This window comes from Rhinatrema bivittatum, chromosome 1, assembly GCF_901001135.1.
Source record: "Rhinatrema bivittatum chromosome 1, aRhiBiv1.1, whole genome shotgun sequence".
Lineage (NCBI taxonomy): Eukaryota > Metazoa > Chordata > Amphibia > Gymnophiona > Rhinatrematidae > Rhinatrema > Rhinatrema bivittatum.
In genome coordinates, this window is record NC_042615.1 from 723,909,524 (window position 1) to 724,990,613 (window position 1,081,090).

General features: G+C 44.0%; 5 protein-coding genes, 2 long non-coding RNA genes and 1 pseudogene across 8 annotated transcripts; 5 read left to right on the forward strand and 3 right to left on the reverse strand.

The window, feature by feature from the left end:
- Positions 1 to 9,627: 9,627 nt before the first annotated feature.
- On the reverse strand, positions 9,628 to 44,806 carry LOC115076118. The gene is made up of 4 exons (XR_003852689.1): positions 44,614 to 44,806; positions 16,507 to 16,588; positions 10,647 to 10,696; positions 9,628 to 10,554 (listed from the first exon to the last, which is right to left on the reverse strand). It is a non-coding gene; the product is annotated as an uncharacterized LOC115076118 (long non-coding RNA).
- A 189-nt stretch (positions 44,807 to 44,995) lies between these two features.
- Positions 44,996 to 233,703, forward strand: PLPP1 (phospholipid phosphatase 1). 2 transcript variants are annotated; one of them, XM_029577223.1, is made up of 6 exons: positions 44,996 to 45,539; positions 93,505 to 93,659; positions 146,016 to 146,296; positions 202,124 to 202,181; positions 224,809 to 224,985; positions 233,229 to 233,703. In XM_029577223.1, the coding sequence occupies exons 1-6, from the start codon at positions 45,482 to 45,484 to the stop codon at positions 233,352 to 233,354; spliced, it is 855 nt and encodes a 284-aa protein (XP_029433083.1). In that variant the 5' UTR covers positions 44,996 to 45,481; the 3' UTR covers positions 233,355 to 233,703. The 2 variants fall into 2 exon arrangements, with proteins under 2 accessions (XP_029433083.1, XP_029433090.1); XM_029577230.1 differs by lacking the exon at positions 93,505 to 93,659 and adding an exon at positions 142,680 to 142,831 and having other exon boundaries at positions 44,998 to 45,539.
- On the reverse strand, positions 233,588 to 559,570 carry MTREX (Mtr4 exosome RNA helicase). Its single transcript, XM_029577212.1, has 27 exons — positions 559,334 to 559,570; positions 553,233 to 553,367; positions 536,976 to 537,042; positions 523,208 to 523,270; positions 521,919 to 522,031; positions 518,535 to 518,709; positions 511,136 to 511,226; positions 505,897 to 506,021; positions 496,060 to 496,158; positions 491,351 to 491,453; positions 490,315 to 490,446; positions 480,954 to 481,033; positions 466,382 to 466,492; positions 465,254 to 465,355; positions 455,551 to 455,676; positions 413,602 to 413,752; positions 402,723 to 402,895; positions 399,993 to 400,061; positions 381,978 to 382,106; positions 344,945 to 345,055; positions 327,332 to 327,520; positions 307,802 to 307,965; positions 299,803 to 299,908; positions 285,218 to 285,274; positions 280,636 to 280,798; positions 235,112 to 235,216; positions 233,588 to 233,902 (listed from the first exon to the last, which is right to left on the reverse strand). The coding sequence occupies exons 1-27, from the start codon at positions 559,465 to 559,467 to the stop codon at positions 233,850 to 233,852; spliced, it is 3,126 nt and encodes a 1,041-aa protein (XP_029433072.1). The 5' UTR covers positions 559,468 to 559,570; the 3' UTR covers positions 233,588 to 233,849.
- On the forward strand, positions 559,566 to 786,378 carry DHX29 (DExH-box helicase 29). Its single transcript, XM_029577204.1, has 27 exons — positions 559,566 to 559,975; positions 569,463 to 569,533; positions 571,371 to 571,484; positions 584,575 to 584,704; positions 605,547 to 605,686; positions 614,247 to 614,369; positions 618,281 to 618,407; positions 619,924 to 620,079; positions 634,160 to 634,325; positions 636,963 to 637,086; positions 645,800 to 646,408; positions 654,760 to 654,903; positions 664,019 to 664,195; positions 676,147 to 676,287; positions 678,890 to 679,034; positions 698,646 to 698,766; positions 702,540 to 702,624; positions 711,215 to 711,303; positions 722,643 to 722,771; positions 722,859 to 722,934; positions 724,169 to 724,393; positions 725,877 to 726,013; positions 727,225 to 727,315; positions 755,144 to 755,458; positions 761,274 to 761,405; positions 765,966 to 766,062; positions 786,125 to 786,378. The coding sequence occupies exons 1-27, from the start codon at positions 559,591 to 559,593 to the stop codon at positions 786,178 to 786,180; spliced, it is 4,305 nt and encodes a 1,434-aa protein (XP_029433064.1). The 5' UTR covers positions 559,566 to 559,590; the 3' UTR covers positions 786,181 to 786,378.
- A 50,149-nt stretch (positions 786,379 to 836,527) lies between these two features.
- Positions 836,528 to 839,819, forward strand: CCNO (cyclin O). Its single transcript, XM_029577251.1, has 3 exons — positions 836,528 to 837,598; positions 837,834 to 838,019; positions 838,923 to 839,819. The coding sequence occupies exons 1-3, from the start codon at positions 837,242 to 837,244 to the stop codon at positions 839,409 to 839,411; spliced, it is 1,032 nt and encodes a 343-aa protein (XP_029433111.1). The 5' UTR covers positions 836,528 to 837,241; the 3' UTR covers positions 839,412 to 839,819.
- A 2,276-nt stretch (positions 839,820 to 842,095) lies between these two features.
- On the forward strand, positions 842,096 to 850,801 carry MCIDAS (multiciliate differentiation and DNA synthesis associated cell cycle protein). Its single transcript, XM_029577259.1, has 7 exons — positions 842,096 to 842,352; positions 842,462 to 842,540; positions 842,802 to 842,887; positions 847,297 to 847,369; positions 847,753 to 847,979; positions 848,293 to 848,403; positions 850,026 to 850,801. The coding sequence occupies exons 1-7, from the start codon at positions 842,254 to 842,256 to the stop codon at positions 850,491 to 850,493; spliced, it is 1,143 nt and encodes a 380-aa protein (XP_029433119.1). The 5' UTR covers positions 842,096 to 842,253; the 3' UTR covers positions 850,494 to 850,801.
- A 132,922-nt stretch (positions 850,802 to 983,723) lies between these two features.
- LOC115082126 lies at positions 983,724 to 1,064,987 on the reverse strand. Its single transcript, XR_003854083.1, has 3 exons — positions 1,064,904 to 1,064,987; positions 984,264 to 984,368; positions 983,724 to 983,925 (listed from the first exon to the last, which is right to left on the reverse strand). It is a non-coding gene; the product is annotated as an uncharacterized LOC115082126 (long non-coding RNA).
- Positions 1,064,988 to 1,067,426: 2,439 nt separating this feature from the next.
- Positions 1,067,427 to 1,073,463, forward strand: LOC115100781 (annotated as a pseudogene).
- Positions 1,073,464 to 1,081,090: the final 7,627 nt, after the last annotated feature.

The window sequence follows — 1,081,090 nt, forward strand, 5'->3', positions numbered from 1 at the left end:
TGAGATTTAAGGATCTAAGTATGTATTCCCTAGTAGAAGGGTGAATATGATAGACACATTCAAATGTATTTATAATACATGAAAAGGAAGCACTGTTCACTGAACAAAGGGTCATGATATGAGGCTCCAAGGGAGTGACCTAAAGGTGGTTGCATGCAATGACCTCCAAGTGGAGGTGGAGGCCAAAACAGTAACATAATTCAGTGAAACCTGGGATCAGCAGAGATGATTCTAGTTATGAGAATGAGAGAGCAAAGGCTGAGGGGCGCTGCAATATTGCATCAGGGATGGTCCTTGTGGTCTTTATCAGCCATCATTTTGTTTGTTTCTCTGTTTCTTATAGAGTTGCCTTGTCTTGTATTATTGTTGAAATGGAACGCAATCAAGTGAAAGCATACTGAAAAATTCCACAATCTTTAATCTCACAAAGCATTGACATAGATAAAAAATATTATTTCACCACTAGGAACAATTCAAATCTATATTCAATATCAACACGCAGGAGATAAAATTAGCTTTGTATCGTGCTTTTCATGCGCTTATAAAACTGGACAGTATTTTGAGAATGTTTTGTTTATGATAGGAGGAAAGCAAATCCATAGATTGTTTCCACAAATGATTGCTGGTTCCTTGAATTTGGCAGCAATGTGAAACATAGGGATATCCTGTGGGAAGGGAGGTGTTACAGGAAACAGATGAGTCAAAAGGCTGCACACCCTGTTTGTGCCTTGCCTGCACATAATTCTTTAATGCACATTATTTCCATAATCAGAACGATCAACGGTAACCAATTGTTTTTAGAAAACTCAGGGTGCTTAAAGTTTAGAACAGAGCTCACCCATACTAAAAAGGCAAAAATAATTACCCTGTCCTCAAAATTAAATAGGAGGTAGGACAAACTCTGACCTGTTGATTCTCAGTTTCTCCATAACGCTTCTCCATCCCAGATATATTGTAAGTGATTTCCAAATATAACAATAAATGGCATACCTAGGATTTCAAAGGCTTTTGGACAATATCATAAAAATGGATTAAAGTAGGGGCCAAGGGTTTGTTATATTTAAAATTATTGTAATTGAATCCAGATGATGACTAAAGAAATAGGAGAAAAGATCACAGTAAAAATATCTTTAAAACTATTTCAAAACAATATAACTAGATTGTTGCACTGGAGGTAGATCCTTGGCCTGGCGCAGGATTGGTATGGCCCTCTGAGGGATCCCAGAGAACGCCTGCCGCCAGGAGGCGGAGCACACAAGGAGATAGAGGCTAGCTGGAGCTTCACCAATAACAGTCAGTGGGCTCCGTGGGTTGAGCCCTTGGATTCCCGGACCGCCTGGGCTTTGGTGGGCCTCTGAGGATCTCCTGGAGAGGTAGCACAGAAGTGTGCCCACCAAGAGCAAGGGTGCACGGCTAGTGGAGAACAGATGAGCTAGACCGAAATAGAGTGTATCGGAGACCACTGGAACGAGACAGGAACTGAAGGTCCTCCAGTCAGGATAGGCAGCGCCTAGTGGTCTAGCTTGTGGAAGGCCGCGGGCAACGTCAGAGCAGGCAGACCTGGTGGTCTAAGGAGAAGCAAAGAGAATGTCCGAATGGAGCGCAAGGGTCAAAGCCAGGGTATCCGTCTAAGGGTGGTCAGTCAAAGCAAAGGTCATTTCCAGGTATCAGTCCGAGCGTGGTCAGTAGCAGGCAGAGGTCAGTTCCAGGTATCAGTCTGAGTGTGGTCAGTAGCAGGCAGAGGTCAGTTCCAGGTATCAGTCCGAGCGTGGTCAGTAGCAAGCAGAGGTCAGTTCCAGGCAGTGGTCCAAACATGGTCAAAGGCAAGCCAAGGTCAGTACCGTGTATCAGTCCGAGAAGGTACAACCTGGAACGTGGAACAGGAAACAGGAACAGACACTGGAACACAAGAAGGACCACAGGGACACAGGAACGCAGGAGTACTGGAAGACACAGGAACATTGGAACAAGCACTGGAACAAGGAACGCAGGAACACTGGAACAAGCACAGAAACAAGGACCACAGGAACACAGGATGGCAACTAGCTTCACACAAGTGTGATGACCTGTTTGCCAAGGCGAGGGACTGAGGGAAGGCCCTTGCCTTATATAGGATGCTATGTGATGTCATCAGGAGGCATCCGGCCTGAGGTTCTCGCCCTGGGCCCTTTAAAAGAGGGAGCACCAGCAGCACGCACGTCTACGGGCGGGGCTGAGGACGCGGAGTCCCTGCGGGAGCTCCGTTGAGAGGCCTGTGAAGCTGGAGGCGTTCGGGGCAGGCGCTGGGGACGCCAAGAGCTGGCTGCAGCAGCTAGGGAGGACAGAACGGAGCCCATGGAGGGAAGCCTGAGGTGAGCAGGCCCGGTTGTGGCACCAGCGCGGCCGGGACACGCAACAGTACCTCCCCTTCTAGGCCACCCCCTTACCGATCTGGGCCTCTCTGGGTGCTGTTGATGGAAGGCACGCAGGAGGTTCTTGTCAAAGATGTGGTGGGAGGGCTCCTATGAGTTCTCCTCTGGTCCGAAGCCCTCCCACGCCAGGAGGTTCTCCCAACGTCCTCTTCGGCGGCGAACATCCAGGACCTCCCGGACCTGGAGGGTGGCCTCAGGTTCTGCAGAGAGCTGCGTGGGTGATGGCGGTCTCTGTGAAGGCCAGGATAAGACTAGAGGCTTGAGCAGGGATACATGGAATGTATTGTGAATCCCAAGGCTTTCAGGCAGCTTTAGCTGGTACGTAACAGCCCCCAATCGGCGTAGGATGGGAAAAGGTCCCACATACTTTGGAGCCAATTGTTGAAGGGCAGCTGGAGGCGGATGTGCTGCTTACTGAGCCAGACCTTCTGTCCCGGCAAAAATATTGGGGCGGCCCAATGGTGGGCGTCCGTCACCCATTTGACATGATCGGCCGCTTGACAGAGGCATTCCTTAACCTGGTCCCATAGCCGGCGGATGGTCTGGGCCGTGGACTGTGCTGCAAGAGATGGCACGCTGAGTGGGACTGAAAGAGGCAGGCGGGGCTGCCGACCAAAGATCACCGCAAACGGGGAGGTCCCAGGGGAGGCTGTGACATGGGTGTTGTGTGACAACTCTGCCCACAGGAGAAGATCGACCCAGTTGTCTTGTTGGTCATTAACGTAGAACCGGAGGAAGGCCTTCAGGGAGCGATTGGTTCTCTCAGCCTGACCGTTAGCCTGCGGGTGGTAGGCGGAGGTTAGGCTCAAGGTAATGTTGAATTTTCTGCAGAGGGATCTCCAGTACTTTGCCACGAACTGAGGGCCATGGTCCGAGATGATCTCTTGTGGTAATCCGTGGAGACAGAAGACATGATTCAGGAAGTCGGGCGAGTTCAGGAGCCGACGGTAGGCCAGGCAAAGGCACAAAATGGGCCATTTTGGAGAAACGGTCTATTATGACCCAGATTACAGTGTGTCCCTTGGAGGGGGGCAACTCCACAATGAAGTCTGTCAAAAGACCAGTCCAGGGTTCTGAGGGTGCTGGAAAGGGCTGAAGAAGCCCCCACGGATGTCCAGTAGGTGGTTTTTGTTGGGCGCAGACAGGACCAGAGTCTAAGTAGTTTCGGGAGACCTTTGACATAGTAGCCCACCAGTTGTATCTGCGGAGCATCTTGAGGGTTCAGGCCCGGCCGGGATGGCCAGCAAGATGGGAGTCATGGGCCCAATGGAGTACTCGCTCTCGGAGGCGGCGAGGCACCACCATCTTACCAGCAGGCACGGTGGTAGTAACTGCAATGGAGATACAAGTGGGATCAATGATATGAGCTGGATTTTTGGGAGTATCCTCCGGCTCTACAGAGCGTGTGAGTGCGTCGGCGTGGAGATTCTTCCCAGCCGAGAGGTAGCATAGTTCAAAGTTGAACCGTGTGAAGAAGAGAGCCCAGCGGGCCTGACTTGTGTTCAGTAATTGAGCCTCTTTCAGATGTTCTAAATTCTTATGATCAGTGTAGATAGTGAACTTGTGCTGGGTCCCCTCGAGCCAGGGACACCACTCCTGGAGAGCCAACTTCTCAGCCAGGAGTTCGCGGTCCCCAATTGTGTAGTTGCATTCTGCAGGTGAAAACTTGTGGGAGTAAAAAGAGCATGGAACAAGGGCTCCCTTAGTAGAGTATTGACTGAGAACCGCCCCGGCGCCAATGGTGGACATGTCAACTTAAACAATGAAGGGGCGGTTCGAGTCTGGATGGCGGAGACATGGGCCAGTAAAGAAGGCCTCCTTGAGTGCCTGGAATGCAGACTGGGCTTTAGGACTCCATTCCCGGAGATCACATCCTTTCTTAGTCATGGCGGTGAATGGAGCGGCCAGTGTGGAGTAGTCTGCGATAAAATGACGCTAGTAGTTCGTGAATCCTAAGAACCTTTGTAGGACCCGCAGACCAACTGGCTGAGGCCAGTCACTACCTTGGAGCTTGTCCGGATCCATAGTGAATCCTTGGCTGGAAAGGATGTAACCCAGGAATGGGAGACTAGACTGTTCAAAAAGGCATTTTTCAAGTTTGGAGTAGAGATGGTGGTCCCTAAGTCACTGAAGAATGGTCTGGACATGAGACTGATGGGATTCCAGGTCTTTGGAAAAGATCAAGATGTCATCCAAATAGACTATGATGAAGGAGTATAGGAGGTCTCGGAAGATCTCATTCATCATCCTCTGGAAGGTGGCAGGGGTGTCGCATAGCCCAAAGGGCTTTAGTACGTACTCGTAGTGTCCATCCCGCATATTAAACGTGGTTTTCCATATATCCTCGGGTTGAATGCAGACCAAGTTATAGGCCCCATGTAGGTCTAACTTGGTAAAGATTCCAGCCCCCTGGAGCCGGTCAAACAGCTTACTGATGAGCGGGAGAGGGTACCGATCTTTGAGGGTGATGGCATTCAGGCCTCGGTAGTCAATACATGGCCTTATGGTACCGTCCTTCTTCACAAAAAAGAACCCAGCACCCGCCGGGGATGTAGAAGGTCTAATGAAACCTTTGGTTAGGTTTTCCTTAATATATGCGGACATAACTTGGGTCTCTGAAAGTGAGAGCGGGTAAGTTCTGCCCTTGGGAGGTGTGCTGCCAGATAGTAGTTTGATAGGGCAGTTGAACCTCCGGAGAGGGGGGTAGGATGTCGGCTTGTTGCTTGGAGAAGACATCTTGGTAGTCAGTGTAGGGTGTAGGTAGCCCAGGAAGGGGCGTAGATGTTAGCACCGGAACGGATGGGGACACCCACCGTAGACAATGGGTTTGGCACCTGGGACTCCACTAGGTAAGCTGGAGCGACTCCCAATCGAAATGGGGGGAGTGCAATTGTAGCCATGGTAGGCCGAGGACAATGGGGTTTACTGACCGCTTGAGGATCAGGAGGGTTATCTCTTCTTTGTGGAGAGCCCTAGTCGGATGGGTGATGCGATCAGGTAAAGGTTCTCCATGGATGGAGGCAATTTGCAAAGGCACCTCAAGGGGTTAAGTAGGAATTTGGAGTAGTGTAACTAGTTCCTCGAGAATGAAATTTCCACCAGCCCCAGTATCCACGAGGGCGGTGGTAGAGAAGGAGTGCGCCTCCCTGAGGAGGGAGACAGGCAGCAGAAGTTGAGGGCCAGTGACTGTAGTGCCCAAGCTCAGGACCCCTGCCGGGCTTAGGCTCTGAAGTTTCTCGGAAGCACCGGACAGGTCTGGATAAGGTGACCAGGACACCCACAGTAGAGGCAAAGACCGGACTTCTGTCTTTGGAGGGGTTCCTCGGGAGTAAGATGACCGTGATTTATTAGCATCGGTTCTTCCTTTGGCGGGGAAGCCACCGATGATGCCCTTGGTCTGGAGCTAATGGATCGAGGTTGTTCCAGGGCCGGTCGTCGGCTGGCTTTTACTTCCCAGAGCCATTCCCAGAGCGATGAGACCCTCCCATGACGTAGGAATTTCTCGGGCTGCCAATTCGTCTTTTAGAGTGGATGACAGGCCCTCGAGATAGAGTGCCCACAGGCAGTCTTCCTGCCATCCCAATTCCATAGCCAGGGTTCGGAACTCCATGGTGTATTCTGAAAGGGAATGGGACCCCTAGCAGAGGTGGAGGAGATGGTGGCCAGGATCATCGAAAGTGCATCGGAACGTGTAAATGAATTGAGGGAGCTGCTGGAGTATGGAGTCAGAATGCTTCCAAAGCGGGGAGGCCCATACCAGGGCTTTCCCTTCCAAACGAGATAAGATAAAAGTGATCTTCGTCACTTCATCTGGGAATAAAGAAGGCTGTAGTGCAAGCTGCATATAACACTGGTTGATAAAACATTGGCAGAGACGAGAATCCCCATTGAAACGGGAAGGAGCTGGGAGGGTCAGCAGTGCCCGTGAGGGCGATGAGGCAGTGGAAGTGTTGATGCAAGAGTCCCTGGGTTGGCCAGAGCGGACTCTTCGAGTTGTGATCATAGTCTCTCTACCGAGGTGGCAATGCCTCAAAGAATTGCTGCTGCTCCCAAACACAAGTAACTAGGCCCGGAATGACCTTCAAAGCGGGGAACTCCGCCGAGTCCCTGGCCTTGGCAACCTGTTGCACTGGAGATGGACCCTTGGCCTGGCGCAGGATTGGTACGGCCCTCTGAGGGTTCCCAGAGGGCGCCTGCTGCCAGGAGGTGGAGCAAACAAGGAGGTAGAGACTAGCTGGAGCTTCACCAATAACAGTCCGGGGGCTCCGTGGGTTGAGCCCTTGGATTCCTGGACAGCCTGGGCTTAGGTGGGCCTCTAAGGGTCTCCTGGAGAGGTAGCGGAGAGGTGTGCCCACCAACAGCAAGGGTGCGTGGCTAGTGGAGAACAGATGAGCTAGACCGGAACAGAGTGTACCACTGAAATGAGACAGGAAATGAAGGTCCTCCAGACAGGATAGGCAGCGCCTAGTGGTCTAGCTTGTGGAAGGCTGCGGGCAACATCAGAGCAGGCAGACCTGGTGGTCTCAGGAGAAGCAAAGAGAATGTCTGAATGGAGCGCACGGGTCAAAGCCAGGGTATCCGTCCAAGGGTGATCAGTCAAAGCAAAGGTCAGTTCCAGGTACCAGTCCGAGCGTGGTCAGTAGCAAGCAGAATCAGTTCCAGGTATCAGTCTGAGCGTGGTCAGTAGCAGGCAGAGGTCAGTTCCAGGTATCAGTCCAAGCATGGTCAGTAGCAAGCAGAGGTCAGTTCTGGGTATCAGTCCGAGCGTGGTCAGTAGCTGTTATGCCAGTCAGCCGGGGAGACCGAGGCTGACCGAGCTTACCCCTTCCGGCCATGGACCGCTGTGCTCCAGATCCTCGAGGCTGGGTTCGTGGGCGCATCCTCAGGCTCTGAAGTCTACCGCTACACCGAGAGGCTTACCCCTGCGGCCGGGACACTATCGCAGCAGAAGCCCCGCCCCCGACGTCCTCTAGACGCACGCGGCAAAGCCGGCCCCTTCCTTAAAGGGGTCAGTGCGGGAATGCCGTCCACACCCGGGAGGTCTCCGCCCTCTTCCTGGGGATATTTAAATGCTCAGCTCACTCTTTCAGGTGAGTTAGCAAGGATTGGAATCGCACCGGTCTAAGCTGCTCTGCCATTTCCCAGCAGCCACCAGCCACTGGAAGCTTTCTCTCTTCCCTTCGGGGTCATTCATCTCTAACCTGGATACCCGCTCCTCGGGGGCCCTTATGCTTCTTTCAGGTACCTATCTGGGATACCGGGTACTCGCTCCTCGAGGGCCTGCTCTCCCTACCTTGGTGCCTACAGTTCATCTACTTCTGCCTGCCAGGATCTTCATCAATACAGTGATCTACGTCAGTGAGTAACTAACCTTGTCAGTCTGTCTCACCTTCAGCTTCAGCGCATCCGGGACTTCTCTACTATCTTATTCAGCCTACCATCTACCTGAGCATGGGACTGGTCTCCTCTGCTGAGGACCCCTGGACTCTTCTACTGGGTTACCTCACTGCTGCCATCCCTGAGCAGTACCACCAGGCTGTATAATAAATACGAATTCTCTATGTCTGTGTGTATAGAGTCTAGCTTAGTATGGCGGTTCCTCACGGGGCTCCTCCCTGTGGGAGTGGCCATCGCTGCAGTACCCAAGAATCCACTTCAACACTTCAAAACCATAACAGTAGCAAGCAGAGGTCAGTTCCAGGCAGCGGTCCAAACATGGTCAAAGGCAAGCCGAGGTCAGTACCTTGTATCAGTCCGAGAAGGTACAACCTGGTTAGCAGAACGTGGAACAGGAAACAGGAACAGACGCTGGAACACAGGAAGGACCACGGGGACACAGGAACGCAGGAGTACTGGAAGACACAGGAATGCAGGAACACTTGAACAAGCACTAGAACAAGGAACGCAGGAACACTGGAACAAGCACTGGAACAAGGAACGCAGGAACACTGGATTAAGCACAGGAACAAGGAACGCCGGAACACAGGACGGCAACTAGCTTCACACAAGTGTGACGACCCGTTTGCCAAGGCGAGGGACTGAGGGAAGACCCTTGCCTTATATAAGACGCTATGTGATGTCATCAGGAGGCGCCTGGCCCGAGGTTCCTGCCCTGGGCCCTTTAAAAGAGGGAGTGCCGGCCACGCGCGCCTAGGGCAGGGCTGAGGATGTGGAGCCCCTGCGGGAGCTCCGTTGAGAGGCCTGTGAAGCCAGAGGTGTTCAGAGCAGGCGCTGGGGACACCAAGAGCTGGCTGCAGCAGCTAAGGAGGACGGAACGGAGCCCGTGGAGGGAAGCCCGAGGTGAGCAGGCCCAGTCGCGGCACCAGCATGGCAGGGATGCGCAACATAGATAAGTGTGTGTGTGTTGGGGGAGGGAGGGCAGCTAATCTCACTGAGGTCTACACTGGAGGCTTCCTGGGGGGCTTATCCCATATAAACGCACAGTTACTGGGATTATACCTGGGGGCTTGAACCCAGGAGCTTATTCCCAACACAAATAGCCACACACAAACTTTGATTCAGTACATCACGGTTCCAGGTATTTAGGAAAGTGAATTTATTTGAGCAATAGGAGGATAGAACAAATAAAGTCAGATTACACAGAAGAAGTAATAGTAGATACTAATAATTGCTACATAGATATAAAAAATTACGTTTCCAAAGGATCAGCCTGTACCATCATGTCCAGAGCTCTCTCTCTCCTCTCTTTTTCTCTCTCGCTGTCTCTCCTTATACACTACAAAAGCTTGTGGAAAACAGTGCTGTTCCCTTCCTCTGATTTCTTATCAAATTTCAGGCACAGCTGTGTGTCCTTCATTCTCTCTTTCAGGCTTTTTCATCATAGACCTAGTGGAATAACTAAGTAAACAAACTCTTGCCTGTTCTTAAACATTTCACAGTGCAAGACAGTAAATAGGAGTTCACTCAGAGGTTGGCCTGTGGCCTTCAAACTATTCTGTGTCTGGGTGAAAACTCTGAATCTATATGGCATACCCTCTATATACATCCTCAGCAAAAGTAACAAAAAATGACTCCAACACACGGCCAGAAGAGATGGCAGCATCCTTGCCACGGGAGGAGCTGGACAGTGTCCGGCAGCGTCTGATGACAGTGTGGGAGTCACGAAGCATTATTTTGGCATCCTGGGATGAGTTGGCTGATTGTAGAGCTGCCCCACGACTAGTCCATCGGTACACTAAAGCCATTCTTGATCCACTTCAGTCTGGCTTTTGCCCTCTACATTCAACTGAAATTCATTGTCAAAGTTTCTAATGAGCTGCTTATGGCTAAAGCCAAAGATTTTTATTCTGTCCTTTTCCTCTTTGCCTATCTGCTGCTTTTGTTACTGTTGATCACCACCTTCTCCTTGATACTGTGTCCTCAACTGAAGTTCAGGATTCTGTTCTGTCTTGGTTCTCTTCTTATCTTTCCCATTGTACTTTTAACATTTCCTATGGTGGTTCATCCTCTACTGCCATTCCACTATCAATTGATGTGCCTCTGGGTTTTCTTCTCACCATATACTAATTCCCTTGGTACTCTGATTTCCTCTTAAGACTTTCAATACCATTTTTATGCTGATGACTCCCAGATCTACCTTTCTACATCAGAAATTTCACCAGAAATCCAGTCTCAGATCTTGGTCTATTTGTCTGATAATGCTGCCTGGATGTCTTGCTGTCTCCTTAAACTCAAAGATAATAATAGTAGTATCACAAAAAAACGCAGAAAAACTGAATAAAGTCAAAATTAAAGGTATTCTGCTATGTGAAAAAGGTCCATATTAATGATGAAGAGTGACTGTCATACAGCGCCCTTGCAACTGTTGGCTTATATGTGAAAAAGCCTTTACGAACGCTGGGGCTTTATAATCATTGGTCACTTCTTATTGTGCTCTATAAAGTCTTGTATTCCCCTTCAAGGGCTATACCAAAATGGATTGTACTTATCTTGGTTTAGATAATGCAGCATATGCTTGTGCTTATAGTTGTGGTTGGAGTCTTCTGCACATGTCAATGAATAAACAATCAATGATGCAGCGATAATTGTGGCTTCCTTTGTGTCTTCCTTCCGACACTGCAATGTTTTGAAGCAAAAATTGCTTCTTCTTCAGGAACAGGAGCTGAAAGCTGTGCAAGCATATCTATGCAATAAGAGACAAGTGAAAAAACCTTTTTTTACCAGCAAATAAACTTAAGAAGACAACGAGGCTGTGAAAAATGTTGGAACACTTACATTTTGTAGAATTGTGGTCAATATAACATCGGGAGAAATTTTAAGCTGTGCTAAAAAAATGCAACGTGAAAAAATGAGAAAGAGCACAGTGAGCAATTTAACAATTGAATATGAAAAAGTCTAAAGTAGCTATCCACAAGGCAAATCTGTTACTTACTTTGGGTGCTAAAAAGCTACCTGTCAGCGTTGCTTCCCAGTTGTGACAATGAACTCTGGGGGAAAGGCCATTTTTAAAGGGAACCCCATCGAGCGGGGTGAATGACAACCGGATATGACAGAGCTAATCTTGCCATATACGGAGTGTGACGTTTGAAGTGGCAGCCATCTTGAAAAACGATCTCTGTATATCAGGGGAATACCTCATCAAATAAGGGAAATGATGCAGCCATGTGCTTTGCATAGGCTTCCTGAACTGGTACATCATGCTCCCTTTCTCGCTGTGTTTAAATCCCATCTAAAGGCCCACCTTTTTGAGGCTGCTTTCAAATTTTAGGCCTGATTGTCTGCTTATAGCCTCATTAACTAACTTTCTTTTTTTTTTAACCATTGTCTTGCTTTATGAAATGCTCCAAGTCTCTTATTCTGAATGTTTGTCTTATTAGATTGTAAGCTCTATTGAGCAGGGACTGTCTTTTTTGTATATGTTTGTACAGCCATGCGTATGTCATGTACCACTATAGAAATGTTAAGTAATAGTAGTAGTAGTAGAGGGCCCAAGTGATCAGTAGCACACCAGGAATTATAGCAAACATGTGCAAGGTGGTTTTGTTGTTTTCAGTTGTGGCATGCAATTCTGATGAACTTGCTAAGTAAATGCTCACTTCATGCATTCCCTCACAATGCTGACAAGCCAATGCAGCAGATGGATGAACCAGGCCGTAGCAGTCCCATCAATAGGGTAGTTGTATCATCAGATTTTCGCTCAGTGCACTAGCTCCAACTGTTTGCTACTAATACTGTAGAGCCATAGGAGCAGGGGGGAAGATGCAAATTCCTGTACAGCTGCCAAAACTCTGTCCCAGACTAATGTTGCTACTCACACTGGCTGCGTGATACAACTTATTTCTGAGGTCCCTGACCTCTACCACTACCTGATCTGCAATCCTTTCCTTTAGCACAGCGCTAAAATTCACAGCAGATCTCCAGGGGGTGAAGCACAGCAACAGAGCTGAATAGGGACTCACACTGCGTTTGCATGTGTGTGGCAAACTGATTGTAAACCCTCACTCTATATAGGAGGGATCCATAAGTAACTTCACCTTTCAGCTGTGTGTTTGTTTACCTATTGTGGTGCTGTCCCTCCTGATGCAGCCGGAAGGAAAAACACAGCCAGTAGCGGGGGTGGGACGGTGGGTGGGATAGGAACTGTATTTTGTTTTAAAGATTGGATTGTTTAAGATTCAGAAATAAAAGAAGAGTTTAAGGAGATTTTTTTAGGACTGTGTCTAAGGATTTTACTCTCACAATTTTTACATTCTCCTAAATAGAAAATGATTGGTTATTTTAAATGTCAGTAATAACAAAACTTTGTAACCTTTAAATTTTGTGTTTGGCGTAGAATTTCATTTTTTTATGATAAAATGGTAACAGAAAGGTGGCTCTATTCTGGCCAGTCCTGTACAAGTTCAGGAACTGTGAAAAATCTTTAAATGTACGGTATATTTGCTTTAAAATTTTAGTCAATTGGAACCCACCACTCGATAAGGAAGGACGTGTGACAAATTGCTGGAGCTTGTTTTGTAACAGGAAGGATGTAGGGAAATTTGGCTGGCCACAGGAACTCCTGGAAGGAAGCGAGACCTCTGTAAGTACAATTTAAAAGGGAGTAAAACTGGAGCTTGATTTGGAACTGTGAGGTCTATTTTTAGTACTTATATGAACACTCCAACACTTTTCACTATACCAGGTGTTGCATAACCTTTGCCTCCTCGCCGACTGGATTATGTCACTAATATCATTTTTTTGTTCCATTTTGTAGGCCATTTAATTTGGAATTTAACAGTAACTTACACATTACTTAAATTTATAATTTATGGACAGAATGTAAGATAGCGAAAAACAGCGTCAGATTGATCGTATTAAAGGCCGAATTTTCAAAAGGCCCCGCGTGTAAAAATCGTGACTTACATGCGTGGACGGGCCCTGCACGCGCCGTGCACATTTTCCAAAGGGCCCAGCCACGCACATAAGTCCCAATATGCGCACAAGCGCCGGGCCCTGAAAAAGGGGTGGGGCGGGGCAGGACAGAGGCCGGCTGGGACAGTGGCCATTAGCCGCTGTCCCAGGGAAGCGCATGCCGGCAGCCAGCACCTGCAGATTACTTCTGCTCCAGAGGAGCAATAAGTAATAAAACAAGAAGAACGTAAGTTCAAGGATAGGGTTTAGGGGGTGGGGAGGAGAGGGGAAGAGGGGAGGGAGTTTAGGTATGGGGGTAGGGAAGTTCTCTCTCAGTCCGCTCCTTAATTGGAGCGGACTGAGAGGGAACTGGGGGAGGCTTGATTGCATCGCCGCGTGTATTAATTGAAAATTGGCCTCCCTGCGTGCACTGCCCGCACATGCGTGCGAAGATTTTAAAATCCGGCATGCATGTGAGCACGGCTATTATATTTTATAACATGCGCGCGCCAGCGCATCCATGTGCACACGCCGGGAACCGTGCACACAGGGACGCACGCGCGCAGCATTTAAAATCTACCCCTCAGTGTACTGCATTTCATGAGGTGCGTGATGCTGGAGCAACCTTTATGACAAAAAAAATGGATTGCCAAAAAATTAGGTTAAAGTGGAAGCTGGGTTCAGAGGACATGGGGCAAGACTGCAGACAAGTGTTTTACGGAATTTGGTGATGGTCGACCACTAAAATTGTCTCAAGAAAGGCAAAAAATGATTGAAAATTCCAGCAACAAACAGAAAAAAAGCTGTTTCCCCTTTCGTTTTAAAACCGTTTTGCAAGCTAATAGTGGCCATACAAACCATTAGTTATATGTTGTTTAATTCAGTTTTGAATGCTGATTAGAAAGGTATATTGCATGTTCTATCATATTTCTGATTGCTGCTGCAATAGGGGAGGCAAAGGTTATGCAACACCTGGTTCCTACAGGACCAATCTTCATTATTTAGGGGCTGATTTACTAAAGTGCACTACTGCATTACTACAAGAGGATCTTGTGACACTGGGAGAGTGGGCATTGAAATGACAGATGGCATTTAATGTGGACAAGTGCAAACTTAGTTTTCGGGTACTTGCCAGGTTCTTATGACCTGGATTGGCCACTGTTGGAAACAGGATGCTGGGCTTGATGGACCCTTGGTCTGACCCAGTATGGCATTTTCTTATGTTCTTATGTTCTTATTGTATGTAGGGTAGAACAACCCAAAATATAGCTACAAAAAGCAAGGTTCTATATTGGGGTCACCACCAAGAAAAAGGATCTAAGCATCACTGTGGATATGTTGAAATCCTCTGCTCAGAATGCTAGGAATTATTAGGAAAGGAACAGAGGATAAAACAGAGAGTGTTGTAATGCCTCTGTATCACTCCATGCTTCTATCACATCTTGAGTATTGTGAGCAGTTTTGGTCACCGCATCTCAAAAAAGATATAGCAGAATTAGAAAATAGAGAAGTGCAACCAAAATGATAAAGGGATGGAAAATGTCCCATTTGAGGAAAGGCCAAAGAGGTTAGGGCTCTTCAGCTTGGAGAAGAGATGGCCAATGGGAAATATAACAGAGATCTATAAAATAATGAGTGGAGTGGAACAGGTAAACGCTAATTGGTTGATTACACTTTCAAAAAGTACAAAGACTAGGAGACATTCAATAAAGTTATTAGACATTTAAGACAAATAGGAGAGAATATATTTTTTCCTCACTGTATAATTAAACTCTGGAATTTGTTGCTGGAGGATGTGGTAAAAACTGTTCGTATAGCTGAATTTAGAAAAGGTTTAGACAAGTTCCTTGAAGAAAAGTCCATAAACCATTATTAAGGTGGGCTTGGGAAAATTCACTGTTTATCCCAGTGATAAGCAGCATGGAATCTATCAACCTTTTGGGATCCTGCCAGGTATTTGTGACTTGGATTGGCCAGTGTTGGAAACAGAATACTGGTCTTGATGAACTTTTGGTCTGACCCAGTATGGCAAAATCTTATGTTCTTATGTAAGTGTCTCACACCTCCCACAACTACTTCCAAAATAGTGATGAGCACCATCTGTTCTACTGTAGAAAAAGTGATTAAGCTGTCAGCTCTAATCCTGGCCTGCTTCTGCTTCACCAAAAGTTGGAGGTCCCACCCCTTGTAGCTCAGATCTTTCACAATATGGTGGTTGTGAAAGATCGCAATGAGTCTGTGGTGGATCTTCTTTGTTTTCTCCTTCCTGTATGAGCTCATTCTCCTGGATTTGGGGTCATGTAGGACAAGCTGGACCTTCATGACTTCTTGGACAAGGAAGTTCACCTACTTATGTAAGAAGCTAGGCTTCCTCAATAGTGTTCCACTCCTTCCAGCCATGGTGCAAGTAGGCAGACAAGCAATGGGAGCAAACCTTTTATTCTACATATGCATGTAAATGGCATGTATTTGCGCATATATATATGGGTGTGATTTACATGAGTAATTATAAAGAGTACATTTTTTAAATTAATAGCAAATATACACGTTTGTTATTACATTACATATATTGGTGTAATATACATGTGCATAGCCACTGTAATGTGGTGGTATATGCATACTTTCCACTTGGGAGTGCACAGAGTTTGTTTAGAAACGGGATAGTAGCAGGATCCATCTTATCTGGGACTTTCAGAGCCAGTTCAATGTTTATCCCTATAGCTATTAATGTGGGTAAGACCTGGACTAACTCTGTGTGTCCCAGGTGACATGCAGCCTGCAACTATCCCACCAGCAGAACTTATATCTTGGATAGGAAAGAAGGCATGTGTGGATAATGACCACATCCTCAGAAGCCTACATAATATATATTTAGTACTAGAACTTTATTCTTTAAACCTGCTTTTTTCTCAATAAGGAATTAAACTTACATCAGCAACAATCTATCTCTTAGGAATGTTTATGTGCCCTGTGTATTACTATATATAAGGCTAATAGTTTGTACTGGGTGTTTTAGCTTTATCTGCACTATTATCTCTTCATGGTGTACTTATTGTTGGGATGAGAAGCAGCTGATGAAAATTATAGTGGTGACCCAGCTTCAGGAGCTAGGCAAACTCTGATAACTAGCAGCAATTAGTGCAACGTGAGGGTTCTTACAGGTTACTGGTGGTGGAGGTGGGTGAGGGGGCGTGGTGAGTGGTCCTTGGAAACACCAAGGACCACTCACAGTTGGGAGCTTTTGTATGAGAGTCCTCAAAACACATTATCAGCAGTCTTCTTGTAGGACTTTCGTAGGTCTAACAGGGTCATTCATCAAAATGCGTTATGGCATTAATGCACGCGATAATACATTAACACATGCGATAAGAACAGTAAAGCATGGCATGAATGCAAATTTTTGTGAGGAGCGGGATCAGGGACAGGTTTCCCAAGAGGGTGGGATTTAGTCAAAAGAGGGGCAATATCACAATTTTAATGCCATAAATAACTACACCTTTTTTCCAGGCATTAAAAGCTGTATGATATGCCCGAAATGGCCATAACGCAATACACAATACATTTTTTGAATTGCATTTTGACCATTTCTGAGAGAGAGAGAACCTCTGGAGAGGGCCTCACGGTGTGCAATTATTTATATTTCTATAAGAGGGCCATCTAATAGGTCGAGGTGAGGTGTTGGTGGTGGTTTAGGGTATGGGGTCAGTTCTCATGTAGAGTGAGACGTACGAACTGCACAGTATACCTTGGTGGCAGTGGTGGTCGTCTGCTGCAGGAGGGGGTCAGGTGCTCCACTGTCTCTTTCTCCTCCTCTGAGCTGGTCAACTCTGTGAAGAAAGCAGAGCATATATGTCATTCATCAGTTTTATGCTCCAGGGTATGATGTGTAGCTTCATACGAGCAGTCAGATGGCACTGCATTGGTGGGAGAGGTGGAGACACCCATGTCCATAGGGTGTCTCCCTATGGACATGGGTGTCCATAGATAGGTTTCCAGAAGCTTCAAAACTGTAATTTATTTTTTTTTAAACTATAGTGCTTGGCTATTAAAAGGGGCCTGAAAGTTGGCTCAGTTTTTGGGTAGTTATGTAGGGTGGTAGTTTAGATAGCAAGCCATCAAGCACAAAAATGCAGCACTTAGCCGGTAATTTTAAATGAGCGTGCGTGTGACTATTTATTTATTTATTTAAATGATTTATATACCGGAGGTTCCTGTATAATATACATATCACCCTGGTTCACAAGGAACAATAACTGTCGCTACATTTAGCGGTTTACATAGAACAGAATAAGAATAAAACAGGAGTTTTTACAATTGAACATTGAAAATTAAGTAAACAAGTTTTAACATTGTACAGATTAATCGAAGTAGGTTACATTTTCTTCAACGTGTTCTTAGCTCTAGGGGAAAGCTTGTTTGAACAGCCAAGTCTTAAGTTTCTTTTTAAATGTAGGGTGGCATGGTTCAAGACGAAGGTCTGGAGGTAGCGAGTTCCAAAGTGAAGGACCTGCTGTGGATAATGCACGTTTCCTCAGAACGGATTTCGCCGGTTGAGTGATTAGTCTGTTCTGATAGGCGCTTCTGGTTGGTTTCACGGATGTGTGTAGTTGAATTTGAAATGTTAGGTTGAGAGGTGCGATGTTGTGTAAGGCCTTATGTATCATCATTAAAGACTTGAACTGGATCCTGAATTTAATCGGAAGCCAGTGGAGATGGTGGAGGATTGGGGTGATATGATCTCTTTTTTTGGCATTTGATAGAATTCTTGCAGAGGCGTTCAGGACCATCTGAAGTGGTTTGATGGTGCATGCTGGTAGGCCTAGGAGGAGAGAATTACAGTAATCCAGCTTAGTGAGAATGATGGCTTGTAGAACCATGCGGAAGTCTCTGTATAGGAGGAGTGGTTTAAGTTTCTTTAATGTTTGAAGTTTAAAGAAACATTCTTTTGTTGTGTTGTTGACGAATTTGTTGAAATTGAGTCTGCTGTCTATGATGACTCCCAGGTCTCTAACTTGTTGCGTGGTGGAGAGCCCTGCAGTGTCCGGATGTTGATTAGTGTTATAATGTGAGGAGGGGGTATAGTTTTCCGGTGCTATAATGAGGATTTCAGTTTTGTTTTTGTTTAGAACCAGGTTGATGCTGGCGAGTAGATTGTTGATAGCTGATAGACATTTATTCCAGTATGATAAAGCTTTGTGTAGGGAATCTTCTATATTTATTTATTTATTTATTTATTTAAAATTTTTTATATACCGACATTCATCCAGGATATCACATCGGTTCACAGTGTAACGCAAATATACGCCATGCATGGCGCTTTACATGGAACAGATAAAACATGTTAACAAGGGAATAACGGGATAAGAGAACATGGGATAAATTGCATTAAATATTAAACAAGAATTGCAATTATATACATATGTACAATGTTGAGAGAACTGAGAGAAAAGGGATTTGGGAATATTAGGGGGGGAGGGGGGAGTGGAGAGCAGAGGGGGGAGAAGAGGGGAGAAGGGGGCGGAAAGAAGAAGGATGGGGCAAAAGCGGGGTACCGAAAGGGGGGCCGTGGAAAGGCAGAGTGGAGATTAGGTGTATGCTTTGGCAAATAGCCAGGTCTTAAGCTTCCGCTTGAAGGATTTCAGGCATTCCTCTTGCCGTAGTTCAACTGGCATTGTGTTCCAAAGGGTCGGCCCGGCGATGGATAGTGCACGGGCTCTTGTGGAGGTTAGTTTGTGGAGTTTGGGAGAGGGGATAGGCATGGTTGCGAGATGTGCATGTCTGGTAGGTTTATTGGACTGGTGTAAGCGGAAGGATTCATTGAACCAGTTCATTTCAGGATTGTATAAAGCCTTGTGGATGAGAGAGAGTGCCTTATATTGTATACGGGATGCTATTGGGAGCCAATGTAGATCTTTTAGAACAGGTGTAATATGGTCATGTTTGCGTAGGTTGGTCAGGATTCGGGCTGTTGTGTTTTGCAGAATTTGAATGGGATGAATGGCGTTGTTAGGAAGGCCGAGGAGCAGGGAGTTGCAGTAGTCTGTTTTGGCAAAGATAGTGGTTTGAAGCACTGTCCGGAATTTGAATATCATCCGCGTATAGGTAATGTCTTAGCTTAAGGTTGGTGAGAAGTTGACAGAGTGGGAGCAGATAAATGTTGAAAAGAGTCGGGGAGAGGGATGATCCTTGTGGTACCCCCCTCTTGGATTCGATGGTATGAGACTCTTTGTTATTTATCTTGACCTTGTATGATCTGTTCTCCAAAAACGATTTGAACCAGTTAAAAGCTACTCCTGTAATGCCGATGTCTATTAGGCGTTGCAGGAGGCATGAGTGGTTTACGGTATCAAACGCTGATGAGAGATCCAAGAGAGCGAGGAGGCAAGGTTGGCCCTTTTCTAGGTTGAAAATGATAGTGTCGGATAGTGATGTTAATAATGATTCGGTGTTCATAGTTTTACGAAAGCCAAATTGGTTTGAGGCGAGGATATTGTTTTCGTTAAGGTATTCAGTAAGTTGTTTGTTTACAACTTTCTCCATGACTTTGGAAATGAAAGGGAGGTTTGCTATGGGTCTAAAGTTAGCTGGGTCTGTGGTAGGTAAGTTAGGTGTTTTGAGGATCGGCTTGAGCTTGACTATACACGTGCGTGTTGGTATGTGAGCGAAGACACGCTGGAATTTTAAATCATGTGCGCATTTTGGGGTAGATTTTCAAAGGGATACGCGCGTACCCCAGAAAACCTACCCCCAAAACCTCCCCTGCGCGTGCAGAGCCTATTTTGCATAGGCTCAGCGGCGCGTGCAAGCCCCGGGATGCGCGTAAGTCCCGGGGCTTACAAAAAGGGGTGGTCAGGGGCATGGCCAGGGGGCGCAGTTAGGGATCGGGGCGTGTCCGGGGGCATGTGGGCGGTCCAGGTGCATGGCCAAGTGCCCCGACACAGTGGACTGTGTCGGGGCCTGCCGCACCGGCGCACGTAAGTTACTACTGCCCGGAGGCAGTAGTAATTTCTCCGATAAAGGTAGGGGGGGTCTAGATAGGGCCGGAGGGGTGGGTTAGGTAGGGGAAGGGAAGGTGCGGGGGGTAGAAAAAAAGTTCCCTCCGAAGGAATGGGCAGCGCGCGCAGGGCTCGGCACGTGCAAGTTGCACAAATGTGCACCCCCTTGCACGCGCCGACCCCGGATTTTATAAGATACGCGCGTATCTTATAAAATCCAGCGTACTTTTGTACGCGCGCGCGTATGTTTTTAAAATCTACCTCAGAGGTTTTAAAATAGAATTACAGTTGTACATGTTGGCCTTGCCCCAGAACGCCAATAACATGCCCCTTTTCCTCCCCCTTATATTTCATGCATGCACGGGTACATAAGTGCATAATTTGTGGCTTTTTAAAATCTGCCTTGCTTCTGGGCATTTTTGCGCAAGTAACGCTTTAAAATCAACCTCTTAGTGTATGGGTATTTCTAGAATGGGGGGGGGGGTGCATTTACTTTCCAAGGTAATATTTGTAAGAGTAGGTTCTCATGCCTTCTTGAATTAGATACTAGACCTGTAGGTGTTTTACATGTTGTGCTTCATGATAATACTGGCTGTGGCTCAGGGAATAAATAAGGACAAAGGCGCCGATGCAATATTATTTTTAACGCAGGCATTGTGCCTGCTCCAGGCAGGTGTTAATAGCTGAGATGCACATTTTTTTTTTTGCATTTGGAGTGAATGAGTAATAGCCTCATTCACATGCATTTGCATGTGATGAGTGTGAACTCATTCACTCCGCGTCGGACGCCCGTTAAATAGGCGCTAATTCCCCTATTGCATTAGGGGTGGATCAGTGCCTATTTAACTCGTGTCCGACAGCGGGTTAAACAGTGTGCTTGCATCGGCCCCAAAGTTATTGTGTCTGAGGGTTTCTGGATGTTGTAGGCACTGACAGGGTCCTGCAGAGTGGCAGGGTAATAGTGGGGCTGGTGACGGAAACAGGAAATAGACAAACCAAGTTGACATCTCTCTGAAGGCCAATTGATTAAGAAGAAGCTGCCCATTTTGACTGATATTTTAAAGTGTCAACAACAAGATTTATTTTGCATCACAGAAACCTGGCTGCTACAGTTTGATGTGGTTTTATTTAATCAGTTACGTGTCTCTTCTTATAAATTTTCTTAATCATGTTCAGATAAATGAGATGGAGGATTATTGATTCTTGCTAAAGATGATCTGTATTTATCACAAGTAATGGCTGATTTGGTTCCATAGCTTGAGATATTGGTAGTTTCTGCCAATGGCTGGGGTGTCTGTTTGATTTATGCCCCTTCATTTTTTTAAAATGTACATCATGCTTTATTAACTGATCTTCTGTTTGCCTTGAAATTGGATCAAAAGGTGATTTATCATTTTAGGTGATTTTAACTTACATGTGGATAGTGATCCATTATCACCTAGTTATGATGATTTTTTAAATACCATGCTAGTTCTAGGTTGGGTTCAACATGTTCACATGCCCACTCAAATTGGGACACACCTAAGATCGAATGCTCCTTAGAGAAAATTATCTGTTAGATGACTACTTTTCTATTAAAGCTTAGAGGATCCCTGGTGAAATCATTATCTTCTGCAATTAAAATTTCCAGTTTACAACGCAGGTTTTAAAGTTACTATGCCATCAAAAATGTACAAGTGGGCATATATTGAGACTGATGTCTTGAAAGACAAATTGATTTCACTATTAGAAAATGCCGCTGTTTCTGATGTGAACTCTGCAGTTCAAATATGGCAGTCTTCCATAACTATTGCTTTAGATCATATTGCCCCTTGAACTTTAAGAGCTGCTTGCGTTAATAGGCCCATATACATGAGTATAGGGGCTGAGCGTGAGCAACTCATATTTTAAAAACTGCAAAATAGGTGCACATATGCATGTGCATGAGTAAAAAAAAAAAAGGGGGTGGGGTTGGAGCATTCTAGGGAGGGGTCAAAATGTATGCACATAAATCTGTATGTTAAATCCAGCGGCCACAGTGTGCAGTGGGCTGTTAGCAGCACATGTTTACTTCTGCTTTTAAAAAATTGTAAGTCTGCATAAATCTCTGTTTAGGCCTACAATGATGGGGGTGAGGGATCTGGGTCAACCGGGGGGAGGAATGTCCTTCACGTGAGCATGTTTTAAAATCCGCTTACCTGTGTACATTAAAGCCGGCAAAGTCCCAAGGAAGATACGTGAAATACATTTGCTTGAGTAACTGCTTAAAATAAGGAGCACACATACGTGCAGTAAGCATATTTTAAATCATATGCGTGCATCTGTGCGCACGATATAAAATTCCAGTCTAGGTGCACTCGCATGCCCATATGTGCGTGTATGGGTGCCTGCGCACTTGTTTTAAAGTTACCTTCTTAGAGAACTTAAATGAAATCTAAAGAGAGCAAAGCACGTGTGGCAAAAAACAAAATCTGCTGACACTTTGAACATCTATAGGCTACGATTATTTGAATATAAATCTTGCTAATGACACTGCTTAAAAAGATTTTTATACTAAATGGATTCATGAATTGGAAAATCACGAAAAAAAATTGTCATATTGTAAAATCGATTCTTGCCATCCTGTAAGCACAACTCCTGATAACAGAGACGAGAACTGTGAGAAGATGGCATGCTTTTTTAAGGAAAAGGTTGTGAATTTAGTAAAAGATCTGCCACAGTTTACTTGACCTACCTTGGATTCTCCTCTTAATGAAGAGCAAATACAGGAATCTCTCTAATGCTGTCTTTTCAAAAAGCATTATTGACATTATGGCCAATCTAAATAATGCTTTGTGCTCAATGCATCAATGCTCTACTGCACTTATGAAAATTCTGAGAAACAATTTAAGTGATTTTTTTAACATCATTAGTCAATACTTCCTTGTCTGAGGGATTTTTACCACCTGTTTTGAAGTCTGCCTCCATTTGGCCAATTCTGAAAAAACAGGCTCTTATCCATGGGACTTTAATAATTATCAACTTATATCATCATTGTCTTTTTTTTTTTTTTTAATCAAAAATAGAGTCAGCCGCATTGTCACAATTACAGGATTTTATTGAAGATCAAAATCTTTTAGATATTTATCAGTTTGGATTTAGGAAAGTTTGCAATAATACTGAGACACTTTTATTATCCACTTTTTATGTTTTTAGATACAATTTTGATAATGGTACTCGTTTTAGTTTAGTATTGTTAGATGTATCTCAGCATTTGATACCTTAAATCATGATATCTTGCTGTCTTGCTTGCAAAATATGGGTATGAAATCAATGGTTTCCACATGGTTTATATGGTTTTATTATTTTTTATATACAGTCACAACGGTTTACAATTGAATAAAATTGAATTACAATTGAATAAAATAGAGAAATATAATAAATACTGTCAATAAATAGTAATAACAGCTAAAATAATTTTTAAAAGATTACAGAGATTTTATAGTTTAGCTGTTAAAATAGAAATTAAAAATCTAAAACATACTGCATTACTATTCCTAAAAGCAGTTGCTAAGAACACATAAAACATTAGGTTTCAATATTAGTATAAAAAATAAGAATTAAAAGATATGACAATAAAAAGAAAGCAAGGGTTATGTGTGTTACTCGTTTTCTGTATAAGCACATTTAAAAGGGCCTTGTTTTAAGCTCTGCCTTAAATTTCTTATCTACTTGTAATCTTAATTGCATTGTTTGTGATAATACATGGAGAGAGAGAGAGAGAGAGAGAGAGAGAGAGAAGCCATAATGCCCTCACATTAGATAGGTATTTATATCTCTAAGGGAGGCCCACCTAGTAACGCGAAGTCAGGTTTCGGTATTAATGTAGGGGCCACTTTGACATTCGTACGTCTCACTTTGAATGTCAAAGTGGCCCCTAACCCCTACACTAATACCTAAACCTCACCTCGAGTTACTAGGTGGGCCTCCCATAGAGATATAAATACCTATCTAGTGTGAGGGCATTACGGCTAATCTCTCTGTCTCTCTCTCTCTCCTTCAAGACTACTAAAAATGGTCCACCCTCACTCCTTTTCCTATCTCATGCAATATTTTTCGCATTTTGATAAATCCAGGCCTAAGTCTGGCGGATTTTATTGTCAGAATTGTCAAAAGTCCTTTGTTTGTTGATCTCAAATTTTTTTGTGGGATGTGCAATTGAAAAATTGAGTTTAACCATTCGGTTCTTTCACCATGGATTATATTATGTATTATGCATGCTGTTTTATATTGTATCCGGTAATTTATTGGAAGCCAGTGTAAAGAGATTAAGGGGCGGATTTTAAAAGGGTTACGCGCTTAACCCTTTTAAACCTGCTCCTGCGCGCGCCGAGCCTATTTTGCATAGGCCCGGTGATGTGGGGGCTTGAAAAAAGGGGCGGGGAGTGGGGCGGGGCGGTCCGGGGGCAGGGCGGGGGCAGTGGCAGAGGCAGGCGCAACTTATAAAATAAAGGTAGGGAGTGATTTAGGTAGGGCTGGGGGTCGGGTTAGATAGGGGAAGGGAGGGGAAGGTGGGGGGGGGGGGGCGGAAGGAAAGTTCCCTCAGAGGCCGCTCCGATTTCAGAATGGCCTCGGAGGGAACGGGGAAAGCCATCAGGGCTCCCCTAGGGCTCGGAGCGTGCAAGGTGGACAAGTGTGCACCCCCTTGTGCGCGCTGACCCCGGATTTTATAACGTGCGTGGCTGCGTGCACATGTTATAAAATCGAGCATAGATTTGTGTGCTCCGGGTTGCACGTTCAAATCTACGCCCGTGCGTAGCTACTAAAATCTGGCCCTAAGATTGGTGTGATATGATCACATTTTTTTGTCCCAGTCAGGATTCTGGCAGCGGAATTTTGTAAAACCTGGAGGGGTCTGATAGTAGATTGCGGTAAGCCTAAAAGCAGAGTATTGCAATAATCGATATTTGCAAATATTAGAGCTTGGAGGACAATTCTATAATCATATTGTTCTAAAAATGGTTTCAATCTTCTTAGAGTTAGTAATTTAAAGTATCCGACTTTTAATTTAGTGGCAATATGTTTCTTCAGACTCAATTCTGTGTCTATGATGACCCCAAGATCTTGTTCAAAAAAGGATAGTGTTATTTTAACATTATTTTCAAAAATCAAATCTGGAATGCTATTTTGACTGCATTTTCTTTCAAGTAAAATTATTTCAGTTTTTTCCATATTTAAGATCAATTTCATGTGCTGTAATAATTGTTTTATGGCAGTTATGTAAACTTTAATAATTTAAAAATGTGTGTTCAATTGAATCTTCAATAGGGACCAAGAATTGTATGTCATCTGCGTATATGTAAAATTTTAAGCCTAGTCCGGTAAGAAGGTGACAGATTGGTAGAACATAAATATTAAAAAGAGTAGCTGACAAAGTTGACCCTTCCGGTACTCCCATTTGTAGTGGAATTTTATCTGAAATGGAGTTCTTTATTTTTACTTGAAACGAGTGATTATTAAGGAAAGAGGTGAACCACTTTAGAGTTAAATCTGTGATTCCTATTTCTCTTAGACGATTGATTAAAATTTTGTGGTCGACGGTATCAAATGCTGCCGACAAATCTAGAAGAATTAAAAAATAACTTTGCCCTTGTTGCATCTGTCGGTCTTCGACGGCTTCGCCCCACCTACTTCTCTCTACTTGCGGCTCCTCCCACTCACCTTGGACTGATGGCCACCGCGGCATCTGTTTGCCGACCTCTCCAGTGTTCCCAAACCGGCTTTGGTGCTGCCTCCCGCTATGCTCCTTCAAGGTACTTCTAGGCGCGCACATGCACACCACCCTCATCTTTATTTCCAGGTTGGCGGGAACCTCAGGGGCGTCCCCCTGTTCTGACATCACGACTCCAGGGTATATCTACCTACTGCATTTGCTAGCTCATTGAGTTAGCAACCGGAACTTACGGATGGGATTCGCTCTCCGTTTCTAAGCTACTCTGCCACTCCAGCTCTACTGGAACTCTTACTATTCTTCGGGGTTCACTAATGGGGTACCTGCTCCTCAGGGGCCTCTCTGCTTCTTTCAGGTGCTTGCTCCTCGAGGGCCCATGTTCCCTGGGTCGCTGCCTGCAACTTCTACCTTCTACTTGGAAGAACTAACTACAGTCATCATCTGTGAGTACAAGAAACATCTCTCTCTACAGTACCGTTTCGCCGGAATCAGGTACTCGCTCGACGGCCTGCCCTCTGCTCCGGTGCCAGACCTCTCGTCTAGTGGAATCTTGGCTACTGCTAGTGAGTACAACGCTACCGAGTCTCTCTGCTCTAAGGGATCAGGTACTTGCTCCTTGAGGGCCTGCTCTCCCTGTCTTGGAGCTCTCCTATTCTACTTGGGACTCTGAATGCTAATTCTATTGTGTGCTCATAACTCTCAGTCTCTTTCCACTACAGCACTGCTTACAGAGGAACTGTTCCAGCGTTCTGTGAGAGATGTGCCCAGCCGGGCTCTACAACTACTACTCACTTCTGCCATCTCTGGTGGTTCCAAATACTGTTTAATAAAAGATTCAAATCTGTGTTTGTCTGTCCGGAGTTTAGCCTGACACTGTGGACCCTCACGGGACTGCCCCCCGTGGGCGTGGTCAGCTGCCACATTGTCCAAACACCAATAACCATAACAGCCCTGTATCAAAACCTCTTAAAACCGTATTTGTCAATGCAATTAAAAGTATTTCAGTATTAAAATTCTTCCTAAAACCAAAATTATCAAGTTGTTTATGAATAACTTTTTCTAAAATTTTTGCTATAAAAGATAAACTTGAAATGGGTCTAAAATTATTTAATTGTGTAAAATCCAGGTTGGGTTTTTTAGGGATAGGTTTAATTATCGTATTTTTTAAGATGTCCGGAAAAATGCCTTCTCTTAAAGACAGGTTAACTATTTCAGCGATAGGAGATGCAATCGTGTCAGCGATAGTCTTGAGAGCAGTAACTGGAGTAGCATCAATTGGATGTTTTGCTGGATTTCATTTTTTAATAAGAGATTCAATTTATAATACTGAGGTGGATTCAAAACTGCTCCAGTTTATACCTGTTTTGGTGGGCATCTTAAGTTCCTGGTTAGAATTTACCTTGCTGTTAGAGTTTAATGTATCTATTTTCTTTTTGAAGAATAAAGCAGTAGAGGAGGACCGGAAGGCTCATCTGCATACTGCTCCCAGCATCCCCTGGGAGAGGAGTCCAGAGGTCACTGCAAGCGATCCAGGGATTGACTTCCACAGCCCCAGCTTCCAGAGGCCCCACATCCTTTGCAGTAGAGGAGGACCGGAAGCGCGCGCCATTAGGCGAGCGAATCTCAAACCCTTCCATTAACTGAGTGAAGATTAATTTAAGAGTGGTTAAAGAGGATTGGTAAGTATAGCTTTCAGAAATTTTGGGCTTATAAAAGTTTGGTGAAAGGTGAAATTAAGAGATATATTCTTTAGAGTTTGTATGTGTCTGTGGTAATAAGCAAGCCAGAGATAGTTAAGTCTAGTGTCTCTTTCCCACCCACTCAACCCTTGATTTTTAGGCACGAGACACTTTCTCATTAAAAATAAATCAGGGTCTTATCTAAATCATACTATCGTACCAGCCCTTATTGAAAGTTTAATCATCCCCTTGTAGACTAGCTGATTAATTACTAAATTCACCTGTAAATTTAAAGTACTCTCATTCCAACTCCCTTAGTATCCTAAACTTAACGAGGAACTCAATAAAACTAAGATGAAGGCAGCAGTCTAGCAGCAAGAGGGGGCCTTTCCAGTCTTTTGCATTGAGTCTCACATGTATGATTTTTTACCTGCCGGTGAGAGATTGTATGTGTGCACTCGGTGCGAAGAGCTCCTGGCTCTCATGGAATTAGTCCTATCTCTGGAGGCTAGAGTAGCAGACTTGGAGGAGCTGAGGGAGACAGAGAGCTACATTGATGAGACCTTCAGGGACATAGTAGCCAAGTCTCAAATCCAGTCTGGCAGCCCCAGGGCTGCCTTGGATCATAAAGGTCTCCCAGTAGGAGAACATCACCCTGGTGTAGCAGGAAGTGATCCTGTAGCAAGGACCTACTCTCCAGGTGATGTATTGTCCTCTCGCACTGAGGACAAGTCTTCCAGGGCTGCTGCCCAAGAGGGAAGGGTTAGGCCGGCCATCATAGTTGGTGATTCGATTATTAGAAATGTAGATAGCAAGGTGGCTGGTGGACGTGAGGACCACTTGGTAACTTGCCTGCCTGGTGCGAAGGTGGCAGACCTCACGCATCACCTAGATAGGATTATAGACAGTGCTGGGGAGGAGCCAGCTGTCGTGGTACATGTGGGCACCAACGACATAAGAAAATGTGGGAGAGAGGTTCTGGAAGCCAAATTTAGGATTTTAGGTAGGAAGCTGAAATCCAGAACCTCCAGAGTGGCATTCTCTGAAATGCTTCCTGTTCCACGTGCAGGTCCCCAGAGGCAGGCAGAGCTCCAGAGTTTCAATGCGTGGATGAGGCGATGGTGCAGGGAAGAGGGATTCAGCTTTTGTTAGCGATCACCCCGCCAGGAGGGCGGAGTTAGCAATCTGTTAGACTCCGAAAGCGGAGTTATCAATCTGTTAGAGTCTCTGCTAGGAGTTGGCAGTCTGTTAGGGTATGCTCCTCCCAAGGGAAGGAGCTAGCAATCCTGTTGAGCTTTGCTCCCCCAGAGGAGAGGGGCTAGCAATCTGTTAACGACTCCACTAGGGTTAGCAATCTGTATAGGTTAGGACTGCAGAGTAGCAATCTGTTGTAGGAGCTGTTATGGAGTTGCTCCCCAGAGGGGAGAGGACAGCAACAGTTGAGAGTAGACTGCAAGGTAGCAGTATGTTGTACTCAACTCTTGAAGAGAGAGATGATGAGTACTCTAATGTAGAATGGTGAATCCTTGGGCTGATGGCAGATGACAGCGCCCCCAGGAGGACATCATGAGAGGGACCACCGACTAGGCTGGAGTATGGAGACAGACACAGATAGTTCTTTATTAGACAGGTAGTAGAACCACCAGAGGTGGCAGTAATGAGCTGATGTGCCCGGCAGGGCTGAAGTCCTTCAGATCCTGGAACTGCTATCTCCGGGTTTGCTGAGCTGTAGAGAGAGACTCAGAGATAGTGAGTAGACAGGGTATGCTGGATACATAACCAGAAGTAGATGATACACTCACATAGATTAATAAGAAGGCTCAGTAGCTGGAGAGTTAAGCCCTTGAGGAGCGAGTACCTGGTTCCAGGGACAGCTCTGAGAGAGCGATGGTGACTCACAGTTATCTATCTCTGTAATGGTTTCTAGGCAATAGAGAATAGTTTGTATATTCAGGAACAGGAGCCTCTAGGTGAGTACTGGTTCCTAGATGCAAACTGAAATAAGAATTCACAATATCTGTATATGAAATAACTTCTGAAATAGAAGAGAGTCTTTGGAGGATTTTAGGAACATTGGCCCTTGAGGAGCAAGTACCGGTTCCTATCTGCAATCTGTAATAACTCACGATCTCCATACCTGTGATAGCGTCTTAAACAGAAGAGAATCTTCAGAGTTCTAGGAACATGGGCCCTCGAGGAACGAGTACCGGTTCCTATATGCAAACTGAAATAGAAACTCACAATGTTCACGTCTGCGATCGCTTCCAGGCAATAGGGAGTCTTCTGAGCGTTCAGGGACGTAGGCCCTCGAGGAGCAAGTACCGGATCCCGTCTTAGCAATCTGAAAACAAGAGGAGAGAGCGGGGCCCCAAGGAGCGGGTACCCGAGGGTAAGTTTGAGGAGGCAGAGCAGCAGAGAATGAAGCGGGTCCAGATGATCCCCGCAATCAATCCCTTGCTAACTCGATTCGTAAGCGTAAGCAAAGACCTTTTATGCTGGAAGCGGATGACGTCACTACGGGGGGACGCCCCCGAGGTTCGCGCCCTTGCTGGTACAAACTTCGGAGCGCGTGCACGCCCTACGTCATCAGGAACATGGCGGATCCGCAGCATCATGCCAGCCCAGGGGACTCCGGGAAGAAATGGCGAGGAGAAGCCGTGGCAGCAACTGTCCATCAGACCCGAAGGGAGACGCCTCAGAGGTAGAGAGGGTGGAGCGAGGGCAAGAGCAGGCACGAACGCAACAGCTTTGTAAGGAACTGGGGAAACCTTTGGGGAAAGGGGAGACTTTTCCGAAAGGATGGGCTCCACCTTAACCAGAGTGGAACCAAACTGCTGGCAAAGAGCAGCTTTTAAACTAGAACAAGGGGGAAAGCCGACAGTCACTCAGTTAGGTTCCATATTAGGAGCTACCACCCAGGAAAAAGATCTAGGCATCATAGTGGATAATATTTTAAAATCGTCGGCTCAGTGTGCTGCAGCAGTCAAAAAAGCAAACAGAATGTTAGGAATTATTAGGAAGGGAATGGTTAATAGAACGGAAAATGTCATAATGCCTTTATATCGCTCCATGGTGAGACTGCACCTTGAATACTGTGTACAATTCTGGTCGCCGCATCTCAAAAAAGATATAATTGCGATGGAGAAGGTACAGAGAAGGGCAACCAAAATGATAAAGGGGATGGAACAGCTCCCCTATGAGGAAAGGTTGAAGAGGTTAGGGCTGTTCAGCTTGGAGAAGAGTCGGCTGAGGGGGGATATGATAGAGGTCTTTAAGATCATGAGAGGTCTTGAACGGGTAGATGTGACTCAGTTATTTACACTTTTGAATAATAGAAGGACTAGGGGGCATTCCATGAAGTTAGCAAGTAGCACATTTAAGACTAATCGGAGAAAATTCTTTTTCACTCAACGCACAATAAAGCTCTGGAATTTGTTGCCAGAGGATGTGGTTAGTGCAGTTAGTGTAGCTGAGTTCAAAAAAGGTTTGGATAAGTTCTTGGAGAAGAAGTCCATTAATGGCTATTAATCAAGTTTACTTAGGGAATAGCCACTGCTATTAATTGCATCAGTAGCATGGGATCTTCTTAGTGTTTGGGTAATTGCCAGGTTCTTGTGGCCTGGTTTGGCCTCTGTTGGAAACAGGATGCTGGGCTTGATGGACCCTTGGTCTGACCCAGCATGGCAATTTCTTATGTTCTTATCTTCATTGCATATCTTTCTTGAAGATCCATACACAAGCTGTCTGAATGGGAAATGCTCATTTTATTATGAAACTACTATCTACTAGGGTTCCAGAAGTCTCAGCACTATCGGCAAAGCTTTTTAACATTTATCTATTTCCACGTTGTCAATTTTTGGCAAATTTAGGGATAAGTTACCATCTATATGCTGATGATATTCAGTTTTTCATTCCATTTCAATCGATAGTGAATGAGGTCTTGGTTGAGCTTCTCGTTGTCTAAAAGCCACAAGGGATCAGATGTCTTCAAACAATATGATATTGAATATGGAGAAAACACAAGACAACTGTTTTTATTTTTTATTAGAAAATTTCCAAATTACAATTGTAAAACAAGTCTAGTGTCTGGATGTTCAAATAGCTCCGGGAACCAGATTAATAGCACAATCAAAGTCTCGATGCGAGGGCAAGGTGTCTGTGGCTTTCTTGGAGAACACATCGGCGAACTGGTTGTATTGCGTTGGCAGCCCTCCAAGAGCAATGTGCAGAGACAACTGGAGGAAAGGGGTAACCCCTTAAGGCAGGTTTCATGGCATACGGAACCCCAGCAGATTAGTTGTAAAGTTGTAAAGATGTCCAATCAAACTGCGGGTTATGACGTTACAACCAAGGTATGCCAAGTACAACAGGGTGGATGGCTTTCGGGATGACGTATAGGGTGATGATGTGTTCCGTACGGCCCGGTGCAATGCGGCACTCCAGGGGAACCATGCAGTGTGTTATTCTCCCCAGAAGGGGGTCTCCGCGGATGGAAGAGAAAGTTAAGGGTCTCAGGCACGGACAGGTAGGGATAAGCAGTTGTTCTACAATGTCCCGCAGGATAAAGTTTCCTCTGGCTCCAGAATCCACCAGGGCCAGTGTGGGGAATTTGTGACCTCCCAGGAAGAGGGTCACAGGCAAGGTAAGTGGGGAAACAGGTGAGGTTATGCCTAGGGTCACTCCGCCAGTGTATCCTAGGCCTTGGAGTTTCCTGGATGAATTGGGCAGAGAGCAATGAGGTGGCCGGATCTTCCACAATAGAGACAGAGGCCCGTCTTATGGCGCCTTTGCTGTTCTTCCAGGGATAGAGGTCCTCGTCCTAACTGCATCGGTTCTTCGACTGTCCCCTTGGTGGTTGGAGAAAGCCGGGAGGTGGGGGAAAATGGCCGTGGAGGAGTAGAAACCGCCATACGTCTTCTCAAGCCCTGAAATTCACGAGCCCTTTCCTGCTGGCGGCGGTCAATCCTGGTTGCCAGCTCAATGAGGGAGTCAAACGAGAGTGGGAGCTCCCGGGCCACCAGCTCATCCTTGATCTTGGCGGACAGTCCATCGAGGAATATGGTCCGAAGACAGCTCTCCTCCCAATGGAGTTCCGAAGCTAGGGTTCTGAACTCTATTGTGTAGTCAGAAGAGAATTTCCTCCTTGGCAGATATGCAGAAGGTTGGAACCGGCAGCTACCTGTTTTCCCGGGTCCTCAAACACCATCCAGAATAGCTTTAAGAAGCGAGGAAGATCTTGCAGTACCGGATCGGAATGCTCCCACAGCCGGGAGGCCCAGGCCAGGGCCTTGCCTTCCAGCAAGGATAGTATGTACATGGTTTTAGTCACACTGTCTGGAAATAGGGAGGATTGAAGGCGAAAGTGCATACTGCACTGATTAAGGAACCCCGGCAAAGGCGGGGTTTTGCCGGCATAGCGTGGAGGGGCTGGCAGCGGGATTGCCTGGCAAGTGGGTTCCTGCATCACGGGAGGAGTCAGTGCTGGTGGAGGGATTGAGGGAGCCAGGACCACCGAATCCAAATGGGCATTGAGCCACTACATGGAGGACGCCAAGGACTCTAATACTCGCTGTTGCTCCAGAATTTTCTGGACCAAGCTTGGAATGGCTTGCAGAGCTGTCGCCTCCGCCGGATCCATGGCCTTGGTTTACTGTTATGATTCTGAAAGGTGGATCCCTGGTCCGAGGTGAAGTTGGCACCACCTGTGAAGGAACCCCGACAGGTCCCCACCGTCAGAAGGCGAGGCTGGGATGAAGCAGAGACCCCCATAGGAGTTTCACCACTACCAGCCACGTTCCCCTTGGGTTGAGCCCTAGGGTGCCAGGGCCGACTGGACTTATGTGGGATCTCTGAATGTGGATGAAGAGCTTGAAGGAATTCCCCGATCTGGGACCAGAGGGCGACAGTCTGAAGAGAAGAGCGAGGGCCGCAGCCGACCTGGACCTGACAGTGAAGGACCCGACAAGGGTCAGGACCCGAGGGCGGACTCCCAGGCATTGGGTGGGACCAGGCGGCAGAAAGCAGAGTCGATTCCAGGCGGAAGATCAGAACAGGCGGCAATCTACAAAGTCGAGTTCCAGGCGAAGGGTCAACAGCCAGAAGAGTCAAGGAATGCGCAGAATTCAGGAGTGATCCTCCGAGAAGGAACAGGAAACACGGTCCAGGAGCCAAGAAACAAAGGCAAGGTCTGAGGGGTAGACCTTGCCTTAAATGGAACCAAGCCAAGAGGGGCCCGAGGGAGGGACCGTGACAATTTCCTGACGTGGTCCCTTTAAATGAGAGAGAGAGACCGCGCGCGCGGCTCTAGGGAGGCCCGGTGAGGGAGGAGCCAGCATCAGGAAGGGAAGGCAGGCCAGAGATGAGGCCTAGCCCGGCAGCAGCCGGAACTGCCAAGAGGAGCAACACCGGGGACGGCTGCCTGTCGCAGCCAGCGCCCCCGGAGCAGCAAGCCTGTGCCGGTAAGTGGTGGGTGCCGGTTGCGGGCTGCCGCAGCCGGCAGCCATAACAGCCTACAATCTTGCACTACTGAATTTTGCAATTGTTAAAGGAAGGAAAGAGAGGATGGCCATTTTGGGAAGATCAAAGGTCTCTTGTGGGTGGTAGGGGAATAAAACTGGGAGAGATACTCAGGGACCAATTTGTTCACATACTTGAAGGCCAGGCAGAGAGTTTCGAATTGTATCCTGTATTCGACTAGGAGCTAATACAGCTTTATCAGAATCAGCCTTATGTGGTATGTTGCTTTGGTTCCAAAGCTCTGTACAAGCTGGAGGCATTTGAGGTTGTATTGTGAAGGGCCGGCAAAAAGAGAATTACATTAGTCCATGCGGCTGGTGATTAATGCATGTATAATAGTAGCAAGGTTGTATTTCTCAAAGAAGTTTCGCAGTTGGTGGATCTGGTGTAGGTACATCAAGGAGGTTCTCACCACCTTTGATGTGGGACTCCACTATAAGGTTGTGGTCTAAGTGAACTCCTGTACTCTGTACTGAGTCTTTGGGTTGTAAGGGGGTTCCTGAGAGAGAGGGAAGCACTATGAAGGGGTGGTTTTGTCAGCTTAACTAGAGGAGTTCAGATTTGGTGGGGTTTAGTGTAATGCTTGTTGGAAGAGTGGACCCTTAGTGCTGTAGTGTGGTTGGTGCTACTACTAGGCCCACACCAACAGCTGGCGCAGTGCCCTGTGGTGGGACCAGCTGAAACTTTGCCTATACCACCTGCCTCCCCCACAAGTTGAGCCCTTGGATTCTGGTGGCCAGCAAGTCTTAGGTGGGTTTCTAGGGCGGTCCAGAGGCAAGTCCAAGATTGAGCATGGGTTGGGGCAGATGGTAGATAGCAGAAACGGGTGACAGGCCAGGGGTTGAAGCAGACATTAAAACAGCAAGTACGGAGAACAGGCCAGAGGACAGGGCAGGTGGCGGACAGAGCAGGGTTGGATCCAAAGTGAAGGGTCATATTCAGGCAGCAATCAAAGAAGATCTGAATCCAGGCCAGGATCAGTATCGAAAAAGTCAAGCCGAAGAGGACATGAAGCAAGAACAAGGCAGGTGAAACAAGGCAGGGCACAAGCAGGTAAGGGGAACAAGGAACAGATAAGGCAAGGGGAACAAGGCAAGGATGGACAAAGTGAAAAGAAGCAAGTCAGGAAGAGAGGTAAAACAGACTTGCAATATGCATGGTACACAAGGTAGATCAGGGGACCTGTTCCTGAGGCAAGGTGAGCCGTCAGGAGAGCCCTTATATAGGGCAATGCTGGTGATCTAATCAGTGGATGCTGTGGCTCATTTCCTGCTGCAGACCTTTAAATAGGCAGAGATTGGGTATGCACGCGCCTAGGAGCAGCCATGAGCAGCAATGATGTTGGTGTCCCGCTGTGAGGTTTGGAGGCGTCCCACTGCTGGAGTAAAGAAGGTTGTCTGTTAGCATTGGAGGTGAGAGTGGAGACTTACAGGGCTTCCTGCAAGATGCCAAACATAACAGTTCCCCCTCCCCAAAGTCTCCTCCCTGTCCTCTGGGTCTGGGTTCCTGGGGAGCTTCCAGTGGAACACAGGAATCAACTGGGGGGCTTGGAGGTTGGAGGCTGGCTCCCATGAGTTCTCTTCTGGTCCATATCCCTTCCCTGATATAAAGTACTGGAGGCTGTTTCGAATTTTTCTAGCATCCAGTATTTCATCACATCATACTGAGTGTCCTCTTCTGCCAATATCCAGGAAATGGACTGATTAGATGAAATTCCGAGACCAAGGATGGAACAGTACGCAGTTGTAACGCCCCTGGAGTCACCCGAAGGAATGGCTCCCGGTAAGACAAGGCCTGCAGCTCAGAAATTCAATGCGCAGAACATATAGCTACCAGGAACATTGTCTTCAAGGTCAATAACCACAAGGAAAAGCTACTCAGGGGTTGGAACGTAGGGCCTGCCAGAATTCTGATACCAAATTAAGACTCCACGATGGAACTGGTAACCTCAAGGGAGGCCGAAGATGCTTCATCCCTTCAAAAAATGGGCCACATCAGGATGAGACGATAAGGAATCACCATTTACCGGGCTCCTGAAACAGGCAAGAGCCACAACCTGTACCATCAAGGAATTATGGGCCAATCCTTTATTCAACCCATCCTGCAAAAAATTCCAGAATGAGCGGGATCTTAACAAAATGGGGAAGAATACCTTGATCCTCACACCAGGCCTCAAACACTCTCCAAACCCGCACATAGGCCAAGGAAGTGGAGAAGTTCAGAGCGTGGAGCAAGGTAGCAATCACCGCAGAAGAATATCTATATTTCAACAAGCGAGCCCTCTCAAAGGCCAAACCGTAAGACAAAACATAGTTGGATCTTCGTGAAGGACAGGTCCCTGCTGCAACAGTTTCTTGTGCGGTGGAAGACGAAGAGGGTTTTCCACCAGGAGTCTTCGCAGATCTTTATACCACTGTCATCTGGCCCAATCCAGTGCCACCAGGAGAACCGTCCCCTTGTGGCATTCGATCCTGCAAACTATCCTGCCCAACAAGGGCCATGGAGGAAAGGCATAAAACAACTTGTCTTCCAGCCAGACCTGTATGACAGTATGTATGCCCAGGGGCCACAGATCTCTTCTGTGACTGAAGAATTGTGAGAAGTCGCCAGCAGGTCTAAGAAAGGAAGGCCCCAGCAATCCACTATCAACTGAAATGCCTTATTCAACAACACACGTTCTCCTGGGTCAAGACTCTCTCTGCTGAGAAAATCTACTCTTATGTTGTTTTTTCCCGCAATGTGAGAGGCTGAAATCATCTGTAGATGTCATTCTGCCCATTCCATAAGTTGGTCTATTTCCTGCGACACTTTCTGGTTCTTGGGTTCTTCCTGTCAATTGATGTAGGCCATTGTCGTTGCGTTGTCTGACATCACTTGGAATGCTTGACTCTGCAGTCTGTGGCTGAACTGCAAGCATGCCAACCAGACCGCCTGGGCTTCCAGGCGATTGATATTCCAGAGGGACTCTTCAGCATTCCAACGTCCATGAGCCATCAGCTCCTGAAAGTGAGCCCCCAAACCTTGGAGAATCATAGCTGTTGTAAGTATCAACCAGTTCGGGGGGTCAAGGAAACACCCTTTCTCAGATGAGTCTCCTGCAACCATCACTGGAGGCGAGAGCAGATTTCCATCAAGTGGAGCCGAACCGAATAGTCCTGAGACTGCCGGTTCCAATGAGACAGTAGTGAGCGCTGAAGAGGATGCATATGCGCCCTCGCCCCCGGCACCACTTCCAGGATTGCCGCCATCAAACCGAGCATCTGTAGATAGGACCACACTGTCAGGCGTATAATGTTTACCAACTGACACACCTGTGACATCAATTTCTGACTCCGAACTTCTAGCACAAAAACTTTGTCCTGCCTCATGTCAAACCAAACACCCAGATACTCCAATGACTGAGATGGCTGAAGACTGCTGGCCAGGTTCACCAACCATCTGTGCTCCTGCAACAAGGAGATCATCTTGCGGGTCACCAGGAGGTTCTCTTCCTGAAGCTTGGCTCGAATCAGCCAGTCATCCAAATACGGGTGTACCAGGATCCCATATCTTCTCAATGCCACTGCTACTATTACCATAACCTTGGAAAGCATTCTGGGAACAGTGGCTAGACCAAAAGGCAGCGCCCAAAACTGATAATGGCGCCCCCAACACTGCAAAAGGCAGAAAATGTTGGTTCTCCAAACCGATAGGAATATGAAGGTAAACCTTGGACAGTCCAGGGAGGTCATAAATTCCGACTGCATGGCCATTATCACTGAGCATAAGGTTTCCATGCAAAAATAAGTCACCCTCAAATGACGTTTGACTCTTTTGAGATCCAGGATGGGATGAAAGAAGCCCTCCTTCTTGGGCACAACAAAATAAATGGAATATCACCCCACACTTTCTTGAGACATAGGCAAGGAACCACAGCCCTTAGCCAGAGGAGCCTTAGAAGCATAGATTCCACTACCTGCTTCTTCTGCAGGGAGTGGCAAGGAGATACCATGAACGCGTCCCGAGAAATACTGCAAAATTCCAGCGCATATCCTTCTTATATCACCTTTAGGATCCATTGATCTGATGTGATATTGATCCACCTCCGATAAAAGAGAGAGAGGTGTCCTCCTATCTCCGGTTCCTGGAAGTGGGCCGACAAACCTTCAATGGGAAGCTCGGGAGGATCCGTTGCCCTAGCCTGCTCCTCTCTTGGGCTGTCTGGGACAAAAAGACTGATACCACCAAAAGGCCGTGTCCTCTGAAAGGTAGACCCTCTGTAGTGCCAAAAATGCTTGGAATCCCGGAGATGATCCCTCATACCAGAGGGATGCTGCAACTGCTTCCTATCCTCCGGCAACCGAGGGACTGGCTAATTTCTCCAACTTGTTCCCAAATAAGAGTGAGCCTTTAAAAGGCATTTTCATAAGATTAGCTTTGTAGGCTGCATCAGCCGACCAATTTCGGAACCATAATTGATGGCTGGCTGCTACTAGCAAAGCCACTCCTCTGGCTGAGGTATGGACCAAATCGCAGCCCACATCTGCTAAAAAGGTAGCAGTGGGTTCCATAACTGCGCTGGAATTCACTCCAGAATCATCAACTTCCTGAGAGAGAAGCAGAGAAGATTGTGTTACTAGGGTGCAACAGGAAGCTATCTGTATAGTCATCGCCAGGCTTCAAAGGCTTGCTTAAATCAGGGCACACATCTGAAGGACTAAGAAATCTCAGGAATTCTCAACTGGAAGAGGGACTATCTTGTAACACCACAGCAGAGCGGGGCTTTTCTTTTTCTACTTTTCAAATTCTCCTTCCAAAATCTGAAGCAATCCCCATAGGAAAATGCACTTCCACCATCTGCTGGAGATGGAGAATACTGGCAGGCTGGTGTCATTGCAGGAGTATATATACTGTGACGTCAGCTTGCTCCAGCTCCATCTGCTGGCAGGGGAGCATAACCCATCTGTCTACACACTAGGAAAACGAAAGATGTACTGTACAAATAGTTTGACCAATTCAGGTGCAGACGGAAGGCCAGAAAGAGGGATGAAGTGTTCCATCTTTGAGAATCTGTCCATGTCCCACATATGGTGCTGTTGCCACTAGAAAGGACAAGGATGATGTCCATGGCCACATAGGTTCAGGGTTCATGGGAGCTGGCTGAGACTGTAACAGCCCCCATGGTCATGCTTTAACACTCTTGTATTCGGCACATGTAGGGCAAGACCCTACTTAGCGTTGAACGTCAGTCCTTAACTAGGATCAACAATAGTATTGCACAATGTCTGGGTGATACCAGGATGACCAGAGAGAAGGGAGTCATGAGCCCATTCAAGAACTTTTTATCATAGGCATCGAGGCACCACTGTCTTCCCAGAAGGGGTTATGTAAGTGGCTGCAGCCACAATCTTGGCTGGGGTCAATGATGTGTTGTGGCAGCTCCTGGATTCCCTCCGTATTGAAGGAGTGGGAGAGGGCATCTTCCCAGCAGTTTCTGTCAGCAGGCCGGTAGTGCAAGGAATCCTCCATGCTGTGCTCTCCACGTTACTAGATGCTCCCGCTCTGTGTACTCTCGCTCCAGGACGACTTAGGTACCTGCTTCACAGGGGCCTTGCCTCGCTCCTCCTTACCCTCCTCTTACCAACTAGGACGCCTAAGGTACCCGCTCCTCAAGGGCCTTGCTGTGCTCCTACCTACCCTTCAGGGTTGCCTACTCAATACCAGGATGTCTATGGTACCCACTGCTCGGGGGCCTTGTTCGTCTGGGACCTCCGCTCCTCGGGGTTTCCTTTCTACTACAACTACCAGCATCAGAGTGAGTACTGCCGCTCCTGTTCCGTCTCTGCATTGTCTCATCTCTCGCTCCATAGATCCTCGGCCTACCCCGCACCGTGGACTACTACCGGATCTATTGGCTTCTTGATCTAAGCTTGGGTTCTCGGCCTACCCGCTTCGCGGACCACTGCCGGACCCATCTCCCTCTTGGGACCTGGTGAGACTGTGGAACGGCCTTTTCCACCCTGCAACCTACTGACGGAACATTACCATCTGGTTCCTCCTCTCCTGGCTAGAGTCATCACCCGTTCCTCGGGTTACCATCTACGTTGCAGTACAATAAAAGCTAATTCTCTGTGTCCATCTCTGCCTTGAGCTAGCCTATCGCTGCAAGTCCCCACAGGGCCCCGCCCTGTGCGAGGTGCCATCTCTTACAGCGACCAAGGGCCCACGTTTCAATGTCCAAAACACAACACCACCCATATGTTAACTTGTAAACCACATACATCTAACATACACTGCCCCAACCACCAATACCCATTCAGCCTCCCTTTACACCCCTCCCTCCCCAGCTCCCTCCCTGCTCGCCGAGGAATACTGTCACCCATCATATAGCCACGTGAAGCCCCCATGTGAAGCCCCCCAATATGTATTAATAATATTAAACAGAACATCCCCCTTTCTACCAATACCAAAGTCAGACCAGTCTCTTCAGAAACAATAAGAAATTACATCAGGATACTAGTGACTGAACGGAGCCATTGGATTTCCACTACCAGTCGGAAGGATAAGTCAGCATCAAGAACTTGCGTTCCTGCTGCAGCATCACTTTCAGGAAGTCCAAACTGCCAGGATCCATTAAACGATTATCACATAGTCTCAAGTATCAGCTCTTCTTGTTCCCATTTCTCTGCCAGAATGACATCTCAAGCGCTTGCCACCATGTGGTACTCTCTGCCATCGTTGGTGAGCTGCTTGGGAAAGACTAGGCTGTGCTAACTGTTTGGGCTGATGGGTCGTGCCCTTCAAAATCCCAGCTTCTTACATGATGATTGTTGCCGCCTCCACAGTCTGAGCTTGCGATGTAGTGCCGTTGATGGTGAATTGCAAGCCAAACGGATACAGCCATTTATATCTATATTCCCTAGCTCTCAGCACCTGGAGCAACTCACGAAACTCCCGCCTTTTCCGAATTGTAACGAGAGAAAGATCTTGAAAAATTTCAACTCGGGTGCCATGCCACTGTAAGTCAGGTATGCGCCTTGCACTTCTTATTATTTTTTCTTTAAGTTGAAATTCATGAAAACTAACTACAATGTCTCTAGGGACATTACCCCTTGGTTTGGCCAGTGACCTATGTGTACGGTCCAGATTGATTTTTGGTTCTTTCTGTACGTCATCTGCATTATTTTCATGAAGAATCAACAGGCAAATATCCTTAACAACTTTTGCACAGTCTGCATTGGCTTCCCCCTTGGGAATCCTGCGAAAACGCAGATTTCCACACTGTGACCTATTCTCAAGGTCATCAAGCCAGGTATTCTGGTCTTCCTGATTTTGTTTAAGCAGAGCAATTTCGGATCGAGCTGTATCCAAGGCCGTCTCCTGCGCTGTCATCTGATTTTCCACTGCAGCCACCCGCTCTCCTAGCTCCTCGTGCTCGCGCTGTAGATCTGCTGCTAATTGCTGAAATTCGGATTTAAGCGCTCCCATTCCATCCCTTATTTCTTTAAACCATGCCTGAAAGTCTGCTCTCGATATCTCAGGGTCTACCGCGCCTCCTCCCACTGCTAGGGAGCCTGCTCTCTGCTGCTCGGAGCACTCTGCGACCGCGGTCTCCTCAGGCCCGGAATCTACTAGGCCTTCCTTTCTTCTGTCGGACTCGCCATCAAAAGAAAACTGGCATAGGTCCACGATTTTTTTCCTTACCGACATCTCGTGAAGTGCTCTTGTAATACTGGCGAGTTGTCTGACGAAAGTCCCGCGGATGGCAAACTTATAGGGGGATTTATTCACTTCTGAGCGGGGAGCTCTAGACTCACGTTGCCATTTGGTCGGATGACGTCACTTCCTCCCTACTGAGACAAGTTTAGCTGTCAGGAGAGCCCTTGTAGAGGGCAATGCTGGTGATGTAATCAGTGGGTCCTGTGGCTCATTTCCCACCCGGGCCCTTTAAATATGCAGATGGGCGCGCACATGACTGAGGTTAACTGGGAGCGGCAATAATGGCGGTGTCTCACTGCAAGGCTTGGCAGAATACTGCTGCTGAAAGGAGGAAAGCAGTCTATCAGCGTTGGAGGTGAAAACAGCGGCTCGCGGAGGCATCCCGCGAGCCTCCAAACATAACATTTAGTTTGTTTTTGGTTGTTGAGCCATTGTGCTACTGCTGTTAGATGCTGAGATTAGCAACTGAAGAGGTTTGGTCTGGACCTAGTTTTGTGTTTTGTTGGATATCATCAGTAAAATGGTGATAGTCGATATTGAAGACTGGATGAGCTCACAGATTGTGTGACTATATATATTGAATAGGATGGAAGGGAGATACTCCCCAGGTTAGTTTTGCAGGAAGGATTTAAACTATTGGAGGGCTATGCCTTCAGTGCCAATATCCCTTAGTTGTTGTACCGGGAGCTGGTAGTCAACTATATCAAAGGCAGCAGACAGATCTAGTAGAACAGGAGGGACTTTCCACCTTGGTCAGCATTTAGATGAATATTTTTGGTTAAGGCAAGTAGTCTAGATTCTGTTTAGTGTGCTAAGGATGGAGGATGTTGTTTTCTTCAAGGAAATCTAGTTGTTGAAGGTAGTCCACTTTTCCATTAGGTTAGATAAAAAAAAGGTAAACTAGAGACTGAGCAATAATGATTGAAGATTTTTGGGTTTGAGCCTGGTGTCTTCAGGACTGGTTTGATTATGTTTTTTTAGTTAAGAACATAAGAAGCTGCCATATTGGGTCAGACCAAGGGTCCATTAATCCCAGCATCCTGTTTCCAACAGTGGCCAATCCAGGTTACAAGTACCTGGAAAGTACCCAAATATTAAGTAGATCCCATGCTACTAATGCCAGTAATAGCAGTGACTATTCCCTAAGTCAACTTGATTAATAGCAGTTAATGAACTTCTCCTCCAAAAACTATCCAAATATTTTTAAAACCCAGCTACACTAACTGCACTAACCACATCCTCTGGCAACAAATTCCAGACCTTAATCATGTGTTGTGTAAAAAGATTTTTCTCTGATTTGTTATAAAAGTGCTACTTACTAACTTCATGGAGTGCTCCCTAGTTCTTCTATTATCCGAAAGAGTAAATAACCAATTCACATTTACCCATTCTAGACTTCTGATGATTTTATAGACCTCTTATCATGTCTCCCCCTCAGCCGTCTCTTCTTCAAGCTGAAAAGCCCTAACCTCTTTAGCCTTTCCTTATATGGGAGCCATTCCATTCCCTTTATCATTTTGGTCACCCTTCTCTGTACCTTCTCCAGTGCAACTATATCTTTTTTGAGATGCGGCAACCAGAATTGTACATAGTACTCATGATATGGTCTCACCATGGCGTGAAACAGAGGCATTATGACATTTTACGTTTTATTCACCATTCCCTTCCTAATAATTCCTAATATTCTGTTTGCTTTTTTGACTGCCGCAGCACATTGAGCCGAAGATTTCAATGTATTATCCACTATGACGCCTGGATCTCTTTCTTGGGTGGTAGCTCCTAATAGGGAACCTAACATCCTGTAACTACAGCATGGGTTATTTTTCCCTATATGCATCACCTTGCACTTGACTGCATTAAATTTCAGCTGATATTTGGATGCTCAATCTTCCAGTATTGTAAGGTCCTCAGCTTGGGATTTAACTATTCTGAATAATTTTGTATCATCTGCAAATTTAATTACCTCATTTGTCATATTCCTTTCCAGATCATTTATAAATATATTGAAAAGCACCGGTCCAAGTACAGATCCCTGAGGCATTCTACTGTTTACCCTTTTCCACTGAGAAAATTGACCATTTAATCCTACTCTGTTTCCTGTCTTTTAACCAGTTTCTAATCCACAAAAGGACATTGCCTCCTATCCCATGACTTTTTAGTTTTCTTAGAAGCCTCTCATGAGGGACTTTGTCAAATGCCTTTTGAAAATCCAAATACATTACATCTACCGGTTCACCTTTATCCATGTTTATTAACCCCTTCAACAAAATGAAGCAGATTTGTTAGGCAAGACCTCCCTTGGGTAAATCCATCCTGTGTTTCATTAAACCATGTCTTTCTATATGCTCTGTTATTTTGATCTTTAGAATAGTTTCCACTATTTTTCCCGGCACTTAAGTCATGCTTACCGGTCTATAGTTTCCCAGATCACCTCTGGAGCCCTTTTTAAATTTTGGGGTTACATTGGCCACCATCCAGTCTTTACATACAATGGATGATTTTAATGATAGTTTACAAATTTTAACTAATAGATCAGAAATTTCATTTTTGGGTTCCTTCAGTACCCTGGGCTGTATACCATCCGGTCCAGTTGATTTGCTACTCTTTAGTTTGTCAATCTGGCCTACTACATTTTACAGGTTCACAGTGATTTGGTTCAGTTCATCTGAGTCATCACCCTTCAAAACCATCTCTCGAACCAGTATTTCCCCAACATCTTCATTAGTAAACACAAAAAGAAAGAATTAATTTAGTCTTTCTGCAATGGCCTTATCTTTCCTAAGAGCCCCTTTAACCCCTCTGTCATCTAACGGTCCAACAGACTCCTTCATTGGTTTCTTGCTTTGGATATATTTTAAAACGTTTTTATTATGACTTTTTGCCTCTATGGCCAACTTCATTTTAAAGTCTCTCTTAACCTGTCTTTCCTCACAGCTTTCCCAAATAAAAAAAAACCCCGATTATAAATCACAAACAAATCTAAAAATTGTAAATGCTTTATAAATTAGTGGTTACAGTTGGGGTGGGCGAAGGCAAAACTGCTAGTGTGTCATCACCCTTCACAATGGCTCTTATCTTTTAACCAAAAAAAACCCCAAAACATTAAAATTTTCATTTTAGTGGCTTTCTTCCTTTGTTGTAATAAAAGTCAAATGGAAAAAAAAAAAAAAAAGCAGGTGCGTTTTAATTTGAGATAGTCCCTGCCTACAAGCTGCTCTCCTTATAGGCAGAGCCAGACCTGCACTCAGTAACCAGCAGCAACACTATTGTCTTACGTTGCAGCCTAGTCACCGCTGCAGCAAGCAGCACGTACATCTGCCTCCGCGGGACATTCGGCATTCCCCAAACCTGCCTGCACTGGCTCCATGCTGGGGTCGGTTATTTCCAGCCAAAAGCAAAGTCCGTAGTAATTACGAGCACCCTACCGCTCCCCTCTCCCACCCCCGTTACGTCACACGTGGCAGAGCCTTCCAGGCAGGAGTGGACCACGTCATGTGACAGAGCTCAGCCCACCACCCCTCGTCTCTTGGGAGGAGAGGCGGAGCCTAAAGGTGTCCGAGTCACCCGGAAGCCTATTGGTCCTGGCGGTTGTAGGCTTTTGTGGCGCGCGCACTCTCCGCCCCGCTGTGTGCGCTGACTTGGGGCAGGGCGAGTGCGGCCGTGCGGGGGTTGAGAGAGAGGGGGGGGGTGGTGTTCCTACGGCATCTCGTCCTCTTCTCTCCTGCTCCGCCCCTCCCGGCTGGAACAAAACATGCTCTGAGCTCTTTAATCCTGACCAGTGGCCGGTGACAGCAGTTGCAGTAGCGCTCTGGGTGGGCTCTCACGCTCGGTGCTGGTATTCCGCTTGTTCCGTGGGACTTTGACAAGAGGCTGCAGCTGGAGTTTTTATTTCAGGCTCGGGCTGGCATGGTCGAGTCGCCATTGCTTGGACTTGGATACGGGATAGTCTAAAGCAGATTATAACCAACTGCTGTCACCTTACTTTATCCCTGATTTTTTTTCCTTTTAATTGAGATTGTAAGCTTGCCTGGTGGTTTGTGACCTTTTTTTGGAAGGGAGGTCTGGTTGGCAACGTTTTCAACTTTAGGAAGTCCCGCAAGATTCTTCGTTCCCCAGAATTCTCTCTGAAGACAAGGCAGCAGAATGTTTGACAAGAGCAGGCTGCCCTTCGTGGCCCTGGATATAGCCTGCGTCCTGCTGGGTATGTAGACTTTGTAGTATCTCTGGTGCCGGGTTCGTGAGCCTCGGACTCTGCTCCAATCCTCTCCTTGCTCTTTCTGAGCAACAGAGCCAAGCAGTCCTTAAAATCATTTTTACAGTCCAGCCACGGGTGAACTTTGCTTGCATTGCATGAAGTTCTTGCTTGAGCTCTTTAGAATGCTGCCAGCTGCTAAATCAAAGTGGCTTTATAAATAATATTTTCCATGAAAGCTTTTTTCTTTTAATTTCTTTTTTCCGTATGAAAGAAACCCATCAATTTTTCATGCTTGTGAGATCTGGCTTTTGCTAAATGATTTTATTAAAAGTGCTCTGAATAGTTATGTGCATGACCCTTTTATCTGTTTGTGATAAGCAGTGCTCTCTCCATTTCGATTAACAATAGATAGAGAATTTTAAAAAGCTTGTCATCAAGGCTGGTTTAAGCAGATGTGTTGAGTCGTTATAATAGATTACCCTTATTTGGCAGTGTGGGCTCTGATGAGGACAGAGTTTTATATTCATGCAAGAAGGGTGATCAGACCTGTTTTTTCTTTCTCCCACTTTTTTTTTTTTTTTTTAATGGGCTTTGCCCTGGTTCATCTTTCTTTCTAGTTTGACAGCTGGGGCATGACAAAATTAGTCTGTATTACAGGGTGTGGAACCTGCTGTAGATCCTTCCCTGTGATGCAGAGCCACACCTCAGTGCGATTCTGCCCATCAGGGTGTCTTGGTGGTGATCATCTGTTGTAGGAGGACTGCCTAAGGCATGGGCAGTGTTTTCATAGTGTTTAGGTCTGTCTTTCTTTGACTGTTTTGTTTACCATCCTAGTATTTAGATTATGTCTGTTTGTCGATCCATTTTTAAAAGGAGTTTAGGTTTGAGTCCCAAAGAAATTCACATTAACTTCTCTTTTAGGAGAAAAAGATTACATGAACTGACTGGCATTTCAAATTGACAGGTCCATCACTTTAAATCTTGAATTATTATTATTTCTTTGGCAATTACATAACACCCTCAGCCAGGGCACTTTTATTTTTTATCTGCTTTTTATACTCTTTTAGGCATTTCAAAGCGGATTTACAACAAATTACCGTACATATAGGCACAAAGAGTCCCTGCCTCAGGGAACTTAAAGGCTAAGACTGTAACTTTTAAACCGATGCACAAGTGTGCCCATTTGGGATATGGCCATTTTATAACATGCACAGGTTATAAAATAGCTTGACCGTGCACATGTGTGTGCAATTTTAGTGGACGTGTGCAAATGCTGCTTTTATCATGTAAGTGGGTGGATTTTAAAAGACATGTGCACTGATGTCATTACCAGTTTTCCCAGTTCACTCCCCCCCCCCCTCCCTCCCCCCGTAGTTTAATAGCCTCCCTTTTCCCTGTTAGACCCAACCTCTAAAACCTAACTTATCTGCCTAGAATTTTTTTGTTTTACAATTTACATGTAATCTGTAACAGAAGTAAAGTTACACAGCTGGGGACCCTGGCGTGCCCCTGTGCGCATAAGTATTTATGTGCTAATTTCAAGTTAAAATCCAGGAACGCCCACGTCCCACCTAGACCACACCCATACCCCGCCCCTTTTTTGAACTCTTCATTTGTGCTCATAGGAGCAAGTACGCACAAATCCTAATGGCTTTTAAAATCCCCTCGGTGTGATTATCTCTGGTTTTGGCATGTGACAGGCTTTTAAATTTCACCTTTAAGGAGGGTACCTGAGTCCATTTTTTAAAAAGTAGAACAAAATAGAATGGTTGCCGGATTAGTTCCCTTAGATAGAAAGCAATTTGTTCAGAGTGCGTTTCTGGAAAGCCAGTGGCCTCTTAGACCAAATTAATGTATCATATTATCCACAGCTTACTTGTATACCACCTCTTTTCTACTTTTTTTGATGAGCAAAAATAGTGTTGTATTCATCTAGGAAAAGTAAAAATGCAGCTCCAGTCCTGGAGTGCCTCAAACAGGTCTGGCTTTCAGGATATCCAACGTGAATATACATGAGAGAGATTGGCATGCACTGCCTCCATTATATGCAAATATGTCATGCATATTCATTGCAGACATTCTGAACACTTCCGTACTGTTGTGGCATTCCAGTTCTATAGTTGCCTGCCCCCGTTTTAGACTAAGAAGTTTTAAGATGCAAGCATTCCTAAAATTTCTCATCCCTTTACATTGTTTAAAATGTGCCGAAAGAAAACCAGATCTTCTTATTTTAACTTTATTTTTATTGAAGTTTGACTTTTAATTCAAATATGATTTGTATTTGGATTAAAGAAAAACCGAGGATACAATGCTTGAAAAGGAAAGAAGAAACAATCTAGACATTAAACAAATGCGTAAATTTAACAGCGATGTCCTCATGGTAAACAAAAATACGTTGGGGGGGAAAAGAAAATGGCTTTAGGACAAATCGGCCATATAATGGCTCTCCTCCTACCTCACACACAGAGAGTATCTAGTAAAAATCGACAAGCACGAATCCTCACACATACCTATCACGCAGGGCGTACCCCAGGGATCATCCTTATCCTCCACCCTGTTTAATATTTATCTCATACCCCTATGCCACCTTCTCTCCAAACTGGGCCTGAAATTCTTCCTGTATGCAGATGACGTACAGATTCTCATCCCGTTTCAGGGATCCATAAAAGAACCTCTGCAACGCTGGGAATCCTGCCTTGCCACCATAAGCGCCTCACTATCCGAACTCCATCTAGCTCTAAACTCGTCAAAAACAGAATTACTCGTCATTTCTAAGCAGCCTGAATGTTTCACTCTCCCCATGCGACAGAACACTCCCCAAAATACAACCACAGCCACCCCTCAGACCCAGGTTGTAAGAGATCTGGGCGTCTACATAGACCAACACCTAAGTTTCAAACCCCACATCAAAAACCTATTAAAGGGGGGTTTCTATAAACTTAACATCTTAAAAAAACTCAAACCCCTCCTCCACACCCACGATTTCCGCACAGTCGTACAGACCACAATGCTCACAAAACTAGACTATTGCAATTCCCTATTGCTAGGACTCCCCGCCACCACCATCAAACCCCTCCAAATTCTGCAAAACTCCATGGCTAGAATCATAACAGGCACACAAAAAAGGGAACACATCACCCCCATACTAAAAGACCTACATTGGTTACCCATCTCCTTCCGCTCACAATACAAAACCCTCACCATCCTTCACAATTCCCTACACAAACATAATCACACCTGGCTCGACGAAATGCCTCGTTACCGGTCATCCGACCGACCCACAAGAACAACCCATGCAGGTACTCTACACACCCCATCCCTAAAGGCAGCACATTCTACTCACACCAGAGAGAGAGCCTTCTCCATCGCTGCCCCCACCCTCTGGAACTCCCTCCCCACCCTCCTACGCCAAGAGACATCCCTGCAAATTTTCAAGAAAGGAGTCAAAACATGGCTATTCCGACAGGCCTATCCCGACACAAACCAAACTTAATTTCTCCCCAGCCCCCCCTGTTCGAATTTCCCCCTCCCCATCCTAAGTTTCCCCCCGCCCCTCCCATGGATACCCTAGAAGAAACAACATTCCCCTACGGCTTAATTTAATTTATTTTTTGATCATGATCGGTTAATGTGTACTTTTGTAAGAAATAGTATGTTGTTCCAAGGTTACATTGTTATGGTTTTACTTTATTTTATTCTTTATACATCGTTTTGTTTTAATGTTTTATTGTATCGCCCATCTGAGTTCTTTGTAAACCGGCATGATGTGCTGCACGAATGTCGGTAAATAAAAGTTAATAAATAAATAAATAAATATAATACAAGTAAATAACTATCTAAAATCAACGCTGCCCCGTTTTATAATAAACACATCAAAAGCAGGCTCATAAGATGCAGGATGTCTGGCCCAGATGAAGTCTCTCAGTTGCCCAGGGTAAAAAAAAAGTTATATTTAGTAGCATTTAACATTACAATACATTTGTATGGGTGTCTTAAAATACAAGAGGTTCCTAAAGCCAACATCTCAGGTCTTATAACAAGGAATTTTTTCCTGCGCTCTTGAGTGACTCAAGCAAGGTCAGGAAAAATCCAAATCTTTTCCCCTTTAAACAAAACTTCACGATTTCGAAAAAAACAAGCGTAAAGTATCTCGATCCTACAGAAACATAAAGGAAATTAGCAAGATAGCCCTGTTATGAGATTGCAAAGAAGAGTTCCCTAAGAACTCAGTTAAGTTCAATGAAACATCTTGCTGTGTTGTATCTGTCTTCTTATTAGATGGCAGATAGAAAATATTTTGAATAGGGGGATAAACATACTCTTGAATAAGCCAAACTTCCTTCATCTTTAATTTGAAGAAAGCCAGATCTTATGCATGAATGCATCAGGACCATCATTTAGAATTGCACCACTGAAAATAAAATTATGTAAGATTTATGTTTGATGACATATTTAAGTGCAAACGATCTTTCTTGTAGGTAGAATGCACCCGATACAACTTTCTTGACTTGTGGTTTGTGACTGTCAAGCTTGGGGACTACCCAGTCCAGTTCTTTGAGGTGTATTGAAGCAGCAGTTGCTCGTTGGGTAGGAGAAATTAAATTGACTGAAGACTAAGGTGGTGTTTGTAAATATGGGTACGGTCATCTGCAAGCCAAGCTTGAAAGTTAAATTCTGTGTTGCTTACCAGTTTCCCGGGCCTGTTTGTCATGTTTCTCAGTTAAATGTGTTGGTAACATCAGAACGTTGCACTTTGAGAGTTACTCAACAGGCTTAAAGCATCCATTTAAGTCAGGAGAACATTTTTATTTCTTTTTGACTGCTTTATACTGCTACCTGAGGTCCTTTAAGCCCTCTGTAAGAATATAAAATATTTACAACTGTCAGAAGGATGTTATGTGTTCTGGATCAGATGTCCAGGCTTCTCCACAGCAGCTCATGTGCAGTTTGGCTCTGGGCAGGTGTGATAGTATTTGCAGCTTCTTGTTTTAATCAAAGTTAAAGCAGCCTGGCTGCCTCTCCTCTGCTGATTGTTAATGTTTTTTTTTTTTCCAGTGAGTGGAAGGCACTGCTCCTGAAGAAATTGCTTATTAAATGACAGGGAATTATTATCCACCTGTGAATTCTGGCTTATGGGGCTTAAGGACTGCTATTTCAAACTTTTTAGGGCATCTCAACGCTGCTGAAGGCCCCTCTGTAAAAATGGAAGACTAGATTTCTGCCTGTATGCCTTGACTTCCAGGTCATAGCTGCTCAGATTTCTATTTCAAATGCCTTTGGCTTTGGGTTTTGTCAGTTAGAATATGATCAGACAGGCTTCAGCTTTAGTGTTCAATGATAGCGCGAGTCGGGAGAGTGAAGGGCTTTACGGTCCAGTGACTGAGAGGGTAAAAAACCTGGGCACTTATGACATCAGAATAACGGCAGGGACATTGCATTGCCGAGTACCCTATTCCATCTAAGTAACTTTCAAGCGTTCTGGAACAGGTTTTTAAATATCAAAGCATAGAACAAGAGTAGACAACCCCAATTCTCAAATTCAGCAAGCTGACTGGGTTTTCAGGATATTCACGCCAATTACGGATGCAAATACATCTCTTAAATATTCAGTGTGGATTTCTTGAAAACCCAACCAGTTTGCGGCACCAAAGTTGCCTGTCCATGAGTTCAAAGGCAAATCTTATAAAATCCTCCAAACGTCAGTATAGCTCTTGGTACTGGGTAGCTGTTTTGTAAGATTATTATATTTAATAATTTTAGAGCTAGTTTGAAAAAATTATTTCAAACAATTGTAACATCTAGTACATGTTTCATCAGTTTATTGGATTTAAATTCAAATTTTCTTTGTGGGGCCAGCTTGCTAGTCCGTAGCAAGTGATGTGCACTTTTCTATGGAAAATTCTTATTTTGATTTCCGGATAGGGCCTTCTGCACATCGGAGTTGGCTGGGGATGCTGTGGAGAGAGGGAGTCCTGGTCATTGAGGACACGATCCCTCGTGGCCTGCTTGAGAGCCTGTGATTCAGGAGCCCTAGTGTATGTCTTCTGTCCTCAGAACCAAGGCTGCTCCTAGGAACAGGTGGGTGGAAGGGTCTGTTAAAACAGGAGAAAAAAATTATCTGCGTAGCTTGTGAAAACTCTTGGTGTCAGGATCCAGCAGGGGTTTTAACTGAGCTGGAAGGGAAAAGCTGGAAGGGAAAAGAAGAACTACAAGGCCAAAGTCAAAATTATTTGTATTTGACTGTACCGCAAATTATGTCCCTTGCTGTCAGGTACTCGGAATATTGAATATAGTTTGACCTTTCTTCTTGTCAATGAAAGGCACATAATTGAGTGTGAGGCTTTACTGGCTAATTTAAGCTCTGAAATAATTTTTAGACAACTACTGGTATTGAAGTTGACATTCAGTCTGCATTGTACGGCTCCTATTTCAGTTTTCCTCTTACGGCAGGCATTGAGCTCCTGTGAGCTGCTTGTTGAAATCTGGGAAACAAATGTACTACATTCCAGTTAGGACGTACTTTCCATAATAACCGCCATCTGGAAAACATAACACCAGTGGATAAACTGAGCAGCAGATGAGTATATCAAGAACTGAAACATTTTTAATTGTCACTATGTGTTTATCATTGACGACTGATCTTCTACTAAGCAATTATCAATTATACTGATGATGTTCCCCCTCCCTACCTCAGTTGTCCCAAGCTTATTTGTCTTTCTTCCTTGGCCCCATTCAGTCCTGTGCATTTTCTCCTGCAGTCCCTGTAGTCCCTAATGTCCTCCTGGCCTTCTCTTTGCTCTGATGTGAGCAGTCTACTTCTGCCTGTAATTGCATGCAACAATTTTTTAGATGATTGATTGATTTTACAAGTTTATGAATGCTTAGTGCTATATGTGGATGTTTGAAATTAAATTGTTAGAGAACGATTTGTTCTGCTGTTGCAGAGAAGGCTGCTATAACTGCATGCCGTGTAATCTGGTGGTTGAAGATGAGGGAGTTGGTTGGTGTCCTTTTAAAGTAACTGTACCACTACTCTTTTAAAGTTGGTGAAATTGGAGCGAGGCAGCCCGTGAATTTGTAGTCCCCTGGTTGGGTAAAACAGTTGGTTTCTTTCATCTTTTGCAGATTGGGTGAAAAGACACACATCTTGTTTAAGAAATAGATTTCTCCTCTGTTTTTGACCTGGCAGTTTCCTTCTGTTCCTTTTGGGCTTCCAGTTCAACTGGGTCAATGAGTGTTCAAGTGCATTTGCACAGGGGTTTTGTTCTTATTTTATATCTCCGCCCACTTCCATTAGCTTAGCCACTGCACTGATGGTTATTGGCTGGCTGGGAGCAATGCATTGTGATGTAATTCTGGGCCCTGATGGTGACCTGTAGGTGTTGCCAAAGAGCAATCGCTGAACTTCTTTTCCTTCGGGGGACTATGAAGGCTGCTTTCTCAGTGAGTTCTAGCCCCTAAACATTTATTTTGGAGACTCCTCCACATCCTCTTTATTTGCATTATGGAACGTGAGTTCTGCTGGTCCGACAGCAAGGATGAGGAAAGGGGCCTCATGATGGCTTAGGTGTCTTGGGCAGAGATAACAAGCATGACAGCCCTAGCCCTGGAAAAGACAGCTGTTTTAAAACGAATGGAAATATAGAGAGTGTCCGGATGGGCAAGAAAACCAATTTTTATGAAGTTTTTAGATAAACTTGTAAGGGTTTATTTTTTTTTTTCCCCAAACCAAGCAGTACATTTTCAGTTATATCATTACTCATTTCGCTTGCTTTCTATTCCTCACTTGAGTGGGGGAGTGGCCTAGTGCTTAGAGCAGCAGACTGAAAGCCAGGGTTTAAGTCCTTCTGATGTGCCTTGTGACATCTGTCATGTCACTTCACCCTCCATTGCTTCAGGTACAAACGTAGGGTCAGATTTATTAAGGCTTTTCTCCCCTTTTAGGTCTATGGGAAAATCCCTTAGTGAATCAGGTACTTAGATTGTAAGCTCTCTGGGCATGGAAATATCCACTGTTCCTGAATGTAATACACTTTGAACTTTGCTTTGAAAAAAGCAAGTCACTTAAATTAAAAAATCTGGATTTTCCAAGTGTAACTTCAGGAGAGAAATCTTTTAATTTTAATCACCAGCATCTACTCCAGAAGTTATTTTTCTGTGACTTGCATTTACAGGAGAAAAACCTTTTTAGGCAGGAATTTTCTTAAAGACTTCAGGGTGGTTTTTCTGTTTAAAGATATTCTTGCCCAGAATAGTGTCATCTTATTTTGAAAATTTCAATAGTAATTTGAATGTGTATGGTGCATTGGTACATCACCCAGTTAGGATCCTAAAGTGCTTTATAATTTATGAAATATGCAAGTATCCATATCCAGGTCTGCAGTTGTGGAAGCTTGCTCAGTCGATGTATGTAGCACAGCAGATTTTTGAGGAGACTTAAGTTGCAGCATCAGTGGAATAAAATGAGTAGGGGTCCTTTCGTTTTCAGTTTAAACTGATTTTCATCCATAAATTTCCAGATTTTTCTAGAAGTAACTATTGGTTTAATCCAATTTTAATCCTAATTTTAGGCTGATTAAAGAACAGCTTGCAGTGTCTCAAGGCCTCGAGCAACTGCCCTGTGTGGGCCAAAGCACCTGCAGCGTTTCAAATCCTACCTGCCCTATCAGCGAAAGCACTTGTTCTCCATGGCTGCTGATGTGCCGTTTCACGATCAGTCTCCCCCTTCCCCTGAGCAGACAAAATGCCTCTGACTTGGTACCACCAATGCAGCATTTGAAGTGGGCCTAGCCGCCAGAGGCGCTTCCGGCAAACTACCTGGCCTCTGCAGAAAAGCAGTGCTGCGGAGTGCGGGAGCCTCAGTAAGTATGCCCACGAAGGCAAGAAGAGAAGCCACTGCTAGTAAGGATGAACGGGGCGGGAAGATGGAGATTCTCGAGAGTGTGGGGGGAGAAAGAGACATGCTAGGCAGGGGATGGGGGTAGAGGTAGAGATGCTGCAGCCTGAGAGAATCTGTTTAATATTGTTTTATTGTCCTGGCTTCCGTCCACCAAAGCAAACTCTCTGATATTTTCCTGGAAAAATAAGTCGCGTTTTCCTACTGATTTTTCTCCTGTTTTTGTTCTTGTCATAATAAACCCTGATAAATTCCCAGGAAAAAAAACCCATGAAGGTCCCTAAAAATGAGTCAGGGAAGTTGTCATGCTCCTAAGTTACTGTTCCCTAGATCTAAGCACTTCCCACTAGATCACACCACCTTATATAATAGTAAGAGGCTGTGGACATCTCAGCTCATCAGGAACTAAGTAATCCCTGATGACTTTACTTGCGGTATAGGAGAAGGCTAGATTTCTAAGTTATTATTTTATGCAGGAGCTGTAGAGTAGAATTTGGGGGGAGTGAGTTGCTCTACAAAAAAAATTAAACTGTCTGTATACAACTGCTTCTCTTCTCCTCTATTGGAAAGGACTAGTGGGGGAGGAATGCAGGGAAATGCAGCTCTATTCTGCCTGCAATATGTAGTGCAGAGGGATATCTGAAATGCACATGCTATATTTTTATTTGTGGGTGGATCTTTGGGCCGGTGGCAGATGACCACACCCACGGGGGAAGATCCCGAGAGGGGCCATCGGACAGGCTCAGAGTTGGGAGACACACACACTAGATCTTTTATTAAATTGTATAGTGAACCACCAGAGGTGGCAGTAGTGAGCTGGAAGAGCCCTGCTGGGCTGTAGTCCCTCAGGCACTGGAACAGCGATCCCAGGATGGCTGAGCTGAGAGAAACTAAATATAGTGAGTAGGCAGAGTATGCAGAGTTCAGGAACAGAACCTGGATGGTAACTCTCACACAATAGTCTCTTGAGGCAGCCCAGAGGCTGGAATGAAGAAGGCCCTCAAGGAGCGAGTACCTGAGCTCTGAGAGAGAGAGAGAGATGGTAACTCCCTGGTGTTGAAGGCAGCGGTGACTTCCTGGCAGAAGTAGTATTCGGTAGCAGGGCCGGGAACATGGGCCCTCAAGGAGCGAGTACCGGTTCCAGACTGCGACCTGAAAAGTAAGCGACAGAGCGAGGCCCCTGAGGAGCGGGTACCCCTGGTAAAGTCCGAGGAGGCAGAGTAGCAAGGTATGCAGAGAGCGAATCCCATCCGCAGCCATACCTGGAGGAAGCTCTTGGTAACTCGAATAGCTAGCAAAAACGAAGACCTTAAGTATCCGGTGAGGATGACGTCATCTCAGGGGGACACCCCTGAGGTTCACGCCACAGCTGGTACTTGAGTCGGGGCCGCGCCGCGCGCACGCCCTTAGGCCTCAGGAGAACATGGCGGAAGGCAGCGTCTAGCCGGTCCGGGGATGCCGGAGGAGGCTGGCAAGATGACGCAGTGGCAGCCAAACTTCCATCAATCAAAGAGGGAGTCGCAAAAGAGGTAAGGTGGGCAGAGTGGAGACGTCAGGCAGTGACGGTCGCAACAATTTTCTCAGCCTAAAGTAAGGATTTGTGTAGTATTTTAGAAACCACTTTTCTTCAGCAAAATGTATGTTATTAAATGTTTAGTTCCTTCCAGGCTTCACATTTCCAGGTAGTTTCGAACAATTCTGAGTGCAGGTGAAGTTGAAAGACCAGTGAGGAAGCATGCCAGACAATGGTGCTAGACGATTAGCTGAAAGTTTCTTGGTGCTTTGGAGCCTGGTGCATGGAGCAGCACTACAGAGAAATTACTTTTGGTCTCCACCCATCCTTGCAGACCTTTTGTCTGTGGAGCACGGTGCTCGACATGCCTCACATTCTCTTCTCTGTTTTACTGTTCTGAACTTCCTTGGGAAGAAGCAGGGCCAGCGTGGCCATTAGGCGGGACTAGGCAGTTGTGGGTGGGGTGCCATTTTCGAAATGGCAAAGGAGATAATGAGAGCGGTCACGGAGCACGAACCAGACGGAGGTGTGGCATGGCAGTATACAAAGAGAGAGAGAAATGTTGGTGTTATGAGACTTTGGGATACTATATATCTGAAGAAGCTTTGATATTATTAGCCTCTGTGATCAAACTCCTCTGGAGAATTTATACATTAGTGAAAGTTATTTGTTTCAAAAACATTGTAGGCAGAAGAGTGGGTTACTTCTTGGATATTATTCCATAGAAAATGGCTTGTATTTTTGGGTTCCTACAATAGTGATAGATATCTATCTGCCACTGTCAGGGGGGGCAGGAGCAGTGTTACATTGGTCTGCCTAGAGTGCTACAGACTGTTGCACCGGCCCTGGGTAGAAGCAAGCAGGAATTTGTATGATAGTCTTTTTTTTGCAGTCATGTTTCTATGTCTCATCCAGTCTGCCCATTTGTCCAATTAATTTAGCATCACTTCCTTAGAGATCCCCTGTATTTATCCCATGCTTTCTTGAATTCAGATACTGTTTTTGTCTCCACCACCTCCACTTGGAGGCTGTTCCAAGCATCCACCACCCTCTCTGTAAAGAAATATTTCCTAAGATTACTCCTGAATCTACCCCCTTTCACCCTCCGTTGTAGAGCCTCATTTCCGTTGAATGTCTTAACTCCTGTTCATGGAAACCTTTGAGATATTTGAATGTCTCTATAATATCTCCCCTGTCTCACCTTTCCTCTAGGGGTATACCTGTTTAGATCTTTGTCTATCCCCAAATGCTTTAGAACAAAGACCACTGACCATTTTAGCAGCTACTGTTTGTCAGATGTATTCTGCTGAAGAGTGGAACCTGATATACATTTTTACTTGCAATGGATCTCCTGAGTTACAGGAAACTTCTCGCTGGGATAACCCCTTGAGAGAACTTGTAATTATTTGGCTGCGTTTTTTGCCTTTCATCCTAATAGAATCGCCTGGTGCTATACATTTTCTAACATTTCAGAAACTTTCATGAAGCCAGCTTTTAGGTGAAAAGCTAGCAGCAGGTTTCTGGTGCCAGAACCTGAACAGTGGCTTCCACAAAAAGTGAGGAACAGTAGTAGCATTCTCGTTTAACCAGGTACTGTAAAATGGGAGCATTGCTTGTTTTTGTTCCTTAATTCTTCTTGAGTATTCATTATTGGTTACATCCACAAAGCAACGAGACAATGGGGGAAAATTATTCATAAAACTATCATTAAATCAATGTTAAATAAGAGTAGTTGTCAAAAAGAGGAAAGAACTCTCTTTTTAAATGTGTGAGTGGAGAAGTCTGATATAGTCCAGTTTGCTCCGCCCTTAACACAAAGATGCTCTCTTCCTTCTCATTGAAGAAAATAAGCCCATAAGTTGAAAGACTCCATCATGTATGCCTATAAATCATTCTTTGATAAGCTGCAATTGTAGACATTCTGTAAGCCAGTTGTTAATTATGGATTTCCGGAGATGGAGAATTAAGTCTTTTTTTTAGCAAACATTAAAGCAATGGCAAGCCATCTTGTCTTGGATTTGTTAGTTGTGAAGAGTAGTAAAGTATTGAAGAACATACAGTAAATATTCTCTGTCATAGCAACATGATATTTTCTGATGTTTTCAATTACAAAGCTGATTTTTTATCTCTGTAATCTTGAAGTAGCCCCCAATCCTTTAGCATGGGTGTTAATGAGCCTTCTGATGTCATGTGCACCTACATCAACTCTTGAGCTTCTGTTGGAGTCCAGTAGCACTAATTATTTTGGATTATATTAACTTTGCATTCGTGTTCTTCAATATCTTGCACAGTATGTATCAATATATATTCCTACTGATTTTTGGCTAAGGTAGCATCAAGGTTTTTGTCCCATCTATCCTTGAGATTTGTAATGCTGCTTCCAAAATCTTTCCACAGGGAAGGGCTAAAAGATACTTTTGCCCTCTAACCTCGTAAAGCATTCTGAGTTTTCAGTGACATAGTGTCCAATTTCTTTTTTCCTCAAAGCATTCCTTAACTAATGTTAGCAGAAAAACTGTTTCCTAATTGGTACACCAGCTCAGTGAAACTCAACAATTGACCATCGTTATGAACGAGTTGACCTAATTGTTTTCCCATGCCCCTCATTCCTTTTTAGTGAAGAGATTTATCCCCAGTCTGTTTTTCATTGTTCCATTAGGGAGGGGTTATCAACATTTTAGGATGTTTCCTAGCAGACTTAAGGGGTCATTCATAAAATCACGTTAGGGCCATGACGCCCCGGGCTGCTGAAGCGGGAGAAGGAATGCTGAAAGAGAAAGTGACTCACAAATGTCCCTTCAATGTCCCTGTCCCTGTCAGCGTGGGCCCGTACGGGAGACTGGCACCCATGGACGCGGCCAGGGCAGGTGAGCGGGGGCTGGGGGAAAGTTTGCCCGTGAAATTTCACGGGCAAACTTTACCGCCTACCCTCTAACGCAGGGGTAAGAGTAGGCGGTAATTTAGCAGGTTAAAGACGCGGCTAAACTGCAGGTTAAAAAGGCGATAGTTGGGGCGCACGTTACTGTATGGGAGGGAATAGCTAGTCGAAGCGTTTACATATCATATACATGCCGCGGGCAGAAAGGGTTACCCGTTGATTTAAAGAAGCGGTAAGGATGGGTTAAAAGGGAGAGTGAATCGCGGGTTGGACTTGCGAGGCCAAATTGCGGGTACAAAGCGGGTTAGAAACTGGGTAATCATGGCTGCGCTTTACTGTGTCTGCCTGTGTGTTAGTCAAAAGGAAGGAGACCTAGCAATAAGAATAATATGTAATACAAAGGCAGTCCCAAGCGGGAATTATACTCCAGACCAATAAGCTACTAAACCAATCATGTTGATATTTTTGAGGTCTGTAGTTGATAATACTACTGCTGCTTGGAAACCAGAAGGCCATCATCAAACTGATCCTCTTACTTGAAACTTGATGATGTGCAAGGGTGGAGTTCTATATTGCTGAGCAACACAGTGTCTGGTCTAATATACGTGAACAGAGTTCCAGTTTTGTTTTTTTTTTACTCTGGAGTATGTCTCTAAGCATATATATATAGTTAGTACTGCTTATGGATGGAATCTCTCTCTTCCACGGACACCAAAATATGAGTCCTTACCCACACAATCATTGGTGCATTTGGTCCCACCTCTCCACAATACATAGCCATTCCTGTCCCAGCCTGAAATCTCTAAATGGCTGCTAGAAGCGACCAGTAGACTGATGTGCTCCACCCAGATACTGAGCCTATTGGAAACCCAGCCTTTGCTGGCCAAAAAGGGAGTGACTAAGATTTCAGCTTTCTTATGGCTAATGGGTTTATCTTAGTTTCATTTTTATTCCTTTGTTTATGTATAAATTGTTGTGTTTTTTTTTTTTTTTAGTTCCCCCTTATTTGAATGACAATTGCGATCTGGTTATGGGGGTAGAAATACTTCCTTGGTGCCCATATATGGCCAACTGGTGGTCAGATCAACTGTTGATGGCATCTGATTATCAGACTCCTCCTGACCCTGGTTCCCAGCCTGGTCCTCAAAGACCACCCAGCCACTCTGGTGTTCAGTCTGTTCACATGAGAGATTTACATATATTGGGGCAGATTTTAAAAGCCCCACGCGCAAAGGGCCTATTTTCAAAAGGCCCAGCGGCGCATGTAAAGCCCCGGGATGCATGTAAGTCCCGGGGCTTGAAAAAATAGGCGGTCTGGGGGAGGGGCATGGATATAGGCGTGCGCAAGTTAGGCAGACGTAACTTCTGAAATAAAGGTATGGGGGGGGGGTTAGAGCTGGGGGGGCGGTACGGGGAGGGAACAGAGAAAGCCAGCTGGTCTCCCCGAGGGCTCGGCGCGCACAAGGTGCACTAGTGTGCACCCCCTTGCTCGCACCGATCCCTGATTTTGTAACATGCGCGCGGCTGTGCACGCATGTTATTAAATCAGGTGTACATTTTGTCTCCAACATATTCAAATATACTGCATACAAATTCATTGTGCATAGTCTGAAAACCAGACCAGCAGGCTGGGCCTTCAATAGTAGGTTGGGAACCACTGGTCTACTTTACTTTGTTTATCTAAAAATTTTGTTCCTGAAGAACAAACATGCTGTAAATAGGTCTCCTGCCTTTACTTCATCATTGAAGACAACAACTGGGGTATCGTTTATGCGATACCGTTAATCTTTAATATTTTACAAATGGTTTGATTGTACAAATAGCTCTTTCAGAAGGTGAAGACGAGAAAGCAGCTTTAGAATATATAAAACACTTGAAAGTACCCAAAATCAAGATGAGATGCTCCATGCTGTAATAATAATGGTCCAACAGCCAGAAATTGACTAAGCCAACCAAACCAGAATGGCAAATAAGCCCTTCCTTTATAGCTTACTTTCCAAAGGAAATAAACCTTACAAGTGTGTGTGTTTCCCCCCAGTAATTTGATTGTGGATAACACTACACAATGTTTTCAGGATGTCAAGGGTGACCTGAAAGATTTTTTTTTTTTTTGTTTTTAATATCCAGATAAATGCCTTTGACATGCATGTGTGTTCCTGGAAATAGGCTCTATTAATTCTTGTCGGAGCTACTTGTTTTAATGTTTGATTTGAGGAATGTAAAATCTGTTTAGTTGTCCAGTACACCCTCTTCGTGTTAAGTACAATGCATGTTTAAATTTAGTGTTGCAGAACAGGTCCTCTTTCGGCAAAGTGCTAAAGCTTCAGGGGAAACTTGTTTGAGTGCTTCTCTTTTGTCCAAATATTTATCTGTCTGCTCTTGTTTTACGTTTTGACACGGAATGACTGCATACACAATACTGTTTAATTTGAATGTCCCTTTCCTAACAAAAGGTGCCTTTTTTTTTTTTTTTTTTAATGTTATTGTGTTGAAAGTATTTTCATTTTAAACTGTATAGACTCGCTTGTTGTGGGTTAGTATTTGTTTCAGAGCTTATCACGCACATGAGAAATTGAAGTTTAATAAATTACACCTGAATATTTGTGTGCCGAGAAATAGTAGTGAGTTTGCAAAAGTCACTTGCTATTCTGAGAAGGTGTAAGATATGGTTCCTAGGCAGGTAAGCACTGGTGTTTGAGTCCTACCCAACCCAGTCACATTTGTTTTGCTATATAGATTGTTATCCTCATTAGGAGGAAAATCCTCGAGCCATTTAGGGAGTTACAATAATGTATAATTAATCCAGATTTTAGTAATTGGCTAATTTTAGTCCTATTGCATGGTCTTTGACAGACTAACATGAAATACACCTAATAATTTAAAGTTTTAAATTTGATTAATCATACTTACTCCTTAAATAGCTTTTTAATTTTACTGAGTTCCTTAAGTTGTTTAAGATGCAGATAGTCTCCATCTCACTGCTGGATTTCTATCTAGCCTTTCGCAGTGAGTACCACGTAGGACCAGTGTTAACATTTTTACTGCTCTGTGCGAAAAAATGCTCCCCCCACACCAGTTCTGGGTTTTTATTTATTTATTTTTATACAAAGATCACCAGAGACTGCTCTCAAAGTGCAGTATTGACCTTAATCATTTTATAGAACTTTCAAAATCTAAATAATGTATCTATACCTTTTTGTTTATTCAATGATTTCACAACCATCGCTGGACCACTATAAGATACTATCTATAACATTAAATGTACTAAAACTATCATAACATTACCCTACCATATTACAATAACATCTGCAAGGAAAATAATAAACAGAAAACAGACCAAAAGATCATAAAAACACAGTATCATTATATCACTTATTTCAAAAGTAATCATATTAATATAAATGTCGTGAAAAAAGTTCAGTTTTGAAAGCCTTAAGCAAAAAATATCCTATATTTCCAATTTCCTCAATGGCAAAACATTTTTAGAAAATCCATGTCAACCAATCAGCAGTAATATCGTTAATGCTGCATGTCCATCAGAGGATTCTGTTCATCTAGTTATATTGCAATCAGTTCTAATCAGATGATGGCAACTGTTTTAGTTTTGACTAGTACTTATCTTAGTTGATATTAAAATCCATTGTCTTTGTTTTTAGCATTTTGGAGTCAAACAATGACTGTTGTCCTCCAGTCACAAATACTCCAGTGGCAGATGATCCAGTTGATGCTGTGGCTTCTACTCAACACTGCTGTTACTTCTGTTGAAAATCGAAGCTCCAAGAGAATTTAACCCATCAGTACACTGCCATCTATTCATTTCTACTATGTTGCTTATGCTTTAAATCTTCTCCAGAGGAACGAAGGTCTTCGCCTGAGGACCTGATCTTTGCAGGGTTCATATGGGCGATGGCGGAAGCCATCCCAATTCAGTTGATGACAGAGGAGGATGCCAGGCACAAAATGCTGGAAATCCTCCAGTTTGTGGAGGCTCCTAAAGAGATTGTGGTGTTTCCGGTACATGAGATCTTTAAATAGTTGCTGTTGAGGATTTGGGAGCACCCCCTCATGGTTCCTCCTGTGAATAAGAAGGCGGACAAGGTCTACCTCGTCCAACAGACTACTGAATTTGAAGCTTTGACAGGACCGAGAGACTATGATCCTCATATCCCCTCATTGGCCAAGACAGGTCTAGTTTCCACTTCTTCGGGAGTTGTCCTTCTGGAAACCGATCAGTCTGTGGACTTCCCCGGACCTAATCACGCAAGATCAGGGCAGCCTGTGGCATCCCAATCTCCAAGCCCTGTTGCTCACAGCCTGGATGTTGAGGGGTTAATTCTGCAGCTGCTTGATCTTTCCGAAGATGTGTCTCAGAGACTAGCCTAAAACCAAACTTTGTTAGAGTTCATTTGAGTGCAATTGGCGCATATCACCATGATGTAGATGGTATGCCCATCTCTGTACAGCCTATAGTTGTATGCTTCTTGCAGGGCCTACTTCAGTTGAAACCTCCCCTAAGGCCTCCTGCTTTGTCTTGGAACCTCAATGTGGTGCTAGCTCAGTTGATGAAAGCTCCGTTTGAGCCACTGCGCTCCTGTGACCTGAAGTACCTGACCTGGAGGGTCATATTTTTGGTGGCAGTCACTTCAGTGCACAGGGTCAGCTAGCTCCAGTCTTAGTGACTTATCCACCTTATACCAAGTTTTTTTTATCATGACAGGGTAGTCTTGCATACGCTCCCTAACTTCCTGCCTAAGGTTGTGACAGATTTTCATCTTAACCTGTTGCGCTCGGGGGTAGACCCTTGTCCTGGGGCAGAGATGGAACGTCTCCTGAAAGTGAACAGGAAGTAATTGCCCCCAGAGGGGCGGAGCACTGGAGGAGACAGAGGCTGTGAAGAGCTTCACCAATGGAAGCCCGAGGTCTCACCTGGAGGAGCCTGTAGGGACCCGGGCCGCTTGGACTTAGGTGGGCCTCGCAAAGTCTCCTGAGAAGATGAAAGTCCGGTGTGCCCATGGACACAGGGGGAACACTATCGGGTTCGAAGTTGGAGGCTGGTTGGAACACGGAGAACCAGAACAGAGTTGATGATGACAAGGCAAGGAACAGAGCCGGAATCTGGAGACAAGGTCAGGCAGGCAAAGGTCAAGATCCAGCGGTCAGTCCGAGGAGTGATCAGTAAAGCAGAGGTCAGGTACCGGAGGTCAAAGGCAGGCTGAGGTCTTTGAGGCAGGCAGGCAGGCCAGGAGCAAGCTAAGGTCAGTACCAGTAAGACAGTCCAAGGGTACTATCTGAGTAGATAGACAAACACAGGAACAAGCAGGACGCAGGAACTAGGATGCAGGAACAAGTTAGGAACAGAGGGACGGCTGCGGGCGTGGCACGTAACATAACCAGTCAATCGTCCTGCCAATATTCTTTCCCAGGCCTCATTTGCACCAAGGCAAACGAGCACTGTACAGTTTGGACTGCAAGAGAGCCTTAGCCTTCTGCCTGGAGCGGATAGAAGCCCATAGACAGTCCACCCAACTTTTCATTTCTTTTGACAGGAATAGATTGGGAATTGTCATTGTCAAACACTATTCAGTTGGCTAGCAGATTGAATCTTCTTCTGTTATGCCCAGGCGGGACTCTGTCTTGGTGGTCATGTCAAGGCTCATTCTGTCAGAGCCATGGCAACGTCTGTGGCCCACTTGCGAGCAGTTCCCGTGGAGGAGATCTGCAAAGTTGCAACATGGCATTCCCTCCACATATTCACATCTTACTACTGTCTGGATAGGGAAGGCTGACGTGATGATAGGTTCGTCCAGTCTGTCCTCCGGAACCTGTTTGAGGTATAGAACCCAACTCTCCCTACCTAGAGCCCGTTGTTTAAGTTCAGGCTGTTTTCCCCCTCTGTTACCAACAGCACTGTGGTTGTGTCCGTTGGCACCTGATTGGTGCTTATTAGTCCTCTTTTTTTTTTTTTTTTTTTTTTTGTGTTTGGCAGCAGCCTTTAGCTAGGGATTCACTCTTGTGTGAAGACTACCATTCTGCTTGCCCTAGGAGAAAGCAGAGCTTTTTATCTATAACAGGTGTTCTCCTAGGACAGCAGGATGTTAGTCCTCATGAAACCAGCCTGCCACCCCGCAGAGTTGGGTTTCTCCTGTTTTTTTTGTTTATTGTTATTTTATTATAATTCTGTTACTAGGCTGAATAGGGGACCCCCGCGTGGTATAGAGCATACTGGCTATGCTCAGTATGCCTAGTCAAAGTGTGTGATTGAAAGCTTGTAGTATGTGTCTATGAGAGAGAGCTTGTGTATGTATTAAGAGTCTGGGGGTATAAGTGAGAGTGTGTGGGTAAGAGAGAGAGAACATGTGTAATTCAAGAGCCTGTGTGTGACAGAAAGTTACAAGCAAACCCCCTCCCCTCCGCTAATTCACAAAATATCAGCGCACCTGGAAATCAAATGTTCCCAGGTATGGAGAGCAGAGCATTTTTTAAAATCCTTATTTTTAATTATTGCATCTCCGTTTTTACTGTTTTGAAATATTTTATTGGTATCTGGAAATCTTTTTAATGAGTTTTTGATTGGAATTTCCATTCATCAGCTGTTTTGAAATCTGTTCTTTTTTTTTTTCTTTTTTTACGGCCGCCCCGGCGGAGGGTCCTTTCCCCGTCCACGGGGCACAACGACAAAAGCTTGGCTCAAGGGATGACTTTCAATAGATCGCAGCGAGGTAGCTGCTCTGCTACGTACGAAACCCTGACCCAGAATCAGGTCGTCTACGAATGATTTAGCACCAGGTTCCCCACGAACGTGCGGTGCGCTACGGGACTGTTCTTTTTATTAGTATGGTTTTAATGCTGTTTGTTTTATGAGGACTGGTGATGTTTCTTTTTTCTTTGTTGCACTGCATACAGAGTCACTGACTTGTTGCAGTTTCCAATTCAGTTTTTATTTGCATTTATGCTTTATGGTCGCCTTATTCTGTTAGGTGAGGGTCTGCACAGGTAACTGAAGTGAGGTATTCTACTGGTGTGAAGTTTCTGTGTAGTGCTCTATAGGAGCTTGACCTGTTTTCTTTTCCTAATAGGAGTATTGGAGTGTTAAGGCCTGGTATAATAATTTCAGTGTTGCCTTTTCTTAGGTGGATATTGTTTTATTGCTGGAAGCTGGTGCTGTTCTGGTATGGGAGGCTTACTATTTACTGTATGTAACTTCTGTTCAGAGGGAGTACTTATCTTTCCCTTGTGTCATTCTTAAAAATAGGCCCAGTATTACTTTTATTGTTTTGGGGTTTTTTTTTCTGTTTCCACCATGGATTGTATTGAGCAGTGTGGCACACACACACACATGAGCATTGTGTGTCATGATGGGAAAAAGATTGAGAACCACTGTTTTAAACTAGATCATGGAGGAAAGCAGTTACCTCCCTCTGAACCATGCACTTCTGATCCAACTATCTTCCAAAGATACTGGCAAAATAAGTACCTTTAGACTATCCCAATAGGCTGTAGTAAAAGCTGAATTTAAAAAATGCACACAGATATAATAACATAACGGCGGCAGATAAATTCCAATGGTCCATCCAGTCTGCAACCATACCGCGAATATTATGTGCAGCTGTGGTTGCCCCATTTCAAAAAGACATAGCACTAGGAAAGATGCAGAGAAGGGCTACAAAAATGATAAAGGGGCATGAACGGCTTGAACTACTCCCCTATCGTGAGAGGCTACACAGGTTAGGGATCTTCAGCCTGGAAAAGACAGCGGAGAGGGGCTGTGCATAGATCTATAAAATCATGGGTAGGGTGGAATACATAAATAGGGAACGTTTCTGTTTTTTATTTTAATTTTTTTAAACAGAATACTAAAAAAAGGGAACATACCATAAAACTAACAGCCAACAGATTTAAAACAAATCGCAGAAAATACTTTTTCACTCAACACACTATCAAGTTTCAGAATCTGTTGCCAGAGGATGTGGATAAGGCAACAAGCATTGCGGGGTTTTATAGATATCGGGACAGGTTCCTGGAGGAAACGTCCCTAAAACATTAGTCATATAGAACTAGGAAAAGCCTGTGCTATCCCTGGAATTAAGTAACAAGAAGTTGTTCACTTTTATGGGATCCCACAGGTGTATATAGGCAACCTAGACTAGCCACTGTCTGAGACAGGATGCTGGGCTGAATGGGTCCTTGGTCTGTCTGACCCAACATGATATAGCTTATGTTGTAATAAGTGTAGCCAATGCCATTCCTACTGTGTATGAACTCCCAAAGAGCCCAGAAAAGGGAGCTACAGCTTGACGAGCACATGTACAGGGAGAAAAATGATCAGTCTTAAAACTGGAGTGAGGCCAGTGAAGCTCTTCTGAGTTTCAGCTCTGTGCTTTGTCTTTGAAGTGCACGTTTCTAGAATTTCAAACATGCAAAACATGTTTGTGTCCCGTTTTACATTTGGGTGCGATCTTGCTTTCGTTCTTCCCATTGGAAGAGCAGTCACATCCCTATAGCAGTCTCTCCCCCCCCTCCTTCTAATGAAGTAATAGTCGGTATGCCTACCTTTCAACTCCACTCCGCTGCAGGACTGTGATGGCGTCCAGTCTTATACAAAAGTAGGCTGAAATTCCCCAAAGGCTTGTTTTCTTTTTTTCTTTTCAGTGGGAAAAAGACATACTTTGCATTGGCCAAAATACAAGTCTTAAGTTTGTGACATTTGCAGGGCATGGGAATGCAGAGCTCCACCAACTTCCATGACGAAAAGAGTTTTAACAGATTCCATTTTCAAATAAAAGTTGAACCAAAGTGTCTTTTTTTCACACTGTGGCATTTTGGTTTCAGGTGTGCATGCAGAGTAAGTTTTCTCTATAAAGAGCAAGAGGAATCGGGTCAAAATATTCTAAAACGTTATGGCCTTATTTCAGAGGTTAAACGAGTGCATTTCCAGACTTAATGTTCTTGGAATTTTCCTTGCTGCCCCTTGGCACGATATGGGACTTTGCAAGGTCTGAACTGGCTCCTGTGTTGAGGAGATATGCTTGTCGAGTAGTGGTTTAGGGATCTCCAGCCCTGGATTGGGGGAATCGCAGAACTATATTTCTCTTTTTGTGACTATGTAGGCTTCTTACCTGTTCAGGTGTGTCTGCTTTAAGTTTTCAGTAAAAACGGGACTGACTCGGCTAGCTTTACACTGGGAGGCTTAACATTTTCCTCTGTTTGCGGATTGCTCATGGCCTCATCGTGGACAAACATTGTGGTTTGCGCTGTGCATTGTAGAAAAGGGCTTTGTGGATATTGCACGTGTTCTTATCACTGAAAGCCAAGTAAGTTGCCAGTAATAGTTGGTGCTTTTTGCTACATGGTATTGAAGATTGTAAAAACTCAGAGCAAGTAGAGAAATGCAATTTTTTTTAATCCTGCAATTTCTTCCTGCTCTTTTGTATTTTCAGGGCTGGAACCCAGCTTCATGAGACTTCATTTGCAGATACCTCCCCTCTTCCCCCCCCCCCCCCCCCCCCCCCAAAAAAAAAAAACAAAACCCCAACAAAGCCAAAACCTGGTCTGATGATTGCAACAAATGGTGCTAGGCCAGGGACCATAAAGCAGAGTTTCTTCTGGAGTCCTGACTCTGGCTAGTAAGAGTCACCCTTAAGCAAGGACCACAACTACATCCCTTCCCTTCCCTCCCCTCCCTTCAATTACAGGGGACTGTGAACACTGCCTGGCCAGCACCCCCAGATGACTTGGGGAGAGGAAGATCCAACTCTGGGTTTGAACTGGGGAATTGCCACATGGCAGTGCACAGCTCTGCTACCGATCCACTCTGGGTTGGCCAAGAAATGGGAGTTTTGAAACCTTTGCCTTGTACTAGCTTTTGGTTTTGAGGATTGTCTTTTGGCACTGTGAGCATCACTGTGCAGTGCAGCACAGTCACCAGCCGGGAAGGTGGTAAACTGTGTCTGTAAATATCTCTCCACAAGCATCTGTATTAGTCTAAAGCAGCGGATCTCAATCTAGTTGCAGGGAGACAGCCAGTCGAGTTTTCAGGACATCTACAATGAATATGACAGGGATAGTTCTTCACTGGTTTTCATCTTTTTTTCTTTTTCAGAGAAATCAACAGGTAAGGGTGGGTTTCCATCGTTCTTAGTGGTTTATATTAGATCTAGGCATTCGTCAAGGTTCCGTGTTGCCACACTTTTTTTTTTTTTAAATCTCTACTTACAACCTTTTGTGTAAACTTTAGATTCTTTTGGTATTTTGTTTTCAAGGTTTGTGCTGACCATATCCAGCTGTATTTTGAGCGTGGGTCTGATTGGGAATCACCTTGATTGCTTTCTGTTTGTCAGTTGTTAGCAATTGGCTGTTAGAGACTGTTTTGGTACTTAATCTGACAAAAACCGAGGCTATTTGGTTTTCGCACAAACCAAGGCCAGAAGGCTTGCCTTGCATTTCTATTGGTGGTGGTACTATTGAATACGTTGACCAGATCCGGAACTTGGGAAGAAGCAGCTTAACATGGTACTTTCATCATGATACTTTAAACTGAAACAACTAAGGCACATTAGATCCTTCAATTGATCAATCCGATTTCCGTACTTTAGTTCAGGCGTTTGTTCTGACAACCCTTGATTAAGGTAATTCCTTGTATTTCGGGATTCCATAAAACAAATTGTGAGTTTTACAGCTCTTGCAAAATTCAGCCGCTAGGTTGGGTCTGAATGCTCCCAGACAAAATCATGTGACACCTTTGTTTCAGCTTCATTGGCTGCCTGGAGAACAGAGGATTAAGTTTAAAATCTTGACCATTCTGTTCACATCGATTTATGATATGGCCCCTTCTTATTTAGTAAATTTGTTTACAGAGCATACTCCAAAAAGTGCTGCGGTCAGTTGGCAAGAAATTTCTTGATTTGCCGCCAGTTAAAGATGTCCATTTTGAGGACACAAGGCAATGGGCTTTATCTGTTGGGGGTGTGGTCCTGTGGAATAGCCAGTCAGCGGAGATTAGAGAGCTTTCTGATTTTAAACATTTTTTGGAAGATGGTGAAGGAGGCTTCTTTGTTTAGAGAAGTGTTTTCATGACTATTGTTTTATGTTTGTTTTGTTTGTTTTTATGTTAACTCTGTAATCCGCTTAACATGGCTTTGTTATAGGCGGAATAAAAATATTTTAAATAAATAAGATAAACATGCATGAGAGAGAAGTGCATACAGGCCTCTTTCATGATCATTCCTGGTGAATATCCTGAAAACCTGACTGGCTGGGTGTGCCCTGAGGACTGAGTTGAGAAATATTGATCTAAGGGCATTCAAAGAGTGTGGTGTGTGTATTTATTTTATTTATATTCCACCATTTCATTGTAGCTCAAGATGAGTTACATTCAGGAACTGCAGGTATTTCCCTGACCCTAGAGGACTTACAATCTAAGTCTTGTACCTGAGGCAATGGAAGCTTCCCTGGTTTGCCAGGAGTGCTCTGTGGGATTTGAACCCTGGCTTCCCTGGTTCTTGGCCTGCTGCTTTAATCTCTTGTCTTGGCATGATGTAAACATCGGCAGCGATTTGGGAAGCAGCATGAGCCGCTGGCTAGACTTGGTTAGCTAGGTACGTCTGTATGTTGTAGATGAAACGTAAATTCTGATGATTTCATGCTCAGTGCTGTACAAGCTATTGAATATGTGTGTGTAATGTGAAGAACTGTCCAGACTTGTAGTTCCTATGAGTGGAAAGGGAGTTCTGTAAGAGATGATGAGCAGGGTGCAGCTGGCAGTATATCAGAATTCACGAATATGATGAGCCCTAAACAGCCGGGGCTAGATGGGAGCCAACACACGTTTTAAAATGCTTTAGTAATAGTTATAGCATCTGGTGTAGAACTTTGTTTTAAACAGCTAATGGCAAATACAATTGATTCCAGTGGCTGACCCTGGCTTTCCAGCATTGCTTGTTTGTCCCCTCTAAACCTTTTAGAGAAAAGGAGACTGAAACTGTGCTGAAAGCCAGGTATTGTTATCACTGCAATAGATTTTTAGCTGCTGTGTGCTTGCTTTTTTTAAATAATTCATTCCAAATAGATTTTTGTATCACAAGGCTGCATCTCATTGCACAACAACTTATAAAGACAGGTTGCATCGTTTGGTCTAGCTGGTTTGATAGTAAATATGCTCTTCAGTGTAATTTTATAACTGCATGTTGAGATAGTCTGTGTACCTCCTTTTTTACATCTGACTTTACCCAAATTTTCTAAGTGAACTTATTTGCTTAAGTTTTGCTTTTAAAAATTCATATGGAAGTGCTCGAGCATGTGTGCAAAGTGTGTGTGTATATTTTTTAATATGCTTACTCTAACTAGGGTGTAACCTGTGTGGGTGAACTTGAATGGATGTTTGTGGTGGTTTGTTTTGTTTTTTTCTTAAAACAAAATAGTGTGTGCTTAAGTCCCAACTCTGCCCCAGCTCTGCTCCCTGGAGCACCTCTTGCCAGTTTGCATAAATGTGTGCCCTTAATCTGATTTTCGTGCATGCTTTTATGTGACCTGAGTCCTATGCACACAAATAGCTTTGAAAAATCAGGCCCTGAATTACTTTCCTTCCCTATCTGAAACATGAGGGTGAAGTTCTACAGGACAAATATGATATTTAGGGTATTTGAGGCAATGTTACTGGTGCTGCGCCATCCATTCATGTAACTTTCATGTATATGGGCCAGTCCTGGGAAGAAGGAGCCATGAATCCAATGCTACGGAAAGTGTGGATTTTTTTTTTTTTTTTTTTTGTTATCCCATTTACCTACCTCCCGATTTGTTTACAGTGCATCTTGTAAACTTAAGGTTCTGGAAGCATTTTAGCCTTGTCCTGCTCGGCATGCTGGAAGACGTTACTGCTGCAAGACTCGTCCTCCTCCTCGCTTGTAGACATTCTGCACCGAGGAATCCTAAGCTGACTTTAGTGTCCTTATGATTTAGTGTCAGGAGCAGGCTTTCTGCCGATCTGCTAACCTCCATCAATGTAATAATGTCACTTTACTCCACGGTGCTGACCAGAACAGGATGTGTCTTTCTTGCTGTGGTCTAACTGGAGCTGGAGTATATTATTATCTCGGTATAAATTCTCCAGATCTGTGCTCCTTGCTAGGCTGTGTAGCCAAACTTTCCATATGCCTTTGCAGTTTCCTCCCCTACAACATTTCTGTCCTGCCAGTCTGGCACGTTTGCCTGCTCTTCACAGTCCTTGCATTCATTTTCTCTGTTTTATGCTTCTTTTTGTTATACACTCTCTTCATTATGATCTCCTAGGAATAAAAATTTAGAGTTTGATTTACCTGAATTTTTTTTTAGCCTTTGGAAGACAACTGAGCCAAAAACCTGATTAACTGTTTAAAAAAAAAAAAGTTTTGGCAAAAAAAAAACCAAACAAAAAACCATTCATCAGGGACTATAACAATCTCCTTGCAGTGCTTGAAGAAGAGTCATCATAGATGCTTCATTAACACCCTTCACTGTTCCCCACTGACGTACTTACAGCCATATCCGCATACGCCTTTTTATTTGCCTCTGGCAATCCTCAGGCCCCTATTTGATTTGCTAGAGCTGCTGATCTCCCATCATTTCCTGTGAGAGCAATTTTTGACACTTTAGGAATAAAAATAGGCAAACGAGCAAGAACATGTTCTCTTGGGTAACATACATAAAAATGTGTTCGATTTGCTTTCTCCACTTTTTTATTTATTTTTTTTTTTTTGAATTCTTACTGCTTGCCCTTGGTTCAAGCTGACATCACAGCAACTGTATTCTTACTTTTCTCTGGTCTATTCCACATACTGATTATACTGATGTGGTTAGTGCAATTAGGGGCGGATTTTCAAAGGGTTACGCGCCTAACCCCGAAAACCCGCTCCTGCGCGCGTCGAGCCTATTTTGCATAGTCCCAGGGCTTGAAAAAAGGGGTGGGGAGTGGGCGGGGGCGGGATCGAGACCTCTGGCACAGCGGTTGTGCCAGGGGATTGCGCGCCGGCACTTGGCCGGCGTGCGCAACCTACGCCTGCCCGGAGACAGGCGCAATTTTAATAACAAAGGTCGGGGGAGGGGGGGTTTAGGTAGGGCTGGGGGGGGGGGCGGGTTAGGTAGGGGAAGGTGGGGGGTGGAGGTAACGGGGAAAGCCATCGGGGCTCCCCTAGGGCTCGGTGTGCACAAGTGTGCACCCCCCTCATGTGTGCCGACCCCGGATTTTATAACATGCGCGCACATGTTTTAAAATTGGGCATAGATTTGTGCGCACAAATCTGCACCCGCACATACCTATTAAAATCCGGTCCTTAGTGTAGCTGTGTTTAAAAAAAAAGGATTGGATAAGTTATTTGAGGAGAAGTCCATTACCTGCTATTAATTAAGTTGACTTAGAAAATAGCCACTGCTATTACTAGCAACAGTAGCATGGGATAGACTTAGTTTTTGGGAACTTGCCAGATTCTTCTGGCCTGGATTGGCCACTGGAGACAGGATGCTGGGCTTGATGGACCTTTGATCTGACCCAGTATGGCATGTTCTTATTCATTTATATTCTGCATTTCAACTATAGCCATGCAGGTTAAATGCCTCCTGGAAAAAGGATAATGAGGCTCTTGCATATTGTAATGAAGTGGAGGAGTGGTCTAGTGTTTAGAGCAGAGCCAGGAATCCAGCAGCTCCGACCCTAGGAGAAGATCACTGTCTCGCCACAGACTCTCTGTGAATGGGAGCAACTAGACAGAATGTAGACGTCAAGCAGTCCTTATCTGCTGATGTCTACTGTTCTGTTGTGCTATTTAGCATAATGTGGTCCTATGCTTAGCAGTGAGGAGTTTGTATGGCTATATAAGTCTCTTAAAAATTTTACGTGCTGAATTCAGTTAGGAAAATTATGTAATCTCTGCTCAGACCCGGCCTCTGTGGGGACCAGGAAGTTTGCCAGAGAGGCAGTTTGAAGAACTCTGTAAATGAGACCTGTGTGTTGAGTGTGGACCTACTGTTGTCACCTACAGCTCATTTTATTCAGTCTTCCATTTTAACATGTTGAGTTATTACAAAGCCTAAAATGCATTGTACCTTGGGTTAGTTCTTCCTGGAGCTGACATCATTAGACAGTCTCCCTCATGAGCATAATATGGTGTCCACTTTGGAATAGAATTCTCCCTGCCCCCACCCTGAGTTTTTTTTTTTGCCTTATATTGCAGTTTTTTCCCCCTGAATAACAACTTTAAATGTTGACAAAATGCAGCCCAAAAGGCACAGAATGCTTACTGTTTGTTATGTCACTCTTCTAACGTCTTGAAGAGTAGAGGTCAAGGACATTTAGAAAATGCTTGTTGGCATCTCCCCTTCATTTTCACCATCTGATCCATGGTAATCTCCTTTTTTTTGAATTCTGATAGTCTCCTTCTACAGGTTTCCTTGAAGCCCCTTCCTGCTGGGCTTTTATTTCTTTTGCTAACCTTTTTCGTTCCTGCATCTGTGCTGTTCTGACCAAATGAGCTCCTACTGGATTGGATGTCACTGTCACATCATCGACTTATCTCTGAAAACCTCAAAAGGTTAGCAGGGGAAACTCCGACTGCCTTCTCCTTGCTTCTGAATTTCTTAAATTATTGATTCCCTTATGGAAATTAAACAGAAATATTTTTTGCCTTAATCCTTATTGATCTCTGATCAGCTGAATGTTTTGTATTTTTTTTTTTTTTTTCATATTTTTGGATCTGGGTGCTGCCTGTGACACACTCACTTCCTTCCTTCTGCTGTCTAAGTAGAGAGGAAAAAAAAAAGCAACACTAGTTTATTAATGGGTGTTTCTTTTTTGCTATTTGTTGCTGTGTTTCTGGGTTATAGCCTCACCTTTTTTTCCCTCCCACTTTACCCTGCTTTAGAAAGATTGATGCTTCAATTTTTTTTCTCTTTAGTAAAAAAAAAAAAAAAAAACAAACAAAAAAACCCCAGGAAAGTAGCTGGGTAGAGTAGGGATATATATATATATATATATCATTCCCTCAAGCTTCTTCTACCATGGACGGTAGCTTCCTGAAGATGAAAGCTGTTAAGGACCACTAAGGCACCTTCCACATTCAGGAAGCTACCGTCCATGGTAGAAGAAGCTTGAGGGAATGATCTAAGACCTTTTTTTTTTGTTCCCACTTTGCTGTCTCCATCCCCCTCCTAAATACTGGTCCAGTTCTCTAACCAGTAGACTCCTCTTCTTTCCTATGTTGATGCTATCTTTTCAGCTGAAAATTCCCTTTTAAATAGCCCATCTCGATTGTGAAATCATACACACGCTCTTTCATTTGTTTCACCTGTAAAGGAAACAAACCTATTCTTTCATTTGTTTAGCCGCTTTGAAAACATCTTTTGCCTGTGTGCACTGCCATTCGCGTTTCACAATTCCCCTCCCAATCATGGATTTTTTCCAGTTCTTTCCTTGCAGATCTAACATTTGCTGCTATTTATAAAGTTCCAACGTGTCCAAAACTTAGCAGATAAGAGCTTGTTTTTTGGGAGTTCCTATTATTTCCACATTACTGTCTGCTCAGCAGACTCCCGGGCCTGCCTGCTGTCTCTATTTTCTTGAAATTTCTCTAACTTCCCACCCTGTTATCTCTGCTCAGCTGGCACTCTCTAGGTCCCCTTCTGCACAGTTAAGATACCAGTTTTTCTCTCTGCATCCCCTGCTAGTGCAATTAACTTCCTCAGATCTTTCAGCCCTGGTCTTAACTTGCTTTCTTTGAAATCTATTTTCAAAATATGCTTGTTTATGATGTAATTCAAACAATTTGTCCCTTGTCTTCTATTTTGTAATATTATTTTATACTTCATATTAACTTCTGCATGCCTCTGTGCTTTGAAATCATTGTTCAAGGAATGTCTTTTATAAACCAGTTTGTGGGATACGTTTGTTTGTTTGAAACGGATTGTGTAAAAAAAATAAAATATTGCATTGAGCTAACGATCTAAACACACATCGCTTGTAGTGTATTCATTGCTGTCTCTATTCTTATTCTGTCAGGGAATTTTTTTTAATATAATTTATTAGACTATAAATCTCAAAAGGCAAAGCAGAGCTTATGAAAGAAGAAAAAACTCAGTTACAATTGTATTCCCATTGCACTACCTAGATAAGTCCACTAAGCAAACAGAGGGAGTCTGGGCCTTAAAATAAATCAATCAATAATTAAACTTGCAATGAAATTTAAGCAAAAATCCATGCACCTCTTTGAATAGCCTCCTAATGGAGGCCCAAACATCTTCACTTTCACTTGAGTGTGGAGCAGGTCTTGTCTAGAAAGAGCCAAATCTTCTGGTTGAAGGAGTAGTAGATCCTTTTTGAAGCAATAACTTTAAAACCTATTGTCTCTATGGCCCCAAAACAAAGCCAATGTAACTTGAGCCACGAACAGGCCTGGTTTTCAGGATATTCACAATGAATATGCATGAGAGATTTGCATGCACTGCCTCCACTTATGCAAATCTATCTCATGCATATTTATTGTGGATATCCTGAAATCCAGGCCTGTTTGTGGCTCTCAAGGACCAGTCGGCCACTCCTCTAAATCTTGCATTAGGTTTACATTCTCTTCCTCAGTCATCGTCTAATTTGATTGTTGCAAAACTTTTTTATGAGATTTAACCCAAAGTGGATAATACTATGGTAAGGTGTGGTGTTTTTTTTTGTTTTTTTTTTTTAAATTATTCTCAGGTTTCATATTTTAAGATTTTTGTGCAATATCTGGTTTTTTTTCTTCTCAGTTCCTGGACTTCCAGTTACTGTACAAACATTTTCTGGTGAGGTCAAGCCTGAAACACTACTAGATTTTAGTGCAGCATTAAGGTCATTCATTTTGGAGAACACTGCAACTTTAATTGTTCTTTTCTTTTGGTCCCAGCAGCTTCCTCCTATTCCCTTAGGCTTCCAGCTCATTCGGAACTGAGGTTTGGGAACTGGCACCATGAGCCCTTTATTCGTAACTACCCAGGGATTTTACCCCTATTTTATATCCCCTTCTAACCTGCCTAGTCCAGTCGTCACAGTGACAATCCTTGGCCGGGAGCCATGCATTGGGGCTCCTTCTGTGGAACCCTGCGGTCATGGACCCTAAATCTGGCTACTAGGTGTCGCTGTTTGCAGTGACTTGGACTTCCTTCCTTGAGGGTCTGTGAGTGCTGCTTCTGCAGCATTTCCACCCCCTGTAGGTGTGGCCTGAGAATCAAACTCAGGCCCTGCTGGGCTAGCCCTTCAACTTGCAAATTAATGTTGGGTTTAAAGTAACGAGGGGATTACAATAACGAGGGGATTACAATATACTCTTCCGTGCTGCTCAAATTTCAGTCTCCTGCTCTGGCTTCAGCCCAGCACCCTTCTTGGGGTAAACTTTGAGTTTGGGACCCCAGTGAATTGCTGGCATCCTTTTCTATCTGTTGATATTGGGCAGGCGCCAGTCCTCATTTGAGGTGGCTGAAGCTGTGCTGGTAACCGGGAATAACCTACGACCAGCAGTGAGACTCAAGATTTCCCTGCCAGACTAGATTGCAATTCACTTCTCTTGCCCCCTGTACAAGGAGACTTTAGTAACAAACATTGATCAGGGACCTATGTGTTACTTGTGCACCAGTGTTCGTGCATGTAGTAATAGATTTTGGCCTGCCCTGTTTTCTCCTCCTGTTCCTATCTCAGGTTCTATTCTGGAACACCTCTAGGCAGCTAAGGAGGTAATAGCACCTTACCTGCTTATCTCTGGCCGGGGGGGGGGGGGGGGGGGGGTATATATGTATAATTTTAGCCTGGATTCTGTCTGCATTATTTTCCCCTTGCAACTGCAGTTAACTCTTTCAATCCTGTTATGATTCCCATTGTGCACATGTGGTTTTTTTTTTAAATCTGAAATAACCACTCATAGTACATCTTCCCACAGGGAGCTAGAAAACTGCTAGTGTGCAGACTTGCCACGGTCACCATTTACAAACGGGGAGGAGAAGCAACTTCCTGGGCCGCCTTACCCGTCCCCTGCAGAAAGAGGGTCTTTTCTTAGCGCCTGCCGGATCCACCACTCTCCGATAGTGCGCGTGACATGATCTGTTTTATCCTAGAATATAAGTGCCATGCGGGGTCAAACCATTGGTCTTTGGAGCCCAGCATCCTGTCTGCTCCAAGTCACGGGGGAGATCCATTCCCTTTACCTTACTTTTACTACTCTCTGTTTTCCTCCTGCAATCTGTTGTACTACAGCTGTATATCTGTTTACTTTTTTATTTTGATTTCTTCTTTGTTCAACAACTCTCTCTTACTTTTTTGGACTTATTCTGATTCAGTTGGAAGCTGCCCCACCTGGGCTATAGTGTTATGAATTGTCATTCACAGCTAACGGGGGCTCTTCCCACCTCCCTCCCCCTGTTTCCTCTCTCCTTTCGCCCAGTCATTCTCTGATGGAGGTGTGAACTTCTGTCCCCTCGTGAAGCCAGTACAAAAGTTATTGAATAGATGTGCGGGTGCCGCGAATAACTGGGCACCCAATGCAACAGTGAGGGCAGCCACCCTCGCCCTGTCACAGTTGTACTTACCTGGGTATGGTGGGTCCATCCCCCATGATGGTGCCGGCATCAACGGTGAATGACGCCGCCACTCCTGATTGTTTTGGGCGTGGTGACGACATCATCATAACGCGCCCTGGTGCCAGACAACCTGATTGGTTTGGAGGCTCAGCGTGCTGATGTAATCGAAAGGGCAGGCCGGCAAGTAACTTAAAACCCACTGGTTTGGGTGGTTCAGTCTCTTCCTCCTCGGCCCAATGCAGCGCGATTCCCACCCAACCCATCCTTCGTTAGCATAACATGTTTAGTTAGCGTGTTATTGTTCATTTGTGATTCTGTTGCAAAAGCGGCGACCGAATCCAGGAGGAGCTATTAGAAAAAAAACCCGAGAGGAAATTAAAGGGATCAGGGAGGTGCCGGTAGAGAAGAGAGATGGCTTGGTCTCACCTCCCAGCAGTTGGCCAAAAGCGTGAATGTCAGGTCCCGGGATTGGGCCTTGATGGACTACGGCCAAATATATCTGAGAGGGGCTCTGGTGGGGCCTGCTGCATGGCGGCATGCCTGGGACCCCTCCCGGAGGTGGGGGGGGGGGGGGGCTGCGTACACAACGCATGTCAGGGCTTGCGGGAGTGAGACCTCTCCGTTTCCGCTTGGGCGGAGGAGAATTGGGTTATTGGCACCTACCCGGTTGTTGAGCAGGTGGAGGTAACAGGATTCAGTACCGTGCATTAGACTCCCCTGTTAGGGTCCTCTAATAAATGGCCTCGGCCATTTCATCCAAAGTTATTTTGTCATGTTTTCCTTGTATGTGGCCGCCATGGTGGGGGTGGGAGAAGAACCAAGGGCGTCTGGGCTGCCCCAGTTGTAGCTGAGATTCCCTCCCTCCTAGGGATTCTGACTGCTGTCTCCACTATCTCTCCAGGTCCTCTCAGCCTGAGGAGCAGCAGGAGCAGGCTTCGGGAATTAAACCTGGGTCTCCTTCACCGACTCCGAAACCAATTTTGAAAATCTTGTTTTTTCTTTTTGGCTAGGGAACTTCCCTTAGATAGTTCCATCAAATTTCTGATTCAGTACTTTGGAAACTGTGCTGCAGCTGGGCATGGGTGGGTGTTTTAAGTGGTATTTATATTTTTTCACAAGGTAGAATCTCACGCTGCCTTCAAATCTCCCAGGAAAACTCCTGGGCTACCTGACCTCCTCTTATCTCCTGCAGCAGAATCTACAGAGGTTCAGTGCTGGTGAACCAACGGGCAGCTTGCTTTCTGGGGATTTGGAAGGAAAGTGTGCACTTGCAGTTGTCTGTGTTGCTTGCTTGCTTCACTTTCAGACAGGGAGTCCATGACAGGCACCACAGAGAGAGGAGAGGGGGCTGTCAAGGGCCACAAGTTCCCAAGAACCGGGCTGCCTGCTTGTTTGCTGGAATTGCATTTCTATGAATTGTGCAGCTCTGAGAGGCTTGGATTTGATCTGCTTGCTGTGAGGAAAAAGTGCAAAGGATGAGACAGGTTTGGGGAAGGCTTAGGGTTGAGTGGGAGAGATGGGGGACCTTATGCAGTTGAGACAGGGCAGGGGGAGTGAGCTGGAGAGAAGGTGGAGTCTGAGAGTAGAAGATAAGGGTTCATAGAAGGGAAGAGCAGAGCAGGTGATAGAGATCTGAAAGTGGGATGAGCAGAGCCTATCCACCTAAAGCATTACTGTACCGCTGTTTGGAAGAGCTTTGACTAGGAGGATTGTGGGAGAGGAAGTCCGTAATATCTGCCTGAAGAGGTGGGGATGGATAATGCGCGTGTGTGTGTGTGTGTGTGTGTTAGATGTGGCTGGCATTCTCCGTAAAAAGAAGGTTTTTTTTTGTAAATAATGACAGATTTTTCAGTGTGTGGCTTATTGCTGTGCAGATATGTTTAGTAGATGACACTAAGTCACTGCTGCCAGACCAGGCAAGTCCAGGCTGTCCTCTTCCCTTTCATTGATCTCTGGAAGTGGTGGGGTGATTATTCCAGGAAATGCAATGGAACAAAACCTGTTCTGTTTAATTTTGGAACCATCTGGTAACTCGCTCTACCTTGACGCGCAGTAGGCGAGTTGAGGCTTCTCCCTTTTTTTTTTTTTTTTTGTCTCTTGAACAAGTGACTCTGACTCAGTCTGGGCGATGAACGTGGGGACGTGGAATCTTCCCTCCACCTCTCCACCAGAACCTTGTTCCTATTGTGTTACTTGCATGTGGCAACAAATATGAAGAAAATAGCAGAAAAAAATACATCAAAGTTTGTTCTTAACTTTCTAAAGATGTGCTTTTAGTGCATGCCAAGTGTTATACCATACCATCAGTGCAATCAGTGCAACGCTGTTAATTTCACATCTTAAACTCATAGTATTAAGGACAGAGGTTGCCTTTTTTTTTTTTTTTTTACTTTTCAAAGTCATAAGTTACAGTTTTTAAGTAGTCTTACGATAATTGTGGCAGAGATTCAACTGTCTGCACCCAGTTCTGTAGCAAACAACTCGTGAATGATACTGGTTTGGGCTTTTACATTTTCCAATTAAATGACAAATGAAGTGTTGTGATTCTTTATCATGAGCTTGCTCAATAGCAAACTCTCTTCATCCCAATCTATTTTCCGAGCTTCCAACAAGGCATTGTTTTTTCCAAAATCTTTTCAGCAACAACTGAAACCATCTGGTGTGAAGGATTCTTTGTTGCTGTATTTCAGGGAAGATATATGTTGTGTTTTTGTCATTTTTCCATAAGATCTGCAGTCAGAATGGTCAGGGAAGGCTTTTATTTATTAACTTTGTACAGCATCATTTCTGTGTGTTTGTTTCTGCCAGTAACTGTCGCATGTGTTGTCAGTCTGTGAATTAACTGGGTCCTATGGGCAAGGGTAGAAAACTCCTGGGCGGGTGTAACCTTTGGCTGCAGCCCCCCTGCTGCTGGGATTTGAGATGTGGAGAAGGGGAAGAGACTGACCAGAGGCATAGGGAAAGGAAAACAAGTTAAAAAAAAAACCAAAAAAATAAAACCCAAAAAATGAGCATATTTTTCTCCTATCCCCCAAAATAGAAATAGTAAATCCTTAATTTTCAGGAAAAAACATTTTTTTTCTGAATACATTTTATGGGGATAGGCGGCCAAGATGAGATTTGGAGACTTTCTTGCTATTTGCCACATGAAACCAACTCACGTCCGTGTGTGTGAGGGCATGAACATTGTAGTAGTATGAGTGTAGAAATGTAGCAGTTGGTATTAAAAAAAAAAAAAAAAAAACAAAAAAAACAAACCGTTTCAGAATTGAACTAGGACCATCTTATTTTTATTTCTCCAGTGGTCTGGAGCTGCTTTTGCAGACCAGATTCAGTTGGTGAGACATTGCTGCAGTGTTGTCACAGGAGATTGGGGGAGATTGGGTTCACCATTTTTGTTAGGTTTAAAAAAAGAAAAAACTTTTCTGTCAAGGAAAGTAAGCAAAGAATAGTGAAAACGTTTGTGTATCTTCTAGCCTGTATTGGCTTTTTGGATGTGACTGATCTGAAGCATGTTTTTTTGGCGAGGTTGGGAGGTATATCAGGTTTTATTTAGGACTTCAGAGAAATGGGCAACTTGTTGATCCACTGTATTTGGTTTCTGAAGTGACAAGTATGTGAATTCAACATCTTCCTTTTTTTTTTTTTCTTTTTTAAGGGGCAAAAGCAATATCATTCAGACTGTCTGCTGACTGAAAGCTAGCTAGCTAGATATTTAAGCAATGAGCAAACATGACTAGAAAATCTAGTATACTTTAAAGCTTTGCTTTGTGTGGTTCCTTCCATATATCCAGCGGAGTGCTGTGGATGTTTGACTCTGGCAATAAGTGTAGTCTGCAAACTGCAACCTGGCCTGAATCGGTTTGGATTAAATGTGAATGGGTTCGAACCAGCTTTCCAAAGACTTCTCAGTTCCCATGCTTAGCTGTTATTTAATGTCCACCTGCTGTAAGGCTATAAGTAAAAACAAAACAGGTATTGAATTTGTGAGATGTATTCCTGCCCCCCCTTCCTTTCTCAACCACCAATACAGTATGATCAGACTGCCAACACAGAAGTTGGATTTTTAAAAACTCTTTATTTATAACTTTTCCAAACTTAACAACTCATTGGTACATAAGAACATGCCATACTGGGTCAGACCAAGGGTCCATCAAGCCCAGCATCCTGTTTCCAACAGAGGCCAAACCGGGCCACAAGAACCTGGCAATTACCCAAACACTAAGAAGACATAGAAACACATAGAAAAAGACAAATTTCAGGTGACATGGCAAGCATTCTAGAGAAAACATTCACCACCTTAGTGCAAAAAAGAAAAACAAAGCAGGTAAACTACTCACCGCCACTCCCAGCATGTCCCCCAAATATCTTGATATCTCTCTGACCGACTTTTTTTGAAGAGAAAGTAAGCTTCTCCATAAGTGCAATATCTATTAGCTTGGATTCCCAACATGAGGTAGTAGGAGAAATCTTCCATTGATGGTCCCATCGTCAAACGCGCAGCTTGTAGCAGGTGACCAACCAACTTTCTACGGCCACGCATTTCCCATCCGGTAGACCAAAGCCACATTAAAAAAAAAAAGGGCCGGGTCTACCTGCACCTCCTGTCCACAAATGGCAGAGATACAATCCGCCACACGTCCCCAAAACAATTGAACAGCTGGGCACTCACACCACATGTGGTAGAAGGTGCCTGAAAAACCACATCCCCCTCAAACAAACTGAACTGACTTTACTAAGCTTAGCATAAAAAGCTGGAGTACAATAAAGTCTGTTCAACAATTTGAATTGCATCTCCCACCCCTTGTAGTTATTTGTTGGGATCATTTCCAATTAGATTTCCAATCCATACTATCCAAAACAACATCCATATCCTCATTCCATAACCAAATAAGCTTGGGTGTAGTGCCTTTCCTCAGAGAGTGGCTCGAATGGACTTACATAAAATAGCAATGAGATGTTCTGGTTTCCTGCTACAAGTAAGGAGAACTTCAATACTACTAGTCTCCTTAACCCCCAGGTTATCCCTAATTATAGTAGAAACATCCTTACATAAACAAAAGAATAAACAGCAGGTCACAGGTGCCGCATGGAAATCCTCCACCAAGTCCGTGAAGGGTTTAACGTGGCCTTCATCCACCGATTTGTCCAAGAAACTGACGCACCCCCCCCCCCCCCCCCCCGGAGCCTAAGTGACCATATCAGGTGAGAATGTATGTAAGGATAGATGCAGGTTATAAATCAAAGAGGTTAAATAAGACCAGTTAGTGCCCTGAGTGCAAAGTAAACGCTGGACACCTCCCCCCCCCCCCCCCCCTCCAGATTTTAAGAACATAAGAAATTGCCATGCTGGGTCAGACCAAGGGTCCATCAAGCCCAGCATCCTGTTTCCAACAGAGGCCAAAACCAGGCCACAAGAACCTGGCAATTACCCAAACACTGTTTGGAGAATTTTTAATAGTTTTTATGAGTTTTTAATTGTTGGATGTTATTCTGTTCATAGTTGTTGTGAAACATTTATTCTGCTTATTAGTATAGTTTTACAATTATTTCTGTGTGGGGATCTATAGCTGCTTGCTAGTTCTGTTTTCCTAATAAGAGGTGTATTGGTTTTTAGGGCCTGATTTAATATTTGTAGTGTTGCCTTTTCATAGATAGGGTTGCTCCTGTTTGAGTGTATTCCATAATACAGGTGTAACTGTGTGTGGATTAGTTTATGTGCATTACTACAGATCCTGGGAGTATGTTAGGTCGGTTCTGTGTCTGTTACAGAGATATTTTACTAGCATGTAAGTGTTTTATCAGTCTTATTTGTTGCGTTTTCTCAAGAGGACATGCATTGGTGGTAAACTGCTGTCTTTTCATAAGTAGGGCTATTGAGCCTGAAAGTAGAAGGAGTTTGAGTTGCTGTTACTGAGATGACACCAGAACCAGAATATCTTTTTTTGTAGAGTGAGTTGAACGGGGAATGTCATAATTCTGCTTTACATCCATTATTGTGGATCAGGGGGGTTCCCGTGGATGCAAACTGTACATTTACATCTAGCCCTGTGACTATCATGGGTCAGTGTGTCACGCATGTGAGAACCATCTGTCAGGTGTGTCCCGACAGAAAAAAGGTTGAGAACCACTGCAGTAGGCCACTCTCCACTTGTGGGGTTGGGTTGTCCTAAGTATTGCTCTGCAATGCAACCCTTAGGTTGGCACTTCTCAAGTGCTTTGGCTGATTCCTGTGTGCTTGTTGATGGAGAAAGCAAGGATGCTTACCTGTAAATAGGGTTTTCTGGATGAATCAGCCACACTTAATTCCCACCTGGCTCCCTGGGGAGTAGACTACCTCACTAACTAGTGCGTTTTGGATGCACTAGCTTTACCCCTTATTCAGTAAGGGGTAATAACGCGTCCAAAACGCGCTTGGCTGCACATTTTGCTTTCTGAATCGCGCAGGAATACCTAATAGGACTATCAACATGCATTTGCATGTTGCGGGCGCTATTAAGTTCGGGGGGTTTGGACGCACTAGCTTTACCCCTAATTCAGGGGCTATGAAGACATCTATATACAGGTAAGCAAACTTGCTTTATTTTCTGGGATGGCATCTGATACACTTTTAAACATGCTGGAGATTTATTTCCAGTTATTTATGGCTCCCAGAATCTGGTTCTTTATATAGAAATTAATCAGATTACATTATTTGGCCCTCATCCGAGGAAAAAAATTGTACCAAATGTTTTAATCTTAGGAAACTGATTTTAGGATTCCCCTAAGGGTTTGCAGTTTGGATGAGGTTTTATCTCTATTTTATAAACTGTATTCTTGGAGATAGACAACAAGCTCAGGGCAGTGAATATCTCAAGTTATATAAAAGATGGTGAAATAATCCTGGCATAAAGGAATGCAGGCACATAGAAGCACTGTTCAGCTTTTTAATTAGAATTAAAGTTGGTTCCTCTTCTGTGTAATATCCAGATTTTTTTTGAGTTGGAGTATTTTTTTAGCTGGCATAAGTGGTATTAATCATACATAGTTGGGGGGGTTGCACAGTCCTCCTCATCTCCTCTACTTTTTTTTTTTTTTTAAAAGACGTTCCAAGTCCTAAAAAATAAACTAACTTGCACAGAATTTTTTGTAACGATGCTCTTACTTGGGAATCTCCTTTTTGTCATGTTTTCAGATTGCTCTGCAGACTTTGACAGCTTTCATTGTTGTCTTGCAAAAATACTAGTGGAGTTGCTGCTGTTAATTATCCCCTTATGTAAGATGGGCGAGACCGAGGGAGGCTTCCAATAGGCCATGCTGTCAACCAATCAGCGTGCATGTGTCTTGCACTGTGCCCTTTACATTTAGCACTGTCCTTCAGATCCATAGTTCCAGAATTAAATTGAGAAATAAAGTTGTGGGTTTTTTTCTTTCTTATCTGTTTTATCAGAATACTTAGAATTGTACCATAGGACTTTCCAATTTCCTTCTGTAGGCCTCCTAGAAATCTGATTGCTTGAGAATAAAATAAAAATGATGATTTTTTTTTTGTTTCCATTCTTTTCAGACTTTGTTTCATATGGTCGCTGTTTTTGCAGACTCTTGGCAGGCTGTTTTGAAGCCTCTGGGTTCCTTCTAATATATTTCCATTTTGGGATTTTTTTTTTTCCCTTCCACAAAGACACATTGGGAACAGTTAATCAGACAAAGGCACATTTTTTTCCCCCCCCTTTTTTATTATGAGCCTGTCAGTTGCTTCCTGCTTAATCAGAACCAGCCTCTACTGGGATATGGCACCATGAGCCTTCATTTGCCACTGCCTGGGATTTTTGTTTTCCTATTTTATGTAACTGGGGCCATCTTTTAGAGGGGCTGACGCAATAAGACGTGAGTTAAAAAGCGCCCTTTTGCCTAATGCGCACAAAGCCATGACTCCTGGCACCCGATATAATCTTTAAATGAGCTGCTGCAGTAAAAAGGTCACACTAGGGAACAATTGTGCATCCCTAGCGCTCAAACACATTGGGCTCCCACAATTGCAGTGGGTGCTCAGTACAAGCGTCTGTTTTATCCCACTTCAGGTTGATTTTTGCACAATAGTAGGGAGCGACGTCGGCCTGGAGAATGTATATCGTGCGTGCTTAATGTGCATCCAGAATTTTTTTTTTTTTTTTTCACATCAAGCCATTGCATTATATCTTTATTTTTAAACACCACAAGCAGATTTAAGTATCGTAATGATATTAAGTAGGAGGAGCCACAGAGGACTGTATTTTTTTTAAATTTCTACTGTTCCCTTGATTCGCAGATTGACTTAAAGCCACCTCTGGGGCTGGAGTTAAATTTGCCACATTAAAAAAAAAAAATGTGCCTTGGGCGCTCAGCGATTTTCTGTATCAGGGGATAATAGCTAATAGCCTCATCCACATGGAATTTACATGTGATGAGTGCTATCTACGCGTTTGGGCACATGTTTCGGACATGCGTCAGGTGTTAGTGTAGCACGTCCAAAACGTGCGTCCAACCGATGATAAACCTGTGCGCTTGGCTGGCACACTTTATTGCATCGGCCCCAGAGTGTGCAGCTGCACAGAATGCCCTGCCCAAGGGAGCTGCGTCGGCACCCTTCGTAGCATTCAATCCTTTTAAATTCCCCTTGCAGGCAGCAGCTAATTCCACTGGGCCAGAACTGCTGTACAGGTGCAGAACGCTGGCAATTCTCGAAAAACGCAGACAGTGTCTGCAGGAGGCAAAGATTGCTGTTCTGTGCCACTACCAGAAAGGAGAAGCATGGTAGGCTTGCACGAGAGCAGCCATGGCCCTGAAGCAGCGCTGCAGGGGTGGACTAGGTGAGCCTCTCGGGTGCCAGCAGTGAGACTGCTTGGGACACAGGTAGGAAAGGAGGCTCTTCCTGGAGGGGAGACAGTAACTTGGAGATCAGCCTGCTGGTAGGGAGGAGTAAGAGGGCTTTGCGGCCAGCGGAGGAGGAGGAAGGAGAGCAGAAAAGGCAGTGCTACTGATGTGTGGAGTATAGGGGGGGAGAGACGGCTGAAAATTGAGGAGATTGGGGTCAGAAGAGGCAGCTGAGCACTGTGAGGGTTGTAGGGAGTAAAGTGGTTACTGAGCATAGGGGGAACATGGAAGGTGAATATATTTTGCTAATAAGTAAATATTTTTTATTTTTCACAGGGCCAATTCCAGGTTTTGCACAGGGCCCTCCCCTCCATGAACCAGGGAAGGGGCCACCTTTTGCACTGTAGGCAAAAACAGGTGGCAGACCTGGATTGAGATTTCTTTTTTTTTCTGTGGGGTACGGCTTCTGCTCTAAGGCCCAAAGGGATCGCACACAGTCGATTACATCTTTGTGAAGACCGTGATTTTGTGTTCCAAAACTAAAAGTTTACTGAAAATGTAATAAGGTTGCAGAAAATTAAAGGGATTCTTCCCCAAAAGTTACAGTTCACAGCCCATCAATAAAATACAAAAAATCCGACTGATTCCTTAAAAATTTCACTTGTGCAAAAGTCATTGGTGTTTTGTACCCAAGGCGGTTTTCAACGGGAAAGTTGACCGCACACACACTTTTGTTTCCGTTTGAAATTTTGGTTCAAAGTCCATGGGTAAAATCGCAGACTTTGCTCTCAAGTGGAAACTCTGAACCCCGCTCCTTTCCACAAACATGGAAGGGTTGGAAATCAGGGGTTTGGGGTGGGGTGGCTTTTCCTAGTTTCCTTTAGGAAAGGCAGTACTGCTGCAGTGAGCCCCTTTTAGGTACCAAAGGTACAGAAATAGCATAAAATCCTGTTCACAGGGCCAGGCAGGCTGCTTTAATTCAAGTGACATTTTTTTTTCCCTCCAGGTTTAAAGCAGCACCGTTGCAGAAATATTTCAAAATAGCACAGTTAGCAAACTGAGCAAAAAACCATTGGATTCCCTCCCCACCCTTCATATTTTTGTCTAATGCCTGAGGAGAAAGTGGAGCGTGACAATTTTTTCCAAAGCTCCTCCTGACTAGCCATCCCCTCTATTGTGCCTGGAGGTAAATTGATCCATGATCACCAAAGTCACATTTAGTGAAGACCTTAGTCATCTAACGCATGAATCATTAGGGACTGATTTTCTCAGGATTATTTTTCCATTGAGTAGAGAATGGAAAATCCCTTTCTAAAACGGCTCTGGAGCCATGTTTAACCTGCTGTGGACATGTGAAACATTTTTTTTTTTTTTTATTTACAGGGTTAACGAGGTCCCTTAGCACGTTTGTGCTACAAGTCTAAAGGAGAGGAGGGGATCAGACCCACTTAATACTGTTTGAGAGCCAGAGATACCAGGATGGAGTTTAAGATTAACTTTAGCTGATCTCTAACTTTTGTTTCCTTTTTTTTTCAATGCAAATAGAAAAAAAAAGAAAAGTAAACCCATAAGAAGTAAGGTCTTGTTAGTGCAAATATTTGCCCTTAAATGGTGTGGTAAGAGATTTAGCAGAGATAAAATGGACAGTCCAGCGTCAGACTCCACCATCTGCTAATATATGCACCACAAGGAGAATACAACATCCAAACTGTCATCTTTCACAACTGAACTAAAGACTAGATGGGGGAGGCGTGGGGGTTCTGATAATAGGACCTGACCAAAGAGAGCCACCCAACTATTCAGTACAGGTGAGAGTCCATGACTCATTAATCATGAAATGGGTGTCAGCAAACCGGGACAAGTGCTCGCCCTCTTGTGAAATACAGAGGTTGCCCAGACCACTCAGTCATCTTCTTCTTTAAATATATGAAGTTCTTTATTGATGCAAATAAAAAAAAAAAAAAGTATGTGAAAAAGGTCTATCTAACCATATAGAAAGCGCAGCGTAACGCCATTAATTTCCCAACATTTCAAGCAAGAATCAACAATAATTTAGTTGTGAAACCAGGTCTGTGAGATGTTCAGATTCTCCTGCACTTGGTCCCTGGTTTTGTTTCGCTGCTTTGCATTTCTGAGTGATGGGCTAGTTGTGAATATGTGGTGTGCTGTATAAATGTTTATCTTTAAAGTATAAATATCTTTTGACATTGCATTGTGGTCTGAGATGTGTGGTTTACTGCAAGCAGTGAGAAGCCCCAGAGCTCTAGAAATCGCTTTTATCGCTGACACTTTTCTGTGGTCTCTGCCTGGTTATATCTGGTTTTTATAATTATCTATTGTATTGCTGCTTTTCTGCAGAAAGCAGTGGATAAAGACATTCATCTAGTTGGTGGCTGTGCATATTTCTATGTGACATCCATTTTTATTTTTTTTTTTAATAATGAAATTATGAATATTCTATGACTTATAATAATCCAAATGTATCAAATTGATGGAAGCTGGCCAGAAAGCTTCAGAAGAACTTGAAGGTTGGGGTAAGCATAGAGGAAGGACATCCTATAACATAAAAGATCTTGGTGGTGGTATTGGAATAAACTGCACCCCCCCTCGTCCTGCTCGGGAGTTGAGAAAGGGGGTGAATGAATGTGCATCCAATCTACTAAAAGAACTAAAGATAAGACTTAGGCTTTCTTTACCCTTCTTTGCTCCCTTAGTCAGAAACCAGTATCTACTTAATGACTGATCTAATCAACAGATATAAACAATTCTAGAAGTGCTCTGTCAAGGTGCACAGTATTACAGCTTTGTGCTGCCCTTCCCTTTTGAGTCTTGGGAGATTATGCTTTTGTTCTTTCAGAGTTTCTGCATACATTAACTTTTATTGCTGTGACTAGCTGGGTAAGGCTGAATAAGGAACTGAATTTTGTACCGCATCTAATATATCAGAATGTGTGCTAAGCTATACGTGAAGGAAACTGCATTAGTTTGAAGTTACAGAGACCTCATATATGTGAATATATAATAGGTGATTTGTAAGTTCACTTATTTCGGTTACATTATCAATTTCAGTAACCACAAAAGTGAACCAACACCTTTACAAACGTTGTAATCATAGGTCCCGGAACTCTTTTTTTTTTTTTTTTCCCGAGTGACTGTACTTTCAAAACGCTATGTGTATTATATTTTACTATTATAAGAAGAAACCAAAGACACTGATCTTGATGCATGTTTATGTCTACTAATTCATGCATATTTGTGTTGTACTGACTGGCCCGATACGGTTCGTGTTTCGGAAACACTCCTTCCTCAGGCCCTGAATAGCGATGTTATCAGAATCTAAAATGAAAAAAATGTTAATTCACATATTGACATCCAAAAGCAATTATATAGTGAAATAAAATAATATACATACGAGTCCTGGTTGAAATAAATTCTTAAATTATCATAGCATCATGTTGCAACCATGGTGTTCATTGGTTAACACTTGGTCCAATAAATGTTTAAAAACCCAGGTTTGTAAAATGGCAGATCCCAATGCCACTGTTGCAACATAACGCTATGATACTTTAAGAATTTATTTGAACCAGGACACATATATATATTATTTTATTTCACTATATTTTCTTTTGGGTATCATCAATATGTGAATTAACATTTTTTTCATTTTAGATTCTGATAACATCGCTATTCGGGGCCCTGAGGAAGGAGTGCTTCCGAAACGCGAGCCGTGTCGGGCCAGTCAGTACAACACAAATATGCATGAATTAGTAGACACAAACATGCATCAAGATAAGTGTCTTTTGGTTTCTTCTTATAATAGTAAAATATAAACATAGCATTTTGAAAGTACAGTCACTTGGAAAAAAAAGAGTTCCGGGACCTATGATTACAACGTTTGTAAAGGTGTTGGTTCACTTTTATGACTAGCTGGGTGACATGGGCTAGATAACCCCTATTGCTCAACAGGAGTTACTACTTTCAAGGGTTGGGCTTTCCTCCTTTGTCACTTTCCTGCCTGCGGATAATGCTGTCCCTGCAGTCATTCAGTAACTGGATTTGACATATGATTCCAGAGGTCCAGGAGCCTTTCAGTTTAAACCCTTGTTGCTGAGAATATTTCGTGGAGTCTTAGGCTCATGTTGCAGTTTGTATTGTATTTATAAACCACCCTTAGTCTACGTAGAGCTATAGGGATTTTGCCAGCAGTATGAGACTAAATGGCTCCTTTCTCAGACAGTGCACACTTGAGACCAAAAATAATTAGAGAACAAGGAGTTAGATAGACTTGCTTGAAAGACTCATGAACACATCTGCAGTGGAGTTGGCCATCGACATAGATGACCCAAGAGCCCTGGTCATAGCATTGTGCTTTAACTACTGGGCTATATTAACTTTCACTGTACTGTTCATGTTTTGTAATTTAGCATCCTGTTGGCTGTTTGTATGTTGTAACTGGGAAGGTGTCAGCTTGCTCAGCACAGAATAAAACCACTTGTGAGGGTGTGCAAAAGCAATTGGTGCACATACCTTTTAAAAGGGATTGATGCAGCACAGTCCTCGGACAACTACACCAAACGAAAAAAGAATGGCCTTCAGTGACTTTAGACTACATTTAACTGTATAGTATATGTAGAAAGAAGCTAAACGAGGCTTATACTGTAATGTCTAAAGTCTAGAAGTCATTCACATTCAAAGCATGTATAAATGTGTGTGCATGCAGGATAATGTAACGTTAGATTCATTAGTAGAGTTCTTGACGAAATCATACAGCAGTCCTTTATGAATAAGCCCAAATATTCTTAAAGTTAAATTTAAAAAAATAGAGGGGATAATTGGAATGTGGTGATAGTATAGATAAGAAAATAGAGCCCTAGTTTGTATTTAAATACTTTTAAGGAAAAGTTCCTAGATATCCAGATGGTAACTGGAGCAAATGGCAGTCTTCTCCTGGTCCTCCTCATTGATTTCTCCGTTTTGTGTTGCTGAGGCAGGATGCAGAGTCTGTCTCGGTTTGCTTTCCATACAGTTCACTCCTTTTACAGCTGTGAAGTTATTCTGTGGGCAGACTGGGAGGGTAGTGGGCATGAGAGACTCATCATTAGGCAGCAACTTTCCTCTTGGATTAACACTGCTGTAACCACAAGAAGTTACTGCAAGGTTGCAATCTATTACAGATTGAAGTACATCAAGGAGCTGCCGTCCTCCTAGTCAGCAATCCAGGCTTAAGGCTCAGCTGAAGAGATCTGAGGAGGTGGATTTGAAAACACAGGAAATAGAGGAGGTGTAATTATTGACACATGTTGAGTTATGAAATAAGTAAAAATATTCAATCTGCACAGTGCCTTATGGTATCAAGTTGCTGTAGAGCATTGGTGAACGGAGTGGGAAAGAATTCATCAATTGGTTGTAATTAATTTCTTTCTTTGTTTACTGAGGAACCATAGTAATGGTTTTAGCAGGGAGATAAACGTTTTAGTTGAGGATTTTCTGTAAGATCAACCATAGTTTAATGGAAATAAACTGTTGTGTGGATGATTGTTTTTCTACATTGGCTTTCATGTAATTTAAATATAATTTATGTGACTTTATTCTACTTTTGAAGGAATGGCTTTTCATGTTGCAATTTTATTTAAAAATTTTAAAGTTGTATAGTTATAACATTCTGACTGGATAAACAGCTAAAATATTTTGGAAAGAGAAAACAGGTCCTCATGGCACTGGGGCTTTTCTTTTGGTTTTGCTTTTAGTCCCACTTCGATTTGCCCCCTGGATGAAAACGTAATGTGGGACCAGTTAATAGGCACTTGCTGGATGGAGGGGAGGAGGCCAAAGAATTGCCCATGTCCACTCGTATAGCGCATAGAACATGTTGAATTGTGCACTTGGTGCATGTTATTGTTTAGCCCAAGTTGTTTTTGGGGTTTTTTTTTTTTATTTAAAGAAATTGTTAAGACACAGAAGAACACTATTGTAAAGGTTTTAGATGTTGAAAAGATGGTTGGTTTGATCTGCTTGAATGGTAGCTTTGGTTGACTCGACATTGGCTTTGGAGATACTGTCCTCTTAACTCTAGTAACTGGATATGGTGTGTTAATCTTTGAAGTGTTGGGAGCAGTTTGAGTTACACAGCTTTCCGCAAGGAGCTGTATGTGCTGCATGATCACAATTAATAGCTTTCACTGATTTTTGGAGATTTGGGTTGGGGTTTGCATGTGTGTGCCATTGCTTCCTTTCTGCTAGATGGCATGAATTTTAACGTAATCATTTTATGTTTTTTCCATTCCCCCAACAGCTGGCTTGCCTTTGGGAGTTCTAAACTTGGCCAAAATAAAGCCATATCAGAGAGGCTTTTTCTGTAATGACGACAGCATCAAGTATCCATTCCATGAAAGTACCATCACCTCCACTGTTCTGTACTCTGTGGGGTTGACCCTGCCCATTTCCTCTGTAAGTAGTTTCAATAGGGGAAAGATTTGAGAGAGGGCCTACAATTCATCTATCTTGTTGCGACTTGGAATGAATTAGACACTATAAAAAAAAAAAAAGTAATTAAAGATTTAATCAGCTTTTCAGATGATTTGTAGATCTTTTTCCTACTTCCAAATACTATTCAGATGCTGAATGTGATGTAAGCTACTTTTTATTGGTGATGTTTGCATGTTGAATGGTTTTCTACTTTTCAAGGTGGTGTTACACTTCTCTATAGACAAGCAGGATAAAGCCATTCACACAAGTGGGCGATGTCACTGACTGATCAGACATAGAAAACAGCTCTTTCCAGAGCCCAGAAAACCTTAAAGCTTTCTAAGCATGAGCAAGAATTCCTCTGCAGCCGCTAACACCTCACGAGACTCATCGGTCGTCTTTTTTACGTCAAGTTCAGTGGAAGAGACTGCTTTCTCTCTCAAGATGTTGCTCACTTAATTGGGGGTTTTCAGCATTATTTGATAGTTATTTTACTTTAGTTTTTTTTTCTGCTAGGTTTTGCATGCAAGCCTCAAAATTTTTTTTTTCTCATACTTAGAGTAATAGTACTGTAATCTATGGGGTCAATATGTCTGAACAAGCATATTGACTGGAAAAAAAGCCATTCAAACTTTGTTCTTGTGGTATACATAAGATGTCAAGTCAAGAACTGCATGAGTTATGTTTAGGTGTCTTGGACCTTCTTATATGTCCAGCTGCTCTGCTTGTGGCTGGATGACTCCTAGAGCCCAGGTCAATAGGGATCTTAAGGCTAAATTATCAAATTTTATCACAGTCAGATAAGAATTAAAGATCTTCATCAGAGAGACCACCATAAAAAAAACAATTGATCAGAATCTAAAAACTGAGGACACAGCTCATCAAGCTTCTGTTTTGGAGTATAGTAAGTCAAGTCCATGCCATCATCCTTAAAGAAATACCGTGCTGATGAATCGACTGTACTCAAAGCATTGGTGTTTTCCATTTTAGTGTTTGTTGGCACCAACATTTCTGATGGTGCAGTAATTCCTCTGCATCATAGGTTCTAATACCGGAAGCAGATGTATCTGTAACAACATGGCAATCAATACCTTAGTAATGCTACCCATTTGTTAAAAAAAAAGTCTAGAATTTATACATTAATAAATAAAAAACACATTTCCAAAAATCCACTGAAATAGTACAGCCTGTATTGGACAAAGTTTGCATCACAGTTACATATGAAGTCTTGGTCATTGCAGTTTCAAAAATGCCTATCTTCTTTACCAAGAGAATTATCGGGGCCTTCTTATCAAGGCCCCGATAATAAATAAGAACTTATCAAGTTCTTATTTCAGACTCAGAGGAAGGATCTTTCTCATCTCATCATTCTCCATCCTCTCAATATGTAGCAAGTTCACAAGGATTTACATTAGAGCCTACCACGTCCTCAGATAACAAGCCTTATTTGTCTTTTAATAAAATGGCAACACCTTTTTTTTTTTTTTTTTTTAATTTAGAAAAGGAAAAGATTTGCCACTGAAGAATTTCAAGGAGTACTGCAATTCATTCAAAATCTATGACTGTTCCAGTGCATATCTGATTTCAGGATCTTAAATTAAAAATTTGGAATCAAACATTGGAATGTTCTCTAGTGGCTAGAAACGTAGAACAAATTCAGTTCTCCCTCCCTTCCTTTCCATAATTTGATAGTTGTTCTAATATACCTCCAGGGAAGGCTGCCAAACATTTTGGACACAGCAGGGAAGAAAGTTTCTTTTTCAGTCTACCATGTTACAATTTAGGATTTCTGCACACCATTCCAAATGGTGCAATATTGATACCTTATTCTTTCTGTAGTATGATATCTTGGCACAGAGATACAAGAGAGATTAGTCATATATATTGCAGAGGAACGTTCAAAGCATCTAATAAAATCTATGTAGGTTGCTTCTAGGTACGTAATCCAGAACATCAGCCATAGCTGAATATGTTCCAGACGCCTAGATTGGCTTAAAGCTTCCAGTTTAAGGGAGGATGTACACAACAATTGGCAAATGTTTCATGTAAAGGGGAGAACCTTTTTTGGAAGTAAAGTCAAAACTGTTGATATCATCATAAAAAATCAATGTTCCATACTGCAAACATTAACAGCTACTTCAGATTCATTCTCATTGAAGAAGTTTCAATATCTTTACAAAAGAAACTAATACTACTCATAAAAGATGCTATCCACAGTCATACTAAAGGCAATGACAGCAAATTACTTATCTTGTCTAGCAGGCCAGACCTCTCTTGAGTAAAACAAGCAGCAAACTACCCAGAAGTCTGCACAGAAATAGGGCCTACAATTGACTTCTGCATTTCTGCACCCTCCCCCCCCCCCCCCTTTGTTTTTTTCCAAGCCCTTCCAGTGGGGAAAAGGCTTATATATTTTCAAAACCAATGGTCACAAATTCCAACAGATTCATGGATTTTGAAAATTGTTTGGGAAGGTTGTCATTTAAATTTTCTACAAGTTCCACTGATCAATCCTCCTAGTTTTGTTCATCAACCACCAGAATAATTAAAGCCTCTAAAAGAGGAATTACTGTCCCTTCTGTCAGCAAGAGCAGTAGAGCTGATTCCATCTCTAGGAAAGAAAAGAACATAAGAAAATAAGACTTGCCAGACTTCCTGGCTACAGATGTTGGCAATATCCCCTCTGATACGTCTAGAGATATTTCCAACTCTCATTACTCAATACAACAGATCCCTGCCTCACATAAACCTCCATTCTCTAGCTCTGACAGCATGGATATTGAAAGAGTAATTCAACATGTCTCCTCCAGAGGAGATAAGACAAATAATTCTAGTAATAAAAAAAAGCACTCTTTGAGATGTTCTGTTAGTTTCAAAAGATTTTTCCATGTGGTATACTGAGCATAAGCTGGAACACTTTAACTGTTGAGTATCTTCTATCCTTCAGTATTTACTGAGCCTGTCTAATTCAGTTAGACTTCACTTAAGTGCAATATCAGTATATCATAATTTAATAGATCACGCAAAAACTCATCAACCCATTGTATGAAAATCTGTAAGAGGAGTCTTTAACCTTGGACCTCCTATAAAGCACCCACACCCACCCAATGGGAGATTAATGTATTGCTAACCAGTTTAATGTACACTTCATTCAAACTACTAGCCACAGCACAACTAAAGTACCTGTTATAGAAAATGTTTTTGATAACAATCACTTCTGTCCAGCGTAAATGAATTTCAAGCTTTAGTAGCCCAGGAATCTTCCTCCAAGGGAAGAGCATTCTCATTCAAACTAACAGAAAGCCATGTTCTGTGTGAACAAGCAAAGAGGCAAAGGGTCATGGACTCTTTGCCAAGAAGCGATTATAGACATAGAAATGGGCATGCAAATATCAAATTGTCCTACAAGCAACCTACCTTCCGAGGATTTCCAATGTGTTAACAGATCACCTCAGCAGAGGTTTTCGACCGTATGAATGGACTTTTCAACAGTCAACAGCCGACAGATTATTCAGTCTATTGGGCTTCTAGCAATCAACCTATTTGCCTCAGAGCACAACAGAAAACTGGAAAAATTTTGCTCCATTCTTCCCAGCAAGTGCAGATCAGCTCAGGGTGTTTTTCTGCTTGATTGGAATGCAGATCTCATGTATGCTTTTCCATTAATTCTGCTGATAGCCAGAACATTACTTAAAGTGCTTAGAGACTGGGCCCATCTGAACCTCATAGCTCCAGCATGACATAGACTAGGGGTGGACAGACCTTTTTGTGCTGGGACCACGTTACAAGTTATCAACTATAGTGAGGACCGGGGGGGGGGTCCCCCCCCTTGGAGCTCCTCAGTATAACAATGCAACCCCTAGCACTTGCTGTAGGCATTTCAGTATCCAGCAGGCTTAAGCAACATCATTTTTAGCACCCAAGGAGCCCCCTCAATCATGGATCCCAGCCTCTACCAAAAATTGAGAAAACCTTCAACCTAAGAGGCATAAGGTGTTTTCCTGGCTATCAGATTTCCTTGCCTCAGTCACAAATGCAGAACACAGATTCTCACCAAATAAGAATAAAAAGACCATAAAGTATAAATAGAAAGGTGCAATCAAAAAACCTAACTGGAAAACCACTACAAGCCAGACTTGTATCTAGTGCAATAATGCAAAAACAGAAATATCACCATTCCTCATAAACAAAATCAAGAAATATAAAATCAGTCAGGATAGTAAGTATTGATTCAAGAAGGAGGAGTCTATTTCATCCGAATCTTCCCTCCCTCAGCTTGATGGCTTTGATGTTTAGTGCTCAGTGACCACCAAATTGTCCTTAACCAAAGAGGTTAAAGACATAAATGTCTGCAAGAAAACCGTCAACTAGAAGAGCCTATGGTTTTAAATAGAATCTGATTTCTACATTGTGTTAAGACCATACCTTGGATCAGTTCACTTGTGAACTAAAAGAATTACTGAGCTACTTGATCTCTTTTTGTTTCAGTACTCTGTAACTTATTAGTAAGCGTTCATTTTAGTACCATAGCAGTTTACCATACTCAAATAGACAGTAAACATATTCCCATTCATCTGTTAGTTTCAAAGTTCATAAAAGGCTTAGGGCATACTAAAATTTCAGTTGGGAAACCACCTGTTCCACAGGACCTAAACATGGTTCTGGCAAAACTGATGAAGCCGCCACTTGAATCATTGGGGTCAGCTTCTTTTAAGTTTCTAACATGGAAAGTAATATTTCTTGTCGCAGTAATGTCAGCCAGAGTTGTTGAGCTTCAGGTTTTGGTTCATGATATGCCTTATATAAACTGGTGGTGCTGTGCACCAACTCTGTTTCTGCCAAGAGTGGTTTCAGCATTTCTATCTATCGTGTTATCTACGTTCTTTCCATGGCCACATGAAAGTGAGAAAGTCCTTCATAACTTAGACTGTAAAAGGGCTTTTGGTTTTGTACAAAAGAAGAACTCAGCCACATCATCAGGTTTCACAACTATTCATCTCTTATGATCCTAACAGATTAGATATAGCAGTGGTCAAACAAACATTGTCCAACTGGCTAGCAGATTGCATCATGCACTGCTATACCCTAACAGGGCTCCAAATTACAGACAACATCCAGGCTTATCAAGTTAGAGCCATGGCTGCATCAGAGGCTCATCTACAAACCGTATCTCCCGAAGACATCTGCAAAACGGCAACATGTTCATCAGCACATAGCTTCACACCCAGTAGTCTGCTCTTTATGGTGAGGTCCAAGTTGCTTATTCAAGAAATGCTCTCCTGCAACCCTCAACTTGGGACTCCTCACATGTTGTGGCTAATACAGCCCTGCTTATCTATGGAAAAAGCAAGTTTGCTTATCGTAAATGGTGTTTTCCATACATAGCAGGATGAATTAACCATGCTAAATACCTGCCCACCTCATTTGAGTTGACTACCTAGCTAAAATTAGCTGTAAAACAGACCGAGAGGCTCGCAAGATAACGCTCGAATGGGAATTCCTACACATGTTCAATAGAGCAAAAGGTCTACTAGCTAAGAGAGAGGTCTGTTTGGATGATGTCACCCACATGTCATGACTAACTTATTCTGTTATCTACAAAAAAAAAGTTTTATGATAACCAAACTGCTTTCTTTGGTTTGGCAGGTTTCTTTGTTTGGCATTCAGTTTGCAACCAAAGCACATTTTGCATACTTCTGCAATGTGAAAAGGTAAAAGATGAAAGTAGCTTGGAATGATTTGGATATATACAAGTTAAATCGCACCAAAAAGCTGCTAGTTTTTCCTGCTTTAGAACTAGAAGATAGGCCCAGTGTAATCCTTGGACCTCTCTTTCTCTGCATCCTCATCATGGGGGCTGAGCTGGTCAGGAAACACAACAAAGTTTTTAATCAGGAGTATAGAGTTTAAAACCTATTATTACTTCTAGTAGACCTTCTGAACCTGGTCTTCAGGGACTGCTAGGCCAGTCTGGTTTTCAGGATATTCCTAATGAATATGCAAGAGAGATATTTGCATACATTGGAGGAAATGCATGCAACACATCATGCATATTTATTAGGGATATTCTACAAACCAAATTGGCCAGGTGGTCCCTGGGATCAGGTTGTGAATCACTGTTCTAAATCATGTTCCATACTGGGCACCCAAAGACAATGCAAACTTCGCTTTTATTTAACATTATAATGACCAATAGTAAAAAAAAAAAAAAAAAAAAAAGCTGAGCTCCTAAATTTAGGCCTCTATATTAGGTCCCTAAGTTTTCAGCTGAAAATTCACATAAATTAAGGGACCTAAAAGTTAAGCTTATACATTTAGGCCTGCTACTTATTTGCCTAGATTTAGGCCCCTAAATTAGGTGCCTAATGAAAATAGGAGCCTAACTTTAGTATTCAATCCTTGTACATTTTCAAAAGGGCCAATTTGGGAGCCTAACTCCAAAGGTTAGAAGCCTAAATTCTTCGAAAATTGGCTCCACAAAGTTTGAACTTTTACCATTAGAACTAATAGAAGAGTGAAGAAAATCGTGAGTCACAGCACAAGCATTTATTATTGTTCAAGCTTTAAATGTAAACAAATGCATACCTTTCAACTTGCCCTTGTGGTGGGGTATTATCCTTTTTGAGGAAGACAGTTCTAGTGCGAACTATATTAAATGCTGTGGCGTTCATGGTAACACTTTTTATAAGTGTGGGAAAGTCATAAAAATATTTTCATAGTATTCACTAGTGGTAGTATTTATTATAGGTAACTTAATAGATATAAGAGTCAATAAACAAGTTGTAGGTGATGCCTTTAATTGGACTAATTCAGTACATTTGACTGGCTTTTGAGAGCTATGCTCTTTCATTATTTCAGTGAAGAGACCGTGCAGTTACACTAGATTTACATAGTACAGGGTCATCTAGGTTTGTTGACCCCCTTTATCTCTGCATATTCAAGTTGACTAACATGGCAACTACAATACTTTGCACAAGGTGGTTAACTTTAGAATGAACTGTTGGGCTTGCTCAGTGGCAGGGCTGTGTACTGCCATGAGGAGAACCAAGGTTCAGTTTCCAGATTAGGTCTTCCATTCCTTGGGTTGGGGAAGCTGGAGAGGTAGTGTTCACAGCCTCTGGTGAGATGGGAGTGATGCCTAATTGCTGGACTTAATTCCCATGGTTGCAAGGTTCTGGAAGGAGCCTTGGTACATAAGAACATAAGAAATTGCCATGTTGGGTCAGACCAAGGGTCCATCAAGCCCAGCATCCTGTTTCCAACGGAGGCCAAACCAGGCCACAAGAACCTGGCAAGTACCCAAACACTAAGAAGATCATGATCCCTCACTTGAGGATTGTTGCAGCCATGAATGGGCTAAGCGAGTTGGGAGGGGATGTAAAATAAAGAATAAAATTTCCCGGAGAGTTGCGGATGAAGGTGCATCGCTCTGGGACATCTGATCTGGTTTGGACTGATCTGGAAGCCCGAAGGAGCAGCAAGAAACTACTAGGGAAGAAAAAAAATCTTTAGTCATCTTTTTTGTAACACCTAGAGGTGATAGCATAGGAATATCTGATTGAGCTGCTCATTAAAATGTCCCACCCATCTCTCCTACCAATGCACTTGCTCTTGTGTGTTTTCACAATGGCTCACAAGCAAGATGACAGTCTTAGCCCTAAATATTTCCTCATGTTCCTTATCAAAACAAAAAATGTTTGTCTGTGGCACATTAGCTTTAAGATGTGATTCTTTTTTTACATTCTGTAGCTCATATAGAATGGTCAGTTTTATTTTCCATGTGTCCAAGATGTGAGCTTAAATAAGCTAAACCCTAGGGAGTTGCTTCATGTGCCTGGGAGAGATTGCAGAGTTATGAGTAAAAACATGCTGTGTAGCGGCACGGTTTCTGGTGGGAGTGGTAGAAGTTGTAATGTTCCCAGCTAAGCCCCTTCATTATTAGTGGATTAAAACCACCTGTCCTTGGGACTTACAGCTAGCATTTATCAGCTTCAGGCTAAACTGCCCAAGGACAACAAGTTGGAATTTTTATTAGGAGTGCCAAAGCTTTCAAATGTGAATTTAGGGTTTGTGAACGCTTGCAGTCCATGATGGTTTATGTGGCCGTTAAAGGGCACATGACACTTTGGATCCTACGTACCCTGTTTATTAAGGGCATAACTGCAGGTCTTATCCTTGAACGGATACCATCTTTACATTAAAGACAGATTGGTTGGCACTCTTGCAGTCTTCAGGACTGTTTTTTGTTCAGTGCACACGGTTTCAGTTTAATAGCATTAGGCTGTAAAAGATGCTATTTGCTCGGTGATCTCTAAACTGAAAGGATTCACCATGCCATGATTTCTGTTGGCCTTTTATTTATTTGGCCCTTGATCGTCTTTTTGTAGCAGTGTAAGTGTCTTCTTTTCTTTGCCTTCACCCAAAATCATACAGTGGTGTATGAATTTGCTCAAAATTCTCCTCTTCCTTCAATAGAGATGAGTACTACAGCTAAATTTGGAATGGGAAATGTATTGCCGATTTGGTACATCGTAAACAATATGTGGGTAAGCAGCGAGGACAGCACTGTCTCTTTTTTTTTTTTTTTTTTTTTTTCATGCAGTCCATTGGTGTTTATGAAGTTCATTCTGACACCTGGCAAAGGTAATTTTAAAATAAGAGAACTAAAAAAAAATAAATTCTGCTGGACTTTTTTTTTTTTTTTTTCTTTTTCCCTGAGGCCTTTTTCCATCTGCCTGTACCTGTTACTAAATAAGTGCTGGCCCAGCCTGGCAGTAAAAATCCAGTAAATATTGATGGTGGTGGTCTTGTAATAAACTAGTGCTCTTACAGGAGTCTGAAGAGAACATTTTTATCTGATTTTTTTATATTCCGCTTTTCAGCACTTCAAAGCGGATTACAGTCAGGTACTGCAAGCTGCAGTTGACTTCCAGTAGAAGGTTTAAAAACTGTGCCCTCTTCAAAGGTAAACATAAGTAGCAAACTAGTATCAGATTATTACAACTGTTAAGGTAAATCTGTTTTTAAAAAAAACAACAACCTCTTTTAGCAGCTCTATCATAATTTACCTGGACCTCTGGAAGTAGCCATGTAAACAAATCTCTCTCAGATTGCCTATTTATGGCTCCAATTCAGCCATACTAGCCATGACATAACAATTGATATTACTCATGTCATGAAGCAGCAGTTTCCATTCTCTGTGAGGCAGTTTCTGGTGCTGTTCCACATGTGGCTATTACTTGAGAGTGCAATGATTATCATGGCAAGTTTGTCCTGCTCTTTTGGACTGCCAGCTTCATTGGAGCCAGCCTTTACTGAGCTATGGCTTTTCTGACCTTTTTTAAGCCTTCATTCATAACTACCAGGTGTTTTTTCTCATATGCTTCCACATTTATCCTAGCTATTGCAATGATAGCCCTTTGAGACTGCATCTCCCTCTGGACTCTGGTACATATACACCCAGAATCTGGCCACCAAGGTCTGCTACTTCACAATGACTGAGATTCCCCCAGCAGCTGTGAACACTGCCTCTCCAGCATCCTCAGCCTTGGCTGCTGTAAGGCATACGAAATCTGATTTGGGAGTCAAATCACGATCTCCTGCAGGGCAGTGAACACAACAGCCACTAGTCTGACCACTCAGGTCAGCGGTATTAATTGTTGAGGCTGAGTATTGCTACTTGCTGTGTGTTCTTCTGATGTTTTGCATGGTATACAGAGGATTCAACTTTCTGATGAGGCTCTAGAAATACAACTGACTGATCTTGTATCCCTGTCTTTCTCATATGCCTGTGAATGATATAATAACTCTTTATACTGAGAATTTAAGTATGTACTGGTGAACTAAAAAGATGTGCTAATGTTTTGTGATGGAGCCTGAAAGTCTAGCAAATTAAATTGCAGTCTGTTAATTATGGCAACCCAAGTCAGAAGATGAGCCCCACACTGTAATTAACTAGCCATAAGGATAGTCAAAATCAGCATTTACTAGTAATGTTTGCAGAAAATTCTCTGAATTAGTAGGGTGTGAAGTGAAGGATTCTCTGTCATTTTTGAGGAAGCCGGTTCACCGGATGTATACAACTGATGTGCTGTGCCAACTTGAACACTCAACAATTTGCTGCTTCCTTGCCTCAACTATTGGATGGACTACCTGAGATCACTTGTGGAATACAGCATGTAGTATTCTAATATTCCACTCTGTTTCTATTCTCCCCATCAACTGTTGATGCCTAGCTCTATTTGTATAATAAACAGGGCTTTATTTCCACTGTTGTCAGATAATATTTATAGATCTAGATCGGGGTTGTCCAGCTCCGGTCCTAGAGGGCCACAAACCGGTCTGGTTTTTAGGATATCTCTAATGAATATGCATGAGACAGATCTGCATACAATTGAGGCAGTGCATGCAAATATCTCGTGCATATTTATTAGGGTTACTCTGAAAATCAGATCGGTTTGTGGCCCTTGGACTGGAATTGAACACCCTTGATCTAGATGATCAGATGTGTCTTCTAGCCATTTTTTTAAATCTAAGAATGTCCTGTAATACAGAACACAAAATATGTTTTTAGTATGTTTGTGCATTGTGTGAGCACTTGGGTATGTCATGTTTTGTAGGATATAATATTTATGGTAACAAAAATTGGCACCAAAATGAATAAATTGTATCCAGCTAATACAACAACCTTTTTTTATTTTTTTATTGCTTCTAATTTATATGTTATGATATTCCCTTTGGGGCATTCTTGCATTTGAGTCTGCTGATGTACAAAGAGTATTTTTTAAATGCTAAACAGTATTCAAAACTTATGGATGGCCACATGTGAATGCATTGAATTAAATGTACAGCTGAAATCCGTGATGCATTATAACTAGGGACCTTGTAATTTCAATGTTTTATAACAAAAAAAAATGATCTGTGGTAAAATGAGAAAAATCATTGGACAAGTAATTTTTCCATTGATTTTTTTTTTTTGTTTGTTTGTTCTAACATTCAGCTTCTCATGAAAATTAAAATTAAAGGAAGGTCTCTAATTCTATAACAGTATTCCAAATACCCATTGATTCCACTGATTTCTTTTCTCTGTATTGTTTTGTAATTTAAGATAAACACTGTTTTGCTCTTCTTGTTCCATTCACTTCTCTACGGAAGATTGCTTAGAGTTAACATTACAGGTGGAAGATTACAATTCTCCAAGACCAGTGTTAAAAGTTTTAAAAATAAACAAAAAAAAAGTGGTAGGTACTCTTTTCCTTAGTAAATCAGTAAAACTTTTAAAAAGCCATGTTTCCTTAATGTCAGTATTGTTTCACTTTCTTTTAATGTTGGAACTGTTCAGGTAAAACAAACCTCAGAATTTTTCTCTGTTCATTTTTGGATGGGAGGGCTGTCTGTGCAGGGCTCATGAATTTGTCTCGTCTTGGCAAGTACATAGATGGCATATGAAAGTAAATAAGGCCTAGGCAAACATCCGTTTTTCACTGTATAATTCTATGGTGGACCAGAAATTAATCACAAAAAAACCCACCAACACACCAATTGTGTATTCCAGTACACTAATTTGTAAACAAAATCAAAACGACAGTATACTGGTATTTTTTATAACTCACCTCACTGCCAACAAAGTTTGTTGGACTCTTAAATCCTGAGTCAGAATTTACAATAGACTCATTTATGATATCGGGTCACTTTGCTTTTATTTAAATAACATTTTATATTTTGTTCCTATTTTATATATATTTTCCATAAAAACCAATATCTTGAGTATGCTGACGAATTTCAGGTCCTCCAAACAAATTGTCATTCTAGGTAATGCTGAGATAAAGCAAAACACTTTCCAGTCACAATCCCAATAACCTTATATTACATGATACTTATCGTCAAAGAAAGCGTCAAAGTCCCGACATGGCCATGTTTCGGACCAAAGGTCCTGCTTCAGGGGAATGACTTCTTGTACATCTCTTGAAAGTCCAAATGAATGTACCATTCCATCAGCATCTCAAATCGGCTGTTCTTGTGCAAATATTTTCTTCCCATGGTCTGCATTCAGACTCGCATGATTTGAAAAATGGCGACAGACCTGAACCTTTATGAGCCCCTACCGGAAACATAGCAACATCCTCAGTCCTCAATCAGGTCCGCTTCTCCACATGGCGATAAAACTAAAGTCTTCCATCACGTCCTACATGACGGTACACGCCCCTAAACGTCATCACAGTTTAATCGATATGAATAAAAAGTCCTTTATCGCATCTGATCCAACTCTTACGATGATAATATTTGAAAAAATCTTTCGTATATGTCTATATAGAATCTAATACAATCAATCGCGGGTACCCCTGCCTACTTAGGGAAATCCCAATCCATTCTTCTACTGCCCCAAAATATCGCCAAAGGTTTCCACTCTGTAAACAAACGTTACATAAAAACAAAAAATTGCAGTAGGTTAGATCAGTGAGTGCCAGTTGATTTTTTTCATTCAGGCCGTAAGGATCCACGGAGTTCAAAGTAAAAATCCAATACTGCTCACGTCGATTCAGCCAGAATTGTACATCACCCCCTCTCGGATTTAGTTGTGCCTGTTCCAAAACAGACCCTCGTAGATCAGTAAAACTATGATTCTCCTTTATATAATGTTGAACGAGCGGAGCTGTCATCTTCAAAGTCTTGATGCAGCTCCTATGTTCGATAAGTCTGGTCCGGATTTTTCTTTTTGTCCTCCCAACATATATCAAATTGCATGGGCATTGAATGACATAAATGACACCCACAGAATCGCATTTGGTAAGGGTGTCTCGGTGAACCACAACATCCAAATGTGGGGCCTGCCATTGATCACCTGTAAGTGCTAAAATGCACATATCACAGTTGCCACAAGTCTGATGTCCTCCAGATAGAGACTTCGGGTGGAGGAAAAAGTAGATTTCACAACTAGATCCTGAATGTTCTGCCTCTAAAATAAGCAAACCTAGGTCCAGATTGAAAAACCCGATGTAGGGATAAGACTTGCCAGTGTGAGCATATGATATTTACAACAGCATTCACATGTTTTGAAAATTTCAATGTACACCTAAGCTTTTGGTTGTAGGGACGTTGTTGGTATGAAAGCAATAGTGCCCTATTTGCAAACAGCGCCCGCTTATAAGCCTTCCTAATTATAGAATTGGGATATCCCTTCTGAGCAAATCTACTGGATAAGGCAACTGCCTGTAGCTTAAACTCATCCAAAGTAGAGCAAATCCTTCGTAGACGCAGAAACTGGGAGATACGTCGTCCATCCTTTAACCTTTTAGGATGATGACTCGAATATCGTAGATAATGGTTACGATCTGTCTCCTTTCTATAAAGTGTAGTTTTGACTGAACCACCCTCCCATACTATCAAGATATCCAAAAAAGCAATAGAATACTGGTTGTAGTGAGCTGTAAATTGTAAGTGTAAATTTTGTGAATTTAAGCCATTGCAAAAACAGCTTAAGGATATCCAAAGATGCTGTCCAGATGAAGAATACGTAGTCTATGTAACGTCTCCAGAGCAATATATTATGAAACCAACTGGAAGAGAACAGATGTTGGTCCTCGAACTGAGCAACATGCAGATTCGCAATGTCAGGAGCAACGGTGGCCCCCATCGCTACTCCTTGTACTTGCAAATAGAATGTGTCATCAATCTAAAAAAATTCTTAAACAGCACTAACCCCAAAAGTTCCAAAAGAAAACTAGTAGGCACTTTATGTGGACGAGGATGTGCTTGTAAGATATTCTGTACGAAATCATAAGCTTCCTGTTGGGGGATATTGGTATATAAAGATGTGATATCCAAAGTCACCAACCAACATCCATCGGGTAAAGATGGTAAATCTTGTAACAACTGTAACATATGAGACGTGTCCTGTAGAAATGATGTAGATTCAATGACAGCTGGTTTTAAAAAGAAGTCCAAAAAGTTAGATAAGGGCTCCAAAATAGAGCCTTGCCCTGCAACAATAGGGCGTCCAGGAGGGGTCCTAATGTTCTTATGAATCTTGGGTAAAGTATATAAGACGGGATATATAGGGTATTGCACTTTAAGAGCCCGGGCTTCCCTAGACGTCAAAAACCCTTTACATATCCCTTCCTCAACCAAATCCGCGATCTTATCCCGTAAACTTCCAGTAGGATCTTCCAACAAAATTAGTCATTAATTATTGCTGCCCTTGAGATTAAAACCAAATTGGTCTTGATGAACAGAATGAGGGTTTTTAGACATCCTACTTGTTTCAAAAGTCATAAATCCATCTTTCTTCCCAGCTTTTTTTTTTTTTTTTTTTTTTAATAAGGTGGAAGATGTATGTGTTTTGTCTTTAACACAGTACATGGGCGAAATTGGTATCTTTAAAATTGTAACTAAAAATTAGAAATTATATTTGCATACATATTACATAGAAACATAGAAATGATGGCAGAAGAAGACCAAATGGCCCATCTAGTCTGCCCAGCAAGCTTCACACATATTTTCTCTCATACTTATCTGTTTCTCTTAGCTCTTGGTTCTAATTCCCTTCCACCCCCGCCACCAATGTAGAGAGCAGTGATGGAGCTGCATCCAAGTGAAATATCTAGCTTGATTCGTTAGGGGTAGTAGCCGCCGCAATAAGCAAGCTGCACCCATGCTTATTTGTTTTACCCAGACTATGTTATTAGCCCTTATTGGTTGTTTTTCTTCTCCCATGCCGTTGAAGCAGAGAGCCATGCTGGATGTGCATCGAAAGTGAAGTATCAGGCACATTTGGTTTGGGGTAGTAACCGCCGTAACAAGCCAGCTACTCCCCGCTTTGTGAGTGCGAACCCTCTTTTCTTCTCCCCTGCCGTTGAAGCAGAGAGCTCTGCTGGATGTGTGAAGTATCAGTTTTTCTTCTCCCCTGCCGTTGAATCAGAGAACTTTGCTGTATATGCATTGAAAGTGAAGTATCAGGCTTATTTGATTTGGGGTAGTAACCGCCGTAACAAGCCAGCTACTCCCCTCTTTGTGAGTGTGAATCCTTTTTTCCACATTTCCTCTTGCTGTTGAAGCTTAGAGCGATGTTGGAGTCACCGTAAGCCTGTGTATGTTTATTTAATAAGGGTATTGACTCCAGGCAGTAGCCATCATTCTGGCGAGTCACCCACTCTTCATTGGCAGCCTCTTGACTTTATGGATCCACAGTGTTTATCCCACGCCCCTTTGAAGTCCTTCACAGTTCTGGTCTTCACCACATCCTCCGGAAGGGCATTCCAGGCATCCACCACCCTCTCCGTGAAGAAATACTTCCTGACATTGGTTCTGAATCTTCCTCCCTGGAGCTTCAAATCGTGACCCCTGGTTCTGCTGATTTTTTCCTTCGGAAAAGGTTTGTCGTTGTCTTTTGATCATTAACACCTTTCAAGTATCTGAAAGTCTGTATCATATCACCTCTGCTCCTCCTTTCCTCCAGGGTGTACATATTTAGATTCTTCAATCTCTCCTCGTACGTCATCCGATGAAGATCCTCCACCTTCCTGGTCGCCCTTCTCTGTACCGCCTCCATCTTGTCTTTTTGTCTTTTTGAAGGTACGGTCTCCAGAACTGAACACAGTACTCCAGGTGAGGCCTCACCAAGGACCTGTACAAGGGAATAATCACTTCCCTTTTCTTACTCGATATTCCTCTCTCTATGCAGCCCAGCATTCTTCTGGCTTTAGCTATTGCCTTGTCGCATTGTTTCGCCGACTTCAGATCATTAGACACCATCACCCCAAGGTCCCTCTCCTGCTCCGTGCACATCAGCCTTTCCCCTCCCCCCCCCCCCCCCCCCCCCCATCGAATACAGTTCATTCGGATTTCCACTCCCCATATGCATGACTTTGCACTTCTTGGCATTGAATCTCAGCTGCCATATCTTTGACCACTCTTCGTTTCCTTAGATCCCGTCTCATTCTCTCCACTCCTTCCGGCGTGTCCACTCTGTTGCAGATCTTAGTGTCATCCGCAAAAAGACAAACCTTACCTTCTATCCCGTCCGCAATGTCGCTCACAAAGATATTGAACAGGACCGGTCCCAACACCGATCCTTGCGGTACACCACTTAAAACCGCTCTCTCTTCAGAGAAGGTTCCATTTACCATCACACATTGTCTTCTGTCCGTCAACCAATTTGCAATCCAGGTCACCACCTCGGCACTCACTCCCAAGCTTCTCGTTTTATTCACCAGTCTCCTGTGCGGAACCGTATCAAAAGCTTTGCTGAAATCCAAGTATATGATATCGAGTGCTCTTCCTCTATCCAATTCCTTGGTTACCCAGTCAAAAAAGTCAATCAGATTTGTCTGACAGGATCTTCCTCTGGTGAATCCATGCTGCCTCTGGTCCATCAATTCTCTGGACTGAGGATAGTTCACTATTCTCTCTTTCAACAGTGACTCCATTACTTTTCCCACCACTGAAGTGAGGCTAACTGGTCTGTAGTTACCAGCCTCCTCTCTGTTCCCACTCTTGTGAAGAGGGACCACCACCGCTCTATTACAAACAGTTGCTTATACAAAGCAATCTTATCTGTGCAATATCTCACATTTTTCAAAATATCCTCATATCCAGTAAACTGTCTTCATATTATATCATGTTTTATTTTTGAAAGTTGGTAACTTATTTTGGTTAGTGTAGTTAGTGTAGCTGGGTTCAAAAAAGGTATGGATAAGTTCTTGGAAGAGAAGTCCATTAATGGCTATTAATCAAATTTATTTAGGGAATAGCCACTGCTATTAATTGCATCAGTGGTGTGGGATCTTCTTAGTGTTTGGGTAATTGCCAGGTTCTTGTGGCCTTGTTTGGCCTCTGTTGGAAACAGGATGCTGGGCTTGATGGACCCTTGGTCTGACCCAGCATGGCAATGTCTTATGTTCTTAAGAGCCCCCCCCCCCCCCCCCCCCCAAAAAAAAAAGTTAAGCTGAGTAGACTGTGGCCAAAGGTGATTAGAATGAAGTATCTTCATTTCATGTTTTCATAAAAACTTTCCATATAAACAGGAATCTTTAACTCATTTCTCTAGCATTGGTTAGCTTTTCATTATAAAAATACCCCAGATTCCATTAATCCAGACATTCAACCCAAGGTGTTTGGACTTCTTTCAGTAAGCCACTAATAAATACCATGCACTCGCTATAGGTGGGTAATGAAATTAGTAAGTGAACTGTATTGCATCCTAACAGGCAGTCCTAACTTTATATCCCAGGGAAGTGTTAACATTGGTAATCGGTAAATACAAGCTTATACAATTGTTTAACTTTGCACACTCCCACCATTTAGGAAACTTAGTGCCATTTAAAGCACCCTCTCTTCCCAAAATATCAGATTTTGGGAGTCTATGCTATTGAGTCTATGCTATTGGGTATCATTTAAATAATACCTTCTCAACATTTTCCATTTATCCACACTCCTTTTAATGGATTTCTACTGTTTATCTGACAGGGAGCAGTTCATATCTTATTTCTAAGCTAATATGACTGTTCTGTTTTTATATTTTTGTCTTGAGATGCCACATATTGTGAAATTGCTCTTTAACACAGATTTTCTGAATAAGTATTTGTTGTATTCTGCTTTTTGGCATTTGAAGGCTTATTACATTCAGATACTGTATATATTTCCCTATCCCCAGAAGGCTCACAACCTAAGTGGTAACTTTCAAACCGGCGCACATTGGCGCATGCCCAGGGTCCTTATCTAGGGAAGCTCTTTACTTCAACTTTATTTTCTGTCCTTTTAAATGGCCCTCAGAGCAGATTATAACAAAATGTTATTACGCAAATCATTGCAATAAACCTCAAAAAACCCTGAAACCAGTCTTAGCTCTCTCTTCCTATCATTCCCTCATCTCGTTGCACCCATAACTCACTTCCTCCCTAAATTTTACATTAGGTCCTTTCGGCCACATTTCTCTTAATGCTGTAATTCTTCTCAGCCTACAACTTGTCCCGTTTGACTCTATATACAGGGAATCTCTGCATTAATAATAATCCTGAATAGATGAGATTCTGCTTTTCCCTCTGTAAGGGAAATGGTATTCTTGTTTGAGGAACATAGGAAATGCCGAACTGGGTCAGACCAAAGGTCCATGAAGCCCAGCATCCAGTCCCTAAAAGTGGCTGATCCAGGTCACAAGTACTGTTAGAGCCACTGCCATGTCTAGCAGGAAGCATATGTGGGGTATAAGCATAGGAAAGACCAACCAGTAGTACTATAATATAATCCTGGTATGTTTGAAAAAAAGAACAAAATTAGAATTTACAATAAGCCTTCTGCACACAGAAATGTCTTTCCATGCCTAGCTACATGAATGAACGGGAGTTATTTCTCACCCATGCCTGTCTATTCTTCACTTTGACCAGATGTGAAGGAAACAGGATGCCGATGTCTAGTTGCTGTTGGTGCCACTACTGTACTATATGATGCTGCTGTACTGTGATGTGTCTTCACACGCATTATTGTAGTCTCAGGCCAGACTTTTTCTCTTATCGCTCCAATTAGCAGTAGATATTCTTTGATCCATGCTTGGCTGTGCTGTCCAATAACTGATTATCTCTTGTAGGAAACGGGGGAGAGATGTCTTCCACAGATAATGCAAAAACCATTTTTCTTGCATGAGAATACCCTGTCCTTGATTTAATCATGTAGGTTGTTAGCATGTTGGAGGAAATATCATTTTGCAAGTGGTTAGTAAATCTTCATATTCCATGCCAAATGTCCTTGAAGCTGCTGAGCATAATTCTTTTCTGTGTCATGATCTTAACCAGAAGTCTCTTCTCTGCATACTGCCTCAAAGCAGGGAATAGGCTGGCTAACGGCCTAACTTTAAAAGGCCGGTGCACACCAAAACTGGAAGATACGCGTGTATTTTCAAAGTACCGTGGTCATGCGAGTATCTCATGGTATGCGTGGAAAAACCCGATGCTAGCAACTTTCTCCTCTCTCTCTCTCTCTGTCACACAGGTTCTCAATCACACACAGACACACGCGCACTCTCTCTCACGCTTATACATAGGTTCTCAATCACACACTTACATGCATGCTCACTCTCAATCACACACTTAATGTGGACAGTGTCTCACTCTCTCACACACATACATACACACACACACACGGTCTCTCTCCCCCCACCAAAGAGCAAATAGTGGCAGCAACAGACTCCTCTTCTTACAACCCTTGTGGCCTTGAGAAAGGAGCCCCAATGGCCACGGGGGCTGATGTAGCTCTGGGCCGATGCTGCATGCACTTGTACCTTAGCATGGTCTCTTCTTCCCGCACGTGTGGCAGCTGCACACCACTTCCTCTTCTAGGCTGTGGGGACGGGAAGAAAAGAGCATGTTGCTTGTGCCGCTGACTCTGGCTGTCTTTGGTGCATTCCGCCTGGGCTATCAGCATTTCAAGCTCGGGCAGAGGAAGAGTTTGCATCTCGCTGGGGCAGGGGGAGCAGCTGGGCCAGTGAGGGGCTGGGAAGTGTGGCGACACACCGTTTTGAGAACTGCTGGGCTAGAGGATAGAACCGAAGAAATGGGGTAACCTATGTTAACATTAAGTGTACATTTCCACATGGGGTAACTTGCACAGAGCAGCAGTTACCACCCTAAGCAACTTTCTGGGCAGAGTGGATGGATCATTTTGATTATCATTTACAGTCATTTCATTTAATATGTTTCTATGATAAAGTCCCTCATTAGATGCTCATCAGGAAATGGAAACGTCATGGGACAGGAGGCAATTTCCTGTTGTGGATTAATAACTGGCTAAAGGATAGAAGAGAGTAGGACTGAATGATCATTTCTCTCCGTGAAGAAAGGTAAATAGTGGCAAGTCCTAGGAATCTGTACTGGGATTTGTGATTTTTAACATAATTTTAAATAATCTGGAAAACGGAGCAAAGAGTAAGGTGATCAAATTCAGATGACAAAATTTATACCATCTGGTCCAGGTAGTTTGCTTCTCTTTAGTTTGTCAGTCTGGCCTACTACATCTTCCAGGTTCACAGTGATTTGGTTCAGTTCATCCGAATCATCACCCATGAAAATCTTCTCCGGAACTGGTATCTCCCCAACATCCTCATTAGTTAAACACAGAAGCAAAGAATTCATTTAGTCTTTCTGCAATGGCCTTATCTTCTCTAAGAGCCCCTTTAACTCCTTGGTCATCTAACAGTCCCACCAACTCCCTCACAGGTTTCTTTCTTCGGATATATTTAAAAAAGTTTTTATGATTTTTTGCCTCTACGGCCAACTTCATTTCAAATTCTCTTAACTTGACAATGCTTATGCTTTTTCCTATTTTATTCAGATGGATTTTTTTTTTGGCAAAAATAGCCTCTTTCACCTCACCTTTTAATCATGTCGGTAAATGTTTGCCTTCCTTCCACCTTTCTTAATGCGTGAAATACATCTGGACTGCACTTCTAAGATTGTATTTTTAAACAGTGTTCACGCCTATTGCAGCTGCACCTTTCAGTTTTTTTCTATTTTCCTCATTTTTTTCAGAGTTTTGCTTTAGAAAATTCAGTGTTACAGCTGTAGATTTACATATTGTCCCCCTTCTAGTCCAAATTTGATCATGTTTTGATCACTATTGCCAAATGGCCCCACCACTATTACCTCTCACCAAATCCTACGTTCCACTAAGAATTAAATCTAAAATATCTCCCTCTCTTGTTGGTTCCTGAACCATTTGCTCCATGAAGCAGTCATTTATTCTGTCCAGGAAATTTATATCTCTAGCATGTCCTGATGTTAAGTTTACCCAGTCGATATCGGGGTAATGAAATTTCCCATTATTACTGCACTGTCAAATTGGTTAGCTTCCCTGATTTCTCTTAGCATTTCATCATCTGTCTGACTATTTTGGCCAGGTGGACAGTAGTATACTGCTATCACTATACTCTTACCCAACACACATGGGATTTCTACCTATATAGATTCTACTGAGCATATTTAGTCTCTTGTATGATCTTTCTCCTGTTAGACCCCGGAAGGGTATAGAATCCATCTCATCATTTACTGCTGATTACTCTAACGCTTTCATATTACTTCTTAGACTTCTGGCATACAGACATTTCAAAGTGTGTTTTTTGTTTGTATTAATAACCTGCTTTTTAGTTGATAGGGATAATTTGGAATTTTTTAGCTCAGGTGATTCTTTACTTATAGGCACATGGACTATGTTTGCTTTTATTGGAGCCTCTCTGTTGGGATGCCTGAACTCTCCTGTTTAATTAGTATTCTTCAAAGATACATTCCTCTGAACCATGCACTGCTGAGTGACTGTTGTCTTTCCCCCTTGATCTAGTTTAAAAGCTGCTCTATCTCCTTTTTAAAAGTTAGCGCAGGCAACCTGGTTCCACTCTGGTTAAGCCCATCCTTTCGGAAAAGTCTCCCCCTTCCCCCAAAAGTTCCTTCCAAAACTGAATCCCTCTTCCCTGCACCATCATCTCATCCACGCATTGAGATCCTGGGGACTTGCATGTGGAACAGGGAGCATTTCAGAGAACACTATCCTGGAAGTTCTGGATTTCAGCTTTCTACCTAAAATCCTAAATTTGGCTTCCAGAACCTCTGTCCCACATTTTCCTATGTCGTAGGTGCCCACATGTACTATCACAACTGCCGGCTCCTCCCCAGCACTGTCTGTAATCCTATCTAGGAAAAATATAGGTGAAACGTTTTTATTTTGAGTTTTTGCCTCTTTGGCAAACTTATTTTCAAAATCTTTTGGCTTGCCTTATTAATGCTTTATATCTAACTTGCCAGCATTTATGCTCTTTCCTATGTTCTTAATTTAGATCCAATTTCCATTTTTTTGAAGGATGTCCTTTTGGCTTTATAGTCTTTCACATTGCCATTTATCCATCCTAGAAGTCATTTGATCTTCTTTTTATCTTAATGCATGGAATGCATTTAGTCTGAGCTTCCAAGATAATGTTTCCCGCAATTGGAGATCCAAGGAGGTGTGACTTAAGTAAGGTAGAAGAGTCCTTCCCCCAAAGGGGATGAGTTTGATGGTTGTAGATAGTGTATCCATGAGAATTGGAGAAGAGTATGAGGAGTTTGCGGGAGGAGTTATTGTGAAGACAGGTTCTGCAGTCAGTCTGTGAAGAGTTTAGGTCTGGAGTGTGAAAGTCTTTTATTGATTTGCTGGAGGAACAGAGGTAGCTTCCTGCAGCACAGACTGAGCACCATCTGGGGGGATAAGATTCCATAGTTGACAGGGACAGCATTCCACTGGGAGAAGCACACAGCCTGAGGTGTGAACAAAGATGTTTTTCCTGATTCTTCATCAGGGCCTGGAGGAAGTAAAGGACCTTGGTGAGAGCCTGAGAAGGAAACATTTCTGGAGTAATATATTGGAGAGAGCTGCTTTTTGTTTTGAGTATTTTTGACTGTGCTAATTTTTTTCCCCTTAGTTTTCATTGCTTTTTGCTGTACTCTTGATTTTGATCATTATAGGCTTACAATAAATTTTTCTTTTCTGTTTGGAACAAATGCTGAGTGTGTCTACTGTTTTTTGGTGCATCACTCCTCTTGGGACTTACAGCATAAGCTATTTCCCTACATAATGAATCCTGAACTGGGTCTGTAGTTTTGTTTTTTGTTTTCCCCCAATCTTGCAGTGTCCAAAAGTAACCCCATATGAAGGGGTGGAGGAGAGGGGGTGGGGTATTTCATTTGCAACTACTTCTTTTACATTTTATCCATCGTCCTCATTTTTATCAAGTCTCATTTTTTTAAAGTTAAGTGCAATTGCTGTAGTTTTTCTTGTTATCTTCCTTTCAGTGTTTTATGTTAAATTTGATTGTTATGATCTAGAATAGGATTAGATCTAGAATAGTTCCCCTCCCTCCACCTCTGATTCTAGTTAATGTTCAGTGCTTCTGATTTTTTTTCCAGAATAACCTTGAATCCCAAAACCCTACTATAGTCATTTAATGCTCTTAAAATATTAAGTAGAATTAAATGAGGCTCTGTGAAACAGCTGCTTGCATAAACCTGTCCTAATAAGGACATACAAGGAAACTGCTTAATGAGCTCTGCAGTGACTTTAAAGATTGCAATTAAGTTTAAAGCACTGCTTCATGTATAAATATAGTTTTTGTGTGCTGCTGTAAAATTGGTCAATTTGTTTGACTTGGCAAATTTTGCTCTCCACTGAGCAGCTGCTGCTATTCTAAACAGCGCACACTGGCCTCGTTCCCTTGGCAGCTTTAACACATCAGGTGTGAATTTTCATGATACATGCAATAAAAACACAAAATAGTAAAATTCTTAAGCCCACTCATTCAGGTTTTGATTCCCCAGTCTGGCCCAAACTAGGCACTTGCACATTACGCTTCAGAATTGAGTAAATAAAATTCATTTTGTTAAAATCTTTCTTCTAGGGTATCCTTGTCCTTTACAGTTGGGAAGATGACTTTTATTTTTTTCTACGTACACAAGTGTGCCTGCTACATGCCACTGTTGGAAACAGGATAGTAGGGTAGATGGATCTTCGGTTTGACAGTTCTTAGGTTCTGAAAGATAAAAGAAAACTTACAGATTACGTTAAAAAAAACAAAAACCCCAAAACAGCATAGCCTTGATCTTTACAGGGACGTTTGGCAGTTTTTGTGTAATCAAATGTCTGTTGCCTGGAGTGACACTGTTTCTTAGCTCTTTACAGATCCCATCGCTGGTCACGCCTGTGTTACTGCTCTCTGTGTCATGCTGTTGTGGTCTGTGATCTGTCACAAAGCCTATTTAAATTAGACAAGAGGAAGATTTCTGGTCATTGGGCTGTAAGGGACTTTTTTTAAAACTTTTTTTTTTTGGCCCATTGAGTGACCTTTTCTTCCACCAATTTTGAGCCCCTACCCCCCCCCCCCCTTCTGTCTTGCTCAGCCATTGGACTAACCATTCTGTGGTTGAGGGCCACAGACCACGGTGACCTCTGGAACCTGGTTTATGTGCAGCCTGAGTGACTATAATCTTAGGTGTTAACACCTTTCCTCCTTTTCCCCTTCCCTCCTGCAGCAGCTCTAGCTGGCCTGAGGGCTGTGAATTGCCTCAGCTTGATAAAGGTTGGTGCAAGGGGATTTGATGCCCTTGGTCGAACCTTCAGCATTGCACACCTTCTTCCTGTAGGGTAGATGGGTTACAGTAGATTAAAAGATTTAACTGGGGGTGGGGAGAGGTGGCTTTTTGGGCTTGGGTTTCTGTTCTTTGACACATTGTAGTGTCAAACTCTGTATACTCAGCGCAACAGCTGCCGTTGACTTCTAGTTTTATGATTTGTGTTCTGTATAATTTTACTAATAAACAGATTTAAACATAAAAGGTTTAACTGATAATCTGATGATATGAATTCCTTAGTTTTAAGGGAGCAGTTGCTTTTGTGAGGTAATTAATCAGTTTTATTGTAGCAGCATAAGTATACAAGGTTTAATACAGTACAGATCTCTTTTGTTTTTGTTTTAAATTTCTAATGTTTTACAGAGCAAAGTCCTATTATGAAAGATAAACAGAATTCATGATTTATTCCAAAGTCATATTGCATTGATCAGTTGTGCAATTGCCAAACTAATTATCCCAGCTGAAGGGTAATTAGGCCAGTTTATCTCACCCTTAGTTGATAGCGGGTCCCACTCCTGCAGAAAGCCAGGGCCTGTCTCAACCCGCCCACAGGGAAATTCCAACAAATCCCCCACGCAGGCAAAAGACAGAGCCCAAAGGTCTCGCCGAAGTCTGCCTGAGACATGCCAGCAGGAACAGGGTAGTGAAGTCCTTAGCTTATCCTGTGAAAGAACTAAATCTGGCAAGATACCTGCTTCCAGGTTACAGAGCAGGCTGTGCTGAGCACAGGAGTCAGTCCTGGTCTTGCAGGTTCACAACTGTAGTGAACAGCAGTTAAAGTCCTGGGAAAGAAGTCTGCAGTCTTTAAACTCTGGGGGAATAAAAATCCCTTAGCAGAAGCTCCGTGGGAAATCCACAGTCTGTATGATTCAGAGTCCCATTGCATATTCAGTGCCGTAGCATCCAACATTGGTCTCCATGTTGCCACCATCTATAGAAACACGATTGGTGGGATGCAAATGATGTCACCTGAGTCCAGATGCATGTAAATGTGTTCTCACCGCGGGTAATAAAGTTGATCAGAAGACGTGCGCCGAGCACTACCCGTTCGTAACTGGTTTCAGGGCTAGATAAAATGTTTTTTCACCAAGGACATGTTCACAGTTCTTGTCCAAGGTTCTCCTCGCACGTTGTCAGGTGCTGAGAAGTGTCTGACATGGAAGAACCATCGGAGCTGCTTCTCCTCCGTGTGAATCGCAATGCCTTATAAAGCTGCCAAGATCATCACGTGGCTGAGGACTTCATCTTTGTTGCTCAAGCTTACATTTTTTGGTTCAATCTGTGTGAAATGGCTGTAGGCCTCAGTTCAATTATGCACATCTTTTTCAGGGTTACTGGCATTTACCTTACACTCCCCCCCCCCCCCCCACCAATTATCTTTTAAAAGGTAATATTGTATATTAGTATGAATAAACATTCTGTATTTCTAATTGTAGATTTATTTTAAATGAAAAAGGAGAACAAGGTAGTAGATGATGGCAGAAAGACAAACCAAGAACCCCATGATTGGAATGTAATTATCGGTAATAAGTTAAAGTTCTTTGTTTACATGGGAAGAAGTAGTGGAGGGTTAAAATTTGTAACCTATCATTAAAATCATCCATTGTACCTGAAGACTGGAGGGTGGCCAAATTATACAGAATACAAATCATAAAACTAGAAGTCAACTTGGCAGCTGTTGCTCTGAGTATACAGAGTTTATGACACTACAATGTGTCAAAAAACAGAAACCAAGCCCAAAACCCTGCCTCTCCCCACCCCCCAGTTAAATCTTTTAATCTACTGTAACCCATCTACCCTACAGGAAGAGAAGGTGTGCAATGCTGAAGGTTCGACCAAGGGCATCAAATCCCCTTGCACCAACCTTTATCAAGCTGAGACAATTCACAGCCCTCAGGCCAGCCAGGGCTAGAGATGCTGCAGGAGGGAAGGGGAAAAGGAGGAAAGGTGTTAACACCTAATATTATAGTCACTCAGGCTGCACATAAACCAGGTTCCAGAGGTCACCGTGGTCTGTGGCCCTCAACCACAGAATGGTTAGTCCATTAGTTAGTATTTTAAAAAGGCTCCAGAGGCGATCCAGGTAACTATAGACCAGTGAGCCTGACTTCGGTGCCGGGAAAAATAGTGGAAACTTTTCTGAAGATCAAAATTGTGGAGCATATAGAAAGACATGGTTTAATGGAACACAGTAAACATGGATTAACCCAAGGGAAGTCCTTGCCTAACAAATCTGCTTCATTTTTTATGAAGGGGTTAATAAACATGTGGATAAAGGTGAACCAGTAGATGTAGTGTATTTGGATTTTCAGAAGGCATTTGACAAAGTCCCTCATGAGAGGCTTCTACGAAAACTAAAACGTCATGGGATAGGAGGCAATGTCCTTTCATGGATTACAAACTGGTTAAATGACAGGAAACAGAGAGTAGGATTAAATGGTCAATTTTCTCAGTGGAAAAGGGTAAACAGTGGTGCCTCAGGGATCTGTTCTTGGACCGGTGCTTTTCAATATATATATAAATGATCTGGAAAGGAATACGACGAGTGAGGTTATCAAATTTGCGGATGATACAAAATTATTCAGAGTAGTTAAATCACAAGCGGATTGTGATACATTACAGGAGGACCTTGCAAGACTGGAAGATTGGGCATCCAAATGGGAGATGAAATTTAATGTGGACAAGTGCAAGGTGTTGCATATAGGGAAAAATAACCCTTGCTGTAGTTACACGATGTTAGGTTCCATATTAGGAGCTACCACCCAGGAAAAAGATCTAGGCATCATAGTGGATAATACTTTAAAATCGTTTGCTCAGTGTGCTGCAGCAGTCAAAAAAGCAAACAGAATGTTAGGAATTATTAGGAAGGGAATGGTTAATAAAACGGAAAATGTCATAATGCCTCTGTATCACTCCATGGTGAGACTGCACCTTGAATATTGTGTACAGTTCTGGTTGCTGGATCTCAAAAAGGATATAGTTGCAATGGAGAAGGTACAGAGAAGGGCAGCCCAACTGATAAAGGGGATGGAACAGCTCCCCTATGAAAAAAAGGCTGAAGAAGTTAGGGCTGTTCAGCTTGGAGAAGAGACAGCTGAGGGGGGATATGATAGAGGTGTTTAAAATCATGAGTGGTCTAGAACGGGTAAATGTGAATCGGTTATTTACTCTTTTGGATAATAGGTGGTCTAGGGGGCATTCTATAAAGTTAGCATGTAGCACTTTTAAAACTAATCGGAGAAAGTTCTTTTTTACTCAACGTACAATTGAACTCTGGAATTTGTTGCCAGAGGATGTGGTTAGTGCAGTTAGTGTAGCTTGGTTTAAAAAAGGATTGGATAAGTTCTTGCTATTAATCAAGTTGACTTAGGAAATAGCCACTGCTAATACTAGTATCTGTAGCATGGGATAGACTTAGTTTTTGGGTACTTGCCATGTACTTATAGCCTGGTTTGGCCACTGTTGGAAACAGGATGCTGGGCTTGATGAACCCTTGGTCTGACCCAGTATGGCATGTTATGTTCTCTTGGCTCTTGAATGTGTTTGCATGTTATGAGGTTAGCAGGATCTCAGTTACACCCCTCTTCTGTGTCTTTACAGGATTATTCTTGCAGGGGTGGCACTTATGATTGAGTTTAATTATCTCAGGAGAAGCCTAGTAGTTAGAGCAGTGGATTGTGAACCAGAGAAGCCAGGGTTCAAATCTCACTGACGCTCCTTGTGACCTTGGGCAAGTCACATTTTCCAATGTAAGCCCTCTGGGGACAGAGAAATACATATGGTACCTGAATGTAATTTGCTTTGAAATGTCCCAAAAGGCAGAATTATAAATTTAAAAAAATTAAATCCCCGAGTCTAAGTACCTAGCAATGCTTTTGTTACTACAACTGACAGTTAGGCTAGATCGTTAGCACTGTGGACAGGAATGACTGGGTAGGTCAATTGGTCTCTTTCCGCCATCATACACTATGTTACAATCTGTATCATGTTCTCCTTTTTCATGTAAAATAAATCTGTAATTAGAAATGCAGAATGTTTTATTGTGCATTAGAGTGAATAATAACTTTCAAAAGATAGTTGAGCAGGGATGCAATGCTGAAAGTTTGTCTAGGTTTCTAATTCCCTTGCACCACCCTGCTGTTGCCACTTATCTAGAGGACAACGTCCTTTCTCCAAGCCCATGGAATCCTGCCTGTCTCAAACATCTGTTCAGTGGCTCCTCTAGGACAGTGTTTTCCATCCAGTGTGCCTTCAGATCCGATCAGGTGTTGCCACAGGAAAGTCACCACTGCCTGATGCTCCAGCACCTGGGCTCTGCTCTGAGAATCGTGCAGCAACAAGAGACACCATGTGTAGGAGCTCCTTTCTGAGGACCTGTGTAATCTTGCATGCCTTTTGTTCCCAGCTACAGCAGGAGCCTGAGGGTGGTCATTTAAAGGGGAGCACGCAGGGCACTGATCAGGGGCGGATTCCCGCTGACGACCGGTCCGGGGATTCGCCGCCCCGGAGATACCACGTGGTCTGTCGAGCGTGGCTCTGTCACGGCCGCGCGTGGCAGACCATGTGTCTAGAGCGACTGGCCCACCGGGGGATGCCCGATCCCCCCCCCGATAGGCCAATCCACCCCTGGCACTGATAGCTGGGCCCTGCTTTGTGCAGCATCCACACTGCGCACAGGACGGCTTCGTTCCCCCCCCCCACCATCACGAGCCTCTTCCTTTGAGTCCTTCAGCCTCTGTCTTATCCCTGGGCTGAGTGCGATGTGAAGAACGTGTACTCTGAGCAGCGGATGTGTCTCACTCTGAATGTTGGGAAGAGCCGTGGAGGACATAACTAACTTCAGCCAGCTGCCTGTAGCACACTGCTGGCTTCTCTCTTATCCTGCATTTGTACATGGATGGAGCTGGCCCATCATAATGGATTTGTGTGTCTGTGCCCCCCTCCCCCCCTCGCTGTACAATCTGGATGAGGGACTTAGAGGCACTTTCAGTGCTTCTCAGATCCTTTGCCCATATGAGTCCTGTCCGTGTGTGTGTTGTGTGGCACACAAAACAGCATTTTTGTTAAAGCAGATGTGCTTTGGGCATGGAAAGATTGTGAAACCCTGCTCTAGGATCTCTTGTGCTCCTTTAATATCTTGGGTTGCGTTCCATCTGGCTGATAGCTTTGTCTATTTTCAGTTCTGCTAGTTCCACGAGCCCTGCCTTCCATAAATGGTGCGGCATCTTCCTCACCACCATAGGTTACCCTGCCAACAATAGATGCTCCTTCTCCAGTCCCTTCTTCAGTTTATACTGAGAGAAAGTATTTAGTTTTTGTCTTTTTGTCATCCAAAATTCCTCCTCTTCTCTGTTTTACAATCCCACCCCTAACCTGCCGGCTATTATTGACCGATCTGAAAAAACTCTTCCTTCTCTGCCTAAACTGTCTTTTTTTTTTTTTGCTGCCTTTGCTGAAAGAAGCAGGCAAGGTAGCATTAACAGAAATTCTTCCTTGGGCTCCTCTCTTTGAGATCTCTTGTACTGTTTTTGAATGCAGGCACAGTAACTTCTAACAGCCTCGCGGGCGCACATGCACGCGCGCCGTATGTTGGCTCGCGCCAAAGGACGAGACCATTTTATAACGTACACGTGTGTAAGCGTGCATGGTATAAAAAAGAGGGTACGTGCATACGTGTGTGCAGTTTTATATGGACGTGTGCAAATTCCATCGCTACTGCGTAAGTGGGGGATTTTAGTAGACAGTTTCCCCAGTTTGTTCCCAGTTCGCCCAGGTAAAGGATAGGACTCCTAACCCGCCTCCCTTTTACCCTGTTAGCCCCTCCCCTTAAAATCCCGCTGACTAGCCTAGTTTTGTTTGTTTTAGGTCTTACATGCCATCCCTAGCAGAATTAAAGATACGCGGTAGGGGATCCCAGCTTCGCGCTTGTGCGAGTATTTACGCACTGGTTTAATTCACAAATCCTGGCATGCCCAGACCACACCCACACCCCGTCCCTTTTTTTTTGGGGGGGGGGGGGGAATGTGTGCATAGCAGGAGAACATGTGCATACGTGGGTGCCTTTTCAATTCCGGCGGCGTGTGCCGGCCCAACTGCTGCCCATGTATCCCAGCTTTGCTTTTCTCTTAAAATTCACCTCTAATCTTTTTGTCCTTTTTTTTTATCTGCCTCTTTAGAAACTCAGTGATTTTTCTCTTTTATGTACTTTTCTAACAAAGATTAGTTGCTGCTGTTACAGCTCATTTTAGTTTAACCCACTGGCCTTGTACTTAAAAAACAAAACTTCTTAGCTTGCCATTCCTTTCTTTTCAGAGGGCAGTTTTCAAAGTGTTTTACTCTGGTAAATGCGTGTCTTTCTGATTAAAATGGCCTTCAAAATTGTCCAGTCTCCTTGAAGGTAAAAGCGTGTGCACTGTTTCACGTGTGGGGAGAAGGGGCGTCCTGGGGTTAGAGGAACGGTGGAGATCATGAATGTGGGCAGAGTAGCATCGGTCTGGCCCAATCCTGCATTTCAGAGTTAAAACTGGATGTGTGCAGCGAGGACCCCCTCCCCATGCCTCAGAAGAAAACGCTTAGTATGAAGGTGGAAATGACTCTGCACTCTTCAGTGGTTTGCATGCAAGGATACTGTACTTGGGGAAACTGGGTCAGGAAATAGTAATTATTCATGGTTCTTACATCGATTTTATAAGTGTGGTCAGACACACAGGCAGGGTGGAAGGAAGGAAACCCTTATCACCCTCCCCTTTCCATGCAGAGTCAGGTGACCCAGGTAGGGAACATTAACCCCTTGCTGTCTGGTTTAGAGAAGACCTGTTGCAGTTGATCCTCCAACAGAGTCAACCTGCACAACTAACAATAATTGTTTGTTCGTGGGCTTTACAGGTTAGATTTTCAAAGGGAAACTCATCTGGGAGTTTCCCTTGGAGCATAAACTTTCAGGCCTGTGGGCCAGAAAGCTCTGCAGAGCAACTGAAAATTGCCCCTGTAAGGTGCACTCCAAAGTTGGTAATCTTGAGATCTAGGATTTTGACTCTTGTATGACACCACCTGTGCTTTTGGCTCTTGTATTAAACCATATCATCTAATGATCAATGGAGTTCAGGTAACCACCTACCTGGACATTAGAAACAGTTTCGCCATTTGTAAGCACCAAGTTAGTGCTGCCCTCTTTCTTGGGATTCTGTGACCCCTTTAAGGAAATCCCAAGATCTCTCTGTTTCTGTTTGTACTGATGGGATTGCCCCAGTTCACATCCAGAAGATCATCATTTCCTGCCAGTAATGATTCTCCCTTCATTGTGGTCTTGACTCGTGGGGGAGTTCTGCACCAAAATATTACAAATTCTGCACACAGTATTTTAACATTCTCCAGTTATGCAGTCTTGTTCAGATAACACAACATAATCATTGAGTAATAGTTTAATTTAAAATGCAATACAGGCAAAAGATTTTATTCAAAGATAAATTAAACGTTTTGTTTTTTGGTCAGAATTTTCTCATCATAAGGCCTGGCCCTTCCAGATTCACTCCTCTCCCCAAGCTCAATGACCCTCCTCAGCTCTCCCGCTTATGGCTTGGAGCCCCTAGCTCATACTTGATCTCTCCTCCTCCTCTTCAGGTCACTTTGCTCACTACCTCCTCTTTCCTCTAGAGTTGACCCCTCTCCACCACATTTCCCTATCAATTTTCTCTGGTCCATCAGTCTCAAATCCCCCCCCCCCCCCCCGCTCCATTCTCTCCCTGCCAGGAAGCCTTCGGTAAGATTTGCACCCCTCTATCTCTTCCCTCCAGGTCTTTCCCCTCACCATTAACTTTATTGGAGGTGAAAGTCCAATTTACTAGGCATCCTTCCACCACCGCCCTCATCTACTTTAAACTCTTGTTGATGTATAATCTGAACCTTTAGATAACATCTTGATTTGTGTCTGAAGCAGATGTACACTATGGGGTAGATTTAAAAAAAATATATATATATATATGTGTGCGCACACATGGACGGGCGATTTTATAACATGCGCACGCCAGTATGCATATGTTCTAAAATCGGGGGCGGCGCACGCAAGGGGGCTTACATTTTTGCAACTTTTGCGCGGCGATGCATTGCTGCTTTCTCCAGTTCCCTCCCAGTCCGCTCCAATTAAGGAGCGGACTGGGAGAGAACTTCCCTTCCCCCTCTCCTCCCCAACCCCTAAATTAAAAAAAAAATTGTTTTTCCTTTGTGGCCCAACTTACTTCAGCTCCCGAGCTGAAGTAAGTTGCACGCTCCAGGGCAGCGAACAATGGCACTGTCCCGGCCTGCCCCTTCCAAGAGGCCTGGCACTTGAGCGCGTACCAGCCTTTACACGCGTGACCGGGCCTCTTGGAAGATTCGCCGGGCATTTAAAATCTGCCCTTATCTCTTTAGTACAAGGTATCTACTTCAGCCATTGCAGCCTGAGGAAGAGCAGGAGTATAAATATGACTTTTTTGCCTGGCAGTTTTCTTCTGCTTTTTCGAGTGTCTTGCTTAATTGGAACTGGTCTCCATTGGGCTATGGTGCCATGAGCCTTCACAACTGTCTGTTCTCCTCCGCCCTCTGCCCAGCCATCACAGTGATGGTCCTTGGCCAGGGGCCACAGACCCCGGCTCCCTCCAGGAATCGAACCCCGGCCCAGTGCACTGTATTGAAGTTCTAGTCCAGGGATGGTGCTATTACCATTTTGACAGCTACATTTTTTGCTTAGTTCCTGCAGATTCAAACTGTGTGTGTATATGCATTTTAGTGTGTGCTTTGCTCAGCTGATTGTGTACATTGTCAGTCTATCTGGCAGCATTCAGTTGAGAAGATTTTGTGAATTTAATTGGCCTGTGCTAAGACTATAATTGCTTTCATTTTTTAAGATACAATTTTCAAAGCATCCCATTTTGAACATTTAATATCTTAATACTGGACCAACAGATTTTTTTTTTTATGCATGCACATAAGCTTCCATAAGTATCTTCCTTAAGTATCTAGAAATTGGGCTGGGCTGGACCCAGATTTGGTTACTCGGCCTAGCTTTTGATCCTGAGGTCAGCCAGGTTGGGTTTGCTGGTGAGACAGAATCCACAGCCTGTCCCACCCATTGCTCAATTGTAACAGCCTACTGGCTGGAAATAAGGTTGATGTGCACTGGGTTTCAGAGGTTGTAGTCTGTGGCTTCTGTCCAGGAACCATCCCTGCAATGTCTGGGCTAGGGAAAAGTTATAAAAACAAGAGACGTACCCTGGATCGTTATGGATGAAGGCTCTTGGTGCCATTGTCCAGTAGAAGTTGGCTCCAATGAAGCTTGCTGCCCAAAGAAACCAGATGAAACCGCTGGACCAAAAATACAATTAAAAACAAAAGCTCAATTTGTCTGACCATTGAGCAAGTCACCAGAGATGAGAATTTGTCCATGCTGCATTCACACTCCTAAGCAATGCATATTCAGTTTTTATTATGTGATTTATTAGCACTTTTTTTTTTTTTTTAAATAATGAACAAAAAATGGGAAAAAATCAGTGGAAAAGAGTTGGGGTTTTTATTTCCATTCATTGACTCCCATGTTTGTTTGTTATAATATAAATGCTGATAAATTCCTGGGAAAAATAAAATAAAAACTGAAAAAGGTTTGAAACTATAAACCAGGAGTCCTTAAACTGGACCTTGGGGGGGGCCCCCCCCTTCCCAGCCAATCAGGTTTTCAAGAAGTCTAATGAATATGCATGAGACTTACTTGCATGCACCACCTCCTATATATGCAAATATTTCTCATGCATATTCATTAGAGAGCTCCTGAAAACCCGACTGACTTGGGGGGTGGAGGAGAGGGCCTCGAGGGTCAGTTTTAGAACCCCTGCTCTAAATTACTGTAGCAATGCATGCAATATCTGTCCTGATCATTGCCTATAATCTTTGCACTGTGCGCGGTAGTATAACATTGTGCATATACTCATGCCGCTATACAAATAACAAGCATTTCTTACTAATAGCACAAGTCAAGGGCCTTATCCTTGTTTTCTTTCCCCTCTCTCTCTCTCTGACCTCTTACTGCATAATACACTTGTTTTCTAGTAGTTTTACCAGAATAATGAATTCTAGCTTGGGGTTGTGCATCTAAATGGTTTTATTTTACAGGTACCACATGTACCTGTAAAATAAATGAGTCACTCTTGTTAGCCAAGGTATATTGGTTACGATCTCAGTCTCTCAAATTTGCTACTAATGCTCTTCTTCATGCTTATATTAAGCCAGAGAGTTTTACATTCTCATAGAAATGTAAAATATCCAGGCAACTTATCAAAGTGCACTTGAAAGATCTTTTTAATCATGCTAGTGGTGCCCAGTGTGATCGGGACTATTTCTGCATCTCTTGGTACTTGATCTATCTCTTCATACTATTCTTGTGTTTTCTTTTTGTTTTTTTCCCTTTACCACTATGTCCAGTTTTTCAGCATCCTGTTTTTTTATCGGTTGGACTGCAGATGCCCCCAGATGATCACAACTTTATTCTCTAGTCTACAAATCTGCCAGGGTCATGTTTCCAGTGTTTTTCTGATAAAGGGATGTCATAGTGTTTCCAGTGGATGAGCGGTTTATACCTTGCTGTGCATTTCTGCGTACAGGCCTTGTGACATCAGCATTGTTGCACCCAGTAATGAGTAATGAGATGTAGAACAATTTCCAGTTCAGTGCTACAAATCTGCCTTTGTCTATTTTTTTTTTCTCTGCTGGCTATGAACCATCTTGTTCATAGTCGATTGTTCTGTGCTGCACTTTTAAGCCTTTCAGCTTCTGGTTTTATGGTCTACTCTCTTATTAACCATTCCTGTTTCAGGTTTCGATTTACATGTGGATGCTGAAGTAACTTTGTGCATTTCCTGCTGTACTTGTGCATTTGCCACTTGTTTTTCATTGGCTGCTGGTTCACCTTTAATTTTTTTTAAAGGTTTTTTTTTTCTGTTTTGCACATTTTCTTTCTCCATGTGTGCTGAGGAATTCTCACTCATTTCTTCTGTTCTTTGGGATGCTTGTCCGTGTTTAAGGATGCAGACTGACGGTGGCAGTTTACTTTCGTACCAAAGCACTTTTTGAGTATTTGGGTCTGTTGATGCTGTTAATGTCTGGAGGCTTATGATAGCTGTGGTATCTGTGTAATCTATTTCTGTAAGAACTATTCTGCTGTGTCAGTGGGCAAGTATTTAACCAGTAGCTCTTAGCTTACAAGCAAGCTTAGCAAGGCTGGAGCTTTAGCACTTCTTAGAATATTTTATAGGTTATAACTTTTTAGTATTTTCTCCAGATGTTGGTAAACTGAGCTCTGTATCACTAAATATTTGTGACTGTTGAAATATCACATTTAGGGGAGACAAAGATGGCTGCTCACTGAGAAGCCAGGCTGGAGCTCTCTCTGACCTGCTTTTTCCTTTTCTTTACAATACCACACACCAAGAAGAAATCCAAATTGAAGGAGTCTGTCCAGGCTTCCTCCAGCCTTGGATCGAAGGCTTTTCTGCCCCGACATCTGCAACAACGCCGGCCATTGCCCTTGAGGACGCTGATGGGGAGCGAATGCCAACGCCACGGGCTGAAGAAACATCCTTAAGTCCCAGTGCGCCTACCACGCCATCTCCCCCCCTCCCCCCCCCACCATTCAGCAAGATGCCTGAGGTGGCGGAGCCAAAACCAGTATTCCCGTAGTTGAACAGGTGACTCAGGTGCCTGGAGAAACCACTACAATGGCAGCTGCAGAATAGTTTTGTGGCTTTATTGGAGGGGTTAAATGAAGGAGTTTTTTCCACCCTTGTCCAAGGAACTGTACCTGATGCTCCCTTGATCCAGACTCTATCATCGGCACTTGGAGGGGATTCGACTGTTAACAATAGTTCACTGAGCGAAAGTGGCATGGACACCAGGATATGCTTGGCTCCAAAGGTGTAACCTTTATTAAACCCCCAGTTACTACTTTGGATGCTGTCTGGAATGCCTTAGATAAGTTCCTAGAGGATAAATCCATAAACTGCTATGACAGTAATTAATAAGCAATAGAGGCTTGTGATCTATCGAATGTGTGGATATTTGCCAGGTACTTGTGACTTGGATTAGCCACTGTTGGAGACAGGATACTGGGCTTGATGGACCCTTGGTCTGACCCAGTATGGCATGTTCTTATGTTCTTATGTAAAAATATAAATTAAATTGGTGATGTGATAATGAATCTAACTTCAGTAGCTTTTTTTGAAGTTTGGAAGCCAGTCGAAGTGAAAGCTGTATAAGTCTGGAGCAGACCCAAGTCTTTGATCCACTTTTTAAAATTTAATTTGTGTGTTGAAGGGAAAGGAAAGTACAGTGTGTAATTTCTAAGTTATTGGCATGCTGAAGATACTTTGGGAGAAACATCTTCTGGAAGACTGCTGGATAATACACAGGCCCAGATCTTAAACATTTGCAAGTCCCAAAAATTGTGGTGGTAGTCCCTCTTTATCTATGTACTGCAAGTATAGTTTGAAAGGCACAATATTTCTGTATCCTTTTTAAAAGTCACATTGCAAGGGTAGTTTTCAAAGGCATTTCCAAGGTAAGCGGTATCTTAGCTGCAGAAATGGCCTTTTACAAAATTGCTTGTTTATAGGTGACTTTACTTGGACTGAGCAGAGGCGTTCCTAGGGGGCGCGGATGGAGAAGGGATTTATACTTAAGATGTTCCATTTCTGTTTCTGCCGTCAGCTTTGTGGCTCTGTAGCAGTTTTCTTTCCAGCTGACCTCTGACTTTTTTTTTACTTTTTCCTCTTGGTTACCCCTCTTATTAGTCAATTTTTCAAAAATTCACAAAACACGATTATTTTGTTTTTCAATGTCCCTGCGGTTTTCTAGTTATTTTTAGCTAAAGTCATGCTCACAAGCCTTTGCTCTTCAAGGATATCAAATGAAGAAATTTTGGATGACAGATTTTGCATTGTAAGTTTAACATACTGTCTCAGTAAAGCAAGCCAGTGGCTTCAATTTTTTCCGCAAGTACAACTGGAAGTCCATTACTGATCTTCAGAAGATTAACTATCATCTCTTGTTTGGAGAAACTTTCTAATTCTCAGGTGGTCAACTCCAGTCCGCAAGATCTGTCAATAACTGGTTTTCAGGATAATCCCTAATGAATATACATTAGCTGGATTTGAATACATCTTATGCATATTTATTGTGGATATCCTGAAAATCAGACCCGTTTGTGGCTCTTGAGGACTGGCATTAGCCACCCCTGTTCTAACTGGTTTATCCTTTTGAGAAGAAGTGTCTTCATTTTGGAAGTTCATTTAAAGCTTTTCCACCCTTCCTTTCCCATTTTTGTTAAAGGAAACTGAAGTACTTTTATCTGATTTCCCTTTTAAGAGAGAAAAGGGGCCTTTCCAGCTAAACTGAGAGGATATCCATCAGGTGCCCAGCTTGTGAGAGAAGTGGCACCCTCAAGGTGTTCGTACCTGGTTTAGGTATCTGCAGTTGAGTAAAGGAGGTATCTATTCAGTACAACAGGGAGTAAAAAGGGGATTGAAAGCAAAAGACAGGATCAGATCAGCACATCAGGAAAACTCAGGTATCAAAAAGGGGAACACTAAACTAAGAGAGTGTATCTTTGTATTATGACCTGGGAATTCCTAATTTCAAGAGGGAAATAGGGAACCCCCAGTAACAGAGAAGTGGAACCACACAGTTGTTTGAAAATCTTTATATGGATTTACCAAGGAGAAAGTGTATTATCTGTCAGATTAAGTGCCCCAGTACCCTAGTAAAGATTTTATGCTGGAATACCTTCTGGTATTTATGCACTTGGATATAGGGCACAGAACAACACCCAGGGCCTTAAAGGGTAACCTCTCTCCCTAAAGAGAATCCACTATGCGGGGTTTAAGGAGAGTGGATATTTTGGATAGGCACACAGCCCCTGTATTGCGTGTAAGACCTCGATTTTTATGTTGTGCCACTGCAGTTGGGGTTACAGTATATCATGCTGCTGATACATGCAGTATTAAATTATTTATAAACTAAGTGACTTTCATGAGGCAATCACGCAACACTGGATTAAGTTCTTTCCCGAAACCATTAGCTCTGAGTGGCACCTGAAGGCATGCTATGTGTACTGGAGTGGATTCAAGTTTCCATAATCACATGATTATGTTGGAAAATGTAGTTCTTGCATATACAAGAGTTTTGGAACTCCTGATCAAATTGTATGTTTTATTATATTTTTATGCACATTATGTAATCCACCTTGGATATGTGTGGAATATAAGCATTTAAGGTAAATAAATAAACGAATAGAAGTTGACAATCTCTACATGTTACAAACATGCACAACAACTGCCTGCAATTTTTAATACAAAATTACTATTTATTGATTTTTGCCAAATTGAAAATAACACTATAATTATATCTTGTGCAAACATTTGGGCACCCTTTCAGTTGAGTCAGAGCATTTTTTAAAAAGTTGTTAAAGCCCAAAAAGGTTGATTGGCTTATTAGGCTTTCAATTAGTCAGGTGAAAACAATTCCAGGGTTTATCAAAAATGAACCTCTCGGTTTGTGATTGTTCTATCTGTTCTCAATAACCATGCAGCTGCCTGAGCATTTGAAAACTAAGACCATTCACTCTTATAAAGCAGGGGAAGGCTATAAGAAAAATCTCTATAAACACTTCTAGCTAGTAATTTTAACTGTCAAAAGCATTGCTAAGAAATGTAAGTTATATGGAACTGTTGAAGTCAAGGCAAGATATGGAAGATCAAGAGAAATCTCTGATAGAACTGACCAAAAACTTGTCAGATCTGCAAAACAGAACCCACAGCTCACTGCAAGTGACTTGCTAAAAGTTTTTTTTTTTAGTTGTCCACAGTACAGATTTGCTCATACAACAATAATTTGAATGGGAGAGTTGTCAGATGGGAAGCTTTTCTACAGCTTTATAACGTCATCATTTAAAGTATGCAAACCCAAACCTTGGTAAGCCTGAAACCTTGCAGAACACTGAGGAAACAAAAATTGAACTGTTTGGCCCCAACTTTATTACATACATGTATGTATGTATGTATGTATGTATGTATTTATTTATTTATTTATTTATTTATTTAAAAAACGTATAGTTTGTGGATTACAACAATACAATCATAGAATCAAGTAGACAGCACACAATAGCACACATGCAAATGTGGAAATCTAGATAAGGAGACAGGCCTTGGTAAAAGATGCCCGTTGTTTGTAATCTAATATGAAATAGAAGGCTTCTGAAAAACCACAATCCGTCTTTCTAAAATAAATGGAGGATGTCTGGTTTTAATCATGAGTAGCAGACAAAAGAGTTGTGTGCATAATCATCCTAAACAAATGAAAATTCAGTGTTTTATCGCATCCTGGCACCTGCATTCCATATCCGACCCATAGGTCATATCTTCGTCTTGGTTTGTATTTCTATTTCAAGTTAACACTTGGAAGCTAGAGCTTTTAGGACTGGGAATTGGGTACTCTGAGATGGACTCTCAGACCAGGCATTGATGCTCTTTTGTAAGAGTATCACGTCTGCTGTCTCAATTTCCCAGTGGTATTTAGATGGTAATCATTAGGATGCTGAAGTGAGTTTTTCTGTTTAAATAAAGGGGTTGGAGTCCTGTTTACATAGCATGTGCAAAATAAAGAGATTTATTTTATGATTTTCATATGTAATGTGAATACCACAGCTTCTTTTGTACCACCTGTGTCAAATTTTCAAAATATTATACAGAATTTTTCGTTATGGCAACATCAGCTGTGACCTGATTTTGGTCTTCTCAGTTGTAGATGTTAAACACCTCAGTCAAAATATATGTAAAAACTGATTGAATTACAAATTTTAAGCCAGTTTTTGACCACTTCTTTATCATTCCAAAATAATGTAGTGGCTTGATTTTTGTGTATTTTTTTTTCTATCCTATCCCTTTTAGGATTTTAGTATGACTTACTGACTGCAAAACAAACACTCAGTGTATTTGTGGTCATTTTAGCTTAACATTCTACCATCTCCCTTTTTTTTTTTTTTTTTACGATGTAAATTGCTATAGATTCCTATATTCTGTTTTCCTAATAGGAGGTGTATTGGTATTTTAGGGCCTGGTGTAATATTTGCTTTGTTGCCTTTTCAAAGATAGGGTTGTTACTGTTTGCATGCTGGCAGTTAGTGCTATTTTGGTATGGGAGGTTTTCTGTATTGTAACTGTATTTCAGTTTACTTAAGGCTTTCTAAGGGCCAAGCCCACATTCAACATGCGTAACAATAGGCCTATTACCATATGGGCTCCAAGTGTCTTTTATTTTTGGTAGGGGTTTTTGGTTGGCACCATTGCAGTGCATGTAAATATGAAATACAAGTTGCTGTAAATAATATTTTTACCTTAGAAGATTGTACCTTGAATGTCTTTTTCAACACAATGATGCAGGAGACATTCACTAACGGGCGAACGTGATGCAGTATTTAAATTAGGTCCGGCGGTAGAAACGGGCAAAAGGAGGCTGTCAGTGGGTTTGACAGCCGACGCTCAATTTTGTCTGTGTCTGTTCTCGAGCCCGCAGACAGCTATGGGCTCGGAAACCGGACGCTGGCAAAATTGAGCGTCTGGTTTTCGACCCGACAGCTGCTGGCCGACTTCAAATTTTTTTTCTTTTTTACTTTTTTTACCCTTCGGGACCTCCGACTTAATATCACCATGATATTAAGTTGGAGGGTGCACAGAAAAGCAGTTTTTACTGCTTTTCTGTGCACTTTCCTGGTGCCCAAAGAAATTAGCGCCTACCTTTGGGTAGGCGCTAATTTCTGAAAGTAAAATGTGCGGCTTGGCTGCACATTTTACTTACTGAATCGCGCAGGCATACCTAATAGGGCCATCAACATGCATTTGCATGGTGAGGGCGCTATTAGGTTCGGCGGGTTGGACACGCGTTTTCCGCCCCTTATTGAATAAGAGGTAAGGGAAAACGCGCTGTACTGCATCAGCCTGTGAGTAAGTACATAAGCAGCAGCACAACAACAGAATGTGTGTATATATTTGTGAGAGAGAGAGTGTGTGTGGGTCTATCTAACCCACTGGTTGGCAGTGTAATTGCTGCATCGCTTGGCAACTGTTCAAGAGCAGGCCTGGTGTTCCCAACCAACCTGCTCTTGAATAGTTGCCAAGCGATGCGGCAATTACGCTGCCAACCAGACGGGTGTGGGGTCAGCCAATTGAATGGATGGGAGACTGAAGTTCAGTTTGCTCATCCCTGCTCTAGGGTTTGCTCTACTTCTTAGTTATGCAGGAAAAAATGTGAAGTGTACGATAGAGATATTTTGGTTCCAGATCATATGATGGACCTCTCAAGGATTGCCTTGACATGCTTTTGGGAGCTGTTGAAACATGTGCTGCACAGAAAACTCACAAAGGTGTCAGACATGTAATTTGTGGGCCTGTTTTGTTAAAAAAAAAAATCCCCCAGGCCAATATTTTCCTATGGTCTGCCCCTGCTTTGCACTTCTTGGAGTTGAATTCTAGCTGCCAAACCTTTGACCACTCTTCCTGCTTTCTTAAATCGCTTTTCATTCTCTGCTCCTTCAGGTGTGTCTACTATTCCAAATCTTAGTATCATCCTTAAATAGACAAACTTTACCTTCTATTCCTTCCACAATGTTGCTCACAAAGATTTTGAGTGATTGAACTTTTTCACACTCAAATTATTTACAAGACTTACAGGTGAATTTTCAAAGGAGTTACGCATGTTAATGTAGCAATTTTCAAAAGCCATTTATCCGCATTAGGTGCACTTAACATGGGTAAAACCTATGGACAGATCAATGGTAGTGAGTATTTCAATTTTCAAAAACCCACTTACACAGTTAGTGAATTTAGACATGTAAAACCCAGCTATAAGCATGTAAATGCTTTTGAAAATCAGGCCCTACTTTTTTTTTTTTTTTAATATGTGGGATCAGTTTAATAAAAATATTTTGAAATATGTTTAAATTAGCGCTGCACTATCTTTTCTGTATGTTGTTGTTAGATTGATCTTTATGGGTAGTGGATGATCTTTTCTTTGTTGCCAAGTCTCTTTCAGTTTTTGTTTTCTTACTGGTTGCTGCTTCTGCTGGCTTGCTTTTTTTTTTTTCTGTTGACGCTTACATTGCTGTAGCCTTTTCAGACATATTCTCCTGCAACTTTTCTGTTGGTACTGCAATGATTCAAGGTTCAAAAGAATGGCCCGTGATCCTGCGCGGCTCTCTCTGCCTGGCTCCGTTGCACCACATAACTTTATTTTTAATGGTCATTGGTAAAAGAAAATGAATGTGCGTGTCAAAGACTTGCCCAATAGCCTCTCTTGAGGGATGGAGACTGAAATGTTGCACCTTCAACAGGATTTGCTGCAGTGAAAGGCGACATACAGCCTAACGCTGTGGTTACATATCATCTAGTGGGAAATTCAGAAGGGCAGTCTGGAACAGTTCAGATAACTGGTTCTCACTTTGTAGGGCATTCCAGATTGATTAAGGTTGAGTTCATTCCTTATTCATTTTGTGTGCCAAGAGCAGAAGAGGTGTTGTCCTACACCTGGGTGCTGCTCGTGTTGTCAAGATTTTGGGTTTTTTTTCAGCCCTAGTCGTCATTCCACGGTACGGATGCTTAATTGGACAAGAATATGTTGTCCTCAAACACTCATTTCTGGTTTTTAGGCAGCAAGTGTCTGTGGTCACAAAATAAAAGAGAACCTGGTGTTGGATGGATCTGCAGATTCATGCAAAGAGCTTTTCTTTTATTTTCTGTTGCAGATTATTGTAATGGTGACACATTTATTTTAATCTCTGAAAAACCTAGCCAAGTGTTTTTATCACATAGACAAGATTATTCCTCAATTGATACACAGTGTCCTGTGAGAGTGGAAAGGTAGGTTTGTTTTTGCTTCAGTCAAGCAGCAGTTTGCCCATAAATACAAGGAAGAGTGATTTTTTTTTCTTTTGGGGAGATGAGCACTTGTAATTAAACAAAAAACAAATACCCCCCCCCCCCCCAATCTGCTATATCATCAGAAATAAAACAAGCCAGCTCTATCTACAATTCAGTTATGTTAGGCATGATATAATATGAACGAGGGACCCACTTCTGCCTCGTTAGAAAGACAGCAACCTGGCTTTTGACTGCAGGAAAGCAACGGTGGATTTGTCAGGCTCCAGCACATAAAGGAAAGTCCAGAAATGTTAAATAATAAAAAAAAAAAAAAAAAAAAAAGCAATAATCTTAAAACCTAGTGACCAGGAAAACCAGGTGACGAATTATGCAGAGTTATCTTTAGAGGAGTTCCTAGGGGCCGGGGATATCCATTTTGCAAATAAATGTCAGTCGCAAGCAAAATACTTAAGATGGTAACTTTTAAACAGGTGCGAGGATGCACGTGTGTGTGTGTGTGTGTGTGTGTGTGTGTGTGTGTGTGCATTCGTCGGCCCACAGCCACGGAGGCGGCCATTTTATAACATATGCACGTATGTATGCGCACGTTATAAAATAGCCTGACCGCGTGCACGTGCGCCTATGTGTGCAAATGCCGCTCCTACCTCTTAAGTGAGGGGATTTTAATAGCCACACGTGCCGACCTCATTACCAGTTTTCCCAGTTCGCCCAGGGAAGGAATAGGACTTCCAATCCCCTCTAGTTTAATAGCCTCCCTTCTTCCCTGTTCTCCCCACTGATCTGCCTAGAACTTCTTGTTTTACAACTTACATGTCATTCACAGAAGAAGTAAAGTTACGTGGCAGGGAGCCCCGGTGTGTTCCTGGGCCCATACTTGCGCGCTCATTTCAAGTTAAAATCCAGGAACGTCCATAACCTGCCTAGACCCTTCCCCCCCCCTTTTCTTTTTTTTTGGAACTTTTCATTTGTGCGCGTTGAGGCAAGTATGCACGTACTCGGGTGGCTTTTAAAATCTGCTCGGCGGGCGCTGGCGTGACTTGCGTACGTGTCTCCTGGTTTTCACGCGCTTTGGGCTTTAAACGTTCATCTTTTTTAGGTTTTGGCTTTTTTTTTTTGGGCCCAACACAAAAATCCAGTCCTAGGCAGACAGGTGTGAATAACCTTAAATGGACCTCTTGCAGTAACTTAAAACAGAGCCTTGGCACGTTTCCAAGCCATTAGGCCCTTCCGAGGTTTATGTGGAGGCCATTCTGTTGTGCTTTTCATGATCTTGCACTCAATGAGGAATTTGGCTTCATGCGCAGGGAAGAGATGCATATTACTGACTGGATTCCTTAGCAACTGGTTGCAAAGGAAGGTCTTGTGTTCATAACATATCTTGTATTTGTTTTAAATAACACACAAGTTTAGGGTGGTGTAGGTGATTAACACACAGTATCATGGGATGGCTTCAGATGTTATAGGACAGGCATAAGAACTCTACTCATCTTCTCTTTTTTGGTAACTAGCGGTTTCTCTCCTATTTATGTGCACTTGCAAATATTACTTCATATGTTTTGAATTGATATAAGCTCCAGAGATCATGCACTGTACTTGTAATGAAAATTGCTACACTTAAGCAGTTTTATACAGTTTTGTACTGAATTGAACAAGTTAAATGTAGAATTTGACTGGACTGGAACATTTCTGGGCTTCCATTTTTCAAATGTCCCTTATCCCGGGCAGTTAAAACGAAAACAATATTTTGTTTATGGTTTGATCTGATGGAACCAATCCAAATGGCTAAGGTGTGGCACTTTTGCTGTGAAAGCAAGATTATAGGAGCAGCTAATGTGCATTCTAATGACATTGAAAGGTGACACATGCAGCTTCAGCAAATTATCCACAACTTTGGAACACAGCACGATATGAATTTCAGCTAAGACATGGAACCAGTTTGCAATCCTGTTGGACTGTTTGCAGTTTCTGTGTTTCCTTTGCTAACTGAACATTTTAGAGATCAGTATTAGGTGAAAGTGGGAATGGGTGATCTGGTTCAGATTGGACTTGGGCTCTTCTGCGTGAGAGGGGTAGTGGAGATTTTAGTTGATTCAGTTCAGACTGTCCAAGCAGCAGACAACTCTGCTCAGGTCGAGCTGGATTAAATTCCGTCGGGTATGAATCCCCTTGCCAAACCCTGAGCCACTTATGGCCCTAATATTCAGTCCTGTTGAACTAGGACAAGGGAAGTGGGGGGTTCATGTGCCCTTGAACTCTGGCTACTGGAAGACTGGTGTCATGAGTCAGAGGTAGAAAGAAGGAACTTCTTAAATCGCAAGGAATTATGATTCCCTGGCCTTCTCCTCTCCCAGTGCTGCCTCCTTTTTAAGAAGTCAGCACAGAGGATAGCCAAGCAAGCCTGAGACCATAGAGAATTGAGTTTATTTAAAATCATTTATTTACTGCCATTCCAATTATGGCAGATTGTAGCACAGAGCAGTGGTTCTCAACCTTTTTTTTTTTTTTCTGTCTGGACACACCTGACAGGTGATGCTTACAGGTCTGACACACTGAACACATGACAGTCACAGGGCTAAATGTAATCATATGTTCTGAATCCACAGGAACACCCCCAGCAATAGGTGCAGAGCAGAACTAGGACATTGATTGTACAACTGATCATAGAAACAAAATAAAATATTTCAAAACTGCAAACACATCACACAATGCCCAATTAAAACAGCAGTCAATCAAGAAAAATAACTTTAAGAAAGCCACCTTTACTTTCCCTCTCCAGCAAGCCTCCTACGCCTCTCCCTTGCAGGCCAGTTGCACATACCAGAAGCAGCAGCGGCTGCTGAAGCTCTGTCCTCATCATCCTTAGCCTTAGGGCCTAAATCGGACCACTTTCCTCAACCTTGAAGGGGTAGGAAAAGTTGAAAGTCACCTCACCACTGGCTGTCTTCTACCACCCTCAGGGTTGGAATTTATCCATGATGCTTACTCTTCTCTACCTCCTCAGGGATGGGAAGCAATTGGAACACGATTGTTCTCTGTGGCTCAATGCAACCTGCTGCCTGAGGGGAGAGCTGAGATGGCACCCCCTCTCGAAACTCAAGGCAATACAATATATCACCTCTCTCTCTCTCTCTCCACCTCCCCCTCCCCCTTGATCTGTCTGTCTGTCTGTGTCTCTCTCTCCCACACACACCTGTCATCACCTCCCCTGCCTACTCCCATCCCCACCCCAGGTCTCCCTCTTATCTTAGCCCCTGTCCTCTCCACCGATGTTCATTTCAGATTGGAAGATTGATTCACAGCGCGTTCCCTCCTCTCCAGCCTTCCCCTGCCTCAGAATGCCTCTTAGCCAGGCTGCAGCGTGGGGAGGACCCGGCATCAGAGGCATGAGCTTTTGTCCCTGCAGCACCATCAGCAAAAAGGGGCTTGCTCAGGGTCTTTCACTCCTATCCCTGGCCTGGTACAAGCATTGAAATGCTTCTGCTCCCCTGTTTCTTAGGATCCCTGCCTCCCCTCCCCCAGCTCCAGTTTTATATGCTGCTTGAACCTCGTGGCTGACTCGTGTCATCATGGGGACAGCCCCATGAGCCCTGGCAGTTCTCAGGTAAGGAGCATAGTTACCAAAACACATTTTTCCGATGTTGGCAGGTGGGCAGGCAGCACTCACACAGCAGCGGGGACAAGGAAGGGGCAGGCAGCAAAGACTCACAGGGCCTCTTTCTTCCCCACCCTTCCCAGAATCGTTGTGTGTGTAGTAACAAGTCGAGACGGCACAGCCTATTTGAGCCTTGCTACCTGCTGCGGGGACCAGGACGGCGGCAATGGGGCCAGGACAGAGCAGCCCCGAGAGATCCAACTTTACTGACCGGGAAGTGAGCAAGGGGCACACTGGGCTGTTTACCCTCCCCGTCTCCAGGGTGAAGAGGAGGCACAAGTGGCCGGATTCTGATTCCCTGGTTCCCAAAATGGCTGCTTGGCTCGAAAGTGCTGCGGCCACTATGTCCAATTGAAATCCAAAAAAATCAAAGCATGCACAAAGAACGGCATGTTTCCCTGGGCAGTGAAGGAGAGGAGGAGCTCGCTATCATCCCATGCGGGAGGAGAGGAAAACTTTCAGCGGCCGCGACATTTCCCAGTGCTTCGCGATACACTACTGTGTCATGACACACCGGTCGAGAACCACCAGCTTAGGGAACACTTACATCACAAAACAGTCATAGAGATACATTTCTTTACATCACTACTGTAACAAATCATGCACCCTAGGATACCTAGGGCTATAGATGAGCTGCTCAATCAGTTGTTTCCATTGAATGCCTGTTGATATAGCCATGTTATTTTTTATCATTTTTTTAAAGGCTTTTGAGTCTGTTCTTTTCTCAGTTGCTCTAGCATTTTGTTCGAGATCAGTGGCCCTGCTACTGATATTGTACGGTTTCTCACTTCCCCAGATGTGATGGTTGAACCTTTGGTAGCATCTGATGAGGGGTGTACAAATATAGTGTGGATCCTAGCCAAATTGCATCATTATTGTAAATTGCATTTGTATTGCATTCGGTATTGGATGGGTAATCCGGCCAGGATTGGTGAAATAATGGGACTATCTTGAGGTCCTTGTTCATACTCTGGCTGCAGAATTCTGAAGTAGTTGTAAGGGTCTTGGTTAATTTGCAGGTAGGCCTAAGAATAGAGAATTACAATAGTCAAAACCCGCAAATAATAATTATTTGAACCGTACGGAAAGCGTCTCGCTCAAGCGTGGGCTTAAGGCACCTCAGAATTCTCAGTTTATAGTATCCTGTTCTCACCAGTGAGCAAATTTAGATTTTGATCCAAGGCAGATTAGCTCTGCTCTGGAAAACAAAGTATTTGCAAACCATTACTTAATGCACCCATTCCTAGTTGAATAATGAGGCTGCACCCTTTAGAGCTGGTGCATGCCTGTCCCGCCCTCACTCCCTCAGTACAAAATATTTACCATAGCCCTCTTTATTCTCAATGGTTAAAAAATGCTTCTGTTAATATTCCCCTGCAATATATTTTTAATTGAAAATGTTTCATGGGTCATGTAACTGTGACTTGCCTCTGTTCCCCCCCCTCCCCCCCCTGTTTTTTTTAACATCCCAAACAATGTTGGCTTTGGGCAGGGAAGGACTGTAGTTCAGGAACTCACACACAACTGATAATTCGCTAGGACAGAAAAAGAAAAAATCCGGAAAGACATCCGTGTCACACTGACTTAGGAATTGTCCGTTTATCCACCAGCAACTTTAAGTGAGAAACTGTTACCTTTTTAATCGTATTATTGAGGGTCTGTGCCTAGAACTGTGACAACTGAACAAGCTACATAAGGAAAAGTGTGGACCTCCAGATAAAAGCACCAGTTGTAGGCATTGCTCACAAGCCCACTAGCCCTGTAGAAGCCGCGATTGACATGAATGATGCCACACACAAAAAAAGATGGACGCCGCCCTGAAAGCTTTTATGAGCGAGATGTCTGTAAGCTTCAGTTTGCTGTGCATTCAGGGGTCTCAGTGTTCAGGAAGCTCTGGACAAACTGTACATGGAATTGGCTTGCCTGTCCCCCCTCACATTTTGCTATGGTTACAGTAGAGAAGCTCCTGGTAGATGCAGCCTCTTGGCCTTTCTGGCATGGCTAATAATGCAGGTGCGTGCTACTGGAGCTTAGTCCTGGAAGAGTGCTCTCTGGAATGAGGGAACAGGACAATGGATCATGCAACAACTTTCAGTTTGAAAAAGAAAATGCTGCTGATCTCCGTGCTGATTCTGTCTGCTGTAAGAGTTAATAGAGTAGGAATTGAGAGTAAGACTACTTATGTCTGACTGCAGTAGACATGTAATAGTGATCCCTTCTGAAATATGAATATTAATATGTTCTCATTTCTTCCTTTTACTAGCTGGCTTGCCTTTTGCAATTCTCAATTTGAAGCATAGCCCCTACAAACGAGGATTTTTCTGTAATGATGATTCCATCCGGTACCCTAACAAAGAAGATACCATATCTTATGAATTATTAGCTGGAATAATGATTCCTTTCACTATTATTATTGTAAGTTAAAACTACTTTTCTCCATGAACAATTGGAATTTATTTTAGCAGTTGTGACGAAACTTGGTGGGTCAGATATACTAAACATTTTCTCAGAGGCATCACAAAATGAGCTTATCCCTCCGTATCTACTATCATGGTTATGGTAATTGTGAAAGAGCAAAATGGTTTTTCATATTCTGATACTTGGCTTCAAATCATGAAAGGACACAGTGCAACTCACTTGAGCCTAAATGAACAGTAATCTTTGTGGGTTGGGATATCTTTTTATTGAACCAGCAAAAAAGATGTTGAGATCTGAAGAAAGAAGCATTGAGGACTTGAATGTTCATTCTCTGCATCAACTTCTTTTTTTTGTTGGTCCAACAAACAGTATCATAACCTACAAAAATTCAGATTTCCCTACAACCGTTATGGTTACTAGACCTTGAGGTTTAGGTGAGGAATTGGAAGTGCTGCTTCATTTTAAAATCTAAAATAAAACCAGATTACTTCTTGGCCTTTTGGCTAAGATTAGCTGGAAAGTCTAGATTGTTTGAAGAATGACCTGCCTTGCACGCTTGGTTGCAAAGCTACGTAACAAGGGAGGGGGGTGGGGAATGAAAATGGGCTCCGACCATACTGGGAGGATTAAATATTTTTTGTTTGAAAACCAAACAAAAATCACCCCTCCCCCTTCCCTCCAAACAACCCACCTTTGAGTTCAGCCGTAACCGACTGTCAATGATGTTAACCATTTTAAAAAAGAAAAAAGATCTAATTTTAAGTTTTCCCTATTTGTTTTTGGCATTAAAAAATGTAACCGAAACAATTTAAATTAAAAATTACAGATCTCATTTTAAAAAGAGGTTACTCCTCTAAATTCTCTTACCACAGACCCTTTCGATCATCTTTTTGGTAGCCTATTTAACCTTTTGTTGCTGACACTCCTACTACCCAGAGAGCAGGACTTACCAAACTTGTGCTGGTGACCCTGCAAGCGGCTATGTTGTCAGGCTAACCTCATTCAGTATGCACAAACCACATCACCCTCAGGCAGAGTACAGTGGGGATCCCGAAAATCCAATGGGCTGGGGGTCATCAGGACAGAGAGAGGAGATTTCTGCATGGTTAAAGTTTTTAAAAATAATTTGGGTAAATGCTAGAAAGCCTCCATGGAGAATGTTCCTGTATTTAAGGGACTGTTTAGTATTAGTTGAATCTTTTGCTCTGATCAGTTGTCCGGTTGGATGGCTTATTTTCTCATACCTCTTTACAGATCGCAAGATTGCCATGGATTGCTGGTTTTACCTGTAGGTTCACATTTCTTTAAAGCATCAGTCCATGCCAGCTACATTTTTTTTAGATGACCTAATTTGATGAAATGTGTATAATGCTTTCAAATAGTCTTTTGTGCATTGGCCAAAGAAGAATCGAAAACTAAATGGAGAATTGAAAGGAGTAGAAAGCATGCATTTTCTATTCTTTCCTCTGGGCCTAGCTCTTCAGTGAGCAATGTGTGCCAGCTTTTATGTGGACAGCTTAGTGATTGATAGTTCAGACTTATGGCAGAAATTATACAGTGCATAACCATACTGACGAATTTTCTCCAGTTGGAAAAATTTCCAGCTCACATGGACTGCTGGTTTAAAATTTGATGCTGACTATAAAGATTTGTCAATTCTGCACACGGTAAATAAATTTGCTCACACGGTAAATAAATTTGCTCTGACTTTTGAAGTATAAACATACACATTTAACAGGTTAATTTTATGAAAAAAACTCTACTATACTACATTAATGACCACCTGGTATTGTCAATTTTTTTTAATGAAAAAGAAAATTCTCCAATGTTTCCAAATATTTAATTTAATTTACCATGTTTTGTAATTTTTTTAAATTTGTTATAATTTACTTTGATTGTATGACAAAAAGAAATGTTAAGTAACTCTCCAAAATTCACAATTTCCATTAATGTAAGGGTCTTAATGGATTTTAAAGAAAAAGGCAACAGTAAGGGGAAAATAAACTATTTCTTTTGGATCTGAATCTGCTAAATCAGTTTTGTTTTAACCATTTCAGTGGCTATGACAAGGCAAAATGTTTTGGCATAAATTAAAAAAAAAATAGACATGAAATTGAAAAATTGTACTCAGTAGTATATTTAAAACTGCTTTAATAAAGTTGGCTTCCTCTAAGAAACCTGGTTTCAAGATTACACTGAATTGAGGAATAGGCGATTCATTTGTTTAGCAAGTGGCCTTTCACCTCTGGCACCTGTATTCGAAATTTAACTTCTGAGTTACCATACCTGACTTCTCAAAATACCATGCATTTGGCACTGGTAAAGTCTGTGTCTGAAAGGAAAGCTAAGTAATGAATAGAACTGGATGCAGAATTGCTTGTGCCTCACATGAAGGGTGATCCCAGGGGATGACGTGTAACACAGTGCGGGAAAGGGTTTATGTATTATTTTTACAGGAGAGCCCAGATCTGCATTATTCCCTCATTGGAGCCATTCCACATCTAGGAAGGAAAAGAAGAGAGCTCCTTATTCAGAGGATCAGTTTAAAATGCTGGAATGGACGTTTTGTTTTTCCTCATCAACTCATGGAATAACTTGGGCCATGCTTTTATTTTTATTTTCCTTTGTGATGATACAATAAATAGCATCCTGTTTTATATTTTTTAAATGAGTCATTATTTTACTTGTGCATGTTTAAAAAAAAAAAAAAGCCAAATTTCTTGGAAGAATCATCTCTGTTTGAAATATTTGTGTGTGTGTGTGTATATAAATATGTATGCATATACACTATATATATATATATATATATAATATATGTGTGTGTGTATAGCGGTCTTCCATCCTGTTCTGCCTTTAGAAGTTGTGAATTTGGTTCAGCATTATAAAAACTACTCCAACATCAGCAGACCTAGGTGCAAGAATGGAACAGCAGAAAACATTGCATATTAAATTCTTAACTGCTTGTCATTGTAATCTGTTAACTAAGTAGTTCTAGAAAAACAACCCTATTTTTTGAGTGATATGAAATCAATAAGTGGCTTTGCCAAATGTATCCTTTCAAAATATGATGTAAAGCATTATAATCCTGGGTTCCCCCCTCCCCCCCTCTGTTAACTCTTTGATAGGTATATGGATGTTTGAATGCCTCTCTAACTCTTGCATGTCTCTCTCTCTCTTTCAGATTATTTTAGGAGAAGCCCTATCTGTTTATTTTAATCATTTGTACTCAAATGCCTTTATCAGAAATAATTATGTTGCCACTATTTACAAAGCCATTGGGACGTTCATTTTTGGTGCAGCAGTTAGTCAGTCTTTGACTGATATTGCCAAGTACACGATAGGACGACTGCGGCCCCACTTCCTGGATGCCTGTAAACCAGATTGGTCCAAAATCAACTGCAGTGCAGGATACATCGAAACCTTCGTGTGTCAAGGAAACTCGGTGACCGCTAACGAAGGAAGGTGAGTCTACTTTTTGGATGGTTTTACTTCGCATATTATCCAAGCTTGAGTTGCTAAAGGCATTGATTTTGTGGGCGGATGAATTCAGAATTTCCTTGTCTTGGATCTATGTGGTGATACTTTCACCAGATATATGCAGTACTCAATAGTTGCTTCTTTTTTTTGTTTTATTTTATTTTTTTGTCAGTAGTTTACTAATTAACCTAGAATTTATTTAGCAAAAAGCCATTGGGGTCTTGACTTTAGCTTGTAAAACATAGACTTTTGCAGCTGTTTTCCTTTATTATTGTATGGATGAAAACAAAAACTTCGTCCTTTAGATCAGCAATGTTGAGAGTCAGGAGGTTGATATTCAGATGAAATGCAAATCTTATTGAAGTGCTAGATTTAAATACAGCAGTAGTTATGAGTAAAAAAAATAAAATAAAGTAATTCAGACATGCAGTTCAAGAAGGTATAGCCTAAATCACATGTGCGCCCATGCACAAAACAAAATGGAAGCGAGATCGGAGGTCCTATGATAAAAGTAAGGTATTTGTACATAATTTTCACAGTCTGTCTCTGCACACAGCAACCAACTTGCATAGGTTTATTACTTGTGAAGATGATTCTTGCGAATGTTTGTTTGTGCAGAATGGTTTATTACATACATAAAAATGAGCAAAAGACCAAAATGCCAGCATTCCTGCACATTCTGGGTTTTGTACGTTTTTATGCCTGCAGAGCTCACTTTGTGCAAACCTTTGCACCTTAGTACATCAGCCTCTTAGTCACTAAGGGCCTCATTTTCTAAACGGATTGCTCGCGATAAGGGACATTTCGCGTGCGATCCATTTAGAAAATGAGGACGCGAAAAGGGCCTTACCTTTTCGTCGTTCGCGGAGTCGGCCCCGGAAGAGGAGGAGTCGGGGCGTCACCGGGGCCGACTCCGCGAAGACGCCGCGGACGACGAAAAGGTAAGGCCCTTTTCACTGCCTATTTCGCTCCCAATAGCTACACCTCCTATGGTGGCGCTATTGGGTGCGAAACCGGCAGCGATCGCACGCGACGGTGCGATCGCTGCCGGCTAGCGCAGGCCCACCCCCCCCGTTTCGGCCCCCTGCCCCTCATTCCCTAAAGTATCGCAGGCCTGCGTTACTTTAGAAAATGAGGCCCTAAGACAGTATGGAATCGGAGCCCAAGATGATATGACTACAGGCCATAATAGTTATGTCGCTGTGAAGCTGGGAACCTAGGTTCAGCTCCTGGCTGGGGAATATTACTGAAGCCACAATGGGGAGGGGAGAAGGATTGATCCAAATTGGGTGATACTTCAACATCCGCTAAAGAGCATCACTGGCAGTAATGCTTAGAGGCGCTTTGCTTGTTTCTTTCCTTAAAAAGTAGACTACCACTGTAAACCTTGCCCTGCATCGGGATAGAAGGTAAAATGTGGAAATACTGGTGGTAATGTGAGCTGAGTCTCTGCTGTAATTTTATTTATTTAAAATATTTGTCATATGCCTTATCACCAGAGGCGCTCATGGATGGCATGGCACAAAATTTAAGGTGATATATGTGCATAATAATAACAGTAGTTCTCAACTTTTTATGACCCTTTCAAGAGTATGAGATCTTGTGTATCCCCAGGTTTGCAAATACTGTATTTTTTACTTTGGTTTTCTCTTCTTTGGTTGTTTTAAGGGTGCCCCCTCTGGTAACGTCTGTCTTCTGATTTAGTCTCCTTTCCATTTTCTCTTTCTTCTATGCTTCTCCTTCTTCCTTCGTCCATCTCTCCTTCGTCTCTTAGGTAACTATCTTTAATCTCATGTCTCTCCATCTTTCTTCTCAATCTGTCTTTCCCTTCATTACTAGTATTTTACCTCTCTCCCTTCCATTCCCTTATTGACCCCTCTGAGCTCTCTCTCTCCTCATCTCTTCACTTCCCTTTCTCCCTCTCTTTTGTCCTCCTGTCCCTATGCAAGCTTCATTTCTAATCGGGAAGCCTGACAGAGAGACAGGAGGAAGAGGAGACATGGGGACAAAAAGTGCAGTCATTTCATTGTCCTTCATGGTGTACACTGATTCAGTGTTAGTTTCGAGGCCAAGCTGGCTCCTTGCTCCTCTCGTGCTAGTGGTGGCAGCCTCAGGCTTTCTTCTCCCATGCAAGGTGCGGTGAATCTGCACCTTCATTTTATTTCTTCTTTTTCAGGTCAGAGCATGGCAGCCAGTGGCAAACGCGAATTTCCCTGCTTGAGGCTGCTGCTTTTGTGTGTCAGGGGTGGGGTGGTTACTTTTTTTGCAGCGTGGGCTCTCCTCTGCCGTGTGTTGCCAGTCTGCTTGCATACCCCTCTTACAGGTTTGCATGCACCGCTGGCTAAGAATCACTGCTATGTAGAAAGGAGTAAAGAGAGAGGATGGATGGGAGTACAAACAGGTCCATTCAAAGGGCATAGAATAAGAAATCGATTTAACATTCATCTAAGATAGAAAGGATGTCTGCCTCATGGAAGCAGGTGTCTTGAAAGCGTTACAAGTTTGTTTTTAATTTCTGTGTGTTACGGTTGTGCATGATGAGGGTCTGTAGATCATCCTCTGATGCAGGCCTGAGTTTGTCAATAGGTACACGAGGCCTGTGCCTAGGGCAGCAAAATTCAGGGGAGCAACAGGCTACATGAACACTTACTGCCTTGCAGCTATCCTGAATCTCTCACTTAGCAGAGAACAGCTCTCAGTTTCCTTATCCCTCGTCTTCCATCCCTTGCCCTCTTCCCCCCCCCCCCCCCCCCAATCCTAAATTCCTAATCTCAACCCCCTTTCATCTCCCATCTCTGGTGCTTCTGCCTTCCTTTCCCCATCCCTGGTACTCTCCCCATCCCCGAGGTCTCTTCCCTGTACTGATAGTTGAGATCCATTTTCTTCACTCAATAAAAGGAAGATAAATTATACAGACTTAAACAAGGTTTATAATTTAATATAAAAGATGGAAATACTCATCAGTGTACTTCAGAATTTTCACATTTTTGCCACAAAATCTACTCCTGAACTTCAGCAGGAAACTTTGCGTTGCCAGAGGATGTGGTTAGTGCAGTTAGTGTAGCTGGGTTCAAAAGAGTGAGAAGTTGCATGTGTGTATCCCATGCAAAGAGCTCCTGGCACTCAGGGAACGAGTTCAATCTCTGGAGGCTAGAGTGGCAGATCTGGAGGAGCTGAAGCAGATGGAGAAGTATATAGATGGGACGTAGTAACCAAGTCCTAACTCCAATCTGGCATCCCTGGTGCTGCCTTGGAGACGGAAGGTCTCATGATCGGAGAACATCAGCCTGGTGCAGCAAGAAATGATCCTTTGCACCATCGTCCTCTTGCACCGAGGAGGTCTCTCCCAGGGCTTCTGCCAAGGAGGGAAGGGTTAGATCGGCCATCATAGTTGGTGATTCCATTATTAGGAATGTAGATAGCTGGGTGGATGGTGGGCATGAGGATCGCCTGGTAACATGCCTACCTGGTGCGAAAGTGATGGATCTCATGCATCATTTAGGATTTTACAGTGCTGGGGAGGAGCCGGCTGTCATGGTACATGTGGGCACCAATGACATAGACAAATGTGGGAGGGAGGTTCTGGAAGTCAAATTTAGACTCTTAGGTAGAAAGCTTAAATCCAGAACCTCCAGGGTAGCATTCTCTGAAATGCTCCCTGTTCCACGTGCAGGTCCCCAGAGGCAGGCAGAGTTCTGGAGTCTCAATGCGTGGGTGAGACAATGGTACATGGAAGAAGGATTAATTTTTTTAAGTAACTGGGAAACCTTTTGGGGAAGGGGGAGTATTTTCCGAAGGGATGGGCTCCACCTTAACCAGGGTAGAACCAGACTGCTGGCGCTAACCTTTAAAAAGGAGAGAGAGCAGCTTTTAAACTAGAATAAAGGGGAAAGCCAACAGTCACTCAGAGGTGCATGGCTCGGAAGGAGATATCTTTAAAGGATACTAATGAAGCATTAGATTTAGGGGATCACAACAGAGAGGTTCCAATAATAAGAAACATAATCCAAGTACCTATGATTAAAAACTCACCTAAGCTAAAAGATTCCAATTTATCTATGTCAACTGAAAAGCAGAATGTAAATACAAACAAAAAACTCACTTTGAAATGTTTGTATGCTAATGCCAGACGTCTAAGAAGTAAGATGGGAGAATTAGAGTGTATAGCAGTGAATGATGACATAGACTTAATTGGCATCTTGGAGACATGGTGGAAAGAGGATAACCAATGGGACAGTGCTATACCAGGGTACAAATTATATCGCAATGACAGAGAGGAGCATCTTGGTGGCGGAGTGGTGCTTTATGTCCGGGATGGCATAGAATCCAACAGGATAAACATCCTGCATGAGACTAAATATACAATTGAATCTATATGGGTAGAAATCCCTTGTGTGTAGGGGAAGCGAATAGTGATAGGAGTATACTACTGTCCACCTGACCAAAATAGTGAGAAAGACAGTGAAAAGCTAAGAGAAATTAGGGATGCTAACCAAACTGGTAGTGCAGTAATAATGGGAGATTTCCCAGAATGTTTGCAAGTTTAGTCCAAACCATGACTGGTTTTAATCTATATTTTTAATTTAATTTTTAAGCAGGGGATGGTTCATATGTTTGACAAATGTGTTTGGCAGAGCAACACTTCAGTTAATCCAGATTTATTAGGATATTGCCATCTGCTCTTTAAAAAAGAAAGATAAGTGATGGTTTACAGTGATTGATTTCATACAGTGCAGGTATAGAAATGTTTATTTAGATCATTGCACAGTTGTTTTGCCTTGAGACTAGAAAAATGCCATTGGTGTGAGATGGTCAGATATTGTCACTGTTTTGTTTCTTCAATTTTATTTGAAGTGATACATCAGCTGATTTTTAACAGCATGCCTCTGTGACATTTGGAGTACTTTTAGCAGAGCATATATGGGGGGAATAAAATTTACATAATAGGATAGCGTATGCTGGACACTTGCAATTATTTCAAATCTGTTTTTCCCAAGTACAAAAAAAGGAAATAGCCTCCTTTATATATAAAAAAAAAAAAAAGCTCCTGACTTGGTTTTATTTCTTTTGAGTTTTTAAAGTTGCACATGCACTGCATTCGGAAGAGGTAAGAGGTTTTTCTGCATTTCCGTGCAGCAGTGGCCTAACTAAAGCGTGGGTGGCTGTCCCAGACACAGTCCAGAGGGGGGAGTGCAGAGCTCCAGCTCCTCCTTGCTGTTTTCTCTCCCTCACCTTCTCGTTCTTAGAGCAGAAGCTGTTTTGGGGGGGTCAGTCTCAAGCAGAAGGTGATCACAGGGCCAAAAAGAGCATGAGCTCACTCACAGACCCCCCACATGGGTGGTCTTTCCAATCAGGAAGCCCACGGAGGAAGAGGGAGGTTGGGTCTGTGAGTGTTCTCCCTGACTGCTTTTCTTACAGAGTGAGGGGCGTATGAAGGTCCCCTGGGGAGGTAAGGAGTTAGGAAAGCCCATCTTGGAGGGGAGGTGGGAGCAGGTGATAAGTGAGTGGAGCCCCCGGCACAGAAATATCTAGTTATGTGGCTGCTGTTCAGAGAACAACAGTTTTGGGTCCTTGGGTGTCTGGCTCTGTGGGCATCCTGACAGCTAATGGGGATGTGACATGTTACTGTGGAGAGAAAGCTAGTGCTCGAGCACACAGTGATAGTACATTGCAGTAAGCGCTGTCCATGCCAGTTATCTGCATTTGTCTGATCCTTTCTTATAAATTCAAGTTAGTTTTCTTGTTTTAAGTTTGTAGGTACCTTTAAAACTTGTAATGAATTGGACTGAGGAATTTATTGCAAAGCTTGATTATAATAATCGTAGAATACAGAGTTTGGATAAATAGATGTATTAATATGTGGTAAGTTTGATTGCGCTTAGTCTGTGGTGGCATTGCTAGACTTCTGTTTTCATTCATTGAGAAAGATGGCAGTTAGTTCAGCTCTCCTCCTTTTTTGATGAAATGCCATCTGGTGTACTTTTAGCTTCCTGATATGTTTGCATGTTGAAACATTTCTGGCAAATAAACTATACAGGCCCGGTTCCATGCAGCACCCCAGTGTTGTACAAAGCCAGGAACAACTTTAATTATAGAGCAGATAAGGAAAGTAAATACTCTAGTGACAACAAATGTTGCCTCCTGGATTAAAGGATGTTCTATACGAATTTTATTTATAATGTGGGAAGGGTAAGAGTGGGAGTGAATATGATTATTTATATTTGATATATCACCTTGAGGTCTTGCATGACAGTGAGGTATATCAAATGTAAATAAAATGCGCTGTATACAATGTGAGTGTACTCCCAACATAGCCAGTATTGAAGCACAATGTATATTCAAAACATGATTATTTATTTATTTATCTATTTATTTATTTTTCTATACCAACATTCGATCTGGCATATCACATTGGTTTACATATAACAATATGTCTAAGGCGGACCTTGTAATGACATGGTGCATTATAACAGCTTAACTGAGTAACTGGCTACATACAGATAACGGTTTTACACGATATTATTATTATAACATGCTTGATAGCATAACTTAATACAGCATATATAAAAAGTTTAATTAACTATGTACAGAGGAAGAGTGGGGCACGATATTAGGTGGGAGGGGGGACTGTGGCAGGATTATTTGTCTTGAGTGAAAGCTTTCCGGAAGAGCCAGGTTTTGAGGTTTTTTTTGGAAGGTAGGTGTAGAAGGATCAATTCTGACAGCGGTTGGAAGGTTGTTCCATAGGTGAGGGCCCGCTACGGATGCGGCGCATTCTCTCATGGAGACTTTATGCACTTCCTTTGCGGGGGGAATGAGAGTAGGCCTGTGTTTGGTTGAGTGGAGATTTCTAGTGGGGATGCAGGGGGTCAGAGGTCTTTGTAACCAACTGGCTTTGTCATTATGTAAAGCTTTATGAATGAGCATGAGTGTTTTGTATTGAGATTTGAATGGGATGGGCAGCCAGTGGAGTTGTTTGAGTGCGGGCGTGATGTGATCTGTTTTTTTTTTTCTTATTCGTTAGTGACCGTGCTGCGGCATTTTGTAGGAACTGGAGGGGCTTGAGGGTGGATGTGGGGAGGCCAGTTAGGAGGGCATTGCAATAGTCAATTTTGGCGAAAAGGAGGGATTGCAGTACCGTCCGGTAGTCTGGGGGATGAAGTAGAGGTTGGAGTTTGTAGAATCCTTCTTTTATCAGTGTCTTGATATGTTGTTTGAAGTTCAGTTCCTGGTCCAGGGTGACTCCGAGGTCTCTAACCATCGGGTGTATGTTGTATTTGGTTAGAGTTGGTTAGAGTATTTGGTTAGAGTTAGATTAGATCCTATTCTAAACCGTGATAACATGGGAAATGTAAGATCACTGAATAAATAACTCGAACATAAAGAATATATTTTGATTTATTTATTCAACAATAACTATTCTTATCTGAATCCTTTGTTCAGTAACAGGTGGCATGCCCTTGAACAGCAATAGCTTCAGCTGCATGTTTCCTATATCTGTCCTTCAGACTCTCACACAGTCCTTGAGGAATTTTGGCCCGTTCATCCATATAGAGCTGTTTCAGTTCTGACATTTAAAGGGCTTTCTTAGTGAACAGCTCCTTTCAAGACTTGCCACAAAATTTGAATAGAATTTTCACATACCTCCTGCATTTCTGTTGCTTTAATTTTCTTTTTGTGAGGACAAGGTGAATCAGCAGCAACGCAAATGAGTCACGTTATTATTGGTTGCAGTGATCTAGCTTTTTTTTTTTCTTTTAGAGCTTTTCAGGAAGTTCAAAGAAAACATTCTGAGTAAGTGAAGTAGTAACCATCCTCCCATGGCTTCTCTGTGTATTTGTTTGTTCCACGCAGCGAGATGACTGTTTTCAAAAGAGAGCAGCATCTCCCTGCCAATTTTGCCTTTATTTGAATTTCTTATTCATGTGTGCCTCAAGTAATGTATTTTGTGTCCCTATGCCTTCAAGTTTTCTCCCAACTGCAGGCACAAATGTCCATCATCGGTCATCACTAGGTCTGTTACACGTTTGGGGAAGGATCATGATTTGACCCTTTAATATTGATTCACATTTACTCTTTTTACACTGCTCATGATTTTATAAACCTCTGTCATATCCCCCCTCAGCCGTCTCTTCTCCAAGCTGAACAGCCTAACCTTTTCAGCCTTTCCTGATAGGGGAGCTGTTCCATCCCCTTTATCATTTTGGTTACCTTTCTCTCTATTTTTTCCAGTTTAGTTATATCTTTCTTTTTTTTTAGACATGGCAAACAGAATTGTACACAGTGCTCTCGGTGTGGTCTTATCCTGGAGCGATACAGAAGTATTACGATATTCTCTGTTTTATTCTTCATTCATTTCTTATTAATTTCTAACATTCTGTTTGTGTTTTTGACCGCCGCCGCATACTGAGCTGAGGATTTCAAAGTATTGTCCATGATGATGCCTAGATCTTTTCCTTTGTAGTAACTCTCAATGTGGAATCCAACATTGTGTAACTACAGTGAGAAGTTACTTTTCCCTATGTGCATCACTTTGCACTTGTCCACATTACATGTCCTCTGCCATTTGGATGCCCACTCTTCCAGTCTCACAAATGTCCTCTTGCAATTTTAAGAATCTGTTCGTGGTTTTACAACCTGGAATAATTTTGTGTCATCTGCAGATTTGATCACCTCTCTTATCGTTCCCTTTTCCAAATAATTTATAAATATATTAAAAGGCATCGGTCCCACTACAGCTCTCTGGGGTCTCCACTGTTTACCTTTTTCCACTGAGAAAACTGGCGCTCTGTTTGCTATCTTTCAACCAGTTCATAATCCACAATAGAATATCGCCTCCTATCTCATGACTTTGTCAAATGCCTTCTGAAAATCCATATATACCAACTACATCTACTGGCTCACCATTATCCACATCTTTATTAACCCCTTCAAAAAGCATAATAAATTGATGAGGCAAGATTTCCCTTGTGTAAATCCATGTTGGCTGTGGCCCATAAAACCATGTCTTTCTTTATGCTCTGTGATTTTGTTCTTTAGAATAGTTTCTACTCTTATTCCCGGCACTGAAATCAGACTCGCCAGTCTATAGTTTCCTAGATCGCCCCTGGAACCCTTTTTAAAGATTGGGGTTACGTTGGCTACCCTCCAGTCTTCAGATACAATGTACGATTTTAATGATAGCTTACAGATTACTAGTAATAGATCTGCAATTTCATTTTTGAGTTCTTTCAGGATTGGCCCTTTTTAGTTCTCCTGTTTCCTTGCCTTTAACCTGTTACCAGCCCATAATAGTACAGTAGAAGTGTGCTTTTGTTTTCAAACAACATAAAAATGCAGCAAAACAGTATTTTGTTACATGTTCTGAAAATGCAGAAAAACTCAATGAAATGTGTTGGGTGTCTTATTTCTTAATGAAGCCTTGGGCGCCTGGCTCTGTTTCTCACTGCTGCTGCCAAACCTTCCCCCTGCCCCAGTGACATCTTCCTCCAGCACATCTTACCACTGTCCCGCACAGGAGACTGGTGAATAAAATGAGAAGCTTAGGAGTGAGTGCCGAGGTGGTGGCCTGGATTGCAAACTGGTTGACGGACAGAAGACAATGTGTGATGGTAAATGGAACTCTCTCTGAAGAGAGAGCGGTTTTAAGCGATGTACCGCAGGGATCGGTGTTGGGACCGGTCCTTTTCAATATCTTTGTGAGCGACATTGCGGAAGGGATAGAAGGTAAGGTATGTCTTTTTGCGGATGACACTAAGATCTGCAACAGAGTGGACACGCCGGAAGGAGTGGAGAGAATGAGACGGGATTTAAGGAAGATGGAAGAGTGGTCGAAGACATGGCAGCTGACATTCAATGCCAAGAAGTGCAAAGTCATGCATATGGGGAGTGGAAATCCGAATGAACTGTATTCGATGGGGGGAGAAAGGCTGATGTGCACGGAGCAGGAGAGAGACCTTGGGGTGATGGTGTCTAATGATCTGAAGTCGGCGAAACAATGTGACAAGGCGATAGCTAAAGCCAGAAGAATGCTGGGCTGCATAGAGAGAGGAATATCGAATAAGAAAAGGGAAGTGATTATCCCCTTGTACAGGTCCTTGGTGAGACCTCACCTGGAGTATTGTGTTCAGTTCTGGAGACCGTATCTCCGAAGAGACAGAGACAAGATGGAGGCGGTCCAGAGAAGGGCGACCAAAAAGGTGGAAGGTCTTCATCAAATGACTTATGAGGAGAGATTGAAGAATCTAAATATGTACACCCTGGAGGAAAGGAGGAGCAGAGGTGATATGATACAGACTTTCAGATACTTGAAAGGTTTTAATGATCCAAAGACAACGACAAACCTTTTCCGTAGGAAAAAAATCAGCAGAACCAGGGGTCACGATTTGAAGCTCCAGGGAGGAAGATTCAGAACCAATGTCAGGAAGTATTTCTTCACGGAGAGGGTGGTGGATGCCTGGAATGCCCTTCCGAAGGAAGTGGTGAAGACCAGAACTGTGAAGGACTTCAAAGGGGCGTGGGATAAACACTGTGGATCCATAAAATCAAGAGGCCGTCAATAAAGAGTGGGTGGCTCGCCAGAATGACGGCTACTGCCTGGAGATAATACCCTTATTCAATAAACATACACATGGTTACTGTGACTCCAACATCGCTCTAAGCTACAACAGCAAGAGGAAATGTGGAAAAAAGGATTCGCACTCACAAAGTGGGGAGTAGCTGGCTTGTTACGGCGGTTACTACCCCAAACCAAATAAGCCTGATACTTCACTTTCAATGCATATCCAGCATAGCTCTCTGCTTCAACGGCAGGGGAGAAGAAAAACTGATACTTCACGCATATCCAGCATAGCTCTCTGCTCCAACGGCAGGGGAGAAGAAAAACTGATACTTCACGCATATCCAGCATAGCTCTCTGCTCCAACGGCAGGGGAGAAGAAAAACTGATACTACACGCATATCCAGCATAGCTCCCTGCTTCAACAGCAGGGGAGAAGAAAAAAGGATTCGCACTCACAAAGCGGGGAGTAGCTGGCTTGTTACGGCGGTTACTACCCCAAACCAAATAAGCCTGATACTTCACTTTCAATGCATATCCTGCTTCAACGGCAGGGGAGAAGAAAAACTGATACTTCACGCATATCCAGCATAGCTCTCTGCTTCAACGGCAGGGGAGAAGAAAAACTGATACTACACGCATATCCAGCATAGCTCCCTGCTTCAACGGCAGGGGAGAAGAAAAACAACCAATAAGGGCTGAATAACACAGTCTGGGTAAAACAAATAAGCATGGGTGTAGCTTGCTTATTGCGGCGGTTACTTCCCTTACTACCCATAACTAATCAAGCTTGATATTTCACTTGGTTGCAGCTCCATCACTGCTCTCTACATTAATGGTGGGGGTGGAAGGGAAATAGAACCAAAGAGCTAAGAGAAACAGATAAGTATGAGAAAAAAAAAAGTGAAGCTTGCTGGGCAGACTGGATGGGCCGTTTGGTCTTCTTCTGCCATCATTTCTATGTTTCTATCCATGGGGCTGCAGTAGTCCAAATGGGACGAGAGCAATCCTCAGTCGCACTTGACCCGCTATGTCCCAATTTGAAAATGGTTTGAGTCAGCTATGAGGCTGGTGCCATGTAAAGAAAGATGGCACCCTTAAAAAAAAAAAAAAAAGTTACATTGGCTACCCTCCAATCTTCAGTCATAATGGTAAATTTTAATAATATTTTATAGATTGCCAATAGAGAATCTTCAATTTGATATTTGATAAATACACTTCGTATATGATGGTCTTGACTCAATTTTAAGCTCATGTCTTGTGTATCTGTACAGCACTGTATAGATCTAGTTGCACTTTATTTATTTATTTATTTAAAGCTTTTTTATACCGACATTTGAAGGACATCACATCAGTTTACATATAACATTTAATAAAAAATAGTAGTAGTTCCTCCAGGCCTTTGTAATGAATACAAGCAGGTTCTGATGATTTGCTGCTACTCCGTTTATTGCCATAGGAGTGGTGTACCTTAAATTTCGGTAAGGATTTTGCTCCTGTCCCACTTAGGAGGCTCACAAATAGAACCACCTAGGCCGGGGTAAGGCTAGAAGGTGTTTGAATGGGTTAGAAGCTGGTTGAGTGATAGACAGCAGAGGGTAGTGGTAAATTGCGTTCACTCAAGGGAAAAAGATTAATTGGCATATCTGGGAACATTTTACGACTATGATTACCCCAAGGTTGCTGTTAATTTAATAGAGGGGAAGGGGAGGGATGTATATCTGTGCTAAGTCTTATCCCTAGTGCACTGGCTAATTCTCTCTTTCTCATCACTTTTCTCCCCTCCGGGGCTGGCCCAAGCATTCTTCCTCTTCCTCCCACCCCCTGTAAGTTGCATGTCCCCTGACTTGTTCACTCGCTGTGCCCTCAGCTGAGTCCAAAGTCCTAGAATCACAGCTGTGGAGTGAGTTGTCTGTAACAGCCCCCCTCTTACTGCTTGGAGTGTGTGCTCCAGGGTTGCCCCTGCCCTCCTGTTTTTCTTCAGGCTTCCTGCGGGAGGGGGGAGGTTGAAGCAGGCCCTGCAGAGCAGAAAACGTTTGCTAAACTCTCTTCTCCGGGCCTTCTCTTCTTGTTCCCAGCAGGCTCCCTGTAGAGGAGGGGCTGCAACATTAAACAGAGAGGTCTGAGCTTCCCAGATATGATCACTGGAGTGCTTCAGGGGTCAGTTCTGCAGCCGGTTCGGGGCAGCAGTTTCATAAGTGAAACCATGTAAGGATGTGTGTTCCTTTTTTTTTTTGCAGATACTAAGATCTGCAGCAGTGGACGTGCCTAATAGAGTAGACATAATGTGATGTGGTCTAAGAAAGCTTGATGGGTGATCAAGTGCTTGGCAAGTTTCAATTCAGAAAAAAAGTATTTTATGCATTTGGGGTGCAGAAATCAAAGGAGCAGTATGTGAGAGTGTTGTGTTTGGCGGTGGGGATGGGGACATTTTGGGGTGTTCATATCTGATCTCAGGGTTGGTACAACAGTGTGACAAGCCACAGCCAGCTGCTGGGCTGCATAAGGAGAAGTATAATCAGTAGAACAAAAAAAAAAAGGTGGTGATAATGTCCATAGAAGACCATTGGAGGCTGCACCTCTGAAACCGTGTAAACAGCGCAGAAGCAGTCCAGATGATAAGTACCAAAATGTTAAGTGTCTCCTTCAAAAGTCCTGTAATATGAGGCTTAAGGGAGTGGGGATATGGTAGACATATACAAATATCTCACACGTGTTAAGCAATGTACAAAAAGTTAAATATTTTGCAGTGTATAGGAAATTATAGAAGAAGAGGTCATGATATGATAGGGTAGATTCAAGAAAATGTATCTGCACAGAAGGGGTAATGGATGAATGGCCGGCATCCCTGTGGAAGCACAAGCTGTAAGAAAGCATGGGCTAGGCACAGAGGATTCCTTAGTTGGGAGGAAGTGAAGGTAAAGTTGGAGATGACATGGGGGCCTCTATGGTATTGCAGGGAGGGGGGAAGAAGTTAATCAGACTACATGGGTCATGTGATCGTCATCAGCTGCCATAGTCCTTGAGGTCCACACTCAAGTGCATTTAGCCGGCTAACTCAATATTTGGGCACATATCTGTCTAAATTCTAGCTGACTAATAGGTTAAGCAGCTAGAATTTTTCTGGACAAGGTGGGGGGGGGGGCATAACTGGGAGAAGTTTGTTTATTTAAAAGATTTCTTACCTGCCTTTCCATAGTTCAGGGTGGGGTACAGTAAAAACATCCATAATGATTAAAACATAAAGCAACATTACAAGACAAGAACAAGCCTCAAAGGACCACAAAAAAATTCTTGTAGAAGGAGCAATTAGCTATACAATAAGCCTTCTGGAACAAGTAGGTCTTAAAAACCATCCAAAAAATTTGACATTTGATATTGCTCCAACTTCTGACGGGAGGGAATTCCAAAGCAGTGGTCCAGCCGTGGAGAAGGCACGCTCATGGGTCTCATCAAGATGGGCTAGCTTCAGTGAGTTGTTAGAGTTAGCCGGATGATTTAGGCAGTCTGGTCAACCTAAAGAACTGCCCAAAAGATATCCAGCTAAAGTTAAGTTAGCCAGCTATATTCAGTAGTGCAGCTGCACTATCGAATACACCTCCAAAGTCAGCTGGATACATTTATCCAGATAAAGGGCCAGATTCATTAAGGCTTTTCTCCCATTTTGTGTGTGAATCAGGTACTAACTTTGAAAATGGAGCTCTGTTTTATGAACCTCATTTCAGTTCTGCACTTTCTTTACTGCATTTGAGGCTCTGCTCGTCCCTATCTCTCATGGTTTCCTTCATGGACGTAGCCAGCTGAACATCTATAAAGCTGTCAGGGTTTTGGTACGGACTTTCGGTTTTATTTATGCCATTCTGTGCAGAGAGACAATTTAGCTGTTACATGACATCTGGAAGCCTTATATATGCATTGTGTCATGACAGAACAGCTGGTTCTTATTTCAGTTTTTAAGCTCTTCCAGGGCCTTTTCTCCCTCTCGGAAAGAGGCGGATAGCTCTCGTGCACCGCTTTCTGTATTCTTCTTAGTCGTTCATATAGAAACAGGCCAACCTACCTCAGTGATATGATGATGTGCGGGTGGACTGCAATTTTTGATTGTTATTCTAGTATTACTTTTGGGTGTCCAGTAGGTGTTGCTATCTGAGTAATTATTGTCTTCTTTTTTTGAAGCCAAACTGAATGGCAGAATCCAGGGGCAAATTTAAAACTCTTCATAGCCATGGAGCAGGCTTTGGCAGTAGATCATTCGGTCCACCACTTTTCTAAGATATTGAGCACATAAATTGTATGAAAATTATGCAAACCATTCAATATTTTTGGTGGCATATACAGTAAATTGAGAAGTGCATCTACGAGGGAAGACTTTATGCTAGTGCTGCTCTTGCTAAAATGTACCGCTTTGAACAGATTGCTATGGTGTAAGAAGTGTAAATGTAATGAAAGCTTTTTTTTAATTGGTTATGCCTTGGAAAGGCAGAAGAAAGTTTGCTTTAGATAAAGGAGTAGTCCATATTTGAGCATTGTGAGGGGACAGTTTTTTAAATATTCACATTGCTTGTACCCTCAGGCCTGCAAGCAATTTTTCAAAGGGACGTTGGTGGCCGACAGAACTGGCTTTTGGGTAGTGCGAGGAGGGCGGTCGCCTGGGGTGCCACCAGCCCAGGGTCACAACCAACGCTGTTCCGTGTGTGTGTGTGTGTGTGTGTGCACATGGGTGGCAAGCAGGGTCCCTTAAGTCATTGTGTAGACCTAGTAGGAGGAGCAGTGGGAGCTCAGGCCACTGCTACCAGTTTTCCTTCCCATTTGTGCTGGTCCTGTGAGCATATTCAAAACTCATAGACCTGAATGGGGATGAAGGAGGTACGAGGGTGGGGTGAGGATGCTAAGGGAGGGGGATAAGGGGCAAGATATGGATGGTGGGGAGAGGGTTAAGGGGAAGGTAGATACTGGGGAGGAGGGAATTTGCCCCCACTGGAAGCTTGCATACACTGCTGACCCCTCTAATCTATGCCAAGGATCACTTGGGGGGGATACACACTAGCAAAGAATTTTTTTCCCATGCATCATGTACCCTAGAGCCAGCCCTGGCTTTAGAGCTTCTCTTTTAAAATGTTGGGATCATCCAGTGTCACAGGTAATTTCGCACCTGCTTTGCAACAGGTTCAAAGTCAATGCTGGTAAGCTCAGATGGGAATTTCAAAATGAAATCTCCGTGCATTGCTGGCCTTCTCTCTGCCGTACCCCTCTGTGGCTCGGGTAAAAGCACGGGGACTTTCACCCACAGAGGGGAGGAGCAATTTTCAGTGGCTGATTATTTTTTACCTGGGTTACTGCTTAGTCACTTGAGAAATAATTTGAAAACTGTCCTTTTTTGTTTTCGTGCTGAAAGTATGTGTACGCAGCACTGATAACACTGTATGGATTTCTAATAAAATCATCAGCACGTTTTATTGCACTGTCTGCTTTTAGGCCACCCAAAGCAACCACAGTAGCAAAGGTTTTTATATCTTGAATTCGCCCCACTCCGGATTAAAACAGCATGGTCACATGGTCCCTCAAATTTGCTGGGATTTTGTGCTGCTGTGCTTCCCTTCTGGCTCGGTAACCAAATGAATCCTAACACCTCTATCTAGCACATAGAACGAGCAGGGAAATAGTTAGAAACTTTGGGAGATCTGCTTTAAATTTGGCTGCGAATGCAATGCTTTTTCTATTTCCTCTCTGCTTTCCCCGCCCTCCCCTCCTAACTTTCACATTTCTATTGTCTTAAGTAGCAGAAGGAAAGAAGCGGAGTTGAGAGACGATGCAGATGGGTTGGACAGAAAGGGGGGAAGAAGCAAGGTAGAGACACATGCCCCCCCCCCCCCAGGTACAATATGCTCAGCAAGCTTCGTTTTCAGTTTTTAATTTCTTTTTCCTGGAATTTCAGTGTTTATTACCACAAAAACAGGAGAAATTAGTGTCAAAAAATGACTTGTCATTTTTCCAGGTAAATACTATTTTTGTTAAATTCCCAGGGAAAATTAAAATAAACTGAAAATGAAGGTCTCTAAATATGTTATTTCCAGGGGGGGTGAGATCTCCTCCCTCCCCCACAACACACACCATTTTTTTTTTTTTGTTTAATTTGGATATATTTTGGTGTGGCACTGCTGTAAAATATTTTGATTCTTTCCCCCTTCCACTACAGACAGTTATAAACACCACTGAAAAACACTCTGCACATGTCTTAGCTATTGTACGGTTTTAAAGTGGCGTAAAAAGTCTATTTTAAATTCTTTCTTTCTGCTGAGCAAAAGATTTGAGCCATAATATGTTGATAGTGTGACACGTTTTGCTTTTGGAAGAGAGATTGTTTTTCAGTATCTATATGTACACAAGTGTAATTGCTAAAAATAATAAACTTCTATGTAATTTACATTTATTACTAAATGTATCTTGATCATATAGAAGGGGTCATGCTATGAAGTTGGAGGGAGGAAATATCAGGAAATACTTTTCTACAGAGAGGGTGGTGGGTGCCTGGAACCAGCTGCCAGCAGAGGTGTTTGAGATCAGTACCATGACAGAATGTAAGCACACTTGGATCAGATATAGAAGATAGTAGTAAGAAGGGGATTGAGAGGTAGGTGGGTGGGGAAGTGACAGAGCCATTGGTGGTGGCATGAGAATTTGTATGCTCATCTGCTCAGCATGGTAGAGGACAAAGTAGAGAAGACAAAACTGACTTGGATAAAGAACGATATCCTGAAATTGAGCTTAACCAATCAGACTATGTGGGTCAGTCAGGCCCTTATTTGGCATCATGTACTATCAGGCCGATTCAGTACGGTGCTCTCAGGCCGAGCACACCGTTAGCCCTCGTTTGGATGTGCATTTTTGATGCACTATTATTACCCCTTATAGAGTAAGGGGTAATAGCGCGTGAAAAACACGCGTCCAACCCCCCCCCCCCCCCCCCCGAAACTAATAGCACGTGCTCAACTTGCAAATGCATGTTGATAAGCCTATTAGTTAGTCCCGCTCGATACAGAAAATAAAATTTGTAGCTATGCCGCACATTTTACTCTCAGAAATTAACTCCTGTCAAAGGCAGGAGTTAATTTCGGCCAGCACCGGGAAAGTGTACAGAAAAGCAGAAAAAATTGCTTTTCTGTGCACCCTCCGACCTAATATCATAGCAATATTAAGTTGGAGGCCCCCCAAAAAAAAAAAAAAATCTGCCCACGGGTTGGAAAACGTACACTCAATTTTGCCGGCGTCCATTTTCCGAACCTGTGGCAGTCAGCGAGTTCGAGAACCGTCGCTGATAAAATTAAATATCGGCTGTCAAACCCGCTGACAGCCACCGCTTCCACCAATAAAGTAGGCGCTAGGGATGCACTAGTGTCCCTAGAGCCTCCTTATTAGCGCAGGCCCTCATTTACATACTGAATTGCACGCCCAGGAGAGTGGCCTGGGCGCGCTTTGGGAGAGCGGGTGCCCGCCTCGGAGCGCCGGCTCTCCTGCGCGGTTTACTGAATCGGCCTGATTGTAAGTAGAATATTTTGTAGTACGTTTTTGAAAAATATCAATTTCCCAGTATCTTAGAAACATAGAAACACGTCAGCAGAAAAGGACCATATGACCCATCTAGTCTGCCCATCTGTCCAAATTATCTAGCCCTGCAGTAATGTGGCCAGTCGTGGATTAGGAAACAGCCAAGAGGAATAAGGAGGCAGACTTTGGCTGTTTCCTTAGTTGCAAATTTATTTACAGTGCAAAACAGACTGCTTACCTTGCTGTGCAGGTACAAACAAACTCAAAACAGGGGGCTCAGTGAAAACTGTGGAGGTCTACCATATAGTTTGTATAGCTAACTATGTTGACATGTTTTCTAGGGTACTTTGCGGATTGCGAACTGCATATAGGGTAGCAATGAATCACAATTCTTTCCATCTTCATCCACAAATTTCCTCAACATTTGCTTGAGCGTCTGATTGAAACGCTCAATGAGGCCATCGGTCTGCAGGGGATTCAGCGAGGTTTGCAGTTTTTTTTTACTTTGAGCAAGGTGCAGAGTTGTTGCAATATCTTGGACATGAATGGGGTCCCTTGATCCGTCAGTATCTCCTTGGGTAGCCCAAGTCATGAAAAAATCTCCATTAGGGCGGTTGCCACCGTCTGGGTCTTCATCTTAAGTAGCAGTAGTGCCTCTGGATATCTTGTGGTGTAGTCAATAATGACGAGGATATACTTATTTCCTCACGTGGATCTCTCTAATGGCCCCATTGAGTCCATGCCCATCATTTCAAAAGGGGTCTCCATGATGGGCATTGGTGTGAGAGGTGCCGCCTGTACACCGGCAGGCTTTGTGAGTTGGCGGATAGGGTAGGACCCGCAAAACAACTGGACCTGTTTATGTAGACCTGGTTAATAAAACTCTGCCAATATTTTCTCTCTGGTCTTTTCCTCCCCCAGGTGACCCTCTAGAAAGGTGGTTGTGTGCTAGTTGTATAACCTTCTGGCGATATGGTTTGGAAAAAACAAAAAAACCCAAAAAACTAAAACCTGCTGGCCTGTCCGGCCCTTACTCACTGCTTGAACCCTAACTATAATGGCGGGGCTAGCCCCCTTGACCTGCTGTAACTTAAGCTGGGTGAATGGAACCATGAGGCTCCAGGAAAAAAGAAAAATTCTATATAGGTTTTTTCCTCTGGTGTGGCTGTAGGCAAATGTCTGTGCTTCCCGCTTAGGCAAGAAGATGCCACTGTTTAAGAAACTGCCAAGAAGAAAAAGGAGGCAGACTCTGGTTGTTTCCTTAGGTTCAAATTTATTTACAGTGCAAAACAAAACAGAAAAACTGCTTACCATACAGTGCTGGGTACAAGCAAACTAAAACATAACTGTTCTTTGCATATGTTGGCTTATTGCCTGCTTCCCAGGGCCTCTCTAACCCTTCTGGGCCCTGATTCCTTAGTTTGGTGAGGGGACCTTCCCATCACCCAGAATCTCTTGTGTGGCTGATCCTTAAGGGAGGACTGGGCTAGATAGCTGTGGCCGATCCTTTTAAGGTGGTTTGAGGGAGTTTCCTGTACACAAGCCCTTACAATTCTCATCACTGCCTCAGATTCCCTGCATTTATTCCATGCTTTCTTGACTGCAGATACCATTTTTGCTTCCACCACCTCCACTGGTCTACCCCCTTTCACCCTCCTCCCATGACCCCTTGTTCTAGAGCCTTCTTTCCTTTGAAAGAGACTCGCCTCTTGTGCATGAAAATCTGAGATATTTAAATGTTCCCTATCTCATCTTTCCTCTTTAGGTCTTTAAGTCTATCCCTATATGCTTTAGAATAAGAACATAAGAAAATGCCATACTGGGTCAGACCAAGGGTCCATCAAGCCCAGCATACTGTTTCTAACAGTGGCCAATCCAGGCCATAAGAACCTGGCAAGTACCCAAAAACTAAGTCTATTCCATGTAACCATTCCATGAATGAAAACCTCTGGTCATTTTAGTAGCCACCCTCTGGACCAACTCCATCCTGTTTAGATCCTTTTGAAGCTGTAGACCCCAGAATTGCATGCAGTATTCCAAAAGAGTTCTCACCATGGACCTATACAGGGACAATATCACCTGCCTTTTTCTGTTGACCATTCCTCTCCCAATGCAGCCAAGCATCTTTCTGGCTTTCACAGTCACTTTATCCTCCTGTTTGGCCACATTAAAATCATCAGATACAATCGCCCCTAAATCCCACTCCTCTTTTGTGCTTAGAATTATTTTGCTTCCAATATTGGTTTTTTTGCATCCTTAATTCATGACTGCATTTTTTTTAGCATTAAAATAGTCCTCCACTAGATTTCTATAAAATATTCTTAATAGCATTTCCTTTTGCAGCCTTGCTTGTAGGAGGTAGTTGTAAGAATAGTTTGAACTAAAGCTGTTGGTCTCATATAACCTCTGCAGCCATTTACTATTGATTTACATGTGTCTCTTGGTAACCATTTCTTGCTGTGGTCAGCAAAGTATAGGGTTTATAAAGACACTCTAAAACTAAAATCTTCAAAATCAAATTGCTTTTCAGATATGTGTAAAACCCTGAAAGACTGTGGCATGAAGCAGAAGCAGTGACCTACGCTTTCAGGGCCTTTTCTTTTAAATTTGCTGTTTTACTTTTCAATAGATTTGTTTTTGGTAGGTAAGACTGCACAGCTCTCATTTTGGCATATAATGAAATAGTTGGATTCTTAATTTTAACAGCCACTTTTTATACTATGAATCAGAAACATTGCCAGCTAAATATTTACCAGACCCAATAGAAAGATGGACTGGTACATATTCTTCAATGTGCTCTGCAGTAATGGAGAAACCACTTTTGCAGATTGAGCTCCTAAAGAGATTGCAATCTGAGCAGGGCTGACAGTACATGGAAATTCTTTCAGCTGCTGGGTTGTGCACTATTTTCTATTACTATTTGTAGCAAAAATAACCATCAAGCTCTTAGAGAACAGTCTGGTGATCAAAAACAAATGTTGTACAGAATGCATAAGCCCTGAAGTGGTAGTTACAGTAAATGGATGTTTCAGAGCCTTTAAACTAACTAAAGTACTCATGCAGGTGAATTTTCAAAGGAGTTATGCACATAAATTTAACATAATATCGTAGCAATTTTCGAAAGTCATTTTACGCATGTAAAGTGCACTTACGCAGGTAAATCCTATGGACAATTCAGTGGCATATATTGTAGCAATTTTCTCGTGTGTAAATGCTTTTTAAAATCAGGCCCTACGTGTACCACCTTTCCCGCACGTTTCTGGTCAGATGAAGACATGCATTTGCAGCCTGTTCACAAATTATCTGAAAAGCTTTGGCCCTTCCTGTTTTCAAAGTACGTAAATGTAGGAAAGTGACAGGCCTGCCATATGAAATTAGCAGCAGCAATATCTGGCCTTTAAAAAAAAAAAAAAAGACATTGGAACAAAGGACACATTTCACTGTGCTGTCAAGTAGGAGCAAAATAATTTTGTCATTTTGCCACATTAAAGGGATGGGGAAGATTTATTCTTTGCCATTTATAGTACTTGGTATTCAGTGATTTAAATCACTTATTCAGCGTCATTACCTCATTCATGGAAATGAGACCGTAGAATATCAGGTTAATGTACTCACTACTGTATAGGCATATTCAATGTGGTAAACCAGTTTCAACTGTGGGTAAAAAAGTCAATGCACACATACATACCGTGGGATATGTGTAAAGACATAGAGTTTTACTTTTTTTTGCAGAACAGCTATATGCAGGTCAGCCTAGCTTTTTGTTAGAGCAGGGTGGGGTAGAATAAAGTCAGACTACTTAGAGAACAGTCCATTTAATGGATGACTCAGCAATAGGGAAGGCCCTCACGAATAATGAATGTTATCCTGGGAAGAATGTCAGAAACGTTAACCATTCAGCCTAGATAAATAAAACAGATTTGGAGCAGTTTATGTAACTATCCAAGTATTTCTTTTACTATGAACCATAATAATTTGTATTACTTTTATGGTTATGTATGTGAAGTGTAAGCCGCCTAGAGTAGACCATTGGACTGAGCGACTTATAAATGTTTCAATTAAATTAATTAAAATGAATTAAACCATAGGAATAATGGCGCTGCATAAATCCTTCTACTCCATTAGAATGTGAGCACTCAGAATCTGAAACTTACTTGTTTAGGGTGGACTGCATCCCCTTCAAGGCCAGGATGCTTCTCGTTGATTTTCTGTAATAGTTTAACTAGCACAGTAGACCCAAAAGAGAGGATTGGTCTTTGACCACAACTTTAGAAGGAAATATTTGTTTGGTGCTATTGATTTCATATACTTTGTATAGCATTTAAAATGGATCTTTTTTTTTTTTTTTAAACTTTCTTCATTTATCTGCTTCTGTCACTTCTTACAATCATCTTTCCTTTGTCAGAAGAGCTCTTGCTGTCCTTCAAGTCATCGTTGGGTTGGATTGACTTTGATGTCACTGTGCTTGAGGAGTGTTCAGTGTTTACCACTCTAGGTGGTTCATTATTGTATGGAGCTTGGTTGCTTGAGGAGTCTTGTATGGTATTGCATTATTTCTCAACTTTGCACACCATTTCCTTGCTCAGCAGGCAGCTTCTATCATCCAGTCCTATAAATTTGGCCTTTTCAATATCCATTCATGCACCAATATAATAGCATTGTTTCCCTCTTTCTGTACATATCATTCATGTAGGCCTCCTCTGAACCTCCGGGCCAAGGCTACATATCAAAAGGGACGGGCTGTGCCACTCATGGTTTTACCTCCACTGCATGCTCTGAGGCACTGCCCTGCTTTTCTTGGGGAAATAATTACATTTTCTTGTATGTCATGGTATAAGACTAGGAATGGATTAGCCTGTTCCTACTGATACAGAGCCTTAATATGGGGTGTCCAGGGAGCTGGATCTCCTCTTGTCACCATTTTTATGGCATTTTAATGCTATTTTTTGTCCAATGAGGCATAAGAAAATACTTGTGAGATGTAAAACTAGAGTAATGATTTTTATTGTTATGCTTTTTGTTGACTGCATTTTCATTTTAATGTATGCAGAGGGGGTAACCCTTTGTATTCTGGAACCCTTTTGCTATGGGTTATCATATAGATTCTGATGCTTTAAAGTTAGCACATCTTTTCTTCTTTAAAGCTTAGGCTGAGCTTAGAAATCAGCTTTCATAATTCGTCTTTCTTTGTCCCAGCAGTTTCCTCCGCCTCCTATGGGTTTCTAGCTCAGTTTTGTGCCACAAGCCTTCATTCATAATGTCCTGGGGATTTTCTTCTCTGTTTTATATCCACTTCTAACCTGAGTTCAGTCATTGCAGCAGCAGCAGGTCCTCAACCAGGTTCCGTGCATTAGGGTTCCTTCTGGACCTCTGCAATCATGAATCCTAAATACGGCTATCGGGTGTTGCTGTTGTGCAATGACGGACTCCTTCCTTCCCTCTTCAGTCTCTCCTTGCAGCATTGGGATTCCAGCCGAATCGGGGAGCAAAAGACCTGATCCGAGATCCCTCCACACTGAGCCAGAGGGCCAGCTCCAGCTTTCAAAATTCTGCCCTTGTTTCTTAAAACAGAGAAATTATGATGACAGATTGTTTAGGGTGAGTCTCTTGTAGGCAAGTAGCAGCAGCACCTCATGGGTTCTGTCTGCCCTGTCTAGATCGTAAGCTCCCTGGAGTGGAACTGTCCGTTATATGTCACTGTAAAGCACTGTGTACATCTGGTATGTACTATACCGGAGGTTCCCAACCTTTTAGGGAATGTGGCCTCCTATTCAACGTTCAAAAATTTCATGGACCCCCATTTGCATCTCTTTGTCACATCCATTTTAAGAACATACAGAAAACTAATTTAATAAATATGCACTACCCGAATAATTGTAATGTACAAAACATACTGTTAAATAAGCAATGGTCTCCAACAAATTGCGCTATCCCTCCTGCCCTCCCCTTGTGCCCCTTCATGAGTGTTACTCTCCACCTCTACAATGGCCCCTTCCCAAGGGCCTTTCCAAATGCCCTCCACCTACAGCCCCTTCTCTGGTTCTGTCTTTCCTGCCTTCATCCTTTTGACACTTTCCTTATTGCCCACCCTCTTACCTTCTCTCTTCCCCAATTTCATTCCCTCCTGCACCTCTTGCCCCCACTCATGGTTGCTTTCCTAATGCCTCCCCTTCTGTCCTCTCCCTCCTGTGTCCCCTTCCCTGTTCACCCCCCAATGCCTCTTCGAGTGCTTTCTCTCCTCTGCTCCTTCCTTTCTCCATGGCCTCATTTTGAGTGCTGCACCCCACCATGGCCCTTTCCTAAGTGTTTTCTCTCCTCCATGGCTCCTTCGTGAGTACCTTGCCTCCCGTCCTGTTCCCCATGTAGCCCCTTCCCTGGTCCTCTCTCTTTTCCCATGGCCCTATCCGAAGTGTTGATTTAGATTTATTGCCTAACTTTTTAAATAAGAAATTCACCCAAGTAGGGCACAACATATCCAAAAGCTTACAAACAGTCTGCTGGAGACTTAACAGTTCTAGTGTGAAGGAGACTTAAGTACATAGGGGCGGATTGGCCTATCTGGGAATCTGGCATCCCCCTGTAGGCCAGTTGCTCTGATCACGTGGTTGTTTTTCCAGCTTCCTGGCCCAAAGAGAAAACCTATGGGGCCGTGGCAGAGCTCATCCTGTTGTGGCCCAAAGAGAGGTCTATGTACCCATCCTTCAGCCTGAAGAGAGGCCTGCGTGGCTGCAGCCAAGGCCCTCCCCTCCTCCTTGCAGGAGCCGCAGGTAGCAGTGGCCTTCCACCTCCCTTCTAGCATTGAGGATCAGTGCTGCTATCCCACAGCGGACAAAGGGAAGACTAGAAGAAAGGGGGAAGCCTGAAAGCTATGTGTGTATGCTTGTGTTATGAGAGAGAACAAGCCTGGGTGTTTATATGAGAGAGAGCCTGCATGTGTGTGTGAGAACCTGCTTGTGTATGAGAGAATGACAGAGCCTGTGTATGTGTGAGACAGTGTATGTATGATAGAGAGTGCCTATATGTCTGTGAGAGTCTGAGCCTATGTGTGTGTTAGAGCAAGAGAGACTGTGTGTGTGTGTGTGTGTGTGTTGGGGAGTGAGAAAGAGTTAAAAGTTGTGAGGCCCCCTTCCCCCAATCCACAACAATCTGTGGGTGACTGGAAATCAAAAGATCCCAGGTATGGAGAGCTGGAAATTTTTAATCCTATTTTAAATTTTGGGGTGTTTTCATGTGTCTGCTGTTTGAAATATTTGGTGTCTGGGAAATATTAGAAAAACCTGTGAGTTATTTTAATTACTGGATGTTCATTGGCTGTTGCCTGCTTGACATTTTTTTTTTTTTTTTAGTATGGTTTTAATATTATGAATGATGTTTTATATCTCGACTTTATTGCTTAATGTTTTATGAAGAATGATGTTTGGTTTTCCATTGCTGCACTGCATAATAGTCAGGCTTGCTATATTTTCCAGAGCATGTGTGTGAGCAAGAGTGAGTGAGAGAGAGAACGAGCATGCCAATGAGAATTTGTGTAAGCAAGAGGACACTTTTAAACAGTGAGCATGTGGGTGAGCCAGAGTTTGTGAGCCAGTCAGCATGTAAGTGGGAAAGAATATAAGGGTGTTGGTGTGAGAATGAGCATATATGTTAGAAAGTGTGTATATATAAGAGAGAGGAGAAAGCTTGTGCATACCACCAATCCCTGACTAATCCATGACAATCTGAGGGTGACTGGAATCTAAAGTTCCCGGGTATGGAGAGCAAGGGGTTTTTTTTAGCCTTGGTTTTAATTTTTGTGTTTGATGTGGCTGCTGTTTTGAAATATTTTATTGATTAAAAATATAAAACTTAAAAAAGAAGTTCTAATCATTCAATATTCTATTCATCAGCTGCTTTGAAATATTATTTTATGAGTATGGTTTTACTATTATGATTGATGGTTTATATATCTTGATTTTATTGTTTGATGTTTAATGAGGAATGGTGATGTTTCTATTTTTACATCGTTGCACTGGTTATGGAGTTTGTCTCTTTATGGTTTCCAATTCAGTTTTTGTTTGCATGTTTCTAGTTAAACTTTGTCTCTTTATTCTGTATTTGGTAAGGATCTGTGTATTGTGCATGTGTGACTGAGGTGAGGTATTCTGCTAGCATGTAGTTTCTGTGTAGGGATCTATAACAACTTGGCTTATTCTGCTACCCTAATAACAGGTGTATTGGTGTTTTAGGGCCTGCTGTAATAGAGTAGGTAGGCAGTGCAGAACTATAAAAACAGCAGACTCTGTAGCACTCAGTCAGTGGAATGCTCTGGAATGGTGGTGGGGGGTATGAAGAAGTGGAGGCAAGCTACAGTCACAAAAAACGATGGGGTGAGCCAACAGGAAGTGCTTATGCAGTGTTAGGGAGACTTCTGTAGGCTGGGCTCCTGAAAGGGTCAGCTGGCTGTGGAAACAGTGAATCTCCTGCAGTGAGGGTTGGAATGGGAGTGGGAAAAGGGAGAGGGTGACTGCACCTGCAGGCTGGGGAAGGGCTGGCAGCAAGGAAAAACATTTTAGATAATCAGGTGGCAATACTGGAGTGGGGGCACTCACTGTGTGAGCATATGAGCAGCAGCAGCACAATGCCAGAATGTGTGTTTCAGAGAGAGAGTGTGAGCATGTGGCTGTCTTTCTCCCTGACACAGATACTCATACATACACTGAGAGCAAGAGTAAGTGTATGGGTGTGTCATAGACTATGTGTGTGTCTGACATTGGCTGGCAGTGTGGTTGTTACATTACTTGGCAATTGGTTCAAGAGCTGATTGGTTGGCAAGAGACTTTAATACCAGACCAGGCATCCAAAATATAATTATGAGAGATGTTACCATGCTTGTGGGTGGATGACAACCAATTACGTGGATGGAAGAGAGCACACAGCTCCGTTTGCTCACCTCTGGTCTAGGGTGTGTACTACCTCTTAGTTATTTAGGAAAAATGTGACGTTTATGTTGGAGATTTTTTGGCTCAATTCTGCCAGGCTCCAGGTCACATGATATACCTATGAAAGGTTAGTTTGGCGTGCTTTTGGGAACTGTTGAAAGACATGCTGCAGGCAAAGTGCGCAAAGGAGTCAGACGGATACCTTGTGGGCCGGTTTTGAAAAAAAATCCCTCAGGCTAATATTTTCCTGCAATCCGCCCTCGTCAGTACAGACTAAACTTGATATCCGTCAATGACAGGACTAAACTAGGTAAAATGTAGAACAGGACTAAGAATATAACACATCTCAGTAAAATCAACACAGGAATAATTAGATATTATAATGCAAACATCTCAGCACAGCAATAAGTTGTAGCAACATTTTCAAGGCCCTCATATAAATACAAACATCTCAGTAAAACAATAGGTTGCAGCAGCACGTTTAAGGTACCCCTATAAGGTGCCAAGCAGTTTATAGCACTCCCTCCTTCCCTCTGAAGGCCATTTCTCTCCTGTGTTCTCCCTCTTTTCCCATTCTCTGCCCTTTTCTGAATGCTGATCCCATTATGGCCCTTTCACTCCTTCCTTCCCACCCGCCACCATGGCCATTCTATTCTTTCAGTGCAGCTTTTATCCTTCACTGTCAAGCCAGCAGGAGAGTGGCCAGAAATGCTCCTCAGGGTCATCACCTTACTTACTGCCGCCTCTGATGATGCGGAGCAATAGCTGTTGAAGGTGCTGGTGGCAGCACACTTCCCCTCCTCCTCTCTGTGCGGCGGCTTCAGATTCCTCATGGTGGCAATGGGCTGCATTCTTCCCCACCTCCTCCCCATGCCAGTTTGGGCTTCTTGAGGCCGCAGTCTTCCTCTCTTCAGCATGGGATTAGGCAGCAGGAGCCTTAGAGCAGAGCTCCTCACAGGGTCGGCCTGCTCTGTTTCTCAGCATTGGCACTTTGTTTGTGTCCCTTTTGGTGGAGACCCCCCTGTAGAGTGGTCTCATGGACTCCAGGTTGGGAACCACTTTGCTGGAGCATACACTAGTGCTGGGGCAAAGGAGCATAAAAGAGTTAAAGTTTGCTCCCCAGCTACGACTGCAAGGTTTGTTCAGCAAGTTGATCTGGGCAGCTGCTTTTCTGGCCACAGCATCCGTGGAATGTAAGTGTTCTGTCTAATTTTACCCCCCAAATAGGTTGTGGTACTGCAAAATGGCAGAGGAATTTCATAAAGTCTGATAGGATTTTATTTCCCTGTTCAAGTGAAAGACTGTGCAATAATCTGATTGTTGAGGGAGAAACACTGCAGATAGTAATAGAAATGTGTTGCCTCAATGTTGCGGTAGAGACTGTTGAAAATCCTCAAAGGACTTGCATATGCACGTTTTGTGGTCAAGGTTTGTGGAAAATCAGCAGTGTAAAGATTGAAAACTGCAGGAGCTAAGACAGATCCTTGTGGGGACACTGAATTTCAGGTTCCTAGTCAACTGGCTTGTCTAACTAACACAGAAGCAGAGGTTGATAATTTCTTGTGTAATACTGTGATCCTGGATACAGTTCTGCAGCTTTGGGAGCAGCCCACAGTGCTAAGCAATGTCATGAGCCGCGAGAGGTTGATGAATACACCACATTTTGACTGGACTCAAAGGCTGCTTTAGTATAACCTGAACCTGATCATCTGCATCCCTCTGCTTTCTGAAACTAGCCTGCTCTTTAGCAAATGTCTGCTCAGTCTGTGGCTCTGGCCTGTTGAGTATTAAATATTTGCACTGTTAGTTTAAAGGCAACCAACAGGAGAGAGATGGCATGATGGCTCTTTGCATCATTGTTTGACGTATGTGGTTTCAGATTGTCCATGACATTAGCTTTCTTCCATGAATGAGGGAATTTTGCTGTGGAAAAACAGTAAGATATACAAGTCCTTGGCCAGTCTAGGGATAAAGGACTAGCATGAATGAGTTGCTCAAAAGTGTATATAATTGGTCTGGTGCCTTTTCAGGTTAGTGTATCAAATGCTGTTTTAAATTCCATTATAGAGTTTGTGGGACAAACCAGAGTTGGCAGATGGTGAATGTTTTGCCTCATTAAGCTTGGCATTATCCAAGGGTGAGAAGGCTTGAATATGTTTCCCCATTATTGATTGATATATAAACCATGCCCTCTGGTGCAGGAGGACAGAGTCCTCACTTTCTTGATTCCCAGTTAAACTTTTAATTGTCCAGCAGGCTTTCTGACATCAGTGGGTAAAGTCAGTTCTCTGGGCAGTCTCTTTTCTTATCCAGTCTAGACCCCAATTAGATTGCTATATTGGGGGCTTCGTCCTCATTTGGTGAGTTGTTTTTTTTTGTTTGTTTTTTTTAAAAGAAATAGTATAAATGTTTGCTTTCAAAGTCCTACCATGAAACACAGATCTTGTCTGCTACAAGGAATATATGACTTGGATGTAGCACTAATCAGGGCCGGATGTTGGGGAGTGTGACCCGTGCAGCTGCACAGGGTGCCATGCTCAAGGGGGTGGCACTGCCCCCTCCCTCATCCTTCCATATTATGTTTGCAAGCAGGAAGCTCAGGAACACTGTGTAGAAAGAAGGAAGCTTCTGTCTGTGGTGGTATATGAAGGATCAGTCTGCATGAAGAGAGGAGGAGAGAAAGAGAGGGGGATGCTTCTGGGCAAGTAAGGGAGGGGTAGAGAAGAGGGTGCTAGAGGGAAAGAGGGGGGATGCTGGGTACTGTGTGCATGGGGGATACTAGTGCTGGGCAGAGGGGGAAGGAAGTATGTGTGGTGGAAGAGAAGGGGTTATATGGACCTCCTGCCACTGCTGAAGGGAGGGAGTGCTGCGCCAGAGCTGCCGTGTTGAGGACCAGCCAAATCCAATTTCAATTTTCACACAGGGCTCCAATTGGCCTAGAGCCGGTCTTAGCACTATTTCCGTCACAGAAAGCGAAGTAGGTATTGACCAATGATCTTGCCTACTTTACTTTCTCCAAATCCCATGGATATTAAGTTACTAAAGCAGTCTGCTGTCATGTCCACGGTCATCTTTTGTGTTTTGGGGTGAGGGGCAAACTGGGGTGACAGCCTTGTGCTTTAGGAAGCCGTGTGTCACTGCATCCTCCTGATGTGGCCCAGGTCCCGCCCAGGCTGCCCTCGCCCCTCTGAGGCAGCCTGGGCGGGACTGGAAAAATGCTGCGTGCTACCGTGCCTCACGGCTTGCTGCACTGCTCCCTTCCACAGCCCGGACAGCAGGAGAATGGGGCTTGTGAGTAGGCCCTGCTAACTGGCACTGCTTAAACAGCTGACCTAAAGTGTTGGGAGGGAGAGGAGCAAGAATGGCTAGAAGTACTCGCTGTTTGCTAGCCCCACTCTCCTGCTGCCCAGGCCATAGAAAGGGAGGGGGGGGGGGGGGAGAGAGAGAGGTTTCTGGGAGGCTGGTGGGGGGAGGGAGAACGTCAGAGGCCCCCCCCTCCCCCCCCAAGAGTCAGCCCTAAGCCACATTCTATGAAAGTGGTAGAAACTGGATTGTGAGGTTTTAATACTGCAAGCAATCAACTAACCCAGAGTTTGTCTGAGTGATAATCCAAGTTTAAATAAATGATTTACTCCCTCAAAAGCAGAAGCCAGGAGGAGGTGATGGGGCAAAACAAATTGCAGAGAGAGGAAATCTGGCAGTACCGCAGGCCCAGAGAGTAGCCAGGTTGGTACTACTGGGTTACAACTCCCAGAAACCAGGTTGGTACCAGCAGGTTGGTAAAGGCTGGTAAGTGAGGCCATGGAATCTAGGAGCCTGGATGTTCGGATAACAGCCTCATTAGTTTTTGCAGTTTAGACAGTTGCTAAGCTTGGTGATAAAACATAGATGGGGGAGCTGGGTGTTTGATTAAGTGTGAGATTTTGTATGGTTGTCATAATAACTAGAAGTCCTAGCTGAAATGTAGGTGCTCATATAGCCAGGTCTGTCTGGCATACTTTGCAGGGTACCTGGAAGGCCAGATGCTTGCTAACAGCCACACTGGGCTGAGGTGATAGACTCATCTGCTACTTGAATTCTATCTGGCAGGCTGCAAGTACAGTATAAGTAAGAAGTCCTAGCAGATACATAGGTTCTCATGTGGCCAGGTCAGTCTGGCAGGCTGTGCAGAGGATCGGGCAGGCCAGATGTTTGGACAATGGCTATGCTACTGGTACATATTTAGAGCTTTGTGGTTAGACACATTAGGAAGGTATAGGATCTGGATATGAACTAAGTAGGGAATTCGCATGCTCATCTGTCCAAGAGGGTAGGATACCAATTAGGAAGACTGCAAAACCTGTCCTGGATAAGAAGACAGTTGAGAGAGATCCTTGCAATGTGAATAGGACTAACTGGGCAGACTGGATAAACCAGTTTATCTTTTTCTACGGTCATTGACTGTGTTGCTTCCTTCCTTGTTTTTGGCTAATTATAAGTAATTTCCGGTGCATAGTCTCATGGCCTTGCTGGTCTATTTTAAAAGCCTTATGCATGCCAAAGCCGGGAGACTTGGCCCGCTGCACACCATGCAGATTCTAAAAACTACGCGAGTGCGCGTGTATCTCCTGGTACGCGCACAAATCCATAAAGTTCAGAAAAGGGGCAGAGTGTGGGCATGGTCTGGGTGGGACATGGATGTTCCAGGAAGTTACTTTGAAATGTGCGCGTCGGGGTCCCCTCCCGTGTAAGTTTACTTCTGCTGTAGACAGTGTGTAATTAAGAAAATAAAAAAAAACTAGGCTAGTCAGCGAGGTTGGGTCAGGGCTAATGGGGTAAAAGGGAGGCAAGTTAGCTACTAGGTTTAGGAAGTTCTCTCCTTTACTGGAACAAATTGGGAACAAACTGGAGAAACAGGTAATTGTGTCGACATGCGAATCTACTAAAATCTCCCTCCACTTATTTATTTATTTTATTTAAATCTTTTATATACCGGCCTTCATGACAGGTCATATCAGGTCGGTTTACATTGAACCTGGGGGTAAACATTCTTTAATGACCATTAACAAAAGGTCATTAACAGAAGCAAAAACAAAAGCCAGAAATTACATTGAACAAGGAGTATCAACATGGGAGCTGAAGAAAGAAAGAAGATAGAGATAACCAAGTTAAAAAAGGGGTCATATCTACTTATATAACGGGGCAGACTTCAATTGTCCGGATTCATGATTTGGATCAATTCCTGGTTCGGACCAAATTATGGGAACGCTTGGTGGAATAGCCAGGTTTTGAGTTTTTTCCGAAAAGTTTGTAGGCAAGGTTCCAGTCTGAGATCCGGTGGGATGTTATTCCAGATAGTAGGTCCTGCTATCGAGAATGCTCGTTCTTTGGTGGCGGTGTTTGATATTTTTTTCTGAAAGTACAGAGCGAGTTCTTCTGCTTTGCCTTGTGCTTGTTCCTCTGGAATAGTAGGGGTAATAGTTTTCGTGAGTTGGGAAACATAGGCGAAGAGAGCTTTGGCGCCAAATTGTACGTCACGAATTCTACTAGCGAAAAAGTCTTTTTGTCCGAAGTATGAGGTTCCTGTAGCAGTGAAGGGAACGTCTATATTCAGACGTAGTAGAGGTGTTGGGTGATTTGCGCCATTGGCATTCTTTGAGTCTGAGATCCTGCTTCAATTTTTTAAGTTCTGGGGAAAACCAGGGTTGTTTTCCTTTGTGGTCCGGGTAGATTGTTCTGACTGCTAGGGGGCATAGTTTATTGGTTATTCCTTCTGTGATGTTGTGCCAAGATTTCATGGCTGAGTTGGGGTTGGTTATATCTAAGTTGGGGAGTTCTTTGGAGAGGTGTTCGCTGAGGAGGTCAGAGGTCCATGTCTTCTGGAAGTGAATGGTGGCATGGGGTTGTGGCAGATTAGAGCGTGCTTTAGTCGTTAGAATGGTGGATATCAGAGTATGGTCTGACCAAGGGACTGGAATACAATCTGGGGGAGAAGAGTGTGATAGACCGGAATTAATGAAGATGAGGTCCAGCGTGTGGCCTGCTCTATGTGTAGGTTTGTCTATGATTTGTACAAAGCCCATGGCTCTGAGGGTGGTGAGGAAGGCCTCACAGTTGGGAGAGAGGGGGGTCGCGTTGACATGGAGGTTGAAATCCCCCAGGATCATAGCGGGGGAATCCGTGTTTTATATGTTTCATGGTGGCTTCTATTAGTGGAGAGGCATCCATATCAAGAAGACCAGGGGGAGCATATACTAAAAGTATTTGAAGCTGGTCTGATTTGAAGAGATCTAATTTGAGTTTGGGAGAGGAAGACTTGATTGGATGGTTGGTGAGATTGAGAGCTTTTTTTGTTGCTAAAAGAAGACCGCCCCCCTCTTTTTTTTTTTTTTTTTGTCTGGGAATAGAGATGATGTCATAGATGTGAGTGGGTAGTTGGTTTATAAGGGCGATGTCTGAATTTCTGAGCCAAGTTTCTGTGATGGCGCAAATATCAGGTTTTGAGTCCGTGAGATGATCGTAGAGGATGTGAGATTTCTTCGTTAGGGACTGGGCATTGAATAGTGATAGGCTGAATATCGAGAGTCCTAGTAGTTGGGAGAGTGGGGAGGCCATGATTGAGAGGAGAGATCTGGTAGTTCGGCTCGAGCGTAGTGGTGGAGCCTTAAGGCGTGTACTGTGGTAGTGATATATGATGGGAATGGGGTAGGATTGCATCATGCTTCTCGCTTCTTAAGGTGTATGCTAACAGATGATTGATAAAGGAACGGTACTGGTACAGGTGTAGGTCGGGTTATAGATGTTACTTGCTGTTTAGTCTTGTGCCTAAGACTATGTTGTCATCCGCCGTTGAAATGTATGAACCAGCCCGTGCCGGATCTAGGGTTCTGAGCTTAAAGATTGGTGGGCTGTCTGTCTAGAGTGATCGGGATATCCTCTGCCTCCCCTAATGCAACCTGGTCAGAGTCGTCACTGGAGAGCTGGTATGAGACAAGGAGGAATAAATATCAGTCTGTTCTTGAACTGAGTGGGAGGATGTCAGTTGGGGAATTAAGGAAGGAGGACCAAGGCATGAGACGGTTAGCCCAGAGAGCAGGAGGTGGAGTATAGTGACCGTTACCGGAATGCGCTCTGGGACGCACTAAGGGGCGCACAAAGCCGATGTGCAGGCCCTAATTTAAATTGGACCCCCCCTCGTTATTTTTGTCTTCAAAGATTACCATATGCTCACAGGTATACATTACAGTGTAGCTTTTTTTTTTTTTTTTTTGTTCATGAGGCTTTTTTTTTTCCTCTTGTAAAATCTAACAATGTTGGCTGCACTGCAGATCGTGGTGTCAGCTTGGGGGTATCCTGTGATGTACATTAGTGTTTTGTGCTGCGCTGCCAAATGAGCCCTCACGCTGGCTCATTGGAACAGACCTGAGACGCTCTTCTGTCTAATTTGAGTTGTAATGTAATCCTAGCACTTACTGTGACTGGAATCTCGATGGTCGTTAACCTTTTAGTGTGTTGTAATCTACAGTTACAGTGATGTACAGTTTTCAACTTTGCTTAGCTCTCAAACATAATCTTATTAATTAGATTTTAAAATGCCTCCTCATAATGTCAACATGGATATTGCTTATTTCTGTTTTGTAAATGATTAGTAAACTCTCTCTCTATATATGACGGGCACAGGTATTATAATCCAATCCAATCAAATCACGTGTCAGGTGTCCTTGAGGCTTTTTCTATTTCTACAAATATGTATTTGTGTTTATTTGGGAATGTAGATGTCATTATAAATCCTTTATAGATCACTGTACCTGGGAACTCTCCAGATTTGGCCAGAGACTCTGGAATTCTGAAGGAATTGCTGGGTTTCTGGGCCAACACTGGGAAAACTCCGGGTGCTGTGGCAGAAGCAGGCCCCGGAAGAAGAAGAAACCAGCTGATCCGCATGAGTGGGGAAGGAGGAGGGGCTGCAGCCCGACAGAAGAGGAAACGCAGGACGCATGGAGTTAAAGGAGAAGGCGGCTGCACCGTGGAGGGGGGGGGGGGGGGGGTTTGGAATGAGGAGGCTGGAGGGGGAGGGGAGAGAATGGGTATGGGTGAAGGAGAGAAGTAAGCGAGTGTGTAAGTGTGGGTAGGAGAGAGAGGGAAGTAAGGGAATATGTGCATGTGTGGGGAGAATGAGAGGATTAGGAGTGTAAGCGAGCATGTGTGTGAATGAGAATGAAGCGTGCATGTGTATGTCTGTATATGGGAGAGTTTGTGCACGTTACTCCCTCTCCCCTGGTAATCCACAATCTCAAACTGACTGGAAATAAAAAATTTCCAGGTATATAGGTTAGCCTGGAGGAAATGTTCTAGGTTTATGTATAGGGCAAAAAAAAAAGCATGCCGAGAATTTGCCATTCCTTACAAAATTAAATGAAAAGGAAATGTATCCTTATAAATGATCCTTAACACAGTATTTAAGATCATGCTCATAGATTTGAGTGTCCCTAAGGTTTCAGAGCTGAAGTGATCCTACCTTTTAATAGTGTGATAATGTAATTTATACTAACTTTATTAAAGTTAATAATACAAAGCTTCCTACAGTGTTGTGGTTACTTATTGTGTTTTATAAGCGCCAGGCCTATAAGGAGTGGGAAAGTTAAATGGGCGAGGAGCACTTTCAGCTTCTGCCTCATTTAGAGATAAAAGCTGCTTCTTGACCCTCCTCATCTTATCAGTAGATATACCTTGGCACTCCTCGCTGGTAAACCTATGTTCAGATAACGAAAGTAGGAAGTATGTATGTAATGTAAGTAATGTAAAATCCATAAAGAGACATTACTGCACAATGTAAATAATTTACCTCTGTAAAGATTTATATTTATTCTTGTCTTCTTCCTACCCCAGTTTCAACAACCTTGTTATATTGTAACTTTTTTGCTTCCTCTGCAATGGTTAAAAAGAACAAAGTTATTGCACCCCCCTGTTATTTGTAAACCGGCATGATATGATTGTATCATGAATGCCGGTATAGAAAAGCTTTAAATAAATAAATAAAAATAAAATAAAAAAGTATGAGGATGGAAGGGGGAGTTGAGGTGTGGGAGGGGAAAGGTTGGGACAAAAGCATAGAGGATGGCATGGAGAGAGGAAGGCACAATTGTAGAGACAGGAGAGTGGGATGGAGGTACATGATAGAGGCAGAAATAGAAAATCATTTTAATATTCTGCCTTTTCTTGTTAGTATCAAGATGGATTACAATCAGTTATAATTTAAAAAAAAAAAATACACTTACGGTTGTATCACAATGTATGATCAAACAACATTAACTATGAAGATGGAGCATATATACAAATATAATAGTTAATAATAAAGGTTCTGAATATAGAGATGGGTACAAGAGTGCAAATATATATGTAAGAATCCATCAAATAGGATTGGCCCTTTGTCCAAGGTTGTTAGCTCAATCTCTTAGTATAAAGGCAGTAAGAACCCTTTCATTAGTATTAGTCCAGAGGTGGCAGTAGTTATGGGCTCATGATCCGGAAGTTCTGACAGTCAGGTAGTAGAAAGGAAAGCCTTTGCCTTGAAATCTAGGAGAAGTCCTGGCTGAATCACCAAGTTTTGATTTTCTTCTCAGAGTAAGGCTGGTGGTATCTTGCCCCATATTTTTAGGGCATAGCAGCTGAAGGCTTGAAGTCCTGTGCAAGTTAATCTGGCAGAAACCAGAGAAGGGAAGAAAAGGGAGGGCCATTTGGGAAGATTGACGTTCGCTTGTAGTATAGGAGAACAGAAGCTGGGGAAGAGAGTCAGGGGTCTGTTGGTTTATGCATCTGAAGACAAAGCAAAGGGTTTTTAAATGTATCCTGCTTTTGACCAGGAGCCAGTGTAACTGACACAAGATTGGCCTTCTGTGGTCAATTCTATCTTCTTCGTTACTGTTTCATCTCTCCTTTTCTCAAGTACATTGTCTGAGTTAGTTGACATAGCAGTTTCTTCTTTTAGTACTATACTCCCTTCTGCTTTAGACACTTTTGCCCCTCCCCTTAACCCGTCCTGTAAGGTGCACCAAACCCCAGCCTTGGCTCACCTTTAGACTTCACTTCCTGCATTTCTGTGCCCACACTGCAGAATGTCTCTGGCTAAAATCCAATGCCCATGCTAACTTCATACATTTCAAATTCATACTGACCTTCTTCCAGGTTGCTATTGAACTTGCTAAGCAAGACTACTACATCCATCTGAAAAAGTTTCTTGCATCCAGCTCTCGCTATCTCCCTTGCTACACTCAATTTCCTTCTCAAAGTTTCTTTGCCTTCCTCTCCCCTTCACACTTTGCTCAGACTATGGGTGACTATTTCCATGACAAGATTCACAAAATTAGTCTTGTTCTCAACAAGGTCACCTTTACCTCCCTCTCCCCCCACTTCATTCCCCTACCTTTCCCCTGGCCACCTCCACTTTCTCTTCCTTTTCTGAAGTCAAGGTGGAAGAAACCGCCCATCTTCTCTCCACCTCCAAATTCACCAATTGTTCCTCTGACTTCATTCCCAGCCAGTTCATCAGCTCTTATTTCCACTGCATCATGCCTTGCATCTTCAGTCTATCACTTCTACTTCTATTGTTCCTGCTGCCTTCAAACATGCAGTGATCATAACATATCTCAAAAAAACCTTACTGGGCCCTACCTGCCCTGCCAACTATCATTCCATTTCCCTCCTTCTTTTTCCTTCCAAAGTCCTTTCATCTTTCATCTCAAGTCAGTCTTGATCCACTCCAGTCTGGTTTTCACCTCTTCATTCCACAGAAACAGTCCTTGCCAAAGTCTTCAATTATCTGTTTATGCCTAAAATCAAAGGCCTTTATTCAATCTTTATCCTTCTTGACATATCTACTGCTTTTGATCTGTTGATTACCACCTACTCCTTGATACTCTGTCCTCACTTGGATTTGTAGACTATGTCCTGTCTTGGTTCTCTTCTTACCGTCTTACCTCTCCCATCACATTTTTAGTATTTCCTCTGACAGATTCTCCTTTACTGCCCTCCCACTACCAATTGGTGTGCCTCAGAGTTTTGTCCTGGGCCCTCTTCTCTCTGTACACTAATTCCCTTGGTGCTCTGGTTCCTCTCCTGGCTTTCAATACCATCTTTATGCTGATGATTCCCAGATTTACCTCTCTACACCAGAAATTTCATCAGGAATCCAGTCCCAGATTTCAGCTAGTACGTCTGACATTGCTGCCTGGATGTCCTACCACCATGTTAAACTCAGCATGGTCAAGACAGAGCTCCTTATCTTTCACTCAGACCCACTTCCCCTCCTCTCTGTTCTCCATTTCTGTGTATAACACTATAATCCTCCAAGTCCCCTTGGCCTGTAACCTGTGGAGTCATTTTCAGTTTCTCTCTCTCTTTCTCTACCCATATCCAAAACATTGCTAAAATGTGCCTCTTCTGGCTGTTTTGGTGGATGTTTTAACTACTGCCGCCTCCTCCCTCTGCCAAATTCTGCGCTGTAAATACAAAAATATGCAGGAGTTGCACAGAATTCTCCCAGGAGTTACTTTGGCCCTTACCAAAATTCTAGCAGCTATGCTCTGCAAATTTGGAGGCATTTAAGGTTGTGTTGAGAGATGCTGCTAAATAGAGAATTACAATAGCCTATGCTATGTGTATCATTGTAGCAATGATTTGTTTTTCAAACTAGTTGCATAGTTGGCGAAACTGGTGCAGATGATTAAAGGATGTGTCTACCATCTTTTGAGATGTGTATTTCCATTGAAAGATTGTGGTTGAGTTGAACCCCCAGACTATGCATTGAGTCCTTGGTTAAATCTGACAGGGGGAGAAGAGATAGACGGGGATGCTTGGCCAGAGGAGTTCTGAGTTGGATGGGTTTATTTTGAGTTTGTGGTTATTGAGCCATTGGGCAACTGCTGTAAGACAATTGTTGAGATTAGCAATAGAAGAGCATTCATCTGATCCTATTTTGATGCAGAATTCGATGTCATTGGCAAATACGTAGCAAATATGAAAAACACTAGGGTAATCAACAAAACATATGAATGAGCCTCTAAAGCAACTAGGACCCTTAGCAGCCCCCAGGTCATAGACATACAAATATAGAATATGTCAGCAGATGAGGTTTGCTGGGCCTGTCTAATCCACTCAAATCACATTCTGTTGCAATGATCTAGATCCTAGTTAATCTCACTTACCCTTCATTTCTTCAAAGCTAGAGATCCTCTGTGCTTATCATAGGCTTTCTTAAATTCTGTAGCTATTTTTGCCTCCTCCACTTGCACTAGAAGCCTGTTCCATGCATCCACCATCCTTTCTGTAAAATATTTTCTGATATTAAGTCTTTGGAGCCTCATATCATGACCTCTTGTTCCAGAATATCCTTATCACTTAAAATAAAAATGCTTTCTCATGCATTATTTACAGTATATCTTTGTGGTGTTTGCCTCTGTCATAACCCCACCTTCTTTAGGGGTATACATATTTAGTTCACTAAGTCTTGTTTCTTAGGGCTTTTGGTAGCACTTTTCTGGACTGCCTCAACCCAATTGAAAACCTTTTTAAGATATGTCCTCTAGAATTGGACACTGCTCCAAGTGTACTCTCGCCAACAGCCTGTACAGAAGCATTATTACTACTATATTTTCTGCTTGTTATACCTTCCCTATGCACCCTAGTATTTCTTTGGCTCTGGCTACTGCCTTGTTTTTGCTTCCTTGAGATCATTGAATATAATCACCCTGAGGTGGACCTTAGTACCTTCCCAATCCTGATCATGCAGTTTCCTGGATTTCTCCACTTCAAATGCACACAACTGCATTTTTTTTTTTTTTGCATCAAATCATAGCTGCTAATCCTTTGGTCTAATTTGTCTTATTTTTGGCCTCTAAATTTACTCCACCAATGGCCTCTTACTTTCAGAACATCTCTTGCTTTTTCTTCGTGTCAGTACAAACACAGTGAAAGAAGTTTTTAAGCGTAAGAATAGCTTGTGTTGACTGTGCCACATGTAATCCATTTGTTCCTGGTGGGGGATTGTTGTGCAGGAATCAATTTGAAAATCTTAGCGGGTGTCCATATGTATCATTGCTCCATATATTGTGCTCAGTGTTTTATAACTGAAAAATGATCCTTTTTTTTTTAAGTTTATTTGATGTAACTGCAGTACAATTAGCTTTTTATATAATAAAGAACATTTGAACAAAAGGCTGGAATATATCCTTCTTACATATATAACAACTCATTGCCATAGCAGAACAAACATAAGACAATCATGCACTCGCACCCCCCCTTCCTGAATCGAGCCATTGCTCTAGCATATGTAGCATTTATATTTACTTTTATTGTAGAGGTGTAGTCTCAGAAGACTTCTCATACTCTCTGAAACTCCCTATTTAAAGATTTGTGTACCAGCTTAGCATCTAACTGAATAACAGATTTCCAGTTTACCATCTGAATAAACAACAATTTAGTTGGAGGTGCTTCTTCATTTTGCCAATATTTCAAGATACCCAATCTAGCAATTAAAAGAGCAATTCAAATAAATTGCAAAGAGCCTTTAGAAAAATCACCTGCTCAGTCTGTGAAACCCAGTAACAAGCATTCCCCAGTGAAAGGGGGTTTAACAGCTACAACTCTCTCTATAGCTGTCATCACTGATTCCCAATAGTCATATAATCTACACATAACAGAAAAGTATGTCACATTTCGGATATTCATCAGACTCCCTCAGCCCCATTTTAAATTCTATGTAAAACCCTAAATTCTGTAAACTGACAGGCAAGAGATGTGGAGTTCAAAGACTTAATTTGCTCAGTCCTGTCACCAAACCTCAGTGCCCAATTCCGTAGACCATTTAGAAACTAGCATAGATAATATTCTGGAGATAGAGTGCTCAAGTCTTATTTTATACCAAATGGCTAATTTATTAATCCGAGTGCCAGTCCCAAGTATTAAATTTGTCAAGGAATCTGAGTCAAAAATAGAAGTATGGTGACGTTTCACTTCCAATATATAAGGTCTAATTTGTAAATAAGCATAAAAATGATGGTTAAAGATATGAAAATCCTGTTTTAACTGTTTTGAATAAAAACAATGCTTCCAATGGATCACAGTAAAGATGGGAAAGTTCTGTAATTTCCTGATCTTGCCAAATGTGAGAAATGCTATTCTGCATTCCAGGAACAAAACCTGGATTTCCCAGTAGTGGTAAAATGTGAATGTTGCCAGGGACTCCCCAACATCGACAAATATATTTCCAAGCTTTCTTCATTGCTGCCATAGCAATAGTAATCAATTTAGAGAGAAATGAGTATGAATATACGTTGGGGGTATATATATTGCCTAATAAATATTTCTTATTATCTAGCATCCCAGAAACAAAATCATATCTACCATCGGAATTGGTCATTGTTTAATCAGTCACAAATGGTAAATTCTTCTGAAATAAAATAACACCCCCTCTAGCACAATTGAATAGGATGAGCAGGCACATTGACCTTACCCATTCACGTTTAAATGTTTTATGTTCAGTGGCTGATAAATGAGTGTTGTGTAAAAATACAATCTGAGAGTGGTCTTTCTTGAACTTTCTCTCTTTAATGGAGAGCGAACCCCAACTACATTTAAGTAACTTACCTTTTACCTCAGTCATTGATTAAAAACAAAAAATAAAGAACTAACATAGCCCCTGTGCAAAACTCAAGGTATGTGAGATGCTCCCTAGCCTAAGCACCTCCTCCAGATGATCAATAATATATGAGAATAATAATCTTAAAGGAAGGAAAATCTAGGTGAGGCACCTCTACATAATTTCTCCCAAGATAGCTAGAATGGTTCATACATATACACAACCCATAAGCACATCACAAATTTAAGAAACCATACACAAACTAATTGAACAGAAATTCCATTTTTCTTGCTCCAGTGGACTATGTCTTCGTATCTTCTGACACTGAAGATACACCCTGTAGGGAGTAAATAGTGCAAGTTGAGACCGCCTTCATGCTTAAAACTGAGCTGTAAAAAATTATCAGACAAAATTTCTTGCGCAGCAACTCTGTAATCAAGATCTGTAATTTGCTCTGCCTGCTTACCCATGTTTTCTCTCATATCATCAAGGGAAGTTTGCGGTTTATTTTCTTTATCTTCAAGTACTGCAGTATTGCGGGAGATCTTTGGTATCAGCTCATCTTTCAGCTCTGCAAAAGGGGCGAAGTGAAGCAGCAGCCATCTTAGCTTCCTGTAGTTCGTTCTTTTCGGGTTCAAGCAGCTTTCACAAACATCCCCATACACTGTGGCAACTCACTGATCCCTGAGTAAGTTTAAGCTAAATTTCTAGGAAGTTCACCCAAGACCAGCACTGTTTGCCAGGTAATTGCTGCAGGCCCAAACGGAGCTTTCATCCCAGACAGCCTCTCAGCTGCACATCCTGTCTGGCAGTCAAAACAATCCTACTGTATGTGGAAGAGGAATTAGGCATTTGCAATCCATCTTTTAGGTGCTTCACCATCCTCAGAACCACGAACACAGGATGTACTTCTAACCTGGAGCATTTTTCAGATTAAATACTTCCAAGATGATCTTTTCATATTGTAACTAGTTCTCCTCTTTTCTTAGCTCAGAATATTTTATTTTCAGAATTTGACATGTTTAAAGACTAAAGATTCCTGTTGACATTCAGTCAGTTACAGTGGTGGTTAAATTACTGACTAAATGCAACATAAATTGAATCCACTATTTGCTACTAGTTATCTGTTTAGAACGTAACATAAAATTTGCCATACTGGGTCAGACCAAAGGTTCATCAAGCCCAGTATCCTGTTTCCAACAGTGGCCAATCCAGGTCACAAGTACCTGGCAGGATCCCAAAAGGTCATTAGATTCCATGCTGCTTATCCCAGGGACAAGCAGTGGATTTCCCCAAGTCCATCTTAATAACAGCATATTGACTTTTCCTCCAGGAAGTTGTCCAAACTTTTTTTTAAACACAGCTACACTAACAGCTTTTACCATGTCCTCATGGCTAAGTGATTTTATTCTCATGTCCTCAGTGCACCCAACTGTAAGTGAGTGATTTTGCTAACCATATTACTCCTCCTCACCCTTTCTGTTTTTGCTGCCATGTAAGTGACTACATATTTCTTTCTGAAAAGCTCTAATGGTAGAACACATTGGGATCTTCTTGGGTATTTTTTTAAAGAGATTAAACTAATCAATCATTTTAAGATGAATGGATGGATAACTCAGCATTAGTGGTAATATGGCACATCAAACTTTAAGAACATTTTAACCTTCCCCCTTTTTTTTTTTTTAATTGCTTTCCTGGGTCAGATCTTCTGCTCCCTGGGTTAACCAGAGATGCTGCAGCGGTAGCGTTCACATCCCCTAGAGGTCAGACTAGAGCTCATGATTTCAGGATTCCAGAAGGAGCCATGGTGCATGGCCCCTGGCCAAGGACTATAGCTGCAATTACTGGGAGGTATGAAATAAGGAAAAACAATCTTTGGGTAGTTGTGAATGAAGGCTCATGGTACCAGATCCCAGCCCTGGCTACGATGGAACTGAAAGCCCAAAGGAACAGGAGGAAACAGCTGAGCCCTCGGAAATAATAATTTGCTTGGGAAAGGGACCTTTAAACATTTCTTATTCTAATAATTGTATCATCTCTAGCAAAGTATTTGGTTTTTTTTTCTTTTCTTCTGAGTAATTTAAAAAAAATCTGAGAATTCTGGAAGAGGAAAAATTATTTTGCCATCATTTGAAGTGCTGTTAGCAATTTTTAGTTAATGTTACTTAACATTTAAGTAGAAACATCTGCTTTTTGTGAGATGTTTCAACCAATATTTATAAGAATTCTAATATCGTGTCTGGAAAGGATTTGTCAAGACCATTGCTGAAAGGACACATAATGAGCTGGCTCTGCTCAAGTTGCTGATTCTGTTTTCTTTATTATAGGAAGACCAAAATACCTTTCCTAAGTATAGGGGTTTTATAGCATTTTATATGATCAGTGTTTAATTAGATTAAATATTCAGTTTCTATTCGCTCCCTCTGCAAGAAAAAAATAAAACCAACCAACCCAAATGTGCCTTAAAGTAAATGCCAAGCTAATAGAAAATGTCTTGCAAGAAAATAACTTCCAAACTTTATAATGAGGATGAGTAAAAATGTGTTTCTAATCCTGCTACGCTGGATTAGAAACCCAAACAGTGGCACCTTTCTTGAAGGACTTAAGCTACTTAAGTCCTTCAAGAAAGGTGCCACTGTTTGGGTTGTGATTTTCAGTGCTTCAAGAGGAGGGACCAGAGGCATAATTGCTTTCTTTTTTGGTTTGCTGTTTTTGGAACTATTGTCTGTGCACTGGAGAATATTTTAGCTAGAATGAGCTTTTCTTTTCTCTTTTCAACCTCCTGTACAGTTGGTTCATGGCCCCTGAATAGAGAGTAAGTGGAGATAAGCCAGGAACTCTGAAAATTTCATTCAAGACAGAGAAAAAGAGAGGAGAGAAACCCTTGTGATTTTGTTTGGGGGGGGGGGAAGAGAGGACAGGAGTGGGGTATGGGGAGGGAGTTGTGGAAAGAGGATATGATTGCAGAAATGGAGGGTCATTGTGTGTTAAAGCAGTGTTGCCCAATCCCAACCAGAACGCCATGGTACACAGCTTTCGGACACGCTCAGCTTTTTCATGGAAAAATTGCCACTGTCTGATGCTGATATCCAGGCCAGCAATTGACCTGTGCTCTCAGTACCTCACAGCATCAAGGGACACCAGCGGTGGTTCTTAAACATGTAGGAGCTTTGAGGACAGGAGTAATACTTCTTATATAAAATATTATATTTCTTTATTTATTACCAGTTAAAATATTATCACTTTATTTAGCACTATGTTAAATTGTCAACCAGTTATACTGTTCCATATGTTATACGGTTCCATGTAAAGCTCCGCTATCTGTTGAGCAGTTCTTCGTTTTATGTAAACCGGAGTGATTTGTAGTCCCTACTAGAACTTCGGTATATAAAAATTAAAAATAAATAAATAAATAAATAATCATGCCTGCCTCTCTTCCTAGCTACAGCACGAGCCCCGGAGTGTGCTAATTAATGGACAGCGTGCAGGGCATGGATAGCTGGGCTCTGCTTGGTGCTGCATGCATTGTATACATTACCTCCTCATCTACTCCATCTTGAGTCCTTCGAGACTCTGTCTTACCCCCAGGCTAAGTGAGGCAGGGAGAGCGTGTACTGCGCACTGGATGTGACTCACTTTGAGCAGTATGAGGAGCAGCAGTGAAGGATCCCTGGCATCTGCGTGCTACAGCTAAAGTAACTCAACTGAGGAGGCTGCCCACACTGACTTCCTCCTCCTGCGCTTATACATAGAGGGAGATGATCCATCATGATGGGTTCATATATGTCTTTGCCACCTCTCTCCCCTTTAAAAAAAAAAGAAAAATCACAAGAGAGACTGGTGGAGCTTTCAATAATTTCCTAGCTCTTCTTTTGACCATGTGAGTTCATCCATGTCTGCACTGCCTGCCACACAACATTTTTGTTAGTGTAGGTGTGTCTTGGGCGTGAAAAGGTTGGGGAGCATTATATTAAAGCAACTCTTCCAGCCCAAGCCAGCTGCAAGAACCTAAATTAGGAATCTAACTCAGGTCATGTACTTAAGTGGATAGTCAGGGCTGACCCTAGCTAGGGGGTGTGGTGCCCAGGGTGAAACAGCCTATATATTTCCCCTGCCCCCCCCCCCCTCAGTACAAGCATCTTTCTCTCTCCCCCCTCCCCACCAACCCATCCTCTTTGGTACAAGTATTTCTCCTCCCACTCTCTCTGGCTCCCTGATGTGATCCTGTCATGCTGGCAAAAGGCAGAGCAGTGCTTCCTGCAGCTGCCTACTCTTTTTCCAGTGTCTCTCTGAGTTTTGAACTGTGTGATGCTGAGCGGGTCCCACTAGACTGGGGTGGGCAAACTATGGCCTGTGGGCCCTGTCTGCTTCTCCTTTTTATGGCCCACTTTCTTTGCATCTGATCTCTATATCTGGCCCACTGATGACATAAGATAGGCTGCTCCTTTATACCTTCACAGTGCATTACAAGCGGGCACCTCTGGAGTCTAAGACTGAGGGGACAAGTGATGGCCTTCAGAAGGCAGCACATGGCGGGGCTGGTAGAGCTCAGAACTGCTGGCAGAAAAAACTGATGCCTGACTCCACTGTCCTCTGCGCTCAGGCATTTGGCAAGGGCAGCCCAGGGCGTGCAGGTTATAGCTTGGGGGTGAGTCCTTGGACTGGTCCTGGTACTCCAGCAAAATGGAGGAGTAGCCTAGTGGTTAGTGGCAGGCATTGAACCAGGGAGACCAGGGTTCAAATCCCACCTCCGCTCCTTGTGACCTTGAGCAAGTCAATTTACCCTCCCTTGCCTCCAGTGCAAGCCCTCTGGGGACAGAGAAAGAACTATGATACCTGAATGTAATCTGCTTTGAAGTGCTGAAAAGTGGAATATAAAATATATATGTACTGAGTGAACTGCATCAGTACAACATCCAGAAGGGAGAGCATAGTGAAATTGTTCTCCTGCTCCAAGAACATCCATTCCAATCACTCCTTATAGGGGTGAGGGAGAGGAAGCGCAAGCAAGATTGTCACAGAGCTGGGAGATCTGCCAGTCCCTGGCCCCCATCTTCTCCACAGCCTGCTCCTGTGAGAGTGGGTACCTTTCCTCTCACATCCGGGTATGCATATACTAAAGAGGTCTGAGACTAAAAACATCTAACCTGGCTGCTATTCTAGAGAAATGCTGCGAAGCCTTTCACCTGGTTTCTCTCTGTGGTCCTGTCTTTAGGACATTCGTTGGTGTTTTGCCCCTCTCCAAGCAGCTTCTCTCTCTCTCTCTCTCTTTACCATGCTCCAGGAGATCCAAGAAGGAGGCCCCCGGAACAGATCAGAGCCTCCTTATCCTCCTTCCCCAATCTCCGCCCTTGTTTTACTGCTCTATTGTTGTATTGTTTTATTTGTTTTATTGTAATTTTCCTCCTTGAGTTCAGTGTAAACCGGCATGATGTGTTTCACGAATGTCGGTAAATAAAAGTTATTAATAATAATAATAATAATAATAATAATATGGCTGCACTAGCGTATGGAGGGGCACTGTGTGGTTCTAACATTAGATCAAAGCCGGCAGAAGAGGAGGCTAGTATGAAGCACTTCTCTGACTCCTTCAGTCAGCAAGAAGGGATCGTGCTGTGGGGCAAGGACTAGGGGAAGAATCACCAGGAGTTAACTCATGATAGTGGGACCAGGAGCAGTAGCAAAATTTATCATACATCAGGAGCTGAATTATGCTCTCTTACACTAGTTAATTAGGGTACTATTCTGACACATTAATATATTAACTTATTCTTTTGTCTCTTTACCTGCTAGTTTCTGCGGGTATATATGTACAGAACAAGCATGCAGTGCTGTACAGTTCTCTTTCACATCTGAGTCCTGGAGCTTCATGGCACGGATAGTAAATATGCCCAGAGCAGACTCTTCTGTTGTCCAAGTGTGATCTCATCACAGCCACACAGAGCTAAAAGTAGCCTGGGTATTGCTGTTAGGGAGCGTATGAAATGCCTTATTTAGCTAAAAGTAGCCTGGGTATTGCTATGTTAGGGAGTGTATGAAATGCCTTATTTATAAACTCCAGGATTAATTTGTGCATCTACATTTAAAATACAACTATTTTACTATCATCATGGAACAAACAATTTTTAACATTGCTAATTTTAGCTTTTTCCCGATTTGGTTCTTTGTACTTTCAAGCAGGGCTGGATTTGAGATTGTCAAGCAGACACTGGCTTCTCTTTGACCTGGATATTTGGTGCCTTCAAAATCTGGCACCCTAGGCAATTGCCTATGTTGCCTATTCCTAAATCTGGGCTGGCTTTTAAGAGTGGGACTGTCATCTGTGCACCAGTCTAATCCATTTTTTTAAAATTTTATTTTTATTGAATTTCCATTAACTTAGACAGCAAACAAACTAGTCACTGAAAACAGGGTCATAAGGAAACACATGAAATACATTTATATAGGAAAAATGTTAAAAGAATAACTGCAATTATATCTTAGACTCAGGCACCAGGAAATTAGGGGAGAGACCAAGGATTTCAGAGCGTAATGTAACACTGAAATAAGGTACAAAAATATCAGGGAAAGAAAAAAATTCATCAGATAATCTTCAATTCGATAACTAGATTAGCAAGCAGCATCGTCAGTTGAGATATGAGAATCGAGAAAAACCCTCAGTTGAGATGGTTCGAAGAAAACACCTCTTATATTATTAATATTCATAATACATTTACAGGGGTAACGGATTACTATCTGAGCCCCCAGCTGTCTAGCTTCTTGACACATAGTTAATAATTTTTTCCTTCTTTGTTGGGTAGATCTAGTAATCTCAGAGTAAATCCATAGCTTTGGACCATAATATTGCCTTTCTCTATTTCGAAGAAATAATCTTAAAATTAGATCATGATCAGAAGGAAAAACAAAGCTCACAAATAAAGTACTAAGATATGCCACCTGGCCGTCACCAGAAGTTTCCAAAAAAGTAGAAAGATCAGGAGTAGCAGTGGCTGAGGCTTGGTTACCCACAGACATATCTTCTATTCTGTCAACTGAAGTGTAATAAATCTTGGAGATAGGTGGCAAAGCTTCTGATGAAATTTTTAAAACATCTTGGAGATATTTTTTAAACTGGGGATATAAGGTTAACATGGGGAAAGTTCAAAATTCTCAGATTCAAATATCTAAGAGCATTTTCCAAGCTTTTTAGCTTTTACAGTCTCTCCTTGCAATAAGTCATTTTGAACAGACTGTAGCTGAATTACTTTTTGATCCAATTCTGCTATCTTAGAAGAATGGGAGGAGACTAAAGGGTCTAAGGTATGAATTTGATGGTGTATATCAGACGTTCCTGAAACCTGTAAGGAAATGGACGTTTCTAAAGACACTAAAGCATTCCATACAGAGTCAAGTATTATCACTGGAGGCTTGACCAGTTCTGATTTATAGATGACGTTTACCAAGATTTCCTGGCTGGGAGCTGCCATTACCTTATGGAACCCAGCCAGTTCCTCCCTTCCCAAAGGAGTAGAAGCCAGGGTTAGATGACCACGATGACCTGCTTCTACCACTGAGCTCTGTTGACCCGATGGCAGTTACAGAGAACCTGCATCACCAAATGTCTTGGCATTCACATCACAGGCAATGGGAACCGCCCCAGTGGTCCTGACTGATCAGATGCCAGTTCCGGCTGTCGCAATAGTGGCCCAGGTCCCAAGGTCAGGGCATGGGAGGGGAAGGGAAAGAGTTACCGGAGTTCAGAGAGATTTGCATGTCCAACAGTGCTGGAGAACACTCTTCTCAGACATTCCATCTGTTGGGTGTGAAGAAGCCCTCAATTCACTGCTCATGGGTCTAGGTAAGGAGGGAGGCCAAGGAACTCGCCCTTACTCTTCCTTTCCGTTTGGTATACGACATTATGAAGGGCAGAAGCAATAAATTTTAGTCAGTGGATGGAGCTCGACACAATGCGTCCTTCCCCTAAGACACTATCTTGTCTTACTGTCTAATCAATTTTTTAAAGTGGTCTTTGGTTTTGTATATATTTTTTAATTTGAAAGTGTAATGTATGAATTTACAATCACATTTGAGGTTATGTAAGTATTTAGATACTTTTTTTTTGTGTTTGATATATATCAGTAAGAGTGCTATAGCTCCTCTGGGAAGGAATGTTAATTTATGTCTTGCAAATAATATGACAGCAGTACAGTCCTTATGCTTCTGCAGCTGCTGCCTCTGGAATTTAATGGTTTCCCTTTTGAACCTCTTAATGTACATAATTGCATAGTAATTATTTATTTTTTATTTAATAATTTTTATATACCGACTTTTCATGCAAGCATATCAAATCAGTTTACAGTAGTAAGCAATTTATCATTTAAAATTATTTACATTTCCAAAGAAGAAAGGAAGTAAATACATTGTTTCATAATATAAATAATTAACATAGTAAACTAAATAGGCTAAATAATCAAAATTTAAACACTTAGAGATTTAATTAACATAGAAACATAGAAATGCCAGCAGAAAAGGACCAAATGGTTCATCTAGTCTGCCCAGTGAGCTTATGGTTGCACCAACTGCGCCATACAGGTCTCCCTCATAATGGTATCACCAGGAGATGGCAACTGCCATGTGTACAAGTTACCCCCATAATTAGTTTCCCAAACCATTAAAGTCAGCAACCTTGTTGTTTGCTCTCTGAGTCCAATTCCCTGTTATCTCTTGCCGTTGAAGCAGAGAGTAATGTTGGAGTTACATCACAAGTATAAGGCTTATTGGTTAAGGGTAGTAACAGATGCATCAGCAAGTTACCTCCATGCTTATTTGTTTTCCCAGACTGTAAAACTCATGTCTTTGTAGGTTACTGACCGAAACTAATTCCCCCTTTCCTCTTTTCCCCCTGCTGTTAAAGCAGAGAGCAATAATGAGTTGCTTCAACAGTATGAAGGCTTATTATTTAAGGATAGTAACCGCCACACCAGCAAGTTACCCCCATGTGCTCTTTTCCTCATTTCCATCCTCTAGCCTTTGGGGATCCACAGTGTTTTTATCCCATGCCCCTTTGAAATCTTTTACCTTTTTTGTCTTCACCACCTCCTCCAGAAGGGCATTCCAGGAATCCACCATTCTCTCCGTGAAGAAATATTTCCTGACATTGGTTCTGAGTCATCCTCCCTGGAGTTACATTACGTGACCCCTAGTTCTACTGCTTTCTTTCCAAAGGAAAAGGTTTGTCAATTGTACATCATTAAAACCTTTCAAGTATCTGAAGTTCGGTATCATATCTCCCCTGCACCTCCTCTCCTCCAGGGTATACATATTTAGGTCCTTCATCCTCTCCTTATAAGTCATTTGGAGACTTCCCACCATCTTTGTCGCCCTTCTCTGGATCACCTCCATCCTGTCTCTTTTCTTTTTGAGATAAGGGCTCCAGAACTGAACACAGTACTCCTGGTGAGGCCTCACCAAGGACCTGTACAAGGAGATTATCACCTCCTTTTTCTTACTGGTTATTCCTCTCTCTGTGCAGCTCAGCAGTCTTCTGGCTTTAGCTATCGCCTTGTCACATTGCTTCACCGTCTTCAGATTGCTAGATAGCAGAAAGGAAAAACTGGCCTATCCAGTCTGCTCAGTTGAGATTCTGCCTCTGGCTTTCTATCACTGTGAGCAGATGAGCATACAACTTTCCATACACAAACTGTTCCCCACCCCGCCAATGTCTTTCACCTGATCTCTCAACCCTTCCTTCACCATCACTCTCCACATCGGTCTCAAGCCTGTGCAAATGTTGTTAATGCTGCTCTCCACCGCCTTCACTGGTGTGCCATTTTAAGCTTTAGTGTTGACTCAGACACTTATAAGACCAATACTTAATTGAACACCCAAGTCTCTTTCCATGTCTTATTACTGAATTTTGTAATAGTCTATAAGGCCACCAAAATTAGTGAGGCTGTTGTCCAAAACATCTGGTTGATTAAAGAGGCTCAGGTTGCCTCCCTTTCTGAAACCCACAAGGAATCATAGGGGTGCCCCCCCCCCCCCTCGATACCTTTTAGATTTGAGCAGGGAGCAAAGGACCCTCTGCCCACTGCTTTGACAGAGGCAGTGCTGGAAGTGTAAGCTTACGTTGAACTTGGGAGTTATCCATCTAAATGGCTTTTGAATATAGACCTCCTGGTGTGTGCTTTTGAGGGTGATTGGGTTATACCAGAACTTTAAGTATTTTATTTATTTATTTACTCCATCTTATTTTCCGCTATTTCCACATTCTTTTATGCAGAGTACAGAATTATATTCATAATAAATGCAATTAAATATGTATAGAAATAAAATAATAAAAGCAAAACCTAAGAAACAGCCCACTAAATACAAAACTGCACATAAAATACTTCAATTTCACTTTATTTAGGATTGCTGCAGAGGTACAAGGGGTTGAATGCTCATTCAACCAAGCTAGTCGATGCTTATAGTTCTATTTTATTTTCTAAGGAGTGCTGGAATATATTATTTATTTGGCAGTTGTGGGGAACAAACACTGGTTTAATGTATTTTACTTCCAGGCTATAAGACAACAAAAGGTAAACATGTTCCCCTACTCCTAGTTCTATATAAAAGGGTAAATAACTGGCCCTTATTTGTTCCTCTCAAAAGTTTATAAACCTCTTTCATGGCATCTTTTCTCCAAGACACAGAGCCCTAACATGTTTAGTCTTTCTTCATCAGGAAGCCGTTCCATAACCTTAATTTTTTGTTGCCCTCTCTGTATCTTTTCTGGCTTTGCTCAATGTTTTTTTGGGACACAGTATTCCAGGTATGACCACACCAAGGAGTTCTACAGAGGCATTGTGATATTCTCAGCTTATTCTCTTTCTTTCTGGACCTTTCCTAACATTCGGTTTGCCCCTTTGCTGCTGCATACTGAGCTGAGAATTTCAGTGACTCCAAGAACCTTTTCCTGAGTGGTAAACTCCTAATTTGGAAACTAGAATTGTGTGCATATTGTTGGGATGATTTTTCCTATGTACCAGCCCTTCAAAGGAGGAAAGTAGTTTCAGATTTCTGGAACAGATCACCTCCTTCAAGAGAGGAACGTAATTTCTTATTTATATCTAGGAGAAAAGAGTGCCATGCGTCCAGCTGCCAGAGCCTATCGGGGAGCTGCTTGCTACAGTGCCTTGCAAACGTCTTCACGCCCTTGCTATTTTAAGGGGTGTGAAGACTTATGCAGTCAAGACTTAATTTTTTTCCTTTATTACTTTTGAAAGTATGGAGTCGCTTGTGTACATTAGTGAGATAAGCCTTATTTAAACTTTAGAACACACCAAAAGTAAATACGATCTTTAAATTATGGGTGTTAGCAAACCAAACAAGTGAGACCACAGGTCCTCTCATTCATTCACCTCCCAAATTTTTTTTTTTAACAGTCATTTTATAAATGCAAATAAAATCTCTGGTTGTAACAAAGCCTACATTTTTATAAGTAACTGTCACCGCTGTGTGGGTTGGGTTGCGTTTTATAAAATCACAGTGGTGACGTTCATGACGGTCCTGCTTGACAGCCTCTGCTTTCTAATCTGCAGGCAAGGGTTTTTAGGCTTCCCTGATTATCCGGTGTGTACACCTGATAAGCTTTTTCAGTTCTGGCCTCTGACCTGGATTACACCCTTTTGGTTTCTTTTACATTGAGTAGTTCTAATTTCTACCCTGTTACATCCACAAACTACTAAGCAAGTAACTTTTATTACTAAACACGGCTGTTTACCTCATTGAAAGGTATCCATTGCTATTTGTATCGCTGCATATCCACAGCTGAGCACTTCAAAATTATACTCTTTGTTCAGGTTGAAATGCCATTTAAGATTTTTTAGTCCTAAAACACATTTTAAAATCTTCCCTATGTGAGGATCCTAGCAGCAGTGTCTCCCTCCTGCCAGCAGGGGCCCTCAGTGCACAAGGCCTGCTTCTTGGGCTCATGACTCAGCACTTCCATGCTACTTAAGCCTGCCTTACCTGTCACTCCCTACTTCAGCCTGGATCTCTTTAGTCCTAGTTGGGGCTGCTGGGTTCTTAGTCCTGCCTGGCTATGTTTCTTGTTTCTGTTGGTTCTTAGTGTTGGCCCCATTCTTGTGGCCTGCTCACTCTGTGCCCTTGCTTGTGTTTTGTTACTTGTTTGGTTCATGTTTGTCTGTCTTTTGTGGGCACCCTGTTCTGCTCCTTTGTTCTGCAGTTAGCCCTGGTCTTGTGGGTGCCCTTAAATCCCCGCTCTTGGACCATCCAAGTCCTGCTGGCCACCAGAACCCAAGGCTCAACCTGAGATGGAGGTGGCCAGTACAGGTGAAGCCTTATCCTGGTTATGCCCTGTCCCAGTCCTATCCCTGACTCCATCCTGTCTGCTGGCGCTTCCATTAAGTAAACTAGGCAGTTGCCTAGAGTGCCAAGATTTTGGGGTGGCAAAATCCTGCCAGGGTGAGATCTAAAAGGGTGCTGTACCAGAGCCAGTACCATCAAAGAAGGGAACACACTGCTGGAGCAACTGCAGCCAGGAAATAAGTTGGGGTAGAGGGGTAAATGACCAAAGGTTCACCTAAAGTGCCAAATGTGCTTGCCCTGGCCCTGACACCCCACCCCTCTCCCCTCTGTCCATCCCTGATCCTCCCTTGCCTTTCCCTTTTCTTTGCCTTCTTTTTCCTCTCTCCCTTCTTCCTGATTCTTCCTTCTACCCTTTCTCCTCCTCATTGCAGAGATCCTTTCCCTTCCCCGCATGATGCTTTGAGATCTCCTTATGCATAAAACCCTTCAAAAATAAATTATAGAGACACTGGAAAACAATTCTATACATATGTGGTATTTGACTGGGTTGGAAACTGGTTGCGTGGTAGGTGACAGAAGATAGTGATAAATGGAGTTCACTCTGAGGTGAGGGTTGTTGCTAGTGGTGTGCTGCAGGGGATTGGTTCTTGGGCTGATTCTTTTCAACATTTTCATAAGCAAAATTGCAGAACGACTATCAGGAAAGGATTTGTCTTTTAACTGATGATGCCAAAATTTGAACAGGTGGACACCTAGAAAGGTGTGAAAAACATGAGGCAAGGATCTAGCAAAACTTGAGGCATGGTCTAGAGTCTGGCAGCTAATATTTAATGCTAAAACTTCAGGGCATGCATCTGGGCTGTAAAAGTTAAAGGGAGCAGTACAGTATACTACTATGTATGGATCAAGAGTGAGATCTGGGGGTGCTCATATCTGATGATCTCAAGGGGATCAAACAGGCGGAGAAGGTGACAGCAAAAGCCAGAAAGATGCTTGAGTGTGTAAAGAAATGAATGGTCAGCAGAAAAGAGACTATATTACTGCTATATAAGACCCTGGTGAGACCTCATTTGGAATACTGTGTACAATTCTGGAGATAGCACCTTCCAAAGGATATAAACTGGATGGAGTTGGGTCCAGAAGGTGGCTACTAAAATGGTCAGTGGTCTTTGTTATAAAGTAGATGGGGACAAACCTAAATATCTAAACATGTATACCTTAGAGGAAAGCCAGGATAAGAAAGAGAATATAGAAATTTAAATACCTCCAAGGTATCTATGCCCAAGAGGTGGACCTCTTTCAACAGAAAGGAGGCTCTAGAACGAGGAGTCATGGGAAAGAGGATGTAAGGACATGGACTGAGTAGTAATCTAAGGAAGTATTTAACAGAAAGGATAGTGAATGCTTGGAACAACCCTCAGTGATGGTGGTGGAGACCAGGACAGTATCTGAATTCAAGAAAGAATGGGACAAGCATATGGAATCTCTGAGGGCATGGTAGGGGTTGTTGTGGATGGGCAGACAGCATGGGCCATATGGTCTCTTACTGCCATCATGTGTCTATATTTCTAATATATAACATAATGCTAATTTATGCAAATATGGTACAGATTTGTCATCAAAACGTTTGGTATCTTGCCACAGAATCTATCCTGAGCTATAGCAGGAAGCTAGGAGCTGTGATTGTATTCAACCATGGAGGAGTTTCCTTGGAAAATTGCTTTTTCAAAACACTGTTGTGCATCAACTTAATAAAAATGTGTGGTGGTGATATGCTTTTTTTTTTCTCCTGTTCTGTTAGAATGGACAGTAAGGACAGTTATCCTGCACATGTTCTTAAGAAAATGTAGTAATTAAAATATTGCCTTTTTCTCTCTCTCTTCTAGATTATCATTTTATTCTGGCCATTCTTCTTTCTCCATGTACTGCATGCTGTTCCTAGCAGTGAGTATATTTCTTTTTCCACTTCAGAACTGGCACCAAAACATTTTTAGAGATGCACAGTGTAGAGCTCAAACATTTGCTTCGTCAGCAGTGTCCCTGTGAATGTATTAGTTTTTGCCATGAGAGCATTAGCCTTCAGACTTCAGAGTGCATGAAGGATTAGACCGTAACTTGGTCTGAATGTGAGCAGCTTCTTGGGGGGTATTAGAAAACCGAGCTAGATCAAGAGAACAGACAGCATTAGGGACATAAAATATGCTCGGATTCTGAATTTAATCTGACAGTGGTTTTGGAATATATGAGGCTGTTGACATTGTAGGTTTAAAATGTGAATATTGCGATGGAAAAAAAAATTGCCTTCTATTTGATATGGAACTTATTTACCCCAAATATGCCAAGCAGCACATGAACCAGAACTGAGTGCTAAAAATCTACAAAATGATTTTTTTGTCCAGCATTTTTTGCCTGTTCTTCAGGCTTCCAGTTCAATCGGAACCAGGGATCCAGCATCTTAAGCTTCATTTGCTAATACCCAAGGACTTTCCCTTTGTTTTTATATCCCTCTCCCAACTCATGTAGTCCAGTTGTTGCAGCGAGAGTCCTGTGCCGGGGGACATTCCAGCTCCCTGAAATCATTCACCCTAAATCTGGCCACTAGGTGTTACCTATGAGCAACAACTGGGATGGACTCCCTCCCTCAGGAGCTGGGAGCGCTGCTTCCGCTGCATCCCCATGCCTGTCCTGGGGATGGGATACCTGATCTGGAAATCAAGCCAGTATTGACAAGGGTACTACGTTTCCGAGAACATCAGTCTGCTGGGTAAACAACCATGTTTTTAATTGTGCCAGAAGTCAGTCAGTCATTGATTCCTTGTAGATAGGAGGGAGTGCATGCCATAGGGTCTGGTGCTGCGCCGCTGAAGACTCTGGATCTTATTTTGTTTGTCTGTTTTGAAGGAGTAGGGCAGGTAGCTGCTATTGACTTCTGCGAAGGTGTTTTCTTGGATGATATCCTTTTTCCTTTTCGGTCAGATATATGGGGCCAGTGCTTCTCTGTCCCATGAATGTGAGTTATAGGATCTTAAATGGGATATGTTGTGAAATGGGAAGCCAATGTAGGGAAACTAAAATGGGGGAAGCATGTTTTCATTTTTTGTTACCAATGACTGTTCTGCCGGTGGCATTCTGGAGTACCTATAGTTTATTCATTTTTTTGTGTGTAAATGGTGTCGCAGTAGTCTGTGTTCAAGCCCTATGGCTTGCATTACTGTTTTAAGGTTGGTGAGTAGCAGAAAGAGGCATAGTTGATAAGACAGGCTAAGAGAGAATTTGAAAAGAAGTTGGCTGTAGAGGCAAAAACTCACAGTAAAAACTTTTTAAAATATATCCAAAGCAGAAAGCCTGTGAGGGAGTCAGTTGGACCGTTAGATGATCGAGGGGTTAAAGGGGCACTTAGAGAAGATAAGGCCATCGCAGAAAGATTAAATGATTTCTTTGCTTCGCTGTTTACTGAAGAGGATGTTGGGGAGGTACCCGCAATGGAGAAGGTTTTCATGGGTAATGATTCAGATGGACTGAATCAAATCACGGTGAACCTAGAAGATGTGGAAGGCCTGATTGACAAACTGAAGAGTAGTAAATCACCCGGACCAGATGGTATACACCCCAGAGTTCTGAAGGAACTGAAAAATGAAATTTCAGACCTATTAGTAAAAATTTGTAACCTATCATTAAAATCATCCATTGTACCTGAAGACTGGAGGGTGGCCAGTGTAACACCAATATTTAAAAAGGGCTCCAGGGGCGATCTGGGAAACTACAGACCAGTTAGCCTGACTTCAGTGCCAGGAAAAATAGTGGAAAGTGTTCTAAACATCAAAATCACAGAACATATAGAAAGACATGGTTTAATGGAACAAAGTCAGCATGGCTTTACCCAGGGCAAGTCTTGCCTCACAAATCTGCTTCACTTTTTTGAAGGAGTTATTAAACATGTGGATAAAGGTGAACCGGTAGATATAGTATACTTGGATTTTCAGAAGGCGTTTGACAAAGTTCCTCATGAGAGGCTTCTAGGAAAAGTAAAAAGTCATGGGATAGGTGGCAATGTCCTTTCATGGATTGCAAACTGGCTAAAAGACAGGAAACAGAGAATAGGATTAAATGGACAATTTTCTCAGTGGAACGGAGTGGACAGTGGAGTGCCTCAGGGATCTGTATTGGGACCCTTACTTTTCAATATATTTATAAATGATCTGGAAAGAAATACGACGAGTGAGATAATCAAATTTGCAGATGACACAACATTGTTCAGAGTAGTTAAATCACAAGCAGATTGTGATAAATTGCAGGAAGACCTTGTGAGACTGGAAAATTGGGCATCCAAATGGCAGATGAAATTTAATGTGGGTAAGTAAGGTGATGCATATAGGGAAAAATAACCCTTGCTGTAGTTACATGATGTTAGGTTCCATATTAGGAGCTACCACCCAGGAAAAAGATGTAGGCATCATAGTGGATAATACATTGAAATTGTCTGCTCAGTATGCTACGGCAGTCAAAAAAGCAAACAATGTTAGGAATTATTAGGAAGAGGATGGTGAATAAAATGGAGGATGTCATAATGCCTCTCTATTGCTCCATGGTGAGATTGCACCTTTAATACTGTGTACAGTTCTGGTCGCCGCATCTCAAGAAAGATATAGTTGAGATGGAGAAGGTACAGAGAAGGGTGACCAAAATGATAAAGGGGATAGAACAGTTCCCCTATGAGGAAAGATTAAAGAGGGTGGATATGATGGAGGTCTTTAAAATCCTGAGAGGTCTAGAACGGGTAAGTGAGAATTGGTTCTTTACTCTTTCGGATAATAGAAAGACTAGGAGGCACGCCGTGAAGGTAGCATGTAGCACATTTAAAACTAATCAGAGAAAATTCTTTTTCACTCAATGCACAATTAAAGTCTGGAATTTGTTGCCAGAGGATGTGGTTAGTGCAGTTAGTGTAGCTTGGTTTAAAAAAGGATTGGATAAATTCTTGGAGGAGATGTCCATTACTTGCTATTAATCAAGTTGACTTAGAAAATAGCCACCGCTATTACTAGCAACGGTAACATAGAATAGACTTAGTTTTTGGTTACTTGCCAGGTTCTTATGGCCTGGATTGGCCACTGTTGGAAACAGGATGCTGGGCTTGATGGGCTCTTGGTCTGACCCAGTATGGCATGTATTTATGTTAATTCCAAAATGTATTATGATTATGTAATGTAATTGTTACAGATCTGTAGCATTTACTTTTGAAATCTGCACTGGTAAATTATGAAACACTTAATGTTGTCAAACCAGCTTGTAAATTTAATTTTGCTTGATCATGTTTTGAATTGTGTTGCATTACTCATAGTGTTTGTCACAGAATTAATCGTAATGGAGCCTTACAGAATCAGCAGCTGCTTACTAAAACAGCAGTGAGCAGGAGAGCAGGTAGGAAGCTGGAGAAGAGGAAACCCTGGGGCACGTCTGCAGCAGAAGAAAATGTGGTTCTAGCATTCCACGGCCTTTTTCTTAGCTGCTAATTGTCTCATTCTGCCAGGCCATCAACTGGATGTCACATTGGTAGGACATGTGCTGGGGCATAGGCAGAGAGCGAGGCATAGTCTGCTGATCTTTCTTGGCTCCTAGTTAATGTATAAACCTGGGATTTGCCTACTGCAGAACTGATGTTTAAAAAAAAAAAATCCTGCACAGTAAAACACAGAAATGTAGAATGTGACAGCAGATACAAATTTCCTTTCTCTTGCAATACCATAGATCCTACATGATTTCCAGCTTTCCCTTCAAAATTAAGAATCATCTGTGCTTATTCCATATTTTCTTGAATTCTCTTGCTGTTTCTGCATCATCCACTATCTTGGGGGTAACTTGCACGCAGTGGCAGTTACTACCCTTAACAGAAGTCATGGTGGTAACCTGCACGGAGGGGTAATTATTACCCTTAATAGAAGGCATCGGGGTAATCTGCACGAAGCGGCAGTTACTACTAGGGATGTGAATCGTTGATCTGACGATTTGAAAATATCTTCCGATATTTTCAATATCGTCCGATATCGGGAGGTCCCCGATAGCGATAGGAAATCCCGCAATTAATTTAGTGTGTTTTCTTATCGTTATTTGGGGGGGGGGGGTGGGAAGAAAGGACACAACCTGACCCTTTAAAATGAGTTTAGTATCCCCCCACCCTCCGGACCCCCCCCAAATTTTTTAAATAGCGGGGGTCCCAGGAGCATTCTCCCGCGCTCAGGCTGTCTGCTGCCACTAATCAAAATGGCGCCGATGGCCCTTTGCTCTTAACATGTGACAGGGGCTATCGGTGCTATTGGTCGGCCCCTGTCACATGGTAGGTGCACTGGATGGCCCGTGCCATTTTTAAAGATGGCGCCGGCCGTCCATTGCTCCTACCATGTGATAGGGACCGGCCAATGGCACGGATACCCTGTCATATGCTAAGGGCAAAGGGCCATCGGCGCCATTTTGTTTACTGGCAGCCGACAGCCTGAGCGCGGGAGAATGCTCCTGGGACCCCCGCTGGACCACCAGGTATTTAAACATTTTTGGGGGGGGGGGGTCCGGAGGGTGGGGGAATACTAACAAACTCATTTTAAAGAGTCTGCTGTATTTTTTGGTTATCGGCTCGGGTGCAGCCGATTTAAAAAAAAAAAACAAAAAAAAAACAAAACCAAAAAAAAACACACAAAAAAAACAAAACCCGATCGGACTGCAAGATAAAAATTTCACGATGTGAATCGGAACCGGAATCCGAACTGATACCGGTTCCGATTCACATCTCTAGTTACTACCCTTAACAGAAGGCATGGGGGTAATCTGTACGGAGTGGCAGTTACTACCCTTCTGGCAGTGCATTTGTAATTGTTTCCCCTGGCTGATTTCTGCACTCACCCTCTATCCTCCCACGCTGATTGGGTGGCAGGAAGAGGAGGAGAGTGGCAGCACGATAGGTTATATTCTCTTCTTCCTCTGCCACCCAGGGTCTACTGCTGCTTTGAATACGTGGCAGTATTTATTTATTTATTTAAAAAAAGTATCTCTGGCCTTTACGCAGTTCAAGGCAAGTCACAAAAAGCACCCATAATAAAATCATATACAAAACAAAACACATAAACCAGTGCAGGAGCATTCCTACCCAAGGAGAGTCTGCATAATCAAAATCCTTAAGCCAATAGAGCATAACCTGAGGAGGACAGCACAAAGTTTAGTCTGTGAAGTCAATTGTCCGCCGCAATAGGAAAGCCTTTAGCTGTTTTTCCGAATGTCTGTGGGCAAGTTTATAGCACGGAGGATTTCAAATGGAGAATTCCGGAGTATGGGCCCAGCCACTGAGAAAGCTTGCTCGCATATCTCTATAAGAAGAGCAAGCTGTGGAGAAGTCCATTAACTGCTATTAATCAAGTTGACTTAGGGAGTAGCCTCTGCTATTGATTGCATCAGTAGCATGGGATCTTCTTAGTGTTTGGGTTCTTGCCAGGTTCTTGTGGCCTGGTTTGGCCTCTGTTGGAAACAGGATGCTGGGCTTGATGGACCCTTGGTCTGACCCAGCATGGCAATTTCTTATGTTCTTATGCTGCGATGACCTTAAAGCACAAGGAGGATTATAGATATGGAGAATTGCAAAGATTTAGGGTAAGGTACCATAACTCAATAATTTATGGACCAACATACGACTTTAAATTTACTTCTAAATCAGAGTGAGAGTCAATGCAGTGATTGAAGAACAAATGTAATACGTTCCCTCATACTGGTAGTAGTCAGGATAAGTTCTGCTGAATTTTGTGCTATTTTCAGTGTCATAAGAACATAGAAACATAAGATATGCCATACTGGGTCACACCAAGGTCCATCAAGCCCAGTATCCTGTCTCCAACAGTGGCCAATCCAAGTTGCAAGTACCTGGCAAATATCCAAACATTAACAAATCAGATGCTACTAATACCAATAACAAGCAGTAGCTAGTCATTACTGATTAAAAGCAGTTTATGGATTTCCCTTCAGGAACTTATCAAAACATTTTTTTAAATTGCCTTAACCACATCCTCTGACAACAAATTCCAGAGCTTACTTGTGCATTGAGTGAAAAAGAATTTTCTCTGATTTATTTTAAATGTGCTATTTGTTAATTTCATAAAGTGCCCCCTAGTCCTTGTATTATCCAAAAGAGTAAATAACCATTTCACATTTACCCGTTCAAGTCCTTTCATGATTTTGTAGACCTCTATCATATCCCACTTCAGCTGTCTCTTCTCCAAACCGAACAGCCCTAATCTCTTTAGCCTTTCCTCATAGGGGAGCCGATTTATCCCCTTTATCATTTTGGTCACCCTTCTCTGTACGTTCTAGAGTGCAACTATATCTTTTTTGAGATATGGCAACTAGCATTGCACACAATTTTCAAGATACGGTTTAACCATTGAGCGATACAGAGGCATTATGACATCCTCTGTTTTATTCACCATTCCCTTCCTAATAATTCCTAAAATTCTGTTTGCTTTTTTGATCTCCATAGCACATTGAGCCAGCGATTTCTTTGTAGTATCAACTATGATTCCCAGATCTTTTTCCTGGGTGGTAGGTTCCATATTAGGAGTTAACATAGTGCAGCTATAGCATGGATTCTATCTATCTATCTATTTATTTATTTATTTATTTAAAGGCTTTTATATACCGATGTTCATGTACTGGTACATATCACGTCGGTTTACATAGAACCAAAGTTGGAAATTACATCGAACAAGAGGTTACAAATAACAGGGCAAATAACAGGGCTAACTTGTAAGAGATTATAGATAAGGTGAGAATGATTTAAAATTATTATTACAAAAAACACATAGTAACCTATATGCATCACCTTGCACTTGTCCACATTAGATTTCACCTGCCATATGGATGTCAATCTTCCAGTCTCACAAGGTCCTTCTGCAATTTATCACAATCTGCTTGAGATTTAACTGCTCCGAATAATTTTGTCATCTGCAAATTTGATCACCTTATTTGTCGTACCTCTTTCTAGAAAATGTATAAATATATTAAAAAGCACAGGTTTAAGTACAGATCTGTGAGCCACTCCACTGTTTATATTTTTCCACTGTGAAAATAGACCATTTAATCCTACTCTGTTCCCTGTCTTTTAACCAGCTTGCAGTCCACAAAAGGACATCTCCTCCTATCCCATGACTTTTTTAGTTTTCTTAGAAGCCTCTCATTAGGGACTTGCTGTGTCCTATTAAATCTAGTCTGTCTATAGGTTCTGTGATTTTATTCTTTATAATAGTTTCCACGATTTTTCCCGGGACTGAAGTCAGGTTCACCGGTCTGTAGTTTCCCGGATCACCTTTGGAGCCCTTTTTAAATATTGGGGTTACATTGGCCACCTTCCAGTCTTCAGTACAACGAATGATTTTAATGATAGGTTACAAATTACTTGTAATGTCCTTGGAGTGCTTGTTGAAACCCCAACATAAAACAAAAATGTTATGCATGGTTCAAAGCAGCAGTCATATTCTAGGCAGCAGAGCAAGACATGACCCATGGTTCTAACATGAATCTTCTTCCTGCCACCTTGATGAATGCAGGAGAGGGGGAAGGGATGGAGAATAAATGAGCTAAAGAGGGGATGTGGGAGGTTATGTGAAAGAGAGGCTAGGGGAGTGTGTGTATGTGTGTGTGTTGGTACTTGGGATGAGGAGAGAAAGGTAGAGGGAGGACTAGGCTATGGAGAGAAGGGATGAGGATTGGAGGTGGGGATCGGAGAGGGAGCAGGGATGGAGCCAGGGACACCTCTTTCTTTCATCTCTGTCCAGGCTGTCCTTCCTCCTCCACAAGATCCCAGAACCTTCTTTCCCCACTGCTCCCTCTATTCCCAATCCTCCCTTCTCAGTTAGCCCCAAACCTCTCTCCCTCTTTTTCTCTGCATCTCTTCATCTCCTCCCCCATATCGATACCTGAGATTCTCCACCCATAAAACTCCCATAAGAACAAAATGGATGGAAAATTGATTATGGAAAACGAATTTACATTTAATATGCAAAATAATGCACATTGTATGCAAATATACCACATAAATATTGCAGAATTTCAGAACCTTTGGTGCAAAATTTTGGAATACTTGCCACAGAATCTACCTCTAAACTACCACAGGAAGCGTCTAACCAGTAAATAAAATGTAACAATGCCTCGGTAGCACAATGGTACAGGGTCTGTCCTATGAAATGAGGCTTAAGGACCTAAGTGTACCCTAGAGCAGGAGTGGCCCACCTTTCACGCGGCAAGCGCCAAGGAATCCATGCACAATACCAAAGAGCCTCACATTTTCAAAAAGAGGATGTGTGTGTCTGTCTGTCTGTCTAGGGAAGAGAAGTCTCCCCAATCCAACACTATCACTTTCAATCCTGCCACCCTGTCCCCATCAGTTTTTCTTTCAATCCTCCCACCCTCTCCCTGACCAGCACCTCCCTTTCTCTTTACCCTAGGCTTTTACGAGTATCTGTCTGTCTCTTTCCCATCCCTATCAGGCTGTCTACCCTGCCACCACATGTCTCCTGCAAGCATCTCCTCCCATGCTCTCCCCAATGTCTCTTTCTCTCTTGTGTCAGTCTCTATCTCAATCCCCTACCCTGTATCTACAGTAAAACATTCCCCAATTCCCACAAGATCAATGACAGGAGCTTGGTGGTCCCAACATTAACACCTCCCTCTCCACCTCTTCTGTTACTTTGCCCTCCTCCTCACCCTCTGCCAGACCATCAGTATCTCCCCTGCCCCACCCCTCTCTTTTTCTCTCTTCTCTGCACCCATCCCCTCTTTCTCTCTCTGACCCCCACATCTCTAGTGCCCTCTCTGGTTCTTTCACATACACCCTCTGCCAACATACTTCTGGCACTCACATACCTTACCCCTTCTACCCCAATATTTACTCTTTCAGGTCAGTCCCCTCAGAAGCATTCACCCCCTTTTGCACTGCTCCCCACCCCATCGCACTCTTGTTCTCTCTGTCTCAAACCCTTCCCCTCACATTTCTGGCTCTATCATCTTCTGGCTCTATCATCTTTCTACCCCTATCACACCTCCTGGTTTCCATTATCCCTCCATCCCCCCACCCCCACCCCATCACCCTTTCTGGCTCTGTTAACCTCCCTCAGAATAACATAAGAATTGCCAAGCTGGGACAGACCAAGGTCCATCGAGCTCAGCATCCTGTCTCCGACAGGTTACAAATACCTGGCAAATCCCAGAAAGTAGATTCCTCTCTCTCAGGGATAGCAATAGCTTTCTTTAGTCTATCTGGTCAGGAATTTGAACTTTAGTGGGAATCAATGCAGGGATTTTTGGATATCGGTGATCCATTAATGTTTTTTTTGCACTCTGTAACATTCTGGATCAGCTGCAGGTGACTGCATCTGTTTGTAATCCCAGTGTAAAGTGAGTTGAAATTGTCCAGGCCTGAAATTACTCAGGTTCGGATGACTAGCAAAAGCCGAGCCATCAAAGAAGTGACAGAAATGGCATAGCTGAAAGAAAAAAGTCTATTTAGATACTACTAGGATTTGAGCTGCCATAGAGAGCTTGGACTTTAGAACAAAACCTAAGCTGTGACCTTGGTGGCTAAAGGCCAGAGTGGTCCCTTTCAGGATGACCTTGGAGTCTAAGTGGCTTGGGTCATTTGGCTTGTCGATAGTACTTCTGTTTTTTTGTGGATTTAGTTTTGTTTTGGTGCAGACAATAGAAATCTTGCCATGATATTTGTTTAGGTGGGCAGTTTGATTTGTCGGGATCTGGGCCGAGAGAAATTAATAGCTGAATGTTATTGGTGTAAAAGTTGTAGATTTGATAAACTCTGCTATGCTTACCTAGAAGGCCATCTAGATGTTAAATAGGTTTGATGGTAGGGTAGATCTATGGTCAGTGTGCTTTCCTATTGATTCTATGAAAGCTGTTGAAGTAGCAGTTGAATTACCCAACAGGGTCCCACCCACCTTTGCTATTCTGCTGCTTTAAGCTCACCTCTGTGTTGCAGGCTGTGCGCAGGCTCACGTTCCATATTGCTTGCTCGTGAGTCGACCCTGGCTGAAGCATTTGTTGAACTGTATCTCCTCTTTCATCTCCATGGGTATCATTTTAAGTAGATGACACACCGTTTGGATAAATCCAGAATCTTTCCATTTTCTAGTTAGTATGCTAATTGCTTTAAGTAAGGTTTGAAATGTTTTGCTTAGCTTTTGATCTTTGGGAAAATTTGGGCCTAAGGAGAAAAAATCAGCTAGGAAATCTGTGGCTGACTCTGGTTTTACGCTTGCAGGAAAAGGTGCTGTCATTTTAACTCCATGCTGATTTTGCTTTTCCTTTGTTGTGTGTGTTGGAGCAGTTGAGTTAATATGGAAATGCTTTAAAAGAGATCAGTAGGGCAAGGCTGCTGAACATTTGCTCATATCTAGGAGCCGGCCAGACAAGCTCGGGCCTCATATGGGCTGCCGAATGTGATTGGCCCTGTGTGGACCATGACGCAAGTGGCTTAGGGAAAAAGGCTTCCCTGCAAAACAGAGAAAATGTGCTCCTGGTCACTCTTGCCTCTGTTTACCTTAATGTGGCTCAGTCTCTTGCCATCTCCATCCTCTTGCTGTTTCCCCAATGCCTCTGCCCCCCCTCCCCCCTGCTCTATCTTCCCTACATGTCTCTTACCCTTCCGTTTCCTTCTCCTTGTGTCCCTTTCACATGCATCTTACAAGCTATTAACAAGTTTTTAAAAATGCTCTTATTGTTTTTTTTTCTCTCTCCCTATATGTGTGCTCCCAGTTATTACAATTATTACATTAGAACTATCATCATATTTTGGTCTTTATCTGCCTTCATTTACTGTGACACTATATGCCTCATTCAGTAAGCCAAGCCGCATTAGGCCATTTACCACATGGTAAGCACGCAGTAAATGGCCTAATTTTAGGATAACATGAGGTACTGCCCCACTACATGACAGAGGCAAAGGAACAGCCAACGCCATTTTGAAAAATGACAACCACTAGACCCTGAGACTAGGGAGTGCTCCAAGCCCCCAGTGGAGCATCAGGAACTCATTTATGAATAAGGAGAGAGTACAGAGGGTGGCCTAGGGAGGGGTCCCGGCCTCTGGGGGATGGATTATTTTATTGAAGGTGAAGAATTGAAGGGTGTGGTATGGCACCAACTTTAAAACTTTTTTTGAACAGCAGCTGCCTCTAAGGGCAGGGTGGGGGGTGGGGTTTTTTGTTTTTTTTTTTTGGAACAATTGTTTGTTTTTTTTGGAACAATTTTCCAGGGGGGGCTTAATTGATGTTGAGCAGTCCCTATAAGGAAGCCATGGCAGTCCCAAGGCCACCATCATGCGTTCACTGGGGGTATTCACCATCATGGCATTTTACCGCAGCTTTATGACTCCCATGGGGAAAATACCGCAGCTTAGTGAATGAGCCCCTATGTCAGATGCAGCTCTATGAGTGTGTATAAAGATAAAGTAAAATCCTCACTTCACAAATAATTTCACAAAACTATTATTTGTCTTTTTGCTGAAACACACCATAGGATTTTGTGCAAACCATGAATGCAAACTCCAGCAACAGTTTTCACGAAGAGTAATAACCCAGACCATCTCTTGCCTCTATCTTTTCTGAAATACGGTCTCCAAAACTAAAGACAATAGTCTAGCTAAGGCCTCACCAATGACTTGTAAAGAGGTATAAGTACCTCTCTTCTTCTACTGGTTATGCCTCTGCCTATACATCCAAGCATCCTCCTAGTTCTGGCCACCAACTTATCACACTATTTTGCCACCTTGTGATCATCCAACACTGTCACACCAAAGTCTCTCTCCTGATCGGTGCACATCAACACTTCACCACCTACCCATTGATTTCTGCACCTCAGGCGCATAACTCTGTAATTTATGGTATTAAATATTAACTGCCGAGTATTAGACCACTACTCCGTAAGCTTTCTTAGATCACTTTTCAGGGTGTTCACTCTGTTGCAGATCTTAGTGTCATCCACAAAATGGCAAACCTTTCCCTCCAACCTCTCTGCAATATTGCTAACAAAGATATTGAACAGACACTCTCCTCTGTAAATGGTGGCATTTCTACCCCAGTCTCGCATGAATCCTAACATAAGTTTGTTAAAACAAGAGGATGAATGAAACAAGCTTTTTAATGGGTCAAAAACAGGTCTCAGAATTCAAGAAGGCATAGGACAGGTATAGAGGGGTGGTTGGTGGGGAGGGGTATGGGGAGAGAGGGGGTAAAGTAAAAAAAAAAGAAATATATCATGTGGGGGTTCTGTAGTCGTGCAGTAGATAGGAAGAATAAAGTTGAGCTAATGGCTTGTCAGCTAAGCAGGTCACTGCTGTGCAGGAGCCCCAGACTGGTAGGGGCCAGATGTTTCAAAGCTGTGTTCTAGGGCTAGTACTCTTCAAATCTTTAATAATGCTAGGCCTTGAATGAAAAATGTCTTGGGGGAGAAGTCCATTAACGGCTATTAATAGCCACTGCTATTAATTGCATCAGTAACATGGGATCTTCTTAGTGTTTGGGTAATTGCCAGGTTTTTGTGGCCTGGTTTGGCCTCTGTTGGAAAAAGGATGCAGGGCTTGATGGACCCTCGGTCTGACCCAGCATGGCAATTTCTTATGTTCTTACATAACAAACTGTGCTTTCAAGCAGAAAAATAAAAAATCATGTATTTCAGGGCACAAAACCCCTGTAGCCATTGTGCTGTTAAGAAGGTAAAAAGTGGTGATACCAAGGGGGAAAGGGACGTAAGAAACATAAAACCTGATGACCCCCAAAATTGCCATGTGTTGTGACAAAGCAGCAGTGAAAGCTAACAGCATGCATGGATGCATAAGGAGAGGAAGTGCCAGTAAAGAAACTGATGGAGCAGCGTCCTGGTACAGAATACTAATGGCAACCTACCCTGTTCAGTTTTGGAGGACATATTTTTTGTAAAGAGATTGAAAGTAGAGTTATCAAAATGGTACAGGGCCTGTAATGCAACTCCTGCACAGAAGCTTAAACATCGAGAGGTGGCAAAGGTGAGGAGCAGCAGAAAGATTTTGGTGAATTCTCTATTGTAAATGGGTGAAAGTGGCAGGCTGTCTCCTATGGATGGCAGGACATCTCGGCTACAATCCCCAGTTAGTGAGGATCGACCAAGTGACCCATGTATCGCTGACTAGCAGGAGACGGCTATGCCATTCTGTGAGGCAGGTGTACACCAACCCAAATTCAGATCAAGGAAAAGCAACGAGTCTCCCGTGCCCCACTTCCACTCCACACATAATATGTGTGAAGAAAATATTGTAAACTTAAACGTAAGTTGGAAATTTAAAATTATTTTTGAATTGCTGCACTATTCATATAGCTTCCCCTATGAAAATTAGCTATTAAATGACAACTTTTTGGCTTGGCATATTTTCCTTTGTGTAAAATTGCTCTAAGTCGTGTGTGCTGGCTTTGATGGGTAGAGTTTTTTGCTCCTTTTATTCCCCTGAAAGGTTTCGTTATGGGATACGTAGTAATATATCAAATGATGACACACAACAACCAAAATGGCTTATCCGGTCTTCCCAGCAAGGTGTTTCTGTTCCATGCAAGTTATGCCCGTGCAGAAAAGTTACCACAGGTTATTTCCGTGCTCTTGCTGAACTGAAGCCCAGAAAGCTGTTTGAAAAGAGCAAAGCATACAACCGATGTAACAGAAGACCAGTTCTAGTGACCAGAACCAACAAGCTGGGGAGCTGATCTAGTTTGGGTTGTGCTAGTCTTGCCGCCTTTCTCAAAGATCTCTTGAGCTGGCCTGCCAGTTTGCATTCAGCTGACAGAAATGTTGTTCGGTGTTGTCTGCAGAGCACAGTGCCTGCTAATCTGACATCTGGTCCTCTAGCATGGATTTATGAGAGGTTGGGGAAAGCCAGGTTTCAATCCCATCACAGCTCTCTTACTCATCCTCTGGGGGCCGATTTACCAAGATCCGTGGTGAAATTGGTGCCAGTTGTCTGAGCGTATTTTTTTTTTTTTTTTAGCGCCCGTGGCAAAAGCAGGCGCCTCCGTGGGATGTAATAAAAGGACAGATATGCAAACGAGATGCACGTTAAAATCCATACAAAAAGAAAAACCGCGTGAAAATAACGTGCACAGTCAGGACCCTGTGTAGAAAGTCACACAGAAATCTGCATTAATGTGGTGACCCGTGAGTGATTAACAGGGCAAAAGCCTTCCCCTTTCATAAAACGGTCAGAAGTTAGTGGGACTGAGGCTGGGTAGAACGACGTCTAACCCCTTCATGTTCCAGATCTGATCACGCGGATGCCGGCAAGGACGGGAAAGGCAGCAGAGATTTCTTCCGCTGACCTGCAAAATGTACCATAGCATCCGGGAAAAGTGAAGGTAATCTGATTACTCCAGAGCTGCACGGACAGAAAACCACGCCAATGCCAGCAATGGAGTAAACTGGCCTCCTGATCCAGACGCTAAATAACATGGGCAAGGCGGGGACATAGGGGCAAAGGGAGAATGCCCTAACTCACAAAACACAATAGATGCAAATTGGGAACTTAACAATGCCGCAGTTTATTAGCAAAATCAGAACCCGAGCCTCAACAAACATAGGTATTGATCCTCTTCATAGCATTTATGCCACTACGCCCCAGTGCCATGCTGCTCACCCCTCCCCCAACTGCCAACGTAGTCAGCGGATCCCACCGCCCTTCTTTCAGTAAGAATCACAAAACCATAAAGGGAAGGAGGGTGAAAGAGAAAAAAGTCAGCTGCTGCCACCGCGTGACTGAAGTACACAAACGCTACCTCGCTGCACCAGGCGGGAAAAGAATGGCCCGAACTCCTCTCTTCTCCCCCCAACAAACACCAGTTTGACCAATCAGGTCAAACAGAGGTAACTTTGGAAAAAAATACAGGCCTCGTGTCGGCCTGCAAAACCCAATATCCCTCGCCCCCCACTCACCCACACCTCAATGAACCCACAAGGGAGGGGCAGAATGGCCCCCACCGCCATGTTAATGGCAGCAGGGTGGACTTTGCCCCCCCCCCAGCCTGTAAAAACCTGCGTACATAAGCCCGCACTAACCGATGCACGACTCTCTGCATGGCCCGTGAATAGTAAATTGCCTCCTTCACTCGCACAAAAGCAGCTGCCAGTTTTTAAACAGGTTTATGCGTGCGTTTTTCCTGCGCTGACCCACGTTATTACATACCCGCGTAGGACTAGCGTGGGACAAGCACGTGTGCAGAAACCCGGGGCAGCTTTGGTGCATCTCATTACATCAGCCCTCCTCTGAGTCTGCCTCGGTGTTCCTTGTGCTGAACATTTAAAGAGACCATTCTCAGCTAAAATATCAAGTGGCACTCTCCACTTTTGGTGATACACGTTGCCTGCAGTAATCACGACCAAGCCTTCAATCTGAAATCCTTTCTCAGTCTCTGGTAGTTGCTAGCAGGGGTGGCTGTGCTGGTTACAGCCTTGATTCGTTCCAGTAATCTAATCCTCCGCAGCGCCTGCTCCAGATAGTTCTAGTGCAAGGAAAACCTGAGCCCTTATAGCACTGTTGGCTCGGGAACTTTAGTGGTCGGCATTCCTGCTGCTGCCATGTATGCTCAAGCTGCCTACACACTTGCCTGCAGAGAGAGAGACCGGTCTGTTAATGTGCAGTTAGCACTACCGGGCACGGAAATGACATGGTTTAAAAAGAAACATTATAAAAGCAACATTTTTATTTCTGAAAATGAGACTATTCCTTCCACTCTGCCTTGAAGTTTGTGGAACCTGGGCAGCCGTTCCCTTTATTAGGAACGACTCTGGCAAATTAAAAAAAAAACCACTTTGGTAGCAGGTCCTCTTCTGCAACTCAAATGCTGCTGCCTGTATGGCTGAGTGCAGAGGATGAGAAGAAGCTTTAGAAGATAAAAATAGCTTGGAATCTGCCACCATGGCATATGGCTTTTGAGGGCTGATGGTCACAATTTATGCTGTCTGGCGTATTAAAAAACAAAACCAGAAATAAAAAAGGCGTTTGAATAATAAACAGCAGCTGTAACCCTTTGGAACTGTATCCACATCCCAGATGCTGCTGCTGTTATGGAGAGTGTGGAAGGGCGAGTGTATATTCAAAGGGGGACCTGTGCACTGCCAGGCAGGAGACCTGGGTTTGATTCCTCAGACTGGCTGGGGAGTCAGTCAGCACGCACCAGGACCAGTCGTAGGCCAGACTCAGGCCGCGTGCATGCCCCGGTCCTGCAGGAGCCACAGGCACGTGGGTCTGCTAAAGGTCTGGAGCTGCCATAGCTGGGTGGTGGAGGGGAGGAGGGTTATTAAAATAGGGGAAAATCTGTAGATAGATTAAAATGAAGGCTCAGGGTTATTGTCATGATGTAAAGTGAAAACGGGGCCAAATAAACATCTCAAATTTAGTGGCAGTGGTGCTATTCTTAAAATATATATAATAATAATAATAGTAGTATGCCATGGGGCTAGTGGCAGCCTCTACCTGCCACTCCAGCTGCAGTAGGGAACAGGAAGCAATTTGCTGCCATGTGTAAAAAGAAAGAAAAGTAAGTTCCAGGCAGGCTACCTGGCAGAAAATCGGTGCTGGTTTTAGGGGTGCGCCCTTTGCCGAAACTGCTCAACATGGAAGAAATGTGATGCAGACAAAAAAGTTTTGTGTGTTCTCCAACATCAACTTCCCTTTGTGCAGTTGGTTTTGACACAGCTCACAGATTGTCGAAGTTTAAACAGAGTAGGACTTGAAAGCTTTATTACGAGAGCCTTGCCTAGTGCATGAGGAAGAAACTGATTTTAGTTTGACTGCAGTATTAACCTTCTTTCTGACAGTTGGAGCACTGGCATATCATACAGAGTGAAGAACTAGATATGTAAACCGTTCCCATGTTCCTTCGCCTCTAGGCTAGAAGTAGGACGTGAAGTGAAACTAGTTCAGGGGTGGCAGACTCTCTGGTCCTCAAGAGTCAAACAGGACTGGTTTTCAGGGTATCCACGGTGAATACGCAGGAGATAGCTGTACATGCACTGCTTCCGCCGTATGCAGAGCTAGCTCATGCATATTCATTGTGGAGGCACTGAAAACCTGGCTGGTTTGTAGCTCTTGAGAACAGGAGTTGGCCACTCCTGCCCTAGTTGGTTGTTGCTTACTTGAATAACTGTAACATTACAGACTCATGTCATGGTTAATTAAGTAGGGCAAAGCTTGAAAACATTTAGGGAAAAATGAACCAAAGAAAATGTGCTTGTGTTTGGCACTGCTCAGTGATAGTAAACCAATGCACTAGTGTCCCCATTTAGAGATAAAAACTTCAATTTGACTTTACCAAAAAAACCCCCAAACAAACCACCTTTCCTGGCATCAGTTATGGTGGTCAGCTATTGCTATTTTCTTATTGCTGCTCTTTTCCTCTCTTGGCTCCTCAGGTTCATGGTGCTATATGAATATCTCCTAATAAGCTAAGAGGTTTATGTATGTATGGATATGCATTTATATGTATATATATATATCCAAAACAGTAGCTCAGGTCCCTGTGACCAGAATCTTGCCCTGAACCGTTCCTAGTAAGTAAAGAATACTATTAGTTACTCTGCTCTATTTAGAATATATAGTATTCTGGTCTAATCAAGATCCAGTGCCATTGCAATAGACAGATGCTGCTTTCTAATGGCTTTACTCCTGGGGGAATTCTGCGCAGAATTTGGAGCAGGCCCTGGCAGATCCTGGTGGCCGTGAGCAGAGCCCACACTGCTCACGGCAAAGATAGAGCAGCCCCGGTGAGAGTGAGTCTGTATGTATAAGTGTGTGTATGTGTGAGAGACAGCAAGGCTGTGTGTGTAGGGGTGTGTATGTGTGAGAGCCTGTGTGCAAGGGAATGTGTGGGTAGGTGTGCATGCCAGAGAGAGGGAGTCTATGTGAGGAGATTGTGAGGGGGTGTGTTTATGTGTGAGAGATTGGGAGCTGGTATGTATGAAAAAGGAATTGTGTGTTTTTGTGAGGGTGCTTGCTGATTTGTGAGCCTGTGTAAAGTTGTATATGTGTGTGTGTGAAACAGAGCCTGTGTGAGGGTATGTGTGCAAGAGAAAAAGGGAACCTGTGTAAGGGCTTGTGTGTGCAAGAGAGGGAGTCTGTATGGGTGGGTGTGTGTGTGTGCTAGTGAGAGGGAGTCTGTATGGGTGGGTGTGTGTGTGTGCTAGTGAGAGGGAGTCTGTATGAAGGGGTGTGTGCGCACGAGAGAGAGGGAGCCTTTATGAAGGGGTGTGTATGTACGAGAGAGAGAGTGAGGGAGCCTGTGTGAGGGGCAGTATTGAGAGAGGAGTCAAACCCTGGGAGTGGAGATATAGTGGAAGGGGTTTGAGCTTAGAGGGAGAGGATAGACATGGTGGAGGAATTGGGGCCTGAGAGGGCAAAGTGGCCAGGGGAGTAGGCAGAAGAGGGTGGGACACTTACAGTGAACTTCTAGGGAAATTCTGCTCAAAATATTTTAAACTCTGCCTCTTAGTAATTTTTTTCTGTATTACATTTTAAATTAATTATTTAGACTGTCATGTATATTGTGTTGTTTTGACCAATTTAAAGTATGCAGACTTTTGCAGAATGTTAAGTTTTTGTGCACAGAATTTCCCCAGGAGTATTGCCTGACATAACAGGTGTCTCTCACTGTTATGTTCTTGGCTCACCTTTTTGCCTGTGTCGTCTTCCTCTGTTTGCACGGTCTTCTAAGAGGGTGCTTACATACCCAATCTAGCATTAACTCTTTGATAGACTGTTCTTATTATGTTGGAAGCCGTGTATTGACAGGAATAGCAGAAAATTAAGCAGTTGAAATAAAACTAGTCTAGTTCTATATGGTTTTTGTACGCACATGTTTTTAATTACGTATGTGATCCCTTTTATTGTAAACCACTGCAAATTATTTTGTGAGCATGCAACAAAGAAATGGTTTTAAATAAATAAAAACAAATGAACAATGGTATTCAGTTTCCAGCTCCCCAGGACCACAAATGGGTTGAGTTTTCAGGATATTCCTAATGAATATGCATGAAAGATTTGCATATATAGTATTTCTGTAGTTTGCAAATCTTATGCATATTCATTCAGGATATCTTGAAAACTGGAAGTGAATAGTACTAGTACAGCATTATTAGCTGTTTAGCTTAGTTAGTTATTAACCAAGTTTTCTCCAAAGTAATAATGGCCTCTATTTTTACACTCATCAGGTTCTATACACTTTTGGTACCAAATAGCATCCACCTTTACGTAAATTTGCAGCTGTAGCAATCGTACTTAGAACATACATGAAGTTACATTTGAAAGCTCAAATCATTCTCAGGGACTAAGCTATACACACCACACTGACAACACACGTTTTGCTGCCATGATAAATATTTTAAACTTTCTTAGCCTGTATGGAAGGTTTTGCTTCTCTAACTCTGTCCTGCACAGGGATTCCCACATCAGTCATGTGTTATATTCATAAGATTTTACTGAAAATGAGCAACTCACTTTGTTATAAAAATGATAGGCATAGTAGCCGGAAAGTTTTATGAACTGAGAGACTAAGTAGCTCCATAAAGCCTAGGAAGAGAGAGGACCTAGTTGATGAGGGAAACTTATAGGGTACTAATTAATTCCAACTAGAGTATTATGGATCTTTCAAATTTAGTAGCAATAACTTACACCCTGAAGCAAAACCTGTTCCTAGAGGAAGTAGTAGGTGCAAAGCTATAATCTATAAGAGCAAAGACGTCTAACCTTTCATTGTCACTGACTGCATCATGCAGAATCTGCTGTTGTGAGTGCATCTAGACTATTAGGAACCGCCTTACTAAAGATGATGTAGTTTGGGGCCTGCCTTGCAGAGGGGGTCTACTCCTTAGGTTGGAAATTGGTGGGGAGGGCTGGGGACGAGGATATGAGGAAATCTTAGGCAATGTGCAATGGCAACAACTAGTGGCTGGATGTAGGGCCCATGACTGCAGGGTGTGAAGGAGCTCTGGCTAAGGACTGTTCTTGAAATGATTGAGCTGGGACAAGAATAAAATAGGGGGAAACTCCCTGTGCATAGTTCTTTACATGAAGACTCGTGGTGCTGTGGCTCACCAGAGGTTGGTTCAAATTTGAGTTGGAAACTGAAAGGAGAAAACTGCTGGACCCTTTATTTTTTTTTTTCAATGAAGAGGACAGTACTGATGTGCAACACTGCAGTAAACTGAGCAACACCATCCTGCATATTCAAAATATATTGATTCCTTGTTATAGCAAAGATTGCAAATGAGCTTTTTTTTTTTTTTTTTTTTTTTTACTATAAGTGCCTCAAAGCCAGATCCTTTAGTCAGCCGTGCTAATGAGCTCCTGGGCCCGATGAGCATGACTCTGAAAGAGTATGTTACCATGTATGGAGTGGAAGGAGAAATCCATAACCCCGGCTAGAGATTAGCCCAGAATACATTTCCTCTTAACTGCAGTTAATCAGCTACTCGCCATTCCTTTCCTAAACTGCCTTTCAGGTACTGCAACTGCTGCCAGGAGCAAACTCTGAAAACTCGTTCCCAGTACGCTCTTGAAATTCTGTATTCCTACAGACAGCAAGATGTCCCATTAGTCGGCAGCAAATGCTATTTTATATTCCCTGTTTTATATCAAGTTCCTGTGCAGACCTAACCTGCATAGTTTGTGAATGTCATAAGCACCCTTTTCTTCTGCATGTACTTGCCACTACAGCTCGAATGCTAAATACCACCTACCACAAACTCATAGGGCTTGGCATAATTGTGTTGTGGGTTACGATTACGTTCTGCCAGGTCAAATGTCTGTCGTCACATTTTCCATCCAACTATTTAGTGTTGCTTTCAGCATGGGAGATACAGTAAAGAAACAAAAGAAAAACCATCCGTTCAAAGGTCGTACGCAAGTCATAGCAACACAAGCACAAAAACGTCTGCCACCTTTTTCCTGGATAGAGGAGCAGCCAGGCTGGTGCAGAAGGAAGCTGCATTGTGCCTGGTTTTTTTTTTTTTTCTTTTTCCATCTTTCACAGTAATGAACTCTTCATTAAATTGAAAAATCTTTACGGCGCATACCTTGTAGTCACAAAATAATGCTATATTTTGACCCAGTCTGCCGTGCTGCTTGCCGATTCAAGGCAGTCATGCTTTCATCTTAAATCCTTCTACTGTTTGCTGTTACCTGAATTTTTTTTAATTATTATTATATTGCAAAAATGCATTTTTTAAAAAAACATTTTCATAATGAAAATGACTGCATTAAATTGCAGGAACTTTACCAAAGATGGCATATAGCAAAGGCTTTCCAGTGTTTTCAAGCCTAAGGCGCACCTACATTAACAAAATTGTGTGGACATGGAGAGGACTTATATGGCCAAAAGCGGAGCTAGGGAAGCACTGAAAGGACCCACCAGTCCTCCTTCCAAACTCTAAGGCAAAGGTAGAGATGGGACAGAGTCGCACCTGAACCTGTCAGGATGTAGATATAGAGGAGGTACATGGTGACAGGTTCATATATAGAAGAGAGAAGTTGGTACAGTTAGTTACTTTGGCTGCCACATGTGGCTGCTCGTACTGCTCTGAAGACTCAGGATGATTCACAGCCAGTGCTCAGTGAATGTGCTGCCTGTTTCACTCAGGCTGGGGCTAAGACAGAGAGGAAGCTCAATAGAGGCCTGACAAGGAGGTGCTGTGTTTGCCGAATAAAGTGGGGTCTGCCTGGCTAGCCATGCCCTGCCTGTTTCCCATTAATTACCACATTCCTGGACTCTTGCTGTGTGTAGGAAGAAGAGGCTTGCATGATTGATTTATTTATTTATTTTATTTATTTATTTAAAATTTTTTGTATACCGACATTCGTTAAGAAAACATCACATCGGTTTCCATGAAACATAAACTGGCCAACGGGGGCTTTACAATGAAATTGATAAGGGAACTGGGTAGGGGGGAAGAGGGGGAAAACGAGGGGAAAAAACTGTACAAATAGATGATTACACATTCTGAGATAGTTCCCACATATTTTAATGTCTTTTTGCTAGGAGATGCTGAGAGCGCAGCCCAGGTGCTGGCCTGGATCTGAGCATGAGGCAGTGGTGACTTTGCCGTGGCATAGAGGGCCCATTCTGTGAAACAACGGCACTGCCAGATTATTAGGACTGGCGTGGTACTTCATTATAGCTATAAGGACAGTAATGTTAGTAGAGCATTTATCCCAAACTCACTCCACAGTGTGGTCTTTAAGTACTGAAAGTTACAACTATTCTTTTGTGGCTCAGCAGAATAAGAGGTATGATGTATTGTCTTAGCAGGAGATTTTGGATATAGTTAGGATTTTTTTTTGGCAGAGATGGTGTACATGCTTTTTTTTATGGGGGGGGAGGCAGGGGGTAAGACTTGGAGGCCAATGGCATCATGAATATTCAGAACAAACTTCTACAAGGATTTTTCTGGTGCCGTCTGTAAGCTGTTTTCATATAGACAGTTTTCTTTTTCACTCATGCAGTTTCTCTTTCTCCTTTAGCTCTATCTTCAGTCCAGGATGAAAGGCGACTGGGCCAGATTGCTGCGCCCCACGGTTCAGTTTGCTCTTGTCGCGGCCTCTGTGTATGTGGGTCTGTCCCGAGTTTCTGACTACAAACACCATTGGAGTGATGTACTCACTGGACTGATACAGGGAGCCATAGTGGCAGTGCTGATTGTAAGTATGAACAGGTGCTTAGTTTAAGGCATTGCATCAGCTTTAGTATTATTGGCAGCATCTAGAGTGCAGTAGTGAAAAGTGTGGTGCAAGGCATTGTGTAGCTCTCCTTGCACAACTGCATTTATTTACAATACAAAACATGGCTCTAATATACATATGGAACAATATCAAGGATAAGTCAAACCTAAATGTTCTACTCTTTCCAGAAATCAAGGAAAGAAATGGAGCACTTAACACCATGAGGCAAAATAATATGATTATAATCAGGCTGTGGTGAATAAGAAAGCTTTTTATGCACTTAAAATATCATCGTCCAAATAGTTTATATAAACATACATGCAGTGAAGAAATGAAGAAAGGTGTTTGTTTCTTCATCCATGGCAATAGGCAGAGTCTGGAAAAATACCCCTACTGGTGGAGACAGAATAGAAATGGTGTTTGGAGCAGGGCTGTTTCCAAGGCTGTTCTTTACTAACATTGGATCCAGGAACATGGGTATATAATTTCATGTTACCTTTGAGAATTATACAAGCTTATTTTATCTGCTAAGTATTAGGAAATAACCTTTTTTTCACTGCAGGGTTGTGTTATGAACAGCTTGAATAGTGATATTTTAATTGTACAAATACAACTTTGTTAGAACCAGTGGGCTCCGTATGACTTATTTTTTTTATCCTGGATGGGGTGAATATCATCTTTCTTCTCTTATTTATGGCACTAGTAGAAGTTTTGACTATGGGGAAATTCTGTATAATGTAGAATTTGCATGGAATCAGCCATACAAGCACAGCCTGGACAAAGGAGGTGACTGCATAAACCCCTACTGGCCAGGAAGAGGTGGTCATCTTCACGCAGGCGTTAATGGGGTTTCTTTCCCTCGGCTGTGGCTACTTCTTCTCTGATTGGGCTGGTGAAGATTTCCTGTTCACTGGAGCCCCTAGCTCCTGATGCTACAGCAGCTGGAAGCTGTTTGTTTCACCCATTAGTGGAGCAAATGGTCAGCAAACTGGCACCCTTTGGGGCCAATAGAATAGCATCCTCCTTCCAGCCTAATATTAAGGCTGATACAGAACAGTGCGCTCGGCTGAGCGCACGGTTTAGCCCCCATTTGATTGCGCGTTTTACACGTGCTATTATTACCCCTTATACTGTAAGGGGTAATAGCACATGGCCAACCTCCCCCCCCCCCAAAATAGCGCTCATTACATGCAAATGCATGTTGATGAGCCTATTAATTATCCCCTGTGGGATACTGAAAGTAAAATGTGCAGCCAAGCCGCACATTTTACTCTCAGAAATTATAATCATGGACAACACCAGGAAACTGTACAGAAAAGCAGAAAAAAACTGCTTTTCTGTACACCCTCCGACTTAATATCACTATGATATTAAGTCGGAGGCCCCCCCCAAAAAAAAGTGTCTGCCAGCCTGCGGGTTGGAAAACGGACGCTCAATTTTGCCGGCATCTGCTTTCCAAACCCCTGGCTGTCAGCGGGTTCGAAAACTGACGCCGGTAAATTTAAGCGTCGGTTGTCTGACCTGCTGGCAGCTTCCGCTAATAAGGAGACGCTAGGGACAGGCCCTAATTTAAATAGAGAATCGCATGCTCGGGGGAGGTGCCTGGGCATGCGTCGGGAGCGCTGGCTCTCCCGCGGGCTTTTTGAAGTGGCCTGGTTAAGAGCACAGAAGTACATGGTAGGCTGCATGGTATTTATCTGCTATCTGCACCTCCTACTCAGCTTTATAGTTCATTCCTTTCCCTCAGATATGCTCTGGCCTTGGTCCAGGCTTTCTTGAATTGTTATGGCACTTATCACCTCCATAGGGAGGCTGTTCTATGCATCATCCATCTTTCCTGTAAAGAAATATTTCCTTGGATTACTCCTACCCCCACTTTCACCCTCATCTCATGGCCTAGTTCAAGTCTCCTTTCTGCTAAGAGGCCCACCTCCTGTGCATTTATTCATTAGAAGTATTAAATGACTCATTATTATGCAATATATAAATTTATTAAATAACACCAGAAGTGATTTACAACATGACATTCATAATCCCCAATGAAATAACCATCTCTCCCTGTAAAGGCCCTGCTTACCTCTCTTTAACCTGTGCAATAGGCCTGGTCCTCCTTAAAATCTAGAGAGACAGAGCGTGCTTGTTGAGTAGGATCCTCCTGGGCACAGATAAGAATGTGAGTCCAGCTAGGAGCAGATAGGCCCTGTGACTTCAGGAGAAGGCAGCTCCTGTAATATCTTTGACCTAAATTGAAGCTGTGAGTACTTTACTGAAGGTAAGCACTCTACATGCTATGGTGTGAATACTGTTAAAATAAAGCTGGAATATTGGGTGAAAAAGGCTTGAGTCAATGTGAAGAGTATCTCCAGCCTGAAGTTTGCTTGACTATTCTATACACCTCTTTTCCCTCCTTTCTTCTAGGTCAGGGCTTCCCAAACTGGGGGTCAGGACCCCAAATGGGGTCACAAAATCTTCAGCGGGGGTCCCACCTCAATCAAACTGCAATGCTTTTCAGGCACCAGCAGCATTAGTAATGGAAGTCAGCTTGGGACTGCAAGACCGCACACACTCACAGGAAGCCTTGCATGAGGTGGGAGCGGAGCCACTGCCACTTGCAGATCACTGTTGGTTCAGGACCAGTTATGAGGGGAAGGCAAGGCTGAGTGTTCACAAGCTGGTGGAGATTGCCACTTCTTCTCTAACTTCACCCACCAGTGAACAAAGTCAAGAGAAAATGTTGTTCATGTCATCGGCCTGTCCCTCTTTCCACCAATTATTATTATTGATCATTGGCCCAGGGCCCACAAGAAAATGTTGTTCCTGACCCTGGCCAGGGGGATGTTTGAAGGAAGGGATCAGATACAGAAGGGGTTTGAGGGTTGGATTAGGTGGCAGAAGGTTTCAGAGGAAGCATCAGATGGAGATAATGTATATGGGGGAGGGGGAAAGGGACGGAGGATTGCCTGTGGAGAGTGAAACAGAAGGAATGACAGAAGATTAATTTGGGGATGAAAGATAAGAGCTGGGGAATGTGAGAAGGGTTGCAGGGGAGGAGGTAAGGCTTGGAGGTGAAAGGGGATGGGTTAGAGGGAGAGGATGACAGAGAATTAGGCGGTTAGAAGAAGATGTTTGGTGTGAGGATTAGCTGAGAGATGCAAAAAGGACTGGAGAGGGTGACAGAATAGGCTAGGGAGGTGACAGGAGCTGGATTTCTATTTTTATTTGGCAGATGTAAGAGGGATCAGCTGGAGGGGAAGAGTTAAGAGTGGAAGTTGAAAAAGGAGATCAGCTGGAGTGTGGGGAGGATGAGAGTGCAGAGGAGATTGGATTTGGATGCATCCCCTCCCCCCACTAATTTATTTTGATCACCACCTGGGGGTCATGTATATTTTCAAGTGTTAAAATGGGGTCACATTGGCTAAAGGGTTTGGGAAGCCCTGTTCTAGGATATACATATTTAGATCTTTAAGTCTGTCCCCATGTGCTTCATGAAAAAGACCATTGCCCAATTAAGTCAGGGCAGAGGGCAGCTTCTTATCTCGAGCCTTTTGAAGAGCTGATCTGCAGGATGGGAGCCAGTATTCCAAATAAGGACTCATCACAGACTTAAACAGAGCCAATATTATAACTAGTTTCCTATTGACTATTTCTTTCATTATGCACCCAGTATATATAAATCTATATCCTGCTTCTCCATCAACAAGCAGGGCCAAATTAGCCACGACATCATTTGATGGTACCAAATGGATCCTTCTCTTCTAACCCAGAGTTTTGGTGGTTCTGAATATGCAGATGAGTTCTCATGTGGGTGCTGCCTTATCAGCCCCTCTCCTTGTCTCTCAAGATTTTGGTACTTGTATTTTTTTTTTAAATCTCAATTTGAGTTGAATTGTCTCACTACCTTAGCAGCCCCTCAACAGCACTTTTTAGTGCTAACAAAAAAAAAAAAAGTTAGTTACTTCCAGCTCTAAGAATGCTGCCCTTAACAGCTTCAAGGACCTGGGGTTAACCAGAAGCTATCCATAACCAATGGCTAGGACATTTGTTATTGGTGTCTAGGGCCAAACCACAATGCAGTTAATTTTACAATTGTGACCGTATGTCACCAAGGTCTCAGAAGAACAGAGTGTGGAACTTCACAGGTTGGTGAAAAGCCAGAGTTGTTCCTTCTTGTGGGGTGGACTTCCTCAGGCTCCCACAGTGTAGAGTTGAACAGGAGCTCCTCGAGCAGCCCAGGGTCCAAGCTCTGCTGCCCCATCAGGGTAAAATAAAACACATAAGTGGCATGAGCAAGGGTCTATAAGGCTCATCATTACATAAGAAGTAGCATGCCATGCACTGGAGCCAGTGCTGTAGTTGGAGAGACTGAGGCTTAGGTCAGATTCCATACCATTAAAGCACCCAGCGCTGTTGGAATAGCGAACTCTGGTACCATCAACACCCTTGGGCTCTTAGTGATTTCAAAGGTCTTCACCAAATGCCTAGCACTAGAAGTAGTGCATCTTCATCATTATGGAATTGGTGTCTTCCTATCTCTGAATGATGGGCTGGTGATGGGACCTTCCTAAGCAGGAGTGTTGGAGTCCCTGTAGATGATGATTCAGATTCTTCAGTTAGTGGAGTTCATTGTAAAACTTCACCAAATCAAAACTTCTCTACCCAAAAAAATCAAGTACATAGGAACAGGGAGAGACTCTTTGGAAGAGAGAGCATGCTCTGTCAGAGCAAATGTGCTGCCTTCGAACCTTGATCTGGAGCCTTCTACAGAAAGAACAAGACCCAGCCAGGGAGATGGTGGTTGGCCTAGGTCACCTACTGGCAGTGTTAGATGCGGTCCCATGATCCACCACAACTCCAGTGGAGGCTCCATGTCCTGGATGCAAAACAGAAGCTGCTCCTCTGTTGAAATGAAACACTTAGTTGAAGTCACTTTGTTCCATCACCCCTGACAGAGATCTTTGAAGATTTTGAAACATTGCCAGTGGCAGGGGCTGTTATAGTTGAGGGACTATGTTAGATTAAGATAAGTGGTTAAAAGGTTATTTACATGGGATGCCACGAAGAGAGAGAGAGAGGGAGTAGAGCCAGCAAGCAAGAGCCTCCTTTCACCCCATGTGCTGGTAAAATCATCATGGGGTATCGCAAGCGCATAAGAGGCATGCCTAGGGCGAGAACTGGGACACCACAGCGAGAGAAGGAATCTGTTAGGGAGTGGAGCCAGCGAGATCGTCCGTTGCCCCAGCAGCTGGTGATCTCAACTTCATTTATTCCCCTAATTGAAATCTTATGAGGAAAACACCAGCACCTGTAACATCTGTTTTGTGTCCTATTGATCGGCCTGTGGCTTATGTAACAGCCCTTTTGCCTATGGGTGATATTGGGGAGGGCTAATTATCAGCAGGGGCCTCCCTTAGTCCTGGTTTTAACCCTCCATCTCTACAGCAGACTACAACTCAAGCCATACTGAACTTATCCCAAAGTTGTGGAGTAGGTACGGTTGGCTTTTCAACTTCTGTGAAGGCATCTACTGCGTTCCCTTTGGAAGTTACTGAGAGCTGATTCCATTTTTCTTCAGGTGGGAGAGACTGCATGACTGCCTGATCTCTCTTGTTCTGATGTGCACTTGATGTTGAGGGAGGATCAATGCTCTCTAATGTTTATGCACAATCAGTGTCAATGCAATTTCTGCCAAGGCATCAGTCTTAACTTTCCCAAAGAGTTTCTCTATCAGCTCTCATCAGGAACAGTATCCGCTAGGGGTTATTTTTGGACATGTAGAACATTGAGATGTTGTAGACCTCCTCCAGACATAGCTCACATCTATCACGGAGAGCTGTGATAGATATGATGTGGTCGCACAAGGGGCGCTTACTAAAGCTGCTGGCTTTCTTTACTTTCTGGACATTGGCTAAAAATAGATTAGGAAAAAAAAAATCAGATGGTTTGATTTTAACCCCCCCCCCCCATGATCAATGTCTCTCTAATAACGGATGGCAGTGCACTCTAATCAAACTAAGGGCATAGAATCAAGAGAACCATGCAACCCTGCATGAGAATTTAAGATTTTTGTCTCAAGAGGACATGACCCTGCCCATGGAACTATGCAGAAAAACTGTGTGACACAGTAAAACAAGTCATACTGCAAATGCTCACTCAAGCAAGCCAAAAGCTCCTAGAAGTTTGAGTAAAACTTTCTGCTGTGGGCTCTGTTGGATGATGTAATCTCACAAGTGAGGACTTAACATTGTTTGTCCTCTGAGAATAGATTAGTCTGGTATAAAACTGTATCTCAGTCATGGTTCTCTGTGACCACCCATTATATCCAAGTCCGTCTCTTTCATGACTGCCTCTAGATCTAGGACTTTATTTCCATACTATGAGCCTTATGGATATAGCTGTCCAGATGTTGCCCTTTTTTCCACATTTTGGGTAAGCATTTGATGTTTTATTTACCTGAAGACTTTTACTTTTCTTAAGGCTTTGTCTAGCCCTCACTGATGATCCTAGTTTAAAGCCCTCCTTAGCAGAAGATGGAGGGGAGATGGGGAAAGAAGCAGAAGAAGTGCTAAGCCTGAGGGAGTGAGGGAGTTTGGACCTGGGGTAGGGGAGAGGAAAGAGTTAGGTATTCAGCTTGGCTGGGAAGAGAGAGCAGAGGGGATGAAGCTTGGGACTGACCTTTGATGTATGTTTAGTTCCTGGTGGAATTCTCCATAAAAAGCTAAAGACTGCATCTTTGAGTAATTTTAAAATGCAATATGGAAAAAAAAATTTAGATTTATATTGTTATAGACAAAAAATATGTAGAATTTTGCTGAATTTTAGAAGTTGGGATGTGGCATTTAAGTTTTTTGCACTCAATTCCCCAAAGTGTAACATTTGAATTTGACTATTAATATTGTTCCTAGTGGACTGATACCCTGGTGAATCTTTGGCTAATTCTAATATAATCGAGGTTGGCTTCCTTTTATCCTCTTGACTACACTAAAATACACATGTTGTGAAAAAGTTCCCTAGGGCTGGCCTCTAGCTGAGACATCTATCATCAGTTTTGGGCAACTGGCAGCAAGGCAAAGACAGTTATGCGTGCACTAGAGTATGATGAGCTGAGGCTTATTCCTTTTATAAAAGGACTCCTGCCAATACATCTGCTGTATCTCTTCTTTGTTGACCAAGGATTTGTTGTGTTTTCCTTGTGGTAATCACCTTTCAGATTCACCACTGTGGGTTTCCTCTTTAAAACCTTCCATCCTAGGTACAATTGGAACTCTCACTGCCCACAAGGGTAAGAAGTTCTGCTTCTGAGGAAATTCCTTGACGCTAATCTTTATAATGGACTGGAGCTGTTGCAGCCACCTTCTCTCTCCTTCCCCTAGTATTGAGCATATCCTGATGCAAACCAGTCTGCCACACCATAATGCCACAGCCTGAGATGCAGCAGCGGGGATTTTTTATTTTTTTTAAAGAAATACATATTCCTAGCATGGGTTCTGGTTGGGCCAGGATGTTGTAGCAGTGTGTGAAGTTGCTGGGTAGAAATTTATTTGGATTCTATATGCAGATTTTATTTACAATAACTGAAAACTATTTATAATTTTATTTATTTTATTTAAAAACTCTTCTATACCGTCGTTAAGTTAGATAACCATCACAATGGTTTACAGAAAGGCACGATAATGAAAAATAAGAGTGGTATAGATTACAAATTAATCATGTGCCAACATAGTATGGTAACAATTTAATACAATAAACTGTGTGTGTAAGTTAAGCCTGTTTGTTAGGAACATATTAGGCGGTTTGAATTTAACATGCCTACAACTTGTTACTTATTGAAAATCCTCCCAATATCCCCTTAAGAACTTTATTACAGTGAAGAAAATTATAAGGGCGCAGTGGGATAATATACAAGTCCCATCTTTTATAGGCTGGATACAAAAAGTTTCCTCCTTTAGCCTTCCACTCATAGCAGAAGATGGGACTGGAAAGGCCTCCAATGCTCATGGGTGCCATTATGGTGCTCGTCCTATGTAAGATATGATAGTCTACAAACATTCTTGTAAGAGCTGGATCAGATGTGGAGAAAACAACTCAATATTTTTTTTTAAAATGTGGAATAATAATCTTATTTCTCAAATGTTTTATAGTTAGAGTTCCTGCAACCTACATTCAGCTGAAGGACCATAAGCAGTTCTAATAAACCATACTAATGTCTGTGCATTTTCCTTTAGGTTGTTTATGTATCCGACTTCTTCAAGGAGAGGTATAATTTGAATGACAACCAGGAAGCTTCACATACCACTTTGCGAGAGACATCAACTACTGGCAGTCACTATGGATCTAATCACCAGCCATGAAGGAATGAAGGTCTTAGCCTGAGCAGGGCTCTCTGCTTTCTGTAAGAAGATATCAGAAGGAAAGAAAGCCCTCCTGATGTGTTAAATATATTTAAATGCCTTTAATGGACTGCTGCTGCTATACCTCTTAAATGCCCACTTTACTTGTATATAGTAACAAACACCAATATGTACATGTTATAGCTTTAAAATTTGTTTTTAAGCATCTGTCACCTATACAAAATATTCAAGTATTCAGCCTGTAAATTTTTTTATTAAAATAATGCAGTACTGCTTTTCTGTACAAACAATGTACTTTACTAGACTGAGTACAGATTTATCCAATGAACATTAAAATGTTTACAGCAAATACCCAAGTGGTATGACACTCCTTAAAAGTTAAATAACTGAAGTATAAAACAGATACTGATGCCGGGATGATCTCAACAGCTGCTTGCATATTACTCCCAATCCTCTGCAGACTTTCACCAGCCATACTCTCTCTTCACATCTTCCTTAAAGATAAAGGCTTGCAGCAAACACAATGTCTCGCTTGATTTTCGTAATTCCTAACCAGAGCGAAGCAAACACAAACACAATCATTGCTAAATCAGACCTAATTCTGTGGCATAGCATCTACAGTCAGCATTAGCAGCACATGCTTAGCATTGTTCACACTAAGCAGCACAGGTATGTATGAAACAATGAAGACATGTACTGCTGCTTAGCATGGGAATGGCTTACAGCTGGATTACTTAGAAAGGATTCTCTCTTGCCTGGTATCAGTTATAGAAAATGTGAAACAGGATAGTATTACACAGTACCAGTTTTTCTAGAATGAGCAGAAGCCCTTGCATAAAGTCCAATCACCATCCCATACAGTAAAAGCCAGCTGGATAACTATGGGAGGGAAATGAATAGGTACATACACAGAAACATAGCAAAGTACAATGACTTTAAAATCTACATATGTCCCACCCTTACTTGGGTAATATGTAAAACAACTTAGGGGTTAGAGAAAATGAATTATTAGCAGGGTATTTCCAAAATTATCCAGATCATTTGGATAAATGGTTACTTACCCTAGATCTGAGGTTCTAAACCTGTCCTGGGGGACCCCCCCCCCCGCCAATCAGGTTTTCCTGGATATCCACAATGAATACACATGAAATAAAATTTGCATGCTATGGAGGCCCAGTATATGCAAATTTATCTCATGTGTATTCAGTGTGGATACTCTGAAAACATGACTGGCGAGGTCCCCCAGGACAGGTTTGGGAACCACTGCCCTAGATATAAGGATATAGTGAATGGGACTAAGTTGCACCCACCTCTTCTGAACAAGACTACCATCATATATAATTCAATTAAGCTACATGCACACCTACAGCTAAACAAACTTAGTAGAGCTGGCAGTTTTAGAAACAAACTAAAAATGGGGTGCTACTGAGCAAATTATCCAATTTATTGCATTTCCATAACACATACTGTTACAAATTAATTATATTACTTTCATGGGATCTGTATTTAACAGCCCAACATATAAAAAAGTACTTCAATTGTTTGTGTTAAACATATGTCACTTCAATAAAAATATTTTGCAAGAAATACCTATTAAGTCAAAAGACATATGTTAAACTAGAACCACAAAAATCGTTTCTATCTTTGCTGCTTTGGTTTTTGGCATATATAGAAAATTTGGGATTTGGTTCTCAGCTAGATGCTAAAACACTTATCAGTTTACATGCAACAGAGATGTTTGTTTGAGGTGCGCATACCTTCTGCAAATTTATTTTCCAGTTCTGTGTTGCCAATGGCTTTTGCTGCTTGACACATCTGTCGAAGCAATTCTTCTAGTCTCCTCATGCAGCGAATTATGCTTCCTGGATCAAAATGAGAATAAATCTAAACTGTTTACATAAAAAGACACTGCTTTTAGAAAAGTCCTAGCTGTAACGGAGGAAACACTGGTCTACCATCAGCACATGGTGCCGCAGGCTCTGCCTCCTGGAGCTGGTACACAGCAATATGGAAGCAGAGGTCTCACTCCCCAAGTAAAAAGGACCTGCAGGTTGCTTTGGGGGCCCCCCTTGCTAAAAAGCAGAAGCAAGCAATTAAGGCCTGGGTTTCTCAGTGTAGGCTGGTGAAGTGCTTGAAATAGGCAGGGGCGGATTGCAGCAAAATATCAGCCTGGGGGATTTTTTCCAAAACTGGCCCACAGGGAACCGGAATCCCTTATATACTTTCCTTGCAGCACATACTTCAACAGCTGACCCTTTAGAAAGACATCATGTGACCTGAGCCAAAAAGTCTCCAAAATAAAATGTTACATTTTTCCTAAATACAAAGTAGAGGACGCCCTTGATGAGCTAACAGCTGTACTCCCCCTTCCATCCAGTCAATTGGTTGGGTCCCCCCCCCCCCCCAAGTTTGGTTACATCTCATATACAGATAGATATCCTAGTAAAGTGCTAAAGTCTCTTGTCAATCAATCAGCTCTTGAGCCAATTGCCAAATAATGAACCACACTCCCAGCCAATGCCACACACAGATGCTCAGTTACTCAGACATATTTTCAGATTGAAGAAACTTTATTGGCACATACACACTGACACACACACATACTGGCAGCGAGTGGGTGTCTGTCACAAAGGCACACCCACACACACCAAGAAAGAGTGTGCGCATCTTTGTGTCAGAGAGACACACACCACAGTCTCTCTCTCTCCTGTTGGAACAGAGAGACACAGGAGCAAGACACTGGAACGCAGGAAGGAAAACTAGAGACACCGGAGTGTACGACCAGATTGCCAAGGCCCTGAGCTAGGGGCATTATTCACTGTGTGAGCTCTGCGGGAGCGCACTGTACTGAATCGGCCTGAGTAATAAGGAAAGTCCATTCCTTATTGTCAAGTCCCTAAAGTACGAATTGGAGACACCTAAGTTTATCTAGTTAATAACTGTTAATGGACTTGTTTTCTAGCAAAATATACAAACCTTTTTAAACTCAGCCATACTTCTAGCCTTCACCACGTTCTCCGGCAACAAACTCCACAGTTTACTTGATCATTGACAGAAAAAATGCTTTTTAAAAATTTGATTTAGATCTGCTACAAGTAAGTTTCATGGAATGTCTTCTAGCTCTAGTATTGTTTGATAGACTAAATCAGAGGTAAGCAAATCTTTTGAGACACAGTCCCCATTATATTCATGCAGTTGGTGGGGGATCCTGAAGGTGAGTTACTTCTTATATATGTGTGCATGCATATTGGGTCAGTCCAAGGGGCCATCAAGCTCAGTATCCTGTTTCCAACAGTGGCCAACCTCACCAGCACCGCACATACACTTCCTCCTGACTCACCCCCTTCCTTTCTGGGCCTGTAGCTTTACCTAGGCTTCTTCACTGGCCCCCACCCCACCAGCAGATTCCCAATGACTGTGCACTACCAGTTGCTGCATTTATGATGCCCCAGTCTACTACTCTGTATGCCTACGCCGGGGAGGGGGAAATCAGAAGTGATCCATGCTGTTCCCTGGACTTAAAAAAAAAAGCCCTGGCTGAAACTGGGAGACAGTGATCTACAGTAGCACAGCTCCAGATGAAACCTTGCTTTCTCGTGTAGAGCCAGCAAAGCCAGGGCCGGTGCAAAAGTATTACGAAACAAAAGTGAGTCTTGCATTCCTCTCTCCCCAAACACAATTACAGTTTATGCATTTATAATAACATTTTACCTGAAGTTCAAAGTATAGTCTTCTGAGGTAAAAGCATTGCTTAAAACAGTGTGTTTTATATTTAAGTACCAACCAGTAAACCCTTGCAAAAACAAGTTGGAACCCTTATGGTATTAGGTTTATTGTAACGCCAGTTGGGCTTGGGGCATAGCCCTCAAAGCCATGAATAAACCTCCCATATGAAAAGAGCACAAACTGCCAGCATTCAAACTGTTACAAACCTACCTATGAAAAGGCAAACTTCAAATATGACACTAAAACATCAATCACCTCCTATTGGGAAAACAGAACAAGCCAGGTTGCTATAGATCCCTACACAGAAACTACACAGTAGTAGAATACTTTACTTCGGCCATACATGCCGAACACAGACTGATCCTCACCAAATACAGAATAAAGGGACCATAAAATATAAACAAATGTGCAGAGAAAAACTGAACTGGAAATCACAATAAGTCAGACTCTGCAATGCAGCAATAGAAAAACAGAAAATACCATCATTCCTCATAAAACATCAAACAACGAAATCAAGAACTATAAAACAGGAATCACAATAGGAAATTCATACTAAAAATATATATTTCCAAACAGCTGATGAATAGAACATACAGTAATTAAACTTATATACACATTTTTGAAAATTTCCCCAACACCAATAAAATATTTCAAGAACAGCAGACATCAAAATAATATTCAATAACTAAAACTAATAAGGATAGAAAAAGAATCCTCCGTTCTGCATAGCTGGGAAGTTTTAATTCCATTCACCTTGAGATGGTCATGAATTAGTTGTTCTCTAGCACACGTCACACACACTCATATGCTCACTCATGCACACACAGTCTCCCGCTCTCACTGATGTGCTTACTTGCTCTGACACACATGCTTATTGACACACATGCTCTCACCCATGGCCTTATGCATGCTTTCACACACATGCTGACTCATTCACTCTCCCTCACACACATGCTCACTGACACCCTTGCACTGTCACACTCACACATGGTCACTGGCACATAAACTCTGACTCATCCGTCCAGTCATGCTCAGACTTATGCACACTCACACATGCTGTCATTCTCTCCCTTGCACACATGCTCACTGACACACTCACACATGCTGACATACATACCTCACTGCCTCATACATTCAGTCATGCTCACTCATGTTCGCTTTTCTCCCCCTCTGTCTGTGAATAAGTAAAACAAACATGTTTACTCACATTGATGGTCAGGGAAAATCCAGGCAGAGCCCAAGAGAGAGGAGAGTCTGGGAGTGGGCTTTTGAGGGAGGGGGTGGCCATTTGCTGTGGGAAAGCCTGAGGTCTGTTAAGCCACTTAAGCCCTGAAGCTGTTTGTTTTTGTGTGTATTTTTTCTGCAGCATCAGAATAAAAGAAGCCTGCCACAGAGGAAAAATGTGGGAGCTGGGAGGCAGGCATTCAGCCTGCGGTGAGGCAGAGGCAGGAAGTGTGCTGGCTGCCTCCCGCTGGCAAAAACAGAAGCGGGGCAGGCGTGAATAGAGGCAGCAGGAGTGTTTCCCACTGCCATGATGATGATGGGGGATGGGACAAGCGCAGCAAATAGGCCCATGGAACCGGGGCTGCTGCGGGGAAAATACAAAAGCAGCACTAAGCGGAGGGCCTCGGGGGGAGGCTCCTGCTCACCGAGAAATGTCACATGGCTGCTGTTGGTCACCGTGATTCTGAACTAGGCATGTGGCTGCGGAGAGTCGCCACGGCCACACGTCTAGTACAGAATCACGCCGACCAACACCTATCACGTGATTGGGGAAACCGGCCCACCGGGGCATGCCTGAAGCTCCTATAGGCCAGTCCATCCCTGGAAATAAGGTCTGACCATGCACTAAGCAGGACTAAGATCAAACATAAGGCCCGCATTATGAGCTGAAGAGTCCTTTGTCGGCCATTTGGCTGAGTTTGAGAACCTGTATAATATGGGACATTAATGCCTTACTATCTGACCCCAACCAAAGAAAGGAGATTAAAACTCCTGAAAACAAAAAACAATCATTAAAAATAAGTTTTAAGGTCAGTAAGGGTTTGCTGAGCTAGGTGTAGGAAGACAGAACATAAGGCTTGCCATACTGGGTCAGACTAAGGGTCCATCAAGCCCAGGATCCTGTTTCCAACAGTGGCCAAGCCAGGTCAATAGTACCTGGCAGGATCCCAAGGGGTAGATGGATTCCAAGCTGCTTATCCCAGAGATAAGCAATGGATTTCTGCAACTCTCCCAATGGACTTTTCCTCCAGGAACTTGTCCAAATCTTTTTTTTAAAACGCAGCTATACTAACAGTTTTCACCACATCTTCTAGTAACGAATTCCAGAGCTTAATTATGCGGTGAATAAAAATATATTTTCTCTTAATAGTTTTAAATGTATTACCCAGTAACTTCATTGTGTGTCCCTTCGTCTTTTTACTTTTCGGAAGAGTAAACAACTGATTACCGTTTACCCATTCCACTCGTTATTTTATAGACCTCTATCATATCTCCCCTCAGCCATCTCTTCGCCAAGCTGAAGAGTCCTAACCTCTTTAGATTTTCTTCATAGGGGAATTGTTCTATCCCCTTTATCATCTTCGTCACCTTTCTCTGTACCTTTTCTAATTCTGAATGGTACAAGTGGCCACAAGATCAACTTTAGCTTGCTCTTCAGTCAAGATACCTGCTTGCATTACAATCTATGCATCTATAATCCATGGAGGATGTTACCTAACACATATAGTTAGATTTTAAATTTGAATTTAATAATCTTTGTACAAGGGCTGCAAAACGTCCTGTTATACTGGTCAGCTTGACACAAAAAGCTAGTCACGAATACTGTATTCATCCAAATATAAAACAAAACATTAAAAAAAAATCTAAGCTATTTCAACTGGGAGATACCCTTACCTAGAATTGTGTAAAGACTGGAGAGATCATCTGGAAAGAGGGAATAGAACATCCATTTACGTCAATATGACATACAACGGCCTTCGGAGGCAGAAGCAATGGACAATTTAATTGAAGACATACAATAAAAGAGAAAGTGCTATTGCTAGGTGATTTCAGTCTAGTGGATGTTGATTGGGATTTACCAGCTATGGTGCAGTCGAAGTCAGGAGATCCTAGATTGTTTGCAGATTGTTCTGACAGCTGGTAACAGAACTGACCCGTGACTGTGCGACATTGGACCTGGTGCTTACAAATGGGGAAAGTATTTCTGATTCATAGTGGGGAGATCTTCTGGGATCCAGTGATCCCTGGATGGTGTGATTCAGTATTAGCACATAAGAAGAAATGGTTCATTCAAAGGCAAGGGTCCCAGACTTTAGGAAAACTAACTCTGTTAAGATGGAGGAATTCTTCAAGGAGGTAATTAATGGGATAAAAGAAGTAAGGGAAGTAGAAGAGCAGCAGGCCAAACTAAAAAGGAGACCTTATACGGGCAACAACCTTTTTTGTTAGAAAAGTAAATAAAGTTAAGATGACAAAGAGGCCACTGTGGTCATCTAAAGAACTGCTGAAAAGCTAAGGGGAAAAAGGTTAGAATTCATAAAGTACAAGAGATTACAGAGAAAGGAAGACAGGCAACAATATCTAGTAAAGCTAAGAGAAGCTGGGAAAATACAGGCATACATGGAAGAAAAGAAAAGCTAACATGGTAAAACAGCAGAAGAAGTCACTTTGCTTTTAGATATATTAGTGACAGAAGTAGGATGTAAGACTCGAAGGTGAAGGGGGAAATATGTAGGGGCTGAGGAGTAGAAAGCAGAATTGCTCAACAAGTATTTCTGTAAAGCGCTCACTGGGAAAGGCTTGGAGTAGGAGCACAGAAAATGTTCACAAATAGGGATGGAAGTAAGGTAAACCTCAAACAATTTTCAGAAGACCATGTTAAAAATCTGTGGATTGCTAAAGGCTAGAGGACGGAAATAAGGAAAGAATGCAGGGAGGTAACTTGCTGGTGCGGCGGTTACTACCCTTAGCAGAAGGCATGGGATTACTATCCTTAACCAATAAGCCTTGATGCTTTAAATGCAACAAACATTGCTCCCTGCTTCAACAGCAGGGGGAAAAGGGAAACTTGGATTCAGACAACCACCAAGAGGGCCCTGACTTCTACGGTCTGAGGTCCTGATACGCAGACATAAGGGAAAAAGCACAGGACTGCTTCTACGGCCAAGTCCATAAAGTAGAGCCCGTCAAGCAACACTGAATTTTCAAGAGAGCTCATCACCTAGTAAAAGATGTTGCTAGCTGAAATTTGTATGGATACTATAAGGTTTGGGGATAACTGCACAGAGTGGCAGTTAGTACCTTAAGCTTGCTGGACAGACTGGATGGACCATTTGGTCCTTTTCTGTCATCACTACTATGTTACTATGTTAAAGAGGAGCCAGCAAAATTGGGTGACCAGAGAGTTAGATCAGGGGAGAGTGCTAGATGTAGTATACTTGGATTTCAGGAATGTCTGTGACACTATTCCACATAGGTGATTATAAACAAATGCTCCTGGGGGGAATTCTGCACAAAAAAATTTAAAAGTCTGCACATAAAAACTTAAAAGTCTGCAAAATTCCTCATACTTTATATTGGTCAAATGAACACAATATACATGAGAGTAAGTAAGTAATTTAAAATGTAATACATGAAAAAGTTATTACTTAAAGATGCAGAGTTTTAAAAATTTTGTGCAGAATTTTCTTAGAAGTTCACTATAAGAGTGTATCTCACCCTCTCTCCCTACTCCCCTGGCCAGTCTCCTTTCACTTTGCCCTCTCAGGCCTATCTCCTCTACCTGCCACTATCTCTCCCCTCCCCCTCTAGGCTCAATCCCTTCCCACTCTATCTCCACTCCCAGAGTTTGACCCCTCTCTCAATACTGCCCTTCACACAGGCTCCCTCTATCCCTCTCTCTCTTGTATACAACACATACCTCCTCATATAGGCTCTCTCTCACACACACTTACACACTCTCCTACAGACTCCCTCTTCATACATACTCCCTTATACAGGTTTCCTTTCTCTTGCAACCCCCCTCATACAGGCTTCCTTTCTCTTGCACCCCCCCTCATACAGGCTCCCTCTTCTCTTGCACACACACCCACACAGGCTCCCCCTCTCTCATGCATACACCCTCACACAGGCTACCTATGTCTCTCTCACACACCCCTGCACACTGGTTCCTTCTCTTGCTCACACCCCCCATACACATAGGCTCCCTCTCTCTCACATCTCTCTCATCTCTTCACAAAGGCTCTCACACATACCTTCACAAGGGCTCTTTCTTACACATGTAGACACCCTCACACAGGCTCCCTCTCTCACAAACCAAACAAGCACCCTCACATACACACAATCCCTTTTTCACACACACACACCACACACATACACACTCCTTCACAATCTCCTCACATAGGCTCTCTCTCTGGCACCCACACCCATGCACTCTCACATATGCTCTTTCTCTCAGTCTTACACACACACACTTACTCTCACCGGGGCCTGCTTCATCTTTGCCGCGAGTGGGACGGCCTCTGCTTGCAGCAGGTTGAGGCCTGCTCCTTTGCTGTGAGCAGGACAACCTTCACTCACAGCACACCAGGGCCTGCTTATCTTTGCCACGAACGGGAGCTAGATTTTCAGGATATCCGCAATGAATATGCATGGGATAGATTTGCATGCACTGCCTCTTCACACAACACATAGTTAATCTATGGAATTTACTGCCACCGGATGCTGTGGAGCCAAATAGTATAAGTGGATTCAAAAAGGGATTAGTGCAGTAACAGCTCATGTGTAGGTGTGGTGGTGTAATTGCATAACCAAAATGTAATTAAGAGAACAGAGGCGCAAATAAGTAATGGACAGAAGGATGAGGGCAGTGGAGTTGGAAAGGTCCAGGGTGACAAGGGTGTAAGAGAAGAGGAAGAGTGGGGAGGGTGCAAGGCAACTGAAGAGGCAGTAAGGACAGTAGTGCTTGTTGCACTACCTGCTTTTTGACCAAGCAGTTGCCATTGGATTAGATACATTATGGAACAGAGATTAATCAGAGACCATTTAACAAAGTTCAACATATCCTCAAACTATGCTGCGAGGATAGAGCTTATGATATAGCACAGAAAGCGCTGGACACATCCTGTTTCTTATACATGTCCTCTAAGCACCCATGGCTTGCCACTATTGGAGTCCAGATGCTGGGTTAGATACCAAATCTACCCTGTATGCCAGGTCCTACATTATTATATCTGCATGGAATTCTAACAAGAATCTCCCCAACACTTACATTTGCAATTCTGAGATTGGCTAAGGAGGAATCTTCAAACAGAAATATATTGCTGTAAATGCCAAAAGTATTATATAAAATCTATTTTAAAAAGCATTTTGAAATTTAAAATAATCTCTGCCTGTTTTCTAAATGCAAATATACTTTACAGCAGTGGTTCCCAAAAGTGTTCATGCTGTGGAGCATCCAGGATTGGGTTCAGTTTGTCCTGGCACACCATCACTTTTTTTTTTTCAAATTTAGATTTATATTCCATTTTTAAGCCACTTCAAATTACATTGCCCCCCTCCCCCTCATCACTTTACCTCCACCTTGCCTTCCTTCCCACTCTTGACATCATCACTTTTCCATCCCATCTTTCTTCCCCAACCCATCATCACCATCTTCCTTTCCCTCTTCTCTGGTTTCCACCCAGCAAAGTCTTCCCCATTCCTTCTCCACACATTGGCATCACCGCCTTCCTTGCCATCTCTCCCTACTCCCCTTATATCACTACTGTCCACCCCTTCCCTCCAGTCGCTGCAGCACATTTCCCCTTTACTCTCTTCACATCCCCAAGTATCATCATCCCTATCTTTCCCTTCTTGCATCACTACCTTCTATTCTCTCCCCTACTCCCTAAGCAGCACCACTTACCTTCCTTCTCGCCCCTTGGCATCACCACCATTCCTTCCGTCCTTACCACCCACCCATAGCATCACCATCTTCCATTCCCTCCCTCCATTTCCTTGGCTCCTCTCAACCCCTGACAGCACCACTCCCCTTCTCCCCCTAGCATCACCACCATTCTCAGAGGTCAAGCAGGATGGTAGTCCTCACAGATGGGTGACATCATCAGATGGAACCCCGACATGGAAAAATTAACATCAAAGTTTTTAGAACTTTGACTTGGCACATTAAGCATGCCCTGCAGGCCCTATTCCACGTATCCGCTCAGGGTCCCTCCCCAGCCTCTCTTTTTCCTCAGAGATGTAAGCATCATGGCATGAGTGAGCTCATTGTGGCTTTTGGCCTTTTTGGAAAAATTTTTCTTAATATTTCTCGCTTTTCTGCAGATTTTTCTTTGTAGTATTCAAGGCCAGGTTCCTCTCGATGCTTCCCCGCAGAGTTCTGAGTTAGAGTTTTTGTTGTTTGTTAGGTTTCCTTTCGCGGTCGATTCTCCTGCAGTGAAAGTGCTTCAGTGACAGTCTACCATTGACGCCCACCACCATTGATTTCGATTTTGTGGCCCTTTTGTTTCATTCCATCATGGCCACGTTCGGTTTTCATCGATGCCCACGGTGCCAGAGGACCATGTCCATTATGGAACCCCATGAGTTATATGTCCTCTGCCTGGGGGCATTGCAGGATATCAGAGGTTGCTGTTTATGCGCACAAATGACCCTGAAGGGGTGGCTTCAACTCGACAAGATGGAGCAGCTCTTCGGGCCGAAGAAGACCGAGCCATTGGCATTGGTGGTATTAGCATCGATGGACCTTAGAGCCGCACCGATGGACACTGCGCCATCGATATCAACAGAACAGTCTGTTCCATCGGTGGATAGGGGCACCGGAGATTGACTATTGATCTCCTCCTGACCGAGGTTATCTGGTTCCTCTTCACTGGCCTTGGTACTGGGCTGAGCATTGAGGGAAGCCTAAGAAGCATAGACACTGGTCCCCATTGATGCACTGGCTCATGCCACAATGCCCCTGAAGTGACCCTGCGGCAAGGAGCACCAGTCCTCCATCGATGCCAGGGGTCCACGATGGTCTCCACTGGTCCTGATGCCAGTCACTGATCTGTCTCAAGGGTACAAAGAAGATCTGGCCACCCCTCCTTCCTCCTAGTTGGAGTTGGCATCAGCTGCGTTCAAGGAATAGCTGGAGTAGTGAGTCCAGCTCGCAGTTGAACGGGCGTTGCAGGGCATCGGCCCTGTTGCAGTGATGGCATCGGAGCTGGTAAATCTGTCCTGGAACTGTTGTTGGAGAAGCACAAATGTGCTCATCAGTGCATTACCATCCAGTGGGACACCAATGCCTACCCCTACCAATAGGGTGGTCGTTGCCAGTTCCTCTTCTGAGGAAGCTTCATCTAGGCCGGCAGAGATGCCTAGGCCTGTAGCCCCTGTCCAGCTTTGCCAGTGCCTGAACCTCTGGATAAAGACAGAGTGCCTAGGGCCCCATCCCCTGTCGCTTACAGCGAGGATGCGGATCCATATGACCCCTGGGGAGATGATACCTTGGAGTCCTCCTCTGAGGGCCTCCACTCAGACCCTGCTCCTCCAGAGAATCGAAGGAAGTCTGAGTCTGAAGATTTAATCTTTGCAGTGTTTGTAAGGATGATAGTGGAAGCCATCCCATTTCAGTTGCCGACGGAGAAGGATGCCAGGCACAAAATGCTTGAGATCTTCTAGTTTGTTGAGCTTCCTAAAGAGATCATGGCAGTCCCAGCACACAAAATCCTTAAGGAGCTTCTGCTGAGGATATGGGAACACCCCCTCACAGTGCTTCTCATTAATAAGAATCCTGCTGAATTCGATAAGCAACAACTTCCTCACCAATCGGTGGTGCTGGAATTCACTCTCAAGAGGGCCAAACATTCTTAGACCCATTCCTCGCTGTCCCCACAAAAGGACCACACAGTGATGGATGCTTTTGTGAGGAAGGTATTTCAGAGGGCCATGCTCATTGCCTGCATTGCTTCCTACCAGCTCATGAGCCAATACTTGCAGGACGTCTGGAAGCAAGGGCATGAGCTGGCCAAACAGCTGCCTCAACAGCAGGAGTACACATGTTGCTGGTGCATAAGGGCCTGGAGCGCAGGAAACATAAGGTCTTAGTGACCTACAATGTTTTTGAAATGGTATTGAGGGTCTCTGCAGTGGGAATCAGCTCCTGCAGAATGGTATGGCTGAGGGCCTCAGATCTTTGACTGGAGGTACAGGAACGACTCGCCAACGTGCCACGTGTTGGGGAGAATCTCTTCGGAGACTGGGTGAGGGATGCGGTGGTCCAGCTCTGGGTCTACCATGAAACCTGCCAACAATTCTTTTCCAGCACTCTGGACCCATCTTTCTCTTTTAGGAAGTCAATGAGAACGGGACAGAGGAAGTCTTTCACCAGAGGAAGTACTATTCTCTGCTCCCTTGCTCCCATCAATACCATCATGGCTCCCATGGTTGTCCCAAGCAGCAGAGGGTCCCAAGCCCCAGCCGGCACCTCAGTCAACTCCAGGGACGGGGTTTTGACTGAGTCGTAGGGAGTGTAAGCCAGTCGCCCATACCAGGGACATTGGACCCTCTTCATGAACCAGTGGCCAAGTATAACCTCGGACCAGTAGGTGCTCTCCATCGTCTGTCAAAGGTACCAACTGAATCTATTAGGTGTCCCGCAAATTTGTCCTCCGAGCCTGCTTTGGGGGCCAGTGGCGCATCAGGAGGTACTACTAGTAGAGCTCTCCTCCCTCTTAACAGCCAGAGCTGTCGAGCCTATTCCACTAGATCAAAGAGGTTGGGGATTCTACTCCAGGTACTTCCTGATTTCAAAGAGAACAGGAGGACTCTGTTCCATCCTGGATCTAAGGGCCTTGAACAAATTTCTAAAAAAAAGAAAAGTTCAAGATAGTTTCCCTGGGCACCTTGATCCCCCTTTTACAAAAAGAGGATTGGCTATGCTCTCTCAATCTAAATTACACATACACTCACATTGAGATCTTCCCCAGTCACAGGAAGTATCTACGATTTGTGGTGGGAAAACAACACTTCCAGTACCAGGTGTTGCCGTTCAGGCTAGTGTCAGCCCCATGAGTCTTCACAAAATGCCTGGCAGAGGTGGTGGTGCACCTCCGCAAGCTGGGGGTGCATGTTTACCCTTATCTGGATGATTGGCTAGTGAAGAGCACATCTCAGGCAGGGGCTGTCACATCCATGACCATCTGGGTGTTGGAGTTGCTAGGATTTGTCAACTACCCGAAGTCCCATCTCAGCCTGTCACCTCAATTGGACTTCATAGGAGCCCTGCTAGCCACAGCTCAGGCCAAGACCTTCCTGCGTTGTCAAAGGGCTGTCAATTTGATGATCATTGCAGCGGAGATTTAGCAGAGCTAACAGCTGTCAGCTTGGTACATGTTGAGGCTGTTGGGCCATATGGTCACAACTGTCCATGTCATTCCCTTGACACAATTACACATGTGTAAAACCCAATGGACCCTGAGGTCACAGTGATGCCAAGCCACACAAACTCCAGGACAACATCTGAGTCACCTCGTCTTCTCCAGGACTTATTGTCCAGGTGGCAGGTCCTTTCAAATCTGGAACAGGGGATCTCTTTTTGAAGTCCTCCTACCCAAATTGTCCTAACCATGGATGTGACCACCCTGGGCTGGGGAGCTCATGTAGATGGGCTCAGCACTCAGGGCCTCTGGTCGGCTCAGGAAAGCAGTTGTCAAATCAAATTCTTGGAGCTTTGGGTGATCTGGTAAACGCTATGGGCATTCAGAGATAGGCCGTCTAACAAAGCTGACCTGATCCAAACTGACAACCAGGTAGCGATTTGGTGGGTCAACAAGCAGGAAGGTAAGGGATTGTACCTCCTGTGTCAGGAAGCAGTCCAGATTTAGTCATGGGCACTGTCCCACACAATGGTGCTCAGGGCCATGTACCTGGCTGGGACAGAGAATGTGGTAGCGGAGAGACTGAGTCATCCCTTCAGACCCCACGAGTGGTCCCTAGACCAGGGAGTAGTGAATCAGATATTCCATCTGTGGGGGAGCCCGGACATAGATCTGTTTGCGTCCCCTTGCAACAGGAAATTGCCTCGGTTCTGCTCCCTGTATAGCTCAGACAGCAAACCAGCCTTGGATGCCCTTGCCCATCATTGGGGCAAGAATCTTCTGTATGCATATCCTCTGTTTAACCTTAGTAGCAAAGACTCTCTTGAAGCTACGAAAGGACAAGGGGATTCTGATCCTCATAGCCCTTTACTGTTTGATACAGGTCTGGTTTCCACTCCTGCAGGAGTTGTCCATGTGGAAACCAATCAGTCTGGGGACTTCCATGGATCTTATCATGCAGGATCAAGGCAGGTTGCAGCATCCCAACCTCCAGGCTCTATTGCTCACGGCAGGAATATTGAGAGGTTAATTCTGCAACCACATGATCTCTCATTGGATGTGTCTCAGGTCCTGGTGGCATCTAGAAAGCCTTCCACTAGAAAGTCCTATGGACTTAAGTGGAGGAGGTTTTCCATGTGGTGTGAGCAGAAGGCCTAGATCCATTCTTCTGCCCCACACAAAAACTGCTTGATTGCCTTTTACAACTATCAAAAGCTGGCTTAAAAACAGACTCCATTAGAGTTCATCTCAATGCAATTGACACATACTACCATGGTGTAGAAGGTACACCCATCTCTGTACAGCCTTTAGTTGTATGCTTCATATGAAGCCTACTTCAACTGAAGCCTCCCCTAAGGCCTCCCACTGTGTCTTGGGACCTCAACATTGTGTTAGCTCAGCTATGTCCAGCACTCTTTGCAGTAGAAGAGGACCGGAAAGCTCATCTGCATACTGCTGCCAGCATCCACAGGCAAAGGACTCCAGAAGTCACAGCAAGTGATTCAGGATTCGAGCTCCACAGACCCTGCTTCCAGAGTACCCCACACCCTTTGCAGTAGAAGAGGACCGGAAGGCTTATCTGCATTCAACTGCCTGAATCCCCTGGTAGAGGACTTCAGAGGTCACAGCAAATGATCCAGGCATTGAGATCCACAGCCCCAGCTTCCAGAGGCCCCGCACCCTTTGCTGTAGAAGTGGACCTGGCTAGTCTAATTACTGAGCTGCACACACCTATGACCTGAAGTACCTGACCTGGAAGGTCATATTCTGGTGGCTGTCACCTCAGTGTGCAGGGTCAGTGAGCTCCAGGCCTTAGTGACTTATCTACCTTACACTAAGTTTTATCATGACAACAGTGCGGTCGCAAGACCGCCCTAAGTTGGTGACAGACTTCCATCTTAACCAGTCCATCATCCTGCCAAAATTCTTTCCCAGGCTCCATTTGCACTGAGGCAAACAAGCACTGCAGAGTTTAGACTACAAGCGAGCCTTAGCCTATCTGGAGTGGACAGAAGTTCACAGCCAGTCTACACAACTTTTTATTTCTTTTTCTAGGAATAGGTTAGATGTTGCTATTGCCAAACAGACACTATCCAATTGGCTAGCAGATTGTATCTCCTTCTGTTATGCCCAAGTGAGACTGCATCTTTGGAGTCATGTCAAAGCTCATTCTGTCAGAGCCATGGCAGCGTTGGTGGTCTACTTGCGAGCAGTTCCCGTGGAGAACTGCAAGGCTGCGACGTGCAATTCTTTCCACACATTCACATCTCACTAGCGTCTGGATAGGAATGGCCAGCATGTCAGTAGGTTCATCCAGTCTGTCCTTCGGAACCTGTTTGAGGTGTAGAACACAACTCTTCCCGCCTACGGCCTGTTATTTAGGTTCAGGCTGTCTCCCTCCTCTGTTACCAACAGCACTGTTGTTGTTGTTGTGCCCATTGGTACCTGGTTGGGTGTCAGTTGGTCAGGTTCAGACTGTCTCCCCTCCTCTGTTACCAACAGCACTGTTGTTGTGTCCCGTTGGCACTTGGTTGGGTGTCTGTTGGTCCCCTTTTGTATTGGGGAGCAACCTGTAGCTAGGGATTCACGTAAATGTGAGGACTACCATTCTGCTTATCCTCAGAAAAAGCAGAGTTGCTTACCTATAGCAGGTGTTTTCTAAGGTCAGCAGGATGTTCATTCTCACAAAATCTGCTTTCTATCCTGCAGAGTTGGGTGTCTCTTAATTTTTCATTTATATATATAATTCTATGTTATAAGACTGGACAGGGACTCTGTGTGGACGTGTGGTAAAGAACATGCTAGGCATGCTCAGTGTGCCAAGTCACAGTTCTAGAAACTTTGACATCTGATGATATCACCTGTGTGTGAGGACTAACATCCTGTTGTCCTCTGAGAACACCAGTTACCGGTAAGTGACTTTGCTTTCCTTCACTTCCCTACCGTCCACCATCCTTAATCTACATCTTCCCACCAACCACCTAGCAGCACCATGGAAACATGACAGCAGAAAATAACTATGTATCCACTACTCTCTCTGTAAAGAAATATTTCCTAACATTACTCCTGAGTCTACCTCCTTTCACCCTAATCCCACAAAAACCTCGTTCTAGAGCCTTCTTTCCATTGAAAGAGGCTTGCCTCCTGTGCATAGAAACCTTTTAAATATTTGAATGTCGCTATCATATCTCCCCTATCTCTCCTTTCCTCTAGGGTATACATATTTAGATCTTTAAGTCTATCCCCATATGCTTTAGAATGAAGACCACTGACAATTTTAGTAGCCACACTCTCCACTGACTCCATCCTGTTTATATCCTTTTGAAGGTAGGGGTCTCCAGAATTGTACACAGTATTCCTGGTGAGGTCTCAACAGGGACATATACAGGGGTAATATCTCCTCCCTTTTGCTGCTGACCATGCCTCTCCCTATGCCGTCAAGCATCTTTCTGGCTTTTATCATCGCTTTATCCACTGTCTAGCCACCTTCAGATCATCCAATACAATTACCCAGAGACTCCAGTCTTCATTTGTCATTAGAAGAATTTCACCTCCAATACTGTACCTCTCCCTTGGGTTTTTGCAGCCCAAATGCATTACTCTGTATTTTTTTTTTTAGCATTAAATGTTAGCTTATAGTCTCTACACCTTTCCTTGAGGTTCGCTAGAGCCCTCCTCATGTTTTCCACACCTTCCTGGCTATCTATCCTATTGCAGATTTTGTTATCATTGGCAGAGAGATAAACCTTTTCCAACAATCCTTCCACTATGCCGTTCACAAAAACATTGAAGAAAAAAATGGCACCCAGGACTGATTCCTGAGGCACACTGCTAGTAATGACATTCTCCTCAGACTAAATTCCATTTACCACTACCCTTTGTCGTCTCCCACTCAGCCAGTTTATAACCCAGTCAGTTACTCTAGGTTCTATACCAAAGGCACTCAATTTATTTATAAGTCTACTCTAGGTTCTATACCAAAGGCACTCAATTTATTTATAAGTCTCCTGTGTGTAACAGTGTCAAAGGCCTTACTGAAATCCAAGTACACTACATCTAGCACTCTCCCTTGATCCACTCTCTGGTCATCCAATCAAATTAATCAGATTCATCTGACAAGATTTACCTCTAGTAAAACCATGTTGCCTCAGATTATGCAATCCATTGGATTGCAGAAACTGCACTATCCTCTGTTTTAGCAGCAATTCCATTAATGTGCTCATCATAGAGATCAAACTGGCTTTAGTTCCAGCCTCTGCTTTACTTCCACTTTTATAAATAGGAATCACATTCACCCCTCTCCAGTTCTCTGGAACTACTCAGATGCTAAAGCAGCACTGAAAAGGTTATCCAGCAGAGCTGCCAGGACTTCTTGAAGTTAGCTCAATACTCTTGGATGTATTCCATCCGGCTCCACTGCCTTATCTATTTTAAGTTTAGTTAGCTCCTCATGAACACACTGTTCTGAAACTTGATTGAGATTTACCTTATTTACAATCTTATTTGTGTTTATTTTATATGGTCCTGCTCCAGGCCCTTCAAAGTGAACACCAAACAAATGTTTCTTAAGCAATTTTGCTTTTGACTCATCAGCCTTTACTTATTCTTCCCCTTCACCTTTGAATCTCACAATACCACTTTTTCACTTCCTTCTATCAATAACATATCCAAAAATAAATAAAGTCTTGTCCCCTCATTTTACCGTATTATTTTCTTCCATTTGAATTTTTGTATTCCTGACTACTTTCCCAGCTTTTTAGCTTTTCCAGATATTGTTGCCTGTTTTCCACTTTGTGATTTCCTGTAGTTTATGAACACTTACCTTTTCTCCCTTACCTTTCTCTTCCATTATCACTATTTCCCTCCCCTCCCCACTCTTGACAATACCACCATCCTTTCCTTTCCCTCCCAGCTCCTGGCAGCAACACCTTCTATTCTTCTTCTCAACCCCATGGGCAGCATCACCATCCCCTTCCCCTCAACCCCCATCATCACCACCTTCCCTTCCCATGGCAGTAAGAACATAAGACCACTTCCCTTTCCTTCCCTCTACCCTCCCTTTCCATCATCACCACTTTCCTTTCCCTCCCTGGCATCCCCTCCCTCACACCATCCTGGCCACACCACTTCCCCACTCCTCCGACATGACATTGCTTCTCTTAAATACCATCCTCTGGCATTCCACTTCCCATCAATCTCTCCCCCCTGGCAGTACCAATTCCTTCCCTTATTCTCTGCCCCTTCTCTGGCAGTTTCCATTCCTTTCCTCAGCAGCCCCAGCATCCCATCCCTTCTCTCTTTGGCAGCACCCTGGCAGAATCACCTTTCCTTCCCACCTCTGCATTACTATTTTTTCCCCTTCTCTCACTCTGCCATCATTACTTTCCTTCCTTCCCTTCTTGTGCTCATTTCAATCAGGTAAGCACTGTTCCTCACCTGCGGCTGCTGCCTCCTCCTCCTGCTCTTCTGGCTTCCTGCTTAAGTTGGAACCACGTGGAGCCCTGAAGCCTTGAGACCTGCTGGCTCCTACAGCAGTGGCAGGAATATTTAAGGAGCGCTGCTTGCTGACTCCTCGCATTGGCGGGAGGCAATCGTGCAGAGAATTGTGAGGGGGAGGGGGGAAGAGGGGAGGACTTTGCCATCTCCACGGCTAGGAATCTCTGTCTTACAGGTAACCCAATTAAGAAAAAACATTGATTTCTTGGGGTTTCAGCCTAAAGCCAAAGTCAACCTTCCAATGAAATGTATCTCAGCGTAACACTACCCTGTGACTCCACTGTTGCTCGTACACCAAATTGTCCCATAGGCCATCACTGCTTGCACACTGTGGACATGCACATTGCTGGGCCTAAAAATTAATTCAGAACTTTTAGTAATCAAGCATAGGAAGAGGTGATTCCAGATCAACCTACTAGAGCTGCTACAATATCATACATATGGCTATAATTTCAAGCACAAATGCCAAATTCAAAATTAAGGATGGAAACGTAAATCTCTTGAGCATAGTCACGCTTCGTTTTGGCATGCGTTGAATCTCAAGGTTCTTTCCATTAATGTTTTAGTTATGAGTTTTAACTTACAAGCATTTAACTTTGAAAATAATTCCAAACATTAGATTATGCATGCATATATTCTTTCTTACTGTTGTGGTTCTTACAGTCTCCTGTAAACAAACTGCACACAGCAGAAATTGTACTGCAGTGCATTAGCCTTTTATGCACACAATTAACAAAACAAAACCAACCAACCACAGTTGTTTCAAATGTAAAATTGGCTTTCCTTGTTTGGCTTGGAAAGAAACACATTTCCATTGCAGAATATGCTTCTACTTGGCATATCTAATAGGCTATTTAGATTATTATAATGCTTTGTGGTTAGACATCTGAAGGGAGGGATACTGATGTACTGTCAAGTTGAGGATCTTGTATGTTCATCTGCTCAAGATAGTCGAGTACAAATGAGAGAGACAAAAAATACTGGATAAAGAGAGATCTTAAAAGTGGCTATACTATGGCTGGTGGCTGGGATGCATCCTCAGCAGCATGGATAAGCTGATTGGTCTTTATCTGCTGTCACCTACTATGTTATTAAATAATTCAACCAAAAAATAGAAAGCCTCCAACAATAAAAAGTTTAGTGCATCTTCAGGAGAGAGCTCTTCAGAACAGATATTAGTCAGGGCCAGTGACTAATATCTGCCTTTATTTTTGGCAGAGGAACATTCTGATTTACTGTGTCTAGAGCTGAAGTGCCTTTTCTTCCTACTGAATCAAAACTTGTGATGAGATCTGAACAAGTGTGACTAATAAACATAAAACATACTGTTTTATGTTTTATGTAAAACGCAATTGCGGATTTTGTTCTATGTACACCGACGTGATATCTCTGATGAGCGGCGGTATATAAAAACCAATAATAAATAAATAAATAAATAAATAATATACTCTCTGCCCTGAAAGCTCTAGCCTCACTGTTGCTTTCCATTGCATCTGTCTCTCGCTGGTAACATGTGCCAGTTAATGTTCTTTTTTTGGGGGGAGGAGATTACTTTTGAAGACTGGGCTCATTAAAGCTACTAAATCTCTCCATTGCTTTCTGTACCTTGATATGAATAAATCTCACCCAGCAACTAGTTAAACTACCACAGCTGACAATTCCTCCCACTGGAAAAATTGTTCTGGGTGGAAGAACACGAAATGTGCCAGAGATATTAAAATAAGATTTTTCTTTATCTCACGACAAGCATTAAAATGCATTTCATACGGTATGAACCATAAAAGGGAGTCATACCATATGATTTGAATTGCAAGTCAGATAAGGTATTAAATGCCAGGGTATCACCTGTGCCTCAATTCACTACCTGCATTTTGTGCTTTTAATTAGCAAGTAGTAGAGACATATTGGGGTTTCCTGAATATCAACGGCTGTAAAAGGGTTTACTTTGGAGAAAATAAGGGCAGGCAAATAATTGCCATGGCAAGAAATCAGATTTGGAACCTGCAGAATGCGAAGTCATTACAGACACCCTACTAACACCGTATTCCACCCCGACGCAAAACATCAGAAGTTAATCACACACTTACTATACATGGCACATATTCACCCAATGAAGGCCTCCAACCTGAGTATATTTACTTTCTACTCAAAGGAAGAGTCATTTTTTTTGAACAGCCATTTTTCTGCATACCTCCCATTATCTATAGTGGGAGGGAAAAAAGGCAATTTTCTTTTTTCTTACATAGAAACTTGTAGCTTGGCTGTACCACCTTCTCTACTTGTACATGTAAGAGACACCCAGTTCTGTTACCATTAAGGCCTGGGTGAACCCTTAGCAAGAACAGTATAAGTTAGGGAATGGGGGGAGGTTACCACTCAAATGCAGCCCTTCCCTTTGAGGGCTCTGGAATGGTCATCCCCTTAGAGAGGTGGTTTTTATGCAGCCCTTTCCAGAAAGTCTGGAGGCAGTTCCTTATTGTTTGCCAGCATTTAGGAGGTAGAAAGGAGATTTCTGTGTGCTGGATTTTCAGGCCCAGTCCGAGGTTTTTCTGTATCCAGGGTCAGGAGGGTTTTCTGCATCCAGTCCACTCCCTGGCTGTTGTGATTTCCCTTCTGGGTTGTTTTTGCAGATTTTTACAATTTAACTGGTAGGAGCCTTGTGAGACCCTGTGTACCACCAGGGCTCAGGGCACTGGGAACCCTGTGTCTGAGGCTGTGCAGGTTAGGAAAGTCCTGCCCTCTATACCCTTGATGAGGACGGAGATGGAGGTGATCTGCTGCAAGGAGGAACTCCAGCGTTAACTTCTTTTGAAAAGGAAAGGACTTGAGTTTGAGATCCATGAAGACGTTTTGGCTGCCCCCTCTTCCTGCATTTGGTGCAGGGCAAACTGCCTGTTTCCAGGGGATCTTTCCTATCAGGGATCCAGCAAGAGTTTTGAGAAACCAGAAAAATATTAGAAGGACAACTAACTGTGAGTAAGAACAAAATGAAGATCTGAGGCCACCTACCCAGCATGTTCACCCCCCTGGGAAGAGAGAGGATTTGATTCTCTGTGTTAACTTTTTTACCAGCTAAAGGAGGCCCTGCTCACCTGGGAGCTCCACTTATCCAAGCTCTGGAGGGTGGCCCCGGTTCGGAGATCCCTGCACAGATAAGAGGGGAAGGGTTGTAAAGAAGAGAGAGACCTTGTGGTGCAGAGGATTTTGTTATTGCTGCCATTCTACAGATTTCTTGGCCATCAGTAAAGATTCTTTATTTGGACACTAACACCGTGACGCCAGCGTGGTTATGGGATTAATCTACACACACACACAGACATGTATCAGAGACAACACTCCCCAGGGGCAATAAGGAGCAGCTTATTCAAGTCACCCCCAGCACTCAGGGCTCTGAAAGAACTCTTTCCTCCCACAGAAAAAGAATCCACACCCTGGCAAAGAGACAGAAGTAACAGCTAGCCAGGGTTCCAGCCCCAAAGAGACAAATAATGTATGGCCCACTGGAGCACAGCCTGCCTCCCAGGATGGGGTTACATACATATTCCAATTGGAGTATGCAAAAAGATTCAGGCGGCGTAAAATCAAGAACATTAGTAAATAAAGACCATACAGCCTATCTAGTCTGGCCATCCACATCTTCTGCTCATCTTTATAGTCCCTTCTTCTCCCTCAGAGATCCTCTATGCTTGTCCCATGTTTTCTTGAATTCTTAAAACTGAACTCGTCTCCAACACCTCCACGGCGAGGCTGTTTCATGTGTCTGCCACTCTTACAGTAAAGCAGAGTTGCTTACCTGTAACAGGCTTTCTCCGAGGACAGCAGGATGTCAGTGTCTTCATAAATGAGTGACATCATCCAATGGAGCCTGGTCCAGAACTTTTATTTATTTATTTATTTAGAATTTTTATATACCGACATTCTTACATTAAAATGCAAATCATACCGGTTTACATAAAACAGAAAAAGCAGTAAAAAATATTTCCATAGTCAAATACAGAGAACATTTATAATAAAATTGTTAACAAAGGCATAAGGTAGGAACTTGAAAAAAGGTTACTTAACAGAAAACGTAAAAGAAAAAATAGTAAATGAAGCACAAAGAGTTGACGTCGGGGGAGGGGCATGGTCACACATCGCAGTCACCCATTTCCCCTCACCTCCTGATGATAGTTCCGTTTCTTTTTTATTATTTAAGATGTTATTATTTATGTCAGTGTCCAGAAGTTTGACTGTGACCTACTGGGCATGTGCAGGCAGACACACAACACGAACATGCTGGGGGCCTCTCAGTCTCCTTTTTAGCTTGAGCAAGCCAATTCCAAGGGAAGGAAGGCAGGTAGCATGATGACTGACATCCTGCTGTCCTCTGAGAATACCTGTTAGAGGTGAACAACTCTACTTTCTCCAAGGACAAGCAGGATGGCAATCCTCACAAGTAGAGAACCCCTAGCTACAGACTGCGCAATAACTGTTTTGTTGGCAACAGACCCTTTTATATTTCTTATAAAGAGGTAGTCTGGAACAAAAACAGGCCCTATGAGTTCTTCCATGTAGAGATTCTGCAGGACAGACTGGCCAAACTTACTATCATGTTGGGATTCCCTGTCTAAACAGTAGAATGATGGGAATGTGTGGAAGGGGACTCTTGCCAGAGTCATATCTAGCAGTAACCAAATAACCTCCAATTGAGATGGAGGGCTTAAATGGGGCTTTGGGTAGTTGATAACAAACCCTAATAACTAACACCCAAATGGTTTTACATACTGATTTGGTGGCACCTGCTTGAGATGTACTCTTGGCCATCCAATTGTTCAGGTAGGGGAAGGCATACACCCCCAAGTTTGCATAGATGTGCCATCACCATGGTCAGACATTTGGTAAAGACACATGAGGCTGACAGTAGGCCAAAATGCAGCAGACAGCACTGGAGGTCAAGATCGCCTACTACAAAACACAGATATTTCTTTTGATTTGAAAATATTTGTGTGAGTGTAAGCATCATTTAGACTGAAAATAAAGGACAAGTTATTTTAAACTAAGACTTCTTTGCCACTTAAGATATAATCTAGATTGGAAAAAGTTTTGCACAACTGACTATTGTAATTCCCTTTACACTGGTTTGCATCTCACTTGTTTATGAGCACTACAGGGACTTCAAAATTCTACTGCTCATTTGGTCTTAAGAGCCTGCCTTGGGAGTATGTCACTCCATTACTAGAGAAATTCTATTGGCCTTCTTTGAAACAACGTATTAAATTCAAAATTCCAGCTCTTATTTTCAAGTCTTTGAAAATGAATGATCCTTTGTTTCTGACTCAGCTATTAGATTTTTATGCCCCTTCTCAAGGGAAGAGACTACTATCTATTCCACCTGTAAAATCTGTACACCTGGGGAATCAAGAAATTGGGCCTTTTCTATTATAGGTCTTATTCAATAGAATGTCTTGCCCGATTCTTTGCATTCCCTAGATGACCTTTGCTTATTTTGCAAGCAGTCAAAAGCTCTCCTCTGGTGGGCTAATAGAAGGGATGTTTGTTATTTCATTACTTTTTTTCTTTTTACCTGTTTAAACGTAATTTTTCCTTTCCCTTACTATTGTGAATGCCATAGTATGTTTGTAAAAATGTTTGAAAATTAAATAAACAGATGATTAAAAAAAAAAAAAGCAGCTCTCCTCTTTCAGGAAGCATTTGCTGAGGACTCGGTCTAAGGGTTGTACAGCGAGCTGTGATTTTTTTTTTTTATTTTATTTTTATTGAATTTTAATTTACACAATTCACACATTGTGACAAAAGATTAGTGGTATTACAAGGCATTAAACATTATTAACAATTTTACAACTGTTTTTTATGTTTTTTTAAATACCACTATACAAAAAGAAATTAAAGTGGAGGTGTGATCAAAAAGAACTATAAAGCGAACGTATTCATAAATCAATAATAATAGGTATATATAGCGACCGTATGAAACCCCTACTCAATACCATTCTGAACTGTAAGGGTTGGTTCGGGATGAGAACTAAGGAAAAAACGGAGCTGTGATGGCTCAAAGAAAATATAGGTAAAACTTTGAAACTTAATAACACACTTGCAGGGGTATTTTAAAGTAAACTTTGAGCACTTTAACACAGCTTCCTCTCTCAATTCCAAAAATTTCTTTCTCCTCTCCTAGGTGGGCCTTGTGATATCAGGAAACATCCATATCTTTTGACCTCGAAACAGTTCATGCCTGTTGCAAAAGAACAGCCTCATAATATTATTTTTCTCTGTCTGGAATGCAAATGTTACTAATAGTGTTCCTCTTTTAGTAATTTCTTCATCACTATTTAACTCTAGTAACACTGTCACATTTACTTGCTGTTGTTGCCGTAATTCTTGCTGTTCTCTATTTCTCAGAGGTAGGAAATATGCTCTGGTTATCAGAGGAGCTGCTTCTTGTGGGATCTTTAAGACCTTATTCAGGTATTCTTTAAATAGATCCAACGGGAGGCGCAGAGAGAGATTGCTTACCTGAGGTAATTCTGTTGTTTCGAGACTTTTCCTTTGAATTGGATTACAGCTGCGGGTTTTCTATTGGATTTCCGGGGGTAGATGTGCTCTGCCCCAACGGCTACAACATCAACCAACCCCCCGCAGCAACGTCATAAGGAGGAGCTGGGAGTGGAGGATAAAAAGGCTCTCCTTCGGTGTGCAGCTGCCGACGGTGCGCGGCCAAAGCCGCGCGCTTAAGGGGCACACACACCTTTGACCGGCTTCGACTGGATTTGCCGGATTAGTCGCAGGTCCTTTTTTTTTCTTTTTTAAGAACTCTTAATACCCTCAGGTAGGCAAATTTAAACTCTCCTTTAACTTCTAAGAGAAGCACTGAGTTTAAATAAGTGGAAAACAGCCTGACTATCCTGAATCAGTTTCTTACTATTTTATACATATACATTAATCAACGATATGCCACACACCAAGAGAAAGGCAAAGATTAGGCCTACTCTTGGTGTATCTACAGAATCTGTTCAGAGAACTGTGTCAGACTGGTTGAAATCCCCCCAATACACCCCCGTGGAGGGAGCCGCGTTAGGAGAAGTTTCAGAGCGGAAACTTCACCTTATGGCTGATGACATCTCACTTAGTCCAGGGGCGCCTGAGATACCCTCTCCGCCTGGTAAAAGTGGGGAAACTCCCCAAGAAATACCATGCACACCTCAACAAGATCAAGATGATCAAGAAGGATTACAAACATCAAAATTATCATCTGATTTGGGAGACATTGATGCCCAAGTGTTTGTGCCAGACCAGGGGAGTACTCCCAAGAATGACAAGGGATCAGAACAAAACACTGTTCATCAAACAAGGAAAAGTGTATTAGATAAGAAACCCCAGAATGTTATTATAAAACCTGGAACTATTACTATGGAAACATTATGGAATTACACTGCTAAACTTGATGTATCCATTATGAAACTTGCTGATGTGGTACATGAAACTAATGTAGTGGTAAAAAGAAATTCTGAAGTGTTAGAAACACAACAAAAACAGATTCTCAATATAGAAAATAGAGTGGCACAGATTGAAAACATCCAGAACCTACAAATTAAGGCAGAAGGAGAAATCCAAAGAAAGATTGAATTCTTAGAAAATCATATTCGTGCTTTAAATTTGAGGGTCATGAATTTCCCCAAAATAGAAAAAATAAGTCCAATTGAATTATTTAGATCTTATGTTATGCAGGTACTGAGAATACCTGAACAATGCATGCCTACTATAACGAAAGCTTTCTATTTGAATATAAATACAACAGCTAAGAATAGAAAGAAAGAACTAGAATTTGTAGAAGCAGAAGATAAGGTTTCAACTAAACATAAGATAGATATTGATCTATCTATGAATCTTTCCGATTTTCTAATGAAATCACAAGAGGAAATTTGTATTGAGAATCGTGGTATAATGTTAGTAACTTTTGCATTTGTTTCGGACAAGGAAAATGTTCTAAGGTGCTTTTTCAGGAATAGAGGGAAAACCTTTTATGGACAAAAGATCTGGATATATCCAGACCTTGTTAAGTCCACACAAATAAAAAGAAAGACATTTTTAGCTTTCAGGAAAAAGGTGATTGATAGTGGGGGACAATTTTTATTAAAATTTCCCTGTAAATGAGCTGTTTAATTTAAAGGGCATAATTATTTGTTTACTAATCCTGAACATCTTAGATCTTTGTTGGGGACTGAAGAACAGGCAGTAGAAAGTTAATAAGGGGGAAATCTACTTAATTCAATTGATCTTTAGTTTATTACATATTATAATGTTAATGCTCAGTGTGCAACAGTGCATCTCTTATTTTCCTTTTGGTTAATACAGAATATTTTAATTTTAATTGTATTAGTTGATATATTTTTCTCTTTTTTCCCCCTATATTCTGTATTTTCAAATACAAGATAACTTTGTGTCATGTATGATTAAAAATGTAATAAATAATTAAAAATAAATAAATAGATCCAACGGTGAAATATGATGAATTAATGGAAAATTCGTTACTCTCATATTTAAACTCCTCAGGGAGTTTTCAATATTTTCTAGTCTCTTATCTTGTACTATTTACTTTTGAGACATCCTCTGACTGTAATTTTCTATAGTTTTAATTTTTCTTCCACTATTCCAATTTTCCTATCTTGCACTTGTATCTTTCCTTCATTTTCAACTGAGTTTCTCACAACCACAGACACTGTTTTTGAAAAATTTACAATAGCACTCTCGATTGCAGCCAGTGCTTCCCATATTGCCTCATTAGTAATAACTTCTGGCTTTACCAGGAAAGGAGTTAAAGCTTGAGGTAACTCACCCCTTTCTACAGCCCCAGTTTCAGAGTCCCTTTCGTGTTCCTGCAATACAGCAGGCTCATCAGCCTCCAAAGCGGCGGGTATGTATGTTTCCAGTGCTGGGCTTTCACCAACCTCTGCTGCAGCTTTTCCTTCCCAGTGCAGTGTTTGCTCTCCGGGTCCTTGCAGCATCTCCCTCGACTCCGCCTCTCCTACTGAAGTCTGTCGCTGAGGCGGGGACGGCGTCTCAGGCGCGCCGGGGTTAAGTGAGGAGGTGTGTCCAAGATGGCGACCATATAAGACGCTGGTGAAGGAGCCGCAAGTTTTTTTTCTTTTGAAATATATTGCCTCTATTGCCTAAAATGCCCCATACCAAGCGCAAAGCTCGTCTATGAGAGAGCTTAGCGATTGCAGACTCTGAGGAGTTAAAACAGACATCAATTCCTACCTTCTTCGCATCAACCCCGAAAGAGCCGGGAGCGAGAGCTGCAGGAGGTTTGGGTGGAGACCGAACGCCCATGGCTCAGGCTGAAGAAATATTGCGAGCTGTGATTTTTGGCATGAGTATGTTATTTACAGTATGTATATATAGTATTGTTTTGTTTAATATGAATTGATTTGTTATTGTAATCCACTCAGTGTAGCAGGTCTGCTATAGGCAGATAATAAATGCTTTAAATAAACTCTTCCAATATGGATGCATTGTTTTAGAAAAATACAGGTAGTTAAAGAATAGAGATACATAACCATGTACTGAATATACATTTGAGTTTATAGCACAAACACACAAACTGACTTTCATACTGTAAACCAGAGTTTATTCTAGTTCATGATAAATACAATACGAATATAGTTAGGAATTCTAGTGGAGATTCATTCACAACTTCCACAGGTAAAAATAATCCCTGCAAAAAAATTCTAACACATTATGTAAGCGAAAAATATCACCAGTGTCTAAATGAGATTTGCAGGAATAAAATCCCTCTGAATTTACAGTGGCAACATATAGATTAAAAGAGGTACTAATATTTTATGTAAGAAAAAAAGGTCAAGGAGGCTGGTGGTAGGAAGTCTCAGAGGAAGTCTGAGGAAATACTTTTTGACATAGAAGATAGGGGATATCTAGAATCATCTGCTAACAAAGATGGTAATAACCACAACTGACAGAATTCAAGCTAGCTTGGGACAAATTCAGAGGAAGTGGTGTGTGCAAAGGAGGGAGATGTCTAGAGCTCAAGTAGAGTCTGTGGTGAGGTAGGCAAAGGCAATGGGTGCTTATCTGTTGATAACTACTGTGTTATATTGTTTCCTTGTTTGTTATAGACACCAATTGCAATAAGAATGAGAACTATTTGCCTTCAGATCTCCAAATCAGTGAAGAAACAATCCAGACAGTACACCTTCAAAGTGGAAACACATGTAGTCAATAACAATTACTGTCCCTGGAGAACTGGAAACCACACATGCCTTTGAAGACAAGACTGTTATCAGGGCTCCTTGATTCATTGGCACCTCTAACTAGGATAATTTCATACTCCAACATATAGCCTTAGCTGCACATACTGGGAACGTGAGAACTGATTTCTAAAGTGTAAAACTGCACTTATTCTAACACAGTTCAACTACTGTAAACATCTAGATCTATAAACTATAAACTGATGCCATGCTCTTTAGAGCAGAACCTTTAAGCTTAGGGTTTGGTACTACACCTGTGAATAGTTACAGTTTATCATGAAGTAATTTCAACTCATTATGCCATATATCTTCACCAACTCTAACTTGCACATTACTTTTCCCTGACATTAAGTAGTTTTAATTTCTCTTACAAATTTGGATTCAGTAACATCAGAAAATATTCCTTCACAGAAAGGGTGCATAGCATAGCATCCCAATGGAGGTGCAGACAAAGACAGTAACAGTGGTCAAGGCGGCCTGGGATAAGCACAGAGGATCCTTAATTATGAAGAAGTGAAGGGAAAGCCAGAGATCAACTAGGATCTATGTGGCATGCATTATAATAGGAATAAAATTGGGCAGATTAGAAGAGCCTTATCTGCCATCTTTTTTATGTGAGGATTTCACCACATCAGTGATCCTTCTTCAGTCAGTTACTCTGGAATTTCTCTTGGTAGTCTTCCATTTCTGTAGCCCAGAAAGGAAGAATTCCAGATCATGAGCAGAGAGGTTTGGTTTTCAGGGCAGGCAAATTAAACTAACCAAGCCAGATCTGTTTATTAATCAAGGTGACTTTGGGAATAGCCACTGCTATTAATTGCATCAGTAGCATGGGATCTTCTTGGTGTTTGGGTACTTGCCAGGTTCTTGTGGCCTGGTTTGGCCTCTGTTGGAAACAGGATGCTGGACTTGATGGACCCTTGGTCTGACCCAGCATGGCAATTTCTTATGTTCTTATGTTTGTAGCTTTCAAGGACTAAAGACAGTCATTGGTATTCTACCCTGTTTCTCTATCCCAGTCATCCCCAAAGCTCAGTTTACCAGTCTGCCAAATTTTTACTTCCGGAGATTGGATCTGGCCCATAGAAAAAATATTTTTTCAGGTGTGGTTTCCCAGGCTCTGCCAGGAGTAAAACAGCTGGTTGGACTACTGGTAGGGAGGCCAAGCCCCGACAACGGTCTAAGATTCTATGGTTCTGGCAAGACCAGGCCCTGCCAGCAGAAGATCAAGAAACAATAAGGTGGTTGGAAATGGGGGGTGAGAAGAAAGTGGGGGGGACAGATGAGAGTAAGAAAAGGGAGAGAAGTGGAGAGGGTGGAGTAGGAGTAAAAGGGAGGGAAGGGAATGGAGGCATGCACTACACATACATAAATACACACCTCGGCACGGCAGGGTTCCCAAGGGTATGGCACAGTTGCCAAATTCTGAGAAATATTACTGACACTGTTGGGAACGTTGCCCCATCCCAGTATTTCAAATTGACGAAAAAACCAGAAATGATGTGCTCCCCTTCCCCAGCAAACTCTGAACGAGACCCTCTCCCCACCAGCCTTCAAAGTGATTTGTAATGTCTTACACAGCCCTTCCCCTGAAAAGCTTGGGGACCCCTGCTCTAGCCTGTTTTCCTTTTTTGCCTCCTGTTCCACCATCTCTGCATTTTATTCGATCTATGGGTAACTGAAAAGAGGCACCTAAGCCACAAAATAATCAAAATGGAAAATAAAAAAACTCTTAATATTTACAGACATTGTGACATCAGCAAATAGGGATTTGTCTATTTTTTTAAGTTTATAAAGTTTTTAAACAATTCACTTGGCAGTAGGCAGATTCACTGTCAAAAGGAGTTTTGTCAAATCTTTTTTGTTTTTTGTCCAATATAGTTTTCAATTTATTTTTTTGTGTTTTCTTTTTTTTTTAGGGGGCCTTTTAGTAATTTAGTTTCTTTTTAATAATTATGGATGTTGTAAAAGACCTACTATGTCATTTTCTACTTGCTTTGTTTCTTGATACCTTTTTGAAGCTATTTTTTTTTTTTTTTTATTAGTTACATTCATCATTTTGCACTGTATGTGTGTCTGTTTATTACAGGATCTCTGGATATGTGTGTGACTGTTATAGGAGCTCTCGATGTGTGGGTGTGCATGTGTTACTGGAGCCCTGGACTGGTGTGTGTATCTGTTATAGAAGCTCTGGATATGTGTTACGAGGTTGCTAAGGAGAGATTGCAGGAAGAATGAGGATGAAGTGACAGGGTATATGAGGAGAGATGAATTAGGAGATGTGTTTGCTGAAAGAAAGAGGATATGGGTGAGGTGTGTGTGCTGGTGCATGTGTTAGGTAGGGTTCTTCTGTGCGTGTGTGTTGGTGGGGGCAGCTCTTCCTTTTGAATGGGAGGCCCAGGGAAGCTTGCCAGCTCCGAGGCTCCAGCTGCTGGCAGTATATCCCAGTCACTACTTATATTTGTCACAGACTAATAAAGCAAAACCATAAGCACTTTTTAAGGCATAATACAAACTAAAATGTCATCCTTCTGTATGGAACAGAAAAGGAACATCAGATTTGGTGCATCAGGGGTCAGACCTGTTTCTGGTTGCACCCTATCGTTTAAAACAGCCATGGTACTAGAAGACTGGGTGGCCAATGTTATGCCGATTTTTAAAAAGGTTTCCAGGAGTGATCCAGAGGTTATAGACTGCTGAGCCTGATAATGGTGCCAGGCAAAATGGTTGCAGCTATTCTTAAAAACAAAATTACTCACCACACAAGTAGACATGGCTTGAGTTCTGCACAGGGAAATCTTGCCGTACCAATTTACTGGATTTCTTTTTGAGTGTGTAAATAAACATGTGAACAAAGGTGAGCTGATTGATATAGTGTATTTGATTTTCACAAGGCATTTGACAAAGCCCCTCATGAGGCTCCTCAGGAAATTGGGAGGTCATGGGATTGGAGGCAGTGTCCTACTGCAGATTGGTAACTGGATACAAGACAGGAATCAGATGGTAAAACTAAATGGTTTTTCAAATGGAGAAAAGCTCTTAGTGGAGTGCTCCAGGTGGGGGGTTTTTTTTTGTTGTTTTTTTTTTTTGGGGGGGGGGGGGTGCCTGTGCTATTTAACTTATTCATAAATGATCAGGAGAAAGGAACAATCGATGAGTGAGGAGACCAAATTTGCAGATGAGACAAAATTGTTTGCAGTTGTTAAAACAGCAGTGTATTCTGAGGGACTGCAGAAGGACCTTGTGAGACTAGGAGATTGGGATTCTAAATGGCAGATGTAATTTAATGTGGACAAGTGCAAAGTAATGCAGATAGGGTAAAAAATAATTCCCAACTATAAGTACATGATGCTGGGTTGTGTGTCAAGAGTCACCACCCAGGGAAAAAGATCTTGGAGTCCTTGTGGACAATACCTTGAAATATTCGGCTCAGTGTGCAGCAGTGGTCAGTAAGGCATAAATAATTATTTGGAAAAGAATAGAGAACAAAACTGAGAATATCATAATGCCCTTGTATATACAGATCCATAGCACCACTGCACCTTGAGTACTATGTGCAGTTCTGGTCGCCTCATTTAAAAAAAACCACAGCAGGCATGAAAAGATACAGAGAAGGGCAACAAAAATGAGAAAGGGTACGGAAAAACTCCCTTGTGGAGAAAGGCTAAACAGATTAGGGCTCTTTAGCTTGGGAAAGAGATGACTGAGAGGGGATATGATTGAAATTTATAAAAACATGAGTGGGGTGGAACAGGTAAATAGGGAACAGTTATTTACCATTTCAAACAACACTAGCACTAGGGGGTACTCCATGAAACTAGCAACTGGCAGATTTAAAATAAATTGTAGGAACTATTTTTTCCACTCAGTGCACAATCAAGCTATGGAATTTGTTGCTAGAGGACGTGTTCAAGGCAACTACCATAGTGGTGATCAAAACAGGACTGGACAAGTTAATAGCCAGGTAGACTTGGGAAACAGATCAACTATTGGGGATATGATTGTGACCCAGAATGCTGTGCACAATGAACTCTGGTCTGATCCAACATGGCATTTCGTATGTTCTTAGAAGACTGCTGGAATTTATGGCTTGTGTTATCTGACATGTCCATGCAGACACTTCCACATCTGGCTCACTTCTGGAAAGGCTTTTAGCTGTGTGCTTTTCCTTTGGAGAAGATGTAAATGTAAACTTCCAGTTCATAAACTTTTCTTATTCTGGTAGGAGAACACAAAGTGCAATGCTGCTGTCTAAATTTAAAGTAAAACGGCTGGAACCTTTTTCTAAAATCAAAGGGTCTAAACTGCTGAAGTATTTTCCCCAGGATGCTAGAAAAACAGATTTCACACATCATGCTTTCCACTTGGGACTTAGAAAAGTTTCTGGCAAAAATGTATTTGCTTCCTCAGCTGAATAAAATTAATTATATCTTGCATTGGAAAATGCAGCTGAGAGGCCCTGCGGATCTTTGTTATCCCAACTCTATTCCTTTTACATGATCTTTTCGACCTGCCCCTATACTCCAGCACATACTAAATTATCGGCTACATTATGCATGCTGGACTTTGGACTTAACTTCTCTGCTGACATCAGCAATGCCTGGAAATACAAAGTATGTTCATGGTGTGACATCAAACATAATCTAAGGGCAAAAAGCCATAATGCTTTCCCACACTTCAAATGTGTTATTTTATGTAGTCTGGCTCAACAGCAAATACTAGGATGATGAAGACTCCAAAGTACAATTGTACTGCATATCAAATCACGTTAAGTCAACAGAACTATTATAAAAATAAACCTCATGGAAATATGTATAAATAACTTGTACTAACTGCCAGTTCATAGTAGGAAAATCCTTCAGCAACTTTCATGCACAGTGCTTATAAAGGTTCCCACAAAGACCTGAAACCTAGTATGCTATAGTTTATAGGTTTCTGCATTTCTACAGTGCACTAAATCAGAATACTTTACAAGAAATTAGATACAAGTATAAGCCACTGTCCCAAAACACTTATAATCCATGTTGGAACCTGAGGTAATGGGAGCTGAAGTCACTTGTACAAGGTCTCAAAAAGAGTCCATGGAGAAGACGACTTAATTCGGGTCTCCTGGTTTCCAGTCCAATTTCTAACCTTTAAGCTGCTCCCCTCTCCTAATTAAAACAGAGTTGCTTACCTGTAGCACATGTTCTCTGAGGACAACAGGGGTGTTATGTCGGCCATCCCTATCCAGGCAATAGTGAGATGTGAATGCATGGAGAGAACTCCACATCACAGCCTCACAGATTTCCTTTACAGGAATTGCTTACATGCAGGCCACCGACACTGCCATGACTCAGACAGAATAAGCCTTGACATGACCCCCAAGATGCAGTCTCACTTGGGCATAACAGAAGGAGATGCAATTTGCTAGTCAATTGGATAGTGTCTGTTTGGCAAAGGCAATGCTCATCCTAATCCTATCAAAAGAAATAAAAAGCTGGGTGGACTGTCTATGGGCTTCTGTCCGCTTCAGACAGAAAGCTAAGGCTCGCTTGCAGTCCAAACCTTGCAGGGCTCATTCACCTTGGGAAAGAATGTTGTCAGTATGATGGACTGGTTAAGATGGAATACTGTCACCACATTAGGCAGGAATTTAGGGTGCATGCACAAGAATCCCCTGTCATGATAAAACTTAGTGTAAGATGGAAAGTCAGTAAGACCTGGAGCTCGCTGACCCTGTGCGTTGAGGTGACGGCCACCAAAAATATGACTTCCAGGTCAGGCACTTCAGGTCACAGGTGTGCAGTTCACCAGCTGAACTAATACCACATTGAGGTCCCAAGACATAGCAGGAGGCCTTAGGGGAGGCTTCAACTGAAGCAGGCCTCACATGAAAGGTACAACTATAGGCTGTACGTTTACACCATGGAAGTGTGCACCAGTTGCACTCAGATGAACTCTAACAGAGTTGGTTTTCAAGCCAGCTTCTGATAGGCGTGGGGCAGGAGAGTGGATCTAAGGCCTTCTGCTCAAACCACACAGAAAACTCCTCCACTTCAGTTCATAGGACTTTCTAGTGGAACGCTTTCTAGAAGCTACCAGGACCCGAGACATATTCTCAGAGATTGAGTGGTTGCAGAATCTCTCAACATCCAGGTTGTGAGCCACTGGGCTTGGAGATTGGGATGTTGCAATCTGCCTCGATCCTGCATGTTGAGATATGGGAAAGTCCCTAGAATAACTGGTCTCCAGATGGACAACTCCCACAGGAGTGGAAACCAGACTTGACTCGGCCAATAAGGGCTATGAGGATCATAGTCCCCCTCCCCGGTCCTCATGAAGCTTCAAGAGAGTCTTCGCCATTAAAGGAATTGGAGGACACGCATACAAAAGAACCTTGCCCCAATGATGGGCAAGGGCGTCCGAGGCTGGTTTGCCATCTGTCCTGTACAGGAAGCAGAACAGAGACACCTTTCTGTTGCAAGAGTATACAAAGAGGTCCACGTCTGGACTCCCCCCACAGGAGGACCACTTGTGGGGTTGGAAGGCATGACTCAGTCTGTCTGCTACCACGTTCTCCATACCAGCCAGGTACTTGGCCTTGAGCAATATCCCGTAGGACAGGGCCCATGACAGATCTGGACCGCTTCCTGACACAGGAGGTATGATTCCATACCCCTCTGCTTGTTGGCATAACACATTGCTACCTGATTGTCAGTTTGGATAAGGACAACCTTGTTGGACAGCTGATCTCTAAAAGCCCATAGTGCGTAGCAGATTGCCAAAAGCTCCAAGAAGTTGATTTGACAACAGCTTTCTTGGGCGGACCACAGACCTTGGGTGCTGAGCCCATCTACATGAGCTCCCTAGCCCAAGGTGTTCGCATCCATAGTTAGGACAATTTGGGTAGGAAGACTTTGAAAAAAAATTCCCCGTTCCAGATTTGAAAGGATCCTCCACTAGGACAGAGTTATGGAAGGGCGAAGTGACTCGGATGCAATATTGGAGGTTCTACTTGGCCTGTGCCACTGCGACCTCAGGGTCCATTGGGCTCTGAGCATGTGTAATCGTGCCTAGGGAGTGACATGGGAGTGCCCAACAGCCTCAACATGTGCCAGGATAACATCTGCTTGCTCTGCTGAATCTCTGATACGATGATTGTCAAAGCAACGGACTTTTAAAGAGGCAGGAAGGCCTTGGCCTGAGCCTTGTCTAGCAGGGCTCCTATGAAGTCTAATTGTAGTGATGGGCTGAGATGGGACTTTGGGTAGTTGATGAAAAACCCTAGTGACTCTACCATCCGGATGGTGAAATGCATGGATCTGACGGTTTCTGCCTGAGATGTGCTCCTGACTAGCCAATTGTCCAGATAAGAGAAAACATGCACCCCAACCTGTGGAGGTGTGCCTGAGGGGCTGACGCTAGCCCAAATGCCAACACCCAATACTGGAAGTGCTGTTTTTCCACCACGAATTGGAGATACATACGGTGACTGGAGAAGATCTCGATGTGAGTATATGCGTCTTTCAGATTGAGGGAGCATAGCCAGCCCCCTTTTTGCAAAAGGGGGAGCAAGGTGCACAGGCAAACCATCTTGAACTTTTATTGGGGGAGCAAGATGGCAGCATGACTGGATGCAGGAGCTGCTCTCTGTTACCTTCGCTTTGTTTCTTCCATTATGCCATCCAAACGTAAAGGCAGAGGGCGGGTCTTCCCTCCTGATGTCCCCTCTTGCCTGGACAGCAGCTTCTACCACCTCTCCTCTCCGGGTTGGCAGAGCACTTGGAGGCTGTACACTCTGTTGCGAAGGTGGGTGAAGGAGCAACCGCCTTGCCAGGGGAAGTTTCTCTTAGTCCCCTGGATCCTTGGTTACTGCCGGTGCAGAGACTCGCTTTCCCTCTGTTCTCTGCAGAAATGTCGGTTGACGTGTTGGTGGCATGTGTGTGTGTGTGGCGGGGGGGGGGGGTGTGTGCGGCGGGGGGGGGGGGGGGGGGGGTGCATGCGTTGGTGCTGGAATTGCCACTGTCTGCATTGCCGACTGAAGATGCAGGGAGAGCCAGTTTTTCCATCTTGTCTGGCTTCTTCATCCCCTGCTGAAATTCAGGGTGAGTCGGAGGTTTCTTCGGCCTTGAAGCTACCTAACGCTCCAAGATCTGAGCCTTCTCGGCTCTCTTCCGAATCTCTTCTTTTTCCAGCTAAACTGACTGTGGTCACACTGGATGCAATCTGGGATTTGATGGTAGGTTTTGGCCATTCCATGAAAGATTGTAAATCCAAGATAGACGTTCTTTCCAATAAAGTTGATGCCATGGGGAATAATTATGACACCTAATTTTCTGAAATTCAAACTAAAATCTCTGCTGCTGAGACTAACGGAAATATTCAGATCTTTAACGCTTCAGTGATTAAGGACTGAAATAATCTCTCTCGCAGACTTGAGAATTTGGACTTCCCCAAGGTGATGGGTGAGAACTCCTACCAGACCATGAAGAAGTATTTCCTAGACAATCTCCACTTTGATCCTGAAAAGCTTCCTTCTATCAACAAGTTGAACTTTACTTTTTCACCTAATATAACGAACCCTCAGCAGTATCAATCTGAATGTTTACCTAATGTTTTTGAAAATTTGACTGGTTTCCTGGAAGATTCTGGTGCTGAGATTGAGTGTTCCACATTAATTGTTTGCTTTATCTCTGAACTGGATGTGAGCGAGGTTATGAAAAGATACTTTAAGAATATTTCCTCTTTGTTTTATGGGCAAACAATTCATATTTTCCCTGATTTTGCCCATTCTACACAAGAAAGGCGAAAAGAATTTCTGGCTTTAAGGTCTCGGGATGTTTCCTTAGGATGTTCTTTTGTTCTTAGATATCGCAATGATTGCTTTGTGTTCTTTTTGCATGAACAACTTAAATCTTTCAACAATTCCAGTAGTGTTCCATCTCCCTTTTCAGGGAACAATTAGGTCTAGTAGTTGATCCATGTTACATTTATTTCTGCTGGATTCATGTTAAGATAGTTTTTAAATTTTTCCTTGTTTCTCCTATTATTTTCCCTCCCTTCTCCTTTTATTTCCTTAGTTGACGATTGGTCTACAATAATTATTTCATGTATATCTGTTTTTCTTTTTTATATAGTACTTATTTCCTTTGTGGATTGTATATCCTTTCGTCCTTCACCATAAGAATGGTGTACTCCTTCTTATATTTTTGAAATTAATAAAAATAAAATGTAAAAACAAAAAAAACAAAAACAAAAAAATGTTTCTTTTATGAATCTGTTCAAGGCCCATAGGTCTAGGATGGGACAGAGTCCTCCTGTTTTCTTTGGAATCAGGAAGTACCTGAAGTAAAATCCCCGCCCTCTTTGCCTTGGTGGAACAGGTTTGATTGCTCTGGCCATTAGGAGAGAGGAGACCTCCATTAGAAGCACCTCCTGATGCATTACTGGCCTACAAAACTGGCTCAGAGGGCAATTTGGTAGGTTCAATTGGTACCTTTGGAGTCTATGAAAAGAACCCATTGTCTGAGGTTATACTGGGCCATTGGTTCACGAAGAACTGCAGCCTGCCCCTAATTTGCAAATCCATCATCCCGGGTATGGGCAACTGGACTATGCTCCCCACGACCCAGTCAAAACTCCATCCCTGGAGTTGACCGATGTGCTGGCTGGAGCTTGGAGGACAGCCGTGGGAGCCCTGATGCTGTAGACATGAGTGAGGGGGCAGAGGATAGTACTTCCTCTAGCGAAAGACTTATTCTGCCCTGATCTTGCCGAACTCTTAGTCAAGGAGAATGGGTTCGGAGTGCTGGCGGAGAGTTGTTCAAGGGATTCATGGTGGTCCCATAGCTGGGCCACTTCGTCCCTCACCCTATCTCTGAACAGATTCTCCCCAATACATGGCATGTCAGCGAGTCATTCCTGTACCTCTGGTCAGAGATCAGAGGCCCACAGCCATGCCATTCTGCGGGTGTCTATTCCCACTGCAGAGACTCTTAACATATATATACATAGAAACATAGAAATGATGGCAGAAGAAGACCAAACGGCCCATCCAGTCTGCCCAGCAAGCTTCGCATTTTTTTTTTCTTCTCATACTTATCTGTTTCTCTTGGGTCTTAGTAACCTTTTGGTTCTATTTCCCTTCCACCCCCACCATCTTGAAAACATTGTAGGTTGCTTCGACCTCATGTTTTGCGCATTCCAGGCCCTTATGCACCAGTGACAGTCAGCTGCTCGGCCACCTCCTGCACTTGCTTCCAGATGTTCTGCAAGTACTGGCTCATGTAGAGCTGATAGGAAGCCATGCGGATAAGAGGCATGGCTCCCTGAAACACTTTTCTCCCAAGAATGTCCATTGCTCTGTGTTCCTTCCCTGGGGGTGCCGAGGAATGGGTCTGAGAATGCTTGGCTCTCGAGAGCGGATTCGACCACTACCGCATGGACGCGATGCATGCCCAGTGAAGTGTGCCAAGTCAAAGCTCTAGAAACTTTGACATAAGTTTTCTGTGTCAGGGCTCCATCTGATGATGTCACCCATGTGTGACTACCACCATCCTGCTGGTCCTCGGAGAAACTAAGATTCTCCATAACCAGTTCTTCACTGTAGCATTTGGATTTCATGAAAGAATTAATACTTTGCAGCAATTAACAGGATACAGATTACAAATAAGAGATGCTTCCATATATCCTACTCCTTTTGTTGCTGCACTAAGGAAGCACCAGGGCAAATGGTTACAGATAACCCAAACACTCTTCCAGAGAAACAGAGCAGCTTGTGGGAACCACAAGCCCTGACCACTCCTGACAGCAGCCAGGACCTTGGTGAACCCTCAGGCTCTAGAGACTGGAGGATTGTGGATGCTCCGAGGATTACAGGCAAAAGACTTACCAAGTACACAGGCTGATGTAATAAGTCATGCGTCAAGACTGTGTTAAGAAACTGTGTACCGAAGTTCATAATGCATGTGATATAAAATAAAAAAAAACCCAACTCCCGATGGAGTAAGCAATTAAAAAGGCTTGCCAACACAAATGTGCACACAAATCTGAGTAAAAATGGATGCTCAGTCTTTTGCATAGACAGACTGGGGATGAAGGGGCAGAAGCATGGAGTTGGGGTTTCTCATTGGGTGGAGCAGGAAGACTCTTGCAGCAGCCACACAGAGTTTGGGTCAGGGTTCTTTGCCCTCTGTTATTATGGTGTGGGCTGTGCCTGCTAGGGCAGTGAGGAAGGGGAGCGCCCAGGGCTGCTCTTCTCTGTTCCTCTTTATTCAGTGATTTTTGCAGAGTCTATAGCTCTCTCTCACTGCTGTCCCTTTAAAAAGTGAACCCCCTTCCCCTTGCATGATGTCATGGACCTGCTAATCCCTGTGTGTCTTTACAAGAGAGAGAGAGACAGATCGGAGATATCAGCTGGAGCCTAATTTCCTATGGAGAGAGTGTGAAATGTGTGTAAATCTGGAAGGAGAGCTTCTAACAAGCAAGCTAAGTTTCACCTTGATTCCACAGAAGTCTGAGCCTTAAAGGAATATGTGACAAGGGTACCTGTCCCCATGAGCGTATATATGTTTTTGGATTGAGCAGCACAAGGGCTTAAAATGACTTAATATTGACAAGCTGCTTTTAAGTTCCATACAGGGAAATATCCATCAACTATGACAGCCCTTTATTGAGATAAATAGAATTAATAGCAAGAAAACCTGCAGAGAACTTTCCGTGAATGAAGAATAAATGTTCACTGCTCTTCAAAGCCTCCCCCCACCCCTCCTGAGGTCAGCCAAGCTCTGATGCTGCAGGAAGTGTGTTAGACCAATGGGAGCCTCAGAACTAGAGTTCTAACCAATGGGGAGAGAGGGAAAGGAGAGATGCAGGCTTCTGCAGAAAGAAAAAAGGTCAGAAGCAAGGGGAGCTGGGATTGAAAGAAGACAAGGATCTGGCTTTTGTGTGAAACACCAGGCAAAAAACCTAATGGAAGTATGCTACACCAAGTGGAGCATGACTGAACACCAATGAAAAGGAAAGAATCTCTAAGGAGGGGACAGGGTCCTCCCTTGCTATCCTCCCCTCCAACAGGAGATACTGGCTGCAGTTAATGTGGAGAGGGGTGCCTTTCCTCTACTGAAGGAGCCAACAGTGGTAAGTAAAAGACAAACAAAACAATCTAAATCTTGACTCTAAGAGTGAGAACCAGAGGGTTTTCCCTAAAAGTGTATTCCTGCACTGGATGCTCATAGTTATATGAATAAGAGTCACATATTCAATACTCAGGCTGTGCTAGGAGTTTGCTTTACACTTGCAAATACTACAGGAGAGATAAACTGCAGTGGGGTTTCAACCATGAGAAACCATCTGCACTGTAAATACTGGGCCCAATAGTGGCTACCTAGCTCAAACACACACACAGTTTGGACTAAACCCATTTGCATAGGAGGGTCTATATCAACCTGCCACAGCAGCCTTGTGTGGACATTTGGTTTATTCAGGAAATCTGGGGCCCTGGCACCAATTTTTTTTTTGTGCTTGCACCACTCGGACTGGGGAAACCCCAGTCCGAGTGGTGCAAGCTTACACTGGGGTTTTGTGATCTGCTTGCATGCCTTTTGCTGTTTCTGGGGTTGCCATTCTCAAAAGTGACATCCTGCTGCAGCAGAAGACTCCTCCAGCCACCATGTAATAGGGCCAAATGGGGGTTGTGAGTTCTTTAGATGATGGGGAAATGACCCAGGCACCTCAGATTCAATACGGTTAGTACCCCTGTTCCTGAGCAGGTGATCCAGGAGACACCATGACTTGCTGAAACTTTCAACACAACTTTACTCTTTGTCAAAGATGAAGAGACATAAATGTGATGGCAATCAAAAGAGCAGAATAGTGCCCCACAGTAACAGATAGAAACAAGCAGTTTCTGTGTGGGGCAGGAGAACGGATCTAAGGCCTTCTGCTCACACCACACAGAAAAACTTCCTCCACTTCAGTCGATAGGACATTCTAGTGGAAGGCTTTCTAGAAGCCACTAGGACCCAAGACATCTTCTGAAAGATCAAGCAGCTGCAGAATCAGCCTCTCAACGTCCAGGTTGTGAGCAACAGAGCCTGGAGGTTGGGATGCACAGCATGCCCTAATCTTGTGTGATGAGATCGGGGGGGGGGGGGGGGGGCAGTCCCCAGACTGATCAGTCTCTGGATGGACAACACCCTATGGAGTGGAAACCAAATCTGTCTCGGCCAATGAGGATCATAGTCCTTTGGTCCTCTAAAAGCTTCAGGAGAGTCTTTGTCACCAGAGGAATCGGAGGATGTGCGTATAGAAGACCCTTGCTCCAATGGCAAGCAAAGGCATCAGAGGCCGGTTTGCCAGCTGACCTGTACAGGGAAAAGAACTGAATCACCTTTCTTTTGCAGGGGGGTGTGAAAAGCCCATGTCTGGGCTTGCCCAAAGGCGGAAAATCCAATTCGCCACCCTCAGTACAGTGACCACATGTAGGGTCTGAAAGCCCAACTCAGTCTGTCCACTATCACATTCTCCATTCTGGACAGATACATGGCCCAGAGTACTATCCCGTGGGACAGGACCCAGGACCAGATCTGGACTGCTTCCTGACACGGAAATAAGATCCTGTGGTATGTCAACAAGCAGGGAGGCACATTTCTACTTGGTTGTCTGTTTGGACCTGGAAAATTTTGTTGGACAGCTGATCTCTGAAAGCCCACAGAATGTACTTGATTGCCTGAAGCTCCAGGAACTTGATCTGACACTGTGCTTTCTGGGCAAACCATCGGCCCTGGGTGTGGACCCCCTCTACATGAGCTCCCTACCACAAGGTGGACAAATTCATTGTTAGGACAATTTGTATAGGGGGAGTTTGCAAAGATATTTCCCATTCCAAATTTGAGAGAACCTGCCACCAGTACAAAGAGTCCCAAAAGAGACAGAAAAATTTGGATGTGGGCCTGGAGATTCTGAATAGCCTGGTACCATTGTGACCTCAGGGTCCATTGGGCTTTGCTCATGTGTAAACGTGCCAAGGGAGTAATATGCACGGTTGTGGCCATATGGCCCAACAGCCTCAACATGTGCTGAGCTGACACCTACTGGTTCTATTGAATCACCAGTGCTATGGATGCCAAGGTGACTGCCCTGGAGTGTGGCAGGAAGGCTTTTGTCTAAGCCATGTCTAGCAGTGCTCCTATGAAATTCAATCGAGGTGACGGGCTGAGATGGGACTTTGGGTAGTGGATGACGAACCCTAGTGACTGCAATAACCGGATGGTCAAGCACATGGACAGATCTGCCCCTGCCTGAGTGGTGCTCTTGAACAGCCAATTGTTCAAGTAAAGGAAAACATGCATTCTCAGCCTGTGGAAGTGCACCCCCACAATGGCCAGGCATTTTGTAAAGACACATGGGGAGACGCTAGCCCAAATGGCAACATTCTGTATTGGAAGTACTGTTTTCCCACCAGAAATCTGAGATACTTCTTGTGACTTGGGAAGATCTCGATGTGAGTGTACATGTCCTTTAAATCGAGGGAGCACAGCCATTCCACTCTTTCTAGGAGGGGAATCAGGGTGTCCAGGGAAGCCATATTGAACTTTTCTTTTTTGAGAAACTTGTTCAAGGCCCTCAGTCTAGGATGGGATGGAGTTCCCATGTTCTCTTTGGAATCAGGAAGTACCGGGAGTAGAATCCCTGCCCTGTTTGCCTTGGTGGGACAGGTATGACCGCTCTGGCTGTTAAGAGAGCTTCCTTAACAGTACCTCCTGATGCATTATTGGTCCCCAAAATGGACACGGAGGAGAATTTGGTGAGACACCCAACAAGTTCAATTGGTACCCTTGATGGACAATGGACAAAACCCACAGATCTGAGGTTATATAGGGCCACTGATTCACAAAGAACCATAACCTGCCCCTGACTTTGGGGGGGGGGGGCCCAATGTCTCAGGTTTGGGTGGTTGGTTCATGCTCCCTATGATCCAGTCAAAACCCTGTCCCAGAGTTTGGCTGGGCAACAGCTGGGGCGTGGGCGCTCTCTGCTGCCTGGGACGGCCTCGAGAGCTCACCCTCTGCAAACGGGAGCGAGGGGCTGGAGGACAGTACTTTTTCTGGTGGTAGAAAGACCTCCTTGGATTCTGCCCTGTGGATCTCCTGGCTGAGGAGGGCTGGTCTGAACTGCTGACGGAGAGATGCTGGATGGTCTCATGGTGATCCCACAACTGGGTCACCACATCCCTCACCTCATCTCCAAAGAGATTCTCTCCTGTGCACGGCAGATCAACGGAGTCTTTCCTGTAGCTCCGGACGGAGATCAGAGATCTGCAGCCATGCCATTCTGCGGGTGCCGATTCCTGCTGCAGAGACTCTCACTGCATTTTTGAAAACATTGTAGGTTGACCGAACCTCGTGTTTTCCACACTCCTGGCCCTGTCACACCAGCGATAAAAAGGTGTCTTGCTGCTGTTGAAGCAGCTGCTCGGCCGCCTCCTGCACCTGCTTCCAGAGGGTGCATGAGTATTGGCTTATGTAGAGCTGGTAGGAGGCAATGCAGGCATTAAGCATGGCCCCCTGAAACACCTGTATTAAACATTCAATTCATTACTTAATTGGGTTTTTCTATGTATTCATTTATTTTTTTCTACTTTTTCACAGTGCTTCAAAGCAGATTACATTCAGGTACTGTATGTATTTCCCTATCCCCAAAGGGCATACAATCTACGTTTGTACCTAAGACAATGGAGGGTAAAGTGACTTGCCCAAGGTCACAAGGAGCGACAGCGGGACTCAAATCCTGGTCTCCTGGTTCATAGCCCACTGTTTTAATCACTAGGCTACTCCTCCCAAGAGCATCCATCATTCTATGATCCTTCCCTGGAATCGCCGAGGCATGGGTCAGAGAGCACTTGGCCCTCTTGAAAGCTGACTAAACCATCACTGACTGATATGCCAGCTAACACTTTTCGAATCTAGTAGCCTGTTGGACCAGGTAAACTCCATCCACCTTCGTTTACGGAAGGTATTGTGAAGGGGGTGCTCCCAGATCCTCAGCAGCAATTCCTTAAAGATCTCGTGTACTGGGACCTCCACAAACTCTTTAGTAGCCTCCACGAACAGGAGGATTTTCAGCATTTTGTGCCTGGCATCCTCTTCTGTCATTAACTGAAAAGGAATGGCCTCAGTCATCGCCCGCACAAAACCTGTGAAGGTCAGGTCCTCCAGTGGAGACCTCCTTTGTTCCTCTGAAGGAGACGGTTCTGAGGGGAGAGCCTCTGAGTCCTCGAAGGAGGATTCTATAGAGTCATCCTCCCAGGGGTCATATGGGGCCTCATCCTCATGTAATCCACAGGGGATGGGGGTCCTAGGTGCTCTGCCTTCGTCCAGAGGCATCGGCACCACTGGCATTGGTGCCGGCCCCGGCAAAGCTGCAGGCCTCGGTGCCAGTCAGCCTCGATGGAGCTTCCTCCTCGAAGGAACCGACAACGAGCACTGGATTGGTTGGGGGAAATATCGGTTCCCTGCTGAGCATCAATGGCCTCCCAGGAACCGGCGCCAACTGGGTCGGAAACACACTGATAAGCACATTGAGCCGTTCCAGCAGCAGTTCCAGCAGGGAGAGTACTGGCATTGGTACTGTCATTGCTACTGGCTTGATGCGAAAGAAAACTTACTGAACCGCCAAAAACCTGACTAAGAGGCTAGAGGGAACTGGAGAGGGACCCACGTTGAGAAAAACTGCGAAAATCCCCGAAAGTAATTGGTGGAAAAGTTTTCCAAGGTAATTTTCTGAAGAAAAGCCACAAGCTCATTTCACCACGAAGCAACAGCTCCGCGGAAAAGAAAACAGAGACTGAAGAGGGACACTGTGTGTATAAGTGGTATAGGGCATGCTCATTGTGCCTAGTCAAAGTTCTAGAAATTCTGATAAATTCTTCCGATGATGTCACCCATGTGTGAGGACTACCATCCTGCTTGTCATAGAAGAAAGGGCTATTGTTACATGTGAACTAATTTTTGCACTATTTACAGATTTTAATGTCTAATTATGTGCTAATTTTATTTACTCATATCAGTTTTAATTTTATATATATGTGCTGGCTTATCTGTTCATGCTGATTTTATTTGTGTGTATTAATTGCACTGCTTGACAATGTGACATATTAAGATCTGTTATGACTGTTCTCTCCTTGTTTTACACTACTTTGGGTAAATATTTTTCAAAATAAAGCTACTCAATGATCAGGCATCACTAAAGCCAATTATTCCTCTCTTTATATTAGGATAAAAACTAGTTTTTCAAGAATTTGGAGTCCCAGTTACCAACTTTTCCTTTTCCTGTTTGTCATAGCCAGCATATATACAATCTAAACTTGGCACACAGTGCAGGCAAATCATTTCAGCTTGTAGCATACCAAATTACTCCAAAATGAACATAGAAAATGAGCAAAATTACCTTCAAAGACATCTGTCATTTTGCAGATCTGAGCAAATGTTGCTCCATTGGCCCATGTATACACAACATCCATCAAGTTAGGTTTGAATGAGCTTAGGTACGTTTCCTCATCCACTTCCAGCTTGGCTTCTGCTGAAACCTTGGCTATTCGTTTGGCAGTTTCCTAAATATAGATATAAAGCAATGGATGACTCAAATCCAGGAAAATGATAGACTGTTTGGTGTTAACACTGTATCACAATGCAGAGAATAAAAGAAATATCTATTGGTTGATTTTATAGAAGCACTTTGTCTTAGTCAAACAAGGCTTTAATAATACAAGACGTTTCACCTAGAATTAAAATGTCTACTTTCTGGGATGCATGCGTGCACAGCCTGTGCATAATTGTGGTTCAATAAACATAACTCATCCCTGAGAGTCCTCATTTCCTCCTTGATATGTCCTGAAAATTTGGTGCGGACAGGGCACCCAACAGAAAAGTTATTAGGAGGCACACACTTTCAATGGTCTCAGAAACCTTTTCCTTTGGAAAGTAGGTTACAAAAGGGTGCATATAAACGACTGAGGAAGAAGTGCACCCAGAATACTAACTGGGAATATTTTTGGAAGATTAAAGAACTCATCTCTGGAGCCTCTTTTCTCTATCAACGGGAAAGAAACCTCCTCATTAAGTTATCATCCTTTAATTTAAATGGAACAAAATTATGTGCTTGAGACACGCAGATAGGAAATATCATGACCTCAAAGAATGTAGCAAATTACTAAGACAAGCCAGTTTCAGAGGGACTGAATGCCTCAGTGATTTGGTATTGGGACACAGGGCCATCGTTACAAATCTGGCTCAGGCTGACAGTCATTACCATCTGAAAATGGTTTGTTGGCCTATGTGAAACGAGTAGGTGGTCTCGTCCCGGCTCCCAGGTGTTCACATCACTACATAACTCTGCTATTCCCTTTGTTAGTCTCTGCAGACTGAATAGGCATGGAGACAGAAATATCTTCACTCAGAAGTACTCCTTCTAGAGCAGAGTAGAGGTTTACTGGCAGGACAGTGTGGGTGAGCTTTCACTATCCCTGCTGGATCTGTTCTGTGAATAAATAGAGAATTTCTGTTTCCAGTGCTGTCAATGTGGTACAGTCACCAGCAAAAACACCACTGCTTTCTGGGATGTTGGCACTCACCAAACGAATGACGGAAAGGTAGCTCTTTTTGCTCCAAGGAGGAAGGGCCATATTTTACATCACTAATAGCGATGTGTGCAAAGTGGCTGGAGATGCATAGCCTTAGTGTGATTCCAGACATATTAATATTAGGTTTTAATCACAACTGATTACCTAACACTAAACAGTCACCTTAGCTAAAAGCTTTTACTTTTTCTTTGTTTGTTTTTAGTTTCTTGCTCTATCAGTATACAGGGTGGGCACAAGGTGAACCATCTACCTTGTGCCCACCCTCCTCCCCCACCCGCAGTCCAGGCCCCGGCTCTGGCACTGACCTCATTCACTCACAGAGGCCTCCTCTCTTACACACACACTTAGGTTCCTTATCTCATACACATATACACCCTTACACAGGCTTCCCACCTCTCTCTCACTAACACACACAATCCCTCTCACTCATACAGAAACAGAGGAGCCACTCATGGCCCACCGAGTCTGCTTCTCTCGGCCCTAAGCAGGATGGGCACTGCTCGCGGCCCAACGAGTGTCTGCATTTCTCGGCTGTGAGCAGGATGGGTGCTGCTCGCAGCCCACAGAGTCTCTGCCGCTTGCAGTCCACCAAATCTCTATTCCTCTCAGCTGCAAGCAGAATAGGCTCCACTTGCGGCCCGTCGAGTCTCTACTCAGCTGTAAGTGGGACGGGCTCCTCTCGCGGCCCCATGTGTTCTTTTCTATCCCCTAATGGCTGGCACCCTAGGCGACCACCTAGTTTTCCTATTGGGACGTGCCGGCCCTGTCAGTAGGAGGCACTGCAGTTTCGCTGACTGTGATAAGGAAAAGCCAAGTATCTAGCTAAGGTTTAGAACATGGGGGAAATCAAGACAGGAACCCTATCCTAGTGAACATTCGCAACATTTTATGGAATTTAGTACTTATGACTTTTTTTGGCATTATGTAACACTGTCAACCATTATGGAATGCTGTGTTAAAATCTTTCCAATTATTCCTTGTATCTACTCAATACTTCCCCTTTGAATGCATGGCAGAACTAAGGCAAAGTGTGAAAAGTCTGAGGTCCTAAAGCCTGAGACTAATGAATGGTGCTGTAATACAAACAGCGTTAGTTGAACCCTTGTTCTCTGAGACAGTAAAGAGTAGTTGTGTTGCTAATCTCTGGTGAATGTGCATGACACAAGATACTATTGGTTAATGGCTAGTTAATTTAGCAATGGCAACAAAACAAAGGATTTTATGGGTGCGAGCTTTAGCAGCAACAAAAATGCCACAAACTTTAGGCTATGTGAGGATGGATGTTATCTGGCAAGCTGTTTTGGTAATGTTGCTGGGGGTTATTTTTGTCATATATGGTTTTAGATTATGTATGTAATGACATAACCTGCCTAGTGATGCACATAGGGAAAAATACCAACTATGGGTACACAATATTGGGTTTCATAATAGGAATCACCACCCAGGAAAAGGATCATGGAGTCCTTGTGCACAATATATTGAAATCCTCAGCTCAGTGTGCTGCGGCAATCAAAAAACAAATAGAATGTTAAGAATGATCTGAAAAAGAATGGAGAAGAAAATAGAAAATATATTGCCTCTGTACTGATCCATGGTGTGACTGCACTTTTAGTACTGTGTGCAGTTCTGATGGTCCCATGTCAAAAAAAATCATAGCAGAACTTGAAAAGGTAGAGAGGAGGCAAACAAAAATGATAAAAAAGGGATTGAACAGCTCCCCTATGATAAGAGGCTAGGGCATAACAGAAGTTTATCAAATCATGAATGGAGTGGAACAGGAAAGTAAAGGATGCTTATTTACTCTTTCAAATAATACCAAAAGAAGGGGATATGAAACTAACAACCAGCAGATTTAAGACAAATCATAGAAAGTACTTTTTCACTCTGCACACTATTAGGCTATGGAATCTACTGCCAGAGGACCTGGCATAGCAGTGTTTAAAAAAAGGTTTGGACAAGTTCCTGGAGGAAACGTCCATAAAACATTAGCAGCCAGGTACTATGGAAAAGCCATAGCTATCCCTGAGCGTCTGTAATAAAAAAATAGGTTTTTCTTTTGATCTGCTGTGTACTTGTGACCTGGACAAGCTATTGTCAAAGACAGGATGCTGGGCTCAGTGAACTTGGTCTGACCCAGCATGGCATTTCTTATGTTGACCACATTCAGACAAGTTTATTTAATACAAAACCAGGCTTTCCCCTACAATTGGTATCATGTGTAGCGCTGGCAACCTGTGACAAAGCTGGAAAAGACTGCCTGCTTTTCTTAGGTTTACATAGCTGAATAATAGACCTGGACCCCAGATGTAACATTTCAAATTGGATAATGTTAATTTCAGGGATGGGTATTATAATTTTCCAATGCAAAGTTCTGTTATTAATAAGCTCATTTTTGGACATTATTATGGAATGTAAACAAAATGCATTTTCTCCCATCAAGGTACTGGGTAACAAACTTTTGTGCAAAATTGTTAACTATACAGCCCAATAAAGACCCTTTTGTTTAGTTTTAACTGATGGCAGGATGCTTTATTGTTCCCAGTACTGATTTCACAGGAGAAACAGTGGTGTGGATCCTAGGCAGTTACAGCAGAGTAGATAAATAATCAAACACATTTCAGAAATTGAAGATAACAGCATTTCAGTTTGGATAAAATAATTGTGGCTGCTGCATTAGTCCACTTGAATACATGGAAAAAACGTTAACAGATAAAACCAAAATAAAAAAAACATATAAGATGATACCTTATCAGTCCGATACAGTAAAACCGTGGGAGAGCCAGCGCTCCGAGGCAAGCGCCCGCTCTCCCGACACGCGCACAGGCCACTCTCCTGTGCGCGCGATTTAGTATGCAAATGAGGGCCCGCGGTAAAAAGAGGCGGCTGTCAGCGGGTTTGACAGCTGACGCCCAATTTTGCCGGCATCGGTTCTCAAACCCGCTGACAGCCACGGGTTCGTAAAATGGACACCGGCATAATTTAGAGCATCCGTCTTCTGACCCGCGGACCGATTTAAAATTTTTTTTAAATTTTGGGGCCTCTGACTTAATATCACTATGATATTAAGTCGGAGGGTGTACAGAAAAGCAGTTTTTTCTGCTTTTCTGTACACTTCCCCGGCACCGCTGCACATTTTGCTTTCTGGATCGTGCAGGAATAACCAATAGGGCCATCAACATGCATTTGCATGTAGCGGGCGCTATTAGTTTTGGGGGGGTTGGTCACGCGTTTTCGACGCGCTATTACCCCTTACTGTATAAGGGGTAAAACTAGCGCGTCGAAAACGCGCGGCCAAACCCGGCTAACAGTGCGCTCCACCGGAGCGCATTGTACTGTATCGGCCCTTATGTACTAACACTTCTTGACTAGCTTTCAGTTCGACCGCCTTACCTGCATTTGACGAAGTGGCCCAGCCAGCTGTTCTGTTAACTTTGGCATTTCACTTGACTGCAAAAAAACAGAAATATTTATTAAAAAAGACAAATTATCCAACTTAGTAATTAGTTGAGAGTTAATTTGATTTGCATCTTCTTAAAACACTAATTCAGACCCAAAACATCAGCAATCCTCATACAGAATGGTTATTTGACCACCAGCCAATGAAATCTAGTGGTCAATTCATTTTTTATGGTTGCCACTAAATTCTGCTATGGTATCTCTCAAAATCCGTGGTCACGTGGCTTATTATGCAAGTTCCTTGAAAGGTGAGGTATTCTGATTCAATAGGATAAATGATTTTTTAAAAATTGAAATCAGACAAAAGAAACAAATCTATGACACAGAGGCCTCCACAGGAATGTCCAAAAAGGAGGGACTCTAGCTCAGCTCTAACTTCCTTAGCAACCTTTATACCCTATGACTTAAGGCCTTCTAACTATTCAGGTTCATGAAACACAAACAGCATCTTTGAGGGTCGCTTTACCTTAAGCCAGGAATTATAAAGCAAAACTAGCTCCTAAATTCTGCACTTTAGGGCATAGAAATAGGGATCTATTTTTGTGCAACTATATAGGCCTAGAAACACCAAGAAAAATACTAATCTACAAAGAGGGGAAGGTTTTATTCATTCATTTGAGAAATTTATATAATCGTATAAGCAGTAAAAATGTTTACCAAAAAAGTGGTTAACAAAATCAACAAACATAATAAAAGTAATCAAGCAACACAAAATTTTCACTTCAAAAACATCTTCTAATAACACTCACTAACCGCCAACTGCCACTCTCCCCACATTCCTTCTCATCCTGCCATTGCTCAGCCTAACATTAACACGATCCAGAAACAGATATAACTTAACCAGCTTTCTGAATTTTAAATACTTTACCCTCATTTCTAACAAGCACTAGTAAGGCATTGGAAGCCTGAGTGGCTGCAGATGAAAAAGCATGTTTTGCCCAATAACTAGTTTTAAGCTTATAACCATACACAAATTCCAATCTGGCTTCCTGAGAAGCCCTAAGATTACAATTAGGTTTATGCTAGGCCAATTTTTCAGTCAAATACTTTGGCCCATCAGAACAAACACCAAAAGGTGAATGAGTGTAATTTAAACTTAGCCCTTTTAGTCACTTGGAGCCAGTGCAGGAAATCCAGTATTGGAGATGCCCACTCACATCTTGTTTTCTCACACACCAAATGTGCAGCACTGTTTTGAATCAGTTGTAATTTCCATACCAAATCATTTGGTAACTCGACCAATAAACTATTACAATAATCAAAGTACTCAATAACAAGGACAAGCACAATAACTTTCACTGCAGAATCATCTAAAAAGGGTTTTAACTGCCAAATTCTCTTCAATTGATAGTAAGCCTTCTTGCAAGTTTGATCTACAAAAAATTCCAAACAAAAAGAGTCTAATGAAACACCCAAGCTTTTAATTTTAGACAAGATTGGAATTACATAATCATCCAAACTAGGTTAATTGAGAAAGCTACATGTTCCAAAAATAGGCTCCCAATGCCCAAAATCTCCAGTTTTGACTTCACCCTAATGGGCTCTCATTACATAACATGACATTTTCTATAAACATATATTTAACCGAGAAAGTGCCTCATCAATGCCTTGATCCTTTGACATCCAATTCCTGAAATAAATCCGCTAAGGGGCACATAAATACATTAAAGAGCAGAGGGGATAGGCTTGGACACCGAGGAACGCCCATCCTCACTAACTCCTCTTGAGAACAATCATCACCTATCTGTATCCAATGGACTCAATCACTTAAAAAAAAAGACTGTATCCAACCTAGGACTCTACCACCTAACCCTACAAGACAATATCTATCAATCAAAATATTACAGTTAACCAGATCAAAAGCACTGGAAATATCTAATACCTGCAAAGCACAATGCCTCCTGTCCAGATGTCTCAAACATCTTTATCTATCTGCTTATAAAAAGATCTTAACACCAAATGGAGGTGCTGGGGGGGGGGGGGGGGCGGATCCAAGATGACCACTTAGTAGAGCTGTGCGTTTGTTGAGCTCCTGAGTTTAAATAATATTTCCTGCTGTTTAAATTACCTTTATGGGGAGAAAGCATAAGCCGCAAGGGGAACCTTTCCCTGCAATCCCCTCAGTGTCAACGCCAATCTCGGGACCCACGGATGCTCACATCATGCGCAGGGACATCAATACGGGGAACTTGCAGCCGCTAGAGATTCAGGGAGGGGAGAGGAGCTCCCCTCTCTCCCAGGCTCGATGTCACCTCTAAGCCCCGTAGAAAGGACACCGTTGGGAAATCCAGTGGGTGAGAGAGATGCCCCAGAACCGGTGGAAATGTTAGCCGACTGAGGTGTCGAAGGGCGTGACCCGGTAGGGATCGGAGGGGCAACGGCTCTCCCTGCGAGCCCATGTAACAGCGAGGGAGGGACCGGCGTTGGAGCAGAAACATCTCTATTGGAATGAGTCGGAGAGCCCACAGTGAATCCTGTACTGAGTATTCCACTGGTGGTAAGACCTTCCACTTTCACATTAGAGATTATATGGGAAACCATTATCAAAATGTGATCCTCTTATTTTACAGCTAGTACGGCCATTAACTGATAAAATGAATCAACTTGAAGAAAAAGTAAAAGTGTTGAATCATATACAGTGGAATTGGAAAGCCAAATAGTGACAGACAGCAGATAAAATGAAATAAAAACAACTCAGGATGTATTGATTAAAGATAAAAATAGCACAGCTAGGAAACTAGAGAACCTGGAGAACCTGAGCAAAAATAGAAATTTAAGGTTCATAAATTTCCCGCAGGTTCCTTTAAATCCCCCAAGAGACTTGTTTAAACAGTACCTTTTGGATATATTAAAAATTGAAGAGGCGGCAATACCTCCGATCACAAAGATCTTTTATGTACCCAAATCAAGAAGATCAGGGGCACAAATACAAGGAGGAATATCAGTAGAACCTGAGCAAAATCAACCTTTGGATATCTCTAACTTTCTGGAGAGTTCAGACACTGAATTGGCAACACCAGCGACACTGATAATGTCTTTAGCACTGGACCATGATAAAGACTGGCTTTTGCGGCTATGTTTGCATCATAGGAATGAAGTATATCTCGGCTGCAACATTAGTTTTTCCAGATGTCTCTCGTGAGACATAGAAAAGAAGGAAAGCCTTTCTGCTATTAAAATCACAAGTTCTGCATATTAGGGGGGCATTTTTTTTTAAATTTCCGTGCAAATGCATAATAAAGTATAGTAATAATACACATATATTTTTTGATCCCCCACAATTGACCCAGTTTTTGATAGGGAAGGCTGTGGTAACTCCAGTAAGTACTAATATTGATGCTGCTAGTCTTATATAGCTATATGGTCTCTGTATCTATTAAGCTTGTATTGGTTAAATATAAGGGCAGTCCTTATAATTCTTTGAGGTTGAGTAAATTCCTCCTTCCCAATTTGTGGACTTTATATTACAGAGACGTTGAAAAATGTTTTTTTTTTTTGTTTATTGTTTTTCTGTTCTTTTAGAATTGTAAGATTTAACTTCTCTGTATTTCATTTTCAAGAAAAATTCTTGTTATAATTTGTAAAATGCATAAAGAAAAACAAAAACAAAAACACCAAATGGAGAAATTACTTACCTGATAATTTCATTTTCCTTAGTGTAGACAGATGGACTCAGGATCAGTGGGTATTGTGCTCTTCTGCCAGCAGATGGGAGACGGAGTCAGATTTCAAAGCTGATGTCACTCTAGATATACCCCTGCAGTAACCTCAGCTCTTCAGTATTCTCTTTGAAAAGCCATTGTGGATTTATCTTTGCTTAAATAACTTGATTAAACTTGATTAAAACTTGAACTGGTTCAACTAATTTCCAAACTGGAGACCGCCAGTGCACTCAACCAATTAACGCCGACACCGGACAAACTGTGAGTGTCTTGAACTAGGGGTAGGCTGTGGCTTACCCATATTTGCTTAGTCTCGAGGTTTGCTATCCAAGGTTCTCCTTTTCTGGGGCAGCCGTGGGCGGGATGCTGAGTCCATCTGTCTACACTAAGGAAAACGAAATTATCAGGTAAGTAATTTCTCCATTTCCTAGCGTGTAGCCAGATGGAGTCAGGACCAATGGGATGTACAAAAGCTGTGTGGAGGCTGCTCATGGCCCACTTAGTACTGCCCTTGCGAAGGCTGCGTCTTCTCGGGCTTGAACATCCAGGCGGTAGAACCTGGAGAAGGTGTGTATGGAGGACCATGTTGCCGCCTGACAGATCTCAGCGGGTGACAGTAGCTTGGTTTCTGCCCAAGAAACTGCCTGTGCCCTCGTAGAATGAGCCTTAACCTTTAGTGGTAAGGGCTTCCCTGCCTTTATGTAGGCTGCCTTGATTACTTTCTTGATCCAGCGGACTATGGTCGCCCGCGAGGCAACTTCTCCTTGTTTCTTCCCGCTGTGAAGAACGAACAAGCGATCCGTTTTGCGCACCGGTTCCGATCTGTCCAGGTACCGCACTAGGAGTCTGCCGACATTTAGATGGCGAAGAAGGCGTGAGTCTTCCGAGTCCTTAAGTTCATCCGGAGATGGTAGTGAGATGTTTTGGTTCAGGGGAAACTCTGAAACCACTTTGGGTAGGAAGTAGGGGACGGTGCGCAGCTGTATGGTTCCAGGCGTGAACCTCAGGAACGGTTCTCAACATTATAGTGCCTGTAGTTTGGAGATGCGACGAGCTGAACATATTGCCACCAGGAATACCATCTTCAATGTTAAGAGGCGTAGTGACAGACCGCGTGTTGGTCTGAAGAAAGCCCCAGCTAGGAAGTCTAATACTAGATTGAGAATCCATAGAGGCACCGGCCACTTTAGGGGTGGTCGGAGTTGTTTAACCCCTTTCAGGAAGCGGGAAAAATCTGGATGGGTTGATAGTCTGATACAGTCCACTTCTGTTCTGAAGCAGGACAGAGAGGCTACTTGGACCTTGAGGGAGTTGAGTGACAACCCCTTCTTCATACAGTCCCTATAGGAACTCCAGAATCATGGGAATCTTGGCTGTCCACGGGAGTATCCCGCGGAACTCGCACCAGGCTTCAAGTACTCTCCAGATCCGTATGTAATGACAGAGATGTGGAGAATTTGCGAGCTCGGAGCAGGGTGTCAATCACGGCCTTTGAGTAACAGCGCTTCTTCATGCGAGTCCTCTCAAGGGCCAGACTGAAAGAGAGAATCGAGACTGATCTTCATGGAGAATCAGGCCCTGCTGGAGAAGGTCCCTGTGTGAAGGTAGGCACAGAGGGTTCTCCGCAAGGAGTCTTTGCATGTCTGTGTACCATGGTCGTTTTGGCCAATCCGGGGCCACTAATAGAACTAATCCCCTGTGATGTTCTATCTTGCGGATGACCTTGCTCAGTAGTGACCATGGTGGGAAGGTGTACAGTAAGTTTTCCTCTGGCCAAGTCTGGACGAGAGCGTTGATCCCTTGGGAATGTGGCTCTCGTCTGCAGCTGAAGAACCTGGGGACTTGGTCACTGAGACGGGTGGCCAGTAGATCCATGGTTGGGAGGCTGTGGTTGACAGCGTGCATTCTCCCGGGTCCAGGCTCTCTCTGCTGAGGAAGTCTGCTGAGACGTTGTCTTTTCCTGCGATGTGAGAGGCCAAGATCCCTTGTAGGTTTATCTCTGCCCATGCCATGAGAGGGTCTAGCTCCAGAGACACCTGCTGGCTCCTGGTTCCTTGTTCCATTGACCCTGGGCCGTCAGTTCCTGACAGTGGGCTCCCCACCCTCGCAGGCTTGCATCTGTGGTGAGCAAGGTCCAGTTCGATGGGGATAGGCTTATTCCTCTGCTTAGGTGGTCTTCCTGTAACCACCACTGGAGCTGAAAACATACCTCTGCTGGTGGTTGGAGGCGAATTGAGTAGTCCTGGGACAGTGGGTTCCATCATGACAGTAAGGAGCGCTGGAGAGGTTGCATATGGGCCCTTGCTCACGGGACAACCTCCATGGTCGATGCCATGAGGCCGAGGACTTGAAGATAGTCCCATATCTTGGGGGCGTGCGTTGGTCATCAATCGTTGTAATTGTTCCATCAGTTTCCTTCTCCTTGGAGGAGGGAGGAAGACTTTGTTCTGTTTAGCGTCGAAACGGGCCCCCAGGTACTCTAGAGATTGAGAGGGCTGCAGACTACTCTTGCCTGTGTTCACGACCTAACCGAGTTCCTGCCATGGCTCTTGACTCTGCTGGTCACCTGCCGGCTCTCTTCCGAAGACTTTGCCCTGATTAGCCAGTTGTCCAGGTAAGGGTGTACCAAGATCCCTTCCTTCCTCAGTGTTGCCGCCATGACCACCATGATTTCTGTGAAAGTTCTGGGGGCAGTTGCTAGGCCGAAGGGTAGCGCTCGGAACTGGTAATGGTGACCCAATATCGCAAAGTGCAGGAAGCACTGGTGATCCTAATGGACTGGGATGTGAAGGTAGGCTTCGGAAAGGTCCAGGGAGGTTAGGAACTCTCCCGGTTGCACGCCATTATTATGGAGCAAAGAGTTTCCATGCGGAAGTGTAGTACCTGCAGATGACGGTTGACGTTCTTGAGATCCAAGATGGGCTGGAATGATCCTTCCTTCTTAGGAACGATAAAATAGAATAGCACCCCATATTTTGTTGGGGCGTGGGAACCGGAGTTATTACCTTCAGACTGAGTAGCCTTGTTAGAGTGGTTTCTACTGCCAGTTTCTTGGTGTGGGAGTGGCAGGGTGACATCATAAATTTGTCTCGAGGGATGCTGCGGAACTCCAGAGAGTAACCTTCTCGAATAATGTTTAGAACCCATTTGTCCGAAGTTATCTCGACCCATCTTTGGTAGAAGAGGACAAGTGGACCCCCTATCTCCTCTTCCTGTGGATGGGTCGGCCCATTCTCATTGTGGAGCACGGCTGGAGCCTGCCCCCGTGCCTGCTCCCCTCATGGTCTGTCGGTTCCGAAAGGTTTGAGACCTTCCGGAGGGACGAGGTGCCTGGAACTGCGAGTTCCTGTAGGGTCTTAAAGCACTGTGAGCCTCTGCTCTTGGTTCTTCTGGGGGAGGGACGCCGGGATCTTTTACTCCTATCTTCCGGTAGCTGAGGCACTGGGAATTCGCCTCATTTGCTGGCTAACTTCTCCAATTCGCTTCCGTACAAGAGAGATCCTTTAAAGGGCATTCTTGTGAGATTCGCTTTAGATGTCGCGTCCGCAGACCAATTCCGTAGCCATAGGTGTCTTCTGGCTGCCACTACCGAGGCAATGCCCCTGGCTGAGGTGCACACCAGGTCTGAGCTTGCGTCCGTCAGGAAGGCTGCTGCAGGATCCATCGACTCACCAGTATACATTCCGGACTTATTTGCCTCTCTCTCGAGGAGCAAGCAAGAACGTTCCACCAGTGTGCAGCAGGAAGCAACTGCAGTGTTATTGCAGTTGCAAAGGCCTGCTTAAGTTTGGATTCCAATCGTCTGTCCTGAGTCTCCATCAAGGCAGCACCCCCCACCCCCCAATGGGAATAGTTGTTCTCTTTGAGACGACACAGACCATAGCATCCACTTTCGGGAAACGCATGCGTTCCTTGGTCGCTGGCTCTAGAGGGTAAAGAGCTTCCAAGGCCCGACCCCCTTTGAAGCTGGCCTCCGGGGCATCCCACTCCAAAGATAGGGTTCTTCTTTGGTTCCGCCATTGGGTCCGTGCCTGGAATACCTAGCGTCTTCAGAGTCTGGGAAACAAGTGCTGGTAATTCGTCCTTGTGGAAGAAGCGAAGCATGGTTCAGTCTGATTCCATTCCTGGAGGGCTTTCTTCCAAGGAGTCACCCTCATCATCTGAGATGTCTGGGTCCCTGTCAGGAAAGTTCTTGGTTAGGTGAGGCATGTCTTAAGGCATCCGAGCAGGGCCGGGAGGATCTTGTGCTTCCGGCAGGGGTTGAGCCCTGGGTGCAGCCGGGGCTGATTGCGCCTGAACAAAGGCTTGCAGGCCTTGGAAAAATTCCAACCAAGAGAAGGTCCCTGGGTCCATGTTAATCCCAGGGGGAGTCGGAGTGGGGAAGCCATCTCGGAGATGCATAGATCTGGGGAGCTATCGTCGGTAGTTCCGGAACCATCTCCCGACAGTAAGGGACCAGGCTTTGGTTCCCCCCTGGGCTTCTTCACAATTTTGACACAGGCAGGACTCCAATTCAGGCTGTGTGGCTCTCATGTGGCAAGCTGTGCGGCTCTTATGTGGCAGGCTGTGCAAAGAGAGTGCCTTCTGGCCTTCTTGGGCGCCGGTGAAATTGTCTCTATGTGTTTGCGCTCATGCAGTTGTAAACGTGGCTGTGCGTGTAGTTATGCGCACGGGTGTGCTCAGTTGTGCGCGCGGAGTGCGCGCAGCTGTATTGGATACGCGCAAGTTAAGCGCATCCGGCCTGCCACACGTGTACCACCGGTCGAGAAGGGAAGATGGTGCCGATGACCCCCATGCGTAAGATGGCGCCCCCGAGGGACTCCATGTGTGTGGACCCTTGCACTGGATCGGGGCCTAGCCCAACCAAGACTGCTCAACCCAATCAGTGCTCCCTTTTAACCTCACCGGAGAAGAATTTGGTATGGCAATCCGAGCTCTGGAGACCGGAGACCTGAATTTAAAGATTTTTTCTTACCTGGTCTCAGTGCCGGACTGTCTCCAGCTGCAGGGGGAGAGGGAATTACCCTTCACTGCCGCGCTCAGTTCTACACCCGCTGCCTTTCAGCCACACTGGGGGCTAAGTCCACACTGGGAACTGGCTGCCGGACCAAGGCACACCTCTGAGGGATATCGGAAATCACCTCAGGAATTCTCGACTGGGGGAGGGACTCTTAGGTATCACCGCAGGAGAGCGGGGCTCGATCTTCTTTAAGGTAGCAGAAGAGCACAATACCCACTGGTCCTGAGTCTATCTGGCTATACACTAGGAAAACTATGATAAAGAAAACAAATTCCACAATTAAGGTGACCTTGTCAGGGGATGCAAACAAAAAACTGACACTGGACATTGTAATTTTGGAAACTGCATCCACTGGTTCATGCTTTAAAATGTTTTATGCCCGTTGTCCTGCAATACCATTTATTTCCAGAAACAGAAGAGACACTGGGATATGGGAGATACAGAACTCTCAGGAAATTTCAAAGCTTCTACTAAGCAGGGTCAAAACAAATCTTGCGCTGTAGATGATGGTAACTTGGGAAAGCTTATTAGTTTTATATTTTTTGCTCCTCATTTTATTTTACAAGCTCTCAAGGGGGATGCAGATATATGTACATTATCTTTCCTCATTGATTCAAACAAATTCCCAGGTCCTTCCAAGACTGAGAAAAAGCCTCTTGTACTTCCAGCCTTGACTTTATTCCCAGAGTTTGTGTCACACATTCATATTTACTAAAATCCTTCCACTCTACATACTGTTACCCATAAACTCTGCAAAGGGATTTCCTGTGACAAAGTAGAATCCTGTGGAGCACTGGCATCAATAAAAACTGTAAATTACCAGAGCCAAATTACTTGCAATTTGTAGATCAGAAAGAAATTGTACTGAGGTCTTTCCTTCGAGAGCAATGGATTTCCCCTCCATAGGATTTCAAACCTTTTATCCCTACTGCCTCCCCAAGTGATATTCCTGAAGTCCTCACAGCTGCAGGGCTCAATGCATCATCATATTTAGGCATAGGGAGGCCACCCACCATCGCCAGGCACCCTGCAGCTCCTCTTTGCCATGGGAGGAATGAAAAGAAGGAAAAAAAAGAAAAAAGAGAGACCATCTGGAACTGACAGGGGAGTCACGGCGGGAGAGGCCCGATCGGAAGCCCCCCCACTCCCACCGTCACTGAGAACTGTGCCGACCGTTAAACGGCGCCATACCAGCAGGTGTCACGCGCCGAAGGGGCGCGACAAAGTGGCTCTTCCCTTTGTGCACCCCTTCCTGCAATCCATAGTGCATGTTCTAGTTAATATCTTTGTAATTGGATGTCTCGTTTTTTTGTTTAATATGCTTCCTGTTATACCATTTGCTCAAAGTATTGCAATTTGAACTTTATAAACTGTTATGATAGCTTTACCGAATGACGGTATAACAAATAAATAAATAAATAAATAAATAAATAAATTAATTAATTAAAAATGTAGAAACCACCTAGCGACATTACTAGATGGTTTACATAAAAACATTCATAAAATATACATTTAGGACCAGACAGATTATAAAACCAATTTACATTAACACCACAAACATAAAACCAAATTGTTCTGCATACCTACTTTAAACATATATATTAAAAATGATGACAGATACATCCACATATAATCACATATTACATACTTAATACTGAGTAAACAGTTAAAACCTGCAGCTCAAGTTTTCAACTGTGATTGTGATCATAAGTTTAAAGCTTGTTGAAATAAAAAGACCTTCAACATCTTCCAAAAACCTTATCAACGTATTTTCTCTTTTAAGGCAATGTGGTAAAGTGTTCCATAAGGTTGGGCTTTGTACATTAAAAAAGGACATCTTTCCACTTGAATAACTAGGACTTCCCAGACTTTCTACAGGCAGGAGAGTAGAGGTCTCAGAGTGGGGGAACGCAAGGGGGCAAGGCGTCTTTGCCAGTGGGTGGCAATACTGGATGGCGTCTGCTCCTTCTCCCCACCCAGCTCAGTAGCTGGTTCATGGGTTGCCGCTATGTACCCAACTGAATCATGCAACAGAAAGCTGTCCATGTGGCCCGAGAAGAGTGCTGAAGGGCAAGTGTGCTTGCCTTTCCGCTTGCCCATCAATCAACAAAAGAAAAAAAAAAAAAAAAAAAAGATTCCCTGGATAGCAAAAGCAGTCATATGCAAACATGGGTGCCATCTGGGATTCTTCTCTGTCAAAATATTTTTAGGGGTCTCCAGATGTATGTTAAACTAGAAACATCCAACTGAGAGGGTCTAAAAGAAGAGACAAAAAACAAAACTCTGAAGGATACTGACCTTGGGAAAATAAGCAGAAGGGAACTTTAATGAGAAACTTGGAAGTAGCAGTTCATTAGACAATACAGAAACCACAACAGTATAGATCCAGAAGATCTGAGATTGCAAACTGAAGACAGCAGTAAAGCAAGACAACCTATCATGCTAAAATCTGCAGAGAAATCCATCATAGTAACAAAACAGAGGGGCTTGCCTGGTAATGTTAAAAGCAGAAAAACCGTTGAGAAGAATCTCACTTGAGAACCATGAGAAGGGACATGGGAGAATGCAAACGGCAGGCTTTTTCAGAATGGAGGAAAATGAACATGTTTAAAGACTGAAGAGAAACAGCCAAAGATTATACAGAGTACAGATATGAGTCAGGAAGGAAAAGAGCGATAAAGCAATGCATTGTAGAGGCTAAGGGATTGACAGGCCAATACAGTACAGTGAAGCGCACTGTTAACCCGCGTTTGGACGTGCGTTTTCAACGCGCTAGCTTTACCCCTTATTCAGTAAGGGGTAATAGCGCGTTGAAAGCACGCATCCAAACACACCCCCCCCCCCCCCCCACCAAAACTAATAGCGCCTGCAACATGCAAATGCATGTTGATGGCCCTATTAGTTATTCCCACACAATTCAGTAAGTAAAATGTGCTGCCAAGCCGCACATTTTACTTTCAGAAATTAGTGCCTACCCAAAGGTAGGCGTTAATTTCTCTCAGCACTGGGAAAGTGCACAGAAAAGCAGTAAAAACTGCTTTTCTGTGCACCCTCCGACTTAATATCATGGTGATATTAAGTCGGAGGTCCCAAAAGTTAAAAATAATTAAAAATTTCAAAAAATGTAAAATCGGCTCGCGGGTTGAAAACCGGACACTCAATTTTGCTGGCATCCGGTTTCTGAACCTGTGACTGTCAGCGGGCTCGAGAACAGACGCCGGCAAAATTGAGTGTCGGCTGTCAAACTCGCTGACAGCCGCCGCTCCTGTCAAAAAAAAGAGATGCTAGGGACGCGCTAGTGTCCCTAGCGCCTCTTTTTACCGTGGGCCCTAATTTGAATAATTTTATTTACTGAATCGCGTGCACAGGTGAGTGGCCTGTGCGCGTGCTGGGAGAGCGAACTGTATCAGCCTGTGAGAGAGTAGGCAATGGGAGTGTGCAGATGAAAGGAGTTGGAGGTAAGTTGGGAGATAAACATGTGACGCAGGATCAGTGCTCTAAACCTTAGAAATAAAGTTACGAAGTCATCAGGGGAGTGACTGGGAAACACAGAGATGAAGAGGAATTTCAAAGCTCCCTTAAATAGCTCTTGCTTTCCTTGCATTACATAATTGTACCAGGGACCATGATGGGATGCTAATACTCATACTCCAAGAACATATTACTTCAGTGGCACTGTGCCAGATCCTGGGTTGATGGGAACATACTGTATTATATTTACTTAGTGTCTCAATGCTCAGTATTTTATTTTCCAACATTTGGTTTATATTTCCTTGTGAGAATCTGGCAGGAACAGACAATTATCTCGCACAGCATAGAGACAATGTAATAATGCTACACTTGCAGGAAAAACGTTCTCTTAGCACTGTTTACCAATGAGAGGGGGAAAAACTTAGAATAATTATACCACTGAGTTTTGTAAAGAGAGCCTGCATACTGGGTTAAAATCAGGGACAAACGTCACATTCACAAAAATCTGACTTTAGCAGTACTTGCTGGCAATGCAGATTAAGAGCCTTGAAAACACAGAAGCCTCACTATACTAGAGAAGATAATATTACAGCTTTAGCTAGATTGTACATCCTTAAAATAATAACTAACGATACTGAGATTAAACAGATTTGTTCTGACCTAGCAAAATGTGCAGACTTTCTAGTGAGGAACCACTCTCACGCCTTTTAATTTTGTTAGTAAGCTGATAAATATTTCTTTTAGATTAGTGCTGGAAAAAAAAATCTATGTTTCAATCCTACATTTGGAACAGAAAGGTCATGACTTTCTGAAAAAACATGATTTACTTTTCAAACTAGAGTTTATTTTTTAAATGTATTTTAATGACTAGAATGCGTCATCAAAAAGTACATTTCAGGAACTGAGGACTCAACAGTGCAACAGCACTTGCCATGAGAGCAGTGCTGCTGCAGTGCTAGGCGAGCTTAATCTGGCAAGCTACGCTGACTGCTGTCAGTCAGAATAGGTGACAGCCTTTTCTTTACCCAGGGGCAGTGGTGAAGTCCTGCATGCCTTGGAGTGGCTTTCAATTCCTGAGTGGGACAGAAGGCAGCTGACTGACTATACAATGTGCTTACTTTACAATGATTTATGGCAATGGGTCCTAATGGAGAATGAAAGCAATCAATTTTACTGTGCAGAAAGCCAGGCGTTGTTACATTTTTGATGAAAGGATAAGATTCAAGGGCAGCACACATCTACTATAACCTGCAGATGTTCAAAATATCAAGTTGTCTGTTTCATGTCACTCTTCTGTCCTCTAAGTCTTATTCTTAGTCTCTTATGTTTTTACAATTTTGGATTAAGGGGCATGGGTCAGAACACTTTCCGTGTTAGATGTAAGTCCACAGTAGCATTTTCCTTTTTAGTTTTTTTTTTCCTTGCCATTTGTTAACAACGCCCCCCCCCCCCCCCCACACACAAAATAAACCTTTAGGTTTTGCATATCCCCCAGGTGTGGGTGATGGAAGCTCGGCGAACATTGGAAAAGTGCTGACGCTTATCTATCTATGGAAATATGCTATGGAACTTTACTCCCTTGTACCTTGCACGCAAACATGTTTTTATACACCTTTACTTCCTCTTTTCCTTACATTCAGTTTTGCAGTGCTTCTTATATAAGGTCAGAGCAAAGAACAGAATATCGGAGAAGTGTTTAAGTAGTACACTGCATTGTACCACTTCTCTCCTGCGAGTCCTATACAGCAACCTCTGCTTTATTGTACCTACTGTGTAGCTGCTTGTCCCAGGTACACTTACCACTGTACTGTGCCTGAGCTAGAAGATGTTTACATTCCTATTACTTTGCTAATTGCTGCTATGTAAATAAAGAACCTGCTGGTTCATAAAAAGACTTTGGACTCCCCAGTAAATTCATTCCCCTATAAAGCAGAGGTTTACTCCTGCATCTATACCTGATTGGCAGGAATAATCGGTAAACACTGTTACTACAATAACACCCCTTGTTTTAAAAATTCTGCTCTCTCCAACATCTACTCACTAGTTGTTCAGATGACAGTTATACAACATACATGTCAGCGCTTTGATAAAGGTCAGCACGGCAGCACCCTACTTCACTTAGATTCCTAATGATGGGAGTGGCTGAACAAGAGCAGGTTTTTTACACCGTTTCCTCAGGCATGAACTATATATCTCAGCAAAGGCACATTCTGCAGTTTTGTTCAGCCAATCAAACACTTCTCAGGCAAAAATCTTGCTCTGTAAAGACCCGACAAGTACACGAAACTCCTGCATCATAACTCTCTCCCTGAGAACTAGCCTTTAATGTGCGTATGAAATGTCCGAGTTTTGGAAAAGCCACTTACATTCTCCTGGAACACGAAGCAGCTTAATAAGGCAGTTGCTTGTTCAGAAGTAAGGTCATTAAAGAGCCCGTTAAACATCATCTCTGTAAGCAGCAGCTCATCAGCACTGCACAGCAGAAAAAAAAGAAATGCAAGTCAAAATACAAATGATCACAAGTATTATTGTTCTCCAGATACATGATTTGCAAAATAAGATTCAGTCCCTAGAAATAGGATGGCTAAACCAATATTGTCAATTTTCATTTCAAATGAACATCTTTTTTGTTTTTCACATTTGCAATTATTACTCCAGGGGGAATTATGCGCAAAAAAATTTAAAATTCTGCGCACAAAAACTTAAAATTCTGCAAACTTTATATTGGTCAAAATAACACAATTTAAATGACAGTCTTTATTACATTTTAAATTAATACAGAAAAAAGTTATTACTTAAAGATGCAGAATTTTAAATATTTTTAGAGCAGAATTTCCCTAGAAATTCACTGTAAGAGTGTCTCTTCCACTCGCTCTCCCTACTGCCCTGCCACTTTGCCCTCTCAGACCCCAACTCCTCCACCTGCCAGTATCTCTCCCCTCCACCTCTAGGCTCAACCCCTTCCACTCTATCACCAGTCCCAGAGTTTGACCTCGTTCTCAGTACTGCCCCTCACACAGACTCTCTCACACAAATGATCCCTCTTTCTAATACACATACACACACCCTCATACAGGCCCTCTCACTCTCTCACGCATACACACACATCCCCTCATACAGGGCCCTCTCTCTTGCATACATACCCACACAAGCTCTCTTTCTCTCTCACATATACATTCTCACACAGGCTACCTATGTCTCTCTCTCACGCACCCCTCCACATAGGCTCTGTCTCACACATACACAATCCCTTCACACAGGCTAGCACTCTCACATACACAATCTCTTTTTCATAGACACAAGTTTCCAATTTCTCACAAACATACACACTCCTTCACAATCTCCTCATATAGGTTTCCTCTCTCTGAAACCCACACTCAAGCATTCAACCCCCCCCCCCCCCGCTCTCTTACCTCCAATGCTCTCTCTCACCATCCCCTCTCTCACAATCCTCTCACCCTCCACTCCCTCACACCCCTTTCCCTCTCCTCTCACACAGACATGCATTCTCTCTCACCAGGGCTTTTATCTTCGCCATGAGCGAAGCACACTCCATTTGCGGCACTCGGGGGCCCTTCCATCTTTGCCACAAGTGGAGCACACTCCGTTCGCGGACACGGGGCCTTCCATTTTCACCACGAATGGCGCGCCGGGCCTTCATCTTCGCCACAAGCGGAGCATGTCCCGCGGCACATACAGGCCTTCGTCTTCACGCCCTCTGTTCGCGGCATGCCGGGGTCTCCTCTGCTATTTTCTGCGCAGAATTTGGCAATTCTGTGCAGAAAATGGCAATTCTGCGCAAATTCTGCGCTCCGCAGTAGCGCATATTTCCCCCAGAACTAAACTATGGGTAAAACTAATCATAATTCATAAATAAAACTGAAAATTTAGCTTTACGCTCCACATCATGAACATAGCAGCACATATCTCCATAAGAGTGTAGGAGAAAGACGGCATATTCCAGGCAACTAGACACTAAACCAGGTGCCTAAAGCTTGCCTCTTTGCCCAGACTTGAAAGGACAGACTCAAATTGTCATCCCTTCTCTATCCAGAAAAATATTATTTGAAATTTATACTTTTGTTTTCTTATCTCCCTTCTCCGAGCAGTTTACAGACTGCCATAGGAGTTTGACACTGGGGCCAGAGTCTTCCCCATAGGACTCCTGTGATCTTTGTGATCTTTCATAATCTCCTATTCTTCGCAGCAGATTTGGATTGCAAAATGCTTTGCTTAGAGAAACATTCTCTACACAGAAATTCCAATGACATTCAGCTGGCTGTGTCGCTGATGCCAGCAGTTTCCCAAAAGCTATACACCCAGAGTCATACTCAAACCCATTGCTCATGCAAATACTTTCAAGAATAGTAAAACAAAATAAAGCACAGCACCTTTGAAAAAGGCAGCAGCACATGACAAAATCATTATTATGTTGATTCCCCAGCTAAGGGCAAATTAGGCAAGGAGGAACAGTCCTCTCCTTCCTGTGAAAAAATGCCAATCACATGAAAACATGACTGAAAAGCATGCATTGGGATTTTTTGTTTCTCCATTAAGATTTGTTTTTAAAAGTGAGAATGACTTCAGTTGAGTTTTGGCTGTGAAGGAGTATACTGGGGAAAACAACACAACACTTTAGAGCAGTGATTCATAACCAGTGTGTCGCCAAGCAGCAGCAGGTGTGTTGCGTGCTACCGGTTTCCCGCTGCTCTTCCCTCCTCTTCCTTCAACGAGCAAGAGAGGGACAAGTCTTCCACTGCTGTCGCTGCTGCCCGGGCTATCAGCACGTTCAAGCCCAGATGGGTACAGCAGCAGTGTTAGTGGAGGCTGGCAACTGCGGCTGGGCCTTTTCCTCTTCCCACACATGCCCCGGAACAGGAAGTGATGTGCAGTGGGGTGCGCGGGAAGAAGAAAGAGCCATGCTGCACGAAAAAGTAGCGGCGGCAGCAGCATCGGCCCCAAGCAGTAGCGTGAGCCCAGAGCAAAATCAGAAGCAGCCAGAAATCGGCACAGGAGACAGCAGAATTAGCCTCCCGTGGCCGATGGGATTCTTCTTTCTTGGCCTGCGGAGGCTGCTGCAGCTACCATTTGTGCTCGTGGGGGAGGAAGTGAGAGACAGCCAGCCAGCCTGTCTGCAAGTGAGAGAATGTATGTGTGATTGAGAGTGTGCATGTGTAACTGTGATTGAGAGCCTGTGAGTAAGTGAGAGCATTTGATTGAGATAAAAAATGTAAAGTGTGTGAGAGAGAGCATGTGTGTGATTGAGAGAAACTGGTCAGAGAGGTGATGTGTGTATATAGGAGAGACAATGGAAGTGACTGGTCAGGGAGATGACTGGAGTGTGAGAGAAAGTGATTATGGGAATGAGAAGCCTGTGCATGTGGAGAGAGCTAGCATAGGAGTGAGAAACCTGGGTGTGTGCGTGTGTGTGACAGCATAGGAGTGAGAAGCCTGTACATGTAAGATAGAACGTGTGTGTGTGTGTGCGCATGAGAGAGACTGTTCGGGAAGGTGACTGGTGTGTGTGTAAGAGAAAGACTGGTTGGGAGATGATTGGTGTGTGAAAGACAGAAACTGGTCATGGGGTGTGTCTGGTATGTGTGTGTGTGAGAGACAGAGAGACTGGTCATGGGCACTAAGGAAGTGGACCATGAGTACAGAGCTTCAGCCACTACTGCTGCTTCTGGTGTGTGCTACTGGCCTGCATGGAAGAGGAGTAGGAGAGCTGCTGGAGGGGGTTCGTGAAGGTGGCTTTTTAAGTTTATTTTCCTTGATTGACTGCCATTTTAATTACTGGATATTATGTGATGTGTCTGCTGTTTTGAAGCATTTTATTGGTGTTTGGAGAATTTAATATCCAACAATTTTTAATTGTTGGATGTTATTCTGTTCATAGTTTTGAAACATTTATTCTGCGTATTAGTATAGTTTTACAATTATTTCTGTGTGGGGATCTATAGCTGCTTGCTAGTTCTGTTTTCCTAATAAGAGGTGTATTGGTTTTTAGGACCTGATTTAATATTTGTAGTGTTGCCTTTTCATAGATAGGGTTGCTCCTGTTTGAGTGTATTCCATAATACAAGTGTAACTGTGTGTGGATTAGTTGATGTGCATTACTGCAGATCCTGGGAGTATGTTAGGTCGGGTCTGTGTATGTGACCAAGGTGAGGTATTTTACTAGCATGTAAGCATTTGTATCAGTCTTATTTGTTGTATTTTCTCAAGAGGACATGCATTAGTGATAAACTGCTGTCTTTTCATAAGTAGGGCTATTGAGCCTGGTAGTTGGAGTTTGTGTTGCTGTTACTGAGATGACACCAGAACATCATTTTTGTACGGTGAGTTGTACAGGGAATGTCATAATTCTGCTTTACATCCTTAATTGTGGGTCAGGGGGGTTTCTGTGGATGCAAACTATACTTTTACATTTAGCCCTATGATGGTCATGTGATCAATGTGTCACGCATGTGAGAACCATCTGTCAGGTGTGTCCCAGCCGAAAAAAGGTTGAGAACCCCTGCTTTAAAGGACTGGATCCAGAGATTTGGCCCCATCTGCCTTAAACCCTATACAGCAGGGAATCCTGGTCCGGGTCCTAGCTATGCTCAGGGAAGAAGGTCCATGGGAAGAGAAGGAACCTAGGGAAGGCCCAGAATGTGAAGCTACAAACTACAATGCTATTTTCCTTGTTTGAAGAATTGCTACGGTAAGCAGAGCTGTTTCTTCTGTTTATTAATGAAAGTCCATGAAAGACAAGCCAGAGTCTAGTCTGGGTCTATTTTCTGGCCAGCAACAGACCGCTCACAGCGCCACTGAGTTTTCATTTACAACTAGCAGGGGATTTTTCTTCTTTGTTTATACATCCCCTCTCGACTCACTTAGTCTAGTCACTACAGCAACAATCAGAGGCTGGGGGCAATGCACTAAGACAGCTTCTGAACCACTGTGCTACAGAAAAGGCCTTCCTGTGCCTGGATGGTGGCAGCTAGGGGCATGTACCCCGATTTTGTTAACTAATGCTGGAATTTTAAACAGCAGGAAACAGCCCTCCCCTTTCAATTAGCACGCAGGGAACAGGAGGATCATGGGTGAGAATGGGATGGGGTGGATAGAGCTCAGAGCAAAGCAGAGTTACTTGGCTCCTTAATCCAGCTTCTCCCCTCCTATTGTGCACCAGAACACAGCTATGTCTTATGGGGAGGGAAAGGAAGTGAATACTAAAAGTGGATTGAGAAGAGGGAAGAATACTTGGGGGGAGAGGGGAGCTAGTGTGCAAGGGGATGAATGTTGGTGATGGTGAGGAGGAGGTGAATACTTGTGAAGATGGCATAAAGGAGATACATTTTGGGAAGGAGCAGGAGGAGAAGTGGACGCCATCTCTTCCCCATCTTCAAATCAGCAATGCAAACTTGGGCTGTTTGGCAACCTTTTCCTCCCTAAAGTTGTTGCTGTCATGTGTTTTGCAGCAGGAGAGGACTAGGACAAGGGTGGGGAAGGGAAGGGGGAAACTGAGGCAGTGAGAAACAGCTGGGGTAGGGGGGTACATGGGAACCATGTGTGTGTGTATGGGGGGAGGGTGGCTGGGTGTGAAAGAGTGTGGCAAGGAAGTGCATGGGCACAAGAGTAGGGGGAAGGGAGTGAGAAAGAGCTGGAGAGAGTGGGTGTGTGTCAAAAAAAAAAAAAAAGCTAGAGGTGGTGATATTGGGGTGGAGAGAGGGATGGTAAGAACATAAGAAATTGCCATACTGGGTCAGACCAAGGGTCCATCAAGCCCAGCATCCTGTTTCCAACAGTGGTAAATCCAGGCTACAAGTACCTGGCAAGTACCCAACACTAAGAAGATCCCATGTTATTGATGCCAGTAATAGCAGTGGCTATTCTCTAAGACAATTTGATTAATAGCAGTTAATGGGCTTCTCCTCCATGAACTTATCCGTTGTTTTTTTTTAAACCCAGCTACACTAACCACATCCTCTGGCAACAAATTCCAGAACTTACCGTATTTCCACGACAATAACCCGCCCACGTATATAACCCGCCCACACACATAACCCGCAGGTTTTCAAGATTTATGAAAAAAAGTTTTAATATACCCCGCCTCCTCATATAACCCGCAATTCAAAAAAAAATAAATTTTTAAATACCTGTCGGAGGGCCGCGTGGGTCCAGGCGGGCGGCGGGAGCCGGGTGGTCGCGTGTTAAATCTAGGCCGCGGGCGGGTGGGCGCTTGTTCCAGGCGGGGGCGGGTGGACGCGCGTTAGTTCGAGACGGCCGGCGGGTGGTCGCGTGTTAAATCTAGGCCGGGTCGCACAGGCGCGCATTCATTCACTGCCGGTGGGGGCAGCCCCCACCGGCAGTGAATGAATGCGCGCCGAAAGCAGCTTGTTCCAGGCGGCGGTGGCGGGTGGACGCGCGTTAGTTCGAGGCGGGTGGTCGCGTGTTAAATCTAGGCCGGGTCGCTCAAGGCAATCTAGGCCGGGTCGCTCAAGGCAGTCACATGCCGTGACGTCACGGCATGTGACTGCCTTGAGCATCGAATCGCAGGGGTCGCATTCATTCATCCAGGCGGAGGAGCCGGCTGCTTTCGCCGCTACTGCCTTGAGCGCCGAAAGCAGCCGGCAGCGGCAGCTGAAAGCAGCCGGCTCCTCCGCCTGGATGAATGAATTCATTCACTGCCGGTGGGGGCTGCCCCAGCCCCCACCGGCAGTGAATGAATGCGACCCCTGCGATTCGATGCTCAAGGCAGTCACATGCCGTGACGTCACGGCATGTGACTGCCTTGAGCGACCCGGCCTAGATTGCCTTGAGCGACCCGGCCTAGATTTAACACGCGACCACCCGCCTCGAACTAACGCGCGTCCACCCGCCACCGCCGCCTGGAACAAGCTGCTTTCGGCGCGCATTCATTCACTGCCGGTGGGGGCTGCCCCCACCGGCAGTGAATGAATGCGCGCCTGTGCGACCCGGCCTAGATTTAACACGCGACCACCCGCCGGCCGTCTCGAACTAACGCGCGTCCACCCGCCCCCGCCGCCGCCTGGAACAAGCGCCCACCCGCCTGCGGCCTAGATTTAACACGCGACCAATCAGGAAGCGGCCGGGCGCAGGGATAGGACGGACTCCTCTCAGCTGCAGCCTATTCAGAGTCGGGAAACTTTATTGGTTGTAAAATTTTTTCTGGATAACCCGCCCACGTTTATACCCCGCGGGGGGCATGCGGGGTAGGTAAAAACGCACATTACCCGCGGGTTATATGCGTGGAAATACGGTAACTATATGTTGAGTGAAAAAGAATTTTCTTTGCTTAGTTTTGCTAACGTCATGGCGTGCCACCTAGTCTTTCTATTACCTGAAAGTGTAAATAACCGATTCACATCTACTCGTTCAAGACCTCATTATTTTAAAGATCTCTATCATATCCCTCCTCAGCCGTCTCTTCTCCAAGGTCAACAGTCCTAAACTCTTTAGTTTTTCCTCATAGGGGAGCTGTTCCATCCCCTTTATCATTTTGGTTGCCCTTTTCTGTACCTTCTCCATCGCAACTATATCTTTTTTGAGATATGGCAACCAGAATTGTACACAGTACACTCAAGGTGCGGTGTCACCATGGAGCGATATAGAGGCATTATGACTTTTTCAGTTTTATTTACCATTCCTTTCCTAATAATTCCTAAATTTCTGTTTGCTTTTTTGACTGCCGCATCACAGTGAGCTGACGATTTTAATATAGTATCCACTATGACGACTAGATCTTTTTCCTAGATGGTAGCTCCTAATATGGAACCTAACATCGTGTAACTACAGCAAGGGTTATTTTTCCCTATATGCATCACCTTGCACTTGTCCAGATTAAATTTCTTCTGCCATTTGGATGCCCAATCTTCCAGTCTCGCAAGGTTTTCCAGCAATTATTCACAATCTGCTTGTGTTTTAACTACTCTGAATAATTTTGTATCATCTGCAAATTTGGTTACCTCACTCGTCGTATTCCTTTCCAGATCATTTATAAATATATTGAAAAGCACTGATCCATGCACAGATCCCTGTACAAGATGTCCACTGATTTGGAAGCACAAATACCAAATCTAACATATTACATGCTCATGTAACAAAATGTGTCCAGCAATGACAAGAACAGGGACTTCCTGGAGATTTTTACCACCCAAAATTTCCAAATTCAACCACTCTAAAAATACAAAGAAAGGTTTGCTTTCCATTTGTCACTGCACTGCCTCCAGGTGGTTAGGCTGGAGATGCAGGGTGATCCACAGGAGCAGGTACCAGCCTGCCAATGCTGCCACAGACTTATGGATTTGAAGAATGCGGCTAACTAGCTTTCCAAGGCCATTAATAATCATCAGTTACCTGCTTATTTCACAGGCCACGCGCCCTTTCATTTCAATGACATCAGAAGATGTTGCAAAGCCCATCCTTCTTAGAACACGCTTACGGCACTTCAGCTCATCCATCTGTAGAACGGTCCTGGCTTTCTTCAGGTCTCGCTTTGCCGACCTAATATCCACTGCAATCTAGGAAACAAATAAAGGCCCTTGCAAGTATTTGTAAGCATATTATGCTCAATTTGATGCTTTCATTGAATGTTTATTAAATTCTGCAATATGTGAAACAATCATGGCAAAGACGTTTTTCAAAACGTATAGTAAAAGTTGAAAATCAAGAACGTTAAACACGTGTGAAGACACTCTCTGAATTAAAACATAAAAGTAACTGAGGAAACAGCTCTACGATTCCAGCAGCAAATGGTTTAACCAAACGATAACTAGGACTTCTAGTCCCCTGTGGTTGAGACACTGGTCTCCTCACTCACAGGACCTTTCCCTACTGTCCTTCATCCTCACTGCCTGCTTGGTTCCCTATGCCTCCCTTCTCACTTGTTGCTTCTTCTACTGCTCCCCAAATCTTGTTACAGTTTCCTATTCCCAAGCTACTGGCTACACATCTCCATTTTCTGGCACAAATCCATGGAGCCTGACAGTAGTTCCCCGCTTTTACAGTAAAGTATGAGCACAGGAAACACTGCCAGTTGGCATGTGACTCAGCAGTAGTAAAGAGAGCAGTGGGGAGCTGGGCATGATGAAGGGGTGGGTGGGGATACCAAGGTGCATGCAGGGACAAAAGGAAGGGAAGAGATGCAGAAAGATGGAAGGGGGAGGGAAAGGAGAAGCATGGAGGGACAGGGAAAGTTATGAATGGAAGGGGAAGAGAGAAAGGGAGGCAATGGAGGAAGGGGAATGCAAGAAAAGGGCACAAAGAAGGGAAGGAGGGTAGGGAGGATTAAAGGAATGGATTGAGCATGGAAAGAAGGAGGAGATTCATGGAGGTTAAGAGAGGAAAGAAGAAACATATTGAAGGAGAGGAAATATAGGAAGGAAAAGATTAATGAACTGGGAATGCTGATTTGATATTAGGAGAAGAGACTGGTGGGGGGGGGGGAAGAGGATAAAAACAGAGGGGAACAAAACCTGCAAAGAAGAAACAATTGGGGCAGGGGAAGGAGTTAAGAGGAAAAAGGAGACACAAATAGAGATAGGCTTTTCACTCAATGCACAATAAAGCTCTGGAATTTGTTGCCAGAGGAGGTTGTTAGTGCAGTTAGTGTAGCTGGGTTCAAAAAAGGTTTGGATAAGTTCTTGAAGGAGAAGTCCATTAATGGCTATTAATCAATTATACTTAGGGAATAGCCACTGCTATTAATTGTATCAGTAGCATGGGTTCTTCTTAGTGTTTGGGTAATTGCCAGGTTCTTGTGGCCTGGTTTTGGCCTCTGTTGGAAACAGGATGGTGGGCTTGATGGACCCTTGGTCTGACCCAGCATGGCAATTTCTTATGTTCTTAACATGAAAGGGGGCTGGTTAAAAGAGAGATAGATAAAGGAAGGAAGAAAACAAAGGGAATGAAAACAAAATTAAAAAGTTATAAAGAAGAACTGGAAAAAGGAAAGAAATATAAAAATAAGCAATGTTCATAGCAAAAGTTGGAAATCATTTTGGTTTAAAGAATTAGAATGTTTAAAATTGAAAGATTTTAAAAAATTGTGCAGGTGTGTGCATACAAAGCAATATGTGCTTATCCCATGTGTTTCTGAATTCTGGTAATGGAATTTTTAAAAACATGGTACATACGTAAAGGGTTCCTAGTGACAAAGAAATGAGGGGAAAGCCAGGGATCAGCTGGGTCTGTGGTGTTGCCCCAGCAGAGAAGGTGGGCAAACTAGATGGGTCTAACCATCCTTATTCTATGACAGTGGTAAGAATAGGGTTGAGAGTCTGCGGCATGGCAAATAACCCACCCCTTCACTTCATCAAGAGCAGAGACAAAGGGTAAGGTGACAAGGACAAAACAAAGAGAACAAAGAGTGGAGCAGGGAAGCATGACCTAGCAATACTGCAGGCCATGGGGTACCAGACAACTACAACTCCCCAGAAACTAACCAGCTTGGTGCCAACGGCCTGGAGGTGGCTGGCTACTGTTCCAAGAGGCTAGATGTGCAGGCTCGCTGGTTTTGGAAACTGTTTGCATGGTCACAGAGCTAGGTGTTGGGAGTAGGCTGGGTGCTGGATTAAATATGGAATTATGAATCATCATCTATCCAGGATGGGAAAGAACAAATAAAGAAGCAAACAAAAACAGACTTGGGTAAGGAGTGTATCCTTTAAGTGGTCAGATTGCTACAGATGGCAGCTAGGATATCATTGTGGTATGGGCAGAAATATCTGGGCAGACTGGATGGGCCAACTGATCTTTTTCTGTCATCTACTATGTTACTATAAAACAGATGCCAATTTTAGAAAGTGTGCTGCAGAATCTCCCAGCTCTTGCCTCAGAAATCTACCCATCAACTGCTTCAGAAGTCTCTGAAAAGGTATTTCCTGATTTCTGGAAAAATTGGTCAACACTCTTAAGGGACAGCATTGCCTGTTTACTGTAAATGACTTACATTTCCATCTTTTTTACTTATATTCTTTTTCATGATGTAATTTCTGTTTTGTAATTTGCACTCTTATTTTAGTGGCTACTGTTCCTTTAACATACTTCATCACAGTTAAAAGGTGACTTGGGCCCTGCTGATTTTATTTTTCTGGAAACCTATTAAATTTGACCATCAAGTGACTATAGCACAGAGGCCTTTGCACTTTCTAAAACAACTTAAGAACATAAGATGTGCCATGTTGGGACAGATCAAAGGTTCATGGAGTCTGACAGTGGCCAGTTTGGGTCACTAAGAAGTACCTGGCAGAGCCCAAAGGGTAGATCCATGTCTTGTTTTTCATTTCCAGGGATAAATGGTGGCTTACTCAAGTCTACCAAACTGTTTATGGATTTTTCCTCTAGAACTTGTCCAAACCCTTTTAAAACCTGCTATGCTAGATGCCTCAACCACATCCTCCAGCAACAAATTCCATAGCTTGAGTATATGCAGAGTAAAAAAGTAGTTTCACAGACACACAGAAATGACAGCAGAAAAGGACCAATGGTCCATCCAGTCTGCCCAGCAAGCATCCCATGGTAGTATCTGCCATGCAGGCTACCACCATGTATCAGTCAGTGCTGCCTGATGTGCTTTGCTTATGGACTTGGCTGTAGAAGCAGTCCTGTGGTTTTTTTCCCTTAATCTAGTAACCTAAACTGTAAGAATGTGAATTGGAAATGACTCATTACACCTACCAATTTTTTTTCATTTACAAACTATGTTACCGACCCTAAATGGCACCTATGTAACTTAAGATACGTTAGCTCATTTTATGTGCCTGAATGTAAACCGTTGTGATGGTCCCCACCAAACGACGGTATAGAAAAATGTTAAAATAAATAAAATAAAAATATCTGGATATTAATACTCCAGACTGTAAATCAGTCATGGATCATGTTGGTTGTCCCTGAATCCAAATTTCTCATTCCCTCTACTCTCACCCCCCTCCTTTGAAGCAGAGAGCAATTTGCAGTTGCATCAAAAGCATCAAGGCTTATATGTTAAGAGTAGTAATCCATGTCTTCTGTTAAGGGTACTAACTGCTGCTCTGTTCAGGTTACTCCCATGTCGGGGCACTTGTTGGTTGCTGTTTAATCCAATTCCCCTTTTCCCCTGCCATCGAAGCAGAGAACAAATGTTGGAGTTGCATCAAAAGTATCCAGGCTTATTGGTTAAGGGTAGTAACCGCTGCACTAGCAAATTACCCCATGCACGCTTTGTTTCCTTTAGGACTTGGCTGTAGAAGTCCTGTGCTTTTTCCCTTATGTCTGCATATCAGTATCCTAGACCATGGAAGTTAGGGCCCTCTGTTGTCTTCTGAATCTAATTCCTCTTTTCCCCTGCCGTCTAAATGGGGAGCAATCTTCAGTTGCATTAAAAGCATCAAAGTATTATAGTTAAGGGTAGAAATCTCCATGCCTTCTGCTAAGGCTAGTAACTGCCGAACCAGCAAGTTACCCCGTGCACGATCTCATTTTTGTCCTCTAGCTTTTAGAGATCCACTGTGTTTATCCCATGCCCCTTTGACTGTTCTCTTCTTCACCGCCTCCTCTGGAAGGGATTCCAGGCCTCCACCACCCTCTCCATAAAGAAATATTTCCTGATGTTGGTTCTACGTTGTTCTCCTTGGAGTTTCACTTCATGCCCCCTAGTTCTATTGTTTTCTTTCCAAAGGAAAAGGTTCGAAGTCCATACATCATTGCTCGTTCAAAACAACTCACCTCAACTCAGAAGAGAGCCATATCACTAGGAAGTCCCAAACTCGAACACCCTCCCAATCGAACTTAGAACATAACAAAACTTAAAAACTTTCAAAAAAGATCTAAAAACCTGGATGATTACCAAAGCCTACCAACTCACCCAATGACTCTCAAGCACCACTTCCCTCCTACTGATCCAATGCAAACATGTGGAACCAATGCAAGAAAGTAATATAACACATAACCGAAACCTGTACAGTTCGACAACTGAACTACGTTTATAAAACCAACAATATCTATGTTAACAATCACTAGAACCTTTTGGAAACTCTGTTAAACATCGAAACTTTGTAAACTGTTGTGATGGCGAAACCGAACGACGTTATATAAAACTCGATAAATAAATAAATAAAAGGTATCTGAAGGTCTGTATCTTCGATTTGTTTTAAATTTGCTGGCTGTTAGTTTCATGGAGTATACCCTAATCTTAGTACTATCTGAAAGGGTAAATGACCATTCCCTATTTGCCTGTTTCATCCAATTCATGATTTTATAAACCTCTATCATAATCCCACTCAGATGTTTTCTTCAAAATGAAGAGCCCTAATCTGTTTAGTCTCTCTTCATAAGGGCATTTCATCTCCTTAATCATTTTTGTTGTCCTTCATAATTTTTCTAGTTCTGTTGTATCTTTTTGAGATGGGAGTGACCGCAACTACGAACAATACTCAAGATGTGGTCTTTACCATGGATCAATACAGAAGTGTTATTTATTTAAAATACTGTATTTCTGTCATGTTCTATTGGTTACAATAAAACATACATAGTACATAAAAAATACAGAAATAGAACTAATATCAAACCCAAAAAATAGGAAAAAGTCCCCACCTATCTGCCAATTCAGCCTGTCAATTACAACACAAGTTGACTTTCATGTTGTTAACCACAAAAAGCTTGCACAAACAAATAACCCTTTAGCTTTTCCTTTATATTTTCATACTAGTCTTGGCGTTCAAATTCTCAGGTAACTGATTCCACATTATAGGACCTGTGACTACAAATATTCTTTTCTTGGTCTCACATAATCTTAGCTGATGAAAAGTGGGTATCTCCAGATGTCTACCCTATGACTGCAGCTGCTGGGTTGGAATATGGATTTTCAAGGCAGGAGGAAAATCCTCATGTAGTGCTTTAAAAATCAAAAGTAGCACTTTTTTCCTCCATTTTTTCTGAATTCCTAACATTCTATTTGCTTTTTTGACTGCCGCTGCACACTAAGCTGAAGATTTCAACATATCATCTAAAATTATTTTCCTGAGTAAGGCTCCTAATATGAAACCTATAGTTGAGATTATTTTTTCCTATGTGCATCACTTTGTACTAATCCACTTTAAATTTTATCTGTTACTTAGATGCCCCAGTTAGACTGGCAAGGTCCTTCTGCAATTTCTCACAGTCCACTCATATATTAACAACTTTCAACAGTTTTGTGTTTTTTGCAAGTTTGACCACCTCACTCGTAGCTCCCTTTTTCCAAATCACTTATATAAATGTTAAACAGCCTCGGTCCCAATACATTTCGCTGGGGCACTCCACTATTCACTTCTCTCCACTGGGAAACTGACCATTTAGTACAATTTTATCTCCCATGCTTTAACTAGCAAACAACCCACAGTAGGATACTGCTCCAATCCTGTGACTTTATAATTTGCTGAGGAGTCTTTGAGGGACTTTGGGAACATAAGAACTTGCTATGCTGGGTCAGACCAAGGGTCCATCAAACCCAGCATCCTGTTTCCAACTGAGGCCAAACCAGGCCACAAGAACCTGGCAATTAACCAAACACTAAGAAGATCCCATGCTACTGATGCAATTAATAGCAGTAGCTATTCCCTAAGTAAACTTGATTAATAGCAGTTAATGGACTTCTCCTCCAAGAACTTATCCAAACCTTTTTTGAACCCAGCTACACTAACTGCACTAACCACATCCTCTGGCAACAAATTCCAGAGCTTTATTGTGCGTTGAGTGAAAAAGAATTCTCTCCGATTAGTCTTAAATGTGCTACTTGCTAACTTCGTGGAGTGCCCCCTAGTCTTTCTATTATTCGAAAGTGCAAATAACTGATTCACATCTACTCGTTCAAGACCTCTCATGATCTTAAAGACCTCTATCATATCCCCCCTCAGCCGTCTCTTCTCCAAGCTGAAAAGTCCTAACCTCTTTAGTCTTTCCTCATAGGGGAGCTGTTCCATTCCCCTTATCAGTTTGGTCGCATATTCATGGTATTTCTGTACAAAGTGGATGCTTTGTAAAATTATGTTAAATAATGTCAATAAATATAAAGTAAAAACAGATCACTGAAAGTACTTTTTCACTCAATGCACTATCAAGATGTGGAATCTGTTGCCAGAGGATATGATCAAGGAGACTAGCAAAGCAGGTTGAAAAGAGGTTTTGACAAGTTCCTGTAGAAAAAGTCCATAACACATTATTGGCCAGGTAGACTAAAGAAAGCTATTGCTAGGAGTGAGTAACAGGAATTAAATCTATCTTATGGGAAATGACCTGAACTGGCCACTTTTGGAGACAGGATGTTGTGCTCGATAGACTTTGGACTGACCTAATATGGCAATTATGTTCTTATGTAGCCTCTTTAACATCACTATGACAGCAGTCATTTAGTCTCCTTCAACCTTTTTTAATGCATGGAATACAATTTTATCTGGGCTTCCAAGATGGTATTTTTAAACAATAACCACACCATGCAAACTTTTTATGTTTAAATATTTCAATATATTTTTATTTCCCAAGAAACAAAGCTTGCTAAACAGCAAATATGGTGCATATCTGGCTCTGATACACGCTATATGTCATCTTAAAACTGACGAGAGTGCATGGGAAACAAACCAGTAATTCTCCCCATACCCTCAATAAACCAAAGTATCAAATGTTCCTTAGTTAACAATATAAAAATACAGAAAAATATCCTACGAACCCCCAGCTAAAATCCTCCCTCCCTCCCAAAAGTTAAGAGCAATCAGAAAAAGTATCAATTATTAAGAACCAGACTACAAGCTTTATGAAGTAGTGATGATATATAAGCCATCCATAAGTCCAGCACTTTTCTAATAGCTAAAGGAGAAGATTGATGGCTAGTGAATTGTTCCATAATAAGATGATTATGTATACTTTTCCAACACTGAGTAAGGAACGGGGGAATCACTCTGACTCTAGTTGCATAGAATAGACATAATGGCCACAAGGAAAATCTTATTAATCTAAATCATACAAACTTTTAACCCTAGCAGCTGCTTTTAATTTTTTTCTAATTTTCTAATTTTATTGCAGTCTCCCTCTTTAAAGATTAATAATACTACAGCAGTTTTACTTGATATTCTTGTTCCAGCGATTATGTCATATTTGAGTGCATTATGATCAGTATTGCCAACTAGCTCTATTACCTTTATCCCTTGTATCAAGTCCTGCATTCCACTGAGTAGATCTAAAGTAAATTTTCCCTTGTCTGTTCCAGGACCAGATGCTTCATGAAGTATGTCCTATTCTGATATTTATCCAATCAATATTTCATAATTAAATTTTCCCATTATTATTGTGTTGCCAATTTAATTAGTCTGTCTAGTCACAGTTAGCATTTCATAGTCTGTCCCTTCATCCTGATTAGGTGGGCAATAGTATACCCCAACTGCTATACTCTTTCCCTATCACACAAGGAATTTCTATTCATGAAAAGGAGTGCAGTATGTAGCCTGCAGAATTCTTATCCTGCTTGACTAAATGCTACTCACCATCAATTTGGACTGCCCCGTCACTCAGTTATTCTCTTTTTACCAGGTCTCCAAAATTGCTATTAGGTCTATATCTTCATTCTAACGCTCCAATCTTATTTTTTAGATTTCTGAAATTTGAATATAGACTATTAAAAGACACTTTTTATTTTTACTGACACACTGCATTTGATACAGGTAATTTAGAATTGTTTATTTGTCTGAAGGGAATAAATGTTCACCAAAGATTCACAATCATATATAAGAACATAAGAAATTGCCATGCTGTGTCAGACTAAGGATCCATCAAGCTCAGCATCCTGTTTCCAACTGAGGCCAAACCAGGCCACAAGAACCTGGCAAGTACCCAAACACTAAGAAGATCCCATGCTACTGATGCCAGTAATAGCAGAGGCCATTCCCTAAGTCAACTTGATTAATAGCATTAATGGACTTCTCCAAGAATTTATCCAAACCTATTTTAAACCCAGCTACACTAAGGGGTAGATTTTCAGACAAGCGCGAACAGCCTACTTTTGTTTGCGCTCCAGGCGCAAACAAAAGTACGCTGGATTTTAGTAGATACGCGCGTAGTCGCGCGTATCGGCTAAAATCCTGGATCGGCGCGCGCAAGGCTATCGATTTTGTATAGCCTGCGCGCGCCGAGCCGCGCTGCCTCCCCCCGTTCCCTCCAAGGCCGCTCCGAAATCGGAGCGGCCTTAGAGGGAACTTTCCTTTGCCCTCCCCTCACCTTCCCCTCCCTTCCCCTACCTAACCCACCCGCCCGGCCCTGTCTACACCCCCCCCTTACCTTTGTCGGGGGATTTACGCCTCCCGGAGGGAGACGTAAATCCCCGCGCGCCAGCGGGCCTGCTGCGCGCCGGGCCGCGACCTGGGGGCGGGTACGGAGGGCGCGGCCACGCCCCTGGGCCGTAGCCACGCCCCCGTAACCCGCCCCCAAAACGCTGCCGACACGCCCCCGGAACGCCGCGACGACCGGGCCCGCCCCCCGACACGCCCCCCTCCGAGAACCCCGGGACTTACGCGAGTCCCGGGGCTCTGCGCGCGCCGGGAGGCCTATGTAAAATAGGCTTCCCGGCGCGCAGGGCCCTGCTCGCCTAAATCCGCCCGGTTTTGGGCGGATTTAGGCGAGCAGGGCTCTGAAAATCTACCCCTAACTGCACTAACCACATCCTCTGGCAACAAATTCCAGAGCTTAATTGTGCATAGAGTGAAAAAGATGTTTCTACAATTAGTCTTAAATGTGCTACTTGCTAACTTCATGGAATGTCCCATAGACTATTATCCGAAAGTGTAAATAACTGATTCACATCTACTCATTCAAGACCTCTCATGAACTTAAAGACCTCTATCATATCCCTCCCTCAGCCATCTCTTCTCCAAGCTGAACAGCTCTAACCTTTTCAGCCTTTCCTCATAGGGGAGCTGTTCCATCCCCTTTATCATTTTGATCGCCCTTCTCTGTACCTTCTCCATCGCAACTGTATCTTTTTTGAGATGCGGCGACCAAAACTGTACACAGTATTCAAGGTGCAGTCTCACCATGGAGCGATACAGAGGCATTATGACATTTTCAGTTTTGTTAACCATTCCCTTCTTAATAATTCCTAACATTCTGTTTGCTTTTTTGACTGCTGCAGCATACTGAGCCGACGATTTCAAAGTATTATCCACTGTGATGTTCCCTAGATCTTTTTCCTGGGTGTAGCTCCTGATATGGAACCTAACATCGCGAAACTACAGCAAGGGTTATTTTTCCCTATATGCAACACCTTGCACTTGTCCAAATTAAATTTCATCTGCCATTTGGCAGTCTCATAAGGTCCTCCTGCAAAGTATCACAATCCACTTGTGATTTAACTACGCTGAAGAATTTTGTATTATCTGCAAATTTGATAACTTCATACATCTATTCCTTTCCTGATCATTTATAAATATATTGAAAAGCAACGGTCCAAGTACAGATCACTGAGACACTCCTCTGTTTACCCTTTTCCACTGAGAAAATTGACCATTTACTCTACTCTCTGTTTCCTTTCTTTTAACCAGTTTGTAATCCATGAATGGACCTCGCCTCCTATCCCATGACTTTTTAGTTTTCTTAAAAGCTTCTCATAAGGGACTTTGTCAAATGCCTTCTGAAAATCCAAATATGCTACATCTACTGGTTCACCTTTATCCACATGTTTATTAACCCCTTCAAAAAAATGAAGCAGATTTGTGAGGCAAGACTTCCCTTGGGTAAATCCATGTTGACTCTGTTCCATTAAACCAAGTCTTTCTATATGCTCTGTGATTTTGATACTTAGAATTGTTTCCACTATTTTTCCTGGCACTTAAGTCAAGCTCACTGGTCTATATTTTCCCAGATCGCCCCTTGAGCCCTTTTTAAATATTGGTGTTACATTGGCCACCCTTCAGTCTTCAGGTATAGTGGATGATTTTAATGATAGGTTACAAATTTTTAACTAATAGATCTGAAATTTCATTTTTGAGTTCCTTTATAACCCTAGGATTCAAACCATCCGGTCCAGGTGATTTTCTACTCTTTAGTTTGTCAATCTGGCCTACTATATCTTCCAGGTTCACAGTGATTTGGTTCAGTTCATCCAACTCATCACCCTTGAAAACCATCTCCGGAACTGGTATCTCCCCAACATCCTCATTATTAAACACAGAAGCAAAGAATTCATTTAATCTTTCTGGAATGGCCTTATCTTCCCTAAGAGCCCCTTTAACCCCTTGGTCATCTAATGGTCCAACCGACTCCCTCACAGGTTTCTTGCTTCGGATATATTTTTTAAAGTTTTTATTCTGAGTTTTTGCCTCTATGGCCAACAATTTCAAATTCTCTCTTCACCTGTCTTATCAATGTTTTACACTTAACTTGACAATGCTTATGCTTTTTCCTATTTTCTTCAGAATGATCCTTCTTCCAATTTTTTAAGGATGTTTTTTGGCTAAAATATCTTCTTTCACCTCACCTTTTAACCATGCTGGTAATCGTTTTGCCTTCCTTCCACCTTTCTTAATGCGTGGATGAAAGCTATCACTAATAATTATTTACAGAAATAAAAAAGGTAATCCTATGTAGAAATGTTGCTTTAAAGTGGAATTAAAAAAAATTGTGTGAAAAATGGGTATGTTCATACTTTTGCTGTTTATTAATCAATTAATCATTTAACAAAAATCTCTTTGAAAGATTGATCAGTGAATAAATAGTAGCAAAAGCAAAAGGAAAAGATTTTTAATGTTAAGAACCATACAAGCTTAATGAAAGTTAAGTGGAAATAATTATACTGTACCATAGAAGTAACATTCATGTAACATTCTAATGAACACACAAGGCACAGCACTTTCTAAGTGTTTTTTTTTTTAAGGGCATGTTATGATTACAAAGAAGTTACAATTGCAAGCATGAATGAATTGTGATCTGCTCATTGCTTTAATGTATGAACAGACAATTTTCACACAAAACGTTTAAATTTCAATTTAAAAAAATATTCTACACAGATTACTTTCTTTTTTATTGCTGTAAACAGTTATTACCGATAACTTACATTCATATATGGTCACCATTTATACATATCTGACCGTGTTTAAATCCAACTGAGCTACTTAATTTCTTACCACAATTTTCCTATTGGGCTACTCTCCTGTTTTTACGAACCACATGCTCCTGAGTGACTGACTGAATCATATTATGCACAATTTCCTCCCACCCCCAATTGGGCTATAGTCTATATATGTATGAAGATTTGTGAGTGGAGTGGGAAACAGAAACACATACAACTCAGCAAAGTTTATATTTTAAAATTTTATGCAATTGCTATCCACTAACAGACAAACTACCCTACAGCTTAAGTACAATCCATTTGGGAATGACATCAGCACAGCGAGGTATTTAAATTCTCACCATACACCCAGATGGTACATCAGCAACAGGTTATCTTGCGAGCCTTGCCTGCAGTGTGCGTTGCTTTATCCTGCCTTGTCTCCAGCTCCTCATCTTGCCTTGCCTCCTCCTCTCTGATTGATTCTTGGTCTTGATACCTGACTCTGCTTGAACTCCGCATGCCCCCTTTGCCTGGAACCGGACTTCTTCAACTGGAGGAGCTGGGCAATGGCCTGTATCTGGGTTTCCTACCGGCCACCGGCAGAAAGGGAACCATTGGCCCTCTACCCCGATGTCGACGGCCCGATGTCCATCGGTGCGACTCTATGGACCTTCGATGTCGATGCCTATGGATCAGTCTTCAGATGCCTGAAGAGATGTTCCCTGTTCTCCAGTTGGGCTCAGCGTTCTTTGGAGATCATCTATACACATTTGCAGCAACTCCCGATGTCATGCGATGCCCCCCAAGCACAGGACACTTGACTGATGTCCCGAGGGTGAGAACATATGACCCACTTTATGGCTAGTCTTATAAAGAGAACAGTCTAGTCTTATGTTTTTGACCAACAATGCAATAAGAATAGGTGATTCTCAATAGTTCAGATTTTAATATAAATGTTATGTCTGCTGTTTGTTTTAATGAACGTTATTATTTTGATTATTTTATGTTGCAATTGTGCATTGCTTTGAGTGATTTTTTTTTTTTTTTTAATATGGAAGGTGATTTATAAATATTAAATAATGGGTATCTGTGATAGACATGGTGCTCGCGCATCAAGGGCATCACTGGAACCTGGTCGACATGTCGACGCGAAAGAAAAGGGAAGCTAAATTGAATTCAATGGTGGACAGACTATTGATGGCCAACAGGTATCAAAGGCACCGCTGCTCAGAAGGAACCGATCGAAAGGAAACTTAGAAAAATGTTGAATAATCCATCTAGGGATACTACAGGAGAACTGTGGGACCCCATGACAACTAGACAAAGAATTTCCTGAAAAAAGAACAAAACTCCATAGGAAAAGTGTGAGATTCAGAGAGACTGTGGCCACTGGGCTCTGAGGAAAAAGAAAGTGTGACGGGACCCCCATGTGGTCACGTGGCATAATGTATGCATGGGCATCCTTAGTGAGACTCAGACAAACCTAGACATTTTGACAAAGTTTTTGTGCCAGGTTCCATCAGATAATGTCTCCCATGTGTAAGGACAGCCATTCTGCTGCCTTCTGAGAACTACTGCTACACTATCACTATATCTGGGTTTGGGAAGGAATTTTTTCAATGCTTTATAACTGCCTATATATCCAATGTTTTATTGATCTTTTAGATTACCATACTGAAAGAACTGTTAGGCAACTGAAGCATAGGCTTAATGGATTTCTTGTCTTCTTTCATGGAAACAGGTAATCAGTATACGAGCTATCATAACCTCATATCTCTTTTATGATTTTCCTTTCTCCCATTCAGGGACAGCTCTAGAGCAAATGGTGCCCCCTCCCCCAACTGATCCCTTTTTCTCAGGGCCAGAGGGTAAGGAAGTCATACTGGGAGGAGGAGGGAGAATGGCTAACATCAACCCGTCTCAGATTGACATGAATTAGCAGCAGTGGCACATATTTGGGCCGATGTAAGAAAGTGCGCATACAAATGTGTGTCCAAACGAGGTGCCCATTTTTTCAATGTGTGCACATCAACCACTCCTGGGTGCCTAATGCAAGAGTCAAATAAGCTGCCATGCTAAAAAGAATGCACTAGAGATAAATTGTGCATCCCTAGCATGTCCTTGGCATTGGGCGCCTAGGAGATGTGGCTATGTGCGGGTTATTTATTTATTTTTATTTATTAGAGTTTTGTATACCGGCATTCATTAAAAAATATGTCGGTTAAATAAACCACACTACGAAGGAATGCTTCTACAAGCTACAAGTACTCAAAAAACTCAAGCCGCTCCTTTTCCATAACGATTTCAGATCGGTCCTCCAAACCATCCTGTTCTCCAAGGTCGATTACTGCAACTCCATCTTGCAAGGTCTTCCTGATACTACAATAAAACCCCTCCAGCTGCTTCAAAACACGGCTGCGAGAATCCTGACGAATACCAATCGGAGAGATCACATCTCTCCTATACTAAAAGATCTACATTGGCTCCCAGTAAACTTTAGGTTTCTCCATAAATCACAATTATTCACAAAAGCATATACCATCAGACCCCTCTTGACCTGCTACACCCTCTCAGTCTTCACTCTACGACCAGACCCTTAAGGGAAGCTTACAAAGGATCCTTGCACGTTCCTCCAATCAAAGCGGTGCACCAATCAAACATCAGAGACCAGGCATTCTCAACAATAGGTCCCTCCATCTGGAACACCATGCCACCAGACCTCAGGCAGGAAACCTGTCTCATAACTTTTAAGAAGAAACTCAAGACATGGCTTTTCTGTCGAGCCTTTCCCTGCTCCTAAGCCAATAGCTTGACTTAGAATTATTCCCAACTCTACTGTGATTAAATAAACTCTAAGTACTCATATACGTTATAATGTGGTGAGCTCCTTTTGCCTCCCTCCCACACATTCTCCTGTAAAAAGTTAATTATCGCTGTTCTCATTTTTGCGCCCTTGTTACAATGTAACTTTTTGCTTCTTCAATCTATGTTTCTTGTTATTTGGTTATGGTTAACCCCTTTGTTAGATGTAAACCGAGTTGATTTGATTTGTATCAAGAAAGTCGGTATATAAAAGCCTTAAATAAATAAATAAATAAATGGTTACACAAATAACAGTTAAAAATATGTGCAAATAAAAATTAACAATCTAAAATATATAAATACTTAAACACATTGTTTCAATCATATAAAACCATTAAAATACAGCTAAAAATAATGGTAAGAATTAGTCATAACATGAAATCTAAAATTAACTTAAAATATAAAATAATTATATTATTGAAAAGCTTGGGAAAACAACCAAGTTCTGATTCCTTTTTTAAAGGCTTTAATGTTAGATTCCATCCTTAGCTGTGAGACAAAACTCAATATGAGCGTCTGTTTTATCCCACAGCAGCCAATTTACTGGCACAATATACACGGCCTGGAGTGTGTATATTGTGCACCCAGAAATTTGGTTTTTTTCATCGAGCCTTTTTATTTTTCATGATGCTGCTTTCTGTGGTTCCTTCTACTTAATATCACGACGAAAGTTATTAGAAGGAAATACAGACAAGCAGTTTTTGCTTTTTTGTTGAGCCTTTGACGTGCATCAAGAGCTTTACACCTGCTCCAGGGCAGGCTTAAAATTTGATGTGCTAAAAAGTGTGCCTTGGGCACATGGGGATTTTTTTTGCATCGCAGGGTAATAGCTAATAGCTTCATCTACATGGCATTGACGGGATTAGTACTATTAGCGACGCCTCTGAATGTGCGTTTTGAATGCCCTGATCCCCTTACTGCATCGGGCGAAGTCTAGTGCATCCAAAATGGGTATCCAACCGCTCATTAACCCGTGCACTAGGCTGGGCGCACTTTATTACATCGGCCTCTTTATCTCTCTCCCAACCTCAGCACTGTCCCCATTCTCCCCACCACTCCAGTGCTGGTTTTAGAAATTTAGAAATTCACATTCTCTAGATCAGGGGTCCCCAACCACCGGTCCGTGGACCGGGACCGGGCCGTGGGAGTTTTTTGCCGGTCCGTGGCGCCGCCAAACACCGGCAGGTGTGTCGCGCACTCCCGGTCTCTCCCGCTGCTCTTCCTTCCCTGCTGCCGTTGCCGTCGGGCTGTCAGCACGTTCAAGCCCAGCGGGAACGGCAGCGGTGCTAGAAAAAGCTGTGGCATCCGTGTCTGGCCCTTTCTTCTTCCCGCGCCTGCCCCCCCGTGACCCGGAACAGGAAGTGAACCGCGATGCGCGGGAAGAAGAAAGAGCCATGCCACGTGATAAAGTAGCAGCGGCCGCTGCAGCATCTGCCCCCCGAGCAATTGAAGCAGCCGGTAATCGGGAGACAGCAGCATGAGCCTCCCGCGGCCGATGGGATTCTTCTTTCTTGGCCTGCGAGGGCTGCTGCAGCTCCCATTTGTGCTCCGGGGGGGGGGGGGGGGGGGGAGAGAGGAAGTGAGTGAGAGAGAGAGAAGCACACACACATCAGAGAGACACACATCAGAGAGCTGATGTGTGTGTGTGTATGTGAGAGACAATGAAAGTGATTGCTCAGGGAGGTGACTGATGTGTGTGTGTGAGAGAGAGAAAAGGCATGGAAGTGAGAAATCTGGGTATGTGAGAAAGCATGGGCGTAAGAAGCCTGGTGTTGTCGGGGTGAAAGAAAGCATGGGATTGAGAAACCTGGGTGAGTGTGAGACACAGCATGGGAGGGAGAAGCCTGTATATCTGAAAGAGAACATGGGAGTGGGAAGCGCGTGTGTGTGTGTGTGTGTGTGTGAGTGAGAGAGAGAGAGAGAAAGAAAGTGATTATGGGAATGAGAAGCCTGTGCATGTGAGCATGGGAATGAGAAACCTGTGTGTGTGTGTGTGAGACCCAGCATGGGAGAGAGAAGCCTGTATATCTGAAAGAGAACATGGGAGTGGGAAGCCTGTGTATGTGTGTGTATGCATGAGCGAGATCAGGTGACTGGTGTGTGTGTGTGAGGGAGAGAGAGAAATAAAGTGATTATGGGAATGAGAAGCCTGTGCATGTGAAGAGTGAGCATGGGAGTGACAAACCTGGGTGTGTGTGAGACACATCATGGGAGGGAGAAGCCTGTATATCTGAAAGAGAACATGGGAGTGAGAGACTGGTGAGTGTGTGTGTGTGTGAGAGAGAGAGAAAGAAAGTGATTATGGGAATGAGAAGCCTGTGCATGTGGAGAGAACAAGCATGGGAGTGAGAGACTGGAGTGTGTGTGCATGCGTATGTGTGTAAGAGAGAGAGAGAGACAGAGAAAGTGATTATGAGAGTGAGAAGCCCATATATGTTAGTAGAACACGGGAGTGGGAAGCCTGTGTGTGTGTGTGTGTGTATGGCATGAGAGAAACTGTTCAGGAAGGTGACTGGTGTGTGTGTGCCAAAGACTGTTTGGGAGATGATTGGTGTGTGTGAGAGACAGAAACTGGTCATGGGGGCATGACTGGTATGGTGTGTGTGAGAGAGACATGGGCACTAAGGAAGAGGACCATAAGTATAGAGCTTAGCCTCTACTGCTGCTTCTGGTGTGTGCTACAGCCTGCATGGAAGAGGAGTAGGAGAGCTGCTGGAGGGGGTAAGTAAAGGTGGCTTTTTAAGTTTATTTTTCTTGACTGCCATTTTAATTGTGTGATGTCTGCTTTTTTGAAATATTTTATTGGTGTTTGGAGAATGTTTAATAGTTTTTATGAGTTTTTAATTGTTGGATGTTATTTTGTTCATAGCTGTTTTGAAACATTTATTCTGCTTATTAGTATAGTTTTACAATTATTTCTGTGTGGGGATCTATAGCTGCTTGCTCGTTCTGTTTTCCTAATAAGAGGTGTATTGGTTTTTAGGACCTGATTTAATATTTGTAGTGTTGCCTTTTCATAGATAGGGTTGCTCCTGTTTGAGTGTATTCCATAATACAGGTGTAACTGTGTGCGGATTAGTTTATGTGCATTACTACAGATCCTGGGAGTATGTTAGGTCGGTTCTGTGTCTGTTACTGAGATGAGATATTTTACTAGCATGTAAGCGTTTGTATCGGTCTTATTTCTTGTGTTTTCTCAAGAGGACATGCATTGGTGGTAAACTGCTGTCTTTTCATAAGTAGGGCTATTGAGCCTGGAAGTAGAAGGAGTTTGAGTTACTGTTACTGAGATGTCACCAGAACCAGAATATCTTTTTTGTAGGGTGAGTTGTATGGGGAATGTCATAATTCTGCTTTACATCCATTATTGTGGGTCAGGGGGGTTCCCTTGGATACAAACTGTACTTTTACATCTAGCCCCGTGATGATCATGGGTCAGTGTGCCATGCATGTGAGAACCTATGGTGAGTTGAGTCACATTCACATTATAAACGTCATAATTAAATGATAAGTGTGCACTAAAATCCAACCCCCTCCATAACCCCGCCCCCATATGACCAAAGCCCCGCCCCTGCCCCGCCATGGAGAAATGGTCTTGCTTGAAGCTGATCCCTGGTGCAAAAAAGGTTGGGGACCACTGCTCTAGATATTGAAATGCTCCATCACAGAATACCACACAATTTTTTCATTTTGTATCAATCAAGTATCTTTGGATTATACATCACCAACAAAACTGAGCCAAGAAATCTCCAACACAAATTTCAAATTTTGTCTAAATATTCAAAAAGTAGAGCATACCCCCTACATTATGCATACCTTGGCCTGCCATTAACCATACCTGGCAATTTGGCTTTTAATACATTATAAGATAAACTCCTAAAGTCCCTATATGCAATAAAGAAAGTCCTGGCCAGTTTTAAAATCATTTGACAGCACTGAATCAACAATTTTAGAAAATGGATACAAGAACTTATTCAGATGATATTTAAAACCTCATACATTACACAAAATATACCTACAGGTGTCAGTAAACTGTTGGAGACAAATATAGAATAAAAAGACCATAAAGCATAAATAGAAATGTACACACAAAAACTGAACTGGCAATTGCAACTAGCCCGACAATATATGCTGTTCATCATGACCATACCTTTTAAACATCAAACAATAAAATAAAAAAAAGTAAATCATGAATGATAAAAAAAATTTTTCAAAACATCCAATAATTTAAAAATATTATACATCTTCCAAAACACAAATTAAATATTTAAATACAGCAGAAACAACCACCACCCAATCAATTAAAACTAAGAATGAAAAAATCTCCTGCTTCCATATCTGGGATCTTTTGATTTCCAGTCACACTGAAATTGTGGTGGATTGGGGGGGAGGTGGAGCCACACAAACTATCTTCTCTCTCAAGTACTCCATCTCATATACTCATGCCGATATTCTCACACACACTTTTTCACATATATAGGCTCTTTCTCCTTCACAAACACATTTTGCGTGTATGTGTGTATGCCTGTGGCAGCTTATATGTGACACACATGCTCTCACACACACGCACATGTACACAGGCTCTGACATACACACACTCTTAGGGCCTTCCCCTTATTGGGCTGCGGTGGAGTGGGGTCCTCCACAGCCCTGCTGGCCTTCCTTCTCTCTTCAGGCTATGGCAGGATGGGCTCTCTTGTGGCCCCGCTTTACTTCCTTCAGCCCGTGGCGTGCCCCCCCCCCATCACAGTGCCCTGTTTGATTGCACGGGTTGCATATCCTAAAAGCTGGCTATGCTTCCATTTAGCCTATAGCCTTTTTGTGAAAGATAGCCTCCTTTCCTAAGGCATTTGTACAATTCCTTTAATCATTAATCTGAGCTTAGTTTGTACAGATTTCTATATAGTATAGATGCTATGCAAAAATAAAATAAATAGGATAGCTGAAAGATAAAAGGGCAAAATATAGACATTTACCTGTGCTTTCTTCTCGCAAAGCTTATAGACTGTCTCCAGGTTAGTGTCGTTGTGAAGTGAGTGGGAATACATCCTATGCTCAAAAGCTTCTGTTTTCTGGATAATTTTTTTAAGTCCCTGGTCTTTGATGCCCATATCATCAATGGGATCCAATAATGGAACGCCATCAGGGAACCGTTTCTGTACCTCCTAAAGTAGGATACCAAAGACATATGCACTAATAAATACCAAAGCAAGTTACATATAGACCACAAGTAAGATTTTTAAGCAAACCAGACTGATTTACTGGTCCCATGAGTTAGACAGCATTAAAGACTTTCTTGTAATTTAGCATTAAAGAATTTCTGTTGCATAAGGCAAGTCAATTTAAAAGGCTCCTGTAATTAGCTGTTACTATGCAAGTGCCAAAATGTTGTTCTTATTGTCAATTTAAATGTACATGATTATCTGGCATTCTTGTTTTGATGCCTTAGCTATGAAGCTAAGCTATGCCTCTGAAAACTGGGTTTAAAATTTACTCTGGCATACTGACTTCCTTTGAGAGCCGATTTCAGTTTAGTACCAGTGGACATGTTTTCATCAATCTCACCAATTTAGAGCTACTAGTGAATTCTGTAGAAGTCTAGGGCTGGCTGCTGCATATTGTAGCGTACTTGCAAAGTTGTGTGGGGAACCTTAAAACAGATGGTATTACATGCTGCTAATTCTTACCAAGTTTGTGTGTATTAACATGTAAGAAACGAATATTTCCAGGAGAAATAGCCTAGTGGTTAGAGCAGTGGACTATGAACTAGGAGACCAAGGTTCGAGTCCTGCTGTCGCTCCTTGTGACCTTGGGCAAGTCACTTTACCCTACATTGCCTCAGGTACAAAAACTTAGATTGTAAGCCTTCTGGGGATAGAGAAATACCTACAGTACCTGAATGTAAACCGGTGTGATATCTCAATTGAGATCAAATGTCGGTATATAAAATAATAAATAAATAAATAAATCTCGAACACATTTTTCCCTTAAATAAAAATTAAGATCCCTCTTCATGTATATTTGATTAATTCACAAACCACACAACTATAACAGCAGATCATCTTGTATCCTAAGTTCTTTAATCCAAAATTCCAATTAGAGGGAAAATATCATGGACTTCAGCCTGAGTTCTGTGTTGTGGAAAAAATATGTATTATCTGAAAAATTGTGCTACTTGGACGTCACAACCAAGTTCATGTTTCATCTTGCTTAGTTTAAAAGGCAGTTTGCAGACACAGCCATGACTGATCAGCAACTTTTCTTCACTTCTCTTTGGAGCAACTCTGGCAGTAGTAGAAAAGGGAGCCAAAGCATTTTTGGGCCACAAAGACTGATGCTAATGTTGGGGTAAGCGTTGTGATGACCCCGCTAGCTAAGATGATGCAAACTTCAGAAAAAAGTATTAGAAAATCAAGTCTTGTAATGCAAATAAAGAGGCATGCAATCAGGAGAAAGTGGAGCTGCTTAAAAAAAATTGAGTATAGAGCAAGAGCTACTAAACTTCAGCAAGAATCAAGCAATCTAAAATTTAAAGGCGCACAGCCAAGATTCTAAAGTTGTATGTTGAAAGTGATGGGAACGGCTAAATGCAAACCATTATTTGGACCTTAAAATCTTGATTTGCATGACATGCCGCATGAGTGGTTCTGCCAGCATTGCAATGAGATGCACCTTGTCTGAGTCTATGCTAACAATAATAATAAAAAAATATATTCCTTACACATCTCATAGTTCATGGCGAGTTATAAATGGGGAAAGCCAAGTTTCCTTTATACACAGAAATGAAAAATGAATGCTTAAAGAGAGTCGTCATAGTATTTGTTGCCTCAGAGCTGCTGGTGAAAAGCTGTTTATAGGTCATGAGGTTGTAGGGAATTTTGTGGAAGATTTTACTCTGTCTCTAGAAATAACCCAACTACTGAACATTCTACAATTCAGCCAAAACTGGATTATACTGGAGATGTTTGCCACGCAACACTCTTGTCTGTAATGAGAAATCTACGTGGGGTGAATGAAAACTAATGACATGATGTAATGCAACTGGCACACACAAGCGTAAACTGCTTCACACTGGTAAAGTGTTGATCCAAGAGCATTCAAAAATGTGAAAGTGCTCTCCTTTATTTACCAGTTCAACAAGTAGGCCTGGATCTCACATAAAACTACCAGCGGTAGTTTGATAACCATTTTGTGCCTCAGCACAGTGAGCATAACAGGAAGCCGGGCTTCCAGAAGATTCTGTTGCTACTAAACAGCCATACTGCTCATCAGCAGATGACAACGATGGCATTATTCTGAAAGATTTATGTGACTTATGAACTGCTGTTTGCAGGTAACCAATTTCACTTTCCCTTACAACAAACAATTCATCACAGTCATACAAATGGAGCACTCTAGTTAAATAAAAGTTGTATTCAACAAAACTGTGGGAAAATAACCATAACAAGAACTGTTAATATTTTTCTTGGGGGAATATCCCACTTTCAATTTTATTACAATTTAATATTTTTAAACAGCGATGAAAATCCAAAAACAGGTCCTAGAGGGGATGGAGATTCGCTCTGCTTGCAAACTGACAATGCAAACCTACTATACCGCTAGGAGACCTTATCTAGATGGTAATAGGATGAAAATGCGTGGATTAAACTCTACTTGCAGTTTTGCAAATCTCCTCAATAGATGTAGACTTTGGATGGGTGACTGACGCTGCCATGGTCCTAATAATATGGGCCTTGACATAGATTTTTAAGGTCAGGTCTGCCTAGATGTAACAGAGGAGATGCAGTCTACTGCTCAACTGGAAATGGTGTGCTTTACCACTGCATGCCCAAGCCTCTTAAGGTAGGGTTGCCAACTGCCCGGTTTTGGACTAGACAGCCAGGTTTTCAGGCATCCTGTGCAGTGTTCAGTCAGAAGTACCGAGCAGACACTAAAAGTCCAGTTTTGCGGGTGGTTCCCTCCTCTCCCCCACAGACTCCTAGTTACAGTGAGAGAAAAGCAGGGTCGGAGCCTCTCAGAGGAGAGCTGCATTGTATTCCTGCCCCTCTCTTTTCTTATGCTGTGATTGGACAGCATAGGGAGAGGAGGTGGGGCACAGCAGAGCCCTCAGCAATCAGTGGCTCCACAGATTTCTGCATTAATAATGACCCTCTTAGATCCCCTCCCACCCCCTCTCACAGCATGCTGGGCCAGGACCCAAGGAGGGGCTGCAGTGACAGCCAAGACGGATATAGACACAGAGGACAGGATGGAGAAACAGAAAGATGGAGGTACAGGATGAAGAGAGGGGAGAGACAGAGGGGACAGGGACAAAAGGGAAGGAAAGAACAGACAGATGATGAGCATGGTAGGACTGAGATACAGAGGGGGACATGGAGGGAGGGAATGGGTCACAAGGTCTCTTGCTCAGTCCAGCCGACAGCTGCAGCTGTCGGGGAAATTGCTCTATAGGCTGCACCTTCCCCCCTCAGGTCTCACTCTGGACCCACGCCTTGACCCTTAGCAACTTGGAATTTACCTGATGTCAAACAAAAACAGTGTACTGCAGTGACCCCCCTTCCCCTCTCTGCCTATGCTTGTACCTCTTTCCTGGCCCTTTCCTTGCCCAGCTCCCCCTGCTCTGAACCCAGTCTTCCCCTGGGCCTATTACCTCATTGCTCCCCTCAGGCCTATTGCTGGGTTGCCCAGTGTCCCAGGCAATGTAGGTAATATGACTGGGGGGGGGGGGGGGGGGAAGCAGGCAGTACCTCCTTGGATGACCTGATTGGCCAGCTGAGCCAGCAGCCACATAGGAGCTAAGGACTACTTGTTCCACTATAATGGAGGCATGCAGCACTGCCCCCTGATGAGGTACGTTAATGCCCCTTGGGACTGGCACCCTGGGAAGTTGCTTGCCTCTTCTGACAGCCCTGGTTCTCCCATCTTTCCCCCCTTCCCTGCCCAGCATGCTTCTGATCTTCTGAGATCATGTGTGAAAGAGAGAGGGAGTATGGATAAGTGAGTGTTTGTGTGTGACAGAATGAATGTATGTGTGTATGAGAGGAGGACATAGGAAAACGATTGTAAACCGCCCCCCCCCCCCCCAATAATCCATGAGATGAGATAAATGCAGAGCAGCTGAATGGCAGGGGGCCTCCTTCATTGCCTTAAGAGGCTGGAAGAGAAATTGTTGCCTGTGTGCAGCTTGTCAATTCATTATTTATTTAATGCATACACAGATACAGGGGCATATGAAATAAATGTGTGCAGAAAACAGGCACTCTGTGTTGAGCACCCATTTTCCTAAGATGTCCCAGCCACCTCTCCTGGGCTCCTGATCCAATATTAAAATGAGGGGTCATGCTAAAAAAAGAGGCACCAAGGTCAAATGTGTCCTCCTCAGAATCAGGTGCACAGGATTAGTGGCTGTCCAGCCGTTTGGTAAAACAAACGCTCAATCTACGAGCATCCATTTTCTCCTGCTACCGGCATATACACGCACAAGATACATGGCATGGACCGTGTGTCTTATGTGTGTATTGGTCGTCAAAAATGTTTTTTTCCAAATAATTTTTTTTTTAAATAAATACTGCTTTATTTGTTTCTTCCTACATGGTATCACTACAATACTATTAGGAGGAATCTCAAAGCAGAATCTTTCTTTTTTTTTTTTCTTCAATGCGCCCCTAAGCGTGGCAAACCTTTATGGGGGTTAGCTAATAGTCTCATCTAAATGAATTTTCATGTGATGAGTGCTTTTAGCTATGTGGAAATTTGGACATGCGTTTTGGACACGCCAATGTCCATATTGGATCGGGGGTTATGGATGTGCTTCTAAAACACACGTTAGGCCGTTCGCAGCGGCTAGTGCACGGTATTGAATCAGCCCCACAGTGTTTAGGAAGTTCACTGGCAGGATCTAAAATTTATATAAATGAAAGACACTATCCCTCTTCTCCTCACCCCGGTCCTCAAGTGTCCAGCCCCGGTCTGTGGAAATGTTGGCAACCCAATCTTAAGGTTTTAATGTTTTTTGATTTTGTTCAGAGTTTTATTTTATATATGTTGTTCACTGTCTAGATTGACCTTTTTGACCAGGAAGGTGATACAGAAAAGTGAGTAACAAAAATCTGGGTTACCCTTCTATGGCTTGAGTCTGCTTCATGTAGAAGATGACAGCTTTCACAAACAAGGGAATAAAGGGCCTTTTAATCTTTATAGACATATGGTTGTAGGAAAATCCCAACAAAGGACTGGCCAACAAAATGCCAACAAAGGACAAGCAGCTAAGATGGATCCTCTGACATCAGCAAAATGGACATTGGCCTATGTGAGTTATGTACAGCTATGCAGAGAAAACAAGGGATTCTGCAGTGCTGTTTACGTGACTAACTTGATGGATTTATTGGCGCTTTCTAGTCTAGGTGGCGCCTAAAAGAAATGGCAAAAGCAACATGAGGACCATTTGGTACTGTGAATCTGTTCTTAAATATTGGGGCCTTTCTTTATGGTCCTCATTCCCTATCTGGGATCAGTGTTTATCAGAGCCCTGTCAAACCTGGCCAACTGTCATTTGTTACAATGACTGCTTGTTGAACTGTGCCAGCAAACAAAGGACTGGCCAGAGTGGGAAAATCTAATTAAAAGCCTTAATTATGCATTCACCTGACTATGCATAGGTGAGCCCATGAAAAGGAGCAGGCTGCCAGCACTCTTAGCCACCTGTCATCATCTGATCATTACCCATCAAAGAGGAGGAGACAGTCCATCTGAGTGCTGTTGCCTCCACACTGGCCAAGATCCCTGCACCCACTGCAGAGAGAGAGAGGAAAGACCTGTCTCTTTCCAAGGGTACCTGAGTAAAGGAGCTGAGCACACCTTGCTGCTCGAAAGTGGAAAAGATGAAGCACTTCTCAGCTTGGGATCTCCTGGTCTGGGGAATAGACCCTGCCGCCTCAGACTCCTGGGTCCCGGTCACAAAGAGACCAGCTTGCTGAAGATCCGGAGAGAGGGTTCAGCTGCAGGTCCCCTGTGATAACTGTAACTTTAATCCCTAGTCCCTGGGACAGGAAGTTAGAGCCCATTTGCATTCTATACTTGCAAATCATGGCTAGAAAAATGTGGGGTTGGCATTGATTAATTGTAATCTGATAGGCACTGGATGTCAAATGCGCTTTTGTATTTATTGCTTTTATTATTGCCTGAATCCCTAATTGCCTGTGTGTGTTACCTGACGAAGTGTTAAGCTTAACCTTGTGTAACTTATAAATTAAGGAGATTTGTTTTTCTTCAGACAATTAAGTAATTCTTTCTAAGAAATGAACAGGAGTCTTGCTGGTAAATAGGTTAATACATAAAGGGAGGTGGGATTGGAACTCATAGCTCTTCTCCCTAAAGGTCTAGGGAAATATGTTGGCAGGAACTTAGGAAGTATCTGGAGTATTATGATGAAATCTGGTATAATATGGATAAGTCACTAGAAACTGATGTTCATAGATTCTGTGTGCTGAATTGACTGCCACCAAAAAAGTGACCTTCCAGGTCCATGAACTTAAAAGGGTTTTTCATCATCTGGATAAGTATCATGCAAATGTTCAATGACACTGGGGGAGGCTTCACATGTATCTGACAACTAGAGACTGTACATAAATAGGGTTTCCTGCTACATTGGAGATAAATGCCAATTGAAATGAAGTGAACTCTAATAGGGTTGGTTTTTAGGATAAACTCTAAAAGATACAAAAAAATATTTAAAAACTTTCTGTATGAGGAAAGGCAAAGGATCTAGGACCTTAGTCTCACAATGGACTATAAACGTCCTCCAACAGAAACCATAAGATGCCCTAGTAGATTCCTTCCTAGATGCCAGATGGATTTCACATATCTTATCGGAAAAATTGAAGGAGCAGACTGTCTGTTGGGATAGCACAACAATTCCTGGTTTTGCATGATTAGGCATTGAAGTTCCCAATCTGATCGATTTCCTTAGGGATAAATCTGAATTGGCAACCAAATTTGCCTCAGCCGAAAGGGCGCTATGAAGATCTTTATTTCTTGGTCCTGAGTTTTATCATAGTTTTAGTCACTAGAGCTATGGAAGGATAAGCCTAAAGAAGACCTGTCCCCTACTGAAAGGAAAAGGCATCTGTTGCTAGTTTGCATTCTGATCTCTTGGAGCAGAAGATTGGTACCTTCTTATTCTGAGCTGTTGCAAATAGATCCATCTCAGGTATACCCACCCAAGAAGGATCTTATTTGCCGTATCCTGATCCAGGGATCCAAGGTGTTGACAATCTATCTACCATAATATGTCTCTTCCTGCCATAATATTGTCTCTTCCTGCCAAGTTCCTCCCAAGGAACACTGAGAAACTCCAGAGCATAGCCATCTCTTATCTCCAGAACCCAATGGTCTGACGTGACCTCGATCCACCTCCAATAAAAAGGAGAGACAGGCGACCCCCTATCTCCTGTTTCTAGGAATTGGCACACCCTCATTGAGGTGGTCAGGTAGGCACCGCCACTCGAGCCCGCGCCCTGTCTGGGCTGACTGGGATGAAGGACTGAGACCTACCCAAAGGTTGAGCCTTATGAAAAGCAGCTCCTCTGTAGGGTCAAAAACATTTGCAAACCCCTAGCATGACGTATAGCGCCAAATGAGTGCGGCGCCTGCTTTTAATTCTCTGGTAACTGAGGAACCTGGGACTCATGCCACTTATTTGCCTTTTTTTTTTTTTTTTTTTTTTTAAAGTTTCACTCCCAAACCAGAGTAATCCTTTAAAACAGTGGTTCTCAACTGGTGTGTCGTGACACACCAGTGTGTCACCAAGCACACGCAGGTGTGTTGCCACACTTCCCAGTCCCCTGCTGATACAGCTGCTCCCCCTACCCAAGCAAGATAGGTCCTCCACCCGGGCTTAAAACACTGAAAGCCCGGGCGGAAAACGGCAAGAGAGTGTAGTCAGCAGCACCAGCATGCTCTCCGGAAGAGGAAGTGGTGATCAGTGGGTGCGTGCGCGGGAATAAGAGACCATGCTAGTGCAGGCAGCGTCAGCCTGAAGAACAGAAGAGAGCCGAGGCCTGAGGAATGAGCAGCGCGGCTCGCAGAAAAATGAAAAACGTCAACTCCCGTGGCCGATGGGACTCCTTGCTTCGCGAGGGCTGAAAATGAAGTAAGTTGCTGCTGCCTTTAGGGTTAGAAGTGGAGGAGGCTGCTGCTGCCGCTACTTTGGGGGGGGGGGGGGGGGGGGGAAGAGTGAGTGAATGAGCAAGCATGCGTGAGTGAGATAACATGTACGTGAATGACTGAGAGCTTGTACATGTGAAAGAGAGTATGTGTGTGATTGAGAGCTGGTTTAGGTGAGGGAGCATCTGAGTATGTGATTGAGAGCCTGTGTGTAAATGAGAGAAAGAGAGAGAGCATGTGTGTCTGTATGTGATTGAGAGCTGGTTTAGATGAGAGAGCATGTGAGTGTGTGATTGACAGCCTGTGTGAAAGTGAGAGAAAGAGAGACTATGTGTGTCTGTGTATGATTGAGAACTGGTTTAGGTGAGGGAGCAGTTGAGTATGTGATTGATATGCTGTGTGTAAATGAGAGAAAGAGAGCATGTTTGTAAGCATGTGAATGAGAGTCTGTGTGTGAGAGAAAAGGACAGTATGTATGTGTGTGATTGAAAGCCTGTGTGTAAGCCTGAAAAGATAGACAGCATGTGTGTAAATGTGTAATTAAGAGCCTATATAAGTGAGAGAGAAAAAGCATGTGTATATGTGAGCTATTGAGAGCCAGTGCGAGAGAAAGAGAGGAGAAAGTTCCAAGCAAACCACCCCTCCTCCTGCTAATTCAAAACAATCTCAGGGCACCTAGATATCAAACGTTCCCAGGTATGCAGAGCAAAACATTTTTTGTATCCTTATTTTTCATTACTGGGTCTTTGTGTCTGCTATTTTGAAATATTTTATTGGTATCTAGAAATTTTTGATATGAGTTTTTAATTACTGGATATTCCATTCATCCGCTGTTTTGAAATAATCTGTTCTTTTTGTTAGTATGGTTTTACTGCTACTGATTTTATATTTCTTGATTTGTTTTAAAAGGATAGGTGATGTTTCTTTTTTTCCTTTTTGCACTGCATACAAAGACTCTGGCCTGTTGCAGTTTCCAATTCAGTTTTTGTCTGCATGCTTCTAGTTATGCATTTTGGTCTCTTTATTCTTTGTTAGGTGAGGGTCAGCACATGTGATTCAGGTGAGGTACTCTGCTGGCATGTAGTTTCTGTGTAGGGCTCTATAGCAGCCTGACTTGGTCCATTTTCCTAATAGGAGATGTATTGGTGTCTTAAGGCCTGGTGTAATATTTTCAGTGTTGCCTTTTTCTTAGGTAAGGTGGTTACTGTTAAGTTCTGGAAATTGGTGCTGTTTTGGTGTGGGACGTTTACCATTTATGCAATTTCTGTTCAGACAGAATACGTTTCTTTCCCTTGTGTCATTCTTAACAATAAAAATAATACTGGGCCTTTATTTTTTATTTCCGCCGTAAATTGTAATGAGCAGTGTGTCACACATGTGAGTGTGGTCTGTTAGGTGTGTCACGATGGGGAAAAACGTTGAGAACCACTGCTTTAAAAGGCCATTTCATAACATTAGACTTTGAAATTGTCTTGGCACCAAGCCATCAGCCATAGCTGACACTCAATCCTGCTTAACTTCTGAAATCAGATGAGATCGGGTGCATCTAGGGTGGTGAGGCCATAGGGCACAGCCTTGAAATTCAAACTGGACTCATTGACTTCCTGAGAAAGAGCAAGCAAGAGCGATCTACCACGGAGCAGCAAGAGGCCATCTGCACTTCATTGCCACCACCTCAAGGCCTGCTTAAGGACTGCCTCAATTCTCTGATCCTGCGCCTCCTTCACGCTGCTACGCCTTCCACAGGGATAGTCATCCGCTTGGCGACAGCACACACCAGCGCATCCACTTTCAGAAAGCGCAACTGCTCTCTCTCTGCCGGATCCAGGGGGTACAGCGCTACTAAGACTCGTCCCCCTTTAAAATTAGTTTTCAGAGCACCCTATTCAAGATCAATCAATTCTTGAATAGCATCCATAATGCTTTACGCAAGGAATCTAAATTGGATTCTTGTTTGGCTCAGACATGGCATTAGCACCTGGCACCCCCAGCATCTTCAGTGCCTGGGTGATCCGAGCCGGCAACTCATCTCTATGAAAGAAATGCAATATTGTTCTATACGCACCAACCCCAGAGGCATTTCCCATCCTCCAGGGAGTAAGGGTCGCCTTCATCATCTATACCACCTGGGTCTCTATTTGCATGACTCGCAGCAGGTGTAGACGTACTGAACTCTTAGGCCTACCACATTGGCGACTGAGCAAAACCTGCAAGCGGGGCCTAGCCAAAAGGCTGCTCAACCCGCCAAGCTGTTTCGCGGCAGACTTGACTAGAAAAGCATGAGAATACCACTGCAGTCCATACCAAAACCAGGGGGTCCTGCGCCCACTAAGAAGCCTTCCCTCACTGATGAACCAGTTAGGGGAGCCCTAAAACCAGGCGAAACCTCTGAAAAGGTTACCCTCCGGTACCATTCCTGCATCATGCTGGGAAGGACAGGCTCAGTAAAAGTAGCCAGAGATAACTCTGCCTGAGCCTCCAAGCAGCAATGACACAAGTTAGGGGGGATGCCAAACTAAGATGCCTGAATATGGCAAGCAGCACAAAGGTAAACACTCCCAAAATGTCTGACAATTGTGCATCCAGCTACACGCCCACACAAGTGAGTGTGGACAGGGCACCCAAAAACAAGATCTGTCCAATAAGCGTCCAAAATACAGGTGAACGATGCACAGTCATGGGAGGCGCCCACCAGGCGCACAAGCGCGAACAGATGTCAGGACATCAGATACTGTTTTGCAGAAAAGTGTGCGAACGCCACTGCGGCCTACCATACGGTGTCTAAGCAAAGCCTGAGTGCGGGACCTAGCCAAAATGCTGCTCAACCTGCCAAGCTGCCACAACTGCCCAAGCTCCCTCGGAGGCAGGAACGTATGTGGGATCAATGCACCGATGCTCAGAGACCAGAAGGGGAATGGAAACTCTTACTCCTTTTCTTTCCTTTTTTCTTTTACTCTACCTGAGCTCAGCCTATCCTGGCCAAGTATAGAGTCTGTCTCTGGCTGCAGGGAGAGAGAGCAAAGGCCTTCACTGCTGCGCTCGGCTTTGTGCGCCCGCTAGCCTCTTAGCTGTTTCTCTCTCTATAGCTAAGTCTATGCCGTAAAAACTGCTACTGGACTGAGGCACTCTATTGAGGGAGGGATCTGCATATATCACCTCAGGAAAACTCTACTGAGGGAGGGACCATAAGATATCACCACAGGAGAGTGGGGCAAATTAGTTTCCTTCTTTTCTCCTTTCATGTTCTATTTTTTCAAATCAATCCCTAGTAGGGAGATGCATGTCCACCATATTTTGGAGATGGAGAATACTGGTGGGCTGATGTTAGTGCAGGAGTATATATTCCGTGACTTGAGCTTTACTCCATCTGCTTGTAGAGGTGCATAACTTGCTGCTGTGGATTAACTTGTCTGAATGCTAAGAAATAGCATGTGTGAGAGCTTGTCTGTGTATGCAGCAGCATCTGTGAGAGCTTGGGCGTGTGTGAACAGCAGCATCTGCGAGAGCTTGTGTGTATGTGAGAGCTTTGTGTGTTAGAGCAATAGCATATGTGACAGTTTGTGTGTGTGGGCAGCAGAATGTACAAGAGCTTGTCCATATGAGCAGCAGCATAAGCGAGAGCTTGTTTATGAGTGTGAACAATAGCTATGTGAGAGCTTATGTGTATATGTGACAGCTTGTGAGAGTGTGTGAGAACACTAGCATTTGCGAGAACTTGTGAGTGTGTGAGCAACAGCATGTGTGAGAGCTTGCGTGTTTGTGTGAGTGACGCTGTGTAGGTTCAAGGAGGAGGCTGCTGTTGCCTGTATGTTCCAGGGAGAAAGAAAGAAAGAAAGAAAGAGAGAGCGAACATGTGTATGCATGAGAAAGAGAGCATATCAAAACATATGGTATAGTGAAAGAGCTTATGTGTGAGATAGAGACAGCACATATGTGTGTGAGACACTGCATGGATGCAAGGAGGAGGAACATTTTTGTGCATGTGTGCATGTGAGAGGGAGAGAGCACGAGTAAATATGGGAGTGTATGAGAGAGCTTGTGTGAGAGCAGGTTTGTGTATGAGAGAAAGTGCTTGTGTTTGTGAGAAAAACATTGTGCAGGCCCAAGCAGGAGGTTGCTGTTGCCCATATGTTCTATGAAGAGACTGAGATCATGTGTTTATGTGTGTGGGTGTGTGTGTGTGAGCACGAGCATGTGAGAACATAGGGGGGAGGAAAAGAGAATGTGTGCCAGCCTGTGTGAGTAGATGAGTTGTGTATATATGAGTAAGGGGAAGTTTGCATGCCCCCTTTCCCCACTAATCCACAATAAGATGACTGGAAATGAAAAGTTCTCAGGTATGGAGAGCAGCAGATTTTTAAATCCTTTTTTGTTTAAATTGTCTAATTTGATGTCTTTGCTGTTTTGAAATATTTTATTGTTGCGTGGGAAATTTTGAAAACATTTTAATGAGTTTTTAATTATTGGATATTCTTTTTGTCAGCTATTTTGAAATATTTATTAATTTTATGGGTATGGTTTTACTATCATGATGTTTCATACTTCTTGATTTTATAGTTTGATATTTTATGTGGCATGGTGATGTTTCTGTTTTTCACTGATACAGAGGCCAACTTGTGGTTTCCAATTCAGTTTTTGTCTGCATGTTTTTGTTTATTCTTTATGGTTTCTTTATTCTGAGTTTGGTGAGGTTTGTCTGTATTCTGCATGTGTGACTAAGGTGAGGTATTCTGCTAGCCTGTAGTTTCCATGTAGGGATTTATAGCAGTTTTGCATGTTCTACTGTCATAATATGAGGTGTATTGGAGTTTTAGGGCCCGATGTAATATTTGAAGTGTTGCCTTTTCATAGGTAGAGTTGTTAATGTTTGCTGTTTTGGGATGGAAGGTTTACTATATTCTAATTGTAATTCAGTTTTTTTCAGAGAATTCATTGTCAATTTGTGTTCAGCATCAAATTAAATACAGCAGTTTTTAAATGTCTATAATACTGTAGTCGAAAGGCTATATGTAAGTGGATATGTTCTGTCCTATGGTGTGTGTCCGAGTCTCTCAGTCAGCTGTTAGGAGCACCTTAAGAAATGATCAGTGAAGGGTATGGATGACTGATGCACTCATATTTCCATTTTACCTGGGAAAAATGAGCAGTGTACCCTTAATACATGGGTGCACACAATTAATGGAATGCATGCATCTAGGCAGATTATGTTCAGCCATTCTCATGTTGTTTTATGTTGCATCGTGAGTGCATCACTTATCATTGATGGCCCTGTTTGTTCTATTGATCCATTGTTAGACTAATTGCTACTGTCCTATCCATTTGTTAGATTGTTCACTGTCCTGTCAATGAATGGAAGGAACAGAAGGACAGGAGAGGAGGAAGATTCAAGGGCACTGGTGGCAAATTTATGCAAATGAGGGAAGGATCAGGTGATTGGGTTCCCCCTTTCCCCTAGTCCTCATGTCCATTTCTGGTCTGTGGAAAAGTGGACAACTCTGGGGGGCAGAGGGGGACAGGAAGGATCTATATGGCCATGCCCCAGATCTTTGAAGTACCTGCAACATCCCTTTCACAATTGTAAGTCATTGAGCCCACTGTTTGGAATGAGTAGGTCCTAGGAAACAATCCTTTTGAGGAAAATACTGGTTTCTACATGTCCCCACTGTGAAATGTCTAAGATGTGGAGGGTGGTTTGAAGGAAGCAGTGGATAATCTGGTGGTCTTTCAGGAGCTTCACTGTTCCTTTACCTTATCTCCAAAGGTATTTCCACTTTTGCAAGTCTTTCCCACACATCCTTATGTAGGTCTAAGGCCCACAGCCATTCAGATGGTGCAGAACCTCTGGCACCTCCTGGTTCTCACAGAAATGTGCATCAAAAAGACATGTTAATGTATCAAAGTCTCTGCTTGATACATAGCACTGATTTTCTTTGGTTCCTTACTTAAGCATCCAAAGCCCTGGTTACTGCTCATTTGCGGGAAGTGAGATCTCACTCCACTTTTGGATTTCTCCTTGACCAAGGTGCAAAAGGAGGGTGAGAACCTTCTTGGTGTGGCTTGAAAACAAATGGTTGGTGCAGCTCTGAAGTCCTTATTGAGCCTTCAACAACAGCTTTGAGGATTAGCTTGAAGTTCACCAGCAAGGAAGGCTTAAGGCCAATTCTTTCAGGCCCATACTACTCTGGGTGACATCTTTGCATATGTCACCATCAGAATGACTGGGGTAGATTTTCTAAATCTACATGCGCGTGAACAAAAGTACGCCGGATTTTATAAGATACGCGCGTAGCCACGCGTATCTTATAAAATCTGGGGTCGGTGCGCGCAAGGGGGTGCGCATTTGAGCAACTTGCGCGCGCTGAGCCCTGCGCGTGCTGCCCGTTCCCTCCAAAGCTGCTCAGATTTCGGAGCGGCCTCGGAGGGAACTTTCCTTCTACCCCCCCCCCCCCCCCGGCACCTTCCCCTCCCTTCCCCTACCTAACCCCACCCCCCCCCCCGGCCCTATCTAACCCTTTCCCCTACCTTTGTTGGCAAAGTTACGCCGGCTGGAGGCAGGCGTAACTTTGCGTGCGCCAGCGGGCTGCTGACGCACCATCACCCGACCTGGGGGCTGGTCCGGAGGCCTTGACCACGCCCCCGGGCCGGCGCCACGCCCCCTTGCAAAGCCCTGGGACTTACGCGTGTCCCGGGGCGTGCGCAGGGGGTTTTAAAAGGGTTACGTGCATAACTTATGCGCGTGACCCTTTTAAAATCCGGCCGATTGTGTTTCGTCCCAAACAATTGTAACAAGCCTGCTGATGGCCAGTAATTAACATTTTCTTTTTACACTTGGGACAGAACTTCTGTTTCTCAGACATGCAGGCCGATACAGTACAGTGTGCTCCGGCAAATGCATGTTGATGGCCCTATTAGTTATTCCCGCGCGATTCAGTAAATAAAATGTGCAGCCAAGCCGCACATTTTACTTTCAGAAAGTTAGGCGTTAATTTCTGCCGGCACTGGGAAAGTGCACAGAAAAGCAGTAAAAACTGCTTTTCTTTCTCTTTGTCTTCCAAAAAGATTTCCAGGTGAGTGGATTCATGGAATATAAATTTATTCTTTTTGTGGACAACTACACATTTACATGGAAAGTTTAGGAAAAAAGAAGCTCCCAAGGCTATAACCCTGGGCTTCAAAACCAGGAATTGTTTTCTCTTTAATTGGGTATATTCCTGGACACATCTGGAAATATCTGTACCCTTTGTCCACAAAATTGAAAATCTTTATTCTTAAAATATTTCTGCATTATTAAACTTTTATCATTTTCTCTTATGAAAGTGACCAACAAAGTGGCCCTTTGCGGTATATCATCTATCGATGACTCCAAAAAGGAAGTTAAGTTATGTGATTGTTGCTGAACTATATCTATTCCTTCCCCCCTGGATTTTCAGTCTTGAAAGAAAGAAAAAGATTGAGATATTGTTTGCAGAAAAAAAAAGTGTGTCTCCTGTTGCAATTACTGTGCAGATTACCTTTGATTTTCTTTAGTTAATCCTCCCATGATGTGGACTAAGGATTTGTGTGATATAATTTTTATTTTGGTATATGATTATGGAAGATATATTATGTTTCAACCAATCTATTCTTTGATTTTATGACTGTATTGTTTAAAATCTTAATAAAGTATAAATTAAAAAAAACAAAAAAAACTGCTTTTCTGTACACCCTCAGACTTAATATCATGGCGATATTAAGTCTGAGGTCCCAAAAGTTAAAAATAATTAAAAATTAAAAAAAAAAAAAAGTAAAATTGGCCTGCAGCTTGAAAACCAGATGCTCAATTTTGCCGGCATCCGGTTTCCGAACCCGAGGTTGTCAGTGGGTTTGAGAACAGACGCTGGCAAAATTGAGCGTCGGCTGTCAAACTCACTGACAGCTGCCGCTCCTGTCAAAAAAGAGGCGCTAGGGACGCGCTAGTGTCCCTAGCGCCTCTTTTCTATTTATTTATGCAATTTTACAAAATCTTATTTGACAGTAATTATACATGTCAATATAATATATAGTGTTCCTAGCGCCTCTTTTTACCGCGGGCCCTAATATGAATATTTTTTTTTTACTGAATCGCACGCACAGGAGAGTAGGCACTCACCCGCTCTCCTGAGACTTTTACTGTATCGGCCTATTGGTGAGGAAAAACACAAGGCAGAATCAAACAAAGAAACGTTCCTCTTGATAGCAAATGGCACAAAGAGACAAAAAAAAAAAAAGACGACAGATTTACTAGTACCAGATGCACTAAAGAAAACCACAGGCTGGATCAGCAGGAACATTGAAGAAAATAAAAAATCTGCCACAGAACCTAAGTAAGGCAAAACAAGAGAAACCAGAACTTTTTCTTCAGAAGCCATACAGGACTACCTTACAGTAAGATATGTCCAACAATCACAATGGACAAAATATGAACTGAGGGGAGCTGTGGGACGCTTGCAGTGCAAGAACTATCATGTGTGAAAAAGGCTTTTGCTCTTGCAGAGAGCTCTGGAAGATTCTGTCCATTTGGCACAAAACAGCATGCTATTTAAGTGCACGGCTGAACATTTATATTGTGTGTAAATTTATAACATGCCCCAAAATGTCTCTTATGCAGGCAAGTTTATGCACATTATGAACTTGGGTGCTGATTTTTAGCCTGTTCAAAATCCATTTAAGTGCATACTGGCAACTTATGTCTGCAACTCCTCATTTTTAAGTATGAAATTATTGACTCATCTTTCGAAAACTGACTCAAACTTTCTGTGCTCCAACTTAACAGTAACATTTCTGGAAAAGAGACATTAAGCATATAAATATTCAGCTACAGCATGCTGTACAAAGATGATGCCATTTAACATTTTTTTTTAAATCAGTTACCTAACTCAAACAGCGCTTCCAAAGCAGCAGAAATAATACATAAATCAAACAAAACACACAACACCCATTTCAACAAAAATCCCCATGATACTTGTAATATTTCCCCTACATGCCACATTTCATCAACCCAAAAAATGCCATCCAGATTAGTTTTACCCCTTAACTCAGCCAGATATATCCGGACCATTATTTACTCACTAATTACCTCACAGCAACAGATCATCAACTCCAGCAGCCAAATAAGAGCCTGCCATTAATTCTTGATCCTTCTTTCTATACTAGCTTTGTCTTTCCAGAATCTCCCAATCTGAGGAAAAACAAAACAGGTTTCCACCTTTTTTCGCTATGACCAATTATTCTGCTGCAGCCTAATGCCTGTAGGTAAGACAGTGACTGCTACAGAAAATGCCCTCATCCGCAATCTAACCAGACCCATCTTCTTAAAAGATGGAACAGCAAGCACGGTACTTTGATTGTCTCTTAACTGATGTCTTGGGTAAAATGTTCTCAAGCTAGTTGAGATAAATAATATTTACCTGTATTGACTTTAACACACTTTGCCTATTATCCAGGGGTCGGAGGTCTTTAGGTATGTAAAGCCGTACACTGCTCATAGCACTGAGAAGATGTAACATAACAGGAACCACCTAGGAATATAAACATTGAACGTGGATCATGGAGCTTTTGGAATATAAGTATATTAAATAAATACAAGTATTCTAAGCATGATAATTTCTTATAAAGGCTTAAAAATAAGACTTTGGGAGGTAAACAAGTATATATCCCTTGCATGAACCAGAGGGATATACCACAGCTGAAAGATGCTTCACTAGAATAGAAAATGTTCATTATATTTATGTTATTACAGGCAAGCAAAAAACAGGCCAGAAAAAGGGTTCACCTCATCCCTTTTATAGACCACATTAGGATGATGTCTGCAGCATGCCAGCAAGCTTGAACAGTAAGAACATAACACTTATGCAGTTCTATCTGTGGTTGCAACAAATATATTCTTCACATTATACAATCAATCCCAGATCCATGGGAGATCTCACCTTTTTAGTAGGCTCTGCAAAGGCACCAAGGCTGATGAAAACACGTTATATCATAAAATTACTGATAAGTAACATAAGGAAGGAGACTAGGAGGTTTCATGGCAACATCTATCATGCCACCTTTATTCTTCCCTACCTGTTTGATCATAGGAGAATCATCTGTGCACATTTAAAAACTTAACAGTTATAACAAGACTACAACACACTGAAGATAATCCCTTATACAATCAAATAATCAGCACCAGAATAGAATTTCATCACAATAATTTCAGTTTAATATTGAAAGGCCACAAGTAACAGTACCATTAAGGGCCTACACTATTCGACAATGCCTGAAGTATATCAAAGTCCTAAAGTTACAGATTAAAAATACAAAAATTTTAAAAAAGGTAGGAAAAAACAAGAGAACAATTTTCAAAGTTTAACCCATGTAAACAGGCTGCTTGAAAACTGCTCAATCTAAAACACCAAAAGGCCATGCATTCTTTTACAACATGCAAACTTTTAGCCGCATTGAGGGAAGGCATGCCGGGGTAGAGGGTATGGGATATTTAGGTCAGAGGTTCTACGCGAATACTTTTCAGGCCACATTCTACCTGCACTAAAAGTAAGTGCAAGCAACTGCGTGCACTATGTATCTGTGGCAGTTTTTAAAGTGAATGTCCTCATGTACTTTCTGTTTGAAAATTGGTGCAAAGACAGTGGGTAAAAAGCGCAGATCTTGCACTAATGTAGGCAGTTTAAAAATTGCCCCAAACAGAGTTAGTAATATTAATTCCTGGTCTATGAACTCTGTATTTATTTAAACTTATTTCTCTACTACATGCTCCAATGATCATGGTGGTTTAAAAACTAACACATACATAATAAAAGAATATATAGCAAACAAAATTATGCCGCATCCGCTATGGCGAATATCACAAATACAATCACATTTATTTATTTACAATCATTTATAGCCCGCCTACATGCCATTTCTTAACATAGAAGTGACAGCAGAAAAGGATCCTACGGTCCCATCCAGCCTGCCCAGCAAGCTCCCATAGTTAACAGTTTCCCATACTTATCAGTTACTCAGTCCGCCAAGGTCAGGGCTCTTGTTGGTTACTGTTTGAGTCCAATTTCCTTCCTCCTGCCAAAATTTCCTTCAATCTTCTGCTCAACCAGAATAACCTAATGGGCTTACTGGCTGGTCGAATCAACAGTCATGTTTTCAAATCCTTTGTAAAAGCACTAGCTTCTAACATGCTCGTTCTTGGATGTTCAGGCACTGAGTTCCATATGTCTGGCCAGATTACTGAGAATGCATGCTCTCTGATTTCTCCCAGGTGCACCTATTATATCATAGAAACTTCCAGAAGATCTTTGTTTAATGAGCACAGGAACTATAATGGGTTATAAATTCATAAAATTGATCTCAATCACGGGATACCAGTGTTGTTAATTCGTTTTTGCATCAACATTAAGATCTTATATTTAATTCTTTCTTAGATCGGCAACCAGTGAAGGGCAGCAAAAGTGCATGCAGTATGATTACATATGCTCTGTCCAGTTAAAACATAACCAGCAGAGTTTTGTAATAATTGCAGTGCTCTCAGATCGCTACCTGGCAGCCTGAGGAACAGAGAACTGCAATAGTCAACCCTGAGAAAAATTAGAGTCTGCAGCACCATTTGGAAATTGTGAGGTTCTCTTAGAGGCTTTAATTGCCTAAGGATGTAAAACGTAGGCTTTTAACAGATTCTGCAAGTATATTCTCATAGATAAATAAATAACCAAAGAATATCATATAAAAGAATAATGGTGCAGCAAAGGACAATTGAAATTCTGAGAAGGAATTAATTTTTTTTTCTAAGTTTTGTGTTTGGATAGGTTGGAATAAAAGGGCTTTATGCACAGACAAGTCTTTTATATGGTTTGCATTTGGCTCTTTAAAAGGTATTAACTGGGGTGATTAAAGAACAGACGAGGTACCATGCTGAGTCAGACCAAAGGTCCATCGAGCCCAGCATCCTGTCTGATTGTGGCCAATCGGGTCACAAATACCTGGAAGATCCCAAAGCAGTATTATAGGTTAAAAAAATAATTAAGCACTCAAGTCAAAAACAAGACATCTCAGGAAACATCAGTGGGTCCACCCAGTCTGCCCATTTGTGCCTGCCTACTGTGCTGTCACTTAAGGTCTTCGCCATTCCTTCCCCAACCACTGAGGTCCCTTTGTGTCTAAATGCTTGAATTCTGCCACTGTTTTTTGCAGGTATCACTCTGATGCACAGAAATATCGAACATAGCAGGAACAATCCAAAAGGAGATCCACTGAAGGTCAGTTTCGAGGAGGAGAGTGACTATGAGAAAAGGTGCACATCTCATTATAAAAAGCATACACACATAAAATATATTTAATTTAATCTGAGTGATTTCCATCTTTCCAGGGGTTTAAAAACAAGACCTTGCAAGATGACCAAAAGAAATCGGCATTAAATCTAGCTTTATTGTTTACTGTACTTAACAGCAGTAACATAATCATAAGAACTCTGACTGCTGTATTAGTAGAGGATCTGGCATGGTTTTTGACAGCATGCACCTTCCAATGTTTTGTCACAGACATCATTTGCAGCAACTATAAGGTTTCATGTGCACAAAGCATTGACTGACTCCACCACCTGGGGAGGACACTGGTACACATCAATGAATGCACACTGAGAATCTTTAAGCCTAAGAGAAGGCCTGAAACCAAAATGCCAACATTAACTACAGCAGTGACTTTTTTTTTTTTTGTAACAAAAACAAAACAAAAAGGTAATGGATAGGAAGTGGTGGGACAGCAGGAGGAGTAAAGTGCTTGTGCTAACCTTATCTGGCCCATCACAAGACCTTCTTTTTCCTCCTCTGTGCGGGCCCACGTTCTCCCCTCCTTCATATGCTATTTCTCCCCCCCCCTTTTACAATTTCCTTCCTGAGCTGCTACTGTGGCATATGAGCCTCCTGTTTTCTTCAGGGTAGCTGGCGGAATGGGCTTCTCTAGCTGGCCCAGGGCTTTTCCATCTCTTTGGCAACTTGCAGAATGGGATCTGCCAGCAGCCCCATATCTAAACCACAAACAGCGCTAACTGACCAAATAAGTAAATAAATAGTACCAGGTCTCTACCAAAGGTGGCCTTCACTTTCCAATCCAGCTACAAAGAGGAAAGGAAGTAGGTTCAAACAGCTTCTAGATCGATGACAACATGTTCCAGTTTGCCAACTTGGTGCAGAAAATCTTCACTAATCTCAAGCAACTTAAAAAACAAACAAACAAAAAAAAACCCTCAAGGGCTGGCACTTCCTGGCTGCTGATCTTGTGATGCTCGAGATCAGGTGCTAGGAAGTAGCAGCCCACGAGTTTTGAAAATTCTAGCAGTGCTTTAGGAGTGTGTGCTACAAGATTTCCCCTATGTCTCCAGAGTTTTGAGCTATGGCAAGTTAGTAGAAAGCAATTTGCACAGTTCAAACAAGTTCCGGGTTGATGATTAGTCATAAAATTACCACTGAACTTTAATGCATCTTCAACTGACTCAGCTGCAGTCAGCAAGTGTAGCTCAAAAAATTCTATAATTGGGCACTGCTAGCATTGCCTTGTTTGAGTAATAAGGCATGAGGGTATAAGAACAACAAGAGGGGAAACTATTTTAGATCTAGTCCTTAGTGGAACACAGGATTTGGTGCAAAATGCTGGGGCCACTGGGTAATAGTGATCACATGACCAAATTTGACTTAACTGAACGGAGGACACTAAAGAAATCTGCGACAGTATTTAACTTTCAAGAAGTTAACTATGATAAAATGAGGAAAATGGATAGGAAAGAACTGAAAGGAGCCGCTACAAAGTTGAGAGTTTATATCAGGCATGGAAGTTGTTTAAAATTACCATTTTGGAAGCCTAGACCAAATGTATTCCATCATTAGAAAAGGTGGAAGGAAAACTAAACGACTACTAGCATGGTTAAAAGTTAAGGTGAGAGAGACAATAATAGCTAAAAACATCTTTCAAGAAATGGAAAAGGGATCCAAATGAAGAAAACAGGAAATAGCATAAGCACTGGGAAGTTAGAAGCAAAGCACTGATAAAGAAGGCAAAGAGAAAATTTGAAAATAAGTTTGCCATGGATGCAAAAATTCATAATAAAAACCATTTCAGGTACATTCGAAGTAGAAAGCTTACAAGGCAGTTAGTTGGACCATTAGACAATCAAGGGGAAAAAAGGGGCACTTAGGGATGACAAAGCCATAGTGGAAAGACTAAATTAATTCTTTGCTTTGGTCTTCACCAAGGACAACGAAATTATATTCAAAGGTGATGATTCAGCAGAAAAGAATCATATCTTAGTGCACCTAGAGGATGTAATTGGGCAAATTGACAAACTAAAGAGTAGCAAATCACCTGGAGCAGATGGCATACATCCCAGAGCACTGAAAGAACTGAAAAATGAAATTGCAGACCAGCTATTAGTAATTTGCAAACTATCATTAAAATCATCACTGGTACCTGAAGACTGGAGGGTTGCCAATGTAACATCAATTTTTAAAAAGGGATCCAGAGGTGTTCCAAGAAACTACAGACCAATAATGTCTATCCCAGGCAAAATGGTAGAAACTATCAAAGAACAAAATTATACTGAACATATAGATATAGGTATAGTTTAAAAGGACAAACCCAACATGGATTTAGCCAAAGGAAACCTTGCCTCACCAATCTGCTACAATTTTTTGAGGGTGTAAATAAACATCTAGATAAAGGTGAACCAGTGATCTGGTGAATCTGGATTTCCAAAAAGCATTTGTCAAAGTGCCTCATGAGAGGCTTCTTAGGAAATGAAAAAGTCATGGGATAGGGGGGCAGTGTCTTGTTATGGATTGTGAACTGTTTAAAAGATAGGAAAAAAAAAAAAAAAAAAAAAAAAAGAGTATGGCTAAATGATTAATTTACGAATGGAGAAAGATGTGGTGCCCCAGGGATCTGGTTCTGGGACCACTGCTTTGTATTTCTCAATGACCTGGAAATGGGAATTAATGAGATGAACAAATTTGCCAATGACACCAAATTATTCAAAGTTGTTAAATCACATGAGGATTACGAGAAACTGCAAGCAAACCTTGCAAAACTGGGAGACTGGGCATGTAAATTAAATTTGATGTGGATAAGTGCAAAGCGATGCACTTAGGGAAGAACCACCCAAATTATGGCTACATAATGCAAAGTTCCACATTAGGAGTCACCACTCAGGAAAAGGAAAGGAATGTAGAATAAAACAGAGAATACAATAATGCCTCTGTATCGCTTCATGGTGCAACCTCATCTTGAGTACTGTGTGCAGTTCTGGTCAGTACATCTCAAAAAAGATATAGCAGAATTAGAGGGGATGTTTAATGTAATACGTTATCTTTTTCTTACTAAAAAAAAAATGTTTTTCCCTTATTATTGTAAAATGCCAAAATTTCGAACAGTTGTTCTGTAAGATATTGAAAATTCAATAAAGAAATAATGAAAAAAAAAAAAAAGTACAAAGACTAAGGGGACACACAATGAAGTTACTAGGTGATACACTTAAAACTATTAAGAGAAAATACTTTTTTACTCAACGCATAATTAAGCTCTGGAATTCGTTGCCAGAGGATGTGGTGAAAGTTATTAGTGTAGTTGTATTTAAAAAAGGTTTGGACAAGCTCCTGGAGGAAAAGTCCAGAAACCATTATAAAAGTGGATTTGCAGAAATCCACTTCTTATCCCTGGGATAAGCAGCATGGGATCTATCTACCCCTTGGGATTTTGTGACCTGGACTGGACCTGTTGGAAACAGGATACTGGCCTTGATGGACCTTTGGTCTGACCCCGATTGACAAGTCTTATGTGTACACTGGTAGATATTATCATACCTTAAATTTATTCAGCTATGTCAAAGCTGTTAGTGCTCCTGTGCAATGTAACCTCTGGAAAGCCTTATTACAATTAATTCTATTAAATGTCATTTTACAGTGTTTAGCTCTAACCCATACCATTACCCGAGATGAAAACATTTGGTAGTTAAGCACACAGCATTCTTCCTATCATTTTATATTGGTTAGTGCTTCGTGAGAATGTACTGCTTGCTGGTATTCCCAAAGCATGACCAGCTGCTGCATCTAAGTGCATCTTTTTCCAGTTTGCTCCCAGTTGGGTGGAGTCCTAACTATTTATAGACTGCAACTCTACGAATCTCCTCTTTAAAGCCAGTTTTTTTTTCTCTTCTAATATTCCTATCATTTATTTAAAATGATCTCATGCCTTTCATTGATAGTGTTTGTTTTTTTTAACATGCTTTTTATACTGCTGATGGCCTCCCTGCTCCTTATTTTTAGTCTGCTTCTAAGTATGAGCAACCTTTGCTCCATCATCCTAAAGTGCTGCACACTATTGCTCCCATAGCGCCACGCTAAAAGGTGGTGCTATTTTTCGCACTACTGCTGGCGATAATGTCCAAAACATTATTCACCAGCAGCGATGCCGCCACCCCATTCCCTAAACCCCTCTCAAACTCCTCCCTAACTCCACCTCTTCCCTTAATTTTACCACTGTGATAAGCGAGATAATGTCCTAAGGCATGCGATAATGGGCTGTTGCACCTCTCCTTTCACTGTAATTCCATTCCCTTCTTTTCATTTACCTTTCTCACCCCTTCCTCAGTCACCCTATTTTCCTCCTTCCCCTTTCTCAGCCCCTCCTAATTCACTCCCTTTCTTTCCACATTCCCTCCCCTCTCTTTACTCACTCACCCATTGACCTTCACATTTGCGGAGCCTGGCCTCCCCATCAATGGCTTTAAGTGTGGGGGGTAGCAGGGTATCTTCTGCTGCTGGTAGGGTCTGGCCTCCCCCCCCACTGTTATCCATCATTGGTACAGACCTGTCTCCATGCCCACAGCATCCAATAATGGTATAGATCCAGATACTTCTTCCCATCAGCCGTGAGTTAAATAAATTTCCTCTGTGGGCTGAATCCAGTTTTGTGAAAGAAAAGTCTAGAGGGCTGGCCCAACAAGCTCTGTGGCCCATAGTTTGCAGACCCCTTTCCTAGACTGTACCATTCCCTTGGTATTTTGCAGCCCAAATGATTGACTCTGCAATTTTTACTCTTAAATCTTAGCTTGAAGACTAGTCTACAGCCTAGCAGTTTTGCTAGTTCCCTCCTCATGTTTTCTATACCTTCCTTAGTATCTACCTTATTGCAGATTTTGGCATCATCTGCAAAAAGATAAAATCTTTTCGGCAATATCACATATGAAAATGTTGAAAAGAACTGGTCCAAGGACCAATCCCTTCTCCTTGGAGTGAGCAGCATTTATTATTATCATCTGTGACTTCCTACTCAACCAGTTTCTAATCCAGTCAGTTTAGGGCTTAAACCAATTGTGTTCAGTTTATTTATGTCACCTATGTGGAACAGTGTTAAAAGCCTTACTGAAATCCAACATCACTACATCCAATGCCTTTCCCCGATGAAGCTCTCTGTTCATCTTGCCAAAAATATGGATCAGATTTGTATGACAAGACCTACTTCTGGTAAAACCATGCTGCTCTGGATCTTACAATACTTTGTATTCCAGAAAATGCCCTATCCTCTAGTTTAGCAGCAATTTACCCACTAGAGAGGTCAGACTGACTGCCTAGTAGTTCTTAGCCTCCTCAATTCCACTTTTGTGAAGAGGAACCGCATCTGCCTGTCTCCAGTCCTGCAGACCTACATAGCCCCATCACTTTACCTAGTTTAATTAGATCCTCAAGAAAACAGTCTTCTGAAAATTGTTTGAGGTTTACTTCATTTCCGATCTCGTGTGTGTCCATTTTCTGCATTCTGCATTCCAATTCCTGGCCCGTCCTTCACCGAACAGAAATATTTAAGTAATTCCACTCTTTCCTCATTATTTAATTTATTTATTTAACATTTTTAACATTTTATAGACCAACATTCATTGGGAACATCATATCGGTTTACATGGAACATTAAAGTAACTTAACAAGGCTTTACAATAAACTGAGATTAAATAGTAAGATAACTTGGAAGGTTATACCCTCACCCCCTGTTCAGACTTAGTAAAGCTCTGTTACACTGCATTATTTGTTCGATGGAAACCGTTGTGATGTTCCTAACGAATGTCGGTATATAAAAACATTAAATAAATAAATAAAACATTGTATATGTGAAAGATAACAGGGTAAAAACTAAATTATCTAATAATTTCTAATACATATACAAATTATCTAATATAATTAGATAAAACTAAGATTCTGTAGGGAAGCTTGAAAGTTAACAAAGTAATAATAAAATTGGATAATTCTAATATTCTGTAGGGGTTATAAAGGTGTAGGCTTGCTTGAATAGCCATGTCTTGAGTTTTGGTTTAAATTTTTTGGGGCACATTTCTTGTCTTAGGTCAGTTGTCATGGTGTTCCAGAGAGTTGGCCCGGCTATGGATAGTGCATGTTGTTTTGTAGCCTTGAGGTGTGTGGTTTTGGGAGATGGTGTATAGTATGGATAGGTGTTGAGTTTTGGTAGGTCTTGTGAGGGTGTGAAACATTATGGAGTCATTGAACCATTGCATATTTTGATTGTGTAGGGATTTGTGGATGATAGTCAGGGTCTTATATTGTATTCGGTATACTACTGGAAGCCAGGGTAAGGCCTGTAGAGTTGGGGAGATGTGCTCTCTTTTGCGAGTGCCGGTGAGGATTCAGGCAGCGGCATTTTGTAGCATCTGCAAAGGGTATGTTGTGCTTTTAGGGAGGCCTAGTAGTATGGTATTGCAGTAGTCGTTTTTTGAAAAATGGTGGACCGACGTATTGTACGGAAGTAGTTAGGGTGTAGCAGGGGTTTTAGGTTTTTTTTTGAGAGTGTGGAGTTTAAAGTAGCATTCTCTGATTGTATTGTTGATACATTTTTTGAGGTTGAATTGGTGGTCAAGTGTCACGCCTAAATCTCTTACATGTTGAGTAAATGACCAGGCAGATGTGGGGTATGTTATTAATGCTATGTTGCAGTGAAATCAGCATGAGTTCAGTTTTTGTTGTGTTGAGGGAGAGGTTGAGGTTATTAAGGAGGTCGTTGATTGCTGTAAGGGCTTTTTCCCAAGTGTTGATGGCTTTGGGTAAGTTATCAGTAATGGGTATGAGAATTTGTACGTCGTTCGCATATATGAAGTGTGGAAGATTGAGATTGGAGAGGAGGTGGCAGAGCGGAAGTAGGTAAATGTTAAATAGGGTTGAAGATAAAGAGGACCTTTCTGGAACACCTCATGATAAATCAATTGCTTTAGATTCACAATTTCCTATTTTGACTTTGTATTGTCTGTTGTGAAGATAGGATTTGAACCATCTAAGTGGTGTTCTGGAAATGCCAATTTCTTTGAGTCTTTGAGTCTTTCAATTAGTATGGTGTGACTGATGGTATCGAATGCGGATGAGATATCGAGTAGTGCCAGGATATAGGCTTGGCCTTTGTCTAGACCTTTGAGGATATAATCTGTTAGGTATTTACGGTATTTACGGAATCCGAATTGTGATGGGAATAGTGCGTGATTCTTTTCTAGGTGGTCAGTAAGTTGTAGGTTGATTGTTTTTTCAAGAATTTTTGCTATGAATGGCAGGTTGGAAATGGGGCGGTAGCTGGATAGTTCTGTGGGGTTGAGATTGGGTTTCTTAAGTACAGGTTTGACTATGGCTTGTTTGAGTGAGTGTGGTGATAGAGCAGTTAATGGTGTCTGCTATGGGTGTGGATATAGTGTTTGTGATTGATAGTAGATATTTGGAGGGGATCATGTCTGAGGGATGCGAAGAGGGTCTCACTTTGTGGATTCAATTTCGGAAGAGGTGGTGGTTTCAAAGGAATTCAATTCGATAGTTGGGATGTTAAGGGATGTTGTAATGGGAAATGGTGTAGTAGGAAAGTGTAATGTGAGTTTGGTAATTTTATTGTGAAAGAATAGTGCTAGTTCTTCACATTTGGATTTGGTTTCTTCATCTGGTGTGGGAGGGGGTAAGGTTTTGGTTAAAGAAGCTACGTATTCGAAGAGGACATGGGCATTAAATTGTAGGTTGTGAATTCTTTATGATAGAAGTCTCGCTTAGTTTTGTTAATGGTTTCTCGGTAGGAGTGAAGGAAGAATTTGTATCTTGCGAGTTGTGCAGCAGTTGGTTCTTTCCGCCATTTCCTTTCCTGGTTTTGTAGGTTAAGTTTTAGCGTCTTTAGTTCTTGTGTGTACCAAGGTTTTTTTGTGTTATGAGATGGGTTAATTTCCTTGGGTTGTAATGGTCAGATTTTATCAGAAGTGATTTTAGTGAGGTTATTCCATGACGTAATGGTGGATTCGGCGTCTGTTAAATCTAGATTGCCAAGTTCATTGGCCTCCACATATTCCTCCCCTTCACCTCAGAGTCTCACAATGCCACTTTTGCATTTCCTATCACTAAAATCTTAACAAAAAACCCCCCATATAAATCTTGTCTCCTTCCCACACCCAGTTTTACTTTATTTGCTATTTTTTCTTTTATTTACATCTTCTTTCCAAGCTTCTCTCAGCTATTCCAGATATTGTCACCTGTTTTCCTCTTTCTGCAATCTCTTGTAATTTATGAATTAACTATTATCCCTTACCTTTATAGCTACTACTTTTTCCTCTTACCTTTATTTACTTTCCTAACAAAAACGTTAGTTGCCGTTATAATATTCTGTTTAGTTTTGCCCACTGCTCTTCTACAGGAAGATTCACTCGAAAGAGGCCCCGAATATTCTGTAATAACTCTCACTAGGACGAAGCAACCTGAATGAAACAAGATGCAATGAGCTCCTCAGTATATGGTTCTTCGAACAAGCCAGGATACCCCCGCGTCAGAGCGATAAGGTAGGTGCCGGACAGCCGTTGCGACGTTTACCCTACATTTGCGACTTCCAGGTGCATACCCCCGTACCCCTTCACTCAGTCATTCGACTTCTCATCAGGATGGTAGTGTACAGTATTGAACAGTGAACCTATTGGGTCACTAATTCGTTTAAGATATGTCAGAGTGAATTTAGGAAGAAATATGGTGTTTGTGACATACCCTCAAAGAGTGTTATTCAGAAGATGGTACGGAAACTGGAAACGATGGGATCATTGATCCCTTCTCATGGCAGAGGCTGTCCGAAAATGTCGCAGTACACATTCGATGATGTGCAACATCATCTGGAGCAGTCGCCTATGAAACCTCAGACGCCTAGTGCAGGAGACTGGGAGATCATATTCAACAATGTCAGGATGTATTTCTTCATGGAAAGGGTGGTGGATGCCTGGATTGCCCTTCCGGAGGAAGTGGTGAAGACCAGATCTGTGAAGGACTTCAAAGGGGCGTGGGATCAACACTGTGGATCCATAAAGTCTAGAGGACGTGAATGAAGAGTCGGTGGCTTGCGGGAATGACGGCTACTACCTGGAGATAATACCCTTATTCAATAAACATACACACGGTTAATGTGACTCCAACATTGCTCTAAGCTTCAACAGCAAGAGGAAATGTGGAAAAAAGGATTTGCATTCACAAAAAAGCGGGGAGTAGCTTGCTTGTTACGGCGGTCACTACCCCAAACCAAATAAGCCTGATACTTCACTTTCAATGCATATCCAGCATAGCTCTCTGCTTCAACGGCAGGGGAGAAAGATTGATACATCACGCATATCCAGAATAGCTCTCTGATTCAATGGCAGGTGAGAAAGTCTGATACTTCACTTTCAATGCATATCCAGCATAACTCTCTGCTTCAACAGCAGGGAGAATGAAGAAAAGTGGATCTATATACAGACAACAACCAACAAGGACTGAATTATTTAGTCTGAGTAAACAAATAAGCATGGGTATAGCTTGCTTATTGCGGCAGTTACTACCCCTAATTAAGCTAGATATTTCACTTAGATGCAGTTCCAACACTGCTCTCTACATTAACGGTGGGGGTGGAAGGGAAATAGAACCAAAACGTTACTAAGAGCCAAGAGTACAGATAAGTATGGGAAGAAAAAAAAGTGTGAAACTTGCTGGGCAGACTGGATGGGCTGTTTGGTCTTCTTCTGCCGTCATTTCTATGTTTCTATGTAATATGTCAAAGAGCTGCAAAAAGGGCAAAATTGCATACATATCGTGTCACCGTCATTCAGAAGCTCAAAGCGAGTTATATGGAGAAGAGAGTCAGATACTGTCACTGGTTCCAGGCATTTGTAGTATGGGAGAATGAAGGAATATTGGACATCACATGGTTTTCAGATGAGGCGTGGTTCCATTTGTTGGGTTATGTTAACTCGCAAAACACCCATATATGGGCCACTGAAAATCCCTTTGCCACTCACCAAAAACCACTCCATGCTCAAAAACTTGGTGTATGGTGCGCGATGTCTTGGTTGCGCATCAAAGGCCCCATTTTCTTTGACACAACTGTGAATACTGATGTGTACTTGGATATTTCTGAACAGTTCGTGAACCAACTGGATGATCGTGAGTTAACGGAAGGTTAATTCCAGCAAGATGGCAAAGAGCATAGCAGAAATTGAGTCCTTTTTTGGCAAGAGGGTAATTTCAAAGGGGCTTTAGCCACCATGGTCACCGGATCTGACACCACCTGACCTTCCTTTGGGGTATGCTCAAAGGAAAAGTCTATCAGAACAAGCCTCGCACTGTGGAAGATTTGAAGGAAAACATCCAATGTGAAATTGCTGCTGTTTCCCCCCCCCCCCACCCAATATGCTTGCAGACAAATTCAGGAACATGGAGCGCCTCATCGAAATGTGTCTGGTGGAAAATGGCGATCACTTCCAGCATTGCATGTAATGCAAAAGATTACACATACATCAAAGTATGTAGCATATTTTTTTTTTGGTTCAGATTGCTTTATCCTAACGGAAGTTACAACAGAATATTTGAGGCCTCTTTCAAGTTAATCACCCTGTACTTCTCTTAGATTTTCCCATCTAGTTAATGACTCCCTGAAGTACTTCCCCTTTTGAACAGTTAGTTTTTCTGATGTCTAGGATCCTTGCCTTAGAATGAACCATCACCTATTGCAGTAGATCCCACATCATGCACTATAACATCTAAAACACCATCCCCCACAGTGAAGCACCAGGTCCAGATCACACTCTCCTGTTTAGGTTCAGTTACTAGTTAACTAATAGTTTTCTCTGCAGAAAATCCAGGATCTCTCTGTTTCTAGAGATAATGTAGCTGGGATGTCTCAATCAACATCTGCAGACTGAATTACCTAAAAATAGCACCTCCACTTTCATAGCAATTTTGTGAATATCTTACATAGTGGTCTTATAATGAGCATTATGTTTTGTATGGATTCAGCTACTGTCACCAAAAAAAGCTCAGGAAAACTAGAAGAGTCAATGTGTGTAATATTCTCAGAAACAAACAGATGGGAAAACAGCGCATGGTAACTGAGCTTTGTGAGAAGTTCCTCTTGCGTTGGTGGATGATCTCCAACAACTGTAGCAATATTTTATAACCAAGGTGGGATTACTGGAGCCCTCTGTGGCTCATTGTCCTGTCAGCTACAAGCAAGTTCACTTAAACTTGCCTTCATTTTGACACAAAAGTTCTTCTTTGTCAAAAAACTGACTATTAGCTGCAAATCCTTTCCAAATTAACAGCACATACATTATGGGCAGAAATTATCGGTTATCTTTCACTACCAACTGAGTTTTCTGAAAGGCTAAAAAAATCTATGTTCAAAATCTGGGAAAAAGCCATGTATGTGCTGGTGGGGGGGACTGGAGGGAAAGCCATCTCATTTAAGGGAGAAAATGACATGACTCCAGAGGTTAGCATCAATTTCCTTTCTGTGGATTTCTTCAGTGCTCTGTGCATGTTATGTGGGTTGTACTGTGTCCCGAATTGCAGGCTGTGAAAAACCTTAAAAACACAATCACCAATCTGAGAATGCACCAACTGGCATAGCAAGATTCCTCCTCATCCCCAACTGCCCCCAAGCAATAAGACTGAAAAGAAAAAACTATTGCCAAAAATGCACAAATATTTGTGTTTTTTCCACATTTTAAAGGTACCTTTAAAAAGCAGAATTGTTTTACTCATATCATAAAGGAGAATTAACCTGACAAGTGCTATATTAAAAAATGTAACAGTGCAAATGGAAACCCTAATATTTGCTGAAATTGCACACTCTTCAGTAAGATCTGTTATAGTACAAGGAAAAAAGTTATTTTAAAATTTCTTCATTCTGTACTATCCAGGGAAAACAGCTCAGTGAAGATTGCAATTTGACAAGATACATCTATAAGCAGTGCCTCTATCCCCTATGTGGCAAAAACTGAATAATTGCTTGTTTCTGCAAATTTTACATCTTCTGAAGAAAGCTGCAGGGTACTTGCCTGCCTTCAGTCTCAGCTCTCTCTGCATGTCTGCTCCAGCCCCTCCCCTTGCAAACAGCCTTCTTCTGTTGTTCTACCTATCCCCCTTTACCAAGTCCTGAAGTGAAGTGGGGATTAAGTTGGAGTAGATAGAGAAAGCAGTCCAAATGTTTGATCCCTCAAAGATTTCTTAAATCATTATCAAGCCGAAGACTATTTTGATATAATTCTGAATGGAGAGATGTTCCTACAGAATTTCATCTTTATACAAAGGTTCTTGCACCTGAATATGTGGCCAATCATACGCCATTTACAAAGACATGGCTGTGTTTTGAAAGTCTGCAATTGCGTATATCTCAATATGCCAAGGTCACGAACCTCTGCAGAAACCTTTATATCAATTCCCTTTACCCTCCTACTGTCCAGTTTTTCTGGGAATCCAGCTCAACTGACCCAAAAAATCTGTTTTCTTTACATTAAATAAAGTTTTCACTTCACCCGCTGGAGATGGGGTAAATCCTACAGTACACCTGAATGCATTCTGTTCCACTTTGAAGTGTCACAAAAGATTAAATAAATAAAAAAAAGTATCAGTTTATTTTGAGTAAACCACTCATTGACTGCATGAAGACAAGATTTGAGTGTTTACCATAGTATTCAAATTAGTAGCAACAAGGATGATCATTAGCATATATTTGATATTTAACACGGAAGTGGCCAAAAAAGAACCTAATGGTTATAGATACAGATTAAAAATCTAAAAATAAATAAATAAATAAACAGTAACGATGAGTGCGCAGACCCTTGGGAAACATCAGAGTATCTCCTCCATCCTGTACAATTCTCGCCTATTTGTACCTGTTGGATATGACCTTCCAAAAAAGAGTGTAACCAATGCACCATTCTTACCAATACCCACATCACGAAGACAGCTGAATAATAACAAATAATGACCGATGGAACTGAAAGCAGGGGAGACATCAAGAATCACTAAAAGCACCGCTTCCCTTGAGTTTAATCTCATGTAATAAGGAATCAGGCGCCAACAAAGTCTCCATGCTGTGTTCACTTTGGAACCCACACTGAAAAGGATATAACATCATGATCACTGAAAAATTCTGTTAACAGTCAGAGCACACTTCTCGAGCAACTCTGCTAGAAAAGGTAAATTCACAGCCACATTCACAGCTAGAAAAGGTAAATTTCACAGCCACATGAATTCAAAGCCACATGCAAAGAAGGCTTTTAAATACTGAACCTACTTTTTTTTTTTTTTAAATCAACTTGGTACAACATGCTCAGCGAAAGAAAGATTAACAATCTTTGCCAAATCTTCACAAAAGTATCCTTTAGGCTATGCATAAAAATAACAAATGGGTTGGTAGAATAAGTTTCATATGCAACCTAATCAGAATCTATTGATTGGGCTATATGTGGGCTGAGATATCTTATGCACTGACTCGTCATCTCAGCCCCTACAAAACAAAACAAAATAAAAAAAACCCCATACTGGCCACCTTCCGCAAAACAGATCTTCCTCTCGACCCTCCATGATCGTTTAATCCCAAATGCAGCAACAGCAGATTGTGATGGAGTGAAGATTAGGGACTGAGCTAACGTGTTCCTAGGGCTTTCCCTTCCATGAGAAAGCCAAGAGGGGACAGGGTAACACTCGGACCTGAAGTCATGCATTAGCTCAGTTCCTAGCCTACATTCCTGTACAACCTATTGTTGCCATAGTTGGGACTAGGACTGGCCACTTTGAGAAGCGAGATCCGTGTGGGGAGATGGATCTGTATTCAGATAACTGACACTCTTATTCTATTGTATGAAAAAATATCTATACAGCATGTACTAAGAAGCCATATTGTGTGACCTCCTATGCCTGAGCATAAACAGGCAGGGCAAGGAAAAAACCTGACATGCAGCAGAATGCACTTCCTTTGATTTACCAAGAACCAAAAGGGAAATTTGCTTGGTCATTTTCCATAACAAATTATGATACAACAAATTCTTGCATTGATAAAAATGTGATGTCTGAATTTTTGTGAAGAGATAACTAGAAAAGTTGTGCACTGAAAATGTCCAAAAACATAAAAAGCAAAAAACGTGTGCCCATGAAAATCCAGAAGCATGACTTTCAAACAATGGTATTAGACAAAACACTGAAAATAAATTTGATAATTTATGTAGGGATCTACTTCAGAAAAAGCATCAGGTCTTTGGAGGCATGAAAATGACAGAAGTTTTATAAACTCTGGCACTTTATAGTCTGGACCTTCAAAAACTAGTCACAAAAAACTTGCTAATTTCCTCCCTGAGAAAACAGCACCAATTAAAAACAGCAGGCAGAACTAAAATGTTCCATTAATTTACTGAAGAAAACAAAGACTGGAAACAAGAATGATGTCCAACCATAATAAAAATCGATGCTAAGATACTTTCTCCTTCCTTTAACGTAAGCAAAGGTTAACATTCACTAATTTATTTTAGCTGATATACTCAGGAATGCCTGAATGCATATTGACTTTGACTAAATTCTTATTTTATCATGTTTCAAGCTACAGCAGGGCAGACTATGCCCTTCCACATCTGCAAGTGTCCAGTTTTATAAAATAAAAAGATATAAAACAGAACCCATTGCTCAGGATTCACTGCAGTGGTGCAAGAGACTGGAGTCTGAATCTCCTGTCTGACCAGGGAAATGGAGAATGGAGGCCTCAAGTCAGGCCCTGGGAGTGAGGGAAGATGGGGCTGATACTGCCGTGACCTCTGAGGGCCAAACAATGGCGATGAGGGTTAATCTCACAGGAGCCTTCCCTCAAGCTTAGTGGGGGTTTCAGTGCTGCCTGGATATGCTATCTGTGACTGGGGGCAGCAGCTGGGATAAAAACGCCTTTTTATTTTTTAAAGCTGGGGCCACATTGCTGTCTCTCCAAGGGCCGGGGTGGGGGGATCTTTCTTCTTGAAGTTTCTTGAGCAGGGATGGGGGTGGGGGTGGGGGTGGGATTCCCGGAATCTCCCCCACCATGTGGGTAGAAGAAATAAAGGTGACTTGGAGTATGTGTGTTTGCCATATAACTGTCCCGTTAACCTACTGATAAGTATGTGTAGTGCAACTCAGAGCAGGTATAAGAAATGTTAAGGGGAGATGTAGGTGATACATAAGAACATTAGAATTGCCATGCTGGGTCAAACTAATGTCCATCAAGCCCAGTATCCTGTCTCTGACAATGGTCAATCTAGGTTGCAAGTACCTGGAAGATCCCATAAAGTAGATCCAACTCCTGTTACTCATTCCCAGGGATAGAGCAGAGTTGCTTACTTGTAACAGATATTCTCCAAGGACAGCATGTCAGTCCTCATACATGGATGACATCATCAGATGGAGCCCAGAATGGAAAAATTATGTCAAAGTTTCTAGAACTTTGAGCCTCTCTGTACATGATAGGCATGCATTATACTATGAATTCATGCAGCATCCCCTCAGTCTTATAACATGGAATTGAGGAACGAAAAATGAAAATAAGAATAAAACTCACATAGTGGAAACCCAATTTTGTAGGGTGGTGGACGGGTTTTATGAGGACTGACATCCTGCTGTCCTCGGAGAACATCTGCTATAAGTAAGCAACTCTGCTTTTTCCAAGGACAAACAAGATGGCAGTCCTCGCACATAGGTAAATCCCTAGGTACAGGCTGCCCCACAACAAAAAAGGGGACCATCAAAACATCAAAACAAGTGCCAATGAACACAATAACAACAAGTTTTGTTGGTAATAAGGAGGGGGAAACCTCAACAGAAAGAATGGGGCCTAGGTGGGAAAAGAGTGAGGTTCTACACCTCAAACAAGTTCCGAAGGACAGAATGGCCAAACCTAATGTCATGTTGGCCATCCCTATACAAACAGTGTTGCAATGTGAACGAGTGGATTGAACTCCATGTTGCATCCTCGCAGATCTCCTCCATGGGAACTGGTCACAAGTGGGCCACAGACACTGCCATGGTTCAAACTAAGTGAGCCTTAACATAGCCCTCAAGATGCAATCCCGCCTGGATATAACAAAAGGAGATACAGTTTGCTAGCCAACTGGAAAGCATCTGCTTGGCAACAGTGATCCCCAACTTGTTCTGATCAAAAGAAACACGAAAGTTGGGCGGATAGTCTATGGGTTTCTATCCAGTTCAGATAGAAGGCTAAGGCTTGTTTACAGTCCAAACTGTGCAGGGCTCGTTCGCCTTGCTGCGTAATGGGGCTTGGGAAAATATGTTGGCAGGACAATAGACTGGTTTTAGATGGATGTCAGTCACCACCTTAGGCAGGAATTTAGGGTAAGTGTGCAAGACCAAACTATCGCCGAAAAACTTAGTGTAAATTAGATAAGTCACTAAGGCCTGGAGCTCACTGACCCTGTGAACTAAGTGACTGCCACCAAAAATATGATCTTCCAGGTCAGGTACTTCAGGTCACAGGAGCACAGAAACTTCAAGGGAGCTTTTATCAGCTGAGCTAAAACCACATTGAGGTGCCAGGACACAGCAGGAGGCCTTAGGGGAGGCTTCAATTGAAGCACACCTAGCAAGAATCATACAACTATAGGCTGAACAGAGATGGTCTAACCTTCTATACCATGGTGATATGTACCAATCATACCTCAAGTGATCCCTACTGGAGTTAGTCTTTAGATCAGTTTCTGAGAGATGTAGAAGATAGTCAAGCAGTTTTTGTGGTGAGCAGGAGAAGGAATCTAGGGCCTTTTGCTCACACTAAACAGAAAACCTCCTCCATTTCAGTGCATAGGACTTTCTAGTGAAAGATTTTCTGGAAGTTACCAGGACTCAAGAGACACCTTCCAAGAGATTGAACAGTTGTAGGATCAGCCTCTCAACATCCAGGCTGTGAGCAACAGGGCCTGGAGAATGGGATGCTGCAACCTGCTTTGATCTTGGGTGATGAGATCTGGGGAAGTCTCAGCCTGATCATCTTCCTGATGAACATCTCCTGAAGTAAAGGAAACCAGACCTGTCTTGGCCAATGAGGGGCTATGAGGATCATAGTCCTTTTGCCCTCTCGAAGCTTCAACAAAGTCTTCATCACCAGTGGAGTTGGAGGATACGTGTTCACGAGGCCTTTTCCCGAATGGCGAGAGAAAGTGTCTGAGGCTGGTTTGTCTCGTGACCTGTACATGGAACAGAACTGAGGAAACTTCCAGTTCCAAGGCGCAGCGAACAGATCCACCTAACGGATGGAAGATCCAGTTCGCTACCCCTTGGTCCAGAAGCCATTCATGGGGTCAGAAGGAACGATTCAGCCTGTTATCACATTCCCAATTCCAGCCAGATACATGGCCCTGAGCACTAGCCCTTGGGAGAGGACCCATGACTAAATCTGAACTGCTTCCCAACATAGGAGGTATGAGTCCATACCTCCCTGCTTGTTGATATTAAACATTGCTATCTGGTTGTCGGTTTGTATTAACACAATTTTGTTGGTCAGCAGATCTCTGAAAGCCCATAAAGTATACCTGATCAAGCCATCCACAACATCTCTCCCATCAAACTCATGACACAACTACGACCCCACACATCCTCCAGACCCATCAGAAACGCTTACAAAGGCACACTGTATGCCCCACCTTCAAAAACTTCACTGAGGAAGCGAGCCCTATCTACCGCAGGACCCCACCAATAGAATGCTCTCCCCCCAGACCTAAGACTTGAACCCAGCCATCCGGTGTTCAAAAAAAAGCTAAAAACCTGGCTCTTCAACCAAGCATTCACAGACACATAAGCAGGTTCCAATTGGATCTCTCCCCATACTTTGGCACGCCTCTTTCTATCTCCCTCCCTATAAATTTGAATCCTTAGTCAAGCAGCAAGTCAAACCTCCCATAATTAGCTATCTTTGCGAAACTTACTCAATTCAGTTCCTCGCTATAACACCCTCCGTTATGTCAATCATGTATTACCCTTAAAGATTTATGTATAACCCCTAGAGATTTATGATTAACCCTGAGAAATATACTTATATTTATGTACAACCAGGAGAGATCTGTGTATAACCCTGAGAGATTTACTACTTAATTGTTTTTTGGAGTTCTTTTGTTTCCTTTGTTTTAATTGTTTTTAATTGTTTTCAACTGTTTTAATTGTTTTAATTGTTTTAACTGTTCCTTGTAAAGCCCTTGGGCGTCCACTAATGCCTTTGGCGTTTTCTCTGTTACATGTAAACCGGATTGATTTGTATATTGTACAAGAACTTCGGTATATAAAAACTAAAAATAAATAAATAAATAGAGCTCCAGGAAGTTGATTTGATACCTCTGTTCCTGGGCAGACCAAAAACCTTGGGTGCTGAGCCCATCTACATGAATTCCCCAACCCAGAGTGGATGCATCCATTGTCAAAACAATTTGGAGCTGAGGACTTTGGAAGGAGATCCCCTATTCCAGATTGGAATCTTCTCGCCAGAAAACAAGGAGTCCAAGAGGGATGGAGTAACTCTGATGCAGTCTTGAAGCCCAAGTGGCCTGATGCCACTGGAATCATAATGTCCACTGGGCTCTCCACATATGTAATCGTGCCCAAGGAGTGACATGTACTGTTGTGATCATGTGGCTCAACAATCTCAGTTTCTGCGATGCCGGGACCTGCTGGCTCACTTGAATCTCTGCTCTGATGGTCAAAGAGATGGCCCTGGCCTGAGTCATGTCTAGCAATGATACTATGAAGTCCAAATGTGATGAAAGGCTGAGCTGGGACTTGGGGCAGTTGATGACTAACCCTAGTGACTCCAGTACCCGGCTGGTCAATTACATGGACTCATTGGCCACTGCCCAAGAGGTGCTCTTGACCAGCCAATCATCCAGATAAGGGAAAATATGGACCTCCAGTCTGCAAATATGTGCTCCCACCACTGCCAGGCATTTTGTGAAGACACATGGGGCTGATACTAGCTTAAATGGCAAAATGCAATACTGGAAGTGATATTGTCCCACCAATCATCTAAGATACTTCCGGTGATCATAGAAGATCTCAATGTGGGTGTATGCATCCTTCAGATCCAGGGAGCATAGCCAGTCCTCTTTTTGAAACAAGGAAATTAAGGTGCCCAGGGAAACCATCTTGAACGTTTCTCTTCTGAGAAACTTATTCCTTAGGTCTAGGATGGAACCAGAGTCCTCCCGTTTTCTTTGAAATCAAGAAGTACTGGGAATAATATCCCCTCCCTCTTTCCCCTAGTTGAATGGGCTTGACTGCCCTGGCCATTAAGAGGGAGGAAAGCTCCATTAAGAGTACTTCCTGATATGTTACCAGTCCCCAATGCAGACTTGGAGGGCAATTTGGCGAGGTACTCAAAAGGTTTCATTTGTACCCTCCATGGATGATAGACAAGACCCACTTGTCGGAGGTTACTCTGAGCCACCAGATCTTGTAGAACCGCAACCTCCCCTCGTCCAGGGGATCCATCATCTCGGGTATTGTGGACTTGGCTATGTTCCCAATGATCTAGTCAAAACCCCGTCCTGGGAGTTGATAGGGATGCTTGCTGGGGCTTCAGGGCGCTCTGCTGCTGCTGCTGGGGTTGAAGACTTCCTCTGGCCAGACCTCGAAGATCTGCTGGCTGTTGGTGGAAAGCTGTTGGGAGTGTCGCATGATACTCCCGCATCTGAGCCACCTCATCCTTCACATCTCCAAAGAAATTCTCTTTGGTATACGGCATATCAGCAAATCGCTCCTGTACTTCCTGATGGAGATCAGTTGCCAGCAGCCAGGCAAGTCTGCGAGCACCAATCCTAGCAGCAGAGACCCTTGTTGCAGTCTGAAAAACATCACAGGTCAACCTGACCCCGTGTTTTCCACACTCTAGGCCCTTTTGCACCAGACGAGTGTCCTGCTGTTGTTGAGGCAGTTGCTTGGCCATGTTCTTCACCTTCTTCAGAATGTTCCATATATATTACCTCATGAAAAGCTGGTAGGCTGCTGTGTGGGCAATAAGCATAGCACCCCGAAAGACCTTCCTCCCAAAAGCATTCATGGCCCTCTGATCCTTCCCTGGGAATGCAGAGGAATAGGTTTGAGTGTGCTTGGTCTTTCTGAGAATGGATTTGACCACCAAAGACTGGTGTGGCAGCCAATGTTTGTTGGATCAGAGAGCCTTCTGGATGAGATAAATCGCACCCGCCTTCCTGTTGATGAGAGGAATTGAGAGGGAGTGTTCCTACATTCTCATCAGTAACTCCACAAGGATCTCGTGCACTAGGACTGTCACTATCTTCTTGGGAGGTTCAAAATACTGGAGGATATCCAGAATCTTGTGTCTGGTATTCTCCTCAGTCTGTAACTGAAATGGGATAGATTCTGTCATCACTCAGACAAAACCTGCAAAGGAGAGTCTTCCGGAGGAGACTTCCTTCTGTTGTCGGAAGGAGAAAGTTCCAAGGTGAGACCATCCAACACGTGGTCAGAAACATCAGAAGAGTCATCCGCCAAGGGACATACGGGCCCTTGTTCTCACGGAGCCCTAGGGCTCTGGCTAGCAATAAAGGTACCAACTCAGGCCATGGGGGTTTGGGCCCTGGTGTTGTCCCAGCCCCAGTTGAATTTCTGCCTCTGAGGAACTGTGGACAAGCACTGGATCGGCCGCTGGTACCAGTGATGCTCTTCTGGGCATCGATGCTTCCCTGGGAACCAACACAGGCTGTGTCAGTAATACTACGATGAGTGTGTGCAGAGATTCCACCAGTGGCTCGAGAAAGGATTGTGCTGCTGGTGCCCCAATGCCAAGGCTCCGCACCGCCTTCTTCACAGCCAGTTACACACGTCTCTCAAGCTTCTCCTCAGAAAGTGTCGCACTCCTCTGAACCTTTTCTAGTTCTGTCTTTCTTGAGATGGAGCGATCAGAACTACACACATTACTCAAGGTGTGATCGCATCATGGCTCAATACAGAGGTAATATGATATTGGAGAAATTACTTACCTGATAATTTTGTTTAACTTAGACAGATGGACTCAGGACCAATGGGTATAGTGTACTCTTGATAGCAGTTGGAGACAGATCAGATTTCAATCTGACATCAGCCCTAGTACATATACCCCTGCAGGAAGTGCAGCTCTTCAGTATTCTCCTCGAAAAGCATTGTGGATATATGTATGACTGAATAATTTGAATAACTTGATTAACTTTATAACTTGGTTAACTTGAATACATTGAACTGGTTGAATTGGCTATAGCTGGAGACCGCCAGTGCCCTCAACCAAGAAATATCGACACCCGGTAGGATGGGTGTCCTAGATGAAGGAAAGCATGGCTTACCCTTGAATCACTCGCTCCCGGGGATGTCCCCTGAGAATTCCATGAGTAACGGCAGCAGTGGGTGGGATGCTGAGTCCATCTGTCTACACTAAGGAAAACGAAATTATCAGGTAAGTAATGTCTCCATTTCCTAGCATGTAGCAGATGGACTCAGGACCAATGGGATGTATAAAAGCTACTCCCGAACCGGGTGGGAGGCTGCCCATGACCCACTTAGTACTGACCTTGCAAATGCTGGGTCCTCCCGAGCCTGAACATCCAGGCGGTAAAACCTGGAGAAAATGTGGATGGAGGACCATGTCGCCGCCCTGCAGATCTTGGCGGGTGACAGCATCTTGGTTTCCGCCCAGGACACTGCCTGGGCTTAGTAGAATGGGCCTTGACTTGTAAAGGCGGTGGCTTGCCTGCTTCCACGTAGGCCGCCTTCATGACTTCTTTGATCCAGCAGGCTATGGTTGCTCGTGAGGCCGCTTCCCCTTGCTTCTTCCCGCTGTGAAGGACGAATAGATGGTCCGTATTTCGTACGGATTCCGACCTTTCCAGGTATCCGACTAGGCGTCTGCCGACGTTGAAATGGTGTAGACTTCGAGCCTCTTCCGAATTCTTATGCTCATCTGGCGATGGTAGCGAGATGGTTTGGTTGAGATGGAAGTGAGACACCACTTTGGGGAGGAACGACGGAACTGTGCGTAACTGGATAGTTCCTGGGGTGAGTCTGAGGAATGGCTCTTGGCAGGACAGTGCTTGTAGCTCGGATATACGACGGGCTGAACACTGCCAACAGGAAGGCTGACTTCAATGTTAATAGTCAGAGAGACAGGCTGCGGAGAGGTCTGAAGGAGGTTCCTGCTAGGAAATCTAGGACTAGGTTGAGGTTCCAAAGAGGCACCGGCCACTTTAGGGGTAGTCGGATGTGCATGACTCCTTTCAGGAAGCGGGAGACATCCGGGTGAGAGGCTATGCTGCCGCTCTCGCTCTTGGTTCCGTAGCATGACAAGGCAGCTACTTGTACCTTGATGGTGTTGAGGGACAATCCCTTCTGTAGACCGTTCTGCAGGAATTCCAAAATCACAGGAATTTTGACTGAGCGTGGTATGTCGTCGTGGTCCTCGCACCAGGATTCGAATACTCTCCAAATTCTTATGTATGTTAGGGATGTGGGGAACTTGCGTGCTCGGAGTAGGGTGTCAATTACTGCCCCCGAGTATCCTCTCCTCCTTAGGCAAGTCCTCTCAATGGTCAGACTGTAAGATAGAATTGAACTGGATCCTCGTGGAGGATCAGTCCCTGTTGGAGCAGGTCTCTGTGTGGGGGTATTGGCAGGGGGTTCCCTGTCAGCAGTCTTCGCATGTCTGCGTACCACGGTCTTCTTGGCCAGTCCGGGGCCACTAGAAGTACTGGTCCCCTGTGGTGTTCTATCTTGTGGATGATTGCGCCCAATAGGGACCATGGCGGGAAGGCGTATAACAGAGTCTCCTGTGGCCAGATCTGTACCAGGTTATCGATTCCCTGGGACTGGGGTTCTCGCTTGTGGCTGAAGAAACTGGGTACTTGGGCATTGGACCGGTTTGCCAGGAGGTCCATGGTTGGTGTTCCCCAATAGTTTACTATCAATTGGAATGCTGTGTCCGGGAGCTGAAGACGTAAGGTGTAGTTCTGGGACAATGGATTCCATCGTGATAGTAGTGAGCGTTGTAGGGGTCTCATGTGAGCTTGTGCCCATGGGACTACTTCCAGTGTGGATGCCATGAGGCCGAGAACTTGTATGTAATCCCATGCTGTGGGGCAAAGTTTGCTCAACAGGGTTCCTAACTGGGTCATCAGTTTTGATCTCCTTGTCTGTGTCAGGATGACCTTGTCTTGTTTGGTGTCAAACCAGACTCCCAAGTATTCTAGAGATTGGGAGGGCTGCAGGCAGCTCTTGTTTGTGTTGACAACCCACCCGAGGCTCTCCAATAGAGTTTTGACTCTGTTGGTTGCCTGGTGGCTTTCCTCTGGGGATTTCGCTCTGATCAACCAATTGTCTAGATAAGGGTGCACGCGTATTCCTTCCTTCCTCAGTGTTGCTGCCACCACCACTATGATCTTGGTGAACGTCCGGGGTACAGTGGCTAACCCAAAAAGTAGTGCCCGGAACTGGTAGTGATGGTTCAGGATCGAGAAGCATAGAAAACGCTGATGCTCTTGATGGATCGGAATGTGTAGGTAGGCTTCAGACAGATCCAGGGAGGTAAGAAACTCTCCCGGTTGTATTGCCCTTATTACCGGGTGTAGGGTTTCCACGCGGAAGCATGGAATCTTCAGATGACGGTTGACCGCCTTGAGGTCCAGGATAGATCTGAATGTTCCTTCTTTCTTGGGGACGATAAAATAGATGGAAGAATGTCCAGTATTTATTTGTTGTGGAGGCACCTGTGTTATAGTCTCTAAGGCTAGTAATCTGGTCAGTGTAGCTTCCACTACCATCCTCTTCGAAGGGTCGTGGCAGGGAGATTCCACAAACTTGTCCGGAGGGAGGTGGTGGAAATCCAGGTAATATTCCTCTCGAATGATGAATAGGACACACTTGTCCGAAGTTATCTCGACCCATCTTTGGTAGAATAGAGCAAGTCTGCCCCCTATGGTTTCTTCCTTTGGATGGGTCGGCTGATTTTCATTGTGGGGTGCGGCTGGGGCCTGGGCCCGAGCTGGCTCCCCTTTTATTGTGCTTGTTCCGAAAAGGACTGGCTTTGGCCTGTGGGGCGGGCCGCTTGATATGAGTTTCTATATGGGTTGAAGCGTTGTGATCCTCTGCCCCTGGAGGTCCGGGGGAAGGATCGCTGGTTTCTCTTATTCCTGTCCTCCAGTAGCTGCGGCAGTATGTACTCGCCCCATTTGTTGGCTAGTTTCTCTAGTTCGCTTCCAAACAGGAGTGTTCCCTTGAAAGGCATCCTCGTGAGTCTCGTTTTGGAGGATGCGTCGGCTGACCAGTTTCGGAGCCAAATTTGTCTTCTGGCTGCCATGTGTACCAGATCCGAAGTGACGTCCGCGAGGAATGATATAGCTGGTTTCCAGGGCCTCCCCAGGAGTGTTGTTCCTGGTCTGTGCTAAGCAGGCGCGCGTCACCACGGCACAGCAGGCCGCAATCTGTAAAGACATAGCTGAGATGTCAAAGGACTGTTTGAGGATAGATTCCAGATGTCTGTCTTGAGCATCCTTGAGTGCTGCTCCTCCCTCCACTGGGATAGTAGTGCGCTTTGAGACCACGCAGACCATGGCATCCACTTTCGGACATGCCAGGAGATCTTTGGCGGCTGAGTCCAGAGGGTACATGGCTGCCAGAGCCCGGCCCCTTTTGAATGTAGTTTCTGGGGCATCCCATTCCAGGTCAATTAGTTGCTGGATGGCTTGTAATAGTGGGAAATGGCGGGAGGTCTGACGGATTCCCTCCAAAAGTGGGTTCGTCTTAGGTTCCCCTGAGGCACTTGTGTCTGGGATGGCAAGCTCTTTTAAGCTGTGTGTGACCAGGTCTGGGAGCTTGTCCTTTTTGAAGAAGTGTCTCATGGTTCTATGGGGTTCTGTCCCCAGAGGGAGTGCCCCTTCCTCCATGGGTTCTGACTCATCTGAGATGTCAGTGTCCCTAAAAGTGGGGCTTCTGGGCAGTGGGATCACTTCCCTGGGCATAGAAGGTCCCGGCATGTTGAGGCCTTCTGGTGGAGCCTGTGGCTGCATTATAGGAGGCCCCGGTTGCATGTGGACGAAGGTATGCAGACCTTTGAAGAATTCCACCCAGGAGATAGAAGCTGGGTCTAGACTAGGGGGCGCCGTGTCCCTGGGGATCGCCGTTTGAAGGGGGGGTCCCACTGTGTAATGCTAGGGCCAGCGTACTGCTCGAGAGGCTGGGGTCCAGTACTGGTTGGGGAGGGCCATGAGTTGGGTCCCCTAGGGCCTCTGCACTGTAAACACAGGGCTGTGGCCTCCTCATACTGTGCAGCTCTAATCTATTTATTTATTTATTTAAAACTTTTATATACAGAGGTTCAGGTAACAAGGTTACTAATCACTTCGGTTTACATTCAACATTAAAAATGACTTAATAGTGTCTTACAAAGAACAAGGAAAGAAGAACTGAGATACAACTCATTTTAAATAACAAATAATAATAATAATAATTAATAAATAAATAATGTAGCATACTGGGCAAAGGCCCTGAGCTTTGAGTTTATTTTCAGGTGGTGCCATGGCTTGTGCGCATACAATATAGTTGTGGGCTCTGGTGTGCGTCGAAGTTGCGTGCGTAGATTTGGTGTGTGCGTGCAGACAGATGTGCGTACTGTTGTGCGCATGGGTCGAAGTTATGCCCTCGGCACAGTAAGCGTGTGGCTGTGTGCTTCGCTTGTGCGCCCGGTACTTGTGCGCACAAAGTTTTTGTGCGCACGGATCGAGACTGCGGACAGGGCGGCGGACAGGGCCAAAAAGGTGATGGCAACCACCTCGGAGGGTATCCACGTGGGAGGACCCTCGGATCTGACCGGGGTCTAGACCTGCTAGGGGAGATTAACTCGGTGGCATTGGTCCAGGCTGGTGACCTGTGCGTCTCCTCGAGCTTCGGAGACCGGAGACTTTTAAATAGATTTTCTACCTTACCGGGTCTCGGCGCTTCCCGGTTTCATTCCAGGCGGTCTCCGGCTGCGGGGGGAGAGGGAAAATACCTTCACCGCCGTGCTCGAGGTTGCACCCGCTGCCTCTCAGCCTCATCCGATGTCAGGGGCTAGGTTCCCGCCGAGGGTTGGCTGCCGGTCCGAGGCTTACCTCCAAGGGATCGTGGAAATCACCTCGGGAATCTCAACTGGGGGAGGGACCCAACGGGTGTCACCGCAGGAGAGCGGGGCTTGTCTGTAGAGGTAAGATTTCTTCTTAATTTGGTTTTCTTTGGTAAAATTATTCTAATGCTGTGCTAGCGTGCATAGAGTCCCTAACTTCTATGGAGACGGAAAATACTGAAGAGCTGCACTTCCTGCAGGGGTATATGTACTAGGGCTGACGTCAGATTGAAATCTGATCCGTCTCCAACTGCTATCAGGAGTACACTATACCCATTGGTCCTGAGTCCATCTGGTACATGCTAGGAAATGGTCAGTTTTCCAAATGGAGAAATGTCATTAATGGAGTACCAAAGGGATCGGTACTGGGATTTGAGCCGTTTAACATTTTTTTAAATGATCTGGAAAAGGGAATGATGAGCGAGGTGATCAAATCTGCAGATTTATTTATTTATTTATTTCGAAGTTTTTTATATACCGCGGCACGTTAATAACATCACCTCGGTTCACAATCAACAGTAAATCAGCAACAAGCTTTACAATCGAAGAGAAAAAAACTCGTGAGTACATAATAAATCAATTAAGAACAAATTTAAAGACATAGTTAAGCACTAATCAAATTAACTTAAAGATAATCATAATCTATTGAAAATAATAATAATATAATCCCAAATGATCTATTGGAGAAGCATATAAAATCCCAAATGATCTATTGGAGAAGCAGTACAAGTAATAGGTATTTCAGAAAATGGAGAAGATCATTGTGAGTATGCTTGTTCGAACAGCCAAGTTTTGAGGTTCTGCTTGAATTTTTTATGGCAGGGTTCAAGACGCAGGTCAGTGGGCATTTTGTTCCAGATATTGGTTCCCGCAATAGTGAAAGCGCGGTCTCTTGTAGCAACGTGTTTGATGTGTTTAAGTGAAGAGGACGCGAGTTTGGCTTGGTGTATTTTTCTTATTGGTCTCTTTGACGTGTGGAATAAGAATTGATCGGAGAACCATTGCATATCTTGGTTGTAAATCGACTTATGGATTAGGGCGAGAACTTTGAATAGAATCCTTGAAGCTACCGGCAGCCAGTGAAGGTACATGAGCACAGGTGTGATGTGTTCATGGCGGTGGGTGTTAGTAAGTAAGCGAGCAGCTGCGTTTTGAAGCATCTGTAATGGTTGTATGGTATTTTTAGGGAGACCTAGTAGGATGGCATTGCAGTAATCGATTTTTGACAAAATAGTTGCTTGTAATACTGTTCGGAAGTCGTATGGAAGAAGAAGCGGTTTGATTCTTTTTAGAGTGTGTAGCTTGAAGAATCCGTTTTTAATTGTAGTTGTGATGAATTTCTTTAATGAGACTTGATTGTCAATGATAACGCCAAGGCTGCGGACTTGTTGTAAATTGAGGGCGTCTGATGATGCATGTGGGGTAGATTTAGAGTAGGGGTTATTGTGTGAAGAGATGATGAGGAGCTCTGTCTTGGTTGTATTTATTGCAAGGTAGTTTTCAGTAAGGAGATTTTTTATTTCCCCCAGAGCTGTGTCCCAGATTTTTAGAGCATTTGGTAGTGAGTCGTTGATGGGGATTAAGATCTGCACATCGTCTGCGTAAATGAAGTGTGGAAGATCCAGTTTCACCAGCAGCTGACAGAGAGGAGAAAGGTATATATTGAAAAGAGTAGAAGAGAGCGAGGATCCTTGAGGAACACCTTGAGCTAGTTTTCTGGGTTTCGATATATTGCTGTCAGTTTTAACACTGAAAGTCCTGTCCGACAGACATGATTGGAGCCAGGATAAGGCAGTGCCTGTAATGCCAATTTGTGCTAGGCGGCATAGGAGGGTATTGTGGTTGACCGTGTCGAATGCTGAAGAAATATTAAGAAGTGCCAGTAGGTAAGAATGACCGGAGTCGAGAGCTTTTAGAATCGCATCAGAGAGTGTTACTAGAAGGGTTTCTGTACTGTGGTTCTTACGGAAGCCATATTGGGATGGGAAGAGTAGTAGGTTTTCGTCTAAGAAGTTTGTGAGTTGCTTGTTGATAATTTTCTCAAGGATTTTAGATAAGAATGGGAGGTTAGAGACTGGACGATAGTTGGTCAGTTCAGATGGATCCAGGTCTGATTTTCTGAGTGTAGGCTTTATAATAGCGTGCTTGAGTTGCGTAGGAAATACACCCGATGATATGGATTTGTTGATGATGTTAGTAATGGGAGAGGCAATCCTTGTAGGGATGGAGAGTAGTGTTTTTATTGGCATTATGTCAATCGGGTGCATGGCTGGTTTAATTCTTTTTAGGATCCCTTCAATTTCTGAAGCTGTTGTTGTTTCGAAATTTGTGAGAGTGGCTGAGGTGGTCAAAGTGATCGTGGAAAATAGTGATCCTGATGGCGCAGGAGTAGAAAAGCGGGCCATGATGTTAGCAACCTTGTCATGAAAGTAGGTAGCTAACTTTTCACATTTGTTTTCGTTCTCGTTGACACAGATGACACAAAATTACTGAAAATTGTTAAAATGATAAACTGCAGAAGAACCTTGTGAGACTAGGCAACCGAGCAACTGAATGGCAGATGAAATTTAATGTGGAAACGTGCAAAGTGATGTACAAAGGGAAAAATATAATTCAGGGTTCTGTATTGGGAGCCACTACCCAAGAAAAGACTTTGGAGTAATTGAGGAAAATACATTAAAATCCTTTACTCTGTGCCTAGCAGCAGTCAAAAAAGCAAATAGAATTTTAGGATTGAACTGAAAAGGAATGGAGAATAATCTTGTTTTATCAATCTTTTTGAAGGTGTAAATTTAACATGTAGATAAAGGTGAGCCAGCTGATATAATGTATTTGGATTTTCTGAAGACATTAGACAAAGTGCCCTATAAGAGACTCCTCAGGAAATTACAAAGTCATGGGATAGGAGGCAATGTTCTATTGTAGATTGGGTAACTGATTAAAAGACTGGAAACAGAGGGCAGGACTAAATTTTTTCCCCCCTTACCCATTAACCATGTCTTTGGCCAGTGATTGTGTTTTTAAGAATGGCTTCTATCATTTTGCAAGCACCGACATCAGGCTCAAGTTTCCCAGATCACCCCTTGAGCCCTTTTTAAAAATAGGAGTCACATTGGCCACTTTTCAGTCTTCAGGAATCATGGCTGTTTTAAATGATAGGTTACAGATTTCTAGTTACAGGTTATTTCATGTTTTAGTTCTTTTAGCACTCAGGGGTGGATGCCATCCAATTCTGATGATTTGTTACTCTTCAGTTTGTCAATCTAATCTATTACATCCTCTACTGTCACTGTTATTTGTTTGAGTTGCTCCCCCTCCCTTTCCCTTCCCTCACTCATCCCAGGCCTCTCTCTCTCCTTTTTGGCCAGTGGTAGGATGGGATACGCTGGCCAAAGAGAAGATAGAGAGACCTAGTCACTATCACTTTTATTCATTAGCCAGCAGAATGGGCTTCTCTGGTAGCCCCACCGGGCCTCTCTCATTTCACTTCAGCTGCCAGTGGAATGGGCTTCACTCAACGCTCTGCTGATGACTGCCGCCATTCACTCTGCTGAACTGGAACAGACGCTCGACATCATCAACAATGGTCTGCTGATGCATGAATCGGAGTGTTGTCGGGCAGGACTTAATATAGGCAGACCATGAAAAAGAGACAGGTTGGTTCTGCCCTGCAAACTGTAGTTTGCTCACCCCTGAATTATAACAATTGTTAAATGAGGAGAAATTAAAAAACAAAAAATGATCACCGCTTCTACCAAATTTATATCTACAGTGAAGAGGCAAAACTCATTCCAAAAACATTTAATCTCCTTACAGTTATATGATAAATATAATAATTTATTTTCTAAATTAAAAAAAAAAAAAGCCTCAAAAAATTCACAGTCACAGAATACTTAGTTCTAACCACAAAGTAATTACATAAAAGGACAACAAATTTAAGGAATCTCATACAAATTCAAAGATATAATTCATAGATTATTGTCCCACAATTTATCATTTGTCCTAGATTTTAAGAGTCAAATAATGTGCAAAAGTGCCTTTAGTGAAAAATATGGACCAAGAACAGTGTCCCAAATATTCCATAAACATTTTACAAGAATTTAAAAAACCAATATATAATTCTCAAATGATTATTAAAGACTCCATCCTCATAGGACATTCAACATGGCCCATGTTTCAGCACAATATACCTGCGCCAAGATAATTTATTCAAAGACATTCTTGTCTGCAACATTTCTATAGCTGCTTGCATCTTTTTCTATGAAGCAAAAAAAAAAAAATCCAAGGAGCCAAACCCGGTTCTGCCTTAATCAAAAGATGATCTGAGATACGCTAGTCCAAAAGGTAAGAGGCAGATATTGCTCAGGACATGGTCAAATGCATACCTTAGGAAAAAAATAAATAAAATCAGACTCTCAAAACAAAACTTTTTCCTTGTTGATTAAGAAACAATTTGCTTCTTCTTCTAAAAAAAAAAAAGTTTCATTCTTAAAAGGACCTGACTCACAAGGCTGCGAACGACTATTTCTCCCACTTTATAATCTCTTCTTTGGCGAATGCAATACAAGATAGGTGTCATAATTCATACCCTTTAGAATAATTTAACCTCACTTTACATCAGCTGCGCTCTAAGCCTTTACATCTCCATACGCACACTCCAACCCTCCAGTCAAAATCTTCCGGACATCCCTTCTCCTGGTATGGCTGACATTTATTTATTTATTTATTTATATATACTTAAAAATGTTTGTATACCGCCTTTACAATTCGAAGAATTAATCAAAACGGTTCAAAATAAAAACATACATAAAATTCAAAGCAATCAGACAAAACACAACATATCATAAAATATAATAAAAGCCCATCATAAACAAAAATGAAGACAAAACCAGAACTTAATATATGGAAATTAGGATGTAGTCAGTGAACTAAATGCTTGCTGGAATAGATAAGTTTTTAACATTTTTTTGAATTGTTGTACAGAAGAAATAAGCCGGAGAGAATCAGGGAGTGAATTCCAAAGAATAGGGCCAGCTACTGATAGAGCCCTTTTCCTAGTTAATTCCAGTCTGGCCAGCTTAACTGTGGGTATGTCCAAAAAGTTCTTAGAAAGTGATCTGAGTTGTCTGGCTGGTTTGTAAATGCAAAGGTTAGAGCAAAGCCAAGTTGAGGTTGTATTGTAAATAAGTGTATGAATAATAGTACTTTGTAGTGAATTCTGTATTTAACTGGTAACCAGAGAAAAGAACAGGAGTAATATGTGATCTGCGGGTAGAACCTGATAAGATTCGAGCTGCAGAGTTCTGTATTAGCTGTAATGGAAAAATAGTTGAGTCTGATAGCCCTAAGAATAGAGCATTGCAGTAATCCAATCCAGAAAATATCAGAGACTGTAGCACTGTGCGAAAGTCGTGAAGAAAGAGAAATGGACGAATTCTTTTCAGTATACTAGAGAGGGCCTTTTCCATTGCCAGGCCAGACAATATGGAACTCCTATTTACACACCAAAGAGTTTAAAAACTCTTTGGTGTGTAAAACAACTGCTCAATCAATTTTTGAATCCATAAGTTCACTATATTACCCTTATTGTATCTATATGGTAGATTTGACAGGTCATCTCTACTACGTTAAATAGTTAAATTGCATGTACATATTATATTATATTATATTTATTATTACTATGTTAAATTGACATCCGGTTTTATTGTTCCTTATGTTCTACAGTTCTATGTAAAGCCCCCATCCGCTGTTGGGCAGTTCATCGTTTTATGTAAACCGGAGTGATTTGTAATTCCCACAAGAACTTCGGTATATAAAAATTAAAAATAAATAAATAAATAAATAAAAAGGCCCTAGAAACATATCCATTTCAGGCAGCCTTTTCTGTAGCATCTTAGCCTCTTGCTTTACTGCAGGTGTGATTTAGCTCCTCAATATAACGGATTCATTCATAATTTTATTATAAAGCAGATTGTACATGCTATGTTTCTGTATTTGAGTTTATTTTATGTATTTGTTTTATTGTGCATGTTCTTTTGCACCCTACCCCAAATATTGGAGGGAGTGACAAATAAAGAATTTTAAATAAAATAAAATAAATAAATACGGTAGGAGGCAACAGGGCGGGAAGTTCTAAGATGCAATTTCCAGTGTGAAGTTGCTGGTTTTAATTACGCTCTGAGTGCCCATATCAAGACTGCTGGGAAGTATAACAGAAAGCTACATGGTGAAACTATTTTCAAGGATCCAAAAAAGTGAATTTCCATAAAGATGTAAGAGAAGACATCAAAAGAACCAACTAATAGTCTCCTTAATTATGGCATGTAACAAAACCTCTTTCAATCTACCTTATTGCAAAGATCTCTGCAACATGAAACTAATGCATAATTGCCTTCTACACCAAGGAGTATAAATAAACCACGTATGCCAGAACTGCACCTTATGAAAATATTTAGACCATAAATAAGATATTATAAAGCTAAGCACATGTTGACCACATGAAATGAATTTAATAGGGCCTGCTGCTGCTCGGCTACTTTGCAAACTTAAGATCTGAAGCAGACAAATTCCTTGCAATTAAACACAAAAAGCATTTCATGCACATTGTTGAAAATACCTTTTCAGTAATGGACTGGCTGGATTCTGAAACCAAAACAGTATACTGAGCTGATGAAGGGAATATAGCTCTCAAAAGCTAGTCAGGAATCTTTATAGGTTGTGGTCCCTTTCAGAAGGCCTGCGCATGAACTTTTGAGACCTCAGACTTCTGCTGAGCTCCTGAAAGCCCATGTACATCATCTTTCTGGTTGGTCCTGCAAAGTCTACTGCTCTCCAGGACCAGGATGATTACCAATACTCAAGCCTGTCCGAAATGTAAGTTAAGCCACTAAAATCATGTTCAACTTGTTTGTTGATCTTTATGTCTATGAAAATGTGTTGCGACCATCGGTCTTCGACGGCTTCGCCCCGCCTATCTCTCACTACTTGCGGCTCCTCCCGCTCACCTCGGACTAATGGCTGCTGCGGCGTTTGTTTGCCGTCCTCTCCAGCGTCCCCGGACTGGCTTTGGTGCTGCCTCCCGCCATGCTCCTCCCAAGGAACCTTAGGGCGTGCGCGCGCACGCCGCCCTCATCTTTATTTCCACGTTGGCGTGAACCTCAGGGGCGTCTCCCTGATATGACGTCACGCTGCCCGGATATTTAAGCCTACAGTATTTGCTAGCTCATCGAGTTAGCAACGGAATCCTACGGATGGGATTCGCTCTCCGTCCCGAAGCTGCTCTGCCACTCCAGCGCTATCTGGAACTCTTACACCCTTCGGGGTTTGCTAACGGGGCACCCGCTCCTCGGGGGCCTCTTCTGCTTCTTTCAGGTGCTATCAGGAAACCGGTACTCGCTCCTTGAGGGCCCATGTTCCCTGAGTCGCTGCCTGCATCTTCAAACCTTTCTACTTGGAAGACTTCATTAACAGTTTCCATCTGTGAGTACAACTACCATCTATTCCACAGTACTGCTTCACAGGAACCAGGTACTCGCTCCTCGAGGGCCTGCCCTCTGTTCCGGTGCCAGACCTCTCGTCTAGTGGAATCTGTTACTGCTACGTGAGTACAATACAGCTGAGTCTCTCTGCTCTAAGGGATCAGGTACTCGCTCCTTGAGGGCCTGCTCTCCCTGTCTCAGAGCTTCTCCTAATTCTACCTGGGACTCTGAATGCTTCTCATTGTGTACTCATAACTCTCAGTCTCTTTCCACTACAGCACAGCCTAGCAGAGGATTTGCTGTTCCAGCGTTCTGTGGGAGACCTGCCCAGCCGGGCTCAACATCCACTACTCACTACTGCCACCTCTGGTGGTTTCCAAAATTGTTTAATAAAAGATTCAAATCTGTGTTTGTGTGTCCAGAGTCTAGCCTGACACTGTGGTCATGGTCAGCTGCCACAGTGTCCAAGGATCCACCCAAACATCAATAACCATAACAAAATGAAAAAACGTACCTGCATTTCCCCTTTCTCCTCCTGTTTCACTGGTTTTGCGGCCTCTGTAGCAGCATTTTTCAAGCTTTCCTTACTGCAGTGCAGCAACACTTCTACTATGTACAGTGGGTCCAGGTCACCAGAATTAGGCTGGAGGGAAAACAAAAAGTTTCAAAGACAACATAGGATTACACGAGCATAAAAAGTGGCAATGACTATTAACACAGCCCAGTAGCGCTGAGATTTCATTTCTTAGTCTTTCAGAGTTTTCTCAACACACATCTTTAAAATAGTTTAGTTGACTTACAGACAAGTCTATGCAAAACCGTTGCGCTAAAAAGTGCGTCTAAACTGAACATGTTTTTTTTTAACGTGCGCATAATCACCTCTCCTGGGCGCTCAATACAATAGCCAAATGAGCCACCGCGCTAAAAAGGAAGCCCTAGGGATAAATTGTAAATCCCTAGAGCATCAGGCATCAAGTGCCCAGGAGACCTGGCTGTGTGCATGTTAGGGACACGGATGCTCAATTTTTCGAGCATCTGTTTTCCTAGCCCATGCACAGCCACGGGTTAGGAAATGGACACTGGTAAATTGAGCGTCTTTTCCTAACCTGACTGCTTTTTTTTACTATTTCTGTGATTCCTCCTGTTTAGTAATGTGACAATATTAAGTCGGAGGAACCACTGAAAAGTACAGAAAAGCAGCATTTTCTGCTTTTACGTGCATGGCTTGGGGCACCTCAAAACTTAACGCCAGCTGCAGGGCTGGCGTTAAGTTTTGAGCATAAAAACATGAGCGTCCAACATGTGGTAACTTTTTTTTTTTATATCGGCGTACTAGCTAATAGCCTCATTAACATGCATTTACATGTGATGAGTGCTATAAGCTATGCACTTGTTTGGAAGCGTGTTTTGGACGCACTAATCCCAGTATTGCAACGGGCGTAAGTCTAACGCGTCCAAAACACATGTCCAACCGTGCATTCAGTGACACGCTGACCTTAGCATCCAATATTGCATTGGCCTGAGAGTCTCTATACAGTGAACTGCCTTTGACCACTTAGCAGCCTTTTTCAAAGTCACAGGTACCACTCAAAATACTTCCAAAATAAGATGAAAATTGCAATTTTAAAACAGGTTGGCAGGCAACACCTAAACATTCCCATAAGGCTTGAGCAACTTATCCATAATTTCATCACTCCCAGGCTAGGGTCATATTCCTACTGCGAACCAGTCATTTATAAAGTCAATTTAGATTCTTAATTTTAATTTGCCTGTGACCTGGCTCAATCAATGCTTTCATTATTCTTATTTTTATATTTGCTTGTTTTTTTGTCCTAATATATTTTCCACATTTACAGTTGTATGCAAAAGTTTAGACATCCCTAGTCAAATTTCAATTAATCTCTATGTGGCTGATACAACCCCTACATGGTACAAAGTTAAAAATCCCAATCTGGTAAAAACACAAACTGGCTATATCTGAATCCTACTTCCCCAAAATAGGAATCTAGTACAAAAGATAGGGATCAGTATATAATGCTACTCTTTTTTTTTTTTTTTTATTTCTCCAAAAACAAATTTTATTCAAATAGCTGTATATGAATAAAATGTTGTATTGTTGTATTTAAGATGACTGATGAAAAGTATATTTAAGAACCAATTTGTAAGTAATTATATGTAATATGAGTATATTGGGGTAGATGTTATAATTTTGCGCGAGCGCGTACTTTTGTTCGTGCACCAGGCGCGAACAAAAGTACGCTGGATTTTATAAGATACGCGAGTAGCCGCGCGTATCTTATAAATCCGGGGTCGGCGCGCGCAAGGGGGTGCACATTTGTGCAACCTGCACGCACCGAGGCCGGCGCGCGCTGCCTGTTCCCTCCGAGGCCGTTCTGAAATCGGAGCGGCCTCGGAGGGAACTTTCTTTCCACCCCCCCCCCCCCCCGCACCTTCCCCTCCCTAACCCACCCCCCGCCGGCCCTATCTAAACCCCCCCTACCTTTTGTTGGCAGATTTACGCCTGCTGAAAGCAGACGTAAATCTGCGCGCGCCAGCTGGCTGCTGGCGCGCCATCACCCAACCCGGGGGCTGGTCTGGAGGCCTCGACCACGCCCCCGGGCCGGCGCCATGCCCCCGGTCCCGCCCTGAACATGCCCCGGACACGCCCCCTCCCTGCCCCTTTTACGAAACCCCGGGACTTAGGCGCGTCCCGGGGCTGTGCGCGCGCCGGCCGCAAGGGCCCTGCGCTCGTAAATCCGGCCGGATTTACGCGCGCAGGGCATTTAAAATCCGGCCCATAGTGTTAGATTATAAAATTGTGTTACAGCTATTTGAATAAAATATGTTTTGGAGAATTTTAAAAAAAGAGGAGCATTATATACTGACACTATCTTTTGCACACAAAAGATAGTGTCAACATAACGGGGTAGATTTTCAAAGGGTTACGCGTGTAACCCCCAAAAAGCTACCCCAACCCCCCCCTGCGCACACCGAGCCTATCTTGCATAGGCTGCCGGAGCGCGCAAAGCCCCGGGACGTGCGTAAGTCCCGGGGCTTTCCTGGGGGGGGGTGTCGCGGCCGGCGCGTCATCGGGGGCATTCTGGGGCGTGGCCGCGGCCTCCAGACCAGCCCCCGGATCGGACCACGGCGCACGCAAGTTACGCCTGCCTTGGGCAGGCATAACTTGTGCAACAAAGGTGGGGGGAGGGGGGTTAGGTAGGGGAAGGGAGGGGAAGGTGTGTGGAAATAAAGTTCCCTCCGAGGCCGCTCCGATTTCAGAGCGGCCTCGGAGGGAACGGAGGCAGGCTGCACGGCTCGGCGCGAGCAGGCTGCCGATTTTGGGCAGCCTTGCGCGCGCTGACCCCGGATTTTAGCGGCTACGCGTGTATCTATTGAAATCTGGCACACTTTTGTTTGCGCCTGGTGCGCGAACATAAGAACATAGAAATATGGAAACATGATATCTAATCTGGCCATCCACACCAATTATTCAGCTTTACAATCCCTTCCACTCCCTCAGAGATCCCTTGCGCTTATCCCATGCTTTCTTGAATTTAGATACTGTTCTTGTCTCCATCACTTCCACAGGGAGCTATGCATCCATTAACCTCATTGTAAAGAAATACTTCCTTAGATTACTCCCGTCTAGCCTCCCCCTTTCACTCACATGCCCTTTCACTCCCCCTTTCACTCACAAGCCTTTGTTTTAGAGCCTCCTTACTTTGAAAGAGACCTGCCTCCTGTGCATGAAAACCTACTTGCAGATTTTAACAGACTGAAAATAATAAAAATTAACATGGCATATGCAAACGTCTGGATTCCATTCCAATTTAATCAATATTCACTTTTTTTTTTTTTTTTTAAGTTGTAAACCAGGCCCAAAAAGTTGATTGACTTGTTAGGCCTTCAATTAATTAGTCAGGTGAAGACAATTTCATGGTTGCACAAATACTCTAACCCTTCTAACCTCTCAGGCTGCAATTGTTCTATCTACTTTCTTCGGATTAGTTATTATTGACCAGCAGTATTTCCAACCTCTTTCCTCCTCCCCTCGAGGCCCCGCCCTCCCATCCCCAGCCATAGCATTGCATTTGACTAGAGTTCCAGCAGCCTCTAAAGCTCATGTTGTAATCTGCTTGTTATCCTTCCATTAACTCCCCCACCTGCTGTAAACCTCATGCAAATCTTCCAATCTTCATTCCTACCTTCCTTCGCCCCCCCCTCCCGCCTTGAACTAACTCTATATTCATCAGAGAAGATGTTAGTCTTCTCTGTTCCATTTCACCCTTATTCTTTATTTAAATCAATCAATATGTTTACAGTTTTTGGTATTTATCACCCTAGATCCCAGTTTGATTTATTACCCAGTTTGATGTAACCCCTGTTCTATGTAATGGTTTACAAAATGTTGTTTCGTTGTAAACCGAAGTGATATATATTTTTACATGAAGGTCGGCATAAAAAAGTTCTAAATAAATAAATAAATAAATAAATAAATAAATAAATAGTAACATCTATATGAGAATTTTAAATTAAGATAATTCACTTCTACAAAGCAGGAGAAGGTTATAAAAATGTTATATACCACCTAATCCAATAGTTCAAGGTGATTGACATCCAAAGCTTCCAGCTAGCAATTTCAAGTCTCAGAAACATTGACAAGGTAGACGTTGTGTCAGCTTCTGTTTACTTAGAAATTCATTGAGACATACAATTTGACCAGGGTACCTAAACCTTTGCATACAACTGTATATAGCTTAAATCTGCAGGTGTACTAGTGTATCTGTATTGTGTGAAGCTATAATTTAGCAATACTGAAAAACATAACTAAACCTACCAAAATAAATCTCAAACAAAAACTGCATTTTAGTATTAGGGGTGTTTTGAAGTGTTTTCACCATTCTCCCATGTGAGGTTTTTTTTTTTATCCTAACATCTTACTTTCTTATCCTAAGCTGAATGTAAAACAGAGAAAGTATGTCAGATTTCCTTTCACTGCTTCTTAACGTCAGAGCTAGACACTGAACAGGAATAGCCACATTATATTAACAGCCTGTTGCCTGAATCCCTCCAACAAGCCATCTCATCAAAAGACACATACTATGCATACACTCAAGCAGTCCAAACCTTGAAATGTACACATGCAAACATCTGGTTGGGAAGATACTGATGGAGTAATGTTCATGTGCAGGAATTAGACACAATAGACATTAATCTAATATAGCAGGAGCACTAAGATATAAAGGGTACACAGAATTATCTGCCTAGCCCAACCCTCAAAAATATCTTATAAACACTTCACTTGCATATTCCCTGCTTATCCCTCCTCTGCTGATCAGCTCCATGGAAGTGCTCTCTGGAGCAGAATTGGCAGAAAGGTTGCCTTCAACAAGGTATTGCGATCACAGTCCCCGTGGCAGCAGGACCACAGCCAGGTGTGCTGTGAGCATGCATTGATTCACTGTCTTGTGCTCAAGGCATCCTTGCTGCGAATTGTACTTCACAGCACAGTGCCTTGCACACTTCTGCTGGGCATCAAAGAGCTGGAAGTCACAGGCAGAGGCAGCCTCCAGTCTACTCATATTAGACGAGTTTGCAAGCGGCATTCTTAAAGATTTGTCTTACGTCACCATTTACTAGGACATGGACAAACATCTTCTAAATGACAATTACAGAATAATTCAACACAACACGGTACAATTTTGACCATGCTGAATTCCAATAGTTCTTTTTAGGAATGAGGGAGGGGGTATGATAGAAAACACTTACTTTTTGCACTCTCCCCACACAGGAATGCAATAAAGCGGCATGCTGCCAGCTATCAACTGATGAAGAGGTTCTGAAATAAGCTAGGCTTATGTTTTGATTTACCAAATTGATACAGAAAAAAATCTTCTATGTTACCATGTGTGCAATACATGTACATGTACTTTTCTGTGGACTTTTCAACTGGTAAGCAAATGCAGACGAGCTCCACCAGCCCCAACTAATCAACTATATTTTAACTATGCTATTCCGAAAACAATTTATATCTTAAAATTGTTTTGTCTTGTACAAAAGGAATTTATAGCAGCAGTTTTAATTTAGATTTATAAAATATCTGGGTCCATCAAATATCCATTTATGGTAAAGCTGATTAAAGCCAAAATAAAAACATCAACTTGGACGCTTATTGATGCCCTGAGAACAGAAGAAAAACACTAAACAAAACAAAAGCAAGGCTGCAACAATTTACCTATTAGATCTATCAAGCTCAGGATTACATCCCTTATCGAATCTTCTGAAATGAAGCGTATAGAGGGATGTTTTTGGTAAAGTAACATTTTACCATTAAATCTAGCTAATTCAGAATGCGAATGGATCACATCACACTCATCCTACAAAATCTGTACTAGTTACCATTACCTATACTCCATGGCCCAATTCAAATTCTGATCGTCAAGGCTCTAAGAGGAAACTGACCTGGTTACTGAAAGATAGGTTGTCTTTCTAAGCACCTGTTAGACTTTCAAGGTTCTCCTACAGAGTCCCCCTAACCACACCTCCATGTAAATGTTTTTGACTATAAGCTTTAAACTCCCTCTGTATCATTTCTCTGCCACAAATTTGAGAGAATGTCTTTTGTATTTGGTTCTCTTCCTATGGACCAATCTGTAAAGGCCCATTATGTTGCCATACTAATTATACCTTGGTTGATTATTTAGGTCATAATATTACACCTTATTTTCTTATTCAGGACTCTAAATCTTGGTTGACTAAGTTATGCTCTACAAATTGTTTAGTTTACGGAGCTGTTTGCCTACTTATTTGTTGTTTATCTATTCAAGACTTTAAGCCATTGTCATGCTGCTAACCTTATTGGTTTATTCAAGCTATTGTACTCCACCTGGGTGAATTTCTCATTGGTCTTGGGGTATGATTCTTACTTTAGCCTTGATGATTTTGTCACAACTGCAACATTGCTCTCCGCTTTTGATGGCGGGGCAGGAAAGAAGGGTATTGGATTGTGAAGACAGCCAACACGGAGCCCTGACTTTTATGATCTGGGTACTGATATGCTGATTTTGGGGATAAAGCTTCTACAGCCAAGTCCAAAAGCAAAGAACGTTCAAGCAGCATTATCTGAATTATCAAAAAGGCTCACCATGTAAAAATGTTGCAGTAATTTTGTTATAGGTTTGATAATTGCTTGGTTTTGCTTACAAGTATTACTATCCTTAATATAAGGCATGGGGGTAACCTGCAGGGAGCAGCAGTTACTATGCTTAACAGACACATGGGGGTCACACTTGCACAGAGCAACAATTGCTGCCATGGGAAGCTTGCTGGGCAGCATGGATGGGCCATTTGGTCTGCTGACAATATTTTGTTACTATGTTAAAAAGGCAGGCAGTATATCCTAATAAATAAGGCGCAAAACAAAGGACAAAGTGTACACAGCTTGGATCACTACCAAACCTAGAAATCTATTCTGTTTTCAACATCTGTAAAACCTGGGATTGATAAAAATGCTTTCATTCACCTACCTCAGCCCAAGCATACAAACAGAGTTTGGCAATTAACTAAAGGTTATTTAGATCTTCTGTATGGAACTATTGCAGTTAACTGGAAATTAAACTATTTTCAGTGGAGGATGATGCATAAATATTTTGAACATGAAGATTTATCTTAATCTTATATTTGTATGAAAGTGAAAAAGCCAGGCATCAGCAAGTGTGCAAGCTTCTTGCAAAAATAAAATCAATCATTTGTACTGAAAAAGATCCATCTGGCATATTCTGGTGAAGAGAATTTCTTCTTAAAGTTTCTAAACAAACACTACTTAATTTTTCAACCCATGACTCAGAAAAACAGCACACAGCCATCTCAGTTGGCTGCGATGAATATATTATCTAGTAAGGCTGTATATAACATGATAACAGGAAAATTAATGGTTCCCTTTCAACATCATAGCCATCTGGATAAGCTCTATGTCTTATTGTAATTGTTCCCTTCAACTACATTTACCTCAGAACTAGAAATACCTTCCTTTTGTTGCTAGAGTCACCAAAAGGAATGAATAACAATGAACACAGTAATCCGGGAGGGAAGAGAAGACTGAGTAGGAGGGTATAGTACTTCATGAGGGGAAGATATGAATAGGGGATGTTTTTGGTGATGGGGAGAAAGCGTAAATAGGGGAATACTGCAAGAGGAATAATGACTATGCAGGATGACAGAGTTGGGGAATTCTCCATCTGGATTGGTTTACTGATAGATAAATCCTGGAGAATTGGAAACCAAACTTATCTCAGCCAAAAAGGAGCTATGAAGATCATAGTTCCTTGGTTCTTCTGAATTTTATTTAGTGCTATCTGAGGAGAGACATACAAAAGACCTGTTCCCCAATGAAGGAAGAAAACAGCTGACACTAGTCTGTCCTCTGATGCTTTCTTGGAAAAGAAGCTTCGGATCTTTCTGTTAAGAAAAAGTGCAACAGTTCTATCTACTCAAGAAAATATCCTGTTCACTATTAACTAGAGCAGGGACTGGGTATCTAACTAAGCTGGTCTGCCAGTATGTTCTGTTTACCTGACAGCTTAAGTGGTGCTTATGGTTTTCCCATGAGAGATGGGCCAGTTCAATAACATGACACACTATACAGAAGGAGTGATCCTGTTCCTCCCTGTTTGTTCACATAGAACACAATTACCTGATTGTCTGTTTATATCTGGTCAATGTTGTTGCTGACTTGGTCTCTGAAAGATTTTAGAGAAGGGGTAGGCAACTCTGGTCCTCGAGTGCCGCAAGTCGGTCTGGTTTTCAAGATACCCACATCGAATATTCATGAGAAGCATTTGCACGCACTGCCTCCATTGCATGCAAATTATCTCATGCATATTCATCGTGGATATCCTGAAAACCCGACTGGCTTGCGGCACTCAAGGACCGAAGTTAGCTTACCCTGCTTCAGAGCATTTATGACTGTAATTAGCTCTAGGAAGCAAATTGCTATTTTGCCTGAACAGACCAGGGACTTTGAGTGTGAAGCCTTTGAATACAAGTTCCCAAGCCCAGGTTGGAGACATCTGTAGTCAAAACAAATTGGTGAGGAAGAATTTGGAAAGGTAAACCCAAGGCTAGACTGGCATGGGAAAACCACCAAGACAGATTCTGTGATTGACATACAAGTTCCAATAGTCCTTAAGTGGCTTGATTCCACTGGACATTATGGTCTATTGGGCTTGTTTCATATGCAGGCCGATGCAATATCGGCATGTGGAAAATGGACGCTCATGATTGAGTGCCCACTCTCCTAATGCATGCCGATTGACCTCTCTGGGGCGCCCTATGCAATATGCAAATGGGCTGCAGCTGTCAAAGGAGGCTTTAGGGGGAAACGGTGTGCCCCTAGTGCCTCCTCGGCAGCAGGCACCCAGGAGAGGTGGCTGTCAGCAGGTTAGGAAAGTTGACGCTCCATTTTATGAGAGTGCCCCTTTTCCTAATCTGTGCACAGCCACAGGTTAGGAAAATGGACGCTTGTTAACTGAGCGCCTTTTTTCCTAACCTGACTGCTGGCATACTTTTTTTTTTTTTTTTAAACTTTTGTTGGACAGTTCTAATTTTTCAGCTTTTCTGTACACTTTTTGGGCTCCTCAAAACTTAACGCCTGCTCTGTGTTAATTTTGGAGAGTAAAAATGTGCGCGTTGGGTGCACTTTTTTTTTTGCATTGGGGGAATAGCTAATAGCCTCATCAATATGAATTTACATGTGATGAGCGCTATTAGCTACGCACACATTTTGGACCTGCTAGCCCCCATTTTGCATTGGGGATTATGGATGCACATTGAGCATCCGTTCGATGGAGACAAACTGGTAATGCCAACATCCTCAAAATGTTCCAGACTAATGTCTTCTTACTCTGAAGAATTCCCTATATTATGGACATTAATTTGGTGGAGAAAGGCTTTTGCCTGAATCATGTCTAGCAGAGCCCTAATGAATTTCAATAGCAGTGATGGGTTTAAGTTGGATTTATGGTCATTTTTGACAAACCCTAGCAACTTTAATACCTGGTTGGTGGTGTGCATCTACCTAAAATGTGATCTTGACCAGCCAATCATTCAAATAAGGAAATATATAAATCCCCAGTACATACAGATATGAAGGACTGATGTCAAGCCAAGGGACAGTATATGCAGTACTGGAGATGATATTTCCCCACAACAAATCTGAGATACTTCTTGTGACATATCTTTGTATGGGTATATCCATCATTGAGATCCAGAGAGCACATTCAGTACCCTCCGAGAGGAATAATGATGCCCAGTAAAACATCTTGAAAGATAAGTTCAAATTACAGCTATACAATGCAAGGCTCCACATTAAGAGTCACCATTCAGGGAAAGGATCTAGGCATCATCGCTGATAATACATTGACATTTTCTACTCGGAGTGCAGCAGCAGCCAAGAAAGCAAATAGAATGCTAAGAATTTTTAGGAAAGGACTGGAGAATAAAACAGAATATTATAATATATCTATCACTCCATGGTGCAACCTCATCTTGAGTATTGTGTGCAGTTCTGGTCACCACATCTCAAAAAGTATATAGCAGAATTAGAAAACAGGTACAGAAAAGGGCAGCCAAAATGATAAAGGGGATGGAATGATTCCCCTATGAGGAAAGGCTAGAGATTAGGAGTCTTCAGCTTGGAGAAGAGACGGCTAAGCGGAGATATGATAGAGGTTTATATAGTAACACAACAACACAGTAATGATGGCAGAAAAAGACCAAATGGTCCATCCAGTCTGCCCAGCAAACTTCCCTAGGTAGCACCTGCCACTCTGTGCAGTCTTCCCCCATGTTTCTCTTAAGGATAGTAACTGCCACTCTGTGCAGTTATCACACACTCTACAATGACCCATAAAAATTACAGCTAGCAAGATTTTTTACTGGGTAATGAGCTTTCTTGAAAATTCAGACAGTGCTGCTGGATGTGCGTTGCTTATTGACTTTGCTATAGAAGCAGTCCAGTGTTTTTTCCCTTATGCCTGAGTATCAATACCCCAAGACTGTAGACGTTGGGGCCCTCTTGGTTGTTGTCTGAATCCAATTCCCCTTTTCTCCTTGCCATCAAAGTGGGGAGCAATGTTGCAGTAGTATTAAAGCATCAAGGTTTATCGGTTTAAGGGCGGATTTTCAGAAGGTCATGTGCGTGGCTGGGCCTAGTACGCACTGAGCCTATTTTCAAAAAGGTCGGTATGCGCATAAGCGCGGACCTTCCTGAAAGGGGCAGGCTGGGGGGCATTTTTTGGGTGGACCGAGGGGTAGGGGCGGGGCTAGAGGCACCCCGTACAGCGGCCATTTGCCGCTGTGGCGGGGGAATCATGTGCTGGCACGCGCAACTTGCTCCTGCTCCTTGGCAGGAACAAAAGGTAAAATAAAACAATTTGGGGAAGCTAGAATAGGGATAGGGGAAGGGGAAGGGAGGTTAGGGTAGGGGGTTGGGAAGTTCCCTCCCAGTCCACTCCTTAATTGGAGTGGACTGGGAGGGAACTGGGGAAGGCCCCGATGTGCCAGCACGAGCATGTTATAACATTGCGCAACTCCCGGTACACGCCAAAGAACGGATTTAGGAAAAAGGGGTTGGCTGAGGGGCAGGGTCTTGGCAGGCTGGGACAGCGCCATTAGGCACTTTCCCACTGAAGTGTGTGCTGGAAGCCGACTGGCCTGCGCAACCTGCTACTGTTCCAGAGAGTTAAAAAAAAAGAAAGGTAGTTAGCGGGGTTTTAGGGGTCGGGGCGGATAGGGGAAAAGAGAAGCAGATTAGCTAGGGGGTTTAGGAAATTCCCTCCAGTCTCCTCCTTTATTGGAGGTAATGACTGGATTGATAGGCCATTTGGTTGTAACCCTCTGTTCAATTCATCTTACAGTAGCAGATCAATACTTTCTGAAATTATATATTACCAATCTGATAAATATGTTTATGAGAATAGACACTAGCAGGCTAGCAGAAGTGATGTGCTTTCTTGCAGAAATAAACAAAACTTACGGCTTGAGACATATTTATGCAACCAAACCCTGGCATACTAGCTCCTTTGTCTAGTAGTATTTAAGTTTCACTGAATAAAATGGATTTTAGAATGCTACTGGAACTTGCTCCTAATTGTCTTCTCCTTGTGATATCACTTGATCATTAAAACAGCAATATTCTGGAATGAAGTCCTGTCCATCTTTGTCAGTGAGCCAAGAAGGAATAACCCCAGCTCCCACAGTATTGTCCTCAAGGATTTCAAGGTCCTTTACCTGCATGGTGCCTCCCAGTATAGAACCCAGCATTGTACATATAGTTGGGATTATTTTTTTATGTGCATCACTTTGCACTTGTTCATATTAAATGTCATCTGCATGCAGAGGTCTTTATAGTAAATTTGGGGTAATTTCTGTGCCATGCAAATAATTTAACTTGGGCATAGTCTCTGTAATCCTGCTTCCCAGATTTCTGGACTCTGAAGCAAGTCCAGACACTTGTGTGTTTGAGCAGATGTTTCATTAGTTCTACCATTAAAATTTTACTGTTTTCCAAGGCTCCTGAATAGAAAGTAAGACTTCAGTCACTACTAAAATATAAACTATGACCATAAAGAAGAGATAAAATAACCTTCCAGACATGAGATCCCAAAACATGGCACAATGATTGAACTGACTCAGCAAGAATATATTGACTGCACAAGCATGAACTAATGATAAGATAAGTAACTTAAGAGACATTTCAAAAACATTATTTGCATAATAAAAATTATAAAGAGTGACATACATGGGACCTATAATTAAATGAAAAGCAATGAAGGTAATTCACCAGTAGTGCTTGTTATGACGGTCCATTTATTAAAAAAAAAAAAAAAATGTTTCTACAAGCAAATTTCCTATTGTTCTGAGTGCTTAGACAACTCTCCCTTTAAACATTAGAGGAAGTCTCTGTGCTTTTCTACTTCTAAAAAAACAGCTGAGACACTAGCAAAAAAGTTGCAAACTACACCTTTTGATTTCATATTAATAAAGGTCTACAAAAAACCACCTCTAAAGGGCTATGCTTTATTTATATTCAGTATTTGTTTAGCCACTATTCTTGTCAGCCATTTTTATAACATTAAAGCGGTTCCCTCCTTTGTGTAGTAAATGAATCAGATTCTGGTCTATGTTTTAGAAATTTGGAAGGATTACACAGTATTGTGAAAGCTCATTATGAGTACTAATAAGAAAAGTAATGCAAATGGGCTGAGATAAAAGGGGAAACAAAAATACAGTAATACGATAAGGCTGCAATTACGGTTACCACCAGGATAAATTCTTTTTCAACATGAGAGAATGTAATTTTAAGAAGAAAACTTCTTGGACTAATTACCAACTGCAAAATGCAGGAAGAACATGTGTTCTACACAACTATAATGTATCATGGGGCTGGCAGTGCATTGCAGGCAAACTAAGTTCAGTTTCTCAGCTTTGTTTCAGAAGCAACAGCCTGTGAGGTCTTGAAAGCTTATTCACTACATAGTGTCTGTTGGTCTTTCAAAATGGTGGCAACCTACAAAAGTTTCAGTTCTTTCAAATTGATTTTTTTTCTAAACACTGAGATACTGAACAGCAAAAACTCAAAACAGTCTGTGCATACAATCTTAAGTTGCGCATGAGCCTATCCCATAATATTCTGCATCTGTCATATTTACCTCACCACAAAGAATTTAACAGCTGTCCTTAAACCCTCATACAGTAGTTAATCAGAGTCACTCTATCCCTGTCCAACATGGAAAACAACTTCAACAGAAGGACTGAAACCTATGAAACGATTAGAAGATTTCTCTTCTCCTAAGCCTGACAATTCTGACTCAGCTGGCAGCTGGCAACATTGCTGGTTCTGTATTTGCCAAGTGGTAAAAATAATGAAGACCCTAGTAATTATTCCAAACAATCCAGTATTTCCCTGTTGAATCAGAGAGCTAAGATGAAAAGCACTTGTTATAGCAAGCTAAATCAGACAAAAGATGATGACTAACATTGCATACAGTGGGTAATTTTCAAAGGAATAGAGTTCTATGTGCAAAACTGGCTGCCCAATATGCAGGTAAACTCACACGTACATGTTGTGTCTGCACACAAGTTTACCTGCACTGACTGATGGAGTTCTGAGGTATGGGACTGGGTTTGCACTTATGCACCTACTTTTGCATTTTCAAAAGTAAGAGTATAAAGTTCTCAAAAAAAATTGTACACAGAATTTAGCAGGTGTAATTGTGTGCAGGTAGTTTTGGTGGTGTAGTTTTTCAAAAGGAAAAGTGTGTACTTTCCCTTTGAAAGTTGATGGAACTTATGTGCCTATTTTCTGTCTAATTTATGTGGGCTGAAAGGAAATAAATCCCACAGAGGTCAATATTCAAAATGATTTGCCTGAATTAGTTTGGGACTAAGTCAGACAAACTGAGTTTTTAATATTCTGCCCCGCTGAATGCAAAGTTTTAACCAGATAAGTCATTATTTGGCTAAAATGTAGCCTGATTGAAAAATAATGGCAGGGGGTATGGACTGGGGGGGAGCAGGCGGCTCTGGAAATATGACAAATTTACCCAGCTAGCAAAAATATTCTGCACTGGCCAGTAAAGTTATCCAGCTATTTCTGATGAGAAAAGTAGTCTAAAATTAGCCAGAAAACAAAACACACACAAAAAAATGTGCAGTGTGTACACCCATCCCCATCTCTTAATCTACCTTACAAAAAAAGTTGTCAGCCAAATCCCCATCTCTTGAACCCCCAAAATTTAACCAGCTACATGCTGAATGTAGCCAGTTAAGCACAAGAAAAAAATAGCTTAAAAAAGGTTTTGGAACCAAGTCCCACCCCCAACCTCCACCTCCAGAACCACCCAAAGTGGCCCCCTGGACTGAAGATTAAGTGCCGTAGAAGTGAAAGCTCCAGCACATTAGTGTTAATATGTCCACGTCACTCCAGGTGAGAAGACCAAAGACTGGTCCCTTCACTGACCGCTGGTAGAAGTTCACATTATCCAGTTAAAGTTACTCATTTCTGACTGAGTAACTTTAATGACAGTTCTTTGGATGGCCCAATCATTGGTCTTTTCATTTGGAGTGAAGTGAATAAATTAATATGCCTGGAGCTGTCAATTCTACGGCACTACTTATTTAGGCCAAGTGTCGCTTTTGGGCATTCAGGGGGAGGGGGTTAGAGTAGGGCTGGGGATTTTGTCAACAATTTTTAAGCTAGGGTTGTTTTTTTTTTGCTCAACTGGTTATATTCAGCATATACGTTTTAAATGAATAATCTTTAGCCAGGAATATTCGGCAGAAGACTTGTTCCACTGAATATTCGGCTAAAATTATCTAATTAAGTTCATCGCTTGTTGGCTTGCTGAATATGGACCTCAATGTTTATCTACTAAATATATTTAAAGCTGTCTACTAAGCTTTTATAAAATTTTGACACAGAAATTTTAGACCTAGCATTTGCCAATTTCAGTAACTGACTAATTAATACTTACCACTCCATATTACCCTGATTTGACCACAAATTAATAAAGCTGAAAAAAACCATCCTTAACCCTCTTTCTAAAAGGATAGATCAAAATCACACCTTTACCTTCAGGAAAAAGAGAGACAAGGAGATACTTTCAAAATCAATGGAAAATAAACTCCTTGAATTAAATCAAGCTAATGCTTCTTCTGCCTTTGATTCTTGGGAACAAGTTGTCAATGACATAGGACAGGACTAAGGTTATCAGCTAACGAGAACCATTAATAAAGAAAAGAACACTTCCAATCTGAAGAATCCAATGAACAATGATAATTTAAGATGTATTAAACAGACCCTCAGAAAATTTGAGAAACGCTGGCGAAAATGTCCTGCTCCAGAATCCCTCGGAAAATATAGATCTCATTAACTAATAAAGATTACTATGCTAAACAGATCCATGGATTAATATTTAATTCTAAATTATTCTTTGATGATGTTAAAAAATTAATTAAGGACCCATCTTCCTTTTTGAGAAACTATAACTTTTCAAAGGCCACTTGTAATGAAATGCCACTTTTTTTTTTTTTAGATAAAATTAATAGGTTAAAAAAAATAAAAAATGTCCCTGTCTTATTTTACAAGAGCCCATGAGGATTCCCATGGCCTGGTTAAATGGACTACACTCGACAAAGTAACCAATCCTGAAATTAGTCAAATTATTGCTAAAATTAATCCGGCTAATCATCCATGTTATCTAATCCCAGCCAGTTCTTTTAAAGAAGTACACTGTGTTATTACTCCTAAAATCACTTCCTTTATCTATCTCTTTCTGAAGGACTTGATCCATCTGGTTTAAAACAAGCAGTGATAAAGACGATTCCGAAAAATAAAACCGGTAGAATTAATGATTGGGATAACTATTATCCCATATCCAACTTGTTTTTTCTCTCAAAAATACTTGAAAAAGCTGTGTTATCCTAAATGGTGAATCATTTGGAAGACCAAGATATTCTTTTTCCAATTCAATTTGGATTTAGGAGACATCATTCAACTGAGACTCTTCTCCTCTCCTTAATGGACTCTGTTTTACGAGGATTTGTTTCTGGTGAATCTTATTTTCTCATGCTAATTGATTTAACAGCGGCCTTTGATACTGTCGATCACACCCTGTTATGTCATCAGTTGATCAACATTGAGACTGATGATAGTGTTCTCAGATGGTTCTCTTCCTTCCTAATAGGTCATTTCAGATAAAATTGGGCAATCACATATCTGACACTTTCCATACAGATACAGGTATCCCTCAAGGTTCATCTCTATCGGCAATTTTATTCAATATTTCTGGACTTGGGGATTTTTCAAATTACTCCTTCAAATCAAATACAAGATTTAGGTATCCAGTTAGATGAAAATCTTATTATGAAAAAGCACATCAATAAATTAGTCAATATAGGTTACGCCAACAGCTGAAACCTTTATTAACTCTCAAGGAATTTCATACTGTATTAAAAACTCATTTTCTCAAACCTAGACTACTGCAACTCTCTATTACTGGGTCTTCCTGCAAGTCTTTTAAACCTTTAAATTATTACAAAACGCCTCAGCCAGACTCTTACTAGGAACTAAAAAATTTGAACACATTACACCCACACTGATTTCACTGCCCTGGCTACCAGTACAATCACAAATCTATTACAAAGTATTGACGCTAATATTCAAAACAATTCATTTCAGTGATACTCGTCTGATTGGTGTGAAATTACAACTACACACACCTCAGTGAGCATTAAGATCCCAAAATAAAGATCTACTGATCATTTCAACAATACGAAGTGCGCATCTGACTCAATTAAGAGACTGTGTGTTTTCTATAGTGGGTCCGAAGCTTTGGAACTCACCACCTGTGATGTTATATTTGATACCAGGCAGAAAGATTTAAATGTAAGCTAAAACCATGGCTGTTCAAAAATGTATATAATCTTACTTAAAAATCAGCAGAGTGTAAGAGAACTACTGTATCAAGGAGGAAGAGAGTTTTTAGTTTGAAGCATGAGGAATAAAATGTAACAAGAGAGCGAGGGAATTTCAATACTAAGAATGATGAGAGCTCTCTGGACTAGAAGCATATAGGACAAATGCAATGAAACGACTTACAATGTACTGATTACTATTATGTATTAGCTGTTATATTATTTTCCTGTATTATTTGTTATATGTTTTAGTAAGCGGTTTAATTTTGTATTGGAGCTTTTCAATCGACAGGTTAATTTTGTAAACCGCTGTGATCTTGATATGGAATGACAATATATAAAATGTCTAAATAAATAAATTAATGAAACTTTAAAATGGAAAGTGTTAAAGGGAATGGAACAGCTCCCCTATGAGGAAAGGCTGAAGAGGTTAGGGCTGTTCAGCTTGGAGAAGAGACGGCTGAGGGGGGATATGATAGAGGTCTTTAAGATCATGAGAGGTCTTGAACGAGTAGATGTGACTCGGTTATTTACACTTTCGGATAATAGAAGGACTAGAGGGCATTCCATGAAGTTAGCAAGTAGCACATTTAAGACTAATCGGAGAAAATTCTTTTTCACTCAACACACAATAAAGCTCTGGAATTTGTTGCCAGAGGATGTGGTTAGTGCAGTTAGTGTAGCTGGGTTCAAAAAAGGTTTGGATAAGTTCTTGGAGGAGAAGTCCATTAACGGCTATTAATCAAGTTTACTTAGGGAATAACCACTGCTATTAATTGCATCAGTAGCATGGGATCTTCTTAGTGTTTGGGTAATTGCCAGGTTCTTTTGGCCTGGTTTTGGCCTCTGTTGGAAACAGGATGCTGGGCTCAATGGACCCTTGGTCTGACCCAGCATGGCAATTTCTTATGTTCTTATGAAAATTCTTCAATTTAACACTTTGAATATTTTGGGCAGTTATCAAAAGGCTTCTTTTTTTTTTTTTTTTTTTTAAACAAGCACATAATGTGAGAAATCCTTTGGAAAATATGGTTCTTTATGCTTATGACTTTACCTTTACATTTGATTTCTTGGAAAAGTTTACAACCACTCCCCAACCAAACTCCTCATCCTCATTCTTTACCTAAAAAGGAGAAAAGAAAATAGTCAGTGAAATAAAAACATAAGAAATGCCATTCTGAGCAATAATCCATTGAGACTTGATAATGAACTCTCTGGGTCACTAGGAAAATGTCCCCAGCAGATGCTAACGGGGAGATCCATTCCCTGTTCACTCCTTGCTCTTGGCAGTAAGAGATTGTACTTCCTAAACTTACCTCTTATTTATTTGATTTTTATCCTGCTTTTTCAACATTAACTCAAAGTGGGTACTAGTACCTGGCTAATAGTTAATGGATCTGTTCTCTGGAAACTTGTTCAAACCTTTTTAAATCCCGTTATACTACTGGCCTTGACCACATTCTCTGATAACAAGTTTCAAAGTTTAATTGGGCATTTCGGTTTTTTTAAATCTGCTACCAGTTACTTTCATGATGTGACCCCTAGTCTTTGAACTAATGTATTTGATAAGGTAAACAGCTTTTCTATGCCACTCATGATTTTATGAACTTCAATCATATCTCCTCCAAGCTGAGGAACACTAACTTGTACAGTCTTTCTTCATAACAGCACACAACACTCAAGGTGTGGTCATACTACCTTCTCCATTCCTTAGCCTTTCCCATATACTGGTACTGACAAGAGCTGGGAGCTTCAAAATGTCTTATGTTCAATACCAAACTAAAGACGTGGTTATACAGTTCTTAACTCTAAATGACATGATCTTCATAACCTTAAGAGGTTCTGAAAATAAAATTAAAGACATTTCCTGCTCATTGGGATGAAAGCAAAGTAAATAAAAACAAATGACAATTTGTAAATACCGTAAAACAAGCTTTAAGACTAGGTTTCGATTACACTGTATGCAAGCCTCTGCAGGCCTTTTCTCTCAAAGTAAACAACTTGATAAATTCAAAGTTAATTAGGGGGTTGTAGTTTTTTGTTTTTTTTTTGTGTATGAACTTTGTTGTTTCAACATCAATCCTTTGCAAGCTCACAATAAAGCTTGTCTCATTCTCTTATGACTAGTTCTTAAAAAGGTATTTCACTTATGAAAAAATTCGAAAGAATTAGAGGGCCAGCCTGCAAAAACAGGTTTACAGACATGGTGTTTAGGGGAATATCCATCATACATGTGTTAGGTCCTTGCTGTGCTCGGCAGGTGATAGCACTTTTATGCCTTAGGACTGATATACAATTCAATTAGAATGTATCAAACTAAAGCAGTAACTAAGCAAGAAACAGTGCAGGCTTAAATCTCAGCTCGTAGTTTCAGGCCTTCAGCAGCTAACAAATATACTGGGAAAACGGAAAGGCTCCTTCATGCGTCTATTGCAATAACATATAATACAATACAGTCTTCAAAGGAGCAAATAATAAATTTGTGGTCTGCACCAGAATTTCTGGGTTGCTACATGCAAGTAAAACTAAAAAGCATTTAGATATCTTCATGGCTCTCTGAGCTGGAAGCTTCGTCCTGATGGCTCCCTAAAAGGGGTCAAGTAGGTTGTGGGAGTGTGAAACCTGGAATTTAACAAACATTTTAGATGTGATGAAATTGATGTTAATAGAGCGAGCAATAAGTAATGAATGATGTAGGATTAGAACCTGTATCCCCCATTAGGTTGACCATGAAAATGCATGAATATGAACTATTTATTTATTTTATTTAAAGAATTTTTATATACCGGGGCACGTAGCAAAACATCACCTCGGTTCACAGTGTAACATAACATAGCAAATAGCTTTACAATGAATATAAATAACGGTTCACAATATAAAATGATATAGTAGCAGGCTTTACAATAGATTATTATCTGCTTGTAAAATATATACAAGAGACTGAAAATTAACTATATACAAGGGAGGAGGCAGTCAAAGTTGACTGATAACATGGGCAACAGTAAAGGTTTGGGGAGGAGGGGGGGGGCGGAGAGGTAGGGTGAGCTGGAGGGAATATGGAATGTTAGCATGGGAAATAGTAAAGGTTAGGGGAGGAGGGGGTGGCGGAGGGGTAGTGTGAGCAGAAGGGAATATGGAAGTGGGAGGAGGAGGGAGAAGAGAAGGTGGGTAGATGAGGGAAGTGTATTAGTAAGTTTGGATCAGGTAGGGGGGTAGAGTTGTAGATGTGGATGGTAGTCAATTAGTCGGGGTATGCTCGTTTGAAGAGCCATGTTTTAAGATTCTGTTTGAATTTTTTGTGGCATGGTTCCAGGCGTAGGTGGGGGGGCATATTATTCCAGTGTTAAAAACATGGCTAACTAGATTAGAAAATGCACGAATAAGAACTAGAATATACAGTAGCTAGGGTAATTTCCTAAAATACTTATGATTATGAATGAGAATATGTATACAATGCGGTGTTGAACTAGAAGGTGAATGCTAACACACAGTATGTGATCGTTGACCATGAATATGCAGGCGGATCTTGTAAACTGTTGTAATCTATGTTTGGAACAACGGTATCTAAAATGCCCAAATAAATACATAAATATTAAATAGAGCAAATGCCTTGAACAGCATTTAGTCCAACAAACTAGAAAGGAAGAATTCCAGTCTCTTTGGGTTTCTGTCAAATACAATCGAATATCAATTTTTATGTTGCTACATCAAAAAAAATTTTTTTTTTGAATTATGATAATCATTAATGGAAACATCAGCAAACAGAAAAAGTAAAACAGGGTACCTTGACCAGCCTGCCTGGCTGCAAAAATGGTAAGCAGTATTTGGGTCTGTGAATGAACTCTTCAATCTCTTTACCCAGCTTGGCAAGTTGCTGGCGGATCTTGTAATAGGTCACCACACTTTCCTCATTTGGAATTTCAATTTCATTGTACTGTTCTTCCAATTTCTTTACATCTGGAAATAAAAGCATTGCTGCATGTCATATCTGGGCAGGTGACAGCACTCAAATTTAAAAAAAAGAATAAACTATTTTAACAGACAATACTACCAAATCCTGTTAATAAGGATGTTAATAGAAATCCAGGTACTAAAGCTTTACTTTGAGGAAATGTATAAAAGGGCTCAATAAAACTAGAATGCAAGTGTCCAGGAATCTTATATCAGAGATTATTAGGCTTGGGATCAGTGCACACACAGTGAAGTAACATGCATGCAGACTATTTCTTTACTTCACCAAAATAAACACTCCAATAAAGCCTCTCTCTCAGTCACAAACTGTAAATACGTCAAATGAAAGATAATTTATTTTATTTATTTATTTCGGGTTTTTATATACCGGCATTCGAGAACGCAGTCCCATCATGCTGGTTCACATAAAATAAGGGTGTATCGTAAACATAAACTAAAACAATGGTGCAGAAAAAGGCAGTTACATATAACAGGGTGATTAGAACTTGGCAGAGAAAGAAGAGAAAGGACAGGTCATTAATTCAAACATATAAACAATAGTGGAGATGGTTAATCATGGTGTAGGTGAAGGTAGGGATTGGTATGGATGAAATAGATCAGTTTGAGTCCGGGAATGCTTGTGTGAATATCCATGTCTTTAGTCTTTTTTTGAAGGTTGAGATGCATGTTTCCAGTCTGAGGTTTGAGGGGATGGAGTTCCATAACGGTGGAATGGCTGTAGAGAATGCCCGATCTCTTAGTGTGATGTGTCTGGTAGATTTGGGCACATCCACAATAAAACCATATGCCACACGTGACTACAGCTGAACCTTCTCCTTTAGCATTGTACTTTACCACACCTATGACCTGACCTCATTTGTGTGATGAGACAGGCAGAAAACAGACAAGTTATTAAAAATATTAAACTGCCACTATTTATCAATCAGCAGAACTAAGAAAGATGTATTTCTGCTATTTAATGTCAAAGGTTTTAAGGAGGACCCTCCAGAGTAGGGTTAACGCAATGTTAAAAAGCTTGTACTATATTTAATCTGTGGATAAATGGATGACTTTGGTTTCTAGTGACAAAGAATAAACAACACAGAATACTGGCTGCAAACAAGGGGGCAGAGCATGATGGCAGCTGCAGGGTGAAGGTGCTCTGAGTGCTCCACCAAGCTTCTCTATCTCTACCTTGTCACAACGGTGAAGTGCAAGGGGAAGGTGTGTGCGTTTCCAAATGAGATGCCCTTAATGCCAGTGGGGACTGCAGGCCGCTGATGAGCATGGTGGCCAGTCTCTGCAGGGTTCGGCAGGAGATATTGGCTATGCTAATGCTGGAAGTGCTGATCAGCCCCGAGCATCCCTCCATTTGATCCAGAGAGAGAACATGCCAGAATAAGTGCAGAGGTGCCTCCTAATGATGAAGGTATGAAGGATCCTTCCCATTCTGAGCATAATGTAAACTGTTGAAGAGGTAGAGTGGTTGATTCCATGGCAATACTCCAGAGCTGCAAGCGGAGGAGGTGAGATGTTGGTGGGGCACAGATTACAGGCTTTGAAGTAGATGCAGAAGAATTAAGCTCCCAGGTACAGTTGCAAAGGCAAGGTCTGAAGGGACTTTCCAAACTGACTCCCCTGGCTTCTGATTTTTTTGCATTCTCTCCAAGTGAGACCCTAATGAGACCTAAGGAGGTCAATTTGGAAAATCTTTGGGATGCCATTGATGGCTTAGAGAGGTCTTTTTCTTTCTAAATGCTGGAGCTGACTACTTGACTCCAAAGTCTTTTTCCTGTGTACAAAGCGATGCACATATGGAAAAATAATCCTAATTATATGTACACAATGCTGGGTTCCACATTATGAGCAATCACTCAGGGAAAAGATTTCGGAATCATTGAGATCTTCATTGCTGTGTGTAGTGGCATTAAAAAAAAAAAAAAAGGCAAACAGAATGTTTGGAATTATTCAGAAAGGAACGAAGAACAAAACTGAGCTGATCCTAATGCCTCTGTAGATATCTACAGTACTGTGTGCAGTTCTGGTTACCCCTAACTCAAAAAAGATCTATTGGAATTAGAAAAGGTACAAATAAGAGCAAAAAAAAGCAGTTAAAGGAATGGAACTGCTCCCCTATGAAGAAAGGTAAACGAGAATAGGGCTCTTCAGCTTGGAGAAGAGATGATTGAGAGGGGATATGATAAAATCATGAATGGAATGAACAGGTAAATAGAGAATGGTTATCCGCCCTTAACAAGTGCTTGGCAAAAATGTGGGCTAGAAATTTTTGTAAATAAATACTCTTTCAAACATTAGGACCAGGGGACACTCCTTGAATCTAACAGGTAACAGATTGTTTATTTTTCTATGGAATTTGTCTTCAGCGGATGTGGTCAAGGCAACAAGCATAGCTGGGTTTAAAAAGGGTTTGGACAAATTCCTGGAAGTAAAGTCCATAAACTGTTAATAAACAGGTGATTTCAGGAAACCCACTATTTGCTGCTGGGGGTGAGGAACAAAAAACTGAACTTACTTTTTAGGACTTGCCATTGCTGGAGACAGGATGCTGGGCTTGATGGATCTTTAGTCTGACCCAGCATGGTACTTCAATTTTCTTAAGATTTTCAGCTATATATAATTATATTATATATTAAATATTTCCTGAGAAATCACTTCTTCCTGTATTTAGAGTTTATTTTATGTTCCCTATTAAGAAACAGGAGGAAGAATCTGTTCAAGGTTTAAGCTCTTAGTTTTTATTTGATTTCCTAAATTTAAATCAAGCACTAGAAAGGGAAGATGAGAAATCAATTTTGTTAATATCGTTCTAGATTCAGATAGAGATTGGGTTCTCTGTTCGTCTTTTAAACATTGAGCGACCCAGTTTTTAAACTGTAATTTTAGAATATTCCCAGATGTAGCCAAGGCTACAAAGAAGCAGAAACAGTTTCTTTTGCTAAGACCTGACATTCTACAAACAGGGGCCTTTTGGCTCAATTTTCCTTGCAAGTGTGTGGTTAAGTACCACTTTATCTATTCATTCTTATTAACCGCTCACACGGGGAATTCCTGCTTCATGCAGAATAGAACAAAATCAAACGAACCAATATATAACTAGTAAAACAAATCATACATATTAAACAAAATTTAAACTGAAATAAAATTAATTACATTTAATTAAAATTGCCTACCCTGGGCCAAAGAATTAAAACATACTGCTCACAGATCTAACATGGAGAAAGCTAAGAGTTCGCCCTCTTCCAAAAGAGCAGATAGTTTAACTCCATCCACAACTCTCTTGGTACTGAATTCCACAGTTCAGGGCCTTTAACAGAAAAAAGCTTCGTCCTACTTGTGCTTCTCGATACCTTTATAACTGTTGGTACTTTAAATAAGAACTCTGATGCTAAACAGAGGCATCTCCTTGGTTTATAAATCTCTACTACCTGTTGTAAGTACTTTGCCCCCAAGTCCTTTAGTTGCTTTGTACATTAAACTCATGATCTTAAATAGAACTCTTAGATATATTTTCTATGATCCCTCTCATCTTACTTCTTTCCTCAGTACCAAAGTGGATAGCAATTCCATCATCTGCCATCAAATCATCTACTAAACCTTGAAGTCTTTGAATATTTACAATCTTGTCTGAGCCCCTGGGCTCATCAAATTTCTTAATGGTTTATTTTCATGAAGTTTTTATATTTCCTAGCTTTGTGATTCCTAATTCCCAACATTTGTGGACTGGTTTTCATTGAATAAGGTACATTATTTCTGGATATCAAGTTTGCTTAGCATATACTGTATTCTCCATAGACAGCAGGATGAACGAGCCAAGACATGTAGGTGATGTCATTGAATGGCGCTGAACAGACCCTTCTCTTAGCTCAGAGAGCTTTTACACTATTGAGCATGTGTGGGAGTTGCCATGTGGCACTGCTTTGTGAGCCCCTCAGTCAATTTTAGAGCTACGTTTAGATAGGTAGTCAGTTCTCCAGAGAGGTGGGCTGGTATTTAGCATGGATAATTCATCTGGCTATCTATTGAGAATATTTATGGCAAGCAAACTTTTTTTCTCTGTTGACAAGAAAGGCTGAATTAGCTATGACACATGGGGAGTCTGAAGCGGAGGGTTGCAGTGGAGCACTTACTGAAAAAACAATCCGGACCCTACCATAGAGAGTGGAATACTGGGTGAACAGGCTATGTAAAAACTGCTTGTCCTAATTTATTGTTACTTCTTTCTAGATTGTCCAGAAAGTAATGAGACTTGAAGGTATATATTGATAACCAAGTTGTAGCTCTCTAATAGGCCCGGTTCACAGATGAGCCACTGATGCAGCCATGGCTCTCACGTGATGAGCCTTAACTGAGCCAGTAATCCAAAGCCATGATACAATCTGCTAGCCAATGGGATATTATATGTTTGGCAACTGGTAAGTCCAGTTGGTTAGAATATTAAGAGATGAATTACGAGCCCTAACAATATGGCTGAGTTCTCTTTCAGTACCAAGCCAAGGCTCTTTTACAGCCCAAGGAATGAAGAGCTCTCTCACATTTATGTGCATTTGATCTTGGAAAGAATGAGGTCCATATTCAAAACCTATTTAAATGGATAACTCAAATTATCTATCTAAATAGCAAATGTGGAATATTCTGCAACTTATCCAGCTAAATTGCAGCAGGATAAGTAGTTATCCAGCTATAATATAGCCAGATAAAAAAAAAAAAGAAGAGATGCTTTAAGGGCATTCCCGGGAGGGGCCGAGATATCCGGATAACCTATCGGTACATCCAGCTGGGTTAACAGGTTAATAATGCTGTATCAATATAAAAAAGAAATGAAAGGGCCTGTGGCTCTCATCCTTACCGGTAAACTGTCCTGTCTTGCCCAGCGCTCCTCAAATACATTATCAGGCTGTTTCTTCCCCTCTCACCTCCTTTCCCTGTTTTTATTGTAAACATTTCTATTGCGCCCCTCCCCGGACATTGGAACCCCCAGCGTTAAACTATTTGTTAGGCCACCCTGAATCCACATATCACTCCCATTCCATCCTCCTCCCTGTGACAAAAGTCATCCCTGCTGGGAGTGAGGGCCTCACTCACCTGCTCTTGGCAGCTCCAGTGCTGCAAGCGTAAACTACACTCCTAAGTGTTACTGCCATGTAACCCAGAACAACTAGAACTTCCCTGGCTATCATCTGATCCATGTTCACCAAGAAATGAGCCAAGGACCTGAGGATGTCCACTCGAACTGACGGAAGAAATCTTCTTTCCTGAAGTGTGTCTATCCATGCTGCAATGAAATTGATTTTCCGAGACGAAATCAGGGTATATTTTTCAAAACGTATTAGGAACCCTAGGGACTGCTGGAGTTGAATTGTCTTCTATAGAAGGGTTTACATTCCTTCCTGGAAAGTCATCATAACTAGCCTGACATCCAGTTAAGGAAAGACACAGATGCCCTGACAATGGAGATGCACTGCTACTACAGGTAGGCATTTAGTATAAAGACCCTCGGTACCTCTGAAAGACAGAAGGGGAGGACTTGATACTGGTAGTGAGATGATCCTACTATAAAGTACAGATAGTGCCAGTGGGAGGGATGGATGGATGGGTATATGCATTTTTCAGATGCAGGGCATGCATTCCCTCCCCTGCTTAGATGAAGGACAGAATGGGGTGGAGGGAGTACATCTTGAATTTCTCTCTAATACATTCTTGCTCAGGCTTCATAAATCCAGGACAGATCTCATTCTCCAAATTTCATGAAGATAAGGCAACAGTGGGAGTTAACCCCTGGCCATGTTGGTTGGGTGGGACAGATTCTGTCTCCTGCTGTCTGAGAAGTGATTCCACTTCCAGGTGGAGCTGTGCTGCGTGAAATGGATCTGGATTGAAGGCTAAGCAATGGGAAAGCATTGGATGTCAGGAGAAATGCGTGTGGTTACAGATTCTACAATCTAGAGTGCCCAGTGATCCTTGGTGACTTTGCTCCACTCCTCCAGGTAGAGGCAAATTCTTCCCTCTAATCATATTCCCTAGTGCCTCCTCTTCTCTGATAGTTGCAGTGTCATGCCATAAAACATTACTGACAAATTAACAAGGTTGGCAAAATGCACTGTATACATTGTTAGTAGCATGGTTTAAACAGTTAGCAATATTACTCTTTTCTCACCACCTCCATCTCCCAATGTCAATCAGAAAGAATGCTAAACTAACAATTATATCTATATATTGGCTTAGTGCAATAATGATACTTTAGCCATGCAAGAGGTACCTTTGCACACAAATGGGCAACAGAGTCACATGGCTGGTTAAACTGAAAGATGACAAGGGGCTCATTTGGTTCAAATGGGTTCTAATTGCTTCACAGTTCTCTCTATATACTAACCCAAGAGAAGGTGAAAAAACCTCTATGCATCCAGAGATAGTTCTACAGCTCTGAAAAAAAAAAACATTCTCTCCTGATTTCAACTATGGCAACCAGCTCAAAATTGTTGAATTAGTACTTTTCCCTAACATACACCTATAATCATGCTCAACAATATCTTTTTCCTCTACACTTGTTCAAGTTACTTTTGAACTGATTTACTGCTGCAGCTATAATTACTTACATCTGTTGGCAAAATGTTCCATAATTTTACCATTTTCGCTCCAAATAAAAAAAACCAAACCCTTAATCTTAAAGGATGTTGCCTTTTGTTTGTAGTTGCTTTGGAAAGAAAAGATCACCTACAAGATCCTTGCAGGGCCCTTTGAACACTATATGTTTATAGTATAATTAAATTGCCACTTAAATGTCTTTTTTTTTTTCCTACTTGGAACTGTCTTTCTGCAAATGCAAGTCGCTGTGTTCACTTTAATTAGCGCTGTGGCCCTTCTTTCCTAATATTCGGATCAAGTACATACTCAAAACACAAAATAAATACAGCTTCAGTTAGGAAAAAAGAAAAGTTGTTTAAATAGTTTTGAGTTTCTAACCCAAGTTTTTCATTTGTTTTTGTCATTTTAACATTTCAATGCTCTGAACTCGCCTGTAATCCCCACTAATTATTAAAACATTCAATAGTCATGATAAAGCTCTCCGGTTTGCTTTTCAAAGTCAGCAGTTTTTGCCCAAATATGTCATGATAGCAGAACGCTGAGTCATTCATCTTCCTTTTTGTTGCAGTTTGCTTTCAGAAGACAAACTTAAGTAACAGCATTTTACTCACCACATGAAAGAAAAAAAAAAAAAAAAAAAAAGATTTGAGCCAAGGTTCCCAAAACTAACTGATTAAACAGATCACAAACATCAGCCCACATCTGTGCCTGATTCATGAGGAGAAAAAACACTGGAATCATTAAGATCAAGCAGTAGGGTCCCTGACCCAGTGAAGCTTCCTCCTAACCCAGAATTCTGATATTCTATCTTCTGAGAGCAGTTTCAAGTATGAAACTCACTCTTTCTTTTAAAATCAACAATAACATCACACGGCAATTGCTAGGCTGAAATGATTAACAGCATCATTTCCCTTCGCTATTTGAGTAAGTCACGTATCTGCCATTAAATTGCACAGTTTAGTTAATGGTGCCACTCATGCAAATAAAATCCCAACATATTTTACAACCACAACACTTAAATACACTCCCTGAAGGTAATGGACTGACTGTATATCCCTTGCATGGAGAGATGCTAGGGTACATAAGGAAGGTGGTAGAAAAGAGGTGATAACTATGCTGTTGTACAGGTCACTGGCTTCAAGCAGGCAGAAAAAACTTCCTTTAATGTGAAAAAATGTGCTATATGTATGTAGTTTTTATAACATATCCTTGAAAAAGAAGAACTTATCTTTTTTTCAAATTTACATATAGCACTTTTTCACATAAAGGGGGTTTTTCTGACTGATTATTGACTGAAGATAAGTGGTGACTTATTAATCGCCAGTTGCTCTCTGATATCTTTTCTTCCTTTTAAATTTGTTTAAAAATATTCCACCCAAGGATGTTTACTGAGCTTTTTTGAGAGTCTTTTTTCTATTTAATTATTCCTTTAACAGAGGTAAGTCTTGTCAAATTCTTTGACTAGGTGCCCAATGATTTGGATCAGGGGAATGTGTTAAGATGTAGTGTACTTGGATTTCAGTGTGGCTTTGATACGTTGCACATAGGTGATTTATAAATAAATTAGGAACACTCAGTATGGACCTTAAAGTAACTAATTAAAAACTAGTTGAGTGGGAGGCAAAGGATAGTTTATGATTTATTCAAATTTATATACCATGACATCATACATTTTGTAGTTGTTTACAATAAAATGTTTATAAACAAACAATGAAAAATACACAAAATATCATACAAATCAATGAAGCTCATTCCGAGGAAAGGGGCATTACTATTTATTTATTTATTTATTTACATGTAGTTACAAACTATTCTTCTAGATGTAATCAGGGCACCCTACATAGTAAAACATACATAATATAAAACAGACTTAAAACAACATGATCAATAAAACAAAAATGTGGAACCTGCATCTGCATTGCGTTATTTATCGTCTGTGTTAGGGCATTAACATGTGCAATAACAAAGGCCCTAACACAAATTGATAAATGACCCAGCTAGCTGGCTAACGTCTGCTCCCGGTTACACCCTGGAATGCCTCTAACTTACCCGGCTAAGTTCCAGCTATCTATCTTAGGCCTGGATTTTCTAAGGTCGCAGACCTTAGAGAATCCGGCGGTAACGGGGGCGGGCCTGTGAAAGCTGGCAGCGATCGCACCACTGGTGTTATCGCTGCCGGATTTTGCAAACCAATAGCGCCACTGTGAAAGGTGGTGCTATTGGGCGTGTTACTGGCGACGATAAGGGTTCTTACCTTTTCGCCGCCGGCAATCTCTTCGCCATGTCCACCCCCACTCCTCCCCTTCCGGTGCTGACGCCGCCTGGATCTAGGTATCGCATGTGACAAGTCCCATTTCGCATGCGATCCCGTTACAAAATGACCCCTTTAATTTGCAGGCTAGAATTTAGCCAGGGAAGTGCCCAAATATTCCTTTAGCCAGTTAACCTTTAGGTTAGACCATATGGGGCGGATGAAATAAGCTGCATGGGAAAATGGGTGCTCATATTGAGTTTCCTTTTTTATTAACGCATGCACAGCCACATCTCCTGGACATGTGATGGCATAATGAGCTGCTGCATTAAAAGGGACACGGCTAAGGATAAATCGTGCATCCATGGCACCGGGCACCCAGGAGATGGGGCTGTGCACGGGTTAGGAAATCCGATGCTCAATTTACAAGCATCCGTTTACCTAACCCATGCACAGCCATTAGTTAGGAAAATGGATGCTTGTAAATTGAGTTCCGTTTCCCTAAACTGACCACCGTCGAGACTTTTTTTTTTTTTTTATCAAGATGCTGCTTTCTGTGGTTCCTTCTACTTAGTATCGTGACAATATTAACTAGGAGGAACAACAGAAAAGCAGTATTTTTTGCTTTATTGATGAGACTTGGGGTGCATCAAGACTTAATGCCATGGGGCTGGCGTTAATTTTTGTGTGTTAAAATGTGCACGTCAGGTGCATGGTGATTTTTTGCATCAAGGCAATAGCTAATAGCCTCATCTAGATGACATTTACATGTGATGAGCGCTATTAGCTACGCGCTGGTTTGGGCGCGTGTTATGGACAAGCTAATCCCATTATTGCAGCAGGAGTTATTCTTGCGTGTCCAAAACGCAAATCCTACTGCGTGCTAGGCTGAGCCCACTATATTCTATCGGCCAGTAAGTGAATTATTTGGACACGACACATCCCCAGAAAATGTCCCCAAACACAGTAGGAACTGTTTTTCGCTACTGGGCCAATGTTAGCCTTAATAGGAAGAAAAATTGCCAACTCATACTTGAAATCAATGTGCGGGGGCAGTCTCCAAATAAACTTTACAGAAAAAGACAAGAAAATCAGTCCTTCATGAATATAAACAGCTCCAAAGGATGCTTTCCAATACTATATCAACAGGTACAATTGGCAACTGTGTGAACTTACCAGCAGTGGCATGAGGAAGAGGAATCCAACAGGCCGGTGCAGAGAGACCGCTACCAGCTATGGAAGCAGCAACTTAGCAGTTGAGGATCGGGCCCAACCGTTGCCACACAGCAGTAGCGACAATAGTGCAAGCCGAGCAATCTCAAGCTAATGGAAAGGCAGAGGCAGCACTCACAGGGAGGTGGCAGTGGCACTTAGCTGAGGCAGAGTCAGCTGCCTTCCCTTCTCAGGCCCAGATAATGGTGGCGGTAGCTCATTGGCAGCCTTTCAGGGAACATGCACATGTACTTCAATGGCACAGTCAGCTTATGGACATGCAGCCTGCTGTAGTGACAACAGGTAATGGCTGAGCTGGTGCTGCCATTTCCAATGGTGTAGGGCAGTCTCACTCAAAATAGGGAAAAGGATCAGAAAGCTGAAAATGGAGTTCTAAAATCTGGACATTTTCCCGGACCCTGCCATCTCTGAGTGGATGGTGCAGGGCACATGTCTTTTGTAAGCTGGTGATGCACGTGCGCCATTGTGCATGAATGAAGCTATGCCCATTTTTCCAGACTATATTATTGAATCCTGATAAAATGAAATCTGCTCTAATAGACAAGAACAGAACTGCTATTGCTCACAGTGTCATATAGAGATGTATTCTAAACAGTCACTTGTTAGGCTTTGTTTGAATACTTACTTTCTACTACCCCTGGAATGGCCCTGTAATGTTGAAACTGGTAGAAAGATTTCTCCAACATATATTCAGGATTGATTTCCTCAACACGCAACAAGTTTAACACCATGTTGTAAGTCAGATGAAATGCACTGTTAAGAGGATCAGCTGAACCCTAAAAGGAAGAATAATAAACTTAAAAATAACTGTAACGTGATTGATAAAAGCATCTTGCTAGGGCTGTATAAAGATCTTGCTCATTAATAGCACCGGGCTTTACTGTCTGCTCTGACATTGCATTTTGTTGAGTCATGATATTGGACTATATTCTTATTTTTTTATAAATATTTTTAGATTGCCTTCCCGTTTGAAAATCACCCAAAGCAGTATACAAAATCAATACATCAATGAACAATACACATCAAATCTTGATTAGCTGTTACAAAAAAAAAATCCACTGAAATGGCTTTTGGCAACCACATTTACACAGATAAGCAGATATCAAACACAAAATTCCGACTGAAATCGCTGGCCACAGTATGGATTCAATTAAGTAACAGAATGAAGAGCTTGAGGTTCCATTATTGTCAAACAAATGAACTAAGATTTTTAATAAAATGTTAGATGCTCACTGAAATAAAGTTCACACATCCACTATATCGAATTCTACAGATGTTATTCAAAATAGTACAGCCTGTTGATAAAACATGGCACCAATACACACATGAAGAAGGGCTCTTTTCCAAATGATGTGGAACTGTAGCCTAATCCAAGGACTTGGATCAGCTGTATATGTGCACATAAAGTTAGAAGACAAAATCTCAGAATGCTACAAGACATTTAATTTATTTATTTGTTTTATACACTGATATTCCTAAAAAATCATACCAGTTCACATGGAAGTAAATTCATAAAAGTACAGCAATAGAAAATAGTAACATCATCAATATCATATAAAAAGTAAAATACATACAAAACTTAATAAATTGCAAGAAATAAAACGAAGAAATGAAATAAAATGTAATATAAAAACCAAAACAAATTCATAAAACATGCATAACTTGATAAAAATGCAGTAAATAAAACAAGAAATTAAACCATATAATTAAAAAACTAACAAACATGTAACCTGCATGGCCGTAACTGACTAACAAAGCACAGAAAAAAAACTAATGGTAACGACTGATGATAAAAAAAAAATTTGTCATAACATACTGAAAGTCAAAATGGGTACCAACAATTTAGATAGTGGGAAAATTAACTATAAACAAAGAATGTACGGGCCGATATAGTACAGTGCGCTCCAACAGAGCGCACTGTTAACCCTCTATTGGATGCGCGTTTTCAACGCGCTAGCGTTACCCCTTATTCTGTAAGGGGCCGAAAATGCATGTCCAACCCCCCGAACCTAATAGCGCCAGCAACATGCAAATGCATGTTGATGGCCCTATTAGGTATTCCCGCGTGATTCAGAAAACAAAATGTGCAGCCAAGCCGCACATTTTGCTTTCAGAAATTAGCACCTACACAAAGGTAGGAGCTAATTTCTTCGGGCATCGGGAAAGTGCACAGAAAAGCAGTAAAAATTGCTTTTCTGTGCACCCTCCAACTTAATATCATGGCGATATTAAGTCGGAGGTCCCGAAAGTTACCAAAAGTAAAAAAAAAAAAAAAAAAATTTGAAGTCTGCCCGCGGCTCGAAAACCGGACGCTCAATTTTGTCAGCGTCCAGTTTCCGAACCCGTGGCTGTCAGCGGGCTCGAGAACCGACACTGGCAAAATTGAGTGTCGGCTGTCAAACCCGCTGACAGCCGCCACTCCGGTCCAAAAGGAGGCGCTAGGGACGCGCTACTGTCCCTAGCGCTTCCTTTTGCCTGTTTTTACCGCCGGGCCTAATTTGCATAGTGAATCACGCGCACAGGAGAGTGGCCTATGCGTTCGCCCGCTCTCCCGCGGACTTTACTGTATCGGCCCGGTAGTAAGAAAAGGTTAATTATGTCTGGACCAGAATAGCTTTCAGCACAGTATGAAGAAGCAATCAATTTGGACAGCAGCAGAAATACCTTGGAATAAGATGGTGATTGATAGGCTGACTCTCTCTCATCACTACTTTAACAGCAGGGGTGGGGGGATGGAAATTGGACTCAAACAGTAACCAACAAGAGGCCCTGACCTTGGCGGTCTGAGTAACTGATAAGTATGGGAAACTGATAACTATGGGAGCTTGCTGGGCAGACTGGATGGGCCGTAGGGTCCTTTTCTGCCGTCAATTTCTATGTAACCAAAAATTGGGTGCTTTTGAAGCTGAACTCAAATGGTAATCAGGGGCATAGCAAGGAGAAGGAAGACAAGGGGATCAAACATCAGCCATGTGTTTATTTCTTTTTAATTCCAATTCAGTTTCACGATAATTGTGTTAATTCTAAAGCAAAACTATTTCATGGAAAATATGTCTGAATGGTTTTTTCCCCCTCTTACCTTAGCCAAGATTTTTCTCTGCTTGCAGTAATAACGAGACACCCCAAAGTGGGAAGGGGAGGAGGATTACTTCTTGGGAGAATTGAGGTGTGCCTATGCTGCCTTTGGATCTTAATGTTACCATATAATATAGAGAAAAAAATGTGCTGTCTTTTGTTATCAAGACAGCTTAGTGAAGAAAGGGTTGTCTTTTTAGGTTAAGGCATGTGTTATTGTGGAGGGTAGCTCATGCGTTGACTTTGGATTTAGTAGATTGGGGTTTTCGGGTGGGCAGGTGTTGACATTTTTAAAATGATTGTGTTATGATTTATTTTGATACTTTTTGGCCTTTACCCTAGGGAGAGTAGGGAGTGAGGTATTAGGGAATCTATTATAACTATTGCTTTGCTGTATAAGTTTTATTTTATTGAATTATTTTTTGGTAGTTTATATAAATTTGTATTGTTTAAGGATTGCATTTTATGAATTTGTTATATGGTGCTTTGGGCGGGGTATAAATGTAACAATGTTTTGCTACAAGGAGATGGCACCTACTGTTAAAATCTCAAGGTATGAAGAATGTGTGTACACCATTTTCTTATGGTCTAACTCTCAATTATATTCCTTTTGTACTAACAAGCTAAGAAACAGGTGAAAAGAAGATTTGCACATGGCCTGTGCTATCTACTGATACCGTGAAAGGGTCTTGGCTGTCCTGCAACACTGCACTGAAGGAAAACAGGAGCTCAGAAAACGTTCATTTTGAGGAATTTCACTTCTGAGAATTTTGTAATATTTGGCAACAAAAAATGAAATAAAGTCTAATCTGATTTAGAAAGATTCTTTTGCTTGTGGGAAACCTTCAATAAAACAGATCCTTAAAATTCTAACCCTGCAGCCCAAAACCAAATTCAATAAACACATTGCCTAAGAACCTTTCTATAGTCACAAAGATAACATTTATTACAAATGTACATTCAAACTGAGGACGGACTCTGCTTGCAATGGAGCCAAATTCCAAAGTGAAGCTCTGACAGCTTTGTATGCAACGCTTATGGCTGCTTTAGATGATCATTTGAGCTTAGTGTCTCCTGAATTTGTAGCTGCAGAGGGGATTTTCATGAGGACCAGAAAGTCCGATGGCTGTGGGAGCAGCAGGCTGGCACCTCTTGAGAGAATAATTACTAGACTCGAATTTTAGTTCAAAAACCCACGAACAATATGATAATAGTATATAAAACGTCAGGTTATTAAATTTGAAAATAGTTCCGATTGACAGCTTTATATTATATAATTTATAATTTCTTATAGATGATCAAGTGACTCTCAAACCATCCCGCAAACTTATTGGCATCTCTGCTCGTAAGTCGCATTAGGGATCATCTTTAATCGTTGGTCACTGTTACTCCTATATTTTTTGATTTTTAGTTTTTTGTTTGAATTTTCTTTTTAGATAAAATTTTTAAGCAACAATACTTCCCTTTCGGGGGTCTGAATTCATGGAGGGTGCAACCCTTCCTGGTCATTCAAAGTGCACTTTGAATGACCAGGAAGGGTGCAACCCTTCCTGGTCATCCCTGAGATCCACCCCTGATAGCCCGCCCTGCTTAAAACCCTAGCCAGCAGAGTCTCTGCTACACAAAGAAAACCTTAATTCCGTGGGCTAGAGGTGTAAGAGTTGCTTTGAATCCTGATGAGTTAAGGTGGATCTAAAAGCTCACTTGCCCGGTAAGGAATTGCTCTTGAATACTTTGTTTCTCCTGCATACTGTAAGACAGGACCCTGTTTTGTGTTTGATATATGCTTCTTTAATTAAAGCTGTTTATCAATTCTGACTGTTGGGTCTTCACCCTGATCAGACCCTGACAGTTGCTGAGGATCCTGAGGAACACATTCCCATGCTACTCTATTTACTCCTGGGGGAATTCTGCGCAAACAAATGTAAAATTCTGTGCACAAAAACTTTAAATTCTGCAAACTTTATATTGGTCAAAATACAATTTACATAACAGTCTAAGTATTTACAATTTAAATACAGAAAAAAGTTATTAAAGATGCAGAATTTTAAATATTTTGAGTAGAATTTCCCTAGAAATTCACTGTAAGTGTCCCTTCAACTCACTCTCCCTACTCCCCTGGCCACTTTGCCCTCTCAGACCCCAACTCCTCCATCTGCCAGTATCTTTCCCCTCCACCTCTAGGGTCAACCCCTTCCACTTGTTGCGCCCGGTTGCAGATGGCTGCGCCCTCTATTGCTCACCTTTTTCCTGCCTGACTCAGTTCCTTTTGGGAAGATGGCTGCCTCTGCTTTTCCACACCAACCCCTCCGGTGTCCCCGGTCCGGCATGGGCGATTAGAGAGAGACGGAGAAAGCCTCATCCTTTATGTGCGACATGGTGGGAACATCGGGGGCTTCCCCACCGCATGACGTCACAAGCTCTGATATTTAAACTCCGTTCACGACTCCTAATATGAGTTAGCAAGGCATCCTCCATGCTGATCTCTCTACGTTACCAGACGCTTCCGCTCTGTGTACTCCTACTCCAGGACGATTTAGGTACCTGCTCCTCTGGGACTTTGCCTTGCTCCTTTACGCCCTCTGGGGTTATCTGCAACCAACGAGGATGCCTAAGGTACCCACTCCTTGGGGGCCTTGCCTCGCTCCTGCCTATCCTCTGGGGTTGCCTATCTCCTACAAGGACACCTAAGATACCCGCTCCTCAGGGGCCTTGCCTAGCTTCTCTACACCCTCTGGGGTTGCCTACCTCCTACAAGGATGCCTAAGGTACCCGCTCCTCGGGGGCCTTATTTCATCCCGGACCTCCGCTCCTCGGGGGTTCTCTCCTACTACAACTACCAGCATCAGAGTAAGTACTACTGTTCCAGTTCTATCTCTGCATTGTCTCATCTCTCTCTTCGTAGATCCTCGGCCTACCCAACACCACGGACCACTACCGGATCTATTCTCACTGGCGTTTCCATTTAGGCCTGGGTTCTCAGCCTACCCCACTTTGCGGACCACTACCAGACCCATCTCCCTCTTGGGACCTGGTGAGGCTGTGTAACTGCCTTTCCACTCTGCAGCCTTCAGACGGAACATTGCCATCAGACATATCCATTTCTGGCTGGGAATATTGCCCGTTCCTCGGGTTACCATCTACGTTGCAGTATAATAAAGACTCACTTTCTCTGTATCCATCTCTGTTCAGAGCTAGCCTATCACTGCAAGACCCCGTAGGGCTCCGCCCTGTGGGAGGTGCCATCTCTTGCAGCGACCAAGGACCCACGCCTCAATGCCCAAAACACAACACCACTCTATCATCAGTCCCAGAGTTTGACCCCATTCTCAGTACTGCCCCTCCCGCTCTCACATACATGCTCCCTCTCTCTAATACACATACACACACCCTCATACAGGCTCCCTCACATTCTTGCACACACACATAACCACATCCCCTCATACAAGGCCCTCTCTCTTGCATACACACCCTTTCTCTCTCACACATACATCGTCACACAGGCTACTTATGTCTCTCTCTCTTACGCACCCCTTCACACAGGCTCTGTCTCACACATACACAATCCCTTCACACAGGTTAGCACCCTCACATACACACAATCCCTTTTTCATACACACGAGCTCCCAATCTCTCACACACATACACATTCCTTCACAATCTCCTCATATAGGCTCCCTCTCTCTGAAACCCACACTAAAGCATCCCCCCCCCCCCGCTCTCTTACCTCCCATGCTCTCTCTCACCCATTGCCTCTCACTGGGGCCTTTATCTTCGCCGCGAGCAGAGTACACTCCGTTCGCAGCACACGGGGGCCTTCCATCTTCGCAGCGAATGGAGCGCGTCCCACGGCACACGCGGGTGTTAGTCTTTGTGTGCTCCGTTCGCGGCATGGCTGGGTCTCCTCTGTTATTTTCTGCGCCTCGCAGTAGTGCAGAATTCCCCCAGGACTAAGTCTATTCCTGGCAGCAGGTCACAAATGCTACTGACTGCCCTATGAGGATATAGTTTTAATGCTTGCACATGAGCCATAAAAGCTGAGAAGAAAAACAAAACAAAGCTAGGAGAGGAAAATGGGAAAATGCAAAAAGGGAAAAGAGTGGGGGGGGGGGTAAAGAAGGCCTAAAGAAAAAAAAAAATCACCATGGGGGGGAGGGTGCTTAAAGAGAAATAAAGCAAGATGAAAGCTGGAAAATTATTTTATACTCATATGCACAGTATTAACACTTGTAAAACAAAGAATCCAGTTTCAAACAATGGCTCATTGTTCACTTTACATTTTCCTTTCACTGGATACTGTCTTTACTTGAGAATATTTCTAAAGTACAGCCTATAGTTGGAGTATATCTTAGCTTTTCTATCACTTGTATCATTTAAGAACTTTCTTGAACCACTGAAAAACTTTTCTGGCTGCATATGCCCAAATATTTAAGCCACCCCACTGTCTCCTCTAAAGACCCCTTCCTGTCACTGCGTTTTATGAACAGAAGGTCAGTCCCATTAGCCCTTTCCAACATGCTCCAAGAACATTATAAAGAGGCTCTTATACATCTAATGTTATATGCAGTTCCTCTCATGGCCAAAAGCATTCTCAGGACTATGCAGTGCTCTGTACTCCAACACCTCAAGGGATCCATGTAGCAGCACGCACCAAAGCAGTAATGTTCCGCTGGAAACTGTACTGCTAGTTAAATCCAGACTTGGGGCCAGTAAAATTCTTTTTAAACAGACTTCAAATTGCATGTTGAAAGCCTGGGATATTAATTGGCGGTTCATTTTTTTATGACATAAACCAATTTTACTTTTGCAGCAAAATCACGAGCAAAACCCTCACCGCACTGGGAAGTGACAGGTGCAACAGAAAGGGAGATGGTTGTTCGTTCCATAACAATGTGATTACATCTCTTACTGGGAATACCACCACTAATCACGCACCAGAAAAGGGAGATTCTGGTTACAGCATTTGTTTTCAAACTTATTCCTCCCCTTTTTAAATTTTCTTTTAGCACGATGACTGTAATTGACAATAATGCTGCAGTCATTGGAACTGGGCAGCTGCTGTCACCGCAGAAATATTGCACCATATATGGAATGTGAGTGGCATCACTGCAGGAATTTCATTCTTGCAGTAACAATAAAAGCCAGGTTTCCCTAATGCTGAAGGACAACCTAAGAAATGTTTAAGATTACAGTCAAAGAACAGTAATCAACATACAGGGCTGCAATTTGAAGAAATGGTCCTGCATTTTAAGAATCTATCCTTCTACGGTTTTATATTTGTAGAATGGTACCAGATTTCTTATGTTTTTACAAACATGAAACCCTTGGCAGGGGCATCAGAAGCCCAGTTCCCACTGCTCAAATCAATTACAAGTCTCACCTTAAAAAAATAATAGAAGACTAATTTTTAAAATCAACCACTTGGGTTGGTGACTGCACAGTTCATTTACAGTAACACTTAAAAAAAAAAAAATCATGTTGGGTGGTCTCTCCAAGATTAAAGCAGCACTTCAAGTGAAACTGTTTTTCTATTTAGTCAGAGCAAAATGAGTATAACACTATCATGCCAAGCTCTCACTTTGACTGAGCCCTTTTAAAGCAGCACTAAAACCTTACCAAGTCAAAATTTTGCAAGCTGAAATGTTCCCAGAGAGGTACAGTGAAAAATTTAGCACTACACCCCCCCCTTTATAAAGTAAGAACATAAGCAGGAAGCTTGGTTTCCCAGCAGTTCCAGGTGGACATAGATAAATGCCTGATAAGTTGCCTAAAATTCCAACCCACAACACCTTTCAACCAAAACACAAATAAATAAAAGAAAACTGATAAACGGCAGCAAACGTAACCAAGTCTCTGACAGCACCCTAAGTTGGAGGTTTTTGGCCATCTCTAGTAACAGGGCTTAATTCTGTAGAGTGCCATGTACCTAGTCCTCTGAGCTCCTGCTCAGCTTCTCAAGGAACCTCACCAGGTGGATGGGGCTGACTGGCATTCAGGAAGGGAGTGCAAGGCTCCAGAAGAGAAAGAGCAGCTTTCCAGCAAGTATCATGGTCAAAATTAGAGAAATCATTTCTTCCTGCTAAAAATAAAACACTACATTTGAGTGCTGAAAAATTAAAGGAAGACATTCAGCCTCAAATACTGCTCAAAAGGGAAATGCAATGCTTACATTTAGGGCTTACTGTCCAGTCAAATGAAACTAACCCCTCTGGCAGAATGATAAGTTTCTGAGTTAAGCAGACTGTGTGCTAGCTTGTTTAAACAACTCTTCTGCTGTTGGGAGCAGTCATTTTGTGCCAACAATCCAGCAATCTTGGCCGTTGGCAAGCTCTTCATTTCCCACAATGTAGCTGGTCTTCTGCATCAAAAGCAGGCGCAGAGAGACCCTTACAAGATAGCCTAACTTTATCCACTCAAGTAAAAAAAAAGAATCACTTAGCTAACATGCTACTTTCTCCTAAGTAATCAGCCAACTTGCGTTTCTCTTTCAGTGCTTCCTTGACAAGTCTTAGAGAATTTACCTTTGCTAACCTATTTTTCTAGGCATTCATGCTAATTACACAAGACAAATGACAGTTACATATTATAAGGTAGCCCAGGCAACATTAAGTCATTCCACTGGGAAGGCTGTTTCAGCTGGCACCCGACTGAGGGGGAGGTGGTCCCAGCAGCTGCCTCCACTGCTGCAGGACTGGGTCGCAGGAGACACACAGGATGGAGTGAGTCCTGCCAGTGCGAGGTGCCGAAGACTGACTGAGCCTGCTGGCACCAAACAAGCATTTTTAAAACCCATAGGCCAGTTCTATTAACCTCACCATGTATGAGAATAGCAAGACTTAAGAGAGTTTTAAAACTGCGAAAAGATACATTTTTTCAACAAAACATCAATGTAAGTGCAGAGGACATCATATCTTCCACAAGATACCTCTGAGAGCAGGCTAGATATGCAGTCTTCACTGTGGCAGGTTTCAGCAAGTATCTTGTAGGACATCAGTTGATAACGCTTTTTCTTTATTTATTTATTTTTAGTTTTTATATACCGATGTTCCTGTATAATACACATATCACACCGGTTTACAGGTAAATAACTGACTCCTCGATAATTATAATTATCTCTTATTATCTCTTGCCCTAATGCTACATACAGAGCTGTTGAATTTGAGTTGATCAGCACACCTGCCTTGGTCTCGGTATCCATAAAATTCAAAAAGCACTAACACTATAGGAGACATATCCAATAGGATTGCAACTCTAATGTTGGCCTCAAGTTCTGTCAGAACGTGACCTTTTCCAACTCCTGATTGGCAGCCATGTGGAAAAGCAAGGGCATCAAACCTGTATGCACGTGCCTCTGCTTGGAAGATGACAATTTTGATAGCACGTCTCCCCTGGAGTCCCTCAGTCTATGTGTTTTAAGGGTGGCTGCATATAGGATAAAGACTGTAACTCATACTAGCAGTCAGAACAAACAACTCTTCAGATTTTCCATTGACCTACATAAAGCAGAACAATATGAAAAGCCCAGAGTTGTCCTATGGCTACTTGAGACATGTCAAGTTATGTTTATAGCTTCTAACACACTTTGCCTTTACTTCAATGAGGTGAACCTTTTGTTATGTCACATGTGGGTTCTATTATTGTTGTCATAAAAAACTATGGTCTATACATTTCAGAGGTTTCTATCTACATAATGTGAAGGCATGACACTATCCTATTCTCAATTCAACTTTCAGAGATATTTAGACGAGCATCCTTCAATAGCCTCCCTATGCAGCTAACATTAGCAATATGACAGAGCAAGGGCCAAGGCCCTCACCATCTATACATGAGTTAACTGTTTACTTATATCAGTGTAGCAGGTCTCAGCTGTGCATGGCTGTGTGCAACCCCTATAAAATATGTAAGCTTGCAATGACCTGTGAGAAGTTTGGGATTGCCACGATATTAGACATGTGCTTCCAAACAGGCTACAAGTGAAGGAATGCCATGTGTGCACTCAGACATCAGCACTGCCTCAGAAACTATGATGCAGTGCTGACATCTATGTCTTTAAATGCCCATCTGAAACTATGAATTTGATGTGCATGTGGATATCTTCAGATGCACACGCATGTAAGGTAGGGAATCTGACTATACCATGTAGAGGCAGTGATTGATGATTGCAACTGTCAACTTGCAGCTTCAGGCTGTCTTTAAGAAGCTGAGCTACTTATGCTTTATTGTACAGAGAGAGCATTCAGTTCCATGGCTAGGCTCTGCTGGACTTCCATCATACATATGCAACTATCGTGCCAAAATGTGAGGGCTAGGACCGGGACGAAAGGCACAGCCGAGGTTAGCAAGAAGGCGCTAGCTATGACATGCTATGCACACTGTTTTGGCAGTCCTACATGAAGGCAATGGCGAGACGCAATTTTTTGACTGACATGCAATACGAATACATTAGGACAGCCACTTCTCTTTGTTGTTAGGTGTATTTTGTGTCTACTTTGCATACTATTGCCAATTACAGGAAATTATATATTTTCACGATGATGCTTAAATAGGCTTAAGTGATTTCTGTTACATGCTGACCTAAACAGAGGATTAGTGAGTAAAAGCTAAGACTAGATGATGACCAACAGGCAAAGTAGTGTTGTATAACACTTTACCGAAGATGGCTGCTAGTCTGTATGTTCTACCTGGTTTGTGCAGGGGGGGAATAGGGGATCCTCAGGTAGATCTGGAGCAATGTCAACTGGGATGCCAACAGAGCAAGATTATAAAATATACAGCAGACAAGCACTATCGCTGATAATTTGGCTGGGCCATACATTAAAGCTCCTCTGTTTTGCCCAAACAATGAAATCTACTTTTTAGAATTGCAAAAGTGTGTTCAATGACACAGCGCATAGAACATAAGGCCTCATTGTAACTTGTCTCTGCTGGTGTTTTGTGAATAGCGATAGGTGTGAAAAGCCAGGTCCCACAACCAAATCCCGAATCTCCTGTGGCAAAGACAGAATGGCTGCATCAATATCTCCACCATGACTGTTATATCACTGCCAACCCAGAATATGCTATAACACACTAGAAGCAAGGCTATAGCTTGACATGAGCCTTAAAAAGCTATTTCAGAACCAAAAGTCAATGCTGCCTTTACTGTTACACTATATGTATGCTATAGCACTTTGTTATGCTGTGTCATATCTGCATGAATGGAAAACTACATCTAGGGTTCCTACAGAATGTGTATATGTCACTCACAATCAAGCAATCTCTACCTGGTTCTAGCTCCCACACATGTCACTACAGAAAGACATCAACCATTAGGGATGTGAATCGTTTTTTGACGATTTAAAATATCGTCCGATATATTTTAAATCGTCAAAAATCGTTAGAGCCGCGATACAATAACAATTCTCCTGATTTATCGTCAAAAAATCGTAAATCGGGGAAAGGGGGAGGGGGAGGGGGGAGGGCGGGAAAACCGGCACACTAAAACAACCCTAAAACCCACCCCGACCCTTTAAAATAAATCCCCCACCCTCCCGAACCCCCCCAAAATGCCTTAAATTACCTGGGGTCCAGAGGAAGGGTCCCGGTGTGATCTTTTACTCTCGGACCTCCGTGCATTGAAGAAATGGCGCCGGCGCTACCTTTGACCTGTCATATGACAGGTCAAAGGTAGCGCCGGCGTCATTTTGTTTTTTTGTCCCCCGACGTCAGGAGCGTAGGAGATCGCTCCCGGACCCCCACTGGATCCCCAGGGACTTTTGGCCAGCTTGGGGGGGCCTCCTGACCCCCACAAGACTTGCCAAAAGTCCAGCGTGGGTCCGGAACGATCTCCTACCGCGAATCGTTTTTCCGTACGGAAAAACGATTCGACTGCAGGAGGTCGTTCCGGACCCCCGCTGGACCCCCAGGGACTTTTGGCCAGCTTGGGGGGGCCTCCTGACCCCCACAAGACTTGCCAAAAGTCCAGCGGGGGTCCGGAACGACCTCCTGCAGTCGAATCGTGTTGCCGTACGGCCGGCGCCATTTTGCGCAAAATGGCGCCGGCCGTACGGCAACACGATTCGACTGCAGGAGGTCGTTCCGGACCCCCGCTGGACCCCCAGGGACTTTTGGCCAGCTTGGGGGGGCCTCCTGACCCCCACAAGACTTGCCAAAAGTCCAGCGGGGGTCCGGAACGACCTCCTGCAGTCGAATCGTGTTGCCGTACGGCCGGCGCCATTTTGCGCAAAATGGCGCCGGCCGTACGGCAACACGATTCGACTGCAGGAGGTCGTTCCGGAGCCCCGCTGGACCCCCAGGGACTTTTGGCCAGCTTGGGGGGGCCTCCTGACCCCCACAAGACTTGCCAAAAGTCTTGTGGGGGTCCTGTCATATGACAGGTCAAAGGTAGCGCCGGCGCCATTTCTACAACGCACAGAGGTCCGAGAGTAAAAGATCACACCGGGACCCTTCCTCTGGACCCCAGGTAATTTAAGGCATTTTGGGGGGGGGGGGGGGTTCGAGAGGGTGGGTGATTTATTTTAAAGGGTCGGGGTGGGTTTTAGGGATGTTTAAGTGTGCCGGTTTTCGATTTACAAGATATTTAAAAAACCCAAACTGCGACGATCCGATTCCCTCCCCCTCCCAGCCTAAATCGATCGTTAAGACGATCGATCACACGATTCACATCTCTATCAACCATATGATATGACTGCTCATGTCCCTGGCTGTTCTGCAGTCTGTCCTCCAGAGATACACATTTGTCAGACATGACACAGTGAATAGGACTGGCCCAAAATGCACATCCCACAGCTTCAATTGAACCCATGGACCCCTGTGATGATCAAGACAAACTGTAGCTGACATCCTGACTGTCACAGCACAAGTGCTGCAGACTAGATACTGATATGGGCATCGTAAGCGGAGGGCTGACAGAACACTAACGGCACATCTGACCTGGGAGTCCCTGCACTGAGGACCCAAAAAGATTTTGGTTGACAAGTGACATTTCAACAGTTCCAAGACAGAGGATTTGAACAGTCACTTGTTTAAAGTTGACAAGTTAAAACTCTATAGTGCTCGGTCACATACTGACCTTAATGGAAACTGCATTGTATAGGAATGCAACATTAGAAGGCCTCTACAGGCTATTTGGCTCCACCCCGGCGGACGTCACAGTAGACGACAGCCATTTAACTTTTATTTCAAAAGCAGCCTTAGTTGGTAAAAAGATAATCCTAACTGAATGGATGTCAGAGCGCCTTCCTCATCTAGATCATTGGTTCCAGAGAATGCTGAACTTGGGAACACATGAATATCAAATTGCCAACAACTCCACAGCCAGATGTAGACTGAAAATTCACGAGATCTGGGATCCTTTCTTCTCATACTTAAGGCCTAAAACGAATGCGATGTAGTTCTCTCACGTATCTTAAACACAAAAATGCCTCCATGCTCCACTATGACAGTTTGCCTTCTTCCCATTAGTACAGGCACTAGGCCGGTGGGGGGGGGGGGGAGGAGGGAAAAAAAAAAAGGGGAGGGTAAGATTAAAAAAAAAAACAAAAAAAAACTCGGGGGTAGGGTATAGCAACTGGACTAATATATGTTTACTAGCCGGTGCATTACTGAACGGACCTGTTAGGTCTCAGGTTTGAAACCTCTCTGAGAAGTATCTATTGGACTATCGTGACATTGAACCTTCGTATTGGTGGCACTCAGCACCCAAGATCATATGTTTTTCGTGTTTGTACCTGTTGAGACTCATAACGTGTATACTGTGTTGTTTTTTGTTGGCTTTGGTATATCATTACTATATCTGTAAGGTTTATCTGCTGTACCACTATTTCACAATAAAAATATATATATAAAAAAAAAAAAGAAGGCCTCTACAGCACCGAGAGGGAAACCTGGGCCCTGCCACTATGGCTTGACGACAAATGTGCAAGCCACTTGTCATCTAACTAATGCAGTCACGTCCCTGACAGCCCTCAATGTTACCGTTATCACAGAGGCCGTCTCCAAATTGTTCAAACAGTCCAAATTGCCTAAGTATAAGGGAATCATGTGCAGCTTCCAGAAACCTGGAGATCACATCAAGGATGCACAGTCGACCATCACAGACCACTTGCACATTGATGGAGTGGAAGAGCTTTCTATTGAGGTAGATTGCCCTCTCTGTGACGGGGTGGAATGATGGCTATATGAGTGCAATCAATATTTCTCTGAACATGTGGAAAGTTCGCTATGGCATAAAAACCTCTCTTCAAATCCAGCAAGTCCTGTCTTTGATGAGGGAAATCTTGTGTAATAATGAATGTGGCTGTGTACAGCTCTAAGGACCTGGTCCAGACAGCGGGAAAAAGATGTTTGAAGCATTCCCCCAACGACCCCAACTGTTGTTTGGAATGAGCCAGATGCCATAAAATGCAGGGCACACAATAGTTTGGTAAGGCCTGGAATAGCATGGGACCTTTCTGTGACTGGATCTAGCTCGCCTGAGTTCCTGATATAATTCCATGATAGCCTGAGAGCTCAGGAGAATCCTCTTTAACCACGTGCTCCTCCAGCATCCCCAGCAATGTGATGCGGGGATGAAAGATGCACTCCCTGTACCACCTGCCTGCCCTCTTGCATAGCAAGCCTTGACGTGGGCCATCCTGCTCCACATCCCGCTTGCAGCTCTGGCTCCAGGGCAGGTACTTCTCTAGGAGGCGTTTGAACCTCCCTTCCCTATTGTAGTGCTTGCTGTTGAGCAGCATCCAGTGTCCCACTAATAGTATACTTTCACCTGACCATTCTAGCTTGAGGAAGACAGGGCAGGTAACAAAAGATGTTTTTATTAGCTCACTAGGGCTGTGTTAGTGCGTCAGAGAGGCGGCCACATTTTATTGCTCATGATAACTGCCGCTATCCTAAGAAAACAGCCTCTATGGTGTGATAAAAACTTTTTGCCACCCTACTGCAAACAAAAAAAGGTGTTATTTCCACATAAAATCCAGTGTTAGTATTCAAATATTTTATCACCCAATGTGGTAGGAGTCCCTCATTTGCATAATTTTCTTGATTTTGCATATTTATCATATTTAAATACTAATGCACGCTGCGATAAGCATTGCGCTTAGTATTGCTTTAACGAGCGACAGACTCCAATTTAACGTGGCATAATGCTCTAATTTTGCTTGATGAATGACCCGGTAAATTTGTACCTGAGGCAATGGAAGAAAGTGACTTGCCCACAGTCACAAGCAGCGGAAGTGGGATTTGAACCCTGGTTTCTTCTCTGGTTCCTAGCCCACTGCCCTAACCGCTAGCTAAAGTAACTGAAGCATAAGTATTTTAACAGCTTCATGAATTTTTAGAAAGACATCTTGGGCAGATTCCAATTTAGATTTTGGCCAAAATACAGTACGAAGCTGCTCATTCAGCCTGACATGGATATATTTCATCAAGGATTTGATTCTGGCATAGATTTTATTCAAGTATTTTTTGACATCTCAGCTACATTTGACACCCTCAACCATAATATTCTTCTAACTCAGTTTGCTGAAACTGGGATCTCTGGGATGGTTGTAATGTGGTTTCTATCATACCTAACTGATCAGTCACAGTAAGTCAGCCATAATTTTGTCTCTTTCTAAATGATTTCCTCTCTCTACTGGGGCTTCCCCAAGGATCATCATGTTCTGCTACCCTTTTCAATATATATCTTTGTCCAATCTGTAAGCTCTTGTCTGGCTTGAATTTACAATATAGAATTTATGCAGACATTCAGTTTTTCTTTCCTATGACTGTTGATATGAAGACTGCATTAGGCATAATTGAAATATATCTATATTCTGTCAAGGCCTGGCTAACAAATAATCATCATGCTCAGTAGTTTATAGTTTGATGGTAGTACAATCTCTACAGTCAACAAGATGCGGAATTTAAGAATTATTTTTTGATCAAGGATTAACCTTCAAAGTACACAAATCTTTTGCTCAGAATTCTTTTTTTTAAACTGCGAATGATCCAGAATTAAAAAACTTTCCTACAATTTAGCGGAGTTTTGAACTGTTCTTCAATCTCTAGTCCTGACTGGGCTATATTACTTTAATTCTATTTGGATCTCCCATCTTCAACTTTGTGTGTTTTGCAGATAATTCAAAGTTCAGCGATGCAAGTTCCATTTTGTGCATATAACACCTGTCCTCCACTCACTGCATTGGTAGCCAATTACATGGAAAATAATCTTTAAAATTTTGACTATGGTTCACAGGGCATTGAATAATGATGTTCCATTATGTATCAGCTCTCTGTTAAGAATTTATAGACCAGAGAGAAACTTCAGACCAGCTGGGCAATGTCTATTGAATATACCATCCTATAAGAGCAGCAGGGCTCTCAGAGATCAGGGAGTGTATGTTCACAATGGCAGGCCTTTGCAGTGGAACAGCCTTTCTGAGTCACTGCACAAAAAGGCATGTTTCAAGACCTTCAAAAAGAAATTGAAAACCCACCTATTTAGCCAAGCTTTTCAGTAAAGATGGAAAGATGTGTTAATTACCTGACTTGGTATTCAGACAGGCTTAAGTAATACTGGTTTAGTTTAAGCTATATATAGGATCATAAGATATGCCATACTGGGTCAGACCAAGGGTCCATCAAAACCAGTATCCTGATTCCAACAGTGGTCAATCCAAGTCACAAGTACCTGGCAAGTATCCAAAAATTAAACAGATCCCATGCTTCTATTGCTGGCAACAAGCAGTGGCAACATTATTGATTAATAGAAGTTTTGGAGAATTTCTTCCAGGAACTTATCCAAACCTTTTTTTAAACCCAGATATACTAGTTACCTTAACCACATACTCTGGCAATGAATTCCAGAGCTTGATTGTGCACTGAGTGAAAAAGAATTTTCCCTGATTTGTTTTAAATGTGCTACTCGCTAACTTCATACAGTGGCCCCTTAGTCATTGTATCATAACCATTTCACATTTACCCATTCAAGTTCTTTCATGATTTTGTAGACCTCTACCATATCCTCCCCTCAGCTGTCTCTTCTCCAAGATGAACAGCCCTAAGCTCTTTAGCCTTTCCTCATAAGTGAGCGTTCCATCCCCTTTAACATTTTGGATACTCTCCTCTGAACTTTCTCCAGTGCAATTATATCTTTTTTAAGATGCCATAACCAGAATTGCACACAGTATTCAAGGTGCAGTCTAACCATTGAGCAATCCATAGGCATTCTGACACCCTCCATTTTAACATTCCTTTCCTAATAATTCCTAACATTATTTGCTTTTTTGACTAGCACAGCACACTGAGTCAACAATTTCAATGTATTATCAACTATGACGCTCAGATCTTTTTCCTGGGTAGTAACTCCTAAAATGGAACCTAACATCATGTAGCTACAGCATGGGTTATTTTTCCCTATATGCATCACCTTGCATTTGTCCACATTATTTTTCATCTGCCATATGGACGCCCAATCTTCCAGTCTTGCAAGGTCTTCCTGCAATTTATCACAATCTGCTTGCGATTTAACTACTCTGAATAATTTTGAGTCATCTGCAAATTTGATCACCTCACTCATCATATTCCTTTCCAGATCATTTATAAGTATATTGAAAAGTACAGATCCCTAAGGCTCACCACTGTACCTTTTTCCACTGTGAAAACTGACCATTTAATCCTATTCTCTGTTTCCTGTCTTTTAACCAGTTTGCAATCCAAAAAGTATATCTCCCCCTATCCCATGGCTTTTTAGTTTTCTTAGAAACCTCTTATGAGAGACTTTGTCAAACGCCTTCTGAAAATCCAAATACACCACATCTACCAGCTCACCTTTATCCATATGCTGATTCACTGCTACAAAAAACTATAGCAGATTTGTGAGACAAAACTTGCCTTGGGTAAGGTCCATGCTGATTATGTCCCATTAAATCATGTCTATCTATGTATTCTGTGATTATATTCTTTATAAAAGTTTCCACGATTTTTCCCAGCACTTAAGTCAGGTTCACCAGTCTATAGTTTCCCAGATCACCCCTGGAGCCCTTTTTATATATCGGGGTTACATTGGCCACCTTCCAGTCTTCAGGTATAATGGATAGTTGTTTTTTTTTAATTTATACTTTATTGCATTTATACAATGGATAGTTTTTAATGATAAGTTACAAAATTACTACCGGTATATAGTTTATTTTTATTTAAATTAGTTTTATTGTATGGTATTTTATTATGTAGGTTTTATTGGAAACCGCTTAGAATTGTGGCCTACAAATGTTTTAATAAATAAATGAGGGTAAAGCAGAGATTAAGGAAAATTTCTATCATTGTAATAGGAAGAAAAAATGGCTAGATTAGACGAGACTTGTGTTTATCTGCTGTTATATTTTGTGCTTCTGTGATCCTAATTCTTCCCACTTGTTAAGAGTTGGATATGAAACCTCCATCAAGAGTGAACCCTTAAATGTTTTCCTGCAGATAAAGCTCACTCCTGCAGGAAACCTGTGGCTTCCTACCCTTTGCCCCTAGATCAGATCATATTCCTTCAGCAAACCTTCCATTGCCATGCTGGGCTGCTGAGCAGAAAGTTCAACATGGACTGTCCTTCCATGCTATGCCAAAACCACTAACAGGACATTCTGAGGAATTGTTTCAGCATTACGTATTTTGAGTGGCTGAACCTCATAAGCTTCGATTTGAAAATCTAGTTATATTTATATTCATGCTTCTAAATTTGTCTTTGGCCCTTTCCAACACCAAGTTAAATATTCCCCCTATTCTCCCGAACTACCGCCACAAGGTAGTGAATGCACATTCCATATTCCGAGATGAAGGCTGCAGAAAACACTGGTTTGCATCCAAACACTATAGTTTGGGCCAGCCAACAGTATGGAAAAGAGCCTAACAGAACTGCGATATGTTGTAACCTAATACAAACATTAATAAATATTGGACTGATATAAAAGCGTGAATCATGCTCTAGTGACTGAGAATTATTTTCCTCATAAGAATAATTTTCTATAAAATTACATTATCAGCTTTTGGCAAAAGGAACAAAAACAGTAATAGTGGAATTTGGCATTTTTTATATCAAGGTAACCTAGAATACCATGAGTTCAAAAAAACTCTACTGGGGCCTGACATACTGAATCAGACAGAACCTAAGAGCCACAGGTTACCCAATCTGTGAATATATGAGCTGAAGGGGACAGAAAAAGGTAGGTACAGAATAAAAGCTATTCTACCAATTTGCCAAGACGCTCTCCCCAGTTCTGTTCCACTTCAGTCTATTAATAAAAAAATTTCCCAAAGGTCTCTTGAGATCCGCCTCTACCTCTTCACTTCTTCCCCTGTAATGTAGAAGAGAGTTGAGGCTAGTGATCAAACTGTGCGTGGCAGGATATTGCTACAATCTTGCAGGACATGAGAATTTGAGCAGGGAACTAAATTTAAGAGGATCAATCCAGACATTTTCAGAGATGCAGGATTGTTTACACTACAGAAAATCTTGAATTGCCCAACCTCATTTTGACATTTGGCCACCAAACACTCTGTGCAGACATTTTTACTGCCTGAGTCAGGCCAAATGTGGAGGAATAAAACTGGCGCATAAAGGCAAGATACAGTTTCAGTAACTCCAGCTCCCCACTGCTACTGAATCTGTGAAAATGAATGTCATCAATATTCCCTCCTCAGGGAGCTTTTAATTCTTCAGCAGAGAATAGCATCCAGACATGAACATAAGCATCCTACTAGTGCCTAAGTACAGAAAAACAGACCGTAAATCTTGCCTTTCCTCATACACCACAGGTAGACAGGATTCTCTCCTTCCTCACTGTTGCTTCATTTGGAACGGAGAATAAATGTATCATGTTCCCATTAAGAAGTCAAACTGCCCAGCTTCTCATGATAAAATACCAAAAGTTTGAGAACACAGATGTGCCCTTGGGGAGAAAGCTTGTGCAATGAGATAATTGTTTTATACTGCACAGTAAATTCCTCAAACACTCCAGAAGCTCAGAGTTAAGAGACAGCACTACCTGTAAAGTAAAGGGTCTAACATGTTCAGATGCTGCATCCCTCCTCTCATGGAATTATTTTACTTTAGTCATGCTCCAATTATACAGGTGACGGTAACAGCAACAACACTATAGTGCAACACTATAATAGGTGTATTTATCTTGAAGAAAGCTGTACTATTCTCTCTAAAAAAAAAAAAAAAGGGACCTATGTTCTCTGTAAGCACAAGTGCAACAGCTTACAGCGGCATATCAAGAAGCAACACAGCTACAAAGAATTGCAGAGTCAAACTAAAATAAAGAAAGATGCTATTTTAAACAATGTACATTGTGGCCTATTTACTAAGTTGTGATAATACATTTTACATGCTGAAATCAGTGATTAATACACATTAAAAGTGTTTTGTAAGCAATACACATTTCCACATTACCGATAATGTAGCACTAAATCAGGCTCTATGTGCACAATATATTAAGAAGCTGCATTGCATACACTAAGTAGCTCATTGAAATACAAAAGGTAAACACAGATCACAAGAAACATTGCGAAGAACATCAAGCTGCATACTTAACTACAACGCAAGAAGCTTAGTTAACCACCACCAAGGCTATCAAAGCTTGCTGATGGCTCTTGGGCCTCCCTTATAATAGCTAAAGGGTTTGATGGTCTTAGTCCTTCACCTACCCTGGTCATATAGAAAGCACCCTTTCTTAGCACTCTTCTGAAAAACAATTCTGTGGGACCCACCTCTCCCCTCACCTGAAGTGTAAAAAATGAAGGCTTCCCCCCCCCCCCCCCAACCCACCAATCCAAAATTCTAAAAAAAAAGATCCATTCTCAGTTCTTCTGCTTGCTCCCTCCAATCTCTCTAACCCCCCCATACCTGGCAGAGCCCCTAGGTAGAAAAAGGGGCAGAGCGATCCCTGGTCGCTTCTGTCCCACCAGTGCTGTCATCCAAAATGGTGCCAGCTGTCCCCAAATTCCCTTTTTGCCCCACACGAGGGGAAACGAAGAGCTTCACTTCAGCTGGCACCATTCTGAATGATGGTACCAGCAGGTCAGGAGCAATTAGGGATCACTCATGCCCCTTTTCCAGCCAGGAGCTCTGCCAGTTAGGAAGGGGAGTGGGGGAGAAGAAGTTGGAAGGCCTAAAAGTGCAAGGGGCTGTCTCCCTTGGCATTTTGAATTGAGGGGTATGGCCTATAGGGTTTTTTCTTTTCTTTTTTGGAAGGAAGGCTAAGAGTGCAGGGGGTGTGAAGGAGGAGAAGGTTCTGAGACACCAGAATGAGGTGGATGGAGGAACTCAGGATTTCATGCCCCTTCAGCTGTTACTGGAGGATGTAGATCATTGGCAGGTGCATAATCCTTGGCGATGGTTATCTATGCTTCTTGAACAACTTGAAAAATAGATGACAGAGGGATAGAAGTTTATATAAAATCATGAGTGGGATGTAGGATAAAGGGCCATTATTTATCCTTTCGAATAATACAAAAACAAGGCGTACAGTCCATAAAACTAACTAGCAGATTCAAAATAAAATCATAGAAAGTACATTTTCACTCAGTGTAAAATCAAGCTGAGGAATCCGTTGCCAGAGGATGTAGTCAAGACACTGAGAAAAGCAGAGTTTAGAAGAGGTTTGAACAAGCTCCTGGAGGAAAAGTCCATAAAACATTAGTAGTCAGGTAGGCTAGAGAAAGCCATTGCTATGTCTGGGAATAAGAAGAAATCGATCTACTTTTTGAGGATCTACTAAGTACTTGTAAGCTGGACTGGCCACTGTCGAAAACAGTATGCTGGGCTTGGTGGACTTTGGTTTGACTTAGCATGGCAGTTCTTACGTTCTCGTATAAATTCTTGACCAAAATAGATACTTCTAATCTATGTGCACTGGACTGTAAGACACTCTTTTCAAGTAACTATACACTTGCCTACTCAAAACCAGATTGAAATCACAAACTTATTTCAAATGATAAAGATCGTTGGCTTCTACTAGCTGGGGACTGGATTCAAACTGGAGACCCAGAAAACAAAAACTACATATATTTGCACATGTCTGAGCTACGCACTCCTCCCATCAATACGCCCTTATCTAACAAATAATTTTAGATCTTTTTTAACATATTACACAGAATAAAGAAAGGTCAATGGACTGCTAATCCAATACAGATCCTTCATTACTACCATTTCCAACTGATGGGCACAGTGCTTAGGAGTCTAATCTCATGGAGCCCCTTGCCATGCCAATACTGATTTTGGAACATATTACTTCATACACAAGTAGTTACCACTCACTGAAGGAAATGAGTTTATTTTTCTTTTCAGTTCACAGACTACACAAGAATTACTGAAGACCTCTATGGTAACTTGGGGCAGTTGTGGCTTGGGAAACAGCAGGTAGAATAAAAGAAGGCAGACTCCCTGTTTTTCCTTATATACAATTTTATTTACAAGGTAAAACAAAACAGAAAAAAAAACTGTTCACCTTGCAGAGCTGGGTACAAACAAACTCAAACGTAACTAGTCTTCGCATAAACTGGCTTCCTGGCTGTTTCCGGGATCTGTCTAACCCTTCTTGAACCCGACGCCTAATAATATAATGAAGGGAACCTTCCTTCACCCAGAATCTCTTTCAGAGCTGATCCTTAAGGAGGACCAGGCTAGATGGTTGTGGCCAGTCCCTTAAAGTGGTCTGAGGGAGTTTCCTGCACAGTCCCTCACATGCCCTCTCCCCTCAGCTCATTCTTATTTGGGTGAATGCCTGCCTGTACCAGGGACACCTCTCTGGACAGGAAATCCACACTATTTTCCTTTCCTCACCTATGTCGTGTTGTATAGTTGAAGGGTTGAAGGGCGAGGAATCATCTCATTTCCCTTGCATTGGACTCTTTATTTCTATTTATCCATAGGAGTAGTTGGTGGTCCGTTATAAGCAGGTATTAGAGCAAAGCATCCAAGGTCCACTTGACTGCCAAGGCTTCCTTCTCTATTGTTGAGTAATGTCTCTAATGTATGCCACAGGATGTTCTTGATCACTCTTCTCTTGGACTAAGACTGCCCCCAAGCCTACTTCTGAGGCATCAGTCTGCACAGTTAAGGTTTCAGTGAAGTCAGGATTTATCAGGACCAGTTTGGAGCACAACACCTCTTTCAGAGCCCGGAAGGCCTCTTTTGCTTCAGCTGCCCATTGGATCTTCTCTGGTGCTTTCTATAACATAGCCGTGTGAGAGACTCTGCCTTCTCCGAGTAACAGGGATAAACCTTCTGTAATACCCTGTGAGGCCTAGGAACGTTCTCACTTTTGTTTTTATTTGCGGGACTGGCACCCAGGTAATCGCCTCAATCTTCCAGATTTTCCGATTGGTCATGCCCTTCCACATGGTGTAGCCAAGATACTAGACTTCTTGCCCTCCCAGCAAGCATTTCTTAGGGATGCAGCCAGTCCTACTTTCCTCAGACTGGTTGGCATGGCCAAGAGTTGGCTTAGGTGTGTCTTCCAATCTGGGCTGTACACCACAATATCATCCAAATAGGCAGCTGTGTACCCTTAATGGGAACAGAGCAGGCAGTCGATCAAATGCTTAAACATTGCAGGGGTACCATGGAATTCAAAAGAGAGGACAGTGAATTGGAGTCCACCTGGTATTGAGAATGCAGTTTTGTCTTTTGGCGCTGATGTGAGAGGCACTTACCAATGCCCTTTTGCAAAGTCCAGGGTAGAAATGAACTGGGTTGATCCAAGCCGCTCAATAAGTTCATCCACTTGAGACATCGGGTGTGCATCTAGTTTTGAAACCTCACTGACCTTTTATAAGTCAATGCAGAACCTTATGCTCCAATCTGGCTTCGGCATCAGTACTATAGGTAAGGACCAATCACTATTAGACTCCTCTATAACTCCGAGCCAGAGCATCTCCTTCAATTTGGTCTCAATGATGCAGCATTTGGCACTGGGAATCTGAAAGGCTTGGTGCAGCATGACGACTCCAGGAGGTGTAATGTCATGCTGCACCAGGTGGGTACAACCTGGTAGGTTTTAGATGATCTCCTTGTATTGCTCCACCAACTGATTTAAGTCAGCTGTCTGTGTGGTAGACAGCTGTTCTCTGAAAGGAACCTGGATTCGATCCATTTTAGGTCAGACCAAACTCATCTTCTTGGACCACTCCCGTGCAACCCACTTCAGAAATTTTTAATGGTAGATTTGAGTTCTCTTTCATTTTTCTGGCTTGGCTATTTTGTAATACACAGGCCCTATTTTCTCCAAAACCTCTTAAGGTCCTTGCCAATGGGCTAACAACTTGCTTTCCGAAGATGGGAGGAGGGCAAAGACATGGTCCCTGGCTGGAATACTCGGACTATGGGGGCGATTGTAACTTTGGGCTTGGGTAGCCTGAGCCTTCTCTAGACATAGGCGGGCTTCCTCCCCAGCCATTTTTAGATGAGATTGCATTTGGAAAGCATAGTCAATGAGGTTCTGCCCTGGGATCCCTTCGTCTTCTCAAGTTTCATAAGCTATGTCCAAGATGCCTCTCGGCCTCCTCCCAGAAAGTAACTCAAAAAGGGAGAATTCCCATAGAGCTCTGAGGTACTTCACGGACTGTGACCAGCATATGGGCTAGATATGAGGCCCAATTCTTGCTGCCTTCATCTGCAAATTTCCTCAACATTTGCTTGAGCATCTGACTGAAGCTCTCAACGAAGCTATTGGTCTGCGGGTGAAACACAGATGTATGCAGAATTTTTACCTTGAGCAAGGTGCAGAGTTATTTCATTACCTTGTTCACGAATGGGGTCCCCTGATCAGTCAGGATCTCCTTGGGTAGCCGAAGTCATGAAAAAACCTCCATTAAGACAGGCGCCACCATCAGGTTCTTCATATTCCATAGCGATATTGCCTCTAGATATCTACTCCTGGTGAGTAGTCAAGATGCCTTCCTAACCGCCAATTTGGAAGGGAGGGACGTCATTCTTGAGAGTGTGGGATTCACCCCTGAAGCCTACCGACAGCAATTTCTGCAGCGAGTTCTTCAAGCTGGGAAAAATCCAAGGAACCTATTGGATTTTCCTTGGAACCGCCATTCACTCCCAGCAAGCCATCTTTTGGTCAGCCTGCCAGCCAAGCTGTACGTTCAAAGTTTTTTAGAAAAAAAAATAAATCCAGGCCTTCTCCCAGAGTCATCTTAAGTAGTACCAGTAACAGGGAAGGTGGCCTGATCACTGGTACAGTCTGTACTGTATGTGGTACCTGAGTTAGCACTCTGGTTTGCTGCATAACTTATTCTTGCAGCACCTAGTGCTGGTTAATTTGATTATGTAGAGCATTCTGCAATTACTGCTGCCCTACAGCAAGAATCTGGATTACTTGCTCCAGTTTCCCTGCTTTCCCAACACCCTTCAAACTGTATCTCTCTGGGGGAAGGAGATTGGAGAATGTTAAAAAAAAATCCTGCTGGCCTTTTCGGCCTCGACTCAATGCCTGAACCCTGACTGCACAGGTGGTGCTAACCTAACCTCCTTGCCCTGTTGTAACTTCAACTGGGTGAGCGGAACTGCGAAGCCCCAGGAAAGAAGGAAATAACCCCACACTCTATAGGGTTTTTCTCCCCCCCCCCTTCTGCTGTGACTGTAAGCTTCTGCCCATGCTTCCTCCTTAGGTAAGAAGATCCCACAGCTGCCACCATACATGGTAACTTGGGATGTTGTGGATTGGGAAATAGCCAGTAGGGTAAAAGCAGGGAGACTCTGTTTCCTTATCTATAACAGAGCAAAACAAAATATAAAGAAAACTGCTCACCTTGCAGTGCTGTGCACAAACAAATGGTCTTTGCATACCCTGGCTTCTTGCCTGCTTCTGGGGCCCGACTAACCCTTCTGAACTCCAACTCTTAAGAATTTGTTGAGGGGAGCCTCCTTTCATCCAGAGTCCTTTGCTGGGCTTATCCTTAAGGAGGACTGGACTGTGGCTGGTCCCTTTAGGTGGTCTGAAGGAGTTTCCTGTACACTCCCCTCACAACCTCCTATAAATGTACTTTTATTCATTAATTAGTGTAAGGGTCTGTCAAAAATATCAGGGGCAAAGCAGTATACAGGCACATAGACTCACTCCCCCTTACTCTTCCCTTGCCCATGAAAACACTTCTTTTCCCCACCACAGACAAAGGATGCTTATACTTGTTGCAGAGATGCTGGACAATGTTCATTCACCTGGGTTAAACACATGGAAGGTGAACAGTATTACATTGTATTTCTTCTTGAATTATAACTCCTAAGGCATACATTCTGGAAGGGGTAGTAAGTTTGCTTACCTGTAAACAGAATTCTCTGTAGAAAGCAGGATGAACAAGCCATTACATGTGGCTGATGCCATTCAACAGCACCAATATAGACCCAGCTCTCAGAATTCAGTAGTCTTATTGAGCGTGAGTGGGAGTTCGTGCGTGCACATTGCCTTATGAGCCCCTCAGTCTCTTCCAGAGATAGTTGACTTTCCAGGGAGGCAGGATATTAAGTACCTTGCTGTCTATAAAGAACCTTGTTTTCTATTTGACAAGAAGGCAGGAATCAGCCATTACACATGGTAAGCTCTAAGCTAATGGTCGCATTACAGAGCAACTACTGAAAAAGACAACCAGGGCCTCACCAGTGGAGAGTGAATTAGAAGGTGACAGGCTGCACAAAACTGCTTGTCCAAAGTTACTGTCTTTTTGGCATAGATTGTCCAGACAGTAGAGGGACGTAAGGTGTAAGCTGACAATCAAGCAAAAGCTTTGCGTATATCTTCAATGGAAGTGACCCGGGGATGAGCAATGAAGCTTCCATGGCTCTCATTTGATAAGCATTGACAGAGTCTGCACTCTATAGACCAGTGCATAAAAGTGCACTATAAAGTCTATCAAATTAGATTTGTTGGGAAAGACAGTGAGGCTGAGAGTTATGCTCCAAGGGGATGTGAGCCCTTGGACCGCCGCTAGGTTGATACAATCTGGAGCATGCAAACTTGAACCAGGCCCTAGTAAGCGGCAGCTGACATGCCACAAGGCAAGGTCTTTTGCCTGACCGGCCCGCTCCCCCTGGCAGTTGGCAGGACTTCACTAGAGGGGTGCAAGAAAGAAAGCTTAATCACCTTCTGATGAAGAAGAGACAAATTCAGCTACAGATGTAGCCATATTCCATTATTTTCAGGATCCATTGTCTTAGGTGACACAGACCTACTCCAAAATAAGGATTGGACTCTTCTTCTGACTAGAAGAGGTGGGCCTCAGAGACATCAAACACTGGTTCCAGCTGAGATTGCTGCTAGGCTTCTGGATGATGCCTCTCCCCCTGTTTACCTCTAGAGGAAAGTTGCTGGCTTGAGAGGAGCACGACAATGAAAAGAATGGAAAAGCCGTATTTAGAAGAACTGATGCTTGAAGAAAAAAATACTGCTATCTGGCTGGGGCTGCCTGGTCTCCTGCCACCACCAACAAATGCACAGTAGCTTAAGTCTCATCAGTCAGAGCCACCATCTCCTTTACCTTATCTCCCAACAAATTATGTATAGGGTACATCTGCCAGATGAACGTACACATCTTCACAAAGGCCACTCACTCACAGCCACATGAGCCTTTGTGCTGCTATGGAAGAATTTGAAGCTCTGGCCGTGGAGTCGAAAGCTTCATACGTGGAGCGGATGAGATGCTTCTAACATTCGTCCACTGCTCTACAGACCTTAGAGTGCTCAGGGTCAGATAATGCCATCAAAATTTTCAGCTTTTGCATACACTCATGCAAATTCTGCACCATATACAATTGTGAGTCACAATCCAAGCACTAAACATAGATTCCTGAAAGGCCTTGTTCCCAAACACATCTAATTGCCCTTGGATCCTTTCCAGAAGGCATGTTGGAGTGATCCTGGCTGCATTTTGCACACTTCAATGTAGAGTACTCCAAAACCTGTATTTTATATTTCAGCTCAAAATTGCAGGTTACTCGGAATCTACCAGATCCTCATTTAGAAGTCCATGAGAAGACTATACAACTGAATAGATGCAGAATCTCCTGGATACTGGATAAACTTCAGCACCACAAAGACATCTCCAATCCTTTTCCTTCCTAACTCACAGACCGCTTCTTTGCTAACTTTTACAAATAGCACAAGTAGCTGATATCCTTCAGAGGAAAGGTGTGCTAAGGCAAGTTTGGCAGAGGATCTGAAGGAATCCCCATGAAATCCTGCTCCCCTGATCATGAGGACACGCTGAGCCAGGAACCTGATAAAGACATGGGAGACATGGGAGGAGATCTCTGTTGGTTTGAGAGAGAAACATCTGGTAGAATGAGTTGAACTCCACTATCTGGCCTCGCTCCAAGGCTTCAGATGCAGTTCTGCTGCACCCTCAGACACATCTGACCACAACTATAAAGCTGGCAGAGTCATGATGCGGGCCCAGAAAGTGATAGATGGAATGGGTATCTGTAATGAACATAGAGCACCTGCAAATACAGGCGTTAAACTTGCTGACTGCAGATTTTTTGGCCTTGAATTTCTCCATTTGTTCTCTTTTTTTTTTTTTTTTTTTAAAGAACTGAAAAGTTCTGCTGAGGGGCTGCTAAGGCAGTGGAAAGAGAAAAAAAACTAGGCTAAAGTAAAAGACCATCAACATCTTAGAGATAAACTGGGAACATGTCAGTGTGGTAGTGTGGTAGTCTGGATGAAGACGGAGGGTCTCATAGAGAGTGTGCACAGAAACTCCTAAGCAGTCTCAGTAAGATTTTACCTGAGCTCTGAGAGCTGGTTCTGTGTCAGCGGTGTTGGATGACATCATCCACACACAATTGCTGGTTCATGCTTGCTTGCTGAGGGAGAGGGTACAACCTATGGAAATGAAATCGATCTTTTAATGGCCCAACAAAGCAGTGCAAATATAATTTGAGTATGACAAACCTAGCAAATTATATTTAGAGAGAAAATGTCACACATGGAAGTTTTTTCATTAATTTAAAAACATGCCAGGGTTGTATATATGAAATGCATTCAGCTTTTAGTTTAAACATTCAAGATGAAAAAAAAATAAGCTTTGCTGGATCTGGTGTCATCTACTCATAGAATGATGGCATATAAACAGATTATAGTGGATAACTGACACAAAACTGCAGAACCTACCAAACCCTCTGGCTTTACCCTCATTTCCCCATTGTTCCTCTGTGCTTATCCGACAGAAAATAGCCACGTTGACAGGAAGTTTAAATACAAAGTTTCTTTTAAAGAGCTCCCGATTCTTTTAATATATTGTAAGCTGTCATAGTTTAACTCCCATTTATAATAATTTACATTACAAGAATGCTAGCAATATATGAACATAGTCTAGTCCACTAATGGGTCATAAATTGGGATTAGCAATAATGTTTTTATCAGACTTTCTACCATAAGAGGAAGAGACTCTCAACCGTGCACTGCTGTCATGATGCCTGCTGCTGACTAGCTGAAAGTAGTGATAATTTTCTACAGATCTAACTCCAGATGCTAAATTAAAAGAATTATAATTAAGCAAATCCCCTGGAAGTCTCGTAAGGTTGTGGTGATATGGAATATGCCATTAAAAATATGAGTATAGCTCTTGCAAAATAAAGGGTAAACTAAACACACAATTATAAAAAGCAAACAATTTAGGGTAGAATTTTAGAGATATTTATAGAAATGTGAAAGCAGAAAAAAAAAAAAAAGACTGGATGGCCTATCTAGTTCGCCCAACTAATATAGCTTTACAATTCCCATCAATCCCTCAAAGATCCACTGTGTTTGTCACAATCTTTCTTGAATTCAGATACTGTTTTTGTCTCCTCCATTGGGTGGCTGTTCCATGAATCCACTACCCTCTCTGTACAGAAATATTTCCTAAAATTTCTCCAGAGTCTACCCCCTTCACCCTCACCCCATGATCCCTCTTTCTAGAGCTTCCTATGCATTGAAAGAGACTCACTTCTTGTACATGGAAACCTTCGAGGTATTTAACTGTCTCTTATCATATATCCCCTCTCTCACCTTTCCTCTAGGATAAACATGTTGTGATCTTTAAGTCTTCCCTCATATGCTTTAATATTAAGACCACTGATCATTTTAGTAGATACCCTCTGGACTGGTGATCTGTTTATATCCTTTTGAAGGTGTAGTCTCCAGAACTGTATACAATATTCCAAATGAGGTCTCACCAGGGACCTATACAGGGGAAATATCTCCTTTTTTCTGCTGACAGTTTCTCTCCCTATGTAGCCAAGCTATAATATGATTAGGGAGAGCAGACCGGAAGACATCTAAATGTAGGGGGGTAGGAACAGAATAGCTCCCCTACTGAAAAGCGAATCACTGAGCTAGGATTTATACCTAGCATTGCTTGAGATAAAGAAGTCTGCCCTGTGAATGTCTGTGTACTGCACAGTATAACTCCTTGTTCCCAGCTCCAATCATTTGAAAGACAGAAGACAAAGATGCAGATCTATTTCTCCTAAGTAGTTTGCACTTACATCTCGAGGGAGAATTCTTTGAACCTTACCCTAACTCCTTGTGGGGACAACACCTCTGGGTTATACTAATCTGTTGGGGGGCAAGATAAGGGAAGTAAACATATAATTTAGTGTGTTATTGTATTATTTTCTCTCTCTCTTTTTGCTGTTCTGTACATAAGAGTGTTGCTAGCAATAGTTTTGTTTTTACTCTATTATTTTCTTACATGCACATATGCTATAGTCTCTGATAAAGTTTTGCCAGAACATTTTTGTACAATACTGTTTTTTAAAATAACTTTTCTACTAATCTCAAGAGTCAGTCTCTTCTTCATCACACGATTTATGATTACACAGCCATTATAGCATTTTTCTGGCTTTTGCCGTAGCTTTATCCAACTGTTTGGCTATCTTAACATCATCAGATACTATCACTTCCAGATACCGCTCTTCTGTCATGCTTTGAAGAGTTTCACCACCAATACTGTTCCTCTGCCTAACTTTGCATTTTTTACCATTAAATCTTAGCTGCCAGATCCTAGACTATTCCGCCAGCTTTGTTACATTCCTCCTCATATCTTCCACATGTTCCTGGTTGTCTACCCTGTGGCAAATTTTGGTATCAGCAGCAAAAAGAAAGATCTTACCAAACAAACTTTCTGCAATGTTGCTCTCAAAAATATTGAAAAGAACCAGTCCAAGGTCCAATCCTTGAGGGACACTGCTAGCAGTGCCCCGTTCCTCAGTGTGAATTTAATTTACAACTACTCTTTGTCACCTCCCACTCAACCAATTTGTAACCTGGTCACTCTAGGGTCCATACCTAGGGCACTCCATTTATTTATAAGTCGTCTATGTGGATCCATGTCAATAGTCTTACTGAAATTCAAGTACACTATATCTAGCACTCACCCTTGATCCAACTCTCTGGTCATCCAATCCAATAAATTGATCAAATTTGTCTGACAAGATCTACCTCTGGTAAAATCAGTTACTCAGATCTTGTAATCCATTGGATTCCAGAAACGACACTAGCCTCTGTTTTGGAAAAATGATGGCAGAAAAAGATCAAGTCTGTCCATTTGCCCAATTAATTTAGCTTTACAATTCCCATCACTCCCTTAGGGATCCCTCTGTATTTATCCCATGCTTTCTTGAATTCAGATACTGTTTTTGTCTACACCACCTCCACTGGGAGGCTGTTCCATGCATCCACTACCCTTTCTGTAAAGAAATATTTCCTAAGAGTACTCCTGAGTCTACCCCCCTTTCACCTTCATCCCATGACACCTTGTTCTAGAGCCTTCTATGCAAGGAAATCTTTGAGATATTTAAATGTCTCTGTGTTATCTCCCCTTTCTCACCTTTCCTCCAGGGTGTACATGTTTACATCTTAAAGTCTATCCCCATATGCTTTAGAACAAAGACCATTGAACATTTTAGTAGCCACCCTCTGGACCAACTCCAACGGGTTTATATCCTTTTGAAGGTGCAGTTTTGTGCAGCGTATTCCAAATGAGGTCACAGGAGGGATCTATACAGGGGAAATATCGCCTTATTTTTTCTGCTATTCTTCTTCCTGTGCAACTAAGCATCTTTTGGGCTTTTGCTGTCGCTTTTATCCACTTGTTTGGCCACTTTAAGATAATTAGATATGATAACCTCCAGATCCTGCTCTTCTTTCGTGCTTAGAAGAATTTCACCTCCAATACTGTAATTCTTCCTTTGGTTTTTGCAGCCTAAATGCATTGCTCTGCATGTTTTGTTTTGTTTTTTAGCATTAAATCTTAGCTGCCAGACCTTAGATCATTCATCGAGCTTTGCTAGATCCCTCTTTATGCTTTCCACTCCCTCCTGAGTGTCTCTGCTCTTGCAGATTTTGATTTCATCAGCAAAGAGACAAACCTTTCCAGACAATCCTTCTGCTATTTCTCTCACGAAAATGTCAATTCCGTTAATTTGCTCACCACAAAGGTTAGCTTAACCAGCCTATAGTTCCCAGCCTCCTCCTTACTTCTACTTTTATTAACAAGAACCGTATCCACCTGTCTCCAGTCCTCTGGAACTACTACTCCCAATTATAAAGAAGCATGGAAAATGTCAACCAGTGGAGCTGTCAGAACTTCTTTAAGTTCCCTTAGTACCCTTTGATGTATCCCATTTGGCCCCAAACCCTAATCTACTTTAAGTATTTATTTAAGTATTTTTTCTGTTAATTAACTTTTTTTCCAAGTTCTTACCTTATGGCTTGTTAACAATTTTTTATAAATGTTCATTGTATTTGGCTATGAAAATATATTTCCTGCTTTTTCTGTTTTATGTAAACCGGTATGATTTGCATTTGATGTAAGAATGTCGGCATATAAAAATTAAAAATAAATAAATAAATAAGTTTAAACTCCTCCTCATGAACACACTTTTCTGAAAACTGAAGTTTACCTCAATTCCAGTCTTATTTGTGTTTTATCTGGTCTTGCTTCTGGCCTTTCCACAGTAAACATCGAACAGAAATATCTGTTAAGCAATTTCACTTTTCCCTCATAAGCCTTCACATATTCCTCCCCTTCACCTTCGAGCCTCACAATGCCACTTTTGCACTTACTTCTGTCACAAAGATATCTTTTAAAAAAAAGGTCTTGTTCCCCCATTTTACTGTATTAGCTATTTTTTTATGTGAATTTTTGCATTCCTGACTTTCTCAGCTTCTCTTGGCTTTCCCAAATATTGTCACCTATTTTCCATTGTGATCTCTTGTAGTTTATGAACATTAACCTTTTCTCCCTTACCTTTTCAGCTACTTCTTAAGAAAACCGGAGCAGCCTCTTTTCCCGCTTTCCTTTCCTTCCTAGCAAAAAGGTTAGTTGCCTTTTCTCATCTGCTTTTAGTTTATCCCACTGCTCTTTTTCCCTTAGATTTTCCCATCCAGGTATTGACTCCTTGATCATTTTAACAAAGTTAATTTTCCTGAAGTCTATGACACTCACTTTGGAATGAATCAATCTCCTGTATGCAGCGATCACAGGATCCCAGATGATTGTCCACTGTAACATCAGAGATACTGTCCCCATTGGTATGCACCAAGTCCAGTATCACCACTTCCTGTGTGGGTTCCATTACCATCTGGCAGAATAGATCTATCTGCAGAGAATCCTGCACTCCCTGCTTCTAGAATACTCTGCAGCTGGGATGTCCCAATCAACATCTGGCAGACTGAAATCCCCTAGCAATAGCATCTCCCCTTTCATTGTAATTCTGTGAATATCCTCCTTTAAATCTATATCCATTTCTTCTGATTGTGATGGAGGTCTGTATAATAAACCAATATAAATAGATTCTGCAGCCAGGGTTATCAGAATTGCTTCATCTACAACAGAGTGGGTAAACCAAAGCCTGTGGGCCAAAACTGGCCCTCAGGACCCTTTCATCTGGCCTGCTCACCTTTAAAAATGTTGTAGTGGAATAAATAGTTTGATCGGTCCATCATCCTGTAGCTCCATGGCTGCCCCTGCTGAGGACCTTTAACGAGAATGTTAACAGGGGACTGTCGCAGATCATCATGTCATCATTTTTCCTATTCTCTGTGCCACAGACAGAAGAGGAAGCGGGAAGGTAGCTACTATAGACAGAAAAATTCAGACACATGCATACTCTGTGGATTGAAGAAAAGGCAGCCAGCACAGTGGCAGGAGAAGGGGGAGCTAGTCACCATATGACAGAAGCTTCTGATGGAGAGAAGTCATCTTGGAGGTAAGAGGGATGATCCTGGGGTTATGGAGTGAAATAGCGGGGTATCCTAGGGCCTGGCATTTACCTGGGATTTACCTTTTGTATGAATGAAATGGTAAATTTGATCTAGGCATATATGCTATTTTATTTATTTATTTTTAGATTTTTATATTCCACTTTTCGGCATTTCAAAGCAGATTACATTCAGATACCGTAGGAATTTCCCTATCCCCAGAGGGCTTATAATAGAATTTTGTACCTGAGACAACAGAGGGTAAAGTGACTTGCCCAAGGTCACAAGGAGTGACAGCAGGATCTGAACCCTGGTTTCCCTGGTTCATAGCCCACTGCTTTAACTACTAGGCTATTCCTCCATGTTTGCTTTTCTGTTTTGTTTCATGATTTTGTTTTGATTTGTACTCTCTCTTGAACTAAACTGTGACGAGTGCGGATAATACATTTTAATAAATTAAAATTCAAATACTGGAGGAGGAGGGGGATACTTCTTTAGGCAAAATAAGGATGGAAGGAAGTGTTCAACATCCATGCTGTGAGGTTTAATGGCAGAAGATTAAAACAGAACAGTTGACCTGTCCCCAGAGTAAGGAGCAACGAAGAGGTTCCTAATGGGATTGAAGGTTGATCAGACAGATGTGGTTCCCTTATCGCCTTTGTCTTGGCCATATGGGGACAATGATAATCACTTTTGCCTGCTTCCTAAGAATCTTCTGGGTTGCTCTCGCAGTTAGTGGAATTGGTAGAAAGCATATAGAAGACTTGACATTCCATTGAAGTAGGAAAGCATTGGGAGCTAATCTGTATCTGCTCAGATACGCATTGGGAGCTAATCTGTATCTGCTCAGATACATGGAACAGAATCTTTAGACTTTTTCTTGTTGCTTTCTTGGGAGTGAAAAGTTTGAAAAAAAACCCAAAACTGGTTTAGCCATTCTGTGAAGCAAGAGTGAGCCAAGAAATGAAATAGGCTTCTGCAGAGCACTAACCCAGCTCAATAATAATTATATATAGGAAACTGATTAAGCTGTTTAGTTTCTTCTTACTTACGTGGATATGAAAAGTGTAACAAGATATTCAGATGATCTACTTCATTATTGCCCTTCTTAGTCTGATGAGAAAGACATATACGTACGTTGCTAATTCTTCTATACCAAGTTAAGACACAATCTCCATCCCTTAAGAAAGCTGTACAACTGGGCTTGTACCAGGACTTGGAGAACTAAGTCATATTTATTTTCTTTTCAATTATTGGAAAAAGGTTTTGGAAAGATGCTAATTTTTGGCAGTCACCTAGGGCAGGCATTAGTTTGTGTTTTTTTTTAAAATGCTACATCATGTATTTACAAGGCGCTTTTCTAAACAGGAAAAAAAACCACTAGATTTTTCAAAAATCCGAAATAAATATTTATACATCTGACTTTTACACACTTTGTGAAAACATGAAAGCAAGGGCTAACTTGGTTTTAAAACTGACTGTGCCACTGCCTTGCTGGGAACCACTGAATAGACTGAGCTAAAGGGACTTGACTACTTATGAAAATGAAATTGAAAACTATCCTGCTAATATAGCCAACATATATCTTGAAAAAAAACGACACTTAGCAAGGGGCTATGTATACATTGTCTAGAAATCTAATTGAGCAATGAGGGAAAAATGAGAAGGGGAGCTCACAGCAAGACAAGTCACACAGCAGCCTAGAAATGTGTCAGTTGTGCGAGCACAGGTCTAGCTGCCTGCTTCACTTGCTCCAAATCTGTCCCTGAGCCAGATTCCGTCACAGAGAGAAAACCTCCCACTGCTTGGCACATCATCATTGTACTTTCCATTCAAATTTGGACAAGGAGAGCAAAACAAGACATATTTTATTTGGCTACAGCTTAAAACAAATAAGAATGTTTTCTTTCAAATGTGCAGTTTATTTACTTTTGTTGACAATCAAAGAAAAGGATAATGAAGGCATGGATACTCTGGCTAACTTGTATACACACACATTTTCTACCTTTGCTTTCTTGTGGTTATGTTTGTTTTTCCAATTGTTAATTTATAAAGTTTCCCTCTAATTGTTTCCAGTCAGTTGCACAAAAAATGAAAATTATGTGTTGTTCACAGTCTAACTCCATTCCATTAGGAATTCTTGATCCAATATATATATATAAACTCCCATCTCCTTGGATTCTGCAGGATAAGACGACTCAGACTGCAATGGGATAGGATGGGAGTTGCAAAGTCACAATCATAACCTGGAGAGGGTTGGCAACTCTGGCGAGAAAATAATTCAGTGTGAAATATGATCACAGGTCCACTCACTCAGAAAACAGGTGGCAAGAGAGGTGGAGAGGCTTAGAAGCATCCATAATAATGAGGACTGTATTGATGAAATGCTTCTTGTGGCATCTAAAATGGAAAACTCCAGTGGAGAGGAAGGAGAAACTGGACTGCAAAAAGACAGATAGTGGCAGATTACTAAAGTCAATATTAAATCCTCACCCTGACCCCATTTTCACATGAGCTGAAGAACCAGTATGAAGTTCTGGAAGTAGAGAAACCAGAATTATTGAGTTCCAAAGGTACAGTATCAGCAACCACTGTGTCTAGGAAACAAAGAGTAGTGGTGGTTGATGACTATATTCTCAGGGGCACAGAGGCATCCATCTGCTGACCGGTCATGCTGTCCCTGGAAGTGTGCTGTCTGCCAGGTGCCAAGATCCAAGACAACATGGAGACATTACCAAGAATCATCTAGCTTTCTATTATATGATGCTGTTCATCCATGTTGGCATGAATGATACTGCTAAATATCTCCTCAACAAATCAAATGTGACTTAATGGCTCTGAGAGAGAGGATGAACCAGGCAGGTGCCCAGGTGGTATTCTCCTCAAGTCTCCCAATCAAGGATAAAGGCTAAGTCAGAGAAGCTCACATTCTGCAGATAAATGAATGATTGCATAGATGAGAGCATTTCGGCTTCCTGGACCATGGAATGGCATTACAGCGACTGCAGAGCAAAGATGGTGTCCATCTATCGAAAAAGGGGCAAAGTGTCTTCCAGAACAGACTGGCAAGCCAATTGTGGAGGGTTTTAAGACAGGATCATTGGGGATGGGTGAAAAAAAAAAACCCTTGAGTAAATATAAGCCCTCAGGTAAGTAAAACAAACACTTGTATAGAAATAGGAAAAAGGGCAACATCTGGAAAGCTATGTATACTAATGCCCACAGTATGGGAAATAAAAGTCCCAGAAAAGAGGCAGTCATGAAAGAGGCCAGCTTGGATGTAGTGGCTGTCACATGGATGTAATAACATGGAAAATCATGACTGGACTGTAATCAATTCAGGTAAGAAGAAAGGGAGGAGTGGCACACAAAAATTAAAGCAACAGAACTTCAGGGATTATGAGATAAGGAGGGGGCAATGTGGTTTAATCTGGAAAGAAAAAATAGAAAATCTATTTATGTAGGTATAACATACAGACCTTCTTTGCAGGCAAAAGAAATAGAGATTTAATGGAGGATATTCACAAAATCACTATCAGGACGATTCTGTAAAGGACGCTCAGCTGAGCGCACTATTTTACCCGCGGTTGGGCGTGTGTTTGACGCGCGTCCACTACCCCTTATTCTGAGAGGGGTTTATCGCATCAAAAACTCACATCAACACCCCCTCCCCCCCCCCGAAACTAATAGCGAACCCTCCTTCTTGGGTATGATGAAATAATGCCCCGTATTTTCCTGGGGTGTAGGCACCGGAGCTTTAGCCCTAAAACTGAAGAGCCTTATCAACGTATATTCCACTGCCAGTTTCTTGTGCTGGGAGTGGCAAGGTGACATCATGAACATGTCCTGAGTGATGCTGCGAAATTCGAGACCATATCCTTCTCGTATGATGTCTAGTACCCATTTGTCAGACATGATCCCGACCCACCGTTGATAGAAGAGGGATAGTCGGGCCCCCTATCTCCTTGTCCTGTGGATGGGTCGGCCAAACTTCATTGGGAAGTTCAGTTCAGTTCAAACCTGAGCCCGAACCAATTCCTCTCTTTGATTGCCGGCTCCGAAATGACTGAGACCGTCCTGAGGGTCGAGAAGCCTGAAGTGTCGTGTTTCTGTAGGGCTGAAAGCGCTGGAAGCCCTTGGTCCAACCCCTCATGGACGAGGGGCTCTGTGATTTCTTTTTCTTATCTTCCAGTAGCCGGGGCACTGGAGATTTGCCTCACTTACTGGCCAAATTTTCCAATTCGCTTCCGAATAGGAAGGATCCCTTAAAGGGCATCTTTATGAGGTTTGCCTTAGAGGTCAGATCCGCTGCCCAATTTTGCAGCCATAGCTGTCTTCTGGCCGCCACCACTGAGGCTCCTCTGGTCGCGGTACACACTAGATTAGAGCTTACATCTGCTAGGAAGGCCGTGGCGGGCTCCATCGCCTCTCTGGAATTCACCCCTGAGCTATCTGCCTCTCTCAAGAGAAGCAAACATGAGTGAGCCACCAAGGCACAACAGGAAGCGATCTGCAGTGCCATTGCTTTCGCGTCAAAGGCTTGCTTAAGGATGGACTCCAACTGCCTACTGTGTGCATCCTTCAAGGCTGCTCCTCCCGCTACTAGGATAGTTGTTCACTTTTGAAACGGCACAGAGCAGGGCGTCCACTTTCAGGAAACTGGCGTTCTCTGGCCGCCGGGTCCAGAAGGTACAAGGCATCCAATACCCGACCTCCTTTAAAGCAGACTTCCGGGGCGCCCCACTCCAGGTCAATTAATTCCTGGATGGCTTCCAGCATCAGGAAATAGCAAGAGGCTTTCCGTAGAGACACCAGGATGGGATTCTTCTTTGGTTCCAAAATAAGGTCCATGCCGGGAACTCCCAGAGTCTTCAGGGTCTGGGAGATCAGGTCCGGCAATTCATTTCTGTGGAAAAACTGTAGCATGGTCCGGTATGGCTAGAAGCCTGGAGGGATTTCCTGTCCTCCAATGAGTCTGCATCCCCTTCGTTGTCCGTAGTGTCTGGGTCCCTGTCAGGGAAACCCTTGGTGAGGCGAGGCATGCTAATAGGGCTGGGAGGACAAGGCCTTCCCAGCTGGGGCTCAGACCGGGCAGGGGCAGCAGCTGACTGCGCCTGAACAAAGGCTTGAGCCCCGAAAGAATTTCAGGTTGCCGGGTCCATGCCTAGACCAGGAAGAACTGGGGTAGGTGCCACTGAACTGCCCTCTCCCGAGGAGGACGCATTCCTGGGATTGCTCATATCCGTGGTGCTACCAGATAAGTTCATGGCTGACCCGTCCACCGACTGGGAAGGGCCAGGCTTGGAGAAGTTCTGAGAGTCCAGCCCTTCCTGGTCTTCCTCACAGTTCTGACATAGGAAGGGATTCTAGGTCAGACTGTGCATCCCTAATATGGCAGGCAGCACAAAGAGAATGTCACTTGTGCTTCTTTGTTGCCAGAGCCATAGTTCACTGTAGATTGTGCGTTCAGCTGCTAGAGCTTGGACTCTAGCGTGCTCAAATCCACCCTGACGCATGTAAATATAAGTGTCCGGTTGTGCGCAAATGTATGCGTGCAGGTATGCGCACGGTAGGTGCACAGTAGGGCTGGCCCACACCGCGCGTACCAGAGGTCAATGGGGGAAAATGGCACCACACCAAACTGCGCACAAGATGGCGCCACTGCAGCCTGCCATCTGGAGTACCCACCAAGCCTGAAGCGGGGCCTAGCCCATCGGAGGGCCACTCAACCCGCTCGGAAACCTCCTTCACTTGCCTCAACAGGATTGGGAACGTCGTCAGTACAGCTCGCTGAGCAAGAGACCTGAGGAAAGACTTACCGGAGCCCTTCCTTGTCTCTGAATCGGAGGAGTCCTACTTTTCCATACCTGAGCTCAGCGCTTTCCAGCTGAGTACAGAGATGGTCTCCGGCTACGGGGGGGAAGAGGGCTTAGGCCGTCCCCACCGCGCTTGGCTTCCTACACCCGCTGCCTTTCAGCTGCTTCAGCAGCAAAGTCCACGCTGGGAACCGGCAACTGGAGCGAGGCTCGATCTTTCTCCAATTTAAAGGTACATTTTATTCTTCAAACTAGTTCTACAATCCCGCTAAACCCCAATGCTGGTGTGAGGATAGCATGTCCACTTCTACTAGGAGACGGAGAGATACTGAATGGCTGACGGTACTGCAGGGGTATATCTAAGGTGACGTCAGCTTTGAAACCCGATTGTCTCCATCTGCTAGCAGGGTAGCACATAACCCATTGGGGTCCTGCGTCCATCTGGCTACATGCTAGGAAAACATTTATTTACAGATGTTATTTATTTATTTATTTAAAGGCTTTTATATACCGGAGTTCATGCACTAGTGCATACCACTTCGGTTTACACAGAACAAGGAACAGAAAATTACATCAAACAGATGTTATACCACTTATATCAGACAAACTGTGTTAAGAGGTTTACAATAAAAGTAAAAATACAGGCACATAACAAAATAATCAAAATACCAAGCATATAATACAATAATATCATACATTAATCATATCAACACAGGACTTTAGGTGAAAGCCAGGTGAATTGTTTCCTGAAAGTCTTATAGTCAGTGATACTCCAAATCACCACAGGTAGGGCATTCCACAGGCTGGGGCCAATATCGGAAAAGGTCCCACAACAGTTGTTGTTTTAGTGATTAGAATCCTAACTAATGAACGGGAGCCAAAGTGAAAATAATCCGATACCAAAGAAGATGAAGTTTTGATCATCATCATACTTGTATTATAGTTAGCTTTGCGAAAAATATAACCTACCGAGCAAATATCAGTTTATTTCACAAAGTATTTGTTATTCAAGCAGGTAAACTACACATGAATGCAAGCAAAAAATCCATAGGTAGTGTTTGTGACAGCAGACTGTGTAGAAGTGGTGTGTTCCAAGGCTGGAGTTTTAGGTGGAGAGGGCCTCAGTTAAGATATAACAAAAGAAATGGCATAAAGAGCTCAATGTAATAAAATATTGGCTAGTTACAATTTCTTTATTCTGAAGATAATCAGACATGATCTTTCAGCTTGAAGCACTGTGGATGGACATCAGAAAGAACTTAGGTATGCCATCTGATTTGAAAGAAAGACTGTCAAAAGGCTAAGAATTTTTATAAATTTACAAAATCATTTACAACTGAAATAAAATTACACTTGCCTCATGGGTTTTTTTTTTCATACACAGAAAACATGGAAAACACTTTCTGCTATAAAACGAAAACCATAGACCAGATCAGTCTCTTAATAAGAAAGCCTCTTTACCTTAAGCAATTGTTTTCCAACGGTGGGGCTCATTTTTTCATCCACCATGAGGATTACTATTCCTCTTTCATCCATACCTCGCCTTCCAGCTCGACCAGACATCTGAATGTACTCACCAGATGAGATCTGCCAACACAATTAACAAAATATGAAGTTTTTATAAAAGCATAAGGAGTAAGAATAAGATGGCATTGAGAAGATTTAACAACTTCTGGAAGCAAACTTAGACGAGGAAAGCACTATCACCAGTGAGGTCTTTTACCTTGTTTTATTTTCTTATTCTTATTCTCTAATTTTAGTTTTTTATACTTTTGTCTCATTTTAATTATTTTATTAATTTGCTTATTTATTACATTATTGTACTAAACTTTCACTCTACTTAAAATGTATTATTTGATTTTATGTTAATGGTATTTATAATTTTTTTTTGTCATTTTTTGTGACAGAAAACTGAAATGACTGCATATAAACCCAATAATAAATAAATAGATATATATCTCAAGAAAGACCTTCAATAGCCTAAACAGCTCCTGCTTAGAATATTGTGCTTCTGCATGAGATCTAGGACCACAAGCACCTTGTAGTCCTGTGAGAATTCTGCACTTCTGCGGAGTGCAGAATTCCAACAGAATTCCCCTCCTGTGCAGAGTTTGGCAGGTTCCGGCATGCCACGAATGGAGTCCGTCCTACTCGCGGAAAAAGAGCAGATCCCGACATGCCACAAGCGAAGGCCGTCCTGCTCACAGCGAAGATGAAGCAGGCCCCACTGAGAGAGAGAGTGTGTATGTGTGAGTAAGTGTGTGTGAGTGTGTAAGACTGCGAGCCTAGAGGGTGAGTGAGCATGTGAGAAGTATATGTATGTGTACAAAAGAGAACCTGTGTGAAGGGATGTGTGAGAGAGAGACGGAGCCTATATGTAGGGAGGGTAGTGAGCAAGAGAGGGAGCCAGTGTGCCGGGATGTGTGAGAGAGAGACATAGGTAGCCTGTGTGAGGGTGTATGTGTGAGAGAAAGGGAACCTGTGTGGGTGTGTCTGCAAGAGAGAGAGGGAGCCTGTATGTGGGGGTGTGTATGTGCACTAAAGAAAGGGAGCCTGTGTGTGAGTGACAGAGTGGGACAGACGGAGCCTGCGTGAGAGGCAGCACTGGAGGAGTCAAACTCTGGGAATGGAGAGAGTGGAAGGTATTGAGCCTAGAGGGGGAGGGGAGAGATAGTGGCAGGTAGAGGAGAAGGGGCCTGAGAGGGCAAAGTGAAAGGAGACTGGCCAGGGGAGTATGGAGCAAGGGAGGAAGAGACACTTAAGTGAACTTAAGGAAATTCTGCTCAAAATATTTAAAACACTGCATCTTTAAGTAATAACTTTTCTTCTGTATTATATTTTAAATTAATTACTTAAAGACTGTCATGTATATTGTGTTATTTTGACCAATATAAAGTATGCAGAATTTTGCAGAGTTTTAAGTTTTTGAGCACAAAATTTTAATTTTTTTTTGCAAAGAATTCCCCCAGGAGTAACCTTGTGACTACCATAGCAGCTTCTGGGAACCCTCTTCTTCCAGGAAACAGACAAAGGGAATGCCCTCATTATAAAGGCTGGATAGCATCCAAAGAAAAGCACTTCAGTTTTTCATAAGGGCCTGCACATCCAGGCGATAGAACCTGGAGAAGGTGTGCAAGGAGGACCAATTTGCTGCTTGGCAGATGTCAACGGGAGTCCGCCTGAGCTCTAGTGGAATGAGCTTTAACTTGAGAATGTAATGGCTTTCCTGCCTCCACATAGGCTCCTGTGACCACCTCCTTAATCCAGCGAGCTATGGTAGCCTGCGAAGCTGGTTCGCCCTGCTTCCTTCCACCGTGAAGGACAAACAGGAGGTCAGTCTTCCAGACCGGTTCTGAAACTTCCAGATACCGCACCAAAAGTCTACTGACATTCAAATGACTGAGGAGCGGCATTTCTCCACATCCTTGTGCTTATCGAAGGATGGCAATGAAATGGACCGATTCAAATGAAACTCCAAGACTACCTTTGGCAAGAAGGATGGAATGGTATGAAGCTGTAAAGTTCCTAGAGTCATCTGGAGGAACGGTTCCTGACATGGCAATGCCTGCAGTTCAGAGATGCGATGTGCTGAGCATATAGCCACCAGGAACACCGTTTTCAAGTTTAATAAACGTAAGGAAAGACCACGCAGTGGCTGAAAGGAAGGCCCCGACAAAAATTCCAATACTAGATTAAGACTCCACAAGGGAACCGGCCATCGTAGGGGTGGCTGAAGATACTTCATTCTCTTTCAGAAAACAGGCCATGTCCAGATGAGTTGACAGGGGAGTTCCGTTCCGTTCTCCTGAAACAGGAGAGAACTGCTACCTGCAGCTTCAAGGAGTTAAGAGCCAAACCTTTATTCAGGCTGTCCTGTAAAAATTCCAGAATTAGTGGGATTTTGACTGCACGAGGGGGGGGGGAACACCGTGTTTGCTCACACCAGGTCTCAAATACTCTCCAGACCCGCATATATGCTAGGGGAGAAGAGAACTTCCGAGCGCTGCATAAAGTGGCAATTTCTGTCACAGAATATCCTCGCTTCATCAGGCGAGCTGTCTCAAGGGCCAGAACATAAAAGAGATTGAGTTGGATCCTTGTGAAAGACCGGTCCCTGCTGTAGCAAGTCCCTGTGCGGTGGGAGGCACAGGGGGGTCTCCTACAGGAGTCTCCACATGTCCGCATACCATGGATGCCTGGGCCAATCTGGAGCTACTAGTAGGACTAATCCCCTGTGGTGCTCGATTCTGAGAATGACCCTGCCCAGCAGCAGCCATGGAAGGCAGGCGAATAGCAACTCTTCTTCTGGCCAAGTCTGAATGAGAGCGTCAATCCCCAGGGACCACAGATCTCTTCTGTGACTGAAGAAACAGGTAACCACATTTTGAGATGCAGCCAGCAAGTCGATAGATGGGCGGCCCCAGAGATCTACCACCAGCTGAAAGGCTTTGGCCGACAATACTCACGCTCCTGGATCCAGACTCTCCCTGCTTAGAAAGTCTGCTCTGACGTGGTCTTTTCCTGTAATGTGGGAGGTTGAAATCATCTGCAGATTTATTTCCGCCCATTCCATAAGGAGGTCTATCCCCGTGACACTTGCTGGCTCTCGGTTCCACCCTGGCAGCTGATGTAGGCTACCATCGTTGCATTATCCAACATCAAGCGGACCACTCGACCCTGGAGACTGTGGCTGAATTGTAGACACACCAATCTGACTGCCTGGGCTTCCAGGCGATTGATGTTCCAGAGGGCCTCTTCTTCTGTCCAATGTCCCTGGGCCAACAGTTCCTGATAGTGAGCTCCCCAATCCCGGAGACTCGCGTCCGTCGTGAGGACCAGCCAGTTTGGTGAGGACAAGGGCACAACCCTGCTCAGAGGAGCTTCCTGCAGGCACCACGGGAACCAAAAGCACACACATCCATCGGCAAGTGGAAGCGAATTGAATAATCTTGAGACTGCAAGTTCCAACATGACAGCAGTGAGCACTGAAGTTATCACATGTGTGATCTCGCCCATTGCACCTCTTCCAGGGTTGCCGCCATCAAACAGAGAACTTGGAGATAGCTCCACATTGTCAGGCTTATGGAGCGCTGCAGCTGATGCACCTAGGACATCAACTTTCTTATCCATGTGGTCAGAAGGAAAATCTTGCCCTGCTTGGTGTCGAACGGGACTCCCAGATATCCCAAGGACTAGGAAGGTTTGAGACTAATCTTGTCCAGGTTTACTAAACAACTAAGTTCCTGAAGCAAGGAGGTTACCCTGTTGGTCCATCTGGAGACTCTCTTCCACTGATTTGGCCTAGATCAAGCAGTTGTCCAAGTACAGGTGCACCAGGATTCTCTTTTCTCAACGCTGCCACTACGACCACCATAACCTTGGAAGATATTCTGGGTGCGGTGGCTAGGCAAAAGGCAGTCCCGGAACTGATAATGGCGACTCAGTACCACAAAGCATAGGAAATGTTGGTGTTCTTGATGGATTGGAATATGTAGGTAAGCCTAGGACAGGTCCAGTGAGGTTAAGAACTTTCCTGATTATACGGCCATTATCAGGGAGCGTAATGTTTCCATGCGGAAATGATTCACTCGTAGATATCAGTTGACCCTCTTGAGGTCCAGGATGGGGCAAAGGGAACCTTCCTTCTTGGGTATGATGAAATAGATGGAATAATGCCCTATATTTTCCTGGGGGCAGGTCCTGGGATTATAGACCTCATCCTGAGGAGCTTTAAAATAGTAATCTCCACTGCCTGTTTCTTATGCTGGGAGTGCAAGGAGACATCATGAATACATCCAGAGGAGTGCTGTGAAATTCCAGCGCATAGCCTTCTCATATGACTTCCAGTACCCATTTGTCTGAAGTGATCTTGACCCACCGCTGGTAGAAGAGGGACAGTTGATCCCCTATCTCCTCGTTCCGAAGGTGGGTCGGCAAAATTTAATTGGGGGGTTCAGGACTGTGACGTCCCAAAGTGCTGAGACCTCTGAAACGTTGAGTAGGGGTGAAAACATTGGGAGTCCCTGGATCGGCCCCTCATAAGCGAGGGGCACTGTAACTGATTCCTCTTATCTTCCAGTAGCCGGGGGACTGGAGATTCATCCCATTTACTGGTCAGCTTTTCCAATTCACTTCCGAAAAGGAGAGATCCTTTAAAGGGTATCTTTGTAAGATTGGCCTTGAAGGTTGCATCTGCTGACCAATTCTGCAGACATAGCTGTCTTCTGGCCACCATCACAGAGGCCACTCCTCTAGCCAAAGTGTGGACTAGATCCGAGCCCGCGCCTGCTAAAAAGGCGGCAGCGGGTTCCATAACTGCTCTAGAATTCACTCCCAAGTCATCCACCTCCTGAGAGAGGAGTAGGCACGAATGAGCTACTAGGGCACAACAAGAAGCAATCTGCAAGGTAATTGCTACTGCATCAAAGGCTTGTTTAAAGAACAGACTCCATCTGTCTATCGTGTGCATCCTTTAAGGCCGCTCTTCCCTCCACTGGGATAGTTGTTCGCTTAGAGACGGCACAGACCAGAACATCCACTTTAGGGAAATGCAAATGCTCTCTCACTGCTGGATTCAGTGGGTATAGAGCTTCTAATGCTCATCCCCCTTTAAAACTTGCTTCTGGGGCATCCCATTCTAGGTCAATCAATTCCTGGATGGCTTCCAGTACTGGAAAGTATCAAGAGGCTTTCCATAGGGAGATCAAAATGAGATTCTTCTTTGGTTCTGTCACAGAACTGAACCCAGGGACTCCCAGTGTCTCAGGCACTGGGAAACCAAGGCCAGCAATTTGTCTTTATGAAAAACAATTGCAACATGGTTCGATACAGTTCCAACCCAGGGGGAATTTCCCCTTCTTCCAAGGGGTCCAGATCATCAATAATCATAAATAATAATCATCAATAATCAATAATCAAAAATTCATCAATAATACAACTAAGGACTGCTTCTACAAATTACAAGTGCTAAAAAGACTCAAACCACTCCTACATTTCCATGATTTCAGGACAGTCCTCCAAGCCACGCTTTTTGCCAAAATAGACTACTGTAACGCCCTCCTACTGGGTCTCCCCGCCTCCACCACCAAACCTCTTCAGATGCTCCAGAACGCGGCTGCCAGAATCTTGACAAACACCAACCGTGGAGACCACATCACACTCATCCTTAGGAACCTACATTGGCTCCCAATAAGTTTCAGAATCTTACACAAGTCCCTCACCATCATCCACAAAACCGTTCACAAACAACTCCCGCTCAACCTTCAGATCCCGTTTAGACTCCACACCTCTACAAGACCCATCAGAGAAGCTTACCAAGGAACCTGCACATCCCCACAACAAAATCCACCCTTCATACAGCCACCAGAGAACATGCATTCTCGACAGCGGGTCCTGCCATCTAGAATGCCATTCCAATAGATTTCAGACTGGAACCCTGCCTTTTGACATTTCAGAAAAAACTCAAGACCTGGCTGTTTCAACAAGCCTTCCCTTAACCATTTCGGTTCATTTACAAGTGCCACTTGTATAGAACTCTATATATATATATGTCTCTAGGCATCTCCAATATGCCGCTTGTTAAGTTTACTTCGTCTAACCTTAGCCTCTAGCTTCTTCAGCTCCCAAGTTCACTCGACCCTTTTTTATTATAACTTTGCTTCTTCTTCAATGTTAATGTTATTACCCCCTTGTTTCTTGTAAACTGATATGATATGATCGGTATCATGAATGTCGGTATAGAAAAGAGTTAAATAAATAAATCATCCTCTTCTTCTGAGCCATCTGGGTCCCTACCAGGTGAGGTCTGTCGATAGGTCTAGGAGAGGGAGGGCTTACCGGCTGAAGTTCCGCTCGGACAGGGGCAAGTGAGGTAGTAGACTGCGCCTGTACAAAGGCTTGTAGACTCTGGAAAAGTTCCACCCCTGAGAAGGCAGCTGGGTCCATGCCTAGCCCAGGGTGGAGAGATGTACTTTCAATGGCTCAATAAGGTTCAATGGCTGATTGTTATTGTTCAATGTTCCATGTAAAAAAAACCCCGGTCTAACCTCCCAGACCAGGGCAACCTTTTCGTTACTTGTAAACCGGATTGATTTGTATTGTATACAGGAATTCCGGTATATAAAAATTAAAAATAAATAAATAAATAAAGGAGTTGAATGATAAACCCTTAGCCAGTCCATTCTGCAAGAAAGCTAGAGTCTGCGACAATGAGGCTCACTGAAAGGTCAATTTCTTATGAGCGCACCAAGACTCGAAAACCCTCCACATGTAGCATAAGCCAAAGAGATGGAGGACTTATGAGCTTGTAACGAAGTATGGCATGTTCTTATGTTCTTAACATCCTCTGGTTATCCCCTTTTTCTTAAATGCTGCCGCTCAAAAGCCAAGCCGCTAGACAAAAGCAATCTGCCTTATTGAAAAAAATAGGACCTTGACAAAGCAGGTTTGGAAGATGTCCCAGCTTTAGCAGAGCATCCACCACTAAATTGACCAGGTCCGCAAACCAAGGTTGTCAAAGCCACTCTGGAGCCACTAGAATTACTCTTCCTGGGTGGACCTCTATTCGCCTCAGTATCTTGTCCACCAGAGGCCATGGTGGAAACACATATCAGAACATCGCTTGGCCAAAGAAGAACCAGGGCGTCGACCCCTTCCACTTCTCGCTCTCTCTTGTGACTGAAGAATCGAGGAGTTTTGGCATTCCACTGAGTTGCCATTAGATCCATATGAGGAACACCTCATTTGTGGGTAATGAGACTCATCACTTCTTCTGATAGCTCTGATAGTCTGGGAAACAAGGGTTGGTAATTCGTCCTTGTGGAAGAAGCGAAGCATGGTTCGGTATGGTTCCATATCTCCTTCTTCCAGGGAGTCACTCATCATTTGAGGTGTCTGGGTCCCTGTTAGGGAAGTTCTTGGTTAGGAGAGGCATGTCTCGAGGCATCTGAGCCGGATCTTGTGCTTCTCGCAGGACTTGAGCCTGGGGCGCAAGTTGGGGCTGATTGCACCTAAACGAAGGCTTGCAACCCTTGGAAAAATTCCAACCAAGAGAAGGTCCCTGGGTCCGTGTTAATACCAGGTGAAGTCGGAGTAGGGGCCCCAGAAGTGCCCTCCTGTGGGGAAGCCATCTCGGAGATGCAAAGGTCCGAGGAACTATCATCAGTAGTTCTGGAACCATCTCCCAACAGCAAGGGCCAGGCTTTGGTTCCTCCTGGGCTTCTTCGCAATGTTAGCACAGGCAGGACTCCAATTCAGAATGCACGGCTCTTATGTGGCAGGCTGTGCAAAGAGTGCCTTCTGGCATTCTTGGGTGCCGGTGCCATTATCTGTATGTGTTTGCGCGCGTGCAGTTGTAAACGCGGTTGTGCCTGTAGTTGTGCGTGTCGGGTGTGCTCAGTTGTGTGCGCCGCTGTGCGTGTGTCTGTATTGGACGCGTGCAAGTTAGGCGCCTTTGCCGCCTGGCCTGCCCCATGCATACCACCGGTCGAGAAGGGAAGATGGCGCCAACAAACCCTATGCGTAAGATGGTGCCCCTCGAGGGTCTCCACCTGTGTGGACCCTTGCACCGGATCGGGGCGTAGCTCAAGCGATGCTGCTCAATCCAATCGGTGCTCCCTTCTAACCTCGCCGGGAATGGATTCAGTATGGCAATCCGAGCTCTGGAGACCGGAGACCTGAATTTAAAGATTTTTTTCTTACCTGTTCTCGGTGCTTACCGATCGTGTGCCGGAAGGTCTCCAGCTGCAGGGGGAGAGGGAATTACCTTCACCGCCACGCTCGTTTCTGCACCCGCTGCCTTTCAGCCACACTGGGGGCTAAGTCCATGCCGGGAACCGGCTGCTGGACCAAGGCACACCTCTGAGGGATATCTAAGAGAACCTCAGGAATTCTCGACTGGGGGAGGGACCCTTAGGTATCACCGCAGGAGAGCGGGGCTCGATCTTCCTTAAGGTAAATTTTTGTTTCTTCTTTGCTGTAATTCTTAACACTATTCTAGTGTGGAATAGTGTCCACATCTGCTAGGAGACGGAGAGATACTGAAGAGCTGAGGTTACTGCAGGGGTCTATCTAGAGTGACGTCAGCTTTGAAATCTGACTCCGTCTCCCATCTGCTAGCAGAAGAGCACAATACCCACTGGTCCTGAGTCCATCTGGCTACATGCTAGGAAAATCATATTGCCATTTAACAAAACACAACTCTAGTAAAACAGCTAACACTCTTACACCTTAAATAATAATTATGGTATAACGCTAATAAAGATTCCTATAAAATTTTGTGAGAGCTCAATTGACGGTTGGCTTTGGACTGCGACAGTCAAAACACAAGAGCCAGGGGAGTCACTGATTTGGAGCAGATCTCTCTAAGAATTAGCTTGTCCATTTCTGAATTACCTTTTCGATCTCATTCCTAGAAGTCCCCCCCCCCCCCCTTTTTTTTTTTTTTTAAATGAATACATTTTTCTTCTGTATATTTTGAAAATGTATTTTTGGAATACAAGAAAAGCACTTTATTGAAACCATATGCCCAGTTCTCAATTTTCTTTTAATGAAGACAATCGTCAGATAATGGTGTTGCATTTATATTATGGCATATCAGTAAGGTGCCAAAACTATCACTTCTATTAATTTCTAGAGTGCCACTGGATCGACACAGCGCTGTACAAATACACTTAAAGGATAGTTCCTTCTCAGGTAGAGATTACAATCTAGTCAAAACATACAGCACAAGGTTATGATAAGGATCAGCCCACATTTGAGGAGCACTCTCTAAAAATTAAATATTAGTATTTCTTTAGGATTAAAATAAAATCAGAATTTAAAGTGGGGTTCTTAATGATTTATTTTCTTTTAAATTCCAACCGAATTATTTGCAATCACTGCTAGTGGTATTACTGCTTTTTAAACTATTTATTTGATGCTCTCCTCTTCCTGTGCTCGGATACCTCTTGGGTAGAGAGACACTGCAAGAGAATTATCTTGCACAGTGCGGTAAACAAAGCACTATGTAAATAGTAATACTGTCGAAATGCAAAAAAAGTTTCATCTCGCATTCATCCATCCTCAGGTTTATATACCACGGTCATAACTCTGTCTCCATGCGTTCAGCGTCAAGAACATACAACGTACAGCACAAGAAAGGCATGTCATCTTGCATTTTACCTACCCAACGGAAATCTTTTCCATCGAACTTGCGAGCATTTGTGAATAGCACAGTCCTGGCTGGCATATTAATACCCATTGCAAAAGTCTCTGTTGCAAACAAGGCCTGAAAGTGAAAAGATAAAAAAAAAAAAAGTTGAGGCAAATTGAAAAGCAAACTGTTTTACGAAAACAAATAACCTGTGCTCTACAGTCAGGCACTACTGAAGTGTGTCACAAGGTAGCTAGTCATATCAGACCTACAATTCTACAATTTAGAGTCTGATCTGAGTTTTGGTCCAAACTTGTAGGAGAGGGAAGGTACTTAAAATCCTGCAAATCAGTTTGCTTGTCAAAGGACTTATTTTCTTGCAACGTCTGGAAGGGAAACAAATCCTCCACAGAAATAACTGTGCAAAAAGCACGGTGGGACTTATACCAGATTTATAAATTAGCACTTTTGGGCAAAAGCTCCAGAATAATTTATTTCACACTTTTATTTGTGCATTTTTTGTGAGGAAAAAAAACGATATGACATGTACTACTTCAAAGCCAAGCAATCATAAGAACTTGTAGGATCTGTGTGTTCGTTTTGCTCTCTTTCTTTTGAGCCAAACTTCAATCTGGCCGCAACACTGCCAGCAAGCGAGCATGAAATTTCTCATTAGCATGATGACAAATGCCCATAGAAACTTGCTTCTGACATTACCCAATGGAGGTGATGGATGCAAGTAGCTTATTGTAATTCAGGAAAGCATGGGACATTCATCATATTCTTCAAATGAAAGTTCTTTTTATATTACACAAACGCACACTTTATAATCTCAGCAGTGAGGTGCCACCATGACGACAATTTTAGGAAAGTTAAAGGACAGACAGCATCCTTATCAAGATTATAATGCAGGATTTTATTGCCTTCATATGTATTAGTTGGCCTAATATATATGCCCTTCATTAAAAAGTTAACTGTGGAGGTTTGCATAAAGCATTCTATAAATGAATTAGTAATAAATTATGCATTTGTGATCTTAAACACACAACTGACTTCTGAGAGAGAGATTCCAAGTCATGTATATATGCCCCTTTTATTACCTGAAGCCCTACTGAGAATAGTAAATAGAATTTTAGTTAGAAAAATGCACATAGCACATACCTTTATTAATCCCTCCGAAAAAAGAATTTCTATAGTTTCTTTCAAAATGGGAAGCAAACCTCCGTGATGGATCCCAATTCCCCTCTTCAGAAGAGGGAGCACATGCTCAACCTATCAACGCCAAGAAAACTTGATCAGCAGTGACAGTGTGGCAAACCATAAAATGTAGAAAACTCCCGGTATGGTCCCCAGACTTTCTGCTTTTAATGTGTTTGTGCTCTTCCAATTTGAAAGGCAGTAACAGCCACAAATGAACATGCACATTGAGCTGATAGAAAACGTAATTAATCACAGTAGATCTTTGCCTTTATCGTGCTAAGAATAGCTCCCTAACAAATGGTACCATGTATATCCTTGCAAGTTAAAGGCACAGGCTCGATCCAGTTACTTAGCCTCAGACCTCTCAGGCTGGCTAGTAACACAGCAGGTGCTACAAACTTCTGCAAATGGACAGCCTTAATTAGTCAAGAAGGAGAGGTGGAGGCAGAGTATGCATACCTCCTCAACTATGAATAAATCTGAGTGACGTATACAGTGATCTTGATAACTGTGTTAGCCTCTCAATGAAGGTGATGAACACAAATACAGAACTGGAATTCAGAAAAACATGGGACAAGAACAGAGTCCTTAGTTACAGGGAAGTGAGGGTAAAGCAACAGGATAAAAAAAATTAGATGGTTTAGATCAGTGGTTCTCAACTCAGTTCTTGACACACAGCTAGCCAGTCAGGTTTTCAGGATATCTAAAATGAATATGAATGAGATAAATTTGCATGCACAATCTCCATTATATGTAACTCTCTCTCATGCATATTCATCGCAGATATCCTGAAAACTGACAGGCTAGAAGTGACCCAAGGACTAGGATGAGCTCAAGTTTAAGTTAGTTTAAATCTGATATACTGCCTTTCACATAACCAAGGTGATTTACAATACAACACAAATTACCTAAATTATAAAATACATAAAAAACAGAATAAAAACAGAATAAATAACCAACAAATAATACAAACCTAATGCAATCAAATATTACAACAAGCAGCATAATAAAATCAATACCCAGTCAATGAGCAGTTGGGCTAAAATTTAGGGTGATTTACTTCCAGTTGAACTGCTAAAGGAAAGGAGTTCCATAGAAGACTGTCTTGATTGAAAAAAAAAAAAAAGTGGAATGCCTTGTTAACTCAAATTTAATGTGGAAAGGAATTTCTAAAAGATCTTTCTGAGAAGAACATAATCTTGGAGGAAAATAATGATTTAACAAACCTGACAGACAGCGTGGATGGTGTCTCTGAAGTAATAAAGCATGCATAATAGCTTAAACTTTATCCAAGACATCACAGAGAGCCAATTAAGCTTCTCCAAAACATAAGAGACATGGTTATATTTCTGAAGATTAAATATATAACAGGCTGCAGTGTTTTATACCAACTGGAAGCGTTTGAATAGATTTGCCGAAAGACCTAGATAAGGAGAATTACTACTTACCAGATAATTTTCTTTTCTTTAATCAAGATAGGTGGATCCACACCAGTGGGTTATGCACCTCTACCAGCAGATGGAAACTGAGCAAAACTGATGTCACAGTATACATAGTACTGCACAGACATTAGCCTGCCAGTATTCTCTGCAAAAGTCAACTGTGGACAAACTAACAAAACCTGATTATTAACAGATAACCACTCCAGCACTCAGCTAACAGGAAACCACTGAGCTCAGACAAGGAGTATAACACTATAGAGACTGGATTGACATTTACCAGTAACCCCTGGAAAACGCAGCCACACCGGAGGACTGCCGCACAGTCATTTGGCAGACAAGGGTTGGAAGTTAGAGCCACCTATCTTCATTAAAGAAAAGTTAATCATCAGTAAATTGTAATTTCTCCTTTCTTACGATTCAGATAGGTGGATCCACACCAGTGGGATGTTTCAAAGCTACTCCCGAACAGGGCTGGAGGCAGCCCATGGTCCGATCAATACTGCACGTGCAAAGGCTGCATTCTCCTGGGTCTTCACCTTTTCCAGGCATTACCGCCTGGATGTAGATAAGGAGGACAACGTCGCAGCTCGGAAAATCTAGATGGAAGACAGCAATCTAATCTCTGCCCATGACACTGCCTGAGCCCTAACCTGACTAGGCAACGGCAGCTCAGCAACCACATACGCGGCGGTGACCAACTCCTTAATCCATCGGGCTATTGTAACCCACAATGTTGGCTCACCCTTTTTCTCCCACCATGGAGTATAATCAGCTGGTCAGTCTTCCTGAGAGGCTTAGAAACCTCTAAATACCTCAAGATATGCCTCAACATCCAAGGACCATAACAGGTGATATTCATCCACATTTCTTTCCCTGTCCAGAGTCAGCAGGGAAATTGACTAATTCAAATGAAAATCCAAGACCATCTTTGGCAAAAGGGATAGAACAGTATGCAACTGTATTGCCCCCGGAGTCACTCACAGGAACGGTTCCTGGAAAGACAAGGCCTGCAGGTCAGAGACTCTACGTGCAAAACAAATAGCCACAAGAAAGACCGTTTTCAAGGTAAATAACTTCAAGGAAGGCTATGCAGCAGTTGAAAGGTGGGACCCACCAGAAAACCCCAAACCAGATTAAGACTCCACAAGACACTGGCAACCACAGGGGAGGATGAAGATGCTTCACCACTTTTAAGAAACAAGCCACATCTGGATGTGCTGTCAAGGGTCCACCATCCACTTGACCTCAGAAACAGGCAAAAGCCACCACCTGTATCTTCAATTAAGGGCCAACCCTTTATTCAATCCAACCTGCAAAAATTCCAAACCCACACATATGCTAATGAAGTGGAGAACTTTCTTGCTCATAGCAAGGTGGCAATCACTATGGTGGAATATCCATGCTTCAGCAACTAAGCCCTCTCAAAGGCTATACCATAAGACAAAATAGAGTCAGATCTTTGTGAAGAACCAGCCGCTGCCTTAGCAGATCCCTGTGAACCAGTAATCGGATAGGAAAGTCTACCAGGAGCCTTCGCAAATCTGTATATCACAGCCTCTTGGGCCAATCTGGTGCCAACAGAAGCACCACCCCTGTGTGACTGTCTATCCTCCGAATCATTCTGCCCAACATGGGCCACGAGAGAAAGGCATATAGTAGCTTGCCCTCCAGCCACTTCTTCATGAGGGTATTGATGCCCAAGGACTTTTGATCTCTCTTGCAACTAAAGAAGCGAGGAACATTTGCACTGTGAGATGTCGCCAGCAGGTCTAGAAATGGGAGACTCCAGAGGTCCACTATAAGCTGGAATGCCTTGTTTGACAATTCCCATTCGCCTGGGACCAGACTCTTCTCCGTTGATAAAGTCGGTTCTTACATGGTCTTTTCCTGCAATGTGGGAGGCTGAGATCTCTTGAAGGTACACTTCAGCCCATGCCATAAGTTGGGCTATTTCCTGCGACACCTGCTGGCTTTTGGTTCCTCTCTAGTGATTGACGTAAGCGACTGTCGTTGCATTATCTGACATTATCTGGACCACTTGACCCTGCAATCGGTTGATGAATCGTAAGCATGCTAACCGAACAGCCTGGGCTTCCAGCCAATTGATGCTCCAGAGAGACTCTTCTGTACTCCAGTGCCCTTGTGCTGACAGCTTCGGATAGTGAGCTCCCAATCCCAGGCTCGCATCCATCGTGAATACTAGACAGTCCGGTGACTATAGGGAAACCTCCTTCCTTAGATGGTCTTTTTGCAACCACCATTGCAATTGTATGCTGATCTCCATCGGTAGGTGAAGCCATATCAAATGAGATTGTGGACTCCAATGAGGCAGCAGAGTGCACTGAAGAAGGCACATACATGCCCTTGCCCATGGAACCACCTCTAGGGTGGCTGCCACCAACCCAAGCACCTGTAGGTAATACCACACTGTCATGTGGATTGTTCCTGTCAACAATAGCACCTACACCACAATAGTGGTCCTCCAGCAGGAACACCCTGCCTTGCTTCACGTCGAACCGAGCACAGAGATACTTCAGTGTCTGGGATGGCTGTAGATTGCTCTTGGTCAAATTCACCACACAACCTAGCTTCTGTAGCAAGGAGATCAGCTTGCATGAGACCTGAAGGCTCTCTTCCAGACTCTTAGTCCAAATCAGTCAATTGGCTAAGTATGGGAGAACCAGAATGCCATCCTCTCTCAACACTGCTGCAACCACCACCAAAACCTTAGAAAAGGTTCTGGGCATGGTGGCCAACCCAAAAGGCAGCGCTCAAAACTGATAACGTTGCCCCAAAACAGTGAAACATAGAAACAATTGATGCTCCAGCCAGATGGGAATATGCAGGTATGACTGACAAATCCAGAGAGGTCAGAAACTCCTCTGACACGACCTGCCACTATCACTGAGCGTAATGTTTCCATGCAAAAATGAATTACCCGCAAATGACATGAGCACTGGAACTACAGCCCGCAGGCTGGGGAGCTCGATAATGTACACTCCACTGCTTATCTCTTCTGTGGAGAGTTGCAGGGAGACACCATGAAAACATCCTGAGGGACACTGAGAAACTACAGAGGGTAGCCATCTCTTATCACCTCCAGAACCCACTGGTTTGATGTGATCTTGACCCACCTCCGATAAAAAAAGGAGACAGGCGACCCCCTATCTCAGGTTCCGGGGGTGGGTTGGCACACCTTCATTGAAAGGCTCAGGGGGAACCACCACCCAAGCCCACGCCCCTATTGGACTGTCTCGAACAAAAGGACTGAGACCTACCGAAGGGCCGAGTCCTCTGAAAGGTCGCTCTTCTATAGGGCTGAAAATTCTTGGACCCCATTGCACGACCTCTCGTGCTAAAGGAGTATGGTGTCTGCTTCTTATCCTCTGGCAACTGAGGAAATGGTGATTCGCTCCACTTACTGGTCAGTTTCACCAACTCACTTCCAAATAAGAGTGAGCCTTCAAAGGGCAATTTTCTAAGGTTAGCCTTAGAGGTTGCATCAGCTGACCAATTTCTCAGCCATAACTGATGCCTGGCTGCTATTATCGAAGCCAACCCTCTGGTTCAGGTGTGGACCAAATCACAGCCCGCATCTGCCAAAAAGGTGGCTGCTGGTTCCATCACTGCCCTGGAATTCACTCCAGAATCATCGACCTCCTGAGATAGAAGTAAACAAGAGTGAGCCACCAGGAACAAGAAGCTACCTGCAAAGTCATTGCCACTGCTTCAAACGCTTGTTTAAGATGGTCTCAATCCTTCTATCGTGTATATCATTCAAGGCCGTTCCTCCCTTCACGGGGATAGTCATCCGCTTGGAGACTGCACAGACCAGCGCGCCCACCTTTGGAAAAACGCAGACGCTCTCTCACCATTGAATCCCAAGTATAGAGGCCTGCCAACACTTAACCACCTTTGAAATTAGCCTCTGGGGTGTCCCACTCAAGATCAATTAATTCTTGAATGGCCTCCATCACAGGGAAAAAACCAAGAGGCTTTATTGCAAGGAAACCAAAACAGGATTTTTCTTTGGCTCAGAACTGGAATCTGCCCCAGGTACTCCCAGCATTTTCAAAGTCTGGGAAATCAGATCCAGCAGCTCATCACTATGAAAGACCCGCAACATCGTCCTATACAGTTCTAGTCCTGGAGGAATTTCCCCATCCTCCAGGGAGTCAGGATTGGCCTTGTTATCCATGCCATCCGGATCTTATTGGGAAGGCCTATTGCTGATCTGGGTATGCTTCAGTGCTTAACAGCAGTACCGGGCTGCAGCTATGCCCTGGCAGGATTGGACTGGGCTGAGGATTGCGTTTAAATAAAAGACTGCAATCCTTGAAAAAATTCTACCAAAGAAAAGGCAGAAGGATCCACGCCAAAACCAGGAGGCACCTGCGCTGTGCCTACTGAGTTATCTTCCCTTGCTGATGAACCAGTTAAGGGGGGGTTCCAAAATCAGGCATCCCTCCTGACATATCTTTACCCAAGACACTCATCAGGCTGGGAAGAACCAGGCTTAGTAAAATCAGAGGAAGATAATGCTCCCTGAGCCTCCAAACAGCACTGGCAGACGTTAGAGGGCACACCAGGATGAGATACCTGGATATAACAGGCGGCCACACAGGGAAAGGTGCTTAGGTTTCTTAGCTATAAGCACCATTATTATTATAATTTTTTTTTTTTATTATGCATCCAAAATTTGGGCGCCTAAAATTTAGGTGTCCCAAGACTAGGCCCGCAAGACTGTGTGCATAAGATCAGGATGCCTAATCAACGTGCCCAATTTGTGCAGACAGGTAAGCGCGCATGCAACCCGGACGCCTATAACCTAGACGCCCAAACGACGTCTGACTAAGCATCCAAAAAACTGGACACACAGCCAGACGCACAGACTGAACTGACTGTCCTATAGAGCAGTGGTTCTCAACCGGTGTGTCGCGACACACCAGTGTGTTGCCAGGAACACGCAGGTATGTCGCCACACTTCCCGGTCCCCCACTGACCCAGCTGATCCCCGGTCCTCCTCTGCTCAGGCTTAAAATGCTGTCAGCTCAGGCGGAATATGGCAGGAGAGCTGGAGTCAGCGGCATCGGTATGGTCTCTTCTTCCTGCCCGCCCCCCCCGTGGCCCGGAAGAGGAAGTGGTGAGCATTGGGTGCGTGCAAGGGAAAAAGAGACCATGCTAGTGTGGTCAGCGTCAGCCCGAAGAACAGAAGAGAGGCACGGTCTGAAGAATGTGCAGCGCTGCTTGGAGGAAAATGAAGAAGAGCGTCAACCCCCGCGGCCGATGGGACTCCTCCTCCGCGAGGGCTGAAAATGAAGGTGGTTAGGGTAAGGAGGAGGCTGCTGCTGCCACTAGTTCCGGGGGGGGGGGGGGGGGGAGAGTGAGTGAATGAGATCCTGTGTGTGTTTGTGTGTGAGATAGCATGTATGTGAATGATTGAGAGCCTGTATATGTGAAAGAGAGTATGTGTGTGATTGAGAGCCTGCCTGTCAGAGAGAGAGAGAGCATGAATGTAAGTTTATGATCGGGAACCTGTACGTGTAAGTTTGTGATTGAAAACCTGTTTGTGTGAAAGAGAATGCGTGTGTGATTGAGATCAAGTGTATGTATGATTAAGAGCCTGTGTGTATAAGTAAAAGAGAGACTGTGTGTGTCTGTGTGTGATTGAGAGCTGGTTTAGGTGAGGGAGCATGTGAGTATGTGATTGAGAGCCTGTGTGTAAATGAGAGAAAGAGAGCGCATATGTGAATGAGAGTCTGTGTGAGAGAAAGAGACAGCATGTATGTGTGCAATTGAAAGCCTGTATGTGTAAGCGTGAAAAGACAGACAGCATGAGTGTAAATGTGTAATTAAGAGCCTATATAAGTGAGAGAGAAAAAGCATGTGTATATGTGAGCTATTTAGAGTCAGCGTGAAAGAGAGAGGAGAAAGTTGCAAGCAAACCATCCCTCTTCCTGCTAATTCAAAACAATCTCAGGGCACCTGGATATCAAACATTCCCAGGTATGCAGAGCAAAACATTTTTTGTATCCTTATTATTTTTCATTATTGGGGCTTTGTGTCTGCTATTTTGAAATATTTTATTGGTATCTAGAAATTTTTAATATGTTTTTTAATTATTGGATATTCCATTCATCAGCTGTTTTGAAATAATCTGTTCTGTTAGTATGGTTTTACTGCTACTGATTTGTTTTATAAGGACTGGTGATGTTTCTCTTTTTCCTTTGTTTACATTTCACACAGAGACCCTGGCTTGTTGCAGTTTCCAATTCAGTTTTTGTCTGCATGCTTCTAGTTATGCGTTTTAGTCTCTTTAATCTTTGTTAGGTGAGGGTCAGCACATGTGATTCAGGTGAGGTTTTCTGCTGGCGTGTAGTTTCTGTGTAGGGCTCTATAGTAGCCTGGCTTGCTCCGTTTTCCTAATAGGAGGTGTATTGATGTCGTAAGGCCTGGTGTAATATTTTCAGTGTTGCCTTTTCTTAAGTAAGGTGTTTACTGTTTGAGTACTGGAAATTGGTGCTGTTTTGGTGTGGGATGTTTACTATTTATGCAATTTCTGTTTAGTCAGTATATGTATCTTTCCCTTGTGTCATTCTTAACAATAAAAATAATACTGGGCCTTTTTTTTTTTTTTTATTTCCGCCCTGAATTGTAATGAGCAGTGTGTCACACATGTGAGCGTGGTCTGTCAGGTGTGGCATGATGGGAAAAAGGTTGAGAACCACTGGTCTAAAGTATGAAGGAGTCTTTCCCTTTCATTTTTGTGTGGTTTCGGGAAGAATATCGTCAATTTGATGGTTTGATTCAAGTGAAAAGCCGAGATTACTTTAGGTAAGAAAGAGGGGTGAGTTTGCAAGGCAATCTTGACATGGTGAAACTGTAGATATGGGGACTAGTGCACTAAGGCCTGTAGCTCACTAACTCTTTTTGCTGAAGTTACTGCGACCAGGAACACTACCTTCCATGTGAGATATTTCATGTGGCTAGTATCCATGGGCTCAAAGGGTGGGAGCATGAGCTGCTCCAAAACCAGGTTGAGATCCAAAGGGCCTGGAGGATTGGTTACTGGCAGCTTCAGCTTCAAGATCCCCCACATGAAGCAGAATACCAAAGGATGGTTTTGAAACTGCAAACCAATGCATGGGTGACAATACGCTGAGACAGCACTCACATGAACCCTGATGGACACCGTCCCTAATCCTGATTGATAGAGTGAATGCAGGTACTCCAATAAGTTAAAGAGAGCAGGAGAATGGGTCTAGACTCCTTGATTGACACCAGGTTGTGTAACGCCGCCGCTTGCCTTGATAGCTTTTCCTAGTGGGAAACTTTCTTGATGAGATCAAAATGTCTTGTATCTCAGTTGATAAGTGTAAGTGGTTCAATACTCGCCTTTCAATCTCCAAACGGTGAGATGAAGTGAGGAGTGCATGGGGTGGAGAAGTGTACCATCTTCCTGAGTCAGGAGATCTATGCTGTCTCCCAAGGAGATAGGAGGGGTGAAGGATAGCAGAACAAGATAGGCTTACCAAGATTGCCTCGGCCAAGCCGGAGCGATAAGGATGAAGTCTGCAATGTATTTCTGAATTGTTCAAGAAATCAGTGGTATATGAGGGAATGCGTAGAAGAGCCAGACCCCAACCATGGCATGACGAATGCATCCTGTGCGAAATCGCTCCTGGCTGGGGTAGACAGAACAGAATGTCTAAACCTCCCTGTTATTGTTGCGAAGAGGTCCATGCACCGGAGACCCGACTTTGCGAAGAGTTCATCCGCTACCTTCTGGTTTAGGGCCCATTCGTGCAGATGAAATATCCTGCTTAGTCTGTCTGCTTCAGTGTTCACAATCCCTGGGAGATAGGTTGCCTGGAGGGAGACAGACTGCACCTCTGCCCCTTCTATAATCTGAATCGCTTCCCTGCAAAGGATCCAGGAACCTGACCCTCCTTCCCTTTTTATGTAGCACATGGCCACCTAGTTGTCCGTGTGGAACATGATATTTCTTCCTCGAAGGAGGTCGCAAAACATGTGAAAGGCATTCCGTATGGCTCTTAACACTAGGAGGTTTATTTGCTGGGTTCTTTCCGATGGTGACCATAACCCCTGCATTTTTACATGTCCCAAATAAGCCCCCCAACCTCTGGTTGAGGCATCTGTGGTCAGAACCAGCTGATGTGCTGGGCTGCGGAATGGGGCTCCCACTATGAGGACTGATGGGTGCAACCACCATGCAATGTCCCTTTGCATGAACTGGGTCATTTCCACCTTTCTGGACAATGGTTGAGCAAATTGGGTCCATTGGCCTTCAGCCCCCTCTGCAGGCAACACATATGTAGCCGAGTGCACAGGACCACATACATCGCTGCCATGTGACCGAGAAGGGTCAAGATCCGATGATCAGAGGAGCACGCACAATGCTTCAGATGCGCAGCTAGATTGCAAATGGTCCGGGCCCTGTCCTCCGGGCAGGTACGCTTTCCCCACAAAGGTGTATATCCTGGCCCCTATGAAATGAGAAGTTTGTGACAGCTGAAGGCTGGATTTTTCTTAGCTTATTAAGAATCTCAAGCCCTCTAAGCAATTTAATGTGTCTCTTAGGTGCGCCTGGAGAGTAGCTGGCTTTGCTGCAACCAGGTTGTAAGAAAGGTAGGATGGATTTGAGGGACATCATCTTGAACTTTTCCTTCCAAATGAATTTGTTGAGGGCTCACAGATCCAAAATTGGGCAGAGACCACCTGATTTCTTCGGGATGAGGAAGTATTGGGAGTAGAAACCCATGTTGAGTCTGTGTGAAGGCACCACTTGAATTGTCCGTTGTTGAAGAAGTGCATTTACTTCCTCCTGCAGTAGATGCACTTGGGTGCGGTCCTGAGTGGAAGAGTTGGGGTGGTCTTGAAGTTCAGTCTGTATCCCTCGCGGATGATGCTTAACACCCAATGGTCCGATGTGACTGCTTCCCAAGAGTTGTAAAACAGGTATATCCTGCCCCCTCCCCCCCCCCTTCCACTAATAGCGGTAGTTGTGGCCTGGTTTTCCTCAAAACACCTGTGGTGGTTTGGAGTTATTGCTTTGTGGTTGTCTCTGTTGATGCTGGCCCTTGATCTGTTCCTGGGCTGCAACTGTTGTGGTTGTTGTCTGTTCTGCTGAAAGACCAGCAGGCGGTAAGAAATGTAGGTTCTAAAAGGGCGTCTCTTGTAATCATTTTTCCTGTAGTTTGTGTTATATCTCCTGGCAGAGGGTGGTTGTTCTGTCAGTGAGGCCAGGGACAAGATTGCCATGTTCTGTTCCTTTAGTTGGGAGACTGCCTCCCATAGCTTGTCACCAAATAGGTTGCCCCTTTAGATCTGCCAACTACTCATGGACATCCTCATGTTTGGTACTTGCCCCTTAGCCAGGTTATTCTCCTGGCCACAATGGCCGCTGCTCACATACAAGCGGATGTTTCAAACACCTCACACACCGGCTGAGTTGGCTGTGAAGTGCGGCTTGAAGGACTGTAGGCACTCAGAGATATCGTGTTATATAGAATTGATGCCTCCTCCCCCCCCCACCCCCCTCCGAAGTCATCCAAATATCGGTTGTCCCTACCTGGCGGAGTATTCGAGTGCAGCCAAGACTTCTTGGACTTCTTCATGGCGGACTCTACAACTACAGAAGCATGCGTCAGTTACACAGTGCTGTAGTAGGGAGACTTTCCCATCCTGAACTTAAGGTCAGTTTTTCTGGATGTTGCCAGCCCAAAGAACGGTGACTCTCAGGTTTTGGCCATCACAGCATCCAGGACGGTGTGGGAAGGCAAGGCCAGAACCTCGAATATTTTCAGAAGTCCTAAAATGGCTGTTCTTGGATCTGGCACCTTCTTCATTTCGATATAAAGAAATGCCCCCACCATCTAGATAAATTTAGAGGAGAGATCTTCTGGGGGTGAGGATGGTTCTGGTGGTTCCGATGGGATTCTGTTGAGGATCCGGTGAAGTTGGAGGAGAGTCCTTGGGTTCTGAGTCAGGTTGAGGGGAGAAATACAGATGGGGGCTCACCGGTACCTCCTGTGGACATACTCCTCCTGAGGCAGAGAAGGGGACTCTCTTGCAGGGGGAAGAGTTCCTCTATCGAAAGGCTGGAAGGACGCCCCTGTTTACCACTCTCCAAGGAAGTGAAAAATTTGCTTAGAATCTCTAATATTTGAGACATCGCTTGGGAAGCTAATCCCCCTTCCCTAGTGGTCCCTTTGTGAGTCCTTCATGCCTCCTGGACAGGAGGCATGAAGGACTTTTGGTTAGAAGAGGGACTGCGGCCAATAGGATGTTAAGAACTTGGTCCCCTAGAATTTCCTTCTTGTGCGACATTTTGTGCCATTTTCCCCCAGAGGTTCTTGTAATTGAGGAAAGTGTCTCTTCCTTTTTGACAATGAAGACATATCAGAATATACTCTCTGGGAGGAGCGAGGATCCCAACAAGAGATGGTCATCCAAGTGCAGTTCCACATCAAAGAAACCCATCTCCCGGAGCTCTTCCGGTGAAAACCCCACCTAAGGATCTACCTCTGGCTTCCTTTTATGAGAGACTCCCTTTTGGGGGAACTTGTGCTTCACCAGTATCCTCTTCTGCGTCGGGTGTGAAACATGGTCCATCTACGTCGTGTGCGTCGCAGACTGACACTTCAATGAATGTTTCTGCATTGTCTTAAGTTTGGTCGATACCTATTGTCAGTGTGAGCGGTGCATGGGGGCCACGCTTTGGTACATTGACTCTTCGATGAAGTCCTGCGTCGTGCTCCTTCATCACCAATGCAGGTGTCGAGTCAGTCTTACTTCAAGCGTCGAGCCTACTGCGTTTAAATGTTTGTGTCAGTTCATGGGCTTCAACGCCGCTGTGATTGCCGATGTCGCCGCATCCCCCAATGCCCACTGTTCTGATGGGTCATGGAGAAGCTTGAGCACTGTGGGAGGAAGACCCACCTGGCTCTCTCTTTTTGGCACCGAGTAGGCCCAGGAAGGCCCTGGGGATGAATGGGAAGAGTGCTGTTCTGACGCCGGGGCATAGGAACTAGTGTCCTCCTCCCTCAATCGGGCGATCTTCTGGGCCCTCTGCCTCTGGGCAACATCTGACCACAGTCCTGGTAAATGGACTGGTCATGCTCTGGGCCCAGGCAGAGATAAGAGTAATTATGTCCATCCGTGATGGACATAATCTTCCCATATTGGCAGTACTTGAAGTTGTGTGGCTTCGGCAACATGGGAGCACTTAAAAGTGCTGTTTTTGCAATACTTGTGAGAAAAACAGTCTGTGAGGTAAGAGCAGCTCTGCGTGCAGCCTGCAGCGCGAAAGAAAGCAGACTGAAGAAAGATGGTGATCGCGCGGGAAGGCACGTGCAGTTCTGTAATCTTTGAGAGAAGCTCCACCCCAGGGCCACTGGAGGACATCCCAGATAGCATGGCTAATTCAGCCTGCTTATCAAAGGGAAAAAATATGTTTTTACCTAACACACAATTAAACTCTGGAATTTGTTGCCAGAGGATGTAGTGAACGCTGTTAGTCTAACTGGGTATAAAAAAGGTATGGACAAGTTCTCTGGGATAAGCAACATAGATTCTATCAACCGTTAGGGATTCTGCCAGGGACTTGGGACCTAGTTTGGACACTTTTGGAAACAGGATACTGGACTTAATGGACCTTTGGTCTGATCCAGTATGGCAAGTCTCATGTTCTTCTTATGTTTTATATACCCCCAGCTCACTTAGCACAATCATTTCCATGACAGCACTCAGCCAGGGGCAACACTCCAAGACTTCTTTTGGAATTCTGCAACTGTAAGATCTAATTTTGGCCACTAACTGTCACCATTGTGTGATAACTGGGACTCCCTCCCATCAGATATTGTGAACACTGCTTCTGCAGCATTCCCAAGCTTGGGTGACCTGGGCATCAAAAGACTTGACCCAGGAATTGAATGCAGATCCTCTGCACAGCAGTGCACACCAATTGTCACCATGCCCCCGGGCCAGTTCCCACAAGGATTTGCTTATTTGTAACCATGCCACTATCTACATTATGGAATGTTGAGTCTGTATATTGGCTAAATATTAATGAATAAGTGAGAGGCACGAGGTCTAGGGATATTGCAGATGCATGGGACAGAAATAAAATCCTAGCCAACTGCTCAGAGAAAAAAAAAAGTTTGACAATTTCAAATGGAAAAACTCACAGGAAAATAACACTGAAAATATGTTCTGGGGTACAAAAGATGACACGTTATCAAATTTTCTGGATGTGTCTGTCTTTCTGAAAGGCTGCTGCTGTAAATGAACAGCAGCCAAAGGAGAGCAGAGAATGCTCAATATCCTCACAACAGCAATAGTTCGAGAACACCAATAACTCAATTAAACTGTTTGTACTGTCAGGATAATGAACCTTTGGAATTGACCAAGCTTATGACATGATGTAATGTGCCAAGCAAACAATTTTGTCTCTGTTAGAAATTTTAGTGGGGTTTGTTTTTTTTTTGTTTTTTTTTTTTACAAAGAAAATATACCTTTACAGTTGTCTAACTAGGATACCACAGGAAGAAAGGGCACATCTATGCATCTCATTAATAGTCAAGTGCAACACAAATGTCAATGTTTCACATTTTCCTAATTTAGGAAAGTGAGATGTACCCTGGTAGGAAAGCATGAATAAGAGAAAACGAACCACATAAGCAGAACACTCATAAGTTGCTGTTGCTAACTGATTAATGCTGGTTTTTCTTTGAAATGTTAGCACTTTATGGCATTAAGAAAACATTGATGAAATATTTATAAGTACAGTCACTAAGTGTGTAATAGCCTCATGTCCTCCCAGAGCTCAGCCTTGCATCTCACTGTCCTACACAAGATTCCTTTCAGGAATAGAAGAGCGCCCCCTGCTGTGCACTGGAGGAAACAAATTATATTTGCTGTACTGGGAAAATCAGACTGCCTGCAAGGAGCAAACTGCTTTATGATGCACTAGAATAAACACAACTGTAAAAGGTTTAATAATTTTGTGCTAACCTTAAAATAAGAACAGCTTTACTGAAATGAAGTTTAAAAATACCCCCCCGGCTCACCTGTGGAAGTTTCTTGTCATCATCAGACAGGCAATCAATTGCATTATTAAATACTTCCTCAACCATTTTCTTTTCTTCATCTGAAAGGAAACAACAAATTAACAAAGAATTTTGTCCAACAGCATAACACTAACCAACCACACACAGTATAAGTTGCCCAGAACTGCCAAGTCAAACTTTTCAGTATAGGAAGCCTGCATTTACCGTTGCTCAGGTCTGATTACATAGCCGGGACCTTGCAAACCCAATCACATACAATAAATCTATGTTATCTAGTCAGAAGACTACAGGGAAACTGCTCCATCTATATCCCTAACAGCATCAACTGCACCTGCCCAACAATCACTTGACTGTGGTTGCACATTAATAGGTACTGAGGCTATAAGACCTAAGAAACAGCGAAACGAGGCGTGTTCCGGCGCTTAAACACAGGACTGGAAGAGGAAGGGGCCACCAGCTGAGGGTCCGACCTGACAGAAGTGGGTGAAGCTGAGGACTACGCTTGAAGAAAGGATTTCAAACCTTGAAAAAAAAAAACTCCACCCAAAAAAAAGCAGCTGGATCCAGGCCAAACCCAGAAAGAACTGGAGCGGACCCCACTGAACTGACACCTCCTGCGGAGGAACCAGTCAAGGAAGTTCCAAGACAGATCCTTAACCAGATCATCATCAGACTGGGATGATCTAGGCTTAGCGATATCAGAGGAAGACAATTCTCCCTGAACCTCTAATCAGCACTGACACATGTTAGAGGACCCATCAAGCTGAGATGACTGAATATGACAAGCAAGACAGAGAGAAAGGCGCTTAGGTTTCTTGCTCACCAGCGCCATCAGTGCACAGGCGACGGAGAATGTGCATCTAGCTGGCTCGCACTGAAAAAATTTTAAGCGTACAAAAATTAGGCGCCTCAAGAGTAAGAACATATGCACAAACTGTGTGCCAAAGCCTGGGCACACCATCCATGCTTAAAAAGTTGTGCGCAAAAAAGACGCAGCTAAAACCGAGCCCTCAACATGTGTGCAGAGCCAACGTAATGTGCACATCGACATCCTGTAGAGGGCAGTAAAGCATGCACAGAAGGGCACAAAAATGCCGCCACGGCTTACCACGAAGCATGCATGCAAAAAGCCTAACTGTGGGGCCTAGCCCACCGGGGCTGCTCAACCCACCAGGCTGCCCCTTTCCCCTAACCCCCTTAGGAGTGGGAACAAACATCGGAACGGCATGCTGAGCACGGAGACCGGAGGAAGTCATGGAAACCCTTCTACACTGTCTCTGTCTTTACTAAATTCTTTATTATTTTTTTTTTAAGCTTACCTGAGCTCAGCCCTTACTGGCTGAGTACAGAGACAGTCTCCGGATGTGGTGGGAGAGGGCTCGGCCTCCTGCACTCGCTGCCTTTAAGCTGTACAATCAGTCAAGCTCATGCCAGGAAACCCAGCTACCGGACCAAGGCACACATCTGAGGGACCTCAGGAATTCTCAACTGGGGGAGGGACCATCTGGTATCACCGCAGGAGAGCGGGGCTTTTCTTTTTCCATTTTAAATTCTCCTTCCAAAATCTGAAGCAATCCTCACAGGGAAATGCATGTCCACCCTCTGGTGGAGAAGGAGAATATTGGCAGGCTTGTGTCACCGAGGGAGTATATATACTGTGACATCAGCTTGCTCCGTCTCCATCTGCTGTTAGGAGAGCATAACCCATCGGTCCTGAGTCCATCTGGTTATGCTAGGAAAGTATTATGAATTCACGTTCAATCGAGCAGGCCCATAGAAAACAAGCACGTTGAGTAAATATGTGCATACTCCTACACCAAAGATAACCTCTATGATTTCTCGCAGCAGCTCTCAGTTCTACCAGTACCATAAGAGTTGTGTCTATCCCATGCATGCTGGAATTTTGTCACTGTCTGGCTTCTATAACCTTTGCTGGAAGTCAGGTCCAGATTCTACCACCCATTCAATGAAAAAGTATTTTCTTTTGAGCTGCTTTCCCTTCAATCTTCATACAATTCCTTGTCTTTGAGCTTTTTCATTCTTTTAAAAATGCTATTTTTTGTACTTTACAGAAACCTATAAGATATAGTTATTCTAATATTCCCCTCTTCCTAATTCTTTTCTAAAGCAATGGCTCCCAATCCTGTCCTGAAGGAAAACCTAACCGGTCTGATTTTAAAGATATCTGTAATGAATATGCAGTGGATACAGTACAAACCCAGTCTATCTATATTTTTTGGGACTATCCTACAAACCAGGACTGGTCTGGGAAACACTGCTACAGAGTGTACATCATTATGCATCATTTTAGTGACCCTCTTTTGAATTGTCTCTACCTTATCAATGTCCTTTTATAGATATGGTCTCCAGAACTGCACACAGTACTCCAGGCAGAGTCTCACCAGAGAAATGTTCAGAGCTATTACTACATTCCTTTTTCTACTAGTACTAAGCTCTCCTTTTGCACCTAAGCAAGGTTTGGAAATTCCTCCAGGCCTTATTGTCAGGGATGAAATGCACTTGCTATGAACTCCTGCCCTCCCTCAAGGGAGCCCTCTCTCTCTTTTCTCCTCAACTCCTCCACTCCCCATTTTACCCAGATGCAGTCCTCTCTCTATCCTACTCATCCCCAGCCCCTCTTCGCTCCCTACCTCCCACCTCATTCTCTCAACTCCCCCCCAGCTTTCTTTCTCCTCTCTCCTACTTCCCCTTCCTCTTTCTGTATTGCGGGTGCCAGATGTGGCCTCTTCTGCCAGCTCCTCACTGGGTTTCCTTCCACCTGGTCCCGAGAAAATACAGCCTCCTCCTGCTGGGGCCTTGAGATGACACCACTTTGCCAAAAAAAAAAAAATGTATTCCCTAGGCAAAGAGGTGAATGAATTTTTCAAATCCCATACCCAAGTATACTATTAACAAGGAGCTTCACTTTCAGTTTTTATTGCATTTTGTTTTCGTAATAATTTATCAGAGTATGTTTTAGAACAAAAAAAAAGAGAAAATAATGCAGACAGTAAAATTAGTTCTTACCTGTTAATTTTCGTTCCTGTAGTACCACGGAGCAGTCCAGACTGTGGGTTGAGCCTCCTTTCCAGCAGGTGGAGACAGACTAAAACTGAAAGGTATCCTATATGAGGACAGAGCCTATCCTGTAACCCTTCAGTATAACCATTGTCAAAGCAGAAAATAACAAAACCAGAATAGGATCAAGCAAGTAACCATAAAGCTCAATGGAGCAACTGTAAAACAATGTAAGAAAACATGGTATGACTAAGCGCTCTTGCATATATTTGATACTTGCACAACCAAGGCTTCCGGTGTAAATGCTCAGTAACTTGAAAAGAATGAGGTATCAAAATTTGCGAATCTGCAAGAATAAGCTTCGAGAGGACAGAAAGGAAAGGCAAACAGGGAAGAGCGTCTGGACTGATCCATGGTACTACAGGAACGAAAATTAACAGGTAAGAACTAATTTTCCTTTCCCTGTACATACCCGGATCAGTCCAGACTGTGGGATGTACCAAAGCTTCCCTAAACCGGGTGGGACCGAGACAGTCCCGCTCGAAGCACTTGCTGCCCAAAAGAATCAAAAACCGGAGCTTGCACATCCAGACGGTAAAGTCGAGCAAAAACATGCAAGGACGTCCCTGTGGCAGCCCTGCAAAACCCCTACAGAGAGACCGATTGACTCTCCGCCCAGGGAGTAGCTTGAGAACGTAGCAAATGAGCCTTTAGACCCTCGGGAACCGCCCAAACTTGGCAGAGATAGGCTGAGGAGATCGCCTCTTTCAACCACCGCGCGAGAGTGGTCTTAGAAGCCAGCTTATCCCGATGAGGACCACTCCAGAGAACAAAAAGATGGTCCGGGACCCGAGAGTCATTGGTAACCTGGAGACCCTGAAGTAGAACTCATTTAACATGCAGCTTACGAAGATCGCCCCCAGCCATACTCGCAATCTCCTCTGGGGAGAACGCAGTGAGCTCTACTGACTGGTTGACATGAAAGGTAGAGATAACCTTAGGCAAGAAAGAAGGAACCGGCTTGAGGAAACCCCTGAATCGGACAAGCGCAAGAAAGGTTCCTGACAGGACAGCGCTTGGATCTCTGAGACCCGCGAGCGGAGGAGATAGAGAAAAGAAAAAAAACTGACTTGAGTGTGAAAAACTATAACGTAGCCAGACGGAGAGGTTCGGACGGGGCAGCACAGAGGACCCGGAGGACCAGATTAAGACTCCATGATGGGCAAGTGATACGAGAAGGTGGACGTAGGTGTTTGACTCCCTTCAGAAACCGAAACACGTCCGGGTGGCCCGCTAAGGGATGACCATCTACCCGACCCAGGAAAGAGCCAAAAGCGGAGACTGGAACGCGCAGAGAACTGAAGGAAAATCCTTGGGAAGACCCTTCTGAAGGAAAGAAAGTACCAACGAGCCCGGGTTGGGGCATGCTGAGACACCCGACTCCACACTAACAGATTCAAAAACCTTCCAGATATGCACAAAGCCAGGGAAGTCAACTGTTTCTGGGCCCGCAGCAGGGTGGAGATGACCTCCTCCTTATAGCTCTTACACCTCAGGCGTCGCCGTTCAAAAGCCAGGCCACTAGACAGAAGTGATCGGCCTGGTCAAAAAATACGGGCCAATGCCAAAGCAGGTGAAGGAGATGACCTAACCGAAGAGGTCTGTCCGTCGCCAGGTTGATGAGATCGGCGAACCATGGCCTGCGGGGCCACTCAGGTGATAACCAGAACCACGGGTCCTCGGTGGAGCTCTATTCATCTGAGAACTTTCCCACCAAAGGCCATGGGGGGAGAACACGTACCTAAGGACATCCCAGGGCCAAGGGAGAGTCAGAGCATCCATGCCCTCCAAGCCATGCTCCCTCCAGCGGCTGAAGAACCGATTTGCCTTGGAATTGCGCAAGGTTGCCATGAGGGCCAGGCGGGGGGAACCCCACCTGTAGATGATCAGATCCATGGCCGCATCAGAGAACTCCCACTCCCCCGGATTGAGCGATTGACGACTGAGGAAATCGGCCTGAACATGCTCCTTGCCTGCGATGTGGGAGGCTGCCAGGCACTCCAGGTGTTGGTCCGCCCAGGCGAAGAGACGGCTGGCTTCTCGGCCCACCAGAGGACTGCGGATGCCTCCCTGACGAGTGATGTAAGCCACGGTGGTGGAGTCTTCGGACAGCACCGTTACCGTTTTGCCGCGGATCAGGGGGAGAAACTCCTGCAGAGCCAAACGCATCGCCCGAGTCTCCAACCGATTGATGTGCCAGCGAGAGTGGATTGGCGACCAGATCCCCTGGGCGGACTGGGATAGACAGACCGCCCCCCAGGCCGAGAGACTGGCATCCGTGGTTACTATTGACCACTGTGGAGCTTGGATAGGCATTCCTTGGAGAAGATGAGGGAGCGAGAGCCACCACTGCATGTCGGCAATGGTAGAATCCAAAAACAGGAGGACTATGTGAAACTGTTACTACACTGGCTGCCAACGGAATAGCAAAACTTTCTGTGACGTTCGCATATGAGCAAATGCCCAGGGGATGAGGTTGATGGCGGAGACTATGGACCCGAAAACCAGCAGGTAGCCTCGCCCCATGCGAGTGTCGAAGTGGGCTCCCAGGAACCCTAAGTACTGGGAGGGCTGAGGGTTGCCCACGGGAGAATTAAATATCCACTCAAGAGACGCGAGGAGAGCTAATACCCGATCCACCGTTAGATTGGCAAGAGCCACCGACTGGGCCCGCACAAGTACCACCACCACCGGGACCTCGGGGAAGGTGCGCGGCTCAGTCGCGAGGCCGAAAGGCAGCGCCCAAAACTGGGAAAACCTGATTAGGAGGTGGGAGCGAAGATACATCAGGCAATCGCAGAGAGTCGGAATATGGGAGCACGCCGCTGTCAAAAACGAGCGAAGGCGAGGAACTCTCTGGGGCGAACCACCGCGATGACCACTTGCAAGATGTCCATGCAGAAGTATGGGACCTGAAGGCTCATGAGGGCCCCCTTGAGTGCTAAGATCGGCCAAAAAACCCCGTCCTTTACTGGAAACACTAAGGAAGTAACATACCAGCCTGCACCGCGCTCCCTTTCCGGAACAGAGACCACTGCGTCCGGACTCCGTAGTGTGGCGAGGGTTCCGACAATGTCGGAGACCTGCTGGACCGCCGCGATCTAGAGCCATTCCTCGAAGAAAAAGGGGGAGGTAATCGCCCCAACAAAAGACAGAGGGACGGGTCCGCTGAACTCGCTTGTGGGGCAGGCTCCGGGACAGAGCGCGAGGACGGCCCTTGTGAAGGGAGCGACGCCCGCTAAGAAGCTGCGAGCAGGACTGAGAGCGAGAAGGATAACCCCCGGAGGAGTTACCTCGTCCGTAGGGCATAAACTGTCTCGAAAGGTGGGCGTGAGGTGTGAAGGAGCGTGAAAGTTTCGGACGGTCCTCCGGAAGCGTATGAACTTTGTCTTCCCCTAAGGAACCAATAAGCTTCCCAAGGTCCTCTCCAAAGAGCAATTCACCTTTGGCGGATAAAGCGCCGAGCTGCGCCTTGAAGGACGGGTCGGCCGACCAATTTGGCCACCAGAGGAGTCATGTGGCGGACACCACCGAGGCCATCGCCTCCGCCGGAACGCGGAGGAGGTCGCAAAGTGCAGCAGCCCCGTAAGCGATGACGGCTTCCAGACGTTCAGCCTGCTCCGCCTCTGCAGACGGGAGGTCCTGGGTGCCGAGTAATTGCTGAACTCACCTGAGACTTGCCCGCTGCATGAGACTGTTGCAGACAGCCGCATGGACCCACAGAACTAGGATTTCAAAAATGTGTGGCATATATGCCTCGAGCTTACGGTCCTGTCCGCGCAGAGACCGAGAAGTATCCAGCCCGCGCAGAGACCAAGAAATGCCCAGCGGGAAGTTTCAATATATCTAGAATATACCCCCGGGAGGGTGTGGAGCTTGAGTAGAGCATTCCCCACCCGGAGTCCCGCTACGGGAGCCTCCCATGCCCGCCAGAGCAGGAGCTTGCGTGGGGGAGGGGGTGGAAAACACTTGCCGGAGCCCTGAGGCCCACCAGAACCGGGTCCATATATTTATCATAAAAAAAAACAAAACCTAACAAGGAAGCCGTAATAGCATCCGTGGAGGACCCCTCCAGCCCCAATTCCCCTTCGAAAAACATGCGGAGGACCCTGGGAAAGTCCCCCTCCAGGGACGGGAGGGTGCTCACAGAAAGAGACGTGGGATCAGTATCCTGAAGAACTGGGGCCGCCGGGGGAGGGGGGGCCACCCCTGGAACCACCCCCACCCAGCAACTAGTGAACGACGCGTGGCATGGACACATTATTTTTTCCTTGGGGGGGCAAGGGGAGGGACCCTCCTCCTCCTGCAGGCTAGTTAAAAAAAGATTTGTGCAGGAGGAAAACCGCAGAAAAAACGGGCCCTGAAATTCCCGGGGGTGGGGGGAGAAAGGGGGGGGCCCTGAAAAATACGCCCCCCCCCCAGCCCCAGGCAGCTCCGAAATCAGAGCCGCCGAAAAATTCAAGATGGCCGCCATTCCCAGGCTTTGCCGACCCGGGAACGGCCGGGCCATGCTGAGGTGAAGCAATCCCCGAACTAAATTTGCCTGACCTGCCGAGAAGGGACCTTCCCCACCCGGCAGGCAGGTTGAGCAGAGCCCCTCGCGCGAAGATCGCGACAAAGGCTGCCAGCCGCGGCATGAGAGCCGCTCTTGAAGAAAACAAAAGTTTAAAAATAGATTTAATTGGCAGCCTGCAGGCAGAAGTGAAGCAGGGGAGAAACCCCTGCTGACTCCTGCCTGTCTGGCTGCCGGTTCAAAACCCCAGTAAGTACAATGTAAAATACAATATTAAATCGCTGCTTTAATATAATAATTATTTTTTTTTTTTCTTTTCTTGAACACAGATTGAGCACAGCAAGGCCTGGGCAGCCAGAGGAGGGGGGGGGGGGGGAAGAGACGAACACTGGACCACCAGGCTCGATCCCCGAGCAGCAAGAAAAGGTGGGGGGGGGGGGGGGGGGGGAGGAGGAGACGACCACTGGACCACCAGTGTCGGTCCCCACACCGGGAATCACTTACGGACTCAGGCTATGCTCCACACGGGGGCAAAGTCCCCCCGAGTCCGGCAAGAGCCAGGAGACGGGGCCGTCTCTGGTACACAGGAAAACTAACTTCTACATTTTTTTTTTTTTTAATCGAGAGAAGCCAATCAAGATCCTAACAAAATAGTACTTGCTTGATCCACAGAAAGGAAGAAGAGAAGGCTGACTAGCCTAAATCAGGAGACCGAAGGGTGAGCTGATGCACCTGCTGGAGACAGACAAATACTGAAGGGTTACAGGATAGGCTCTGTCCTCATACAGGATATCCTTTCAGTTTTAGTCTGTCTCCACCTGCTGGAAAGGAGGCTCAACCCACGGTCTGGACTGATCCAGGTATGTACAGGGAAACTCATTTTTCTGGATAAAAATCAAAGCTTAATTTGAAGGACTGAGGCATGAGATTTCTCCCAATCTCTCCTGCTATGCCGGCCTGGGGTACGAAAAATAAGGCCTGGAGACTTCAATAGGGTATGCTGGAATATGATTCAGTACTGGGGTGGGAACAGCCCAGGCCAGTCAAAATTTCACAGGAACAAAACCATGTTTTATGTGTTGAGCATTACAAAATCAGCAAAAACCATAGTAAAAGGTTTTTGTAAAACTTGAAATTTTAGGGGTAAAAAGTGGTCAAACTGTAGAATTAGGGGGTCATAACATGAAACTCTAAGGGGTGGGGGAGACTCAGGAATTATGAATCTGTAGTTGGGATTATTTTTCCCTAGGCACATCACTATGCACTTTTCCCACAATAAACTGCATCTACCATTCAGATGGACATGCTCCTAATTTCACAAACTTTCTGCAGTTCCTCACAATCCACCTAAAATAAGATGATTTTCTGTCATGTTTTGTTCCAATCAGTGCACTGCTGTCACTTTACCAATTTTGAGTAAATTTAAATTTTTTTTTTTTTTTTTTTTAAATCTGAATAACCCAAACTTGGGAGTAAAAAGGCCTGTAAAACATTAAGTCACATTTGCTGGCTTTAAATTTCTTCCTTAGATGAGATGAAGCAATGTGATGTTTGTATCATGCTCCAGGATGAGGGAATGAGGGTAGAACATGATACCGCAGCCAAATATGGCCACTCTGTCACTGACTTTTGGACACAGTGGCATATTTGTCAACATAAAACTTAGATTTACTTCTTTTAACTTTTATACTAAAATATATTTATTAACCCAAAATTTGGATCAACTATATGCTCTGCTTTATTAACCTAAACTCCAGTTAAACTCCATACCTGTGTTGAAGTCCAGTTTTGCCATCTGCAGTGCATAGGCCTCACAATCCTTCTTACTGAAACTGAAAATAATCACAGGCTGGAAATTCCTCTCCATGATCATCTTCACAATCTTAAATACATTAGAAGGACCTGCAAGAGCATGTCAAGTCTTAGCTAACAAGAAAAAAAAGCTGGACAGAGTTTTATTTCAAGGATCTCTACTGTCAATAAAATCAAGACATATTTTGTAGCTCTGATCTTGCAATGTGTAGCACTGCTACCATACAATACAATGCATGGTGGCAGTTGCTGAATTAAATATATTTTGCTACCATGGACTACATTGCAGAAATACAGAGACAACGTTTCCACTCTATCCCCTCTCCCACAACCATATCCTGTTTTCCTTTCTATAGATTGGCCTGTGGTCCAATAACCAATGTTCTTGCAGCTTTTCCCAAATGAAATGGTTCCTGTCCTCAATTAAATCCCTATAAATGTACCTTTGAGATTTTAAATCGTATCCCTTTTCTGCAATGCTAGTAGATTTGTTTAGAATTGTAGAAAATTAGCTGGAAATATTGATCAGTCTGGGTTTCAATTTTTCTAGTATTACTCAAACATTTTATTAAGGACAGAATCAGACCTACCCACCTCACTGGCTTATTTTTCTTATATAAAAGCTTAGCAAGCATATCTTGCAGCTTTACTCAAGGTTACCCCTTCCTCAATTATTCCCACCTATAACCCACCCCGTTCAGATTTTTCCCCCAATCATGGTTCTCCCTATTAGCTTAAAGCCTTGTATTCAAATTTCCTGTATGTCTATCTTGACTAGACTGTAAGCTCTGAAAAGTAAAGATTGTCCATTGTGTGCTCCTGTACATCCCATGTGCGCTACACAAATAACGATAATACTAATAATTATGATGCTCCATAATCACAAAACCACACAGTTGAACCAGGCTGTGGATGGCAAAAGATTAGAAGGGAAGGGCCCACAGGAAAATGCATGGGCACTCAGCATGAATGACAGCTAACTATTTTCACCGACCTTTAGTTCCTCCCCTGCGTCCTTTCTGGTCCCCTTTGGATAATTCACCGGCATCTCTCAGTACTTGCATGGCCGTATTAAAATTATCTTCTCTGAAATCTCCCTGCAAACAAACAAGAAAAGGGCACACTGAGAAACTTTATTGATCATCAACAGCTATTCTTTATCTTTATATGTATTATTCATTTCAGCCATACTGTGAAGTGGCACATGGAGTACAGGGCTCCAGGGGCGATCCGGGAAACTACAGACCGGTTAGCCTGACTTCAGTGCCAGGAAAAATAGTGGAAATTGTTCTAAACATCAAAATCACAGAACATATAGAAAGACATTGTTTAATTGTCAGCATGGCTTTACCCAGGGCAAGTCTTGCCTCACAAATCTGCTTCACTTTTTTGAAGGAGTTAATAAACATGTAGATAAAGGTGAACCGGTAGATATAGTATACTTGGATTTTCAGAAGGCGTTTGACAAAGTTCCTCATGTGAGGCTTCTAGGAAAAGTAAAAAGTCATGGGATAGGTGGCGATGTCCTTTCGTGGATTGCAAACTGGCTAAAAGACAGGAAACAGAGAGTAGGATTAAATGGGCAATTTTCTCAGTGGAAGGGAGTGGACAGTGGAGTGCCTCAGGGATCTGTATTGGGACCCTTACTGTTCAATATATTTATAAATGATCTGGAAAGAAATACGACGAGTGAGATAATCAAATTTGCAGATGATACAAAATTGTTCAGAGTAGTTAAATCACAAGCAGATTGTGATAAATTGCAGGAAGATCTTGTGAGACTGGAAAATTGGGCATCCAAATGGCAGATGAAATTTAATGTGGATAAGTGCAAGGTGATGCATATAGGGAAAAATAACCCATGCTATAATTACACAATGTTGGGTTCCATATTAGGTGCTACAACCCAAGAAAGAGATCTAGGTGTCATAGTGGATAACACATTGAAATCGTCGGTACAGTGTGCTGCGGCAGTCAAAAAAGCAAACAGAATGTTGGGAATTATTAGAAAAGGAATGGTGAATAAAACGGAAAATGTCATAATGCCTCTGTATCGCTCCATGGTGAGACCGCACCTTGAATACTGTGTACAATTCTGGTCGCCGCATCTCAAAAAAGATATAATTGCGATGGAGAAGGTACAGAGAAGGGCTACCAAAATGATAAGGGGAATGGAACAACTCCCCTATGAGGAAAGACTAAAGAGGTTAGGACTTTTCAGCTTGGAGAAGAGACGACTGAGGGGGGATATGATAGAGGTGTTTAAAATCATGAGAGGTCTAGAACGGGTAGATGTGAATCAGTTATTTACTCTTTCGGATTTTAGAAAGACTAGGGGGCACTCCATGAAGTTAGCATGGGGCACATTTAAAACTAATCGGAGAAAGTTCTTTTTTACTCAACGTACAATTAAACTCTGGAATTTGTTGCCAGAGAATGTGGTTAGTACAGTTAGTATAGCTGTGTTTAAAAAAGGATTGGATAAGTTCTTGGAGGAGAAGTCCATTACCTGCTATTAAGTTCACTTAGAGAATAGCCACTGCCATTAGCAATGGTAACATGGAATAGACTTAGTTTTTGGGTACTTGCCAGGTTCTTATGGCCTGGATTGGTCACTGTTGGAAACAGGATGCTGGGCTTGATGGACCCTTGGTCTGACCCAGTATGAAATTTTCTTATGTTCTTATGTCTAATCTATTAAAACATAAATCCCTTTGCTTATTTCATCATTTAAAATTTGCCAGATTAAGACAAAAGCCTGGTTTTCTGTCTGGATCCCAGGAAGCTACATGGGGCTTAGTGGTGGATCAGGCTCCAGTTAATATTCAATTGAGATCAAATGAACTAGCCTTGGAGCGGCAGTAATGCTCGTCTGCTCTGTGAGCCAATTTCATTCTGCAAGCCCAGCTGAAAGCTGTTTTCCAATCCGAATGCTGGCCTCCAGGGGGATGTCCCACTTTCACTGCTAGGCAGAAACAGCAGAGCTGGCAGAATATTCAGGTATGCCTTTTGGTTCTCCGCCATGATCCCTGCTTCTTCTCTTTCAATTAAAATCCTCGATTTGTTTTCCAGAGTAAAAAAAACAAAAAACCAAATAAATCAGGATCACTATTCTCTGTTAAAATAATTTCTGGCACAAGACTATAGGTTGAGTGAGCTCCTTAACTTCACAGGGCCAGCCTGCCAAGAATGGTTACACATTTGTGCAAAAAGGCCAATACACACATCTTGCAAAGATAAGCTTATGAAGAACTACCGATGGCGCCTTGGACTTCCAAGTCAAGGGTACTGAAGGCTTCCTCTTGAGCTCTGCGCCGATAACACACACACACACACACAGATACCCTGGTCAGCCCCAAGAAAGATATAGGAGATGCCATGTGTGATGGTGCCTGTGCTGACAAGGCTAGGTACCCCCTTGGCACTGATTAGGGTCCCGCTCTGGCAGACCCTGCACCGATGGCACTACCCCTTTTCTTCTGGCTCAAGAGGTATGACCCCCCAAAGGGGCACCCCTCTTGGCAGTTTTTCTCAGTACTTCCTTCAGTGCCACAGACCTCTGTGCCATACTCAGCAGCTGATCTGAGGTGAATCCAGAGGCTGGCACCACAAAATAGGGGGATGAGGATTGTGTCTTCCTGTAATTGCAGGATCAAGAGGGAGATGCTTCCTACTTTAACGTCTTACACTTGAAGCCCAATGCTGTTTCGTTCCTCAACAAGAAACAACTCTGCAGCTCCAGCCTTGCAGCTAAGCTTAAGGCTTTTAATAACCAGAGCCTCTCTCAGGGCCTCACCTTTCCAGGGTACTGCTAGGCCCTGGGTGAAATGAATCAACATCTATAGCAGTTGGAAGAGTCGTGGTCAGGGCCCAAACAGAAGTAGCAGACTAAGTGTGCATCCGTGATAGATAGCCAGCAGCCATAGATGCAGGCCTTGAACCTACTTATTGCAGGCCTTGAGCTTCTCAATGTTTCTCAATATCTCAATTTCTATTCTCTTTGAATTTTTTTTTAATAGCTAAAATGTTTTGTTTGAGGGGCTGTGAGGCAGCAGCAGAAAAAATATTTAAGCAATGAGGCAGTTAAAGGCACTTAACCCACAAAAAACTTAATAAGAAAGACTGGGACACATCTGTGCAATAACTGAGAAGGTGAATGACTTGAGGGACTCATGAGGCCATGTGCATGTGTGGGAACTCCTGTGCATACTCAGTAAAATCTTCTGTGGTCTGAGAGCTGGGTCCGTGTCAGCATCCTCAGATGACATCACCTACACAAAATGGCTAATTCATGCCTGCTTTTCAATGGAAAATAGACAATTAAGTACAATTAAACTAAATTATTTTCCATTTTTAAGATTTTTAGCAATTCAGTTAACATGGAAAAATCAGAGTTGCTTACCTGTAATAGGTGTTCTCCGTGGACAGCAGGATGTTAGCCCTCACACATGGGTGACATTATCAGATGGAGCCCTGATGTGGAAAACTTATGTCAAAGTTTCTAGAACTTTGACTAGGCACACTAAACAATAACATGCCCTGTATGCCTTATACCACATGTCCATATGGGGACTCTCTCCAGTCCTGTAACATAGTTTATGGGTACTTTTATTTTTTACACAAAATTTTCCTGGGATAATTTTCCTGGGATAATTTTCAAAGTGCATACTTTCACTCTGAACATTATCCCAAGAAAAATATCCACAAACATTTATACCTAAAGTGTAGGTACTTTTTCCATGAAAAATTACATTCATACTTCTGAAAATTCAAAAGGATGCATATGTAGGTGAAAACCTGTCCCCAACCCTAATTCTAAGAATGCCTCCCTCTATTGTGGGTAAAAACATGCATGTACTAAACCTACGTGCATACTTTTATCTGCATATAGGATGGGCAGTTTTCTAAAAGCCGATTTCGAATAATAGAAGGACTAGGGGGCATGCCATGAAGTTAGCAAGTAGCACATTTAAGACTAATCGGAGAAAATTCTTTTTCACTCAACGCACAATAAAGCTCTGGAATTTGTTGCCAGAGGATGTGGTTAGTGCAGTTAGTATAGCTGGGTTCAAAAAAGGTTTGGAAAAGTTCTTGGAGGAGAAGTCCATTAACGACTAGTAAATCAAGTTTACTTAGAGAATAGCCACTGCTATTAATTGTATCAGTAGCATGGGATCTTCTTAGTGTTTGGGTAATTGCCAGGTTCTTGTGGCGTGGTTTTGGCCTCTGTTGGAAACAGGATGCTGGGTTTGATGGACCCTTGGTCTGACCCAGCATGGCAATTTCTTATGTTCTTATGTAAATTACTCTCAAAGTGCACAACTTAGTAGCAAGCAAGTTAAAAGGATTAAATTTGGACCTCCTTCTTGAATGATGGTATTTTCCAGGACTCCCAACTCAGATCAGCTTCACGATTCATGCTATTAATTCTCATGGAATCAGACAGGAAATGTCTTATGTAATGTGCCAGTTGTTCTTTTACTGCATCACTATTCCTAGGTGGCAAGGAATCATCATCCAATGCCCGATTACAGATCCCAGTGTGTTTATACAGAACAAATGAGAAACTTTTCTTGCAATCCACAAGGACCGCAATAAAATCAATGTGAATATCCTAAAAAGCAGCCTTTAAGGATCAGAGCTTGAGACTCTTGAGACAGCTGGCTTCCTTTTATCATTAAATACTAGAAAAAAAAAACTTACGTTTTCATCAACCACAAGATGCAGCCCGTCTCCTCCTGCTGGGAAGATGTAGTGCTGCAGAGGAGTCGGTCTATAGTCAGTATATATCACATGGCAAGGCTGTTTGGGGGGAAAATAGAATAAATTTAGGTTTCAAAATCCCTCAATGACCATTTCAAATTGTTCCTGTAGATGTTTATTTTTTTGTTTTAGTTATAAATAATCAGGAAAGCAAATCACATCCGCCATCTGAACCCTCCAGAGGCAAGAAATTTTAGACTGCCGCAAATATTACTATACCAGTCTCCCAAACATCCACTAACAGAGAAAATGAATGAGACCTTGCAGAGGATGATTTAGATACTGTGCAAGGTCTGTAGAGTAAATGAAAAACCTGCAAGTGCTTTCCAAAAACTGGAAATAAATAATGCCTGCACAAACCACGACAGGGATTCAAAAATTCTTCCAGGATTTTAATTTGCCAGGAACAAAATGCACTTATGTTCTGCTCTCTGCCCAACAACATTTTGTTTTGAGGGTGGAAGAGGGCAGCAGAGAGGACATAGAGAGTACAATTCCTTAATGAGTGCTCACCTTCACTCCACCCCAACCCACCCTAGTGCAGCTCTTGCCTCCTCGGTCCTCTCACTCTCCCCTCTCTCTCTCTCTCTCATATTCTACACTCTACCCTTTTTAAATTTCTTACTTTTATAGAAACACAGAAATGTGATGATAGAAAAAGACCGTAGTCTAGCTAGTCTGTCCAACCTCACCAGCTTCACTCTTCACCCCCTCCTTCTTCTACCCCACACCACCAAGGGGTAGATCTCTCCTCCTCTCCACTTCCTATGTCAGCCCACAGTAATAAAGTAGGTAAGTGCAAAAAAATAACATCCAGCTCATTTACTCTGTCCAGTTATTCTGTCCATACTGCTCAAGAAATATCAGAGCTTCCAGTTTACCCAGGACAGTGTTTCCTTCTTTGGTACCTCACTAATGTCACTATGTTGGAATAGATAAGCATACAAGACTCCTTTCTAATTCTATCACCCCACCTTTCCTGTGTCTAAACACAAAGCTGTGTGATAATCTAAAGAAGCGGCAATGCTAGCATAATCATTGTTCAAACATTTGGATTCCTAGGTCCACTACATAGCCTGCTAGACAGACCCGGCTACGTGAGTGCCTGCATTTCTGCTGTCTCCTAGTTATTTCTATACTTGTAGCCTGCCAGAGATGCAGTTGCTAGCATGATTCTGTCATAGACTTATTTAAATAGCCACCCTTACCTCTGAGCCCTATAAATCTTTCTAGCCCAGAATTTTCCTCTTCCTCTCAATCTGGCTGCAGCTACCTCTCCTCCCTGCTACCCTGCTATTATCTCCCAGATCTTGACTGGGCTGAAAAGGCCACCTCCACCCACCATACACACCTCAGCCCAACCTTGATCAGAGGCTGAAGATGCCAATCCTTCGCTACTTGTGAAAATTCATTCACTTGTGAGTAGATTTTCAAAACCCTGATCTACTATACTATTAAAAAGCTATTTCTCTCATATTATGAACAATTTTCACACTGATTTTTCCACAATAAAAGTCTGCTTTAGTAAACAGCCAGTGATGAGAACTTGTCTGAGCTTTACAACTTCAACACATATCCATAATCAACTATACAGCACTACAAAGTGAAATTTTATGGCATAAATATGCTGGATGTTTGACCTCTCTCTGCTAATGATTTCCACACTCAAATGAAAGCAAGAAGTGTGTTCATTATGCCAGCAGGCAAGTGCTAACTTAATATCATTGTACACATGAAGCAGCAGTTTCTTATGCTGTGAAAAATTCAGACTTGCAGGATTAAGAGAGGACTGGTAGTGTTTCCTCAGTCTGCTTTTAAAAAAAAATCAAGACATTCCTAACTGAAGCTCTAGTCATTTATTTTATTTGCAACAACATACCTCATATCTTTCTAAAAACAACTCGAGGCGATTTACAAAAAGGAAATTATATAAAAAATATCCAAAATATAAAACCACTTCAAAACATACCCATTTAAAATCTAACATCAAAATATCAGTTTCAGCTTATTCATCAACAGATACTATGCCCAAAGCCTATTTAACAAAACATCCAACACAGTTAGTTTTTATTGGATTGTGGGAGAATACCAGTGCACGGTCCCTGACATCTCCTGTCCCACTTGGTGGCAGTAAAACAAGCACCATCAAACCACTGCCCATACTCCGCAAAGAACAACCCATGGTGCTGCTGGGGAGAAGAGGGAGGTGTCATTCTCCATATTCCCCCTCAGGTTTTAATTATTAGTTGTTTTTGTAACTACATAATTTTGTTTTCATGCAAGTCTGTTTTTTGCTTTTTTTTTTGTTATATCCCCTTTTCCTCAGATAGCAACTGGAGACCAAGCTACCTACTGGAAACTTCCAGAATGGCAGAGGATTGATAATTAGGCCAGTATCAGGACACTCTGCCATAGATGAGCAACAAAGGAATACATCCTTCTGGTTTGGTTGAGTTTAGCTCTGTGCCTTGAGGGCTGGTTTTCAATTTCCTGGCCCTTTTTCAATAAAAGGAAGGGGGAAATGTCATAACTTTATCACCTTCTCTCACCTGCCGCAAGCTTCGATTTTAAGGAAATAGGAGACACTGTTGCTTTAACTTGTCCCAAACTATAGGACATGGGGTCATTCACTCAGTATGAAAGTAAACTAAACTTACAAAAGAATTGAAAAATACAAAATAATTGTACAGTGGTTAAATAATTAATAGAATCAATACTGAAGGAAAAAGGAGAGTAAGTGAAGAACTTTGTAACTACAATCTGAATAAAACTAAGGTACTTTCAAATTGTATAAATATAACCAACAACACAATTTTATGTACCAAGCTAAATAGTACTTTTTATGTTTTTAAAGCAGTTAAAATACATTTAGATTTAATAAGAAAACTACTGCATACAGGAGTGTACACATTTTAGAAAACTTAGGCATCAGCCAAAAGTTTTAAAAACCAGGACAGAGAGAAAGTAGTGTTGCTTACCTGTGACAGGTGTTCTCAGAGAACAGCAGGATGTCAGTCCTCACCCATGGGTGATGTCATTTGATGAAGCTGGGCAAAGAACTTTGACTTCAAAGATTCTAACGCTTTCGGTATGCTCTATTGAGCATGTGCAGCTGTGGTCACATCCCTGTTTCCCAGGCAGAGTCCCTCAATCCATGATAAAGCTAAAACAAAGAAATCAACTTCCTGGGAGGCGGGATGGAATCTGGAGGACTGGCATCCTGCTGCCCTTGAAGAACACCTGTTACAGGTAAGCAACTCTGCTTTCCCAGAGGACAAGCAGGATAGCAGTCCTCACACATGTGTGATTTCCAAACTACAGGCTGCCCAAATATAAGAAAAAGGGGGAAAAACTGCATAGTACTAAAGGGATCACCTGAGTGGTTGCAGAAGAAACCACTCTAATCCCCCTTTCCTCTGTTAAGCCTGACTGTATTTTGTTTTTTGTTGTTTTTTTTTTTGAGGGAACCGAACCAATAATAGGCTGTAGGAGGTAAAGGAGTTGAATTCTACACCTCAAAGAAGTCTGTAGGCCAGAGGGAGTGACAAAACCCCATGCATGGCAATAGACCCTGCAAAGGCAGGGCTGTGATGCGAACTCATGATGAGAAGCCCAATTTGCCACACAAAAACCAATGCAATGACAAGGCTCCCGCACAGTGAGCCTTGTCATGCCCCCCACTGAGCCTAGCTCCTCTTGGGCATAGGAAAGAACACAAATCTCTAACCAAGAGAAAAAAGAACTCTTGCAGTGTCAGAAAGGCAGCCAAATAGACAATCTGGTGCAAGCGAGCCCTTCAGAAAGAAAACTATCATTAATATCTGAAGAGCAATAATAGATTGCTTTACACATAGCTACGCTTGATGTTTGACCTTGAGGAACAACAGACACATAATCCAAATATTTGCTTTGAAGAAGTGGAAAAAGGCATTAGGGTCAGTGCAAACCCTGTTTATCAAATGACCACAACAGACCTGACCTTCCAGGTCAGATGGAGTTGAAACAAGAGTGCTGAGGCATGAACAAGCCCTCCCCAGTGGAAGCACAATGCCAAGACAGTAGAGTGAGCTTCAAATGAAGCCTACCCAAGCTAAGCACTTCTATGATGAGCATATCCTCCCACTCAGCAGGATAATCCCAGGTGAAAGGAAGACCCATTGGTCAACCAACTACCCACAAAAAGCCAAAAACAGGAAAGGATTGTGCACCTTTCCTTGAAGCAATACAGGAAGGCCATTCTCTTCCACACCATTGCTTCTCAGTCGACATTCCAGCTGGAAGGCAGAAGCAGCGAATAAATAAAAGGAGGCAGACCCACGTACTACAGAATCAAAAAACAGCCTCCAAGCCATGTAGACTGACTGTAGGTGATATCCCTACTGTATCAATCCCCTTCTGAATATCTAGTCAGGGAGCTTTGACAGTCTGACTCAGTCCATAAGTTCCACCTCCTCTCAGTAGACAGAGAGTCAAATAAATTCAGTACAAACCCTAAATTCTAGTCAAGGGTGAGAACAGTCTGAGGAAGAAGTCCAGAAACCTTTCTGCTGGCAGATGAAAATAGGAATGCTGCAAGAGCCAGAATCTGAGGAAAACCAGGACTACTACTTTGATCCAGGAATCCTGAAGGTCCCAGATCAAGTGTAGTCTGAATAAAAGAATAGACTATTCACCATTTGGCCTAGGGCTTCAAGACCTACTGCAAACGAGAACTTGTTCTCCAACAGAATAACCTTGTGGCTTTACGAGGCATTAAAAACAACATTTGCATGGACAATGACTGCCTTGTCAGCCAACAGATACTCACTCTGTCAGAGTTACACCTAAAAGAGGAAATGACAACCCGTAAGCTACTGTAATTTGGTTGCGGAGCCTCTTAAGTGAGATTCCCAACCTAGGATGTATGCAGCTATGGACAGGGTAAATTGTGCCAGTAACTTAGGTACCTGGACAGTATGGGTCTCATAACGGAATGTATAAATGCCATTTGGAAAGGAGGGGATGCAGAGGAAATGGTACTATCTCCTCAGTGGTTAGAATACCACTCACATGCGACACTGACTGGCAGGAACAGTTGCAAAGTGTAGACATGGTTTTGCCCAGCCGGTTTCAGAAAAGGCACTCACCTCAAACAGGAGAAATCCTTGTCTCCTGCATGGGAAGTGGATTTCCCTGAGAGGGAATTCCATGCCAGTACTGCGAGAAGCCAGAGTTCGTAATAGCTCCCTGCATGCCCCGAGGTAGCTTGGTAGCACAAAGTGGCAGAGTGAGTGCTGCCTCCTGATGGGTCCCCAGATCCAGCAGGATACAGAGAACAACCCAGGGAAAAAGAAGTCACTTAGAGGCTAAGCCACCCAGAGAAAAGGGAGTGAAAGTAATCCCTTCCCTGAGCAGAAAATAAGGTGCCGAGAAGGAACATATTAGGGGTGCCTATCAGAAGCCAATAGCCATACCACCTATATCTCTTTGGGGGATGAAGATCCCAGCTTTAACTGGGTCAACAGCATACATAAGCCCAGACCCCGTTGCAAACCTGTGATCAGTGGCACTATCATGGGCCAGGCAACAAAGCCCTGATCCCAGAACCTTCTACTCTCCATCCTAAAGTGGGAAACTGTCTCTGACTTATGGGGAGATAGAAGGGGGGGGGGGGGTCATCCCTGCCCGCCCCCATCGTGGTATTCTACTGGTGACTGAGCAAGTTGCTGGTGATCAAATACTATTGACACCAAGGCAACCTGGTGCGGGGAACACCAGTGAAGTGGTCTAGACAACCCTTACTGCTCCTCCCCACTAGGCCCTCATAGGGGACCTGCAAGGAGCCACTCCGATCAATGCTCTATCAAAGGCTGTGCCATCAACAGACATAACCCCCGCAAGAGCAAAGCACTTGTGATGGAATGTGCCCTGAAAGCTTCCCGGGGAACGGAATTCAGAGTGTAAGCCAACATGAGAAGGGGCCTGTTAAGGCCTGTCCCCTCCATAAGGAGGAGCCATCCCAGCGCTTCAGTCATGGTACTCGCCACTAATGTGTGGCGCCATAGTAAACAGAAGCTCATTCTTGCTTCAAAGGCCAGTCACATCTCATTGCACTGGCACCTGCAGTGTCCAACCTGTGAAACCCTCGTCACAAGATGAAATACACATAGCAGAGGGCACAGAGTAATATGGTGTATCTGTACGACACGGCACTGCTACCACAGTGCCTTGCACTTATGCAGCAGGTCTCCATCTTGCAGTCGGTGGCACTTATGCGCTTGATGTCGCAGCACCTGCCCAGGTCCCACTATGGCACTGCAGCCCATGCCACGGCATGAACCAGCAAATTAGTTGCCAGTACCTGCGGCACTATGGGGGCCTTGGCAGTGTCCATCGGCCCCCAGTGGCACTGACTACACCTACCAGCACCCACAGAACCCAATGGCCTCAACTTCCCCTGCAGCACTCCACTGCCTCAATGATGCCCTATGGCGTCAGCAGTGCTCGCAGCGCTTGACAATGTCAGTGGCTCCCATGGCACCCGACTACATCAATTATGCCTTACAGAGCCTACGACACTCTTTGATGGCATTTGACAATGCCTTGGCACTCCTCTGTGTCTATGGCACTGAACAGCACCCATGGTACTCAATAGTGAAGGTGGCCATGGCACTTGATGGGGAAGGCACCCCCCAATGCCAAAATGCATCAACAGTGCTAGATGGTGCCCACTGCTCCAGACAGCATCGATGGTGCTCAACAGCGTTAATGGCACCCATAACACTCAACAGCATCCCCAGCATCAATGCCACATACTGCCTTGATGGTGCTTAGTGGTGCCCTCAGCACCCGACATTTTATTTATTTATTTAAAAACTTTTTTATACCGGCATTCGTAGGACACATCATGTCGGTTTACAAAAAACTGAGAAGGAAAGGAACTTACAATGAACAGGGGAGGGGATAACTGGGTGAATACACAAGTATAAGAGAGGATAGTTAACAAGCAGCGATACAACTATTTGCATTCGATTAGGATTAGATATGCAAATGAACTAATATACAATGTTACATGGCATGTGCACTTGATACATTTAGCATATGGAACTTATTTACAGTAAAACGGGGCATGTGCACTTGATACACAGGGATGGTTGCAGGGGGGGTGTGGGGGTGGTAGATAAGGATCAGGTAAAAGGATATAGGGTAGGTTGGGATTGAGGTGAATCATGGAAAAACATCGGTTAGGATTGGGTGGAATTAGGGTATGCTTGTTTAAAGAGCCATGTCTTGATTCCTTTTTTGAAATGGCTCAGGGACGGTTCTAAGCGGAGTTTGACGGGTAGGGAATTCCAGAGGGTAGGGCCCGCAATGGAGAAGGCTCTATCCCTAGTGGCGGTGAGGTGCCCAATTTTAAGTGAGGGGGTTTGGAGAGTGCCAGCAAGGGAGTTTCTAGTGGGGCGATTAGCTTGACGGAATTGTGGCATGTCTTCAATCCAGGGTGAATTGTTGTTGTGTAGTGTGTTGTGGAGGATGATAAGTGTTTTATATTGGGAACGGAAGGTGATGGGGAGCCAATGGAGGTCTTGGAGTATGGGAGTGATGTGGTCAGTTTTTCTGGTGTTTGTTAAGATTCTTGCCATGGCATTTTGGAGGATTTGGAGTGGTTTAATGGTAGAGGAAGGGAGTCCTAAGAGGAGGGAATTGCAATAGTCGAGTTTGGTAAGTATTATTTATTTATTTATTTAAAGCTTTTCTATACCGGCATTCATGATGCAATCATATCATGCCGGTTTACAAATAACAGGGGGGTGCAATAACATTGTTATTTTTAACCAGTGCAGAGGAAGTAAAAAGTTACAATATAACAAGGTTGTTGAACTGGGGGAGGAAGCGGACAGGAATAGACAAGAATAAATATTGTTGACAGTGTTGATGGCATCAATTTTGAGCAGCTCTAGCACTCCTGGGCTACATGCTCAGCATCTGACAACCAGCATGCTGGCACATGGACCTGCACAGGTAACTGATGTTGGGCATGACAACAGTGCAGTAGCAGAGCTGATTGCCCAGGCTCATGCTCACCCTCTCTTCCAAGAAGACTGCTCTACCAAAGCAAGCTGAAAAGCAGGAGGGGAGGCTATGCCACCCAGGGCACCAGAGGCGAAGATTAACTTGCGTCTATGGGGACTAGCTCCAGGGATGTGGGGGAAGACTAGCTCTCCTCTCCATGGGAATGTTCCAGTCCTGGATTCCTTTGCTATCTGAGCCTCCATTGATACCCAGCAGTCAGATGAAACTTTATGGAACTCCTAACTGGATGGGAGCCCAGGAAAGTCCACAGGCTAGAGGTCCCACGAGGTAGCAAAAAAGGCACAAAAAACAGACAAACTGAAGAAAAGGACAACACGAACAAGCAGCGAGTGCAGCATTATTTATTAAGGAAAGAAGAAATCTCTGCCAAGCTGCACTGGGCATTAGGCCCATCATGCAGCCTGCCAAGAGAAACCCTGAAAAAGAGGAAAACAATTGAAATATCTACAAACTACCAAAAAGGTACATAAAAGAAAAAACCAAAACTTGCATGGCCCTGCTGAAAAAAATTTCTGAAGCTCTAGAACTCTCACTTCAGTAGCTGTGCGGGAGAATGCAAGGAATTGTGACTTACTATGCGGAAAGAAAAGACTGAGGGACTCTCTGCCTGAGAGAGATGGAGGGGGCTACAGCTGCACACACTCAGCAGAGCATGCTGACAGCTCTAAAACCAAAGTCAAAGTTCTGTGCTGGGCTCCATCGGATGACTTCACTCATGTGTGAGGACTGCCATCACGCTTGTTCTCGGAAAAGAGCAAATCTTTTTTTTTTTTGCTCTTTTTTTCTTATTTGATTTTTATATAATTTATTTATTTATTTCCTGGTTTTTCTAGACCGATGTTGTTATGAACCTTCACACCGGTTTACAATGTTTCTTTACAATAAATTCAACATAACATACAATAATTCATAAAAAAACACAGAAATAAATAAATAAATAATAAAAGACTGAGGGACTCTGCCATCTTGAGACTTTGCTGCTGCCCACTAGCAGTGCTTCTACCAGATTGCCAGAAGCATGTGCTGAATTTTAGGTGCCTGGAGTTTTTCCAGGCTTAATTGCATACATTTCAATTTTTACTCAAAATTTGCTTTAAAAACAAAACAAAACACAAAAAACAGACAGACACGCATTCTCAGGATTTGTTTCTTCATAGCTTCAAAATCTGCATATATTTTACGTCTCTGGTGCCAAGTTTTTTACTTTGCTGAACACCCAGGGGGTAAAAGGCTCTTACATCTTTTTTTCTTAGCTTACTTTCTGAAGGAAAAAAAAAATGTAGGTTGATGAAATGTCTATCTGTGTGCACTCCTTATTAACAATTTCTGTGTTTGGTGTCCTATCCACATCAAATTTTTAGGAGTGTCAGAGGATCTAAGCGTCCTGACTATTTTTGGGGGGATTTCCATACACACGTAAAAATGTGTCTGTTCCAAAAAGAAGGCATCATTAGTTTTGCATAAAATTTCTTGGGTGTTTCTTGTTTTTCCTACCCTATATCTTTATCCCCTCACCAGACTACACGATCCAGGAACTGTTACTGGCCCAAAGTAGTCACACCTTTCCTGTCTCTCCAGGCCTAAGCATATATCTGTATGGTACATTCTGGTTTAAACAGCCCTAGTGAATGGAGATACTAAACTGGGATCCCTACACCTCTTCCAAATTGAAAAATCCAATTACTTTTCACATTCTAAAGATACCTGTTTATGAAGATAGCATATCCACTCGGCAAACTGACGTGCATTGGGGATAGTGGCAGAAAGAAACACATAATGAACGTTGTCTGGCAGTAAAATAATGGTTTCTTCCCATACCACACCACGTTCTGAAAAACAAACACAAGTTCCTTCAAACCATCTTCTGGAAAAACAAAAAGAAAGCAAGTTTTCTTACCATAAACAGGGTTGTTCGCAGACAGTAGGATGTTTTAGCCATGACACTTGGGTTATGTCAACTGATTGCATCAAAAGGACTTCTCGCTCTAGCACAGTAAAGTTTTACTACTGAGCATGCATGGGAGATCCCACATGCCCGGTGACTTGTGAGCCCTTCAGTCGACTGCAGAGCCTACCTAGAGCTAAGTAGTTAACTCTTCAGGGAGACGGGAGAGTATCAAGCATAGCTAACTCATCCTGCTATCTATGAAGAAACCATTTTACAGTAAGCAAACTTGCTTTCTCAATCGACATTCAGGGTTGAATTAGCCATCATGTGGGGAGTCCCAAGCTGAGGGCTGCAGTGGGGTGTTTGCTGAATAAGCAATTTGAACCCCATTGTGGAGAGTACAAAACTGGATGGATAGGCTACAACAAAACTGCTTGCCCAAATTTACTGTCATTCTTTGAGCAATTGTCCAGGCATTAATAGGACATGAAGGTGTGAACAGACAACCAAGCTGCAACTCTGCAGATGAGCCATCGATGCAGCCATGGCTCTAACTTGATAAGCCTTTATGTCATCTGTAATTTGTAGGCCTGCTAACACATAATGTACAATACAGTCTGCTAGCCAGCTTGACAATATACATTTGGCCACTGCTATGCCCAGTCTATTAGGATCATAAGAGATAAAACTGCTGTGAAGCCTGTCAATGTAGCTGGGTTCTTCTCTTGTAGTAAGCCAAGGCCAAGGAATGAAGGGCCTTTTCATCTTCATGTGTGTGGCCTCGGGAAGAAGGTAGGTAGCACAGTGGCTTGATTAATATGAAAAGCTGATGTTACTTTTGGTAGGTTTAGTGTGCCATAAGCCTTTCATGAATTTGGATACTAACAGAAGAATGGAGACTAGTTTACCTTCGATTTGAGAATGGTGCAAGCTGCTATGGCATTGAGGTGTACGTTAACTCAGGAGTGAGCAAACTTGGGGCTGGGCCCTCTGGGGGGACCCAATCAAGGAAGAAAACAATGGCTACAATGTTGAGTCTCGATGCTGTGAAGGCACTGCAAGCTCATCAGGTTGGGGGGGGGGGGGCTGCCAGAATTTACTGAGATCATAAGCAGCATTCGAAAAAACAAATGAACCCAAATCTTGCAGGTAAACACTTAAACCAAATAATGAACCACCAAAATAATAAAGTGAGGAAGAGAGACTTTCATAGGACAAGAGCAGAGCAAACCATTGAAAGTATTGTAACTAAAAGTCACTTTGAATGCTCTTTTGTAGGACAAATTTAATAATCAGTCTCAACGATTTTATTGTTCACTTTTTTGGGGGAAATTTTAAAATGCAAGTGATGAGCATTGAGCACACAAAACTCAGTGCAATGAATATAAAGGTAGGGGTAACTTATCTTGAGACTCACTTAGAAAAGTGCATCCAGAATTCACATCATGTTCAGTCCTTTTAAATTAAAGTTAAAATGCTTCTATGACTGTCTTTTTTCCTCACTTTATTATTTTGGTAGTTCATTATTTGGTATCATAGTAAGCAGGTCGTAGCTTAGCCTTCTGTCTTATTTGATAGGCCAGGGAGAGGAGCTGCTTCTGTTGTGGCAGAACTGGACATGGGAGGAGCCACTGCAGGGAGAGATATCACAACTGTGAGGTAGGGAGGCAAATGTACCAATAAGCCAGAGAGAATAAGGAGTTGGATGGGAGAGAAAGAAGAGGTGGGAAGGGAAGATAAAGGCAAAAGATGTAAAACAAAATAAACAAATGAAAACACGAGAAAAAAAAAAAAGTGAGCCATCTAGCAAAAATCTAAAAACAGAGAAAAATAGGAAAAAGAAGTGAAAATAATAGAAAAGAAACAAAAAGTTGGGCAGGGTGGAATGGAACTGCATTCAACTCCTAAAAAGTTTTGGCTGGCACCTATTTTTTTTTTATAGGTTTTTTCCAAGCTCTTACCAGTGTGGTGTGTGGCATGTGTGTGGTATGGAATGTGTATGTCTATCTGGTGTGCTTTATGTCTCTGTGTGTGATGCAGGGTGTCTGCCTCTAAGCCCCTGTGTATGTGTGAATTTAATCCTTTCAGCAATCTGAAGGGGCTTTGAGCCACTGATTGGCAGTGTTGCTGCCTGGTGAATATCTACACACACACACACGAACGATATTCTCCAGGCATCCACAAAGCCAACCTGCAGCTCAAAGCCCCCATTTTGTTTCTGTTCAGATTGTTGAAAGGAGTTGGTTCAACCCAAGTTGCTTTCATAAGCCAGATGTTGAGGTAAGGGAAGATTCAGATGCCCTGTTTCTGAAGATATGCTGCTGCTACTACTATTTGGTGGAGATCCTTGGTGTCAGACAGACCAAAAGGGCATACTCTCTACCAACAGTGAGAGGAGTCCACCATAGCAAAGTGCAGATGTCAGCTGGGTGGGGTGGCGTGTGAATTGGTTTATGATCATAAGCATCCTTTAGATCCAGAGCACACATCCACTCCCCTTCTGGATGAAGAGAAGAATTGTGTGGAGGGAATTAATTTTGAATTTCTCCTGGAGCAAATTCTTGTTCAGATTTCTTAAATCAGGATGGATCTCAATCCCCCAGTTTTCTTGGGGATAAAGAAATAACACTAGTGTTATCCAGACCACAGCCTTGAGAACCCAGCAATCTTTGGTGATGTTGCACCACTCCAGGTAGCTTTGGATTCTCCTCTCTACTGGAGAGGATAGTTGCTGGGTTTGAAAGATGGTTCAAATTTGGGCTTAGCCTTCTGCGCTGCTTTTTCTACAAACCTGATTTTGCTTTGTCATTATGGGGTATTGTGTGTAGATTGAGGAGGGGGAAAAAAAAGCATATTATCCATGTTAGAATAAGCCTGTAACATAACAAAATGTGGAAAAAGTGAAGGGGGTCTGAATACTTTCTAAATGCACTGTATATCTGATGTCTACTTTCCTTGCAACTGGGGAACAGGAAACAGGATTCTCCCATATTCTTGATTATAATTCTTGCAGGATATCATGGACTAGAATGGCCGCTGGCTCTGTCAGTGTTTCCAAAATTTGGAGAAGGTCAAAGACCTTTGCTCAAGAATCCTTGTCCTCCTGCATATTAACTCTGAGTGACTTGCCCAAACTTGTCCAGAAATCTGGAGTAAGGTCTTCCAGCAAAATACAAGTGTTCTGGAGGCTCTGGTGGAGGGTCACAAGTTATTCCTGTTGAACCCTCTTCAGAGCCTAGTTGTAAGGGAACCTTAATTCAGCATGCCAATGATGATGATGATGATTGAGGAGGGCTCCTTGGTTGCCTTGGAGGGGTATACTCCTAGTGCACATGCTCTGACTGGCTGGACTCTGCTTCATGTGTGCACTCTGGCCCAGAACCACCTTGCAGAAATGGAGATACACTGGGATGCCTTCTTCTAGGGAGTAAATCTGATATTCTGGTAAGGAGACATTGGAACTTACCTTTCTTATCCTTAGCCGCTAGAGAGGTAAAGAAATACTTCACCAACCTTGCTACTTGATCAAAGGGCTGAAGTGCCCTCTGGTCTGGTGTGGGTGGAACATCCTTCTCTGATACTAGAACGAACTCTTACACATCTTCTGGATGCTTCAGAATCTGTATTGGGTGCTGCTCCAAGTAATTTTATTGGTAAAAATGGTCTGGTAATTGGCGGGGGCAGGTGAAATCTATCTCCTTCTGCCCTGGAGAAGGCTCTCGGCAGATCTGCAAATAACTGCTTTGGAAGTGTTGCAGAATGATTTGTTGATGGAGCAGCCTGTTCCGAAGATCTAAGTGATAATGGTGTCAAGGCTTGATGAATTGCGTGGTTTGGGGTTCAATGCGCCAATAGGGTCAAAGATTGCTGTGCCAGCTGTGCTTTTTTTGGACCAGCTGAACTTTAGGTTCTGCAGAGTGGTGATCCTTCTTCTTCAATGCATCTTGCTACTTTTTCTGTTTGCTCAAACCCAAGGACTCTGCCTGCTCCATCGAAGGGGGCCATGATTTAAGGAGCTCCTGTTCAACTCCGTACCTGGGTAAGCAGATGAAGCTGCGCTCTGGGAATAGGATAGACTGTGGCTTCTCTGAGACTTAAGCAGTTCCTCCATTTTCCAGGCCCTTGATTTTTGGGAATGCAGGGACATCTGGCCACAGTGGTAACAGTTGGCTTGGTCATGACTCGGTCCAAGGCAACAATAACAAACATCATGTCTGTCCGTAATGGACATTTTCATACCACCTATGCAGTCTTTAAAGCTGTTTACAGTGGGCTTTTTCTTTGACATCCTGAAGAAAAACTTTTTTTTTTTCATATAGTACTGAAAAGTGCTATTTGAGGGCTGCCGAGGCAATTTTGAAAAAATGCTTAGAATTTTAATGATAGTAATAAAGAAAAAAATGTACAGAAAGACAGGGTACATCTGTGCTGCTGCTCTGATGAAAAAAAGTCTGAAGGGGCTCACATGGGAATTTTCTGTACATGTTTAGTAGAGCAAAAGCTCTATGAGCCGGTAGAGAAAGCTCCGTTCAGAGTCATCAGATGATGTCACCCACATGTCATGGCTAATTCAGCTCTGCTTGTCAACTGAGAACATGTATAGCAACCCTGCTACACTATTAATTCTGCCTTTAAAATTTTATTACAATCCAACTTGAAGCGACTGTCTAGCAATGAAAGGTGAAATAGAAATCCAGAATTAAAATTAAATATATTGCAGTAGCCAATTCCCACTTTAACAAATCCTTTTTATAATGGAAACTCACAGCTTCCACTCCTTTTGTGACAATATGACACCAAAGCAGTATATCTATAAATGTCAGATTGAACTAATTGTTCAAACAATGGTGAAAAGCAATCAAATGTTTAAATCTGCAAATACCAGGTTTTGACCTGTTCTTTCTTTCTTTTAAATTCTTTTGAGTTTATTATGTGAACAGGATCTAATCTCTAAGCTGTAAGCATTTGTTTAAAAGTGCTAATAATTCAGCCTGTGCTTTCTAATCTGTGCACAGCAGATCAACTGAACAAAGTGAACGCAAAGGCACAGAATACCTGCATCTCTCATGTAATGGATTTCATCAAATACAACCCAGGCAACTTCTCGCATAACTTCTGAGCCTCTGTATAACATGCTTCTCAGAATCTGGAATGAAAAAAAAAGAAAGAAGACCCAAGAATAAGACCAAGGGAAGACACAAGAGAACCAAGAAAAAAAAAAAAAAAAAAAGACAATATTCCGAGCAATCCGAGGGTTCAAAAGATAAAGCACACACAGAAAAAGAAAAACACATAGAAGACAAAAATCTTGGTAAGAACCTAAGAACATAAGAAATTGCCATGCTGGGTCAGACCAAGGGTCCATCAAGCCCTGCATCCTGTTTCCAACAGAGGTCAATCTAGGCCACAAGAACCTGGCAAGTACCCAAACACTAAGAAGATCTCATGCTACTGATGCAATTAATAGCAGTGACTATTCCCTAAGTAAACTTGATTAATAGACGTCTCCTCCAAGAACTTATCCAAACCTTTTTTGAACCCAGCTACACTAACTGCACTAACCACATCCTCTGGCAACAGCCTTTTGGTGCTCCAATCACTAACAGGCCGATTCAGTAAAGTCCGCGGGAGAGCAGGCGAACGCCCACTCTCCTGGCCTGTGCACGTGATTCAGTATTTACTTGAGGCCCGGCCGTAGAAACAGGCAAAAGGAGGCGCTAGGGACACTAGCGCGTCCCTAGAGCCTCTTTTTGGCCCGGAGCAGCGGCTGTCAGTGGGTTTGACAGCCGACACTCAGTATTGCTGGCATCGGTTCTCGAGCCCGCTGGCAGCCACGGACTCGGAAACCGGATGCCGGCAAAATTGAGCGTCCAGTTTTCGACCCGACAGCTGCGGGCCGACTTCAATTTTTTTTTTTTTTTTACCCTTCGGGACCTCCGACTTAATATCGCCATGATATTAAATCGGAGGGTGCACAGAAAAGCAGTTTTTACTGCTTTTCTGTGCAATTTCCAGGTGCCCGAAGAAATTAGCGCCTACCTTTGGATAGGCGCTAATTTCTGAAAGCAAAATGTGCGGCTTGGCTGCAAGTTGTGTTTTCTGAATCGCGCGGGAATACCTAATAGGGCCCTCAACATGCATTTGCATGTTGAGGGCCCTATTAGGTTCGGCGGGTTGGACGCGCGTTTTCAGCCCCTTACTGAATAAGAGGTAAGGGAAAACGCGCGTCCAATGGCGGGTACTGTATCGGTCCATAAGTGATTATTTTATTCAAAGTTCTTGTCTAGTTTACTAGACTAACTGTTTAGCATCTAACCGTCATAGTTGATCTACTCTAGAGAAAGCACAGCTAACACTAGAATGCAAACACAGTCTACCAGGCTGATTCAGGCCGATGCAATATTGGCATGCGTTAAATGGGCGCTCATGATTGAGTTTTCTTAATGCGTGCCGATCCACCTTTACCGGGGCCCAATTTAAATGGGCTGCTGTGGTAAAAAGGAGGCACTAGGGAAAATTTTGCATCCCTAGTTCCTTCGCAGCATCGGGCACCCAGGAGAGGTGGCTATCAGCAGGTTAGGAAACAGACGCTCTGCTTTTCTGTAAACTTTTGGGGCTCCTCAAGAATTAACACTTCCTCCGGGGCAGGCAATTTTTCAGAGTAAAAATATGCACGCTGGGTACATTTTTTAAATTTTTTTTCATTGGGGGTAATAGATAATAGCCTCATCAACAAGAATTTACATGGGATGAGCACTATTATTCGTGTTGGTTTGGGCTGGCTAATCCCCTTATTGCATGAGGAGTTTTGGACGCGCCTCCAAAACGTACGTCCAAGCACCTGTAAAGCCATGCGCTTGGCCAAGCACACTATATTGATTCGGCCTGAATGCTGATATCACCACCACCTCTAGCTCCAAATCTTGAGCCATTTAACTATTTGATTTCAGAGTTCATCATTCACATTGTGGTTGCAACACATATCAGCCCGACTTATCTGAATAACCCAAGAAAGGAAATACCAGCAAAACAGCCAACACAAACTAAAAAAAATGGAATACCCAGGCTAAAGCCAGTGAAGAAAATAAATAATCTTTGAAAATACATTAATTAAATAAGACAGAAAAAAAACACACTCTTCAGTTTGTTCCTATATTTAAAGACACCTTTTCAAATTTCAGCTATTAGGCAAATATGTTTTCTTTCAGTTTTCAAAGATAGTATTGCTAAAATTACATTTTTTTTTTTTTTTTTTTAATGTTTCTATACTTGGGTTTGGATTCCACAGGGTCATGCCTGGAGAAAAATGCATCCCAAAATCTACACTTCAGAAATAATCTCCAGGGATGTGCAGAAGGAAAAAATTCGTTGCTATTTGGTATTCGTTGAGCCGGGACCCAAATCCATTGCATCCATTTTCGGGGAAACCCGATTCGTCCATTAGTTGCATTCGGTGTTTTCCATTAAAGTTGGAAAAAAAAAACCCAACAAAAAAAACCCCAACCCCATCCCAACCCCCCACCCTCCTGACCCCCCAAGACTTGCCAAAAGTCCCTGATGGTCCAGCGGGGGTCCTGAAGCGATCTACTGCACTCGGGCCCTCGGCTGCCGGTATTCAAAATGGTGCAGATAGCCTTTGCCCTTACTATGTCACAGGGGCTACCGGTGCCATTGGTCGGCCCCTGTCACTTGGTAGGAGCAATGGACAGCCGGCGCCATCTTGTGCTCCTACCATGTGACGGGGCCAATCAATGGCACTGGTAGCCCGTGACATAGTAAGGGCAAAGGCTATCGGCGCCATTTTGAATACCGGCAGCCGACGGCCCGAGTGCAGGATATCGCTCCAGGACCCCCGCTGGACCACCAGGGACTTTTGGCAAGTCTTTGTGAGGGGGGGAGGGGGTTTATTTGTTAATGATGCATTTGTGGGGGTTCGCCATATGTTTCGTGGACCCTCGAATGCAACGAATAGGGACCTACATTTTGCGGATTGCGCATTCGTTCAAAACGAATGCACATCCTTAATAATCTCTTCCTATACAATCTGCTACATTTGTATGCTGGTCACTGTCAGTTGCACTCCAAAAAACACATTTGCACAGACCTTCTGGGACATCTAATGATTAATTTTGTTTCCCTAGCATCTATTCTCAGTGCCCCACCAAAAACTGTATTTTAACAACCTTAATGGAACATGAAGTACAACAAAAAATGTTTACATGGGGCACTAGCAAGATATTTTCTACATGCTTCATAAGGGTAAAACGGTGTTTGTATATAGAAGATGGCATTTTTAACATTGCCCAATCACTGAGCGCATGGACTTTTACTCATTGGGAAGAGTGCTCACGCTGCCACCCAGTGTATGTATATCTAACTGCTGGACAATGTAGCTGAGAAAGGGGCATTGCCAAAGGGGCAAACAAATGCATATAAATGCCTTTTCCTCCATCAGTTTTTGGTTTGTTTTTTTTTTTGGGTCCTTACACTAACCCATGAAAGAAATACTCGGAAATTAGTGTAATAGAGAAATCACTTACCTAATAATTTTGTTTTCCTTAGTGTAGACAGATAAGACTATGCTCCCCTGCCAGCAGATGGAGAAGGAGCAAGCTGACATCACAGTATAATTAACCCTGCATTGACCCCAGCCTGCCAGTATTCCCTTCAAACGCAACAGTGGACAGACTAGCAAAATACGTGATTAAAAACATGATTAAAAACAGAACTATACTCAACCAACCATAAACACTGAACTCACCTAAGATTCTAGATACCCCAAGCTAGGGACTGGATGAACACTTACCAGTAATCCCTTGGGACCTGGAGCCCCACAAGAGGACCACTGACACACTCAAGCAGCAGCCGAGAGCAGGAAGCTGAGTCCATCTGTCTACACTAAGGAAAACAAAATTATTAGGGAAGTAATTTCTCTATTTCCTAACGTGTAGACAGATGGACCCAGGACCAGTGGGATGTACCAAAGCCACTCCCCAATAGGGTGGGAGGCTGCCAGCGGTCCAGTCAACACCACACGTGCAAAGGCTGCATCCAGCCGGGCCTACACATTCAGATGATAAAACCTTGAAAAAGTGTGTAAGGAAGACCACGTCACAGTTCAGCAGATATAGACAGGAGACAACAGACTAACTACCGCCCAAGACACTGCCTGAGCCCTAGTGGAATGAGCTCTAACCTGAATAGGCAACAGCTTTCCAGCATCCACATACATGGCCGTGACTACCTCCTTAATCCAATGAGCTATGGTAGCCCGCAAAGCCGGAGCGCCCTGCTTACTCCTGCCATGGAGAACAAACAGGCGGTCCGTCTTTCGAAAATACTCAGAGACCTCCAGATAAGCATCTTGTCATGCAGTAACATCCAAGGCGCGCAAAAGGCAAAACTCCTCCACATCCCCGACCTTATCCAGGGATGGCAAGGAGATGGACTAATTCAAATGAAAGTTCAAGACTACCTTAGGCAAGAAGGTAACTCGGCTGTAACGCCTCTGGAGTCACCCAAAGGAATGGCTCCCGGCAAGACAAGGCCTGCAGCTCAGAAATCAGACATGCAAAACATATAACCACCAGGAACACAGTCTTCAAAGTCAACAACCGTAAGGAAAGGCTATGCAGTGGTCGGAATGTAGGACTCACCAAGAAGTCCAGCACCAAATTAAGATTCCACAATGGAACCGGTAACCTCAAGGGAGGCCTAAGGTGCCTCACTCCCTTCAAAAAAACAGGCCATGAAGGCCTGAAACAAGGAAACACCATTCACCAGGTCTCTGAAACAGGAAAGAGCCACAACCTGTACCTTCAAGGAATTAAGGGCCAAGCCTTTATACATTCTACAAAAAATCCAGAATCAGAAGGATCTTTACTGAACAAGGAAGCACAACCCGCTCTCACCCCAGGCCTCAAACACTCTCCAAACCGGCACAAAAGCCAAGGAAGTGGAGAACTTGTGAGCATGGAGTAAAGTGGCAATCACCACAGAGGAATAACCATGCTTTAACAGGCAAGCTTTCTCAAGGGCCAAACCGTAAGACAGAATTGAGTCAGATGTTCGTGAAGAACTGGTCCCAGCTGAAGCAGATTCGTGCGTGATGAAAGACGAATGGGGGCCTCCATCAGAAGTCGTTGCAAATCCCCATACCACGGATGCTTGGGCCAGTCCAGTGCCATCAGGAGTACTAGCCCCCTGTGGCCTTCGATCTTGCGAAATATCCTACCCAGCAAAGGCCTCCAAGGAAAGGCATAAAGCAATCTGTCTTCTGGCCAGACCTGTACAAGAGTGTCTATCCCAGGGACCACGGATCTCTCTCTTGACTGTAGAAGCGAGGAACCTTTGCATGTCAAGAAGTCGCCAATAGGTCTAGGAATGGAAGACCCCAGTGATCCACAATCAGCTGAAACACTTCGGCTGACAACACCCACTCTCCTGGGTTAGACTCTCCCTGCTGAGAAAGTACGCGCTTACATTGTCTTTTCCTGCAATGTGAGAGGCCGGGATCATCTACAGGTGACCTTCCGCCCATTCCATCAGCTGATCTATTTCCTGCGACATTTGCTGGCTTTTGGTTTCTCTCTGGCAATTGATGTCTGACATCACACGAACCACTGGATTCCACAGCTAGTGGCTGAACTGCAAGCATGCCAGCTGTACCGCCTAGGCCTCCAAGCAATTGATGTTCCAGCGGGACTCTTCAGCATTCCAGTGCCCCTGGGCCATTAACTCCAGACAATGAGGCCCCCAACCATGGCAACTCAAATCTGTTGTGAGTATCAACCAGGCTAGAGAGGAAAAGGGAACTCCCTTTCTCAGATGATCCTCCTGCAACCACCACTGGAGGCAGGAGCAGATTTCCATCATCAAGTGGAGCCGAACTGCATAATCCTGAGACTGTGGGTTCCAATAAAAGAGCAGACAGCACTGAAGAGGGACGCATAAGTGCCTTTGCCCACGGCACCACTTTCAAGGTAACTGCTATCAAGCCAAATACCTGTAGGTAAGACCACACTGTTGGGCGTATGGTGTTCACTTGAGACATCAGTTGCTGGATCTGAACTTCCAGTAGGAAAACTCTGTCCTGTCCCGAACTGGATTCCGAGATACTCCAAGGACTGGGATGGTTGAAGATTGCTCTTGGTCAGGTTCACCACCCAACTGAGTTCCTGCAATAAGGATATCACCTTGTGTGTCACCAGACAGCTCTCTTCCTGAGACTTGGCTCGAATCAGCCAGTCGTCCAAATATGGGTGCTCCGGGATTCCTTCTTTTTGCAAGGCCGCCGCTACCATCACCATAATCTTGGAAAATGTTCTGGGAAGAATGGCCAGACCAAAGGACAGTGCCAGAAAATGATAATGGCGCCCAAACACCACAAAGCATAGAAAGTGTTGGTGTTCCAATTGGATGGGAATATGAAGGTAAGCCTCTGACAGATCCAAGGTGGTCAGAAATCCCCCCAACTGCATCGCGTAAAGTTTACATTTGAAAATGAGCCACCTTCAAGTGACTGTTGACCCTCTTGAGAACCAAGATGGGATGAAAGGAGTCCTCCTCCTTGGGCACAACAAAATAAATGGAATATCGCCCCATACTTTGAGATGTGGGCACCGGAACCACAACCCTCAGTCTGAGGAGCCTTTGAAGCGTGAACTCCACTGTTTGCCTGCCTGCTTCTTCTGTGGGAGTGGCAAGCGGACACCATGAACATGTCCAGAGGAATACTGCAAAATTCCAGTGCATACCTTTCGCATATCACCTCCAGGACCCACTGGTACGACATGATCTCGACTCACCTCTGATAAAAGAGAGACACGTTCCCCTATTTCCTGATCCGGAAGGTGGGTTGGCAAACCTTCATTGGGAAGCTTGGGAAGGTCCACCACCCGTACCTGCTCCTTTCTTGGGCTGCTGGGGACAAAGGACTGAGACCTACCGAAAGGCCGAATCCACCGAAAGGCCGTCCCTCTGTAGGGACGAAAACATCGGAAACCCCAGAAACGACCCCTCATATCAAAGGGGCACTGTAATCATTTCTTAACTTCCGTCAACTGAGGCAGTGAAGACTTGCCCCACTTACACGCCAGTTTCTCCAACTCACTCCCAAACAAGACTAAGCTTTTAAAGGTTTTTGGCATCACTTCCACTGAAAGAAAAACATGGCTCCAACAATACCATGTCCATCTCCCTGCTTCTTCTCACTCACACTAAAATCATTCACAAACGTGTAAGGGAACCAGACAAGATCAATATTCTTAGAATGGTATCTGCAGATAAAAAATATGAATAAACTCTGTTTTATCCAATATAACAGGACAATCTCTGGCACAGCTAAGAACTACCCAGCTTCAAGATGTACTGCAATCCTAGCTCTTCTTTTTAAAAGCTATGGGTTACTCCGATCAGAAACTTTGTAAATAGAACATGTGCTTCTGCAGCATACCTCAGTGGTCATGACCAGGCAGGAGGCAGTGGGATTAATGGTGACATCGCCAGTCATCAGTCCCACATCCTGGAACTCCTCATACATCTCCCGGTATTTCTGGTTGCTCAAGGCTTTGATAGGACTGGTAAATATGACACGCTGCTTCTCCCTCAACCCCAGTGCAATGGCATACCTAGGAGAAAAATCCAAATTACAGCATGCACACAATTCAGGCTGATGCTATTTTCTAAGTCAACTTTATTTATTTATTTTTGAACATGCGCACAATCACCTCTCCCGAGGGCTCGATGCAACAGGTAAAAAGGACGCACTAGGGATAAATTGTGCATCCATAGCACATCCATGGCATCTGGTACCTAGGAGAAGTGGCTGTGCACGGGTTAGAAAAATGGATGCTCAATTTTACAAGCATCCATTTCCCTAAGAACATGCCATACTGGGTCAGACCAAAAGTCCATCAAGCCCAGCATCCTGTTTCCAACAGTGGCCAATCCAGGCCTTAAGAACCTGGCAAGTACCCAAAAACTAAGTCTATCGATATGTAGCAGTGCCCAAAGTTCTAATTGTTCTCTGACTCCACCTGCTGGTAGGGATACACAACCCACTTCTCTGGACTGATCCTTGTACGTATAGGGAAAATGGATTTTGACTCGATCCACTTTTCTTATGGCCACATAATTTAGACACCCTTCATAATGGTTGCCTAATATATCAGCAACTTCAGCAAAATAAAAAAGAAGCTGGATCAAAACGGACGCTTGTATAGAGTGCCTGTTGCAAGTATAGGTGGGTGTCTGATGCAATAAACTACTTTAAAGCACTATAAATGCTAGATGCATAATTGTCCCCATAGTGCACCCTTCTTTATCCTGCCCTGACTTCCCTTATTTAATTACTGCTTCAGGCGCCCAGGGGAAGTGGTTGTGCTCGCATTAGGCAATGGGTGTTCAATATGAGCACCTGTTTTACTGAATCAACCTGAGTTTCTATATTTTTAGTGATGCATTTGTGTGTGATTTATATTGTATTTTATTTTTCATATTTTTGGGGTGATGCATTTGTGTACACAACTTGTATTTTTTGATATACTGATACATTAATTTTTATATTTACAATTTTTTTCTATCATTCTTTTTTGTGAACGAAAGCATAAGAAATTATTTTTTATATATATATATATATATATATATATATATATATATATATATATACACACACACACACACACACACACACATATATATATATATACATACACGCGCTTTTCTAGGGGATTTGGGTGTATTCAGGCAATACAGTGGAGTGAGGGGATGCCTCCTGCCCATTACTCCCACTGACTCCGGTAAACCTAGCACACATCTTATTCTGGGAGGAAGATCCTCATTGAGCCCTCTGCCAGACAAGGAGCAAAAAACGGAATGACATGATGGTCAGGGATGGTGACAGTGGGAGCAGAGAGATAACAGATTGAAGATAACAATCTTCAATCTGTTATCTTCAGCTCCTTATCACATGGCATCTACCCAGATGACCTAAAAACTGCCTCAATCAAGCCACTGCTAAAAAAACCAAATCTAAATGCATGTGATCCCAACAACTTCCGCCCTATTTCCAACCTACCATTTATAGCTAAAATCATGGAAAAACTGGTAAACACCCAACTATCCAACTACCTAGAGGACCACAGTATTCTGTCCCCAAACCAATATGGTTTTCGCAAAGCCGCAAGCACCGAAACGCTACTAATTTCACTCATGGACTACCTACTCTCTGGTATTGATAAAGGCCAAGCATATTTTCTAATCCTCCTTGACTTCTCGGTGGCCTTTGACACCGTCAACCACGCCCTTCTTCTAAAACAGCTGGCAAACATTGGTTTAACAGGTGCCACACTAAACTGGTTCAAAACATTTCTAGAAAACAGAGGATACAGAGTCAAAATTCATAATAAAGAATCCCAATACCACCCTTCTAATAGAGGAGTGCCGCAAGGATCATCACTTTCACCCACCCTTTTCAATGTCTACCTGCTACCACTCTGCCAACTACTAACAAAATTAAGCCTGAAACATTTCCTTTTTGCAGACGACGTACAGATCGTAATCCCTATAAAAGAATCAATCTCAAAAACAATGGAATACTGGGACAGTTGCCTATTAGAAATTAAACTTCTCCTCAACAGTCTAAACCTTATACTCAATGCTTCGAAAACAGAATTCCTGCTCATATCACCGGAAAACAATAACACACTTCCTAAACCACCCACACTCCTTCAAACAACCCACGTAAGAGACTTAGGAGCCATCCTAGACAATCGTCTCAACCTCAAAACATTCATTAACCAAACCACCAAAGATTGCTTCTACAAATTACATATCCTGAAAAGAATAAAACCGCTGTTTCACACTCAGGACTTCAGAACAATCTTGCAAGCAATAATCTTTTCCAAACTAGATTATTGCAACTCATTAGTATTAGGCCTCCCAGCTTCTTACACCAAACCTTTACAAATGGTTCAGAACTCTGCAGCCAGAGTCCTTACAAATTCCAGGAAAATTGACCACATTTCACCTATTCTCAAAAACCTCCATTGGCTTCCGATCCACTATAGAATCATGTACAAAACCATTAACATCATATACAAAACTATCAACCAACACACGCAACTTGACCTACAAATACCACTTAAAAAATTCACCTCCGCCAGGCCTATCAGGGAACACTACAAAGAGTCACTCCAAATTCCAAAACCTACCAACATAAATCCTTGAGTCTCAGAGCCTTCTCATCAGCAGGTCCAGCTCTCTGGAACTCGATCCCACCTGATTTGAGACAAGAGCCATGCTCTTTAACATTTAGGAAAAGACTAAAAACTTGGCTTTTCAAAAAAGCATTTCCAAGCCTTGAATAAAACCTCCTCTCACTAGCACTAACTCGTATGCAATAATGGAATGTAAACACGAATCAACCAACCTCAAACCCTCTCTCACTAATTCCTGCTGAATATTTATCATACTATTACCATTCACAACTGTCATATTTATTCATTTGATTACCTATGTACCGTTTCATAGTCTTATTTTTTCACTTGCTATTCTAATGTATCAATAGGCTGAAATGTAAATATTGTGCTGTTCAATTTCTCCCCTTCCATCCCAAGTTTATTTTCCTTGTTTTTTGTAACTTTCCCTCTCCCTTTTTCTGATTCACTGTATTTAAAGTTCAAGGTTCTTATTGAAAATATTGTTTTTTACGTTACGTTATGCTTTACACTCCTTGTTATTTGTAAACCGGGTTGATGTGATGCCTATCATGAAACTCGGTATAACAAAAACAATAAATAAATAAATAAATAAATATTATTTAATGCAAAGTACTTACTCAGCACATACTGTCTTTCCAGCTGACGTATGTGCAGACACTAAAACAGACTGATTATTATCAACACACAAAATGGCTTCTCTCTGGAAAGCATCCAGGATGAATGGATATTCCTATAGGAAACAAAAAAAAAACCCTTACAGTGTCTAAACAGCAAGATAAACAACCCTCAACTACTTTTCCAATGGGTCAAGATAGATTACTGCCTGGCAAAGAAGGGTGCAGGGTGAGAGAAAGGAATGAACTAGAACAATAAAGAAACACTATCTGAACCTGCTGCTCTAAAGGTTGCCTGTTTCTGCATAAATAAGCAACAGTACACAATCATAGAGACCCCCAGAAGCAGAAATGTGATGCACAATGGGAAAGTCCTCAGTGAGTAATGCAATAAAATAATGCCTTTGTAGTCAGGTGATGTAAGAAGCAACTATTCAACAGTGCTTGTTTTTGTTATATCTTAAGAATTTTAATTCATCACCATCGTTTATAACATACTTTGAACTCCCTGGGTGGAAAAGCAAGTTATTGTGCTATACGACACAATGCAATAGATTACAATATTTATATAGCAATAACAGTTGCAGGTATACAATGAGTTACAGCATATACTATGGTTCCAGCTAGCTATAGATAATACATTGTAGGTAAGTTATGTACAGCACAGAATACTAGTCAGACTTCCATATATAGCTCTTGTTGTGAAATAACAGATGACTTTTTAAAACATTATTTGTTTTCCCTAAGGCCTGTGGTGCCTCTCTCTTCTGTCTGACAAACACGTAGGTGGCCTTAACTTGCTCTGGTGAGATTTCTGGAGGAAAGGTACCTACTAATGACCTTTGCAGCAAAACATTCTTTCCTAAACTTCTTCATAAGTTTCCTCCCACCCCACAGTCCCTACTTAAATTTAAGCTGGATGCGGTTGTATTTTCTTACTACTGAGCTGACATGAAGCTTTTCTCCAGAGACCCTCTTCAGTCATTTGCTGCCACCCAAAGAGTAGCACTTGGCTCAGTCTCCTCCTATAATGGGTTGGGAGTGACACCTCAGCAGTACCTGCCGCTACAGCTAGCCAGAAGAGCAGGGACAAAACAGTAACCTGTCCAAGGTTCCTATGTGGAAACAGAGTACTGACTCTTAAGCCAGCAGCCTGGGCCCCAAAGACAGAATTTGATTTTACCCACATGCTTTTTCAGTAGTCAGTAAGCACTATTTTCTTTCGCTCCACTACATCCTAGTATTACACAATCCAGACAAACTTTTCAAAACTATATCTCCTCTTAACATACCTTTGCAGCTTTTCCACTCCGTGGTCTGAGAGGTACAAAATCCTGATCTGCAGGAAGAGCTACCTAATAAAATCAGATCAAACAGAAAGTCAGTACTTAAGGAAGGTTTCTAAAGCAAAAGTACTAGTTTTAAAAGCATTTTTTCTTGGTTTACTCTTCTCCAGGCATATGTGACAGAAAAGCAGACACAAAGTGACAAATCACGATAAAAGCACATTTGCTTACTATAAACTGTATTTTCCATAGACAGCAGGATGAATTAGCCATGCTCTGTGGGTAATGTCATCCAGCAGCATTGAATGGAGCTGTGTCTCTAAGCTAGTAGAGCTTTGAGCTCTACCGAGCATGTGTAGGAGCTCCCGCACGGGCATTGCCTCAGAATCTCCTCGGTCTGTTACAAAGCTAGTAGAATAGCTAAGTCTGCTATCCACGGAGGAGGGTGGGCATCTCATGACTAATTCATCCTATCTACAGAAAATACAGTTTACAGTAAGCAAACTTGTTTTTTTCCCCCATCGAAAAGCAGGGATGAATTAGCCATAATCTGATGGAGTCCCAAGCTGAGGGTTGCAGTGTAGAAATGGCAATCCGGACTCCACTGTGGAGAGCAGACTATTTGGAAACCACGTGGTGCAAGACTGCTTGTCCCACTGCACTATCCATGGCTGTTAAGGCATCTAGGCAGTAGTGAGACGTGAAGTTGTGCACCGATGACCAAGTTGCTGCTTTACAAATGTCTTTTATGGGCACTTCCTTGAGATGTGCTATGGACAAGTTGCTGCTCACAATTCATGAGTTTTAACTGGATTAGTGAGCTCAAGTTCAGTCGCTGCCTAACAATGTTGTATGCACAGAGTAATCCAATTTGACAATGTTTGTTTTGCTACAGCAGTGCCCAATCTGTTGGGATCATATGATACAAATAGTTGGGACGCTTTCCTGTGGGCTTGCATTCTGCGTTTGTAGTAAGTTACAGCTTTTTTGCAGTCCAACGTATAAGAACATGCCATACTGGGTCAGACCAAAGGTCCATCAAGCCCAGCATCCTGTTTCCAACAGTGGCCCATCCAGGCCATAAGAACCTGGCAAGTACCCAAAAACTAAGTCTATTCCATGTTACCATTGCTAGTAATAGCAGTGGTTATTATCTAAGTCAACCTAATTAATAGCAGGTAATGGACTTCTTCTCCAAGAACATATCCAATCCCTTTTTAAACACAGCTATACTAACTGCACTAACCACATCTTCTGCAACAAATTCCAGAGTTTAATTGTGCACGGAGTGAAAAAGAACTTTCTCCGATTAGTTTTAAATGTGCCACATGCTAACTTCATGGAGTGCCTCCTAGTCTTTCTATTATCTGAAAGAGTAAAAAACTGATTCACATCTACCCGTTCTAGACCTCTCATGATTTTAAACACCTCTCTCGTATCCCCCCTCAGCCGTCTCTTCTCCAAGCTGAAAAGTCCTAACCTCTTTAGTCTTTCCTCATAGAGGAACTGTTCCATTCCCTTTATCATTTTGGTTGTCCTTCTCTGTACCTTCTCCATCGCAATTATATCTTTTTTGAGATGCGGCGACCAGAATTGTACACAGTATTCAAGGTGCGGTCTCACCATGGAGCGACACAGAGGCAGCATCTTTTCACCATTATATGCATGCAGTTCCGGGAAAGCACAATTGATTGGTTTATATGAAAAGCAGACAGAATTTTTGATAAGAACATTGGATATGTTCCGAGAACTACCTTATCATGAAAAAACTGCTTGTAAAGCAATTATTGGGCTAAGGCTTGCAGTTCACTAACCCTTCTAGTGGAGGTGACTGCTACCAGGAAGAGAACCTTCCAGGTTAGATATTTTTGAGTTGTAGTTTCCATAGTTTCAAAGGGAGCTTTCATAAGTGAAGTGAGAACTATGTTAATGTCCCAGGAAACCGATGTTTTTTTTTCACTGGCGAGTGCAGATGTAGAAGTCCCTTCATGAACCTGGAGACCAAAGGGTGCATGGAAACTGGAGCTCCATTCTCTGGAGAATGATAAGCTGTGATGGCACTAAGGTGTACTCGTACTGATGTGAATGCTAACCCTGATTGGGAAAGACTAAGACAAGACAGTAAAAGTCAAGGTTCTCAAGTGAAAGGGTTCAAATTATGCAAGGAGCACCAATTTGACAAGTGTTTCCACTTAAAGGAATAATTGAATCTTGTTGATGGTTTTCTTGCAGAAAGCAAGACATCCTCTAAGAGCTCTGATAGAGACCATTGAGCTAAGATCGAGCGTTCAATATCCAAGCTGTTAGTTCAGTGCTAGTAGAATTAGATGTAATGGGGAGACTTCCTCTTGAGTTAAAAGTGCTGGGTTGTCTCCCAGATGAATGGGTGGTCTGTCGGAGCCCTGTATTAGATGGTAGTCTCAGTTAAGCTGGTGTGATTAATATCATCTTTTCATGGTCCAGTATTAATTTCTGTATGGTCTTTGATATTAGAGAGATGGGAGGAAAAGCATACACGAAGTCGACTTCCCATGAAATTACAAAGGTGTCTGGAGCCTCTTGCAGTGAACTTGGACAGATGGAACAAAAATCGGTTTAATTTTCTGTTTTCTTCTGTAGTGAAGAGATCTATCCATAGTCACCCCATCACTGTGTGAACAGGTGACTGGCCATGGTTTACAACAGGGACCACTCATGTGGACGAAATATCCTGCTAAGTCTGTCCACCTCCATGTTCGCTACACCTGATAAGTATGTTGCCTGCAATGCTGCCCAATTTTGTTCTGCCCACTGCCAAATGAGAAGGCTTTTTGACAGAAGATCCAAGATCCCATACCTCCTTGCTTGTTAGTATAGAACATAGCTACTTGATTGTCCATGTGAATCGCTATGTTTTTTTCTCTGTAGTATGGGCTAGAAAGCATTGCACATTGCTCTGAATTCTAATAAACTGATTTGCAGGGGGCTTTCCTTGGTTGATCAGAATCCCTCATTTGGACTTGTGTTTCCAGCCCAAGAAGGAAGCATCAATTGTTAATACTATTTGGTGCACCACTCTAATACCTGAGGTTGCAGCCACCACTGTATCTCTTGCTTCAATTCTGTGATAATAATCTTGGAGTGAAGAGACTGGAACCAATTGCTCCAGAGTTTCCAATGTAGACAACGCATGTGCAAGCACATTAGAGGAACCATGTGAATTGCCACAGCCAAGTGTCGCAAAAATACTAATGTGCAAATGGTTGTTAAAGTTTTCAATAACAGTACGTTTGCTAATTTTTAGATGACTGCTACTCTGTCGAGGGGGAGAAATGCCTTTGTCAGCGTGCAGTCTACCTGCACTCCTATGAACTGAAGACATTGAGTGGGTTGTAGAATGGATTTTTCTTAGTTGATGAGAAAACCTAGGAACTGTAAACAAATTTATGGTAATTTGGTATGTGATAAGAGGAGCATTTCTTGGTGACTTAGGTGTGCTACTGCCACAAGGCATTTTGTGAAGACTCTTGGGGCTGAAGAGAGTTCAAAATGGAAGAACCTTGTATTGATTTTGATTCTCTCTCACCTTAAAACAGAGGTAGTGCCAGCAAGAACGTGTATTGGGATATGAGCATAGGCATCTTTGAGATCCAGGGAGCACATCCAATCATTCTGTTGAATGAACGGGAGGATTGTACAGAGAGGTAATTTTGAATCTTTCGACAAATATGCTGATTGAGGCTCCTCAGCTCTAAAATGGGTTAAAGATAAAAAATAAATAAAAGATCCCCCATTTTTTTAGGAATTAGGAAATATTGAGAGTAAAACCCTTGGGTTGTGAAGGGAAGACTTTTTGAAAGGCATTTTGCTGTAAGAGTTTCTGTACCCACTGTTTCAAGAGGGATGGGTCAATGTGTGGTACCACAGTGTGTGGGATCTCTGGTTGGTTTAAGAAGTTGAGGTGGTAGTCCTTATGTATTATTTTTAGGTCCCACTGATGCATGGTTATTTGACTCCAAAGTCCTAGATATTTTTGGATTTTGCCCTCTACTTGCATGTGTATTTGAGGTTTCTGATGAATCACAAATTCTGGGATGGTTTCGCTGGCAGTTGCTGTTGGGATTTCTGTTGCCATCATTCCCTTGGAAGACCTCTGGTTTGTGATGATTGAATCTACTGTTGAGTGGTCTGGAAGGAAGTCAATTGATATTGCTGGTAAGGTCTGTATGACCTTCTGAGGTAATATGGTTGCATATATGGAATGAAGGAACGTCTTCCTATGCTTTGATGTTCTGCAGAAATGGACAATGATTGAACCACCACATTCTATTCCTTTATTTGGAACACAGTTGCTCAAAGTCTTTTCTCAAAGAGGTTATCCCATAAGCATGGAAATTCAGAGTTTCTCATGAACATCCTCTCGTATTCCTTTTGCCCTTAACCATGGCATGCGTCTGGCTCCTATAGATGCCACTCAAGTTTGTAAAGTGGTATCAAAAGATTTATAAACAGATCTTAGCTGTCAAAGTGCCTCCATTAAGTCATATAGTGGCATGGGGCTATCTGTTCCCTTGTATTAGAATGGATGTAAGGTTAGGTTTTGCATGAATTCACAGATTTATTGTACTATGTTGAGTAAACCTGGCTATAAGCATGGTGCCTTGGAACATTTTCTTTCCGAAATCATCCAAAATCCTATGATCTTTACCTGGGGGTGTAATAGAATGAAGGTGAGTCTTCTTCACTTTCTTCATAGTGGATTCTACTACTGCTGCGTTGTGTGGTAGCTGGATCATTCAGTTTCCTGAAGACTTCTTTGATCTGAATTTGAGGTCTATCTTTCTTGCTGCAGTTATCAGGGGATATGGGGTTTCCCACATTTTCATGAGAACTGTATCTAAAACCACATCCATTGGTAATGCAGAAGACCCAGCTGGAATATCAACTACTTTTAATATACCCATGACTTCAGATCTAGGATCCAAATCTTTTCCAGTTTCTGTCTTTAGTGTTGTATCCATTTTCTCCACAAAGGGAGAGTATGTGAGGTCTTCTGGTGGACAAGTATGTTCAGGTAGATCTGGAGAGTATAACTGTAGAGCTGTCTGGGGACTCCCTTACAGAATGGGGAAAGGACCACAAAGATTATGGAGACCTCAAGGGATTTTGCATTGCTAAGGGAATCAGTGTAGAAGGGAGTTCCTCAATGTCTTCAGTTCATAGGAGCGCAGGTAGACTGCACGCTGACAAAGGCATTTCTCCCCCTCGATATTTGTGGGATATTTCACCCTTCCGGATAATGATGAGGTTGGAAAGGGTGGTGCTCCCGGCATTATCTTCTATGGTGACATTGGGATAATGGGAAAGGCAGGTGGAGATCTTGGTTGCTTTGCCTGCGAAAATAGTAATATGAAAAAGTTTTTCACTATATCAGTGATCTATTCCATTGCTTGTTGGAATCTCTGTCCCAGGATTAGCAGTGAAGCATCTTTTTCTGATACAAGAATGGGTTCTTGTTCTGTAGAAAGAAAGATTGGCCATCTGGTAGTGGGAGTAATGATGCTTTCAAGATTTCATGAGTAAGGTGCTAGGCCGTGGTCCTTAAGTCCTTGTTGCCTTCCCTTTCCTGAAGATTCTGATGAAGAATTTGCAGGTGCCTCATGCACCTGTTTCAGATATGCAGGTCAGTGTGCCAATGTGCATTGAATCAAAGAATCGTGCAAAGGTAGCTTTGGTGTGTCAGGCATCTTTTTCACCATAAATATGCCTTAGGCTTTACTACTACTACTAAATATTTCTATGGTGCTACATGTCATACAACATACTGACCCTTCTGCAGAGCCTTCAGAGGTGGAGCAGTGCTTTTAAGATTTTTTTTGATTCTTAGCCGGAGTCTGTGAAGAATCTTTTCAGTGATTCCACCGATGTTTTCCTCGTTGAGACCAGTCTTGGAGGAGATTTACTGGTGCAGCTTCTATCTGAGGAAGACTATGTGCACTCCCTGGAAGTGCGAGGCGCTTCTTCGGACCTACGACATGCTATTTTTGCCTTTGGGTCCTTGGTAACAATCTGCCACATTGTGGGCAATTGAGCTGGTCATTGTCTGGGCCCAAACATAGGGGCCGATGCAACAAAGTGTTCCCAGCCTAGCACACACGCGGTTGGACATGAATTTTGGATGTCCTAGACTAGCATCTGATGCAATAAGATTAGCGTGTCCAAATCATATGCCCGAACAAATGCATGACCATTGGCGCCCATCACATGTAAATTCCTTGTAGATGAGGCTATTAGCTGTTATCCCCAATGCAGAAAATCACTGAGAGCCCAAAGTACACTTTTTTAACTCAGCAAATTTAACTCCAGCTCTGGAGGTGGCATAAAGTCAATCCATGAGTAAAGGACCCCTGAGAAATTAAAAAAATTCAGTCCTCTATGGTTCCTCCTACTTAGTATTGTTGTAACACAAATTTACTGTTTGTGGTGTTGAAAAATGAATGTATATTGGCTTGATTTAAAAAAAAAAAAAAAAAAAATCTTCTGGATGCACAATTTAGACGCTATAGCAAGGGGCGCTTAGCTATGGACGTCTTCAGCAAACTCAGCAAAATCGGCCAGAAGAAGCGGGATAAAAACAGACAGGCCCCGTTGCAATTTTGGTCGCCCTACGCATTTAAGTGCTAAGGACACAGTTTTCCCCTATCACATCCTTTTTATTTTACGTAGCCCCTCATTTAAATATTGCATCGGGTGCCCAGGGAATGTGGCTGTGTGTGTGTTAGGAAAACGGGCGCTCTTTCAATTCAGTGCTTCTGGATGAAGTCACCCACAGATCATGGCTAATTCATGCCTGTTTATGAATGGAAAAAATAACACAAAGAAAATACATGAGACAAAGGAAGTCTCCAAATACATGGCCAGTGATTTTCACGAAACATTCCAACCATACTCCTAATATATCTTCTCCCCTATTACCACTCCCAGCCAGGTTCTCCTGTCCCTTACCTAAAGCTGAGAGTGGTGTATGGAGGAGGGAACCCATGATTATAGGCCTCTGGCTTGGTTGGTTAGCAAGGGCTGAGGATTGTAAGCAGTGTCCATCAAAATCTGACAATCTTTTAACTTCCTCATGTTAAACACACCCCATTGTGCCTGCATCAGAAAATGTATACGGACAGGCTTGCTGAAGAGGCAGTTCCATCACTCCTACAGGAGACATGCTAAAATATAAATAGGGCTTCTAATTTTAGGTGTTTATAAAATGTAAATTTAGATGTTTATTTTACAACTTATTAGGGGTTTTCTGGGGGTAGCAATTATCAGTGTTTATTGGTGTTTTGGTGGTGCACCTACTATTGTTGGGTACTCTTTCCAGTTAAATTAAATACATACATTTGTGCAGCTGAGGAGTCGTTAGTGTGGAAAAGGCACAAAAGCAAAGAGAAGGATCCAAGCTAGGCAAAGGAGGGGTGACAGAATACTAGAAGAGGTATTTTTCCGAAGGCTTACTGGTTAAAACATAAAATCAAAAAGCTTTAAATATTATGAACCCCTTTCCAATTTCTGACAGCAGCCACAAGCTGTGAGATAAACTTCTCCCACCTCAGGGGAAAACATACATATAATTTCCTAGTTTTCCTTTCAAACTGAAGAAATTACTTAACCTGATAATTTTGTTTTCCTTAGTGTAGACAGATGGACTCAGAACCAGTGGGGTTATGCTCCCCTGCCAGCAGATGGAGGCGGAGACAGGTTTCAAAGCTGACGTCACCCTAGATACACTACTACAGTGACCTCAGACCTTCAGTATTCTCTTCAAAAGCCACTGTGGACATACTATAGAAAAAACTCGATTAAAAACAGTTAACCGTAACTGAACTCAACCAAACACTGAACCCCAGTAAGATTATACATGCCCTCATCTAGGGTTGGATGACGGTTTATCCGTAATCTCTTGGAATCGATATTCACTCCACAGGCGAATCCTTGGCACCTGGGCATCCATGGGCAGGATGCTGAGTCCATCTGTCTACACTAAGGAAAACAAAATTATCAGGTAAGTAATTTTTCCATTTCCTAGCGTGTAACCAGATGGACTCAGGACCAATGGGATGTACAAAAGCTACTCCCGATAGGGGCAAGAGGCTGCCTGCGGTCCGGTTAACACCGCCTTTGCAAAGGCTGTGTCCTCTCGGGCCTGAACGTCCAGGCAATAGAACCTAGAGGTGTGTGCAAGGAGGACCACGTCACCGCTTGACAGATATTGAAGGGAGACAGTCGTCTAGCTTATGCCCATGAGACTGCCTGAGACCTAGTGGAATGAGCTTTAACCTGAAAAGGTAATGGCTTTCCTGCCTCCACATAGGAACCCGTGACCACCTCCTTAATCCAGCGAGCTAAGGTAGCCGGCGAAGCTGGTTCGCCCTGCTTCCTTCCACCGTGAAAGACAAACAGGCAATATTGTCTTTCAGACCAGTTCTGAAACTTCCTTGGGCAAGAAGGATGGACCGGTACAAAGCTGTAACACTCCTGGAGTCATCCGGAGGAACTGTTCCCGACACGACAAGACCTGTAGTTCAGAGATGCAACGTGCCAGGCATATAGCCACCAGGAACACTGTTTTCAAGGTTAATAAACGCAAGGAAAGAATGCACAGCAGCCAAAAGAAGGGCCCTGCCAAAAACTCCAGTACTAGATTAAGATTCCACAAGGGAACCGGCCACCATAGGGGTGGCTGGAGGTGCTTCACCCCTTTCAGAAAACAGGTCATGTCTGGGTGAGCCGACAGGCAGGTTCCGTGCACCTCTCCCCTGAAAACAAGAGAGCGCAGCTACCTGAGGAGTTAAGGGTCAAACCTTTATTCAAGCATTCCTGCAAAAATTATAGAATTAGTGGGATTTGGACCATCCAAGGGGAAACACCGCGTTCTTCGCACCAGTCCTCAAATACTCTCCAGACCCGCACATACACTAGGGCGTAGAGAACTTCCACGCATGGAGTAAGGTGGCATTTACTTCGGCTGAATATCCTCGCTTCATCGGGTAAGTACTCTCAAGGGCCAAACCGTAAGACAGAATCAAGTCAGATCCTCATGAAGGACCGATCCCTGCTGTAGCAGTGCAGTGGGAGGCATAGGGGGGGGGAGAGGTCTCTGCCAGACACCTGGGCCAATCTGGAGCTACTAGTAGGAGTAATCACTTGTGGTGCTCGATTCTGCGAATGACCCTGCCCAGAAGGGGCCACGGAGGGAAGGCGTATAGCAACTCCTCTTCCAGCCAGGTCTGAACAAGAGCGTTGATCCCCAGGGACCACTGATCTCTGCTGTGATTGAAGAATCGGGGAACTTTCGTGTTGTGTGATGCAGCCAGCAGATCGATGGATAGGAGACTCCAGCGATCTACTACCAGCTGAAAGGCTTTGGTCAACAACGTCCACTCTCCTGGATCCAGACTCTCCCTGCTTAGAAAGTCTGCTCTGACGTTGTTTTTTCCTGCAATGTGGGAGGCTGAGATCATCTGTAGATGTATTTCCACCCATTCCATAAAGAAGTCTATCTCCTGTGACACCTGCTGGTTTTTGGTTCCACCCTGGCGGTTGATGTAGGCTACCATTGTTGTGTTGTCTGACATTACGCGGACCGCTTGACTCTGGAGTATGTGGCTGAATTGTAGACACGCCAATTTGACTGCCCGGGCTTCCAAGAGCTTTGTGTTCAAAAGAGCCCCTTCCTCGGTCCAACGTCCCTGGGCCGTCAGTTCCTGACAATGAGTTCCGCAGCCCTTGAGGCTCGCATCTGTCGTGAGGACCAGCCAGTTCGGAGAGGTCAGGGGTATACCCCTTCCCAGATGAGCTTCCTGCAGCAACCACTGGAGCAGAGGGTATAGTTCCATCGGTAAGTGGAGGCGAATCGAACAGTCTTGAGATTGCGGGTTCCAACATGACAGCAGGGAGCACTGAAGAGGTCACATGTGCGCCCACGGCACTATTTCCACAGTTCCTGCCATGAAACAGAGAACTTGAAGATATCGCCACACTGTCAGGCGTATCATGTTCATCAACTGACACACTTGGGACATAAACTTCCTTATCCGCATAGTCGGAAGGAAAACCTTGCCCTGCTTGGTATCAAATCGGACTCCCAGATATTCCAAGGATTGGGAGGATTTGAGACTGCTTTTGTCCAGGTTTACGACCCAATTGAGTCCTTGAAGTAAGGAGATCACCCTGTTGGTCACCTGGCTCAACCAGACATCCAATTACAGGTACACTAGGATTCCCTCTTTTCTCAAAGCTGCCGCTGTGACCACCAAAATCTTGGAAAATGTTCTGGGGGCAGTGGCCAGGCCGTAGGGCAGCCCCCGAAACTGATAAAGACAACCCAGTACTGCAAAGTGTAGGAAACGATGTTCTCGACGGATTGGAATATGTAGGTAGGCCTCTGATAGGTCTAGAACTCTCCCGATTGTATGGCCATTATCAAGGAGCCTAGGGTTTCCATGCAGAAATGAATCAGTCGCAGATGTTGGTTGATGCTCTTGAGGTCCAGGATCAGGCAAAAGGAAGCTTCCTTCTTACGTACAATGAAAAAGATGGAATAACACCCTGTATATTCCTGGGGCACAAATAATGGGATTATAGCCCTCATTTTGAGGAGCCTTAACAGGGTAGTCTCCACTGCCTGCTTCTTATGCTGGAGTGGCAAGGAGATATCATGAGTATGTCCCAAGGAGTGCTGCAAAATTCTAGTGCATATCCTTCTCGTATGACCTCCAGTACCCATTTGTCCGAAGTGATCTCGACCCACCGTTGGTAGAAGAAGGACGGTTGACCTATCTCCTCGTTCCGAGGGTGGGTCGGCAAATTTTCATTAGTGGGGGTCCGGGACGAACCTAAACCTGCCCCTCTCTTGGGCTGTCGGCTCCGAAAAAACAGACCTCCGAAAGGACAGAGACCTCTGAAATGACGTGTTTCTGTAGGGGTGAAAGTGCTGGAAGCCCTTGGTCTACCTCTCATAGGCAAGGGGTGCTGTAACTGCTTTCTCTTATCTTCTGGTAGCTGGGGAACTGGAGATTTGCCCCATTTACTGGCAAGCATTTCCAATTCGCTTCCGAAGAGAAGTGATCCTTTAAAAGGGCATCTTTGTGAGATTTGCATTGCAGCTTGCATCTGCTGACCAGTTCCGCAGCCATGGCTGTCTTTTTGCTGCCACCACTGAGGCTACTCTTCTGGCCAAGATACGGACTCTGTTAGAGCTCACGTCAGTTAAAAAGGCGGCGGCAGGTTCCATAACCGCTCTGGAATTTGCCCCCAAGTCATCCACCTCCCCGAGAGAGGAGCAGGCATAAAGGAGCTACCAGGGCACAACAAGAAGCAATTTGTAAGGTCATTGCTATTGCATCAAAGGCCTGTTTAAGGATGGACTCCATCAGTCTATTGTGCGCATCCTTTAAGGCCACTCCTCCCTCCACTGAGATAGTTCCTCGCTTAGAGATGGCACAGACCAGCGCAAGCCAGATCCAGTGGGTATAGAGCTTCTAATACTAGTCTACCTTTAAAACTTGCTTCTGGGGCATCCCATTGCAGGTCCATCAACTCCTGGATGGTTTCCAGTACTGGAAAGTAGCAAGAGGCTTTCGGTAGGGAAAAGAATGGGATTCTTCTTTGGTTCTGTCAGAGTCCACCCCAGGGACTCCCAGCATCTTCAGGGTCTGGGAAACCAGGGCCAGTATGTCATCTCTATGGAAAAACCGTAGCATGGTCAGATACGGTTCTAAACCCGGAGAAATTTCCCCATCTTCCAAGAAATCTGTATCCTCTTCTTCATCCGTGCCATCCGGGTCCCTGCCAGGGATACCCATGGTAAGGTGAGGCATGCTCGATGTCTGCAGATAGGACTGAGAAAGGGAGGGATTACCAGCTGAGGTTCTGTCTGAACAGGGGTAGGTGAGGAGGCAGACTGCACCTTTACGAAGGCTTCAAAGCCTTGGAAAAATTCCACCCAAGAGAAGGCAGCTGGGTCAATGCCAGGAGGCACTGAGATAGGTGCCACTGAATTTCCCTCTCCCATGAATGACCTAGTCTGGGATTACTCAGATCCGGGGTATTTCCAGCTAAGGCTGTGGCTGACCCATTCTCTGAATGGGAGGATCCCGGCTTAGCAAAGTCCGGGGAGGCCAACTCTCCCTGGGCTTCCTCACAGTGCTGACGTAAGCAAGATTCCAGGTCAGACTGTGCAGCCCTAAAATGAAAAACAGAGAAGAGAGAAAGGCGCGTATGTTTCTTTGCTGCTGGAGCCATTGGCGATGGTAAATGCTTATTCAGTTGGCTCGCGCTTAAAATTGTATACGTTCAGATTTTGGGCACCTTCGCAGGCCATGGCGAGGCGCACGCACAACCCATGAGCCTGGCTTTAGTTGAATTATGTGCTTAGTAAGTTGTGCACTTATGTACGCGTGCAACGTAATGTGCACCATGCGTGTGCAGAGCTGATGCACTGCGCGAACTGATGATCTATAGAGGATAAAAAGGCGCGTGCAAGATGGTGCTGTTGCGGCCTACCACGCGGTGTGCCAACCAAGCCAAAAGCGGGGCCTAGCCCACTGGGGGCCACTCAACCTGCTCAGAAGCTCACTTCCTCTTACCCCAATGGGATCGGGAATGACGTTGGTATGTCGCACCAAGTGAGGAGACCGGAGGAAGTCTTCCCGAAAGCCCTCTAAACGTCTTTGAATCGGGGGTAATCTTTTTTTTTTCTCCTTATCTGGGCTCAGCGCTTACCGGCTAAGTACAGAGACGGTCTCCAGCTGCGGGGAGAGGAGGCTTTGGCCATCAGTCTCGCTCAGCTTCCTGCACTCGCTGCCTTTCAGCTGCTTCAGCAGCAAAGTCCACGCCAGGAACCGGCTACCGGACCAAGGCACACCTCTGAGGGATCTCGGAAATCACCTCAGGAATTCTCAACTGGGGGAGGAACCTTTAGATATCACCGCGGGAGAGCGGTGCTCGATCTTTCCTCCAATTGAAAAGTAGATTTTTTTTCTACCAAAAAGTACAGCGATCCCCATAGGGAAAGCACGTCCTCTATCTGCTGGAGATAGAGAAATACTGAAGGGCTGAGGTCACTGCAAGGGAGTATCCAGGGTGACGTCAGCTTTGAAACCTGACTCAGTCTCCATCTGCTGGTAGGGAAACATAACCCCACTGGTCCTGAGTCCATCTGGCTACAAGCAGGGAAATTTAACATTACATGTCAATGTTATTTGCAGAAATTCCCAAGATCTAAGAAAATCTCAGCATCCTGTACTCAGGCTCAGGGAGTAGGTTACACTACCCGGAAATCAAATCAAACCATGTGTAACAGTCCAAGCTGCTGCCAGGATATTAAATGTAGCATGAATTATGTTTATTTATTTTTCATCTTTTTAATTTTTTTTATTTATATTCCACTTTTTGGAACTTCATAGCAGATTACATCCTTACCATGCCACACAGTCAGAGAAATGTGCTTACACACTTTAATTTAGTCACAAGAGAGAGTATTTTGTTTGTGCCACGAGTGAAACTCTGCGGCAGTCAGGCTTTCACAATACAAAGAAATTCAGAACGGCTTCAGGACAGGATTCATTTTATCTATCTTTATATCCAGACTTGTCTTCTTATACGTGTGAAATTGATATGCCATCCCAGCCATTACATACAGCAAAACCCTTCTATGCAAAATTCAGGAAGAAAAGAGCATTCAAACACCTGACTATTTTGGATACCAAAACTCTTCAGGTATACAAGGCACTTTAGTTACCTCATGGGTACAGCCTTCAACTGTTTCCACTTCTTGCACCTTTATTCTAGGCATCAGGTCTGACAGGCTATAGAGAAAAACACAAGGAAGAAATTTTTAAATATTAACATGAATCACAGAATACTGATTTCCAATAATTCCCTGCAAGTCCTTATTCAGCAGTAAGTAACTAGACATGTTTCCTGGAGTAGCACAAGGTCTCTGCTGCCTGCGAGACTCAGTCCCACCAGGAATAGAAATTAAAAATCAGCACAACAGAAGGCCAAAATGTGAACTCCACGAAGCCCAAGTATCCAATACCCCATAAGAACATGATCCGAATTACAAGGATTAAAAATCATAACAGATAATAACAGGTAAGGAAGGTCCCTACTCCAAAGAGTTTGAAATCACTATGTTTTTTTGATCAAGGAAACAAGTATGAAAACTGAAAACACCTTTAATTCCTAGCCTTGACCAAGAACAAGCTCAAGATTAAAGTTGGGTCTCCTGTATCTGTGGGTCAGCTGGAAGGTCAAGCACCACCGGAAAGGGCAAGAGGAGTGGGACTTGAGCACAATCAACAAAAGGTTAAACTATGATTACCTGATAATTTTCTTTCCTCGAGTCCTGCTAGATTAGTCATTGCATATGGGATTTCCCCCTCCAGTGCTGACGGAGAAAGAGGGCACACACTTCTTATGACCTCACTCTGGTCTCATAAGGGAGGTGTGGTCCTGGTCTCATAAGGGAGGTGTAAGCCCGGTAGCCTATTGCCAAAGCATTGTGACAATGCAAAATCTTCCTTAATTTTTGAAGCCTCTATTATAAGGTACTGAAGACCACTTCGAGTAAAGCAAGATGGAAAGACAGAAAGAGGCAGAATGCAGAGGGCTCTATCAGATTATCTCACATGCCATCAGTCCCAATGATCCTCATCGCCTTTTCCTTCCTGGGCAAGACCCGGCCTGCTCTAGCAGGACTCAAGGAAAGAAAATTGTCAGCTAAGCATAATTTAACCTTCCTTATCTTCCTCTGAGACTAGTCATTATGTAAGGGAATTACCTAAGCTTCCCCTTATTGGGGTGGGAGAAGGCAAGGCTGTCCTCAGGACTCCCGCTCCAAAGACGGAGTCTGCTTTGGCTTGCATATTCAACCTTTGTCAAAGAGTGCAGAGAAGACCATGTGGTGGCACTGCAGATTTCAACTGGAGAAAGTGAGGATGCTTCAGCCCATGATGTCACTTGCACCCTCATAGAATGGGCTTGCAGGATTGCCAGGGTCTGTGTGCCCAACAGCATGTATGCCGAAGTTATTATCTCTTTGATTCAACTGGCTAAGATGGCTTTGGATGCTGCTTCCCCTTTCTGGGGGACTGCTAAAACAGTTTGTCTGTTTTCCTAAAGACGTTCCTTTCTTTTATATACTTCAACAGTATATGGTGTACATTCAGCCGATGTAGGCATTCAACTTTTCCTTTACAGTCACTACTATTATAGGATAGCAAAGAAACAGCTTGGTTAATATGAAAGGCAGATACCACCTAGAAAAGATGGCACTGGCTGAAAAGTCATCACATTTGTGAAGACCGAGTAAGGGTCTCTAAGATGAGAGAGCCTGAAATTCTGAGGTACGCCTTGCCGAGCATATCGCTAGCAGCCTGACTAATGCCTTTAAGACTAAGTTGAGATCCCACTGACAAATTAATGGTCTGAATGGCAGATATACCCATTTTAACCCTCTCAGGCAACAGACAATGTCCAGGTGTGCTGCCACATGAGAGTTTGATTTGGCCCCTATAGCATGAAATTGCAGCTGCCTGCACCTTTAGGGAATTAAAGGCCAGTCCTTTAGCCAGGCCCAACTGTAGGATGGGTAAAGTATGTGATATGCCTGCCTTCCAGGGCAGAGGGACTGCTGACTGCAGAACTTCCCTCCGTTGGTAAGTTGGACTTGCAGGGAAAGAAACACCTACAATCTACCCCAAAAGAAAAATTCTTAAAAAGAGTTAAACTATTACTGGCAGTGCTTATTGTGTGTTAGTTTTTAAGGTTAGTATTTGCGTTAGGAATTATGTGTGTTTACAGAGAGGATTTTGGGTTATTTTGTGTGTTTGTACAAGTTAGCATTTGTTTGCAAGTATTAGAATTGTGAATTTGCAAAGGTCACTTACTTGATCTGAAAAGGTGAGCGCACTGGTTCTTGGGCAATAGTCATTAGTTTGATTCCCACCCATTATTCACCTCCTCATCTCCCACATAAGAACATAAGACTTGCCATACTGGGTCAGACTAAAGGTCCATCAAGCCCAGTATCCTATTTACAACAATGGCCAACCCAAGAACCTACATATAATCCCTACATAGACATTTAAAACTGAGCTAGCGCATTCACACATTCATACACCAAAGTAAAAACACCACATGAAGTTTGAGATGTTAAATGAGAATTATCATGTATTCTTTTCGTCATAAATACACTTATTAACCTGATTATTCAATAATACAAAGTGTAAACCTTGTAAATTATCACATACAAAATTGATACATGTCATTTCCCTCAATTACGTGTATAATGATCGTAAATCATCACATTGTCTATAATGTATCCACATTCATTTATTCAAGATCATATGTTCACTGAGTAATTGAGGGAAATGACATGTATCAATAATTTTGTATGTGATAATTTACAAGGTTTACACTTTGTATTATTGAATAATCAGGTTAATAAGTGTATTTATGACGAAAAGAATACATGATAATTCTCATTTAACATCTCAAACTTCATGTGGTGTTTTTACTTTGGTGTATGAATGTGTGAATGCGCTAGCTCAGTTTTAAATGTCTATGTAGGGATATATGTGGGTATTTCAAATAAATAAAATATTGGTTTAAATTGGTGTCTCTCTAAAATTTGTGGTTGTGTTTATGATAGTGAGATAGGGAGTGGTATCCTAAAGATTACCCTTTGTGTTGTCAACCCAAGAACCTGGCAGGATCCCAAAAGGTCAATAGATTTCATGCTGCTTATCCCAGGGGTAAGCAGTGGATTTCCCCACCATAATTATGTTTTATGGACTTGGCTTCCAGGAACTAGTACAAACATCCAGCTACACTAACAGCTTTCACATGTTCTGGCAACAAATTCCAGAGTTTAATTATTCACCGAGTAAAAAACAATTTCTCCTATGCTTCGATAGACTGACAGTAGCAGAAGGAAGAAAACAAAACTAGGAGACAGTAATGTTTTATTATGGATACTGTACATAAATATTGGCTTATTTTAAAATGTTAATCGATTTACAGATTTTAATAACTCAATATATAGATAGATATAGATCAGTGGTGCCCAAACCTATTCTGAAGAACCCCCAACTAGTGGGTTTTCAGGATCAAAATGAATATGTATGAGGTAAATCTGCATACATTGCTTCCATTCTTCTACTACTGTCCAAACAGATGTCCTGATCCACAGTGCGGAACTGCTTCAGTGGGAAAGGTATCAGCAGATCGACTCCCTCAGGAAACAAGTGGTGAAACTCGAGAAGAGATGGGAAGACTAAGAAGCAACCACGAGAATGAGGACTACATTGATGAAATGCAATTGAGGCATCAAAGACGAAAAATTCAAGCAGTGGGGAAGGTAAAACTGGACCATAAGATGACAGCTGGACCAAGATTATTACAGCTACCAGATCCTATAAACACGACTCCCATTTCCCTCAAGCTGAAGAACAGATATGCATCTCTGGAAGCAGAGGAGAAACCATTCCATGATGATGAGGAACCAAAACATGCCATTCCCAAATTGCGGGCTCAACAACCACTGCATTTAGGAGGTAGAGGGTAGTGGTGGTTGCTGACCTGCTTCTGAGAGACATGGAGTTATCTATTTGCCAACCAGACCTGTTGTCCTGGGAAGCGTGCTGTCTGCCAAGTACCAAAATTCAAGACGTTATGAAGAGATTGCCAAAAATCCTTAAGCCTTACTACTAACTGGTAGAAGAAAAATCCATACCTCTGTCTTGCCCTCAACCTCCCAACATGATCAGGGTCACATCCGGCATGGCCACGCGCCACAATGCACTGTGTGGGCCGACGCAACTGGGCCCCTCCCCTTACGTCAGCATTCCTCCCATCACTCTCCAAGCCTAGCGTGGGAAAAAAACAGTACTTAAGCTGACAGCCACGCATACGCCCTTGCCTCGGCTACAGGCTCGCTTGTGCTTTCTTCAGTGTTTGCTGCTTTCTCGATTAGACGAGGTCTGTCTCTGGATTTGCCTTGCCAGCCCTTGGACTCTGAATGTCTCTGGATTACCCTGTTTGCCGCACTGCTGAGAAACCAAGCTACCGGACCAAGGTACACCCCTCTGAGGGACCATGGAAATCGCCTCTGGAATTCTCAACTGGGGGAGGGACCTTTAGCTATCACCGCAGGGCTTTCTTTTCCTGAATTTATAATTTCAAATTTCTCCTTTCAAAAAGCTCAAAGCAAACCCCTTAGGGAGATGCACATCACCATCTGCTGGAGATGGAGAATACTGGCAGGCTGGGGGTCACTGCAGGGTTATATCATTCCTCAGTGGGTTATATAGGGTTATTATAATTATTATTATATTTATTATTATTAATAATAATTAATCATTAATTACTGCCAAAAATCCTTAAGCCTTACTACTAACTGGTAGAAGACAAATCCATACCTCTGTCTTGCCCTCAACCTCCCAAGGCCAATCAGATTGTCTCTGGATTTATCTTGCTTGCCGTCCACTCTGGTGGATCTGGGCTACCCTTTACAGTGTGCAGGATTGCTGTCTTCTCGGCTGACCCAGGTAAGGCTGTTATTCTACCAATTGGGTCCACATAAACTAACAGATAAACTAACACTAACCAATGCTACTCATCTATGTTGGCACAAATACTGCTAGATACCAAAAGAATTGTATTAAAAATGACTTCATGGCTCTGGGAGACACTGTAAAGCATATAGGTACACAGGTAGTATTCTCCTCCATTCTTCACGTCAAGGAGTAAGGCCAAGGCAGGTCAACTTGCATTCTGGAGATGAATGAATGGCTGTGTAGATGGTATGGACAAGAGTGTTTTGGCTTCCTGGACAATGGGATGTGGTTTCAAAGACTGCTGAGCAGAGATGGGGAAACTACCCATGGACGAAGGGACACAGTTTCTTCCCATATAGACTGACAAAACTACTGAGAAGAGCTTTATGTTAGGAGCATTGGGGATGGTAAACAAAACCCTTATATACATAAAATAAATACTTGCATAAAAATGGGTAAACGTGCAATATCTGGCAAGCTATGTACATTATTTCCAATATTATGAGCATTAAAGTCCCAGATCTAGAGGCTATCATTGAAGAAGCTAATTTGGATGTAGTGGCTGTCATGAAGACGCGGTACACGGAAGACCTGGGATATAGTTATATCAGGCTACAATCTATTCAGGAACGATTGGATAGAAAGGAAGGGATGAGGAATGGCACTATAAAATAAAATATTAAGGCAACAGAATTGCAAGGCTTATGATGTAAGGATGAAGCCCTGTGGGTTAATCTGGAAAGAGGGAAAGGAACATCTGCTAGAAGCAGAGATATCCTGGATTTTCTGTAGGGAGAAAAAACTGTTCTGTCAACTGATAGTGGAACTCACACAGGAGGCAGCGATAATGAACCTGGCTTTAGGCCAATAATAGCCAAGTTTAAAAAAAAAAAGTTTGGACAAATTTCTGCAGGAGGAGAAATCAATAAACTTATTAACCAAGTAGACTTTAGAAATAGCCTTTACTTATCAATGCATGATAGCAGCATGGGAACTATTTACTGTTTGGGATGAGGCTAGTTACTGGTGACCTGGTTTTGCCATTACTGGAAACAAGATACTGGACTGATGGACCCTCGGTCTGAGCCAGTATGGCAAATTCTTATGTTCTTATGATGCTTCCCAAGGGGTCATTAATCACTGATGTTGTAGTGAATGATCAACTAGGATCCAGTGATCATTGGATGGTGTGGTTCGGTATTAGAGCTCAGGAGATTAGGACCTCATCTTGGAATGAACTTTAAACTTCAGGAAAACTAGCTTTGTTAAACTTAGGGAGTAACTCAAGGAGTTGCTAGCTGGATGGGAAATTCTACAGGAAGTAGACCAGCAGAGGGCAAAACTAAAAGGAGATGTTATAAGGATAGCTAAGGTTTTTGTTAAGAAGGTAAATAAAGGAAAGAGGAAAAAAAGAGGCCATTATAGTTTCTTTTCAGCTACTTCTTTAGAAAAGGGAGAAATGACTAGCATTCATAAACTACACGAGAGCACAGAAAGAGGAAGACAGGTGACAATATCTGGAAAAGCAGTTAGAATACAATATTGCAAATAGAACCTGGGAACATTTGATTTCCAGATGGCCTGTGATTATCATGAATTAGCAGTGGGAGAGGAGGGGGTTGTTTCTCTCAAACCTTTGCTTCTCTTTTGCTCTCACACACACATGCTCAATCACAAAAGCATGCTCTCTCTCTCTCACACACACACACACACCTCTCCCCATTACATACACATGCTTGCATACACTGTTACCAGTAATCTGTAACTTATTTAAAACAGCCAAATTACCTGAATACTGGATGATGGCCAATGTAAAATTTTTAAAAAGGCTCTAGGGATGATCATGGCAACTAAAGACACTGGTGTCAAACAATATGGTAGAAGCTGTTCTTAAAAACTAAATTGCTGCCCATATAGACAGATATGGCTAATGGGGAAGCGTCAACATGATTTTAGTAAACTTGCCTTACCAAGCTAATAAGATTTTTATTTTTGAAGGTGTAAATAAAGATATAGATAAAAGTGAGCCAATTGATATAATGTATTTGGATTTTCAGAAGGCATTTGATAAAGTCTCCAGGATATTAAAAAGTCATAGGACAGAAGGTAGAGTCCTATTGTGGACTAATAACTGATCAAAAGCAGAGGGCAGGACTATGTGGTCTATTGTCCAAATGAAGAAAGATCAGCAATGGAGTACCTAAGGGATCTATACTTCAAAAAAGAATGGGACAAGCAAAGGAGATCTCAGAGAGACTGGCAAACTGGTAGAGCTGAACAGTTGTGTAGACAGGCAGGCTAGAAAGGGCGCATGGCTTTTTCTGCTGACATGTTCCTAAGTTTCTATAATTTGTGCTATTTAGCATTCATAAATGATCTGGAAAAGGGAGCAATGAGTGAGGTAATCAAATTTGCAGATGACAATTATTCATAATTGTTAAAATTACAGCAAAATAGCCTAAGTTGGGGAGCATGGATTTTGGTTGGCTATATTATTTTATACTGATAGGCTGCATCTTGTGTGGAGTGTATTAGATGGGTGGGTCGAGTTTTTGGATATGATTTGTTTTAACTGTTGGGGGATAGATGATCTCAATATTGTCAACATTTGATATTAGGTAATCTGCTTTGACGTTTATTGAAGGTAGGGATTTAACTAAATAAAATAAATAAATGACAAAATGCAGAAGGACCTTGTGAGATGAGGAGACTGGACATTGAAATGACAGAGGAAACTGAATGTGGACAAGTGCCAAGTGAGTATACAGAGAAAAATAATCCAAAACTACAAGTGCACAATAATTGGTTCTTTATTAGGAATCACCACTCAGGAAACAGACCGTGGAGTCCTTGTGGACAATGCACTGAAATCCTCAGCTCAGTGTGCAATAGCAATCAAAAAAGCAAACAGAATGTAGGGAATAATTTGTAAAGGAACAAAGAATAAAACAGACAATATCATAATGCCTCTGTGTCAATCTATGATGCAACTGCATCTTGAGCATTGTTTGTATTTCTGATCACTCAATCTTTAAAAAGGACATACTGGAACTAAAAAAGGTAAAGAGAAGAGCAACAAAAATGATAAAGGGGATGGAGCAAATGAAGAAAGGCTACATCAATCAGGGCTCTTCAGCTTGGAAGAGAGATGGCAGAGAGGGAATATGATAGAAATTTTTAAAATCATGAGTGGCTGGAACAGGTAAATAAGGAATGACACTAACTTCTATCCTTCCATACCTAGCTTACCTCCTTGATCTCCTCCCAAATACTTTGGCTTAGAGACACCCCTGCTAATAACTGTTTATTGGACTTTTCCTCCAGGAACTTGTTCAAACGGCTTTTAAATCCTGCTATGCTAGATGCCTTGACCACATACTTGCTAGGAAAATTTCTCTTTTTTGATCTAATAGTCAACCTTGTATGAAGGTTGACTATTAGATCAAAAAAGAGAAATTTTCCTAGCAAGTATGTGGTCAAGGCATCTAGCATAGCAGGATTTAAAAGCCAAAGTATTATTAAACAGTTATTACCTAAAAAAGGTTATTGTGCCAATAAGCTCTTATTATTCTAGAGCTTTGTAAATCATTAGGTGACTATGTATTGTGCTGTTGCAGTCCAGAAATAGTACTCTTGGTACTTATCTTTAAATCCACTTGTAATGATAGTTGTTGCTGTCCGACATCGCAAGGTTTCGGGGTGGAAAACCCCTTCTTCAAGGACCCAGCATTTGATGAAATATTCAGTGGAAGTAAAGTGTGCAAAACGCGATGCAGAATGCTATCGCTGAGATTTCCAAGAACCTGCACAATATAGGATATCCTATATTGTGGGACCTATATAGGATATCCTATATTGTGCAGGTTCTTGGAAATCTCAGCGATAGCATTCTGCATCGCGTTTTGAAGCATGCTTGCTGATAGCAAAAGGATATGCAGTCCGCTAACCAGGAGGAGAGAGTCTGCTTACCCACAGGCTGCCCCAATTTGATGGAATGGAAAGAGACAAATAATTGAGTGCTTTTCTTGTGGGCAGCTGTACAGTCTAGGTAGAAGGCTAGAGCCTGTTTGCAGTCAAGGGTATGCAGAGCCTGTTCTCCTGGATTGGAATGGGGCCTGGGAAAGAAGGTAGGTAGTATAATGGATTGATTAATGTGAAACTCCGATACTACCTTAGGTAAGAACTTAGGGTGAGTGCGGAGTACCGCCCGGTCCTGCAGAAGTTTAGTGTAAGGCGGATAGGTAACTAGGGCCTGTAACTCACTAACACTGCGAGCGGATGTGATTGCCAAAAGAAAAATCACTTTCCATGTGAGATAGCGAAGATCACAGGATTGGAGATGCTCAAATGGTGGTTTCATGAGCCGACCCAAAATCAGATTGAGGTCCCATGAAGGGGCCGGAGGGCATAGTGGAGGCTTAAGGTGAAGCAAGCCTTTCAGAAAATGTGTTACGAGGGGTTGTACCGAAATAGGAACATCCCCAACACCTTTATGGAAGGCGGCTACCGCACTGACATGCATTCTGATGGAGGAAGTTTTTAGACCTGATTCTGACAAGTGAACATAAGAACATAAGAAAATGCCATACTGGGTCAGACCAAGGGTCCATCAAGCCCAGCATCCTGTTTCCAACAGTGGCCAATCCAGGCCATAAGAACCTGGCAAGTACCCAAAAACTAAGGCTATTCAATGTAACCATTGCTAATGGCAGTGGCTATTCTCTAAGGGGCGGATTTTCAGAGCCCTGCTCGCCGGTGAGCCTATTTTACATAGGCTCACCGGCGCGCGCAGAACCCCGGGACTCGCGTAAGTCCCGGGGTTTTCGGAGTGGGCGTGTCGGGAGGCGTGTCGGGGGCGGGGGCGTGTAGGCAGCGTTTTGGGGGCGGGTACGGGGGCGTGGCTACGGCCCGGGGGCGTAGCCGCGCCCTCCGTACCCGCCCCCAGGTCGCGGCCCGGCGCGCAGCAGGCCCGCTGGCGCGCGGGGATTTACGTCTCCCTCCGGGAGGCGTAAATCCCCCGACAAAGGTAAGGGGGGGGTGTAGACAGGGCCGGGTGGGTGGGTTAGGTAGGGGAAGGGAGGGTAAGGTGAGGGGAGGGCAAAGGAAAGTTCCCTCCGAGGCCGCTCCGATTTCGGAGCGGCCTTGGAGGGAACGGGGGGAGGCAGCGCGGCTCGGCGCGCGCAGGCTATACAAAATCGATAGCCTTGCGCGCGCCGATCCAGGATTTTAGTGGATACGCGCGGCTCCGCGCGTATCTACTAAAATCCAGCGTACTTTTGCTTGAGTCTGATGCGCAAGCAAAAGTAGGCTGATCGCGCTTCTTTTAAAATCTACCCCTAAGTGAACTTAATAGCAGGTAATGGACTTCTCCTCCAAGAACTTATCCAATCCTTTTTTAAACACAGCTATACTAACTGCACTAACCACATCCTCTGGCAACAAATTCCAGAGTTTAATTGTGCGTTGAGTAAAAAAGAACTTTCTCCAATTAGTGCCAGAGATAGTCTAGAAACTTTGTGGTGGAACAGGTAAAGGGATTGAGAAGAACACCATGACTTAAACCTGTTCCATTTGTATAGGTAAGACTTTCTCGTGGAAGGCTTCCATGAAGCAAGCAGGACACGGGAAACTGGCTCCCGATACCCGTCCGGGTGAGGGTTGCCTCGGTGACCCGGTCACAGAAATGGTTGGTGCCTTTTCTGGACGGGGTTTCTTCGATAGCAGCTCGGACGATGGCGAGGGCGAAGATTTTCCTTCCTCGATGGTCCGAGACTTGCGGTGTCGATGCCGATGTTTCTCTCTACGATCCCCTCGGTCCTGAGGGGGAGTAGATGTAGTTGAAGGCCGGTGGCAGATACTGGCGCGAAGTGGACGGTGCCGGTTCAGACGACTTCGATGCAATAGATGGCGTCGGAGTTTGAGAATGGAAGAGAAGTTCCATTTTCTCCATTCTGGCCTTGCGACATTTTGGTGTCATTAAGGTACATTTGGTGCAAGTCAGGACATCATGCTCGCACCCGAGGAATAAGGATCTGCCTCATCATCCGTGCCATCTGGATTCCTGTTAGAACACCCGCAGGGGGCTGGGGTGAGCCCCAGCACTTAACATAGGACTGGAAGAAGGAGGAGCCACCGACAGAGTCTGACCTGACAGAAATGGGGGAAGCGGAGGACTGCGCCTGAAGAAAGCTTTGAAAAAAATTCCACCAAAGAAAAAGCAGCTGGGCCAGACAATGCCCAGAAGGAACTGGAGCTGGTCCCACAGAACTGCCCTCGCCAGCGGAGAAGTCAGTCAAGAGAGAACCAAGATCTGGTGTCCCCCAGTCAAGGCCATGACCAACCCATCATCAGAATGGGAAGAGCCAATCTTAGCAAAATCTGAGGAAGCCAACTCTCCCCGAGCGTCTGAGCAGCACTGATACAGGTTAGAGCTAGGTCAGGCTGAGAAGCCCTAATATGACAGACAATACAAATAGGAAGATGCTAAGGCTTCTTGCTTACTGGTGCCATCGCTGTGGCAAATGTTTTTCAGACTGGCTCGCGCTCAAAAATGAAATGCGCCCAAAAAATAAAACACCTAGAAGAAAGTGCAGCAAGGTGCACGCACAACCCGTGCGCCAGTTAAGCGCATAAAAAGGTTTGTCCATGTAAAAGCGCGCCCAAAAACAGAGCACACAACGTGTGCACAGAGCCAACACGCTGCGCACATCGACAGCCTATAGAGGGCAGAACACGCACAAAAGCGTGCGAAAACGCCACCACGGCCTAAGACGTGACATGCAAGAAAAAAGCCTACGTGCAGGGTCTAGCCCACCAAGGGCTGCTCAACTTGCCAGGCTGCCCAGTTCCTCAACTCCAACGGGAGAGTAAACAAATGTTGGCATGGCACACCGAAAACAGAGAAAGTCCTGAAACCCCTCTGTCTCTGATTCAGGAAAAACTTTTTTTTTTTCCTTAAACCTTACCTGAGCTCAGCACTTACTGGCTGAGTACAGAGACTGTCTCCAGCTGTGGAGGAAGAGGGCATCTGCCATCACCGCCGCACGCTGCCTCCTGCACCTGTTGCCTTTCAGCTGAACTAACAGCTAAGTCCACGCTGAGAAACCAAGCTACCGGACCAAGGTACACCCCTCAAGGGACCATGGAAATTGCCTCAGGAATTCTCAACTGAGGGAGGGACCTTTAGCTATCACCGCAGGGCTTTCTTTTCCTGAATTTATAATTTCAAATTTCTCCTTTCAAAAAGCTCAAAGCAAACCCCGTAGGGAGATGCACATCACCATATGCTGGAGAATACTGGCAGGCTGGGGGTCACTGCAGGGTTATATAGGGTTATATCATTCCTCAGTGGGTTATATAGGGTTATTATTATAATTAGTATTATATTTATTATTAATAATTATTGTTAATAATATTAATTAATATTGTTTATATTTTAATATTAATTATTAATAATTAATATTATTAATGATATTAATAATAATTAATAGTAATTATTATATTATTTTTATTATTATTATAGTTATTATATAGGGTTATATAGGGTTATCATTCCTCAGTGGGTTATATCATTCCTCAGGGTTATATAGGGTTATATCATTCCTCAGTAATAGATCCTACAAAGTCAAAATTAACAACAAAGAATCCCACCCTGTCAGCTCAACATTGGGAGTCCCCCAAGGCTCCTCTCTATCCCCTACCCTCTTCAACATTTACCTTCTCCCTCTCTGTCAGCTACTATCAAATCTTAACCTAAAGCATTACATATACGTGGATGACGTTCAAATACTCATCCCGATTAAAGATTCTCTTTCCAAAACACTCAGCTTCTGGAACACTTGCCTCCAGTCCATCAACCTCCTCCTCACAAGCCTCAACTTAATACTTAACACCAACAAGACAGAACTACTTTTCATCTCCCACGACAACTACTCAACAGCCAACAACTACCTCACCAGCCAAACATCCCTCTCTTCCCAAGTGAGAAACCTTGGTGTCATCCTAGACTGTCAGCTGAACCTTAAGAAATTCATCAACAACACTACAAAGGACTGCTTTTTCAAATTGCAAGTATTAAAAAGGCTGAGACCACTCCTACACTTTCAAGATTTCCGTACAGTTCTACAATCCATCATCTTTTCAAAAATCGACTATTGCAATTCCCTGCTTCTCGGGCTCCCAGCCACCTCCATCAAACCCCTGCAGATGTTGCAGAATGCCATAGCCAGGATCCTGACCAAAACCAATAAAAAAGAACACATAACACCTATCTTGCTCTTCAGTCAAGCCTTTACTTAATCCTCAACTCAACCCATCCTTTATAGACACCTCCACAGACAATCCAAATCTCCTCTCCCTTTCTGATCTACTGATACTGACATGCGACTTCTTAAGTTTATTTGCAATTTCCTGTAATTTATATTGTATTGTTATTTCTTGTCATCTATTTTTGTTATTTAAATTTAATCTATTGTTATCTGTACACTTAAAGTATGTTTTATACCCTTTAAGTATGCTTATTTCTCATTTGCAACCCTTTGATACCAGTTTAATTATCCCTTGTTCGATGTAATGCATTCGTTTAATGCTGTTTCTCCGCTGTAAACCGATCTGATATGTTCTTTTGCACATGAATGTCGGCATAGAAAAGTTTAAAATAAATAAATAATAAATATATACAGTGACATCAAATTGCATCTTCATCTGCTGGCAGGGGAGCATAGACCCACTGGTCCTGAATCCATGTATCTACATGCTAGGAAATGCCTTTTTACCAAAGACCATTTTTGAAATCCAGAATTTCTTTCCCTCTTGGCTGTTATATCAAACCATACTATCTAATGATCACTGGGACCCAGGTGGGCACCTTCTCAAGACATTAGAGATACTATCTCCATTTGTGAGCCCCAAATACAGTACCGCTCCTCTCCTTGTGGGTTCCATCACAGTTTGTCTGATCAGAACCCCCTGAAGGGCATCCACAATCTCTCTACTTCTTATAGATTCTGCCGCAGGATACTCTAATCCAGATCAAGCAGATTATATCCAACGAGCATCACTTTTTTTCTTCCTTCCCATCTTTCGGATATCTTCAGCCAGATCTCTGTCCAGTTCTCCGGTGTCTCTAATATCTGGGTAGGTGCCCACCTCACCACCAGTAATCAGTTTATGATCTGGTTTGATATTGCCACCAAGGCAGAGAGGAGAAGTTAAAAGCTAAAAGTTCTCAATTTCAAAAATAGTGACCACAATATAATGGGGAAATTCCTAAATGAGGTAGGGAGGAAAAAGGTGCTCTCCAAACCCTTCTCTGGTCAGTGCAATGGAAGTGTTTTGGCCAGTCTGCTCCTTCTTAACCAGCTCAGATGTAGAATTTGGACTGAGTTTTCCAAGCAGACAGAGCGGGGCAAGAATGCAGCTGGGATGAAATAAGCACAATTCAACAACTCAAAAAGAATACAATAAGCATGTGAGATTGGGCAATCTGGCCAAGACTTCCAGATGTCCATCCAACAATGTGCACAGGAATGGGCCCAGGCCTGCTGGAATTTGAGCCATTATACTAGAGCAACAAAAAGGGCATTTCAACTGAAAAATGACTGAGAAGGCAAAATTTGGAGACCTTGTTATATAACCATCAAGAGGGTTAATCCAAAATCAAAATTTATGACCAATGTAAATTGATGTGGCTTTTCACTTCTGCATTTACTAATTTGTAAGCCAATGCAATAATCTGTGCATTAAGAAACTGTGCACTGGATTTCTGCAGTTTTAATGCAGATTATTTTATTTTTTAACTCTCAATGCAGTATGCTAATGCTTTGCTAATACATAGTGAATTTAAAAAAAAAAAGGCAGATAGACTGGAACATGTAGGCCACCCATACATCTTAACTCAGGGGGTAGGGTAGGAATAGGAGTTAAGAGCTTGTGTGTCCAGTATACAGCTGTCCCTCTCGCCACAATACAGCATGAAAGGATTAGCACAGATTTACAATCTGCCAGCAGGAGCAGCATTTGGAGAGGATTCCGCTGATTTTTCGTTAAGGGTTGAAGCTTAGCAATGGCGTGACTGCCCACCTGTTTTAAATCAGTGCCAGCCTCCCCAAGATTTCTGTCTACTGTCCCCTGTCCAATCCATGCTGGGTATTTTTATTTTACTGCTCCAGCAAGAACAGGACTGAAAGCTGCTTGTGCTAGTCAGAGCAGACCGCAGTTTCTTAGGTTGTTTGAAGGCCAATAGGACTGAGTTGGGGGCGGGCACTGCCGGAGATAAGTCAGAATTGTCCCATGCGGGTAGCGGTATTGGTCCAGATCTGAGGTTTGCATGCATGCTTTCTAGGCACACTTTAACCCTGGGGGGAGGGGGTCCGCATGAGGTGGCAGCAGCAGGGTAGGGCAATCCCAGCCTGAAAAGGACATGATCTACATGACAGGGCAATACACAGAAGGAAGTCAGAGTGATTCCATACATACTGGATATTTTAAATGATTAAAAAAAAAAAAAAAAAAAAAAATTAGAAACTAAACACACATGGCTTAGCAGCAGGCCCTCCATCAGAGATCCGCTGCCATTTTCCTCTGGCGGGACTCACTTGATCCATCTGAAGCTACTCCTCATAAAATCAGGCCATGCACGTAATAGGGTAGGTTGACATTATCATCAGTGCTGGAAACTTAATTTCACCTCTGACCCTGAGTAAACTTTCCAGCACAAGGAAAGCCTGGGTTATGGCCAGAGCACCTCTCTGCATCGGAGAGTACTGCTTAATGCTCCCGTCTGAGATTTCCATGCAAGGGCACTAAGCAATGCTCACAATTTTTAATGCACATTTTGCGAGCGTAAAACCCCTTGCTGCATCGGCAGTAAGATTTATGCTCACATAATGTCCAATCAATGAAGGTAAAACCGGGCACTTGGCTTAACACACCTTTCTGCATCGGCCTCATAGTTTGGAAAAAATGGTGCTGCGTTCAAGTTTCACAGTCTCCTTATGCCAAAGCATGCATATGGGACGCATGCTCCAGACATTTCTGAGGCATGCTGGACTAAATCACAAAAGCTGAGATACCCTTTCGTTAATACCCAGAAGCATTAAAAGCAAGACATTTAATGGTATGCACAGCACAAGCTGGAAGTCTACGATCAAACATCTGTGCAACAGATATTCAAGCATAACTAAGTTTTCATCCATTTATTTCTATTTATTTGGATTTATATTCCACTTTTTGCACTTTTTTCAGCACTTCAAAGTGGATTACATTCAGGTACTGTAGGTATTTCCCTAACCCCAGAGGGCTTCCAATCTAAGTTTGTACCTGAGGCAATGGAGGAGTGCTTTTTCCTTCCTTGAAACCACTGAAAATGATATGCCATAGAATCTGGAACAGTTCTCCTTATGAGAGCTATTCTTTAACCAAGTTCCCATCTTTACCTTATCTCTTCTGCTGTTGAGTCCAATTTTGCTTTCTTTCCAAAAATTGTATCCTCAGTGTCAACCTCTGCTTCTCGCTTACTCTTTCCCGTGGCTCCCACGGAACCAATTTGGGGTTTTCCATTAGCACGTTTACTACAAAAGAAAAAAAAAAGAGAACGTAAAGTCCACTTCTACCCTCACTCATCATGCCTAACACTGAAATGCATTTGTTCCCGTTATTTCACTGTAAAGCACACTTTACAATTGCTGGTAGCTGAACCGAATTCCTTATGAACATAAAATATGCCACACTGGGTCAGATGCAAAGGGTCCATCAAGCCCAGTATCCCGTCTCCTGACAGCGGCCATTCCAGGACACAAGTACCCAGCAAAATCCCAAAGAATAGATTCAATTCATTTTGTTCATAATCCGGGATAATTAATTAGTGGCTTCCCCAATTCTACATGGCTAATAGATGTTTAAGGACATTTCCTCCAGGAACTTGCTTAGGCCACTTTTTAAACCCAGCTACACTAACTGCTTTCCACACATTCTCAGCAGCAAATTCCTCGGTTTAGTTCGAAAAATACTTTTTCTAATTTCTTTTAAATGCACTTACCTGTTAGCTTCCTAGTGTCCCCCAACCCTAGTACTATTGGAAAGGATAAGTAACTGCTCCGCATTTTAGTGTTTTCCAACCCTCTCCTGGAGGCACACCTACACAACCAGGATTTCAGGTTTGACACAATAAGTATGCACAAGAGAGTTTTGCATACATTGAGACTTAGTGTATGGCAAACCTGTTTCATGCATATTCTTCACAGATATTCTGAAAACCTGAGGAAATGCTGCCCTAGATACCAGCTCCACCCCACTCATGGTTTTATTGACCTCTATCGTATCTCCTCCCAGCTGTCTGTTCTCTAATCTGAAGGGCCCTAAATCTTTCCTTGTAGAGGAGTCATTCCTTCGCCACCAAAGGTGTCTTGCCGCTATAACAGAAGCTATTCCTCTAGTGGTCAAATGCACTGAGTCACAGCCCACATCAGCTAGAAATGCAGCTCCTGGTTCTAATGCAGGGATGAGTGAGATGCAAGCTTGCCCGAGGCACCATAGAGTAGCAAGAAGCTATTTGCAAATGCATTGCCACCACCTCAGATGCCTGCTTGAGGATAGCCTCAGCCTTTCCATCCAGGGCTCCTCATTTTTTCACCTGATTTCAGACTTCCACTGACTGAAATCTCAACCGAGCCAGTGGCTATGGTGGAGAGGGCACAAGCATTCACTACTGAGCTCCTCCAATCCTTTTTTTTTTTTAACCTAAATCTGGCAAGCCACAGCAGCTCAAAACGCTCAACTGAAGAAGAGACAGACTGGGTTCTCCTCATGAGCTCAAATCTGTTTCTTTTGTTTTCATTTTCTTCTTTTTTTTTTTTTTTTTTTTTTTTTAAACAGGCAATCCCACTAGGGAAATGCATGTCCATCTGCTGGAGACGAAGAATACTAACAGGCTGATGTCGGGGCTATATGTCAGAGACATCAGTAAGTCAGCTGTCTCCGCCTCCATCTGCTGGTAGGGGTGCATAACCCACCCATGCGGAGTAGCCTGAATGCAAAGGAATTGGATTTACCTATTGTGTAAACAAGGCTCTCAAGAGTCTGCTTCTGAATTGTGTTGCTGGCAATCTCGTGCTCTCCTGAAATATTCTGATAAGAAGAAAACCTTTTCAAAGCACCCTAACACAGTGTGTTTGCTTTTTGACCACCACTGCACATTGAACCAAGGATTTCAGAGTATTGTCCTCAAAGACTCCAAGATTCTTTTCCCGGGTGGCAATACCTTATATAGAACCCAGCATCGTATACCTATAGTTTGGATTATTCTTGCATGTAGGGAAGAATAAAATATGTCCACATAAAATAAAATGGTAGATGAAATTTAATCATAGTCTCCATTAGAAATTAAATGCCACCACAGAAGCTTTCCTTAATGTCCTCCCGTCAAGTAATTATGTTAAATTAGATTATGTTAACTCTTCCCAACCTGCCCCACCACCATTATCTCTCACAACAGATCCTGCATTGCAGTGAGGATTAGATATACAGTAGTTCCCTCTCGGTCAGTTCCCAGACCAGCTGCTCCAAGTAGTCATTTATGGCATCTAGAAATTTTACCTCCCTAGCATTTCCCAATGAGACAGTTACTCAACCTATATTTGGATAATTAAAATCTGTCATTATTGAGTTGCCTAATTTGTTAGCATTTCAAGCTACTCTTTCCCCATCATGCATGGAATTTCTATCCATAGAGATTCCTAAGTGCAATTCATTTCCTGCAGGATTTTTATTCTGTTTGACTTTATGCTATCTTTAACATAAAGCACCACCCCTCCACCAATTTGACCTCACCTATCGTTCTGATATCATTCTAATATCATCCACCAGGTTGCTGCAATTCCTATTATATCTTAAATTTTCATTCAATATCATATATTCTGACTCTTCCATCTTATTTATTAGGCATCTGGCATTTGCATAGACAAATCAAAGCATATTTCTGGTTGTATTAGCAACCTGGCTGGCAATTGAAATAGGTAGTTTGGAATAATTTATCTCACCTGCTCTTTATTTAAAAACACCTAGGCTATTAATAATAATCAATTTTCTCAATGTTATTTTTCGAACCTGTTTTCCATGTTTTCCAAGTTCCATAACCTTGTTATATGTACCGCCTCTTGGCGTAATTTTTATGTTTCAATGTAAACCGATGTGATCTGTATTTTAATACAGGAACACCGGTATATAAAAATCTAAAAAAATAAATAAATAAATAATCAAAACATACTGGGATATTCTAAATTTGCCAGTGTCATGGCTCGGGGTGCTGATTTGGGTAACCCCCAGAACAAGAGCTGAGATGGGCCAACAAACAGCTAGCTTACACACGAACAGGGTCACTTCTCCCTTGAGTTGAGCTCTCAGGCTCTGGTGGCTAGCAGGACTTAGCAGGAGGTGCACTTGAACAGGGATGGTAAGGCACTCAGAGCAGGACTGAGTTATGGCGAACCAAGAACAGAAGAATGCCCACAAACAAACGCCAAACAAGATAGGGGAGTGCACCACAAGACAAGACACAAGGATAAAGCAAGAAGAAAAAGAGGCAAAAGGACCCCAATACTAGGGCCAAAATCACAAGACACAGAATAGAAAGGCAGGCAGACAGACAAGGCAGAGGAATCTTGGTCGCCTAGTTAAAGAAAATGAATTTGTTTAGTTTGTTTAATGTTCATTGTAAACTGATGTGGATTGTAAAACTTGTTGCTAATTTAATGTTCTCTGTAAACCGAGGTGGTATTTCCCAACGTGCCGCGGTATATAAAAACCCTTAAATAAATAAATAAATAAATAGCATGACTTTCCCTAGTGAACCCATACTGTACCGCTTATGCACAGGATTCTAGGTATTCCACAATAATCTTCTTCAGGATGGCAAAACAAGGTTTAGTTATCCATAGGTAACTAAAAATCTTTATGTTAATTATAAGGAAAATCCAGCAATTGTAAATGCATATTAGAAAATATTTAGAAGTATCATTTTAGTTAAAGTTTAAAATTAAGAAGCAACACCTCCATTTGCAACTGGAAGGAAATAGCTCCCACATATTATGGCCCTGAGAATTAATTTCTGTGGTCTGTGTTGGATATAGTTGGACAATCCTGATGGTATTTTAATGTTTATAACATTCATTTAGATTTGTTGATTTACTTGTACAGTATAACTGTTTACCACTTTGAATTATCCTTTTGACCTGGAAGATGGTATAAAAATGTTAGACATCCTTCTAAGGAAACACCCTAGGAACAGATATGAAAGTCACTTAATAGGCAATTGCTACTGGATTGGCTGTAAACTATCACCTAGAGCAGAGCTTTCTAAACTTTTCATGTTGGTGACATTTTTTAGACAAACATAATTTCACGACACAGATGTTAAAGGTTAAACGAACAAAACGTATTTTGACAATTTATGTATGTTTCCTTAAATATATACATACATTTTTGTGGATTACATAATGTTACGCCCACACATTCATTCTCACACACACCATACACAGGCAGGCACCCATTCTCACACAGACAGACCCCAGGAAGACACCCATTCGTTCTCATACACAGATACAGCCTCAGGCAGGCACCCATACATTCACACATATACACCCCCAGGCAGACTCCTATTCATACACTTGCCCACACTGAAGGCAGACCCCACTCTCTTTCTTTTGCCAGCAACCTCAGAGTCTCTCTCATTCTTCTGCTCTGCTGTCACTGCTGCCACTTGGATATTTGGGAAGGTGCTGATTGCTGCTACTGGCACTGAAGCCCGTTCTGCTGCCTCCTCTGTGCAGGCCTCACGATATTAAATATTTGCGGGCTTCCACTTCCTCCATGCTGATCTTGTACATTGCGAGATCGGCATAGAGAAAATGCTACTCTTGCACATTCCCAAAGATAACATATGCCAATCACTAAAAAGTATTTTTTTTACCTTTGCTGTCTTATCTTAGTTTTCTAATCAGTTGGTCACAGGCTTTTTTTTTTCCACCTTCCCTTTCTTGTTTTTTTGCCAATTCTTTTACAGGGTCTTTTTTTTTTCTATTTCTTTTCTCTCCATCTGTCTTCTTCCCTCAAACACACAATCATGTTCTCATTCTCACAGCGGCCCTACTACCAGGTTTCCTCCTCTTCTCGGGCCACCGTGACGTGGGGCAGCTGCCCATTAACGCCGCTCTTCTTCTGTACACAGCAGATGCTCATCCTCCTTCCTGCCCATGCTGCTCCAGCAACGTTTTTCTTCCGGGGCTGCGCAGGCAGGAAGGAGGAGTGAACGTGCCCCTTTTCTTCGGGCTGTGTGGAGGTAAGTTCCACCACGGCCCCACCGATCTTCCTGCTGTAGTTCCCTGCTTCCACTGGCCCTGCTGCTATGTGGACCGGGCGACACCTCTTCAAACTGCAGGCGACACACTAACATGTCTTGACACAGTTTGGCGGTGCCTGACCTAGAGCTTTGCAGAATCTTTGTAAACTAATATATTTAAGTCCAACATTATAAATTATCCACAAAAGTTATTGTGCATATGTTTTTAAGATCCTATCTGAACACACAATAGGAGAAATACAACAGAGATATTTAATTATCTCCAAGGTTTCCATGCACAGGAGGTGAGCATCTTTCAAAGGAAAGGAGGCTCTAGAACAACAGATCATGAGGTGAGATCAGGGGTAAACTAAGGAATTTAAATTTATTTATTTATTTTTTACAGGAGTGGTGGATGCATGGCACAAACTCCTTGTGGAGGTGCTAGAGATAAGGACAGTATCTGAATTCAAGACAGCATGGGACAAGAACAGAGAATCTCTGACAGAGTGGTGAAATTGTAGAGTTGAACAGTTTATTTTATATATCTACAGTCCGCCTATCACCAGATGGTGAGAATGACCAAAATAGGTGGTATGATCTTTCTCTGCCATTATGTTACTATGTTTCACATAAGATATGCCATACTGGGTCAGACCAAGGGTCCATCAAGATCAGTATCCTGTTTCCAACAGTGGCCAATCCAAGTCACAAGTTCCTGGCAAGTACCCAAACATTAGATAAGTCACAAGTTATTATTGCTTATTAATTACCTTAATAGCAGTTATGGATTTTTCCTCTAGAAACTTATCCAAACTTTTTTTAAACCCAGTTACACTAACTGCTGTAACCACATCCTCTAGCAATGAATTCCAGGGCTTAACTATGCGCCGAGTGAAAAATAATTTTCTTCAATTGGTTTTAAATGAGCTACTTACTAACTTCAGGGAGTGCCATCCGGTTTTCGTATTATCTTTTTAAGATATAGCCATGATCTCAAAACTGATGGGCAGCATCTTAGAAAATGCTTCCATTATTGTATTTTATCCTGCCTAATTCAGGAGTAATGCAACTAATCACAACCCTCCCTGACAGCTTACTAGAGAAAGAAAACCATGCTGCCTGTGACAGGATGGGAGAGAATTCCTCCGGGTCCCGGCTCCACCTTCCCCCAGATTGTCCGCCAGGCCCTTACATGCTTACCCAGCTTTGGGGTCGGTTGACTTTTGTTTCTTGCCTGCGCCGGAGGCAGCATCCTCCTCAAACACACTGAACAGCTCATCTCCGAAGGCCTCCGCCATGACTTCAGCTACGCAGCCACCCGGACGAGACAACATGAACACCGCGCAGCCGCAAAGGAGCTACAAACGGGTGCCGACACGGATCAAATCTTCCCTGAATACGCGACCAATCATTATAGCAACCGCCACGATTGCGCTCACACTTGTTTCCCAGATTGGATGACTGCGGGGCAGTTGGGATTGGTTGACAAGAAGAACCGGAATCACTCCCTGAGCTCCGGAAGCAGTGCTGGTCTATGGCTCCGATTGGCTGCCGTTTGGTTTCGCCGCTGTGCGTGTCGGCTGTGTATCTCCGGTATACGTGCGAGCCACGGTGTGGATTCACCGGCACTCTGGCTCTGCACCGAGCCGATGGGAGGGAAGAATAAGAAGCACCGAGGTAGCCATGCGGCGGCGCTCCAGGCCGTGGCATCTGCTACGGCTTCTCGCTCTCGGAGCAGCGGAGAGCCGGGAGCCGCAGGGGAGGATCCGAGTAAGAAGTCCAGTGCCAGGCCGGCTCCGGCCAAGGTAATGGCCGTGCCCCGGGAGCCCAGAAGCAAGCAAGGTATATCCTGCAGCTTAACTCTGAGATCGGGTTCTGCCGCTGCCATGGTCCGGCTTATTAAAGCATCAGCCTGTGGTTTAGGGGAAAACGAGTAGAGTTGATGATGTGAAGTTTAATGAAGCCCTACTGCGGAAGCAATCCTCTGTTGGTATTTGAAAGAGCCTGGGCACTCTCGCCTAGCCCTCACTTCAACCTTAAGACCTATATATCTTTTTAAGTTGACCTTCGAATACCTTTAACTTGGTAGATTTCTCAGTTTGGCCCCAATTTCAAGAAGTCAGCCTTACTCTCTCTTATTAATTAGAAAGCATTTTGCTTTGTTTTTCTTATTTCTGTATTGTACAAATTCTCTATGTGCAAAGTGGGTAGCCCGCCACGTACACTTGAAGTGTTTGTGGGAAATACATTAAACAAAAATCTTGGTGGCCAAAGGGAGGAAGCCCTGCTTAATACCATTTTTTTTTGTGTGTATTTTGTTTATAGCCTCCATATCGCTTAAACTAGGGGGCTTAGATACTACGTAGTCCATTAAAATAGACCATGCTCATTTTACCTTTTTTTTTTTAATATGTAGTATATTGGATTTTGGCAATGGATGTACCAGATCAGGCCGATACAGTACAGAGCGCACTGTTAACTGGCATTTGGATGCACATTTTTGACGCACTAGCTTTACCCCTTATTCAGTAAGGGGTACTAGCGCGTCAAACGCGCGTCCAATTCCCCCCCCCCCCCCCCGAACCTAATAGCGCCCGCAACATGCAAATGCATGTTGATGGCCCTATTGGTCATTCCTGCGCGATACAGTAAGTAAAATGTGCAGCCAAGCCGCACGTTTTACTTTAAGAAATTAGCGCCTACCCAAAGGTAGGCATTAATTTCTGCCGGCGCCAGGGAAGTGTACAGAAAAGCAGTAAAAACTGCTTTTCTGTGCACCCTCCGACTTAATATCTTGTCGATATTAAGTCGAGGTCCCCGGCTCGCGGGTTGAAAACCAGACGCTCAATTTTGCCGGCGTCCAGTTTTCGAACCCGTGGCTGTCAGCGGGCTCGAGAACCAACGCCAGCAAAATTGAGCGTCGTCTATCAAACCTGCTGACAACCGCCGTTCCTGTCCAGAAAGAGGTGCTAGGGACGCGCTAGTGTCCCTAGTGCCTCTTTTTACCGCGGGCCCTAATTTAAATATTTTGTTTTACTGTATCGCGCACACAGGACAGCTGTGGTAATGGGAGCACAGGCCTTTGAGGTCGCTTGCTCTGCATATTATAAACATTCTGTCATGCTGACTGGACTAATGAGGTCATTATCAGGCTGTTCCCTGTACGTACCCGGATCAGTCCAGACTCCTGGGTTTTGCCTCCCCTCCAGCAGATTGAGACAGAGAAGTTTTAACAGACTCTGTCCTATACCCCTGAGGTGCCAGCTAGAGTCTGTCAGTATATCTCTGTCTCCAGCAGATGTCTGGGTTTCCTAGTTGGGTCTTACCTTTTCAAATTAGTTGTTGGTTTTGATGGTTGTTAGTTTGGATGTTTTTGTTTGTAGGTATTTTGCTAAGGCATTGTAACTTAAAAAAAAAAAAAAAAAAAGGAAGAGTTTAAAGCCGACTGTGGTGACAAGCCTCCCAGGGGGTTGCCAGGTCCTGGTGGGACCATCCACCCTGGTAGTAGAGGCATAAGGGCAGAGGGTTGGTGACCCTGTGACTGCCAGCTGAGGGTGATACCAGGGAGCCCGGTTCACTCACCCTCAGCATGGAGAAAGCACAAAGTTTTCCTTGAGGAAATAAAAAAAAAAAAGCAGGTAACAGCTGATTTTCTCCTTTTGTAACCGGCCCAGCGCTCTCTCTGGTGCCTCATCTCTCATTTTCGCCGCCAATCCGCACCTAGCCACGGGCTCAACCTTCCGTTTTAATTTTGGCGCACCGCCTCCCTTCTCGTTCTTCGGCTAAATTTAGCTCTCTGAGAATGCCACATAGTGCGGCCTGCCTCGCGGTCCTCTCGGGATGGAATTTGGGTCGCTTGCATGTCGGGCGGTGAAGGCATGTTGGGGGGGGGTGCCTGCAGGGGGGGCATCCCCACAGCAGCAGTTCAAAACAGCACGGGGAGCCTGCAGAATCGGAGCGCAGGGCCTGCCAGCTGATCCATTCCTGCTCAGCATGGGAACGGGGGGGGGGGGGGGGGGGGGGGGCATTTTGAAGACCTTCAGGAAGCAGGAGCTGACTGCTATGTGGAAAGGGAATTCCCCCACCTCCTTTTCTCTGCGGCCAGAAGTCTCGGGGGGGCGGGTCACAGGAGGATGACCCCGGGGGGGGGGGGGAGGGGGTCTCCGAAGGGTCGTCTTCGTCATTCTCCTCTGACTTCGTTTTTTGTTCTTCACAATGCCTTTGAGGCTAGAAGGACGGCTAGACGCCAGGGTGGCAAAGTCTCATTATTCCGCTCATAAGTGTCCTAAGTCCCGTCTGGTGGAAGGGTCATCAAAATCCATGCGCCTCCTCGGGTCCGTTTCGGATCCAGTGGATACTTCATCTTCAGATTTTTCGGACAGCGGGGTAACTCCTCTGCAGGGCTCTCAGGGTCCGGACGCAGTGCAGGATTCCCAACCCCATGGTACCAATCAAAGGGGTTCCTCTGTGGGAGACGGTGGCGTTCCGAAGGTGGTCCAATTGTTCCGGAGGGATGATTTGGGTTCACTCATTCCAGCCATTCTGGACGAGTTGGGAATTGAAGTCCCTCAGGAGGATGCACGCATGGGTGCTGATGATCCCGTGATGCTGGGACTCAGAGGTCCTGCTTGCTCTTTCCTTTCCATATGTCGGTAACTGACCTCTTGTTTCGGGAGTGGGACACTCTGGACCTAGGATTGAAAGTCAGCCGAGCTAGGGCCAAGTTGTAGCCCTTGCCTGGACGTGACAATCTCGGCAGTACACAAAAAAAAAAAAAAATCCCGGTCACAGGGATGATGGCTCTGAAGGACTTGCAAGATAAAAAAAACAAACCAATTTTGGAAGGGCAGCTTAAGAAAAATTTGTGAGTTCTCGGCCCTTGGGGTGTGGGCAGCCATTGGCAGTAGTTGTGCACTACGAGTAAGCCTTCCGTGTGTTCAGCACTTGCATTCTGCAGCGTCCTTGCCGGATATAGAAGCGGCTCAGGCCGGTCTCCTAGAAGCGGCAGTGCCTTACGGGGCTGATGCTCTGTATGATCTCAGAACTCTGTTTTCAGCCGTCTCAGCCCCCGGGCTCCTTTGGCTTAGAAACTGGTCGGCGGATGTTTTTTCTAAGGCTCAGCTACTTACCTTTCAAGTGGAAGCTACTGTTCAACTAACAGTAGGAGGACATGATGAAGTCTCTGGGAGAGAATAACATCCATAAGTTGCCGGATGATAAGCCTCAGTCCCAGAGCTCCTTTCCTTAGCGGCCGAGGTTCCGGGGGAATCGTCGTTTTCGCTCCTCACTATCCTCCGGATCCTCATCCCATCCAGGTTCTCACTGTCAGCATTCCTGGAACCACTCCTTTCATGGCTGGCGTCCGGCCAGGGAAGGAGCCCTGTAGAACCATGGGGGCATCAAGTCCATGCATTGAAGCAAGGCCAGTTCACTCTTCCATTACACTACTTAGACGGGAGGACTTCCTAAATACTAGTTATCCCCAAATCATGAATAACACACCAAGTCTTATTATCATGTCTTTGCAACTGTACAACAATCTCTGAATCCAAAGGTTCACCGCAATTTTATTGTATTTCTATTGTAACCTTAATATGTCATTATTTCTACGTTAAATAGTTTAACTGTATATATAATATTTATTTATTACTATGTTAAATTGTCATTGGTTATATTGTTCCAACTGTTCTATGGTTCCATGTAAAGCCCCTTTCTCTTTTGGGCAGTTCATCGTTTTATGTAAACCAGAGTGATTTGTAGTTCTTACAAGAACTTCAGTCTATAAAAATTAAAAATAAATAAATAAATAAATTACAAAGATCGGGGGAAGGCTGTCTCTCTTCCTGGAGGAGTGGACCAACTTGATCTCTGACCAATGGGTCCAAGATATAACACATGGCTATGCTTTAGATTTTGCTCAACCGCTCCGGAAACGCTATCGAGTTTCCCCGTGCTCCTACCGGCAAAAGCGTTGAGCAGTACTGTATACCCTACTGCGTCTGAGAGCTGAGAGCCATGGTTCCAGTACCTGCGGGAGAGTTAAGGCGTGGTCGCTACTCCCATTTACTTTGTAGTGCCCAAAAAGGACGGCACCTCCGTCCCATCCTCAACTTAAAGAGTATCACTCGAACGCTACATGTCTAGGTAGCTGTCCTACAAATCTCTTGCAGCAACACCTGTTGACACTCTGCCCACGAGGTCGCTTGAGATCGAGTAGAATGATCTCTAAAACCAACTGGAATCAGACAGCTCTGCACCAGGTAAGCAGAAACAAAAGCTGCCTTCAGCCAGCGTGCAATAGTAGCCCTTAAAGCCTTAAACCCTCACCTGGGCCACTCCACAGCACGAACAGATGAGCCGAGAGACGGGACCTGTTCGTGAATGCCAAGTAATGCTCTCTGCTTCAACAGCAGGGGAGAAGAAAAACTGATACTTCACGCATATCCAGCATAGCTCTCTGCTTCAACGGCAGGGGAGAAGTAAAACTAATACTTCACGCATATCCAGCATAGCTCCCTGCTTCAACGGCAGGGGAGAAGTAAAACTAATAGTTCACACATATCCAGCATAGCTCTCTGCTTCAACGGCAGGGGAGAAGAAAAACAACCAATAAGGGCTGAATAACATAGTCTGGGTAAAATAAATAAGCATGGGTGTAGCTTGCTTATTGCGGCGGTTACTACCCCTACTACCCCTAACTAATCAAGCTTGATATTTCACTCGGATGCAGCTCCATCACTGCTCTCTATATTAATGGCGGGGGTGGAAGGGAAATAGAACCAAAGAGCTAAGAGAAACAGATAAGTATGAGAAAAAAATGTGTGAAGCTTGCTGGGCAGACTGGATGGGCCGTTTGGTCGTCTTCTGCCGTCATTTCTATGTTTCTATAACCCCATCTTTACATCCAATTTCTCGGTTTCTCATGGAAACGCTTCGCTCGGTGATAGCGTCTGTCCACAAGGAGGAATTTTTGGCATCGCTCGACTTGACGGAAGCATACTCGCACATACCTCTTCATCCAGATCATCAGAAGTATCTGGGGTTTGCAGTCCTCAGCCAATTTTGTGCACTGCCCTTTGGTCTGGCGAAGGTGCCCCGAGTGTTCACCAGGATAATGGTGGTCGTGGCAGCGGCTCTTAGGGAGGAACTAATACACCCTCCTTCTGATCTGGACAATTGGCTGTTTTGAACAAAACTGGATGAACTTTATAGGAAGGCGGTCCAGAGAGTCTTACAGCTGCTGAACTCCTTGGGTGATGTTATCCATCCCGATGGGAGTCATCTGGTTCCGTTTCGATCCTTGTATTTTCCGGGGGGGCTCGGTTCCACACGCTCCTGGGCAAGGCTTTCCTCACCAAAGAAAGACTAACCAAGGTTCTAGCTCAGGTGGCGTCCTTGTGGTCTATGCCTCGTCCCAGGGTTTGGAATTTTTTTGCAGATTTTAGGCTCTCTGGTTTTGACTCTTAATCTGGTCCCGGGGGCCTTTGCTCACGTGCATCCTCTCCAGTTCGCCTTGCTCTCCCATTGGAATCCTCTCGCTGTACAGTTTTATCTTCTCCTACAGCTGCCGGACTCTGCACGTTCCAGTCTTCCTTGGTGGCTCTGTCTGGACAATTTGAGTCGAGGGATGGTTTTGGAAATTCCCTCTTGACTTGTATTAACTACCGATGCCAGTCTCTCGGTTGGCGGGCAGTCGGTCAAAAGAGAGCGGTACAGGGTCAATGGACAAGTACGGATTCCTTCTGGCCGTTCAAGAAGGTGGCTTACTTCAGTCGTCAGGGCGGACACAAGGGTCGTCCGGTGAAGCTCAGCTATATTCAACTGGGCAGAGCATCATCTATACAAGATAGCAGCCTCTCACATTGTCGAGATGGACAATGTGCAGGCCGATTACCCCAGCCGTCACCAGTTGGAGCTCTCCGGGGAGGCGTTTCATCTCCTGTGTAACCGCTGGTCCAGGCCCACCATAGATCTGATGGCGACGTTTCACAAGGCCACGGCTCCTCGATTCGTCAGTCAACGATGAGGGCCAGGAGCAGAACGGATAGAAGCCCTGGTCCTTCCATGGCCGAAGGACATTCTTTTGTGTCTTCCCACCGTGGCCATTGCTAGGCAAGGTTCTGCGCCACATAGAGGGTGATTGTTAATGGCGCCGGAGTGCCCAAGGCGCCCATGGTTTGCGGACCTCCTGAATCTAGTAGTAGACTGTCTGCTTTGATTTCGTCCATCTCCGAACCTCCTCCGACAGGGCCCCATTTGTTTTCCGAGAGGCAGATCGCTTCTATCTAGTGGCATGGCGGTTGAAAGGCGGGGCTTAACGGGCAAGGGTTACTCGGACACAGTAATTGCCGCCTTCTTACCTTCTCGTAGGACTTCTACCCCCATGGTGTAGGTTAGAGTTTGGGGGTTGTCGAAGCATAGTGTTTGGATCTTCAGGTGGAACTGTCTAGCGCTTCGATTACTGATGTTCTGGCCTTCCTACAGGCAGGTCTATCTTATGGGTTGATTTTTAATTCCTTGCAAGTGCAGATAGCAGTCCTTGGTTATTTTCGGGGAAAGGGGCGGGGCGCACCTCTAGCATCCCATCCTGATGTGGCTCGTTTTCTGCGTGGGGCTAAGCATCTGCTTTCTCCGGTTCGAAACCCCTGTCCCTCGTGGTAGCTGAATCTGGTATTTCGCGCCTTTGTAATGCTCCTTTCAAGCCGTTAAAGCGAGTTACTCTAAAGGATTTGACGTTGGAGGTGGTCTTCCTCGGGGCTTTCTCTCTTCCGCAAGGCGTGTTTCGGAACTTCAGGCTTTGTCGTGCAGAGACTCCTTCTGGTGGCTTCTGCCACAGGGGTCTCTTTGCGGACGGTTCCGAAAATGGTGACTTCTGTTAATGTGAATCAGTTGGTGCAGCTCCCTTCCTTTGCGGGCTTGGAGTTTTCTAATCCTGAGTCTAACTATTTAAGGAAATTGGATGTAAAGATGGGGTTGTAGCATTACTTGGCATTCACGAACAGGTCCTGTCTCTCGGCTCATCTGTTCGTGCTGTGGAGTGGCCCAGGTGAGGGTTTAAGGCTTTAAGGGCTACTATTGCACGCTGGCTGAAGGCAGCTTTTGTTTCTGCTTTCCTGGTGCAGAGCTGTCTGATTCCAGTTGGTTTTAGAGATCATTCTACTTGATCGCAAGCGACCTCGTGGGCAGAGTGTCAACAGGTGTTGCCGCAAGAGATTTGTAGGACAGCTACCTAGACATCTACTCACCCTTTGCTAGGCATTCTCGCTTAGGTGTCCGGGCACCAGATCCCGGTTCTTTAGGAGCTAGTGTTCTCCGAGCGGAACTCTTTTCAGTCCCACCCTGGTTTGGGAAGCTTTGGTACATCCCAGGACTCTGGACTGATCCGGGTACGTACAGGGAAAGGAAAATTGGTTCTTACCTGCTAAGTTTTGTTCCTGTAGTACCATGGATCAGTCCAGAGTCCCGCCCATAGGGTAATGGACAGTCTGCTCGGCTGGTTGGTATTTATATTTTGCAAATTTATCGAATATTTTGATAATGTGTTTTCCCCTTTTTTCAGGGTAAGAGTATGGGGCTAGTGTGGTCACTACGTTACGAGTTTTCATTCCCTCTGCTCTTAGGGGGGGAGAAACTTGGTTTTTCACTGGAAGTTTAAGGTTTGACCTTTTTCTGCTTGGGTACAGTGTAATACTGACAGACTCTAGGTGGCACTTCAGGGATATAGGACGGAGTCTGTTAAAACTTCTCTGTCTCCATCTGCTGGAGGCAAAACCCAGGAATCTGGACTGATCCGTGGTAAGAACCAATTTTCCTTTTTTATGTTTTGCATGTGCTGATGGGCCATAGCTCTTCTTAAGCTCCAGGTCTTAAATTCTAGGCACTTAAGACAACCTGATGCTTGAGATTTTTGCATCCTTGCTCATGAGCAATATGTTTCCATAGCTTTATAAAATAGTGTGTTGTCTTCATCACATCACTGCAAAATGTGCTAGGCTTCGGTTTGTCCGAATATCCAATAAATTTACAGGTTGTATTATAATAGTGGTAGGGTAGTGTTTATTTTCAAAGCTGTAAAGAGTGTTTTCCTGCAGCTGCAAATCCTGCTGTCAGTTTACTTTATATTTCTTCACAACTTTGAAAACACCACCATATCACCATTGTAATGAAACCTGCAATTTGCTTCTGTACTGGGGCACCTTCATGCCTTGTTCATTTTGCCTTGACCTGATGAAGGGGATCTCAACTATCTAAAGCTAATCTGAACTGTAATAAGAGCAATAAAAAAAAAAATCACCTACAATTTGTTTGGCTTATTTCTACCTAACTGTTAAAACTCTACCAGCTAAGGTTTGAAGTAAAAGGTTCAGGCTGGCATTTAAATCTGTGGATTTGGCAACAGAACTCCTTGCTATGAATTCTAGTTCTGCCTCATTATGATCTTAACCACCAAAATCCACCAATGCAGGTAATACCCAAATCAAAATATCTCAAAACCCGCATCCACCAAAAATCTTAAATAACAATATTTTTATGTTTTTGTTTTTTCTGTTAAATCTTCTTTAATTTATTGTAAAAACAAATATTTATAAGGTGTAAGGTGGTCCTTTCATAAATATGAAAAGGTACCATCCAGGTTACCCTCTCTTTAATTTTAATCATGAACGAACCATCATCCACCCATTTATTTTAAATGCTTTTATCAAAAAAATTTCAAATATTTTAAATGCTTTTGTCAAAAAGTTCAGAAATGTAAACTTCAAAAATGGGAGCAGTTTGCCACTGCAGTGTTTAGAAGACAATGTTATTTCATTAACAAAATGCTTATTTCAATAAGGCTGTAACACATGCCGACATGAAAGGAACACTTAGCTGTATGAGCTGAACAGGAGCGCTTGAACCCGACGTGGCCAGGTTTCGAAAATTAATTCTTCTTCAGGGGTCACCGCTCACCAACGGATCATCTCAGCTGTTGTATCTCCTTATAACCTTTCTCAAAAGTGCTTATCCATATGTTTTACAATAAATTAATTAAAGAAGATTTAACAGAAAAAACAAAGATAAAAACATAAAAATATTGTTTAAGATTTTTGGTGGATGCGGGTTTTGAGATTTTGATTTCATTATGATCTGAGGCAGGTCATGTCACCTCTCTGCCTCAGTTTTCCCAACTGTGATGAGGATAATAGTACAAATCGTACTATTGTATCAAGTATTTTCAGTTTTCTTGTGTGTGTAATCATGTTTGCACTTTGTAAAAAAGAATACTTTAAATAGAAACAATATGCTTATTATCATGTTCTCTATTCTTTTTATTATTTTGGATGTTCAGGTCCGAAAACCTACAGTTTTGGTTCCTCAGCAGATTCAAATTCTGTAAACCTGGATAAATCCATCTTGAAAGTGAGTATATATTTCAGAAAGTCATAGATTCAAACTGAAAACAATTCTCAGATCTCTTTAGTTTGGTGATCACATGAGGAAAGAGCATTATGAAACTAAAAGTAGTAATTGACGTTGCATTTTGCTGGTGTTTTCTTTATTTCTGGATTGGTCCATTTACATCAAGTCTGTGGCAAGGTGATAATTACACAGATATTGGAAAGTTTTTTGAGTAACCAGTACAACTGAGCTTGAAATAATAATCAAAATAGTAAATGTAAATAAAATATGCCTCGACTTAGAGACCAATGTCATTGCTAGCAAGTCTAGAGTAGAGCAGGTAAGCCAGTGGAATGCCCATTTTTCTTCACTGGAGAAATTACTTACCTGATAATTTCATTTTCCTTAGTGTAGAGAGATGGACTCAGGACCATGAGTTATGCTTCCCTACCAGCAGATGGAGACTGAGTCAGATTTCAAAGCGATTGTTACCCTATATACACCCCTGCAGTGACCTCAGCCCTTCAGTATTCTCGTCAAAAGCCACTGTGGACATAACTATTGAAAAAACTTGATTAAAAATGGATAACCGTAACTGTACTCGTCCATTCATAAACACTGAACCCCAGTAAGAATGTAGATGTCCTGATCTAGGGACTGGATGACGGCTTACCCATAATCTCTTGGAATCGCTATCTACTCCACGGGCAAATCCTTGGCACCATTCTTGGGTAGCGTGGCCAGGATGCTGAGTCCATCTGTCTATACTAAGGGAAAACAAAATTATCAGGTAAGTAATTTCTCCATTTCCTAGCGTGTAACCAGATGGACTCAGGACCAGTGGGATGGACAAAAGCTACTCTCAATTGGGGCAGGAGGCTGCCCATGGTCCGGTTAACACCGCCCTTGTAAAGGCTGCGTCCTCTCAGACCTGTATGTCCAGGCGATAGAACCTGGAGAAGATGTGCAAGGAGGACCACGTCGCCACTGGGCATTTGTCGACAGGAGACCGCAATCTAGCTTACACCCTGAGCCCTAATGAAATGAGCTTTAACCTGAGAAGGTAATGGCTTTCCTGCCGCCACATAGGGCTGCCGTGACCACCTCCTTAATCCAGCGAACTATAGTAGCCCACGAAGCTGGTTCGCCCTGCTTCCTTCCATCGTGAAGGACAAACAGGTGGTCCGTCTTTCGGACTGGTTTTGAAACTTCCAAATACCGCACCAAAAGTCTACTGACATTCAAATGAGGGAGGAAACGGTATTCTTCCCCGTCCTTGTGCTTATCTAGGGATGGCAACGAAATGGACTGATTCAAATGAAACTCCACTACCTTGGGCAAGAAGGATGGAACGGTACGAAGTGGTAAAGCTCCTGGAGTCATCCAGACGAAAGGTTCCCGAAACAATGCATGCAATTCAGAGATGTGACGTGCCATGCATATAGCCACCAGGAACACCACAATGAGTAGTAGTAGATGCGTACTGTTTCAACTGCAGGGAAATCAATAAATCCACATATTCCTGAAAAATGCCCTGGCTTTAGTTATGATGTATATTAAGACTACCAGTTATCAAAATTTTGGAAGATATTAATAGCAGGCTCATGAGATAATTTGATAAGTTGATAATAGCACATTCCATGACCTATGATGCACTGCAGGTATGAACTTCTGAACTAGCAAGTGGACAATGTCTGTACGCAGCTACACAGCCAAAGCATGGGCTGTAAGTGGCGGACTGTGGAACTGACCTGGACTGATATGTGTACTGAAATTGATTTACCCAACCATCAGCTAATCTTTGATAATGCGTTTGTACTTTATAATGGCACATTTTTCTTCATATCTTTGCCCACAGGTAGTGATCGATAGTAAATTAGAGAAAAGAATTATCGGATTAATCAATGAGCACAGAAAGCAAACTACTGACAAGGGAACCATTTCTGGAAGACTGACCTCCAAAAAACTGCTGGTACGTATGTTTAATTTTCATCTTGGATTTTGCTCACATCTCTTCCCTAGGTGCACACAGAGAGAAGTGTTTGGATGCACAGGGGAGTAATCCATAGCTGAGAGTGCCACCTACGACATCTGATCAATTATACAGCCCCCTCAAGGCTCCTGGCTACTCTCTTTACAAGGGAAAAATTAGCCGTGAGACATCAGCACTGTGGGTCAAAGGCTTAATGTCAGAGCAGATTTAAACATAAGAACATAAGACTTGCCATACTGGGTCAGACCAAAGGTCCATCAAGCCCAGCATCCTGTTTCTAGCAATGGCCAATCCAGGTCACAAGTATATGGCAGGATCCCAAGGGATAGATAGATTCCAAGCTGCTTATCCCAAGAATAAGTAGTGGATTTTTGCACCTCTACCTTAATAATCGTTAATGGACTTTTCCTCCAGGAATTTGTCCAAACCTTTTTTAAATGCAGCTACACTAATAGCTTTCACCGCGTCCTCTGGCAACAAATTCCAGAACTTAATTTTGCATTGAGTAAAAAAATATTTTCTCTTATTAGTTTTAAATGTATCGCCTAGTAACTTCATTGTGTCTTTGTACTTTTTGAAAGCATAAACTGATTAACGTTTACTCAATCAGTTCAAATCATTATTTTATAGACCTGTATCATGTCTCCCTTCAGCCGTCTCTTCTCAAAGTTGAAGAGTCCTAAGCTCTTTAGTCTTTCTTCACCAGGGAATTGTTCCATCCCCTTTATTATTTGTTCTTCCTTCTCTGTACCTATTCTAATTCTGCTATAACTTTTCTTGAGATGTGATGATCAGAACTGCACACAATATTCAAGATGAGGTCGCACCATGGAGTGACACAGAAGCATTATGATTTTCTCTGTTTTATTCTCCATTCCTTTCCTAATAATCCTTGGCATTCTATTTGCTTTCTTGGCTGCTGCTCCACACTGAGCAAAAGATTTCGACATTTTCAACAATGACACGTAGATCCTTTTCCTGACTGGTGTCTCCTAGTGGAACCTTGCATTGTACAGCTATAACTTTGGGTTTCTTAGTGTACAGACAAGTGAATCCAAAACCAGTGGGTTATGCACCTTTACTAGCAGATGGAGATGGAGCAAAGCTGATATCACAGTGTGTATGTGTGTGTACCCCTGCAGTGACATCAGCTGCCGCTATTTTCTGTCTCCAGCCGATGGTGGTCGTGCATCTCCCTACTGGGGATTGCTTTAGGTTTTAGAAGAAGGAAATTAATTTGCCCCACTCTCCTGTGGTGATGCTTTATGGTCCCTCTCTCAGTTGAAAATTCCTGTGGTGATTGCCATGAGCCTTCAAATGTGTGCCTTGGTCCGGTAGCTGTTTTTTCAACTGGCGTGAACTTAGCTGTAAAAAAAAAAAAAAAAAAAGCTGAAAGGCAAGCGGGTTCAGGAAGCCGAGCGCGGCAATGAAGATTTATGCCCTTTTCCCCCTTAGCCGGAGACCAACCTTATACTCAACCGAGATGGGCTGAGCTCAGGTAAAGGGTAATTAAAAAAAAACAAAACACACACACACAAAAAACCCCCCAGCAAAAAAAAGGGGAGTTGAGTAGGGATTCCCCCCCCCCCGCGGGCTCCATGCTAGGTGTACGATCCAACGGTCATTCCAGTGGCGTTCAGGGAACGACAGCCTGGCAGATTGAGCAGACCTTGCGACTATGCCTCACTTCAAAACTCATCTGCTCTGCCGCGGTGGCGATTTCATGCATTTGTTTTTTGGGTTTTTTTTGCACCGCAGACTGCCCTCTTCAGTCTCTGTTGGATTATGATTCTGCACCTGGTTGTGCACTCGATTGTGCAGCCCTTTGGCGCCTAGGAGTGCTTACCCAGGCATCCAGTTATGCACACACTCGCTTTTTTTTGTGCACGCACACATGCGCCTTTTTTGCACGCATTATCTGAGCTTCCTGAGGGAGCTCAGATTGGCTACTTGTATAGCCACAGTGTTGTGCACCTAATTTATGGGTGCACAATTATGTTAGGGCATATTAGTAGACTGATGGCCCCTATAGTGAAGAAACCTAAGTGCATCTCAACCTGGCATTTTCTCAAATTTGTGTCAGCGCTGTTTGGAGGCTCAGGGAGAATTACCTCCTTCTGATTTTACTAAGCCTGGTTCTTCCCAGCCTGGTACAGGAAAGGGTCGTCTGATTTTGGAGCTCCCCTAACTGGTTCGTCAGCAGAGGAAGGTAGTTCAGTGGGCACAGGACAGTTGCCCCCTGGTTTTGGCATGGATCCTTCTGCCTTTTCTGGGGTAGACTCCTTCATTCAGGTGCTGTCCCTTGCCCCAGCCAGCCTTAATAATTCAAGATTGCAAGCGGTGAAATCCCGCACGCTTGGGGCTGCGGGTAAGCATCGGGGTATGCCTGGAGCCAGCCTTTCCAATAGAGATCCAGATGGCAGGGATGATTAAGCCGATCCTTATTCTCTGGAGGATGGGGAAATTCCTCTGGGATTGGAGTCTTCTAGAACTATTTTGAGGTTCTTTCATAGAAATGAGTTAGCCTATCTAAATTCCCAGACATTGAATATGCCGGGAGTACCTGGGGCTGAATTCATGTCTGAGCCAAAGAAACATCCCATTTTGATTTCCTTGTGTAAAGCTTCATGCTTCTTCCCTATTATGAAGGTCATCCAAGAATTAATTGAGCTTGAATGGGGCGCCCCAGAAGCTAATTTTAAAGGGAGATGAGTCTTGGAAGCACTGTACCCCCTGGAAACAGTCGCAAGAGAGCAAGTAGGTTTTTCCAAAGGTGGATGCTCTTGTGTGTGCCGTTACCAAGCGAACGACTATTCCCATAGAAGGGGGAGAGGGCTTGAAAGGTGCACAGAATAGTAGGATTGAGGCTATCCTTAAGCAGGCCTTTGACGCAATGGCAATGAATTTGCAGATAGCTTCCTGTTCCTTGGTGGCTTGCTCTTGTTTATTGCTCTCTCAGGAGATTGATGAATCTGGTGTACATTCCAGGGCAGTGATGGAACCAGCAGCTGCCTTTTTGGCAGATGCAGGCTGCGATTTGGTCCGCACTTCAGCCAGAGGGGTGGCTTCGATAATAGCAGCTAGGCTTCAGTTGTGGCTCAGAAATTGGCCGGCCGATACAACCTTGAAGGGCTTTACAAAGTTGCCCTTTAAAAGCTCGCTCTTTCCTAGCATGTAGCCAGATGGACTCAGAAACAATGGGTTTCTGCTCTTCTGCCAGCAGATGGAGATGGAGTCAGGTTTCAAAGCTGACGTTACCCTAGATTACACCCCTGTAGTGACCTCAGCCCTTCAGTATTTCTTTGTCTTCAGCAGATATGGACATGCTTTCCCTATGGAGATCACTGTACTTTTTTGGAAGAAGAAATTCTACTTTTAAATTAAAGAAAAGATTGAGCCCCGCTTTCCTGTGGTGATACCTAAAGTTCCCACCCCCAGTTGAGAATTCCTGAGGTGATTTCTGAGATCCTTCAGAGGTGTGCCTTAGTCCAGTAGCTGATTCCCGCCGTGTACTTTGCTGCTGAAGCAGCTGAAAGGCAGCGGGTGCAGGAAGCTGAGCATGACTGTGATGGTCAAAGCCCTCTTCCCCGCAGCCAGAGACAAAGTCCCTCATGAGAGGCTTCTAAGAAAACTAAAAAGTCATGGGATAGGAGGTGATCTGGAAAGGAATACGACCAGTGAGTTTATCAAATTTGCGGATGATACAAAATTATTCAGAGTAGTTAAATCACAAGCGGATTGTGATACATTGCAGGAGGACCTTGCAAGACTGGAAGATTGGGCATTCAAATGGCAGATGAAATTTAATGTGGACAAGTGCAAGGTGTTGCACATAGGGAAAAATAACCCTTGCTGTAGTTACACAATGTTAGGTTTATTTATTAAATTATTCATTTGACGGTTTTATTATACCGACATTCATTAGGGATATCACATCGGTTTACAGTAAATGAGAAACTACTCTTAAGTGGCGCTTGACAGGTAACGTGTAAAACAAATAAATACAATGCCATAAACAATATATATGTCTATATGTATATATATCTAATATATATGTATAAATGTATATATATGAGGATATAAACGAGGAGGGTAAATATACAGGGACCTATATACACAGCACTAAAATTACTTATAAGGTTGCTTACAATATGCTAAGGGAAAAGTTCCATATTGGTTACAGAAGAGAATCTGTATTGAAGTTAACAGGTACAGAATAGAGGAACTTATTAGTTCCATGTTAGCAACTGCCACCCAGGAAAAAGATCTAGGCATCATAGTGGATAATATTTAAAATCGTCGGCTCAGTGTGCTACAGCAGTCAAAAAAGCAAACAGAATGTTAGGAATTATTAGGAAGGGAATGGTTAATAAAATGGAAAATGTCATAATGCCTCTATATTGCTCCATGGTGAGACCGCACCTTGAATACTGTGTACAATTCTGGTCGCCGCATCTCAAAAAAGATATAGTTGCGATGGAGAAGGTACAGAGAAGGGCAACCAAAATGATAAAGGGGATGGAACAGCTCCCCTATGAGGAAAAGGCTGAAGAGGTTAGGGTTGTTCAGCTTGGAGAAGAGACGGCTGAGGGGGGATATGATAGAGGTCTTTAAGATCATGAGAGGTCTTTAACGAGTAGATGTGAATCAGTTATTTACACTTTCGAATAATAGAAGGACTAGGGGGCATTCCATGAAGTTAGCAAGTAACACATTTAAGACTAATTGGAGAAAATTCTTTTTCACTCAACGCACAATAAAACTCTGGAATTTGTTGCCAGAGGATGTGGTTAGTGTAGCTGGGTTCAAAAAAGGTTTGGATAAGTTCTTGGAGGAGAATTCCATTAGCAGCTATTAATCAAGTTTACTTAGGGAATAGCCCTGCTATTAATTGCATCAGTAGCATGGGCTCTTCGTAGTGTTTGGTAATTGCCAGGTTCTTGTGGCCTGATTTGGCCTCTGTTGGAAACAGGATGCTGGGCTTGATGGACCCTTAGTCTGACCCAGTATGAATTTTTTTTTTTTTTGTGGTTAAGAGTGGGCTGTACTGTCTGTTTGCTCTCCAGTCTTCAGTGCATTCTGCTTAACTCCTGTCTTCAGATTGATGTCACTTTGCAAGCCAAATATTTCAGTGCAAAGCAGTTGAAATTGAGTTTGAGCAGTTGAGTTTGTTACTCGGACATTCCAATACATCTGTATCCACTGTTATCTCTCTCTTGTCTCACCACTTTCTCAGATTCTCCCAGCACAAGCAGGATGGTAGTCCTCACATATGGGTGACATCATGAGGATGGCGCCCTATCACGGAACACTTTTGTCAAAGTTTCTATAACTTTGACTGGCACATTGAGCGTGCCCAGCATGCCACTAACCCTGCATCCAACAGGGGTCCCCTTCAGTCTCTTTTTTTTCCGCACAGCAATTGCATCACGGTTCTCAGGAGCTCTGTGAGATTTCCTCACAACTTTTTTCTCATGGAACTCTTCAAAACCTTTTCCCCATCCCGGGGTCCCCCCATTGACTGTTGACCTCTGCTTGCATCGGTAAGTTTTTACCTCGTTCTTTGCAGTCGGTACCAGACATTGCTCTTATCGGTGCCCAACGACCACCGACTGCGCGCCGCGTTTATTTTTTCAAAAATGGCCACCAGTTTTCGGAAGTGCTCCGAGTTTCCGAGGACTATGTCCATTACGGACCCGCATGATGTCTGCGTTTTATGCTTGGGGCCTTCCCATGACGTCCAGCTGTGCACCAGTTGCACCCAAATGACTCTGAAAGGCTGCCGGGCCCACTTAGATAAAATGGAACACCTATTCAAATCTAAGCGCTCAATCTGTTTACTCCGGCGAAGAGTGCACCGACTCGAAAGCGGTCTTCGTCATCGACCCCCGTCGCCATTGACATCTCAGCACCATCGAGACACCAGTGACTGCTCAAGGAGCGAGTACCGGTTCCAGACAGCGACCTGAAAGAGAAGAGAGAGCCCCCCCGAGGAGCGGGTACCCCAAATAGAGTAAGTCCAATAATGGAGAGGCAGAGTAGCTAGGTATGGAGAGCGAATCCCATCCGTAAGGGGTTCTTCAGTACAAATACCTGAACCTTGCTAACTCTATTAGCTAGCAGTAGCGTAGGCCTTTTGTATCCAGGATGCGTGACGTCATCACAGGGGGACGCCCCTGAGGCTCGAGCCAAAGAAAGTAGTAGAAGCAGGGCCGCGTGGCGGGAGGTAGCGCTCAAGCCGGACCAGGGACGCCAGAGAGGACGGCAGGCAGATTCTGCGGCAGCCAAACGTCCGTCAACTGCAGGAGGAGTCGCCAGAGAGGTAAGGAGGGCAGAGTGGAGATGTCGGGCAGCGACATTCGTAACACATGCTGAAGCCTGATCCAGTACCTACAATATTGGCTCCACTACTGGAAAGACTAGACACCCTCATTGGCGCACTTCCATAGGTGCCCGTGCCTTCTGGACCAACGATGCCTCCGAGGCCGCCGATTCCTCCACCGCATCGACCCCGATTCCTTTATCATCGGACGATGAAGACCATGACCCGTCGATGCCGGACCCGATTCCAGGGCCATCGTGTATATTACCACCCCGATGCCCATCGAAAACACAGATACCATCGGTGCCTGCAACGGCCTCTGTGTCGCTTCACTCTTTTTCGGTGCCTCCACCAACTCCATTGGTGCCACCTCCTGATCCGACTGGATTAGGGCTTCTCCCTCCATCAGAAGACCCACAGGGTGCAGGAGACCAGCCATACGATCCCTGGAGTGATGATTCCTCTGACTCCCAGGATTCTGGGGACATCCCATTGGAGCCTTCATCTCCAGAGGAAAGACAGCGCTCCCGTCCAGAGGAACTCTCATTTGGAAGCTTTATAAAGGAAATGTCTGAAACCATCCCTTTTAAGCTGCAAACTGAAGAGGATGCCAGATACAGGATGCTGGAAGTTCTGCAATTCGTGGATGCTCCCAAGGAAGTGATGGCAATTCCAGTCCACGAAGTTCTGCTTGACCTGTTACATCGTACCTGGGAGCACCCAGGAACAGTTCCACCGGTGAACAGGAAAATTGATGCTACCTACCTGGTTCAATCAGCTCCAGGATTCCAGAAAACCCAGCTCCCTCACCACTCTGTAGTGGTTGAATCCGCTCAGAAGAAAGCTAAGAGGTCCTGGCCTCATTCTTCTGCCCCTCCTGGAAAAGAGCAGAAATCCTTGGACGCCTTCGGCCGTAGAGTATTTCAGGGTTCTATGTTAATGGCATGTATAGCAGCCTATCAGCTATACATGACACAATACTCTAGAAACCTCTGAAAGCAAGTTCAGGATTTCTCTGAATCCCTGCAGGAGGAGTTTCAAGAGGGATTGAATTCCATCCTCCAGAAGGGCCTGATGCTGGAAAGCATGAGGTCAGAGCTGCCTATGATATCTTTGAGACTGCCTCCAGAGTGTCAGCAGCAGGCATAAGTGGTCGACTTTTGGCATGGTTGAAATCTTCCAACTTGCGTCAAGAAGTCCAGGACAGGTTAGCAGACCTTCCATGCGCAGGGGACAATCTGTTCAGTGAGAAAATCCAGGAAGCAGTTGCGCAACTCAAAGACCATCATGAGACATTGCGTCAACTATCTACTGTTCCCTCTGACTTTTTGTCTACCACCAAAAGACCATTCAGAAAGGATCCCAGGAGACTAACCTATAAAACCCATAGGTATTACCCTCCTCCATCCCGAACTCGACCAACCAGACCCTATCAAAAAGGTCAACCTTGTCAGCACAGGCCTCCAAAAGCCCAACCAGCTCCCCAGACTGGTCCTGCATTGGGTTTTTTACTCCCTTCTAGAGAACAGCACTCAACCCCTGCCTCCAACAATATTTCTTGTGGGGGGCTGCTTGTGCCACTTTACCAACATATGGCACAAAATTACAATGGACCAATGGGTCCTTTCTGTGGTTGCCCACAGTTACCATCTAAACATCCTGGCGCTACCACCGGACTCTCCACCTCATCTGGTGTGGAGCTTAACCGACTATACTCCACTTCTCGAGGCGGAACTCTCAATCCTCCTGCAGGCCAATGCCATAGAACCGGTTCCCCGACTGCAGCGAGGAAAAGGGTTCTACTCCCGATATTTTCTAATTCTAAAAAAGTGAAGCGGCATTCGTCCGATATTGGACCTTCGTACCTTAAACAAACATCTCCGCAAGGAAAAGTTCAGGATGGTCACCTTGAGCACCATGCTCCCTCTCCTACAAAAGGGAGATTGGTTCTGCTCTCTAGATCTTCAGGAGGCGTATGCCCATATAGCCATAAGCCCTCCTCATTGAAAATACCTAAGATTCTTAGTCTGTCACCGGCATTTCCAATACCGAGTCCTACCATTTGGCTTAGCATCAGCACCCCATGTGTTTACAAAATGCCTCACAGTTTATCTACGACAACACAACATCCACATCTATCCATATATAGATGATTGACTGCTCAGAGGTCCATCCAAGGAGGTAGTACTACAATTCCTCCATCTCACTATACAACTACTGCAGTCCTTGGGTTTTCTCATAAACTATTCCAAGTCCAATCTGACTCCGTCACGTACCCTCTCCTTCATCGGAGTGGATTTAAACACCATTCAAGCGAAGGCGTTCCTCCCAAAGGACCAAGCACGCACATTATTAAACTTGGCCAAAGCAATACAAACTCACCGAACGACCACAGCTCGTCATCTATTAACCTTACTATGTCACGTGGTGTCTACGGTTCATGTTACCCCAATGGCTTGTCTAGCCATGAGAGTAACACAATGGACTTTAAAGTCCCAGTGGTCCCAATCATGTCAACATAAATCCCACATTGTCCACGTCACCAGCCAGCTTCATTTCTCACTAGCTTGGTGGATACAGGAGTCCAGTCTTCAGATAGTACTACCCTTTCAGTCTCCAGAACCTCAGATTACACTGACAACGGATGCCTTTAGCCTCTGTTGGGGAGCCCATGTCGTCAACCTGCAAACCCAGGGAACCTGGACTACAGCGGAATCAAAGCCCCAGATACATTTTCTGGAGCTCAGAGCAATACAGTATGCCCTATTCGCTTTCCAGGATTGCCTATCCAACAAGGTAATCCTAATTCAAACAGACAACCAGGTAGTGATGTGGTACCTCAACAAGCAAGGGGGCACAGGCTCTTACCTGTTATGCCAAGAGGCAGTGCAGATCTGGGCCTGGGCCCTCTCACATTCCATGCTATTGAGAGCAACCTACCTGGCAGGCATGGACAATGTAATGATGGACAATCTCAGCCGGACCTTCCATCCCCACGAATGGTCCCTAGATCCCACTGTAGCGAAATTAATTTTCCACCAGTGGGGCAGCCCGCACATAGACCTCTTTACGTCAGTTCACAAACGCAAAGTGGACAACTTCTACTCTCTACACCACCGAGGGATGCCTTCGCCCACTCGTGGACAAAGGATCTTTCATATGTCTGCCCTTCACTTCCACTCATCAGCAAGACTCTCATGAAGTTATGGCAGGACCGGGGCACGATGATCCTCATAGCCCCTCACTTGCCGCGACAGGTTTGGTTTCCCATTCTGCGCGACCTCTCAGTCCAGCAACCAATTCGCCTGGGCACAGATCCAACTCTGATAACGCAGAACAACGGACTATTGCGTCATCCGAACCTCCACTCCCTGTCTTTGACAGCATGAATGTTGAAAGGTTAATACTACAATCCCTTAACCTTTCCGACAATGTGTCCCAGGTCCTCGTAGCTTCACAAAAGCCTTCTACTAGGAAATCTTATTGTTCCAAATGGAAAAGATTTTCCTTGTGGTGCACAACAAAGGGAATAGATCCCTTTTCCTGCCCCACAACAAGGTTCCTGGACTACCTCTGGTACCTTTCGGAGTCTGGTCTACAAACTTCCTCCATCCAAGTGCATGTCAGCACCATAGCTGCTTACCACAAAGGCATAGGAGATGCCCCGATCTCGGCGCAACCCCTTGTAGGGCGCTTTATGAAAGGCTTGCTCCAACTGAAGCCTTCACTGCGTCCTCCGGTTCTGGCATGGGACCTCAATGTGGTACTAGCACAGCTCATGTGACCTGTGTTCGAACTCCTGCGAGCCAAGTCACCTCACTTGGAAAGTGCTCTTTCTTCTTGCTTTAACATCAGCTCGCAGAGTCAGTGAGCTACAGGCGCTGGTAACATACCCACCTTACACAAAATTTCTCCATGATCGTGTGGTACTCCGTACTCACCCTAAATTTTTGCCAAAGGTAGTGTCTGATTTCACTTAAATCAATCCATAATACATAAGAACATAAGAAATTGCCATGCTGGGTCAGACCAAGGGTCCATCAAGCCCAGCATCCTGTTTCCAACAGAGGCCAAACCAGGCCACAAGAACCTGGCAGTTACCCAAACACTAAAGATCCCATGCTACTGATGCAATTAATAGCTGTGGCTATTCCCTAAGTAAAATTGATTAATAGCCATTAATGGACTTCTCCTCCAAGAACTTATCCAGACCTTTTTTGAACCCAGCTACACTAACTGCACTAACCACATCCTCTGGCAACAAATTCCAGAGCTTTATTGTGCGTTGAGTGAAAAAGAATTTTCTCCAATTAGTCTTAAATGTGCTACTTGCTAACTTCATGGAATGCCCCCTAGTCCTTCTATTATTCGAAAGTGTAAATAACAGAGTCATATCTACTCGTTCAAGACCTCTCATGATCTTAAAGACCTCTATCATATCCCCCCTCAGCCGTCTCTTCTCCAAGCTGAACAGCCCTAACCTCTTCAGCCTTTTCTCATAGGGTTGCTGTTCCATCCCCTTTATCATTTTGGTTGCCCTTCTCTGTACCTTCTCCATCGCAACTATATCTTTTTTGAGACTACCCACATTTTTTCCAAAACCTCACTCACACCCAGGTGAGCAGCCCCTGCATTCCTTGGACTGTAAACGTGCGCTTGCCTTTTATTTGGACCGCACTGTAGCCCATAGGAAGTCCACCCAACTGTTTATCTCCTTCGATAAAACCAAACTGGGAGTTCCAGTGGGCAAGCAGATCCTGTCCACCTGGCTGGCGAACTGTATTACCTTCTGCTACCAACAAGCAGGCCTTCCTCTACAGGGACGCGTGAAAGCGCATTCAGTAAGAGCCATGGCATCGTCAGTAGCACACCTCCATTCTGTAGCTCTTGCTGACATCTGCAGAGCTGCCACATGGAGCACTCTCCACACATTTGCAGCTCGTTATTGTCTTGACAAGGCTGGCAAACAGGATTCCATCTTTGGCCAGTCTGTCCTGTGTAATTTGTTTCCAGTTTAATAACCCAACTTCCTTCCTGTGACCCACTGTGAAACTCAAGCTGCCCTCATACCCAAAACCACCCCTGTTGTTGTGCCTGTTGCACATCTTTGGGTGCTTTTGGTTCACTTACCCGGGCATCCTGTAGCTCGCTATTGACCCATATGTGAGGACTACCAACTTGCTTATCCTGGGAGAAAACAGAGTTGCTTACCTGTAACCGGTGTTCTCCCAGGACAGCAGGATGTTAGTCCTCACGAAACCCGCCTGCCACCCCGCTGAGTTTGTTTCGCTTACGTTTTCTTATTTTATTTTTCACTCGTACTTTTTACTACAAACGAGACTGAAGGGGAACCCCTGCTGGATGCAGGGTTAGTGGCATGCTGGGCATGCTCAGTGTGCCAGTCAAAGTTCTAGAAACTTTGACAATAGGGCTCCCTCCTGATGATGTCACCATATGTGAGGACTAACATCCTGCTGTCCTGTGAGGACAGCTGTTACAGGTAAGCAGCTCTGCTTTCTGTTTCTTTCTCCCTGGGTGTTCTGCTGAATGTAGATAGTATCCTAGTGTGCTGGTACTGGGCATTTATTGTTTATTTGGGATGAACAGAAAGAAAGGAAGAGAAGACTCCCAAAACAGTTTTCCTCCTTGAGATTTTAGTTCAAAGCAGCTGCTGACATGTCTGCATTCTATTCACTTTTTTCATCTTTTTTTTTTTCTTTGAACTATATGGACCAAATAAAACAACCTCAGGCAGGGATGCAATAAAGAGAGGAAAACAAAAAACAATCCCTTCCCTTTTTTTTTTTTCAGGGGGAGAGCTTAAATAATAAAGATGGAGGAGAACCCTTGGGAAGGGGGAGGATTACAAAAAGTCTGAAGCCCAGATCTAGAATCCGGAAGCCCCCTAGTCTAGAGCTGTACTCAACTGCTTCAGATCACAGCCCAAGTTGCTTGCCTGCTTTCTGTTGGAATTAGAAAATACTGGCAGGCTGAAGTCAGCACGGGCGCCTATAAGGAGTGACATCAGCAATCTGTTAATCTGTCTCCAGCTGCATAAACACAATTTTCTGATGGATCCACAGGAAAATTCAAACATTTGACCGGGGTGGTAACTTTTTTAGAAGCTGGTGTTGGTTTATAAAATTGATGAACTTTATTTTATCAAGAAAATTGGAGTGCTATGGGGACATCGTTAGTCTGTTGTGTGATGGTTGGCATTTTCTTCTCCTAACAGCAACACAGACAGGTGAGGTTCAGGAAAGGAGCAGTGTCCATGCAGTGGCTGGAGTGAAGGAGGTGTGAGTGGGATATAATCGGCAGGGGAGGAGGAAGGGAAGAAGGAGCCAAAAGCCCTGCTGGCTGTGCATAGGCAAATGGCCCCTCAGCTTCATCCCCTGGACCCTGAAACATATGTTAGGGAACCTGGCTGGGACATGTTCTTACTTGGCTGGATGGTCCAGAGGAGAGGAAAGTAAGCCAGGTTGCACCCAAAAGTAGCCATCACAGCAGTCTGTAGTTGCTGAATGTTTCCCTTTAACCTATGGCTCTGTCCTTTTGTTTCCACTATGGAAAAGGTAATCTCTCTGACCTACTAGATTAGCCCTCTGTTTAGAGTTTCTCTAAGTGGGTACGAATTTTGAAAACAATATGTGGCAAGCACTTGAATGTTGTTTTTGCAACTCTGAAAGGGATCATATTTAAAGTCTACACTGGTGGCATATTCTTGCTTTTTTTTTATCTGTTTAGGATTTATATATGGCTTTACAAGGATTTTCCTTTAAGTCGGAGGATATTGAAGAAGCTATGAGAAATACAGTATTATATGGTGGAGATCTTCATTCTGCACTGGACTGGCTGTGCCTAAACCTCTCTGATGGTAAGCAGAATGTTTTGGAGCAGCAGAGGAATAGCCATGGCTATTCCTCCTATGGGGGCTGTTGCACATCCGGGTATTATCTGCTCTCTGTATAAATTGACTAGCCCTGCCCTAGCTATTCCACCCCACTTAAAAGGTGCTTTAATTTCAGTTCTCTCTCCTACTGGGTTCCTTCTGTGCTGTTTACATGGCTGTTCTCTAGGCTTGCGTTTTTATATCTGTGTAGCCTGCATCTAAAAGGCAGGAAGATGGATAGTTCACATCACAGAATTCTGGTGAAATAGAGGGAGAAAGGTAAGGTGATTGGTGGGGCTCTGAATATGTTTTCATATAAGGTTTTTACCTTTATTTGCATTATAAGAGATGAAGCAAGAACAATGCCACTATGATCATATATTATTTTATTTTCCTTATGTTCGTTTTAGTCTGGTGGTTTTTTACTGCTCCTTCTGGGCTTCCAACTCAGTCGGAACTGACCCTAACTGGACAATGTCACCATAAGCTTTCATTCACAACTTGTGGGATTTTTTTTATTCCTTCTATAACCTTTCCATTGCAGTGACCATGGCTCTGTTCAGAACCCAATATGTGTACACTCTGAATTGCACATATAAATGCTGTTGTGAAGTGACTGCATGACTGTGTGCCAGAAAGTCACAAAATAGTTGAGCCCTCCCCACTATGGCCACATCTGAAGAAGGAAACACTCTGATGCTAATAGTCTATCTTCAGCAATAGAACAGATTTTTTGCAGATCTTGTGGAGAACTGTGGTAGAACTTGGGATGGTGCATGTCTGTAAGCAAGGCATAGCCTGCACACTGTAAAAACTTTGGTGCTAGTTTTGGATTATAGTGAACTGATTTCATGGAAAAGGTATTTTCCATGTGCTGGTGCTGGCTCAGTTACGCAGATTTCTTACCTACACCACTTCTGTTTTATTAGACTCGTCAAAGAGCATAAGATTGTGTTTCTGTGTTTTTTGGGGGGCAGGTTTCTGTAACGTTACTCAATTAGGCTAAATCGGTGGTTCACAACTTTTTTCCCATCGTGACACACCTGTCAGACCACGCTCACATCTGTGACTCACTGCTCATTAGAGTTCATGGCAGAAATAAAAAAATAATAATAATAATAAAGGCCCAGTGTTATTTTTATTGTTAAGAATGTCACAAGGGAAAGATAAGTACTCTGTCTGAACAGAAATTGCATAAATAGTAAACATCCCATACCAAAACAGCACCAATTTCCAGCACTCAAACAGTAACCACCTTACAAGGCAAAACTAAAAATATTACACCAGGCCTTAAAACGCCAATACGCCTCCTATAAGGAAAATGGACCAAGCCAGGCTGCTATAGAGCCCTGCACAGAAACTACACGCCAGCAGAGAACCTCACCTGAATCACATGTGCTGACCTTCACCTAACAAAGAATAAAGAGACCATAAAACATAAGTAGAAACATTTTTATTATTTAAGGTTTTTTTCTACTGACATTCGTTTGCACATCATGCCGGTTTACATAGAACATTGTTAACTGGAAAAAAGGAGTTACATGGAACTGATTCAGGGTTAATACAGGAGTTAAGGAACTTAGGAAATTCAGGAGAAGAGAAACGGTAATACAATAACTCTATGAGAGTGCAATAAAATAACTATATGAGAAAACTGGCTATGTGGTAACATAGTGGAGGTAAAACAAATTGTGAGATTATAAAAGGCAATATAACAGGCATGAACAAGGGAGGGAATGGAAGAGGAACCAATTGTGGTGTTGTAAAGGCAATGAAATATGCCAGAGTAGGGGGGGGGGGGCATGATGGCGATAAAGGGATGTAATGGTTTGGGCTGAAAAGTTAATCTGTGAATGAAGTGGAAGGTGTTAGGGGTAAGCCTGTTTGAAGAGCCATGTTTTGAGTTGGTTTTTGTTTTTTTAAATTTTTGAGTACATTGCTCTTGTCTGAGGTTAGGAGGCATGGAATTCCAGGCTGATGGACCTGCAATCGATAGAGCACGTTCCTTAGTGGAGTTGAGATGGGTTAGCTTGGGCGAGGGGATGCGTAGGGTTCCTTTGTAGGAAGATTTGGTTGGTCTGTTGGCTGTGTGGAATTGAATTGAGTCGTTTAACGAGCACATGTTCTGGTTGTGGAGGGTTTTATGTAAGATGGTGAGTATTTTGTAGATGATACGGGAGGAGATGGGAAGCCAGCGGAGATCTCTGAGGATGGGTGTAATATGGTCTTTTTTGAGAGTATTTGTGAGAATTCTGGCAGCAGAGTTCTGAAGCATTTGTAAGGGTTTAATAAAGGCTTTGGGGAGACCAAGGAGTAGGGAGATACAATAGTCTATTTTGGTGAGTATGGTGGCTTGCAGAACAGTGCGGAAGTCATTTTGGTTTGGTGGAGTGGTCTGAGTTTGTGTGTTAAGTTTAAAATAACATTCTTTCGTGGTTGAGCCTATAAATCCTTTTAGGTTGAGGTGATTGTCTAAGGTGACGCCTAGGTCTCGTACTTGCTGTGAGAATGTAATAGTTTGGGGTAGTGCGCTTTTGGAGTTATTGGGTGGCGAGATGAGCATAAATTCCGTTTTGGATGTGATGAGGGCCAGATTAAGGCTGTTAAGAAGGCTATTGATCGAGGATGGTGCGTTTTCCCAGGTTTTAAGTGTGTGGGCTAAGGAGTCTGTGATAGGGATGAGTATTTGTACATCATCGGCGTAAATAAAGTGAGGGAGGCTTAAATCAGAAAGTAATTGGCACAGGGGAAGCAAGTAGATATTGAAGAGGGTAGAGGAGAGGGAGGAGCCTTAAGGCACACCCCTGGATAGGTGTATAGGTTTAGATTCAATGTCGTCAATTCTAACGTTGTAATGTCTATTGGTTAGGTATGATTCAAACCAGTTGAGAGAGGTTCCAGATATACCAATTTCTTTGAGACGGGTTAGTAGGATGTTGTGGTTTACTGTGTCAAAGGCAGAGGATATGCAGACAAAAACTGAACTGGAAACCACAAAAACCAGAGAGACTATATGCAGTGTAACAAAGGAAAAAGAGAAATATCACCAGTCCTCATAAAACAAATCAAGAAATATAAAATTGATAGCAGTAAAACTATAATAATAAAAAGAACAGATTATTTTGAAATAGCCGATGAATGGAATATCCGATAATTAAAAACTCATATCAAAAATTTCTAGATAACAAAATATTTCAAAATAGCAGGCACAAAGACCCAATAATGAAAAATATTAAGGATATAAAAATGCTTTGCTCTGCATACCTGGGAACGTTTCATATCCAGGTGCCCTGAGATTGTTTTGAATTAGTAGGAGGAGGGATGGTTTGCTTGCAACTTCCTCCTCTCTCTCTCACACAAGCTGTCTCTCACACTGGCTCTCAGTCACGCACATATACACATGCTTTTTCTCGCTCACATATATACGCTTTTAATCACACGTTTACTCACATGCTGTCTTTTCTCTCACACACACACACGCTTTCAATCGCACACTTACTTATGCACAGACTTTCAATCACAGACTCACATACGCTCTCATCTACACCGGCTCTCAATTACACACATGCTCTCTTTTTTACTTATACACACAGGCTCTTAATTATACATATGCATGATTTGTCTCACTTACTCATACAGGTTCTCAGTCATACATTTACATTCATGCTACCTCTCTCACATGCAGGCTCTCAATCAAACAGGTTTTCAGTCACACACTTACACATACAGGCGCTCAATCACTCAATTTACATACATGCTGTCTCTCTCACACACACACAGACAGGATCTCAAACACATATGCTCTTTCTCTCTCCTATCTCTTCTCTTCCGGGGGGACCAGGAAGTGTGGTGACTCAACACACTGGTTGAGAACAGCTGGGTTAAATAGTTAGCCGAGGGAAGTTTTTGGAGAATCTTTACTAAAATATAGTAAAAAATGTTAAAGGATTTTACACAGAAATAAAACATTAGATGTCATGGGAGTATTCAGTGTAATCACTGCAGAATTTCAGAGAAAGGGTGGTGGATGTCTGGAATGAGTGAAACAGTAACTGAGTTTGAGAGAGCACAGGATAAGCACAGATGATCCTTAGTTACTGTAAATGAACAGAGCAGAAAGCACAACCTAGCGGCATGTAATTAAGTATCAGGATCCTCCGTTAACAGGAATTATAAACATATTGGTAGTATTAAAGGACCAGAAAGAAGAGAATGAAAAATTGGCGTCATAATCTACTTACAAACTAATGACCTAGCTAGAAACCAAGTCTGTGTAGTGCAAGAGAAGTTAAAGAAATTAGGGGAGGATTTTTAGCAACCAGCAAGAACAATAGCATTTTCTTATTTTTTTATTTACACTTTTTATTAATTTCACATCATTACATCATGTGAAAAACAGGAAAAAGCATATTAGCCAGGTAATATACAGGAAAATTATCCAAAAACTAACATTTCCTAGCGTGTAGCAGATGGACTCAGGACCAATGGGTATAGTGTACTCCTGATAGCAGTTGGAGACGGGTCAGATTTCAATCTGACGTCAGCCCCTAGTACATATACCCCTGCAGGCAGTACAGCTCTTCAGTATTTTCCGTCTCCATAGCAGTTAGGGACTATCTGCACGCTCTTGCAGCGTTAGAACCAATTCAAGAAGAAAACCCAAATTTGAAGACTAGCCCCGCTCTCCTGCGGTGATACCCTCGGGTCCCTCCCCCAGTTGAGATTCCCGAGGTGATTTTCGTGGTCCCTCGGAGGTGAGCCTCGGTCCAGCGGCCGAATCGCGGCGAGGACCTAGCCCCCAATCCCGGTCACGGCTGAGAGGCAGCGGGTGCCCCCTCGAGCGCGGCGGTGAAGGTATTTGCCCTCTCCCCCCGCAGCTGGAGACCGCCCGGAACGAAACCGGGAAGTGCCGAAGACAAGGTAAGGTAGAAATCTTCAGCGTCGACTCCGGTCTCCGAGGTTCAAGGAGTCGCACAGGTCGCCGGCCGGGACCAGTGCCGCCGGGTTGATCCGCCCTAGCAGGGCCAGGCCCTGGTTAGATCCAAGGGTCTACCCACGTGGAGACCCTCCGAGATAGTCGCCATCTTGGCCCTATTCGCCGCTCCGCTCATAGCCTCTGGCCGGGCGCACAAGTTTACTTAGGCGCACAAATTACATGTGCGCATAAATTTACACGCACGTATTCCTTGTGCGCATAAGTTACACTCACAAGGGCCACGCGCACAAAATATACGCGCGCCTACTGGGCTAAGCGCATAACCACGACTTGGGCGTACTACTGCGCTCACAACCCACACGCACATCTAGACGCGCTGGAGCGCATAAGGGTTTACGCGCCAACAACCATGGCACCACCAGAAACAGAGATAAAGGCTCAAGGTCTCTGCCCAGCATGCCATATCAGAGCCGCACAAAGCGAGGAGGCCAACACCCTGTGCGCTTAGTGCGAGGAGGCCCTGGGAGATCCAGCCCAGGCCCAGTCCCACTCAGGGCCAAGTAATAGCCCCTCAGTGGGTACCCCGGACCTTGCAAATCCCAGCAGGACACCCCCACAAACGGGGACCCCCAGGGACCCAACGCCCCTCAGCTTGGATCCAGCGTCTATCTCATGGGTGGAGTTCTTCAAAGGGCTACACACCTTTGTTCACATACAAACAGAACCCCTGGCTGACCAGCCACATCCTCCACCAGAGGACCTTTGTGCCCTGAGCCCCTCAAGGCCTAGACAAAGGTTTCCACTGCCCAGGAGCCCCACCTATGGGGTCACGGACAACTCTGAAGAGGAAACAGAGCCCCTAGAAGAGGGGGAACTCCCCCCTGGGACAGAGCCTCACCGAACCATGAGACGCTTGCCGAAAACCTATCTAGTGATAAAAAAGATCAGAAATTGCATCTAGCAAAATTGATTCATGCTGATTTTTTTTTTTTTAAAAAGCCCCTGACACAGCCACTGTGCGAAACTCGGCCAGAGTTGGGCTCTGTTTAAATATATGTGCCAATAAATATCTTCAAGCCAAGGCGACTGGTCTGTCTTGCTTCTGTTTGCCTTCTGGCTTTGACAGCCCGTCTTCTGGTCTGCTTTGTGGGACCATTTAGTTCTTATATTAGACACAAATGAATAATAGGTCAGTGTTTTATTTCGTCCACACTTGTTCATGATTTTATGACTGTATCCTATCTCTCCTATCTCTCTTTTCCAAGTCAAATATTCCATTTTTTTTCTCTTTTTTTCTCATGTGCAAGGTATTCCCTACCCCTATTCATTTGTATTGCCCCTGTTTGTACCTTTTCTAGATACACACTTTTTTGTAATGGGTAACCAAAACTGCACATGTTGAATATAATATTTTGAATTTTTATCCTGGCTTTCCAACTAATGTTCACTGGCTGAATGTACATAAAGGCTAACAGAATAGTAAAACTTGAAAACAAAGCAGAAAACATCATATAAATCTCTGGGCTTGGCCAAGTAATCAAAGCAATGGGCTAAGAACAGGGTTCAATCCCTACTGATTCTCCTTCTGACCTTGGGCAAATCACTTAATCTCCCATTTCCTCAGTTACCATTCAGATTGTCAGCTCTTCAGGCCAGGGAGTTGTTATACCTGAATACCAATAATATCGTAAGCCACCATGAGCATTAGTAGGAAAGGTGGGTGGTGGTGGTTAAAAATCTAAAATATATTTAATACCATGTGTGTTCTGGTCACTCCTATCTCAAAAAAAGAGTGTACCTAGAAAAGGTACATAGTGAGGCAATACAAATGATTAGGGGTATAGAATAACTTCCATAGGGGAAAAAAGAGAAAAAACTAAAATCTTCAGCTTGGAAATGTCACAAGGAGTGAGCCCTTAGACTGTGGCGTGATTGCAGCCTAGCAGGTAAAACCCACCAAGCCTACACTAACAACTGATTCCCTCTGGACCTAGGATTAAGTTCACCTATACCAACCCCTTCCCATGTAGGAAGAGCCCTTGTGTTCTGGGGCCGGCAGGACAGATGAGGTCCCTGAGAGTGAATGGATGGAATCCAGGATCAGTCAGGGCAGGCAGCGATCAGGCGGTGACGGTATCAAGGTGGAGGACAGGCAGCATTGGTATCCAAAGTCAAGCACGAGATCAGTCCAGAGGAAGAAGCAAAAGTCAGGAGCTGGGACAAGGAGGAGACAGGAACAGGAGCGAGGAACCAGGCAAGGACAGGAGCTGGGACAGGAACAAGAGTAGACAGAGACAAGGGGCAAGGCACAGGTCAGGAACAAAAGGAGGCAAGGATGTGCAACATGCATTGAAAATGCAGGAGGGACCTGTTGTTGAGGCTTTTGCTAACATAGTAATGATAGCAGAAAAAGACCAACTGGTCCATCCAGTATGCCCAGCAAATTTCTTATAGTACTAACTGCTGAAGGCTACCCACTAACCTAGCAACATTTTTATGGGATGAGCAACCATGATAATTCAGACAATGCTGCAAGAATGTGCTTTATGTTTGGACTTGGCCATAGAAGTAGTCTTGCAATTTTTCCCTAATGTATGTGTATCAGTTCCCCAGACCGTAAAAGTCAGGGCCCAGTGTTGGCTGTCGCTGAATCCAATTCCTCTCTTATCACCATTGTTGAAGTGGAAAGTGATATTGCGATTGCATCAGAATCATGAAAGCCAGTTGGTTAAGGGTAGCAAGTTCCTCTCCATGCAGGTTACCCAATGCACCCTTTTCTTTGCTGGTAGTCTGGCGGCGCCTTAAAAGGACAGTGGGCCGTGATATCATGAACAGGTGCTGTGGGCCATTTCCTAGCATGGGGCCTTTAATTATAAAAAGGATGCATGCACGCGCACCTAGGGAGATGCCCGATGAATGGGAGCATTGTATTGCTCAGGCCATATCGGTGGTGGGGTGCAGCCGGTTACGGGACCGTCCTATGGCCGGTCAAATGTTACAGGAAAAGAGATTGAGGAGAAAAGATACTCACAAAATCATGATAAAGTGTGGACAAAGTAAACAATGAACTATTCATCTGTCTTCTAATACAAGAACTAGGAAGAAGCCAACCTTGGCATCAGATTTCACTTGTGGAACTCACTGCCACAAACAAAGAGCACAAGACAGCAATAACTAGTTCCCTGTACGTACCAGGATCAGTCCAGACGGTGGTTATGTCCCCCGTCCAGCAGATGGAGTCAGAACAGAGCTCGAGGGTGGCACCTCATATGCTAGCGCACCCTCTGCTGGAGCTCAGTATCTTTCTGACTCCAGCAGATGCGAGTTGGGGAAATCAGGATTTCCCAGGGGGACAGGTTTCTTCTTTTCTTTGGCTCTCCTTTGAGTTCTTGCTGTCATTTTTGTTCCTCTTTGAAGGGTTGGATCAAGTTAGTCTAAAAAAAAAAAAAAAAAAGTAAATAAATTGCTGTTCATGTTGATTTTTGAGGAGGCGTTTCTTCGAGCTCTATTCTGCCTCCTCCTGCTATTCTGTACTTGCGCGTTGGGGTAAGTGTGTTTTCCCTTGTGTTTTTTTCTTGCTTTGCAGCTGAGTTGGCCGGTGACTCCGGTTTCTGCGCGCAAGTGCTGACAGTCCCGAGGCCCGGCAAGTCTTTTTCCTCGGGCCTGGGCGCACCGGCGGGGGGTTTTCCCGCCGGTGCCTGCGGACTTGTTGGGCGGGTTGTGAAGGCCATTCCGGCCCCCCCGCGGTGCGATTTCATTTCGGCCCCCCCCGAGGCGGACTTTCGTCGCGGCATTCGATGCCGCGCTTCTCGAGGTGCGAGACCTGCGGAGAGCAGGGGTCTCGCTTCTCGAGGGAGGGGGTTTGCCCGCGCTGCCTTCCCGAGGAGGAAGGCGCCGCGCACGGCTCGGGTGCGCTCCCGACCCCCCTCTCTCCGTTGCCCGGGAAGCGTGGGCCGGCCATTTCCTCGCCAAGGGCGGGAATGGCGGCCATTTTGGAGAGGGAGCTTGGCGCGGAAAACGGCCGGGAGGAGGATGCCGCGGCTCGGGGCGTCCCTCGTCTGCAGTGCAGCCCCGAGGAGGGCTTGCCGAATCGTCTGCCCCAGGAGCCCTCTACTTCTAGCGCGCCTCCAGGCATGCCATTTTTCTCCCCGGATTTTATTTTAAAACTGCATAGGGCTTATTTACAAGGCCTAGCAGATCCGGGGGGCGCTATGGCTGGACCGCCCTCTCCCAAGATCCCTAAGCTAGCTTTGCCGCCCACCGGGCCTCCGGGCCCGGCTGGGGCAGCCCCAGGAACCCCTGCTCTGCCATCCCCGCCTCGCGCTGTGGGAGCGGCTTCCACCCCGGGATTCGATCCCTCTGACCCTCCGGAGGCGCACGCGGATGGACAGACGGAAGGAGACGATCCACGCGCCCTACGAATATTCCACAAGGAGGAGCTGCAGGATCTGCTGCAACAGACGCTGCAGGAGCTGGATTTGGATCCACCGCCGGATCCGCCGGCGCCCGTGGCTCCAGCGGTGGCGACGTGCTCTAAGAAAGGGGATCCAGTCCTGGCCGCGCTCAGGCCTCGGGCGAAGGCGTTTCCGGTTCATGAGTCTTTTCTGCAACTGCTTACTGGAGAATGGGACGCCCCGGAGGCGTCCCTGAGGGTCTCCCGAGCCATGGAAAAATTGTATCCGTTGCCGGAGGATTTCTTAGATCTCGTCCGGGTCCCTAAAGTGGATTCGGCGGTCTCTGCGGTAACGAAGAGGACGACGATCCCGGTCACGGGCGGGACGGCCCTACGGGACACGCAGGACCGCAAGCTGGAAACGTTCCTCAAAAGAGTGTTTGAGGTCTCGGCCTTAGGCATGCGTGCCGTCATGTGTACCTCGTTGACTCAGAGGGCGAGTCTCCTCTGGGTTCAGCAGCTCCTGACGTCCCAGCAGCTGCCTCCGGAAGAGGCCGCTCAGGCCGACAGCCTGGAATCGGCCATTGCATACGGGGCGGATGCTCTGTATGACCTCTTCCGGGTCCTGGCCCGGTCCATGGTTTCGGTGGTGGCAGCTCGTAGGCTCCTATGGCTTCGGAATTGGTCGGCGGACGCCTCTTCGAAATCGAGCTTAGGATCTCTTCCGTTCCGGGGGAAGTTCCTCTTCGGCAATGAGCTGGATGAAATCATCAAATCATTGGGAGAAAACTCGGTGCATCGACTACCCGAAGACAGACAGCGGACTTACAGGCCGTTTGCTTCTTCCAGAACCAGAGCGAGGGCGCAGCGGCGTTTCAGGTCGTACCGACAGCCGGGACCTCGAGCCGCCCCCAACAGATCACAGCCGTGGTCGCGTTCCTTTCGCGGGCGGAGGCCCGCGAGAGACGGCTCGGGACAGGGGAATCCCCCCGCCAAATCCAACCAATGATGCCAGGGTGGCCCACTCCTCCTGCCCGACCATCGGGGGCCGACTCACGGAATTCTTCGAGGAGTGGGCGAAGATCACCTCAGACCAGTGGGTCCTGGACGCCATCCGGCACGGTTACGCCTTGGAGTTTGCCCGCCCGCCACGGGACAAGTTCCTTTTCTCCCCGTGCGGCTCCGAGGACAAACGAATGGCGGTTCAACAGACCCTGGATCGCCTTCTGGCTATAGAGGCAATTGTGCCCGTCCCCTTCGCCGAGGTGGGCTCGGGGCATTATTCCATCTACTTCGTAGTTCCCAAGAAGGACGGGTCGTTCCGCCCCATACTGGATTTAAAGGAGGTCAACCGGTCACTCCGGGTCAGCCGTTTTCGTATGGAGACACTGCGGTCGGTAATTGCCGCAGTGCACCGGGGGGAGTTCCTGGCGTCCTTGGATCTGACGGAGGCGTATCTTCATATTCCCATACGTCCGGACCACCAGCGTTACCTTCGCTTCAAGATCCTCGGACAGCACTTCCAATTCCGGGCTCTGCCCTTCGGGCTTGCGACAGCCCCCCGGACCTTCACCAAGATTATGGTAGTGGTGGCGGCGGCCCTTCGAAAGGAGGGTATCTTAGTGCATCCCTACCTGGACGACTGGCTGGTACGGGCGAAGTCCCTCTCACATGGTCAGGCCTCGGTTGCCAGGGTCTTGGAGGTCCTGCGCTCCCTCGGCTGGGTCGTGAACCTTCCCAAGAGCTCACTCATGCCATCGCAACGCTTGGATTTCCTGGGCGCGACTTTCGACACTCAGCGGGGCATGGTGTTTCTGCGTTCCGACAAGGCCCTCTCGTTAAGGGAGCACATACGTCATTTCGCGGCCTTGCCGGAGCCCACCGCTTGGAATTATCTGCAGCTCCTGGGAGTGATGGGCTCCACGATCGACATGGTGCCCTGGGCCTTTGCACACCTGCGTCCCCTGCAGGCGTCCCTGCTTTCTCGTTGGAAACCGGTCTCGCAGGAGTATCAAGTGATTCTGCCTCTCCCTCAGGCGGCTCGGGACAGCCTAAAGTGGTGGTTGGTTCCGGCCCACCTGGCTCGCGGCGTTTCGCTCGAAGTCCCCACTTGGGTGGTGGTGACCACGGACGCCAGTCTAGTGGGCTGGGGCGCCGTCTGCGATCGCAGCGCCACACAGGGACTGTGGGCGCCGGAGGAGGCTCGGTGGCCGATCAACCGACTGGAGACCAGGGCGGTACGGCTAGCGCTCCAGCACTTCCTCCCTCTGGTTCGGAACAGGGAGGTGCGGATTCTTTCCGACAATGCGACCACCGTGGCCTACATCAATCGCCAGGGCGGAACGAGAAGCGAACACGTCTCCGTCGAAACCACGCTACTGATGGCATGGGCGGAACTACATCTCGCGCGGCTCGCGGCCTCTCACATAGCCGGGGTGGACAACATCCAGGCGGATTATCTCAGTCGGCAGCGCCTGGACCCCGGCGAGTGGTCTCTATCCGACGCCGCGATGAAACTCCTAGTTCAACGCTGGGGGATGCCGCGGTTGGACCTGATGGCGACGGCGTCCAATACCAAGGCCCCGCGCTTCTTCAGTCGCAGAAGGGAGCGCGGCGCGGAGGGAGTGGATGCTCTTGCACTCCCGTGGCCAGAGGACCAATTGCTCTATGTCTTTCCTCCTTGGCCCCTTGTGGGCAAGGTCATTCGCAGGATAGAAAGCCACAGAGGCCTCGTGATTCTCGTGGCTCCAGAATGGGCCCGACGTCCCTGGTTCGCGGACCTGCTCCTCCTGGCGGTGGATGGACCGATTCGGCTGGGTCACCTTCCCCGGCTCCTGCACCAGGGTCCTGTATTTTTCGACCAGGCAGAACTCTTTTGTCTTGCGGCATGGCTTTTAAGCGGCGGCGTCTCCGCCGCAGAGGTTACCCGGAGGCGGTGATCTCGACGATGCTTAAGGCCCGCAAGCCCTCCACGTCCGCGGCCTATGTTCGAGTGTGGAAGGTCTTCGAGTCCTGGTGTGCCGGTCGGGACGTCCGGCCCACGGAGGCGACGGTCGCACTAATCCTTCAGTTCTTGCAGGACGGACTGGATAAAGGTCTCGCTTATAATTCTCTCCGCGTACAAGTGGCGGCTTTGAATATCTTAGTGCGGAACACGTCCTCGCTCCTGCTACATCCGGACATCGCCCGGTTTCTGAAGGGGGTTCAACACGTCCGACCGCCGGTCAGGGACCCCTGCCCCTCGTGGAATCTTAATCTAGTACTTCGGGCACTGGCAGGTGCTCCATTCGAACCTCTCCAAGGATCCACACTTAAAGACCTCACGATGAAGACAGTCTTCCTCCTAGCGATATGCTCCGCTCGGCGTATCTCGGAGCTTCAAGCGCTATCCTGCAGGGAGCCCTACCTGCGTATTTCGGATGCCGGGATTTCGCTTCGCACGGTGCCAGCTTTCCTGCCAAAGGTGGTGTCGTCCTTTCACTTGAACCAGACGGTTGAGATCTCGGCTTTTTCTCCAGAGGATTCTCGAACGCTTCGCCATCTGGATGTGAAGCGGGTGCTCCTCCACTACTTAGAGGTTACCAATGACTTCCGGGTATCCGATCATCTGTTTGTCCTCTGGTCGGGACCTAAGAAAGGTTCCGCCGCGTCGAAGACGACCATCGCCCGCTGGATTAAGGATGCCATCTCGGCGGCTTACATTGGTTCTGGACGAGACCCACCCAGGGGAGTTCGAGCCCACTCTACTCGCTCGCAAGCAGCATCCTGGGCTGAATCTCGTTCCGTGTCTCCACAGGAGATCTGTCGGGCGGCGACTTGGAAGTCGCTGCATACCTTTGCCAGGCACTATCGGTTGCACCTGGCGCCTTCGGGATCCGGTCTCTTTGGAGATCAGGTCCTCCGAGCAGGGCTTTCAGGGGCCCACCCGGTTTAGGGAAGCTTGGGTACATCCCACCGTCTGGACTGATCCTGGTACGTACAGGGAAAAGAAAATTATTCCTTACCTGCTAATTTTCGTTCCTGTAGTACCATGGATCAGTCCAGACGCCCACCACGCTGGGATCTCATGCTCCTGCTCGGGTTTTCGTCTGGATGGCTGTCTTGTTGGCTGTCTTTTCTTTCTTTCTTCCGCTAAGTTTCTTTCGGGGTTACAACTCCTCACAAGTTGACTGTTCCGACCTGATTTGCAGGTCGTTTTTGTTATCGTTCTTGATGGTTTATTTACGTCAGGTTTCTTGATCCAACTTGTTCTTTACATTGCTATTTTCAGCTTTGTTATCCATGATACTGAGCTCCAGCAGAGGGTGCGCTAGCATATGAGGTGCCACCCTCGAGCTCTGTTCTGACTCCATCTGCTGGACGGGGGACATAACCACCGTCTGGACTGATCCATGGTACTACAGGAACGAAAATTAGCAGGTAAGGAATAATTTTCTTTTTGAAAAGGGTTTCTTAAGCCTATTTGCTTATTTCAAGCAGTTTTGTTTTTTTTTGTTTTTTTTTAAGCATGTAAGGAATTTCCCTGTACATACCCGGATCAGTCCAGACAGTGGGTTGAGCCTCCTGTCCAGCAGATGGAGACAGAGGAAAAACTGAAAGGGTATCCTATATCAGGACAGAGTCCCCCCTGCATCCCTCCAGTATTTCTCTGTCTCCAGCAGATCCAGATAGTTGAACCTGCAGCTCCCTTTCTTTAGCTGTTTTTCTTCTTCCGTGGGGTGCTTCTCCTCACTTTTTCTTCAGGATCAAGCAAGTATTGCCAGCCAAATTCCTACATCCAAAAAAATAAAGTTATAATTTTTTTCAGGGCAAAACTTGTGATCTTTCAGGAAGACAGCTCTGTCCCCTGGCTCTTATAGGGTCCTAGGGAGGCTTGTCCCTTGAAGATTCAGCCTAGGACTCCTTGCCTGGTGACCCTTGCTGGCTTGGGGCGATACTGGTAGTCCAGTCACTCCCCCTGACGTCTTGGGCCCAGGAGGCTTTTGCCTCGGGCCCCATTGCACTGACAATTTGCTTATTACAAAAAAAAGAAAAAAATAAATAATTATAAAGAGTCAAGGAAACCAGACGGAGCACTTCTGCCTCTCCCGCATTTAGTTGCTCCGAGGATATGAGAAAAGAGCAGTGCAGGGTTCATTCTCCTGCTCTCGCTCCCATTTGCAGCCCGGCTCAACTGTTATTGCTTACTTTCGTTTTCTCCGTAGCACGTTTTTCTTTCCATGCTGCGATTGGCAGCTTGTCTTGCCTGCGGGGAGCCTGCTTCGCCGCTCTCCCGCGATGGACTGTGCTCAGCTTGCTTGCCTAGAAGTGAGGGACCCTCCGGGACCCCAGCGAAGTCGGCAGTCTGGGTTCGGGCTCCCTGACATGTTCCCAGGCCGGTTCCCTCGCTAAAAACCGTGGGAACGGCGGACATCTTGAGCTCCGACATCCCAGCGAATTTTGAGCCTCAGGGGGGAGGGGAGCCGGATTTTGAGATTTCTCCACCCGATCTCAGCCCCATGCCCTCCCCGGGGAGGGGGGGGGTGCCTGACTCCTCTGCCCCTGCTCCCCCTCCCCCACTACCCGGGAAATCCCAGCATCTTTTTTCACCATTTTGTGCTTTTACTGAACAAATCTTATTTAGCCAGCCTTCAGAAACAGGAGGAACCCTCCTGGTGGAATATGGTGCTGACGCCCTCTACGACTTGCTCTGGGTGCAGGCCAGGGCCATGGTGTCAGCAGTTTCAGCCAGACGGCTTCTTTGGCTGCGCAAATAAGCTGCAGACCCCTCCTCCAAGTCGCTGCTCGGCACGCTTCCCTTCAAGGGTAATTTGCTTTTTGGTGAGGACCTGGAACAGCTTATTAAATCTTTAGGAGATAACAAGATTCATAAGCTGCCTGAGGACCGCCCTAAACAGACTAAGTCCTTCTTTCCTTCGCGCTCTTGCTTCCGAGGCCAGCGCAGGTATAATAACAGAGGCCGGGGCTCCTTCTAGATCTCAGCAGTGGTCTCAGTCCTTTCGTGGCTGACGGCCCTTCCAAGATGGTAACCTGCAAGGCTCCTCTGCAAAGTCCTGACAATGAGATACGGCTGGCCCATTCCTCTGTTCCAAACTTAGGTGGTCGTCTCTCCCTGTTTCTGGAGGAATGGGACAAGATTACAACAGATCAGTGGGTCCTCGAAGTGATCGAAAATGGCTACGCATTAGAATTTGCTCGGGATCTCCCGGACCGCTACCTCGTCTCTCCCTGCGGGAGCCAAAAGCATCCACTGGTGTGTCAGACTCTGGCCCGGTTGCAGGAGCTGGGAGCCATAGTCCCTGTGCCACTGGAGGAACAGGAAAAAGGACGGCTCCTTCCGGCCCATCCTGGACCATAAGAGAGTCAACCGGGCCCTCAAGGTTCCCCATTTTCAGATGGAGACCCTGAGGGCAGTGATAGTGGCAGTTCGCTCAGGCGAATATCTCACATCTCTCGATCTTATGGAGGCTTACTTGCACATCCCAATCCACCCCGACCATCAGAGGTATCTCCGCTTCAGCATCCTGGGTCAACACTTCCAGTTTCGGGTGCTTCCGTTCGGTCTTGCCACCTCGCCGCGCACCTTTACCAAGATCATGGTGGTGGTGGCAGCGGCCTCCCTCCGCAGGGATGGAGTCCTAGTCCACCCTTACCTGGACGACTAGCTCATTCGTGCCAAATCGGAGAACCTCTGCGGTCAACAGAGTCGTGACGTTCATCACCTCCCTCGGGTGGATAGTCAACTTCTCCAAGAGCAGCCTTCAGCTCTTCCAGGTCCTGGAATTCCTGGGAGCGTGCTTCGACACCCGTGTGGGCAAGGTGTTACTGCCAAAGAACCGGGTGCTCAAGTTCATGGATCAGGTACGTCATCTCTTGTCCCTCTCCGTTCCCACAGCCTGGGACTACCTTCAGGTCCTGGGCACTATGGCTTCAACTATCGATTTGGTTCCTTGGGCTATTGCGCATATGGGTCCGTTATAGAAAGCTTTGCTGTCCCACTGGAAGCCGGTCTCTGAGAACTTTCGGGCTCCTCTACCGCTCTCCGACTCTACCGTAGCCAGCATGCAGTGGTGGCTCTCGCTCGCTCACCTTCTGAAGGGGATGCCCCTGAAGACTCCCCAGTGGATCATTGTTACAACGGATGCCAGTCTCTCCGGCTAGGGAGCGGTGTGTCAGAATCAGTCTACCCAGGGACTATGGTCCCCAGTGCAATCCCAATGGTACATAAATCTTCTGGAGGCCCGAGCAGTCCGTCTGGCACTCAAGGCCTTTCTTCCTCTGATTCGCCGCAAAGCGGTACGAGTCCTATCCGACAATGCCAACACAGTTGCTTACATCAATTGCCAGAGAGGCACCAGGAGTCGTCTGGTGGCATTGGAAGCCAGCAAGCTTTTCTCCTGGGCGGAGCGTCATCTGGATCGGCTGGCGGCTTCCCACATTGCAGGGAAGGACAATGTTCAAGCCGACTTTCTCAATCGCCAGCATCTAGACCCCGGAGAATGGGACGCGATGCGCCTGATCGTGCACAAGTGGGGGGCTCCCCACTTGGATCTCATGGCCACGCTGGGAAATGCAAAGGCTCCCAGGTTCTTTAGTCACAGACAGGAGCACTGCTTGGAAGGTGTGGATGCCTTAGTCCTCCCCTGGCTGCGCAATGTTCTTCTCTACGTGTTCCCACCCTGGCCTCTAGTGGGAAAGATTCTCAGATGGATAGAACTTCACAAGGGCCCAGTTATTCTAGTGGCTCCGGAGTGGCCGCGGAGGCCATGGTTTGCGGACCTCGTAAACCTTGCAACAGAAGGTCCTCTGCGCCTCTGTCACCTCTCCAACCTTCTGCGCCAAGGTCCTGTATTTTTCGATCAGGCGGATCGCTTCTGTCTAGTGGCCTGGCTTTTGAGTGGCGGCGACTGAGGAAAAAGGGTTATAAGGAGGAAGTTATTTCTACGTTGTTACGGGCACGTAAGACTTCTACCTCTCTCGCTTATGTCCAGGTCTGGAGGGTGTTTGAGAATATGTGTTCTGAGTCCGGTGTCCCGGCACACAGGGCCTCAGTGTCTCAAATTCTCTCCTTCCTTCAGAGTGGCCTCTCGAAAGGTTTGTCCTTTAGCTCTTTGCGGGTGCAGGTCTCTGCTCTTGGTTCCCTCCTAGGGAGGGTTGATGGTTATGTGGTGGCGGCCCATCCTGATATTGTTCGCTTCCTCAAGGGTGCTAAGCATTTGAACCCGCCCATCCGGGTTACTTGTCCATCATGGAGCTTTAATTTTGTGCTTCGTGTTCTCTGTGAGGCGCCCTTCGAGCCTCTCTGGTGGGCAACCCTTAAAGACCTGACCCTCAAGACAGTGTTCCTTGTCTCCATTTGCTCGGCCAGGAGATTGTCCGAGCTCCAAGCCTTGTCCTGTAGAGAACCCTTCCTGCGTTTCTCTGATTCAAGGGTTTCTCATAAAACGGTCCCTTCCTTCTTACCGAAGATTGTTTCCTCCTTCCATGTGGAGCTACCGTCTTTCTCCTCGGAGGATGTCGCCAGCATGCCAGGCAGGGAGCTCCGAAAGCTGGATGTCAAGAGGGTTCTCCTGCAGTATTTACAGGTCACAAACGAGTTCCGCATCTCTGATCATCTCTTTATCTTGTGGAGCGGGCCCAATAAAGAAAATAAGGCTTCTAAGGCTACTATTGCTAGATGGCTTAAGGAGGCGATTATCTGTCCAGGCCGGCCGGTTCCGGAGGGCTTGAAGGCCCATTCTTTGCGTTCGCAGGCTACCTCTTGGGCAGAGAGTCAGTTGGTGTCTCCACAGGAGATTTGCAGGGCTGCTACCTGGAAGTCGCTGCATACCTTTCCTCGCCACTATTGTCTCGATGTCCAGGCACCAGTTTTTGGCTCCTTCGGCAGGCAGGTATTTCCAGCGGGACTATCTCGGTCCCACCCTAATTAGGGAAGCTTTGGTACATCCCACGGTCTGGATTGATCCGGGTACGTACAGGGAAAGGAAAATTGGTTCTTACCTGCTAATTTTCGTTCCTGTAGTACCACGGATCAGTCCAGACTCCCGCCCTGACTGTGTTACTGTTTATATGTCCGCTCGAAGTTGTTCCTTTCTTTTCCACAGCACTGCTGAACGAGTGGTCTCCTATCAGATTTTGGCTTCCTATCAGAATTATTTGGCACCGGAAGTATCTACCTGATAGATATCTATAAGAACATGCCGTACTGGGTCAGACCAAGGGTCCATCAAGCCCAGCATCCTGTTTTCAACAGTGGCCAATCCAGGCCATAAGAACCTGGCAAGTACCCAAAAACTAAGTCTATTCCATGTTACCGTTGCTAATAATAGCAGTGGCTATTTTCTAAGTCAACTTAATTAATAGCAGGTAATGGACTTCTCCTCCAAGAACTTATCCAATCCTTTTTTAAACACAGCTATACTAACTGCACTAACCACATCCTCTGGCAACAAAATCCAGAGTTTGATTGTGCGTTGAGTAAAAAAAGAACTTTCGCCGATTAATTTTAAATGTGCCCCATGCTAACTTCATGGAGTGCCCCCTAGTCTTTCTATTATCCGAAAGAGTAAATAACCGATTCGCATCTACCCGTTCTAGACCTCTCATGATTTTAAACACCTCTATCATATCCTCCCTCAGCCGTCTCTTCTTTAAGCTGAAAAGTCCTAACCTCTTTAGTCTTTCTTCATAGGGGAACTGTTCCATTCCCCTTATCATTTTGGTAGCCCTTCTCTGTACTTTCTCCATCGCAATTATATCTTTTTTTGAGATGCGGCGACCAGAATTGTACACAGTATTCAAGGTGCGGTCTCACCATGGAGCGATACAGAGGCATTATGACATTTTCCGTTTTATTCACCATTCCTTTTCTAATAATTCCCAACATTCTGTTTGCTTTTTTGACTGCTGCAGAACACTGAACCGACGATTTCAATGTGTTATCCACTATGACGCCTAGATCTCTTTCTTGGGTTGTAGCACCTAATATGGAACCTAACATTGTGTAAGTATAGCATGGGTTATTTTTCCCTATATGCATCACCTTGCACTTATCCACATTAAATTTCATCTGCCATTTTGATGCCCAATTTTCCAGTCTTACAAGGTCTTCCTGCAATTTATCACAATCTGCTTGTGATTTAACTACTCTGAACAATTTTTTATCATCTGCAAATTTGATTATCTCACTCGTCGTATTTCTTTCCAGATCATTTATAAATATATTGAAAAGTAAGCATCCCAATACAGATCCCTGGGGCATTCCACTGCCCACTCCCTTCCACTGAGAAAATTGTCCATTTAATCCTACTCTCTGTTTCCTGTCTTTTAGCCAGTTTGCAATCCATGAAAGGACATCACCACCTATCTCATGACTTTTTACTTTTCCTAGAAGCATCTTATGAGGAACTTTGTCAAACGCCTTCTGAAAATCCAAGTATACTACATCTACTGGTTCACCTTTATCAACAACTCCTTTATCAACATTAACTCCTTCAAAAAAGTGAAGCAGATTTGTGACGCAAGACTTGCCTTGGGTAAAGCCATGCTGACTTTGTTCCATTAAACCATGTCTTTCTATATGTTCTGTGATTTTGATGTTTAGAACACTTTCCACTATTTTTCCTGGCACTGAAGTCAGGCTAACCGGTCTGCAGTTTCCATGATCGCCCCTGGAGCCCTTTTTAAATATTGGGGTTACATTAGCTATCCTCCAGTCTTCAGGTACAATGGATGATTTTAATGATAGGTTACAAATTTTTACTAATAGGTCTGAAATTTCATTTTTTAGTTCCTTCAGAACTCTGGGTGTATACCATCCGGTCCAGGTGATTTACTACTCTTCAGTTTGTCAATCAGGTCTACCACATCTTCTAGGTTCACCGTGATTTGAAAACCTTCTCCAGTACGGGTACTTCCCCAACATCTTCTTCAGTAAACACTGAAGCAAAGAAATCATTTAATCGTTCTGCGATAGCCTTATCTTCTCTAAGTGCCCCTTTAACCCCTCGATCATCTAACGGTCCAACTGACTCCCTCACAGGCTTTCTGCTTCGGATATATTTTTAAAAGTTTTTACTGTGAGTTTTTGCCTCACAGTAATCTTTTTTATCGCAATGTTTTGCATTTTCAATTTACCAATTCATGGTTTAAAGGTTTTCTTGCTTGATCTTTTTTCCAGGTTTTCGTTATATTTCTCTGCTTTGATATCCTTTATACTGAAGGGACGCAGAGAGGGCTGTGTCCTGATATAGAATACCCTTTCAGTTTTTCTCTGTCTCCATCTGCTGGACAGGAGGCTCAACCCACTGTCTGGACTGATCCGTGATAGTACAGGAGCGAAAATTAGCAGGTAAGAACCAATTTTCCTTTTCTTCCTATCTTTAAGTAATTCTAATACTGATCTAAGGCATAGCCTGCAAAACAGACTATTATATATTTGTAGAGATGGAGAAGTTTAATAATTTTTGTGTTTTGATGTTCTGGTTGTTTTTTGATAGATGCCTTGCCTGAAGGATTCAGTCAAAAGTTTGAGGAAGAAGAACAAAAGAGCAGAGAAAAATTCAGCCCATTGCCAGTACAATCTGTAACGCCGCAGATTTCCAGATCCAGGAAGGAAGTGGAGGGCCCAGAGATACGGGTATCATCCCCCATCATATACCCCACTGCACGTCCTTCACTAACCGGTTGTGTACGGTACTACAAAAAAATGGTGTCCCCCGATTTCATATGGATAGTACTGGTCATCTATAGGGCCCTATGTACGTCCATCACTCAAAGAAGCAGATTACAGAGAACATGCATGTTCTGTTTCATACCCAGATTGGTCCAGACAAATGGGTTTTGCATCCCTGCCAGCATATGGATGCAGAGAACAAAACTCTGAGGCACTGCTACATATCCGAGAGTGCCACCTGTAGTCCCTCAGTATTTCTCTGTCTCAAGCAGATGGTAGAGGAGAAATCCTGCAGTTTGTTTATAAAAAAGAATAAAAAAAGAAGACAATTTTATGCAGTGCTCCCTGAGGTGTTAGGTACCTTTGTGGACCATCCTTCAGGTGGAGCTGGAGGTTGGCTATCCTTGTATGGCTTTAGCCTGCTACTTCTGGAGGGACTGATAGCCAGGTTATTGGCTCCCTCATTCCTCCGAGGTCTCTTCCTTCAAGCCATCTTTCTCCGGGCAGGGAAGTATTAATGTTTCTTTGACTAAGTTTAAAAAAAGAAATGTAGTTAATAGAAGCAGGAGCTTCGTTTGGGACGGCTCGGTGGCAGGGGCTATTTCTCTTCAGCGGGAGCTGTCTGCGCTGAAAAGGAGGGAGAAGTTGAGCTGCTGTGGCCACCGGGGGGGATGTGGAGTGCTGACAGGCAGGTTGCTTAGGTGTGTTTCTTCACCGCGCGCTAAGTCTGACCTGTGCAAGTGTGTAGCTCTGAGAGCAGACCACATGCACAGCCTGCATGCAAGTGCCGGAGCGGGTTTTTTCTTCCGCTAGGCCAACGCTTCTCCCCCATGTTTAATGGCACCAAAGCCATGCATGGCAGCCTGTAAAGCAATAAAGTAAATACTTATTTCTCACTGTATAGTGGACTTATGAAACAGATTCACTGTAAAAATCCAGCAACCATCATAATGCACCCGGTTCCCGTGTGTACATCGGGTAACCTTAAGAAGCTGGAGCTGCTTCAACGTGCTAGATATTTAATCATCGGTTGCTTAAGGATTTTATGTCTCTTATGAAGCTGGACTTTAACTCAGCTAGTGCAAGTTAGTTGAATACTTAACTTGTTACAAGTTAGTTGAATACTTAACTTGTGTGTGATGACAGAGAAATGTCTTCTGTTTTTGAGCGCCGCATTGAATTGTAATTGGAAAGAAAGGTCCCTTTCAGGTGCATGTTTGCGATGTGCCGATTAAGGCTATTTAAATGGACATCCTGTCAAAGGGTTCCTTTTAGGTCTTCATGCCGCTCGCTGTCAAAAACGCCCGACACTGCAGGGTTTCGGAATCTCTTCCTTCCTCAGGGGTTTAGCAAGCTCGTGTATGCGGCTGGTTTGTAAACATGCTGTGAATCAACAGAGTAATGCGGCTTCAACAAAATGAGACAAAGTCAGTGAATGTCCTGTAATAAGACCTATATTAAAGGCACACTCATGTGGATCAAGATTTTATGCTGAAGCGTTAGGAATGCTAAACACTTACCAAATCAATGTCTATGATCAGCGCTGAATTTTTGGACATTGTTTTTCTCACAATAAGAGGTTCTTTCTTGTATAGCCTGTAAAGCATGCAGGTTGTGGTCTGCGCAGCTGAATGAGGCATCCTTGTGCTCCAACCTGTGCCAGAGGGGGAGAGGGAGCCTCCACGGATGCGGCCTCGGACAAGAGGGCCACCAGATCTTCGGGGCCCACAGCAGAGGTCCCGGGGAGACTGGAAGGGGAAACCATGGCAGCAAAGGGTCGCAGGCAGAAGACTGCGCGTTCCAGGGCACCCAGAGACTCTCATCCAGCTCTTTCTTCTGTGAGACCATTGGCAGCGCGGGACCCTACCACAGGAGGAGAGTCAGACAGAAGCAGGATTGATGAGGACGCCGAGGATTCGGAGGAGTTTTCACCGGATTTTGTTTTACTCCTGCATAAGGCCTTTCTGGCAAGAAGGGAGGACAGGAGGGAAACAACCCAGGGATCGACAGCCGAGATGTCCTTCCAAGAGACCTAGGGAGGTCTTGTTGAGAGGTTCTGGTGGTTTGCTCAGACAACTGGTTCTGGGGCATGGTTTAGGAACCGAATGTGATCCAAGAAATTTGAACAATTCGGATGACCTTCAGGAAGATCCTGCAAGTGCCCCTACAGGGGATGATCCCAGTGAGGTGGATCCCGATGCGGACCCGGATGCTGATGCCGGTGGCAGAAGGAGATGACCCGAGAGTCGTCCGCCTGTTTAGGAAAGAGGAGCTGCATCCCCTGATTCCTCAGGTTTTGGAGGAATTGGGCATCAAGGTCACTCAAGAGGAGTCCGATAATTAGTGAGAAAATCCAGTCCTAGTGGGACTGAGAGGTCCTACTAGTGCCTTCCCATTGCCTAAGAAGATTCAAAAATTGGTTAACCAGGAATGGGATTCTCTGGAGGCATGTCTTAAGGTGGGCAGGGCGATGGCAAAGCTATACCCATTGATGGAAGAGACCTTAGACCTGTTGAAGTTGCCAAAGGTGGATTCGTCATCACCAAGAAAACTATTCCAGTGGTGGGTTCAGTCACTGTGAAGGATGTTCAGCATCATAGACTGGAGGTGCAGTTAAAACAGATGTTTGAGGTTTCTGCCTTGAGTATCTGGGCAGTGAACTGTGGCAGTCTAATGCAGAGGGCCTGCTTATGTTGGGTGCAGAAGGCTCAGGAGCAGAGTTCTACATGACCCAGTAGCTCCATGCAGTCGACGTGCTTGGAAGTGTTAAGTGGCTTATATGGTGGATGCGCTATGATTCGGTGCGTACGTCTGCCAGAAGCATGGTTTTGGCAGTGGCGGCTCGAAGACTTTTGTAGTTAGGAAATTGGTCAGCGGATACATGGTCCAAGTCCCAACTGTGTAATCTCCCCTTCAAAGGGAAACTCCTGTTTAGGGAGGATCTGGACCAGCTGATGAAGAGACTGGGAGAGTCTAAAAAGAATAGGTTGCCTGATGGTGGCAAGAAGAGTTTCTCTGGCCATTCCTGTTTTCGTTCAGGCAAGAGTTCCTCATCGTTGGGGCAGAAACAGTCTTCTGGAAGACAGCTGTCCTTTTGGGGTTCCCGCAGATCCTCCAGAGATACCGCCTGTCAGGGTACCAGGGGAGGAAAGTCAGTGCAGTGAAACCAGAGTGGTCCATTCCTCCTTGGAGGCTGTGGGGGGAAGATTAGCCTACTTCTATGGAGAGTGGACCAAAGTCACCTCGAACCAGTGGGTTCTGGAGGTGGTAAGAGACAGTTATGTCTTAGAATTTTCGCACCCCATCAGGGAGGCCTTCCTAGAGTCCCATTGTTTCTCTCTAAGCAAGTAGGAGGCAGTATGGGATACACTGCAGAGGTTACTAAGATTGGACGCAATTGTTCCAGTTCCTGTGTCTGAGCAAGCTCGGGGGAGGTATTCGATTTATTTCATGGTTCCCAAAAATGGAGGGCATTTGTCGACCCATTCCAGATTTACAAAGGGTCAATGTGGCCCTTCGGGTTTTGCGTTTTCACATGGAAACGTTGCACATAGTGATAGCGGTCCACAAAGGAGAGTTCCTAGCATCGTTAGATCTAACGGAGGCCTTCCTGTATATTACCATTCAGGTGGATCATCAGAAGTTTCTAAGGTTCATGGTGTTGGGACAGTATTTCTAGTTCAAAGCTCTTCCATTTGGGCTGGCCACAGTGCCACAAACCTTCACAAAGGTGATGGTGGTAGTGGCAGCGGCCCTGAGATGAGAGGGGATTCTGGTTCACCCATATCTGAACGACTGGCTCATTCGGGCAAAGATGGAGGAGGAGTGCGGTCGCTCAGTGCAGCAGGTTATGGATAGATTGCAATTGCTGGGTTGGTTAATAAATCTGTCAAAGAACCATCTGGTTCCAACCCAATTGCTGGAATATCTGGGGGCGCTTTTCGATACTCAGAGGGGCAGGGTATTCCTGATCTCAGACAGAGTGATGAACTTACAGATGCAAGTGATGTGCCTGGATTATTTGCAGGTTCTGGGTTCCATGGCGTCTTCATTGGATTTGATACCATGGGCATTTGCTCACATGCGGCCCTTACAGAAGGCGCACTTGTCCAGGTGAAATCCATTGTCAGAACAGTATCAACTGCCTTTACCGCTACAGGGGAGTCCAGGTCCAGTCTCTTGTGATGGCTGTTGCCCCACAACTTGGAGAAGGAAGTGGATCTGGAGACTCCGGACTGTGTAGTGGTTACTATGGACGTCAGTCTCAAGGTTTGGGGAATGGAGGCAGCCTGGTCAATCAATCACCTAGATACAAGGGCGGTTCGCAGATCCCTGCAGGCATTCCTGCCTTGGGTCAAGGGTCAGATGGTGAGAGAGATTTCCAACAATGCGACGACGGTGGCATACATAAACAATCAAGGAGGGTCGAAGAGTCATGCAGTGGCTCTGGAGGCCTAGCATCTCTTTGCATGGGCAAAACTTTTCCTCGAGGGAATAGCAGCTTCTCACATCACAGGAGTGGACAATGTGCAAGCAGACTTCCTCAGCAGTTGGATCCAGGGGAATGGGAGTTGTCCCCAGAAGCTTGGACTCTCATTTATGACAGATGGGACGATCCCCAAGTGGACCTTTTGGCCATGCGAGTCAATGCCAAAGCAGTCCGATTCTTCAATCACAGACAAGAAGTCAGGTCTGAGAAAATAAATGCACTGGTGTGCTCGTGGCCAAGGGGAGTTCTGCTGTATCTCTTTCCTCCCTGGCCTCTCATTGGATATGTCTTGCAGCGCAAAGAGACGCATCCGGGTAGGGTGGTTCTGGTGGCGCTGGAGTGGCCGCGCCGGCCGTGGTTCGCGGATCTGGTGTGTCTCGTGCTGGATGGGGCCTCTCAGATTGATCCATCTGCCAGGGGTTCTTCATCAAAGGCCTATATTCTCGAATTGGGAGGGTCACTTTCGACTTGTGGCTTGGCTTTTGAGAGGTGACAATTGCGACTATAAGGATATTCAGAACCAGTTATTTTCACCTTGCTCCAGGCTAGAAGGCCTTCTACTTCTCTGTCAGGGTCTGGAAGGTCTTTGAGTCTTGATATTTGGAGCAGTGGCTGGATCTGCTAGGCGGGAACATTCCTCACATTTTGTCCTTTTTGCAGCAGGGCTTATCAAAGGGGTTGGCCTATAGCTCACGCTGCATGCAGGTGTCAGTCTTGGGTTGCCTTATGGGCAAGATGTGGGGGGAGTGCCTTGGCCTCTCACCCTGATGTAGTTGGTTTTCTGAAGGGTGTTAAGCATTTGCATCCTCTGGTGCATAATGTTTCCCCTGATTTAATTTGGTTCTGAAAGTCGTCTGTGGGCCTCCGTTTCAGCCCTTGTGAGGAGCTTCACTAAAGGACTTTACTTTGAAGACTTTTTTTTTGGCCATTTTTTCAGTCAGATTTTTGGAGCTTCAGGCTTTGTCCTACAGAGATACGTTCTTGAATATTTCTAATCGCAGGGTTACACTGCGTATGATTCCATCCTTTTTACCAAAGGTTGTGTCCTCCTTTTCATGTTAATCAGATGGTTGAGCTGCCAGCCTTTCCGGAGTGGTCTCAGGATTCGCTGCAATCTAAGGAATGTCATCTTTTGGATATGCGCCGGGTTCTGGTACGGTATCTCAAAGTCACTAACAGTTTTTGGTGATTACCCCACCCAAAGAGATGATCCAAAGAAAGGAGTCAAAGCTTCTAAAGCCACGATTTTGTATTGGCTGAAAGAGACCATTTATTTGGCTTATATTTGTAGAAGTCGAAAAGCACCGTTAAGTCTGCATGCACATTCTACAAGAGCGCAGGCTGCCTCCTGGGCAGAGTGTCAGTTTCACTTCAGGAAGACATGGAAGTCATGGAGAAAGTATGGAGTGAAGACAGTGTTGCAGTGCTGCAACACTGTCTTCACTCCTTATTTTCACCAGACATTACCATTTGAATGTTCAGGAGCAGGAAAATGCCGCATTTGATGAAAGTGTATTGTGTGCAGGTCTTTCAGGTTCCTGCCCAGTCTAGGGGTGCTTGGGAACATCACACTTGTCTGGACTGATCTGGGAATGAACAGGAAAGGAAAATTGGTTCTTGCCCGCTAATTTTTATTCCTGTAATACCAAGATCAGACCAGAGACCCATCCCCTTGCTGCCAAAAGACTGAATTTCCTGTTTGTATTCTCAGATTGTATCCACAAATTGTAAATAGGTTGAGACGTTGAGGTTAAGCAGTTATCGGTAACTTGCTAGGAAGTGGAGGCTCCAAGGGAGTTAACTGGTCGCCCTGGTTGGGGGATCAATTTTATTTACACATTGACTTAGGTACAGGTCAATACTGAGGGACTGCAGATGGCACTCTTGGATATGTAGCAGTGTCTCAAAGGTTTGTTCTCTGCCTCCATTTGCTGGTAGAGCAAATGGAGGCAGAGACTTGTCTGGATTGATCTGTGGTATTACAGGAACAAAAACTTGTCTGGATTGATCTGTGGTATTACAAGAACAAAAATTAGAAGGTAAGAACCAATTTTCCTTTAAATCTGGCTTTAAGACCAGTCCAGTCCAATGGCTCAGTGGTAGCACTGTGCACTGCCATGCAGAGGCGCTAGGTTCAATTCCTAGGCCCAGGACTGCTCCCTAGGCTGTATGGGGCTGGGGATACTTAAACTGCTGTTTTGGAGGGATTCCCAGTCATTGCACAACTGTGATATGTAATACCCAGACTTTGTGCCAATAATTACAGGGTTCCAGGAGGAGTTGGCCCCCAGCTGAGAACCGTCCCTCTGATGACTGGACAAAATGAGCTGACAGAGGAATGTAAAATATGGGAGGAAATCACTAAATAGTTGCGAATAAAGATTTGTGGCACTAGATGCCAGCCCTAGTTCCAATCTGAGCTGGAAACCCAAAGAAGCAGGAAACTGCCAGGCCAGATTTGAAAAGAAATCACACTTTAGTTCTCAGTGTGCTAAAATAATGTGATACTGATCATGTCCTTGCTAAAGTGCTATGCTCTGCAGCACATTATTTGGTTCTGCAGCCCTGCATGAACTAGCCCTGAATTAAAGGGTTAGTTACTGAGGGGAAGTGAAGCCCTTTGGCAGGAGGCGGGATCGGGGAGGAGGCCAGGATCCAGCCTCCAAACATACAGCCCGATACTGTAAAACCGCGGGAGAGCGGACGAACGCCTGCTCTCCCGGCGCTCGCACCGGCCCTTGGCCGGTGCGAGCGATCCAGTATGCAAATTAGGCGACGCGGTGCAAACGAGGAAAAGGAGGCGCTAGGGACACTAGCGCGTCCCTAGCGCCTCCTTTTGGCCTGGAGCGGCGGCTGTCAGCAGGTTTGACAGCCGACGCTCAATTTTGCCGGCGTCGGTTCTCGAGCCCGCTGACAGCCACGGGCTCGGAAACCGGACGCCGGCAAAATTGAGCGTCCGGTTTTCGGCCCGACAGCCGCGGGCCGGATTCAAATTTTTATTTTTATTTTTTTTACTTTTTTTTACTTTTCGGGACCTCCGACTTAATATCGCTATGATATTAAGTCGGAGGGTGCACAGAAAAGCAGTTTTTACTGCTTTTCTGTGCACTTTCCTGGCGCCGGAAGAAATTAGCGCCGACCTTTGGGTCGGCGCTAATTTCTGAAAGTAAAATGTGCGGCTTGGCTGCACATTTTACTTACTGTATCCCGCGCGCATACCTAATAGGGCCATCAACATGCATTTGCATGTTGAGGGCGCTATTAGGTGCCGCGGGTGGGCCGCGTGTTTTCCTCCCCTTACTGAATAAGGGGTAAGGGAAAACACGCGTCCAGAGCTAGCTAACAGTGCGCTCCAATGGAGCACACTGTACTGTATCGACCTGATAGTTAACTGATAACCCTAACATGTTGAGTCAGTGTGCTAACTGCACAGCCTAAGGTGGTGTTAAATTTATCTGGGCAATGCCTCCACAATAAATATGCAGTAGTTCAGTGTTTTCTGTGGCAAATAAGCTCATTACTTTGCTGTTTACCTCTTTTGCATGCCTTCCTGAGCTAAAACTTAATATGCCTGTTATTTTGGGTATGGCCATCTCACACATTATCCCCTTAGTACAACATGCTCTTTTCAGGGTGTGCATTTAAATGTATTTATCATTCACTCATTTATCAGCACATGTTAGGGTCTATAACGACTTTGTAGTGCTTTACATACCGAATCCAATTTATAATCATCTAATTATAATTGGTTCTTTTTTATACCCTGGAAAGTTTGAGTAACTGAATTTACTGTTCAGTGAATGGCAAGTTTGCATTGAGTCGTAAGTAGATCCCATAGATCTCACTCAGGCCGCTGTCTCAAAGCCTTTGTTAATTTTCTTTGCTTCCCTAGATTTTACAAAAGTAACACACTAAAGCAATATATTGCTGAAAGATGGTTCTGAATGTGCAGGATTTTCTTTCCCTTCTAATGGTTATAGTGCATTGCTTATGTCTGTGTAGTGCTGTAAACTAGCTGGAATTTCTTTTCTATAGGGTAGTGCAGGAGGAGGTAAAGACAGCATGAAGGAGTGGATTTTGCGCTATGCGGAACAAGTGAGCGATGAGGAGGAAAAACAGGAGATTGCTGAAACATCAGATGATGATAAATTTGACCCTGTAAGTTTGTGACAGAATTATTTAAGAAGTTCTGAATCAATAATGAAAATAAACTTGATTAAAGTTACTGATGATCATGATGTTATAACAACCCTAAACTACAGCAGGGCAACCTGCTTGGAGCAGCCATTACAGCCCTAAATGGCAGCTATGCAATGGCAAAAGGCTTCCAAGAAGGCTGAGATAAATTGCACGGAGCAGTGATTACATAGAAACATACATAGAAACATAGAAGTGACGGCAGAAGAAGACCAACGGCCCATCCAGTCTGCCCAGCAAGCTACGCAGTTTATCCATTTTTTATTCTCCCCCTTTTTTCTCCCTCCCACCTGTCTCTATTGGCTTCCAGCACCCTCCGGCCCCAATTCCCTTCCACCCCTCCACCAATGCAGAGAGCAGCGCCACCCTAGTGAACATCCAGCTCAATCAGGGGTAGCAACCGACGCACTGATTACATCCTTAACAACAGTGTTAAGCTGCCTCTGGCTCCCAAGTAAGAATACAGCTATCATTTAAATATTTCTGGGAAGGGGCAGTGCCAGAGCAAAGCTAAAACCCAAGCAAGTCATCCCCTCTCTCTAGCCCCCAGCATTTCTGCACCAGCAGGGATCAGTCCCTGCAACGACATCTCTCCCTAGGCAGCCCGTGAGCCTTAGCACTCATTCTAGCCACACTAAAATGGTGGCAGGTGCAATGAGCATTTTTGAAACTCTGACTGGTTGTGTTGATCTTGCCATGCAAGAGGTCAATGTAGGTGGCCCACAAATTTTGATAGTGAAAAGCTTGCCATTGATAACCTGCTGATCTAAATATTGTAGTCTACAGTATAGTGTCAGTCGCAGCAGTAGTCCTCTTTCTAGGTGGCTTCAGTTTGCTGTGAGTTGCTGACGCCTGTAATTTTGTGATTTGGGTGTTCTGCAGTGCTCACTTGCACCTGAAATGCTGGTGGGGGCAAAAGTTGAAACCCTCTCTAGCACCAGCTGCCCTTGCCAGCCTCAGTGTGAGTTCTCATTCTGACAGTGCTGCGGCAGTATTTTGCAAACCATGTTTAAGACTCGTTTGAAAAAATAAGTGCATTTCCATGCATTATTCTCTAGCAGTGTCACCTTGGCAATATTTGCATAGAACTTATTTTCTTGGTCTTCTCTTTTCTTTTTTTTTTAAATTAAATTTTGTGAATGAATCAGAAGATAATCTGAATAGTCACAGTATATGTTAAGTTTAGTGGAGGAGTAGCCTAACGGTTAGCGCAGCAGGCTGTGAATTAGAGAAGTCAGATGTCAAATCTCATTGACGTTCCTTAGGACCTTGCCAAGTTACTTCATCCTCCATTGCATTGGGTCCAAATGTAGGAGCCTATTTACTAAAGGTTTTCTCCCATTTTATATCTATGAGGAAAATGCTTCGTAGATAGAGCCCTTACAGGCTGATTCAATACAGTGCGCTCGGCTGAGCACACCATTTAGCACCCATTTAGCCATGCGTTTTCGACACGCATCTATTATCCCCTTATACTGTAAGGGGTAATAGCGCCTCAAAAATGTGCGGCCAACCTCACAAAAACTAATAGCGCTCATCACATGCAAATGCATGTTGATGAGCCTATTAGTTAGTAGCCCGGGATACTGAAAGTAAAATGTGCAGCCAAGCCTCACATTTTAATCTCAGAAATTAACGCCTGCCCAAGGACAGGCATTAAGATCTAAGCAACCCGGGAAAGTGTACAGAAAAGCAGAAAAATACTGCTTTTCTGTACACCCTCCAACTTAATATTCTAGCGATATTAAGTCGGAGGCACCAAAAATTTAAAAAAATAAAAAAAAATCTGCCCACTGGTCAGCGGGTTGAAAAAACGGATGCTCAATTTTACTGGCGTCCATTTTCCTAACCCGTGGCTGTCAGCAGTAAAATTGAGTGTCGGTTGTCTGACCCACTGACAGCCGCCCCTTCCGCAAATAAGGAGGCACTAGGGACGTACTATTGTCCCTAGTGCCTCATTATTAGCATGACACCTAATTTTGAATATAGAATCGCGTGCCCAGGAGAAGTACCTGGGCGCACTTTGGGAGAGTGGGCGCTCTTGCACTTTTTACGGAATCGGCCTATCAGTTTGTAAGCTGTCTGGGGATAGAGTAGTACCTACCGTTTCTGAATATAATCTGTGTTTAAGTGTTACAATAGGTAAAATGTAAATTAAAAAATAATCCTTGTAGGTAGGTCGCTCTTAGGTAAGCAACCAGGTGGCACCATATCATAAGGGACAAACTGAGCCTATCCTGGTTTTCTCCCAGTGCTTCTCTGGACCAAGAGTCCTTAGAAAAACGAGAAGGTGAAAAAAGAACTGTTAGTGTATATTTGTGAAATATTTGACACATTGGCTCTGTTAAGCAATGCTCTAGGGCAGGAGTTCCCAACCTTTCAGGGAATGTGGACTCCTTTTCAGCCTCAAAAGATTTTGTGGACCCCTACTCACTTCTCCTTAATGTTTGCATGCCATTATAAAATAAATAATGATCTGCACTCCAGAGTCATCCATAATATGTAGAACTTAATATTAAATCATGCTTACTGACATAAACTGAATACAGAGGGAGGGAAATTTCCTAAGCTATTTAAACTTTGCTCTTCTAATTTGAAGGTTGAGGCCATCTCACCTTCCAGTCCAGCTGCAGTGAGGAAAAGGAAGCAAATTCAAAAAGGTTCCAAGTTGGCAACTTAGTGCGACCTGGCAGAAAACCAGCACTGGCACCTGCAGACCTGCAATCTTATTTTCAAAGGGAAACTATGAAATGTCCTTTTAACAACACGAGCAAGCTGGTACTTATGTAGCTGCATAGTTTGCATCTGATTTGAAGCAGATGCAGGAAGGTGTGCAGGGATTCAAACTTAAATCCTTGCATGTACTTTCCTTCCCCCAACCTAGTCCTGCCCTTTTTTTCTCTGCATGTAAAAACTTGCATTCCCTTCACACCACAGATACATCCCACCCGCAGTGGCGGGGAGGAGCAAGTTTCAAATGGCCTTTTTCGCCTGCTTTTCTTTTATACTTTATTTTCTTTTATGATTCTTACAAACACATATAGAAAATTATAGTCACAATATCATCTTATCCACACCTTGCTGTTGTCTCATTCTCCCTTCTTCTTGATTCCTGGCAGTCATCTCTCCCTTCTTCCCTCCTGTACTGTGGTTGTCTTCTATCTCTCCTTCTTGAGCCCACTCTCTCTACCCCGATCCAGCGTGATTCCTGGGAGTCCTCTCCTTCTCTCCCTGATAGGTGGCTGTCCACTCGCTCCCCTTAACCACCTCAGTTATGGATTCCTGTATCCTCTTTTTCTTCTTTCATTTCTGTCTCATACCTTCTTCCCTCCTTCTTTCCCTTCATTCTGTCAACCCCAGTCTCATTTCTTCCTTTCTTCAGCTCAGTCCTTCTGCTCGCTTTTCTGGTGCAGCTCTTCTCGTCTATCAGGCCAGTGGCAGAGCGCATTGCGGTAGAATAGAGGGAAATGATTCTCACTGCTGTGATCACCCTTTCTCCTGCTTTCTTCAGTGTGTGCAGCAGTGGCTGCTGAAGATTCTGACCTCCACAATTGGCTCCCCCACATCCTCACAAAATGTAGCAACGGTGTTTGATTCTTGAAGGTTGCAATAAGTCCCCCTCTTAATCTCCCCTGGGCATGTGGCAATGCAGTTTGAGGCTCCTAATGTGTGCGAATGGCCCCTCTTTGTCACTCCTCCTCCTGGTCTGCAGCAGTGTGGGGTGAAGTGTTTTGGGCAGCAATAGCTGCACTCTCGCTCTCCTGGCCTGAGGCAGTAGCTCAACTAATAAGTAATGTTTTTATGTGCTTTGTCATTTTAGATTTTCCCAAAATACATTAGCAGATAACACTTCATTATCTTGTCTGTAATAGAATGAAAGGTACCTGGATCTAACAGCCAAGCTTTTGGATGCAAAGCAACTGGCAACTTCCAGTAAGCAGGACAAAAATAAATCAGGTCAAAAGGAGGCCGAAGAAAGAATCAGGATGTTACAGCAAGGTAGGAACATAAAACACAAACTGCCTCCAGGCTGAAAATCGCTTACAGGCCCTAGTTTGCCAACCTTTGATCTACATTTACCAGAGGAAAATATGACCTTTTACTCCTAATAGTTGAGAATAATGGCTCCAGTGATTAACTTATGTAGTACAATTGTATTAATTATATCATCAAATATAAAAGCAAGGCAACCATAAACAAAGCTAGAACGTTCTTCTCATTTCATTTCGATGCTCTGATATATGCTTTAATAAAAAAAAAAAAATTCAGGCTTTTGTTCCCCTCTCAGAAAGCAGCTCTCGCTCACCAGCAGCTTTTCTACTGAATTTAGTTCAGTGTTGTGGGACCTGCTTTCCTTTCTAACTGTCCTTTCTGCAACAAAAGTTGCATGAGGTGAGACCTAAGGCTCTCAATGCATGCACCTGAGAGGAGAGAATGGGGGGATCTGATAGAAACATTCAGATACCTCACAGGGAGAAATATTGCACAAGAAGCAAATCTTTTTCAGCAGAAAGAAAAATCTAGAACTTGAGGCCATGCTATGAGAATAATAAATGTTGCAGTGAAGGATGAGGGTAGAGAAGGAGTGTTGGGATCCTGTGCTCGCAGCAGCCTGTTCCGTGCAAAGAGCTCAAAGTAGGAAATTTTGGGCCTCTTGCTACTGCTGGGCTGAAGAAACAGCTTCTCTGTTTGAGCTCTTAAGCAATCCATAATATGGCTGCTGCTTTTCTCTCCTTGCTGGTTCCCTCTGTCACGGCAAGATGAGATGTTTCCAAGGCAGAGGATGAGCAGGATCATCGGAAATACTCTGCTCTCATTTGGAATCGCTGCCATCACATATTATCATGCTTTTTTGGTGGTCTCATTGTCTGACCTATGTGCTGTTTTTATACTTCAAGAATATGAGCCTGTGCACAACGGGTAACATTTATGTTTCTCTTTCAGTGACATGAATGTATTTAATTATAAATTAGAAAGTTATTTGGGGGATTTACCTCGTAACAGTCCAAATCAGGTATGAATTGTAACTTCAAGTGGTGATTATCACCTTGCATGTGGATTGTTACAAGATTTTCTTTCTGCTGGCTTCCTGCCAGTTCTGTAGTGAGTGCTTCTCAGCCTTTGAACCACTAGAGCCATGAATAGAGTCTGAGACACATTTTAGCAGGTATTCTCTTAAACCTTCGGTATTTGCTGCTGCTTCTTCTGTGTTGTTCAGCTTTCTAGGATGTAAAGAACCAAACCGAAGACCCTATAGAGTTGTATCTAGAGTTCCCTCACAGCTGCAGTGGTTTACTTTCTGAAAATCAAGAAGGGGGATACAACACTGTTTAGGCAAACAAGCGTTCAGCCTTGCTGTTTGTATGGATGCACAGAGCTGACTTCTTATAGCTGTTTTTTAGCATCCTTGTCATAGAGAGAATGCCCCCCTCCCTCCCCCCCCCCCCCCCCTTTCCCTTATCCTTGAACTTTTGCTTGTTGCAAATAAAGGAACATTGTTTGTTCTCCTCTACAGAAATGAGAAGCTTGGAGGTCCATCCCGTATTTAATCCTGCTATAAAACTCCCGGTTATAAGTGATGAGAGGAAGAAGTCTCCGCAGCCTCCTGAGAGCGAAGGGCCCCTAAACCTGGCGATACTAGAACAGCCTGCAGCCACTCCGGAGGAGAAAGGTCTGATTTCTGGAATTGTGTGGGCATAGTACAAGCACTGAGAGATGCCCCATTACTTAAAACACATTTAGAGCGGGTTTAGTACACTGCATGGGATTGTTGGCCTTTTCCTGCCATCATCTTCCATGTTATTGGGTGCTAGTTGTGCTCTAGTACATAAATTACCCCGATTTATCGAAAGTCTCTCACTCTTTTCAGTGAGAAGAATGACGGAACACAGCGCAGCTGAATCTGCCTCAATTTTATTAATCCAGAAAAATAAATCTGTTTATTTTGGACATATGGTAACCAAGACTAAAGGGGGTTGAAGTACCATAGGTTTGAAACAAAAGGCCCTACTGCTCACAGGTTTCAAGTGTGTGCTAATTGGACCCCTTTTTGTGTTTTGTTTGTATTAGCTAGGCCCCCCCAGACTAAAACAAGACCTAGTACCCTGTTTCCCCGAAAATAAGACAGTGTCTTATATTAATTTTTGCTACCAAAGATGCACTAGGCCTTATTTTCAGGGGATGTCTAATACCGTTGAGCTGCTGGCTGCCCCTGCCTCAGCCATGCCTCACCAGTGTGCTGTCAGAGAGAGGTAAGAGTGTGCAGCATTCATGGTAGTCAGCTTGGGCTGACTCTGCTGCTTTTGAACCTCTGCACACTGCTTGGAAGGGGTCCCCCGACTGGTACTGCCACCATCCCCAGTTGTCAGTAATCTTGATGCCACTGTCACTGCTGCCACATGGCTATTGGGGAGGCGCCGATTGCTGCTACTGACACTGAAGCCCATTCTGCTGCCTCCTCTGTGCAGGCCCCGTGGGCTTCCACATTCTCCATGCTGATCTCGTACATTGTGAGATCCGCATAGAGAAAGTGCTATTCTTGCACATTCCCAAAGATTACATGTGCCAATCACTAAAAAGTAATTTTTTTTTTTTTTGCTGGCTGATGTTAGTTTTCTAATTGGTTGGTCACAGGCTTTTTCCACCTTCCCTTTCTTATTTTTTTGCCAATTCCTTTTAAATTGTCCTTTTTTTCTTCCGTATTTCTTTTCTCTCCATCTTCTTCCCTCAAACACAGTCAGGCTCTCATTCTCACATGCATTTCTCTCTCACACACACACACAGGCTTTCACTGTCACATGCTGTCTCTCATACAATCATTCATACACACAGTCTCACTGGCTCATGCTGTCTGACGCTCACACACACAGGCTCTCTCTCACTCCCACATGCTGTCTTGCTCAAGCATAGGCTCTCACCGTCACACGCTGTGTCTCTCACACACACACAGAGGCTCTCACATGCTGCCTCTGCAAACATTCAGATCCTCACTCCCACACACAATCTCTCAACTCATCTCATACACGCACGCACACACCCTCTACAGACCCTCAGCCTCTGGGCCTCCTCTTCGCGGGTCGCCGCAGGATGGGGCTCTGCAGCGGCCCTGAACTTCTCGGGCCGCGGCAGCCCTGCTACCGGGCATCTTCCTCTTCCTCTTCTTGGGCCGCTGCGACTTGGGATTCGCAGAAGCCCGCAGCGGCTCCTCTTCTGCACGTGCTGATGCTCTTTCTCCTTCCTGCCCATGCGGCTCTGGCAACGTTTACTTCCGGGGCCGCACAGGCAGGAAGGAGGAAGAGTATCAGCGCGTTTGAACGCGATCTTTTTCTTCGGGCAAGGAGGCTCAGCGGCGGCATGAGCCTCCTTGCGCCCGGGGGCATTGGCTCCCCTCGGGATACCACTGCTCGCGTCTGCCTCTAATACCTTGGAAACGTTATTAAAAAAAAAAAAATTGACGTCACAGGATTGACCGGCCCACCGGTGGAAGCCAGATCCCCCGATAGGTCAATCCGCCCCTGTTTACAAGGGATGCCTTACTTTCGGGGGAGGTCTTATATTTAGGAATTCGGCAAAATCTCTACTAGGTCTTATTTTTGGGGGATGTCTTATTTTCGGGGAAACACGGTATGTAGTAGTGTCTCTCCAGAAGGTCTTCTGCCCTGAGGAGTGATTTCTCATTCAGTTTGTAAATGTGTCCTGGAGCTCTGCTAACATTACTGATCATGAGGAAAAGAGGGGGAATATAAGAGATGTTCAAAGGCGTAATTGCACAAGAAGTAAACCTTTTTCAGCAGAGAGGTAGTTCTTAAACAAGACAACATGATTTGAGACTTCAAGAAAGTAGACTCTGGAGTAACATTAGAAAAATCATTCTTCACAGAAAGTGTTTTGGGTGCATGTAACAGCTTTCCTGAGGAGATGGAAGAAGCAAAAGCAGTAACAGAATTAAAATATGGAATAAGTATAAAGTCTCCTTAGTTATGAAGAAGTGAAGGGAAAGGGCCCAAGTCAATACAAGAGGAATTAAATTGGGCAGACTAGATGGGCCTTATGGTCCTCATCTGTTATATTCTGTGTTTTCTCACATATAGTAATAGAATATGGGTGAAAAAGCCCAAGATGTGACACAGGCAGGACACTCAAATTCAGGGCCTCTGTGCTTCAGTGGTCCATGCTCTTGGCAACTCCCCTCAACTGACTTGAGCTGTTCTAAACACTGAATAAGGTGATGATTAAAAGTAGGGCAACTGTTTTGAGGTTTTAACCATTAATCACTGATTTAAAACCACTCGAAAACAAAAATTAGGCTATAAACACCTCTTTCTCATCCCTGTCCTTTTCAGCCTTGAATCTTCCCCATTCTTTTTGTGCCTTTTCCATGCTGATGACTCAGCTGTACAAGTTTTGATGGGCCTCCATTCTTCTCCTCTCTAGCTTCACTGCACAAGTGTTCCCAGGGCAAGCATCAGAGATGGTAGAGCGGCTGGGGTTGTGTGGAGGAAGAGTCGGAACTGAGTTTGGGTCAGGGAAGAGAGCTGGGGTTGCTGAGGGAGAGTGGTAAGTTGAGGGACATTTGCTGGTGCAGGTTACTGAAGGAAATGTTTTGCTATGGCAGTACCTGTGCTTATAGAAAAGTATGTATTTGATTCAGTTGGAAAAAGTATCTAGCAATAGTATCCAAGTTAGGAAAATATAATAAACAGATTTTTAGTGCCCTCAGAGAACCCCTAATTAACTGCAAAATAAACATCTAAAACAAAAACCCTAATTATAATTAAAATGTTTTCCTCATTTACTGCCTAGAAAGCAGTAAGAGTAGCACTGTTACCAGATATATATATACTGTAATCTTAAAAATGACATTAATACAGACTGTGGACCTAGTGAAAAACTTTCACCTTTCAAACTTCCTGCCTCAGGAAATATGCCTGGAGGAATTCCTTGCAAAAAATTGTCTGCACACTTTTAAAATTCTATGGATGTTGTTTTTTTTTTTTAAATAATACAATATAATCATTGTCTTTGACTAAGTTAATTTCCTCTTCATCCAGGCAAGCCAGTCCACACTAGTGGGTTGAAAACACTCCAACCAGCAGGTGGAGACGGAGAAGAAAGTCTCGTTGACATCACCCTCATATAGCTCTGCTCAGGCACCAGCCAGCCAGTTTTTCTGGACATGCATCCGTGCTTGTGGATCTTGCCCTGTCTGGATTGAACAGGCTGGTTTGACCTCCTGTGGTGAAAGCAGTAGCTCCCTCCCTCAGTTGAGTGTCTGAGAACCAATCTCGGGAGACAAGCAAAAATAAAAAAGGACAAGAGTGAGGTGAGGGCTGTGGCCCTAACCCTCCTCCAGGCAGCAGACGAGATCTGGTAGTGTAAGGAGGCCTTAGGCTCAGCCCTGCTGCATAGTCCTCTTCTCTGATTGATCCTGCTTTCTTCCCTGTACTCTCTCCCTTCTTTTCTTTCTTATTTTTCTGGTTTTGTCAGTGGAAGGTTTATTGAAAAACAAAAACGCACATGTCGAGCATTGCTGGGAACAGGTGCTGATACAATCTTTTGCAGGCTGGGCAGCACAGCTGTGATTGCTTTTTTTCCTCTGCAGGAGGCTGTCCAGGAGCTGATAGATTTGGAATGGAGTGCACTTGAGGCTAATTTTAAAGGAGGTTGCATCTTAGCAGGATTGTATCCTATGGACCCTAAAGCGAGGGAGCAACCCTGGTTTCCTAAGGTGGACGCATTAGTTTGTGCTGTGATGAAGAGGTGAGGCTTTAAAAGATGCTCAAGATCTGAAGATTGAGCCTATTTTGAAGGAGGCCTTTGAAGCGATGGCCATGAATCTCCAAATCTCTGCTTGCTGTTGTATGGTGACCAGGGCCGGGTTACAGTTAGCCCTGGAAGCTCTGGGAGAGAATGGCTCTTGCCTAGATCCGGAAGCTGCCTTCCTGGCAGATGCTGGCTATGATTTGCCTCGCGGGGTGGCTCCTGTGGCTACAGAACTGGTCTGCTGATACTATTTCAAAATCGAACCTTATAAAGTTACCTTTTAAGGGCGTTTGTTTGGGGAGGAGTTAGAGAAGATTGCTTATTGATGGGGAGAGTCAAAATTTCCTCAGTTACTGGAGGATAAGTCAACTCCCCAGTTTTTTTCAAGCCAAGGGTGATTTCGGAGCTCTCAGCATTTCCACTCCTCCAGAGGTTCGAGTAGTCAGAGGTCCCGGACATTTGGGAGATCAGTCTTTCAGCCAAGGAAGCCAAGTAAAGATGGCCCCCTTTGGCTCTAGAACCTTATGTTCCTCCCAGTGAAGTTTTTGGGGTCCAACCTCTGGTGCCAGAGAGAGGCATTCGCCTGTCTCAATTTTATCAGAGGTGAACCCACATCACTTCCAACCAGTGAGTTTTGGAAGTGCTGCGCGATGGATATGCTTTGGAACTTATCTGCCATCTTTTATACAGTTTTATGGTTTCCCACTGCAACTGCATAGAAAAGAAGTCAGCAATCATTGCTTGCCCTAAAAGCAGTGGTTCCATTTCCAAAGGATCAGGAGGGCACAGAATGCTATTCCATTTACTTCATGGTTCCCAAGAAAGAGGATTTGTTTCAACCTATTCTGGATCTCAGGGGTATCAGTCGGGCACTCTGCATTACCCATTTTCAGATGGAAAAGTTAAGATCAGTGATCATGGCTGTGAAGAAGGGATAATTTCTCACTTCTCTGGACCTATTAGAAGCTTACCTTCATATTCCAATTTGCAAGCAGCATCGGCAATATCTGCACTTTGCAGTCTTAAATCAGGACTACCAGTTCCTAGTGTTGCCCATCAGTTTGCCTATGGCACCCAGGACTTTTTCCAAGATAATGATAGTCATGGCCTCAGCCCTCGGAAAGGAGGGGCATTATGGTTCATCCGTACTTGGACGATAGGCTGATCAGATCAGAGTCATTGGAAAAGAGCAGAGTGGTGACCACCAGGCTGGTTTAGTTATTGCAGCACCTGGGGTGGATAATGAATTTAACCAAGAGCAACCTGCAGCCTTCTCAGGTCCTGGAGCATCTGGTTGTCTGGTTCGACATGGCGCAGGGCAAGGTGTTTCTCCTGGAGTCTCGCATTCAGAAGATCTGGGGTCAGGTCCAGGCCTTGTGTGTGGCGATCTGCCAATCAGCCTGGACGTATTTACAGATGTTGGGATCTATGATGTGATAATAGATGTTCCTCGGGCACGTGCTCATATGAGTTCTCTGCGGCGGTCTCCTTTCTCGATGGAATTCCAGTCTCTTGAGCACAATGTGTCGCTGGCCTTGTTGCTTAAGGTGAGGTGGAAGCTTCTCTGGTGGTTGAGAAGGGGAGCATCTAGAAAAAGGTATGGATTCGGAGACTCCCGACTGGTTGGTGGTCACCACAGATGAAAGTCTCCAGGGCTGGGGAGCACACTGTCAGCAGTTGGTGACGTAAGGGCAGTGGACCCCCAAAGAGGTGACTTGGTCCATCAATTGACTGGAGGCATGGGCGAGTCAGTTAGCCTTCCTTCAGTTTGTGGACCGTTTAGAAAGAAAGACAGTGAAAGTTATGTCAGACAATGCGACTGCGCTGACGTACATAAATCACCAAGGAGGGACTTGAAGTCAACAAGTCTCTCCAGAAATGGACATAGTCCTGCCGTGGGTAGAACTTTATTTACAGGCACTGTCAGCCTCCCCCTATAGAAGGAGTAACAAACGTGCAGGCGGATATACTCAAGTCATCACAAGTTGGATCTAGGAGATTGGGAACTGGCTCCCGAAGTGTTTCGTTTTATTGTGGATCTCTGGGGTATCTCTTTCTGGATCTAATGGCAACTCGCAAGAATGTGAAAGTGGAGAGATTTAGCAGTCTGACAAGGGATAATCAAACTCTTGGAGTAGATGCTCTAGTCTAGATATGGCTGCAAGAAAAGTTACCCTATGCATTTCCGCCATGGCTCATGATCGGCCATTTGTTGCAGAAGATAGCACAACATCTAGGCATGGGCCCGGATTAGCCGCGCAGGCCGTCTTCTTCTGATGCGTCGTCTTCTGATGGGGGACTCTTGGCAACTCCCTCTTCTTGGGGAATTCTTTCGGCATGGACCAATTTTTCACGACAGTCCGAGTCAGTTTTGTCTTACGGTTTGGCCTTTGAGATGTCTAGCTTTTTAAAGCGAGGTTACTCAGGGGCAGTGGTGGAGATGCTTTTGAGAGCACACAAGTTTTCCACCTCCTTGACATATATTTGTGTTTGGCGGATGTATGAGCATTGGTGTCAGAATCATGCTTCTTCACCTGCTTCAGTGCCTGTTCCCTTAATCTTGGAATTTTTGCAAGAAGGTCTGAGTAAGGGATTAGCATTGAACACGCTGAAGGTGCAGGTGGCTGCTATAGCATGTTATCAAGGCCACGTGCAGTGGAGACCATTCTCTTCTCACCCACACGTATCTAGGTTCTTGAGGGGAATAAAACACCTTAGACCTCCCTTGCGTTTCCCGGGACCCTTGTGGGATTTGAACCTGCCTTTCTGGTGAGTCTGACCTTTTGTCCTCTTCGGGATATTTCCTTGCAGTTACTTTGAAGACTGTGTTTTTGGTTGCTATTTGTTCTGCGAGGCTGATTTTGGAATTGCAAGCCTAATCGTGCAGAGATCCTTTTTTGAATATTACTCCAGATAAGGTGCAGATTTGGACAGTACCTGCCTTTCTTCTGAAGATACCAGTCAGTTGTATTACCATCCTTGAATAAGGATATGGATGGTCAGGAATCTATGAAATTACGGCCGTTGGACGTGTGGCAGCACTTATCGCGTTATCTTAAGGTTATGAATGAGTTTTGAAAATCAGATAGGCTTTTTGTTCTTCACCGGGGTATGAAGAAGGGGAGGGGGGGGGCAGCTTCTCTGGGCATGGTGGCTCATTGGTTTAAGGAAGTAGTGTCAGCAGCCTCCGTGGATTCTGGGAAGTCTCTTCCGAGACAAGTCAGAGTGCATTCGACCCAGGCTCAGACGGTTTCCTGGGCAGAATTGCTTTTGCTTTCTCCAGCAGAGATTTTTAGAGCAATAACATGGTCTTCTTTGCATATGTTTACCGACTGGATGTGGCAGAACAGGAGGATTCTGCCTTTGCTAGGGCAGTGCTGCTTGGGCCTCAGGCAGACTCCTGCCATTTGGGGGAAGTAGCTTTGATACATCCCACTGGTGTAGACTGGCTTGCCTGGATGAAGAGGAAGGTAAAATTACTTCTTATCTGATAATTTCCTTTCCTCGAAGTAAAGCAAACCAGCCCACCTTCCCGCCCAGGGCTGCCTTAAGGTGGCTGACTTTCTTCTGTGTTGCTAGATCCTTGTCCCGAAAGAATGAGGTTCCAGGATCTTTCATGCAGCTGGACTTCTTCAAATTGGGTGAATTCCGTTCTTCTTCTAAGATACTCTGATTGTCCTAACGGACTATTGTTAGCAGAGCTGAGTCCAGTGTTTTCGTTGTTAAAAAGAAAAAAAAAAATTTAAAAGAAAAGAATCCATAAGGTTAAACCGAATGGTGTTTGTAGGATGCAATATTATTGTTAATGTTTAGTGACTAGTGTTCACAGTTTGCTTTTGGAGAAATTCTGGCTGGCTAGGGGCTGAGCAGAGCTTTTTGAGGGTGAGGTCTGAGAGTCTTTGTTCCTGTTCATATCCCGATCAGTCCAGACAAATAAATTTTGCATCCCTACCAGCAGATGGAATTGGAGAACAAAATGTTTTCTGAAACTGTTACATAATCTAGAGTGCCACCTGCAGTCCTTCAGTATCAACCCGTACCCAAGCCAAAATGTGGACAAATTCAAAAGCTAACTTAACTCCTTCCTTTACGTGAGCACGGGATTAAAGGTAGAGCCCTTCAATAAGAGCCTTTATGTCCATAGCAGGGATCGAAACCCCTGAATGTTAAACAATAATGACAAGACTGTAAAGTTCTCTGTATGATACACATAGCCGAGATATCGGTCTTTCAATAGGGTGGGGCTCTGGTCTGATCTGGAATGAAAATTAGCTGGTAAGAATCGATTTGTTTCCTTTCCTGTTCATACTCCAGATCAATGTAGACAAATGGGATGTACCCAAGCTCCTCTAAACTGGGCAGGAACCTGAAAGACCAATTTCCAGCACATACTCCCCAAACAGCACCTCATCAGGCACCCGAACATCTTTTCGGTAATGTCTGGTGAAAGTGTGAAGCAAAGACCAAGTCGCCACATGGCAGATCTCCTGCGGAGAAACCAACTGACACTCCACCCAGAAAGCTGCCTTCGCTCTGGCCCCTTCAGGAAGCTCCCTTCCCCTTCAAATATAATCTGAAATTAGGGCCTCTTTCAGCCACCACACAATCGTAACTTTCAAAACCTTGCACCCCTTCTTTACTCTACGCGTAGGTGTCTTGCAAGTCGAGGGAGCAAAGCCAGCTCCTTCATTGTAAGAGGGGAATCAAGGTGCCCAGGGATACCATCTTGAACTTTTCTCTTTCCAAGAAATCTGTTCAAGGCTCGCAGATCGAGGATGTGTCGGAGGCCTACTGTTCTCTTTGTTCTGTTCTATTATCTGAGAGAGTAAATAACCAAATACATTAACTTGTTCATGTTCTTTCATTATTTTGTAGACTTCTATCATATCCCCTCTTAGTCGTCTCCTCTCCAAACTGAACCGCCCTAACTTCTTTAGCCTTTCCTCATAGGGCAGCTGTTCCATGCCCTTTATCATTTTGGTCGCCCTTCTCCTCACTTTCTCTAGTGCAGCTATATCCTTTTTGAGATGCGGTGACCAGAATTGCACACTGTATTCAAGGTGCGATCTCACCTTGGAGCGATACATAAGCATGATGACATGCTCTGTTTTATTTGCCATTCCCTTCCTAATAGTTCCTAACATTCTGTTTGCTTTTTTGATCGCCAGAGCACACTGAGCTGATGATTTCAATGTATTATCTACTATGACGCCTAGAACTCTTTCCTGGATGGTAACTCCTAAGATAGAATCTAACATTATATAACTACAGCAAGGGTTATTTTTCCCTATATGCATCACTTTGCACTTGTCCACGTTAAATTTCATCTGCCATTTGGAAGCCCAGTCTTCCAGTCTCGCAAGGTCCTCCTGCAATTCATCACAATCTGCTCGAGATTTAACTACTCTACATAATTTTGTATCATCTGCAAATTTGATTACCTCACTTGTTGTACCCCTTTCCGGATCATTTATAAATATATTAAAAAACACCGGCCCAAGTACAGATCCCTGAGGCACTCCACTGTTTACCTTTTTCCACTGTGAAAACTGACCATTTAATCCTACTCTGTTTTCTGTCTTTTAATGAGCTTGCAATCCACAAAAGGATTTCGCCTCCTATCCCATGACTTTTTAGTTTTCATAGAAGCCTCTCATGCGGGATTTTGTTGAACGCCTTCTGAAAATCCAAATACATCATATCTACCTGTTCAGCTTTATCCAGATGTTTAGTCACCCCTTCAAAAAAATGTAGATTTGTGAGGCAAGATTTCTCTTTGGTAAATCCATGTTGGCTATGTCCCATCAAACCATATCTATCTAAATGTTTTGTGATTTTATTCTTTATAAAAGTTTCCTGGCACTGAAGTCTGGTTCACCGGTCTATTGTTTACTGGATCACCCCTGGATCCCTTTTTAAATATAGGGACCATTCGGGTTGTGGAGACCCTTGGTTTCCTGATCAATAACCCAAAGTCCCATCTCCATCCGTCGTCATGGCTGGATTTCATAAGAGCCATGTTGATGCGACGCAGGCAAGGGCTTTATTGCCCTGCGACATGGCAGGCACATTGAAGTCCCTGGTGGAGGAAGTCCACTGGCGTGACGTATGCTGCAGCTTCTGAGGCATATGGCTGCGACTGTCCATGTCACCCCTTTTGCCCGGCTACATTTGTGCCGGATTGGGATCTCAGTGGCACCAGGCCACCCAGAGCTTTCATGTTCACATCCAAGTCTCCCCCTCTCTCAGGGCTTCCCTGTCTTGGTGGAGGACTCCGTCCAATCTGGAGAAGGGTGTTCCCTTTCAGGTTCCTCCCACCCAGATTGTGTTTACCACAGATGCATCCCACCTTGGTTGGTGGGTCCATGTGGAATGCCTCCACACCCAGGGCCTCTGGACCACCCAAGAAACTGTGTGTCAGATAAACTTCTTGGAGCTGCAGGCAATACAGTACACTCCGTCAGCCTTCCAGAATCAGCTAGCCAACAGGGTCGTCCTCATCCGGCCGACAATCAAGTAGCAATGTGTTATATCAGCAAGCAGGGGGCACGAGATCCTTCCTCCTCTGTCAGGAGGTGATGCAGATCTGGGACTGGGCATTGGCTCAGGGAATGCTGCTCTGAGTCATGTACTTGGCCGCTATGGAGAGTGCCCTGGTGACAGACTGAGCCGAACTTTCAGACCCCATGAGTGGTCCCTGAAGCAGGAGGTGGCGGATCAGGTCTTCTGTCTCTGGGGGACCCCGGACATGGATCTATTTGCCTCCCCTTGCAACAGGAATGTTTCCTGGTACTGCTCCCTGACCAGGTCGGAAAGGGTCGGCCACCGAGATAGCAGATTCGGCCAGTCTGTCCTCAGGAACCTCTTTCAGCTGTGACCCCAACTTTTCCTGCCTAAGGCCCCTGGTTTGAGTTTAGACTGTCCCCGCTGTTACCAACAGCACCTCTGTTGTTGTGCCCGTTGGCATCTGTTTGGTGTCTGTTGGTCCCATTATTTTTTGGGGCCAGCCTATAGCTAGGGATTCACCCACATGTGAGGGCTACCATCCTGCTTGTCTTAGGAAAAAGCGAAGTTGGGTTCTTGTCTATTATTTTATTTTTTCGTATTCTACTTACAAGACTGAAGAGAGAACATAAGAAATTGCCATGCTGGGTCAGACCAAGGGTCCATCAAACCCAGCATCCTGTTTCCAACAGAGGCCAAACCAGGCCACAAGAACCTGGCAATTACCCAAACACCAAGAAGATCCCATGCTGCTGATGCAATTAATAGCAGTAGCTATTCCCTAAGTAAACTTGATTAATAGCAGTTAATTGACTTCTCCTCCAAGAACTTATCCAAACCTTTTTTGAACCCAGCTAAACTAATTGCACTAACCACATCCTCTGGCAACGAATTCCAGAGCTTAATTGAGCGTTGAGTGAAAGAATTTTCTCCAATTAGTCTTAAATGTGCTACTTGCTAACTTCGTGGAATGCCCCCTAGTCCTTCTATTATCCGAAAGTGTAAATAACTGATTCACATCTACTTGTTCAAGACCTCTCATGATCTTAAAGACCTCTATCATATCCCCCCTCAGCCGTCTCTTCTCCAAGCTGAACAGCCCTAACCTCTTCAGCCTTTCCTCATAAGGGAGCTGTTCCATCCCCTTTATCATTTTGGTTGCCTTTCTCTGTACCTTCACCATTGCAACTATATCTTTTTTGAGATGCGGCGACCAGAATTGTACACAGCATTCAAGGTGCAGACTCACCATGGAGCAATACAGAGGCATTATGACATTTTCCATTTTATTAGCCATTCCCTTTCTAATAATTCCCAACATTCTGTTTGCTTTTTTGACTGCTGCAGCACACTGAACCAACGATTTCAATGTGTTATCCACTATGATGCCTACATCTTTCTTGGGTGGTAGTTCCTAATATGGTACCTAACATCGGGTAACTACAGCAAGGGTTATTTTTTTCCCTATGTGCAACACCTTGCACTTGTTCACATTAAATTTCATCTGCCATTTGGATGCCCAATCTTCCAGTCTTGCAAGGTCCTCCTGTAATGTATCACAATCCGCTTGTGATTTAACTACTCTGAACTCAAGGATAAGTGACATGCTGGGCATGCTCATTGTGCCAGTCAAAGTTTCCCGTACAGGGCTCCATCCTCTGATGTCACCCATATGTGAGGACTAACATCCTGCTGTCCTAGGAGATCACCTGTTACAGGTAAGCAACTTCGCTTTCTGGCCCATCTTCTTTCTCTCTTCGTAGCAGGAGGCAGACAGCAGCCCTTCTGCCACTGCCTCCTCTTTTTTTTCCTGCTGCTGGCCCTTCCCAATTATGGGCCTGGCAATAATGAAGGAAAAACAAAAATGACAAGGAGGCTGTTTCCAGGATAAGGGTGGTCCTGGACCTGCAGTTTTGACCCTCTTCTCACTTGGGCCAGGACAGACCTCTTTTCAGCACCCATGTGTGAGCCATGTGCCTCACTCCAGCCCTCTGCATAGGCACACAGGCCATCCCAGGGGTAAAGGTGTTCCCACCACCAGGGTAATAAAGACTTTATTTTTTTTTTTCCCATCTTGGTCACTTTTCAACAGTTGTAGAAGTGAGAAGAGAGGGAATCTCTATGCAGTTAGGAGCCAAGACTGGAGATCCTTCCATGTCTGAGCTGTTCCTTCTGCCTACTTCCTGTCTCCCCACTCCTCCTCGATAGCAGACCTCCCTCAAATGCTCAAATGGTACATCCTTCCTTCCTCTTCCTCCCCTCCTTATACTCAGGTTCAGAGGGGCGCTCCCCCCCACCCACCCCAGCTAGATGTATGGAGGGGACATGGAGGTGAAGGGGAAAGTTTGTGGATGCGTGTAGAATAAAGGGATCAGAGGCAGTATGGATATGAGTGGGAGTTGAGGGGATGTGGGATATATGAGAGTGAGTGAGAAATCCTCTGGAGGAAGGGTTTTAGTCTATCCATCTTCCCTCTGTCTCCTAATCCAAGAAGCCCCTCTGTGAGCCCCCCCCCCATCCTTCTTCCCTCTGTTCCTGATTCTCTCTTCCATCATCCTCTCTGCCTGAGACCCCTTCACCAGCTTTCTTCGTGATCCCATTCTCAGAGTGAATGAGATGGGAGGGAATGACTGAATGAGGGGATTAGAGGGCATGGATTTAAGTGAGGAGGGGGGATTGAATGTGCTGTGGAGTGTGTGGAAATTTAGGAGGGGGCAAGAGAGTGAGGGGGTCAAGGAGTTGTAGGGTGTGAGTGAAATGATCAGAGGGCTGTGTGGTGTGAATGAGAAAATTGAGGGGGGTGTTGAGTGAGAGGATCAGAGGGGCACGGGTTGTAAGTGAGGGGATTGAAAGGAGTGTATGTGAGAGGGAGGGTTGATGTTGGGAGGCATGGTGTGAGTGGATCATACTTTATTCTCCTGATCCCACTCCCTTTATCCCCCCATCTCAGTTCCCATTTCCCTTCTCCTCCTGCACTTCTGTCCTCTCTAATTTATCTCACCACCTTCCTGCCTAAGATCCCTTCTTCATTTCCCTTCTCTGAGATCCCTTTCCCTCCTTCTTCCCCAGTTCCAATCACTAAAATCCCTTTCTTCTAATTAAGCACCAAATAAATGACACAGAAATGTCAGAAAATGACTTTATTTTTAGAAAGTAAGGGGAAAAGTACCTTAATATACAAATATATGCAAAACTATGCAAATATTTGCTGCAGAATTTTTAAAAATCTACTATAAAACTTAACTCTTGCCGCAGAATCTTGAAAAATCTGACGCAGGAAATCAAGGGCACTGATTATAATTCCTTTGCTTAGGGGGCCATATCAATACCAGCTTCAGACAGATTCCTTCCAGTCTTTAAGTGGCATCAGTACAAAGAAATAATGTAACTGGTGAAATTCTCTTCCTTGTTTCAAACCAGGAAATTGGGTGTTGAGTTAGATTATTATATTGAATTGTTTTAACTGATCTCTGTTACTTCTTTAGTTAGAAAGCGAGAACCTCTGGATGTGCGAAACTTTGACTACGCTTCCCGGAGCTGGACGGGGAAATCCCCCAAACAGTTTTTGATTGACTGGTGCAGGAAAAACTTTCCCAAGAGTCCAAATCCTTCGTTTGAAAAGGTGCCAGTGGGCAGATACTGGAAAAGTAGGTATGTGGTTCTGCGTAAGCTGCCGAGACCTCTCGTCACATGTAGGTCTATTTTAAAATGCCGCGCACGCAAATACCGGGGGTTACGCGCATGGCTGGGCCCTGCGCACACCGAGCGCATTTTAGAAAGGGCCCGGCCACGCGCATAACTCCAATACGTGCAGATGTGCCGGGTCTGAAGAAAGGAGCGGGGCAGGTGGCGGGCCGGGACAGTGCTATTAAACGCTGTCCTGGGGAAGCATGTGCCGGCAGCCAACCAGCGCGTAGAGTTTACTTCTGCTCCAGAGGAGTAGTAAGTATAAAAACAAAAAAATTGGGGATAGCTAGGGTACGTTTAGGGGTCGCGGAGGAGAAGGGGAGAGGAGGCCACCCACCCGCACATGTGCCTGCAGACATTAAAATCCATGGACGCACGCGGATGTTTTAAAATCAACCCCATAGAATACAAGAAGGTCATGCCTTTTTCTATTCCAAAAGATCTGCCACCCTTAACCATAAAACCCAAGGATGTATTAATTTTAGTCTGCTTGCACTGTTCAGGGCTTGTTCGGATCCCAAGAATCAGCTTCTCTTCTGCATTACTTGTGTAAAGCATTGGAGCACATTGTGTGAATGGACAGTGACAGCTGTGTTATGATGAATGTGCTGGATAGCAGATTCTGATGTTTTGTGAAAAACAGATGGTTGAACTCCTTGGTTAGGAAGTGTGATCTGTAAATTACAAAAACTGATGCCTTTTTTACTGTGAGCAACCTATGGAAACTATGGCAGATGCACACAACTGGGGGTCAGTCTATGAAAATGTTTGTCCTAGTCTTTCAGAAATCAAAAGATCCTTAACACCATTTTTTAACTTGAAAGACCATCTATAGCCTTTGGTCATGCAGAGTCTGTTGCATACTTTGGTGCTGCTGCTAATTCTTGTTGAACAGGACTTACTTTGAAGGCCAAGTTGCCATTGCAAGACTCTTGTACTGCATCATTCGTTAGAATAGAAGAGATATGGTTCTTTACAAACTGGTATCACAACTTGCATATAGCAATGTCAGTTTTGTGTTGCTGTAGATGAACTTGGCTCAGAAAATCAGATTTTCATGTTTCATCTCTGCTGGGTCATGTGAGTATACAGTCAATTATAGGTTTGGAGATGAGAATGGACCAGGGAGATCTATGCTGGATACAGGAAGGTGTATATTGAGAAGTCAGGGCTTAGATGTAGAGAAGGCCTGCAGGGTCTTGAAGTCAAGGAGTATATTGAATTTAATAGTGTAAGAATCAGATTGCCTGGTCCCATTGCTGGAATAGCGCGTAACATAAGATAAGTAAAGGTCACTTTTTCAGACCTTCTGGTTTTATAATATAAATCTGAACGTTTTTGTATTTACCTAAGTTGCTCTCTTTCTTAGGTTGTTTTTCTGGAACTTTTAAGAAAGACTGAAAAGGTAAAACATCAGTATTGCTTAAATATTAAAACATCTGCAGTAGATGAAGTCTCTTCTGCTCACAGTAAATAGAAACCCTTAAGAGCATAACGGCTTCGCAGTAAGACACAAATGATTTGAATTCTTTTTTCCTGAGATGAGGATCTATGACTATTTGGTCTTGAGAATGTTGTATAAGTTTTATTTCACTTTTGACACACTCGCATGCTTTTCCACTTTTGGTTTTGTGCATTTTCATGCTATTGGAGTGAATATATTTGCTGCATGTTCCACCTGATTACTAATTTCTTGCTCTGGTGCCTTTATCCATTGATGATTGGATTTAAATCCTAGACCAGCAGTGACTGATTTCTGTTCTTTGTATGAGAGATGTGGATCTGATGCAGATGTTTGGTTGTTCGGCAAAAACCCTTTCATGGATATTTTCTCCAGAACCAATGATCTCTCTAGTTTCCAGTCAAAATTCTTTATGGCATCTTAACACTGAAAAGCAAGAAAAAAAAATAATGAAAAAAATAGCAAGAAGGGCTATGCAGCTGTGATTTCTGCTTTTTCTGATTTGGCCATGAGTGTGGCAAATGCAAAATGTTCCTGTTTTAGCTCTCGTACATGGAGAATTTAAAAAACGCACTTGCCTGGTTCCCTGGGGCAAGTTCATTTTCTCAGCTGGTGGGCCCAGGAAAAGGCAGAAGTCTTCTGCGCTGATGGGGTCCTGAGTACAGGGACGGTAATGCAGAAGTGTCTTTCAGGGGAGGGGTGTGGAAGGCAGAAGAAAAGGAGCAAGAGGTGTACAGGAGTAGAGGGGGAGGGAGAAGACGAGAGAGAATGGCATGGAATGAGGAGAGGAGATGAACAGGAGGAAGCGAGAAGGGGATGCTCCTAGATGGTGTGTGGGATCGAGGGGATGCGGAGCATAGGAGGAGTGTGAGGGGGTTGCACCATGGTTTGGAGGGGGAGGTTATGTACTCCCTAGTGGAAGCACTTACTATGTGCTTCCACTATCCATCCCACCCAAAACAAATTATTGGAGGAGGGAATGGAAAACGCATGTGATTAATTTTCACAAGTGTTTGAAATTTGTTGTACATGAGATGGTAGCAACTGTGTGCCTGTAAATGCCCATTGAAGAATCTGTACAAATGGTCACTAAATGTACAAGATTGTAAACTCCAAATCTACTACTTTTGTCTTTGAAGAGTGAGGATTGCGAAGTCAAAAGATGATGTCCTGGTAGCATGCCCTACCATAGTGACTGAAGATAGCATGCAGGCTCAGCACCTAGCATCAACCCTGGCACTTTACCAGCTAACCAAAGGACAGGTGAGCCTTGCCTGGCACTGCACTTGGAGAAATATCTTCAGAGGTTCTGAATGGTTTTCTTACTCTTCAGTTCATTTGAGGGAAATGATCACATACTTAACTTGCTGTGTTTAAATTTCCAAGTTCTATAGTTTGTAGTTTTTGTATGTTAATAAGCTGAGACCTTTCTGTTACCCATGCATGTGCTTTATACTTGCTATGATATAGAAGAGAGCCATATGATCTATATACTCTGCAATATTTGTAGAATATATACAGCAAGTTGGATTATTCTCCAGTATTTGTGCAGCAATTTGATAAATCTTTTGTCAATTAACAATTCGCTGTTTACAGTTCAGGTTGGTGTAACCAGACTCCATTACTGTTTGCAAGCTTTTTGACAAATTGTACAGAACGATTTGGTTGCCTCAGTCCAGTTTTCAGTGACCTGATGTCCTCAACACAGGAAAATCCCAACACAAAGTAGTACAAATTGGCACCATTGCTATTTGTCTCAGTACAGAGGCCCAAGGCTGTACAGGCATAGTAGCTTAGTAGTGATAACAGAAAAGGACCAAATGGTCGGTTCAATCTGCCCAGCAAGCTTTTGAATTACACTCTCACCTTTCCAGACCAATCTTACCTTCAGAGCAATGGTGAGGCACACTGGCAGGGCAGTGTGGAGAAACTTGCATTGCTGCTGCTTGTTCTCGATCTGAGGCTAGATGAGGATTTTGAATTCCTGGGCTGTTAATCCAGCATCTTTCACAAACACTAACTGTCAGAGATTAAAAAAAAAAACAAAAACAAAAAGAGAATTTTATTGATAAAACATTAGCCAAATGCTTTTGAATATTCCTTCTCCTAGGATCATTCATTTTGATGAATCTCTGGAAAGACATTTTTATGTCCAGGGCTCTGTTTTTTGTGGAACTCTCCCTCAAAGCCTTAAGGAAGATTTTTCTTTGCTAAAATTTAAGAAACTCTTAAAAACCTATTTTCTCAGGCTTATGCTTAATGTGAATGCAGCAGGGAGCAGATTTTATGATGTGCAAGAACAGAGGGCCAGTACAGATTATAGACTAAATATGACTATGATTGTAGTTAGAGATAAGGTATTTTATTTTTTTAAATGTCTTGTCTATGTTTTATTATTTATGTTTTTATAAATGTTTCTTGTAAACCGCTTAGCAATTTTGATTCCATGTACGTACCCAGATCAGTCCAGACTCCTGGATTTTGCCTCCCCTTCAGCAGATGGAGTCAGAGAAAGTTTTATTGACACTGCCACTTAAGACGAGGTGTTACCTGCAGTCCCTCAGTATTTCTCTGACTCCAACAGATGGTGAAGGTGCAAAGCCTGCATTCTGTCCAGAAAAAAAAAAAATCAGAAAGGGCACATAGGCTTTTGTCTGTGCCTCCCAGAAGATTGTTAGACCCTGGTGGGGTCATCCCTTCTGGTGTGTGAGGCTTGAGAGCAGGGGGTCAGGGACCCTGTGTTGCTAGGATCCCTGGCTGGAAAGGGCTGTGATACTCAGAGGTCCCAGATCACTCGCCCTGTGGGATCTTCACAGCCTGTCGCCTCTTCAGGAGCCTGCTGCTGCTGCACTTTTAAGGAAAGTGCCCCTTTCTCCTTTGTTAACATTTGTTAAAGTTCCCCCCACCAAAAAAAAAAAAAAAGCAACTACCGTGAGAGATTTGTTTCTTTCCTTCGGGGGCTGTGTGTTTTCGCCTTTCTTCAGCCCCTTCTTCTCAGCCAACGTTGGAGCTTTTATTTTCTTCTCTCCCCTGCCTCCTTCGGTCTCTCTCCCGTACGCCGCTCAACCAGGGGAATCCTGGTTTCACTTGTGGATGCCATGTGGGACGGCCTGTTCTTCCTGCAGGGACTCACGGTCGCGTCTTTCCCACACCAGCCTTTGCTCCCAATGTCTCCCTGGGGGGGGAGGGACCATCGGGGAGCATCGCAAGTGACACGGGCAGTGTCTCCCATGTCTTGGGGAAGCATCCTTTAGCACTGCCTGCCTCGGAGGACCTGTTCCCGCTAAGTGCCGGAACAGCAGCCATATTGTCTTTATTTCGATTGGCAGCACAGGCCGCAGAGGGTAGTTCGGATTTCCCTCCCCCATTCTCTCTGGAGCCCCAGGCCTCCGGGGGAGGTCATCAGCAGGCTGGGGGCCCTACTGGCAGCGATCCGGGGATCATTCAGATTCATCTTCTTCTGAATTTGTGCTCCTTCACCATAAGGCCTTTAGGGCCAGGAAGGCTGCGCGTTGAGGTGTGTCCAAGGAGCCAGGAACGGCCCGCCAAAACATCCAGGACCTCTGTGGCCGTGGGAGCCCCTAGGGTCCAGCAGCTCCTAAAGACTATGGCACCTGCAGTGGCCACAGATTCTTCCTCGACCGCCTCTGAGACCAAAGGGGCCCAGGGAGCAGATTCCCAGGAGTCTGAGCCTGGGGTCGGTCCACTGGATCCGGATCTGACCCTCTTGCAGAGTACATCCCTCGAGCATGATGACCCTCAGGTGGTCCATTTATTCCATAAGAAGGCGCTAAGCCCATTTACTCCAGTGGTGTTGGAGGAGTTGGGCATTGAGGTCCCACTGCAGGATTCCAATCTGGGAGTGGTGGAACCAGTCATGGCTGGCCTCCAGGGTCCCACAAAGTCTTTTCCATTCCATAGTTTGGTCAGTGCTCTTCTATTCTGGGAGTGGGATACTCTGGAGATTGGTTTGAAGGTCAGCAGGGCGATGGACAGATTGTATCTGTTGCCCGAGGAGGCGCTCGACCTACTCAAGGTTCCCAAGGTAGATGCCGCAGTTTCTGTGGTCACCAAGAAGACCACCATTCCGGTCACCGGAGCAGTGGCTTTTAAAGGCTCTTCAGGATAGAAAACTGGAGGTACACCTCAAGAAGATCTTTGAGGTTTCCGCGCTTGGTGCTCGGGCCACCATGTGTGCCAGTTTCATGCTGCAAGCTGGTCTTCACTGGGTTCAGCTGCTGCAAGGCGACAAGTCTTTATCGGAGGCTGGAGGCCATCATGGCGTACAGTGCTGATGCCTTATATGACCTCCTCAGGACCTCTTCTCGGACTGTGCGGTGTCGGCCAGGTGCTGATGTTTCCTCCAAGGTACGGTTAGGATCTTTGCCTTTTAAGGGAAAGTTACTATTCGGCAAGGATCTTGAGGAAATGATCGAGTCTCTGGGGGAGGATAAGGTCCATAAGTTGCTTCAAGGAGAATCAAAGATTCCGGGGTTCCAGACCCATGGGCCCAGCTCAGACACAAGTTTCCACTCGACAGCCGTCTTGGTCTCAGACCTTTTGAGAGCATAGACTTGGCAGGGATGGACCTTCCCAGGGAGGCAGTGGCGCAAGTCCTCTCAATGAGGCAAGGTTGGTCCACTCTTTGGTTCCACAGATAGAACGCCTATCTCTCTTTTACAAGGAGTGGACCAAGATCACGTTGGACCAGTGGGTCTTAAGTGTGAAAAGGCATTTACGCTTTAGAATTTGCTCAGCCACTTAGAGACAGATTTCTCATGTCCCCCTGCTCATATTGGCGCAAGGAACTCGCGGTGAGGACCACCATCAGACGTCTGCATCAGTTGGGAGCTATAGTCCCCATCCCTCCAGATGAATGAAGATCCAGACACTACTCCATTTACTTCATTGTTCCAAAGAAGGAAGGCACGTTCTACCCAATCCTGGACTTAAAGAAGGTGAACATGGTGCTTATGGTTTAGCGGTTCCGGATGGAGACGCTGCGTTCTGTAATTGCGGCAGTCCATGAAGGGGAGTTTCTGGCCTCTCTGGATTTGACCAAGGCTTACCCTCATATCTGAATCCTATTGGATCACCAATAATATCTGAGGTTCATGATTCTGGGTGATTTGGTCCTCTGTTGTCTACGATCACTAGGGTGGATCGTCAGTTTAGCCAAGAGTCATCTGGTTCCTTCCCAGAGTCTGGAATTCCTGGGGGTGCTTTTTGACATGAAGACATGGAGAGTATTCCTTACCAAGCAGCGCATTGCCAAGCTTCAGGCTCAGGTTCGGGAGTTGTTAGCCAAACAGGTTCACAGAGTCTGGGATTATTTACAAGTGCTTGGATCTATGACTTCTACCTTGGAGTTTGTACCCTGGGCTTTTGCTCACATGAGGCCTCTGCAGTCAGCCTTACTGTCTTGCTGGGACCCAATGTCTGAGTGATATCAACTACCTCTCCCTCTATTGAAGCCTGTACAGTTCAGTCTCTCATGGTGGCTCCTCGATGATCCAATCTGGATGGTTGTTACTACTGATGCTAGTCTATTCGGCTGGGGAACGGTATGTCAGCATCAGTTGGTACAAGATCGTTTGTTCCAGGAGGAGGCTTCCTGGTCCATTAATCGGCTAGAGACCAGTGCAGTATGTCTGGCCCTGCTAGCATTTCTCCCCTTGGTGAGGGGCCAGTCGGTGAGGATCTTGTCAGACAATGAGACAGCGGCGGCCTATATCAACCACCAGGGAGGCTCCAAGAGTCATTCCGTGGCTCAGGAGGCTCGGCATTTGGTGGAGTGGGCAGAGCAGCATCTGGAGCATCTGGCAGCCTCGTACATAGCGGGCTCGGACAATGTGCAGGCGGGTTTTCTAAGTCGCCAGCAGCTGGACCCCGGAGAGTGGGAGCTGTCTGAGGAGGCAATGTTCCTCATTTGTCTGTGCGGGACCCCATGCGTGGACAAGAGCGACCTTCTGAAATGCCAAGTCTCCATGCTTCTTCAGTCGGCAGAGAGAGAGGAGCAGAGGGAGTAGACGCCTTAGTCCTGCCTTGGCCGACGGACGTCCTGCTGTATGTGTTACCTCCCTGTCCTCTGGTAGGCAAAATTCTCTGGAGGATAGAGGTTCATCCAGGCCCAGTGATTCTGGTGGCACCAAAGTGGCCACGGCATCTATGGTTTGCAGACTGATCAACCTAGCGGTGGCCGGTCCTCTTCGGCTTGCCCATCTTCTGAACCTACTGCGTCGGGTACCAGTTTGTTTCGATCATGCAGATCTATTCTGTCTAGCTGCTTGGCTTTTGAGAGGCGGTGTCTGAAGGAAAAAGGTTATTCAGACACGGTCATTGCTAAGCTTTTGCAATCTAGAAAGCCTTCCACCTATCTATCCTATGTGAGGGTGTGGAGCGTTTTTTATTCCAGGTGTTCCGACTGGATGGTGGATCCTAGAAGAGCATCTATGCACCATATTCTGGCCTTCCTTCAAGATGGTTTGGCAAAAGGCCTGACCTTTTAATTCGCTTAAGGTTCAGGTGATGGCGCTTGATTGCTTCCAAGGCAAGGTTCATGGCGCATCGCTTTCGGCACATCCGGACGTTGTCCGTTTCTTTCTTCAAGGCATGAAACACCTGCACCCTCCCATTCGACAGCCGTGTCCATCTTTGGAACCTTAATGTGGTCCTGAGGAGGTTCTGCGGCGGGCGACTATAAAGGATCTCACTTTGAAAGTAGTCTTTTTAGTGGCTATCTGTTCGGTGTGCAGAATTTGCAAACTTCAAGCTCTTTCTTGCAGGGAGCCTTTTTTGAGAATCTCGGACGAGGGGATTTCCTTGCGGACTGTACCTTTTTTTTCTTACCCAAGGTGGTGTCCTTTCATGTTAATCAGTCGGTGGAGCTCCTGTCCTTCTCAAACTTAGATCCAGCAGTGGCGCACACTAGAGATTTGCAACACCTGGACATCAAAGAAGCCTTGCTGAGATTCTTGAAGGTCACAAATAATTTCCACATGTCAGATCACCTTCTTGTTAGACGGGAGGTTGGTATACCTTTCGGAGGCTCCATAGGTTCTCTCGTCGGGTGGCGAGGCAGGACCAGCTGACCCTTGGCTCTGGAGACTGAGACGAGCGCGGAGGCGATGAAAAGACGAGAAGAGGCGCTGTGTCTTCACAACTGGAAGTCTGTGGTCCCCCCCCCCCCAGGAGGAGCCCATAGGGACCCAGACCGCTGGGGCTTAGGTGGACCTTTGAGAGGTCAGAGAGACAGTGCAAGGGCGGACTGGAGCTTCACCCTGGAAGCCCGTGGTCCCCCCGGGAGGAGCCATTAGGGACCCGGACCACTGGGACTTAGGCGGATCCTTGGAGACGGTGGTCAGGAAGGAGTCCTAGGTCGGGTGCCAGAGGGTCGTCGCCCACCAGTCCGAGGTCGTACACCGAAGGATCACCACTTGCCAGTCTGAAGTCACACGCCAGAGAATCACCGCTTGCCAATCCGAAGTCAGGAACCGGGAACGTCAAGACTGAACAGGAACAAGGTCCAAAGCTAGAAGACTCACAGAAGCAAGCAGACTTAGACAGCGCTAGGGGACGTTGCCAAGTCGCTGGATGAGCAGAGGAAGCTGCCTTATATACTTCCTCTGCTCTGCCTGATAGAAGACAGGTGAAGCCATTTAAAGGAATTAGGTCCCTTTAAATCAGTGCAGGAGGCGCGGCCTTGCGCCTAAGGATGGCAGTGGCCATCTTGAATCTCCCCCGCGGAGGGGAGACGCCGCTAGACGCTGCGAAGGGGGAAGCAGGACGGCTTCCCCTGCAGCGAGCAGGTCCGGAGGCCACGTGGGCGCGGCGGCCTGAATCGGAGCCCTCCCCTGGGGCTCCCGCGGCGAGAGAGCGCCACGAACCAGGTAGGGGGGCCACGGTCGTGGGGCGCCACGGCCGCGGGACACAACACTTGTATTGTGGAGCGGTGCCAAGAAAGGGCATAAAGCGTCCAAAGCGACTATTGCAAGGGGTTGAAAGAGTCAATTAATTCCACATATATTTGTCAGGATCACCCGATTCCGGAAGGTCTCCGGGTGCATTCTACTCTCTCTCAGGCAGCTTCTTGGGCAGAGTGTCAGTTTCTCCTCCAGAGATCTGTAGGGTGGCTACGTGGAAGTCATCGCATACCTTTGCCAGACATTATTGCTTAGATGTCCAGGCCCTGGGGGCTGGAAATTTTGGTGCGAATGTGCTGCAAGCTGGAGTCTCCCAGTCCCACCCCACTTAGGGAAGCTTTGGTACATCCCAGGAGTCTGGACTGATCTGGGTGCATATAGGGAAAGGAAAATTGGTTTTTACCTGCTAATTTTCGTTCCTGTAGTAACACTGATCAGTCCAGAGTCCCGCCCTTGATTAGCAAAGGGTATTGGGAGAATCCGCTCGAACTGTCTGTCCATTTGTTTTGCTGTATGGTCTATGAAGAAGCACAGGTTTTGTTGATTCCACACAGGTTTTTGGTGTGAGGGCGTTTTGTTGTTGCCTGTTTTATGGTTATCCTCTTTCCCCCTGCTCATTTGGGCAGTAGGCATTGTTACTTAAGTTGTCTTTATATTTCTTGGCTTGGGTACAGATTAATACTGAGGGACTGCATGTAACACCTCATCTTAAGTGGCAGAGTCAGTAAAACTTTCTGTGACTCCATCTGCTGGAGGGGAGGCAAAACCCAGGAGTCTGGACTGATCTGTGGTACTACAGGAATGAAAATTAGCAGGTAAAAACCAATTCTCTTTTTGTGGTATATACATTTTTTAATAAATAAATTTGTTTTGAAATTCTTTACACTGCTTTCTTGTAGTTTTCCAGGATTCCTGAAAGCACCATGATCCAGATTGGCACAAATTATCTCCCTTGGAATGTGATATGATTGGTTCATATAGTGTGTATGATGTCATTTATAACATCAAGGCCAATATAGTCCATTAACTGCTATTAATTAAGTTTACTTAGGGAATAGCCACTGCTATTAATTGCATCAGTAGCATGGGATCTTCTTGGTGTTTGGGTAATTGCCAGGTTCTTGTGGCCTGGTTTGGCCTCTGTTGGAAACAGGATGCTGGGCTTGATGGACCCTTGGTCTGACCCAGCATGGCAATTTCTTATTTATTTATTTATTTATTTTTATATACCGGCAACCGTTTGCACATCGTGCCGGTTTACAGATAACTTACAAACAATGATATATAGGCAAAGCCTTTACAAGGAACAGTGTATAACATAAGCTCAAAAACAGAGCAGTTCTTATGTTTGCTTTGACGGCAGCTCAATGGCCTGCTATAAACCAAATGCTGAAGGTCCACATGCCAGGGCCTCCTTGGCCAATCTGGGGCCACCAGGGGAGCTAGTCCCAGGCTATCTTCTGCAGCAACTGTAATGTGTTGCCATAAATTGATTTTTGTGGACTAAATGGTTATGGTTTCCTACTAGTATAATATTGCTGCATTAAAGATGAGCAAAGCTGTAGTGAATTAAGTTTTTCATGAGCATGGTTTCAGCTTTGCCCTACATTGGTGGTTTTTATACTTTTTTTCTTTTCTCTCGAACTAGTATATGAAAAATTCTTATCCTCGTGATTCCCCCAGCCCAGCTCTTTCTCTGCCCTCCTCTTGCTCACATTGTCCTTCGGATCGCTTCCTTACATCTGCCTTGATGCTGTCGCTCCTGCCCATGGCATCATGGCCGTTTCTCTGATCTGGCTCCGCATGACATTTTGAGTAGGGCTGAGCTGTAAGGACTCATACTCCTGTGCTTTTCTCACTCTGCTTAGCTAAGGTCCCTGAGAACATCACAGGAGTATGGGCCCCATGTGGAGCCATATTAGAGAAGTGACCATAACCACAAACCAGACTTAGTTTGAAAGCCACTGGCCTACACAATGTACCCTACATTTTAATTTGTATAAAAGTGGAGGGACACGATAATAACACTTTATTTTTTTGTTTCCCACCAACAGTCTGTCCATCAGTTGTTGCCTCCAACTTACCGAGATGTTTGGTTGGAATGGAGTGATGCCGAAAAGAAAAAGCAAGAGGAAAATAGAATGGAGACCAACAAGCCACGGGACCAGTTCATTGCTAAACTGTTAAACAAGCTCAAGCAGCAGCAGCAGCAGCAACAACAGAGTGCCCAGGTGGGAACAGAAGGCAATGAAGATCCAGAAGATTCTTGGGAAAACCTTGCTCCAGAAGAGGACTTCAGTAAAATTACTATAGAACAGGTGGAGACAAACAATTTGGAACCTGTGAGGAACTTGTTTATAAAATTACAGAAGTCACCCAGATATCAGAGACTTCTTAGCGAGCGAGAGCAGTTGCCTGTGTTCAACCACAGGAACATGATCATAGAAGTTCTGAAGAAGCACCGTGTGATAGTCGTGGCTGGGGAGACGGGCAGTGGCAAAAGCACCCAAGTCCCCCACTTTCTCTTGGAGGATTTGCTTCTGAATGAGTGGAGGACAGGCAAATGTAACATTGTTTGTACCCAGCCTCGGAGGATTTCTGCTGTGAGTCTAGCGACCAGAGTGTGTGAGGAGCTGGGCTGTGAAACTGGACCCGGAGGAAGAGTAAGAGGACCAGATCTATCCAAGTCCTTGTTTGTTTCTCTATATGTACACTTATACGTACAGTCCATGCTCTCTCAAGAATGGGAAGGTGTAATCCATGGAGTACACAATTTCCAAAGGCATTCTTTACATTGTGTGTGTCTGTCTGTCTTATTTGTGTCTGCTCAATTCTCAGGCTTTTCTCTCCATCCCTGCTTGATTCACCATGCCCCAGCAAACCCCTCTGCCTTAATTTTGGCTCTCACCCCAATCTCAGTCATCCCTCTTAGCAAATGGATCGACAGCTGCCCACTGTTCCGGGTTCAGGCAGAGAGACTTGGTCTTTAGTGACCTTCATTTTCGGTTTTTATTGTCTTTATTTTTCCTGGGAATTTATCAGTTGAAAAAAATGGCTTATTTTTTCTGGGTAAATATCTTAGTTTATTTTGGTGAACAGAAGCCAGTACGATAAAACAATATTAAGCCGATTCTTGCATCCACCCACTTAGTAGCACCCTCATTTCTACTCAAATCCCCTGCCTAGCGTGTCCCTCTCTTCTTCCCTCCACCCCCTCACATTGCAACAGCATGCGCCCTTACCTGTGGTGGCTCCAGGCATCTCCTCTCTCCTTCAGCAGCCTGTTTACTGAGGCTCCCATGCTCTGCAGCACTTCACCTCTGCTTTTCCATAAGGCCAGGAAGTCTGCCGGAAAGTGCTTCTGGTGGACAGGGGCCTGCTTCAAATGCATTTGCGGCTTCAGACAGCAGGCACTTTGGTTGCTTAGGGGGGTGAAGAGTGAGACTTGAAACACAGGGTGGATGGCACTGGAGGGTCCGTGCTTTCAATGGTGGGACTTGAAACACAGCAGGCACTTTGGCCCACCCTGACCTCCAGCAGTGCCTGGAGGCCTTGAAATGCAGCAACTGCAGCTGTGGAGCAGCTTTTTAATCAGCCTAAAATTAGGTTTAAACCAGTTGTCACCTCTAGAAAAATCTGTGAATTTATGCACAAAACGGTTTTGCCTGAAAACAAAGGACCCTACTCTTCTTGTACTTGTGACTGACAGGGCTTGCATCTGTAACTGACAAGGCTTTTCTTAATATCTCTCTCTCTCAACACCCACCCCCTCAGTACCAGGTAAACATAATGACAGGAATAATGAGACAAAGGGAATTGGTACAAATAACACTAAATGGTTGATTTCAATAATCAGAAAAGAACTATCACAATAATTAATACAGTAGTATATGAAGTAAAGCATACATTCCTTATAATGTTCTTTAGAACCTAAGATTGTCATGCAGCTCCTGAAGTGTATAATGTTCCGTCCGTCTACAGCTTTGCTTACTTTTATACTATTTGTGAGAGATCTAACATTGGCAGCTGTGAGCAAGCTGCCTGCGGCAGGAGGGGGTCCCCCTCCTTCTCTATGTAATCAGTTCTGGTTTCACAGTTCAGCATCTGCTTTCTTGGACCCTGGTTTTTCTTTGATGTCCTGCTTTCCTGCTTCCAGCTCCAAGACACTCTTAGATTCTTATCTGATCATTCTCCTGGTTTCAGCACTTAAACATTTACTTCTGTGAATCCTCAAAAGCAATAATCAACATATGTAAGTACATTGTCCTTCTCTGCAGCCTTCTTGTCTGACAGGTTTTTTTATTCATCTGAGTTTAGTTAAGTGAGCCCTCAATTATTCCTGCAAACAATAATAAAGAGATCTTGTGATTTTAAGGTCCATGTTCAGTCCTGCTGAGGCCCACAGATATCACTAAACTCTTTCTGATCTGAGTTGATCAGGCTCAGATCAATTCCATAACAACCACCTATCAGCCTCCAGTCCTATTAGTTTGAGGACCTTTTATAAACATAAACGTACTCCACCTCAGAGTAGCACAGAGGTTTTATTCCTTAAAGAACTTTCAGGCCGATACAGAACGATGCGCTCGGCTGAGCGCACCGTTTAGTCCCCGTTTGACCGCGTGTTTTACACGCGCTATTATTATCCCTTATACTGTAAGGGGTAAGAGTGCGTGGAAAACGCATGGTCAACCCCCCTTGAAACTAATAGCGCTCATCACATGCAAATGCATGTTGATGAGCCTATTAGTTATCCCTACGGGATACTGAAAGTAAAATGTGCGGCCAAGCCGCACATTTTACTCTCAGAAATTTACAAAGGCAGGCATTAATCAATTATCCCTACTCAATTATCCCTGTTTTTCGCCCAAGTTATACAGACCCAATTCTCTATACTTGCTTCACCCACTCTATGTTTATCCAGAATATGTTGTTCCAAATTATTTCTACCCTGTTCATTGTTTATTCCAGGTTATTTCTACCCTGTTCTTTGTAAAACAAGACATTGTCTCTGTTAACTTTGCTGGTTGTAATGTAAACCGAAGTGATAATTAATCTTGTTAATTGAACCTCGGTATATAAAAGTTATAAATAAATAAATAAATAAATAATCACGGACAACACCAGGAAAGCGTACAGAAAAACAGAAAAAACTGCTGTTCTGTACCCCCTCCGACTTAATATCATAGCGATATTAAGTCGGAGGTCCCAAAAATTAAAAAAACAAAAACAAAAAAACAAGCTGCCCGTGGGTTGGAAAACAGATGCTCAATTTTGCCGGCGTCCGTTTTCTGAACCCATGGCTGTCGGCGGGTTTGACAACAGACTCCAGTAAAAATTAAGCGTCGGTTGTCGGACCCTCTGACAGCCGCCACTTCTGCTAATAACAGGGGCCCTAATTTAAATAGAGAATCGCATGCCGGCTCTCCTGCAGGGTTTTTTGAATCGGCCTGTTAGTACAGTATAACCAGTCCTTGACTTAAATTCTGTAGGTTAGACCGCAGTTAGCTCTGTCTTCCTTTCAGTACAAGTGCACAGATGTAAATAGTTCTTATGTGGACCCACACAACTCAGCCCTCTAGCCCTTAAGTTGCCAGGGGGATAGTGTGGTGCTCCCAAGGGCCATTCTGAATCTTCTGGGGCATGGGCACATATATTCATGCCTGAGACTGCAGGAAAGTCCTTCTCAGTTGCTCACACTCTGATCAGTGTAGCCGCCTTGTGGCTCCACAGCAGGGCTTCTATGCCCAACCCGGACAAACAGCAGCTCAAACCTGACCAGAGTTCGCTTTTTGTCTTGATAAATTCCTCCCTCAGCATAAATGGTCTCAGTTACCTCCCTCAACATCAGCAGCCCCCCAGCCTCAGTTCCTTTGTTAATGTGCTTGAGTTACAAAACATGACACAAGAACAGAGGAGGGAACTAAACCTCTTTGTAGAAAATGTAAAATATTTCTAATTTCTGCCCACCAGGATGAGTCTAATACATCTTTGTAATGTGTCTTAAATAAACATATGCTAGAAATGTTAAATTATTTCTTGCTTTCATAAAAGTGTTGAAATCACAAAGGGAGAATAACCATTTCTGCTTAATCTAGGTCAGACATTGGGGGAAACATGGCAGTATCTCATGTAGCTATCTTCCCTGTCGTTTGCTCCTGATTAGTAGTATATATTGTGGTGTAGGAGAGATGTAAGCATCTTCAAACACAAATTTTTGTGGAAAAACAGATTCTTTTACAATTTCCCCAAGGGAAAATTTCTAGAAATTAAATATTGTCACTCTTGCTCTCCTTCGAACAGGCTGTACCCTTTTTTTGGGCACCTAAATATTCTGGGGCTAACCAGCTACATACTTTCCAAACATGATTGTTCTTCTCTGTGAAGTGTCATTGTCATCTTCTGTCTGAAGTCCTGCACCACACTCACCAGTCAAGCGCAGTTCTCTTGCTTGAGCCAAGGGCCTCAAAATCCTGATTAACAGTATAGGTCCACTTTTGTTCCCAATCTTGTCGCTTCATGGCACCCCAGTCCTCCAACATAGCTTCCTCATTTTTGTGATATCTGTTGGTACTTGTCCACCTTTTAACCGGGCTGGATTCCCATGTTGCAGGTAATGCCACTCATTTCTCTCCACTTTAGCTATCCAGCCATGGTCCTTGCTCTGATGTCTTGCTTCTAGTTACCTAAACTCCTCAATTCTCATGCTTTCCATCTTATCAGTTTTATCACTAAATTTTGCAATCATATATTCTTACTTGTTCTATCTTTTACCCTCTTCCTATGCATTGTGCTCTTCCCTATATGTACCCAGATCAGTCTAGAGTCCTGGGTTTTGCCTCCCTGCCAGCAGATAGGGACAGAGAAAGTTCCACTGACACTGTACATAACCCAGTGTGCCACCTGCAGTCCCTCAGTATTTACTTTTTCACTATCTCCAGCAGATGGTAGGTGGTGTAAAACCTACAGAGTGGCGAGAGAGAGAAAAGATTCAATTTCTGGATCCTTCCCCATGGGGTTGTGAGGTCCTGGTGGGGCCATGCCCCCCTGGTTTGAGACAGACGAGTAGGGGGTTGGTGACTCCTCTGATAGCTCGATCTGGAGGTCTGAGGGGTGGACATCTGGTTGTTCAGAGATCCCTCATCCCCCTACTGCTAGTAGTTCTGTACTGGAAGCCCAGTGGAGCAGGGAGATATCCCTTTTATATAGTTTGCCCTGGGCTGGGTCACTAAAGTCTGACAAAAAGAGACAGATAATAGCAAGTGATCTGGTTCTCTTCTTATCTGTCATGCGGCCTGTGCTCCTGGGGGGTTTTCAGCAACTTCTCTGCCCGCGGAGGAAACCAGGTGTTGGCTTCGTGGCACTGAGGGACTGTTCCCTTGCTTGCCATTGAGGTGCTGGTGGTGCCATGGGTGCGGGGAAGAACAACATGTGCATGCGGCAAAAGCAACATGGCGTTCAGGCGGGGGGGAAGAGGGGTCTGCAGCAAGCGTGGCTGCACTGGTAGAAAAAGCCTCACGGTTGACGGGGTCTAGCGCTGAGGCTTTCCCCATCGGTTCAGAAACAGTGGCCATTTTCGATTCCCTAGCAGTGTCAACAGGAGAGGCAGGGGAATCCCCTCCAACTATCACTGGCAGTTCCCTGGCCCGTGAATGTGCAGAGAGGCACTTGCACCGAGAAGGAGTCTCTGTCTCTGGTAAATGTCTTCTGCCGTTTTTAATTTGCTTTTGCGCAAAGCTTGTTTAGTGGAACAAGCACCGGGAGATGCTGGCTCTCAGCTTCTGTCTACATGGATTCTCAGCCAGTCAAGAGGCCTGAGCTGTTGAGAAGCTCTTCAGGCCTTTGATGATTTTTGGTGCCGGATGTTGAACAGAACTGAGCTTAAATGTGCTGAAGTTGCAGCAGGCTTTGCTTAGCTGTGTGGTAGGCTGTGGCAGTGATTCTTTTGCCGCTTGCATAAGCATGTGCATGTATTCTTGTCGCAAGGTAGTTGTATATCCAGGGACCTGTGCGCATAAGGCCACGGCCTAGATTTGAGCCCATATGTCTGTGACCTAGACTTGAGCACGTATTTGCGCAAGTCCAACTCTGTGGTCTGTCATAGCAGCAGTATGAAGGGAGCGTTCTTGGCATCTTTTTCCTTGACAGAGACATATCTGCACATAGCCATCAAGCTGGAGCACCAGAGATTTCCTGAGGTTTAAGGTCCTAAGGGAATATTTTCGGTTTCAAGTCCTTCCCTTCGGCTGGCGACGGCTCCACCTACCATCACCAAGGTGATGGTGATAGGGGCGGCCACATTGCAAAAGGGAGGATATGTTCGTGCATCCATATCTGGATAACCGGCTCATTTGTGCAGAATCAGAGGGCCTCTGTCGACAATTGGTATGAAGGGTACCAGTGCACTTGAAGTCTCTCGGATGGATGGTGAACCTAGCAATGACCAACCAACACAGGTCTCCCAGTAGTATTTTAACTGATTAGTCATACCTAAATTATCACACCACGTTGTATACTCTCTTTCTTTACTTATTCTTTTTGTAGGACCTTCAAGTACCCAGAATGTCTGAGTCACATCCTGCTTTTACTCATAAGTCTGATTTTATTTTATTATATTATTTCTTTTCAAAATAAAAAAACTGTGCCCAACCCTTGGGAACTCCAACTTCTTTCAATTATTACTTATTCACGTTTGTATGTTTATTTCATTTTTTGTCAAAGGTCCCCCTACTAGAGCAGTCTTTCCAAAAAACCGACATGGATCCATGTCTTGATATCTGCATCAGGGGTCTTTTTTTTTTTTCTTTTAGAGATTCTTCTCAGCTTTAGTCCATAAAACTGCTCGCAAACCACGTCAAAAAACTTTTAGTGTGGTATATCTCTCAACATTTAACGTCCCTTTAAATAAAAATGGCATCAAACCCAACTCTTTATATCTTCCAAAATGGAAATGATATCAACTTCAAAGGCGGGAAAGACCCGTCTTAAATCACCTTGCCTCATCGGCAGATCAAAACAATTTCAACATCATCAAATCACGTTCTATTTAGATCAAGGAGTACCAATTAATCACCTCATTCAGCCCCTTTGGTTGCACAATGTCTAATTTGAAAATCCAAAAATGTTCTCTGCGATTCAACATAAATTGAATATCACCCCCCCCCCCCCCCTGTGTTGGGGGCAATACAGATTCCAAAATTGTCCACTTCAAATCCTTGAATTGATGTTTTTTATCCAAACAACAAGCTACAATCGGAGCAGCCAACTTAGATGTTTTAATGCAACTTTTATGTTCAACCAACCGTGTCCTTATCTTTCTTTTTGTACTGCCCACATAATCAAAATCACAGGGACATTGTAAGATGACTGAACTTGAATTACAATTTGTAACCCCATTCAAAAAAATTGTCTGTTTCAAACTGGGGTGTTGCCATGTCGTGCCGGCTATGGCTAACCCACACATCTCACATGTGCCACACGGATAGTTTCCTTTTAGCTGTTGCTCACAGGTTTCCTTAACTTCAGTTTTCAAACAAGCACAAACCAATTCATCCCGGATATTTTTATTCCTCACAAAAGAGAAACGTGGTAAGTCCTTAAATTTCTCATGGAGAGCCAAGATAGACCAATGTTTCTGTAAAATGCCAATCATGTCACCCACATGGTTGCTATAATGTAGGACACAAGTTAACCCACAGTCTTCCTGGATGTTTTTATAATTCAACAGTAGGTCTCTATTTGCAAATAAGGCTCTTTTGTATGCCTTTTTTATCACATGGTACCCTCGTTCCCTAAACCGAGTGAACATAGCTACTGATTGTAATTTAAACTCTGCCATGGTAGAACATATCTGCCTAAGGTGCAAAAACTGACTTATAGGCAAACTGTCCTTCAGTTTATTTTGGATGACAACTCGAATACTGTAGAAATTGATTCCGATCTGTGCTTTTTCGATATAGTGTAGTTTTTAAACCCCCCTCTTCTCTAATGATGGTAATATTAAAAAAAAGCCACTAAAAATTCATGATATTGCATAGAAAATTTCAGAGAGGCATTCTGCCCATTAATCCATGTCAAAAACTCATGTAGTTCCCCGCTAGATGATGTCTAGTTGACTTAATTTCTAAAGGGAACCCGCTGCCAGGGAGTTTAGAGGCGCACTCGATGCATTCTCAGATGACTTCCTGGGCTGAGTCACAACAAGTGTCTCCACATGAAATTTGCTGGGTGGCTACTGGGAGGAAGACATTGCACACTTATGCTAGGCATTATCACTTGGATGTCAGGGCTCCAGCTTCCATGTGCTTTGGTGGGAGTGTTCTACGAGCAGAACTCTCCAGGTCCCACCCAAGTTATGGAAAGCTTAGGTACATCCCAGGAGTCTAGACAGATCTGGATACATACAGGGAAAGGAAAATTGGTTCTTACTTACTTATTTTTGTTTCTGTAGTACCACAGATCAGTCCAGTCCATTTACTGGGGGGGGGGAGTCCACCGTTTGTACTGTTGATTTGTATATAGTGTGGAGTTGGAGGATTTTCAGTGCTGATCACTTATATTAAATTTTGGAATTGAGTTTCCATTGTCTTTTTGGGCAACTTCACCTTCTTCCAGCTTATTGGACAGGAGGGAGTTTGCTTACAAGTTTGCTTAGAAATTTATGGTTGTTGCTGTCATCTTGGCCATCTTGGCTTGGATACAGGTTAATGCTGAGGGACTGCAGGTGGCACACTGGGTTATATACTATGTCAGTGAAACTTTCTCTGTCTCCATCTGCTGGCAAGGAGGCAAAACCCAGGAGTCTGTACTGATCTGTGGTACTACAGGAACAAAAATTAGCAGGTAAGAACCAATTTTTATATCTTCCCAGGTCATCCTCTACTTTCTTTGCTATTCTGAATCACTTCTGTAAGTGTTTTGCATTTTGGGACATCTAAGGCATTTCATCTATATTTGAAAATAGTCTTTCTGTTTGCTGGCTGCTATTTGTTGAAAAGTAAGTTTGCATTTTCAGAGTTCTTTGTGTGGGTATCAAATTCGAATGGAATCTCGCACCGGAGAATACACCAAATTGTTGTACTGTACTACAGGAGTTCTGCTGCGCAAGCTCCAAGAGGATGGACTCTTGAAACATGTAACTCACATACTTGTGGATGAGGTGAGCAGATCTGGGGTTATTTTGGTGGATCTAACATTTTAAAAACATTTTTATGAAGTAGTTTGGTAAATTCTAATTATGCTAATTTTGTATGTCTGTTGATATGTCTTTTTTTTTCTTTTGTTAGCCTACTTTCTGAAGGGAAAGAGAGCTTATGAGATTGCTCTGTGTGTTCCTTCCCTCCCAGCCCCTCCCCGATAACTGTATCTAGTGTCCCATTGCCATTAAATTTAGAGAATATATCAAGGAACATGAGGATTCTGATCAGCGTTGGGATTTTTTCTAATCCATGCACGACTGCAGGAGCACATGCATGTGCATTCCAAAAAAGTAGGTTAGATTTGTTCTGAGTGGAATGTCTTATTTCCTTCCTTTTGAATTCATGGTTAGAAATAATAATAAAGATTTAATAACCACTATATGCTGCCAATACATGAAATAGAGATCTTTGAAGAGCTATGAGCTGTATTCAGTTAGGATTTGTGCTATAAGTACTTTAATAAGTATCTTACTTTATCATTATAAAGCAAAAGGGTCAATAATCCACAAATCAGTATTTTCCCAGCGTATAGCCAGATGGACTCAGGACCAATGGGTTTTGGTCCCCTGCCAGCAGATGGAGACTGAGTCAGATTTTAAAGCTGACATCACCCTAGATACAGCCCTGCAGTGACCTTCAGTATTTCTCCATCTCCAGCAGATGGTGAACATACCTCTCCCTATGGGGATAGCTGTACTTTTTGGAAGGAGAAATTCTACATTTCTTTATTTAGCCCTGCTCTCCTGTGTTGATACCCAAAGGTTCCTCCCCCAGTTGAGAATTCCTGAGGCGATTTCTGAAATCCCTCAGAGGTATGCCTTGGTCTGATAGCTGGTTCCCGGCGTGGACCTTGCTGCTTAAGCAGCTGAAAGGCAGTGGGTGCAGGAAGCTGAGTGCGACAGTGATGCCAAAACTCTCTATCCCTGCAGCCGAGGACCGTCTCTGTACTCAGCCGGTAATTGCTGAGCCCAGGTAAGTAAAAAAAAAAAAAAAAAAAAAAAAAAAATTAGAGAACATTTACCTCTTGATTCAGAGACATTTGGAGGGGTTTGGTAAGACTTCCTCCGGTCTCCTTGCTCGGCGCGCCATACCGATGGCGTTCTTGATCCCATTGGGGTAAGGGGAAGTGGGCTTCCGAGCTGGTTGAGTGGCCCCCTGGTGGGCTAGGCCCTGCTTTAGGCTTGGTCAGCACACCACGTGGTAGGCTGCGATGGCACCATCTTGCACACGTCTTTGTGCATGCCATACTGCCCTTCATAGAACATCGGTACGCCAGTGCATCGGCTCTGCGCACGCGCTGTGCGCATAATGTCACGCGCAGGCATATGCACACAACCTACTAAGCACAGAATACAGGTAAAGCTGGGCACACAGGCTGTGTGTGTGCCTTGTCCCATCCCACCTAGGCGCCCGTAAACTATGCGCATAATATTTTAAGCGCGAGACAACAGAGCACACAGTTACTGCCACCAATGGCTCCGGCAGCCAAGAAACATAAGTGCCTTTCTCTCTGCACTGCTTGTCATATTAGGGCGTCACAGTCCTACCTGGATTCCAACTTATGTCAGCACTGTGAGAAAGCCCAGGGGAGAGTTGGCCTCCCTGGACTTTGCTAAGCCCAGCTACTCCCATTCAGAGGATGGGTTAGCCTCAGTTTTGACTGGAAGTACCCTGAATTTGAGTACCCCCGGGACTGGGTCATCCAAAGGAGAGGGAAATTCAGCGGCACTTGCCCCAGCACCTCCTGGGCTAGGCATGAATCCAGCTGCCTTCTCTTGGGTGGAATTTTTCCAGGGCCTTCAAGCCTTCATACAGGTGCAGTCTGCTAGTTCACTTGCCCTATACGGACGGAACCTCAGCTGGTAAGCCCTCCCTCTCCCAGTCCTATTGGCAGAACTCGAGGCATGCCTCACCTCACCAAGGGTATCCCTGTCAGGGACCCAGATGGCACGGATGAAGATTAGGATACAGATTCTTTGGAAGATGGGAAAATTCCCCTTGGTTTAGAACTGTATCGGACCATGTTATGGTTTTTCCATAGAGACGCATTGCCAGCCCTGGTTTCCCAGACCCTGAAGATGCTGGGAGTTTCTGGCGGACTCTATGATGGAACCAAAGAAGAATCCCATTCTGATTTCTCTACAGAAAGCCTCTTGCTACTTTCCAACACTGGAAGCCCATCCAGGAGTTGATTGACCTGGAATGAAATGCCCCAGAAGCAAGTTTTAAAGGGAGATGAGCATTAGAAGCGCTATACCCACTGGATCTGGCAGTGAGAGAGTGTTTGTGTTTCCCTAAAGTGGATGCACTGGTCTGTGCCATCTCTAAGCAAACAACTATGCCAGTGGAGGGAGGAGTGGCCTTAAAGGATGCACATGATAGATGGAGTCCATCCTTAAACGGGCCTTTGATGCAGTAGCAATGACCTTACAGATTGCTTCTTGTTGTGCCCTGGTAGCTTGTTCATGCCTACTCTTCTCTCAGGAGGTGAATGACTCGGGAGTGAATTCCAGAGCGGTTATGGAACCTGCGGCTGCCTTTTTAGCTGACATGGGCTCGGATCTAGTCTGTACTTGAACCAGAGGAGTAGCCTCAGTGGTGGCGGTCAGAAGACAGCTATGGCTGCAGAATTGGTGGACAGATGCAACCTCCAAGGCAAATCTCACAAACTTGTCCTTTAAAGGGTCACTCCTTTTCGAAAGCGAATTGGAAAAGCTGGCCAGTAAATGGGGCGAATCTCCAGTTCCCCAGCTACCAGAAGATAAGAGAAAGCAGTTATAGCGCCCTTTGCCTGTGAGGGGTTGATCCAGGGGCTCCCGACGCTTTCGTCCCTACAGAAACTTGAGGTCTCAGTCCTTTCGTAGTTGACAGCCCAGAGAGGGGCAGGCTCAGGTTCAGGTTTGTCCCGAACCCCCCAATGAAATTTTGCCGACCCACCGCAGAACGAGGAGATAAGGGGATTCACTATCCCTCTTTTACCAGAGGTGGGTCAAGATCACTTCGGAGAAATGGGTATTGGAGGTCATACAAGAAGGATATGTCCTGGAATTTCACAGCACTCCTCGGGACATATTCATGATGTCTTCTTGCCACTCCCAGCACAAGGTGCAGGCAGTGGAGACTGCTCTTTTAAGGCTTCTCAGGATGAGGGCTATAATCCCAGTACCTGCGCCCCAGGAAAATATAGGGCGTTATTCCATCTATTTCATCGTACCCATGAAGGAAGTTTTCTTTCACCCCATCCTCTTATCCTGGACCTCAGGAGCGTCAACTGACATCTACGAGTGAATCATTTTCACATGGAAAACCTATGCATCATGATAATGGCCATACAATCGGGAGAGTTCTTAAGCTCCCAGGACCTAACAGAGGCCTACCTACATATTCCAATCTGTTAAGAACACTGTTTCCTACGCTTTATGGTACTGGGTCACCATTATCAGTTGCGGACACTGTCCTTTGGCCTAGCCATCGCCCTCAGAACAATTTCCAGGATTATGGTGGTCATAGTGGCAGCATTGAGAAAAGAGGGAATTCTGGTGCACCTGTACTTGGATGACTGTTTGATCCGGGCCAAGTCCATGGAAGAGAGTCTCCGGGTGACCAAGAGGGTGACCTCCTTACTTCAGGAACTCAGGTTATAAACCTGGACAAAAGCAGTCTCAAGCCCTCCCAGTCCTTGGAATATCTAGGAGTCAAGTTCGACACCAAGCAGGGCAAGGTCTTCCTTCTGACCATGTGGATAAGGTAGTTGATGAGCCCGATACGCCTGACGGTGTGGAGCTATCTCCAAGTTCTCTGTTTGATGGTGGCAACCCTGGAGGTAGTGCCTTGGACGAGGGCACACATGCAACTACTTTAATGTTCAGTACTGTCACGTCGGAACCTACAGTCTCAAGACTATTCGATTCGCCTCTACTTACCAATGGGAGCATGCTATTGGCTCCAGTGGTGGCTGCAGGAAATTCATCTGAACAGGTGTGTACCCCTGTCCTCTATGAACTGGCTGGTCCGCACAACAGACGTTAGCCTCCAGGGCTGGGGGGCTCACTATCAGGAACTGATGGCCCAGGGACGTTGGACCAAGGAAGAGGCACTCTGGAACATCAACTGCTTGGAAGCTTGGGCAGTCAGATTGGCATGTCTACAGTTCAGCCACAGACTCCAGGGTCAAGCGGTTCACGTAATGTTGGACAACGCAATGATGGTAGCCTACATCAACCGCCAGGGTGGAACCAAGATCCAAACTAGTGTCACAGGAGACAGATCTCCTTATGGAATGGCCAGAAATACATCTAAGGATGATCTCAGCATCCCAAATCGCAGGAAAAGACAATGTCAGAGCAGGCTTTCTAAGCAGGGAGAGTCTGGATCCAGGAGAGTGGGCGTTGTCGGCAAAGCCTTTCAGCTGAGATTGCTGGGGTCTCCTTTCCATCGAATGTTCCCCTTTCCAATTCTTCAGTCGCAGAAGAGATCAGTATTACCTGGGGATGGACGCTCTCGTTCAGACCTGGCTGGAAGAAGGGTTGCTAGACGTCTTACCTCCGTGGCCCCTGCTGGGCAGGGTCATTCGCAGAATTGAGCACCACAGGGGATTAGTCATAAGAACATTGCCATACTGGGTCCATCAAGCCCAGCATTCTGTTTCCAACTGCCAATCCAGGCTACAAGTCCCTTGCAAGTACCCAAATACTAAATAGATCCCATGCTACTGATGCCAGCAATAGTAGTGGCTATTCCATAAGTCTACTTGATTAGTAACAGTTAATGGACTTCTCCACCAAGAACTTATCCAAACCTTTTTTTTATACCCAGCTACACTAACTGCACTAACCACATTCTCTGGCAACAAATACAGAGCATAATTGTGCGTTGAGTGAAAAAGGATTTTCTCTGATTAGTTTTAAATGTGCTACTTGCTAACTTCATGGTGTGCCCCCTAGTCCTTCTATCATCCGAAAGAGTAAATTACTGATTCACATCTACCCATTCTAGACCTCTCATGATTTTAAAGTCCTCTATCATATCCCCCCTCAGCCGTCTCTTCTCCAAGCTGAAGAGCCCTAAACTCTTTAGCCTTTCCTCATAAGGGAGCTGTTCCATCCCCTTTATCATTTTGGTGGCCCTTCTCTGTACCTTCTCCAGTGAAACTATGTCTCACTATGGAGCGATACAGAAGCATTATGACATTTTCCGTTTTATTCACCATTCCCTTCCTAATAATTTCTAACATTCTGTTTGCTTTTTTGACTTCCGCAGCACACTGAGCCAAATATTTCAATGCCTAGATCATTTTCCTGGGTGGTAACTCCTAATATGGAACATACATTGTGTAACTACAGCATGGGTTATTTTTCCCTATAAGCAATACTTTGCACTTGTCCACATTAAGTTTCATCTTCTATTTGGATGTCCAATCTTCCTGTCTCACAAGGTCCTCTTGCAATTTATCACAATCCGCTTGTGATTTAACTACTCTAAATAATTTTGTATCATCTGAAAATTTGATTACCTCACTAGTCCTACTAGTAGCTCCAGATTGGCCCAGGCGTCTGTGGTATGCAGACAAGTGCAAACTCCTGGTAGAGACAGCCTGTGCCTCCCATTGCCTATGGACCTGCTACAGGATCCGATTTGATTCTGTCTTACAGTCTGGCCCTTGAGAAGGCTCGCCTGATGAAGCGAGGATATTCTGCGGCAGTAATTGCCACCTTACTCCACACGTGGAAGTTCTCTACATGCTTAGCGTATGTGTGGGTCTGGAGAGTATTTAAAGCCTGGTGCGAGGAATGTGGTGTCCCCCCTCAAATGGTCAAAATCCCACTAATTCTGGAGTTTTGCAGTACGGCTTGAATAAAGGTTTGACCCTTAACTCCTTGAAGGTCCAGGTAGTGGCTCTGTCCTCTTTCAGGGGTGAGGTGAATGGAACCCACCTGTCGGCTCTTCTGGAAATGACCCATTTTCTGAAAGGGGGTGAAGCACCTCTGGCCACTCCTAATGTGGCCAGTTCCCTTGTGGAATCTTAATCTAGTATTAGAATTTTTGGCAGGACCCTCCTTTCAGCTGCCATGCAGTCTTTCCTTGCATTTACTAACCTTGAAAATGGTGTTCCTGGTGGCTATATGCTCGGCACGTTGCATTTCTGAAGTATAGGCATTGTCATGTCAGGAACCAGTCCTCCGGATGTCACCAGGAGCGTTACAGCTTCGTACTGTTCCATCCTTCTTGCTCAAGGTAGTCTCTGGAATTTCATTTGAATCAGCCTATTTCATTGCCATCCCTAGATAAGAACAAGGATGCAGAAGAATACCACCTCCACCATCATTTGAATGTCAGTAGACTTTTGGTGCGGTATCTGGAAGTTTCAGAACCGATCCGAAAGACGGTGGAAGGAAACAGAGTGAACCAGCTTTGCGAGCTACCATAGCTCACTGGATTAAGGAGGTGGTCACAGGAGCCCATGTGGAGGCAGGCTAAAGCTCATTCCACTAGGGCTCAGGCGGTCTTATGGGTGGAAGCTAGATTGCTGTCTCCCATCGATATCTGCCGAGCGGCAACGTGATCCTCCTTGCATACCTTCTCCAGGTTCTATTGCCTGGACATACGGGCCCGAGAGGATGCAGCTTTTGCAAGGGCAGTGATACCAGACCACGGGCAGCCTCCCGCCCTAATTGGGAGTAGCGTTTGTACGTCCCATTGGTCCTGAGTCCATCTGGCTACACGCTATGAAATGGAGAAATTACTTACCTGATAATTTCGTTTTCCTTAGTGTAGACAGATGACTCAGCATCCTGCCCATGGCTGCCCAAGAACCAGTGCCAAAGATTCGCCCGTGGAGTGGATATAGATTCCAAGAGATTATGGGTAAGCTGTCATCCAGTCCCTAGATCAGAGCATCTCTATTTTTACTGGGGTTCGGTGTTTAGTTGAGTACAGTTTCGGTTATCCTTTTTTAACCATATTTTAAATCCAAGTTTTTTTTCAATAGTATGTTCACAGTGGCTTTTAAAGAGAATACTGAAGGGCTGAGGTCACTGCAGAGGTGGTTATAGGGTGACGTCAGCATTGAAATATGACTCCGTGTCCATCTGCTGGCAGGGGAGCATAACCCATTGGTCCTGAGACCATCTGTCTACACTAAGGAAAATGATATTATCAGGTAAGTAATTTCTCCAGTGAAAAGCAAAAGAAAAACTTTGATATAGCAGCTCATTTAAAGAGACAGAAGAAAGATGATCATAATAGTCTTTTTCTTGTTGAACCACACAGGTAAGACATATAGTCTTGTACCCTCTACATAGTTATGTAAGGGACTGGAAAAACATGAACACACCCAACGTGCTTCAATTGCAGAAGTGGTCTTTCGACAAGGGAAAATTTTTGTATGGAATAATACTTATGTCCCATGAAAAATATTAACTTATAGCTTGTCATAGCTTGTCAGAAGTCCCAAGACAAGCCCATTGTTACAGTTTGCTCTTTTAGGAGTAGCCTTCAGTTGAAGTCTGCAGTCAGGGTGACCACAAGTTTGTCTCTGTGTCTTCTTACTGCATGATAACATTCATACAGTATATTCTTCTTGAGGCTTTAAATCTTCTTTGTGAACAACGTTGATCAATGTGACAGTGAAGATTAAACAGCAATTTAGTAATCATTTGGAAAGGGACACAGTAGAGGACTATCTAGAGTAGGCTTTAAAGAAAGCTTTTAATTCTGGCTTCAGATGATTGCCAGTGACCAGTTGGTAACTGATTGAAGATGTCAACTGAAGCAGCTTTTCTGCAGCCCATTAAAAATTGATTTTTAAGGCTTTCACAGTGGCTGCATACTGCCATGCACAAGACCTGGGTTTGATTTCTGGGCCAGGTTTTCATTCCCTTGGCTAGTTGGGAGTAATGCAGAGACAACATTCACAGCCATTGAGGGGAAGGGAGTGTCGGTCTTCATACAGTGGTGAAACCTAGTCATTGGACTTTGGGGTCACATTAGCCATGTAACATAAGGAGGCTGGGGCTTAGGTTTTTTCTGTTAACTTGTTATATTATTTATTAGCATAAATACTGTTCATGCTTGTCTTTGGTAAAGCTTCATTTTATTTAGGGAGTTGGAAAATTAAAAAAAAAAAGCTAATTATTTGGGCAAGTGACAAGGGATGATAGCTTGCCACTTACTCAAGGCTGAATCTCTTTTTTTTTTTTTTTTTTAACCATACTGTCTTCTCCTTCACCAACCCAAGCAATTCTTTTCCCCCATTAACTCTCACACATCCCCTTTTATCCTTTTCCTAAACAGAATAAATTCTCCTTCACTTGCTTTTCTCCTATGACTTCACATGCATAATGCTATCCCCCCCTCTTTCCCTTCTCCATCCTCCTGGTCCACAGCACACACAGTACTGCTGGTTGGGAAAAGAGAACCCTCCATGTCCAACTGAGCTAGTTCTGTTGATAGTGCCTCAGATGGATCGGAAAAGAGCAGGTATGGGTGAGAATGAGGGTTGGAGAGGGTGCCCTGCATAATGAGTGTGTTGGGCAGTGCTTCCTGCTGAGAGGCATGCCTCTGGATATTAACACCAGCTCAGCTGTTAGCTGCATACAGCATTGCCATTGTTCCATAGCAGGGTTTATTTGACCTGTGCTGACACCTTCCACTTCCTCCCCTCCCCCTTTTACAGCAAATAGACATTATAATTATTGCTGCTACTACTGCTTATTGCAACGGTGGTGCTACTAGTTGCACACAGCAGTGTACAGTTACATATTAGAGATTGTCCCTGATCCACTGTACTTGCAATCTAGTCAAGATACACAGGACAAGAGACTTCAGGAAAAGTATTTATTACAGAAAATATTGTTAAAATCAAAATGGTTATGATAAAGGAGAGCCAAGAGTTTAAAATGCAAATACAGCCTTAAAAAGGTGGATTTGTAGGTGGCATTTGAATATGGCCAGAGAGGGGTCATGATGCATCAACCAAGAAGGTTATTCCAGGATGATGGTGCAGCAAAGTGGATTGTTAATGAAATGCTTGCCTGAAATGCCAACAGTAACTTTTCTTTATCCTTCTGAATTAAGGTTCATGAGAGGAGCGTCCAGTCCGATTTTCTTCTCATTATCTTGAAGGAGATCTTGCAGAAGCGTTCAGACCTACACCTGATTTTAATGAGTGCCACAGTAGACAGCGAGAAGTTTTCTAGGTACTTTACGCACTGTCCCATCATAAGAATTTCAGGAAGGACTTACCCTGTTGAGGTAAATCAGTGTTTTTAATATACGCATCTACGCTCAGGTACATGAAACTCTTTAGGAAGGTTCTTCATGTCAGGATTTGGCTGTTGGATGTATTCTGAATAAACATTTGAGCCTGACTTTTAGTAAAGTGGACACACAACAGCAGTAAACTTTGATGAATGATGCCAGCTTACTCCCCTGGATTACACAATGCTGTTAGTCAATCAGGAGAACATTGTTCTTCATGAATGTTTGATGTTCTTTTAATTGTAATTGTGCACAGTTTGAAGAACAGTAAGACAGCGTATTGAAAGAAAACACCTGTAGTTTTACCTGGTGTCAGAGAAATGCATTCCTCCAGGGGTCTGGGTTTTTCATGCACTTGCTCTGCAGTACATGGGTCTTGGAGAGGCTTCTAAAGCTTACAGATGCTGTGTTGGAAGCATAGGCCTGACTGGCGATTGTTTACTGCTTTTTTCCTTACTCTTGTGTCAGCATGTCCTCACATTCATTTAGCAGGTTTGTCTGTGTTAATTCCACGAATGTGTGTTCCCTGTACGTACCCGGATCAGTCCAGACTCCCCTCCAGCAGATGGAGACAGAGAAGTTTTGACTGACTCTGCCCTATACCCTCAGGTGCCACCTACAGTCCATCAGTATTTCTCTGTCTCCAGCAGATGGTGGAGGTGCAAAATCCTACAGTCTGTGATACTTGTAAGAAAAAAATTAAAAAAAAAGGTTCTGGCCGAAAATTAGCAGGTAAGAACCAATTTTCCTATAGAAGGCTCCTGTTGGAATTGTGGTTTGCATCATGGCATATTATGATCAACCTATGTCACATCATGCCCCACATCACTTCCAAGTTTGAGTGCTTCAGCAAATGAATGTTGTGGTGATGTCCAGGAGTTCCAGCATGACAAGACTTCCACAGGACCTCCAAAATACTCAGTTTCCTCAAAAGAGCTTCTCTTGGTGTCTCTTGAGTGTTTCATTACCTTTGGAGGGTTCTGGTACTTTAAAGGTTCTTTGTTTCCTTGCAAGTACACTCACGCTCATCGTGGAGTATCTCCTAGCCAGTCCATTTTCAGGGTACTCATAATCTGAGATAGATTTGCCTGGACCATCTCCAAGGGACTCCAGGACTGGCTTGAGAAACACTGCTCTGGTGTTTGTCATTGTCCTTAGATGTGTGATATGGGGCTAGCCGACTATAGTTCAGTGCACCACTTGGAGCAGCATCTTGAATTTTCTTTTGTGAAAAGTCTTCTTCTGTACCCATATTTCATGTACCATGGTGCATTGATGCCTGAGTTTTTGGTATTTGTGCAAGGATTTCTTACCTAAACCACTCACCTTCCTTTTAGGAATTGCAAACTCATTTCACTATGGATCTAGACAACCACAGGTTGGAAAAGAAATTGTACCTGTTGCAAATTGGTATACAGTTTTTGATGTGGCTCAAGCACAGTGCATAAAAGGGATTCAGCATGTTCAATCTCATAAAAATAAATTAGTTGAAATTGAAATTAAATGAAGCAAATACTCGAAAAAGATTTAAGGTGTTATAAATTTCCTATGCCACAATAAACCATATTTAATTTGATCAATATAAATCAATTGCAGATAACAGAAAATTCAGTAGCGACTTATTTGGTAGAAAAATGGACAAAATATGAATGCATAACAAATCTAAACAACATAGGTTTTCAGTAACAATTTTGGAATAATTTAACAAAGGAGTAAAACATACCAAATAATTGATCAACATGCAATAAACAAAAGTATTAATGTGAAGTTCTGTAGTGCTAAAAAAAAAAAGTTCATAAGTTTGATGTTTCATGCCAGATCATATGAAAAGAAGCCCAAAATTCATGGGCTTCTTTTCCATGCCACATGGAGGATTGCCTGGTTTGTGTTTTGATCCCTTATTGCAGAGCTCAACCACTGGGCCACGGCACACTGGTTTGCTGCAGCAAGATCCATGCTATGTCACAGTGGTCTCCCTTCCCCTTCTTCATTCTCTACTGTAGTGTTGCACTGCAGCAGAGGCATTGTTAGCACCAGGAACATGGGGCCTATGCCCATATTCTCATGGCCACACTATTTTTTGTCAATCCCAGCTGGGCCCGGGCCACTTCAGGCTCGGCCGAGCAGCCAAAGAGATAACATTGATCACGCAGTAGAAGAGAGGTGGCTGCGGCATTGGCAGTCTGGCCAAAGAGAAGAGACTGCTGCCGCAAGCAAAATGCACATTCAGGGGGGAGAGAGAGCGCTTGTGTGAGTGAATGTGAGCAATAGCATATGCGAGAGGTTGTGTGTGTGCAGTAGCATGTGTAAGAGGGTGTGTTGGTGAACAGTAGCATGTGTGAAAGTTTGTGTGTGAGAATAATAGCATGTGTGAGAGCTTGCCTGTGTGTGTGTGTGTGCATGCATGTGAATGACGCATGGGTCCAAGGAGGTAGCTGCTGTCTGCACATCCTAGGGGGAGAGAGAGATTGGGAGCATGCTTGTGTGTGTGCCTGTGTGAGAGTCTGTGTTTATGTGCCTGTGTGAGCGTGCAAGATTGTCATACAGACTCTCACACAGGCACATGTACACATAATGTGTCTGTGAGAGAGAGCGCACCTATGTATGCATGTGAGAGTATGGGCATGTATATGAGAGAGGGAGTGTGTGAGAGAATGAATATGCTATTGTGTGTGTGTATATGAGAGAGAGAGAGAGAAAGAAAGAAGATAGTTTGTACGGCCTTTCCCCATCCCCCAGGGTGACTGGGAATCAAAAGATCCCAGGTATGGAGAGCAGGAGTTTTTAAAATCCTCATTTTAATTATTGGATGGTGTTTGATGTTTCTGCTATTTCAAAATTTATTTATTTAGGTGTTTTATGTGCCGTCGTTCCAAAAGATCACAACGGTTTGCGAAGTCAGCTTTAGAATTCTTAGTCAGCATTCGCATCTTTGTCGGCTTTCATATTCTAGGTCATTACAACAGCAAAATCATATTCTCATTAATATTCATACATATTCTAGGGCAATGCAAAAATATAATCTAGTACATATTCATACATTTTCAAGATTGACACAACAGCAACTACAGATTCTGATTCTAATAATACAATTTTATGTTGTTTGGTCCTATTGCTTGCTCCACAAACATAGTTTCTGGTACTGACATTGCAGTATCAGCAGTTTGGGGTTTTACATTAAATCATATGCCTTTCTAAAGAGCATGTTTTTAGCTCACACTTGAAACTCTCTTATTTCAGGTATATGACGTAATGACTCTGGAAGACAGTTCCATAACTTGGGGCCCACTATTGAGAACATTCGTTCTCTTTTTAAGTTTGGTGTGTGTTCCGAATTGACCGCACCTTTAGAAGTCCTTTGTTTTGTGATCTTAAGGTTCTTTGTGGTGTGTAATGTTGAAGTGACACTCCTAATAAACTTGGATTATAAATTAGCGTTATTACTTTTGTAATGAATTCTGGATTGTACAGGAAGCCAGTGCAGTGCTATCAGTGAGGGGGTGATGTGGTCAAATTTCCTTGTCCCTAGTAAGAGTCTAGCAGAGGCATTTTGAAATAATTGTGGTTTCCCTGAACATACCCGGATCAGTCCAGACTCCTGGGTTTTGCCCCCCCTCTAGCAGATAGAGACAGAGAAGTTTACAAAACAAACTCCACCTTATATAGGATGGTGCCACCTACAGTCCGGCAGTATTTCTCTGTCTCTAGCAGATGGTGGAGGTGCAAAACCTACAGTCTGGTTACTTAGTGAAGATAATTTTTTCTTGTGTTGTAGTGATTTGTTTATCTGAAAGATTGAGTTTACACAGTTAGAACAGTATATTTTATCCTAAACCCACACGGTTTCTGAAGGAGTGTGGTGGCCTCCCAGGGGGTTGCCAGGTCCTGAGGGGACCATCCCCCCTGGTTTCAGAGGCAGCTGCAGCTAAGGGCTGAGAGCTCTGTTGCTGGGTGTATGCAGCACTGGGGTGATACCTGGGAGCCCGGCTCACTCACCCCAGATGGTCCAGGAACCGCGACTGACCGGGCAAGTAAAGCTTGATTAAAAAAAAAAAAAAAAAAAGTTTTGTTTGTTGCTTGTCTCTCGGTCTCGGCTACTCCTCGCGGTCTAGGTGGGGCTTTAATCGCCATTTGGGCCTCCAGGGTGGTTGCAGCGTTCGCGGGCTCTTTCAGGCAGGTTTTTTACGGTTGTTTCCCGCTGATTCTGCTGCGGAGGTCGCCTTGTCACGCGGGCGGTTCAGCGCGCGCATGCACCCCTGCAGAGAGGAATTGTGTCCAGTCTGTTTCCCGGGGAGAGAGGGAGCTTCCGCGGCCCCCAGGAGGGTAGTTGGGCGTGTTCAAACTGTCACCGGAGAGTTTTGGGGGCTAGAGTCTCCTTCGTCAAGTCCGTTCCTGTTGAGTGCGGGAACGGACGGCATTTTGGAAGTTTTCATGCCGGCAACAAGGAAAATGATGCAGTCGGTGGTGGGGAAGGGGAAACTTCCGCTGCCATTATCTCCTCATCCCGCGGCTCCTGAGGAGGGCAAATCGCTGGGAATGACAGGAGAAGCTGTGGAGAACGGCCCCGAGGGGGTTTGTCTCCCCATCCCGTGGCTCCTGAGAGGGGCAAATCGCTGGGAATGGCAGCAAAAGCTGTGGAGGATGGCTCCGAGGGAGTCGCAGATGCATATTCCTCCTTCCTTCTCTTCAGATTTTGTGCCCTGCTGCACCAGGCTTTTGAAGCCAGGCAGTCAAAAAAAAGAAAAAAAAATGTAATAATAATATTAACAGCGTCTAATGCTATTGTGATTCAGCCACATGTTCAGCACAATAAGAGGGCCCAGACCCACAATAGCACTGGCTCCGACAGGGGGCGCCGTCCCTTAAGTTCGGTGGCGCCTCAGCCAGTGTCAGAGTCGTCGTTAAGGGAGTCAGACCAGGATGGTTTAGGCCTCTCTTCCCAGCCTCCGAGGGGGGGTCAAAGGGAATCTAGATCAGCCACATGGGACTGTGCGGGGATTTTATACTGTGGTAAAAGACAACCAGACGGTGGCTCAGCTCTTCAAAGAGGAGATCTGGTTCCCCTTATCCCCGTGATTTTGGGGGGAATCAGGTATTGAGTCATCCCCAGGAAGAGTCTAAGTTGGGGGCCATGGATCCGGTGTTTTTGGGCCTGAGGGGCCTCCCTACTTCCTTTCCATTTCTTTTTTTCTGTCACGTGCTTGAAGTTTCGAGACTGGGACATCCCTGATTTGGGTTTAAATATTCCCAAAGCTTTGGATAGGCTATATCCTCGGCCGGGGGCAGCTGCACTCGGAGACCTACAGGACACGAGGTTAGAGCGCAGCTTAAGTGATTTTTTTTTTTTCAGGCTTCAGCTCGGGGAGCTCGAGCATCTATCTGCGGCAACTTGGCATTGCGTGCGGGCCTCCGCTTGGTTCGCCTTTAACAAGCCAATGCTGTCTATGGTTTTCAACAGTATCAGTCCATCGATTTCTCTGGTTGAGGAACTGGTCAGCGGATCTATCCTCCATGGCACAGCTGGACTCCCTATCCTTCAAAAGGCAGTTGCTGTTGGAAAGGTCCTTGAAGATGTGATCCAATTTCTGGGGGAGAATAAGGGCCATTGATTGCCGATGGACAGACAAAAGTTAAAGGGCTCCTTCTCGTTCCAGGCCAGATTTTGAGGGAATCGAGGTTTTGGCCATCTAGAGCTCCCAGTGCTTCTTTTCAACAGGCACCAAGTAGACGACAGTCCTGGTCCCAGTCTTATCGTGACCGCCACATTGGCAGACCTGGTAATGCCCAGGCGACTTCCGGAGACAAGTCTTCACAATGAAGGGGCGTCGGTCCATTCTTCGGTGCCTGCGGTAGCAGGCAGACTGTCCCTGGTTTTTTTTGTTTTTTGTTTTTTTTGAGGAATGGGCCAAGATAACCACGGATCGGTGAGCGCTTACCAGGATAAGTCAAGGTTACGCCTTAGATTTTACACGGCGTCCTCGGGTTCGAGTTTTCATCTCCCTCTGCGGTTACGACTCCAGGCGACAAGCGGTTCAGAAACCCTTGCAGTGCCGGGTCCACCTGAGAGCCATTGTTCCAGTGCCTCCAAGAGGTAAGACAGACTGGTCGTTACTACCTTTACTTCATGGGGCCAAGGAAAAGAGGGATCTTTTCGGCCCATTCTGGATCTCAAAAGAGTAATCCGGTGTCTCAGAGGGCCACGGTTTCGAATGGAGACTCTACAGTCTGTCATTACCTCAGAGCGCAAGGCAGAGTTCTTAGCGTCCCTGGATCTCATGAAGGCTTACCGGCATATCAGTATCCGTTCAGACCACCAGAGGTTTCTGCGGTTTTCGATCCTGGTTCATCAGGTGGTGGCAGCCCATCTCCGCAAGAAGGGACTTCTATTCCATCCCTACTTGGACGGCTGGCTGATTCGAGCGCAATCGGTAGTTTTCCCCGAGAGGCAATTCATGGAGTGCCCCAGCTTCTGCAGTCACTGTGCTGGGTGGTCAATTTCGCCAAGAGTCGGCTGGGGCCAACTCAGTCCTTGGAATATTTGGGTGCTGTATTCGGCAATCAGCAGGGCAGAGTCTTTCTTACCACAGGCTGCATCTCCCAGCTGCAAGGTCAAGAGCGAGACTTATTGATCAAGCATCCATCCAGGGTTCGCGATTATTTGCAAGTTCTTGGTTCAATGTTTTCTACCTTAGAGCTGGGATCCTGGGCCGTTGCTCTTAGGAGGCCTTTGTAGTCAGCCTTGCCTTTCCGATGGACCACAGTCCCCGAACGTTTTCATCTGCCTCTTCCACTGATGGATGCAGCGCGGGACAGTCTCGATTGGTGGTTGCGGATGGGCAATTTTGTCCCATGGTGTCCCCTTGGATGTTCCTGACTGGACATTAGTCACCACGAATGCCAGCCCCTCTGGTTTGGGGAACGGTGTGCCGGGGGAAATCTGTCCAGGGATATGATTTCCCGAGGAATTGCAGTAGTTGATCTGTCGTCTGCACACCAGGGCTCCATGGCTAGCGCTACAAGCGTTCCAGCCTTGTCTCCACAGGAGGTCGGTCAGAATTCTTTCAGACAGTGTGACTATGGTGGTGTATATCCATAGCCAAGGGGGCATCTGGAGTCGACCAGTAGCGCTGGAAGCTTGTCCCTCTGATCTGGGCGGAGCAGAACTTAGTAAGTACAGCATCGTCTCACTTCGCCGGGGTGGACAACGTGCAGCCGGCCCTTTTTCAACAGTCACCATCTAGATCCCAGGGAATGGGAATTGACGGTCGCTGTCTCTCCGCTCGTTTGCGACGAGTGGGGCACGCCCAGTATGGGTTTCATGGCGATGTTTCAGAATGCCACAGCGCCGCGGTTTTTTTATGGTCATCGCAGAGAGACAAGAGCGGAAGGGGTAGATGCCCTAGTGCTGTCCTGGCCCTCCAGGGTTCTTCTGTACATCTTCCCGCCTTGGCTGTTGATTGACGAGGTACTCAGGCGATTAGAGATCCATCCAGTAGAGGTCATCCTGGTAGTCCCAGAATGGCTGAGACGTTCCTGGTGGGCAGACCTCCTAAAATCTGGTGGTAGCGTGACTGCTGTGGTTTCCAGTTTCTTCCAGGCCTGCTGCATCAAGGGCCCATTTGTTTGAAGGAAGTGGGTCGCTTTTGTCTAACGGCTTAGCCTTTGAAAGGCACCGTGGCCTTTGGTCTTTGAAAGGCACCGTTTACATCACAAGGGCTATTATTCAGCTGTAGTGGCTACACTCCGAGGGTCGCGTGAGCCTTCCACTAACATAGCGAACGTGTCAGTTTGGAAGATTTTTCAGCTTATTGTCTGAACCGTAAGGTGCTACCTACCTGGGCCTCAGTGTCAGCGGTGTTAGGTTTTTCTTCCATCTGGACTGATCAACGCCTTGTCGGGTAGTTCTGTTAGAGTGCAGGTGGCGGCTCTTGATTGTTTGCATGGCACCGGGCAAGGAGTGGCGTTAGTGGCACATCCGGAGATGGTTCGTTTCCTAAGAGGAGCAAATCACTTATGTCCTCCACTGAGGCATCCTTGTCCGTCGGGGAGTCTGAGATTACTTTTCACGACTCTTTCCTCGGCGCCTTCTGAGCTTGTCCAAAGGGCGACTTTGAGGAATCTTACCTCGAAGGTAGTTGTTTTCTAGTAGACATCTCTTCGGCTAGTATGGTTTCAGAACTCCAGGAGCTTTGCTGTTCAAAACTCTTTTTTGCGGATTTCGCATTCGGTGGTTTTCATTATGGACAGTTCCTTCTTTTCAACCAATCTGTGGAACTACCGGCCTTCACAGAATTAGTCCCCTCGGATGCTTTGTCTAGGGACTTGCAGAAGCTGGACGGTCGCAGAGCATGCTGCGTTGTCTAGAGTTTGCAAACCCCTTTCGTGAGTCGGACCATCTTTTTGGACTATGAAGTGGTCTCAAACAGAGATGGCAGGCTTCAAAGACTAACATACCTCGCTGGCTGAAGGTCGCTTTCGCTCAGCCTCTTTGTTCCGCAGTGGATCTCTTCCAGCTGGACTGCGGCGGCATTCTGGGCGGAGTGTCAGATGGTTCGCCGCAGAAGCTTTGTCGGGCAGCTACTTGGAAATCCTTGCATACTTTTGCGAGGCATTACAGTCTGGTTGTCCAAGCACTAGCTTCAAGAGACTTTGGTGAAGGTGTGCTGTGAGCGGGTCTCTCCGGATCCCATCCCGGGTAAGGAAGCTCTGGTACATCCCAGGAGTCTGGACTGATCCGGGTACGTACAGGGAAAGGAAAATTAGTTTCTTACTTGATAATCTTCGTTTCTGTAGTACCACGGATCAGTCCAGAGCCCCGCCCACATGGAGGTGAGGGTCAGCTCTGTTGGTTTTCTTTTGTGCGCTTTCAGATCTGCAGAGATTTCCGTTAATAGTCCTCGAATGAGTCTACAGGTTGCGTTCCTGCCGAATTACGTGCTCTGGTTGTTTTTCTCTTCTGTGTTGAGGAGTTGTAGTGCGTAGTTAGGCTGGTTTGTTGGGAGCCATTCTGCTTTGACATTGAGTAATACTGCCGGACTGTAGGTGGCACCGTCCTATATAAGGTGGAGTTTGTTTTGTAAACTTCTCTGTCTCTATCTGCTAGAGGGGGGGGGGGGTGCAAAACCCAGGAGCCTGGACTGATCCGTGGTACTACAGGAACGAAAATTATCAGGTAAGAAACTAATTTTCCTTTTAGAAGTCCTGAGGGTAGGCCTAGTAATAGAGAGTTGCAATAGTCTGTTAGAAAATTTTAAGAGTTTCTAAGACAGTGCAGAATTCCTGTATTGTTAGTAGAGGTTTCAGCCAATGTAATATTCTCATCTTGGAGAATCCTGTTTTGATTAATTTGCTTATATGCTTTTTCATTGTGACGTTCCCATCAATCTGTATTTCTAGGTCCCATACTTTATCTGAGGATGTAATGTTGATGACTCCTAGCTCTAGGGTTGGAGGTTTGTTTATCGTGTTATCTCTCTTACCACACAATTTCATTTATTGGTATTTTGGGAAATTTTATAACAAGTTTTTTTTAAATTACTGGATGTTTTTCCACTGATAAAATTGATTGCCAGGCCGGTGCAAAAAATACTCAAGGACTGGGCCCAGCTGATTTTTATTGCTCAAGCATGGCCAAGGCAAGTTTAGTTTGTATGCCTGGTACAGCTGTCCAGCACCCCTCCTATCCATCTCAGTAACTCAAGAGGAAGGACATCTATATCATCCAAACCTTTCCTCCCTTATTCTGACATCAGGGATGTTGAATGCTTGCTGATCACCCACTTTTCCTTACCCAAAGAGATTGAGGATATAGTAGTGTCTGCCTGGAAGCCATCTACTATAAGAGTTTATGGATTTAAATAGAAATGGTTCTCATCTTGGTGTCTACAGACTTTCTTTTACCCATTGGCACGAGAACCAAAAGACCTACTTAAGTACTTGCTCTCTCTGTCTTCCTTGGGTATCAGAACTTCATCAGTGAGAGTTCATTTTAATGCCATAGTGGCCTACCACTTTCAAATTGAGGGTAGGCCAGTCTCCATTTAGCCGTAGGTATCCATGTTCATGAAAGGTTTGTGGCATACTAAACCTCCAATTGTCAAACGTCCTGTTCCATGGGACCTGAATGTGATTCTGGCACAACTAATGAAGCTACCATTTGAACCACTGGAGTAGGCTTCTCTCAAATTTCTCACATGGAAAGTATTAGTCTTAGTTGCAATTACATCAGTAAGCTCCAGGGTTTAGTTCACTACTTTCCTTATATGCAGTTCTTCCACAATAGGATGGTGGTCCACCGCACCCAAAGTTTCTACCAAAGGTGGAATTGCCTTTTCATATTAATCAAGCCATCATCTTACCTACATTCTTTCCAAGACCACATGCACATGAAGGTGAAAGGCCCTTCATTCTTTAGCTTAAACAGTGAAGAACCTTGGCTTACTACAGGAAAAGCGCTTGGCCACATCGTCAGAACTCAAAGCTATTTGTCTCATGATCTTAACCAACCTGGCATAGCAGTTGCCAAACGAACATTGTCTAGTTGGCTAGCAGATGGTATTGCACATTGTTATGCTCTAGCAGTCATGTGCCTTCGTCTGTCCATGACCTTATATCCCAGACAAAATGAGGGGAGGTAGGATGTTGTGCTTTGCTATGATTTGAGAGTGTGGTGAGGTAATTGCAATGGCTGAGTTCATGCTGGTTGGACAGACACTGTTGGATCTACAAGAATGTCACTCCCACATCTGTATACTCTTACTGGGAGTAGAGCTTTTGTACCTGTCCAATTGTGCATTATCCTTTTTATTAATTACAAAAAAGAGATTTTGACTGTTGGATACAGAATTTCATTTTATCCTGAAAGTCTTGATTACCAGTTTTAGTGAGATTGCTACCAACAATAGGGGGAAGTTACAAACAATGGCAGGAAGATTCCCACCTGAACATGGGGCATGATGAAGCTGCCTGGGAGACAACTTGCACGGCTCTCACAGAAAGGTGGCCAACTTCAGTCCTTGAGAGCCACAAACAGGCCAGGTTTTCAGCATATCCACAGTGAATATACCAAGAGAGATTTGCACACACTGCCTTCATTGTATGCAAATCTACCTCCTGCATATTCATTCTCAAAACGAGGGCTGATTGTGGCTCTCATGGTAGCAGTAATGACGGCAGAAAAAGACCAAATGATCCATCTAGTCTGCCCAGCAATTTGCTTATGGTAGTAACTGCTGCCCTGTGCAGGTTACCCCCATGCCTTCTGTTAAGGGTAGTAACTGCCCTCTGTGCAGGTTACCTCCATGCTTTCTGTTAAGGGTAGTAACCGCCCCTCTGTGCAGGTTACCTCCATGCTTTCTGTTAAGGGTAGTAACTGCCCCTCTGTTCAGGTTACCCCATGCAGAAATGTTATACCATCCCTTTCTTTAAATCTTTAGGAATATGCACTGTTTGTCTCAAGCTATTTTGAATTCATTAACCATTCTCGTCTTCAGCTCCTCTTCCGGAAGGGCATTCCAGGCATCCACTACCCTCTCTTTGAAGTAATTAAATGGTTAGTTTTTTCAAGGACTGTAGTTGGCCACCCCTGCTGTAACAAGATCCATGAGATTTTGGGGATTTATGCCCAGTAATAAAAAGAAAGTCACAGGGTAGCATCAAGCACCTGGGAGACTAGTGCATGATAGAAAGTCCTCCTCCTTTTGCTGCCACTTAATGTCCTGCTGTTTTCATTGGTAGCATTCTATACTCCACTGTGGTCTGCTGGTGTTTTGGGATTGATATGCGTCCATCTCACCGATCCTGCTATAGTGCAAGATTGTCTCTCTTCATACAGTTATTTACCAAGATAAAAGGGGCTCTGGCAAATCTTTTGGATTGTTTTATTTTCAGAGGTAGGAATGTTTTCGAATGCAGTTTTCCCCATTTCCATCCCTTCATTATTGCAGGTTTTCCAGCTTGAAGATGTGGTAGAAGAAACGGGCTTTGTTTTGGAGCAAGATTCAGAATACTGTCAAAAATTCATAGAGGAGGAAGAGGAAATAACACTCAGTGTTACCAGCAAAGGAGGAGGAATCCGACAATACCAGGTAAAAATGTTTTTGTTACACGGAAGGTGAGAATAAAGGTTAGCAAGCAAGTTGTGGCTGATACAGAGCATAAGCACATCACAGCAGATAGTCTTGACCCGTTTGAGTTTCGAATCTAAATGCCTGCATCAGGGGACAGAATCACTCTAAAGGCAAAACAGTAGAAGTAACATGATTTTGACAGGCTGACAGAAAACTCAGTGATGCAACACTGACTGCACAATTCTATTTAAGTACTTTTAATGCAACGTTGTTACTGACATAAACTGAGTAGGTCTAAATGGCCAGTTTTCCCAGTAGAGAGAAGTAAATAGAGAGCCCCAGGGGGACCAGTATTCAACATATTCATCCATGATCTGGAAAAGGAGCAGTGAGTGAAGTGATCAGAATTTAGGTGATAAAAAATGATTCAATATAATTAATATACAAGCAGACTTTGATAAACTGCAGGAGGACCTTGTGATACTGGGTAACTGGGTATCTAAGTTGCAGATGAAATTTAATGTGGACAAGTGCAAAGTGATGAACATAGGGAAAAATAATCCTAACTGTGTGTAGAATGCAGAATTCTACAGCAGGATTTTCGACTCAGAATACACTGAAATCTTCAGCTCAGTGTTCTGCAGTGGTCAAAAAAGCAAATAGATGGTTAGGAATTATTCAGAAAGAAATAGAAAAACAATATCATGATACCTTGACTACACCTCGAGCATTTTATGCAATTCTTGTGGCTCCATCTCAAAAACAAAATAGCACTAGAAGAGATACAGAGAGAGGACAACAAAAATAATGGAGATGGAGTGACTTTATGCAGACCAGTTTTTCTTATGAAGACTGGTTTGGGCTCTTCAGCTTGGCAAAGAGGTGACTGAAGGGATATAATAGAAGCTTTAAAAATGTTACATGGTATGGAATAAATGAATAGGGAATGGTTATTTACCCTTTCAGTACTAGGATTAGGGGAACACTCCATAAAACTAACTGGTAAAAGACAGGAAACAGAGAGTAGGATTAAATGGGCAATTTTCTCAGTGGAAGGGAGTGGACAGTGGAGTGCCTCAGGGATCTGTATTGGGACCCTTACTGTTCAATATATTTATAAATGATCTGGAAAGAAATACGACAAGTGAGATAATCAAATTTGCAGATGACACAAAATTGTTCAGAGTAGTTAAATCACAAGCAGATTGTGATAAATTGCAGGAAGACCTTGTGAGACTGGAAAATTGGGCATCCAAATGGCAGATGAAATTTAATATGGATAAGTGCAAGGTGATGCATATAGGGAAAAATAACCCATGCTATAATTACATGATGTTGGGTTCCATATTAGGTGCTACAACCCAAGAAAGAGATCTAGGCGTCATAGTGGATAAGACATTGAAATCGTCAGTTCAGTGTGCTGCGGCAGTCAAAAAAGCAAACAGAATGTTGGGAATTATTAGAAAAGGAATGATGAATAAAACGGAAAATGTCATAATGCCTCTGTATCGCTCCATGGTGAGACCGCACCTTGAATACTGTGTACAATTCTGGTCGCCGCATCTCAAAAAAGATATAATTGCGATGGAGAAGGTACAGAGAAGGGCTACCAAAATGATAAGGGGAATGGAACAACTCCCCTATGAGGAAAGACTAAAGAGGTTAGGACTTTTTAGCTTGGAGAAGAGACGACTGAGGGGGGATATGATAGAGGTGTTTAAAATCATGAGAGGTCTAGAACGGGTAGATGTGAATCGGTTATTTACTCTTTCGGATAGTAGAAAGACTAGGGGACACTCCATGAAGTTAGCATGGGGCACATTTAAAACTAATCGGAGAAAGTTCTTTTTTACTCAACGCACAATTAAACTCTGGAATTTGTTGCCAGAGAATGTGGTTCGTGCAGTTAGTATAGCTGTGTTTAAAAAAGGATTGGATAAGTTCTTGGAGGAGAAGTCCATTACCTGCTATTAAGTTCACTTAGAGAATAGCCACTGCCATTGGCAATGGTTACATGGAATAGACTTAGTTTTTGGGTACTTGCCAGGTTCTTATGGCCTGGATTGGCCACTGTTGGAAACAGTATGCTGGGCTTGATGGACCCTTGGTCTGACCCAGTATGGCATTTTCTTATGTTCTTATGTTCTTATGGTAGCAGATTTAAAAGAATTTAAGAGTGTATATTTTTAGTCAGTGGACAATTAAGTTGTAAATTTTGTCGCTGGAAGATGTAAAGGCTAGTAATATAGCTAGGTTTTAAAAAAACGGTTTGGGCAACTTTTTTCTGGAGGACAGCCCCAATAGCAATTATTAGCCAAGTAGGCTTAAGGTATGCAGTCTCATATTACCAAGAGCTGGGAATGGATCTTCCCTGTTTGGATTTCTTGGTTACTCCAGTTAACCCAGACTGGCAGCTGCTGGAGACCAGATTCTGGGCTTGATGGAGCTTGTCTTGACCAGAATTTCACTTCTTTTAACTTTTTTTTTTTTTTTTAATTGTAGCCTATTGCCCTTCTCCTTTCATTTATAATTAAAACAAGAAAGGATGTTCAGGTAGCTAAATCTAATTCCACTGACGCTCCTGTGGCTAGCCCATCTAATTGTCCCCTTTTTATTTTAGGAATACATCCCTCTTCAGACAGGGACTGCAGTTGATCTGGGTCCTACCTATCAAAACTACAGCAGTCGAACACGCCATGCTATTCTTCACATGAATCCAAACAAGATCAACCTGGACCTTATTTTGGAACTGCTTGTGTTCTTAGGTACTGAAATGTTTGCATTTTGAGCAGGCTTCACATTTATAGTGAATCTTGTGAAATGAGTATAGGACATACATTTTGTCCTTAACATATAAGTTTTATAGGGAGTTGCTAGGAAAAGCAAAATATATTAATGCTATTCAATAAGAGTTAAAAGACTACAACATTAAAAGAAAATACATCTCAGAATATACGTCAGCTTACTATGTGGGGCTACCTCTCATGAGACTAAAACAAGACCCCCAATTCCATACTCTGCCCTCCACCTCTGCCTGCCCCAAAATACAAATTTACAATCCTGTGCACTGGCTTGCCTTTGTTTTACCTAAGCAATGAGTCTTCTCAACCCCACATACTGCAGTCAGCACTTACTGTGGCTCATCCCCATCATGGGACTTAGGGATCTTTGTTTTCCATAGGGCAGTGGCACGCTACCTTCAGCACGCTGAGCCATATTAGCAGCAAACTCAATCTGAGCCACGTTGAAATATTTTCTCTTGAACCTTGGACTTTAAGCATTAGCTCTGTTGTATTTGGTGTTGCTGTACGGTTTATCTGCAGGCAGCATAAGGTGAGTACTGTTGCCTTAGACCCATATGGGTCAATTGATCCTGATAGGCTAGAGGAGGTAGATTTCAGAAGCAGTGTAAGGAAATATGTCTTCATGGAAAAGGTATTGGATGCATAGAACAGACTTTTAGTGGAGATGGTGGGGACAGTGATAATAGCATTCAGGAACACATGGGACATGCACAGCACATCTTAAGCAGTAGGGAAGCGATGGTAAAGCCAAAGAGTTAGTAGCCTGAATAGTACTGTAGTAGATTTGATTTATTAAACTTGTTAACTTGCCATTCAAAAAAAACATTGCAGCAGATTACAGCATAACATAGACAAATAGCATAATTTAAAACTGTATGGTATCATTAAAATAGCAGCCATCATATATTACTTAAAAAGCCCTAAAATCACCACTCCTAATGATAACTTGACTTGACCATGCCTCTACCTTCTTTCTGAACTGAAGATGGTTCAGTTCTTTTCACAAGTCTAAAAGGATGGAATTCCAAAGTGTTGGGACAATACAACTAAAATGCAAACTGTCACATAGTAGAGAGCCAGGGAGATCACTATAAGACATTGCTGAGAAGATATCAAAGATTTAGCCATCTCATACCATAAGTCGATTGGCCAGATATTTGGGCTTCCCCTGATTTAAGCACTTAAAAGACAAAAGGACCTTAAAATAGATCTGGCAGGGAACATGTAACCAATAGAGCTCCAGCAAGATTGGAGTGGACATGGTTACATTTTTTTAGCAAGAGACTAAGGTAAGGAAAAGGGCAGACTAGATGGACCTGCAATCTTTTTCTGCTGTCAATAACCCATGCTATAATTACACAATGTTGGGTTCCATATTAGGTGCTACAACCCAAGAAAGAGATCTAGGCGTCATAATGGATAACACATTGAAATAGTCGGTTCAGTGTTCTGCAGCAGTCAAAAAAGCAAACAGAATGTTGGGAATTATTAGAAAGGGATTGGTGAATAAAACGGAAAATGTCATAATGCCTCTGTATCGCTCCATGGTGAGACCGCACCTTGAATACTGTGTACAATTCTGGTCGCCGCATCTCATAAAAGATATAATTGCGATGGAGAAGGTACAGAGAAGGGCTACCAAAATGATAAGGAGAATGGAACAGCTCCCCTATGGGGAAAGACTAAAGAGGTTAGGACTTTTCAGCTTTGAGAAGAGACGGCTGAGGGGGGGATATGATGTTTAAAATCATGAGAGGTCTAGAACGGGTAGATGTGAATTGGTTATTTACTCTTTCGGATAATAGAAAGACTAGGGGGCACTCCATGAAGTTAGCATGGGGCACATTTAAAACTAATCGGAGAAAGTTCTTTTTTACTCAATGCACAATTAAACTCTGGAATTTGTTGCCAGAGGATGTGGTTAGTGCAGTTAGTATAGCTGTGTTTAAAAAAGGATTGGATACGTTCTTGGAGGAGAAGTCCATTACCTGCTATTAGGTTCACTTAGAGAATAGCCACTGCCATTAGCAATGGTAACATGGAATGGACTTAGCTTTTGGGTACTTGCCAGGTTCTTATGGCCTGGATTGGCCACTGTTGGAAACAGGATGCTGGGCTTGATGGACCCTTGGTCTGACCCAGTATGAAATTTTCTTATGTTCTGGGGGTGGGGGTTTCTGATTCTTGGTTTGTCATTTTTCTCTTGATTCTATGACCATTCTCTCAATGGTGCTTTTAATTTTTATTATAGCTTTTTTATGACTTCATGTCATAAAAAAGCTATGTAGCCAGATGGACTCAGGACCAATGGGTTATATGCTTCCCTGCCGGCAGATGGAGAAGGAGTCAGGTTTCAAAGCTGATGTCACTCTAGATACACTCCTGCAGTGACCTCGGCCCTCCAGTATCTCTCCATCTCCTAGCAGATGTAAATGTGTTTTCCCTATTGGGGGGATCGCTGTACCCTTTTGAATAAGAAATTATACTTTTAAATTGGGGAAAGACTGAGCCACTCTCTCCTGCGGTGATACCTAAAGTTTCCTCTCCCAGTTGAGAATTCCTGAGGTGATTTCTGAGACTCCTCAGAGATGTGCCTTGGTCCAGTAGTAGGTTCCCAGCGTGGACTTTGCTGCTGAAGCAGCTGAAAGGCAGTGGGTGCAGGAAGCCGAGTGTGGCGGTGACGCCAAAGCCCTCTCCCCCCACAGCTGGAGACCGTCTCTGTACTCAGCCGGTAAGTGCTGAGCCCAGGTAAGTAAAAAAAAAAAAAAAAAAAAAGAGAGGAGAGGATTCCTTGTGATCCAGAGACGGAGGGGTTTCGGTAAGATTTCCTCCGGTCTCCTTTCTCGATGCGCTGTACCGACATCTTTCCCGATCCCATTGGGGTAAGGGAAGTCGGCTTCCGAGCAGGTTAAATGACCTCCCCCCCCCCCCTCTCCCAGTGGGCTAGATCTCGCTTTAGGCATGGTAGGCGGCAGCAGCACCATCTGGCACACGTTTTTTGTACACCTTCTATTGCTCACTGTAGAGTGTTGGTACGCATAGTGCGTGCCGGCTCTGCGCACAACGTCACACTCATGTGTGCGCACAACATTAAACACATACGTGCTCACATAAGTATGCACACAACGTAGTGTGCATCTTTCTAGGCACAGAATTGCAGTAAAGCCGAGCGCATGGGCTGTGCTTGCACCTCGCCGCAGCCCACATAGGCTTCCAATATCTGTGCACACAAAATCTTTAGCGCGAGCCAACTGAACACATTGCCACCGTACCTAATGCTCAGACAGCAATGAAGCATAAGCGCCATTCTTTGTGTTGCCTGTCATATTAGGGCTACACAGTCTGACCTTGATTCTTACTTATTTCAGCACTGTGAGGAGGCCCAGGGAGAGTTGGCCTTCCCAGACTTTACTAAGTCTGGATCCTCTCAATCTGAGTATGGATCAGCCACAACCATAACCGGAAGTACCTCGGATCTGAGTAATCCTGGGCTTGAGTCTTCCATGGGCGAGGGAAATCCAGCTGTGCCAACCAGTACCTCCTGGGCTAGACATGGACCCGGCGGCCTTCTCTTGGGTGGAATTTTTCCAGGGCCTTCATTAAAGCGCAGTCTGCTTCATTTGCCCCTGGCCAGATGGAACCCCAACTGGTAGGGCCTCCCTCTCCCAGCCCTTTCAGCAGGCCCCGAGACATGCCTTGTCTCACCAAGGGTATCCGTGGCAGGGACCCAGACAGCACAGAAGAAGGGGATTCAGATTCCTTGGAAGATGGGGAAATCCCACCAAGTTTGGAGCCATATCGGAACATGTTACTGTTTTTCCATAGAGATGAATTTCTGGCCCTGCTTTCCCAAACCCTGAAGACACTGGGAGTTCCTGGGGCGGACTCTATGACTGAACCAAAGAAGAATCCCATTCTGGTGACTCTACAGAAAGCCTCTTGCTATTTTCCAGTCCTGGAAGCCATCCAGGAATTAATTGACCTGGAATGGGATGCCCCTGAAGAGAGTTTTATAGGTGATCAAGCATTAGAAGCACTATACCCACTGGATCCTGTAGCCAGAGAATGCCTGCATTTCCCTAAAGTAGATACGCTGGTCTGTGCTGTTTCGAAGTGAACTATCCCAGTGAAGGGAGGAACGGCCTTAAAGGATATGCATAATAGGAGATGGAGTCATCCTTAAGCAAACCTTTGACGTGACAGTAATGGCTTTACAGATTGCTTCCTGTTATGCCCTGGTGGCTCACTTGTGCTTGCTCCTCTCTAGAGAGGTGGGTGACTCAGGGGCGTATTCCAGAGAAACTATGGAGCCCGCTGCTGCCTTTTTAACTGACTCAGGCTTTGACCTAGTCCGAACCTCTGCCAGAGGAGTAGCCTCAGTGATAGTGGCCAGAAGACAGCTATGACTGCGAAATTGGTCAGCAGATGCAACCTCTAAGGCAAACTTCACTAAGATGCCCTTTAAGGGATCACTTCTCTTTGCAAGCAAATTGAAAAAGCTGGCCAGTAAGTGGGGTGAATCTCCAGTGCCCCAGCTACCAGAAGATAAGAGAAAGCAGTTACAGTGCTCCTCACCTATGAGGGGTCGATCCAGGGGGTCCCATCGCTTTCAGCCCTACAGAAATGCGAAATTTCAGAGGTCTCGGACCTCAGGCAGGTCTCAGTCCTTTTGGAATCAACAGCCATGGGGAGGTTCAGGTTCAGCCCGAACTCCCCAATGAAGTTTTTCTAACCCATCCATGGAACGAGGAAATAGAAGGTCAAATATCCCTCTTCTACCAGCTGAGGGTTGAGATCACGTCAGACAAATGGATACCAGATGTCATACGAGAAGGCTAAGCACTGGAGTTTCGCAGCACTCCTTGGGACATGTTCATGATGTCTCCTTGCCACTCTCAGCACGAGAAGCAGGCAGTGGAGGCTATCTTAATAAGGCTCATCAAATTAAGGGCTATAATTCCAGTACCTGCATCACAGGAAAGTACGGGCTGTTATTCCGTATATTTCATCGTATCCAAGAAGGAGGGTTCCTTTCTGCCCGTCCTGGACTTCGAGTGTCAAACCCCCCCCACCCCCATGAGTAATTCATTTCTGCATGGAAACTCTGCGTGCAGTGATAATGGCCTTACAACCGGGAGAGTTCATAACTTCCCTGGACTTTTCCGAGGCCTACCTTCATATTCCAATCCGGCAAGAACATCAGCGTTTCCTATGCTTTGTGGTACTGGGCCATTATTATCAGTTCCGGGCGCTGCCCTTTGGCCTGGCTACCATCCCCAGAACATTTTCCAAGATTAAGATGGTCGTAGCAGCGGCACTGAGAAAATTGGGAATCCTGATGCACCTGTACTTGGACGACTGGTTGATCCAGGCGAAGTCATTGGAAGAGAGTCTCCAGGTAACCAGCAGGGTGACGTTTCTGCTTCAGGAGCTTGGTTGAGTCGTAAACATGGACAAAAGCAGTCTCAAGCCCTCCTAGTCTTTGGAATATATGAGAGTCCTGTTCAAAACTAAGCCAGGCAAGGTCTTCCTCCTGCCCTCATGGATAAGGAAATTGATATCCCAAGTGTGTCAGTTGATATCCCAAGTGTGTCAGTTGATGAATGTGATAGGCCCCAAGGTGTGGAGCTATCGTGTGGAGCTAAGGCATATAGTAAATCCTCTTCTGGCTAGGTCTGAACTAGGACGTTGATCCCCAAGGAACCTGGATCTCTTCTGCAACTGAAAAAAATCGGGGAACCTTCGTATTATGAGATGCAGCCAGCAGGTTGATCGGGAGGCCCCAGTGATCTGCCACCAGCTGAAAGGCTTTGGCTAACAAGGTCTATTCTCCTGGATCCAGACTCCCCTGCTTAGAAAGTCTGCTCTGATGTCTTTTGCTGCGACGTGGGAGGCCTTGATCATCTATAGATGTAATTCCGCCCATTCCATAAAGAGATCTATCTCCAGTGACATCCTTTGTTTGATGGTGTCAACCCTGGAGGGTAGTACCCTGGGCGAGGGCACACATGCGACCATTTCAACATTCCCTGCTGTCATGTTGGAACCTGCTGTCTCAAGACTATTCAATTCGTCTCCATCTACTGATGGAAGTATGTTTTGGCTCCAGAGGTAGCTACAGGAAGTTCACCTGGGCAAGAGTGTAAACCTGTCCTCGCCGAACTGGCTGGTCCTCACGACAGACGCGAGCCTCTTGGGGTTGGGGAGCTCACTGTCAGGAACTGACGGCCCAGGGACATTGGACCAAAGAAGAGGCGATCTGGGATATAAACCGCCTGGAAGCCCAGGCAATCAGATTGACATGTCTACAGTTCAGCCACATACTGCAGGGTCAGGCAATCCACGAAATGTTGGACAGTGCAATAACGGTAGCCTACATCAACCGCCGGGGGGGAACCAAGAGCCAGCATGTGTCACTGGAGATAGATCGCTTTATGGAATGGGTGGAATTACATCTACAGATGATCTAGGCCTCCCACGTCACAGCAAAAGACATCAGAGCAGACTTTCTAAGCAGGGGAGTCTGGATCCAGGAGAATAGATCTTGTTGGCCAAAGCCTTTCAGCTGGTGGCAGATCACTGGGACCTCCCGTCGATCAACCTGCTGGCTGCATCTCATAATACGAAGGTTCCCCGATTTTTTTTTTTTTTTTTTTTTCCAAGACACAGAAGAGATCCAGGTTTCCTGGGGATCAACGTCCTAGTTCAGACCTAGCCAGAAGAGGATGTACTATACGCCTTCCCTCCATGGCCCCTGCTGCAGGGTCATTTGCAGGGATTAATCCTACTCGTAGCTCCAGTTTGGCGCAGGCTTCTATAGTATGCAGAAATGTGGAGACTCCTGGTGGAGACCCCCCTGTGTCTCCCACTGCACAGGGACCTGCTCCAGCCAGGTGCGGTCCTTCACAAGGATCCGACTCAATTCTTACAGTTTGGCCCTTGAAAGGGCTCGCCTGATGAAGTGTGGATATTCGACAGCAGTAATTACCACTTCGCTCCGCATGCAGACGTTCTCTGTGTCCTTTACATATATGCGGGTCTGGAGATTATTTGAGGCCTGATGTGAGAAATGCGGTGTTGCCCCCTCGGATGGTCAAAATCCCACTGGTTCTGGAATTTTTGCAGGATGGCTTGAATAAAGGGTTGGCCCTTAACTCCTTGAAGGTCCAGGTAGTGGCTTTCCCCTGTTTCAGGGGCGAGGTGAACAGAACCCATCTGTCGGTGTATCTGGACATGACCTGTTTTCTGAAAGGGGTAAAACACCCTCTGGCCACCCCTACAGTGGCCGGTTCCCTTGTGGAATCTTAATACCGTTTTGGAGATTTTGGCAGGGCCCTCCTTTTGGCCACACTGCAGTCTTTCCTTTCTCTTATTAACCCTGAAAACGGTGTTCCTGGAGGCGTTATGCTCAGCTGGTCACATCTCTCAACTACAGGCGTTGTCGTATTAGGAACCATTCCTCCAGATCACTCCAGGAGCATTACAACTTCGTACTATTCCATCCTTCTTTGCCCAAAGTAGTCTCAGAGTTTCACTTGAATCAGTCCATTTTGTTGCCATTCCCAGATAGGCACAAGCACATGTAAGAATACCGCCTCCGCCATTTAAATGTCAGTAGGCTTTTGGCGCAGTATATGGAAGTTTCAGAACTGGTGTGCAAGAGGACTGCTTGTTCATTCTTCACGGTGGAAGGAGACAGGGCGAACCAGCTTTGTGGGCTACCATATCTCGCTGGATGAAGGAGGTGGTCATGGGAGCCAATGTAGAGGCAGGAAAGCCATTATCCTTTTAGGTTAAAGCTCATTCCACTAGGGCTCGGGCAGTATCCTGGGTGGAAGCTAGACTGCTGTCTCCTGTCGACATCAGCCGAGCAGTGACGTGGTCCTCCTTACACATCTCCAGGTTCTATCGCCTGGACATTCAGGCTCGAGAGGATGCAGCCTTTGCAAGTGCGGTGATAACCCAGTCATGGGCAGCTCCTGCCCCAATCAGGAGTAGCTTTTGTACATCCCATTGGTCCTGAATCCATCTGGCTACATTCTAGGAAATGGAGAAATTACTTACCTGATAATTTTGTTTTCCTTAGTGTAGACAGATGGCTCAGTATCATGGCTGCCCAAGAACGATGCCAAGGATGCATAAAGGAATCAAAACAAATTAATCCCTGGCACAATGAACACATAAGAGAAGTCAAGCGAAAGCTTAGAAAAAAAGAAAAAGAATGGAAAAACAATAGAACTACTGAAAACCTAGCACAATATCGAAAACAGCTGGCATACTACAAAAAAATAATTCTTGATACGAAAAATAAATACTTCAGCTCAAAGATATAAAAATTTACAAATAAACCAAGAACCTTGTTCAACATAGTTAATGATCTCACCAAGGATAAAAATAACTCTCCTGAAAATTTACCAGAGAATCGTTGCAATGAAATAGCACAATTTTTTAGTGACAAAATCGAGAACTTAAGAACCAAAATACCAAAGACAACCAAACAAGAAATTAAAATGTGTACAAGAGATGTTACACAGTGGTCCAAGTTTACTGAGATATCAAATCTTGAAGTAGAGAACATGCTAAAAAAAAAATCCTGCTCCACATAAAATAGATGCATTACCTATAATGGATTTTAAAAAGTTATCAGATATCGCCGCCCCAACACTAACAAAGATAATAAACTTGTCCCTGAAAGAAGGATCTATGCCCGATATACTGAAAGGAGCAATAATCAAACCAATAATAAAGGAAAAAAACATGGACCCTCTAACACTGACCAATTATGACCAGTTTTGAATTTACCATTAATTGCGAAACTAATAGAAAAAACAGTTCAAAAACAATTATCAGAGCATTTAGAAAACAACAACATTCTATATCCATCACACCATGGCTTCCGTAAACATTACAGCACAGAAACACTACTACTGTCACTAACAGACAATATTCTAAGAGGCTTTGACAGTGGAACACATTACATTCTTGTATTATTAGATCTATCATCACCATTCGACACAGTGAACCATGAAATACTAATCAAGAGACTGGAAGAAATAGAACTACAAAGCAACACAATTACATGGTTTAGATCATATCTAAGCAATAGATTTTTTTCAAGTACAGATTAAAAACACAATGTCTGAAAAAGTAAAGTTACAAACAGGAGTACCACAGGGGTCTGCACTGTCAGCGACACTCTTTAATATTTACATGTTACCACTATGCCATCTATTTGCTGGTCTTGGAATCATACACTACATTTACGGCTGATGACATACAACTAATCTTACCCATTGATGACACAATTGAAAAAACATTAAGCTTAGCCCATATTTATCTTGACATAATCAAACAGTTATTAAACCAAATGGAACTAGTGATAAATATTGATAAAACTGAGTTCCTACACTTAGAAAGAAAAAATATAAACCTAATTCAAACACCAATAACACTCAAAAATAATCAAAAAGTTGAATTAAACGAGAAGGTGCGTAACCTTGGCATAATAATAGCTTCTGAAAATTAAAGAAGGATATTCTAAACTAATGGTCCTAAGGAAACTAAAACCGTTACTGACACTATCAAACTTTCGCACAGTACTACAAGAATTAATATTTGCGAGCACTGATTACTGCAATGCACTGCTACTGGGATTACCTTATGTGACGATAAGACCACTTCAAATATTACAGAACTCCGCAGCAAGAATTCTCACAGATAAAAGGAAAAGGGATCACAACTGATACACTCTCCTATACTTTCCTATAAGTAACCCACTTAAATTTGTATTCTTTCCTGTAAATAGCACGTTACAGCCTCAACTCTTGTAAGTAATCTGCCTAAACTTGTATATATTCCTCTAAATAGCTCGTTACAGTTTTAATGCTTTAATTTCTATGCCCCCTGCTCTATGTATAATCCTCCTTGTTTTCCCCTCCCTGTTGATTGTAATTTCTGCCTTTAGTTACAATGTGAACCGGTATGATGTTTGCATACTAATACCGGTATATAAAAGTTTTCAAATAAATAAATACACTAGCAGAACTACACTGGCTACCAATAGAGCAAAGAGTACAATTTAAAGCACTTTCCACAATACATAAACTGATTCATGATGATAAAGCGGAATGGCTTAACACAGCGCTATGTGTACATGTACCACATAGAAATCTAAGATCAGCGAATAAAGCTCTCTTAACTGTTCCGTCGGTTAAAACAGCGAGTCTAACCCAGGTCAGGGAACGAGCATTATCACTGGCTGGACCCATCTTATAGAATACAATGCCTCTTGAAATAAGATTACAGAGAAATTTCAAACTGTTCAAAGTAAGTCTGAAAACCTGGCTTTTCAAACAGGCTTTTTATAAAGAGAACAGAGAAAATAAGTAAGGAAAAGTGGACAACAAATCAGCACCCAGCAATTAGTTACACATGCTACTGGTAACTGTTTTCACTCTCACTGATAAACGTAGATAAAATTTGAAAGTACAAGAATGAATTACATGTAATCTAACCATGAGACATGTATCAAAAGGACAATATATGACATGAATCAAATAGCCTTTATATGAAATTATGTTACCAGATATTTATTGGCACTTCTGTTAAGTATTAACGATTTTTTACTATATGTGCCTTTTTGTAAACCGTTATGATGGTAAATAACTTAATGACGGTATAGAAAAGATTTTAAATAAATAAATAAAATATCAATTCCAAGAGGTTACAGGTAAGTTGTCGCCCAGTCCCTAGATCAGGGCATCTATAATCTTGCTGGGATTCAGTGTTTGGTTGAGTACAGTTACGGTTATCCTTTTTTAATCGAGTTTTTTTCCATTTGTATGTCCACACTGGCTTTTGAAGAGTATACTGAAGGGCTGAGGTCACTGCAGGGGTGTATCTAAGGTAACGTCAGCTTTGAGCCCTGACTCTGGTTCCATCTGCTAGCAGGGGAGCATATAACCCAATGGTCTTGAGTCCATCTATCTACATTAAGGAAAACCAAATTATCAGGTAAGTAATTTCTCCAGTGGGCATGCTCAGGCTTCAGACATTGCTAACTCCAGAGGCTGTTTTGAGTACATAAGAAGAGACATTGTTGCCCATCCCGTGAATTTCTTTGTTAGTCAATGTAAGGCGAGCTGTAAGTTAGCCATTATTGTCCCACTTATGTATGGACAGTCATTCCGCCATAAATAGACAAACATAGAAACATAGAAATGACGGCAGAAGAAGAACAAATGGCCCAGCAAGTCTGCCCAGCAAGCTACGCACTTTATCCATTTTTTTCCCTTTTTCTCTCTCCCACCTGTTACTATTGGCTTCCAGTACCCTCCAGCCCTAATTCCCCTCCACCCAATTTAGAGATCAGCTTTGAATCTGCATCCAGGTGACATCCATCTCAATTGGGGGTAGCAACCGCCGTAACAAGCAGGCCACCCCCTTTCCCCATACTCTTACCCACCCCTGTTTTTATTTTTTTTATTTATTTATTTTTTTTTTTGAAATAGCAGCCCTCCATCCTTCCGCTCCATGAAGGTGGAACACCAACTACTGGCCACTGGCATCCCGCTCCGTGAATGCCACTGTGGCTACTGCCGCTCCGTGCAGTGTTTGAATGCCTCTGTGGCTACTGCCGCTCCGTGCAGTGTTTGAATGCCTCTGTGGCTACTGCCGCTCCGTGCAGTGTTTGAATGCCGCTGTGGCTACTGCCGCTCCGTGCAGTGTTTGAATGCCTCCACTTTATTCACGCCCTCTAGACTTGATGGATCCACAGTGTTTATCCCACGCCCCTTTGAAGTCGTTCACAGTTTTAGACTTCACCACTTCCTCCGGAAGGGCATTCCAGGCATCCACCACCCTTTCCGTGAAGAAATACTTCCTGACATTGGTTCTTAGTCTTCTTCCCTGGAGCCTCAGCTCGTGACCTCTGGTTCTGCTGATTTTTTTCTGACGGAAAAGGTTTGTCGATGTCTTTGGATCATTAAAGTTTTTCAAGTATCTGAAAGTCTGAATCATATCACCCCTGCTCCTCCTTTCCTCCAGGGAGTACATATTTAGATTCTTCAATCTCTCCTCGTATGTCATCCTATGGAGACCCTCCACCTTCCTGGTCGCTCTTCTCTGTACCGCTTCCATCTTGTCCTTGTCTCTTTGTAGATACGGTCTCCAGAACTGAACACAGTACTCCAGGTGTGGCCTCACCAAGGATCTGTACAAGGAGATAATCACTTCCCTTTTCTTACTCGATATTCCTCTCTCTATGCATCCCAGCATTCTTCTGGCTTTTGCTATCGCCTTGTCGCATTGTTTCGCAGACTTCATATCATTAGACACTATCACCCCAAGGTCTCTCTCCTGCTCCGTGCACATCAGCCTTTCCCCCCCCCCATCGAATATAGTTCATTCGGATTTCCACTCCCCATATGCATGACTTTGCACTTCTTGGCATTGAATCTCAGCTGCCATATCTTCGACCACTCTTCCAGTTTCCTTAAATCCCGTCTCATTCTCTCCACTCCTTCCGGCGTGTCCACTTTGTTGCAGATCTTAGTGTCGTCCGCAAAAAGACAAACCTTACCTTCTATCCCGTCCGCAATGTCGCTCACAAAGATATTGAACAGGACCGGTCCCAACACCGATCCTTGCGGTACACCACTTAAAACCGCTCTCTCTTCAGAGAAAGTTCCATTTACCATCACGCATTGTTTTCTGTCCGTCAACTCTCTCTTTTTGTGAGAGAGCCTTTCCACTGCTGCCACTGCATGGAAGGAGGTGATCCAAGGTGGTCAGTGTACTGTGTGCTGCTCACTTTGTGTCATTTCTGTACCAGGCCCCAAATATACAAGGAGTTTAAGTCATTGAATTTTGTGACAAAATAGTTTGTACTCTGAATACTGCTGCTTTACTACTTATTGAAGGCTAGGGCTCTCACTTTTTTTTATGAATAAATGTGGACAGAGCTGAGTTTCAAATTTATCTTCTTGTTTTAATTACTAAAATTTATTTGTAGACAAATGCAACTGAATGAGGCTTTTTAGGAAAAATATGCATGTAAGCAAGTTAAGAGAAAATGAAAAATAGTTTCAAATTGAAAAAATAAAATGGAAATACATTTCCTCTTATGGTATGGGAGCAAATGCATCTGTTCAGGGGCAAGCAAACCTTTTGAGACATGGAACCCTTCTGTCCATTCTATTAGATGGGGACCCCTGAATTGAGATACACACGCACACACTCTCTCACTCACTTTCTCATACTCTCACTCACACTCTCACACACACTCTAACTCTTGAACCAGTTGCATCTGTCTTCCTGTTCATTCCAGACAAGTGGGTTTTGCATACCTACCAGCAGATGGAGGCAGAGAATAAAAACTTTTCAGGCACTGCTACATAACCAAGAATGCCACCTGCAGTCCCTCATCATTTCTCTGACTCCAGCAGATGATAGAAGTGCAAACTTGTAGCCTATAAAAAATAAATAAATAAAGACAGACATTTCAAGGAAAAGTTTAAAAAGAGAAGTTGACAAGTTGGTGCTTCCTGAGGTGTTAAGTTCTTTCGTGGGCCATCCCTCACGTACAGCATGGCGAGTGGTGGATTGTAGATTCCTGACGTCTTGGCCCTCTACATCCAGAGGGTTGAAATCCAGGGGGCCTGATTCCCTCCCTGCCTCTGAAATCTTCTCTTTCCCAGAAGCTGAAGCGGGAAAGAATTCTTTTCATTGCTTTTTCCTGGGCCCTGTTACTGCTGTGCTGTGCCTTTAAAAATTAAAAAAAAAAAAAATAGAAGGAAGCTGAGCAAGCGGGGCAGGGATGATCGGTCGACAGGAGCCGAGCAGCAGGGGTGAGAAGGTATTCTGGTCTTTGAGGCAGTGTGGGGGGCCCAGGACAGCATAGACAATGTGTTATCTCGCCGGCAGAGAGCTGTGCTTTGAGTGGATTGCGGCATCAGGATGATAGCGGCACGAGCGATTTGGCTATGGCATTGGGCCTGCAGCATGAGAAAGTGTGCCGGACCTGCGGGGGCTTCCTCAGTGTGGCCTCTTTATGCTCCAGCTGTGTCTCCGGAGGAGAAGGAACCTCCACGGAGACTACAAGGAGCAAGCGCCTCACCTGGTCAACAGATCCCATTTCAGAGGGCTCTGGGTGGGGGTGGAGGCTGTAGAAATGGTGACCATCTTGAATCCACGTGGAAAGAAGCAGACAGTTGCAAGGGAACACAAGGACTCCCTTCCTTGTTATCTTCTGTGAGCTTTTCTTTAGGGGAGGACCGGGAAGTAGCAGGGGAGCCAGAGGAGGACATGGTGAACTCAGAGTCCAGTTCTTCAGAGTTTTTCTACAGATTTTCTCTTGTTACTCTGTAAAGTCTATTTGGCGAAAAGGGGAGCAGTGAGCAAACTTCCATCTTCCAGAAGTCCCCACACCTGGCTAAGAAGCCTAGACTGGCTAAGCCAGCAAGGTATTGGGGGGGGCTTCTTCATCTCCTGGGACTTGTCCAGCTATCGGGAGAGGAGGACACCTTGGAGAATTCAGATGGCTTATAGGAGGATCCAGGGGATGACCCAAGGGGTAATCCAGACAACCCGGATGTTAAGGATTTGTTGGATCCTGAAGAGATGTCAGTCACAGAAGGAGACAATCCTAGGGCAATGTGCTTGTTCCGAAAGGAGGAACTGTGTCCTCTTCTTCCCCATGTCTTGCAAGAGCTAAGCAAGATTGCACAGGAGGACCCAGACAATGAAGGGGTGGACCCAGTCCTTGGTGGGCTGTGCAGACCACCAAAGACTTTCCTTTTACCAAAGATGGTTAAAAAGTTGGTTATCCAGGAATGGAATACTGAATTGGGCCTAAAGTTAGCCAGGGCAATGGCTAAGTTGTATCCCTTGCCGGAAGAGACCTTGGAGCTCTTGAGGCTTCCTAAGGTAGATGCGGCGCTGTCAGTGGTTACCAAGAAGATGACATCCCAATGGCAGAGACATCTGCATTGATGGATATTCAGAACCGGAGGTTGGAGATTCAGTTAAAAAGGCGGCAATCTGTGCTAGTCTTATGCAGCGGGCATGTTTGCGCTGGGTCCAAAAGATGCAGAAGAAGGTATTTGTCCCTGCAGTGCCTGCAGCTGATGCCAAGCAGGCAGCCCAGTTGGAAGCAGAGGTGGCATATGTGGCAAATGCATTGCATGATATGGTCAGGATGATTGCCAGGAACATGGTCTCCGTTGTGGCGTCCCAGAGACTTCTGTGGTTGGTACTACAGGAACGAAAATTAGCAGGTAAGGAATAATTTTCTTTTGGGTAATCTCCCTTTCAAAGGAAAACTGCTGTTTGGAGAAGATCTGGAGCAGTTAATGAATCATTTGGGGTAGTCAAAGGGTAATAAGTTGCCTGATAAGAAGGTTGGCAAAAAGACCTTTCCGCCGTGATCTCGTTTTTGGGATCTGAGGAGATTTCGTTCCAGCAGGAATTTGAATGCTCCAAATCAGAAGCAGAACTTGGGAAGGCAGCAATCCTTTTTTGGGGGGAATGTAGACCTTCCTGGGACAGTTCCGGCCAAGGGGCTGGAGGAGGTAAGACTTCCCAATGAAGGCAGGCTGGTCCATTCTCTTCCTTCAAGGCCATCAGAGGGAGACTAGCCCTCTTTTACGAATAGTGGACCAAGTGATAAGAGAAGGCTATGCTTTAGAATTTTCTTGCCCGATCAGAGAATCCTATGTAGTGTCCCATTACATCTCCCGCGTCAGACAGGAAGCGGTTCGGGAGACATTGCAGAGGCTGTAACGACTGGATGCAATTGATCCAGTTCCTCCAAAAAGGAAGGCACGTTTCGGCCCATTCTTGATATGCAGAAGGTCAATGCGGCATTGCAAGTTCCGTGATTTCGCATGGAGACATTGTGATGGTGATAGCAGTGGTTCGCAGTGGGGAGTTTCTGGCATCGGACTTGACGGAATCCTATTTTCACATCCCCATATGTGTGGAACATCAGAGGTTTGGGGGGTTCATGGTGCTAGGAGAGTATTTTCAATTTTGGGCTCTCCCCTTCAGGTTGGCGATGGCACATTGAACTTTTACACAAATAATTGTTATGTTGACAGCATCGCTCAAAAAATTGGGAATTCTAGTTCACCTGTACCTGGATGACTGGCTCATCCATGCAAAGTTGGAGTTGGAGTGTTGGTACTCAATTCATCTGGTCATGGAGAAATTGTAGTCTCTGGGCTGGGTGGTGAAGTTGGTGAAGGGTCACCTATAGCTGTCCCAGTCGTTGGAGTATCTGGGGGTGCAGTTCGATACTTATGTAGGCAAGGTGTTCCTTACTTTGGATAGGATTATGAAATTGCAGGGTCAGATGCTTCAGCTACTATATCTGTCAGTGACCCAGGGTCTGGGATTATTTGCAGATCCTGGGTTCTGTGGCTTCTACGTAAATTTGGTTCCATGGGCATTTGCTCACATGCAGCTGCTTCAGAGGGTCTTTTGTCCCTTTGGAATCCTCTGTCGGAGGAGTTTCAGGTTCTGTTACCTCTTTAAGAGGGTTCCAGGTCCAGTCTCTCATGATGGCTGTTGAGACTCAGTTTGAAGAGAGGATTAGAACTGAAGATTCCAGATTGGGTGGTAGTTTCCACGGATGCCAGTTTCAAGGGTTGGGGGGCTATTTGTCAAGAACGGGCAATGAGGACTGTTCACAGGGCTCTATTGACCTTTCTGCCGCAAATTCTAGGGCAGATGGTGTGCGTGTACTCTGACAATGCAATGATGGTGGCCTATATCAATCATCAAGGTGGGACAAAGAATCATCAGGTGATTCAGGAAGCCCAGGAGCTATTTGTCTGGGCGGAGAGACATCTAGCGGGCTTAGCGGCATCTCCCATGGCCGGAGTGGACAATGTCCAGGTGGATTATCTAAGCAGGCAGCAACTAGATCTGGGGGAGTGGGAATTGTCAGCAGAGGCCTTTGCCCTTCTCTGGTCCAAGTGGATCATCCCCAGTTTGAACTCATGGTGTCGCAAGGGAATGCAAAGCGGTTCTTCAGCCGCAGGAGGGAGGTTGAGTCGGAGAGGATCAGCGCTCTAGTCTAGCCTTTGCAACAAGGCTTCTTCTGTATGTGCTTCCCCCGTGGTCCCTCGTAGGTCGAGTGTTGCGTCGCATAGAGAAGCATCCCAAGCGGGTGATTCTTGTAGCACCAGAGTGGCCGCGCTATCCATGTTTTGCTAACCTGGTTCATCTAGCGATAGGCGGTCCTGTCTGATTGGCTCATCTGCAGGAGTTGCTGTGACAAGGACCAATCTTTCGGATTGGGCAGATCTCTTTTGGTCTCATGGCTTGAACTTTTGAAAGGTAGTAATTGCCACTTTGTTTCAGGCTAGGAGACCGGCTACCTCTTTGGCATAAATTTATTTATTTAAAAGCTTTTCTATACTATCGCCAAGTTAATATACCATTGCAACGGTTTACAAATAGGCACATAGACTAAGATAAGTAAATGTAGGTTGTCGTACATTCTAACAGGTGCCATGTATGAAAAGTATTTGAGTCGTGTGTGGAGGAAGGCCTAGAGCCCTTAAGAGTGGACATTTCTCAAGTCTCAGCCTTTTTGCAGAGGGGTTTGACAAAGGGATTGGCTTATAACTTGCTCCGAGTACAGGCAACAGCTTTAGGGTATCTTCGAGGTAAGTTTCAAGGGATGCCCTTGACTTCCTATCCAGAAGTCATTCATTTTCTTAAGGGAGCAAAACATTTTCATCTGCCGGTCTGTAGATTGCATCCATCATGTAACCTTAATCTGGTATTTCAGACTGTATGTGGTTCCCCTTTTGAGGAAGATCCTGAAGACTGTCTTCTTAGAGGCATCCTGTTCAGCTAGGCGGATTTTGGAGCTTCAAGCTTTGTCATATAGGGATCCTTTTCTGCGGATTACAGACAGAGATTTGTTGCATATGGTCCCTTCCTTTTTGCCGAAGGTAGTCTCTTCTTTCCATATCAACCAGACTGTGGAACTTCCAGCCTTCCCTCACTTGGGGTAGATACGCCACATGTCAAAGAGCTACACTTATTGGATGTTCGCCAGACGCTCTTTTTCGGTGGTCAGATTATCTGTTTGTCTTGTTTAACAGAGCAAAGAAGGGAAAGAAGGCTTCTAAAGCCACCATTGCTTGCTGGTTGAAGGAAACAAATCTTTTTGTTTATCTTTGTAGGGTCAAATGGTTGCAGGTGTAGGCACCTCTTGGGCGGTGTGTCAGCTGGTATCACTGCAGGAAATCTGTTGGGCGGTGACATGGTCTTCCCTGCACGCTTTTGTGAAACATTACTGATTGGATGTTCTGGCACCTGTGGAGGCCATGCCTGGGGAAAGTGTGTTACACTTAGGTCTTTCGAGTGCCCACCCAGTGTAGGAGAGCTTGGGTAAATCTCACTTGTCTGGACTGATCTGAAGTATGAACAGGAAAGGAAAATCGGTTTCTTACCTGCTAATTTCATTACTGGAATAACAAAGATCAGTCCGGAAGCCTGTCCCCTTAGAGTACGAAAGACCTTTGTCGCTGCTGTACATTGATTATGCTCTTTTAATGTTTTCTATATATGTTGAAGGATTTCATTTCCCTCTTGAGTATGGGCCTTCAGGTTAAGGGGCACCAACTGGTTTTTCTCTGCTCACCTTAGTTAGGGGTGTTAGTTGCTTATCAGAGTGAAGATCATGGCTTGGAAACAGGTCAGTGCTGATGGACTTCAGGTGGCACTCTGTTATGTAGCAGTTCCTGAAAAGTTTTTATTCTCTGCCTCGATCTGCTGGTAGGAATGCACAAAACCCACTTGTCTGGACTGATCTCTGTGGTATTCCAGGAATGAAAATTAGCAGTTATGAACCAATTTTCCTGTATCTTTTCAGAAGCTGTTAAGGCTCATTTATTTATATTGGCATTTGCATATCTGCTTTGAATATGTCTGATACATTGAGGAAGTCTGATTGGTTGAGGCTGTGATATTTGGTTGATTAGATTTTGGTGCAGAAAAAATATTTTTTGTTATGTTTTTTTTTTATTATGCCAATTGATCTAACATCTAATTGATTATGCCAATGTTTTTTTTTGTTATGCCAATTGATCTAACACCTCCACGCCATCCCTAACCTCCACCTATACCACGGTTAACCATATCTTCTATCGTTTACCTGTGTGAATTAATAACCTGTCCTTTCTCTTCCTTCTCCGCCAAGTTCTTATCACCCTGTTATATGTAACTGCCTTTTCTGCACCATTGTTATAGTTTATGTTTACTATGCACCCCTGTTTTATATGAGCCAGCATGATGTGACTGCTGTCTCGAATGCCGGTATATAAAAATCTGAAATAAATAAATAAATAAATGTTTTATCTGTTTTTATTTTTTTTTTATTATGGTTTGTTTTTTTTATTTGTTATCCGCCTAGATGTTACAATACAATGGGCTATACATTTTTTAAATAAGTAAATGACTGCTGAATGCCTTGAGCTTTCCTTGTAATATCTGAATATCTCCTTTTTCCAAACTTTAATGTATCCTTTTGTACAATTTTTTATTTTAATCTTACAGATGTTAGTCCACAGTACAGGAATATAGAAGGAGCTGTACTGATTTTCTTGCCAGGGCTTGCTGACATCCAACAATTATATGATCTCTTATCTTCTGACAAGAGGTTTCACTCCAAGAAAAGGTAATTATAAGCCTTAACTTCAGTCATAGATTTTAGTGGTGTTTGCCTGTTTTGGTCTGTTTAAGGAACAGGTCTCAAACCAGATAAACCCAAAGCCCTTGTCTGCTATTTTCATTCTTTTGGGTTTTCTGATAATTTTCTGATGCTTCTTTTAACCAAAAAATAATGGTTTAAAGAGCAATAAAACAGAGAGGAGCATAATGGAAGGATCCGTTGCAGATTGCTTCTCTGGCCTGCAGGTGGCACTGTGAGCCAGAGTTCTCTATCAGCGTCCCACACTTGCTCTTTGGGAACACAGGAGAGGGTGACTGCATCCAAATTCTTAGATTACATTGGTAAAAAAAAAATATAAAGATATATATATATTTTGTTGCAGTGTCTTTGTAATTATAAATGTGAGCACTAAATGGTTGGTGAGTAATGTTTGGAATGTATTTCCGTTGTGGCTCTTCAGTAAGGACATTGAGTAATATATCAGCATTAACTCTGTTTCTGTTCAGCCTCTCTGTTGAGCTGACAATGAGTTTATTTGCAATTTGCAAGGTTGTACAATACAGTTTATTTAAAACAACCTAAATGCTAAAAGAAACCTGCATAACTAACGGCTCGATACAGTAAGGCTGCGGTAAAAACAGTGCGGCAGTGTCAGGCGCACCCTTCCTCCCCGCACGCACAGTTCTCTTCACTAACTCCCCGATACTCTCCTCTAATCGCATGCAAATGCATGCCACGGCTGTGAAGCGTTAGGGAAGGGTTATGCCCGTGCAACCCATTTTACTGTATAGGCGCTGTAACAGCGCCTATACAGTAACCTGGGTGCGCTGGTACCTGTCATTTCAAATGACATTTGAATGACAGGCACCAGGAAGTGTAAAAAAAGTGTAAAAAGTGTAAAAAACCTGTGTGTTATATAAAAAAATAAAACAATTTTAAATACCTGTCGGAGGGCCATGGGTCCAGGCGGCTGGTGAGCGGCGGGCAGCCATCAGCGGCATCCGGTAGTCCCTTCTCCCTTCCTCCCCTCCCTCCCCTGCCTGGATGAGCGCCAAAATCGCACGGGCGGGTCGCAGCGGGGGGGGGGGGGGGGGCGGCAGCAGGATCTCGGGAGCGCGGGTAGGCAGCAGCGGGGTCCGGGGGGGCAGCGGCAGCGGGGTCCGGGGGGGCAGCGGCAGCGGAATCGAGGGGTGGCAGCGAGATCCGGGGAGCGAGTAGCGGCAGCGTGTTCGATCGGGCAGGCAGGTAGGTGGCAAAATAAAGATGGCCGCCTGCACGGGAAAATCGTGCAATTGGCCGCTGAAGACGTGACGTCACACCCCGTGACGCCAAACGTCGTGACGTCACGTCTTCAGGCGCCAATTGCACGATTTTCCCGTGCAGGCGGCCATCTTTATTTGCCACCTACCTGCCTGCCCGATCGAACACGCTGCCGCTACTCGCTCCCCGGATCTCGCTGCCGCCCCTGGATCCTGCTGCCGCTGCCCCCCCGGACCCCGCTGCCGCCTACCCGCCACTCCCGGATCCTGCTGCCGCCACCCCCCCCCCCGCTGCCGACCCGCCCGTGCGATTTTGGCGCTCATCCAGGCAGGGGAGGGAGGGAGGAAGGGAGAAGGGACTACCGGATGCCGCTGATGGCTGCCCGCCACCCACCTGGACCCACGGCCCTCCGACAGGTATTTAAAATTGTTTTATTTTTTTATATAACACACAGGTTTTTTGTTTTTAACACTTTTTACACTTTTTACACTTACCATAGCAGGCTCGAGCCTTGCTACTTTTTTCGTTTGTTTTTTTTTTTTGCTTCGGGAGGAGGGGACCGGACGGGGCTGCAGGAGACCGGACGGGACCAGGGCGGGTAAGCAATGTTTTTACACTACACTACACTACACTAACTCCTACTAGGGGGAGGCGGTAAACTAGCAGGTTAAGGCCGCGGCAGAGCAGCGGGTTACGGAGGAGATAATATCAGCGCCCGTTACAGTATCGGCAGGGAATAGCTAATTCCTTCATTATACAGCTTTTTTCGTTCATTTACATGCTGGGTGCGGAAAGGGTTTAGGAAAGGGTTTAGGAAGCGCTAAGGACGCGTGAAACTGGAGACTGTATCGCTGGATGGCCTTACTCGTCTGTATTGTGCGCTCCCAGCACGTTACAGACCAGGAATCTTTAACTCAACGTTACTGTATCGACCTGTAAGTGGGGTAATGCAGATACTCTAGGATAACAATTTAGGTGTTTTCACATTCTAATGGTACCATGCTTAGGGCCTGATTCACTAAGATTTTTCTCCAATTCTTTATCTGGGCGGGTGGGGGGAAAGCTTAGTGAATCAGGCCCTTGATGCACAGTCAGGCCAATGCAATATAGTGTGCTCGGCTGATCGCATGGCTTTACAAGCACTTGGACGAACATTAAAAACCTCTCATCAGTAAGGGGATTAACGCATCCAAAACACGGGTCCAAAGCAGCGTGTAGCTAATAGTGCTTATCAAATGTAAATTCATGTTGATGAGACTATTAGCTATTGCCCCCATGCCAAAAATTGCCATGCAGCCATGGCACCCATTTTACCGTTGCAAATTTAATGCCTGCCCGGGTGCAGGCGTTAAAGCATGCGGCGCTCAAGGGCTGACAAAAAAAAAACAAAAAAATCCTGCTTTCTGTGATTCCTCCTATTAGTATCTTAGAGTTACTGATTAGGAGGAACCACAGAAAACAGAATTATATCCTGCTCAAGGGCTTAACAAAAAAAAGATCTTGCTTTCTGTGGTTCATCATAGGGGGAACCACACAAAACAGCATCCCCAAGTCTGGCCCATCAGAACCCCTGCCAGCAGTGAGTGAAGGATTGAATACATTAATATCAAGTGCCCAACACTAATATTAATTTATTCACTCCTTCACTTCCTGCTGATTGGTCCACTCACTGTCACATGTCAGGGAAAGGACCAATCCCCTTTCAGAAGGCTGGCTTGAAAGGGGATTAGTTCTTTCTCTGAGAAATGTCGGTGAAAAGGACCAATCAGGACTAGCCCTGCCAGTGCTGGGAAGGGAGCTGTAGGCCAGGCTGTTCTAGATGCACAGTCACTTTTCCTGGACACCCAATGCAGAGCGCTAAGGATGCACAAATTACCCATTGTGCGTCCCTTTTAGCGTGGCAGATCATTTTTCTATTGCATTGAGCGCCCAGGACAGGTGGATGTGCGCACGTTTAAAAAAAAAAAAAAAAAAGCATGCGCCCAGTTTGGACACTTTCTTTTTTTTTTGCGCTGATAATGCATCGGCCTGAGTGAGTGAGTATCAGGGTTTATGGAAAACAGACCTCCGCACACAAGTGCTAGATACCAATCAATAATGTATTTCTGCAACATCAAGCTTTGAAATTCTGTGATTTAAATGTGAGCCAAGTCTTCCTAATTTTATAGGAGGAAATAAAGTGGTTTTTCTATTATTTAAGCTATTTTTTATAGTAAGTTGTGTGAACCCACTTCCATGCTGTGATCTTTTTATGATCCAACAGCCGATGGTTATGTGCTGAAACCTGTCATTGTACTAATTCAACTTTTCTTATTAGATTTAGGGACAGATTTGCTCAGCTTTATTCCCTATGGAGGAAGAATGGCAGAAAAGCCTTAATAATTCAGGCCCTGAGTTTGTGTACAGCTCATCTTTCTTGAATGCAGCTTGTACCCATCTAGTGATCCTAGTAGCATTTGTAATAATAGCTGCGCTTGGTTGCTTCTGTGCTAAGCTCTCTTTAATCCTTTCCCCTTCAGGTACAAGCTGATCGCGCTGCATTCCATTCTTTCTACTCAAGATCAGGCAGCAGCATTCATGCTGCCGCCCCCTGGAGTTAGGAAGGTATTGTGCAACTTATCCAATACAATTTCATTACATTTTAGAAACGTAATCATAGCCCCCAGTTTCTGTGCCACCTTGGGATTGATTCAGCAGCAAGAGTTAGAAAACTTAGTGCAAACATTCTGAAATTCTGTGTCAGTTCTGCAGCATGTTTGCATATATTTGCATATTAAATGCTATAGATTTTATTTTAATTTACAAAACATTTTCCATAATTATTTTGTTCTTTCTTCAGTTTCTTTTTTTTTGGTGGGAGAGGGAGTTTCATGATCACAGAAGGAAAAGAAGAAGGGGGATTGGCATGAGGATGAGGATATATTTTTGGGGATGGGAGGGAGGATGGAGGGATCTGGAGTGGGAGAGAGGAGAAAGAGAGTGAATGTGGAGTAGGGATGAAGAAAAGATGAGGAATAGGAATCCAGGATTAGTGGAGGTAGGATACCCCCTTTCTCACACACCCAACCATACCTCAAGTGCTAATGTCTTCTTTTTGCCTCTTCCCTTGTGTATCGATCTTCCCTGCTTCACATGCACATTCACCACTACCCATCCACACACACACACCGGCTCCAGCCTGGCTCACCCAGCATCCCAGCACTTTGTTTTCTGGCTCTGGTGGTTGGAGTGATATTGCTGCTGCTGCTGCTGCTGCTGCTGCTACAGCCTGGCTCGTAAATTAAGTTCTGTGATGGTGAGGTGCTTCTGCTGCTGCTGTGACTGCTGGGGACTTTTTCCCTAACTTGTCAAGCTTTATCATAGATTTGCCAGGTAGAAGCCAAATGTATTTTGTCTTTTCATAATTCTTGCTAGTGCAACAGTTGTGCCCGTTTGTACTAGAATAAAATAATGTCTCTTACTTCTTCTTTGATTTTTTTTTTTTTGTTTTCACCAGGATGCTAAATTTTAAGTCTGTTTCACGGGATTGATTTCGAATGTCTTTGTATATTGAAAAAATGTTTAAAACTATTAAAAAGTAGTCATTAAAATTTTCATATGGTCCTCTCATTGGTTTGAAATGTTCTATATGGCCTTTCTCACAAAAGTTTGGAGACCCCCCCCCTGCTCTGTACAAGACCTCTCCTGTTATCCTAAATATGTAAAGTTTAATCTGCAATGTAAATGCCATCTGCAGAATTTTGGGCTGGCACTGTGCAGACCTCTTGTCAGCAGATTACTTTTCAGCAGTCCTATATTATATTACAACTCTACCTTACCACAATACTTCCAGCATCTGTTGTCACCAATACTTGTTCATTTACTCTAAAAAAAAAAAAAAAAACCAAAAAAAACAAAAAACAACAAAACCTAGTGACTGTTTTTGATTGGGAGTTTCTCTATGTAGGCAAGGCTGTACGTATGCATATATTAACTTACATTTCACACCATTCTTTTTTTAATTTCATTTATCAGGCATTTTGATGGAAAATGTAGATGCTTATTTTGCAATGCTGTATAAACGTTTTATAGTGTTTCCCAACCTTTTTCATGCCCAAGGCACACCTACATTAACAAAATTGTGTGGCACACTAATCTCTACAGACATGGCGAGGACTCATACGGCCAAAAAGAAAAAAAGAGCTAGGGAAGCACAGAAAGTCCCACCAGCCTTTCCCCCAAATTTTAAAACAAAGGGAGAGAGGGGGCTGAGACACATCAACCCTTCATGATGGTACAGATCCCTCCTATATACAAATGCAGAAAGGAGAAGTCTGTGTGGTGTGGGCTGCTGGCTTGGTTAGTTTTCTTGTCTGCCACATGCAACTGCCAGAGCTCCTTCACTGGTGCCTCTCCCAAACCCTAATGTGACTCACATCCAGTGTTCCATGCATGCTCTCCATATCTCACTCAACCTGGGGATAAGATGGCTGGAAGCTGGGGAAGATGAGGAGGTGCTGTGTGCAGTTTATTTGCTGCATAAAGTAGGTCCCAGCTGTCTATGCCCTACGCTCCCTGTTAATTACCACACTCTGGAACTCGCACTGTAGCTAGAAAGATAAAGCATGCATGATTACATATATTCTTAGATAGGAGTTTCTGCATGTGTAAAAGCCATTGCTGTTGTCACTTGTTGGTGTGAGATACTGAGAGCAGAGTCCAGGTGCTGGTCAGGATCAGGCAGTGGTGACTTTTTCTGTGGCACACCTGATCAGATCTGAAAGCACCCCAGTGTATCCTTGCACACTGGTTGAGAAACACTGGTATAAACTCTGGCAATTTGGTTCCTGTGTCATTGCATACTTGAATATAGTAGTCTAATTTTTATAAAGAACATATGCCCATGTTTAGAAAAGTCATTCTCCACTCTGCTTTTAAGTCTCTTAACCAAAAACCCGCACCAAAAAATGCAAACTTATCTTTTTTTATTGTATTTTTTATAAATTGTTTATGCAATATTTTTCTTTAAATTGATTTATAGTTTTTTCTTTTTTGTCACCTTTTTCTGTGTGTTTTCCACGTTGTAGTGTAATAATTTAATACACCTATTAAATATTTTTAAAATTGTATGGTGATGCTTCATAAAACGCAAGGATCACTAATCCTTAGTGCCCTGCTCCAATTTCTGTGTTTAATCATGAGCACCACCGTCCACCCTTTAGTACTTTATTAAACTTCTAAGACATTATTTTTATAATTTTTATAAATTTTAGTTTTCTGTAAAATTTCTCTTAATTCCTTCTTAACTTCTAAAAATAATTATTATTTTTCTGCAAATCATTAAACACTGAATTCGTGTAAAAAAACACTGGAATTCCAACAGAAAATTCAAACAGAGAATGTCAGGTCGCCAAAGATTTAAACCGGGAGCTGAAAAAGCTGAACCACTTATCTTAGCGTGTTACAATAGTCCTTAGGCGGCACTTGCCCCAACAAGGCCTGGTTTCGATTGCTCTTCCTCAGGGGAAGCCACTCTCCTGACACGAAAACTTTTATCCTTGAATGTAAAACTTCCTATGAGCTCGTTTCCACGCTGCTCACACCATACTCCTCTTCAAAAAATGGTGGACCCGCTCTCCTCTGTTCGGCGTCCCTTTGGTGACAAAAAAGAAAAAACTATAAATCAATTTAAAGAAAAATATTGCATAAACAATTTATAAAAAAATACAATAAAAAAAAGATAAGTTTGCATTTTTTGGTGCGGGTTTTTGGTAATGGGACATTTAGTTTACCCCCACATTAGTGGATAAAATTGAGATTTTAAGTCTCTTAAGGCAGCGCTTTTCAACTGTTGTGTTGCTACACACCAGTGTGTCGCCAAGCATCGGCAGGTGTGTCGCGTGCTCCCGGACTCTCCCGCTGCTCTTCCTTCCCTGCTGCCGTTGCCGCCGGGCTATCAGTATGTTCAAGCCCAGTGGGAACGGCAGCGGTGGTAGAAGAAGCAGTGACACCTGTGGCTGGCCTTTTCTTCTTCTCACGGCCCCCCCCCCCTCCCATGACCCGGAACAGGAAGTGATACGTGGTGCGTGGGAAGGAGAAAGAGCCGTGCCACGTGGAAAAATAGCGGCAACAGCATCGGCCCCCAAGCAATCGAAGCAGCCGGTAATGGGGAAAGGAGACAGCAGCATGAGTCTCCCGCGGCCGATGATTCTTCTTTCTTGGCCTGCGGGGGGCTGGAGGAGGAGGCTGCTGCAGCTACCATTTGTGCTCGGGGGGGGGGGGGGGGGCGGGGGGAGAGGAAGTGAGTGAGAGAGAGAGAAGCAGGCAGCCAGCCTATGTGTGATTGAGAGAAACTGGTCAGAGAGCTGATGTGTGTGTGTATATTTGAGAGACATGAAAGTGACTGCTCAGGGAGATGACTGATGTGTATGTGAGAGAGAGAAAAAGCATGGAAGTGAGAAATCTGGGTATGTGAGAAAGCATGGGCGTAAGAAGCCTGGTGTTGTGGGGGGGGGGGGGTGTGAAAGAAAGCATGGGAAGGTGAGAGCCTGATTATGTGAGAGAGAGCATGGGAGTGGGAGCCTGTAAGTGTGTGTGTGCATGCATGAGAGAGAGAGACTGGTTGGTAAGGTGACGGTGTATGTGAGAGAAAGAGACTGGTGTGTGTGAATGAGAGAGAGAGAATGTGATTCAGGGAATGAGAAGCCTGTGCACATGGAGAGCGAGCATGGAAATGAGAGAGAGACTGGTGTGTGTAACAGAGAGAAAGTGATTATGGGAATGAGAAGCCTGTGCATATGAAGAGAGTGAGCATGGGAGTGAGAAAGCTGGGTGTATGAGACACAGCATGGGAGGGAGAAGCCTGTATATCTGAAAGAGAACATGGGAGTGGGAAGCCTGTGTGTGTGTGTGTATGCATGAGAGAGATCAGGTGACGTGTGTGTGTGTGTGTGTGTGAGTGAGAGAAAGTGATTATGGGAATGTGAAGCCTGTGCATGTGAAGAGTGAGAAACCTGGGTGTGTGTGAGAGACAGCATGGGAGTGAGAAGCCTGTTTCCCTGTAGGTACCAGGATCAGTCCAGACGGTGGGGTATGTCCCCCGTCCAGCAGATGGAGTCAGACAAAGCTTCGGAGGGTGCTGCCATAATAACCAGTGCACCCTCCATAAATCCTCAGTATCTTTCTGACTCCAGCAGATAGGAGATGGGGAACCTTGTGCTTCCCCTGTTTGGAGGATATTTCCTCCGTCTTAAGGCTTGCAAGAAGCACTGCTTGCTCACCTCTTCTTTTCTCCCTTCTCCCCGTGAGGTAAGTGGTTTGTTTGGGCTTTTCTTGTCAATTTCTCCCGTTTTCGGTTTCAGGTTTTAGCTTCAGGACTCACAGGGTGGTGGATGCTAGTGGCGCCAGCCTCTCCCCCCTTCGCCGCGTAGTAGTCTCGACCCTCCTCAAAGCTCAGAAGACCTCGACTTCGGTCGCCTACGTATGAGGGTCTGGAAGGTCTTTGAGTCTTGGTGTACCGCCCACGACACTCATGCCGGAAGGGTCTCGGTCCCCCAGATCCTCGCGTTTCTACAGAACGGCCTGGAGAAGGGACTGGCCTGCAACTCAACTTGCTACGAGTACAAGTTTCCACTCTGGGTTCGCTCCTTCAGTCGATCGGACATCACTCTCTCTTGGCTCATCCTGACATCACACACTTCCTCAAAGGGGTGAAACATCTACGGCCTCCGGTCCAGGATCCATGTCCTTCTTGGAGTCTTAATCTGGTGCTTAAGATTCTGGCAGGGCCTCCCTTCGTGCCTCTGCGTAACGCCACCATCAAGGATCTCACCCTGAAGACTGTGTTCCTGGTGGCCATTTGTTCCGCACACCGCATCTCAGAACTCCAAGCACTCTCATGCAGGGAACCCTGCCTTCGCTTTACGGACGCTGGGGTATCCTTACGTACAGTCCCTTCCTTCCTTCCCAAGGTCATCTCGACTTTTCACGTGAATCAGACGGTGGAGCTCCCGTCCTTCGCAGCCGAAGAGTCCAGATCTCTACGGCTCCTGGATGTCAAGCGCAGCTTTATCCGCTACTTGGAAGTCACCGAGTTCAGGGTCTCGGACCATTTGTTTGTTCTTTGGTCGGGTCCAAGGAAGGGGACTCCGGCCACGAAGATTACAATTGCTAGATGGCTCAAGGAAGCCATAGTGGCGGCGTACATTGCAGCGGGTCGGACTCCTCCATTAGGTGTCAAAGCCCATTCTCTCCGTTCCCAGGCAACGTCCTGGGCGGAATCACGGTCCGTTTCCTCTCAGGAAATCTGCAGAGTGGCGACTTGGAAGTCCCTGCACACCTTTGCACAACATTATCGTCTGCATTTGCAGTCAACAACCTCTGGCTATTTCGGAGACAGGGTCATTCGAGCAGGACTTTCAGCAGCCCACCCGGTTTAGGGAAGCTTTGGTACATCCCACCGTCTGGACTGATCCTGGTACGTACAGGGAAAAGAAAAGTATTCCTTACCTGCTAATTTTCATTCCTATAGTACCATGGATCAGTCCAGACGCCCTCCCTGATTGGGATTCTAGGATGCTCCTGCTCGACCTGTTCTTCTGATTTTTTCCTCTGATTCTGGATGCTTTGCTTCCGCGTTTTGAGGCCACACGACAGTTCTTGTTGCACGTTAAAGTTACAGTTGTGGCACCAGTTGCCTCCGTTGCTGATATTCTGTTCTGTTGGGTGCACTTGATCCATCCTCCTTATGTTATTATTCTGGCTTTGATATTCTCTATACTGAGGATTTATGGAGGGTGCACTGGTTATTATGGCAGCACCCTCCGAAGCTTTGTCTGACTCCATCTGCTGGACGGGGGACATAACCCACCGCCTGGACTGATCCATGGTACTACAGGAACGAAAATTAGCAGGTAAGGAATAATTTTCTTATATCTAAAAGAGAACATGGGAGTGGGAAGCCTGTGTGTGTGTATGCATGAGAGAGGTCAGTGTGTGTGTGTGAGACAGAGAAAGTGATTATGAGAGTGAAAAGCCCATGTATGTAAGTAGAACATGGGAGTGGGAAGCCTGTGTGTGTGTGAGAGAGAGAGAGAGAAAGAAAGTGATTATGGGAATGAGAAGCCTGTGCATGTGGAGAGAACAAGCATGGGAGTCAGAGACTGGTGAGTGTGTGTGTGTGAGACAGAGAAAGTGATTATGAGAGTGAGAAGCCCATGTATGTAAGTAGAACATGGGAGTGGGAAACCTGTGTGTGTGTGTATGGCATGAGAGAAAACTGTTCAGGAAGGTGACTGGTGTGTGTGTGTGTCAAAGACTGTTTGGGAGATGATTGGTGTGTGAGAGACAGAAACTGGTCATGGGGGCATGACTGGTATGGTGTGTGTGTGTGAGAGACATGGGCACTAAGAAAGAGGACCATGAGTATAGAGCTTAGCTTCTACTGCTCCTTCTGGTGTGTGCCACGGCCTGCATGGAAGGGGAGTAGGAGAGCTGCTGGAGGGAGTAAGTAAAGGTGGCTTTTGAAGTTTATTTTTCTTGATTGACTGCCATTTTAATTATTTAATATTATGTGATGTCTGCTTTTTTGAAATATTTTATTGGTGTTTGGAGAATGTTTAATAGTTTTTATGAGTTTTTAATTGTTGAATGTTATTCTGTTCATAGCTGTTTTGAAACATTTATTCTGCTTATTAGTATAGTTTTACAATTATTTCTGTGTGGGGATCTATAGTTGCTTGCTAGTTCTGTTTTCCTAATAAGAGGTGTATTGGTTTTTAGGGCCTAATTTAATATTTGTAGTGTTGCCTTTTCATAGATAGAGTTGCTCCTGTTTGAGTGTATTCCATAATACAGGAGTAACTGTGGGCGGATTAGTTTATGTGCATAACTGCAGATCCTGGGAGTATGTTAGGTCGGTTCTGTGTCTGTTACCGAGATGAGATATTTTACTAGCATGTAAGCGTTTGTGTAAGTCTTATTTGTTGTGTTTTCTCAAGAGGACATGCATTGGTGGTAAATTGCTGTCTTTTCATAAGTAAGGCTATTGAGCCTGGAAGTAGAAGGAGTTTGAGTTGCTTTTACTGAGATGACACCAGAATATCTTTTTTTGTAGGGTGAGTTGTATGGGGAATATCATAATTCTGCTTTACATCCATTATTATGGGTCAGGGGGTTCCCTTGGATGCAAACTGTACTTTCACATTAGCCCCATGACGATCATGGGTCAATGTGTCACGCATGTGAGAACCATCTGTCAGGTGTGTCCCGACAGAAAAAAGGTTGAGAACCACTGTCTTAAGGTATGTGAAATAATTGCTTACTCTTATTAAGCAACAGAAGGATCTTACTTTTAGAAAAACAGCTAGCAAAAGATAGGAGTAACTATACAGGAAAAAAGTCTTGAATGTCAGTTTATTTCTACCCAGATAGCCTTTAATTCCTTGATACATAAGAGAGCCACTACAAGTGTCCTGCACTGCAAACATAAATTATATCTGTATGGGGACAAGCTGGGCAAAATGATCGCTAATTTAATTAGAAATAATAATGGGCTTCCTGGCTAGAATCAAATCATTTATTTGATTCTAGCAAAGACATTTTAAAGATATTAGAAGAATTTTATAAGAATCTTTACACAACCTGAGTGCTGCTCCAAATTCCTAAGCCAGATGCATCTTCTTAAATTTACCCCCGAGCAGTTGGCAAAATTAAATGCACCGTTAACCCAAGAGGAGGTAGTTGGTGGGATTCAAAAGGTCAAAACTTGTAAGGCACCAGGACCAAATGGATATACTGCCGAAGTGTACAAAACATTGGTTCACAAAGTACAGGGTCGGTGCAAGGGGATTAGGTGCACTAGGTGCCTTCTGCCTTGCTCGTGCCATTCACACCCCCCCCCCCCCCCACCCAGTTGCACCACCAACCCTATTAGGGGGTGCACTAGGCCCAGGTCTAGTTCGCCCATCTATAAATCCACTGTCTGTGCTTATTCAGTGTTTATCTTTTTTGCTTAAACTGTCAAAAAGACAGTACTTGTGATTTATCATTTATCATCCACTGGAAACTGGATTGAGATGGTAACATTTTTGGCCTTGATTAGGCTGAGCCAGATTTGAACCAGTGAACTAGAGGTGCAAGGCTCTATATACCATCTGATCAAATTATCACTGGAAAATATAGAGAAGATCTGAAAGTATGAATGTTTTATTTTCAGATTGTTCTGGCAACAAATATTGCTGAAACAGGTATCACCATTCCAGATGTTGTCTTCGTAATTGACACTGGAAGAACCAAAGAAAACAGGTGAGGTTACAAGTCACAAAACCTTAATATGTACAGCTTTAGAAATGATACATGTGCATGAAATCTGGATTTCTCGTATACAATTTGAAAAGCAGTACTGCCTGAGATCTGATGAGGTCCATATTCAAAAGTATTTAGCTGGGTAACTCAGAAGTTATCCGGTTAAATGAAAATGTATGCACTTAGCCGGCTAATAAGTTAGCCACTAGAATTTATCCAGGCTAAGTTAGGGGTGTTCCAGAGGCATAATTGAGGGGAGTTAAGTTAGCTGGCTAAGTTGTCCGGCTAACTGATATTCAGAGTTAGTTGGATAACTCTGATATTCAGAGTTAGTTGGATAACTCTGATATTCAGAGTTAGCCGGATAACTTAGCCAGCTTAGTATGGCTGGACCAAAGAGCTGTCATAAAGTTAGCTGGCTAACTAAGGGGAGTGATTTTTCAAATCGCGATGAGCCTTTATTACAGTGTGTAAAGGCATTTTCGCAAGCAATAACGCCCTAACGCATGCAACAACTGCCGCTTCGTGAATGGAAAATGTTAATGAGGGATGGGGAGGAGTTTGGGCGGAGTTTAGTTAAATGAGGGGCCAGCAGTAGCACCAGAAATACCTACACCTATTTCATTGGCGCCATAGGGGCAATAGTGTACAGCGCGCCCACAGCTGCGGCGGACGAAAACGCACCATCGTGATGCAGCCACCTGCTCACTATCGCCCCACCCCTTTTTTTTCTGTGGGCGATCATTTCTCTATAAGATAGCCTGCTAATATTCGATAGTTTGACTGCACTATTGAATATACTTCCAAAGTTAGTTGGATAAGTTTATCCAGCTAACTTTGCTATACAGACAGTGACTGCATATGTTTTTTTCAAATTCCAGCTACTGTTACTGTCATGGTTTATTGTGTAACAAGCAGCATAAGTTAATGGGATATATTTTATTTTGTTTAAAAAGAAACATTTTATGTAATACTTAGTTTATGAATCGTCTCTCTCTTGGTGAGACCCAAAGCGATTTGCAAAACAATACAAATGCATGCAGTAGGCATAATTTTAAAAAAGCAACAAAAATTAACGATCCATTCAAATAAAAACACAATAACAAAACAATCTGCACAATATATAAATTATAAAAGCATCCACACACTGATAAAAAAAATAACATAAAATAGTGGTTACTAACCTGGGTTCTGCGAGACCATCCCAGGGGATCTGCCAGAAGGTAGCACCGAAACACTGTTAATCTCCCTCACCTACACAGTCTTCAAAGGAATAGATAAGGGCCAATATTATATTCTAGCAACACTGGATATCTCAGCAGCATTTGACACCATCAGCCACCCAATTCTTATAGACAGACTGATCGAAATTGGCAAAACAGGCTCTGCCCTACGTTGGTTCGAATCTTATCTAGAAAACAGCATTACAAGGTCAAAATAGGCAACAGTGAATCTGAACGTATCAAACTAACCCGAGGTGTGCCCCAAGGTTCCTCACTATCATCTACCCTTTTCAATATCTGTATTCTGCCCATATGCAAATATTAATCCGACCTAGGACTCACACACTTCATCTGTGCAGATGATGTCCAAATTCTAATCCCCATCAGTGAATCCATTCCTATATCTCTCTAACTTTGGAAAACTTATCTCACGGCTGTCAACCAACTATTCTCCCAATTTAATCTTACCCTGAGTACCGCCAAAACCGAACTCCTAATAATTAAATGAAAAGACTCTTACTGACACCAACTCCTATCATCCTAAACACCCAATCGCACAAGACTTGTTTACCCACATAAAAATGCTGTTTGAAAATTGCTCTTACACATCACTCAAGGTAAAAGTACCTGGGCTATGAACAGTATGCAAACCTTTTTACCTGCAGGCATAAAGGAGCAGGGCTAGGTTGGGAAAAGGAAAATACATGCAGGGATTTCAGTTTGAAAATAAGATTGCAAGTCTGCAGGTACCAATGTTGATTTTCTGCCAGGTTGCATCAAGTTGCCAACCTGGAACTTTTTAGATTTTGCTTCCTTTTTACCATTGCTGGAGTGTAAGGTGGGAGACCACTGTTGGCTTCAGCCTTCATTTATGAGGGCAATTTTTAAATGGCTTAGGAAATTGCCCTTCCTTATTTATTGTTAGATTAGTAAACATTATTTAATATGAAGTTTTATATATTCTGGATGATTCTGGAATGCATATCATTTCTTTGTTATGGCATGCAAAAATTAAAGCAAAGTTTTGTTTGAACAAATTCAGAGAACATTGGGTAAAAAACTTGTGAGGAGCTGGTGTTGGTTTAAGTATTTGGAATATATTTATCCATCCACATAAAGTAATAGAAAATCAGAGAAGACAGCTGGACAAAGTGAATTGATCAGTTCGTCTTCATCTGCCATCATTTACAGAATGTGATTTTTGTATTGTTTGTCTAACATTTTATATCACTTATCATAAGCCATGTACTTTAATGTTGACAGTTTCAGTCTTTTGAAAAAATAACTGTATTCTTTTAAATTATAAAAAAAATGTCAGTGTATTCTGTGTACTTCTATCGTAAAGACTAAGTAACCAAAAAGGAGCTCACATAACCATTTCTGCATACTTTTTTTTTTTATTCAGTCACATTACAGCCAAATTAATTTCCTTCAAGGAATTCTAGTAGGGTAGATAGACATTCCTTCCCTTGCTAAATCCATGCTGGCTCTTCCCCATTAAGCCATTTTTATCCATATTACTAGAAATTTGTTCTTAATTAGAACTTCCAGCATTTTACCAGGCACAGACATCTAGTATACTAGTCTTTAATTAACTTGGATCACCCCTGGAGCCATTTTTGAAATTGGCATTAAATTTACTACCTTCCAGTCCTCTGATATAAAAGCAAATTAAAATGGTAGGTTACAGATTACTGGAAATAAGTCTGCCATTTGTTTGAGTTTATTTAGAGCTCTGAGATGAATACCATCAGGTCCTGGTGATTTGCTACTATTTAGTTTATTAGATTGCTCTAGCACTTCTAGAGTCTAATCCTTTCCTAATAATTCCTAACATTGTTTGCTTTTTTGACTGCCACTGCACACTGAACCAAGAATTTCAAAGTATTATCTACTATGATACCCAGGTCCTTTTCCTGGGCAATAACGCCTAATATGGAACCTAATATCATGTAACTACAGGCTGGGATTCTTTTCCCCATGTGCATCATTTTGTGCTTGTCCACATTAAATTTAATCTGCCATATAAATGCCCAGTCTTCCAGTCTTGCAAGATCCTCAATCACTTGTGATTTAACATCTCAGAATAATTTTGTGTTGTCTGCAAATTTGGTCACTTCACTTTCTAGATCATTTATATAAATATATTAAAAAGCACCTGTCCCAGTGCAGATCCCTGAGGCACTTCACTGTTTACCATTCTCCACTGAGAAAACTGACCATTTAGTCTTACTCTCTGCTTTCTTTTAATCAGTTGCAACCCATAATAGGATATTGCCTCCTATTCCATGACTTTTTAATTTTCTCAGGAATTTCTCATGGGGTACTTAGTCAAACACCTTCTGAAAATCCCAAAATACTACATCTACCTGCTTACCATTATCCACATGTTTATTAAACCCTTCAAAAAAATGTAGCAGACTGGTGTAAGGTAAGAATTCCCTTGTGTAAATCCATGCTACTGTGTCCCATTAAACCATGTCTTCTTCAGTGTTCTGTGATTTTGTTATTTATTTATTTGTTTAGCACTTTTATATACCGATTTTCCAGTAACAGAATTACTAATCAAGTCGGTTTACATTCTAAACAGTAACAATGACAAGTTGATGTCTTACAATAAACAGGTAGTTAGAACTTGGATACAAATAAATGGGGTTAACAACATAATGTAAAAGTTATGGAGCCTAATGTAGGCTGGAGTTAAGAACAGATGTTAGGCATAAGGCAAGGTTTTTAATTTTAGACTGCATACAGATAAATAAATAACAGGAGCGTTCTCTAGGGGTTACCAATGAAGGGATCATTGGATGGAATTCAAATAGCTGAAGTTATGAGAATGCTTGGTTGAATAACCAGGTCTTGAGTCTTTTTTTAAATATAATGGGGCATTGCACTAGTCTGAGGTCTGATGGGAGAGAGTTCCAGAGTTTGGGACCGGCCGTGGAGAAGGCTCTTTTACTTAATGCTGTCTTCATCGGTGGGATCTGAAGGTTGTTTCTGTAAGCTTGTCTCACTGGTCTGGCGGAGGTGTGGGGTTGGAGAGGGATCTTGAGCTCGAGTGGGGCGATGTTATGTAATGCCTTGTGGATTGATGAGAGCGCTTTGAAAAGTATTCTGAATTTGATAGGAAGCCAGTGTAGGCTTTTTAAGATGGGTGATATGTGGTCTCTTTTGTTTGTCTTGGTTAGGATCCTTGCTGTGGCGTTTTGCAACATCTGTAGAGGTTTTGTGGCGTTAGCAGGGAGGCCCAGTAGTAGTGAATTGCAGTAATCTATTTTAGTGAGAATGACTGCTTGTAAAACTGATCGGAAATCTTGAAAATGGAGGAGTGGTCTCAATCTTTTTAAGACTTGTAGTTTGAAAAATCCATCCTTTACGATGTTGTTGATGAGAGATCTGTAATTCATTTGGTTATCTAGTATAACTCCTAGATTTATGACTTGTGGGGATAGGATTAATTGGGAGGTCAGGTTGGTAATAGGCTGTGGGTAGTTTCCATCTTGGGAAATGAGAAGGTACTCTGTCTTGTTTTGATTAAGAATCAGATTGAGACTTTATTTATTTATTTAAAATCTTTTCTGTACCGTCATTCAGTATATTACCATCACAACGGTTTACATAGAGGCACATATAGTAAATTGTACATGTTTCTGTTCCTAATATTAGGGTGGTGCCTTATAAGTTCGGTAACATAGTTTCATAATAAAGTCTATATGTTCAGTGTTGTTTAATCTGTCCTGTGATTACAATAAAATACTTATTTATACATTTCAATTAAGGGTGTAGTAAACAAACCATGACGTACATACATATACTGTGCTAGTGCTGTATAAAGGTTTTGTGTGTACAGCTTTCAGCATTTCTCTCTTTCTCGCTCTCCTTGTAAAAAGGCTTCTCTAAAGAGCCATGTTTTTAAGCTCTTTTTGAAAGTCTTGAAGTCTCTCTGTAATCTTACCTCTGTGGGCATGGTGTTCCATAGTATCGGCCCGGCCAATGATAGTGCTCTTTCTCTGACTTGTGTTAGTTTTGCAGTTTTTACTGAGGGGATAGTTAGGAGGGCTTTGTTGGCAGATCTGAGGTTCCTGTGTGGGACATGGACTCGGAGAGCTGTGTTTAACCATTCCGCTTTCTCGTCGTGGATTAGCTTATGTATAGTGCAAAGGGTTTTATATTTTATCCTGTGTTCAATTGGCAGCCAGTGTAGTTCAGCCAGTGTTGCAGTGATGTGATCTCTTTTTCTTTTTCCTGTTAAAATTCGTGCGGCTGAGTTTTGTAGAATTTGGAGTGGTCTTATTGTCGTGAATGGTAATCTTAATAGTAGGGCAATACAGTAGTCAGTGCTGGCAAATATTAGCGCTTGTAGGACAGTTCGGAAGTTAGTTTGATTTAGTAACGGTTTAAGTTTTCTGAGGACCATTAGTTTGGCATATCCTTCTTTGACTTTTAATGATATGTGTTGTTGTGAGCAGGTTGTTGATGGCTTGTTGGCATGAGTTCCAGAAGTCCAGAGTTTTATGAAGTGACTCCGTAATTGGAATCAGAATCTGAACATCGTCAGCGTATAAGTAGTGGATAAGATTTAGGTTGAGGAGGAGCTGGCAGAGTGGGAGTAGGTATATGTTGAATAAGGTTGGAGAGAGTGAAGAGCCTTGTGGGACTCCCAGGTTGCAGGTGACTGGTTGAGATTCCTCCTTGTTGATCTTAACCTTATTTAGAATAGTTTCCACAATTTTTCCTGGCATTGAAGTCAGACTCGCTGGTCTATAATTTCCCGGATGGCCCCCCCACGGACACTTTTATAAATATCAGGGTTACATTAGCTGCTCTCCAGTCTTCAAGCATGTGGGACGATCCCAATGATAGGTTACAAATTATCAGATCTGCAATTTCATTTTCAGTTCTTTCAGAACTTTGGGGTGTATACCATCAGGTCCAGGTGATTTGCTACTCTTTAGTTTGTCAATCTGTACAGAGAAGGGCGACCAAAATGATAAGGGAAATGGAACAGCTCCCCTATGAGGAAAGACTAAAGAGGTTAGGACTTTTCAGCTTGGTGACGAGACGGCTGAGGGGGGATATGATAGAGGTGTTTAAAATCATGAGAGGTCTAGAACAGGTAGATGTGAATCGGTTATTTACTCTTTCAGATAATAGAAAGACTAGGGGGCACTCCTTGAAGTTAGCATGTGGCACATTTAAAACTAATCGGAGAAAGTTCTTTTTCACTCAACGCACAATTAAACTCTGGAATTTGTTGCCAGAGGATGTGGTTAGTGCAGTTAGTGTAGCTGTGTTTAAAAAAGGATTGGATAAGTTCTTGGAGGAGAAGTCCATTACCTGCTATTAATTAAGTTGACTAAGAAAATAGCCACTGCTATTGCTAGCAACAGTAACATGGAATAGACTTAGTTTTTGGGTACTTGCCAGGTTCTTATGGCCTGGATTGGCCACTGTTGGAAACAGGATGCTGGGCTTGATGGACCCTTGGTCTGACCCAGTATGACTTGTTCTTATGTTCTTATTACATCTTCCAGCTTCACAGTGATTTGTATCAGTTCTTCTGAATCATCACCATTGAAAATAGTTTCCTGTAAAAATATCATCCCTACATCCTCTTCAGTAAACACCGAAGTAAAGAAATCATTCAGTCTTTCTGCAATGGTCTTATCTTCCCTAAGTGCCCCTTTAAACCTTTGATCATCTAACAGTACAGCTGACTCCCTCACAGGCTTCATGCTTCAGATATATTTTTAAAAGTTTTTATTCTGAGATTTTGCCTTTAAGACCAGCTTCGTTTCAAACTCTCTTTTAGCCCGCTTTAGCATTTAACTTGCCAATGCTTATGCTTTTTCCTATTTTCCTTAGATGGATCCTTTTTCCAATTTTTGAAAGTTCTTTTGGCTAAAATAGCTTCTTAAACTTCACTTTTTTAACCATGCCGGCATTTATTTGGCCTTCCTTCCACTTTTTTAATGCATGGAATACATCTAGACTGGGTTTCTAAGATGGTATTTTTAAACAGTGCCCACACCTCATGTAAACTCTTAACCTTTGTAGCTGCACCCCTCAGTTTTTTCCTAACAGTTTTCCTCATTTGATCAAAGTCTCCCTTTTGAAAGTTAATGCTAGAATTGTAGATCTACTTAATGTCCTCCCAGTCACTAAGTCAAATTTGATTACACTATGATTACTGATGCTGAGCAGCCCCATCACCATCATCTCTTTCATCAAATCCTGAGATCCACTAAGAATTAGGACTAAAATGGCTCACCATCTCGTCTGTTCTTGGACCAACTACTCCATGTAGCAGTCATTTATTTCATCTAGAAACATTAACTCCCTATCATGTCCTGATGTTACATTTACTTAGTCAATATTGAGGTAACTGAAAGCTCCCATTATTCCTGTGCTGCCAAATGTATTAGCTTCCTAATCTCCATTAGCATTTCATCGTCCATGTGTTCATTTTGGCCAGGTAGAAAGTAGTATACACCACCGCTATACTCTTCCCCATCACACATGGAATTTCTACCCATAAGGTTTCTATTGTGCATTTAGTCTCATGCAGGATGTTTATCCTGTTGGACTCTATTCCATCCCTAACATAAAGTGCCACACCCCCACCATCCCTAACATAAAGTGCCACACCCCACACCCTATCATTGCAATATAATTTGTTCCCTGGTATAGCAATGTCACATTGCTTATACTCCTTCCACCAGGTCTCTGAGATGCCAAATATGTCTATCTTTTCATTCGGTGCTTAACATTCTAGCTCTCTCATTTTACTTTTTAGACTTCTGGCATTAGCAAACAGACATTTCATTAGCACTTTGCTTGTCATTTGACATGAGTATTTTGGAATATTTTAACTCAGGTGGATCTTTACTTATAGGCACATGGGCTACTATTGCTTTCATTGGAACCTCTCTGTTGGGATGCCCTAACTCCTTTACTATTTTAGTATCCTTTGAAGATACCTCCCCCTGAACCGTGCACTGCTGAGTGACTGCTCTATCTCCTTTTTTGAAGGTTAACACCAGTAACATGAGCTCCACCCTGGTTAAGATGGAGCTCATCATACCGGAATAAGCTACCCCATTCCTAATAAAGCTAAAGCCCTCTTCCCTGCACCATTGTCTCATCCACACATTGAGACTTCGGAGCTCTGCCTGCCTCTAGGGTCTTGCACATGAAATGGGGAGCATTTCATAGATTGCTACCCTTGAGGTTCTAGATTTCAACGTTCTACTTAAGAGCCTAAATTTGGCTTCTAGAACATCCCTCCCCACACCTTCCTATGTCATTGGTGCCCACATGGCCCAGGACAGCCGGCTTCTCCCCAGCACTGTCTAAAATCTTATCTAGGTGATGCGTGAAGTCTGCCCTCTTCGTACCAGGCAGACAAGTTACCAAGCGATCATCACTGGGGCTGCCTGACTAGAGTTGGGACTTGGCTACTTTGCCCTTGAAGGTCTCCTCTATATACCTCTCTGTCTGCTTCAGCTCCTCCAGATCTGCCACTCTAGCCTCCAGAGATCAGACTCCTTTTCTGAGAGCCAGGAGCTCTTTGTATGTGAACACCCAGTACAATCTCTCACCAAATGGTAGATAATCTTACATGTGGCACTCGATGGAAAAGACTGGACGGTCTCCATCTTGCTGCTGGACTGCTGTCTGCATCTTCAGATTGTTGAGTTCCTAGTTAATTTAGGTTGCTATGATACTGGGGATGTAGAAGTCAGAGTCCTTTAAATTTATGTGATGTATTTGTTAATTTGGCAAAGACCTGCAATGGGACAGTTGATCTAATTGATAAGGGCTGGGTCAGTCCCTTGTTCTAGATCAATCCCCATTTGATTTTTGATGTGGAAATGACTCTTGTTCTCTTATATAGGATAAAGTTTATAAATTATAGACTGAGCTTTAAATGTGGATGGGAAGGAAAGAAAGACACTAGAACAGACATTATCTATCTCCCTGGTCTTTATTTTTTTAATCAGGCACACACACTCTAAAAGCCAGGAAAGGTAAGTTATTTCTTTTAATCAAGGCAAACACACACTCAAAGTTAATTTACCCCACAATTTTGCCTCTTACCAACTTTTAAGTTCCAATATTATCCAGCAAGCAATACTTACCAATCTTCTTCAGCCACCAACCAAATCTTCTTCTCTTTTCACTACTCTTCTCAGGATTGAGTCTCTCTCCATATTTTCTCTTGGCCTGCTTTATTATGTTTTACAACTAATTTGGCAGTGTTTATTTGCCTTCCTGTTTTCCTCATTAGGCTTCTCTACATTTTTTTTAAAAGATGCTTTTTTTTGGCTTTGAATGCCCATTTAGCCATGCTGGCAAGAGCTTATTCTTCTTTTGACTTTTCCTGATTTGTGAAAAGTTTTATCTGGACTTCCAAAATGGTGTATTTAAATAATCGTATACAAAAAGAACTCAGACAATTTCCATCAATATCAATACCAATGTAAAAGGAAATGTCTCAATATAATTCTCTGAATCGCCGTCTCCCCACAGAGATATATCTAATAATGTTATGTGTCTTTTAAGTTACATAGCCGCATCATCAAGCCTGTCAGCGTGTTCTCTAAGTGTTTGACAGGAGAGCCACCCGGACCTCTAATCATCTGCGGCAGTCTTTTTGTAATTTTTCAATTTTGCATGTTTATAAAGTTTTTTTCTTTTTATCTTTTATCTTCACTGCAATACAGTAGCACTTGTTATCTTATATGATGTAAGTTTTAAATAGAGCTCTATTTCCTTGTCTTGAGCTCATGAAACTTAATCTCCTTGTCTTGAGCTCATGAGGCATTCACCCAATTAATATTGGGGTAATTTAAATCTCTCATTATTTTATTTCCATACTTGGTCGTCTGTCTAATATCTCTTAGCATTTCACGTTCTGTTTCACCACCCTGGTTGGGTGGATGGTAGTAAACCCCCAGTGCTACACTCCTTAACTTTTGTCATGAGATTTCTATCCATAAAGATTCCAGATTGCAATTTGTTTCTGCAAAATCTGTATCTTGCTTGATTCTATAGAATCCGTGACATGTAATGCCATACAACGACAGCACTCAGTTTATACATGCTGGCCAAGGAGGAACTATTTCTCTGGAAAGAAGACTCAGCTCACAGATGACAATTCTGTCCTCAAGTCTAGAATTCCTCTCACCAGACATAAATGATATAGAATGTAGAATAAAGAATTGAAGATGGTTTTTGTAGTTAACTTTTTTTGTCTGTGCAGCTTGTTAGCACTTTGATAAGATAAAAAATATATAAAAAGTTGCACACTGGTGGGAGCTGCAATACCCTATTATGACAGGCAGTAGTGGATGGGCTGATAAATTATTATATTTGAAGGTGAATATGCCTGTAGAATTGCTACTTAGTGAGCAGTATTGGCAACCAAATGAGCGTGTGATACCAGCCTGTATAAAAATTAAGGATATTGTAATTTGATCAGTTTTTAAGCTGTTTCTTTTTGTCTTTTTATTTTTTGTTTTGGTTTATTGTTTGGCATATTGCTTTGGCTTCCTTTTGTATTGATTCAGCACTCTGATGTAGCCAACCCTTCACTAGCCTAGCTTCATCAGTGTGGACTCTGTTCACCTACTTAGCTTTGAGAAAGGGTCATTGTGTACTTATGATGATTGTTCTTTAAAAATAGTTGTGAACGATTATATAATACACCCTGTCCCCTGTTTGGGAGTTGTATTTTTCTCCTTTTTTTCTCTTGGCTACAGTAAAGAAACTTAGGTGATTGGTCCTAGCATTTGTTTGCACTGTTGGAGAAGGTGAGAACATGCTAGAGCTTATTTATTGATTCATTGGTAGCTCAAGGCGAGTTACATTCAGGTACAGTAAGTATTTACACTGTCCCCAGAGGGCTCACAATCTCAATTTGTGTCTGAGCAATGGAGGATAAAATGATGTGCCCAAGGTCACAAGGAGTGGCAGTGGGATTGGGAAAAGCTTCTCCAAGATGGAACATCAGAAGGGTTGCTGAGATACTTGGTAGATGAAGAATTACAGGTAAGTACTTATTACTCCATGTAGAAGTTTATTACAGTTTCATTTTCTATGCATTTTTGTCAGATACCATGAAAGCAGCCAGATGAGTTCATTAGTGGAAACTTTTGTCAGCAAAGCTAGTGCCCTACAGCGTCAAGGGAGAGCTGGGCGTGTTCGGGATGGATTCTGTTTCCGACTCTATACAAGGGAGAGGTAAGGATTTAGAAGGTATTTGGTTGGAACCTGAATGAAATTATTTAAAAAGTGCTGCACGTGAACTTCCTTACCTTATTGTTACAGGTTTGAAAGCTTTTTGGACTATTCTGTTCCAGAAATACTGCGTGTTCCTTTGGAAGAGTTATGTCTGCATATTATGGTAAAATTTTCATTTAACACCTTGTTTATTATTAATCACATTGATCTATGCAGTTTAACCTCATTGAAAAGAATCGTAAATCATGTTGTAAGGGCTTCTCTAATGTTTCTTTTAGGATGGTCAAGAAATTTAGCTGTCAAGGGATTAGGCTTGTCTGAATTAGTGACAGGTTGTGGTCCTGTTTTATGGAATCTTTATCTTTTAGAACATTTCTGAAAAAAATCAGAGACCAGGTGGTCAGAAGGATTACAGTGATGGTTTTTTTGTTCAGGGGTGCCAACTCCAGTCCTCAAGAGCCACAAACAGGCCAGGTTTTCAGGATATCCACCATGAATATGCATACACTGGAGACAGTGTATATAAATCTGCAGATATTGTGAAAACCTGGCCTGTTTGTGGCTCTCGAGAACCAGAGTTGGTCACCCTGGCTTTGTTGTTTTCAGTTGCCTCCTTACATTTCCATTTAACATTTAATTTTGAAATTCTAGGACTTGCTGTTTTGATTTTTTTTTGTAATCAAACCGAAATATGCCTTAACTGGGCAGGTACTATGGCAGCAGCTCAATATGAGGCATCATGTTGTCAAGCTGGGTTTTGGTGGGAGCTCCAGATTTCTTGTTTCTGTACTTTATTTCCAGCATTGTAACATGTTGCCACAGTCTTTGAGTAGTCCTGTTTTCTGAATTAATGGTTTCTTTGCTTTTGTTAAAGAAAGAATGCTCCGAGAGAACAGTACTGTACAAATGTACATAGCTCAAGTATGTGGAGCTTCTGCAACAATGTTCTCTTTACCTTCTGAACCCTCTCCCTGCCAATCCCTGATCTTTTACAATTAAACATCCTCACTGCTTAGCGTAAGCCACCACTTCAGGGCAGTGCCTGCACCTCTGGTTTGCTGGAAGTGTGAGTAATAAGGGCTTTGACAGGGCGATGAAACCTGGCAGTGTGCATAGGCAATTTGCTGAATTTCTTTGAACCTCAGCACCCCCAATCTGTCTAATCGCTATAAATTCCACAGCTACTGTAAAGCAGATTTAACTGTAATATATATATTTTTTGAAGCCAAGAAATGTGTAAGTAATCCTTAAGTGCAGAGCTAAAGGGAAAAGTTTTGGAGGAGGGTTTATAAAAGGCACAAAAGGGATGGGGTCTCCTCAAACTGCAAGTCATTTGTGCACTTTCACATACAGTATTTGTTTACATCGGATTGTTTCATGTTCGTTTTAATGTTTAGAAATGTGATCTTGGTTCACCTGAGGATTTCCTCTCCAGAGCGTTGGACCCTCCTCAGTCTCAGGTCATCAGCAACGCAATGAACCTGCTGCGGAAGATTGGAGCCTGCGAGTTGACTCAGCCTAAGCTCACTCCTTTGGGACAGCATCTTGCAGCATTACCTGTCAATGTTAAAATTGGCAAAATGCTGATATTTGGTGCCATTTTTGGCTGTTTGGATCCCGTGGTAAGTCTTCCACTACGCCAATAGTGTTAAATGAACCATCAATTTTTGATCAGAAAAGAATGTTTGAAACACAGGGGGGATCACCTTTTGAGTATAGTTAGAGACCTTCATTTTCTGTTTTTATTTTTTTAATTTCTCCTGGGAATTTATCAGGTTTATTATAAGAACAAAATCAATGGAAAAACATGACATTTTTCTGGGTATATATATCGGTGTTTATTTTGGTAGATAGAAGCCAGGACAATAAAACAATATTAAGCAGATTTTCCCACTCGCCCACTCAGTAGCATCCCAATCTCTGTTCCCAACCCTTTTTTCTCCCCAGTCCCCTGAGACTTTCCCTCTTGGCCCCCTCACACATTCCTTATTAGTTGTGTCTCCTCCTCTCTCCTTCAGCTTACTGAGGCTCCCGTGCTCTGCAGCACGCACTTCTACTTTTGTGTGGGGCCAGGGAGCCTGCTGGGAAGTGCTTCTGGTGGGCATAGCCTACTTCAAATGCTGCATTGATAGCACCAAGCAGCAGGCACTCTGGCTGTTTGGCAGGCTCTTGCTCTCCAGTGCCACATCAGCAACACTAGAGAGCAAGCACTTTTGCTGGTGTGGGGTGGGACGTGAAAATTTTTACAGGATCTTTGACCCCCACTGGCTTCCAGCAAATGCTGGAGGCCTTGAGAAATTGCATCTGCAGCTCTGGAGCTGTTCTTATAATCAGTCTAAAATTAGAGTGAAAATCTGAAAGCAAAGGACCCTAAGTATAGAGAAGGAGCAGCTTGCTACCCTGGCCTTTGTTCCGTCTGGATTTCTTTTTGTAGTTCAAAGTGACTGATCGTTTTGAAAAGAGAACTCTATTTATTTTATAGTCTTGCACCTTATCTCAAGTGCGCTCTTTGCAGTGATGTCAGATCTGTTCAGCCAACACAGACCTGGACCATTTAAAGGCTGGAAAGGTACCATCTTAGCAGCAGCACTGGACAGAACAAGGGAGGCATCATTTGTTCTTGCTCATTTCCTTGTTCAGACTGACTCAACCTAGAGCTGTTGCCACCACCATCTCAATCCACCAAACTTTCTATAGCTGATCATCCCAGAGCAGTACTGGGATGAAGAGGACTAACCAAGGTGCTTTTCAGCACATAAGAGCATAAGAATTGCCATTGTGGGTTAAAGCAATGGTTCTTTGAGCCCAGCATCCTTTCTCCAACAGTATGTGTACTTTTGAAAATGTCATCTTTGTGCACTATTTTCCTCCCCTAACTTAAACGTGCATGGGGGAATGTATTCTCGATATTTAGGTAAAAATGCATGTGCTATGGAAGACACTGGGTATTTTTAGTCTGTTGAGGAGGGCAGTTTAAGTGCAATTATTCTTAGCATGGCTAGATTGCTTTAAAAATTGCCCTCTATCTGTAATATTTGAATTTTCTGCATTCTAGTATAGTCCATGCTCCTAATAACTGATGTGGTTTTTCGTTATTGCTCGTAGGCAACACTGGCTGCAACCATGACAGAAAAATCCCCATTTGTGACGCCAATTGGTAGAAAAGATGAAGCAGACTTGGCAAAATCCACAATAGCCATGGCGAACTCAGACCATTTGACAATGTACAGTGCATATTTAGGGTAAGGAATCAGCCTGTCTAAAAATTATCACAGGTATAACTGCATAAAACAAGGAAAAGCTATAATCTACAAGCTTTGCATTCTGCTCTGAAACTCAATTAGCTTTCCAGCCTGCAGCACAGTAGCAATCCATGCTGTACTTACGTACCATGCAAAAGCATTTACTTAATGACATCTTCCGCCACTACTTCTTAGCCATGTGTAAGGTTATCCTGGGTAATTCCAGGGGAAAGTATATCTCAATCTGTTCATTTTAAACTAAAAATTGCCACTGTTATAGCATAAGACCAGAAAGAAATATTTAACATTTACGTAGAAATACCATAATTAATATATTTTGGTCATGTAGCTTGTATTGTTTGGTGGTAAAGATCTGAAGATTTTGGAGGAGAGGGGGAAGGTTACTCTCACTGTGTATGTATACAAGGGTTGAACCTGCCTGCTCCACCTAAATTTATTTATTTATTTAGCATTTTTATATACCGATATTCATGTAAAACATTACACATCACTGCGGTTTACATTAGCACGTGAACTGGCATATAAGAATGCATTACATCACAACAAGGGATACATTAACTGGGATAACCGAGCGAATAGATGAGGGCTCTTCCCGAGAGCCGGAGGATAAAGAGCTGAACAAATTGACTGTACCTAGGGTACCTAAAAAACTGAAAAGAGTCTTGAATCTAGGGAAAACCTGAAAAACTGAAAGTGTCTTGTACATAGGGTACCTGACATGGAACTAATCTTCTGAAGAGTGGCGTGGAGGAGAACCTGAGAGCATGTCTATTAGTGGAGGAGGTCTGGAGCCGGAAGGATCGAATGAATTAAGGGAAAGCTTAATTGCTTTCCCTTAACTGCATAGGAGATGTTTAAAACTGTTACTGTATACCTATAGAAAAATGTAAATGTAGCTGCATTTTTTTCTCAGCAATACTGCTTCACATGGAAAATTGCTTAAAACTCAGTACAGTAATTTTACTGAACAGGTTACTTATGTCAGTGTAAGCAGGACTCCATGAATAAGTGTGTGAAATTTTGAGGGAAAACTGAATAGTGAATATATTCATTTAAGATGTGAAAGGATTTAAAATGTGAACAAACAGAATATTGTAGGTCTTTTAAATTCTGCAGTGAAAGTGTATTTCAATCTGTTCTTTTGAAACTATACCCCCCAAAAAAACACGTTCTGACTTTGTCTTACCAAGGTGGAAGATGGCTCGTGAAGAAGGCTATCGCTCTGAAATGGCTTACTGCAGGAAGAACTTCCTTAACAGAAAGGCCCTGCTAACTATTGAGGTATTTTCAGCCATTGGCCACATGATTGTTAGATACGAGCCTTAGAGTACAGCAAATAATAATGAAAATATGATTGTCATATTATAAAGGGAGTATTGAGTTGTCATAATTCATCCATCTGATCCATATGTTGTCTATCAGGGTTCCTAAATTTATTTTATCCAGGATCCATTAGACTGTGTGTGAAGGGATATACAGGAGAAATCCCAGAACATCTTCAGAGACTGGCTCCAGGTATCTGGCCCGGTCCACCATAAGAATTAGTACAGAAGAGAATCCTAGTGACTGGGCGTTCCCTAAACAGGTTCCCTACTTAATATCGGTATTAAAAAAAAAAAGCTATTAAATAATAAGAGAAGGCCCAGGAGAGAACAGAAGGCCCTGGGGGAGGAGGACATAAGAACATGTCATACTGGGTCAGACCAAGAGTCCATCAAGCCCAGCATCCTGTTTCCAACAGTGGCCAATCCAGGCCATAAGAACCTGGCAAGTACCCAAAAACTAAGTCTATTCCATGTTACCATTGCTAATGGCAGTGGCTATTCTCTAAGTGAACTTAATAGCAGGTAATGGACTTCTCCTCCAAGAACTTATCCAATCCTTTTTTAAACCCAGCTATACTAACTGCACTAACCACATCCTCTGGCAACAAATTCCAGAGTTTAATTGTGTGTTGAGTAAAAAATAACTTTCTCCGATTAGTATTAAATGTGCCACATGCTAACTTCATGGAGTGCCCCCTAGTCTTTCTATTATCCGAAAGAGTAAGTAACCGATTCACATCTACTCGTTCTAAACCCCTCATGATTTTAAACACCTCTATCATATCCCCCCTCAGTCGTCTCTTCTCCAAGCTGAAAAGTCCTAACCTCTTTACTCAAAGGGGAGCTGTTCCATTCCCCTTATCATTTTGGTAGCCCTTCTCTGTACCTTCTCCATCGCAATTATATCTTTTTTGAGATGCGGCGACCAGAATTGTACACAGTATTCAAGGTGCAGTCTCATCATGGAGCGATACAGAGGCATTATGACATTTTCCGTTTTATTCACCATTCCTTTTCTAATAATTCCCAACATTCTGTTTGCTTTTTTGACTGCCGCAGCACACTGAACCGACGATTTCAATGTGTTATCCACTATGACACCTAGATCTCTTTCTTGGGTTTTAGCTCCTAATATGGAAATCTATCTGTCTGTCTTTGTGATTGCCATAACTTTTGATTTAAAGCTGCTGAGGTAAGCATACCTTTTTCTGCTAGTTTTCATTTGTGCTGTAAATAATAAATTTATTCTTTGAAGAAAAGGTCTGAAGTCCAGTTCCCTGGTACCCTCCCAAGTTAAATGTTGCTTTCATGGGATCACACATGGTAGAAACTGTGGGATTTTTATCTAAGTACCAGAAGACCAGAAATCAATGCTTAAAAAAAATAAAAGGGCCGCGGGGGCGGGGGCCTTGCTACAGTGGCAGCAAGGGGGCAAGCCCTACTCTGATAGTGAAGGACATAGCGTTAAGTGAGAGCTAGCTTGGTTTTTGTGTGTGGAAACAAAAGGAAACGTTTTTCCATGCCTTCAGTGAAGCAGCTGGATTCCTCTACATATAGTGAGAGTCCAGATACAGCAAAATAAATGTCAAGCCAGCATGGAGCAATTACTCCAGAAGGGCAACAGCAATTGCAAGGCATAATATGAAGCTAGTGGGCCAACAGAAAATCCTGCAAGAGCAATTGGGCAAACAGGCTTCTTTGATGCAGATAGCATAGGCCATACAAGCTACTCCAGCCCAGGCCATCCATCTGGCTCCCATGATAAGAACATGCCATACTAAGTCAGACCAAGGATCCATCAAGCCCAGCATCCTGTTTCCAACAGTGGCCCATCCAGGCCATAAGAACCTGGTAAGTGCCCAAAAACTAAGTCTATTCCATGTTACTGTTGCTAGTAATAGCAGTGGCTGATAGACATTGAAACTAAATCCAAGAGAGGACCCAGATAGTTTTCCCGTAAATTTTGAACGGTGACCCACTTAGCTGGATGGCCAGAGTCGATGTGGACTACCTACCTGGGCAATTTGCTGACAGGCAGCAGTCAAGCTGCATTTCAGGACGCAAATCTTGATGGAGGGGCCACCTATGCGGAGGTTAAAGCTGCCGTTTTTGAACATGCAGAAGGTACCCCAGAAGTATACTGATGACAGTTCTGGCGGGAAAACATCTGCTCAAGAGAGAGTCCACTGAACCTCTTCTATCAACTGAAGATTGCAGGATGGAAGTAGCTTCAGCCTGAAGGAAAGTCTGGCATGGATATGGCCAACCTAATTCTCCTGGAGAAGTTTTTAGATGGCTTGCATCTGTCTATGTGACAGTGGATATACCAGGATTCAAAGCTTGCATTTGAGTCCACCTTAGAAGTCACTGATGCCTGAAGAGAGAGCGGTTTTAAGTGGTGTACCGCAAGGATCGGTGTTGGGACCGGTCCTGTTCAATATCTTTGTGAGCGACATTGCGGACGGGATAGAAGGTAAGGTTTGTCTTTTTGCGGATGACACTAAGATCTGCAACAGAGTGGACACGCCGGAAGGAGTGGAGAGAATGAGACGGGATCTAAGGAAACTGGAAGAGTGGTCGAAGATATGGCAGCTGAGATTCAATGCCAAGAAGTGCAAAGTCATGCATATGGGGAGTGGAAATCCAAATGAACTGTATTCGATGGGGGGGGAAAGGCTGATGTGCACGGAGCAGGAGAGGGACCTTGGGGTGATGGTGTCTAATGATCTGAAGTCGGCGAAACAATGCGACAAGGCAATAGCTAAAGCCAGAAGAATGCTGGGCTGCATAGAGAGAGGAATATCGAGTAAGAAAAGGGAAGTGATTATTCCCTTGTACAGGTCCTTGGTGAGGCCTCACCTGGAGTACTGTGTTCAGTTCTGGAGACCGTACCTTCAAAAAGACAAAGACAAGATGGAGGCGGTACAGAGAAGGGCGACCAGGAAGGTGGAGGATCTTCATCGGATGACGTACGAGGAGAGATTGAAGAATCTAAATATGTACACCCTGGAGGAAAGGAGGAGCAGAGGTGATATGATACAGACTTTCAGATACTTGAAAGGTGTTAATGATCAAAAGACAACGACAAACCTTTTCCGAAGGAAAAAAATCAGCAGAACCAGGGGTCACGATTTGAAGCTCCAGGGAGGAAGATTCAGAACCAATGTCAGGAAGTATTTCTTCACGGAGAGGGTGGTGGATGCCTGGAATGCCCTTCCGGAGGATGTGGTGAAGACCAGAACTGTGAAGGACTTCAAAGGGGCGTGGGATAAACACTGTGGATCCATAAAGTCAAGAGGCTGCCAATGAAGAGTGGGTGACTCGCCAGAATGATGGCTACTGCCTGGAGTCAATACCCTTATTAAATAAACATACACAGGCTTACGGTGACTCCAACATCGCTCTAAGCTTCAACAGCAAGAGGAAATGTGGAAAAAAGGATTCACACTCACAAAGAGGGGAGTAGCTGGCTTGTTACGGCGGTTACTACCCCAAACCAAATGTGCCTGATACTTCACTTTCGATGCACATCCAGCATGGCTCTCTGCTTCAACGGCATGGGAGAAGACTTATACGTCACGCATATCCAGCATAGCTCCCTGCTTCAACGGCAGGGGAGAAGAAAAACAACCAATAAGGGCTAATAACATAGTCTGGGTAAAACAAATAAGCATGGGTGCAGCTTGCTTATTGCGGCGGCTACTACCCCTAACGAATCAAGCTAGATATTTCACTTGGATGCAGCTCCATCACTGCTCTCTACATTAAAGGTGGGGGTGGAAGGGAAATAGAACCAAGAGCTAAGAGAAACAGATAAGTATGAGAGAAAATATGTGTGAAGCTTGCTGGGCAGACTAGATGGGCCATTTGGTCTTCTTCTGCCATCATTTCTATGTTTCTATGTTTCTATGTTTTATCAAGGCTAATCAGTGCCTGAATGCACCAGAGTTCAAGAGAGATGATCACCGCTGTATCCTGGAGTCTGCAATTGGGAAGTACCTTATCAGCTGCAGACCCCAGAGAAAGAAAGGTCATACACAGGCTTCAGCACTGATAAAAGTTCTGATGTTGATGCTTCCATCTCTAAGCTAGTGAATGCTTAACTTTCTGAAGGAACCCTCCCAGGCATGCTAAAAACCATCCGGCCTTTATTAAAAAAAAAAAAAAAAAAAAGCCTAGCATGGACAGTTAATCCTAAGAACTACAGACCTTTTTCAATTCTGCACCTATTTAGAATTTTGGAAAAGTAGTGCTGGTGCAACTCCAAGATCACATTGACACTAATTGTCTTCTCAGCAATGCTCAATTTGAATTTCTGTCCTCGAATAAAACTGAAACTTTACTTCTGAGTAGTTTTGACACCATTCGTCAAGGTTTTGATAAGGGCACCCAATATTTGCTAGTTTTATTCAACATATTGTCAGCCTATGATACCATTAATCATTCCATCTTACTAGCTCGTCTAGAGTCTATGGGGATTTCTGAAACCGTTCTCTCTTGGTTCAATTCATAATTTTTTTTTTTAACTGTTTATAATTTTTTTTTGATATGCAGTTAACAAGTGATACTTGACAAAATAATGTACAGAGGTTTACAACATCATATTTCTCTAAGATTAAACAATCTAGTAAATATTAGAAAGGAAACAATATACCTCTGTTCCATCCTGTTAGACCCCAAAAATTATTTATTTATTTCTTTATTTTAATTTTTTATATACCGGAATTCCTGTATACAATATAAATCAGTCCGGTTTACATGGAACGAAAAGCTTGCCCTGGTCTGGGAGGTCCGACCGGGGTTTTTTTTACAAGGAACTATGAACAATGACAGTAAACCATTAAACAGTGACAATAAACCATTAAACATTTTCATAAATTAAATTAAAACGATTAGCAGGATAAACATTGCATATTAACTGTAAGACAAAATATTCTAAGTTCAAGTTCAATCAGGATAAAGGCGTTTAGTTCAATCAGGATAGGGCGCTTAGTTACATTCTGGAAGTTGGAACGCTTGCCAATGCAATTGGCAATTCTGGAAGTTGGAACGCTTGCCAATGCAATTATGTGAAGAAGAAAAATAAATTTCAATATATTCCTAGGATATGACATTCCTATCTGAGTCAGGATACTCTATTCAGAGCTAGTTCTAGCTTGGGAGGCTTGTGCTTTAACTTTACTGTTCAAAAAAGAATTTAATTGTATGGGATCAAAGAAGACATATTTTACTCCAGCATGCTTAACAACGCATTTGCATGGAAAGTATAACCAAAAAGTAGCGCCCTGCCCTATTACTGCAGGGCGATTCAAAAGGAAACATTTTCTCTTAGCCTGCGTTATTTTTGCAACATCCAGAAATATACGGATTCTTTTCCCAAAAAAACAGAACATCTTTTCTTCTGAAAAACATTTTAAGGATAAACTCCATATCTGAGTCCAGGGCTAACGACACAATCAGTGTAGAGGTTTTTATCTCTTCTTCCTCTATTGATGTTTCCAAAAAGGAGGATGGATGTGACAAATCTATTATGGGAGATACTTCTGGTCTTACATTCACAGATGTTACAGGTGAAGTTTTAGTTATCACATAATACGCCTTGGGAGATAGGTGGTATCATCTCCTCTTTTATTTGCAATGCTTCAATGAAGTACTTTCTCCGCATTTCAATTGATGTAACTAATTTCTTTTTGGGAAAATTCAAGATCCTTATGTTACATCGACGAATACTATTCTCTAGATTTTCAATCTTATTTTGCAAATAAGTATGTCCAATAACAATTGTTTCCACAGATTTCTGAGTTTTTAAGTCTTTTGAATCTTGAATCTCCTTTTGATTTTGTATTTCTGCTACTTGTATTTTTACCTCGTCAACTTGAACCGTTAAGTCCTGCTGCTGGGTAATATAACATGATAACTGTAAAGTAAGATTCGTAATAGCTTCCCAAATGTTTTCAAGAGTTACCAAAGGAGGTTTAGTTAAAATAGCAGTCAGTACCTCCAACTCCGGTTGTTGAGGAGCCCTGGTTTTCTCCGCTGTTGATTGCAGGTCAGCAAAGCCTTCCTTCGCCGTCTGGCTAACCGCTCCTGCTATTGTTTGCCCCTCACTCTCGGCTCCACCCGACACCGACTCAGCCGACTGAGGCAGATTTTCCTCGGGAGACACGGGAGCTCTGTTTTCCACAGAGCTCTCCACGGGGGGGGGGGGGGGGCTGGGTTGCGGAGGGGCCTGACTCGGCTTCAGCGAAAGCGTAGATTCCAGGTCCGGAACAAGTTCTGTGAAACACCACCCGCCTCCTTGTCCAAGGACGTCGCTTCAGAGACTATTTTGGGGTTCCGGATAACATGCTGGTGCATAGGTCCTGTCGGAAGAGATCCTTCTGAAACTTCAGGGTAAGTTTTCACTTTACCCTTCCGTTTACCCATATTAAATCGAAGTAAATCAATTTTTTTAAGCAGAATTTAAGAAGAAACGCAGAGGAGTCCGGAGCTCCGTAACTAACGTGCCACCATCTTGGATTCCCCTGTCTTCACTTCTTATTTATCAGACCTTTCTTTCAGCATCATGACTGGTAACACGTCCTTTAGTTTGTTCCCATTGTCTATTGGAGTCCTCAAGGATCCTCAGTTTCGGCTGTTCTGTTCAATCTCTATTTGGTCCTACTTTGTGAAGTTCTGGCAGGCCTAGATATTTAATTTAAACTGTATGCTGATGATGATCAGGTTTTTTTCCCCTATTACTTCAGCCATGGATCAGGCTCCACAAAAACAGGCCTCTTGCATAGGGCAAATTAAGAGGTGGTTGACATCTAATAAACTAGCTCTTAATATTAATGAGACTGATATTGTTTTACTATCACTCATTCCTCCTGAGAACTAGCCTACTAATCTCATCTTTGATAATCACATTATTCCCATTAAACCTTGGGCTTGTGATTTAGGTGTCTTAATAGATTCATCTCTATCACTTTGTCTGCATATTAACTCTGCGGTCCAGTCTTCATACTTCACATTGTGAATTCTGCATTCTCTTAAACTTTTTCTTGACAATGCCAACTTTTGTACGGTGATTATTGCAATGCATTATTCTTCGGTCTACCCCAGTCTCACTTAAAAGTATTACAATGCTTTCAGAATTCTGCTACACATTTAATCTCTGATGTCTCTTCTTGTGATCATAGAATTCCAGTCTTAGCTAGTCTTCATTGGCTTTCAATAGAATGGTGAGTGCAGTTTAAAAAATTCTCTCCCTCATTTTTAAGGCTTATCACAATCTTGCTCCTTTTGATGTCCAAGGTTTAGTTAAAAAAATATCTCCCTTCTCGGCACTTACACTCTTCAGAATTGTTATTAGAAGTACCATCTCTCAAGATAGCTCACTTAGCTGAATCCAGGGGCTGGATGTTTAGCATATTAATTGCATCAGTAGCATGGGATCTTCTTAGTGTTTGGGTAATTGCTAGAGATGTGAATCGTGTGATCGATCATCTTAACGATCGATTTCGGCTGGGAGGGGGAGGGAATCGGATCGTCGCAGTTTGGGTTTTTTAAATATCGTGTAAATCGAAAACCGGCACACTAAAACATCCCTAAAACCCACCCCGACCCTTTAAAATAAATCCCCTCACCCTCCCGAACCCCCCCAAAATGCCTTAAATTACCTGGGGTCCAGTGGGGGGGGGAGGGCGGGAAAACCGGCACACTAAAACAACCCTAAAACCCACCCCGACCCTTTAAAATAAATCCCCCACCCTCCCGAACCCCCCCAAAATGCCTTAAATTACCTGGGGTCCAGAGGAAGGGTCTCGGTGTGATCTTTTACTCTCGGACCTCGGACCTCCGTGCGTTGTAGAAACAAAATGGCGCCGGCGCTACCTTTGACCTGTCATATGACAGGTCAAAGGTAGCGCCATTTTGTTTTTTTGTCCCCCGACGTCAGGAGCGTAGGAGATCGCTCCCGGACCCCCGCTGGACCCCCAGGGACTTTTGGCCAGCTTGGGGGGGCCTCCTGACCCCCACAAGACTTGCCAAAAGTCCAGCGGGGGTCCGGAACGACCTCCTGCAGTCGATTTGTGTTGCCGTACGGCCGGCGCCATGTGAGGGTCAGGAGGCCCCCCCCAAGCTGGCCAAAAGTCCCTGGGGGTCCAGCGGGGGTCCGGGAGCGATCTCCTACCGCGAATCGTTTTTCCGTACGGAAAAATGATTCGACTGCAGGAGGTCGTTCCGGACCCCCGCTGGACTTTTGGCAAGTCTTGTGGGGGTCAGGAGGCCCCACCAAGCTGGCCAAAAGTCCCTGGGGGTCCAGCGGGGGTCCGGGAGCGATCTCCTACGCTCCTGACGTCGGGGGACAAAAAAACAAAATTGCGCTGGCCTGTCATATGACAGGTCAAAGGTAGCGCCGGCGCCATTTTGTTTCTACAACGCACGGAGGTCCGAGGTCTGAGAGTAAAAGATCACACCGGGACCCTTCCTCTGGACCCCAGGTAATTTAAGGCATTTTGGGGGGGTTCGGGAGGGTGGGGGATTTATTTTAAAGGGTCGGGGTGGGTTTTAGGGTTCTTTTAGTGTGCCGGTTTTCCCGCCCTCCCCCTTCCCCTCCCCCTTCCCCCGATTTACGATTTTTTGACGATAAATCGGGGGAATTGTTATTGTATCGCGGCTCTAACGATTTATGACGATTTAAAATATATCGGACGATATTTTAAATCGTCAAAAAACGATTCACATCCCTAGTAATTGCCAGGTTCTTGTGGCCTGGATTGGCCACTTGGAAACAGAATGCTGGGCTTGATGGACCCTTGGTCTGACCCAGCATGGCAATTTCTTATGTTCTTATGTTCTTATAGCAAGTCCCAGACTCTAGAATGCTCTCCCAGAAGTGATTAGATCCCCATAGAAGAATCTATATCAAAAACAATGGAATATTGGGACAGTTGCTTATCAGAAATTAAACTCCTCCTCACCAGTCTAAACCTTGTACTTAATGCTTCTAAAACAGAATTCCTGCTCATATCACCGGAAAACAATAATACACTCCCAAAACCACCCACACTCCTTCAAACAGCCCACGTAAGAGATTTAGGAGCCATCCTGGACAATCGACTCAACCTCAAACCATTCATTAACCAAACCACCAAGGACTGCTTCTACAAATTACATATTCTGAAAAGAATCAAACCACTTTTCCACGCCCAGGACTTTAGAACAATACTACAAGCAATAATCTTTTCCAAATTAGATTATTGCAACTCATTACTACTAGGCCTCCCAGCTTCCTATACCAAACCGCTACAAATGGTTCAGAACTCTGCAGCCAGAGTCCTTACAAACTTCAGGAAAATGGACCACATCTCACCTATCCTCAAAAACCTCCACTGGCTACCGATCCACTATAGAATGATGTACAAAACCATCAACATCATATACAAAACTATCAACCAAAACACGCACCTCGACCTACAAATACCTCTTAAAAAATACACTTCCGCCAGACCCATCAGGGAATACTACAAAGAGTCACTCCAAATTCCAAAGGCCAAAACCTACCAACATAAATCATTGAGTCTTAGAGCCTTCTCTTCAGCAGGTCCAACTCTCTGGAACTCTATCCCACCTGATTTGAGACAGGAGCCATGCTCTCTAACATTTAGGAAAAGACTAAAACCTGGCTTTTCAAAAAAGCATTTCCAAGCATTGAATAAAACCTCCATTAAATAGCACAAACTCTTATTCTATAACTGGACCTAATACAAATCAACCAACCTTAAATTGACACTCATCAATACCTTCTGAGCTTTTATCATACCATTATCGTATTTATGCATCTGGTTATTTATGTACCGTCTCATAGTGATGTACCGCCACAGTTACTCACATATTCTTATTTAATCACTTTGCTACTCTATTACATTAATAGGCCAAAATGTAAATATTGCTCTGTACAATCTCTCCCCTTTTCCAGTTCCAAGTTGATTTCCCTGATTTTTTGTAACTTTCTCACATCCTTTATTTGATTCACTGTATTTATTCACTGTATCTAAAGTTCAAGGTTCTTACTGAGAACATTGTTTTAAGTTATGTTATGCTTTACACACTCTGTTAATTGTAAACCGGGTTGATGTGATGCCTGTCATGAAACTCGGTATAACAAAAACAATAAATAATAATAATAATAATAATATAGATTAGAAAATGACTATGTTTGCTTTTGAAAGCCCACATCTTTGTCCTCCCTTTCCATATTTAGGTTTTGTTTTATTTTTTTGTTCACCTTTCCCAGATGGTTTTATGCTTTGCTTTGTTTTGTGAATTTTTAATTTGTGTCTGAAATTTTTATCCACTGAGATTGGTGGATCAGTGGGTTATAAACGATGTAAATAAATCAATAAGAATGTTCTAACAACTTTTCAGTTAATTTCTTATTGCTTGCAGCAAATTAAGATCTGGATGTCTTAGAATCAGATGGTTTTCAATATTTAGAAGATTGAAGTTTGTGCATTTCTTATTCACCTCCTCCAGAGACATATTCAGGACTAATAATTGATAGGATCTATGTCATTTTCTAACATTTTTTTGTAGTTTAGGATTTTATTTTGATTCAAGCGTAACCTGTGCATCTCATTCATAAATTATTATAGTCTGGATTTTATAAATTGGGATTGTTATGAAATTTGAGAAACTTCTTATCTAAAAATGATTTTAGAATTTTAATTCAAGCATTTTTGTTGACTGTGATTGATTATGGAAATTCTTTGCTAATTGGTCTACTGAAGTGTCGCCAGAGGGCAGTGCAGCTGCTTCAGAACGCTGCAGCTCATTTAATTATGCCTACTCAGCGTGCGTAACGCATTTCTCCTATCTTGGCTTAATTGTGGAACAACAGGTTCTGGTTCTTATTTCCAAAACTGTTGCAGGTGTTACTTCCTCTTCTTTATTAGACCCTCTTGGGTCTTACGATCTCCCAATGATCTTTTGTTGACTGTTCTCCTGCTGAAACAGTCAGCTAGTAAAACCTCGATCCAGAGGTCTCGATTGATTTATGGGGGCTAGAGGTTGTATCTACAAAAAGAGACCAATCTGAGCTGTGGCTGGAGAATGAGTGAGAGCTCAGCTCCAAGCTCAAAAGAGAAGTGAGAGGAACCCATCTGCTTGGAGTTGGAGTGGAGCGCTGCCAAAGGTGGAAATGTGCATCAATGGGAGGCCATGAGTTCAAAGCCTGACGCGCAGAGAGACCAGAGCCGTAGAGGGTAGTGAGTTGTGACGATACTGTTTGCTTGTTGAAGAGTTTTAGAGGTGGTACTTTGCTCTGTGCTATTCATGGCTGTTGCTTTGATGTTCATTTTGAGTTTACAGATGGGATTCCTTTTGGAGTGATAATTAATGGCAACTGTATGAAATCCACCATGGAGATTTTTTTTGGTAAGGGCTACTTTTCAGTTTGAAAGTAAGGATATTTTTGTGTGAGTGATGGCCACTGATGTGTTACCAGTGTTAAACTTTCAAGATCCCAAGCTTTGAATGTGGAGAGATTATTTTTTGAAGACACAAACTTGAGAACTGAACTTATTTTGGTTTAGATTTTTAAATGCGACACAGTGGGATATGTTGCTCAAAGGAGCCAGTAGTGGCTCAAAATATTAGGATTTCTCCTAATGTACCTTCCACAGCACTATCTCATATAGGCCTCAAGGACCAATATGCAACAAGGTCTATGTAAGTCTCAGGCAGTTTTTGGGGGACACAACCCTGAGGCATCTCAGGAATTGGTTCTGATGCCTCCTGTATCTGCGGAGGCTGTGACCAATGTAGTAAGTACTACTTCTATAAATTAGAAAAGTTCTAGATTATTATTAGATGTTTCTAGAAAAAAGAGCTATGTCTTGTTGTCCTTCTTTGAAAGTAAATAAGAATGCAACAATGAAAATACAATTTGTGTTCAATTTTGTCTTCCCTTTTGTAGGGTCTCTTATGAAATCTAATTTACAGGTTTTGTTAAGACTGTACAGAATTTGGAGTTAAATGAAAGGCAAGAAATAGCATACACAGCCCCTGGGGAGAGAAGGGTGAAATGCAAGTGATTTCGTGAATGTGCCACCTAGTGGCTGAATTTAGGACCCACGATTGCAGGGTTCTAGAGGGAGTCCTGGGCATGGCATCCAGCCGAGGGCTATTGCTACAGTAACTGGGCCTTGGGCCTCAGTTGGAAGAGGAGACATCACCTCTGTGGTCAAACCTTTGGCTGGGAGGAGCTGCAGCTGACAAGCCCCAGGCCAGAAGAGGACATCATGAGTCTAGGCCCAGGCAGGGGCGGCCACCGCTGCTGCCATCACTACCAGCCCAGAGAATAGAGTGGCAACCAAAAGACTAGAGATTGGGGAGAGAATAAAGGCAAAAAATAAACAGAATTTATAAAAGAAACAAAAGTAAAGGGCAAATAAAAATTAGTAAAAAAGAAAAGGAAGAGAAAAAAAAAAGTTGGGCAAGGTAGGGAGAGTTTCTTTAACTCCTAAACAGTTTTGTCTGCAACCCAAATTCTTAGAAAAAATTTCTGCTCTGAATCAGTAATGCAAATCATAATAGATCATTTGGAATTTGCATTATATAGATGAGTCTTATTTCTTGAATTATAGATTCTGATTTGTATAAGAAGAATTAGAGTTCAGTGTTCTATTCAGAATTTACTTAGAAAAACTAGTACAGCTATTAATATTTCTTTTGATTGTACAAAACTTTGTGTTTTGGATGTGTATATGATTGGCTTATTTTATTCCAGCTTGTCTTTTGGAATATCATTTTTCTTTTTTGACTCTATTGGTCTATTGATTTCCCATAGACTCATTTACTATACTATTGTTAAAGATGAAATTAAATATATTTTTCTTTTCTTCTCTTGAAAATGGAGAATTTAGTTTATTTTGTATGGGTATTGTAACACAACAGATAATCCAGTAAAAAAAAAGTTTAAATAAAAAAACAAGTAAAATAGACTTCAGTCAGGTAGCCAGTTTTTATTGTCATACTGCTTAATCCTCTGGTAATGAGCCAGACAGAGTTTGGGAACTTCTAGTCCAGGGATGGTCAGTTCCAGTCCTCAAGAGCCACAAATGGCCTGGTTTTCAGAGTATCCACATTGAATATACATAAGATAGATTTGCATGCACTACCTCCATTGTATCTACATCTATCTCCTGCACATTCATTGTAGATATCCTGAAAACCAGTCCTGTTTGTGGCTCTTGAGGACTGGAATTGGCCACCCCTGCTGCTCTTTTTCATTTTTCCTGGTACACCAGCTGTTAAAGCTGTTAAAGCTGTTAATTTTACAACTGTTTATTTTAATATTAACAGCAGATTGTTATTATCTTTTAAATGAAGCACATGCAGCATTGTTTTGTAGATGTATATTCCATGTACAAATATTTAAGGTTCCTGTGGATTATGCGATGGAATATCACTAGCTAGCATTTGAAATATGTTCATCATTTCTTTATCCACGGAAGCCAGTCCACACCAGTGGGTTGTTTATTCCTACCAGTAGGTGGAGATGTAGAACAAAAACTCGCTGATGTCACCCTCATATAGCTCTGCTCAGGCACCAGCCAGCTAGATTGTCTCTGTCTCCAGCAGGTGGTGGACATGCATCTGTGCTTGTGGATTCTGCCTGCCTGGACTGAACAGGCCAGTTTGACCTACTGTGGTGAAAGCAGTAGCTCCCTCCCTTAGTTGAGTGTTTGAGAACCATTCTCAGGAGAAAAGAAAAAAAAAAGAGCTAAAAAGGACAGGAATGAGGTGAAGGCTGCGGCCCTAGCCCTGGCCAGCAGAAGAGATCCAATAGTGTAAGGAGGCCTTGGACTCAGCCCTGATGCATAGTCCTCTTCTCTTTCTGGTCCTGCTTTCTTCCCTCTTTCCCTGCCTTTCTTATTTTGCCATTTCATAACGTCCAGTCAGATGAGTCCAGAACCAAGTGAGTTATGCACCTCTACCAGCAGATGGAGATGGAGCAAACTGATATCACAGTATATACACCCCTGCAGTGACATCAGCCTGCCAGTATTTTCCATCTCCAGCAGATTATGGATGTGCATCTCCCCATTGGGGATTGCTTCAAATTAAAAAGGAGAGCCGCCTGATGACCCGCAAGGTTGCAGGAGCTCGGCTGGGTGGTGAACCTGACCAAGAGCAGTCTTCAGCCTTCTCAGTCATTGGAATACCTCAGGGTTCAGTTCGACACAAAGCAGGGCAAGGTTTTCATGCTGGAAGCTCAAATTCAGAAGTTGATGGCACAGCTACTTCTTTGATGAACACTGCACCGATCTGTATAGTCCTACCTGCAGGTGCTTGATTTAATGGCGGCAACCCTGGACGTGGTACTGTGGGCAAGGGCGCATGTGTGTCCTCTTCAGCGCTCCCTGTTGTCTCGGTGGAATACGCAGTCTCTGAACTATTCGATTCAACTCCACCTACCAATGGAGGTCTCCCGACTGCAGTGGTGGCTACATCTGGATCATCTAGGGTAGGGAATTTCCGTAGCACCACCGGACTGGCTAGTACTGATGACAGATGCAAGTCTTCATGGTTGGGGAGCTCACTGTCAGGAGCTGATGGCATAATGGTGCTGGGATACAGAAGAGTCTTTCTGGAACATCATTCGTTTGGAAGCCAGGGCAGTCCGGCTGCCATGTTTGCAGTTTGGCGACAGGCTGCAGGGTTGAGCGGTCTGGATAATGTCAGACAGTGCAACAACAGTGACATATAAATCGGCAGGGAGGAACCAAGAGCCAATAAGAAATAGATTAGCTTATGGAATGAGCCAAACTACATCTCAAGACGATCTCAGCCTTGCATATAGCAATGTAAGAGCAGACTTTCTCAGCAGGGAGAGTCTGAACCCAGGAGAGTGGGTGCTATCAAACGCGTTTCAACTGATTTCTGGATCGTAGGGGTCTCCCGTTTCTAGACCTGCTGGCGACTTCTCGTAATGCAAAAATTCCATGATTCTTCAGTGGCAGGAGATATCCAAAGCTTTGGGGATTGATGCCTTGGTGCAGGAGTGGCTGGAAGACAAGTTGCTGTATACCTTTCCTCCATGGCCCATGTTGGGGAGATTAGTTTGAAAGATCGAGTGCCACAGAGGACTGGTGCTCTTGGTTGCTCCATACTGGCCCAGGAGAACGTAGTGTGCGGATCTGCGGCAGCTTCTGGAGGAATCGCCCCTTCAACTTCCGGCATGCAGGGATCTGTTGTGGCAGGGTCCTGTTCTTCCCAAAGATCTGTCTCTATTTTGTCTTACAGTATGGCCCTTGAAACGTGGATATTCCTCAGCAGTGATTTCCACCTTGCTAAGACCTAGAAAGTTCTCCACTTCCTTGGCTTATGTGCGGGTTTGGAGAGTGTTTGAGGCCTGGTTTGAGGATTGAGGTACTCTTCCTTTTTCGGTCAAGGTCCTGCTCATTTTATAATTTTTGCAGGATGGCTTGATTAAAGGCTTGGCTCTCACCCATTTCAGAAATCAGGTGAATGATGGATCCTTGTCGGCTCATCCTGTTGTGGCCTGTTTCCTGAAAGGAGTGAAACATCTTAGTTCTTTGCAGTTTCCGGTGCCCTTATGGAATCTTAATTTGGTATTGGATTTCTTAGCAGGTCCTACGATTAGTTTTCAATGTCAGTAATCACAAGGTCAGGTTACGTGGCAATTGTTCTGTGTGTAGGGTTTCTGAACTGTAGGCTTTGTCTTGCCGGGAGCCATTCCTCCAGGTGACTCCAGGGACAGTACAGCTGCGTGTACTGTTCCTTCTTTTTTACTGAAGGTGGTCACTGACTTTCACTTGAATCAGTCCATCTCCCTGCCGTTTCTGGACAGAGAGAGAGATGTAGAGGAGTATCATCTGTTGTGACCCTTGGATGTCAAGAGAGATATTGTCAGGTATCTGGGTGTTATTAAGCCTTTACGGAAGATGGATTGCCTGTTTGTCCTTCATGGTGGTACTAAGCAGGGAGAGCTGGCCTCGTGGGCTACCATAGTTCGCTGGATTAAGGTGGTAGTCACGGCTGCATACGCTGATGCTGGGAAGCCGTTACCTAGTCAGGTCAGGGCTCATTCCACTAGGGCTCAGGCAGTGTCATGGACAGAAGTGAAATTGTTGTGTCCCGTCTACATTTGCTGAACTGCAACGTGGTCATCGTTATACACTTTTTCCTGTTGTTATCATCTGAAGGAAGCCTGGGATGAAGCAATATTTGCACATGCGGTTTTGACTGGACTGCGGGCAACCTCCCGCCCTGTTCGGGAGTAGCTTGGGTAAATCCCACTTGTTCTGGATTCTTCTGACTGGATGCTAAGAAATGAGAAACTATTTACCCAATAATTTCCTTTTCTTTAGGACAGTCAGATGAATCCAGCTTCCCTCCCTTGGCTGCTGAATGGTTGAATTATGGTTGCCCTGCATGGCTCCATGTTATAGGGATTACTGGTAAGTGTTAATACAGTCCCTAGATTAGTGTTCATAGATTCTTGTCTGAGCTCAGTGTTGTGTGTTGGCTGAGTATTGAAATGGTTACCTCAGGGCTTCCCAAACTGTGGGTCGGGTCCCCAAATGGGGTCATACATCCTTCAGTTGGAGTCACAAGTGTCTCAAGTGACAGCACTCTTTAGGTGCCAGCAGCATTAGTAGTGGAAGTCAGCATGGGGCCTGTAAATAAGCACACACTCATAGGCTATGCAGTGACATAGGAAGCCCTGTGCAAGGAGGGATAAGGGCTGCTGCAGGATCTGATGTGATTTGCATGCGGCAGCAGCTTGGGACCAGCCATGAAAGACGAGGAGGGTTGTATGTATGGCCAGTGGAGATTTTTACTGCTGCCCTCCCTTCACCAACCACTGAACCCAACCAAGAGAAAAATGTTGCCCCTGTCATCAGCCTGCTCTCTCTTCCCACTATTATCATCCGCCTTTTTCCCAGAGCCCAAAGGAAAATTTTATTATTGATTCTGGTCAGTGAGATGTTTGGAAGAGGGGCTATTGAAGAAAGGGATGAGAGGCAAGAGGGTTTTTTTGTGTTGGATAAGGTGGGGAGGGATTACTTCTAGAAAGTGAGAGAGAAGGCATGACAGAAGATCAACTGAGGGAATGGAGATGTGAAAAAAGGGTTGGAGGGAGATGAAGCTGGAAGGTCTGAGAGAGAGGATGAGAGGGAGGAGGCAATGGGAGGTAATGTGAGAGGGAGTGGATGACAGAGAATCAACTGGGAGATGTAAAAAGGACTGGAAGAGGTGAGAGAGAAGGGGTGGGCTGGGGAGTGAGAGATACAGAGATTGAGAGAGGGGAGGCGATTAAGAGAGGGCATTAGATGGAGTACAGGAAGGGTGAAAAGGAGTGATTGATGGAGGGGAATTGCATCACTGCTAATTTGTTTTGGTCCTCCTCTGGACATACTTAGGAACTCTCCAGATTTTGCCTGGAGACTCTGGAAATCTGAATGAATTGTCAGGTCTCTGGGCCACACCCGATAACTCCAGGTGTCCTGCTGCAGAAGGCCATAAGAAAAAGGGTCTGGAGCAGCGCACGCTCAAGGAAGGATGAGCGTCAGTACCTGTGCCTCAGGAAAATGACGTGAAAAGCGAGATGAGCAGGAGCATTGTCCTCCCCCGTGGGAAACAAGAAACTGCAGATGCAGGAAGAGGAGCAACAATGTCAGGCCACATGTTGAAAATAAAACAAGGGAAGAACAGCCCGACACTGCAGGAGAAGGAGGAAGGGGAGCACATCTTGTGGGCCTGGGGAAAAAGGAGGCTCCTGTGGCTAATAAGAATCAAAGTGAGAAGAGAGAATGAGAGTGCATAAGTGTGTAGAAGAGGGAGAGAAGTAAATGTGTGTTTGTATGTGTGAGTGTATTCATTTATGGGCGTATGTGGAAAAGGGAGAGGAGTGAGTGTGCATGCATATGTATGAAAGAGGAAGAGAAGTGAGTTTGTGTGTGTGTGGCAACAGGAGTGAATGCATGCATGTGTGTGGAAGGAGAGAAGTGAGTATGTATGTGTTTGGAAGAGAGTAAGTGTGTGTGTGTAAAAGGGAGAGAAGTGAGTGCATGTATGTGTGGAACAAGGAGAGAAGTGAGTGTGCATGTGTATGTGGACCAGGGAGAGAAATGAATGAGTATGTGAGAATAAGCATGTATGTGAGTGAGTGAACATGTGAATGTGCTAATGTATGAGAGAGAAAGTATATGCGCATGCTGCTATCACCTCCCCCCCACCCCACCCCCCCCCCACACACACACACAAGCACCCTGATCCTCGACAATCTCAGGGTGACAGGAAATCCAAAGTTCCCAGGTATGCCTCTGGGGTCATATGAATTTTCATGTTCCAAAATTTGGTCACTTTGGATAAAAGTTTGGGAAGCCCTGGGTTACCTGTTTAATCAAGTTTTGCTAGTCTGTCCACAGTTGCATTTGAAGAGAATACTGGCGGGCTGATGTCACTGAAGGGGGGTGTATATACTGTGATGTCAGTTTGCTCCGTCTCCATCTGCTGGTAGACATGCATAACCCACCTGTTCTGGATTCATCTGACCTAAAGAAAAGGAAATTATCAGGTAAGTAGTAATTTCTCAGTTTTGTATGTGGAAATTTTATTTTAAAAAAAAAAAAGCACACGCATCGAGCAGTTCTGAGAGCGGGTACTGGCGCAATCTTTTGCAAACCAGGCAACGGACAACTGGCAATTCAGAGGGCTGCGGGGCTTTTAGACAGGCAAAGTTTCAGCAGCAAAGCCACGTGGCAGGTGCTATTTTGATTGGCTCACCTGCTGAGAGAGTGTGACATGGCATCTGAGGAGCAGTGCATCTGCTCAGCATGCCATATGAAGGTCTGGCTCTCAAGAGTCAGTCGGGCCCTCCTGGTTATCCATTTTCAGATGGAAATGTTAAGATCAGTGATCATAGCAGTGAAGAAGGAAGAATTTCTCATTTCTCTAGACTTATTGGTAGCTTACCTTCATATTCCAGTTCGCAAGCAGCATCAACGATATCTGCACTTTGCAATGTTAGGTCAGTACTACCAGTTCCAAGCGTTGCCCTTAGGCTTGGCCACGGCACCCAGTACATTTTTCAAGGTGATGGTAGTCGTGGCCGCAGCCTTCAGAAAGGATGACTTTAAGGTTCATCCATACTTGGATGATTGGCTAATTGGAGCCGAGTCATTGGAAGAGAGCCAAGTAGTGACCATCAGGGTAGTTCAGTTATTTCAGCACCTGGGGTGGATAGTGAACTTAGCCAAGAGCAGCCTGCAGCCATCTCAGGTCCTGGAGTATCTGGGTGTCCGGTTCGACAAGTCACAAGGCAAGGTGTTTCTCCCGGAGTCTCGCATTCAGAAGATCTAGGGTCAGGTCCGGGCCTGTGTGTGGCAATTGGCCTGTCAGGCCAGTTGTATATGCAGATATTGAGATCTATGGCCGTGACGATAGAGATTGTACCTTGGGCGCATGCTCGTATGCGTCCTCTGCAGTGGTCTCTCCTTTCTGTATGGATTGCCCAGTATCAGGAGTACAATGTGACACTGGCCTTGCTGCCAGAGGTGATGCATAAGATTCTCTGGTGGTAGAGAACGGAGCATCTTGTAAAAGGTATGAATTTGAAGACTCCCAACTGGTTGGTAGTCACCACATATGCAAGTCTCCAGAGCTGGGGAGCACACTGTTGGGAGTTGGTGGCACAAGGGCATTGGACTCCCGAAGAGGTGACTTGGTCCATCAATCGACTGGAAGCATGGGCGATTCGACTAGCCTTTCATCAGTTCGCCGGCCGGTTAGAAAGAAAGGCTGTGAAAGTTATGCCAGACAACACAACTGCAATGGCGAACATAAACCACCAAGGAGGGACTTGAAGTCGACAAGTCTCTGCAGAAATGGACGTCCTTCTGCCATGGGTAGAACTTCATTTACAGACACTGTCAGCCTACCATATAGCAGGAGTAGACAACGTGCGGGTGGATTATCTCAGTCATCACAAGTTGGATCCAGGAGAATGGGAACTGGCTCCTGAAGTATTTCGTCTTATCATGGATCGCTGTGGGTGTCCCTTCCTGGATCTAATGGCAACTCGCAAGAATGCAAAAGTGGAGAGATTTTAAAGTCGTACAAGGGATGTTCAAGCTCTTGGAGTGGATGTCCTTGTCCAGGCATGGCTACAATAGAAATTACTCTGCACGTTTCCAATATGGCCCATGATTGGCCGTTTGTTGCAGAAGATAGCGCGGCATCCAGGCTTGGTGCTTCTGGTGGCCCCGGGTTGGCCACACAGGCCATGGTACATGGATCTGAATTGTCTTCTGATGGGGGGACCCTTGACAACTTCCTCCTCTTGGTTGGGGGGTTGTTACTGCAGGGACCAATTTTTCATGACAGTCTGAGTCAGTTTTGTCTTACAGTTTGACCTTTGAGAGGTCTAGGCTCTTAAAGCGAGGTCACTCAGATGCAGTGGTGGAAACACTTTTGAGAGCGCTGCACTCAGCTTCCTGCACCCACTACCTTCCACTGCTTCAGCAGCAAGTCCACACTGGGAACCGGCTACCAGACCAATGCTCACCTCTGAGGGATCGCGGAAATCACCTCAGGAATTCTCAACTGGGGGAGGGACCATTTGATATCACTGCAGGAGAGCGGGGCTCGATATTTCTCCAATTTAGAGGTAAATTTTTCCAATTCTAAGGAGTATTGTGTTCCCGATAGGAACACACAGTTCACATCTGCTAGGAGATGGAGAAATACTGAATGGCTGAAGTCTATGCAGGGGTATACCTAGGGTGACGTCAGTTTTGAAATCTGACTCCATCTCCATCTGCTAGCAGGGGAGCACAAAACCCATTGGTCGTGAGTCCGTCTGTCTACACTAAGGAAAACGAAATTATCAGGTAAGTAATTTCTCCATTCTTTGCCCACTTCAGCACCTGTTCCCTTAATCTTGTAATTTTTACAAGAAGGTCTGAGTAAGGGAATAACCTTGAACATGCTGAAGGTGCAGGTGGCTGCTATAGCGAGTTATTGGGGCCGCATGCAGGAGAAACCGCTCTCCTCTCACCCAGATGTATCTAGGTTCTTGAGGGGAGTAGAACACCTTGGACCTCCCTTGTGTTTCCTGGTGCCCTTGTGGGATTTGAATCTGGTTTTCTTCTTTCTTGTGAGTTCAACTTTTCGTCCTCTCAGGGTTATTTCCTTGTGGTTACTGACTCTGAAGACTGTGTTTTTGGTTGCTATTTGTTCTGCAAGGTGGATTTCCTAATTCCAAGCCTTGTCGTGCAGAGATCTTTTTTGGATTATCACTCCAGATAAGGTGAAGATTCAGACGGTACCTGCCTTTCTTCCAAAGGTGGTTTTGGAGTTTCTTCTAGGACAAGCAGGATGGTAGTCCTCACACATGGGTGACATCATCCAGCATGTAAAACGTATGTCAGATTTTCTGGACCTTTGACTGTGCACACTGAGCAAGCCCAGCATGCCCTATACCACTCGTCCACACGGAGTCTCTCTTCAGTCTCTTTTTCGCAGAGCTTTCACCTCGCAGTTATGTGAGCTCTTGGCTTTTCTTCAGGAAATTGCCTGAAACTTTTCGCCAATTATTTTTCAGATTTTTGCATGTTTCATCAATGCCAGGTCCCTCCCTTAGACTCCTCAGTCAGGTTTTTCGGTGCTTCCACCAGTCCCAGTGCCAATCACCAATCCACCTCGGGGATCTGAGGAAGATCTGGCCTCCCCCCTCTTGCTTCCCTGTCGGTGTTGGCTTTGGCAACTTTTGAGGAGGAGTTGGAGCGCAGATGCCCGCGCTTTCCCTGCTGGAACCACTGCTGGAACAGCTCAATCGGCTTATCGGTGTGTTACCGCCCCAGTTGACATCTGTTCCTGGGATGCCATCAATGCCCGGCAGGGCACCGATGTTTGCCCCAACAGTGCTCATTGCTGGTTCCTCCAAGGAGGAAGCTCCATCGAGGCCTGCAACTCCCCATCCAGCTTTGCCAGGCCGGGGCTGGAGCCAACAGTGTCCATGCCTCTGGACAAAGGCCAAGCACCTAGAGCCCCATCCTCTGTCGATTACAGTGAGGATGAGGGTCCGTATGACTTCTGGGGGGACGACACTGCAGAATCCTCCTCTAAGAGCTTGGATGGTCTCCCTTCAGAGCTGTCTCCTCCAGAGTAATGAAGGAAGTCTCCACTGGAGGACTTGAGCTTTGCAGGTTTTGTGCGGGCGATGGCCAAGGCCATCCCCTTTCAGTTGATGACAGAGAAGGATGCCAGGCACATGATGCTGGAAATCCTCCAGTTCGTGAAGGCTCCTAAAGCGATCGTGGCGGTCCCGGTGCAAGAGATCTTTAAGGAGTTGCTGCTGAGGATCTGGGAACACCCCCTCACGGTACCTCCCTTAAAGAGGATCTGGGAACACTCCCCTCACAGTACCTCCCTTAAAGAGGAAGGCGGATGGAGTTTACCCTATCCAACAGGCTACCATATTTGGGAAGCATCAGCTGTCACACCAATCGGTGGTAGTCACATCTCTCAAGAAGGCCAAGTGCTCTCGGACCCCCAGGGAAGGATAACAGAGCAATGGACACTCTTGGGAGGAAAGTATTTCAGGGGGCTATGCTCCTTACTCACATTACCTTTTACCAGCTCTACATGAGACAATACTTGCGCACACTCTGGAAGCAAGTGCAGGAGGTGGCCGAGTGACTGCCTCAGTTGCAGCAGTCACATCACATCACTGGTGTGGGTGGGCCTGGAATGTGAAAAACATGAGGTTTGTTCAACCTACGATGTTTTCAAGATGGTATCAAGAGTCTCTGCAGCGGGTATCAGCACCCACAGAATGGCATGGCTGTGGGTCTTGGATCTCCAACTGGAGGTATAGGAAAGACTCGCTGACTTGCCATGTATAGGGGAGAATCTCTTTGGAGATAAGGTGAGGGACTTTATGGCCCAGTTGTGGGATCACCATGAGACAGTCTAGCAACTCTCCGCTTGTACTTCAGACCCGCCCTCCTCTGCCAGGAGGTCTGCGAGGTAGGGTCAGAGGAAGTCTTTCTACCACCAGAGGAAGTACTAACCTGTGGTCCCTCGCTCCTGTTCGAATAAAGTGAGCTTCCACGGCCATCCCAGGCAGCAGAGAGCTCCTGCGCCCCAGCCAAATCCAGGGACGGGGTTTTGACTGGATCATAGGGAGCATGAGCCAGCCACCTGTACCCAAGACGCTGGACAGGCTGTGCTTCTTTGCTGTTCGGTGGCCCGGTATAACATCGAACCAGTGGGTTCTGTCCATTGTCCATCAAGGGCTCCAATTGAACCTATTGGGTATCCTGCTAAATTGTCCTCCGTCCCCATTTTGAGGGCCAATAGTGCATCAGGAGGTAATGTTAAGGCAGCTCTCCACCCTCTTAACGGCCGGAGCGGTCAAACATGTCCCACCAAGGCAAAGAGGGTAGGGATTCTACTCCTGATTCAACCTGATTCCAAAGAGAACAGGGGGACTCTGTCCCATCCTAGAACTGAGGATCTTGAACAAGTTTATAAAAAAGGAATGTTCAAGATGGTTTCTCTGGGCTCCCTGATTCCCCTCCTGCAAAAAGAGGACTGGCTATGCTCCCTTGATTTAAAGGACACATACACTCACATTGAGATCTTCCCAAATCACAGGAAGTATCTCGGATTTGTGGTGGGAAAACAGCACTTCCAGTACAAAGTGTTGCCGTTTGGACTAGCATCAGCCCCACATGTCTTCACAAAATACCTGGCTGTGGTGGGGATGTACTTCTGCAGGCTGGGAGTTCATATTTTCTCTTACTTAGATGATTGGCTGGTCAAGAGCGCCTCTCAGGCAGGAGCCAATTGGTCCATACGTTTGACTATCCGGGTGTTGGAGTCACTAGGGCTCATCATCAACTACCCAAAGTCCCACCTCAGCCTGTCACCTCAATTGGACTTCATAGGAGCCCTGCTAGACACAGCTCAGGCAAGAGCCTTCCTGCCGCGATCCAGGACAGTCACCTTGGCATCCATAACGACGGTGATTCAATAGAGCCAGAAGGTTTCAGCTTGGCACATGTTAAGGCTGTTGGGATACATGGCCACAACTGTCCATGTTACTCCCTTGGCACACACACATGCGCAGAGCCCAATGGACCCTGAGGTTGCAGTGGTGCCAGGCCACTCAGTCTCTCCAGACTCGCATCCGAATCACTCTGTCTTTCTGGGACTCTTTGTCCTGGTGGCAGATTCTCTCGAATTTGGGAATATCTTTCCAAAATCCCCGTACCTAAATTCTCCTAACCCACAGATGCGCCTTCCCTAGGGTGGAGAGCTCATGAAAAGGGACTCTGCACCCAGGGCTTATAGTCCACCCAGGAAGCACGAAGTTAAATCAACTTGTTGGAGCTTGGGGCAATCAGGTATGTGCTGTGGGCTTTCAGAGATCAGCTGTCCAACAAAATTGTCCTGATCCAAACAGACAAGCAAGTAGCAATGGGGTGTGTCAACAAGCAGGGAGGTACAGGAAGCGGTCCAGATCTGGTCCTGGGGCCTGTCCCACAGGATATGACTCAAAGCCATGAATTTGGCCAGAACGGTGTTTGTGATCGCAGACAGACTGAGTCGTGTCTTCAGACCCCACAAATGGTCTCTGGACCAGGGGGTAGCGAACAGATCTTCCGCTTCTGGGGAAACCCAAATGTGGACTTGTTCACGTCCCCCTGCAAGAGGAAGGTGACTCAGTTCTGCTCCCTGTACAGGTCAGACAGCGAACCAGCCTCTGATGCCTTTGCCCATCATTGGGGCAAGGGTGTTCTGTATGCGTATCCTTCAATTCCTCTGGTTATGACTCTCCTCTGGTGATGACTGTCTTGAAGCTTCACAAGAACTGAGGGATTATGATCTTCATAGCCCCTCATTGGCCAAGACAGATCTGGTTCCACTCCTTCGGGAGTTGTCCATCAGGAGACCGATCAATCTGGGAACTTCTCCAGATCTCATCACGCAAGATCAGGGCAGGCTGCATCATCCCAATCTCCAGGCTCTGTCACTCACAGCTTGAATATTGAGAGGTTAATTCTGAAGCCACTCAGTCTCTCTGAGGATGTGTCTTGGGTCCTGGTAGCTTCCAGAAAGCCTTTCACTAGATAGTCCTATGGACTGAAGGGGAGGATGTTTTCCGTGAGGTGTGAACAGAAGGCCCTAAATCTGTTCTCCTGCACCAGACAAAAATTGCTTGACTAACTCCACCTATTGGAGGCTGGCTTGAAGACCAAATCCATTAGAGTTCATCTCAGTACAAATGGCGCATACCGCCAAAGTGTAGATGGTACGCCTATCTCTATACAGCCTATAGTTGTACGCTAAATGTGTGGCCTGCTTCAATTGAAGCTTCCCCTAAGGCTTCCTGCTGTGTCTTGGGACCTCAGTGTGGTGCTAGTTCAGTTGATGAAAGCTCCTTTTGAGCTGCTGTGCTCCTGTGACCTGAAGTACCTGACCTGGAAGGTCATATTTTTGGTGGCGGTCACTTCAGCGCACAGGGTCAGCAAGCTCCAGGCCTTAGTGACTTATCCACCTTATACCGTGTCATAATGACAGGGTGGTCTTGCATGTGCACTCTAAGTTCCTGCCTAAGGTAGTGACAGATTTCCATCTTAACCAGTCAATTGTCCTGCCGACATCCTTTCTCAGGCCCCATTTGCACCAAGGCAAACAAGCACTGCACTGCACGGTTTGGATTGCAAGAGAGCCTTAGCCTTCTATATGGAGCGGACAGAAGCCCATAGACAGTCCACCCAACTTTTTATTTCTTTTGATAGGAATAGGTTGAGAATTGCTGTTGCCAAACAGACACTATACAGTTGGCTAGCAGACTTCATCTCCTTCTGTTATGCCCAAGTGGATCTGCATTTTGGAGTTCATGACAAGGCTCATTCTGTCAGAACCATGGCAACACCAGTGGCCCACTTGCTAGCAGTTCCCATGGAGGAGATTTGCAAGGCTGCAACGTGGAGTTTTCACCACACATTCACATTTCACTACTGTCTGGATAGGGATGGCCAACATGACAGTAGGTTCGTCCAGTCTATCCTTCGTAATCTCTTTGAGGTGTAGAACCCAATTCTCCATGCCTAGGGCCCATTGTTTGGGTTCAGGCTGTCTCCCCCTCTGTTATCAATAGCACTGTGGTTGTTGTGCCCGTTGGCACCTGGTTGGTGCTTGTTGGTCCCCTTTTGTGTTGGGGAGCACCCTGTAGCTAGGGATTCACCCATGTGAGGACTACCATCCTGCTTGTCCTAGGAGAAAACAGAGTTGGTTACCTGTAACAGGTGTTCTCCTAGAACCACAGGATGTTAGTCTTCACGAAATCAGCCCGCCACCCTGCAGAGTTGAGTTTCTCCTGTTTTTTATTTTAATCATAATTCTATGTTACGAGACTGAAGAGGGACCCAGCATGGACGTGCTCAGTATGCACAGTCAAAGTTCCAGAAACTGTGGCATAAGTTTTCCATGCCACCCATGTGTGAGGACTAGCATCCTGCTGTCCTAGGAGAATACCTGTTAGAGGTAAGCAACTCTGCTTTCACTTAAACCAGTCAGTTACGTTGCCATCCTTGGATAAAGATGTGATTGGTCAGGAATACAGGAAACTGCGGCCATTGAACGTGCAGTGACACTTGTTGGTAACCTCTAGATAACTCGATGAGTTTCGGAAATCGGATATGATTTTTGTTCACCGGGGATGAAGAAGGGGGGGAGGCAGCTTCTCAGGGCACAGTAGCTTATCGGATTAAGGAAGTAGTGTCAGCAGCCTATGTGGATTCTGGGAAGCCTTTTCTGAGACAAGTCAGAGCACATTTGATCCGGACTTAGGCGTTTTTCTGGGCAGAAATGCATTTTCTTTCTCCGGCAGAGATTTGTAGAGCGGCAATGTGATTGTCTTACATTTTGTCAGGTATTATCGATTGGATGTGGCGACACGGGAGGATTATGCCTTTGCTACAGCAGTGCTGCTTGGGCCTCAGACAGCCTCCCGCCCTTTGGTGGAAGTAGCTTTGCTACATCCCACTGGTGTGGACTGGCTTGTCTTGATGAAGAGGAAGGTGAAATTACTTCTTTCCTGATAATTTCCTTTACTTGAAGTAAGGCAAGTCAGTCCACCTTCCCGCCCGGGGCCGCCTTGAGGTGGCCGACTTTTTTCTGTGTTGCTAGAACGTTATCCAGAAAGGAATGAGGTTCCAGGATCTTTCATGCAACTGGACTCCCACAAATTGGGTAAGTGAGTTCTGTTCTTCTTCAAAGATACTCTGATTGTCCTATTGTTGGCGGAGCTGAGTCCATTGTTTCCACTGTTATTAAAAAAAAAAAATTAAAAGAAAAGAATCCACAAGGTTAAGCTGAATAGTGTTGTAGGATGCGATGATTTTGTTAATGTTTTGTAGTTCGTGTCCACAGTTTGCTTTTGGAGAAATACTGGCTGGCTGGTGCCTGAGCAGAGCTATATGATGGTGATGTCAGTAAGTCTTTGTTCTCCGTCCCCACCTGCTGGTTGGAGTGCACAACCTACTGGTGTGGACTGGCTTGCCTTACTTGGAGGAAAGGAAATTTTCAGGTAAAAAGTAATTTCACCTTTTTGGGGGCTTTTGCATATATATAATTATTTTGCTTTTGAAAAGACAGTTTTGTGACTTTGGTGCACGGTGTTAGTCTGTATTTTAATGAAAATCAGTGTATTTAAATAATGCAGTCATCTTTTTTTAATTAAAATAATTTTCAGGATGTGAAGCAGGAGTTAATAAAGCTGGTCAGGTCTGCAGGATTTGAATCCTCCAGCGTATCGCCTAAAACACCTAATGGACTCCACGGGACTGGAGACAGGCGGCCCCTTTCCCTTCAGGAAATCGCTCTGCTCAAAGCTGTCCTCACTGCTGGTCTGTACGATAATGTAGGAAAGATCCTTTATGCTCAGTCTGTAGATATCACAGAGAAACTGGCATGTGTGGTCGAAACAGCACAAGGAAAAGCTCAAGTGCACCTTTCCTCCGTGAACAGAGATTTGCAGACTTATGGCTGGCTACTTTACCAGGAGAAGGTGAGTCAGCTCCAGCAATATTAGTAAAACCTATTAAAGAAGACAATATAAACAGAAAGTGAGTGAAAGCAAACTGAAACCATTAACAGTAAAGGTATCTTATGAGCTTCTGAGTTACTAAGATGTAATACAGATCCAAGTTTAGCATTTGTTTGCAAGTTCTGAAAAAAGATCTCGTTTAGCAAAGCTATCAAATTCAGACCTCTAGTAAAAATTTGGCAACTCACTGTCAAATGGAAATGAGTTTGATCTCTGGTTCAAACTCTGGCTCCTTGGGTCAGTCTGGGTGAGAGGAGAGCCAAGATTTGCTTCATGGAGACACAACCTGACTGGCAAAAACTAAAACTTTATAGAGTGGTACAGTGCAATGTTTACATCCACTGCCACTATCACCCTAAGTGGAAATCTAAGGGCTTTTAAAATTGTTTCTTAGTTTGTATTGAGCAGTGGAAGTGAGTAGAAATCAGTGTGTTCCTCAAACACTTCAGAGCTTAGTAATGCTAGTTTGGTGCTCTGCTTCAGACCTTAGCGCAGAATGTTTTCCTCATAATTTGTGCATATGCTTACATGTCCTAGTCCTGGGGGAATTCTGCGCTACTGTGGAGTGCAGAATTTGCGCAGAATTCCCCCCCTGCGCAGAATTGCCAAATTCTGTGCGGAAAATAGCAGAGGAGACAACCGGCATGCCACGAATGGAGCACGTCCCGCGTGTGCCGCGAGACGCGCTCTGTTCACGGTAAAGAAGGAAGACCCCCGAGTGCCACGAACAGTGTGCTTCGCTTGCGGCAAAGATGGAAGGCCCCGGTGAGAGAGAATGTGTGTGTGTGGGGTGGGGGGGAGGGGAGGGGAGGGTGAGAGAAAGCATGGGAGGTAAGAACGGGGGGGGGGGGGAATGCTTGAGTGTGGGTTTCAGAGAGAGGGAGCCTATATGAAGGGGGGGGGGGGTGGGGGGGGGGGGAGGGTGAGAGAGCAGGAGGGTGTAAGAGAGCATGGGAGGTAAGGGGGGATGTGTGAATTTCAGAGAGGGAACCTATATGAGGGGGAGGGTGTGAGAGCATGAGAGGTAAGAGAGCAGGGCGGGGGTTGCTTGAGTGTGGGTTTATGAGGGGATTGGTGTGGGGGAGGGGAGGATGAGAGAGAGCAGGAGTGTGTGAGAGAGGGGGTGATGCTTGAGTGTGGGTTTCAGAGAGAAGGAGCCTATATGAGGAGATTGTGAAGGAGTGTGTATGTGTGTGAGAGATTGGGAGCTCGTATGTATGAAAAAGGAGGTGAGTGTGTGCGAGAGAGTGAGGGAGCCTGTATGAGGGTGTGTGTATGTGTATTAGAGGGAGCATGTGTGTGAGAGAGGGAGGGACAGGGAGCCTGTGTGTGGGGCAGTACTGAGAACGGGGTCAAACTCTGGGACTGGCAATACAGTGGAAGGGGTTGAGCCTAGAGGTGGAGGGGAGAGATACTGGCAGGTGGAGGAGTTGGAGCCTGCTCAAAATATTTTCTGCATCTTTAAGTAATAACTTTTTTCCCTATTAATTTGAAATGTAATTACTTAAAGACTGTGTGGATAACTCTCAATCCCCACACCTCTTAATGTAAACAATTTATCTTGCGCATTCCTAATAGACCATCATAATAGGCGTCATTGTGTGGCAATCCATGCCTGTCAATCACTCTGCCTTATGTTTAATCATAGGTCAGTCCGTAATACTTTTTTTAAGGATTTTATAGTGCTGTAGTGCTCCGTGTATTTAAAATACTTAAAATGTCCACTGTGCTATTAACACCTTTAACCAAGCGTATTCTATCTTCTTAGTTCTTAATACTCAGTGCTTTGGTACTTAGCTTTTAGTTGCACAATCACAACTTCTGCCCAAATTACTCCAATCGGATAATCCAGCAATGTGACCGATACCACATTACTGAGTCTGTGCCCAACGCTGTACAGGTTTCGGACGGTGTCGTCCTTCCTCAAGGGCAAAATCTGCGCCACAAAAAGAATTAAGTCACTGCAGTTAATGATATTATCTCTCAAACACAACAATGTATCAGCTACTCACTCGTTACTGCATCAACATGGCTCTCGGCGTTTTTTCATACTTCTCTTCCGGTTTGCATTTCCCGCCTCCATTTTAAAGCCCCTGATCCTTGCATACCATCTACGTCACTTCTGGTGTCGGAATCCCCATTTACTGACGACTTACCCTCGCATTCTCAAGACCCCTTATCAATCCCTTGCCTGTTAACTGGTGTTACAAGGAATACCAATCAATGATGCCGTTAAGTCCTAAGGGCGTGACTGTACTCATACGGAAAATCCATTGTTGTTCCCTTAAATTTAATACAAAGTTAGGATCACCCCCTCGCATATTATCTGCAATAACATCTAGTACTCGCCACTTAAGTTGTTGAAAAGTGTGCTGTTGTTCTGAGCAATGAGCCACCATAGGGGCTAACATTTTACCCGTGTTAATGCAACTGCGATGTTCTATTAATCTAACCCGTATTTGCCGCTTCGTGCGTCCGATGTAATGCAAGTTGCAAGGGCACACTACAATATATATTACCCTCGAAGTGTCACATGATGAATACTGTCGTGCTTTATGCACTAGTCCATTTTTGTCTACCCATTTGTCACCTTCAATGGCCTGACTGCATATGGAGCAATGTTTACAAGCCCAGTGTCCTTTCTGTTGGATGGTATTACTGGATATAACTGATGACATAAAGGAATGCATAACCAGATCTCCCACATTCTTGCCTCTACTGTAAGTGATCAAAGGGGACGTTCTGAAAATACTGTGTATTTTCAACACCGACCAATGTTGATATAATATTTTGGAAATTGCACTGCTCTGATTCGAATATGGTAATGTGCACACTATACGATTATCCTCGCTATCCTTCGGGGTATCGAGTAACAACCACTGACGTTCCGCATTATATGCTCTCTTATATGCTTTCTTGATATATTTCACTGGATACCCCCGTTCCAACAATCGTAATTTGAGCAATGCAGCTTGTGCTATATATTCAGTTTTAGTACTGCAAATCCTACGCAGCCTCAAAAATTGGCCCATCGGTAGATTTTGTCGCAAATGATGTGGATGAAAGCTAGAATAATGAAGGAGAGTGTTCCTCTCACATTCCTTGCGATATAGTGTAGTGTTGAAACTACCATTCTCATACTTAATAGCAATGTCCAAAAAATTAATGTCAGCACGGTCAAAAGTGATAGTGAACTGTAAGTGCTCGTCCAATGTATTCAACCACCGAAAGAACTCCTGGAGACCCATTTCATCTGCGTGCCAAATACAAAATCCCATGGTGAAGAGTGCAACATCTTATTGTAAGGACACTAAACATATGCTGTCCAAATTACAAGAGCTCCAAATAGAAGAACCAGTGCTTTTAGTGACCATGGACATTAAATCCTTGTATACTTCAATACCTCAAGAAGATACCTTAATAATCTTGGAGAAGTATCTGGATAATAGAGAACGTCCGCATCGCATTCCGACATCCTTTCTAATGGCTATAGCGCGATTAGCCCTATGTGAAAATCATTTTGTTTTCCAGAACCAGTGGTATAAACAAATCAGTGGGACTGCCATGGGTGCCACCATGGCTCCAAGTTTGGCTAATCTTTACGTGCGCCAATTTGAGGAAGACAAATTATACCATCATTCAGAGTTTAGTCCAGTATCTCATTGGACAAGATACATCGATGATGTATTTTGTATTTGGCACGCAGATGAAATGGGTCTCCAGGAGTTCTTTCGGTGGTTGAATACATTGGACGAGCACTTACAGTTCACTATCACTTTTGACCGTGCTGACATTAATTTTTTGGACATTGCTATTAAGTATGAGAATGGTAGTTTCAACACTACACTATATCGCAAGGAATGTGAGAGGAACACTCTCCTTCATTATTCTAGCTTTCATCCACATCATTTGCGACAAAATCTACCGATGGGCCAATTTTTGAGGCTGCGTAGGATTTGCAGTACTAAAACTGAATATATAGCACAAGCTGCATTGCTCAAATTACGATTGTTGGAACGGGGGTATCCAGTGAAATATATCAAGAAAGCATATAAGAGAGCATATAATGCGGAACGTCAGTGGTTGTTACTCGATACCCCGAAGGATAGCGAGGATAATCGTATAGTGTGCACATTACCATATTCGAATCAGAGCAGTGCAATTTCCAAAATATTATATCAACATTGGTCGGTGTTGAAAATACACAGTATTTTCAGAACGTCCCCTTTGATCACTTACAGTAGAGGCAAGAATGTGGGAGATCTGGTTATGCATTCCTTTATGTCATCAGTTATATCCAGTAATACCATCCAACAGAAAGGACACTGGGCTTGTAAACATTGCTCCATATGCAGTCAGGCCATTGAAGGTGACAAATGGGTAGACAAAAATGGACTAGTGCATAAAGCACGACAGTATTCATCATGTGACACTTCGAGGGTAATATATATTGTAGTGTGCCCTTGCAACTTGCATTACATCGGACGCACGAAGCGGCAAATACGGGTTAGATTAATAGAACATCGCAGTTGCATTAACACGGGTAAAATGTTAGCCCCTATGGTGGCTCATTGCTCAGAACAACAGCACACTTTTCAACAACTTAAGTGGCGAGTACTAGATGTTATTGCAGATAATATGCGAGGGGGTGATCCTAACTTTGTATTAAATTTAAGGGAACAACAATGGATTTTCCGTATGAGTACAGTCACGCCCTTAGGACTTAACGGCATCATTGATTGGTATTCCTTGTAACACCAGTTAACAGGCAAGGGATTGATAAGGGGTCTTGAGAATGCGAGGGTAAGTCGTCAGTAAATGGGGATTCCGACACCAGAAGTGACGTAGATGGTATGCAAGGATCAGGGGCTTTAAAATGGAGGCGGGAAATGCAAACCGGAAGAGAAGTATGAAAAAACGCCGAGAGCCATGTTGATGCAGTAACGAGTGAGTAGCTGATACATTGTTGTGTTTGAGAGATAATATCATTAACTGCAGTGACTTAATTCTTTTTGTGGCGCAGATTTTGCCCTTGAGGAAGGACGACACCGTCCGAAACCTGTACAGCGTTGGGCACAGACTCAGTAATGTGGTATCGGTCACATTGCTGGATTATCCGATTGGAGTAATTTGGGCAGAAGTTGTGATTGTGCAACTAAAAGCTAAGTACCAAAGCACTGAGTATTAAGAACTAAAAAGATAGAATACGCTTGGTTAAAGGTGTTAATAGCACAGTGGACATTTTAAGTATTTTAAATACACGGAGCACTACAGCACTATAAAATCCTTAAAAAAAAGTATTACGGACTGACCTATGATTAAACATAAGGCAGAGTGATTGACAGGCATGGATTGCCACACAATGACGCCTATTATGATGGTCTATTAGGAATGCGCAAGATAAATTGTTTACATTAAGAGGTGTGGGGATTGAGAGTTATCCACATAAGTTACACTGGTTCCCTTCTCAAAATAAAAAGTTAGAGGACGACATTAGGGGTCTTTTGTTCATTACTTAAAGACTGTCATGTTAATTGTTATTTTGACCAATATAAAGTTTGCAGAATTTTAATTTTTTTTGTGTGCAGAATTTTAAGTTTTTATGCGCAGAATTCCCCCTGGAGTAATGCCCCCTATCTACAAATTGTCATCTATTTTTGTGGTTTGATCTTGCTGTGCAAGAATGAGCATAGAAATCTTCAGTTTCTATAAAACACAAATGCTGATGAAATTCAGTATTCTGACTTTGTTCTTGGGGTTTTGTGTTTGGATGCAGGTAAAATATGCCAAGGTGTACTTGAAAGAAACGACTTTGATTTCCCCTTTTCCAGTTTTACTTTTTGGTGGTGATATAGAAGTACAACACCGAGAACATCTCCTGACTGTGGATAGCTGGATTTACTTCCAGGTATAGACTACTGTTGTTTATTCCCTCTTATCCTTAGAAACCTCATGTGTGGTACTCCAGGTAATTTGCATCAGCCCAACTATGGCCATTTGTCTGCTGCAGAATTTGGATACAAGAACTGACAGCAATTCCAATTTGTAATCATGTGTTTCATTTTAATTTCATTTTTATACCCCATCTTTACAATAAAAGAACTGCTCAGGTAGGCTAATCACAATAAAAATTAATACAAAGTGAAACACAAATCTGCACAGCACAGATAGGCTAAACGATTTCCTGATACTGGATAATCTAGCAGAATCTCAACATAAAACCAATTATAGAGCAAGTAAGAAAGTATGCTGCAATGAAAGCCCTAAGAGCCTGGGCTGATCGTCAATTGCTGGGAACACAGGCATTAACCATAGATTTAGTTCCATGGTTCAGAGCATATTTATTTATTTTTATATACCGGTGTTCGATTTTACATATCACGTCGGTTTACATTCCAACAAAAAATGCAGGAAATCAAGCTTTTCCTTTGTCAGTACATTCTGGTCAATACAGTAAAGTGCGGCCGTGGTTACCCTGCTCCTAACCCGCTTTCTACTCACTTTCCGGCCACGTTAGCCCTTCCTGCGATACACAGTCCCCTTTAACCGATTCTTACCGCCTCTTTAAATCACCGGGTAACCCCTTTTGCCCGCGGCATGTATATTAGATGTAAACGATCGAATTAGCTATTCCCTCCCATACAGTAACGCGCCCCAACTATCGCTTTTTAACCCTGCCGTTTTGCCTCGCATTTAACCTGCTAACTTACCGCCTACCCTTACCCCTGCGTTAGAGGCAGGGGTAAGGGTAGGCGGCAAACTTACCTCCAGCCCCCGCTCACCTGCCCTGGCCGCGTCAATGGGTGCTGGTCTCCGGGGCAGCCCCAGTCCTCTCCTCCCGAAGCAACGAAAGCGGAAAAAATGGAAAACGCAAAAAAAAAAAAAAAAGTAGCAACGAAGTGGACGGTTTTCCTACGCTCTGGATTGCCAGTCCTCTCTCCCCTCCTCCCGAAGCAAGGCTGCTTTACACGCCTTGCTTCGGGAGGAGGGGAGAGAGGACTGGCAATCCCGAGCATAGGAAAACCGTCCACTTCCTGGTACCTGTTGCTACTTTTTTTTTTTTTTTTTTTTGGCTTTTTCGATTTACACTGCCAGTCCTCTCTCCCCTCCTCCTGAAGCAAGGCTGCTTTTTGCACCTTGCTTCGTGAGGAGGGGAGAGAGGACTGGCAATCCTGAGCGTAGGAGAACCATCCACTTCGTTGCTACTTTTTTTTTTTTTTTTTTTGGCTTTTTCGATTTACACTGCCAGTCCTCTCTCCCCTCCTCCCGAAGCAAGGCTGCTTTTCGCGCCTTGCTTCGGGAGGAGGGGAGAGAGGACTGGCAATCGCGAGCATAGGAGAACCGTCCACTTCCTGATACCTGTCATTTGAAATGACATTTGAAATGACAGATACCAGCGTGTCCGTGAAGCGTTAGGCCAGCGCACCCAGGATACTGTATAGCGCTCTATACAGTAAAATGGGTTGCGCGGGCCTAACGCTTCATGGACGCTTCTTGGACGCAGCTTGCATTTGCAAGCAATTTAAATACAGTATCAAGCGGTAGGTGAGCCGGACTGTGCATGCGGCAACCGCGGGTGCGCCCGGCACTAACGCAGCTCTTCCTACCGCTATTTACTGTATCGGCCTGATAGATAATTGAAGGGTTAAAGTGGCACTTAGGGAAGATAAAGCCATCCCAGAAAAGTCTGAATTATTTTCTTCGGTGTTTATTGAAGAGGATGTTGGGGAGATACCTGTGCTGGAAACTATTTTCAATGATGATGATTCATAAGAACTGATACAAATCATTGTGAAGCAAAAATCACTAAGAACTAAACTTTGTCTCCCAATGGGAGCCTCAGGTAACCAAGGACACTTTCTGGTTACCAAGGACATGATGGCTGCTCCTATGCATATGTGAGGCTTCTGCAATTTTCACTCCTGTCTTGTTGGTCTCCCATTTCAAGATTACGAGTTCCAGCTCTCCCTTCCAAGTTTGGTAAAAGGAATTCTACTATGGTGGATGAATAAGGACAGTCTAGAAAAAAGGGTCAGCCTAGACCCACCATCAAGGATAATGGTAGTAACAGACACGTGTTTAGGTTGAGGAACACTGTCAAAATCAGTTTGTTCAAGAGCATTGGTCCAAAAAGCAGGCAACCTGATGGATCAACAGGTTAGAAACCAGAGCGATGAAGTTGGCATTACTTAACTTCAGCCTCTGCTAAAGGGAAAGGGAACTTCAGTGAGGCTTCTATGCAACAATGTAACAGCAGTTACCTATATAAACAAGAAGGGCAGAACTCAGTCAGGGGATATATCCAAGGAGGCAATTCTGCTATTTCCATGGCAAGCGAAGACTCTTTAACAGATCTCTCTGCTTTTCATATTGTGGGAAAAATGGAATATCCAGGCCAGCTTTCTAAGCAGAAATTTAACAAACCCCAACAAGTGGGAGCTCTCCAAACAGCGTATCAGAGTAGTCCAGAGATGGAGGATATCCCAGTTTGATTTAATGGCAATTTTCATGAAAACAGAGGTGCATCGATTCTACAGAAAAAGTAACAAGGAAGCAAAGTCTAGTAGAGCCATGGCCAAAGGGAGCTCTATTTTATGTGTTTCTACAATGGCCATTGATAAGTTGCACCATAAAAAACATAGAGAAAAAGGATCTGGGTGTCACAGTGGGCAATACTTTGAAATCCTTGGCTCAGTGTGTAGCAGCGGTCAAAAAAGCAAACAATGTTAAGAATTATTAGGAAAGGAATGGAAAATAAAATGGGGAATTTCATAATGCCTCTCTTGCTCTATGGTGAGGCCGCACCTGGAGTACTGTGTGCAGTTCTGATTGCAGCATCTCAAAAAAAGATATAGACCAAAATGATGATGGGGATGGAACGGCTTCCTTATAAGGAAAGCATAATGAGAGGTAGGGCTGTTCAGCTTGGAGAAAAGACGGCTGAGGAAGGATATGATAGGGGTCTATAAAATCATGAGTGGAATAGAATGGGTAAATATAAATTGGTTATTTACTCATTCAAAAATTATAAAGGCTAGCGGAGACTCCATGAAGTTAATAAGTTGTACATTGAAAACAAATCATAGAAAATTATTTTTCACTCAGTGCACAATTAAGCTGTCATGGTTTGGGGAATCAGCTGGATGGGGGCAATGCCATCTGACCAGCCACGTCCTCTTGGGTTGAGCCAGTAGGTTTTGATGGCTGGAACTGGAGACAGGCAGGGCCTAGAGACAAGAACTGGAACCAGAAGCTAGGCCTGGAACTGGTGATACAGCTGGTACTGAAGGCAGGCAGGATTGGAGACAGGGACTGAAACAGGAGGTCCAAAGTGAACAGGGGCCACAGGGAAGACTGGATAGGACAGAACAAGGACAAGACCAGGATACTAGGCTTGATGGGCCCTTTGTCTGACCCGGTATGGAAATTATTATGTTCTCTTGGGCGGAGGTAGGTGCTATAAGTTAACTAGATATGTTCAAAGCGACCACTTGGTCAACTTTATATTCTTTTACAAAGCATTACAGAATGGATATACTCATGAAGAAAAATAATGCTTTTAGAGCAGGTGTTCTTAAGGTGGGCTTAACATCCTCTCACCCAGAATAATTTGGTGTTGGTGTAGCGGAAAGCAAAGGAAGGAGAAATTTAGACTTGCTTGATAATTTCCTTTTCTTTATTTCTACTACACCAGTCCAGAAACTTACCTGGGAATAAATTTTAAAAAAAAGGGTGGGAGGGAAGGTAGAAAACCTTACAGTATGTTTATTTATTTAATTTTTTTTCATATATATATATATATATATATATATATATATATATATGAAGAAAGTTTGTCTTTAACATATCTTAAATTAAATTAAATTGATTAGAGTTAATGCGATAAGTGCAGCTGAGAAGTTTTTGATGTTTTTACAGTTCATTTATTTATTAGCTTTGGCAGTAGGATACTGGTCCACTTGGGTTCTAAGCTGTATGTATGTACTTGTAATGTCATAGGGACAGAGTTTTTGTTTTGTTTTGTTTTGTTTTTTTAAATACCTATCAGTAGGGAAGGGCACTAAACCCATTAGTTTTGGATTGAAATGGCAGAATTAATTAAAGGAAAATAAATAATCAGGGAGGTCTGGATTTCTCCTTAGTGGTTGTATTTGTAAAATGCTTTGATAATTGGTGGGTTGGGGGGGGGGGAAAGATTCTCACTCCTTTATTGGTCTTTTTATTTCAGTTTATCTGTGGAGGTGTTTGGATGGTGTCCTGTAATTTCAAACTTATGCCAGTACTTATTAAATATTAGATCCAACCAAACTTACCACATCTTGATTTTACTGAATGCTGTTATTTTCCACAGGTGCTACTTCAGATTTTCCCATCATACAAAATTAGATAATTGTATTTTTTCACAGAAGTATGGAGAGAGAAAATTTCAGTGGAAGAAGTTTAATATTCCCTCTCTTACTTCCAATAGGCTCCAGTAAAGATTGCGGTCATTTTTAAACAGCTGCGAGTTCTAATTGAATCAGTTCTAAGGAAAAAGCTTGAAAATCCTAAAATGTCACTTGAAGGTAAGTTTACTATTGCCCTGTTAAAAGTGATGGGCCTGCCATCACGCTAAAGGTCCTCACCACGTTCTTTTATCCTGTAGTGTTTGGCCACAGGACATGAGAACATGCCAGAGAGCCACAGTGTTTTTTCGGGGGAGAGGCTCCACTATGGCAGAGACACCCTCCTGCGAAAGTGGGACCCTTCCTGCGATAAAACATTGCAGCTTGATGTATCTAGGGATTAAGAGTCAAGGATTGATAACTGGTTAAAGACAAGAAACAGAATAGGAATGAATGATGAGTTTTACCAATGGAGAAAAGGTGAATAGTGTAGTGCCTCAGGGGTTTGTAGTGTGACTGGTACTATTTAACTTATTCAAAAGTGATCTGGAAAAGTGAGCAATAAGTGAGAAATCAAATTTGAAGTTACACAAAATTTTTTATTGTTAAAACATGAACATTCTGAGGAACTGCAAAAGAAACTTGTTATAGCTGAAAACTAAACATGTAATTATTCATTGATTTATACCTTGCTCAATCACCCACTCTTACCGGTTTACAATAAAAACATACATCTAAAACAACAAAACATACATAAATATGTCTGACAATGTCACCACGGTACAGCAGGACGCAATTTGTAGGGACATGGCTGCTGCCTCAAAGGCCTGTTTCAGTATGGCTTCCAGGCGTCTGTCGTGTGCATCCTTGAGGGCCGCTCCTCCTTCCACTTGTATGGTGGTGCGCTTAGTGACCGCGCAAACCATGGCGTCCACCTTGGGGCACGTCAGAAGCTCCTTGGTTGCTGGGTCCAGGGGGTACTTGGCCGATAAGGCTCGACCCCCTTTGAATGAGGATTCCGGCGTATTCCACTCCAGGTCGATTAGCTGTTGTGCCGCCTGTAGGAGGGGAAAATGGTGGGATGTCTGTCGAAGGCCCTCCAGCAGGGGGTTCATTCTAGGTTCCCCCGGGGTGCTTTGGCCCGGGATAGCGAGCTCCGACAAGCATTGAGATACCAGGTCCGGAAGCTCATCCTTTGAGAAGAAGCTAATATATATAAGGATCTGGAGAGTTTTTGAGGCCTGGTGCGAAGATCACAACATCAAACCACACTCCTCTAAAGTCCCAATAATCTTAGAATTCCTACAGAATGGACTCCAGAAGGGCCTGTCCCTCAACTCAATCAAGGTACAGGTGGCAGCCCTGTCATGCTACGGCCCCAGGAACAAGGGCGACAGCATAGCCGCGCACCCAGACATATCAAGATTCCTGAAAGGGGTCAAACACATTCGCCCACCACTAAAGTGGCCAGTGCCCCTGTGGAACCTCAACCTCGTTCTGGAATTCCTAGCAGGACCCGCCTTCAGACCCCTCCGTGGCCTGTCTCTCCGTCTTCTAACCCTAAAAATGGTGTTCTTGCTGGCCGTATGCTCGGCCCACTGCATTTCAGAGCTACAAGCACTGTCCTGCCGTGATCCATTCCTCAGAATCACTCCGGGGACCATCCATCTACGCACGGTCCCATCCTTCTTACCCAAAGTGGTCTCACACTTCCACCTCAACCAAACCATTTCATTACCAACCACAGAAGGTGTGAGGAAGTCGGAAGAAGGCTGGTCTCTACGCCATCTCGACATCGGCAGACTACTATCCAGATACCTGGAAATGTCAGAACCGGTACGAAAGACGGACCATCTGTTCGTCCTGCACAGCGGGAAGAAGCAAGGGGAAGCGGCCTCATGGGCAACCATTGCCTGCTGGATCAAAGAAGTCATCAAGGTGGCCTAAGTAGAAGCGGGAAAACCACCACCTCTACAGGTCAAGGCCCATTCCACCAGAGCCCAGGCGGTTTCCTGGGCAGAAACCAGAATGCTGTCACCTGCCGAGATCTGCAGGGCAGCAACGTGGTCCTCCATCCATACCTTCTCCAGATTCTACCGTCTGGATGTTCAGGCTCGGGAGGACACAGCATTTGCAAGGGCAATCCTTATTGGACCACAGGCAGCCTCCCACCCAGTTTGGGAGTAGCTTTTATACATCCCATTGGTCCTGAGTCCATCTGCTACACGCTAGGAAATGGAGAAATTACTTACCTGATAATTTCATTTTCCTTAGTGTAGACTGATGGACTCAGCAGCCCACCCTCAGCTGCCATTACACATGGTCGTTCATCATATCAAGGTAAGCCATGCTTTTACTCATCTTAGGGCATCCACCCTGCCAGGTCTCGACGCCTTCCGGTTGAGGACACTGGCAGTCTCCAGCTATAGTCGATCAACCAATTCAATCCAATCAGAATAAACACATTAAGTTAATCAATCGGTCAGTCACACATATATCCATAATGCTTTGCAAGGAAGAATACTGAGAATCTGCACTTCCTGCAGGGGTATATGTACTAGGTGCTGATGTTAGATTGAAATCTAGCACGAGTACACTATACCCATTGGTCCTGAGTCCATCTGTCTACACTAAGGAAAACGAAATTATCAGGTAAGTAATTTCTCCAATGTGCACAATGTCGTAAGCACAAGTACCGGGCGCACAAGCGACGCGTTTAGCTACGCGCTTACTGTGCCGAGTGCATAATTTCGACCTGTGCGCACATCTCCCTGCACACTTGCACCAAACCTACGCACGCAACTTCGCACACCGGAGTGCACAACTGTATTGTACGCGCACAAGCCATGGCACCACCGGAAAATAAACTCAAAGCTCAGGGCCTTTGCCCAGCATGCCACATTAGAGCTGCACAGCATGAGGAGGCACTGCCCTGTGTTATATAGTGCGAAGAGGCCCTAGGGGGGACCCAACTCATGGCCCTTCCAGCGGGTACTGGACCCCAGCCTCTCGAGCAGTATGCCGGACCTAGCATTACACAGCGGGTCCCCCCTCAAACGGGGCTCCCCAGAGACACGGCGCCCCCTAGTCTAGACCCAGCATCTATCTCCTAGGTGGAATTCTTCAACGGTCTGCATACCTTCATCCACATGCAACTGGGGCCTCCTATAATGCGGCTTCAGGCTCCATCAGAGGACCTCAACATGCCGGGACCCTCTATGCCCAGGGAAGTGATCCCACCGCCCAGAAGCCCCACCTTCGGGGACATGGACATCTCAGATGAGGAGTCAGAACCCCTGGAGGAAGGGGAACTCCCTCCGGGGACAGAACCCCATCGAACCATGAGACGATTCTTATTTATTTATTTATTTATTTATTTTTAGCTTTTATATACCGATCTTCTTGCATTGGATACAAATCAAACAGGTTTACAGTGAACAGTAAAACTTGCCTGTGGGCTTTACATAGAACAAGAAACAGCTAAGCAACTTTAAGTAACATAGAATAAAAATAAAAATTAAATAACAACTTAAACAGAATTGAAACTACATAGCAATACAGTTACAATACCAAGGACGAGCTTCCAGACCTGGTCACACACAGCTTAAAAGAGCTTGCCATCCCGGGCACAAGTGCCTCAGGGGAACCTAAGACGAACCCACTTTTGGAGGGACTCTGTCAGACCTCCCGCCATTTCCCACTATTACAAGCCATCCAGCAACTAATTGACCTGGAATGGGAGGTCCCAGAAACCACGCTCAAAGGGGGTCAGGCTCTGGCAGCCATGTACCCTCTGGACCCAGCCGCCAAAGATCTCCTGGTGTGTCCGAAAGTGGATGCCATGGTCTGCGAGATCTCGAAGCGCACTACTATCCCGATGGAGGGAGGCGCAGCACTCAAGGATGCTCAAGATAGACGTCTGGAATCTATCCTCAAACAGTCCTTTGACGTCTCCGGCCTGCTGTGCCATGGTGACATGCGCCTGCTTAGCACAGACCAGGAACAACACTCCTGGGGAAGCCCTGGAACCAGCGGTATCATTCCTCGCGGATGCCGCTTCAGATCTGGTATGCACAGCAGCTAGAGGAGTCTCATCCACCGTGGCAGCCAGAAGACAAATCTGGCTCCGAAACTGGTCAGCCAACGCATCCTCCAAAACGAGACTCACAAGGATGCCTTTCAAGGGAACACTCCTGATCGAAAGCGAACTAGAAAAACTAGCCAACAAATGGGGCAGGTCCCCACTGCCACGGCTACCAGAGGACAGGAATAAGAGAAAACCAGCAATCCTTCCCCTGGACCTCCAGGGGCAGAGGATCACAGCGCTTCAACCCATATAGAAGTTCATATCAAGCAGCCCGCCTCACAGGCCGGAGCCAGTCCTTTCAGAACAAGCACAATAAAAGGGGAGCCAGCTCAGGCCCAGGCCCCAGCCACACCCCACAATGAAAATCAGTCGACCCATCCAAAGGAAGAAGCCATAGGGGGCAGACTGGCCCTATTCTACCAAAGATGGGTTGAGATAACTTCGGACAAGTGTGTCCTATCCATCATTCAAGAGGGATATTACCTGGATTTCCACCACCTCCCTCCGGACAAGTTTGTGGAATCTCCCTGCCATGACCCTTCCAAGAGAATGGCAGTGGAAACTACACTGACCAGATTACTAGCCTTAGAGGCTATAATACCGGTGCCTCCACAACAAATAAATACTGGCCATTATTCCATCTATTTTATCGTTCCCAATAAGGAAGGAACATTCAGACCCATCCTGGACCTCAAGGCGGTCAACTGTCACATGAAGATTCCTCGTTTCCGCATGGAAACCCTATGCTTGGTAATAAGGGCAATACAACTGGGAGAGTTTCTTACCTCCCTGGATCTGTCCGAAGTCTACCTACACATTCCGATCCATCAAGAGCATCAGCGTTTTCTACGCTTCTCGATCCTAGACCATCACTACCAGTTCCGGGCACTACCTTTCGGGTTAGCCACTGCACCCCGGACGTTAACTAAGATCATAGTGGTGGTGGCAGCAACACTGAGGAAGGAAGGAATCCGAGTGCACCCTTATCTAGATGATTGGCTGATCAGAGAAAAATCCCCAGAGGAAAGCCACCAGGCAACCAACAGAGTCAAAAACTCTACTGGAGAGCCTCGGGTGGGTGATCAACACAAACAAGAGCTGCCTGCAGCCTTCCCAATCTCTAGAATACTTGGGAGTCCGATTCGAAACTAGACAAGACAAGGTCATCCTGACACAGACAAGGTCATCCTGACACAGACAAGGAGATCAAAACTGATGACCCAGTTAGGAACCCTGTTGAGCGAACTTCGCCCCACAGCATGGGATTACCCACAAGTTCTCGGCTTCATGGCATCCACACTGGAAGTAGTCCCATGGGCACGAGCTCACATGAGACCCCTACAATGCTCACTACTATCACGATGGCATCCACTGTCCCAGAAATACACCATATGGCTTCAGCTCCCAGACAGAGTTCGGGCCCAACAACGATGTTGGCTACAAGAAGCCCACCTGAACCAGGGAACGAGACTATCCTCCCCAACCTGCATCCTACTCACCACGGATGCCAGCCTATGAGGATGGGGAGCACACTGCCAGGAGCTACCCGCCCAAGGGCAATGGAATGAAAAAGAGTCTGGTTGGAACATCAATCGCCTAGAAGCCCGGGCAGTCAGACTAGCCTGCCTAAGGTTCGGTCACAGACTCCAAGGCAAAGCGATTAGAGTAATGTTGGACAACGCCACAACAGTGGCCTACATCAAACGTCAGGGAGGAACCAGAAGCCAACAGGTGTCTCTGGAAAAGGATCTCCTAATGTCATGGGCGGAAGTGAATCTTCAAGAGATCTCGGCCATCCACATTGCCGGGAAAGACAATGTCACGGCGGACTACCTCAGCAGAGAAAGTCTAGATCCAGGAGAGTGGAAACTGTCAACCACAGCATTCCAATTGATAGTAAACCATTGGGGAACACCAACCATGGACCTCCTGGCAAACCAGTCCAACGCCCAAGTACCAAGTTTCTTCAGCTGCAGGCGGGAGCCCCAGTCCCAGGGAATCGATACCCTGGTACAGACCTGGCCACAGGAGACTCTGTTATACACCTTCCCACCGTGGCCCCTATTGGGCGCAATCATCCACAAGATAGAACACCATAGGGGACCAATACTTCTGGTGGCCCCGGACTGGCCAAGAAGACCGTGGTACGCAGATATGCGAAGACTGCTGGCAGGGAACCCCCCTGCCGCTACCCCCACACAGATACCTGCTCCAACAGGGACCGATCCTCCACGAGGATCCAACTCGATTCTCTCTTATGGTCTGGCCATTGAGAGGATTCGCCTAAGGAAGAGAAGATACTCGGGCAGTAATTGACACCCTACTCCGAGCACGCAAGTTCTCTACATCCCTAACATTCATAAGGATTTGGAGAGTATTCGAAGCCTGGTGCGAGGACCACGACATCATACCACGCTCAGTCAAAATTCCTGCGATTTTGGAATTCCTACAGAACGGCCTACAGAAGGGATTGTCCCTCAACTCCATCAAGGTACAGGTGGCTGCATTGTCATGCTACGGACTAGATTTCTTAGCAGGAACCTCCTTCAGACCTCTCCGTGGCCTGTCTCTCCGACTATTAACATTGAAGACAGCCTTCCTGCTGGCGGTCTGTTCAGCCCGTCGTATATCCGAGCTACAAGCACTGTCCTGCCTGGAGCCGTTCCTCAGACTCACCCCGGGAACCATCCAGTTACGCACAGTTCCGTCGTTCCTCCCCAACGTGGTGTCTCACTTAGATCTCAACCAAACCATCTCGCTACCATCGCCAGATGATCATAAGAATTCGGAAGAGGCTCGAAGTCTACGCCATCTCAACGTCAGCAGGCTCCTAGCTCGATACCTGGAAAGGTCGGAATCCATATGAAAGACGGACCATCTATTCGTCCTTCACAGCAGGAAGAAGCAAGGGGAAGCGGCCTCGCGAGCAACCATAGCCCGCTGGATCAAAGAAATCATCAAGGCAGCCTACGTAGAAGCAGGCAAACCACCGCCTTTACAAGTTAAGGCCCATTTTACTAGAGCCCAAGCAGTGTTCTGGGCGAAAACCAAGATGTCACCCGCCGAGATCTGCAGGGCGGCCACATGGTCCTCCATCCACACCTTCTCCAGGTTTTACCTCCTGGATTTGCAAGGGTAGTACTAAGTGGGTCACGGGCAGCTCCCACCCGGTTCGGGAGTAGCTTTTATACCTCCCATTGGTCCTGAGTCCATCTGCTACACTCTAGGAAATGGAGAAACTACTTACCTGTTAATTTCATTTTCCTTAGTGTAGACAGATGGACTCAGCATCCCACCCGTTACTCATGGAATTCTCGGGGGACATCCCCGGAAGCGAGTGATTCACGGGTAAGCCATGCTTCCCTTCATCTAGGACACTCACCCTACCGGATGTCGACATTTCTTGGTTGAGGGCACTGGCGGTCTCCAGCTATAGCCAATTCAACCAGTTCAAATTAATCAAGTTAACCAAGTTATAAAGTTAATCAAATTATTCAGTCATACATATATCCACAATTGCTTTTCCAGGAGAATACTGAAGAGTTGCACTGCCTGCAGGGGTATATATACTAGGGCTGACATCAGATTGAAATCTGATCCATCTCCAACTGCTATCAGGAGTACACTATACCCATCTCGCTACCATCGCTACCATCTGTCTACACTAAGGAAAACGAAATTATCAGGTAAGTAATTTCTCCATTCCTCCTAGGAGGTTGGCAGGCCCTGGTGGGGCTGTCCCTCCTAGTCTTGAGGTGGACGAGCAGGGGGTTGGGAACCCTTCTTTGCTCTGTCTCGATAGCCGGGGGCAGAAAGCCAATGGACCCAGCTCCCTCTGCCCCAGGAGGTCCCATATTTTCGGATCAGGCGGTTCGCTTCTGTCTCGCAACTTGGCTTGAGAGGAAGTGCTTAAAATGTTATTGCTACTCTTTTACAGGCTAGAAAGTCTTCCACCTCTTTGGCATATGTGAGGTTCTGGAGAGTTTTTCAGGATTGGTGCACGGAGCAGGGGGTTGACTCTATTCGAGCTTCCGTTACACATATTCTTACCTTCTTGCAAAGAGGTTTGGTGAAGGGTTTGTCCTTTAACTCCCTCAGAGATCAGGGGGTAGCCTTAGGTTGTCTTCTGGGCAAAGGTCATGGAGCGTCTCTGGCTGCAGATCCGGATGTGGTGCGTTATCTTCTAGGGGTGAAGCATTTGCGCCCTCCAGTTCAGAAGCTGTGTCCCTCCTGGAGCCTTAACTTAGTCCTGAAAGGCATGTGTGCGGAGCCGTTTGAGCCTCTTAAAAGGACTACTATAAAGATCTCACATTGAAGGTGTTTTTTTTGGTGGCGATTTGTTCTGCTATAAGGATCTTGGATCTTCAGGCCTTGTCATGTAGAGATCTTTTCTTGAGAATTTCAGATTCTGGAGTCTCCTTGTGGACGGTTCCAGTCTTTCTGCCAAAGGAGATATCGTCTTTTCACTTAAGCCAGTTGATGCCGCTCCCGGCTTTCCAAATTTGTAGCCTACAGCGCCTCATGTGAAAGAGTTGTGGCTTTTGGATGTCAAGCACGCATTGTTGCAATATCTTAAAGTTACTAACAGCTTCCAGTTGTTGGATCAACTTTTTGTGCTGTGGAGTGGTGCAAAAAAGGGGCATAAGGCGTCAAAAGCCATGATTGCGTGGTGGTTGAAGGAAGCCATTGGCTCCATGTATATCTGTCAGGGATGTCTGCTTCTGGAGGGCTTAAAGACTCATTCTTCTCATTCCCAGGCAGCATCCTGGGCTGAATGTCAACAAGCATCACCTCAAGAGATTTGCAGGGCAGCTACTTGGAAGTCTTTGCACACTTTCACCAGGCATAATCGTTTGGATCTCCAGGCCACAGAAACCACGGACTTTGGGGAGAGTCTACTTCAAGCGGTCCCATCCCGGTTAGGAAAGCTTTGGTACATCCCAGGAGTCTGGACTGATATAGGTACATACAGGGAAAGGAATATTGGTTCTTATCTGCTAATTTTCATTCCTGTAGTACCACAGGTCAGTCCAGAGTCCCGCCCATTTGGAAGGGAAATTTGGAGAGTCTGCTCGATCTGTATTTTTGTGATTGACCTGAAAAAATGGCACAGGTTTTGTTTAGCCCTTCATGTTTTTTCAATTGGGACAAGTCCTGGGTGATGTCAGCTTCATTTTTTGAGGTAGAATTAGAGCCTTCTCAAATGTCAATCCATCAGTCATGTCAAGGCCCTGGTGTCAAGCATTTAAATCCTACTTGGTGTGTCAGCAATCTTCCTCTTGACATGTCCCTTTAGCAGTGAGTAGGTCAGTACCATCACATGTCCATCATCCTTAGCTTGTCATGCACATCTGCACTGCATATGAGTTGAGCGGGTTCAGAGCAGAAAGCCTTTCCTACCCTCCATTCTCTGTTCTGAATCCTACAGAGCAGAGTTTTAGGCCTCAGAGATCCTTGTCTCTATGGTCTGTGCATTCTCAGGCTACTTTGGCACCATTGATTCCAGAGGTGTTGGAGTTTGAGGAATCCTGGAGCCTGCATATCTGTCAGAAAGGTTTTGTTCCAAAGAGAAATACACCACAGACCTCCCATCAAGGTCCTCTCTTGTTTCTTTTCAGACTTTATACTAAGATAGCTAAGATCAGTCCACTGAGTTGTAGTTTTGGGTTAAACCCAGGATGCTCCTTCTTGGCCTCCTCAAATTGGTAGCAATGCCCATCCATTCTCCCTAAATGGAAGGTATGTTAGTGAACTTGACCCCACACACTATAAATGGAGTAAGGGTCTCTCACCAAGTCTTCCTGAGTACATTCACGAAGTGACCTTGTTGCATAATATTTAGGATAAATCTCAGTCAGATGACTACTAATACTAAAGTAAAATAGGAAGCAAAAAGAAACTTTTATACTAGCCACATGTTGCCCAGGATAAAAAGGTGCTCATCCTTAGCCTAAGCATTCGCGCTAATGAAGGTGATAACAATAGAGCTGAATCATCAGGTGAAGATAAGATTTCTGGTGACGCTATAGGTCATGGTGAACCTATTCATGGATTTCTGGTGAAGCTATAGGTCATGGTGAACCTGTTCATGGATCACAGAAGGTAATGATAAAGCTAAGAAGATTATCTCCAATTAGATGGACTCCTAAAGATAAAAAGGAGATGATATACTGCTACTTTTATGCCAGAAACCTCAAATTTAAATCACTGGGGTATACAAAAAGAACCCATCCAAGCTTCTTGACACAGTGCAGATATTAAGAAGGGCATTAGCAGTAAATTTGAGAGATTTGAGATCATTTTCATCTTACCCTGACTTACGAATAAGGTTCATTTTTATCAAGGTATGCGCAGAACATATCCATTTGGAGAAACTTCCCTGTGTACTTTCTGTTAGTAAAAAATCAGACACACATTATCCTGTCCAGGCAGCTGAAGGGTTTGACAAGACTTAGTTACTGCACCACAGTCTGCCTTGAGAAAAGCCAGAAAGTCAAGAGCCCCCACCTCAGTGTCCCTAGATAGGAGTCTCAAACTCTGGATCTCCTTTTGGGGGAAGCATTACCAGAACTCTATGCTCTAGTCCTGCATAGCATCTAATCAGATCTACATAATAGAATACTTGTGTACTACTTGGAAAAGTCCAGAAAGTCACCAGGTTTCTCACTGAAGAGAAATCATGCCTCACCTTTGCGGCTAAAAGAACTCTAAGCCCCATACTGCCACTCTGTCAAAACTAATATTGTAGTTTTGATTAGATACAGAGGAAATGGTCGGAATCCAAGTCTCTGTCTCAGTTGACCTGTGGAGTAGAGGCTTCTTTTTTTTTTTCATATTCTGCCTTTCAGACACTTCAAAGCAGATTTCATTCAGGTACAGTAGATTGTTTTTTTCATAAACTCATTGGCCCATTGTAACCTCTGTTGCAGTCTTTGAATTGTAAAGGATAGCTATATATTCCATCTATTCTCCAAAGTACTGTCCAAAATGAACATTAAATCTCACTAACATCAGGACCTGTTTAAACTGGAAATCTCTTCCTTCTTGGAAATCAGAACAGTTGTATCTGTCCCACTACAAGGTGAGAGAGTGATAATTTGTCTCTAGGTACTTCCTGGTCCACAGAAAAAGAGCAGAATTCCTACCTGTGTTCGACCTAAGAGCTTTGAACTCATTTTTGGAAGGGAAGGGTTCAATATGTCTATCCTGTGCTCTATAATACTCCCTCTAAATAAGGAGACTGTCTGTTTTCTTTGGCTCTAATGGAGGCTTGCACTCATACAGAGATAAATCCTAATTATAGGAGGTATCTTAGGTTTGAATAGGCCAACAGGTTGTACCAAAGGTGCTGTTTCCCTAATATAAGCACCCTGGATATTCACAAAGTATCTTGCAGTTGTGGCAATTCTATAGAAACTGGGGATTCATGTGCTTCTCTACTTGACTGGTTGGCTGGTCAGGAGAACATCTCAAGCAGAAGTGCTGCAGTCACTAGAGTTTGTCATCAATTACCCCAAATCCAATCTGAGCCCAACAGAGCACTTGGAATTTATAGGGGGCTCTACTAGAAATGACTCTTGCTACAGATTATCTTCCAAGCAAGAGGACCAGTCACACACAGTCACAGTGAAGTAGTGATTTGGAATCATTGAACATCACCATGCATTCCATAATTCATGTAACTTCTATGGCATCTTTTCTTATGAGAGAGGTCCAATGGCCTGTAAAGTCCCAATGGAACAAAGCTACTCAGAAACTTGAAGAAAGCATTCATACCATGAAAGAGCTAAATACTTCCTGTTTTGGTGTGGCTCTCCCATTCCTATTTGTCCAAGGATTTATCCTTTCAAATCTCTTCTCATCAGATTGTCCTAACCACATATCCTTTCAACCTGGGTTAGGGACCTCACCTATAAGAGCTTTCCACAAATGTTCCCTTTAAATAGCACAGGAGTCCACCAACCATGTGCTGCTACATTTCTGGTGATTTGAATATAATTGGTGAGAGCCTGTGCATCTTAGAAAGAGCATTGCTTTGTACATAGGGTCTCTAGTTCCTCCAGAAGAGGTTGTACATCAACTTACTGGAGCTTTGGGTAATTTTAAACTCTAAAGGCTTTCAGGAATCAGGGGGCCAACAACGTTGTCCTAGTTCAAACAACCAGGTGGTCATGTTCTACCTGAAGAGTTGGAGAGGGACATGCTGCATCCTCTTGAGCTGGGAAACTGTTAATGCATAGAACTTAGCTATCCCTCATAGGATGATCCTAAGAGCCATGTACTGGCAAGAAAAGAACCTCCTGGCAGACACTCAGTTGACGGTGGTCATGTGTTCTCTGAAACACAATGTAGCAAATAGGATGATTTTGAATGGGATGGAAATTTATTTATTTTTTTTTTTTTCTGTTGCCTCATTTTTAATTTAAACCACTTTAGATGTTTTACCTAAAGCTGGTCATATAATAAAGCAATTAACTAACTACCCTGGCTAACTCTGGCTTGCTGCTCTAAAGAGTAGGCCACTGTTCCACTCCTCTAAGGTCTGCTTCCACTGAGAAGATTCACTAGGCTGTGACATGGAGCTTAGTCCACGTATTCACATCCTATTACTGTTTGGACATGGCATTTCAGCAAGATAATAGATTTGAACTGTCTGCCCTCTATGGTCTCTCCAAGGAAGAGAATCCAATTCCATTCTTCCTAGAGTTTGTTTTTATCATTTTGGGTTGTTTTACCTGTTTAAAAAAAATAGAGAGAAAATAGGATTTTCCCAACAAAATTGTCAGACCATTGGCAGTTCTAGTTGTTCTCCTTTCTTTGTTGGAATAGAAACCCTTAGCTACAGAGTTCCACTTGTATGACTCAGGTGAACTGCTTGTCTTCAGATAAAGCAAAGTTGTTTACTTGTCACAGGTATTCTCACAGGACAAGCAGGATGGTTGTCCTCACAAATGGGTGACATCGAGGATGGAGCCCAACCACGGAAAAACGTCTGTCAAAGTTTCTGGAACTTTGACTGGCCCCTACTGGGCATGCCCAGCACGGCACCAACCCTGCAGCCAGCAGGGGTCCCCCTTCAGTCTTCTTTTTTCCGCGCAGCAGCTGCCACGCGGTGAAGGAGCTCTTACCACATTCCTGACAGGAAATTCTTCTCGAACTTCTTTGAAGTTAAATATGCCCCACAGGGGTCCCCCCTCTACATTTAGTCCGCGGTGTTTCGGTAAGTTTTTTGCCGTTTTTCGCCGGCTACCGTCGAGTTTTGCCTTTCGCGGCCTGCTGGCCGTCGACTGTCCCGCGGCTAAATTTTTGGTCCATGGCGTTGGGGTTCCGTCGGTGCCCGGATTGTACGCACACCATGTCTATCACAGACCCTCACAGAGTCTGCGTATTATGTTTGGGAAGTGAGCATGATGTCCTGACTTGCACCAAATGTGCCCTTATGACACCAAAAGGTCGCAAAGCCAGAATGGAGAAGATGGGACTCCTTTTCCATGCTCACACTCCGACGCCGTCCATCGCATCGACGTCCTCGGAACCGGCACCATCGAAGTCCTTCCATCGTCGGCAACCTCCCGGTGACCGTCTGCCATCAACGTCTCCATGGCCATCGACCCCCGTCCCTTCCCCCGAGGATCGTGGGGATCGGAGGGAGAAGCATTGTCATCGACATCGCAAGTCTCGGACCATCGAGGAATCGAAGTCTTCGACCTCGCTACCATCCGAGCCACCACCGAAGAAGTCTCGATCAGAAGCGGCACTGTCCACTTCTGTTTCTGAGACATTGAGGCAACCCTCACCCCATCGGGGTTTGGGAGCCGCGATTCCACCGATGACGGTGGTCCCTCCGGCTCAGCCTCAGCCTCCCTCTTCCGCGGAGCCGGGTATTGTTACCCCAGGTCTCCGGGAAGAACTGGACCGGCTGGTACAGGAGGCCATCGATAAAGCGATGCAAAGGTTCCAGACTCCTTCGGCACCGACTCCGCCACCGAGAGTGGAAGCAGTCATCGACCCGATTCCAGCAGCGCTGGCACCGCTGCTCGCACAGATGGAAGCGCTTGTGACCGCCCTTCCACCGGTAATACCCGGGTCACCGACAGCACCGGTGCGCTCCCCGATGCCAAATTCATCGGGTACGGAAACACCGTATCGAATTCCTCCTTCAGGAGTAGTTCCATCGGTGCCATGTCGTCCCTTGCCACCAATACATTCCTCCAGGGCGATACGTACATCAGCTCCTTCGATGCCGGCACCGATGCCTCCAAGGGGATTTTCGATGCCCCCGGTGATTTCTTCGGGTTTCTCGGAGCCTCAACCGGGTCCTTCAGGTATCCAACCCCCTCGGGGTCCTACAGGTCAACAACCTGATCCTTATGACACCTGGGGTGATAATTCTTCCTCGGATACCGATGATTTACCTTCACCACCCTCTCCTGCTGAAAGCAGAAAGCGTTCTCCTCCCGAAGACCTCTCTTTCACAAATTTTGTGAAGGAAATGTCGGAATTGGTCCCTTTTCAGCTTCAATCGGAGCAAGATGACAGGCACCAAATGATGGAATTACTCCAATTTTTGGATGCCCCAAAAGTCATCACTTCCATTCCAATTCATCAGGTTTTTCTGGACCTTCTAAAAAAGAATTGGGAAACTCCTGGATCTATGGCTCCAGTAAATAAAAAAGCTGACTCTACTTACCTGGTACAGTCAGCACCTGGTTTTCAAAAACCTCAGCTAGACCACCACTCTGTTGTGGTGGAGTCAGCACAAAAGAAAGCTAAAAGAATGAAGCCATACTCATCCATACCTCCCACTAAGGAGAGTAAGTTCCTAGATAGTATAGGCAGAAAAGTTTACCAAGGGGCCATGCTTATTTCTAAAATAGCTTCTTATCAGCTATACATGACCCAATATAACAGGGTCATTTTCAAGCAGATACAAGAATTTTCAGATATCTTACCAGAACAATTCCAACAACAACTTCAAACCCTTGTGCTTAAAGGGTTTGAAGCCAGAAAGTATGAAATACGAACATCTTATGACATATTCGATGCTTCCACTAGACTGTCTGCTACAGCCATCTCGGCAAGGCGCTGGGCTTGGCTTAAGTCTTCTGACCTTTGCCCGGAGGTTCAGGACAGGCTCTCCAACCTGCCCTGTTTAGGGGATAATTTGTTTGGTGAGCAAATTCAACAAATAGTTGCTGAATTAAAGGATCATCATGAGACCCTTAAGCAGCTCTCATCGATTTCTTCTGACTTCCCTTCTAAACAACCATTTAAGAAGGAACCTAAAAAGTCATTCTTCCGTCCACAGAAGTATTATCCCCCACACACCAAGTCCAGGTCAACGAGGCCGTATCAAAAGCCTCAGCCTCGCCAACCTCGAAAGCAAAAACCCACACCAGCTCCGCAACCAGGTCCTGCGTCGGGGTTTTGACTTTCAATTAGAGAGCAGATGCCTAATCCCTCTTCCAAACATACCAGTAAGAGGTCGACTAAGCCACTTTACACAAAAATGGCATCATATCACTACAGATCATTGGGTGATAGCGATCATTGCACAGGGTTACCATCTAAACTTTCTAACTCTTCCTGCGGACTCTCCGCCTCTACAAGTATGGAGACTTGCCGACCACTCTGTTCTTCTAGAGCAGGAGGTATCTCTTCTCCTCCAGTCCAACGCTATAGAACCCGTTCCTCTTTCCCAACAAGGACTGGGGTTCTATTCCAGGTACTTTCTGATCCCAAAAAAGTCAGGAGGACTTTGACCAATCCTGGACTTGCGGGCCCTCAACAAGTACCTTCACAGAGAAAAGTTCAAGATGGTAACCCTGGGCTTGCTTCTACCTCTGCTACAAAGAGAGGACTGGTTCTGCTCTCTAGACCTCAAGGACACTTATACCCACATTGCGATAACTCAGTCTCATCGCAAATACCTCCGATTTCTAGTAGGCCAAAACCACTATCAATACAGAGTGCTCCCATTTGGTCTAGCATCCGCACCGCGAGTTTTCACCAAATGTCTCGTAGTGGTTGCAGCGTTCCTCAGGAAGGAAGGCGTCCATGTATACCCCTACTTGGATGACTGGTTGATCAGGGCCCCAACCCAGCAAATCGCTCTGTCCTCCCTGACCCTGACAATTCAAACGCTTATTTCGCTGGGATTTCTTGTCAATTACGAGAAATCCTACTTTCTCCCATCTCAAACCTTATCCTTCATTGGAGCAGACTTGGACACCTTACAGGCAAAAGCCTTCCTTCCTCATCAACGTGTCCAAACCCTTGTGTCCCTAGCTTGCCAATTGCAGTCTCAACCCACAGCCACAGCTCGCCAATTCCTCATTCTGTTGGGACACATGGCCTCCAGTTTATGTGACTCCAATGGCCCGTCTAGCCATGAGAGTCATGCAGTGGACTCTGAAATTGCAATGGATACAAGCCACACAGCCTCTGTCGACCGTTGTTCGCATCACCCATGCACTCCGTCTGTCTCTTGCCTGGTGGACAAATCAATCCAACCTCCTCCAAGGCTTGCCCTTTCATCCACCAGATCCTCAAATAATTCTCACCACCGACGCCTCCAACGTCGGCTGGGGAGCTCATGTAAACAATTTACAAACTCAAGGATTCTGGTCTCTAGAGGAAGCCAAACACCAGATAAATTTCCTGGAGCTTTGGGCAATCCGATACGCTCTCCGGGCTTTTCAAGATTGCCTATCAAATCACATAATCTTGATTCAGACGGACAGTCATGTAGCCAGGTGGTACATCAACAAGCAGGGAGGCACAGGCTCCTTCCTTCTCTGTCAGGAAACTGCGCAGATTTGGGCAGAAGCCCTCTCCCGTTCGATGTACCTCAGGGCCACCTACTTGCCAGGGGTAGAAAATGTCTTGGCAGACTGGCTAAGCCGTGTCTTCCAACCACACGAGTGGTCACTCAATCCCTTGGTAGCGACCTCTCTTTTCCAGCAATGGGGTTATCCACACATAGACCTCTTTGCGTCCCCTCAGAACCACAAAGTGGCCAATTACTGCTCTCTCATTCGGACTCAGCACTCTCGGCCCAGGGATGCATTCTCCCTCCCGTGGTCAACAGGTCTGCTTTATGCATTCCCTCCACTTCCTCTTCTGTCGAAGACTCTTGTGAAGCTACGTCAGGACAAGGGAACCATGATCCTGATCGCACCTCACTGGCCACGCCGTGTGGTTTCCCATACTCCAGGATCTCTCCATCCGCAGGCACATTCCCTTGGGAAAGGACCCGCATCTGATCACTCAAAACGACGGATGCCTCCTCCATCCCAATCTCCAAGCCTTGTCCCTGACGGCATGGATGTTGAAAGGTTAGTCCTTCAACCACTTAACTTATCGGATTCAGTTTCTCATGTCCTCATCGCTTCACGAAAGCCTTCCACAAGAAAATCTTACTCCTATAAATGGAAAAGGTACACATCATGGTGCACTTCTCAGTCCCTTGATCCCCTTTCCTGTCCAATTCCTAAATTTTTGGATTATCTTTGGCATTCGTCAGAATCTGGTCTAAAGACCTCTTCCATTAGAATGCATGTCAGTGCGGTAGCCGCCTTCCATAAAGGTATCGGGGGTGTCCCTATTTCAGTACAACCCCTTGTAACATGCTTTCTCAAAGGCTTGCTCCATTTGAAGCCACCTTTACGTCCTCCGGCCCCATCTTGGGACCTTAATCTGGTTCTTGGTCGCCTTATGAAACCACCCTTCGAACCTCTTCACTCCTGTGACCTTAAATATCTCACATGGAAAGTGATTTTCCTTTTGGCTATCACTTCAGCTCGCAGGGTTAGTGAGTTACAGGCCCTAGTTACCTACCCGCCTTACACTAAACTCCTGCAGGACTGGGCGGTACTCCGCACTCACCCTAAATTCTTACCTAAGGTAGTTTCGGAGTTTCATATTAATCAATCCATCATACTACCTATTTTCTTTCCCAGGCCCCACTCCAACTCTGGGGAACAGACTCTGCATATCCTCGACTGTAAACGTACTCTAGCTTTCTATCTAGACCGTACAGTTACCTACAGAAAGAGCACTCAATTATTCGTCTCTTTCCATCCTAACAAGTTAGGGCAGCCTGTGGGTAAGCAGGCTCTTTCCTCCTGGTTGGCGGACTGCATCTCTTTCTGCTATCAGCAAGCTGGCATTCCCTTTCAAGACCGTGTTAAGGCACACTCTGTGAGGGCCATGGCGACTTCAGTAGCTCACCTTCGATCAGTGCCACTTCCTGACATCTGCAGGGCTGCTACCTGGAGTTCTCTCCATACATTCGCAGCCCACTACTGTTTGGACAAAGCTGGAAGACAGGACTCCATCTTCGGCCAATCTGTCTTGCGTAACCTTTTTCCAACATGACGTACCAACACCCTTCCACCTGCCCGGTGGGGTGCGGATGTCCTCTACCAAATTTCACCCCAGTTGTTGTGCCTGTTGCACGCCGTTGGGTATTTTTGGTGCACGCCCGGACATCCTCAGCTCGGTACTCGCCCATTTGTGAGGACAACCATCCTTGTCCTGTGAGAAAGCAAATGTTGCTTACCTGATGTAACAGGTGTTCTCACAGGACAGCAGGATGTTAGTCCTCACGAAACCCGCCCGCCGCCCCGCAGTGTTGGGTTCGTTTTCTTATTTTATTTTTTCGGCACTGCCTGTAGCTTTGAAACAAGACTGAAGGGGGACCCCTGCTGGCTGCAGGGTTGGTGCCGTGCTGGGCATGCCCAGTAGGGGCCAGTCAAAGTTCCAGAAACTTTGACAGAAGTTTTTCCGTGGTTGGGCTCCTCCTCGATGTCACCCATTTGTGAGGACTAACATCCTGCTGTCCTGTGAGAACACCTGTTACATCAGGTAAGCAACATTTGCTTTCTCTGAAGACAGCATTGACTAATCACACAAACCCATCTACCTTCCAATCAAAGGTGTTCTTCCCTTGTAAAAGCAATAATATGAAACTGATTGGAGCTGCATGACTGCAGCAGCACAGGGTCTACCACATATATACGTTTGCCTTTCCAGAAAGCTCTGAGAGCTTCATGTTCGTTCTGTGCTAAGCACAGTCATATGACTGGTTAACTGCTGTCTTCAGAGAGCACCTGTTACAGATTACCCCGTTTAACTTTTCTGACTATTGGGAAATCTGTGTGACCTTTATCCAGAATCTAGAGAGAAGGTGCTTGATTATACCTAAATATTGCAGAGCATTATGTAACTTCTCGAAAATCCTACTTAAATTTGTTGTCCTTTATCATGTTTGATAAAATATTTTAAAACTAATAAGTTGAGAGTAATGGTATTTCTTTCTCCTGTTGAGTTCTGAATACTTTGCTATATTCCTTATAAGCTGCTGTTGTAATATGGCATTTGCCACATAAGAAACCTGAGTCTTATGTCTGCCAGGTGATTCATTCACATGACACTCTGGACAAGAGAAGGGGAAGGAATGTTAACCTGCTGTTGGAATATGAGGTTATGGAAGGGTTCAGCAAGAGCACTTAAATTACCTATAACATTCACTCTGAACACATTGTGGGGTTTAGGGATTGAGGACTACGAGTGTATGAGTCTGCCTTGGCCCTGTACCAACTTCCTACAGATTTCTCTACATGTCCTGTATGAAACAAGCCACCTATTTTCCCTGCTTGCACTTCCCCTCTAGAATAATACTTCTGGTGATGGAAGTAGTCCCCCTCTCACCAACTTTTGAACCAAGCTGAAAACTCACGTCTTTCGGCTAGTAAATCCTAACTCTTAATTCATCAGTTAGCTTCCCTCTGGATTTCTCAACATGTGGTTGGGTTTGTGCCGTATTGCTCTTTCTGTTTTACAGTTGCAAAGTGCTTTAGGTAGGGTGCTTAATAAACCCTGTAGACTTAATGTGATATCCCCAGTTCTTTTTGATGTTCTAAAATATTTTTGATTAGCTTGCTTGGGGCAAGGGGCTCCACCATTCCTGCATAAACCAAGGAACAAGTGCATGCCACACTGTATGCATGTGTATTCTGTGAATGTGTTAGAAGAGCCAGATGCAGTTTGACTTGCCTCAAATATTTCTATTGGGAATTCTACAGAACGCGGGTTTGTTGCACTGGGCCCTCTGGCTTCACATCATTTGATTTATTGTTTTTTGTCTTTCAGATGACAAGATTTTACAGTCCATCACAGAGCTGATAAAAGCAGAGAATACAAAATGAAGCTGGAGTTCAGAGTCTGATATTTGATATAGAAAGAAAAATTATGCTAGAAAATGAACTGACTGTTGAAGTATTTGAGTACTTTAGGTATTATTGGTGCAAGTCAGAATTTGGAAAGATTTCCTTTCCTTTCCAACCTAATTTAAATGACCACATTTTGTAAGCCTGAGTATTAAATCTCTTGTCATTACATTTACACTATAGATTGTTGGTGCCATTTCTCATTTTAATCACTTTGGAAGTAATTTTCATAGGAGTTACACATGTAAATGTAATATAACATATAGCAATTTTCAAAAGCCATTTCGCGAGTCAAGCGCTTACATGAGTAAAGCCTATGGACAATTCAGTGGTGTATATTTTAGAAAATTTCAAAATCCTACTTACTCAAGTGCATTTACATGTGTAAAACCCCACTTTAATTGTGTAAATGCTTTTTAAAATCAGCCCCTTTATGCATAGATTATAAAAGTGTTATGCCAAACCATAATCACAGTCTAAAGGTGGAAGGGTAAGTTGAAGTTGAAATGAGAAATTCTAAAAGTTGAAATGATAGAGTTCTGAGGGATAAGTAAAAGAGAGCTTAAAATGAAAATAGTTTTAAAGGCTTGAGAGGATGAGAAAAGGAAAGTTAATTTCAGAGCCAGGATTTTACAAAATTAGTGGAGGACCGGAATTAGTGGAGAACCGGAAAGAAGCTTTTGAGAGGCTAAGTAGTTGGAACTTGTTGCAGTAGAGGAGGAACCAGAAAGCAAAGAGAAAGTGGCTGAATAAAAGCTTGTAATGTAATCTTCCATGGACTAGAGTACAAAGGCAGTAGAGTAACAGAATAACATGGACACATGACATTAAATGACACTTGAATAATGAACTTAAAGAAGTGTTATACTGGATCAAACCCAGTGTTGCACTGAGCCCAGCATCCTATCTCTTATGTAGATCATTTGGAATTAACCCAGCGGATCCCACATGGAAAATCTAATCGCTGGCACTCATCAATAGAAAAAAGAGGTGCAAACCCCTAAGTCTAGCTAATAATGGACCTGTCCTCATAAGAACATAAGAAATTGCCATACTGGATCAGACCAAGGGTCCATCAAACCCATTATCCTGTTTCTAACAGTGGCCAATCCAGGCTACAAGTACCCGGCACGTACCCAAACACTAAGTAGGTCCCATGCTACTGATGCCAGTAATAGCAGTGGCTATTCTCTAAGTCAACTTGATTAATAGCAGTTAATGGACTTCTCCTTCAAGAACTTATCCAAACTGTATTTAAACCCAGCTACATTTACTGCACTACCCACATCCTCTGGCAACAAATTCCAGAGCTTAATTGTGCATTGAGTGAAATAATTTTCTCTAATTAGTTTTAAATGTGCTCTTGCTAACTTCATGGAGTGCCCACTAGTCCTTCTATTATCTGAAAGAGTAAACAACCGATTCACATTTAGCCTTTCTAGACCTCTCATTATTTTAAAGACCTCTATCACATCCCCCCCTCAGCCATCTCTTCTCCAAGCTGAACAGCCCTAACCTATTTAGCCTTTCCTCATAGGAGAGCTGTTCCATCCCCTTTATCATTTTGGTCGCCCTTCTCTGTACCTTCTCCATCTCAGTTTCATCTTTTTTGAGATGCGGCGACAAGAATTGTACACAGTACTCAAGGTGCAGTCTCACCATGAAGCAAATCAGAGGCATTATGACATTTTCCGTTTTATTCACCATTCCCTTCCTAATAATTCCTAACATTTTTTGACTGCCGCAGCAAACCGAGCTGATGATTTCAATGTATTATCCACTATGACGCCTAGATCTCTTTCCTGTCTGGTAGCTCCTAATATGGAACCTAACATCGTGTAAGTATCACCTTGCCACTTGTCCACATTAAATTTCATCTGTCATTTGGATGCCCAATCTTCCAGTCTTGTAAAGTCCTCCTGTAATTTATCATCATCCGCTTGTGATTTAACTACTCTGAATAATTTAGTATCATCTGCAAATTTGATTACTTCATTTGTCATATTCCTTTCCAGATCATTTATAAATATATTGAAAAGCACCAGTCCAAATACAGATCCCTGAGGCACTCCACTGTTTACCCTTTTCCACTGAGAAAATTGACCATTTAATCCTACTTTCTGTTTCCTGTCTTATAATCCATGAAAGGACACCGCCACCTATCCCATGACTTTTTAGTTTCCTTAGAAGCCTCTCATGAGGGACATTTTCAAACGCCTTCTTAAAATCCAAATAAACTACATCAACCAGTTCACCTTTATCTACATGTTTATTAACACCTTCAAAAAGAAATGAGGCAGATTTGTGAGGCAAGACTTGCTGACTGTTAAATCAGGTAAATCCATGCTGACTGTTCCATTAAACCATGTCTTTCTATATGCTCTGTGATTTTGATCTTTAGAAATGTTTCCACTATTTTTCCCGGCACTGAAGTCAGACTCACTGCTCTGTAGTTTCCTGGATCGCCCCGGAGCCCTTTTTAAATATTGGGGTTACATTGGCCACCCTCCAGTCTTCAAGTACAATGGATGATTTTAATGATAGGTTATAAATTTTCACTAATAGATTTGAAATTTCATTTTTTAGTTCCTTCAGAACCCTAGGGTGCATACCATCTGGTCCAGGTGATTTGCTATTCTTTAGTTTGTTAATCTGGCCTACTACATCTTCCAGGTTCACAGTGATTTGGTTCAGTTCATTTGACTCATCCCCCTTGAAAACCATCTCTGGAACCGGTATCTTCCCAACATCCTCAGTAAACACAGAAGCAAAGAATTCATTTAAACTTTCTACAATGGCTTTATCTTCCCTAAGAGCCCCTTTAACCCCTCAGTCATCTAATGGTCCAACCGACTCCCTCAAAGTATCTTGCTTCAGATATATTTTTTAAAGTTTTTATGAGTTTTTGTCTCTATGGCCAACTTCATTTCAAATTCTCTCTTAGCCTGCCTTATCAATGTTTTACACTTAACTTGACAATACTTATGCTTTTACCTATTTTCTTCAAATGGTTCCAGTTTTTGAAGGGTTTTTTTTGGCTAAAATAGCCTCTTTCATCCTACCTTTTAACCATGCCCGATAATCATTTTGCCTTCCTTCCTCCTTTCTTTATGCATGGAATACATCTGAACTGCGCTTCTAAGATTGACTTTTTAAACGATGTCCATACCTGTTGCACACTTTTAACCTTTGCAGCTGCACCTTTCAGTTTTTTTTCTATTTTCCTCATTTTATCAAAGTTTCCCTTTTGAAAATTGTGTTAGAGCTCTTGATTTACATATTGTCCCCCATCTAGTCATTCGTTCAAATTTGATCGTGTTATGATCACTATTGCCAAATGGCCCCACCATTGTTACCTCTCTCACCAAATCCTGTGTTCCACTAAGAATTAAGTCTAAAATAGCTCCCTCTCTCGTTGGTTCCTGAACCAATTGCTCCATGAAGTAGTCATTTATTCCTTCCAGGAATATTTTTGTCTCTGGCATGTCCTGATGTTACATTTACCCAGTCAGTATTGGGGTAATTGAAATCTCCCATTAATACTGCACTGCCAAATTAGTTAGCTTCCCAGATTTCTCTTAGCATTTCATCATCTGTCTGACCATTTTGTCCAGGTGGACAGTAGTATACTCCTATCACTATACTCATACCCAACACACATGAGATTTCTTCCCCTATATATTCTACTGAGCATTTAGTCTCTTGTATGATCTTTATCCTGTTGGACTCTATACCCTTCCGAAAATAGTACCACACCCCCACAAGTTGATCCTCCCTATCATTGTGATATAATTTGTACCCTGATATAGCACTGTCTCATTGGTTATCCTCCTTCCACCAGGTCTCTGAGATGCCAGTTATGTCTATCTCATCATTTACTGCTATACGTTCTAACTCTCCCATCTTACTTTTAGACATCTGGCATTGGCATACAGACATTTCAAAGTGCATTTTTGGTTTGTACTAACAGCCTGCTTTTCAGTTGATATGGATAATTTGGAATTCTTTAGCTCAGAAACTTGTCCAAACCTTTTCCAGATCCAGCTGTACTACTGGCTGTGACTATAACCTCCAGCAACAAATTTTACAGCTTAATTGTTCATTGCCTTCAACAAAAACTCCAGTCTGAATGAAAGCATACATTAGTATGAGAGAATCTAATCCAGAGGTATAACATCTTAGAAAATAAACTGGGGAATGTGGTTTGAATTAGTGACAGATTGAATGAAGCAAAAGCTCCAACATAAACTAGGGCTGAGGCATCACTAGAAACATATAAGTTCTAGAAGGCAGCATCTGATGCCTAGTTAGAATTTGAATTGGTAGCTATTAAGAGCAATCTCGGATCAAAATAGAAACAAGCAAATAAAAATTGAAATAGAAACCAAAAGAAACCAGACTGCATACAGTTCGAGCCAGAGGAAATAAAAACAGAAAAATGTTTCTTCTTGTGGATTTTAGCGTTCTCAGTGATGTCAATCGGCGCATCCACCTGCAGTTTGAATGCAAAATAACAAAGATAGATGAGATGCAGATCTCCCAAATATTGCCCACATATAAATGAGCAGGGTTAATCTTCAGGGAAACAGGAGATTCATCTTCATCCATGTAGATTAGTCCAGTTGAGTGAGTTATGTTTACCATCCAGCAGATAGAGACAGAGATCATCAGGTTCACTGATTGCACCCTTTGCAGGCATCTGTACTGCTCTCAGCCTGCCAGTATTGTCTGTTTCCAGCAGATGGTAGGCAAGCATTCTATGCTGTGGACTAAGGCCTGTACAGTGAAGAGCTAAGGAGGTGGGGAATAGGACATCAGGGTGGGGGAGACTAAAGGAATTAGGGACAGCAAGGGTAGGCCTATCAGGGAATTTTTTTTTTTATTTCTCCTTGCAGTTTCAGCACCATGCGGATGCCAAACTGTTGTAGTTGTAGTTGCTTGACACTTGAGGAAACTCTGCTCAGATTTAAATGTTTTTACGGATTGAATAACTGCCCAAACAATATATAATGCATAGGTTAGAAAATGTTTTTTAGTACCCCTGCACAATCACGGTCTAGTCATGGCATCAGCTGCATAAAAAAACACACACACACACACACTGAGTTTTGTATTCTAGTTTAACTGCATGGCAAACACTTTACTGAGTGAGACTGAGTAAAGACTGCATGCATAGAAATGTAGACCTGCTGGTTCTTTCCTGCTGGTTCTTAGGAAAATTGGAACTTCATTCATGAATGCGATAGGGCAGTACCAGGAATAGACCAGCCTTTTTGAGTTCATCCAGGGTGAGGTGTAAAGTTGTCTCTAAGATGGGGGCAACCACTGGGCCTTTATCACTAGAGAGAAAACTTTGCTTAATTTATAAACAGTTTCCCCCTTGCGAGCTAAGCATAAGTAAACCCCTGTATAAATCTTCTCCTCAAAGGTGTTTTCCCAGGATAATTTCTCAGATTGTTTTACATCCATTTTGTAACTCAAATCTAAACCACGTGTCAGTTATTCATGGTAACAGGGACAGGCCTTTTAGAACTTCTGCCTTAAAGGCAGACTAGGATAGATATTTTGTGCTTATTTACACTAAACATAAAAAGGCTGATCAGTAACATCATCCCTAGGCCTCCTTTGATTGGTGATAACTCAATCAAAATTTTCTGTTGAATATTGGAGGGGTAACCTGCATGGAATGGCAGTTACTACCCTTAACAGAAGGCAAGGGGGGTGATAGGTAACCTGCTCTGAAGTTCAGTTACCACCCAATCAACTTGCTGGGGAGACTGGATAGAACTTTTGCATCTTTTTCTGACGTCATTTATTGTGTTACTATATATAGGCTTAGAGGAATCTCTTAAGGGCCTGTTACTGATATGGAGGTTTTGTACTCTCTCTCTGTTGAGCATAGTCCTGGGTCTAGTTAGATCCAGATTGCATGCAGCTACCAAACAGGCCACCAGTGGACGCGTGTTTTCCCTTACCCCTTATTCTTTACTGAAAACGTGGATCGGACACGCGTTTTCAGCCCCTTACTGAATAAGGGTTAAGGTAAAACGCGCATCCAGTGGCGGGTTAACAGTGCGCTCCCTCGGAGCGTACTGTACTGTATTGGCCTGTTTGGTAGCTGCATGCAATCTGGATCTAATTAGGCCCAGGACTATGCTCAACAGAGAGAGAGTATAAAACCTCCAAATCAGTAACAGGCCCTTAATAGATTCCTCTAAGCCTATATATAGTAACACAATAAATGACGTCAGAAAAAGACCCAAAAGTTCTATCCAGTCTCCCCAGCAAGTTGATTGGGTGGTAACTGAACTTCAGAGCAGGTTACCTATCACCCCCCTTGCCTTCTATTAAAGGTAGTAACTGCCATTCCATGCAGGTTACCCCTCCAATGTTCAATAGAAAATTTTGATTGAGTTGTTATCACCAATCAAAGGAGACCTAGGGATGTTGTTACTGATCAGCCTTTTCATGTTTAGTGTAATTAAGCACAAAATATCTATCCTAGTCTGCCTTTAAGACAGAAGTTCTAAAAGGCCTGTCCCTGTTACCATGAATAACTGACACGTGGTTTAGATTTGAGTTACAAAATGGATGTAAAACAATCTGAGAAATTATCCTGGGAAAACACCTTTGAGGAGAAGATTTATACATTTTCTAACCTATGCATTATATACTGCCCAAACAGTATATAATGCATAGGTTAGAAAATGTTTTTTAGTACCCCTGCGCAATCACGGTCTAGTCATGGCATCAGCTGCATAAAAAACCACACACACAATTTACTGAATCGGCCCAAAAGTGAGATGTTCCTCCCTCATTCAGTTGAGCAGGGCCAAGGGGCTTCCAGCTTTCACTGATTAGGAGTTGAAGTTTGTTTGCCCTCTCCTGCACTTCCTTTTGTCCTCCTGCCTGGTTTTTCACTCCTCCTTTAAAAAAAAAAAAAAATAAAGAGTAAATGTTTTTAGCTCTGCTGAGTGATAAAATGGAAAAAGAGAAACAGGAGTAGTCAAAGATAGAAAGAGTGTGTGCAGGACTGCTTGTGAGACTCTTCAGAGGGTGAGAGCCTGAATTTTGGTCATCTTTCCTGGCCACAAGGGAGTTTGACAGGAAATGGCCTCCTCAGCAGGGCACCAGAAGAAGCCCGTGCTCTGCAGTAAATACAGGATTAAGAAGCTTCACGGTTGGATAGCGGGGAAGTGGTGCCAAAAAGCAATTTTGTTTGGAACAGTGGAGGGTGCATTGAAGTGAAGATACTGGTGCTCTAGAGGAGAATCCATGTCTGTGGATGTCTGAAAGTAATTTTCCCGTTGGGGAGGTGATCACCACATAGGGTCTGGCGGACATTTTAGGAATGAGAGGGAAATGAAACCACTCTTGAAACCACTCTCTCTTACTCCCGTTGCAGATTTTCAGCAGTTCAGAGATAGTAAGATTCCAGGGACAGTTTGTCCTCCTGTGGAGGTGGCCTCTGTGGCTTAGGCATCAGTTTTTAAGGAGTTTTTCAAGTGCTTCAACAGGATTTCTCTATGAAACACAGTTCAATCCCAAAGTTCACTATGGATTTTTCTTCTGCTTTATGTGCAGTGTGTCACAAAAGGTCCAGAAAATAGGGAAGAAGATAAAGCTTTCTCTGAATCAGAAGATTCCTTGGCTGGTTTTAAAAGTCTAAGAGCTACTGCTAGTGATGAAAAGCTGGTGGAGGGGAAACTTTCCAAGGTCAAGCTGGATGGCAGTCCTCACACATAGGTGACAACATCGATGGAGCCTGGCATGTGAAAAACCTATGTCAAAATTTCTAGAACTTTGACTGATTCTCACTGATTATGCCCATGCATGCATTATATCAGGTGTAGTAAATCACCTGGACTGGATGGTATACACCCCAGGTTCTGAAAGAACTAAAACAAATGAAATTTCAAACCTTTTTCAATTAATTTGTAACCTATCATTAAAATGATTCAATATACCTGAAGATTGGAAGATGACCAATATTTAGAAAGCGATCCAGGGGTGATCCAGGAAGTATAGACCGGCGAGCCCGACTACAGCGCCGGGAAAAACCGCGGAAACTGTTATAAATTACAAAACCACAAAACATTCAGACAGACATGGTTTGACGAGACACAGCCAACACAGATTTACCCAAGGGAAGTCTCGCCCCACAAATCTCCTACATTTTCTTTGAAGAGGTGAATAAACATGTGGACAAAGGTGAACCAGTAGATGTGCATTTGATTTTCAGAAGGCATTCAACAAAGTCACACCTGAGAGGCTTCTAAGAAAACAAAGTCATGGGATAGGAGGCAATGTCCTTTCGTGGATTGCAAGCTGGTTAAAAGACAGGAGACAGAGAGTAGGATTAAATGGTCAGTTTCCTTAGTGGAAAAAGGTAAACAGTGGAGTGCCTCAGGGATCTGTACTTGGACCGGTGCTTTTTAATATATTTATAAGTGATCTGGAAAGGGGTACGACGAGTGAAGTGATCAAATTTGCGGATGACACAAAGTTATTCAGAGTAGTTAGATCTCAAGCGGATTGTGATGAATTGCAGGAGGACCTTACGAGACTGGAAGATTGGGCTTCCAAATGGCAGATGAAATTTAATGTGGACAAGTGCAAAGTGATGCATATAGTGAAAAATAACCCTTGCTGTAGTTACACAATGTTAGGTTCTGTCTTAGGAGTTACCACTCAGCAAAGAGATCTAGGCATCATATTGGATAATAAATTGAAATCGATGGCTCAATGCACTGTGGTGATCAAAAAAGCAAACGGAATGTTAGGAATTATTAGGAAGGGAATGGAAAATAAAACGGAAGATGTCATAATGCCTCAGCAGCACTCTATGGTGAGACCACACCTTGAATACTGCATTCAATTCTGGTCATCGCATCTCAAAATGGATATAGTTGCACTGGAGAAAGTGCAGAGAAGGGCGACCAAAATAAGGGGCATGGAACAGCTGCCCTATGAGGAAAGGCTAAAGAGGTTAGGGTGTTCAGTTTGGAGAAGAGACGATTGAGAGGGGGATATGATAGAAGGACTTGAAAGGACTTGAACAAGTTCATTTAAATCTGTTATTTACACTCTCAGATAATATAAGGACTATGGGGCACTCCATGAAGTTAGCAAGTAGCCAATTTAAAACATCTAAATTTTTTTTCCACTCAGCGCATAGTTAAGCTCTGGAATTCATTGCCAGCGGATGTGGTTACAGCAGTTAGTGTAACTGGGTTTAAAAAAGGTTTGGATAAGTTCCTAGATGAAAAATCCATAAACTGCTAGTACAGTAATTAATAAGCAATATCTAATGTTTGGGTACTTGCCAGGTACTTGTGACTTGGCTTGGCCACTGTTGGAAACAGGATACTGGTCTTGATGGACCCTTGTCTGACACAGTATGGCATATCTTATGTTCTTATGTCCATGCAGGGTCCCTTCAGAGGTTTTTTTTTCTGTGGAGTCAGGTGGTCACGGTTTTCTGAGCACTTCAGTAAGACCTTTGCTCTTTTCAATAAATTCCCATGGAATTTTCACTCTGCTGTTTGTCACAGGGCACCCATGGTCTTCCCATAGTATCCCTAGGTAAGTTTTCAGTATTTTTTTTTCTTTCACGTTTGTTTCCCTTTTGAGTGGCGGTGTTCTGGGAGCCCATCAGCCATCAATAGCCACCTCTATTGAATTAAATTTAATGTCCCTTTTATTACTGCGAACAGAGTGCCTAGGGATTCTCCCCTGCAGTCATAGTGGGTGCAACGGTGGTTCGGATGAGGCATTGGCTGGTCTCCCCTCTGATCCATCTCCTCCCCCGGACAGATGGAACTTTCCATCAGAGGAGCTTTCCTTCACAGAATGGCTGAGGCTATCCCATTTACTTTACAGATGGAGTAGTATTCCAGATACAAAATGCTAGATATCCTTCAGTATGTGGAGCCTCCTAAGGACATAATGGCAGTCCTAGTGCATGAGATCTTTCAAGAGTTACTAATGAGGATGTGGGAAAACCCCTTCTCAGTGGCTCCTGCAATAAGAAGGCAGATGCAGTTTATCTCGTCCAGAACACTCCCGGATTTCACAAGCTTCAACTTACCCACTAATCACTGGTGGTCGAATTCGCTCTCAAGAAGGCCAAACTCTCAGGGACCCTGGAGCCATAGATACTGTTGAGAGAAAAGTTTTTCAAGGCGCCATGCTTATTGTTCGCCTAGTGGCCTACCAGCTCTTTATGAGCCAATATATGTGAGAAATTCTGAAGCAAGTGCAGGAAGTGGCCAAGCTGCAAGACTCCCTCCAGTTTTGCTGCTTTGGTGACCAAGAGTCTGGAGTGTGGAAAACACAAGCTCTGGTTGACCTACAGTGTTTTCGAGGTGGCATCGAGAGTCTCTGCCAAGGGATAGGGATTCACAGACTCACCTGGCTGTGCACCTCTGATTTCTGACCAGAAGTGCTGACATGCCATATATGGGAGAGAATCTCTTTGGCAATGTGGCTAAGGATATGGTGACATAGATTTGTGATCACTATGCAATGCTCCAACAGCTCTCCGCTCCTACTCTGGATCCAACATCCTCCTCTTGGAGGTGTCTGAGAAAGAGGCAGAGGAAATCTTTCTTCTACCTGAGGGGACAATATCTTCTGCCCTCTTGATCCCTCACTCAGCAGGCTCTGTGCATCTTCTTCAGGCAGCAGAGGGCAATTAAGCCCCAGAATGCATTAGCCAACACCCAGGACAGGGTTTTGACTGGACTGCAGAGCGCATAGCACAGATCCCAGGACCCATACTGAGGGACCTTCTGGTCGAGGGCAGACTGCAGTTCTGAGAAGCAGTGGCCCAGCTAAGAAAGAGCTGAATCTAGCCCCTCAACCTATCATCACTGCACCCAAACTGGAAATCGGACTATTCAAATCACTACAACTTCAAGTATGTCTAATCTACTCCTCCCCCCTCATCAAATTTGTCGCAGAAAACATAGATAATGATACCCCAGCAATTATTCTCGGCGACTTTAACCTTCATATTGACTCCATCCCCCTCTCCCCCACCTGCAATGCCGTCCTATCTTCCCTCAAAGCTATGGGTTTCAAGCAAATCATCACCGCCCCTTCGCACAGAGCAGGTCACTCCTTGGACTTAATATTCATAAACTCCCATATCCTATCCGCTGACATACCCCTCTGCACCCCTGTTCCTTGGTCTGACCACTCTCTCATTAAAACCATCCTATCTATAAAGAAACAACCCTCGCCCCACTACATAAATAAAAGCACCATCCAATTCAGAAACCATGCAGCAGAGACTATCTAATTTCCTCCCTCACTAACACCCTAGACAAACTTGATCTCACTGACACTGAAACTGCACTCAGCTTGTAAAATGAGCTCACCAGCAACATTGCTGACAACATCTGCCCCCTAAAGTGCTTAACCCCTCAAACAATACAAAAAAACCATGGTACGCACCCGAACTCAAAAAAATCAAACATGACCTAAGAGGCAATGAAAAGAAATGGCGCAAAGACCCCTCACGGGGACTTTGCAGGGAGGATTTGTATGGCACAGCATACAAATCCTCCCTGCACATCTACCAAACAACCATACTCAAAACAAAACGAGACTTCTATGCCCTTAGAATCCACAACCTACAATACAACACTAAAGCCCTTTTCTCATATGTCTCCAACCTCACAAAATCTCCCACTCCCACCAGTCCTGAGGATGTTTCCGTCACTAAATGTGATGACCTTGCCCAATTCTTTGACGACAAAATCTCCAAACTCATGCTACGATTTCCCCCCACCTACGCTCTGAACAAATTCCTCCACAAAATCCCACACGCTGCCTTGAACACATTTGAATCCAACTCCCACTCCGAGATAGAATCACTACTAAGGAAAATGAAACCCGCCCTATATCCATCTGACACAATCCCTACTAAACTGCTACTGTCCATCCCCAACACAATATCACAACCCCTAGCCAACATAAGTAATTTCTCCCTCTCCCTTGGAAAGGTTCCGGCCCCCCTAAAATAAACCATTGTCAAACCCATCCTGAAGAAGCCCAACCTAGACTCAGCTGACCCCGCCAACTTTCGCCCTATCTCAAACCTTCCCTTCCTTGCAAAAATTCTTGAAAAAGTAGTAAACCTCCAACTATCTGACTACCTTGAAAAACATAACATCCTTTCCCCTTCACAATTCGGTTTCCGCAAATTCCACAGCACAGAAACACTACTAATATCCCTCACAGATACCCTCCTAAAAGGTTTAGACAAAGGCCACTCTTACATTCTCGCCCTACTGGACATTTCCTCTGCTTTCGACACCATCAACCACAACATCCTTCTAAACCGTCTCTCAGAAATTGGCATCACTGGTACCCCCCTTAGCTGGTTTGAATCATACCTCAGCAACTGAAACTATAAAGTCAAAATAGGTAATAGAGAATCCAAAGCCATTAACCTAGTCAGAGGCGTTCCCCAAGGCTCGTCGCTTTCTTCCACACTTTTTAACATCTACCTACTCCCCCTCTGCCAACTCCTCTCTGATCTACGCCTTCCCCACTTCATTTACGCGGACGACGTCCAAATACCTATCCCCATCACTGACTCACTCCCAACTCCCTCAAAACCTGGGAAAGCGCTCTATCCGCTATCAACGTCCTCTCTAACCTTAACCTCACACTCAATACAGCCAAGACTTAACTCCTCATCATCTCACCCCAACATGACACAATGACCATCTCCAACATAAACGCTCCCCTCACCGCAACAGCCACATCGCAGCATGTACGTGACTTAGGAGTCACCATAGACAATCACCTAAACCTTAAGAAATTCATCAGCTCTATCATGAAAGAATGTTACTTCAAACTAAACACTCTCAAAACTAAGACCTCAACTACACTCCAATAATTTCCGCACAGTCCTACAAGCCACTATTTTCACCAAACTTGATTACTGCAATACCCTTCTATTAGGCCTCCCCAAGGCTTCCATCAAACCACTCCAAATGCTCCAAAACTCTGCAGCTAGAATCCTTACCAACACTCGCAAGAGAGACCACATTACTCCCATCCTCAGAGACCTCCATTGGCTCCCCATTTCCTTCAGAATCCTCTACAAAACCCTCACTATCATTCATAAAACCCTTCATAACAAAGACATACACTGGCTCCAGGACTCCCTACAGTTACACACCCCCTACAGACCCACCAGATCCACCTACAAAGGAACCCTTCGCTCTCCCTCTCCCAACCTCACTCACTTCAACTCCACAAAAGGAAGCGCACTAACTGTTGCTGGGCCCTCTATCTGGAACTCCATGCCCCCTGACCTGCGCCAAGAGCACTGCCTACAGAAATTTAAAAAAAGCTAAAGACCTGGCTTTTCAAGCAGGTTTTTGCATAGTTCCACCTTCCCATCTCTCCCCTACTCCCCCTCACATTGACCTCCCCCCCTTCCCCTCGCCCCCCGCTACGCCTGCCGCACCTCCTGCTACATGCCTCTTGCGACTCTGTAAATAATTGTAAATAATCCTCCCCTGTTGAGTCATTATATTGTTGTTGCCTATCTTTACCTGCCATTTTTAAGCTCTATCGGTTTTATGTACTTCCTTTTCCTTTTTCGTTGTTAATTTGTTCTTTATAAACTGAGATGATGTGAAAACGAATTTCGGTATAAAAAAAACTGTAAATAAATAAAATAAATAAATTTCACAATGAGAAAAGGAAGGGGTTTTTTTACCTTCTTGGACCTAATGGAAGTATATCTTCATATCCCCATAAAGATGGAGCACCAGAAATGTTTTCATTTTGCAGTACTAGGAGGTCATTTTCAGTTTCAGGCTCTTTCTTTTGGACTAGCCACAGCACAACAGACCCTCTCAAATGTAACAGTGGTAATGGCAGCAACATTGAGAAAATGAGGAATTTTAGATCACCCTTACCTAGACAATTGGCTAATAGGAACAAAATCAGAACAGAAGCGTGCAGGCCACTGAAAAAGTAGTGCATTTTTTGCAAGAATTAGGCTGGGTGGTGAACTTTTCCAGGAACAATCAAATTCCATCAGATGTTTAGAGTACTTGGGAGCATCAAGTTCTCTCGTTGAGTTCAGGCAGGTAACCAACAGTTTGAAGTTACCTGCGGCTTTTGGATTCCTTTGTGGCACCATTGATCCTTGTTCCCTGAGTAAGGGCACATATGAGGCCCCTTTAAAGGTCTTTGCTGTTCAGATGGGATCCTTGGTTTCAGAATTACTTCCAGAGGCTACTGGTACCAATGCAAGTAAGGATCAGTCTTTACTAGTGGTTAAATGCTAAGAACTTGGGAAAAGGACTGTAGTTGCACCCACCAGTATGTATTACAGTGACAGTAGATGCTAGCCTTTCCAGTTGGGGAACTCACTGTCTGGCTTATATTGCGCACAGCTTCTGGTTGGAAGAGGAAGCAGGATGGTCCATTAATCATTTGGAGTCCAAGGCAATTTGGCTGGCTCTTGTACAATTTGTGAGCTCTCCTCAGAGATCAGATTATCATAATTTTGTTAGACAATGCTACAGCGGTGGCCTAGGAAAATCATCAGAGAAGCACAAAGAGTCCTCAGGTATTGGAGAAGATGGACCTGTGTCCTCAGTGGGCAGAGGAAAATCTAAAGTGTCTCATTTCCTTCCACATAGCCAGAGTGGAGAACATCCAGGCAGACTTTTTCAGCCAAAACGTCATAGATCCAGGGGGAATGGTCCTTGTCAGTCAAATAGTAAATAGATGGGGCACTGCAGTGATGAATTTAATGACTACCTCCAGGAATGCCAAAGTGCAAAGTTTTTTAAGTCACTGGAGGGAAAAAAGATCAGCTCTGGATTTGTTGTACAGGCATATTCATTTCAGAATTTCCCAACCTTTTCAAGCACAAGGTACATCTACATTAACAAAAATATTGTGTGGCACACCAGCCTCCATGGAGCAGATAGTGCGGACATGGAAAGGACTCTTATGGACAAAAGAAGAGCTAGGGAAGCACTGAAGGCACCAATAGCATCTCTTCCAATTTTTAAAACAAAGGAAGAGAAGGGGCGAAGACACACATGAACTCATTATGATGCGCCATGTGGGCATCATGGGCCCTGTTAGTTACCTTGGCTGCTGTATGTAGCTACCAGAATTCCTTCACTGCTGCTACAGCTGCTCACAACGCTCAAAGTGAGTTGAATCCAGTACTCAGTGAATGCTCTCCCTGTCTCACTCAGCCTGGAGATAAGACAGAGGCCTGAAGAACTCAAAGATGGGGAAAATGAGGAGATGCTGTGTGCATTGTGAATGCTGCATGAAGCAGGTCCTAACTATCCGTGCTCTGCATGCTGCCCATTACTTGCCACACTCCGGGGTTCATGCTGCAGCTAGGAAGAAGAGGCAAACATGATCACACATGTTCTCAGAAAGGAGTTCTTACAAGTTTAAAAGCCACTGCTGGTATCTGTTATTGCTGTAATGTGCTGAGAGCAGAGCCCAGGTGCTGGCCTGGATCTAACTATCAGGCAGTGGTGACTTTTCTGTGGCGCTCCTGATCAGATCTGAAAGCGCACAAGAGTGCTATGGCACACTGGTTGGCAAACACTGATTTATGTGCTGGAAAAGGTGACAGCATTATATAGAGGTAAAATCCAGCTTTTTAAATCAATATGGAGATCCTTTGAGGCTTGATGTAGTTTGCATTGTAGTTTAACCAAGTGATTCAGATTTAATTTGATACTATTTCTAAGTTTGGGGTAAAGATGAACCAGGGGCAGAGTTACTGATTAGGGTTTAAAAGCTTGCTGTGGACTTCTTGCAATGTATATTATCTTGTTTGTGGGGTTTTTGTCTTTTAAGTTGGAAACTAAGAAGTTCAATAAAAATTTAATTGAAAAAAACCCAAATCTTCCTCCTTGCTTTTCTGCTAGGATTTTTAGTTGTTACTGGCAGGCTGCAGATCCAGTAATAACTAGAAGTCCTAGCAGAAATGCAAGCTCTCATATAGCCGGGTCTGGCAGGCTACACAGGACCTAGGAGACTGGATGTTTGCACAATAGCCACATTAGTATTGGTAGCTATATAAATTATTGCAAAACTTTATGGTTTGACATGAGAAGGGAGGGGTGTTAAGTGTGATGATCTTGTATGCTCATATGAATGAAATGTTAGAGTACAAATGAGGAAGTTTCCAGAAATGATATTCAGAGGTAATGATTCAGAGAACATGAAACAAATCTCATGAACTTCGAAGATGTACTAGGGCAAATTAACAAACTAAAGAGTAGCAAATCACCTGGACCAGGTGGTGTACATCCCAGAGTGCTGAAAGAACTGAGAAATGAAATTGCAAACCTGCTATTGGAAATTTATAAACTATTAACTGTCTATGGCACCTGAAGACTGAAGAGTTGCCAATGTAACACCAATTTTTAAAAAGGAATCAAGGAGTGATCCAGAAACTACAGACCAGCGAATCTGACATTCGTGCCAGGCAAAATGGTAGAAACAATCATAAAATACAAAATTTCTGAACATATAGATAGGCATAGTTTAATGGGACGAGGCCAATATGGATTTGGTCAAGGGAAATCTTGCCTCATTCATTTGCTACATTTTTTTGAGGTAGTAAATAAATGTGGATAAAGGTGAGTCAGTTGATATAGTGCATCTGGCTTTCCAGAAAGCATTTGACAAATTCCCTCCTGAGAGATTACTTAGGAAATTAAAATGTCATAGAAGGAGGCAGTGTCCTATTGTGGATTGCCAACTGGTTAAAGGATAGAAAACAGAGAGTAAAGCTAAATGGTAAATTTTTCCAATGAAGAAAGATGAATAGGGGAATGTCCCAGGGATCTGTTCTGGGATCACTGCTTTTTAATATATTTATAAGTGACCTGAAAATGGGAAGAAGAGATCAAATTTGCCAATGACACAAAAGTATTCACTCACAAGAGGAATATGAGAAATTGCAAGAGGACCTTGCAAAAACTGGGAGAATGGGCATGCAAATGAAATTTAATGTGGACAAGTGCAAAGTGATACACACAATGTAAGGTTCCACATTAGGAGTCACCTTTCAGGAAAAAGATCTAGGCTTCATCTTTGATAATACTTTGAAATCTTCTGCTCAGTGTGCAGCAGCAGCCAAGAAAGCAAATAGCATGCTAGATATTATTAAGAAATGGAAGTTAAAGCAGAGAATATCATGATGTCACTTTATCACACAATGGTGATAACCATCTTTGAGATTGTGTGCAGTTCTGTTCACTACATCTCAAAAAAGATATAGCAAAATTAGAAAAGACACAGAGAAGTACAATCAAAATGTTAGAGGACTCTTCAGCTTGGACTCTTCAGCTTGGAGAAGAGACATCTGAGGGGAGATGTGATAGAGGTTTATAAAATAATGAGTGAAATGGAACGAGTAAATGTTAATCAGTTTGCTCTTTTAAAAGTACAAAGAACAGGGGACACACAATGACGTTATTGGTAATACATTTAAAACTAATGAGAAAATATGTTTGTAATGCATAGTTAAGCTCTGAAGATCGTTGCCAGAGGATCTGGTGAAAGCTATTAGTATAGATGCATTTAAAAACTGTTTGGATAAGATCCTGGAGGAAAAGTCCATAAACCATTATTAAAGTGGAGTTGCAGATATCCACTGCTTATTCTTAGGATAAGCAGCTTGGAATCTTATCTACCTCTTGGGATCCTGCCAGGTACTTGTAACCTGGATTGGTCACTGTTGGAAACAGGATTCTGGGCTTGATGGACCCTTGGTCTGATCCAGTATGAGAAGTCTTTATTTTCTTATCATAAAAACTTATTTGAATATGGAGAGAGATCTTACAAGTGGTTACATTCTATAGCTGGCAGCTATGGCCTTTAGTATTCTAGACAGGAATAACTGGGCAGTGAATGGGTCAGTTGGACCGTTTATCATCTCCTATCGTACTGAAGTAAGAAAGACCAAAGCTAAGACAGTAGTCCTTTGAAAAACACCTATCATATATTTAAAAAAAAAAAAAAAGATAGAATTAAGCAGTATGCTCTCTTTAACTCCTGTTTATGGGGGCTTTTGGTAGTAACCAATGCAATGTGTAGGGTTGAAGAAGAAAAGCAAAGCTCTCACTCGGGCCGATACATTAAAAATCGCTGGAGAGCGGGCGAGTGCCCGCTCTCCTGTGCGTGCGATACAGTAAATTAATTTATTTAAATTAGGGTCCGTGGCAAAAAGAGGCGCTAGGGACACTAGCGCGTCCCTAGCGCCTCTTTTTGGACAGGAGCGGCGGCTGTCAGCGAGTTTGACAGCCGAGTCTCAATTTTGCCGGCGTCTGTTCTCGAGCCCGCTGACAGCCACGGGTTCGGAAACCGGACGCCGGCAAAATTGAGCATCCAGTTTTCAAGCCGCGGGCCCATTTTAATTTTTTTTTTCCTTTTTTTTAACTTTTGGGGCCTCCGACTTAATATCGCCATGATATTAAGTCTGAGGGTGCACAGAAAAGCAGCTAATTTCTTAAAGTAAAATGTGCGGCTTGGCTGCACATTTTACTTACTGTATAGCACGGGAATACCTAATAGGTCCATCAACATGCATTTGCATGTTGCGGGCGCTATTAGGTTCAGGAGGGTTGGACGCGCGTTTTTGACGCGCTAGCTTTACCCCTTATTCAGTAAGGGGTAAATCGCAGGTACTGTATCGGCCTGACTGTAAGTAGAATTTGCTTTGACTCCTAACTGAGAAATTAATGCCAATAACTTTAACTCATACCGGAATTATATGCTTGGTTTTCACTTTAATGCAAATTTCAGTAAGTAAATATATTCTTGGTATTTTTGTACATGTATCTGTAACAGCCTGCCTAAATTTGTGAGCCAGGTGTGGAAGTTAAGCAACCGAATTGTGCATGATAGGGAGAGTAATATGGACCTAGGTGAATGTTAATTCTCACAGCTTTCACATCTGTGCTACTTCAGCCATTTTTCTACGTAATGTGTCTGCTCTATGTTGTGCATTTTTCAGTTTTACCTCCAAGATTTTTTTTCTAGCACCAGATGGCAATAAAATCCATTTGTAGTATCAAGTTGCACAAATGTTGTGATGTTTATTCTGAATGCCATCAGGAAATATATTTCCTCTCCTAAACATGTCACTATTTCTTTCTTATTTGAAATGCTTTCCCTTGCATCCGTACAGTGTAAGTTTTGGAGATCTGATTTATAATTTTTTTTTGTGTATTTAACTAAAGTAGTGTGCTTTCCATGTTGTCCACTTAGATATGTAGAAATAAAGGTCAACATCTAGGTTGAAAGCAATAGCTTTTTATTGGACTAAATACATTTCCTAGCGTGTAGCAGATGGACTCAGGACCAATAGGTACAGTGTACTCCTGATAGCAGTTGGAGACGGATCAGATTTCAATCTGACGTCAGCCTTAGTACATATACCCCTGCAGGAAGTGTAGCTCTTCAGTATTTTCCGTCTCCATAGCAGTTAGGGATTCTATGCACACTCGCACAGCGTTAGAGTAATTTTACCAAAGAAAACCAAAATAAGAAATCTTACCTCTACAGACAAGCCCCGCTCTCCTGCGGTGACACCCAATGGGTCCCTCCCTCAGTTGAGAATTTCCAAGGTGATTTCCGCGATCCCTCGGAGGTAAGCCTCGGTCCGGCGGCCAACCCTCAGCGGGGACCTAGCCCCCGACATCGGGTGAGGCTGAGAGGCAGCGAGTGCAACTTTGAGTGCGGCGGTGAAGGTATTTTTCCTCTCTTCCCGCAGCCGGAGACCGCCCGGAACGAGACCAGGAAGCGCCGAGACAAGGTAAGGTAGAAATCTATTTAAAAGTCTCAGGTCTCCGAAGCTCGAGGACTCGCACAGGTCGCCAGTCGGCACCAGTGCCACCAGGTTGATCTGCCCTAGCAGGGCTAGACCCTAGTCAGATCCGAGGGTCCTCCCACGTGGAGATCCTCCAAGGTGATTGCCATATTGTCTGCGTGGTCGCCGTCACCATCTTGATCTGTTCGCTGCCCTGTCCGCCGTTCCGATCTGTGTGCACAGAGGTGAGCCATGCACACAACGTCGCGCGCCAAAGTACCGTGCGCACAAGCAACTCGCATAGCCACACGTTTACTGTGCCGGGTGCATAACATCTCCCTGAACGCGCACCAAACCTACGCGCACAACTGTATTTTACGTGCACAAGCTATGGCACTACCGGAAAGGAAACTCAAGGCTCAGGGCCTTTGCCCAGCATGCCACATTAGAGCTCCACAGCATGTGGAGCTCTAATGTATACAGTGCGAAGAGGCTCTAGGGGTTCCAACTCATGGCCCTCCCCAGCCGGTACTGGGTTACAGCCTCTCGAACAGTACATCGGACCTAGCATTGCACAGCGGGCCCCCCCCCCCCCCCCCCTCAAACGGGGCTCCCCAGGGACATGGCACCCCTTAGTCTAGACCCAGCATCTATCTCCTGGGTGGAATTCTTCAAAGGTCTGCATACCTTCGTCCACATGCAAGTGGGGCCTCCTATAATACGGCCACAGGCTCCACCAAAAGACCTCAACATCCCTCTATGCTCAGGGAAGTGATCCCACAGGCTCCACCCGAAGACCTCAACAGACCTCTTTGCCCAGGGAAGTGATCCCACCACCCAGAAGTCCCACCTTCGGGGACACGGACAACTTGGATGAGGATTCAGAGCCCCTAGAGGAAGGGGAACTCCCAGGGACAGAGCCCCACCGAAACATGAGATGCTTCTTCACCAAGGACGATCTTCCAGACCTGGTCACACACAGCTTAAAAGAGCTTGCTATCCTGGGCACAAGTGCCTCGGGGGAACCTAAGACGAACCCCCTTCTAGAGGGACTCCATTAGTCCTCTCATCATTTCCCACTATTACAAGCCGTCCAGCAACTAATTGACCTGGAATGGGATGCCCCGGAAACTATGTTCAAAGGGGGGCGGGCTCTGGCGGCCATGTACCCTCTGGACCCAGCTGCCAAAGATCTCCTGGCATGTCTGAAGTGGATGCCATGGTCTGCGTGGTCTCGAAGCGCACTACTATCCCGGTGGAGGGAGGCACAGCACTCAAGGATGCTCAAGACAGACGTCTGGAATCTATCCTCAAACAGTCCTTTGACGTCTCTGCTATGTCTTTACAGATCGTGGCCTGCTGTGCCGTGGTGATACGTGCCTGCTTATCTCAACATTCCTGGGGAGGCCCTGGAACCAGCAGTATCATTCCTCGCGGACACCGCTTCTGATCTAGTGCGCACCGCAGCTAGAGGAGTGTCATCCGCCGTGGCAGCCTCCAGAACGAGACTCACAAGGATGCCTTTCAAGGGAACACTCCTGTTCGGAAGCGAACTAGAGAAACTAGCCAACAAATGGGACAAGTCCCCACTGCCGCGGCTACTGGAGGACAGGAATAATAGAAACCAGTGAAACCCTGAACCTCCAGGGGCAGAGGATCAGAGCGCTTAAACCCATATCGAAGCACATATCAAGCGGCTCGCCCTGCAGGCCAAAGCCAGTCCTTTCGGAACAAGCACAACAAAAGGGGAGCCAGCTCGTGCCCAGGCCTCAGCCGCACCCCACAATGAAAATCAGCCGACCCGTCCAATGGAAGAAGCCATAGGGGGCAGACTTGCCCTATTCTACCAAAGATGGGTCGAGATAACTTCGGACAAGTGGGTCCTATCCATCATTCAAGAGGGATATTACCTGGATTTCCACCACCTCCCTCCAGACAAGTTTGTAGAATCCCCCTGCCATGACCCTTCCAAGAGGATGGCAGTGAAAGCTACACTAACCAGATTGCTAGCCTTAGAGGCTATAACACTGGTGCCTCCACAAAAAATAAATACTGGACATTATTCCATCTATTTTATCATCCCCAAGAAAGAAGGAACGTTCAGGCCCATCCTGGACCTCAAGGCGGTTAACGTCACCTGAAGATACCTCGCTTCCGCATGGAAACCCTACGCTCTGTAATAAGGGCGATACAACTGGGAGAGTTCCTTACATCCCTGGATCTGTCGGAAGCCTACCTACACATTCCGATCCATCAAGAGCATCAGCGTTTTCTACACTTCTCGATCCTGGATCGTCACTACCAGTTCCGGGCACTACCATTTGGGTTAGCCACTGCAACCCGGATGTTCACCAAGATCACAGTGGTGGTGGCAGCAACACTGAGGAAGGAAGGAATCCGCATGTACCCTTATCTAGACGATTGGCTGATCAGAGCGAAATCCCCAGAGGAAAGCCACCAGGCAACCAACAGAGTCAAAACTCTACTGGAAAGCCTCGGGTGGGTGGTCAACACAAACAAGAGCTGCCTGCAGCCCTCCCAATCTCTAGAATACTTGGGAGTCCGGTTCAAAACCAAACAAGACGAGGTCATCTTGACACCAACAAGGAGATCAAAACTAATGACCCGGTTACGAAACCTGTTGAGCAAACTTCGCCTCATGGCATCCACACTGGACGTAGTGCCATAGGCGCGAGCTCACATGAGACCCCTACAACGCTCACTTCTATCACAATGGAATCGACTGTCCCAGAACTACACCGTATATCTTCAGCATGGGATTACCTACAAGTTCTCGGCTTTATGGCATCCACACTGGAAGTAGTCCCATGGGCATGAGCTCACATGAGACCCCTACAATGCTCACTATTATCACGATGGCATCCACTGTCCCAGAACTACACCGTACGGCTTCAGCTCCCAGACAGAGTTCGGGCCCAACTACAGTGGTGGCTACAAGAAGACCATCTAAGCCAGGGAACAAGACTATCCTCACCAACCTGGATCCTGCTCACCCCGGATGCCAGCCTATGAGGATGGGGAGCATACGGCCAGGAGCTAACTGCCCAAGGGCAATGGAACAAAGAAGAGTTGGGATGGAACATCAATCGCCTAGAAGCCCGGGCAGTCAGACTAGCCTGCTTACAGTTCGGTCACAGACTCCGAGACAAAGCGGTCAGAGTAATGTCAGACAATGCCACAACAGTGGCCTAATTCAACCGTCAGGGAGGAATCAGAAGCCAACAGGTGTCTCTGGAAATAGACCTCCTAATGTCATGGGCGGAAGCAAACTTTCAAGAGATCTCGGCCGTCCACATCGCCGGGAAAGACAACGTCGCTGCGGTTTACCTCAGCAGAGAAAGTCTAGACCCAGGAGAATGGAGGCTGTCGACCACAGCATTCCAATTGATAGTAAACCTTTGGGGAACACCAACCATGGACCTCCTGGCAAACCTGTCCAACACCCAAGTGCCCAGTTTCTTCAGCTGCAGGCAGGAACCCCAGTCCCAGGGAATCGATACCCTGGTACTGACCTGGCCACAGGAGACTCTGTTATACGTCTTCCCGCTGTGACCCCTATTGGGCGCAATCATCCACAAGATAGAACACCACAGGGGACCAGTACTTCCAGTGGCCCCGGACTGGCCAAGAAGACCGTGGTACGCAGACATGCGAAGACTGCTGACAGGGAGCCCTCTTCTGCTACCTCAACACAGAGACCTGCTTCAAAAGTGACCGATCCACCACGAGGATCCAGCTCGATTCTCTCTTACGGTCTGGCCATTGAGAGGACTCACCTGAGGAAGAGCGGATACTTGGGGGGCAGTAATTGGCACCCTACTCCGAGCACGCAAGTTCGCCACATCCCTAACATACATTAGGATTTGGAGAGTATTCGAAGCCTGGTGCGAGGACCACGACATCATACCACGCTCAGTCAAAATTCCTGCGATTTTGGAATTCCTGCAGAACAGCCTACAGAAGGGATTGTCACTCAACTCCATCAAGGTACAGGTGGCCGCATTGTTATGCTGCGGAACCAAGAGCGAGACCGGCAGCATAGCCTCTCACCTGGATGTCTTCCGCTTTCCAAAAGGAGTCAAACAGATCCAACCACCCGTAAAGTGGCCGTTGCCTTTTTGGAACCTCAACCTGATCCTAGATTTCCTAGCAAGAACCTCCTTCAGACCTCTCCACGGCCTGTCTCTTCTACTATTAAAATTGAAGACCGCCTTCCTGCTGGCAGTCTGTTCGGCCTGTCGTACATCCGAGCTACAAGCTCTGTCCTGCCGAGAACCGTTCCTCAGACTCACCCCGAGAACCATCCAGTTACGCACAGTTCCGTCGTTCCTCCCCAAAGTGGTGTCTCACTTCCATCTCAACCAAACCATCTCGCTACCATCGCCAGATGAGAATAAGAATTCGGAAGAGGCTCGAAGTCTATGCCATCTCAATGTCGGCAGACTTCTAGTCCGATACCTGGAAAGGTTGGAATCCGTACGAAAGACGGACCATCTATTCATCCTTCACAGCGGGAAGAAGCAAGGGTAAGCGGCCTTGCGAGCAACCATAGCCTGCTGGATCTAAGAAGTCATCAAGGTGGCCTGCGTAGAAGCAGGCAAGCCACCGCCTTTACAAGTCAAGGCCCATTCTACTAGAGCCCAGGCAGTGTCCTGGGAGGAAACCAAGATGCTGTCACCCGTCGAGATCTACAGGGCGGCGACATGGTCCTCCACACCTTCTCCAGGTTTTACCGCCTGGATGTTCAGGCTCGGGAGGACACAGCATTTGCAAGGGCAGTTCTAAGTGGGTCACGGGCAGCCTCCCACCCACTTCGGGAGTAGCTTTTAAACATCCCATTAGTCCTGAGTCCATCTGCTACACGCTAGGAAATGGAGAAATTACTTACCAGATAATTTCGTTTTCCTTAGTGTAGACAGATGGACTCAGCATCCCACCCATGGCTGCCATTACTCATGGAATTCTCAGGTGACATCCCTGAGATCGAGTGATTCACGGGTAAGCCATGCTTTCCTTCAGCTAGGACACCCATCCTACCGGGTGTCGACGTTTCTCGGTTGACGGCACTGGCGGTCTCCAGCTATAACCAATTCAACCGGTTCAAATTAATTAAGTTAACCAAATTATAAAGTTAATCAAGTTATCCAAGTTATAAAGTTAATCAAGTTATTCAAATTATTCAGTCATACATATACCCTGCAGGAAGTGCAGCTCTTCAGTATTCTCCTCGAAAAGCATTGTGGATATATGTACTAGGGCAGACGAAAGATTGAAATCTGATCTGTCTCCAACTGCTATCAGGAGTACACTATACCCATTGGGCCTGAGTCCATCTGTCTACACTAAGGAAAACGAAATTATCAGGTAAATAATTTCTCCATTTATGACTTTTGAGAGCTGCACTTCATCATTAAGATGCTGATTTTTATTGCACTTTTATCAGGATTAATATGCTTTAATAAATATGGAAGTTCAACAGTAATGTTGAACTTGCAAGTACCCATTTGTTTGAGAGAGCTATATTTTATTTTTTGCTCTAACCCTTGAAATTTCATTTTATGAAAAGCCTCTGTAAAACAATTATTTATTTATTTTTTGCCTTTTTTCTATCTGTAAGCAGGGCTAAATTTAGCCATTACATGTGGACGAAATCATCCGGCAGCACTAAACAGACCTCTCTTAGCTTGTAGAATGTTTTACACTACTGAGCATGTACAGGAATTCCTGCTTGGGCATTGCCTCATGAGCCCACTCTCTTTTTTTTTTTTTTTGTCCAACCAACAGCACAGACATGTACCTTTATTTGTTTTTCTTTTTTTAAATAAAATTTTCATATCTGTAGTCTTAGTTGCCTTGTTGCCTCAGCAGTCCCTATAAAACACTTTTCAGTGCTATGTTTTTTTAAAAAGAAGAAAAAAGGGGGAGAAGTATTTTTTTCAGGATGTCCAGCAAAAGAAAGGACTGTGTTTGTGGAAGGAAAATGTCCATCACCGATGGCCACGACCTCTGTTACCATTGTCTGGGACTGGATCACAATCAAGCCAACAGTTACAATTGTGGACAGATGTCCCTGTGAACCAAAAGATTGAGGACCTGGAAAATGGAGGAATTGTGTAAGTCTCAGAGAAGCCACAGTTGGCCTTCCTCCAGAAATGCAACCTTGTCTGTCTCACTGGGAATGGAGATGAGCAAGAGCTCCTCCAAATTATCTTCTCCATTGGTGGAACAGGCCATATCCTCTGAGTCAAGTAGTGAAATCTGGCATGCATTGAAGAAAGAGGCACCACCAACCAGTGATGATCAAATGCAGAGGCTCGAGTCATCAATCCACGATGTATCTGCCATGGATACACTGTGCACCAGTACAGTCAGCGCATGAGGCTCCACTGGCACCATCATATAAACCCTTGATGCTTCAAGCTCTGGTATAACAATCCTAGACACCCTTGAACATTAAACCATCCAAATCGTTGCAGCGTACAGTAGACCTTTCTACATAGTTGTATGCATTGCCAGGATTGATATCAGAGCGGAAGGGGACACGACACTCCTGACAACGCCAGTTACCAGAGCACTCTCACCATCAAAATTATTGAAACAAGGGTTAAGTCTCAAAACAACATATCCTATTTGCTCTCTGATACCCCTCATCTCTAATTGGCCTTAACCCAGATACTGCAGAATTCATAAGATATGCAAGATTCGATTCTAATATTGAAAGAGGATGTTCCATCACCCATGTCAGGTCATAGTGCATGTCAGCCTGTGGACCAAATAGTGGAATTAGTGAAAGATTTCTTTACCTCTTTGGTAGCAAAAGATAAGGAGGGTACCTACCAGCCTCTAGATATCCACTTTATTTCCAGTATCCCCATTTCATATGGATACTCCATCAGAACCCGCACGAGATAGTTCTAGCCTACTGAATTAATTTCCAGCAGACTCCAGCCAATCAGAGGATGTACCCCAGTAGGATACCCCTCTGGAGCAACCAAGGACCCCTGCTCAGACACCATCTTCATCATTGGGATCCTGGATTAGATTCTGAGGAAGGATTGACAGGGATCACCTCTGACATCTCCTCCAGAGTCTCCAGAACACTCCTCTCAACTGGAAGACCTTTCTTACTCCAGGTTTCTAAACAAGTTAAGAAAAGTGCTTGGAGTTAAAGTGTGTGAGGACAAATATCCTCATGCAAACGTCTCGGGTCTCTTTCAAATTCTGGAAACATCAGCGGAGCCATCCCAGTATCCATAATATCCTGCAAGTATTACAGTTAATTTGGGAAGCTCCCATTTCCTGTGTCCCAGTTGCAACAAAAAACCTGAACCTTAAGTACAAAGTGTAAAAATCCCCAGGGTTTGGATTGGTGCAATTGCCTCATCAATCAGTTGTAGTGGAATCGGCTCTTAAAAAAGCAAAGAAAAGGAGGACATATTCAAATATTCCACTGGGGAAGGATCTCAGGCTGTTAAACAATTTGGCAAAAAGAAAGTTTCAAATCTTCATGCTTAATACATGCATTTTTGCTCACCAATTTTACATGACTCCGTACTTATGTCGTAAGCAAAGACTGAAATCTTTTCTTCCAACTAGTAATGTGGAATTATGTAACCTCAGCCACATGTTGAAGAATATATATATATGCCATCTTATTCATTCCATCTACCAAGAATTCAGCACCACCACACATTCCTCATCAAACTTCATTGGTACTCGTCATGTGGCCTGAGTGAGAGCCAGTAGCCTATGGCGAGGATGTCCCATGAAAAGCTGGTGAATGTACCCTCGCTGGGTGATCATCTTTTCCAAAAAACTCTGACAATCAGTACCTCAAATTAAGGAACAGCAAGCGGCTGTACAATCCCTCTCCATGGGACCAGAACAACCATCTTCTGCAAGGCTTACCTTCTACACTTTTAAAATATATTTCCAGAGATGCCCTAACAGCAATTCCAGCAATACTGGATACTGTCTCTACTTCCACAGCAATTTTCACCTCGCACTCAACAGCGGGAATGGCGACAGCCAAAATTGACACAGCAAGTCCAGTCTAAGCCTGGACCAAGTTTTTGACTACATTTTATTCCCAGCAATTGTCCTCTCAGGGGATCACCAAAGATTGCTGGATTCTCAGGATTGTGTAATCTGGAAAACACTTGTGTTTCTTCCTGCTATCCACCCTTCGTCATTTTTCAGTCTTCAGTCCAGATCTGTCTCACTTGATGCAACTTCGCCTGGCGGTGAAGTCGCTCCTCGAGCAGCAAGCGATGGAACCAGTTCCTCTACATCACCATGGCCAGGGTTTCTATGCCTGCTACTTCCTTATCCCCAAGAAATCTGGGGATTTGAGACCCACCTTGGGTCTTAGATCCCCAGAAGCCTAAACAAGCATATATGGAAGAAATTAAAAATAAATTCCCTTCATACAGTCCTCCCCTTTATCCAGAAGGGGAAGTGGATGTGAGCTATTGAGCTTTATGGTAGATTCTTCCCAGCATCAATACAAAGTGCTCCCCTTCAGCCTGTCAGCAGTAAGGAGGGTCCTCACCAAGTGTTTAACTGTAGTAGCAGCTCATTTAAGGTATCGGTGCATCCAGGTCTTCCCATATCTGGACGACTGGCTTGTGACAAAGAAATCCCAAAAAGGTGTACTAACCTCCCTACAGAAATCGATACAATTTGATAAGATCGTAGGCTTCTTGGTGAATTTTGAGAAATAGTCTCTAATTTCCTCCTAGAAAATCAAATTCATTGGTGCATGGATAGATTCTATACAGGAGAGCGCTTTTCTTCAGTCATATCAGGCAAACATTCTCAGGTCTCTAGTCTACAGACTGCTGAACACAAATTGGTCTCCAATTAGGTAGGTGCTAGTTGTTCTCAGCCACATGACCGCATCAATTCACGAAGTGTTATTACCTGTCTTCACATATGTCTCCTGCAGTGGGGGCCTTTCTTTCCAACGGGACCAGCTAACTCAGCTCTTAACAAACAAGATGGAACTCTCAACAGAAATTAAACAGGAGCTATGTTGGTGGTTTGACCTCTTCATTTACCAGGAAAGAGCACCTCTACTACGACTTCCTCACTAAGTAAGCTTGTCAACTTTAGTGTGTAGAGATGGTGATCCAGAAACAAGCTTAATTACTTCCTTTGGTTTGCAAGCCTCTGTCAATTGGTGCTGGAACAGAAACTCCAAAGAACTGCTGCAGATAGAGGCAAAGTTAACTCCTACAGGTAAAAAACTTGATTTACCTTGACAAGTAGTTTTTAAAAAGTCAATAGGAGCTATGGGTTTCTGAGGCTCTAGGTGGTGTTTTTCCTTAACAAGTAGTTTGTTGGTAGACACTGGTTTGTGGCTTGAAAGGCATTTTTTCAGGATTACTAGCAATGTAGCAATTATTGATACTGTAGAGATGGTAGTGAAGATCGCCTGGTAACATGCCTACCTGGTGCGAAGGTGGCGGACCTCACGCATCACCTAGATAGGATTTTAGACCGTGCTGGGGAGGATCCGGCTGTCCTGGTACATGTGGGCACCAACGACATAGGAAAATGTGGGAGGGAGGTTCTGAAAGCCAAATTTAGGCTCTTAGGAGGAAAGCTTAAATCCAGAACTTCCAGGGTAGCATTCTCTGAAATGCTCCCTGTTCCACGCACAGGTCTCCAGAGGCAGGCAGAGCTCCGGAGTCTCAATGTGTGGATGAGGCGATGGTGCAAGGAAGAGGGATTCAGTTTTGTAAGGAACTGGGGAACCTTTTGGGGAAGGGGGAGTCTCTTCCGAAGGGATGGGCTCCACCTTAACCAGGGTGGAACCAGACTGCTGGCGCTAACCTTTAAAAAGGAGATAGAGAAGCTTTTAAACTAGAACAAAGGAGAAAGCCGACATTCGCTCAGCAGCGCATGGTTCGGAGGGAGGTATCTTCAAAGGATACTAATGATGCATTAGAATTAGGGCATCCCAACAGTGAGGTTCCAATAATAAGAAAAGTAGTCCAAATGCCTGTAACTAAAAACTCACCTGAGCTAAAAAATTCTAACTTATCCCTATCAATTAAAAAGCAGAATGAAAATACAAACATTTCAAAGTTTGTTTTTTGTTTGTATGCCAATGCCAGAGGTCTAAGAAGTAAGATGGGAGAATTAGAATGTATAGCAGTGAATGATGACATGGACTTAATTGGCATCTCAGAGACATGTTGGAAGGAGGATAACCAATGGGACAGTGCTATACCGGGGTACAAATTATATCGTAGTGACAGAGAGGAGCACTCGGGAGGCGGTGTGGCACTTTATGTCCGGGATGGCATAGAGTCCAACAGGATAAACATCCTGCATGAGAGTAAATGCATAATTGAATCTTTATGGGTAGAAATCCCTTGTGTGTTGGGGAAGACTATAGTGATAGGAGTATACTACCGTCCACCTGGTCAAGACGGTGAGACGGACAGTGAAATGCTAAGAGAAATTAGGGAAGCTAACCAAATTGGTAGCGCGGTAATAATGGGAGATTTCAATTACCCCAATATTGACTGGCTAAATGTATCATCGGGATATGCTAGAGAGTTGTTTCTGGATGGGATAAATGACAGCTTTATGGAGCAATTAGTTCAGGAACCGACAAGAGAGGGAGCAATTTTAGATCTAATTCTCAGTGGAGCACAGGATTTGATGAGAGAGGTAACGGTGGTGGGGCCGCTTGGCAATAGCGATCATAATACGATCAAATTTGAATTAATGACTGGAAGGAAGACAGTAAGCAAATCCACGGCTCTTGCGCTAAACTTTCAAAAGGGAAATTTTGATAAAATTGTTTCATTATTATTACTCCAGGTTCTTTTTCTGTATTTATATACACTTCTGTTATATGTTTGTTTTGATAGCTGCAATTTTCACTCCAGTGTTAGGTATTATGCTGTATGTGGAGTAAAAAATTAATAAAAATATGTTATTAAAAAAAAATGAGAAAAATAGAAAAAACTGAAAGGAGCAGCAACAAAGGTAAAAAGTGTGCAAGAGGTGTGTGGTCATTGTTAAAAAATACCATCCTAGAAGCACAGTCCAGATGTATTCCACACATTAAGAAAAGTGGAAAAAAGGCAAAATGATCAACGACATGGTTAAAAGGGGAGGTGAAAGAAGCTATTTTAGCCAAAAGATCTTCATTCAAAAATTGGAAGAAGGATCCAACAGAAGAAAATAGGATAATGCATGTTGCATCCGTCAGTCTCAGACAGCTTCGACCTCTGTGCCTCACCTTTCTTCCTGCTCTCTCTGCTAGCCTTGGGAAGATGGCTGGCACCGCGTCTTCATGCCGCTCTCTCCGGCGTCCCCGGAACGGCAATGGCAAGGCTATCTGCCATGTTTCTCCTGAGGGCCTCCTAGGGTGCGTGCGCGCACGCCACCCACATCTTTATCCTCGTCATGGTGGGAACCTCGGGGGCGTCCCCCTCGAGTGACGTCACGCCATCCAGGTATTTAGCCTGCCCTTCGTTTGCCTACAATTCGAGTTAGCAAGGATTGGAATGCCTCCGGTCTGAGCTACTCTGCCGCTTCCTTGCTGCCGCTGGAAGCTCTCTCTGCCCTTCGGGGTTAGTTATCTAACCTGGGTACCTGCTCCTCAGGGGCCCTTTGCTTTCTTTCAGGTGCCTATCTGGGATACCAGGTACTTGCTCCTCGAGGGCCTGCTCTCCCTGCCTTGGTGCCTGCAATCCAACTACTTCTGCCTGCTGGTATCTCCATCAATACAGCTACCAACTTAGTGAGTAATCTAACCTTTATCAGTCTGTCTCATCCACAGCTCAGCACCGGGAACCTGCATCCAGAACTCCCTATACTACCATATGCTGCTAATATCTACCATTGTGAGACGGGTCTCCTCTGCCGAGGGCCCCTGGACTGCTACAACTGGATCACCTCACTATTGCCATCTCTGATAGTATCATTCAGCTGTAGGATAAAGACAAATCTTCTGTGTTTGTGTGTCTCGAGTCTAGCCTAGTACTGTGGTTCCTCACGGGGCTCCTCCCCGTGGAAGTGGCCATCACTGCAGTACGCAAGAATCCACTCCAACACCTCAAAACCACAACAATGCATAAGCGTTGGCAATTTAAATGCAAGACATTGATAAGACAAGCTAAGAGAGAATTTGAAAAGAAGTTGGCCGTAGAGGCAAAAACTCACGGTAAAACACCTTTTTAAATATATCCGAAGCAGGAAGCTTGTGAGGGAGTCAGTTGGACCGTTAGATGATCGAGGGATTAAAGGGGCAATTAGAGAAGATAAGGCCATCGCGGAAAGATTAAATGATTTTTTTGCTTCAATGTTTACTGAAGAGGATGTTGGGGAGATACCTGTATCAGAGAAGGTTTCATGGGTAATGATTCAGATGGACTGAACCAAATCACGGTGAACCTAGAAGATGTGGTAGGCCTGATTGACAAACTGAAGAGTAGTAAATCACCTGGACCGGATGGTATAAACCGCAAGGTTCTGAAGGAACTCAAAAATGAAATTTCAGCCTTATTAGTAAATATTTGTAACCTATCATTAAAATCATCCATTGTACCTGAAGATTGGAGGGTGGCTAATGTAACCCCAATATTTAAAAAGGGCTCCAGGGGCGATCCAGGAAACTACAGACCAGTTAGCCTGACTTCAGTGCCAGGAAAAATAGTGGAAAGTGTTCTAAATATCAAAATCACAGAACAAATAGACATGGTTTAGTGGAACAAAGTCAGCATGGCTTTACCCAAGGCAAGTCTTGCCTCACAAATCTGCTTCACTTTTTTGAAGGAGTTACTAAACATGTAGATAAAGGTGAACCGGTAGATGTAGTATATTTGGATTTTCAGAAGGTGTTTAACAAAGTTCCTCATAAGAGGCTTCTAGGAAAAGTAAAAAGTCATGGGTTAGGTGGCAATGTCCTGTCGGGGATTACAAACTGGCTAAAAGACAGGAAACAGAGAGTAGGATTAAATGGACAATTTTCTCAGTGGAAGGGAATGGGCAGTGGAGTGCCTCAGGGATCTGTATTGGGACCCGTGCTTTTCAATATATTTATAAATGATCTGGAAAGAAATACGACAAGTGAGGTAATCAAATTTACAGATGATACAAAATTGTTCAAAGTAGTTAAATCACAAGCAGATTGTGATAAATTGCAGGAAGACCTTGTGAGACTGGAAAATTGGGCATCCAAATGGCAGATGAAATTTAATGTGATAAGTGCAAGGTGATGCATATAGGGAAAAATAACCCATGCTATAGTTACACAATGTTAGGTTCCATATTAGGAGCTACCACCGAAGAAAGAGATCTAGGCGTCATAGTGGATACACATTGAAATCATCGGTTCACTGTGCTACGGCAGTCAAAAAAGCAAACAGAATGTTGGGAATTATTAGAAAGGGAATGGTGAATAAAACGGAAAATGTCATAATGCCTCTGTATCACTCCATGGTGAGACCGCACCATGAATACTGTGTACAATTCTGGTCGCCGCATCTCAAAAAAGATATAGTTGCGATGGAGAAGGTACAGAGAAAGGGCTACCAAAATGATAAAAGGAATGGAACAGCTCCCTTATGAGGAAAGACTAAAGAGATTAGGACTTTTCAGCTTGGAGAAGAGACAGCTGAGGGGGGATATGATAGAGGTGTTTAAAATTATGAGAGGTCTAGAATGGGTTAATGTGAATCAGTTATTTACTCTTTCAGATAATAAAAAGACTAGGGGGAACTCCATGAAGTTAGCATGTGGCACATTTAAAACTAATCGGAGAAAGTTCTTTTTCACTCAACGCACAATTAAACTCTGGAATTTGTTGCTAGAGGATGTGGTTAGTGCAATTAATGTAGCTGTGTTTAAAAAAGGATTGGATAAGTTCTTGGAGGAGAAGTCCATTACCTGCTATTAAGCTGACTTAGAAAATAACCATTGCTATTACTAGCAGCAGTAGCATGGAAGAGACTTAGTTTTTGGGTACTTGCCAGGTTCTTATGGCCTGGATTGGCCACTGTTGGAAACAGGATGCTGGGCTTGATGGACCCTTGGTCTGACCCAGTATAGCATGTTCTTATGCTGTTTTCCAAGAAGGGTACACAGGTTGTTTTGTCCGAGGCAACTTCTTTATGGCCTATGTCTGGCGATTGTTTTACTGAACCAGGAATCATACTGTCAGGAATGGACAATGATTGCTCAATGGACTTGGGAACCACACAAGGAAGGCAGTTATTTTTAACCTTAGCTGTGACTGTAATCTGACAAGGTATTTGATGTAGCTGTGGGGTCTGAAGATGCTAGGAATTTTTCTGGTTTTAGAGTAAGTTTCTCTGTGATATTTTACTTGTCCCCTTTGCAGTGTCTGGTTTCAATAGGATGGTGCTGATTTTTTGCTGAGGCTTCCTAACTCTCCCCAAAGCAGGATCAAGGTAGAAACAATGGGAGCACCTGGAGAACCTAGGGTGGCTCCGTATTTGGAAAACAGGACATTGATAAAAAAAAACAAAACCAAAAAAAAAACATTATCTTGAATACTTTGTAGTGCAGAGGCAAAAGTATACATTGCCAAAGTTAATCTGACTCACCAGCTGGCCTGTGGGTCCTGTATGCTTTCCAGTAGGCATTAGTTGGCCTCTTCAGTCAGAATTTCTGGATTCAGGGTACATCACTCCAGGAGCAGTACAGGACTGCAAGGCTGGATTCTGGGCAGCACTAGGGCCAGTATTCCACCTAGCCAGGCTCCTCTCCCACAGGTGTTGAGCCTTTAGGTTCTGGGATCCAGTAGGTCTTTGCTGCAGCAGTATGAGTCTGTACTATTGGAGCAAAGATGTACAGACACACCAAAGCTGCTGCCTGAGGTACCTTAGTGTATAATGATACAATATTAATAGTGTCCAAAGTAATATCAGTTTTCCTGTCCATGATTCCAAAATTGACATTATCTCTGAGAAATCTTTTTTGTGAGGTCAGCTTTACTCTGTTGTTTTGGGAGTTTGGGTTCAATATACTCCTACCAAAGAACTGATTGAAGTGAAAATAGCTGGTCTCAAACGTTTATAGGATTCATACAATCAATCAGAAACATAGCAGAAAAAGGCCATCCAGTCTGCTCAGTTTTTCTGTCCACAGTACTAAAGAGAAAGCAATAACTGAATTTCTGTTCCTTCTTATACAGTACTTTTGTACATTCTGCACTTTGTGACATTCCATAAGAAACGATGTTGACTCAAAAAATGATTAGCCATTTTTTATTTGTTTCTGATGCAAGGTTTTTTTTTAATCTTAAACATAGCTCAGAATTTGTCCTGATAGAACTGTCTTTGAAATGCCTTGCTGCAGAAGGCCCCTAGAGAGTATCCTCTGTATTAATCTCATGAAAGTGGTCTAGGTTAGGCTCTCAACCAATACCTACAAAACTTATCATAAACGGCCTGAATTTAAAAGGGCCACGTGTGTAAAAAAAAACGGGGGTTACGCATGTGACCGGGTCTTACACATGCATTTTAGGATGGGCCTAGCCACACACAGAAGCCCCGTTACGCGCAGAAGTGCCAGGCCCTGCAAAAGGGGTGGACCAGGACAGCGACATTAGCCGCTATTCCGGGGAAGTGTGCACTAGCAGCCAGCCAGCACACAGCGTTTACTTCTACTCCCGAGGAGCAGTAAGTATAAAAATAAAAAAATGGGGACGCTTAGGGTTAGTTTAGGGGTCGGAGAGGAGAGGGAAAGAGGTAAGGAGTGGACTGGGAGGGAACTGAGGGAGGCCCGATTGCATCACCACGCATATTTTTCTAAAATCCCGTCTCCCTGCATAGGAAGCAGACCACCCGCCCGCACATGGACATGAAAATCCGGCGCACTTGTGCACACAGGACCCGTATTTGATAACATGCGCGTGCATGTTATAAAATAGCTGCGTCCATGTGTGCGCCCCGGGAACCACACGCACATGGACGCGTATGCATTTTTTGTTTTAAATCTACCTTTAAGTTTATGTATACTGATAGGCATACTATCGCAAAGATTGGAATTCTTCATCACAGCCTATCTTTGGCTCTAACAATTTTATAACTAGTGGTAATTTCTCTTTGTTCCCACTCCCAAGCTCATTCTTTGATTAATAGACTCCTTCAAATAATAGGTCAAGAGGGAAATTATCACAAGAGTAAGTTAGAAATTATCACAAGAGTAAGTTAGGGATTTAGATAAAACAAGGGAGTGACTGCTGCCTCCTTGCTGGTTATTGACAAAGTAACATAAAATATGCCAAATAGGTTTAAGGGACTTTACATTAGATTAAGCAACCTTACTCCCTTAGCAACTTTAAATAACTAAAATAGTGGGAATCATATTCAGTAAACTGGCCAGTGGACAAATTATCCGGCTACTTAGTTAGCTGGATAACTTGTTCCAGATATTCAGCAGAATAAACATCCCACTGAATATACTCCCCTAAAGTTATCTGTCTTCATGTAGCCAGATAACAAAAAAATCCTAACTGGCTATATTTAAATATAACCAGTTAGGTTTTGAGTTATCCGGCCACACAAGGCCAGATAACTTGCGTCTCAACTGGATAACTTCAGAAGATAACCGTTTAAGTGATACTGTTTAAAAAGAAAAAAAGATGTAAAAGGATCTGTTGCCTGAATTCCTCCTTCCCCCACTAAAATTCATATGTGCCTCATTGGGCCCTGCATCCCCCACCCCCTAACAACCCCCCCCCCCCCACCCCCCCACTAAATATGCAAAAACTGTCCCAGAGCTTGCAGTTCAGGGGGTCCTCCCTCCCTTATTCTTATCATATATAAAAATCTCGGGTTCCCCCTTTAGACGATCCACCCACCCACCCGCAGTCCTATGTGCTGCGCCACCCCCGGACCTTCCCGGACCCCTCCGATGCTTAGAATTCCCTGCCAGGAGCGAGGTACACTCTTCCCTGTTCCCAGTGCTTCCAGCAGTGCTCTGTAAGAGGTATGGCTTATGCTTCCAGTGCTACCTATGACAGAACAGTTCTAGAAGCGACAAGATTGGGGAAGTTTGTACATTGCTCCTGGCAGGGGATTATGAAGTATTAGAAGAGTCTGGGAGGGAGGGAGTGAGGGCCATCTCAATTTGTATATTTGATAAGAGAAGGGAGCCCCTGAACTGTGAACCCCAGAACATTGTTTTATATATTTTGGGGTTGGGGGGATTGCATGGCCCGATAAGGCCATATATTTTAGTGGGGGAAGGAGAGAATCCAAGCCACAGGCCCTTTTTTTCATTTTATTTTTTAAAAACAGTGCCACTTAAGATATCATTTGAAGATATCCACTTAAGTAGTAAGTTATCTGCCCACATGAAGCCAAATAACATTAGGCCTGCTCTGAAGTGGGTCTAAAGTTGAATATTGGCCTCAGTAATAAGATGCAGACAGTGCAGCAGTGAGAAGAGGGCTATCCAATGTCTTACACAGAGTGCCACCTGTATAATCTGCTAGTCAGAGGTTGTATGTATGCACCCAGTTCAAAGAACTTCTGCCTCTCAGAGAAAGAGTCTCATCTTTGGAAGCTAGAGCAACAGACGTGAAGGAGCTGAGGCAGACCAAGGGATATATAGAGGTGATCTTCAGGAACACAGCACAGCAGTCCCACATCTAGTCTATCGGCTCCTGTGCTGCCATGGAGGAGCAAGATTGCCTAGAAGGAAAGCATCACCCTAGTGTGCAGGAAATGATCCTGTAGTTAGGACCTGCCCTCCAAGTGATAATGCAATATCCTCTCACATTGACGATATGTCTCCAAGAGCATGAAGGGTTAGAATGGCTGTTGTAGGTGGTGATTCAGTCATTAGGAATGTAGTTAGCTAGATGGCTTGTGGCGTGAGGATTGCTTGGTAACTTGCCTTCCAGATGCAAAAGAGGCAGATCACCTAGGTAGGATTTTAGACAGTGTGGGGGAAGCTCTGGCTGTCATAGTACATGTGGGTACCAACGATATAGGAAAGTGTGGAAGGGAGCTTGTGGAAGCCAGATTTAGGCTTGTCAATAGAAAGTTGAAATCCAGAACCTCCAGGGTAGTATTCTTGAAAATGCTCCCTATTCCACCTACAGGGCTCAGAGGCAGGCAAAGCTCTAGAATCTCAGTCAGGCCAATGCAATACAGTATGTTCAGCCGAGCGCACTGGTTAACCCGTGCCTGGACACACGTTTTGGACGCGCGTCCACAGCCCCCCTTATGCTTTAAGGGGATTAGCGTGTCTATCCCCCTACGAAGCTAATAGCACTTATCACATGTAAATTCATGCTGATGAGGCTATTAGCTTTAGCTTATTCTCCCTGATGAAAAAAAAAAAAAGTGCGCCTGACACGCCCTTTTTTACCCTCAGAAATTAGCGCCTGCCCAAAAACTGTACAGAAAAGCAGAAAATACTGCTTTTCTGTACTTCCTCCGACTTAATATCGTGGCAATATTAAGTCAGAGGAATAAAAAGGAGAAAGATTTAAAAAAAAAGTTTAAAAAAAAAAAAAGTGTGCCAGTGGTCAGGTTAGGAAAACGGATGTTCAATTTTACGAGCGTCCCTTTTCCTCACCTCTGCAAGGGAATCAGTTTTCTAACCCGCTGACAGCTACCTTTCCTAGGTGCTCACTGCTGAGGAGGTACTAGAGGTGCACAATTTCCCCTGGTGCCTCCTTTTTACTACGGCAGCTGATTTAAATATTAACGCGGGCACCCCGCAGAGGTCAATCAGTGCATGTTGGGAGAGTGGGTGCTCAATCATGAGTGCCTGTTTTCCCTGTGCCAGTATTGCATCGGCCTGAATGTGTGACTGAGGTGATGGTGCGGGAAACAGGGCTTTAGATTTTCTAAAGGCCGTCATGGAAGAAGCTGAGTTGAATGTTGTAGATGTCACAGATATGCAGTATATGGAAAATCATGACTGGGATATAGTTATACCGGGTTACAATCTATTCAAAAAATGACTGGATAGTGTGGCGATATGTCTGCATCTGGTCCTCAAGGGGGTGCTGTCTTCAGCTGGATTCTATTTAGGAGACTTAGGACAACTAGTGGGGAGGGCAGTCAGTCTGTCATATCCTGAGCTAGTTCCTTTACCAAAGCCCTGGGATATGCCTTTAATAATGGCTCCCTCTCTGGTCATTTATCACACTAGTGACCAATTCCACTTCTCCAAAGCTTAAAAACACTATCACTCTAACCACTTTACTAATCCCTGGGGGTTTTCCCCAGGCATCACACAGCCATTCAACTCTATATTAGAACATAACTGTATTTCCTTTTCTTTCAGTTACATAAGAGGTTTAAAAATTCATCCCAATACTTCACAGAATTTAGGAAATTCCCAATATCTCCAAGGCTGGATTTATGACCAGTTAGAGCATGAGACAGTGTTACCAGCTGAAAGAAGCATTTAAACTTGTTACAGACAGCTTCCATTAATCTTTAATAACTACATTCACAGATTAAAGTTCCACAAACACATACCGTACTATGGGCTCATTCCAGAGTACCTATTTAATCAAACCTGCAATTTCTTCTAATGGCCGTCTAGTTAACAATTCTATGTAAACTGCAAGCCTTCTAAACAAACACAGGACTCTTGAAACTAAACCTAACACACAGTTATTAGTTAGAATCCTTCTTCCACAGTAGCATTAAGCTATTATGAAGTTGCTCTTAGCAGATAGCTAAGGAAGCACCATTAGCTGCAGGTAACTTACGGCTCGATACTGTAAGACCGCAGTAGAAAGAGTGCGGCATTGCCAGGCGCACCCTTCCTCCCCGCACGCACAGTTCTCTTCACTTAGCGCCCGATACTCTCTTCTAATTGCATGCAAATGCATGCTGCGGCTGCGAAGCCTTAGGCAAGCGTTAGGCCCGTGCAACCCATTTTACTGTATAGAGCACCTATACAGTATCCTGGGTTCGCGGGCCTAACGCTTCACGGCCGCGCTGGTATCTTGGTGTTAGTGTGGTGTTCGAAAATTAAAACGGGAATAAAGTGTAAAAAATGGTGTAAAAAAAGTGTAAAAACATTGCTTACCTGCCCTGGCCCCGTCCGGTCTCCTGTACAGCCCCAGTCCTGTCCCCTCCTCCCGAAGCAAAAAAAAAAAAAACCCGAAAAAGTAGCAAGGCTCGGGCCTGGATGAATGCCCGGCCCCCGCCGGCCGCGAATGAATGCCCGTGCGATTTCGGCGCTCAAGGTGTGACGTCACGTGACTGCCTTGAGCGCTGAAATCGCACGGGCATTCATTCGCGGCCGGCGGGGGCCGCTGGATGAATGCACGGCCCCCGCCGGCCGTGAATGAATGCCCGTGTGATTTCGGCGCTCATGCCTTGAGCGTCACGTCATGTGACTGCCTTGAGCGCCGAAATCGCACGGGCATTCATTCACGGCCGGCGGGGGCCGTGCATTCATCCAGGCAGAGGGAGCCGGAGGCCGCTTTCGCCGCCGGCTCCCTCTGCCTGGATGAATGCACGCCCACCCGGCCGCCTTGAGCGCCGAAATCGGGAGGAGAGGAGAAGGGAGAAGGGACTACCGTAGCAGGCCCGAGCCTTGCTACTTTTTCGGGGGTTTTTTTTTTTTTTTTGCTTCGGGAGGAGGGGACAGGACTGGGGCTGCACAGGAGACCGGACGGGGCCAGGGCAGGTAAGCAATGTTTTTACACTTTTTTTACACCATTTTTTACACTTTATTCCCGTTTTAATTTTCGAACACCACACTAACACCAAGTAGAGGGTGGCGGTAAACTAACAGGTTAAGGACGCGGCAAAATAGCGGGTTACAAAGGAGATAATCTGAGCGCGCGTCACAGTATCGGAGGGGAATAGCTAATTCCTTCATTATACAGCTAATTCGTTCATTTACATAGCATATACATGCTGCGTGCGGAAAGGGTTATGCGTCTGTTTTAAAAAGCGCTAAGGACGCGTGAAACTGGAGACTGTATCACTGAATCGCCTTACGCGTCCGAATTGTGCGCTCCCAGCACGTTACAGACGGGAAATCTTCAACTGAACGATACTGTATCGAGCCGTTAGTTAGCACATCCTGTCCCCCAACATGCAGCTTCTCCTGGAAGGCTACCAGTTAGGAATGTTCGGTTAACCACAGCCTTCTGCAGCAGTGCTCTGGAACTAAACATGCAGGGGTAGATTTTAAAGAGGTATGCGCGCTACCCGACATGCACACATGTAGGCCCGATTTTATAGCAGGCGCACGCTGCCTTCCCCCGTTCCCTACCTCCGCACCCCACCTTCCTTTCCCCTACCTCCCGCACCCTTTCTCCCTACCTTTTTCCTTGTTTTTCTTTTATTTCCAAACTTACTCAGCCCTGGGGCTGAAGTAAGGTGCGCACCTGCCGACTGCCGGCGCTATCCCTGGCACAGCGGTAAATGGCCTCTGTTCCGGAGGCCTCTGGCCACACCCCTGTCCTGCCTTTTTTGCAAGCCCTGGGACTTATGTGCGTCGCTGGGCCTTTTGAAAATAGGCCCGGCTCACGAATGACCGGTTACGTGCATAACCTTTTGAAAATCCGGCCCACTGTTTCTTTTAGTAAACCACTTTCCAACAAGTCCCTGATAGTTTCAACCACTCTGGAGAAATACTCTTGGACTAAACAGTTTTTCTGGCAGGAAAAACCTTAGTGTTTTAATTAGATGCAACCAATCTAAGTCTATAGCTGTGCTTGTGAATCAAACCAAACTTCCTTTAGGGACAATTACTCACAAATAAACCCAGGAGCAATGTCAGTGCTTTCCCCACTAAATACTATTATCCTTTTAGGGAGCTTGTTTCCACTTTTAGAAACCTTGCTGTTACACTTTCTCTTTAGGGTTCAAAGAGGAACTTTTACTGCTAAAACATTTCTCAAACAAGCCTCCTTGTATCCCCCTGTTTAATGAGCGTTTAAATCTTTACAGCATCCCAGTATAACTGTCTATCAAAAGAACACACAATTCCCACATTCATAAGTTTCTCAATGTTGCACAGCTAAACTTAGTCTCCCTAACCCTTTCCTTTCAGTAGAGATGTTTAACAGACTTGTATAGTGTTCATGTTGGCTTTTCCGTAAAGCCAAACTTCAGTAGCTTAAAGTAGAGCAGTCTCTTCCTCATTAGTCATAGCATTAGTACTAGTTTGTCCCGCTGTCTCAGAATCCTCCTCTATAGCCAGGCTTGCTCCCTGCTGCTCCAGTGCTACTGCAGCCACCTCTTATACAACAGAAGCAGCTGCTTAGGAAGGTATGACTAGCCACACCTGATGCTCATTCTTGCCTGCTATTAATAAGCAAAAACAAGCAAGGGATTCTTGGGGATGTAGTCCTAAACCAGAATGACTTCATTTTCTCAGCCCAGTTATAATCAGACAAAGCAAACAAAATCTGCCTTTTCAAAGGCATAGTCCCTTTTCTGCTCCTGAACCAAACCCTTTCAGGTAGGAAGAAATGGAGGCAGAGTGGCATTGTATATTTAAAAAAAAATAATAACATTAAAGTAACAGAACTTCAGGGTTTATGAGGAAGTGCTACTGTATAATGATAATATTCCTCAAGTTTCTAAAATGTTTTATTTTCCCAAATGAGCTGGTGGTATGGGAAAAGTACACGTGAATAAACCAAATTTAAATAACAACCAAATATTTTAATTGTATAAAAAAAAAATCATTATTAAGTCCCCCCCCCCCCCTCCCCTGCCTCCTCTTGGAAAGTTTTCTTTTCTTGCTAATAAAAGTTATAAATAAATTAAAAAAATCACAGAATTCTGTGACTTTTTTTTTTTTTTATATCAATGCAGCGTGAGATGGGCATGATCAAGGCCAAGTGTGACCTGTGCAAAGGTATCAAGGTTGGGTGTGAATGCTCTCTCTCATATATAGATATCCAATACATTCTTCACACACTTAACATGCTCAGTGAGCACTGGTAGGCGAAGGACAGCTGGAATTAGGGCTATAGGATCATTGAGGTAAGGTGGATATGGCAGATAAAGAGAGTGGGCTCTCCCTTCAAACCCCTCCTCCTTTCTGCCCTGGTGATCCTGATCCTCTGTCACCAGCTCCCCCTTAAATTCCCCAGTGGTCTTTGTACCCCCCCCCCCCCTCCCACCCCAGAGGTCCTAAAGCCACTATGGCTAACAGCCTATCCCTGGCGATCCTTGAGCCCCTCCTCTGCCTGGAAAATCACCTTCTGCAGCAACTATCTTCCTATCTCTCTTCGACCAGTAAAGTCAGCTGGCTCACCTCTGCTTTGTGGTGGAGTGGAGCAGACTGGTCTGCTGTTTTCAGTCTCCTTAGACAGTGCTGTGAGACCTGGACTTCAAAAACATGGCCTGCTGCTCTGCCTCTTAAGACTGAAAAGAAGTGCCTGAACTACTTTCAAAGTCTTGGGTTATAAGAAATATTGACATTAAAAATCATTTGCAGTTTTGAAGCTTTGAATTGAAAATGGTCCGTCCCCCCCACCTAGAGAGGAGGGGGCAGGAAAGGCCAATTATCTTTTGTCCCTGTTTTATGTATAATCAACAATTAATAAAGTTCAAATCAATTAGATTAATGTAAAGGTTTGTGTGAAGAAAAAAGATGTCCAGAACTTAATTTTTCTCTGAGGGCCACTACTGGCCAGAGCAAACGTAAGTCTAGTTCTTAAGACTCCAAGGACAGGAATTAAGTAATGCGTAAGTTTGTATCAACTGGATGGATCGAATGAGGTTAATCATCTTATGAATTTCACTTGCCCCGTAGAAGCATTGACATAACAATGGCCAGAGAAGTTAGAAATGGTGTTCTCAAAGGTGATGGAAGATACCATAGCTGTCATAGTTATTTGTATGTTATCCAAATGGGGCGTATACTTGTCACTACTTTCTTGAGGAGAATTTCTGTGATTATTTTGCCCATCCATATGAACCCCACATGATTGGGTTAAGATGAAGCAGATTCAGGAACAAGACCGGTGAGACTTGGCAATCATGGTTAGATGAAGTAGTATTCAACAAGGTCAGAAAGTTTGAAAGCAAATAATGATTCTTGGAACTAACAGGTGGTAAACATTAGGAGAAGTCCTCAGGAATATAGATTGAAAAGTTTGTCTTGTTAAAATTCCAGGGTTGATACTGATAGGATATTCTGAGAGTTGTTGTCAGTGGGTTGTCCCAGGATTGAGTGGCTTAGTACAGGGCTTAATTTGTAGACAAAAAGGAAGTGGAAATGGGGAAGATGGGTGGGGCCAGGGTCAGATGGGAACTGTGTAAAAGGGCAGGACCAGGGCCAAGTGTGAACTCTCTTATATACACAGTTACCCAAATCAAAGCCACGTGGCTGCCATTGTCTCAGGGTATGCAGCTCCAACACTCTCTGTTCCTCTTTGCTTTCTCCAAGGGCCGGGGGGAGCAATACATAATCCATGCAACTACTGGCTCCGTTCTTTTTCCTCATAGAAACTAGAATTGATATACACTGACAGGTCTGTTCTGCTTTTTTGAGTCCCAGAAAGAAGGTGGCAGAATGCCGTTCTGGGTTGTTCTGCCAGAAATTAAGCTCTCAGCAATGGACACAAAAAGGGGTTGAATTATTACAAACTGAAAGTTATAAACAATAGTGCCATTCATCGAGGCCAGGGCTCAAGCCTTGACAACTGGCATTTCTGCTCACAAGTTTCAAACCTATGCTAATTCAAACCGCTTTTTTTGAGTCTGTTTTTTGCTCTGCAATGCCTGCTTCAGTATCATTCCTTCTGTTCCTTGCAATACAGGAGAAGTGGAGGGAAAGGGGAACAAGAGGGAAGGGGCTGGATTAGGGAGCAGAGTGGCTCCTCTCTGTGTGCTCCAAACTCACCCCCTCACTTTCTCTTCCCTGCAGGCTGCTTGGAGGGGAGGGGGTGGAACAGAATAACCTTGCTGCTGTGCAAGAACTGCATTTCAGGCCATTCTCCAACAAATTAAGCCCTGGCTTAGTATCTGTAGAAGCAAATCCAGGCTAATGACAGTAGAAGCAGGAACTCTGAGCATCTTCTATCTATGCCAGCCACCTTCCCTTTGGGTTGGACCCTCTGGTACTGTTGGCCAGCAAGGCAGGAGAGGTGAATGAAGTGAGAAAGATACTTGGATTTGAACATGAACAAAATTAATCTTTGGGCTTGTTATTACCGCTGTACATTATTTATACAGAAGCCAGGGAGGAAGACCATGCCAGGAGCACAGGCTGTAGAATTAGGAGATGGCGAAATCTTCCAAATGCAGGAACAGAGCCAGAGTAAGGGGACTGAAACAGGACCAAGCTTTGGCAGTTGACTACTGAGAATGCCTCTGTATAAATACAACTTTTGCAGGAAACAAGATGGGTCACCAAGGGATGCAAGGAACACCATGCTGGGAGGATGGAATAGATAGTTCAGGTGGCTCACAGTGCCATCTGTAGGCCAGAGGAGCACTCAGCACCAAATCCATAGATGGCAGTTTTCTTTCAGCCTGACCAACGGATAAAACTTTCACTAGAGTGAATTTCAACAGTGTGAAGGCATTGCAGGTAGTCATCCTTATGAAGTCAGGATATTTTACCTGGATTGTATGGCAAACATCGTTCAGCTGAGTCAAAGATGTGAGATAGTTCAGTGGTCGGTTAGAGTCCATTCCAGAGATAAGTGAGTCAGAATGAAGAAGGGGGTTGTTTAATCACATCTTGTGTAGGAAAACAGTCTTTATCAGGGGGCAAGCACGTGTCTATTGCAGGACCCCAATGGACCTCTTCCAGTAGAATTCAGGTAGAATGTTGGAGAATTTAGCAGATGAGGGACTTCAAGGCCTATTCACTGGCAGGCCTTGAGAGGCCCGTTTCAGTGGGTTTCAGACGTGCCTCATCTGTGTTTACTGTTGCAGGTTCAAAAGAAGATTTCAGGTTTGATTGCTCTGAGGTTGGAAGCAAGAAGAGTCAGAGTCAATGACCCACTCATAGGCCTTGCCTGTAATTTCAGTAAGTGGAGCAAATATCTTTGGCATGGACACAATGGTTAACTCTTTGTAGTTGTAAAGATGAATGAAAGGGCAGTCATCTGCTTCTCAGCCTAGCAATGTGGTACAAGCTTTAGCGGGCGATGCATGGATCCTGGCTTTCTCCTTTGTAGCTGTAGGTGTGGGGAGTAATACTTGATGTCTATTTGTGGTCTTGAACATGCAAAATGGATCTATTGAAAAGTACTTTGTAATATAAAATAATTGTCTGTTGGTCAAAACAAATCACATTCAATCAAGTTTATGTTCAGAGCTGGAGTGTCAGATACTGGCATGGCGTTTAGTAATCATTTCAAAAGTAGTGTCTGTGTATCTTTAATATATCTGGCAGAACTGCTGGCAGTACCTTTAAGGAGTGTTAGTCAATTTAGATTTAATAATTTAGTTCATCTGTCCAGTTTAGTTAGAGAAATTTATACTTTATATTATTGCAGTTCTGAACTCATGCATAGAGCTCATTTACAATTGCAGAAAGAAAACCTGAGGTGTGGCCATACTTTATGAGAAATAGTTCAAGGTATGTAAAATAAAAATATTGGAATGTTCAAATTAGAACAGCCATGTCCAACATTCCAATAAATGATGATAATAGAATACCAACATCATAATTAAATAAAAATGAATATTAGGTCACGTTCCAAGATTCCATACCCATATAAAAAATATTTAAGAAATTTGAATTTGTCATTTCTAAGGAAAAGTAAAAATGAGACATGTATATCAATAATTATTTTCAATCTTGGGAAGAGTCTTTTGCCATTAGAAATGTATCTTAAAGATTATATGGACAGAAAGATAAAAAATATTCTTCTATTGTAATACCAAAAGAGTCAACTTTTGTAAAATAGCTATTTGCAAACCCCTACAGTATAATATACATTTGCATATTAGTGAAGATTGATGTAATCTATAAATCTTTTGCTGAAATGCTAGAATAACTTAAGCCCATCTCTCCTTGAAATTTTTCTTGATTGTATTTAATGTACAAAGAATTCAAGTTCAGAGCTGAGCAATGCCCTTTTTTTCCTAATTGTTTTTAAACACATTCCGTAGGGGTGGGCAGTTCTCGCTCGGGCGCTATCTTGCCTGACTATATCCAATTTATATTTCTGTACAAAAAATGCATTTTAATATAAGAGAAGAAAGAAACAGGATTAATCCTTTTTTTAAAGGCAGTTTGAAAAACATGAATGGATAAGAAATTCTGTGATTAGCATTAAGCAGAGAGACTGAAGAATAGAGAAAAGGCAGAGAGATTGCTATTTTTGTTTTATTACTTAAATAAACTTAATTAAGCTAAAACGTTTTACATAAAGGTACATACATTGCATTAACTAATTGGAAGCAGGATAATGGAAAAACAAGATAAATTCCAAAATGCATACTGGACAAGATGTCACATCTCAAAATATTTAAATTTTTGCATAATGACATTTGCCTTCTATATAAATAATGTATAGCAGTAATAACAAACCCAAACATTAATTTTGTTTTTAAGATAAAAATTTATGAGAAGCGAAGGAAGCACATACTCTTTCTTCATTATTTCCTTTTTTTTTTTTAAGTCTATTTTTCTTATGGTAAATCCTTTAAAGGAAATGTGTTAGCTACATCTAGGCACAAGCAGAACTATTTATCTAAGGCAGTTTTGCTTATCATTCCTAGTAAACAAGGCAAGGGGGAAGGGAGGTTCACAAGCCATGGCCACAGGGGCCATCCATAAATGATGTCATGCTCTGACGGGAGAGGGTTACCACTTCTGTGACGAGGGGGTTTGGAGATTTGTGACAAAGTGTGACGAGAGGAGAGTGGGGGTTGATTTCATGCCAAAATAGTGTGATGTCATTTATGGACAGCCCCACAGTTCACATAAGACAAACATAAAACTGTTACGTCTTCACTAGATAGCTAAAAATACAACTTTAAATTCACATATTGATAAGCAGCATTATTGCTTATCAATATGTATAATTCATACATATGCAGCTGCAGAAGCAGCCCCATATTCCAAAGCATGCTTATTCTGTCTGTAAGTTCTCTTACAGAAATATATTGGATAAGAACATAAGAACATGCTATACTGGGTCAGACCAAGGGTCCATCAAGCCCAGCATCCTGTTTCCAACAGTGGCCAATCCAGGCCATAAGAACCTGGCAAGTACCCAAAAACTAAGTCTATTCCATGTTACTGTTGCTAGTAATAGCAGTGGCTATTTTCTAAGTCAGCTTAATTAATAGCAGGTAATGGACTTCTCCTCCAGGAACTTATCCAATCCTTTTTTTAAACTCCGCTACACTACTGCACTAAGCACATCCTCTGGCAACAAATTCCAGAGTTTAATTGTGTATTGAGTGAAAAAGAACTTTCTCCGATTAGTTTTAAATGTGCTACATGCTAACTCATGGAGTGCCCCCTAGTCTTTTTATTATCCGAAAGATTAATTAACCGATTCACATTAACCCGTTCTAGACCTCTCATAAAATTTTAAACACCTCTATCATATCCCCCCATTCAGCCTTCTTTTCTCCAAGCTGAAAAGTCCTAACCTCTTTAGTCTTTCCTCATAGGGGAGCTGTTCCATCCCCTTCATCATTTTGGTCGCCCTTAATATGAGATCTCAGACAGCGCAATATGAATGTCTAGGCTCACCCAGTTAGTTAAATGCTCTCCTGAACTTCCCAGAGAGCCAGCTCCAGTATCTCCAAGGTGGATTGTACCACCAATTGCTACAACAATGGAACCCTCTTGTGCCCCTAAATACCCAGGGGGTAACCTCTAAATGACTTTCAAGAAAATGGATATTTATTTTCGGAGTTTAAATTCTGGGGTAAATCCTGGAGAGAGATGAGCTAATGTAAGGAAAGGGAGCAGAGTCTGTCTTTGGTGCTGTGGTTTCAGAAGGAGTAGTAGTCTTTGAATTGATGCTTACTTGGTAAGGAGAAGGCATGACTATTGTACGGTGACATTTGAATATGTCATCTCTTTATATGTTTCATGTGTTTTTTTAAATTACCTTGTCTATTCAATATGACATTTTTGATGTCTCCCACTAAAACATGTTACACAATCTAACTTAAGCAAAACTGGATTGCATTTAGCCTTTTAGTTGTATTGGAATGAAAATAGGGACTGAATTAGGGTTACCAACTGTCCAGGTTTGGACTGGACAGCCAGGTTTTCAGGCATGCTGTAGAGTGTCCAGTCCGAAGTACCGACCGGACACTAAATGTCCGGTTTTGCAGGTGGATCCTCTTTTTTTCCCCCACAGCCTCTTAGGCTCTGACCTGCCTTTCTCTTCCTCCAGCAGTGGAGAGCTGTGCTGTATCCCTGCCTCCTTTCCCAGGCTCTGATTGGATAGCATAGGGAGAAGGGTGGTTTACAGCACAGCCCTCAGCTCCCAGTGGTTCTGCAAATACATAGATACAACTGTTTAGGCAGTGGCAGGATCTAAAATGTATGCAAATGAGGGGGTACCATTCCCCAACCCCCAGTCCTGGACTATGGAAAAGTTGGCAACCCCAGCCTGAATCAGTGTATAAGTGCATGCTCATAGGCCTTGTCTCCAGCAGTGCAGGTCTACCATGCTGGGGGTAGTAAGAGCAGGGCTGTCTTGCATCCCTGCTCAAAGGGTTGCCTCTGCCCACTCCTCCCTGCACCTTCTATATGATGTCTGAAAGCAGAAGACTCAGGAATGTTGTACAGGAGAAATGAGGCTTCTGTCTATGGTGGTAGGTGAAGGATCAGCTTGCAATGAGAAGGAAGAGCAGAAGTGAGAAAAAGAGGGGGATGATGCTGGGCAGGAGTGAGAGAAGATGCTAAGAGGAGGGATGCTGAGTAATAGGGGGAGTGAGTGAGTGTGAGTGCCATACTGTCCTGGAATCACTGCTGCATGAGGGAGTGCTGTGCCAGAGCTGCTGCCAAAAAGGGGAGAAGGGCACCAATTTCTGTTTTCATATAGGCCTCTAATTAGCCTAGAGCTTGTCTTGGGTGAGGTGAAAGGGGCTTTCTGACTCAATCCCTACACTGCCTGATTTCCATTCATTTACAGTACAGCCAGAATCCTCATGTTCACAGAGTTGCTGGGGCAGGGACTGGATCTCAGAGGGCCAGATGAATAAGGATGGACATCAGAGGTCTCCAGGGGGTGGCAAAGGATAGACAGCAGAGGTACCTAATGGGAGGCTGGACAGCACAAAGCTGCAGTGAGATAAACAGCAGAAGGTTGGCGTGGTGGGGGGTGGATGGACTTTGGAGGTTCACAAGTGGTGAGGGAGAAGAGGTAGACATCAGAGAAATGGTGTGTATTTGTGTGTGTGGAAGGGGGGGGGGGGGGATAGAGAGATGTAGATTTCAACAATCTGCAGAATCAATTTTAATCAGGACAAAGGAATTACACTTAACTGAAGATAAAGTTTGCAACTGATAAATGATATAGTGTAGGCAAACCATAAATAGGAATGCCTATGACGATTAGCCACAACAGGATCTAAATCACGAACCCATTAAAATATGTAATTTGCCTAAAAGTCTAGACAGCTCTTTCCTCTGTGGGCCGTGTGAAGAAGTTATGCTGTGCTACGCAGCAGTAGTGATTTGAAGCGATGCAGCTCCCTAGTCCCTTTGCGGCAGACTGTGCTAAAGACAGGTGCAGCCGCCTGGGGCAGGGGGTAGGGACGATGGATCTTTGGGCTCGGCAGCCGCAAGAAACAGGAACCTTCTCGTTTCCACGGCAACTGGACGACGCGTGCAAAGAGGCGGGACTCGCCCGGCGAATCGCACAGTCCGAGCCCGCTGCGAGCGCCAGGCTAGAGCGGTTCTTTAACCGGGAAAAAAGTGCTGCTGGCGACGTCACAATGCAAGGCTCTCCCGCCCAGCCAGTGAGGTGAGAGCGCGCTTGTAAATAAACTGGCGCTGGCTGCGGCGGCGCCCGCAGATACTGTGCAGCTGTCCCGGCCGCTATATCTCTTCGTTCTGCAAGGCTGCTCCGGCCCCAGCTCCCCACCCCCCCCGCACATCCCTCAGCGCTGCCCCGGCCCTCAGCTCCCTGGCACCGCCTCGCACATCCCTCAGCGCTGCCCCGGACCCCAGCTCTCAGTCACCCCCCTGTACAACCCTCAGCGCTGCCCCGGCCCCAAGTCGTTCTCACCCCCCCTCAGCTCCCGCCCGGCTATGACGTGCGCCCTGAGCCCTGGCAGCAGGAAGCGGGCGTGGGCGCGGAGCCCGGAGGAGCGGCCCGGGAGCCGCTGCAGCAGTGCCCACCGCAGAGCCCCGCTGAAGCGGAGCCGGGATCCGCGCTACCGCCGGCAGAGCTCCGACTCTGGCGTCGCCGACCTCTTCGATACCCCCAGCCCATCGCCGACCCCGGATGAGGGGAGTCCGGGGGATCGGGCCGAGGAAGCGGCAGAGGAGCAGCAGCAACAGCTGGACCTGCGCCTGTTCCGGGACTACGGGCAGGAGAGCTACTGCTTCCAGAGGCGACGGGAGGGCGCCTTCCTCAGCCCGGACTCCCTGGCACACCAGCCTCAGGTAAGGCCGAGGGCGCAGCCAAGACACTTCAGTAATGACAGAGAACCCGTGGGCACGGCCTCTGTACAGCAGCTGGGAACGTAAAGAACACTTTGTTCCACATGCAGCAGGAATGGAGTTGATTTTCCTCTGTTTTGTTTTGGTTTCAGCACTCCAAGCCACCGTTTTGAAGGTCCCAGGCTCTGGCTGGCAGCGGATTGCCTTATACTTATGGAAACTTTTTTTTTTTTGACAGGTGAAGGAGGAGTCCCGCTGTAAACTCATCAGCTGGCTGATCCCGGTCCACAGACATTTCAGTCTCAGCTTTGAATCTCTCTGCCTGGCAGTGAATATCCTGGACAGGTTCCTCTCCTGCACCCCGGTAGCTGCAGACTGCTTTCAGTTGCTGGGAGTCACCGCCCTCCTGATTGCTTGCAAACAGGTAAGCCACATTTTCCCTTCCCAAACAAAATTCTGGCCTTTCTTTCTCTCTTGGAGATAATGTTTTTTTTCTATTGAAAAATGGATTTAATAGAAATTGTTCTAATATTTTTATGATACATTTGTATTGAACTTAATATTATATCACATACTGCTTGTTTGTCTACTTTTATTTCTATGTAAATCGACTAACAGGGTTACCACATTATATTGTGGAAATCTGAAAATATTTCCTCATATCAGGTCCTAGGGCCTACATTATTTTATTTGACAGGCTCGTTAGCCATAGCAACATACTTTCCAAAAAAGACTAATGTCAAATAAAGTAAAATCAGTATGATAACCCCCCCCCCCCCCACTTCCTGTTTATTCAGACTTTTGTTTCAGTCCTGAGGATATATTAGTGCTTAACGTTTTAGAAATCACATACTGTCACAATTTCTAAATCTAAAATTCTTGGGATCTTGTTTTAATCCTTTTCAGAATTCCAAGGCAGGCATCAGGTTGTACATATAAAGCCTAAGTAGAGTAACAGTAATTGAAAAGTGGACTTGGGAACAGTTTTTTTTTAAAGGAGGTGCCTGAAACTGTATTTCAAAAAAGGTGTAAAATATATAGAAGTAAAACAAATTAGCAGATATGAGGAAGGATACCCAAATACAACATCAACAATGGGTGCAATAAAATAAGAGAGAAATACAGCCTTTATGTTAAAGAATCTGACTAGTTTAAGAAAAACAAATTAATTATATTTTTCCTTTGAAAGACTAGCAAGTGAAGGTTCAAATTAATAAGTATCAGCACAGTGAAGCACTTCAGAATTGTAATATAATTGTTGTTTTTATTCTTGGAGAGCACCTCGCCGAAGCAGATGTTAATAACTTTCTGTTCTTCCCTCGTCTAGGTAGAAGTGCATCCTCCCCGAGTGAAGCAGCTGCTGGCTCTCTGCTGCCACGCCTTCTCCCGGGAGCAGCTCTGTAACTTGGAGTGCATTATCCTGCTCAAATTACACTTCAAGCTCGGAGCTCCTACCTTAAACTTCTTCGTGGAGCATTTCACTCACTTGCGGGTGCAAGACAACCAAGCCTGTGACCAAGACTTGAGGGAAGCAATCAATGCCAAAGCGATGGCTAGAGGGATAGCAGAGCTCAGTCTGGCAGATTATGCCTTTAACGCCTATCCTCCTTCCCTGCTGGGCATTTGTTGTTTGGGACTGGCGGATCGGATGTTAGGTCATCAGAAACGATTGGACCTGCGTACGAGTGGTTATTCGGACAGCGTTATAGAGGACTGTATAGCAAAACTGAAGCTTCTAGTGTCTCTGAATGGAAATTCCTTACCACGGTTGCTACCGCTTGAATTTTCGAAAAAGCATATGAAAACGGAGTGCTGAAACTGAAGGAAAAAAAAAGAGAACTGTGAATTAATTTTGTTATAGTATTAGAAGCAGTTGTTTGTTGAAAGAATTATTTGATTCTTTTTCTTCTGCTTTTTTACATGCTGTAACATGTAAAGATGACTGAGACAATAAGTCACATACCTCTTAAATAACAGTATTCACCTATTATATGGCTGCTTACTTGAATATTAAAATGGTGCAATAGTTATTGCTAAAACAAATTTGAACTTGATTAACTATAGTGTCTCTATGAAGAAACAGGAAGTGCCACTTATATTTAAACAAGTACTGTATTGTTAATGCACTGAAACAGAATTTGTGTAATTTCGTTCAGAATTTTGTATATTGTGTTAATAGGATGAGTGTATAGCTTATTTATTTGGATAATGTTCATTTTTGAAGCATCAACTACTTGAAAATAAAAAGCATTTATTAATAAAAATCTAATTTAACACTGGCTTGCTGTTGTATTTTTTTCTCTATAAGAACAAAATGATACTTTTATAAGAGGAGGAAAGATTACTTTATTGGTTTTTTTTTATTTTACTTTTAATCATTTATGACCGCTCACAAAAATCGTTCTACATTGTACAAAAATAAACATTAACGGTGTTAGTCTTAATACCTGAAATATAGACTTAAAACAGGATGGCAGACGTTGTTGTATAGAAATTACTTCAGAAGGAAAAAATATAAATGACAAAATATAACAATATTTATGACTTTATTAACAAAATAATGGTGCTGTCAGTTACTAATCTTTAACTCACGTGACACTATGAGGAAAGTACTTTAGAAATGGTATTTGTTTCCTTTTGTAGACCTGGAATTTCCTGAGCCTCAGGAGATTAACTCACATTTACAATTCTAGGCTGGTTTCACTAAACACAGAACGGCAAATTCATGCTGACTCAACAGCTTTCTCAGTAAATATTGCCAGCGTCCACTTTACCACACACAAAAAAAAGTAAGCCATCATTGCTTTTTAAATATACTGCATAGTGTACATACAAGTCAATAAACAGCTGCAAATGTATGGAGCTGAGTTTAGGGTTAGAACAGCAGCATGCAGCTTCTTACTGGTGGTGGGGATCTCTCCTCTTTCGTAAGTCGTGTTCGCTTCCTTTCACTTTCTAATTTATGGACAAAATCTACCCCGTCCATCAAATTAAAATGGTTTTAGGAATTTTCAACTGGAAATAAATGGTGGCCTCCCATATTGCTTTTGAAATTGTGCTCTGGCTTGTGCATAGATATCGTGAGTCGTTCCACGTACTCTTTTTAGGTAGGTTCTGCTCGGCCAGGTCGAAGAATCGCCCCACATCCCTGTCAGTTATAAAGTGGTCCAGCTGGATTTCTGCTTAATAGTCCATAAATACAAACAGCAACATAACCAAGTAGAAAAAGGACCATTGCACACTCCTGAAGCAATGAATAGGAAACGTGTAAACATCGCCTGCCTGTTAGTTTTTACTTATTATAACCATATACATGGCAGTCTTTTGGGGATCAGACCAATTCAATCTTTGATGTGATGAGTTTTTAAGATGCTTTTATATTTAGCAGAATGAATCGGCGGACTGAAACTTCTGCCCAGCGATCTGGATATTAACTGTCTCCAGTAATCTCTTTCACTCGCGGCTCACAGTGCTTGAGATCGGGCTGCGAATTCCATCGGAGCCTGGGACAGGGCTGGAAGAGGGAGAACTAGGAACGCCGGAAATGGCAGAGACTGAAACCGAACGGACTGCTGGCCCCACGCAGCTGCTAAAGCGGGGGCTGAAGGATTAGCTGAAGACATAAAGGGGCACAGGGTAGAGGAAAGGGCATACGCGCTGGCACATGATGGTGCCGTGCAGAGCTCGCGGAACACTTGAATCTGTGTGTGCGGCGCTACCTTTCACCGGACCAGCATCAAAAGATATCGGAATCTGCAGGGGTAGCGTGGGAGGTGGCAAACCTACCAACCTTTGTCCCTGCGCTATGTGGGCATAAAAGTTGGTAAAAAGCCATGGCTCCGGCGGTCCACTCTAATGTTACTATCTACATTTTCTAGGCTGCATATGTCATGCAGTACATCTGATAATGATCGTGTTCCAAAGTAAGGTATCAAAAGCTACAAAACCTCCTGCTTCCTGACATCATGGAAGAGCTTTGAAGTCACATTGCCGAAAAATCTGTAGCAAAGGAGTCACTCTTTTATAAGAAAGTAACATGCAAGCTATTGATTTCGGTTCTATCCACGTTTATTTACTTTTGGCCATCGCTAAATCCCACCTTTCCACAATTTGCCACACCTTCTTTTTGCCCCGTGCTAGCAAAGATCTGGGAGTGGCCAGAGCGGGAAGGCGACTTGGGGCGGATACGGGCACAACCGCACGGCTCGCCCGCCAAGCCTCGCGGAAAGGGCGCCCTATGCGCGTCCGCGATCTCCCGGGGGACGCGCACGGCGCCGCGCTGGCAGAAGGCGCCACCTAAGGCGCTCTCTACCCCGCTTCCCTGCCAGGCTCCGCCCCCTCTTCTTTCCCAGGTCCCGCCCTCACCCCTGTGTCCGCGCGCTCGCTGGCTCGTCGCTCCCGGGACTGGTGTTGCTGCCAGGGACGCTCTGTCTTGGAGACGCCTTTCTTTGGCGCCACTGCAGCTCCGATTGGAGCAGAGGGGTAATAACGGGTAGAACTTTCTCCAGGTATAAATGCCATCTGTCCCCTAGAGCAGAGAGAGGGGGGAGGCTCTCCCCACTCAGGCCATCCAGCAAAACTTTAATGTCCAGCTCGGCTGATTTCTTAGCTGTTTAAACCAAATATACCCTAGGTGATAAAAAGCAGAAAAGGGCACAATGCAAAACAGAAGAAAAGCTTTCGATCAACTGTGTCCAAATAGGGTCCTGGATCTGGCTAGTAGACAAATTAAAAAGCAAGTGAAAACAGAGAAGAAGGTGCGTTTGGGACAATTTGACCTTTTTCCTATTGGGGATGTCGATAATACGCAGATTGTCTCACATTCGTAATTCAGATTGATATCATGATTTTTATTTTTTTTTTTAGCATGTAACACGGAGGATATTTGATAGTAACAGTCCAGTAACCGTTTATATCGATCAATCGCCTGATACAGTAGATTCAGGTGAGTTTTCCTCTAGGACACGTAAAAGTATTATTTTAAGGTTAAACCCATTTCCCTCAAGAATAAAGCAGCAAATCTGTGGTTTAATCTCCATCTCTTATAAAGTAAATTCATTTCTTCTTAGGCAGTGACCAGTTTGAGTAATGTTACTGAGACTTGGGAGTCTCTGTAGTGCTACCGATAGAAATAGCTGCAAACTATATGCACAAAAACTGATTTTATGTTTCTTAAATATTACTGCAAAGTCTTTATGTTTTCCAGCACTTTCTACTATTGATTGGCAAGATCTAGCAGACTGTACTTCAGTTCTTCAACAAGACTCGATTAATAATGTCAGCACCCGACAGGTAACGATTGATTAGCTCTTGACAGCAGTCCCCAGAGACCATTACTCTTCTATCATAGATCTGCTATCCTTACAATTTTGTTGCGTTCCGATGAAACCAGTAACTTAACTACCAGTGCTATTTTACATCATATATTGTTTCATAAATACTGTCCAGAATAGCTCACAGATTTTGTTTTTAGTATTTTATTTGTAAATACTTGGTTGAACTCAAATACAAAAGCTATACAACTATGTCAAGCCAAGAAACATATATAGTGAATATCTAGTGATTTAAAGTGATTTATATCTCATAATTGGAGATAACAGAATAACATGACATGTAGAAGAAAAATGCCCTTTAGAAAAACTGTTTATATGTTGGTTCAATGTTTTTTGGACCGGGTCATGGCAGTGGAAGTCCTCTGATTAGCCAGTAGATGGCCCTGGAGGATTGATGGCTGGACCTCCTTTCACTCTTGGATGCTGTGAACAGTTGTGTTTTGGAATATCAGGAAATCATGTACCTCTTATACTGAAAATAAGGAAAGGGCAGGCAGCCCCTTCAGAAGAGCAAAAAATAGTTTCCCCCATGTTGTGACTATTTGAAAAATATTGACTGTATCTTGCCTTCAACACAGGTTGGAGAAAAAAGAGAAAGGAGCTCTTTAATTGGATCTTTTTTGGTTTGCAGAATTAGCATATTGGCGTTCTCCACATATATGAAGCACATGCTTTTTAATAGACCCATTAACTCAATCAAAGGATTATAATAATCAGCTTTTCATTCATATACTGAATTAGCACAGGGTAATGATGTCCCGAGATTCACACATTATATCAATATTGTTAGGGGAATTTCCTAGTATCTGGACTGCTTTTTTTAAGTTTTAATTTTCATTTTATCCTAAAGTGTGATTGGAGTTTTGAAAACACTCAGTTTATCGATTGTTTGGTTTTTTTTTGTTTGTTTAATATTAGGAACATTTAAAACAGGGTGCAGAGAAAGTAGAAATAAAAGTCATTGGGGTGGGACAGAATATTGGTTTGCAATAAAATTGTCAAGAAATTAATTATAATACAACTTGTAAGGCAAGATACAGTAAATATTTTTCAAACAGTCATAACATGAGAAAAACTATCTTTTGGCCTATGTCCCGTAGCTGACTACCATGTCATTAAAACTGCTGAATATATACAACTTATGTCCTCTGGCAGTTATTATACTATCTATGTCATAAATTATATATATATAATTAGTTTAAAATAATCTGCTTTATACGAAGTTATGCATATTTTCCAAATATCTTTTTGCTTGTACAATGCAAAAGCAAGTTATGTGAGTTAATAAATATCCAGTGTTTTCTTCCCCCCCCCCCCCCCCTTTATGGGATCAGCAATTTCCTCCTGCTCCTTTTTACTTTGATGCAATCCGAACCAGACTTTGGAGGGCGACAGTGCAATAGCCTTCATTTTCAATTGCCCGCTTTTTTCCCCCGTTTCATTACCCCTCCCCGCAAACCTAGCCAGCTATCCAAGTGGCAGTTATTGGCTAGGGGCCACGGACGATGGCTCCTGAAGCTGGCCACTAGGATTTACTGTTGCAAAAGAGCTGCAGATCCCTCCCCCAGGGGTCATGAACACTCTTCCCAAGAGGCCCCCCCACTTCCAGCAGAAACTGGGCAGGGAAGCCGGGTCTCTCCTTGGTGACTGTACCCAGCATTTCCTTAAGCCACCGGTCCAGTCCCCTGGTGCTGACTTTTGGTTCGGATCCCTCCTCCCTGTCTCCGGAGTTTAATTCTGCGTCAGTCCAATTCAAGGTGCAGTGAAGTAGTAGTGGGACATTCGCTCCTTAAGCCGAGGCCTTTTTGATAGCGATCAGCGTTAGGAAAGAGACTGTAGGTCACACAACTGGAACATTTTCAACCAAAAAGCAAGATAATAACGCATATTCTGAACTGATTTTAAACAATGCTATAGCTGACACCCAATGCCTATCAGGGTGAGAAAAGTGAAGTTTTCGAGTTACCGTTCTTAGGTGGGTGGAAAAATGACAAGAGTCCCCTTGTATTTGCTCTGTCTTTATTATTGCTTCTATTGTATACTGGGCTTTTATCCATTCAGCAAATGGCCCGACAGTTCCTTCTGATAAAGGTGGACCGATGGGAGGTGATGGGAGGGAGCACCAGTGCAAATAGAAAGCACAGCTTGTAACTGCAAGTGATTTGTTCTTTTGTTGAGTGGGAGATTACATTCCGGCTCTCTCTTTAAAAAAAAAAAAAAAAAAAGAGTGCTGGTGGTTAATAGTCACAAACAGGAAAAAGATGTCCGTGCAGACCTCGAGTTACCCCTGTCAAACACCTTTACTTACGCCGGCAGAAGTCGATCATCTCAAGAGCCACCTAGTTTTGTTTATGCACGTTCCTATAGTAAATACGTTTCATGAATTAACATTTTTAATTTTTTTATGGCTGGTTTGAGAATTATTTATCCACCTGGAAACCGATTAAGTAAACGAACCTTATTCAAATCAACAAAGTTTGGAGAATCTCAGGATTAAAAGACAGTATAGACAGCACTGGCCGCATTCCTCTGTGCAGCAGAGCCAGGCATAGACCATCATAGGGCTAAAGGTGCAAGACGTCCCTATGACTACACACATACTAATATATCGGATTGTGCATCTAGTGCAAAAAAACAGGGAAATGCATGTTAGTAAATGGCTATAAATGGTTGTGATGAGTGAAATCTGATTGTTGGAAGGAAGGCACTCTCGCTAGGAAAGCAATCTGAAATGGAGATGGAGATGTAAAATCTTTATAGAGGAGAGGAAGAGACGTCTGAATGAAGCTGAGGGGTAGATCAGAGCATTTGATTGGGGGAACAGAAGATATCTGAAGAATAGGCGGTGGGCTGCAGGCCAGCAATGCGAGTGGGAAAAAGGAGAGCCCCTTGGATTTCCTGGGCGGAGGGAGTGCAACAGGAGACAGCATGAGGAGAGGCCTGCGCACGGGTGTGGGATAGCACAGTGCTGGATGTGAAGGTAGGATATCGGCAGCGCTGTGCCAGGGTGTTGTAGGAGGGCATGGGCAACACTGTGCCCAGGTGTACAGGTGGTGCAGGGCTAGCACTGTGCTGGGATGTGTAGGTGGGGCAGAGACAGCAATGTGCTGTGGTGTGGCAGTGTACATGGGGGAGTATGATGCTGGCGTGAAGATGTATGGAAGGGACAGCACAGGGGTGGATGTGGAATGGAGCCAAGGGCAGCATTGTACTGGGGAATTGCAGTGAGGAAGGAGTATAACTCTGCTGGAGTGTGGAGGTGGGCCATGGGCAGCATTGTACTGGGGAATTGCAGTGAGGAAGAAGTGTGGAGGTGGGCCATGGGCAGCACTGTGCCAGGATATACAGACGGGGCGTGGCAGCAGGGCATTGGCATCACTGTGCTGGGGCCCGGGAGACACTGTGCCAGGAGGTGTATGTGGGGCAGGGGCAGCACTGTGCTGAGATGTGGCAGTGCACAAGGGGGCAACACGTGTGGCGCATGGTCAGGATATGTACACGGAGCAAGGGCAGCATTCTGCTGGGCTGAGGCAGTGGGGCATGGGCAGCACTGTGCTGAAGTGTGGCGATTCTTAAGGGCCAGCACAGTGCAGGGCTGTAGAGCCGGACCAGGGGTAGCAGTGTGCGCCGCAGGGCAGCAGGGTATTGGCACCACTGTGCTGGGATGTGGCAGTGATGCAGGGGAAACACAGCACCAGAATGTGTAGTAGGTGGGATGGGGGGGGGGGGGGGGCAGCACTGTGCCGGCGTCGCGTATCGTATGGCGGTGCACAAAGCACTGTGGCAGGGTGTAGCAGTAGGGCGGGGGGGGGGGGGCAGCATGATGCCGGGGGGGGGGGGGGGGCCGGGGGGGGGGTGTTGTTGGACCAGGGGCAGCACACTGCCTTGGGCGGGGGAGCTCCCAGCCCTGCCCAGGTTAATCTTTCACCTGCAGCTGTCCAGGAATGCGAAGGCTGCAGGGGCGGGGGCGGCTCCTGTTGCCGACCAATGAGAATCAAAGAGGGCGGGCTCCGATGCCCAGAGGGAGAGAAGCTGCAGCCTTGCACGTGCAGTGCGGGCTGCCTGCGGCTCAAACTCCCACCCGGCACCGCAGCCCAGTGTGCATGCACGCCCACAGCAAGGATGGCACCCTGAGAGGAACCGAGCAGCAGCAGCCGGGCACCCCACAAACGTTTCCATTTGGAAGGGTCTCGCGCATCCCCCCCTTAAGATGGCAGTACAAGCTTGTCCCCTGCAGTTTCCACCGCACTCTTTCGATTTCCAGGTATGTTTTCAGCATCAGCAACTAAAAGCAACAGGTGGCTCTGTAGTTGAGCTTCTCTAGTCTTTATGTAGTAATGTTTCCCATGTTTTCTTTTTTTTTTTCAGAATCACTGCCTGCAGACTGCACCAGATTTCAGTCTCCAAGACTTCAGAGATACTGTTGATAACTTTATATCTGGTAAATTAAAAAAAAAAAAATCTTGATAAAATCAACACACATTTTTCTTTTAATAATCTTTTAAAACACTATTGCCTTGCCATATATGAGAGTCGATATAATCATATTTAATAAACCAAACTAAACTGTATAGGAGCGATATAGGTGAGTTGTATGAGGTTAATATTATACATTTAAGACAAATGAATTGAAACACAAGAAGATCACACTGTAAGCATAGCTGGTGCATCATTTCTTTTCCTTTTATTGGCGGAGGAAAAAACCTTTAGAGATCTGCGGAATTCAAGTCCTTCTGGATGCCGCATGCTGCCTTGAATCTATAGCACTGTCCTGTCGAAATGCTGAAGCCTGGTCTAGCAGTTTCCCTGTCGTTGTGCCCTTAGAGCCGGTTTCCCTGCTGCCGCCTGCCCTGGGAGTAGTGGATTTTAATCTGCCTCGCTGCGATGTCTCTGCCTTTGCACCTTGCCTTGCGGGCGCCGTTCACCCTGCGCCGCCGGACAATCTGCTGCAGATGAGCCTGCAGACGACCGCCCTCACCGAGCAGTACTGGAGAGATGTGGCAGACCAGAACCAGAAAGCCCTGGGGGATGCACTGGTGGAGAATAACCAGGTCAGAGGAAAAGCCGCTGCTGGGAGAAAGGAAACTACTTTTGCTGTCCCTTAAGCACTAGCTGCGCCTTGTTAAATATTGGTGGTTTTTCTCAAACGTCACGTCAGCGGATTTGGTAGTTTCTTTTTTTTTTTTGCTAAGCAGAATTAATCGTTTTCTGGAAATCACCCATGCGTCTTGTAATACAGTTTAATACCTTTTGGAGAATTATGTTAGGAAATGACAGCACTTCTCTCCGGTGGTGAATTCCGGCCCCCATCTCCTCTTCCTCCCTGGCGTTTTAAGTCTGATCGATGAGGTTTCTCATTCACAGCTGCACCTGACACTAACCGAGAAACAAGAAGAGATCGCCTCCCTGAAGGAGAGAAACGTCCAGCTGAAGGAGCTTGCCAGCCAAGCCAAACATCTGGCCTCCGTGCTTGATGTAAGTCGTCTTTCTTCTGCAAAGATTTTGAATAACCTTGGGTGTCCATAAACCTATGTTAAGCAATAATAGAAATTCTTGTTAGTCCCTGAAATATCAAATCCTGGAAAGAAAACTGTTACCACCGAAAGCAACATTTTCTGTAGACAAGACGGTTTGTAAGCACATATAACTGTTTCATTTGTGATTTTTTTTTTAATTTCATTACTGAGGCAATGTAAGTCCCACAATTATATATTTAACTGAATAAAGGTGCTGCTATGCTGACCTTTACTGCAACTGCCTGCAGGCAATACAGTGATAGATGCCAATCAGGGCCATCCTTGGCAAGCGGTGGTGAACAGGGGCGACCACCTTGGGCCCCACAGTTTGATGGACCACGCGCCAGCATGGTAGCTACATCCCCAACATTTATAAATTCAGTGTTAGAAGGTCCTGCTTCTGTTGATTCTCTGTGGGCCCTGCACCCTCCTAAGGTTAGCCCAGCTGCTGATATATTGCTTGAGAGTGAACTCCACGAAGGTGATTTTTGAAAACAGGGAGCAGTGATCACAATAACAGGAGTACACTTTTTAAAGGCATGAAAACATAGTAAATCAAATATATTAGGACAAAAATGAGAATCAGAAATAAGATTTTAAAAGGGGAAGCAACAGCACCAAGAAATGGGCAAAATATTTTTGAAGACTCTAGCTCAGTGTTCTTCATTGTAAAGCTTGGGTAGGGTTGAAGCCTTGACCATTGGAACTACTGCTCACAAGTTTCAAACTTGTGCTAATTCATGGGTCCAATGTATGTGCATGCATTTTTCTGTTATCAGGAAATCTATTGTAGTTGAAGCATTTCTCACTGCCACCTCTAGAGGGCACTTAAATACCATATCTGATGTAAGAAAAACTTCTTATTTATCTATCTACATTCTATTTGTTATCCATCAGTTAACAGTCGCTACATTTTATCATGTATTGTTAGATAAGTAGAAATGCCATGTGCTGTATATGATGCACGGAGGAGAATGGAACAGTTGATGTCAGGGACTATGGATGACAGTGGCTTATTGATGATAAATTATCAATTATAGTGCAATATTTTATCAGAGGGGAATAAAACCGCTGCTGCAGAGTGGGGAATGCAACAGCTTCTTTAGCAAATGAGTATGGGAGGCTGTATTTGCTAGTATTTATCCTAGACTGTTAAACCTGTAAAGCATAAAGGGATGGATAGCTTATGTGATTTTAGGACTATATTGATATAATTAATATAATTCTCTGAATAGAATTTCAAAATTACATTTAAGCCCAATAAATCATACAACGGATATCCAAATAAAATTTAAGTAAGATTTGAAAGCAAAGATTACCCTGCGCTCTTTCGCTGTTATTGAACTATGCAGGTGACTGAATTACTCAGCCACAAAGCATCTAAATCAGGTTAAGTTTCCAATTATGTTATTGAACATTTAAATACATAAACATTGGTTTCCAGTGATTGGTTGTCACCTTCTTTTTGACCCTTATTTAAAAAAGACATCCACAAAAAGGGTGCACTTTGGTGTGTATGTGCAGATATGCTAATTATAGATGCTATTTAATTTTAAAAAATTGCATTTTTTTTTTAAATAGGAACTAATGAGCCATCGCCCAAAAGAGGATGGTAAAGTTACTTCAGAAATCTTTACTAACAGAAGTCCAACTAAAAGAAGTTTAGAAGAACTTTATGCTAACAACCAGGATGGAAAACAGGTAGATGAAATCTTGAGGGAGATTACAGAGAAATGTAATGCAGCTCTGCGGACAATTGATCCTAAGGAAAATAAACGTTCTAAATTACATGTGGAGAATCCAGCAGGCCTTGATTGCAGTGGGGAGACCAGCCCAACCATTAACATGTTTGGAGCTTTCCATGGACTGCAGACTTGCACTGGGCAGAGTTCAGTGAACCTGAGTAACAGTGATCTAGAGGAAGGCTCATGTTTCAGGACATCCATCAGAGACCACTGCACAATTCGAACCTTGGCTTTCCCTCAGGGCAATGCATTTACTATTAGGACAAGCAGTGGGGGCTACAAATTTCGCTGGGTTCCTAGCTGAGAATGAACAGTGAGCTAACTAACTACAGTGACTGTTCCCTTCTACCGAAGAACAAAAAAAGACCTGCCTCAAACTACCTGTACTCCTCAATGCTGTTGGTGCATCAGGCCAGCTGGCCCGACAGAAAGTGGCCTTTTCTGAAATGCTGGCTGACCTTACATGTGTTAAGGAATAGAAAATGGGCTGCCTCTAAAGATATTTACAAAAGTTTACCAATATTCTACATGGAGAACATTTCTGGGTTTTTTTTTAAGTTGCTTTGTACATTGTGATTTAGTTTGAAATGATGAAATGAATTTATTGAGATACTGGAATTGTTAATAAAAGAAAGATGTAAAATCTACCAAGATGCAAGCCTTTTAATATATTTCATAGACACCATAAATAAATCAAAATCTTCGAGTATCAAAAATCCCAATAGATCTCAATATTCTTCAAAATATGTATTATAAAATACCCTTACACATATCAACATAGATCAATTTAAAAAGACATACAGAATGGTCCAACACAAAAACACAACACCAAAGACAAACACAACACAAATAAACCCCAACAAAAAACAAAGACTTAAAAAAAAAAAAAAAAAAGGCCAGCACACTGTCCCTCATACTTATAAAATTTGGTGACAAAAAATAAACTCAATAATGCAGTTAACAGGTATTTTCCTCAAATATTTCACATCTATTTTCTCAAATATTGAGTTTATTTTTTGCCACCGAATTTTATAAATATGAGGGACAGTGTGCTGGCCTTTTTTTTTTTTTTTCAAGTCTTTGATTTTTGTTGGGGTTTGTTTGTGTTGTGTTTGTCTTTGGTGTTGTGTTTTTGTGTTGGACCCTTCTGTATGTCTTTTTAGATTGATCTATGTTGATATGTGTAAGGGCATTTTATAATACATATTTTGAAGAATATTGAGCTCTATTGGGATTTACCATACTCGAAGATTTTGATTCGTTTATGGTGTTTATAAAATATATTAAAAGGTTTGTATATTGGTAGATTTTACATCTTTCATTTGTTAATAATTTATTGTTAGATGTCTATTTGACTATGTGATTTTTGTGTGATACTGGAGTTGTTTACGGCCTGTATTTATTATTAATTGTAACTTAGTGTAGGAACAGAACAAAACTTTGTTGCTATCTGCTGATGCAATTTTCATTCTTCCCCAGAGCTGGGCAGAGGAGTTGATGCCAAGTGGACTCTGTTCTGTTCACTTATGCAAAAGTAAGGGGAAGTGGCCTAGTGGTTAGAGATGTGAGTTAACAGTCGAGGAAACCAGTATTCAAATCCTATTCCTGCAACTTAAGTCAGTTTATCTCCTGTTGACTCAGGTACTCACAGGGCCAGTAACTTTCAAAGGGGCGCACTTTGGTGTGTATATGCCAATACACAGCCATTTTATAACTCATGCACACACGTTATAAAATAGACTGGCCACACGCACGTGTGCACAGTTTTAAATGTGTACATGTCTAGACACATAAATCAGATTTCTGCCAGGTAAGTCGGGGTATTTTAGAAGTCGCGCATGTCCATGCCATGACCAGTTTCACCAGTTCACCCAGTGTTGAACTTGGTCCTCCAAACCCTCCTGGTTTGTCTGCACTCCCCCAGACTCTTTAAACCCCTCCAAAATGGCTTTTTTTTTAGTTTTTACGATTATACTTCCTCCATAACAGAAGTAAAGTTATGTGGGAGAGGACCTAGACGCGTGCCGGAGCACTTAAATGTACGTGCATATATCTTAGCTACACCACACCTATGCCCAGACCATGCCCCTTCTTAAGACTGAGGGAGATCTGCGTGCAGTGGGAGATATGCGCACATCTGGACAGCCTGTAAAATTCGGTCAGCGTGCGCAAGCCCGACTTGTGCATGTTTCCCCCAATTGATGCACAAACTGGGCCTTTAAAATTCACCTTATAAATTGTGAACTTTTTAGAGCAGGGACTTATTGTTACCTGAATTCTTATCATTATTGGACAGCACTGCATATATATCCAGTAGTGCTATTAAAACATAAGTATTATTTACGTCAGAGCTGAAGAGCAGCAAAGAGGCTGAAGGATGGCATATCTGGTCAAAAGGTGTTCACTTGGTACACAACACAATTTGCAAACAAGGTACGTGTTCTGGAAAAATCAGGGTGAATACAGAAGAAGTCCAGTTTTGTTCATTTGTATATAACTGTAATCATGGGCTCCAAATCAAATCTTTTACCTGTACATGTACCATCTGTGTATTAGGACTTTATTAACCCTAAAATATCTGATTCAGTGAATCCAATTGTCTTGTTATGGGTCTATTTTGTCACTGTAGTGGAGCCACAGGCATGGCCAACAAGCTTGAATGGCTTTGAGTATTCACTCCAGCTCTGCTCCTTCTTGGCTGTTAGAGCAATGTTTAAGGCCTTGCCTCTGTTCTGGCATCCTTTCACACTTATAGGATTGGGATTTGGACACATTTCCTAATAATGCATCTCCAATTAATATGGGAGCCAGGTGAAAAGCTATGCTGGGGTAGACCCCTATTCCAGAAGTGGCCAACTCCGGGCCTTGAGAGCCACAAACAGGATATCCACGATGAATATACATGAGATAGATTTGCATACAGTGGAGGCAATGCATGCAGATCTATCTCATGCATGTTTATTGTGGATATCCTGAAAACCAGGCCTGTTATTAGCTCTTGAAGACTAGACTTGGCCACTCCTGCCCTATCCATTAAATAAATAGCAAAAATACAATGCCTCTATCAAAAGAGAATTCTTATGTTCAAAACTGAAAGTCGCTTTTATAGCCCAGCCTGGTAAAATTGCACTCATGCTGGATACTGCATTTAGACTCAAGAGACCATGACCCACTTTTCCTTAAGCAAGGCATACTGCTGCTATTTGGAGCAAAGATATGCTGCAGGACCCAAAAGATGCTGACTTCGCTGCTTTTTCTTTCATGGTTGCTTTTGCTATTGCAAATGGGATACTCCAAGCAGCAGGAAGCTTTGTTCTTTAGAAGCTAACTCAAATGCTTCTCACATCTAAAGCTCAGCTCCCAGTCAGGCTGGCACTGCCATTCAGCTGAAGTTGTTCTTAATTCCGAGTGTGATATTTCTCCTGTAAAGTTGGCCAAAGTGTATAATCTTGGCAGAGCAACACACTGGCCATCAACTGCCATGTGTCAGGGACTATGGTGCATTTATATACTTCAAATGTTTTCCAGCTCATACAGTAATATTACATATGCGGCCCAGACCTTAAGCAAGTATAATAGAGTATGTTATGTGAATATGTGTTTTGCAAGCCTGTTGTCATTAATATATTGTTTTGTACCAGAAAATCATGAATAATTTTATAAATATGTAATTTACACATCATAATTGGCATCAAACGTGTATTTATGTTTCTGGGCCTAGATGAATATGTGCTTTCTTTATAGACGAGCAAGTGACTGGTTGGTGAAAAAGTACAAATGAAAGATATTTCTAGACACTCATTTTCCAGGATTTCTCCACTTCTAGCTGCTGCAGTTGCAGATGGGTCTCCCACACACATCCAGTAGATTGAAGTCACCTACAAGCAGCACCCCCCCGCTTGTGCTAGATCCTGACAATATCTTTCATCATGTCTGAATCCACTCTTTTTTCCCCCTGTGCTGGAGATAAAACTTCTTAAGTTTTTCAAATGCAAACCATAATTAATCTACGCTCAGCTCTTCTGGTTTTTCAGTGGCTACTATTGTGTTTCTAAGATAAAGAGCTACTCATTCCTCCCTTTTCCCAGTTTTAGGGGAAATGAAATGAATCAGTAATCCAAAATGAAATAAAACATTTGGTTTTAGATCCCATTCAAGTCTATCGGACAAGTAAAACTGCAGGAGTTTTCTATTTAACGCAAGCCAATAAAACCTTTGAACAGAGCTGGGGGAGGCGGGGATAAGGAAGAAGCCAGGGGTGGGGGAGGGATAAGGAAGGAGCAGGGCCAATCAAGAATAAAGATCAAGTATTTTTTTAACCAGCCTTTCCCAGCTGATGGATTGACGAGTTCCTCTTTTTTTTTTCAGCCTAAAACTAAGCAACATACAGATTTTAGCAGGCACCATTTTGTTCTCTCATTTCTCTGCTGGATTTCAGATAGAGAGGTTGTGATTTTGCAGCTCATTCTTAGAGGCAAAGAAAAAGTTGAAACAAGGATTTAGAAAGGAAAGGAAGGAGAAACTTAAAGTAAGGTGGGCTATATTGTTTCCTGTTGTCACACAGTGTCACTGTGTAAGAGGAGAAACACATTTTCTGTTTGTTCAGTGTTACAGAGTTACTGTATTATTGAACAGGCTGATGTAATTAGCTGTGGTAAACCATTTGTGTGTGTTACTGAGTGGGTTTTCCCATGCTAATGTTACACGTATATGTAGTAAAGCAATTAGCGCTAAAAAAATTGTGCACAAACTCGGACAAAAACCTGCAGCTGCTTTAGTGTGGGCCCATGTAAATAGCATGTAAAGGAGGCTTTTATATATTTACGGGCAATGCAGAGAGCCATGCTAGCAGGGAGAATTGTTTAGTGTGTGTGTGTTTTTTACATGGGTTATTTAGTGCCTGGGTCAGGGCAGGAGTAAAAGTTAAAGTACCTGTCTGCCATGCCAACGTGACTGATTCTGCTGCATATTTGAATGTATATATAGCACCTATATAGGATTTCTTTGTTGGACATGTATTCTCCATCAGAAACCAGGCGTTTACCCATACAAAAGAGCACTCATCACTGTAATATATTAAGGGATAGATTTTCAAAGGGGTATGCGTGTAAGATACGCGCGTAACCCCTGAAAACCGGCCCCAAGCTCCCCCTGCGCGCGCAGAGCCTATCTTGCATAGGCTCGGCGGCACGTGCAAGCCCCGGGATGCGCGTATGTTCCGGGGCTTCGAATAAGGGGCTGGCCGGGGGCGTGTCCAGGGGCATGACAGCGGGCCGGGGCGTGTCCGTGGGTGTGGCGGCGGGCCGGGGGCATGTCCACGGGCGTGGCGGCGGTCCATGGGTGGTCCGTGGGCGGGGCCGGAGGCATGACGGCAGTCCGGGGGTGGAGCCTGTGCCAGGGCAGGGAGCCGGCGGCACGCGCAAGTTACACCTGCCAGAGGCAGGCGTAACTCCACGAAATAAGATGGGGGGGGGATTTAGTTAGGGCTGGGGGGTGGGTTAGATAGGGGAAGGGAGGGAAAGGTGGGGGGGGGGGGCAAAAAAAAAGGTCCCTCCAAGGCCACTCCAATTTCAGAGCAGCCTCGGAGGGAACAGAGGCAGGCTGCTCGGCGTGCGCAGGTTGCACAATTGTGCACCCCCCTGTGCGCGCCGACCCTGGATTTTATAACATGCGCGCGCAGAAGCGCACGCATGTTATAAAATCGGGCGTAGATTTGTTCGCGCCGGGTTGCGCGAACAAATCTGCACCCTCGTGTAAGTTTAAAGATTTGCCCCAAAATGTTTTGGATTTTCAGTCTTGTAAGTCCATGGCTCATCATTCAAATGGTTCTCTTTATAAGAGCGAAATCTGGGATCGAACATTAATCCAAAACACACAGCATGGGACATATCCCAATAGAAACTTGGCACTTCCACTTATATAAACAAACATGCTGCAACCACAGAAACTCCCCTTGTGACTGATTCTGTACTCTGCAATATTAGTACCTATTTTAGTGCCTGTTTTTCCCACGGCCTTCTGCATGAGGACCTTAGTGCAGGGTATTTGCTCTTGAGTGGGTTTTTTTGCACGCATCTCATTTGCATGCCATTCCTTTATAACATCCTGTGGGGCTGCCTGTTTTTGCTGTACATGCTCAAAAAATATGCGCTGAACAATAGCACCAATTTCAGCACAGGTCTTATTACATCAGCCCCAGTCTATCTCTCCCTGTGTGCACCTGCAGGGCAGATAAATAATCTGGTTTTATTTTAAAAGCTGCAGCATCGCTCACCTGTGATCACTTCACTGGCTCCAGGGAGAACTCCAGCCTTTTTTTTCTTTGTTCTCTTTGACTCTCTATGGGTGGAAAAAGGAGTCAGTATACATTGACTACAGTGTGTGTGTATGTGTGTGATTCTTTTACCATAAACTGTGTCACTTTCATCCCCACCTTTATCCACTCCCTTACCATGGCCACCACATGGGTTATCCTGACACAGGCCATAGGTAAAGCAGTTGGCAGCAAAAGAGATTATCTTCCCCCAGCAAAGGAGACCTCTGCACAAATTTCAGTCACTTGCTATCTCACAGATCTATTGGCATATTGGGTACACCAGTTTGCAGTCTGGCTAGACCTGGCCAAAGTGGCCTAACATTTCCTTTCCTACCCACAAATTAGCATGTGTTCAGGTATTCTCAATAGTAGGGGACATTGTAAATCCACATCACTCATAGTTAGTACCAGAGTTAGTGGAAAATTTGATATTTGTTAAAACAGACATCCCTCTGTTGAGCTGCCCTGAACTTCCATGAAAGTGGCAGGAGGACTGTGTGCACAATTACAGCAAACCAATGTACAGTTTTTGCTCCTAGCACCTTGTTGTACTGTTGCCAGTTACTACAATTGCTGTTGCTGTCCAGCTCACTTCTTGTGCCCTACCTCTCTCCTGTTTTAGCTCCTTGCTGCGTTGTTCTGCCACTGTTATTGCCCAGCCTGTTCTTGGCCCTCTCATGGTGCCTTTGAGAATTCCTGTCACTGCTAATACCATTTTGCCCCTCCCCCCATGCTATTGTGCTTACTGCCCTATCTCTCACACTTTGCTTTGGGGTGTTTATGCCACTGATGTTGGTGCCATTTTTCCCTCTCATGATGCTGTGGGATTTTGATGCTACTGTGCTTGTTAATTTATCCCTTCCTTTTTGCCTTGGAATGTTTATGCTACTGTGATTGCTGCCATTGTGCTAGCTGCCTTACCCCTCACTCTATGGCTCGGGGTATTTATGCTAGTGATTGTGCTGCCTTCTTTCTCTTTTGGTATCTTGGGGTACTCTTGACACTGTTGTTGCTCCTTTGTCCCTCTCTTAGTTAAATGGTCTGTTCATGATATTGTGCATTCTGCTTTGCCTATATATTGACAACTCTTGGTACCTTGGAGTGCTATTCCTCTGCTGCTGATGTCTACCTGCAAGTTTCATTAAAAACAAATAGAAAACCCCAATATTAGAGCACAACTTGTATTTATTGGTGAGACCGCACCTTGAATATTGTGTACAATTCTGGTCGCCGCATCTCAAAAAAGATATAATTGCGATGGAGAAGGTACAGAGAAGGGCAACCAAAATGATAAAGGGAATGGAACAGCTCCCCTATGAGGAAAGACTAAAGAGATTAGGACTTTTCAGCTTGGAGAAGAGACGGCTGAGGGGGGATAAAATCATGAGAGGTCTAGAACAGGTAGATGTGAATCATTTTTGTACTCTTTCGGATAATAGAAAGACTAGGGGGCACTCCATGAAGTTAGCATGTGGCACATTTAAAACTAATCGGAGAAAGTTCTTTTTCACTCAACGCACAATTAAACTCTGGAATTTGTTGCCAGAGGATGTGGTTAGTGCAGTTAGTATAGCTGTGTTTAAAAAAGGATTGGATAAGTTCTTGGAGGAGAAGTCCATTACCTGCTTTTAATTAAGTTGACTTAGATAATAACCACCGCTATTACTAGCAACGGTAACATGGAATAGACTTAGTTTTTAGGTACTTGCCAGGTTCTGATGGCCTGGATTGGCCACTGTTGGAAACAGGATGCTGGGCTTGATGGACCCTTGGTCTGACCCAGTATGACATATTCTTATGTTCTTATTTATTGATAATATTTATAGTCCACTGATTCTCACATCTCAGCGGATTCAACATACATAGTAGTCAAAGAGCATATAATCAATATTTAACAATTAAAACACACTCAGAAATAAACAATTGAAAACAAAAATAAAACAAAACATAACATAAAAGCACAGTTACCTTTAACTGTACATGCCTACATTAACACTGCTAATGCACAGCTAATTATGATTATAATGCATTGCTTCCCGTATTGACTTTAATGGAAAATGAATGAATGAATGACACAAATTAAAAAAAATAAATCATTTGAAACCAACAAAAGGAATCATTGAAGCAAATGAACTGAAATAACAGAACTGAAAATCTTTTCTGTGCACATCCTTACCCTGTTGTGCCTTTTCTCTAGCGATTATCGCATGAAATGCTCATTTCTTAATCCTAGTTTCCATTATGTAAATTTTTTTGTTTTGGGTGTTTTTTTTTAAATTTGTGTTTTGGTTCATTTAAGGGTGGATTTTAAAAGCCCTACGCATGTAAATTCCGGCGTTCTTTGCTGTCCTGAAGACTTGGCTCCCAGCATCGGGCCCTGAAGTAAGTAATAAAACAAACAAACAAAAAAAAGAATAGGTAGGCTTTAGGGGGTGGGGAGGAGAGGAGAGTGGAAGGGAAGCGGAAAGAAGGATAGGTAGGGGAGTAGGGAACTGGGGAAGGCTGGAATGCGTTGCCACGTGGAGGTTGCATAATTTCTTCCCCCCCTTGCGCACCGCCCGCACATACGTGCGCGGATTATAAAATCCGGTGTGCGGCCCGCAGATTTTATAACATGCGCATGCCAGTAATGGCGTGTCCATTATAAAATCTACCCCTCAATGTTTATTTTGGCTTGTTTCATTTACTAAACCACAATAAACATTAACTAAAAAAAAAAACCTGAAAGAAAAAAACAAAAAGAAACTTCCCTCCAAGACCCTCCCCGCCCCCCCAGTGCCAATTCAGCAAAGTCACTCTTCCCTCAGGCCTTCCTCATAAATCCTCCACCCCATCCAGAAGTCTCTCACCCCTTTTCTGGCATCTGCAAAGTAGAAAGGGCCAGGGAGTGATCCTTAATTGCTTGTGGAGCAGGAGTGACCGGAGATCACTTCTGCCTCTTTCTACTTTGCAGATCCCAGGAAAAAAAGTAAGAGACCTCTGAAAGGGGTGGAGAGCTTATAGGGAAGGCCTAGAAGAGGGAGATTATTTTGCTGTTTTGGTGGTGCTCTATTTAATTTTCATTTGGGGTTGACTTTCCAAAACAAAAGTCAACAAAGAAAAAAAAATAATAATTTTGGAGAGTGTTTTGTGGCTATTTTTGTTGAATTTTTCATTTTGTTCAAAAACGAATGCACATTCGAGTCTGCATCTGTCATGGTGGCCTCACAGTCTATTTCCTTTTCTTTTCTCCATATATTGTCTATTAACTATTCTGTCAGCTATCCCTTCCCTTCTTTATTGCAATCTCACATACTCATTCCTTATGTATTTAGTTGAAGAGCCTACTCAAGGGAAGGTTATTTGGATCTGTTATTGACAAACGGAGACAGTGTCAGTGACCTCACTGTAAGGGACACCTGATGGCCTAATAATCCTAGAAACATAGAACATGACAGCAGATAAAGACCATATGGTTCCTTCACTCTGCCCAGCCATATCTCCTGTTCAGCTTTATTTTTCCCTTCCTCTTTCTCAGAGATCCTCTGTGCCTTTCCCATGTTCTTTTGAATTCCAGTGCTGTCCTTGTCTCCATCACCTCCATAGGGAGACCATTCCATGCACCTACTACCCTTTCTGTATAGAAATATTTCCTTAGAATACTCCTGAGTCTATCCTCTCTCACTCTCATGCCATGATCCCTCACTCCAGAGCCTCCTATCTCTCCTTTCCCTCTTTTTCTCCAGGGTATACATGTGTAGATCTTTAAGTCTGTCCCCATATTCTTTGCTATGAAGATCCTTCACTGTTTTCGTAGCTGCCCTCTGGACCAACACTATTTGGTTTATATCCTACCGAAGGTGTGTTCTCTAGAATTGTACACAGTACTCCAAATGAGGTCTCACCAGAGACTTATACAGAGGTAATATCACCTATTTTCCTTACTAGCTATTTCTCTCCCTGTGCACCCAAGAATTTATCTGGCTTTTACTATCATTTTATCTAGCTATTTGGCTACCTTAAGATCATCATATCTGATCACCCCAGATCCCACTTCTTTTTTTTTTACCCAGAATTTCACCTCCTATATGATACTACATGTACCCTGCATTTTTTAGCTGCCAGACTCTAGACCAGGGGTCAGGAACCTATGGCTCGGGAGCCAGATATGGCTCTTTTGATGGCTGCATCTGGCTCGCAGACAAATCTTTAATAAAAAAGTAAAATTCTAACAAAATCCCCCACCCTCCTGACCCCCCCAAGACCTGCCAAAAGTCCCTGGTAGTTCAGCGGGGGTCCAGGAGCGGTCTGGGAACGATCTCCTGGACTTGGGCTGTCGGCTGCCAGTAGTCAAAATGGCGCCGACGGCCCTTTGCCCTCACTATGTCACTGGGGTCGACCAATGGCGGCGGTAGCCCCTGTGACATAGTAAGGGCAAAGGGCCGTCGACGCCATTTTGATTACTGGCAGCCGACGGCCCTTTGCCCTCACTATGTCACAGGGGCTACCGCCGCCATTGGTCGACCCCAGTGACATAGTGAGGGCAAAGGGCCGTCGGCGCCATTTTGACTACTGGCAGCCAACAGCCCAAGTCCAGGAGATCACTCCCGGACCCCCGCTGGACCACCAGGGACTTTTGGCAGGTCTTGGGGGATGTCAGGAGGGTGGGGGGTTGTAGTAAATTAATTTTGGAGGTCTTGGGGGGCATCAGGAGGGTGGGGGGTTTGTTAGATTTTTACTTTTTTATTAAAGATTTGTCTGCGAGCCCTGGACCCCCGCTGGATCACCAGGGACTTTTGGCAGGTCTTGGGAGGGGGGTTAAGAGGATGGGGGGTTGTAGTAAATTAATTTGGCAGGTCTTGGGGGCGTCAGGAGAGTAGGGTGTTGTAGTAAATTAATTTGGTAGGTCTTGGGGGAGTCAGGAGGGTGGGGGGTTGTAGTTAGTATGGCTCTCACGGAATTACATTTTAAAATATGTGGCGCTCATGGCTCTCTCAGCCAAAAAGGTTCCTGACCCCTGCTCTAGACCATTCCTCAAATTTCACTAGATCCCTCCTAATGTTTTCCACATCTTCCAGATTTTGTTGTCAGACACAAAAAGGCAAATCTTTCCAGATAGCTCTAATGCAATATAGCTTTTGAAAATGTTAAACAGAACCGGATTGAGGACCCATCCCTGGAGCATACCACTAGTAACCCACTGCTTCTCGGAGTGAACTTTATTTATCACTACTCTTTGTCACCTCCTACTCAACCAGTTTCTAATCCAGTCAGTCACCTTATGGCCCATACCTAGGGTACTCAGTTTCTTCATAAGTTGCCTATGTGGAACCATGTTAAAGGTTGTTGAAATCCAAGTACACCACATTTAACGCTCTCCCCTGATCTAACTCTAATCACCCAATCAAAGAAATTCATAACCTTCATCTAGTAAAGCCATATTATACTATGTGGCATTTGACTTACACATGAACTGAACCACACTAAGACTATAGGCCTGGACTTCAGAAGGACTGACTTCAAGATAATGAGTGACAAGAATCCAGGATCTGAAGGATACAGAGGAAGTATGGATAGCAATAAGAGGGAACATTGAGAAGGCAATAAATCTGTGTAAGGCAGATTAGCAAAGGGAAGAGGATAAAGAGACCAATATAGTTCCCTAAGGAAGTGGAAGAATTATTTGTTATACGTCCTGGCCGCGGTAGGCCCGTGCCCAGGCCTACTCACCCCAGGAATCTAGCTGTACGCCCTGGTTCACCTTTGCTCACAGCGGTGGGCAGCCGTCTCCATCCCTTAGCGCCTGCAGCCTCCTCTGCTGCTTCCGACTCCTCTGCGCTTCCTCCCTATGCCCAGCGGGCTTCTCCGAGTGGGCTGCGGAGTGACACGTCGTCTTGCTTCCTCTGTGCCCTGGCTTAGGCGCACGTGCATGCGACTCTTGCACTGTTAAAGGGGCTGCAGCGGGAAAGTAGCCTGCGGCCCCGGATGATGACATCACTGGGCCTCTGTATATAAGGCAGGGCCCAGCCATTTGTTCCCTGCCTTGGCAACAGGTCTCCACGATTGCTCATGTGCTCATTGCCCTTCGTTCCTGGTTCCTGTTCCTGTCATCATTCCTTGTTCCTGTTCCTGTCGTTGTTTCTGGTACCTGTTCCTGTTTGCTCCTTCGTCTCCTCCTTGTTCGCTTGGACTGATCCTCTGGTATTGACCCCTGCTTCGTTGGACTACACTTGGACTGATCCTCTGGTACTGACCCCTGCTTCGTCGGACTACGCTTGGACTGATCTTCTGGCTCTGATCCTTGCTCTGCTTCCTGGTACCTTGCCTGCTTGCCGCCTGCCCTGACTCCAGCTTGCCTTGATCTTCTCTTCAGTATCCTATGGACTTGGCCTCTCAGGCTTCGGCCTATTATTACCTGGACGCCTCCTGTTCTACTCTGTTCCTGTCGGCATCCGGGTCTTTGGAACCCTGCCTCATCCGGACCATCTTCGGTCCTCTGATTCCTTTGCTGGTCCCTGGCGCACCCTTGTTATCACCAACTGGGAGTCGTCAAATGGAGGCCCGCCTAAGACCAGCCAGCCTCAGCCCCTAAGGGCTCAACCTGAGGGGAACGGGGGCTGGAATTGGCGAAGCTCCAATCGGCCTCCGTCTCCTAGCCTGCTCCGCCTTCCGACGGTGGGGACCCATAGGGCTTGCCCTGCGGGTAGCGTCAACCCCACTGCAGACCAAGCGTCCACCACCAGCACAACATTATTAAAACCTATGAGGTCATTTTTAAAAGTGTTGCTCACACAAAAATGCCCACATATGCGTGTATGTGGGCCACATGCGAGCAATGTGATTTTAAAAAGCCATGAAGTACACACGTATATACCCATGTGCGCATCAAAAATAAGAGGGTGGAAAAGGATCAGGGCATGGGTGTTCTCAGGCAGGGCCAACAGTTACTTGCATAACTCCATATTTTAAAACCAGAGAATGTGACGCGTATTGGCTTGTTTTCCGCATAACTTTGCTGCTGCTTCAGATGAGAAGCAAGTCTATAGATCTCGAGTTTTAGGTCTTACAGGACAGGGTAAGAGTTCTGGGTCAACTGGTAGGAGGTGAAGGTTGAAGAATCAGAGGGGTCTTGAGGACCTCAATATTAACTGGGCAAACTAGTGGGCTAACTGGAAAAACTGGATTGTCTCTTGCTCAAGCGTGTTTTAAAATCCGCCCGCACATGAAAGCTGGCAAAGTCCTAGGAAAGAGATGCGAAGTACATTTTCTCAAGCGATCTCTTAAGATTAGGTGCATAATTACATGCGAGAGATGTATTTTACAACATTCGCACGATTTAAAATTGCAGCATATCTCCGCTCGCATGCCAGTATGCACGTGTATGGGTGCACGCATGCTAGTTTTAAAATTAGTCTGTAAGAGATTAGCATTCAGAATATATAAAAAATACGGACAAAATTATTAGGACAATCAAAAGGAAGCAGGGAGGGAAGTAAAGGCCAAAGCAGAGGAAAAAATCTCTGGTCAATAAAAGAAGATAAAACCTTCTTTAGATATAAAAAGAGAGTTGAAAAACAAGGGTGGAATAGCAAAGATAAAGAGGCTGATGTACGAGTCTGTGAAAATTTTCACAAATGAAGGCCTATATGCACTAAACCTTGCAAAACAGTCCGAAACCAGCAAAATCACGTTTTGGTGGTTTTGAGCATTTTAATGTGCATAGGTCCTGTTTGCAAAATGTTTGCAAATACCCTCTTTAGAAGCTGTAAATCTTTGCACATAGTCTGCTTTGTGCAAAAGTTTATTAAAATTCAGCATTAATAAGTCGCTGTAATGCACTATCATTGAAACTGTTCATTAAGGGCCTCATTTACTAAGCCTTTTTCCCATAGACACAGAATGGGAGAAAACCTTTAGTAAATGACCCCCTAATTTGTAGTTCAGCTCCTCCAAGAATGGCAGATCTTTCTTAGCTTGGCTGACCTGTATACAGAACTCAGGGCCTGATACAATTAACACAAGTAACAAGCTCCTTTCAAAGTCCAAGGCTTCGAACAAAAACTTTCCTTTTGAACTACTAAATCTAAAGGCAGAAGAAAAAATAAACTAAAACAATGGAACAATATCCCTTCTACACTTCTTTTCTAAACCTAAGCAGTAACACTACTCAACAAACAAAAAAGCAATGCAAAATATCCCTTTTCAGAAATAAAAAGAACAAAAGCAATTAAGAAAACATATTCCCCTTCAATATAAGGTCTCAGCAATTGAATAAAATCATTAGGATAAAAGATTTAACATTACTATTGTATAGACTGATCTGTCCTCAGCTCCCTATGTCCTAGCATGGGAGACTATACAGAAAGTTAAACCTCTTCCTTTTTTAGCTTCCCAAGTCAGAGAGAATGCAGATTTTAATACCAAAACATTTATTAAATGATAAACAGTTTGAGACTCACTGAAATGGCATGGGATTGAAGATAACTGCTTAGAGCTGATACAGCTGTGATGAGAAACTCTGAGAGCTCATAGGCAGACAACTTATATATAGAAACATAGAAATGACGGCAGAAGAAGACCAAACAGCCCATCCAGTCTGCCCAGCAAGCTTCGCACTTTTTTTTTTTTCTCATACTGCAGCCATAGAGGAAACTGTAGATCCCAGCAAATAGCAGAAACCAGCAGCTGGAGTGAAATAGATGAGAAAGAAGACAAGGAAGCAAGGAAGCAATGTGAAAAGAGCAGTGATTCCAAGAACCTGCAGAGGATCCAGAAGAGCGGCAAGCTTGTCAAGAGCCAGTTCCAAACTGAACTTTCAGCAGGAAGTAAGGTTTTCCAGGAATTCCAAGGGGCAAAAGACCAATAGGAAGAAACAAGAGAATATAGAGAAAAGGGGAGCAAACAGGAACAGATCCAATCAGAAGCTCAGCAACATTTAAACAAGAATCAATAAGGAGAGTTAGCTCTACAACAAGCAATGACATAAATTGATGCAGGTGGCAATGTAATCAAGAAATATATATACATATACATTTAAATATACTGCGAAAGCAGAACAAGGACCTTTGTGAGACCACACCTTGACTATTGTATTCAGTTCTGGAGGCTGTACCATGATAAATAAGCTGAGAGGATGGACGTGGTTCACAGACTACTGAAATGATACAAGATTTGTAAATCACTCCTAAACAGAGGGTTTTTCAAAACCCAAACTGTACTCCCTGCAGTAAAGAAAGGAAATCTTCCACCCGTCCGAATATTTTGCCAATTTTTATGCTTGCTTGATAGCTTTAACCAGGTATCCATGTTCTAAAAATCTTTGTGTAATTGTTTGTGTGATTGGTGTTTAAACCGAGTCAAGCTTGTACATATATGCTGCGCTTATAGGAACTGACTCACCAGTAAGTTCCATTTAAAAGCTCTCGTATGGTGACTCTGAAATCTAAATAAGTTCCTCTCATATGGCTTCCAAAAAAGATCAGTGAAAATATTAGAACCTTGCTTCTGTATGGCCATGTCCAAAATATATATATATATATTCTCTGTTATGCTACATAGTGAACTTCAAGTTTGAATCCTCACTATTTAGCCACTGATGAAATTGCAGCAAATCTTGTTCCAAGCCCTCCTACATAAAGAATATGTCATCTATATATCTGGTCCACAAAGGAATTCACTTGAAAGCCATAGAACGATACACATGTTTCTTCAAACCACAACACATAAATGTTTGCGACATCAGGAGCCACCAGGGATCCCATTGCCAATGCTGTACTCCTCACCAACCAATGCTGTACTCCTCACCTTTTTTTCCTTCGCCATCCTTTAGTTATTTCTTTATTTTTTAGTCACTGTTATCCCATCCCCCTTCCCTGTTTTATATAATTTCTATCTTCAGTTTGGATGTAAACCGATATGATGTACCCACTAATATCGGTATAGAAAAGCCTCTAAATAAATAAATAAATAAATAAATGCTACTTGGATCATGTGAAGCTGTTTGTTGTGGGATGTTAGTGTAAAGGAATTCTATATCTAAACAACCAGGAAAGATTCTGTTGATAACTCTTGCATGTCCCTTAATTTTTGCAACATGTGCTATGAATCTTGCAAATATGATTTTGCTGACTCAACTTGGATGCAAAGAAATACATCTAAAAATGATGCTAAGGGCTTCAAAATGGATCCATTTGTTGCTACTATTAGTCTGCAGGGAGGATTTATTCATGTCTTATGAACTTTTTGAACACTGTAAAGCACTGGCCATCTAGGCAATGAGACCTTCAAAAAGGATAACTCCTTGCAGGTTAGAAAAACCTTATCTAAAACCTGTTGAAGTAAGTCTGTCACCTCATTTTGAATCTTATTTGTGAGGTCCTCTGTCAACAGTTCATAATATCTAACATCAAGTAATTGATGTTGCATTTCCTCCTTATATGCTATCATGTTCAAAACAACCTCTGCACCTCCCTTGACTGTCAACTTAATTGTTATTTCTTGATTGTTAGATAGGGAGCAGAGTGCTAATCTTTCACTAATGGTATTTACTGGTCCGTCTTCAGTCTTAGATACTTTAAGACTAGATCACAAAAGGTCTGACGATGTGGGTCTAATGGACCTAGGGGAATCTAATGGGACTTCGATCTAACTATAGATATGTCCATAGATGCTGTCTCTTTAGTTAAAGAAAAACAATTTAAGTTGGACAGTGAGAAAGAGCCTAAAGAAAGAGACTCTATAATCAAATGCATCATATACAGAGGTGGGCACAAATGACAACCCCAGGTTGTCACCTGTGTTGAAGTGAGTGTCAGTTTGGACAAGTTTATCACTCCTGATTGTGCATGTTTGGGAATGAGTAGTTGGCCTGTGCAATGGCTTCCCCTTCCTTGTGATAACAGAATGACGGTCTCCGATTGCCTCGTGTGCATGCACCTCAGTCTAAAAAAAGGAAACAATGATATGAATTTGTGTCTTCCCCGAGTGGCATCTCCACTGTCGTCTGAGCTACTTGAGGACTCATCAAAAGCTATGAACATAAAGTGTTTCTTTTGGCTCTCTTTGCCTGTTTCAGACTTTTCCTTGTTCTCCTTATTTATCCAAGGTTAGATGCGTGATGTTGCATTGTCTTCTTGATCCCTACAGAACTTGTAATTTTCATAAACTTAATGTCTGCTCTGAATTTTTCCATAGATTGTTTGAGTTCTGAAAGTGAAAGTTTATATTGTTCAATTGGCAGAGTGCTTCAGCTGTTCCTCATTGGTCAAGATTTCTGCGTATATTTCATCGTTAGTGATTGTCATGTGTTTGACTATCAGTAACATAAGGTCGAGAGCACATTGATTGAGAATAGCTGTCCATTTATTGAGGAATATGTTATCTTGAAAGATGTTAGGTTCTTTGTACACCCTCAGGCCCCGCGGAATCATCTGGTTCTTAATATACTCCCTAAGGATGGCCCCCATGGACTTGTGCTCTGACTTCTCTCTTACATAGCTGCATAAGCTCCCCAAGTTGCTGTGTCAACTCCTGTTTTGTATCATATTCAGAAAGCAAGGAAGGTTCTTTCATCATGTCTTCCTGATGTTTGTTAGGATATAGTACTGTCAAATAATCTACCAGCAGAAGTGATGGAAAGCAACAGCGATGGAATTTAAGTACACTCGAGACAAATGTAGAGTTCAGTGTAAATTCAGGGTTGAGAAGTAAGGTAAAGACATGGTATGGGAGAGGTGTGATTGTGTGTGTGTGTGTTTGGGAGGTGTTACATGTTGGATTTAGTAATGGAACTTGTATGACGGGTGAGCTAGTCTATGACAGCTGAAACATTCACTTCATTTTCTATAACTAGAATAAGGAATGCACATCAAAGAAAAGCAAAAAGCAAAAGCAAAAACTAAATTTGATTAGAAAAGTGAAAAAGAAAATGCCTCACTGACTCTGAAGATAATAACAATTGCCAGCCAAAGTTAAATTGGTAGGCAGAGAATGGAAAGAAAAAATAATTTGGAACCAGAGCAAATATAAAACCTAAAAATGAACATCTATTAAATGTCTGATGAAAGTGTGTGGCAGTCTGAAAGATTGGAGTGCTAATCTGGTGATGGAAGTCACGAACTGTAAGATGGAGAGGATTTCATTGCAGAGCCTGGACTGGCATTGGGAATGGGATGGAACTAAAGGAGCAAATACTGTACCTGATAAACCACATAGGCTAATAACACCTCAGCTTCAGGCTCCTGTTCTTGTTTTTATTCAGGACATTACCAAGAATCCCAGTGCAAAATGATAAAAAAAACCCAAACCTTCAAATGTGAAAAAACACATGACTTCAAGCTGTGGTTCACTTTACTCTAACACCTAATTGTTTTCTATAAATACTTACTCAGATGATGTGCCTCTACCAAATGATATTTAGGGAACACTACCCAAGCAAGTCTACCCAAATGTCTAAATTAACAAATGTCTCGCTTCAAAAACTGGCCACATTCCAGAGCTAGATGTTTCAGCACTGGGTGTAATCATTAATCTGATGGAACGTTTCAATTCCCGTCAGCTATTTCATAAAGTGATTGCCTCTGATATCACCTTGCCTGCAGAAGCCTCTCTCTCTTTTTGTTTATGAACATTTGATTATTTATTTTATTCATTTTATAACTTTCTCCATAAGTTTGCTTATGCTTTTGATTAGTTTCATCTCCTAACATCTGGTTAGCAGGTGCCTTTAGCTATAGATTTCATCGTACAAAAGGGTCATTTGCTCCATGACAAGAAGATAGATTTGCATCTTGCATCACTATGATTACAGAAAATCAATCACACAATACTGGCAGGTTGGATCCAGTTGCACTGATGATGAAATAATTCATAGGACAAACAATTGTCTTCCATATGCTAAAGAGGGATGTGTAAAAGGTCAGTATCACAAGGTTGTCAAAATCATTTCAATGTTGGACCATACTGGGAAAAAAGTGTTCTTTAAGGCAGTAGGTTGAATGAAGCTGGGAGTCCTCCCTGTTGCTATGGCCAATGTGGTGGGATGGGTGGGGGTGGATAGGAAAGAGATGCAAATCTGCATACATTTGCATATATCTGCATATTTATGTACAATCTTTTTTATAAGAATAAAGTCATTTTCTGACATTTCTTGTGGGCCCAGTTCATTTATTTGGTCCTTTTTTGGGGGTGAAAGGGATCTTAGTGACTAGCTCTGGGAAAGGAGCAGGAGGACAGAGAATAGGAGAAGGGGAAAAGAGTTGGGGGATGTGGAGAGAAAATCCTAGAGGAAGAAGAATGTTGTGACCGTCGCTGCCCGACGTCTTCACTCCGCCCTCTTTACCTCTGTGGCGACTCCCTCCGGGTCTGATGGACGGCTGGCTGCCGCGGCGTCTCCCTGCCGACTTCCTCCGGCGTCCCCAGACCGGCTCGACGCTGCAAATCCGCCATATTGCCTGAAGCCTAGGGCGCGCGCACACGCTCCGATTGAAGTACCAGCAAGGGCGCGAACCTCAGGGGCATTCCCCTGAGATGACATCATCCGCTTCTGATATCTAAAGGTCTCTGTTATCGCTAACAAATCGAGTTAGCAAGGATTCATTCTAGCTACTCTGCCTCCTCGGACTTACCAGAGGTACTCGCTCCGTGGGGGCCTCGCTCTCTCTTTGCCTTTCAGGTTTACAGACAGGAATTGGTACTCGCTCCTCGAGGGCCCTTGTTCCTGACTCTCTGCTGATTCTCTTCTGCCTGGAAGCTATCGCTGCCTACATCATCGTGAGTTGCCATTGCTCTCTCAGAGCTTTCCCTGGTACTCGCTATTTGAGGGCCTACCCTTCTCAGCTACTGAGCATCTCCGAGACCATTATTGTGAGTGTTGTCATCTTGTAAACCGTTATGATGGCTCAACCGAATAACGGTATATAAAATTCATCAAATAAATAAAATAAATAAATAGTTCTGTTCATGAACTCTGCATACCCTACTTACTCACTGTCTACAGTTTCTTAACAGCTCAGCCATCCTGGGATCGCTGTTCCAGTATCTAAGGGACTTTAGCCCTGCTGGGCACTTCAGCTCACTACTGCCACCTCTGGTGGTTTCTAAAACCTGTTTAATAAAAGAACTAGTGTGTGTCTGTCTCCATACTCTAAGCCTGGCCGGTGGTCCCTCTCGGGACCTTCCCCCAGGGGCGTATTCATCTGCCACCGGCCCAAGGATCCACCCACAACTAACACCTGTATTATTAGAGATTGATAACTCCTCATGGAGAATACTACAGATTGCTACTCCCCTATCTGATAGCTCCTCCCATCAGCATAGGAGATTCATTACAGATTATAACAGTTTGCTAACTCCTAGCAGATTGGTTACAGATTGCTAACTCCTAGCAGATTGGTTACAAAGAAGGGATCTCAGAGGAGGGAAATGGAGAAGGGACATCTGGCAGGAGGGATGGTGGGAGGATGGAGGGAATCACAGAGCAGAGGAAGGAGAGAAAAAGGGAATGAGAGGTGGGGAAGGGCCAGGGAGGAGAGAGGAGAAATATGGGATTCTGGATTGGGGAAGGGGATCAAAGATTGGGTGAGGAACAGGGAGGGACATCCACTCACACACCACAACTGCTCCGATCCCTTCGCTCACACCCAACAGCACCTCTGCTAATCCTCCCACTCACTCTCTCTACTCTGCCTCACCGATTCTGATCCATTCACTCTCTCCCTGCATCATCCCTCCAACCCCTTCACTCTCACACTACAGCACCTCTGATCCCCTCACTCAGTCTTGCCTCTTCACTCATTCTCTTGCCCTCCCACATCCCCTCCCTCACTTTCTTGTCCCTCCCACCTTCCTCAAGCAGTTTAACTTCCCTCTGTTCCCCTCCCTCATGTTCCCATCCCACTAGTTGGGAGGAAGAGGACAGTGGCAATGTGGTGCCTCAACTCCCTCCTCCTTTGCTGCCCAGGGCTGGTGTCATACTTTGAACCATGCAGGACACTGTGATGCTGAGCAGTTCAGAGTGCAACATTCTGAGCCTGGCAGCAGAGAAGGAAGAGATGGCCCAAGGCACTGCATGGCACTTTCCTCCTCCCTCTAATAAGCAGGGATCAGTGCTGCATAGGGTGGGGGGGAGGAGGAAGAGATAAGAGGATTGCCTCCTGTCTCTAAAATCTGCCTCAGTGAAGCAGCCATATTCCTAATAAACGGAAGATATTCACTGGGGATAGAAGTGGCGGGCCAGATGAAGGGCCTCTGTGGGCCGGCAATGGCTTGCGAGGTGTCTGTTTGACACCCTTGCACTTTCATGACCTCAGTAACGGCAAAGTGTCAGATTACATATTATGTTTTGGGTGTAGTTCTCACTTAAAAGAGATTTTTTTTTCTAAACACAATAAAGAATGGCTCTAAGCTTTGCATAATAGTGAACAAATAAAATATTAATCCTGTTTCAATGAATTAAATGAACAATGATTCAAGAGATGAACTGGAGAAAAGCCAAAGGCCTAGCTTCCACTGAATGCTTTTTTGGCTGTGCAATTTATTCAGCTGTAATTCAGAAACAATAATAATAATGTCGGGAGACCCCAAATTTGTGCATCTTTTGCAGTTCTAGTTGCACAAGATCTTTTGGTTGGGGAAGTCCCCTGGATCTTAATTCGTTACAGGTACTTTAGAAATGTTTCATCTGTTGAAGAGGTAGTACCAATAAATGACTCAGGATGGCATTTATCGTGGGGAGGGTTATATGATGATCTTAATGTTGTGAAAAATAGGTAGTGTGTTGGTCCCCCTAAGAATGTGGGTTTACATGATTGGTGGAAGAAGGTTTAACGGGAGGTATACATTTGGGAAGAATTAGCAGGAGTTTTCCTTTTTTGACTTTTCCCAGGGTGGAGTGGGTATGAGATGGATGTCCGGGATGTAGTGGCCTGGAGTAGCCAGTCTGTGGGCTTGTGAGCCCAGGGACCATCCAAGTCTGGAGTGGGGCCATGAAGGGGTTTTTCCCTTCAAAGAAGGAGGCCCAAGGCAATGGAGCAGAAGAAGAAGAGTTTCCTTTCCCTGAGGAAAAAAAAAGGAGTTAGAGGTGAAGAGGTGATGCCCCCTCTTGAGGAAAATGTCCTAGAAGAAGGAGTAAGAGGATGTTCTGAATAAAGGGAGTGCCCCATGAAGAGCCAGTGGTATGAAGGATACTGGGGAGACCTGCACATTGCTGGTGAGTGGAGAGATAATAGGAAAGAGTCACGTGAAGAGGGAATTTGTGAGTAAATCATAAGGGGGTGAACCTCATTTCCCACAAGGGTTAGAGTCTGGAGTTTAGGATGAAGAGGAATCTGGGAGTATTTATTTATTTATTTATTTATTTATTAAAATTTCTATACCGGTATTTGGTGGTAGCCGTCATATCGGTTTACAAGGTTATTTGTACAATATCTGCATCTTCCACAACTTGTATGGTCCCCATATTGATTCTTTTGTGTGGAGCCATCCTTCAGCATTGCAGATACTAGCGAGTCACAAAGGTTTCTGCCTCAAGTAAAAGCGATGCATACTGTTGTTCTGAAACACTCGTGCAATGATAGCATGTCCCAATGATGTCTGATTATGGAACAAACAGATTTTGAAAGAATCAAATATGTTAAGGGGCAAATAAAATTGTTAGAAAGTGCCTCCTGTTTCTTGTTACGATGTAATACATCCCAATCTGAATATAGAGTTTGCTTATAGGCATGTTTGATAATCTTAACCAGATACCCACATTCAATGAAGCGATCTGCCATTATCTGAGCTTGTTTTTTAAACTTACTTATTTGTGAATATAATCGTCGACAATGAAGAAACTGAGAAAAAGGCAAATTTTTCCATAGATGCCGAGGATGAAAACTTGTAAAATGAAGACCCATATTTCTATCTGTTGATTTTTGGTACAATGAAGAGCAAATGCTATCTTCATTTTTCTGAATCCAGATATCTAGGAAAGCCAAGATTTTAGTATCATGCCATGCTGTAAACTTAATATTCGTATGTCAACTATTTAACCAGTCCAAAAAAAGTTGAAAATTCTCCACTGTATCACCTGGTCTATAAAATTGTAAAAGTAATATAAGAAAATACTTGAGCTTGATAGCTTGAGCTAGTGTGTTCCTAGTATATGGCTGGCAGTCAGGAGAAAATGGAGGGAATTTAACATAAATATATCCTTAGCCCTGGTTCTCCCTTACCAGGAAAATGGTTTGAAAGGTGAGCACAGGTTATACCTGAGTTGGAGGCCTAAAAGTAATACAGGAGACCTAGCCAAAAAAGTATTACAGGAACAACAGGTTGCATATTAAGTGCATGCATCAACTTATGACTTCTCAACTTCTTGAAACTAAGTACCTCTAAGAAAGAAATCTTCCTTGGCAAGATATCCCTCAGCCTATGAAGCTCCCCATCCTGTCTCTTTTCTTGACTTAGTATTCATACAGTCTTTCTCTAATTATATTAACAGTTTTAACTTACACCATCTTTTCATCTCGCGTCTCAAATATCCATACTTTTTCCTTTCATCATTGATATAACATTGCTCATTTCTATCCCTTTCCTGTCTCTGCCTCTTCCTAAATCCCTTTTGGTTCTGCTGTCATATTTTACCTTGGGCCTGTTCTTTCCTATCTCTGTTTGTACTTTTTTAATGACCTTTCTTATAATGTCCTTTCTCATAATCGAGTTACAATTGATAGCAAGTCTTTTCCAACCTCATCAACTCTTTCCATTTCTTTGAAATGCTTTTCTAAGATTCAGCTCTTCCAGCTTGCCTGTGGGTGTCATATATAGTTACTGCATATCTCTGTTCATGCATATTGCTGGCTTACACTTACTTCTGCTGTTCCTTTTTCTGTGATTATGAGGCATTTTGTGATACAATTCTGTTCTTACTACTACCACTTATCATTTCTATAGTGCTATTAGATGTACGCTGCAATGTACAAATACACATAAGAAACAGTCCCTGCTTTGAAGCACTTACAATATAGTCAAGAGTAACTTACAGGCCTACATTTTAGCCTATAGCCTTTGCATTGATGTCTCCATGCCTTCTCTGTTCAGTGGTATGTCAGCTGGTCCATAGGAAAAAACATATATAATAATTTAAATGCTGTGGATATGGAAGTATTGTAAATATTGACAACCCTGCTCCCTTCTGTTTTGCAAATATAGGCTCTGTCCAAGGGATGGGGTGTGTATATTCTCCTTCTCCTCTAAACCCACTTTAACCCTTGCACTCTTAATCTGCCACTGCTTTGTTAATGTAGACATACCATATATTGGGGTGAAGGACCATAAGAAACCAATGTAAACCACATTGATGACAACACTGTTTGTCAAGGAAGCAGTACAAAGATCAGGCATAGAAAGTGGGTAAATAAGAACAGCAGACTGAAGTGTGCAGAATATCAAGACTTCAGGCATGACCAACACTGGAATTGTGTACAAGTGGTATTTACTAAGAGGCCTGGCAAAATCAGTCAATACTAAAAGCTTACCCATGCTATAATTACACAATGTTGGGTTCCACATTAGGTGCTACAACCCAAGAAAGAGATCTAGGCGTCATAGTGGATAACACATTGAAATCATCGGTTCAGTGTGCTGCAGCAGTCAAAAAAGCAAACAGAATGTTGGGAATTATTAGAAAGGGAATGGTGAATAAAACGGAAAATGTCATAATGCCTCTGTATCGCTCTATGGTGAGACTGCACCTTGAATACTGTATACAATTCTGGTCACCGCATCTCAAAAAAGATATAATTGCGATGGAGAAGGTACAGAGAAGGGCTACCAAAATGATAAGGGGAATGGAACAGCTCCCCTATGAGGAAAGACTAAAGAGGTTAGGACTTTTCAGCTTGGAGAAGAGACGGCTGAGGGGGGATATGATAGAGATGTTTAAAATTATGAGAGGTCTAGAATGGGTAGATGTGAATCGGTTATATACTCTTTCGGATAGTAGAAAGACTAGGGGGCACTCCATGAAGTTAGCATGGGGCACATTTAAAACTAATTGGAGAAAGTTCTTTTTTACTCAACACATAATTAAACTCTGGAATTTGTTGCCAGAGGATGTGGTTACTGGTTAGTGCAGTTAGTATAGCGGTGTTTAAAAAAGGATTGGATAAGTTCTTGGAGGAGAAGTCCATTACCTGCTATTAAGTTCACTTAGAGAATAGCCACTGCCATTAGCAATGGTAACATGGAATAGACTTAGTTTTTGGGTACTTGCCAGGTTCTTATGGCCTGGATTGGCCACTGTTGGAAACAGGATGCTGGGCTTGATGGACCCTTGATCTGACCCAGTATGGCATTTTCATATGTTCTTATGTTCTTACCCGACAATAAAGTTTCGACGACAGAAGAAATCTGGACAAACATGGCACGTGTCACTCAGAGCCAAGAATGAATTCCACCATTATCACTTTCACTTTCTAAGAACTTTTTAAAATTAAAATAGGCAGCCCTGCTTTGCATCCCTCTTTGGGTACTAGCAGAGAGCAGTTCTGTACATAGCGGTATCGTGGACATGGCATGCTGGGGATTTCAGCTAGTGGATATACTATTTCCAAAAATGAAGACAGCTCTGTGTTTGATGGGACATGCTGCAAAGTATACATTAAAGAAATCACTGTCAAAATTATATCATATTTAAACACAGATATTTAAGTGAGGGGTTTAGAAAAGCAAGTTATAAGATGATTGAAGCATTTATCCCATTGTTTTTTAGGTTTCTTAATGTTTGTTGAACAACATTTTGAACCTTTGGGGAAAAGCTGTCTATAAATCTAAATAATAAAATATCCAGAGCAAGTATTAGAAAGATCAGTAATGTATAACATGGAAAAATGGTGGCAAAGGTTGGCTATGACTGTGGAGATGAAGGATTGATCGAGGTGAGCTAATGAATTTCAGGTTGAATTTGAAATCAAGAGAAGGATGTTTCTTCTCAGTAAATGTAGTGTCAGTGGTACTTCATTCCCTTACTACCAATTCTCCACTTTTCCATTCTTGAGGAGCAGTTTTGGCATTTTTGGATCACCCTCAAGGTTTTTCCCACCTTGGGTGCTGGGATTGATCAAGCTCCCTCTGTATAACCTGGGTTTGACATGTGAATGTGTGATTTTAGCTTTTGGTTTTGAGCAGGAGTGTTTTCTGGTAGATCCCAGGAAGCGCCATAGCCTGAAGAACTGAGAAAAAGAAGGATAACATACATAACAAAACAAAGTAATAATGGCAGAAAAGATAAATGGTCCATCCAGTCTGCTCAGCAAGTTTCTTATGGTAGTAACTGCCACTCCGTGTAGGTTACCCCTAAGTCTTATGTTAAGGGTAGTAATATTTATAATCAAAACCAAGAAACTGTCAAACCCATAAAATTACTGCTAGCAACATTTTTACACGGTGAGCAGCCTTCTTGATCATTCAGACAATGCTGCTTGAATGTGTTTTGCTTTTGGACTTAGCGATAAAAGCAGTTCTCTGCCTTTTCCCTAATGTCTGCATATCAGCAGCTCGGAACGTAAAAGTTGGGGCCCAGCGTTGACTGTCATCTCAATTCAATTCCTCATTTTTCCTTTTGAACCTGCTGTCAAAGTGGAGAACAATTTTGCAGTTGTGTCAAAACCATCAAGGTTAATTGATTAAGGATGGCAAAGCAGGGCTGCATATTTTTATTTTAAAAAATTCTTCTTAGAAAGCAAAAGTGGTGATGGTGGAACTCATTCTTGGCTCTGAGTGTTGCGAGGGTGGACCCTTGGGCCAAGGTGAGGTTAGCGCTTCCCGCAGGGAGGAGCCCTGCAGGTCCTCACTGTTGGTAGGCGGAGCTGTCTGGAGCAGAAGCCTCTGGGTGGTGAAGGATCAGTTGCAGAAGTAGAAGGTCAGTGAGAGGAAAACAAGTCAGTTTGGGCAGAGGTTGAGGCAGGCAGCAGACAGCAGAAATGAGGACAAACCGAGGTCAGGGCGGGCAGCAATCCAGCGAGGTCAAAAGGAGGTCCAAGGTCAGCTGAGATTCCAAAACAAAGACGAAGCCGGGGTCCAAGCCAAGGTCCAAAGCCAAAGAGTCAGTCCGGAGGGAGGAAGGCAAGGTGGGACAGCAAGAGGAGAAGACGGACAAGGATTCACCAGACGAGGACCCTTGGGACTTAGGCGCTGCTGAGTATGTCCAGAAAGGCAGATGCAAAGGGAAGGCAGGAGGCCTATCAACAGCAGAGGCGGCTCGAGTATTGCCAGAGAGTCACTGTGAAAGGCCAGGTCAGGGAGCTGGCCCAGAAGGTACACTGGGACTGGCGCAAGCAGGCAGAGGTCAGAGTTTGTGGCAAGCCGGGTAGGGTTGCTGGCAGGCTGAAGCGAGGTCGATGGTAAACTGGAGACATGGCAAGCCGCAGGCTGCGGCGTAGTCAGACGCAAACCGGAGTCTAGGCAGGCAGTGAGCTGTAGCGGAGTCAGAAGCAAACCGGGGTCAAGGCAGGCAGCGAGCTGTAGCGGAGTCAGAAGCAAACCGGGGTCAAGGCAGGCAGCGAGCTGTAGCGGAGTCAGAAGCAAACCGGAGTCAAGGCTGGAACCAGGAAGACAACAGGAAACGCAACTGGAAGCAACTAGATAGCTGGGAACCTCGTTGCAAGGCGTTTAGGGAATGACTGAACGCCGGTTATATCGGGAGCAGAGCGTGACGTCAGCCGAGAGGGCGGAGCCAGGCTTCCGGGAGCTGGGCGCACAAGAAGAGGTCCTCACGCGCGCGAGCCCGGAGAGGATCAGGCCCGCAATGGCGTCTGCCACGTGGGAAGTGCGCGAACAGGGAGCCCACCGGGACCTGGACCAGGCGGAATCCCGTGGCCGTCGGAGCGGAGGTAGGCGGGCTTGAGCCCTATCAGGAGAGGGGCGGTCGGGACCGCAACACGCTAAGCATAACACCGAGTGACACTTCCACATTTGTCCAAGTTTTTTCTGTTGACGTTATTTTATTTTCGGGTAAGCTTTTAGTACTGACTGATTTTGCCAGGCTTCTTAGTAAATACCACTTGCAGACAATTACAGTGATGGTCATGCCCGAAGTCCTGATATTCTGCACACTTCAGTCTGCTGTTTTTATTTACCCACTTTCTGTTATGGGTAGTATCTGCATCTCCAAGCAGATTACCCCAATGCATCCTTTTCCTCATTTCTAATCTCTAGCCTTTAGGGATCTGCAGTGTTTATCTCATGCTGTTTTGAATTTGTTTACTGTTTTCATCCTCACCACCTCTTCCTGAGGGGCATTCCAGAATCCTCTCCATGAAAAAATATTTCCTGATGTTGGTTTTGTGTTGTCTCCCCCGGAGTTTTATTTTGTGACCCCTAGTTCTATAGTTTCCTTTCCAATGGAAAAGGTTCAAAGTTTGTGTATCAGTAAAATCTTTCAGGCATCTGATGTTCTATATCATATCTCTCTTTCACCTCCTCTCTTCCAGCCTCTTAGATCCTTCAGCCTTTCCTCATAAGTCTTCCAATACAGATCCCCACATAAGTTTGGTCATCCTTCTCTGGATTGCCTCTGTCCTGACCTTATACTTTTTGAGATACAGGCTCCAGAACTGAGCACAGTACTCCAGGTGAGGCCTCACCAAGGACCTGTACAAGGGCATTATCACCTCCTGTATCCAACTGGTTATTCCTTTCTGCAGCCCAGCATTCTTCTGGCTTTAGCCTTGCTAGAGTTCTCATGGAATACTGATATCATGGCACAGTGGCTTAACTAGCACTGGAAAGGGATACGACTTGTGAGGGATCAAACTTGCAGATGACACAAAATTATTCAAAGTAGTTAAATCACATGCAGATTGTGATAAATTGCAGGAGGACCTTGTGAGATTGGAAGATTGGGCATCCAAATGGTAGATGAAATTTAATGTGGACAAGTGCAAGGTGATGCATATAGGGGAAAATTACCCATGCTGTAGTTGCACGATGTTAGGTTCCATATTAGGAGTTACCATCCAGGAAAGAGATCTAGGCGTCATGGTGTCATACATTGAAAGCATCGGCTCAGTGTGCTATGGTGGTCAAAAAAGCAAACAGTATGTTAGGAATTATTAGGAAGAAAAGGTGAATGAAATAGAGAATGTGATAATGCCTCTGTATTGCTCCATGGTGAGGCCACACCTTGTGTGCAATTCTGGTCCCTGCATCTCAAAAAAGATATTGTTGCACTAGAGAAGATAATGAGAAGGGCGACCAAAATGATAAAGGGATGGAATGGCTCCCCTATGAGGAAAGGCTAAAAAGGTTAGGGATGTTCAGCTTGGAGAAGAGATGGCTGAGGGGGGATATGATAGAAGTCTATAAAATCATGAGAGGACTAGAATGGGTAAATGTGAATCGGTTATTTAATCTTTCAGATAATAGAAGGATTAGGGAACACTCCATAAAGTTAGCAAGTAGCACATTTAAAACAAATTGAAGAAAATTCTTTTTCGCTCAACACACAATTAAGCTATGATATTCATTGCCAGAGGATGTGGTTAGAGAAGTTAGTGTGGCTGGGTTAAAAAATGTTTTGGATAAGTTCATGCAGGAGAAGTACATAAACTGCTATTAATCAAGTTGACTTAGGGAATAACCACTGCTATTACTGGCATTAGTAGCATGGAATCTATTTAATGTTTGGGTACTTACCAGGTGATAGTAATCTGGATTGGCCACTGTTGGAAACAGGGTGCTGGGCATGATGGATGCTTGGTCTGACCCAGTATGGCAATGTCTTATGTTCTTAACTATAAACAACAGTAAAGGAGCCTATAGGAATGGTAACTCATTCGAACTATAAAGGGCCCCAGGTATCTTGCCACAACAATCACACAATTGGCTCTCCCACTAACAACTACCAACTACAGACATGCTGATAATGACATTCAAAGGCAGAGTTGAATCATTTACCCAAGTCCTTATAAAATTTTTTATATATATTTTATGTAATGTATATACAAAATTAAATCAACATTGTTCAAAATCTCCAGAAATTGTGGAAATGTATAATAATGCATATCTTGGGGGTGGAGAAGCAAGATGGCTGTGTGAAGCTAGATGTGGCGTGCTGCTGTGCCTTTCCTTCAGTGTCTGCTGTTAGAATTTCCTATATGACTCTCAAATACAAAGGGAAGGTGAGAGTTTTTCCTTCCAAACATACTCACCTAGTTGGGGAGCAGTCAATTACTACCTTCATGTCTCTGGTTCCTATTTCGGCGGGTGGTGGAGTTATTGGTTACCCTCGTTTAATGTAACAATGTGATATTCCCATGAATGTCGGTATAGAAAAGTTTAAAATAAATAAATAAATAAAATAAATAAATGTATTTTCAAGCCAGCAAATTGCTCTAATTGCTTAATAAGGGACATAAGAGCAGGGAATGCAATATTAGGTAACATAAACAAAAGTCTGTCATCCGCGAAATCCTTGAATTTCCAGGATATTCTTTATTTTAAGAGCCATCAAGATAAAGAGCAATGGGGAAAGAGGACACCCCTGTCTAGTGCCACTTCCAAGTGCAAAGGGCCCGGATATTACTCCATTTATATTTATGCAAGCAGTGGGAGCAGAATATAAGAGCTCAATCCATGCTATAAAAGATCCTGGAAAGCCATATTTCTTCAATAAACAGAACATGTAATCCCACTGGACATTGTTGAATGCTCTTTCGGTGTCTAGACAACAATAAGTCCATTGGGATTTTCTATGTCTCCGGACCAAAGGGCCTCTATTAATTTACGTATATTGGTAACCTCATTTCTGTTTTTTACAAAGCCAGTTTGATCTGGTGCAATGAGATTTGGAATGACTCCACTCAATCTATTGGCTAATATAGAAGCTAGAATTTTAATATCCACTTTAATTAATGAGATGGGCCTATAGGAGCCTGCTTGTTTTAAATCTTTAAAATGCCACCAAACAGAGGACAATATATTCTCTTCTGTACACGGATGTTCGGTATTGTAAAATAGGCTCCACCACAAATCGGTGATATCCTTATTGGTACTAATACCGTATTTATTATATTTTTTTGATATTTTATATTCAATTGTGTGATTCTTTTATCCTTCAATACCATCCCTCCACCTGAGGTGTTTATTTAAAAGTTGTATTCATGCTCTTGTTCAAATATCACTCTCTTATACGGTCAACCCACTTCGCCAATTTTCAGTGTTATTTTGTACTCAACTCTATTAAGTCAGAAGTGATCTTCTCTTTTATGACTCATTCATATTAGCAAAGTTAGAGCAGACAGCCCGGCACTGGCAGTGTTTCAACTATCCCATCTTCCTCAGGGACAAAGAGAGGTTTTTGCTATCTTGTTAGCCTTCCTCCACGTCATGAAGCCAGCAGGCTTCCAGCACTTCCAAGTGTTACACATGTTTGATTGTTGGTTTGTATTCCTGTTTATTAGGGTGGGAATGCTGTAAAAAAAAACAACCCAAAAACCCAGCAGTAAAAGGCCTAGAGATAATGGAATATTGGACACAGAGCTAGAAATAACAGGGTGTTGATCATGCTTACAGTAGTTAGGTATACTTCTTCCTTCTTGTCCTGGTGACTAGTCTTTGACAGGATATTGAGACTGAGAGGGAGGGAGTATGGGAGGAACAGTTAGATAGTGTTAAGAATCCTTGGTCTTCTCTCTGCCTTTGCCATGAGATACTTGGCTGTTGTGGGACTGGTATGACAGCTGAACAGTGGAAAGTGGCCAGACTTAGGAGTGCAAGAGAAGGACACAACCAAACCTTTGCAATAATAATGTGAGGGGGAATACTAGATGGTTAGCTTAATTGGTAAAAGTATATAGTGCCTTCACATCTAGGCCACCAGTTCAAATTCAGTGCAAGCTGCCACTGACTGGAAGTCTTTACCACCTAAAAACTTTTTGGTGGTTTTGTTTAATGAAGGGATGATCTCACTTCAATTCTCAGTTTTCCACATCATCTTAGTCTTTGCAGAGGCCAAGGGACTGAATTACCTATGTTGCATCTGTTCTCTGAATAATAGAAGACTATCAGGCTGATTGTCATTGGCTGATTGTCATTGGACGCGCATTATCCCTTACCCCTTATTCAGTAAGGGGCGGAAAGCGCGCGTCCAACCCGCCGAACCTAATAGCGCCCTCAACATGCAAATGCATGTTGATGGCCCTATTAGGTATTCCCGCGCAATTCAGAAAGTAAAATGTGCAGCCAAGCCGGGAAAGTGCACAGAAAAGCAGTAAAAACTGCTTTTCTGTGCACCCTCCGACTTAATATCATGGCGATATTAAGTCGGAGGTCCCGAAGGGTAAAAAAGTAAAAAAAAAAAAAAATTAAAAAAAATTTGAAGTCGGCCGGCAGCTGTCGGGTCGAAAACCGGATGCTCAATTTTGCCGGCGTCCGGTTTCCAAGCCCGTAGCTGTCAGTGGGCTCGAGAACTGACGCTGGCAAAATTGAGCGTCGGCTGTCAAACCCGCTGACAGCTGCCGCTCCGGGCCAAAAGGAGGCGCTAGGGACGCGCTAGTGTCCCTAGCGCTTCCTTTTGCCCGTTTCTACCTCCGGATCTAATTTAAATACTGCATCACGCGCACAGGCAAGTGGCCTGTGCGCTCTCCCGCGGACTTTACTGAATCAGCCTATATGTTTTCCAATACTGATAATTTAATACCTATCTCAACACTAAAATCTCACCAAATTAATTTTTAAAAAAGGAGTGAGAGAACATCTCTGAGGGAAAAACAAAACAAATTTAAATCTCTGCACCTCTTACAAATGAGCATCAACTAAAAAAGGCAACAAGATAAGATGAGAAAAAATCTTACCAGATAGTCTTTTAAAATAGAGCATTTGAATTAGTGAATTGTTTAGAACCACTGTATCATTGTTATAAGAACATAAGGATATAAGAAATGCCGTTCTCGGTCAGACCAAGGGTCCATCAAGCCCAGTATCCTGTTTCCAACAGTGGCCAATCCAAGTCACAAGTGTCTGGCAAGTACCCAAACTTTAGATAGATTACAAGCTACTATTGCTTATTAATTACTCTAATAGCAGTTTATGGATTTATCCTCTAGGAACTTAACCAAACCTTTTTTAAACCCGGTAGCACTAACTGCTGAAACCACATCCCCTGGCAATGAATTCCAGAGTTTAACTATGCACTGAGTGAAAAAGAATTTTCTTCAATTTGTTTTAAATGTGCTACTTGCTAACTTCATGAAGTGCCCCCTGGTCCTTCTATTATCTGAGAGAATAAATAACCGATTTAAATTAACTTGTTCAAGTCCTTTCATGATTTTGTAGACTTCTATCATATCCCCCCTCAGTCGTCTCTTCTCCAAACTGAACAGCCCTAACTTCTTTAGTCTTTCCTCATAGGGCAGCCGTTCCAAGTTAGTTTTGGAATTTCTTAAAAGATTGGTAAAAACATATATATATATATTTTTTAAACATATCCTTCCCCACCCAACGTATTTTCATGAGCACTTATGAAGGAAATCAGTGCACAAGTTTACCCTCGGGGAACAGGAACTCAAGATGTAAGAACAGGTTTATATGACATCCAGTAAGTGCCTTTCATCTTTTCTAAACATTGACATACTCCTGGTCAGTGGCTTCTATTTAGTTTTTACTCGTAGGAAAAGCAAAAGTTAGCAAGGCTGAGAAAGGCAGAAGTTTGCTTTGGCTTAACTGCTTCATAGGTGAATCAGACACAGCTTCCAAGTTTTGCTTTAACCAAACACCTGTTCAAACCTCTACTGCTTATGATTCTTTATTTTTAGTATTTACTTTGTACTTATTGTTTAACAAAATGCTCGAGAAATCAGAACAGGCCAATGGCCCTGGCATATACGTGTGCACTGACCTGCTTCTCAAAAAGATAGGATTTTTGTGTGCTAGAGCGAACAAAGCAATAATTAGAAGTAATATGTAATTAGAAATCAGTCATTCTTAATAACGTTGCTTAGAGGTCATGCCTTGACTCAAGGCAAGTGTGAAGCATTGAACTGTTTCCTTATGATGGCACATGTTCAAGTTGTAATCTATACCACTCATAATTGTTATCGTGCCTATATGTGAACCGTTGTGATGGTTCTCCAACTTAACGACGGTATAGAAGAGTTTTTAAATAAAAATAAATAAATAAACATTTCAAATATAGGTAGACACATTAAAAAACAAAGCTTGGGATTTCTCTTCTCTGGTAACTTCTAGGAACTCTGTGGCAATGGAGTGTGGAATAAAAAGGCAGATCTAGGAGGACTCTACAGACAAGATAAGTTTGTGAAATCACTAAAGCTTCTGGAAAAGTTCCTAATAGTTTAAAAAAGAGTCCTTGTCCATTCATTTGTCACCATCGGTGGAACTTGTCCACTAAGATATTTTCTTGATTTTGTCAAATCAATATTTGATAATACAAAAGGCAAGGATAAGTACTGTTGATTACAAGTTAAAACATATTGTAATCACACAGTGATTTTTAGTATTGCATGTGTAGAAAGCACATAGCAATATAGAAATGTGATGGCAGAAAAAGAACACATAGCCTGTCTAGCCTGCCAACCCACACCAACTATTCAGCTCTACAATTCCTACCACCCTCTCATAGATCCTCTGTGCTTATCCCATGCTTTCTTAAATTCAGATACTGACTTTGTCTCCACCACCTCTACGGGGAGGCTGATCCTTGCATCCGTTACCCTCTCTGTAAATAAATATTTCTTTAGATTACTCCTGAGTCTACCCCCTTTTCTCTCTTATTCCGTGACCCCCTTGTTCTAGATCCTGCTTTGTTTTGAAAGAGGCTTGCCTCCTGTATATAGAGACCCGAGATGTATTTAAATATCTTTAGCATATTGTTAAACCTCTGGGTTCTTCTCCCTTCCTGCCCCTGAGGCTGTGTTTTCATGCAACGAAGGAGGCTTCATGCAGGAAGGGTCCAACACACTTTAACAGAAGTAGTGTGGCAGGCAGAGCCTGCTTATTCATGGTTTCTTGTTCCCCCGACAGGAGGTGCTTTAGTTCTCTGTGCTGCACTGCTGCAGCCCTGCGGATGCTTGCTCAGTTGAGACTAAAGTGCCAGTTCCACAGCAAACTGGCTGATCTCTAACAGTGCTCAGGTGCGGGGACTAGTCAGATACTATTGTACCCCACCTGGTTCAGTTGCCACTCCTGGTTCTGTTACCTGCTGGGGTGTTCCCCCTGCCCAGCAGGGGTTTCTCTATCTAGGTGCAGGTCCTCTTCTCTAAAAAGTCCCATCACCTCCCTATAGAGCATTAGGCTCTCCTGCCTCTAACTAACATTAACAGTTCCTAATTGTCTCTAAATACACAATAAACTAACAATACAGCAACTTAATGAACATGCTCACAGTTTCATGTCTTTCTGTCTGGAATTTGTCTGGAATTTGTTGCCAGAGGATGTGGTTCGTGCAGTTAGTATAGCTGTGTTTAAAAAAGGATTGGATAAGTTCTTGGAGGAAAAGTCCATTACCTGCTATTAAGTTCCCTTAGAAAATAGCCACTGCCCTTAGCAATGGTTACATGGGATAGACTTAGTGTTTGGGTACTTGCCAGGTTCTTATGGCCTGGATTAGCCACTGTTGGAAACAGGATGCTGGCTTGATGGACCCTTGGTCTGACCCAGTAAGGCATTTTCTTATGTTCTTATGTTCTAAATTTTCTAAAGTCCACACCCTCCTGGCAGGCCCTCCTCTCCTCCCAATGGCTGTCTCCCCTGTCCTGGTATCTGCAAACCCCCGCAGGTAGGGAATTAGAGGGCAGATTATAGGAGTTAAGGGTCTTACTCTGTGTTTGCAGCATGGGAAGCAACAGTAGGCGTGGAAGAGGGTGGAACAGCACAGCAGCAGCAGGAGCAGTGTCTGCAAAGTGTCAGGGGCATATGTGCTACTGCCCCGATTTACAGTATCTCCCCTATCCAGCCTTTCCACAAGGGTAAAAATGTTTAGATCTTTAAGATTGCCCTTGTATATGTAACCCCCAATTTCGTGTCTGGGCTGTAACTTACTGGGGTCATAAAAATCCCGAGACTGAGACCCAGTGTCACAGTCACTAGTCCTTTTGCCAGGGTGTGGGTTCTTGGTCTCTTGGGGGGAAGGATCTCCTTCAAGGTCCAGGGCATGGGTGGAACCCCTTCCTTGTCTGTTACTATGGCTCTTTGAGGCAGGTATAGTGAAAAAAAACAGCCTGGACTCACTGGATGGGTGTTCAAATAACAGTTTACTGTGATTGATTGTAAAAGAATTAAGATGAGTAAATAATAAAGTGTCCAGTTATGTCCAGGTATAGCTGTTGTCAGGTAGGATAGATTTAAAGTCTTTTTTCCTCTGTGGAGGTGTCCCTCAGTACAAGGGCTTGGGCACTGCTTATCCTCCATGTGGTTGAATGATATCTATCCCAAAGTGGTTGGGGTGTCCTAGATGTGGATGTATCTCCTCCCCATGGAATCTCCTCCCGATCATCCCAGGATGGAAACTCCTTTGGCGGTCTCCAGATGTGCTTCACTCCTCTGCTCTCCCTTAAACTCCTCTTCAAAGCTGTAGACCTTCCTTGAGGAAAGGCCCTGTACTGGAAGACAGTTCTTAAAGCTCTCCAGCACTGGGGAAAGAAGGGTGGCAGAGAAAAACAAACTTCTTTCCCAAACTCAAGTAGACAAAAACAGAAAAAACTTGTTCTCTTCACCTTACTTGTTCTCTTCACTGCAACCCCCTCCTGGACAGGAGAAAGAAGTTTGCAGCTTCTTCCTGACCTCCCTGGACAAGGGAACAACCTTCCAGAAAGGCAGATGTCTTCACCAGGAAAAAAAAAGACTCAAAGCTCAGTAAAACGGACAAAACTCTTCCTCTCTCAAATTCTCTTCCAGCCCTAAACAAGGATCTGGCAAAGCAGTGCCTCCCCCCCCCCCCCCCCCCGCTCTAGGCTGGAGCCTAAAACTGGGAGGGCACACCAAAACACTCCTGACCCTTTCAAAAGAAACTCCACCCTGCCATACTCTCCTCTGTCCTAACCCCACACATACACACTTGTGTACCGAGAGCTTTCCATTCCAGAAAGCCTCTGGGGAGGTGCTGTGTAGAATGATATGCTCCTCTGTTTCTGGCAAACCCAAGGGCTGGGAGTTAGGGCCATTTAGTGGAGACCCAAGGGGTTACTACACATGAAGACCACTGACCTATTTAGTTGCCACTCTCTGGACCAATTCAAGTCTATTTATATACTTTTTAAGATGCATTCTCCAGAACTGTACCCAGTAGTCAAATGAAGTAGGCAATATCACCTCCTTTTATCTGCTGACCATTCCTCTCCCTATACAGCCACAAGCGTTCAACTGGCTTTTGTCATCGCCTTATCCACCTGTTTGGTAATGGTTTCCTTAAAATCATCATATGCGATCATCCCCAGATCCCACTCTTCTCTCATGCTTAGATGAATTTCACCCATATACTGTACTGCTCCCTTGGGTTTTTTCTAGCCCAAATGTATGACTCTGCATTTTTTAGGATTACATCTTAGCTGCCAGACTCTAGACCACTCCTATTTGAAAAACCTTTCCTGATGATCCTTCTGCAACGTTGCTCACAAAACTGTTGAAAAGCACCAGTTCAAGGACTGATCCCAGCAGCACACTACTCTTCCCCTCCTCAGAGTAAACTCCATTTTAGTACTACACTTGTTTTCCTCCCACTCAACCAGTTTCTAACCTAGCAAGTCACTCTAGGGCTCATACTAAGCATGGTCAATTTATTTATATGTCTCCTGTGCGGAATCATGTCAAAGGCCATACTGAAATCCAAGTATACTACCTCTAGCACTCTTCCCTGACCAATCTCTCTGCTAACCCATTCAAAGAAATCGATGACATTTGTCTGACAAGCCCTACCTCTGGTAAAACCATGCTGCACTATCCTGTTTTAGTTGGGATTCCATTAATTTGCTCATAACAAAGGTCAGATTAACTTGCCCATAGTTCCCAGCCTCCTCCTTATTTCCAGTTTTGTGACTAGGAACCACATCTGTCTTGTCCTCTAGAACTACTTTCAACTCTAAAGATGCATTGAAAAGGTTAGTCAGCAGAGCTGCCAGAATACCCTTGGATGTCTTCCGACTGGCCCCATCACTTTATCTACTTTAAGTATGCTTAGTTTCTCACGAACTCACTTTTCTGAAAATCATTTGAAGTTTACCTCACTTCCAATCCTATTTGTATTTATTTTATGTGGTCCTTCTTCTGGCCCTTCCACAATGAACACCAAACAGAAATATTTGTTAAGCAATTTTGCTTTTGAATCATCAGCCTCTAAATCAGTGGCGTAGCCAGAATTGATTTTTTGGGTGGGCACAAGGTTAACATGGGTGGGCTGTAGGCATGCAGGTCTACTAGTTGTTTTTTTACTGATAAATAATGCCAAATTATGCAGCATAGCATTCACATCTACACCTAAGTATGAGGTTTACTTAATGATACAAACATAATTCATGGTGATTTGTGGTACTTTAGCCTTCTTATTATTACGATTTTATACACGGCTCCTACCTGTCCATAAATTTTGAGAGAGCGGTTGTGTTGCTTATATTTAAATTGCTAACATCTCAAAATATAGATATATATTTTTATCTTTGTTGTCTGATCTTTGTATTTTTCTAATCAGTTGGTCCTGGTCTCTTTTTCCCATTTTTTCCCCTATAGCTCATTTCCTAATTCCTTTTCAGTGTCTTTCTTCTATTACTGTCTTCTTCCCTTCCACACACACATACACGCTTTCTCTCACAGACTCCCTCTCACACACTCAAGCTGTCACTCTCATATGCTCTCCCCCCCCCCCTCCACAAGCTCACATTCAAGTTCTCACTTTCTCACCCCTCCCCAGGCTTATATTCTTATGCACACACAGACGCACATCCAGGCACCCATTCTCACCCACACACATAAACCCAGACTCCCATTCTCACCCACAAACCCATGCTCCCAGTCTCACCCACACATATTCAAGCTCCCATTCTCATCCATACATATACACATTTAAGGTACTATTCTCACCCACACATACACACATTCAAGCACCCATTCTTATCCACATATTCAAGCTTCCATTCTCACCCACCCACACAAACCCAGGCTCTCATTCTCACCCATATATACACACATTCAAGCTCCCATTCTCACCCACCCACAAACCCAGGCTCCCATTCTCAACCACACATACACACATTCGAGCTCCCATTCACCCACATATTCAAGCTTCCATTCTCACCCACATACACACCCAGGCTCCAGTTTTCACCCACACACACTCCCATTCTCATCCACACATACACATTCAAGCACGTGCACAGCTTCCGCTTTCTCCCCCAGAGCAGGAAGATCAGCTGCCTCTCCTGCTGCCACCGGCCTCCTGCTATCTTCGGGCGTCGGGCCGTACTGCCCACCGAACTTCCTGTCGGGGGGGGGGGGAGCGGAAGCGCAGCGCACAACGTCCGCTTCCTCCCTCCCCCCCCCCCCAAGCAGGAAGATCGGCGGACCATACGGCCCGACGCCCGAAGAAGATAGCAGGAGGCCGGTGGCAGCAGAAGAGGCAGCTGATCTTCCTGCTCTGGGGGAGAAAGCGGAAGCTGTGCGCAGCGCTTCCGCTCCCCCAAACAGGAAGTTCGGCGGGCCGTTTGACCCAAAGATAGCAGGAGAACGGGTGGCAGCAGGAGAGGCAGCTGATCTTCCTGCATTGGGGGGAGGAAGCGGAAGCTGCGTGCGGCGCTTCCACTCCCCCCCCCCCCCCCCGAACAGGAAGACCGGTTGGCCATACGGCCGCAGCAGCGCTTCCCCATGTGTGCCGTGATGGCGCGCGAGGCGTGGGTTCTCTTGTTCGCTGTCGTGGGGATGGGATCCCGCGACAGCCTTGCAGTTCCGGTGCTAGTTGGGTGGGCCTGGGTCTAAGTTGGGTGGGCACCTGCCCACCCAGGCCCACCCGTGGCTACGCCACTGCTCTAAATATTCTCTCTCTTCACTTTTGAGTCTCACAATGCCACTTTTGCACTTCCTTCTATCACTAATATATCTAAAAAAAAATCTTGTCCTCCCCCCCCCCCCCCTTTTACTATATTTGCTATATTTTCTTCCATTTACATCTTTGCATAGCCATGGGTTAGGAAAATGGATGCTCGTAAATCGAGCTTCCTTTTTCCTAACCTGACCGGTCAAGATTCTTTTTATTTTTCATGTTGCAGCTTTCTGTGGTTCCTCCTGCTTAGTATCACAACGATGTTAAGTAAGGAGGAACCACAGAAGAGCTGTATTTTTTGCTTTTCTGAGCATGGCTTGGGGTGCCTCAAAACTTAATGCCAGCTCTGGGCTGGCGATAATATTTCAGGGTTAAAACGTGCGAGTCGGGCGCACATTTTTTTTTTTACATCGGGGTTTCTAACTAATAGCCCATCAACATGGCATTTGCATGTGATGAGCGCTATTAGCTATGCGCCGGCATGGATGCGCATTTTGGATGCGCTAATCCTGATATTGCATTGGGTGACATGTCTAGCGTGTCCAAAACGTACATTCGGCCATGTGTGCGCTGGACTCGGCGCCCAATATTACATCAGCCACTGAGCCAGTAGGAGATAATGCCACCTTGGCATTAGAAGCTTTTGGAGTGAGGAAAGGAGGGGTCTCGGGGAAGGCTGTCAGGGGAACATTTTCATTTTACCATTGCATGAGAGGGAAGATGGAGGGGCTGTCAGGAAACATTTGCATTTTAACATCAGGTGGGCCAGGAGCTGAGAGGATGAGAGGATGATCTTTTTCTCTTAAGGATCTATTTGAAAAAAAAACAAACAACCCCTGAAAACTCGATTTAGCCAGCTAGGATGTGACTGAAAATTTCCTAGACTTGGCCAGCTAAAATCTAATCAGTGAAAACAAGCATTCAGGGGTTTTAAAATATAGACCCTTATGTGATCCGGATAAATTACTTAATCTTTCTGTGCTTCAGTGAGCCAACAGTAATCAGATAATGAGAATTAAAAAATGGTATGGAGAAATGGGGTGTTCTGATTGCTCAAATCAAACTGCATGACCATGCTGTAGAAGTCATTTTACTCCAAGTCTTGATGTAGTTTTAATTCTTTCTTTGTTCTCACATCTGTATATTGTGTGCATAATTTTAAATTTGTTTTTCACAGAATTCCCCCAGGAGTAGCTTATTAACCTGCTATATTGTTTGAATACAGCCGGTTAAGTTAACGCTATCCAAGAACACGTTCTGAGATTATTTTGAAACCTAACTGGCCAGTTAGGTCTGCCTGGATAACTTTATTCGGGAATATTTAGCATAAAGTCTATCCTGCTGAATATCCAGGATAATTTATTTGGCTAACTTTAGCTGTATAATTTATCAATTTTCTGGGTTTTTGAAAACTGACCTCAAAATAGATGAGAGGTTTACATCTTCAGGACAGAAAGAACAGAGTAAGTAACATACAGTAGCTGGTATACTATAGAGGGGATGGATAGAAGCAGGAGTAACTAACAAGTATAGAACCACTACAAAAACATGTGATGCATGAGAAGTTTGCAGACTGCAAACCAGAGAAGACAACATAAATAATATAATTGGAAGGGCTGGAAAAAGGAGTGGGAGAGCAGAAGCATGACAAATTATGGAGACATTGCACTCTACGTATTCCGCATGACAATATGCTACATGTCAAAGAGATATTAGTTAGCATATATATGCAGCATGCTAGGAGGTCAGCACCTGTGAGACTGGAGATCTGAGAACCATTTCACAAATGTGAAGCCAACTAAGACAAGTAAGCTGGTGAAAGAGGCAGGTTTTAACTATACAGTGGAATGACCAAATATTGCTGGCTAGCATGGCCTCTGTTGGGAGAGAGATTCAGATCTTGGGGATTAGCTGAGAGAAGGCATATTTATGCATGCAGACCAGCCTGGAGTCTTTAGCAGTGGGGGGATGTACAGAGCCTCTGTCTCGGATCTCAGCCAACATGAAGGTTTGTAGGGGGGGATAGGCTGTCTCTCAGATAGGTTGGACCTTGTCCTTTCAGTGATCTGAAGGCAATGCGTAGGGCTTTGAATTAAGCCCAGTATGGAACTGATAGCGAGTGTAGGTTCATGTGAACTGGAGTAATGTGGTCTTTGTAGCTACACCCAAGCAACATCTGTGCAGCATTGTTCTGTACTCGCTGTATGCAGTATAGGAGTTTCTATGGGAGACCCACGTATAGAGTGTTGCAGTGGTCCAAGTGGAATTTGATGAATGCACAGATCAGGGTGGCCAAGTGATTTTTCTCCACATATGGTTTTATCTGCTTCAGTTGTCAAATGTGGTGAAAGACATTCTTGGTAATTGTGGAGTTCCAATAGTAATTTAGAGTCTAGAAAGACACTCAGGCTCAGGTTTTATTGCAAGAGGAGTGTTATTGAACATCAGTTTTAAGTTATCAAATGGAGCAGAGAAAGCGTCTAGGATCAGTACCTCTGTTTTGCTGGGGTTTAATTTAAGTTTGTTGGTTGTGGCTCAGTTCCATATTTTTGAGGGCAGCTATTTGCTTTTTGTATTGCAGTGTCTATATCAGAACCCAATGACAAGACTTGAATGTTGAGTGCATAGAGTTCATCTTATTTTTATTCTTTATCTGGATGACTATTGTCAGCTGGCAACATTAAGACAGGGTTCCTCTTCATTTTTTTTGCTTAAGAGAGGTATTCCATAGGGCTCAGCACTATCTGCCACCTTGTTTAATATTTATTTTTGTCTGATTTGCAGAATATTGGCGGAGTAGGGGTTGGTTACCATCTTTACACTATGACATTCAATTTTACGTCCCAGTTGTGTCCACTGTGACTTATTTATTTATTTTTCTACTTATTTATTTATTTACAGTAACATATTCCACCTATTGCCAGTATACCTGTTCTAAGTAGATTACACCATACTGATAAAGAAGGATAAATTAGTTACAGCTGATGTAGATTTATAAAGTATAATTTACACACCCTTTGATTTGAGAATCTTGACAATGGTGACAAAATGCTCAACAGCTATTAAATCATGGTTGTTTGATAATAAATTAGTGCTAAATGGCAAAACTGAGTTGATTTTCTTGGGGATGTTTGTGCTCCCAATATTCCTCCTTTCTTCAGTTTAATGACCTTGTAATTCCCATCTCATCACGGCTTCAAAATTTGGGTTATTTTGATTGATTCCTCCTTCTATTGAAGATCACAAGTAAATGCAATGGTCAAGAGCTCTTTTTTTCAAACTGTTTCAGATGGCTGCCTTTTTGATGATTTTGGCTAATAGTAGGGTGTTTGACATGGGCCCATAACTCACCAGAATCTTTGGGTCGAGGAAGAGTTGCTTGAAGAGTGGGTGGACAATGGCTTTCTTTAGCATGGCTGGCATAACACTTCTGTTAAGCAGTGGTTTGCCAGTTGGATGAGCTGGAGAGTTTGGCAGCTTTGATTAGTTTAACAGAACAAGGGTCAAGTGAGATGGATGATGGGATGACGTCAAAGAGGATCTCTATTATCTGATCATTGGAGACTTCTTGAAACTGTGAGAGTAATAGAGGGGTTGGTGGGTTCTGAAGATGGTTGGTCAAGCATCTTGCTGCTTTATTTGTGTAGATCTAAACAGAGCTTCAGGATTTTGTTTGTAAAGTGGTCTGCAAAGTTTTCACAATCGGCTTTGGAAAATGGTGAGATGTTATGCTTAGTTTCGATTGGAGGAAGTTTTTGTGAATCTTGACCAGTTCCTTTATGCTGTTCTTGGAATTCACTATGTACAATGAGAAGTACAGTAGTTCTTTTCAGAATGAATAACAGCTGTGTTGTATACTAATCTGTGTTAGTTGTATTTCGTCCTGTGAAGAGTAGAGTCCAATTTCAATCAGAATCTTTCTAGACACTTTTTTTTCTTGCTGTAAGGCATGTAGTTTGGTGGTGAATCAGGGTAATAATATATGTTGTTTGGGGACACATGTTTTCCTTGCAGCTAGTTTTCTCTACACTTTCATGTTTCAGTGTTGAACCGTGTGATTTGCTGTGAGTTGTGGAGATATGGGGGTTATGAGGTAGATGTTGTCTAGAAGGAGTTCTGGGGTAATGTTCTTGAGGCTGTGGGTTCCAGTGGCCTGTGGCGGTGGGGAGTGGTGTTCCAGTGGGTAAGAGTCAGAATTACTAGGCTGTGGTTTGACCATGACAAAGGTAAGATGTGGAGATTGCAATCAATGTGATGGTGGAGAGAGGGTGAAGGGAGGAAGATGAATCTGAGAGTGTACCTGATTTGATGTGTGGCCCCTCTTCATGCACTGGGTGAACCCAAGGGTAGCCATTCCTAACTGGTTCGCAAGTGGGAGTGTCAACATGCAGGATGTAGTCACTGAGAACGATTAAGGAGAGGAAATAAAATGGAGTGGCAGAGATTAGTTCCAGGAGGTCAGATAGGTTTTCAGGGTGAGCAGTAAACCAGTAGTAAGGCAAGTTTCATCTTAGTATCAGCTGTAGTTAGTAGGCATTCACAGCTGAGTATTTGTGGGATGGTAGAGTCTATGAGTCCAAGGGTGTTGCAGGAGAGGATGACCACTTCACCATCCCATTTTCCAATGCTGCTGCCAAGAAGAATGGAGAAGTTTGGAGTGAAGTTAGAGGGTGGACAGAGTAGGGGCTGTTCATTGCTCCTTCCTCAGAGTACCAGGTTTCTGTGAGGAATGCAAGGTTTGATGAGTCCTCAGGTATCGTGCTGTTCCACTCCTAAGTTTTTGCAAAACTTAGGCAAAGCAGGTTTTGTTCTTAAAACATCAGGTAAAGAATTCCAGTTTAAGGGACCAGCAATGTAAAAAATTCTCTCCCATGATTCATCCAGATGGATTTGCCGAAAGGAAGGGACTTTGAATACATTTTTCAAAGATGATTTGCGAGTGAACAGGGCAATAAACCTTTAAAAGAGAGTTAAAAGCAAAAAGGGGCAAAACCACGAAATGCTTTAAATACTAATGTAGTAATTTTGAATTTTATCCTTCAGGCTATAGGTGTTGTGCCGGGAGGTGGACCCTTGGCCTAGTGCACAATTGGTAGGCCCTCTGGTCGGATCCAGAGAGCACCTGCCACCAGAAGGCGGAGCACAGGAGGAGACAGAGGCAGGCTGGAGCTTCACCACTAGCAACCCTAGGTACCCCCGGGTTGAGCCCATGAGTACCTGGGCCGCCTGGTCTTAAGTGGACCTCGCAGGATCTCCTTGACAGGAAGTTCAGAGGTGTGCCCACCACAAGCAAGGGTGCACAGTCGACCCATAGGCCGGAAGTCCTGGGGGCCTTTGGAAGGCCAGAAGAGAGTCTATGAATGTATAGCTAGGATTACGGCCAGGTTCAAGGAAGCGTAGTCAGGCGATGCAAGGTCAGAACCAATAATCAGTCTGTGGATAGTCAGGCAAAGCAGAGTTCAGTTACCAGAAGTCAGTCCATTGGTAGTCAGCCAAAGCAGGGGTCAAGTTCCAGAAGGCAGTCAGGCATGGTCGGGTTCAGGCAGAGGTCAGTTCCAGGCAGTGTGCAGATGTGATCGTGGAGACAGGCAGAAGGTCAGAGGCAGGCAGCGGTCAGACCTGGTCGTGGAAGCAGGCAGAAAGTCAGAGGCAGGAAGCAGTCAAACGTGGTCGTGGAAGTTGGCAGAAGGTCAGAGGCAGGCAGCGGTCAATGTGGTCAAGGAAAGCAGAGGTCAGTACCGAGAAGACAATCCAATGGTACTACCTGGGGAGACGAGGAGACAAGGGATGCTGGAACAGAGGGATGCTGGAACAGAAGGACGCTGGAACAGGACTGGAATGAAACTGTAACAAAGGTTGGAACGAGATTGGAACACAGACTGAACACAGAGGCAAACTAGAAAAACTCATGGTGTCGACCCGATTGCCAAGGCAGGGATCAGGGGAATGAGCCCTGCCTTATATACGACCTGACGATGACATCATTGTGGAGCCTTGGACCCAGGTTTCCCATGCTACGGTCTTCATAAGGAGTGATACTGGCCGTGTGCGCACCTAGGGGCAGGGCCGAGGAGCAGGAAGACGCGGTGCCCTGGTGTGAGCTCCGCTGCAAGGCCTGGTCGGGCGAAGATGAGCGGGGAGGCCAGGGATGCCACGCACAGGCTGAGGCCACAGAGAAGGTGAGCCCTGTGCTGGTAGACAGAGTAGCGAGGTGAGTGGGGCTGGCCGCACTGTGGAAGCGGCTGGGAAACGCAACAATAGGAAGCCAATGGAGTTTAATTAGGGCCGCAGTAATGTGTTCTCACAGTTTAGTGCTGGTAATAAGACGAACTACTGCATTTTGAATAGACCGTAAGGCTTTGAGGGTGGATTGAGGGAGACCTAAATATACCGTATTTCCACGACAATAACCCGCCCACGTATATAACCCGCCCACACACATAACCCGCAGGTTTTCAAGATTTATGTAAGAAAGTTTTAATATACCCCGCCTCCTCATATAACCCGCAACGCCCGATTACCGTTATATTCAACGACGAAGCCATACCGATCGCCCCATTATAACCAATCGTCGTTATATGTTTTGTTAAATATGCTACCTTTTACCTTTAAGGTTTTTTGGGAGCAATCACGATATAGTGTGCAACTAAGACATACAAATAAACAAAAGATCGAAACCGGGAGAATTCATAATCAAATGGTTACCCATTCATAATCGGTAACCATTACTTAAGCGCTGTTTCATCATTTGACCTAAAGCCCAACCGTTGGCCTAACAAAGTCACATGCTTTTCCTTAGAAAATAGTGGGAACCGTTGATACGTACCCTTTAGCAAAAGCTCAGGTCGTCGCGTACCCCTTCCTAGGTGATCTTTTTTTACGTAGAGTCCATCAAATAAAAGCATCATGCTTTTAATCAAATTACATCATGAAAAAGAGCGCAGCAAAAGTACAGACGTACAGACTAACCAGACTTACGTCCCAACATTGCTGGATCTGCAGAGCTGAATCAGGAAATTTTTGCTCAGTGGACGTTGCTGAGAGAGTGGAGCAAACAGTATGCCGGCTGCAATTGACAGAGTGAGCTATATATAGCGGCTGCCAAGGGGCTTACGCTGCAACGCTGCACCCAATAGCGTTGCTTAACTATTGCGCGCGTGGTGTAGTATGTGTCGATCGAGTTTAGTTCACAAAGTTCTTCGCACCGCCGCTGAATTCTAAGAGGTATGTTTAGTTTCGTTGCACTTGAATAAATTATAAAAAATGAACAATATGACTTTAAAATTCTACTGACAAATTAAAATTTCTCAGAAATGTTAAAGATTATTAAATACTTAAAAATTCTAATTACAAATAATTTTTTCTTTAGAGAACCATGCCTAAGCGAAAGTCATACACGGCCGAATTCAAACTTAATGTAGTTGCACGTGCTGAAGCAACCAACAACAGATCAGCTGCCCGAGAATTTGAAGTTGACGAAAAGTCTATAAGAGAATGGAGAAAAGATAAGGCTGCATTAGAGAAAATGAATCCGAGAAAACGCGCCAGACGAGGTCATGGAGCGAAATGGCCGCATTTAGAGGAAGACCTAAAGAACTGGGTTTTAGAAAGGAGAGTGAATAACCTAGCCATTTCTACATTGGCCATCCAAATAAAAGCTAGGCTTATTGCCGTACAACGAAATATACCCGATTTCAAATGTGGCTTAACCTGGGTGGCCAGATTTATGAAACGGAACAATTTATCCGTGCGTATGCGCACAACAGTTGGACAACATTTACCGAATGATTGGGAGCAACTAGTCACTAATTTTAGAGATTTCACAATTGAGAGCATTAGAGAACGTGGAATTTTGCCTTCTGAAATAATTAATATGGATGAAGTTCCGATGGCCTTTGACATTCCTGCTACGAGGTCAGTCGCTGAAAAAGGAATTAAAACGGTGGCCATATCGACTACCGGTCATGAGCGGACCTGCTTTACTGTGGTTCTGGCATGTACCGCAAACGGTATAAAACTTAAACCAATGGTTATATTCAAACGAGTCACGATGCCCCGCGAAAAATTTCCACCTGGTGTATTCGTACACTGCAACAGAAAAGGTTGGATGGACAATGAAGTCATGCTGTTATGGATAGATAAATGTTTTCGAACCCGACCTGGCGGATTCTTCTCGAAGAAATCATTGGTAGTATTTGACAGCATGGCAGCACACAAGTGCGAAAACGTTAAAAAAAAATTGAACGGACTTGGGGCCCATGTTTCTGTTATCCCTGGTGGTTTAACTTCTAAACTGCAGCCACTTGATATTGCAGTAAACCATCCGTTTAAAACCTATGTTCGTGCCGAATGGGACAAATGGATGCAGTCTGGGACTCATAGTTTTACACCGGCTGGTCGTTTACGCCGTGCAACCCATGCAGAGGCCTGCAGCTGGGTGCTTAATGCATGGAACAAAATCTCTCCTGATACTGTCCAGAATGGATTTAAAAAGGCGGGCATCATTGTTGACGAAAAAGAAGACGCTTCAGACCTAAGCTCGGCAGACGAAGATGACGACGATCTGATAGAAGATGCTGTGACGGCCGAACGACTGCAGACCGTTTTAGCCGCCCTTAATGATGATTCAGGCGATGATGACTTCGAGGGGTTTTCTTCAGCTAGTGAAGAAGAGGACAATTAAAGTCTTTTAAATTAATTGCTAGTTATAGGACAAGTATTTTATAAAGTTTAATTTAGGTTGCTTATTTAGGGCTCTTTTATATTGATGTATAAGAACTGGAGATTTATTTAAAAATTATTCATATTTTGACTTTGTTTATTACTACTGTTCGGAGTTGAATGCGTTTATAATATGAAAATGTTTTCTAATTAAATGTTTTCTTTTTATTTTAATATTGCCATTTGTTCAATTTTCATACAAACATTCTGTACACTAACGCTTTACCTATAAATGCGCTATATAACGTAATTACTATTAACTTCCCGTAGGGCTTCCGCTAAGTGATAAGATTCACAATCTGTATTAAAAGTAGTGAAGTAATAAAGTAACAAAATACCATATAACTTTGTTTTAATAAATAAAAATTACAAATAATGCAGCAGATTCTGAACAACAAAGATAAGAATCTGAAACAATAATGTTAAACAATAACAATAAAGTTGATTCATGCTTGTTTACCGATATACTGGTACGTCTCCCTTTGGTTAGGTATTCTGTTAGTCGTTTTCATGTAAAATTTTTTCTGGATAACCCGCCCACGTTTATACCCCGCGGAGGCATGCGGGGTAGGTAAAAACGCACATTACCCGCGGGTTATATGCGTGGAAATACGGTAGTCCATTACAGTAATCAATCTGAGATATAATCATTGCCTGTGTAACTGTTCTCAGATCAAATTCAGATAAAAAAAGACTGAATATGTTGTAAAAGCTGAAGCTTATAAAAACAATTATGCACTAAATTCCCTATATGAGGTATGAAAGAAAGAGAAATATAAAAAATAACTCCAAGATTTCATACCTTTCTAGAAATAGCGATGGGGATTCTGTCAAAAAGTATAGACAATGGAAGCTCAATAGAGGAACAGTGAGACAAAAATAAAATTTCTGTCTTGCTGATGTTTAGAAAAAGACTATTTTCAGTCAACTAATTCTTGTATAAATCTGTTTATTCACAAAGAACAAGAAAGCAACAAAACATACATGCATCATAGGAAATCTTACTAGAAAACCACAATCGGTTGAAATCAAATAACATGAACAAATATAAAGCATTTAGGCTATACAACTTGATGCACACTAGAAGCCCTCCACAAAATAACTTACACATAAACAATTGTATTTCATTTTACCCCCTTTTCATTATGTTACTGGACACAATGCCCCAGTGTCTTCTTCTTGCACACTCAAGAGCCATCAGAACTAACCAAAGAAATACATAAAATATAGAAACACAGAAACATTGTAATGATGGCAGAAAAGGACCAAATGGTCCATCCAGTCTGCCCAGCAAGCTTATGGTAGCATTGCTGCGCCATACAGGTCTCCCCCATAATTAGTTTCCCAAACCGTCAAAGTCAGGGCCTTTGTCGATTGCTATCTGTGTTATGCACCTGGAAGTGGACCCTTAGTCCAAGGAGGGGTAGAGTACTACAGAGAGAGAACCCTTGTAGACCCCTCTAGTCGGAAGGCAAGACCTGTTACTGTAGAGATTGAAGAGATGCTTCACCACTGGAGATCCTTGGTCCCCCCAGGAGGAGCCCGTAGGGACCAGGACCGCTTGGACTTAGGAGAGTCACTGAAGATGGAGAATTGGTCTGGATGCAGGCGCCTCCTGCAGGTCGTGGTTTCCAGACCGCTGGCGCCTCCAGCAGGTCATAGATCCGTCCAGTAGTGAAAGCTGAAGAATGGTCAATAGCAGATCCCATAGTCCAAGGATGTGAAAGGTCGGAAGCCGGTCCAGAGTCAATGCCAAGAGAGTGGTCAGCAGCTGGTCCAGAATCAATGGCAGGGGAGAGGTCGGAAACCGGTCTAGAATACTTAATCTGCTGGAAATCCAGGGCAATTTAAGCCTTTGGAAATCTATTCTAGGTTTTTTACGTTTCCATATAAAAAAACTGATCATACTCTCTAATTTCTGGATATCCCCATGCTTCAATTTAATAGGCATAGTCTGAACAATATATAGCCATTTAGAAAATAAAATAATTTTAAAAAGATTTATACGGCCAATCAATGACAATGGTAACTGTTGCCACACTTGAAGCTTATTCTTAGTAAATGTCAAAAGAGGTGATACGTTTAAGTTATACAATTTTCCTAAGTCATGTTACACTTAAATCCCCAAATGTTTAAAGGTACCTGGGGCCCACAGTAAAGGAATCCCCCCTGCCCATTGAGATCTAACTGATTCAGGATATGCAATAGCTTCTGATTTATCCCTGTTAAGCCTAAAACCCCCAAATTCCCCAAATTGGTTTATAATTCCCAAAGTTTTAGTCAAGGAAAAGGCAGGAGAGGTAAGAAAAACTAACAAATCATCTGCGAAGGCAGCATATTTGAAATGATGAGATTCCAAATGGAGTCTCTGCACTCCATCATCAAACCAAATCACTTGCAATAAAGGCTCCAAGGTGAGAAGAAATAACAACAGGAACAATGGACAACTTTGTATAGTACCCCTATTAATATGAACTACCTCTGAATAATCACCATTTGCCACAATCAGAGCCTGAGGGTTGTTTTATAATAGATGCACCACTTTGCCAAATAGCCCACCCAAAAGCAAAAGGTCTAAGACACAAAAAAGATAGGGCCATTCAACCTTATCAAACGCTTATTTAGTGTCAAAATTAACCACTAAAAAAGGAGATACAGATTGTTTACAAAAGAATATTGCCATAAGAAGAGTTCGAACATTAAGCTAGGGTGAGATAACATAGTACAAAATTTCATCTTTGTGAGACTTTCCTCATTCCAAATGACATCAAATCTTCACCAAGGTGTACTGTGCTGTTCTTACGTCTCACTCTACATGCGAAACTGGCGCCTAAACCACCACCAACACCTCACCTCGACATATTAGATGGCCCTCCTACAGAGATATAAATAGGTGCACACAATGAGGCCCCCCCAAAGGCCCTCTCTTACTCTCTCTCCCCACCCCTCTCCAAGCCCAGAAATGGCCAAAATGCAATTCCAAAAATTTATCGCGAATTGCGTTATGGCCATTTCGGTCATTTCGCACAGCCTAAAGCCAGGAAAAAAGGTGTAGTTATTTCTGGCATTAAAACTGTGCAATAGCATGTGTTATGCTATTGCATGGTGTGATATTGCCCCTAATTTAAATAAATTCTGCCCAAACTCCTCCCTGATCCTGTCCCCCCCCAAACTTTGCATTTGCACCATGCGTTACCATACTTTTCACATGCGTTAACACCATAACGCATTTTGAGGAATGATGGGGTTAATTGACAATCCTCCCCTAGTCTACCCATCCCATCCACTCTACCCATCCTTCCCCCTCCCCCAACTCCCCAATTCCAGCCCCATTCACCTTCTAACCACATAAAGGAAACCATGTATTAGTACAAAGATCCCCCCACCCAACTAGACAACCCGCCAAAATATAGAACAAAATGAGTCCTGGGAAAACAAAGAAAAGTTGAATTATATACTAGCAAGCCGGAAGAGTGTCCAGAAGCTGTAAATATTATAAACGAAAATAAAATAAAATAAAGTGAAATAAAAAGAGATAAGAAAAAGACATAATAAAAGTCTGGAAACATGGCTGTAATCCACTAAGCTGTTACATAGGAGTCCACCTCCAGAGAACTCAACTTCCCTGGTGAAGATAGATGATGATTGCCGGAAAAGATCCTCCTCCATAAACAAAATAAACATTATGCACATGACAGACTATCAAGTGCTAAAGACGAATAGGACCCAGGTACAAAATCCTGGTATCAACTTCAGGTCAAAACAAAATCATCCTTGGAAACAATCAGCACACTGGATTCCCCCGGGCGGGTTGGGTCTCTTCTTTTGCCACATCCTCCACCAGCTTCTTTGCCTCTCCCGCTGTTTGGAGCCATTTTTAACCCTCTGGAAGAGCCACTTTCAACTTCGCAGGGTTGAAGAGCGTGAATTTCACATCCAGCTCGTATAATTTAGAGCAGCTGAAGTGAATTCTCTACGTTGAGCAGTCAAACATACTGAAAACTCTTGAAAGACCAGCACTTGGTTATTACAATGTTTCAGCATTTTTCCGGTCCTCAGCAACTGAAGAATCTCCATTTTATGGGGAAAAGTCCAAAGGTTTTGCAATCACCATGCTCAGCCAGTCAGCTCTCTCCCTCCTTGCTCCAAGTCGATGAGCCCTCTAGATACACACTGGGCCTCATGATTCTATTAGGCCTAATTCTTTAGTAAGACAGTTTTCCAAAAATAGTGGCAACTCTGATTCTCCAACAGACTTTGATATGCCTACGAACTGTAAATTGTTGCAGCGAGATCTGTTCTCAAGATCTTCATGCCGCTCATCTTATTTTTATAGCAAAAATTTCAATTCCGCCATGTCTTCTGATGCAGATTGAATGGCATTTCATTATCAGAGACACGTTGCTCCACTTCAGCAAAACGTAAGTCATAAGCTGTCATACTCTTAGTCACTTCGTCCAACCTTTGACCAATTTTTTAAAATTCTGGTTCAAGCGCCTCAACCACAGCTGCTTTAAGTTCAGTTACTGCTGCCATAGGTGCCATTTCTTGATCTGGAGTGTTCCAGCTCTCCACCATCTTCCCCCCCTCTGGGCCTTGTCTTGTCTTTTTCTTCTCTCTTTCTTGGTCACTCTTATACTCATTACAAAATTTCTTGCTCACAGACAATCTAGGTCAGGTCCTTGCATCCTATGACTCAATTTTAGTAGATTTTAGTCTCCGATGGAGGTGGATTTAGTGGGTTAGAGATCAGAGTGAAGCAAGCCTCATCCTACCTCGCCCACTGTACCACGTGATCTCCTCAGTCAACCAATTCTTTATGTCAGACAAGCAATTGGAAATTTCCAATAAAGTGTCGGCAACTGAGGTAGAAACAGGAATGTAAAACTGGATATAGTCTGCGCAGAGACAATATCCTACAGACAAGATGTTGACATAATGGGAACATGTACAAATTAAGTAGAGCTGCAGATCCCTGAGGTACACCAAAGTGTAACCTATCGAGGCATGATTTATTTCCTTAAATGCTAACATATTGATGTCACTCAGTCAAAAAGGAATGAAACCATGCCAACACAACCGAAGAAAGCCAGTTCTTTGAAGACAACTTAATAGGATCTTTGGCCAAATAGCTAGGAAAAATCCATTGCCCATTTCCACCATACCTAACAGCCCATTCAAGGTCCAGCCATACAGGTGCGAGATGTGATATTTCAAAGTTACTTATACCTACAGCAGTTACTTAAGAAGGACTGTGTCTAGTTAACAAAAGAAAATCAATTCTAGATAAGGTTTGATGAGATTTTGACATATGTGTGTGTGTAATCTTTCTTTAGAAGGCAACAGGACCTGCACACTTCCATTAAGCCCAAATGCTTACATAAATAAGGCATTCCTTTCCCTGTATTTATCTTTTTATTTTGTTGATAATGAGACCTATCCAAAGTCAAATCAAAGGCAGGAATGGATTTAAGATTTTGTTGTCCACATTTGGTGTTTTTACCAGTTCACCTCCTGAAAGGGTCTGTTACAGGGTAGTAGAGGGCTGTTCTCTGCTGAATGAGAGTCAGCATAGCTGGAAGGCAGCAAATCTTAGCCAGCCTGCTGCCCCTAAACATTTGCTACCCTTGGCACAGTTATAATTGGTGCCTATTAACAATTCCAGGGCCGATCATAGACACACAGTCAATTTTCAAACGAGTGCCCATGCGCCCATACACACACATATTGGCGCATCAGCGAGGATATACTGGAATTTTTTATTGTGCACATGGGCTGGCACATGCAGCTTGCTTCCTGTTGATAGCCTATCCTAGTCCAGGCAGAGTGGTGAGCTAGCAGGAAACTATTGGCTGGTCACAGGAGGGTGTGAGATGTTTGTGTATTCAGGTCCTGCAAACTGTGTTGTGCCGCACTGCTGTTGCTGACCAGCCTGCCCTGCTAACTCATGTGCCAACTCCAGGTGGTGAGTCCCCTCAACAGCTAGGGGCAGGGCTACTAAAGGCTGTGTTCCTGGCACCGTGGGGACCTTAAAAATCTGATGCTGCTCTGCCTCTGCAATGAATGCTGCTATTGGCTGTAAGCCTTGCACTCCGGGCTGCTTTTACCTATGGGCCCCTTGTTATGCTGGGTCTGGGGCAACTGCTCCTTTTGTCCCTATATAAAAGTGTCCCTGGTGGTGGCCCTGCTACTGGGACTCTTCTTCTCAGGCTACTGCAAGATGGGATAGGTGGCGGCCCTACTACTGGGACTCCTCGTCTCGGGCCATCATGAGATGAGATTGACAGTGGTCCTGCCATAGCGCTGCTCCTTTTCTTCATGTGGGCCAATGCTCCTCCTCCTTTCTCCTTCCTTCCCTCTCCCTGTGTGGCTCCAGCAATTTTTTTTCTTCCAGGGCTGCACAAGCAGGAAGGAGGAGGAGCATTTGGAGTTTTGAGGGTATCTTCTTTTCTTCGGGCCATGTTGAGATAAGCTCCACTACAGTCCCGCAGACTTTATCCTCACTTCAGTTATGGTAGGATGAGCTCCACCATGGGCCCACCAGTCTTCTTGTGCGGGAGGGTGGGGAAAGGGGGTAAAAGTTGTATCTAGCCACTAAAAAAGTTGGGTGTGGCCACGCACGCGCACAGCTTAGATAAAATATTGACTGCAAACCCTTCACTGCCAAACACTTTGAGAAGTAACACAAACCCCTTCAAAATATAAAAAAGAAAGCACACCTAGAAGCTTGCCATACCATACCAGCAGTATCCCAGGACTCAAACTGCAGCAGCCTTATCTATGACACAGCAGCAATGCAAATATTACAGCATGCCCTAGAACCTACTGGGGTTGACAGAACAAGCCATACTGTTACAAAGCCCTACAGAAAAACTACATGCCAGCAGAAATACTGCACCTCAGTTACACATGCTGAACACAGACATCCCCTTACCTAACACAGAATAAGGGACTACAAATTAGAAACAGAAACATGCAGACAAAAATAAAATGGAAGGCCCAAGAAACTAGACTCTGACAGTAGAATATTGAAGAAAGAGCAAAATACAAATATGTAATGAACATTTCCAGAGATAACATATGTCAATCACTATGAATACTTTTTTTTTTTTTACCTTTGTTGCCTGATCTTATTTTTCTAATTGATTGGTCCCAGGCTTTTTTTTTACACATTCCCTTTCTTGGTCTTTTCCCAATTCCTTTAAAGGGCCTCTCTTTTTTCTTTCTATTTCTTCTCTCTCCACTTGTCTTCTTCCTTTCTTCCCCAAAAATACACTAAGGCTCTCAGTCTCATATGCTGTCTGTCTCTCTTTCTTACACACATACACACACTCTCACTTTCACATGCTCTTTCACACACAGGCTTTCACTCTTACATGCTGACTCACACATAGGCTCTCTCTCACACGTACAGGCTCACTCATGCTCTCTCTCTCTCTTTCACATGCTCTCTCACACATACACTGGCTCCCACTCTCTCACTTTTATACACATACACAAGGCTCTCACTCTCACATGCCCTCACACACACACAGACTCTCACTCTCACATGCTCTCTCACAAAAAAATGCTCTCACACACATGCAATCTCTCAAACACTCACAGAGACTCTCACACGCTGACTCTTTCTGTCTCTCACACACACAGGCTCTCACTCCCACATGCTGTCTATCACACACACACAAAATCTCTCAACTCACTCTAACACACACATTCTACAGATCCTCACCATCCATCTTGCCTCAGGCCGCCACAGGATGGGCTCTGCGTCATCTCTGATTTTCTCAGGCTACCACAAGGTGGGATCAGCGGCGGCCCTGCCACAGACACTGCTTCTTTTCTGCACATGGGCCAATGCTTCTCCTCCTTTCTGCCCACATGGTTCTGGCAGCTGTTTTCTTTTGGTGCTGTGTGAGCAGGAAGGAGGAAGAGCACCGGGAATTTTGAGGGTCTCTTCTTTTCCTTGAGCCATGGTGGAATGAGCTCCATCACGGCCTCTGCCAGTCTCCTTCTTACTTTGGGTAATGATGGGATGAGCTTCACCACTGCCCCTTCAGTCTTTCTGTGTGGGGAGTAAAAGCTGTGCACGGCCGCACACTTGGGCAGCGTAGAGGGAGCATTGCTCCCAGGCCCAGCTCTTTGGATATCCATGTTTTCAAAACCCTTTGCAGTTTATCAGTCACACTACAGGTATGCCCCTACACCTGAGATTATTCCTCTGGGTCCTGTTTTCCTCCAATCTCCTCGAAGCCTCTTTGACCACCGTGATATCTCTGGTTGTGGCCCAGACCTCATCCTATAAATAAAGTCCTTTTCGGTTTAAATTGATTTTCACCCATAAATTCCCAGATTTTTCCAAAGGTGAAAATTAATTTAAAATGATTTTCAGCCTCATTTTAACAACTTCAGAGCTGCAGATGCAGCATTTCAAGGTCTTTCACCACTGTTGGAAGCTAGTGTGGGCCAAAACACGCACTGCATTTCAAATCCCCCACCACCAGCAGTGAAAGCACTTGCCCTCCAGCACCACCAATGTGGCATTTCATGTTCCTCTCCCCTTCCCCACAACAAGCCGAATTGCCTGCTGTCTGGTGCTGCAGCGTTTCAAGATTCACTTCCCTCTCCTAAACAGTCAAAGTGCCTGGTGTCCGGTGCCAGTGATGCAGTATTTGAAGCAGTCCCCCCCCCACTGAAAGCACCTCCTTCCTAGCAGGCTCCCTGGAAAGCAGCCTCATGGTCCTGAAGAATGTGGGATCCACAGCAAGCATATTATCAAAGGAGGAGGGAGGATGCACCTATGGCCACCACCAATAAGGATGAATGCCTTTGATGCGGGGAGGGGGGGGGAGCAAGGGAGATTCTTGGTGAGGAGCAGGAAGAGGGAGGGTCATGCTAGGCATGGAACTGGGGGTAAAGCGGGGGAAGCTGCTGAATGAATGGGTGGGAGAATCTTCTTAGCATTGTTTCACAGTCCTGGCTTCTGTCCACCGAAATTAATTCTGGTATTTACCCAAAAAAATGAGTTATTTTTTTTCTACTGATTTTCTCCCAGTTTTGTTCTTGTCATAATAAACCCTGATAAATTCCCAGGATATATAAAAAAAATAAAAACCAAAAAATGAAGGTCCCTACCTATAAGTTTGAGACCTCTTTTGCCATTGGTTTTGCAAAAAACAAGCACTGTGGAGGTAAACTCTTTCAATTTGTCATATATCCTGTCAAATTTACGTCATTTAGTATGCCGTGATATTTTATCATAAAAGGGAATAAATATTGCAGTGGTGTGTTGCTGCAATATTTTTCCTCTCTCATGATAAAATATCACGATATTGTTTCTTTTAATTGTACATCACACTGGTTTTTCTTTATGGGAAGAAAGATAATTTTATCAATGCAATAAACTAACTAACCAGCTGTCCTGTGCAGGGCAGTTTTGACGCTGGGTATGTAGCTGGCCAGCTCTTTTGCTAGCCATCTAAATTCCTTTGAAAATCACCCTTATATTGTTTCATGAATGTACTTAGATATAAACCAAACTGCTCATTAAGATAAAGATTGTAACACAGACATGTAAGCTAGGTATACTTCAGCTTGTGAATTTGGACTGTTCTACCAACTCAATCCAGAAACAGAGTTTACAAATACCACAAAGATGGAGTTCCATACTCTTAGAACCAGTGGAAGCAAAATGAATGGTCCAAAAGCTGAAATGTTCCGGAACATGGAGGAATATTTAATTTTGAGTTCTGTAAAGAAATTACTGACGTCTCATGAATGGGAATAAGGAGCATGAGGCACGGTTACTAAACAAGGCAGGGGTGTAGCCTAGCATATGTCTTGTACACCTGAGAGCACTGATTTATAGGCAAACGTGAACTTTGAAAGGGCATATTGCTATTTATTGTTAAATGTTTATTTACCTTTATAATACTCCTTGCCTTTGGCATCCGGCCCAGTGGAGGGTTGTCCCAGCCCTACACACCATTATGCCAATGGAGGAGATCTGTAACTGAGACTCTGAGGGAGCTCATTTGTGGTTTCTTTTTTTTTTCTCTGTTCACCTCTTCAAGGCCAGCTCAGCTATTCTGGTGACTTTCCTCTTACCCAAAAAATGCACAGCACTGCAGTATTGATAGCCTAACCCCATCTGATCATGAGAAGCATAATCCATCTTGGTATTCTCACTCCCATTCTGGTACAATCTATTGTTGTCCTACGGAAAAAGAATGGAGACCAAAATGAAAAATATCATATTGCCTCTGAAAAGATATATGATGCATCCGCACCTTGAGCATTGTGTGGAATTCTGGTCAGCACTTCTCAAACACGACAGAGAGGAACTAGAAAAGATGCGGAGGAGGGTAACAAAAATGATAATGGGGATGGAATGGCTTCGCTATGATTTATTTATTTATTTGATGAGTGGCTACACAGTTTTGGTTTCATCATCTCGGAAAAGAGATGGCTAAGAGGGGACGTAGTAGAAGTTTATAGAAACATGAGTGAGGTGGAACAGGTAAATAAAGGATGGTTGTTTAACATTTCAAATAATACTAAAATAAGGGGACACTCCAATAAACTAATAACTAACAGATTTAAAACAAATCATAGAAAGTACTTTTTCACTCAGTGCACAATCAAGCTATGGAATCTGTTGCCAGAGGCAATTAGCATTGTGGGGTTTAAAAAAGGTTTGGAGAAGTTTCTGGGAAAAAAAAGTTCATAAAAGATTTTTAGCCAGGTAGAATTAGACAATCCATTGCTTTTCCCTGAGAGTAAGCTACAAGAAATAAACCTACATTTTGGGATTTGCTGGGTACTTGTGACCTGGATTGGCCATTGTTGGAGACAGGAAGCTGGACTCAATGGACCTTGATCTGACCCAGTACTTTTATAATGTATTAGGATGGGGGTGAACTCTTCATGAAGATAGGGAGTTAGCCTGGCGAACACTCTCAGCCCTCTTTAAAACTCATTTTAAGTGCAATCTGGAACTGGCTAGTCAATGGTGATAAAAAAAATCAATACTTAGGACAGTTTGTCTTAGATTCTGAGCAATGGTTTAACTATTAGGCAACTAGGTAACTGCCTAGGGTGCAGGCTTCTAGGGATTGGCAAACAGTAGCCAACCAAATTCCCAAAGACATCACTACTTTTATTCACTTTGTCTTCACATTTTTCTTGTGCACAAATAAACAGTTAATACCAAGTACAGCTTTTCATCATTATTTTGTTTATTTTTGGGCTTTATGGTTGTAGCTCCTGCTCTGATCCGGTCCCAGGCACAGGGACCCACAGGGAGACTCACAGGGAGGGTCACAGCCTAGGCCAGGTCCCACGATCTCCTGGGGTTTCCACACAGAGGGAAAAAACTCTTCAAGGCCCTTGGAGTAAGGAACCTTTGGTTTCTTTACCAAAAAGAATGTACTACCTAGCTGGAGAGGTTCAAAGAGTTTTCGTGAAGAGAGATTTGGGTTTTGACTCCCCCAAGTGGGAGCTGCAGATGGTATGCTCTAGTAGTATTTAAACCTCTGCCACCAGATTTTAATTCTGGATTTTTGTTAGACCTCAGTGGATTCTTAGTTGGATTTTTGGGTTAATTTTCAGAAGACAGGCTGTTCCTGCTTCCTGTTAACTATTTTTGCTAACTTATTAATCAGCTTTCTCCCCAGTTGTCCTTTTGGGGTCAGTCTTTTCTCTGACCTATTTTGGCTTATTTACTTTTTTTGATCCCTTTTTGGAAATCTTCCCTGTAAGAGCCCTGAAACCCTTTCACAGAGGATCTGGGGAGTCCCTGTTTTTGGTTAGATCAGGGGATAGGGCAGATTCTGCTGTTCTCTCTCTCACCTCAAGTGGATAGATCAGTCAGCCATCTGATGCAGAGGAGTTTCGCTTTACATTGGTTTTTATTCTGTGACTATCCTCTCAGTTTTTGAGAAAAGGAAGTTTTTCCTCCTTTCCTATTTCTTATTTTGATTTCTACCCTTTTTGAGTAAAAGTCTATTTGTGTTCTTTTTGGGACCGAGTACCCTTTCTGCCAGGGACACAATTTCCAATCCATTGAGAAGGAGAGGTTTCTTTCACCTAGGAAGAGCCTGAGGAATGGATTTTTGTCCAGTCCCGGAGGGAAGGAGTTGAAGGTATTGTTCAAGAGTTGTTTTTTTCTGATGACTTGAGTGTGCTGCACTCGAGAGGAGAGTGCCCACTGGTGCTTTCAGAAGGAGATCTAAGATATTTAAGAAGACTGCAGGAGAGGTATGAGAATTGGGACTTGCGGTGTTCTGATTAGTAATTTGGGATTACATTCTAACCATTGTACAGAGGGGAGAAGCTTAAGACAAATTTGGGAGTTGGAAGAAGAATTATACTTTCTTCAATCTGAGTAATTGAAAAGAAGAAGGAGATAAACTGTTATGAACTTGGCTTCCAAAAATTCAAATCCTCTACTAGAAGAGCGAGGTCACAAATTTATTAATCTTTATTCTTCATTATTGTTCATCAACTTTATTTAAAAGTGCTGTAAAGTGTGGTAAAGAATCTTCAATCAATTTATCAACTATCAATAAAGAAGCTGTAAACCACAGTGCCTCTCAGTGTGATTATTGCTGCTATAAACTATGGAAATGTGGTGTACAAGGAAAAGGGCTGTGTACATTGGTTAATGCAAAAGAGCCATGAAGCTATTCTTCCCTCCACAGGGAGCCCTGGACTTCAGATGTAAAAAGCTATCCTTGGAGAACTGGTTGCAGGTAGGGTCTATTTTATTTCTATGGGCCCCTGGGGTCAGCATCAGGGTTCTATCCCACTCAGGGGTTACATTTGGGTTTTCTCTTACTGCGGCTCCTCCGCTCATCAGTCTAGGCAACACTGAAAACACCACTCAGGCTTCATGTTTGTTGTTGAAGAAAATAAAAATTTCTTTTACAGGCATTGAAGATGGCTAACACAAAGTCCAAAGTTTAGGTTCAAAAGAGAATAGTGCATGAATTGGCAGCAAGTCCCAAAAAGTACAGTACAAAATAGCCTCTTTAAGCATAATCCAGCCTCTTTCTTTCTCTAATAGGTGGCTCCCCAGTAGCTCCCTTTGATCTTCCCCAGGACTGGTTTAGTAAGGCAGCTATCATCCTGGCTTTCAAAGGCTTCTTTCACTCAGCTGAGCTTCTGGCTGAACTCCTATGTCAGACAGGAACTCCCATAGGACTTCTCTTCTGGCGGATTGAAATAGACTCCTTCCACTGAAGACCAATCCTCTATGGAATACGTTTCACAAAAAATGTTTTCAGAAATGAATGAGGTATCTTCCTTCACCTCTCCTCCCAATATTTCTTCCTGCCAGGAACAAACATTTAATCCTTTAGAATTTTGAAACTGTCTCATCCATTTAAGACCTGGCTAAATCAGTCCTTGGACTCCAGCCACCTGCCCTGGACAACTACATCTCCACTCTCCTCCTTGTAGTGTTGATGGAGGAGAATGTGGACCCCTTGCCCGAGGGGGAGTTGGCGCTACCTGAGATCGCAAACCCCTTCAGGTCCCCACCGTCGAGAGGCGAAGCTGAACTGATGCAAGGGCCGGCTAGAGCTTCACCAATACCAATCCTGTTCCCCGCAGGTTGAGCCTTTGGGTGCATGGGGCCGGCTGGTCTTAGGTGGACCCTTGTGAAGATGATGGAATCACTGGAATTCAGTCCAAGGTCGGAAGCCAGAAAGTTGCCGATAACCAGTCCAAAGTCAGAAGCCAAGGAGTCACCGATAGCCAGTCCAGAGTCAGAAGCCAGAGGAGTCACCGAAGCCAGTCCGAGGTCAGAAACCAGAAGATCTGTCCAAAGGAACTAGAGGATGGGAGCAGGAGCAGGAACAGGACTCAGAAGGCGGGAACAGGACTCAGAAAGCAGGAACAGGAATCACGATACCAACAAGGCACAGAAGACCTCACCGAAGCGAAGCAGACTCATTGCCAAGTCGAGGAACAGGAAGAGGAGGCTCCCATATATAGCACCAGACTCCTGACATCATCTCAAGGGGCTGTCCTATTCCAATTGCTCTGGGCAGTCTTTTGACTGGAAAGGTGGTATAAAAATATACATAGATAGATTTATACTTATGGCATAACTAAGTGTTTGAGAAAGGCTGGGAAGGGCTTTAATAACAACTATGTCTTTAACCCATCTAACCCTCTCAGGTTTATCTTTAATTTATAGCACATTAAACCCTTTTATTTATATTTTATTGAAAGGGCATAATCATCACATGCTGTACCTTGAACAGATCTCATAAATCTCTGAATGAAAAAATCTCCAAGTCAGAGAGTATTCCAATATTGAATCAGAGTTCAAAATTTAAAGTAGTTCAAATGTAGACACAGTGTCTAAAACTGTTTATGATAGATTGAGATCTAAGGAAATCAAAACCTATAAATTAAGGAAGCCCATTTGTTTTGTGTTCATATATTTTTATTGAATTCACATGAATTTTTATACACAATATAAATTTGGTGAACATGGCATTAACTCATCTGAAAGATACCACTACCATATTATACAACCTAGTTTAGTTACTGGTACAAAAAAAATTACAATGATAGCACCTGAAATACATAATAATTACATGTTTCTAGATTTCATGAAATGTAATGAAAAATGTATCGCAGATGATTGAAACTCAAATGTATACAACATTGCTTTAGTATCAGCAGTCAACATGCAGTAACATCATCCCAGAATATTTTATAGAATAGGCCAGGGTCAGACATTCAGGGAGTCATGGAGTAATGCTGGATAGTGTGCATGCATGGGCATTGCTTTTGTAATAGGCCAGCTGTAATGCAAGGGTGCACATGTGCAGCCTACATGTAGTGCGCAGCACTATCTACTGGCTGCAGCTGACAAAGAGGAAGAGAACTGGAAGGGAAGGACAGAGAGAGCTGTGGGAGCACTGGTGGCTACCATCATAGCCCATTCCGCTGGTGATTGAAGAGGGAAGAGAGGCTGGGAGGGGGTTGATCTCGAACAATGGCATGGTAGTTAAGATGCCTGCAGGGTTCCCACACATCAATGGCAGGAGGAAGATTGGGGGGGGGGGGGGGGGGGGAGAGAAGTGAGGGGGAGAAGGGGAAGGGAAGTAGGGGAAGTGAGATGGATGGGAAGAGATATGTTAATGAGAAGGAACAGATGGGAAGCACAGAAGGAAAGGAAAGGGGAAGGGGATATGAGTGAGAGGGACAGGATAGGAAGGGGAAGGGGTGTGATTGAGGGGGAAGGGAAGAGAGGGAGAAAAACTGTATTTTGATGGGATATGTGTGATTGGTACAGAATGTTGCACACATATGTACCCCCACCATGAACATGTGGTCCACAGACCCACTCTGTCACACTCTGTTCAGTCAGTAAAGTACACCTCACCCAGTCACACCCACACACACATATACACACACAAAGGTCAATATTCAAAGCTGGCTGTTTAAGTAACTTACCCGGATATAACGTATCCAACTAAGTTATGATGTATATTCAGTGGCATGGCAAAGCTGCTGAATATACGCATATATGTGCACCCTTTGCTGGATAAGTTTACCCGGCTAAGCTTAGACCTCTATAGTGTTACGATTCCTCCTATAGCTGTGTCACAGGAGACATCTCACCTTCTTCTGGAGGCCGCTCCGAAGCCAGGGCCTCACCTGAGCAATTGTCTGGATCCGGCTCCACGGCCTGGGAGGCCTTTGGTGTTTGGGGCCTACTCGAGGCCTGTTCCACTGCAGCCTGGATGCTCTGGTGTGGACCCCGCCCTTCTCCTAAGGGGCGGGCCTGTGGCTCCTCTCCACTCTTATGGAGCCAGCAAAGGGCGGACCATCTGGACTCCTCCCAGGGAGTTTATTTATTTATTTATTTATTTATTTATTTATTTTGAACTTTTCTATACCGACCTTCATGTTGCAGTAACATATCAAATCGGTTTACATTGTAACAACAATATTGCACAAGGCATTACATAAAACAAAAATTGCAACCGGGCATTACATCGAAACAAGTGGTAACATAGAACTAGGAGAACAGGGGAGAAACTGGCGAAGAATTAAAGAATTAGCCCAGAAGCAGAAGTTGCCTGCTTCTGGGCTATAAAAGCCTTGCTCCAGCACTCATGCCTTGCCTTGCATTGGAGTTACACCTCTCTGGATGTCTCCTCTTCCAGCGCGCCGTCAGGCCTCTATATTTGCTTCAGCTTGGTGTCCGTGTCTTGCACGCCCTGATGTTTCATGATGTCCCTTGGTGTTTGTTCCTGACCCTGATGTTTTTGTTTTTTTTTAATTTTCTATTTATTGAACATTTTCAAAGATACAAAACGTATACATTTGAAAGGAAAACATAAATATGTCAAAGGAATAATCTAGAATTCATACAGTAATACAGTATGTCATATTTTCCATAGCCCCCAAATGGAGTGGGAGACCCTACTCAAGAGACGTCTTTAAATATGAAATAAACATAGAACAGATTAACTCCATTTATGAAAGCACTATAGATGGAATGGTTACATTTCTAAAGAACAGAAATTCACATATTTAGGTTACAGCCTCTAGACTAGAACTGGCTTCCATTTCAATAGGAAATTTATCACTAAGAAATTTACATAACTGATCAGGTTGTAAAAAGGTATATGTCAAATCTTTAAATTTAATGACACATTTGCAAGGAAACTTGAGGAAGAATAACACTCCAATCGGTAATACTCTGGGTTTTAATTCAAGAAATTTCTTCCACCTCAATTGAGTTTCTTTGGCCAAGTCCGGAAATATTTGCACATTCATACCAAGAAATAATTGCCACTGGTTCCTGAAATACATTCTAAGAACCCAATCTCAATCCGAATCCAGTAAGAAAGATATTATTTATTTATTTATTTATAACTTTTATATACCGAGGTTCAATTAACAAGATTAATTATTACTTCGGTTTACATTACAACCAGCGAAAAATATAACAGAGACAAAGTCTTGTTTTACATTGAACAGGGTAGAAAAAAAAAAAAACCAAGGTAGAAAAAAAATATTATAAGAGTTGATGGTTGAACTACCTCTTCAGAAGATGTTTCCAAAATCTCAGAGATATTCAATCATGATAACTATTGCATTTCTCCACCTTCTATGGGAATCTTTTTCTTAGAGGGGAGATAATAGATTTTCAATAATGGAGGCAATGTAGCTTGTGGTATTTTTAAAACCTCCAAAGCAAACTTTAACCACATCTCATTTGGTGGGACCGTTAATTTCTTAGGGAAATTAATTACTCTTAAGTTTTTATTTCGCTGATTATTTTCCATATTTTCCAGTTTTTTCAGAAAATATAAATTATCTTTTACCAAATTTTGACAACATTTTTTCATTTCCCCCGTTTCCAACTTCAAGACATCTATTTCCTGTTTTACTTCCATTTGCTTCTCTTTAAATTTATTTACTTGCTTTTGTTGCTGTCCCACTTTCCTTACTATAGGACTAATCTGCACAGTCATATTTTTATTCAATGCTTCAATAGTTAGCCAAATTGCCTCCAGCGTAAATGTTTCAGGTCTTACCAAAGGTGTTACTGCCACTTCATATTCATGCAGGTCACCTTCCTCTAAGTCTTCTCCACTGTGCCATGGAACCAGCTCCTCCAGAGACTGCAAATCTCCTTCGTGAATTTCTCCACCTTCGAACCCAAGGGCTCCTGGTTGCGATGCTCTGGCCGATTCTTCCTCCGACCTTCGCAAGGCCCCCTCCCTGGCGTTGTCCGGAAACAATTCCATCCGGGTCAGGTTAGCTGTTCTACTCGCCGCGGGGTTTTCAGGGGCAGTCCTTTCAGCCGGTGATAGAGATGTTATCGAATCATGGAGGGCGCCTGCTGTCAGTGCATCTCCTCAGCGTCCCTCCTGCGATTCCTCGCCTGGCTCTCCATTCCTCCTCGTAATGTGCGCATCCATCGGCCCTCGTAACTGACCCGACGCCAAGGCTTCCGAATTCAGCCTTTCGCGGGCTCTCCATTTTCGCCCTGAATGAGGCATTGAAAATCACAAGGTAAGTGAGAGGAGTGATATGCAGCACGACTATTCTCTAGCGCGCCATCTTGGATCTCCCCTGACCCTGATGTTTTTAACGTGCTTTAGACTGCCGGTGTGCAGTGACCTGCTTTAGACTGCTGGTGTGCAGTATCACTTTAGACTGCCGGTGTGCAGTACATTTCCCTGGACTGCTTTGTGCAGCGCTTTTCCTTTCCTGCGCTGGTCCCACTCCTGCAGGTGTAGGACAGGGTGGTCTGTGACCAGACCAGTTGTACTGGCTGTGTAGGGCGCCCTGAGGGACAGTGTCACTGTCTCAATCTCCCTACTTGTTCCAAAGTCTACATCTATAGTATTTTGCTTTAGAGTCTACGTCCACAGTACCTTGCTTTAGAGTCTACGACTATAGTCTGTGGTTCCCGAGTCTTCGTCATCTGTTCCTGATCCTTCGCCTGCCCACGCCCTGAGTCCGGCCTGCTGCCTCTTGCCATCTCAGCGGCAGGTCCAAAAGGGCCGGGAACGGTCGGAGGACTGTTCATCACCAACACTCCACATGCTGGTTGCAGAAGCATGCAGGTCCAGCTGGGGGTCAGGCCCACGCTACACCTATCCTTGGTGCGGGGTCATGCCAGGGGCCCAAGGGCACACTTTCTCTAATGGGGACCGCTCTCCTAGCGCTCCCCGGTAACATCTAAACTTAGACATATACTTTTACGCCTAACTCCAAATATTAGTAGTTAGGCGTAAAAGTTATACATCTAACATGATCTACCCCAATCCATGCCCCCTTTTTCTGTGTGTACATTTTAGCTGTAAAAGGGATTTGTATGTCTAATTGGTGGCTGCTGAACATATTGACATATTCAGCGGCCGCTTCTTAGCCACATAAGTCCCGCTTATCCAGCAAAATAAGCGCTTAATGTGCTTTGAATATTGACCTTACAGTAACTACACCATTCCTGCTCAAACACACACTCACATGCTCATAAACATCCTCAACACACTTCTGCTCTTTCCAAGAGAATGCAGTGGGGGTGTTGGTGATGGAGAATGGCATACTCCCTCTGCTTCTTGATCCTTGACAATGCTATGCCCAACTGGCAAGGCAGAGGGAAATCTTATCTCTTCCTGAGGTCCAGGTCTGGGTCCAAACTTGGCCAAATAACCAGACTACTAATGGCAGCTGGGGCCCCTTCAATGTCCATGGGAGAAGTCTACTCAGGCTCTTGTGCTAAGGGAGCCAAAGCTCAAATACAGCAGAGAATGTAGACATGGCTGCTCTTGCAGTGGTGATGGCCATAAAATCTCAAAGGCCCCATCGTGGCTTTCCCAGTGTATGGAGATGAATCTCGAAAAACAGGGAATCCAAGAGAAGAAGATGCATATTTGGTACTTTCATTAACAGTGTAGCCTGTTAGTCTTCACAGACTAGGATAACTGATAACCAATGCTGTCTCATGTGACAGCAGCTGTATTCAAATTCATGTGGGGAACTGCATACTCTTCCTTCTACCTCATAGGCATTAGAGTTTGCTAAATGATACTCAAAGGACATACCTGTAGGCAAAATGTTGTCAGCACATGTGTTGGCAATAAAGTTGATGGCACTTCCAGTCTCGGATCAACCTTTGCTGCTCAGAAGTAATAGTCTCTTTAGTTGGTCACTGTTATGGGATTGCAAAAACTGCTTAATGCTCTTAGGGGTAGATTTTAAAAGGTGCACGCGGGAGTAGATTTGTTCGCGCAACCTGGCGCGAACAAATCTACTCCCAATTTTACAACATGCATGCGCTGCCGCGCACATGTTATAAAATACAGGGTCAGTGCGTGCAAGGCTGCACAAAATCGGCAGCTTGCCACGCTGAGCCGCGCAGCCATCCTCCATTCCCTCCTAGGCCGTTCCGAAATCAGAGTGACCTTGGAGGGAACTTTCCTTCTGGCCCCCCCTACCCCCCAGCCCTAACTAATTCCCCCCCTACCTTTATTTTACAAATTACGCCTGCCTGAGGCAGGCGTAACTTGTGCGCGCCAGCCAGCTACTGGCGCGCCATGTTCCGGTCCGGGGCCTGGTCTGGAGGCCACGGCCACACCCCCGGAACACCCCCGGGCTGGAACCACGCCTGTGGCCCCGCCCCCGGAATGCCCCCGAGACATGTTGGCTGCGACACGCCCCCCGACTCGTCCCCCAGGAAAGCCCCAGGACTTACACGTGTCCCGGGGCTTGCGCGTGCCGCCGAGCCTATGCAAGATAGGCTCGGCACGCGCAGGGGGTGGAAGGGGCAGCTTTTTGGGGGTTATGCACACCTTAGTGATCTGCCCCTTAGTGATCTCTATGAGGGAACAAGGTACCAAGAGCATAGTCTGTGGTTTAGAAGAAGTCTTTTTTGCAGCAAACGGGGCTCCTCACAACTCAACACGCTCCTTTCTTGCTCTCTCTGAGCTGCACCTTGCTCCTCATATTTTTCACAAGTTCAGGGATCAACATCACTAACATGATGGGCATGATGACATGGATGTTCTTCACAGCCAAATTCACATGCTTTGCTCCTCAAGATGTCCCTGTGGTGGCAACAGTGGCCATTTTTAACTAATGTTGCAGATCACAAAAACGCAGTGGTTTCATTCCAAAACATGGTGACATGGGTCAAAACAGTTCAAAATATATTGTCTTCATTTTTGGGCACTTGTGCAATGCAAAATAGGGTCCCTATTTGGATGCTATAAGGGCCACATTTTAATATCTACGCCCGATTTTATAACATGTGTGCGCAGCCGCACGCATGTTATAAAATCCTAGGTTGGCGCATGCAAGGGGGTGCCACTTGTGCACCTTGCGCCCGCCGAGCCCTAGGGGAGCCCCAATGGCTTTCCCTGTTGCCTCCCCCCAACAATGACTCTTGCAAGATTGATGATGTGCCAGGGAGACTCCATTACATCTTCTGTTAGGAAGGAACGAGAGAGTGCATCTGCTTACTGGTTCTTTGCTTCTGGTTGGTAGTGGAGCTCAAAATCAAACCAGTAAAAGAAGAGGGACCAGCGGGCCTGCCTGGGGTTGAGTTGTTGAGCTTGCTGATGGTACTCCAGGTTCTTATGGTCTGTGTCAATTGTGATCTGATGCTTGGCACTCTCTAGGAGGTGTCGCCATTCTTCCAATGTCAATTTTACTGACAGGAATCCATGATCCCCACTCGTGCAGTTTCTTTCAGCCAGGAAAAACTTCCTGGAGTAGAAAGAGCATAGCTGGAGGGTCACTTCGGCACAGTGGTGTAGCGAGGGGTGGGCAGGTCTAAGGGGGCGCCAAAAAGCTATTTAAATAAAAAAAGAAATTAGTATTTTAAGCCCAGATGTAAGTGTTGTTGAATACTGGCAGATCGTCTTTTTTTTTTTTGTTTGTTTTGTTATGAGAGATTTATAGTAATGGTCAGGGGCGGCTTGACCTATCGGGGGATCGGGCATCCCCCGGTGGGCCGGTCTCCCTGGTCACGTGGTCTCGACCGCGTGGCTCTTCTTCAGCCCAGCCTCAACGCTTTCGCCAAGCTGGCAGGGGCCGAAGAAATACAAATCGAGGCCGGCGGGGGCCGAAGAAAAGAAGATCAGCCAGCGGTGTGCGGGCCAAAGAAATGAAGATGGGAACCTCCCACCCAGCCCCCGCTGGAGAAATTAAAATCGAGGCCGGCGGCGGCCGAAGAAAAGAAGATGGGCGCCTCCCAGCCAGCCTCAAGCGGGGGCTGGCTGGGAGACACCCATCTTCTTTTCTTTGGCCTCCGCCGGCTTTGATTTTAATTTCTTCGGCCTCCGCCAGAGACAGCCGGCCCCCAAAGGCCGGCGGGGGCCGAATAAATTAAAATCGAGGCCGGCGGAGGCCGAAGCAAAGAAGATGGGCGCCTCCCAGCCAGCCTCAAGCGGGGGCCGACTGGGCGATGCCCATCTTCTTTTCTTTGGCCCCCGCTGGCCTCGATTTTAATGTCTTCGGCCCCCGCCAGAGACCAAGAGGGCCGAAGACATTAAAATCGAGGCCGGCGGGGGCCGAAGACATTAGAATCGAGGCCAGCGGGGGCCGAAGAAGTGAACACCGGTCTGCTAACCGCCGCCGGAGACCAGATGTTCAACCTTGGATCGGAAGGGTGCTTCTGTGTGTATGTGAGAAAGGAGCGGTGTGTGTGTATGAGAAAGGATGTTACCGTCAATTTTTACGCAAGATGCAAATCATTGATGGAGGGAGGGGGCGCCGAAGAAGTCTCTTGCCCCGGGTGCCAAATTGTCTAGCTACGCCACTGCTTCGGCATTATGTTGACTGAGAACAGTCTCTGTCTTGAGGATAAAGGCATCTACCTCCAAGATGAAGGGACGATTAGGGATGTATATTATAGGCAAGTACATTGAGAGAAAGTTTGTTTCAGGGCCTAGAAGGTGTCAATGGCTTCCAGAGGCCAGTTCTGGGCCTCACTAAAAAAAAATTAACGATGTGAATCGGAACCGATTCCGATTCACATCTCCACGATCAGATTTTTTTCTCCCTCCAGCCGAACCCGATCATTAAGACGATCGGGCACACGATTCACATCCCTAATACTTAATGGAATATTTGAACACTAAAAGTTAACAAAGAGGAAAGGCTGAAGAGGTTAGGGCTATTCAGCTTAAGAGACGGCTGAGGGGGGATATGATAGATGTCTTTAAGATCATGAGAGGTCTTGAACGAGTAGATGTGAATCGGTTATTTACACTTGCAAATAATAGAAGGACTAGGGTTCATTCCATGAAGTTAGCAAGTAGCACATTTAAGACTAAGCGGAGAAAATTATTTTTCACTCAATGCACAATAAAGCTCTGGAATTTGTTGCCAGAGGATGTGGTTAGTGCAGTTAGTGTAGCTGGGTTCAAAATAGGTTTGGATAAGTTCTTGGAGGAGAAGTCCATTAATGTCTATTAATCAAGTTTACTTAGGGAATAGACACTGCTATTAATTGCATCAGTAGCATGGGATCTTCTTAGTGTTTGGGTAATTGCCAGGTTCTTGTGGCCTGGTTTGGCCTCTGTTGGAAACAGGATGCTGGGCTTGATGGACCCTTGGTCTGACCCAGCAAGGCAATTTCTTATGTTCTTATGTTCTGGTCAAGGCCGTGAGAGGAACTGCAAGAGTGGAATATCCAGGAATGGATTGACGGTAGTGGTTGACAAATCCAAGGCACCATTGTAAGGCTCAGAGATGATCTGGCTGGGGCCAATACAAGATGGCTTTCTTCTTTGTCAGATCCATTAAGAACCCAGTGTGAGAAATGATATAGCTCAGGAAGGGAAGTTGCGCTTGTTCAAAGTCATTTTTCAAGTTTTGCATAGAGATGGTGATCCCGTAAACATTAAGTACTTGTTTCATATGTTCTCGGTGAGGATATCATCCGGGTAGACATAAGGGTAAAGAAGATCCCGTAATATTTTGTTTATCATGTTTTGAAACACTGCTGGGGCATTGCAGAGCCCAAAGGGCATAATGAAATATTTTTGTGTGTTTCGAGTATTGAATGCCGTTTTCCATTTGTCTCCTTGCTTAATGTGAATGAGATTATAGACTCCTCTTAAGTCTAGCTTGGTGAAGATTTTAGCACCTTGTAGGTGGTTGAGCAGCTCTGAGATGAGGGGCAATAGGTAATGATTTTTTTTTGTAATGGCATTGAGGCCCCTGTAGTCAATATAGGGTCTGAGAGTCCCATCTTTCTTGGCTATAAAGAAGAAACCCACTTCTGCAGGAGAAGAGGAGGGCTGAATAAAGTTCCTTGTCAGGTTTTCCTTAATGTATTTGCTCCTGGCCTTGGTTTCTGGTGGAAACAATGGGTAGAACCTTCCTCACAGGGGCAGCTTGCCAGAGAGGAGCTTGATGCCACAATCATAGGGATGATACAGTGGTAGCATCTCTGCCTGCTGCTTGGAGAAAACATCTATATAGTCTGTTTACTATGGGGGAAGTCCAGCCAAGGTAGTCACCAAAGTTATGCAGACTAGGTGTTGAATGAAGGCCAGGCTGGTGATGGAGCAGGAGGGACTCCATCGGGCTAGTTTCAAGGAGGACCAGTCAATTATTAGCTGATGCTGCTGAAGCCAGGGTAAGCCCAAGATAATGGGATTAACTGCTCGAGTAATTATGTGGCATGAAATAGTCTCTGAGTGAAGGAGACCAATGTGAAGAGATATGGGAATCTTCATCTCCCCTAAGCTGGCCAAGAAATTGGTCTTCATAGACAGAGGAAATGGTCACAGGTTGCTTCAGGAGAGTGGTTAGTATCTAATATTGGGGGACCAAGACAGATCTATAAAATTTAGAGATGTGCAGGGAAAAAATGTTTTGTTTTTTGGTTCATTTTTAGGAGTTTTTTTCCCCATGAATTTCAGTTCATGGAATGTTTATTTCATTTAATTTGTGAGAAAAAAACAAATTAAACATTTACAAAAAAACCCCAAAATTGGTAACCCCCCAAAAGTGGGACCCTTTCTACCTACCCAGAAAATTGTTGGGGCCAAGATCTCCCCCGGCCCCCACTTACCTGGTCCAGTGAAGATCTGCCGGTGCCGAAGCCTTGGTCTTTTGTAGGTTGCTGCAACCTCAACCTCAGCCAACTCAAGACCGATGCCTGGGCCTCGGACTAGACCAGAGACTGGACCCAGGCCCGACACAGCAACTCAGCCCAGAGGCTGGGGCCTCGGCCCAGAGCAAAGACTGATGCTGGGGGCTGGCCTGGAGGCCAGGTCCTGATGCTGGGGCCTTGGCCTGGACCTAGGCCCGATGCTGGAACCTGGTCAAGAGGCTGGGTCCCAATGCTTGGGCCTCAGCCTAGGGTCAAGCCCAGTCCTGGAGCATAGGCCTGAAAGAACAACTGTCATCCTCTTCTTTCTTCTTTAACTGACGCCGTCCACTGGGGTAGTACCTGGCCGCTTCTGTGGATAACCAACAGATCTGGTAAGTTTGGTCACTGATTGGCTTTATTCTCCCAAGCCCTTTCCTGGAAGTGGCGATCAAGACGGCCAGCCAGAGACATCAAGGCAACCAGAGAGGTGGGGTCATCTTGGTCCGCCAACTCATCATTAATTCTGCCTAACAGCTCCTGCAGAAATATAGTCTATCTTCTCCCTTCGAGGCCAGTGTGCAGAACATGATAACATACTCTCCTAAGATTCGAGTCCCCTGGTGGATTCAAAGCAGATCAGCTGTCAGGGAACAGTTGCATCAGAGTTCCTTGAAGACTAGCCTAAATTGTTGGAGGAAATCTGGAAGATTTTGGAGCAGGGGATCCTCTCATTCTAATATGGGAGAAGCCTAGGGTAAAGCTGTGCCACCAAGCAGAGAGAAGATGAAGATGACCTTGGAGAGATGAGTAAGAAAAAGACGTGACTGTAGCTTAAAGTGCATACGGCACTGGTTGATAAAATCACGGCACTCCTTGGGACCACCCATGTAGTGAGGCGATGCTGGGAGCTGAGGTGTCATTCTGGACACTATGGCAGTGCTAGAAGGAGGTGGAGCTACTGGCTGGAGAGGTGGAGCAGGCATCAGGGCGTCCATATGGTGTGTATGCTTTTCCAAGGCTGCAGTGACCTGGTTAAGCATGCCTTGTTCTTCCTGGACTCACTGGGCCAAGCCTGGAATGGCCTGGAGAGATCTGAACCCTTATGTAAAATCCACAGATAAAAAAGACAGACCCTAAGAAAAAGAGTTAGATCAAGATCCATCAAGTCCAATGTCCTGTTTCTGACAGTGACCAGTTCGGGTCATAAATACCCACCAGATCCCAAAAGGTAAATCTATTTTTTGTTGCTCACTCCCAGGGTCAAGTGAAAACTTTCCCTACTTCACCTGGCTAATAAGTTCACCAGTAACTTATCCAAACCTCTTTTAAACCCAGATATGCTAGTCGCCTTGACCACATCATCTGGCAACAAATTCCACAGCTAGATTACCATAACTGAAAATGATAAGTGGGGTAGAATAGGTTTGTTTAAAATCTACTGGTTGTTAGTTTCATGGAGTATCCCTTGTTTTAGTATTATTTGAAAGGGTAATTAACCATCCCTTATTTACCTATTCTACTCCATTTATGATTTTATAAACTTCTAGGATATCCCTTCTAAATCATCTCCAAGATGAAAAGCCCTACTCTGTTTAATCTTTATTGCTAAGGGTGCTGTTCCATCCCCTTTATCATTTTTGGTGCCAATCTCTGTATCTTTTCTTGCTCTATTAAGTGTTATTTGTTGCGCTTGGCGGTGGACCCTTGTCCTGGACTAGTGGAGAACGGCTCCCTGGTAGGGTCCAGGAAGCACCTGCCCCCAGGGGGCGGAGCACTGGAGGAGACAGAGGCTTTGGAAAGCTTCACCACTGGAAGCCCGCGGTTCCCACTGGGTGGAGCCCGTAGGGACCCGGGCCACTTGGACTTAGGTGGGCCTCGCAGGGCCTCCTGGAGAGGTAGTAGACAGGCGTGCCCATGGACAACAAGGGAGCGCGGTTTGACTCGAAGCTGTAGGTCAGATGGAGCAAGGAGGACCAGAACAGCGCCGGTGATGACAAGGCAAGGAACAGAGCCAGAATCAGGAGACATAGTCAATCAGGCAGAGGTCAGAATCCGAGGGTCAGTCCGAGGAGTAGTCAACAAGGCAGAGGTCAGAATCCGAAGGTCAGTCCGAGGACTAGTCAACAAGGCAGAGGTCAGAATCCGAGGGTCAGTCCGAGGAGTAGTCAACAAGTCAGAGGTCTGTAAATTGTGTTTCCTAATGTGCAGACAGATGGACTCAGGACCAGTGGTTTATGCTCTCCTGCCAGCAGATGGAGACAGAGCAAGCTGACGTCATAGTATACATAACCCTGAAGGGACCCCAGCCTGCCAGTATTCTCCATCTCCAGCAGATGGTGGATGTGCATCTCCCTACGGGGTTTGCTTTGAGCTTTTTGAAAGGAGAAATTTGAAATTCTAAATTCAGAAAAAGAAAGCCCCGCTCTCCTGCGGTGATAGCTAAAGATCCCTCCCCCAGTTGAGAATTCCTGAGGCAATTTCCCTGGTCCATCAGAGGTGTGCCTTGGTCCGGTAGCTGGTTTTCCGGCATGGACTTAGCTGATAGTTCAGCTGAAAGGCAGTGGGTGTAGGAGGCTGAGTGCGGTGGTGGCAGCAAATGCCCTTTCTCCCCACAGCTGGAGACCGTCTCTGTACTCAGCTGGTAAGCGCTGAGCTCAGGTAAGGCTTACAAAAAAAAGTAGAAATTTTACCTGAATCAGAGACAGTTAGAGGGGTTTCAGGACTTCCTCCAGTCTCTGTTCTCAGTGCGCCGTGCCGATGTTCATTCCCGCTCCCATTGGAGTTGGGGAACTGGGCAGCCTGGCGGGTTGAGTGGTCTCTGGTGGGCTAGGCCCTGCGCGTAGGCTTTTTACTTGCACCCTGCGTGGTAGGCTGCGGCGGCTGTTTTTGTATGCTCTTGTGTGTGTTCTGCTGCCCTCTATAAGCCATCAGTGTGCTCAGTGTGTCGGCTCTGTGCACACATTGCGCACTCGGTTTTGGGCGTGCTTTTTACAAGCACAAACTTTTACATGCTTAACTTTGCGCACAGGCTGTGAATGTGCCTTACAACACTTTCTTCTAGGTGTTTATTTTTTGGGTGCAGTTCATTTTTTAGCACAAGCCATTCCAACACACGATTACTGCAGTGATGGTGCCGGTAAACAAGAAGCCTAAACGCCTTCCTATTTGTGTTGCTTGTCATATTAGGACTTCTCAGCTGACCTGGCTTCTAATCTGTGTCAGCACTGCTCGGACACTCAGGAAGAGTTGTCTGATAATGGATTGGTCATGACCTTGACTGGGGGGACGCCATATCTTGGTTCTCCCTTGACTGGCTCCTCCGCTGGCGAAAGCAATTCTGTGGGACCAGCTCCATTTCCTTCTGGGCTTGGTCTGGACCCAGCTCTTTTTTCTTGGGTGGACTTTTTTCAAGGCTTACAAGCCTTTCTTCAGGCCCAGTCCTCCACTTTTCCCATTGTCGGACCCTCAGCCGGTGGCTCCTCCTTCTTTCAGTCCTATGCTTAAGCGCCGGGGCTCGCCTCAGCTCCCTGTGGGTGTTCCTGACAGGCATCCAGATGGCACTGATGATGAGGTTGATTCTGATTCCCTGGAATATGGGGAAATTCCTCCAAGGATGGAACCATATCGAACTATATTGCAGTTCTTTCATAGAGATGAACTGCCGGCCCTGATTTTTCACATCTTGAAACAAACCTTGGGTGTTCCTGGTTCAGATGCTATGTCAGAGTCGAGGAAGAATCCCATTTTGGTTTCCTTACAAAAAGCCTCTTGTTTTTTCCCAGTAATGGATGCCATCCAGGAATTGATTGATCTGGAATGGGATGCCCCAGAGCAAATTTTAAAAGGGGTGGGAAATTGGAAGGCCTGTACCCCCTGGATCCGGCTGTGAGAGAGCATTTGTTTTTTCCCAAAGTGGGTGCTCTAGTATGTGTCGTGTCTAAGCCGATGACTATCCCTGTAGAGGGAGGAGTGGCCTTGAAGGATGTACATGATAGAAGGATTGAGGCTATTCTTAAGCAAGACTTTGAGGCAGTGGTGATGAATTTACAGATTGCCTCCTGTTGTGCCCTAGTGGTGAGATCTTGTCTGCTTCTCTCTCAGGAAGTTGATGAGTTTGAAGAGCCTGCTGCCACCTTTTTAGCAGATGCAGGCTGTGATTTGGTCCAGATCTCGGCCAGAGGAGTGGCTTCAGTGATAGTGGCCAAGCATCAATTCTGATTGAGAAATTGCTCAGCTGACACAGCTTCCAAAGCCAATCTCACCAAGATGCCCTTTAAAGGCTCGCTCTTGTTTGGGAGCGAGTTGGAGAAACTGGCCAGTAAGCGGGGGCAAGTCTCCGGTGCCTCGGTTGCCAGAAGATAAGAAACAATTACAGCACCCCTTTGGTATGAAGGGTCGTTTCCAGGGTTCCAGGCGTTTTCTTCCTACAGATGGACAACCTTTTAGCAGATTCAGCCTTTCATTAGGTCTCAGTCCTTTTGTCCCCGGCAGCCCAAGAGAGGAGCGGTCTTGGGTGGTGGATCTTTCTGAGCTTCCCAATGAAGGTTTGCCGACCCACCTTCTGGAACAGGAGATAGGGGGACGTCTCTCTCTCTTTTATTGGAGGTGGGTCGAGATCACATTGGATCAGTGGATCCAGGAGGTGATTTGTGAAGGGCATGCACTGGAATTTTGTAGTATTCCTTGGGACATGATCATGGTGTCCCCTTGCCACTCCCTGTAGAAGAAGCAGGCTGTGGAGTCCACACTTCAAAGGCTCCTCAGATTGAGGGCTGTGGTTCCAGTGCCCAAATGTCAAGAAGGTATGGAGTGATATTCCATTTATTTTGTTGTGCCCAAGAAGGAGGGCTCCTTTCATCCCATCTAGAATCTCAAGAGGGTTAGCCGTCACATGAAGGTAACTCATTTTCAAATTGAAACCTTACGCTTGGTAAGGTTTTTTCGCATAAGTATATCATTTTCTGTAACCATTGTCATTTAGTTGTTTATTCCTTCCACCCTCAACCTCTCCTTTCTTCCACCCCCAACTTCTCCTATCTCTTAGCACTGGTAACCCTTTCCCAGTTTATCTCGACCCTGCTTAAGGATTAAGTTAACATTACTACCCTTGTTCAATGTAACTCACTCATGTTCAATGTAAACTGGTGTGATATGACTTTGTCATGAACGCCGGTATAGAAAAGAATTAAATAAATAAATAATAATGGCAGTGCAGTCGGGGGAATTTCTGACCTCGTTGGATCTGTCAGAGACTTACCTTCATATTCCCATCTGATTGGAACACCAACACTTTCTACACTTTGTGATGTTGGGGCACCATTATCAATTTTGGGCTATGCCTTTTGGTCTAGCCATCGCTCCCAGAACGTTTTCCAAGATTATGGTGATGCTAGTGGCGGCCTTGAGAAAAGAAGGAATCCTTTGGATGACTGGCTGTTTCGAGCCGCCTGGTGACACACAAGGTGATTTCCTTATTGCAGGAGCTCAGTTGGGTGGTGAACCTGACCACGAGCAATCTTCAACCATCCCAGTTGTTGGAGTATCTGGTTCGACATGGGACAGAACAGAGTTTTCCTACAGGAAGTTCAGATCCATTGATTGATGTCTCAATTGCGTCAGTTGATGAACACAATTTCCTGGTGGAAACCCCCCTTTGTCTTCCGCCACACATTGATCTTCTTCAGCAGGGACTGATTCTTCATGAGGATCTGACTCGATTCTGTCTTACAGTTTTGATTGCTACTTTACTTCGCACTCACACGTTCTCCACTTCCTTGGCTTATGTGCGGATTTGGAGAGTTTTTTAGGCCTGGTGTGAGGAGCAGGGTATTCTTCCTCATTCAGTTAAGATCTCTCTCATTCTGAATTTTTGGCAGGATAGATTGAATAAAGGCTTGACCCTTAATTCCCTGAAGGTGCAGGTTGTGGCTCTTGCCTGTTTCAGAGGCCTGGTGAATGGTGTTTCCTTGTCATCTCATTCTGATGTGGCCTGTTTTTTTGAAGGGAGTGAAGCAACTTAGACCTTTCTTGAGGTTACGGTTCCATTGTGGAGTCTTAATTTGGTGCTGGACTTTTTGGTGGGCCTTACGTTCTGACCACTGCATAGCCTTTCCTTACATTTGTTGACTTTGAAAACAGTGTTCCTGGTGGCTATATGTTCTGCACATTTGATTTCTGAGCTGCAGGCCTTGTCTTTCTGGGAGATGTTCCTTCGGGTGACAGCTGCATATGTTCCATCCTTCTTGCCCAAGATAGTCTCAGACTTTCATTTGAATCAGTCCATCTCCTTGCCATCCCTGGATAAGGTCAGGGATGCAAAGGAGTTTTGCATTTTGTGCTCCTTGGATGTTAAGCATCTTGTCATGCGGTATCTGGAAGTCTCTGAGTCTTTTCGAAAGATCGCCTGTTTGATCGCCTGTTTGTTCTCCATGGTGAGAGTAAGCAGGGTGCTCCGGCTTTGCAGGCTACCATAGCTCATTGGATTAAGGAGATGGTCAAGGCCGCATTTGTGGATGCTGGAAAGCCATTGCTTACTCAGGTTAGGGCTCATTCCACTAGGGCTCAGGCAGTGTCATGGGCGGAAGTTAATCTGTTGTCTCCCATCAATATCTGCTGAGCTGTGACGTGGTCCTCCTCACACACTTTTCCAGGTTTTATCGTCTGGATGTGCAGGCCCAGGAGGATGCAGCCTTTGCATGTGCGGGCAGCCTCCCACCCTGTTGGGGAGTAGCTTTGGCACATTCCACTGGTCCTGAGTCCATCTGTCTATACTAAGGAAAACAAAATTATTAGGTAGGTAATTTCTCCAGTTTTAAGGGTGTTTCTTGTCCATGGTTGTTTTTGTATAATATCATTGAGAACATAAGTAAAAGAAGTTATCAAAAGAAAATGCTATAAAATGCAGAAAAACAAGCTTTAGAAAATATTTGATATTTTATTTTAGATTGACTTACATCATTACAATTTTTTAAAAGTTTGTTGACTAGATTAAGTAAACAGCCTTGCTTTCGACATAGTCCCAAGGGCATAGATAGGTAAAGAGATTTATCCAAGGTCATATGGACAATCCCTAGGGAATCTTAAACTCATGTCCCAGCACTTCATGTAATTCAAGGTCCACTGCTTGAACCACTCCTCCTCCTATCCCACAGAAAGACTTTGTTGAGATTTTTACTCTCTGTCATACTTATAGGAAAAAAAAAAAAGAATGTATAAGAGGTTGGAAGGTTAAAATGCCATGCAAACCACCCAAATGATCCTGACTGTCAACTCGGCACTGCTTCACGGGAGATTGAAGGAAACACCTGGAGCAGAAAATAGAAAGGAGTGGGAGAGAGAAAAACCCTTGCGAGTCTGCCACATCAAAGGAACGTGCCCCCCCCCCACCTCCCCATCCCAAAAGATTAAGCACAAAGAATTCCCAGTGTTAGGATTATTGTATAACAACAACAGGCTTTCAGTGTGACATTCCGAAAGATCTCTGCAACTTTTGGAAAGTGGATAAATGTCGACTTTGCAGCATTTGAGAAAAATTGCACAGCAGGTTATTTTTGTGCTTGCTTAAAATGTTTTAGTCACTGGCAATATTACTGTATTGTTGCTGCAGTTAATTTCTTATAACTGTTTCAGTGGCGTTCTAAAGATAGGATATGACTTACTCATTAAAAAAATAAGTGAAGCCTTTTCTATTTTTCAAGAACTGTGGGTGAATGAGTTATAATTTCTAAATGATCTGCTGCACTGTTCATTAATCACGACTCACCAAGTCAAAAGCAGCACTCACTAAAACATGCTGTAAGAGAAGCAAAAATGAAAGAGCCGTGTTTTATATTTATGTAATAAGATGAGTGCATGCATAAGGTATATCATTCTAAAGCACGATAAATAATTGATGCAGAAACCTCTGAGAGAGAAGAATGCACCTGATAATCTCAGCTGAATCTTAAAGGGCTAGCTGAAACTCTGTAACAGATTAATAGAGAGGAGTGAGAGCTAATACTAAAAATTGCGTGCTTTTTTTTTTTTTAACAAACAAGACGGGAGTAGATGGGAACTGAAATACATAAATACATTACCATTCACAGCTAGTGTGCTCGATCATGTCATAGGATCCATTAGGCTCCAGGAGAAGTTCTGTTTTTGTTCCATTACTGGACTGATCTATCAACCCACTTTTAAATTTTAGTATTATCTCTCTCTCTCTCTCTCTCTCTATATATATATTCTTTTCTTCATGATCTTTTTTTTTTTTTTGCTGTCATATTATTGTGCTGGTGACCCTTTCTTCACATTTAGTTCTCATCATACACATCTTCTACAAATACCTCTGCTCCCCATAAACTCACTTTATTCTACAAACACACAGGCCGATACAGTAAAGTGCGGCCGCGGTTACCCTGCTTCTAACCCGCTTTCTACTCACAATTTGGCCGCATTAGTCCTACCTGTGATTCACTATCCCTTTTAACCCATCCTTACCGCCTCTTTAAATCTACAGGTAACCCTTTCTGCCCGCGGCATGTATATGAGATGTAAACGATCGGATTAGCTATTCCCTCCCATACAGTAACGCGCGCCCCGATTATCGCTTTTTAAACCTGCAGTTTTGCCACGAGTTTAACCTGCTAATTTACCACCTACCCCTACCCCTGCGTTAGTGTGGAGTGTCAGGCAAGCCGAGACGAAATTTCAAGGGCCACGGAGCAGCCCCAGCCAGCCCCGCTTCACTGCCTGACCCCCTAACTCCCCGGGACAAGACCGAAGTGAATCGGGCAAACTTTCCGCCAGCCCCCGCTCACCTGTCCTGGCCGCGTCCATCTCCCGCGCCTATACAGTAAAATGGATTGCGCTTCCTGGTCGCGCGTTGGACGCGGCTTGCATTTGCATGCCATTTAAATACAGTATCGAGCGGTATGTGTTTCAAAATGTGCGTGCGGCAAACGCGGGTGCGCCCGGCACTAACACACCCCTTTTTACCGCACCTTATTGTATCGGCCCGACAGATGGAAGAACTTTTCCTTTCTTTTTTTAATGATAATTTCCAGTGCTGATAATGTGCCAGGTCACCAACCTGCAACCTTGTTGCCTCAGCGGTTCGGGTGAGTGATAGGTAGGGTTCTTTGTTTTGAGTTTTTATTTTGTTTTTTTTCCTGGGAGTTTCAATGTAATAATAAAATTAATGAATTTGTTATAACATTTATTTATTTATTTAAGGTTTTTATATACCGGCATTCATGAAATGATCACATCATGCTGGTTTACAAATAATCAGGGGTGCAATAAATACATCAAAAACAGAAATAACCTGTCGAAGAAAGCAGTTACAATTAACAAGGACTATTGAACTGGGATCAGAGGAAATAAAGATAGTTTAGCAGAGACTAAATTATATACAAGGAGAAGAGGTACAGCTGCTCTGTTGGATATGTTGATGGCGAGGTGCATTAATTTAAGTCCGGGAAAGCTTGCATAAACAGCCAAGTCTTGAGTCTTTTTCTAAAGGTTAGGAGGCAAGGAGGCAACATACAGGAAAAACATCATTTTTCCACTAAATTTTTTTTATAGCATTGAAATTCCCAGGAAAAATAAAATAAAAACTGAAAACGAAGGTCCCTAGCCATAGGGACTAGGAAACTGCGTGAGCAACGCCCCCCCCCCCCCCCCGGGCCAAAGGAACACGAGGCAGTGCCAGCAGGCCACGGGAAGAGGGAGGGCTGGTAACCAATCCTGGATTTGTCAATAGGTGCACTAGGCCAGTGACTACAGCATCAAAACTCTAGGGGCGGCAGGCTGGCTGAATGGAGAATTATTTATTTATATTTATTTATTTTTAATTTTTATATACCGGAATTCCTGTATACAATACAAATCAATCCGGTTTACAATAAGCAATAAGTTACCCTGGTTGGGGCGGTCGAACCTGGGCTTATTACAAGGAACATTGAAAGTAACAATAACATTTAACAATTTACATTTGACATTATTCGTCAAATGTAAATTGTTGTAATTGTTGTAAATGACATTATTCGTCAAATTGCTGCTTTCCGGCTGTATTGAATGTCACTCAGCAGGGAAAATCCTTCTGCATCCTGATCCAGCCGCAGGGAACAAGAGGGGAGGGGGTGAGCCTGGAGCAAGCAGAGTAAAGGGGTCATTTTGGAGGGGAGTAAGGGGCTGCATGGAGGATTATTGGAAGGCGAGGATAGGGGCTGGGAGGTGAGAGGTGATTGGCTGGGGGCGTGTGTCTTTGTGTGTGAGAGAGCGAATGTAAGGAAGGACGGCAGTGTTTGTATGGCGAGAGAGAAGGGACTGGTGCCGGGAGGTGTGTGTGTATGCCAGATTTGATGGGGTGTTAGAGAGGGGGTACAAGGGGGAACAAGACCGGAGCATGATAGGGACACTTTCCTCATCCTCCCCCTCCTCACTGCAATTTGCATTCTCACTCCTTTCATCTCAGATTGTATCCGCCAGATCCTGGAAACCCCCCCCCCCCTTCCTATCTCTCCCTTCTTCTAGATCCTGGAATCCCAGATCCTCCCTCCTCTGATCCCCTCCCTCCCTCTTTCTCCCTCCTCTTCCCTTATCCCAGATTCCCGAGCCTCCCCCTCTTATCTTCCCTCTTTTCCTTGATCTTCCCCCATCTCTCCTCCTCCTCTCCCTCCCCAGTCCCCTCTTCTTCTCACTCTCCTCTCCCCCATCCCTAGTCCTCCTTCTCCTCTCCCCATCCCTGAGATCTCCTCCCTGTGCTGATACTTGAGATCCCTTTTCCTCAAGCAATAAAAACAAAATTAATTATATAAACACAAACAAGTCTGAAGAGCTATTTTTTTATAATGTAAATGGAAATGTTTACCAGTGCGCTTCAGAAGTTTCTAATTCCTGCTGCAGGAAACTATGGGGCTGTGCCTTAGATCTTCCACTTGGTGGTGTCTGACCTTCTGGGTAGGGGTGGGGAGAAGGAGTGGGTGGTGAATGTCATCTAGGGGTGAAAATTGAATCTGCCACTGCTATTAATGGCCTTGCTGCTGCACTAGCTGCAACCTGGAAGTAAGGCTCTAGCAGGCCAATACAATAAAGACATGTTAAAGCTGTGGGTCTGAACCGGGCGCCCGCTTTCCTAATGTGCGCCCACCCAACTCTCCTGAGCACGTGATGCATAGGCAAATGAGCCGCTGCATTAAAAAGGAGGCGCTAGGGGAAACTGTGCTTCCCTAGTGCCCTTCCTGGCATCGGGCACCCCAGGGAAGTGGCTCTGTGCGGGTTAGGGAAAAGGACATTTAAAAAAAACTTTATTATTATTTTTTTTTACCTTATTCCTTTTTTCAGTTCCTCCGGCAGGCATTAATTCTTGAGAGTAAATATGTGCATGGCGGGGGCACATTTATTTTTTACATAAGCTAATAGCTTCATCAGCATGAATTTTCGTGCTATCAGCTATGTGCTGGTTTGGCGCGTGTTTTGGATGTGCACAAGGTGTTATGGACGCGCATCCAAAACACCACATGTTTTGCAAGCACCACGGGAGCACTGGCCCATGGTGAACTGGACCAGTGATGAGCTGTTGGGAATGACAGCTGGTGGTGAATGCTGCATGCAGGGTGGGAAGGAAGAAAGGAGAAGAGGCAAGCAGCTGGTAAGGGAAGGCACGAGTTTGGGCCTGCTTAAAGCCATTGGGCCGGATTTTAATACCTACACGCAGGTGTAGATTTGTGTGCGTAACCCGCGCAGCCGCGCGCATGTTATAAAATCCGGGGTTGGCGCAGGCAAGGGGGTGCACACTTGTGCACCTTGCACGTGCCGAGCCCTAGGGGAGCCCCGATGGCTTTCCTCGAAGGAAACTTTCCTTCTGCCCCCCCACCTTCCCCTCCCTTCCCTTCCCTAACCCGCCCCCCATCCCTACCTAACCCTCCCCCAACCTTTATTCCATAAGTTGCGCCTGCCTCTGGGCAGGTGTAGGTTGCGCGCGCCGGCCATGTGCCGGCTCGCAATCCCCGGCACAACCGCTGTGCCAGAGGCCTCGGTCCCGCCCCACCCCCGCCCCACCCTATCACAAAGCCCCGGGACATCCGCGCGTCCTGGGGCTTGTGCGCATGTCGCCGGCCCTATGCAAAATAGGCTCGGTGTGCATAGGGCTTTTAAAATCTGCCCCATAGTGACAGGCAGGCAGAGGCCATATGTGGGTCCAAGGGAAGGAAGAGGTGGTGTCAGCAGCTTTCCCGGGCTGATTTGAAGGAGGTGTTCATCCCACAGTATGAGAGGGAAGGGGAGGAGAGGAGATGGGAGTGAGGGAGGGTGGGAGTGCCAGCCGTGCCATGCCACACTGCACCACACCGTGCCACTGAAGGAAGAGGGGTGGAGAGAAGTTCAGCGTAGATGCCTCATCCCCTCTGTCCCCATCCCATTGCACACCACCTACTCCCCCGTCCCATCCTCACCTCCTCCCAAACTGGTACCTTTTTTTTTTTTTTTTTTTTTTTAAATCACCCCTGCTAATTTCTCATTTCATGCCCATGAACCACTGCTCTGTCTAGTCACTTTATCTCCCTCCTCCCTCTCAGTACCCATGCTCTTTTGCATCCAGCTGTTGATTGCTGTGCTCAGTAACTTATTAAGAAAATAATGAGATTTTGTTGGTATAAAATGGACCTTCTCTGTGACTGCTACAGAGACATCTCAAACAGTGATCTAAGAGCAGGGTCCATCACATTCAGTTTAAACCGATTTTCACCAATAAATTCCCAGGTTTTTGTAAAGATGAAAATCGGTTTAAAATGATTTTCAACCTAATTTCAAAAAAGCATAACAGCAGACCCATGATGCTTTCCAGCATTTCCTCCTTCAGAAGACTGTCTATGGGGAATGCACAGAAACTATAGTAATGAAGGCAGGTAAAGAACAAATGGTCCATCAAGTCTGCCCGGCAAGCTGCTTATGGTTGTAACTGCCGCTCCATGCAGGTTACCCCCTAGCCTTCTGTTAAGGGTGGTAACTGCCGCTCCATGCAGGTTACCCCCTAGCCTTCTGTTAAGGGTGGTAACTGCCGCTCCATGCAGGTTACCCCCATGCACCCTGTTTTTCATTTCCACCATCTGGCTTCTAGGGATCCACAATGTTTATCCCATGCCCTTTTGAATTCATTTATTGTTTTCATCCTCATCACGTCTTCCGGGAGGGCATTCCAGGTATCCAGCATCGTCTCCTTGAAGAAATATTTCCTATTGTTGGTTCTGAGTTGTCCCCCTTTGAAGTTTCATTTCATGGCCCTTAACAACAGGAAAATTTTGAAGTTTGTGCATCAATAAAACTTTTCAGATATCTGAAATGTTGAAATCCGGAAGTGGATCCTTGGGCCGACCCCTGCTGGGAAGTGGTCGGGAGGCAGACACGCACAGCCGTAGATGAACCTTCGCCTGGAAACCCGTGACGCCCCCAGAGGAGCTGTGAACGCCCGGGTCGCTAGGACTTAGGTGGCTTCACCCTGGAAGTCCGAGGTCCCCCCAGGAGGAGCCCGTAGGGACCCGGACCGCTGGGACTTAGGCGAGGACTGGCGTGGAAGACCCGGACCGGAACTGGAACAGGCGTGAAGGCAGGAGAGAGAGACGCACCGTGATCAAGGCAGGCAGCTGGAGTCTGGAGCGAGAAAACAATCCGTGGTCAAGGCAGGCAGCAGGAATCAGAAGCGAGGAAACAATCCGTGGTCAAGGCAGGCAGCAGGAATCAGAAGCGAGAAGACAATCCGGGATCAAGCAGGCAACAGGAAACTGGAAACTGGAATGCTGAGACTGACAAGCAGAAACAGGGGCACCTGGAGCAGCAACTAATCCACCGAAGTGAACTCGCTGCAAGGCAAAGTAGGGAGGAGTGAAGGCGACTTAAATTCCCCGCCGGTGCTGACGTCAGAGAGGGGGCGGTTCAGCACATCCGGGTGCTGGACCGTCAAAAGCCGGCCCCTCGCGCGCGCGCGTTCCCCTTCGGGGGCGGAGCCATCTCCCGAGCTCGGCAGCGTCCTCCACGAGGGAGGATCACCGCCATGCGGCCAGGCCGGCCCTGGCTCCCGCGGCTTGCGGCAGACCCCCGGACCCAGCTGAGGAGGTAGGAGCCCGGTCGCTGACGCGGCGACCGCGGCGATAACAGTACCCCCCTTCTTACGCCCCCTCCGCAGAGGCCCTGGCTTTCCGGGATTGTCCATATGAAATTGGTGTAGCAGTGACTTGTCCAAGATGTTCCGAGCCGGCTCCCAAGAATTCTCCTCGGGACCACAACCCTCCCAAGCCAAGAGGTATTCCCAACGACGGCCGTGGAAGCGGGTATCCAGGACTTCCCGTACTCGGTAAGTAGGATCCTCAGAGGAAGAAGATAGTGCATCCGTAGTTGGACGATGGAACCGTGAGAGTATCACAGGCTTCAGCAGGGAAACGTGGAACACGTTATGTATGCGGAGAGAAGAGGGAAGGCGAAGCCGGTAAGAAACTAGTCCAATGCGTTCTGCTATTTGAAAGGGACCGCAGTACCTAGGTGCCAACTTACGAGTTCGGTTAGGCAACTGGAGGTTTCTGGTACTCAACCATACCTTGGTGCCAGGTAGAAACACTGGGGCTGGCCGTCGGTGGCGATTGGCACTCCGTTGGGATTTCTCCGAGGCTGTGACAAGTCTCTGTTGAATTATTCTCCATTGCTGATGGAACTGACGGGCAACAGTCTGAGCGGCTGGCGAAGGAACAGAGATAGGAACAGGTACAGGAGGTCTCGGATGGTGACCAAATACTATCTGGAAGGGGGTTTGTCCAGTAGCTGCATGAGTATGATTGTTGTAGGCGAACTCGGCCCAAGGTAGCAGGGAAACCCAGTTAGTCCCTCTCTCGGAGATGAAACTTCGAAGGAAAGTTTTTAGCGACCGGTTCATGCGTTCAGTTTGTCCATTACTCTGCGGATGGAACGCTGTGGACAAATTCAGTTGCACCCCAAACTTTTTGCAAAGAGCACGCCAGAAACGGGCAGTAAACTGTGGCCCTCTGTCCGATACAATACTCTGCGGGAGACCATGGGGCCGAAAGATGTGCTGTGTGAATAGTAGCGCTAGCTCTGGTGCTGAAGGTAATTTAGGCAGAGGAACGAGATGAATCATTTTTGAGAAGCGGTCCACGGTAACCCATATTACCGAGTTACCCTCAGATACCGGCAAATCCACAACAAAATCCGTGGCGATATGGGACCACGGCTCCGTGGGTATGGGCAGTGGTTGCAGAAGACCCCAGGGTCGGCCATTGAGAGGTTTCTGTCTTGCACAGACCGGGCAGGAATCTACATATAACCGTACATCTTGTCGTATCTTGGGCCACCAATAGTAGCGATTTAGTAGATCGAGAGTCCTCTCTCTTCCGGCGTGACCTCCGGAGAGGGAGTCGTGAGCCCAGACGAGAACTTTTTTGCGATCTCTGCGGGCCACCACTACTCGCCCAAGAGCAGATACAGTGATACTGGCTACCTGGATCCTGGCAGGATCGATGATATGCTGTGGAACCTCTTCTTTTTCTTCCTTTACTTCGCAACGGGACAAGGCATCCGCCCGAACGTTCTTTGAGGCTGGGCGATATTTCAAAACGAAATCAAAGCGATTAAAAAAAAGCGACCAACGCGCTTGCCTGGGATTTAGGCGTTGGGCTTGATTCAGGAACTCTAAATTTTTGTGATCCGTGTAAATGGTCACCGGATGAAGAGACCCTTCCAGCCATTGTCTCCATTCTTCCAGCGCCAATTTAATTGCTAGTAATTCCTTGTCCCCTATCCCGTAGTTGCCCTCAGCTGGAGAGAACTTCTTGGAAAAGTAGGAGCAGGGTAGGAGATGCCCGGCACTAGAGTTCTGAGACAGGACTGCCCCTACGGCCATACTAGAGGCGTCCACCTCAACGAAGAAAGGCCGAGTCGGGTCTGGATGTCGTAAACAGGTGTCCTGGAGAAATGCCTCTTTTAAATCTTCAAAGGCTCTACAAGCCTCTTGAGGCCATACTCGAAGGTCCGCGCCCTTTCTGGTTAGAGCGGTTAGGGGCGCCACCAATCGGGAATACTGAGGAATGAAGTGTCGGTAGAAGTTTGCAAATCCTAGGAAACGTTGTAGAGCCTTTAGACCCACCGGCCGGGGCCATTTCCTGATGGCGGACACTTTGCTGGGATCCATACGGAATCCAGTCGCAGAGACAATATACCCTAAAAAGGGCAAAGTCTCTTGTTCAAAGAGACATTTCTCAAACTTTGCGTATAACTGATGATCCCGCAAGATCTGGAGGACTTGCCTAACGTGTTGCCGGTGGGAGATCAGATCAGGAGAGTGAATGAGGACGTCGTCTAAATACACGATTACGCATGAGTGCAGTAAATCCCGAAGAACCTCATTCATTAAGTGTTGAAACACGGCGGGAGCATTACACAAGCCGAATGGCATCACAAGGTATTCATAATGCCCGTCCCGGGTATTGAACGCCGTCTTCCATTCATCCCCGGGACGGATACGGACCAAATTGTACGCCCCTCGGAGATCCAGCTTCGTGAAAACTCGGGCTCCTTGAAGTCTGTCTAATAACTCAGGAATTAAAGGAAGTGGGTAGCGATTCTTCCTCGTAATGGCATTGAGTCCGCGGTAATCTATACACGGCCTCAAGGTACCATCCTTCTTGGCAACAAAAAAGAAACCCGCCCCTGCGGGAGACTTTGAAGGCCGGATGAACCCCTTCGCAAGATTTTCGGCAATATAATCTGACATAGCCCGAGTCTCAGGCTGAGACAAGGGGTATACTCTTCCACGATGAGGGGTGGAGCCTGGAAGCAGGTCGATAGCGCAATCGAAAGGTCGATGCTGTGGTAACAGTTCTGCTTTCTCTTTGGAAAACACATCTGCGAAGTCTGCATATGGAGACGGTAATAAGAGTCCGGTATTTGCCAGCAGAATCTGTTGTCCCTTCGTAGGTTGGATGCAAGAGTGGAAACATTTGGAGCTCCATCGGGTGATCTGGAAATCCTTCCAGCGGATCTCAGGCGAATGTTGCTGAAGCCAGGGTAAGCCAAGAACCACCGGGTGTACCGATCTTTCCAGAATCAAGAATGAAATCTTCTCGGTATGAAACAAGCCAGTCTGAAGAATAAGTGGTGTGGTAACCGTGGAAATACGACCAGACAGGGGCGTGCCCTGAATCGAAGTAACCCTTAAGGGGGGTTCTCGAAGCTGTGTGGCGAGTTGAAGCTGTTGTACCAATTCCTTTGTAATAAAGTTCCCTCCAGCCCCGGAGTCGATGAGGGCCTGGGTCTGAAAAGAACCACCGGGATATCTCAAGGTCACTGGTACAGTACATTGAGGAGTTGCATGGAGACAGCCTAGGGAGCACTCCTCTCGAACCCCTAGGCGCGGGTGTTTTCCGCCCGTTCCTTGCATTGTGCAAGGAAATGACCTTTACCGCCACAGTACAGGCACAGCCTCAGGTCGCGACGACGCTGCCTCTCCTCGGGTGACAAAGAAGACCTCCCAAGTTGCATGGGCTCCTCCGTGGGAGTGTCAGTCGGAGCGTTGGGGCCCCGAGACCCCGAGTTCGCTGACCTGGAGGGCACAGAAGAGAATGAGGGCAATCGTCGGGAAGGACGCCCCTCCTTAGCTCTTTGTTGAAGCCGACGGTCAATGCGTCCTGCCAAGTCGATGAGGCCTTTGAGGTCCTCCGGCAGGTCGCGGGCCGCTAACTCGTCCTTGATCCGGGCTGCCAGACCCTCTAGGAACACGCCTCGGAGAGCATCATCTTGCCAGCCTACTTCTAGGGCGAGCGTGCGAAACTCCAAAGCATAATCTGCAAGAGGCCGCGAGCCCTGCCGGAGCTGGAGCAGTTCAGAGGTCGCAGAGGTCAGGCGTGCAGGTTCATCGAAGGCTGCCTTGAAATCCTCCACAAATCGATTTAAATTACTCAATGCTGGATCATTCTTCTCCCACATGGGAGATGCCCAATTCAATGCCCGCCCATCCAGGAGCGAAAAGATATAGGCCACTTTGACGCCATCCGATGGGAACTGATTGGGCAGGAGAGCAAAACGCACGAAACATTGGTTTAAGAAACCGCGGCAAGCCTTGGCATCTCCGGAATATCTGGACGGAGCCGGAAGCTGCGTGGGCGAATGGAGTGTTACCACTGGAACTGGTGCGGGTACAGGTACCGAAACCGGAGCCTGAGGTTCGGCGTCCAGGCGCATAGCCAAATGTTCCACGGTGGCGGCCAGGGAGTCTAACACTTGCTGTTGCTGGACCAGACGCTGAGCCAGACCCGGGATGGCCTGTAAGCCGGCGAGGTCTGCCGGATCCATGGCCTTGCAAACTGTTGAAATCCGGAAGTGGATCCTTGGGCCGACCCCTGCTGGGAAGTGGTCGGGAGGCAGACACGCACAGCCGTAGATGAACCTTCGCCTGGAAACCCGTGACGCCCCCAGAGGAGCTGTGAACGCCCGGGTCGCTAGGACTTAGGTGGCTTCACCCTGGAAGTCCGAGGTCCCCCCAGGAGGAGCCCGTAGGGACCCGGACCGCTGGGACTTAGGCGAGGACTGGCGTGGAAGACCCGGACCGGAACTGGAACAGGCGTGAAGGCAGGAGAGAGAGACGCACCGTGATCAAGGCAGGCAGCTGGAGTCTGGAGCGAGAAAACAATCCGTGGTCAAGGCAGGCAGCAGGAATCAGAAGCGAGGAAACAATCCGTGGTCAAGGCAGGCAGCAGGAATCAGAAGCGAGAAGACAATCCGGGATCAAAGCAGGCAACAGGAAACTGGAAACTGGAATGCTGAGACTGACAAGCAGAAACAGGGGCACCTGGAGCAGCAACTAATCCACCGAAGTGAACTCGCTGCAAGGCAAAGTAGGGAGGAGTGAAGGCGACTTAAATTCCCCGCCGGTGCTGACGTCAGAGAGGGGGCGGTTCAGCACATCCGGGTGCTGGACCGTCAAAAGCCGGCCCCTCGCGCGCGCGCGTTCCCCTTCGGGGGCGGAGCCATCTCCCGAGCTCGGCAGCGTCCTCCACGAGGGAGGATCACCGCCATGCGGCCAGGCCGGCCCTGGCTCCCGCGGCTTGCGGCAGACCCCCGGACCCAGCTGAGGAGGTAGGAGCCCGGTCGCTGACGCGGCGGCCGCGGCGATAACATGAAAGACTATAATCATATCTCCCTCCCCTGTACCTTCTTTCTTCCAGGGTATACATATTTAGATCCTTCATCCTCTCCTCCTCAGTCTTTCTTTACAGACCCCACACCATTTTGGTCGCTTTTCTCTGAATCGCCTCCGTCCTGTCTCTATCCTTCTTGATGTATGGGCTCCAGAACTGAACACAATACTCCTGGTGAGGCCTCACCAAGGATCTGTACAAGGTTATTATTGCCTCCTTTTTCTTATTGGCTATTCCTCTGTGCAGGCCAGCAGCCTTCTAGCTTTGGCTATCAAGGTCCCTTTTCTGGTCCGTGCACATTAGTCTTTCATCCTCCATCGCATACAGCTCTTTTGGATTACCGCACCCCAGGTGCATGTCTCTGAACTTCTTGGCATTGAATCCCAGCTGCCAAATGTTCAACCTCTCTTCAAGCTTTCTTACATCATTTTTCATTCTCTCTACTTCTTCAGGTAGGTTCACTCTGTTACAGATCTTAGTATCAGCTGCTAACAGGCAAACTTTATTTTCTAGCCAGGGCTCAATGTTTTGGGAGGAAAGGCCTGCAACGCAGTTCTGGCACTTCATTTCAGGTTTAAGAGGCAGAGCAGCAGGGGACAGAGCAGAGCAGATCAGAAAGTGTAAGAGGCAGAGCAGCAGGGGGACTTGAATTAGCACAAGTTTGGAAGTTGTGAGCAGCAGTAGTGCCAATAGTCAAGGCTTCAACCCTGACCTTGATGAATGGCACTACTGCTCACAACGTTCAGACTCGGGCTAACTCGGCTCCTTTGTGTATTTGTTCTTTGATCTGCAGTGTCTGTTTCAGTATCATTCCTTCCCTTTCTGTTCCCTGCAATACAGGAGGAGAGGTGGGGGAGGGGGAACAAGAGGGGAGGGGCTGGATTAGGGATCAGAGTGTGCTCCCAGCTCCCAGAGAGCAGTCACTCGGATCCCCGATCCAGGCCCCTCCCCCACCTTTCCTCCTGCATTGCAGGAGCTGCAGCTGATGATGTAAAACAAGTAAAGCACATTATGAGGGCAGCTGCCCATAGGAACTTGCCTAGTTTGCCATCTGGAGATGCTGGAAGAGGGGGAGGACTGAGAAGAGACAATGTAGTGGAAGAAGAGGGAGGAAAGAGAAAGGGAAATGCTGGGGAGGGATGGAGAGAGGGCAGATGCTAGGAAAAGAGGTCATTACATTTTTCATCTAGCTCTGCTGATGATTTTGAAAGTTATTTGGCCCTTTGCATAAAAAGTTTGGGAATCTCTTTCTCTAGTGATCCTAATCTGCATTTTTAATATCCTGGCAAAATAATCTCTGATATTTGCCTGTAAGAATGATAAGTCATTTTCTCCACAAGTTTTCTCCCATTTTTGTTCTTGTAATAAATGCTGATAAATTCCTGGGAAAAATAAAACAAAATAAAAACCAAAAATGAAGATCCCTCTCAATGAGCATAGTTGACAGATCTTCACGTGTACTATTTTTCTGACCCCCTAATGACTGCATTTTGATACCTCTGCCTCCCTCTATCCCACAATTTCATAGTTTCATTATAATAGTAGTGTAGTTGTCTTATTGGACTACTTGAATGCGTGTAAAAAAAGTGCCACAAAAAATTATGATGATGATGATTTGTACGGCGCATACCAGCACTATACAGAGACACATATTGGATGATCCCTATTTCTTGGAGCTTTCAATCCAGTCAAAACAGACAAGACACATAGACAAAAATAAGAGGCTTTGAGACAAAAGAGCAAGGCCATAATTGAAAAGAGTTAAGTAGATAGTAATAGAAGGGATTAAACTGAGGATATTGAGTATTATGAAATATAATTTGGGGATCTGTTATATTTAAATGAGAAATCTGGTAAGTATATATTTTTTCTAGTCAGTCTTTTTAGTATAGATAGCCATATAATAGTTATCCCAGTTCTATGTGAAAAAGTGAGAAATAGGCTCCTAGTCTAGAGCCCAGACTGAAGATTCTGTAGTCTGAGCAGGAAGTTATTTATTTATTTATTTATTTATTTTTTATTTTTATATACAGACATTCTTGTATAATATACAAATCATACCGGTTTACATTAAAACAGGAGATGCAGGAAAAAAGTTACCTTTGTCAAATACATTTAACATTAATAATGAAAATTGTTAACAAGGGATAACAACTATGAAAAAAGAGAAAGGTAAACAAAAGTGGAAGAAACATAGAAGTTAAAAAGAAAAAAAACGAAAAAAGGTAGCACCAAGGGTTGCACGAAAGGGTGCACAAAGGGGAGTGCCCCTTTGTCGCGCCCCTTCGGCGCGCGATGCCAGGTGGAATGGCGCCGTTTACCGGCTCGACGCTGGGCTGGATGACATCACAAGGGGGCGGGTCTCTTGCTCACTGTTTTTCTTCATAGCGATCTCCATTCACATTTTAAAGTTCCAGTATAAAGCACTTAAGAGGCTTTAAATTATAACAGGTAGGAACTATGGCTTGTCCGGCAGAAATTAAACCAGATGGGTAATATGTAGTTAGATTTAATGTTGATTATTTAGTATAAGGAGAGGGCGGAGTAAACAGCACACACATATAGGTGAATATCAACAAAGTAATGTGTGGCAAAGAGTTATGCTGAGCAATAACAGTTAACAAAATAATTTTTATTCTTACATATGCACACATCAATTGTGCACAGTATGAAAGTCTCTGGTATATAGTATTATATAAACAAAGGACCCCGACACAGCCGTGTTTCGTATCAGGACTGCGTCAGGGGGGACCAGATTATTCACGATTTTGTGTTAGATGGTCAGAATGCCCGATTGTTTCTTAGGAGAATTGTACAGCACGAAGAAAGGAAAATTTAATGGGGCCACGGATACAGCCCATGACGCCAAAGAGGTAGATCACCTTAGTGGATTCAAAATCCAGAGGGAATTTCATGGCTCAAATCATTGTGTGTAGATAGGATACTTGAGACATCGCAAAGTCAAGATAATTGTAAGATCAAGCAGCTAAGCTATGTTGAAGTGTAAACTGGACCAGAAGGTCTCAAGTTGTAAATGCTCTAGAAGCAGGTACAGAAGACTCTTCAAGCAAAATTATTCAGTATAACCAGGGGTAAAATTTCAAGTAGTCTGAAAAGGTGGGTATGTAAATCAATTATCTAATTGGTTAAAGCTGCAAGAAGGAAATCTACATAAGAAAAGCAAGAACTGGGGGTATGGGTCCCCAGGAAGCACAACTGCTGTGTCTTTCCTCTACAGCCAGCATGCTTATGGGCAGGAGAGAGTCAACCAGGCACCTTATATTAAACACCCTTGAATGAGTTTAAACTAACAATATTGTACCTTTCTTAGGAGCAGTGAGGTCCATATTCAAACACAATCTGGACAGTAAAGTTAGCCAGATAAACGTATTTGGCTAACTGTAGACGTATATTCATTAGTGTAGCCGCACTACTGAAAATAACTGGCTATCTTAAATTTAGCCAACTAAATATAGCCTGCAAACTTTAGGGCAACTTTTTTGTGCCCGATCAAAGTTAGCTGTCTAAGGGGGTCATTTATCAAAGTGCTATAATAACGTTTTTATAGGCAAAAAATGCCTTTAACGCATATGAAAACCACCATAATGCAAATTAAGGGGGGGGGAGGGAGAGAGAGAGAGAGAGAGAGAGAGAGAGAGAGAGAGAGAGAGAGAGAGTAGCTATAAGGCCCTTATAGTACGTAGGTATTTATACCTCTATATGAGGCCCACCTAGTTACTCGAGGTGAGGTTTAAGTGGGCGTGTAGGGGTTAGGGGCCACTTTGACATTCAGAGTGAGACGTACGAACAGAAAAGTACACTCTTGTGAAGATTTTATCTCCTTCGGAGTGAGGAAAACTCACCCAAAGATGAGATTTGTACAATGTTCTCTCAACCTAGCTTGATGGACTTTCTACTTGGGTAACAACAAGCTAGGTTGAGAGAACATTGCACAAATCTCATCTTTGGGTGAGTTTCCTCACTCCGAAGGACATCAAATCTTCACAAGAGAGCACTGTTCTGTTCATACGTCTCACTCTGAATGTCAAAGTGGCCCCTAATGCCTACCTAAACCTCACCTCGAGTAACTAGGTGGGCCTCATATAGAGGTATAAATACCTAACTACTATAACAGCTTTATTCTCTCTCTCTCTCTCTCTCTCTCTCTCTCTCTCTCTCTCTCTCTCTCTCTCTCTCTCTCTCTCTGAGAATTCCTCCCCTTTTCTTAATTTGCATTATGGTGCTTTTCGTATGCGTTAAAGGCATTTTTCGTATGGTGCTTTTCCTATGCGTTAAAGGCATTTTTCGCATGCAAAAACGCTATATAGCACTTTGATAAATGACTCCCTTAGACAGAAAAACATAGACACACCAGAGGCAGACAGACACATCGCACAAATAGAGAAAGAGACACAGGCAGACATACTAAATCACACACAGATAGAGCACAACAAACCAGACAAATGCAGAGTCACACACTCTACACCTAGACAGACCCACATCCAGAGAGAGATTCACCACAATGGTAAGGGCTGGAATTTTTTTCAAGAAACATAAGAGCCAGCCAAAATTTTGTAGGAACTGGGAAATTCTTTATGAACTAATAAAAGCTCCATCCCAGCCTGCCTTTTTTTTTGCTTTTTTACTGTTTTAACTAATTTTTCCTATTTTCTCTCTATATTTCTTTTTTTCTTTAATTTGCTCATCTTTATTTTCTAATGTTTTGATGTGCTTATGTAGTGGACACTACAGTCAGGCTACCAGTAAGCTCTGAGTTCTTAGGTGCCAGCCAGCTTATAGCAGGATGGTTGATGGTGGAGGTTTCCATTCAAATACAGACCCTCCCTCTATGGGGGTCTAAAATGGCTGTTTTCCTGGTGAGCACATTTAGTAGTACTCTGGTTAGGGCGTGAGAGGCAGCCCCTTTCGGTTTGCAAAGAGTTCAGAGGTAGATAGGAGCTTATCTTGAGTTGTTTTTTCAGGCCCAGTTAGGAGCCAGGCAAGCCCTGCTTGATGGTCCTGACCAAGGTTAGGAGGGGTTTTCCTTTCCAGTCCACTCACTGGTGGCTCAGATTTTCCCTTTGGGTACATTTTTTGGAATTTACTTTTTTAAGTGGTAGGAGCCTTGCACCTCCTGGGTCCAGGGAACCCTGTGTCTGGGGCTGTGCGGGTTAGGGAAGACCTGCTCTGAAGTGATGGTGACCTGCAGCAAGGACACACTCCAGTATTATTCTCAATTTCTGGAAAGATTTGGTTTCAAGATCCAGGAGGACGTTCTGGCTGCCCTTCCTTGCTGACTGAAGCACAGAGAGTTCTACTTCAGGGAATCCTTCCCATCAGGGATTTTTACCATGTTCGCAACTGCTTCTGCTTACATGCGCTGCTCTCCAATTAGAAATTGTTAATCTTTCCTTTCTACTTCTCTTCAAAAGCCTTGTTGTACTTTCCCTGTTGTAATGTAACTTTCGCTCTCAATGTTTTATACTGGTTTAAATGGTTTACCCCCTAGTTTATTGTAAACCGGTACGATAAGACCTGGTCTTGAGCATCGGTATATTAAAAGAATGTAAATAAATAAAGAAAGAAAGAAAGAAAGAAAGAAAGAAAAAGAATTGTATTAGAAACAAAGAAGTCCAGGAAATCAACTTACTGAGTAAAAGCAAAGCCTAACATCTTTGAAGACACCCATCTGGTGCTTCCAAATCCCTGGGGAGAGAGAGAATTTCTCTCTCTGTGCAGACTTTAACTTGGTATTTTTGGCCATTTGAAAGGGGTGATCTGCCCAGCTAAAGGATACCCTGCCCACCTGGGGACTATTTTCCCCAAGCCCCAGAGGGTATAAACTCCTCTGACTTGGCATCAGACATTACTGCACAGATTGAAGAGAAGATTGTAAAAAAAATAAACTGTGGTACTGTGAATTAACTTGTGTACCATTCTCATATATTTTCAATAGTAAAGGCTTTAATTTGGACATGAACACAATGGCTCCAGTTGTTTTATTTGTCACATCCAGCATGCACTGGGACATACAAGTATCCCGCTCCCAAGGCAAAGCAAGGAGAAAGAAAACCCATAGGCCACAAGGCATGGAACAAGGAAACAAGGGCCAGGTCAGAGAGCCAAGGGAAACTCCATGAGAAGGTGAGGTTGGGTTACATAATGCTGGAGCTTGGGTATGGTGCAGGCAGTGAGGAGGAACTTGGCAAGGCTGGAGGCTAAGTCTGGTGGAGCGCAGGTTGCAAGACATGCTGAGTCAGGTTGCCACTGAGCAGTTGGCTCCAGTGGCTGGAAGCAAAGCTTGTTAGAGGCCTCTGCTGGTGGGGAAGCATCATTGCAAGAGGTAGCAGGGTAGGATGAGGCTGCATGGCAGGTGAAATCCTAAAATACTCCTTCTCTCTGCCAATGAATGGGAATCCATTCCTCCTTGATGAAACAGCTACTCCACAGGGTCTTTCTGAGTGAAAGACTGCATTCTTCTGAAACTAAAAATAATTCTGAGATCTAGGCCCTAGGGTTTTCAGTCAATAAATCATAAACGCTTAATGAAAAAAGGGGAACCAAAAGAGAAAAAAAAGGGTGGAAAAACTTCCTTCTCCAGCAACAAAACTTCTACAAAATTCTGGACTGAAAAAATGGGTTTAAACACATTGTTTACATTTCTCTTTACCCAGGCCTCTATGAAGAGGACTGTCAGAGCTCATTCCCATAAACAAACAAACTGAGGGACCGCACAAGCAGGGCAACTCAGGAAAATTAAACTATGAATCCACCTTAAGATAGTGGCAAGACGTCTTATACTGCTAGAGCACACCATCTGCTGCTCCCACATGGAGTCAAGAACTCCAATCTCTACTTCCTTACCTATTCTAAATCTCCTCAGAATTTCATACATTCCTTTTGGTAAGGAACCAAGGAAGGATTCCTCACAAATTCTACCCATTAGCTTAATGGAATTTCTCCAGAACTCCTCTGTTACAGCTTTGGTTGGCGGTGCTTTAACTACATTAATGTTCATTCCCAGTTCCCAGAAGTACTATGGGTTCTGTTGGAATGTTTTACTTTGATGACTCTCTTTTCTGTTTTCTTCATATCTCCACAACTTTTGTGCTTCTATTGCTATTTTCAATTGTTTTGAAATGTATGATCTTGTTCTGCTATAGCACCTTTGAGGTGCTTTGCTAAAAGTGACATGGTGATTTTATTTTGTTCTATATATGTTTTTCCAAAGAAGAGTTATCTTTCCTTTTCTTCTGGTCTTGTGTCCTTGTTGGTAGGACACTCTCAGTAATGAGTTTCACTGCACAATATTGTGTCTAATTTATTGCTGTGATATCAATAGATGGTCCCTTTATGCAGATTATGGCCTTGTTCATCTATTTATCATGTTTTTTACTTTGGGTATCACATTTATTTTAGGTAATTTTTCCCTCTCCTGGACCCCAGCATACATATACATTTCCACATAGGCCAGGAGCTCAACCACTAACTTCATCTCCTGTTCTTCTTCCTGATCTACCTTACATATATTTATTTATTTATTTCAGATTTTTATATACCGGCATTCGAGACAGCAGTCACATTGTGCTGGTTCACATAAAACAGGGGTGCATAGTAGGGATGTGAATCGTTTTAGGACGATTAAAATTATCGTCCGATAATTTTAATATCGTCTTAAACCGTTATGGAACACAATACAATACAGATTCTAACGATTTATCGTTATAAATCGTTAGAATCGTGAGCCGGCACACTAAAACCCCCTAAAACCCACCCCCGACCCTTTAAATTAAATCCCCCACCCTCCCGAACCCCCCCCAAATAACTTAAATAACCTGCGGGTCCAGCGGCGGTCCGGAACGGCAGCGGTCCGGAACGGGCTCCTGCTCCTGCATCTTGTCGTCTTCGGCCGGCGCCATTTTCCAAAATGGCGCCGAAAAATGGCGGCGGCCATAGACGAAAAAGATTGGACGGCAGGAGGTCCTTCCGGACCCCCGCTGGACTTTTGGCAAGTCTCGTGGGGGTCAGGAGGCCCCCCACAAGCTGGCCAAAAGTTCCTGGAGGTCCAGCGGGGGTCAGGGAGCGATTTCCCGCCGCGAATCGTTTTCGTACGGAAAATGGCGCCGGCAGGAGATCGACTGCAGGAGGTCGTTCAGCGAGGGTTCCGGCGCCTCGCTGAACTACCTCCTGCAGTCGATCTCCTGCCGGCGCCATTTTCCGTACAGAAAATGGCGCCGGCCATACACGTATGGCCGGCGCCATTTTCCGTACGAAAACGATTCGCGGCGGGAAATCGCTCCCTGACCCCCGCTGGACCTCCAGGAACTTTTGGCCAGCTTGTGGGGGGCCTCCTGACCCCCACGAGACTTGCCAAAAGTCCAGCGGGGGTCCGGAAGGACCTCCTGCCGTCCAATCTTTTTCGTCTATGGCCGCCGCCATTTTTCGGCGCCATTTTGGAAAATGGCGCCGGCCGAAGACGACAAGATGCAGGAGCAGGAGCCCGTTCCGGACCGCTGCCGTTCCGGACCGCCGCTGGACCCGCAGGTTATTTAAGTTATTTGGGGGTGGGGGATTTAATTTAAAGGGTCGGGGGTGGGTTTTAGGGGGTTTTAATGTGCCGGTTTTTCGATTTTTCGATTTTTCGATTTTTTAACGATTTTTCACGATATTTTACCCCCCCAAACGGCAACAATATGATTCCCTCCCCCTCCCAGCCGAAATCGATCGTTAAGACGATCGAGGACACGATTCACATCCCTAGTGCATAGTAAACATAACTATAACAATGGTGTTGAAAAGGCAGTTACATATAACAGGGTGATAAGAACTTGGCTGAGAAGGAAGAGAAAGGAAAGGTTATTAAATTCACACAGGTAAACGATAGAAGATAAGGATGACCATGGTGTAGTTGGAGATTAGTTAACCATGTTGGAGATTAGTTAACCATGTTGGAGATTAGTTAACCATGGTATAGTTGGAGATTAGGGGTGGCTTGGAGGTGTTCGATCAATTGGCGTCCGGGAAAGCTTGTGTGAATATCCAGGTCTTTAGTCTTTTTTTGAAAGTTGAGATGCATGGTTCTGTTCTGAGATTTGAGGGGATGGAGTTCCATAATGGTGGAATGGCTGTAGAGAAAGCCCGGTCTCTTAGTGTGCAGTGTCTGGTGGACATTGCTTTCATTCTCATGTATTGCACCATTCTCTTTCACTAGTATCTTACCCATTAACTCTTCCAATTGCTCTGGCTCATGTGCTGCACCATTTTCATTCTCTGGTATCAAACTCATTATCTTCTCCAATTGCTCTAGCTGTTCTAACACCTCTCTTCTGAGGCTCCTTGGTTCTTTTAATGCCTTTCTTCTGATGCTTCTTGACCGTTTCTTTATGTTTCTCCTGGTGCTTCTTAACTGTTCCAGTCCTCTCTTCTGGTGCTTCTCGACTGTTCAGGCATATCTCTTCTAGCACTTCTCTGCAAATTTCCTATTTTGGTCTCTATTCTCTTTCTGCATTTGCTCTTAGTTGTTTTAAAAATTTTTAAATTAAAGATCTTAAATTTTGGTGAATTCTTTTTGCAATTTTTCCTTGGATATTATTCCTCTTTTTTCCAGTTTTGGTGTGCTTTCTTTGTGAACACTTGATTTGAATATAGAGTGTGTGAGATAAAAATAGCAGTACATTATCTCCTTTTTATTTTCAGGGCTCCATGTAACTATCTCTTCCTCTTAGTTTTTCTATTAGCTCATGCAGTCTATTTCCTACTACAGTTGGTCCATGAACAATGTCATCAAGGCCTATAGCTGGACTAGGGAGGTTGTGTTCACCTGAAGAGTCTGCATTATTGCTACCACCATCATTTGCACTAGTGCTTAGGTTACGGGGAGCACCATTTTATCCTAGACGACATGTGGCCAGTATGAATTTTTCTTTTTCTTTCCTTCCAAACTTCAGTAGTAGTGGTCACTTTGCTGAGATTTGCTCAAGATATTATACAACAAGGTCACCATGCGAAGGACCTGATAAGGCTTGGAAAGAGAAATGTACTCCAGTCAGTTATTCTTTCCTCTCAACCTCAGACCCACTGAGCACTCTTATTAAGACCTTGGGTTATGGATTTAGCCTTAATTCTAGAAATAGTAATGATCCACAGATAATATTGTACCTCCTATTTGTAGATGATTTGAAGCTTTATAGCTCTTGTGATAGTCATTTAACAGAAAAACTCAGTAGTGAAAAGCTTCTCAGATGACATCAAGTTGACATTCGACCTAGTCAAATGGGCAAAGGTGACATTCCTTAAAGGAAAATCCAAAAACACTGTCTGAAGACTGTAACACAAAAGAACTTGAGCAGGAAGGTGTAACTTGAATAGAAGAAAGTACAGCAATCAGCATAGGCTACTGAAAAAAAAGATCAGCAAAGACTACTAAGGAGACTGAAACTGATACTTGAAAGGCACTTTAAAGCACAGCATAAGATACAAATCAATCAACTAGCAATCTCTGTGCTGTCCTACAGTTTCAGAATTGTAGACCTCAAACAGTTAAATGTAAGAAACCATCAAGAAATCTACAAGAATGACCACCAAGAAATCTACCAAGAATCGTTGTATGTGTACATTTGAAAAGCTGAAGGTGGTATGGGAAATAAAGAAATATAGAGCTGCCATAATAAGCTACCATGCATATCTGACAGTATCAATAGATCCAAATGCTTGAAAAGTGCTGAAGTAGAAAAGTGAATGTGTTGAGAATGAAGGACAGCTGGAGAGGGGGTGTTGTAAACACTACCGCCTGGCGTGGCACAACACTGGAATGGAGTGTGGATGATCCGGTGAGGCTGGAGCACTGGAACGCTGGAACTGAGTACAAGTAAGGGTGGAACTGGAATGCAGGAAGAGAGTGAAGGTAAGAGTGGAGCTGGATGCGGGTATACGTGGAACTGGAATGCTGGAACAGACAGGATCTGAGTGCAGGTAAACATGGACTGGAAAAGCAGGAATAGCCTGGATCTGGGTGCAGGTAAGAGTGGAGTGGTCGCAGATATATATGGAAATGGAATGCTGGAACAGACAGGGACTGAGTGCAAGCAAGCGTAGAAGTGGGACTCTAGAGACAGGGACAAGGTAGGACAGACCAGGGCAAGGCAGAAAAAACCAGGACAAGAACTACAGAACATGGAAAACAGAGTGCCCGATGCCAGGGCCGAGGCCCGGACTCAGGCCCGACGCTGTGACCCAACCTTGAGGTTGGGTCCTGACACTGGGGCCGAGGCCTAGGCTGGGGCTGGGACTCAGGCCGGATGCTGTATCCCAGCCCAGAGGATATTACCTCTTATCCCATGACTTTTTAACTCCTTGTTGAGTCTCTCATGAGGGACTTGTCAAACGCCTTCTGAAAATTCATATACACTATATCAACTGACTCATCCTTGTCCACATGTTTTTTAACCTTTTCAAAGAACTCTAACAAGGCAAGACTTCTCTTTGCTTAATTCATGTTGGCTCTGCCTCATTAAACTGTGACTATCTAGATGGTCAGCAATTTTGTTCTTCAGAATTGCTTCTAGCATTTTGCTTGGCACTGATGTCAGGCTCAGCAGTTTCCTGGATCACCCCTGGAGCCTTTTTTAAAAAATGGACATTACATTGGCCACCTTCCAGTCCTCAGGTACCGTAGCCAATTTAAATGTGAAATTAGAGATTACTAGCATTAAGTCTGAAATTTCATTTTTTTAGTTATTTCAGAACTCTGTAGGGTACACCATCTGATCCCAGTGATTTGCTTATTCCTTAATTCGTCAATTTGTTCTATTACATCTTCCCAGGTCACTGTAATTTGATTCAGTTTCTGTGAATCATCATCTTTAAAGAATCTGGTGTTTTTTCCCGATTAAACACCTAAGCAAAGAATTAATTTAGTTTATCTGCTATGCTGGCCCTATTGTCCCTGAGTGCTTTTTTACCTATTGATCTAACCCACTCACTCACAAGAAGTCTTTTTTGAATTTGCTTGAAAAATTATTTCTATTTACTTTTTACCTCTCTAGTAAGTTTCTTTTATAATGACAATTATCATTTTTATAGCCCTACTAGACATATGCAGTACTGTACAATGATGATACATATTTAGGTAAAACCTACCATAATGAACTTACAGTGGGTACTGAAAGCAATGGGAGATAAAGGGCCTCATTTTCCAATATCGCAGTGGTAACGCATGAGGGGGCGTGTCCTATGCAAATAAGGCATTTTTCGTGCAGTGGGGAAACATCGCCGCATGCGATGTTTTTGCCATTCGTGGAACTGGAATTGCAAAAACATCGTGATAACACAACCAATGAATCATTGCAGTACACAAAAGTGTTGAGAGAGAGAGAGAGAGAGAGAGAGAGAGAGAGAGAGAGAGAGAGAGAGAGAGAGAGAGAGAGAGACAGACTTCCTACGATGCCTATGCCCTAGACAGGTATTTGTATCCCTATGGGAGGGCCACCTAGTAACTCGAGGTGGGGATTAGGTATGAGCGTAGGGGGTTGTGGGCCACTTTCACATTCAACATGAGACCTACGGAAAGAACAGTGGTCTCTAGTGAAGATTTGCTGGCCGTCGGAGTGAGGACACTCACTCCAAGAAAAGATTTGGCCAACGTTCTCTCAACCTAGCTTGATGGACACTCTACCTGGGCAACAACAAGCTAGGTTGAGAGAATGTTGCCCAAATCTCTTCTTGGAGTGCGTTTCCTCACTCCGACGGCCAGCAAATCTTCACCAGAGACCACTGTTCTTTCCGTAGGTCTCATGTTGAATGTGAAAGTGGCCCACAACCCCCTACGCTCATACCTAATCCCCACCTCGAGTTACTAGGTGGCCCTCCCATAGGGATACAAATACCTGTCTAGGGCATAGGCATCATAGGAAGTCTGTCTCTCTCTCTCTCTCTCTCTCTCTCTCTCTCTCTCTCTCTCTCTCTCTCTCTCTCATACTCCTGTATTGCAAATGAAAGGGTTGTAGCTATGGGCTGTTTCACTGTACACAATAACTTTAGAAAATGAAGCCCAAAGTGACTTGTTCAAGGTCATAAGGAGAAGCAGGATTTGATCCCTGGTGCTCAGCCTTTACTCTAACCACACTTCCTCCTCTTTTTGGCCTGCCTTATTAATAGTTTACATTTAACTTGCTAGTGCTTAAGCTGCTTCCTATTTTCTTCATTTGGAGCCAACATACATTTTTTGAGAGATGTCAGTCATTTGGTCTTCTTTCTACCTTTTTTAATGCATGGAATGCATCTAGTCTAGACTTCCAAGGTGGAGGTTTAAACAGTTTCACTCTGCTTGTAAACTTTCAACCGCTCCTTTTAATTTTTTCTAACTTCCTCATTTTATCGTAGTCTCCTTTTTAAAATTAAATGCTACTGCAGTTGTTTTGCTTAATACCCTCTCTTCTGTGATTATGTTTAATTTTTTATTACATTATGATCCCTTTAGCCAAGCGGCTCCACTACTGTTATCTCTCATACCAGCTCCTGTGTTACAATGAGAATTAGCTTTAAAGTAGTTTGCACTCTTGTTAGTTCCAGGACTAGCTACTTCATGAAGCAGTCATTCATGGCATCTAGAAACTTTACCTCTCTGACATATTCCGATGAGACATTTACACTATCAGTACTGAGGAAATTGAAATCTCCCATTATTATTATTATTTATTTATTTATTTATCAGATTTTATATACCATTGTTTAGAAAACATTCCATCATAACGGTTTACAATATACTTAAAATATAATAAAAGAATAGTAATAAAAAGAATAAAATCACATATTATCAGAAACAATAATTCATAAAAGTCAAAAATAATAGAAGCTTCCAGTATAAAAGATGAAAACCATAAAATAATCAAAAATACATCAAAAAATATTATTGTGTTGTATTTATTTTATTTTATTTATTTAAAAACTCTTCTATACCATTGTTAAGTTAATTCACCATCACAACGGTTTACAGAAAGGCACAATATGGAAAAACTATAATTGGTATAGATTACAAATTATACATGTGCCAACATAAAATGGAACATATTTTAATAAGAGAAACTATGTGTTTAATTAAGGCTTATATGCCGGTTGAGAAACTGTTGCCTGATTTGATATTTTTCCTAATTTCTGTTAGCATTTCTTTGTCTGTTTCTTCATCCTGGCCAGGCAGACAGTAGTATGGTATTATATACCCACCGCTATACTCTATCCCATCAAACAAGGGATTTTTATCCATAAAGACTCCACAGTGCATTTTGTCTTCTGTAGGAGTTTTTTTCTGTTTGACTCTATGCCATCCTTAACATCTAGTGCCATCCCTCCACCAATTTGACTTGGCCTATCATTTCAATATAATTGATATCAGTGTCCCATTGGTTATTCTCCTTCCATCAGGACTCTGAGATGCCTATTTTGTCTACATCTTTGTGCAATGCCATACATTCCATCCAATCTTATTTTTTAGATGTCTGGCATTCACATACAGACAATTGAAAGTATATATGTTTAACTGTATTCAGGGATAATTAAGAAGAGAAAAATTAAACTTAAAGATGAAAAACTGATAATTGGAGCACAGGACAGTGGACTATGGACAAGATGGCTCACAGCATGCATAGAAAAAAATTGTAAAATAGCTACATGCAGATTCTATAAAATGAAACTGGAAATAGTTACACATCTCAATTGCTGGGCGTGACATGCTGATGTCTGAATGTCTGTGTACGGAAAGGCATGATAAGGTGGCACAGCTCATCAACGGGAAACCATGCAAACACCATAACATCACTGTACCAGAAAAGCACTGTTATTACAACCCTGAAAGAATTATAGAGAATGAAGAAATTATGATCACTTGGACCATTCCTATTGCAACTTGATAAATGTGGTAAAGGAGAAAAACACAACAACATTTCTAATAGAATTGACAGTACCATATGACTATTCTGTAAAACGTATAGAAAGAGTATAAAAAATGCAGTCAGAGACAAAATGTGGCAGAAAGATGAAGAAATAGACCCAATTGTATTGGGTTCCTCTAGGCTGATTAGAAGGATCTTTCTGGCAGAACTATACATTGGAAATATATATTACATTTTAGGAACTATATATTATAATACATTATATGAAATATATATTACAGAAGGTAGCTGTTTTGGCACAATGCAAGTAGTGAGGTGAGTACTAACAGTAAATTTGGGAGACTGAGATCATACTCAACATGCCATGGTTTACGAGTGAGGTGAAAAAGTGTATGAAAGAGTGTGTTGGGGGGAGGGGAGATTGAAAGAGATTGGAAGAGATTGCTGCTCCCTAACTTCCATAGAGCTTGCAGTCCTGCTCACTGGTTCCATTGCAATAAACATCTCTGTACACTTCAAATAAAACATGGCACAGTCTAGTTGAGTTCAACCATCTTTTCTTCACAACACATATCACACAATATCTCGCCAGCAAGAGGTAGTTTTCTCATTTCAAGACACCAGATTCTGTGAGGTGATAAAATTAATCACAGCGCATTTCACTGTCAAATTCAGGCATTCATATCCCAATCGCTGAGATTCATCATTACTAGACTAGTGCAAACTGTGGTACTCCCTGAAGAAATGGCTTGTTGCAGATTCCAAATTAAGGAAAATCCAATTGAATCAGATGTTATAAATTCCCTGGAGCTTTCAGTTGGCACTACAGGGAGCTGGATCCATTAAGGCTGCATGCTGAACAAAACACCAACCCATATGCAAGCTCTTGCCAAAGTGACACTAAAATCTGAGCATGATCAGAACAAAAAACAACAGATAAAACCATCAACAACTCCCATATGGGAGTGCTGGAATAAACCATTGTAATAAGTAACCATGGGTTACACGTGCACCCTCCCAAACCACACTGGATCTCAGGGTTGACCACAACTCATACGTTCCCAAGTAGAGCATTTGCAAAGAGGTGGCAGGGCGGGGAAAGGGGTTGACATGAAGGTTTGCTGTTTCAGACCACATACAAATGCCGTGAACTGGAAATGATTTCTGGCAGTGCCTTCAGAAATGGGGTAAGCGCTGATTCAATTCAGAAAAGGATTGGGTTAGAAAATTAAACAGCTGTGAAAGAGAAGCCTACAGCTGGAAAGACAGGTTGGACTTGTGGCAAATAGAAACATGCACAAGAGACTAAGCAGTGAAATGTGTTTAGAAAGTGGGTGAGTAGGCCAGCCAGGTGAATATAGAGAGGAGCCTGTTGTGCAAAGGGCTTTAGCTAACAGGATCCATGGGCCCTGCAGTCAGATGAGAAGGAGTAAGGGAAGACACTAGTGAATGAGGAAGAGGGAAGGGGGAGAAGCTTCTCCCCCTGATACATCCTCTTTGCCCCTTCCCTCTCTCCCCAGCCCTGGGCTGACTTTTTGCCACAATCCGTCCTTGACTCCTAGGATTCTTAGCCCCGAATGCATGAATCTGGTCTTTATTGTATTAAGTCCTTGCTGGCACACTCTCAACTCCTTTCTCAAGCTTTCTTAAATCTCTAAATTTTTTCTACTCTCCCTGGATTGTTGCAAATCTTAGTGGGCAATTTTCAAATAGCTTGTGATATAAAGTATGCAGGTGCTTTTAGTCTGCATAATTTATACTAATTTTAAAAGAAAAGGAATGTGGGTACCCGCTCTTTAAAAACTAGTGTGAAATATGCGATATACTTTGTACCTGATATTTTGTGCAACCAAGAAGGATAAAATTATATTTTATTCCCCCAACTTAAACACTCCTCTGAGAATGCCCCCTCAGAGCCCTGGATAAAAATACACACATTATGGAATACATCACAGATTTTAGCTGTCCAAAGGAGGACAAATTTTAGACAAATCATTTTACCTGGGTAAACTGCTACTTATCCGAGTAAATGGCTTTTGAAATTGTCCTTCCATGTCACCTAAAAGACATCCCTTCCCTTCCATGTCTTCTGCAACAAACCTGCTTTTGATACAATGAATAGAAGCAGCAGCTCTGGGACTGATCCTTGTGGCATCCTGCTGCCCAGCTTCCTTTCCTCAGGATGAACTCCATTTACTGCCGTCACCTCTGTCCCAACTATGTTTTAACTTAAATTAACATTGATAGGAGCCCCCACTATTCTCAATGCCCAGCTTCTTTTTCAGTCTTCTATGTAGAATGGCATTAAGAGCCTCACTGTATTAGACTAAACCCAGCTGTTTTCATTGATCTGATTATTTGGTCACCTAATCAAAGAAATAAGGTTTATTTCTTATAGCTTAGTGAATCCATACTGCCTTGGACCCTGTAATTGACTGGATTTAAGATACTCTACTATTCATGTTCCCACCATCAATGTCAAGCTAACTGGCCTGTAGTTGTCAGCTTCCTCTCTGCTCTCACAGTCAGGCCAATACAGAATGGTGCACTCAGCCGAGCGCACCATTAGCCCCCGTTTGGTCGCACGTTTTCAACGCGCTATTATTACCCCATATACAGTAAGGGGTAATAGCGCATGGAAAACGAGTGGCCAACCCTCCCCCCTCCCGAAACTAATAGCACTCATCACATGCAAATGCATGTTGATGAGCCTATTAGTTAGTCACCCGCAATACAGAAAGTAAAATGTGCGGCCAAGCCGCATATTTTACTCTCAGAAATTAACTCCTGCCAAAGGCAGGAGTTAATCTCAGGCGGCACCTGGCAAGTGTACAGAAAAGCAGAAAACAATGCTTTTCTGTACACCCTTTGACTTAATATCATAGCGATATTAAATCCAAAAATTAAAAAAAAAAATCTTAAAAAAAAAAAATATCTGCCCGCGGCCCACGGGTTGGAAAATGGACGATCAATTTTGCTGGCGTCCGTGTTCCGAACCCGTGGCTGTCAGCGGGTTCGACAACCGATGCCAGTAAAATTAAGCATCGGCTGTCAGACCCGCTGACAGCCGCCGCTTCCACCAATAAGCAGGCGCTAGGGATGCGCTAGTGTCCCTAGCGCCCCCTTATTAGCGCCCGTCCTAATTTAAATACAGAATCACGCGCCCCGGAGAGGTGCCTGGGAGCGTGTTGGGAGAGCGGGCGCTCGTCTTGGAGCACCAGCTCTCCCGCGCAGTTTATTGTATGGGCCTATTTGGTGGAAAACAGTCTTTATCTGCCATATTCCAATTCTCTGGAACCACTCCTACCTTCAGCAAGCAACTGAACAGGGTTAATAGACCTTCTGTTGCACTGGGATGGAACGAGCGCTAAGGGGCGAGAGTAGTGTGCCCTGAGGGAAGACATACCTTATCTGGGAGTGGAAACGGCCAGACCCCTGCCAACCTGCACGCCTTGGTGAGGCCAACCATGCAAGGTTGGTCTCTGAGTGGCCCTCTGATTACTCCAAGCCCTTTCGGACCTGCCACAGGAAGCAGCAGAGGTGGCAGGCTGGACATGAGGCAAGGCGCAAGGTAGGTGAAGGCCAAGACACTGGAGCTTGGATCTTGGAATGAAGATGAATACTCGGAACTCACACATGGAGGAGATGGAGGCAAGAACAAGGAGCTCTGAAGATCCGGACAAAGTTCAAGGAAGATGCTCGGAGATGGAACTCGGAGACGGAACTCGGAGCCAGGAACTCAGAGGCAGAACTCTGAGTCAGAGTACTGAGCTGGAATTCAGTGGCTGGGAGGTTAAAAGCCAGAATCAATAGAAGACTTGCGCAGCCAAGGACATCAGGAAGGCTTGGAAGACAAGACATGGATCACTTAGAAGACAAGACGAAGATCACTTGGAAGACATCAGGACCATTTGAAAGACGAGACGTGGATCACTTGGAAGACATCAGGACCACTTGGAAGACAAGACATGGATCAGAGACCTTGGAATGCCAGGCAGGAAGGAAAGCGAAGGAGTCCTAGGGATGACTAGTCCCAGGTGACTAGCTCCTTGCCAAGGCCCTGAAGGAATAGCTGAAGGCCCTTTTGAAGGGCTGAGGTGGCAACTCCCTGGGAGAATCTACCAGGTGGATCTCACCTCTCTGTCCCTTTAAGAAGGGAAGACGGCCAAGGGCCTGCCCCCTAGGAGGAGCAGGAACAGGAAGTCCAGGAACCTGGACAGCAGCGTCCCTGCTGCTGCCGCTGCAGGGCAGGCCCCGACGGATGGCGGAGTGCTGCCGCTGAAGGAGGGAGTTCCATGGCAGCCTCCAGGCTGCAAGGTGATGGCGCCTGTGGCCTCTGCACCGTGGGACAGACCCTGGCTCCTGCAGCCTCCATGCCGTGCAGGTGAGAGGCGGCCCGTGGCTCTGGCCATGGGTCGAATCGCAACACCTGCTGCCAAACCTTTTTTCTCTAATCTCCATTAAGACAAGAAAGCTCTTCACCAAAGAATAAACACATGCTCATTCTGTTTTCTAAAATTCCTATAGAGATGCATTTGCTACTAAATGTACATTGGCAATTATCACAATTGCAATTAATTAAAGTTTATGCAACATATTTGCCATACTATTTGCAGGCTGAATAAAGCTAATGTTGGAGCCTGCTCTTGCAACTTGTGCATGACATTAGCTGCAAAATCTTTCGCTCATAAATGATTGAACTATATACAGCTGTTTAAATAAAGCAATAAAAATTAAGTTCCAGCCCTTAACTCTTTTCATGTAAAAAAAGATTCAGCTAAGATTAACTTGTTTACTGTAAGAGAGTCCCACCTACAATGGATTGTTACACTATTTTCTTTCAATAATCACGGCATAAGTCCTGAAAGTGTCTGAATGTAGTTGAAAGGAATAGCAACGACTACATAATTAATCAAAGCTCTGAAGTTTAAATTGCGACCACTGGCATGAAGTTATTAAATAAGTAAAGTTCATGAGATTTGGATTATTTGCCTTTCTTCCAGGATGTATTTTAAATACCTATAAAAGTAAAAGGAAGAGCAGACTACATTAAGAGAATTAAGATACTGAGAGATACTATAGTAGTGCACTTGACTTTTGCTAGGTAACTTATTAGGTAACTGAAATAACTGATCATATAATCTGTTCAGCTTTATCCCACTGGCTCTTCAAATCTACTTCAAAGAATTCAGTTATTCTTTTCTGCGATACTACAAACTAACAAAATCTACTATCCCACAAGTATACGATTGTGAATGTTTATTGATGGTACCAGAAAGTGGAAATAAGTTTATCTTCCCATTAGGGTACTGGTCACCTACCAACCTTTGAGAAATAATTTCAACAGCCTATTAATTATCTAGTTGTTCTTGGAGACTTTTACCTCCATGTAGAGGTTTCCTCCTGTGAACCAGTGAGAGATTTCATGGAACGAATGGTTACCCTTGTGTGTTTGTTCAGTGTGTAAAAGGGCCCACCCCAGGCTTCTGAAAGAAGTAAAAAAAAGATATTCTGAGAACTTGTATATCGTAATAGGGGAGGGGAAACATACATGCAAACAAATGTCAATGTAATCTCAAGTTTTGTTTAATTGTTTATGTATTGAAAACCAATAAAAAACAGTTTACAAAAAAAAAAAAAAAAAGAAATTTCAGACTTATTTTTTCTGAAGACTGGAGGGTGGCCAATATAACCCCAATATTTATAAAGGGCTCCAGGGGAGATCCTGGAAACTATAGACTGGTGAGCCTGAATTCAGTGCCAGGAAAAATCGTAGAAACTATTATAAAGAATAAAATCTCAGAACATTTAGATAGAGATGGTTTAATGGGACACAGCCAGCATGGATTTACCCAAGGGAAGTCTTGCCTCAGAAATCTCCTACATTTTTATGAACATGTGGACAAAGGTGAACCTGCAGATGAGGTGTATGTGGATTTTCATAAGGCATTTGACAAAGTTCCTCATGAGAGGCTTCTAATAAAACTAAAAAGTCATGGGCTAGGAGGCGATGTCCTTTCGTGGATTACAAACTGGTTAAAAGAAAGGAAACAGAGAGTAGGATTAAATGGTCTATTTTCACAGTGGAAAAAGGTAAACAATGGAGTGCCTCAGGGATCTGTATTGGACCGGTGCTTTTTAATATATATAATTGATCTGGAAAGGGGCATGATCAGTGAGTTGCTTAAATTTGTGGATGACACAAAATTATGCAGAGAAGTTAAATCTGAAGCGGATTGTAATAAATTACAGGAGGACTTGTGAGACTGGAAGATTAGGTGTCTAAATGGCAGATGAAATTTAATGTGGACAAGTGCAAGATTATACATATAGAGAAAAATAACTCTTGCTGTGGTTACATGATGTTAGGTTCTACATTAGGCATTACCACCCAGGAAAGAGCTCTAAGCATCATAGTGGATAATACATTGAAATCGTCGGCTCAGTGTGCTGTGGCAGTCAAAAAAGAAAACAGAATGTTAGGAATTATTTGGAAAGGAAGGGTGAATAAAATGGAGGATGTCATAATGCCTCTGTATCGCTCCATGGTGAGACTGCACCTTGAATACTGTGTGCAGTTCTGGTCGCCGCATCTCAAAAAAGATATAGTTGCGATGGAGAAGGTACAGAGAAGGGCAACCAAAATGATAAAGGGGATGGAATGGTTCCCCTATGAGGAAAGGCTGAAGAGATTAGGGCTGTTCAGCTTGGAGAAGAGACAGCTGAGGGGGGATATGAAAAGACTTGAATGGGTAAATGTGAAGCTCTTATATTCGTGGACCCTTGGGCCGGCTGAGACTGCAGGTGTCGTGCTGTGGATACCCACAGTAGGCGTCGCAGCTGTGAGGCAGCACTGAGGAGAAACTTCGAAGATGGCTTCACCACTGGAAGCCCGAGGTCCCCCCAGGAGGAGCCCGTAGGGACCCGGGCCTCTTAGTCTTAGATGGATCCTATGCGACCAAGGATCAGAAGAGCAGCCTGCCGAGGTAATCCAACAATGAGATGGCGCCCAGGAGGTCAGGAGAGACTTCACCCTTGGAAGCCCGCAGTCCCCCCGGGAGGAGCCCATGAGGGCCCGAGCCGCTGGGGCTTAGGAGAACTCTCCAGGCGGGGATGAACAAGTACCTGCAGCAGTGGGAAGAGACGAAACCGAAGTCCAGGAACAAGCCAAGGTTAGGAACCAGAAGTCAGATATTGGATGCCAAAACCAGGGATGGAAGCAGGAACTGGATTCGAAGAACGAAGCAAGGTCAGGAGCCAGGAATCAGATGTCGGATGCCAAAACCAGGGACGGAAGCAGAAGCCGGAATCGAAGAACAAAACAAGGTCAGGAGCCAGGAATCAAACGTCAGGAACAAGCAGGAACCGAGAAGCAGGAAGCACAACTAGCTACTCCGAAGAGTCAACCTCGTTGCAAGGCACTGGCTAGCTGTGGCTGCCGGGTTTAAATAACCCAGCAGCGTCTGACATCAGCAGGGAGGCGTCCTCTGTTTTCCCGCGCTGGCCCCTTTAAATAGAGAGCCCCTGCGCGTGCCTAGGGGGCGGGGCCAGCAGTGGATTGCCGGCGGCATCTCCCTCGCAGGGGGACGCCGCAGTAGGCCGCGTCTCAGGCCTGGGCGGCCGCGTCTTGGGTTCGGCATGCTGGAGGGGGCTCCCGCAGACAGAGCAGACCGGGTGGTGAGTGGAGATCCCGGGGCACGACCCAGGATCGCAACAGAATCGGTAATTTACTCTTTCAGATAATAGAAGGTCTAGGGGGGCACTCCATAAAGATAGCGTGTGGCTCATTTAAAACACATCGGAGAAAATTATTTTTCACTCAGCGCATAGTTAAGCTCTGGAATTCATTGCCAGATGATGTGGTTACAGCAGTTAGTGCAACTGTGTTTAAAAAAGGTTTGGATAAGTTCCTAAAACAAAAGTCCATAAATTGCTATTAATCAATAAAGATTAGTAGCTTGGGATCTATTCACTTAGGGGTAGATTTTTAAAGAAGCGCGCGCGAGGTACATTTCTGTGCGCTACCCGGCGCACACAAATGTGCACCTGATTTTATAACATGCGTGCGCTGCCGTGCGCCTGTTATAAAATCCAGGGTCAGCGCGCGCAAGGGGGTGCACACGTGCACCTTGCACGCGCCGAGCCCTAGGGGAGCCCCAATGGCTTTCCCCGTTCCCCGATGGCTTTCCCTGATGGCTTTCCCCATTCCCTCCGAAATCGGAGCGGCCTCAGAGGGAACTTTTCTTCCGTTCCCCTTCACCTTCCCCTATCTAACCCACCCCCCAGCCCTACCTAAATGCCCCCCTACCTTATTTCAGTTTTTACGCCTGCCTCTGGCATTGGGCACACCAGCCGGCTGCCGACGCACCATCCCCCGGCACAACTGCTGTGCCGGAGGCCTCGGTCTGGCCCCTGGTCCGCCCCCAGACCAGCACCACGCCCCCACCCCTTCTCACCCCTTTTTCAAAGCCCCGGGACATACGCGCATCCCGGGGCTTGCGCGCACTGACGAGCCTATGCAAAATTGGCTCGGCACGCGCAGGAGCAGGTTTTCAGGGTTACGTGCGTAACCCTTTGAAAATCTTCCCCTTGATGTTTGGGTACTTGCCAGGTACTTGTGACTTGGATTGGAAACAGGATGCTGGACTTGATGGACCCTTGGTCTGACCTAGTATGGCATGACGTCATGACGACCAGCCAGCGGCGACCCGATTAACGGTGCGATTCCACCAGGCGCTGTTACAGAGGGGCAGCCCACTACCATCGGGCACTTAAAGAAAACTACATCTTGTGAGAAAAAGACCCAAAAAAATAGTAAAAATGAACTGAGATGTAAAAAGAGAAAATCAGCGATGTGAAGACACGCCCCCCCCCCCCCCCGACGTCATGACGACCAGCCAGCGGCGACCCGATTAACGGCGCGATTCCACCAGGCGCTGTTACAGAGGGGCAGCCCACTACCATCGGGCACTTAAAGAAAACTACATCTTGTGACAAAAAGACCCAAAAAAATAGTAAAAATGAACTGAGATGTAAAAAGAGAAAATCAGCGATGTGAAGACACGCCCTCCCCCCCCGACGTCATGACGACCAGCCAGCGGCGACCCGATTAACGGCGCGATTCCACCAGGCGCTGTTACAGAGGGGCAGCCCACTACCATCGGGCACTTAAAGAAAACTACATCTTGTGAGAAAAAGACCCAAAAAAATAGTAAAAATGAACTGAGATGTAAAAAGAGAAAATCAGCAATGTGAAGACACGCCCCCCCCCCCGACGTCATGACGACCAGCCAGCGGCGACCCGATTAACGGCGCGATTCCACCAGGCGCTGTTACAGAGGGGCAGCCCACTACCATCGGGCACTTAAAGAAAACTACATCTTGTGACAAAAAGACCCAAAAAAATAGTAAAAATGAACTGAGATGTAAAAAGAGAAAATCAGCGATGTGAAGACACGCCCCCCCCCCCGACGTCATGACGACCAGCCAGCGGCGACCCGATTAACGGCACGATTCCACCAGGCGCTGTTACAGAGGGGCAGCCCACTACCATCGGGCACTTAAAGAAAACTACATCTTGTGAGAAAAAGACCCAAAAAAATAGTAAAAATGAACTGAGATGTAAAAAGAGAAAATCAGCAATGTGAAGACACGCCCCCCCCCCGACGTCATGACGACCAGCCAGCGGCGACCCGATTAACGGCGCGATTCCACCAGGCGCTGTTACAGAGGGGCAGCCCACTACCATCGGGCACTTAAAGAAAACTACATCTTGTGACAAAAAGACCCAAAAAAATAGTAAAAATGAACTGAGATGTAAAAAGAGAAAATCAGCGATGTGAAGACACGCCCCCCCCCGACGTCATGACGACCAGCCAGCGGCGACCCGATTAACGGCGCGATTCCACCAGGCGCTGTTACAGAGGGGCAGCCCACTACCATCGGGCACTTAAAGAAAACTACATCTTGTGAGAAAAAGACCCAAAAAATAGTAAAAATGAACTGAGATGTAAAAAGAGAAAATCAGCGATGTGAAGACACGCCCCCCCCCGACGTCATGACGACCAGCCAGCGGCGACCCGATTAACGGCGCGATTCCACCAGGCGCTGTTACAGAGGGGCAGCCCACTACCATCGGGCACTTAAAGAAAACTACATCTTGTGACAAAAAGACCCAAAAAAATAGTAAAAATGAACTGAGATGTAAAAAGAGAAAACCAGCGATGTGAAGCCCCCCCCCCCCCCCCCCGACGTCATGACGACCAGCCAGCGGCGACCCGATTAACGGCGCGATTCCACCAGGCGCTGTTACAGAGGGGCAGCCCACTACCATCGGGCACTTAAAGAAAACTACATCTTGTGAGAAAAAGACCCAAAAAATAGTAAAAATGAACTGAGATGTAAAAAGAGAAAATCAGCGATGTGAAGACACGCCCCCCCCCGACGTCATGACGACCAGCCAGCGGCGACCCGATTAACGGCGCGATTACACCAGGCGTCGCGCGCCGTGTGTTACGCGCCGAAGGGGTTTTCCCCTTTGTGCTCCCCTTCGTGCTAACCTTTGTGCGCCTTCTAATATAATTGTATTTATGTTTATGTTAATAATTTAACTTTTATTAATGTTATTTAGCTTTTTGCTTTGTTTAAAATTATTTCATTATTGACGTTTAAATGTATTTAGACTAAGGAATATTTCTTCCTGCTTATTCTGTTTCATTGTAAACCGGTTTGATATGCATTTATGCAGGAAAATCGGTATAAAAAAAACTAAAAATAAATAAATAAATACATATCTTATGTTCTAGGTCCCATTGGGAGCTTTATTTTTTTATTTATTTAATAATTTTTATATACCAGTTTTTCAAGCGAACATATCAAATCAGTTTACAGTAGCTAACAAATATTCATTTAAAAATATTTGTATTTCCAAAAGAAAAGGAAGTAAATACATAGTTTCATAATATAAATAAAATTAAATAGTAATCTAAATAAAATGGTAAACTAAATAATTATAAAATTTAAACAGTTAGAGAGGTAGTGTAGTAAGAGCAGAGATTAATAAAATAAAAAATATACATACCTTGCTATATAATCAGTAGTCTGATATCATTAGGATAACATCTCTTGGAAGGCTTGTTTAAATCATTAGGATAACATCTCTTGGAAGGCTTGTTTAAATAGCCATGTTTTAATGCACTTTTTAAATAATTTAATATCTGCTTCCAATCGTAATTCTTGTAGTATAGGGTTCCATAGTATGGGTCCAGCAATAGAAATAGTTCTTTCTCTTACATTATTTAGATGCGCAATCTTACGGGAAGGAATAGGCTACATCCCTGTACCTGTTGATCTAGTGATTCTTGAAGGAATATGGAAATGAAGTGATGAAGTTAACCATTCAATTTTTTCATTGTAGAGCGTTTTATGAATAAGGGACAAGATTTTATGCTGGGCCGTGTATTTAACAGGCAACCAGTGAAGGTCCTTTAATATTGGGGTAATATGGTCAGAACTTTTAGTTCCTGTCAAAAGTTTAGCTGCTGAGTTCTGCAGAAGTTGCAATAGTCTTGTAACATTTGCTGGTAGGCCTAAAAATAATGAATTGCAGTAGTCTAATCTCGACAAAACAAGTGCCTGTAAAACTGTTCTAAAATCTTTTGGGAATAGAAGAGGTTTTAATCTTTTAATGACATTTAATTTAAAATAACCATAGTTAATGATTTTTTTAACGCAAGTTCTCATTGTGAATTCGCAATCTAGGAAGATCCCTAGATCTCGTACTTCCAGGGCGATGGGGTAATTTTTAGTTGCTTCTTGAATTTCAAGTTCTTTGGTCTTGCTTAGTTTAGGGGATATGTATAGAATTTCTGAGCTGAGGCCCCACTGTAGAAGTCACACGTGTTGGTGGGTTAGTGAAACTACATGAACTACTACTGCCATATGGCCCAGAACCAGCAGACATTCCCTGACTGTTGTCTGATTTGTGCTCAGCAATCGGAACACAAGGGTATTGAGAATACGAGTTCAGTCTGACAGAAAGAAGACTATCTCCTGTAGAGGGTTTATTCAAGCTCCGAGCAATTTGATCTTCTGAGATGGAATGAGTTGATTTTTCAAAATTCACTAGGAATCCTAAGGACTGTAGGAGATGAACTGACTTCTGTAGGGAGGTCAATACATCTTCCCTAGAAATTGTGGTCACTAGCCAGTCATCCAAGGTAAGGAAAGACATGGATTCCCTAACAGTAGAGGGGGGCTGCTACAACAGCTAGGCACTTTGTAAAAATCCTTGTTGCCACTTATAGTTGGAAGGGAAGTACTCGGTAATGGTAGTGAGAGGAGTCTACTACAAAATATAGGTAGTACCAGTGAGATGGGTAGATGGATATTTGGGCAGAGGTGTGTAGAGGGATTTCTTAACCCCCTCCACACTGCTTCCTTTTTCCAGTGATCCCTCCAATTAATATGAGATACACATAAGGGTAGATTTTAAAACATTGCGCGCCGCACGCCCCATCCCCCGGATCTCCCCTTTCACAAACCCCGGGACTTACATGCGTCCCAGGGGTTTATGCACGTGGCTAGGCCTTTGAAAATTGGCCCGGCGCGCATAGGTGATTTAAAATCTGGGCCATACTGAGTATCTGTCTGAGTAAAATCTTACCAAAAAACTACTTCTTAAACATATGAGGGAAACTGTACAATACAGTAATGGATTATCAATTAATTTTTAAAATCCCGGGAATCGGTATCAGAGTGTTCAGTGCTTCAATCTCCTGGGTTCTTGCCCACAAAGGGCTACAACCCCTCTCATTTATTTGCACTTTTATAACGTCATTTACTTCTTCCTGTTCTTTACTTTTATCTTTATACCATAAGTGAAATTTACTCTAAAGATTACCCTTTTAAAATACCTTTCAGTGTGTGTCCTAGTGCTCTAAAACAGCTTATCCCATTTCTACTACTTCATAACTTGAAACAACTTATCTCATTTTTGTTTTTTACTGCTGCTGTCGCCGTCTCTGTTGCTGTTACTTATTCTTGCCTGCCCGACATTGACAATGTTTCGGCGTGAAACTCACGCCTGCTTCAGGGGACTTAACATTGTTCCTACAATGAAAAGCACTTTAATCACCTTTCCTCATTAATTCCAAAAAGAAACTTTTTAAACATGCCACTCACTCAAGACTTACGTTTTAGCTGATCCCAGCTTAACCCAGCAACTCACACAGGTAAAAAGATGGCGCCCAAACGCTTTCATTCACCTTTACCGGAAGTCAGGTACTTATAAGTTTGTCAAGGATGTCAGACCAGCCAATCAGCACGAACCGGATGTCAGACCAGCCAATCAGCACGAACTTACATAAACATGGACCAGTCTACTTCTTTGTTTAGGCCCGCGGAACAGACCATATCTAGTTTAAAAATCCATCTCTGCTCATGTTGCAGAAGCCTCAGGTTTATATTGCCCCCTCGTTCATCCTGTTCAACCACTTCCAAAACTGTACAAGACAGACTCTCAAACGAATGAACTTGTTCCATACAATGTTGGACCAATGGTGCTTCTATCTTATTTCGTTTGAGCGCACTCTTGTGTTCAATCAGGCGTGTTTTTAATTGCCTCGTCGTCTTCCCTATGTATAAAAGTCCACAAGGACACCATATTGCATAGACTACGTTCTTGGACATGCAAGATGTTTTCACAATCGGTTTATATTTTTTTAATTTGTATAAAGGGATGTTATTATTGGAATGTGCTTGCGGACACATAACGCAAGATTCACAAGGAAAATGACCCACTTCCTCTCCAGATCTCTCTGTTCTTTCCTTTAAGAATGAATGCACAACTTGGTCTTTAATATTAGTGGTGAAAGGAGCAGATAAAGGGGGAGCGGTCGTGGTGATGAACCGGGATAAATATAGAGAAGAAGCATTAAGACAGCTGGAAGATGAGAGATTCTATTGCAAGTTAAACAATGATCCCACCATTGAGCTGAAGGAGAGCATAGATCAGTTGTTGGAAGAAGATGGAGGCGGTCCAGAGAAGGGCGACCAAACAGGTGGAGGGTCTTCATCAAATGACTTATGAGGAGAGATTGAAGAATCTAAATATGTACACCCTGGAGGAAAGGAGGAGCAGAGGTGATATGATACAGACTTTCAGATACTTGAAAGGTTTTAATGATCCAAAGACAACGACAAACCTTTTCCATCGGAAAAAAAATCAACAGAACCAGAGGTCACGATTTGAAGCTCCAGGGAGGAAGACTCTGAACCAATGTCAGGAAGTATTTCTTCATGGAGAGGGTGCTGGATGCCTGGAATGCCCTTCCGGAGGAAGTGGTGAAGACCAGAACTGTGAAGGACTTCAAAGGGGCGTGGGATAAACACTGTGGATCCATAAAGTCTAGAGGACGTGAATGAAGAGTGGGTGGCTCGTGGGAATGACGGCTACTACCTGGAAATAATACCCTTATTCAATAAACATACACACGGTTAATGCGACTCCAACATTGCTCTAAGCTTCAACGGCAAGAGGAAATGTGGAAAAAATGATTTGCATTCACAAAAAAGCAGGGAGTAGCTTGCTTGTTACGGTGGTTACTACCCCAAACCAAATAAGCCTGATACTTCACTTTCAATGCATAGCCAGCATAGCTCTCTGCTTCAATGGCAGGGGAGAAAGACCGATACTTCACGCATATCCAGCATAGCTCTCTGCTTCAACGGCAGGGGGAATGAAGAAAAGTGGATCTATATACAGACAACAACCAACAAGGACTGAATTACATAGTCTGGGTAAACAAATAAGCATGGGTATAGCTTGCTTATTGCGGTGGTTACTACCCCTAATTAAGCTAGATATTTCACTTAGATGTAGTTCCAACACTGCTCTCTACATTAATGGTGGGGGTGGAAGGGAAATAGAACCAAAAGGTTACTAAGAGTCAAGAGAAACAGAAGTATGAGAAAAAAAAAGTGCGAAGCTTGCTGGGCAGACTGGATGGGCCGTTTCGTCTTCTTCTGCCGTCATTTCTATGTTTCTATATCTTTGGCAGTAGATTGAGCTGCCGGGGATGACACTGATAACAGAAGTGGCAGTGGTGGCAGTGGTAGTCGTCCGTAGACCACTTTGAATGGTGTTGATCCAGTGGATGTTGCTGGATGAGAATTTATGGCAAATTCTGCCCAGGGCAACAGTTCACTCCAATCATTCTGGCAAGTGTTCACGTAGACACGAATGAACTGCTTGAGTGTCCGGTTCATCCTCTCTGTTTGCCTGTTGGAATGTGGATGGTATGCTGAGGTGAAGACGAGAGAAATATCTAACTTCTTACATGGTGTCTTCCAGAAGTTAGCTGTGAATTGGGCTCCTCGATCGGAGACTATGTGCTTAGGCATGCCATGCAAGCGGAAGATGTGCGCAATGAATAGCTTGGTGAGCTCCATGGCGGTGGGTAAGCCTGGGAGAGCCACAAAATGAGCCATCTTCGAGAACCGGTCTACGGTTACCCAAATGGTGTTGTTCCCTCCTGAAGATGGTAAGTCTACCACGAAGTCTGTGGCAATATGTGTCCATAGTTCTTCTGGCACTGGCAAGGGTTGGAGTAGACCCCATGGACAACCCGGCGGTGTCTTCTGTTTAGTGCAGTTTGTGCAGGAAGTGACGTAGGAGAATGTGTCTTCTTTCATGGTGGGCCACCAATAAAAGATTTGAAGCTTTGACAAAGTTCTACGTTGGCCAGGGTGTCCTGAAAGTTTAGAGTCATGGGCCCAAGCCAATAACTTTTTCCTGAGGTTCTTGGGTACGATGGTTTTTCCTGCAGGTACTGAGTGAGTAGCTGCCAATATGACCTTCTCGGGGTCAATGATGTGTTGTGATTCTTCTGGAATGTCCTCGGAGAGGAATGAGCGAGATAGAGTGTCAGCTCTGATATTCATATTTCCAGGGCGGTACTTGAGCACAAAGTTAAATCTGTTGAAAAACAGAGACCATTTCGCTTGTCTATGATTCAGGAGCTGTGCGTGGTGGAGGTACCTCCACCAAGGGAGCCATTCTTCGAATGCCATCTTTATAGCCAGAAGCTCTTTATCTCCTATTCCATAATTTTTTCTCTGCAGGAGAGAAGCGACGGTAGAAGAATGAGCATGGTTGAGATACATTTGAATCACCAGCCTGGCTTAATACGGCCCCTACGCCAACGTCTGAAGCATTGACCTCCACAATGAAAGGCTTGGAGGGGTCTAGGTGTCGAAGACACAGCTTGCTTGAAAAGTCATCTTTTAGTTTCTGGAATGCAGCTATAGCCTCTAGAGACCAATTGGCAACATTGGCACCTTTCTGTAAGCGGCACTGTAAGTGAAGAATAGTTCTTAATGAAGGTCCTGTAATAGTTGGTGAAACCTAAGAAGCTTCTGAGAGCTTTTAACCCAGTGGGTTGTGCCCATTTCTTGATACTCTCCAGCTTCTGTGGATCCATTTGAAAGCCTTGATTGGAAATGATGTAGCCTAAGAAAGGCACTGACTCTTTGTGAAATTCACATTTGGATAGCTTGGCGAAGAGATGGTTTTATCCATCTTTATCCATGGTTCCTGATCCTTCGTCTTCATCTTCGTTCCATGTCCTGGTCTCTCGTCGGATCCTGTCTCCTAGTCTCCCATTCTCCAGATGTCCTTGTCTCTAGATGTTCCGATGTTCCTATCTCCTGATGTCTTCGTCTTCTGATGTCCAGTCTTCAGATGTTCCTTGTCCTGATGTCCCTGGTCCAGGTTACCTGATGTTCCATGCTTCGTGTTCCAGACATCCCTGATATCCTCATCTCCAGAGGTCCCTAATGTCCAGATGCCCTGATGTCCAGGTGTCCAGAGGTACTGGTGTCCTGTTGTAACCGATGCTTTATGTTCCAGCCCTGATGTTTCTAAGTTCCGAGTTCTAAGTTCCAAGTTCCGAGTCCTGATCCTGATGTCCTTCATCCAGTTCTGCTCCTGAAGTATCGCTAGTTCCTAGCTCCGGGTTCAGCTTTGCCTTGCCCCGGACCTCGTCTCCAGCTGACCTTCCTGGGAGTAAATCCATATCAATCCGGTGTCTGTTTCCGGTGGTTGGAGTCCTCTTCCGGCAGGATATGTCTTCTAGCACTGCCTGGATTCTAGCTTCTGTCCTTGACCAAGATCCTAAGTTTTTGTCTTCGTCTGAGTATCCAGAGTCCTTGTCCTCGTCAGAGTATCTGGAATCCTCACCTGACTCTCCTGAGTCCACATTTGATCTCCATCCATGTCTGAGTGTCTTGAATTGAGTTCCAAGCATCCTCATCTCATCTGAGTTCCAAGTTCCAAGCATCCTTGTCTTGTCTGAGTTCCAAGTTCCAAGTGTCTTCGTCTTGTCTGAGTTCTGAGTTCCAAGTTCCAAGTATCCTCATCTTGTTCAAGTCTTCAAGCCTAGTCTGAGTCCGAGGGCCCATCTTGTTCCTGTCCTCGACCTCTGTCCGTCCTGTCGCATCTGCCGCTCCTATGCGGCAGGTCCGAAAGGGCTATCGAATGGCTGGAGGGCTATCCCAGAGACCAGCATTGCGTTGCTGGGTCTCTTCCTGTGCGTGCAGGTTTGGCAGAGGATAGGGCTCTGGTGGTCAGCCTGTCCGCCCATGCTTGGACACGTCTTGCATGCCTCGGTGCTTCCACAGAGCTCCTCTCTGCAGTCACACCATGGTCCAAGGGCACACCAATCTCCCCAGAATCGGGACCGCTCCCTAGCGCTCCCTCAACAGATTGTAAAGGCTATGTGTCTGGTGTGCACGTTCCTGTGATGGGCCCATTCCTAGTTCCAGAGTTCCTGATCCAAGAACATTTTTTCAAGAATTTATTTTTCTCTAGTCTTCCTAAGTATCCTTCGACCTGCTGGAGGTGCCAGCTTTCTTGAAAATTTTTATTTTGTTACCAGCTGTAGGAGGCACTAGCATCTGTTCATCACCAATAACTTTTGTCCTAAGAATTTTTGGTTCCAATTTTCCTGAGAATCCCTTGACCTTCTGGAGTCGCCAGCTTGTTTGAAATTTTTGCTCTCAGTTTCCTGGATATTTGATACCTTGTTTCAAGCCAAATATTTTTTTTTATTCTACTGCCTGTTTTTCCATGTCTCTGTTTCTCCTCAGCTATCTGGATCCCACGACCTGCAGAAGGCGCCTGCATCCAGATCTCCAAGTCCAGTCTGGTCCTGGAACCTTCTCGACCTGCAGGAGGTGCCTGCCACTGTTCCAGGGACCATCTCCTTCTTTCCACTGTGATGTTGGCTCTTCTTCCTGGGTTCCATATGACCTGCAGGAGGCACCTGCACCCAGGTTTCCACATCCAGTACGAAGTCCGACTTCATGGCTAAATATCCTCAAGCCTCAGGGAGTATATTACCAATCCAAGTGTACTCCACAGCAAGTCCAGGTCCTTGGGTTTGTACAACCGGCAGGAGGCGCCTGCACCCTAGACCTGGCTCCGTCTCGTCATTTCCAAATCGGTTCCTGTTCTGTCCTGGTGCTCGCCTTGGGACCATCTACAGTTAAGACCTTGACTCTGCTTATGCAAGCGATGGTTCCAGCCCTGAATTCCATTCCAGGTCTTCTGAGACATCATCTAGCTATCTGTCTCTTCCATGACTTCAACTTGGCGAGTCACCTTGTATCTATGTTGCGGCTGCGACCTACAGGTCCTGATGTGGCCGCGGCCGGTAGCTCATGGGAGAGCGTGAGCCCCTGAACCACGGCACGACTCAGAGAGGAGCCCCGAGCCACACCATGGGAGGTAAGCGCATGCAAGCATGGGTGGAGCAGGAACAAAGCAGGACTGGAACTAAAGCAAGGAACTCGGAACAGGCACCAAGCAGGATCAGCCCTCCACTGGACTTACATGCACCAAGGAGACCCAACAACGCAATGCTGGTCTCAGAAGTAGCCCTCCGGCCACTCGAAAGCCCTTTCGGTCCCACCGCTTGGGAATGACAAGTGAGGGAGGCCAGACAGAGGCTGAGGGCAGGAACAAGATGAAGACTTGGAACTTAGGACTCAGACAAGGACTCAGATGAGGACTTGGAACTTGGAAGGACTCAGACGAGGACTTGTTACTCAGAAGACTCAGACAAGGATTCAGGTTACTCAGAAGGTCTCAGGCAAGGTTTCAGGACTCAGGCGAAAGTACTGGGTGAGAACTGCATCGCAGTGTGCCCTACACAGCCGCCCATGGCTGGTTGCGGACCATGCTGAGCTTGAAGCAGACTCCAGGCGAAGTAGTGGAACTTGAGACTGGAACATGTTGAATTTTCAGTAGAGGCCTGCACTGGGACGTGCCCTACACAGCCACCTGTGGCTGGTCGCGGACCACGCTGGAGCGGAGCAGGTTCTGGCAGAGTCTTGGGCATGGACGGAAGCAGGCAAGGAACTCTGAAGACTGGGACAGGATTCAAGACTCAGGATTCAAGACTCGGAACTCAGAACATTAAAAACAAGGGTCTTCTGGAGACTTGTGCTCCAGACGAAAAGAAGGTCTTGTATCATGAAGCACCCTGCACAGCCCCCCATGGGCTGGTCACAGACCACGACGGTGGCACGCCAGGAAAGATGGATGCAGGAAACTGGGAACTGGTTGCAGAGGCGAAGACGAAGGCATCCGGACCAAGATAGGAACACGGAACATCTAGAACAGCAGGACTCAGGAATAGAACCACGGAACATCAGGACATGGAACAGGCGATGAAGGAGCTCCGACGAAGGATGAGACCAGGAACATCAGGACGAGGAGACCAGGAACACAGAACGAAGAGTCATCTAAACAAGTGAAGACCACGGAGGACCTGGACCGGAAAGGAAGAACACTGACAACCATGAAGTCCAATCCGAAGGCCCCGAGGAATAGGAACTGAGCCCTTTATAGGGCTGAAGCAGGAAGTTGAAGAATGAAGACTTCCGGTGGGGCCGTGGGCTTTTCCCACCACGGGCCCTTTAAATAGATTGAGGAGGTGCATGTAGGCGCCTTGAGGAAGGCCCAGAGAGGAGCAGGACCATGGACAGCGGTACACCCTGCTATGCAGAGAAGCAGACGGAAGAGCAGGCCCCAACTCGGCACTAGGTTGCGAAGATGACTTCCGGGTGACGGCATCTTCTCCGCTGCGAGGGCGGTGGCAAGAGCAGCTCCCCTGCCACATAGAAGGCAGGACTAAAGGTGGCCTCCTGCCGCAAAGGTGAAGAGGTCCCGGCGGCGGCTCAGGGCTGCAACGAAGTCAGTGGCAGCTTCCTGCTGCGAGGAGAGATCCTGAAAGTGGCTAGGCCACGAAGCAATCGTCCAGGGTGGAGGCAACAGCAAGGTGATGGTGGTCCGGAGCGGCATAGGCCGCAAGAATGGGTGGCATCTGGCCTATAGCAGTGAGTGAAGGCCTGCTTGCGGGATGGGATCCGCAAGCAGGATCATAACCATCTACAGCTATGGTCCAGGCCTTGCTCCATACAAGCGGAATTCCAGCCTTACCACCATTCCAAGTTCATTAGATGTTGTCTTGTCGATCTCTCATTTCCATCATAGCGAGTTGACCTACATCCTGAACTCGCCACTATCAGTCCTCAGTGTCCTTCACTCAAACATTCCGAGCTGCCAGGATCAGGATTAGGGAGATCCTAATTCTCTATTTATCCGCTCTTCCTGTACTGTCTTTGCTGCCAGTCTAAGGACTGCAGTTACCACCCTCCATCTAGTCTGGTGAGCCTGTATAGCCTTGCAATTTTTCCACCTGGAGGGATCCTGTCTCCCTTGGAGACCACAGGCAACATTCAACCTTCTTGCATTCATGAGAGCACTCACAATCATCTTCTCCAGAGTTTCCATCCTTTTGAACTACTGGGAGCTATCTTCAATCCATCACCCCAGAGATTTCTCTGAATGGCTCTACACGATAACTGGAGGCAATTGCCAGCTTCTCTGTGTCTTCCATCAGTGAGTAGCCTCTGCTAGGAGGTATGCCTTGGCTGTATTCTTAACCATCTATCACCGTGGAGAAGCATTCTTGACTATCCACTGGAATCGTCTGCTGTCCTCAAGCCTCGACTCCAGAGCTTAATTCCTGTCTTAAGCGGCTCATCTGATTCTAACCTGAGAAATTCTCATACTTGCTGTCATCTATGAGATCCCTGACAACGAATTAGTACCTTGCATTAAGTATCAACGTGACATCTTTGGATGACCAAGCTCCTTTTAGGAGTAGCTGTTGTCACCTAGAAGATGATGTTTAGGTGCTTTTCACTTTTGTCTTGATCAACTAAGAATCAAGTGCCGGACTATATTCCAAGACGCAACTTCATCTGTGTTTCTCATTCAACCTGGACTTTTTATTTTCAATTTCTTCCCTCAACTTCCAGAATCTAAGATGCTGCCTTGGTGTCCTGCAATTCCCATTTTCTGCTCGATCTGCACCTTCAGTGTGTGTCTATATCTTCTTTGAATCCTGACCTTCCACGACTTCAGCTTCAGTTCATTGACTCCTCTCTGTGGTAGAAAAAACCTGAGGAGGGGGGTCTTTTGAGGAGGGGGTGCTGTTGCGATTCTGCTTGTGAGCTAGTCTCACAAGTAGCCTCTCACCCCTTACCTGTAGTGCGGCCATCGCTGCCACCACTGCCACCACAGTTCCCTCGCGGCCTGGAGGCTGCTAACATCACTGCTGCAGCCACCGCCGTCCATCTTCACGGCCTGGAGGCTGCCACCATCTTCACCACCTCTGTTGTGGCTCAGCACCGTCTCTGCCTGCTCCTTCTCATGCGGCCTGGAGCCCACTGACGCCCGTCCTCATCCGTGGCCCGGAGGCCGCCGCTGCTCACCGCTGCTGACCAGGCCTGGAGGCTACTGCCGAACACCGCTGTTTCTTCGCAGCTAAGCCACTGCCTGCTTTTCTCTTCTGTGGCCTGGAGGCCGCCCCGAAGCTCCTCATCGTTGGCCTGGAGGCCACTGAAGTCCATGTCCTCTTCCGCAGCCAGGAGGCCACTCCAGAGCTCATCTTCATGCGGCAGGAAGCCGCCATCAATCTTCTCTCTTCGCAGCTGGGAGCCGCTCATGTTGGGGCCTGCTTCATCCTTGTGGCATGGATGCCGCTCTCCAAGGTCCTGCCCCTTCCTAGGCACGCGGCCACGCCTCTCTGCTCCATTTAAAGGGCCAGCAGTGGGCAGTCCTCCTGGGCTCCTCCTGCTGACGTTTCCAAGGTGTTTCCTCTTCAGCCCTCTAAAGAGGGCCTTCCTTCAGTCAGTCTTTGCCTTCGCAAGGTGCCAGTCATGGAGCTGTACCTGCTCCTGGATCCTCCATTCCAGCTCTTTGTTCCAGGAGACCTCCATGATCCTTCCTCGCTTCTTCAAGGCACTCTGTTCTTCATTGGTATTCCTTGTCTTCATCCTTGGTTCCTGATCCTTCGTCTTCATCTTCGTTCCATGTCCTGGTCTCTCATTGGATTCCGTCTCCTAGTCTCCAGATGTCCTTGTCTCTAGATGTTCTGATGTTCCTATCTTCTGATGTCTTCATCTTCTGATGTCCCTTGTCCTGATGTCCCCGGTACAGTGTATCTGATGTTCCATGCTTCGTGTTCCAGATGTCCCTGATGTCCTCATATCCAGAGGTCCTTGATGTCCAGATGCCTTAGATGACCAGACACCCTGATGTCCAGGTGTCCAGAGGTACTGGTGTCCTGTTGTATCCAATGCTATACATTCCAGTCCTGATGTTTCCAAGTTCCGAGTTCTAAGTTCTGAGTTCCGAGTCCTGATCCTGATGTCCTTCGTCCAGTTCTGATCCTGAAGTATCGCTAGTTCCTAGCAACGGGTTCAGCTTTGCCTCACTTCAGACCTCGCCTCCAGCTGACCTTCCTGGGAGTAAATCCATATCAATCCAGCGTCCGTTTCCGGTGGCTGGAGTCCTCTTCCCACAGGACCCGTCTTTGAGCACTGCCTGGATTCTTGCTTCAGTCTTTGACCCAGATCCTGAGTCTTTGTCTTCGTCTGAGTATTCCGAGTCTTCGTCTTCGTCGGAGTATCCGGAATCCTCACCTGACTCTCCTGAGACCATGTTTGATCTCCATCCATGTCTGAGCGTCTTCCATCTGAGTTCCAAGCATCCTCATCTCGTCTGAGTTCCAAGTTCCAAGTGTCCTTGTCTCGAGGGAGGTGGTGCTGACATTGATGGCACTGAGGTGGATGAGGTGCACTTAGGCACCGTCATTCCCGATGGCCCTGGAACAGGTTCCAGCATCAGTGGAGCCCATGCTGGGATCGGGCTGGAATTTGCCTCCTCCTCCTCCTCGGAACGCGGTATGGGAATCAGGATCTGTGGAGGCCTCGATGGTCGACACTGTGCCAGCGTGTCCGATGGCATGGGCTGAGTCGGCAGGGCACCGATGAGGGTCTCCAAGCGCTCGAGGAGCAGTGGGAACATCGAGGGCACTGATTACGATGCCAGTATGGGGGCCGGTGCCAGTGGGAACTGGAAGCCCCAAAGGGCATTCAGCACTGCCTGTTGGACTAATCTGTCCAACTCCTCCCTGAAGGCTGGGCCTGAGGTAGGAGGCAGGTTAGGCATTACTGGAGGCTCCACAGGGGTCTGTGGAGGCTCAATACCCGGCACCGATATCGGTGGGGAACGCCTTGGAGTCCCGGGTCCAGAGGAGGATGGGGGCTCCTCTCCCCGGACCCTTTTTGCAGGCGGCTTGGTGGAAGTCGGTGCCGGCACCAGGCGGGGACGCACTTCGGTGCCAGTGTTTCCCTCGGTGCTCGGTCCAGTCCTTCTCCGGCACCAAGGATGATGACGCCGATGCCTTCGAAGGGGTTGGTGATGGACAGTCACCCGCTCCATGATGTTCCTGGTGGAGTGTCTCTGAAATGGATGGACCCTTTCTGGTCAGTGCCACTTGAACTGGAGTCGATGGAGCAGAACATTTTGATGCAAACAAATGCTCCATCTTGTCCAGTCGAGCACCCTGGCCTTTGAGGGTCATTTGTGCGCATCTGGGGCATCGACAAAAGTTGTGCAAGGGACCTAAGCACAAAACACAGATATTGTGTGGGTCTGTTATGGACATGATCCTCGGACACTCGGGCATTTTCTAAACCCTGTCACCATCGAAAAAAGTGGCATGTGCGGTCAGTGACCGTCAGGCACCGAGAGGTATGCTGCCGGGAACCGACTGCAAACCATGGGAAAACACTTACCGAGTGTCAGAGGGAACGGAGCACGATGGGGGACACCAGTGAGTATGAATTTAAGAAGGTAGACCTTGAATATTTCCGTGAGGAAAGTTGTGAGAACATTTCTCACAGAGCTCCTAACCGCGTGGCAACTTGCTGAGCGGAATAAAAGAGACTGAAAGGGGACCCCGTGTGGCCACAGGGTTAGTGGCATGCTGGGCATGCTCAGTGTGCCAGTCAAAGTTCTAGAAACTTTAACGAAAGTATTCCATGACAGGGCTCCATCTGATGATGTCTCCCATATGTGAAGACTACCATCCTGCTTGTCCTGGGAGAAATTTTACTTACCCAAAATTGTTTATGAAACATCACGCAGTAGTGTTTATATTTAGTATTCATTGCATTGTCTATAATAAACATATATTTTGTACTTTTGAAGTTTCTTATCATGCTATGCTCAAACTTTTTCTTCTCTCCCCTTCCAGCTGCATCATGAAAGAAACAGATTTCAGTCTTACTTCTCGCTCTCATTTCTAGCTCAGTCTCTTGCAATTATCAGCATCATCTCTCTCCATGTTTCCTTATCAGTGCATGTGTTACGGATCTAATATGTGCTATGAGGCTGAGCTTGAGCAGTAGCAGTGGATTCAAAGCAAGCTGTAGCACATAAATAGTATTATACCTCTTGTGTTCCAATTCTTTAGCCAGCTAGACTGTTTTGCAAATTGCTCTGTGAGTTCTATATATGAGAGTAAGTGACTATTAAATGGGATTAAGTGAGAAAGTTTCATACAACACTTCTTAGTCTTTTCTATGTAATTTGCCTACTATATATTATTTACCAGGCTTTTGAACATATATAAGGAATCTGAAAATGGGGGAAGGGAAGGTAGAACAATGTACAATGCATTTTTTTTTAAACTATGTGTATCAGATGTATCAGTTCAACTCAGAATGGCTAATGAAATGACTTAATTGTTCTTAGTTTACTTCTTAGGGAATAAACAGATAAAAAAAACAAACGAATTAGTAGATGTTCTGCACCATTGATAGTCTCACCCTTGCTACTCTTGTTCTTAGTTTCAGAGGGTAATTTCAAAATCCAAATCAGAATCTCTCTCTGTACAATGTCATTAGCTGTATCACTTAGTTCAAATTTATGTCCGTACTGCATCGCATCACATCATATTAATTTAATTCCCCCCTTCCCTGGTATATCTAAACCACCTGTATGAACAATGTTTTTCTAGTTCCTTAAAAAAAAGTTTCAAATTGAACAACTTTGTGAATTAATGTAAATGCCCTATAACAGCAAACAAACACACTACCAGGTACAGAGGTCAAACCCTTCCTATTAATAAACTCAATCTGTTCTGCAATTAATGTTCTATCAGTGACATTAATCACTGCAAATATTTTTGGCTGTTTCCTGGTGGACCTTCACAGTGTAGATTGTTTCAGATTTACAAGTGTTTTTCTTACATCTTGTCCACCTCTGGCAATATCTTGGCTGCACAGGATTACCACTGGCCTGAAGAATACAAAAACAGAACAAAAGACTTTTACAAAAGGACTATTAACTCAGAAGATAAGCACTTTTTCAAAGTAGAATATGGCACAGCCATTTGCACATGGTGCTCACCCTTTCATTGTTAATTTACAGGTCTGTACACAACATAGAACATTCCAGCAACACCACTACTAAACACAAAGGCTTAAGCCCCTTTTATATGGGTAAAAACAGACAGGGTTTAATTTGTTGGGGAATGACCAGGAATGCAGCTCTGGCATTTCATTTCAGGCTTAAGAGGCAGGGCAGCAGGGGTTCTTCTCTGGTCCCTCCCCTCCAGGCAGCCTGCAGGGAAGAGAAGAGAAGAGGGTGAGTCTGGAGCACACAGAGAGCAGAACAGCCACACTGCATCCTAATCCAGCTGCTCCCATCTTGTTCCCCATCTTCCACTTCACTACTATATTGCAGGGAACAGAAGAGGAAGGGGGTAATACTGAAGCAGACACTGCAGAGCAAAGAACAGTCACAAAAAGGGTTTGACAAGTCTGAAAGTTGTGAACAGTAATGCCAATCATCAAGGCCAAGGTTGAAACCTTTCAAATTTATGCTAATTCAAATCCTTTTTCTGTCCATCACCGAGGGCTTAATTTCTGGCAGGACAACCCAGAATAGCATTCTGTCACCTTTTTTCTGGGACCCGAGAAAGCGGAGCAGAGCCAGCAGTGTATATCAGTTTTTGCTCCTCTGCGGAAACAGTAGTTGCATGGATTATTTATGGCTCCCTCCACCTGTTGGAGGAAGCAGAGAAGAACAGAGTGTTGGAATTGCTTACCCTGAGACACATGGCTTTGATTTTTGTGCAATATATATCCCAGCTCAGTTTAGAAGGCTATGAGGGACAACAGCTAAGGTTAAAAAAAAAGACATGGGGTGAATGCCTGAAAGCCCCCTGCTTCTGCCACTCCCGGGTATGTTGACTTCCTGCTTATCACATTGCTATATAAGCCCTGCAGCCTCTGCTGTTGGTGACCTCACTGGTGAGGGCAAAAGGAGAGAGGGAGAGAGGGAGAGAGTGAGAGAAGGGATCGGAGGGAGGGGAAGGTGAATGGGAGATGGGATGTGAGAGGCCAAAAGAGTGAAGGAATCTGAGAAGCTGTGGGTTATGCGGGGAAGAAAGTGAGTTGGGATTAAAGGTGCTGGGGGATGGGGGATGTGAGTGAGGGGATCAGAGTGGGAGAAGGAGTCAATGAGTTACAGGATTAGAGGGGTGGAGAAAGAATGAAGGAGGGAAAGAGATAGAATTGTGTGTGGTGGGAGGAGGGAGAGAAAACAGACAGGCAGATACAGTAAAACGCGGCCGCAGTTACCCCGTTTCTAACCCGCTGTGTACTCACAATTTCGCCGCGTAAGTCTAACCCGCGATTCACTATCTGTTTTTACCGATCCTTACCGCTTCTTTAACTCGACGCGTATCCCTTTCCGCCCATGGCATGTATATGTATGTAAACGATCCAATTAGCTATTCCCTCCCATACAGTAAAGTGCGCCCCGACTATCGCCTTTTTAACCTGCTATCTTGCCGCATCTTTAACCTACTAATTTACCACCTACCCTGACCCTTGCGTTAGTGTGGTGAACTTAGCCGCCCAGTCCCAAACCAACCCAATCCACAGAAAAAAAATGCTTCTCGCACTTAGCCGCCCAGTCCCAAACCAAACCAACCCAATCCAAGCCCCAGCAGAGAGAGACAAAATTTCACAGTCCCAAACCACCCCAATCCAAGCCCCAGCAGAGAGAGATGAAATTTCACAGTCCCAAGCTTTCCCCCAGCCCCTGCTCACCTGCCCTGGCCGCGGCCACGCAAGCCCCCAGCAGCAGCAGTAGAAGTAGAAGGGCGGTGAGAGAGAGCGGCTTCAGCAGCCCCGCCAGCGAAGGTGAATACGTGCACGCCTGTAGGTCCAATATGGGCGCTCAAGGCAGCAAAGGCGCATGCGCACACGCCGTGACCTCCGACGTCCAGCCGGTCACGGCGTGTGTGCATGCGCCTTCGCTGCCTTGAGCGCCCATATTGGATGTACAGGGGTGCACGTATTCATCTTCACCGGCGGGGTTGCTGAAGCCGCCCTCTCTCGCTGCTCTCTCTCGCCACCCTTCTACTGCTGTTGCTGGGGGCTTGTGTGGCCGCGGCCAGGGCAGGTGAGCGGGGGCTGGGGGAAAGCTTGGGACTGTGAAATTTCATCTCTCTCTGCTGGGGCTTGGATTGGGTTGGTTTGGGACTGTGAAATTTCGTCTCTCTCTGCTGGGGCTTGGATTGGGTTGGTTTGGTTTGGGACTGGGCGGCTAAGTGCGAGAAGCATTTTTTTTTCTGTGGATTGGGTTGGTTTGGGACTGGGCGGCTAAATTTCGTCTCTCTCTGCTGGGGCTTGGATTGGGTTGGTTTTGGACTGTGAAATTTCGTCTCTCTTGTCCGTCCAAAGGAGGGTGCTTTGTTGTGCTCCCTGCCTCCGATCGCCGGCTGCTGGGGCTTGCTGGTGCCGGGCGCTCAAGGCAGCGGGGTCTGTAGGAGAACCATCCACTTCCTGGTACCTGTCATTTCAAACGTCATTTGAAATGACAGGTACCAGCGCGCCCAGGATACTGTATAGGCGCTGTATAGCGCCCATACAGTAAAATGGATTGCGCTTCATGGACGCGCATTGGACGCGGCTTGTATTTGCATGCCATTTAAATACAGTATCGAGCGGTAGGTGATCCAAACTGTGCGTGCGGCAAACGTGGGTGCACCGGGCACTAACGCACCTCTTTCTACCGCACCTTACTGTATCGGCCCGAGAGTGAGTAAGGAGAGCATGTGGTCTTTCTCCCTTCCTTGCTCTCCCAAAGAGGTAAAAAGCATGCCATGCTTTTGAATTCCAATCCTCATACCACTGTCCAAGGAGACTAAGGACAGCAGACAGTATATACTAGTCTGTCCGTCCCCCCACCCCTCCTGCCAAAAGCAAAGGTGAGTCAGCATGAAACACTGCTGGCATTCAAACTCAGCACTTTTCTATAAACACCTTTTTCCATCTGGAAGTTTTTACATTTTCCAGCCTTCACTTCAGTTCTCCTGTTCATGGAGGGGCAGCATTCACATGACCTTAGTCACACACCTTTCTCTTATACATTCTATGCAATCTGCAGCCCCTTATTGCTGTCATAACCTCAATTCATACTTCAGTACATCAACACGGAGCTAAACATCTAGAGACACTGGGCAGTGAAGTCACAGCTGTCATCACTCTATTACCTACCCAGCATCCTCAACAAGAATACTATTATGAGTCTATAAGGAAAAAAAACCTCAGTGAATCACCTATATTGTGATAGTGTCTTATATGATACGATGCCTTGCTTAACTTCTCGTGTCACTGTTCTGTACAGGGCTGCATGTGTTTTCAAATTTGTTTCATTATTTCATTCTCTCCTTTACATTTCAAGTATCTCTTTTTGTGTTTTCACTACTAAAGATCTTCACTTTAACCAATGGATTGAACCAATGATGTTTATTATATTTTAACTGAATCCAATCCTTAGTGAGATTTGAGAGTAGGATCTATTGGAGATAGAGGTTTTTTTTATGAATTGTACTTAATATTTTATTTTGAATTTTATTTAATATTTTTGTTATTAATGATTGTATTTTGTTTTGTTGATATGAATTGTTTGTGATATTGTATTATACTGTATTTTTAAGACACTTTGGGTATTCCCATCAGGTTTGATAAGGTGGAATACAAGCCAAAATAGAAAAATAGAACCTGTAAGTGTTATGCTCCACAGCCGCAAACAGCTGCGACCTCTCTTGCTCACTTCCTTTTTCTCTGCTTTGGCTCCGTTGGGCGAACTCGCAGCCTCTGCAGACACCGCCGACCTTCCTGCCTCCGTTCCTGGGCCCACCTGAGCAGCATGGATGCTGCCAACTGCCATCTCACCCTCGGGGTTCCAAAGGCATGCGCACTCTTGGGCCGGCTTTAACCACGTCTTGGCAGGAACTTCAGGGGCGTCCCCCTCAGATGACGTCACTCAACTTGGATATTTAAATTCGCCGACCCAGACAGCCAACAACTTGGCAACGAGCTCATCTTGCTGAATCCACCTTCTCTCGCTTCAGTGCTTGTTCCGGTTCTTGCGTCCGTGGTGTGAGACTACCAGGTACCCGCTCCTCGGGGGCCCTTCCTTGTCTCTCGGCTATCCGCTCCTCAGAGGGTCTCTCACCCGGACTCCTGCCTACATCGCTTCCCGAGGCTTTCTACAGAACTACTACTTGTCTTCAGCCACTGTGAGTAACCACGTTGCAAACCTGCACGGTGATGTCGCTAGAGGAACCCTCGCTGGTGTACCCCACTCTGCTGACCACTACTGTGACTCCATCGAAGAACCTTGTTGTGTACCATCTCTACATACCCCGTGTGACTTCAGTGACTGTACTTTCACTCGGCACCCCCCCACTCCTCAGGTAGTGCTGCACCTACTGCCCGAGTCCATTTCTCGAGCTGAGTCTGATGTCAGCATCTGCGCTGTCACTCCATGGCCCGCCTCCAGGAGTCACCCTCTCCTTCTCCTTCTCCACCTCTGCTGTATATCATCCCGCGGCCGAGACTTCGCCTCCCGACGGTGAGGCTCGGGGACTCCTTCCCTGGGCGGTACCATCCCTCACCTCGGCCAAATGGCCCACATATCCATAAATCCTAACAGATTGCCATGGACCCGGCACAGATCTCGGCCATCCATGCCATACCTGGCCTGGCCAAATGGATTTCAGAGAGGCACTCTGGCACTCTGTCGCTTTTAATACCTTCCAGCCCTGATGCCATATTTAAGAGCTCTGGTAGCCATTTAGCAAAGAAACCGATGGGAAGCTGGATATTACTCTTACAACTCCTGTTTTCTAGGTTGTCATTTTTTTCCTGTAAAGCTTTAGATTGGCCTTCCAGCACGTCAATTTTGTGGCATGCTTCCGTAAGTGAAAGTTCAACTTCTTCTATCCTACTTTCAACTGCCTCCTCATGCGCTGAGGTCTTTCCCACTAAAGAAACCAAATTTGTAACCTTCTCAACCATCGATTGTAACCTGGCATCTAGCGAGGCCATGTATCTTCCCAGCGAGGCCATCCATTACCCCGTTAATCGCCTCTGTAGATTCAGGGGTAAGTGCTAATGCCATATCCACTATTTCCTCTTCCCTGTTAGAGGCCTGTTTGCCACATGCACTTTTCTTTTCAGCAATACCCTTTCTACTTACTGCTCACTTCAACACAACCCCTTGATCTGCCAAAAGACCTTTTAGCAGTCTTCTGGAGCTGTGGGAACTTGACAGCTAGCGCCCGTCCACCCATGCTCCATTATTTCTAGTGCCCCTCCACTCATGCTCCATTTTATCTAGCGCCCCTCCACCCATGCTCCATTATTAACCAAGCAAATATCCAATTTCACTATTTGCTCACTATTCAGGATCACAATTATAGAATGTTAATACCACTAATTTTTTTTTTTTGGAGGCCCAACCCTATTTTCAAAAGGCTGTTGCAATACCAAATTATTTAAATGTAACAATAACTTTTTTGTGTTTGCTTCTCTATTTGTCTTTTTAAAAAAGGGGTTTTTTTTCTAATCTATGCAGCTGTACAGTATCTAATTGGTATATCCATTGCCGTTCCTGTTTGAGGAGTAATAAATCATAATTACCCCTCTAGGCCCTTGCTTTGGTTTCTCAAGAAAAGTAAATCTAAGATCGCTAAAAGAATACAATGCTTGTATACAGTGTTGGACTGAGAGAGCCTTCATGACTTTTTGCACATGTAATTGAGCTCTGATGTTCAATCATTCTTGATTATAAGGTCCTCTTTGTTTTACCTATGAGATGTCAGGGGCACCAAATCAAGTAAACACCACTCATTTCACACGAAGTACATGTGAATAAAACATGCTTCTTCAAACATTCAGTGACAGAAACAAACCTTACTTTTTTGTGTGTGTGTTCATATATTTTTAGTGAACATATCATTAACTCTTTTAGAGTGTGCAGCCATGTTTTGAGGGAGGAACATTATCAGCTAAAGCAGCGGTTCTCAACCGGTATGTCGCGACATACCGGTGTGTCGCCAAGAACACGCAGGTGTGTCGCCACACTTCCCGGTCCCCCGCTGACCCAGCTGCTCCCCTTACCCAAGTGAAATAGGCCCTCTGCCCGGGCTTAAAATGCTGATAGCCCAGGCGGAACGCGGCAGCAGAGCTGGAGTCAGCGGCACCGGCATGCTCTCTTCTTCCCGCGCCCTGGAAGAGGAAGTGGTGAGCAGCAGGTGCGTGCACGGGAAGAAGAGACCATGTTAGTGTGGGCAGCATCGGCCCGAAGAAAAGAGAGGCATGGCCTGAAGGATGAGCAGCGCAGCTCAGAGTAAAATGAGGAACAATGTCAACCCTCGCGGCCGATGGGACTCCTTTCTCACAAGAGCTGAAAATGAAGGAGGTTGCTGCTGCCTTTAGGGTTGGGAGGAGGCTGCTGCTGCTGTTAGTATGGGAGAGGGGGAAAGAGTGAATGAGCAAGCATGTGTGTTTGAGATCCTGTGTGTGTGTGTGTGAGTGAGATAGCATGTATGTGAATGATTGAGCGCCTGTATATGTGAAAGAGAGTATGTGTGTGATTGAGAGCCTGTGTATAAATGAGAGAAAGAGAGAGAATGTTTGTAAGCATGTGAATGAGAGTCCTTTGTGAGAGAAAAGGACAGCATGTATGTGTGTGATTGAAAGCCTGTGTGTGTAAGTGTGAAAAGATAGACAGCATGTGTGTAAATTTGTAATTAAGAGCCTATATAAATGAGAGAGAAAAAGCATGTGCACATATGAGTGATTAAGAGCCAGTGAGAGAGAGAGAGAGAGAGACAGAGAGAGGAGAAAGTTGCAAGCAAACCATCCCTCCTCCTGCTAATTCAAAACAATCTCAGGGCACCTGGATATCAAACGCTCCCAGGTATGCAGAGCAAAACATTTTTTGTATCCTTATTATTTTTCATTATTGGGTCTTTGTGTCTGCTATTTTGAAATATTTTATTGGTATTTAGAAATTTTTGATATGAGTTTTTTATTATTGGATATTCCATTCATCAGCTGTTTTGAAATAATCGGTTCTTTTTGTTAGGATGGTTTTACTGCTACTGATTTTATATTTCTTGATTTGTTTTATAAGGATGGGTGATGTTTCTTTTTTTCCTTTGTACACTGCATACAGAGACTCTGGCTTTTTGCGGTTTCCAGTTCAGTTTTTGTCTGCATGCTTCTAGTTATGCGTTTTGGTCTCTTTATTCTTTGTTAGGTGAGGGTCAGCACATGTGATTCAGGTGAGGTTTTCTGCTGGCGTGTAGTTTCTGTGTAGGGCTCTATAGCAGCCTGACTTGGTCCGTTTTCCTAATAGGAGATGTATTGGTGTCTTAAGGCCTGGTGTAATATTTTCAGTGTTGCCTTTTCTTAGGTAAGGTGGTTACTGTTTAAGTGCTGGAAATTGGTGCTGTTTTGGTGTGGGACGTTTACTATTTATGCAATTTCTGTTCAGACAGAATATGTATCTTTCCCTTGTGCCATTCTAAACAATAAAAATAATACTGGGCCTTTATTTTTTATTTCTGCCGTGAATTGTAATGAGCAGTGTGTCACACATGTGAGCATGGTCTGTCAGGTGTGTCACGATGGGAAAAAAGTTGAGAACCACTGAGCTAAAGTAAAAAGGCATAGATTTTTGTTGGGTATTAAATGTACTCTACTGTTTAAATAGTAATTTCTATTTTTTTATTTCAGATATATGATATTGACCCCTGAGGAAAGCAACAGGTTTGCTGAAACATTGGCCATGTCAAGTATTTTTGAGAATGAATGTGACAGCACTCAAATCTTTTGAAGCACATATGAGCTAAATATTTTTTTTATATCTTTTGAATTTTTCATTACTTTAGGCATTTGAAAATTTTTTGAAACAATTTGAAATGTTTGAAATAATTGCGGAACTGTTAAATGACGAGCTTACGTGCTAAATTCTGACTGTCTGAAGCCCATTGAGGACAAGAAACAGGAGATTATTTCATAGCACAAAATGTTGTTCTGATACCAAGTTCTAAAAAATGTTAGAAACTTCTAAAAGACACAGGTGTTAATTAAAAAAAAATTACACAATTAAAACTGGTTTTACACGTGTAAATGTACTTTACCCATGTAAGTGGGCTTTTGAAAATTGCTACAATATATGCCATTGAATTGTCAATAGGTTTTAAACCCGTAAGTGCACTTTAAGCACATAAATGGACTTGCTACGATAGTATATTACATTTACGCATGAAAAGCTTAGAAAATTACCTCCATAGAGTTTTAATACCTCATTATTTCAAATTTAGATGTGAAGGAGGTATCTGCTTTTTGGGTTTTTGTAGCACTGCTGTACACTGCCCAGAGTGTCTTAGATGGAACGGTATAAAATTCTTTAAATAAATAAAATGATATCAAAAAGACTGCATGAGCCAATTAGATTTCATTTTCATGTGACACATGCAGGGCTGGTTTAACCACTAGGCAAACTAGACGATTGTCTTGGGTGGTAAAAATGGGCAGGGGGGAAGGGGGCAGCACAGAAACTGAATAGATTACTCATGAAACTACATGAGTAAACAAACAGGTCCAGCAGTTGGAAATGAAAAGACAGGGTCTACTGAAGCACCTCACTGTTGTCAACCTAACAGTTTCTGCATGACTATAATTTCCGTGGGTCAATTTTAAATAATGTCTATGAAGTTCGGGGAAGAGAAAGGAATGCAGGAATTCCATTTAGTAATGTAGTACACAGGGACAGTGATGGGTAAGGTGGGGGGGGGGGGAGGGGGGGCAACCAGGACGGATGCCTAAGACTCCCACACTACAATCAGCCCCATGGGCTTGGTATCAACCTGAAGCCAAAAGAAGCCCACCATGGGTGGATATCTTCAGGCAATGGGGGTGACAAGAAGAAAATCCAGTTTGGGGCCTGTGAGCTGGCATGAAATCACATGTCTTCTGGCAGCCCCATCTCCTCCCACAGGATTTTCTATTACCGATGAAAGCCTGTGACACGTAGGGTTGCCACAAAGCCTGTGAGCAAGCACTGATTTTTCTTCCTATTGCCATTGCAGCCTGAAGCTCTCCACTGGACCTGAGACTGACCAAATAAGATAAGAGGGGAAGGTGGGATAGAGATGGGGGGTGGAGAAGGGTAGGAGGGACCAAGGAGAGGAGTTGGGGGTAGGAAGGAGAGGACTCAGGAAAGGACCATTATTTATTTATTTGATTGATTTATATTCTGCTTTTCAAGCACTTCAAAGTGGATTACATGCAGGTACTGTATAGGTCCTACAGGTGATGGACAAGGCTGAAGATTTATCTAGGATTTCTAATTCCCTTGCACCATCCCTTAATACATGGTTACTCCCTGAAGCTGCTGTAAAGAATCTTCTTTTGTTTTAGCAGAAATCTGCAGTACAGGTCAAAGGAGTATAGGCCTTTATTTTATTTATATTTTGCTTTTTCACACTTCAAAGCAGATTACATTCAGGTACTGTAGATATTTTTCTATCCCCAGTGGGCTTACAATCTACAGAAAGTAAAGTGACTTAGGCAAGGTCACAAGGAATGAGGTTTAAATCCAGTTTCCTTGGTTCATAGCTTGCTCCTCTAATCGCTAGGCTACTCCTCCAATCCTTTTGTCTACGATCAGAGGTAAGGTCTGAGATATGAGCTGAGGACAGTCCCTTCTTGATCTTTTGGATAACATGAGAGCCTGTATATATAATATGGTGGATGAAAGTTAGTAATGCCAAAACCCACTGGGGACATAAAACCATTTATTTGCATTAACAATAATAGTAAACACAACAACGTGGGGAGAATATAGTGCAAAAAACATGATGCTAATTTGTTTTTTCTGATCAGTAAAACTTCAGGAAGTCAGCCTGAACTGTTGTAGAAAACTGAAAACATAACTAAATCCATTTTTACTCCTTTGGCAAATAGCAGATATTTTGTTACTTAAATAACAGAAAGATTAATGAGTTATACCAACATCATGTTTTCTAAGAACATTTAAACAAAAGTATTTGAGCAGAGGTCAGCAGATCACAAGTCAAGAAAGAAAAACCAGATATTAATAATGGTAGCACACTTATGAACTTAAACTTCTTTCCAACGGTGCTAGAAAACATACTGGATCATTTATCATTTTGCTAACGTTAAGGCACGCATTAAATAGCGCAATGCATGCTAATATACAAATGTAACAATAGTTATGCAAGTGGGAGGAGTTTGGAGAGAGAGAGAGAGCCTCTGTTATTTATAACACTGTATGAGGGGGCACACTTTTGACTCGGGGTGAGGTTTGGGGGTCATTTTACATACACAGTCAAAGGTACGAACAGCTAGATAGAGAGCACATTCTACAAATCAACTCCTCTTTTACCTGTCATCGCTCCAAATGACAGAAAATCTTCAGTGATGTCAACTTTGCTGTTCGTACTTCTGTGTATGTAAAACTGCCTCCCTAAACCTACCCCACTCCCCAGTTAAAAGTGCCTTCTTTGTCTCTCTCTCTCTCTCTTTCTGTGTGATAAAAAACCCTTTCGGTCGGTAACGCACCTGTGGTGGATTAATCAGCATGCGATACGAAAAATAGCATGGGTGTGATAAAAGTATCAAGCATTGCAGAAATTACCTATGCAATGTGGAAGCAGGGAAATTAGCCTAACCAAGCCCCCCCCCCCCTTTTTTTTTAAATCATGGGCACTATTTCTTAAAATATTTATGGCAGTTTGATGAATCTAGGCCATAATGAGATATTACTACTTACCTGATAATTTCCTTTCCATTAGGATAGTCAAATGAATCTAGAACCAATGAGTTATACACCCTCTACCAGCACATGGAGATGGAGCAAAGCTGACATCACAGTATATATATTCCTGCAGAGACATCAGCTTGCCAGTATTCTCTTAAAATGCCAACTGTTGACAGACTAGCAAAAGCTTGATCAATAACAGATAACCATTTTAGTACTCAGCCAACAGGAAACACTGAGCTCAGACAAAGAATACATCAACACTAGTCTAGGGACTGGACTAACACTTAACAATAACCCCTGGAACACATAGCCATGCAGGAGGAACCAGGCACAATCATTCAGCAGCCAAGGGCAGGAAGCTGGATTCATCTGACTATCCTAAAGTAAAGGAAATTATCAGGTAAGTAGTAATTTCTCATTTCTTAGTGTCTAGTCAGGTGATGAAGAACCAGTTGAATGTACCCAAGCTACTCCCAAATAGGACAGGAGGCTGCCCACGGTCCAGTCAAGACTCTTGCTACCGAATTATGCTGGGATTCTAAATGTCTGAAAACCCTCTTCTTCAGAGGACTGGATACTCGTTTGAAAGACAAGCTGGCCGCTCATAAGACACCTGACTCGCTGGATGAACTTGTGGTTTTTGCCACTAGAATTGACCACCGGCTTTGTGATAAGGTGAAAGAACTCAAGCCTAGTAAAGGACCGGTTCAGAAGGAGGTTTGTGCTAAACCAGCATTCCAGATGATCCCAGCAATACCTGTCGCCAGTGGAGATGATCCGATGCAACTCGGTCGCAGTCACCGGACTACAAAAGAGAGAAGACTTCGTAAGAGGCATGGCCTGTGTATGTACTGTGGACAAGCTGGTCATGATGTCCCAACATGCCCAATTTGTCTGGGAAATGGACGGGCCTAAGTCCTGCAGGAGGACTGTTCTTAGGCCTTACTATGCCCTCTCCTCCGCTCTCTCTCCCAGTCTCCCTGATCTGCGGACCATCTGAAATTCAAACTCTGGCCCTGGTGGATTCAGGGGCAGGAGGCAACTTTATTCTTCAACGCCTAATGGAACATTTGAGGATTCCCCTCGTCACTTTGAAGATTGCACTGCTCTTATCATCTATCCATGGAGAGCCCTTGCCAGGTGACGTGACCCGTCGCACCGAACTGGTAACCTTCCGCACCGGAGCCCTCCATACTGATTCAATTTCCTTCTTTGTGTTAGAGAAGGCCATGCACCCTATCGTTCTGGGGTTACCCTGGTTGCAATCGCATCAGCCTCAATCGGCTGGGCCACCTTGGAACTCTCCCGCTGCGGCCCAGGTTGTCATGGCAAGTGCCTTAAGGAGGTTTCTCATGTCCTCTGCATGCCTACAACTCCAGTGATGCCAGGACTGTCGCCTCAATACGCTTCATTCGCTGATGTGTTCTCCAAAGAAGCTGCTGACATCCTCCCTCCACACAGATCTTACGACTGTGCCATAAGGCTGAAACCGAACACTGAACCTCCTAAAGGGCGTGTCTATCCACTCTCTGCAACAGAGAATAAGGCTATGTCCAAGTACATCGAGGAGAATTTACAGAAAGGATTCATTAGACCATCAAAGTCTCCAGCCGGCACAGGCTTCTTCTTTGTGGGGAAGAAGGACGGTACCTTACGTCCTTGTATCGACTATCGAGATCTGAATGAGATCACGATCAAAGATCGATATCCCCTGCCTTTATCTCAGAGCTGTTCGACCGGCTTCAAGCTGCCAAGATATTCTTGAAACTTGGCCTGAAGGGGGCCTATAATTTAGTTCACATTCGCAGTGGCGATGAATGGAAAACAGCCTTCAACACTCAAGATGGTCATTTCGAGTACTTAGTAATGCCCTTCGGCCTGTGCAACGCACCCGCTGTGTTCCAGAACATGATGAACGACATCTTGCGGGACCTGTTGTACAAGAGTGTCATAGTGTACCTAAATGATATCCTGATATTTTCTCAGGACTTCAAACAAGTACTACAAAGACTATGAAAACATCAGCTCTATGCCAAGCTATCCAAGTGCGAATTCCATAAGGACTCTGTGCCTTTTCTTGGCTACATTGTGTCTAAAGATGGCTTCCAAATGAATCCCCAAAAACTAGAGAGTATTAAAAACTGGCCCCAATCTACCAGCCTGAAGGCCCTGAGGTGATTTTTGGGGTTCACTAATTACTATAGAAGCTTCATAAAGAACTACTCTTCTTTAACTGTGCCCTTAACTGCAATGACCCGGAAAGGGGCCAATGCTTCTAAATGGTCTGCGGAGGCCATATCCGCGTTTGAGGATTTAAAGATTGCCTTTTCCACCGAACCATGCCTGCATCATCCAGACCCCGACAAACCATTCATCGTGGAGGTCGATGCTTCTGATGTCGGTGTGGGAGCTGTATTGAGCCAAACCAGAGACTCCAAATCCTTACGTCCCTGCTCCTTCTTTTCGCGATGTTTCTCTCCAGCAGAGAAGAATGATGGGATCGGAGATAAAGAGCTCCTGGCTATTAAGTTAGCATTCGAGGAATGGCAGCCTTGGCTCGAAGGTGCTCAACATCAAATTACCGTGTTTACAGACCATAAAAATCTAGAGTATCTCCACCATACACAACACCTTAACCATAGACAAGCCAGATGGTCCTTATTTTTTAACCGTTTTGACTTCGTGCTCAAATATCACCCCGGAGACAAGAATACCAGAGCTGATGCCTTGTCATGCTGCTTTCTCTCAGAGGATGTTCTAGAAGAACCTCAGCATATTATCGACCCAAAGAAAGTTGTCTTGGCGGCTACACATCCTGTGCCCACTGGTAAGACCATCGTGCCTAAACACCCGAGGAAGAAAATGCTCTTTTGGGCGCACGATTCCAAGCTGGCTGGCCATCCTGGTTAACGCCGTACTCTGCTGATGCTCTGGAAGTATTATTGGTGGCCAACTATCAAGGAAGATACACTCTCCTACTTAGCATCTTGTACCAACTGTGCCAAGCACAAACCTACTTCTGGCCAACCATGGGGATTGCTGCAACTGCTTCCAGCTCCGGAACAGCCCTGGACGCATATCGCTACTGACTTTGTAGTTGATCTTCCCCTCTCTGGAGGTATGAATACCATTTGGGTCACAGTTGACCGCTTCAGCAAGATGGCCCATTTCGTGGCCCTGTCTGGCTTACCTTCAGTCTTGGAGCTTGCAAAGCTCTTCATAACCCACATCTTTCGCCTTCACGGCCTACTGAAGCACATAGTCTCGGATCGAGGATCACAGTTCATGGCAAAATTCTGGAAGGCTTTGTGCAAGCTTTTCAACATCTCTCTAGATTATAGATCTGCTTATCATCCTCAATCAAATGGCCAAACAGAATGGATGAATAGGACCCTGAAAAGTTCATTCAGGCCTATGTGAGTTGCAGTCAGAATAACTGGGCCGAACTGTTACCTTGGGCCGAATTCGCCATTAATTCTCATCCAGCATCATCCACTGGATCAACACCTTTTGAAGTGGTATATGAACGTTCACCACCACCACCGCCACTTCCACTGAAGCTCTCAGTGACATCCCCAGCAGCTCAATCCACTGCTGATGATATCCATCAATTATGGACTCAGATGAAAGAAATGCTACTCAAAGAGAGTGATCGAGCCAAAAGGTTTTACAATGCTCACCATTCCAAAGCGCCTGTCTTTCAACCTGGTGACAAAGTCTGGCTATCCACTAAGCACCTTAGACTGAAGTTACCCTCCACTCGATTTGCTCCTCGCTACGTTGGACCATTTCCAATCCTCCGACGTCTTGGCAACATCACTTACAGTCTGAAGCTACCACCTGGATTAAACATCCACAATGCTTTTCATGTTTCACTTTTGAAACCACTCATTCTCAGTGAGTTCTCTTCCAAGTCTCAGGAACCATCTCCCATCAATGCAGAAGATGACCTAGAATATAAGGTCGAAGCTATCCTTGATGTCCGAAGATGAGGCAAGACTTGGGAATACCTTCTTTCATGGGAAGGTTTTGGCGCCGAAAAAAATTCTTGGGAGCCTCTGGCTAATATCCTTGACAAAAAGATGCTCCATCAGTTTCATCTCTCGTATCCTTGGAAACCAAAACCTGGTACCCGCAGAGGAGACCGCCTTTTGAAGGGGGGTACTGTTGCGACCGTCGCTGCCTGACTGCTTCACTCATAAGAACATAAGAAAATGCCATACTGGGTCAGACCAAGGGTCCATCAAGCCCAGCATCCTGTTTCCAACAGTGGCCAATCCAGGCCATAAGAACCTGGCAAGTACCTGGCAAGTCCCTCTTTAGTAGTAGAAGACATTTTAGGTGGAGAAGCCCAGGGGTTGTCCTTGTTGTGAAGAGTTTGGAAAAAAATGTTATTTGCTGGACCTGTAGTACTGTTAAGTGCCCACAGGCTGGATTTTGGAATGTTACTGAGCCACTGATGTTTTGATGTTTTTTTCAAATTGTGGTAATCAATCATCTGTAGGTTAAGGGGTATGGTAGGTGTCCCCTTAAGAGAAAGAAAAGGAGATGATTGGTTGGGGGGGGGGGAGGGTGGCCTGATGTTGCATCTGTCGCTGCTCGACGCCCTCACTCCGCCCTCTTTACCTCTGTGGCGACTCCCTCCGGGTCTGATGGACGGTTGGCTGCCGCGGCGTCTTCTTGCCGTCTTCCACCGGCGTCCCCGGACCAGCACGATGCTACGGATCCGCCATGTTGCCTGATGATGTAGGGCGCGCGCGCTCCGATTGATGTACCAGCAAGGGCGCAAACCTCGGGGGCATTCCCCTGGGATGACGTCATCCGCTTCCAATATAATAGGTCTCAGTATTCGCTAACGAATCGAGTTAGCAAGGGGATTGCTTCAGCTTTTCTCCCAAACTACTCTGCCTCCTCAGACTTACCAGGGGTACCTGCTCCTCGGGGACCTCGCTCTTTTCTTTATTTCAGATTGCAGATAGGAACCGGTACTCGCTCCTCAAGGGTCCATGTTCCTGAACACTCTGAAGATTCTCTACTGCCTGGAAGCTATCGCAGATACAGACATTTGTAAGTTACCATCGCTCTCTCAGAGCTTTCCCTGGAACCAGGTACTCACTCAGCGAGGACCTAACCCTTTCCAGCTACTGAGCTTCCTTAAGACCTTATGTGAGTTTTGTCATCCAGTTCTGGCTATGAACACAGCATACCCTGTCTACTCACTATCTATAGTTTCTCTACAGCTCAGCAACCCTGGGATCACTGTTCCAGTACCTAAGGGACTTCAGCCCTGCCAGGCATATCAGCTCACTATTGCCACCTCTGGTGGTTCTACTATCCTGTCTAATAAAAGAACTATCTGTGTCTGTCTCCATACCCAAGCCTAGCCGTTCGTCCCTCTCAGGATTTCCTCCTGGGGGTGCAATCATCTGCCATCGGCCCAAGGATCCACCTATCTACATTCCTCTACAGCCGAGTGCCCTCTCCAAGCACTCCGCTGGTAACAGATTGCTACTCCTTCCCCATCAGGAGTCTTCAGCAACAGATTTGTAACAGATTGCTAACTCCGCAGTCTATACCTTAACAGATTGTTAACTACTCCCTCTACAGGAGCTGAGCTTATCAGATTGCTAACTCCTCCTTCCACAGGAGCCAGTTCATAACAGATTGCTAACTCCTCCCTTCTTGAGGAGTAGAGCATAACAGATTGCTAACTCCTCCCTCTACAGGAGCCGATTCATAACACCTGAGAAGGTCAAATTGGCAGGAATTGCCTTTTCTGAGTATGGAGTGGAGGAAGAGAGGGACCTCCAGGATGCAGGTAGCCTGGAGTGGCCAGCCTGAGGGCTGATGAGCCCAGGGACTCCCCCAGTATCATGTAGGGCCCTGTAGGGCTCTTATCCTCAAGGGAGGAGGCCTGAGGATGAGGTGTAGGAGAATAGGTGATTTTTTCATTGAGGAAATAGCCAGGAGTTGGGAGAAGTGGTGGCTCTAGACCAGTGATGGCTAACCTATGACACGCGTGTCAGAGGTGACACGCCGAGACTTTTTGCTGACACGCGCAGCGTTTTGTGGAGTATTGGGACATTTTTTTTTTTTATCGGCTGCGCCGACCCTTTAAAACTAGTTTTTTATTATCCCCCCAATACCCCCGGGCGCAGCGACAGGCAGATCGGCAAGGCCAAGAAAAAGATCGCATTTAAACGCGCTGATGCTCCTCCTCCTTCCTGCCTGTGCGTCCCCGGAAGTAAACGTTGCCGGAGCCGCGTGGGCAGGAAGGAGGGGAAGCATCAGCGCGTGCAGAAGTGAAGCAGCACTTGCGTTTATGGGCCGCCGCAAATCTTAAGTCGCAGTGGCCCGAGAAGAAGAAGAGGCCCGGTAGCAGGGCCACCGCAGAGCCCATCCTGCGGCAACCCGCGAAGAGGAGGCCCAGAGGTGAGAGAGAGGCTGAGGGTCTGTAGAGGGTGTGTGTGTGCGTGTATGAGATGAGTTGAGAGATTGTGTGTGAGAGTGAGGACCTGAATGTTTGCAGAGACAGCATGTGAGAGCCTCTGTGTGTGTGAGAGAGACAGCATGTGACAGTGAGAGCCTGTGCTTGAGCAAGACAGCATGTGGGAGTGAGAGACTGTGTGTGTGTGTGTGTGTGAGAGAGAGAAATGCATGTGAGAATGAGAACCTGTGTGTTTGAGGGAAGAAGATGGAGAGAAAAGAAACAAAAAAGACAATATAAAAGGAATTTGGGAAAAAATAAGAAAGGGAAGGTGGGAAAAAAAGCCTGTGACCAACCAATTAGAAAACGAAGATCAGACAGCAAAGGTAAAAAACAAAATAAATTACTTTTTAGTGATTGGCACATGTAATCTTTGGGAATGTGCAAGAATAGCACTTTCTCTATGCGGATCTCACAATGTACGAGATCAGCATGGAGAAAGTGGAAGCCCACGGGGCCTGCACAGAGGAGGCAGCAGAATGGGCTTCAGTGTCAGTAGCAGCAATCGGCACCTCCCCAATAGCCATGCGGCATCAGTGACAGTGGCAGCAGAGGAATGAGAGAGGTTCTGAGGTTGCTGGCAAAAGAGAGGGGGGGTCTGCCTTTAGTGTGTGCATGTGAATGAATGGGACTCTGCATGGGGGTGTATGTGTGTGTGAGAGAATGAATTGGTGCCTGCCTGGAGGATGTAGCGCGAGTGGTGTGAGAATGACTGGGAGCCTGCCTGGGTGTGTGTGTTTGTGTGTATGTGAGGGAGCCAGTGAGTGTGAGAGCATGAGTGTGTATGAGAAAATCCAGGGGAGTAAGAGTTTGGGGGGGTGGAGGGGGAGAGTGTTTTAATTGAAGATTTAGCCAATGAAATTCAGCAACAAAAAAGTCACTAAGCAGGTAAGGTAAAGAATTATGTTTTTGCTTTATTAAATACAGAACATATATTAAAATTATAACTTTTTGTTATTAATATTAGAGCTACAAATATCACAAAATTATGGATTTTTCTAGAATTGACACACCACCCGAGTTATGCTCGGTTTTTTTATGAATTTTGACACACTGAGCGCAAAAGGTTGGCCATCACTGCTCTAGACTGACAAGTACTGCACAGATGGAAAGAGGATGGAGACCAGAGAATACCTGCATGCTGCTGGAAGGGTGGAGTCAGAAAGACCAAGGCAAAGTGTGAGTGTCCATGGAAGCGTGAGTAAGGAGTGGATATATGAAGTAAGAGACCCCTGGAAATTAGGGATATGAACCCCATGTCCCTCAAAGAAATTTGGTATTTAAAAGGAAGAGGATCCTGTGGTGTGGTTTTCCCGGCCTAATTGTACACATGGAAAAGTACACATGGAAAAGTGATACCATAATGGTAGGGAAATTTGGTATTAATATATTAAGGAGTGTAAATCATGCATCCTGCTAAGTAATGTTGGGAGACCGTAATGGGATTCCTGGAGGGAATAACATTTTTTAAGGAGGGAGGAGTTAAAGTCCTGGGAAACAATGTATCAAGTGGTTGACTGAGTATCTCATAAACTATGATTTAGACACCTTCCATATGGGATGCATGTAGTTGCTGGATGGAATTTACCAGATGAATAAAAGTTGAGTGTTTGAAGTTAGCTGAGAGCACATTTTGTTTTTCCAGGTCTTAAGGCCAGCCAAGGGAAGTCATCCTGGATGGGCAGAGTACATGGAAGGGAGAGAGGGGTTTATCTCTCCCTAACTTGTTGGAGAGTAAAAAGGAAAAGTGTTGCCCATCCTGCTGCCTTTGTTTAGGATCCACATCACCATTTGCATGACCCAATTTCTAAACCCATAAAACAAATCAGAGAGACTGACCTTTGTTGTACCTAAGTCAGATCATCTCTAATTCTTTTGTACTTCATAGTAGGGGTTTCATCTCTTTACCACTATCTTTTGTCACCTCCCACTCAACCATTTTCTAACCCAATCGGTCATTTCAGGTGGTTTCACTCCTAAGTTTATAAGTTGCCTATTCGGAACTATATCAGAGGCCTGGCTAAAATCCAAGTACACTACATCTATTCTCCCCTGATCTAATTCTCTGGTCAACCAGTCAAAGGAATTGATTAGATTTGTCTGACAAGACCTACCTCTGGTGAAACCACGTTGCCTTAAATTCTGTAAATGATTGGATTCCAAAAAATACACTATCCTATGCTTTAGCACCAATTTCATTATTTTACTCACCACCAAGGTCAGACTAACCAATCTGTAGTTCTCAGATTCCTCTTTATTTCCACTTTTGTGAAGAGGAACCACATGTGCCTGTCTTCAGAATTGAAAAGGTAAGACAGCAGAGCTAACCTAAATTCCCTTAATACCTTAGGATGTATCCCATCCAACTCCATTGCTTTTATGCTTTATCTACTTTTATTAGCTCCTCATAAACACAGTCTTATGATAATTGATTGAGGACTACCTCTCTTCCATTTCTATTTGTGGCAGTTATCTGGATCCTATTCCAAGCCCTTCCTCAGTGAACACCAAACAAAAATATTTGTTAAACAGCTCTACTTTCTCCTTGTCAGCCTCTACATATTCTTAACCAAAGTCTTATAATCTAATTCTCTGAGGACAAGCAGGATGGCAGTCCTCACACATGGGTGACATCATAGGATGCAGCTCGGCACAGAAAACTTGTCAAAGGTTTTTCTAGAACTTTGACTGAGCTTCATTGAGCATGCTCAAGTATGCAATGTACCATATGTCCATGCGAGGTCCCCTCAGTCTCTTCTTTTCTGTGGAGCTTCGCATTTCACAGTCAGGTGAGCCTCAGTTTTTTGCACTATTTTTCAGTGCTTTTTTCAAATGCTGTCAATTGCTTCTTTTCTCATGTTCTTCACACAATCAATAAGGGGTCCCTCGGTTGCCCCATTTGTATCCTAGATAAGTTTACCCTAAAACACAGAAAACCTATTTTGGTTGTCAATTCCCAGGGGTGGATATACGCTCAGTGCCTGCCAGCCATTGACGGCCGCCACCATCAATTTCGATCTTGCGTTGATTTTGTTACACAACATATCCACTTCTGGTTTCAAGTGGTGCCCCAGGTGTACGAGGACCATGTCTATCATGGATCCCCATGAAAGATGTGTCCTCTACCTTGGAGCATTGCACGATGTCCAAGGTTGCAGCAAGTGCATCAGGATAACCCTGAAAGGATATAAGATTATGCTCAAGAAGATGGAGAGCCTCTTTGGGCCGGAGAAGATCGATCCATCAACATCGGCATTGGCATTAAGGGACCTCAGAGCCTCATCAATGGATATACAGCCATTGATATGAGCAGGGCCACCAGTTCCGAACAGGACATCGGCTAAGAGGGATGCCCGAGACCGGCCATCATCAGACTTCTCCAGGTTGAGGATGTTGGGTTCATCATCCTTGACCTCAGCACCAGGGAAAGACCAATCTGAGCATCAAGGCAAGCCGAAGTAGCATTGGTCCCCATTGATCTATGGTCCTGGACACAGGGTTGTGTCAGCTTCTGCTATTGTGCCCCCGAAGCGACCCCATGGTGAGGATAGCCAGTCCTCCATTGATATTCCTCAGTCTCCATCGGTCCCAATCCCAGCCATCGATCCTCCTCTTGGTTCCAAAGAGGATCTGGTTACACCTCCTGCATCCTAGCCTCTCCTGGCATCAGCACCAACACCACCAGCCGATCTGGTTGTTATCCTTGGTTCCTCAGAGCTTAGATCCCTCAGAGGCTAGATATCCTCCAGTATATATATATGTAATTATCTGATCTTCATTTTCCTTCTTACTCCAAGTTCTATATTTCCTTGTTACATGTAACTGCTCCTTCTGCACTATTGTTCAAGTTGTTAAGTTTATTATAATTGCACTCCTGTTTCTTGTGAACCAGCATGATGGGACAATCGTCTTGAATGTTGGTATATAAAAAAACTTAAATAAATAAATAAATAAATATGTGGAGCCTCCCAAGGAGATCATGGCAGTCCCAGTGGAGTTATTGGTGAGGAGTGACAACACCTCCTCATAGCACTTCTTGTGAATAGGAAGACGGACACCATTTATTTTGTCCAAAATGTTCTCTAAAAATCGACAAGCATCAGCTGCCTCACCAATTGGTGGTCGTTACATCTGCTCTCAAAAAGGCCAAGTTCTCTCGGACCCATTTTTCGATTCCCCTGAGGAAGGATCACAGAGCGATGGATGCTCTTGGAAGAAAGGAGTTTTAGGGTGATATGCTTATTGCCTGCATAGCAGCTTACCAGCTCTACATGAGTCAGTACATTGAAATATCATCGAGAGTCTCTATAGCAGGAATCGGTGCCCACAGGCTCGCATGGCAGTGGGCCTTGGATCTCAGACCATAAGTGCAGGAGCAACTTGCTGACGTGCTGTGTACAAGAGAAAATCTCTTCAGAGATAGAGTGAAGGACGCAGTGGCCCATATCCAGGACCACTATGTGATCCTATGGCAACTCTCCACTGGCACTCAGGACCCACCCTCCTCAGCCAGGAGGTTGTCAAGTTTTGGGCCTAGGAAGTCCTTCTTCCGCCCGAAGAGGTACTACGCTCTGCTTCCTCATTCCCGTCAGCAACACCAGGACTCTCATGGCTAACCCAGGCAACAGAGAGCCCCGAAGCCCCAGCTGGCCCCCTCGGTGAACTCCAGGGACGGGGGTTTTGAGTGGACTGCAAGGGACATAGCCAAGTCGTTCTTACCCGGAATGATGGACCTGCCGGTCAGGGGAAGGCTTCAGTTCTTTGCAAACAGATGACCCAGTGCAACTTCAACTGCTGCTTTCAAAAAAATATAATTCAGTGACTGAGGTCTACATTAAGTCAAGTTATCCAAAAAGCTCTCAAAAGATAACTTCTTATGAGTGGAGTGAGTTAAGTTTAGCATATTTAGAATTAATTGAAAGTTCTAATGAGTAGAGTGAGTTAAGTTTAGCATATTTAGAATTAATAGAAAGTTGACTGGTAGCACTCCTTAATTTTATAGTGCAGTTGCTTTGTTTCAGTTATCCAGAACTAAGACCATATATAGTGAAAGGTGTTTAAGTTCACTTTAACAGTTCTGTAAGCTTCATATATGGTACAGTGTAAACACATTTCAATTCATTTTTTTTCCAGTGACTTGCACCACAGAGATGCATCCTTTCTGTTCATATTCAGTGAAAATATACATAGAGTACCTGATATGCTGTTTTATAAGTACACTTTGGGCCTGATTTTCTATTGACTCTCATGACACAGAGGTGTGCTCTCTGAACTTTATGCTATTTAGTCAAAATGTATGCACTGCATTTTTAATAAGCACAGGTGCAGATGAATTTTGCATTGCTGTACATACTCTAGAACAGAGCTTTCCAAACTTTTCATGTTGGTGATACACTTTTTAGACAAACATAATTTCGGGACGCAGTAATTCAGTCTACTAGCAAACCAGAGGTTAAAGGTTAAACGAACGAAATGTATTTCGACAATTTATGTATGTTTCCTTAAATATATACATAATAAAATGTTTCACGACACAACCTATCTTGTGAAAACCTTTCATTTATATTAAAAATATATAATATTCCAAGATTAATATTATTGTTATAATTTATGAATAACAATAATAAAACAAAGTTATTTGGTTATTCAATTTACCTCTTTAATGAAATATATGAGCTTGATGGGATGAACACAGCTTTTGAATATTTGGTGTTAATAAGAAAGTCCAAAGGGTCTTCTGCGTAATTTTAAAAAGCTGGCCAGTTTCACACTATAAAATTGATAGCCTCATCCAACTAATTATATATGGCTATGAGAGTGAAGTCTGGAATTTATAGGAAGGGACAGAATGTCAATATAAATCCTGCACCTCCAGTTCTGTAACTCTGTGCATCCACTGAAATTCCCCCAAACAATGGAGCTTGGATGTTTCCCTTACAGCTCATCATACTAAAAGATATTTCCAAATGCTGGTGTCACCTCACAGTAACAGCAGCACAAACACCTTCCACTGCCAGGCACATTGTGAACTAAAATAAAACCTCGCAAAAAAGACACTCAAAATCTATACTGCAATCCCATTGTAACATAACAGTAATAACACCAAGGACTCAAACAACAAACAACAATAACCCTACCTGTGAAAAAGCAAGGGTAAATATTACACTGGGTCCTAGAATACCAATACACCACCTACTGAGGAAACAAAACAAACCAAATTGCTATAGATCCCTATGCTAGCAGAATCTCTCATAATGGTCACATACCAGAGCAGAGACAGACCCTCACCAAATACAGAATACAAAATAAAGGAGGCACAAATTAGACAAAAACTGAAATGCATATAATCTATGTGTTTATCACATTATCCTCAACCCCTGTACATATCTTTCCTTATGTATCCTTTCCTCCTCCCCCTCCCTTTGTCTCGTCTACCTATATACCCTCTTCCCCCCCTATCTATTTATCTTGTTTATTGCAATGTTACTGAGTTTATGTTACAAACTGTTCCTTGTAAGGCTTTGCCTATATTTCCTTGGTTGTAAGTTATCTGTAAACCGGCACGATTGCAAACGGCTGCCGGTATAATAAATTAAATAAATAAATAAATAAATAATAAAAGAAGCCAGACTCTGTGTATTAACAATGGAAAACAGAACCACCATTCCTCATAAAAACAATAAAATCAGAAGCAATAAAGCATCAGTTATAATAGTAAAACCATACTAATAAAAGAATATTTAAAACTACTGATAAATAGAATTTCTATTCATTAAAATCATATACATTTTTTACAATTTCCCAAACACCATAAAATATTTCAAAACAGCACATATATCAAATAACACCCAATAATTAAAACTAATAAGGATTTTTAAAAAGCCCCTGCTGTCCATACGTGGGAGCTCTTGATTTCCAGTGACCCTGATATTGTCCAGGATTAGGAGGTTATCCTCTCTCACACAGACTCACATGTCCATTCTCTCTCACACATACACTGTCACATACATACACATTCATATACCCACCATAACCTCTCGCTCTCAAAGACACTGACAAACTCTCAGGCTCTAAGACACTCTCTCCCCCTCCACAACCCCCCCCCCCCACACACAACCTCTTACTCCCCTGGATTTTCTCATACACACTCTCTCTGGCTCCCTCACATACACACAAACACACACACCCAGGCAAGTTCCCAATCATTCTCACACAAACACACACACCCAGGCAAGTTCCCAATCATTCTCACACAAACACACACACCCAGGCAAGTTCCCAATCATTCTCACACACTGAAACTGACCCCCAGGCAGGCTCCCATTCATTTTCACACCACTCCCTCACCATCCCCCAGGCATGCACACATTCATTCTCACACACACAGACCCCCAGGCAGGCAGTAATTCATTCTCACACACACAGATATACTACACACAGGCCGGCACCTATTCTCACACATACAAACCCCAGGAAGACACCCATACATTCTTATACACAGACACATCCTCAGGCAGGCACTCATGCATTCACATACACCTCCAGGGAGTCTGCTGCCACTGTCACTGATGTCGCATGGCTATTGGGGAGGCGCTGATTGCTGCTATTGGCACTGAAGCGCATTCTGCTGCCTCCTCTGTGCAGGCCCCGTGGGTTTCCACTTCCTCCATGTTGATCTCGTACATTGTGAGATCCGCATAGAGAAAGTGCTACTCTTGCACATTACCAAAGATTACATGTGCCAATCAGTAAAAAGTAATTTATTTCTTTTTTTTTACCTTTGCTGTCTGATCTTAGTTTTCTAATCGGTTGGTCACAGGCTTTTTTGTTCCACCTCCCCTTTCTTATTTTTTTGCCAATTCCTTTCATATTGTCTTTTTTTCTATTTCTTTTCTCTCCATCTATCTTCTTCCCTCAATCATTCAGTCAGGTTCTCATTCTCACATGCTTTCTCTCTCTCTCTCTCACACTCACAGGCTCTCACTCTCACATGCTCTCTCATACAATCATTCATACACAGTCTCTCTCTTGCACATGCTGTCTGACTCTCACACACCCAGGCTCTCTCTCACTCCCACATGCTGTCTTGCTCAAGCACAGACTCTCACTATCACATGCTGTCTCTCTCACACACATACAGGTTCTCACATGCTGTCTCTGCAAACATTCAGGTCCTCACTCCCACATCCAATCTCTCAACGCACCTCATACACGCACCCAATCTCTCAACTCATCTCATACACACACTCTACGGGCCCTCAGCCTCTCTCTTACCTCTGGGCCTCCTCCTCATGGGTCGCTGCAGGACGAGCTCTGCGGCGGCCCTGATCTTTTCGGACCGATCCGCGGTGGGGGCCCTGCTACCGGGCCTCCTCTTCTCGCACGCTGTAACAACGCTGCTCCTCTTCTGCACGCGGCTGATGCTCCTCCCCCTTTCTGCCTGTGCGGATCCGGCAACATTTTCCTTCCGGGGCCGCATGGGTAGGAAGGAGGAGGAGCATCTGCACGTTTCGACGTGACCTTGTTCTTCGGGCCGTGGTGAGGTGAGCTCCACCATGGTCCTACCGATCTTCCTGCTGTGTGTCTGCGGCACACAGCACAGCGATTCTTTACTGCTCAGCTGCCAGTGGGATGAGGTCCACCGGCGGCCGCATTGGCTCCCACTTGCCGGTGTGTCATGTGCACCGGGCTTGCGCGACACACCAGCACACTGCAGGCGACACACTAAAGTGTCGCGACACACACTTTGGAAAGCTCTGCTCTAGAATTTCTTCTCAGATTCTTTACATACATTTATTTATTTATTTCGAGGCTTTTTTTTTAATTTATTTCGAGGCTTTTATATACCGAAGTATAGCAGATTGCCTTCACTCCGGTTTACATGGTAACAACTTAATACAATTTAATAACATTGGAACAACTTAATATACTAGGAACGGTGTTCGGGTCATAGGTTTAAAGAGAGCAACGATTCTAAACTGGAAATGAACATTTTTACAACAGACAAATTAATCAATTAAAAAAAGGGGGAGAACTTAAACATATTAAAGTTTCATCTTTTAGAAAGGCTCAAATGCCTGTACTGTGTTACAAAGTGTAAACCCACCCCCCCAATACCATGGGTCACTTTCAGAGACTGCTGAACAGTAGCCAACTTGTTGCAGTCTCTGGATAAATGTACAGATTTGTGCTATGGGAGGCAGGATTTACCTATGGGCCAAGGGATCACAAAACTAAACCAGTACACACCAAAGAGTTGTGTCCCAAAACATGAGAAAATAATTTATTGAAAGTCCAAAACCTCAGTCCAGAAAAAACAAACAAAAATCAACAAACACTCCCAAATGCATAACAGCAGAAAAGCAGCATCTTAGACAGTTCATAATTCTCAAACTGGGTACATACTTTTCACTCATTCAGTCTGAGTTACTAAACAGAAGAATTTTCCACAAATTACCGTCAGGATCTCTCTCTTTCTCCAGCCCCAATGTTAAAAATGGAAACCTTTTTTCCTTTATCTGAAACACACTGGCGCCAGACTCCTCCAGTTAAAAATGGTGTCCCATGGGTTAGGGGTCCTACTTCTTCCAGATGGCCTGCTGCCTTACTAGAGAAAGACTGGTCTCTTCAATAGATCAATAAAACCCAAGTCCAAGTACCACACTGAAGTTGCCCTCCCTGAGCTTCCAACAAGACATCTTACACTCAAACCAGACTCCTCCTGGTGCCTTGTGGAAGCACCACATACATCACCCCACTTCGTTCATACCCTGATAGGAGGGAAGAACCCTCCTATCATTCACACCACAGGCTAATACCCCCTGAAACCTCCCATTGCTGAAAAGTTCCCAGTGTTAAGTATAGCACCATATAATGAAACCTGACAGGTGTCACAAAGATATAAGAATTTCTAAAAAATATACAGTTTCCAAAATAAAGTTACAAAGATCAGGGAATGATGCAAGTTATTCATGACAGGAGTCAAGAAATCAAAAGTGATGTTTCGAAACAATGATGTGAAAACATTTTATTTTATTTCAAAGTAGATGGAAACCAGTTTGATCACATTTTCCCATTTATTAAAATAAAAGGGTTAATTTTCAAAAGGATGTACATGCTTAAAACTGAGTTTTATACATGTAAATGCACTTTACATATATAAATGGGCTTTTGAATATTGCTACAATATATGCCATTGAATTGTTCATAGTTTTACACATAAGTGCACTTTAAGCATGTAAATTGCTTTTGAAAATAGTTATGATAGTTTGTTACATTACACACAAAACTCCTTTGAAAAATTACTTCCTTGTGGCTTGGAAGGCTTATGAACATCATCATATTTGGATAGTGCTTATGACTGGTCCAGCAAAAGGTATGAAGAGGTTGGTGCCATTTTGGAAAATGGCACGACCAGGACGGGTGCAAGGGTACACTCATCCCTGCTGCGGGATCGAACATAAGGTAAAGGGGGGTCAGGAGGGGGCCAGGGGTTAGAGGAGGACTGAGGCTATTGGAGTGGGGGGATCAGAGGGATTTGTCTTTGGATATCGTTGGGATTAGGGGGAAGGAGGATTGGTCTTTGGCTATTGGGGGGTCAGAGAGAAGGGGGCTGAAGATAACGGGGGTCAGGGAGTTTGGTATTTGGATATCAGGGGAGGAGGGCTGAGGATATGGGGGGTCAGAGGAGAGGGGGGATTGGTCTTTGGCTATCTGAGGGGTCAGGGGGAGGGGGCTGAGGATATCAGGTGGCCAGGGAAGGGGGATTTATAGATGGATATCTAGGGGCCAGGTGAGAGAAGCTGTCGTCACTGCCATGTGCTTTCTTTCAACGTTATTTTTCTTTTTGGGGAGTCGGGGCCGCCTCACCTGGTGGCCCCAGGTTGAAACAGAGGTCAGCACCGACTCCCTGCTCAACCTCCCCATCTGGCCGCATTTGTTTTTGTTGGCCAGCAGCCCTTTAAGATGATGGCGGTCACGTGAGGTTTGGGGCCACTCTCACATTAAAGATCCACTCGCTGTGGTCGTGGGACATCTCCTGCAAAGACACATAGCAACTTGATGAATCTAGGCCTAAGTTTTTAGCTGGATAACTCAGGGGCAGGGAATGAGCAGAACACAGAAGAATCATGTTAGCCAGATAAGTTATCCAGCTAACTCCAATATTCAGTGCTGCTGAATATCCTGGCCACGTTAGCTGGATAAGTATATCCGGCTAACTTGACAAGCTACACAGAAGTTCAATATGGACTCCTAGAAATACAACAGTTCTCATGATGGACATGCACTTTTATTTTTAAATTCAAATTGACTCACATTATGAGTCAGGAAAGCGCAGCACAGCTAGAAATAAAGGAAGAATGGGTATTAAACATATGCATGATTCATCATAAAAGATATAATTCAAACCACAGTGCAAATTAGGTCTTTATTATTGCATTTTGAAATAAACATTTGAACCATGGGCAAACAAATCAGTACACCTCCTACGAGTTCATTATTTATCTAATCACCTTACTATAAGTTTGACATTACAAAATGTACCAGTATTGTATGGACAGTAGAGAATGAAAAGAATTATTTAAAGCAAACTGAGATCCTCATTAATGGCAGCAGATATATGAGGATCTCTCTCAAAAGGCCTGCATAGTCTAAAGCTGGCAGGTACTATTTGCTGCAGAATTTAGCCAGAATTTTAAAAGAAGATTTATGCACATAAATCTAATTTGAAAATTTGTGGTTGTGCACCAGATCCCCCTACCGCATACATGCACAAATTTACACTTGCCTGAGAACAGGTGTAACTTTGTGTATATATGGATTTACATGCATAATTTTAAAAATCAAAAGTATTCATGGAAATCCTGATCCTACCCCAACTCCACCTCCCTGTGACATGGTATATACCCAGGAGCCTCACAACGTTTTCAGGACAGGGCTTAGTTATCTGGACCTGGTTCACCTTAAGACAGAACTCTGGGTACAGGTTTGTCTCTTCTGGCCCAGGGATATATTGTAGGATGAGAGGAGAGCAAAGGGAGGCCCAGGATTCCAGGACCACGAATAAAAGATTTAGGCAGCCTCTTAAGTACAGCAGACCTGTTTGCGTTATCGTGTAAAATGGAAGGCGGTTCTTTTATTATTTATTTATTTTTCTTTACCGACATTCGATCTGGCATATCACATCGGTTTACATATAACAATATGCCTAAGGCGAACCTTGTAATGACATAGTACATTATAACAGCTTAACTGAGTAACTGGCTATATACCAATAATGGTTTTACACAAATTATTATTATAACATGCTTGAATAGCATAACTTAATACAGCATATATAAAAGGTTTAATAAATTAACTATGTACAGAGGAAGGGTGGGGCATGATATAAGGTGGGAGGGGGGACTGTGGCAGGGTTATTTGCCTTGAGTGAAAGCTTTCCGGAAGAGCCAGGTTTTGAGGTTTTTTCAGAAGGTAGGTGTAGAAGGATCAATTCTGAGAGCGGTTGGAAGGTTGTTCCATAGGTGAGAGCCCGCTACGGATGCGGCGTGTTCTCTCATGGAGACTTTATGTACTTCCTTAGTGGGGGGGGAATGGGGAGTAGGCCTGTGTTGGTAGAGCGGAGATTTCTAGTGGGGATGCAGGGGGTCAGAGGTCTTTGTAACCAGCTGGCTTTGTCATTATGTAATGCTTTATGAATGAGCATGAGTGTTTTGTATTGAGATTTGAATGGAACAGGCAGCCAGTGGAGTTGTTTGAGTGCCGGCGTGATGTGATCTGTTTTTTTCTTATTCGTTAGTGACCGTGCTGCGGAATTTTGTAGGAGCTGGAGGGGCTTGAGGGTGGATGTGGGAAGGCCAGTCAGGAGGGCATTGCAATAGTCAATTTTGGCAAAAAGGAGGGATTGCAGTTGGGAATAGGACTGCTAACTGGCAACAGATTTTCAGGACACACTGATTCAGTCCTTGTTTTTACCCAACTGCAAACCTTGTTTTACCCAATTTATTTATTTAGTGTTTTTATATACCAATAATTGTTTGGAACATCTAATCGGTTTACAGCGAACAGCAATTCATCCACAGGCTTTACATATAACTTAGCGAACAGCAATTCAGAAACAGGCGATATATATATAACTTGGTAGTCAATGTAACTAATAGCTATGAGAGGAATATTTACTAGGTAGAACTTAGTTTAGATTAAGTGGTCGTTATATGACAAAATAAATACATACATATACATATAACTTGGTAATCAAAGTAATTAATAGCTATGAGTGGTATGTTTACTAGATAGAACTTAGTTTAGATTAAAAGGTCATTATATAACAAAATAAATACATACATACCGTAACTGAGAAGGTAAAATGCAATTGGCGGGAAAGAGGTAACTAAGGACAGGCGATGGGGGTGAGGGTGACTAAAAATCCGGGAGGGGGCGGGAAAGGAGGTAAGATGGATAGCTCAGGTGAAGGCTTGCTTGAAGAGCCATGTTTTGAGGTTCTGTTTAAATTTCTTATAACATGGTTCCTGACGCAGAGTGTGGGGCATGTTATTCCATAGGGAAGGGCCAGCAGTGGAGAGAGCACCGTTAGAGATGGACTTCATTTCATCAATTTGTGCGAGGGTGTGTGTAAGGTAGCCACGTGTTGTTTTCTGGTGGGTCTGCCAGAGTTATGGAAATAGAGGTGTTGCATTCCTGTGAACCTTCTGAATTTGACCCAGAGAGTTTAGAATTCCAAGGAATTGCTGTGTCTCTGGGAAAATACCAGAAACCTCTTGGTGCTAGTCTGTTAAACCTGATACTGAAGCAGCCTACATAATCTCCAGACAGGAAGTCACCTAGGCCCAAGCTGATAGGCATATGGAGAAGCATCAGCATGTGTCAGAAAGGAGGAGGAGTCCCATCAGCCTGTGCAGCTGGAAGAAAAAGCAGGGGCAGAATCAGCCTGTGTGACTGGCAGAAGCTGCAGGTGGAGTGTCGGCCTTTGTGGCCTGTAGAAATAGGAGTCCCATCAGCCAAGTGGGCCTGAAGGAGAAGGCTGCTGCTGCTGGTGGGTTTGGAGTGGGGAGAGAGAAAGAATGACTGAGCATGTGTGTGAGAGTGAGAGTATGTGTGTGTATGGGAGAGAAGCGAGTGTGACTGAGCATGTGTGTGTGGGAGAGAAGTGAGTGTGAGTGGCAAGTGTACGAGAATGAATAGGCATGTGAGTATGTGTGATTGGGCAAGTATTTAAGTGTGTATGTATGTATGGATGGAGAGAAGTAAAAGTGAGTGAACATGTATGTGTGTATATGAGAGAATGAGAGGAGTGATAGTGAAAGTGTGTATGTATGAGAGAGAAAGTTTGTGTGCATATGTTGTCCCATCAATCCATGACACTCTCTCAGGGTAACTGTAAATCAAAAGTTCCAAAGTATAAGAGGCGATTTTAATTACTTAAAAGACTCAGAGCTTGGGTATTAGGGTATAGTCAAATACAACATAGGAACTGAACTTAAAATAAGATTTAATGAGAAAAAAAGAACAGTACATATAACTTCTGCCTTACAGACTGCAGGGCAAAGACAACCGAGTTCTCTAAGATTGTGATTTCCTTTACCCAGGAAGTAGAAGGAGAGACCCAATTCAGTGTGGATTAAGTCCAAAATGCAGCTATGTTTGCAGACCCATCCCTCAAGCTTCAAAACATTATGCTAGCAAGGAACACGGCTGACTAGAACCTTTGAACAGCTAAGAAGAAAGAGTGGGTCAACCTATTAGCCAAAGGGTGCCTAGCTGAGTGTTACCAAGGCCTGAACCCCTGGAAGTTAACAGAACCATTGCTTCCCCAGCTCTCCATGGATCAGATAGTTCTCTCCTTAGAGCTCTAGCCTACTATTACAAGGGTTAGTGGTTCAAGCCCTGACTACCCTGACACCATCGCCCCCCCCCCCACCCCCCCACAAAGGGAGACCTCTGGGTCCCTATAGACCACCGCAGGCCTCCCACACTGCCCTTTCACATGTGAGCCTAGTCTTTCCCCCCCTTCTGGCCTTCCTATGGTAGAGTCACACCATATTTGCCAACATTGGTTGAAACAGAAAAGAGAGTAAAGGAGAAATTTAAATCAAAAGGCTTATTTTCTTTTTTTTAAGTTATTTTTCAATAGCTATCATCCTAGAGGGGTGCAAAGGTGGCCCTGAGGTTCATCTGGCACAATTGATGTACAGAGGAATGGACCCTGATAAGGCCTCCTCAGACTATATATCCATATATCTCAACACTTTACCCAGTTGAGGCATTGGTCGGAGGAGTCTCGAAGTGACTCCATACTTGGATCCTGCTTCTTCTGGGATGGTATCTTCCCACTGACATAGCTAGTCCTTTGTCAGTGATTTTTTTTTTTTGTGATCATGAAAGCCCCTCCTACAAATACCAAGCTTTAGGAATTACCTGCAAGTTCCACAGCCCTCTTTTCTGTTCTGTCAGCAGCCCCTCTTGGAGCCCTTGAGTCACTGCCCACAGATCTTTCTGGACACATCAGACTGCTTCATCCAAGCTGGTGATGATAGGGAGGATGGCATTCAGTTTCTCTAGCCATGAGACAAGAGATGCCACTATCTCCCTCATTTCCTTAATGTGGGCCTTCTGGCTTTGCTCTATTAAACTGGACCTCGTGAGGTAATTCCTTTTTCTAGTTTTTACCGCTTGGGATTGTATTGCACAAGCAATTTTCTTTACTCTGCTCCCAGTTACTCAGGATCCCTCTCCTTGGGATGGCAAATTATTCTTTGAGGTAACTTCCTAGTGGGGACACTGGGCCATAAAGTGTCCCAAACTCCACACCATAGGCAGCGGGAACAGGGTTGTGGTTGCGCCATTGAAGATTGCTTCCTGGCACTGGTTCCCAAGAGGAGGCAGTGCAGACCTGCATCGGTTCCTGGGTGTCCTGTTCTTCGACCCCCAAAGGTGAATACCATGGGAGGAAGTGCGACCATCTCATTTTTCCTTGACGCTCCCCTAGCCGTCGATCAATTTGGATACAGAATTAATCAATTCCTCCAGGGAGGAGGGGGTTTCCATCCGGGACAATTCATCCCAGACTCGAACCAAACCTAGCTAGATATTCTACTACATACAGCCCCGCTAACATCCTTTAGCATTTTCCCTTTACTACCTATCCCCCATCGTATGGTGCTCACTTTTCCCTCAGAATAATACAAAATTTCTGCCGATGTTTAATTTCTCTCTCTCCCTGCAGCCTGCATAATACATAATGTGTGTAAATTGACTACTGTACCCCCCATGGTATGGTGCTTACCTTGCTCCCCCAAATTATGACAGTTTTTGTAAAATTATTATTATTGTACATATCTCATGAGTATTATTTGTACATATCGCATGATAATCTTGTACATACTCCATGGTTTCACTTTGTTCACTTGTTAAGGTTACTTACCGTCTGTACCTTGTAATGGTACTGTTCCTATTTGTTTCGCCACTGCCTTGCTTGAATTCCCAGCTGCTGCTTCCTTTTTCTTCAGCCTGCACCACCTTTCCTCCCCTCCTCGTTCATTGTATTTTCTAATCTTTCAAAGTTACTTGTAAACCGGCGTGATGTTGCCCACGAATGTCGGTATAAAAAAAGTTTATAAATAAATAAATAAAATAAATAAATCTTTATTTTCTTCACTTAGCCCCAGACAGAGATGGTGCCACAGGGATTCCTCACTCCATCCTATGTTGGCTTGTAGCTAATGGAAGTGTGCAACATAGGATAGGACAGAACTTGCCCCCTGCTGTAGCTGTGTTAAACCTCTTTCAGCTGTATGTTTCTGATGTGGATCAAAAATCATCCTTTTAAACTCCTGGGGAAAGGTATTCCAGGTCGTGTCAGGCACCTGTTCCATTAAGGTAGTGGCCCATTTTAGGGCATCTCTGGAAAGTAAGGTTATTACCCAGCATAGCTTTTTTTGTTTCATCAGTAAAGCTTAAACTGCAGGTTGCACTGATGTAGGAAATCTCGATAATGCCCCCTATCCCCAGCAAAATGCTCTTGGGGCAACATATTAGGAGCTGGGTAATATGTCTAAGACTTGATGTCAATACCTCATATTCCTACAGTATGCCCACTGTGTGAGAACTACAGAACTTCTTTATTATCATATGCTTTTATATTTCCTTTTTTTTTTTTACAATTATTATTTCTATTACCTTTTGATATTCCATTATTCCTTTATTACTTTCCATGATATTATACTATTATGATTCCCTATCAGCATTATTACTCTACTATTGCATTATTATTGCTTCATAATGATATCATCATTGGTCATACATGTCATGATGGCTGAGTCTTGCATAGTAGTCTGGTTGTTATGCTTAAGCAGTGATAAGCTCCCTTGCCAGCTCATCCCAACATAACAATGGGGGAAATGTGGGAAAATGATGTTCTACAACTGTATGCAACAAAATATGAATTGTAACTTCTGTGAATACTGATCCCAGAGGGACACAGACTTTAAAAGATGGATGCTGACATGTAGGTCTCAGCACAGAAAAACATGATGAGGAACTTTTTGGACCAGAATAACAATATGGGCCTAGCTTATCTGATCTGCCTATTTACTTGAGGGCTATAAGCTTTTTTCCATTAAACATGAGTTAAGCCCAAGACAGGGACAGGTTACAGAGGTGAGATAATTATCCACAGGGCAGTTTATCAAACAGGCCAGCTCAATGAAAAGTGCCAACACTGCAAGAAAACTAATAAGAGAAAAAGCATAATTAAGCTCTGGAATATGTTGCCAGAAGCTTTGGTGAAAGCTATTAGTGTAGCTATGTTTAAAAAAGTTTTGGATAAGTTCCTGGAGGAAAAGTCCATTAACCATTATTAAGGGAGAAATGCAGAAATCCACTGCTTATTTTTGGATAAACAGCTTGTAAGCTAAATACCCCCTGGGATCCTGCCAGATACTTGTGACCTGGCTTGGCCACAACAGGATACTGTACTTGATGGAGCTTTGGTCTGACCCAGTATGGCAAGTTTTATGTTCTTATAGATTACCAGACCGGACCTAACCCTGCTCTGGAGTCGCTATATAGCAAGAGCAGCACTCTGAAATGAAAAAATGACCCCTTTTTGTGCTTGGATTGACTATGCATCAGAGAGAGCAGCAGCTGGCAGAGACTCATTAACAGCTGAAGACAATGCCTGAGCCATTGGTACCTGCCCCTCCCTATAGCCAGCAGACTCACTTCAGCCTACCTGAGGTCTCCTCGTGTAAGAGAAGGTCCTGCCTGCTGCACCGTGGGCGGGACAACAGAGACTACCACCTGGACTGCCACTCCAGGGATATCCTCCGTGACCCAGAGTGTCTCCTTCAGATCTACAAACTGGACCTCTATAAGGGCGAGAACCAATTGTAATATTCTACAGTCATGAGGACTAGCTAGTTATGTTTATTAATATACCCATTAATATACCCAAAGCAAGTCAAGGTCTCTGGTATGCTAAGTTTACCAATGATGCAGAGCTTTATTCAGTATAAACCTGAATTGTGTTAAGGACATTAGAGCAACCCGGCGCGCACAAATGTACGCCCGATTTTATAACATACGCACGCAGCTGCACGCATGTTATAAAATCCAGGATCGGCATGCGCAAGGGTGTGCACAATTGTGCAACTTGCGTGTGCCGAGCCGCACAGCCTTCCTCTGTTCCCTCCGAGGCCGCTCTGAAATCGGAGTGGCCTCGGAGGGAACTTTCCTTCCACCCCCCACCTTCCCCTCCCTTCCTATACCTAGCCCGCCCCCCCAGCCCTACCTAAATCCCCACCTACCTTTGTTTTGTTATTTACGCCTGCCTCTGGGCAGGCGTAGGTTGCGCGTGCCGGCCAAGTGCCGGCGCGCGATCCCGGGCCCAGCAGCAGTGGAGAGGCCTCTGGCCATGCCCACGCCCCGGACTGCCCCACCCCACCCCGCCCATTTTTTCAAGCCCACACGCGTCCCAGGGCTTGCTCACGTCGCCGGGCATATGCAAAATAGGCTCGGTGCACGTAGGCTTTGAAAATCTGCCTCTGAGTGTCTGAAAATAAAGCAGTCTGATTCTGAGACAAACAGGTGTCCTTTCTTAGACATTTTGGATCGCATTTAAATAGCCAGTATCCCCCAGAGAGGGAAGGGGAGGGGGAACAAGCAGTCTGCTTCCAGCTACATGTACCCTTATATTGCCTGCATCCCGACCACTGTCTGTTAATGGTCTCTCCAAAGGACAGTCTGCTGCCTGTTCTGACCCCGGCATGCCTCTGGACTCATGCTCACTCCACCGGCCTAGGGACCCATCTAAGTCCTGCTAGACACCAGAATCCAAGGGCTCAACCTGCGGGGAAAGTGGTTGGTATAGGTAAAGTTGCAGTCTGTCCCGATTCAGGGTGTATTCACCAGCTGTCGGCATAGGCCTCGTAGGTTCGCCTATAAGACTGCATCAACAATGCCACAGCAACAAGGTCTCACTATCACACTGCTCATCACAGTCTGTTTCCAGGCTTTCCTTCTCTGTCTTCATTACTTCCTTCCCTCTCAGACATCTATCTTTCCCTTCCATTTTTCTCTCCTATGCCTCTAAATCTCTCCAGTATATCAGCATCACTTTATTATCTCTGTCCTTACACATGGATCTCACCCTTCCTTCTCCCACTCTCCTATCCTTCATCTCTTACCCTCCAGTTCTTCCTGTCCCAAAATTTCACTTTAATTTTCCTCCATTGCTCATCTTACCCTCCATCTCCCCTGCACTGGGACGCTCCCTGCATTAATCTTCTGCAATCTGGCTCCCTTCTTCCCCAACAGCCACCCTCCCCTCACATCACTGCCCATCACTCCCAAACTGACTTTCTCTCCCTTCATTAACCATTTCATTTTACTCACCTCCTTTCACATTCTCCCACCCCTTCAATTCGTTTCCTCCCCACATCATCTCCACTTTTTATCCCTCACCCTCAATTATCCCATCTCATACTTTTCCACATCACCCTCACTCTGATTCAAGTCATTCCCTTGCATACTTTCCTCTCCCCCCTCAAAATCCTATCTGGCTCTCTACCATACATGCAAATGGGCATCACTCCTACCCCTTTTATCTAGGGAGACCTCCACAGAAGGGGTAAGTGGGGCCAGGGAGGTCTCTGACCCTGGCAAAGTTTTGGAGTTGGGGGGACAGAAGGGCCCAGGGAGGTCCCAGCTAGGTTAGCCTCAGCCCAGCCAGTAGACTTGGGTTTCGCAGTTTTTCTTTCTGGGGCAAGGGTTGGGGAGTCAGAGGGTCCCAGGGATGCCCCAGCAGGGCTTGGCTGAGCCCATTTGGGTAGGTAATGGCACCATAGCTTTTTTGGGGGGTGGGAGGGGTGTTAGAGGGCATCAGGGAGGTTCTTTTTATTGTTTTGTTTTGTTTGTTTTTTGAATTTGTATTTTGGTATGGGAAAGAACCAAACCAAAATAAACATTAAACAAACCAAGAAACAAAAATAAAAATTCTATACTGAAAAAAAGAAATTATTTGTCCTGCACATTCTAGTCAGTACCCCTTCACTTCCAGTGGAAATTCTGCCTTGAATAAAGCATTGGTTGAATTCTAGACTGGAGTTGGCTTACTACTGAAAGGCCCTGACAATGGATAGCATATGTACGTGAGAGAGGATGTACAGATAAGATATGAATGTATGAATGAGAAGGAGAAGCTTGTGTGGTTAGTGAGAGTGTTAGGCTGGATTTGTAATAAGTAAGGGATGTAAAAATCACTTTTAGAATGACACATGTACAATCTTTTGTTGAAAACATCAATCCTGTCTCTTTATAAGTAATCAGAAAGATTGCTAAATTGGAAGACTTTAGGATCCCTGACCTGACCCTACTTTTGTATTCCACATGAATGAAATATAAAAGTGCAAAAGGACAGAAGGTGACAAAGTTTGGCTCTCATGATATTCTATTGCAGAAAAGGAATATTTTGATAATTATTTTCCTATAAGACATAATAAGGGGTACGCAGAAAGCAGAATTGCTTACCTATAACAGGTTTTCTCCAAGGACAGCAGGTTGTTGGTGCTCACAAATGGCTAACATCATTGGATAGAGCCCGATCCAAAACTTTGATCTTAAAGATTCTAGAACTTTCAAACATGCCCTACTGCGCATGTGCAGCTGTAGTTATCACCCTGCCCCTTTGGCACAGTCCCTCAGTCCATGATATAGCTCATACATGGCAAAACCAATTCACAGGGGAGGCAGTTGGGTTTCGTGAGAACTAACATCCTGCTGTCCTCAGAAAACACCTGCTACAGGTAAGAAACTCTGTTTTCTCCAAGGACAAGCAAAATGGTAGTCCTCAAACATGGGTGATTCAAAGGCTATAGGTTGTCCGAGCAGAACAAAGTGGGAAACCACACAGTGCTGAAAGTACCACTTCTCTCCCTTTTGCCCGTGAGGTAGCTGACACACAAGGGGGCTAGGCAGGAAAAGAGTTGGGTTTTACAAAGAGTAAACCGTAGAAAAGACTGAGATACAAAACTCCAATGCGTAGCAGAGGCACCTAAGTTAGGGAAGTGATGCGAATGCCAGCAAGAAACATACTCCGCGTCACGGAAAACATTACAAGCAGGGTTCCATATCAGTAAACCTGGACATCGACAGTAGACCTATAACCCCCCTGGATACAGGAAAAAGTCTAGAGATGCAAACAAGAGAAGAACTCCTGGGCAAAGACCTCATATAGTTTCCTTCGGTGTTACGAGATTATTGAAAAACCAACTGGGCCCCGAGAGCTCCCCAGAAAGAGCTGTGGTCCACTGGCATCTGTTTGGCTGGTAGGCAAAATGCACAGAAAAACCCAAGCAATGCTTGGAAGAAATATCAGCAACAATTGCAGGGTCTGTGACAGACCACCCTATGTGCCATAGCTGACCACACAGGACAGCATCAAGAGTTTCAAAGGATGAAAGGCAATCTCTGAATGGATCATAGATCAACATATCATATCAACATATCATATCATATCAACATATCATAGATCAACAACTCAATCTCAAAAAACAGATCAACTCCATCCTCAAAGAAGGTTTCTTCAAGCTTCACATCCTGAAGAAACTCAGACCCCTCCTCCACTATCATGACTTCCGCACCGTCGTCCAAGCCACCCTTTCCTCAAAGCTGGACTACTGTAATGCCCTCTTCCTTGGCCTACCCTCCTCCACCACCAAGCCCTTACAAATGCTCCAGAATGCCATCGCCAGGGTCATCACCAACTCAAGGAAAGCTGATCACATTACCCCAATACTCAAAGAACTCCACTGGCTCCCCATCGCATCCCGAATTCTCTTCAAAATTCTAACCATAGTGCACAAGTCCATCCACTCGCACAATTCCAATTGGTTGGATGAACCCTTTCGTCCTATACGTACTGAACGACCCACTCGCACTGTCAACAAAGGCACCCTCTCCATTCCCCCTTTGAAAAAAGCCCACCTCTCCTCTACTAGGGACCGTGCACTATCCATTGCAGGCCCTAAACAATGGAACACCCTCCCTACCACTCTCAGGCTAGAGCCATGTTACGCCAAGTTCAGAAAAAAACTTAAAACATGGCTCTTCCGACAAGCCTACCCTGATTAAGTACACCGACTTCTGCAAGTATCTTGCCTACGCCTTGTATATTCCTGTAAATAGTCCGTTGCAGTTTTTATTTATTGCTTTAATTCCTCCACCTCCTGCTCTTTGTATACTCCTCCTTGTTCACCCTCCCTGTTCATTGTAATTTCTACCTTTAAAGTTACATTGTAAACCGGTATGATGTATGCATACTAATACCGGTATATAAAAGTTTTTAAATAAATAAATAAATGGGATCGCTAACCCAAATCCCTGAGCAGGGAGATAAGTTATGCCCAAAGCTCACCCACACTGCACCCTGTCAAGGGTAGGGCTATCCATCCTGTCTACAGGATAGTTCAGGTGAGCAGGAAGGCACTTTGGACCATCCAGTGAAGTGAGAAAAGCTAAAGGCAGTACTAGCCAGAACTTGGTGAAAAAATAGGGAAAAGTGGTGTATTGTTCCCTGCAGGTATACACTAAGATATACCCTGAATGCCCTAGCTTTTCTTCCCTTACCCTCAACATTCCAACTGGAAGTCAGAAGGGGTGAAGAACACAAGGACTGCAGGGGTAAGAACGAGTCACTGGGTTATATAGCTCAACCCCAAATGAATAATTCACTACCAGTTCCAGTAGGGAGTTAACTCCCAAGATAGAGCTCTCAGCCTGCTTGGAACAACTGAAACTGAGAGCGAATCCCCCAGGGAAGAAATCCAGAAACACTCCACCAAGAGACAGGAAGCTGGAGTGCCGCAAGTGCAGTCCCCTGTAGAACAGGATGTCTTCACCGGCCTGGAAACCCTAAGGCAGTGTGATCTCAGAAGAGACTGCCCACCAACCTGACTTAAGTATTAATACCTCAGCCATGATTATGTATATTTCCCCCAAGGAAGCACATGGTCCAATAAATGGAACAAGTGTTGCATGAACCAGGACTCTCCTGTTTGCAGACAGGGTTGTACCTAAACTGGGGAAGTATAGCTTGCAAGCCACCACAACCAAAGAGTAACACCTCTGTTGTGTGGTCCCGTGTCCCCCAACTCCCTCAGCCATGGATATGTTGAGAGGTTAAAAAGCAAACTTGCCAATTAGATGGACTAGAATCCTCCTCAATGAGGTAGGGTCCCACAGGCGAGAATGACTGGCAACAGAGGTCCATCACGAAAAACACCCATTGAGGTTAGCAGGTATCAAAGGAGATTCCCAGATGGGACAGTCAGACTTAGTATAGATATATTCAGGATGGAGGATTCCAGAAGGTGAATAACACTTTGATTTGGGGGCAGAGCAGAAGGTATTAATAGAATATCTATGGTGGTCCTGCTTTGTGTGTGCCCCCAACACCTTTTACAAGCTGCAGTAAATAGGTATTTGTCAGCTCTGCATATCTCCTAAATAGATTCTTTTATGCTAGTTGCTATTTGGTAAAGCAGATAGCTCATTTGCTTCCCTATAACAGGTGCCCTCCTTTGACAGTTGGACTAACCACCATATAAGTGGGTGATGTCATTGCTTGGCGCTAAGTCAGATGAGTCTCTCTCATAGCTCACTAGGATACGGGATTTGCCTGGTAGATATATTGCTGAAAGCTGTATCTGTTTTGATATCGCTCATTTCCAAATTCTGCAGACTTCCCTGCAAAGATTTACAAATCCCATGCCTCCCTATTTGTTTATGCAGTACATGGTGACTTGATTGTCTGTCCATATTTGCACTATTGAATCTGTTATCTATGCCTAGGGCTTTCAATATTGCCCTAATTCTAACTTTTTTATGTGGCATTTCAAGTCCAGATATTTGCTGCCACTACTGCTAAATATTTGCAGGTCAATTTTAAAAGTGTTGCTCATGCAAAAATGCCCACATACATACATATGTGGGATGTGCGTGAGCAAGGCGTATTTTAAAAAGCCACAAATACATGGGTATTTACCTGTGCATGTGTGAGGAATAAGGGGGTAGGAAAGGGGCAAGGCATTGGTTTTCTGGGATGGGGACCAAGCCTTATGCACATAACTCCAAATTTAAAAAACAAAACCTGCAACATGCATACACTAGATATCCGCGTAACTTTACTGCTGCTCCTGTATATCTCAAGTTTTAGGGCCTATAGGACAGGGTGAGGAGACCGGGTCCACTGGACAGCATGCAGGATGAAGAATCAGAGGGATCTGAAAGACTTCGCTATTAACTGGACAAACTGGTGGACTAATTGGAAAACTGGGAATGTGCCTCGTGCGAGCATGTTTTAAAATTCGCTGACATACGCGCATAAAAGCTGACATGTTCCTTTTGAAGACACGTGTGTTAGCTGTGCTCGAGTAACCTCTTAAAATTAGGTGCATACTTAAAACATGGTTGCTGCATTTTAAAACATATGGGGTAGATTTTAATAGGTGCGCACGCGCGTCCATATGCGAGTGCTACCTGGCACGCACACATGGATGTGCTGATTTTATAACATGCGCGTGCCAGTGCGCGCATGTTATAAAATCAGCAGGCCCCGGATTTTGTAATTCACGCGCAAGGGGGGGGGGGGTTTGTTTTCGGCAACTTTTGCGTGGCAACGCATCCTGGCCTTCCTCAGATCCCTCCCAGTCCGCTCCAAGGAACTTCCTTACCCTCTACCCTAACCTCCCTTACCTTTCTCCTCTCCTCTCCTCCCCATCCCCTAAACCCTTTCCCTTACCTTTTTTGCTTAATTTTGTTGCTTACTGCTCCAATGGAGCAGTAGCAACTTGTACGCCCTCACTCCCTTCTCTGGTCAGCGCCAAATGGCCGCTGTACCGGCTGCTTCCAGCCCCACCCCTCCCCACCCCCCAGACCACCTCTCCCCACCTCCCTCAACCGCCCCTTTTTTTTGGCCTGGCACTTCTGCACGTAACAGGAGTTATGTACACAGCGGGGCCCCTTCTAAAATGCGTGCGGTGTGCGCAAGGCCCGGCTGCACACATAACCCCCAATTTTACATGCGCCGGCCATTTAAAATCAACCCATAAGCGCGTAAGTGTGCGCATGATTATAAATCCTAGTGTATCCTCGCTTGGGGGCCAACATGCGTGCGTATGAATGCATGCAAGCTTGTTTTAAAACCGAGCTCTTGGTGAACACGCTGGGTGCTACTGATAGACCGAATGGAAGAACCTGTTTTGGTAGTAATTGGCAGTTACTGTGAAGCAGAGGAATTTTCTTTAACTTGAGTGGATAGGAATAAGTATGTATTTTTTAGATCTAGATTTGTTAATCCCAGTCTCTAGTAGTGGCAGAATTGTGTCCAGAGGGGAGGAAGTGACGTCATCCATCTAAGATGGCGGCATAAATCTTTGCTCCCGTACTCTCCTCCATATAATCGGCTATATCTCACGACTCCAGAGAGTGAAAATACAGAACTGTGTCATTTTTGGGTGCTTTCCTAGGCGACAACATGACGACCCGAAAAAAAGCGGTAGATCTGCAGCAATACTCCTTCGATGCCGGCGGCTCCCGTTTTGCGGCCCTGAGTGGTAACGTGGGAGGAGAAGGCACGAATGGCGAGGGGCTTAAACAGAGAACGGAGGTGCAAGAATGTGAGGACGGGGAGGAACCGGTTATTAAAAAGGATATACAGTTCTGGTTCCGTGACCTGAAAAGTGACATTAAGACCTTAACGGAGGAGTTTCGTGAAGCAATAACGTCCATTAGGGCTGATATACAGGAGGTGGGTCATCGAGTCGAAGATAATGAGAGCCGGATAGAGGAGCAAGACTCACAGATAAAGACCTTAAGGACAGATATTGCAAACTTACAGCAGGCGCACGAAGAGGCGGCAATCAAGTTGGAGGATATCGAAAATCGAACGCGCCGAAACAACCTGCGCATCCGGGGTCTGCCTGAGGTGCCGGAGTTCGCTAATACTATGGAGGTCGTATCACGTATTTGCCTTGCAATCTTACATGCGGCTGCGGAGGCTACCGGTGGAGATGGGGCGGCGATCACTACGGCGATTGTAATAGAAAGGGCTCATAGAGCTCTGGGAGCCGTGCTGAAAAATGCCTCCAGGGACATAATATTTTGCCTACAAAGCTTCCAAGTCAAAGAAGCGATTGCAAAAGCAGCAAGACAACTGGAAATGTTTAAATGGGAAAGTCACTCTATCTCCATCTTTAATGATATTTCCCCGGCCACTTTAAAACGTCGCAGAGATTTTCAACCGGTGACGGCCATTTTGAGGAAAGAAAACCACAGGTATCGGTGGCTATACCCCATTGGTTTAGCGTTTACTATTAATGGTGTCTCTTCGAAGGTTAAGACGCCGGGGGAAGCTGTGCCCATTCTTCGGGAAGCGGGTCTAACAATTGATTATACTGCGCCTGGGGGTAATTCCCCTCAACCTGTTTCGGAGCAGGCAAAGTGGCAAAGAGTTGGGCAAGGTGGCAGGTGGCTGAAGAGAACCTCGGGAGCTGGAACGTCGTGGCACCCACCAGCTGTGGCAAGCAAGAAAGATGCATCTAATACCTGACGGACTGTTAGATCAGCTGTGGTCTATTGTGTACGAGGCTGTAGCTGCAGGAAGCGTTTGCGATATTATTTGTGGACAGTTCTTATGCAATATTATCAGACTTTATGATTTACCTTTTCGGTAGTTGCTGATGTTTACAGGGGAGTTGGAGTGTGAGTTCAATGTTACAGTTTGGAGGGAGGGGAGGGGGGGTTGGGATTTGCTTCCTTCCGTAGGGGTCTTCTCCTTGAGAGGGGGCTTGTGTTGTATGTGGGGTTGTGGGGAGGGGGGATGCAGGGAGGGGTGTTTGGGAGTCTTACAGAGCTGCACAGTTGGTTTAAGTAATCTGTGTAAAACGTTCCAGGAGTATGGGAACTTTGATAATGTTCCAAAATATCTAATAAATGGCGTCACTTAGATTCATTTCACTCAATGTGAAAGGTTTGAATTCCCCACTAAAACGGAAACAGCTATGCAATGATTTGATCCGGTTACGAGCGTCGGTGGTGTTTATACAAGAAACTCACCTAAAACGCAGGCATGAACATTTACTATGTCCTAGGACATTCGATTCTCGGTATTACGCGGCTAGTACGCCAGACTGCAAATTCAGTGGTGTTGGGATATTATTTGCTAATAATACTGGGGTAAAAGTTTTGGAAAAAATTGAAGGGCCCAAGGGACGCTATTTGATTCTGGTGGTTGAAATTTTCAACTGCAAATTAACATTAGTTAATGTATACTGTCCCAATAAGGATCAGGGCTTAGTATTAGATGACATTAATCTCAAACTTCAGGGAATAGATGGGGGATACATGGTAATAGGCGGAGATTTTAATTTGGCACATAGGGTAGGGCTGGATACCTCGGGGGGGGAAGGGAAGGGAAAATCAAAAAGATAGAAGAGCACTTTTACGCCTGGAACAGGACTGGATGGTGGTGGATATTTGGCGGCTTCTTTATCCCCATAGCAGAAATTACACATTCTATTCTAAACCACATGATTCATATTCCAGGATCGACTATTTCTTAATTGATAAAGCCTTGAGTGATCATACGCGATCCGTGGATATAGAAAGTATTACATGGTCGGATCATGCGCCAATATGGTGGGAGGTGGACTTGCCTAACTCTGAGTCCAGGGTGCATTATTGGAAACTGAATGATAGCTTACTGAAAGATTCTGAGTATTTTTTGAAGGGCCAACAACAGATTGAGGAGTATTTAATTCACAATGCTATTCCTGACATTTCCCCGCTATCTGTCTGGGAGGGGTTGAAGGCAACGATGAGGGGAAATTTCATTAGCTTGGGGGCGTATCAAAAGAAGAAGCAAGGGATACAGAGAAATCAATTATTGCTTCAGATCAAGGAACTAGAAGAAGCGCATAAACATAGTTTGAACGCCTCTATTCTTAGGAAGCTGGAGGATAAACGTAACTCCCTGCGAGAATTAGAGGCAGCTAGAATTGCTTATCAACTTGATATGGCAAAACAAATGTTTTATGAACAAGGCGATAAAGCAAGTAAATTATTGGCGCATAAACTGAAGGGTAAAAGGACACAGTCCTACATTCATGCCATCAAGGATGCTTCTGGTCAGCTACAAACCAGATTGCATGATATTATGGAGAGTTTTACACAATTTTATGAGAAATTATATACTACTGATCATGAGGTATCCTTGGATAGTATACAGACCTTTTTGGATGGGGTTCCTTTGCCAACTATCTCCTTACAGTCGCAGGAACTATTGGGCTTACCTATTACAAGTGGTGAGGTTCAAAATGTGATAAAGTCCCTTAAACCAGGGAAAGCGCCTGGGATAGATGGATATACTCCATTCTTTCATAAAAAATATATGAGGGTTCTGACCGAGCCTCTTAAAAATATGTTTAATGCTCTAAGGGACGGGCAGCGGATGCTCCCGAATAGCAATATAGCTGGGATTACAATTCTTCCCAAACCTGGCAAGGACGTATTGCTGTGTGGGTCGTACCGCCCCATATCCTTGATTAATATAGATCTCAAGTTGTTGGCTAAAATTCTGGCTAATCGCTTACGGGGAGTTATTCTGGATTTAGTTCCAGAGGATCAAGCTGGGTTTATGCCTGGGAGATCGTCCGCGGATAATGTCCGGAAAATCTTGGACATTGTCTCTGTGGTTCAACGGGCGAACTATCCAGCAGTACTATTAACTATTGACGCAGAAAAGGCGTTCGATAGAGTACATTGGCCTTTTTTATTTACAGTGATGGAACGGATGGGTTTGGGGGGCTCCTATTTAACGTGGGTAAAAGAACTATATAGAGACCCTAGGGCTTGTATAAAAGTGAATGGGGGGTACACGGAAACATTCCCTATACTCCGTGGAACGCGACAAGGCTGCCCACTCTCTCCATTATTATTTGCGCTGAGTGTGGAACCGATGGCAGAAATGGTACGGCTTCATAGAAAGATTAGTGGGGTGAAGTTGGCTGGTAAGCATTACAAAGTGGCCATGTATGCTGATGATATTATCTTTACGATTACTGATCCCAAAGGCTCTTTAACGGCTTTACTGCCTATCTTGAAACAATTTGGAGAGGTATCCGGATTTAAGGTGAACATGGAAAAATCCAAACTTATGTCCTTGGGTCTTTCCAATAGTCAGCAAAAAGTATTAGCACAAAGCTTTCCTTTCCGCTGGACCAAGGGTCCGATTAGATATTTAGGGGTAAATATAGTGGAGGATCATGGGAAATTATTTAAGGCAAATTATGATCCCTTACTACGTACTTTATACCAGGACATGCAGAAATGGGATAGATACAACATATCCTGGATGGGGAGGATCTCCGTAGTAAAGATGAACTTGTTCCCACGACTAAGTTATCTTTTTCAGGTTCTTCCGTGCCTGATACCTGAGGACTGGTTTCATACTTTGCAGCGGAAACTCTTCTCCTACATTTGGAAAAGGCGTCCGCCCAGAATAGCTCGAGGTGTTCTCTATAGGGTGAGGCAGAAAGGCAGTCTAGGGGTCCCCAACCTTAAAAAATACTATATTGCATCACAATTGCAAGCGGTGTTGGAGTACCATATCGCCAGCTGCAGAAAACATTGGATGAACATTGAACAAGCGATTTATGGGAAAGATTCAGTTGCAATCTTATTTTGGGAAAGACAGCGGCCGGATATGCAAAAGCTGCATATTTTACCTTCCTTGCAGTGTACAGTGAATCTCTGGTACAACTGGAGGGAGCGGTTAACTGGGAAAACGCGGGGTTTTTACCCTGTACAATTCCGTCTATTGAAGGAGTTCCCAGCGGGTGGGGCCTCTCGGACGTTCCAGGCTTGGGCAGAAAAAGGGTTATCCAGGATTTCCCAGGTATGGGTGGCAGGAGCCATGAAATCGTTCATGACATTACAACATGAGTATGGCTTATCACAGTCGGATTTTCTAGCCTATGCTCAACTGCGTCATTACTTACATAGCAGTGAGATTGGACGAGATTTGGGGAAAGGGGTATCCTTATTGGAAGGTTTTTGTGCTCTGTCAAAAAAACCGCCCAAGTTAATTCCAAAATATATAAATTACTCGAGGATGCAGGGAGCTACCAGGCTGCTCACCTTACAGCCTGGATGAAGGATATTGGCGGGAACTGGGATTCTGAGAGATGGGACAAGTGCTTTTTAGGATTGGGGAGACACTCTATGTCGGCGGCAATGATTGAAAATGAATACAAACTACTATATAGATGGCACTTATGCCCGCAGTCTTTGGCAAAATGGTATAGTAAAATTTCTAGCAAATGTTGGAGATGTGGTGCAGCTAAAGGTTCGTTTTTCCATGTTTGGTGGTCCTGCCCAGTGATACAGGTGTACTGGCTTCTTATACAGAGATTGGCAAAGGACATATTGGGGGAGCAGCCGCCATTAAAGCCTGAATTATGGCTCTTAGGAATGTGGTCAGAGGAGGAGGGATTGGGAAACGAGAGGTTCCTCAGGTATTTAGCTATTGCTGCAAGGTTGGGGGTGGCGCAATGGTGGAAAAAACCGGCTGCTCCACCAATTTCCATGGTAATTACGAAAGTTATGAATATCAGAAATATGGAGAAAATTTCTGCATACCGTAAAGATATGTTAGTCAAATATGGGATTCTTTTAATCTGTGGTCCCAAGATGCTAGACGGCACAAAGATCTCAAAGATGGGGGAACAGAAGAGAGTTAACTGCTATACCCTGATCTGTAGGTCATATTATTGTTGCTATTTAGTGATATGGTACGTTACCCAATTGGTCATTTGTATTGAGTTTCTCCACTGTTGTGTTGTATTGTATTGTATGAAATAGTAGTAGACGTTAGGGGGGCGGGGGGTGGAGGAGGGACGGGAAAATGTGAAAAATTTGGATAACAGGTGTGTCTCTTGAGATACGGAGCTGTCAGTAATCTTTGTTGGCTTTTTGTGTATGCTATCCAAATAAACATTAAATTACAAAAAAAAAAAAAAAAAAGAATTGTGTCCAGAGAGTTCATCTTTAATTTTTTCCTTTTTTAAAAACTTGTTTAGTTTTCATAAATCGTGAATCAGATGAAGCTCTCCTGTTTTCTTGGGAATTAGACAGCATTTGGAATATTAACCTTTTCCTTTCTTTTGAGATGGTTCCGGTTCTATTGCTTTCTTTGCTAACAATGATTCTATTTCCTCATTTAGAACATCTAATTGTTCCTGAGGAAAGGTATACAGTATATTTGTGGTAGATGGATTGGAGGTGTTTTCCAAAAATGGAAATGGTATTCTTCCTACTACTACTACTACTACTACTACTTCTTAGCATTTCTATAGCGCTACACGACATATGCAGTGCTGAACAATTCACAGCACCCAGGGGAACTTACATAGAAGCAGCATTACGGCAACTCACTGATACAAATTTTTATCATGTATTGGATAAAGACCCCCACAGAGGGGATACAAATTGAGATTTGTTCATTAGTACAACAAGCGGTTAAACATAAAATTATAGATGTGAAATTGGGTAATTATTTATATGAAAGTTTTCCAGTAAGTCCCGTGTTCTATACAGTACCAAAAATACACAAGGACTTGTTATCCCCCCCAGGAAGGCCTATTGTTTCTGGAATGGGCTCTCTTTTTGAACCCATTTCCAAGTATATTGATCATTTATTGCAGCCTATGGTGCAAGTGACACAGTCATATATTAAGGACTCAGCTGATTTCATAAAGGCATTAGACCAGTGTGAAGGGATAGAAAGAGCATGGTGGTTGGTCACAGCGGATATTTCTTCATTGTATACTAATATACCCCAAGATTCAGCTGTGGATATTGTTCATACAATATTGGAGAATTCAGTAATGTTGGAGAGGAAAAAGTGTTTATTTAATCAATTGGCAACTATAGCTTGGAAAAAAAGCTTTTTTCAGTTTGAGGGGGTATATTACCATCAAATTAAGGGTATACCGATGGGGTCATCAATGGCCCCATCGGTGGCCTGTTTGTACGTGGCAAATTTTGAGAATACATTTATATACTCATCACAATTTTGGGATGAGATGGCTATGTGGAAAAGATTTATTGATGACATCTTTATATTCAGAAGAACCAGGGAGAAACTGGAAGAATTCATAGTTTGGATAAATGGACTGGACGAAAATTTAAAATTTGAGTTCAGCATGAGTCAACAATGTATCACTTTTTTGGATATGTATGTGTATAAAGATCAGGGCAAGTTGCATTCAACCATATATAGAAAGAAGACAGACAAAAATACCACACTGGAATTTACCAGTTTTCACCCAAAACGGTTGAAAGAAAATATTCCAATTGGCCAGTTTTTACGTTTATGGCGTTTGTGCACAACTGTCAATGAATTTAAACTCAAATCAACGGAATTGACAGAGAGATTTTTGGAGCGAGGGTACAAACGTAAGATAATAAAAAGGGCATTTAAACGTGCCCTCTACGCCAATAGGGATAATCTTTTGATCACTGGTAATAAGATCCCCCTGACTAGACCTGTTTGCACGCTATCATTCTCCCATCGAGTTAAGGATATAAAGGATATCATCTATCGACACTGGGCAATTATTAAAGATGAGAATGTATTTCAAGAACCCCTGATTTTTGCATTTAAGAAAAAACGCTCTCTTAGAGATATGTTGACATCTACCATGTTACCAGTACCTATGTTGGTTGGTGATCAAGCTGGACAATATAAATGTGCATAATGTACAGTATGCTCTAATGTATATGAAACTACAACAGTTCAGATTCCATCAACAGGAAGAACATATTATTTACCGAAGAAATTTAATTGTAAGTCTATTCAAGTGATTTATACCATTATATGCTCATGTGGGCTGTACTATATTGGACAGACTAAGAGAATGATAAAAACTAGAATTACTGAACACTTGAGCAATATCCGTACTAGAAGGGAGAATGCACCTTTAGTACAACATTGGTATGAGAAAAATCATAGTGTTGATGAATTGAAGTTTTGTGTTCTCAATCAAGTAATGTTAAAAAGAGGAGGAGATGTTTTGAAAATACTGATTCAAAAGGAACAAAGATATATATTTAATTGGGGTACCATGCAACCCTTGGGGTTAAATCAAGATGTGGAGTGGAGTGCATTTATTTAACTGTATTCGAGATCGGTGTCTGTAGAAGAGAGATGGATGGAATTGTTAAATTGTATTTTCAGTGAGTTGTCTGTATAGGCGTGATGAGGAGTTCAGAATATAGTTAGGCACTAGGATTTGATTTGCAGAGATCGATGACATATGTATTGGGGGAGTAGCCGGGAGGAATTTAAAAGGAGGAAGGAAGCGCCTTAGAGCGCAGCCACGGCGTCTTTGGTAGTTGAGCCAGTGAGGGAATCAGTGTTGAACATCGTTGGAGGTTGGTATTATATATAAAATGATTGGTTTGGTGATTACCATGTGATGGAAAAAGTTGGTTTTATGTGATAAGAAAAGAATATATTTCTTTGTACGGCTTTTAAGGTTGGAATTGTGAAGGAATTTGATGTGAATCAGGTGAGTCGTTGGGAAGTAATAATTAGAATAAGGTCATCTACAGAAGGTTGGTACATATTGCATTTTAAAAATGCTTAATGGAATATTGAGGTATTATACTGTGTTAATAAGCTACTGAAGAGAAAAAAAATCTGTGTTTTTTAGTAGTTTTAAATGGAGATGAATTGCTGTGGGTTTATGACATCGCATTGAAATTCAAAGATCTACTGGCTACAACGTTATGTGAAAATAGTGAGTGGAGGTGGCAGAAAGAATTAATGAAAGTGGCAGGAAACATTAACTGAAAGCAACGGGTGAGTGAATATAGTTTTGATGGTGGTAATTGGGATAAATTGTCCATTTATGTGATTTTTCAGTGGTATTCATATTCATATATTTAATTAATCATGTGTTTTGTTATACAGAAGTGAGGTGAAAGACAACAACATTGTTATAAGAAGTAATGTTCTCGTTGTGAATTAAGAACTACAGAAAGTTCAGCAGATACTCCCTTAATAAAATGAACGAGAATTAATGGCTCAAAAGTGATCCCCTGAGGAAACCACTAGGTGAAACAAGAGTCTCTTGTCGGGAGTGTTATAGATCAAGGAGTAATATTGAATGAGAAGAAGATACTTGCTGTTTTTGGCATGGGAACGGATGATAATATTAATTGATAAAAATGTGAGAATTGTTTCAATTGTATTAATAAACAACATTGTATGTATTTTAACATAAAAGGGATATATGGAATAGGAAATACAGTGTCTAGTAGTATAAGTATTTAATGTATAAAGGGATTTGTGCAATAGGGAACACTGTGAGTGTGAATGTGGTATGTGTGTTAATGATATAGGGATTTTAGATGATATATGTTATATGTGTGTGATTTAATTAAATAAATATTTATGAAAAGCAAAAACAGGTATATATTGTATATTTAATCAAGTATGACTATTACCTGTAGGATAGCCCAAATGTTGTGATATATAATTGTATAAATACTGCACCATTTGAAATTGCTGAGTTACGATTCTAGATTGTAACATTATAGCTTGGAATGTGTTCTTTGCCAACGTGTCCGACAATTTTGCTTCTTTTCCAGGTGTAACACTGGAATGTGTGTTTTATCTCTTTTTTTGTTGTTTTTGTTTTTTTTAGAGCTGCCTCTACTGCAAGAGACATGGGGTAAAGCAAAATTGCTTACCTTGTAATAGGTGTTATCCCAGGACAGCAGGATGTAGTCCTCACATATGGGTGACGTCACCGAACGGAGCCCAGGCGGGAAATCTTTCTGTCAAAGTTTCTAGAAACTTTTGACTGGCCCTGTGAGGCCACTGAGCATGCTCAGCATGCTATGATATTCTCTGCCACAGGTGTCTCTCTTTAGTCTGGTATATAGCATGAAGCGATAGCAAAAAATAAAATAATAAAAGGTATGAGACCCAACTCCGCGGGGTGGCGGGTGGGTTCTGTGAGGACTACATCCTGCTGTCCTGGGATAACACCTATTACAAGGTAAGCAATTTTGCTTTATCCCAGGACAAGCAGGATGCTAGTCCTCACATATGGGTGAATAGCAAGCTAGAGGCTGAGTCATTTTGTATTGAGGCAACAGTGAAGTATTGTTGTTGAATGAGTCAGCCGAAGATCCCAGAACATTGGATGTAGGAGGAGTTGGGATTAAACTGGAAACAAGTTCTTTAAGACAGATTGTCCATAGGCTGAATCTTGTCGTCCTTCTTTGTCTAAGCAGTAGTGAGCTGCAAAGGTGTGAAGAGAACTCCATGTTGCTGCTTTGCATATGTCTAAGATTGGCACTGAACGAAAATGTGCTACTGAAGTTGACATTGCTCTTACTGAATGTGCCTTTACTCGCCCTTGAAGAGGAAGGCCTGCTTGTTCATAGCAGAACTCTATGCAATTTGCTATCCAATTGGATAGGGTATGTTTACCCACTGCTTTACCCGGTTTGTTTGGATCATAAGAAACAAAAAGTTGAGTGGATTTCCTATGGACTGAAGTACGGTTTAAGTAGAAAGCGAGTGTACGTTTACAGTCCAGGGTATGTAAGGCTGTTTCTCCTGGATGGGAATGAGGCCTTGGAAAGAATGTGGGTAAGTTTATGGATTGGTTCAAGTGGAATTCCGTAACCACCTTGGGAAGGAATTTAGGATGTGTACGGAGAACCACTCTGTCATGTAGGAATTTTGTATAAGGTTCGTATGTGACAAGTGCTTGTAACTCACTAACCCTTCTAGCTGAGTTAATAGCTATGAGGAAGATAGTCTTCCATGTGAGAAATTTAAGATTACATGAGTCGATGGGTTCGAAAGGAGAACGCATGAGTCTTGCAAGTACCAAATTCAGGTCCCAGCTTGGGACGGGTTTTTGAATTGGTGGTTTGAGGTGAGTTAAACCTCTCATAAATCTACTTATGAGAGGTTGTGTAGATATAGGTGCATCTGCTATCTTGTTATGGTAAGCAGATATTGCACTTAAATGTACTCTTACTGATGAAGTCTGAAGATCAGATTCTGAAAGATGGTATAAGTAATCTAAAAGAGAAGTTACGGGGCAAGTGAAAGGATTTATATCCCTTGCTGAGCACCACAAAGTGAATCTCTTCCATTTAGAAGCATAGTTTTTTCGTGTGGAAGGTTTACGTGAAGCTATAAGCACTTGAGATATATGAGATGAAAGATTGAGTGGTTGTAAAATCAAGCTTTCAACATCCATGCTGTCAGTGACAGGGACTGGAGGTTGGGATGTCTCAACCGACCCTGATCTTGAGCAATGAGAGTGGGAGCTACTCCTAGACGAATTGGATCTCTGACTGAGAGGTCTAGAAGTGTGGGAAACCATACTTGTCGAGGCCAATGCGGGGCTATGAGAATCATGGCCCCCCTGTCCTGTTGTAGCTTCACTAGAGTTTTGGTTATGAGCGGTATTGGAGGATACGCGTATAACAGGCCTGAATTCCAAGGGCGAGCAAAGGCGTCCTTGGCTGGTTGGTTCTTCTGTCTGTGTAAAGAACAGAAGTTGTCCACTTTGTGATTCAGAGGTGATGCAAAGAGGTCAATTGTCGGTTGACCCCAGCGTTGAAAGATCCTGGTTGCTATGGTAGGATCCAGGGACCATTCGTGCGGTTGGAAATGACGGCTGAGGCGGTCCGCCACTACATTGTGGATGCCTGCCAGATATGTGGCTCGTAGAGACATTGAGTGAGTCAGGGCCCAGCCCCATATCTGTGCAGCTTCTTGACAAAGGAGATACGAGCCCGTACCTCCCTGTTTGTTGATGTACCACATGGCTACTGTATTGTCTATCTGAATGAGAACAGTCTTGCGTGAAAGGCAATCCTGGAACGCATGCAGTGCGTAACGTATCGCTCGAAGTTCCAGAAAATTGATTTGGTATGTTGCTTCGAGTTTTGTCCAGGTTCCTTGTGTGTGGAGATTGTCTACATGAGCTCCCCATCCCAAGGTGGAGGCATCCGTAGTTAAAGTAGTCTGTGGGACCGGTTGTTGGAAAGGTAGGCCTTTGCACAGGTTGTCCCTGTTGGTCCACCAAAGTAGAGACGATCTTAGTTGGTGGGTCACTTGAATTGGATAGTGTAATGGTTGAATTGCTTGGATCCATTGTGACCTTAAAGTCCATTGAGTTACTCTCATGGCTAGTCTTGCCATAGGGGTAACATGAACTGTTGATGCCATGTGACCTAACAGAATCAGAAACTGATGAGCTGTGGTTTGCGTCCGTAAGGAAATGGACCTCGCTAACTGAATAAGGGTTTCCGCCCGTTCTATGGGTAGAATGGCCCTTGCGAGGTTTGTGTTCAACTCTGCTCCTATGAATTGAAGCATTTGAGTTGGAGTGAGATGTGATTTTTGATAATTGACGAGAAATCCCATGGAGTGAAGTAGAGCAATTGTCCGGTTGAGAGAAGTTATTGCTCCTTCTTGAGATGGACTCCTTATGAGCCAGTCGTCTAGATATGGAAAAACATGGACACCTTCTTTGTGTAAGTGTCCTGCTATTACTGCTAGACATTTGGTGAAGACTCTGGGAGCAGATGCTAGTCCAAAAGGGAGAACTCTGTATTGGTAATGTTGAGGACCCACTGTGAAGCGCAGGTATTTGCGATGAGGGGGGTATATCGGAATGTGAGCATAAGCGTCTTGAAGATCCAGAGAACAAAGCCAATCCTTTGCTTGAAGAAGTGGAAGTATGGTGCCTAGAGAAACCATCCTGAACTTTTCCTTCTTTAGAAATTTGTTGAGATTTCTTAGGTCTAGGATGGGACGTAGGCCTCCTGTTTTCTTTGGAATGAGGAAATATTTGGAGTAGAATCCCCTGCCCTTCTGCTTCCGAGGCACTGGTTGAATGGCCTTGGATTTCAGAAGGGTGGATAATTCTGTTTGTAATTGATGAAGTTGAGATCTTTGTTGTTGGCATGATGTTGGTGGAAATTCTGGAGGAATTGAAGTGAAATTTAGTTTGTAACCTCGGGCAACTATTGAAAGAACCCATTGATCTGAGGTTATGTTTTGCCAATTTTCGTGAAAAAGGGATATTCTGCCTCCAACTGGTAGGTTTGGTTTGGGATTGCAAGGTTGAGTCTGTTCTCTGGTGTAATCCTCAAAAGCCTGTTGCAGGCCCTGTTTGCGCAGGTGGTTGTGGGCGGGCAGGTCTGGGTTGTCTGGCTTGAGAACGCTGAGTTGGCCTAGTTGATCTACCTCTATTTGTTGGTTGGTAGTACCTGCGTGGTCTGTAGTAAGAGCGTCGTACATCTCTTCGTGGAGGACGACGAGAAGGTTGACTAGCAGGTTCTTGTGGGGTCTGAGACAGTTGTTTCAGTGTCTCCGTGTGGTCTTTGAGTTGTTGAACCGCTTCCTGAATTTTATCTCCAAAGAGATTGTCGCCAAGACAGGGAAGGTCAACAAGCTTATCTTGAACCTCAAGTCTGAGGTCAGATGCCTTGAGCCAGGCCCACCGGCGAGCAGTGATTCCTGCTGCTGCTGTTCTTGAAGCAGTTTCGAAGTTATCATAAACTGCTCTTACTTCGTGTTTGCCCGCTTCAAGTCCTTTTGATATAATTTCTTGAGCAGGTTCTTGGAATTGAGATGGTAAGGAAGTAACGAATTGTTCCATCTCTTTCCAGAGATTTCTTTGATGTTGAGTTATATAGAGTTGATATGCAGAGATTTTTGTACTCAGCATGGAACTCTGGTAAATCTTTTTACCTAATGTGTCCAGAAACCTGTGCTCCCTGCCTGGTGGAATGGAGGAGTGTGGACGCACACGTTTAGACTTCTTCTGTGCTGATTCCACAACGACAGATTGATGGGGCAATTGTTGTTTATGATACCCCGGAGCTGGTTGAACAATGTAAGTAGTTTCTACTCTTTTGTTTACAGCAGGTATGGAAGCTGGGTGTTCCCAGATTCTTTTTTGAAGTTCCAGTAACACCTCATGTACAGGTATTGCTAGTACCTGTTTGGGTGGATCCACAAACTGTAATACTTCGAGAGTTTGTGTTCTGGTATCCTCCTCAGCAGCCAATTTAAATGGAATGGAATCAGACATAGTTTGTACGAAGGATGAGAAGGATAGATCTTCCGGAGGTGACTTCTTTCTTCGGTCAGGAGAAGAAGGATTGGACATGAATTCCTCTGAGGAAAATTGAGAGGGTTCATCATCATCCCAGGATTCTTCTGATTCCTCTCTATAAGTTGTTGGAACTGGAGAGGCTTGCAGTCCGGAAGGTCCAGGTTGTGGATCATCGAGGAAAAAATCAGCAGATACCTTCTTTTTTGTAATAGGTGGTAATTTGTCGATGACTTTTTGGTATCTTTGTAGGAGACGATGATAAAAAGCTTCATCGCGGACCTCCTCCGATGGAATAGGTTGCTGCAGAGATGCAGTCGTTTGATTCGTCGATGGAATTTGAAAAATCATCGATGTAGATTGAGTCAGTACTCTCGGTGTAGTGGTTATAGTATCCGCCGAGGATCTTGATGGAAAAGGTGTTGTTGTCATCGGTGTTATCACCGGCATCGATGATGTAGGTATCGGCATCGATGGTATAGCCATCGGCATCGATGTTGAGGACATCGGCATCGATGCTGGAGGCATCGGCATCGATACTGAGGGTATCGGCATCGATATCGAGGGTATCGGCATCGACTCCGAGGTCGGCATCGACAGGCCTGTCGGGAGTTGTTGCTCTTGAAGAGCTTGGAAAACAGCTTGTTTAATCATTGCAGACAATTCAAGCTGTGGTGTGAGCGAAGGAGCCGATGGTGTATGCGATGGTATTGCAACGACCATGGACGACGGTGTTGGTGTCGGTGGCAGCGAAGGCCCAATCACCGGCGTCTCTTGGTTTTTAGACCGCTTTGGCATCGACTCGTCCTGGGACAGTGTTTCGGAGGATGATCGATGGCGATGGCGATGTTTAGTTTTGGAGCGTTCTGTTAACGTGGCAGAACGTACAGAAGATGGCGAGGATGAACGGTCCCCCGATCCATCCGGACGCGGTTTTTTAAGGAGGATTTTCTTCGTAGCTCCAGCCGGAGACGAACTCGGTGCTTTTGAGGAAGAAGGAATTAGTTGAAGAGAAAAAAGGTGTTCCATCTTCTCTTGTCTGGCCTTTCTTCCCTTGACCGTCATTTCAGCACATTTTTCACAGGAATTAACATCATGTTGTTTCCCGAGGCACATTACACACTCCGAATGGGGATCAGTAATAGACATAGTTCTATTACTGACCGGACATTTTTTAAAACCGGTCGCCATTTTCGATCGACGGCCGTCGATGAAACGAACGTGTGAAAAAATTTTCAGCCGAAAATTGTGAAATAGACAGTACTCACCAGCCGGCGAGGCAGAGAACTTCCCGTGACAGAGAATTTATAGAAAAAATTGACTTTTAGTCAAAAACGATATTCCCAACGGTAGGGCTATCGGTCCGCGGTGCGAACGGCAGCGCGGAAAAATGAAGACTAAAGAGAGACACCTGTGGCAGAGAATATCATAGCATGCTGAGCATGCTCAGTGGCCTCACAGGGCCAGTCAAAAGTTTCTAGAAACTTTGACAGAAAGATTTCCCGCCTGGGCTCCGTTCGGTGACGTCACCCATATGTGAGGACTAGCATCCTGCTTGTCCTGGGATAACTGCACTTTCCTGTGACCAGGGCATGGCTTGCACCTTATATCTTTGGTCTATTTTTTCATCCATTCCAGGTAGAGTTAGAGGTGACTGCCACAATTTTGTTTGAAAGGTCTGAAGTGCTTCATGTATCAGCATTGCGAAAGATTGTTTTGGCAGTTGAAAAAATTAAAAAACTCCTGGATAATCTCCTTTGTGGGATTTTCTTCCTGCAGACTGAAAGGGATTGCCTGAGCCATTTTTTGAATAAATCTGGGACCTGAAGTATCTTCTGGAGGAGTTGAGCTTCTTGTCTGCTCTGGTGATATTTCTGATGGCAATTCTACTGATTCTTGTAAAGATATGATAGACAGAGATTCGTATGAAGAAATAGATTTTTGGTCTGAATCTGATTGATGTTCAACATATTCTCTGGATGTTGATTGGTCCTATATCATTGAAGAGAGAAAACATGGGGACTTCCACCACGCTTCTCATCTTTCTAAAATTGGTTGCATCTGCATCAATGGTGAAGGGATAGATGGAATCTTCTTCATGAATTTATGCACAAAACCTATCCACATTCTTTGGATGAATGGATAACATTCTGGTTGCTGGTGAGAAGTAGAAGAAATCAAACTCTGGGACTAATATTTATGTTCAGAATATCTGCACTGATCCTTTTAGTCTTTGGAGCCGAGTGTATCTGTGCCAATGATTTGAGTGCCAGCACATGTTTTTTCTCCTTCTGCCCCAAGAGCTCTGCACTATTTGGACATTCCTTTGGCACAGTAGAATGTTTCAATCTCATCGACACAAAGGCTTATGTGCCCAGCTAGAAGGGCTGCCTTGGTGCCAAAGCTATCTCCACATAGTGGCTAGCCAATGAAGATGGTTCCAATGGAGTCTTTTTTTCTTTTGTTTTACTTGCAAAGACATCAATTTTTTTTTTTTTTTACTATGATGCTTCAAGGACTCTGATCTTTTAGTTTGTGATGCTAATCTACCTAAGCCCTTGTCTTCCTCAGGAGAGGAAAGATGATACTTTAACTTAAGCTTTCTATATGACAGAACTCTCAGTGACATTCTTCCACTGGCTTCACAATCTGCCAAGTTGTGGTCTTGACCAAGATATTGTAGGCGCAAGCTGTGCAAGTTAGCATTGGCAATTCTATGACCACATTTTTTACACTCTTCAATGACATCTTCACAAAAGAGACAGAAAAAGAACTAAAAATGTAAGAACTACATTTCTGAGGAGCAGGGGCAGGAAGCTTGCGATGAAAATAAACAGGAGAAAGCTTTACATCAAAAAGGTTCCAAAAATGCAAAAAATGTAGTGGCTGAGAAGTTGAGAGAGAAATTCCTTTCCCCAATGCAGGAAAAAAAATTGGCTAAGGGGGTTTTGCACAGGAACTCCCACACATACTCAGAAAGACTTTTTAGTCTTTCTGAACTATGAAAGAGAATTGTCCAACTTGGCATCTGGCAGTGATATCACCCACTTGTGTGGCTGGTTTTGTCCTGCTTGTCCATGGAAAAATCTCCTGCTATCCATACAAGGGAGGGCCAAAATAATAGGAATGATTTCTCAATGTTTTGGAGTTTTAGATTTGGTTACTTGCCTTTTCAAACCTGAGTGTAAGGTAAGTTACATTTATGTACAGTAGATACATCCCTGCCCAAGCGGACCTATAATTAGGAAGCCAACTTTCAAACCTATCTGTGGTACATCATTTGTGCACATAAGTGGATGCACAGAGATTAATGCCAGTAATGGACAGGAGCTGCACAGTTATTAGGGATGTGCTATCTCTCTTTCCCACATCACCCCATATAGTCACCCAGTCACTTCCCCTCTCACTAGTCCCACCCCATACACAACAGGCTGTCTTTCTCTCATCAGTCACTACCCCAAGAAGTCTCTCTCTCACCTGTCACCCCTATACAGTCACCCCAGTTACTCCCCCTCTTGCTAGTCACCTCCCACATACTAGGCTGAATCTCTCAACAGTCACCATCTCAACCAGTTTCTCTCCCCCACCCATCACCCCAGTCACCTCCCCTCTCAAAAGTTACCCCCACATACCAGGATGCCTCTCTCTCACTAGTCACCTCCTCAACCAGTCTCTCTCCCCTACCTGACAAACCAGTCCCTCTCACCAGTCACACTCCACATAACAGACTGCCTCTCTCTCACCAGTCACCACCCCAACCATTCTCTCTCACATCTGTCACCCCATAATCACCCCATTCACCTCTCACCATTTACCACTCCAATCAGTCTCTCTACCACCTGTCACCCTATATAGCCACCCCAGTCACTTCCCCTCTCACCAGTCACCCCCACATACCAGGCTGCCTCTCTTTCTCACCAGTAACCATCTCAACCAGACTCTCTCCCATCCGCCACCCCATACATTCACCCCAGTCACTTCCCCTCTCACCAGTCATCCCCCCACAGACCAGGCTGCATCTCTTTCTCCAGTCACCACCCCAACCAATCTCTCTCCTATGTCACCCATAGTCACCTCATTCACCCCCTTTCACCATTCATCACTCCAATCAGTCTCTCTCCCACCTGTCATCCCATATTGCCACCCCAGTCAATCCCCCTCTCACCAATCACCCCCACAGACACCAGGCTGCCTCTCTTTCTCACCAGTAACCATCTCAACCAGACTCTCTCCCACCCACCACCCCATATATTCACCTCAGTCATTTCCCCTCTCACCAGTTACCCCCCCCCCCCCCCACCCAAACACACAGACAGACACTAGGGGAATTAAAGTATGCATGTACCAAAATGCCAGGGCCCCGGTTCCTAAAATACAAAGAGATTGGCAAATTCAAAATATGCATTTTCAATACATGCTTTTGCATTTGCTGACTAGAAACTTGATGTTATTAAATATTTATTATATCAATTGTTTGCTTATGTTTGTTACCGGACATTAGCCTTCCCCCCACAAATACCACCTTGCAACCTTGGCAACACAAACAAGTAACTATGGGAATGCATAACCATAATGCTAGCTAACAAACTGCTCCCCCAATTGAGACTTTTTAACTGATTGCTATCATTTTCAGTTAGTGCCCACTAAGTCCCATCAGTGTGCACTAAGTCCCGTTGAGAATGCACTAATGCGAAATACTAATTTTTACAAAATTTCATCATTTTTTTTGGTTTCGTGGCGCTTCCGAAGAGACGAAACAATTTCATTGCCATTATCTATTTTGTTTAAAATGAATGCACATCTCTACAGTTTATAATAGTGTTTCCCAACCAGTGTGCCACAGCTACAGAGCCCCATCCTGCAACTCATCTTTAAAAATCAATGCTGGGAATGAGGCAGAAAAACCACCACTCCCATAATGCCTTACCTGCTGATATAGGCGCATATGTGCACTGCCGCTGAGGGCCATGTGGGTGCACATGCACAGCAGGAAGCAGACTCACAGCCACTGAGTGTGTACACGTGCGAGAGAGAGAGCATTGTAAGAGGGGCACTTTCAAAACATGGTGGGATTTTGGGGGGCAATGACATATTGGTCTGCCTAGGGTGCTACAGACCAGTTGCCACCAGGCCTGCTGCTGGTGGCAACTGGAGGAGTACAAGAGCAGGGCAGCACTCAGTAGAGCTCACAGCCTGCACAAAAGCAAGTGAATCCTACTAAATAGAAAGAGGGCAAGTAATGAAACTGTTTTAAGTCTCTGCAATGTACTTGTATGGCATGAAATCCCGTTCATCCCTCCGCCGCCTGGATGAACGGGCACCCACCCGCCCGCCGGCTCCCACCGCCACCTCAATGACCGACCACCCGCCCGCCCGTGTGGAGATGGGGGATTCGGAAAGTGACATCTAGGTATTTATATATATATATATATATATATATATATATATAAAACAACTTTAGCATTTTATGAGAACTGTAATTTTTTTTGTAAGCCGCTGTCAGCTCCCATACGGAACATGCGGGATGAAATAATTTTTTTAAGCAAATAACTAATGCAATCGGAGTTCCGTGCAGCATCGTTCATGCAAAAAGAAGGGCTGAATGCAGTTTGAAAGCGGGTTAGTATATATGGAGGTCGTCCATGGTGCAGGACTAACACCAGGTAGAGGGTAGGCGGTAAACTAACAGGTTAAGGACGCGGCAAAATAGCGGGTTACAAAGGAGATAATCGGAGCGCGCGTCACAGTATCGGAGGGAATAGCTAATTCCTTCATTAAATAGCTAATTCGTTCATTTACATATGATATACATGCTGGGTGCGGAAAGGGTTATGCGTCGGTTTCAAGAAGCGCTAAGGACGCGTGAAACTGGAGACTGTATCGCAGGATCGCTTTACGCGTCCCAATTGTGCGCCCACAGCGAGTTGCAGACGGGGAATCTCCAACCGCACTTTACAGTATAGACCTGTAAATAAATATAAAGTAAAAAATAGAGTACATTTTTTGTTTTTATTATAATGAGCTGGTGCCAATGAGGTGTGTTTGTGCGGAGGGGCAAGGATGAGGGGCAAAGATGAGGAGCGGGGGCCTGGTGTGCCACGAAATCTTTTTTGTTTATGTAAGCTTGCCTTGGGCAGAAAAAGGTTGAGAAACACTGGTTTATAAAATACTATGTACTTCAGCTCTGAAAATACACATGTATGTTTCAGTACATGTAAATATGTGCGTATATTTCACACTCAAAATAATTGTGACACCATGCAAATAAACACATAGAATTAAACACAGAGGTGGGTATTTTATAAAGTATGCGCAAGTTCTTGGAATTTCCAGTTCACTCAGATCCTCTAGCACTTAATCATGATCCCCCCACCAGTTCACTCAGATCACCCACCTCAAAATTGCAGACAGCAGACAAGTCCTATTTCGCTTGCATGAGTCAATTAACAGGTGTAAAAGCATAAAATAATTTCTTACAAAATAGCAACTACCGAATGCACTTTTGAACCCTGCCCAGGAACAACCCTAGACCTTCCCTTTTTTCCTCTGGTAAAAGGTACTCACAAAAGCAAATATACGCATGTATTCTCGACGTTTATATAATAGCATATATGCATGTATATGCTAGTTTAACACACAAAACTCCTTTGAAAATTCACCTTTATGTGTTTTTATCCCACTTTGGGTATTTTTTTGTTTTATTAGTGTATTTTTATTTTATGTTTTTATATACCATCTTGACAATTTGTTGAAAAGGTGGCTGTGGCAAATTGAAATAAGTAAATAAACAGTCATCTAGCTCGATGAGGAATAAAATACTTTCATTCAAGTTCAATTTGTGTCTTGTATTTCTTGTGCTACCACTAGTCATGTGCTTTTTCCTTCATTCTTTATAGTGCTTCATAAAATTAGTAAGTGAAAACGTATTCTATTGCATCATTTCTATAAAACATGTTTTCAAGCAGAATGGAAATGCTATGTGATCATCCCTCATTTAAAATCACTTGGGTGCACTTGAATAAGCAAAGGAGGCAAACTTCCCCCATCAGAGTTGAAGGGTACATGTTAATAAATAATAAACCATCTTGACCTCTGTGACTTTCTATGTCCCAAACCTGATCTTGCTCTAAACTCAGTCATGAGTATAAAAGTGGTCATTAAGCACCACTAAGAAGTGTGTGCTGAGTTGCAATTGATACTGATAGGGATTAATTGATCCATTATGCCATTTCTTAACCTTAACTCTTTTTTTGGTAACAGCAGTTAATTTGCAACGGCAAATTAGTTTCATGATTGCTTTATAATCCAGTTATACCGTAGCAATCTCTTTAAAAGTGCATCTGTATTTCTAGACAGCTGACAAAAAGTAACTGGCCAAACAAAAGTGTGATTTTTTATTTTAGTGACTTGTCTTGTTCATAGTTATGCATCATAAACTTATCTGTTTTATCATTTGAGCTAGGAGTTTTCAGAAATGAATTATTTCCAGTTATGTCCTTTTCTGGTTTCAACTTCTGCTGGACTTTTGAGCCTTTCCTGAGTTTGCTATTTGTATTTCTACACCACTACAAGTACTGATCAACAATATCCTATCTGTGAACTAGATGCACTATACACAGAGCCATAAAACGGAGAAAAGCCTTTAGTGCTTCTGTCCCTGTCTTATGAGCTAATGGTCCTTTTTCTGTCATTATCTTTTGCAGTATTACTTTTCTTGATCATGTCTTTCTAAAATGTTATAAATTGCATGAATTAGAAGCAAAAGTCACAATGTGCAGAACCACCCCCATCCAATCTCCCAGATAAGAGTAAACCAATCAATCAGGACGATACAGAATGGTGCGCTCAACCGAGTGCACCGTTTAGGCCCTGTTTGGTCGCGCTACTATTACCCTTTATAATGTAAGGGGTAGTAATAGCGCGTGGAAAACGCGCGGCCAACACCCCCCCCCCCCCCCCCCCCCGAAACTAATAGCGCTCATCACATGCATGTTGATGAGCCTATTAGTTAGTCACCCACAATACAGAAAGTAAAATGTGTGGCCAAGCCACACATTTTACTCTCAGAAATTAATGCCTGCCAAAGGCAGGTATTAATTTCAGATGGCACTGGGCAAGTGTAGAGAAAAGCAGAAAAAACTGCTTTTCTGTACACCCTCCGACTTAATATCATAGCGATATTAAGTCGGAGGCCCCAATAATTAAAAAAAAAACTAACAAAACGTATTTTTAAAAAAAAAAAAATTTGCCCACAGCCCGCGGGTTGGAAAACAGATGCTCAACTTTGCCGAAGTCCGTTTTCCGAACCCGTGGCTGTCAGCGGGTTCGACAACCGACGCCGGTAAAATTAAGCGTCAGCTGTCAGACCCACTGACAGTCGCCGCTTCTGCCAATAAAGAGCCCTAATTTAAATAAAGAATCGTGCGCCCAGGAGAGGGGCCTGGACGTGCGTCGGGAGAGCGGGCGTTCGCCTCGGAGAGTCGGCTCTCCCACAGACTTTATTGAATGGGCCTGAATGTTTATGAAGTCAGAGAATGTGCTGTACTCACAAAATATGTTCTGCCTTCACTTGTGTGGCTAAACAGCTAGTTGAGCTTTTTCCCAGTTTCAGATACCAGACCAACTCAGTTTTTAATTACTTAAACATTTATTGAAATTATGAACAATACAACACTTACTGAGAATGAGAAGCATTCAAGGGTAACCGTACAGACTCCTGAGACTGTTAGAGCTGATGAGTTTTCTCTGGAAGTCCCAGTTCAGTCCGGCGCCACCAGGACCACTTCCGTCGGATGTAGTTCTATGCGTCGAAGCACCTTGCCGATCAGGGGCCAGGGAGGGAACACATACAGTAACACGTTTGTGGGCCATGGAAGCACTAGTGCATCGACCCCCTCGGCCCCTCTCTCTCTCCCTCAGCTGTAAAATCGCGGAGCTTTTGCGTTTTGAAATGTGGCCATCAGGTCCATGTGAGGTGGGCCCCACCTTTCGCAGATGAGTTGAAAAGCTTCCTCTGCTAGCTCCCATTCCCCGGGATCTAGATGATGTTGACTGAGGAAGTCCGCCTGAACATTGTCTACCCCGGCGATGTGAGACGCCACAATGTTGGTGAGATTCCACTCTGCCCAGCACATCAAGCGTCGCGCCTCCGTCGCCACTAGCTGACTCCTTGTCCCGCCCTGGCGATTGATGTACGCCACGATAGTTGCATTGTCCGACAATACTCTGACCTCCTTCCCCCGAATCAGCTGAAGGAAGGATTGCAGCGGATTGGAATTGGGCGGCGGATGGTTCTTCTAAGGCCCACCTTGGCTCCCTGCCGTTCAAGGGGTCGCCCTGGTCTCCAAGCGATTGATGGACCACTGAGATTGTGCCCTTGACCACTGTCCCTGCACCGAACGTCCAAGACAGACCGCTCCCCAGCCAGAGAGACAGGCATCCGTGGTGACCACCGTCCATTCGGGCATCACCAGGGACACTCCAGATGTCAAATGATCCGACACCAGCCATCAGTGAAGACTGGCTCTCGCCTGGTCCGTAAGTGGAAGCGGCAGATGGAATTGTTCTGACACCGGCTTCCAGCGGGGCAGCAATGCTGATTGCAAAGGACATAGATGAGCGAAAGCCCAGGGCACCAAAGCTAGCATGGATGCCATGGAGCCCAAGACCTGCAGATAATCCCTCACTCGAGGCATCTGTAGGGACAACAAGTGTCGCACTTGCCCCTGTAGTTTGACCACTCTCTCCTGTGTGAGAAACACTTTTCCCTGCCTCGTGTCGAACAGCGCTCCCAGAAACTCCAAGGACTGAGCAGGGGTCAACCGACTTTTGGCAAGATTGACCACCCATCCGAGAGAATGCAAGAGCTGTAGGACCCTGGTGACCGCCTTCTGACACAGCAGCTCGGACTTCGACCGAATCAACCAATTGTCCAAATAGGGATGCACCAGGAACCCTTCTCTCTGGAGCTGAGCTGCCACCACCACCATTACCTTGGTGAACGTGCGAGGGGCAGTGGCGAGTCCGAAAGGGAGAGCTCTGAATTGATAGTGCCTGCCCAGGATGCAGAACCTGAGAAACATCTGATAAAACAGCTGAATTCCTACGTGAAGATACGCTTCCGTGAGATCCAGAGAGGCCAAGAATTCGCCTGGTCGAACTGAGGCGACAACCGACCGAATCGTCTCCATTTTGAATCGTGGAATCTGTAGACACCTGTTGACCCTCTTCAAGTCCAATATTGGTCTGAATTTCCCTCCTTCTTGAGTACTATGAAGTAAATGGAGTATCGACCCTTGCGTTGTTGCCTGGGAGGCACGGGGGTGATTGCTCCCAAGCCCTCTAGGCGTTGCAGAGTGTCCTGCACCGCTCTTTGCTTTTCTGGATACTCGCAAGGTGAGACGAGAAACTTGTCTGTAGGAATCTGTACAAAATCTAAAGTGTAACCTTGACTTATCACGGTGAGGACACACTGGTCCGACGATATCTTGGTCCATTCCTCGACAAAGAGCGACAGCCTGGCCCCCATGTTTGGTACTGGGAGCGGCACCTGCCCTGAGGAACGGGCCAAACGATTTTCATTGGGAAGTCTTAGCCCCCGTTCCCGATGGAGGCCCGCTTTGCTTCCCAAATCGTCTGCCACGAAAGGACTGAGACCACGATGGCTGCCGCGACGAACTTGGACGGTAGGACGATCCCGAAGACCTCGGTAGACGAGACTTCCTGTTTCTCCGGAACCGGGTCCTATTGGAAAAGGAGCTCCTAGGCCTAGGCCTGTCCTCCGGCAACTTAAAAGCCTTGATTTCTCAGAGAGATTGCATCGGATCATCCAACTGTTTGCCAAACAACAATTTCCCATTGAACGGCAGGGAGCCAAGGTGGGCCTTAGAAGAACCATCCGCCACCCAATTCTGAAGCCAAAGTAGACGGCACGCGGAAACCACAGACACCATAGATCTGGCTGACGTACGTAGAAGGTCATACAAGGCATCTGCACTGTTAGCGATCACCGCCTCCAATTGATTAGCCTGAGCAGCTTCTTCTGAGAGATCCTCATTGGCCTGGAGCTGCTGCGCCCAGCACAGGTCCGCCCTCAAGGCAAAATTGCTACATATCGCTGCGCGGACTCCCAGAGCCGAGACCTCAAAGACCTTCTTAAGTTGGAGCTCCAGCTTCCTATCCTGTAAGTCCTTGAGGGCTGTCGCCCCCGTGACTGGGATCGTCGACCTCTTCGTCACGGCCGACACCGCTGCGTCCACTCTTGGGAGGCGAAGAAGCTCCAGTGCGTCTTCTGGAAGCGGATATAGTTTATCCATGGCCTTACTCACTTTCAGCCCCACTTCAGGAGTGTCCCATTCCCTGAACAGTATGTCAGTCTCCAAATAATGGAATGGAAAGGCAACCGTCGGACCACTGAGGCCCAACAAAACCGGGTCCATTTTGGCCCCCAGCCGGGACTCCACTGGGGGCACCTCCAAGCCAAGCTCCTGAAGTATGGTCGGAATAAGCGGAGCCAGTTCATCCTTTTTAAAGAGCTTCGGGTCGTCACCTTCCACCGCTGGGGTTCCTTTACTGGTACCAGGTTGAGCCGGCACCTCTCCATCCGCCTCGTCGGCCCCCCCAGGGGTCTTGTGAGCGGATCCATCTCATCCTGAGACGTGGACTCCGTGTCCGTGTCCTGAGGGACTGACCTTAATGGTCGCTTATCTTTTGGCGGGTCCGAGCCCCTCCGGGACCGATCCCTAGTCCGCCTCTTCCGGGACTTCGGCCGCAGACCTAGTCCCCCAGGAGTCAACTTTTTTCCTGCCTTTTTTCTCAGGACTTTGTATTTCAGGACTTTTTGCAGCAAAAGCACAGTCCGATGAAAAAGATGAGTCTGACGAAAAGGATGCCTCCTCTAGGCTATCCTTTGGCAAAGAAGAGGCAGCCCCCCTGGGACGGCCGCTGCTGTGGAGAAAGCAAGGGAGGCATTGGGCCCTCCCCTAACACTGCCCGTGTGGATTCCCTAAACGAATCTAAAATGGCCGCCGTTCCCACGCTGAGCGGGAACGGCTCTGCACTACCCACGGCATTCTGACTCGAACGCGGCGCCCGAGCCCAGCCCCCCCCCTCCCCGACAGGACTCAGACGGTCCTTCAACGCCCGGCACACAATTTGCGCAAATTCCGTCGCGCGCCGAGCCGCACGCGCGAAACGCCAACCCCCTCCGGCTAACCCCTGCAAATTAAAATGAAAAACACAGCGAAAACAGGTCGAGCCAGTAGAGGAGAGCCGGCGCGCAGAGCCCAAAATAAAAACTTTTTTTTTTTTTTTACACTTGCCATCGCTGTCCCTGGTACTGGACTCCTGCTCCAGTAGGGGTGAGTGAACCGGGCTCCCCGGTGTCACCCCCGATGCTGCTAACCAGAGAGGTAGGGTCCTCGATCCTTAGCAGCGGCCTCGACCAGGGGGGGATGGTCCCCTCAGAACTTTCTACCCCCCTGGGAAGCTCCCACGACAAGGGACTGTCTTCTTCTTTGTCTATTGAATTCTTTTTTTTTTTTTTATACTCAGATTCCTGACAAACATGCCAATACAGTAAGGGCGCGTAAGAAAAAGTGCAGCAGTGCCGGGCGCCCGCTCGTTTGCCGCGCACACAGTTCAGATCACATACCGCTCGATACAGTATTTAAATGGCATGCAAATGAAAGCCGCGTCCAAAGTGCGTCCATGAAGCGCAATCCATTTTACTGTATAGAGCGCTGTATAGAGCGCTATCATCAGCCGTGACGAAGAGGTCAACGATCCCAGTCATGGGGGCGACAGCCCTCAAGGACGTCCATCCGGGCGCTCAGGTCACGGCGTGCGCTCATGCGCCTTCGCTGCTTGGGCGCCTTCGCTGCTTGAGCGCCCAAATTGGACGTGCGTTCATGCACCTTAGTCGGCGGGGCTTCTGGAAGCCGCTTTCGCCGCCAGCTGCCCCCAAGAGGCAGGGGAGCCGCAGTGGGCGCCTCGGGAGCAGGGGAGAGAGGACTGGGGCTGCTGGAAGCATGCAGTAAGTTTACTTTTGTTACAATTTCTATTTGTTTTAATAACATGTCGAGTCGATTTTTGCCCTGCGCCTTGCTTCGGGAGGGGGGGGGGGGGGGGGGGGGGGGGAGAGAGGACTGGCAATCCCCGATGCCCGAGCGTAGGAGAACCAGGCCACACCATGTTACTCGCTTGCTCCAACCCACCCACTTATTTGACCGGAGCCTGCCTATTGCTGTCACATCCCTCTAACGCCTGGGTCAGGGTAGGCGGTAAATTAGCGGGTTAAAGACGCGGCAAAACAGTTGGTTAAAAAGGCGATAATCGGGCTGCACGTTACTGTATGGGAGGGAATAGCTAATCCGATCGTTTACATATCATATACATGCCGCGGGCGGAAAGGGATACGCGTCGATTTAAAGAAGCGGTAAAGATTGGTAAAAACAGATAGTGAATCGCGGGTTAGACTTACGCGGCCAAATTGTGGGTAGAAAGCGGGTTACTGTATCGGCCTGTAACTAACTAACAACCACCAAACAATAAGGTCAATACAGTAAAGTGCGGCCATGGTTACCCTGTTTCTAACCCGCCTTTTACTCACAATTTGGCCGCGTTAGCCCAACCCGCGATTCATTATCCCCTTTCCAGCAGCCCCAGAGTAACCTCTTCCGCCCGCGGCATGTATATGAGATGTAAACTATCGGATTAGCTATTCCCCCCCATTCAGTAACGCGCGCCCCGACTATCGCCTTTTTAACCTGCAGTTTAGCCGCGCGTTTAACCTGCTAATTTACCGCCTACCCCTACCCCTGCATTAGAGACAGGGGTAAGGGTAGACGGCAAACTTTCCCCCAAAAGGAAACCTAAAATCCCCTCCTCCCGAAGCGACTCGACATGTTACCATTACACTCCAGCAGCTCCCCTTCCCACCGTCACTGTTCTCCTACACTATACCTCTCCACTGCTGGCGCCCTCCAGCACTGCACATCTCCACTGGAGTTTAGTGGTTTTGATAGGCTTTGTCTTGTATGATAGAATTGTCCCTGCTTCTTCCCTGCCTAGGGGTCTCTTCAGCCAGGCCCTCCCCTCTCTTGTGTTACGGGCACGGGACATTCTGCACTGTATCAGGTCCTCTCAGGGCTGCTTCATGGAGGGAGCGCTCTACTCAATTCCCCTGACACCCGAGTTCTGCTTTGCTAAGGAAAAGGGACCACAGAGTTACCTCAGAAGAAACACGGCGCGGTTTGGGCTCTCGGCTCCAATGGCTAGAGCCAGCGAAGCGCATGACGTCACGGTGTGAGCGAAGCGTACTTTCATTGTCTTGAGCACCCAAATTGACGGGCGTACGTTCACGCAACCCCGTCCAGGTGCTTTCATTGGCTTGAGCGCCCGTCAATTTGGGCGCTCAAGCCAATCAAAGTATGCTTCGCTTCGCTCGCGCCGTGACGTCATGCGCTTCGCTGGCTCTAGCCATTGGCTTAAGCGCCCAAATTGACGGGCGCCTACACGCGTAAATTCTTGAAAATCTGGTCCTTAATATTTAAGCACAACTCTGCAGGTATACGCTTACTTGCAATGTTTCCAAAATAGCATATACATGTGTATGTGCTTCTTACATGCGGATTTGCTGATTTTATGCAGGGAAACGTTTGAAAATTAACCTCATATATATTAATATGTCCCACTGAATAATCCAAAATCTTTTGATGAATTCTATTATGGTAATATAAGAGTAATATATATCTTAATATGTATATGATCTTAGTGAAAACTATTCAGGTAGCTCCTATAGGCTTTTGGATGTATCTATAAGAACATAAGAAATTGCCATGCTGGGTCAGACCAAGGGTCCATCAAGCCCAGCATCCTGTTTCCAACAGAGGCCAAACCAGGCCACAAGAACCTGGAAATTACCCAACACTAAGAAATGTCATGTTACTGGCTATTTTCTGGGTGACACTAACAGGCCAATTTTAAAATGAGTACGCGCAAAAGGTAATATAACTTTTTTGGGGGGGGGGTGTAGGAAGGTTAGATTGGGGTAGGGAAGTTCCCTCCCAGGCCGTTCCTAAATTGGAGCGGCCTGGGAGGAAACAGGGAAAGCCACAGGCGTCGGCGCGCACACGTTGCACAAATGTGCACCGCCTTGCGTGTGCCGACCCCCAATTTTATAATATGCACGCACCTGCATGCGCATGTTATAAAATCGGGCATCCATGTGCATGCGCCAGGTAGCGCGTGCACATGTACGCTCACGCGTAGGTTTTAAAATCTACCCCTAAGAGCGAAAAAAGGAATGGTTTAGAGGCATTCTGGGATGGGGTTCTAAAGTGCATGCACAAATTGCTATATTGTACGTGGTATTCATGCATATATTATTAAAATTATCCATATACTTTTATTCCCTTGTATTTTGTTTGATTTTTTCTAGGTGAGAGGTCTGGGTTAAGTGATGGGAAGGAGGATCAGGATAAACTGGTGGAGGCCTGAGTGAACTGGTGATTGCAAGCATGCTTGCAGGTACAGTATTTTCAGAAGCAGAGTACACACATTTTTTATAAAATCCATGCCTCTTTGTACAACACAGGGTTATTACGCGCACACGTTACAATTATTGCATGTGCAAAATATATATGTACAATGTTATAAAATATGTAGAGAAAGTATGTTGTTTTCTTGTATTACCAATATACAAACTACTTTTCGGGTAGAAATACTACCATAAGAAACTTGCTGGGCAAACTGAATGGACCATTTGATCTTTTTCTGCCGTCATTACTATGTTACTATATTTTATACACTGCAATGCTCCCACAACACAGTTTATAAAATACTAGCATACATCTCTGCAGGCCCACTTGTGTGGTGCATTTGGTGACTTAGATTACTGAACAGTGGACTTCCTTAGTTCTATAAAATAGCTGTGAGCCTGAGACTTCATAGAAAGCATAAATAATCCTTTAGCTGCATTTGTTTTTACTAAAAATAATATTTGCTGCCATCTTCTGGACAAAATCCTGAATAGCTCTTATTTTGACATTTTCTAAAAGAAGAAATTACTTCTTACCTGATAATTTCCTTTTCTTCAGCCAGACCAGTCCAGATGCATAGGTTTATGCCTTCTAACCAGCAAACAGAAACAGAGACTAACAGTCTTTCTGATGTCTCCCTGTATAGGCTCCTGTGCTAACCTCTATGTAACCAGCTGATAAACATTTTTAATACGCTAAACCTTTCCCTCACTCCCTATGCAAAAATTAGAGGGCTTCCAAGAGAGAATCAACAACAGAAAACAAGAAACAGAACAGACATATCCTGTGTTCTTTGGTAAGGTTTATTACCTAATATCCACTGTACTGACTAGCGCACAGAAGCGGTTATTCTGAAAATGAATCAGGAGAATAATACACTTCACAAAATAGGGAGGGTCCTAGAATGGTCTGGCTGGAATCAAGGAAAGGAAATTAATCAGGAAAAAATGAATTTCTCCTTCCTCTCCCAGATCAGTTCAGATGTATGAGATGTATCCAGGCTATCAGCTATCTCTCTACTGGTTGGAACACTGCTAAGTCTGTTCTCAGTACTTCCAAACCAAAAGGAAGTCCCTTCCCTGGCATAAAGGTTGAAATTATAGTAAGAATGCAAGGAAGACCAAGTCGCTGCTGTGCAAATCTCCAAATGAGATACCAGTTCTGTCCAGGAAACCACCTGCACCCTGGTAGAGTATGCCCTCAATTTCTTGGGAAGTAACAATCCATTGGATATGTAAGCCTGCCATATCACTTTCTTAATCCAATTAACTACTGAAGCTACTTCTCCCGTTCTAGAACCACTAAACAGAGCTAATTGATGCTCTGAGGTTCTAAAACTAATAGTGACTTGTAAATACTGCAGAACTTGCCTAACGTCTAAATGAAGAAGTTGAAGAGTATACTGTTCTGCACCTGATTCCCTTTGAAAGGAAGGGATACATACCATCCAGTTAAGATGAAAAGGGCGAAAACATATTAGGGAGGAAATAAGGAACCATGAGAATCTTTATCCCCTCATCTAAAAAAAAAAAAAAAAAAAAAAAACCCACAAAAAAGGGTTCTTTACCTCTCAGAGTCTGCAACTCCCAAATTTATCTGGCAGAACAGCTTCCAAAAAAACATTGCTTTAAGAGTAAGCAGCTTAAATGACACCTCTCTCAGAGGCTCAAATTGATGACCAACCAGGTATATCCATGCCAAATTCAGATTTCAGACAGGTACTGACTCTCACTGCAGACTGAATATACTTCACTCCCTGAAGGAAATGAGCCACATTTGTTATAAGTTCTTAATGATAATTCATAAAATCATTTATAACTCGGAAAATACTTGGCTGGGGGTCAAGACTTCATTTCTATACACCCAAAGAAACTTGTCGTTGCGCTGGGAGTGGATCCTTGGCCTGGTGCAGGATTGGTACGGCCCTCCGGTTGGACCCGGAGAGCACATGCCACCAGGAGGCAGAGCACAAGCGGAGACAGAGGCTAGCTGGAGCTTCACCAATAGCAACCCGGGAGTTCCCTCAGGTTGAGCCCTTGGTTACCTGGGGCGCTTGGTCTTAGGTGGGCCTCGCAGGGTCTCCTAGTCAGACAGTTCAAGGGGGTGCCCACCACGAACAAGGGTGCGCGGTCGGTGTTCCAGGCAGAGGTCAGGTCAGGCGGCGGTCAGAGTAGTCGGAGTTCCAGGCAGAGGTCAGGTCAGGCAGTGACCAAGAGAATAGTTGGAGTTCCAGGCAGAAGTCAGGTCAGGCGGTGATCAGAGGTCGAAAACCAGGCACAAGTCCGAAGAGGTCAGCAGATAGACAAGCGGGGGAAGCAACTAACCCCAAGGAAGGGAGAAGTTGCTAAGGCGAGCCGAGTGTCAGGAGCCGCCTTATGTAGTTCTGTAAAGGTGACGTCATCTGGAGGGGCCGGCAGTCCTGGCGCACCGCGGCCCCTTTAAGAAAGGGGGCGGGGTGCACACGTGCGGCTAAGAGGCTCCTTCGGAGAAGACGTCGGTGGCATCTCCGCTGCGAGGCAAAGGACCGAAGCTGAAGGACGGGCCGAAAGTGTGCCGACAGTCATCAGAGCGCCTCCCCTGCTCTGCTCCGGAGCAGGGCAAGCTCCGGAACGGCACGAGAAGGAAGGTAGGAGGGGCTGGTCACGAGTCCTGCGACCAGCCGTCGCAACAGTACCCCCTCCTCAAGGGCCCCCTACAGAGGGTTCGAGAAGGTTGGACGTACATCAAGTGGGGTTTCTTCTATATACAGAACACAATCCTGACTAGAGCATCTGTTCGCACCTCTCTGTTCTTCTAAGTGTAGTCGAGTCTGTAGCTTTGTGTCTCTCCTTATAGGCCAGGAGAGACACAAAGCCATTCATAGCCTGCTTGTGCCCCTTTCGAGCGTCTCAATCTCACCCATCTTTTGTGTCAGTTGCTCCTTCAGATGAGTGAAGACTGTTCCTAAGACGGATCTCTGAAGGGAGGAGGATCGGGTTTGAGTCTCCTGTGATCTCTTTCCAGGAAGGAGAGGATTGGGAAGAACAGTTGCTACGGTTAGTGTCTGAGGTGGTGCCACCGTTTTCAAACAAGAAGCTGAACATTGTGGACTAGGGATGTAAATCGTTTTTTAACGATTTAAATTATCGTCCGATAATTTTTAAATCGTCATTAATCGGTAAGGGACTCGATACAATAGGAATTCCCTCGATTTATCATGAAAAATCGTTAAATCGAGTACAGGAATTATTTGGGGGGAGGGCGGGAAAACCGGCACACCAAAACAACCCCTAAACCCACCCCGACCCTTTAAAACCAATCCTTTACCCTCCCCCACCCTCCCGAACCCCTCCAAAATGTTAAATTACCTGGTGGTCCAGTAGGGGGGGGGGATCCCGGCGCAATCTCCCGCTCTCGGGCCATCGGCGCCATTTTGGCTACCACTGATAAAAATGGCGCCGATGGCCCGATAAAAAAAAACCCACCCCGACCCTTTACAAATTACCCCTTTGCTTCTCCCACCCTCCCGACCCCCCCCAAAAACCTTTTACATGTACCTGGTGGTCTAGTGGGGGGTCCGGGAGCCATCCCTTCAATCATACCGCCGGTGCTGGACTGGTTTCAAAATGGCGCCGATCGCCTTTGCCCTCACTATGTCACAGGGAGCGACCGTCGCTCCCTGTGACAAAGTGAGGGCAAAGGCGATCGACTGGCAGTCAAAAATGTATTTACAGAAAAGGAGAATTTCACAATCGTATAAGAAAATAACTTCCTTAACCTAAATTTATAAATAAATTTACTCCATTTAAGTCCTCATTATAGTAGGGGAGGGAGATTCTCAACCTCTATCAAATATTATTTAAACCTTAATCAGAAAAAAGCTAACCAGACTGTTGTACAGAGAGGTATCATTTTTTATGCGTATATAACAACAAGCTTTCTACGGTACTCTCACAATCATGCCGAACTCACAATCACTGGTGATTTATTTGCCAGAAAATTCAAGACCTGATCTGGAGTAAAGAAAATGTATGTATTTCCCTGATACTTCAAAATACATTTGCAAGGAAATTGTATCAAATAAAAAGCTCCTATTTCTAGTGCTTTATTGTTTAATTTTAGGAATTCTTTTCTTTTAACTTGTGTGGTTCGTGACACATCAGGGAATATACTTATTTTATGTCCTAGGAGCAACTCTTGTCGGGGGTCGAAAATAGAGTCTCAAAATCCAATCCTTATCAGATAGTATAAGAAATGTTACAATCATTGTAGATGGCTCCAAAGTTTCCTCATTTGTGGATTGCAGTTTTTTCGATATGTTCATCAGGGGAGAAGCTGGTGATAATACTTGTAACCCCTCTTGATTAACAGGACCCTTTTTAAAAGGTGGTATGAAATAAGCTTTAGCAATTATTGGCAACATTTGCTCTGTTATCTTCAGGGTTTGAAGCATTTATTTCTTTATTGCATCTTTAGCAGATATTAAAGGTTCCTTGGGGAAATTCAATATCCTCAAATTTTTGCTTCTTATTACATTTTCCAGCTTTTCCACTTTGGTTGTTAAATCTTTGTTTTCCTTGATCAAATTAATCTGGAGGTTTTTACTTTCCAGAACTTCCTTCTTTAAAGCACCACATTTTCAAACTTCTCAACAACATTCTTTTCTATTTTGTCGATACGTAATTCCATTTGTTTCTGTGCTTCTAAAACAGGATTAATTCTCAGATTCAAACTCTCATTCAGTGCCTGAATTGCCTGCCATATTTCTTCAAGAGTAATTTTTCAGGCCTTACCAAGATCAGAGGCTCGGGGCAGCTTGTGAGAGTTACTCCGCCGCTTGCTGTAGCTCCCATACCGGACAATGATGGTATTAATGTCCCTTCTCCTCCATGTGCGGATTCTACTTCATGGGTGCCTTCCACGGCACCCTCTCCTCCTGCTCCGCGTTCTTCTTCCTGAAGTCTTTCCACCAGTCGCGCCTTGGCTGGGTTTTCTGGGGCTATACGCGGTATTGGGGAGAGTGATGTCTGGAGCTCTAGCAAGGCCCCAGTTTCCTCTTCCTCCCGGGAACCTCGCTGCGAGCCTGTCTCCACCGAATCAAGACCTCTCCGAATTAGGTGTGCATCCATTGGGCCCAATTGTAGAAGCAGCTTGGGGCGCTGAAGGTGTCTTGCGCTCCCTAGCCCGGCGCTTTCACGCTGTATGTGGCATGGCTCAACCACAAAAGAGGAAAAAAAGACCGTGGAATGCTCTCACCAGCCAGCGGTCTAGTTGACCATCTTGACTCCGCCCCCCCCTCAACCCACCCCAGTTCTACTCGCACCAACAGGTGCAGTCCCACTCAAAAGGGCCGCCCGCTTGACCCCCCAGTGACCCCACCGGCATTAACTGCAGATGAGGAAGTGACCTTTCTCTGCATCTGCGTTAACCACAAACCAACATCCTGAGTACCTCAGGACATAAACTTATTCTCTCCATGTGGGTCGCGGAATCGCTCATCATAGTTGAGCCAAGACCAGTCCTCGTACTCCCTACTGGCAGCTAGGATCGCATCTGCATAGGCCAGTAAAGGCCCATATCGTGAAGCATCATGATGGCCGACGACCCTGGCCAACTGAAGAAAACATCGGATCCAATTATATTGCGCATAATTTTTTTCTGAGCTCCTGGGAAACACTCAGCACCACCCTTTTTTTTTCTTCTTCCTGTGCCCTCTACATCCTTCCAACAATTGAAATATATCAATATATTTGCGACGCCGAATCTTCTTCCTCAGGGACCTAGGTACATCCTCTCCAGGAAAGAGGGGCCCCGGCGATGGTAACTATCGGCCCCTTTATCTACTCTCCCTACACCTGTGAGCCGGAGACATACCTCGCGAAAAATCAGACGAGGAAGAAGATGAGGTATAAGATGATGAATCAGAAGAACTGGATCTATCATGCTTCTTCCTATGCTTAAACATGTTTCACCTCTGGACTCTAAGAGAATCATTGGACTTGTCTGCAGCGACAAGTAAATCCTAAACCAGCCATATCCCCTGACGAATTCGACACAGTAGGAACAACAGGCTGAACTACCACCTCCCCTGCCCAGAGGAACCATCAGCCGCCAATTCACCATGCTGCACTGTGACTGGTTCAACCCTTCCAGAAGCCCGAGTCAAAGGACATGAGGCATTAGCTGCTGCTGACACTGGGTTATATTGCCACCATTCATGAAATGAGGGACCTGGACCATCCGCCAACTCCCACAAGGCAGATGCCTGTGAAGGAACAAATACAGCCAAAGCAGCAAAACTGAAAGGCCAAGCCATCCCAGAACCTCCATCAGCCACTCTCGATGCCTTGGGCACAGGTCCCCAACCCAAAAAATACTCGGCTGCAGGACGTCAAACACACTGGCCCATGTTTACATAATGGAACTCCCCAAAATCCATGCCAGCAGGCCAGTAACACGGAGGACTGTCCCACCCACCTCCACCCAAAAGGAACCTCCCCTGAAAACCTGCCCCCAACCAAGGAGCTGCAAGCCCCTTGCCCCCTGCAGGGAAATAACGACCAAAGCCTTTCCATAACCTACAGAGGTTTGCACGCTGACCCTCAGGCCCCATCCCCCAATCTGCGGGATACCCTGCAAAAGGCAGAAAGGAGTCCCTGCCATTGCCAACCACTCCTCAGAACCAGTGCGTGAAACCCCGCAAAATTAGGGTCTCCGAATTCTGGACTCAAGCTGTTAGGCTCCAAAACGTCCATATCAGAAGCCCATCCAGCCAAATACCCAAGAGCCCTTCCCCCTGAAGTGCCAGCAAACAACATCCTTCCCAGGCTATTGGAAACTGCCTGAGTAGTTACACCTGCAGCAGCGGCCGAAACAGTGGGCAGATGTGCAGCAGCTGCGGTGCCAACTGACCTAACCTCAGAAGGCACGGGTACCCAACAGGGAGGCACAACAAGCCCGCTCTCATCCTGCCCACCAATGCCTTCTCCACTCGCAAGGAAGCAGGAACGCTGTGACAGCACGCGTGAGGACGCATTCCCCGGCCTTCAGGCACACCCCTGGAGGCCCACGCTCTCAACTCCTGGCAGCCCGGAAGGGACTGCCTCCCCCTCACTTCCAACAGCAGACGCAGACTTGCTGCCACTGGAAACATTCATTGGAGAGGTTCCCAACCTGACAACAGGGGTCCCAGCTGGCTGCTCAATCCGGTGCCAGTCACCACCCTCGCCTCAGGCCGATCCAACCCGCTCTCCTCACTCCGGACGTCTTTGCCCGCCATACCCTCCTCTTCAGAATCCATGTCAGAGGAAGTCACAGCCAAACCCGCTGACCATGAACAACCGGACCTCGGCATAAAGCTCCCCTTATGTACCGTGATGCAGCACCGGCAACGACAGCAGGCAAGTAAAGAATAACTTTGCCAATGTACCCTTTCCCCTGCCAGCTTATCACCCAGGAACCAATCTGCTCCCTGTCCAACTACAGTTTACATTCAAACCAACCAAACAACCCCTGTCTAACCAACTGGAACTGCCAGTCATTAATCAACCCCGCTCCGGCTGTCCGACTTGAGCCTGGCACCCATATTACCATGGGCAGCTGGGTACAAGACCCATCTGCCCTTTTATAAGCAGCATCCTGAAAAAAATAAAAAGGCCATGTATATTATGAATATATATCGTGCCGGTAAATTTGCTGCCACAGGATAAATTCAGCATCTGTTTTGGTAGCCCGTATACAGCCATGTCTCTTGGGATCCCGATGCCAAAGACATCCTAGGGACGCATAATTTATCCCTAGCACATCCGTTTTAGCACTGCAGCTCATTTATCTATTATATTGGGCGCCCAAGAGAGGCGAATGTGCGCGTGTTAAAAAGCAGGTGCCTAGTTTGGATGTACTTTTTTTTTTTACAGGCACTTTATTACAGCAGCCTCTAAGTCATTTATCAGCTCTCCTTCAAGTCAATTATTTGGCACTATTATGTATTTCCATGTACTTGTATTTTTGCTTTTTCTCTCTGCAGCCCTATCACAGTGCCTGGAAAAAAAAAAAACCCTTACCAACATGTGGGTACTTATCTCAAACCACAGAAATAAATGTTCACAAACAAAAAACAATATAAGGTGATGCTTTTTTAAATTTAATTAAAGTAATACATTTCTTGACCAGCATTTGTGAGCGAACACTCCCTCAAATCCAAACAAATGAGCAAACTCGTTGAAAAGGAAACAAAATCTTATCTTTTGCGCAATCTGTACGGGAGGACGCCAGAAAACTCGTCAAGAAATATATGGAGTCAGTCCAATAAAAAGGTTATCAACTTGTAGTATTTGTTTGTTAAACAATATTCACGTGCGTTCAAGTGGACTAACAGGGCAACCGCACTATTTAATCTCAAACTAGTAATTATAGATCCTAAATGAACTGTTGAGCACTTCGAACCGCTCCCCTTATCCGTTGCAAGACATCAGACACGGAGCCGCAGCAATTTGCCGCCATCACCTCACACCCCCATCTGTGACCGTTGGTGATCTGCGCGCGAGCGGAGCGCTAAAGCTCCAGGAACGCGCCGGCAGGGATCCTGACGGTTGGGGAGAGGGCGAAGGGGAGGGAGAAAGAGAAAACTGCGTGCGCACACACACACACACTCCTTTCCCCGAAGACTAGGAATCCCGACCACTTACTCCGTGTACTCACCTTTTCCCCCAGTAACAACTGTTCTCCAGTCAGCGCAGGGCTCGCGGTCTCCCTGGCGACCGCAGGAGCCTGGTCAGAGTCTCGGAGCACCTGTAACTGCAAGGGCGCGGGCGCAGGAGAGGTCAAGTGGGGCGAGAGCAGAGGGAGGGCATGCATTCAGTTCGCGCTCGCAAACCAAAAACACCTGAAGATGCCATTGTAAACTGAAAAAAAAAACAACCCAAAAGTACACAAAGCAGATAATGTGCAGGAAATGTTCCAATCTGCAACTGAAACTCATAGTTTTGGGTTTATTTCTGTCACTCTCTGAAATGCACCTTGCATCGAAACCGAGGGGGCTGCTCTCAAGAGGTGTTGTGTTGCTTAAAGCGATTTAATTATAATAACGTACAAGAAAAGTTTTAATTGATAAATATTGAGTAGTATTTCTTGCTTTATGGGCTTTTCAAATAGTGCCCAGAGCATGGAAATATTCCTTTATTTTAAAGCAATCCGCATCTTCCACATTCTTCGTTATTCTCATTACATATTAGGTCGAATACTATCATCTGAAAGAAAGCTAGAAGAAATCTGTATTCATGCTCACTATGCATTGTAGATGGAGGCACCTTTTAAAAGTCTGTTAATGTAAAATAATAATACCCACCCTATCTTAATTGAAAGTTTACTTGTATGTTATTATTGAAATTCTTCCAGCACCTGCAAAGTAATTCATAGTCCTAGGAAATAGCCATTTCTGTTGTTCATTTTATTTATGCATTTTGTCCCAGTCCTTTCCTTCTGTTCTTTTGGGCTTCTGGCTCAATTGGAACCAGCTTCTACTGGGCTTCAGCACCAGGAGCCTTAATTTGCAGCTCCTCTTTTTTTTTTTTTTTTTTTTTACAACCCTCCTTTCTTCTGCACCCCATCAGAGTGAGAGTGGTGAGCCAGAGGATGCAGACAGTATCTCCCTCCAGACCCTGGCATGTATCCACCTTAAGTCTGACCACTAAAGAGCTCATTTATAATCATAAGTACAAAAATCCTTCAATCCATAGCAGTGCAGATTAGCACTGATGAGTGCCCATAAGGTGCTAAAATTAGTACCACAGAAATTTACATTGAAAAAACATAGTTTTGTGTCTCTCCTATTAAGATGCCAGTGTAATGTAGGCCTGCAGCTTTCCAGATTAGTGATCAATGGGAAAAAAGAAACTTTTCTCATTAATCTCTAACCAGATAGGAAGTCTACATAGCTGCCCCAATGTTGTCTTATTTATTTGAGAGGGTCCAGTGCTGAGATGAAACTAAGAAAGACAGCACAAGATGACTTTGATATGCTGATGGCAGTTTCTCTTAGCTATTTTGATTTGGCAATAACAGTCCATATCAAGTGGACCAGGGATCCACCCTCAACCTCCAAATCAAAATTTTGCGTGGATGTTCTCTAGGGTCTCAAACAAAACTACTAAATTTTTCACCTGGATCTCATTTGGTTGGAGAGCTAGAGGCAATTAAGTGGAAGTCACCTCTGAGTACTAGGCTCCTTGTAACCTAAAATGGCCATTTTGCAAGGTCAGGCAGGTCCCATACCTGCCTGGCCACCGTAATATGGTGCCAGGCTCCTCCCTGGCAAGCTGGGAGTTAAATGTTGGGGGGGAGCTGCGGCTGCCCGTATCCGGGCTCGTGCTGCAAGATAAGGCAGGGAAAGGGGGAGTCGGAGGTTTATTTTCAAACCTCTGGTTTCTAGGGAACCTATTGGTTCCCCTTCAGCTGGGGCAGATGAGAGTGGGAGGATCCTGGGGTCCGGCAGGCATTCGCCTCTTGCCTGTCTTTGCGCCTGGACGCTGATACCTGTCCATCTGACCCTAATTTTGGTTGATGTTACTGTTCATGGGTTTGGCATTGTCGCAGCTGGGGGGGGTAACCCGAGCCGATTGGAGGATTTTGCAGTGGTTAAAAGTGTCTTACTTGACAGGTGTCAGGTCAGTGGTTCCTAACTGAACAACTGGGTGCAGTTGACGGTGCGACTCCTTGCTTGGGCGGTGGCGGGGGTCGACGGCAGGAGTCGTGGGAGGTGTGTTCTTGATGTGACTGCATACAGGCTGGGATAGCTTCTGATTGCCCGTCTTGCTGGTTTGTGGCTGATGAGCTGGGGGGGTAATTGGTTGTTACAGTGAGCTGGCTCGGGCTCCGGGATGTTGTTAATAAAAGCTGTGGCCTGTTGATCCCAACCTGTGTTATGTGTATTTATTTATTGGTTGTAAAGAGACAGGTGAGGGCAGACGCGTCAGTCCTGGCTACCCATATTATATCCAGGTGCTGTAGCCCGACAACACTTCTCAGGGGCCTGAAATTTTGTGGATTAGTACAACCTCCAGTGGTAAGTCCCAGTGCAAAGTTTGGAACATAACGTGAGGTTGCCTCCCTTTTTATGAGCCAGCAAAGTATGTAAAAAATGTTACAAAAGAAATATAAGGCCTACTTTGACGCCTCATTGCTACTGATCTATACTTTGATTCAGGCCATAACTGGATGTAAGTCATGACGCATGACGTACATCTAGGATTTTCACTAGCAGACTTCCAGCCAACTGGAAGCAAAGATACAGCTACATAAAGACATGATGTCACCTTTTTATGCAAATTTTTGCCATTTTTTGGGTACAAATATCTCTACTGTGTAGTTTTTAATGTTTTCTTTCTAATAATTGATAGAGCACCTTTTTCACTACAAAAGTCGTCTTGGACCCAGCCTTGCTTTGGTCAGAATTACAGTCCCAAAGACAAGCATCATTTGCATGCATGAATGCACTATGTTAAAAAGCCATTTTTGGCACCCAACTGTGAAACATGCAAATGAGCTAGAGATGTGAAATTTTACAATGCAGCTCGGTTTTCTGTGCTTACCACTCCAGACAGCCAGACAAGGTACCAGCCATAGATTTCCAAGCTTTTATTTAAGCTCAAAACATGAAAAGGCAAGATACTACATACCAGAATTGCTTAAACTGCAATTTCACAAAAATTCACTGTCTTTTTTCCTGCCTTGCAAATGCTTTTGAATATCCCATCAATGCGTGACATTTATATATGGAATATATGGAAAAATGGGCCTCATTCAGAGCCCTGTCTCCTAGGGAATTCTCGACCATGGTATGCAAAATAAAAAATATACATAGTCAATTAGATCCTTGCCCATTTACTATAGAAAAAAGTCTGAAGGAACATACTTATGACATTATGAAGACAATTTTTAATTAATCACTGACAGAAGGTTATATTCATATGCAATTAAAGCTAGCTTCAGTAAGACCTGTGTTAAAAGACCAAGCAATACACCAACTCTCTTATAGGCCAATACAGTAAAATTCGTGGGAGAGCAGGTGAGTACCCGCTCTCCCGGCATGTACACAGGCCACTCTCCTGTGCGCACGATTCAGTAAAAAAAAAAAATTAAAATTAGGGCCCATGGTAAAAAGAGGCAACTGTCAGCAAGTTTGACAGCCGACGCTCAATTTTGCCGGCGTCGGTTCTCAAACCCACTGACAGCCACAGGTTCGGAAACCAGATGCCGGCAAAATTGAGCATCCGGTTTTCAACCCGCGAGCCGCGGGCCAATTTTACATTTTTTTTTAAATTATTTTTAACCTTTGGGACCGCCGACTTAATATCGCCATGATATTAAGTCAGAGGGTGTACAGAAAAGCACTTTCCCGGTGCCGGCAGAAATTAACGCCTACCTTTGGGTAGGCACTAATTTCTGAAAGTAAAATGTGCGGCTTGGCTGCACAATTTACTTACAGAATCGAGTGGGAATAACTAATAGGGTCATCAACATGTATTTGCATGTTGCGGGCGCTATTAATTTGGGGGGGGGGGGGGGGGGGTTGGACGTGCATTTTCGATGCGCTATTACCCCTTACTGAATAAGGGGTAAAGCTAGTGCGTCGACAATGCGCGTCCAAACGTAGGTTAACAGTGCGCTCCGCCAGAACGCTCTGTACTGTATCGGCCTGTTAGTATCTCTGTTGGATTTCCTCTAATGCAGACAAATATGATAGGAGTGCTAGTGCAATTTGATTTAACTGCCACCTTTGATACTTTAAACCATAGCTTTTAACTTAACTGTTTATATTTAGTAGGAGTGGATGGTACAGTTTTAACATGATCCTAATCCTTTCTCCAAAATAGAAAATAACAAGTTCAGCTTGGGAGAGATGTCTCCTCTTGGCAAACTTTGGTGTGTAGTGTGCCCCACCCTTCCATCTGTTTTATTCAATATTTGCTTACAGCATTTTTACAATCCTTGGGCATAACATACCCATTTGCTGATGATATTCAGTTCTATTTGCCTGTCCTGATAATGAAAGTGTTTGGTCCGGTGCTGTAAGGTAGGCAGGAATACTTAGTGTCATGGTCTTCATACAGCTAGAAAATTTCATAACCATCATTGTGAGCAGAAATTGCATTAGGAGCAGTACAAGAAAGCTTACTTGGTAATGCCCTGAAGGCCTGTCTTTTTGGAGGTGCTTCCCATGTTAAGGGTTAAAGTTTGTGTGGAAATGTGTTCTAGTGCAGCTAATCAAGAATGGCAAACAAATTACATCTTTTGTCCCCAATGATGGTTGTTTGATTGAGGAAAATGATGAAATTCTGGTTGCTGGTTTTGGCTGTACTGGTCATGCCGTTGATGATATTCCCGGTGTCTGATTCAAGGTTGTAAAAGTAGCCAGTGCTTCCCTGTTAGCTTTGTACAAAGGCAAGAAAGAGCGAAACCAAGTACTTTTTAATCAGTGCTTAGCTGCAGTGAATTCATGGTTATATAATAACTCCTTAATATTAAATTTACAAAATGACCTCACATTTATGGATTGGAGGTATTAGCTATTTGACTCATGCTGGAGTCCAGTTGTTCAGAGTAGTTAAATCACAAGCAGATTGTGATAAATTGCAGGAAGACCTTGTGAGACTGGAAAATTGGGCATCAAAATGGCAGATGAAATTTAATGTGAAGAAGTGCAAGGTGATGCATATAGGGAAAAATAACCCATGCTATAGTTACACAATGTTAGGTTCCATATTAGGTGCTACAATCCAAGAAAGAGATCTAGGCGTCATAGTGGATAATACTTTAAAATCGTCAGCTCAGTGTGCTGCAGCAGTCAAAAAAGCAAACAGAGTGCTGGGAATTATTAGAAAGGGAATGGTGAATAAAACGGAAAATGTCATAATGCCTCTGTATCGCTACATGGTGAGACTGCCCACCTTGAATACTGTGTACAATTCTGGTCGCTGAATCTCAAAAAAGATATAATTGCAATGGAGAAGGTACAGAGAAAGGCTACCAAAATGATAAGGGGAATGGAACAGTTCCCCTATGAGGAAAGACTAGAGGTTAGGACTTTTCAGCTTGGAGAAGAGACGGCTGAGGGGGAATATGATAGAGGTGTTTAAAATCATGAGAGGTCTAGAAAGAGTAGATGTGAATCGGTTATTTATTCTTTCGGATAATAGAAAGACTAGGGGGCATTCCATGAAGTGAGCTTCATGGAATGCTCAACGTACAATTAAACTCTGGAATTTGTTGCCAGAGGATGTGGTTAGTGCAGTTGGGTTAAAAAAGGATTGGATAAGGTCTTGGAGGAGAAGTCCATTACTTGCTATTAATTGAGTTGACTTAGAATATAGCCACTGCTATTACTAGCAACAGTAACATGGAATAGACTTAGTTTTTGGGTACTTGCCAGGTTCTTATGGCCTGGATTGGCCACTGTTGGAAACAGGATGCTGGGCTTGATGGACCTTGGTCTGACCCAGCATGGCATAAGAACATAAGAAATTGCCATGCTGGGTCAGACCAAGGGTCCATCAAGCCCAGCATCCTGTTTCCAACAGAGGCCAAAACCAGGCCACAAGAACCTGGCAATTACCCAAACACTAAGAAGATCCCATGCTACTGATGCAATTAATAGCAGTGGCAATTCCCTAAGTATAATTGATTAATAGCCATTAATGGACTTCTCCTCCAAGAACTTATCCAAACCTTTTTTGAACCCAGCTATACTAACTGCACTAACCACCTCCTCTGGCAACAAATTCCAGAGCTTTATTGTGCATTGAGTGAAAAAGAATTTTCTCCGATTAGTCTTCATGGAATGCCCCCTAGTCCTTCTATTATTCGAAAGTGTAAATAACCGAGTCACATCTACTCGTTCAAGACCTCTCATGATCTTAAAGACCTCTATCATATCCCCACTCAGCCGTCTCTTCTCCAAGCTGAACAGCCCTAACCTCTTCAGCCTTTCCTCATAGGGGAGCTGTTCCATCCCCTTTATAATTTTGGTTGCCCTTCTCTGTACCTTTTCCATGGCATGTTCTTATGCCTATTTCTTTAAAAGCATGGACTCTAGGAATCATTCTTGATTCTCAACTATGATTTAGACTGCATTTGAAACATGTTAGTTGGATTGCATTTTACAAAATTAAAATGTTACGATCTTTAAAACACATAGGGGTGGATTTTAAGAGCCCTGCTCGCCTAAATCCGGGCGGATTTAGGCGAGCAGGGCCCTGCGCGCCGGTGCGCCTATTTTACATAGGCCTACCGGCGCGCGCAGAGCCCCGGGACTCGCGTAAGTCCCGGGGTTTTCAGAGGGGGCGTGTCGGGGGCGGGCCCGATCCGCGCGGCGTTTTCGGGGCGTGTCGGGAGCGTTTCGGGGGCGGGTCCGGGGGCGTGGTTACGGCCCGGGGCGGTCCGGGGGCATGGCCGCGCCCTCCAGACCCGCCCCCAGGTTGCGTCCCGGCACGCTAACGACCCGCTGGCGCGCGGGGATTTACGTCTCCCTCCGGGAGGCGTAAATCCCCCAACAAAGGTAAGGGTGGGGTTTAGACAGGGCCGGGCAGGTGGGTTAGGTAGGGGAAGGGAGGGGAAGGTGAGGGGAGGGCAAAAGAAAGTTCCCTTCGAGGCCGCTCCGATTTCGGAGCGGCCTCGGAGGGAACGGAGGTAGGCTGCGCGGCTCGGTGCGCGCAGGCTATACGGAATCAATAGCCTTGCGTGCGCCGATCCCGGATTTTAGCGGATACGCGCGGCTACGCGCGTATCTACTAAAATCCCGCGTACTTTTGTTTGCGCCTGGAGCGCCAACAAAAGTACACGAACGCGCCATGTTTGTAAATCTACCCCATATTACCTAAGGCATCTTTTTGGTCTGTGCTTTAGGTGACTGTAATAGGAACTTTTTACTACTGTAACATTCTTTACAATGGTTTACCTAAAAATTCCATATATATATATATTGCAACTTACCCAGCATACCACAGCTAGATTAATTGCCGATAGTTCTCGAAACAATCACATTATGCTTATATTGCATGAATTACATTGGCTTCCAGTGCATTGGTGTGCTTAATTTAAAATTACAACTTTAATTCATAAAATGTTTCATTCAGACATTTCCAGTCTTTTAAGTTGCCTTTTGTAAACCCTCGCACACCCTGCGATCTACTGGTACTAGTTCTTAAGCATCCCTCCATTGAATGAATATAAACTGCAGCAGATATGATCCCAAGCGTTCTCATATTTGGGCCCAGTTTTATGGAATGGGCTGCCACTTGAATTAAGGGCAGAACAGGAAAGCAACTTAAAGCTTTATATTTTAGTGAGACTTTTAAGTAATTAAGCTTTATAGACTTTTTTGTGTTTTATTTATAGTTTTATGTATGACCGGATGTATTTATTTTATATATTGTTTAAAAATGTTAATGTTTTTATACTATTTTATGAATGTTTGACCTGTTATTGTTATGACTGTCGGCCGCGGGCGGCTGCAGCCAACCCAACTCACATCCTGCCATGCCTGGCCCTCCTTTCCAGGGGAACTCGTGGCTCTGGCCAGCCATTGTCGCTGTAGTGTTCCTGGCCCTCCTTGCTCCACATGGTGGCTGGGACGCCACCGGCCCACTCTCTGACTCCGGGCCTTTCTAGGTGTGCGTGCACGCCACCTGTTCTCTATTTAAAGGGCCAATGGTGGGAATCCCTGGACCATCCCTGACTGATGACATCATTACCTTGGGATATTTAAGCACCTCCTTTGGCCTATGCAAACTGACTTGGCAACGAGTTCCTTCGCTTCACTGGTGCTTGTTCCTGTCTCTCTGGACCCGTGGTTCCTGCCTTGGATCTCCACCTGCTGATCTGGACTCTGGCTCGGGTACCTGCTCCTCAGGGGCCTGCTTGCACTTCCTTCGGGAGACCAGGCTTTCCCGCTCCTTGGGGTAGCTCCTGCGCTCCACACCAGAGGTCCTGCCGACTCGCTCCTCGGGGTAGCCTCAGCACTGCCTATCAGAGATTTCCATCTCTATGCTTCCCCGCTCCTCAGGGCAGCCTCTACATCACCTTATCAGAGACTTTGACTCCATGCTTCCCCGCTCCTCGGGACAGCCTCTACGTCACTTTATCAGAGACCTTGACTCTACACTTCCCCGCTCCTCGGGCCAGTCTTAACGTCTTTACACCAGTGGCTTTATTCTACGCTTCCCCGCTTCTCGGGGCAGCCTATGTCACTACATCAGAGACTTGACTCTGCGCTTCCCCGCTCCTCGGGGCAGCCCCTACGTCATCACACCAGAGACTCTGTTGCTATGCTGTCCTGCCCCTCGGGACAGTCTCTGCATCACTCCTTCAGAGATCCTGTCTCTGTGCTCCTCAGGGCCTGCCTAGTGCACCTCTGTCTTGGAGGTTCCTTCTCTGGTTCATCGTATCTTCAGTCCTGCCTAAGTACTGTGACCCCTTTGAACTGTGCCTCTTGTTCCACTCCTCGGGGGGCCTCACAATATATCTCAGTGCAGGTACCTGTGATCACAAGGTAGTGACGCAGGACGTTCTCACTCCTCTGAACTACAGTCGTGTCCCCTGCTGCAGCTGACCTTGCCTCCCGACGGTGAGGACCTGTGGGGCCCTACCCCTTAGGTAGCATCAATCTCCACCTCGGGCCAAGGGTCAATGAAACCCACGAATCCTATCAGTTATCTGGCCTAAACAACTGTATTGCATCGGTTGCGGAATATAAGAATTTTAAATAAAATGGATTATATTCAGGTACTGAAGATATTTCCCCATCCTCAAAGGGTTTACAATCTTGTTTGTACCTGAGGTAATAGAGAGTGAAGTGACTTGCCCAAGGTCACAAGCAGCAGCAGTGGGATTTGAACCCTGGCTTGTAGCTTATTGCTCTAACCAGTAGGCTCCTTCTCCATGATTGCATGTAATTTTCACTATTCAAAATAAACTACGAGAATTTACTTTAAAGACCTACACTTGTTTTGCAAGAATTTTTTAAATAAATTTTTACCTTAAACAGGCACCAAAACTTCCAGTTTAGCAAAGTAAAACATAACAAGTACATCAATAAACTCCTGAAGAGAAAGGTACATCTGACATATCTAAATAGACAAATGTAAGAGCATATACTATGTAAGATATCATCCCTAACCATTCAGAATTTGAATCTATAATTGCTCTTCCCTAGGTCCAATAAGGGGACCATATCAAATCATGTGTCACTTTGTTCCTTCAGAGCAAAAGTCAGTTGTTTCAATTACACAGTCTCTGCCACTTTGTTTTCCTACACAATTACATATGCAGGATTCTATAAAGCTCCGTCTTTTGCATGATTTGAAGCCTTTACTTAGTACGTCTGTCTTTGGAGCAGATGTTCACACATTGATATTACCTACAAATGATTATTGTAATGCTCTATATATAATCTGTCTTCCATTGAACACACTTCACGCATTGCAACTACTGCAAAATTCAGCAGTGCGACTTATTATTAGCCATTCAATGTGGGATCATATTTCAGCTACATTGACTTTCAATTCAATCAAGGATCTTATCGCAATGCTTGCACATAAATTACTGGCATTGGGCTTGTGTACTTGGATGAATGTCCTTTTGCATATTTATAATCCTACACGAGCACTGCGTTTTTCACAAAGGGGACTGCTGGTACTTCCAATTATATCCACCAAGCTAGACTGTCTGTAATAAGAGAGTGTGTGTTTTCAGTAGTTGTCCCAGTTATGTGGAACTCACTTCCTTTTTGTAACATTTGGTTGCTCACAGGATGGCCCTATGAGCAGCCTCACCACTCCAATGCTAGCATGCCGTGTTCTATCCAGCAGCATGGACACCGCCATATTTTACCTTTGGACACCGTTCCACCTAGGTACATGCATGCACTGTGCACCATATTAAAAAGGCCCCATCTTGGAAAATTTCATCCTGATGTTCCCTGATGATGTCAGCATGGCTGAGTATTTAAACCCCAGCTGTTCTTCTGTCCAATGCCTTAGCAACGGGTCTCCTGCCTTGATTTGCAGTGTATGTTACTACTGTTCCTCTTTCCTGCTTCCTGCCCTGCCTTGTCTCTCCCACCTGCCCTGCCTTGCTCCTTCCCTGATTTCTCGGATCTGACCACTGCATGGATCTGGACTACTCTTTCGTCTGCTGGCTGCCACTGACCACTCTCTGAACCTGGATTTCACTTGCTTGCTGACCCTTGGCTGGTACCCAATTACTCTCTGACTGCCATCTGCCCTAACCTCAACTTGGCCCCAGGCTCTTTATCCTTGCCCTGTGGGACCATTGCCCAAGTCCTGCTGGCCCCTAGAACTCAAGGGCTCAACCTGTGGGTAAATGGGTTGGTAAACATGAAGCATCGTTTCTGTCCTGTCCCAGGGCATGTTCACCAGCTGTTGGTGTGGGTCTAGTGGGTTCACCAACTAGACTGTGCCAACCACACCACAACAAAAGGGTACTCTTTCCTTACACTTTTGACCTGTGAGTAACGAGCTGTGTAAAGACATTTAAGGCAAAGTGGAAGACCCATTTGTTTCTCCTTGCATATTCATTATGGGGCGGATTTTCAGAGCCCTGCTCGCCTAAATCCGCCCAAAACCGGGCGGATTTAGGCGAGCAGGGCCCTGCGCGCCGGGAAGCCTATTTTACATAGGCCTCCCGGCGCGCGCAGAGCCCCGGGACTCGCGTAAGTCCCGGGGTTCTCCAAGGGGGGCGTGTCGGGGGGCGGGCCCGGTCGTCGTGGCGTTTCGGGGGCGTGTCGGTAGCGTTTTGGGGGCGGGTACGGGGACGTGGCTACGGCCCGGGGTGGTCCGGGGGCATGGCCACGCCCTCCGTACCCGCCCCCAGGTTGCGGCCCGGCGCACAGGAGGCCCGCTCGCGCGCGGGGATTTACTTCTCCCTCCGGGAGGCGTAAATCCCCGGAGAAAGGTAAGGGGGGGGGTGTAGACAGGGCCGGGGGGGTGGGTTAGGTAGAGGAAGGGAGGGGAAGGTGAGGGGAGGGCGTTAGAGGATTCCCTCCAAGGCCGCTCCGATTTCGGAGCGGCCTTGGAGGGAACGGGGGTAGGCTGCACGGCTTGGCGCGCGCCGGCTATACAAAATCGATAGCCTTGCGCGCGCCGATCCAGGTTTTTAGCAGATACGCGCGGCTCCGCGCGTATCTACTAAAATCCAGCGTACTTTTGTTTGCGCCTGGAGCGCAAACAAAAGTAGGCTATTCGCGCGCCTTTTAAAATCCGCCCCTATGAATGGAGTCAAGTTCTTGAGTTTGTCCTATATTGTTTGAAAGCAGCTGTATGTTTCCTATCACTATCTGATTTATATGCTTTTATTATATATGTTTATTTTGTAAACTGCCTTGGGCTATGCATTAGTGGTATATACATTTTTAATAAATGAAATGAAATACATTCATTGTCCTCTTCCACATCTGTGCAATTGCCAAGTGTGGTGAATGTAGTATCTGACAGACCAGTTTAGGTAACATAACATAGTTAAGTACTGCTTACAGTTCACTAAAGGAGAGGGAAATCCATCATATGAGATAAAGAAACTTCACAGTGTTGCGCGCCCCGGCCGCCCCAGGGCCTGCTCACCTTCCTTCCAGCTCCACAGGTTCCGGACCTACCTCCCCCGCTGCCGCGGCAAGCTGGCTGCGTCCCCGGCTCCCTCCAGCGCTTTGGCGTCCCAGGCCACGCTCACCGTGCCACGCCAGGGCTCGGCGTCCTCCACTGCTTCGGCTCCGCCCCTAGACACGCGCGCGCGGACCACCCGGCCCTTTAAAGGGCCAGGGGAGGGAAACCGCTCCACGGTACGCACTGATGATGTTACGTAAGCACAGTACTTAAGCGAGGGCTCATGTGAGCTAGTTGCAGTCCTTGTGCTTGTTCCAGTGTTCCTGTGCTTGTTCCAGTGTTCCTGTGCCTGTTCCAGTGTTCCTGTGTTTGTTCCAGTGTTCCCGAGTTCCTTCTGTGTTCCCGTGGTCCTTCATGAGTTCCAGCGCTTGTTCCTGTGTTCCTTCATTGCTGAGTTTGTTCTACGTTCCGCAACCCAGGTTGTACCCTTCTCGGACTATCACTCGGTACTGACCTTGGCTTGCCCCTGACCATGCTCGGACTGATACCCAGAACTGACCTCTGCTTACCTTTGACCATGCTTGGACTGATACCTAGAACCGACTCTTGCTTTGGCTGACCATCCTCGGATGGATACCCTGGCTTTGAACCATTCGGACACTCTCTTCGCTTCTCCTGTGACCACCAGGTCCGCCTGCTTCGATGCTGTCAACGGCTTTCCTCGAGCTAGATCAATAGGCGCTGCCTACCCTGCCCAGAAGACCTTCTGTTCCTGCTACATCCCTGTAGTCTCCGGTACTCTCTGTTCCAGTCTAGCTCATCTGTTCTCCGTCAGCCGCGCACCCTTACTTCTGGTGGGCACACCTCTCCACCATCTCTCCGGGAGACCCCAGAGGCCCACCTAAGCCCAGGCAGCCCAGGAATCCAAGGGCTCAACCTGCGGAGACCCCGGGCTGTTATTGGTGAAGCTCCAGCTTGCCTCTGTCTCCTTGTGTGCGCTCTCTGGGTTCTCTCAGAGGGCCGTACCAATCCTGCGCCAGGCCAAGGGTCCACCTCCAGCGCAACACACAGGAGCCAAAAATGCAAGCAATTGAACAAAGCATCATTTAATCAAGTGACTTTGGAACTGGTAAATGGTACTTTGTCACACAAAATCATGGACAGCTGGGAAGGTTCAAAAAAGACATAACTCGTCCCCTGATAAATAATGAGACATTTACTTGGGTATTTCAAATAAAAAAGCACCAATCTGCAATAATTTAGGTCTATACAGAGGTGTGAGGGAGTTTACAGAAAACTGCCTCAGACTACCTTAAAGGACAAGGCACAGCTGTCTCGCCAAGTCTTCCTTGAGATCCACAGGGAATCTTGGGTGAAGGGAGAAACTCTTCACCAGAGTATAAGACCTCAGGACTTAGAAGGGTTAAGTGGGCCACAGGGAAGACAGAGTCATAACGTATGAAAAGACTAGGACTGGCGGAAGTACTAGATGAACTAGGCCTGGGCCTAGGACAATGACCATTAGGGGGTGCGAGCCATGTGGGGCTGCGAGCTGCTGCAAAGAGGAGAGGAGATTCGGCAGTCCTGGAGGGTGTAGCGGTGCGACCAGGGAGAGCCAGCACAAGGAAGAAGGTGCCTAGGGTGCCTAATCCCCTTGCATCAGCCCTGGAGAAGACCTGTTACAAATAAGGTTTGAGAGTGATAATTGTAAAGACCTGCTAGCTTTAAGTTTGGATCTTGCCTGAAGCCAAAATGAGCTGCCTACCAGTAATTGTTTTGCTTTGCACTATTCTTTATCTTTGAGATACCTGACACTGAGTCTTGGCCTAGGTCAGGGCCCGAGGCCCAACACTAGAGCCCAGTCCAGAGGCCGGGTCCTAACCCTGGGGTGTTGGCCTGGACCCAGGCCTGATGCTGGTGCCTGGCCTGGAGGTTGGGTCCCAATGCCTGGACCTTTGCCTAGGGTCAGTCGCAGGCCTGGAGCCCAGTTCTTCGAGATCCTCTCCATAGATTTTCTGTCTTCCTTTTTCCTAATGATGCCATCAGCTGGGGTCATGCTGGAGTTAATTTCTGCATTGCTGTACAATAAAATGATGCCCTCCGCAGAGGAAGGTGCACCAAAGTTAATTAATTCTGGCGCGACCCCAGCAGATGGTGTCATTAGGAGAAAAGAAGACAGAAGATCTACGAAGAGAACCTCCAAGGCCTGGGCTCCGGGCCTGGGGTCTGTGCCGAGGACTAGACATCAGGCCTGGGCCAGGGCTCCATTCCAGGCATTGGGGCCCGGGCCCTGGCTTCAGGCCTGGGCTCTAGCACCTGGCCTCTGGCATGGGTCTTGGCATTCGGACCAGTCAGAAGCAGTGACTGGTATGTGAGAGAGAAAGTGGTTGGGAGAGACTGGGTTCAGAGTGGGAGAGACTGGTCGGGGGAACTGCTGTGATTGAGAGACTGGTTGGGGTGATAGGAGTGAGAGACTTGTCAGGGGTGACTTGTGTGAGAGAGAGACTGGTCAGAGGGAAACTACTGTGAGTGAGAGAGACTTATTGGGGATGACTGCTGTGAGAGTACGTGAAAGACTGGTCAGGGTGACATGTGAGAGTGAGACTGGTTGGGACTGTGTGACTTGTGAGAGAGAGATTGATGAGGGGTGTGACTGTTGTGAGAGAAATATTGGGGAGTAACTGGTGTGAGAGTAAGAAAGCAAGTTTGGTTGGTGTTGATGACTGATGTGAGAGAAAGAGGGAGAATAGGAGGGTGATGCATGTAAGAGTGAGAGAGGCTGTTTGGGATGACTGATGTGAGAGGGAGACTGGTTGGGGGGGTGGGATGTGTGAGAGTGAAAGAGAAAGACTGGTCAGGGCAACTGGTGTGAAAGAGGACTAGTTGAGGGTGACTGTTTAAGAGAGAGACTGGTCAGGGTGACTGTGAGAGAGACTAATCAGGGATGACTGGTGTGAAAGAGATAGATTAGTTGGAGGGTGACGTATATGTGTGAGAGTGTAAGAGAAGCTAGTTAAGAGAGTGACTGGTGTGTGAAAGAAAGAGACTGGTCTGGGGGTGACTAGTGAGAGAATAAGAGAGGGAGAGACTAGTTGGGGTGACTGGTGTGAGGCTGGGAGAGATTGATCGGGGATGATTGATGTGAGAGAAAGAGAAAGACTTGGGTGGCTTGTATGAGAGTGAGAGAGAAAGGCTAGTTGGAATGACTTGTATGAGAGTAAGAGAGAGAGACTAGTTGGAGTGACTGGTGTGAGAGACTGGTCGGTGATGACTGATGTGAAAGAGATAGATTGGTCGGGGAGGAGGTGACAGATGTGTGTGTATGTGAGAGACAGTGGGAGAAACTAGTTAAGAGGATAACTAGTGTAAGATAGAGACTAGTCTGGGGTGTGACGAGTGTGAGTGTGAGAGAGATTGGCCAGGTAGGGTCTGAGACTCTCTAGAATAGATACATTAGCAGTGATGTATGCTGACATTTGTAGGTTGGGATTCCAATATGCATCAAATATTGCAATGCATAATCTTAATCTAAACTCCCATTTCTACATAGTGGGTGATCGTGAACAGAAACAAGAAATTTATTTCCCTTTTTCTCATGAACTAACACCTTGAATTGCTTTTATAGTTCAATTCCTTATAGTTTTTTAGCTTTTTCTGCACACAGTTAACATCCTGGTACAGGCATCGCCTCTGCATCCCTTAATTAAATATCAAATATTCAATTTATGTGCTCACTATTCAAACTCCTCTCATAGAGTCCTGTTTAAGTTCCAACAGGGGGTTAAGAATAGAAAAAGGTAAAGCCAAAACAGTATAAGCATATTAAAATTAAATCACTTATATACACAGTTCAAGGCAATAAAATGAAAGTGCTGTATCTTTCTCTTTATAAACGTATATAAACTATATAGTAACACTGGGGTTTTGTGCTCTGCAGCAACCCATTATTATTATTATCATTGGCTTTGCATTTACGAAAGTGTTCAAGGCCGATGGAGTTTTTCTTCTTTTTTTTAAATCTGTTGCTATAGCAATTTTAAGAAAAGCTATCCCAAAAGACAATGGTGCTAAAGATGAGGAGGCACCCAGCTCCAGTGATCTGTATCTGCAAACTGTCACGGAAAAGAGACGGTTTATATTTTCCCCCCAACTACTCTGCCTTTCCCGCATCTCTGGCCGCTTCTTTGCCCGCCCTCCCCGGGCAGGAAGTGCCATTCCTGCTGCTGCGGCTGTTGCTGTGCCGCGACTCTGCCATCCCCAACTGGCAATTGGCGC

Coding starts and splice junctions, on each gene's coding strand:
- PLPP1 (XM_029577223.1), top strand. CDS start 45,482: ATGTTTGACAAGAGCAGGCTGCCCTTCGTGGCCCTGGATATAGCCTGC. Junction 45,540..93,504: donor TATAGCCTGCGTCCTGCTGG/GTATGTAGACTT, acceptor TTCCCCCAACAG/CTGGCTTGCCTTTGGGAGTT. Junction 93,660..146,015: donor TGACCCTGCCCATTTCCTCT/GTAAGTAGTTTC, acceptor TCTCTCTTTCAG/ATTATTTTAGGAGAAGCCCT.
- MCIDAS (XM_029577259.1), top strand. CDS start 842,254: ATGCAAAACAGAAGAAAAGCTTTCGATCAACTGTGTCCAAATAGGGTC. Junction 842,353..842,461: donor AAGTGAAAACAGAGAAGAAG/GTGCGTTTGGGA, acceptor TTTTTTTTTTAG/CATGTAACACGGAGGATATT. Junction 842,541..842,801: donor GCCTGATACAGTAGATTCAG/GTGAGTTTTCCT, acceptor TATGTTTTCCAG/CACTTTCTACTATTGATTGG.
- MTREX (XM_029577212.1), bottom strand. CDS start 559,467: ATGTTGTCTCGTCCGGGTGGCTGCGTAGCTGAAGTCATGGCGGAGGCC. Junction 506,022..511,135: donor CCATTACATGAGAGATGCAG/GTATTCTGTGCC, acceptor TTTGTTTTTCAG/AACGTGGTGTGGTATGGGAA. Junction 327,521..344,944: donor GTGTGTTAAAGTCAATACAG/GTAAATATTATT, acceptor ATCCTACTTTAG/GAGGTACAGAAACGGTTCCC.
- CCNO (XM_029577251.1), top strand. CDS start 837,242: ATGACGTGCGCCCTGAGCCCTGGCAGCAGGAAGCGGGCGTGGGCGCGG. Junction 837,599..837,833: donor CCCTGGCACACCAGCCTCAG/GTAAGGCCGAGG, acceptor TTTTTTTGACAG/GTGAAGGAGGAGTCCCGCTG. Junction 838,020..838,922: donor TCCTGATTGCTTGCAAACAG/GTAAGCCACATT, acceptor TCCCTCGTCTAG/GTAGAAGTGCATCCTCCCCG.
- DHX29 (XM_029577204.1), top strand. CDS start 559,591: ATGACTGCGGGGCAGTTGGGATTGGTTGACAAGAAGAACCGGAATCAC. Junction 711,304..722,642: donor GGAAGAACCAAAGAAAACAG/GTGAGGTTACAA, acceptor CATTTTTGTCAG/ATACCATGAAAGCAGCCAGA. Junction 726,014..727,224: donor ATGTACAGTGCATATTTAGG/GTAAGGAATCAG, acceptor TGTCTTACCAAG/GTGGAAGATGGCTCGTGAAG.